Source organism: Camelina sativa, chromosome 18, assembly GCF_030686135.1.
Source record: "Camelina sativa cultivar CO46 ecotype springtype chromosome 18, ASM3068613v1".
Classification (NCBI taxonomy): domain Eukaryota; kingdom Viridiplantae; phylum Streptophyta; class Magnoliopsida; order Brassicales; family Brassicaceae; genus Camelina; species Camelina sativa.
The window spans coordinates 18,874,714-19,907,712 of record NC_141897.1 but is presented as its reverse complement, the minus strand read 5'-3'; the positions used below and the strand labels follow the sequence as shown (position 1 = coordinate 19,907,712).

At 36.9% G+C, this 1,032,999-nt stretch overlaps 247 protein-coding genes, 9 long non-coding RNA genes, 15 other non-coding genes and 26 pseudogenes across 523 annotated transcripts in view; 146 read left to right on the top strand and 151 right to left on the bottom strand.

Moving 5' to 3' along the window:
• LOC104762129 (putative aspartyl aminopeptidase) overlaps positions 1–2,246 on the top strand; it is a 3,212-nt gene extending 966 nt beyond the window's left edge. The window contains exons 5-11 of the mRNA XM_010485357.3: positions 31–103; positions 374–475; positions 578–733; positions 1,146–1,319; positions 1,427–1,501; positions 1,589–1,729; positions 1,839–2,246. Of these exons, the coding sequence (XP_010483659.1) occupies positions 31–103; positions 374–475; positions 578–733; positions 1,146–1,319; positions 1,427–1,501; positions 1,589–1,729; positions 1,839–2,060 (943 nt within the window). The 3' untranslated portion in view covers positions 2,061–2,246. The remainder of the gene's footprint in view (positions 1–30; positions 104–373; positions 476–577; positions 734–1,145; positions 1,320–1,426; positions 1,502–1,588; positions 1,730–1,838) is intronic.
• A 253-nt stretch (positions 2,247–2,499) lies between these two features.
• On the bottom strand, positions 2,500–7,846 carry LOC104762128 (uncharacterized; annotated as a pseudogene). Its single transcript, XR_015589368.1, has 11 exons — positions 7,405–7,846; positions 6,993–7,190; positions 6,652–6,908; positions 6,492–6,573; positions 6,209–6,379; positions 5,972–6,105; positions 5,587–5,843; positions 3,367–5,510; positions 3,181–3,274; positions 2,984–3,064; positions 2,500–2,725 (listed from the first exon to the last, which is right to left on the bottom strand). The product of XR_015589368.1 is annotated as an uncharacterized LOC104762128 (transcript).
• Positions 7,847–8,045: 199 nt separating this feature from the next.
• Positions 8,046–9,497, top strand: LOC104763596 (B3 domain-containing protein At5g60142-like; annotated as a pseudogene). Its single transcript, XR_015589367.1, has 5 exons — positions 8,046–8,149; positions 8,227–8,297; positions 8,395–8,942; positions 9,012–9,104; positions 9,205–9,497. The product of XR_015589367.1 is annotated as a B3 domain-containing protein At5g60142-like (transcript).
• A 740-nt stretch (positions 9,498–10,237) lies between these two features.
• On the top strand, positions 10,238–11,721 carry LOC104762127 (B3 domain-containing protein At5g60140-like). The gene is made up of 4 exons (XM_010485355.3): positions 10,238–10,438; positions 10,526–10,596; positions 10,675–11,193; positions 11,321–11,721. The coding sequence occupies exons 1-4, from the start codon at positions 10,429–10,431 to the stop codon at positions 11,564–11,566; spliced, it is 846 nt and encodes a 281-aa protein (XP_010483657.2). The 5' UTR covers positions 10,238–10,428; the 3' UTR covers positions 11,567–11,721.
• A 103-nt stretch (positions 11,722–11,824) lies between these two features.
• LOC104762126 (uncharacterized) lies at positions 11,825–13,546 on the bottom strand. 2 transcript variants are annotated; one of them, XR_015589428.1, is made up of 4 exons: positions 13,381–13,546; positions 12,948–13,053; positions 12,414–12,714; positions 11,825–12,305 (listed from the first exon to the last, which is right to left on the bottom strand). It is a non-coding gene; the product is annotated as an uncharacterized LOC104762126 (long non-coding RNA). The 2 variants fall into 2 exon arrangements; XR_763376.3 differs by having other exon boundaries at positions 11,825–12,081.
• Positions 13,547–13,733: 187 nt separating this feature from the next.
• LOC104762124 (B3 domain-containing protein At5g60130-like) lies at positions 13,734–15,394 on the top strand. Its single transcript, XM_010485353.3, has 4 exons — positions 13,734–14,083; positions 14,173–14,243; positions 14,352–14,888; positions 14,993–15,394. The coding sequence occupies exons 1-4, from the start codon at positions 14,074–14,076 to the stop codon at positions 15,251–15,253; spliced, it is 879 nt and encodes a 292-aa protein (XP_010483655.1). The 5' UTR covers positions 13,734–14,073; the 3' UTR covers positions 15,254–15,394.
• A 44-nt stretch (positions 15,395–15,438) lies between these two features.
• On the bottom strand, positions 15,439–19,421 carry LOC104762125 (AP2-like ethylene-responsive transcription factor TOE2). 2 transcript variants are annotated; one of them, XR_015589383.1, is made up of 10 exons: positions 18,508–19,410; positions 18,354–18,379; positions 18,222–18,252; positions 18,037–18,124; positions 17,808–17,953; positions 17,348–17,432; positions 17,079–17,203; positions 16,770–16,883; positions 16,047–16,381; positions 15,439–15,704 (listed from the first exon to the last, which is right to left on the bottom strand). XR_015589383.1 is itself a non-coding variant. In XM_087500112.1 (10 exons), exons 1-9 carry the CDS (start codon positions 19,035–19,037, stop codon positions 16,073–16,075), a joined length of 1,458 nt encoding a protein of 485 aa, XP_087356238.1. In that variant the 5' UTR covers positions 19,038–19,421; the 3' UTR covers positions 15,439–15,704; positions 16,047–16,072. The 2 variants fall into 2 exon arrangements, 1 of the variants encoding a protein (XP_087356238.1); XM_087500112.1 differs by having other exon boundaries at positions 17,344–17,432; positions 18,508–19,421.
• A 3,624-nt stretch (positions 19,422–23,045) lies between these two features.
• On the bottom strand, positions 23,046–24,074 carry LOC104763595 (pumilio homolog 18 pseudogene; annotated as a pseudogene).
• Positions 24,075–24,684: 610 nt separating this feature from the next.
• LOC104763594 (E3 ubiquitin-protein ligase RSL1-like) lies at positions 24,685–26,650 on the bottom strand. The gene is made up of 5 exons (XM_087497903.1): positions 25,875–26,650; positions 25,687–25,780; positions 25,152–25,179; positions 24,860–24,914; positions 24,685–24,760 (listed from the first exon to the last, which is right to left on the bottom strand). Exons 1-5 carry the CDS (start codon positions 26,648–26,650, stop codon positions 24,685–24,687), a joined length of 1,029 nt encoding a protein of 342 aa, XP_087354029.1.
• Positions 26,651–27,496: 846 nt separating this feature from the next.
• LOC104762123 (two-component response regulator-like APRR3) lies at positions 27,497–30,923 on the top strand. Of its 9 annotated transcripts, none has more exons than XR_002036429.2 (11): positions 27,497–27,817; positions 28,216–28,630; positions 28,717–28,878; positions 28,987–29,120; positions 29,203–29,376; positions 29,460–29,604; positions 29,725–30,007; positions 30,089–30,119; positions 30,203–30,389; positions 30,467–30,534; positions 30,641–30,923. XR_002036429.2 is itself a non-coding variant. In XM_010485352.2 (11 exons), exons 2-11 carry the CDS (start codon positions 28,378–28,380, stop codon positions 30,690–30,692), a joined length of 1,485 nt encoding a protein of 494 aa, XP_010483654.1. In that variant the 5' UTR covers positions 27,502–27,817; positions 28,216–28,377; the 3' UTR covers positions 30,693–30,923. The 9 variants fall into 9 exon arrangements, 1 of the variants encoding a protein (XP_010483654.1); XR_015588959.1 differs by having other exon boundaries at positions 28,204–28,630; XR_015588961.1 differs by having other exon boundaries at positions 27,502–27,817; positions 28,229–28,630.
• Positions 30,924–31,238: 315 nt separating this feature from the next.
• On the top strand, positions 31,239–33,416 carry LOC104763593 (putative serine/threonine-protein kinase PBL7). The gene is made up of 5 exons (XM_087499407.1): positions 31,239–31,555; positions 31,985–32,154; positions 32,240–32,429; positions 32,518–32,957; positions 33,064–33,416. Exons 1-5 carry the CDS (start codon positions 31,399–31,401, stop codon positions 33,292–33,294), a joined length of 1,188 nt encoding a protein of 395 aa, XP_087355533.1. The 5' UTR covers positions 31,239–31,398; the 3' UTR covers positions 33,295–33,416.
• Positions 33,417–34,221: 805 nt separating this feature from the next.
• Positions 34,222–36,032, top strand: LOC104763592 (putative serine/threonine-protein kinase PBL5). Its single transcript, XM_019240119.2, has 5 exons — positions 34,222–34,504; positions 34,652–34,773; positions 34,861–35,047; positions 35,160–35,578; positions 35,700–36,032. The coding sequence occupies exons 1-5, from the start codon at positions 34,351–34,353 to the stop codon at positions 35,934–35,936; spliced, it is 1,119 nt and encodes a 372-aa protein (XP_019095664.2). The 5' UTR covers positions 34,222–34,350; the 3' UTR covers positions 35,937–36,032.
• An 841-nt stretch (positions 36,033–36,873) lies between these two features.
• Positions 36,874–38,808, top strand: LOC104763590 (putative serine/threonine-protein kinase PBL6). The gene is made up of 5 exons (XM_087497558.1): positions 36,874–37,139; positions 37,355–37,476; positions 37,564–37,756; positions 37,845–38,260; positions 38,359–38,808. Exons 1-5 carry the CDS (start codon positions 37,022–37,024, stop codon positions 38,602–38,604), a joined length of 1,095 nt encoding a protein of 364 aa, XP_087353684.1. The 5' UTR covers positions 36,874–37,021; the 3' UTR covers positions 38,605–38,808.
• Positions 38,809–38,898: 90 nt separating this feature from the next.
• LOC104763589 (ankyrin repeat-containing protein At5g02620-like) lies at positions 38,899–41,530 on the top strand. The gene is made up of 4 exons (XM_019239955.2): positions 38,899–39,064; positions 39,164–39,573; positions 39,750–40,162; positions 40,537–41,530. The coding sequence occupies exons 2-4, from the start codon at positions 39,210–39,212 to the stop codon at positions 41,404–41,406; spliced, it is 1,647 nt and encodes a 548-aa protein (XP_019095500.2). The 5' UTR covers positions 38,899–39,064; positions 39,164–39,209; the 3' UTR covers positions 41,407–41,530.
• A 544-nt stretch (positions 41,531–42,074) lies between these two features.
• Positions 42,075–43,397, top strand: LOC104762121 (putative F-box protein At5g60060 pseudogene; annotated as a pseudogene). Its single transcript, XR_015589506.1, has one exon. The product of XR_015589506.1 is annotated as a putative F-box protein At5g60060 pseudogene (transcript).
• Positions 43,398–43,949: 552 nt separating this feature from the next.
• Positions 43,950–46,287, top strand: LOC104762120 (BTB/POZ domain-containing protein At5g60050). Its single transcript, XM_010485349.3, has 2 exons — positions 43,950–45,152; positions 45,225–46,287. Exons 1-2 carry the CDS (start codon positions 44,598–44,600, stop codon positions 46,170–46,172), a joined length of 1,503 nt encoding a protein of 500 aa, XP_010483651.2. The 5' UTR covers positions 43,950–44,597; the 3' UTR covers positions 46,173–46,287.
• LOC104762119 (DNA-directed RNA polymerase III subunit 1) lies at positions 46,198–56,760 on the bottom strand. 2 transcript variants are annotated; one of them, XM_087499406.1, is made up of 29 exons: positions 56,707–56,760; positions 56,546–56,622; positions 56,326–56,417; positions 55,816–55,945; positions 55,494–55,643; positions 55,083–55,257; positions 54,584–54,780; positions 54,298–54,407; positions 54,112–54,211; positions 53,696–53,908; positions 53,458–53,606; positions 52,898–53,039; positions 52,669–52,809; positions 52,132–52,320; positions 51,372–51,579; positions 51,177–51,270; positions 50,675–50,909; positions 50,197–50,388; positions 49,737–49,835; positions 49,372–49,575; positions 49,076–49,291; positions 48,767–48,914; positions 48,511–48,662; positions 48,163–48,318; positions 47,972–48,082; positions 47,783–47,877; positions 47,185–47,389; positions 46,869–47,071; positions 46,198–46,592 (listed from the first exon to the last, which is right to left on the bottom strand). In XM_087499406.1, the coding sequence occupies exons 3-29, from the start codon at positions 56,391–56,393 to the stop codon at positions 46,541–46,543; spliced, it is 4,134 nt and encodes a 1,377-aa protein (XP_087355532.1). In that variant the 5' UTR covers positions 56,394–56,417; positions 56,546–56,622; positions 56,707–56,760; the 3' UTR covers positions 46,198–46,540. The 2 variants fall into 2 exon arrangements, with proteins under 2 accessions (XP_087355532.1, XP_010483650.2); XM_010485348.2 differs by having other exon boundaries at positions 56,546–56,730.
• Positions 56,761–56,890: 130 nt separating this feature from the next.
• LOC104762118 (uncharacterized) lies at positions 56,891–57,906 on the top strand. The gene has a single exon (XM_010485347.3). It carries the CDS (start codon positions 56,970–56,972, stop codon positions 57,744–57,746), a length of 777 nt encoding a protein of 258 aa, XP_010483649.2. The 5' UTR covers positions 56,891–56,969; the 3' UTR covers positions 57,747–57,906.
• Positions 57,907–58,592: 686 nt separating this feature from the next.
• LOC104762117 (laccase-17) lies at positions 58,593–61,387 on the bottom strand. Its single transcript, XM_010485346.2, has 6 exons — positions 60,909–61,387; positions 60,681–60,832; positions 60,352–60,596; positions 60,138–60,266; positions 59,074–60,060; positions 58,593–58,985 (listed from the first exon to the last, which is right to left on the bottom strand). Exons 1-6 carry the CDS (start codon positions 61,098–61,100, stop codon positions 58,855–58,857), a joined length of 1,836 nt encoding a protein of 611 aa, XP_010483648.1. The 5' UTR covers positions 61,101–61,387; the 3' UTR covers positions 58,593–58,854.
• A 3,908-nt stretch (positions 61,388–65,295) lies between these two features.
• On the bottom strand, positions 65,296–70,013 carry LOC104762116 (putative respiratory burst oxidase homolog protein H). Its single transcript, XM_087499405.1, has 13 exons — positions 69,353–70,013; positions 68,916–69,078; positions 68,660–68,822; positions 67,773–68,576; positions 67,564–67,662; positions 67,249–67,364; positions 67,049–67,151; positions 66,823–66,932; positions 66,502–66,661; positions 66,228–66,401; positions 65,979–66,107; positions 65,694–65,772; positions 65,296–65,577 (listed from the first exon to the last, which is right to left on the bottom strand). Exons 1-13 carry the CDS (start codon positions 69,804–69,806, stop codon positions 65,468–65,470), a joined length of 2,664 nt encoding a protein of 887 aa, XP_087355531.1. The 5' UTR covers positions 69,807–70,013; the 3' UTR covers positions 65,296–65,467.
• A 2,894-nt stretch (positions 70,014–72,907) lies between these two features.
• Positions 72,908–73,460, top strand: LOC104763587 (uncharacterized; annotated as a pseudogene).
• Positions 73,461–82,274: 8,814 nt separating this feature from the next.
• Positions 82,275–83,192, top strand: LOC147923090 (uncharacterized). Its single transcript, XM_087497902.1, has one exon. It carries the CDS (start codon positions 82,275–82,277, stop codon positions 83,190–83,192), a length of 918 nt encoding a protein of 305 aa, XP_087354028.1.
• Positions 83,193–84,549: 1,357 nt separating this feature from the next.
• Positions 84,550–86,800, top strand: LOC104762115 (uncharacterized). The gene is made up of 3 exons (XM_010485344.3): positions 84,550–85,127; positions 85,313–85,471; positions 86,418–86,800. Exons 1-3 carry the CDS (start codon positions 84,618–84,620, stop codon positions 86,589–86,591), a joined length of 843 nt encoding a protein of 280 aa, XP_010483646.2. The 5' UTR covers positions 84,550–84,617; the 3' UTR covers positions 86,592–86,800.
• An 810-nt stretch (positions 86,801–87,610) lies between these two features.
• LOC104762113 (protein GAMETOPHYTE DEFECTIVE 1) lies at positions 87,611–90,556 on the bottom strand. Of its 3 annotated transcripts, XR_015588957.1 has the most exons (7): positions 90,006–90,505; positions 89,829–89,906; positions 89,635–89,715; positions 89,339–89,493; positions 88,325–89,247; positions 88,016–88,248; positions 87,611–87,923 (listed from the first exon to the last, which is right to left on the bottom strand). XR_015588957.1 is itself a non-coding variant. In XM_087499403.1 (6 exons), exons 1-6 carry the CDS (start codon positions 90,438–90,440, stop codon positions 87,805–87,807), a joined length of 2,100 nt encoding a protein of 699 aa, XP_087355529.1. In that variant the 5' UTR covers positions 90,441–90,556; the 3' UTR covers positions 87,611–87,804. The 3 variants fall into 3 exon arrangements, 2 of the variants coding, with proteins under 2 accessions (XP_087355529.1, XP_087355530.1); XM_087499403.1 differs by having other exon boundaries at positions 88,016–89,247; positions 90,006–90,556; XM_087499404.1 differs by having other exon boundaries at positions 88,016–89,247; positions 89,343–89,493; positions 90,006–90,499.
• A 256-nt stretch (positions 90,557–90,812) lies between these two features.
• LOC104762111 (histone H4) lies at positions 90,813–91,410 on the top strand. The gene has a single exon (XM_010485341.3). It carries the CDS (start codon positions 90,939–90,941, stop codon positions 91,248–91,250), a length of 312 nt encoding a protein of 103 aa, XP_010483643.2. The 5' UTR covers positions 90,813–90,938; the 3' UTR covers positions 91,251–91,410.
• A 216-nt stretch (positions 91,411–91,626) lies between these two features.
• On the top strand, positions 91,627–94,697 carry LOC104762110 (uncharacterized). Of its 2 annotated transcripts, XM_010485340.3 has the most exons (11): positions 91,627–91,932; positions 92,150–92,234; positions 92,326–92,522; positions 92,639–92,721; positions 92,991–93,036; positions 93,324–93,380; positions 93,459–93,513; positions 93,590–93,690; positions 93,780–93,843; positions 93,929–94,062; positions 94,286–94,697. In XM_010485340.3, exons 1-11 carry the CDS (start codon positions 91,843–91,845, stop codon positions 94,448–94,450), a joined length of 1,077 nt encoding a protein of 358 aa, XP_010483642.1. In that variant the 5' UTR covers positions 91,627–91,842; the 3' UTR covers positions 94,451–94,697. The 2 variants fall into 2 exon arrangements, with proteins under 2 accessions (XP_010483642.1, XP_087355524.1); XM_087499398.1 differs by lacking the exon at positions 94,286–94,697 and having other exon boundaries at positions 91,637–91,932; positions 93,929–94,095.
• A 318-nt stretch (positions 94,698–95,015) lies between these two features.
• LOC104762109 (THO complex subunit 4A-like) lies at positions 95,016–103,666 on the bottom strand. Of its 2 annotated transcripts, XM_087499400.1 has the most exons (5): positions 103,620–103,666; positions 95,964–96,113; positions 95,742–95,810; positions 95,487–95,653; positions 95,016–95,389 (listed from the first exon to the last, which is right to left on the bottom strand). In XM_087499400.1, exons 2-5 carry the CDS (start codon positions 96,084–96,086, stop codon positions 95,200–95,202), a joined length of 549 nt encoding a protein of 182 aa, XP_087355526.1. In that variant the 5' UTR covers positions 96,087–96,113; positions 103,620–103,666; the 3' UTR covers positions 95,016–95,199. The 2 variants fall into 2 exon arrangements, with proteins under 2 accessions (XP_087355526.1, XP_087355525.1); XM_087499399.1 differs by lacking the exon at positions 103,620–103,666 and having other exon boundaries at positions 95,016–95,392; positions 95,964–96,623.
• TRNAV-AAC (transfer RNA valine (anticodon AAC)) lies at positions 96,680–96,753 on the top strand. The gene has a single exon. It is a non-coding gene; the product is annotated as a tRNA-Val (tRNA).
• Positions 103,667–105,464: 1,798 nt separating the features above from the next.
• LOC104762108 (histone H2B.11) lies at positions 105,465–109,436 on the bottom strand. The gene has a single exon (XM_087499401.1). The coding sequence runs from the start codon at positions 106,170–106,172 to the stop codon at positions 105,720–105,722; it is 453 nt and encodes a 150-aa protein (XP_087355527.1). The 5' UTR covers positions 106,173–109,436; the 3' UTR covers positions 105,465–105,719.
• On the top strand, positions 106,668–109,636 carry LOC104762107 (uncharacterized). The gene has a single exon (XM_010485336.3). The coding sequence runs from the start codon at positions 106,668–106,670 to the stop codon at positions 109,425–109,427; it is 2,760 nt and encodes a 919-aa protein (XP_010483638.1). The 3' UTR covers positions 109,428–109,636.
• Positions 109,637–109,679: 43 nt separating this feature from the next.
• Positions 109,680–111,118, bottom strand: LOC104762106 (actin-depolymerizing factor 4). Its single transcript, XM_010485335.2, has 3 exons — positions 111,001–111,118; positions 110,117–110,382; positions 109,680–110,039 (listed from the first exon to the last, which is right to left on the bottom strand). The coding sequence occupies exons 1-3, from the start codon at positions 111,001–111,003 to the stop codon at positions 109,889–109,891; spliced, it is 420 nt and encodes a 139-aa protein (XP_010483637.2). The 5' UTR covers positions 111,004–111,118; the 3' UTR covers positions 109,680–109,888.
• Positions 111,119–111,750: 632 nt separating this feature from the next.
• On the bottom strand, positions 111,751–113,585 carry LOC104762105 (actin-depolymerizing factor 3). Its single transcript, XM_010485334.3, has 3 exons — positions 113,379–113,585; positions 112,278–112,543; positions 111,751–112,168 (listed from the first exon to the last, which is right to left on the bottom strand). Exons 1-3 carry the CDS (start codon positions 113,379–113,381, stop codon positions 112,018–112,020), a joined length of 420 nt encoding a protein of 139 aa, XP_010483636.1. The 5' UTR covers positions 113,382–113,585; the 3' UTR covers positions 111,751–112,017.
• Positions 113,586–118,016: 4,431 nt separating this feature from the next.
• On the top strand, positions 118,017–118,803 carry LOC147923089 (putative histone H2A.7). Its single transcript, XM_087499402.1, has 2 exons — positions 118,017–118,293; positions 118,379–118,803. The coding sequence occupies exons 1-2, from the start codon at positions 118,084–118,086 to the stop codon at positions 118,613–118,615; spliced, it is 447 nt and encodes a 148-aa protein (XP_087355528.1). The 5' UTR covers positions 118,017–118,083; the 3' UTR covers positions 118,616–118,803.
• Positions 118,804–122,242: 3,439 nt separating this feature from the next.
• LOC104762104 (putative histone H2A.7) lies at positions 122,243–123,033 on the top strand. The gene is made up of 2 exons (XM_087499395.1): positions 122,243–122,564; positions 122,656–123,033. Exons 1-2 carry the CDS (start codon positions 122,355–122,357, stop codon positions 122,893–122,895), a joined length of 450 nt encoding a protein of 149 aa, XP_087355521.1. The 5' UTR covers positions 122,243–122,354; the 3' UTR covers positions 122,896–123,033.
• An 11-nt stretch (positions 123,034–123,044) lies between these two features.
• LOC104726582 (glycine-rich RNA-binding protein 2, mitochondrial) lies at positions 123,045–124,050 on the top strand. The gene is made up of 4 exons (XM_010445468.3): positions 123,045–123,257; positions 123,424–123,492; positions 123,605–123,711; positions 123,792–124,050. The coding sequence occupies exons 1-4, from the start codon at positions 123,164–123,166 to the stop codon at positions 123,855–123,857; spliced, it is 336 nt and encodes a 111-aa protein (XP_010443770.2). The 5' UTR covers positions 123,045–123,163; the 3' UTR covers positions 123,858–124,050.
• LOC147923088 (small RNA-binding protein 11, chloroplastic-like) lies at positions 123,637–124,767 on the bottom strand. The gene is made up of 4 exons (XM_087499396.1): positions 124,669–124,767; positions 124,506–124,574; positions 124,318–124,424; positions 123,637–124,112 (listed from the first exon to the last, which is right to left on the bottom strand). Exons 1-4 carry the CDS (start codon positions 124,703–124,705, stop codon positions 124,029–124,031), a joined length of 297 nt encoding a protein of 98 aa, XP_087355522.1. The 5' UTR covers positions 124,706–124,767; the 3' UTR covers positions 123,637–124,028.
• A 113-nt stretch (positions 124,768–124,880) lies between these two features.
• Positions 124,881–126,065, top strand: LOC104762101 (small ribosomal subunit protein uS8z/uS8w). Its single transcript, XM_010485329.3, has 4 exons — positions 124,881–124,989; positions 125,380–125,532; positions 125,632–125,792; positions 125,958–126,065. The coding sequence occupies exons 2-4, from the start codon at positions 125,400–125,402 to the stop codon at positions 126,054–126,056; spliced, it is 393 nt and encodes a 130-aa protein (XP_010483631.1). The 5' UTR covers positions 124,881–124,989; positions 125,380–125,399; the 3' UTR covers positions 126,057–126,065.
• LOC147923087 (uncharacterized) lies at positions 125,726–126,073 on the bottom strand. The gene is made up of 2 exons (XR_015588956.1): positions 125,936–126,073; positions 125,726–125,839 (listed from the first exon to the last, which is right to left on the bottom strand). It is a non-coding gene; the product is annotated as an uncharacterized LOC147923087 (long non-coding RNA).
• Positions 126,074–126,534: 461 nt separating this feature from the next.
• On the bottom strand, positions 126,535–127,194 carry LOC104762100 (gibberellin-regulated protein 10). The gene is made up of 2 exons (XM_019239972.2): positions 126,970–127,194; positions 126,535–126,877 (listed from the first exon to the last, which is right to left on the bottom strand). The coding sequence occupies exons 1-2, from the start codon at positions 127,049–127,051 to the stop codon at positions 126,696–126,698; spliced, it is 264 nt and encodes an 87-aa protein (XP_019095517.2). The 5' UTR covers positions 127,052–127,194; the 3' UTR covers positions 126,535–126,695.
• A 1,367-nt stretch (positions 127,195–128,561) lies between these two features.
• Positions 128,562–131,015, top strand: LOC104762099 (ras-related protein RABE1c). Its single transcript, XM_010485328.3, has 9 exons — positions 128,562–129,161; positions 129,253–129,330; positions 129,554–129,626; positions 129,720–129,820; positions 130,044–130,109; positions 130,199–130,296; positions 130,396–130,458; positions 130,567–130,659; positions 130,770–131,015. Exons 2-9 carry the CDS (start codon positions 129,258–129,260, stop codon positions 130,851–130,853), a joined length of 651 nt encoding a protein of 216 aa, XP_010483630.1. The 5' UTR covers positions 128,562–129,161; positions 129,253–129,257; the 3' UTR covers positions 130,854–131,015.
• Positions 131,016–131,058: 43 nt separating this feature from the next.
• Positions 131,059–133,529, bottom strand: LOC104762098 (uncharacterized). Of its 2 annotated transcripts, none has more exons than XM_010485326.3 (6): positions 133,206–133,529; positions 132,892–132,965; positions 131,833–132,789; positions 131,667–131,732; positions 131,382–131,580; positions 131,059–131,297 (listed from the first exon to the last, which is right to left on the bottom strand). In XM_010485326.3, exons 2-6 carry the CDS (start codon positions 132,892–132,894, stop codon positions 131,233–131,235), a joined length of 1,290 nt encoding a protein of 429 aa, XP_010483628.1. In that variant the 5' UTR covers positions 132,895–132,965; positions 133,206–133,529; the 3' UTR covers positions 131,059–131,232. The 2 variants fall into 2 exon arrangements, with proteins under 2 accessions (XP_010483628.1, XP_010483629.1); XM_010485327.3 differs by having other exon boundaries at positions 132,892–132,987; positions 133,206–133,332.
• Positions 133,530–134,393: 864 nt separating this feature from the next.
• Positions 134,394–135,192, bottom strand: LOC104762097 (zinc finger protein ZAT12 pseudogene; annotated as a pseudogene).
• A 2,042-nt stretch (positions 135,193–137,234) lies between these two features.
• LOC104763586 (subtilisin-like protease SBT5.4) lies at positions 137,235–140,980 on the top strand. The gene is made up of 8 exons (XM_010486942.3): positions 137,235–137,637; positions 137,726–137,835; positions 138,298–138,395; positions 138,488–138,652; positions 138,796–138,892; positions 138,974–139,511; positions 139,584–139,678; positions 139,756–140,980. The coding sequence occupies exons 1-8, from the start codon at positions 137,503–137,505 to the stop codon at positions 140,873–140,875; spliced, it is 2,358 nt and encodes a 785-aa protein (XP_010485244.2). The 5' UTR covers positions 137,235–137,502; the 3' UTR covers positions 140,876–140,980.
• Positions 140,981–144,171: 3,191 nt separating this feature from the next.
• On the top strand, positions 144,172–146,219 carry LOC104762095 (methyl-CpG-binding domain-containing protein 7-like). Of its 2 annotated transcripts, none has more exons than XM_010485323.3 (6): positions 144,172–144,485; positions 144,720–144,872; positions 144,963–145,061; positions 145,227–145,424; positions 145,499–145,621; positions 145,738–146,219. In XM_010485323.3, exons 1-6 carry the CDS (start codon positions 144,339–144,341, stop codon positions 145,930–145,932), a joined length of 915 nt encoding a protein of 304 aa, XP_010483625.2. In that variant the 5' UTR covers positions 144,172–144,338; the 3' UTR covers positions 145,933–146,219. The 2 variants fall into 2 exon arrangements, with proteins under 2 accessions (XP_010483625.2, XP_087355520.1); XM_087499394.1 differs by having other exon boundaries at positions 144,196–144,485; positions 145,745–146,219.
• A 1,656-nt stretch (positions 146,220–147,875) lies between these two features.
• LOC104762094 (protein SOSEKI 5) lies at positions 147,876–150,467 on the bottom strand. Its single transcript, XM_010485322.3, has 4 exons — positions 149,892–150,467; positions 149,561–149,630; positions 148,591–149,466; positions 147,876–148,320 (listed from the first exon to the last, which is right to left on the bottom strand). The coding sequence occupies exons 1-4, from the start codon at positions 150,133–150,135 to the stop codon at positions 148,206–148,208; spliced, it is 1,305 nt and encodes a 434-aa protein (XP_010483624.1). The 5' UTR covers positions 150,136–150,467; the 3' UTR covers positions 147,876–148,205.
• An 8,185-nt stretch (positions 150,468–158,652) lies between these two features.
• LOC104762093 (transcription factor MYB59) lies at positions 158,653–160,004 on the top strand. Of its 2 annotated transcripts, none has more exons than XM_010485321.3 (3): positions 158,653–159,000; positions 159,081–159,210; positions 159,306–160,004. In XM_010485321.3, exons 1-3 carry the CDS (start codon positions 158,943–158,945, stop codon positions 159,772–159,774), a joined length of 657 nt encoding a protein of 218 aa, XP_010483623.1. In that variant the 5' UTR covers positions 158,653–158,942; the 3' UTR covers positions 159,775–160,004. The 2 variants fall into 2 exon arrangements, with proteins under 2 accessions (XP_010483623.1, XP_010483622.1); XM_010485320.3 differs by having other exon boundaries at positions 158,681–158,968.
• Positions 160,005–162,133: 2,129 nt separating this feature from the next.
• Positions 162,134–163,484, bottom strand: LOC104763585 (F-box protein At1g30790-like; annotated as a pseudogene).
• A 370-nt stretch (positions 163,485–163,854) lies between these two features.
• On the top strand, positions 163,855–165,989 carry LOC104763584 (uncharacterized). 2 transcript variants are annotated; one of them, XM_019239968.2, is made up of 8 exons: positions 163,855–164,146; positions 164,301–164,348; positions 164,438–164,526; positions 164,630–164,683; positions 164,965–165,032; positions 165,138–165,184; positions 165,252–165,349; positions 165,547–165,989. In XM_019239968.2, exons 2-8 carry the CDS (start codon positions 164,306–164,308, stop codon positions 165,661–165,663), a joined length of 516 nt encoding a protein of 171 aa, XP_019095513.1. In that variant the 5' UTR covers positions 163,855–164,146; positions 164,301–164,305; the 3' UTR covers positions 165,664–165,989. The 2 variants fall into 2 exon arrangements, with proteins under 2 accessions (XP_019095513.1, XP_087354064.1); XM_087497938.1 differs by having other exon boundaries at positions 163,957–164,146; positions 164,630–164,882.
• A 2,855-nt stretch (positions 165,990–168,844) lies between these two features.
• LOC104762091 (uncharacterized) lies at positions 168,845–169,926 on the top strand. The gene is made up of 2 exons (XM_010485319.3): positions 168,845–168,953; positions 169,032–169,926. The coding sequence occupies exons 1-2, from the start codon at positions 168,915–168,917 to the stop codon at positions 169,716–169,718; spliced, it is 726 nt and encodes a 241-aa protein (XP_010483621.2). The 5' UTR covers positions 168,845–168,914; the 3' UTR covers positions 169,719–169,926.
• Positions 169,897–171,260, bottom strand: LOC104763583 (uncharacterized). Its single transcript, XM_010486938.3, has 5 exons — positions 171,178–171,260; positions 170,888–171,068; positions 170,580–170,810; positions 170,365–170,495; positions 169,897–170,243 (listed from the first exon to the last, which is right to left on the bottom strand). The coding sequence occupies exons 1-5, from the start codon at positions 171,258–171,260 to the stop codon at positions 170,177–170,179; spliced, it is 693 nt and encodes a 230-aa protein (XP_010485240.2). The 3' UTR covers positions 169,897–170,176.
• An 880-nt stretch (positions 171,261–172,140) lies between these two features.
• Positions 172,141–173,078, top strand: LOC104762089 (uncharacterized). Of its 2 annotated transcripts, none has more exons than XR_015589133.1 (2): positions 172,141–172,419; positions 172,803–173,078. It is a non-coding gene; the product is annotated as an uncharacterized LOC104762089 (long non-coding RNA). The 2 variants fall into 2 exon arrangements; XR_015589134.1 differs by having other exon boundaries at positions 172,142–172,419; positions 172,796–173,078.
• Positions 172,391–172,459, top strand: LOC147923086 (small nucleolar RNA snoR101). The gene has a single exon (XR_015589952.1). It is a non-coding gene; the product is annotated as a small nucleolar RNA snoR101 (small nucleolar RNA).
• On the bottom strand, positions 172,992–175,282 carry LOC104762090 (monofunctional riboflavin biosynthesis protein RIBA 3, chloroplastic). The gene is made up of 6 exons (XM_010485318.3): positions 174,753–175,282; positions 174,431–174,652; positions 174,030–174,355; positions 173,818–173,947; positions 173,420–173,716; positions 172,992–173,313 (listed from the first exon to the last, which is right to left on the bottom strand). Exons 1-6 carry the CDS (start codon positions 175,089–175,091, stop codon positions 173,107–173,109), a joined length of 1,521 nt encoding a protein of 506 aa, XP_010483620.1. The 5' UTR covers positions 175,092–175,282; the 3' UTR covers positions 172,992–173,106.
• Positions 175,283–175,384: 102 nt separating this feature from the next.
• Positions 175,385–178,386, top strand: LOC104762088 (UDP-galactose/UDP-glucose transporter 5B). The gene is made up of 12 exons (XM_019239959.2): positions 175,385–175,592; positions 175,706–175,830; positions 175,933–176,046; positions 176,142–176,234; positions 176,313–176,378; positions 176,482–176,580; positions 176,709–176,788; positions 176,918–177,030; positions 177,443–177,531; positions 177,735–177,821; positions 177,905–177,973; positions 178,055–178,386. The coding sequence occupies exons 2-12, from the start codon at positions 175,717–175,719 to the stop codon at positions 178,166–178,168; spliced, it is 1,038 nt and encodes a 345-aa protein (XP_019095504.2). The 5' UTR covers positions 175,385–175,592; positions 175,706–175,716; the 3' UTR covers positions 178,169–178,386.
• A 2,242-nt stretch (positions 178,387–180,628) lies between these two features.
• LOC147923085 (uncharacterized) lies at positions 180,629–183,290 on the bottom strand. The gene is made up of 3 exons (XM_087497901.1): positions 183,241–183,290; positions 181,307–182,987; positions 180,629–181,090 (listed from the first exon to the last, which is right to left on the bottom strand). The coding sequence occupies exons 1-3, from the start codon at positions 183,288–183,290 to the stop codon at positions 180,629–180,631; spliced, it is 2,193 nt and encodes a 730-aa protein (XP_087354027.1).
• Positions 183,291–187,601: 4,311 nt separating this feature from the next.
• LOC104762087 (exocyst complex component EXO70H1 pseudogene) lies at positions 187,602–189,899 on the top strand (annotated as a pseudogene). The gene has a single exon (XR_015588839.1). The product of XR_015588839.1 is annotated as an exocyst complex component EXO70H1 pseudogene (transcript).
• Positions 189,900–190,611: 712 nt separating this feature from the next.
• LOC104762086 (18.1 kDa class I heat shock protein) lies at positions 190,612–191,492 on the bottom strand. The gene has a single exon (XM_010485314.3). It carries the CDS (start codon positions 191,264–191,266, stop codon positions 190,787–190,789), a length of 480 nt encoding a protein of 159 aa, XP_010483616.2. The 5' UTR covers positions 191,267–191,492; the 3' UTR covers positions 190,612–190,786.
• A 586-nt stretch (positions 191,493–192,078) lies between these two features.
• Positions 192,079–196,622, bottom strand: LOC104762085 (putative NOT transcription complex subunit VIP2). 3 transcript variants are annotated; one of them, XM_087499750.1, is made up of 14 exons: positions 196,400–196,622; positions 195,845–195,918; positions 195,585–195,693; positions 195,318–195,496; positions 194,855–195,230; positions 194,289–194,483; positions 194,081–194,179; positions 193,669–193,757; positions 193,480–193,560; positions 192,923–193,333; positions 192,768–192,820; positions 192,632–192,673; positions 192,405–192,543; positions 192,079–192,308 (listed from the first exon to the last, which is right to left on the bottom strand). In XM_087499750.1, exons 2-14 carry the CDS (start codon positions 195,857–195,859, stop codon positions 192,249–192,251), a joined length of 1,848 nt encoding a protein of 615 aa, XP_087355876.1. In that variant the 5' UTR covers positions 195,860–195,918; positions 196,400–196,622; the 3' UTR covers positions 192,079–192,248. The 3 variants fall into 3 exon arrangements, with proteins under 3 accessions (XP_087355876.1, XP_087355877.1, XP_087355878.1); XM_087499751.1 differs by having other exon boundaries at positions 192,923–193,318; XM_087499752.1 differs by having other exon boundaries at positions 193,669–193,768; positions 196,400–196,591.
• LOC147923084 (small nucleolar RNA snoR35) lies at positions 195,585–195,665 on the top strand. The gene has a single exon (XR_015589959.1). It is a non-coding gene; the product is annotated as a small nucleolar RNA snoR35 (small nucleolar RNA).
• A 3,323-nt stretch (positions 196,623–199,945) lies between the features above and the next one.
• On the top strand, positions 199,946–203,014 carry LOC104762084 (putative receptor-like protein kinase At5g59700). Its single transcript, XM_087499749.1, is given in 3 exon segments — positions 199,946–200,222; positions 200,380–202,278; positions 202,281–203,014. Coding segments are annotated over 2 exon segments (2,505 nt in total). The 5' UTR covers positions 199,946–200,222; positions 200,380–200,390; the 3' UTR covers positions 202,898–203,014.
• A 207-nt stretch (positions 203,015–203,221) lies between these two features.
• Positions 203,222–203,904, bottom strand: LOC104762083 (histone H4). The gene has a single exon (XM_010485310.3). The coding sequence runs from the start codon at positions 203,737–203,739 to the stop codon at positions 203,428–203,430; it is 312 nt and encodes a 103-aa protein (XP_010483612.1). The 5' UTR covers positions 203,740–203,904; the 3' UTR covers positions 203,222–203,427.
• A 292-nt stretch (positions 203,905–204,196) lies between these two features.
• Positions 204,197–209,541, bottom strand: LOC104762082 (putative LRR receptor-like serine/threonine-protein kinase At5g59680). 9 transcript variants are annotated; one of them, XM_087499739.1, is made up of 15 exons: positions 209,235–209,541; positions 208,446–208,535; positions 208,202–208,330; positions 207,516–208,056; positions 206,892–207,367; positions 206,654–206,798; positions 206,488–206,559; positions 206,334–206,405; positions 206,173–206,241; positions 205,903–206,066; positions 205,573–205,817; positions 205,359–205,485; positions 205,186–205,254; positions 204,908–205,097; positions 204,197–204,821 (listed from the first exon to the last, which is right to left on the bottom strand). In XM_087499739.1, the coding sequence occupies exons 3-15, from the start codon at positions 208,281–208,283 to the stop codon at positions 204,413–204,415; spliced, it is 2,661 nt and encodes an 886-aa protein (XP_087355865.1). In that variant the 5' UTR covers positions 208,284–208,330; positions 208,446–208,535; positions 209,235–209,541; the 3' UTR covers positions 204,197–204,412. The 9 variants fall into 9 exon arrangements, with proteins under 9 accessions (XP_087355865.1, XP_087355866.1, XP_087355864.1 ...); XM_087499740.1 differs by lacking the exon at positions 209,235–209,541 and adding an exon at positions 208,647–208,725; XM_087499738.1 differs by lacking the exon at positions 208,446–208,535 and having other exon boundaries at positions 209,235–209,527.
• Positions 209,542–209,770: 229 nt separating this feature from the next.
• On the bottom strand, positions 209,771–213,997 carry LOC109124923 (receptor-like protein kinase At5g59670). 2 transcript variants are annotated; one of them, XM_087499747.1, is made up of 13 exons: positions 213,621–213,997; positions 212,983–213,528; positions 212,435–212,907; positions 212,210–212,354; positions 212,015–212,086; positions 211,849–211,920; positions 211,707–211,775; positions 211,441–211,607; positions 211,125–211,348; positions 210,910–211,036; positions 210,749–210,814; positions 210,463–210,652; positions 209,771–210,360 (listed from the first exon to the last, which is right to left on the bottom strand). In XM_087499747.1, the coding sequence occupies exons 3-13, from the start codon at positions 212,742–212,744 to the stop codon at positions 209,955–209,957; spliced, it is 1,848 nt and encodes a 615-aa protein (XP_087355873.1). In that variant the 5' UTR covers positions 212,745–212,907; positions 212,983–213,528; positions 213,621–213,997; the 3' UTR covers positions 209,771–209,954. The 2 variants fall into 2 exon arrangements, with proteins under 2 accessions (XP_087355873.1, XP_087355872.1); XM_087499746.1 differs by lacking the exons at positions 212,983–213,528; positions 213,621–213,997 and having other exon boundaries at positions 212,435–212,923.
• On the bottom strand, positions 213,209–213,702 carry LOC147923083 (receptor-like protein kinase At5g59670 pseudogene; annotated as a pseudogene).
• Positions 213,998–214,512: 515 nt separating the features above from the next.
• Positions 214,513–218,747, top strand: LOC147923082 (uncharacterized; annotated as a pseudogene).
• A 317-nt stretch (positions 218,748–219,064) lies between these two features.
• LOC104762081 (receptor-like protein kinase At5g59670) lies at positions 219,065–224,856 on the bottom strand. Of its 2 annotated transcripts, none has more exons than XM_010485306.3 (14): positions 224,531–224,856; positions 223,874–224,017; positions 223,243–223,786; positions 222,516–222,994; positions 222,272–222,419; positions 222,119–222,190; positions 221,943–222,014; positions 221,799–221,867; positions 221,541–221,710; positions 221,176–221,405; positions 220,936–221,062; positions 220,786–220,851; positions 220,516–220,705; positions 219,065–219,590 (listed from the first exon to the last, which is right to left on the bottom strand). In XM_010485306.3, the coding sequence occupies exons 2-14, from the start codon at positions 223,956–223,958 to the stop codon at positions 219,410–219,412; spliced, it is 2,433 nt and encodes an 810-aa protein (XP_010483608.1). In that variant the 5' UTR covers positions 223,959–224,017; positions 224,531–224,856; the 3' UTR covers positions 219,065–219,409. The 2 variants fall into 2 exon arrangements, with proteins under 2 accessions (XP_010483608.1, XP_087355874.1); XM_087499748.1 differs by lacking the exon at positions 219,065–219,590 and adding an exon at positions 219,789–220,409.
• A 202-nt stretch (positions 224,857–225,058) lies between these two features.
• On the bottom strand, positions 225,059–228,844 carry LOC104763582 (putative LRR receptor-like serine/threonine-protein kinase PAM74). 5 transcript variants are annotated; one of them, XM_087499729.1, is made up of 13 exons: positions 228,763–228,844; positions 228,137–228,671; positions 227,515–227,994; positions 227,259–227,441; positions 227,105–227,176; positions 226,937–227,008; positions 226,776–226,844; positions 226,512–226,681; positions 226,232–226,431; positions 226,001–226,127; positions 225,837–225,902; positions 225,564–225,753; positions 225,059–225,461 (listed from the first exon to the last, which is right to left on the bottom strand). In XM_087499729.1, exons 1-13 carry the CDS (start codon positions 228,842–228,844, stop codon positions 225,059–225,061), a joined length of 2,649 nt encoding a protein of 882 aa, XP_087355855.1. The 5 variants fall into 5 exon arrangements, with proteins under 5 accessions (XP_087355855.1, XP_019095498.2, XP_087355856.1 ...); XM_019239953.2 differs by having other exon boundaries at positions 226,232–226,452; positions 227,259–227,403; positions 227,519–227,994; XM_087499730.1 differs by having other exon boundaries at positions 227,259–227,403; positions 227,519–227,994.
• Positions 228,845–229,315: 471 nt separating this feature from the next.
• On the bottom strand, positions 229,316–234,266 carry LOC104762079 (putative LRR receptor-like serine/threonine-protein kinase PAM74; annotated as a pseudogene). The gene is made up of 13 exons (XR_015589131.1): positions 234,128–234,266; positions 233,407–233,614; positions 232,746–233,289; positions 232,159–232,638; positions 231,920–232,064; positions 231,767–231,838; positions 231,600–231,671; positions 231,445–231,513; positions 231,179–231,342; positions 230,830–231,080; positions 230,460–230,740; positions 230,186–230,375; positions 229,316–230,082 (listed from the first exon to the last, which is right to left on the bottom strand). The product of XR_015589131.1 is annotated as a putative LRR receptor-like serine/threonine-protein kinase PAM74 (transcript).
• LOC104762078 (uncharacterized) lies at positions 234,145–235,271 on the top strand. Its single transcript, XR_002036430.2, has 3 exons — positions 234,145–234,385; positions 234,613–234,944; positions 235,124–235,271. It is a non-coding gene; the product is annotated as an uncharacterized LOC104762078 (long non-coding RNA).
• Positions 235,272–236,468: 1,197 nt separating this feature from the next.
• On the bottom strand, positions 236,469–238,636 carry LOC104762077 (uncharacterized). Of its 2 annotated transcripts, XM_010485299.2 has the most exons (5): positions 238,307–238,636; positions 237,822–237,987; positions 237,419–237,451; positions 237,204–237,298; positions 236,469–236,813 (listed from the first exon to the last, which is right to left on the bottom strand). In XM_010485299.2, the coding sequence occupies exons 1-5, from the start codon at positions 238,634–238,636 to the stop codon at positions 236,589–236,591; spliced, it is 849 nt and encodes a 282-aa protein (XP_010483601.1). In that variant the 3' UTR covers positions 236,469–236,588. The 2 variants fall into 2 exon arrangements, with proteins under 2 accessions (XP_010483601.1, XP_010483602.1); XM_010485300.2 differs by lacking the exon at positions 237,419–237,451.
• Positions 238,637–238,804: 168 nt separating this feature from the next.
• Positions 238,805–243,420, top strand: LOC104762076 (UDP-glycosyltransferase 76E2). Of its 2 annotated transcripts, none has more exons than XM_010485298.3 (3): positions 238,805–241,510; positions 241,812–242,317; positions 242,401–243,420. In XM_010485298.3, exons 1-3 carry the CDS (start codon positions 241,434–241,436, stop codon positions 243,273–243,275), a joined length of 1,458 nt encoding a protein of 485 aa, XP_010483600.2. In that variant the 5' UTR covers positions 238,805–241,433; the 3' UTR covers positions 243,276–243,420. The 2 variants fall into 2 exon arrangements, with proteins under 2 accessions (XP_010483600.2, XP_087355858.1); XM_087499732.1 differs by having other exon boundaries at positions 241,718–242,317.
• On the top strand, positions 238,915–241,668 carry LOC109130435 (pentatricopeptide repeat-containing protein At5g59600). Its single transcript, XM_019239956.2, has one exon. The coding sequence runs from the start codon at positions 238,915–238,917 to the stop codon at positions 240,517–240,519; it is 1,605 nt and encodes a 534-aa protein (XP_019095501.2). The 3' UTR covers positions 240,520–241,668.
• Positions 243,421–244,190: 770 nt separating the features above from the next.
• Positions 244,191–245,934, top strand: LOC104762075 (UDP-glycosyltransferase 76E1-like). The gene is made up of 2 exons (XM_010485297.3): positions 244,191–244,768; positions 244,844–245,934. The coding sequence occupies exons 1-2, from the start codon at positions 244,291–244,293 to the stop codon at positions 245,728–245,730; spliced, it is 1,365 nt and encodes a 454-aa protein (XP_010483599.2). The 5' UTR covers positions 244,191–244,290; the 3' UTR covers positions 245,731–245,934.
• An 890-nt stretch (positions 245,935–246,824) lies between these two features.
• On the bottom strand, positions 246,825–248,760 carry LOC104762074 (transcription factor BOA pseudogene; annotated as a pseudogene). Its single transcript, XR_015589132.1, has 2 exons — positions 247,716–248,760; positions 246,825–247,200 (listed from the first exon to the last, which is right to left on the bottom strand). The product of XR_015589132.1 is annotated as a transcription factor BOA pseudogene (transcript).
• Positions 248,761–249,120: 360 nt separating this feature from the next.
• On the top strand, positions 249,121–250,482 carry LOC104762073 (protein SENSITIVITY TO RED LIGHT REDUCED 1). Its single transcript, XM_010485295.3, has 2 exons — positions 249,121–249,269; positions 249,384–250,482. The coding sequence occupies exon 2, from the start codon at positions 249,498–249,500 to the stop codon at positions 250,314–250,316; it is 819 nt and encodes a 272-aa protein (XP_010483597.1). The 5' UTR covers positions 249,121–249,269; positions 249,384–249,497; the 3' UTR covers positions 250,317–250,482.
• Positions 250,483–250,990: 508 nt separating this feature from the next.
• Positions 250,991–255,216, top strand: LOC104762072 (1-aminocyclopropane-1-carboxylate oxidase homolog 11). Of its 5 annotated transcripts, none has more exons than XM_087499734.1 (4): positions 250,996–251,405; positions 254,079–254,242; positions 254,399–254,720; positions 254,808–255,216. In XM_087499734.1, exons 1-4 carry the CDS (start codon positions 251,043–251,045, stop codon positions 255,057–255,059), a joined length of 1,101 nt encoding a protein of 366 aa, XP_087355860.1. In that variant the 5' UTR covers positions 250,996–251,042; the 3' UTR covers positions 255,060–255,216. The 5 variants fall into 5 exon arrangements, with proteins under 5 accessions (XP_087355861.1, XP_087355860.1, XP_019095508.2 ...); XM_019239963.2 differs by having other exon boundaries at positions 251,028–251,112; positions 253,783–254,242; XM_087499733.1 differs by lacking the exon at positions 250,996–251,405 and adding an exon at positions 252,790–252,869 and having other exon boundaries at positions 253,474–254,242.
• A 1,048-nt stretch (positions 255,217–256,264) lies between these two features.
• On the top strand, positions 256,265–258,028 carry LOC104762069 (zinc transporter 2). Its single transcript, XM_010485289.2, has 2 exons — positions 256,265–257,026; positions 257,482–258,028. Exons 1-2 carry the CDS (start codon positions 256,345–256,347, stop codon positions 257,871–257,873), a joined length of 1,074 nt encoding a protein of 357 aa, XP_010483591.2. The 5' UTR covers positions 256,265–256,344; the 3' UTR covers positions 257,874–258,028.
• A 755-nt stretch (positions 258,029–258,783) lies between these two features.
• LOC104762067 (small polypeptide DEVIL 18-like) lies at positions 258,784–259,551 on the bottom strand. The gene has a single exon (XM_019239969.2). It carries the CDS (start codon positions 259,408–259,410, stop codon positions 258,958–258,960), a length of 453 nt encoding a protein of 150 aa, XP_019095514.2. The 5' UTR covers positions 259,411–259,551; the 3' UTR covers positions 258,784–258,957.
• Positions 259,552–262,306: 2,755 nt separating this feature from the next.
• On the bottom strand, positions 262,307–263,824 carry LOC104762068 (uncharacterized). The gene has a single exon (XM_010485288.3). The coding sequence runs from the start codon at positions 263,637–263,639 to the stop codon at positions 262,443–262,445; it is 1,197 nt and encodes a 398-aa protein (XP_010483590.1). The 5' UTR covers positions 263,640–263,824; the 3' UTR covers positions 262,307–262,442.
• An 883-nt stretch (positions 263,825–264,707) lies between these two features.
• On the top strand, positions 264,708–266,531 carry LOC104762066 (uncharacterized protein C24B11.05-like). Of its 2 annotated transcripts, none has more exons than XM_010485285.3 (8): positions 264,708–264,806; positions 264,933–265,000; positions 265,104–265,169; positions 265,285–265,382; positions 265,478–265,603; positions 265,681–265,911; positions 266,045–266,110; positions 266,194–266,531. In XM_010485285.3, the coding sequence occupies exons 2-8, from the start codon at positions 264,952–264,954 to the stop codon at positions 266,359–266,361; spliced, it is 804 nt and encodes a 267-aa protein (XP_010483587.2). In that variant the 5' UTR covers positions 264,708–264,806; positions 264,933–264,951; the 3' UTR covers positions 266,362–266,531. The 2 variants fall into 2 exon arrangements, with proteins under 2 accessions (XP_010483587.2, XP_010483585.2); XM_010485283.3 differs by having other exon boundaries at positions 264,923–265,000.
• Positions 266,532–267,534: 1,003 nt separating this feature from the next.
• LOC104762065 (uncharacterized protein C24B11.05-like) lies at positions 267,535–269,585 on the top strand. Of its 3 annotated transcripts, XM_010485282.2 has the most exons (9): positions 267,535–267,629; positions 267,741–267,803; positions 267,907–267,972; positions 268,051–268,148; positions 268,344–268,469; positions 268,556–268,607; positions 268,692–268,783; positions 268,906–268,971; positions 269,097–269,585. In XM_010485282.2, exons 2-9 carry the CDS (start codon positions 267,755–267,757, stop codon positions 269,265–269,267), a joined length of 720 nt encoding a protein of 239 aa, XP_010483584.1. In that variant the 5' UTR covers positions 267,535–267,629; positions 267,741–267,754; the 3' UTR covers positions 269,268–269,585. The 3 variants fall into 3 exon arrangements, with proteins under 3 accessions (XP_010483584.1, XP_010483581.1, XP_087355853.1); XM_010485279.2 differs by having other exon boundaries at positions 268,556–268,783; XM_087499727.1 differs by lacking the exon at positions 267,535–267,629 and having other exon boundaries at positions 267,738–267,803; positions 268,556–268,783.
• Positions 269,586–270,061: 476 nt separating this feature from the next.
• Positions 270,062–272,315, top strand: LOC104762061 (uncharacterized protein C24B11.05). 3 transcript variants are annotated; one of them, XM_087499726.1, is made up of 9 exons: positions 270,062–270,242; positions 270,531–270,612; positions 270,758–270,823; positions 270,922–271,019; positions 271,114–271,151; positions 271,239–271,326; positions 271,418–271,696; positions 271,796–271,861; positions 271,947–272,315. In XM_087499726.1, the coding sequence occupies exons 2-9, from the start codon at positions 270,552–270,554 to the stop codon at positions 272,097–272,099; spliced, it is 849 nt and encodes a 282-aa protein (XP_087355852.1). In that variant the 5' UTR covers positions 270,062–270,242; positions 270,531–270,551; the 3' UTR covers positions 272,100–272,315. The 3 variants fall into 3 exon arrangements, with proteins under 3 accessions (XP_087355852.1, XP_010483578.2, XP_019095510.2); XM_010485276.3 differs by having other exon boundaries at positions 270,065–270,253; XM_019239965.2 differs by having other exon boundaries at positions 270,137–270,325.
• Positions 272,227–273,237, bottom strand: LOC104762064 (mannose-P-dolichol utilization defect 1 protein homolog 1). Its single transcript, XM_010485277.3, has 2 exons — positions 272,985–273,237; positions 272,227–272,880 (listed from the first exon to the last, which is right to left on the bottom strand). The coding sequence occupies exons 1-2, from the start codon at positions 273,129–273,131 to the stop codon at positions 272,308–272,310; spliced, it is 720 nt and encodes a 239-aa protein (XP_010483579.1). The 5' UTR covers positions 273,132–273,237; the 3' UTR covers positions 272,227–272,307.
• A 37-nt stretch (positions 273,238–273,274) lies between these two features.
• Positions 273,275–275,275, top strand: LOC104762060 (uncharacterized). Its single transcript, XM_010485275.3, has 5 exons — positions 273,275–273,512; positions 273,964–274,058; positions 274,309–274,390; positions 274,482–274,567; positions 274,815–275,275. The coding sequence occupies exons 1-5, from the start codon at positions 273,471–273,473 to the stop codon at positions 275,035–275,037; spliced, it is 528 nt and encodes a 175-aa protein (XP_010483577.2). The 5' UTR covers positions 273,275–273,470; the 3' UTR covers positions 275,038–275,275.
• Positions 275,276–275,281: 6 nt separating this feature from the next.
• On the bottom strand, positions 275,282–277,454 carry LOC104762059 (scarecrow-like protein 11 pseudogene; annotated as a pseudogene). The gene has a single exon (XR_015589130.1). The product of XR_015589130.1 is annotated as a scarecrow-like protein 11 pseudogene (transcript).
• Positions 277,455–279,120: 1,666 nt separating this feature from the next.
• On the bottom strand, positions 279,121–281,007 carry LOC104762058 (thymidylate kinase). 8 transcript variants are annotated; one of them, XM_010485269.2, is made up of 5 exons: positions 280,735–280,947; positions 280,505–280,598; positions 279,897–280,260; positions 279,525–279,801; positions 279,121–279,411 (listed from the first exon to the last, which is right to left on the bottom strand). In XM_010485269.2, the coding sequence occupies exons 2-5, from the start codon at positions 280,539–280,541 to the stop codon at positions 279,292–279,294; spliced, it is 798 nt and encodes a 265-aa protein (XP_010483571.1). In that variant the 5' UTR covers positions 280,542–280,598; positions 280,735–280,947; the 3' UTR covers positions 279,121–279,291. The 8 variants fall into 8 exon arrangements, with proteins under 8 accessions (XP_010483571.1, XP_010483570.1, XP_010483574.1 ...); XM_010485268.3 differs by having other exon boundaries at positions 280,505–280,588; positions 280,735–280,896; XM_010485272.3 differs by having other exon boundaries at positions 280,505–280,560; positions 280,735–280,893.
• Positions 281,008–281,167: 160 nt separating this feature from the next.
• Positions 281,168–285,368, bottom strand: LOC104762057 (telomere repeat-binding protein 1). 2 transcript variants are annotated; one of them, XM_010485265.3, is made up of 10 exons: positions 284,604–285,368; positions 283,857–284,058; positions 283,102–283,768; positions 282,891–283,019; positions 282,732–282,794; positions 282,567–282,646; positions 282,290–282,480; positions 281,879–282,202; positions 281,723–281,786; positions 281,168–281,641 (listed from the first exon to the last, which is right to left on the bottom strand). In XM_010485265.3, the coding sequence occupies exons 2-10, from the start codon at positions 283,938–283,940 to the stop codon at positions 281,441–281,443; spliced, it is 1,803 nt and encodes a 600-aa protein (XP_010483567.1). In that variant the 5' UTR covers positions 283,941–284,058; positions 284,604–285,368; the 3' UTR covers positions 281,168–281,440. The 2 variants fall into 2 exon arrangements, with proteins under 2 accessions (XP_010483567.1, XP_010483568.1); XM_010485266.3 differs by having other exon boundaries at positions 283,102–283,765; positions 284,604–285,026.
• Positions 285,369–287,580: 2,212 nt separating this feature from the next.
• On the bottom strand, positions 287,581–291,025 carry LOC104762056 (oxysterol-binding protein-related protein 3C). Its single transcript, XM_087499721.1, has 10 exons — positions 290,604–291,025; positions 290,095–290,191; positions 289,882–289,998; positions 289,732–289,804; positions 289,513–289,631; positions 289,289–289,410; positions 288,855–289,031; positions 288,599–288,743; positions 288,291–288,469; positions 287,581–288,048 (listed from the first exon to the last, which is right to left on the bottom strand). Exons 1-10 carry the CDS (start codon positions 290,702–290,704, stop codon positions 287,799–287,801), a joined length of 1,380 nt encoding a protein of 459 aa, XP_087355847.1. The 5' UTR covers positions 290,705–291,025; the 3' UTR covers positions 287,581–287,798.
• Positions 291,026–291,243: 218 nt separating this feature from the next.
• Positions 291,244–292,669, top strand: LOC104762053 (uncharacterized). Its single transcript, XM_010485262.3, has 4 exons — positions 291,244–291,629; positions 291,937–292,040; positions 292,218–292,347; positions 292,448–292,669. Exons 1-4 carry the CDS (start codon positions 291,507–291,509, stop codon positions 292,484–292,486), a joined length of 396 nt encoding a protein of 131 aa, XP_010483564.1. The 5' UTR covers positions 291,244–291,506; the 3' UTR covers positions 292,487–292,669.
• On the bottom strand, positions 292,618–294,919 carry LOC104762054 (uncharacterized). Its single transcript, XM_010485263.3, has 7 exons — positions 294,498–294,919; positions 294,129–294,191; positions 293,944–294,030; positions 293,331–293,574; positions 293,187–293,260; positions 292,978–293,076; positions 292,618–292,828 (listed from the first exon to the last, which is right to left on the bottom strand). Exons 1-7 carry the CDS (start codon positions 294,732–294,734, stop codon positions 292,736–292,738), a joined length of 897 nt encoding a protein of 298 aa, XP_010483565.2. The 5' UTR covers positions 294,735–294,919; the 3' UTR covers positions 292,618–292,735.
• A 110-nt stretch (positions 294,920–295,029) lies between these two features.
• Positions 295,030–295,101, bottom strand: TRNAG-UCC (transfer RNA glycine (anticodon UCC)). The gene has a single exon. It is a non-coding gene; the product is annotated as a tRNA-Gly (tRNA).
• Positions 295,102–295,228: 127 nt separating this feature from the next.
• Positions 295,229–298,325, bottom strand: LOC104762052 (protein INVOLVED IN DE NOVO 2-like). 2 transcript variants are annotated; one of them, XM_010485260.3, is made up of 8 exons: positions 298,135–298,325; positions 297,247–297,593; positions 296,861–297,151; positions 296,578–296,759; positions 296,432–296,500; positions 296,054–296,335; positions 295,750–295,974; positions 295,229–295,658 (listed from the first exon to the last, which is right to left on the bottom strand). In XM_010485260.3, exons 2-8 carry the CDS (start codon positions 297,584–297,586, stop codon positions 295,413–295,415), a joined length of 1,635 nt encoding a protein of 544 aa, XP_010483562.2. In that variant the 5' UTR covers positions 297,587–297,593; positions 298,135–298,325; the 3' UTR covers positions 295,229–295,412. The 2 variants fall into 2 exon arrangements, with proteins under 2 accessions (XP_010483562.2, XP_010483561.2); XM_010485259.3 differs by lacking the exon at positions 298,135–298,325 and adding an exon at positions 297,698–298,128.
• Positions 298,326–298,616: 291 nt separating this feature from the next.
• TRNAG-UCC (transfer RNA glycine (anticodon UCC)) lies at positions 298,617–298,688 on the bottom strand. Its single transcript has one exon. It is a non-coding gene; the product is annotated as a tRNA-Gly (tRNA).
• Positions 298,689–298,962: 274 nt separating this feature from the next.
• On the bottom strand, positions 298,963–300,643 carry LOC104762049 (methyl-CpG-binding domain-containing protein 6-like; annotated as a pseudogene). Its single transcript, XR_015589129.1, has 3 exons — positions 300,199–300,643; positions 299,432–299,554; positions 298,963–299,348 (listed from the first exon to the last, which is right to left on the bottom strand). The product of XR_015589129.1 is annotated as a methyl-CpG-binding domain-containing protein 6-like (transcript).
• A 110-nt stretch (positions 300,644–300,753) lies between these two features.
• On the bottom strand, positions 300,754–302,766 carry LOC104762051 (actin-12). Its single transcript, XM_010485258.3, has 5 exons — positions 302,651–302,766; positions 302,440–302,513; positions 301,946–302,339; positions 301,224–301,837; positions 300,754–301,126 (listed from the first exon to the last, which is right to left on the bottom strand). Exons 2-5 carry the CDS (start codon positions 302,497–302,499, stop codon positions 301,061–301,063), a joined length of 1,134 nt encoding a protein of 377 aa, XP_010483560.1. The 5' UTR covers positions 302,500–302,513; positions 302,651–302,766; the 3' UTR covers positions 300,754–301,060.
• Positions 302,767–310,603: 7,837 nt separating this feature from the next.
• On the bottom strand, positions 310,604–311,434 carry LOC104763577 (uncharacterized; annotated as a pseudogene).
• Positions 311,435–313,684: 2,250 nt separating this feature from the next.
• LOC104762047 (cyclin-dependent protein kinase inhibitor SMR14) lies at positions 313,685–314,489 on the top strand. The gene has a single exon (XM_010485253.3). It carries the CDS (start codon positions 313,914–313,916, stop codon positions 314,376–314,378), a length of 465 nt encoding a protein of 154 aa, XP_010483555.1. The 5' UTR covers positions 313,685–313,913; the 3' UTR covers positions 314,379–314,489.
• A 3,702-nt stretch (positions 314,490–318,191) lies between these two features.
• LOC104762045 (uncharacterized) lies at positions 318,192–319,672 on the bottom strand. The gene is made up of 2 exons (XM_087499720.1): positions 319,540–319,672; positions 318,192–319,465 (listed from the first exon to the last, which is right to left on the bottom strand). Exon 2 carries the CDS (start codon positions 319,324–319,326, stop codon positions 318,403–318,405), a length of 924 nt encoding a protein of 307 aa, XP_087355846.1. The 5' UTR covers positions 319,327–319,465; positions 319,540–319,672; the 3' UTR covers positions 318,192–318,402.
• Positions 319,673–326,310: 6,638 nt separating this feature from the next.
• LOC104762044 (WUSCHEL-related homeobox 2) lies at positions 326,311–327,522 on the top strand. The gene is made up of 2 exons (XM_010485250.3): positions 326,311–326,674; positions 326,990–327,522. The coding sequence occupies exons 1-2, from the start codon at positions 326,371–326,373 to the stop codon at positions 327,457–327,459; spliced, it is 774 nt and encodes a 257-aa protein (XP_010483552.1). The 5' UTR covers positions 326,311–326,370; the 3' UTR covers positions 327,460–327,522.
• Positions 327,523–327,946: 424 nt separating this feature from the next.
• Positions 327,947–328,728, bottom strand: LOC104762043 (non-specific lipid-transfer protein 3). Its single transcript, XM_010485249.3, has 2 exons — positions 328,308–328,728; positions 327,947–328,161 (listed from the first exon to the last, which is right to left on the bottom strand). Exons 1-2 carry the CDS (start codon positions 328,643–328,645, stop codon positions 328,152–328,154), a joined length of 348 nt encoding a protein of 115 aa, XP_010483551.2. The 5' UTR covers positions 328,646–328,728; the 3' UTR covers positions 327,947–328,151.
• Positions 328,729–330,757: 2,029 nt separating this feature from the next.
• Positions 330,758–331,525, bottom strand: LOC104762042 (non-specific lipid-transfer protein 4). The gene is made up of 2 exons (XM_010485248.3): positions 331,101–331,525; positions 330,758–330,953 (listed from the first exon to the last, which is right to left on the bottom strand). Exons 1-2 carry the CDS (start codon positions 331,427–331,429, stop codon positions 330,944–330,946), a joined length of 339 nt encoding a protein of 112 aa, XP_010483550.1. The 5' UTR covers positions 331,430–331,525; the 3' UTR covers positions 330,758–330,943.
• A 2,916-nt stretch (positions 331,526–334,441) lies between these two features.
• Positions 334,442–335,261, top strand: LOC104762041 (non-specific lipid-transfer protein 4). Its single transcript, XM_010485247.3, has 2 exons — positions 334,442–334,915; positions 335,056–335,261. The coding sequence occupies exons 1-2, from the start codon at positions 334,473–334,475 to the stop codon at positions 335,063–335,065; spliced, it is 453 nt and encodes a 150-aa protein (XP_010483549.2). The 5' UTR covers positions 334,442–334,472; the 3' UTR covers positions 335,066–335,261.
• A 735-nt stretch (positions 335,262–335,996) lies between these two features.
• LOC104762040 (CLAVATA3/ESR (CLE)-related protein 46) lies at positions 335,997–336,726 on the bottom strand. The gene is made up of 3 exons (XM_010485246.3): positions 336,586–336,726; positions 336,381–336,448; positions 335,997–336,303 (listed from the first exon to the last, which is right to left on the bottom strand). Exons 1-3 carry the CDS (start codon positions 336,668–336,670, stop codon positions 336,226–336,228), a joined length of 231 nt encoding a protein of 76 aa, XP_010483548.1. The 5' UTR covers positions 336,671–336,726; the 3' UTR covers positions 335,997–336,225.
• Positions 336,727–338,233: 1,507 nt separating this feature from the next.
• On the top strand, positions 338,234–340,232 carry LOC147923081 (uncharacterized). Its single transcript, XM_087497900.1, has 6 exons — positions 338,234–338,269; positions 338,350–338,601; positions 338,682–338,720; positions 338,809–339,108; positions 339,205–339,723; positions 339,801–340,232. The coding sequence occupies exons 1-6, from the start codon at positions 338,234–338,236 to the stop codon at positions 340,074–340,076; spliced, it is 1,422 nt and encodes a 473-aa protein (XP_087354026.1). The 3' UTR covers positions 340,077–340,232.
• A 1,735-nt stretch (positions 340,233–341,967) lies between these two features.
• LOC104762039 (ubiquitin-conjugating enzyme E2 7) lies at positions 341,968–343,863 on the top strand. The gene is made up of 6 exons (XM_010485245.3): positions 341,968–342,271; positions 342,371–342,473; positions 342,883–342,980; positions 343,091–343,191; positions 343,364–343,441; positions 343,544–343,863. The coding sequence occupies exons 1-6, from the start codon at positions 342,229–342,231 to the stop codon at positions 343,619–343,621; spliced, it is 501 nt and encodes a 166-aa protein (XP_010483547.1). The 5' UTR covers positions 341,968–342,228; the 3' UTR covers positions 343,622–343,863.
• Positions 343,864–345,180: 1,317 nt separating this feature from the next.
• LOC104762038 (UDP-glucuronic acid decarboxylase 3) lies at positions 345,181–348,060 on the top strand. Its single transcript, XM_010485244.3, has 12 exons — positions 345,181–345,472; positions 345,585–345,692; positions 346,030–346,116; positions 346,205–346,292; positions 346,382–346,473; positions 346,563–346,627; positions 346,718–346,806; positions 346,894–346,971; positions 347,072–347,165; positions 347,252–347,382; positions 347,486–347,526; positions 347,616–348,060. The coding sequence occupies exons 2-12, from the start codon at positions 345,612–345,614 to the stop codon at positions 347,796–347,798; spliced, it is 1,029 nt and encodes a 342-aa protein (XP_010483546.1). The 5' UTR covers positions 345,181–345,472; positions 345,585–345,611; the 3' UTR covers positions 347,799–348,060.
• Positions 348,061–348,607: 547 nt separating this feature from the next.
• Positions 348,608–349,854, top strand: LOC104763576 (putative pumilio homolog 16). Of its 2 annotated transcripts, XM_087497638.1 has the most exons (2): positions 348,608–348,771; positions 348,883–349,854. In XM_087497638.1, the coding sequence occupies exons 1-2, from the start codon at positions 348,670–348,672 to the stop codon at positions 349,762–349,764; spliced, it is 984 nt and encodes a 327-aa protein (XP_087353764.1). In that variant the 5' UTR covers positions 348,608–348,669; the 3' UTR covers positions 349,765–349,854. The 2 variants fall into 2 exon arrangements, with proteins under 2 accessions (XP_087353764.1, XP_010485234.1); XM_010486932.2 differs by having other exon boundaries at positions 348,608–349,854.
• A 216-nt stretch (positions 349,855–350,070) lies between these two features.
• LOC104762037 (protein TOC75-3, chloroplastic-like) lies at positions 350,071–353,332 on the bottom strand. The gene is made up of 6 exons (XM_087498179.1): positions 352,024–353,332; positions 351,656–351,877; positions 351,453–351,560; positions 351,169–351,363; positions 350,591–351,094; positions 350,071–350,500 (listed from the first exon to the last, which is right to left on the bottom strand). The coding sequence occupies exons 1-6, from the start codon at positions 353,269–353,271 to the stop codon at positions 350,261–350,263; spliced, it is 2,517 nt and encodes an 838-aa protein (XP_087354305.1). The 5' UTR covers positions 353,272–353,332; the 3' UTR covers positions 350,071–350,260.
• A 2,546-nt stretch (positions 353,333–355,878) lies between these two features.
• LOC104763575 (transcription factor JUNGBRUNNEN 1-like) lies at positions 355,879–356,876 on the top strand. The gene has a single exon (XM_087498010.1). The coding sequence runs from the start codon at positions 355,879–355,881 to the stop codon at positions 356,785–356,787; it is 909 nt and encodes a 302-aa protein (XP_087354136.1). The 3' UTR covers positions 356,788–356,876.
• A 1,553-nt stretch (positions 356,877–358,429) lies between these two features.
• On the bottom strand, positions 358,430–359,473 carry LOC104762036 (copper transporter 1). Its single transcript, XM_010485242.3, has one exon. The coding sequence runs from the start codon at positions 359,098–359,100 to the stop codon at positions 358,594–358,596; it is 507 nt and encodes a 168-aa protein (XP_010483544.1). The 5' UTR covers positions 359,101–359,473; the 3' UTR covers positions 358,430–358,593.
• An 8,550-nt stretch (positions 359,474–368,023) lies between these two features.
• LOC104762035 (copper transporter 3 pseudogene) lies at positions 368,024–368,696 on the top strand (annotated as a pseudogene).
• Positions 368,697–372,018: 3,322 nt separating this feature from the next.
• Positions 372,019–376,183, bottom strand: LOC104762034 (uncharacterized). The gene is made up of 5 exons (XM_010485241.2): positions 375,529–376,183; positions 375,200–375,418; positions 374,784–375,006; positions 373,066–373,173; positions 372,019–372,539 (listed from the first exon to the last, which is right to left on the bottom strand). Exons 1-5 carry the CDS (start codon positions 375,736–375,738, stop codon positions 372,391–372,393), a joined length of 909 nt encoding a protein of 302 aa, XP_010483543.1. The 5' UTR covers positions 375,739–376,183; the 3' UTR covers positions 372,019–372,390.
• Positions 376,184–384,435: 8,252 nt separating this feature from the next.
• On the top strand, positions 384,436–384,507 carry TRNAD-GUC (transfer RNA aspartic acid (anticodon GUC)). Its single transcript has one exon. It is a non-coding gene; the product is annotated as a tRNA-Asp (tRNA).
• Positions 384,508–384,671: 164 nt separating this feature from the next.
• On the top strand, positions 384,672–387,021 carry LOC104762030 (uncharacterized). The gene is made up of 2 exons (XM_010485239.3): positions 384,672–385,303; positions 385,884–387,021. The coding sequence occupies exons 1-2, from the start codon at positions 384,812–384,814 to the stop codon at positions 386,916–386,918; spliced, it is 1,527 nt and encodes a 508-aa protein (XP_010483541.1). The 5' UTR covers positions 384,672–384,811; the 3' UTR covers positions 386,919–387,021.
• Positions 387,022–387,043: 22 nt separating this feature from the next.
• Positions 387,044–388,809, bottom strand: LOC104762033 (uncharacterized). Its single transcript, XM_010485240.3, has 4 exons — positions 387,853–388,809; positions 387,717–387,759; positions 387,459–387,580; positions 387,044–387,375 (listed from the first exon to the last, which is right to left on the bottom strand). Exons 1-4 carry the CDS (start codon positions 387,982–387,984, stop codon positions 387,274–387,276), a joined length of 399 nt encoding a protein of 132 aa, XP_010483542.2. The 5' UTR covers positions 387,985–388,809; the 3' UTR covers positions 387,044–387,273.
• A 1,870-nt stretch (positions 388,810–390,679) lies between these two features.
• On the bottom strand, positions 390,680–390,761 carry TRNAS-AGA (transfer RNA serine (anticodon AGA)). The gene has a single exon. It is a non-coding gene; the product is annotated as a tRNA-Ser (tRNA).
• Positions 390,762–392,687: 1,926 nt separating this feature from the next.
• Positions 392,688–395,343, bottom strand: LOC147923080 (subtilisin-like protease SBT4.6). The gene is made up of 5 exons (XM_087497898.1): positions 395,307–395,343; positions 394,854–394,921; positions 393,257–393,354; positions 393,033–393,124; positions 392,688–392,806 (listed from the first exon to the last, which is right to left on the bottom strand). Exons 1-5 carry the CDS (start codon positions 395,341–395,343, stop codon positions 392,688–392,690), a joined length of 414 nt encoding a protein of 137 aa, XP_087354024.1.
• A 150-nt stretch (positions 395,344–395,493) lies between these two features.
• On the bottom strand, positions 395,494–396,550 carry LOC104763573 (subtilisin-like protease SBT4.4). The gene is made up of 4 exons (XM_010486928.3): positions 396,414–396,550; positions 396,199–396,296; positions 395,957–396,048; positions 395,494–395,679 (listed from the first exon to the last, which is right to left on the bottom strand). The coding sequence occupies exons 1-4, from the start codon at positions 396,492–396,494 to the stop codon at positions 395,561–395,563; spliced, it is 390 nt and encodes a 129-aa protein (XP_010485230.2). The 5' UTR covers positions 396,495–396,550; the 3' UTR covers positions 395,494–395,560.
• A 260-nt stretch (positions 396,551–396,810) lies between these two features.
• Positions 396,811–397,836, bottom strand: LOC147923079 (subtilisin-like protease SBT4.12). Its single transcript, XM_087499719.1, has 2 exons — positions 397,596–397,836; positions 396,811–397,509 (listed from the first exon to the last, which is right to left on the bottom strand). Exons 1-2 carry the CDS (start codon positions 397,819–397,821, stop codon positions 396,953–396,955), a joined length of 783 nt encoding a protein of 260 aa, XP_087355845.1. The 5' UTR covers positions 397,822–397,836; the 3' UTR covers positions 396,811–396,952.
• Positions 397,837–398,142: 306 nt separating this feature from the next.
• On the bottom strand, positions 398,143–399,559 carry LOC104762029 (subtilisin-like protease SBT4.12). Its single transcript, XM_087499718.1, has 4 exons — positions 399,474–399,559; positions 399,140–399,392; positions 398,385–399,031; positions 398,143–398,284 (listed from the first exon to the last, which is right to left on the bottom strand). Exons 2-3 carry the CDS (start codon positions 399,388–399,390, stop codon positions 398,530–398,532), a joined length of 753 nt encoding a protein of 250 aa, XP_087355844.1. The 5' UTR covers positions 399,391–399,392; positions 399,474–399,559; the 3' UTR covers positions 398,143–398,284; positions 398,385–398,529.
• A 3,701-nt stretch (positions 399,560–403,260) lies between these two features.
• LOC104763572 (subtilisin-like protease SBT4.4) lies at positions 403,261–404,421 on the bottom strand. Its single transcript, XM_087497449.1, has 3 exons — positions 404,316–404,421; positions 404,016–404,229; positions 403,261–403,849 (listed from the first exon to the last, which is right to left on the bottom strand). The coding sequence occupies exons 2-3, from the start codon at positions 404,206–404,208 to the stop codon at positions 403,380–403,382; spliced, it is 663 nt and encodes a 220-aa protein (XP_087353575.1). The 5' UTR covers positions 404,209–404,229; positions 404,316–404,421; the 3' UTR covers positions 403,261–403,379.
• Positions 404,422–404,592: 171 nt separating this feature from the next.
• Positions 404,593–407,801, bottom strand: LOC104762027 (subtilisin-like protease SBT4.13). Of its 2 annotated transcripts, none has more exons than XM_010485235.2 (10): positions 407,630–407,801; positions 407,420–407,514; positions 407,228–407,319; positions 406,885–407,137; positions 406,313–406,802; positions 406,134–406,231; positions 405,838–406,065; positions 405,657–405,768; positions 405,358–405,565; positions 404,593–405,263 (listed from the first exon to the last, which is right to left on the bottom strand). In XM_010485235.2, the coding sequence occupies exons 1-10, from the start codon at positions 407,720–407,722 to the stop codon at positions 404,707–404,709; spliced, it is 2,226 nt and encodes a 741-aa protein (XP_010483537.1). In that variant the 5' UTR covers positions 407,723–407,801; the 3' UTR covers positions 404,593–404,706. The 2 variants fall into 2 exon arrangements, with proteins under 2 accessions (XP_010483537.1, XP_010483538.1); XM_010485236.2 differs by having other exon boundaries at positions 405,838–406,053; positions 407,630–407,776.
• Positions 407,802–409,859: 2,058 nt separating this feature from the next.
• Positions 409,860–413,240, bottom strand: LOC104762028 (Subtilisin-like serine endopeptidase family protein). The gene is made up of 10 exons (XM_010485237.2): positions 413,067–413,240; positions 412,851–412,945; positions 412,658–412,749; positions 412,211–412,463; positions 411,604–412,105; positions 411,416–411,513; positions 411,122–411,337; positions 410,900–411,011; positions 410,611–410,824; positions 409,860–410,520 (listed from the first exon to the last, which is right to left on the bottom strand). Exons 1-10 carry the CDS (start codon positions 413,160–413,162, stop codon positions 409,976–409,978), a joined length of 2,223 nt encoding a protein of 740 aa, XP_010483539.1. The 5' UTR covers positions 413,163–413,240; the 3' UTR covers positions 409,860–409,975.
• A 6,621-nt stretch (positions 413,241–419,861) lies between these two features.
• On the bottom strand, positions 419,862–423,394 carry LOC104762026 (subtilisin-like protease SBT4.13). Its single transcript, XM_019240321.2, has 10 exons — positions 422,995–423,394; positions 422,766–422,860; positions 422,570–422,661; positions 422,242–422,494; positions 421,671–422,157; positions 421,493–421,590; positions 421,190–421,405; positions 421,003–421,114; positions 420,714–420,921; positions 419,862–420,619 (listed from the first exon to the last, which is right to left on the bottom strand). Exons 1-10 carry the CDS (start codon positions 423,085–423,087, stop codon positions 420,069–420,071), a joined length of 2,205 nt encoding a protein of 734 aa, XP_019095866.2. The 5' UTR covers positions 423,088–423,394; the 3' UTR covers positions 419,862–420,068.
• A 1,595-nt stretch (positions 423,395–424,989) lies between these two features.
• LOC104763571 (subtilisin-like protease SBT4.11) lies at positions 424,990–427,269 on the bottom strand. The gene is made up of 5 exons (XM_087498142.1): positions 427,175–427,269; positions 427,011–427,102; positions 426,433–426,685; positions 425,592–426,075; positions 424,990–425,517 (listed from the first exon to the last, which is right to left on the bottom strand). The coding sequence occupies exons 1-5, from the start codon at positions 427,252–427,254 to the stop codon at positions 425,416–425,418; spliced, it is 1,011 nt and encodes a 336-aa protein (XP_087354268.1). The 5' UTR covers positions 427,255–427,269; the 3' UTR covers positions 424,990–425,415.
• Positions 427,270–430,290: 3,021 nt separating this feature from the next.
• On the bottom strand, positions 430,291–431,917 carry LOC104762025 (uncharacterized). Its single transcript, XM_010485234.3, has 3 exons — positions 431,619–431,917; positions 431,100–431,205; positions 430,291–430,671 (listed from the first exon to the last, which is right to left on the bottom strand). Exons 1-3 carry the CDS (start codon positions 431,722–431,724, stop codon positions 430,593–430,595), a joined length of 291 nt encoding a protein of 96 aa, XP_010483536.1. The 5' UTR covers positions 431,725–431,917; the 3' UTR covers positions 430,291–430,592.
• Positions 431,918–432,624: 707 nt separating this feature from the next.
• LOC104762024 (ras-related protein RABA2d) lies at positions 432,625–434,704 on the top strand. The gene is made up of 3 exons (XM_010485233.3): positions 432,625–432,907; positions 433,061–433,259; positions 434,032–434,704. Exons 2-3 carry the CDS (start codon positions 433,095–433,097, stop codon positions 434,503–434,505), a joined length of 639 nt encoding a protein of 212 aa, XP_010483535.2. The 5' UTR covers positions 432,625–432,907; positions 433,061–433,094; the 3' UTR covers positions 434,506–434,704.
• Positions 434,705–435,607: 903 nt separating this feature from the next.
• LOC104762023 (serine/threonine-protein phosphatase PP1 isozyme 2) lies at positions 435,608–438,009 on the top strand. Its single transcript, XM_087498230.1, has 4 exons — positions 435,608–436,161; positions 436,670–437,229; positions 437,317–437,499; positions 437,738–438,009. The coding sequence occupies exons 1-3, from the start codon at positions 435,957–435,959 to the stop codon at positions 437,488–437,490; spliced, it is 939 nt and encodes a 312-aa protein (XP_087354356.1). The 5' UTR covers positions 435,608–435,956; the 3' UTR covers positions 437,491–437,499; positions 437,738–438,009.
• Positions 438,010–439,370: 1,361 nt separating this feature from the next.
• Positions 439,371–441,129, top strand: LOC104762021 (DNA-directed RNA polymerase II subunit 7). The gene is made up of 6 exons (XM_010485229.3): positions 439,371–439,574; positions 440,139–440,304; positions 440,399–440,449; positions 440,553–440,618; positions 440,706–440,774; positions 440,885–441,129. The coding sequence occupies exons 1-6, from the start codon at positions 439,459–439,461 to the stop codon at positions 440,945–440,947; spliced, it is 531 nt and encodes a 176-aa protein (XP_010483531.1). The 5' UTR covers positions 439,371–439,458; the 3' UTR covers positions 440,948–441,129.
• A 549-nt stretch (positions 441,130–441,678) lies between these two features.
• On the top strand, positions 441,679–443,795 carry LOC104763570 (subtilisin-like protease SBT4.3). The gene is made up of 7 exons (XM_087497897.1): positions 441,679–441,762; positions 441,866–442,010; positions 442,103–442,236; positions 442,531–442,724; positions 442,805–442,916; positions 442,999–443,218; positions 443,266–443,795. Exons 1-7 carry the CDS (start codon positions 441,679–441,681, stop codon positions 443,793–443,795), a joined length of 1,419 nt encoding a protein of 472 aa, XP_087354023.1.
• Positions 443,796–443,818: 23 nt separating this feature from the next.
• On the bottom strand, positions 443,819–445,543 carry LOC104762020 (putative pentatricopeptide repeat-containing protein At5g59200, chloroplastic pseudogene; annotated as a pseudogene).
• Positions 445,544–445,581: 38 nt separating this feature from the next.
• LOC104762019 (uncharacterized) lies at positions 445,582–448,687 on the bottom strand. 2 transcript variants are annotated; one of them, XM_010485227.3, is made up of 15 exons: positions 448,441–448,687; positions 448,262–448,349; positions 448,136–448,182; positions 447,935–448,024; positions 447,788–447,841; positions 447,574–447,651; positions 447,425–447,493; positions 447,184–447,339; positions 446,975–447,101; positions 446,767–446,801; positions 446,564–446,653; positions 446,376–446,480; positions 446,152–446,292; positions 445,946–446,055; positions 445,582–445,867 (listed from the first exon to the last, which is right to left on the bottom strand). In XM_010485227.3, exons 1-15 carry the CDS (start codon positions 448,474–448,476, stop codon positions 445,699–445,701), a joined length of 1,395 nt encoding a protein of 464 aa, XP_010483529.2. In that variant the 5' UTR covers positions 448,477–448,687; the 3' UTR covers positions 445,582–445,698. The 2 variants fall into 2 exon arrangements, with proteins under 2 accessions (XP_010483529.2, XP_087354355.1); XM_087498229.1 differs by having other exon boundaries at positions 448,136–448,166; positions 448,441–448,568.
• A 1,232-nt stretch (positions 448,688–449,919) lies between these two features.
• On the bottom strand, positions 449,920–452,436 carry LOC104762018 (putative protein phosphatase 2C 78). Its single transcript, XM_010485226.3, has 4 exons — positions 451,602–452,436; positions 451,209–451,514; positions 450,687–450,792; positions 449,920–450,542 (listed from the first exon to the last, which is right to left on the bottom strand). Exons 1-4 carry the CDS (start codon positions 452,067–452,069, stop codon positions 450,190–450,192), a joined length of 1,233 nt encoding a protein of 410 aa, XP_010483528.1. The 5' UTR covers positions 452,070–452,436; the 3' UTR covers positions 449,920–450,189.
• A 7,607-nt stretch (positions 452,437–460,043) lies between these two features.
• LOC104762017 (uncharacterized) lies at positions 460,044–461,436 on the top strand. 2 transcript variants are annotated; one of them, XM_087498141.1, is made up of 7 exons: positions 460,044–460,139; positions 460,228–460,400; positions 460,483–460,629; positions 460,709–460,778; positions 460,890–460,999; positions 461,084–461,167; positions 461,263–461,436. In XM_087498141.1, the coding sequence occupies exons 2-7, from the start codon at positions 460,272–460,274 to the stop codon at positions 461,284–461,286; spliced, it is 564 nt and encodes a 187-aa protein (XP_087354267.1). In that variant the 5' UTR covers positions 460,044–460,139; positions 460,228–460,271; the 3' UTR covers positions 461,287–461,436. The 2 variants fall into 2 exon arrangements, with proteins under 2 accessions (XP_087354267.1, XP_087354265.1); XM_087498139.1 differs by having other exon boundaries at positions 460,709–460,823.
• On the bottom strand, positions 461,375–462,798 carry LOC104762015 (small ribosomal subunit protein eS8y). Its single transcript, XM_010485220.3, has 5 exons — positions 462,699–462,798; positions 462,522–462,594; positions 461,988–462,318; positions 461,717–461,889; positions 461,375–461,625 (listed from the first exon to the last, which is right to left on the bottom strand). The coding sequence occupies exons 1-5, from the start codon at positions 462,700–462,702 to the stop codon at positions 461,544–461,546; spliced, it is 663 nt and encodes a 220-aa protein (XP_010483522.1). The 5' UTR covers positions 462,703–462,798; the 3' UTR covers positions 461,375–461,543.
• Positions 462,782–466,076, top strand: LOC104762014 (D-xylose-proton symporter-like 3, chloroplastic). The gene is made up of 14 exons (XM_087498138.1): positions 462,782–463,189; positions 463,291–463,394; positions 463,522–463,600; positions 463,688–463,747; positions 463,831–463,897; positions 463,987–464,111; positions 464,202–464,303; positions 464,383–464,760; positions 464,845–464,892; positions 464,995–465,057; positions 465,168–465,248; positions 465,365–465,463; positions 465,593–465,730; positions 465,814–466,076. Exons 1-14 carry the CDS (start codon positions 462,989–462,991, stop codon positions 465,949–465,951), a joined length of 1,683 nt encoding a protein of 560 aa, XP_087354264.1. The 5' UTR covers positions 462,782–462,988; the 3' UTR covers positions 465,952–466,076.
• An 860-nt stretch (positions 466,077–466,936) lies between these two features.
• LOC104763569 (putative L-type lectin-domain containing receptor kinase II.1 pseudogene) lies at positions 466,937–470,266 on the bottom strand (annotated as a pseudogene). Its single transcript, XR_015588473.1, has one exon. The product of XR_015588473.1 is annotated as a putative L-type lectin-domain containing receptor kinase II.1 pseudogene (transcript).
• Positions 470,267–471,414: 1,148 nt separating this feature from the next.
• Positions 471,415–472,341, bottom strand: LOC104763568 (NAC domain-containing protein 55-like). The gene has a single exon (XM_010486924.2). The coding sequence runs from the start codon at positions 472,332–472,334 to the stop codon at positions 471,468–471,470; it is 867 nt and encodes a 288-aa protein (XP_010485226.1). The 5' UTR covers positions 472,335–472,341; the 3' UTR covers positions 471,415–471,467.
• A 12,132-nt stretch (positions 472,342–484,473) lies between these two features.
• On the top strand, positions 484,474–488,214 carry LOC104762012 (uncharacterized). Its single transcript, XM_010485217.2, has 3 exons — positions 484,474–484,728; positions 485,479–487,612; positions 487,719–488,214. The coding sequence occupies exons 2-3, from the start codon at positions 485,522–485,524 to the stop codon at positions 487,998–488,000; spliced, it is 2,373 nt and encodes a 790-aa protein (XP_010483519.1). The 5' UTR covers positions 484,474–484,728; positions 485,479–485,521; the 3' UTR covers positions 488,001–488,214.
• A 3,255-nt stretch (positions 488,215–491,469) lies between these two features.
• LOC104762011 (serine/threonine-protein kinase BSK5) lies at positions 491,470–494,606 on the top strand. Its single transcript, XM_010485216.3, has 10 exons — positions 491,470–491,813; positions 491,901–492,109; positions 492,246–492,381; positions 492,630–492,763; positions 492,873–492,978; positions 493,076–493,161; positions 493,300–493,488; positions 493,581–493,745; positions 493,911–494,024; positions 494,110–494,606. Exons 1-10 carry the CDS (start codon positions 491,729–491,731, stop codon positions 494,356–494,358), a joined length of 1,473 nt encoding a protein of 490 aa, XP_010483518.2. The 5' UTR covers positions 491,470–491,728; the 3' UTR covers positions 494,359–494,606.
• LOC104762010 (uncharacterized) lies at positions 494,597–496,420 on the bottom strand. The gene is made up of 2 exons (XM_010485215.3): positions 495,689–496,420; positions 494,597–495,132 (listed from the first exon to the last, which is right to left on the bottom strand). Exons 1-2 carry the CDS (start codon positions 496,144–496,146, stop codon positions 494,910–494,912), a joined length of 681 nt encoding a protein of 226 aa, XP_010483517.2. The 5' UTR covers positions 496,147–496,420; the 3' UTR covers positions 494,597–494,909.
• A 1,437-nt stretch (positions 496,421–497,857) lies between these two features.
• On the bottom strand, positions 497,858–502,256 carry LOC104762009 (uncharacterized). Of its 50 annotated transcripts, XR_015588432.1 has the most exons (19): positions 502,117–502,256; positions 501,952–502,032; positions 501,831–501,868; positions 501,682–501,728; positions 501,394–501,457; positions 501,165–501,266; positions 500,927–501,082; positions 500,765–500,839; positions 500,503–500,549; positions 500,240–500,326; positions 500,102–500,124; positions 499,880–499,997; positions 499,590–499,782; positions 499,419–499,506; positions 499,178–499,294; positions 499,012–499,083; positions 498,504–498,940; positions 498,259–498,313; positions 497,858–498,135 (listed from the first exon to the last, which is right to left on the bottom strand). It is a non-coding gene; the product is annotated as an uncharacterized LOC104762009 (long non-coding RNA). The 50 variants fall into 50 exon arrangements; XR_015588420.1 differs by having other exon boundaries at positions 499,178–499,506; positions 501,165–501,285; XR_015588416.1 differs by having other exon boundaries at positions 499,178–499,506.
• A 433-nt stretch (positions 502,257–502,689) lies between these two features.
• LOC104763567 (calcium-dependent protein kinase 24-like) lies at positions 502,690–504,245 on the top strand (annotated as a pseudogene). Its single transcript, XR_015588398.1, has one exon. The product of XR_015588398.1 is annotated as a calcium-dependent protein kinase 24-like (transcript).
• Positions 504,246–505,549: 1,304 nt separating this feature from the next.
• On the bottom strand, positions 505,550–506,845 carry LOC104762003 (uncharacterized). Its single transcript, XM_010485210.3, has 3 exons — positions 506,376–506,845; positions 506,203–506,245; positions 505,550–505,974 (listed from the first exon to the last, which is right to left on the bottom strand). Exons 1-3 carry the CDS (start codon positions 506,652–506,654, stop codon positions 505,841–505,843), a joined length of 456 nt encoding a protein of 151 aa, XP_010483512.1. The 5' UTR covers positions 506,655–506,845; the 3' UTR covers positions 505,550–505,840.
• Positions 506,838–510,350, top strand: LOC104762002 (neutral ceramidase 3-like). 2 transcript variants are annotated; one of them, XM_087498101.1, is made up of 10 exons: positions 506,838–507,093; positions 507,241–507,605; positions 507,689–507,897; positions 507,983–508,306; positions 508,389–508,653; positions 508,793–509,063; positions 509,138–509,229; positions 509,323–509,386; positions 509,466–509,626; positions 509,709–510,350. In XM_087498101.1, the coding sequence occupies exons 2-7, from the start codon at positions 507,292–507,294 to the stop codon at positions 509,207–509,209; spliced, it is 1,455 nt and encodes a 484-aa protein (XP_087354227.1). In that variant the 5' UTR covers positions 506,838–507,093; positions 507,241–507,291; the 3' UTR covers positions 509,210–509,229; positions 509,323–509,386; positions 509,466–509,626; positions 509,709–510,350. The 2 variants fall into 2 exon arrangements, with proteins under 2 accessions (XP_087354227.1, XP_087354226.1); XM_087498100.1 differs by having other exon boundaries at positions 506,881–507,093; positions 507,983–508,312.
• Positions 510,351–511,798: 1,448 nt separating this feature from the next.
• LOC104761998 (mitochondrial uncoupling protein 2) lies at positions 511,799–515,120 on the top strand. Its single transcript, XM_010485207.2, has 10 exons — positions 511,799–511,846; positions 512,259–512,613; positions 513,012–513,230; positions 513,350–513,428; positions 513,532–513,665; positions 513,748–513,846; positions 513,957–514,061; positions 514,589–514,663; positions 514,757–514,843; positions 514,949–515,120. The coding sequence occupies exons 2-10, from the start codon at positions 512,533–512,535 to the stop codon at positions 514,985–514,987; spliced, it is 918 nt and encodes a 305-aa protein (XP_010483509.1). The 5' UTR covers positions 511,799–511,846; positions 512,259–512,532; the 3' UTR covers positions 514,988–515,120.
• Positions 515,121–515,155: 35 nt separating this feature from the next.
• On the bottom strand, positions 515,156–518,174 carry LOC104761999 (protein GRAVITROPIC IN THE LIGHT 1). Its single transcript, XM_010485209.2, has 3 exons — positions 517,874–518,174; positions 516,831–516,965; positions 515,156–516,737 (listed from the first exon to the last, which is right to left on the bottom strand). The coding sequence occupies exons 1-3, from the start codon at positions 517,918–517,920 to the stop codon at positions 515,240–515,242; spliced, it is 1,680 nt and encodes a 559-aa protein (XP_010483511.1). The 5' UTR covers positions 517,921–518,174; the 3' UTR covers positions 515,156–515,239.
• Positions 518,175–519,921: 1,747 nt separating this feature from the next.
• On the top strand, positions 519,922–522,865 carry LOC104761997 (serine/threonine/tyrosine-protein kinase HT1). Its single transcript, XM_087498098.1, has 4 exons — positions 519,922–520,310; positions 520,422–521,570; positions 521,689–522,144; positions 522,352–522,865. Exons 2-4 carry the CDS (start codon positions 520,740–520,742, stop codon positions 522,655–522,657), a joined length of 1,593 nt encoding a protein of 530 aa, XP_087354224.1. The 5' UTR covers positions 519,922–520,310; positions 520,422–520,739; the 3' UTR covers positions 522,658–522,865.
• Positions 522,866–523,081: 216 nt separating this feature from the next.
• On the bottom strand, positions 523,082–525,414 carry LOC104761996 (calmodulin-binding receptor-like cytoplasmic kinase 1). The gene is made up of 6 exons (XM_010485205.3): positions 524,905–525,414; positions 524,425–524,714; positions 524,152–524,320; positions 523,976–524,065; positions 523,585–523,883; positions 523,082–523,502 (listed from the first exon to the last, which is right to left on the bottom strand). The coding sequence occupies exons 1-6, from the start codon at positions 525,152–525,154 to the stop codon at positions 523,173–523,175; spliced, it is 1,428 nt and encodes a 475-aa protein (XP_010483507.1). The 5' UTR covers positions 525,155–525,414; the 3' UTR covers positions 523,082–523,172.
• Positions 525,415–527,405: 1,991 nt separating this feature from the next.
• On the top strand, positions 527,406–529,624 carry LOC104761995 (protein OCTOPUS-like). Its single transcript, XM_010485204.3, has one exon. It carries the CDS (start codon positions 527,839–527,841, stop codon positions 529,396–529,398), a length of 1,560 nt encoding a protein of 519 aa, XP_010483506.1. The 5' UTR covers positions 527,406–527,838; the 3' UTR covers positions 529,399–529,624.
• Positions 529,625–531,074: 1,450 nt separating this feature from the next.
• On the top strand, positions 531,075–533,039 carry LOC104763561 (protein neprosin-like). Its single transcript, XM_010486920.2, has 7 exons — positions 531,075–531,221; positions 531,404–531,496; positions 531,624–531,836; positions 531,918–532,082; positions 532,256–532,309; positions 532,436–532,567; positions 532,674–533,039. Exons 1-7 carry the CDS (start codon positions 531,075–531,077, stop codon positions 533,037–533,039), a joined length of 1,170 nt encoding a protein of 389 aa, XP_010485222.2.
• Positions 533,040–534,045: 1,006 nt separating this feature from the next.
• Positions 534,046–542,972, top strand: LOC104761994 (tubulin-folding cofactor B-like). 33 transcript variants are annotated; one of them, XM_087498087.1, is made up of 40 exons: positions 534,177–534,400; positions 534,473–534,565; positions 534,649–534,686; positions 534,789–534,835; positions 535,060–535,123; positions 535,232–535,352; positions 535,435–535,590; positions 535,681–535,742; positions 535,841–536,016; positions 536,112–536,184; positions 536,268–536,318; positions 536,412–536,458; positions 536,675–536,756; positions 536,878–536,976; positions 537,066–537,187; positions 537,286–537,341; positions 537,439–537,576; positions 537,667–537,730; positions 537,833–537,903; positions 538,051–538,169; positions 538,284–538,371; positions 538,494–538,592; positions 538,681–538,842; positions 538,908–538,987; positions 539,089–539,133; positions 539,258–539,385; positions 539,520–539,604; positions 539,727–539,789; positions 539,871–539,999; positions 540,093–540,163; positions 540,262–540,318; positions 540,422–540,466; positions 540,586–540,633; positions 540,735–540,793; positions 540,921–541,081; positions 541,262–541,519; positions 541,621–541,743; positions 541,934–542,067; positions 542,310–542,665; positions 542,760–542,972. In XM_087498087.1, exons 37-39 carry the CDS (start codon positions 541,669–541,671, stop codon positions 542,422–542,424), a joined length of 324 nt encoding a protein of 107 aa, XP_087354213.1. In that variant the 5' UTR covers positions 534,177–534,400; positions 534,473–534,565; positions 534,649–534,686; positions 534,789–534,835; positions 535,060–535,123; positions 535,232–535,352; positions 535,435–535,590; positions 535,681–535,742; positions 535,841–536,016; positions 536,112–536,184; positions 536,268–536,318; positions 536,412–536,458; positions 536,675–536,756; positions 536,878–536,976; positions 537,066–537,187; positions 537,286–537,341; positions 537,439–537,576; positions 537,667–537,730; positions 537,833–537,903; positions 538,051–538,169; positions 538,284–538,371; positions 538,494–538,592; positions 538,681–538,842; positions 538,908–538,987; positions 539,089–539,133; positions 539,258–539,385; positions 539,520–539,604; positions 539,727–539,789; positions 539,871–539,999; positions 540,093–540,163; positions 540,262–540,318; positions 540,422–540,466; positions 540,586–540,633; positions 540,735–540,793; positions 540,921–541,081; positions 541,262–541,519; positions 541,621–541,668; the 3' UTR covers positions 542,425–542,665; positions 542,760–542,972. The 33 variants fall into 33 exon arrangements, with proteins under 33 accessions (XP_087354196.1, XP_087354195.1, XP_087354193.1 ...); XM_087498082.1 differs by having other exon boundaries at positions 539,089–539,144; positions 541,609–541,743; positions 542,310–542,456; XM_087498091.1 differs by having other exon boundaries at positions 534,192–534,400; positions 534,473–534,556; positions 535,251–535,352; ... (3 more) ...; positions 541,609–541,743; positions 542,310–542,456.
• Positions 542,973–543,600: 628 nt separating this feature from the next.
• LOC104761993 (uncharacterized) lies at positions 543,601–544,744 on the bottom strand. The gene is made up of 2 exons (XM_010485202.3): positions 544,590–544,744; positions 543,601–544,328 (listed from the first exon to the last, which is right to left on the bottom strand). Exons 1-2 carry the CDS (start codon positions 544,621–544,623, stop codon positions 543,874–543,876), a joined length of 489 nt encoding a protein of 162 aa, XP_010483504.1. The 5' UTR covers positions 544,624–544,744; the 3' UTR covers positions 543,601–543,873.
• A 744-nt stretch (positions 544,745–545,488) lies between these two features.
• On the top strand, positions 545,489–548,416 carry LOC104761992 (laccase-16-like). Its single transcript, XM_087498137.1, has 6 exons — positions 545,489–545,777; positions 546,027–546,178; positions 546,288–546,532; positions 546,620–546,748; positions 546,920–547,864; positions 548,122–548,416. The coding sequence occupies exons 1-6, from the start codon at positions 545,670–545,672 to the stop codon at positions 548,250–548,252; spliced, it is 1,710 nt and encodes a 569-aa protein (XP_087354263.1). The 5' UTR covers positions 545,489–545,669; the 3' UTR covers positions 548,253–548,416.
• A 3,020-nt stretch (positions 548,417–551,436) lies between these two features.
• LOC104728980 (transcription factor DIVARICATA) lies at positions 551,437–553,861 on the top strand. Of its 4 annotated transcripts, none has more exons than XM_087500291.1 (3): positions 551,480–551,711; positions 552,379–552,796; positions 553,281–553,861. In XM_087500291.1, exons 2-3 carry the CDS (start codon positions 552,393–552,395, stop codon positions 553,699–553,701), a joined length of 825 nt encoding a protein of 274 aa, XP_087356417.1. In that variant the 5' UTR covers positions 551,480–551,711; positions 552,379–552,392; the 3' UTR covers positions 553,702–553,861. The 4 variants fall into 4 exon arrangements, with proteins under 4 accessions (XP_087356415.1, XP_087356417.1, XP_087356418.1 ...); XM_087500292.1 differs by having other exon boundaries at positions 551,480–551,723; XM_087500290.1 differs by having other exon boundaries at positions 551,568–552,276.
• A 1,415-nt stretch (positions 553,862–555,276) lies between these two features.
• Positions 555,277–556,278, bottom strand: LOC104761989 (agamous-like MADS-box protein AGL82). Its single transcript, XM_010485196.2, has one exon. The coding sequence runs from the start codon at positions 556,159–556,161 to the stop codon at positions 555,277–555,279; it is 885 nt and encodes a 294-aa protein (XP_010483498.2). The 5' UTR covers positions 556,162–556,278.
• A 1,068-nt stretch (positions 556,279–557,346) lies between these two features.
• Positions 557,347–561,263, bottom strand: LOC104761988 (uncharacterized). Of its 2 annotated transcripts, none has more exons than XM_087498064.1 (4): positions 559,804–561,263; positions 558,252–559,663; positions 557,763–558,120; positions 557,347–557,654 (listed from the first exon to the last, which is right to left on the bottom strand). In XM_087498064.1, exons 1-4 carry the CDS (start codon positions 560,834–560,836, stop codon positions 557,647–557,649), a joined length of 2,811 nt encoding a protein of 936 aa, XP_087354190.1. In that variant the 5' UTR covers positions 560,837–561,263; the 3' UTR covers positions 557,347–557,646. The 2 variants fall into 2 exon arrangements, with proteins under 2 accessions (XP_087354190.1, XP_010483496.1); XM_010485194.2 differs by having other exon boundaries at positions 559,750–561,252.
• A 221-nt stretch (positions 561,264–561,484) lies between these two features.
• On the top strand, positions 561,485–565,677 carry LOC104761987 (ATP-dependent zinc metalloprotease FTSH 9, chloroplastic). The gene is made up of 13 exons (XM_010485193.3): positions 561,485–562,575; positions 562,684–562,749; positions 562,833–562,970; positions 563,091–563,156; positions 563,251–563,436; positions 563,520–563,606; positions 563,694–563,807; positions 563,893–564,017; positions 564,108–564,216; positions 564,293–564,418; positions 564,509–564,829; positions 564,906–565,029; positions 565,237–565,677. Exons 1-13 carry the CDS (start codon positions 561,727–561,729, stop codon positions 565,362–565,364), a joined length of 2,439 nt encoding a protein of 812 aa, XP_010483495.1. The 5' UTR covers positions 561,485–561,726; the 3' UTR covers positions 565,365–565,677.
• Positions 565,678–567,509: 1,832 nt separating this feature from the next.
• On the top strand, positions 567,510–569,730 carry LOC104761986 (cytochrome P450 86A1). The gene is made up of 2 exons (XM_010485192.3): positions 567,510–568,732; positions 569,149–569,730. The coding sequence occupies exons 1-2, from the start codon at positions 567,593–567,595 to the stop codon at positions 569,548–569,550; spliced, it is 1,542 nt and encodes a 513-aa protein (XP_010483494.1). The 5' UTR covers positions 567,510–567,592; the 3' UTR covers positions 569,551–569,730.
• Positions 569,731–570,093: 363 nt separating this feature from the next.
• LOC104761985 (transcription factor MYB119-like) lies at positions 570,094–571,612 on the bottom strand. The gene is made up of 3 exons (XM_010485191.2): positions 571,266–571,612; positions 571,028–571,154; positions 570,094–570,924 (listed from the first exon to the last, which is right to left on the bottom strand). Exons 1-3 carry the CDS (start codon positions 571,610–571,612, stop codon positions 570,094–570,096), a joined length of 1,305 nt encoding a protein of 434 aa, XP_010483493.2.
• A 6,844-nt stretch (positions 571,613–578,456) lies between these two features.
• LOC104761984 (uncharacterized) lies at positions 578,457–578,957 on the bottom strand. Its single transcript, XR_763338.2, has 2 exons — positions 578,850–578,957; positions 578,457–578,723 (listed from the first exon to the last, which is right to left on the bottom strand). It is a non-coding gene; the product is annotated as an uncharacterized LOC104761984 (long non-coding RNA).
• A 525-nt stretch (positions 578,958–579,482) lies between these two features.
• On the top strand, positions 579,483–579,882 carry LOC147923078 (uncharacterized protein At1g43920, Chloroplastic pseudogene; annotated as a pseudogene).
• A 3,910-nt stretch (positions 579,883–583,792) lies between these two features.
• Positions 583,793–586,890, bottom strand: LOC104763559 (subtilisin-like protease SBT4.13). Its single transcript, XM_087499831.1, has 9 exons — positions 586,790–586,890; positions 586,591–586,682; positions 586,071–586,323; positions 585,490–585,970; positions 585,307–585,404; positions 585,015–585,227; positions 584,834–584,945; positions 584,536–584,758; positions 583,793–584,435 (listed from the first exon to the last, which is right to left on the bottom strand). The coding sequence occupies exons 1-9, from the start codon at positions 586,867–586,869 to the stop codon at positions 583,903–583,905; spliced, it is 2,085 nt and encodes a 694-aa protein (XP_087355957.1). The 5' UTR covers positions 586,870–586,890; the 3' UTR covers positions 583,793–583,902.
• Positions 586,891–587,341: 451 nt separating this feature from the next.
• On the bottom strand, positions 587,342–590,648 carry LOC104761982 (subtilisin-like protease SBT4.8). The gene is made up of 9 exons (XM_010485187.3): positions 590,239–590,648; positions 590,056–590,150; positions 589,861–589,952; positions 589,532–589,784; positions 588,956–589,442; positions 588,608–588,864; positions 588,415–588,526; positions 588,123–588,336; positions 587,342–588,030 (listed from the first exon to the last, which is right to left on the bottom strand). The coding sequence occupies exons 1-9, from the start codon at positions 590,332–590,334 to the stop codon at positions 587,489–587,491; spliced, it is 2,148 nt and encodes a 715-aa protein (XP_010483489.1). The 5' UTR covers positions 590,335–590,648; the 3' UTR covers positions 587,342–587,488.
• A 341-nt stretch (positions 590,649–590,989) lies between these two features.
• LOC104761983 (subtilisin-like protease SBT4.7) lies at positions 590,990–594,037 on the bottom strand. Its single transcript, XM_010485188.2, has 9 exons — positions 593,904–594,037; positions 593,703–593,797; positions 593,514–593,605; positions 593,166–593,418; positions 592,577–593,069; positions 592,243–592,475; positions 592,050–592,161; positions 591,757–591,970; positions 590,990–591,648 (listed from the first exon to the last, which is right to left on the bottom strand). Exons 1-9 carry the CDS (start codon positions 594,000–594,002, stop codon positions 591,080–591,082), a joined length of 2,160 nt encoding a protein of 719 aa, XP_010483490.1. The 5' UTR covers positions 594,003–594,037; the 3' UTR covers positions 590,990–591,079.
• Positions 594,038–595,202: 1,165 nt separating this feature from the next.
• On the top strand, positions 595,203–596,666 carry LOC104761981 (putative NAD(P)H dehydrogenase (quinone) FQR1-like 3). 2 transcript variants are annotated; one of them, XM_010485185.2, is made up of 4 exons: positions 595,203–595,273; positions 595,554–595,622; positions 595,782–596,141; positions 596,217–596,666. In XM_010485185.2, exons 2-4 carry the CDS (start codon positions 595,597–595,599, stop codon positions 596,452–596,454), a joined length of 624 nt encoding a protein of 207 aa, XP_010483487.1. In that variant the 5' UTR covers positions 595,203–595,273; positions 595,554–595,596; the 3' UTR covers positions 596,455–596,666. The 2 variants fall into 2 exon arrangements, with proteins under 2 accessions (XP_010483487.1, XP_010483488.1); XM_010485186.2 differs by having other exon boundaries at positions 595,210–595,273; positions 595,548–595,622.
• Positions 595,403–597,573, bottom strand: LOC104761980 (zinc finger CCCH domain-containing protein 42-like). Of its 2 annotated transcripts, none has more exons than XM_087498061.1 (5): positions 597,340–597,573; positions 597,123–597,235; positions 596,833–597,021; positions 596,699–596,745; positions 595,403–596,373 (listed from the first exon to the last, which is right to left on the bottom strand). In XM_087498061.1, the coding sequence occupies exons 1-3, from the start codon at positions 597,510–597,512 to the stop codon at positions 596,837–596,839; spliced, it is 471 nt and encodes a 156-aa protein (XP_087354187.1). In that variant the 5' UTR covers positions 597,513–597,573; the 3' UTR covers positions 595,403–596,373; positions 596,699–596,745; positions 596,833–596,836. The 2 variants fall into 2 exon arrangements, with proteins under 2 accessions (XP_087354187.1, XP_087354188.1); XM_087498062.1 differs by having other exon boundaries at positions 597,123–597,232; positions 597,340–597,558.
• A 133-nt stretch (positions 597,574–597,706) lies between these two features.
• On the bottom strand, positions 597,707–599,823 carry LOC104761979 (E3 ubiquitin-protein ligase AIRP2-like). Its single transcript, XM_010485184.2, has 5 exons — positions 599,487–599,823; positions 598,732–598,882; positions 598,569–598,635; positions 598,232–598,472; positions 597,707–598,143 (listed from the first exon to the last, which is right to left on the bottom strand). The coding sequence occupies exons 1-5, from the start codon at positions 599,552–599,554 to the stop codon at positions 597,927–597,929; spliced, it is 744 nt and encodes a 247-aa protein (XP_010483486.1). The 5' UTR covers positions 599,555–599,823; the 3' UTR covers positions 597,707–597,926.
• Positions 599,824–601,845: 2,022 nt separating this feature from the next.
• On the top strand, positions 601,846–603,548 carry LOC104761978 (dehydrodolichyl diphosphate synthase 5-like). The gene is made up of 4 exons (XM_010485182.2): positions 601,846–602,045; positions 602,254–602,479; positions 602,772–602,839; positions 602,925–603,548. Exons 1-4 carry the CDS (start codon positions 601,882–601,884, stop codon positions 603,367–603,369), a joined length of 903 nt encoding a protein of 300 aa, XP_010483484.2. The 5' UTR covers positions 601,846–601,881; the 3' UTR covers positions 603,370–603,548.
• Positions 603,549–606,146: 2,598 nt separating this feature from the next.
• Positions 606,147–608,038, top strand: LOC104761976 (dehydrodolichyl diphosphate synthase 3-like). Its single transcript, XM_010485180.2, has 4 exons — positions 606,147–606,323; positions 606,990–607,227; positions 607,306–607,373; positions 607,454–608,038. Exons 1-4 carry the CDS (start codon positions 606,163–606,165, stop codon positions 607,896–607,898), a joined length of 912 nt encoding a protein of 303 aa, XP_010483482.1. The 5' UTR covers positions 606,147–606,162; the 3' UTR covers positions 607,899–608,038.
• Positions 608,039–608,121: 83 nt separating this feature from the next.
• On the bottom strand, positions 608,122–609,646 carry LOC104761977 (dehydrodolichyl diphosphate synthase 2-like). The gene is made up of 3 exons (XM_010485181.3): positions 608,889–609,646; positions 608,732–608,799; positions 608,122–608,653 (listed from the first exon to the last, which is right to left on the bottom strand). The coding sequence occupies exons 1-3, from the start codon at positions 609,288–609,290 to the stop codon at positions 608,206–608,208; spliced, it is 918 nt and encodes a 305-aa protein (XP_010483483.2). The 5' UTR covers positions 609,291–609,646; the 3' UTR covers positions 608,122–608,205.
• A 389-nt stretch (positions 609,647–610,035) lies between these two features.
• On the top strand, positions 610,036–613,267 carry LOC104761975 (protein DAMAGED DNA-BINDING 2). 2 transcript variants are annotated; one of them, XM_010485179.3, is made up of 11 exons: positions 610,036–610,451; positions 610,732–610,822; positions 610,944–611,071; positions 611,163–611,285; positions 611,363–611,451; positions 611,558–611,678; positions 611,761–611,852; positions 611,943–612,072; positions 612,183–612,431; positions 612,512–612,708; positions 612,817–613,267. In XM_010485179.3, exons 1-11 carry the CDS (start codon positions 610,212–610,214, stop codon positions 613,043–613,045), a joined length of 1,689 nt encoding a protein of 562 aa, XP_010483481.1. In that variant the 5' UTR covers positions 610,036–610,211; the 3' UTR covers positions 613,046–613,267. The 2 variants fall into 2 exon arrangements, with proteins under 2 accessions (XP_010483481.1, XP_087356219.1); XM_087500093.1 differs by having other exon boundaries at positions 610,120–610,451; positions 610,676–610,822.
• A 342-nt stretch (positions 613,268–613,609) lies between these two features.
• Positions 613,610–615,276, bottom strand: LOC104761974 ((S)-8-oxocitronellyl enol synthase). Of its 2 annotated transcripts, none has more exons than XM_010485177.2 (2): positions 615,041–615,276; positions 613,610–614,920 (listed from the first exon to the last, which is right to left on the bottom strand). In XM_010485177.2, exon 2 carries the CDS (start codon positions 614,907–614,909, stop codon positions 613,767–613,769), a length of 1,143 nt encoding a protein of 380 aa, XP_010483479.1. In that variant the 5' UTR covers positions 614,910–614,920; positions 615,041–615,276; the 3' UTR covers positions 613,610–613,766. The 2 variants fall into 2 exon arrangements, with proteins under 2 accessions (XP_010483479.1, XP_010483480.1); XM_010485178.2 differs by having other exon boundaries at positions 613,610–614,931; positions 615,041–615,274.
• Positions 615,277–616,999: 1,723 nt separating this feature from the next.
• LOC104761973 (uncharacterized) lies at positions 617,000–618,859 on the top strand. The gene is made up of 5 exons (XM_010485176.3): positions 617,000–617,205; positions 617,294–617,442; positions 617,540–617,588; positions 617,831–617,973; positions 618,585–618,859. The coding sequence occupies exons 1-5, from the start codon at positions 617,157–617,159 to the stop codon at positions 618,669–618,671; spliced, it is 477 nt and encodes a 158-aa protein (XP_010483478.1). The 5' UTR covers positions 617,000–617,156; the 3' UTR covers positions 618,672–618,859.
• Positions 618,860–619,018: 159 nt separating this feature from the next.
• On the top strand, positions 619,019–621,254 carry LOC104761972 (inositol 3-kinase). Its single transcript, XM_010485174.3, has 2 exons — positions 619,019–620,249; positions 620,901–621,254. The coding sequence occupies exons 1-2, from the start codon at positions 619,368–619,370 to the stop codon at positions 621,066–621,068; spliced, it is 1,050 nt and encodes a 349-aa protein (XP_010483476.1). The 5' UTR covers positions 619,019–619,367; the 3' UTR covers positions 621,069–621,254.
• Positions 621,255–621,391: 137 nt separating this feature from the next.
• On the top strand, positions 621,392–625,025 carry LOC104761971 (SMR domain-containing protein At5g58720). Of its 4 annotated transcripts, XR_015588395.1 has the most exons (12): positions 621,392–622,497; positions 622,626–622,651; positions 622,774–622,860; positions 622,950–623,017; positions 623,331–623,557; positions 623,638–623,721; positions 623,811–623,887; positions 623,963–624,019; positions 624,103–624,170; positions 624,256–624,362; positions 624,484–624,554; positions 624,700–625,025. XR_015588395.1 is itself a non-coding variant. In XM_010485173.2 (11 exons), the coding sequence occupies exons 1-11, from the start codon at positions 621,861–621,863 to the stop codon at positions 624,823–624,825; spliced, it is 1,551 nt and encodes a 516-aa protein (XP_010483475.1). In that variant the 5' UTR covers positions 621,392–621,860; the 3' UTR covers positions 624,826–625,025. The 4 variants fall into 4 exon arrangements, 1 of the variants encoding a protein (XP_010483475.1); XR_015588394.1 differs by having other exon boundaries at positions 623,638–623,887; XR_015588396.1 differs by lacking the exon at positions 623,638–623,721 and having other exon boundaries at positions 623,331–623,570.
• A 42-nt stretch (positions 625,026–625,067) lies between these two features.
• On the bottom strand, positions 625,068–627,259 carry LOC104761970 (peptidyl-prolyl cis-trans isomerase CYP20-1). Its single transcript, XM_010485171.2, has 6 exons — positions 626,803–627,259; positions 626,165–626,243; positions 625,992–626,063; positions 625,693–625,875; positions 625,522–625,597; positions 625,068–625,328 (listed from the first exon to the last, which is right to left on the bottom strand). Exons 1-6 carry the CDS (start codon positions 626,866–626,868, stop codon positions 625,190–625,192), a joined length of 615 nt encoding a protein of 204 aa, XP_010483473.1. The 5' UTR covers positions 626,869–627,259; the 3' UTR covers positions 625,068–625,189.
• A 1,173-nt stretch (positions 627,260–628,432) lies between these two features.
• LOC104761969 (phosphoinositide phospholipase C 4) lies at positions 628,433–632,225 on the top strand. Of its 3 annotated transcripts, none has more exons than XM_087498058.1 (10): positions 628,433–628,524; positions 628,846–629,400; positions 629,986–630,179; positions 630,283–630,418; positions 630,517–630,756; positions 630,853–631,091; positions 631,190–631,307; positions 631,392–631,544; positions 631,626–631,712; positions 631,795–632,225. In XM_087498058.1, the coding sequence occupies exons 2-10, from the start codon at positions 629,065–629,067 to the stop codon at positions 632,086–632,088; spliced, it is 1,797 nt and encodes a 598-aa protein (XP_087354184.1). In that variant the 5' UTR covers positions 628,433–628,524; positions 628,846–629,064; the 3' UTR covers positions 632,089–632,225. The 3 variants fall into 3 exon arrangements, with proteins under 3 accessions (XP_087354184.1, XP_087354183.1, XP_010483471.1); XM_087498057.1 differs by having other exon boundaries at positions 628,508–628,694; XM_010485169.3 differs by lacking the exon at positions 628,433–628,524 and having other exon boundaries at positions 628,720–629,400.
• Positions 632,226–632,648: 423 nt separating this feature from the next.
• On the top strand, positions 632,649–635,857 carry LOC104761968 (phosphoinositide phospholipase C 5). Its single transcript, XM_087498059.1, has 8 exons — positions 632,649–633,589; positions 633,673–633,869; positions 633,958–634,093; positions 634,196–634,402; positions 634,487–634,713; positions 634,801–634,918; positions 635,004–635,243; positions 635,360–635,857. The coding sequence occupies exons 1-8, from the start codon at positions 633,263–633,265 to the stop codon at positions 635,651–635,653; spliced, it is 1,746 nt and encodes a 581-aa protein (XP_087354185.1). The 5' UTR covers positions 632,649–633,262; the 3' UTR covers positions 635,654–635,857.
• A 125-nt stretch (positions 635,858–635,982) lies between these two features.
• Positions 635,983–637,413, top strand: LOC104761967 (U-box domain-containing protein 3-like). Its single transcript, XM_010485167.2, has one exon. It carries the CDS (start codon positions 636,167–636,169, stop codon positions 637,217–637,219), a length of 1,053 nt encoding a protein of 350 aa, XP_010483469.2. The 5' UTR covers positions 635,983–636,166; the 3' UTR covers positions 637,220–637,413.
• Positions 637,414–637,946: 533 nt separating this feature from the next.
• LOC104761966 (phosphoinositide phospholipase C 1) lies at positions 637,947–640,538 on the top strand. Its single transcript, XM_010485165.3, has 8 exons — positions 637,947–638,456; positions 638,537–638,733; positions 638,828–638,963; positions 639,071–639,247; positions 639,321–639,647; positions 639,738–639,893; positions 639,992–640,078; positions 640,173–640,538. The coding sequence occupies exons 1-8, from the start codon at positions 638,148–638,150 to the stop codon at positions 640,470–640,472; spliced, it is 1,689 nt and encodes a 562-aa protein (XP_010483467.1). The 5' UTR covers positions 637,947–638,147; the 3' UTR covers positions 640,473–640,538.
• Positions 640,539–642,073: 1,535 nt separating this feature from the next.
• LOC104761965 (gibberellin 2-beta-dioxygenase 6-like) lies at positions 642,074–646,232 on the bottom strand. Its single transcript, XM_010485164.3, has 3 exons — positions 645,589–646,232; positions 642,630–642,963; positions 642,074–642,544 (listed from the first exon to the last, which is right to left on the bottom strand). Exons 1-3 carry the CDS (start codon positions 646,062–646,064, stop codon positions 642,305–642,307), a joined length of 1,050 nt encoding a protein of 349 aa, XP_010483466.1. The 5' UTR covers positions 646,065–646,232; the 3' UTR covers positions 642,074–642,304.
• A 768-nt stretch (positions 646,233–647,000) lies between these two features.
• LOC104761964 (protein PSY1) lies at positions 647,001–647,622 on the top strand. The gene is made up of 2 exons (XM_010485163.3): positions 647,001–647,224; positions 647,307–647,622. Exons 1-2 carry the CDS (start codon positions 647,137–647,139, stop codon positions 647,441–647,443), a joined length of 225 nt encoding a protein of 74 aa, XP_010483465.1. The 5' UTR covers positions 647,001–647,136; the 3' UTR covers positions 647,444–647,622.
• Positions 647,623–647,628: 6 nt separating this feature from the next.
• Positions 647,629–649,976, bottom strand: LOC104761962 (selT-like protein). Its single transcript, XM_010485162.3, has 4 exons — positions 649,271–649,976; positions 649,073–649,149; positions 648,045–648,363; positions 647,629–647,950 (listed from the first exon to the last, which is right to left on the bottom strand). The coding sequence occupies exons 1-4, from the start codon at positions 649,457–649,459 to the stop codon at positions 647,846–647,848; spliced, it is 690 nt and encodes a 229-aa protein (XP_010483464.1). The 5' UTR covers positions 649,460–649,976; the 3' UTR covers positions 647,629–647,845.
• An 87-nt stretch (positions 649,977–650,063) lies between these two features.
• On the top strand, positions 650,064–653,555 carry LOC104761963 (uncharacterized; annotated as a pseudogene). Its single transcript, XR_015588393.1, has 2 exons — positions 650,064–651,018; positions 651,093–653,555. The product of XR_015588393.1 is annotated as an uncharacterized LOC104761963 (transcript).
• On the bottom strand, positions 651,451–654,492 carry LOC104761961 (zinc finger CCCH domain-containing protein 66). Its single transcript, XM_010485161.3, has 2 exons — positions 654,081–654,492; positions 651,451–653,610 (listed from the first exon to the last, which is right to left on the bottom strand). Exon 2 carries the CDS (start codon positions 653,558–653,560, stop codon positions 651,728–651,730), a length of 1,833 nt encoding a protein of 610 aa, XP_010483463.1. The 5' UTR covers positions 653,561–653,610; positions 654,081–654,492; the 3' UTR covers positions 651,451–651,727.
• Positions 654,493–659,482: 4,990 nt separating this feature from the next.
• Positions 659,483–665,217, top strand: LOC104761960 (uncharacterized; annotated as a pseudogene). Its single transcript, XR_015588366.1, has 10 exons — positions 659,483–659,784; positions 660,515–662,590; positions 662,647–662,797; positions 662,886–662,970; positions 663,120–663,371; positions 663,469–663,555; positions 663,643–663,742; positions 663,846–664,047; positions 664,183–664,309; positions 664,978–665,217. The product of XR_015588366.1 is annotated as an uncharacterized LOC104761960 (transcript).
• A 225-nt stretch (positions 665,218–665,442) lies between these two features.
• LOC104761959 (protein PMR5) lies at positions 665,443–667,779 on the top strand. The gene is made up of 5 exons (XM_010485159.3): positions 665,443–666,227; positions 666,488–666,659; positions 666,753–666,931; positions 667,024–667,182; positions 667,283–667,779. The coding sequence occupies exons 1-5, from the start codon at positions 665,854–665,856 to the stop codon at positions 667,614–667,616; spliced, it is 1,218 nt and encodes a 405-aa protein (XP_010483461.1). The 5' UTR covers positions 665,443–665,853; the 3' UTR covers positions 667,617–667,779.
• A 621-nt stretch (positions 667,780–668,400) lies between these two features.
• LOC147923077 (small nucleolar RNA SNORD25) lies at positions 668,401–668,487 on the top strand. The gene has a single exon (XR_015589813.1). It is a non-coding gene; the product is annotated as a small nucleolar RNA SNORD25 (small nucleolar RNA).
• A 217-nt stretch (positions 668,488–668,704) lies between these two features.
• LOC147923076 (small nucleolar RNA R38) lies at positions 668,705–668,797 on the top strand. Its single transcript, XR_015589948.1, has one exon. It is a non-coding gene; the product is annotated as a small nucleolar RNA R38 (small nucleolar RNA).
• A 135-nt stretch (positions 668,798–668,932) lies between these two features.
• LOC147923075 (small nucleolar RNA R38) lies at positions 668,933–669,032 on the top strand. The gene has a single exon (XR_015589949.1). It is a non-coding gene; the product is annotated as a small nucleolar RNA R38 (small nucleolar RNA).
• A 740-nt stretch (positions 669,033–669,772) lies between these two features.
• Positions 669,773–671,892, top strand: LOC104761958 (ran-binding protein 1 homolog c). Of its 2 annotated transcripts, none has more exons than XM_010485158.2 (4): positions 669,773–670,308; positions 670,424–670,575; positions 670,671–670,796; positions 671,403–671,892. In XM_010485158.2, the coding sequence occupies exons 1-4, from the start codon at positions 670,157–670,159 to the stop codon at positions 671,624–671,626; spliced, it is 654 nt and encodes a 217-aa protein (XP_010483460.1). In that variant the 5' UTR covers positions 669,773–670,156; the 3' UTR covers positions 671,627–671,892. The 2 variants fall into 2 exon arrangements, with proteins under 2 accessions (XP_010483460.1, XP_087354182.1); XM_087498056.1 differs by having other exon boundaries at positions 669,780–670,308; positions 670,671–670,779.
• A 2,446-nt stretch (positions 671,893–674,338) lies between these two features.
• Positions 674,339–675,825, top strand: LOC104761957 (RING-H2 finger protein ATL63). The gene has a single exon (XM_010485157.3). The coding sequence runs from the start codon at positions 674,512–674,514 to the stop codon at positions 675,487–675,489; it is 978 nt and encodes a 325-aa protein (XP_010483459.1). The 5' UTR covers positions 674,339–674,511; the 3' UTR covers positions 675,490–675,825.
• A 4,250-nt stretch (positions 675,826–680,075) lies between these two features.
• LOC109130627 (uncharacterized) lies at positions 680,076–682,249 on the top strand (annotated as a pseudogene). The gene has a single exon (XR_015588391.1). The product of XR_015588391.1 is annotated as an uncharacterized LOC109130627 (transcript).
• Positions 682,250–682,638: 389 nt separating this feature from the next.
• Positions 682,639–684,594, bottom strand: LOC104761956 (SAGA-associated factor 11). Of its 3 annotated transcripts, none has more exons than XM_087498055.1 (4): positions 684,195–684,594; positions 683,922–683,973; positions 683,232–683,543; positions 682,639–683,108 (listed from the first exon to the last, which is right to left on the bottom strand). In XM_087498055.1, exons 2-4 carry the CDS (start codon positions 683,922–683,924, stop codon positions 682,920–682,922), a joined length of 504 nt encoding a protein of 167 aa, XP_087354181.1. In that variant the 5' UTR covers positions 683,925–683,973; positions 684,195–684,594; the 3' UTR covers positions 682,639–682,919. The 3 variants fall into 3 exon arrangements, with proteins under 3 accessions (XP_087354181.1, XP_010483457.1, XP_010483458.1); XM_010485155.3 differs by having other exon boundaries at positions 683,899–683,973; positions 684,195–684,512; XM_010485156.3 differs by having other exon boundaries at positions 683,232–683,506; positions 684,195–684,334.
• A 197-nt stretch (positions 684,595–684,791) lies between these two features.
• Positions 684,792–685,453, top strand: LOC109130628 (uncharacterized). Its single transcript, XR_015588392.1, has one exon. It is a non-coding gene; the product is annotated as an uncharacterized LOC109130628 (transcript).
• Positions 685,301–687,742, bottom strand: LOC104761955 (farnesol kinase, chloroplastic). 2 transcript variants are annotated; one of them, XM_010485154.3, is made up of 5 exons: positions 687,101–687,742; positions 686,482–686,549; positions 686,267–686,398; positions 685,988–686,103; positions 685,301–685,869 (listed from the first exon to the last, which is right to left on the bottom strand). In XM_010485154.3, exons 1-5 carry the CDS (start codon positions 687,404–687,406, stop codon positions 685,577–685,579), a joined length of 915 nt encoding a protein of 304 aa, XP_010483456.1. In that variant the 5' UTR covers positions 687,407–687,742; the 3' UTR covers positions 685,301–685,576. The 2 variants fall into 2 exon arrangements, with proteins under 2 accessions (XP_010483456.1, XP_087354180.1); XM_087498054.1 differs by having other exon boundaries at positions 685,988–686,123; positions 687,101–687,733.
• Positions 687,743–690,115: 2,373 nt separating this feature from the next.
• LOC104761953 (ETO1-like protein 2) lies at positions 690,116–695,895 on the top strand. The gene is made up of 5 exons (XM_010485150.3): positions 690,116–692,499; positions 692,601–692,892; positions 692,984–693,293; positions 693,368–693,625; positions 693,835–695,895. Exons 1-4 carry the CDS (start codon positions 690,554–690,556, stop codon positions 693,616–693,618), a joined length of 2,799 nt encoding a protein of 932 aa, XP_010483452.2. The 5' UTR covers positions 690,116–690,553; the 3' UTR covers positions 693,619–693,625; positions 693,835–695,895.
• Positions 693,690–695,695, bottom strand: LOC104761954 (putative inactive receptor-like protein kinase At3g56050). Of its 4 annotated transcripts, none has more exons than XM_010485151.3 (5): positions 695,564–695,695; positions 695,005–695,484; positions 694,727–694,917; positions 694,513–694,645; positions 693,690–694,433 (listed from the first exon to the last, which is right to left on the bottom strand). In XM_010485151.3, exons 1-5 carry the CDS (start codon positions 695,643–695,645, stop codon positions 693,865–693,867), a joined length of 1,455 nt encoding a protein of 484 aa, XP_010483453.1. In that variant the 5' UTR covers positions 695,646–695,695; the 3' UTR covers positions 693,690–693,864. The 4 variants fall into 4 exon arrangements, with proteins under 4 accessions (XP_010483453.1, XP_087354178.1, XP_010483454.1 ...); XM_087498052.1 differs by having other exon boundaries at positions 695,020–695,484; XM_010485152.3 differs by having other exon boundaries at positions 695,005–695,475.
• A 1,161-nt stretch (positions 695,896–697,056) lies between the features above and the next one.
• Positions 697,057–698,148, bottom strand: LOC104761952 (uncharacterized protein At5g39865). Its single transcript, XM_010485149.2, has one exon. The coding sequence runs from the start codon at positions 698,024–698,026 to the stop codon at positions 697,214–697,216; it is 813 nt and encodes a 270-aa protein (XP_010483451.2). The 5' UTR covers positions 698,027–698,148; the 3' UTR covers positions 697,057–697,213.
• A 2,676-nt stretch (positions 698,149–700,824) lies between these two features.
• On the bottom strand, positions 700,825–706,727 carry LOC104761951 (uncharacterized). Of its 2 annotated transcripts, XR_015589407.1 has the most exons (4): positions 705,988–706,721; positions 704,759–705,839; positions 703,873–704,230; positions 700,825–701,044 (listed from the first exon to the last, which is right to left on the bottom strand). XR_015589407.1 is itself a non-coding variant. In XM_010485148.3 (3 exons), exons 1-3 carry the CDS (start codon positions 706,443–706,445, stop codon positions 703,946–703,948), a joined length of 1,824 nt encoding a protein of 607 aa, XP_010483450.2. In that variant the 5' UTR covers positions 706,446–706,727; the 3' UTR covers positions 703,854–703,945. The 2 variants fall into 2 exon arrangements, 1 of the variants encoding a protein (XP_010483450.2); XM_010485148.3 differs by lacking the exon at positions 700,825–701,044 and having other exon boundaries at positions 703,854–704,230; positions 705,988–706,727.
• Positions 701,636–702,464, bottom strand: LOC147923074 (putative arabinosyltransferase ARAD1 pseudogene; annotated as a pseudogene).
• Positions 706,728–707,034: 307 nt separating the features above from the next.
• On the top strand, positions 707,035–713,743 carry LOC104761950 (uncharacterized). 3 transcript variants are annotated; one of them, XR_015588787.1, is made up of 22 exons: positions 707,035–707,369; positions 707,461–707,504; positions 707,605–707,668; positions 707,897–708,023; positions 708,106–708,173; positions 708,261–708,358; positions 708,580–708,751; positions 709,071–709,302; positions 709,566–709,692; positions 709,908–710,017; positions 710,195–710,287; positions 710,582–710,710; positions 710,817–710,950; positions 711,039–711,134; positions 711,324–711,404; positions 711,596–711,758; positions 711,831–711,902; positions 712,149–712,188; positions 712,347–712,624; positions 712,708–712,885; positions 712,981–713,198; positions 713,293–713,743. XR_015588787.1 is itself a non-coding variant. In XM_087499145.1 (22 exons), the coding sequence occupies exons 4-22, from the start codon at positions 707,981–707,983 to the stop codon at positions 713,608–713,610; spliced, it is 2,637 nt and encodes an 878-aa protein (XP_087355271.1). In that variant the 5' UTR covers positions 707,073–707,369; positions 707,461–707,504; positions 707,616–707,668; positions 707,897–707,980; the 3' UTR covers positions 713,611–713,743. The 3 variants fall into 3 exon arrangements, 2 of the variants coding, with proteins under 2 accessions (XP_087355271.1, XP_010483449.2); XM_087499145.1 differs by having other exon boundaries at positions 707,073–707,369; positions 707,616–707,668; positions 711,324–711,391; XM_010485147.3 differs by having other exon boundaries at positions 707,073–707,369; positions 711,324–711,391.
• A 2,373-nt stretch (positions 713,744–716,116) lies between these two features.
• Positions 716,117–717,258, top strand: LOC104761949 (protein LIGHT-DEPENDENT SHORT HYPOCOTYLS 5). Its single transcript, XM_010485146.3, has one exon. The coding sequence runs from the start codon at positions 716,525–716,527 to the stop codon at positions 717,059–717,061; it is 537 nt and encodes a 178-aa protein (XP_010483448.1). The 5' UTR covers positions 716,117–716,524; the 3' UTR covers positions 717,062–717,258.
• Positions 717,259–718,349: 1,091 nt separating this feature from the next.
• Positions 718,350–718,431, bottom strand: TRNAS-CGA (transfer RNA serine (anticodon CGA)). Its single transcript has one exon. It is a non-coding gene; the product is annotated as a tRNA-Ser (tRNA).
• Positions 718,432–718,461: 30 nt separating this feature from the next.
• Positions 718,462–720,146, bottom strand: LOC104761948 (cinnamoyl-CoA reductase 1). The gene is made up of 6 exons (XM_010485144.3): positions 719,905–720,146; positions 719,642–719,814; positions 719,364–719,549; positions 719,116–719,278; positions 718,853–719,039; positions 718,462–718,781 (listed from the first exon to the last, which is right to left on the bottom strand). Exons 1-6 carry the CDS (start codon positions 720,020–720,022, stop codon positions 718,634–718,636), a joined length of 975 nt encoding a protein of 324 aa, XP_010483446.1. The 5' UTR covers positions 720,023–720,146; the 3' UTR covers positions 718,462–718,633.
• Positions 720,147–720,243: 97 nt separating this feature from the next.
• Positions 720,244–722,264, top strand: LOC104761947 (glucan endo-1,3-beta-glucosidase 9). The gene is made up of 2 exons (XM_010485143.3): positions 720,244–720,671; positions 721,091–722,264. The coding sequence occupies exons 1-2, from the start codon at positions 720,325–720,327 to the stop codon at positions 722,181–722,183; spliced, it is 1,440 nt and encodes a 479-aa protein (XP_010483445.1). The 5' UTR covers positions 720,244–720,324; the 3' UTR covers positions 722,184–722,264.
• Positions 722,265–722,409: 145 nt separating this feature from the next.
• Positions 722,410–725,990, top strand: LOC104761946 (transcription initiation factor TFIID subunit 15b). 5 transcript variants are annotated; one of them, XR_015588388.1, is made up of 8 exons: positions 722,410–722,745; positions 722,882–722,975; positions 723,101–723,746; positions 723,878–724,028; positions 724,111–724,189; positions 724,759–725,026; positions 725,193–725,237; positions 725,430–725,990. XR_015588388.1 is itself a non-coding variant. In XM_087498051.1 (6 exons), exons 1-6 carry the CDS (start codon positions 722,562–722,564, stop codon positions 724,880–724,882), a joined length of 1,278 nt encoding a protein of 425 aa, XP_087354177.1. In that variant the 5' UTR covers positions 722,410–722,561; the 3' UTR covers positions 724,883–725,186. The 5 variants fall into 5 exon arrangements, 1 of the variants encoding a protein (XP_087354177.1); XR_015588389.1 differs by having other exon boundaries at positions 725,365–725,450; XR_015588390.1 differs by lacking the exons at positions 725,193–725,237; positions 725,430–725,990 and adding an exon at positions 725,238–725,385.
• A 2,188-nt stretch (positions 725,991–728,178) lies between these two features.
• On the top strand, positions 728,179–731,119 carry LOC104763558 (cation/H(+) antiporter 25). The gene is made up of 2 exons (XM_087498047.1): positions 728,179–728,589; positions 728,696–731,119. Exons 1-2 carry the CDS (start codon positions 728,290–728,292, stop codon positions 730,964–730,966), a joined length of 2,571 nt encoding a protein of 856 aa, XP_087354173.1. The 5' UTR covers positions 728,179–728,289; the 3' UTR covers positions 730,967–731,119.
• On the bottom strand, positions 731,107–736,351 carry LOC104761943 (N-terminal acetyltransferase B complex auxiliary subunit NAA25). 2 transcript variants are annotated; one of them, XM_087498045.1, is made up of 19 exons: positions 735,988–736,351; positions 735,739–735,895; positions 735,524–735,642; positions 735,365–735,439; positions 735,188–735,281; positions 734,979–735,097; positions 734,722–734,792; positions 734,423–734,564; positions 734,144–734,319; positions 733,850–734,052; positions 733,556–733,686; positions 733,392–733,468; positions 733,216–733,290; positions 732,929–733,121; positions 732,713–732,832; positions 732,481–732,619; positions 732,368–732,408; positions 732,033–732,287; positions 731,107–731,939 (listed from the first exon to the last, which is right to left on the bottom strand). In XM_087498045.1, exons 1-19 carry the CDS (start codon positions 736,132–736,134, stop codon positions 731,262–731,264), a joined length of 3,012 nt encoding a protein of 1,003 aa, XP_087354171.1. In that variant the 5' UTR covers positions 736,135–736,351; the 3' UTR covers positions 731,107–731,261. The 2 variants fall into 2 exon arrangements, with proteins under 2 accessions (XP_087354171.1, XP_087354172.1); XM_087498046.1 differs by having other exon boundaries at positions 735,365–735,435; positions 735,988–736,277.
• LOC104761945 (sorting nexin 2A) lies at positions 736,220–739,578 on the top strand. Its single transcript, XM_087498050.1, has 5 exons — positions 736,220–737,848; positions 737,943–738,152; positions 738,407–738,667; positions 738,767–738,853; positions 739,189–739,578. The coding sequence occupies exons 1-5, from the start codon at positions 736,721–736,723 to the stop codon at positions 739,273–739,275; spliced, it is 1,773 nt and encodes a 590-aa protein (XP_087354176.1). The 5' UTR covers positions 736,220–736,720; the 3' UTR covers positions 739,276–739,578.
• Positions 739,579–739,628: 50 nt separating this feature from the next.
• LOC104761942 (exocyst complex component EXO70B1-like) lies at positions 739,629–742,283 on the top strand. 2 transcript variants are annotated; one of them, XM_087498049.1, is made up of 2 exons: positions 739,962–740,812; positions 740,929–742,283. In XM_087498049.1, exons 1-2 carry the CDS (start codon positions 740,660–740,662, stop codon positions 742,027–742,029), a joined length of 1,254 nt encoding a protein of 417 aa, XP_087354175.1. In that variant the 5' UTR covers positions 739,962–740,659; the 3' UTR covers positions 742,030–742,283. The 2 variants fall into 2 exon arrangements, with proteins under 2 accessions (XP_087354174.1, XP_087354175.1); XM_087498048.1 differs by having other exon boundaries at positions 739,629–742,283.
• A 279-nt stretch (positions 742,284–742,562) lies between these two features.
• LOC104761941 (small ribosomal subunit protein eS4x) lies at positions 742,563–744,116 on the bottom strand. The gene is made up of 4 exons (XM_010485138.3): positions 743,978–744,116; positions 743,614–743,691; positions 743,240–743,518; positions 742,563–743,131 (listed from the first exon to the last, which is right to left on the bottom strand). The coding sequence occupies exons 1-4, from the start codon at positions 743,978–743,980 to the stop codon at positions 742,703–742,705; spliced, it is 789 nt and encodes a 262-aa protein (XP_010483440.1). The 5' UTR covers positions 743,981–744,116; the 3' UTR covers positions 742,563–742,702.
• A 1,856-nt stretch (positions 744,117–745,972) lies between these two features.
• Positions 745,973–753,996, bottom strand: LOC147923073 (E3 ubiquitin-protein ligase listerin-like). Its single transcript, XM_087498044.1, has 14 exons — positions 753,720–753,996; positions 753,486–753,603; positions 753,337–753,399; positions 753,169–753,246; positions 752,857–752,948; positions 752,412–752,514; positions 752,067–752,219; positions 750,890–751,984; positions 750,285–750,787; positions 748,812–750,178; positions 747,495–748,528; positions 746,952–747,410; positions 746,623–746,853; positions 745,973–746,400 (listed from the first exon to the last, which is right to left on the bottom strand). Exons 1-14 carry the CDS (start codon positions 753,773–753,775, stop codon positions 746,173–746,175), a joined length of 5,580 nt encoding a protein of 1,859 aa, XP_087354170.1. The 5' UTR covers positions 753,776–753,996; the 3' UTR covers positions 745,973–746,172.
• Positions 753,997–754,247: 251 nt separating this feature from the next.
• LOC104761937 (SNF2 domain-containing protein CLASSY 1) lies at positions 754,248–762,762 on the bottom strand. Of its 7 annotated transcripts, none has more exons than XM_087498038.1 (15): positions 762,587–762,762; positions 762,378–762,496; positions 762,088–762,290; positions 761,593–761,699; positions 761,264–761,417; positions 760,917–761,034; positions 760,771–760,833; positions 760,607–760,658; positions 760,179–760,365; positions 759,331–759,649; positions 758,661–758,754; positions 758,296–758,540; positions 756,671–758,080; positions 756,460–756,597; positions 754,248–756,375 (listed from the first exon to the last, which is right to left on the bottom strand). In XM_087498038.1, exons 11-15 carry the CDS (start codon positions 758,707–758,709, stop codon positions 754,429–754,431), a joined length of 3,789 nt encoding a protein of 1,262 aa, XP_087354164.1. In that variant the 5' UTR covers positions 758,710–758,754; positions 759,331–759,649; positions 760,179–760,365; positions 760,607–760,658; positions 760,771–760,833; positions 760,917–761,034; positions 761,264–761,417; positions 761,593–761,699; positions 762,088–762,290; positions 762,378–762,496; positions 762,587–762,762; the 3' UTR covers positions 754,248–754,428. The 7 variants fall into 7 exon arrangements, 6 of the variants coding, with proteins under 6 accessions (XP_087354164.1, XP_087354165.1, XP_087354166.1 ...); XM_087498039.1 differs by having other exon boundaries at positions 761,264–761,399; XM_087498040.1 differs by lacking the exon at positions 761,264–761,417.
• A 6,531-nt stretch (positions 762,763–769,293) lies between these two features.
• Positions 769,294–772,071, top strand: LOC104761938 (peroxidase 67-like). The gene is made up of 3 exons (XM_010485134.3): positions 769,294–769,678; positions 769,790–769,981; positions 771,340–772,071. The coding sequence occupies exons 1-3, from the start codon at positions 769,469–769,471 to the stop codon at positions 771,898–771,900; spliced, it is 963 nt and encodes a 320-aa protein (XP_010483436.1). The 5' UTR covers positions 769,294–769,468; the 3' UTR covers positions 771,901–772,071.
• Positions 772,072–772,392: 321 nt separating this feature from the next.
• On the top strand, positions 772,393–774,906 carry LOC104761939 (CBL-interacting serine/threonine-protein kinase 10). Its single transcript, XM_087498037.1, has 2 exons — positions 772,393–772,662; positions 773,053–774,906. Exon 2 carries the CDS (start codon positions 773,300–773,302, stop codon positions 774,770–774,772), a length of 1,473 nt encoding a protein of 490 aa, XP_087354163.1. The 5' UTR covers positions 772,393–772,662; positions 773,053–773,299; the 3' UTR covers positions 774,773–774,906.
• Positions 774,907–775,003: 97 nt separating this feature from the next.
• LOC104761940 (uncharacterized) lies at positions 775,004–775,669 on the bottom strand. Its single transcript, XM_010485137.3, has 2 exons — positions 775,397–775,669; positions 775,004–775,277 (listed from the first exon to the last, which is right to left on the bottom strand). Exons 1-2 carry the CDS (start codon positions 775,550–775,552, stop codon positions 775,176–775,178), a joined length of 258 nt encoding a protein of 85 aa, XP_010483439.1. The 5' UTR covers positions 775,553–775,669; the 3' UTR covers positions 775,004–775,175.
• Positions 775,670–779,139: 3,470 nt separating this feature from the next.
• LOC104761931 (transcription repressor OFP3 pseudogene) lies at positions 779,140–780,198 on the top strand (annotated as a pseudogene). Its single transcript, XR_015588385.1, has one exon. The product of XR_015588385.1 is annotated as a transcription repressor OFP3 pseudogene (transcript).
• LOC104761933 (putative serine/threonine-protein kinase WNK4) lies at positions 780,115–783,252 on the bottom strand. Of its 2 annotated transcripts, none has more exons than XM_087498032.1 (7): positions 782,423–783,252; positions 782,085–782,350; positions 781,730–781,953; positions 781,495–781,652; positions 781,103–781,415; positions 780,733–781,032; positions 780,115–780,647 (listed from the first exon to the last, which is right to left on the bottom strand). In XM_087498032.1, exons 1-7 carry the CDS (start codon positions 782,480–782,482, stop codon positions 780,250–780,252), a joined length of 1,719 nt encoding a protein of 572 aa, XP_087354158.1. In that variant the 5' UTR covers positions 782,483–783,252; the 3' UTR covers positions 780,115–780,249. The 2 variants fall into 2 exon arrangements, with proteins under 2 accessions (XP_087354158.1, XP_087354159.1); XM_087498033.1 differs by having other exon boundaries at positions 780,115–780,602; positions 782,423–782,976.
• LOC104761934 (uncharacterized) lies at positions 782,899–785,359 on the bottom strand. Of its 4 annotated transcripts, none has more exons than XM_087498036.1 (5): positions 784,322–785,359; positions 784,022–784,239; positions 783,875–783,938; positions 783,738–783,781; positions 782,899–783,262 (listed from the first exon to the last, which is right to left on the bottom strand). In XM_087498036.1, exons 1-4 carry the CDS (start codon positions 785,357–785,359, stop codon positions 783,740–783,742), a joined length of 1,362 nt encoding a protein of 453 aa, XP_087354162.1. In that variant the 3' UTR covers positions 782,899–783,262; positions 783,738–783,739. The 4 variants fall into 4 exon arrangements, with proteins under 4 accessions (XP_087354162.1, XP_010483425.2, XP_010483426.2 ...); XM_010485123.3 differs by having other exon boundaries at positions 783,015–783,262; positions 784,049–784,245; XM_010485124.3 differs by having other exon boundaries at positions 783,015–783,262; positions 784,049–784,239.
• Positions 784,024–788,297, top strand: LOC104761929 (malate dehydrogenase [NADP], chloroplastic). Of its 2 annotated transcripts, none has more exons than XM_010485108.3 (13): positions 784,024–785,292; positions 785,397–785,838; positions 785,938–786,031; positions 786,197–786,283; positions 786,383–786,720; positions 786,804–786,894; positions 786,970–787,044; positions 787,126–787,227; positions 787,323–787,445; positions 787,530–787,598; positions 787,672–787,740; positions 787,823–787,876; positions 787,958–788,297. In XM_010485108.3, the coding sequence occupies exons 2-13, from the start codon at positions 785,669–785,671 to the stop codon at positions 788,012–788,014; spliced, it is 1,329 nt and encodes a 442-aa protein (XP_010483410.1). In that variant the 5' UTR covers positions 784,024–785,292; positions 785,397–785,668; the 3' UTR covers positions 788,015–788,297. The 2 variants fall into 2 exon arrangements, with proteins under 2 accessions (XP_010483410.1, XP_010483411.1); XM_010485109.3 differs by having other exon boundaries at positions 784,537–785,292; positions 785,941–786,031.
• LOC104761930 (protein NETWORKED 4A) lies at positions 788,212–790,768 on the bottom strand. The gene is made up of 4 exons (XM_087498034.1): positions 790,622–790,768; positions 790,353–790,401; positions 790,128–790,239; positions 788,212–789,960 (listed from the first exon to the last, which is right to left on the bottom strand). The coding sequence occupies exons 2-4, from the start codon at positions 790,365–790,367 to the stop codon at positions 788,405–788,407; spliced, it is 1,683 nt and encodes a 560-aa protein (XP_087354160.1). The 5' UTR covers positions 790,368–790,401; positions 790,622–790,768; the 3' UTR covers positions 788,212–788,404.
• Positions 790,769–793,542: 2,774 nt separating this feature from the next.
• On the top strand, positions 793,543–794,650 carry LOC104761928 (methylesterase 18-like). Its single transcript, XM_010485107.3, has 2 exons — positions 793,543–794,202; positions 794,293–794,650. The coding sequence occupies exons 1-2, from the start codon at positions 793,669–793,671 to the stop codon at positions 794,572–794,574; spliced, it is 816 nt and encodes a 271-aa protein (XP_010483409.2). The 5' UTR covers positions 793,543–793,668; the 3' UTR covers positions 794,575–794,650.
• On the bottom strand, positions 794,609–797,979 carry LOC104761927 (putative inactive receptor kinase At5g58300). Of its 7 annotated transcripts, none has more exons than XM_010485101.3 (4): positions 797,589–797,979; positions 797,408–797,474; positions 795,548–796,976; positions 794,609–795,461 (listed from the first exon to the last, which is right to left on the bottom strand). In XM_010485101.3, exons 3-4 carry the CDS (start codon positions 796,872–796,874, stop codon positions 794,818–794,820), a joined length of 1,971 nt encoding a protein of 656 aa, XP_010483403.2. In that variant the 5' UTR covers positions 796,875–796,976; positions 797,408–797,474; positions 797,589–797,979; the 3' UTR covers positions 794,609–794,817. The 7 variants fall into 7 exon arrangements, with proteins under 7 accessions (XP_010483403.2, XP_010483402.2, XP_010483406.2 ...); XM_010485100.3 differs by having other exon boundaries at positions 797,408–797,478; positions 797,589–797,978; XM_010485104.3 differs by having other exon boundaries at positions 795,548–796,888; positions 797,408–797,478; positions 797,589–797,978.
• A 509-nt stretch (positions 797,980–798,488) lies between these two features.
• On the bottom strand, positions 798,489–800,796 carry LOC104761926 (26S proteasome regulatory subunit 6B homolog). Its single transcript, XM_010485098.3, has 6 exons — positions 800,199–800,796; positions 799,857–800,087; positions 799,608–799,766; positions 799,334–799,486; positions 799,111–799,194; positions 798,489–798,730 (listed from the first exon to the last, which is right to left on the bottom strand). The coding sequence occupies exons 1-6, from the start codon at positions 800,661–800,663 to the stop codon at positions 798,596–798,598; spliced, it is 1,227 nt and encodes a 408-aa protein (XP_010483400.1). The 5' UTR covers positions 800,664–800,796; the 3' UTR covers positions 798,489–798,595.
• A 255-nt stretch (positions 800,797–801,051) lies between these two features.
• Positions 801,052–802,681, bottom strand: LOC104761925 (putative B3 domain-containing protein At5g58280). Of its 2 annotated transcripts, none has more exons than XM_087498025.1 (7): positions 802,588–802,681; positions 802,448–802,510; positions 802,258–802,356; positions 802,108–802,172; positions 801,848–802,007; positions 801,531–801,737; positions 801,052–801,439 (listed from the first exon to the last, which is right to left on the bottom strand). In XM_087498025.1, the coding sequence occupies exons 1-7, from the start codon at positions 802,642–802,644 to the stop codon at positions 801,263–801,265; spliced, it is 828 nt and encodes a 275-aa protein (XP_087354151.1). In that variant the 5' UTR covers positions 802,645–802,681; the 3' UTR covers positions 801,052–801,262. The 2 variants fall into 2 exon arrangements, with proteins under 2 accessions (XP_087354151.1, XP_087354152.1); XM_087498026.1 differs by having other exon boundaries at positions 802,258–802,353.
• Positions 802,682–802,766: 85 nt separating this feature from the next.
• Positions 802,767–808,421, bottom strand: LOC104761924 (ABC transporter B family member 25, mitochondrial). Of its 2 annotated transcripts, none has more exons than XM_010485096.2 (18): positions 807,253–808,421; positions 807,103–807,164; positions 806,969–807,012; positions 806,763–806,865; positions 806,483–806,590; positions 806,214–806,297; positions 806,086–806,146; positions 805,702–805,847; positions 805,481–805,597; positions 805,227–805,312; positions 804,617–804,705; positions 804,466–804,521; positions 804,304–804,384; positions 804,008–804,073; positions 803,835–803,927; positions 803,424–803,488; positions 803,173–803,308; positions 802,767–803,070 (listed from the first exon to the last, which is right to left on the bottom strand). In XM_010485096.2, the coding sequence occupies exons 1-18, from the start codon at positions 807,893–807,895 to the stop codon at positions 802,930–802,932; spliced, it is 2,181 nt and encodes a 726-aa protein (XP_010483398.2). In that variant the 5' UTR covers positions 807,896–808,421; the 3' UTR covers positions 802,767–802,929. The 2 variants fall into 2 exon arrangements, with proteins under 2 accessions (XP_010483398.2, XP_087354150.1); XM_087498024.1 differs by having other exon boundaries at positions 806,483–806,574; positions 807,253–808,032.
• On the top strand, positions 808,167–809,194 carry LOC104761923 (NAD(P)H-quinone oxidoreductase subunit N, chloroplastic). The gene is made up of 4 exons (XM_010485095.3): positions 808,167–808,547; positions 808,632–808,748; positions 808,830–808,915; positions 808,994–809,194. The coding sequence occupies exons 1-4, from the start codon at positions 808,179–808,181 to the stop codon at positions 809,049–809,051; spliced, it is 630 nt and encodes a 209-aa protein (XP_010483397.1). The 5' UTR covers positions 808,167–808,178; the 3' UTR covers positions 809,052–809,194.
• Positions 809,195–809,613: 419 nt separating this feature from the next.
• Positions 809,614–810,661, bottom strand: LOC104761922 (protein YCF54, chloroplastic). The gene is made up of 3 exons (XM_010485093.3): positions 810,313–810,661; positions 810,002–810,234; positions 809,614–809,909 (listed from the first exon to the last, which is right to left on the bottom strand). The coding sequence occupies exons 1-3, from the start codon at positions 810,514–810,516 to the stop codon at positions 809,717–809,719; spliced, it is 630 nt and encodes a 209-aa protein (XP_010483395.1). The 5' UTR covers positions 810,517–810,661; the 3' UTR covers positions 809,614–809,716.
• Positions 810,662–810,687: 26 nt separating this feature from the next.
• On the top strand, positions 810,688–811,783 carry LOC104761921 (bifunctional bis(5'-adenosyl)-triphosphatase/adenylylsulfatase FHIT). The gene is made up of 5 exons (XM_087498027.1): positions 810,688–810,815; positions 810,900–811,011; positions 811,108–811,256; positions 811,359–811,457; positions 811,532–811,783. The coding sequence occupies exons 1-5, from the start codon at positions 810,756–810,758 to the stop codon at positions 811,649–811,651; spliced, it is 540 nt and encodes a 179-aa protein (XP_087354153.1). The 5' UTR covers positions 810,688–810,755; the 3' UTR covers positions 811,652–811,783.
• A 37-nt stretch (positions 811,784–811,820) lies between these two features.
• LOC104761918 (histone-binding protein MSI1) lies at positions 811,821–814,156 on the bottom strand. Of its 2 annotated transcripts, none has more exons than XM_010485089.3 (6): positions 813,552–814,156; positions 813,129–813,455; positions 812,806–812,958; positions 812,513–812,637; positions 812,319–812,414; positions 811,821–812,225 (listed from the first exon to the last, which is right to left on the bottom strand). In XM_010485089.3, the coding sequence occupies exons 1-6, from the start codon at positions 813,894–813,896 to the stop codon at positions 811,997–811,999; spliced, it is 1,275 nt and encodes a 424-aa protein (XP_010483391.1). In that variant the 5' UTR covers positions 813,897–814,156; the 3' UTR covers positions 811,821–811,996. The 2 variants fall into 2 exon arrangements, with proteins under 2 accessions (XP_010483391.1, XP_010483392.1); XM_010485090.3 differs by having other exon boundaries at positions 812,323–812,414.
• Positions 814,152–815,698, top strand: LOC104761916 (uric acid degradation bifunctional protein TTL). Of its 3 annotated transcripts, none has more exons than XM_010485086.3 (4): positions 814,152–814,497; positions 814,575–814,676; positions 814,777–814,918; positions 815,064–815,698. In XM_010485086.3, the coding sequence occupies exons 1-4, from the start codon at positions 814,210–814,212 to the stop codon at positions 815,498–815,500; spliced, it is 969 nt and encodes a 322-aa protein (XP_010483388.1). In that variant the 5' UTR covers positions 814,152–814,209; the 3' UTR covers positions 815,501–815,698. The 3 variants fall into 3 exon arrangements, with proteins under 3 accessions (XP_010483388.1, XP_010483390.1, XP_010483389.1); XM_010485088.3 differs by having other exon boundaries at positions 814,210–814,497; positions 815,106–815,698; XM_010485087.3 differs by having other exon boundaries at positions 814,210–814,497; positions 815,067–815,698.
• On the bottom strand, positions 815,660–818,181 carry LOC104761917 (uncharacterized). 3 transcript variants are annotated; one of them, XM_087498028.1, is made up of 6 exons: positions 817,985–818,181; positions 817,766–817,882; positions 817,524–817,680; positions 817,184–817,409; positions 816,216–817,093; positions 815,660–816,068 (listed from the first exon to the last, which is right to left on the bottom strand). In XM_087498028.1, exons 5-6 carry the CDS (start codon positions 816,491–816,493, stop codon positions 815,891–815,893), a joined length of 456 nt encoding a protein of 151 aa, XP_087354154.1. In that variant the 5' UTR covers positions 816,494–817,093; positions 817,184–817,409; positions 817,524–817,680; positions 817,766–817,882; positions 817,985–818,181; the 3' UTR covers positions 815,660–815,890. The 3 variants fall into 3 exon arrangements, with proteins under 3 accessions (XP_087354154.1, XP_087354155.1, XP_087354156.1); XM_087498029.1 differs by having other exon boundaries at positions 817,766–817,879; positions 817,985–818,149; XM_087498030.1 differs by lacking the exon at positions 817,766–817,882 and having other exon boundaries at positions 817,985–818,175.
• Positions 818,182–818,461: 280 nt separating this feature from the next.
• Positions 818,462–821,059, bottom strand: LOC104761915 (uncharacterized). 2 transcript variants are annotated; one of them, XM_010485084.3, is made up of 9 exons: positions 820,920–821,059; positions 820,773–820,823; positions 820,654–820,675; positions 820,449–820,560; positions 820,301–820,333; positions 819,668–819,793; positions 819,326–819,432; positions 819,163–819,234; positions 818,462–819,019 (listed from the first exon to the last, which is right to left on the bottom strand). In XM_010485084.3, exons 1-9 carry the CDS (start codon positions 820,962–820,964, stop codon positions 818,646–818,648), a joined length of 942 nt encoding a protein of 313 aa, XP_010483386.1. In that variant the 5' UTR covers positions 820,965–821,059; the 3' UTR covers positions 818,462–818,645. The 2 variants fall into 2 exon arrangements, with proteins under 2 accessions (XP_010483386.1, XP_010483387.1); XM_010485085.3 differs by lacking the exon at positions 820,301–820,333.
• LOC104761914 (YTH domain-containing protein ECT4) lies at positions 821,052–824,503 on the bottom strand. 2 transcript variants are annotated; one of them, XM_010485081.3, is made up of 8 exons: positions 824,079–824,503; positions 823,832–823,869; positions 823,576–823,726; positions 823,392–823,468; positions 823,005–823,307; positions 822,141–822,644; positions 821,800–822,012; positions 821,052–821,527 (listed from the first exon to the last, which is right to left on the bottom strand). In XM_010485081.3, exons 1-8 carry the CDS (start codon positions 824,131–824,133, stop codon positions 821,285–821,287), a joined length of 1,584 nt encoding a protein of 527 aa, XP_010483383.1. In that variant the 5' UTR covers positions 824,134–824,503; the 3' UTR covers positions 821,052–821,284. The 2 variants fall into 2 exon arrangements, with proteins under 2 accessions (XP_010483383.1, XP_010483385.1); XM_010485083.3 differs by having other exon boundaries at positions 823,576–823,723.
• A 1,653-nt stretch (positions 824,504–826,156) lies between these two features.
• Positions 826,157–829,511, top strand: LOC104761901 (glycerophosphodiester phosphodiesterase GDPDL7). Its single transcript, XM_010485068.3, has 9 exons — positions 826,157–826,419; positions 826,497–826,625; positions 826,757–827,053; positions 827,139–827,248; positions 827,339–827,837; positions 827,926–828,246; positions 828,331–828,470; positions 828,552–829,035; positions 829,107–829,511. Exons 2-9 carry the CDS (start codon positions 826,514–826,516, stop codon positions 829,403–829,405), a joined length of 2,262 nt encoding a protein of 753 aa, XP_010483370.1. The 5' UTR covers positions 826,157–826,419; positions 826,497–826,513; the 3' UTR covers positions 829,406–829,511.
• A 394-nt stretch (positions 829,512–829,905) lies between these two features.
• Positions 829,906–837,098, bottom strand: LOC104761902 (formin-like protein 13). 4 transcript variants are annotated; one of them, XR_015588381.1, is made up of 17 exons: positions 836,653–836,898; positions 834,956–835,656; positions 834,647–834,865; positions 832,955–834,549; positions 832,744–832,861; positions 832,531–832,630; positions 832,336–832,434; positions 832,172–832,213; positions 831,996–832,076; positions 831,866–831,916; positions 831,697–831,778; positions 831,529–831,623; positions 831,370–831,441; positions 831,168–831,284; positions 830,750–830,818; positions 830,583–830,649; positions 829,906–830,499 (listed from the first exon to the last, which is right to left on the bottom strand). XR_015588381.1 is itself a non-coding variant. In XM_019240545.2 (17 exons), exons 1-17 carry the CDS (start codon positions 836,723–836,725, stop codon positions 830,198–830,200), a joined length of 3,855 nt encoding a protein of 1,284 aa, XP_019096090.1. In that variant the 5' UTR covers positions 836,726–837,098; the 3' UTR covers positions 829,906–830,197. The 4 variants fall into 4 exon arrangements, 2 of the variants coding, with proteins under 2 accessions (XP_019096090.1, XP_087354148.1); XR_015588382.1 differs by having other exon boundaries at positions 834,956–835,617; positions 836,653–836,895; XM_019240545.2 differs by having other exon boundaries at positions 832,559–832,630; positions 836,653–837,098.
• Positions 837,099–837,369: 271 nt separating this feature from the next.
• Positions 837,370–840,512, top strand: LOC104761903 (probably inactive leucine-rich repeat receptor-like protein kinase At5g58150). Its single transcript, XM_010485070.3, has one exon. The coding sequence runs from the start codon at positions 837,874–837,876 to the stop codon at positions 840,298–840,300; it is 2,427 nt and encodes an 808-aa protein (XP_010483372.1). The 5' UTR covers positions 837,370–837,873; the 3' UTR covers positions 840,301–840,512.
• LOC104761904 (phototropin-2) lies at positions 840,385–846,492 on the bottom strand. Of its 4 annotated transcripts, none has more exons than XR_015588380.1 (23): positions 846,322–846,476; positions 845,067–845,632; positions 844,763–844,945; positions 844,590–844,681; positions 844,326–844,494; positions 843,909–844,128; positions 843,660–843,730; positions 843,424–843,530; positions 843,289–843,338; positions 843,101–843,205; positions 842,955–843,014; positions 842,790–842,879; positions 842,638–842,714; positions 842,427–842,511; positions 842,254–842,344; positions 842,067–842,170; positions 841,793–841,842; positions 841,558–841,664; positions 841,357–841,479; positions 841,197–841,248; positions 840,980–841,092; positions 840,752–840,892; positions 840,385–840,669 (listed from the first exon to the last, which is right to left on the bottom strand). XR_015588380.1 is itself a non-coding variant. In XM_087498021.1 (23 exons), the coding sequence occupies exons 2-23, from the start codon at positions 845,579–845,581 to the stop codon at positions 840,547–840,549; spliced, it is 2,718 nt and encodes a 905-aa protein (XP_087354147.1). In that variant the 5' UTR covers positions 845,582–845,632; positions 846,322–846,492; the 3' UTR covers positions 840,385–840,546. The 4 variants fall into 4 exon arrangements, 2 of the variants coding, with proteins under 2 accessions (XP_087354147.1, XP_010483374.1); XR_015588379.1 differs by lacking the exon at positions 846,322–846,476 and adding an exon at positions 845,817–846,030; XM_087498021.1 differs by having other exon boundaries at positions 842,254–842,334; positions 846,322–846,492.
• LOC104761906 (protein REPRESSOR OF SILENCING 3) lies at positions 846,444–850,206 on the top strand. Its single transcript, XM_010485074.3, has 4 exons — positions 846,444–846,873; positions 846,958–847,140; positions 847,245–847,607; positions 847,707–850,206. The coding sequence occupies exons 1-4, from the start codon at positions 846,667–846,669 to the stop codon at positions 849,429–849,431; spliced, it is 2,478 nt and encodes an 825-aa protein (XP_010483376.1). The 5' UTR covers positions 846,444–846,666; the 3' UTR covers positions 849,432–850,206.
• On the bottom strand, positions 849,543–851,130 carry LOC104761907 (uncharacterized). The gene is made up of 6 exons (XM_010485075.3): positions 850,786–851,130; positions 850,622–850,675; positions 850,438–850,518; positions 850,277–850,346; positions 849,967–850,055; positions 849,543–849,829 (listed from the first exon to the last, which is right to left on the bottom strand). The coding sequence occupies exons 1-6, from the start codon at positions 850,945–850,947 to the stop codon at positions 849,695–849,697; spliced, it is 591 nt and encodes a 196-aa protein (XP_010483377.1). The 5' UTR covers positions 850,948–851,130; the 3' UTR covers positions 849,543–849,694.
• A 90-nt stretch (positions 851,131–851,220) lies between these two features.
• Positions 851,221–859,311, bottom strand: LOC104761908 (uncharacterized). 3 transcript variants are annotated; one of them, XM_010485076.3, is made up of 26 exons: positions 858,785–859,311; positions 858,239–858,458; positions 857,951–858,074; positions 857,789–857,851; positions 857,605–857,706; positions 857,341–857,509; positions 857,142–857,240; positions 856,811–856,960; positions 856,691–856,730; positions 856,492–856,549; positions 856,321–856,403; positions 855,997–856,095; positions 855,765–855,880; positions 855,526–855,644; positions 855,282–855,352; positions 854,605–854,710; positions 854,300–854,439; positions 853,991–854,149; positions 853,579–853,682; positions 853,204–853,379; positions 852,538–852,727; positions 852,309–852,408; positions 851,960–852,128; positions 851,761–851,843; positions 851,603–851,679; positions 851,221–851,522 (listed from the first exon to the last, which is right to left on the bottom strand). In XM_010485076.3, exons 2-26 carry the CDS (start codon positions 858,305–858,307, stop codon positions 851,351–851,353), a joined length of 2,838 nt encoding a protein of 945 aa, XP_010483378.1. In that variant the 5' UTR covers positions 858,308–858,458; positions 858,785–859,311; the 3' UTR covers positions 851,221–851,350. The 3 variants fall into 3 exon arrangements, with proteins under 3 accessions (XP_010483378.1, XP_087354145.1, XP_087354146.1); XM_087498020.1 differs by lacking the exons at positions 851,221–851,522; positions 851,603–851,679; positions 851,761–851,843; ... (2 more) ...; positions 852,538–852,727; positions 858,785–859,311 and having other exon boundaries at positions 853,246–853,379; positions 853,518–853,682; positions 858,239–858,617; XM_087498019.1 differs by lacking the exons at positions 856,811–856,960; positions 857,142–857,240; positions 857,341–857,509; ... (3 more) ...; positions 858,239–858,458; positions 858,785–859,311 and having other exon boundaries at positions 856,321–856,413; positions 856,691–856,729.
• LOC104761909 (glucan endo-1,3-beta-glucosidase 6) lies at positions 858,757–860,806 on the top strand. The gene is made up of 2 exons (XM_010485077.3): positions 858,757–859,313; positions 859,576–860,806. The coding sequence occupies exons 1-2, from the start codon at positions 858,985–858,987 to the stop codon at positions 860,678–860,680; spliced, it is 1,434 nt and encodes a 477-aa protein (XP_010483379.1). The 5' UTR covers positions 858,757–858,984; the 3' UTR covers positions 860,681–860,806.
• A 6,492-nt stretch (positions 860,807–867,298) lies between these two features.
• Positions 867,299–868,807, bottom strand: LOC147923072 (uncharacterized). Its single transcript, XM_087497896.1, has one exon. The coding sequence runs from the start codon at positions 868,805–868,807 to the stop codon at positions 867,299–867,301; it is 1,509 nt and encodes a 502-aa protein (XP_087354022.1).
• A 1,796-nt stretch (positions 868,808–870,603) lies between these two features.
• On the bottom strand, positions 870,604–871,062 carry LOC147923071 (uncharacterized). The gene has a single exon (XM_087497895.1). It carries the CDS (start codon positions 871,060–871,062, stop codon positions 870,604–870,606), a length of 459 nt encoding a protein of 152 aa, XP_087354021.1.
• Positions 871,063–871,133: 71 nt separating this feature from the next.
• Positions 871,134–872,231, bottom strand: LOC104763553 (uncharacterized). The gene has a single exon (XM_010486911.2). It carries the CDS (start codon positions 872,229–872,231, stop codon positions 871,134–871,136), a length of 1,098 nt encoding a protein of 365 aa, XP_010485213.2.
• Positions 872,232–873,853: 1,622 nt separating this feature from the next.
• LOC147923070 (two-component response regulator ARR18-like) lies at positions 873,854–875,106 on the top strand. The gene is made up of 3 exons (XM_087499144.1): positions 873,854–874,091; positions 874,254–874,330; positions 874,426–875,106. Exons 1-3 carry the CDS (start codon positions 873,950–873,952, stop codon positions 874,837–874,839), a joined length of 633 nt encoding a protein of 210 aa, XP_087355270.1. The 5' UTR covers positions 873,854–873,949; the 3' UTR covers positions 874,840–875,106.
• A 167-nt stretch (positions 875,107–875,273) lies between these two features.
• LOC147923069 (uncharacterized) lies at positions 875,274–876,058 on the top strand. Its single transcript, XR_015588786.1, has 2 exons — positions 875,274–875,542; positions 875,629–876,058. It is a non-coding gene; the product is annotated as an uncharacterized LOC147923069 (long non-coding RNA).
• A 1,522-nt stretch (positions 876,059–877,580) lies between these two features.
• Positions 877,581–878,492, bottom strand: LOC147923068 (uncharacterized). The gene is made up of 2 exons (XM_087497894.1): positions 878,289–878,492; positions 877,581–878,144 (listed from the first exon to the last, which is right to left on the bottom strand). Exons 1-2 carry the CDS (start codon positions 878,490–878,492, stop codon positions 877,581–877,583), a joined length of 768 nt encoding a protein of 255 aa, XP_087354020.1.
• A 1,264-nt stretch (positions 878,493–879,756) lies between these two features.
• On the bottom strand, positions 879,757–880,518 carry LOC147923067 (uncharacterized; annotated as a pseudogene).
• A 641-nt stretch (positions 880,519–881,159) lies between these two features.
• Positions 881,160–884,135, top strand: LOC104761910 (two-component response regulator ARR18). Its single transcript, XM_010485078.3, has 6 exons — positions 881,160–881,598; positions 881,686–881,835; positions 881,904–882,296; positions 882,443–882,519; positions 882,638–883,789; positions 883,875–884,135. Exons 1-6 carry the CDS (start codon positions 881,469–881,471, stop codon positions 883,938–883,940), a joined length of 1,968 nt encoding a protein of 655 aa, XP_010483380.1. The 5' UTR covers positions 881,160–881,468; the 3' UTR covers positions 883,941–884,135.
• A 554-nt stretch (positions 884,136–884,689) lies between these two features.
• On the top strand, positions 884,690–885,486 carry LOC104761912 (temperature-induced lipocalin-1). Its single transcript, XM_010485079.3, has 2 exons — positions 884,690–885,086; positions 885,176–885,486. Exons 1-2 carry the CDS (start codon positions 884,706–884,708, stop codon positions 885,359–885,361), a joined length of 567 nt encoding a protein of 188 aa, XP_010483381.1. The 5' UTR covers positions 884,690–884,705; the 3' UTR covers positions 885,362–885,486.
• Positions 885,487–885,541: 55 nt separating this feature from the next.
• Positions 885,542–887,670, bottom strand: LOC104761913 (VAMP-like protein YKT61). Its single transcript, XM_010485080.3, has 6 exons — positions 887,263–887,670; positions 886,908–887,005; positions 886,723–886,827; positions 886,468–886,533; positions 886,157–886,243; positions 885,542–885,814 (listed from the first exon to the last, which is right to left on the bottom strand). Exons 1-6 carry the CDS (start codon positions 887,591–887,593, stop codon positions 885,764–885,766), a joined length of 738 nt encoding a protein of 245 aa, XP_010483382.2. The 5' UTR covers positions 887,594–887,670; the 3' UTR covers positions 885,542–885,763.
• A 527-nt stretch (positions 887,671–888,197) lies between these two features.
• LOC104761900 (glycerophosphodiester phosphodiesterase GDPDL6) lies at positions 888,198–891,670 on the top strand. The gene is made up of 9 exons (XM_087499139.1): positions 888,198–888,388; positions 888,539–888,658; positions 888,809–889,105; positions 889,181–889,290; positions 889,379–889,877; positions 889,980–890,300; positions 890,381–890,520; positions 890,595–891,078; positions 891,156–891,670. Exons 2-9 carry the CDS (start codon positions 888,547–888,549, stop codon positions 891,455–891,457), a joined length of 2,265 nt encoding a protein of 754 aa, XP_087355265.1. The 5' UTR covers positions 888,198–888,388; positions 888,539–888,546; the 3' UTR covers positions 891,458–891,670.
• Positions 891,671–891,798: 128 nt separating this feature from the next.
• On the bottom strand, positions 891,799–897,369 carry LOC104761899 (FIP1[V]-like protein). The gene is made up of 8 exons (XM_010485066.3): positions 896,386–897,369; positions 895,606–895,832; positions 895,333–895,459; positions 895,183–895,251; positions 894,923–895,063; positions 894,673–894,774; positions 892,952–894,571; positions 891,799–892,755 (listed from the first exon to the last, which is right to left on the bottom strand). The coding sequence occupies exons 1-8, from the start codon at positions 897,205–897,207 to the stop codon at positions 892,213–892,215; spliced, it is 3,651 nt and encodes a 1,216-aa protein (XP_010483368.1). The 5' UTR covers positions 897,208–897,369; the 3' UTR covers positions 891,799–892,212.
• Positions 897,370–897,419: 50 nt separating this feature from the next.
• LOC104761898 (uncharacterized) lies at positions 897,420–899,217 on the top strand. Of its 4 annotated transcripts, none has more exons than XM_010485065.2 (8): positions 897,420–897,667; positions 897,947–898,035; positions 898,119–898,182; positions 898,312–898,389; positions 898,484–898,560; positions 898,642–898,708; positions 898,795–898,902; positions 899,010–899,217. In XM_010485065.2, exons 1-8 carry the CDS (start codon positions 897,596–897,598, stop codon positions 899,040–899,042), a joined length of 588 nt encoding a protein of 195 aa, XP_010483367.1. In that variant the 5' UTR covers positions 897,420–897,595; the 3' UTR covers positions 899,043–899,217. The 4 variants fall into 4 exon arrangements, with proteins under 4 accessions (XP_010483367.1, XP_087355266.1, XP_087355267.1 ...); XM_087499140.1 differs by having other exon boundaries at positions 897,440–897,667; positions 898,254–898,389; XM_087499141.1 differs by having other exon boundaries at positions 897,447–897,667; positions 898,263–898,389.
• Positions 899,218–899,240: 23 nt separating this feature from the next.
• On the bottom strand, positions 899,241–900,713 carry LOC104761897 (uncharacterized). Its single transcript, XM_010485063.3, has one exon. It carries the CDS (start codon positions 900,606–900,608, stop codon positions 899,403–899,405), a length of 1,206 nt encoding a protein of 401 aa, XP_010483365.2. The 5' UTR covers positions 900,609–900,713; the 3' UTR covers positions 899,241–899,402.
• Positions 900,714–901,210: 497 nt separating this feature from the next.
• Positions 901,211–902,806, top strand: LOC104761896 (transcription factor LRL3). The gene is made up of 5 exons (XM_010485062.3): positions 901,211–901,475; positions 901,575–901,721; positions 901,797–901,862; positions 901,946–902,080; positions 902,180–902,806. The coding sequence occupies exons 1-5, from the start codon at positions 901,236–901,238 to the stop codon at positions 902,525–902,527; spliced, it is 936 nt and encodes a 311-aa protein (XP_010483364.1). The 5' UTR covers positions 901,211–901,235; the 3' UTR covers positions 902,528–902,806.
• Positions 902,807–903,074: 268 nt separating this feature from the next.
• On the bottom strand, positions 903,075–904,005 carry LOC104761895 (uncharacterized). The gene is made up of 4 exons (XM_010485061.3): positions 903,847–904,005; positions 903,619–903,756; positions 903,377–903,521; positions 903,075–903,278 (listed from the first exon to the last, which is right to left on the bottom strand). The coding sequence occupies exons 1-3, from the start codon at positions 903,928–903,930 to the stop codon at positions 903,393–903,395; spliced, it is 351 nt and encodes a 116-aa protein (XP_010483363.1). The 5' UTR covers positions 903,931–904,005; the 3' UTR covers positions 903,075–903,278; positions 903,377–903,392.
• A 96-nt stretch (positions 904,006–904,101) lies between these two features.
• LOC104761891 (RNA polymerase II C-terminal domain phosphatase-like 4) lies at positions 904,102–907,110 on the bottom strand. The gene is made up of 8 exons (XM_010485058.3): positions 906,788–907,110; positions 906,002–906,153; positions 905,842–905,897; positions 905,643–905,755; positions 905,363–905,543; positions 904,980–905,269; positions 904,723–904,908; positions 904,102–904,635 (listed from the first exon to the last, which is right to left on the bottom strand). Exons 2-8 carry the CDS (start codon positions 906,151–906,153, stop codon positions 904,264–904,266), a joined length of 1,350 nt encoding a protein of 449 aa, XP_010483360.2. The 5' UTR covers positions 906,788–907,110; the 3' UTR covers positions 904,102–904,263.
• A 129-nt stretch (positions 907,111–907,239) lies between these two features.
• On the bottom strand, positions 907,240–910,102 carry LOC104761890 (reticulon-like protein B21). Its single transcript, XM_010485057.3, has 8 exons — positions 908,826–910,102; positions 908,697–908,759; positions 908,500–908,602; positions 908,331–908,405; positions 908,099–908,243; positions 907,942–908,011; positions 907,785–907,850; positions 907,240–907,698 (listed from the first exon to the last, which is right to left on the bottom strand). Exons 1-8 carry the CDS (start codon positions 909,751–909,753, stop codon positions 907,376–907,378), a joined length of 1,773 nt encoding a protein of 590 aa, XP_010483359.1. The 5' UTR covers positions 909,754–910,102; the 3' UTR covers positions 907,240–907,375.
• Positions 910,103–912,401: 2,299 nt separating this feature from the next.
• Positions 912,402–916,733, top strand: LOC104761889 (ubiquitin carboxyl-terminal hydrolase 23). Its single transcript, XM_010485056.3, has 10 exons — positions 912,402–913,153; positions 913,265–913,379; positions 913,508–913,618; positions 913,713–913,885; positions 914,013–914,336; positions 914,479–914,604; positions 914,794–915,417; positions 915,528–916,008; positions 916,191–916,281; positions 916,367–916,733. Exons 1-10 carry the CDS (start codon positions 912,839–912,841, stop codon positions 916,533–916,535), a joined length of 2,529 nt encoding a protein of 842 aa, XP_010483358.1. The 5' UTR covers positions 912,402–912,838; the 3' UTR covers positions 916,536–916,733.
• Positions 916,734–916,929: 196 nt separating this feature from the next.
• On the top strand, positions 916,930–917,810 carry LOC104761887 (DNA-directed RNA polymerase subunit 5-like protein 1). The gene is made up of 2 exons (XM_010485053.2): positions 916,930–917,216; positions 917,299–917,810. Exons 1-2 carry the CDS (start codon positions 917,007–917,009, stop codon positions 917,719–917,721), a joined length of 633 nt encoding a protein of 210 aa, XP_010483355.1. The 5' UTR covers positions 916,930–917,006; the 3' UTR covers positions 917,722–917,810.
• Positions 917,657–920,006, bottom strand: LOC104761888 (uncharacterized). 4 transcript variants are annotated; one of them, XM_010485055.3, is made up of 6 exons: positions 919,866–920,006; positions 918,919–919,715; positions 918,755–918,812; positions 918,572–918,655; positions 918,330–918,471; positions 917,657–918,116 (listed from the first exon to the last, which is right to left on the bottom strand). In XM_010485055.3, the coding sequence occupies exons 2-6, from the start codon at positions 919,373–919,375 to the stop codon at positions 917,853–917,855; spliced, it is 1,005 nt and encodes a 334-aa protein (XP_010483357.1). In that variant the 5' UTR covers positions 919,376–919,715; positions 919,866–920,006; the 3' UTR covers positions 917,657–917,852. The 4 variants fall into 4 exon arrangements, with proteins under 4 accessions (XP_010483357.1, XP_010483356.1, XP_019095892.1 ...); XM_010485054.3 differs by having other exon boundaries at positions 918,560–918,655; positions 919,866–920,001; XM_019240347.2 differs by having other exon boundaries at positions 918,560–918,655; positions 918,919–919,677; positions 919,866–919,978.
• A 95-nt stretch (positions 920,007–920,101) lies between these two features.
• LOC104761886 (GTP-binding protein, HflX) lies at positions 920,102–923,887 on the top strand. The gene is made up of 13 exons (XM_010485051.3): positions 920,102–920,542; positions 920,653–920,795; positions 920,940–921,056; positions 921,328–921,442; positions 921,546–921,683; positions 921,876–921,971; positions 922,058–922,171; positions 922,467–922,535; positions 922,679–922,749; positions 922,842–922,935; positions 923,020–923,148; positions 923,234–923,323; positions 923,416–923,887. Exons 1-13 carry the CDS (start codon positions 920,210–920,212, stop codon positions 923,527–923,529), a joined length of 1,623 nt encoding a protein of 540 aa, XP_010483353.2. The 5' UTR covers positions 920,102–920,209; the 3' UTR covers positions 923,530–923,887.
• A 139-nt stretch (positions 923,888–924,026) lies between these two features.
• On the bottom strand, positions 924,027–925,938 carry LOC104761885 (uncharacterized). The gene is made up of 5 exons (XM_010485050.3): positions 925,548–925,938; positions 925,399–925,459; positions 924,966–925,070; positions 924,452–924,803; positions 924,027–924,322 (listed from the first exon to the last, which is right to left on the bottom strand). The coding sequence occupies exons 1-5, from the start codon at positions 925,686–925,688 to the stop codon at positions 924,301–924,303; spliced, it is 681 nt and encodes a 226-aa protein (XP_010483352.1). The 5' UTR covers positions 925,689–925,938; the 3' UTR covers positions 924,027–924,300.
• Positions 925,939–927,099: 1,161 nt separating this feature from the next.
• Positions 927,100–927,996, top strand: LOC147923066 (uncharacterized). The gene is made up of 2 exons (XR_015588622.1): positions 927,100–927,404; positions 927,579–927,996. It is a non-coding gene; the product is annotated as an uncharacterized LOC147923066 (long non-coding RNA).
• Positions 927,997–929,115: 1,119 nt separating this feature from the next.
• CNGC5 (cyclic nucleotide gated channel 5) lies at positions 929,116–933,270 on the bottom strand. 3 transcript variants are annotated; one of them, XM_010485049.3, is made up of 9 exons: positions 933,039–933,259; positions 932,804–932,888; positions 932,547–932,692; positions 931,786–932,368; positions 931,470–931,682; positions 930,773–931,083; positions 930,562–930,673; positions 930,178–930,414; positions 929,116–929,977 (listed from the first exon to the last, which is right to left on the bottom strand). In XM_010485049.3, the coding sequence occupies exons 3-9, from the start codon at positions 932,573–932,575 to the stop codon at positions 929,309–929,311; spliced, it is 2,154 nt and encodes a 717-aa protein (XP_010483351.2). In that variant the 5' UTR covers positions 932,576–932,692; positions 932,804–932,888; positions 933,039–933,259; the 3' UTR covers positions 929,116–929,308. The 3 variants fall into 3 exon arrangements, with proteins under 3 accessions (XP_010483351.2, XP_010483350.2, XP_087354796.1); XM_010485048.3 differs by having other exon boundaries at positions 932,804–932,844; XM_087498670.1 differs by having other exon boundaries at positions 932,804–933,270.
• Positions 933,271–935,950: 2,680 nt separating this feature from the next.
• APO2 (APO RNA-binding protein (DUF794)) lies at positions 935,951–937,944 on the bottom strand. The gene is made up of 4 exons (XM_010485047.3): positions 937,811–937,944; positions 937,582–937,703; positions 937,031–937,383; positions 935,951–936,942 (listed from the first exon to the last, which is right to left on the bottom strand). Exons 1-4 carry the CDS (start codon positions 937,836–937,838, stop codon positions 936,111–936,113), a joined length of 1,335 nt encoding a protein of 444 aa, XP_010483349.2. The 5' UTR covers positions 937,839–937,944; the 3' UTR covers positions 935,951–936,110.
• Positions 937,945–938,108: 164 nt separating this feature from the next.
• Positions 938,109–939,000, bottom strand: LOC104761880 (early nodulin-like protein 10). The gene is made up of 2 exons (XM_010485046.3): positions 938,739–939,000; positions 938,109–938,659 (listed from the first exon to the last, which is right to left on the bottom strand). Exons 1-2 carry the CDS (start codon positions 938,920–938,922, stop codon positions 938,268–938,270), a joined length of 576 nt encoding a protein of 191 aa, XP_010483348.1. The 5' UTR covers positions 938,923–939,000; the 3' UTR covers positions 938,109–938,267.
• Positions 939,001–939,706: 706 nt separating this feature from the next.
• Positions 939,707–941,551, top strand: LOC104761879 (uncharacterized). Its single transcript, XM_010485045.2, has 4 exons — positions 939,707–940,317; positions 940,720–940,790; positions 940,882–941,119; positions 941,206–941,551. The coding sequence occupies exons 1-4, from the start codon at positions 940,213–940,215 to the stop codon at positions 941,410–941,412; spliced, it is 621 nt and encodes a 206-aa protein (XP_010483347.1). The 5' UTR covers positions 939,707–940,212; the 3' UTR covers positions 941,413–941,551.
• A 168-nt stretch (positions 941,552–941,719) lies between these two features.
• LOC104761877 (F-box protein SKIP1) lies at positions 941,720–942,999 on the top strand. 8 transcript variants are annotated; one of them, XM_087499130.1, is made up of 3 exons: positions 941,720–942,109; positions 942,217–942,738; positions 942,881–942,999. In XM_087499130.1, the coding sequence occupies exons 1-3, from the start codon at positions 941,775–941,777 to the stop codon at positions 942,891–942,893; spliced, it is 870 nt and encodes a 289-aa protein (XP_087355256.1). In that variant the 5' UTR covers positions 941,720–941,774; the 3' UTR covers positions 942,894–942,999. The 8 variants fall into 8 exon arrangements, with proteins under 8 accessions (XP_087355256.1, XP_087355255.1, XP_087355254.1 ...); XM_087499129.1 differs by having other exon boundaries at positions 942,878–942,999; XM_087499128.1 differs by having other exon boundaries at positions 942,217–942,789.
• LOC109130542 (uncharacterized) lies at positions 942,970–943,378 on the bottom strand. Its single transcript, XM_019240200.2, has one exon. It carries the CDS (start codon positions 943,376–943,378, stop codon positions 943,124–943,126), a length of 255 nt encoding a protein of 84 aa, XP_019095745.1. The 3' UTR covers positions 942,970–943,123.
• LOC104761878 (protein MULTIPOLAR SPINDLE 1) lies at positions 942,970–946,274 on the bottom strand. 2 transcript variants are annotated; one of them, XR_015588785.1, is made up of 11 exons: positions 946,006–946,274; positions 945,724–945,781; positions 945,463–945,609; positions 945,323–945,379; positions 945,053–945,132; positions 944,919–944,967; positions 944,685–944,798; positions 944,386–944,578; positions 944,227–944,297; positions 943,676–943,975; positions 942,970–943,299 (listed from the first exon to the last, which is right to left on the bottom strand). XR_015588785.1 is itself a non-coding variant. In XM_010485044.3 (11 exons), the coding sequence occupies exons 1-10, from the start codon at positions 946,168–946,170 to the stop codon at positions 943,782–943,784; spliced, it is 1,128 nt and encodes a 375-aa protein (XP_010483346.1). In that variant the 5' UTR covers positions 946,171–946,274; the 3' UTR covers positions 942,970–943,299; positions 943,772–943,781. The 2 variants fall into 2 exon arrangements, 1 of the variants encoding a protein (XP_010483346.1); XM_010485044.3 differs by having other exon boundaries at positions 943,772–943,975.
• Positions 944,112–944,183, bottom strand: TRNAM-CAU (transfer RNA methionine (anticodon CAU)). The gene has a single exon. It is a non-coding gene; the product is annotated as a tRNA-Met (tRNA).
• A 995-nt stretch (positions 946,275–947,269) lies between the features above and the next one.
• LOC104761876 (eukaryotic translation initiation factor-like) lies at positions 947,270–951,705 on the bottom strand. The gene is made up of 9 exons (XM_087499123.1): positions 951,151–951,705; positions 950,402–950,473; positions 950,189–950,296; positions 949,888–950,097; positions 949,680–949,777; positions 949,475–949,562; positions 949,028–949,378; positions 948,698–948,940; positions 947,270–948,582 (listed from the first exon to the last, which is right to left on the bottom strand). Exons 1-9 carry the CDS (start codon positions 951,322–951,324, stop codon positions 947,584–947,586), a joined length of 2,343 nt encoding a protein of 780 aa, XP_087355249.1. The 5' UTR covers positions 951,325–951,705; the 3' UTR covers positions 947,270–947,583.
• Positions 950,645–950,750, bottom strand: LOC147923065 (small nucleolar RNA snoR103). The gene has a single exon (XR_015589954.1). It is a non-coding gene; the product is annotated as a small nucleolar RNA snoR103 (small nucleolar RNA).
• A 5-nt stretch (positions 951,706–951,710) lies between the features above and the next one.
• Positions 951,711–953,617, bottom strand: LOC104761873 (Ubiquitin-like superfamily protein). Of its 6 annotated transcripts, none has more exons than XR_015588782.1 (6): positions 953,364–953,583; positions 953,116–953,173; positions 952,716–952,901; positions 952,499–952,538; positions 951,958–952,151; positions 951,711–951,851 (listed from the first exon to the last, which is right to left on the bottom strand). XR_015588782.1 is itself a non-coding variant. In XM_010485035.3 (5 exons), exons 2-5 carry the CDS (start codon positions 953,116–953,118, stop codon positions 952,093–952,095), a joined length of 288 nt encoding a protein of 95 aa, XP_010483337.1. In that variant the 5' UTR covers positions 953,119–953,173; positions 953,335–953,617; the 3' UTR covers positions 951,861–952,092. The 6 variants fall into 6 exon arrangements, 3 of the variants coding, with proteins under 3 accessions (XP_010483337.1, XP_010483336.1, XP_010483338.1); XR_015588784.1 differs by having other exon boundaries at positions 953,392–953,572; XR_015588783.1 differs by having other exon boundaries at positions 953,335–953,525.
• Positions 953,618–953,677: 60 nt separating this feature from the next.
• Positions 953,678–955,911, top strand: LOC104761872 (D-amino-acid transaminase, chloroplastic). 2 transcript variants are annotated; one of them, XM_010485033.3, is made up of 5 exons: positions 953,678–953,950; positions 954,335–954,381; positions 954,639–954,805; positions 954,902–955,578; positions 955,685–955,911. In XM_010485033.3, exons 1-5 carry the CDS (start codon positions 953,779–953,781, stop codon positions 955,777–955,779), a joined length of 1,158 nt encoding a protein of 385 aa, XP_010483335.2. In that variant the 5' UTR covers positions 953,678–953,778; the 3' UTR covers positions 955,780–955,911. The 2 variants fall into 2 exon arrangements, with proteins under 2 accessions (XP_010483335.2, XP_087355250.1); XM_087499124.1 differs by having other exon boundaries at positions 953,864–953,950; positions 954,616–954,805.
• Positions 955,912–956,172: 261 nt separating this feature from the next.
• LOC104761871 (HXXXD-type acyl-transferase family protein) lies at positions 956,173–958,426 on the top strand. Its single transcript, XM_010485032.3, has 4 exons — positions 956,173–956,678; positions 956,824–957,002; positions 957,264–957,669; positions 957,787–958,426. The coding sequence occupies exons 1-4, from the start codon at positions 956,450–956,452 to the stop codon at positions 958,302–958,304; spliced, it is 1,332 nt and encodes a 443-aa protein (XP_010483334.2). The 5' UTR covers positions 956,173–956,449; the 3' UTR covers positions 958,305–958,426.
• Positions 958,426–958,621, top strand: LOC147923064 (U2 spliceosomal RNA). The gene has a single exon (XR_015589814.1). It is a non-coding gene; the product is annotated as a U2 spliceosomal RNA (small nuclear RNA).
• Positions 958,622–958,818: 197 nt separating this feature from the next.
• LOC104761870 (uncharacterized) lies at positions 958,819–960,752 on the top strand. Of its 2 annotated transcripts, none has more exons than XM_010485031.3 (4): positions 958,819–959,541; positions 959,683–960,138; positions 960,233–960,451; positions 960,538–960,752. In XM_010485031.3, exons 1-4 carry the CDS (start codon positions 959,077–959,079, stop codon positions 960,559–960,561), a joined length of 1,164 nt encoding a protein of 387 aa, XP_010483333.1. In that variant the 5' UTR covers positions 958,819–959,076; the 3' UTR covers positions 960,562–960,752. The 2 variants fall into 2 exon arrangements, with proteins under 2 accessions (XP_010483333.1, XP_010483330.1); XM_010485028.3 differs by having other exon boundaries at positions 960,221–960,451.
• On the bottom strand, positions 960,694–961,351 carry LOC104761869 (zinc ion binding protein). The gene is made up of 2 exons (XM_010485027.2): positions 961,120–961,351; positions 960,694–961,018 (listed from the first exon to the last, which is right to left on the bottom strand). Exons 1-2 carry the CDS (start codon positions 961,349–961,351, stop codon positions 960,786–960,788), a joined length of 465 nt encoding a protein of 154 aa, XP_010483329.1. The 3' UTR covers positions 960,694–960,785.
• Positions 961,352–961,993: 642 nt separating this feature from the next.
• Positions 961,994–964,202, bottom strand: LOC104761867 (cytochrome c oxidase subunit 6b-2-like). Of its 4 annotated transcripts, none has more exons than XM_087499121.1 (6): positions 964,079–964,194; positions 963,266–963,348; positions 963,065–963,172; positions 962,492–962,580; positions 962,339–962,420; positions 961,994–962,246 (listed from the first exon to the last, which is right to left on the bottom strand). In XM_087499121.1, the coding sequence occupies exons 3-6, from the start codon at positions 963,089–963,091 to the stop codon at positions 962,193–962,195; spliced, it is 252 nt and encodes an 83-aa protein (XP_087355247.1). In that variant the 5' UTR covers positions 963,092–963,172; positions 963,266–963,348; positions 964,079–964,194; the 3' UTR covers positions 961,994–962,192. The 4 variants fall into 4 exon arrangements, with proteins under 4 accessions (XP_087355247.1, XP_010483328.1, XP_010483322.1 ...); XM_010485026.2 differs by having other exon boundaries at positions 963,316–963,348; positions 964,079–964,182; XM_010485020.2 differs by having other exon boundaries at positions 963,065–963,475; positions 964,079–964,202.
• Positions 964,203–965,008: 806 nt separating this feature from the next.
• TET15 (tetraspanin15) lies at positions 965,009–966,614 on the top strand. The gene is made up of 2 exons (XM_010485017.2): positions 965,009–965,786; positions 966,037–966,614. Exons 1-2 carry the CDS (start codon positions 965,163–965,165, stop codon positions 966,373–966,375), a joined length of 963 nt encoding a protein of 320 aa, XP_010483319.2. The 5' UTR covers positions 965,009–965,162; the 3' UTR covers positions 966,376–966,614.
• A 170-nt stretch (positions 966,615–966,784) lies between these two features.
• On the bottom strand, positions 966,785–970,869 carry CER3 (Fatty acid hydroxylase superfamily). The gene is made up of 11 exons (XM_010485016.2): positions 970,353–970,869; positions 970,012–970,235; positions 969,585–969,832; positions 969,275–969,494; positions 968,838–968,965; positions 968,239–968,495; positions 968,037–968,144; positions 967,718–967,924; positions 967,509–967,619; positions 967,245–967,418; positions 966,785–967,160 (listed from the first exon to the last, which is right to left on the bottom strand). The coding sequence occupies exons 1-11, from the start codon at positions 970,401–970,403 to the stop codon at positions 966,990–966,992; spliced, it is 1,899 nt and encodes a 632-aa protein (XP_010483318.1). The 5' UTR covers positions 970,404–970,869; the 3' UTR covers positions 966,785–966,989.
• A 7,132-nt stretch (positions 970,870–978,001) lies between these two features.
• Positions 978,002–980,668, top strand: LOC104761864 (uncharacterized). 4 transcript variants are annotated; one of them, XM_010485014.3, is made up of 5 exons: positions 978,002–978,483; positions 978,570–978,713; positions 978,862–979,086; positions 979,631–979,682; positions 980,165–980,668. In XM_010485014.3, the coding sequence occupies exons 1-4, from the start codon at positions 978,288–978,290 to the stop codon at positions 979,675–979,677; spliced, it is 612 nt and encodes a 203-aa protein (XP_010483316.1). In that variant the 5' UTR covers positions 978,002–978,287; the 3' UTR covers positions 979,678–979,682; positions 980,165–980,668. The 4 variants fall into 4 exon arrangements, with proteins under 4 accessions (XP_010483316.1, XP_010483314.1, XP_010483315.1 ...); XM_010485012.3 differs by having other exon boundaries at positions 980,157–980,668; XM_010485013.3 differs by lacking the exon at positions 980,165–980,668 and adding an exon at positions 979,816–979,960.
• A 1,537-nt stretch (positions 980,669–982,205) lies between these two features.
• LOC109130543 (uncharacterized) lies at positions 982,206–982,742 on the top strand. The gene has a single exon (XM_019240201.2). The coding sequence runs from the start codon at positions 982,326–982,328 to the stop codon at positions 982,548–982,550; it is 225 nt and encodes a 74-aa protein (XP_019095746.1). The 5' UTR covers positions 982,206–982,325; the 3' UTR covers positions 982,551–982,742.
• A 12,195-nt stretch (positions 982,743–994,937) lies between these two features.
• On the top strand, positions 994,938–995,913 carry LOC104761862 (transcription factor IBH1-like 1). Its single transcript, XM_010485008.3, has 2 exons — positions 994,938–995,084; positions 995,304–995,913. Coding segments are annotated over exons 1-2 (504 nt in total). The 5' UTR covers positions 994,938–995,082; the 3' UTR covers positions 995,806–995,913.
• A 4,834-nt stretch (positions 995,914–1,000,747) lies between these two features.
• Positions 1,000,748–1,003,070, top strand: LOC104761861 (uncharacterized). The gene is made up of 8 exons (XM_010485006.2): positions 1,000,748–1,001,002; positions 1,001,113–1,001,190; positions 1,001,566–1,001,634; positions 1,001,723–1,002,080; positions 1,002,166–1,002,336; positions 1,002,421–1,002,470; positions 1,002,553–1,002,601; positions 1,002,702–1,003,070. The coding sequence occupies exons 1-8, from the start codon at positions 1,000,793–1,000,795 to the stop codon at positions 1,002,932–1,002,934; spliced, it is 1,218 nt and encodes a 405-aa protein (XP_010483308.1). The 5' UTR covers positions 1,000,748–1,000,792; the 3' UTR covers positions 1,002,935–1,003,070.
• On the bottom strand, positions 1,002,679–1,003,463 carry LOC109130541 (uncharacterized). Its single transcript, XM_019240199.2, has one exon. The coding sequence runs from the start codon at positions 1,003,456–1,003,458 to the stop codon at positions 1,002,976–1,002,978; it is 483 nt and encodes a 160-aa protein (XP_019095744.2). The 5' UTR covers positions 1,003,459–1,003,463; the 3' UTR covers positions 1,002,679–1,002,975.
• Positions 1,003,464–1,004,541: 1,078 nt separating this feature from the next.
• On the bottom strand, positions 1,004,542–1,005,717 carry LOC104763550 (putative F-box protein At4g17565). The gene has a single exon (XM_010486907.2). It carries the CDS (start codon positions 1,005,715–1,005,717, stop codon positions 1,004,542–1,004,544), a length of 1,176 nt encoding a protein of 391 aa, XP_010485209.2.
• A 4,078-nt stretch (positions 1,005,718–1,009,795) lies between these two features.
• Positions 1,009,796–1,010,600, top strand: LOC147923063 (uncharacterized). The gene is made up of 2 exons (XR_015589430.1): positions 1,009,796–1,010,073; positions 1,010,250–1,010,600. It is a non-coding gene; the product is annotated as an uncharacterized LOC147923063 (long non-coding RNA).
• A 4,515-nt stretch (positions 1,010,601–1,015,115) lies between these two features.
• On the top strand, positions 1,015,116–1,018,438 carry LOC104763549 (E3 ubiquitin-protein ligase XBAT32). 4 transcript variants are annotated; one of them, XM_087500118.1, is made up of 10 exons: positions 1,015,116–1,015,968; positions 1,016,091–1,016,150; positions 1,016,238–1,016,309; positions 1,016,434–1,016,600; positions 1,016,700–1,016,860; positions 1,016,982–1,017,040; positions 1,017,120–1,017,166; positions 1,017,256–1,017,405; positions 1,017,498–1,017,589; positions 1,017,671–1,018,438. In XM_087500118.1, the coding sequence occupies exons 1-10, from the start codon at positions 1,015,774–1,015,776 to the stop codon at positions 1,018,192–1,018,194; spliced, it is 1,527 nt and encodes a 508-aa protein (XP_087356244.1). In that variant the 5' UTR covers positions 1,015,116–1,015,773; the 3' UTR covers positions 1,018,195–1,018,438. The 4 variants fall into 4 exon arrangements, with proteins under 4 accessions (XP_087356244.1, XP_087356246.1, XP_087356247.1 ...); XM_087500120.1 differs by having other exon boundaries at positions 1,015,330–1,015,968; positions 1,016,389–1,016,600; XM_087500121.1 differs by having other exon boundaries at positions 1,015,360–1,015,968; positions 1,016,381–1,016,600.
• A 2,859-nt stretch (positions 1,018,439–1,021,297) lies between these two features.
• LOC104761860 (B3 domain-containing protein At5g57720-like) lies at positions 1,021,298–1,023,236 on the top strand. The gene is made up of 4 exons (XM_010485005.3): positions 1,021,298–1,021,479; positions 1,021,989–1,022,487; positions 1,022,572–1,022,693; positions 1,022,809–1,023,236. Exons 1-4 carry the CDS (start codon positions 1,021,402–1,021,404, stop codon positions 1,023,046–1,023,048), a joined length of 939 nt encoding a protein of 312 aa, XP_010483307.2. The 5' UTR covers positions 1,021,298–1,021,401; the 3' UTR covers positions 1,023,049–1,023,236.
• A 2,411-nt stretch (positions 1,023,237–1,025,647) lies between these two features.
• LOC104761859 (protein SUPPRESSOR OF MAX2 1) lies at positions 1,025,648–1,029,862 on the bottom strand. Of its 2 annotated transcripts, none has more exons than XM_010485003.3 (4): positions 1,028,058–1,029,862; positions 1,027,738–1,027,951; positions 1,027,329–1,027,628; positions 1,025,648–1,027,232 (listed from the first exon to the last, which is right to left on the bottom strand). In XM_010485003.3, the coding sequence occupies exons 1-4, from the start codon at positions 1,029,251–1,029,253 to the stop codon at positions 1,025,952–1,025,954; spliced, it is 2,991 nt and encodes a 996-aa protein (XP_010483305.2). In that variant the 5' UTR covers positions 1,029,254–1,029,862; the 3' UTR covers positions 1,025,648–1,025,951. The 2 variants fall into 2 exon arrangements, with proteins under 2 accessions (XP_010483305.2, XP_010483306.2); XM_010485004.3 differs by having other exon boundaries at positions 1,027,329–1,027,625; positions 1,028,058–1,029,860.
• Between the last annotated feature and the right edge of the window lie 3,137 nt (positions 1,029,863–1,032,999).

Genomic DNA, 1,032,999 nt, shown 5'->3' with positions numbered 1-1,032,999 from the left:
CTTTTTCCCTTTTTTTTGCCTCGCGGACAGGAACGTGAACAGTGAAGGTTTTAAGCCAAACACTCAGACACACCTCGTTCCTTTAATAGCAACAGCGATCAAGGTGCGCTTTTAGTGCCTGTTTTTCAGAACGAACTTAAATGAGACAATTGTTACAGGACGTGGAAGCCATTTTCACTTATTTCTTTCTTAGTTCCGCTGTTTCTTTCAGTCTTGCTAAAATGTTTGTTTGCACATTAGCTATCTTTGTGAACCCTTTAACTTTTGGTTGTTTTTATCTATGATGTCAAACCGTGTGGTTGTCAAGTTGGCAGCGGACTTGAATTCTTGCCCTTTTGCATTATATTTACATTCTGTGATAATATATTTGAAGGCGGAGCTCAATAGAATGCCAGCCGAAGATAGTGAACTTGATGGAGGAAAGAAGTGCACTCAAACTAGTTCAAAATCAAAGCATCACCCACTTCTAATGGAGGTCTAGCTGAAATATGAGATTTGTAGTTTATATTGTGAATGTTAGATCTTGTTCTGATTTAATAATCCACTAGTCCTTGGCTTTTTTCTTCCTAATTCTTAGATTATTGCAAATGCGCTGGGTTGTAAACCTGAGGAGATATGCGATTTCGAGCTGCAAGCATGTGACACTCAGCCAAGCATTCTAGCTGGTGCAGCAAAAGAATTTATTTTCTCGGGAAGACTAGATAATCTCTGTATGTCATATTGCTCTCTGAAGGTACGCCTTTCACTTTTACTAGGAATATATAAGTCCATGGTATATATTTCCTGATCTTAACTATGCCTTAGTTGGTCTCCACTCTATCCATGTTCTTCACATATAAAGACATGTGTTTAAGCCCAATTTAAGTTATGTCTACCTAGTCGATGTTTCTGTACAAGTATGTTAACTCACGTTGAGTGTATGTTTTGATATGGGTCACATCAAAGTGAGCATCTCTTTGTTTTTTTGTGCGACTAAAGCATTTCTAACCAGTATCTAACTTTATCCATTATGCTACTGAATACATTGATGAACAACTGTCAGTCGACTCGGGTGCTCAATTACTCTGTCTGCAATTGCATATTTTCTTAGTTTAACCTGATGCTGAACTTTATGTTTGCTACAAATATTTGAACTTTGTACATAGGCACTTATAGATGCAACGTCTTCTGAAAGTGACTTAAAGGAAGAAAGTGGAATAAGAATGGTGGCACTATTTGATCATGAAGAAGTTGGTTCCAATTCAGCCCAAGGAGCTGGTTCCCCTGTCATGATTGATGCTATGTCACACATCACAAGTTGCTTCAGTTCTGACACTAAGGTAGCAACCCATTCAAGTGATAGACATTAAACTGGGGCTTGTGTAATTGTGTTATACTTTTTGTTTCTTGTTGTTCATTATAGTTCACTAATATTTAATTGTTACAGGTGCTTAAGAAAGCGATTCAAAAAAGTTTGCTAGTATCCGCTGACATGGCACATGCTTTACATCCAAACTTTATGGTAATTATTTCATCATTTGGCAAATATTTTTTTTTAAAACATAAGTTGATGTCTATCCTTCATTGCATTGTGATTTCAATTTTATAGGACAAACACGACGAGAATCATCAGCCGAAGATGCATGGAGGACTTGTCATCAAGCACAACGCAAATCAACGTTACGCAACCAATGCCCTAACTTCCTTTGTATTCAGAGAAATAGCAGAGAAGCATAACCTTCCTGTTCAGGTATGATTTGCCTGAGAGTGATCCAGAAAATTTTCTTACTACATATTTTAAATGACTATGGACATGTTGACCAAAAGAATAATAATGAGTATGGGCATAAAAACTGCAGGATTTTGTGGTGCGTAATGATATGGCTTGCGGATCCACCATTGGTCCAATACTAGCAAGTAGTGTGGGGATAAGGACTGTTGATGTTGGAGCTCCTCAGCTCTCGATGCATAGCATTCGTGAGATGTGTGCTGCGGATGACGTGAAGCATTCATATGACCACTTTAAAGCTTTCTTCCAAGAGTTCACTCACCTTGACGCCAAACTCACTGTTGACGTTTGAGAGCTTCTTATATTTTATTTTGCTATTTAAGTTGGAACTGAAGAAATCTTAATCCTTTGTTAGGCATTAATGTTTACAGTAATAAGGATTTATAGAATGTTATGTTGCTTGGGGTTATCATCAATTTACTCTTCTGAATATTCATCAACTTCTTACTAAAAGATTGAATTGAGTTGGTTATGTCAATTATCTTGAAATGATACTTTTGTTGCGGTTCCAGGCAAACCCGTTATGGTCCATGATGATGATTTATAGCCTCGTCAGACTAACAAATCACAAATTTGGTCCCAAGCTTGTAAGTGTCATGGATTGAATAGAAAATGCACGACATGTTCACTTGTATTTGTCCTAAAATCTTGTCAAATATCTCTATTATAGGTTTGACCTAATGAATATCTCAAAATGTGATAAGAAAAATAGTTCTTGCGGAAGCCAATCATGCCTCAACAACAAGTGCTTTCTACATATTTTATTTCTTACGTATACAAAGATCATAAAGTGAGTGTGTTTTACAAAGTTTACTTTTAACCTTCAGCAGTGATAAGTAAAAAAAAATAGTTAAGTAGAAGAAACCTAGTTTTCAGTCACAAAGCAGGAGGAAGACCTTTGTTATTATACTTTGTACAGTCAAATGGTCCGACAACTTGATTACTCTTCTTCTTGACCTGGCCATCACAAGACAAAATGGTTTTCCTCAAGTTAGTTTTCACGAACTAATTTTATGACATCTACTTATCTTTTGAATGAAGTTATTTAATAAGTTGGTCAGTTAAGGAAAGATTATAACAAAATTAAGAGATTTTCTACAATATCAACCAAACTAATAAAGTCCAAATGTTTTGAAAGTCCCAAGGACCTAATCTTTCAACTTGTTTCCTTTTATTAACACCAAATGACAATGAGAGAGGGAGAGAGGATTATACCGGAGACCATGGACCTAGTTGAGGAGCAGATTTCTCTGTTGGTGAATGTTGCACACGCCCACTTTTCAGTGTTAAGATTTCCTGCATATTTAACAGAAGAGTTCTGCTGAGGCATTGCCAAAATAATTATATATCATATGCAATAACAGCAAGTGGTCATTATCAAGGTTTAATTCATATATTTGAGAATTTTGTACCTCCCCAGCAGCTTCAATTGCAGCTAACCACTCGTCAGAAAATGGAACAGCATTTGGAATTATAGGATCAGGTTTCTTCTCAAGTTTAGCATCCCTATTGAAACAGTGAATTATCAGCAAATTTCTTAAAAATGAACTGCACTCGAGGAAAAGAAAAGGATTACTAGTGGAGACTAGATTACTTACAGTGGTATCATCTTATCATTGCCTTCTGATGTCTTGCTTTCTAATGTCAAAATGTCATCGCTGAGTACATTGGACTCGTTAGTCTTCATATCATCTCTGACTGAGAAAGTCTCTGTCATGGCTATTGGAGTTCCTGGTTCTTCCTCTCTGGGCGAAAGTGCTACAGGATCAGGAGAGATCTTTGCAATTTTAACTTCCTCTCCTTCATGGGGGACGAGTTCTTGACCAGAGACCTGTGCACTGAAATCCTTTTCAGCATCTATATGGAATTTAGCTTCTACAACATAGTTATGCTCAATGCTTCCAGAATTTGAATTCTCTTTTGTCATCCCTTCAGGTATTCTGGAAAAAACTGTGCTCTTATTTAAACATTCAGGATCTCCAAATATAGAATCCGAGGAACTGATTGATTCACTTAGTAGAGTTTTAGTTTTTCCACAGAGGTCTGACGCAGTATGGATATCTTCTACTTCGGGATATTCTTGCTTAAGAATGCCCTTGACGGAAAACTCATCAATGTCACCAATGAGCTCTGAATCAGTAATCACATCCACCTCTGTGCGCTCCAAATTATCCTCAGGCTCATCATCTGAACAATCTGAGTCTGTAACCAGGTCCATGTCTTCCAGCTCTGAGTTAGCTTCAAGCTCCTCATTTGAATAAGAGAAAACAGCAGCAGATGCATCTTTTTCTGGAGAACAACCAACTAATGTTCCAAGTTGATCAGCTTGCTTCGTTACACAACCATCATTTACATCAGATGTAATTTCACTACTCGAACAATTGTATTGCTTCTGCTTTTCAGAAGTTGATTTCTCGGGGAAGGGTTTAATCTCCGTGCTAACTTCAACGGAGGAAGGCATTAGTAATATCACTTGTTCCATGTTGTCAGCATCAGAAGAACCAGTAAAGCATTCTATCTGCATATCAGGCTCATCAGCTCTTTCGTCCCTGGTCAAGACATCTATCTCATGGCCACCCTCTTTCATCTCAAAGACTAATTGGCTGGACAAATGGTGTTCTTCAGATTCTCTAAACCAGTCTTTGCATGCAGAAAATGGACCAATGAAATCAGCCTCACAGCTTGTCGCTGTGCTATCGCGTAGTTCAGTTCTCTCCTCCGTTTCTAATACAGCTTGACCATTACACACCATGTTATGATCACACAAGATATTCGAAACCGCATTTTCCTCAAGATGGTTGCATGGTGATTGAACACAAGCTGGTGCTTCAGCAGGCCGCAAAGGTACGAAACCATTTTCAGTATTACCTAACTTATTTTCTGAAGAAGATGGATCGTCTACATCACCCTTTATTGAACCAAAATCCCCATTGAAAGTTGGGTCTGCAGTGAAGGAATCCGAAACCTCAGGCTGCTTTGCTACATTTTCAGTAGAATGATAGACAATTAACGCATCTTTTTCTCCAGAAAGGCAAGGACTAATCTTCTCTTCATTTCCAGGGTGCACGCATCCATTTAGAGGTTGTTCATGAACATCCGGAGTATCAAAATGTCTACTAAAATCATTAGTGGAACACATATCTTCTTTCTCCCGATTGCTGACTTTGAACTGTGAGTTATCAAACAGTATCAACTCATCGCAAGGAGGACACTGCATCGGGGAATTCTTAGAATCTTTCAGCGGTGAAGCAGAGTATTCTTTTTCTGAGCAGCAAGACTTCCATTTCTCATCTTTATTATCATCATGCACATTACTTTTGCAGCCTGAGTGCGGTTCACACTTTGCAGTAGAATTCTTCTCAGATGTACAATAAGTTACATCATCCATAGCTAATTTTCCAGTATCACCTTGAACGGTACATTGGTGCTGCAGGTTTTCATTTATCTGAGAACTCATTGAACAACACAACGCTTTGGATTCTGCTTCCTGGGTGCTTCTCAAGTCCACTTTCACCTTTTCTTGTGAAGGTTTGGGATATATAGATTGAGCAGAGAATCTTGCAGTTGAACCTGAATTGCTGAAGTTTTCAGTTGCTGCCTTTGAGTTGACACGAGGAACCTTTTCAGCAATTTGGGGTTTCTTGAAGGTAGGGATCGAAGAAAAATGAGAGGCTGAACAAACATCAGATCTGGCTAGCTGACTATTTTTGTCTACTTCACCGTGCGACGGTTGAGAGTCAGACTGCAAAAACAGGAATAAGTATGAGAGATTTACAAGCACAAAACACGATATAATTCAGCATATTTCAGTAATATACCTGACTGAAATAGCCAATGGAAGGTTTTGGCACTCTTAAGCCTGATGGTTTTCCCAGTCGTGAAACTGCGGACTGCGTGTTTCCAACTCTGTTGCAAGAACTTTGAGCTAACGAGGTGCCCATAGTAACTACATTAGAGTCTGTCGATCATGACCAAGCATAGCCACAGTTGATGTAGTCATAGGGCCAAGATTGGACTTTCCAACAACAGAATGCTGTGAGTTGGATACTGAAGATATTTCTGATGTTTTGCTGATCTAGAGTTCAAGAAAATGAAATACGTTAATCTCAATCGGAAGACAATGGGAAAGAAAGCATTTGCTGCAAATTTCTAGTGCATAAACTATTTGCTATATTGGTTTTCAGAGGGGCAGCATAGCTTTACCATATTTCTTCTAGCTGGCTGAAGAGAGGGCTTCGGAATTGAAGGTTTACTCGCCAAACTGGATTTTGTTTTACTCTTGATGCTTGAAGTGTTTCTAGAGGAACTTCCAGATCCTAAGCTTCTCTGAGAATTCTCTGTCATATCAGAAGAGAAAACCAAGGTAATGCGATCAACAGCAATATATAAACAAGATGTCGCAAAAGTAAGAGAGCAAAAAAAACAGGTTATGAGGCATACTTAATTGAGTAGGTTGACTATTCTTCGGTTTGCTCGGACTGTGAGTGGTCCTTTTCATATTGTTTGGAGCTGTAATTGGATCAGATTTGGTTGTAGGACTAGGAACTTTAGATATGCTCAGCTCCCTGCTACGTGATGTTGTTGTATGCACATTTGCAGGTCTTTTCAGGGTTCAGGGAAGTTAAGGTTAACGAGCAAAAAGAACAAAAACAAGAAAGCAATAGAAACAGTTAATGATAGTGATTGCCTAAACACTCGTTAATTCAGTTAAGAAAAGGATATGAAGATGAAGGAGGAGGTCGGGGGCAGCCACTGCGCTTGGAACCACTCCTCAATTCCTGAGCTGATGTAACTTTTTTCTGGGCCTATAATGCAGACATTCAATGTTTAGATAGAATGTGCCTTAAAGAAATTGTAAGAAATGACAGATCCAGTAAACTCACCAAGGAAGATTGGACTTTCGATGGTGATCCGTACTTGGGCAGTATACCACTCACAAACTTCTTCTCTCTGTATTTACTATTCACAGGCAAATCGTCAAATAAGTTTTCTTCAAGTGCTTGTAGTCCTGGTGAAACACTAGTACATTTGGAAGCTGGCGTTGACTCTCTGAACTCTTCCTGAATGGCAGATAACCGATCTCCACCAACTTGGCAAGCAGTTCCAGTTATTTTAGATAGCTCAGATGAATCCAAAACACCTGGTTCATAACCATATCTCACATCTTAGTACCATAGACCAAACAAGAGAATGGTAAACAAATCCGTTGAAAAAGGTAAGTCACCTTCTTCCGTTGAAAAAGCTCTATCCCATGCTAAGCTTTTGCGCAGATTAAAACCAGCATTCTTTTTCTTCTTCTTCATCTGCTGTCGCTCCACACTCAATTTGGGCAATTCAACTTTAGAATTCTCCTTTCCTACACTATCTGTATCAACAGAAGCGCATGGCTGCTCCATGTTGTTGTTGTTTCCTGTTACTCTTCCTGCAATAAGAATCCACCTTCATATATCCGCAAAACTACACAAATTTACACTGCTTAGTGAACATCTAAATTCCCATTTTTCAAACAACGCTGATTCAAATGTTCAAACACTCTAAACAAAGGGACAAATTAGATTCAAAACATGCTACTTCAAATGTTAAAAACACTCTAACAATTGAACAAAACTCGGATCCAGAAATCGAAGCGCGCTTACCAATTGGGGAAAAAGGAGGCCGAGTAGGAACGATACGACTCGATTTAGGGATTTGAAGAGGTGAGCAATTCAAATAACTCTTCTCTCGGCTCGAATTAACTTTCCTCGGAGTATTATTCAGAAGCCAGTAGTCTTCGTCGTCTCCTCCAGAGATATCTAAGAGATCCTTGTCCATTTCTAGCCTCTTTCGCTTTCTAGCAGTTTCCGAGATCTGACAAGTGGGAAATCCGAATTCGTATAGCTAGCTAGGGTTTCCCCTACTTTTTCAGAGGGAATCTCGTCGGAATAGGCGGATTAACCTAGCCGGTAATCGGAAAATCGTTCGGCCGATGTAGGATTCGACTGTAGAAAAGGAATATTCCGGCCTCGTAAGCGGGAAGACAGGTTGAAAAAAAACTCGAAATTGAAAAGAAGACCGGACCAAACGTTCTCCTATAATCTCAAGTTAATTTTGTCATTTAATTCAAATATATTGGGCCGGAATTTAAGCCCATGTATCCTTTTTGGCCCCTAACCTCAATTTTGGTTATTTTTATAAACTGTACACTTTCTCCGAAGTTTTTTTTTCTTTTTTTTTTTTTACCATTTGAGGTAATAAGCATTCAGGACAGGACAGTCTCTCTGTTTTGGCTACGAAGGGTAAAATCTCTAAAGCAAATCTCTGTTTCTCTATGTCGATGAACTCATTTTCACCTTCAGTTCCATTAAAGATTTAGGGTTTTTAGAGACAAAGAGATGAATAAAGGTCTCTCCTTTTGTTCTTGATTCTATACAATTACACAATGTATCATATGTTCTGACTGGTTTCTTTCTATGGAACAGGAAATTGTGTGGATGGTCGTTTTCCAAAGTTCTTCAAAGTGTATTTACCTGATGAATCTGGAGATGATCTGGTAAAGACACACTTCTCTTCACTCTCTTTTTGGCTTTTCTTACATATGTTTATCTGTAGATTTCTAGTTTTATTGAAACTTTTAGATCCTTTTTCAGGAATTACCCATCTCTTTCAACATTTTTTTGCCAAAGTCGTTGCCTAAAAGTGTAATTGTTAGAAGCATTTATGGAAACATTTGGAAAATGGCGTTTAGGAAGTGTTGTGCTGATAACGAGAGATTTGTAATGGTTAATGGGTGGAAGAAGATTGTAAAGGAGGTAGGTTTGAAGGGTGGAGAGTTCTTAGAGTTTGAGTTTGATGGCTCTTGGTGTTTCAATTTCTGTGTCTACGGCCGTGAAACGTGTAAAATGCTTAGAAGTTCAGTGCAAATCAAAGAGATCGAAGATGTATCGTCTGATGGTGAAGATGAAAAACATAGTGATGATATCACAGTTCTTAATGATGAGAATGATGATCAATATTATGGTGACGAAGATAAATCTAGTGAAAACATCATCGTTCTTGATGATGATACTAGTGGTGTTCAAGACTATGTTGCGGAAGATACATCTACTGAAGATATCATAGTTATTGATGATGATGATGATGGCGATGATGAGAATGAAAAAAAGAAGAGGAGTTAAAACAGAGAGAAAAAAGAAAGGTATGATAGAAACTTTTTTTTCTTGTGCATCACTTGCCTTTTAATATTCTTGCGTATAAATTTTGATAGGTTCGTTTAGAGAAGATAACAGACAATATCTGGATAAATTACATGAACCCTTTCTTTACAGTGAAGAAGAAGAATCTGCAAAGTGGAAATCTGGTAAGAAATGTTAAAATCTCATGTGGTTTTTGCATTTCCATTATCCATCAATTTAAATCATTTACCAATTCTCTTTTATGTTGCTTTCTTTGTAATGCAGCGAATACCAACTAAGGTCATTACTAACAATGGGTTACATTTCCTTGAGTTCATCAATCTGTTTGGTCCACTCCAATGCTATTATACCGCTTCACGATCCAACTATTTCTATCAGTGATAATCCTTTAAAACATCTTCTGTTTACATTTGATTTGTAGGATAACAATCTAAGCCAAAATATCTCTAATATCTTCGGTTTGGTAGTACAAAAATCAATCTGGTCTGCTTGTAGTTGAAAAACTACGTCAACACTTTGACTAATCACGTTATTATAATACAACTTTCTACGGTTTAGGAACAGCCTTTTTATTTTATTTTTCATAAATAAACTACGATTGTGTATGCATGTGTAAATTACTAAAAACCAAAATATGTGATATATTGTCGTATGTTTTTTTTCCCCACGCAACATTTTATATCAGAAAAACGGAGGAAGCATTTTAGAATGCACGTAATTTAAACTCATAAAATTTGTTATGTCAAAAAAAAAAAAAACGTTCTATATATCATATTTTATCATCAATCATAAAAAACAACCTTTATTTATTATAAAAGCTATATGCATTTATATGAGTAGAGTACTTATGTTGATGCTGTTTATACTTTATACAAATCTATACTTCTAGATTTTGTTTGTGCGCCTGCAACATGAAGTGTCAATATCAAGTACGTTTGTTCAGAAAATGTCGTCCTTTGTACCAGTGCAAGGTTGAATTAAATCTCAAAGACATTAGTAAAATAATGGGTTGAATTCATATGTTGTTACTACTCACGAAGGAAGATTGGACAAAAGCTTTTACTTTTGTGGCTCTTTAGCGTGAAGTGACAACAAAAACCCTTCTCGATTATTGTTTGTGGCTCTTAGCTTAAAGACTATATCCTCACTTAAGCAATATAGATTGACCCGAACTTTAGGCCCTTTTCTTGTATTAGTGGGCCTTAGCGATACTTTAGTTCTCCTAACGAATTATTTTTGAATAAGAAGAGTACTACACTATAATACTATTAATGGTCTGTTTTCCATTTGAAGCACTAAGCATCGAAACAGAGAGAACACTCTGTTTTTGCAAGTTTTAGCTACAAATGGCCAAAACCTTTTAGATCAATCACATCTGTAAAAACTAAGATCTGGAGAAACTTTGTTCACCTTTTTATTCCCTATTAAAAAAATTAGGGTTTCAGAGAGAGAGAGAGAGAGTCTAAGAACAACAAGAAACTGACGACAATGAACCAAGGTTTTATCACATCCTCTGTTCCTGATACTTCCATCGTAATGTGTTCTTCTAGACATTGATGTTCTTACTTTTGTTCTTTTGGAACAGGAACTTATTCGGATGGTTCTACTTCCAAGTTCTTTAAAGCTTACCTTCCTGGTGAATCCGGAGATGATCTGGTAATAAAACACACTTCTCTTCACTGTTTTTGCTTTTTTACGTATTCTGGTTGCTTGAAACTTGCAGAAACTTTTCAGGTACTACCCATTTCTTTCAACAGCTGTTTACAAAAATCTTTGCCTAAAACTGTAACTGTTAGTAGTGTTAGTGGAAAGATTTGGAATATGGTGTTGAGGAAACGTGGTGGTGACTATGAGGCTGAGAGATTTGTTATGGTTAATGGTTGGAAGAAGATTGTTAAGGACGAAGATCTGAATGGCGGAGATCTATTGGAATTTGAGTTTGATGGCTCTCGTTGTTTCAATTTTTGTATCTATGAGCATGAGACAGCGTGTAAAAGGATTAAGAGAAGTTCAGATCAAAACGAGGAGATCAACATGGATTCTGATGGTGAAGAAGATACTTGGGCTAGCAATGATGTTACCGCTCTACATGATGATGATGATGATTCTGAAGATCCTGATTATCATGATGCTGCTGTTGAGGATTCTGATGATGATAATACTGAGGATGAGGATGGTCAGCATGAGGATGAGAATGATGGTAAGAACCCCCAGTTTACTGTGACACTCAATCCAAAGAGGCAAAGCCAACTGGTAAGCAAAAAAATGAATGTTAAAAGATATTTCAACACTTCCATTTAAACATCTTTGGGTTGTTTTATGTGAATGTATCAATACGGATAATTTCGCTATGTTATATGATGTTTCTTTCTTTATGCAGCACATACCGGCTCATGTCATAAAGGACTATGATTTAACCTTCCCGGAGCGTATAAAAGTCGTGGACAAATTGGGATCATTGGAGAAAGAAATCAAGATTCAGGTGAATGGCTGCGTCTTTGTCAAGGGATTTGGAAGTGTTTTCAGAAGGAACAAAATGAAGACGACTGATAAAATGATATGCGAGGTTAAGAAGACTGGGACTAATCTGGTTCACACCATCAAGGTCAACATTATCAGCGGATGATCTCTTCACTGAGCTTTTATGAGTCTTATCTGTCGTAGCTGTGACTTGGTTTTATCGGGTTACTAAATGCTAAAACGCTATCTTAGGATTTGGTATATAACTAAGGATTTGCTCGTGAGAGATGTTTTAAAGTTAAATTAAGATACTTTCTATAATGAGTTCCTGAATCTCATCAAATCTCTATGTTTTCTCTTGCAACAAAGTTTATGTTGATGACTTTTAAGCGAATCATGTTGTCATGCTGTCTGCAACAACTAGGGTCCGAAAAAGTCTTCATACAAATGGTACCTACATTGTTCGAACAAAGGTCGTCCTTTGGGTTCGAGTAAATAAAGTGACATTACAGTGAAGTGACAAATGGGTTTGGATTTGTATTTTGTTGTTGGCACCACTTCTGGTTACAAACTTACAAATCAAAATAAGAAAAGAGAAGCAAGATGTTGCAAAAAAATCATCATATTGGCCTTCCACAATAAGGGTCCAAGTTATGTCCAACTTCAGGGTTGTTTAGGAACCTGCAAGTTCATGTAAGGAGAATGTTATTACTCCTAGTGTTGTTATATGATCTTTAAGAAAACGGTCGACAGAGAAGCAGAGGCACGAGGAGAATAATGCTACAAAACTCAGCGTTGTTCTATTCATTAAACATTTCTCCTTCTTTCAAGTTTATCCATTAAGAATCTTGAGGTCATGCCAAAATAAACTCTGGGGGTTTTCCATCAATATCAGTGCTTTCTTCCTGTTATAATGTAGAATGTAATCAAAATGTACTAATGGCGAGGTGAAAATGTAGCTTGTGTGCTGAGCAAAAGATAAATTGAATGTTATTGTTTTTTAGAAAGATTACCTTGAATTTTGGCAAAGGAAGCTATGGTGGAGCTCGTTGGTGGTTCATGAAATGGTGGTGATGTTGCTAAAATGTGTAATCAAATGGGTGGATGACATAAATACTTGGCAGATTCAAACTGAAGAAGCGCTGAGAACGATGACAAGTAGCTGTGAATGAAAGCAAGTGTGTAGCTTCTGAGAATGAGAATCCTGAAGGTTGCTGCCTTTGAAGGTGAGAGGTGACGCTGTAGCTACTGTGGCGGTTCCACCACTGGACTGATCTTGCATTCACTTAAGTATTCTCGTTTTCCAATTTCATGCTGCAGAATATAATGCTTACACTTCAGACTTATCAAAGTAACAGAATGGAAATCTAGTCAAAGTTGAGTCAAGCTCAAGGACTGTTGAACATCTAACTGAATTCACTTATTGCAAATATGTATATGTAAGTAAGCATTCGATAGGTTGCAGCAGATATGCATATCAGCATATGTAAGTAAAGTAAAGAAAATCATAATTAGTGCACTACAGAACACAGAGAAGACATGCGTACCTTGGAGCTCCTTCCACATATAATACCATTAGGGACATGGTGAAGGTGAAGGGGACTATATTTTATACTTTGGACCATCTCCCAATGAAAGAGGTTCTCACATTAGCTATATAAAGAAAATGAGAAACCAAAGTTAACAACAACTAGCTTCTCAAATACTGAGCAGAGTATTTTAACCAGTTTAACAAACAAGAAGCAGCTTCCTTAATGTTATTGTTGTATGAACAAGTTAAAGTTAACAAGCAAGAAGATCAAAACCCAAACATGCTACTATGCTAGGAATCGTGTGTAATTTATGTGAAGATTGAAGCAATTACAAAAGCTCAGGTATCAATTTTACAGAAACCAAACAGAGGTATCTAATAGATCCTTCTTCATTGAGAGACCTCGCTGAAGAGGGCGAAATCGAATCTCTAGAGAATTTTCTACTTACAGTGAAAAAACGTCGGAGAATGGTGATTGATTTGACTGTTGAATGACGTTTTGAAATTTCCCGGCGAGGTTGAAATCGAAGACGACGACGATCTGGCCGGACTAAACAACTGCAGTTACTATTATACCCCATCGCGACTCGTCTCTGTCACTCTGTGACGGAAACTATTCTTTAGGACAATACTGTCATATTAAAACTCTATCTAGAATGGATCAAAATTTAGGCCCATTTGTTTTCGTGGGCCTTAGCGAATGCTTTTGATCTCTAACAAATCTTCTTTCAACAAACGACGTCGTTCGGATAGTGATTTTTCCATTTGAAGCAAGAAGTAGAAACAGAGAGAAACCTCTCTTGGACTTCGACCGGGCATGAGAACACAACATCGGGTTTTTATTCCTCACTTCTTTTCCAAGTTTTTGCTACAAAAGTCTAAAAGCCACTCAAGAAACATTGCGATCTGAGAAAACTGGGGGTTTGAAACAACTTTAGTCACCTTCCTATTCCATCAGGAAGTAGGATTTCCAAATCGCAGCTCTACATCGAAGTAAAAGTAGTTTGTACCAGTCCTTGGAGTTTTATTTTTTCCATTTGAAGCAACAAGCGTTCAAGTCTCTATTTTTGCTACAAAAGGAAAAATCTCTAAATCAAAATCTAAGATCCAGGGAGCGAGACAAATAACACAAAGAAGTGAAGATGAACAAAGGTTTCTGCTTTGGACTTTTTTTTTTGTTCTTGATTCTACAATTACACAATGTATATCCTCTGTTCTCATTTTTATTTGTTTTATAATAGGAAACTCTTCGGATGATGGTCTTCCAAAGTTCTTCAAAGTGTACTTACCTGATGAATCCGGAGATGATCTCGTAAAAAAACACTCTTCTCTTCACTCTGTTTTTGTTTTTTTTTTTGGTTTTTCTGAGATGTTCATATGTAGATTTCTATTTGGTTGAGACTTTCACATATGTTTGCAGAAAATACCCATTTCTTTCAACAGCTTTGTACCAAAACCCTTTCCTAAAACTGTAACGGTTAGAAGCATTTCTGGGAGCTCTTGGGAATTGGCGTTTAGGAAATGTAGTGGTGATGATGTTGAGAGGTTTGTTATGGTTAATGGGTGGAAGTTGATAGCTAAAGATGAAAATCTCAAGGGTGGAGATTTCTTGGAGTTTGAGTTTGACGGCTCTCGGCACTTCAACTTCTGTATCTACGAGCGTGAGACCATGTGTAAAAGAAGAAGAAGTTGTTCAGAGCAAAGCCAGGAGATCAAAGTGGAATCTGAGAGTGAAGAAGAAACTCGAGCTACTGATGAGGATGATGATGCCGATGATGATGATGAGGATGATTCTGATTATGATAGTGATGCTGCTCTTGAGGAAGAAGATAATGATGGTGATGAGTCTGATGACATTTTTGTTGATGATGCTGCTGGCGATGATCGCCATCTTCTGGATGATCCCGAGAATCCATCTTTTACTCTGAGACTGAATCCGAAGAAGCAAAGCCAATTGGTAAAGATTTGAATGTTAAAAGAGCTTTCCATTTATGAGTTTTTTTATGTGAACGCTAATACAGTTTATGCTTTGATTTTTTTTATGTTTTTTTCATAATGCAGCTCATCCCAGCTCAAGTCATAAAAGACTTTGGCTTGCATTTCCCTGAGAGTATCACTATCGTTGATCCACTAGCGAAAAAATTCGGGACATTGGAGAAGCAGATCAAGATTCAGACGAATGGCACTGTGTTTGTCAAGGGGTTTGGCAGTATCATCAGAAGAAATAATGTGAAGACAACGGATAAGATGATATGCGAGATCATGAAGACGGGTGACAGTAACCTGGTTCAAACAATGAAGATCCACATTCTTCGTGAATGATCCGTCATGTATCTCTTTAGTTATCTGTTTCAGTAAGTTTTTAAGTTAAACCAAGACTACTGTGGTTTATTAAATTCATGTAAAAGAGTCTCTATTTTCTGAATCCAGTCAGATCTATATAATGTCTTGTGTTGTTGACTATACAAATCTATCTATTCCTGTTTTGTGTGGCTGCCTGCAACAAGTAGTGAAAAAGTCTCCCAGTAGCTTCATACAAATAGAATGCATTGTACTTACATTGTATGGATTCATCTTAGAGATATTATAGTAAAATTACAAATGGGATAGGGTTTCTGTTTTGGTCTTAGCCCCTCAGTATATGTTACATATTACAAGCAGAAAGATAACCACACAGTGACAATAAGTGCAATAGATTTTAGGAGAAATCGTCGTATTGGCTGGCCTTCCACGGTTGGGTCCAAGTTATTCCAACTTCAGGGTTGTCTAGAACCTGCACATTCACGTATGACGAGTGTTATTACTAGTAGTTTTTATAGGACCGTAAGAAAACTATTGCCCTATATATGTGTTTGGGATTGACAAAGAAGCAAAACAGGAGGAGGGTAATGCTACAAAACTTGGAAACTCTGCCTTAGTCTTCTATTCACTAAGCATTTCTCATACTTTTTGCATGTTTCCATCAAGGTTCATACTAGTACAATCATGTCAAACTCTAAAACTCTAGGGGTCTTCCATCAAAATTGGGTTCTTTTCATGTGGATAGTAAGAGTAACATAATGAACGTGAGGATGAAACTGCAGCTTCTGTGCTGAGTCAAAAAGATGAGTCTTACCTTAATTAGACGGAGGGAGGAGGAAGCTATGGTGGTGGTTGTGAGTGGTTCATGAGATTGTGGTGGTGGTTCTGAGATGTGTAGTCAGATGGGTGGACGACATAGAGACCGGGCTGATTCAGATTGAAAAAGGGCTGAGAAGGATGAGGTGTAGCTGGCGATGAAGGCGGGCGTGTATCTGAGAGTGAGAATCCTGATGATGCTGCATTTGAGAACAGTGGCGGTGCTGTAGCTGCTACAGCGGTCCCACCACTGGACTGATCATGCCCTTGCCATGTCCTGGCTGGAAAGCTTTGATGAGAACGTAACATTGGACCTTTCTCTAGCGTTCTTTCCTGGAGACAAGAACTGAATTTTTAGCACAGAAGATTATTCACTGAAATCTTCACATTTTCCAGTTTAATGATGCAGATATTATAACACAGAAATAGCAAGCAACAACATAGAACTGTTTTAAAAGGATATCACTAAGTCGAGCTCAAGTATTTAACTGATCAAACTTCACAACAGTAACCAGGTTCTGAACATCTATCTAACTGAACTCACTTATCACAAAAATTACTCAGGTCAAGTAAAGTTTGAAAATATTTAAAAATTGTCTTTCTATTTCTCCTGATGTACTAGTTCTGGACAGAAGGTACAGAAGATTGTATAGGTTATAAATGTATGGCAGTAGCAAACAGTTGGATAAAAAGAGATGTGAGCTATGGTATTTATATTTACCATGGGCGAAAAGAACGCAGAAGGAAGGGAATGCCGATTACTAAGATGATCTGAACCCCTCTTCAAGAAATTGAAAGGCGTATCACATGACGCTGTAGCCATGTGGTTCTCCATCTGTGAATATAAATCAAATGGAAGGGTCAGAAATTCATGAATCAAGGAAGAACCACGAGGGCTCGAGCAAGTTAATTGGAAAGTATATAGCTTTGAGTTCCAGATTGCAATGACAGATCGACAAAGAAACATTTGATTACTGGTTGGAGCAAAACGCATATGAAAGTAAAGTAAATCATATTTGGAAAATCGCACCTTGGTGTTCCTTCCACATACTATACTGTTAGGGACAAGGTGAAGCCGCTGAGCTCTATCTTTTTGCTTTGGACCATCTCCCAGTGAAAGAGAGATTCCCAAGTTGAGATCAAGCTTAACATTAGCTGAATAATGAATTCAGAAAACAAATTAACAAGTTCGTATTAGCTTTTCACATATTGAGCAGAGATATCAAAGATGGCAGCAAAAGCTGCATAGCATTGACCAGTTTAATGAACAATGAACCGAGCATCAATAACATTACCTGCCTCGGGAATCATCCGGGATGCATGAGGCTCAATTAAGGAAGCAGCTTGCCTTCCATTCCATTGCATGGCTGCCTTGTCACAACCCCTAATTCCATAAGAATCTAAGTAATTAGTCTTGCAAATTTATCTAATATCAAACAAAATTCAGGATAAAAGAGTTCATCAAACTGTAATCTACAATCACCAACAGCTGCAGCTTATACTCAGATGACAAACATCCCAAGACAGATATAAATGTCTCACAGCCATCAGAATCTCTAGATATAACCCATAATCACAAAGGGGGTTTTCCTACTAATGGTTCTAACAGAAACATTTTCACATCAACGAAAAATAACCAAAAGCTTCTATCTGATCTCACTCTTTTTCTAGCAATGACTGACAACTAGATTTAGACAAAAACACAAAGAACAGTGCATGTGTAAAAACCCAAAATTAGATACCGGGAAAAGTTAATTACATGTTTCCATGAAACTGCTCCATTTGAGCTCCCCAACCGCCAATCTTTTGCAAAGCAACTCCTTGATATCTTGAATTATTCCTTGAGAAACCAGAGCTCTGTCGCCGAAGTACTTGCACAACTTCCTCTTTAGAAAGATTCGCCATCTGTAAAGTTTGAAAACAAGATCAGAACAAATCACCAGCATTCATGTCTTCATTAAATATTATACATCCGTAATAAAAAAAACCTGCTTGAGATCCTCTTCATAATCGCTGATAACGAAATTGATGTCAGCCTCCAGACCCCTGAACTTGACAGCAGCTCGATCATAAGCCCTACAAGAACCAATGTTTAAAGTTATGAAACAATTGTAACATAAACGAAAAACAGTTGGAAGGATCCATTTAGATCATACAAAACAACATAATTTACCTAGCTGCAGCATGGGCAGTATCAAATCCACCTATTGAATTCACAAAGTTAAAAAAGCTTTTATTAGAGAGCTAAGAACACAAAATCAAAAAACAGCTCACAGTGGTAAAACCAATAGAATCAAATCCATACCTAAATAAACTTGTTTGCCGCAATCCCTGCAACCAGTAAAATTGATTAAAGGATTAATACAAAAAACCTACAAAGCCCAGAACTTGGGAGCTAAAAGATAAACCCAGCTCTTCCATAGTCCGACCAAAGAAGAGTCATCTAAGTAAAAAATTACCAAATATGCGATTCCCATCTCCCGGTCCTCCGGTAGAAAGTGACACCTCTATACTGCGAACTCTTAGACCTAGGACCTCTCCTGCTTTTCTTAACCGGCTGTGACGGTGGCTGCATCACCCGTGCAGCATCACCACCACCACCGCTTCCGATGCCAATAAAGTCTCCGCCTTGATTCCCTCTCTGGAAAGAAATATCAACGGTGTTTCTAGAACTTTGTGCGCTCGAATCCATAAAATTAATGCCATCTCTAGGAACAGGGAAAAACTCCTTAGTCATCATCACGGCACTTCTCTCATCATCATAACCATCATCATCATCATCATCTTCTTCACCTCCTCCACCTTTCAGTATTTCAAATTGAAACTTGACGGTTCTAGTGGAACAGAGCTCATCTTCACCATCGATACAGCTAGATGATGCCTCAGCATTAACAACAGATGAGTTTGACGTCACCGATTCATCCATCTGATTCATCAAAGAAACCCCTTTAACAGTAACCGAATCGAGGCCGAGATTGAGATCCAGCATGAAAAAAAAAAACTAAAACCCGACCCAGAAAAAAGTCAACGATCGGTCGTTGATTTTAGAAATTGAACAGAGAACAAATATCACATTTTCATCTGAGACAAAGAGTTGGGAGATTTTAGATTCTGTTGGAGAAGGGAATAATAATATCTCTCACTCACAGATGTAGTTCGATTACTATGGAGACAAAACGAGATTCAAGAAACATGTTGGCGATGAAAAGAGTTTTTTGCTCTATGGGAGACTTGAAGAGACAATAAAAATAACAGCTTTCGCCGGACGAAAGAGATTATCGTCGGCGATTAGAGAAAGAAGAAAAAAGAGAAACGGGGAATGATGATGGGACGTAAGCTTGTGGGTTAGTAGTGGTGGCAACAAAGGAACATTAATAAGTTTTTTTTTTTTTTTTTTTATTATTCCTTTTCCTTTCCATCTTTCTCGGCAATTGGACACCGGTTCTGCCTGTTTCCGGTTTAAAAGTTAAAACGTGCTACTTGTTTTGTTTTTATTAGCATGGTTAAAAAATTATGAAATTTTACTGTTATTACTTTTTAAGCTTTGCAGTCTAAAACAGTAAAACCATGGTATAGCTTTTGATGATTTTTTTATTGAACAAAGATAAGTTATTAAATAGTATTACTACACTAGTCACTAGATATGCATATGCTAGAGCCTATGATGGACAATAAACAATACGGTGCAGTTGTTCATGGAAAAAAAAAGAGTGTTTAATTCATAAATTAAGGATGTGATAATTAGTCTTAAGTTAATTACACCAGTTTGAACTTTGAAGTGTGTTTTATCTATAACCATTTCTGTAAACACACATATGAAATCATCAAAATTAGCTTTCACTTTTTTTATTCTTAAACAAACTGAACTAAAGTGAAATAGCAGTAAATTTTTAAAGAACAGAATTTGTTAGACATAGAATGAATCAAACGAAATCGTTTTTATAATATATGTCGTCTTAATCTAGACACAAATAAGAAAGTAAGATCGGAGAGAATGAAAGAGAAAATGAATATACGACCTATTCACAACTTTGAAGACACATAAAACCAAAAACCACTTAGAAGTTAGAAGACTCATATTCATTAACCTTGAAGACAATGCATTTGTTTCCATTCATAGGCGGGTCCTTTAGTTAATAGATACGTCTTATTCACAAGAAAGAAAGAAAAAAATCTAGAAAGAGTGAAATAGAATATTATGATGGCTTTCTTAGTTGGATAACAAGTTTCCAACTAATGTAAGAATTGTCACATAAAAAAAAAATAGTGAAAATAATCAATATATTAAAAGCATAAATAAACAGAAATTATATCATCTAAAAATTAGTGGTTATTGTAAAACGAATGTGAAAATAGTTTAAGATGATAGAAAAACAAATTTCACTTACATCAGGTGGTCGACAACTAGACATGATCAAATGTGGTTTTAATTTGTAAGGTTTTGACAGCCACACACACATTAATAACTATTGACATTGAAGATGTCAGTTATCTTTGACTCGTTTGGAATCATCAAGTTTTAGAGAAAATGATATTTACACTGTTAAAATCTATAAATTGTAGAGAAAATAAACTCTGCATCAAATTTGGGTGTGAGTGTATATCCATTTATTTTCAGATTTGTCATTGAATAGTTAACACAAATATGTCTTCTTAAGTTCTACAGCATTGCCAATTGGTGACAAAAACTATTTTATAATTTATAAACCGAAAATCTAAAAAAAAAAAGTGAAAAGATAACAAAAATATATGAGCAATTTGTATTCAATCTTATGGTTTAGAAGAAAAGTATTTTTGTATTTACTAGTATTGTTTGAGGTGTAATAAGGAATATGACTTGAGAGCAATGTGATACAAAGAGATCAACGAAGAAGTTAAAAGGTTTTTGAGATGGGGTAATGTCGAAACTGTTAAGATTAGATAAAGAAGTAAAAGTTAGCTGCAAACATACACCAATTTTTAAAAAGCCGATCGAGTATTTCAGTTTTTTTTTTAATGTTTTCTTATCTTTAACATGTACCGCAAATTTGTATATATGTGGGTAACAATATTAATACAACTATACAAAATGACCAAAGTATGTATCATCAATGTATCATGATATACTCTATTATGTTGCGTTCATCGGAGTTCGAACTCAGGGTTACTGGCGAAAAAAGGAAAAAAGAAATGACTTGAAAAATATCTTCTAGTTGTGTCCATCCATACGAATCTCTTTTTTTATTTTAATTTTTTTTTTGTAATTTGTTTATGTAATGGGGTAGGTCAAATGATAGAATTGCGACTTGTTATAGCCGGTTGCCAAAAAATTGGAGTGTCAGAAAAATCTTGAAGATCATGAATATTAACGAGTAGCAGAAAGCCACGTGTACAACAGAGATTGAACCCCAGCCATTCAACTACTCTTTCTCTAAGGTCAAAATCTTCCTCATCTGTCTATCTGATCTGACGGCCCACATCCGTTCTTAGTTCTACCTTCCTGAAATTTAGGGAATTCATTTTTCATTTTTCATTTTTCATTTTCCTTTTTCATTTTCATTCTACTTCTTTAAAAAGATTTGCCATTTTATCAAGTACAACCTTAATTTTACTTTTGACGAAAACTGTTAATCTGAAACTGGGTTGTGGTACTGGAGTCACCATACTATACTTGCAAGAGAAATAAATCGTAGAGACAAAATATAGAGATAAGGTATTACGTTACATTAAACCAGAGAAAACAAAAAACAAATTAGTCTTTTTTTTTTTCGTCAAACTAGTCTTTATCTAGAATTTTAAAAATGTCACTGTTATTTTTTATTTTTTCTTTTTTTTTTTGTTGTCATTTTCGTAATAAATATTATCAATCATTTCTTTGTAAAATCATAAATATATTAAACATACGCTGTAGACGTGGACGCCTCATGTCCTATCTTTTTTTTGATGGGTATATAAAATAGTTTCTCTTCTTCTTTCTTTTTTTGGGCAAAACCTCTACATACCTAATTTATCACAATTTGGCCAGTTACCTTTGCAAGGTCTATTTCATTTGATTAGATCGCATTTTCACCTACTTTGTTGTACTTCGGTTGAAGGCTTTTGTTCAAGATTTGTCTATTTAAAATTTAGGAACACTCCCTAGAACACAGATTCACTAGCATTGTGGTTTGGAAGCTTTTCCACTCAGTGTTTTTCTACCTTCTTCAGACTTAAGTTATAGGATTATATCATTATTTAACCTGGTTGTTGTTATGATATACTATTGTCTTTTTTAATGTAAACTTCTTTAAGTTTAAGTTGAATTAAAAAAATCACAGATAATATATTTAAATTATCAATAGTTGTCCACAAAAGTCTATGATCATATGAGTTTATTATTCATAAAAATGGATATTGTTTCTGGTACGATGTGACACTGCAATTTCAAGTTGGCCATTTTTTTCGTGCGATTTTTCAATTATGCCGATTTTAATACAAAGTACGTTAGACAGGAATTGGCAAGTACTGTATCTTTTTATTACTAATATTTTAAAGTAAGTAATTTAAAACAGAGAGTAATTATGTGGTTTTCGTTTACAAAAAAAAAAAAAAACCAATAAACCGTCCTGCAACAATCAATAACTAATTGCCGATAAAGCTTGCAGCCGAGTACACATATTCCTGTGAGAATTTCCAAGGAACGACCCAAGTTTGTGTTTACTTACCGACGTTACTGTCATTGCCATCATTATTACTTGTAGATAACTAACGTAAGTTTTCATCTCCTAATTTGGTTTGTTTCAGCTTCCCCAAACTTTCGGAAAAAACAATTCACAAGAAGAGACGTAATAGCCATTTAATTTGCGTTTTTTCAAATTGTTATAAAAACTCAACCTTGCTTATCAGAAAACCTTAATTAAAAAACCAAAAGTCCAAAACCATTTCTTACAAGAATTATGTAACTACCTTAAACACCCGAACAATTTATGTATTGTAACTAGCTTCAGACGTAAACACAGAGATACTACTAATACTAAAGTCAGTAACGAAGCTTAAGTGATTCCAAGATGTTTGCAATGTTGCTTCCGTGAGACCTACGCAAGAGATGGATAAAAGGCATGAGCTTCTGCACCAAACACCAAAACAGATCAATACTAGACTTCTTCGTCGATTCCAGTGCGTTGCACACCACGAAATTCCCATACTCATTCCTCGCCAGCCTCATCAACCTGTCTCCGTCGCACTCCAAAAGCTCCACAACCACCACTACCATCGACTCATCCGCCTCCAGAAGCTTCTCCACGATGTAGCTTCCATACTTCTTAAACGCGAGGTCAATGCAATGACCACAGAGACTAACCGCGATGTTGTGCATGGTACGCAAGTCTTTCAATGCAAGCACACGTTGGACCACAAAGTTCCCTGAAGCGTCGTTGCTTAGGCAGAGAGCGTTGTATGCGACCAAGTCTAGTATCTGATCTTTGTAGTAAGGATCATCCGCGTCGGTTATGATATCGTTGAGGGCGATGCAGCCGTGTTGGTCACGCGCTAGGTCGAGAGCGTAGTAGAGAATCTGCTCGTACATTGCCTTTTTCTTGTCCTCATCAAAAACGACCATGGCTCGTATCGTCACGTAGGATGCATATTTGTCGGTCGTGATGGGGAGGAAGCGGCGCAAGATAGCGGCGCAGAAGAGCGCGTCAACGTCATCTGATTTGCCGAGGAGCTTCTGCACGCGTCTCGAGCCGTGCTTGTTTGTGACGATGGCCATGAAGTAATCGGAGTCTGACGTAAGCAACGAGGCCATCCTCTGAAGCTGTGTTTTGTCAAACGACGCGATCATCTCTTTAAAGGAGGCCAGACCTTCGCAGCAAGTCATTAGGTCGAACATTGCAGCGTGCAAGTGAGTAGCGGAGGCGCGTGGGGCGAACTCCGGAGGAGGAACGGAACCGGAGATTCCATTAGGGTATGGTAAAGCATCGAACAAGGTCGACATTGAAAAGGTATCACCAGCGACTGCCATTGATGATCAAGAAAAGGGTTTCCTTTAATAAATTTGTTGTGTGGTTTTGGAGAAGTATGAGAGGATTGTGAATGATGAGATTGTTGGGATCTGTGGTGATATGCTAAATAGTATTTATAGATGAAGTTTAGGGTCTAATTTTGTTAGTTTTCCTTTTCCTAGTTACAACACAAGTCCGAATTACATTATTTCCTTTTCCTTTTAGTAACTTTATGATTTTACTACTTGTATTTGGAAATTAAATTGGAAACAAGTAGAATTTCGTATAATCTACAACGTTCTACGAAGAAGTTGAATTACAATTTAGCCACAAAAATCAAATTAACTTGGTTTCTTTTCAAAAAAGGAAACATAGCAACTAAAGGGCTTTGCTATATTTGACTCTGTTTCAGAGCGTTTCAACTTTCAACTATAGTTGACTCTGTTTCGGAGCGTTTCAACATTTGGGCTAATAAATTGAAGGCCAAGAGAACTCTCTCAATATTATATTGTTAACATATATCTCACTCAATAAGTCTTTCAAACTCATATATGGTTTGTGTTGTCAAGTCTTTTACCCCCAGAAAACAAATGAAGTAGAGAAAAAGATTTTGAAGACTAATTCACTTAAGAAACAAAAAATAGCAAAGCATAAAGAGAAGAAACAGAGAATGCTTCAAACACACACTAGTATTCTTCCTCGTTTCCTGGATTCATCATCGGTTCCTTCTATTCTTCCATGGATCTTAAACCTGTATTTGAACGAACAAACCATTATTATTCAGAGAGTGAGAGAGAAAGATTTAAGTAAGATCTTGTTGGTGCAAAAACAAAATGGATCCATCCATCACCTATTGATGTAGAAATTTCCTTCATTGTACATCACTGTATTATCTCTGCGCCTTCCTGTGTGAAGGATCCAATGGAATAAAAAAAACACACAATGAAAAGCACTAAAACTGAACCAAAACCAACTCATGGTGTTGAAACACTGGATTCATAGTACTGTCAGTTTTCCTATGTACAGTGAATGTCATCTTTATTTTCCAATCACCAAATTGTAGCCGCCAACCAAAAAGGGTTTTTAGTAAAATCAGAAGTTGTAAATAAAGTAACATGAATGAAATCCAAAATATGTTTTACCATTTGGTGGATATTCTAATATCAGATTCTGCAAAAATACACACACAAATTCTCCAGATGATATAATCACACAAATATCAGATCAGATTTTTCAGTAATGCTAACGCGAACCAAATATCTATTTAAAATGTTGATTCTTGCTGACTTCATCAATGACCGTAAGAAGAAACCGTAAGAAACAAATCAAGTTTGAGCGAGAATCGTAAATCAAACCCTTTCGATTGGAGGATCTTCGTAAACAACGAACTCAACTTCGCAGTAGTGCTTGCATTTATAAACCTTGAGTTTTTTTTGTCAATGAACTAAATTAGAGTAATTAGTATTTTTTTTGGTCACATTCAACAAAACTGGTCCAATCTTGGGATTGGATGGGGTAAGAATTAGAACTTTATTATTACCTCTAACTGCAACTAACCAACAAAGAAAGAAAAAGAAGAAGATAATACCAAACCGAGATTGTAATTATTATTCAATCCAGAGTCTAGCCAAACAGCACAACCAGTGATACCACCAGAAAAATTAACATCAAATATACGATAAGCGCAATTATCTCACCACCAAGACCCTCATTGAATTCGGTTAAGCGGATCGGTTTAGCTCCAGAGGTGTAGGAAAAAGAATATCCACACCTAAAAGGTAACAAAGGAAGCACGAAATGTTTTTATATAATTGTGTTATCTTAACGACAATATGTTGCTATCAAAGAGGTAGTAGTATACGTACCTGCAAGTTATTCTGTCGCATCCGGAAGAACGTTCAACCATGTGTTGGCAGTTATCACATTGACGCCACCGTTTATGATTTGCTATAGACTTTAGCTTCGCATCATCGTTTTCAATTTGCAACATCTTGTAAAAGCTGCAGCTTAGCATACTATGCCACGGAACTTTGCAGTTGATACAGAAGTCGCCACCACAACTGAAGCATCTCCTACGTCCAGTTTCAGCAAATGAAGAAGAAAGCTCGGTTTTGGACATTAGATACGAGCATTTTTGGTATGGACAGTAAACTCTCTGACTATGAGGCATCGAAACCTCTCTAATCATCAGCTTCCACATCAAACTCTGCTTTTCAGTCAATATCTCCCCACATACATCTATAGATAGCTGAGAGTTACAGCGATACTGAGGACATGTCGGTATCTTTCGATCACGAAGCTTCACCTCGATATGTGCTTTCACACAAGTTAAGCAAAATCTATGACCTTGTGCACAAGCAAGAAACATGAGATAAGCATCAATGTCGTCGAAACAGATATAGCAAGTCTCTTCCATGAAACTGTTGTTCTTCTTCTCTTCCGTGAAACTGTTATTCTCTACCGTGAAGCTTTTATTTTCTTCTGTGAAACTTCTCTTCTCTTGCGTTAAACTTTTCTTTTCTTCCGTCCACCTCTTTATCATAAAGGAGGGTCTGTAGATAATCTTAGAATCTTCAAAAAACATCTCAACAGGAATGCTAGACATGAATCGCTTTCTCATAACTTTTTTCACATCATGCATTAGCAAAACAATAATTTTCTCCTTGGGATACGATGTTTCCCATAACTATATTAAAAATCAAATCAACGTTACATCAATTCCATTTCTTTCTAATATTATAAGTATAGAAAAGTGAATCTTACGTATTTGAAAATCTGAGGGAGACGGCAGTATATAGAGATGTGATTGATCCCTAACTTAGCGGCTTCTTCTAGACCACGCATCAAAGCCCTAACATCAGCCTCCTCTACGGAAGTCGTCATGCAATGGTGACGAAGCGGTTCATTAGTGTTGAACACCAGATTATCCTTCTGGTCGCAAATTTTAACCTCAAGCCGTGTAACCGAGAATGGCGTTACCAAACCTTTGAAGTAAAGCTTGTAAAACTGTCGACGGTTCACATCGTGTTTTGTTATAGCGGCAGCGCCATAAACGCCATGGAAGTTCATTTCACAAGCCGCCAGGTTTACTGTAGTATGAGATTTATTAATTAGATTTATATATAATAGTGTAACAAACAACAAAGCAAATCTACAGATTAGATTCTCGAAGCTCCGTAATCATGATGGACGCTGAGAAGTAAGAATAATCCGAGAAAATCGGGGGAAATCAAAGTTCTATGTACTGTATATCCAAAACAACATTTACTAATTTAAAGTCAAAACTAAAAAACTCGTCGCTTCGTTGACTATTTTGCCTACGAGATCCAAATGCTATACCGAGAAAGATTCGGTTTAGGTACTTAAAACCAAAACAACTTTCACAGTCCAAGCTTTTGATTTTATCCACGTCACCAATCGAGTCCCAACTAGTTCTGCCACGTCATCACTCCCCCAAAATAATATCTTCTCCGACCTTTTTTGTTTTGGTTCGATAACCTCAGATCTTTTCAATCTTCTTCTTCTCTGTTTCTCTATCAAGTTTTTTTTTTTTTTTTTTTTTTTTTTTTTTTTTTTTTTTTTTTAATTCTATTTTAGTAGCAACTGGATTTCGTTAGTTGGTTGCCTTGTTGGTAAAAGAAAATATTGATACGAATCAAAACTAGATTAAATGCTAAACAAACCAGATTAAGCAAAATCTGTTTTTTTTTTTTTTTTTTTTTTTGTTTCGAACGAAATTCGAAGTCAGACATGGTGAGAGATTTCTGGTGTTCTTCATCTATCTATGGATAAGCTTTATGCTACAAAGGTCCGTTTTTTCTCCTTCTTTTCTTTTATTGTTCCTTATGACAATCTGTTGCTGCTTCACTTTTTGTGCTTATCTCATTTAGTGTATAGTTTGATTCTGTATCATTTTGCTTGTAAATTTTATTTTGTATTTGGGTTCTGAAAATTTCCTAAGAATTATTAGAAAGTAGGAGATCCTAGATCTAAGAAATCAAAGAGACTGTGTTCAATGTTTCCAAGTACTGTGATGATTTGCTTTAGGTATATTCATAGCTTTTGTTTTTAAAAAGCTGATTGTCACTACTATTGAAATTTGATTTGCCTTTTGCTTGTTTAGTTTTTCTTTGGACAAAGTTTGATGATTTATCCAAATTCAGTTTTTGTTTTCTTTGTCTTTATTGGCTTGAGGTTTTGATGAAGGGATTAAATTAAGTTTGGCGAAAGAAGACATGTGTAAATGTTATGTCAGTGTAGAGGGGAAGTTTCTGCAGAATCTTAGACGTTATTTGATGCTGCTCCTGTTCTATCTTGTTCATGGAGGCTGGTCTTGACACTGTCATATGAGAAATTAGTATTCTAAAAATGTGTTTTAATAACAACGAAACTGGTGATGAAGTTGAAACTGAGAGGCAAGTGTTTGGATTTCGAGTTGAAGATACAACTGGAAATGCCAACAATTTTATACAGATTTCTCAACAACAACCACCACCGCTAGCTCCTGTTGTGAAGTGGGAGAGGTATCTCCCAGTTAGATCTCTTAAGGTTCTTCTAGTGGAGAATGATGACTCAACACGCCATATTGTTACTGCCCTTTTGAAGAATTGCAGCTATGAAGGTTTATTGATTGAATTGATCATCCTTGTTTAGCTACCGTATTGTTGCTTTCGACTAACTGTTGTAAATTTGGACACTTTTTATTAGTCACTGCTGCTTCTGATGTCCTTGAAGCCTGGAGAATCCTAGAAGATGAGAAGAGTTGCATTGATCTCGTCTTAACAGAGGTTGTCATGCCTGTGCAATCTGGAACTGGCCTGTTGTCCAAGATTATGAGCCATAAGACGCTAAAGAACATCCCTGTCATAAGTATTTACTTAAATCCTTATTACATTTTTCTTGACCTAGGTTCAGTATGTGATGTTCAGTTAGTGTAACTCAAGATGTGATGTTTTTTTCTTTTTTTTTTTTTCGCAGTGATGTCATCTTATGACTCTATGGTTTTGGTCTTTAAGTGTTTGTCGAATGGTGCTGTTGATTTTCTCGTGAAACCCATTAGAAAGAACGAACTAAAGAATCTTTGGCAACATGTCTGGAGAAGATGTCACAGTGTAAGTGTTCTGCTTTGATTACTTGTTTTTAAAAAGTTACTCTGTGGTCTTATTTTTACTTATGAGTGTCTTTATATCCCAGTCTAGCGGAAGCGGAAGTGAGAGTGCAATACAGAACAAGAAGCCAGTGAAAACTGAAAGCTCTGAAGGGTCAGAAAACGATGCCAGCATCGATGATGAAGATCAGGGGAATGAAAATGGGAGTAATGGTTTGAGTGACCAAGATGGTGGGAGTGATAACGGGAGTGGAACTCAGGTAATATATCTCTATGGCAATAGCTAACAATTATGTCTGAGGAATCTGTTTATAATTTAATTGGTTTTCAATTACAAAATTAGAGTTCTTGGACCAATAGAGCCGGTAAGAGCACCTCGCCTTCATATCAATTTCCCAATGCTACCAATATGAACCTGAGAACCTATGGCAACGGATGGGATAATGCTAATAAACTGAAGGAGATTGGAGATCAGAATGAACAGATAGGTAAGAGCATAGACTCATTAGTCAATTAATAAATGTCAATACTCTGATCTTGTGGAACCATTCTGGATAATTTCTCTGTTGTAACCTAACTCAAAACGATGACTTTCGATGATTTTACAGTAGGCATGGGATCGCAGGAAGGAATGTTTATAGGTAACAAAGTTGAAGAACAAGGAAACCATGAAAAGGATGCAAACTATTCTGTTCAAGCTTTGGAAAGAAACAATGATGACATGCTAAATCGCTCTTCTGGTAACTCAGAAGTAGAAAGTAAAACACCTTCATCTAACCCGGAAGATTTGCAATCACTCGAGCTAACTCTGAAAAAACCAAGAGAGGCTGGAGATTACAGAACCGGTGATCAGAGTGTTTTGAGGCATTCAAATCACTCTGCATTCTCAAAGTAAGTTCTTGACCTCAACTGCAAAAGAAATTTCAAAACCTGTGACTGATTTAGAGTTATTGTTTCGTGTGTGATATGCAGGTACAATAACGGTGCTACTTCTGCTAGTAAGGTATTTTACAATGTGCGGTGCTGTCTTTGAAATCTATGGCAGTTTAAGTTTTCATCAAAAAGCTCTATTTTTTGCTGAGTTAGGCTCTACAAGAAAATGGGGGAAGTTGTTCTCCTCATGACAGTCCTATTGCAAAACTGATGGGTTCGGGTTCAAGCAGTGATGATCCTTTGAATCAGCAGTCCAGTGGAAGCGAACGATCGGCACAAAGAGAAGCTGCTCTGATGAAGTTTTGCCTTAAACGCAAAGAGCGATGCTTTGAGAAAAAAGGTAGCCCTTCTTAACTAAACAAGCTTAAGCTCTAGTTTTTGGAGACGAAATTCATACGCCTGTTTTGTTTGTTTTAGGTTAGGTACCACAGCAGGAAGAAACTAGCTGAGCAACGGCCTCGAGTCAAAGGTCAATTCATTCGCAAGTGAGTTCAGATCCTCTTTAACATATCTCTCTCTCAGGATGTACAAAACGTTTCCTTATGTAGTAATTTACTGACTTGGAGTCAACCCTCTTTTTCTAACCTTTAGGAGGGATGATACTAAATCAGGAAATGAGTGTCCAAGTAGTGACGACAGCTAAACAACGAAATTGGTATAAAAGAGAGAGAGATAGAGAAATACACTTCGAAGATCTTAAGACTGAAGAACAAAAAAAAAGTTTCACAAAGTGGCGCATTAGCATATTTTGTTTCTCATTACTATTGCAATGAGACTTTCCTTTTGTATTAATTAAGATCGTTTAAATATCGTATTCCTGCAAACATAACAATGTTGCTATAGTATTTGTTTTCCAAAAACAATCATTTACTCATTAATTCTGTCTGATTAATATTTAAATTTTTTTTAAATATTCAATTTTATCGAGTAATCCTTTCACTACACTTCTTATCCACACTATTTTTCCTTCGCTTGATACTGTTAGCCTAAATTATTCTATTGAGTATAATTAGAGTATATATATATTTTAATTGTATTTTTGTTCGTTAACTTCCGTTATTATCAAGAAACGAAGTAACGAACCAGTAAACAGAGTTACAACTGACAACTAACAGAGTTAAAACAGAGTATTATATTTTATTTTCTCCCGCTCTGTATATATATTCACCAACGAGATCATTTAGTGCTCACCATCATCAACTCACTCTCTCTCTATCGCTTGCTCACTTTCTCGCTCTAGTTTTTTAGTTGAGAGTCTGTTTAATTACGTTCTTTTTCCGGGAAAATAGTTTCTCGAGAAAATCAAAAAGAAAAGCCTCAAGAAAGATTTCTCTTCGTTGATCGCTACGATGAGTCGTTTCTTTTGCTGTGTCACAGGAGAAACCTCAAATAGCGCACCGCCTGAAGAAGTGTTTGACGACGAACCATTAGCGGACACCGAATCCCTCAATCGTTTGTGGAGAGATGAACTCCAGATCCCTGACACTCGCAGTCGTGGAGTTGAAGGTTCCGTTTTCGTTTCTCTTTCTTTTTCAATCTTCTGAAATCGAGATTTCTTGTGTGTGCGTTATGGTTTCTTGTGCCTTAAGCAATTCTGTTTCTTAAGATTTTACTGACTTCTTCGTTTTGATCTCTTCACGTTATCGATCGTCTCATGCTCGTGAAAGTATTAGTAGAGTTCTTCTTGTGTGTGTGTTATGGTTTCTTGTGCCTTCAGCAATTCTGTTTCTTAAGAATTTACTGACTTCTTCGTTTTGATCTCTTCACGTTATCGATCGTCTCATGCAAGTGAAAGTAGAAGTAGTAGATTTCTTCTTGTTTCCATAAAGTTAACTGATTCATTAACGTCATATGTTCTAGCCGTGTACTACAAGAAATCGATGCTAGGGTGATCTTGTTCAATCGATCTTTAACGTTTAGTAATTCATATTGCAGAGCCGGATGCTACTCTTTTCCCTGTAACTCCACCTCTACCTGCCAATTGTGGACGACCATATCGATGGCACGAAATCTTACACTCAACCCTAAACTTCCGGCAAAAGTTTTATCTCGGCAAAGGCAACTTCGGCGAAGTCTATCGCTGCCATTTCGAAAGAACTAACGAGGTATAAACCCCAAAAGGTCATTTCCTTTATGCCTAAATATCGAAACTCAATTTCTAAACCAGAACTGCGACTTTTGATTCGTTAGGTTGGAGCTGTGAAGATTCAAGCTCATAACAACGAAACTGGTCATAAAGAGTTCTTGGCAGAGGTTACAACGTTGCATGAAGCTAATCACCCAAACGTGATTAAACTTCTTGGCAGATGTTACGGCCGCAGAAACCGTGCTATAGTTTACGAGTTCATGCCCAATGGCACTCTCGGACGCCACATCTTTGGTAAAGAAAACTCAATATCAAACCTTTATCGATTCTGGTTTAGTTTCTAAACTTACTTAACTCCTTCCTTAACGTTCTGTTTTTGTAGATTACATGAGGAAGAGTCCGATACCTCAAGGTCTAGAGCAGCCAACTCGGGTTTTGAATTGGGTGACGAGGATGAAAATTGCCGAGGGTGTAGCTGAAGGTCTGATTTATCTACACGAGGTGCTAAAAGTGATCAACCAAGACATCAAGGCTGGGAATATTCTACTTGATGCGAATTTTGTGCCGAAGCTGACTGATTTTGGATTGGCGACTAATGTCGTTGTAAACAGACGCGGCGTTGAGAAGCGGAGCAAGATCACTGAGTTGAAGGGAACTATGGGATACATCGCACCAGAAGCAGAGCAGTCCCACTGGGTTTCGACCAAGTACGATGTCTATAGCTATGGAGTTTTTCTGATTGTGCTTTTCACCGGAAGGAGACCTTATAATCAGAATCCGAATGAAACTGTTCCTGATGATAAACGGAAACTCACTGATTGGGTATGACTCAAACCTCGTATCTAGCAAATTTTTATACGTTTCGTATTCTGTAAGTAATATATAAACTGAGTTGTGTTTTGGATGTTCTTTTTTTTTTCTTTTGCAGTTTTTGCGAGTATGGGCTAGATATGGGGATGTGCCTGAGGCAGCTGATACTGCGCTCGGTAATACGTATTCGGTTGAAGGTTTAACGAGAATATTTCAGACTGCCAGGCTGTGTATTAGCGCAGAGCCACAAGGACGGCCTCCCATGCGTGATGTGGTAGGGATGGTTCGTCAAGCTGCAGCTTTCCCGGTCAGAGTGGTTCCCCTGGTGAAAAGGGGGCATACGATATAAAGAAGTTTACTCAGACGGTTTTATGTAGGCTTCTTGGATTTTTCAGAAACATATTATAGACTTGGTTTTGTAACGGATGGTTTTGTTACTATTTGATCAGACTAATTTCCCTCTAAAAGTTTTAATTCAACGTTTAAGATCTTTTGTCTTCATTTCTCTGTTATTAAACTTCTTGAAATAGGGTAGAAGAGGTAAAAAGCAGAGCAGAAAAGTTCTTGTTGGCGTTTTGCTAGATGTAAGTCTATCAGAATTAGCCTTTTTGAACCCACCAAATCAATTCTATCGGATCAATGATTCTGCAACTTTACAAGTTAATTGTTGTGAAAGGTCTTGACTCTTTGATCATATATACCAAGAGAAGCTCTATTATATATATGGTTTGAATCAGTAGTTTAGTGGTTATCATCTACTTAAACATGGAGTCATTTGCCTTTAGGATGGATGATTTCTAAATCTGTAAATGAGTGTCCAAGTAGTGACGACAGTTGAACAACAAAACTAGTATTAAAGAGAGAGAGATTCATTTCCAAGATCTAAAGAACAATATGATATTTACAAACTTTAAGAGAGAGTTTAGTTATATTTTTAGTAATGTTTTCTTTTTATTTTGTTTATTTAAAGTCTATAAAGATTATTGCCATCATAATTATTTAAGTCTATTATACTTGCTATAGTATTTATGTTCTACAAACGATCACTCATGAATTTTGACTAATATTATTTATATTTTCACAAAATCCATAACACATAATTTATTTATCTTTTAAGGCTTTGTACATGTGATACTTTGATCTTGTTTTTTTTCTTTTTCTTTTTTTTTGATATTATATGAATCTAATTAGTGTATTATTTAATTTTATAATTACTAATAAAAACTTACCTATCCTCCGGCTAGTTCTTTTAGTGTTCATCATTCGGCTCTCTCTTTCTCGCTCCAGTTTTTTTCGTATAGAGATCTCTCTCTCTGTCTAATTACATTTTCCGGGAAAAAGTTTCACGGGAAATAAAAAAAACTAGAAAAGCCTCAAGAAAGATATATCTTCGTCGACCGCTGCGATGAGTCGTTTCATGTGTTGTCTCGGAGGCGGAAGCTCAAGTAAAGTAGTGCAAGACCCAGCGGAACTACCGCAACTACCCCAAGCACCGGAGCCATCAGATTCATCTGATTCATCGGGACCAGTAGATTCATCGGAAACTAGTGACGAAGAAGGTGAGTAGTTTAATTAGGAATACCGAACTCGATGACGATCGTGAACTTTCCTCGTTTTCTGATTTCTTGTACCACAAGCAAGTCTGTTTTAGAGTTCTTGCGAAACTGATTTAGGGTTCTTCTTGTTCGTTATCTTTCTTTCTTAAGGTTTCCTTAACTTTCAATGGAATGAGATCGTACAAGGAACCGAGAACTTTGAGATAACACATTTGATCGGCCAAGGCAAAGTCGGCAAACTCTATCGCTGCAATTTCCCAAGAATTCATAAGGTATGAACCCAAAAAGTCTTGTGCTTTATTGGTTAAAGAATCGAAACCCAGTTTCTGAAAGCAGAAACTTTTGATTGATTCAATTAGGTTGGAGCTGCAAAGGTTAATCATGGCAACACTTCTGGTCTTGGTGAGTTCTTGGCAGAGATTAGAACGTTACATGAATCTGATCACCCAAATGTGATTAAACTTCTCGGAAAACACTACGGCCAGGCAAATACTGCCCTTGTCTACCAATTCATGCCTAATGGCTCTCTTGACCACCATCTCTTTGGTAATCAATACAAACCTAATCAACGTACTCTGTTTTACTTCTATATCAACTCTGTTTTAGTTCTGTATCAACTCATTCCAGTTTTGTTAAGTCATTCTCTTTTTGTTTGTAGCAAATGCGAGGCAGGTTCAGGGTCTAACACAAGCAACTCGGGTTTTGGATTGGGACACGAGGATGAGAATTGCTGTAGGTGTAGCCGAAGGTCTGGTTTACGTACACCAGGGGCTTTTATCGATTCACAGAGATGTCAAAGCCACAAACATTGTGCTTGACGACAATTTTGTCCCGAAGCTGACTGGTTTTGGAACCGCGGCTAAGATCGCTTACGGTGAAGACGGTATTGAGATGCAGAGCAAGGTCAGTAAGAATGGAACTGAAGGATACCTCGCACCGGAAACAGAGAACTTCGGGTTGGTTTCGACCAAGTCCGATGTCTATAGCTATGGAGTTTTTCTGTTAGTGCTTTTCACCGGAAGGAAAGCTAATGATGATCGGGAGAGACCTGAAGCGAAAAAGAAACTCACTGATTGGGTATGACTCAAACTTTGTACATCTAGGTTTAGTTTTATACGTTTCGTGTTCCAGAAGTAACTTAGGTTTTCTCGAATGTAGAAGTAACTTAGGTTTTCTCGAATGTATTTTCCTTTTGCAGTTAATGCCAGTGTTGAATAGATTGGAGTATGCGCCTATGGTTGTTGATGTTGCGCTCGGTAAGAAGTATTCGGCTCAAGGTTTAAACAGAATATTTGAAACTGCGAGGATGTGTTTAAACGCGCAGCCACTTGAACGGCCTGCAATGGATTTTGTGGAAACGTTGGTTCGTGAAGCTGCAGCTTACCTGGTCCCAGAGGAGCATCCCCAGGTGAAAGAGAGACGTTGTTCGACATAAGAAGTTTGATCAGGCGTTATTATGTAGGTTTTTTTTTTTTTTTTGGGGTTTTGGTTTCTGTAGAAACATATTATAGACTTGGTTGTGTAACGGATGGTTTTGTTACTGCTTCTATGATATGAGACAAGGTCAGGGTGTGAAATTTTTGAGACAATGCCATCTGTAAAGTAGGCATACGATATAAGGAAGTTTCTGCGAGTATTCTGTAAAGTAGACAAATGCCACAAGGACAACGTTTCTGCGAGTATTCTGTAAGGAGGCATACGATATAAGGAAGTTTTCTCAGGCGTTTTTATGTAGGTTTTAAGGTTTCTCCAGAATCATATTATAGACTTGGTTTTGTAACGGATGGGTTTGTTACTATTTGATAAGACAATTTCCCTCTACAAGTTTTTAATCAACGTTTAAGATCTTTTGTCTTCATTTCTCTGTTATGAAACTTCTTGAAATAGGATAGAAGAGATAAAAAAAAGCAGAGCATAAAAGTTCATGTTGGCGTTTTGTTAGATGTGGAAGTCTCAGAATTAGCCTTTTTAGTACTCTTTTCTTTATATTTTGTTTATTAAAAAGTCTATAAAGATTATTGCCATGCATGATAATTAGTAAGTAGTCTTGTTCAAATATCATATTTCTATAAATATACTATACTGTACTTGCTATAGTGTTTATGTTCTACAAACAATCATTTACTCATGAATTTTGACTAATATTTTAATAGTGATTAATCAAGTCTTTGTCTTTATATTTTCACAAAATATCCATGATACATATTTTAAATATCCATGTACGTGTGATATACTTTGATCTATTTTTATTATTATATTCTATGAATCTAATCTAATTAGTGTATTATTTAAATTTATTATTAATAATAAAAACTTACTCATAGAAGTAGAGCTCGTATATATATATCCTCCGGCTAGTTCTTTTAGTGTTCATCATTCGGCTCTCTCTTTCTCGCTCTAGTTTTTTTCATATAGAGTTCTCTCTCTCTGTCTAATTACATTTTCCAGGAAAAAGTTTCTCGGGAAATAAAAAAAAACTAGAAAAGCCTCAAGAAAGATATACCTTCGTCGATCGCTGCGATGAGTCGTTTTATGTGCTGTCTCGGAGGCGGAAGCTCAAGTAACGTAGTGCAAGATCCAGAGGAACTACCGCAACCACCACAACCACCGGAGCCAACAGATTCATCGGACGAAGAAGGTGAGTAGTTTAATTAGGAATATCGAACTCTAATATCAAAGTCTCAATCTCTTTAAAGTTCCTTCAACTCTGACGATCGTGAACTATTCTCGTTTTCTGATTTCTTGTACCACAAGCAAGTCTGTTAATTAGAGTAACTTCTTTTGGGAAACAAGTATCTCGATCTTGCGAAACTGATTTAGGATTCTTCTTGTTCGTTATCTTTCTTTCTAAAGGTTTCGTTAAATTTCAATGGAATGAGATCGTAGAAGGAACCGAGAACTTTGACATAACACATTTGATCGGCCAAGGCAAAGTCGGCAAAGTTTATCGATGCAATCTCCCAAGAATTCATAAGGTATGAACCCAAAAAGTCTTGTACTCTATTGGTTAAAGAATAGAAACCCAATTTCTGAAAGCAGAAACTTTTGATTGATTCAATTAGGTTGGAGCTGCAAAGGTTCATGATCATGGCGACGACTTTTCTGGACTTGGTGAGTTCGTGGCAGAGATTACAACGTTACGTGAAGCTGATCACCCAAATGTGATTAAACTTCTCGGCAGACACTACGGCCAGGCAAACACTGCCCTTGTCTACCAATTCATGCCTAATGGCTCTCTTGACCACCATCTCTTTGGTAATCAATACAAACCTAATCAATTCTGTTTTAGTTCTGTATCAACTCATTCCAGTTTTGTTAATTCGTTCTCTCTTTTTGTTTGTAGCAAATGCGAGGCAGGTTCAGGGTCTAACGCAAGCAACTCGGGTTTTGGATTGGAACACGAGGATGAGAATTGCTGTGGGTGTAGCCGAAGGTCTGGTTTACGTACACCAGGGGCTTTTATCAATTCACAGAGATGTCAAAGCCAGAAACATTGTGCTTGACGACAATTTTGTCCCGAAGCTGACTGGTTTTGGAACCGCGGCTAAGATCGCTTACGGTGAAGATGGTGTTGAGATGCAGAGCGAGGTCAGTAAGAATGGAACTGATGGATACCTCGCACCGGAAACAGAGAACTTGGGGTTGGTTTCGACCAAGTCCGATGTCTATAGCTATGGAGTTTTTCTGTTAGAGCTTTTCACAGGCATGAAAGCTTATGATCGGGAGAGGCCTCAAGCGAGAGAGAAACTCACTGATTGGGTATTTGACTCAAACTTTGTACATCTAGGTTTTGTTTTTTATACGTTTCGTGTTTCAGAAGTAACTTAGGTTTTCTCGAATGTACTTTTCTTTTGCAGTTAATGCCACTGTTGGGTCTGATAACTAGATTGGAGCAATCGCCTATTGTAATTGATGTTGCGCTCGGTAAGAAGTACTCGGCTCAAGGTTCAAACAGAATATTTGAAACTGCGAGGATGTGTTTAAACGCGCAGCCACTTGAACGGCCTGCAATGGATTTTGTGGAAACGTTGGTTCGTGAAGCTGCAGCTTACCTGGTCCCAGAGGAGCATCCCCAGGTGAAAGAGAGACGTTGTTCGACATAAGAAGTTTGATCAGGCGATATTATGTAGGGTTTTCTTTTATTTTTTTTGGGTTTTGGTTTTTGTAGAAACATATTGTAGACTTGGTTGCAACGGATGGTTTTGTTACTGCTTCTATGATATGAGACAAGGTCAGGGTGTGAACCTTTTGAGACATTGCCATCTGTAAAGTAGTTGTTAATCAACGTTTGAGATCTTTGGTCTTCATTAATTTATCTGTTACTAAACTTTCTAAAAATAGAAGAGAAGATGAGGGAGAGGAAATAACAGAACAGAATAGTTCTTACCTTTAGGAATTTTCAAAACAATCTCTTTGGTTTCCGATGCGTAGATTTGAATTCGATTTCCGTGAAAACCCACCAAATCAACTGGATCAGATGGATGATTCTGAAACTTTACAAGTCATGTTGTGAAAGGTCTTATAAGTCTTGATCATATATAACAGGGGAAGCTTTCTCGGTTGGTAGGTTATCCTTGGATCCACATTCTTTAAATGTTTCAATAAAATAATTAGTGTTAACATTTCGAAATCTAATGTTGTTTTACATCCCATTTGATATAGGAGTCGTTTGTTGGTATTGAATCTATTTGCAAACCGTGTTGATCTAATGGAGGAAGCATCAACATCGACATCAGCACCAATGGCTGCAAAACCAACCGTTGTTAGAAAGACAATGGCCAAACAACTGACCGGAAAACGTGAAGATTCGCCGCTCCATTCGGCTGTCAGACGCGGAGATTTCTCTGCGGTGAATGAGATTTTGAGTAATCATATGGAATCAGAAGAGGAACTAAGTGAGTTGTTGCGGAAACAGAACCAATGTGGTGAGACTGCTCTTTATGTGGCGGCAGAATATGGTGATGCGGAGGTGGTTGCAGAGCTCATCAAGTACTATGATCTTGAAGACGCCGAGACCAAAGCTAGAAATGGGTTTGATCCTTTCCACATTGCTGCTAAACAAGGCGAATTGGGTATGCATTTTTGTCAACTTTCATGAAATTTTTTAATCATAAAGCCGCAGATCATAATCATTGGGAAGAAACACTTAGATCAACACATGATTAAAGTGTTAATCATTGTTCGTTATGAGGAACCACATTCACATAATGTGTGATACATTGATGAAATTTGGAATTATGTTATATAGACGTTTTGAGAGTACTAATGGAGGAACATCCGGAGCTAGCAATGACGGTGGACTTATCAAACACGACGGCTCTACATACTGCGGCGGCTCAGGGACACGTGGAAGTTGTAGAGTATCTACTAGAAGCCGCAGGTAGTAGCCTAGCGGCGATCGCAAAGAGCAACGGGAAAACAGCATTGCACTCAGCGGCTAGGAATGGTCACGCGGAAGTAGTAAAGGCGATTGTAGCGGTTGAGCCGGACACGGCAACGAGAACCGATAAAAAAGGTCAGACGCCACTTCACATGGCGGTGAAAGGACAAAGCATCGATGTGGTGGTTGAGCTGATGAAGGGACATCGGTCGTCGTTGAATATGGTTGATTCTAAAGGGAACACTGCGTTACATGTTGCTACTAGGAAAGGTCGCCTTAAGGTATGTTAATCATCTCCAATAACTTTTTAAAAAAAAAATTTGTAAACACTTTACAATTTACAAAATAAGGAGAAATTTTAAAACATACAAGGTGGTTTTAGTTTCAAGAAAAACACTTTTTAAAAAGGTAGCTTTAAAAGGTAAAATAGATACTGTTAAAAACTTTTGTAAAATGTACATGCAACTTCCTCTGCTTTTCGTTTTTTTAACGTCCAATTCTCCTTTTAGTTACGTTTAACATTTAACGAAATTTATACGTTGAAAATTACATGTAACGGTATAAACTCAGTAATAAACAAAGAATCGAGTCTTCACTAACATGTTACGATAAATCTTGGAAAATATAGTTGAGTGAGATTTTAATGTGATTGCAGATAGTGGAATTGCTTCTAGACAACAACGAGACAAGCACAAGCACAACAGCCATAAACAGAGCCGGAGAAACGCCGCTCGACACGGCTGATAAAACCGGCCATCCAGAGATTTCCGCGATTCTCAAAACCCGCGGCGTTCCCTCGGCTAAAGCGATCAACAACCCTACTCGGCCAAACGCCGCACGTGAGCTCAAACAAACGGTGAGCGACATCAAACACGAGGTTCATCACCAGCTAGAACACGCTCGAGAGACGAGGAAACGCGTTCAAGGAATCGCCAAACGCATTAACAAAATGCACGTAGAAGGTCTTGACAATGCGATTAACTCAACCACAGTCGTTGCTGTTTTAATCGCAACCGTAGCTTTCGCTGCCATTTTCACCGTCCCGGGACAATACGCTGATGAATTGAGTTCGCTCTCTCCTGGAAAATCCCTAGGAGAAGCGAATATAGCGGATAGACCAGCGTTTGCGATCTTCTTTATATTCGATTCCATCGCTCTTTTTATATCTTTAGCGGTTGTGGTGGTTCAGACTTCAGTGGTTGCGATCGACCAAAAGGCTAAGAAGAATATGATGGCTGTGATAAACAAGCTGATGTGGTTAGCTTGCGTTTTGATATCGGTAGCGTTTTTGGCGTTAGCGTTTGTGGTGGTTGGTGAGGATGAGAGGTGGCTAGCGGTTGGAGTGACGGTGTTTGGTGCAACGATAATGCTCACGACGCTTGGGACAATGTGTTATTGGGTCATTATGCATCGAATCGAGGCTTCTAATGTGAGAAAGTCGAGAAAAGAGTCGATGGCAAGATCAAGACAATCAGGATTGTTGGAATTTTCTGGGATGTTAACCAAAAGAATGTATGCTATTTAGTGATTTAGAGACAAAATTTAAGTGTATGTGTTGAGTTTTGTTCTTGAAAGATCTTTTAAAAGATGTAGAAAGCAGAGACTGAAGCGTGTGGAAGAAGTAAACGAAGTTAAACCGTAATTTCTTTTGTTTTTTTCTTCCAGTATGATATATGAGGCCATTATTGTTGTTTGAAACTTTAGGATAAAGTTTATTTCAAGGAAACGTTTAAAACTAGTATTGAACTTTTTAAAAATTAAAATTTCTTTCTATATATTTTAAAACAATGTAGAAGTTATCAATGGATAAGAAAAATTGATTCTGAGATCATTGTGTATCGCCAACACGCCAATATTTTAATAAAGATATCAAAATAAAACAACCCTTGTTATTACCATGATAATTTTTTAAAAAGCCTATTGGTTAACGGTACATTGTAAAATAACAAAAAATATTCTCTAAACATTTTAGTAATTTATATCCGTGCCAAAAACATGGTTTACTTACTACTAATATATGTTTAAATAGACATAAATAGACATCATGCATCATATAAAAAACAAAAAGACTACTACTTAATAATAACAAAAAATGAGAAATGATGTCAACATCAAAGATGAATTATAACGACATTATATTGACATTATTTATACAGTTTATAATATGATCCAAATTCCTAAACCCAAGAAACAGAACAGAACAATCTCATCATATCTTTCACTTTTGTTCTCTTCCATGGAGTATTATTCTTCTTCTCTTTTTCCTTCTCAATGGTCTAATCTTCCTTTAGATATACTTGAGTTGGTCTCAAATCGTCTTGACCACGACGGCTCATCAGACACCGTTGATCTCATCTGTCTCCGTTCTGTGTGCGCCACGTGGCGTCTCTTTCTTCCTCTTTCCGACAACAAAAACAATCCTTTTTCAAAATTTCCAAAGTATCTTCCTTTTTGGTCATCTTCTTCATCATCAACCTCTGGTTTCTTCATTATGAAACAGAGCAGCGTCTATAAACTCGAAGCTCCTTTGATGAATCCGAGTACTTGGCTTGTTAAGCTTCAAGAGACATCTCCCGGGAAAATGCGAGTCTTGGATCTCTTCTCAAACGACAGAGTCAGTTTCTTGCCTGAGAAGTTCCCGGAAAATATCGATTTGCAGGAGTTTCATGTGAGATTGGTTCGTAGAGCTTATCGTATGGAGTACGCAAACAGTGGTGGTGGCGAGATGTCTTCTTGTTTCTGGTCTCTGAACTCCGAGAAAGTTGTGATTTTGTCTTCAGGGGAAGAAGGCTCGGCGTTAATGGCGATTCACAGTGGTGGGAAATTAGGGTTTTTGAAGAGTGGAAACGAAGAAAGATGGAGAATTTTGGATAATTCGTGGAATGTGATCTACGAGGACTTAATGATGTTGTACAGAGAGAACTGTTGCATCGTTGTAGACGACAAGGGTAAAACCGTAATTTACGATGTGGGTTTCAAGGTTTCGGATTTGGCTGAAGGTTTGGACGGAGGAGGTGGTCACAAGAAGCATCTTGTGGAGCATCTCGGCGGAGAAGTGTTGCTTGTTGACAAATACGTGAAACACGTCTGGTCCAAATCGGAGCTTTCGAAATCTGCGGTGGAGTTTAGAGTTTATAAGCTGAAGAGAGAAGAGAAGAGATGGGAAGAAGTGAGAGAGTTGGGAGACGTGGCTCTGTTTATAGGAGATGACTGTTCTTACTCCGTTCAGATTCCGGCCGGAAATTTCGCCGGAGGTTGTATTTTCTATAAAGATTATAGGAATGGAGGAAGAAGCAGAGGAGTATGCTGTGACGGTGATGGTCTCTTCAATGTGGACTTTGAGATGCAGGGTGATTTTGTGTTTCCTATAAAGCCCAAATGTTGTGGCCCATAATGTGATTTGGGCCTTCAATTCTGTATTTCCAACTTTTAAATTAATAATTGTGTTTAAGCGCTAATCGTGTCATGTATATCAGAATCTCACATCACATCATATTATAATCAAAACATGTGTGTTGCTATTCATGATGATTACAACATCTAACGTTTACTATTGCCATGTGAGAGAGGGTAACCAAAGTTATAAATTCTACTACTTGTTTGATAAAAACAATCTGATAGGTCTCTTGCCACATAATTTGGAGATATAAAAGTTAATGCTTTGGTCCACTAATGCCTTCTCTTCACACAACATCGTTTTGTTTATTTATGTAGTCGGTGATAGAACAAGTTTGAGGTTGATATGTGGAATATGTATGTAAAGTTTTATTACATGCATAAAAATAAACGACAAAGTTTGTTAGTTGATTTGACAAGATGATCCAAGAGATAAAATCCAAGTTATCGTTTATTTGCTTTTTTAACCAAACGCATAATTCTAATATATGAACAGATAGATGATTGTATATATATATATATATATATATATATATATATATATATATATATAGATTGTCCCTCAGCTTTCAAATCCATGTGTACCCCTCTCAGATGGGAACACTTTCATTTACCAAAATGATTCTGACCAGAATTTATTTAAATTAGATATGTATGTACTATATACAATTTAAAAGATTGGAAAATAAATTGTAAATGTAAAAAAAATATGAATGTTATAATACTAAACGCCAAATATTTCAACCTTAAAAGTTTGGGTTTCTCTGGAATTCAACTATATGTATATCAAGTGAATGGTAAAGTTGTGTATTTGTGAAATAAAAGGAGTAGAGAGAGCACATGGAGGAGGCAATGATCTAGTATAATGGTCTATCTGTAAAAGATACATAAAAACAAGTAACATTTTTTTTCTTCAGGTTTTATAATCACTTTTTCTCTCAGTTGTAGTATTTTTTTCGTCTTCTAATTCACAGATCCAAAGTCCTTTCATTTTCTTGGATTCTGATTCTCCCAAAATTCATTTTTTTTTTCTTTTTCTTTCTAGCATATGTATCTGCGGACCTTTTGTTTTTAGTCTTTGTTTTATTTTCCCAAGAAAAACAAATTTCCACTATCTTCTTTTTTTGTCTTCTCTTTAAACTTCTTCTGAAACTCGACAAGATTTTTGTGGTTTCCCCCAAAATTAATCTCATTTTCTTGTTTGTTTTCTTGAGATTATTTTTTTTTTCACTCAGAGACTTTTGCTAATTTTTCCCGCGGGAATTGTCTTTTGCTCGAGAAAAAAAGTTAATTTTTTTTTTTTTTTTTTTACTTTCTTGAATGGCGTCAAGAGAAGTATCAGCTATGATCAAACAAGGGTTTATCGCAGACCCTTCTCTCTCGTTTTCTCCGTCAAGAATCACATCTCCTCCTGTTAAACTCTTCACCGCCTCTCCTCCGCCTCCTCCTCCGCCGAACGAATCGACTCACAGCTCAAACCCGACTCTTTTCGACATGATGTCTGATGAGCACAACCGCGAGCCGCCGCCGCCACGGAGAAAGTCTCACGCGCGCGTGGCTCAAATCTTGACGGAGTTCAAGAACGGCGGCGTTTACGGTCACAGCCTCGGGCCAAGTGACGTTAAGCTGACTGTGGTTGGAAAAGATGGTTACAGAGTCACTATGGATGTTCATCGGAAGGTTTTATCGGAGAAGAGTAGGTTTTTCATGGAGAAGATGAATTCTAGAAGAGAGAAAGGGGTTTCTCATATGGTGGAGATTAGTGAGTGTGATGATTTGGAGATTTATGTTGAGACTGTGGTTTTGATGTATAGTGATGATCTCAAGAACAAGTTGATCGGTGAAACTGTCCTCAAGATCTTGGCTTTACTCAAGGTATGATTTTTTAATTAGAGTGTTTTTGGTTTGTTTGTTTTCATTGTGATTGATGTGGATCTCTTTGTGTAGGTTTCTGCAGCTATAATGTTTGATGAAGGGGTAACGTCGTGTTTGGAGCATTTGGAAGCTGCTCCTTGGTCAGATGATGAAGAAGAGATTGTTGTGTCTTGTCTTGAAGAGCTTCATCTTCCTGATGATTCAGTCACTTTGATTCTTCAGAGAGTTTCATCTGAACCTTCCACTTCGTCCACGAGAACTAGAACCGATGATATCTTCTTGAAGCTTCTCACTGGTGTTCTACTAGCCAAAGATGATAAAGCTCGGCGAGAGATGAAAGTTTTGATCTTTAAGTTGGTTAGAGAAGAAGCTGATTATGATGTCTCTAAAGACACACTCTACGGTTTGTGCCATCGATGTCTGACGTCTCTTGTGCTTTGCTTATCTGAAGTGACCACACAGATGAATGATCCGGGGAAAGACCGTGGTGCTTTGATGGGAGAAATCGCCAGAGAAGCTGATAACATGCTGTGGATGGTAGATATTTTGATTGAGAAGAAAATGTGTGATGAATTTGTGAAACTATGGGCGGATCAAAAGGAGCTAGCGAATCTTCATTCCAAGATCCCAACAATGTACAGACACGAAATAAGCAAGATCACCGCGCAGATATGTGTTGGTATAGGTAAAGGAAGGATCTTGGTGAACCGGGAGACTAGGTTTGCGGTTTTGAATACCTGGTTAGAGGCTTTGTATGATGATTTCGGGTGGATGAGACGGTTGTCCTCGAGATCTCTGGATAGGAAACTTGTGGAAGATGGACTCAGCCAGACCATATTGACCTTGTCGTTGAGACAACAACAGGTGATTCTGATGAAATGGTTTGATCGGTTTCTGAGCAAAGGGGATGATTGTCCAAATGTTCAACGTGCGTTTGAGGTGTGGTGGAGAAGAGCTTTCATAAGACAGGTCTTGACAGAGCCAGATGGATCGCAGCTGCAGATTACACTCTATGACTAACCCAAAATAGTATTAAGATTCTGTATTTTTCTTTTTCTTTGGTAAACTGTTACTATTTGTGACTTTCATTGAGATATAAAGATTCGAAAGAAAGTGGCTCAGAGATATTCTAAAAGAATGATCAGAATATAAAGAAGAAACAAAACTCAGGGCACAGAACCATTTTTTCCCTTTTGTAAACCAAAATGAAAAATCCGATTTCTAGTTTGAATCTAAATTATTGCCCGGCCTTTGCTTAGCCGTTAGAATGCCAATTGGGTGGTTGAGTTAGAGCCCAGGAATTAGTTTCTTCATCTGCCTGATCTTGCTTTCCTTGTCATCTATATATGCTGCAAAGTGAACTGCTATGAACCTTTGTTTCCGTCTTTTCAAGAGATGATTGGATCAGGTCCATATTTCAACTTGGGCAGATCATCGGTTCTGTTGATCAAGATTAACCACAGAGTTAGTTTCAAAAGGAGATTTATACGGCGACGGCATAAACCGAACTAAAATGGTATTTGATACCAGAATCTCTGAAGACAATGAAAGGATAAGTATTAAGCTTAAACATATGTTAATTGTTCACATATTTTTCAATATGATAAAAGGGGCTCGTGAAACACAAGATGAGACATAAGTCCAGAGAACTCCAGTAATGTCATAAGCAAAAGCCGCAACATGAACCATTAAAAACAGAGAGGAATGAAATCTGACCTTTGGAGGACTTTGAGTATCCCAGTACCGAGCTTCATTGGTATGCCCATAATCACACATTCTGTAACTCCCTCTATGTTATCAACCTTTCCGCTAATTGCTGCACTAAATAAATGATCTCCAGTCCTCTCAAAAGATGCCTGCATCAGCACACTTTTGTCCATCTTCTGAATACCGGTTCTTTGAATCCCGAGAACCTCCCCCTGATCAAGAGATTGAAGTGACATTTAATCATTAATATGACATTATTAGAAAAATAAAATTATTATTAGAGGATAGAGATCATATTAACAGATTCAAGTGTCTTAGAACTGACCCTGTAAGTCATGACATCAGCCAAAAGCATCATGTGACGAATGTCTATACTCATACCATGGTTACCCATTACTGTCCCTATCTCATCTATAATTGTTGTCCTTGCAGCTTCGATTCCCAGTGTTTTGCTCACTTCGACAACATTGTTACTTGTCGTAGTTCTCCCATTGATTCCCGGAGTCCCCATAACAGCCAGGAGGTTTGTGCTGAAACATATATCAAGAAAAATATTCAAAATCTACAATAGCGGGAAAGAGAGAGAAAGAGAGCACATATTCTCTTTCACACTACATTTTTGTTGATACTATCCTTCCAAGTTCTGAGTTGATTATTCATCAGAGTCCCAAATTGGACATGTATTTGTTTATAGAAAGCATATTGTTTAGTTCAAAAATTGGTTTAAGCAAGTGAAATACTGAAAATTCATATCAGTGGTTTACCAAAAAACAGAAAAAAAGACTGCTTAACGAACTAAATCAAGTATTCACCAAATCAAATCATGCCCAACGAGGACATGTTATATCAGCTAAGCTAGCACTTGCAGGAAGGAAAAAAAGAACAGAGAAAAATCTCATCTCTTGAAGCTCAGGAAAACTTACCCCTCCACAAACAGTTTCCACCTTTTTTTCCCATCTATCTGTTTATTTTTATCCATATCCTCTGCGACAACAACTCGCTCAACTGTTTTGATCCCCTATCATAACAAATCAACAAAATGAATATTATAACAAAATCGTAGATTTTTTTTTTTTTACATATGCGAGAGAGAGTGGTTTAACGAATATCACATTCACTATAATATTTGGCAGCACATTCTTCAGATTGTGGAGATTGAAATGTGTCCTACTTTTATCCACCACAGGAGTAATGTCCAATCCCGTATCTAAGACCCTAATATCCTGCAAAATTCACATTGAATATGAGACTAAAGACCTGTGTGCACCGCAATGAATACAGCAATAACATCTAAGGAACTTACATTATCGTTCAGTTTGATTCTGGGGGTCTTTAGAATGGAATTTTTTACCGACCAGGGGGTAATAGATAAACATGCCTCCTCGATTATTTTACTGTCAAGAATTATTCTCACTGACGCTGATGTTGAAGTCATTAGCACCTCGATACTCTCGGCAACCTGGTCCATAATTCAAGTGGATTTTAACAAACTGATTGGTAAAAATAGTGATAAACAGAAAGAGTATCTAACAAGAAGGTGCTGGACCAACGATCCAATAGTTATAATAAAACGCCACCTGGAATCAGAATTTAAAACAAGCAGAGCAGCGACTATCAAATACTGGATATGTAAAATAATTCAGATCAGAACCTGTCCTAAAGTAGTTTTTTCGATGCGTCCTTTCACCCATCGTGCACTAGTCAATTCCAGGGGGTTTTCAAGTTCTGCTGAGATGACAGGTGTGCTTATATTTTTGGAAGCATTTATGATTTCGTTGATTCGGGGGACTCCCTGTGTGATATCTGAACCAGATTCAGGAAATCAAAACAACTTACTACTCATATGTGGTCATAAGCACTAGTTTTTTAGCGAAATTCTGAAAATAAGTATTTTTCAAAAAGGATACTCATGCTCGCAACTCCGGCAAAGTGAAAAGTTTTAAGAGTCATTTGTGTCCCAGGTTCTCCAATACTCTGAGCTCCTATTGTCCCAATTGCAGTCCCAGCCTCAATTTTTTTTTCCCGATAGCGAGATACACAAATTTTTACAAATACCTGCATATATATATATATATATATATATATATATATCAGAGGTAATTTCATATTTTATCCAAAGACTGGAGAGAATATGATGTAGCTAACAATATCTATAATCAAGGACACAAATGCACAAAGTATTTTTCTTCTCCAAAAAGGAAGACAAAGAAAGTCACCTCGAGTTGCTTATCAGTCACACCAGATGCTTCGTATAAAACCTGGGGCGGGCTTGCAGACTTTACTCCAAGCAAGGAAACAAAATTTCGAAGAGCTTTCACGAAGGCGTCAGAGCAAACCCGACTTTTATCATGTCTGACTAATTCCTCTTCAAACTTTTGTGACAATTCTTCAGAAGAAAGATAGTTGTGGTGAGATCGAGGAGGACATGTGGCCTGCAAATGCCAGTACCGATTGTGACAAAACTCTAAATAAAGAGAGACCAAAAACCAATATACAATAATCGAAAAAGCACCTGAATTTTCAGAAATAATCTACCAAAATTTAAAGGAGCTCCATCCTTTCCTTCCATTAGTGCTGGGTCCATTCCATCATCCCCATAAGTAAATTGAAGTATACATCCGCTGGAATTTCGCACTGTGTTATCATAATGGACTAATAGATCCTCCAAGGCTTTCATCAGTCTACGGGACATGTAACCTGTACTGGCAGTTTTCACCTGCAATAGACAAGAGTTTAGTTACAAAAAGGTGAAGACCATCTTCATTCCAGATGTTAAAACACTCACCCTCAGACCATCATGGCTGTCTTTCAATGAACAACTTTTCATATATTACAGACCTGAATGGAAAAAAAAAAAAGAGAAGGATTTATGCATACCGCTGTATCAACTAGACCTTCTCGTCCACCCATAGTGTGAAAGAAAAATTCTGTGGCAGTAAGACCACTGTAGAACGAATTAGCAACAAAACCTTTAGCCTGCGATGCCAAGAAGACATGAGATCAGGTCCTAGCTCTCAAAGCAGTAAATACACACCGGTAAAATAGTGTAATCAGGTTCCCATCCCAAGAAGCCTACTACAAATTATTCACTGGCGAGAATTGGTTCTACTTGTTCAGGACACCTCCAACGAATAGCTTAAGAAAATTTCGAAAACATTTCTGGTAATTAGGAGCGCTAGAAGCATCCATTATGTTAAAGATTGCTCACAGGGGTTAAAAAAGAGAGGAGTAAATGCAACGCAAGAGAGATGAAAATAGAACAAAAACTTAACAGATCATCTTCATACAAAAATAAATCAGTCAATCGGGAAAGAGTGGTTGGCAAGCTGTTACTTACTGCAGGTGATTTGGACATCCTAGGGAAATGAGGAAGACTTCGATCTATAAATCCATCAGGAGCACGGTGACCATTAACTGTCTGCTGACCAACACATGCGACCATCTGACTGATATTGATAGGAGATCCTTTGGAACCACATTGTGACATGATCAAGGGACTGTTTCTCCAATGTAACCCGTTCATACAGGCCTGTATATCACAAATATAATAACAAGATGAAGCATTAGTATTTTGGTAGGTAACCAGGCTCTGGATTCATTGTCGTTTGATTAAAGTAGATAAACAGTCAAAGATATTCCTTCAATATAGATTTTTTATAACTTACCTTTGGAACAAGAAACTAATAGAACTAGAATGCATATAATTAATATTAACTCCAAATCAAAGCGTCACCTTAGCCCATACATCTATCTTAGTAAATTAAATCACATTCGTATTGAATTTACTAACTGGAAACATAAGCTACGTTATTCACCTTCCCAGTGTCTTCTCGAATTGTATTGAGAATCCCTGTTATGTCAGCTTCTAATGATTTTGCACCATCTAGACCAGCTTTAAGTTGCAAATTTCCTCGATTAAAATCCTCAATTATGCTCTGGCAATCGGTATATCCTTTCTGGATTGTGTTTTTTCTTTTATTATTCAACTCTGCACCAGGTTGAACGTCATCGATTCCAATGGAGAATCCATGGATTCCAATCCACCGAGCACTGCATCAAACAAGATAAAGAGCTACCAATTAGACAAGAAACTATTCCTTCACTCGATGCCTTGATGCAGCAATGGCAGATAGTAGAGAAAGGTCACAGAAAACAGAGCACATACAAAGCAAGAACAGAGAAATTTTGTGAACTTTTGAAATTATTATAGAGATGAAGCAGAAAAATGAATGAGCAACACAAAGATTGAAGCGTTGCAGCGAGATCAAGGAAAAATTAGTCAGAGGAGATAAAACAATCCCAAATGCATGAACTCACCTCAATTTTGCTAGCCGATTCATGCAGACTGCAGCAGCATGGGAGTTGTAATCTCTTAGAAGAATAGAATATAATCCATCCTTGTTTCCATTCCCTAGAAAAAATATCAAGTGCTCAAAATATAAGAAAAAAAAATCCAGAATGAACAGCTATCTGATGCCATTTGCTACATATTGCATTCCATCTTGGACTTACCCAACGTAGCCTTCCCCAGTTGTCCTGATATTAGCTCACTATTTCGAAAATAAACCCATCCATCATTTGTGCACATTGTTTCATCGAAACCACGCTTTCCCTTTTTGAAGTTCTTCTCTTTCACATTTAGAGTTACGTAGACTCTAACACTTGCATTTGGACGCAGCAAAACACTAAAAACCTGTTTACCAGTCCACAGCTCTATTGGCTGCATCAAAAATAGCATCTGGATAAGAACTTTAATAGAACGAAAAAATGCTAAAAAGGCAGAAGAATTACCAGTGTCCACAACTTAGTTGACCACACAGATTAAATATCAATAACTAACAGAATTTGAGCCCATCAATTAAACTAAAGACAACAATGTAGAATGTCATGCAAAAACCAGGTTGATCAGTAATTGGAACTGGAGCAGTTTCTACACACGTGATATGGAAAAGGTCTTTTAACATTATGGGAAAGCAGAAAGATAGCCACAAATTATGTCTATAACCTTGAGCATCCAGCAAAAGAAAGCTAAGCTGAGATAAGAACTATTATCTCTCAATGAAAAAAATGAGAAAAATTATCGCTCAATTTCAGAATCCATGACGAAGGATTACCAGAAGAAGTAGGACAGCAAATAGATAATGAGAAATTAAACAAGCACAGAAAAAAAGATATAAGATAATTGATACCAACAGAACAAGCTGTAGCTATCTAACACTCTCAAGTCAGTTGTGATAAACTATAGAGGTGAAAACGTGCAGAAGCCTCATACCTTAAGGATTGAAGGTGTGGGCAAATCAATGGCATCCATGCCATCTCCCATGTAAGAACATATAAGTGAAAAGGCTGCACGGTCATAAAACGTGTCCTTTCTCGTTATCAAAAAGGAAGATGTCAAAAAATCCTGCGTTGATGCTACTAAAATTTCTCCGTTTTTTGGGGTGCATAAATTGTTTTGTACCTGAGACCAATCAAGGGAGAAGTAAACAATCATCCAGAAGGGAAATTATCACCCAGATAATTATTCCTGTCAACACTCAACAGTTATATCAATGAAGTTTTTCAAACATTTTTAATCTCAGCATTTCCTCAACTAAAGAATCTAAATTTCTTAGGAAAGCCTAAAGGTTCAGTTGATTTAGTTGAAAAACATTGGTGGAATTTGTTAAGCAAGACTCCATCTCATCATCATCTGGTACTTAGTATGTATGTGTGCATGAATATGAGCATAGAGAGCGTTAAACGTAGCCAACGTATAATTGACTATTCCCAAGAAACTTCATATGATGCTAAGTAAAAGAGCACGTACCCCCATCAATGTAATAGCCTCTGTCCGAGCCTCCTCTGTTTGTGGTACGTGCATGTTCATCTCATCACCATCAAAATCAGCATTATATGGGTTACAAACCGATTCATTGAACCTCAACGTTCTCCAAGGCATTATTCTTGCCTACAGAACAACAAATGTAAAATTAGGAACTTAGGATTACTATGAGGGCAAGAGAAATTATGACTAAGCATTCTAAATCAGTACTGACCCTGTGACACATAATAGACATCCGATGCAGACTCGGTTGCCTGTTAAAAAGAACAACATCCCCATCTTGCAAATGGCGGTCAACTATGCATCCAATGGTCAGTTCATCAGCAATACGCTTACGATAATCACCAACCAAAGTCCTGAAATGAATTGTGTTAATGCCCCCATATGATGGACAAGCACCCAAAAACATGCAAATGACCCTATGAGGAGCATGCAGTCCTTCAGTGGTATCAGATAACTTCAGTTCAGTAATAGTGTTTACTATTTTCTTGAAACAAATCCCAAAGGTTTGACTTGGCTTCATTAAGAGGAAAAGTTGTTACTTGCACATTTTCATTTCTACCTATGTACTTTTCCTGTTTGGGTGTGTCTATACCATGAACAAAACCTATATACGAGTCAACATATAATTACAATTTCACATAATTTTACTGAAACTGAAGATCATTTCAACTGTAACTAGCTATCTAGATTTATTAACTCATCAAGATCAGTTTCCTCCCCTTAAATAGTATGCATCAACCAAGAAGTAACAAAACTAGCACACAACATTACCTTGAAGAACCATCCGGATATCTGACATTTCTGGCACCAGGGTATTTATTCGGGCCATTACGAACACATTGTCTCAACTTCTCAATATTATGACGGGAAACACATTCAGGAAAAGTTAAGATCCGAGCCATAAGGATGGGAATTCCTACCTGGAAAGTTTAGTTACCTTTGTGATAAGTTACACCAAAAATATAAATAACAAAAAGCAAAAGTTTAAAACCATTTTATGGTAAGATACCTCTGTAATTTTCAAATTGGGATCAGGTGAAATAACAGTTCTACCAGTGAACTCGACACGCTTTCCTGACAAATTTGCACGGAAACGTCCCTGTTTTCCTTTGAGACGCTGAAGAATTCCACTCAGTTGTTTTCTGTCTGGTTGACTTTGAACACCACGGACTTCACTGTTAATGAATTTTGCAACCTCGCTTTGTACTGTATCCCACACTTGCTAAAAGGAAATCCTCAAAAGTAAGTAAGAAGAAAATAATCTAACAAGAAATAGTAATAAAAGAAAAATGAATAAAAACGTAAACCAAGAAATCATTTCGAAGTGAGATCTAACAAAAACAGAGACAAACTTAACAGTACAGAATGCATAAATACACAAAATATGACAGGGATGCAAGGATGCAATAAATAACTCGATCGTACCATGTTTTTGGTTGATGTGGTAGGTTGACTCAAAATTCTATGAAGAGAAGCATTGTCTTGAATGATTTGCTTTAATTGCGATGATAAGTCATTTTCATTACTGCAGCAAGAAAACACGTTCTTTCAAGAAAATCAGCAGTAGAAAGTATAATTGACATATAAAAGATAAACAAAACAATAGCTAACCTTTTTGTGCCATCAATCATAACAGACGGTCGGATTGATAAAGGTGGCACAAGCATGCACGTTATGATAAGATTCTCAGGTCTGTGGGCAATATAAAGAAGTTCACAGTCCTGTAATCAATTCCAGAAAGAAAAAGGAAACAAAAAAAAATGAATCAGCATGACTGAATTATTTGTAAATAAGAAAATTCTCTTTATACTAATGCATATATTCTGAGAGCAAAAGAACACACCGCAGGAAACTATGTAGAAAAACATGTGCATTATAGATATAAACTCAAATATACCTTGTCACTCATTCCTTTAAAAAGCCCAAGCACCACGTTAGGATCAAGAACATAGGTAAGAGGATTTATTCCTTGACTAGACTCCTTTGTGTGGGATATTGCAGCTTTAAATTCATCAACCTCTCCACCATGAATTTTAGACCGGTCATGACTGATACCTATAAAACCCATCTGGGCTGGAATCTTTTTCACCATACCTGAAATAATCAACAAATAATCATTATAACCAAATTATATAATTGAACTGGGGAGGAAGAAGCACTTTCAAGAACATAGCATAGATTAGAATATAACATAATTTGAGATTAACCAATAACAAAAGTTATAGGATTTTTGCATTGGATATTAGAATTCCAAAAATGTTCTACAAGCTAAACTTTGCATCTAAGATAAAACATATGAAGAATGAGAAAAGAAATCAAGGTTATTAAATCAAAATCTTCGAAAAAGCATTATTGAATCTAAATAGTTTCAGCCAAAAAATAGTTCAAAAATATACCATTCTGGTAGCCACATTTTTTGCAAGTTATAACTCTTTGGCTTGCCATCGTACTGCACTTCTTGACAACCGCTTTCGCCAATTCAGTTTTCTTCAATGGCTCCATTTTGGGACTCCGCATCTTCCTCAAGTGATCTTCATACAATTTCTCGTCCAAAAGCATGTTCGAACAGCGCTGCGGGAAAAGAAAGGAAAAGAAAACAATATTTGTGAACTACTGTTGATGCTACAAAGACATTAAAATAACCAGCCAGTTTTGCTATGCAAATTAGGTATTGTCTACATTTCGAAAGGCATCTTCCCTATAAATAAATTTTTTATGCTGTACTTTTCTGCACTGTTTCCATTCAACAAATGTAAAAGGGTCGAGAACAGAAACTAGAGAGATATATAATCGGCTAACTCTGTTACCTTACAAATGCACTTCAGTATGTCAAGGATAAAATTGAAGTATCCAATGTTGTAAACTGGGAGGTCAAGCTTCAGATATCCGTAGTGTCCGGGACAATTTTGGAAGTTCCCCTCACAAGTTGCGCATATAGACCTTTTGGTTGGAGGACCCTGCACAATCATAATGAACAAACCATTTAGCGATAGTCTTTATGCAAGTGAATGTTTAGAATTACATACACTGATGCAAATAACTGGAGGAGACAAAGACATGACATAAAATTTGCCATGGCTATATGCATAAGAAGTTAAACCAAAGGATATATATAGGAAAATCGGATACCATTCGAGGATCCAACAAGCCGCCTTCATGGGGTTTACCATTGGGAGCGTAGTGACCATTATTCCAGACCTGAACTTCAGCGGCTTTCATGACCTCAAGATCCGAAAGCATAGAGAAGTTGATGCTTTTTCTGCAGAGATAATAGTAATGTCAAAATCCCAGCAAGAACAAACAACAAAAACTGACAAACAAGATTGAAAGAAAAAAAAAATCTCAAACCATAAATCAAATCAGACATTCATGAACAACACTCAAAGACAAGCCCTATTCAATTGTATCAAAGTAAGATCATCATAAGCTAAGAAACTGTAAACAATCATCTCTATCTGACATAAGAACTCAGACACCCAAATCAAAAAAATTCATGAGCTTTAAACCAAGTTAGCAAAAGAAACGAGTTTAAGGCACATTGAGTATGTATGAACCAGAGCTGCTAAAAAGGAGCGTACTTGGGGAAATTTATATCAACGAAAAAGTTAAACTTGAGGAGAAATAGTGAAAAGAACATACATTTTAAGAGCACCAACATCTTCAATGTAGGGCTTCTTAGTGAATTCAATCTCCATCTTCGTCTCCATCTCTCCCAATCAAAAAGCTTCAAACTTTATACACAGGATGAAACAAAACACAACAAAAAAAAAAAAAAAAAAACCCCGAATAAGTTCGAATCGATGTCAGAGAGGAAGAAGCAAACTCGGGATCAATCGGATAAAGAAAAAAATCAACTTACGGCGAGAAAGGCGAAGGTGGGTTTAGGGTTTCAGGAGAAGCAGCAGAGATTAGTAACAGGCGGGAGATACAGAACGGCTGGCGAGCAAAAAAGATGGAGGAGGATTCAACAAACGAGAGGAAAAACAAAACAAAAAAAAATCCTAAGTTGCAGCTTCGAACCTGCGACCTTGAAGTTTCTGACCTAAGGCTCTCAACCACCAAGGTATTTATTCTAAACATTGATGATGTCGCGACTGTTTAATATATATCTATTACATGTTCAGCTCCACCAAAAAAGGGCAAAAACAAGATTTTATAAAAAATGAGGGTATTTTTGTGATTTTGGTTTTTGATTCGTGTATATTTCGCAAGTACTAAACATAAATTACCCTAATTTGTGCAGAGAGAGAGGCGCGGCGATCTTCGAGCTTTTTTTTGTTGCGATGAAGACCGTCACCGGAAGAGTTATTAGTGCTGAACCAATCTCACTCTCCAAAGCAGCTACGCTTCTCTCTAGGTTCACTTCTTCTGATAATGGAGCCTCTCAAGACGTTAGAGCGTACCTCCAACGAGCTTCTGCTGCCTTCACCGAATTAAAGAGTTTCCACAGGGAGATTAGATCGAAGGAGACGAAGCCAAGCTCCGAGGCGAGGAGTGAGCAGAATGTTACCGAAGAAATCGATGGTGGGGAGGGTCGTGACCGGAAGAGTGAAGGTATGAGTGAGGAATCAGTTTACGGAAGGGAAAAGGAGAAGAAGAAGAAGAAGAATAATAAGAAGAACAGAGAGGAAGATGTTATTGTTGAGAAGGTGGAGGATCAGTTGGAAGAAGAGGAAATGAGCGAAGATAGAAAAGAGAGAAAGAAGGAAAAGAAGAAGAATAAGAAGAACAAAGACGTAGATGTTATTGCTGAGAAGGTGGAGGAAAAGTTGGAAGCCGAGGAAATGAGCGAAGATAGAAAAGAGAGAAAGGAGAAGAAGAACAAAGACGAAGATGTTATTGATGAGGAGGTGAAGGATAAGTTGGAAGACGAGGACATAAGCAAAGAGAGAAAGAAGGAGAAGAAGAAGAAGAAGAAGAAGAAGAAGAAGAAGAAGAAGAAGATGATGAAGAGTGAGGAAGAGATGGCTTCAGAGGAGAGAAAGAGCAAAAAAAAGAGGAAGAGTGATGACGAGATGGGCTCAGAGGAGAGGAAGAGCAAGAAAAAGAGGAAATTGTAAGAAATTGATGGTTAAAGTTTGTTTATTTGGGTTTTTTAGCTCAAGGTTGGGGAAAATTTTGTATTGCAAATTAACAGCAAATCTTTCAAATTTTGGTTCAAGTGTAGTTGAAGATGTTACTTGGTGACAATTAAGATTGAGAAAGATTTTGATTTTTGGATTTCTCTTGTTAGTTTATGTTGTCTGCATTCAAGTTTTTGTGTTTTGGTAGTGTGATGCTACTACCCTCTTATATCCCTGACTATATTTGGAAGATGTTTTAATGCAAAGTTTTCGATCTTAGAGAGATGAGTTGTTAATTCGTTACTTATTCAAGTTGTGAAATCAACTAGAAATGCTATATGTAAAACTCGATATTGTTTATGCACTTGAAAGTCTGGTGCTTGAAAGTGTAGGAAGTCTGCACAATTGCTATGCAGTGAAGTTTTCTGTGTGAAGGAAGAAGGATTTCTACTTCCTGTTCAACTAAACTTGTGCAAGTACAGATAATCCTCGATCATCAGGTATCTAATCAATCTTACATGCTATTATGGTTCTTGAGAGTTTCAGTTAGACTTTTTGCTACTCCTAAGATCTTTTGATAGATAATTAGACTAGGAAACTTGGGATAAATGTACATAACCGTTTCGAATGTAGAGCCATACATTTCTGCACGGCTTTCATGCAAACAATTGAGTTTTGTGGAACCTTAAATGACACAAATATCATCATATATATGTATATACAATGTGTACATTGTCATATGTGGATGTTGCATCATTGTTTACATGAACCATCTGATTCAAACGATTTTGTGTATATCTTCAACAGTTAATTGCTACAGAGATTGTGATAAACAATCGAAGGTAAGGTCAATAAATGCAAATTAGATTGTGTGTAAATATATTAATTTGGGGTTTACATAGATCTACACTTACAGAAAACAGAGCTGTGCAACAGGAAATAATTGTAAAGAAATTGACCTCATGTCAAATTATTGAACAGGAATTGACCTCATGTCAAACCGATAAATGGCCGGGAAAAAAAACGAAAAAAATCCACGAAGCTTGTAAGAAAGAAGAGACAAGAAACAAAAAGGAAAATGACTTGAATCATGAAGCAAGAATTCTCAGCATTTGGGCAAGTCTGCAGGAGGAGGAAGAAGTTTCTGATCTGGCTTATCTCCATCAAGAACAAGCCAAGCCATCCTCAGACCCCAACTGGTATGTACTTCCAAGTGACAGTGCATGAACCACACTCCTGCGAATCATTTTGTAAACTTGGTTATTATTATTCATCTAAGATAATGTAAAGCTGTGTTTCTTTGGTTTATTATTGTTTTTCTTACCTGGGTTATCTGCAAGGAATCGAATAGCAGCCCATCCACCAGATGGCACACCAATTGTGTTCCGCTCTATTGGGTCAACAAGGTTGAAGTTTTTAGGATCCTTGTTTGGGTCGAAATTCCCAAAGCCTTGGCCAACGACGAAGAAGTTGAACCCATGAAGGTGAAGTGGATGGCTTTCAGCACCAAGAATGCTAGTGTCTTGCATCACCAACTCCACACTGGTGTTGTAAGGTAGAACCATCAAGTTTGTCCCGTTGCTAACCATGGTATTGTTAGGTGGAGTGCCTGTGTAGTTAAACGGAACAATGGGACTCCATGGGAATTTGGGGGAATACACTCCATGAGATTGGCCAGAATAGTGAGATTGAAGCAGAGCTTTTGTTGGCATTGTGAAGGAAATGTTACTGATTGAGGCAGCAAACATTGTGGTGTTAGTAGGACCCTGGCATGTCTGGTTATTCTTATGATTGCACGGGTTTGTTCCCAATCCTACTGTGAAGAAGAATTTTCGATCAACATTCAGAGGCACATTTGCTGGGAAGTTTTTGCTGTTCAGACTGCGTAGCTTATTACTGAACTTAGTAGCAAAATTTGTATCGTTAAGAGCAGGAAGTGTCGGTTTGAAGACTTGGTGATTCTTGATATTGGTCCTTGAGTGAGCATCTTTGGTCTGTTTAGATGGTTCATATTCTAAGATTCCTGCAACTGTAGAGTTATCGAAAGTTCCTTGACCTGTGACGTATGGTCGTGCACTCATGAAGAAGGAGGCACTCGGATAACTAGGTTTAGTCTTTAGCAGGACGTTTGTGGTCTGGCCAGGAGCAATTAAGATGGTATCCGTCTCAAATGGTTTAACATAGATGGCATCAGCTTCAACAACCGTAACAGTGTGATTTGCGATGCTGAAAAAGAGCTCATCATTAAGTGCAGCATTGATTAGCCTGAGAAGGTATGTTTTTCCTGGCTTCACTCTCAGTCTGAATGTATCTGTTACATCATTCGTTACTTAGATTAATGGGTCATATATTATTAAACCATAATTAGATGTAGGAATCAATTATTACCTTTGGCAGAGCAGTTGTATAATGGACCAGGAAGTCCGTTGATCGTGTAAGCATCAGAGACATTGGGACCACCTCCTGTTTGTGTTGCTTGGCGAATGATTGCCTCAGGGTCTGCGTTGAACCACTCCCCTGCAATTTAACCATAAAGATCAGTTATTATGTTTTTTAGCTCTCATCATAGTCTCTGTCTGTTTCTAGTCTTCATCATCCTTACCAAAGATCATGGGAACTTCTTTGTGAGGTTTAGCAAAAGGGTAAGGAACTCCGCGTTTGGGAAGGATGATAAGTGGACCATAGACTGTTGCTCTAAGCCATGAAATGTGAGCATGGTAAAACAGGGTGCCTCTTTGACCAACAATGGTATAGTTGTAGACATAGCTTTGTCCTGTCTGAATAGGACATTGGGTTATATAGGCTGGTCCATCAGCCCAACCACTCCGTAGTTGCCGGATCCCATGCCTGAGATTTTTCACGAATTAAAGCCAGCTATCAGTAATCAAACATACTCTTAATAATGCTACAAGTGGTTTCAAGATTATTTACCAGTGGATAGAGATGTTGTTTGGCACTTGATTAACGACTTTGATCAGAAGCTGGTCACCTTCTCTAGCAATAAGCTTAGGTCCGGGAAACTGCCCGTTTACAGAAACAAGGCTCTTTGTGTGGCAAAGACGTGTCACATTCTGCATTTTGATCTGCGAAAACAAAACATTCAAATATTATTTGGATCCCCTTTTAAACTAATAAACAGAGGAAACAATCTTCACATACTTCCAGCGTATAATGCCTTGTAATCCCAAATGCAGGTTGAGGAAGAAGAAGAACAAAAGAGAAAATAGCTAAGAGAAGCTGAAACGCCATTTGAGTGAGCTTGGACCCCGAGGCTTTGATTAGAGCAGGTAAGTTTACTGAATACTCTGCCTCGGTTATTTGTTTATGTTTTGCTGTAGATTGTGGATTCATTGTTTCAACCTTTAGTGTATATATAGGAAGGGAGAGTTAGGTGTTTGCTTGAGCAGGAAAGCTAGAAAAAAACAATTAGTAAATGTTTAAGAAAAAACAAAAAGATAATTGGTAGAGAAATACTCCCTGTAATCAGAAGAACTTGATATGGACTAGTTGTTAGATTATATGAACAGCTAATGTATGAGTGGTGTCAAAGATAAGTCAAACTCTTTGACCCTCTTCAATTCCTCAAAAACTATTGTTTCCTTCTCAATACTATGGCGTAGATTCTAGATATGAAATGTAAAATTGCCAATTTGAGTTTCTCAGATATGACAGTTCCTCTACCTGTGCTGCATCTTTGACAGCATTGAGTATATCAGACTTCAAATTTTAACTTGGACCAGATGTGGCAGTTTAGAACTATCGTTTGATTTGATCCTTGGCTAAGTTTTATTTGACAAAATTTTAGCAATACTGGGTTCTTTTGGAAGGGTAACTTTTGTGGTTAGCGGTTAAATTTTAGTAAATACATTTCATCAGTTCATAAGCATGTTATAAGTGATAAGTACTTCATCTGTTTGTTTATTAATTTATGTTATAAGCATGTTCATGTTACTAACTACTAAAGGAGATTAACCGAGGTGGAGTTAAGTCAAAATATTCGTAAGCTCAAATTGCTTGGGGAATAAGCAAGGAGAGGGAGATTGTAGCTATCAAAGGTCACGATTAGGGTTAGATATCAAAATCCATGAAGGATTTTCCATTTTTTTTATAAGAACATTGTTGAGGAAACCACAAATTAAAGTTGGCTATTGTATTTCCCAAGCAAGTGACCTAACTCCCTTTTATGTTCGTATCCTCAAAGGCATGCCACTTATATATACATGTCTCTCTATACTTACATACATATTTACTATGGGTGGGCATTTCGGTTTAAGTTCGAGTTTGGTTGGGTTCGGTTTATTCGGTTTTGATAAAACTCTAACCAAAGTTAGTTTGGTTTGGTTTGCGTTCAGGTCGGTTTATGTTTGGTTTGATTTGGTTTAAAAATCAGTTAATGTAACAAAATAAAATTGATTATGGTTTTATAATTATGTTAATTAATCAAATAAATTAGAAAAGTTAGAAAATTAAAATTGAATACCTAATATCAAATATAATAATTCTATATTTATATTTAGTTAATTTTATTATAAAAGTTAAAATAAAGTAAAATAGAAAGTAGAAACCAAATGAGAGTGGTAACCGGTAAGATCACATAATTTTAATAAAATTATTATTTAATTATTTAACACATTGGATTATTGGTTCGCTTCAGTTTTAAACCAAACCGAACCAAACCATTTAGGTTGAGAATAAACATAATTGAATGGTTAAAGTGTATGATTGAGTTTGGTTTGGATCGGTTTGAGTTCAGTTGATTCGGCTTCGTTTGGTTCAGTTTGGTTTAAATGCCCACCCCTAAATTATTTACATAACTTATTCTTATTTTTTGAACGGATTAAAAAAAAAATTTAATTATGATTATAATCAACAAGTGTATATAATTCATTATGTGTATATTTAACAAAAAATAAATACAAATATATATATATATATATATATATATATAATGTATATTTGTAATCTTTCTGCTTCTCTTCTTTCAAATTTTTAAATTTGAGAAATGTACAGTCGAAATACAATCAAAATATGATCTAGACAGTTTGCTAACAAGTACGTATCAACTTATCCCTTATCCCCCTGCATATGAGAGAAGTCAGTAATTAAATATATATATATATATAATTTTTTTTTTCTAGAGAAAGACGATAAAGAAATGTTGAAATTGGATATTAATAGTTGAATGAAAATAATCGGACATAATGATGAAACACAAGTTTACATCATTAGTATGTAGTTCAAACTTCAAACCATTCGTGGTTTTTTCTACAATTATGTCTTTAACAATATTTTAGTTGGTAACTCACAATCAATATCATAAAAACAGTAAATTTAGTTATAGATATTCATTTTAAGTTTTAACTAGACTAGGCATGTGACACGAGAGCTATATTTAGAATTAACAGGTTAATTCCGGGAAATTAATTATCTCCCATATTATTTGAAAACGAAATTCTGATATCTCTTATAACGGCTTCGATACTAATCTATCTATTACATTAAACTAAAAACATATATGATGAACTTTTACATATTTAGGCCTTAGACCAATTCAAAGAACTCTAATTTAGAGAAACAATCTAAATACTTTAAACTTACCATTTAATTAAAGTTTAAATTATTGATCTACTACATATACGCGTAGAAGTGTATTCTTTATACTTTATACATACGCGTACGAATATACACGTGAATACTTAATTGGTATGTGAAGAGAGATTAATTAGATTGGAAGAAGTTTCAATACATGTTTCTTCTTATTATTGTTTTCACATATATATTGTGGTTACACCAACCCTTGATTTCTGATTAAGGCTCCAACAAAATATATAGTATAATGTATGCACGTATGTATACATATATAGAACGTATCCTATACGAATATATATGTACATATTTGAGCGGACAGTTACTAGCCACCTTTTAGGTGAATATATAAAGATGGTGATAATTCAAAAAATTCTCTAGAAACTTAAAGAGTTCGACGTACGTAAAAAGATATATGCATGTGTGATGTGTCCATATGATAACTGTAATTACTCAGCCACACGCTCATTCTTATTAACTTATTATATACATATTCGTAATGTTTATACATGCACAAATGTATGTCCTATATAGATTATATAACATTTTTTCTTTTCTGTTCTGTAAAATGTATAAATTGATGTTGAAAATCTTAATTAGGGTTATAATCTGTTAGGAAAAAAAAAAATAGTTTTCTCTAAGAATAGATATCTTATATAAGAGTGAAAAGTAATCTTGTATTGTGTCTATCCACAATAATTAGGAGCAACCAAAACCTAAAAAAAAATCTTACTAGCACAATTATATCACTAAGCCATATGTATAAAAATAATCAACTTTCTTTTTGATTAACCTTTGAATAGAAATGATCAATGATGATTATTAAGATGCTTTACCTTAAGTGCCAAAGATTAGCCAATCTTTAATAACGTCAAAAAGAAAAAACAGAGTATAAGTACACCTAAAGAAAATATATTTCTTACACAATTTGCTTCATAAGAGAAAAGTATTCCCTTAGGAATAGTATACCAATTATTTAAATACGTCTTCATCAATATTGTACGTTTTGCTTGCTCGAGGTGAATTAAACCCTGACTACTTTAATTAACAAGAATATATGTTATATGATTAGTTCTACGCAAGACGGAATTTTTTTTGTTTCAAGTAATGCAATTTTCACAAAATATTATCATTTATCTAATTTAATAAATCTTTGTAAAATCCTTTAACTAAAATAAACAAACAAAAAAACTTTGTAAAAATCGTATAGAATCCATTTTATATGAAAAAAGTATCAATAATGTGGAAAGTTCCATGATTTATCCATGCGTACGAAAGGTCCAAAACTAACAATTGCTTAACAAGTTAGACTCTTTTGTACACTTCGTTATCATATATTACCTACTCTACTCCACTTTCATTAGAAAATTTTGGCTAACACTCCATTTTGATAGTGTTTTAACTGTTAAGGATGTCATAATTAGTATCAAATTCAGAATTTTGTGCTTGAAAGATGATTATCTACGTTTTGAGGATCTGCCACAGGTTTCATTTAAATGTATATATATATATAGTTCTAAACTTGAGAAAGCTACAAGTCAAAACCCAAAATATATATACTTTTATAGATACATATTATAGTAGTAAACTTGCAATTTATAAATTCATTTTCCAGTTTAAAGTATCAAAAATTTAAAAGAAGGATAAAATCGATCATCCATATTCTGATTAAGCAAGTTTTCTAATTATCAACCATACACTTATCTGATTTAGGAGAAATAATCTAGAAAACCAAATTTAAAATTGCTAAAATGCATAAAAGTGCTTTTGCATTAATTTGTGACGTTTTCTCAATTTCAAATATTTTGACAAAATGCCTTTTAACAAATATATATATATTGACAGAAAAAAATAACAATCACAAGTTCACAAAAATTTATATATAAATTGTTCTAAACAATTGCAGCAAATATTTTCATCACAAAAATATATATACTTAAACTCTGTCAAAGCAAATGGATCAAAATAAACAATACTTAAGATTTTCTTAATTAAAATGTTACTATACATTTTTTCACTTCGTTAATTACTTTACATTTCTCACCAACTAATTACATCCTGCATATATGGTCTTTAATTTACTCCCAATTTGATTGAGGATAAGCAAAATCTGTTTTTTCAAGATTATTTTGTTAGAAGTTTTCCTTGTGGAAAGTAAAACGAGTGGATGACTCGAGACTAAACTCCTGACAAAGTTCTCGAAGTGGTCGGACCAGTGTTGGGCTTCCGCAGTAAAATACACCTGAAAAATACATATGTTAAGAATTATTGATATTATAAATCAAATACTTGAAGTAAGAATGTTCATAGAGATTAAACAAAAAAGAAATTGATAATAACTAATTAAGATAGTAATACCTATTCGACAAGCTTCGTGTTTGCTTGACAATTCAGAAAAAACTTTCCTCCAATTAGGTCTTGCGAAATGTGTTCGTATCTGATTTATTTTGGGGTAATTAAGATTGATTAATTATATAATTGAGATGTACTTGTAACTCCTTAATGAGTGCTAAACGTTAACGGAATGTCATTAATGACAATTTCTTGTGAGTCATAACAATTTTCTGTTTTCTTCAACTGAGATCTATAGTGGACAACTCATATAATTGTTTAGTATTTAGATAAAAAAGCATGAGAACTTACTCGGCTTTCAGAGACGATATCAACACCGTTCTTGGCATGTTGAAGTTTCTGAACCATTGCAATCAAGGCAGATCTTGCATCTCCCGCTTCGTACATGCTTGTTAAGTAGTTATGCATTTCTATCACATGCTGCCAAAAATAAAAATATTATATAAAAATCTGTTAAAAATATTATTTTGTTGTAGCAATAGAAAAACGCCATTATGGAAAAAAAAGTATAATAATAGTAAAATGAATCAATAAACGTACGGTTTTATCATATTCGGCAATGTCATCCATAACTCCCTTGAACCAATCAAAGGAAGCTTGTTCTCTTGTCACCCAAAAAAAATATGCTCTTTGTGGAAACTTTTTGCCTCCTCCACCACTAACACTATCACCTCCTACACTTGCTCCTCCTACACTTTCTTCGTACTTTTGCCCCTGATGTTCCAATGTCAAAAAAAGTAGACCTCACATAAATTATCTTCCTTTATATTCAAACTCTTATAAATTTATGAACAAAAAAGTTTATACAACTTACACTTTTGGGAATCCCAGGTTTTAGATGGTTTAACATGTCTTTCAAAATGCTAATGAATGGAGTTGCCCCAATCCCTAGTCCAACTAGTAAGAGGATGTCGAACTTTTGATAGTTTTGCGCGGGAGCTCCATACGGTCCTTTGATGAAAATTTTAGGGAATCTGATACAAAAGATGACCCGATCAGATCAACCTTTTATTTTGTTTTTCTGGCAGTAATCAGTTCGAATTTTAAAACACTGGTGGTTATGTGAACATATATACTCATCTTCTTGCAAAATAATAAGCATTTAATTGGTGATTATTGTTTAGTATTCACTTACAAGACTTGTGATTCTTCGATGTGAGGATTCACACCCGCTGCTCTTGTTTCCATCCTCATAAGACTGTTTGGTTTAGGTTTAGCTGCTGGTTGAGTGGGTGGTTCGCATGTCTATAATGAAAATTAAACAGTTTACACTTAAAATTAAAATTTAACATAAAACTAAAATATTGCAGCTATATATAAAATATTTTCTAACTAAACAAAAAAAGAGTGACAAAAGTTACCTTTGCAAATCTGCTCCTAAGTTCAGTAGTCCAATCTCCTAAGGCTCTTATGTGAACACTTAGATAATCATCCCCTGGTGCGGAAGTGATGGAGAATGGATGCCTAAATAATAAGGGAGATAATTTGAATATCATTATTTAGTTTACCTTAAAAAAACCAATCAGTTAAGTTATTTTTACTCAATTATTAATTAGAATACCATTCAAACTTTGACAGGTCAGGACACTTGACAAACATGTACATGCCACTTTTGTATTTGAACCCGGGAGGTTTGGTCACGTAAAGTGCAAGAACGTTGCCCGAATATACAATAGCCTGTGATGAAAGGAAAAAAAAAACATGTACAAACAAATTAATATATATATATAACAAATTAATATATATATATATATACAGAAATACTCGATAATATAATTTATATATAAATCGTAGGTGCAAAATTCTAATTGGATGACCTGGTGATTAATTTATATAAAATCAATGCAACATATTTATATAGCCTTTTGTTTGTTACCTTAATAACGTTGACACGGTGGCTGTGTTCTTGTAGGAGACGTGAGAAAAGCCTCTCACTCGCGTAGAACAGCATCGGTACGGCCACATACATCCATGTCTACATTATAATACAATTTACCCCAAAAAAGTTAAAATTAAAATGCAGAAATTTATTATGTTAAAATTAAATACATATATATATATATATATATAATCGAACGTAATTACCGTCTTTTGGTACCAAGGCTTCTCGATGATAAGGATGTAACCATGGATGATGAGAAAAACATAAGCAAGAACCAACAAATGATGAGCATACCAAAACGCATTAAAACCAGCAAGAACGCTAAACGGTTTAGGCAATTTCACTATGTTCCTTCTAAAGTAATGCATCGCTAGCGTAAATGAGAATCCCATGAAGAAAATCATTAAAACTCCCGTGATCGACACTGAAGTCGTCATTAAACCTAGATAACTCGGTTGCGTATTTCCCAAGGCAGATCCCGCGTACGTCAAGAACACGTCGTAGGAGCACGAGCTTAACCTAGGGTAGTTACAGAAGATGTGAAGTGCCGTGTGGAGCAAAGCTTGGAAAGCGATCATATATGCAATCACCTTGTGGAAGTTAATATTGTCGTCGAATGAGACGACGCGATTCAAAAACGTTGACCTAAGGATCGTTAGGGTTTTTCTACATACTGGTATCAAAATCAGAGCCATGTTCAGTTTAAGCGTTTCGGCTGCTCCTTTAGCAGCGCAAACACAGCGTCCGGTGATATTGTATAGAGGGTTTCGCATGAACTCTTCGTACTTCCACATGAATAAATAAACGTTAATAATGATCCACAAGACGAGTACCCATATTTTTTTCCAGTTCTCATGCATCAGTTCCCCAGTTACCGAAACGTATTTGCTCATTGGGGTTCTGTACCGCTCTGGGATCATCGCGCGTGTCAGAGTTTGCGATTTCTTCATCTTATCAGCATCAGCATTTGTCACCATTCCTGTTAATAGTATTTCTAACTGCCACATCTGATCGACACAAACAATGAAATGTTCAGAACATAACTCTATATATATTTATCTGGATATAAAAATAAAAAGAGAAAGTGAACCTCTATGTATCCCTTGTGATCAGGGTCGAGTTCTTCCATGATCAAAGACGCATAAGCCGCAGCGTTCTTTTTCAAATTCCCAAGGCGGTTCGCGGAGGCGCTCAAGACTATGACTTCTTTCACTTCCTCTTCCGTGAGCTTACCATCTCCATTCTTGTCACACCTAAACAACAACCACAACCGCAATGGTTAAATTAATTAACCGCATTTGGATATATATGGAATATATGGAAACATATAAGATTAAGTATATTACATGTCGAAGAAAATCTGAAGACGACAATCAAGGTCTTTCTTGATCATGTCTTCCCAAAACAGCTTCAGTTGTTCTTTGTCAATACCGTTTTCTGTCTCTATTTGTCTTCTCCGTCCCAATGCCTCATAAACTTCTGCCGCAAACTCCATCGTGTCTCCCATTCCTAGTAATAATATATCATCGACGTTAATCTCTTTTTTCTTCTAAACAAACAGTTAAAAGAAAGAAAAAAACAATTTCTTCCTTAATTGTCGTATTTGAGTTCACATTTCTAACAATAATTCAAAATATGAAAATACCTATTTCCAAAAGAATTATTGTCTACAAAAAAAAAAAAAAAAATCACGAGGCATATATATTTGTCTTTTCAATGTAGATATTAGTCTTTTAATTTTGACATATAATTTGCGTTTAACTATAGTATATATGTTAATTACCAATGCAGACGCCGAACTTCTCTTTGGGCAACTTGCCGTCAACAGAGAACTGATTAAACCGGTTCTCAATCGATCTCCATGCGTCACGTTCCCGTCCGGTGACCGTCCGATCAAGGAACCGCAAGCTCTGAAGTCCCCTAGCGGCGCTAGATGTTGTCCTCTCCACTCTTTGTGGACCTGTCTTCTTGGGCAACGCATTGGTTGGAGGCCCCAAGTTCCCGCTTTTCCTTGTGCTCGGAGACCCGAGATTACCGCTCTTTCTCCAGTTTGAAACGCTCAACGATCGGATTATCGATCCCACACCAAGATTTCTTGACGCGTTCTTCTTCAGAAAACCTTCGTTCTTGTTGAGGTTAATGTCGGGTCCTTTAGACGAACCTTCACCCATTGGATCGATCTCTACACTCTCTAACATCCATTTTGTTGAATCCTCGGTAGGAGTATTATTTTTCATAGTATTTTTTATTTATTCTTTCTCCGGCACCGGTAATTGATCCAAGGATCGTCGGAGATCTTATAATTCTTCTATCTTCTTGTTTCTTTAAACGTTTTGTTTTTTTTTTTTGTTTTTTTTTTCTGGTTTGAAAGAATTATTAGATGAGAAGGAGAAAAAGTAGGGGGAGAGGCATTGATTTTTGTGTCGTTTGTAACATTTGTGTTTAGTTTATTTAGTTGGGAAGCGAGACACATGAAAAGTTTACTAAAAATAGAAAGTTCTAAGGAAAGCAATTTTTTTGAGGTCAAACACACACAGACCAATCAAAGACCTATTAAAAGAATGAAACTTCTGAATTTGACTTAGTGCTACTAGAAAGTTCATGATATTCAATTAAAATTAAACTGCATATGATATTTACAAAATATGTTTCCAAGTTACTATGAGTCTTATATTATTATTATTTTTTCAAGTAAGAAAAATACTAGTCGAAGTGTTTGCTCTAGTTGGCTGACCAAAACAAGCAAGTGATCGCAAAACTGTTTAGTATGTATCCCTAGAAGCAGAAGAGCTCATAGCAGTTCTTAAAAAAGTTTAGACCTCATTTAAAGATAATATTTATACCATTAACGGAAAGCTATACTGTATCATGGTGCCTCAGAGATTAGAGAGTGACATAGGGCCAATATAGATCAGTCCTCGGAACCCAAGCCGGATGAAAGTGAGATTCCAAGACTTGGACCAACCCCAAGTTTTTTTGGGCCTGAAACAGGCTTTTGATAGGCCAATACTGAACTCACTTTATTTCTGTAGTGGACAATGAAGTCTAATCGTAACTACTTTGTAGTCCACGCGATCGATGATTTATATATTCATTACTAACTTGTAATATAAAATAAAGTTTATATTCAACTATATATGAAATGTATAGATGTAGTTGTTAATATATATCTTAAAAAATAATATTCATAATACTACGTTTAACTACAATTTATAATTTTTATATGTTATATAGTGTTTCATAGAAAGGTCATGTAAAAGAAGAAAATTAAAGTACACATTACTAAATATTTTTGATTACAATATGTTGTTGAAATTATTGAAACAGTATGCTACTATAGTAATAAGACCATTACTTATAGCAAAGTCAATCATATATGGTAAATAGTTAAGATAAATTATATTTTTTTATTTTTTTATTTTTTTTGAAAAAGAAAAAACTGATAAGTAGTTTAGAAAGAAAAATATAAGTTCTTACTTAATTATTTTGATAGATAATTTTATGCTGTCCTATATATTAATTTTATTGTCATCATCTAAAAGTAATAGTTAACAAAAAAAAGTTTTATATATTGTAAGTCAAATTTAAAATAATTTATTAAAACGATATCACAAAACAAATATCTTATACTATAAGTTTAACCAGTTTTTATAAAAAAATCATGAAAAGAAAAGTGCGTGAAATTTAATATATTTTTTATTTTCTATATATTGTCTCTATTTCTAATCATTTTTATATAAATAGTATAATTAACAATAAATTAATTTTTGAAATTATTGTTTTCTGTTATATCATAGGGTGATTAAGCAATTATGTTATGACGCCATTGTATTTTTTTTAGTATATATGTTTTAAAGACAATCAAACTGTAACTTATAAATTACTATTAAATACAAATTTGAGTTGTGTCTTTAATACAATACATATGACTATCGAATATAATGTAAGTTTTTATATATTAGAAACTCTTTTATTTTGTTAAATTAGTCTATCATAAATTAATTTGGTTTCAGTTTTTACTTTGAAATGTATGAAACCATTTTATAGTAATAGGACAATTAGTTACAGCAAAGTTAATTAAATTTTGTATGTTCGTTAAATAATTAAGATAAATTAATTTATTTATAGTTTGGTTTTTTTGGAAAAAAAAACTGATAAGTATTCTAAGAAAAAAAGATGTAAGACCTTACTTTGATAGATAAATTATGTTGTCTTATATATTAATTTTATTTTCATATATAAAAATAATAGTTAACAACAAATAATTTAATAATATGATAAGTCAATTTTAAAATAATTTATTGAAGCGCTATCACAAAACAAATATCTTATACTCTAAGTCTAACTAATTTTTTTATAAAATTCATGAAAATAAAAGTGTGTCAAATTTAATATAAACATGTTTTTCTTCTATAAATTGTCTCTATTTTTAACCATTTTAAAATAAATAGTATAATTAACAATAAATTAATTTTGAAACTATTGTTTTATGTTATTTCATGGGGAAGATAAAACAATTATGTTATGATACCATTTTGTTAGTACATGTGTTTTAAAGACAGTCAAACCGTAACTTATAGAATACTATTAAAATAAATTTGAGTTGTGTCTTTAATACATTATATATTATTATTGACTATAATATGATATATATATATATTAAAAATCTTCTATATTTTTAAATTAGTCTATCATAAATTAATTTGGTTTCAGTTTTTACTTTAAAAGTATGAAACCATTTTCTATTTTTATTTGGTTTCAATTTGTTTATATTTTTTAGTTGGGTTGATCAGTTTTTTTTTTTAGTTTCTATGGTGTATGATTTCATTATGAAATATATTAGATGCTAAAACTAAAAAATAGAAGGAATATATTTTTGTAACAATGTTGAAAAAAATTCAAAAAGCAAACTATACAACAATTATCTTTTTTTAACAAACTATACACCACATAAGATACAAATAAAATAAAGTCAAATAAAAAAACAGAATGTTAAATTTAAAAGTAATGAGAATGACATTTGTCACAAAAATAGAGTGTCAAATGTCACATTGTTAGGCAAAGTTATAAAAAACTTTCTCTTATTATATAAGATATTTTTCCTATACACACCACATAAGAGACAAATAAAATAAAATACTATACACCATATAAGATACAAATAAAATAAAATTAAATAAAAAATAGAATGTTAAATTTAAAATTAACGAGAATGACATTTGTATGTCATCTGGCAATGTTAGAAAAACCTTCACTTGTTATATAAGATATATATTAATCATCTTTGAGTAAAAACGTAGTCAGAAAAAAACGTAGTGAATACTTAAGAAATCGAAGATCCATTTCCAATTAATCGACAATATACTCTCAACACAAAAATCAAAACCATGGACACTCTTGTACTGGTCTCGTTCATGACCATGATGCTCTTTTCTACGTCCGAAACCACACGTGCCGCCAATCTTATCGTATCCAATGAGCTGCAGACACGTGGTGATGTTCCCGTCTTCGTCACGTGCCACCCTGCCCCTCAGCTATCGAAACGTGTACCATTGGGTCAAAAGTCGTTGATAGAGATCCCAACCACAGCTGCCAATGATACCGTTGATGAAAAGGTGGCGGGACCTAGAGTGTGGCAGCCAACGACTTGCGTAGGAACGTTTTACAGCGAAGCACATTCGAGATGCACGAGAGACCGTACGTTTTGTACGAATCGGACAAGGATGCTAAGGAGTGTAAAAACTCGTGTTTCGTTGTTGTCACAGACGATGGATTCTTTCGTTGGAACAACAACAAGAGAATCTGGGACAAGATTTTTCCGATCATTTGGTATTAGTAACTCATTGATCCTTTTATATTTTCGGGTTCATTAATCATTTCAAAGATTATAATTTCCTCTAATAGTTTGTCAACATTTATGACATTTGTAGTGTTCCAATATTAAACATTTAATTTATGTAAGGTGCATCTAACTTGGGTAACCGGCTAATCTCAGGGTGAGATAAATTACTAGATCAAATTTTAGAAATGAGTTGTTTGGGTAACTTGGATGGATTACATGTATGCACATATTTAAACTCTGGAAGACATCAAGTTAACGACCAAACCCCAAAAGGTCTATAATTTGATTTATAAGGTGTGATATTTTTATATTCAATTACCGTGTTGAACGAATAACAACTCTGCAAAATTATAAAGTGTTATGTTCCGCAAGCATTATGTTTTTAGTTTCAATAATGTTGGCTTTCTTATGTTCACAGAAGCTAGTGTGAACTTGCCAAACTCTATATACTGTACGTAGAAATATTGATACATATAAAGACTATAAATTGATTTTGTAGATATAATGATAGTGGATGTTGTCAAAATGTGTTACATGCATTTTTAACGCAAAATCAATTTGTCATGTCAAATAGAAAGCCCAAAACTTTACATTTTTTCCACACAAATTTATATAATATGTATACATTTTTATTAGACCTCTGAAATAAAGTTGACTTTTGATAGTTTGTTCTAGATTTTGACTTGAACTTAGTTTATGTGTTTTATGTCAAAAATATTTAAAAATTGAAATAACACTTAACTATACTTATTTCAGAACAGAAATAATGAGAAAATGATAATCTTATTTACCAAAGAAAAATATACAACTTTAATTTGATGTAGTCAACCATATGACTAACAAAATATTGTGGGTCTCGTACACTAAAATTTTAATAACACTTCACATTTTTAAAGTTTCAAAAAAAAATATTTTAGTGGTTTGTGTTAGTATCTTCATTGAACCAATTATCCATGTATACATTTGCAAAATACTATCAAATTCGTTAGACAACTATCAAATATCATGCTGCACACATAAATTTTCATTTTTTACACTTTTTTTTTTGTATGCATGTGTTTGTGTAATATGTATATTTACATATTAGAAATTAAAAGAGTACAAATCTAACCAACCACTATAAGGTCAGATCTTAGTTGACTTTCCCCCACGATTTTATCAGTCAGAATCAAGTAGACTTGATATTCTTCAACTTTACTTCGAGTGTTTCAAATAATTACAAGAAAAGAAAATAAATTGACAATTTTGTTTTACAATTTAATACTTTCTTTAAAACTTAAAGTATGTTTAAAAGGTATTATTTTGGCAAATGGAACCCCATACGAGCGAGCGATTTACAAACAATATATGGGAATAAAATTGATATACATTTTTCAATCCTATGCGTTAAGAACTGTTTCTCGGATTCTCACCTCACTGAAATTATTTCGATTTTTATTTATTTATTTTAATTATTCTACACAAGAAAACATATGAACTTTGGTAGATTTATTAAAATAGCTAGAAAAAAATAAGTACTAATTAAAAGGTGAGGAAAGGGAAGAGGAAGAAAAGGACAGTGATGGGGAAGGCTTATCTTGGCTAGAGAAGGTGCATTTTGCCACACTAATCTTTCTTTGTCACTGTTAGTCAACTTCGCACCTCTCTTTTTTCTCCCTTCAAATTTTGATATTGATTTGAATATTTGAGGTTGATCTCTTGTGTATGTACTTGACAAGAATTAGTGCTTTCAATAAAAAGAATCGCCTCGATATATTTCAGTTATTTAGTTGCTAAATATATTAATTTGATATTGCTCTAAAATATACATATCAGAAAAACAAAAAAAATGTATGTTTTAGGATGAATTGGAATCATAAACCGAAGCCAAGATTTAGAAAGTATATGGTCTACTCGATGATCAAATTTAACATGTTTATACTAAATTTTGGATTTGATCTTCAGCTTTTTATAGAGTTTATGTTAGGAGCTCAAGTTGTTGCAAATGAGTTTGTCCACCATAGTCTTATGAATGTTGCCCGTATTAGGTTTTTCTGACAAATAGTTTTGTACGTCGATCCGTTTGTAAATAATTAATATCTCGTAACTTGTAAAGATTAATAAAACTGATTTTGGAAATAGAATTGGCGCGGCGGTTATAACTAGTTAATAGTGTAATTAAATGACACAAATTTGTGTGTCAACAAACTTATTTTGTTCAATTTTTAAAGGATTTAACCTAGTGTTTTCCAGTAACTACGTGTTTAGTGTGTACTAATTGTTTTTTTTTTTTGAACAACCGTGTGCACCAATTGTTTAAGTAATGTATGTTTCTGTTATTTGTTCAAAAAGCTTGGTCAACACAAATCGATGGTAAAAAGAACTGGTTTCATGATTTTGGTTACCTACTAAAAACACAAACCCATCCCGTTGACTTACCAAATTAAAAGAAATATCATTACTTTTAAAGCCTAACCCATTTTACCTATTTTGGAAAGTTATTTCTTCATCCTGTTCTTGATTTTGGCTTTACGGACTTCCTATCTAGCCCAATATAGATCCTGTTCAACATGTACATCCACTCATTCTTACATATAGCATCCAAAGCAAAATATAAAAGCGGTGTTTACATATTATTTATACCAACTGTGAGCAATTAAGTTCATCGAGATCAGGGAGGGATGGCCAATTTTTGTTTATTTAGGCACGCTGTATCATCAAAATTATATTTTGAAAAGTAGGGTTAAAACAAGAGATACGAAATTACGTTATTCAAATTGTTAGACAAAAAAAAAAGTTGTGGTGTGAGTGAGTGTGTGACGGATTTAATGTAACGTAATATATAGAGTTATAAGTTTATATCATGTACCACTAAAAAACAGTCGTTTTACATTATTTTCAATTGCCTTGCCAAGTAAATATCATTCTACATTTATAACCACATAGCCGAATTAATTGTAAAAAAACAAAAACATATAGAGAATTTTTGCAAGTCATAATTTCTATAGTTGTCCGTTTGTTTGTTGACAAAAAAAAAAAAAAAACTGTACGTCTATAGTAGTAGGTTATGTTGGATTAAACTCGATTCATAATCTTAACTAATAGTATGAAATATCAAAATTAGAAATCAATAGATATTTCTTAATCTGAAAATTTTTTATATGATGAAAATGAAATCAAGGCAACAAAAAAAAAACGAAGAATCCAAAGTTTGAAAGTTTAACGTGAATCGATAAATGAAAACGACAGAGTAAAAACAACAAAATGGAAAATATATGGTGGAGAAACTAAAAAAAAAAAAATGGTGGAGAAACTATTGTGCTTGTTGACCTTTATTGCTTTTCCAAAAGATTAGACAAACGCATAGAAACACATGCACGAGTCCTAATTAACAATTAAAAATTAGAGAAAATAATAAAAACAAAATGATGGGATCACTTAAAAACATCTAAATCACACCGTCTTTGTTTGATTTGTCATGAACATACTTTAGTTTCTTTCAACCAAGAACAAAGTAACCCTACACATTTCATTTCTTTTTATCACAAACTCTTTGTGTACTCATTGCCTACATTTATGCTATTATCATTGCTTTCTATAGGCATGGACTATATAATTTGCATATTGCCACTAATATATTGTAAAATAAAACATCTTCCATTTTATGATCCCGGACGGCCGGACCCGCTGACCCTTTTTATTATAACGGAATTACACAAGTAAAGCGGGATCGTAGAATCGAAATCAGGATGTCTATGGACTTGCATGTGGTTATAGCAACTAAATGCCTTCGACATTAAACACACTCTCTAGGTCACGCATGAAATTGAAACATATACAATAAAACCTCTATAAATTAATACTTTATAAATTAATAAACACTATAAATTAATAAATTTTGGTAGTCCCAAATCGGTACAGTGTAAAAAATAACAAAATTTGATAAGATAATAAGATAATAATTTTTTTGAAATCCTCGTATAAAATATGGTCCCAATAATATCATAAATTAATAATTATGTAAATTTACATATATTTTTTTTCTGCTGGGTAAATTTATATATATATATATATATGTTTATATAGTAAAGTATGTTTCTCTTAAACCTCATATTATAAAATAATTGTTATGTTGTATCTTCAAATTATAATGATAGAAAATATTCTATAACATTTCATAAAACAACTAAGACTTTTAAAAGTTTTCAATTTCTAAATATGCATCATCTGCATTTTGATAGTTTGATAGACTACTGAAATATGATAATTGATATTCTTATTCATAAATTTGAATATTTACGTCATTTATATAAGTGAATTTGTCTACAATATTTGTAATTCATTGTCAATAATATTTTTTAATTATTTCAAATTCAATTCCAGTACCAAAAAATTTACAACATCCAAAATTCTAATGTTATTTCGCAAAAATTGTCTCAATTCATAATTTTAAAAAATGAAACAATTAAAAATATACCTATAAATTAATAATTATTAATTTACACTATAAAATAATAATAATTAATTTATAGATAAATTAATATCAATATAAATTAATAAAATGTCTTGATCCCAACATTATTAATTTATAGAGGTTTTACTGTACTCTTCTTTGATATATATACATATATACAACATAACCAACACTACCAAAATTCCTAGTAGTACCGTGAATTTTTCATCATGTAGTTGTAGCGAAATTTTCACATGATTATATCAAATTTCAATTTTATGAGTATTATGAGTGTGTGTGTGATTTTCTATATATATACTAGATTAGGACCCGTCTGTTGTACGGGTTTAAAGTTTTGTAAATTAAATTAAATTTCAAAAAATATATTAAAATTTGTTGTACGTTATTTAAAATTTTATGTTTGCTATAATGTACAGATTTATATCCATTTACAAATCATTTATTTATGTTACCATTAAAAGCGTATTTTTTACACCTAAATATATTGTATATTACAAATATATTATTTACCACCATCTAGACAATGACTGTATGAACACATTAAGCCAACTATTTTATGTCTATTTATTTTCACTTTTGCATAGTGTTTTTAATTACTAAAATTATTGGCTCAAAAAATATTTCAAATAAAAAATATATTACATAGTATACTAATCAATGATGTATCATCACAATATTGTATAACCAACCATGGTGAGAACCTCGGCTCCGCCCCTCCCTATGAAGAGAAAATTGCATCCAACCTCCTCCACCACCTAAAATAAAATAAAATAAAATAAAATAAAATGAAATAAAAGAAATAAAATAAAAATATAGTATTAAGATTTGTTGTACGTTATTTATAATTTTTTTTTGCTATAATACACTGATTTATATTCATTTATAATTTTTTATGTATGTTACTATTAAAAGTGTATTTTTTACATCTAAGTATATTGTATGTTACTAATATATTCTTTACCACCACCTAGAAAAATATCTATATAAACCTATTATATGTCTATTTGTTTTCACTTTTGCATAGTTTCCTTAATCACTAAAATTGTTGGTTGAAGAAATTTTTCGAATAAAAAATATATTACATACTATACTAATCAATGTATCATCAAAATAGTGTATGACCAACCATGGAGAGAACCGCGGTTCCGCCTTCCTTCCTTATGGAGAGAACCTTGCATCCAACTTCCTATACCAGGAAGAGAACTTTGGTTCTGCCTTCTTCCCTTGGGGAGATAACCTTGCATTCGTCACAACTCTTCCACTATAAAGAGAACCTTGACTCTGCCCTCTTCATGTGTTGAAAGAACATGTTCACGTCTGTTAACTATCTCAAAGTGGCATGTTCCAGCAACCAATAAAACAAAAAACCATTTTTCAACGTCACAAAATCTTTTGATAGTAACTAATGTTAAATTTCCCAATGTATTCGTGAAAAAGTTTTTGACACATCATGATGTAGCCTCTATTTCCAAACTCCTTTGAATCTATTAAAAACGGTTTATGTTTTTCCAATCTATCTATCTATGTTTGTTGTAATCTTGTGTTTGAGTAGTCATTTTATCCAACCAATAGATTGATAAGGTTCTACTCTTTATCTCCCTTTGAGATTGAATTTGCATAAAAAAAATAGGTTTACGACCAACCAATCAAGGTTGAGAAATTAGAAAAAAATTATTTTGATATAGTTAAAGAATTAATAGAAAATTATAAGCACAATAATATATGAATCTCAAATCAAAGAGGAAAATATAAATTAAATAAAACAATCTAACAATATTACAATAAAATAAGTAAATAATGTTATAATTCAAATTTTATGAAATATTTAATCTCCTTATAATTATTTTTTAAAACTATTTAATTTTTGTAATTTTTTTTATAATTAACTTTTTATATAATTAATATTGTTTAAACAATTTTTTTGTTTTTTTTATCATAATCTCAAATCTCTCCTATTAAAAATTAACTTTTATATATGCCAAAATTTCTGATTAATAATTTCATACGTGTCAAAATCATGTTAATGACTAACTTTCAAAACCCAACTTTATATAATAAAATATTATGAATATGTTTTTCATATATAATTATTTTATTTAATCTCATTAATAATAAGAATAAAACATTAGAATATTTCCCCTATTCCGTCATCGTTTTCCTAAACCGTTGACCTTTTTGAAAGTACAACTAGTTAAAATTGTTGGGTGTCAAATAACCAAAGTGGGTTACTGAACTGATAGAGAAACTTGCGAAAGTGTAAAACCAATAATTTGCTCCAGTGGTGAAAAAAAAAATGAATTATAAAAAACAAAAAGAACAAATTCTTATTGGATCGTTAAAACTCGAAACTAGTTATGAACCAACCATAGCATGAAACGTTTAGTTTATGGTACATTATGCAACAAAGTTTACCACCAAATAGAAAAAGTCTTTGTAACCATCGATTGATCTATAGATTTTGCTTTTGCATGACCTTTCCCATCAACTTGTGGGCGATTTTGCCCTTAAGGATACACAAAATGTCTTTCTGTTTAGTCCCATTGTACATCTATCCACTGTAGGAATCGAGATCCTATATGTCCTCGTAACGATTGCGAATTATTACTTATGTCTCCTCATTATGTGGGGCAATGTAGAAAATATACTTTCATTTTAAGTTTTCACTTCAATATGTTTGCAAAAGAAATGGTAGATACTTAGAATAAGAGTGGCGGATATGGAACAAACACAGATCGAATATAACACATAAATACGTTTATAAAAATTTAAAAAATGTATAGATCAAGAAAATAAAAAGAGAAAGTGAATAGTGATTACTAAGAAATATGAAGCTATATTTAATTTCGATGATTCTGATGGACCTACAGAGCCGATCTTCTACATGAAAAAGATGCTCTCGTTGGACCTTTTGCCCTATACCTAAAATAAAATTATATCGGCTCAGCGAAGTGATCTCAACAGAAAAAAAATCTTCAAATACATTTATCAAACGGACCCATATGTATTTATATATATATACGAAGAAGAAATTGATTTTCCCTAATTCATGGGGGAAAAAAAACATTATTGGGACGATCAAAACATTTAAAAACAAAAAAAAAACATTTTAGGATGGGTTCAACTGGACAGAGAATTTGATAAATTCAATCAATATTATTTAGTAGTATCTAATATGTGGATTATGTATCCTAACTATGGAGAAAGTGTGGCTTTGACTGGAAAATTAGAAGTTGTTTTGATCTTAAGTGAGAGATGATGTATTATGATGATAATGATGATGAGTAGGCCAATTTAGCCACTGACTAAAACGTGTTCCTACAATATATTGGTATATATGCAATAATCCTACTATTCGAATGTAATTAATCATAAAGTAACAAATATCTATCAAAATAATATTTCTAAATTTTACCTTAAGGTTAGACTCATTTGAGATATTTATTTCGTTGTGTTATCTAAATCGATTTGATTCCCAAAAAAGATCTGGCTAACGGACAGCCTATCGTCAAGCCCCAGAAGGGTTTATGTCAAAGAGATCTTTTATCTCTTTATCTGTTCATAATATGTACAGAAATCTTAATCGCCGATATTAAAAAGGCTGAAAGAGAGAGGAGAATTACATGCATCAAATTAGTTCGGGACTGTCCCACTGTTTCACATTTATTGTTTGCAGATGATAGTTTGTTTTTCTGTAGAGCAGAGACGGTAGAATGTACTACGGTTATGGAAATTATAAGGAACTACGGGGAAGCTTCGGGTCAAGAGGTGAATATGGAGAAATCCTCTATTATGTTTGGAAAAAAAGTTCCACCTGACAGCAGGACTCAACTAAAATCTGTAATGGATATTTCCAAAGAAGGTGGTATGGGCTCGTATTTGGGTATTCCTGAAAATCTTCAGGGTTCGAGAACTAAGGTTTTTAGTTATGTCAATGATCGGTTAGACGATCGAGTGAATGGTTGGGCTGCAAAGTATTTATCGAAAGGTGGAAAGAAATTTATGATTAATTCGGTCGCGTTGCCTCTTCCAACCCATGTCATGTCTTGTTATAAACTATCGCAGGAGGTAACGACTAAGCTTACGAGTGCTATTTCACGGTTTTGGTGGAAGTCTAACGATAAAGCACGAGGATTACACCGGGTCATGCGAGGTAGATACTTTCAGAATAAACACCCTTTACATGCTAAGAAGCCGTACTCCCCCTCGTTTGCTTGGAGGAGTATTTACTCTACTCAAGGGTTGGTGAAACATGGCGCAAGGTGGGCGATAGGTTCAGGTTATCATGTTTCGGTTTGGTGGGATCCCTGGATACCGGATACTCAACCAAGACCGGCTAATGGTAGAGGCCGATTGTTACATCCAAATTTAATGGTAAATCATTTGATTAATCCTATTACTAAGGAGTGACATATGCCAATTCTTGAGGAGTATATGGACCCGGCGGACATTCAGATTATCCAAGCTATGGAGATTAGCAAAGTCTACAAACCAGATAAGCTGATTTGGCATTATACTAAGTCAGGGAAATATTCGTTCAAGACGGGTTATCGGCAAGCACATAAATTGATTACGGAGGTTGAATATAGGCCGTCTTGTACGGCATTTAGGGCACAAGCTTGGAAACTGGAGGTTCCCTCGAAGGTTCAACATTTCTTCTGTCAGATTGCCTCGGGTTCCCTCCCAGTGATGGAACGACTTGCTCATCGGGGTGTTCGGTGTGATACCCTATGTAAACACTGTGGGTCGGAGGTGGAGACTATCAATCACACACTATTTGAGTGTTCTCATTCCCGTCGGATTTGGGATTTTTCGTCTGTAGACTTAACTTCTGGGGACTTTCCTTCTGGTTCCATATACACGAATCTAGATTATCTTTTTTGGCGGGTGTCATCCCTGGTGGATGTTCCGAATTTATGTTTTCGTTTACCATGGATTGTTTGGTCAATTTGGAAAGATAGGAACAAAAAAGTTTTTCAGGGATGTGAGGCAGAACCAAGCGAGGTTATTAATCAAGCGGACAATGACAGATTGTTATGGAAAGAGGCTAAGACTTTCTACTCGGCTGCCCTAGACCTCCCGCCTGCGGAGTCGCGGGATTCTTCCCCTCGGTGCCAGGTTGATGGTTCTTGGAAAGCGTCAGATCCTATGGTTGGTTTGGGTTGGTGGTTCTGTAATAGTGAGAATTCCACGCAACTAATGGGAGCACGGAGTCAACGTCGATGTCCTTCCCCTCTACATTCAGAGCTTCAGGCTTTGATTTGGGCGATGGATTTCTTGCTGACGGCGGGGTTGATTGTCAGAGTTTCGAGACGGATTGTGCAGAATTAGTGGCGATGATGCAGTCTTCTGATGAATGACCCGCTTTCTCCAATCTTTTGGACGACTTCAATGTAATCCGGCTATCCTTTTCAACCTTCCAGCTGTGTAGGATTCCCCGAACGTCAAACATTCGGGTAGATTGTCTGGCTCGTTCTTCGAGATCTTTATCTTCTGAGACTTCTTTTGTAAATTCTTACCTTTCGGTTTAGGCAACCAATTTTGGAGTTATTTTCTAGTTTAATGTTTGGTTGAAAAAAAAAAAAGAGATCTGGCTAACCTTACTAATAATGGACTGAGAGGGATATAATTTAACTACAGAGCAATTATCGTGTTTGCTGTTGTTTGGTCGGGTTTGGTATCCGGACCGGACTAAATACCCATCTAATGTGAACATACATCAAGTTTTTGAGCTTAATTAATTAATTAGTGTTGATTAAGTAAATGATTAATTAGGCAAAAAAGTAGATTTGTGCTGCTCACATGGTTTTGCGTGAAATAATGCTTTTAACCATCTTTTTGTCTCTCTTATACTTCGAGCTAAAAAAGCTAAGTCGTGTCTTTCCTTTATTTTATTTTTATTTTTCTTTACATTGTTCTTTTGCTGTTAAGAGAATGTTGCTATAAGAATGTTGCACGAGATTATTTAACTACAAAATTAATTAAACAACACTTGGTTCTTGTTTTTAAGGGCTTGCCAGATCAAAACACACTCGCTTAGGAGAATATCAGTAATTCAGTATATTGTTCCAAGAAATGATTATTCCTTCCGTTTTACAATAATTATATGTCTATCTTTTCTCACTCATAATAAACAGCTTAAAACTTTAATTATATGTCTATCTTTTCTCACTCATAATAAACGGCTTAAAACTTTTAACTATAAGGTTTGCAGAACAAACTGATTTTTGATTTTACTTTATATTTTGACTAATGGTGACTAAAGATTAAAATAGATAAGTTTTAACAAAATTTTATATTGAAAATTTACAAATTATAAATATGTTATAGCGGAATTTAAATTGAGATGTGGAACTGTTAATAAGATGAAAGAGTACGCGAATAGAAAAATTCAATAGAATAAAATTTTCCTGTTATAACAATTATTAGTATATTGTTACTAGCTCTCTTTATTTGCATTTATAATCGATAGCATATGAAAACAATGACCACTATAAATATTTATTTATTTAAAGAAGAATTTGATTTTTTTTTGTTTTCAATTAAAGGCATGCTACATGAAAAAATAATTATCATTGCAGTTATCCAAATTCAACTTTGTATATAATACATGTTTGGAGAAAATAATCGAAATAATAACGGATGTGAGAGAGTGAGATAGAAAACAATGAAAACGAAAGGCTATTTTAGATTCCTTTTTTATAGTCAGTCAAAAGAAGTCAACGATTAAGTCAGTTGACTAAACGATGACGATCAATGATGTCAGCTTCTGGCTTCTCCTTTGCTCTCTGTTTAAATAGAAACCAAACCACTTGGGAGTTTTCACTCACTCTCACACACATAAACAAAACACATATAACCGCCATGTGTGGACACGTCAGCTCTTCCACCTCCGGCGACAATTGTCCATGTTTCCTATACTCCGAAAGCATAGTGACTCCTCCTCTGCTGCATGATGATGATCACTCTCATCATCATCAGTTCCAGCCTCCTACGCCTTTGCCGCTTCTTATGATGAGCCACAACTCTCTATTCTCTGCCGAGACGGTTTCAGGGTTCGGTTACTTTGATTCTTGCATGAACGGTGGTGGCGGAAGCAGCAGTTGCGACTCGCCGAGCTCTATGGGGAGCGGTGGAGAGAGTCTTGCTATGCAGAGGAGTGTTAGTAGCCATAATGGCTTTTCCGGTAATTTTGCGCCGGCCCACGATTACGTTAACGATGATGATGGGCCAGTTAGACGGGCCCTTAGCGCCGGAGATCTACCCGTAAGTAATATTATTATATACACACTTGCATGACATATATTGATACCACCAACCTATTAGCTCCGATTGCGTTTTTTTTGGTTCTGATCATTACAAAGTATGACTTGGAAACGCAAAATAACTTTGATATTCAAACGTTAACTTTTCTATCATGACATAAAACGAAACTGTTTTGCTTTGTGTAGAGAAGTAGCAGAAGAGAGAGCAGTGCGGTGTGGAGTGAAAGCAATGCAATCATAGAAGGAATGAGCAAAGCCTATAAGTACAGCCCCGAGGAGAAGAAAGAGAAGATCGAGAAATATCGTAGCAAACGAAACCTTAGGAATTTCAACAAGAGGATTAAGGTAATTTAATTTTAAATATGTTTTATATTTGTATCTATGTTTGCTCTAAATTAATTTATTTTATATCTTTTGATTCATATTGTTCTCCAAACACATATAGTACTTGTATACCTAACCTTACATATTCAACATGTATATATATGTGTCGCATGGAAACTTTTCAAGACTTGACATGTAGTGTAGTTGTATGATACAGAGACATGCACCTGCACACTTATTGTATGCCAACCCTTCCATTTTCTAATCAAACGTATAGTTTCCTACAATTGTGTCTATTAATATCAACTATGATTAATTATGTACAATTTCATACAAAAGCATTTGGCGATGCGCATATATCTAATTTAATAAAATCATCATATGTATTCTATAACTTTTTTTCTAAAATTAATGTTTTATAAGAGACAAATTCATCACATTTGATATAAAAATAAAATGATTCGTTGACCAAATTAGAAAAGAAAAATAAAAAACTGGCTCAATGTATCATATCAGGCAAGCACTCTTATCACTAAAAAAGTTAACATTGAATTTTTCTGTTTAATCTTATCTTGGAACATAAAATAGATTTTTCATTTGATATTATAGGAGTATGTGAATGAGAATTAATGTTCTGTCACATCAGATTTGGGTCTAAGGAATCTTTTGAGATAGACACATGATCAAGCTCCAAGGTTGCTATATGTTTATTTCTCCATTAGTTATTTATACGATAATGTCCCGAAAATATTAAGGAAGAAAACATTTCCCGATTAAAGATTATTGGAGTATTCGTATATATGGTATACTAACATATTCAAACCGTGTCTCAGACTCTCAGTTAGATATTCTCTCTGTGCGAGTTATAATTTCTTGAAACGAAGTTTTTAAATTGTATATGATCTAGCTATCAGTCTATCACATTGATTTTGGGACAGGTTTAATAATAATTTTTTTTGGAAATTAGTATGAATGCAGGAAGACATTGGCGGACAGTAGGCCAAGAATAAGAGGGAGATTTGCAAGAAACGATGAGATGTCACAACAAGAACAAGTTGATGTTATGGAAGCCGTGGTTGGAGATGTTGACACGTGGGCATCTTTTCTTGATTCTTTCACGGCTAATCACTTCCTTAACTAATCTTTTCTAATTATGTATTTATGTTTGTTTTTTTTTACATACAGTATATGTTTATATATGGTACTTCAATTTGTTTTTGGTTTAAATGATTGCCCCCATGCTGCTAAACAAAACTCATGTAGGTTTTGTGCTTTCTTTGTATATAAGAATAACATATTTTGTATTTTTTGATCGGAGATATTTCCAAAACAATCGATCTTCACTGACCAGACAATGTTGGACTAGTGGTATGTGCCATTTTGTCAATCTCTTGTTGGCATGGCATGGAGTTCGTCGACCCTAAGTTCTCTTAAATGTCGTTGCCGTATTATATCCATAAATTAAATTGGATAATCCGTATGTGAGTTGTAGACAACAACAAAAAAAAAAAACCCAATCAAAAGTAATAATCGGACTTTCAAACTAAAAACAAATTCTTCTTCGCATATCATTATTACTAACATGGACCCATAAATAGTTTATGCATAGTTAAGTATGTTCCTTAATGGTCTGAAATTTCTTTTAAGCAACTTGATTTACAAAAGTATCCAGAAAGTACAAAGATGATAACTTTTAGCATTGATAAAACATATAATGAACATGGCCATGTTACTCTGATGATTTCATTACTCTCACGTTTGATTACACATCGTGCTACTAAGTACTAGCAATCTCCAAAAGCAAACATATTTTATACCTTGGAAATTTTTAAGATATCAAAGAAGGTTCCACTCAATTATACTAAATTAAAGTAATCAACCTAGACATACATTCTGATAAATAAGTAAAAAAGGAAAAAAAAAAAAACACACTAGACATATTTTGTTGTAAAACTAACTTTTCACAATGAGATTAGTAATAATGTGAAGAATAATGCTTCAAGATTAAACTTAAATAAAGTAGTAGTTTTGAAAAAGGAAAGAGAGCAGTCTTTCTTCTTTAGCAAAGGCTATGAAGGGAGTTGTAGGCCCTCCGGCGACATTGTCCCCGACTTTTGTCGGCCGGCGGTAGATTTACCGACTCTCCACTCTTAATATATGTTTTTTTTTTTTTTTGGTTCTTTTTATTATTATAATTAAAAGCCTTTTTCTTGAACACAAAGAATCAACCCTAGAGAATACAAATTAGATGCTTTCTTTTCCCCCACTTTATAATCGGTTCAACACTGAAACCACGAGACTTGCGTGGGTATATAAATTAATGGACAAAACTTATCTAGGGTTTTAAGAATTGATCAAGCTCTTCCATGTTTTCTTTTTCTACTGATCCGTTTGAATCTTGACTGGAGTAGAAAAGGCTTGAAAGGCACTAGTTGCGGTAATCGAACTCTACTCCTCTTAGCTTGCGTTTTACCTACATTATGGATCGAAATAACATTAGACTGAATGCTTAGTCCAAACTTGTGTTAGGTTAGATTTACAAATGAGGAAATTTAGATCTCGTACCTGATATTGTGTCATTGTTACTTCCAGAGGATTGGACTTGGGTTTGGTGATTAGTTTCAGTTTCAGTCTTTCCTTCCTTGTTGTCTTCAATTGTTGACTCTTCCACCTTCTTCTCTTCCATTGGTATTTCAAAGGTGTTGTCGTATGGCACTGATGCCTCCTCTTCCTCAAGCTCTGTCTCCTTGGACTCTAATCTTGATACTTGGTCGTGTTCTTGTCCAACCGCCTCTGGACTGAGAGATTTACCTGATTCTCTTAGCAAATCGGTAGTCTCAGAGGATAAGTTAGGAAGATTAATATAACTGTCACCTGTTTCATGCTTCTGGTCTTCCACTCTCACCTCCATGTAATCAATTTTCATCTCATCATCAATGGATGTGTGTTGTTCAGGTTCAGCGATATGCTTCTCTTCATCAATGGATGCGTGGTGGCCAGGCTCGGTGATATGTATCTCATCATTACTAGTATGACTAGTGTTAACTCTTTCTTTGTTGTTCTCGTCCACTGAGACTTCATCGAAAGCAGTCGTTCCCATGTTTATCACTTTAACAGGACTTTGTGAGATCCCATGATCGCTTTTTAATGGTGACATTGATCCACCTTCGGAAGTCGACTCAATGTTCATGCTAACATCCGAAGCAGCATCTGACTTTGTACATTTTATCAGTGTAAAGGAAGCAGCTGTATGGTTTTTCACCAAAACCCCCTGGCCATGGCTGGCACTGCATTTTCTTAGGGTAATTGCTTCTTTTCTGCGGACATCTGTTGTAGGTTCCAGCTTACTGTCATCTTCAGACATGTGCATGTCAATTTGGCTTATGGTTTCGATTTCCTGAGGATTATCATCAGATGAAGCTGCCACAGCAATAGGTACTTCAGAAACTTGATTACTGTGCACCTGTGCGTCAATCACCATAGCTGCAGGAGGCTGAGTCAATGGTTCAGTTCCTACAATATCCCCAACCCGGAAACCATGTGTTGGCAAGCCATCGAGAACAGAGGCGAAATCAATAGCCTTAGAGGATTTGTGCGCCACAACATTTGTGGCATCAAAAGCCTTTGCAAGATCATCCAAAAGCATGTCACCTTCACCACTCGAAAGGGGATCCCATTTCATGCAGTCTCCAGACAGAGGCTGGTCGAGGCTAAATGTATCACCAGAAGAAAGTAATTCAACCCTGACAGCTTCTTTGTGGAACCGTTTTTTATTTAAAACCTTGGCTATCATATTCCTGAAAGCGATTCAAAAACCATCCTCAGTGAAATAAATATACGCTAAAATGCATCACATAAGTACAACTGCTAGACGAATTGGATACATACCTACAATTTTTTGAAATGGCAGCTCTGGCCCATTCAGGAGAGAGTCCAAGCAAGGACATGAGATTTATGACATCGTTTGGACCTCTAATTTCTGTTACTGAAGGAGCACCACTTGATATAATCAGATTCTTCCCCCTAGTCCAATCCACCAGTAACTAGAAACACCATTTCACAAGACAAAATAGAAAAGTTCACATAATTGACACCACACTTTTTCCACCGAAAGAGCATCCGTCACACTACAAATACAAATATACAATACGATACTTGAGCCTGATTCATCAAAAAAATTTCACCTTAGCATTCGATATAACTTGTCTCCTCGTTTGTGCATCCATTAGGAAACCAGAGTACTTGATTTCAAAGTAAATCCCTCGCTGCACATAAGAAAATTCATCAAGTTGAAGCAAAGGAAAAACAATGAGGTAACACACACACTCTTCTTATAACATGAAACAATGTCCAATCTAAAGTTCAGAGAATCACAAACCTGAATAGCAGCTTTAACCATCGGATGCTTCAATCGGAATAACATCTTGTCTGTGAAATCAATCGAAATCATATCAACCTAGGAAACGAAACAACAAACTAAGAGTTAACTCCATATCTTCAATTGAATTTTTACCAGAAAAAAATAAACTCAATTAAGGGAGACAGAAGTACAAACCTCAGCTTTCTCACAAGCATAATCGAAGGCGTTCTGATTCATCGGCCTAACAGCAATAATATCATAACTCTTTAGAATCGGATTCCCAGAATTCAAACTCTGACACTGAGCATTACTCTCAACATGAACCGTGAGACGCGTGTACTGCCGAAACGGAGTAGCTCGCAGAACGCCGAGTAAATCGCGATGGAACCCAACAGAAGAAGCTAGCCGCGGAGCGACTTTGATGAGTGATCCAAGAGTGAGAAGAGGGATCGTACAAGAGTCCTTGTCAGACATCACGCCTTTGATCGAACGATTATGTGCGATCCCAACATAGCCCAGCTCCATGGCTTTCGTGGCGAGCTTTAACCGCAAAGCTTTCCCGCCGGCGACTTCCTTACCGCCTGATCTTGGCGGCTCATTGTACGGAATACTTAGATCGAAGAATCCCATCAGAGAGATTTTTCCGACTTTATTTTTGTTTTGGTCGTCAGAGATTTATTTTTCCGATTAGGGTTTAAGCAATTTGGGTTTTTTAGATACAGTACTCTTAACAAACGACGACGTATGAGTCAGTTGTCGAAACGCATCGTATTAAAAAACTTGGCCGATTATGAAATTTCCCCAGAATAAAAAGAGTGAAGTGCAAATTATAAAAAGTTTGAGTTTCGATTTCGAAACTGAAGAAACACTCGGTGTATGTGTATCACGCGGATCGCTATTAATAACCGTTGATTTAAAACAATCGACGGCTCTTATCTTATTTCATTATTGACGAGGATCGATATTAGCAGCCGTTGGATGGAATATCAAATCGGATGGTTCAAAACAAAACCCCTCTTATATATAAACAAACCATACTCCCATCACTTTTTCAGAATCAAAAGCAATTCATTCTTTTACAAAGCAGCGAAAAAAAAAAAAGGAAAACTAATTCGTCTCTGAGAAAAAATGTCGGGTCGTGGAAAGGGAGGAAAAGGATTGGGGAAAGGAGGAGCGAAGCGTCACAGGAAGGTTCTGAGAGACAACATCCAAGGAATCACCAAGCCTGCGATCCGGAGGTTGGCTCGTAGAGGTGGTGTCAAGCGTATCAGTGGTCTCATCTACGAGGAGACTCGTGGTGTCCTCAAGATCTTTTTGGAGAACGTGATCCGTGACGCTGTTACCTACACCGAGCACGCTAGGAGGAAGACTGTCACCGCCATGGATGTCGTCTACGCTCTCAAGAGGCAAGGAAGGACTCTTTACGGATTCGGCGGTTAAGGGTTTCTGAAGATTTGTGTTTGTAGATCTGTTTCTGAAAAAAAATTAGGTTTTCGAGAACTCTCAATGTGGGTATTTTAGTAAATGTAGCAAGGTATTGTGTTTTTGCAATATCTTAAAGGATAGCTCCAATGAATCAGATTTTTGCAATTTCTAAAAATAGATATATTATAGTGTCGTATTGCATAACAAGTTTTGAAAAAGATACAAATCCACGACAATTTTAAACATCCATTGTGACGCAAAAATTCACAAAACTAAACAGGAGTGGCCTAGAAGATGTACACGTGTCTTTATCAAAGCGACATGTCATCACTGATCCATAACGACGTCGTTTGAAACAATCTATCCTCTCTATTCTCCTCTCACATGTCTTAATCGGGGTTATACATCAGTTAGCAAAAAGTTCTACAAACTAATTTAAATCCACAGAGACCCCAATTGATTGATTGATTGGATAAATTAATATTTTCAAATAAAGAAGAAACAATCATTGTCATCATCAAAATCTCTCGAATCCTTTTTCTCCATTCTATATCCGATAGATCGAGGCGGTGACCCGCATGTGGTAGTTTTGGATCAGTGGTTTAAAATGGAGAAAGTTTCATCGCCGTCTTCTTCTTCACGGAGGTCTGCTTATCTTGAAGCTCTTACTCAGGAGATTAAAAAGAAGCTTACTCGGGTTTGCTTTTCCCCCCCCCCCCCCCCTTATAGAGATCTCGACTTTTTTTTTCTTTATTCTTTCCCATTTTGTGTTGATCGGTTTCGATTTTTACCCAGAATTTACGATTTCGATTTCAGTTCCTCGTTAGATTGATGATTCACGATAGATGCATTTTGAATTCTGATTTTGTTTCAATTTTGAGGACTTGTGATCTTCTTTTTGTTTTGTGGTCTAGGCTGTTGTATCTCCAGCACAAACACGGAACTTGTTACAGGACTTATTTGCTGATATAGCTCTCGAAGTTGACGAACGAGCCAAAGGTTAACAAACACTATTTGGGTGAATTGTTTCATGAATCTGTTTGCTTCTTTTTGGAATTCTACTTATTGGAGCTGGAATTTTTATAAGCAGATGTGATCCTTAGCAAAGAAGAAGATGTGATTTCTTCCGATGAAGCTGATGCTGATGGTCCGTTATGTTTTTTCGACGTTCTTGCTGATTATTATGTGAAAGTCTCTGAGAGGGGAAAAGATATACTTGATTTGATGGTTCAGCTCTGGAGTCAGTCCTTTGCATCACATATATTCTCTCTACTGTTTCATAAATGGGTAAATTGTGAACCTTACGATTTTGCTTTAGTGTTTATGTTTCAGTCCCATGAGGTTTTACTCTTTGCAATGTCTTTAGTCCATTATTTTGAACATGCTTTCTATATTCTTCTCAGCTGTTTGAGGTTGAGCTTTACAATCAAGAAATACTCTTGCGATATTCTTCGGCTCTGGTGCAGGGAGCAACAAATGTCTTCTGGTATAATTTTTGAACTCTCGGGCATAAAAAAATTGACATCTTTACATCATGCTGAATCGCTTGGTTCAGTGTGTATACCTCACTAGGTTTAAGTTGTGTACTTTGGACCTGTAGTTGTGGCATTGGCCTAATTTTACTACTAATTTTTTAGTTTGTTAAGAAGTTATATGATAGTCTTTCCAACTCTTTTCCTACTTTAGATTGCCTTGCAAAGCAATATGAGATTATGAGGGTAACAGGTGATAATCTACTTATTATATTAATTGCAGGATAGACATCCAGACTAATACAAGGCGCTTCCAAAGTCTCTTTCGGGTATCTTCTTTTCCTCCGATATATATATCATAGTTTTCCCATCTTCTTGTGTTGGATAATTTTACGTATATTAGGAACTTTAGTTATTAATATACGCAGTAAGGTTTTGTTCTCAACATCTTTGAGCTAGAACATATAAACCACACATGCTAAAGATCATCATCTCCTCTTCTATGATGTTACCTTGTTTAATCTCTGATAGATCTTCTAGCTATGTTGTCACTATCACACGCTCAAGTTTTCATGGCAATTGGATATTGTAACTAACCGTCTCTGTGTTCTCCTAGTATCTTCTTGAGGAAGTTGCATTGGAACCGATCCGATTGAAAAAAATTCCCGTTCAGGTGATAGTTTTTTCAACATTTTCATGATGGTTGAACTGATTTTTGTCTGTAAATTGAAACTCCCATACCTAATTATAGGCTCAGAGGGAGCTGTATCTCTTGCTCTCAAGGTTCATTTTCTTTTACAATTCAGGTATTACACCTTTCTCTGAAAAGTTATCATTGGAACCAAATCGTTTTTTCTTGTTCCCTGACAAATTGTTGTGCAGTGGATAAACTCGATAGCTTCTTGAGGAACTTTCCAGAGTTTCCAAATGCTTTCTTGATAGGAGGATCGGGAGATTTCCTTGTTATCGAACTTACTGATCAAGTATAGAAACAAAACACTTTATGACTATCGACAAATTTTATCTCAAAAAAAGAAACACGTCATTGATCTAATATTTTTTTGGGGTGCAGCTGCAAAAACTGAAGGTGGAACCGGTGCTGCTACATTATCTTTCTCAGATGAAGATTCTTCAAGGTGCATTTCTCTCCTTTAGGAAATTGGCTTAATGTAGCCTCTAACATGGAATCAAAGTATAAGCAATGTTGAATTACATCTGCAGGTATGGAACTGAGAATGACCACTAGCACGAGGTTAAAGGCATGTTTATATAGTTTTACATCTCCTGGAGGTCCAATGTACCCGACAAGAGCTGTCCGTCATGCAGCCTGGGATTCTTTGGATTCCCTCTTTCCCGTGAGTATTTCCTTGTGATAAAAAAAGTCAGATTTAAACCCATAAGTGCACTGTTTTTAAAGACGTCTATCTAAGAATCTTAATAACCTCTTAGATATCTAGAAAGACCCAGAGCTCAGAAAAACAGTCCTAAATTCACCCGTTCAATGTCTTTACACTTGCAAGTAGATCACAGATATGGATAAGGCTTGGCTTGTAATATTGAGATACTCTTGTCTTGCAGGTCGGGCGTTACCCGAGGCATCTCATTAGTCTATTTTTCAGGCTGCTATATCCGTGGTACTGGCCATCCTCGTGTTGGAATTTTGTGGTTTCTTGCATTAAGGCGGTACTATATTCTATCGTAAGGCTCATCTTTTCACGGCGTGAAAAGCCAAGGCAGATCTAAATAGCTTTTACTTTTGATGAAGCTTACAGCATGAATCCAATCCTTGTGTATATACAGTAATGTGGTTTTGGTCACAGAGGCAAACCAGAGAGCCTTAACCTCATCCGTATTGTGAAATATCCTATGGAATAGCCTTTGACGTGTTTTGTTGTCATTGTTAAAAAATTAAAATTGTTATTTTGCTATAGAGGATGATGTATTATGTGACCAAAAGGCCTTTTTTTGTAGAAGAACCGATGTTTCATCACTTCCTTTTGTCATTTTAGACTTCCATTAAAAAAATTCACTATCTAGTTTGACATCCAAAACTGGAATGACTAATCCTGAATGTTTTTACATGTAATTGTAACACTATTTGACTATTTTGTTCCAACGGTTTGATGCAAATAAAACTTTTCAAAATACTGCGTTCATAATACCACAAGGCATGACTTGAAAAAGAAAAGAGACGACATACAACTAAATCACCAGAATTAGAAGTCTTTTAACCAAACCCTGGTTTCTGGACCGCATATGATCTGTAGATGAAACTGGTATTCCTTCCTCTGCCTTTTACTCGAAGGTATTAAGATAACAACTTTAAATTAAAGTCTAACACAGATTATCAATTCTATATGTAATTCTAATGAAACAAATGAACAACACACAGCCAAAAAGGCTCCAAGTGGCCAAAGACTCTGGCAAACGTTTTTCTCAGATTCCTTCCCTCCTAAACCCTCTTGTGGTTTGAGAAGCTCAGTCACTTTTCCTTAGTTTGTCTCCATATCTCCAGAATGATACTTATCGAGATCTGCATCAAGATCTTCAGCAGATATCTTCTCTGCAGGGCCCTTACCAGGACGCCTGCCACGGCCGCCGCCACCACCACCTCGGCCACCGGCTCCTCGACCACCACTACTCCCACCACCACGTTGTTGACCACCTCTCCCTTGTCCTCCTCTGCTAACCCAGGAAGACACACACTTTCAATAAAACTCACAAGATCAAAGAAGCTTAATTACATAAAATACATACTGAACAATGCGTATAATCTCACCTCCATGGAGCACCATTGGAGTTTCCATTTGCAGGTCTACCAGCGGATTGAAGATTGGTTCCCAAAATCTCTATCTTCATGGGTTTTCCATCCAGTTGAACATCGTTATACTTCTTCACAGCTGCGAGTGCATCACCACGCCGAGAGTACACTACTTCAGCAGTTCCCTAATGGTAATAAAGTAGTATACAATACTTAAATATTCAAGACTCAACTAGAAGGAAAGATATATGTGCAACAAAAAATCTCAAGTACCCTAGATCTTCCACTCCTATCGAAATGGACTGTGTAACGTTTAAGTTCCCCAACTTCAGCAAATAGTTCCTGCAAATTAACACAAACATATCCATATTAACATCAGCTTCGCAAGAACGAATCCATTAAAGTTAAGACGATGCTTGATTCCACAAACCCTAACTACTATACAAATTGCTAATGAGGTAACAAGAGAATTAGGGTAAAGAACAATATTGGTACCTTAATGTCTTCGTTCATGACACCGTAATCCAAATTGGAGATGAAAAGCTTGGTTCCAGTTTCGATTCCGGCGGAAGAACGGCTGGAACGGGAAGGGGAATCTTCAGATCTATCGGAGAACATGTCGTGACCCCAGGTGGACTCCGGCGCCTATACAACCAAATGAATCCGTTTGTTTGATTTTTGTTTTTTTTTCCACTTTTTTGAGAGATTCATCAACACCAAAAGCTTTTTATATAAAGAAAACGTCAACGAAGAGTCTATTTCCATTATGAATCGGCAGATCTGAGAAGAAAGATCCGGCCAAACTAGAGAGAGGAAGAAGAAGAGAAAGAACAGATGTAGATCGGGATTTGGAGCAGATCGATTTGATTTCCGATTAGGGTTGTTGCGGCGCGTTGGACCCGGTCCGGATCCGGAACCAGATCCAGATCCACGGGCGGGGCCGGTTCCACCACGAGACTTACGGTTCTTGGCGATCATATCGTCGAGAGACATATCTAATCCAGTCGACATCTCGAAAATTTCTCCGGTTGACGTTTCTCTTTGGACGGCGGAGGATAGAGAATATAACAAAGGAGATAGAGAGAGAGGCGATGAGAGAAGAAGAAAAGGTTCGGCTATTGCTAAAGCCCAAGGTTGAGCCGACACAAGGGAAAGGGGTTAAAATGTTTAATCTTGTAATACTAATAATTTTGGTCGAGTTAAGGCATGTAGGTTTCGTGGTGTAGTTGGTTATCACGTCAGTCTAACACACTGAAGGTCTCCGGTTCGAACCCGGGCGAAGCCACTTTGATGTTTTAATTTTTTTAAAACGAATCAAAGTATAGAGCCATAAAGGCAATTCAATATTTTTTGTACTGTTTATCTAGTAAGTGATTACGATCCTTTAGAATGACTGGGATGTTGATCTAAGGAAATTCAATTTTGCAACGAGAGTAACAGTAGATACATATTGTAAACCTTTTTTATCCGAGGGTCGATAATGGTTTTTTGCTGAAGACAAAGAGAATATAGTCTTGGTTTTTTGCTGAATTCTTGGGTTCCGGTTTATCTACAATTGTGGTGGTTTTTTCCTCCCTTTGGGAGAGAGTTTCCTCTTTCACGGAGAAACTTCCCTATATGGCTGATCCATTTATAGCATGGATGCTTTTGAGAAAGATAACATATGCTCGTTTTGTCATCAAAACCAGTGTGTATTATCGAAGGTGTCTTCTTCAACCTGGTGGTATCTTTGGGAGCGCCAGGTTAGCGGGATATATTTTTCCGCGGTGGTGGTTGTTTTTTCCCTATGTCTCCCCTCCCTTGTCTTCACGGTCTCATCACGTCCTATGGTTTTCGGTAACCACTTGGTTTAGATCTTTCAACGTTGTGTGGCAAGGTGGCTTTATCTCGGATCTTTCTTCGGGCACTCGACTCTTGGGAACTTGTTCCCACCCTACATGCTGCCTCTCTTTTCAGGGAGATGAAGATGATTCGTCATCTTTAGTGCGAGTTAGGTTTTTAAAAACCCTTCGGAATCTTTGTATTCCAATGTGGCAATTTGTCGTATTGCGACCGGCGAATCGTTCTTGGATTGTTCCTCGCCATCTCATGTGGACTATCTTCTTTGTGGTTCACCTTATCTTTTTTGCTTTTACGCATCTTTATTATTTGTACTCTTGTTATGTTGGGTTGTTATGGTTCGTTAGGAACCCGTTGATCTTTGTATTATTACTTTCCCATGTAAGTTTCTTGACCGCTGAAAGACTCACTTTAAAGGAGAGTTTCATGTCACTAACTTAATGAAATGGGGTTTGCACGACAAAAAAAAAAAAAGAGAGAATATAGTCCATACATTTAAAGGTGCAAATAGATTTATGAGATATAAAACATGTCTAGTAGTAGTAGCACTCCATAATTCTCACTTAAACTTGAAGTTTATGGAGTATAAAGGGAAGTCCTAATTAAATTGTCACACAGAACCAGTAAAGATTTTGGGCCTGTTCGGATTCTTGTCGCTAGCGACAACAAGTAGCAACCAAAACTTGCTCTATAATAAGTTTTTGGAAAGCAAGATCTGGAGAGAGTAGAACGTCGGTGTTAATATTGGAGACGATACGACTCACCAAAACACTCGCCGAGAAAACCACCGACACCCGTGATAGTTTTAGAAATTAATAGGTGTTGCTGTAAAGTGTCGCCGATTACCGCTGATGAAAGACGTTACGTTGAATTTTTTGGTCGCTCAATCCCGCAACAAGAAAAAGAACAGGGCTAGTCTATTTCCGCAAGCAACAAATGTATATATAATCTATATATAATATCAGTCTGAATAAATACCACCAAAAGTTGTGTGTTTTACAAAAAGTTGAGATTGTTTATTGTAATGGTTTTTTTTTTGTAAAATTGCAACTGTTCATTGTAAAGTTGTGTTTATTCGAATATTCGTATCTTTTAAAATATCTTGACACAAAATAATATAAAATCCCAATTTCAACAGCTTTTACAGCTTTCTAAATTATTCTCTAGCATTCATTCTTTTAAAAATAACGAAATTCCTCTAATTCTTGATTTAACAAAAGATTTTTAGAATGATGAATCTAATTTACAACTTTGAGTTAATTTTAAATATGAAAATACCTAGAATTTTTTTCCAAGAGTTAGATGGATTATATAGTGAGCTTTTGGAGTTGACTTTTGAATATGACAATAAAAATGACTTGTGAAGATGTTTGGATTGGTACTTTGATCACTTTGTTGTAATCTATCTATCTAGTATACTATGATCATGTATTCATGTTTCTTTTTTTAATATATTATAATTTTAAACTTCGCAACAAACTTGTTTTGGACATATTATAACTTTCACTTTGTAACAAATTAAACTCTGTTCAAAAGTTACTGTAGAAAAAAAATCATAAAGGCCTAAATAGGCACTTGTAAAAACAACAAAAATAAATAGGCAGGGTTCTAAATGGGTAGCATATAAAAGGGTCTAAAACGGTATATTACTAAATGGGCAGGGTAGACCCATCTTCACATCACTAAGCAGTTTATATGGGTTGCATATATCAGAATTTGGATTCTGCACTAACATTACTACAAAGTCCTGATTTGAAAAGATATCCTTAAGCTATATGGCTATCTTGTATTTTTTTTTCATTTGTGTTGGATGTTTTAATTGTAGTAAACGTGAAATGAATCGTTTTAAATGGTATTTTTTTCCAGATAAAATGTTACTGTTAGAAGAAAAGCAATGATCCGTCATTTCAATATAAAAGGAGAACTTTTTCGTTAAATAAATTATTATATTTATTATTTTAAAATCATACAGTTGTGTCTGTTCATTGTAAAGTTTTTTCTTTTACCATAAAATATCTATATAATATATTTATTTTGAAAAAATCATATGGTTGCGTCTGTTATTATAAAGTTGTGTCTTCTTAGATAACTAACAAATCAATGAATTATTGATCGTTGACACAAATTTTTCGTTTCATGTTGGATCTAAATAATTTCAATTTTAATATTCAATATCCAATAAACCAAACCATTTATATCGGTTTGGTTTGGTTCGATTTTTTGGATTACGGTTTTGTTGCCCACCCCTGTCCACCAGAATACAATACATAGTATTCAAAATTCTTGCCATTTGGTTCTCCGAGAAGGCCAACTTGTGGGTCTCCGGATTCATATCGTTTTTTGAGGATTTGTTGTGAAGTTTTCTTTTTTCTCCTACGCCTTGGGGTGTCATCATCATCGGAGCTATTCATCTGACAACGTTGGCAATCGCAAACATCAAAGAATTTGTGGCCCGTTTCATCTTGGAATGAGTAAATGGCCTTTCCTAGCGAATCAAAAGATGAGATTGGAACACCAGATAAACGTGAATTTAACTCCAAGATTTGAGCGTCTTCAAAAGGAGTAATTGTGTTGATTTCTGTGCAGAAAGTCGTTGGTCTTGATTTTTTTTCTTGTTGCTCAAAAGCAATCTCTACAGATCCATCTTTTCTTCTTTGGATAGAAGAGTCTACCGATTGTATTGGAGTGCTCCGGTAATGGAGTTTTTCGTAATTGGTAACCCATGATTCTGGAAGTAACTTGACAAGCTCATCTCTAGGAATCTGTCTAGGAATATGGATGCACGATGGGCTGTGCTGTGACTCCAATTGTATGAGTAGCGCATCTTCAGTGTCTCTGGGGAGACTTAAGTCCATTGCATGATTTTGGACTCTATATGCCATTTGATGGTGGAGTGTTGCTGCATACATGTTTCCAATCTGTGGGGCGCCTATGATTTGCAGCTGGATTTGCATGTTCTGATATATATGTGGGTCTTCTAATGCCATGTTGAAATTAGGGAAGAGGGTGACGAAAACAGTGTCAGCGTTTAGTGTTGTCTGGATAGTTGCAATGCAAGCGTGCTGATATTCCCTGTATCGAGTGTCAAGGAGAGCTACTCGTGCTAAAATTGGTAAGTTTTTTCCGCTATGAAGTGTTAGCGCCAAACGTATTACTCCATAGTGAAGATGGGTATATCCTTGAGTTCGCCAGTAATGTATCATGCCTTCATTGAGTCTAAGGGGAATCATCTGTTCTGTTTCTGTCGCCGGGATGAGATATTGTTTTAACGAAGATGCTAGAACGAGTTCCTTTGCGTTATGCTTGTTTGGGACGAACACTTGACGAATGACTTTTGGAGAAGTGGAATTCGGTTTGGTGAAAGCTTTGTAAGGATTAAGTAACGCGAGTTGGTTAATAGGAACTTTACTATTATCACTCAAACACTCTACTTCATATAAGTAATCAACTTTTTTAGAATTTGATCCTCGAAAAGAGACAGCTTTAGACAAAGAAGATGAACTTTCCATAATATATGATAGAACCAAAAACCAAGACTGAATACTATAACTCTCTTCTAACCTTTGAAGTAATAACAATCCATAAGTTGTCTCCTTGTTTTTTTTTATGTACTACTAATATAGATAAAAGAATCAAGAGGTGCTTCGCTACACAAACCGAGGCAACACATCTACTATACCAAAAGCCTCAAGGTACTTCGAGCATCACAATCTCATAGAAAATTTTCTCCATACCGTTTTTCTAAGCATAGTTAGATTTCTGATGTAGAGGATCCATTAATATGGCAACCACAGAGCATACTTTCTTACTAGCATAGTAGAAGACAACGTCATGGCATATTACCTCTCCGGAAGAGAAGAGCTAGAGTTTAGACTGCCATGGCTCTGATACCAAAATTACACACACATAATGGTACAACCACTACGGATATTTTCAGGATCAAGGCTAAGTTTTTAGGAAGTGTTTTTTGGAATGATTATGTAAGGATATAAGAAAGATCTTTATACAAAGGGATAAGCTTTATTATTTAAACACTCAAAGGATTACAAGTACTCTTAAGACTTTCGCTCAAACTCACTTGCTCAAGCTTGAATGAAACTCTTCACCAAGCCTCGTTATTTATAGTACAAGTCTTAGAGAATATTACATAGAATATTCCTTAAGATATTACATAAAATATTCCTTATCAAATCTATAGTACATTTTGGAAGTTAATTAATTAGTTGTTGTATTTACCTTGATTTATGACCTATTACAAAAATATATATAAGAATTTTGAAAAGAAGGTAAAGAACCAAGATAAAACAGAATTTGTAATAAGAAAAAAAACAAATATATAAGAATTAGATGTTAGATAAGCATAGTTATTTTTTAGGAAAACATAAAACAAGAATGAAAAGTGAAGTAATGTTAAATGAAAAATAAAAATGTATTTTCTACCATAACATCTAATAGTTTTTAGGTATTTTACCTTGTAATTAGAACTTTCAAATGTTATCTCTCTAAATATTACCAAATCATTCAAACTGATTCAAACGGTATTAGTAGAAAATGGCATATTCGATAAATGATACAAGTAGTTCATATTTAAAATGTTTCACTTTTCAATACATGTAATTCATATTTTGTATTTAATCTTCAGTTGTGGTAACTAAGTTTTTTCTCAGAATATGGTTTTATCAAATCTATAGTAGTACATTTTGGACATTAATTAATTAGTTTTTGTATTTACCCTTTATTTATGACCTATTAAAGAAATATATATAAGAATTTTGAAAAGAAGGTAAAGAACCAAGATAAAACAGAATTTGTAATAAGAAAAAAAACAAATATATAAGAATTAGATGTTAGATAAGCATAGTTATTTTTTAGGAAAACATAAAACAAGAATGAAAAGTGAAGTAATGTTAAATGAAAAATAAAAATGTATTTTCTACCATAACATCTAATAGTTTTTAGGTATTTTACCTTGTAATTAGAACTTTCAAATGTTATCTCTCCAAATATTATCAAATCATTCAAACTGATTCAAACAGTATTAGTCGGAAATGGCATATTCAATAAATGATACAAGTAGTTCATATTTAAATGTATTATTTAAAATGTTTCACTTTCTAATGCATGTAATTCATATTTTTTTATTTCATCTTCAATTGTGGTAACTAAGTTTTTTCTCAAAATATATTTTTATCAAATCTATAGTACATTTTGGACATTAATTAATTAGTTGTTGTATTTACCTTTATTTATGACCTATTACAGAAATATATATAAGAAATTTGAAAATAAGGTAAAGAACCAAGATAAAACAGAACTTGTAATAAGAAAAAAAATATATATATATAAGAATTAGATGTTAGATAATCATAGTTATTTTTTAGGAAAACACATAATAAGAATGAAAAGTGAAGTATTGTTAAATGAAAAATGAATATGTATTTTCTACCATAACATCTGATAGTTGTTACGTAATTACCTTGTAATTAGAACTTTCAAATGTTATCTCTCTAAATATTACCAAATCATTCAAACGGTATTAGTAGAAAATGGCATATTCGATAAATGATACAAGTAGTTCATATTTAAAATGTTTCACTTTTCAATACATGTAATTCATATTTTGTATTTAATCTTCAGTTGTGGTAACTAAGTTTTTTCTCAGAATATGGTTTTATCAAATCTATAGTAGTACATTTTGGACATTAATTAATTAGTTTTTGTATTTACCCTTTATTTATGACCTATTAAAGAAATATATATAAGAATTTTGAAAAGAAGGTAAAGAACCAAGATAAAACAGAATTTGTAATAAGAAAAAAAAAACAAATGTATAAGAATTAGATGTTTGATAATCATAGTTATTTTTTAGGAAAACACAAAACAAAATTGAAAAGTGAAGTAATGTTAAAATAAAAAATGAATATGTATTTTCTACCATAACATCTAATAGTTGTTAGATAATTACCTTGTAACACAAAAAAAGAATGAAAAATGATGTAATTGTCAATAATAACAAAAGGGATCATAGATATTGTGCAATCACACATACATTCGAGGAGATTTAGACTTCGAATCATCTTCTACATGTAATCTAATGCGAATCACGATTTATTAAGGCTGTGATAGTTGTCACCAAACCAAAAAAAAAAAAAATTGACAATGGTTTATTCTTTATTGTCTCTTTGATTGATGATGACTCCGTTGACTTATATAAAAATGCCATTTTTTTATGACTCAAACCTTTTTATTATTTACAAATGGCTGGAGATTGTAACATGCTATTTTTTTAAAAAATGTAGATCGGATTTGGACCTTGGCTGATTGGTATGGAGCAGATCGGTTTGATTTCCGATTAGGGTTGTTGGTTGTTGCGGCGAGTTGGACCCGGGAGAGACGTGGTCAGTTATTACAGTCAAGCTTCTAATCGTAGTGGCCAAAAGAGGCAGAGACGTGTTCGATCAGGTGATGATTTTTCAATAAATATGTATGACCTAGAAAACAAAACTTTGTGGCGACCAACCAAAATTAAGGCCATTGATAACTATAAGTGATCATGCTCTCGTATAGCAATGAGTTTGATTGCATTCTAGCTAGTTTCTTGCTGATAAAAGTGGAAAAGTATAGTGAAGAGTGAACACTATTAAAGCTGCGTTCTCTAGTTTCGGAAATTGTTGTTGAAGGTCTCTAAGATTAGATTAGTCTACAATAACGGACGGTACCTGTAAGATTTGAAATCACGACTCAGTTATTTTGCAAGACAAGCAAAGTAAAATAGTTTTTTGATTTGCTCAGCATCTTTCACTAGAAAGTAGAAATCATAATCACTCTTCGATCTCTATTACATTTCGATCCTTGGAAATAAAGTAGATAGGGCAGCGAATAATACAACCACATGAATAAATCACCCTTTCCACACACAAGATATAAACAAAACTCCCAATCAACCTGAACTAGCTAAAATAGTATCAGAAAAACATGAACGAGAACATATGTATACATTGTGTTCATCGCAGACCTTTAAGATGACTGAGACCTTGCATCGAGAGCCACAGATGCTGCATAATGGTCGAGTGTTGTGATTGTTAAGAACCACATCAAAATTCTATTCCCCGACAGTATCAATGATCCCTCCTGGCATGAGACGTGAGAAATCTTCTAGTACGCATTCCACATGCAATGTGACTCCACAATCAAAGCATGTATAGAACCATGTACTTGGATCCAACTCTGTCTCACATATATCGCACCAATACTTTCCATTCCCTTTTTCACTACAACGTAGAGTGAGAGCGTGCTCATCGTGTAGTTATAGTAGTTATAGATTTTAATTAATTTAGCTAATAATACTCGAAATTTGAATCTTGTAGTTATAGTAGTTATAGATTTTAATTAATTTAGCTAATAATACTCGTTCCGTTTCATAAACATAAGGAATGTTATTTTAGAATTTTCTGGTTTTTTTTTACAGAAATATTATCAGCTAAGAAATGGTAACTAAGGAGTAACCGTTTACTAGTAATTTGACTTTCATATGGTTTCAAGTTTCAACGCCTTGCTCTCAATTATTTCCCAACAGATATTAATAAGCTATATATTTTTACATCTCTCTTTTGGTTGTTGTCATTAGGCGAGGTTCTTGAATTTTAAAATCTTGACAAATTTTTTAAAATTTGAAGTAATATGATGGGGTAGTCAATTAAATTGTCTGGCAATGCCTTTTTCATCACACAATTCTAGTTCATCTAATATTGTAATTTTGATTCGTCCTTCTCTTGGTTTTTCAGATATCTAGTAATCCACTTCACAAAACCTAAAGCCAAAATTAAGAACAAGCCAAGCATCATATTCATATATCAATCCAAAGAAAAGATCAAGAGTGAGGAAACATACACTGTAATCAATAGTTAACAACATGTAACAAAGCAGGAATGAAGATGAGAGACTAATATTTGCAAGTCTAACACAAACAAAACAACGAATAAAAAAAAAAAAAAAAAAGCAACAGCTGGAGTAGGAGGTACAAGTTGGATTTCATGATTAAGAACCACTATAAACTTCCACAATTACGTGTCACCATATTCAGTTATTCACTAATCAACAGTCGAAATATATTAATACACATACAGATTATGTTATGATCAACTGGGAGGGGAGCACTTACTGAAATGATGACATTGTAATTTCTCAAAGGCATAAACTCTCAATACGATAGGGTCGTGACGCAAAAAGAGCAATTAAAGTTTCCAAAACATATCAAAAGCAGCAGTACTTACAAAAGCAAACGAAACAGATACTTCATAACTAATAAAAGACACAGTCTAATAAACATAATTCAGATCTTCCAAATTCCATGAAACCCTAAACCAGTAACATCCATATGATAAGAGAAAGAGAGACCCCTAACTCAATTACTCAAGAGCTGGTGAATTTGGTAACAGCCTTAGTTCCTTCAGAAACGGCATGCTTCGCCAACTCTCCAGGAAGAACCAACCTCACAGCAGTCTGAATCTCCCGGGAAGTGATGGTAGGCTTCTTGTTGTACCTCGCAAGCTTCGACGACTCTTGAGCTAGCTTCTCGAATATATCGTTGATGAAACTGTTCATGATCCCCATCGCTTTGCTCGAGATTCCGATATCTGGATGAACCTGCTTCAGCACCTTGAAGATGTAGATCTTGTAAGTCTCCACACTCTTCTTCTTCATCTTTTTCTTCTTGTCGCCTCCAGCACCAGCTTCCTTCGGCAACTTCTTCCCGGCCTTTGGTTTCTTCTCCGCCGGAGCTTTCTCGGCTTTTGATTTCTCCTCCACCGGCTTCTCGGCAGCTGGTTTCTTCTCAGCCGGCTTCTTCTCTGCCTTGGGCGCCATTGATTCGAGCTCTCGAGCTTTCTAGGGTTAACAAATCTGAGATTGGAGTAGGTTTAATCGCTTTGTGTTTGCTTTGTAAAAACTTTGAGAAATCGATTTTATATAGATCCTATGGAGTGATATGATTGGTTGAAATAGATTGACGCGGATCGATATCTCTACCGTTGGATCTGCTTTCTAATGGAAAGATATCGACGATTGAAAAGGAATCTTAAAAAGAAGGAAAGCTCTTGTACACGTGACTGTTCTTTATTGGATACTCTTAGTGGCAAGGACTGCTGACGTGTCGAGTTTGGCGCTTTTTTTTACTTTTTTAGGCTCCTCGTGAAATTTTCCTTTCCCCGCCCCCACCACCGTCAAAACATTTCTGCATCGGCCCATGTTTTCTTGAGAGCCCAATGTGAAGCCCAATTATAATTGGTGAGATTGACCCGACCGGAGATGATCCGACTCGGTCGGGTCCCCAGATATCGATTCGTTGTGTAACACAGACAAATGCTGGTTCTGATTTTTTTTACAGTGGAACCTCTTTTGATGAAGCTCCCTTGCTTGATTCGATCAAGAACATGCTCTCATTTTCGCCATACATGCGGAAACGTAAGCTCTTTGTTCGATCCCTCTCAAGTAGACTGTAAAGTCGCTGAAGATCTGCAAATCGTCGATGGTGTCAAAAGAATCCTGCGGGGGAAACGGAGCTGGGAGGTCGCATTGAGCAGTGAGCTCGTCTCAAGTAGATTGAAGCCTGGTCATGTTGAAGAGATTCTGATCGGAACCATTGATGATCCCAAATTGGGTTTGAGGTTTTTCAATTTCCTCGGTTTGCACCGAGGATTCGACCACTCCACGGCGTCGTTTTGTATCTTGATCCACGCTCTGGTCAAAGCTAATCTCTTCTGGCCTGCTTCGTCTCTGTTGCAGACGCTTCTGCTTCGTGCGCTGAAGCCAAGTGAGGTGTTTGATGCGCTTTTTAGTTGTTATGGAAAATGTAAGCTTAGTTCAAGCTTGAGTTTTGATTTGTTGATTCAGCATTATGTACGAAGTAGGAGAGCTTTAGATGGGGTTTTAGTGTTTAAGATGATGACGAAAGTTAGTTTACTGCCTGAAGTGAGAACTTTGAGTGCCCTCTTACATGGATTGGTTAAGTTTAGGCATTTTGGTTTGGCGATGGAGTTGTTTAACGATATGATCAATGTAGGGGTTCGGCCTGATGTATATGTTTACACTGGAGTGATACGTAGTTTGTGTGAGTTGAAAGATCTCACTCGAGCTAAAGAAATGATTGTTCATATGGAGGCAACAGGGTGTGATGTGAATGTAGTTCCATATAATGTGTTGATAGATGGGCTTTGTAAGAAGCAGAAGGTTTGGGAGGCTGTTGGGATAAAGAACGATTTAGCTACAAAAGAGCTGAAACCAGATGTTGTGACGTATTGTACATTAGTCTGCGGGTTATGTAAAGTGCAAGAATTTGAGGTCGGATTGGATATGATGGATGAGATGTTACGTTTGAGGTTCGTTCCTAGTGAAGCTGCAGTTTCAATTTTGGTGGAGGGATTAAGGAAGAGGGGAAAGATTAAAGAGGCGCTTAACTTGGTTAAAAGAGTAGCAGAATCTGGTGTGTCACCTAATCTATTTGTGTATAACGCATTGATTGACTCATTGTGCAAAGGTAGAGAGTTCAACGAAGCTGAGTTGCTATTTGGAAGGATGAGGACAATTGGCTTGTGTCCGAATGATGTGACCTATTCAATTTTGATAGATATGTTTTCCAGAAGAGGGAAACTGGACACGGCATTTAGCTTCCTGGGGAAAATGATTGATACTGGTTTGAAACCAACTGTATACCCATACAATTCTTTGATCAACGGGCACTGCAAGTTCGGTGACATTAGTGTAGCGGAGAGTTTCATGGCAGAGATGATTAATAGAAAGTTGGAGCCTACAGTGGTAACATACACATCATTGATGGGTGGATATTGCACCAAAGGGAAAATACACAAGGCACTTAGGCTCTATCATGAGATGACAGGGAAAGGTATTGCGCCTAGTATCTATACATTCACCACGCTTATATCAGGACTTTTTCGTGCTGGGTTGCTCTGTGATGCAGTAAAGCTATTTAACGAGATGGCAGAATGGAACGTTAAGCCAAACAGAGTGACTTATAATGTCATGATTGAAGGTTACTGCGAGAAAGGGGACATGACAAAAGCCTTTGAGTTGCAGAATGAGATGATCAAGAAAGGTATTGTGCCTGATACATACACTTATAGACCGTTGATACACGGGCTATGTTTCACAGGTCGAGCTTCGGAAGCCAAAGAGTTTGTGGATAGCCTTCACAGGGGAAACTGTGAGCTGAATGAGATATGCTACACTGCACTCTTACACGGGTTTTGTAGAGAAGGAAGATTGGAGGAAGCGTTAAGCATTTGCCAGGAGATGCTACAAAGAAGGGTGGATTTGGACCTTGTGTGCTATGGTGTTCTTATAGATGGAAGTTTAAAGCACAAAGATCGAAAGATGTTTCTTGGACTTTTAAAGGAGATGCATGAGAGAGGACTCAAGCCTGATGATGTGATCTATACAAGTATGATTGATGCAAAGAGCAAAACTGGAGATTTCAAGGAAGCATTTGGTTTATGGGATATGATGATAACTGAAGGGTGTGTACCTAATGAAGTCACTTACACTGCTGTTATCAACGGATTATGCAAAGCCGGGTTTGTAAATGAAGCCGAGATGCTTTGTTCGAAAATGCTTCCTGGAAATTTGGTTCCTAACCAAGTAACATACGGTTGTTTTCTCGACATTCTCACCAAAGGAGAAGGAGACATGCAGAAAGCTGTGGAACTCCACAATGCAATATTGAAAGGGCTGTTAGCTAACACCGCTACATACAATATGTTGATCCGCGGGTTTTGTAGACAAGGGAGAATGGAAGAAGCTTCTGAGCTCATAACAAGGATGATAGACGATGGAGTTTCCCTTGATTGTATAACCTACACAACAATGATCAATGAGCTTTGTAGGAGGAACGATGTGAAGAAAGCGATTGAGTTATGGAACTCAATGACGGAAAAAGGCATAAGGCCAGATAGAGTAGCATATAACATCATAATACACGGTTGTTGTTTGGCAGGAGAAATGGGGAAGGCTACCGAGTTGAGGAATGAGATGTTGAGACAAGGCTTGAAACCTAACACCAAAACCAGTAGAACAACTATTTCGAATGACTCTAGTTCAAAATCCTAATCCCTTTTTGTAATTGTACAAGTTGAAACATTTGTTGACATCTCAACCATTTATAGATAGGAAATAATTTTGTTAGTCTAGATTTCAGAAAGGTCTAGTTGTATACCCTAAACCCTATTGCTACTGTTGTTTGAGAATACTATTGTTCTCTATATTCCCTCTGTAACAAAGAGCACAAGGCGAAGCTTAAAGGAATCATCTTACACAAATCATAAGCTTTTGTATTGTTGAGACAAAGGAAGCAAACATATATAGCACAAACCTTGCGATAATTTTGAATATAGATGAAACACTGTAAGGTAACAACATAGACACAGGAAACAGACCAGACAGATAGAAATAGAGAAGGGTGAGAGGTTCTTCTTCTAACAGTCACAAGAAACTGTAAGAGAATAGAAAACACCATTTTCAGAATAGTAAAATATGATAGAAATTGCTTATTCAAAGAAAGTTTATTTTCTTTAGTTGACGCGGCTTTTCAAAACATCAAGATCCATCTCAGTTGGATCAGTTGCCTGAAGCTCAACTTGAATCCCATCAAGTTCACGCCTGAACCTGTCCTTGGAGCTAGCATAGATCATCTTGCTTCTCACCTTTGCTACATCCGGACACCTTTGGCAAAATATAAACAAGGTAAGAATGGAGAAGCGAGGTTACACATGGTTTTAGGCTAGCAGATAAGTTTATACCATGCAATGAAGAAAATCTTGCTCTTCTGGCAGTTCTCAGCAGTGACAAAGTCGAAATCATAAATGGCGTAACGGCACTCTTCAGCAGGAAGACTTGCTGCAAAGTCCTCGTAAGTTAGAATAGGTTCACCAACTTTCTCAACAATCACTTGCTTCTGCTTCTCCTCAATCTTGTAGACAATGAAACGGTGTGTCCTTTTCGCCTTAAGCTCCAGAAACCTTAGCTTGCAGTCATCATGAACTGCCATTCCCGACGCTGCATTAGCCTGTTTTTTTTCAATAAAACAACAAGATTCACATATCCAGATCCCACAAAGCTAGGAGTATAATTGAATCAACACAATGCTAAAGCCAAGGATTTATGTTTTAGAACCTTTAACAAAGTAGAATAGCTCAAACACATAAACTGGTGATTTACTCGCTAAATACATCTCTAGTAAACAATCTATATACTTCAATTGCAACTATAGTCATTATGAGAAACGAGAAAACAAAAAAATCAATTTCAACAATCACAACAAGCTCGACGGATCATACAAACGAAGATTAGCGTAGAAACGTTCAATAGTGATTAGTGACTATGAGCTCAAATGAAAACTTCAAGCAAAAAAAACAAACAGATTCTTCATGATTTCGATTCCAGCTAAACGAAACACAACTAGATAAATACCGCCGGATCACATAAAAACAAAAAAAAAACTCAAAGATCTAATTGGAGAAAACAAATCCATCAACCAGATCTAGTGTTCCAAAATCGCTATTCAAAATCCGAGACTAAAGCATTAAAAAAAAAATCGAGAATCAAGCTTAAATACGAAGGAACTGGAAACAAACAAAAGAGAAAAAAAAATAATAATAATAACAAGTGAAATAAAGAGTATCACCATGGCTGAATCAAAACGGTGTCAGAGACAATTTCGGGTGAAGGAGACGCAGAGAAGAAGAAGGAATGAATGATGTGTTTTTCAACGAATATGACTCTTCTCTTTACTTTTTTTTTTTTTCTTTTTCTTCAGCGTTATTTGGAAGCTATACTCCCCAATATATAGAGAACCTCAATCTGCTTTTTGTATATCTCTATTTATTTATTTATTTATTTTCTCTGTATATTCTTCAATTTATTTTATGAAAATAAATGGTAAGCATATAATTATTCTTCTTCTGGTCAACAAATAATAATCATTTAACTATATTAGCAATATTGTTAAAGAGCATCATAAAATAGAGATTATGATTTACTAATTGTAATTGTATTTATTGACATTTTTTTGGTTCACTCTAAGAAATTTGTTGTATTCTGACAATTTATATCTTACTCAATTCAATAAGTTATATCCAAGTCTTCATGATTTTGACAGTTGAAAGCTTTGCGTAGAAAGAGCAATGGACAACAACAACTGCCAATGGTTGGGTCTCTGTTTCCAAATAATCAAAAGAGTCAATTAAGAATTCTTAATGTTTTGAGCTCAGTTTATCTTGTTGGACCAGGCTCGATTGCTCAAATCTTTTCGTTCTTGAGACTTATCCTAATCCTTCAAACCCGAAAGCTTTGTGTAATACTCGTGTAATTAAAGAATCTATCAACATGCACATACATCTTTTACTATCTTATAGTATATGTGAAGACGAAGATGTGCCAATAGGATTCTTGTTTGATAAATGGTTCGAGTTTCTTCCACAATGGTAAAAGAGAGCACAAGCCAGATTCCTTTAGTTTTAAGACAAAACACTATTAAGGACCCAAAACAAAAAAAACAAAAAAAAGACGTCAACGACAAAAGACCAAAGACCGATAAATTGAAGCTGTTTTGGTTGGCACCGTCACAGCAAACTTTAAGAAAAAAAGCATCACCGGGTAAAAAGTTTTGATTCAACCGAAATTTTTGAAGGGGATTTCTCCATCAAGTGGCTCGGCTTTTGAAAGTATCAAGATCCATCTCGGTTGGATCGGTTGCCTGAAGCTCAATCTGAATTCCGTCTAGCTCTCTCTTGAACCTATCCTTAGAGCTCGCATAGATCATCTTGCTTCTCACTCTTGCTGTGTCAGGAGACCTTGGCAAAAAAACAACAAGAGATGTGTTTATGAAAACAAAGGGTGAAGCAAGATAGAGAGGTTTTATAGTAGATATTAGTAATAGAGATAGTAGTTAAGCTTAGTTACCATGCGACGAAGAAAATCCTGCTCTTAGGGACATCCTCTGCAGTGAGAAAATCAAAATCGAAAACAGCATAACGGCATTCGTCAGCTGGAAGACTTGCTGCAAGATCCTCATGGCTTTGGTTAGGCTCACCGATTTTCTCAACCATCACTTGTTTCTGCTGCTCCTCAATCTTGTAAACGATGAAACGGTATGTCCTTTTCGTCTTCAGTTCCATGAATTTCAGCTTGCAGTCGTCGTGGACTGCCATTCCTGATGCTGCATTAGCCTGTGTTACCAACACACAAAAAAGAAAAACAAAGAACATTAAGATACAACCCCATATGGTCTGAGCCTCTGAGACCTTCACTCCAAAACACACATACTACTAGACCCTACACCTCATATGGTCTGAGACCTTCAATCCAAAAACTAGCTCAGAGAAATACAAATTACATTAAGATACAACTCTCTCTTCAAAACACACATATGGTCTGAGATCTTTAATCCAAAACTAAACATCTCTACTAACATGTAATGGAACCATGTACAGATCTTGGTAGTGTTTATATCAAAAGGAAGACGCAAGTTAACATCCACACAACACATATATGGACGCTGTTACAGAGCTATCAAGATATCAATTTCACAAAATCACATCAATAGAATCAAAACACATATCTAAAATGAACAATTTACACTCCCAGAGAAGCGAGAAAGTTAAAAAATCCAACACAAGATTGTCACTGAAACCCTAAACTCAGTTAAAATTCAAAGGAAGAAACAAAAACACATATGACACACCCAGATTTTTCATGATTTTTCAAAACGCAAACAAGCACAGTGGAATCGTAGAGTTTAATCGTCCGATTTAATATCCTAGATCAGTTCCTACAACCATACAAAATCCAAAAATCTCAGAGATCTAAAACCACCAAATCCAGATCTAATCATATACTAGAACTTTGGGCGAGAACTAAAAATCGGAAAATAAAAATAAATTGAAAATTCCAAGACGAAACGGAACTCGAATCGAGAAGCACGCTTCAAATCAAGCAAGAGAAAATAGCGAAAGAGACATATACGAGAGAAAGGGGAAAAAAAAAAAACAAAATCGAGCTCACCATGGCTGAACTGAATCAAGCTTAAAGTTTCAGAGAAAATTATTGCAGAGAGACGAATAAGCTGGAGGAGTCTATTGTTTGTCTTTTGGGGTGTGGTGGTGTGAGAGAGTCTTCTCTCTTTCTTTTTTTCCTCAGCTTTATGCGGACGCTTTAGTCCGAATAAACATGTGTGTGTGTGTGTGTATGTGTAAAGCGTTTTAATTGTATGCTTTATTTATTTACATAACCCATAAAAAGCATAATATAATCACATAAAATAAAATCATTCATTTTGTAATATTTTAGAAATAAATCTTGATTTAATTAATTTATTATATATTCAACAACCTAAATTCATGATAAAAAATTTCAATAATAGTCACCCATCTATGGAATATAGCACAAATGTTCCTATGTAACAATGTGTGATTTTTTGTTGTTGTTATTTTATTGTATGTTCCTTTTTTTTTTTTTTTGGCAAAATTTTATTGTATGTTCCTATGTAACAACAATATGTGGATTTTACTTTACGCCAAATATAAACTATTATATTTATTCTTTACATTCATTCAATATATTTACTTTTTTATTATTTCAAACCTCTAATGTATTCTATCTATCTATTACATGTTTTCCACAAAAATGAACCAAATATAGAATTCTTATTTACTATTACTTTATTTCTAAGAAAATTCTTTCTTTCTTTATAGAATTTCTTAGAAGATGATAGATATATATACTTCTTTGTCACATAACCAAACAAAAAAAAAAAGAATTTGATTTTTTCAATCATCCATGCCAAGTTGCCAACCTATTATTTCACAAAAAGAAAAAGTTGACATATAAAAGGTGCATCTCGCCCTGATTGGTAACAGCTGTTATTTTTTGCTGTAAAGACTTTGACTTTAAAATTTTAGCTGCAGAGAATTTGGTTGTAGATGCTTTAACTGTATAAATTTTAACTGTTAAATCTGATTGTTTACCAAGAATTTTTTAAGTTGTAGCTGTTATTTTATTATTATTATTATAAATATTAATAATAAATAAATATTATGTCATAAATCAATTCATATAGCACTTTAATGACAGAATAAATTTCATTAATGATAAAATAAAATTTTGAAAAATATAAGTCAATCAAATATGTGATTTTTTATAAAAACTAATTAAAAACAAACAACTATGAGAATAAGAAATAAATAAATGAAGTTGCAGACTTCAATTTCTTAACTTATTAAAATTTTAAATAATGCAAAAATATAAAAAAGATCTATTAGCCACTAATCAATGCATTGTTTGAATGTTATTCTCTTATTAATCATGAATTTCATAAAATCTTTTATAGTATTATAAGTGATGATGGTGAAAAAATAAAATTTATTATTGAAATGGATCTTAAAAGAAAGAGAAAAAATGAGAATAATTAATTTCTAAAAATAAAATATGTAAAAAAAATGTATATACTTTTGTAGAGCTTTTAAATATAAAAGGGAGAAAAAAAAAGAATATTTTAAAAATTATTTAGTTTTAAAGCATGAATTTGATGCTTTAAAAAAATGGAAAATAAGGAAAAGAAAAAAAAAGTGATTTTTAAAACTTTAAAAAAAATAAAAGCCAAAAAATGTAATTGGCAAAAAATTGGTTGTCAAACGTTAAATATTTTAAAAATTTGAAAAGTGTGTTACACCACAATCTAGTTTTAAACACAAATAGTCTGTCTAAAATGCCTAAAGACTATAATGAAGTTTTACTTGTAGCTACGTAAGCAAAAAATCTTAGGAGAACAGAAAAAGGAAAAAATCTATATATTTTGACCAGCCAATAAGAATAGTTCAACATTTTATTAATTCGTCGTTAAGAAACTAAAGAAAATAATCTATCTTAGAAAGGAAAGAATTTAGAATGAAAGGTCGAAGACGACGCATATGAATATGATAGCTCTCTCTCTCTCTCTCATCAGGTTGGCTCCACTTTTAGGCTCTCAACTATCATCATAACCGGTGATGGAGGCCAGCTTAGTCGAGCTGGAATATTCCTTTCATAATATGCCACGTCGAATATATGCAATGATGCTTACACGCGCTATACACATTTGTCTTTGTTGATTCTTTGATATCAACTAGTTTAGCAAATGTTATTTCAAACCTATATACAATACTACAAAGTACAAAGAAAGCGTATGTTTTCAAAACTAGACGACAAAGCATAACACGTTAATGTTTTCGATAGCACAATATGATTAGGAGAGAAACATCATGCATGTCTCTACACAAACTCGATGTATCTTCAAAGATATCCAAAATTTGTTGACGATTTTGACCGTTTGCTATCGAAACTGACTATTTGAGAAAGTTTAAAACAGTTGTTAGAGTACCCGATAATGTAGGGAAAAACAATTATTTTGGATGTATCTTAGTTGCTTTGCTCGTATATTTGCCTATTTCTCTACTATAAACGTCTGTCGAACCATTGTTCCAAATAGCATTGTTAGTCAAGTCGATCGATATCCGAAAGCCTACTACTTCCTTCGAGCTTTCAGATTCTTGATAACACCATATCCCGTAACTCTTTGGACTCTGATTTTCCGAACAACAACAAATCTCATTTTTTTAAGATCTAGACATTTCTTAAACTATATATGATATTACGTTAGCATTAGAGGCCCTCATGCCGGTACTAAATAAAGGCTTACATTTCAACAAAATGACTTTCTTCATTATGGAGTATATACTCTTTCAACCATTAGCACTTGCACTTCACATTATTAATTTCGACAACGCTAGATCTTCCAATCTATCTTTTATAAATATACTTTTAGTTGGAGTTCGTTTTTTCTTGCATTATATCATATCTCACTGGCTAACATTCAAACATGTATAATTGTTCTAACAAGAAAATAAGATTTGATTTGAGACTCTTAAGATAAATGAACCGAATAATCATTATCTAGAAGGGCATTTAGGAATTTGAAACTAGAGCTACTCTCACACTGAATTCCATATATATCTAGTGAAACGTTTTAATAACTTTTCATGCATTGAAAATGATAAGGGACTAACACGTACAAGTTTACAACGAATAAATGTTAAGACCTATCTCCTTTTTATGGAAATAAGGAAAAAGACGTCTGATAAGTATGAGAATTCAGATTTTAGATAATCGTTTTCATAGGTGATAGGTAGGAACAAAAAAGGTTTACTGCATCCACACCCACTTTGGGTTCAACTTGTTGCATCCATATCCACTTTACAAATTTGATATATTTTCTTAAATTTGTTGTTTAGGTGTCATTGTTAGTTGGATAATTTTGCCCCTCTCCTCTTTATTTTTTCTATTTTTCTCTTTTTTTGTTATTAACACTTTAAATGGTTATCATAAAACAAATTATCTATTTATTTATATACAATATGTTATGATTATATATTTCTATATTTTAAGATACATATTGCTATATTTTTGATGAATTTTTGAATTATAAAGTATCCATTTGTCGTTGAACATTTGTTCAATGATAAGTGGATAGTCAATTGCAGTATTGTTAATAGATAGTTACTTGTGTTTATTCATACAGAATAGAAGTAATACACATCAATTCAGGTGACTATGACAACGTGTCCATATGGAAACATATGGGGTTATAGTGCAATTTGTGGATACGATATTTGTCCACATGATAACTATATGTGGATACAATATTTGTGGATACATTATTTGTCAAACTTATTCAAATGAATAACTATTTGTGGATACAATATAAGTAATGAATAACACTCACATAACAAAACTCAAACTTTTTCCCAGATCGAACTAAAAGAAATTCAATATTAAAAAGTTCACAAGACCACAAATAATCAGTAAAATCACAAAATCACAATAAAACCTGTAACAACCCGTCCAGTGGACCCCACTAGCCCTCCGTTAGCTGTCCCAACGGACCGCCTGTGGACCCTGCTAACCCGCCGCTAGCCGCCCAAACGAACTCCAAGCTGGCCCTGCAGGGCATCGATCCTAACCCTTCACTGTGGATATCAACATCCACCAGTAGGTTATTGGTGCGCGAGACGTTCCTCAAACCCTGGTCCCCACCCTTTAACAACCTTCCCACAGAACAAGTTGTGGCGATTGTTCGTATTTGGGCCATCTTTTAAATGGACCGAGCATCTTAACAGGCCATCTAGGTGTGTTGCTGGCCCAACTCGCTCTATTCTCAATCCTTCTAGAAACTCTGTTGACTGTTTGCTAGATGGACTAAAAGAAAACCTGCTAAAGTGGGGTAAAACCTATGTCCAAACATCATCTAAATTGAAGAGATTTATGAACTATTGTGGTCTGTGAGTAATCTAAAAGTATTTATTTTTTGGTTGAATATTGACCAAACATTAAAACCGGTGGATAATTTTGATTTAGTACCATTTTTATACCAAATTACCAAAACCCCAAAAATTTTCAAAATACACAAACCAAAAAAAAAGAAACGGGCGCCGCTTGGAAAATCCAAATCCGATTCTCATTGGCTAGTAGGTCAAGACGAGGATCGTACTCTATCCATTACCAACCGTCGATAAGGTTACATCCAACGGATGAAAAGATCCTCATCCCTTATTTTGTCCTCCTTCACTTATTATAAAAACCACACCAAGTACCGGGAATCCTAAACATATCATATTTACAAAATCTCTCATATCTTCTTTTTCAAATCCACAGATCAATCAATCTCTTGAGAGAAATGGAGACCACCGGAAAAGTGAAGAAAGCTTTCGGAGGAAGGAAAGTCGGCGGTCCCAAAACCAAATCTGTTTCGAAGTCGATGAAAGCCGGTCTCCAATTCCCGGTGGGAAGAATCGCTCGTTTCCTGAAGAAAGGTCGATACGCTCAGAGGCTTGGCGGTGGTGCTCCTGTTTACATGGCTGCTGTTCTCGAGTACCTCGCCGCTGAAGTAAGTTTCATTCAGATCTGTAAAATTTTATAAACTCGAGAGATTAAATTCTGATCCGATTGATTTTGTTTTGATTTTTTCACAGGTTCTGGAGCTTGCTGGTAACGCTGCTAGAGACAACAAGAAGACGAGGATCATCCCGAGGCATCTCCTTCTTGCGATCAGGAACGATGAAGAGCTGGGGAAGCTTCTGAGCGGTGTCACAATTGCTCACGGTGGTGTTTTGCCTAACATTCACTCTGTGCTTTTGCCTAAGAAGAATCCTAAGTCAACCGAGGAGAAGGCTCCCAAATCAGCAGCCAAGTCTCCTAAGAAAGCTTGATTATGTTTATCTTTAAAGTTAAATTCTCATTCACCATTTTTCTAGTATATGTTTGGTTAATATAATCTATGTTAGGGTTTGGTGAATGTGTATGATATAAGTCTTATTTAGGATCTATGTATTTTGTTTTTCCAAACTTGTCTTAGATCTTATATTAATAATAATAATATCTCTCCTTGTTTCTTAAATCTTATGCTTAATTGTTACAACAATTTGAGATAACAATAATTAGCGGTTTCAAGATGATACGATGATCCAATTGAATAATTATGATTCGTTCCAATGTGGTTTAGCTGTGTTGGGGATTTAGAGTCTTAAAAGCACATATACATGTCTCTTACGGAGCTGAAGAACTTTAGAGTCTTGTAATTGTCTGGTTTATGCTCTCTTGGAGTCTTGGTTTTGTTCGATTATCCACTTGACACTTGATATGTCTTTCAATTTCAGCCTCAGCTTGGATCTTTAGTAGAGATTTCCAAATCCAAGAGTCACTAGTTCTCGCCTGTTTCAATGATGAATCAAGGGTGTCCACAGCTTTGGAAATCTCTACTAAAGATCCAACCTGAGGCTGAAAGATTTGTCAAGTGTCAAGTGGACACCCTTCGGTCCACTTATCAAGACCATTGGGTAAGGCTCCTCGCGTTCTTTTCGCCGAGCTAATAACACTACTGTCGCTGATGGATGTAATGAAACAGGTTGGACTATCCCTTCTCCAAAACGTCCGACGAGGCTCTAAACTTGCATGCTTATCTCACTTCTCGTGAATCTTCCAAGTAAGTGTTCCTCTAATGACTCATATGTGGCTGCTTTGTTGAAGTCTTGAAGATGTGGATTGTATGGGTTTCTCTTCTGCTAGAACATGGGCTGTTATGAGGCCGTGTGAAACTGTAAAGGATTGGCATGATTGTGTGTGGTTTTAAAGGTGTCACTCTAAAGCATGCTTTCATGATGTGGGTTAACCAACTAGACAAACTTCCCACTAAAAATCGCTTGGTCTCCTGGTGGTTTCACCCCATGTGTTGGTTATGTAATCTGCAGGATGAATCAAGGGAACATCTCTCTCTCGGATGCGTGTTCCCTGCTGATGTGCTGCATAATACACATGGTTTTCCACTCTTGGTTGGTTGGCTCTAATGGATTTGATAAAGGAGGACTCTCAAAGAACTCCAACATTGTTGCGGAAAAAAGTTGTGTCTCAAGCTGTTGCCTATGGCTTTTGGAAGCAAAGAAACAACTTGTTACACAATCAGCAAGATATACCATCATCGACAGTCTTCAGAGAGATAGACAGGTTGGTCCGTAACTCGATCTCAGCAAGATCACATATGCGAAGCTACTCAAGACTGATGCAACTGTGGCTTCACTAAAAAGAGACTCTGTTATTGAAATCTCTCACAAATTCTCTGGTTTATGCTCTCTTGTTATTTTATTGTTTTTTGGCAAGGTAGCAAATATTATAGGTTAAACTTCTTGTAAGCCTCAACTTTCATTCCTTAATGATATTTAAGGTTTATCAAAATATATACGACTATCGAGTCTATGTTCCTAAAGCCATAAAACATCATACGTAGCTCAGTAGCTGTTTCTTGTATAATTTAGATTTCTGAATTAATGAGTGAGTTTATTGTTAATGAATGAGTTTGGTTTATAAATCTCTAGGGTTTTGGCTAAATAAATCGTCTCATGATGTATATAAATCTTGTAAATCTAAAACTAATCTCATGTGTCAAAATCCTAACTTTTTCTAACTAAGGCCTCACATTATATATCTTTAAGATTATAATTAGACATTTCCTTGATTTCATAAGCTGTTAGTTCTCTTCGAATTAAGGTTTTACAATACCCTTATAAGTAAAACTTAAACCTTACCATAATTTTTGAACACAGCTAATTGTATCTTTATAGGAATTCACGTGGTATGTTGCATGGAAACACAAACGGATACGTGAAAATGAAATGTTTCAGAAACGGAAACACATTTTTAATGAAATTAGGACTTCACAATACCCTTATAGTTAATTAGAACTTCAGAGTATCCTTATAGGGACTCACGTGGTATGTTGCATGGAAACATAAACGGATACGTGAAAATGAAATGTCTCGGAAACAGAAACACATTTTTTAATGCCTCACTTGACAATGTAAAACTCCAAACTTTGCGATAATATATAATTTAAGGGTGTATTGAATCTATTATTTTAAATGATTTGAGTTTTATATGATTTTTTTTTTGGTAAAAAGAGTTTTATATGATTTTGATGATTGTAGGGAAGTTGTTATGATATTTTTTTAACATCTAATTTTTATTAATTTAGAGAAGAAGTACACAAAGAGTTAACCAACCAGCGAGTTGGTATTGTATAATTTTGATACATCGAATTAATTAAAGAATAATGACGTGAAAGTTTATCGTCTGCATTTTTCTCTTGATTAACTTGTCCCAGAGAAGAGTATGGAAGTTTCGACATCCAAAAGCGAATATCATATAGAAGAGATCCTATCTTGTGAGTTGTGTTGATCAGATTCGTTAACTCCATATTATCTCCTTCCAACCAGACATAGTGAAACCCATGTGCCCATGTCACCTGAAGAGCATGTAGGATACCTAAAGCTTCTGATTAGAGGGCAGAATAAGAAGCTTGAAGTTTTGCACAACCTGATAAGATAATCCTACCATGATCACGAAAATTAACCAACATGTACTTACGTATATGCTCTTCCTTGAACAAAACCACCGTCAAAGTTACATTTAAGCCAGCCTTCCGGGGGAGGATCCCATTGATGGCTTTGACTGTGACTCCTAGGAAGCCGATGACCATTGTTGTTTCCATCTATGTCATCATGTTGTAACTGATTTATCTCCAACCATTCATTAACCTCTTGAAAACATTTTTGTGCGTCTTTTGCTGGATCACAATTGATATTTCGAAACAAAAATATCATTTCTTGACTTCCATATACGCCACAACATCCAAAATGGTAATAATCTGTTCTAGAGATGAACAAACTGTATCTTATGAAGATTAACCAAAAATTGGATATTATCTTCAAGACTACCATTGAAACCATGATGTTGTCTATTGTAAATGGTCACACTTCGCCAAACCGACTGTGCATGATTGCACTTGAACAATAAATGATTGATAGTTTCTTCCTTCAGACAACATCTTTGACAAATTGGATCAGCCTGTATATATCTTGTTCGGAGTTGTTGATATAGCACATGATAAACATCGCCATAAGAAATGTTGTATTTTTGGTGCACTATGGAGCTTCCAAATCTCTTGTTTTAAAGTAACTGAACCATGAGGGGGTGTGTTTAAAGCTCTTTTTTTTTTCTTAGAACTTGGGTTTATAAATTTCGTTTTACACTATGTAAAAATCAATGTACAGTAATCATGATTTTTAACATAAAACTAAAATCCATTTTCCAAAAAAAAACCCAAATAATGAAAGCGCCGAGGTTAAAAAATGGAGACCCAAAAAAAAACACAAAAAACTAGTGCCTGTTCGAAAATTATGAAACGTTTCTCATTGGCTAATTCACCAATCACGCGGATCGTGGTATTTTCAATATCCACCGTCGATAACAATAAATCCAACGGACAAAAAACATCCCCCATCTCTATTTTTCCTCTCACCTATAAAACGACACAGAGCACCTCCAAAAGCAAATCACAAATCTCCAACTTTTTCTTCCCATACAAAATCAAACACTCAGAAATCGATAACCGTAGCAATGGAAACCACCGGGAAAGTGAAGAAAGCTTTCGGAGGAAGGAAAGCCGGCGGTCCAAAAACCAAATCGGTTTCGAAGTCGATCAAAGCCGGTCTTCAATTCCCTGTTGGAAGAATCACTCGTTTCCTGAAGAAAGGACGATACGCTCAGAGGCTCGGCGGTGGTGCTCCGGTTTATATGGCCGCCGTCCTCGAATACCTCGCCGCCGAAGTAAGTCCATACATTCAGATCTGAACATTTTGAACTGTTAATTTCTCAGAGAAGTCAATTTCTAATTCGATTTTTATTTTATTTTGTTCAGGTTTTGGAGCTTGCTGGGAACGCTGCGAGAGATAACAAGAAGACGAGGATCATTCCGAGGCATCTTCTTCTTGCGATAAGGAACGATGAAGAGTTGGGAAAGCTTCTGAGCGGAGTCACGATCGCACACGGTGGTGTTTTGCCGAACATTCACTCTGTGCTTTTGCCTAAGAAGACTGCTTCTAAATCTACCGAAGAGAAAGCTTCCAAATCACCAGCCAAGTCTCCTAAGAAAGCTTAATTAATCTCTTAGTTTCTTTACGTTTTGTTGGTAGTTTGTACTGGTCTTTGGTGAATGTAGTTAATCCAAGCTTTTTAATCTTTATGTATTTGGTTTTTAAGTCAATTCCTGATTAAGTATAAGATTTTTATGTTCTAATCTCTTGGCCCACTCGTCGTATCATCATTTGCTAAATATTAATTAACCACTTTTAAGTCTTTGACCCTCCCATTATCACACCCTTTTTATTCACTGAGATAATTAATTCATGTGGTGAAAAGAGTTCAAAATGTTCACTTCTCTCTTTGCTCGTTGTAGCCCCATTACATCTCCACTGCGGAATTTAACAATTCGAGGATCTTGCTCTAAATTATTCGTCGGAGGTAACTTTTTTTTTTTGTCAATCTTGGATTCGTCTGTTTGCGGTTGAGGAATCCATAAGGTTAATAATACTTTTATATCTATCCGTGATACAGAAAATGTGTGCACACAATGTGTTTGTGAAAATGCGCGATAGAAACTCTGAGTATATTAATACTACCAATGCAGGTCTATCTTACGATACTAACGAACCGGTTTTGAAGAGTGAGTTTGAAAAGTTTGGTGACATTATTGAAGGTACCACGAATCGCCGCCATGAAATTATCTGGTAGTTTTGTGCAAAATCCCTATATGGATAAACAAATGCAATTCCTGAGTTATGGCTTTGTTCTTGGATGTGAAAACACAGTGAAAGTGATATGTGATCACAAGAGCGGGAAATCAAAAGGTTATGGCTTTGTGTTGTTTCATTCAGAAGAAGCAGCTGCAAGTGCCTTAGCTTCAATGAACAATCAGGTATTGTATACAACAAAACCAAATACATGAATTGCATTCTAACAAAACCTTGACTGTGTTCTTGCTAACGTTTTGTTCAGTTACTCGAAGGCAGAAACATCAGAATCAAATATGCTCAACCTAAAGGAAGTTTACATCAGAAGTGATCTCAACTCAAATTAAACTACAGATCTTCTGTGTTGTTTCACTTATTGGCTTTACCTTAACTCAGGAAATGCATCCACTCTTCAGAGTTGTAACAGTGTAGAGCTCTAAAATGATTTTGGTGAAGATCCTTATGTTGTTTTGTAATGACTGTGTGTTTGTGTGTGTCCTCTTCAAGCCTGGTTACTCTTCGTATTTGTTGTTGGTGCTTCTACTTTCTTTGCAGTTTCCACAAATATTAATCTGCCATTAACAATCTGAAAACAGATAACCAAATGCAATACTCAGTCCAATATTAAGGAGCTTAATTCATTCTACACTAATCTTTGCATATATACACTTAATCGATTAGGATTATACAAAAGAAACTTTTGTTTTTCTGATTCAAGATCAATTCAATTCAAATCAAGAAGCAAGAACGTATACAACATTTTAAAAGCGAGTGAAGAAATGGATCATCACCTTCCCATTCAAAGCCTTTAACGCCTTTTGTGCATCATCCTCAGACTTCAAAGTGACGAAGCCAAAACCTTTAGGTCTCTGTGTTAGCTGGTCCCTAATAAGACGAGCTAACAACGCACACATACAAACGAAAATATTAGTTGGGACACATAATCAGAGCGGTGACACATTCAATTTTGTGAATGTACCTTCTGTAATCTGACCAAAAGGTGAAAACAGTTGCCTTAGTGATTGATCAGTTGTGTAAGCAGAGAGTCCTGCAAGAGAAAAGGATTGCAACTAAATGAGAAGCTCAAAATAAACTACAAATTGAGTGATTTTGAAGTCGAGAAGAAAAATTATTTATCATACTGCTAACGAAGAGCTGTGCTGTGAATCTCTTAGCCATCTCGTAAGCCAAAACAAAGGAAGGAGAACCTGAGTCCGAAACATAAGACTTAATTGTGCAACAGCGGCGTTTGACATCGAATATCAGGTTTGATTTTAGTAAGGCCCAATAAAGCCCAATAGTGAAGATCCATTAACCCAGTCTAGTTTAAGTATCCATAAGGCGCCCCAATAAAGAAAGCAAAAACCCTAATTCGCATCTTGTATTTAGTTGTCTTGTTCAACTTTTATTCCTTCGACGCTAGCAAGGAAAGGGTTTGTGCGGCTGCCATTTTCGATTTCAAGGTTAGAAAATAAAATAAAAATCTCCACAGCTTCGAGCTTCTTTGTTCCTCTATTTGGTTTCTCGGATCTGCTTTTCTAGCTCAATCACAACGTGAAATTCTGAAAAATGTTCTCATGGTTTCTTTTGCTTTAGAATTTTGATATTTGAGTTCGGAACTGATAGTGTTGGATCCATTTGAAATTTTGCTCTTGTCATTAGGTTCTTGTTGTAAGCAGATCTAATGTAGGAATCGTATTCATTTTTTCTCGATTGAGCTGTACACTATCTTGTTGTGCATTGAAACATGTATATATGTGTTAGTAGTAGTGTTTTTTTTTTTGGAATTCGTTACTTATATATGGAGGTTTCGAATAAGCTCAGATTTGTGTTGTTTTTGGTTTGGGTTACAGGTTTTTAAAATTTTTGAAGAATGGTGAGGATCAGTGTGCTTAACGATGCTCTTAAGAGTATGTACAATGCTGAGAAGAGAGGGAAGAGGCAAGTCATGATCAGGCCTTCTTCTAAAGTCATCATCAAGTTCCTTATCGTCATGCAAAAGCACGGTATGCTGATGATCATTCATTGTTTAAGCTCATTACATTTTCCTCTGTTACTGTTCTTGCTCAACTGTAACATTTTAAAAAAAATATATGGAAATGCAGGTTACATTGGTGAGTTTGAGTACGTTGATGACCACAGGTCTGGCAAGATTGTTGTGGAGCTTAATGGAAGACTAAACAAATGTGGAGTCATCAGTCCTCGTTTTGATGTTGGAGTTAAGGAGATTGAAGGTTGGACTGCTCGTCTTCTTCCTTCCAGACAGGTCTGTCTTTTTAGTCATTGTTCTCTTTAAAATGCTAATTCTTGTATCTGTTACAAAACTTGAATAACTGTTGAGTATTTTCTGATAAGATAGGTTCTGTTTGGGTTAAATGTATTATGTAGAGAAATCTTTAGTGATCTTACATTGGATTCTTGAAATGTGCAGTTTGGCTACATCGTTCTTACTACCTCTGCGGGTATTATGGACCATGAAGAAGCCAGGAGAAAGAATGTTGGTGGAAAGGTTCTTGGATTCTTTTACTGAACCAAAAAGCTTGAAGAAGAGAATCTTACTGTCCTCTGTGATGATACTTTGCGCTTCTCCTTTTGGTGAGAAGAGGAATTCGATTGAGCTCAAAGTTTAAGGGGTAGTAGAGTTTTTGATGTGTTTGTGTTTCTTTAGATAATATGCCATTTTGTTCGTTTTGGGATTTGCGCAAAAGTTGTTGAAGACTTATGAATAGACAGTTTTTTCAATTTCTGTTTCCAAAAAAAAAAACCATGCTTTTCTTGAGCCAATACTATCAATCGAGACGTTCGTGACTTTTTTATTCATTTGGTATACGAACGTTTTGATCGAGAACATCATCCTGTTTCGATGGTTCACGTTCTATACATAATCATCGGTTTAGAACAAATATTGTAATTTTAATAAAATTTTGATAGTGAATTGGAGTAGAAAATTTAAGTAAATCAACATATTATGCATAGTTCATACATGGAGCCATTGATATACGTAAAACTTTAAACATAAAAATTGAAAATATATTATTTCATTTTATTGGCAAGATCTCTCATACTTATCATACATGAAGGAGTATTTCAAGCTTATTATATATGCATCAACCACAATCTTAATATTTTCTGTATGTAAAATGTAAAGATAATCATCTTCTGAACATGTTCAAGGACATTTGGGTGTGCCTTTGGAGCTCTTCATATCGCGGTAACAAGGACATTCATCTTTGTGTCCATAAGTGCCCGAAGGTACACATTGACACTTCTCGCAGCATATATTGCAATACTTGAGGCACCGATCTTGTCTCCCTGCCTTTGAACATCTCACATTGCATTTTCCTCCACATGCTGCTCATTTTATTCACCACAAATTAAGAAAGCTTAATACAAAATATGTATATATATTTGAAATATAAATGAATTGTGTATACTATACTTACATGAATCGGCGGTAATGAGCATGAACAAAGAAGATGTGACGAGCAAAGAGATGATAAAAAATTGTACAACCGGGAACTTCATCTTAGTTCTTGCTGAGATTTGATTTGATTTTTTTTTTAATATAAAATCTGTTTGGAGAAAGTTTGTTACTTAGGGAAGATGAAGAAAAAAAACTTGAAGTTTCCACACAATGCAAAAGAAGTGATGATGGTTTGAGAGGAAAATGAGGCTACAGAGTTATTTATAGGTAAAAAAACTTTGGAGTAGGTGAAAGTGAAACGTTACTTATGTAATGTCTTCTTCTTATTTTTTTTTATTTGTATTTTTCATTTTTAGAAAAAAAAAATCTACAAAGTATATTTATTACTTAATCTTTTATAGAGTTCTATTTTTTCTCTAGATTTGTAAATTTTATGAGGCAAATTTGGTAAATTTTTGTAGATGTGTAGATATGTAAATCAATATTGGTAAATTTGTGTATTAAACAATTAATTTACAGTATATTTTTTTAGGGGATTAATGCCTAATGTTTTGTACACCGTTCATTAAAGAAATGGAAAGAAACAATGGTAGCTTCTATCAAATCCTGTTTCTGTATCATAACTTACTAATAGAAATGTTACAAAGATAGTAAATTTGCTTTGAAGAATCTATTAACTCTGATGGTTGCGTGCCGTTGTACAATTGTATTCCATATTATTGTGGTTGTTATTAAATTGTATTTGTACATTTATATAAGAAAGTTGATAAAACAAAAGCGATATGTATATACGCATACACATGAAATGATTACTGTTTTTTCTTTTCTTAGTGGGAAATACAAAGGCACAATGTCGTTCACGTTGAGCGACCATCGCGTTAAAGCTATAATAAGAGTGACACACGTAACAAGAATCTAAAGATATGGGAACTTCTACATCTTTCTCCTCTTCCCTACTTTTCTATATTACTCTAATATACTACAATCCATCAAAAATGTTGGAAAAGAAAAAGTCCATAATTAAGAAAGTATTAGTTGTTTAAAGCTATTGCCTATGCATTTATGTTAATTTGAAAGTTTAGGATGTCAATCAAAGTCAAAAAATGATGGACCACCGACTTATTATTCACGATTAAAATGTTAATGAAGGTGTGTTTTTGTCACGATTTAGCTAAAAGTTAAGGGTCATTAGAGGAATCTTGTGACAAATGGGATGGATTCAACTTTCATATTTTGTTTGGTAAAACGGGTCTCCCGGACTTAAAGTCCTTTTAGCAATTAGTATTTTGTCTGCATGCTTACATATTCATATGGAAAGTTAAAATTCTTACTGAAATATATCCCCTTTTCTCTAAACCTCCATTCTATTTAAGTGTCGGGAAAGAGACTCTCCAATTTGTTGATATATATATATATATATATATATATATATATATTAATATATAGTATAAAGTTAACTTACTGAAATATTTGTGAAATTTTTAAAAGTAGATTTGGAAAGGCATATCATTATATCAATATGGTATAAAGTGTATACTTTACAGTACATTGGTGATGACTGATGATATCAAAAGAAATGTTTATATATACAAGTTATATCAAACAAAGGATGTCAACAAAATATTCTTATCACTCCATCTTCTTATTTTCCTTTATCCAAATGATTCTCTTTGATCAGTGAAATAGATGTGCATGCCCACAGGCCACATATATATAACTTAAATCTTTAGAGAGAATCGGAAAAACAAAATGTCAACTTTAAATTTGGTTGGCAACGAGTACCTTACAAGCATACCTATAAACCCTCTACCTTTCCATGCTTTGTGACTTTTCTAGTTTTTATGATTTATGTATGCGTGATGCGTGATCGATCCCTTCGTCAAAGTTTATGGATTTGTCACTGTTCAACTCCACGTGTCTATTCCTGGTTAGTCCATCAGGAAAGGCCCACAAAGAAAGGATTCATTAATGGGCTTGATTATTTTTGGGCCCTGTCGGGACTATGATCGCTCTCTCCTTTTCAAGTGGCTAACTTACGCCGGAGGTAATAATATCGTGCACGCGAAGAAGAAGCAAAAGCAGAGTAAACTTGAGTTAAATCAGGAGAGGCGTATTTTAGCCGTCCGCCATTTCCATCGCTCTCTCTGCTTCATTTTCACTATAACCACGCTCTCTTCTCTTCTCTTCTCTTCTCTGCATCATTTTGATCTGGTACGCATTGATTCTTCAGACTTTAGATCTCCTTCGTCGTCTTTGGTTTTTGATTTGATCTCTGTTTTTGTTTTTGTTTGTTCCAATTTAGATTCGATGGCTGCTCCACCTGCTAGGGCTAGAGCCGATTACGATTACCTCATTAAGCTTCTTCTCATTGGTGACAGCGGTACGTCGTCTTCCCTCTCTTCGGGATCCAATCGATATCATCGATAAATTTTGAATTCACTGAATCTATTTATCTATTCGTTCACAAAACCGATCTAGTCATTGCGTCGTTTGCCGAAACGTTGAAAAATTCGAATCCATGCTCGTCAGAATCATATACGAGTTTATGAAACTTATAAAAAGGTGTGTGTTTTAGATCTCTGTAACTTTGGGATTGGTTTCAGGTGTTGGTAAAAGTTGTTTGCTTTTAAGGTTCTCTGATGGCTCTTTCACCACTAGCTTCATCACCACTATTGGGTTTGTGTTCCTATAACCATGTAAAAGAGATTTAAGAGACTGTGATCTCTGTTTGTGTTTCTCTCTCTGAGTCTGTTTTCTGTTTGATGGCAGCATTGATTTTAAGATAAGAACTATTGAGCTTGATGGCAAACGTATCAAGCTCCAGATTTGGGACACTGCTGGTCAAGAACGTTTTCGAACCATCACCACTGGTCAGTCAGACCCTCTTTTCATATGATAGTGTGCACTTAACGTACATAGTCCCACTGGAAATTGATTTAGGGAGGATTAGTAACAGTCACAATTTGATGCTATGTATGGCTAATGCTTTTGTACAGTTGATTTGTTGGGGATATATAGTTGTTTTAAATTGATTGCAACACTAGTTTGAAGAAACTAATGTTTAGTTCCTGTTTTCCTTTGGCATTGTTGCAGCTTATTACCGCGGAGCAATGGGCATTTTACTGGTGTATGATGTCACAGACGAGTCATCCTTCAACAGTAAATTTTCTTCTATCTACACACTGACTACATCTTTGGTCTTACATTATTTGTTTTGTTCTAGACCTGTTCTCTTGACCTTATTGCAGACATCAGAAACTGGATTCGCAATATCGAACAACATGCTTCGGATAATGTCAACAAAATCTTGATAGGAAACAAAGCTGACATGGACGAGAGCAAGAGGGTACATTACGAGCTAGTTCATTCACACTGAAATTATCCAACGTCCTGATTCACGTGATATCCAACTAATGGCGTTTTTGGTCCCTGACACATTTTTCAGGCTGTGCCAACATCAAAGGGTCAAGCACTTGCTGACGAATATGGAATCAAGTTCTTCGAAACCGTAAGCCAAACATTATCTCTAAATGTTTAATTTCATGATAACAGTTTAGACTACATTGGTCGTATTTGTTTGCTTACATAGCTAATATAAGTAAACTCCACATCTCAGAGTGCCAAAACAAATCTTAATGTGGAAGAAGTTTTTTTCTCGATTGCAAAGGACATAAAGCAGAGGCTCGCTGATACTGACTCAAAAGCAGAGGTTAATAATTACTTGTTAAATTTTCCTTAAGCTTTTCTTTCACTTCACATTTCTTGGTCCAAAGAACTGAAAAGAAACCCTTTTTGTCACAAATTTATCATTCATTTCAGCCTGCAACGATCAAGATAAGCCAAACGGACCAGGCGGCTGGAGCCGGACAGGCGACACAGAAGTCTGCATGCTGTGGAACTTAAAAAGTCTCAATAGCTCTAAAATTGAAGTGAAGTAAAAGAACATATTTTATCTTGTGCCGCTTTTGTAATTCTTTCCTTTTGCTGATTTGTTCTTAATTGACCTTTTTTTAGTTTGTTCATGAGGGGTAATAGAATCTTCAAGTAATCGTTCGTTCTTAGACATATCGGATCATCTCTTTCTGAAACTGACACTGTGGCTGAATTATTTAACTATACCTTATAACTCTCCAAATATCTTCTTAACTTTTGCTTTCTCTCTTACATCATCACTTTCTTAAAGCTTTTTTACATAATGATGCAAAAAAACGAATAGTTTACTAAAAATAAGATTCAGCAAAATGTGTGTACAATCTTACAACTTCCCAATAATACTTTACATTCAAAAGGAACGCTCTTCTTTGCCATAGATCCGCTGAAGCTCCCTAGTCGCCGCTTGGAATGATTCTGAACCAAATAGAAAACATGACATTAGAGGAAACTTAAATGTAAGTAAATACATATCCACGAAGAAGAAAAAGAGGGTTGAACCTTTCCAGATGCGAAAAGCTTTCTGGTTAATAGGAGAACCAAATACAGTCTGAATGACATCAAACAGCATACTCTCTGGAGCGTTCCTCAGTTCCTGAACTATCTGATAAATCGTCTTCCCGTTTTCAAAGTAAATATGATTGTTTGGATGCTTTGTTTTACATCCAGCGTGTCTCTCAAATGCATACGCGTTAAGCACCTTGAATGATTAGAGTCAAAGCAAAAAGATCATTCGGTGAGTGTTCCAGCAACATAAAGAAAAAAAAAATTATGTTGTAGAGTTACCTTTGTGAAATCGCAAGTTTGACATCCGCAGAGATAACCCGATCCTTTGATGACTCCTCGAAGCTCCTGATATTAAGATTGTTTCGATGCAATTACAAACTCAAAGGCTTCAGGAGAATGGTTAGCTTAAATAAGAACAGCTGAGCTAAGAAATTTTAAGTTTTACCTCTCGCGAGAGAGAAATATACTTGACAGGAACACCATCGAGCATACCAGTTGATATTAAGCTTCTGACATTTGAAGGAAAGCTTGTGGAAGCTTCCTTCTTTGACGTCTTGGCCTCTGCTTTGTTCTTTGGAAGAGTTTCCAAACTCGGTTTAGCCACTTGTTGTTGTTCACTTACAACTCCACTGCTGGTCTGTGAACTCCCAGTTTCTTGTCCATAAACCATAGCAGATGTTCCAATAGGATCCTGAACATAAGACTGATAGTTTTCAACCCCATTGGAGTTAGTTCCAACACCGTGTTCATCATCATTAATTTCACCAAATGTGATACCATGAGAGTCCTCATTGCCATAAGGATGACCCGCCATTGCAAAATTTATAAAGCTACTCTCGTTTTCCCGGCTACAAGGTTCAACAGAAGACGACTCAACTTTCCTTTGACTATGACCATCTAAAGTAACATGTGTACTCATCGTTTCCTTAACCCGACTAACCGGAAGTTTTCTAGTTCCATCACCACCGAAACAACTCCCAGTAACAGCAACCTCCACGCCATTAGATATAGACAATTCAACAGATCTATTTTCCATAAAACTATCAGCTATACTCTTATTTTGGTGGTGGCTACTACAACCTTCTGTTCTATCTCTATCACCAAACAAAAGAGGTCTTGGTGGCATTTCAGCTCCTAGAAGCCGATCCATGAACTGGTTAGAGACGGATTGAAAAACCGATGAGCTTTCCCACAAAGGAAGACCTAAGTTTGATTTCCCTAATCCTGGATCTTGCACAACAGCTTGTTTCTTGTTTGGGAACATCTCTGAGCGAGAAGAAGAATCAACAAACCAAGGATGAGGACGCTTTGAATCATCTCTTGTAGAATGATCATACACTGAATCTTCCTCACTTGTATGCTCATTGTTCTTTAAAACCCAGAAACCTTTGCTTTCATATGACTGGATACGATACAATTTAGACCAAATCAAAGTGAATGCAATCCATAAACCCATTAAAAAAATAAACTTTATGCAACATAAACCCTAAATTCAGAGGCGTACCATTTTCTTGTCCTTTCAGATTCGATTTAATCTCTCTCACGTCGTCCAATAGCAAGTGTGAGCTTCCCCAGAAACTTCAATTTCGAAAAATCAAACCTTTAAAACGAATTCGTAGTAGATAAAAATCTGTTTTTTTAATTTGGTTGCGACCCAAAGATCAATCTTTTAAGAAATTGAAACCTAATCGCTCAGTAAAGAGTGTTGAGAATTCTCAAAGTCGATAAATTTTTGAACGAATACGAGTGAGTGCCGTAAGGAGTGATGAGGTTTTGAATGGCTAGAAAAATTAATTGGAGAAATTGAAAGATTGGTACCTTTTATTGATCGCCGGTAAAACTAGATCGCCGCCAGAGAGTAATTTCGCCGGCGAATAAAGTAACGGAGAGCGATGTGATGATACGGTGCGCGAGAAGCACCAGAATTTTGCTTCAGCTATGCTTTGGGTTTTTGGTTAAAGGCATAAAAGCAATTAAGCAAAAATCGCATGATCTGATGTTACGGGTACCACGAAGCTTATCTTACGCGTATTGAGTGATGTCTAATCGTGACCGTTCATCTCCCATAATAGAGAGAGTTGTGGACACCAACTTCTTTTTTATAATTTTCTATTAATTATCTACCATGAAACCAACAACAATAACAATACTATTAGAAACAGAACATTATAAAAATTATATCTTCAATATTATTACTGATACTTTGAAATTTTTTAATTTTTAGTTATTTTGACTATTTAAGAAGATCCACTTTATTTTATGCAATCAACAATAAAACTAGTTGAAGCTTCCATATTAGGTGAGGTAGTGTTTTGAGTATGAAAGATGAGTTTGAAGCTGATCCTACTATCATAAACTAAAGACAACGCGTGGGCTAATGCTTTACTTAGATGGTAGAGGAGATAGTTAACAATAAAGTGGTTAGTCTCATTCAAAACACTACCTCAGCTATTGACACAGCTATTGACAAAATTGTCATGTTTGGCTCTAGGACTCCTGCCTTCTTCTTCTTTACTGGAGCATTTTGGTTTGGCAAACCACGAGAAACCCAAGGAGCTTTGCTTCTTCCATGCGTAGGATGATCAACGTTGCTTTGACACAAGCAATAGTAAAAGAGTGAGAGATACAGATATATGGTGGTGTTGTTAGATCACGTTAGTTATTCGACCGATCACGTTGAATATCTTTGTCTGATTTGTACAGAAAAGGTTGCTAATGGTAGGATCACACATAACACTCTCAAAACATCCAGTTCTGATGCTTCAAATTTGATTTTTCACTATGTCAGTCGTATACTTTCCGAGTCGGTTTTGTATAAAATGTAGATAAAGTATCTATATCCCGGGTTGTTGTTATTCGTGATGAGAAGGGTAACAACATAATAATTGATACTTAATCCCAAAAAGAAAAAAGAATAGTATAGGATATTTTCACGTCGGCCAAAATTAAAAGAGAGAGATCAAAGAGATATTACTCACCAAAATGGGAAATGCTAAGTAAGTAAGATATACAAATCTCCAATGCTATAATAAGAACAATATATTTTTACAGAACAAAAACATATATTACATCCCTATGAAAAGTTTCCTAAATCTGCAGATGTATGTATAATCTAAAATATTAAGAAAAATTCAAAGAATGATATAGAAACAATAATATTTTCAGAAAATTATGAGAAAAAAAAAATCAATCAATAAACTGTTCTTCCAAGCTCCAGCTTGAGATTCAAATTCTCCACCATCCCTAAACTGAGATCCAAACAAGCCACTCTCTTCCCACTGCTAGATTTCTTCAACGTCGTAACCGTCGGCTCCGGCAATAAAGCGCGTGTAACCAACGCGCCGGCAGCGCCACTCTCGTTCCTATGTCTCCTCATGTGCCCTCCCAAAGCTTGCCCCATCGGAAACTCAACTCCACATATGGGACAAGGATGAGATGTGGTTTTAACCTTCTTAACCAAACCAGACGACGACAAGGTCTCGTTGTTGTTGTTGTTGTTAGGCTTCTTATGACTCGCACGGTGACCTCCCAAGGCTTGAAACGAATGAAACTCCTTCAAACACGTTTTACATGTGAAAACGCGTTTTAGATGTCCACCACCGTCAACGTTTTCTTGTCCAACTCTTGACAATAGCATCAAACAATTAGCCGCCGTGACATCCACCGTCGACTTAATCTCTTCCGATCTCGCAATCATTTTCTCTTATTCTGATGATGTTTTGATAAGATGAAATAATAATATCTTGCAAGTTATGTGTGTTTTGAGTTTTTTTGTGTGTGTGATAGTAGTTGTGTTTGTGTTGTTGTGTTTGGGAAGTATTTATAGATACCGAGTTTGTGGACTGAAGACGTGTGAAGGATGACGAAAATAGCCTTGTGACTTGGTGGGTAAGGAAGTGGCAAGCGAAGAGTGTGGTATTAACGCAATTGCGTGGAAAGATAAGGGGTAATCAAGGAAGATGCGTGTTATGTGGTCACGATTTACGACACCGCGTAGTTTTTGAGACTAAACTACAAAAAAAAAAGAAACGAAAGAGTCGTTTCGGTTGGTTGAGAATCTTCCTCGTGTTTTCTCGAAAACACTTTTTTTTTTTTTTTTGTTATAATATAGAGATATTTTTATTTTGGGATTACACTTACACATCAGAAAAGAAAAAAAACTAAACTCTTTTGAGTTGACGTCAACAAATAAACTCTCTCAAGTTTGATACTTTGATGAGTTGATTTTATTCACACCGCGGGGCGCGTGAATTTACTCAGCCGTCTTCTAGATAATATTATTATTATACGGAATAAATTTAAGATGATCAACGGTTTCTAGATACATACGAATTATCTGATTCTGTTTTACTTTTAGAACTTCAGAATTAAAATATGCTTCTTGAAGTTATTTGAATGATTTGATATAAGCTAACTTTTACTAATTTCGTGATTTTAATCCATTTGTATTTATATATATGAATACTGTCTATTTGAACAAGGTTAGTGTGGTTTCACTTTTATGAGTTTCAAACATATATATTAAAAAAATAAACATATGGTTTGGTTTTGGTTATGGTATGTCGGTTCGTTTAATTTCTTCTTTTTGGTCCATAAGAACTTCTATTTTTAATTCATTTTTAGTATTTTAATTTTTGGTCAGAAATGTATTCTAGAAAGTGAACTACCTACTCTGTTTGTGTGTTTTGTTAGAAATAGAGATACTTTAGTAGTAGTTCTTTTAAGAATGTTCTGTCAAAAACTGTCGTCAGCGATGAGCCATCTAGCACAACCCCAGCGAAGGCATGACAACACCAAATACGTGAAACCTACGCATTTGAAAAGAATCGCGTGGTTCAATTCAAATTAACAAGAAGATATGTACGGAAGCTTGATGGAAACGTGGGAAGCAAGTAGAAGCGATATTAATAAAACATAAAAAGAGATAGTGACTCGTGGCACTTTTTAGTGCCTTTTCCACGCGGAAGCAATCTTCGTTTTAGTATAAAACTCTCTTCTAGTAGTTATATAATATACCTTAAGATTCTTGTTTTCACACTCTTTCAACTACTCAATTTGTAAATTTCATAAACTTTCATTAGATAATTCAAGTCAATAATTGTCTACATAATTGGACAAGTATATGTATATGATTGATTGTTCGGTTTTTATAGGATTACCAACCAAAGTATGAAATGGATAGCCATAGGATCGACTTGTGTTTTGTTTTTTTTTTATTTGACTCTCTCTATCAGTTTCCATTTTTCCTTGTACGCCAAAGAAAAATATATTTATTTGTACATACTTCTAGAGTACTTACTGTATATACAACCAAGCAAAACAATCTTTTGTCCTGTTTTCTTATTTTATTACTTGACATATTTACAAAAAAAAAAAAAAAATAGCATCAGAGACTGAGATGAACCAAATTGCACTTCCCTTGGGGACAATTAGCTAGAATCGTCTTTTATATTAGATGAGATTTCCACGGCGAGAATTAATGCAGAAATATATTATGAAACTCAAAAAAAAGCTGAAGAATTTGATTAAAATGACTAAACCAGTCATCTACCAATACATTTGATTCTCGGGATTTAATAGTAATGAAAATTTGACATGAGGCTTGTAGTGAGGTCTGAGGTGTGGTTACCCACCTCTGGCTGTCTAGCTAATCACATGTAAATAGCCTAATAGGTTCAATCAACCTCTCTTTCAAAGGGTTAAAAATGTAGGAAAAAAGTTACATCTTAATTATGTTGTTTATACTAATTAAGTTTGAATAATCAAATTCTATCCGTTACGAATTTTTTGTTTCTAATAAAGTATTAAAACATAAACTGAGACACAGTAAATTCCTTTAATTTTTTTAATGAATGTACGTTATACTGTATAAATAAAATTGATTTGTTTACAAAGAATGAAGAAAAAATCTTAGGGAAAGTAATTCCAAAAAATAGGGAGATAAAAATGCACGAAGATCCTCTTATCCTTTTTTTCTTTCTTAGTTAGATAATGACAGTGGAATGGAAGAGATAACAGAGTTATGCTGAAATAACTCAACCAACTTTAATAGTAATTAAGTTGAGATAATTCGTGATTCGATCCATTTGCCAAATATAGCGAGGGAGAGAGATTTATGGAGAAGTATTTGTACATGAGAATGATGAGAAGATATGTGAGTACTCAATACTCTCACACAATGAGCTTCCAAAGTTTATCTCTTCTTCTCTTCGTCACTCTCCTTGCCTCTCCTGCATTTGCTCTTAAAAAGGTCCTCTCTCTTTCTTTCTATGTAACTCTATATATTTGCTATCACGATCGTTATGCACTTGTTTAATTCACATATTCTAATTGAACAGTCGTACATAGTGTACTTGGGATCTCACGCCTATCCTACTCAACTCTCTTCAGTCCATCTTGATGGTGTTGCTCACTCACATCGCACTTTTCTCGCATCTTTCGTGGGAAGGTATCATCACCCCGATGTATCTCTCTTTTAATGAAAAATACTAGCTAAATCAATGTTTTAAATTATATTGGATCAAAAAGCTAACGGGGAAGTATTTCGGCTCACCGGATCATCTGATATGGTTTTAGGTTAATGACACTTAATTTTTGTTTATGTATCTTTGTTAAAGATAAAAATCAAATTGTGTTTAGTAACCATGTCTTGAAACCAAACTGGAATATAGAGGCACAAAATCAACTAGACGTACGTATAAAGAGAGGAATACATGAAAATAAGGGATTTTTGGGGTACGTACATTGGTTTTCCTCAGGGTTTTAGGCGAGGCAAGTCTATATATGTCTAAAGGTATAATTGTACTCGTTTACTGCATGAATTACGAATTTACTAGCCTAACCGGCCTGTTTAGTCTGAGATTTTTAGTAGTGTACATTACAATAAATAACTATCTTCTCTCTATTGCAGCCATCAAAATGCACAAGAAGCAATCTTTTACTCATACAAGAGACATATCAATGGCTTCGCCGCAGTTCTTGACGAAACTGAAGCTGCAGAAATCGCCAGTGAGATCATCAGTCCTTATATTTTTACATAGGCTTCTCAGTTCCTTTCGGTTTCATCAGCTAACGAAATTTTAAACATATTTTATATGCAGAGCACCCTGATGTAGTCTCTGTATTCTTAAACAAAGGAAGAAAACTGCATACCACTCACTCATGGAATTTCATGCTCCTTGAGAAAAATGGTGTTGTTCACAAGTCTTCACTGTGGAATAAAGCAGGATATGGAGAGGACACAATCATCGCTAACTTGGACACAGGTACTAATTCCCAAAAAAAGTTTGAATTTATTTGTTCCGTTCCATTTCATGATGTTATGATTCATCATCATAGTTATGAATAAGGATCATATTCAAGTCATGGACCTTTCTCAGTGTTTAAATATTTCAACTTTTTGATGAAGGTGTGTGGCCTGAATCAAAAAGCTTCAGCGATGAAGGGTATGGAGCTGTTCCGGCTAGGTGGAAAGGCAAATGCCATAGGGATGTTCCTTGTAACAGGTTCAGCTCTCATCTTAACTTAATTGTTTATAGAAATATTCACGCAAAATGATATGTTATTGATCCATCACATGTAATCAGGAAGCTCATCGGGGCAAGGTACTTTAACAAAGGTTACTTAGCCTACACAGGCCTTCCCTCAAACGCCTCCTTTGAAACCTCTCGCGACCACGATGGTCACGGTAGCCACACTCTTTCCACGGCGGCCGGTAACTTTGTTCCCGGAGCTAATGTGTTTGGCATCGGGAACGGCACAGCCAGCGGCGGCTCTCCTAAAGCTAGAATTGCTGCTTACAAAGTGTGCTGGCCGCCTGTGAATGGCGCGGAGTGCTTTGATGCTGATATTTTGGCAGCGATTGAGGCTGCCATCGACGATGGTGTGGATGTTATCTCGGCTTCAGTGGGAGGAGACGCCGGTGATTACATGAACGATGGAATAGCCATTGGATCCTTCCTAGCCGTCAAAAATGGTGTGACGTTTGTGGCCTCTGCTGGAAATTCTGGTCCTAAGCCTGGAACTGTCTCAAACGTTGCACCATGGATTATTACAGTTGGAGCTAGCTCCATGGATCGGGAGTTTCAAGCCTTTGTTGCGCTGAACAACGGCCAAAGCTTTAAGGTTTGATCTTCACTTTTAAAAACTTTTTGTTCTTTTCTTTCTTGTGGTACAAGTAACTAATTTTGAACGCAGGGAACAAGCCTCTCAAAGCCTTTGCCCGAAGATAAGATGTACAGCGTTATCAGTGCTGCAGAAGCTAAAGTGGCCAATGGAAATGCAACGGATGCGTAAGTAAAAGCGATATATATTTTTTGGGAATGTTTAATGTAAGTATGTACTAAATAACTAAATGTTGGATACATAGATTGCTATGCAAGAAAGGTAGCCTAGACCCGGAGAAGGTGAAAGGGAAGATCGTAGTGTGTCTTAGAGGAGACAACGCACGAGTGGAGAAGGGACAGCAAGCGGCCGCTGCGGGGGCTGCGGGTATGATTCTATGCAACGACAAGGCGAGTGGAAACGAAATCATCTCAGACGCTCATGTTCTACCTGCTTCTCAAATTGACTACAAGGATGGTGAAGCTGTGTTTAAGTACCTAAATTCCACGAAAGATCCCAAAGGCTACATAAAAGCACCAACTAGTGCGCTGAACATAAAGCCTGCTCCTTTCATGGCCTCTTTCTCTTCTAGAGGACCTAACTCCGTCACACCAGGGATCCTCAAGCCTGACATCACTGCACCTGGTGTCAACATCATAGCCGCCTTCACGGAAGCCACAAGCCCTACGGACTTAGACTCTGACCATCGCAGAACTCCTTACAACACCGAATCAGGGACTTCTATGTCTTGTCCTCACATCTCCGGCATTGTTGGTCTTTTGAAGACACTTCACCCTCAATGGAGTCCTGCTGCTATCCGCTCTGCTATCATGACCACTTCAAGAACTAGAGACAACAGACGAAAGCCCATGGTTGATGAATCCTTCAAGAAAGCAAATCCCTTCAGCTACGGCTCAGGCCATGTCCAACCAAATAAAGCCGCTCATCCTGGTCTTGTCTACGATCTCACCACTGGAGACTACTTGGACTTCCTCTGCGCAGTTGGCTACAACAACACCGTAGTTCAACTCTTTGCCGAGGACAAACAGTACATGTGCCGCCAAGGAGCCAATCTTCTCGACTTCAACTACCCTTCGATCACTATCCTAAACCTAACGGACTCTATCACCGTAACCCGCAAACTCAAGAACGTTGGACCGCCTGCTACTTACAATGCTCATTTCCGAGAGCCACTTGGCGTAAGCGTCAACGTGGAGCCCAAACAACTCAATTTCAACAAAACTGGGGAGGTGAAAATGTTTCAGATGACACTGCGTCCCAAGTCAGTGAAGCCTTCTGGTTCTGGCTACGTCTTCGGAGAGCTGACGTGGACTGATTCCCATCATTACGTTAGGAGTCCCATCGTCGTCCAACTTTCAAGCTAGCCTTCACCTTTTTTTTTTCACTCTTCTTCTATCAAATCAAATTTATAAGTTTGGTTCGCCAAATTAATGTTGACAAAAAATAAAAAAATAATTAATTGACTTAAACGCATTATTATACTTTAGTTAGATGATAGTAATAATTTATGAATTGGGTTTGCTCTCTCTTCTCTCTCTCGCATCTTTTAGAGAGAGAAACCGATTTGCTTAGTCGTCCGGTAGAAATCCGGCTTAGGTCTAGCATCATCTGGTCTTTTGTGGTGATGGCTAGCTTTCTTACGGCATACGTGGCTCTGTTAAGCGCCTTTGGTCGCCTCTGATTCCGGCATGGGTGGCTTCGATTAGCACCTGTGGTCGGCTCTGTTTTCGGTATCGCTCAGCTTCTTCTCCGGAAGTTTTTTTCCGGTTTTCTCTTTCTCTCTTTCGATTCACTTTGATCTGGGTTCAAAATTTATGTTGCTTAATCTCTCTCCTTAGATCTGGTTGTGCAACTCCCTGAGGTAGGGAGTTTCAATTCGAACTTTTGGTTTGAGTTTTTAGCAACTGTAGTTTCCAGGATGATTGGGTTGATAGAGCTTTCCTGTATCGTCGGGAGAAGGGTGCGGGGTGCAGTGACCAGGCCTGGGCGTATGTTTACCAACAACACTAGTCTTTGCAAAGTCGTAAGGGTTGTGCTCTGTCAGCGCACATTGAGCTTTAAATTCCACTTCTAAGTCAGAAGAAATCTCAAGAGATAGAGAATCAGTCAAGACTTGGAAGTTCATAACAGCCAAGAAAGATTTGAATTCAATAAAAAATCTGATTTTATGGTATCATGGAGAAGATTCTACAATTTAAGAACTGAATGGTTTATCCTCAGTAGGAATCAGAGGACATCAGTTGCTGTTTTGAGAATCATTAACTTTTTCATTTGATTTCCATATCATTCCCTCTTGTTCCTTTTTGCCGGCGATTGATGCAAACCGGCGGTGATGACGAGCTGGACATATGTCGATGAAGTTCGATGATGACGAGGGAGGTTGACGACGAAAGCTTCTGGCAGCTCACGGTTCCTTGTTGTTGACACGTGTTATTGGTTGAATAAACCTTATCACTTCTTCTTCCTTCAGCGGCTGACGCAAATACAGGACTTTCTTGGGTTTTAGTTAGTTTTCGTTTATGCATTGGGCCTGTGGGCTTTTGTTTTAGTTGGGTTGTTTTGTACATTTGGTTCTTTCGGCTTGTAATATTGGCCTGTTTACCAGGCTTAATCAATAAAGACACTCTAGTGAAAAAAAAAAGATAGTAATAATTTACTGGTTACAAGCTTATAATATACTGTAGCTATTGTTAAAAGTAAAAACCTTATTATTTTTACGTTAATAAAAAACTATCAACAATATTATTTAGTTTATTACAACCGAAAAAATTTTTTCATTATTTTTGATTACAAACTTTTAAAAGTAGTAATCCAAAAACTTTTGATTATTTTTTTATATTTTACTTTGAGTAATGCATCTGATATGCACATAATAAACTTTGCTAAAAACGTAAACAATATGCGACTCTAGAAGCTTTGGATAGAGTGTCGAGATCCTTTCTATGGGGGAGTACAGGGGAAAAACGTAAACAATATCTGATTGCTTGGGAAAAAGTGTGTTTGCCTAAAAAAGATGGAGGAGTGGGTATTAGAAAGACCAAGAGTATGAATATGGCCTTGTTGGCAAAGATTGGGTGGCGTCTCCTCCATGACACGGGGAGTCTATGGTCGCAGATCCTGCGGAGTAAATATAAAGTGGAGAATAACCACAATACTGCTTGGTTGACACCAAAGTCTACCTGGTCCTCAACATGGGGGAGTGTGGGATTAGGGGTGCGAGAGGTGATCCTAAAGGGGCATAGCTGGATCCTTGGGAATGGGAGAGAGATTCAGTTCTGGAAAGATAGGTGGTTGCTTAATGAGCCTTTACTCAATATGGTGATCTCTCGAGTGCCGCTAGAGAGGGAAAATGAAGTTGTTAAAGATGTATGGAGAGATGGCATTGGTTGGGCTCATGACATGATTTCACCGTATGTTTCTGAGGAGATGTGTTTGCGGTTATATGCGATGGTTCTGGATAATGTTATTGGTGCTAGAGATCGTCTCTCGTGGGGGGGGGGAGTTCTGATGGAAGTTTCACAGTGGCTTCTGCGTACTCAGTCCTTACGCAGGAGAATATGCCTTTACCAAATATGGCGAGATTCTGGTCTTCTGTTTGGACCTTGGTGGTCCCAGAACGAGTTCGGACCTTCTTATGGCTAGTAAGTCATCATGTGATAATGACCAATGCTGAGCGGTTTCATAGGCACTTGGGAGATTCGCCAAACTGTCAGGTTTGTAGAAATGGAGTCGAGACGATCCTTCATGTGCTGTGGGATTGTGGAGCTATGGCGGGGCTTTGGCGGCGTTTGGTTCCTGTGGCCAAACAAACTCGGTTTTTTGAATCTACTTTACTGGAATGGTTATATGAGAATATGAATGATGTGTATCAGATTGAGGGTTGTGTATGGTCTACGGTGTTTGGTATGGCTGTTTGGTGGGGTTGGAAATGGTGTTGTGGCAACGTTTTTGGCAGTAATCAGAAGTGCCGTGCTAGAGTTAAATTTATCAAGGATATGGCCAAGGAAGTGGGTGGTGCGAATAGAGGACTGGGGAGCGTCAGTTCACCCCCTGTTCGTGTGGACCGTCTGATTGCTTGGACTGCTCCCGCGGATGGTTGGATGAAGATGAATACGGACGGAGCATCTCGTGGGAATCCTGGCATGGCAACAACAGGCGGGGTGTTACGAAATGGTTCGAGAGAGTGGAAGTGTGGGTTTTCTCTTCGTATTGGGATATGCTAGGCTCCTTTGGCTGAACTGTGGGGAGTTTACTACGGCCTTAGCATTGCTTGGGAGAAGTGGGTGACGCGGTTAGAGTTGGAGGTTGATTCAAAAGTGGTGGCTGGTTTTCTCGAGACAGGGGTGAGTGAGACTCACCCTTTGTCTTTCCTGGTACGTTTGTGCCATGACTTCATTTCTAGGGACTGGTGTGTCCGGGTTCTACATACGTATAGAGAGGCAAACCGTCCTGTCGATGGTTTGGCAAATTGTGCTTTCTCATTAGAGTTGGGTTTTCATTCTTTTGATGTTATTCGAGATTGTCTTGTACCGCTTTTGTCGGATGATGCGCACGATATAGCTATTTCTCGTCGTGTTTGTGTTTGATTTTTGTTTTGATTTAATAAAATAGGGGAGGCTTTGTCTCCCCTATTCCCTACCAAAAAAAAAAGAGATGAATTAGGATTGCCAAGTGTGCCTTTTGCGTGTCGTTTCGTGAAAGCAGTGAGTGACAGAGAAATAAAAAGTGTGTGGCGTGGCGTGGCTTGGCTTGGACTTGACCAGAACGAGAACCTCACTCTCGTCTCGGGTTTTTTTTTTTGTGTGGGTTAAACCCGGAAACGAAGCAATGCAGACGAGATCCTCCTCATCCTCACCCTCGCCTGACGAGGGCCAGCTGCAGATCGTGAACACTATTTCGTTTCGCGGCAAGATTTTGCCTGGTTGGACCGTCGTGAATCGGCCGCGATCGACCCGAAGCGGCAGTGCCGATACGGTAAATGTGATACGAAATTTGAGTTTTTTTCTTCTTCTAGATTTCGCACCAATTTGAAGATTTAGACTTGTTAAGTCTTTCGTGCAATGGATATGTATGAGACCAAAGTGTAATGTTTGGATCAAATTAGTGATTTTTTTGTCACAGAGCTTTTGGCTGTTGCTTTAGAGGATATATCTTAGAGTTATCTTGTGGAAAAATCTCATCTTTCCTTGCTTTGGGTATTGTGGGCAGTACTTTGTTGAGCCAGGGACTGGTAGAAAGTTTTCATCTTTAGAAGCTGTTCATAGACATTTGGCTGGAGAAGTAAGTGATAGACGCTTGACTCGAGCAAACACCTTCTTCCAGGAAAGGACAAGGGTTTATGAACGATCCAGAACCAAACAGGTCCCTTTATCTAGATTTCAAATTGCAAAGATGCATATGGTTATTCTTGGATCAAATACTTGAAATCAGTGAGAGTTATGCTTTATGCAGGAACATCGTAACGTTGAATATGCCTCCAAGGGTTTTCGATTGCCTAAAGGATGGTCTGTTGAAGAGGTTCCGAGGAAAAACTCTCATTGTATTGATAAGGTACTTGTGTAGAGACCCTATGCATATATGTTACTCGGAACAGAATGTGTAACATGTACTTAACAAAACTAGAATGATTTCAGAATGTGTAACATGTACTTAACAAAACTAGAATGATTTTAGGGTTGAGTCTCTTGCTAAACCAGTTAGTATTGTTCTTTGCAGTATTATGTTGAGCGAAAAACAAGAAAGCGTTTCCGTTCACTTGTTTCTGTGGAGAGATACTTAAAAGAATCCGGGAACCATACAGATCAGCAGCTTATGCTTTTACAGTATCGTCGTAGTCATTCCAAAGATTTCAGATTACCTGATGGATGGATCATTGAGGAGAAACCGCGAAGAAGTTCCACCCAAATAGACAGGGTATACATCTGATATTCTGGTTATGTTTGTTTTGTGTTCCAGATTTTCAAAACCGTTAATACTGTTATTTGCAGTCTTATATTGAACCAGAAACGGGGAATAAGTTCCGTTCCATGGCAGCAGTTGAGAGATACTTGCTAGCAGTCGGGAATGGTGCAGTTGACTCGGTTTCTATGGTGCAATCCAACCAGCTTGCCGTAAGTTTTCTAAGCTTACCAGATAAACAAAGTTTGGTTTTAAGCTTTTACGTCATTTAGAGGTTTACAAGGTTGTAATGGTGTGACGGTGGTTTCTTATATAACATATTTTTCAGCTTGCAGTGAACCGGAATGATACCAGATTTCTGAAGGAAGTTATTGACCCAAACCCACCGAAGAAAGTTAAATGGGTCCTTACTGGTCCAGGCGGAAACATGTTTACTGCGAAAGTGATTGGATCAGACGTCTCTAGCTCAGTTAAACAGACATGGTCCGAGGCGTTTGTTTCAATGGTCCAAGACCGCTCTTAACAAAAATGTGACTAGGTCTGGTCTATTTGTGGTTGGTTTGACAAGCTAGTCCAGTCGGTAGTCTCATCAAGTTGTTCATACTTCAGACTAGTTCATAACTGACCCAAATTACCGGTTTTGCTTTCCATGTTAATATTCGTTGTGAACCGGAGTTTGGGTAGGTATATATGTTAGTGCTCAGGTTAAGTTAGGGGACAAAAAGTTGTCTGTAGTAAAGGCAGGTGAAATAATGGTTGAAATAATCTTGACATGTGTTTTCAAAAATAAATTATGTGTTCTTCCTTGCTTATATTTTTATTTTTTTCGAATTCTTCTCGTTAAATGAAATCGTCGAATACGAAAAAGCTCATGCAAACATCTTTTAGCATGTGAATCTAATTATATCGAGTATAAATTTCGAAATTTACAGGACTTGCTCGTTCCTGAGAGTCCATCGTTGTTACTAGTGGTTAAAGCCAGTAGCTCTCGAGTTTGGTATCTCATATCGTATTCCATGTGAGTCTATAATTACCTCCCGATACCGGTTTTTTCCAGTAAAACTGTAGAAAAAATGTAAGTAACAGTAGATAAAAAATAAATATAAAACTGTGAACTGTGAAGTACATTGTGTACACGCAATAACAGCTCTTTTTACCAAAATGTGAATTCACTTCAATGAAGTCAGTCACCTACTGCAAGATCTTATCTATGTAATTTATATGATTATTATCTTTATTTACTCTTGAATGTACGACAATCAGTCTGAGCCTTTGATAGACTCCATATTAAAGTGTTTTTAGCCTTCAATATATACAGTGTTTTATTTTGAATTTGGTCTAACCTTTTCCCTTCCTTTTTTTTGGTCAACCTAAACTGTTTCATTGTTGTCTTAACCTTGATGAGTTTCTAATTCGGAATCGACATTTAATGTGTTGGTTATAAACCAAGATTCACCCTAAGTGTGTTATTTTTGTCTTTTTGTTTGGATGCGTGATAATACGGTTCATTTAATAAGTAGTAGTATATTGGATGTCCACACTAAATGCATATCGTGGGAATTTGTATAATGTATTTCTTCTTTTGCATAGAAGTCTACTAAATGAGAAGACTTTGGATAACAGTGCTGTTTAACACTTCTAGAAATGGGTAAGTGGAAACTTCTAAGTTTTCAAAGTCAAAAGACAACATTGTTGTTGGTTATTGAAATTTCTTTTGGTACGATTATTAAAAATTTCTATTGTGTACGTGCTATACAAATCGAAATTGACGCCCAAAAAGGACAAATAGGCCAAAGTTAAAGGCATAGAGACTTTTTTCTTTCTGAATTTTAAATTTGTAATCTCAAGGCACTACCCCAACATTTGACTCTAAGCTATTTATAATTTCAAGGATAAATATCACTTTACCACATTTCAATGGCATTTATTTCGAATATAATATAATGTTTTCGATGTGATTTCCAGTAACATAAATTTACTTCTCTAAACAAATCACGCCAAACTAAGTCAATTTGTAGTATAATACTATAAGAATACTCAACAAAATCGAGCCCAATGGTTTCTTTACTGCAAAATTAGCTATATCTATGAATCAAATAGTTAGTTGTACTTAATCACTTTTAGCTTAACATTGATACCACAGAAAAAAAAACTTCTGCCATATTATCCTAGAACACTGTTTGGTAACTGCTACAATTTTCTAAAATCTTTTACATCATCTAGTTAGATTCAACCCAACATTCACAATTACTACAAATCTATAAAAAAACAAAATTTTTTTTTAATGTATTTGCTATTTGGTCAGAGCATTTCTTGTTAATTAACATCAGAAGTATCTACAAGATTAATGTATAATTACTACTACAGTAATACTCCCAAAGTAAACGAAGCTTCCTATAATCATTTAGCATATTATTTTGAAGTGAAAGGAGCTATCAAATGGGAAACATCAAAAGAATGAAAAAATTGTCAAAACTAACTGCAATTTATAAATGAGATTCCCAATTACATATATAAGGTAACATTGGGTTATGAAAGAAATCAGATTTAAATTTGACCTCAAAAGACACCTAGGCTCAAACTACAACAATTATATATAAAAATATATGCACCCATCTTGTTTACTCTTAATTTTTAGCATGCAAAGGGAATTTTACATAGTTTACCTACACAATTCACAATGCTTACAAGTTACTACAACTCATCATTCCCTATTCTTTGTTATTCGAACCCAAACTAAGCTTGTTAGACGTGCCGTCTAGCTTCCTTCTCATCAGAGACATTCCTGCCGTTTCATTACTGCTGCCCACCATTGTTCCTTACAGCCACCGACTTTGGTTTCCTCGGGATGCACTTAGCTCGAACAGCTGCTTCCTCGTCCTTCTCCGTCGTTGGTACCATCCTTGAACTCCTAATAAAATGAACAAAATATCAATTATTACAATCTTTCAGTTCATGGTTTAAAAAAAAAGCTTATTCTAAAACGAAGAGACGTTTTGAAAGACGCCCCAAAATGTACTTGTACAAACTTTACCATTTTCAGCTCTTCAATCAACTCACGCCATAACCAATTATTTACCACGTACGTACGGGAAAATCCATTTAAAAAATAAAGTGAAAACAGAACTACGTGCCGTCTCACATAAAGAGAAAGCGAACTGCTTGATGTTTTTTAATTTACCTGTCAGCATTGTAAGACGAAGATCTTTTCAAAGTAGGAACGAGTTCATCCTTCTTGGTCTCAATCAAACTGCCGCTAAAATACTCCTTATCTTCCAATTGTACCCTTCCAAAACTCTTTAATTCCTTCTCTACCCTCTCCACACTACTACTATTATTATCACCTGCTTCTCTCGCTAGCGTACACCCGCTACGCCCAGTCATCGACAGCCCTTGATCTTTCAACAAAACGGGTCCGCATTCTTTAAACGACATCGTACCGCACGATATAAGCTGCATCAACACAGCAGAAGCTCTCATCCTCCCGCTTGATAAACTCTCCACCGCCCGATGATCAGTGCTGCTTTCGTTAGGACGTAATATCAGCCGTCCATCTGCTTTGATCAGATTCTCTAAAGTCTCGGGACTCGAATCCGACGGTGGAGGAGATATCTCGTCTCTGCTAAGCTCTGTGCTCTGGTTCTCGTAACTCAACGACCTCTTCACTTCCTCATCCTCCTCCTCCACCTCTTCTTTCGCCGGTTTTCTACGCCGCCGTCGATCGTCTGTCTGAGTAGAAGCGTCAGCAGCGAGTCTTTGAGTTGACTCGGCGCTTGACTCGGTTGCTTTGTAGACCTTGTACTCGCTGAGATCGATGGAGCTCCAAGACTGGTTTCTCCGACGATTTATCACCGCCGGGATATCATCGCCGGAGTTTTTATCCGGGTTTAGAGATCTTGGATCCCTGAACGACGTGGTTTCGAGGAGGCTTCTTGGGTTTGAGATAAGACAAGAATCAAGAACCTCAGAGCCTTTGAGAACGTATTCTTGACCTTGTACTGGGAAGATGAAGTCGTCCTCTGATAAATCATGCCAGACGAATCCATTTTTGTAGCTCCTGTGAAAAGTTAACAACAAAATGTTAAGAGAGTTTTAAAGGAAGTAGGCAAGTAGCTTTATAGATCCGAAGGTGGAAGTTTAGAGTCGTGTACCGTTTAGAAGACCAAGAGTAGAGACTTGCCATGCCCTTCCCTCTAAGATCATTCAAGCGGTTTATCACATCTGAGAATTTGGAAGAAACCAAAATAAAGTTTATTTTGAAAGCTATACAATTCGAAAACTTGCCGCTTTTTTGGCACTGTATGTTCTTGTAATAATAAAGAGGGAAAAGCCAAAGAGAAGAGAGAGTTTGAAAACCTTTTGAACTCAAAAAGCTACTTTCTTGAACAAAAAAAGATTTAAAAGAGTTTTTTTTTTTTTTTTTTGTCAAGCTATGGATCAAGAAAAGGTGTAATTTTTAACAAAAGGGTTGATTTAAAGTACCTTTGAGATAGAGACCATCGTGGGAAGAGAGAGTGACTTCCATGAAATGAGGATGGTCAAGCTGACCATTACGGCAGAGGTAATAGACGACTGGGACTTTCCGGTTAACGATTGGCTTATGACGAGGTTCAGACCAGATTCGGTTACGGTCCGGACTAGTGTCTTGTTGTTGGTCTTTGGATCTCCTGGGGACCAGATAGTTGTTTTCTGTTGTTGTTGTTCCTCTGAACACTCTTGAACTCATCTTGTTTTGTTTCTTTTGCTTGTGGGGAAAAAAAAGTGAAAAGAAAGACGAAGAACACGAAGTGAAGGAGAGTTAAAGTGAGAGTCTTTTAGGGGGGGGGGGAGTTATGAGAGAGTGATGTTGATGGAAAGACAAAATCTTTTGTTTATGAGTTTGGATTTATAGAAAGTAAATGAACAAGAGAGGAGAGAGAGAGTGAGTGAGTGAGAGAGATTTTTGAAAAATGGGATGCGAGAGACAAAGGGCTACACAACAAATGAAACTTTGCTCTCTATCTCTCTCTCCTCTGGCTTTTCTGATATAAACCATTTTATCGGCTCTTTCTTGCGCCAGTAGAAAAGCATTTTCCCAAAGTCAATATAAATTTAAATTCTACCATGACTTAATTCAATTATTTTTGTGACTTATTTAAGGAGTACGTTTTCAATTTTGAATATATATATATATATATATACTACTAAGATTGGTAGAGAGCTAGAGATTCTTATTAAGTTTTTTTTCATCATTTAGATATTCTTTTTTCTTTTTGGAACTAGACTATACTCTTCAATATAGAATTATTCAAAATGAATGCTATTTTGGTGTAACTTACGTATATATATATATTTTTTGGGTGTATCTTTTGTGTAAAGTCAGTTGGAAGTTTGTGTTTTTTCATAAATTGTGATCAGAAGATCATCAACTAACGATAATATGAGCTTCTGTTCCATTTGAAATCGGTCATGTCGGTTTATAAAGCTTCTAAGTTACATATAGTAATACGAATTATAATGTTTGTACTTACATGGAAATCATTATCAATTTTGCTTATTTGTCAGAGACTTAAACACACAAAAGAATTTTTACTGGCTATCGGATTAAAAAGTGTCTGATATGAATAAACCAAACTAATCTAAATCATTTATAGTAGTACGCATAACAACAATATTTAATACTAGTAGAGCAATACATCGAGTCAAGTGCGGCGTTGTTTAGAGCGTTTTTATACGTACAAAAATGAAACGAGTAAGAAGATAGTAGTATATAAAATGCTGATCAAGTTGACTAAAACGAGTCCACTTTAGAGTCCTCCTCTTCATACCTAACTTTGACTACATAAGTATGAAACCAATGATTTTAAATGTGTTGTCCGTTTCAAAGACTTGATTTACGTGGGGGGGCCTTTGCCATGTGTCACATTACTTAGGTTAATAAAGCTGTGATTAGAACCCAAAAATGTATAACGGATGGAAGAAAAGAAACGGTAGGCAGAGATTTGAAGCACTCTTAAACACATGTATAGAAAAATATACGTTGTAACTTGTAACGCTTATTCACAATAGATTTTAATTTAAACATCATTCACCACGAATGATTGTTCCACCTACGTTACTTTTTCGTTTGTGCGGGTCTCATTGACTTCAATCCAACACATATTGCCAACATAAAATTCAAATCTTCTTTCTGTTCTTTCAAAATTATTGATTCACTTTTCATTTAAATGATCATACAGTCTTAGTCTAAGGAAAAAGGGTTATAGTTTGACTTTTATTTTTGCTTACTATGTCATGACAGGAGTTCACGGACACACTCGATAAAATGTGGTCCCTTGAGGAGATTTTGAGATGAACGGTTGAGATCAAATTTGAGATGTTGATCACATCACCTGCAAAATGTAACTGTATACGGTGACTGGAACATAGATACGCTCATAAAAGTCCAGATATTCTCTTCCACTCTATCCGACGGCTCTCCTGCTATGACTGAGAGATATCAATAGGGTTCGCTTGTTAATACCACAAACATCCCACATTTGTTTTTTTGCTTCACATCTTGTTTCTTTGTTGTTGTCATATTTGTTCTTTAATGAATTTGGATAATAAGTACACTAAGAAAATCTTTACAGAAATTATAGGACGCATTATTGAACTAGTTGTAGGAAAACTTACAACAAGTTTCATAATAATGGTAGAAAACAATTTGTGTGTGGGAGGCTGAGACTGTGTGTGATATTGAAGGGAGGTGGCGAATATCAAAGCTGACAAAAATGCGGTGTTTCGTCCAACTTAACGGCCAAATACAATAAAAGTCACCCATTCCATTTCCATATTCACGTGGGGGACTATCCAAACAAAAACAAAAAAACTTAATACTACAATCCACATTTGACTGTTTTGATACACCCAAGACATTCTATTTTCTTCCATTTATTGAGGTTGCTCCAACCCCCAAAACACGAGTTTCCTAGTAGTTAAATGAAGTGTCGAACAAGATACCAATCCGATCGAGAACGTATTTTCGTAGGGAAACAGAGATCTTGGAAACATAATTATAATGGAGCGATTTTTTTTTTTTTTTTTTTTTTTTTGATAAAATGTGAATTATATTATCGGAGGGAAAGAGTTTATTTGCAGAAGTTGCTACAGCCCAAAAAAAAATAAAAAGCCATAGAAACTAAGATTTAGTAGATTAAGGGGTTCTAAAAGAGAACTATGAATGGGCAAACCATTGGGATAAGAGGCGACCACACCCTTTGCGGTACTGTCGCGCTAAGAGAATGTCCCTGACACTTCTATCGACTTGGGAGAAAATCGAAGAAGGGGAGGCCGTGATATGATCATGAATTCTGATGTTTCTTTCCTTCCATAGGTGGAACACTGTCGCTTGCACTGCAATCTTTTTCAAAGTGGTGGAGAGACCAGGGGTTTTGGACAGAAGCCAAGTGATTAAGGTTGACCAAGATATAAAGCAACAAACTGGTTGACCGAGCTTCCTCAAAATAAGCTGCCAGACTTCCTCTGAGAAGGCACAATGGAGCATAAGATGATCCCTGCATTCAGTTTCAGAGTTACACAGAGGGCATTCAGGAGATACCTGCATTCCCCAGCTCAGGAGCCTTGAGCAGACTGAGAGCTTATCCAGATTTACAACCCAAAAAGTGAAGGCATGTTTAGGCACATGGTATTTGAACCAGACAGCTTTTGCCCAAAATTGTTGCTCCTTTGAGGGTCTTAGCTGATTCCAAGTTTTCTTTGTAGAAAATGAATTCAAAGAGCGATTATCTACTTCCTACAGAAACTGATCAGGGCCATAAGAGAGAGAAGGGGCTGGGACTGAGAGCAAATGATTTCGGATGCTGAGAACTAGCGGATTCCTGGATCTACTAGAAGGGATCCAGGAATCCGCTAGTTCATTGGGCTAGCGAAATATTTGCTCTTTACTCAAACGTTTTAGTATAACAGATTCATTGGGCTAATAAATCAAGAAAGAACACGTGAAAACTTATATAAATGGTACTAAGATGGAGTATATTTTAAGCTAATATACTAGTACTACTAAAGAAATTCTTGAATCTGAATTGTTAAGCAGAAAGGAAAAAACACAGTAATGCAGATAGTAAAACAAAACAAAACAGTATGGTTAAAAATGTTGGATGATAAAACTGACCAACTTTATTAATGGACAGGTCGTATTTAACATACACGTCTGAATACAGTGAAGATTCAGTGTTCAAAGTCTTTGAATTAGAAAAATATCAAAATCGTACAAATGTAGTCGTGTGGGTTTTGTCTGGGGTTGTGTCCAAAAAGGGGGGTTTATTATTGGAATTGGTATGTGAGCTTGGAAAGCATTGGAAAACAAAAGCTAATTACTAAGGTCTATCTATCTTATAAAGTTAAAAGACACAAATGCATTGCTTTCGCACCAAGTCTCTGTGTGTACGTGTTGCATAGCAACTGAGTTCGATGCATCTAATCCCGTAATTTTATTTTCACACAAATTTTATTTCAGAATTATTCAGTTCTACTTCTTTTTTTTCCCATCAGAAGACAAGTATAATAAACCAAACTATTGGTTTGGGATTTAAAGAAATTTTTAATGATTTTAAATAAAGTAGAAAATGAAGGATTCTAAGAGATTGTTAGAAAGTTTTTTAAAATCTTGCTGATTTGTTTTTCCTAATCTTGTAAAATCTTTCACAATCTTTCTATTTGATGAATGAGTTTTCATGACTTTTGTTATGAAGGAAATGATATAAAATCCTAAATCAATAACATAATATTTGAATTCATTAACAATTCAAGATTCTTTTGTTTTACTTGAATAACATAAAACTTTTAATGATTTTATAAAACTTTTAATCCAATAACACTATATTTATCAAGATTTTAAATAACTTTTTACAAATCCACAACTAATAACACCAAATTTTAAAAAGTCTTGATTGAATAACAACATATTTTACAAAACTTTTAAATTCATTAAAATTCTCTTAAGGCAAACCAATACCCATATTGTTGAATTAATCACACTTATTTGGGTAATATCGGCCCGTTATAACAAACCGATATGAGAGTATTGGGCTTCTTTTACTTTAAATGGGCCTAATCCAATATCTCTCGGATTAAAAAAAAAACTACTATAAAACAAAAAAAAGTGCTTACCACAGAGTTGAATATTCGCTTGATAGCGTCTTTATCAAACTGAACGGTAATAGAATAAGGCTGATGAAAGCCTTATCTCTCCCACCTGATCAAGAGAGCTAAAAGCTAGTGACTGACGGGTTCATTCCATTGGACAACACCTTTTTCTAATTGATAATCCATATACAAAATAACTTATTAACAGAAAGAAATTTCTTAATGTATTTCAGTGACCAAATTCATTATTATTACTAATATGGCAAGTGACGTTGGCATGATCAACTACAACTATTTTTTTTTTCTAAAAAACAATAAATTAAGAATTGTATTTAGCTAAGCATTATATTAATCTAATAATTACTTTAGTGTCGTTATTACACTATTATTTAAATTTAAATTTCTTTATTTCATGTCGGTGTCGGAAAAAAGAAGAGTGGATTAGAACTTAAGAAACAGGACTATTCTTTTGATTTTAAAAAAAACATCTCAATGAAAATCATATTAGGTTGACCGGTTACATCAATTCTACCCAAAAAATAATATTAATTAAACAAATGCGATATTTATCCAAGATAATTTGATATGTGTGGGGGGGGGGGGATGGATTTATTCATGGTGAATTAGTGGAATTTCAAAAGAATATATAATCATATACTACTAGGACTAGACATAGTCTCATAATTAGCGGTAGCAATGTTTCAAGACGTCGTTGTAGAGTAATAAAAAATATTATCACTTAAACTAACCGAATAACAAATGGATACATGTATTTGTTTTTTCCTAAAGTGATAGCATTATTTGTTTTTTGAATATAAAGAGCATTATTATATTGTTGATGTAATAATATATATTCCCATAGATGGCTTGATCATATAATTCATGGCATACGTAAGTTTAAAGAGAGAATGATAAGGAGAATATCCAGAGTCCTCGATGCTCTTTAATTAACAAATATAGGCTTCTCCTCATCTGTAGAGAAAGTCATTAGCTCACTCAGACGTAAAAACTATTAAATATGGTGGTCTTTGTTTTAAAAAAAATTAATAAGGGCTTTGAGTTATTCCACTGCGATTCAAATATTCAATCATAGTCTATGAATCACTGTAAATAATTTCAATTGGTTGAGTAGGTTTGCGTATATATATATATATATATCTCCTATCAGGCATGTTCACAGCACGACACGAGTCACGAGTGCATGATGATCGAGAAGTAAAAATTTGTGTTGGAATGGTCATCTGAATTATTGACTCAAACCGGGTGAGCCAAACCAAAAGAAGTTTGTAGAGAAGAATTACGGTGACTAGCTTTGTTTCCAGTTCCAAATACAGACATGCGCACGTACGGAACGAGTGCATGTTGAGAACTGAGAAAGTGAGAAGTAAAACTTGAGTTGAAAACCATTAACCTTGTTATCGTACTTGTGCATGTGTATGACTAAGTCATGAACTAGTTAATCTTAGCCAAAGTATATAGACATAATAGAATCAATCATTAATTAGGGCTAAATCTACTTGGTTAACATGTATTAAATTATGCCTGTGGAAAAAGATACTTGAGAAGATTAATTAATAGGAAATTTAAACCAAAGATATATAACCCCTAGCGCATGCATGTAGATATATATATGCATGGCGAATGTGACATTGAGAGTGGAGAAAAATGGAATGCAATTAATCAAAACAAAATGAAACTAAGTAGAGATCATAGGATACTGAAGTCATGTTATGATGTAAGGAAAAAAAAGATGATAAGTGTGGGACCAAAAGGTCTTATCTTAATCGTTAAGTGCGTGTGTGCCTTCGCAAGTCACGAGCCAGAGGAATTGAAGGGGAAAAAATCTTACTTAGTGGAGTAGCCATAGAGGAAGTGGTGGCGTCCACGTAACTCAGTCTCATATCTGTCTGCTTACTTCACTCTAATCTCTTCAGAATTTTTGGGTCCTCCATTACAAAGACACCTTAAAAAAAAGACCAATTTTACACAACTGAACTCTCATGAGAAATATTTTATTTTTATATATTCAATTGAAGAATATAGATGTGACCAACGTTATGAAATTGGCCGCATAGAGACGCTTATCAAAGTGCCTACACACTCCAATTTTAACCAATCGATTGGAAATTCTATTTATCTATAACCCTCTTGACATCTATTAATATATTTGAATAAAATAAAATTATGTTAAAATTTTGAAATAAACCTACTAATAAGCTTCTAGACAATTGTTTAATTAGGCGCTAGAGAACGACCAATTAACTTTAACTATTTATAGAACAATGGATATGATGGACCAAACCCAACTAACAAAAAGAATAATATATGTTTACTATCTTTTTGCTTCAATCATCTACTAATCATATTCTTCCAATTGTATTAATCTAATTGAGTCTCACTATTTACTGGTTAATTTAAGTGATCATTTCCAACTACTAATTAATCGATGGCTGAGATCAATATTACAAAATATGCAGTAGCTTTCCCATTGTGGTGTGTAGAATTTTATAATAGCTATTGGACAATGGACAATTTGAGAGTATGAAAGCAACATGCAAAAAATTCAGAACCCCGAATCTTTTCACGCCATGATATTTAAAGCATTACAAGCACAGCCACATAATCATTAAGGAAAAACAAAAACTATTGTAGTATACTTTATTTTTTTTGAATAACCAAATCTTGTTACAATTAAAAGAGATCTTAGATGTTAAGACTAATTAAAAGGTGAATTTCGTAATGACCTAGTTGTGCAATTATTGAGAATCACATCCGTAATAGCCACGCAAGTTCATTTTCGAAACAAGAGAGAATCAGTTCTTCCTCTCATGTTTCTCTACCAAAAATAAAATAAACCCATATTATGATATATTTAAATAACACGAGTTTGACACTCGAATGTTTTTTGCTTCGACATAAATTAAGACGAACATCGATGTTAAGTATAATTCTCTCAGATTCCAATATGTCATTTTCAGAGTTTTCCACAGAACAAAACAATTTGAAGAATCTTGGGAACTCTTTGCCAATTAGAGATATATTCTATATTCTCTGCTTCTGTGGACCAGCACACCAGGTACTTGTACACACACAGAGTCAGAACCCTCTCCACTCTTACTTTACTTCATGCATCTTGAAGATTTAAGCCACATAAATTGCACACGTGACGTTAGGATATATATGTAAGGTTAATGAAATTTCAATAAATCATATGAGATAATATAGGGAATATATAATTTTAAAACAAGTATTACCAACGGATGGATCTTCGGATTCTTGAAAAATCTTGGACTATAATATCGAAACTTGAAAACAGAGCTCCAAGAGGCAAATTATAACAAAGTCAAGCCAAATCAAAGTGGCTTTTATCATCTAAACAAACGATTGGGTTGGTGTTTAAAACGAATTATAAATCCTAAAAAAAAAAATCCTCAAATCAATATCTGAGTATGTATCTAACTTTCAATCTCAAGTGCTGTTGCTAGATACAAAAAGCCACTTATCACACACCAAAAACAATTCGACTCCTTTTGGTAAAATGCTTTTAAAACTTATTTTTCCTTTTTTTTTTCTTCTTTATTTGCCTTTTATAAGCTTCTACAGTGATATCTAAATTAAACTTTAATAAAGTCAAGAGACACACACTACAATCATAACCTCACTAAATAGGGTAGAAAGAAAAAAAAAATGTCTAGAGCCTTCTCTCTCTCACACACACACAGATTCATGTGTATTTCTTACATATTGTTAAAAAAAACCCTGATATGTAAGAAAACTAGAATATTTGTAAACTTAGTAAAGGATTATATGATTTACTTAATTTTCTCTTCTGGTTTGAGATTGAGATGCTGTTGATATCTTACTGACACGAGAGATAGTGGAGATGAAACTATTGGGACATGCCAAAAGAAAATATAAGAAAGTGTTCTTATTGCAACACACAAAAAGACAAAGAAAAGGCAGAGTTAATGGGAATGTTACATCAGTGTACATCAAACGCCTATGAGCAACGATAATTTCCATATTTTTAAAATGCTCTAATGGCTTGATGGCATCACAAAACAACAGACCCCACATTATCAACAGCATAATCGATCACCATATGGACGGTATAGATAAGAAAAAAACAAAAACAAAAAATCATTAGAGAATTTTAATAATGTGAGTGTTATATCGCGTAGACACAACACAGTGTTCAAGTTGGCTTATATAAATATTGGTAAGAGTAATGCCATAGGTTCCCATAAACAAGCTCAGAAGTAAACTTTTCTACAAAGAGAAATACAGAGAGAGTTAGAGACAAAAGAGAAAGATGAAACTTGTGCAAGAAGAATACCGTAAAGGACCGTGGACAGAACAGGAGGACCTCCTCTTGGTCAACTTTGTCCACTTGTTCGGAGATCGAAGATGGGATTTTGTAGCGAAAGTTTCAGGTTTGAAGGTGGAGGGAGAAACATAAGAATAGGTATAGGTTATGTTTTGGAAAAATGGGCGGTCTTTGGAAAGGACCTTCCATTTAAAGAAATGACCTGGTTTTGGTTGTAGGTTTAAACAGAACAGGAAAGAGTTGCAGGTTAAGGTGGGTTAATTACCTACATCCTGGTCTCAAACGTGGTAAGATGACTCCACAAGAAGAGCGTCTAGTCCTTGAGCTTCATGCCAAATGGGGAAACAGGTCAGAAGGAATCTTCATGAAACAGAGAAACCCTAAAACTGTTTTTGTATCCTCTTTCTTCTTGTTGTGAACTTTTGGAAAATTTTCATATGCAGGTGGTCAAAGATAGCCCGGAAATTGCCGGGGAGAACAGATAACGAGATAAAGAATTACTGGAGGACTCATATGAGGAAGAAGGCTCAAGAAAAGAAGCGGCCTATGTCTCCAACTTCCTCATCTTCAAACTGTTGCTCATCATCTATGACCACTACAACTACTCAAGACACTGGTGGCTCCAATGGGAAAATAAATCAAGAATTCGAAGATGGATACTACTCAATGGATGACATATGGAGAGAGATTGATCAGTCTGGGGCAAACATTATAAAACCTGTAAAAGACATCTACTACTCAGAGAAAAGTTGTTACTTGAACTTCCCTCCTCTAGCTTCTCCAGCATGGGAAAGTTCCTTGGAGTCTATTTGGAACATGGATGCAGATGAAAGTAAGATGTCGTCTTTTGGTATTGATCAGTTTCCTCTCAGTTTTGAACATGGTAGATCATCGTGGTCGTCTTTAGTCTAGGATTTGATTCAGTTGGGATGTTTATATGTGCAGCATATATATGTTATCAAACGACCGTAGTAGTTTTCCAGGACTGTACTAATCTCATATGTAGTCATCAATCATGCTATGCCTTTGTTTCCTTTCAAAGTTCAAATATGCTAGCTTGTAGAGTGAGTGAAAAGAATCCAATGTGTAATACAAGTCAAAACTCTATTTCCAAAATAAATAGATTTTTTGTTGTTGTTAAAGTTTGTAAGAAGTCAATAGTTAGATTTAATGTTGATTTATGAGAAAGTCTTGGAGTATCCATTACTAAAATTATGAATAGTGTAGGAAGAAAAATGGAATAAGCAAGTAGCAAGATGAGTGACCAAGGCATATTCATCTGCTAAATAATCAAGAGAGAATAGGTTTGACTTGTAAAGCTTAAGCCAACTTTGTGAAAAGAGAATGTATTCTTCAACTTTATCATCTTATTGATCAAATCGAGTATGATTTTTTCGGTTTAAGAAATGAATCCATGATAAAAAGCTCAGTTCCCACTCTTTAGTCTTTATGGTAAGATATCTTTCTATTTCTTTATTATATGAACCACTACTACAACTTCAACTTTTCTTTTTAAAATTGTTTACAATTTCAATGAAAGAATACAAAATCAAAAAGAAGAAAAGGATGGCTGCTTAAAGTAAGCGAAAAACATATAGAAGGGAGCCTAATTGATAATTAGCTTTCAAATAAACAAAATAAGTAATATGAAATGACTAGCTGGGCTACTATAAAAACTGAATATTGTTACCATTATAACGTTTACTTTACAAATAAATTTTTAATTATTTTTTTTGTTGTTCTAGTTACTTAATCTAAATTAATTATTGTTGGTTTAATTGTCTCACGTCCATGGAGGCATATATGACGAACCATTTTCATGAAAAAGATGTGATTGGGAGTTTAAAGTTCACTACTCGGAATGGCAAAACTAAAACATTGGACTGCCGATTTTGGTTTTGTTTACTGGTTTTGATACCATGTAAATTTTAGAGAAAAGTGTTGCGTTTCTTATTCACGAACCAAGATTACATATTGTTTACACAAGACTTGATGCGCAAGTAGAGAATATTTACATAATATATATGTAGAAAATATCCTATTTCCTAACAACAAGATTGTTGGATTCCAAGGCAATCTAGTTTTCACAATTGTATAAATCGTTTGGTTTTTTTATTAAGTAAATATGACAAGCTAAATGAATGTGAGTCATGTGACCTACAAGCTAAATTTATTTAAGTTTCTTTTTAAGTTACTTAAATTAATTTCACGCTTTCAACTCTCTTAGCATCAAACGTGCAAATGGTTGCTCAAATTTGATAAGATGAAAAAAATAAGTAAGTATTCATTTCATTTTTTATCATTTAAGATAGTTGGAAAACTTATTCAACTCTATCAATTTAAATAATTTAAAAACTGAAGAAATTACAAAGAAAACTTATTCAATTCATTCAACCACTATTCATGGATGAAATGTTGAATGTTGTTCAACTCTTTTTTCAACTTTAATTTTTTCAATCATTCAGATACGTACAACCATTTTTACCCTTAATATTAATCTTGCTTAATTTTATTTTCGATTATTTCCAATATGTTATGATGATGCAGGGAACTTTCTAGTTACTTAATCTAAATTAATTACTGTTGTTGGTTTTTTTTAATCTCTCTTTGACAATTATAAATCTTGTTTAATTTTGTTGAAACAATCTCTCTTGGGTGAGGATATAAAAAATATCGAATTTATAATGACCAATTGACCATATTGACTTATGTGAGGATATAAATCTTGTGACGACAATCAACAACCTTTTAAAAATTATATATATTAAATTATGACCAATTGACCATATTGGACTCAAACGAAATCCATGAGAGAACCATATAACCAACTTTTGATCCATAAGGTTGTATAAAAAAACCATGATCGTTTGGAACTTTTTTGGAACTGGAAAAAAACGCCATAATCTCTCTTCGCTACATGAGGGCACGTCAGATAATTTTCTGATGAGCTGGCTCAACATGTGCCCCAGGGGTAATTTGTGTGATAAACTTATCAACTATGATCACAAATTTTACAAGAAATTCCTCTCCCGTCAAATCAAATGGAGCGAATACAGAAAAAAATTCATACATTTTAATTAATTAATTTCGATTAAAAAAAAAAAAAATCTCCAACATTTACATTTTCACGTAAAAAAATCTTCAGCTCTTGGGTGAGGATATAAAAAATATCGAATTTTAGGTCGAAATTAACTTTAACATTTTGTTTTGAAAACTAAAACCAAAGCAGAAAATATATTAAAGAAAAGAGAAGTTAGGAAGACTTGTAGTACTAAATAGGGGGACCAACAAAATGCTCAACGTGACCTGGGTAACACGAAAGCCTAAGAGCATTCTTGCCAATTCCGTGGATACGTCTAAACTCATTATCCGCTATTCCATCAATCTGAACTCTTCTGATACTCTCCCTCATCATATCGAAATAGTAAACATAGAAGGGCTTAGATGACTCTAACCATCTAGAAGCCATTACAACCTCGTTGGTATGAATCTCTCCAGTGCACAAAGATGTCTTCTTGTCACAAGGCACAAAACAAGTCATGGCGTTCGACCATTCCTGTTTCTCAGCATCTTGTAGAATCCACATACGCATCTCATGGGATTCACCGTAGCTTACACATGCTAATTTTCCATGGTAATTTGTGAGTGTTGAATAACATGAGATTGCATTATAGTCTTCGGGTCCTTGAATAAACGCAATATCCTCGGATCCAACATCAAATCTAGCTATCCTTGTATGCCCAACTCCGTAGTATATAGCACCATCCATGCAAACAGGGGCGGATCCACCTTATTTAAAGGTGGTGTATGTGCACCATATGAACTATAAATCGTTTAATTTATACATGAATTCTTAAAGTTAAAGTGGCATAATGGTAGGAATGCACCATATTAAAAATGAGGTCACGGGTTGGACTCCCTCTTCCAATTTTATAGTTTTTTGCACCTGGTGACAAGTTTGGCTAGATCCGCCACTGCATGCAAATCCCACCTTCTAATTAAGTAGGCGTAGGGATCTGCGTTGGTCTGGATCTTTCTCCATCTGAACTTAAAGTTTAGCGAGTGAACCAGATGATTCTGTCTTCTATCGCCGTCCCACCCATGGAACATCCTCACACACAACAGTTTGTATTCATCTTTTGACAGGATCGAACCCGAGACGCGCGTAGATGTCTCTTCCGTTGGACTTAGGAACGGGAAAAGTTTGTGTACTTCCATTGGTTGGATTACGAAGAACAACCGAAGAACCACGTGTGAAGCATACGAATCCGTTTAGGGGGGCAGATGTGATGTAGTCTAGATCTGAGATCGTGATGTCGTGTCTGGCGATAACTGTGGAGGATTTGTCGTCCATTTGGTCTTCAGGAGCCGAGAAGAAGAAACGCTTACCGGAATCCATGTCCTTGAATGTGAAAAGAAGATGAGGCCGAGTCTTTGACTGAGCCAGGAACAAGTCGGCTAAATTTTTACTGCGGAAGATAGGTAACCAAAGCTTCGACACGTATAGTACAAAATCGCAGAAGGGATCTCACCGGAAGTCTAGCGAGTATCTGGGAGATAATTATTGTGGAGTTTTCAGAGTGAACTAGGTTACGTGACGGAGACGGTTGTGAATCTTCCATGACGACTTGTAGTGGTTTGTAACACAAAAGCCCTCCTCCTATACAACACAAAACACTTTTTTTTTGTGTGATGGATGGCTTTGAATAAATAAATAGAATCTCATGCATATCTTATGCATAATTTTTCTTTTTACATTTAAACATGCTAGTTTACCAAATTTCATAATATACTTGGCCATTGAAAAACACTAATAATTTGTTCCTTTCTAAAAAATAAGTATAATTTTACAAAACTGATAAATTATCACTAACAATAAGGTGTTGTTTCCAATTTAAGCAGTCACTAGCTTTTATGTGAACCGCAAAAAGTGTAATCTAGCGTTTATGTTTAGGACCATATAGGTGAGGTTTGAATATAACTTATAAGGTTAAACTGAAACTAAATAAATACTTGAGGGGTTCATCCGTATAAAAATATTAAATTCTCCTAAGTAACTATCTAACTACCTACTGTACGAGAGAGAGACTACACGAGTGGACGGACTCATCATGGCCACACCACACAAAGAAGTGACGTCACTCAAATCTTAAACCCACACCGTCAATAATCCTAGCTATTCAGACGAAGCAGCCACCACTATCCTAGCTTCTGAGTATCTTGAGCAGCTTCTTATCGAACAAGACAATCAATGGCGCTTACGCTTCTGCTGGATACTTGATTAGTGAGTAGAAATTTTAGTTTTTTATGTATTTGAATCGATTTTGATGTACTTTACTTGTGAACTTAGAATCCGTAGTTAAAATGAGAGTCTAGTGGAATTGATGATTTCTGAAAAATGGTCTGTGTTTGTTGGGTTTTGATTTTGATTCGTTTAGGTGTGATGCAAACTGCTGCTGTTCTTGAAGTTCTTCATGGAGCTATTGGTAAATATATTGGAATGTATTTGATGTTTTGTTGTATGAATTATGAAAATTGACAGATTGATTGAATGATTCTATGTATAAATTTAAAGGGATTGTACCTAGTGGATTCTTGTCTCCTTTGATGCAATGGAGTGGAAGAACTCACTTCATATTGGCAATTGTTGGACAGATCAGAGAGGTTTGTGTGTGTGTTTTTTTTTCACTCTTTGAGAGCGTTTTTACTGGAAAGCTGAAATCAAAGCTAGCAGTGTAATTCTGTTTTTACATTCAACTCTGTTTAGGTCCAGGATTCCCCATGGCTGTCAATAACACTTGCAGCTTGGTCTTTGGGTGAGGTGAGTCTATCAATCTTTACAACAATAAGACGCGGAACAAGACCAATGAAAAATTTATGATAGTTGACAAGAGAAATATGTTATCTCAATGTTCTCTGGTCTGCGAGAATGTTAGCGAGACGCTTTGAACATACAAGGGCAGTGATCATAGTAGATCAAAAGAGTAATTTTAGCAGAATGAAGCACTGTCTTGGTGGAGGTGGAACAATGATGTTTATATACAAAACTAGTTGTCTTACTTTTCCTAAAAGAGCTAAGCTGATTGTTTGATTTGGATGTAGATGATCAGATATCCTCACTATGCTTTTACTTGCCTCGGTAGATGTCCCTATTGGCTAACCTATCTCAGGTGCTACATCATATCTTATTATAATGTTTTGAACTGAAACATTCCATATCACAGAATTTATTTTATAGTTAGAACGGATTGCATATGTTATGTTTTACCATCCAGGTACACAGGATTCATTATGATCTATCCAACAGGACTAGTGGGCGAATGTGAGTTCTCTGAAGCTAGAATTCTTGTTTACATTTTTTCTTGTTGACGTTCACCTTGTTTCTGCAGTGTTGATCATGTACAAAGCCCTTCCATATGTTAAAGAAAGGAATCTTTATGCAAATTTCTTCTCTGTTTTCCCCTTCAGTTATTACAGTTTCCTTTGGGTATGTTCGTCGTTTCCTTCTTCTTTTCCTTCAGTAAAACCCTTTTAGCCTAAGTACCGTTGTTAAAGCTGTGCATGTGTCATGTTTTAATCAACGTTTTTGGATTTTGTTTGAGAAAACCTTTATTTTCTTCTTTGGATATCATCATTGTCTTTTCCAATAACCATTTTGATATTTCCATTGGGATTTTTGTTCAGGCCGTCCTCTTGGTGTACCCGTTCCTTTGGTTGAAGCTTTATCTCCAGCTGTTCAAACAAAGAAAGTCTAAGCTTGGAAAACCGCAGAAGCATCAGAGCAAGAGAAAGAGAATGTGAAGTCCATTTAATCGTCTCAGACATGTATCTCACCATTGATTATATATGTGCACCCAACTGTTCCTAAAAATACCTTAGTAGTATAATTCATCGGAGACTTTATCAAGGTCGATCGAGAGAAGAAGAACGAAGTGAACAACCAACAGAAATCCAGATACAAAACCAAGTTTCACATGGTTGATTCACAAAATTATGTGTTCTACAAACACTATTCTTCATATGCGAAGAAGTTAAAGAGGTCTCTATACATCTTCTTTGAAACGAATTGAGGATAAAATCACAATGTCGTTCATTGACATAATTGAATGTATATCTTGACATGATTATTGACATGCTTATGGTTAATCGTAGCATCATATTTGAACCAATCCTTAAAAGAAGACTCTACCGAGTGTTTGTTAAAGATGAAAGCATATCACAAAAGTTTTGTGACAAAACCCATAATTTAGAATAATTGAACAAGTTTTCGTTTTCAGTCTATAAACTCAATTAAAACCAGATAAGAGATTCGTCTTCAGTCAAACTAGTTAATTGTTTTAGCTTTGGACGACGACCCAATTATTTTCTCGTTCTTCTAAGTTCTCACTATCTTAAATTAAATTGAATGGAACAAAAATGCTTTCCTCTGCTGCAGCTTTTAATACCAGTCAACTTCTCGTGCACCTCAAGGTAATGTGTTCGCACTTAATACCCCAAAAAGCGATCAATCTAGAATTTTGCATAAACATCAAATAGAAATATTCAAACCCTTGGACCGACTTTAATACCGAAGTTGTTATCAGAAAAACTTCTTATTTATTGGCCGGAACTGGAACCACCCATAAAGGTAACTTAACTTGTAAAAAATTTTCAGAAAAATAAACCATCTAAGAACTACCTCCAATAATTAACAAATACTCCTAAAAACAGTTACTGTATATTATATCAGTTACGGCAGACCGCAGACCAGTATATTTTTGTGAAGAAATATAATTGTCAAACCGAAACATTAAGCAACGTTTCCTTTAATTTGGTTGTTTGAATACTTTATAGGTTTTAGTTACGACTTCAAAAATTTACAGTCAAAAAAAAAAAAAAATTATCGAACATTTATACTTTTGGTAGATTAAGTCCGTTCTAACAATCAATCAAATGTCGTTAGAAACTGAACCATCGGACAGCAAAAAAACTGGTTGAGATAGAAATCAAATTGTGCCAACTGTTGTGGCCTTGACCATTCTAAGAATTGAACGATTAATCGTTGGGAGGGTTGAAAATATTCATTTATGACAAAACATTTGAAGATGTATTCAAACTGATTGGATTTGGTAGTCAAAGCATTTAGTATCGTCAAGTCGACTTTTAGACTAATCAATTTCACAAGTGAAGACACGTGTAATATTTTCAAGCTAGGGTCGTCTAAGTCATGAAAGATGAGTGTTGTCGATATATGACTTGTACTTGTTGCTATGTGCCGTCCATGAAAATGCCAAAATCACGAGTTCCATAAGTTTGATAGGCCAACTAAAATGTATAGTTAAGGCATAAATATAGCTCACGAAATTGTAAAAATTAATAATATAGTTTATTTGTTGGGTTTTGTATATAGATCATTAGGATATAGAAGTCTCAAGGACTCTTCTCTTTGTCACTTTATGGTATGTGTTTATTCACTTATCTAAAATTTGTATAGATACATTCAACTTTTCTATAAGAAATATAAAAAAAAAAACTTTTTGGTTACTAGTTCGTTCACTACATTGCAAATGGCTAGATTCTATTTCTAACTAATGAAGGTTGCTTTCTAGTTATATCACAATTTTGAGCTAACTCATGAAAGGTATTGAGCTAACGAATATATTGTTTTATAATGTACTAGTAGCAGTCGAAAAGCAACAAATTGTGCGCCGTGAGCCGTTTAAGTGACAATTATAATATTTGATGTGGTAGTGTTATACTATATATTGTTTACGAAAAAAACATTGAAATTCATACCACGAAGCTCGATAAAATGTTTTGTATAATAGTGGTTTTGAGTATTACGTGAGTAAAGAATATTTGCATGAAAATGAAATAGAGTGTACGATCTAAATTAAAGCTCTAGCTAATGTAACGAATAAAGCTCTACGTATCCCGTGGGGAAAAACAAAAAATACGTCACATTAAGATATCAAATATGTTTCTTGGGCAGTCCACAAGCCAATCTAATACAAGTATTAATTTAAGTTACATGCCAACAAAAAACATACTGCGACCTAAATTGGACTTGTCTGAATTTACCCATCTTTTTGTTAGTTTGTTCAAGAGAATCCACTGTAATTATTGGGTGATTAAATGACTATATGTGTTTAGGAATGTGTAACAGAGTCAATCCACTGTATTATTATCAAATGTAAATTCTTTTAGTTACTGTATGATTTACCATTTCTGAGCCTTAAAGATAAAAATTGAAACTGTCTGTATTTTAGTCGTCTCATGAAGAAAATTAATTTACGTGGTTTGAATAAAAGAAGACTCCTTTTGACGTATAATAAAGAAGACTCCATTTTGTCTCCATCCAGAAAAATAATAGTCACAGACTCACAGTAATACTTCCATTACCATTATATGTTATTTAGCTTTTGTCATGAAAAAAAAAGATGGAATTATGATTACTGTGCGTCTGTGAGTGTTAGTTTGTTTTTTCCTTCCGTTAAGCTGATTTGATGCTTCGTTAGTTTAATATATCAAATCTAAACCTACAATCATTATTAGTAGAATATTTTAAAATTTTAATAACTAAAAGAAAATATAAGTATTCGGCTAATTAGTAGTATGTGGTAAAATCTCCACACCACCAATAATTTAAAATAGAGTGCATTGCACCATAGTCCTCAACGAATATAATATACATACACAAAATTTTCGAGAAATTATATGGTAAAATAATTAGTAATTTATTGTTTCGTAATATTTTTTTTTTGTCGGCTGTGTTGAGAAAAAAAACTAAATGAAAGTTCAACCATCCACTTTTACATTTTATATCGGATTTTTTCTGTCACACACTCGCATAGTCACATGGGTTAACGACTTTTTAAAGGATGTTGCATAGAAAAAAAGAAACCGATTTATTTTTTCAAACCAACGCACTGATATTTTTACACTGATGCAATGATATTTATGTAAATGCATATACTTACTATATATAGGTTCGTCGAAACAACAACCATTACAACGAATCATTCTTAGTCCTAAACAGAGTATAATTACAAACCACAGATACGCACTGATCAATGGATGACTTATATTCTTCTTATTGGCTTCATCAAGAGGTATCATCATTCATCCTCATCATCATCACTTTTCCTTAATTTTCTCATACGAAATTTCTATATTTTTGTTAAATGCAGAGCATTGATGAAATGAGGCAGAATCTACAGAACACTCTGTCCGAGCTAGAGACACTGAGAATGGAAGCTAACGAGAAATCAAGAACACACAGAGAAGAAGTGAACCAACTTCTCAATCTCCTCAAACTCACTCAGCAAGAACGAGACGAAGCTAGACAACAGTTATCACAGTTCCTCCACTTCAAAACCCAACAAAACCCTAATTCAAGAAGCATCACTGAATCAAACAGCTTCTCCCAAGATGTATCTTCTTCTTCTTCTCCTTCTTCCTCAGAACTCTCGAGCTTCTTCAATATCCATCCTCAGCCGCCGTTGATGAAAAATCTCGAAAATCCAACGGCTCGTAATCGCCATCAGATCGATCCTCTAGACGTTCTTGTGATGGGGAAAGCTTTTCCGGAAACGGGAAAGCTTTTGAAAGCGGTGATTGAAGCTGGACCGCTTCTTCAAACGCTTCTTGTCGCTGGACCGCTTCCAAAATGGATAAACCCACCGCCTCAAACGCAATCGCAGCGTTTTGAGTTACCCGCTATCTCGTTCAGAGGGTCCGATGTTAATAATAGCAGTACCGCGTCTGGGATATGTGATTCTCTGACGTGTTCTGGTTCGGTTAATGGATTTGATTTCGGTCCGAGTTCGGTTATCGATCAATCAGTGTTAACCGGAAAGAGGCAGAGATTAGAGTAGCTAATTCTAAGAGCAGTTTTGTAAACCGGGTGATATTATTTCGATTATCAAACATGTCACCAATTTATTCTGTAAAACTATGGCTCGTTGTCATCACCGGAATTGGGAGATAGATAAACTATAGATCAAGAATTGTAAAGATGGAAAATATAAATTGAACTTTAAGTTGCCAAAGTAAAGTTTTAGAATACCAACAATTTTGTTTATTTATTTTTAAGGATAATGTTCTTAGACTATTGAGATATATAGTGCGATCAAGGAAACAGGTTTCCCTGAATCGACAATGTTAATTAGAGAGATCTATACATAACATCAACAAGATTAAATTATTTAATAGTAGATAACTATATCTGGATGCTGTGCAATGTTTCTTTGTAACTCTCTCTACTGGATGTTGAAATTCAAGACTTGCTCGTCCCAACCACCATTAGTGTCCATGTAGTACCTCTCAAAGAACTTTACTCCCCCAGTGCGTTCCATCGCCAATACCGTCGTACTTGTTGTTCCAAAGCGTTGATTTTCAAGCTGAATCGAAATGATAAGAAAAAGAGATTAGCAAACCAATGATGGTACGAGGATGGATCGATCATATATAAAAAACGTAAGATATCAAACGTAAGAATGCCTAGCCATCATTTCCACATACATGGTGTCTTGACCACCCCTTTCGCCCTCAGGTTTACACATAAAGTCCCTAGCAAACTTGATAAACGGTGGTAGTTGAACGTTTCCCAAATCAACAATCTTCTCATTAAAAAAGTGTTTCAGGCGCAAATCCTGCAAAAAGAAGAGGGTTTGACAATAAGAGGAATGTCCCGTATGTAGTTAGTTACAACAAAATACTTGTAACTTGATTATTACCTTGGACCTGGCAGAGACTAAGGAATCAAGACCGTTGTATGGAGAAAGTGTGTGCACACCAAAGTTAACGGTTTGTTTCACGACATTTGGCTCATGTTGATTTGGTTTCCTGATATGAAACATTGAATTCGAAGCCATGTCTGCGACTATAAGGCAATAAGACCACGCTTTGTGTCTACCCGCTTCAAGCTGTTCCACATGGTCGGCAAACTCCAGTGGAATCATATTGCTCTCAAACAAAGAAACCGTTGTTCAAGTTTATGTTTGTATGAAAAGCCAAAACAAAAAAAGAAAGAATGAAAACAAACCTTCAAGAAAGCAATGGGGTACAACTCGCAGCCGTTGTTTGGAACAAACAGGTCATCCAACAAGTTTATACTCATGAGAAACGCGACTCGGCCTCGTTTAGAAATAGCAAACCACGTTCCGTCGTTATCTTGGCACCGACCACTCAAAATCTGACCTTTCCAAGACGCCTTACTTATGACCCTGTTAATACATCAGAATTCAGACAGAGACCATAAATCATAAGATACCATCAAGGCATCAACATTATTAACATACGCAAGAAACGTCGAATGAATGTTTTAAACTTTGCCTGTTTGCCCAATTTTCTCTGTTCATCACAAGCGTCAGTTGGTTGTTGCCTTCCTCTGCCCAGTTGAATGCTACGATCCCCATTTTTAAAGAATATATAGAAGTTTTTGTTATTGTTGCTATTATCTCTTGGCACTCTTGCTCTGTTCGTGTTGTGATATTCTTGAGTTGTGACCCCTTCTCTGTTTTATAGCCGAGAGAGATGATGGAATGATCTCTATGCTTTACTACTACGTACTTCTTCTCTACTCCAACGTAACCACCCGAAGCGCGTGACAGCTTGATTTATCCATTTTTGGATATAGCTTTTGCTGTTTTCTGTCACCATAATACTCTCCATTGAGTAACCCATGAATGAACCGTGTATCTGTGGTGCAATGCACCTTAATTTACATGTGTGTAAAACGATTAAAAAGTGGCTTTCTAGTTTCTAGTATTACAATGTTGCTATTGTGATGAGTAATATGGAAGATGAAGAGTTTCAACAATTTTCAACATGATTCCACTTTTGATCTCTAGCTTTTTTTTTCTGTTAGAGATTGAGTGATGGACGAGTCATGTCTATGGTGTAACGATCAAGAATGATTCATTTTTTTCTTACTATACTTGAGAAAAAAATATAAAACAAGTGTGGTTTCACACAAGTTCAACAACTCATATCCAAACTATTCTTTGGTCTTTTAGCTTGCTTTGGTGGTAGTTCGATTCTTAGTGTTGATTGTGTAATGAGGAGTCATTATGTGTATGTCCAACAATTTAGAATTACTTTTTCACTAATTTGAGAGAAAAGTGAAACGAAGACTTAGTTTAAAGAAAGAAAACACAGATGGAGATGAATGATGAGGTGGGAAGTTTATGGTTCGGTTTAATATCTCAATCTAGGATTCGGTTCGGTTTTCTCCTCGATGATCCGGTTCAATCTAGATTTGTTAATTTAGCTAGGGTTTCTGATTTTTAAAAGATCGGTTCTGCTGTATAAATAATATAGTATGTGAGATCCTTCCTGCATCGCCGCCAAGGATCTTCTTCGTCTTGCTTTGTTATTCGATCTAGTCTTAGATTTTCGTTTATATTATTCATTCATTGTTCAATTAGGTTAAGGCTTAATTAGTGTAGTGTTATTGCCTAAATTGATTACAACAACCTTTTTTGAGTTAGGATTATAACTTAAAAGTATGGTACAGAGAGAGAGAGACAGAGAGAGAGCAGATGATGGGATACACTTGATCTCTGAACTTCACAGGTAAGTTTGCTTGTTGATAACTACTGGTTTTGCTGATGCTCTCTCTCTCTCTCTCACACACTCTCTGCACCTGATTCTTTTATTCCTGAGATTGCTCCATGTGAGACGTTGCTGTGATTAAGTAAGTGATACTGATTTATATTAGAAGAGATACTGATTTTGTAGTTTTAAACGTGAGTATAGATTCTAGTAGAGGAACGATTGAAGTATATTTAGAGAAATGCATCAAATGTGTTTGATGAAATGCCTGAGAGAGAAACTCATATCTTCCGCCATTGGTGTAGATGACACTTTATTTTATAATTATATGTGGATATCTGTGTGGACATGATCGGATTTTTGAAGCATTTTGTGAAGTCTATTTGTCTGGTTCAAGCAATCAGGTAGTCAGAGTGGAGCAAGTGCGTGAGTGACATGATTCAGAATGAGCTAAGCACCAATTGCTGCATTTGGGAGATGAAGCATAATAATAATCTCTGCAGTTCTGCATTAGGTTACATTCATTCAAGTTCTAGATATGAATTTAATCAACTGATGTAGTATATGATATCAGTGTTTTGAAAAGTTGTATGTTTAACCCTGAAAGCTTGTTGATTCATGAAGTAACTATGGTTGATGTTTATACAAGAATGAATCAATTATACATACAAATTTCTTAAGTGTTTGTTTCTTATCAAAAGCTTTTGGTTAAGCCAAAGGGTGATCGTTATCAGATTTATAAATGTGACCCATCTTCTTGCGTTTTGTCTCCATATATCTTCTGTTCTCCTTGGTGATTGGTGTCACCACCGGAACACGGCCAACTACAGCGAGTCCATATCCTTTCAGCCCGGTGAACTTTGCGGGGTTATTCGTCATTAGTCTCATTGTTCTCACTCCTATGTCTCGTAGCATCTACATTGGACCAACCCAAACCAAGAGAAAACATTTATATCGATTAATGGCTATGAGTTACTAGTAGTAAAACGTAACCAAACCAAGTCAATATAATATGACTGACCTGAGCACCAATACCGTATTCACGAGAATCAATGGATAGGCCAAGTTCAACATTAGCCTGAACAGTATCGTGTCCTTCATCCTGCAAGTTATAAGCTCTAAGTTTGTGACCAAGGCCAATGCCTCTTCCTTCATGTCCACGGAGATACACGACGACTCCTCTTCCCTCTTTCTCAATTAGCTTCATGGCTAACTCCAATTGGTTTCCACAGTCACACCGCTCTGAGCCAAAAATGTCTCCTGTTAAGCACTCTGAATGTACTCGTACAAGAATGTCCTCACCATTTCCGACGTTTCCCTGGTCACGATTCAGACAGAGAAAAAACACAAAACTAGTTTTAAAATCTGAGATGACACCAATGTAAACAGATTTAGAAGCAAGTGGTGCTTGATTTATACCTTAACGAGGGCGATATTTTCAGTTCCATCGAGTTTAGATCGATAACAATAAGCTTGGAAAAGACCCCATTTGGTAGGCAAACGAGACACTGTGATCCTCTCCACAAGCTTATCTCGCTTTCTTCGATATCTACAAGTATATCAAACTTCAAAAGATTACTTGTATCCAGATTTTTCTATCTTATCAATACATGGTCTAATTCTTTTCTAACCTGATTAGATCAGTCAAGGATACAATGGGAATGTCGTGTTCTGTAGCAAGCTTTTTCATATACGGTAGTGAAGCCATTGACCCATCATCTTGATCAAGAATAGCTGAAAGAACAGAGACGGGACGTAGACCAGCCAATATCATTAAATCCACAGAAGCTTCAGTATGACCAGCTCTCCTTAAAACTCCACCGTCTCTGTACTTGAGAGGGAACACATGGCCAGGTCTCCTGAAATCTTCTGGTTTAGCTTCGAGAGACGAAAGTGCAAGAACCGTCTTCGCCCTGTCTGAAGCTGATACTCCAGTAGATGTTCCGGATTTTGCATCCTTGTAACCAAGAAGTTTATCAGTACTCAGAAACACACTCTCTACGAATTAAATCTAGTTTTTGCAAATGGTTACCACAGTGATTGTGAAAGTTGGAGCAGAGGAATCTTCATCTTCCATTTCAGGTGACATAAGTGTAAGGCTTAGTCTTTCGAGGTCTTCTTTGATCATACCAACTGAGACAATCCCAGAACCATTCTTAATCAAAAAGGCTATGTCTTTCGGACTCGTTAGAGTTGCCGCCATGATCAGGTTACCTTCAACTTCCCCGTTTTCATCGTCAACAACGATCACAAACTGAAAAAATTCGAAAAAAACATAAGTAAGACCTAATCCAGACAACTCAAGAAAACAGAACATTATCAAATCGTCTTCAAGAGAATCTCAAAGAACAAACCTTTCCTTGGCGTAGAGCTTGAAGAGCAGGTTCAATAGAGGAATAACTTCGAGTAGGACAATCTGGATCACCCTCTGCGTCACTCACGAAGAAATCATCAGTCTCAGGCGTGATTTTCGCGCCAACTGTCTCAAACAACGACGACCCATCGGTTCTTCTTCTCAGAGGACTCTCATCGAACACGTTACGATCACTATTCCCACTAGCCTTGATCTCCCCACTTAAACCATCATTCGATCTCCAGCAAGTACTATTAACAAACCTAGGAGACCTATACGAGCCACTGATGAAGCTGTGAGCGAAAATGATTCGAGGATGATGATATAAAGCAGAATCCATCTACGTGATGAAACATATGTATCTCTATTCGTCGTACGATTCGCTGCTTCTCGTCTCCTTCAGTTTAAAATTTTTCGGACATATTAATTAAGGTTGGAAGAAAAAAGTTCACGACCACGAGTTTAGGATTACTATCTTGTGTTGTCCTCATCGGACTAAGTGGTGTTTCTCAAGGTGCCACACGTTTGATCACATAAACGGAAACCCTCTGTTCCGTTTAGAAGGTGTTGACCTTTGTCTGTTCGCTGACGTGGCGTGTACTTAGAAAACATCAACGAACAGAACTTTAAAAAGGGCGGAAATAAAGGAATAAAAAAAGGAAGAGAAAAAGAGGACGGTGGAGGAGCAAATCGGATCGAGACGGAGAACTCGCCGGAGAATCAATCTCTTTAGAGAAGAGAGAGAGATTTAGAGACAATCTTTCTCCGATCTCACCGGATCAGCTGTTGTGTTGTAATCATATCCGTCGTCTAGTTTTGTTTGAAATCTCTGAGCTCAAAGGTGTGTGTTTAACAGTCACTAGTCACTGTGGGTTTTCGCATGCGTACATTAGGAATGGGAGCTTGTATTGTGTGATTAGATTGGTTAATTTATGATTGGTTTTGTGTTTAGAGGTGGATGGGACATGGCTGAGCCGGAATCATCATTAGTAAACGGAGTGAAGGAGAACAAATTATGGAAAGGTGTATTTGCTGTTTCCGGGATTATGTCTACTCTTGTAATCTATGGTGTTCTTCAGGTCTGTCTTGTCATCAAAATTCAACTTTTTTTGGAAAGTTTCTTCCTTTTCTTCTGTTAAATATTTTCTGTGGTTTTTTTTTTTGTTGCTTGTGGTTTGTAGGAGAAGATAATGAGAGTTCCTTATGGAGTGAACAAGGAGTATTTTAAGCACTCTTTGTTTCTTGTTTTTTGCAATCGGCTCACTACTTCAGCTGTCTCTGCTTGTGCTTTACTGGTATAACTAGCAAAAACCCCAGCTTTGTGTTTTATATTTATTTATACATATTTCCAAAGTTGTTTAGAACCCTTTTGGGGGGTTTTAATTTGTAGGCAAGCAAGAAAGTTTTGGATCCTGTAGCTCCGGTTTATAAATATTGCCTTATATCAGTGACTAACATCTTAACCACAACATGCCAATACGAGGTAGGGATTTTATCTTAATATATGAACTTTGTATGATTCTTTTGGTTATTTGCTTTAACTAATCTGTAATGCCTCCAGGCTCTCAAGTATGTGAGCTTCCCAGTCCAAACTCTTGCTAAATGTGCCAAAATGATACCAGTAATGGTAAGTTGTAACATTCTTTTTATTGGTAAGATATGGAAAAATATATGGAAAGCTCACGTGTTTGAGTTTAGTATCAACATTCCTATATTTGTGATTCATTCAGGTATGGGGAACACTGATCATGCAGAAGAAGTACAAGGGGTTTGACTATTTAGTGGCTTTTCTGGTGACCCTTGGTTGCTCTGTCTTTATTCTTTTTCCGGTATGAACCTGCTCTATACTCATTACCCCAATCATTATAAAAGGCTTCAGTTAGTTAGAGTATCACAATTACCAGGAACATGCAGGTTAGATGTACTGATGTTTGTTTATGTAAATCTGAGTTTGTAGGCTGGAGACGATGTTAGTCCGTACAATAAGGGAAGGGAAAATACTGTTTGGGGTGTTTCTCTTATGGCTGGTTATCTTGGGTATGTGTATCCGTGTAACTAGTTTCACTTTCACTCATTATATACTGAGATTTTTGTTTTCTGGTTTAAAATAGGAATCTTGATCCTTCGAATCATGATTGTGTATTTGGTAATTGGCTAATGTAACAGGTTTGATGGCTTTACAAGCACATTCCAAGACAAACTTTTTAAGGGATATAATATGGAGATACATAACCAAATTTTCTACACAACACTTTGTTCTTGTGTTCTGAGTTTCACTGGTGAGAATCTTACTTGTTTCTGCAATAAGAGTCCCATCTTTTTCTGTCAAGTCATTTTTCTATGGACTCTGGACCATTGATCTTTTACTTTTGTGGTTCTCTACGGCCGGTCGTTTTCCCACAAGAAAATTCTACAGGAACAAGACTTTCCTCTTTCTTTTTCTTTATTTCTTTGTTTTGCTTATATATGACAATTGATACAAGCTTTCAGCTGATGATTACTAGGATAAAGTTGGGTTATATGTTAATGATTCATCTCTTATAGTCAGAATTCATATCTTATATGTTATATGTTAATGATTAACCTCTGAACGTGTTTCTTATTGTCAGAACTCATCTCTTCTCAAAAAGAAGGTCACAATCTGGTCAATCATTCTTCATTCTTATTCTGTGATTCTTATGTTTAATGTAGGACTCATATTACAAGGGCATTTACTTCCAGCTATAGATTTTGTTTCTCTGCATAGAGATTGTTTAGTCGACATCGCGCTGCTTTCCACAGTAAGTTTAAGTTTCCTCTATTCTTCTACTTAGTCATTACATTAACATTACCATTATGTTTTCTCCAAATTAGCTTGATTGCTTCTTCTTTTTTCGTAGTCTAAGATCCACAAGATGCATGTTTAATTCATGATTCCCACTGATTGATTCCTCTCTTGTCTCTTCGATATCCACTGAACTTACCAAATACTAATAATTTGCAGGTTGCAACAGCGAGCCAGTTCTTCATATCTTACACAATTAGGACATTTGGTGCTCTAACATTCGCTGCAATCATGACGACGAGACAGGTAGAAAGCAGACTCGATCTCTCAATCTTAATAATTAACAACACAATCTTGTTTCTAATCTGACTAATGTGTCTTTCTAAAAGCTTGCAAGCATCATGCTCTCATGCATTTGGTTTTCTCACCCTCTTAGCTGGGAGCAGTGTATTGGATCGGTATATATCTGGATCTTTTAAATTCTTTGGAACTTTACGGGATACCTTTGATTCTCTGACTAACCAAATTTGCTTGATCAGGTCATTGTTTTCGGGTCTTTATACGCGAAAACTTTACTGAACAAGAAGAACAAATCACAAACGCAACCACCCCCTACAGAGCTTCCTCAATACCAAAAGGCTGAGAGCTCTTAACGGAATATATAACACAATTTAGAGGTTTTTGCTCTTGATATAACCCTCAGAACAAAACAAAACGAAACTAGCCGTTAGGGAACTGAAGTTAGGATTCATATGGACTATATGTATTTTGTTTCATCTTTCTAAAATTTTGTTGTTGGATCTCTTGTAGAGTTGATTATATATCTTATTAGTTATTATGAATACAGAAGTTTACTCCTTTGGGGATGAAATTGAGTTCTTGTTGGTTAGTAGAAACGTTATATATACAATATGACTTAAAACTTAAGTTTGTGTAACAAAAGAAAATAATTGAGTTCATATTCTATTTTATAGAAACTAGTTTTCTTTTAAAATTGGTTTAATTTTAGATTGAAAAAATAGTTAGAATTTCCGATTGACTCCCAACAACAAGACTTTCCGTTATTGGCACCTTTTCTTTTCCTCTTTTACTTATAAAATTACCTTTTTGTATTTCTAGCATTTTATTATTCTGCAAAACATTTTAAATTATGAATATACTAGTAGCATGATGTACCTGGTCGTCATCTGAAGAATGATTCAAAGAAAAAACGTATAAGAAATTGATCTCGTAAACATTATAATAAGGTCTTCTCTAACATTTTTAAATGGTGACTAAAGAGTATCAGTCTTATATATATGGACAATTCTTAATTTCTTCAAATACTTGAATGCTTCAAACGAGGAGATAGCCCTTAACAAAATTCTTTTAAGTTTTATACTATTCGAAGAATAACAATTTTGTTGTAAAGTTAATGAGATTTGATATTATAGTCTTTCCTTCTATAGTATCAATTTAGAACTATCGAATATGATACAATTTACTTAATATTTTTGATCATAACCGAAGGATGAAACAAAAACACTAAAAGGAGACGTTTTCTTGAGGAAGTTATAAATTCGTAGACATACAACGACGAGGTCAAAACGAAAGGTCCAAAATTCACACCTTCAAATAAACTAAATGTTCGAAAACCAATTGATATATTGATTGGTTAAGTATATACGATTTTATATATACAAAACATAATTTTGGTCATCAAATCTAAAAAAATAATATCAAACGAAAAGTTTATACAAAAATAAGCAAAATATTTTGGATACGGGAGTTTCAGTACATTGTATACGTTGCCTGGTTGCCATGAAGAGAACATTTTCAAAATTATGTAGAGAAAAATAAGTTGTAGTGGTATCGTGACTCCCATTTGAAATATGAATTTGTTCTATAGATTACCAGAGATCGATTCTTTTCAAGAGTCTTCAGAAAATTTTATATTGTGCAGTTTGTTCAACTATATACATTTTTTAGTGGGAAGAATTAGTTTGGGTTTCGTCTTGTGATTTCCCGATTAAAACGATAAAAATAAATTATATAGAGAGAAAACAAGAAAAATAGGGTTACGAATGAAATGTACACATAATGAGGCATGCTAAAAATAGGGTTAATATGATGTGTGCAATGGATCGTTTTTGGAAAGATGACGATGAAACACGTAGTTTAGAATGGGTCTTATACCATATAATGGTGTGTGTGATCGACCTTTCTAGACCTTCATTTCACCGAGGGATGTATGCTCTCTAGTCTCTCCATTTGGAATGTAATGAGTCTCACACATCAAAATAGACATAATGTTTAATTTATGACGAATTCAAAAGTATATATGATTAGTGTCAAACTCGAAGTTAAAAATGTCGCTTTAATAGGTGCTTGCTTTGATAGACTATCCATCCATAATAGAATGTAACAGGTTATTTGGATAGACCCGTAAATAAATCGGTCAAAGTTTACAAGGTCAAATTCTTAGTTTTATATTACTCGAACCAAAAAAACAAAAACAAAAACAAAAACAAAAACAAAAACTAAGTGCTCTAAAAAGGGAACAAGTGGGTCGGCCGGCTCTAGTCTAATCCAAAGCCTCTAGGGGCCATGGGGGAATGAGGACCATCCATATACGTATGTTTTTGAATTGCATGGGTGACATTTTGCTTTATCCTAGTCGGCAACTCCCACTCGACTCACGTGTTACTTATGGTGAATCCATCTGTTAGATTCTTTGTCTTTTTTTTTTTTGGTCAACTGATTTTATATATTGATTTGGTAAGCTCCTGCTTAACCTTTAGATTACAACCGTCTAATATTCCGAGAGAAACCGGGGAAGTTACAATTTTACAATCCCTACCAAGCTCTCTATCCATAGCATCAAAAAATTCCTCCTTTTGTACCCCAAAAAACCTTCAACAAATAAAGGAAAAGCTGGTCTCTTCCTCAAAGACTAACCTTGGCCACTGCAGATAAGAAACTGCAACATATGACTGCAATCTTAAATCGCTAGTGACGCTTTGAGCGATGAGACCTGCACCTCTATTGTCTAACTCCAACTCAAACTCCACATCCCGGCCATTGATCCCTTCTAAGATCCTCCTAAGTTCCATTGACTAAAATCTAAAAGATGGTCATGCCTTTGGTCTATTTACAGCTCCTACCAAAGTTTTGTTCTGAACGGCAAAATCTACGTTAGAGAACCTATGATTAACCATACTATCCATTGCCCATTCCAAGACTTTGAAAACAGCTTCATCCTTGTCTCGAATGTCTGAGAAAGCTCTTATGTTGTGCAAAAGGACTAAACCTTCATCATTTCTAACCACCCACGCTCCACCTGCAATCTTATATCTATTAGACCATGAAAAGCCCACATTGCACTTCAACCAAGATTCTGGAGGTCTAGACCAAGAGGAAGAAAGTTCCATCTCCTCTGTTGCTTGTTGATCAAATGGTGTTATTTGCGAAACAAACAAATCTTCACTATATTTCACTTGAGCCTCAAACCATTCGTCAACATCCTCATGAATATTTTCCATTGCTGCTAAAGGGGAGAAACTGCTACCTTCGAAACATAAGGAGTTTCTATTATTCTATATTCTCCACAAAACCCAAGGAAAGATTTTTCTAAGCTCTACTGGCCAAAGAACATTATTCCTGTTTTGTAATAGGTGATAGACATTAGAGAAAACACTTCCGTTTTGGAATCCAAGGTCAGGAGAAGGGTAATTCGACAAAGCCCAAACTTGTCTGGCATAAGAACAAGAAAAAAGAATGTGATTTATTGTCTCTCCCTCTTCTCCACATACTTGACAGACATCACCCCCTGCCATACCTCTACTCTTTAGAGCACTCGCAACTGGGAGAGCCCCACTCAGAACTTTCCACAAGAAGATCTTTATCTTTGGATTAGCTTGCAAACTCCAGATATCGTTTTTAAGACCATTAAGATAAGGTTGGGCTTCCGCATCTCTGTTCACCTGAGAAGTCACCGATTGAGAATACAACCAGTATCCTGACTTAACAGTATACTCTCCGCTCTTGTTGTGTTTCCAAGCATGAAAATCTTCATGATCCTTGATCGGTTTAATGGTTTTGATTCTGATGATATCTTGTGGGAAAAAGTGCTCCTCCAATATGTCAGGATCCCAGGAGTGAGTAGTCGGATCAATCAGGTCTTTTACTTTTAAACAAACGTCAAATAGAATGTTTTTCCTCCATGGTGCTCGCTTGCCATTATCATCAATCCAAGGTTCAGTCCAAACATACATTGAAGCTCCATTACCCACCTTTTTTTCCAGGCCATTTTGTAGTAGCTCTCTCCTAAACAGAACACTTCTCCATCCGAATGAAGGTCGTGAAGACAAACCCGCCTCTAGAAAGTTTTCGAAAGGGTAGTAGAATTTTATGAGTTTTGAGAAAAGACCGTCTTCATCTTGTAGTAGTCTCCAAGCTTGTTTGGCCAAGAGAGCTTGATTAAAACCCTGTAAGTTCTTGAAACCTAGTCCTCCTTTCTGTTTGGGTAGGCAGAGTTTTTCCCAACTCAACCAATGAATTTTCCTCGAGTGTTCATTGGAGCTCCACCAGAAATCAGCCATGGCACTGGCTAGATTCTCACAAGTTGTTACTGGCAACTTAAAACACGACATCGCAAAAACTGGCATTGCAAGCGCCACTGACTTCAAAAGCATTTCTTTACCTCCCTGCGAGAGATGTCTTGAGTACCAACCAGTCATCCTACCTTTCACCTTGTCCTTGATGTAATCGAGCATGTCGATTTTTGACCCGCTGAAACACTCCGGTAAACCTAAGTAAGTACCATCTCCTCCTTGATTGGTGATCCCCAATTTTGCTTGTATTGAAGTCTTTACCAAAGCATTCACTTTAGAACCAAAGGTAATTGAGGACTTTGAATAATTGATTGTCTGACATGTTGCCTCCCCATATTTGGTTAGAATCCTTTTGATAGAGTCAGCTTGTTCAAGCGAGGCTTTACACAGGAACAAAGAGTCATCTGCAAACAACAAATGGTTCACTGAAGGACCCTGCTCTGAAAATGAGATGCCTTGAATGTCTCCTTCCTCTTGAGCTTTATTCAGTAAGTGGGTTAAGCCTTCTGTACAGAGAACAAAAAGAAACGGGGATAAAGGATCCCCTTGTCTCAGACCTCTTTGAAGAGAAATCATCCCATAAGGATGGTCATTAATTAGGACCGAATACGTAACCATCGATACACATCTCATTACCCACTCGATCCATGTCTTATGAAAACCCAGAGCATCTTGGAGGGACCTTAAGTAGCTCCATTCCACCCTATCGTAGGCCTTGGACATGTCTGACTTTATCGCCATAAAGTTCGCTGAAATGATCGGATGAACCCTCAAGCTGTGAACTAACTCATGAGCCACCATGATGTTATCTGTTATAAGCCTATCTGAGACAAATGCTGACTGAGATTCAGATACAATATCTGAGAAAAAGGGTTGAAGTCTGAATACCAATATCTTTGAAATGATCTTATATTAAACAGAACATAGACTTATTGGTCTCAAGTTTGACAAAAAGAGTTGAAGTCTGTTAGATTCTTTGTCTTTTTCACTGTCTTTTCCCGTTATTAAAATTATTTTTACTTTTCCACTACAAAATTAAAAAGAAACAATTATTATAATTTTTCCGTTAGCTAACTAATTTCCAGAACAATACTACAGTAATAACATAAAATATTCTTCAAACACATAATTACATATTTAGAATATCAGTCATGCTACCTTCCTCACTGAAGTTAGGATTCATATGGACTATATATATATGTATTTTGTTTCATCTTTCAAAAATTTTGTTGTTGGATCTCTTGTAAAATTTTGTTACATGAGTTTACTCCTTTGGGAATGAAATTGAGTTTCTTGTTGGTTAGTAGAAACGTTATATACACAATATGACTTACAACTTAAGTTTGTGCAACAAAATAAAATAATTGAGTTCATATTCTGTTTTGTATTTACTAGTTTCCTTTTAAAATTGGTGTAAATTTAGATTGAAAAAGTGGTTAGAATTTCCGATTGACTCCCAACAACAGGACTTTCCGTTATTGGCACCTTATTCCTTTTACTTATAAAATTACCTTTTTGTATTTCTAGCATTTTATTATTATTCTGCAAAACATTTTAAATTATGAATATACTAGTAACATAATGTACCTGGTCGTCATCTGAAGAATGATTCAAAGAAAAAACGTATAAGAAAATTGATCTAGTAAACATTATAATAAGGTCTTCTCTAACATTTTTTAATGGTGACTGAGGAGTATATCAGTCTTACATATATATGGACTATTCTTAAATTCTTCAGATACTTGAATAGTTGAATGCTTCAAACGAGGAGATAACCCATAACAAAAATCTATAAGTTTTATACTTTAGAATAACAATTTTGTTGTAAAGTTAACGAGATTTTATATTATAGTCTTTCTTTCTGTAGTATCGATTTGGAACTATCGAATATTATACTTAATGTTTGATCATAACCGAAGGATGGAACAAAAACACTAAAAGGAGACGTTTTCTTGAGGAAGTTATAAATTCGTAAACATATAACGGCGAGGTCAAAACGAAAGGTCCCAAATTCACACCTTCGAATAAACTAAATGTTCGAAACCAATTGATATATCGTATCACATGATTGGTTAAGTTTATACGATTTTATATATACAAAATATAATTTTGGTCATCAAATCTGAAAAATAATATCAAACGAAAAGTTTATACATAAATAAGCAAATATTTTGGATGACGCGTAGTTTCGTTCAACTCACAATTGCCAATTCAAAGTCAAACGGTGCGTATAAATATATAAGGAAGGTTTTACCTAGATAATCTGCGTAATTAATACACCTACATATATATATGGCTACGTAGCCTACGTATGTGTTATTCCACACACATGTGTGATGTGTGTGCATACTCTATAATCGCGATAAAAATTCATGTGCCATGTATGCATATTATTTCAAAACCGTTGTAAATAATTAGTAGGTGTATATCATCAGTCTATGTAACTAATTAAATAACTACACGGGAGTTTCATTACATTGTATACGTTGCCATGAATAAAGTGAGAACATTTCAAAATTATGTAGAGAAATAATAAGTTGTAGTGGTATCCTGACTCCCATTTGATATATAGATATTACAAGAGATCGATTCTTTTCAGGAGTCTTAATAAAATTTTGTATTGTGCAGTTTGGTCACCTATATACATTTTTAGTGGGAAGAATTAGTTTGGGGTTCGATCGTCTTGTGATTTCCCGATTAAAACGATAGAATGAATTATATAGAGAAAACCAATAAAATTAGGGTTACGAATGAAATGTACACATAAGGCATGCCAAGAATAAGTCTTCAATTTTTATTTTTTTTGGCTAACGAATAAGTCTTAATATGATCTGTACAGCAATGGATGGTTTTTGGAAAGATGACGAATTGACGATGAAACACGTGGTTTAGAATGGGTCTTCTACCATAGGATGGTGTGTGATCGACATTTCTAGACCTTCATTTCACCGAGGGATATACGCTCTCCATTTGGAACTAATGAGAATTCTCACACATCAGGATAGGCTTTTTAATGAAGAATTCAATGTATATGATTGTATATAGTGTCAAACTCGGAGTTAAAAATGTCGCTTTAAACCAGCCAAACTAACTCAGAATATATATAACCAGTCTAATTATGCTGCGAAATTCAAAACTAATCCCAATTTAAGTTAAACCAACATTTTTTGAATCAAACTCTCTCTCGGTTTATTTTGGGGTTTAATGTGAATTGGTACAAGAACAAACTTTTACATCGGAACACTCTCTCAGTTCGTGAGAAGAGAAGCGAGCCAACATCTCACAGATAATACCAATTATGATATCAGCTATTTTTGCTAATTTTTATCAGCTGAAACTTACAGCTATAATGGCAGCTAAATGAACAAACACAGTGAGATGATATCTCAATTTAAATTATTTAATCATCAATTTGTCAATTTACAAGTAGTCTTTTGATAGACTATCAATCCATAATAGTATGCAACAGGTTATTTGGATAGACCCGTAAATAAACCGGTCAAACTTTACAAGGTCAAATTCTTAATTTTATATTACTTGGAACCAAAAAACAAAAAACAAAAAAAACAAAAACCAAGTGCTCTGAAAAGGGAACAAGTGGGTCGGCCGGCTCTAGTCTAATCCAAAGCCTCTAGGGGGCCATGGGGGAATCATCCATATACGTATGTTTTTGAATTGCATGGATGACTTTTAGCTTTATCCTAGTCGGCAACTTCCACTCTCGGACTCACGTGTTACTTGTGGTGAATCCATCTTTAGATTCTTTGTCTTTTTCACTGTCTTTTCCTGTTATTAAAATTATTTTACTTTTCCACGACAAAATTAAAATCCAGAACCAATACTACAATAGTAAAACATAAAATATTCTTCAAACACATAATTACATATTTAGAATATCATTCATGCTACCTTCCTCACGTTGATTTTTGTTAACTTCCATTTCGTTTGATTGTCGGTTGGATTAGTTTTTTTAGTTAAAAAGGATGGTCGGTAGATTACTGTCATTTTATATCATTTTATGAAACCACTTAGATCTAAGACAACTGGTTTTAATTTATCAGAAAACTACCCAATTAAAACCCCATGTTGATTTTTCAGTCATGTAAATAATTGATATATTAAAAAAATAAAAATAATTGATATATTTGTCATATAACGTTTGACTAACGATTAAGACAATATACTCAAATATATGCTGACGAATCATCTGGTTTTTATATAAATTATATCCTTCTTTAACGAACAGTAACTAAAACTACAGTGGAAAGATTACAGTTTTATCATATTAAATTTGTATGAAATGTAAGATGTAGTTTAACGTTTCCTATAACTGTGGTACATATCTAATTATAATATATATTAATTAAATTAAATCAAAGACGCTTAACTTAATGTATATGTTTGATTGTTAAGTTGATATTCAACATATGATGAAAATGTATAATTTAAAATGGTTTTATAGATGGAAAATTTTGTATTGTCTTCTTTCGCCTGGTCTATTAAAAGCATAATTAAAAAGAGAGATGGAGAAAAGTTTATGAATAGTGTTAGTCGTGTTATGGCTAATTTAGGATCTTTTAACATCTTATTAAAAGAAATCTGTGGATTATCATTTATATGGCGGCAGGACGTAATATAACGTAATTATTCAACTTATATAAACAGAAAGGAAAGGAACCTTCCTGACAATTGAACCTAGAGAGCTAAAACTCTAGCTTATGTGTTGTAAAAAAGCTTGCATTCTATAATCAATGACATTAATACCATACATTTACATAAAAAAAACAGACAAAACATAACTGTATCACACGGACTAATTAACATCAATGTTATTATCATCATACAAAACTTTGATGTGCCTTGTGATTTTGTGCACGAGAGTTTCCTAGAATTTAAGATCATCATTTATAAATTATATATTTTTATTAGAAGGGTGACAAGGGTCTACACTCTACAATGTTGATTTTCTTTTTATTCTTTGGTTCCAACAACTCTCCCAAACTAATTGTTTATAGTTTTATCAATAATCATAGATGACGTACTTAGATTTAAGTATTAAACATAAACCCAAACAAAGCCAAGGACTTTCAGCTAATCAATACAAAAAGATTAGTAGAGTTTGGCAATTTACGTGACATTTTAACAGCTTTGGGATATACACAAAGATTATAAAAGAATTGATCATTGTTTTTGGTTGGTGTAAAGTTGGAATAAACGACACTAGTACTAAAATTTTACATTAAATATCAGTAATTAATACTAGGACAGTAGTAGTACTCCTTGTCGAAACGGTAACTTTTAACAATAAATTCACAGCAGCAGATGAAGGCAATAAATGTAAATAATAATACTCCTATTTCGTCAGAATTGACTAAACTAACCCTTTCTCTTTTGACTTTGGCTCAATGTCTTGTCTTAATTGACACCGCGTTTGACTAATCAACTATTGTCCCTTCTACATAATCTATACGTATATCTCTTTTATTCCCATTGAAATAGCCGTCGTTTCTTTAATTATATATATATATATATTTAGCTCTTCCTCCTCCACCTTCCTAATCTTATCTATAACTTCTTCACTTGATACCAAAAGCAAAAGCAAACCAGAAAGAAAAAATCATTTATTTTGTTACAAAGCACAAAAAGAGCTGAGCGACCACTAAAGAAAAAAAAAAAAACAGAGCAAAAAAAAATGGGGAAACACTTATTCCGATCATCTCCACCGCCTGAGAAACAAACAGCTCATCTCACCCTCGCGGAATCAGCTGTACAAGAGTGTATGAGCAGCATCAACGCCGTCATATCAAAATGGACTACTCCTTCTCCTTCTCCCACCTCCTCATCCGAAGAAGAGTTCCTCTTTTCAACCAACAGCCGCCGCGAAGCAGAGGAGTTCGTTGAAGCCGTCAGACATTTACAGAGCACGATGCACCGTTTGGTTTCCGTTAACCCTTCATCCGATAAGCTAATCTACGCTCAGAACCTCATGCAATCTGCTATGAAGCTTCTCGAATCAGAGTTCTACCGTGTCTTGAAAGCAAACCGCGAGTACCTAGACCCTGAATGCGTCTCCGTTCGTTCTTGCAAATCTTCAAGATTCACCACTTCGACTACGGTCAGTGTCTCCGACTCGGAAGACGAAAACACTTACGAAGAAAACGCAGAGGAAGAGCATAGATTCTCCGGCGGAGATGCTGACGCAATGGATGATCTCAAGATGATTGCTGACTGTATGATCTCGACCGGTTACGCTAAAGAATGCGTTAGGGTTTACAAAACAGTACGTAGATCGATCGTTGATGAGACTCTGTATAACCTAGGGATGGAGAGGTTCACTCTTCACCAGATTCAGAAGATGGAATGGGAGGTTCTTGAATCCAAGATCAAGACTTGGTTAAAAGCTGTCAAGTTAGCTGTTCGATCTCTCTTCTTCGGTGAGAGGATCTTAGCTGATCATGTCTTCTCATCCTCTGGTCCGATCGTTGAGTCTTCCTTCACTGAGATCACTCAAGAAGGAGCTTTGATTCTATTCACGTTCCCGGAGTACGCTGCCAAGATCAAGAAACTAACTCCGGAGAAAATGTTTAGGTTTCTTGATATGTACGAAGCTCTCGCGAACCTCTTCGTTGAGATCGAGTCAATCTTTTACTTCGAGTCAGGCGCGCCGGTTAGATCTCAGGTGATCAACTCGTTAGCTAGACTCGGTGACGCGGCGAGGTCGATGATGAACGATTTCGAATCCGCGATTCAGAAAGAGACCTCGAAAACTATGGTCATCGGCGGCGGTGTTCATCCTCTGACTCGTTACGTTATGAACTACCTCTCTTTCCTCGCCGACTACGACGAGTCAATCGCCGCGATTTTCGAAAACTGGCAGCCGACGGTTCCAGCTCCGTTGCCGGATTCTTTATACATCAGCGGCGGAGACGAAGCTAATCCGGCGGATTTGTACTCTTCTACGGTGTCAGTACGGATCGCGTGGGTGATTTTGCTCACGCTTTGTAAAATCGACGGTAAAGCTCAGCCGTACAAGGACGTCGCTCTGGCTTATCTCTTCCTCGCGAACAATCTCCAATACGTCGTCGTTAAGGTCCGGTCGTCGAATCTGAAGCTTCTTCTCGGAGACGATTGGGTGGTGAAGCACGAGGCGAAGGTGAAGCTGTACGCTGATAAGTTCGAGAAGCTGGCGTGGGGGAAAGTGCTGGATTTGGTACCGGAGAATCCCAAGGAGGAGATGTCGCCGGAGGAGGCTAAGGATTTGGTGGGTAGGTTTAACGATGAGTTCGAGACGTCGTACCGGAAACAGACTTCTTGGGTTATACCCGACCCGAAACTAAGGGACCAGATTAAAATCTCGGTTAGCCAGAAACTTACGCTGGGTTGTACCGAGTTTCATCGGTTGAACCGGTCCGGTTTGGTTGGTGCTAACGAGGCTGTTCTCAGATATACCCCTGAGGATATTGGGAATTACTTGTCGGATCTTTACTTTGGGTCTAGAGGCTCAGGGAGTGTTTCGACAAACGGATCCGGGTCTGGGTCTGGATCCGGAACCGGTTCGTCGACTACGGGTATATCTCGTGGTGGTGGACGTAGTAGTCATTGAGATATTTTTTGCTTATTTTTTATTATTAGCTTTCCTTTTCTTTTTTTTTTATAAAAAAAGAAAAGAAGACATTAAAAATTTGTGTGGTTGGTTACAGTGATGTAAGATCGTATTCGTATCGAATCTCGTTATTGAGGTTACGTGTGAGTACATATGTTAAATTATTGAATTCTCCTGTTTTAATCTTAATTCATTCTATTCTTTGTTTTGGAACTTTCTGACATATCAATGACAAGAAAATACAATGATTATATCTGACGCTTGAAGATTAAATTAGATATTTACGTAATAGACAATTTTAAGTAGGCCTCTCACCCATGTCTGATTTTAATTAGTGACTATGGGTCTGAGTCTCATTGACAATCTGTAAAAGTTTTGGTGGTACATAACTCCAAGTTGGTGTACGAGTCCACACAATTTGAATAGAGTTATTATTATCTACAAGTACAACAAATTCAAATGCAAGTTGCTTGACGAATGAATACATACGAAGCTGACATTACAATAAATTACTAAAGGAAAAGCACAGAGAGGTTGATAACAGTGGTCAGTGGGAGGGTCGACGAATCCCATTAATGCTTTAATTAGGCTATTCCCGATAAGCAATCTCACGTTAAGTATATAATTTAATCTCCTCATAATTTGCAAGTGCCATGTTTGGAATAATTTTTGTTGCGGTGGTTACGCCTTCATTTCCTATAACTTTATTTCAAAACATAGATCATGAAATAGAGCCATGGAATATTTTTATAGGTCCCTTACCTCTTTTTACTTTATGATCAGCCCCATCTTCTCTCTTTAATCATATTCCATAGCATAGTCGTTATAATATGGTTGAAAATTGAAACGAAGAGGGAATTAAGGGAAGAAAAGCCAAAGTATAATTCGGGATTGATTTTAATTATAGGAACACTCGTTTTATTTATTCATTATAATAAGATGTTACATTCATATGGTTTTTCAGAAAAAAAAGGGACAATTTCACAAAACAACAAACCAAACACCACAAATTTAAGCGCACACACGCTTTTTTTTATTTCACACATGACACACCAAATCTTCATCTTCATGTTCAATTAGCCGGAGATATCAATTGACTTGACTTGAGGCTTCTTCTCAGGAGCTTTAGGAACCATAACCGTAAGCACACCGTTCTCCATTGTTGCCTTAACTTCTTCCATCTTTGCATTCTCCGGCAACCTAAACCTCCTCATAAACTTCCCACTAGCCCTCTCCACACGGTGCCATGTGTCGTTCTTCTCTTCGTTCTCCTTGCTCCTCTCTCCGCTGATCTGAAGAACGTTCTTGTCTTCAACCTCAACCTTCACCTCTTCCTTCTTCAGCCCCGGCAAATCCGCTTTGAACACATGTGCCTCCGGCGTTTCCTTCCAGTCCACTCTAGCGTTTGTAAACGCTGCCACGTCCCGAGCGGATGCAGCGTTTGCTAACGTAGAAGATGGTGTGAAGAGTCCTTCGAATGGATCCCATACGTCTTGCGAGAACGGATCGAAGACGTTTGTTCTACGTCCTCCAAAAATGCTTGGGATTAGAGACATGTCGTTGGTTGCTTTTCAAGTGACGTTTTGATTCTTGGTTTTCTTGCTGCTTTGATCTGATTTCTGAGATCAGGTAAGGGATCCATATTTATAGGAATCAGTGGATGAAGAGAGAACGTTCTTCAAATTTCTTGAATAGAAAAAGAATCATGCACTTTTTTCTAAAACCTTCGTTTGTTGTCTAGAGTCTTTGGACAATTATGAAAAGACCAGAGTTTTCTTGGCATTTCATGAAGTTTCGATGGTTGGTTGAAACGAGAACGACATGCAATCTTTGGTTCTCACTTAAACAACGTGCCGGTTTTAGCCCTTAGAGATATGGGCTCAGTGAAGTAGACCGTCTTTGTTAAAAAATAGAAACCCATGTCTAATTTGGGCCCATTTCTTCATAAATTAAATATTTTATTGAATTAGTTAAAGTTATACTCTTAAGATCGAAGAAACAAATTAGATTTTAAACGTTAATAGTGTTAATTACACAACAATTAACTGTTATATTTATAAATCATTATCATCTATGGCTAAATTTCTCAGTAACCGGAAGTGGAATAACAAAAAAAAAAAAAAAAAAAAGTCTAAATCAGAGGACAAAGGACTGTTGATACCAAATTTCCAAGATAGTAAACAATCGTTTAATGGATTCCTGTCTCCATTTATACAAGAACTGAGCCACGTTTACGTTTACAAACATAGACACCATATTTACTTAACAAGTACAATATTATACTAAAAAAAGGAAATCTAAATTTATTCGATTCTACTCTCAGTTATGGTGTTCCAAATATCAACTTATTCGATTGAGCCAGAAGAAATGAACAAGGAAAGTAACTGCGATTACCTTTTTGGAAAACTTGGGGTTAAAAATTGAAAATGTGAGATGGTTTGGTTTCTAATCAATGGAGCTTGCATGAGAAAGAGACAGAAATAAAGAGAAAAGCTTTACACTGTAAAGATGCTACTAATTGAACAAATCTAAGTGTCGTCAATGCTGCAGCAAGCTTGGTCTCTTTTCCATGAGCTCGTACTTGACAACAAAATGTTCCTACAATAACCATCCCCAAAAAAAAAATATCACTATAAAACATTGCAAATTCAAGAATAAAGAAATAGGATATCCCTGCACTAATCTTTGGCTTACCTTTCGGATTGTTTTGAACGAACTTGGATCGAGGTATTCGTATGTTCCCCTTTCATACGTAGCTTGCCTGACTAAAGGTTCCCCAACTCTGAAGAACCATAATCTGAGTTCCTTGTGGTAAAACCAACCTCTTTCATAACTGCAAGATGTCGATCAAACTCTAAAGTCTCAGCCAAAAAGAGCGGAATAAATGAATAATCAAAGAACATGGTAGAGGAAAAACATACAGTTCATCCGCTGCAAATAGCTGCGCTTCATCTTTTGGCATACTGAAACAATAATTAGAGGAAAGTAAGTAGTTTAATTGGAAAGATGATTCATGAGTTGGCAAATGTTACGTTAGATGTTGGACTATTAACAAACCTGTAAAATGTGTAGAACAATAACTCATAGGAGAACCTTTTGAAACTTGCTCGCTGCAACAAACGGAAATGATAACACATTTGTCAACAAATCGAGAAAAGAAGTTAAGAGTAAATACATCGCTGGTGCTACTCACAAGATCAGAGGAAACTTACAGTTAACGGTGGAGGTGGTGTGGCGTAGTAACAATTTGGTACTGTGAACTCGACCTCGCTCTTTGCCGGTTCATTGGTCCATGGGGACGCAAATGTCTTGTAGAGATTTCCAGTAGAATTCAAATCTAAGCCTAGCGTCGTCAAGTCTATGCCAAGAGCAAGTGAGGTCAATTCAGGGTTGCTCCTGTTTAGTACATCTAACAAGCCAAGCAAGCAAAAAGGATCTGCCTCTGATTGTCCCGATTTCATCTCAGAATCTCTAAATTGGTTGATTGATGACATCTGTTGCACAGGAAACTGGGATTGATTTTGATGCTGCTGATACTGCTGAATAAGCTGGTCATAACCAATACTCGAAACTGCATTGGGAGAGCTTAGAGGTCTAAGACCAAGACCCTGTAGCCCACCAGTCTGGTATTAAATAAGAATTAACAATGATAAGAGACGGTAGCTGGAACAAGTGTGGTCCAACCAAAAGATGATTATATATTTCAGATATGCAAATTGAAGAAATTCCTGGCTGTATACAGATAGGGATAGGAGAGACTGCCACTCACGGATGAAGTATGTTGTGGTTGTTGTTGTGGACGATGCGATGTATATGTTGCCCCCAAGTTGAAACCACCAGATCTACCCATCTGCAAAACAATTGCAAATATCCAAACATTAATTACCACATCAACAACCATATCAATAGAAAAAGGTAGGAAATCACTTTGTTAACTTTGAAACAGTCTAAAGCTTACAGAAAAGTTTTGAGAGTGCATCATTGACATAGCATTGTCATGGAGTTGCTCTTTCTGATGCAAATCCATAGGATAATCAGAATTCCCACCTGCAAAAAATCTACTACGCTTGTGAATGATCGATCCAGCATGTTTAGCTTACAGCATTAAGAAGCACATATGTCAGGAACACCTAACATATTCTCATGCAATAAGCTATAATATGCTGCAGTTAATAAGTTTATGAACTTCCTAAGTATCTAGACCATCTGGAAACGGACTTTCATGAGATTTTGGAGAATAACTTAGGGGGGAGAACTTTTCACAATAGGGGAACTAGAGAAGATATTACTCACTTTGCGCACATTAAATATGCAAGACCCAACTTTATGCACAATATAATACAAAGTTATCGACAATAAAAGACCAGCACCTTTATATCCAGGTAGGGCAGGAAAGTCTTCATTTTGAATGCTGAACTCTTGGTTTTGTTGGGCAAGTGGGACACCTAAACCTTGTTTCCTCAAAGAACCTAGAAACACCACCACAAGAGTATGAGGGAACAAGACATGATATGGAAAAATCTTTTTAAAAACTTTTAAGTGTACGAATTTCAAAAGATCTTCAGATAAACTGACTACCTAGTTGTCCTTGAGTGCCACCAGCAGATCCAGGACGACTTGTGAGCTGAGGAAAATCGTTGTTGATGTCAAAAAGAGAGCTGTCGTTAGAGTGATCACTGAGCATCATATTGTTAACTGACTGAACATGGTTCTGAGAAAGTGGGCCACCACCAGTATGATAGGAGTTTCCCAGCATAGACATGACCTGAGATCCTGTACCACACAATTTTGCAATCAGATTTCTACTTCTGTTTTCCACATACAGCAGCTGTTAACTTATTGCATGCCCATGGGACTCTAGAGAAGTATAGACTACAAAGGCAAAAGAAGTTCAACTGCTGATATCAATCCACCTCCCTAAATGACTAGTTATTTTAAGTTGCTATTAAGCAAATTACTTTCTTAACTTAATTTCTACAGCACTCCCTAGCTAGTTAAAAGGTGTTCTCCAGGTCCATGAAGCAAAATTTATAATCCGTTTTTTAACAGCGACATAACAAGATAAACAAGGCTCAGTTTAATCGACTTACAGGCAAAAGAACCTGAAGACAGCAAATGGAATGAACTGGACAAATCATATATACCTTGAGGAAGTACTCCACCCAGCATTCGGTTCTGTCCCTGAACATTTATTCCTGATCCACTATTTGCTGCCAAATTTAGTCGTGAAGACAAACCAGGAATAGACAACCCACCAGAGCTAATATTCCTCCCCAAGTTACCTCCACCAACCATGTTACCCATCGAATTTGTTATCCGAGGACCTGAATTTCCCAACAATTGGGATATTCCCATCCCTGGAACACTATTACGATTACTGAGTCCTGCAGATGTAGAGAGAATTCCAGGAATAGAACCACCAACTCCATTTGCGTTACTATTGAATCCAGGGTTGCCAACAACATTAAGACCTCCTCTATTTGGGATTCCCGCATGCCCATGTGAGCTACCATGAGACAACTACAAAGCAATCATCGTAGCATACTATGAGATACAGATTTAAGAACAAGAGCAGTTATTTTCAAAATAATATAAACCACATAGCACCTGGGAGAGATTAACAGGTAGATTGTTTGAGGCAAATCTTCCACTGGAAAAACTCCCGTTAGGTTGTTGAACCCCAGGAGATGGTATACTATTCATACTTGAGTTTCTTGATGTAAGTGTACCTTGCATGTTCCCGACATTATAGCTCCCATGAATATTATGAAGTCCCTGAAGGTTTCCTGCAAATTTTTTTTTTTTAAAAGCTACATAAGCTGAGCACTTCACAAAGATATACAACAGTATCAAGATAAGTAGTATTAGACCCACCGGTATGATGAAAAGAGGGAGATGGTGCACCAGATTGTCCAGAATAAGAAGCAGCAAAAGATCTGCCCGACCCATCTGGTAAATTCGAAGCAGAACCATTGAGAGATGACTGCAAAAGGGGAAAAAAAAAGCACAGTAGTTTAAAGAGAAGAGATGGTAGGCATAGTTAAGTAAACGATGATGTCCTTACAACACTAACATATTCTTCAAGTTCAAAAACTAACAAAAATGATAAAGGGGAAAAAGGAAGGTTACAGTACATGAAGATTTGACATTGCACGATCTGACAATCACTCACTCGAGACAATATATCATTCGGCGAACCGCCTACAATCTGAGAAGGAATAAAACAACACCACACGGACATAAACAGCCAGGAAAAAAAAGGATGAATTCAATAAACTAACAAAGGTGACACAGTGCTATAACATAAAAAAATCTTATAAACCATGGAGTAGCACCAGACGAGATTACTGTAGAAACTTTCAAAGTAAGATTTGATATGCTCATATATTTTTTTTGACAGAGTAAGCTTTCATCCAGAAACAATAACCATGAAAATAAAATCTACGAGGATCCAAAAACAATCAACGCAAAAGCATAATTCAATCAATACCTATTCCTGTTAATAAAAAAAAAAAAAACGACTGAGCAAATCCTAAATTGAACTACCGAGATGCAATTTTCAATACTAGGATTTACAAAAACTGAACTCAGAAAACCCTAAAACTCGCGTGTTTTTTAATCTGTTAACACACTCACAGTAACAAGGTGCGTACGGGAGGAAAAAGAAGAAGAAGGAGAATAGCACTGACCAATTACGCGGAACCCAGGAAGAGGGTTACGATAATCCCGAAGAAGATTTATGAAGAAGAGAGTTTTTGGGTAAAATTGGGGGAAAGAGCGGAGATTTTGATTACAATTTGGTGCCCTAAATCGGAGAAACGGATATACGAACGAGAAGAGAGAGAGAGAGAGAGAGAGAGAGAGAGCAAGATTTAGAAAATGGGATCCTCCTCCCATAAAAATTAAATAAATAAGAAAAAAAAAAGGAAATTAAAATAAAATAATATTATTTTGTGGAGAATGATTGGTGATGGAGGGAACTTTCATAGGTCACGGGATAGGCCCTACGAACCCTTCTAAGCGATTCAGAAGGTTTCTTCGTAAGGAAAGCTTTTGACTTCTTTTAGTTGCGGATCGACGTTTGGGCTTAACCCAACAGGCCCGTTATTTTTTTACTTTGTGTAATCATGAAATCATTAGTGTTGATGTTTTAAGTACGTATGTAAATTCTGCAATACAAAAAACCACTAGGCTAATTTTAAACAAAACGACAAAATATGTGTGTATTTTTTTGCGAAGGTTGTAGTTAAAGCTAAAAGGATTGAATAGTTAAGGAGTTTTTAGTTAAGAAGTTATGAATGTTTTGTTCAGATGTTTTATATTTTTAGTAATCAAACTATACCATCCAACTACATGAAAAAGACGTTCGACGTTTCAGGATAATGAAAACTACGTCCATTAATTAATGCAGTCCAATCATACAATATAAGCTTATCAAGTTTACAGAATATAAAGACAAAAACAATATTTCTAGCTAGAGTTGTATATATGAACTAAAATTATCACTAAGTAGTCACTGAATACTAAGAAACGTGTAGCTCAATTAATACTTAAAAAAAAAAAAAACTAAAGTTATGTTTAATCTAGCTTAAGCGAATCGTATAGTGTAAAACACTTAAATTTTACGATCATTCGAACAAGTTCTAAAAGTATTTGTAGGTTCGATCATGAACTATCTAAATAATTCGATCCATAAAATTACCTTCGTTTGTGTTCTTTGAACACATGATTACACGACAAACTTGATCCGATGTGGAAGACGCTTGCTGATGAACGATCCCCGTAGTCCGATCAATGAAATACATGGCAAAGCTGCTCATTTCACTAGTCAAGACTTGGTTCATGTAAGTCATCTTTACCCTTAGGATCTTACTTCTTTAATTAGAGTAGAATGAAAAACAGATGTGACAGTCATTCTCCTTGTGACATCTCAACCAATTTTTGTTTTTCCTTGAATATATAGAGAACTGTTGTTTCCGAGTTCCAAACAAAATGTGTCGGTAGACAACAGGTCCACATATATGTTTTCAGATTGATATGTTTTTTGTACAACTTACATCATGCGGCATGTTTGAACTTGGATAGTACACATGACACTAACACATGACACTAACACAAGCCACTAAATCTTATGTAGTTTTCTACACAATCCACTAAATCTTATGTAGTTTTCTACACAAGCCACTAAATCTTATGATATCGGTTTATAGTCGGTATTTCAGGCTTATATTACACGTTTCCCAACTCTCAAGATAAAAATATAGTGGCATCATATTATTGCTAACTAATTTGATCAAGTATAGTGGCATCATATCGTTTCGTTTCAATCCACATAGATGACTATTTTTTCAAATTAAGAGGTCACTGTAATACTTAGGGGTCGAATTCTACAAAGACTCAAGTCTACACAATAAATTATAAAGTTTTATAATTAAGCTAAACAAGTTGATTTAAATAAAGAAAAGCAACGCAAAATATTAAATAAAACTGTTGTAAATTCAGAAGATCAAAAAGCTAAGTCCAGAGAATTTCTCAGGAAATTACAAAATATTAAATTAATAATTAAATAGGATTCAAGCAATTAAAATCAGATCTAGAACTCTAAACTCTTCTGTAAAATAAATCAGTTCTCACTGCAAATATTATCTAAATTTGAAACCAGAAAATCCAAATCTCTTTGTAAAATTCTAGGTTAAAAATCAGCTTTAAAAACAAGTTTAGATTGTTCACAAAATTACTGAATCAAATCTCTTTGCAAGAAGTAATTTTGCTCATCAAAAGATTTTATGAGGAAAATCAATTATATTCTCATATCAATTTATTTTCCTAGGTTATTAATTCTAGATGACCAATCAAGGATTAATATGATGAACAACCTATGATGAAGATCTAGAAAGATAATGAATCCTAAATAAACAGATCTAATAAATCATAAAATCCATGTGAAAATCACTGAACCTAACAAGCAAACTACTCAGACATAATCAATAAGGAACACATCATAGACCGAATAAATTGCATTAAGAAATCAAAAGAAGAAGTAAAGGAGTTCTGAATCTTCTCTAAAGGAGTCTTGATTCTTCTCTCCAAAAGCTCTCTAAAAATCTATCACGCTTTTTCTCTTTCAAAAAGTTGCTAGAATAAAACTTAAGGGTTTTCTAAAACCCATAAAACAATATATATATATATATCCTAAAACACGTCAGAGACTTGTGTTGCAATTTAGGAAAACTTTGGGTAAAATTGTAAAACTTCCAATTTCTTCTTTCTCTCGTTGGATAAACATGGGTGTCGACCGATGCTCCTTCAGTGTCGGTCGATGCCATAACTCTGATCCGACTCCAAGTTCTTTTCCTTCGATTAAATGCTCCAAAATCATCCAAATTGCTCAACTTCGCTTCATCCATGCCAAATTCCTAAATAACTTGTAAAGACTCAAAACAACCTAGAAACAGATTAAAAAACTCAAAAAACACACTTATATCATGGTTAAAAACCGTAAAAACCATGATATATCACTATGATATACTTCCTCCATTTCACAATATACGATATTTTAGAGTAAATTTTTTGTTTCATAATATAAGATGTTTTCTAGTTTACATACAGTTTTTAGATTAATTTAATATTTTATATTATACAGTATTGTTTTTAATTGGTTAAACTTTTTAAAAATAAACAATTCTTGATCTGCATGGTATATTTTGAAACAACGCAAGGAGTATATACTACTATTGTTGGGTATTGAATGAAACAGATGGAAGCCGAACAAAAAAAATCAAATCATGTGCTTTCTTAATAAAAATTAAAACTACCGTTCGAGAAGTTTGGTATATCCTGAAAAAAAAGCTCTCACAAACCCACGTATGTTGACTTTTCGTTCCAACCTCCACTACCTTCCTTATTTGAGATTTATCATAATAGGATTTAATATTGATTCGGAGTGATGAACCGACGATGAAGACAAATATGATATGATAATTATAGTAATTAACAAGAATAAATAAAGTTAAACTTATGATTAAAAAAATTAAGTTAAACTATTGCTTTTTCCTTTTCTTTTTTTAATAAAGAACTCTTGCTATTTTTTGACACATTAAATGCGGTAATGTAACATACCACTTACGTTTGTGCAGTTTTTTATGGTAAAATCTGGAAAATAAATTTCGTCTTCTTCCTAAATTTCTTTAGCCACCAGAACAAACAAATTCAGACTGACGAATTCAATTCAATTCAATTCATCCGTCTCTATATTACAAATTTTGCTCATATCCCTTAATTTTTATTTGTCGCTGCATCTATGCAAGTACAAATATTAAATTAATATATTTGATATATATATCCAGTTCATCTTTGCAAAATATTAAATCCTTCTCTTGTTAGCCACTCTGTTCTAAACACAGTTTCAAAACAAAACCCAAAAATCTGGAAATCATTCAATCATCAGCTGATCCTTTTAAGTTTTTACCTTTCATGGAACAATTACTTTTCCTGGAAAACTTGTCTTAAAAGGTAAAATCTTTGTTCTTTTGCTGTTTTAATTTTTAATTAGTCCGTTATGAATAAATTAGAAAGTTGTCATCTTTACTAAAACAAAACTCTAGATTTGCTCATGTTCGTATATCCCTTCTGTTACTCTATATTCAACAGAATTGTTTATAATTTCCAGGTTTTGTGAAGATGGGTACTGAAAAGTTTGGATTTTTGATTTGGGTTTCATTGATTTCATCTTGCTTGATCTGCTTCTGCCATGGATACGAACCTGTGAATAATTACCTCATCAACTGTGGATCATCAACCAACGTTACTGTCACTGGTCGAGTGTTCATGTCTGATAAGCTTGCTTCGAACCTCTTAACCTCTCCCAGTGAAATTCTTGCCGCGAGTAATCGCAATTCAAATTCAGATATTTACCAGACGGCAAGAATCTTCACCGGAATCTCTAAGTATAGATTATCCGTCGCTAAAGGCCGCCACTGGATTCGTCTCCATTTCAATCCTTTTCACTACCAAAGCTTCCAGATGGGATCAGCTAAATTCTCAGTTTCGTCACAAACACATGTTCTGTTGAGTGATTTCACTGTGAAATCCAGAGTTATGAAGGAGTACTCTGTGAATGTAGTAGCCACGGATCATCTCGAGCTCACGTTTGCTCCCTCGGGTAATTCGTTCGCGTTTCTGAACGCCCTCGAGGTTGTATCTGTTCCTGACACGTTGTTCAGTGGTGACCCTTCCTTTGTAGGCAGTCCCGGGAAGTTTCAAGGGTTATCATGGCAAGCTCTTGAGACGGTTCATAGAGTGAACATGGGTGGTCCGCGTGTTACGCCTAATAACGATACGCTTTCGAGAATTTGGGAGCCTGATTCGGAGTTTCTAATTGAGAAGAATCTTGTTAAGAGTGTGTCTAAGATTGCATCTGTTGTTTATGTTCCCGGTTTTGCTACAGAGGAAACTGCTCCAAGAACCGTATATGGTACTTGCACTGAGATGAATTCAGCTGATAACCCGACTAGCAATTTCAATGTGACTTGGGATTTCGATGTTGACCCGGGTTTTCAGTACTTCCTCCGGTTTCATTTCTGCGATATCGTGAGCAAAGCTCTAAACCAGCTTTACTTCAATGTTTATGTTGACTCAATGTTGGGTGTTAAGAGTCTTGATCTAAGCTCTTATTTATTCAACACTTTGAGCGGTGCATACTCGATGGATTATGTCACGGGATCAGCTAAACAGACTAATAGAATCCGTGTGAGCATTGGTCCATCGACGCTTCACACGAGTTACCCTACCGCGATTCTGAACGGGCTAGAGATCATGAAGATGAATAACTCCAAAGGTCAGCTCAGTGGTGGGACATTTTTGCCTGGTGGTTCAAGTTCAACCACTAAGAAGAAGAACGTTGGTATGATCATTGGTGTAACGGTTGGCTCATTGCTTGTTTTAGTGGTTTTAGGTGGTTTCTTTTTGCTGTACAAGAAACGAGGACGAGACCTTGATGACCATTCAAAGATTTGGATACCTTTGTCTTCCAATGGAACAAATTCATCCTCAAATGGGACTACAATTGCAAGTATAAATTCTAACTCGAGTTATCGGATTCCTTTAGCAGCGGTTAAAGAAGCGACGAATAGCTTTGACGAGAATCGAGCTATTGGAGTTGGCGGTTTTGGTAAAGTGTACAAAGGAGAGCTTCGTGACGGCATGAAAGTAGCTGTTAAAAGAGGGAACCCTAGGTCTCAGCAAGGTTTTGCAGAGTTCAAGACAGAAATAGAAACGTTATCTCAGTTCCGTCATCGCCATTTGGTTTCTCTGATCGGTTACTGCGACGAGAACAACGAGATGATTCTTGTTTACGAATATATGGAGAAAGGAACACTGAAGAGTCATCTTTACGGCTCGAATTTACCTAGCTTGAGTTGGAAGCAACGTCTTGAGATATGTATTGGATCAGCTAGAGGATTGCATTATCTCCATACCGGTGACTCGAAACCTGTGATTCACAGAGACGTGAAATCCGCCAACATATTACTCGACGAGAATCTCATGGCTAAAGTTGCTGACTTTGGACTGCTAAGACCGGACCTGAGATCGATCAGACTCATGTGAGTACCGCGGTCAAAGGAAGTTTCGGGTATCTCGATCCTGAATACTTCAGAAGACAACAGCTCACAGAGAAGTCAGACGTGTACTCTTTCGGAGTCGTTATGTTCGAGGTTCTCTGCGCAAGACCTGTTATAGACCCGACGCTCACTAGAGAAATGGTGAATCTTGCGGAATGGGCGATGAAATGGCAAAACAAAGGACAGCTTGAACACATCATTGATCCATCACTGCGAGGTAAGATTAGACCAGATTCGCTTAGGAAGTTTGGTGAAACAGGGGAGAAATGTTTAGCTGACTATGGAGTTGATAGACCATCAATGGGAGATGTGTTGTGGAATCTTGAATACGCTTTGCAGCTACAAGAAGCTGTGATTGATTGTGATCCAGAAGAAGATAACAGCACGAACATGATCGGTGAGTTACCTCTACGGTTCAATGATTTTAACCATGGGGACACGAGTGTTAACGTTTCTGTAGCTAGAGATGGAAGGTTTGAAGAAGAGGAAGAGTCGAGTGTTAGTGATCTTTCGGGTGTTTCCATGAGTAAAGTTTTCTCGCAGCTGGTCAAATCTGAGGGACGATAATAAATCTAATGTTACCTCTCTAGCTTTTGTTTTTGTATGTGTACATAATTAAACGATTAGACTATGATTTTTGTTCAATAACCAAAACATGTACCGGTTTGTTTCGGTTTTCCATCAGCTGATACATCTTAACCAATGCGGAACCATCTTCAAATGCGACATCGTTCTTAAAATCATGTCAGCTCGCTGAAATCATAGATTCGATGTTCGCCGATTTTAGTTTAAACGCTTTATTTCATATAGTTTCTCTTCTAATCAGATGCAAAATTGAAGCAGATTTCACCAGTTAATTCGATTATACGCAATTTGGTAGACACAACGCTATTAATTGAAACTTAATTCGATTTATATTTCACCAAAGGAAAAGGCGTAATTACATAAAAACGAGAACGCTACCGCAAACTACTAAACGCCAAACCGGAAAAAACAAACGCAAACGCGGAAGATAACATTGATTTGATTAGAAATTCCCAGAAGAATACGCCGCTAAGTAACAACAAACCCAGAAAAACACACAAACGCGATTTCCCTTACCCGCCGAATCCGTAGAGAGTCCTTCCTTGCCTCTTGAGAGCGTAGACGACATCCATGGCGGTGACAGTCTTCCTCCTAGCGTGCTCAGTGTAGGTAACAGCGTCACGGATCACGTTCTCCAAAAAGATCTTGAGGACGCCACGTGTCTCCTCGTAGATGAGACCACTGATACGCTTGACACCACCTCTACGAGCCAACCTCCGGATCGCAGGCTTGGTGATTCCTTGGATGTTGTCTCTCAGAACCTTCCTGTGACGCTTCGCTCCTCCTTTCCCCAATCCTTTTCCTCCCTTCCCACGACCCGACATTTTTTTCACAGACGAATTAGGTTTTTTCTCGAGAAGATCTTAAAGCTAGTAGAAGATGAAGAAGAACAGTTGAAGTTGATTTGGGTGAGTAAAGATGTGAGATTGGTTTTTATAGGCAAAGACGGAGAGCCTCGTTACTTTGAGCAATCAGATCGGATATTTAGATCTAACGGCTGAGATGTCGATCCGTGTAGTTAATAAGAAGATGTGTGAACCGTCGATTTGTTTTAATCAACGGTGGATATTGGTGATCCGCGTGAAGGAGTTATAGCCAATAAGAATCGTTTTTGTTTTCCATGCGGCGCCACGAGTTAGCGGTAGTGAAGCGCCAATATTTTGGAACTTGTAAAATAAATTGCGCCATCAAATTTTTTTGAATTTTTTTCATATGCGTTCGTTAAATTATTTGAATTACAATTACAAAATTACAAGTTACAACCGACAACGATTTCTAACATTTTAATTTAAATTTAATTTATAACATTTTCATTTCCCTTTGACTGACAAAGAACACAGTTCAGTCGATACATTAATTTTTTACTTCAAATTAAGTGTTTTCAAACCACAGTAACAAAACATATATAAAAAGTAAAAATACAAACAGAGCACACGTAAGGTTCAGAAGTAAGTTCGGTGAGTGGGTTCATAACAATTGTGTTACTTGGATCACAAACTATCTTGCTCTAGGAGTCATCTCACTATCAAAGATCATGCTCACTTCAGGGGAACTCAGTGAATCCATGCCTCGACTCATATTTCTCCTCGAGTTTTCAGTCACAAGACACTCTTTTAATTCGATAACAACATGAGACATGGTTGGTCGTTTTGCTGAAGTTGGATCCGCGCACGACATTGCTAGCTCAAGAGCTCTCCAAGCAGAGCGAGAATCATAATCCCCGTTTAGCTTTGGATCCATGATCTTAGCAATATCTCCTCCGTTTAGCTGAGACCCAACCCATTGTGTTATGTGAGACTTTGCGCGGTTTCGATCAATCACTGGTTGATTAGAGATCATTTCCAATAGCACAATCCCAAAACTGTACACATCACTTTTCTCACCCAACCTGCTTGTGTGGTAATATCTGCAAGGCAAGAACAAGGTTTAGTCTCTTTAAGCATTGTAGAAGGAAAGAGAAAAGTTTCAGCAGAAGTTTGTGTTGATACTTACTCTGGATCAAGGTAACCAGGAGTACCAGCAATCACAGTCGATACATGAGAGTCACCTCCAACTGGGAAAGACCTCGAGAGCCCAAAATCAGCAAGTTTGGCCTTATAATGCTCGTCCAACAATATGTTTGTAGTTTTGACATCTCTGTGAACCATTGGTGGTGTGCATCCAATGTGTAAGTACTCCAAGCCTATGCAAATGATTCATCCATATGAAATGATTTGATTTATTGTAGGATTAAGGTATTCTAGTTTTAGAATATGTAACTTGGTACAAACCTAATGCTGCCTCCGCAGCTATTCTTAGCCGAGTACCCCAATTGATGACGATGGTTTTACCTCCTTTTCCTGTATATTATATCATTAGAGCCTTTTGTGTTGCAGGAAGAACAAATGTTTTTTTCATGAGTTCCCAAAACATATGAAACCTTAAGAATACACCAAGTTTTTACCTGACAGATGTTGTCTTAAGTCTCCATTGGGTACGTATTCGTAGATGAGTGCTAAGTGGTCTCCTTCATCGCAATATCCTACAAGGCTTACCAAATTTGTATGGTGAACTCTCAGAAGAAGATCAACCTAATGCAATAAAGAAAAACAAGAAAAATCCATAAGTGATGTTAAAAAAACAGATAGTAGTTGGTAACATAATGTACTAATTAATACCTCTGCCTTGAACTCTTTATAGCCTTGAGTTGATGATTGAGACAGTAGTTTAACAGCTACCTGTTCAGAACCATTTACAGTACCGTGACAGACAACGCCAAATCCTCCTTCGCCTACAACTCTTTCGAAATTATTCGTCATTTTCATAACCTCTGGATAAGTAAACTTTCTCTTTTTCGTCTCGATTGAAGGCTCAGTAGCATATGTAAAATCCTTTGCTGGCTTACTCGAAGGCGGGTGAACAACTGTTAGATCAAGATTTAGGGGTTAGTATGTTCTAATGAGATTTATCCGTTTTCTAGTTTAATATGTCTAATCTTGCGTATATACCTTGAACAGTCGACGGCTTTTTCTTTCTGAAAACAAGAAATAGAACCAACACAACAATGAGGATGGCTGCAGAAGCAACTGATGCAACAATTGGCACAAGAACTTTTGTTTTTTGTGGTTTTGTAGGTGATCCAGGGAGAATAAGCCTTGGGTTTCCTTGATAACTACAAGAGAACAATTGTTTGTTTTTAAGTTTAAGAAATCAAATGCACAAAAAGGTTGTGTATAATAAGTGAGAAAGGTTGATAAATTATGTGGGAAGATTCTTACGATAGCTCGAGTCCTTTCCTTTGTAGAGATTGAGGAATTGTACCGTTAAGATCGTTCCCGCTTAAATTTCTGCGTAAAAAGAGAAATTTTGATAACATACATGAACATGATCCGAGGTGGAACTTCAAAACCATTGGAAAATATGTTTGCAAGAAACTTACATGACCAACAACGATTTCATGTTGCCTAGAAACTCTGGCACCTCTCCGGTCAAGTTATTATTGGACAAGTCCCTAAAGTTTGCAAGAAAGTATATATATAATATGATATTTAATCCGATATTTTGCAAACTTGATCAGCAATAGACATACTTACAGTTTTTCCAGTGTGGTAAGATTTTGAAAGGCAGCTGCTATGGTTCCGGTTAAACCACTTGAAGACAAGTTTCTGGTGAAATTTTCAAACAACATTCAATAATGATCATGATCACTTATAGATCTTGATGCGTGTGCGCGTGTACAGTAGTGAACTGATGACTTACAAAGTAGTGATTCTTGGTGGCGTGGAGGTATCTGTGACGCTGCAGTTTAAACCGTCCCACATAAATTGTAGAGGTACGCATGGATCGCTCTGCCAATTGATTCTACTCAATCCATACGTAGCTTGGATGTTTTTCACAGCAGCAACTGACATAAATGTTTTGGTGATGTTAGAATGAATAATATAAAACGTTCTGAGAAAGCATAGGCCGTATGTGCATAACTTTGAAACACACATACCATCATTGTCATTTGTTTCAGACTGAGGAAACTGAATAACTTTGTAGACCTCATAAGCATTAAGTAGAGGTGGAAGAGTTGATCTGTTGGTTCTTATCAGCTGTAAATTGCATAACCCTTCTTCGCAAGTATACGGGGACACACTTAGGACAGTAGTTATTAATAGATTTGGAGGAACCACAGGGCCATAAAAGAGTTTTCCATTCAGTACCATGTTGAATTCCCTTGTTTCATTTGCAAGCAACTCTCGGATCTCAGCAAAGTGGGCGTACACATAATACTGTTCACCGACATCTACTGAGCCCCATACATTCGTCAATGGTGCACTGGCATTAGTTGGAATGGCCGCAGTAGTGAGCGCCACTTTCGGTGGCTGGTAGTCATTGGAATTGCTCACATCGCTAGTGGTGGAAATTTGGGTCCACTCTTTCTCAAAGAACGAAGTCCATTGGCGGTCATAGACATCATCCGGGTACCTGAGGGTACAAACAACATTGTTTTAGCAAAGGAGAACAGAGCCAAAAGAAACAGAGCAAAGCAGAAGAAATAGCAAAACAGAGCAAAACAGAGCAAAACAGAACAAGTAACGAAACAAAGGAGACGGTGTTCAGCTAAAGTTGATACCTTAGAGAAGGAGCAGACTTGCTAAAATATTCTCGATAGTAAAACTTCAGAGAACCAGACTTGGTGAGATAAGAATCTTTTCCCATTGGCCGTACTTCCAAAACCGATATCAGTGGTGTAGTTTCCCCGGTCTTAACAAGACAAATTTGCAACTTGTTTGATATTGGAATGTGCAAGATCTCAGGACGTGAACCATTCACTTGCTTTTGCAAATCTACCGTGGCCCATGGATTAGGTCCAAGATACAGATCAAACGTGGGGGCAGTGTCAAGACCATCATAGTTTCCATATACAAACCTAGCCCTGATCAGATGCTTTCTTCCCTTCTCAACGTTTAGATTGTAGCAGTTCCGTGTTCCTTCTGGAAAGTATCTCAGCGTAGTTGACGGCTTCAGGAACTCAGCCTCCAAATTTGCTTGGATTCTACCAAGTTTTCCAGTCTGGATGAATATTGCATCCGAAATGAACTGTAATCCGGTCCTCGGCTCTTTATAAGGAGACGGTTCATTTGGGGGTAGACCACAGTCCAAACTGATAAACCCTGTTACGAGACATGGAAAATGACTGTTTAAAAAGAGAACATATGAATTTCCAAATAGAAGTAAGTTTAAGAATCAAGATAGTAAATAAGGAGAAGACGAAGAATACACATAGATGTGAATATATGTCAGTTTAGACGTGGACACCTTGTTGGCTCTGAGCTTGACCAATATGAATGATGGCCAACGTTCCGGTTAGCAGCAACCAAATCCCAAGAGACCTCTCCATATTCTCTTACCCACCAAGGAAAAATCAAGAAAATTGTTGCCCAAGCTCTGGAAGATAACAAGAGAATATATAGGCAAAGTCAAATTGGAAACTAAAAGCAAAGGCTTTTTCAAGTCAATGACAAAAAAAGAAGAGTAAAATGTGTGTTTAATGTAACTTCACCATGAGAAGAAGAAGAAGAAGGATAAGAGGATAACTATATATATATATATGTCATATGTTCCAACATCATATGAACTTGACTGGGGTCATCTGTGGTATTGGACATCAGTAAAGTTTCTTGGTCAGACAACAAGCATTTACCTCGGAAGAATCCGTCAATCAGACAAGAAATATATTGGATTTAATAGCCACTAGACTCACCACAATGATGCATGAAGAAATGTTCAGAAAGAGTTGACATTCTTATAGTCGTTGACTTACATATATGTAGTAGACCTGACTTTGTTTCAATCATATGAATAAAAGTTAGAACCCACAAATACAGCACTAGGCACACAATGATCTATATATATGCTGACTAAGATATTACCAACCAAGCACGTACATTAGGTGATCAGCATGAAATAAACAAGGTTTATAACAATTAGACCTTGAGATGGATGATTATTAAAAGGTTGTTTTTTATAATGCAACTACACCATTGGATGATGAAGAAGAATAAAAGGGAGATAAATGTTCCTACATCACTATCATGAAAATTAATTGTGTACATCAGTCTAGTTATTAGTTTACTGGTCAGGCAATATGCAACTTGCTTTTAGTATAAAACTTCCAAAGAATGAATCAATCAAGCAACAGACCAGACTCGTTCAGCACTATGAATGACAGCACGAAAAAACTCTGAGGAATAGTCAATGGTCGTTGACTTTTTGATTTGGTTAAGATAACCTCTCCCACTTACATTTTAATTAGTAAACCTAATTTTTTTTTATGCAGTATTATAATAACCTGTTTTGATGACCCCAGTCCCCAACGAGCGAGTCCAAGAGAAAAGTCCGGTGATAAAACGACCATCCACGTCGGCGAAACCTGGCGTCAAAGGAAAGAGAAGAGCGCGCTTCGCCTTCAGTAGTTCCTGGCGGTGAGAACTCATCATTGGCGATTGTTCAATAATAATCGACATTCACAAATGGTGAAGTTAGGGTTTTGTTGATTTCAAGCTGAGATTGCAGAGGTCATTCAACACTTTACAGATTTGAACACTTGTAGAAGAATGTGATTGAAGAATGAGAATCATAGATAGAGAAAACGTTTCAGTTTCTTTATTTTACAACAACAACAACACCCTCTAAGATGGGCCACACTAAGTCCACAAGCCCAACAAAATATGACAGAACATGATTCAATTAGGGTTTTGTTGATACCAACAAAAAAAAGTTAGGGTTTTGTACGGAGCCAGTGATAATGATCTTTGAAATGCCGATGGTCAAAGCAAAATCACAGTTTTCGTGGTACTCAAGACACATATGAAAGAAACCACAAAAGAGCAGAGAATATGATCTGAATATATCTATGAAAGCAAGCAGAATGAAATTTCTCGGCTTCGAGTTTATCTATGAAACCATACACAATTAAACACTTTAACTATATTACATTTTTTTCCTTAATATATGTAACTAATTAAATATTTGATTACTTACAAGTATTACAGGTAGACAACACTGAAAACTATCTTGGAATGACAACCGTATCGTCCAAGCTAACGATCGTTTCTTGACATTCTAAGCCTCGATCCTTGCTTATCCTCGAGTTTTCACACACAATACACTCTTTTAGCTCGTGAATTACCTCAGACATGGATGGTCGTTTTGAGGAAGAAGAATCCACGCATGACACTGCCAGTTCAAGAGCTCTCCAAGCAGAATTAGTGTCATAATCCTTGCCAAGGTTTGGATCCATAATCTCAAGAATATCTCCTTTGGTGATCTGAAACCCAACCCACTGTGTTATGTGAATGTGAGACTTTTCAGAGGCTTGATTATTAATCACAGGTTGATTTGTGATCATCTCCAATAACACGATCCCGAAACTGTACACATCACTCTTCTCAGCCAACCTATTTGTACGGTAGTATCTGCAAGACAACAACATGATATATACTCTTTATCCGTTGAACAAGGAACAGAAAGTTTCAGAACGAGTGTTTGTGTGTGTGTATATAATAATGAATACTTACTCGGGATCTAGGTATCCACGAGTACCAGCAACAGCCGTCAATTCCTGAGATTTACTTCCACTTTCGAAAGATCTTGAGAGCCCAAAATCAGCGAGTTTGGCTTTGAAATTCTCGTCTAGCAATATGTTGGCAGTTTTGACATCTCTATGAACCATTGGCGGAGTGCATCCAACATGTAAGTACTCCAATCCTATGCAATCAAAGTCATTTACATAAACGAATTTTATCATTAAATCAATATGAAACGGAATTGATATTTTGTTCTTTAACTTAGTTAGTACGAAACCTAGTGCTGCCTCCAAAGCTATCCGTAGTCGAGTACTCCAGTTGATGATGGATTTACCTTCTTTTCCTATATATATATATAAGATCATTAGATCCATTCAAGTATATTATGATGAGTTTCATTAGCTATTGCTACACGTGAAATCACTATAAGAATATTGCCTGACAAATGTTGTTTTAATTCTCCATTAGGCAGAAACTCATAGATGAGCGCCAAGTGATCTCCTTCATAGCAATACCCAACCAGGCTCACCAAATTTGTATGGTGCACTCTCATAAGAAGATCAACCTAAGGTAACGTTCATGTCAAGAAAATCTTGAAATGCATAAACACATGATACTTTAGTTGGGAAGATAACAGAACTATGAATTAATACCTCTGCTTTGAACTCCTTATAGCCTTGAGTTGAAGACTGAGAGAGTACCTTAACGGCTACTTGTTCAGAACCATTTACAGTACCGTGATACACCATGCCAAAACCTCCTTTACCTAAAACTCTTTGGAAGTTATTTGTCATTTGGATGACCTCTGAATATGTGAACCTTCTTTTGCTGTTCTTATTAGCAAAAGTAACTTCCCCCGTTGACATCCTATGTGGACCTGTACATCATAATAAGGATGTTATCATATCATGCTCAACTGCATTCAAAAGATTTTACATGTATTCTTATTTTGATGCCTCTTGCATATACCTTGTCGAACCGTTGACTTTTTCTTTTTGAGTACAAGAAAAAGAATCAATACAGCAATGATCAAAATGGCTGCAGGAACAACTGATGCAACAATTGGCACAAGAACATTCTTCTTAGGTGGTTTTCTACATGGATCAGAAAGACAAAGCCTTGGGTTTCCTCCAACACTACAATAAGACAAGCGTTGTTCATGACATTTAATGCACAAAAGGGTCGTAGATAAATAATCCAGAAAGTTTAAAAGCTATGTATAGAAAGTTTCTTACGATAGCTTTAGTCCTTTCTTTTGAAGAGCTTGAGGAATTGAACCAGTAAGATTGTTCCCGCTTAAGTTTCTGTTAACAACGACTATGATATCTGAGTTGGAAATTTTGAAAAGCATCAATACATATGTTGAGAGAAACTTACATGAACGACAACGATTTCATGTTGCCTAGGAACTCCGGCACTCCTCCAGTCAAGTTATTATTTGACAAGTCCCTATTGTTAGCAAGAGAGAATAAATGCATGAAGGTTTTATCAAATGTGTTTTGATCCATATATAACAGCCTATTTAACAAGGGTAAATACTTACAGTGTTTCTAGTTGTGTAAGACTTTGAATGGCAGCTACTATGATTCCATTTAAACCACTTGAAGACAAGTTTCTAGTAAAATGTTCAAAATCACATTCAAAGAGTTAAAGATCACAGTTACTATCAGATCTTAATTAAACCGTGTGTGAGCGCCTGTGTACACTGTACCACTAGTTTTTTTTTTTTTCGACTTACAAAGCAGTGATTCTTGGGTGCATGGAGATATTTGTGTCACGGCAGTTTAGTCCGTCCCACCTAAGGTCTTGAGGGACGCATGGATCACCTTGCCAGTTGATTCTACCCAATGCATAGGTAGCTTCAATTTCTTTTATACCAACCACTACCATAAAAAAAGAAAGGGTTTTGATGATGTTAGAATTTAATATATGATTTTGTTTCCAGAGTAACCGTAAAACATACCATCTCTTTCATATGTTTCGGACTGTGGAAGCTCAATAACAAGGTAGACCTCAAAAGCGTTGATTAGAGGTGGAAGAGTTGATCTTTTGGTTCTTATCAGTTGAATACTACATTTCCCCTTTTCGCAAGTTCTCGGTGACTGGTCATAGATAGTACTTACCTCTAACTTCTTAGGAACTACAGTCGACATAACTTCACCATTCCATACAATGTTGAATTCCCTGGTTTCATTTTCCTTCAACTCCTGGATCTCAGCAAAGTGTGCATACAAGTAATATTGGTCATTAGGATCCAATGGAGTCCATTCCATCGTCAATGGCGCGCTGGCATTACTAGGCGTGGCAGCATTTTTTAGTGCCTCCTTGGGTGGAACATAGTTGTTGGAATTGTTCACTTCGAGAGTGGTGGAAATCTGAGTCAATACCGTCTGAAAGTAGGGATTCCAAATGCGATCATAGACATCATCCGGGTACCTAAGGGTCATAAGATAAAAGATCAAAGACTGGGAAGGAGAAACATACAGAAGAAAAAAACAGAACAAGACTTACTGTATATCAGGGATTGGCTTGCCATGATTTGTACGGAAGAAAAATATGTAATAAAGTCTGAGGGAACCAGACTTAGTGATATAAGAATCTTTTCCCAATGGACGTAAATCCAAACCGGATATTAGCGGTGTAGTTTCTCCTGTCTTAACAAGACAAAGCTGCAATGAGTTTGATGTTGGGATGTGTATGTAATTTTCCCATGTACCATTCACTCGTGTTTCGAAATCTATCGTGGCCAATCGATTAGGAGATAAAGATCAAAGACAGGGTTAATGCGAAGACCATCATAATTTCCATATAGAAAGACAGCTCTGATCAAATATTTACGGCCCTTCTCTACACTCAGATTGTAGCAGTTCCTTTTGCCTTTTGGAAAATATCTTAGCGTCAAGTATTGCTCCCTGTTATAGTTCGGATTTTCTCGGACTTGACCAGTTTTCCCGCTCTGTATGAACTCGTTGTCCGAAGAGTACCACAGTCCTGTTTGAGTATCTTTATAAGGAGACGGTGCATTCGCAGATCGGCCGCAATCCAAACTGATGAACCCTGTAAACCATGAAAACCAAAATGTTTTGTAAGGAAGGAAGAAAATGGAAAGTAACGCATGTATATAGAAGAAATAAGAAATCTGATACCACCTTGTTGGTCTTGAGCTTGAACAATATGAATGATGGCGGCCAAAGTTATAAGCACCAACAAAAGTCCAAAAGAACTCTCCATGTTTCTCTTATTAACTCCCAAGGAAAAATCAAGAAACCATTATTAATGGCTGGCCATGTATGCTTTTGAAGATAATCAACAAATAAATAAGCAAACCAAAATAGTACACTAATTAAAAAAAAAAAGACTTAGTCTAGTCAATTGGTGAAAATGAGTAAATGTGTTTTCTAGTGCAGCTTGACCCAAGGGAAAGGGAAGAAGATGTCCCAACATCGCCGTCCTGATTTAATATCTTTGTTTTTTACTGTTTGAATATATTTTCCGTAGTTTGTCTGCTCTGACTCATTTGTGAATCTCTATTAAAGATACCAAATTACAGATAAAAATGATCTTTGAATTGTCATTGGTCAAAGCAAAATTACATTTTCGTGGTACTCAGAGCATCATTACTCTGAGTGGGTTGCTCTTTGTTTTGGGGCCCAATTATAATAAAAAAACCCATATTTGAGTCCAATACGCCGAGTATCGGTTTTGTGAGAAGGTTTTGGAGCAACCCTATAAGCAACGATACGTGTCATTTGGCGATTGGTGAACTGATAAATATAAAAGGTATTTTTTTCCCTCATTTTCTTTTCATTCTTTCTCGACAACTCTCATCTTTCTCTTCTCTCTCGTTCGTGGGAGATAAAAAGGCGATTATTCTCCATCGGAAAAATCAACCGATTAACAGCAATCGTTGATTTATCCTGCCATATCTCGATGGTTTTTGGTCATACGGAGACTGTATTGGCGTAACCCAGCCTATTAGGGTTTGTCACTTCGGTTCTCACGATTTGGCGACGGCGAAGGTTTCACAGTGGTGGGACAACGATGGCGGAGGATTGGTGAGACAACGGCGGATGTACGGCGAGGTCCACCGTCTAACGAATTGGAGAGATACGGTTCGTCTTCTGTCTATGTTTTTTTTTTGTGTTTCTGTAATTCATCTCCGGTGGTCTTTAATTGTTAGGGTTTCATATTAATTTGATTGCTTGTTAGAATTGTTAATCTTTGTTGTCGATTTGACTTATTAGGCATCAATTGTGAGATTAATTTGATGTTAATCTTGGTTTTGAAATTTGTTTGTATGATTTAGGGTTTCGGTTTAATTAATGATTATTGTCTGATAGCTTTGAATGAGTGGCTTATTATGTTCTTGTTTTGTGTTATAGCTTTGTATGTTCTTGTACTTTTTTGATGTTCTTGTTTTGTGTTTTGTGTTTCTGTTACCGTGTGTCTTTTTATCGGTAGAGTGTAAGTTTAGTTTGATGTTTAGCAAGATTGTCTTGTTTTCTGCGAGGTTCTCATGAACTGGATATAGCGATTAAATGATGAAGAGTGGTGTTCATAAAGTGGTTTACCGGTTGGACAGTCAAAATTGATAAGGTATGGTCCTATAACTCTCATATGTTGTTGTTAGGTTTTGTCTGAGATGTGATTGGGATGAATGAGTTGGTTTTGTTGTTCTTGTTTTGTTTTGTTAATCTTTCTGCTATAGATTGTTCTTGTTCTTGTTCTAACTGTGACTTCTTGTTCTAATTCGGTTTACATATTAACTGTTCTTGTTCTGTTTTGATAAAACTGTGAGTTCTTGTTCTAGTTTGATGTTTTTTTAAAAATAATTGTGTTAAAAGGTATGATTTGGGATGTTTTGCCGTGTGCTGTTTTCTTTTTTTGCTCAAGTGTTTTAAATTATCTTGGAAACCCGATTGTTGTTCTTTCGCTTGTGAAGGTGAAATTTGTTTCTAGTTTGAATAAAAAGCATAATTACACTGGTTTATTGAGAAACATGATTGAATTTTAGAATTTAGTATTGACTTTACACATCAACTTTTGGAAAATTTGTACACAAGTAGATTTACTGAAAACTTATTCAGTTGTCTACTCATAGAGATATACTTTCTTGTCAACTAAACACTCATTAGCCTTTTACCTCAATTAAACTTTACTTTTTTAATTTTATCTAACCTTCAGTTAGAAAGCTAACCTAACCTTGAGTTCAATATAAACCCTCATTGTTAAACAATATAAACCCTCAATCTACAAACCCTTTTCGTTAAACATAAGCTTTCATTAAACAAAAACAATGGATCCTAGAAATCCTTATCGTTTGTCATCAGAAAATTATGTTGATCTTTTGAATTTTCAAATAGATCCCAACGTTTCTGATAATCCTAACCCTCCACATTCTGCTCAATCCTCTCAGCCTATTCAATTTAGCAACCCATTCTCTTCTCAGCCACCCCACTTTACCTTAACATTCTCTTCTTAGCCCCCTCATTTTAGCTCAACATTCTCTTCTCAGCCTCTTAACTTTAGCCCAACATCCAAAACTGAAGATTGTATTGAGGTTACAGTTGAAGAGACTGAAGAAGACGACAACAGAGGAAGTAGGAAGCTGTGGAGTGCAAAAGAAGATGTCAACATCACAAGTGCTTGGTTGAACACAAGCAAGGATCCAGTTGTAAGTAATGAGCAGCGGTTACATAGTTTCTGGAAGAGAGTTGCAGACTGTTACAAAACAAATGATGGATCAGCCGGTTCAAACACAAGAGGGCCTTCACAATGTAAGGCTAGGTGGAACAAGATAAAACACCAAGTCAACAAGTTTGTGGGATGTTACGCACAAGCAAGTACAAGAAGGAAAAGTGGAGAATCAGAAGATGACGTGATGAGAATGGCGTATGAGCTTTACAATAACGGCATGAAGAAGCCATTTATGCTTGGACATTGCTGGAGGGAGCTGAAGCACGATCAGAAATAGATCACAGAAGAATGTAACCACAAGCGGACTAAGCTTGCATCTGAGACTACTACTACGAGCAATGATGGATCTGAGAAGAGGCCTCCGGGTGTTAAAGCTACAAAGAACAAAGGGAAGAAACCGACTGTTTGTATTGATGTTGAGGATGGTTATGTTCGTAAGTTAGATAAGATCATTGCAATGAAGTATCAAGAACAAGTGGCTAAAGAGAGGCACTGCAAGATGAGACTGCTAGACAGCTTAGTTAACAAGAGTGAACTAACACCCGCTAAAGTGCTACTTAGAGACAAACTAGTGGATCAAATGTTGACAAACATTTAGGTTTCAATTCTTTTGATTTGTTATGTTTAACTCTTGTGTGTCTTTCTCATGTTGTCACCATTCTATGTCTCTCATGTCCGTATGTTTTGTTGTGCTTAACTCTACTTGTATTCTTTTTTTTCAGGTTTCGGGTCATCAAATGTAGTTGTGGACAGTCACGTGAAGAGAAGAAGCTGTATTGTTGTGGAACATGTCACGGATTTGGGATGTTTTGTTGATGTGAAGGGTTATGTATAAATGGCTTTTGATGTTTGTAAGGAGTGTATGACTTTTGATGTTTGTAAGGATAGTATGGCTTTTGTAAGGGTTATGTCTAAATGGCTTTTGATGTTTGTAAGGATAGTATGGCTTTTGATGTTTGTAAGGGTTGTATTTGTTTGGCAAGGACAGTCACAGTTCTATTTGTTTTGCAAGGACAGTCACGGTTTGCCTGTCGTAAGGGTTGTAGTTTGTTTGCTTGTGTCTCTAGTGTTAGTCTATATATTGGACAACTTTTTCTTCTTCATTTGCAACAACATTTACTCCATTACACCTGCAAAAAAACTCTCTTCCTCCTATCTTCACTTCTCCTCCTATACCAAATAAAATTAAACTTCCATTACAAAATCCTCTTATACCAAATAAAAATCCTTCTCCATTACAAAATAAATTAAACTTCCCATAAGCCTTCTACTAAACCCAAATTGTCAAAATATGTCTAATTGGAGTTCCGATCAAGAAGTTGATGATATTGTAGATGATGAAGTTGATAGTATAGTGGAGGATATCCAATACAACTACACTCACCCAAATAACCATCAGCTCCAATTATCCGAAGAGTCCACATTAATAGAGACCGCGAAGAAGGTCACGCTCGGCTATGGAATGATTATTTTAGTGATAATCCGACTTACACTCAAGCTATGTTCCGCCGTCGCTTTAGAATGAACAAACCATTGTTTATTCGTATTGTTAATGCTATTGAGAATGGAGTCCCATACTTCAGACAAAGGCGAGATGCTACTGGAAGGCTCAACCTTTCTGCACTTCAAAAATGTACATCAGCTATTCGTATCATGGCGTACGAATGTTTGGCAGATGCGGTGGATGAATATTTACGACTCACTAAAACAACCGCCCACAAATGCCTTCTACATTTTGTTGAGGGAGTTATAAATCTGTTTGGAGACAAGTATCTCAGAAGACCTACGACGGAAGACCTCCAACGATTAATGAATATTGGAGAAAATCGCGGTTTCCCCGGAATGGTAGGGAGCATAGATTGTATGCATTGGGAGTGGAAGAATTGTCCCACTGCATGGGAAGGACAATAATCACGTGGATCTGGAAAACCGACAATCGTACTAGAGGCTGTGGCATCACAAATTTATGGATTTGGCACGCATTTTTCGGACCACCAGGTACGTTAAATGATATCAATGTTTTGGACCGCTCACCGGTGTTTGATTATATCCTAGAGGGCCGAGCTCCGAGAGTTACATACGTTGTCAATGGACGTCAGTACAATATGGCGTACTACCTCACTGACGGTATCTATCCGAAATGGGCAACTTTCATCCAATCCATTACACTTACACGTGGCCGAAAAGCAAAACTCTTTGCTCAAAATCCAGAAGCATGTCGTAAAGATGTAGAGCGTGCATTTGGAGTCTTGCAAGCTCGATTTGCAATCGTGAAAAATCCCTCACTTTTTTGGGATAAAGGAAAAATAGGAAAAATAATGAGAGCATGTATCATCCTGCATAACATGATAGTGGAAGACGAACGACATGAATACAATTTCTACTATCCATTGGAGTTCTATCACGGAGAAGGAAGCGGAACTTCTCATGTCGATTTATCGTATTCTACAGATATGCCAACAACTATAAATAATATGATGGGCATTCGAAATGACGTTCATGATACACAAATGCATGATCGTTTGGAAAAAGACTTGATTGAGCATATCTGGCAAAAATTTGGGACAACCGCACAATAAATCTTATTCCGAATTTTGTTTAATATGTGTAATATTTCAAATTTTGTAAAATATGTTTAAGATTTCAAATTTTATGTAATATAAAAAGTTTAATAATTGTTTTGTCATTTTAGATTATTAAAGTTTGATAATTACTAAACACAAATTAAAAAACTATTATTTAAAAGATTGAGCAACCTTCTTTAGGTTCTCTAGTAAAAGAATGATTTTGCAAAAATACTCTTAGGGTTGCTTTACTCCACTAATGATGCTCTCAAGACACATATAAAGAAACCACAAAAGAGCAGAGAATATGATCTGAATATATCAATGATCAATGAAAGCAGAACTTAGAGTTTATCTATAATATCATAAATAGTTTACACACTATAATCAATACTCTTTAACTAGTTTCTAATTTTGCTTAGTATGTAACTAGTTAAGTACTGATTACTTACAAGAAGTAGACAACACTCAACTATCTTGCTATAGGAACCACCGTAGTGTCCAAGCTAACGTTCATTTCTTGAGATTCCAAGCCTCGGTTCGTACTTATCCCTGTGTTTTCACACAAAATACACTCCTTTAGCTCGTTAATGACCAGAGACATGGATGGTCGTTTTGAGGAAGAAGGATTCGCCCATGACATTGCCAGCTCGAGAGCTCTCCAAGCAGAATTAATATCATAATCCTTGCGAAATTTCGGATCCATAACCTCGCTTAATCTGAAAGCCAACCCATTGTGATATGTGAGAATATTCGGAGGTTTGATTACTCACGGGTTGGTTTGTGATTATCTCCAGTAACACGATCCCAAAACTGTAGACATCACTCTTCTCACCCAATCGACCTGAATGGTTATATCTGCAAGACAACAGCAATGGTACATACTTACTAGTTTACAAAGAAAAGTAGGTCAGTACATAGAAACAAGGTTTATAACAGTTGACCATGAGCTTGAACAAGATGAATAATTACCAAAAGGCAAATAAGTATCTTTCTAGTATAACTTCACACCATGGGAAGAAGAAGACGACATTCACAAAATAGTGAAGTTAGGGCTTTGTACGGCCAAAAGAGTTTAATTAATCATCAATTCATGAATCTTAACGGCCTGACAATATTACTAAAAAACTCAAAACTCAAAATAGTGAGACACATAGTACAAAGAATAAAGACTAGTTTACAAAGTTTGCTTAAATTGTAACTAATTATTGATTACTTAATATCTTAGTACCAATAGTACTAATATTAACTAGTATCAAATTTACCATGAGTAGACAGACATACACTCAAAACTATCTTGCCCTGGGAACCACGGAAGTGTCCAAGGCAATGTTCATGTCTTCTGATTCCAAGCCTCGATTTTTTTCACACACAATACACTCTTTTAGCTCTTGAATGACCTGAGACATGGATGGTCGTTTTGAGGAAGAAGGATTCGCGCATGACATTGCCAGCTCAAGAGCTCTCCAAGCAGAATTGATATCATAATCCTTGCCAAGGTTTGGATCCATAACCTCAAGAATATCACCTCGCTTGATCTGAAAGCCAACCCATTGAGTTATGTGAGAATATTCAGAGGTTTGATTGATCACAGGTTGGTTTGTGATCATCTCCAATAACACGATCCCGAAACTGTAAACATCACTCTTCTCAGCCAATCGACCTGAATGGGTATATCTGCAAGAGAACAACATGGTATATACTTAAATAAACATTGAATACGGAATAAAAAGTTTCAGAACAAGTGTTTGTGTATGTGCATATGAAAACTAATAATACTTACTCGGGATCAAGGTATCCACGACTACCAGCAATCACTGTCGACTCCTCAGAGTCACCTCCACCTTGGAAAGATCTTGAGAGCCCAAAATCAGCTATTTTGGCCTCGAAATTCTCGTCTAGCAATATGTTGGCAGTTTTGATATCTCTGTGAACCATCGGCGGTTTGCATCCAATATGTAAGTACTCCAATCCTATGCAATTGAGTCATCTATATCAATCAACCTCATAGAATTTTGACATCTTGTCCTACAGATTTTAACTTAGTACGAACCTTGTGCTGCTTCCAAAGCTATTCGTAGTCGAGTACTCCAGTTGATAATGGATCCACCTCCTTTTCCTGTATGTTAGATTGTTAGATCCTAAAAGTTTTATGTGTTTCATGAGCTATTGCTACACGTGAAACCACTAAAAAAATTATCACCTGACAAATGTTGTTTTAAATCTCCATTAGGCAGAAACTCATAGATGAGGGCCAAGTGATCTCCTTCATAGCAATACCCAACCAGGCTCACCAAATTTGTATGGTGCACTCTCATCAGAAGATCAACCTAAAGTAACGTTCATGTCAAGAACATATTGAAATGCATAACTTGTGGTGATGCTAAAAGCCTCATAAACACATGATCGTTTAGTTGGGAAGATTATAGAACTATGAATATACCTCTGCTTTGAACTCCTTATAGCCTTGAGTTGAAGATTGAGAGAGTACTTTAACGGCCACTTGTTCATAACCATTTACAGAACCGTGATACACCATGCCGAACCCTCCATTACCTAACACTCTTTGGAAGTTATTAGTCATTTTGACGACTTCTGAATATGTGAACCTTCTGCTGCTCTTATTAGCAAATGTAGCATTCACCGCTGATGTACCCGGTAGCAGGTGTAGACCTGTTCATCAGAATAACGATGATATCGTATTTAATTTTTTTTTAGGTGTATCTCTTCTTATAATGCAACGAATTTTAGTAACGACATTCACAAGATTTGATAAGGTTTCTTATTTGATGCCTCTTTTGCAAGTACCTTCTACAACCGTTGACTTTTTCTTTCTGATTACAAGAAAAAGAAGCAGTACAGAAATGACAATGGCTGCAACAGCAACTGACGCAACAACAATTGCCAAAGGAAATTTCTTCTTAGTTGATTTTGCACATGAGTCAGAGGCACAATAAAGCCTTGGGTTTCCTTCAACACTAGATAAGAGTCGATCAAGACATTAAATGCACAAAAGGGTATTAAAAAGAGAAATTCAAAAGTATAGGTTGAACGTTCGTTTCTTACGATAGCTCTAGTCCTCCCTTTTGAAGAGCTTGAGGAATTGAACCATTAAGATTGTTTCCGCTTAAGTTTCTGTTAAAAAACGACCATGATCTGAGTTGGAATCTGAGAAGCAAATATAATATATACATGTTGAGAGAAACTTACATGACCGTCAACGATTCTACATTGCCTAGAAACTCCGGCACTCCTCCACTCAATTTATTATTAGACAAATCCCTAATGGTTAGCAAGAGAGACTTAATAAAGAAACGAAAGTTTTTCCAATTTATTCCAACACATGTAACAATCTTGTCGCCTCTCAACAATGGTAAAATACTTACAGTTTTTCTAGTTTTGTAAGATTTTGTATGGCAGTTGATATGGTTCCAGTTAAACCAGTAGAAGACAAGTCTCTGGTGATATGTTTAAAAGCGCGTTAGTTAAACTAGCAGAATGTAGAGAGTTTGTGCACTAGTATTGAAATAAGGACTTACAAAGAAGTAATTCTTGGTGGTGTGGAGATATTTGTGCTGATGCTGCAGTTTAAACCATCCCACATAAGGTATTGAGGGACACATGGATCACCTTGCCAGTCGATCCTATTCAATTTATAGGCGTCTTTGATACTCTTTATAGCAATCACTGAAATACAAGTACATAAATTTTTATTGAGTAATCTTACTATATGTATATATATAGTGCTTAATTAAGTTTTGGTGAAACACATTAAAAGCATACCGTCGCTTTCTTCTGTTTCGGAATGTGGAAACTGAATAACTGTGTAGACCTCAAGAGCGTTAAGTAGAGGTGGAAGAGTTGATCTGTCGGTTCTTGTCAGCTGAAAACTACATTCCCCTCCATCACAAGTTCTTGGAGATGAATTTACTATAGTAGTCATCTCTAACTTCTTAGGAATCAAAGGGCCATCGTATTGTTGTCCATTAAATAGGATGTTGAACTGTCTGGTATCATTTGCCTGCAAGTCTTGAATCTCAGCAAAGTGTGCGTACAAGTAATAACTGGCACTAGGATTATCTGAATTACTCCATTCATAAGTCCATGGCTCAGTGGCATCAGTAGGTATGGCGGCAGTTGCAAGTGCGTCTTTCGGTGGATCATAGTCGTTCAAAATGGCCACCTCTCTAGTGGTGTTTATCTGGGTCCACTGCTTCCGAAAGTACGGCCACCATCGGCGATCATAGACATCGTCCGGGAACCTGAGGACGGAAAGGTATATATATCTTTTGTAAAATAAAAATTGTGAACCGATGTTATCGTTATAGAGTTATTGTTATAGATTAACTTAAAAACTTGGAAATGACAAGTCTCATTTTATTTTTAGTACGTGTCGAGGATTGGATAGTCCTTTCTTTAAAAGATGAGAACAGAGCAACAGGAAACAGAGGCATCCAAAAGCAGAGCATTAAAAATAGAAAATGCTCAGACTCAGTTGAAGTTAGGTTACCTCATGTAAGACCCCGATTCGGTAAAACATTCGCGATATAAGAGTTTCAGAGAACCAGACGTGGTGATATAAGAATCATTTCCCATGGGCCGTATTTCCAAAGACGAGATCATTGGTGTAGTTCTCCCAGTCTTAACAAGACAAATCTGCAACAAGTTTGATGTTGGGATGTGCAAGATCTCTTCCCATGTACTATACTTATTTCCACGCAAATCTACAGTGGCCCATAGATTAGGTCCAAGATACAGATCAAACTTGGGGCCATCGTCATCGCCATCATAGTTTTCATATACAAACCTAGCCGTGATGAGATGATTTCTTCCCTTCTCAACGTTAAGATCGTAGCAGTTCCGTTTTCCTTCTGGAAAATATCTCAGCGTCCATAACGGTTTCAGGTAGCTATCCTCCTGATTTGCTGGGATACTATCAGTGTTTCCACTCTGGATGAATGTTGCATCCGAAGAGTACAGTAATCCGGTTGCCTCCGTCTCATTATAAGGAGATTCTTCATTCACGGGTAGTCCGCAGTCCAAACTAATAAACCCTGTTAACATATATGATAAAAGTGACCATTTAAAAACAAACTAAGTACCAAAGCTTTTACCGAGAAGGTGAAGATAAATAATAATACCTGCTTGGCTCTGAGCTTGAGCAAGATGACTGATGGCCAAATTTACAATTAGCACGAACAAAAAAAGCCCTAGAGATCTCTTCATACTCTCTCTCTCTCTCTCTCACTTCCCAAGGAAAAATCAAGAAGACCAGTGGCTATACTCTGTGTAAGATAAACAGAGAATATATATAAGCTAAAAAGAAAGACTTCGTCAAGTCATTGTGTTTTGTTTTTTTGTAGTGCAACACGGAGAAGAAGAGTAAGAGGATACTAATCCTTTAACATCATTATCAACAACATCGTATCAATACGCAACTTGCTTAGTATTAACTTCCAAGAAATCTTCAATGGTGAAAAAGAGTATTGTGTTTTCTAATGCAGCTTCACCAAGGGAAAAGAAGATGAGGGTTAAGAGGACAACAATGCCCCAACATCACCCTCATGACGTTTTTTCATGGAAGCAGACCAAGAAGCACGTCAAGCAATACATTGACACATTATATACTGGACACTCAATAATCTAAGACGAGTCCAACAAAGACTGTCCTTTTTTGTTTGTCCTGCTCTCACTAATTTGTGATTCTCTTAAGTTAAGCCTTAGCCTCTAATTACATTGTCACATTTGGTGCCATAGTATCAACACAAAAAAATTATAACGCAATGTTATAGACAAACCTGTTTGGATAACCCACAGAGCACAGTCTGAGAGAAAACTAGGTTTTTCATCTATCTCAGTTGGTTTCGGCGAGTCGGCCAGTGAGATTGACAATCTCCGGTGGTCTACAACGGCGAAATCCTCCCGTCGAGTGAAAAAGTGAGTGCTTCTTCGCCATCAGCAGTTCCCGGCGGTGATACCTTTCCCCAGCGGTCAACGATTGAAGATGAAGCGGTGGAATCGCAACCATCCACAAAACTGTGAAATAAAATCTTCTTGGCCCATTCTATTTTGTTAAGGATCTCACTTGTTTCTAATGTTCTTTTTGAGCCATTGGGCTTGGCCTATTGTTTTTTTTTTTTCTTAAGTGAAAGTAATGGCCAATACACACATACAACGAATGAAAACATCACTAACAGAGAATATGATCTTGACATGTAGATGATCATCATCAAAGCTAAGAATGACCAGGTTTACATATTCCTTTTTACACAGTCATGTCAAGTGCCCAACGTACAATTAGCATGGTTTGTTACTTGGAGCACAAATTATCTTGCACTGGGAAACATCTCTGTGTCAAAGCTCATGCTCATTTTGATAGAACTCTGAGACTCCATCTTCGCATTTTCCCCCGAGTTTTCAGACACAAGACACTCTTTTAGTTCGGTTACAACTTGAGACATGTCTGGTCGTCTTGCTGAAGACTGATTCGCACATGACATTGCTAGCTCAATAGCTCTCCATACAGAACGTGAGTTGTAATCTCCGTGTAGTTTTGGATCCATGATCCTAGTAATATCTCCTCGGTTAAGCTCAAACCTCACCCATTCTGTTATGTGAGGCTTTTCGCGGGTTTGGTCAATCACTGATTGGTTTGTGATCATTTCTAATAACACTATCCCGAAGCTGTACACGTCGCTCTTCTCACTCAACCGACTTGTATGGTAATATCTACCAAGTCAAGAACATGATTAAGTTATTATACCCTTCAACCATTGACGAATCAAAACATGAATTTGTAATGGTAACTAATTAGTAATTAATAATACTTACTCAGGATCAAGGTATCCAAGAGTACCAACAACCATTGTCGAAACATGAGATTCACCTCCAACTGGAAAAGATCTCGACATCCCAAAATCAGCAAGCTTGGCTTTGAACTGCTCGTCCAACAATATGTTTGTAGTTTTGACATCTCTATGAACCATCGGTGGTGTGCATCCAGAATGTAAATATTCCAATCCTATATTCAAAGTATTTGTCCTATTTTAATCCACTTGAAGGGCAGTCATATTAGTTACATATGTTTAGGTAATTAGTACTAACCTAGTGCAGCCTCCAAAGCTATTCTTAGCCTATTGCGCCAGCTGATAATTGGCTTGGTGTCTTTTCCTGGTACATATTAGATCTTTATATCATCATCTTGAACCTTAATGCTAATAAACAGAGTAAAATTAAACCAATAGAAAACGCCACTTTTTTAAGTTTACCAGATAGATGTTGTCTTAAATCTCCATTGGGCAGAAACTCGTAGATGAGAGCCAAGTGATCTCCATCATCGCAGTATCCGACGAGGCTTACCAAATTCGTATGGTGAACTCTCAAAAGAAGATCAACCTATCCATCCATCGGAAAAAAAACCACAAAATACATATGCTAGCTTCTGATGATAAAGATAAACCATTAAAATATTAAAAAGATATGCATTATGCATACTATACCTCTGCCTTGAATTGCTTATAGCCTTGAGTTGATGATTGAGAGAGCACTTTAACAGCTACATGTTCAGAACCATTTAGAATACCGTGGCAGACGATACCGAATCCACCTTTTCCTAATACTGTTTCCAAGTTGTTCGTCATTTCCACAACCTCTGAGTAAGTAAACCTTCTCTTTGTTGGGCTCCTTGGTGTTTGTAGAGCTGTAGGGTAAAGAAAGTATACTCATAACATTTTTCTATATATATCTCTTTAATTTGATGAGAGGTCTCCTAAAATTTACCTTCCGTAGTCAATGGTTTTTTATTTCTGAGTACAAGAAAAATGATCGATATAACAATGATGATGGCCACAGAAACAACTGATACAACAATCGCCATTGGAAATTCCTTGATGTTATTAGGTGGTTTTGTAGGCGAAACAGAGGGGAAAAGCTTAGGATTTCCTTTAATCCTGCAAGAAGACATGTGTTGTTTCAGGACACTAAATGCACCAAAAGGGTTGTGGATTTAAGAGCAGGTTGGAAAAATTGTGGGAAGTTACATACAATAATTCTAGCCCTTTCCTTCGAAGAGATTGAGGTATTGAACCATTAAGATCGTTTCCTCTTAGGTTTCTGCATAAAAAGGATCAATCTTGATATATATACATGAACATGGTCCATGGTGGAATTTGATTAGCATTAGAAATATAGGTTACGAAACTTACATGAACCGCAACGATTTCATGTTGCCTAGAAACTCCGGTACCCCTCCAGTCAAATTATTATACGACAAGTCCCTAATGTTTGTACCAAAAGAAAGGGGTAGGTCATCCAACTTGTTTCCATAGACGTGACACACTTTTATAACTTCAATTAGCAATGCAAATACTTACAGTTTAACTAACTGCGTTAGATTTTGAAGGCCAGCTGCTATCGTTCCATTTAACCCGCTTGAAGACAAGTTTCTGGATGATACGTCCAAAACATGATTACCAACACAGTTTTGAAAAGTTTATGCGTGTGTGTGTGTGTGATGTTACGACTTACAAAGAAGTGATTCTTGGTGGTGTAGACATATTAATGCTGCAACAGTTCAAACCGTCCCATACATACTCTTGAGGGACGCATGGATCTCCTTGCCAGCTAATTCTACTCAATCCGTATGTTGCTTCGATATTTGTTATAGCAAGCACTAATACAACAAAGTTGAATGATGTCATCAAAATTAGCCTATGATATGTTTTTTTCAACTGTAAATGGAGCTTAAAATGCATAACACTATAAATTAAAGCTTAAAGTTAACGTGCCGTCACTTTCATTTGTTCCCGCTTGTGGAAACTCGACAACTGTGAAAACTTCAACAGCGTTAAGTATAGGAGGAAGTGTTGAATTTACAGTTTTTACCAACTCGAAAATGCACTTCCCTCCAGTGCAAGTCATTGGGTTTATTGTAGGCCAAGTAAGTAACTTAAGCTTTGGAGGAATGATATTGTCGCCAAAATTATTCCCATCCCAGAACAAGTCAAATTCCCTGGTATCATTGCTACCTAAATCTTGCAACTCAGCGAAGTGACTGTACACGTAAAACTGCTCTTTAGGATTATCCGAACGCCAAACAAACCTCAATGGCGCACTTGAATTTCTAGGCGTGGCAGCCTCTTCGAGTGTATCTTTCGGTGGAAAATAATCGTTTCTATTGTCGACAAGGAGGCTAGTCGAAAGCTGGATCCAATACGAGATCGTAAATGCACCCCATCGACGATCATAGATATCAGTTGGGTACCTACAAAGAAAAAAATGGTTTACATTATATCATAGATATGAAATGTTACAATCTTTCCTCTTAGTTGAGAACAGAGAACAAAACAGAGCAAACAAAAAAACAGAAAGAGGTAATTTAATTATGTTAACGTTGACTAACTAACCGTATAGATCCAGTTTTCCCGTGGAAATAATTACGAGTGAAGAGCTTCAAGGAACCGGACTTTGTGACATAAGCATCGTTGTGCAGCGGCCGTAGTTCCAAGGCAGATATTAGCGGTGTGGTCGTCCCATTCTTTACAAGACATATCTGCAACGAGTTTGATGTTGAAACGTGAAGGAGCTCAACAAATGTGCCACTCGAAGATTTTACCAAATCTATTGGCGTCCACAGATTAGGACCTAGATGCAGTTCAAACTGCGGGTTAGTTTTAAGGCCGTCGTAGTTTCCGTATATGAATGTGGCCCTGATCAAATATCTCCTGTCCTTCTCAACGTTCAAATTATAGCAGTTCCGCTTCCCTTCCGGAAAATATCTCATCGTCTTGTGTGGCTCAAGAAACTCAAGAGTTGTATTGATTTTACCAATTTGACCAGTCTTGATGAACTTTGCATCTGATGAGAACCTTAATCCGGTTGATCCCTCGGTATAAGGAGACAGTTCAGTATCAGGTAGCCCGCAATCCAAACTGATGAATCCTGGTGAGAGAGAGAGAGAGACATGTAAGAGTTAATTTAGTAATGGTAAAAGATGGATAAAACATAAGTTGTATGTAATATATAAACGTACCTAGTTGATCCTGAGCTTGAACAAGATGAGAAATGGCGAAAGATCCCAACAACACCAGCAAAAAACAACAAGAATTCTCCATAATGACTTACTTTTTCAAGCACAACGCCCCAAGTTGTGTGAGTGACTTGGTGCATATATATATAAACAAGAATGGAAGTGGAAAGAAAGTCTTTTCGATGACAAACTCTGGCAACGTGAGAAGACGTCTGATTGGGCCAAAACAAAGTCAGTGAAACGAATGAGTCAATGTGTTTTCTATTATCACAATGGAAGGAATAAAGAATTAAGAGGAAAAAGTAGTACATCACACTAACCAACTTGGTTTAGGGTCATTGACAACACAACCAACATTTTTTAGTTTCTTGGTCAGAAAATAAGTAATTCGAAAGGAACCTATCAAATCAATAACAGGGTAAAGAATGCTGAGAGAGAGCAAGTAGACTGAAACACCACAGCCTTTGACATCTTACATTCACAAGAACAACTTCCAGCGCACAATCATAGACAAAAAGAAAAAATTCAATAAACTTCTCTTAAAAGCAAAGAGTAGTAATAATCAACTTCAACTCTGATTATATCCAAAGAGACGTAGGTCAATGAGAAATTGTTGAACTTTTTTGGAAATTTTACAAGTCGTTATATTATACAGAAATAGTAGCATACAATTCAAAACTTTTAAAAAATCACCACGAAAGAAAAATTAGAAATCGCAATTAATCCATCTTGCCATAAGCAACATCGCCAGAGTTCAAGCTCACTAGTCACCTCAGTAGAACGCTGAGAGCCCATGCCTATCCACTGATTCGATGATCAAAGCAAAAATGACTGCTTCGTGTTACATATGTTACACGGACGTGCCTAGTCCAATAACCCCAACTAATCATCTGGCATGGCTGTGTTACTTGCAGCACATACTATCTTGCCCTGGGAAACATCTCAGTATCATAGCTCATGCTCACTTCAGGGGATCTCTGAAGGTCCATTTTCATATTTCCTCTTGCATTTTCAGACACAAGACATTCTTTCAGTTCATTAGCAACTTGGGACATGTTTGGTCGGTTCACAGAAGAAGGATTTGCACACGACATTGCCAGTTCAAGAACTCTCCATACTGAACGAGAGTCGTAATCCCTGTGCAAGTTTGGATCCATGATCTTAGTAATATCTCCTCGGTTAAGCTCAAACCCAACCCAGTGTGATATGTGAGATTTTTCACGGGATTGGTCAATCACGGGTTGGTTTGTGATCATCTCCAACAACACAATTCCAAAGCTGTACACATCGCTCTTCTCACCCAGTCGAGTTGTCTGGTAATATCTGCACGGCAAAGAACCACATGGTTATACTCTCTAACCAAAATATTAAGAGCAAAATAACAACTCACTTTCAGCACATTGTAATGGTAATTAACGATACTTACTCAGGATCAAGGTATCCAGGAGTCCCAGCAACCACAGTTGAAATATGTGTTTCACCTCCAACAGGGAAAGATCTTGAAAGTCCGAAATCAGCAAGTTTAGCCTTTAACTGGTCGTCCAACAATATGTTTGTAGTTTTTATATCTCTATGTACAATTGGTGGTATGCATCCAGAATGTAAATATTCCAATCCTATTCAAAGAAGTTATTATTTCTTAATCCACCATAAGGAAAGTCATCCTAAGCTATACTTTATGGGATAAGCTTAGTACGAACCTAGTGCAGTCTCTAGAGCTATTCGTAGCCGATTGCCCCAGTTGATAAATGACCCACCTCGCTTTCCTGTATATAGGATCCTTTAGATCCTTCTGAACCTTAAACATTATAAATATAGTCTAGGTACTCAAATCATGAAGAACTATAAGGTTACCGGATAGATGTTCTCTTAAGTCTCCATTAGGCATAAACTCGTAGATAAGAGCCAAGTGATCTCCTTCATCGCAATATCCAACGAGGCTCACCAAATTTGTATGGTGAACTCTTAGAAGAAGATCGACCTAATCATTCATGAGAAATAAAAACAAGAGATAAACGTAAGGTTGTGATGCTTGAGATGATCATAAGTTATTTAGAAGATTCTCCATACCTCTGCCTTAAAATGCCTATAGCCTTGACTTGATGATTGAGACAGGACTTTAACAGCTACCTGTTTGGAACCATTCAGGGTACCATGACACACGACACCAAATCCTCCTTCCCCTACAACTCTTTGGAAATTATTCGTCATTTTCATAACCTCTGAATAAGTAAACCTTCTCTTTTTCGTCCCGATTGATTGCTCAGATGAATTATCATATAAATCATTCACCGTTGGCGTACTCAGTGGAGGTTGTAGGGCTATAGAGAAAGAAAAAAAGTAAGGTATGTAAGAAGAAACTATTTTTCATCAATTTTTTTTAGTTCCTTGATTTGATGAGAGATCTCCTGCAAATTACCTTCCGCAGTAGAGGGCTTTTTCTGATTGAGAACAAAAATAAGAACCAACACAGCAACGATTGTGGCCACAGATGCAACTGATGCAACAATTACCACAGGAAATTTCCGCTTGGAGTTTTCTGTGCAGGAGCCAGAGAGACAAAGCCTTGGGTTTCCTTCAACTCTGCAAGAAGAAGGGTGTTGTTAAACACATTAGTTCACAAAAGGGCTGTGGATAATAACTGCGGAATTTTAAAGAGTATGTTGGAAGTTTCTTAGTTCTTACAGTAACTCTAGTCCATTTCTTTGAAGAGCTTGAGGAAGGGAACCATTAAGATCGTTGCCGCTTAAATTTCTGATAAAGAAGAGCAATCTTCATGCATAAAGACACATGACCAAAAATGGAATGTAAAGTAAAAGAAGATATACTGAGCAACTTACATGATCACCAACGATTTCATCTGGGCTAGAAATTCTGGTATCACTCCAGTCAGTGTGTTATTTGACAAGTCCCTAAAATGTTATTCCCAAAATAAAGGACCTTTATTAAAGGTCGATAGGTTTACTCCCATTGAAAATATACCACTACATACACCGGACATACTTACAGTTTTTCTAGCTGTGTAAGGTTTTGAATAGCGGCCGCTATGGTTCCAGTTAATCCACTTGAAGACAAGTTTCTAGTGATTCAAAGCATTGTCAGTAACGTATCTTGAAGAGAAAAGTGTATGTGTGTGTGTGTGTGTCATCATACGACTTACAAGGAAGTTATTCGTGGAGGTATAGAGATATCTGTGTTGCTACAGTTCAACCCGTCCCACACATACTTTTGAGGAACGCAAGGATCTCCTTGCCACCTGATTCTAGTCAATCCATAGGCAGCTTCGATATTTTTAACAGCAACCACTGGTGTGAAGTTCAATGATGTGAGGAATGACAGGTGAAATTTTAGTTTTTGAAACAGACCTTATCTGCTAAACAATGAAGATTAGTAACATACCGTCATTTTCATTTGTTTCCGATTGTGGAAATTGGATAACTGTGTAGATCTCAAGAGCGTTAAGTAGAGGAGGCAGAGTAGATCTTGACGTTTTTATTAGCTGGTAACTGCATTTTCCTTCTTTGCACGTCTCCGGAGAAGTATTATAGATAGTATCTGTCACTAACTTTGCAGGGATGAAAGCTTCGGTAACAACAACTCCATCCCATAAATATGTCAAATTCCCTGGTAGCGTTACTCTGTTAATCTTGTATCTCAGCGAAGTGGCTGTACAAGTAATACTGGTCAGCAGGACTATCAGGTGTCCAACTGATTGTCAATGGCGCGCTAGCATTGGAAGGTGTGGCAGCCGTTACAAAAGCCTTTTTTGGTGGATTATAATTACTGTTGTCATTGCTCACTTGAAGAGTGGTGGAAATTTGGGTCCACCCCGTTAAAAAGTAATTATGCCATCTGCGATCATAAATATCGTCCGGATACCTAAGTTGAGCAAAGGTTGTATTAGCCTTGGACAAGAAAAGGAATGTTAAAAACAAAGTATACATAGGAATATAGACTCCACCACAGTTAAATAAAAAAACACTTACCGTAGAAAGCCATCTGTCTTGTTGAGATACATCCGAACAAGAAGATTCAGAGAACCTGACTCTGTCTGATAAGAAGAATTATTTCCCAATGGCCGTAATTCCAATGCTGAGATCAAGGGTGTAGTTGTCCCATTCTTAACAAGACAAACCTGCAATGAGTTTGATGTTGGAGTGTGAAGGATCTCCTCTATTGTACCATTCACAAACTTTTGCAAATCTATAGTTGCCCACAAATTAGGTCCTAGATGCAGATCAAATATCGGGTCGGAGTTAAGGCCGTCGTAATTCCCATAAATGAAACCAGCCCTGATCAAATATTTCCTACCCTTGTCAACACTCAGGCTATAGCAGTTCCTTCTCTCATCTGGAAAATATCTCAGCCTCGTGTACGGCTTCAGGTAGTCATTCTCCATACTGGCCTGGATTTTACTACTTTTACCAGTTTGGATGAATTCAGCATCAGAAGAAAACCGTAGTCCGGTTACTGACTCAATATAAGAAGACGGTTCACTCACAGGTAACCCACAATCCAAACTGATAAACCCTGGTAAGAGAGTGAAGAAAATCAAAAGCAAGATCAGGTACAGACATGACTGAGACTCGAAACATTAAGGAGAAGTAGATGCATATATACATATAAACCAGTAAGATGTGTGGATACCTAGTTGATCCTGAGCTCCAACACTACGAATAATGGCAAAAGCTCCTAATAGAAGCAGCAAAGGCCAACAAGGACTATTCATATCCATATCCATAGCTTTTAGATATCAAAACATTACTAATGCCAGAGTTTGAGTGAAACAGCGTATAAATAGAGTAAACCCAAGAAACAAGCCAAGCCTTAGCCTCTGACAACATGGCAAGATGTCCTGAGTTTTGAAATTTTCAAAAAAGAAAAAAAAAAGTCAATGAAACGAATGAGTAAATGATTTTTCTATTGCAACTTCACGATTACGAACTTGGTTAGGGAATTGGCCTTAAGAATACATCTAACTACAGTTTCTTGGTCAGAAAATAGGCAACTTGTGTGTATTCAAGAGAATGTGTCAATCACAGGTTTTGCAGTCATCACTCTTTAGCGCATTAGATAAAAAAAATTACACAAAGAGAGAGAGAGAGAGCAAAAGATTTGACATTTAAGTGGTCATTGACTTGTATTGAAAGCATATTTTGGCGTCTTCATCGACAAGAACAGCTTCGAATTACAAAGCAGAGGATTCACAATTATCAATGCTGATTATTATTATATCTAAAGTGAAGTTGAGACAACACATGAACAAACAAATTCCAGTAACAAAGACGCCATTATCAGATACATCCAAAATCAGAACCCATTTAAATAAAGTTGCAATTTTTCAGTCATATCATAAACTTAGAATCACCTCTTCCGGCCATGACTCTGAGAGAATTTTGAGAGACCCATCTCTTTCAGCCGGCGTCGAACGGCCCAATAGCTACTGTAAGGAGGACGAATGTGGCGAATCTCCGGCGATAAATCGGCCATATACGGCAGAGAAATCTTCCGCAGCGAGAAGGACGGCGATTACGATGAGACCTTATCATCGGCGATTTGAGAACGCGATTGACGATTTTGGAGTGCTGGAAACGCAGTCGCAGTAGTGCGCGTTTCAAACGCAACGGTCAGTATATATATATATATATATATATTTTTTTTTTAACGGTCAGTATATTTTATACTGACCGGTATATAAAATATAACGGTCAGTATATTTTTGAGACTCAAATGGTGGATATGCGAGCATGATAACTTATATGCTGTTCTATATCGCCATGAATCTAGGAACTTTTGCTTGCATTATATTATTTGGTCTACGTACCCGAACTGATAACATTCGAGATTATGCAGGATTATACACAAAAGATCCTTGATGCAAAAAAATAATAGTTTTGGGCCAGAGATGGATTTTTTGGGCCCATTATACAAAATGAATTCACGGATCCATTATCAAATCAACCTATCAGTCATCATCTGTCGTCACTTTCATCTCTGTCTACGCGAAGCAGTCCCGACTCACCAGAAACCAAACTTTGAGAGAAGACTAAAGAGAGAAAGAGAGATGAGGTTGTTTGATCCGTGGCCAGTGTTCTTCAAGAGGGAATGGAAACGTTGTTGGCCGTTTCTCACTGGATTCGCCGTCACCGGCGTCCTCATCACCAAGCTTACGGCTGGATTCACTGGTATGTCTCTTCAGATCTGACCGATCTTCTATACATATGAAAGAGCTAATCTCTAATCGATCGGTATTTATAGAATCGGATCGGATATATTGATGTGTTATTGTGTCTCGGTTTTGATTGTTGGATCACTTTGTTGTAGAAACCCTAATTTATGTAAATGTGTTTTGATTCATTTGCAGAGGAAGACGCCAAGAACTCCAAGTTTGTCCAACAACACAGGCGGTAATGTCTTTAGATTTTTCGATGTTTCAATTATATTTTACGTTTTGTATTGGTTCTCTGCATCTGTTGATTGAATCATATGAAAATATTTTCATTTCGTTCAAATTTCTGAGAATTTGTTTGGTATGTTTGTAATTTTCATCAATCGTAATTCATGATTTGGTATCTGGTTTTGTCCAATAGACCTATACCTATAATGTTGTATGAAATGAAATATTTTGACTTGCATTTATCTAAAATCTCAATGTGTAATGTTCGATTTGTCTGCATCTGTTTCTTGAGCCATTTTAGTTCTGTAGATATGGTAATACTTGATGCATTATGAGCCATACTCGATTTTTCCCACTTCATTCAGATCAGATTAACTAAGTGTGTTTGAATCAGACTCTTGTAATTACAAGAATCTCAGTGATTTCTCTGGATACTATTCTCTACGTTTGTTCATGATCTGTTTTCAAATCTCAAGGTGATCTACTGTCGCGAATTGTTAGAGGCTGAGGAGGCCAAGTGTTCTGATGGAAACTACTGTGAGTGCCTCGGCTTTCAAACCTGTTCGAATAACATGAAAAGAGAGAATTGTAGACACTGTCAATTTCTCGTTTCCTTTTCTCTTCTGTTTTCACAACTCTTGAACAGTGCAAATTCTACTTTGTTGATCCGATTATTTCCTATATGTTTGATATGGATCTCATCTTCTCATTTTGTTCCCCCAATAAGAGTATATATGGTTAAGTAAACCTCCAGTTGAATGATCGAATCCACCAACAAGCTTTTGATTCCTAGCTGCACATGTTTTTGTATACCCTAGTCTTGTTTATTTGTAGTCATAATGTCAACTCCTGATTGCCGGTTCACCAATATCTGTTATACCGAGATTTGGATACTTGTTTAAGTCAAACCATAGGTTTCACTAAAACCGGATTATGAGCCAAGAGATTCACGGTTGTGGCAATGCTGTGTTGATTTTGTTTGAACTGAAATTTTGGCTATAGTTCACCATCATTAATCACAAATTTTATTACAAGAGTTGAGTAATCAACCATAAAACCAAGAATTTTAGGCATATTTAAGACAGCATTACTGAAAACATGAATCTAGAACTAGAACCAGTATTAACTAGTTAGAGAAAAACTAATACAGGTGGATTATGAATTGTGTCCAAGATGGCCGCAGGCAATGTTGCTTCCAGGAGGAGACCTACGCAAGAGATGGCGACAAAGGCGTGAGCTTGTTTACCAAACCGTAATAATGTGCATGAATGAAATAATTTGCATTCATGAAATAATATACTAGGAGATATACTTGCTTTCAAAAAATATATACTAATTAATATACTTTGTTATACAACATGTAGGGAAAAAAAACTTTCACTGATAGAAAGAAACATCAGAGTATCAAACCAACTAAGAAAACTATTTGGGATTATTGCAAGCCAAGATCTTTCTTCAATTGAGCAAGAGTTGCTTCGATCTCATCAATATTGTCTTCTATACTGTTCTTTGTGCTATTATTGTTCCCTGACGATTTCTCAGTGGATGAGCCTTCTTCAAAATCAAATCTTTGTCCGTTTTTGCTTGATTCTTCATTGTCTTCGTCACTTATGTTAAGTTCTTTCTCAAGAAACTCCACAAATTCTTCCCCAATTTCCTGAGAGAAAAGAAAAAGAAACATGAGATTCAAAAGGAGCTAAAAACGGTTTTAGTTCTTAATCATCAGAACCGATTCTGTAAATTCCTCGATGGACGAACAGACTTCCCAGCGGAAAACAATATCAGTTTAGACTGATATTGATATTGTTTTCGAAATAAGTAAAACCAAATCAGAGGAAACAGGTTAGTATAGACTCTGTTTGTTCTATGGATTTTTTTGTATTGACGCTTACTACCATATAAACAATAAGGTTTTGAACACGGATTTTAGTAACAAAGTCTATTGAAGAAACAAGCAGATTAATTCATGAAAATTTCAAGTTTAAGCTCATATGTGAAACTCATCAACGACTCCTGGTTATCAGTATTTTGATATTATCGGGCTTACCCCTAGTTCTTCCCAAAGACTTTTTGGTTTTCCTTGTGAGGATGCACTAGCTTCCCAATTATTATACTCTTCTTGAAGATCTTTGAAGAAATCGCCTGTCAATACCACAAGAAGTGTGAGCCTCTAAATGAGTGACTAACTACAATACGCAATGTTCTGTGCAAAAAAAACAATCTTATGACAGAAAGAAGATAGATTTCACAGGTTGACTCTACCGACTGTTATTTGAACATCCCTCACGAATTCACCTGCATAGTAAAGTATGTTATGCATAAGATCACACTGACCTCAATCAACCTAATCCCCCAAAAGATGACAACACATTAGAGAGAGCACCGCACCACACTTCTAACCACAGTCACTAAAAGGAGCCTAGCATTCACAATAATTTATCAAACACTGAACATTCTCACAAATCCTATTTAGTATTGGTGTTGGAAACACTTTCTCAATGCTTCTACACTGTGCTCATACAAAAATTCTCTTCTCTAAATGATGTCAAGCCATAGTTTAGCATTAAGCTTCAAAGAGTCAGTTCCGATTTTACACAAAATGATCCTGATATGATTGTGATTCAATTACAAATATATGATGCTTTCAGGGGGTTAGGGTTTTTACCAAGTCCATAGAAATCTTCCTCGACTTGTCTGTCACTTTTTCGACTTGTTTGGCCCGTCGAGTATGAAGCACGACTACTCTCTGATCCGTACTTCCGCCGTGAGTCAGAGTTTATCAGGGTAGTGTATGCATGCTTTATTTTCAAAAACTTCTCTTGCGCATTTGCCTATAACACCAAAATCACCCAGAGGATGAACTATACTTTTCTTCCACAAAGGATAAAGACTAAGTAATATAAGTCCATCAACTAACTTCAAGTAGGTCTACAAAAGACACACATACACATGAAAGCACCATACAAAGTCCCAATTCCATGAATTTGTATATATATAGGACAAACGTGTAAGCATTGAAACATCCATACATAGTTCCAATTTCAAGAATTTGATTCTACATACAAAAACATCTAAGCAGCCATACATAGTTCCGTAAATTTTACAAAACATGAATTAATTCCAATGAAATAGAAACCGTAAAAAAGGTACCTCTTTATTAACATCTGGGTGATACTTGAGAGCAAGTTTACGGTAAGCCCTCTTTATATCTTGAGGAGTCGCAGACTGAGACACACCAAGAATCTCGTATGGAGAGACTCTAGCTCTAGGGACGATGATTCGACTTCTCCGTCTTTGAATACCACTCCGTTGTTTATAAAACGAAGAGAGACCAATGTCTCCACCATAGCAGCAGCACTTTGTTACAGGAAAACCCAGAAAATTTAACCGGTAAAGGAATGAAATTGGAGGAAGATGATGAGAAAGGAAGAAACTTTGTGGTGTTGGAGACAGAATCGAAGATGTTGCTGCTGCATACATAATTCTCTCTGCTTCATTCGATCGAATTCACCCTTTTCTGGACAATCAAATCCGGTTATTCGTTAACCGATCTTCCAATTTCCGGTTATTTCTTCTTAATCGTAACCTTATTCCGGTTCGTACCGTTTAATCTGGTATAATCGTTAACTCTGTTCTTACTTCTTCTTCGTTCTCTCTGTCCGATAAAATTTGGAGCTTTTTCATACTTCACTTACTGAAATCTTTACATCAATGATGCGGTTTATGAGAAATTTTGAAGCTTTGATTCTCATTCATCCATGATCAAGTTATCAGTAATACCTCGATCTTTTCGGTTATTGTCGATCGGTTCTTATGTCGAACTAATCGAAAACAACGGTCGAGATCGACTGCTTTCTGGAGGAAGAGTGCTTCATGCTCATCTTGTGACATCTGGGATTGCTCGGTTGGTGAAAACTGCAGCGAAGCTTGTGACTTTTTATGTTGAATGTGGGAAAGTAGCAGATGCACGGAAGGTGTTCGATGAAATACCCAAGAGAGATATTAGTGGATGGGTTGTCATGATTGGGGCTTGTGCTCAAAATGGGTTTTATCAGGAGGCTTTGGATTTATTCAGAGAAATGAATACAGAAGGTTTAAAGCTTGACGCTTTCATCGTTCCTAGTCTTCTTAAAGCTAGTCGCAATGTGCTTGATCAAGAATTTGGGAAGATGATACATTGTCTTGTGCTGAAGTGTTCGTTTGAATCTGATGCTTTTATAGTTAGCTCGCTTATTGATATGTATTCGAAGTATGGGGAGGTAGATAATGCGAGGAAGGTGTTTGATGATTTGGGTGAACAAGATTTGGTTGTGTTTAATGCTATGATCTCTGGTTATGCTAACAACAGTCAATCAGATAAAGCGTTGAACTTGGTGAAAGATATGAAACGAGTAGGAATAAAACCTGATATTATCACTTGGAATGCTATACTTTCAGGATTTGCGCATATGGGTAGTGAAGAACAAGTATCTGAGATTCTTGAGATGATGTGTTTGGATGGTCACAAGCCCGACGTTGTGTCCTGGACTTCCATAATATCAGGCCTTGTACATAATTTTCAGAATGAGAAAGCTTTTGATGCTTTTAAACAGATGTTAACTCATGGGTTTTATCCAAACTCAGCTACGATCACAACTCTTTTGCCTGCTTGTACCACACTTTCAAATATGAAGCACGGCAAGGAGATTCATGGCTACTCGGTAGTCACTGGACTAGAAGATCACGGTTTCGTTAGAAGTGCTTTGCTCGATATGTATGGCAAATGTGGTAACATATCAGAAGCAATGATCTTGTTTCACAAGACGCCAAAGAAGACAACTGTTACTTTCAACTCGATGATCTTCTGCTACGCAAATCACGGGCTTTCTGACAAAGCAGTTGAGCTATTTAATCAGATGGAAGCCACGGGTGAGAAACTAGACCACTTAACATTCACGGCCATCCTCACAGCCTGCAGCCACGCGGGGTTAACTGATCTTGGGAAAAAATTGTTCCATTCAATGCAAAACAAGTACAGAATCGACCCGAGATTGGAGCATTATGCTTGTATGGTGGATCTTCTCGGCCGAGCAGGGAAGCTTGTTGAGGCCTATGAGATGATCAAGGCTATGCAAATGGAGCCGGATTTGTTTGTGTGGGGTGCTTTGTTAGGTGCGTGTAGAAATCACGGGAACATGGAGCTTGCAAGGATTGCAGCAAAGCACTTAGCAGAGCTCGAACCTGAGAACTCAGGGAATGGCTTGCTTCTGTCCAGTTTGTATGCCAATGCTGGTAACTGGGAAAGTGTTGTCAGAATGAAGAAGATGATTAAGAGGAAGAGGTTTAGAAGGTTTCTAGGCAGCAGCTGGGTAGAAGCTGTTTGATCCTAATGCTCATTTTGGTTATAATCATCAAAACTGAGAGTAGGGAGTGACGAACTAACAAATTTGGGGATATGAAGGGAATCGAGGACGATGAAATTGGGAATGAAGCACCGCCCACATAAGGTATAGTAAATAGCGATAATCTTGAGTTTGCCCGATTCTGTGATGAGGTGCGAAAGCAATCCAAGGAGTTACATGATAACAGTGGTGTTTGGGATATTGATAAATTATGTATCTCACATGATCCTGATTTCGAAAGTTCTGTTTTGGATGGTGAGAACTTAAAGCCGGAATATTGGAGAACATCTGATGACAACGGCCTCTGTAGCATACTTGGTCTTTATTGTTACAATTTTCAGAATGGTACTGACTACAACTTTGAGTCTGTGAGCAGATCGTTGCCTCGTTGGTTCCCCAAGTTGTTCATTACATTTGCGGTGGTGAATCCATCAGAATATTCTCTACCCACTTTTGAGACGTGTGCAATTATAGTGGGAGTAGTTTTTGTGCAATGTGGAACGTAACAAAGGGGCGAAAGAGGATCATGAGTGGGATAATGAGGCCCGAGATGAATGGTACATAGGTGAATTACCCGAATGGTTTGTCTGATGATAATGATCGGAAAGAATGCTATGTGGTGAAGAATCAGAGTTGTAGGGCATGGCGGATGAGTGGTTGCATCTCTTCGTTGAGTTTGCATTTTACACGAAAGGGGATGGATTCTTTACACCGAACGATATTGCAGAATGTCTACCATTGGAGACTCAAAAGGTGGTTTTGGAAAGTCAAAAGATGGAACAGAACCGCATGAGAAGCTTAAGGCGGCAAATGCAATCTTTTACATAAGTTTTGAATGTTGAGATGATGTGGTAACAGGTGAGGTTGCTAACTATAGAGCGGTTGAACGAACGGCAATGGATGGTAAACCAGGACACATGCGCCTCGAGGTAAAATGTTGGAGGCTTGGAGCATCAAAATCAAGCCGAACAAGGTAATCACATTTAACTTTTATTATGAGGTTTGTCTTGTCAAATTCACAGTTGTAGCCAGTTGTCTTTTATTTATTTATCAGTATAGATCTTATTGGACAAAGACAAAATGAAACTTTGATTTCTTCTGACTTTGAATCTGAATTTTTCTGTTTTTTTTTTTGTTTTTTTTATTACCCCAAATCATCAAATCTGAATATTCCATTTAGAGATAAACATAAAATATTGGAGACCAAAGAACAGGTCAGATCCGATCTGGTGAGATTCTGACCAAACATAACCATCTCTTTGAGCTTCTTCCAGTCCTAAAGAGGAGATGAAAAAAATGGAGGAAAAGCAAGTGCAGAAGAGAAGGATAGTGTTAGTTCCAGTTCCAGCTCAAGGTCATGTAACTCCGATTATGCAACTTGGGAAAGCTCTTTACTCCAAGGGATTCTCCATAACTGTTGTTCAGACACAGTGTAATCGAGTTAGCTCTTCCAAAGACTTCTCTGATTTTCATTTCCTCACCCTCCCAGATAGCTTAACCGACTCTGATCTCAAAAGCCTTGGAGCACTCCCGTTTATGCTCAAACTCAATCAACTCTGCGAGGAAAGCTTCAAGCACTGTATAAGTCAACTATTGCAGGAACAAGGTGATGATGATATTGCTTGTATCGTCTACGATGAGTACATGTACTTTTCCCAAGCTGCAGCTATGGCGTTTCAAATTCCTAGTGTCGTCTTCAGCACGACAAGTGCTACTGCCTTTGTCTGCCGCTCTGTTTTGTCTAAAGTCAATGCAGAGTCCTTCTTGCTCGACATGAAAGGTACTCAAGATTCTAGCTTTTGTATCTCAATTCAAATGCCCATTTAGTTAGATACACCAATACAAATGCTGTTCTCTCTGCAGATCCTGAAACGCGAGACAAAGTTTTTCCAGGGTTGGATCCTCTAAGATACAAGGACTTGCCTACTTCAGCATTTGGGCCATTAGAGAGTATTATCAAGCTCTACTGTAATGCTGTAAACATTCAAACATCTTCTGCTGTTATCATCAACTCAGCAAGCTGTCTAGAGAGCTCGTCTTTGGCACAGTTGCAACGAAAACTACAAGTTCCAGTGTATCCTATTGGCCCAGTTCACATTGCAGCGTCAGCGTCTTCTAGTTTACTAGAAGAGGACAGGAGCTGCATTGAATGGTTGGACAAGCAGAAACCAAGCTCAGTGATTTACATAAGCTTGGGAAGCTTGGCTCTAATGCAAACCAAAGACATGTTGGAGATGGCTTGGGGATTGAGTAACAGCAACCAACCTTTCTTATGGGTGATCCGACCAGGTTCTGTTCCCGGCTCGGAATGGACAGAATCCTTACCAGAGGAATTCAATAAGTTGGTTTCAGAAAGGGGTTACATTGTGAAATGGGCACCACAGATGGAAGTTCTCAGACATCCTGCAGTAGGAGGTTTTTGGAGTCATTGTGGATGGAACTCGACGCTAGAGAGCATCGGGGAGGGAGTTCCGATGATCTGTAGGCCTTTTACCGGCGATCAGAGAGTTAACGCGAGGTACATAGAGAGTGTTTGGAGAATCGGGGTTCTATTGGAGGGAGAACTGGATAAAAGAGTTTCGGAGAGCTCTGTGAAGAGGTTGACTGTGGATGCGGAAGGGGCAGATATGAGAAAGAGAGCCATTGCCTTGAAAGATAAGCTTGAAGCCTCTGCCAGAAGTGGAGGTTCCTCATGTAGCTCATTGGACGATTTTGTCAATTCCTTGACAACGCCGTGAAGATGAGATAGTCCCTGTCCAAAGCCAACAGTGTATCATAAGATATTCATTTAACATTATGACTCAAATGAATAAAAATGGAAGTGTAATATTTTTTCAGTGTGATTTTTGACAGTTGTCTCTAAATAGAAGAATTTCTTCTGCATTTGGAGACAGAAGCTGAGAAGCATTGTTTTGAGTTACACTCCCAAAACAGCAGGATAAGAGATAAGACCTTGTGCTTGTGCATTACAGTTTCTGCGACCAAATTTACTCACTAGAAACCCTTATAAGTTACTTCAGTTATTTTCATTTTTTTCACCATACCAAACAGATCAACTGACTCCAATCGGGGGCCACTTTGGTATCTGTTTTGATGGTCACAAACCCGACACTGTGCCCTGGAGATATCTGGCCTTTGTACATACTTTCTAGAATGATAATGCTTTTAATGCTTTTAAACAGATGCTAACACATCGATCCACACTCCAAGATTTACGGCTACTCGATCGGCCGGCAGCTTTTTTATGTTCAGACATGAAATTTCTATGCTAAAACTAACACAATAAAACTATCAAGAAAGAGGTGAAATAAATAAAGAAAAGGATAGAGATAGACTAACTTAGACATAAAATCAATATAGAAAATGACAAAAGGAAGACTTAAATGGGGCAGTTCACCTATAATAATATCTAGTATCTATCCTTAGAGATGGTGACCAATTTTGTCATTTTTATCTTCGAGGTTCTTTGTCCATTTTGTTAACTCCACGTGCTTCTTCTTTTGCTTCTCCTTTCACACAATGCTAAGAGCTTTCCCCAACCTCAGAATTTTTCCACTTAGGGATAAAAACAATATGTCGATGAGACCAATGTAACGGTTAACACATATCATATATCACGTGTCTATAAAAGATCACATCAGATCTGGTTTAAAGCATTTAAGCATCATTATGTCTCTTTGATATTTTTTTCCATTCATACGTTGAGAAAGAAAAAGAGAGAGAGAGAGAGAGACAAGACAAAAGAGATAAACTATGGAAGAAGTACGAGTTAAGAGAAGGATAGTGTTGGTTCCTGTCCCAGCTCAAGGTCATGTAACTCCGATTATGCAACTTGGGAAAGCTCTTTACTCCAAGGGACTCTCAATCACTGTTGTTCTCACACAATTTAACCGAGTTAGCTCTTCCAAAGACTTTTCTGATTTCCATTTCCTCACCATCCCGGGTAGCTTAACTGAGTCTGATCTCAAAAACCTAGGACCATACATGTTTTTGGTCAAGCTCAATCAAATCTGTGAGGGAAGCTTCAAGCAATGTATACGTCAACTACTGGATGAACAAGGTAATGATATTGCTTGTGTCGTCTACGATGAGTACATGTACTTCTCTCAAGCTGCAGTTAAGGAGTTTCAACTTCCCAGTGTCCTCTTCAGCACGACAAGTGCTACTGCTTTTGTCTGTCGCTCTGTTTTGGCTAGCGTCAACGCAGAGTCGTTCTTGCTCGACATGAAAGGTACTCAAGATTTTTTTTGATCCACAAATCCCATTCAGACAAACCAATCTAAATGCATGCTGTTTACTTTGGTAGATCCTGAAGTGTCAGACAAGGTATTTCCAGGGTTGGATCCTCTAAGGTACAAGGACCTACCAACTTCAGCATTTGGACCATTGGAGAGTGTACTCAAGGTTTACTGTGAGACTGTCAACATTAGAACAGCTTCTGCTGTTATCATCAACTCAGCAAGCTGTCTAGAGAGCTCCTCTTTGGCACAGTTGCAACGAAAACTACAAGTTCCAGTGTATCCTATAGGCCCACTTCACATTGCAGCTTCAGCGTCTTCTAGTTTACTAGAAGAGGACAGGAGCTGCATTGAATGGTTGGACAAGCAGAAACTAGGCTCAGTGATATACATAAGCTTGGGAAGCTTGGCTCTAATGCAAACCAAAGACGTTTTGGAGATGGCTTGGGGATTAAGTAACAGCAATCAACCTTTCTTATGGGTGATCCGACCAGGTTCTGTTCCCGGCTCGGAATGGACAGAATCCTTACCAGAGGAATTCAATAAGTTGGTTTCAGAAAGGGGTTACATTGTGAAATGGGCACCACAGATGGAAGTTCTCAGACATCCTGCCGTAGGAGCGTTTTGGAGTCACTGTGGATGGAACTCTACGCTAGAGAGCATCGGGGAAGGAGTTCCAATGATTTGTAGGCCTTATACGGGCGATCAGAAAGTTAATGCGAGGTACTTAGAGAGAGTTTGGAGAATTGGGGTTCAATTAGAGGGTGAGCTGGATAAAGGAGCTGTGGAGAGAGCTGTGGAGAGGTTGATTGTGGATGAAGAAGGAGCAGAAATGAGGAAGAGAGCCATTGACTTGAAAGAAAAGCTTGAAGCCTCTGTCAGAAGTGGAGGTTCCTCGTGGAGCTCATCATTAGAAGACTTTGTCAATTCCTTGAAAACGAAGAATTCCATGTAGTCTCTGTTCAAACTTCAAAGTCAAGATATTACCAGCAGAGATTTGTTTAGTATTATGAAGTAAAATGGCATCAACGGAATGGTATTTTAATTTTAACTTTTTAAAGTGCAGTTTTTAGCAGTTGTATAAATAAGAGCTTCTGCAATTAGAGACACTCAAACAGATGAAGAGCTTGCCGCTTCTCTATTAAAGTTACTTGAACTCTTTTAGTTTCTTCAAATATTTTCGCTTTGTCATCATACCAAACAGCTCGGGGTCAGTTTGGTTTCTGCTCTAAGATCCACAAAGACTTGTCAGGGAAGATTCAAGGAATGTTAAATTCGGTTGTTCTATCGTGAAAATCATGTTCTTTGCCAAAGCTGCTGAGCTTGCTAATGGTGGAAGGAGGTAAGAGTTCTGAAGGGAAGACCTCTCAGCTTCCAAAATTCTGTTAGGTCTTCATACAACTTGCGTTAGTAAACTTCGGTTAGGAAACTGTAGTAATTACGTACATAGTGATTTCACCCATAACTATTACTGCGAACAAATGGCTAAAAAGCCTCCATTGAAGAAACAAATTTGTCGGACGAAGCAGTATATGGGTGGAGATTCTATCTATCAACTTGGATTCTTAATAGAAGGAATCTATGCGCTGAATCAATTAAAAATTCGTGACGCTTTGAAAAAAAGAACACGAGTGACCGACATACATAAAAGTCATAACATAATGTTAGAATATGGTATGAACACAAACATCCATTGAATGAAACACAAACATGAAACATCCACTGAGTGAAACAAAAAGATGGGTGAAATTGAAAAGTGATCTTCTAACGGGACTCCATATTGGTCACAGAAATATTCTATGGATTCTCTCATCTATAATGCAGATTTATATATCTTTAATATATTTTATTTATCTACATCCAAAAATGAAAATTATATAGCTGACACTACTAACCCATTTTGGCCAAAGAGAGAGTAAAAAAAAAAAAAAAAAACACAAAACATTAGCTTATTGTTGAAATGTCACTTTCATCCTTATGGTTATATGACTTGGAGTTTATTAGTGTGTGACCACTGACCATGACCCTCCAACACAATCAAAAGATATTTTTCTTTAAGAAGGAGTAAAATGATAATAAATCAAAGAGGTATTTCTCAAAGTGAGGAAACATGAGGGTCTTGTCTGATGCTATCTTCATTATCCAAAGACAGATAACAATTAACAAACCGAACAAACTTGATGGGATGTCTTAGATTTAACAAGACTACAAGTGATGATAAGCAAAGAATGCTTTACCTACCTCATAAGAATGGAGACAGTGAAACTAATTCACTCATATATAGAAGGCTTCATTCTCCAATAACCCCAAGCTTCAACGCTATTTTTCTAGAATCATTTTCTATACAAATGCAATGAGGACTTGTGTGGGAAACTAAAATTCACGAGAACGTAGCGAATCAGAAAAGAAACCAGAAGCCAAGAACCTGTAACAAGAATTAATTAAGATCAAGAACTTGCTAAGATGAGTTAACTTAACATAATCAATCTACCTAAGGATTTTGACCAAACAACTATGAGAAATATCGAAAGTCATAGATAAGACTGTCTTCGTAAATAGGAACGAACATCAAAGAACATCAAAAAAAAAAGAAAAGAATATGTATCTCAAGACGGCTAATGACTATTTTTAGATACAGATCTGTTTATGATCTCTCTACGAGCTTACCAGAAGCTCACAGCAAATCTAGGTTACATTCAGTGTCAGCACCTGAAGAGTGAACTAGATTACAAAGTTCCACTCTGAAGAGTGTGTTATACATCAAATCTGTGTTTGTAACGTAATCCTCGAGAAACAACCTTTGAAATTAGGATTTAATCATCAAATTAAGGAACAAGGGCACAATAGCCATTATAGACAGAGGTTATATAACACAGTCCTCAAATAGTGTAAAAATTCTAACTTTACTTAAAAAAAGAAGCAGTACGAAAACAAGCTCACCTAATTACTTGTCATTCACGTCACCACCACCACCAACAGAAGGAGAGGTAACCATGGTTCCAAACCTATTCTGCTGCTGCATCATATACTGGTTTGATTCATTTCCATGGTCACGATACTGATGATATTGTCCTTGCATCATACCAACGTGATTCCCATAAACTGGCATCGGGATCATCGAAGGAACTCCTAATTTCCCGGTGGCTCCGTTACTTCCTCCGCCGTCTTGAAAGCTCTGTGGAGGCACCGGCGTCGAAGAGAAGAGCTGATCAGACGAATACGGACCATCCTCCGTCGTCAAACCTTGAACCCGTTTCAAATAAAGCCTGTACTTTTGCAAATGAGACGCGACGTTCTCACGGCTAAGCCCTTCAACGTTCATCAGCTGCATAATCGTCTTCGGAACCGCGGATTTAATCCCTAAGTGATCAACAACGTCAACGAATCTCTTGTGTAGCTGAGGCGTCCACACTAAACGCGGTCGTTTCAATGTCTTCTCAGTCCCTGAATCACCTTCCTCCTCCGCCATGGAATCAACCGCAGCAGCCTCACCGCCACCTCCGTCTGATCTCCTCTGTTTCTTCGGATCAGATCCATGACTACTCGATCCAACTCGATCTACTACTACTACGACATCCTCCGTCGCTGCCGAGTAACCATTCCCATTGCTACTGCTCCGCAACGAAGAGATCGTGACTCGCGACGCGCGGTCGACGTCGTGAATCGTACGGCTCCGTTCTGGGATTATACTAAAAGCTAACGCTAGAATCGACGGGACTAGAGATTGAGATAACGGAGTTAAATCATCTCCTTCCGGTAATCCAGTCTCCCATTCCGGTACGTGTTCATCGTCGTCGTCACCGCTCATCCTAATAACTTCCTTCCCCATTTCTTTCCACACTCTCTCTTCTTTCCAAAATCAATCAATTCCTCTTGAAACTCAAACTACAACAACATGTTATAGAAATTTTCGGATCAGAGATCGGAGAAGAAGGCCGGAAAATTCGTCTAGCCTAGTTTTGGAAAAAAAAATATTCTGTTTTCCTTTTTTGGAAAGAGTGAAAAAAGTGCAATATCGGCTTTGAGTTTACTGCTTACGTGGACACGTAAAGATAGATATTTTTAGATCTTCATCATCATCACCGTCTACTTGCTCTGTTTAACTGACACGTGTACATTACCATTTTATCTGGATATACTATTGTATTTGTACGTATCCACATATAAACGTTAGTCCATAAGCCGTTGGATTGTTAGTTCAAAAAATCAATCTGACGGCTTCTAGCTGATGATTTGACACGTCAATTAAAAACGAAAATTTTAAACAGCCTTTTATTGGGCTATATCTAGGCCCATTCTATTTTTTTCTAACCCAATATATGTGTTCCAATTCATCTGTTTCCATATCTCGTAGCGGAACTATCGGTAGGACTCTGAACTCAAAATCACAATGTCTCACTGAGTCTACTCGTTCGCCGTCGAGCGTTATCTGCGTCCTCTGTATTTGCAAGCGTGCTTCTTCGATCTCCCCCTCCTGTGTTTTCGTCTCTAATCGTAAGTTTCTTTATCGATCTCCAAAGTAGATAGATCAGAATCAAGCGAATTGATTGATTGATTGATTAATTAGGTTTATGTGAATCGAAAACTTTGTTTGTTGATATGTTTTAGGTAGCGGAACCAGTTTATGGAATCGTTGCATTTGAGTAGAAAACCCTAATTTTTTGGGGGAACTGTGTAGTGCTTGTAAATGAGTTATAATAATTAGATAAGAACCAAGATTCAATGGAAATAAGTGACGGTGAGTGGACAGTGGTCTTACCTAGTAAAGGAAGACAAGGAAGAAGAAGAATAAAACCGAAACCTAAGCTTCAAGAAGAAGAGCAACAACAACCATGGGAATCAGATGATCTTGAAGTTGATCCACAGAGGCAAGCAAGACTAAAGCAAAAGATGGACATCTCTATGAAGAAAATCGAAAGCTCCAAGTTTTACACAGCATTCTTGGAGCAGCTCAAGTCACCTGAGGTGTCAGACCAGTTTCGCCTCGTGTTAGGCAATGAAACACAGTTGCAGATCGTTATGTACGGTATAGGCAGCATCGAGTCATACGAATCTCCGAGGTTTCAGCTGTGCATTGCAATCTTGATGAAGAAAGAGTTTGATTGGGTTGGTGATAACATTGAAGTATTTGATCCAGTTCTCTCTGCTACTGAATCTAGTTTCCTGGAATCTTTGGGATGCACTGTCTTATCTGTGAATGAGCAAGCTCGAAGGGAAGCTTTAAAGCCTACTCTTTTCTTTATGCCACACTGTGAGGCTAATCTATACAGCAACCTATTGGAAGCGAATTGGAGAACTGATCGGTTGTCTAGAATCGCATTGTTTGGGAACAGCTTTCAGATGTACGAAGAGCAAGTTTCGTTTGACTCAGAAGTCATCTCTGCCACCAAACGAATCGTAGCTGCGAAAGGAATCACAACCGAGTTTGCGATTGAGACAGTGTCAGATGGTTACTTTGCAGCTTTCCATGATTCAAGCTGGCATTTTTTCAGTTCTGGTATAGATTCAGAGCTGCCATTGTTCGTTTCAGAGGAATTTTAGATCCTCTCTTTGAAAATTCGTTTGTGTAACATTAGTTTCTCTGCATAATTTTAGCCATCAAAAGATGCAAGGCTCCCTTTATTTGTATGTCAATCAATTGGCTTGGATTCAACACTCCATGAAAAACAATGAATAATGTTATCGGAGATTAACATGTTTTACTCCATTGTTGTGCCTAGCAATTGAGTAACAAACACTTATTCAGCTAAGTTGATATTCTCATTATGTATATGTGTTTATAAGTCTTTAAGGTGGTAATCAGTTGCAAAATAATAGTTGAGGAACTTTTCTTTTTGTTTTCTATAATAATATGGTCAATTGGTTAAGAAAGTTGATACATAATAACATATAGACAGACATGAGTTGCCATCTTGAGTTAAATGATAAAATCCATTTTTTTGGTAGATGTGGAATCGAAAACACTCAAGATCCTCTCCTCATCAATTTCAGCATTCAAATGCAGGACTCTATGCATAATTTTAAGTAACGAGTCCTTAATAAAAACAAAGAGCGTAGAAGATAAGTTCAACTAGAACAAGTAAGTGAGTCAAGACAACAGTTGTATACAGTCAGAAATCGGGACCACTAAAAAACGGACATAACGGTCCTACTCCTACACACCAAAAACCAAACTCTACCGTTCATCCTCAATTTTTCCTTTTTTATCTTCATTTCGCTGTTTCTTCGCAATTGTAGAAACCTTGCGAAGACCCGGAAGAACATATCATGGTGACCAAAAATTCGATTGAGTTCGATCGTTACATCGAGCGCAAAGCGTTTGACGAGACAAAAGAAGGTGTCAAAGGGCTCGTAGACGCTAAAATAACCCAAATCCCTCGTATCTTCTACCACCCTCAAGATGCCTTAACTGACAAGAAACCCTCTGTCTCTGTTTCAGACCTAGAGATCCCTATCATCGACTTTGCAAGCGTCCACGTGGACACAACGTCACGAGAAGCCGTCGTAGAGAAAGTCAGATCCGCAGCGGAGACTTGGGGATTCTTCCAAGTGGTCAATCATGGTGTTCCTTTAAACGTTATTGAAGAGATTAAAGATGCAGTTCGTAGGTTTCACGAGGATGATCCTGAAGTCAAGAAATTATACTTCTCACGTGATGCCGCCAAGAAGAAGTTTTTCTACAACAGTAATTTCGATCTATACAGTTCTTCGTCGTCAGTTAACTGGAGAGATTCTATCGAATGTTACATAGCTCCAGATCCTCCGGCTCCTGAGGAGCTCCCTGAGACTTGCAGGTGACGAGAGCAGACTAAGTAACTTGAATGTTATTGAATGGCAAAAAAGGGAGTGAAACAGAGCCAAATAGTGGTCAACGTGGTTTTCTAATTATGTTTTATGTATTTTTCAATTATCTTTTAAAACTAATCATCAGTCTTTAAGTGTATGTGCAATGGACATGTGCAATGGAGAGAACCTCTATTATTTTCTCAAATATATTATTTTAATTATTTTTGTATCATTTTGTTTTTGTTTAAAATTTAAAAAACATATAACCAATTAAATTAAGTGTTGGGATACAAACAATGTCCTACATCTAAAGATTAGAAAATAAGTTTCTAATATATAAGTCAAGACCAACTCCAATTAGTATGAGGTCTTTTGGGAAGGAGCCTAGTATGAGGTTTTTTGGGAAGGAGCCTAATAAGAAATCCGTGCAGGTTTTGCCACCTGAGCCCAAAACGGACAATATCATACTAATAAGAGAATTGGCTTGGACTTGGAAAGCCCAACAAATGGTATCAGAGCATGTGTCAAAAAGTGGACCTAGGGGAGTGGGTGTGGGTTATGTGCAGAGGTACCGGTTCCTAGGTACCTTGGAAAGCCCAACAAATGGTATCAGAGCCTGTGTCGAAAAGTGGACCTAGGGGAGTGGGTGTGGGTTATGTGCTCGGTGTAGGAGGATCTGTCAAAATATGACATGATGAAGGGTGCCTCAAGAATACTCCAGTAATAAAAAGAGGTACCGGAGCCTAGGTACCTGGGTTTCGCTGAAGGGGAGGCCAAAGTATCGTGGTACATAGTTTGAGGGGAGGTTTGTTGGGATACAAACAATGTCCCACATCTGAAGATTAGAAAATAAGTTTTGAATATACTCCCTCCGTTTCAAAATATAAGATGTTTTGGCTAAAAGCGCGCATAATAAGGAATGTCTACTTTTAGAAAGTTTAATCAATCAAAAACAAGACAGCATAAAACAACTAATAAAGAAATATGAAATTAATTTAAAAGTTGCCTAGAAATTTGAAAACATTTTATATTATGAAACAAACCAAAACCTCTAAAACATCTTATACTTTGAAACGGATGGAGTATAAGCTAAGACCAACTCTAATTAGTATGAGATCTTTTGGGAAGGAGCCCAATAAGAAATCCGTACGGGCTTTGCTACCCGGACTCAGAGCGAACAATATCATACTAATAAAAGAATTGGGTTGGGCTTCGAAAACCTAATATTAAGTCTCTCAAGTCTTAAATAAACTCACTTTATTCTCTCTCTAACTTTTTAATTATTTTATACTTTTTTTTTGGATGAGGGCATCATTAATGGGAGAACTTTTTTTTTGTGTTCTTAGATTAAATATATAGTGAAAATAATGTTAGATCAGTTGTTAAGATCATAGGTAAAAAAAATGGGAGAACTAATTATAGTGTTCTTAGAATAAAGATATAGTGAAATAATATTCATAAACATTTTACAAATTATAAAAACTTATAAAATAACATTTAAATTGCTTACTTATATAAAAGCAATTGTATACTTATAAATTAATATAATATTCTTAAACATATTACAATTATAAAAACTTATAAATTAACATTTAAATTGTATACTTATATAAAAGCAATTATATACTTATAAATTAATATAATATTCTTAAACATATTACAATTATAAAAACTTATAAATTAACATTTAAATTACATACTTATTTAAATTGCATACTTATATAAATGAAATATTTTCTTCTTTTTCAAAAAATCTCGTCCAATCACATTAAGTCACGTCAAATAAGAATTGGGCTTAAATCAGTTCTACATAAAGAACTAAAAAAGTGTTCTAAGCCACTATTCATTATTATTCTAATTTTTTTGGGCTTAGAACACCAAGGGTGTTCTCCCATTAACGATGGCCTGATAGGCTGGCACTCCAATAATGTAACAAAAAGTGGCGAAGACAAATTCAACTACGACAGCTAATAAAAGTCAATGTGAGAAAGAGAGAAAGAGACAACATTAATGTAAATAAAATCTATCGAATCTTCACTGATGATGATTCATTAGTTCCGTTCAGAATCCGCAACTCCTACTGTCTTCTCAATCGTCTTTTTTTAATCTTAATATTGCTTTTTTTTTCCTTAGAAGGAAGTAAGAAACACTAAAATGGCTAACCACTCTATCGGAATCGATCCTTACAGTGAGCGCAAAGCTTTCGACGAGACAAAAGAAGGTGTAAAAGGGCTCATCGACGCTAAAATCACCGAGATCCCTCGAATTTTCCACATCCCTAAAGAGACCTTACCCAACAAAAAACCCTCTGTCTCTGTTTCAGACCTATCGATCCCTACCCTCGACTTTGCAAGCATCGGCGTAGACACAGCGTCGCGTGAAGCCGTCGTGGAGAAAGTCAAATATGCGGTGGAGAATTGGGGATTCTTCCAGGTGATTAACCATGGTGTTCCTTTGGACGTTCTTGAAGAGATTAAAGATGCAGTTCGTAGGTTTCACGAGGAAGAAGATCATGAGGTCAAGAAAACATATTACTCGCGTGATTTCACCAAGAACAAATTTGCATACAGCAGTAACTTTGATCTGTACAGTTCTTCACCTTCTCTTACTTGGAGAGATTCTATCTCTTGTTACATGGCTCCTGATCCTCCCACTCCTGAGGAGCTCCCTGAGACTTGCAGGTAACGGAAACATACTAACTTCTTTTTTTTAACCGGACAGAGTCAAGAAGAAATTGATCTTTAACTTCAACTAATAGCGTGATTGAATAGTCAAGAAAATAGTTAATTTTCTTAAAGTGAGAGTGATTAATTTCAAAAAGTATTGCTCTGTCTCAGGGATGCTGTGATTAAGTACACAAAGCATGTGCTGAGTTTAGGAGATTTGCTCTTTGAGCTTCTCTCAGAAGCACTAGGTTTGAAATCTGAGATCCTTAAGAGCATGGATTGCTTGAAGAGTTTGCTTATGATCTGTCATTATTACCCACCTTGTCCACAACCTGACCTAACTTTAGGAATAAGTAAACACTCAGACAACTCTTTCCTCACGGTTCTTCTTCAAGACGATATCGGCGGTCTTCAAATTCTTCATCAAGACTCTTGGATCGACGTCTCTCCTCTTCCTGGGGCTCTCGTTGTCAACATTGGAGATTTCTTGCAGGTAACGCAACAATCTGAAAAGAAAAACCAGATTCCCTTAAAATTAGTTGTGTTTTTTGCTTATGTATATTGGGGTTTGAGTTTGCAGCTGATAACAAACGATAAGTTTATAAGTGTGGAGCATAGGGTGCTTGCGAATACACGAGGCCCAAGGATATCAGTAGCAAGCTTTTTCAGCTCAAGTATACGTGAGAACTCAACAGTTTATGGACCGATGAAAGAGCTTCTGTCTGAAGAAAACCCTCCAAAATACAGAGACACAACCTTAAGAGACTACTCAGAAGGATACTTTAAGAAAGGTCTTGATGGAACATCGCATCTGTTGAATTTCAGGATATGAAACTAACTAGATATATATAAAGAGTATATTGTCTTGTTTGTTTGTACCATCAACATATATTGGTGTGTTTCTAGCATCAGCTACTCTGTTCTTGGCTCTGCAACAGTTAAATCAAAATGTACCAAAAATAAGAAGATTAATGTGTTTTATTACAGTATGTTTATGTGTTAAGCTACTCTGTATATGGATCTTTATTCTTTAGCCGTACTTATAAGAAAATTAGTGCCTGTTTTACACTTAACAAAAACTCTAGCTCCTACTTGAATACTATCAGACATCCATATTAAATTATATAGATACATGGATAAATCTATGAATAACATATAGATTTAAAAGATGTAACAAGTCACTTAATCAATGTGTATGGATATAGCTGTCATTATGCTCAGATTCGTCATGCCCTCCATCACCACTAGATTATTTGAATGTTTACAACAATTTTGTTATATGATAGATAATCAAAGACGGGCACGGTCTCTGCATTTCTTTATTCAATTTATGCAAGGATGAGAATTAGACCGAAAATTATAGACATTCGACCAAATTTTTTTTTTTTTTTCCTTCTATATATATGATTGGTCTGCAACTCTGCATAATGATTATATGGATTTGTATAACAAAAATTGAAATTTTTAATTATTAATTCGTTGAAATATTGATATTTATTGACATTTGAATAACTACTATAATTAGTGTTTTTCTAAATTTGTGACTCGATTCTCTTTATACGTAATATAGAAAAAAAATTGTATTGTTGATAATACCCCTTTAATAATTACATTTGCGTATACTGTATATTAACTGCTGACAGAAAAAGAGATACTATAAATATTTTTCACTCTGCCTATTTCGTATCTATCCAATAGAAATGGAATTATATATATATATATATATATATATATATATATATCCAATATTTTTGCTATTAAAGGCAAACCTATTTGGGAAACAATTTGATTTGATAATATTCTGATACTAATTATAGACCTTCACTTGAATCCGGTACATGGCGTTTCACAAGGAAACAGCTAGCTCTTTGGTCGCCGGCGATGATTATTAGACCTTCACTTGTACTTTTTTTGTAGTACAACTTCCGAATTACTTTACCGTTGTACTTGTCACAGCAAATCTCCAACAAAAAAAGTCAACACTGTACTACAATCACCAACAACATATATATAAAAAAAAACATACACTAAATATATATATGTTTCATCAATTGAGAAAAGAACACAACACAAACAAACAATAATTGAGAAACAAAAGAAAAAAATAACTAACTAAAATGGCTTTGTCTTCTTCCAAAACCCTAAAGTCAACTCTCTTTTTCTTCTCTATTCTCTTCCTTTGTTTCTCCTTGATTCTTGCTCACGGTGGCATAGACGACGGAGACGAAGAAGAGCCGACCAACCAACCACCTCCTGCAACCGGAACAACCACCGTCGTGAATCTCCGATCGAAAAGTTTGGTGCTTGTAAAGATCTATTGTATTATAATACTCTTCTTTAGCACATTCTTAGCCGGTATCTCACCTTACTTTTACCGATGGAACGAGTCTTTTCTCCTCCTCGGAACTCAATTCTCCGGTGGTATTTTCCTCGCGACCGCTCTAATCCATTTCCTCAGCGACGCTAACGAGACTTTTAGAGGGTTAAAACACAAAGAGTATCCTTACGCCTTCATGTTAGCAGCCGCTGGATATTGCCTTACAATGCTCGCAGACGTGGCGGTTTCGTTTGTAGCGGCTGGGAGTAATAACCACCACGGCGGAGCTGTCGCCGGAGAGTCGAGGGTGGATGATGATGATGATGTGGCAGTGAAAGAGGAAGACCATCGTGAGATAAGAAGTACTGGTGTGGATGTGAATCAAGTGATATTGCGGACTACTGGATTTGGAGACACAGCTTTGCTGATTTTTGCACTTTGTTTTCACTCCATCTTCGAGGGAATCGCCATTGGTCTTTCAGGTAACTATCAATCATGAAAACCCTAATTGGTTCGCTAAATAAACCATGTAGCCAAACTATGTAGTTATAATCATTCATTTTATGTCACTTTTTGTAATCTACTCACTCTATTAATTAGGTTTTGGTGCCAAATTATGTAGTTAAATCATGGAACATCTCTTGTTGATCGAAATTGTAAATTCAGAAAGATAGTATCTTATGCAACATACTAGCTATAATGTGACCATGAGATACTTTGTATCATGTTATAACCAGAACTGAATTCTGGTAGCGTGGAATATATAAGTACTTAAAAACATACTAGGTATATTCTAGTAGAGAAATCTAGCTAGGCATTACGAAATTTATACGAAAGTCACAAATTATAAACCTAAAGATGGACCCAATTCATGATGTGTATGTATAAGTGTGCGACATTATTCTTTAACAACATTCTATTATGAATATTTGGTTAGAAACTAAAAGCGACGCTTGGAGAAACCTATGGACGATATCATTGCACAAGGTCTTCGCAGCTGTAGCAATGGGAATAGCTCTCCTCAAGTTAATCCCAAAACGACCATTTTTCCTCACCGTTGTCTACTCCTTGGCCTTTGGGATATCGAGTCCCATAGGCGTCGGGATTGGTATTGGCATCAATGCCACTAGCCAAGGAGCCGCTGGTGACTGGACCTATGCGATCTCCATGAGCCTTGCGTGTGGAGTTTTTGTGTATGTTGCGGTTAACCATCTCATCTCAAAGGGATACAAGCCTCGTGAGAAATGTTACTTCGACAAGCCAGTCTACAAGTTTCTTGCTGTCTTCCTCGGAGTTGCTTTGCTCTCTTGTGTTATGATTTGGGATTGATTTTTGGTGATACTTTAGTTTCATTAATTAGTTTTTTTTCATCTATCTTTGTTCAAATTATTGTTTTTTTTTTCTTCTTATTATATTAATGTTCGTTGGATTAACAACTTAATGTAAATCGTTGTAAAAACAGAAAAAGTAAGCATTTGTGATGACTGATGACTGATGAGGAGCCACCAAGCCATTTTCGGCTTCTCTATTCCAAATACTCTCTAGCGGAGACAAATAGAAGAAAAAGAAAATTAGATTCACATGCACAATGGATTTAGTTATCACATAGGATTTCTTCTTCTTAAAAGATCCATTACAGATTATATTCGGCCAACGTCAAGCCCAACAATGCGTTTGAACCAACAAACAAAAATTGTAAAGCAATGCGGTTTAATTTGCAAATAGTTATATCAATCAGTATTTCAAAACGATAGTACCAATATTTACTTTTTAACAATAATATGGACCGACAAATATATATGCGAACGGTGGACCTGGAACACCGGACACTTGGTAGAGTTTTGTTTATGTCTTTTAATTTCCCAATGTTTCAGAAGGAATCTCTCTAACTTCAATACAAATATTACTCCGTCTGTATCACAAAAAATTAGAGCAGTATACAACCATTTCAATCGAAAGAAAACAGCTTAGAAAAATATAGTTTGACTAAGATAAATTCAGTAACACTTTGTACTGTTACATTACATTTTGAGTCGTAGTCGATGATACAAATGCGATTCTAAAAAAAAAGATGTTCAACACAATCATTCAATGTATAGTATGTTAGACTTTTTTGGCACAATAATACAAAACAAAACAAATTAGTAGTCCATTATATTTTTCAATTGCAAAGTAATTTTTTGCAGTTTTTTCTTTCTACTAGTAGTTTTTTTTGGTTAAAGTATAAAAGAACACTGCGTAATAAAAAATACATTTAATTAAAATGGAAATGAGTGTATCATCGATACAGATTTGTGCTTTCAAAAAATTAAAAGATGTGTAAAGAAAATGAAACGAAAAAAAAAAAAAGAGAGTAAAAAATCTATAATTATTTAACCTAGTCTTGTCTCTTCACATTCATAACGATGATCTCTCAGGCATGTTTGTGCCAACAAACGAGCATTGAAACGCAGCGTTTCATGATGTAAAACCGAGACTTGTGCTCCTTGGCCATATTACGACACTTTCGGGTCACCGAAGCTCCTTTCTGAGACAAGCTCCGAGAGATGGAACACTTGGAAGCAGAAGAAGTCGTGGAAGATGTACCATCAGCTTGGCATTTCGTTGAACCGCTTCTAGATAGAAACGGAGATTTCGAAGGAGTAGGCTTTGCAGAGAAACTACGTCTAAAGGTGGGCTCTGATGATGAAGAATACGAAGTGGGTTTAGTTGAGAAACTTCGTGTGAATACGGGGTTTGAAGAAGACGAAGAAGACGAAGTTTTTGTTGAGAAGCTTCGTGTGAAAACATGATGTTTTGAAGAGAAATGAGTGGTTTCGAAGATGGAATCTTTCTTGGAAACTTTCCACAACGTCTCATCATCCATCAATCAAGAGTGGATTTTCTCAGTCGTTTCTTCTGATCAAACTACTCAGTATATAAATGCACATCAATTAATGTAGCATATGTGTATCTCTCTGTGTGAGTGTGTTTGATGTTTGAATTGAAGACGGAGCAAAGAGAATATTAGTGAGTTAGAATGAAATATTGGTCAAACTTATATTGTACTACAATTTTTGTAATATTTACATTTGTCTACTACTACACACACATGTATCTATAGAGGTTGTCCAAGGAAATAATATTTTTCTTAAATCGAGAAAAATTGAATATTATTGTGGTGTTATTCAGTATTGTTAAAAACATTTAAAAACAAAACAGACAGTAGTACATATTAATGTAGTACACAATAATTCTTTTTCAAGGTATAACGCAAATTTGAGTTATATATGATTCTTAACGTAATACAGTACTTGACAAGTGACAAATCATTCAACAATTTACCATAAAATATATTACTAGATTCAAATTGGAGTGGTGGTACAATAACGTTAATATCCAAAACAATGATATTACATGCTCTGTTCCAAATTATTGATAAATTATGCATGGATACGTAACTAATTTGATTATGTGGAAATCTAACACAATTCGAATACATTATTCGGATTTTTTAATTTCAAATGTAACATGGCATATCATCTTTGAGAGACTCTGGCTTTTTTTTGGGTCAAACTTAGGAGAGATTCTGATTTATCGGGCTAGAACTTCACATAATAATATTAAGTACACGAAGCTTATTAAACTATATGTTATCGACGTCATTACTTACAAGCTCTGTCATCTTCAATTACTTATTCAAAAAGCTTACAAATGCGGGATTAAAAACATTATCCCGAGTTGGGACCATTAGTGTACGATTAGCCAAAGAAAAGTCGTAAAACAAATAGCAAGTGAAATCTGAATTTACTTTCACTATATTCCATTGCACGATTGACCACCAATTTATGTAAACTTTGAACATTTTTTAATATAATTTTATTCAAGAACAAAAAAAGACTTTCTATATATTTCTTATTTACAGTTTCTGTATGCACTAAATTTCTCCCTTAAGCCTTAACCAAGATATTTTCAACAAGGAAAATGTGCCTCGAGATTCATATGATCCATGTGGAAACAATGTTTTATTTTTTTCTTGATCGGGTCAAAGAAACTATATAAATACACAATAAAGCTTGGGACCAACGGCAAAGAGTTGACTAAAAAAACACACTTATGGACCATTTTCACATGTAACCATGTGAGTTCCCACAACCGTAACCACAAGAGACCTCTCACTTCTGAGTTCTCACTATTATTCACATTCAAGATTAGAACCTTATCAGTGTTTTAAATACACAGTTGTTATAATCTTGTTTGGGTTTTTCAAGCATGTGTGGGGATCTTTTGAAAGGTCCACATGTGAATGGTTTTGCCAATAACATAAGCAAGATAGAAACACCATTAATTAAAAAGATATTTCACAACATGTGCATGATCATGAGTCAGAGAAGAGAAAAGGGACTTTACCTTCTTGGTTTTGTGTCCTTGTAAGATCGATCTCCAAGACATCTTTACTAGAGAATGAACAAAGAAACTGACAATAGTAGCCATGTATTTGCTGATGCAGCATCATCAAGATTCCCACTCGAAAGGAACCCTTTTCTTCGGATCGAGGGGCGAAAACAAAGGGAACCACATCTCTTGTGAATCTTAATGGTGCTGCATCTGCGACTACTGGCTGGTAACATCCACCAAAGGGCTACACCTTTTACCCTATTCATCGAAGAACCCAGCTATATCAACCGCAGAAAAGATCCTTATCGGTTTCGAGCTCTAAATTTGGGAACTTCTTTGGTTTTAACCCAACAAATGAAAAAAGCAAAGAGGAAAGCAAGATGATTCTGAAAGCAAATGAATCAGCAAGATGATTTTGGTGATAAGGAATTGAGAGGGATAGGTACATGAATATATACACTCATATGAAGAAAGCTAGTTGGTCGATGTAAAATCACGTGGAAAGGGACAGAAGTAGCATCAAGATCTCTAATTGACTTTTGAATAAAGAGAGAGAGATTGCATCAATATAACACAAGCCCACTTCACTATACAAGTGTCAGGAACAGAAGCCAAACCTAAAGAGTTTTCAATATGACATATATCAAGATCTCAAGTGTTTTATATACACAAACCTCAAAACCTTTTTTTCTCCAAAGTACCATGAAGAAGCCAATTAAAGAAACATTTCCAGGTGGAGTTTGATAATGGGTTGCAAATGCAAAGGACGATAAAAAAAAAAAAAAAAGTTTGTATCAGGATTGAAGAATTTTATTAAACTAAACATGATTGATTAGTGTGGAACAAGTGGGATTAGGAAAATTATTAGATTAGAAATGTCACTTTATTTAGACTAATCATGATTAAGATTGTTCCCTGTGCGGTTTCTTACGTGTAAAGGCGAAAACACTCAGAAAGAAAGCAGGCAGCTTTAGTTTTTAACTGAAGTTGTTCATAAACTTTAAGTCAGGGAATCAGTTTAGATCAGGAGATTTACAAAATTAGGGTCACATGTACCCAATTAAATGGATCAAGTCAAGAAAAGAAAATGGATGCAGCAAATCACGGTTGATTTATGCGACAGCGAAATTGGATCACCAAAACAAGGACAAAAGATAAGGCACTACTAATACTATAAAGCACTCAATCAAAGTATGTGTTAGGAAATAACTCAACACTCATAAGCTACAGCTACAAGCAATCAAAGATGATGTGAAGTTTGGTTTTCCATAAGAGCCAATCACTTTTCAGATTCGTGCTAACCCAAAGTTTTGAACTTTAAACTAATATTACTAATTAATTACTAATGACAAATATCTTGAAATAGAAAGTAAGAGAACCATGAATAGCATAAAAGCATATCCCTTTCACAAGCCTACCATTACCATTAAAAATAACAAAATCCAACTCAGCTTCATTCATACATCTCTGACTGATAGATACCAGATAACTAGACACACAATACATGTTCCTCTAAAAGCACTAGTAAACAAAAGGAATGAACTTGTGCCTAACCTTATCAGCATAATCCGAATAGCTTTGCCCGAAATTCTCCACCATCAATTCTTCCTCCAGCTTTGCCTTCTTGTTATAGTAAACCAAAGAAACAGCTAAAAGAAACAACAGACTCAAAGGCGCACGCAGAGCAGTGCAGTATGTAGCGAAGAGAAGCATCGTAGAAGCATATATCGGATGCCTGACCCATCTATAAGGACCAAATTGCACAACAGCCGTTGGAACCACAACCTTTTCAGAATATCTAGCAAGATATAGCGTTGAATCGTAATGCATAAGCATTGTAACCACAATCAAAATCCATATCCCTAGATTAGCCCAACCACCTGGTAAACGGTGCAGCTCAGGCCCTTCAAAAGCAGCAAGCCAATGTCCAACCATGACACCAACACCAAACAAAACCCGAGACCATAAAGGCGTGTTCACATCCCATTTGGGATCATGGGAGCGAGCATAGTAATCTCCATAGAGCCTTTTTCTCACAGTTACATTGAAGAAGAAGAAGTAATGATAAGCCAAGAAGAACACATAAGGCCAGCCTTCAAGATAACCATTGAAATAAGCAGGAGGCACAAGTGTAAGCCATGTGAAAACTGAACTCACAATACCAAGCTGCTCAAAGGCATTGGCTTCCCCAAGCCAGTGCCTACGGAAACAGTAAATCCCGTAACCCGCAAGACCCACAGCGATAAACCAAGGCCAGAACAGCCATGTCCAGCTGAAATACATCCATAAGAAAGGGTCCAGAGCCAAAGTCACGAGCTTTCTAGCAGCCAAAGTCACAACCGATAGAACAAGAGCTAACTTCGCAAAATCTATGGGCTTCACTTTCTTCAAGTCCCGAACTTTCTCCACCAGTGAACCAAAAGAGAAGGTTTTGAATTGGCCAAGGAAAGGGTTATCGGAATCCGAAACAGTAGAGCTAGAAATCGAGCATCTGGGCGAAACCCATGAACCTTTTCTAACTGGGAACGAGGCACCTCTCCAGATAGATGGACTCTTAATCGCTTCGAAACTTGGAAGTAACGGAGTGGTTCTGGAATCAGCACGAATCGAATTGCACTTAAGGTGTTTGTTTAAATGCCTGAACGAAAACTTTCGGGATTCTCCCAACGGCGTCGTAGCTCGAGGAACAGCCTTCCAGCACAGAAGCACAGCTTCCATGGCGAATATAATTTTTTGAAAAATAAAAAAGGACAGATACAAAGACAAAGATTCAGAAAAAATATTTCAGCTTCATATCTGCTTCGAACCCGAAACTAAGAAAAAAAAAACAGATAACACAGAGAGAAAGTGAACTAATTTTTTACTTCAGTGTTTACTAATTATAATGGGCCTATGGGCTAATAAAAACTAGCCCATTATGAAAATAGGTTAAGGTCTAAAAAAGCGTAATGGGCTTGGGGGCAAAAATGTAAAAAATGAGGAAGGTTCTATAAATTTTGGCTCAGCTAAAATGTGTTGACTATAACGCCGGCGGGGTCCTAACCGTTGAAAACCGACCGGTCGCTGCACATGGCGCCACTTATGAAGTGTGGGCTTAAGATGTTGAAACTCAACTTTAACTTTAAGACTTATTAATTTTCATTTGTCATTTTATTTTCCAGCGTAACTTAATTTAGCCAAAGCTGCAAATCAATAAATAATGACAGATTTGTTGTCACGACCACTAATAGCATAGTTACTTGTATATTAAAATTAGAGTTTACTATATATTATTATGAACCCTTTTGTGGTATATAAAAGTCGTCTCGAATATATATATACTTTTCCATTGTTTAAGACCAAATATATTTTAACCAAAATAAGACCAATTCGGGTCTTACATTAAATGTATATATCGAGGAGTAACAGTAAGGAAAAAAAAAAATTAGGTATTTTAATGTCACACGGTCAAGAATATCTCAGTCACAGAAGTCTTTCTTATTTGTATATTCTAGTTCTAGATCAAATTGGGAAGGGTGACATGATCAAAGAGAAACGATATGTAATTATTGACGCGTGGACTTTATTGTAATGCCTAATGAAATATCTATATGCTTTTGAATTGCACATTAATGGGAATCATGAGAACCATTTCTATAATCATAAAAATTCCTTTTTTTGACAACGAAAAATATTATAAACTTGATGATTAAGCAAAGAATTACTCGTTGTCTAAATTAATTAATTAATACTCAATTATTTTAGTGACTTTATATATTCTCACACGTATTCAACTTTCTTATATAACGACTCTGCGTTTCTCTCTTCTTTTCTTCATCAAATATTTTTCTCTTCTTCGTTTCTCTCACGTCTATTATTTTTCTCTCATCTTTTATTATTTTATAGGTAATTGCTTCTTCTAACCTTACCTAACCAGAGTACTGTTCTACATGTATTTCTTTTTCTAAGTTTCAATTCTTAAATCCTCATTATTTAGTTTTCTTTATTTATGATGTTTTTAGAACCAATCAGATTTGCAGTTTCTGAAGAAATGGAATTTGTGAACACCTCTCCACCAATATATGAATGTCTCCTCTTTGGTAAGAAGTTTCGTTTGATTTAATTTGTTTGAATTACATTCAAGAAAATGGAAGCAAATAATTACAAATTTTATTGATCTTTTCATATGTTTGTTTCCAATAGATTTGGATGATACACTTTACCCTTTCAGCTCTGGTTTATCAGACGCATGCACCAACAACATTATAGGTATGCTAATTAACTCTTCATATTTTTGATTAATTCTTTATATGTTTAACATATCATATGGAGAAGAAAAAAGAAAAAAAGTCCTTAAAATCATCACCAAATTACCCTTGTGCAGAATTTATGGTTGAAAAGCTTGGAATAGATGAAGAGGGAGTAGTTGAGCTAAATGATATTCTTTACAAGAAACATGGAACTACAATGGCTGGTCTTAAGGTAAAATTACCTTGAACATAATTATGTTGGTCAATGAATAGATACATACAACAATAGGTTAAATCGATATTTAATATACAAGATCATTTCTGCAGGCTGTGGGCTATGAATTCGACAATGACGAGTACCACAGCTTTGTTCATGGGAGATTACCTTATGAAAACCTTAAACCGGACCCGGTTCTGAGAAATCTCCTCACTAGTCTACCTTTCCGAAAACTGGTATTGTTTTCTTTATCTTATCTGTTTCGCAGTTTCAACTTTTATTGTATTCATAAGATTCGGGTTTGATTGTTAAGGTTTTCTCGAATGGAGATGATGGTCATGTGATGAGGGCTCTAAAAAGACTCGGCATTGAAGACTGTTTTGAGAGAATTATAAGTTTCGAGACCTTGAATCCTGTGATCAACGAGGCTGCTGAGGTTTCTTGCGAGACAGGTCATCTTCCCGAGAATCCAGTTATCTGTAAACCAACCGAGATTGCTTTCGAGAAAGCATTCGAAATCGCTCAGCTTGATCCTCACAAAACCGTAAGTTTCATAAACGAATAACTAAACATATACAGCTTCTTAGACTTCTCTGTTGAGTTGGGTTAGATTTTCTCTTAATCAATAGTTTTATATATATCTCCTAATCAACATTATCATGTTTGTTTGTGTGTAGTTGTTCTTCGACGACAGTGTCCGGAACATCCAAACCGGAAAAGCCGTTGGTCTCCATACAGTATTGGTAAGAACCGGTTAACATGTTAACCAATACCTAAATAAACAAAAAAAAAAAAATGAAAAGTTACTAATTTAAATTTATTTCAGGTTGGTAAATCAGAAAAGGTGGATGGAAGTGATTACGCGTTAGAAAGCATTCACAACATGAAAGAGGCATTTCCAGAGTTATGGTTGGAATCCAACATCAACGACAAAGAATCTGAAAGAATTGTTTACGCTACACAGATCTCGATTGAAACTACTATTCAAGCTTAAACTTTACATGTGCTCCTCAACTGATCTTTCCGTATTTAATGAATGTTTCAATAAAATAAAATATATATCCATTCGTATCTTGTATTGAATACGTTGATATATTGTAACTTTGTTTATAGTGTTGTGTTATGTACTAGTAAAAGATCCAATTAAGTAATTTTCACTTGATACATGAGTTAAACTTATTAACTAAATGCATTTGGTTTAGATGGGTTAAAACAAAAGATGGAAAATTCTGCTCAAGTACAATAGCTATATAAAAAAATTAAAACAAACTAATTTATAGATAAATTTAAAAAAAAAAATAAAGGCACACGAAGCATTTTGAAAAAGTTTTGGTGTCGGCTCGAATATTATGCGCATCATTTGATTAGCAAAAACTAAAGAAAAGCCAAATTAATGTCACGTGAAAACAGTGGTCGACGTCGATGTCGTCGTGAGTAATTGCTTTCCCTCCCTGATTTGACGATAACATGTGCATATATGGATTACTATATTGTTGCATCGAGACTGACAGATCTTGATGATTGAGATGATATTTCCGAAAATGGTCGGTGAAATCAAATAGTTGAGGAATAACTCAATACAAAAACAACAACATGATTTACTACGAAATATTCCTACAGAAAATTTATAAATTATTTGTCCAAAAAAAAAAAAAAAAAATTAAAGATCAAGTAAAATCAGAGGCGGCAACAGAAAAAAAAAACAAAAAAAAAACAAAAATTCTTTCACCATATTTACAAGATGGACTTTTGTATAAATAAACTCGCTTCATTTGCATTGATTGCGAAAAATGTAGAATGTGGTTATGTGGGTTAATTATATACTTATATACATGTAATTAAACCAACAATCGTGAGTGTACTTATTTTGACAAGAAAATATCAATCTCAAGACGTCCCACTCTATAAAATAATTTTGAGTAATATGGAAAACGTGACATATGGTCAAGCAAACGAATAATGTTGGTTAATTATTTCCCCATCAACGAATATATTATAAGAACTGGTATCTTTTTTTTCTTCTTTAAATTAAACTATGTACTATTGATAAGTACGATTGGATTGCAACAACTAAAAGTCGAACGCTGTTATTGACTTTTGTTTTCACGTAGCTTATAACGCGCATTAGCTTGTTTCTTATATAAACACATACATACCTGCGTTATCAAATCGCTTCATCAAATATTTTATCTACATCAGTTCATCACCATTTCTCTAAAATCTTGTAATTTCTCTCTTTTAATACCCTCATCTAGCACTAAGGTAAATAATGTCTCCTCTATCTTTTCATTTTTGTTGGTTGCAAACACAACTGCATTTTCAAATGATCTTTCTTTTGATTTTCATTACTTCTGTATTTTTTGAATCTGCTAGTTTGGAAGAGAAATATGGAATTCGTGACCAACTCCACACCAAGATATGAATGTCTTGTCTTTGGTAAGAAGAAGTGATGTCTAATTTGTTAGATCAAATTTAAGAATATGCAAGCAATTAAATTTTTTTTTATTGATCTATCTCTATTGTTTTTTTTTTTCAATAGATTTGGATGATACTCTATATCCTCTAAGCTCCGGTTTGTCAGAAGCATGCGCCAACAACATCATAGGTACTAGTCTTTTTTATTTTTTAATTTAACATGTTTATTAGGGAAACCCTTGGAAATTTACGAACCGTCCTTTGGCAGAATTCATGGTTCAAAAGCTTGGAGTAGAAGAAGACAGAGTTGTTGAACTAAACCAACTTCTCTATAGAACATATGGAACTTCAATGGCTGGCCTTAAGGTATATTTTTGTTAATCAAAGCAAGAAAATGACTAATAATTTATTACTAGGAACATATATTGGATGACCACATAATCACATACGTATTAGTTGACGACTCCAAACTTCACCTGAATTGTTTCACTGTTACAAACTCCACGACATTGGCTTACTTACTGTAAAACCAAAATTTTAATTATTTGATTATTTATTTAGGCTATAGGTTATGAATTCGACAATGACGAGTACCACAGCTATGTTCATGGGAGATTACCCTATGAAAACCTTAAACCGGATCCGGTTCTGAGAAATCTACTTCTTAGCCTACCTTTTCGAAAATTGGTATTGTTTTATCTTTCTCTTTTTTTCTATTTCTTTTCTAATAGCTTAAATTTCAGTTAAATAAAATGTTGGTTTATTTATTAAAGGTGTTCTCAAATGGAGATGATGTTCATGTGATGAGGGCTCTAAAAAGACTCGGTATTGAAGACTGTTTTGAGAGAATCATAAGTTTCGAGACCTTAAAGCCTAAGACCAATGATGCTGAGAATTCTTGTGTCACAGGTCATCTTCCCGAGAATCCGGTTATCTGTAAACCAGCCAAGATTGCTTTCGAGAAAGCCTTCGAGATTGCACAGCTCAATCCTCACAAGGCCGTAAGATTTGATGATGACTTAAAAAACTAACATAATAACTAGACATTGTTTTATTTTATTTTAGTTTTACCTTAATCAGTATTTGATCTCATACTCAATATCAATCGGTGTTTCCTCTACAGTTGTTCTTCGACGACAGTATCCGGAACATCCAAACCGGAAAAGTCATGGGTCTTCGTACAGTCTTGGTAAGATCCGGTTAACATGTTGAACTCTTAGAAGAAATTAGTGAAAAATCATCAAACATATATGTACATTTCCAAGACTTATATACAGTATTGAATGAAAAATATCATTTTAAAATCTATGACAGGTCGGTAAATCAGAAAAAGTAGATGGAAGTGATTACGCGTTAGAAAGCATTCACAACATGAAAAAAGCATTACCGGAGTTATGGTCGGAATCCAACAGCAACAACAACAAGAAATCTGAAAGAATGAGTTACCTCGCACAAATCTCTATTGCAACTTCTGTTGAAGCTTGATCATGTGTACATGTTTACTTAATTTTGTGAAGATGTTTACATATACATATATTTACCACATAGATACTAAGAGTAAGATACATCGTTCATCGTTGCTGCAACGGTGGATAAAAAGAGTAATGATCTACATATACTATATACATCATGTGGAACATATTGGACATCTTTCGTTTCGATATTTATAGCACGAGTGTGGTCCATAGAACTTAGTAATTGCTTTTACAATTGAGGAGGACAAAACAAAACTTTTGATATATATATATCCTGTATACTTATGTGTGTTATTATTTATTATTTTCCTGGTTTTAGAAGTTCAACATATTGCACATCCTTCGTTTCTTTCATGTTTCGAGGTATTTATAGCACAAGTGTGGTCCATAAAACTTGGTAATTGCTATTACAAACGAGGACAAAACAAAACTTTTGATTAGACAATTCATAGATTTTAGTAGAAACGTAAGAGTTATGCTTATGTGTCACATAATATAGGACAGCATATTCTAGTGGTCTCGTATATTGGCTAATTAAATTACTTCAGTCTTGGAGAGTTCCAGATGGTTAACCTTCTTTAATAAACTCAAGTTGTGTGTCCGGTTCATGTTAACCGGAGTGGTACATCAGCAATAAAACTAAACCGAACCGAATTTAAGGTAGGTCAATAAATTAAAGCGCACGATACATTTTTGAAAAAAAAGTGAGTTTGGTCGGTTCTCATACAATACGCGTGTCATCGTATTATTCGTTTGGCTTTATGAAGGAGAAAAGCTAAACAACCACGTGGAGAAATCGTAGATGTCGACGCGTGAGTGAGTAAGAGAGAAAAAATGCGTTTGTCCCTAGATTTAATGAGAACCAATCGATGTGTCATTAGAGACTGTGTGAAAAGAGAAGAGAAGCCATTGAAACGTTTTCGTTTATACATTCTCATTTTCTTCTTCTCGATCTTTCTCTCTCTCTCTCTGAAGTTTCTCATTGGTTAGAAAAAGGTTCCCACTTTCTTCATTTTTGATTTTATCTTTTGTTCTTCGTTTTCAGATTCCTTCTTTGCATGTTCGTGTGTATGATTCGATCTCTATCCTTTTTTTAGTCATCGTTTCACTAATTTGGTTTATGGTTTCGGATAATAAAATTTTAGTAATGTGTATATGTTTTTGGTGAATGAGTTAAGATGTTAATCTTTGGGATCTGATGTCAAAGTTTTGAACTTTATGTGAAACGTGTGTTGGAGACGTTTGGATTCAGTTGGTTGTGGTTTTGTTTCAGGTGTGATTTGGAATTATCGTAATGGCGTACGAGGAAGACTTTAAGCAAACTTCTGAAGCCAAATATGATTGTCTTTTGTTTGGTAAGAAAAAAGGACGATTTTTTTAGGATTTGGATTTTGAATATTAGTTTGGTGTATTGCAATTTTGGTGGTTGAGATTTGGGTTTAAAGTTTTAACCTTTTCTGATTAATAATAATTGTTTTTGGTTTGACTATAATCAAACAGATATAGATGATACTCTTTACCCTCTCAGTTCTGGTTTGGCTATGCAAGTGAAAACGAACATTCAAGGTCAAGTCTGTTCGCTTTCTCTTATTAGTTGTTCTTCTTTGGAAGATTGCTTGCTCTTGTTATAGCGTATAACTTAACGTTTGGTTGTTGTTGTTTAGAGTATATGACTCAGAAACTTGGTATTGAAGAAGCTAATGTCCAAGAACTGTGCCTCGCGCTTTATAAAATTTATGGAACTACTATGGCTGGTCTCAAGGTATCTTTTATATCTTTCTTAACCACACTGTAACATTCTTCCATATCATTCAATCTTGTTATTTAATATTCGTTTCTGATGTTGATTCTTTTAGGCTGTGGGTTATGACTTTGACTACGATGATTTTCACAGGTACCAAACTTAACCTGTCTTATATATTTGCTTTACATGTCTTTGTTAGGTGTTTTTGGAACTTGAGCTATCTCCTTTGTTTTACAGTTTTGTTCATGGGAGATTGCCATACTCAACACTGAAGCCTGACCCAATTTTGAGGAATATTATTCTTAGCTTGCCTATCCGCAAAGTTGTATGTGTTTTGCTCCTTGATGCTAAGCTCTTAAATGTGGTTTCTGAGTAGTTTCTTATCTGATCGTCCATTGTTTTTATTCTTTCCATAGGTTTTCACGAATGCAGACAAGGCTCATGCAGCCAAGATCATTGCCAGGCTAGGCCTAGAGGGCTGCTTCGAAAAAGTCATATCTTTCGAGACTCTGAACCCCATCAACAAAACTGAAACTCCTCATGATACCAAAACTAGAGAAATCTTCGACATAATCAGTTACATGGCAAATCCTGACCCCAAAGTCGAACTTCCAAAGACACCAGTTATATGCAAACCATCTGAAGGAGCATTCGAACAGGTTTTCAAGATGGCCAACATCAATCCTAAGAAGACAGTAAGAACTTATCAAATTATTAACTGCTTTTGTTTATCTATCTAAACCAATTCATCACTGAAGCTTAATAAGTTGCAAATATCTTGGGGTTTTTTTCAGTTGTTCTTTGATGACAGTATCCGCAACATACAAACTGGGAAACGCGTTGGTCTCCACACCGTATGGGTAAGTAAAAGAAGCAGATACAAACAAGTTTAAAACAACACTTGTCAATCTCAAAACTCACTCACTTTTATAAAAAACTTATTAGGTTGGGACCTCACACAGAGAGGAAGGAGTAGATATGGCATTGGAGCATATTCACAACATTCGTGAAGCTCTTCCTGAACTATGGGAAGCTGTTGAGGAAAAAGGCGAGGAGCTTAGAACCAGGCAAAAGGTCGCCATTGAAACCATTGCTTAAACAAGCATTCACTTGCATGCACTTCACAGCAAATAGTAAAAACAAAATAGCGTGAAAAACTACTGAACTATTCACTCCTTTAAGAGTAAAAATATTGCAACTGGGGGGAAATGTGAGTACTGAGTAGTAATGAAAACAAACTTACTTTATTGAACAATTGCAACATTTGGGTTTAATCTCTTTTACAAAGCAAAGTACATGACTGTCATCATAAAATCTTTTTATCTTTCAGTTGCCGCTCTTCTTTTCCTTTGCTCCGATACAGTAGAATCTGACTCATAATAGTTCCATTAGTGATGATAGCGATAAAGAAACTTATAAACATACTAAGTGGAGCTTTCGCCTGATAGCTGGTGAAAACTCTCGCCAAAGCTCCACCGAAGTTCATGAAACAAGTCAAGAAACTAAGTTGTCCAGTGCTTTTGTTTATGAAGTTCTTCCAAATCTGAGGGATTCTTGCAGAGAGAAAAATCAAATGCTTAGAAGCATAAAGAGCTTCGAATAGCAAAGGATCAATCTTACCAGCCAACACAGTTGGTGCTAAAGCAAAGTAAAGAAGCGATCTGACCCAAGTTGCTACAGAGAGAGGTCGAGAGAAGTAATAGATACAGCCCACCAAGATCAAAGCTTGGATCAAAAGAAAAGCTAATTCACCAAAAGCTGAAAAGGGAAGTTTTTTGTAAAGACAATAAGCAAGTGAGATTGTGTAACCAACCACTTCGAGCTCAAATGCTACAACGCTTAAACCTTTTACACTCTTGTTGTCCACGATTTTCATTATCTACAAACAAAAGTCCAATTCAATTTACAGAAATTAACAACAAATTTGGGAAATAGGCTTAAAAAATCCAATCTTTGATTGATTGATTGAGTTAACTAACTAACCTGTGGAAGCTTGACGGTCATTGAACCAGCGACGACGAAGTAACCGAGCAGCTTAGAGATGAGAGGAAGAAGACAATCTTTCGCCGGAAACTCACCGTTCCGGAGAGAACCCATCGCGCAGCTCAGATCAATCCCAAGATAATCCATCGTTGGTTCTCTCCTGAAGAGTTGGGCTTCGTTGACTTTGTTTGTTCAGCTGTCGACTGTTTGATTGGTCATCATTATCTCATATGCTTCAGTTCAGACAAGATCGAATCAAATATATATACACCCAAAAAGACTAAACCAATGTAATCTTGGTTTGGTAATTAAAATATTTCAATTTGGTACGGTTTGAATCGGTTAGGTTTTTATCAGTTAGACCTAAAAATCTGTTTTTTTTTTTGGTTGGGGCGGAGCTTCAAATCGGAAATCGAAACCTAAAAAACGACAACACTCGAGCTATATCCTCTTCTCCGGTACCGGGAATCTCGTGTTGGTGAAACAATGGCGAAGAGAGAGATTAGTAGCACTCTGAAAAATCTAAAGGTACTGTCTTTTAATTTTTTCTTCTTTCTTTCTAGTTAGTAGTAGCTTTAGATATGTAACATGACTGCGCTTTATCTTCCGTCTCCTCAACCTTGAAATTGAAGGAACTAACTGGATGATTTAGAATGGGTTTGGTCTTTATTTCGTATATTCGAGCTTAAAATTTGAATTTTTTGCTCTATTTTGCTGGGATTTTGATTTTTAGGGTCTGTGTTGACTTGCATCTATAATTTGAATTAATAACCTTTTAGCACTGAGCTTAGCACTAGTTATAGCATTGGTTTGGGACTAAAGTTGCAATTTTTTTCACTGAAGAAATTGCATTAATTATGTAGAATTCGAGTTGAGTAATCTGGTTTTTATAATTGAGAGACAAGATACGTGTTGTTGTTTCCATATGACAATCATGTTGGTTTATGTACAAAGAATGATTGATGCTCTTTGGCTATAGTTTATGCAAAGGTCTGCTCTGAAATTAGAGAAGAAGAAGGTTGATGAAGAGCCTAATGGGGATTTTCCTTCCCTCGGCACTGTTGCAAAGAAGTGGTACCGTTTCTTTTTTGTTGTCATTTTAATGTTTTGTTTACATCAGATTGCTGGGAATGAGGACATTGTATATGTGTTGTCTACTGTTCTTGTTTTTGGGATCTTGATTGATTACTTCAACCGTCTAGTCACTTTCAGTTAGCCTGTGTTCATGATACTTGACAATATTTCAATAGTTTTGTTAGTTGTCAGTATCTGCTGTTATGCGTTTGGTAATGTTCTCTAATGTGTGATTTGTTTTTCGATGCAGTGTGGTCATAACAGACTGGGATCCTCAGCCGGGTGCATTGTCAGGACGCATGTCATTTCAGTCTTTCAATCCCTCTATCGAGGTTAGTGCGTGTGTCTCGCTGTGGCCTGGAAGAATTTGCGATTGATGTTCTTCCCTTTCTGCTTTCTGAAATAAAACTGTTCTCTCCTTAGAAATTGAATGAAGAGGCAGTAAACGGTGGAAAAACAGATGCTTCTCCCACAAGCTCTAGCAGTAATGGAGGAAAAATGTCTTTTAGGTCTGTACTCTTCAGTCTTCGCTTCTATAATCCTTTTGGTTCTCAACAAAATTAGTTTACCGGATAGTATGCGTACAACAGAACAATGCTGTCTAACTGATCATCTTATTTTGAGACAAATGAAGTCGTTATTGATAGCCATTAGCCGTAGAATTTATCACCTATTCACCTATCATTTGGTTCATTTCTGATTTTGCTTCTCTTTAAAGTTTTAAACTGTAAATAGTCAAAATGTATCCTCTTTCAGTGAACCGGAGAGTTCGAAGGTTCAGCCAAGTCGGGAAACAAATGGTGACTTGAAAAGAAAACAGTCTGAGGTAGTCTCTGAGGAACGAAACCGTCCAAACAAGTCCCCAAGAAGCAGTGACAACCCATCACCGAGCAATAAAAGAGGCAATGGTTTCAAGAAACCGAAGAGCAAGAAAGTGGACTGGAGCGTTTTGAAGCCACCGAAACCTCAATCCAAATAGAGTTTAAATTAGCTAACTTCAGCAACCTATATTATCCATTAGTTATCAGTTCATATGTGCTAGTAGATCATATGTTGCGCTGTCTGTATCATCATTCACGTGGTGTTGCAACCCGTTTGATATAAATTATAGCCAAAAGTTTTGAATTTTCTATTTGGGTGTTGTATGCTTGTGGTAGCTCCTTATTATCTATGATGAAGAACAGTTTTTTTATCTTTTCAAGAAGGTTTGAATCCAATATGTTCTTGCAGAAAAAAGAAATGCATTCGACTCATGGGATCAAACATATTCCACAATACTATTGGGAGACAAAAATGAAGCAATAGAGAAGTAACATTTTCAGATGCTTACATGATTATATGTCAACTTCTCTGCAGGTTTCCAACAAGAAAAAGCATAAATGACTCTTCCCTTCCATCCCTGAAGCATCCAGTTATTATCACTATCGATCACAAAATCTCTATGGTAACGTTTTCTCACTATTTCCTTAGCCTCCTTCATGATTTGTTTGCTTATTGTTGCTGGCTTAAACCCTGCTCTCAAAATCCTAACTCTCCATTGCTTGTAGGTTTCAGGCCTCGCAAAACGCTCAGCACCTTCGCAGGAAATCACACTCATCGCGTCTCTCACAAGTAACTCTTTCTCCAACAGTGCCCTGTTTTTGTATTCATCCTCTGCTTGTATTGTGGTGTCAAACATGTCAAAGAGTGAAGAGAAATGAAAAAGCGCTTCTCGGAACCTCGTCATGAAGAATGGAGAGTTGTACATGCCATTAATCTCTGCAAACACAAAGAGGTCAGGATTGATATCTCTGAATAGCTTCAGAACCGTGTCTCTTGGAGAGTCCAGTGACACAGTCTCATCCGGGGTGTATTGCAACCTATGAATGCAATTGACAACAGTTGTCTCTCCTGGATTGATCACAATTTCATCAAGACTGATGCTTTCCCATTTCTTGGCTATGAAGTTGAACTCGAACGGGACATTGAACTTATCGCAGAACCTTTTCAATCTTCGACCAGTCTCTTCGACCCGGTCTGAAGGACGGAAACCTGATTGTGGCAGCTCGATTCCAGTCACACGGAGCTTTGGTGGTCCTCCCGGTCTTTTAGACAGGGCTAGTAAAAGACAAGGCCATTGAAAGCCATAGAGAACGCCAAAATCAACTATATGAAGCGTAGTTGCTTTCAAAGCAAGCTCGTAGATTGACTTGTTTGCTGCAAAGTAATCCGTTACATAGATGGGACAAGTATGAACAAAGAGCTTGTACGCTTTCAAGATGTCCACCATGGATGTGGTGCTAGAAGGAAACGGAGTAGAGACAGGTGGTGCTATGTTTCCAGTAATACGTGCCTCAAGCGCATCTGCAAAGTAAAAAGCAAGTCTTTGTGTCCCATCTCCACTGCTAGAAGAGTGTGATCTTATCTCCATGAGTTTCTCTGCAGCTCTTCTCTGGTCAAAGCTCGCTACAGCTTGTGCACATTGCGTCAAGAGACTCCGAAGATCAACTGAATTAGGTTTTTGCGTTTTGGATCTGTTAGATGAACCTTTAGCTCTCCCTACTCTGTTTGGTTGTTGACTCTGTTGTTTCGTTATTGATGATTCATCTTCTTCTTGGTTCGCTTTGCATACCAACAACACATGCTCGAACTTAACTGCTAACTCCTCCATCTCCGAGACAAAAATCGCAGGCTGTTTGTTTCTCCGGTTAGTCTCGAGATCATCTTCTTCATCATCCCGATGACGATACTTTCTATGTGATTCTCCGTTCGAAACCAGCGCTGCTGAATCTGCTGAAGTCGTTGTTGTGCTGATAGAAGTGAAAAATGGGTCGTCACCGGAGGAGGAACTAGTGGTATGATCAGATTCTGGAGATTGCTGCTGAAGTATCTCGTAGAAAGATCTCTCAGCGGCTTGTAAAGCCAAATTGTCACGAGATTCGCCGACGAAATCTTCTTCGTCCATCAACATGTCATTGATGTACTTAAGAACAGGGGAGTTATCCAAACACACAGATGGAGGTGAATCGTTTGGTGAAGAAGACTGAGTCTGAGGCTCGTGGAAACTGGGGAAGAGATTGGTCCCAGATTCGAGATTGTTGTTTCTGGGTTTGCAACAAGACCCAGATCCGTTCTCAAATCTGAACCCATCAACTGAAACTTGAAGCAGAGCGTCCATGTTAACTAACACACTGAGGATGGTGATGGTGATGATGAAGACAAAGAAACAGAGTTTGAAAGTTGAAAGCTTTTTGTCAAAGTTTTATTTTTATTTTATTTTTTTCTAAGGAAGAGAAGAAAGCGGTGCGAAGTTTCATGTGAACACAGTTGAGACTCGAGAAAGAGAGCTTTAAATGGTTCTTTTTGGGGAAAGAACAATGGAACTTTCGAGGAAACTACTTTAGCAGCCACAAATAGTGGATCAAGTTAATTAAAACATTACATATATATTTAAATAAAAAAGAGGTTAGTTAATTTAGTGTCGGATCTATCTGCAACTACTTCTTTAGGTTTTTTGGAGTTTGATTATTATCTTTTTATCTTCTTCCCTCTTGCATTTGCTTGGTCGTGACTAAAAGTCAGTAACCTTTTTACTCTGTTTTGGGAATTATTTTTTTATAATAAGAAAAAGTCATCGAATGGTGTTAAAATTCTAACAACTAATGACCATATGAATTTGCTCTTGTGGTGTTTTAGTGTTAAAATTATATTCTGTTTAGAATCGTCCATACGAATCTACGATCAGCTAAGAAGCAGATACTGCAATTTTTAACCAAATATGATAAAGAAATATTATTCTTTGATTCTTTTCTAGCAACACTGCTTAAATCGGATTGCTTTTTATCTGATTGGTGTACAAAAGAACTTGGAATAATAAGCCTTTTTGGTAATTATTGTCTTTTTATAATGAAATATTAGTATATAAAGTAATTAAAGGATAAAAATCTTGATGTACAAGGAATTTGACAAATATTTTGGGTGAAGGGAACGTGGATACCAAGCCTAAACATTGTTTCTTATTACTATTATTCTATTATTTGTCGGCAGTAACAAAATCATTTCATATCTTTGACTCTGTCTACATTTTTTCTTGACCAGTCAGAGTTCAAAAGACGACGCAATTAGATTCCTTAATACGGTCATGACATATATAAATAAAAATTAGTATTTCTTAATAATATGATAATAAGTGAATCAATCCCTCAATTGGTGGTATAGAGTTTTGTGAATACTGAGAAAATAATAATTACTGAGTTTAAATATATTTTTTCCTTTGACTAAAAAGATATTATTCAATTTTAAACCAATAACAATTCAAAATTTTAAATATTTTCAATGATTATTTTTTGAAATTTACAAAACATTAATCTTTGTAAGACAAAAAAATATCTCAAAATATCAATCATTATAAGACAGAATGAGTATTATTAGTCAATGCCTCAATAGAAAGGTGAAAGGAGGTAGATAGATGAATTGAATATTCATGGTGAATGCGACTTTGTTAGTCTAACTTCATCTTATCTCAGCTTCTACCTTAATTAAAGTGTATGTTTATTTTAATTACACTGTAATTAAAAACCGTGAATAATCAATCTCTCTAATATCTCTGAAACAATCTTAGACTATTTTCTCCATACCAAGTGTAACCTTATTAAGAAGCAACACTAAATATTGTTTGGGACCATTTCCTAAACTTCCAAATGCCTTATTTGTCTAATTAACAATTTGGATAATGTCTTATGCACGTATATCAAATAACTCTTTTCCTTAATCTGCGACCGAAGTGTAAACAACACATCTTTGCTTAATGTTGTTATGTTACTATTATTAATCATTTGACTGAGTTTTTGTTCTATCGGTTTTGTAATGATAATCTTTTGTTGACCCTCCTAAAGAACATAATCTTCTACGTGCGTGATATACACCGTCCAATCATTAAACTTCAATCTGAATGAGTTAAGGTATCTCACGGTCGAGAGCGCGTGGGCTATGTCCTTACTATCATGATTATATCTACTGATACTATTGTTAATTACTTTTGATTATTCAACATGATTTTAGTTTAGTTGTTAACCTGATGCAGTATCGTTCAATGATTTGTTCTTTACTTAATGGCGTCTCAATTAGTTTACACGAAAATAATTGATTAAAAGACGTCATTACTGACGACGATAGCAAATAAAAATTGGGTCTATCAATGGGCCTTATATAGCCCAAAAGAGTCCAAATCACACAAACTTGTAATCGATAGTCATTAAGATGACCATAGGAGAATAAGAGGCTTTCCTTCAGTACTACACTCTTTGACTTGATCTAATACCACTTCTTGAATCTTCTTCTCTACTTCCTCCATAGCTTCACCTGCATCGATTACCTATACATCACCACAAACATATTCAAGGTTTTAGTTTTTCTCATTCTGAATCTCTAATCTAACTCTGAAGAGTATCAAAACAAAGAGTCTTCTTAATGCATTCATTCCTTCACCTTCCATGAAGAATCGCGGAGGGTTTGATAAAAGTCTGCGACCTTTTTCTGAAACTCAACTCGCTCGTACCTCTCGTCTCCATATCCACCCCTCTCAGCAGCTCTTTCAGGTGAAATGTCAAGGTAAAGTACAGAATCTGGAGCCAGTAATCCTATTTCCGGGGCTTTACACCAATCAATACTAAGACCTTTAGCTGATGAGAATGCTACACCAGAATATGAGTAACGATCAACGATGAGCGTTGTTCCTGTTCTAAGCTTTTCCTCCATCAATGATCTGCAAAAGGTCACACAATTTTATTAGTCTTCTTACTAAGAAGCAGAACATAAAGAAAAGGAACCTAATAAGATAGCTAAAAAGATAAGAAGAACCTTTTCTCCCATCGATTGGCGCTGAAAAGGAGATGAATTGTGCGATCATCTAACTGAGACTTATTAGAGAGATATGCGGATATCATCTGACCAACACTGGTTTCTCTATCGGGAAATCTCCAGAGCTCGGTCGGATGTCCTAAACCTTTCAAGAAAGCGAGAAGCTTAGCGCATTGTGTAGATTTCCCGCTGCGGTCAAGACCTTCAAGAACTATCAATGCTCCTCTTGGCTTTACACTACTTTCGGTTGTGAGACCAGAGGATAAGTTACGACCAATCTCCATCCGAACTGATGAACGCTTGAGAGACTGCACGGGATAGTTCAAGGATCGTGGTACTGCTAAAGCTCTGAAACTTCTAGAAACTAACACACAGAAGGTATTAGATAAAAGGATTGCAAACAGTAAACGATCTCATATACAAAATTAGAGCAAAACTATGTTCAAATTCACAAAATCCATAAGGTTAATGATCTAAAGTTCATTTCTTTATTCAGCATAATTGGCTTTGTAACCTTTTTCGAGTTCACTGAGCTAACACAAATCAACATACTCGAAGAAGCAAAAACATTACAAAGGTAAAGTTTTTTTTAAGTTTAGTTAACTTACAAAGTTGAACACTTGAAAACAAGCAGATCCGTTTCATGCCCTTATCAGCTAAAAACCTTGGAGTGAGGTCAAAAAATTCAGGTACTGAAACACACTTCGTAAACCCCAAATTAAGTGAGAAATCGTTGGAGATGTATATCCAGAGAGCATCAGAATATGTCTTGAGGACATGTATTAAAAAAACACACATTCACAAAGTAAAAGAGGCGGTGGGTAGAATTGGGACTCACCTAGAACCAACATCAACAAGGTCGGTCGCCGGATTCGCTGGGTGGAGAAGAAGAAGTCGACGGCGTGAAGGAAGAAGAAATCGACAAAAGGAGGGTTTAGAGAGAGAGAGAGAGAGAGAGAGAGAGAGAGTATACAACAAACACAGTTCAAACCCTTCAAGTGACTCGGAGGGTTTCTTCTAGATCAAGTACTGACCGGTTTGCTGTTTTCCCGGTTCAGAAAAAGAGAATGGTTTTGGTTAAAAAATCTGAACTTGGGAATCAGACTACTGTAGGTGTAGATACTCTTCCATCTAAATGGATGTACGTGGTAGCTTTCAATAACTTGATTACTCGAGTATTTAAATCCCTCCTCCACTAACTGACTTATTTCATGTATTACACATTTGCGCTCAACCAATTTACAAACCTATACGTTGAAGAAGAGTGGGAATAATAAAAAAAAGTCCTAGATGAAATATATAAAGAGAATGAGAATGTGACAAAAGATGTACAAACTGATCCCTCTAAAAGCCCTAAACTGGTCAGATAAACCTTATTCCAGTTAAAAAACTTTACATTGAGAAAGTTTACAAGAAATAGAAAAAAAAAACAAAGTTAAAGAAACAAGTAAAAAGACCAAATCTTTGCATCTATGTCAGAATCTTACATATCATCAACACTAGTAATACACAAAGGAGAGACGACCTCCAGGCTGCACCAAGTTTCAATTCAGAAGCAGCATACCCTCTGTCTGAGATGGTGTCTCCTGCTGCTGTTTGTTCACATTCTGCTGCAGCTGCATTTGTTGCTGTGTCCAGTAGCCATGGGCATTCAAGACTCGGTCTAGAAGTTCCTGCGGCACTGGCTCTCCTCTTCTCTGTTGTGGAGATATCTTAGCCGTGTGGACCAGCGTTTTCCATTTATCCTGCACAAAACCAAACTCTGATTTATTGGACCTAATCATGTGATTTTTGGTTCAGCAATTGCAAAACTACATATTGCAAACCTTGAGATCAACGTAGGTGCGGTGGTCTGCATCCTCAAAAGCACGAACCTTAACATCTCGCCACCTGCAGATTTCTCCCAACTTTTAATCATCATCTTCTACTAATAACAATCACAAAAAAATGCCAACACTATGATCTGTATTAGTGTTTTTTACCTTCCAGTACCGAGTTTCTCAACTGCTTGAACAAGTGCTTCTACCTCAGTAACTGAGAAAGGTCGACGGATTCTGCGCTGTGCAGCCTGCTGCTGCTGCTGCTGCTGCTGTTCACTTTTTTTAGGTTTACGACAAAGTGGTCCAGGAGACAAGTCAGTGAGCGCCTCAGGAATCATAGCTTTCAAATCTTCTGTCATGTTATTATTGCCCAATGGGTCAGATGGGAATAATGCTGCGTCATGATAGTCAGATCCCAACACATTGTCCAAGTTAGCAGCTTGGCACACAGGTAGCACCTCCTCATAAGCATGTCCCGATGGGTGACTGGAAAACAAAATAAGAACTTAAGCCACAAAAGATTTGAGTTATTAAACACATTGGCAGCTTTGAGTGGTGAATAGAATTCTGAACCTAGTTAACAGTTGAGGCATTTCTGAGCTGGGTTCAAGGCTGAAATCAAGTGAATCCAACTGGGTATTATCCTGAGAGATCCCAGTCTGATGAAGGGTTTTGTTATCATCTCGGACTTTTTTCCCTTGAACCATCAGACCAACTCGGTGTCCATCGCTCAGTAAAGTGCTCACTGCTTCCATCACCATTCTCTGCAGAAGCCAAAGGACCAAAAGATGTTAGTTTCTTAATAGGAGACAAAAGGACAAGAAAATGAAGAGCTGGGTAATGTTGTTACCTTCAAGGAGCCAACGGTAGCATCTTCTGGAATCTCTATAAATAGCTCAGGCACCCTGAACGACTTGATCCGTAGTTTCACTGAAATATCCATTCTCAAGTTAGCTTCTCTGCTCTCATAAAGAAATAAAGTCGACAAAGAATACAAATGAGACTCTATAGTTACCATGGGCGTCGCTTGACACAAAAGATGTACCATGGCCTTTCATCGAAGATACCTTTCTGCTGCCTAAAAAATTAAATTTACACAATCTCATTACAACAACAACAACAAAAAGAAGCTACAAGAACTAGACAGAGGATTACAAGAAAAAAGTCTCTTTACCTCTATGCATCTTAGTGCGCAAACGGTAATCATCAGTCATGGAATCAGATATGTGGTCAAAGTATTTCCTCTTCTTAATAGGATAGCTCTTCTGATGTTGCGAGTAATAATTTCTCCACGGTTTCGTATCTGCAACACCAAAAGCATGCCATCATCAAAACAAAAACCAATCATCAGTGTTATTAAACAAGAGAAACAGACGGTCAACTACCTGCATGTCTTGAACTTCCTTTCCAATGTCTAGAAGCCAATATCTTCCTGATTCGTCTGTCCCCTATACGCGGCACAGTCCTAGGTGAATTTTTAGTAACACGAGGGCGAATGTACCCAGAAAAGTTTTCATCATCATCTCTACTAAACAAATTTACATCATCCCGAACGCCATGGGAAGCACAGTTCCCAATAGATGGCACTTCGGTTCTACTACTACTACCACCTAAACTAACTACAACATTAGGCCTCGCATCCAGAACTACAGCATCGCCATCTATACCCGGTTTTACATCTTCACTGAAGTTGCCGACTTGAAAAGCATCACTACCACCACCACCACCACCACCAGAGTAACTAAAACCCTCTGCCTCATCCTCTACTTTGCCATTAATCACAGAACTGAATCCACAGGGGCTTAAAGATCCCTGATAAGAATTAACCTGGGATAATAAAGCTACTGGTGGCATTAGAGGTGTATCTTCCTCAGGGAACTCCATCTTTACGCTATTCTGTGTAACTAGACGATGATCTTCAATCAGTTTGTCGACAGACATGAGAGAACTCCCGCTCTCAAATGACAAGTGTCCAGCTACAGTGGCCAACAAATCAATGGCACACATGTTATCATCTTCACTTACTACAGTCTTCTCGATACTGCGCCTCTTCTGGCCAAAAAGACGAAATGAAAAGTAAGTAATCATATAAACCGATAATAAGGTAAGAGTGGTAAGGTAAGAGGCAAAAAAAAATTACTCGGGCGGATCTAGGTGCTCTTGCATTGGGAGGTAAGAGGGAGTCTTTGTATCCAAATTGTTCTACACACTTATGCGACACCATTTCTCAGAATGCATAACACGATGATGTGATTTTGGCACACAGAAAGATGTTTTGTTGATCAATGGCTTATTATCAACAAAACCAACCAACGAAATCCTTTAAAAGTGTAATTCGCAACCTGTAGAAATCAACAAAAATGAGATAAAATTAGCATATGAAAATACAAAAAAAAACAATAGGGTTTTGTCTCTGAAATTATCAAAAAAAAAAAGGAAGGATTTTGAAGGGTTTTGGGTCAAGCCCATTTGAAAAAAAAAAACTTAAACCATCCTAAAACCCTAATCGAGATAAGATCTAGAAATCGAGAGTCAAAACATTCATTTCCAAATATTTCTACAGATTAAAAAACCCTAAACCCTAAATAAATAAATAAATAAATAAATTGAAGTGATGGTACAAAAACTTGGATCTCAAAAAAATCAAAAGGACCACCAGATCACGGGTTTGCATAAAGGGTTCTAAATCTCAGATCGGGATTTCACAGATCGATGAATACGATTCTCCTCATGTAACAACAAAGCGAAGAAAAAAAGAAAAAAAAAACGAATTGTTACGTAATTACATAAGACGAAGAAATCAAGATTTAGGAAATTTTCAGACCAAAATTCTCATGAAAAAAAAAAAACGAAAATTCTCAGACGAATGACTCAAAAATTGTCTCACCTTAGAAAATCTCAAACCTTGAATATTCCGGCGAATAACACGGCAATTGCGAGATCGGGAAAAAAGAAAAAAAAAGGACAAAAACGCAAAGGAAGGGGACTCACACACCAAACAACACCCCCTTTTTTCTTCTTCCTTGTGTTATTCCCAAGAAAGTGACGTTTTTTTTTTTTTTATTAACTTGTTTGAAACGCTACCCACACGATGCGATCTTCTCTCTCACCACCACAACCAAAAAAAAACTAATCTCTCTCTCTCTCTGAAACGCCTCAAAAACCCTTAACAAAGACGACCACGTTTTTTTTGTTGTTGTTGCTTAAACCCTTTTTAGTCTATATTGACCTTTTTCCCCCTTACCGGATCTACCGGTTATACTCTTTTCTTTTCACCGGCTATTATCGGTTGACACACACACACATATACAGAGAGACCAGGTAAGACGCCACGCTTTTACATTTGCTTGTACTCCCTAAGATCTCACCACGTGGCGTAGATGTGTTTCATCACATGATTCTCGAATCTACCCAATCACAATATTACATGTCAAAAAACCAGAACTAATTATTAAAAAAAAAGAGATTATGCAATTACTATTTTATTTGCACAATCAAAGTTAATCTAAAATTCTTACTTTATACTTATATCTTTTAAGATGGAAGAAGATAACACATTCATTTTGTTTTACCAAGAATATATATATTTCTACTCATTAAAGTTTAAATTACTAGATAATATAAGAGGAGTTAGAAGGAGATAATTAAGTTTGGTCTAAAAGAATAATTAATGGATTCTACATATTATAAAATCTAATAGTACAATTAAGGTTAGTGTATATACGACATTCTGTCACGTGGCAGGTTGATCTACCTTTTTAGACTATAGCTTATATTTTTTTTATGGTTTGTGTGATAAGAGTTAACTATATAGCTTATCTTAATATTTATATCATTTCTAACCCAAAATTATAAAACTTATACTCATCTTTTCTTATCTATAATGGACCCAACAACAAAAAAGTTAATTAGTTTAATCCTGCGTGAATTAAGTAAACCGTAAAAAAAAATTAAAATGTCGAAGAATTAACGGCGTTGTGTATTATACTGTAAACGGCGTTAAGTTCAGAGATAAGAAAGTTTTTTTGGTGGGTTGCTAGTGGGCCCCTGAACCTAACTTGTGGGCTCATTCCTATGACAGTGATCATTAATGTGTGAGAGAGAGAGAGAGAGTGGCTAAACTCAAAATTATACTTTGTTTATGTTAAGTTGTTTAACTATAAACGTTAAACATAAATAGCATCAACCAGTTTTTTAATGTTCATTGGTCCTTTTGTTCCCTTTTGAAAAAAAAAAAAAAATCAGAACAATTGCTTAAATTTGATTTACACATTCTTTATTTTTGGAATAATAGTACATGTTTTTTATGTGGACACTGACCGGAATTTCAGAAACTATATGTATATCAGTATATGATAAGATATTTTTTGGTTTGTTACAATTTTTTTTTTTTAATGTATATACCTTTAGCTGAATAGTGAATAGTGATGTCTCTTTGATAAAATTTCGAAACCACCAACCCTTTTATCCTTCGAAAGGATAAGATGATGATATATAAGATATTTTATTTTCTCTTTTTCTTTTGGGGAAAAAAATTAAACGCTTTAACATGATCGATGGAAATCTATTGGTCAGTCTATTTAGAATAATGATTTCTTCACGGAATAAATACAACAATTTTTTTATATACTTCCTATTGGTTATTCTGATATTAAAATTGGGCATCGATCGAAAATCCAATACTAGGAATATTATTAATTTGGAGTTTTGTAGTTAACCGAATCTTTTTTATATATATATATATATTTAGTATGAATTGGTGGATTCAACATTTAGATCAAGCCAAGGCTTATGTTATAATTGTCAAGTACAGAAACCAAACTCGTGTGGGTTACAAAAACGTATCGTATAACTATAGTTTATCCATGACGTCTTTGAACTTAAAGCCTTTATTGAAAATACATATATGTGATTATCATTGAAACCTAACAAGAACCTCGTCATTGCTCTTATTCCCTCATTCATGTACTCCCTCCGATCCTAATTAATTATATTTTTTATATATATATTTGTGTTATATTTTATATATATATATTTTGTTATCTTAAATTTTTAGTAATTTGTGTTAATTTAGTTAAGGTTATATTAGTAATTTAATTAGTATTCTCATATTGAAAAAAGAGAACGACACTTAATAAGAAAATGAAAATCATTCCTACAACAACACTTAATTAGGATCGGAGGGAGTATTATATTCTGTTCTTACGTCCATCAAAATTGATTTGTTATTTTTTTGCTTATACATAAATTGAAGATAAACACATCTGACGTATGAAGCAAAAAGAGAAAAAGGTTAGAAAAAACTTTAGGAGACATAGGTTGACGTATAAGAGATGATTCATAACTCTTCAAATATGGTATGCCTTCACAAGGCGCCTCACACTTTCTTGTCCAAATTTAATAGCCACTGAAATAAATGAATATGACACGGAACAAATTATTATTTATTGTGTAATCAGTTACTACTCATTAATTCACTTTTATTGTAGTATTTATGTATACTGAGAAAAATAACGATTCACATTTATCAAAATTATTCTCGTCTCCATGCTCATAGTTGTTCGTCATATTAACTAAAATATCTTCACAATTAAAGATCGCATCTAAAATCTTTATGACGAAGTTGACACTACATATGTATATATGGTGGTATAATTAATAAAAAAACACTGTTTCGACGTAACCACTAGTGATTGTTTGAACATTATGTTATTCAATAAAAGCAAATACTCCTTTCATCATCAATATATTCCAAAATTAGCATCTTTCAAAATTGCATACACATATTTTTTTATTGATTATTAAAACTAAAAAACAGTAAAAAGGAAGAGATAAGTAAAGGTGGACAAAAGAGATGGTGTATGTAAAGTAAAGATCACATATCTGATATCTCTATTATTAACATAACAAACATAATTTCTTCTGATCGAAGTAGAAAACAAAGATACAATCGAGTCAGAAACACAAATCTTATGTTTTATCACTCAAAACACAATCTAATCAGATCTTTCACCCTGAAACAAAGTTAAAAACGACATGGAACTCACTATAGAGATAAAATATTAACCTTATAAGAGTTACCTCATTCGGTTGATATATTACCATACTGCCAAGGATTAAACTCGATCGATTTGAGGTCCGTTTCATTGGAGGCACTGGTAGAGCTCCCTGCTGTGTCTCGGTGTTCCGTGTACTTCCCGTTGTATTGGTATACTTCAATATCTCCCCACGGAGTAGATGTGATCTCATCCGTTAGATCGAACCATCTTGGAGTGAACTTCTGTCCCTTTGCCTCTCGGGTCCTCTTTTCAGCCCTTTGTCTCTCCTCAAGGCTGAGATAAACAGACAGCACGTAGAACCTCATGAGCATAACATTGATGTTTTCTATAATCTAACACGCAATCATTCTCAAGGTATCTTTCCTAGTTTGAAAAATATGATCAGTTTTGGCCAATGCAGGTGTTGAATGTCGTGGATCATGTACTTGTTCCATGCTGGAGATAAATGCTGTGGGAATAACGGGAAGTAAAAAGACTTAACATTGTGACAAAGAAGGAAGAAAAGATGAAGAAACCTGTGCTTCTCTGCACCAGCTTTAGAAAGGTCGCCCTGCTCAAGAGCATATCTATCAGGACGGAGACGTGAGTCTGAAGCCAAGAGCTTAGCAGGCGCAGTGTCGAAGCTGTTTATCTTGTGAGCAAAGTGAGTGTACTGAAATTTGTCGTTTTTGGGGACATCAGCCAAATGCCACACCTGAAGAAAGCAAGAAAAGGATAAGTGAATGCTAAAGACCCAAACAGTGTTGGTCAATATCCCAAGCTTGCAAAGTATTATCACACAGAACCTAGCAAAGTCCAGTAAAAAAGAAAAGAAACGACATACCTCTTTCAGCTCTGTGCCTGGAAGGGGTTCCCCCTCGGCATCACAAGGTTGGTAGCTCATTTTCTCATTCCATTTTCCTGTCATCATGATTTTAGGTTCTTCAGCTGCGCTGTAAACGTAGCCATCAACTTCATAGCGGCCAGAACTGAAATCAAGGTAGCAAATACCAATCAATAAGCATGTCAAGATTACAGGACAAGACAGAATGAACAGAGTATTACGAAATAATAAGATAAAGCAATGTCTTGTCAATTACCCAAACCATCCACATGGCTGAAAATAAAGTACTACTTTGTCTCCAGTGGTTAAATTAGTCATGATCATTTCCCCAGGTGAGTCAACCCAGGTTCGTCCAAATATTAAATTGTGAATCTTAGTTGGAGGCGGGACCAAATCCAGAACCACACCAGCTTTTTTGAGGGTTACACGCGTTCTGCAAGCCAATAGACCGACTGCATGAGCTTAGATGAAAATATGAGTCATACTATATACTAGCACAGTGGTTACACAACAATCTCTTGTATCTCTTTCGTTAAAACATTATGGTCAGATTCCTCCGTGTCATCGCAGACAGAAGTCAACGCACTATGAAAAGGAAAGAGTACATGCAGCAAACAGTTTCTTCCTAAATGAAGAGGGCCTTTACCAAAGTGAGAGAGAGAAGTAGATCATAGATAAGAGAAAACTTACCTTCCAACAGGGTAAACATCAACAGAGTTACCCAAAAGTTTAGTTTTCAACTTCGATACGATGTCGTAAGTGAAGTGCTCGTTCTCTGCGTGACCAGCACTCATTGGGGGATGATGGCTAACCTGAAATAACAAAGTAACTTATTATAATGAATCAAAATAGACAACTTCTTGTGAATTAGTCATTCTCAAATATGCGAATAACAATGAAGTGTATAGCTGTACCTGCTCAGAAAGAAAAGAAATTCCACCATAGTTGGCCATCTCATATGTCTCCCCAAGAATAGGATTGAAAGGCTTCCAAGTTCGTTGGAAGGCAAAGTAAACAGATATAGCCCATGATGCTGAATAAAAATTCACATACAACCACAAGAAAAAGCAAAACTCTTAACTTACAAGTTACAAAGTAGGAAGTCAATACGAGTTTTTAGTGTAAATACTTACAGGCATATACTAAACGTACGTATGGATCCTCGCATTCATCTGCTTGATCCAACAAGTGGGAATACTCCAGTATCTGTGAGAGATTTGCAAATGTTGTACAGTACACACAACAAAACTTACAAAGACAAGAGAATTCGATATAACACTAACCTCAGCCATCTTCTGGAGCATAGTCATTGGCTCAAATATAACAACAGGAAGAGTCACCATTGACGTAATATCCGAACCTATATATTTCTGCATCATCTTCCAGTAACTATCTCGTTCCTATTAAGCACAAAAGATAAGTTTCTCTCCAGGTAAGTAAAGTAAACATGAGGAACTTAAGGAGAAGAATCAAGACACCATTGGCAATCACTTTACCTCGTCCTTCCACCTTCCTTTCTGAGCTTCCTCTTCTGCATCTTCCTTGCCACCTTCTGGATTAATGACCTCAACTCCTTCATTACTTGGTGGTAACCTGAAAAGAAATTGCATCGAACAAGCCATTAGCAAAAACCAATCAAAACGATCTTCAGAGTACTATATAACACAGAAATGATTGAAACTAGGCCATAGCCTATAAAAAAAAGTTAACAAACTTTGATCTGTTCTGTTGAATGACTTGTGAAGAATTAATAATAGAAATATTCATGTTTGTAATATAAAATTCAACAAAAAAAAGAAACACCTGAAGAATCATCTTATAGCAATCACACCAAGATTCGATAACACAAAACTAAAGAATAAAATACAGAGTACTACACAATCACAGATACAGAGTATTACACAAATCACAACGCAAAGCTTTCATCTTTACACATAAAAACAAGAGCTTTCAAGTGAGATTCAGATTAGATAAGAAACAAGAGTAAGTTCAAAAAGAAACTGACCCGTCGACGGATCTCGAGGACATGGCGCTACCGAACATGGAGAAGCCAGAAGTCATGGCGGCGAAGAAGCCCTTGTTCTCGTTCTTCTTTGGACTCCCCATATTTTTCAAAAACGGATCGCTGTGAAAAAAACCCTTATTGAGTAATCTCAGAGAATTTTTCGATCAAGCGTCTTCTTCAATCAATTCAATTCAGAGAGACAAGTCTCGGAGAAGCTTCCACAGGGAGGGAGACTAAACAAAAGAACAAGAAATAGGTTCGATCTGTAGTTTCTATAAATATGGAGGACTTATACTATAAATTCTTATAAGTAATTTTAATTAGAGAATATCAATCAAAAGATAACTTATTTAATCGAGGCTCTTTGCACATAATAATGTTGTATATAATTTTGTAACTATAGATTAAAATTACAACACGACGACTTATACAAACCAAAAACTATATTAATAATAACATTAAGCTAAATGAATCATAGTTGACCAGTCAAATTTTTCCAGGAAAAAAAAAAAAAAAAAATCAAAAGTTGATTCAAAACAAATTCTTGTTTAAGGAACATATGATAAATTGCGATATTTTGAGGGATCAGATCCAAAAATTCCATAAAAGCTAAATTATATAGTAATTAATTACAGTTAGTGGAATTACATTATAATTTTCTTTTGTTAACAATGGGATCCCAAATATTTTTTATTGTCAATCTTATAAAATCACAGTCTGAATTAATCTCTTGGATCCAAAAACAAGAACGAGCACTTACAGTTTAATTATAATCTCACGACTCAGCCACCTTTTTGTTCACTTATTACTAATTCCTGAACCCTAATTTGTTTAGTTCTTCTTCGTCGTCGTCCAAAGGTTTCAGATTCTCTCTCTCGATATCCAAAGTTTGTAAAATCGAGGATGAGAGAATCGAAATCGGCCAAGCTGAATCAGCTGCAACAACAACAAGAAAGTTACCAGAATGTTCACTTGTCTCCCTCGAAGTTAGCGAAATTGTTCGATCCCGATGCTTCTTGGGACAAGGTACTTCAAATCAACACCTCTCCTTCTTCCTCCGGCTATCTCGAAGCTCCTTTTGACTTTTTTTTTGTTCACTTGTTCTTCTTCTTTTTTTTTTTTAATGAAAATTTGAGTCTTTATTGTAATTAATTAAGCTTCATAGTCGATCTTACTGAACCAAGTAAGAAAAATAAATACTTGATCCGATCTTACACTTCAATTTGTGAAATTGAGCTCTCTTGCTAATTTTTTTTGAGTTGTTTGTTTGGGTATGTATGATGAATTGGATTATGGTTTGTTGTTGATGATGATGATGATGATGGTGATGCAGGATCAATTGGGAGATGTGTTGCATTGGATTAGACAAGTGGTTGGATTGATCTGTGGATTGTTATGGGGCTCTATTCCTCTTGTTGGTGGCATTTGGATCATTCTGTAAGTCTTCGTTCTAAAAACACTTATACCAACTAAGGTCGCAACTGTTTCATTAGCATATATGGGAAGGAGTAGTTGGGTTGTTCCTTAGAGCTTGTTTGATCACATTGCTTTTAATACCTCCATGGTTAGCAAACCTTTGTGATATGATGGACTAATGATGGGGTTTTTTTGCAGGTTTTTGGCAATATCCTCAGGGATCGTTTACGGTTACTATGCAATGATTCTCAAGGTTGATGAAGAAGATTTCGGAGGCCATGCAGCTTTACTCCAAGAGGGTCTCTTTGCGTCACTTACTCTCTTTTTGGTATGTTTGTTTTTCATCTTAACAGTACAAACTCTTTTCTTTAACACTAATTGTTTGTTTATGGTTTAACAGAAGAATATGTTTCATGTTCTGTTTTCAGCTCGCATGGATTCTTGTCTATAGCTTGGCACACTTCTGAACAAAGAAAGCTGAGCAACATTCTTTTTTTACTCAGCAGCGAATGCTCGTTCTCCATTACCTCAGAACTTTGGAACGGATCTCTGTTTTTTTTTGGTTTTGTTTTTGTAAACTATCTGAAGAGACAAAAGGTTATAGTAACAATTTTATGAATCTTTTGAATGTTACAAAAGCTTTTCTAGTATCCCTTTTTACAATACACAATTGAGTAGAAACCATTCCCAAAAAAATCTTTCTTCTTTTGTCAGAATTATGTAAAGTTTGAACGCCGATCTCTCCTTGGCCGTGAAACAAGGTATATCCTGCCGTAAACCCATTTTCTACCCAATGGTGATGCAGATTTCTGAAGCAGTAAGAAAAAAACCCAACATTCATTAGCTACAGAGGAAGGCAGTGATTGGTTCACATTCAAACTACAACAATCGGCGTTCTAAATGTGAATGCAAAAGCAGTTGCAAATGATGCAAAATAAGGGAAAGATAGTTATTTTACCTCCACTTTAGTACGGAACTCCAGGGTGCACTCACAAACATGACAGTCGGCTTTGTGAGCTGATCGGTTTGATTGATCGGATCTCACGAATGCAAAGACCTACATAAATTCATCAAACTCAAATGTAACAAGAACTGAAGACACAAAGATCTTGTAGTTATGTTGCTGCAAAAGAACTACGAGCAAAGATCTGAGTCAGATCATCTGACCTCTTCCCCACAATTTGGGCAGTCTCCTCTTAGAGCCGTTAAGTCATTTCTCCATAACCCTTTAAGTACCCTTACTGCAGACAACATTCTTTATCTCAGAAGAAGCAAATTATAGCTATTACCAGATTATTTGTATTCTGGTACCTGCAGAAGAAGCAATCGGATATCCAAGAGCAGGTCCTAGCAGAATGAGAAGGATGCCGTTCAACTTTGACAAAAGAGGCACAGAAGATGACAACTGGCCGCTATAGACAAGCCCTGAGTCAAACGGATCTCCTCCATAGACTAGGCCGAGGCCATAGAACGTGGGCAAAACGCAAGCCGAGCTACCAAATAAGAAAATCAAGATCCATATGGTAGCTAACAGCAGAACTTGTGATGCATCATCCTGTCCTACAAGGATTTATCTCAACATCAGCCCTTGACAAAAACATTGTTCACCAGCAAAAGAATGATCCTATAACTGTGAAGCAATGTCTTCCCCTCTATATGACAAGTGGTAAAGACAAACTGACCAAGACAAACTTAACAATGCATAAACTGACCAAGATGCGAGCGGAATCTCAGACTCAGGCAATATTCAGGGAACTATATCATTGCAAGGATCTTATGTCTCACAAGCAACTACCTACCTTGAGAACACAACTGACCTTGTAAAGCTATCAGTAAACAAGTCCAAATCTCAAGGATTGATAAAATTGCAAGCCCCAACTATTTCACACATGATAATTTGGAAACAAGAATAACGGCATTGTACCTCTGCATCAGCATATGTTGACTGCCGCAAGAGGCTGCACCGAGGGTACTTGACTACAGATTTCGAACCATACCACCGCAACTTTAGCTGCAACAGTTGCAGAAAGCAAGTCCAACATCACTTAGCTACAAACTATATTAACCTTAAGTAGATACATAAGAAGCATATACTAACAGATAGCATACCTCTACTCGGTCAAACATGTCATCAACTATCAAAGGCTTGCCATTGTAGTACGCATCCTTAGCCTATACACAGTATAAATCAAGAAGACTTCAATATCCATAGATTTTTAAGCCAAAAAGATCAATCAAAATGACCATACTCGAAAAATTCATCACAATTCATAAATTTCATAGGATTCACTTAAGATTTAAGAATTCAAGAACTGAGTACTTTCACAGACTCACTCACAGGTTCAAAAGAAGCAAATTTTAGGAGCAAAAACATGATATTATCAATTTCTGAGAGTAATGCACACACACACACACACACACACTCAATCACAGAGACGAATTCAAAGAGCCAAAAACAAATTTTTTTAGTAGGCGTACTTGGCGATAAAGAGCTTCAAGCGTTTCTTTGCGAGCTGAATCAATCGGACCAACGAAGATACAAGAAGGACCTTCCTCACGAGAGGTAGGTGCGGTTAAACCACCACCGTGGCCACGAGTTCTAGTAGAGATCCGAACAGAGAAAGGAACACCAGCTCGATTAATCAACCTGGAAAGCTCAACAATCGAAGAAGAACCAATGAGCCGAGGCCTAATCGAAGTGCAAGTCCCCGCCATGATGAACCACAAACAAAACCAAAATATCTTCTGTTCTTCTGATTCGCCGGAATCAAAAATTGAAAAGACAAAGAGACAAAGCGTGTGGTCGGACACGGTTGTGCCGAGTGAGATTGTGGCCACACGTTACGGTTCGGCGCGTGCACGCAACATACTACCTTAGTACGTTTCTGTGATTAATGGATAAAAATTATGTGATTAGACGAGAATACCCTTTAAAGCGGTGATTCGGTTTTTGGCGGGTTATATATTGAAAGCACACCGTTTTGTAAACAACGATATCTGCAAAAAGATGTGCGTCTGCCGGGAGTCGAACCCGGGTCTATTGCTTGGAAGGCAATTATCCTAACCGTTGGACTACAGACGCTTTTTGCTTGATGATGTCTATTTAATATTGTAGTCTATTAACAAAAGGGATCGATTAATCATACCATACTTTGCCCTTGTTTATATGTTAAGACTCGATTAATCAAATCAAACAACACAATGACACATTCATAAGTTGTTTCTGGATTTAAACCATTGAAGAAACAAATCCAATTCGGTTCAACAAGTTTGAAAACCAAGCACAGTTTTATAGTAGTAGCAAAATAGCAAACCTAATTCAAACTGATAGATTAAACAAAAAGAGAGGTCATTTCCTAAGGCTCGGTCACAGTTGTTACTTGAATTAAGACCTCAAGGCCTCTTTCGCTTGTTCTTCATAGCAGCAAGACTCGACCTTATCTTCAAAATCACGTCTGTTACTTCCCCCATCGTTGCCTTTCGGTTTTCCTCATAGTTCCAAAGCTCCACAATCACATAGCCGCCACTGGCGTTGTGTTCCTCAATCTCTAGTTTTGCTCTTACCACTTCATTATGAACTTCTTCACCGTACTTGCTCTTCAGCTTTCGAAGCTTCTCATCGTTTTTGTCCACCACTCTCTGCATTTCACATTTGGATTCTTGAGATAATATGTAAAAAGAAATATCTCTTTTGAGATTTGAAAGTTGAGTCCTAAGTTAAAGTTCAAACCTTTGCTGTTCCATCAGAATCTTCGATTTTAAATGGACTCCATTGCACATCTCCTATGTTTGCTTCCCACACTGAACACAACTGCATAGCCTTAATCTCTGCTCTTGATCTTGGAACTTTAAATTTCTTCATCACAGCAGGTAAGAACGGTTCAGGGTTTAATTGCCCCATTCTTTTCACTCTTATCTTCTCTCCCTTCATCAATTCTTCATTCGCATTCCACAGCTGCTCATCAAAGTAATACCACTAGTTAAAAGAGCAAGCCAAAGACTTTGGAACATAGAGATTTAGAAGGTTTTGGCACCTGTATCATCTCTTTACGAGCTTCTTGATACTCATCGTTGGTCGCACGCTCTTTTTGTGTCAGAGCCATCATTTTCTCATGGAGAGCTGTTTCTCGAACCTCAAGCTCAATCTTAGTTTTGGCAATGTTCTCCACAATATCTCCATCTCCATCACTCCCCACCATATGCTTCATTACATTGGTCGTACCTTTCAGCTTCTCTATCTCCAACTCCAGCTCTTGCGTTTCATTTAGCTTTGCTTCCATTTCCATTATCCTATGATGAAGCTTCTCCTTCTCTTTCTGCAAAAAAATTATGTTTGAGAGACCCAAAATTTGAACATGGAGGCTTAGTTGTTACTTGTTCATGAATATAATACAGTCCATCTAAACAACTACCTGGTGCTTTTTTGCAAGTTTCATAGCTTCCTCATTCGCTTCATTCTGCTCCCACATAGCCTTTTGATTCTACAACAACGACAAAAAGGTGACAGATAAGTGTCTTTGTGATCATTTCGTTCTAATCTACAAGAATGCATAATCACCAGTTCTCTTTCGAGTCTGGATCTCCTCATCTCTTCTTCGTTTATGTATGCACGTTGCTCGATCTGTTTTGCACGCTCCTCCAGCATCTCCCTCTTTGCCTCTAGCTCTGCCATAGACTTCTGATGTCCTCCCAGAATCTGATCATACAAACCTTGCATACTCGTTTGCATCTTCTCAATCCCTTCTCATATCAAGAAGACACACAAACAAACCAAAATGCACTCAGCAAGAAAACACAAACAGATTAATGTTTTAAAAGCTTAAAGGAGATGTTTCTTTTACCTTCTTGGTAGGTTTTGTTCAAAAGAACGTTATGCAATTCCAAACTCTCCAAACAACGGGTTGTCTCATCAACTTTCTGCTCAAGCTCTTCCTTACATTTCTTCTTCATCTTAATGGACTCAGACATGCTCTCAACGAGGTGAACCATTTTCCTCTCGTCTTCTTCCTGAAGCTGCGAGATACTTTTCAGATCTCTCTTCTTCTTAACATTCTTTCCAACAATATCACTTCGATTATAATCTTCCTCTCTCGCAACCCATCCATAAAGCTTATCATCTCTAAAGCGAATACCTTTTTTTATCAAAGAAAGAGAACTCATTGTCAAGAAACCAATCAAATACAACTATGAAATCAAAACACTATAAAACTCTGAAACAAGCTTTCACCTTTATCCCAATCTCTCTTCCCATGACGGTCTGACTGAAAACTCCTTTCAAACTTCATGGCGCATTCAAATCCTTTAAAATCTTTAGCGAATTCAACCAAAGCATAACCAGAATGTCCCTTGAAATCCCAAATGGGTTGAACTCTTGTTGGATTAAACCCTTTCACAGTCAGCTCGTCACGCAACGTTGAACCGCTTTTCCCTACTCTCCGACCAGATGGTTCAACCTCCGTTGGTATGTTGGCTACAAGACCAACCCATGGCCACACAAATTTATCTTCAGAACAGTCCTTGTTTGAATCTTCAACCGGAAATTTCTGCTTTTGTTGATTCTTCTCCATCTTAAAGCTGCAACAAAGAAGATTATCAAATGAGATCTTATCTCCACAAACCATAATCAAACACAGGAAACATGATACAGAAAAGATCCTCACAAAGGAGAAAGACACCACCTTTTTGGGTTTTTATCAGGAAGAAAAAAAACAGAGAGAAATGTATGATTCACAGTTAAATAAAGGTCAAGTTCTTATGTAACATACAGAAACTTAAAATCGAAGTAGGATACCAAAAAAAAATGTAACTTGATGTGAAGAACACAGGAAAAAAACCCACTCTTTTTTTCTGGGTTTTATTAGAAAAAAAAAAAAAATCAGAAAGGAGACTAGTTCATGGCTAATATTAGTGAAAAATCACTTCTTTATAACACCCAGATGCTAGAAATTGAAGAAAACACAGAAATAAGAGATTTGTTACGTGTACGGATGGAGAACCAAAACTTTTTTTTCTCAAGAAAAAAAAACTCTTGCAAGCAAAGTCAGGCTTTTAGACGATTCAAATTCCCCAAAAAAAAAATGAGAGTCGAAATCATAGTAAATAAAAAAGCAGAGACCTTATTTTGTTTGTTTTCCTGTGTTATTCTGCTTGGTGGAGTCGGTCACAAAAATAGCGTGTTATGTAGTTTTCTCTCCCAAATTTGCTTTTGAAGAGACAGAGCGTCGAGTGAGTAGACTCAGCAGTGGCAATACTGTAAATTGTGGGAAACAGAGAGGGCAATATATAATCGAAAACCAACAAAAACTTAAAAACCAATCCTTTTCACTTTTTATTTAAAACCTTGGGGCACAAGACTAAAACGGAAGCCTCTTGTATACAGAGAAGAGAAGGTTAGAAGTCCAAGAATTACTAAATTTAGATGATGGGAGAACTCCAATAGCCTTTTCAATAATTTATTGCAGATAATAAATTGGGCTCAAAATAGTTACAAACTTAAAAGCAACGTTGAAATCTCTATTTTGCTTTTGACCAACTGGAAAAAGATCTGATCCGTCAACTTTGAATGAACACCGTTTGAGTGGTTAAAAAACCAATCAATGCGTCTGCCGGGAGTCGAACCCGGGTCTATTGCTTGGAAGGCAATTATCCTATCCGTTGGACTACAGACGCTTCATGCCTTTCAAGCATTTTATTTAATCTATTTTTCAAGTATTATGTTATTTTGCATTGCCACGCCAATTCGCCATGCCTTTCATTAGTTCTTGAGAAGAGGACATGAACGTTGTGAAAGGTACGATATTTTCCTAAACACAAGTTTTAAAAAACTTTGGATCAGAAGAAAAATAATGCTCCATATCAAAATGTCCGATTAAGTTTTCTCTAGGTACGACACGTCTTCATATTCATCACTCATCAGTCAAAAAAGCAAATGGCCATATCCCATTATCATATTCTTCCTAAAAGAACTAAAAAGAATTGTAGTACACATAAGTTGATGAATGAAGACTACTAAACAAGCATCTATTTATCTTTCAGTTGATGCAACTACCCAAATTTCTCCCACAATGTAGTCATAGTCTTCACAACGACAGTTTGCTTGGGTTCCGGTTTGTGATAAAGGTAAAACGCAGTGCTCCAATTTTGTCTCACTGAGTCTTGAACCTTGACGTCCCCAATAATAGGTGTCCAAGCTTCTTCTCTGGTGTTTCCCATTGACCAGCTTACCTTCTCTGGTGGATTCTTAAAATCAAAGTCCAATGGCGGGGGTGGTGCTGGAGGCTCTTTAGCTTTTCTGCTGGCTCTATTGATACTTCCCTGGCCTTCAAAATGCTGCAAACACACAAGATTCAATACGTATCACGGCTTTGAAACAGGCAGTAAAAAGGTTTAAACTTTTAAACAAGTTAACTCACGTCTGAATGGAAATCTGTATTCTCTGCTTTCTTGGCGCCTTTCTTAGAGGTTCCATGTTCTAAGTAGTAGAGTACCTCAGTCCTGGACCGAAACTTACGGCCTGTATTTGGTTCGTAATAGTACTGCAAAACCCGGATAAGACAATGTCTATAAGTCTACCTATCAATATCTAAACATGTCATATTAACATCAGGGTATAATAAGAAACCACCAAAACTTCATCTTTCAATCACAATATAAACCAACCAAACCATTTAAATCCACCAGTAAGGCAAACTAACATTAATCACAATGATAATGTGTATGAACATTAACAAAACTAAGCAGAACCAACCACATCATTTCACTACAACATTACACTTGACATGACATATTAGCATCAGAGTATAAGAAATCATCAAAACTTCATCTCTTCAATCACAATAAGTACCAAACCAAACCATTGAAATCCACCAGATAAGGCAAACTAACTTTAATCACACTGATAAAGCGTATGATTAGAACCAACAACATCATTTCACAAGAACATTACACTGACACTACTTAAAGGCAAGATTTTTATTCACTGAATCTAATACATAGTTCCATACGATTAAGAACCACATGAATTGATCTAAATAACATTTTTGCAGCGATGAATCCAAATGCTAAACCAAAGAGAACAACATCAATCAAAAGAATCCCACAATCTATAAATTCCAAGCAACAACACAGCTCAAACCAAATAGAGAAAGGAGAGTAAAGCTGAGACTTTTTTATTACTAACCTTATCAACCGAACCAGCTGTAGCACCAGAGGTTCGAACCTTATCTTCAACTCTCCAACCAGAAGGCAACCAATTATCTCCAGGCGCCGCACGTTTCCGCGACTTAGACTCCGCCTGTTGACCCGAACTATCCAGCGATGGATTCATCTGATCCGTACCGTTAGCCATCCCAATGCGTACGCTCTCTCCCGAACCAGAAACTCCGATTCCTCCCTGAACCGATCGCCGCTTCGCACTATTACCTAGGGTTCCGTCACCGGCGGAGGAGGAAATGAAGGCTCCGGAAGCGAGAAGTGGATCGGGAGGAAAATCTCCGGGCACAGAATCTGACATACGAATTAGGGATTGGGATTTGTATTCTTCACCCAATGAGAGAGCAATGAGATTGCAAAAAAGGCAACAATCTCGAGAAAAGAGAAGAAACAAAAAAAAAAGTAGTCTTTTGAAGATGGGAGAGATTGAGGGGAAATTATTCTGTTTCTGGGTTTTTGAATTCGGTTCGGTTGAACCGAAATTAGAATTTAGCTAAACCATCCTATTCTATTATTACGCCAATTTTATTAGTTTAAATAACAAATCTTATAATTAAATTAATTTGTTTATAATACAATGGGAGTGAAAGGTTACGGAAGCAAGAGTATGCTTAGTTGAAAAATTAACATAGAGAGACTATTCAAAAAAACAAAAAAAAAAAAACCAATGTGTCTTGTATTGGTATGCATAATTAATAACTCTTTTTAGTGCTTTTTCTTTGAGTTTAGTTGCTTCAAATAAAAATTACAAAGAAACAATTTGAGTGAAGAAATATGTTGGAAAAAAATGCAAAAAAAATACTCAAATTTGGTGATTCCATGAATTGTGATTAGAAGCACTTCCTATGCACAATTGATGGTCCAGATTCATCGTACTCTGCTTTTGCAATCCACATCTGTCATATTTTCAAACACATAACAAAATGAGTATATCAAAGACCAAATAAAAAATTATGGATTATAATAAGATGTTATTTAAGATGATGTCTTCACCTGCTGGAAAGTGCTGAGTGAAGCCAATATAGAGCCACCGATCCATACACTGTACTTCCTCTCAGGTGGAGCCACGACCTTAATCTTCATACTACTCGGAGCCAAAGCCGTAATCTCTTTGCTCATTCTATCACCAATCCCACCAAACATTGTTGTTCCACCACTTAGCACAATGTTTCCATACAAATCTTTCCTAATATCCACATCACATTTCATGATAGAGTTATATGTGGTTTCATGGATTCCTGGATTTTCCATCCCGATCATTGACGGCTGGAACAGAACTTCAGGGCAACGGAACCTCTCTGCTCCAATGGTTATCACTTGTCCGTCGGGAAGCTCGAAGCTTTTCTCCACGGACGAGCTTGTCTTGGATGTCTCTAGCTCTTGCTCGTAGTCTAGAGCAATGTAAGAGAGCTTCTCTTTCATGTCTCTGACGATTTCACGCTCAGCAGTTGTGGTGAAAGAGTAGCCACGCTCTGTCAGGATTTTCATGAGGTGGTCTGTGAGGTCACGACCAGCTAGGTCAAGACGTAGGATTGCGTGTGGAAGAGCGTAACCCTCGTAGATAGGTACCGTGTGGCTCACACCATCTCCAGAGTCCAAAACAATACCTAACCAACAATTTGCAAAATGACCAATCAGGACTGTCCATAAAAGCATAACCAAACTAAACTGATTTTTTAATGACCAATTAGGGTCGTCCATAGTGTGTTACTGACCAGTTGTACGACCACTGGCATAGAGTGAGAGAACAGCTTGAATGGCAACATACATAGCAGGAGTGTTGAACGTCTCAAACATGATCTGAGTCATCTTCTCGCGGTTAGCTTTTGGGTTGAGAGGAGCTTCGGTTAAGAGAACCGGGTGTTCTTCAGGGGCAACACGAAGCTCATTGTAGAAAGTGTGATGCCAAATCTTCTCCATGTCATCCCAATTGTTAACAATTCCATGCTCAATTGGGTACTTGAGAGTCAAGATACCACGTTTTGACTGAGCCTCGTCTCCAACATAAGCATCCTTTTGTCCCATCCCAACCATCACACCCGTGTGGCGTGGACGGCCTACAATGCTCGGGAAAACCGCTCTTGGCGCATCGTCACCCGCGAATCCAGCCTAAACCGTACCGGAGAGAGAGAGAGAGAGAGAGATTTCAATTGAGTATTTTGTAGCATAGTCTCGTACGTGTGACATAGCATTTAGAGAGAAAAATTACCTTAACCATTCCAGTGCCATTATCACAAACAAGTGGTTGAATGTCTTCACCGTCCGCCATTGTTCAATTTCTATCTGTATATGAATCAAGACTATAAGAAAATGGATTCTAGTAGATTGATTATTCTCGTATCAACTTTTCTGGTTGTTGTCCATGTAAATAAATTGAAATCGTTACCAAGAAACAATGAAAATTGGTAAATAATAATCACCTGGTGACTTTAACGAGAAACTGGATCTTGAAACGCCCCGACCTTTTGAATGGGTTCAAAATTTCTGAATAAAAGGAAACGAGCTTTGCTTTATATCGCTCGACTGTAAACAGATCGTGGCCGTTAGTTTTTCGCTGGAGCCTATATCTAAGAGAGTTACGACACGTGTCCACCTATTTTTGGTAACACGACCGAAATTTATGGGTCGCCGGAAGAATCGTTACTGATTTGGGCTTCTAAATTATGGATCATTGAACTTTGTTACAACTATACTGCTTAATTTGATCGGTGTGGCTTGTTATGCATGGTGACGACGTTCATAAGTCACATTAAATATGATTTGTTTGGGTGCGAGAACATATATATGATTTTGAAACAACTAGTAACATATGTATTTAAGTAACATTTACATCAAAAAAAAAACATATTTAAGTTTAGCAGGTAAGATTAGGTATAGGAATTTATTTTTTAAGTTTTTTCAACCATGTATTACTTTCTTATTTATCTCGACTCTTGAGTGCTTATCAGGGTGCTTATGAACCCTTTGCCCCACTCCAGAAGAAATATGTCGACTGTTATGTCTATCAATGAACCACAAATATCATACTCAATCCCGAAAGATACTTTCAACATAGAGAAAAAGTAAGATTATAAAAACTTATAACAGAATAAAATTAAACGAATAATATGAGGGGAGACATGGGCATTTGCTGGGAAAAGATACTGGGCGGAGATTGAGAAAATGGTGTAATGATGATCAGATGTGGGGAAGCAACATAATTAAGCATGAGCATGAGATGTAATTATTTGGTATGAGAGTGCGTCTTCTGTATTTCATATTATTATACTATTGGTATTAACTCTCTTACCGTCCTTTTAATAAAAAATATACCAATCGAAGTTTATAAATGTGCATCTAGTATCAAAGGATGCATTTGCTACAAATTTAATTTTTTAGTTAACAACAAAAAGTGTTAAGTAGTACTAGTAGTTATTTTTTGAATAATTTTTAATGAGTATTTGTGTATATGCATGGCAGTGAAAATTGTGATTTTGTTTTTGAAAATCAGGGGGATAGGATTAAAACTAAAAATGAAAAATAAGGGTTATGGAACAGGCCTCAAGAAATAAGAAACTTAGGATGCGGTGAAACCCAAGCAATCTCAAATGGACCCCCGCACACCCCAGCATGGAGACATATTTGACATCTTTCCAATTATTATTTTTTCCATAAATTATTATTTTCATAAAGTTTATTACTAGAAAATAAATTTCCATAAAAGTTTTGGTGTCCACATTTCCTTACAAGATTTCGTTGGATATTAATGATTTTTAAGACACAAAATGATCATTTGTAAGGACAATCAAGTTGGTTGGAAAAAATGGAGTGACTGGTTCAGTAATTTTTTTACGTGCCATATAAAATGAGCTTATCGAATGGTTGTAGACCATCTTTGCTTTGGCCAATAAAAGTTCACTAATTAAATTAAAAGTTTTAATGATATTTGTTCAGGAATTACCGAGACGAATACAAATTTCAAAATTTATAAAACTCAAAAAGAATAGGGTTTAGATTACAACCTTATATATATCAATATAAAAATTCCGATCCGGACATATGTCGATGGAGAGTGGTTAAAAACAACGATATTATGAAATGAGAGTAAATGACAAAAAAGAAAAAAACGTACTGAAAATGCAAGAGCTATGTGATTTAACTTTTAAGACAGAACATCAAATCAACTTTATCTTTTTATTAGAAAATAAGTTTTTACAAGGTTTTTCCTTAACTTTATTTTCTAATCTTATTCTCTCTGGCCTAGATTGAATCTTCAAACTATTCTTTTTTGAAGTTTAAGATTCAAACGCTAAGATCTTTCAATTCATGAAGTGCTAATCGTTCTCAAGACTCAGCCTCCCATATTTATACTAATTGGACTTAGCCACACAATAGGCTAATTCCCAATTCTAATCAAACTAGAAATTGTTAATTTCCTTTTTACAATTTAGGTAATTAACAATTCTCATAAAACTTCCTTTTATCTTTATGTTAAGAAAGTCCTTAGTCTTCTAAATCTTTCTTGTCGCTTCTCGAGTTTTCTCTTGAACACTAAATAAATTTCCTTCTTCTTTAAATTGACCTTGCTGATCCACATCCTGTACTATTTTTGTTTTAGTACATCATCTATGTCAATAAATGCATCTTCAATCTCCCCCTTTTTAACCTTATGCTCCTTCAAGCATCCATGATCTATAATTTGCAGTAATACTAAACTTCACAAACTTATCAGAAAGTCTGATTGACAAGCATTCAAAGTTTAACACGAAACTGAAACATCCCAAAAACCAAGGTCTAAAAACAAAAGAAGTTCAACATTTAAAACAAACTGAAGAACAAACTATCTTGATGCTCCCCCGCAAACTGAGACATACTCCCCCATAAACTGATTCTTCTCCCCCTGCTTGAAGAGTATACAAGTTAAAAACCAATCAGAGCATCTTTGACATGGGATGATTCTGGGTCAATCGATGTACCACTCCGGATAGAGTCTGTAGTACTCGAGCTGTATCAATTAGAGCTCCATAAACAACCTCAGGATCATTCTGATCGATCAATGGCATACGAATGCTTCCAAGCTCAACATTAAGATAATTCTGACCAGGATTTGCAGCAGCAGGTGGTGCAGATGATATTGGTGGAACATAAAAAATAGGACACTCAAGGAACTTAGCAGCATAGGCCTTACCAGTGCGAGCATCTTTCCGATATGCTACAGGTTTGACAAACACTTCAGACTCAGTTGTCTCTATCTTCTTCTGATGCATAAGAACCTTAAAAATAGTCCTAGGAAACACTAACTACCGAGAACCATTCTTCTTAACAGTAGACAACTCAAACGCCTGATCATAAACCATTCATCCAAAGTCGAAGCGAATTCCTTTGAAAATTTTGTACACAAGCCTAGCTCGTTGCTCAGACACATGATTCCTATGAGACGATGGTATCCAGTTATAACCCGAGATGCTGAATAAAGCTCCAAACGCAGCTGGTAAATCTTTTGGATTCATATCTGCCCATGAAATATTATCTTCTCCACTCAGAATTTCAACAGTTTTACCAAGACTAAGTAATTCAGCATCTGCATCAGCTTGTTTTTCTGCTTTAGTCAAAGGTGATTGGCGAAATGCTCTGTTAATAGCAGCTGGAGAAAAATCATAAGAATACCCACGAACACTCACTACAACTCCACCTGTTGGCGCTTTGACTGGCAAACTAGCATAAAACTCAGCGATTACTTCTTTAACATAGCAAGGCAAATTTTCAACACAATTTGGTATACCCATTCTCTTAATCAAATCTAGAAAACCCCATTCATCCTTACACTTAAGATCCACAGAACGTTCCTCCGTAATTCCACGAGAAATAAAAATATTGTACCTTGATGAAGCTGTTGTATTAACCTTTGATTTAGATCTTGTACTCGGTTCCCCTGTTTTTCTTTTTCGAGAATCACGAACTCGAGTAGTCGAAATCCCACAAGGGTTCTCATTGAACTCGACTTCCTCCGATTCATTTAGATCAACATTACATGCCGTCACAAACGACTCACTCTCGTCCGATATTGTGTCTCTCGAAGATGAATCCTCCGAATACGGAACCAAACCTGGTGCATGTTCCAACTCCTCGATTTCTTCATCAATTAGATGTGGTTGATTTTTATCACCATCGGACCGATTCTCACACTTTCTTCTTCCGGAAATCAACCCACTTTGTGTTGCTCAAACCATTGCAATTTACACTCTCTTTTTTTCGACAAGCAAAAATTTAGGGTTTTTATTTTATATAGTTGTCTCTTCCTCTTCTTCGATAGCTACAAGATCTCCGATGATAAACCAATAAACCCTTTATTAAAAAGAAACAAAACAGCCCAAGCCCATAACTATACGATCCAAGCACAAAAACACCCAACTGGTCCACTATCAAAACAATTACTTCAATCAATCTTGAACCAGTTACTGTACCACAAAGGTACAATCAAATTCTGCACACTCCAATCAGATTTCTCAGCATCACAAATCTTTGATAATCTAGTGCTTTAGTGAAAAAATCAGCCAATGGCATCTCTGTAGACATATGATCAATCTGAACCTCTTTGTTCTCAACAAGTTTTCTAATAAAATGATGTCTCACATCAATATGCTTTGTCCTTGAATGTTGTACATGATTCTTTGACAAATCGATGGCACTTTGGTTGTCACATAAAACTTGAAGGATTCCTGAATCCATGCCATAATCTGCAGACATTTGCTTCATCCAAAGTAATTGAGTGCAGCAACTTCCCATAGCTGTTGATAATGATGCAGAATTCTGTTTCTTACTTAACCAAGAAATTAAGTTATTTCCCAAAAAGAAACAACCACCACTTGTACTCTTTCGATCATCCAGACTCCCAGCATAATCTGCATCACAATATCCTACTAAACTCGAATTTGACCCTTTTGACATTCAAAGACCGAGATCAAGGGTTTTGCTTGATATCTTGCACAAACTCCTATATTGTAGCATAAATCAGGTATGCTAGCAGTCAAATACAACAAACTTCCGATCATACCTGTATACAAGGTAACATCAACATCTTGCCCTTTCTCATCCTTTGTTAATTTCTTTGTCGTACTCATTGGAATGACCGCTTCTTTGCACTTATCTAGCTTAAACTTTGTTAGTAGCTTCCTTGCATAGGTACTTTGTGACACAAATATCCCCTCATCTGTTTGAGTGATCTGCAAACCCAGAAAGTACTTCAATTCTCCAACAAGACTCATTTCAAACTCTTGAGACATATTCTCCACAAACTTATTCACCAAATCTTGTGATGTGCTTCCAAAGATGATATCATCCACATAAATTTGTACAACCATGATGTTTTGCTCTCTGGTTAATACAAACAAAGTCTTGTCTACATTTCCTCGTTCATAACCTTGCTGTAATAAAAAGTTAGTCAACCTTTCATACCATGCCTTTGGAGCTTGTTTCAAACCATATAAGGCTTTCTTTAGATTACAAACATAATCTGGATTCTTTGGATCTTCAAATCCCTTAGGTTGTTCCACATATACTTTTTCCTGTAGAATTCCATTTAGAAAAGCACTCATAACATCCATCTGAAACACCTTGAAATTCATGATACACGCCATTCCTAGAAAAAATCTTATTGATTCAAGTCATGCTACTGGAGCAAATGTCTCCTCAAAATCAATTCCTTCAATCTGTGTATATCCTTGAGCCACCAATCTTGCCTTGTTTCGAACCACATTTCCATTCTCATCAGTTTTGTTCTTGAAAATCCATTCCGTCCCTATCACATTTACATTGTTACGTCGTGGAACTAACTCCCATACCTCGTTTCGCTCAAATTGCTCTAACTCCTCTTCGATTGATATAATCCATGAATTATCATCAAGAGCTTCAAGATGATTCTTTGGTTCAAAGAATGAAACAAAACACTCAAAGTGAACTTTTTCCCAGCTTGCAAAGTTGCTCTCCATTTTCTTAAAATCAATCTTAACACCTCTGGTTTTCATACCTTCTCTGAGATCCCCTATAACATCTGATGCAGAGTGATTTTTATGAATCTGCAGCGAAGGTTCTTGGCTTTTGATCAACTTTTCTTCAGATTTGATGTCAGCTTCCACTTCTTCTAGTCTACTTGTACCCAAATCTTCTGAATCACTGTTAGATTCATCTCCAGTCCATTGATTAAAAGACAGATCATCAAAGACCACATTAACTGATTCTACTATGGTACTTAACCTTTTGTTGTAAATTCTGAAAGATGTACTACTTTCTGAATAACCAAGAAATAGTCCTTCATCACTCTTAGAATCAAATTTCCCGAGATAATCCTTGTCATTCAGGATGTAACACTTGCATCCAAATACATGAAAATAACTCAGATTTGGACTTTTGCCTTTCCACAACTCATATGGCATCTTGGTTGAGTTTTTCCTCACATGTACTCGATTTATGATGTAACACGCTGTATTTAATGCTTCAGCCCAGAATTTTTGTGAAACTCGATTTCCATGAATCATTGCTCGAGCCATTTCTTGCAAAGTTCTATTCTTCCTTTCAACCACTCCGTTTTGCTGAGGCATCCTAGGAGCAGAAAACTGATGTGATATGCCATGATTCTCACAAAATATTTTCATTGCTTCGTTTTGAAATTCACCACCATGGTCACTGTGTATTCTTTTAATTCCTCCTTTCTCATTTATGAGTTGTAAAGCCCAGATCCTAAAACTTTCCATAGTATCTGATTTCTCACGAATGAAGCGAACCCATGTGTATCTTGAATAATCATCAACTAGAACAAAAGCGTATTTCTTCCCAGATAAGCTCTCTGTTTGCATAGGCCCCATTAAATCAATGTGAACTAAGTCCAGAACATCTTTTGATTGCACATCAGGAACTTTCTTGTGTTGGATCTTCACTTGCTTTCCCTGATTAAATGGTCCACACATCATACGATCAACTCCTTTGATATGAGGGACCCCTCATACTATCTCATTATTGACCAAAGTTGTCAGATTTCTGACATCATATGTCCAAGCCTTTGATGCCACAAATTGAGATCATCTCTTGATGAAAAACACACATCTGAATTGCCATTCCACATGTAAAAGTTGTTTCCAGATCGTTTTCCTCTTAGCACAACATCATTCTCTTCGTTCGTAGCTTTGCAGTCAACTTTAGTAAATGATATTGTTAATCCTTCATCACATAATTGACTCACACTTATTAAATTTGCTTTCAAGCCTTGAACTAGGTATACATTCATTAGCTTAGGCAATGTAGTATCATCGGTTCTTCCTTTTCCTTGAATATCTCCATGACCACCATCACCAAATGTAACTTTACCACCTCTGATTTTCTGAAATCTTGTAAATAATTTTGTGTGCCGGTCATATGACGAGACAACCACTATCGAAATACCAAGGACTGTCATTATCTGGTTCTTCTGTAATCAATGTCATATTGCATCTGAAGTTTATACCTGAAGTAAACTTCGTGACTCCCCTTGATACACTCTGATATAGATATGACTTTCTTATCCAAATTTGTTTACGAAATCCATTCCAGAGGAACTTGCCTTGACGCTTGAGTCTTTGAACCTTTTCCCAGTATTTGTAACAGAAAGCTTTTATGTGTCCATGTCTCCCACAGTAAAAACACCCGACAACCGTACTTTGTTGATTGCTCACTGTATTTGTTACCGGAGTATTTAATCCACCTGAAACAAACTTGGTTCGTCCTGTATTACCAGCTGTTCGACTGTCAAATCCTAAGCCTCTATGAGTCTGTTCCGTTCTTCCATAGCTTAGAATCTCATCTAGTTGCTTAGTTCCTGCAAACATGTGAATCTTCTTATGTTGGGCATCAAGTTCTGTTTGCAACTTTGCAGATTTTCCTTTTTCTGCATCTAAATTGTTCTGTAGTTCTTCACACCTTTTAGACAAATTGAGTTTTTCTTTAATCAGTAACACACTTTCTTGGCTAAGCTTCCTTTTAGACTCTAATTCATCTTGTAGACAGTTAACCAAACTTGCAAGGCGATCCTTTTCTTTTATCAATTCTTGATTCTCTTTTCCAATTCTAATAAGTGCAGTTCGCACCTCATTATAGCTGTCTATTATTAATTCTTCTTCAGGTTCACCTTCTGAGTCTGAAACCTCCTCCCCATCTACGAACTCTGTAATACCCAGATATGCCACAAAATTCAGAATTTCTTCTTCACTGTCTTCCTCAGTATCCTCATCCATACTTAACAGAGATTTCTCCTTTCAACTTACACATTCTTCCTGGGTATGTCCTAAGTCTTTGCACATAGAACATTTGTTTTCTCTCCTCTTGACTGTAGGACATTCACGAATAAAGTGGCCAAAACCTTTACATTAATGACATTGCATCTCTGCCTTTTTTGTGAATTTGCTCTCTTCGCGAGTCTTCTTGTACGAAGTGAACCTTTTCTGACCTTGACCTTGTTCTACTCTTTTGAGTACACGATCGAATCTGCGAACAAAAAAACTGACGGGGTCATCATCTTCTATCTTGTCCTTGGTTTCACAGACCGTTAAAGTGACACCTTTAGCATTTTTAACTCCTCCCAATTCCAACTCATGAGCTTGTAGCATTCCTACTACTTCTGAAAAGGTCAAATCTTCGATTTTGTTTGATACACACAGCGCAGTTTTGTAAGCCATGAACTTTGTGGGTAGGCATCGGAGAAAATTTTTAACCAATTTATGATCCTTATATGTTTTCCCCAAGGGTTACAGCTTCCTGAGCCAAGGTACTGATTTTAGAACTAAAATCAGAAATTGATTCATGTTCTTCCATTCTCAGATTTTCAAAGCGAGACGCCAACATGTCTTTTCTGGAGCTTTGAACTTTCGATGTACCCTCATACTGGATTTGAAGAATATCCCATGCTTCTTTTGCTGTCTCACATCCTTGAATTAATTCAAATTGCTTCCTTCCTACGCTGCAGTGAATAGCTGTGAGAGCCCATGAGTTGTATTTTGACTTCTTCAGCTCATCTTCAGTCCAATCTTCCTACCTTTTTCATCCTTGATTGTTGGTTCTTCCCACTTCTCAAGAACTGTCTTCCAGGCAAGTCGATCTATTCCACCAATAATCGATTTCATCCTTGATTTCCAAAATCCATAGTTTCTGTCGTCAAGAATGACCTTGTTGTTGTTGAGAAGATCACCGTAGCTCTCCATCTTTTCCACAGGATCTCACCCGTACTAAATCCTTACAAGTGTTTGCTCTGATACCAATTGAAAACGCAAGAGCTATGTGATTTAGCTTTTAAGACAGAAAATCAAATCAACTTTCTCTTTTATTAGAAAATAAGTTCTTACAAGGTTTTTCCTTAACTCTATTTTCTAATCTTATTCTCTATAGCCTAGATTGAATCTTCAAACTATTCTTTTTTGAAGTTTAAGATTCAAATGCTAAGATCTTTCAATTCATGAAGTGCTAATCTTTCTCAAGACTCAGCCTCCCATATTTATACTAATTGGACTTAGCCACACAATAGGCTAATTCCCAATTCTAACCAAACTAGGAATTGTTAATTTCCTTTTTACAATTTAGGTAATTAACAATTCTCATAAAACTTCCTTTTATCTTTATGTTAAGAAAGTCCTTAGTCTTCTAAATCTTTCTTGTCGCTTCTCGAGTTTTCTCTTGAAAACTAAATAAATTTGCTTCTTCTTTAACTTGATTCTGCTGATCCACATCCTGTACTACTTTTGTTTTAGTACATCATCTATGTCAATAGATGCATCTTCACGTACCAAATCTACAACCTCTTCCAAACCATATCGGTGTCAAATGTCAATGAAGGAACGTAGGAATCAGTCATACGACCTTTTTACAAGATGCCTTAATTAATACTTGGCCAAATTAATGCAGCGATTTATGTATATATAAACACTTAGGTGATCATCTTTATCTATGATAATTAATGTAAACTGTAATAATTTGTATACTTTTCATAACTAAAACCCATGTTGTTTTCAAATTAAAGATAAGAAAACTCTAACTAAAACCCATATGTAATACTATCGATCCTCGATCGTTATTATTTAAGTGTGAATCGTGGATCGGTCTACGTATAATATGTAAGCTTATATTAGCGTTTATGATTTAAAGAGTAACATCAGGATCAGATGAAAGCTAAAACAATTAATAAGAAATTAAGAATATTAGATTAAAGATGGAAAAAGCTTAAAAGGTTAATAGATTCCATAAAAGAAGCAGTAGATCTTAGTTAATCACGTGACTTGATTTTGACGAATCAAAAAGTTAAGTATACGAGTCACATGAGCTTTATTATGGAAAATTATAACAAGGTTGTTATTCTATGCAAATACTTTTTATATGACAAATTACCTTACATATATATACAGTTACTATTTTGTCGTATTCAAATGTCATTAGGTATTTTTGTGACAAATTGTTAAGTGACAGTCTAAATATTTGGTTAACTAAGCCACATGCACGGATCAGGAGTGGCTGCATCAGGTAGGTTTCTTACAATTGAGATAATAATGTGACGACATGTATTCTGTTTTTTTTTTAAAGATAATCTACGTCGAAATATTAGTTGATTTTAAATTATTAAGAATACAAGAAATTTTGTTAAAGAACTAAATTATTTAAAAACATCAATTTTGTGTATTCGCTAGTTTCTATACTTTTATACTTAAAAAGACAGATAAAAAGTGAAAAGATGATCTTTTAACCCGCAAAAAAGAAGGAGCGAAAGACATGAATCTGACTATCTGAGTATATTTGGAGAAAGAAGGATTTTTTTTTATGGCGAAAGTTGTGACAATTACTATATAAAGAGATAAGAGACAATATGGTAATATAAAAGTATAATTAATTATATGGTTGTGGTTTGTATGTAAATGCATAAATGCAGAAAGATATTCATATACTATTATGTTTTGTTTGTTGCATTGGATCCCTCGCACAAAGTGGGTTTTCATTTCAATTTCTCTGATTCAGGACCCACATAAGTTTTAAATTACACTAATGCTGTACATAAGTTCATAATGATTTAATACATTTTTATAACATTGCAGTTAGAATACATTGAACTTGCATGCTTAGAAACAAATTACCAGTCACGACATTAAATCTTGATCCTATATAGTTCATCTAATAATATATTTACGTATTATCTAATAGAATTATTAATTAAGACGCTTCTATATACGTTTATCATTCTGAATTAGTGTGGGAGATAAATGAGACCATTTATACTAGTTAGTGTTGTAGACACAATAATAATAAGACTGAGTGAGTGGGGTGGGATTTTTTATTATTTATTAGACACAATAATATTAGATTTTTTTTAATAAATAGAAGTCGTCATTTTACGGTCTGCATGCCTCGCCTTGTCGATTTGGAGGTCTCGTCGCTAATTGTTAGTATATATATCAAGCGCACACGGCACACAAATATCAAACATACACTCTTATCAAGACCTCCGTTTCAATTTTTTTGCTCCTTAATTATATACATCAAACATATGTACTATAATACAAACACGGTCACATACACGTATATATACCTCAATATATCTATCGACATTTTGTTGTTGTTTCTGATATCATAGTGGTCATTATTTTATTTCTTTTTTATATTACTCTCTCTTTTCCTATTTCTCTCCCTGTTTGTGATAAGATGTCAAATATTAAGATCTTTCATTTATTCCCTGACGGCAAAGATATCTTAGCCATGCAACAACAACCCGAGAGTCTCCTAGTTCCATCAAAACCCGACTCTCCTGGTTCATCTCTCCCTCATCAAGAAAATCAATCTAAAAGACTACGAAACCAACAACAGGATCAAGAACAGGAGGAAGATCAGGAAAAGGTCCAAGATGGATCGAGAGGTAAACGAAAATGGGAATGTGTTGATGGAGCTTCTAGTGTAGAGATCCCAGAGACGCCAAGGATCCCGAACAACGTGTGTTGTTGTCCTCCTCGGCCGCCGAGAAAGCCCAAAGCTAATCCTGCGATGAAGAGGAGAGCCATGTGGGTAAAGAGATCGGTAGTTTTCTTAGATGTAGCTAGAGAGGTCGAATCCATGTTTCCTCCATCTATTCTTCAAGACTTTGGTAAAAAGATTAAGAAAGCTAAATCTTAATCGATATACGTTTTATCTGTATAAGCTTGATTTTTTTTTCTTGTGTTACCTATAATTTTATACGCTATTATTGTGTTTATATATTATAAAGGAAAACCAACGTTTAGGGAACTGGTGTGATATTGATGTGATTATCTGAAATCAATAGTTACGAATTAAATAAAACTTTACTGTTTTTATGAAACTAATATGAAATCAAATTCCGTTTGTTTTCGAAATAATTTTGGTAAGAATATTGAGAGAGCTAGATCGTAATCCATGTTCGATACGCTAAATACACATATAATTCAAAATACATGGTATGAGACTATGAGTCTATTGTTCATTTAACTTTTGCATGTATTCGATTTGGATGATATGATGCCTAATCTTTTTGACGTTAATTTAATATTATGACTATGTAAAATTTAAACAGCCAAACACAAAGCGCAATATAAATTGCGTTTACATTTTGGAACATTTTTAAGCGTATTAAAAAAATCATATTAATAAAAGAAATTATATACATAATTTTTAGTGTATATATATATATACCCACAATTACTAAAAGAAAGAGAGAAATGTCAATCAATATCAAACAGAAGAAGTAAGATGTATGGTATGTCTCTTCGCGTTATCTACTTAAAAAAATAATAATTGGAGGATCCTAAGTTAAAAATGTCCACAAAACCCATGGATATGGTTAATCTATCTCAATCAAGAAGTTGACTTTTTGAATCTCTTGGGGTTTAGGGAACTTTAAGATTGAATCTTGAATTTTCCAGTGTGTTTGACTTTTGTCACCCCACAAAAGCAAACATGCGTTCGTGTTTGATCATCCCCACACATCCTATTCTTACCAAAATATTCCCCTCTCGAGGTAAATCATACTATTATTTAATGATATTACTTTATATCTATAAATCGCACTTGATATATATACATTCAACATAAAATAATGTAAATTTTCAAGTTGCTACCAAATTTTAGTCTAGTCCAACTTCGGTAATTTCAATGAAAAATGGATACTTCAAAACCAATAATTCAAAGAACTCCAAACCAATTATTCAGTAAAAATTCCTAATGCACAATATATAGGTGTTATAGCAAACTAGCATAACGAATTTCCAAAATATAAATAAGATCACTGTTACGCAATACTCTGCCTTCTTTCACTTTGCGAGATGAAACACACGTGTGGTCGATGTGGAACCACATAAGTATAAGGGATGCAAGGATCATGCATGATGCTGAAACGTTCAGCCAAAAAAAACGAAACTGCATATTACAATCATATCCCAACCATCAAAAGATTTGTACGTGAAAACACTCGACATTGTTCCGCATGTGTAACATTGGAGCAAATTCTTCACTGAGTTTGGATTGTTGCAGCCTTGAATGTAAATGGTCTTCTGTGAAAAAGTGTTGACTCCTTAAGGAAGTTTAGACCACGTTTCTTGAAGAAAATCACATTTTCTCATAACTGGATATTGGGTCAGAATCTATAGGAAATATGCATGCTTCACACGGTCACCCCGAGTGCTTAATCTTATCAAGAATGGTGTCGTCCTTGTGGAGCCTTAATATATGGTTTTCAAGGATAAAATGCATTATCAAATCCATCACCCTACTCTATCTAGTCCTCTCTTAAGTCTAAACATTCTTTTCTTTCGATTTTTTTACTTTTCGTTTGTTTATTCCTATAAACTAAACCCATTTACTTTTCTTAAATGGGCCTATCTGTTCTAAACTCGTAAATATACACACGAAACGGCGTCGTCTACAAAAACCAAAGAAAGTTTTCAGACTGACGTTGTTTATGAACTGTGACAGTAAGCAAGCAAGCAAACCAAACATATATACTTCACTGAGAAGAGTTAACACTAAGCGACTGATGTGATATCTCTTTGCTCCTTTCCAAAATCGTGTTAATTAAGAAAGAAGGCTTAGAAGATCATGCAATGGCCAAATAAGTTATTCCAACTGAATCTAGACGAAATCACAAAACTACAATTGTTTAATTAGTTACGTTGTCTATTCAATCTTCATACACAGAACCCACCATAAGTATAAAAACAATTAACTATAAATTAACTAGTAATGGCAGTTCAAGTGTTCAACACATCAACTGGTTATATTATTTTGTTTGTCAGGGACAAGTGGTGATCTTTACAACTACGTAAAATAATGCATCTATATCTAAATTCGAGTTTCACTGACTACTTCAGTTAATATGTCACACATCGCATATTAATTTACTTTAAACGAGATTACAGCTTAGAGGATTGAAGAGTGAAGACCTCAAGGTCCTCAACGTACGTATCAATGTGGAATTATGGATAGTCCTATTTTACATGTAAATGATTCGTTCCAGCAGTAGGTTTCAGTGTCGATATGGTCTATTTGAAAATTGGTTGAATTTTTTTTGTCTCTAAGTGTCAACGGTGGAGATTAGGCTTAGTCACTGACATCAAAGGTTTTGGACTCGTATTGGACTGTATTTTTAAAGTTTTGATACTTTAAATCTTTTGGCATCTTTCTATTAAAAACTTTTTTTGTTCATATTGAACTACTGATTATGATAGAACATTAGGAGACGTTATAACATATCTGTTATAATGATTTTCTTTCTGGTTGGTCGAGTACAGTCGCATAATTTTGTCAAACAAATCATAATTATACAAAGGATTAACAAACCAATCATAGTCGAAGTATTTGCCAGAGTTGGCTCCAATCCAATGTCCAAAGAAAGATTTGAAAATACATTTTAAAAGTGGGGGCTATGAGGTTGACGTGTGTTCTTTCACGTGCCTCCATGTTCACATGTGTCATCTAATACATACATTTTTTACGTATGCCGTATGTGTTTATACCATTTGTCCGAAGTCCGAACAACACACTACGTACACATCTATAGTTTTTGTTTCATACAGGTGTTTTCGCTGCACTGTCTAAATTCGAAATCTAATTAAATTGAATTTATATGTGACTTAAAAACGTCCGATTACTCTCAAAAGTGATACAAAAAATAAACAAGAGTTTCTGATGAGAAAAATGTCGCTAACTAACCACTAATAAAGCCTTATGGTTAGTGGTCCAGTGAGACTTTTTGGGATACATTATAATAATGTGAGTTCAAATTTATTTCAGGTTTCTGGTTACCCTAATTTTTTCTGCTAGATACGTGCTTCAGGCAGATACTTTTACAAATAAAACTGCTGATTGGAATTTTATACAGAAACGGCACATAGTTAACTACTTAACTTAATTTATCTTGATGTTTGGGTTGCTTTGGAACCGAACCAAATATACACACATAGGTAGGTGTATAAGTAGGTATATTTCCTAAAAGCAACTGTGGGGAAAAAGGTAAGTGAAATAAAAACAAAAACCTTTCGGCGATACATCGCGTGATGCCTTGAATATTTCTAGTTCAGACAACACAAAAAGGTTTCTAGTAGTATTTTTCTCTTGCAGAGTTTTTATTCAAAATTAGTCTCTAAAATAGAAAGCATCAAAAATTTAGTAATAATCACATACACTTGTGTTAATTTTTTTTTGTTTATTTTAAAACTCATGCTTTACTGTGCCATAATTTACGGGATCAAAAGCACTTGTACTAATTACAAATTTACAACACTTCTTATCGTTTAACTTCAACTTGTGGCGCCGTAAAGATTTGAATTATTAACCCCAACTTTCAAACCTAACACAATGTTACTTTAAACTATTTCTACAAGCTTTACACAAAAATATCTAAATATTTATTATATTGAAGGTTAGTGAACAAATTAGTACTATATAATTTCATAGCTTAAAGAACTTTTAACGAGATTAAAAAACAAGCATCTGCAAATTTTTCAGATTGATGATACGTACAGAAGAAATCATTCCCAACATCATAAGAATGAGAGAAACAACAGATATAGAATTCACACAATTAAAAAAAAAAAAAAAAAAAAAAATTGAAATTCTTGAGAAAAAAAAAATTTCAACAAAAAAATGAAAATTAGAGAGTAGAGAAGAAGAGACAGAGATGCTAATACTAAACAACCACCACAGTGGATTTTTGGTCTAACAGCATTCTAAGATTTATACCTGATGAAGAAGAAGTAGGAAAAAACGACACCGTTTCAACAGATTCTTGAATACTACTCTGTTTCTTCTCTCTGTTCATCGCAGGAGGAGGATTCATGAACTTCAGAAACGAACCTTCCCTTACAGTCGAAAGGTCCGATTTTGGAGAAGCTAAACCTTCTCTTCTTTTGGCTTCTTCAATCAATCTCTTCCTCAGCTTCTCTTCAGCATCTCTCAAGAACTTGAATTTTGGTGGAGGTGATGAAGAAGACGACCTGAAGAACTTGTTAAACTCAAGCTCACCGTCTGATTCAAACAGAGGATTGAATCCATGGTGTGGGTAAGACTCCAAAGGAGATGATGACTTTAGCGTACGAGGAGAAGCCAATGGAGTGAATCCAGGGGTACTACAGTCATTGGGAACATCACTCAAGCTTCTTCTTCTTGATCTTGAACCCAATCTTGATCTCCCATCTTCAGATTCCAAATCTGCTTTCGTCTCTTCCATGATTGTGAAGAGAAACCTCTGGTTATGAAGCTTCATGAGCTCTGCTTCAAACCCTAGATCTCCTCCGTTCAGATGCTTCATCAACCCAAGCTCCAAATCTTGATTCCCATCTTGGTCTCTTGAGATTTCACTACCTTCTCTTCCTCCATTGTTGCTGTGCTGTAAAGGTTGAGGCTTTTTGAAGCAGAAGAGCTGGATAAGTTCTTTGGCGTATCCGTTTTGTTGTTGTTGTTCTTCTTCTTTCTCCTCTTCGCTTTCTTGGCTTATGACTCTCTTCTTGTGCTTCTTCCATCTTAGAAGGTAATAGACTTCTGCAACAAGTGCTAATAGAAGAAACCCAAAAACTAAACTTAACCCAATACCTAATCCACTAATAGTCTTCATCTTTTTCTTCAACGCAAATTCTCACATCACATGAACACAAAACAAAAACCCTAAGTTTTTGGCTGGGGATTTGTGTGAATTTACAGAGGAATAATGGAGCAAGACTTGGTTACCATATTTAAAGATTTGAGAAAGAAACCTGAATGTGTGAAACTTTTGGAAATTAGACAGCGATTAAAATTGTGATTAGAGGAGTAAAATAAGGAAACTTGCCTTGATGGTGAGCAGATATATTTAAGATTGAAAGAGAAAGAAAGATTTTTTTTTTAGTGATGTATAAGAGAGAAGAAGAAGTTCTCTTTCACAGCAATTTAGGTTCACAAGTTGGGTTCTTTGTAAATACTTGGCACAAAAGGTCCAAGTCTTGTTGCCTTTAACTCAAAATTTAACCTAAAAGTCTAATTGTTTGTTATTTGTCTTAAAGTAAAACTAGCTGTTTGTATAATGTCATGGACTTAAGGTTGGTTATGGTTATAACTTATAATTTTCAAATACATTGTAAAACGTTTATATACTAAGCTGATACTAAATCATATTGTTTACTCAGTATTTATTTGGATACAGTTTTCTACCTGGATGTCATTCCTACCTAAAAATTGAGCTTACTTCAATTGATTTTTTTTTTGTATAATATTATTTTAAATAATAATAGGGTTGTTTTCATCAATATTTATAAAACTTTAATATTTTCTAAACATCAACAAACAGAGGTGCCTGTTCTTTTCAGTTACATCTTTTGCATTTTGGTGTGTAAACATAATTTTGATGTAGTTGCCATAGTAATTTTTGGTTATAATATAAATGTGGTTTTATGGTTACAATGATTGTACATGTTTCATTTTATATTTGCCGAAAATAAAATATTAGTAACGAATATTGATAAATTATGTATAGACAAGAATTGAACGGTCCACGTTATAACTATTTCTGTTCTTTTGTTCAACTCCAAAATATTATTTAATAAATGCAGTATTAGAAATATTATTAGTATTAATTAAAAAGAATTTCTGGTTTTTGGCTCCTGTCGAAATAAATAAAACAAACGACAGCTCCATATATCCAATGCTTACTAATTTACTGTAGAGAGTACATGCTATTTTACATGTATTGTTTATGCTAGAGCTATTTTGTAATTTGTACTACAAATATAGTCAGTGGCGGACGGAGGATAAAAATTTAGGGAGGTCAATTACGAGGAAAAAATATTAATTTGTCATATTGGTAATTCGAACTCGGATATGGGGAGGTTAGCAATGCAAAAATTTTATGTAATTACATGTAAAAAACTATTAATTTAGTTTATTCAGGTCAGGTGACCCACTTACTTCCTTAGTAGATTCGCCGTTGAATATAGTATTTATTCCGTTAAAACATTTTTCCAAGTTTCATACCATTTGAACCTATTTTCAAATAACGAACTTTTTCTTATTAGAAGCAACGAAAATATTTGTTTTTTTTTAATTTTAGTTTTAAGCTTAGATAATTTCCGATGTATATTTCTATTTTTTTTTTTAAATAGAGCAACTCAAAATTAGAGCATTATTTTTCTCTAATGTATTACTCTATTTTCAACTCTAAAATAGAGTTAATGTAAAAAATAGAGGCAAAAATAGAGTTACTTTATATATAGAGCAATTCTATATTTTTTTTTATTTTAGAGTAAAATATAAAATAGGGTTGGAGCAAACTCTAAAATAGAACAGGGTTGCAATTGCAAATGCGGGTGATAAAACAGTCATAGACATGAACCGAAGATTCTCTTCTTTTTTTGTTGTCGATAAAAACCAAGATTCTCCTCCCCGTGTCTTCCTCAACAATATAAACGTTAAAAGTAGTTTATTCATATTACTTTTTGGTCTAATTTCAGAATATATGTAAATGAGAAAATAACATTTTTAATAGAGAAAAATGTTATTTAAACCATGAATTTTCAAATTTTAGTCATTTAAGCCATGAATTTTACTGTAGACCATTTAAAAAATCAATTTTTATTGATTAGCTTTTTAAAATATGAAGTTTCGTTGACCAAACAAAAAAAACATAATGTTAAATTTGATAATTGACCTACTAACAAACGTTACTATGCCGCTAATCACTCTGTTACTAACAAAACGACGTCGTTTTAATGGAAGTTTTAGTTCGAAAAAATGTCATTTAAACCATGAACTTTTAAATATAGGCCATTTAAACCATGAACTTGTAAATACATATCATTTAAACCATGAATTTTCAAATTTCTGTCATATAAACTATGAACTTATCCTGGTTTAAATAGCCAAAATTTGAAAGTTCATGGTTTAAATGACATTTTCCCCATTTTTAAAACTATAGAATTAGCAATATATACAGTATTGAGTTTTTAGTTTTTTTTTAACGTAATTACACTTGATGAAGAAATTACACGTTCACTTTTGTTTGAAGAAGTTTACAGAATAAAAATAAAATAAATTTGAAGGGTTTGTGAGGAATAAATAATTGAAGAAGCCACGAGGGGAAACCTAGAAAATATGATTGGATAAGATAATAAGTAAGACATAACCAAAGGTTATAGACAACCGTCGCCCACAAACTCACTATAGCTGGTTTGTTCTCCTCTCTTTTGTTTTGGATTCCAATATTATCGGTGATTTTTAAATTAATTATGGTGTAGTATTATTTAGAGACAGAAATTGTGTTTTATATTCACTCTTTGCTAATTTTCTGTTTGTTTCTTTTCAATTTCTACATACAACACACACAAAAAAACCATCACACAAAAAAAATAGCTGTGTGAATTTGCTCACTGACCAAAATAAAAAAACTAATGTAGTATATAACTAACTATTTGAAAAAATTAGAAAACTGGAATTAGGGGTAGGGAAAATTACCATTGTAGTGTTGAGGGTTGTGGTGGTTGATGGTGGCCGGCGGAGGTAGTCGCCGAAGTTGGTCGCTGGAGTTGGTTACCGGAGGTGGTCGCCGGAGTTGGTCACCGGCGGTGGTCACCGAAGTTGGTCGCCGGAGTTGATCGCCAACGATGGTTGCCGAAGTTGGTCGCCAGAGTTGGTCGCTAACGATAGTCGCCGAAGTTGGTCGCCGGCAATGGTCACCGGAGTTTGTCGTCAGTGATGGTCGCCGGAGTTTGTCGCCAGCAGTCGTCATCGGTAATGATCGCCGGAGTTAATTGCTGGCGGTGGTCGCCGGAGTTAGTCGCCGACGGTAGTCGTCGAAGTTGATCACCGGCAGTGGTCGTCAGAATTGGTCGCCATCTCCGACGATGGTACGGTGGTCGGAGGTGATGTGATGGTGGTAAGGAGTAATTGTTAGAAAAGAGAATATGTGTAGTTTATGGTAGTAGAAATATGTATAGCAGGAACAAATTAGTATATATTATATATTATACAGAGAATATTATAGATACATGGTTAAAGTAGTTACTTGATTAATTTTATTTTTTTTCTTGGTTATGGTTGCCAATTCCCCAAAATAGATTTGTTTTAAAAAAGTTCATTTTTAACTTTGTCAAGATGTATTTTATATATTATTTATCTTTTCATAAGAATTGGCTTAAACTTATAAGTTCCGAGAAAAAAATCTAATCGGTATCTATAAGACGATGGTTGAAACTCTACAGACTTTTAACTTCTCTGGGCTTTTTTCTAACTTTTAATAACAAACCATAGCCCATCTTCATCATCAGTCCATAACCAGGTAGCTTCAAATGAACCGAAGACTAAGCTGAAGAACCGGAGTTTAACCGAAGACAACAAAAAAAAACCTCACAGGAAAGCCTTATAGCAAAGTTAAATCGGTCGGATCAGAAGATCCAGAGAAGAGTTTACTTATTAACAGCAGTTGGAGCGTTGCGTGATCCTCCTCATTGACGGTTTATTTAAATCAGATTTCAAATTTTCAATAGATATTTTTTCGAGCGTTGTGATTATAATGAGCTAGTTGTATCAAGTGACTTGCTAACTTGTGTACACATGTGTTTATAAGATCTATAGATAGAGAGAGCCATAGAGGTAAATACGAAAGCATTAATGCTAAAATTTATATACAGCGTAAATTTAAAAGGTGTAATAAAAAGGAATACATATATAATATCTCAAAATTTGTTATTAGTTCTCTGTTTCATTTGCTGTAGACCTTAGCTTATTTATATTTAATCTTTATATATTTTTAATTTAAATTAGAAAAAGTCCTAAACAGTATCAATCTCCGAACAGTGGCGACTAACATGCAAACGGGTTACAACAGCTCTTCGACTAAAAATAGCAAATATAGTAGCACATGAGGAAAAGTAACTTGTACATACAAAAGAGTATAATACATATAGTATATGTATAAAGTCAAAATTTTGAACAGTTGTGGTTCAAATGATTCTAATTTTATTCCCGAACATCTAATTTATACTATACCTCCGGCTATATATTTGGAAGATAACAGAACAATATGACCACTATTGGATTTGTCCAAAAAAAATATATACTTAAAAAAAAAAAAATGGAACAATGGTCACGAACATGCAAACTGGTTACAACAGTTCTTCCACTAATAATAGTAAGCATATCACACAAACAAAGTAGCATGTACGTACGAAAGAGTACAATACGTGTATCACACGCAGAAAGTATCATGTACATACAAAAAAGTATAATACGTGTATTAATGTAAAATGACAACTTATATATACGTGTAAATGTTTGGCTACAAGTGTCTCCTTCTCCCAAGGACACCACACATTTGAGAGACAAAATTGCCTTTTACGGCGGTTATACACGTATGATATATACTAATAATATATGGTTCAACTAAAAGTTAACTCACCAACCGAGGAAAATGGTGCCGAGCAAATATATTAGATGAAAGTATATGAAATACACAGAGCAAATATAATTGATGTACTTGTCAGTGATACCAAAAAAAATATATATATATATATATAAGAATGTTTTGAGATGTTTGGAGGTACAATGCTACAAAATTACTAGAAAAATTATTAACATCTTTTGTACCACAGGTACCTTAAATTGACTTTTTTTTTTCTTTTTCTTTTGTTCATAAAGAAAAAAGAATTGATTATGAGAAGTTCTATATCGATCTAATTTTTGATTCTTATTAATGAAACAGTATAATTAATAAAAGAAACTCAACACTAATAATTAAAATATGTGTTGATTTAAAAGAAAAAAAAATATATGAAATGTCATTTTTGACGTACCAATTTAAATAAGATTAGTTTTTAAAAAATACAATTTCTGGTGTATGTGTGAATTTCTACATAAGGAGATATATTTATGGTGAATAGTGAATACTAAATACTCTATAAAGTAAGCGAAAATAATAAAAAAAAAAAATACTAGCAAAATTCGATAGAACATATTTACTTCAGATAGTAGTATATTTGCTAGTATTTTTCAATATTATTTCCATTTTAAACCATGAAAATTTAAAATAAATAAAATCGCCATAGTGAATTATCATTCTTATCTGGATTAAACGAAAACAAGAAGTAAAATATATATGCAGAACGAATCAAGTGGCTTCAATTTCATTAAAACATGAAAATCAATGAAGAGGGTGTCATATGTCTCATTCTTTCTCGAGGCAAATCTCTGCTCCTATAGATTCGTAGGTGCCTATGGGACTCAAATTGAAGCCATGCATGTCTTTTGCTTTCACAATTTTTGTCATTCCCCATGCCAACTTCTCACAAATTCTTACAGTATTTGCATATATATATATATATATGTACATATTGCACATTTCCATATCTAAAGTTCGTGGCGTAACACGATGACCTTTCAACTAATTGATAGCTAATCGTATAATGGCTTCCTTCTGGTAGTCAGAAATCAGGACTGTGTAAACTTCAATTCTGACTTTATATTTGACTAGTCTAGATTTCATTTTGAAGCTAAATTATAAAACATCTAACTATAATATTGTATTTATACATATAAACAACATGTATATGCTCTCCATAAGTTTTTAATACAGTACGAGACAGAGGTATATATCTGTAATTAGAAAATTTGTAGTATATGCTATCATTAATAATTTTAAAGTTATGTTTTTTCTTTTTAAGTTGTAGTACGGATATCGATAACATTACTCTATCTGAAAGGAAATGACATGTCCAAATCTGAACTCTCAATTTCCTCTTCCCTCTTCACCGAGGAAAATTATAAGGTCGACATTGGATTCACGAAATGCGACCACGAAGCACAACAAGTAAGCCACTAGAGTTTTCTAGTGTTTGACGGTTTACCAAATATAATCAAGAATTTGTTTCTTAGCTCGGAACTGTTTGAATCTGATCGTTAAGAAATCGAAGAGCCAAGCGACTCTCGACTTCATATTGTCGTGTTATATGAAAGAAAATATGATATAATATAAGATTTGTCAATTTCCGAAGCAAACTAGATACATAGGCCTTCTCATGACCTACAAAGAACACAATCCAACCAGCTATCTTTTGCCGCCCTATTATATTTAACGTTCGTATTTATCCTTACTATCTCTTACATTTCCAAAACTTTAATGGCTCTTCTTCATTATAACACTTTCAAAAAAACATTCGTAATCCCCAGAAAAGATAAGGGCCGGGTACTTAAATCTGCGTAGGAAAATATTTATGTATAGTTATAGAAAATTTGACATTTTTTTTTTTTTTGGTTAAAGATGTCAAATAGAAACTACTATTGTTATCTTTTTTAGTAGCCGCAATATAAATTGCTGCAAGATTTTAGAAATAATAACCACAATAGATCCAAATTATTATTTTTCTTTCTATTTGTCTTCTCATTAAAAAAGTAGCCTCTTTTTTACCATCTCATGCCGCTCCACGCGATGTTTTCAGAGTCCCAAGCACAAAAAACAACACGCATGTCACTATCTCTCTCTTCATTTGACTCTGTTCCACTCCCTCACTAAAGTTGGCACTATAAATATGAGCCTCCCCATGAATTTCATGCATCATTCAAACCCAAATGCATAAATCCCATTTAAACCCTAATCCTCTCCAAAAAAAATGATAGGTCTTTTTTAAACCACACTTAAATGGAAAACGAAGGTAACGCAGGAAGTACCGCAAGTAGTTCAAGATGGAACCCAACGAAAGATCAGATAACGTTGCTGGAGAATCTTTATAAGCAAGGGATACGAACTCCTAGCGCCGATCAGATACAGCAGATCACCGGCAGGCTCCGTGCGTACGGCCATATCGAGGGTAAAAACGTCTTCTATTGGTTCCAGAACCATAAGGCTAGACTACGTCAAAAGCAGAAACAAGAGCGTATCACTTACTTCAACCGTCTCCTCCACAAAACCTCCCGTTTCTTTCACCCTCCTCCTTGCTCAAACGGCACGTACTTCTCGTCCTTATTCTTTCTTACGTAACTTCTACGTCCCTTCTATTATACAATTTTTCATAAACCTCGACCATAAGTTATTCTGTGGACGTATATTTTTTTGGTTTCTCCAGTAAAAGATAAAAAGACTTTTGAGGTTTGTAATTAAACCATGTGAAGTTCATCTAGAAAATATAATAGCTTTAGATACAAAAAGATGATCGTAGAAATATTTTGAGATGTGTATTGTGAGTTTATGTTATATTTCATTGTTTTCAACAATACTGAGAATTGCTAAATGTTTTTATTTTATTTTTCTGGTTATGAAGTGGGTTGTGTTAGTCCCTACTATTTGCAGCAAGTAGGTGATCATCATATCAACCAACATGGAAGTGTTTACACAAACAATCTTCTTCACAGAAACAATGTGGTGATTCCGAGTGGTGGCTACGAGAAACGGGTTATCACAGATCATAAGAAGCAACTCTCGGACATAACAACAAGAACAACTAGAATGTCCATGTCTTCGAGATTTGACCGATTTGCCCTTCGTGATCACTTTGACGGTGAGGGCATTAACGTCAATTCCGGTGGACGGGAGACGCTTCCTCTTTTCCCACTTCAGCCTTTGGATGGGACTAGTGACGCTGGGGCGGGAAATTCCTGTTTTGCCCCTGGGAGTGATTCTCGGGTGGTTTGTTTCGGCGATGACGGTGGAAGAGAGCAGCCGTTTATGATCGACTTCTTCTCTGGTGGTGGTTCTTCTAGTCGATGCGATAATAATGGAAATGGGCTGTAACGTACGACTACTGTTCTATAATGTTTTATTTTATCTTTTTTTTTTGGAAAGTTTTTGTTTTTATTAACTGTTTGGAGATAAAAGTTTATTATCATCTTTTCGTAGTTTTTAATTTAAACCAAATGCAAGGAATTGAACATTTGAAAATTGAAACGAAATGTAACATTAATTATCATGATCCAGAGGAACTCAGAAACATTTTCAACGAAACGAAATGTAACCTAATCGAATCTAAAAATTAATTAGAATTTCACTTCTAAAATCAAGTAAAAAAAGTACTTCTAATTAAGTTCTAATTAAGTACTAAAAATATATAACTATGTTGCCTTTTCCTTCATTGTGATAAGAATTTGAAGTTTTCCGTTTAGAGAAAAATGTCTAGATCCTCATGCATAATGGTGAGTCAAAATAGTGTTATATATCAATATTAAATTCAAAAAAGTAGTGTAGGTGTTGTTCGTTAAGTTAATGTCTGTGTACGAAGGCGTTGGAAAAATGTATAACTAAAAGAAGATTAAGTCCGTACTATCATCATATCTTCAACATATTTTTAAGAGTACAACGGAAGCAACCAAAAGATTAAAAAGCCTATAGAAAAAGGCACGGTGAGATCAGCGCCCATATATAGACGTCTTTTATTTTACTTATGCTAAACCGTCATCTGCATGCAAGTGCTGATATAAGCTCCCGCTTCACTTGACGCTGCAACGATACAGACGATACCAAGATTATAAGTTATAACAATATTACGATTTTATATATATCATGGTGTTTAGATCGAGCACGTAGCCAAGTTAAAGAAAAAAAGAGAGGATATGAGGTTATGCACATAAATAAAAAAAGCTTACTTATCGCAGTTAGTGCTCATGGAGATGGGGTATGGAATGGTAACACCGCACTTTCCAGGAAGGCCAGAGGCTAGACTTGGGTCGAGACCAGACAGGCCCTTTGCAGTTGACTGTAGGCATCGGCATGCTTGTTGGCGGTCTGGTGTGGTTTGAGCCATACCGTTCAAACTTCTAACTCCTTCACAACACGGACCTGGTACCACTCCACCTTTTGACAGGTAGTTGGCACATGGAGCCAAGCTACTTGCCACTGTGCCGCATGAGATTGCTGCATCGGCTGATGCAACTATGCAGACCGTAAAAACGAGGCATGTGAAGAACCTGAGACCCAAAGCCATTGTATTTGCTCTTCTTTTTTGAGTGATTACAAAATTGGAAGTTTCGTTGAGTTTTGTTTTCTAAGCTATGTGTTTCGCTGTTGAATGTGAGAAAAGTGGGAAGTCATGATGGGTTTATATAGGGATTTCAGATGAGGGGGAAAATAGTAACTAATAGGGTTTCTTAGTAGTTGGATTTGCATTTACGTCATTCGTTTCCTCTAGTTTCTTCTACTAGTTAAGGAGAAGAATGTACATGAATTGTTTAGTATGGTATTATATTATAGACTAGTGTGTATTCTAAACATCAATATACGTACCTATCATACAGATTTTGATATAATTTTATCATGCCTTTGCATATTTTTTAATATAATTATATCATGCTTTTGAGCGATTTATAGGATTTGAATATTGATACTAATTAATATTGAAGCACTACACACACAAGGAATTCGTATTTTTAGCAAAGCATGATCTATTATTGTATATTTCATTACCAAAAAAAAAAGAAAAAAAAATCATTACCGTCCAATGTAATGCATAGCGTAACTATGTGTAATCCTACACCAAGTTAATTTGTTTTCAGCTGTGAATACTATGTTAATTGATCTACTTAACTGTTTTGATATTCATCAGTTACGTGTGTAAAATTATTTTTTTTATTATTATTGTGTACACTATCTTTTTTCAGTTCTCACACACAAATGTATATATATATATATATGTCGTCTAAGCTATCTTTCTTAATTTAGAAAACACGTTTTGATTTAAAAGCAAGGTCTTCGTTGTCCATATATATTATATTCTTTGAAAGAAGTTTAACAATTAAAAGGTCGACGGAGAGGGTGGTTCATACTCAGACAATTAAAAACTACTAGCCGAAATCTATATACTGTTAATTACCGGCCAATTAATGCAATTTGTAAACCGAGGGACACGTGTATCCAAACAATTAACATCACAACTCTCCCAACTACTTTAGTCATATTCTCCAATTCCATTGGAACACTTTTTATTTCTAATTAATGCTCTGTCCACCGTTTCCTATTATAGATTTATAGTACTATTGTTGTCTATCAATTGTCGTAGGTTTTAGACCTTTAAAGGATAAGTAGGAAGCTGAATTTATTATTGTTATAAAAAAAAATGTTAAGAGAACAAGGGAGGCCTTAGATTGAACTAGCTTGGTTGGTGAATGGTGATTCATATGCGCGGAGAAAGAAGCTTGTTTCTCAAGTTGCCGAGAAGCTAGAGAATTTTTGTGTTTTTTATTTCATTGAAGAAACAGAGGTTTGAGAATTGTAAAGAATGCACTTTTTTTTTTTCTTTTGCAAAACTGGATTCTGGAAATAAGTCTTATTAATTTCAACTCAAAGACCCCTTCACAAGCATTAGAGGTCTATCTTTAGAGAAGCTATAGACGACTACGTTAAACACCAACCTAATGTAATTACGAAATCTAAATCAAAGTGAAAAGAAAAAGAAAAAAAACCTGAAAAGGAAAAACAGAGTCTTTTCAAACGTATAAGCTTAGGACAAAGTAATAATGAGCTGCATCAGTGAATTGAGAGTGTTTTGAATCTTGATATATATTGCTCTTCTAAAGTATAAGCCCCCAGTGGAAAAAGTCGGTTTTGCATCTAATTCAAATACTCTAGGTAGCACCTATCACTTGATAGGAATCCTCGTTTCTGTTTTAATTATGTTGGTCATCGTAAAGTTTTTTTTCTTTCTTTTCCGTTAATAATTGAAGAAAATATACTGTTGTTTTACAGTAGCTGAGTTTACAAAAATAATACTAGTGAACTTTTTGAAGTAGAGAAACACATGTTAAGCTTGATAAATCTTTTTTTTTTTGACAAACTTGATAAATCATAATTAATGCAGATGAAGTCAAGAGAAGGGATTAGTAAAGTCACTAACTGGATGAGAAAATATTTTTTAATTTAACAGTAAATGGATGGGAGAAAAACATTCATCAGCATGTCTTTTTCGTATTTATACATAGTGTGGTTTAGTGTTCTTTTAGGGTATTTTTCTTAATATTATTGGTTACTTAATTATGAGAACGCTTCACTTTATGATAATTACGTTCGAGTGCGTTGGAGAAAGATCTAAAGAGAAGATGACTAGCTAATTAAGAAGGTACTATTATCATATCTGAACCACGTTAATACAACACATGAAAGGAAAAGATTACAAAGCATCGAGACAAGCAAAGGCATGGTAAATATCAGCTTAGGTAGCCGTGTGTTTTATTTTTACTTATGATACGAAACCAAACTCTTCAGGCAAATGATGAGGTAAGCTTCCATTTCACTTGATGCTGCAACAATACAGACGATCAAGAGTATAAATAATTACGTCGTTAGAAAAAAACTAAATTATATCGTCTGAAGATCGAGTAACTAACCAGGTTAACAAAAAAAAGGAGTATATATTGGAGAAAATATTAGGAGCATTAAAAACTTACGTGGCGCAGTTAGTGCTGGTGGAGATGGGGTAGGGAATGCTAACACCACACTTTCCAGGAAGGCTTGAGGCTAGACTTGGGTTAATGCCCTTGGCAGCGGACTGTAAGCAGCGGCAAGCTTGTTGGCGGTCCGGTGTGGTTTGAGCCATACCGTTCAACTTTTTGACTCCTGCACAACATGGAGGCGGCACCGGCCCACCTTTTGATAGATAGCCTCCACATGGAGCCAAGCTACTTACCACTGTGCCACATGTGATTGCTGCATCTACGGATGCAACTATGCACACAGTCAAAACAAGGCATGTAAAGAACTTCAAAGCGAAAGCCATTGTATTCGTGCTTCTTTTCGGGTGATAACAAAATTAGTTGATTTTTTTTTCTTTCTAAGCTTGTGTTTTGATAGTTGGATTTGAGAAAAGTGGAAGGTGATGATGGGTTTATATAGGGATTTCATATAGGAAAATATATGATGACTAAGTAGGGTTTGTTAGTAGTTGGATTTGCATTTACTTCATTCATTCCTTCTAGTTTCTTCTACTAATCAGATCATTAGTTTTTGACAACAATAGTATAACAATGTTTAGTATGTATTTGTTTAAGATTACAAATATATCTAAATGTTAGAATTTAGTAGTTCTTTTTAACAATTTGGTTATCTTTAGATATTATAAGTGTTTTGAGTGATGCTTCGAGAGTTAATAATATCGCTTGGCAAAATAAAATAGTAGAACGAATTGCGATGAATTGTGTAAAATGTAGTATCTTCAGTACATTATCAAATTTTTTTTTTTTTTTTTTTTTTATACATTATCAAATAAATTATTATATTTTGGTTTCATACACAATCTTTGACTTATCAGCTATTTGCTATTAGTTCGTGCTATGTGAATTAATATTGAATACCGACCCATTCAATGCAATGTGTAACTGAGGGACACGTGTACCCAACACTAATAAACATCAGATATCTCCCAACTAGCCCCATCACATTCTCTAGATCCATTGGACCACCTTTAATTTTGCTATTAATTAATTTAATATGGTCAGATCAGTGACAGAAAAAAAAAATTGCGCTTCAAAAACTCTAATAAAAGATGAATAAAATTTGCCCGTGGATAATACATGATCACTTTTAAAAATGATTCCAACAGTTTCTTGTGAAGCATAATATCAAAATTTAATAATTAGCCTGGTGAAGAAAGCCAAAATAATGTTATTTGCATGAAATTTGGTTAATTAGTCATTGTTCTAGTACAGTATGGGGCAGAAAAAGATTGAGCATGGTGTGATTAATTAGTTGTTCAATTTGAGATGTGGAAGTTGTTTTGCAGTTGATAGTTGGTGCGTAATTTGAGATGTGGTGCCCATCACCAAAAAGAGAAATAAAAAAATTGAGAGGTGAAATGTGACTTGCTTTTACATGTTTCTTTTTTGTTCCAAAGAAATTTATGGATAAAATTATACTAAAAGCCTAGGACGCAGTCCTTCCCCTCTTCATTCGAAGTTACAATTGCACAACCATTTGTTTTCTAAAATTCTTGTTTTTCTATTGCTCTCGATTGCTCTCATAATATTTAGCTATATTATAGTCATTTTTACTATCTTTTTTAGTATCAAACAATTTACATTTGTTACATGTTGTGTATATCTTAGAACAATTAAGAAACTTTCTTATTTTTAAAAAATATATAAGATGGAGACCATATCGAAATATCTAAATATCATATTTTCTCTGTTTCATTTTAATTGGTATTTAAGAATTTTACACACAAATTTAAACTCACATAATAATTTTCATTTTTAATTTATCTTTTTAACATAGAAACATTATTAAGTAACTTTAATCCAACCAATAAATTAAAATAAACGTGTTGCAAAATATCAATGGTAAAAAAAAAGACACATTTGATAAAATCTTGAAAATATTGTTTAAAATGAAACAAAGAAAAAATTATAAAACATCAATTGAAGTGATGCGGAAAAATAATATCTTTGGAAGCATTTTTTTTAAAAATTGCAATTTAATATAAAAATATATGAAATTACACTGGTTATCTTAATTTTATTTTAAAGATCATGATATTATCATAAAACTGATATGAATGATGTTTTACAGAATTTAAATATTGAGTTGATAAAAACCTTAGGAACAGAATAACGTGAAATAATTATTACATTAGTGTCGGCAGAGGTTTGTGTGGTTAAATTGAGACTTTCAACCACGTACCAGTGTACTACACTTGTGGTCTTGTGGAGATTTATCAATCTTGTACGATGTTGTTTGACGGTTTTTGGCCGATAGTATCCAAGACTATATATCAACCCTTCACGTTCAAAACTCTGTGAGACATTAGAGAAGCACCATCACATGCGTAGAACAAATATAATAGGAACTGTGTATATGTGTAAGTATAAGCGATGCATGAGATGATGAGAATGCATGTGATTTCAGTGGTTATGAGTTTGTGGCTAATAGAGAGAAAGTGTTAATCTGCTATTGAGGGAAATATAGCATTCTATCATATGTACAAAAGACAAATTCGGTTTGGTGTGTACATATCGCTTGAGACTAGTTTTGGTAATTTGGTTAATGGTTATTAAAAGACTCGAATTTTATCGCTCTATTATACTGACATATGATAAAACCTTTTTTTTTTTTATGATAAAACTTTTTGTTGTGTATACAAACGTATTTGTATTATTGATTATATATACGAAATTTGGAAGAAAAAACTCCATACAGCATCTATCTCATTCAATTATGTAGAAAGTTATAAAATGTGAACTTTGCTAAATCTAATGGCCATAGACAATGGCAGTTCAAAAAAAATCGATAGTTAGTTAATGTGAGATATGGTGCTAACTGCTAGTTATATTAGAGTTGTGTGATGTTTAGTGGTGGATACACGTGTCCCTCAGCTGCACCTCGCATTAAATTTGACGGTATTTAACTATTTAATTTTAGTAGCTGACATTTTATTTGATTCTGTACAATAAAGATACAATTTCATATAAACATCGCTCAAAACATGAATGACCAATTTTTTAAAGGGAAATAAATCCTTTTTCTAACAGTTTAGATACATGAACGTATCACTTTTTTGTACATTCTGAAACATTATTTTATTGTTTATCAGTTTATATATGACTGAAAAAAATAATTATTCTAGTTAGTAGAAGACACTAGATAGAATGAATGAAATAAATGCAAACTTTTTTATCAAAAAATAAATGCAAACTTTTTTATCAAAAAATAAATGCAAATCCAACTACGTCCTACCAAACTAAAGAAAAACAAAAATAAATAAATAAAAACTACGTACTAACTAAAAACTACCCCTACTTAGTCATCATATTTTCTCCCATGGCCAAATGAAATCCCTATATAAACCCATCCTCACTTTCCATTTTTCTCACATCCAACAACGAAAACACAAGCTAATTAACATTGTTATCATCTATCACCCAAAAAGAAGAGCAAACACAATGGCTTTCGCTTTGAGGTTCTTTACATGCCTTGTTTTGACTGTGTGCATAGTTGCATCAGTAGATGCAGCAATCACATGTGGCACAGTGGCAAGTAGCTTGGCTCCATGTGGAGGCTATCTAGCAAAAGGTGGAGCGGTGCCACCTCCGTGTTGTGCAGGAGTCAAAAAGTTGAACGGTATGGCTCAAACCACACCGGACCGCCAACAAGCTTGCCGATGCTTACAGTCCGCTGCCAAGGGCATTAACCCAAGTCTAGCCTCAAGCCTTCCTGGAAAGTGTGGTGTTAGCATTCCCTACCCCATCTCCACCAGCACTAACTGCGCCACGTAAGTTCTTTATCCTCGTATTCTCTCCCTTTCCAATATTATTTTTCCACACTTGGCTAGTTACTTGATCTTGAGACGATATGATTTAGTTTTTCTAATGACGTAATTATTTATACTTTTGATCGTCTGTATTGTTGCAGTATCAAGTGAAATTAATGGGAGAGCTTTACGTCATCATTTGCCTGAGGAGTTTGGTTTCGTATATCGTAATAGTAAAATAAAAGTCGGCTATCGAAGCTGATATTTACCATGCATGTCTTTGTCTGTTTGATGCTTTGTTGCTTTTTTTATGCTGTATACTTGTATCTTACATGTTTAAGATATAGTAATACTGCCTTATTAATCATCTTCGCTTTAATTATATCTTTCATCCAACTCATTCGAACGTCGAACGTGATAATCATATAGTGAAGAATTCTACAAGTAACCAATAATATTGATTAGCTCCTAGTATTGGAGTGAATATACAAAATTGTGATACAAAATACTATTTGGAAATTCGATGAAGAAACGGTTTTACTAATGTTAGCCCAGCCGTCAAATCGAACTTTAAATTTAATACATGACAAAAAAAAGAAGTATAAAATTGTGAATCAGTAATCTAAATTTAATTTTAAAAATTCTTATGAAAAACAAAATTCAGTTCAATTTTTTATTAAGAAACGAAAAAAGACTTAAATGAATTTGGATACCGTCTCATGGATACATTTTCCACCTTTGCTTATGGCCTTCGTGAAATTGGTCGTGAATCTCACCACAGAGGTATTCAATCTCAGCGAGAGGATTCTTCAGTTTTCGGTGAATTCACTGCTGTATTACCAGAAAGTTTAAGATATTTTCAAAAGGAAAAATTGATACAAAGTTCTTATAGTGACAACTGGTAAGGGTATATCGAAGATTCAAGTTCACTATTGAATGGCTGAGGAACTAGAAACATATGGAATGTGATATCCCACAAATTATCCTTAATAATAATATCTGTAGTCTTTTATCTCTTCAAAATATCAACTTGGAATTTCACATGTTTTGCTCTGTTAAGACGGCTCTGTTTATGGTAGCAACCTAGAGGCTGTGCTTGCTGTTAATAAAAAACCTCTTCTTTTGTATTTATCTTCATCGAATTAAACATATATGTTGTTTACTAGAGTACATATGTTTAAAACACACATTGGATCTGCAACTTTTAAGTAACACTCGTTACACTCCCTCGTATAAGCTGCTTCACTCCTTATTACATCTTCTAAAGAGATATACTATTAGACATTGACTTATAAGACTCTTTTGCTGGGAACAACTGTTCTGTTATTGACTCAAGGGTTGTCCGGTGGGTGGCGATTTCCTGTTGGGTTAGGTCCGGATGGGTGCTTATGCCACTTTTTCTCTTCAACCTATTTCCATAAGAAAGATGTTATAACGATTCCTTATGTCCTTGAATGGGTATCTGTAAAAATCTTGATCTCCTTACCCAAGTTGGTATCACTCTACCGTAATTCGGTTTTGTGATGATCTTTTCTGGTCCAATCTTGAAATGGACTGTTACAAGCAAAAACAGAGGTTAGTATATAAGAGTGCAAAGAACCATGCCCTCAATTTATAACACATTATATAATACATGTAAACCTAACACTACCGCACACACACACACACGAGAGAGTGAGTAATGAGATTACCTTCTCGGCATTCCCGAGTCAGGATTCTGCTGAGGAAGAGGCAGATGATAAGGAGAAGCTTGATGATGATATCATGTCTTTGCATTTTTATTTTGAAGTTATAGAGAATTAGCTTATTGTTATCATATATATATATATATATATATTGGATGTATAGTTAACAAGGCACAAGAAAACAATTTTGTCACATCTAGTTGGTACTCTCCTTAGAGAACCGTGATGATTACTTGGCTTGAAGAAACCATGTAACACTACAACAAATATGTACATTGATAGCAGACGGATATAGCTCATTTTCCGTCACTGCTATGAAAGATGAGATTTTTTTTCGCTTACTTTTTAATAGCATCTTATTAACGCTATGATAGGAAAATTATGTAGCGGGAAACAAAAGTGACTTTTGTCCGCCAATACTTAGTGAAATTATTCACTTAATCGCCAAATAAAAAAAAAACCCAAAAACTCGACACACTCTCTCTCTCTCTCTCGTTACAACCTAAGCTCAACCTAAGAAGATTTCTTCTTCTAAATTCTCTGTGTGTGCTCAAATTCTTCTAAATTTCTTATCAATTCTTCAGTTTTATCGCCGTTTGTGAAAAGCCCCAATTTCGCCGTTTGTGAAAAGCCCCAATTTCGCCCTAAATCTCCATATCCATCGCAATTGATAGCTCGAATCCATTTTTGAGGCATGTCTTTCTTCTTCCTCCTAATTTCGTTATTTGTTTCGATTATTTGTGATTTCAAACAGCTTTTGATTTCGATAAGGGTCAGATTTAGTTATCTGTTTTGTTAGGGTTCGATTTATCTAGATTTATTTCGTTATCTGTTTTTTAGGGTTCGATTATTTACAGATTTTGAGAATGTGGAGTTTCGAATCCATCTGTTTTGTTAGGGTTCGATTATTTACAGATTTGACTCAAAAATAGCTTTTGGATTTGAGTATTTGCGCCTTCATAAACTGAACGATTTTTTTTTTTTCCCAAGTGTTGGTGATTGAAATGTTGGGGAACTGAAGCTTCTCATTTCTCTGTACTCACACAACAGGTTAGTATCACTCAACCAATAGTTAAACATTATTATTACACACGAATATTGGTGATTGCTATGTTTTGTCCTTTGAGTCTGATTCGTATAAATAGTGATTAGATTAGTGAGATTTTACACAGTTAGATATTGGTTTAAGAGCATCTGTATGTGTCTGAAGTAGTGCAGTATTGTCTGAATTGTTGCTTAATGTGAGCTTTGTATAATATGTATCTCTATTTTATCTATAAAGGTTAAAATTTATATTATAACATATAATGTTGGACAAGGCATGGGTGCATCTATGCAGGTAAGGAATTATATTTCATAATTAGGTTTTATTTTGGGTTTGGATACTTTAAGATGTTCTTTTAGTTATGATTTTTTTCTTTAATTATCCATTGAAGAGCTGATCCTGGTTATAAAAGTGGAGCTTGGAAATTTGTAAGGGATGTGTCTGCGGCTTTAGGTGACATAGAAATGATAATATGTCCTTGTAAAGACTGTCGTAATGTAGTACGACAGTTAAACAGTGTTGTGGTTGAGCATCTTGTAATAAGAGGGATGGATGAGGCATACAAGGTGCATAGTGATTGGTATCATCATGGAGATGTGAAGTCAGTAGATGAATTTCAAAGATACGAATGCAGCTGATTTGATTGTAAGTCTGAATAGAGTTGTACACCAGTAAATAGTGTGTTATCGACTAGTAAAACCTGAAACTGTCTTTATGTTTTTCAGCAAAAAGCAGCTGAAATTGGTGGAAGTGATGCTCCAGCATTTTTAACAAATCCAGATGAAGATCACCTCGCCAAGCTTTTAGGACCTGACAATTCTGGTAGGCTGAGGGCAATGGGTAGAGGCATGAGTAAGACCAAATTAGCTTGTTTACAAATGCAGAGCAAGTGTATGGCTGAAATGGAAGAGCGGCAAGTAAAATTAGTAAAACAGGTCAATGCCTTGGAAAGTGAACTTGGCAGAATCAAGAATCAGGTTAGATACTTAAGAGTTCTCTACTATTCATCAGCCAGTTAGAGTAATATAAATTGATGTTATTTTTGTTTATGTTACAGAGACCAGAAGCTGAAATGGATGAAAACTCAGCTGCAAGAGTAACATATTCTTACTTCTTTTCATATCAGCTAAGTGATTCTTCTTAGTGTCGTTTATGATTCTTAGTTGCTCATGAAATTGTTGCAGAGTGTAAACAAAAGAGCACATCCTAAGTGTGTGTTTGTTGATTGGTCTGACATTGATGAAAATGTTGGTGAGGGTCGGATTCTTTCTTCTGATCCGGATGACATAGTGAATGACTGTCGTCTTGGCCCTTATGATCTCAAAGTGTTAGTTGAAGCTGCATATAAACCAGATGCATTTCTATGGAGACCTGCACAAAAGATCTTTCATATGAAAGAAGCTGTTGGACATATAATCGCATGGCCAACTGATAAGTGTAGACTGGTAGACAACAACATCCAAATGGAAGACATTGCCCCTATGGTATTTATAATTTCTAGCAATGTGTTAGCAATGTATTACCCCTGTCTATAATGCTAATTAATTATATTGGATTTGTTTACTGATTGTGTTTAACAGGGTATACAAGGAAACAAATGTAAACTATTGGATTTGTCTAAGGGTGACGTCATTGTTGCTGAGGGGCGTTGGGAGACACAAGAACCAAGTGCGTTGGTTAACGGAATTCCTCTTGGACCAAAAGCAGTTAAAGTATTTGTGGATTCAGTAAAGCAGCCTGATACATCACTATGGAGACCTACAGCTGAAATGTCATTTCTTGAGGACTGTTTGATGGCTTACGTATCTTGGCCCCTGAGTAAGGTTGATTTTGAAAATCCCTCAACTCCAACTGGTCAGAATGCTACATCACATGCTTCTTTGTCTGCATCAAAGGCCAAGTCTGCAGCCACAGCTTCTAAGTCTGCTACAGAGTCCAAAACTTCAGCAACAGCTTCAAAGGCTGCATCGCAGGCCAAATCTGCATCTATGTCTTCTAAGTCTGCATCTGGTTCTAAGTCTCCTGTTGATGATGCAACGGGTCCAATATCACCAATAAAGAATACTTTACCATCACAGTCTCCTCTCAGGAAGTCTCCAGTAAGTGTTTTCATATGTTATGAAGTTGTTTTTGTTAATTATATGATGACTGATGGTTTATATTGTAAACATGGCAGCGCATTAATAAAGTTATTTCCAAGGAGAATAAGAAGTGCAAGTTGATGGATTTAACTGAAAAGAATAGGGTTGTGGCTGAAGGACGATGGGGAACAAATGATCCAGAACATAAGGTTCACTTTACTCGCTTGGGTTCTAATGCAGTTAAAGTGTGGATAGATGTTGTGAAGGTGAAAAATGTAAAAGTTTGGAGGCCATCCGATGAAATAGAGATTATTGAAGATGCACTTAGCTCCTGCATTGCTTGGCCAGAGAACAAGGTCATTATGTCTTAAACTGATGGTTTTATTGTGTAATGTTAAGTACTTGAGATTGCTTGTTTATTTTGGATGTTCTTGAGACTTTGATGGTAAACTGATGTTCTTGAGACTTTTGTTATGTATTTTGGATCTGAGACGTTTATTAATCAGATTTTATGAGATTTTATAAAACAGGTTATGTGTGCTATAATCACATATCAGAAAATGCTATAAAAGTACAGGTAAACGTTATGATAAAAGAATATACCATAGCACAGTAAACAAGATAAAACAGCATTTCGCAACAGCTATATTAGATATGTATAACATAGCACGAAAAATTAAATATTGTATAAATTTTTGCAAAATTATAATCTTGATAATACAGCAGTTTATTAGAGCTATGCTATAAAACTATAACATAGCACGAAAAAACAAATGTTGTATAAATTTTTTCAAAATTATGATCTTGATAATATAGCAATTTCTTAAAGCTATGTTATATTTTTATAACATAGCATACGTAATAAGTGCTATTGTATATGGGGTACATATAATAACAGTGCCCTAAAACAGCGCTCATGAAAACGCTATCAAAGACCTATGATAGCGTTTTTCTCTGGTTAACAATGTGCATATTTGTTGTAGTGTAAGATTCTCTGGTTAAAATGTCATATCTTGGGATCCTATGCAATGACATTTCCACTTAGAAATTATAACGTCTGTAGAAATAGGAAAACGCATTACAACTTCTTTCATATTTTCTTATATGTTCCATTCTGTGCAGGCCAGCTTGAATGGTTCGTTTTTTAATTTGGCCTACATAACAATCCGATATTCGTTCAGTTATGTTGGTCTTTGTATTTACCTTGCTTGCTGGTCGGTCCGAAATGAGTACATCTTTAGCCCAGACTTTCTTGGTATCTAGACTAAAACCTAATTAGAGTATCTTTTGAATTGTTTGCCTATTATTTATTTACCTAAGAATGAGTCTCATATGCGACCAATAAAAACTGGACCAAGTCGATCAATTAAACCTAGTTTAATCTTAATTTCTTTTGTACAAACTTGGTCACGCAGCTACTACTAACTTGAGAACGTTCGTTCACACTTCACAGTCACCGTACGTAATATATTATACGTCGGCAAGATTTTGCGGCCTTCATTTCAAGTTCACTTTAACTTTTCATAAGTCATCATTTAGGTGTTATCATCATAACCACCACGAAATCGTTCATTAAAACAAAAAAAAATCCACCACGACATATCAGATATATTGTATCAATGTATGTCTCTTATGAATTTTGTTTTTTTTTCACAGGCGAAGCTTAATTACCGTTATGTTTATAAGTATTGGTCGCATTTACCCAAACATGTGATTTCTAAAAAAATTTATCCTCACAGAACTGCTGATCTCGATCATGAAAATAAAGTGATGATATATAAAATATTTTTAGGCTGCTGTAAGAAGACTATTGTTAATTGTGTTTTTTTTTGTTTTGTTGTTGTTGTTGTTGTTGTGGATGTCTTGTGATTGCTTTGCACTATTGTATATGTCGAGGCGCCGATCCTTATAACATGGATTAAAGTTTTTGTTTCATTATGTACCTTTTTTTTTCATATAATAATTCTGTATTATGTATAAGGGTGACGACAATATAATGAAAATGATTAACGTGTCCTTCAATTAGTCATATGGCCCTTTTATACAGAAAAGTCTGGATCACACTAAGATGGCAACTTGATTTTAATTTGATCTCAATAATACAATAAATCAAAATCAAAATCAAATATCTTAATAACGATGTCAATCTTAAATCAATACAGATTTGTTGGTTTTTCTAGCAATTTATCTGACTAAACCGAAACTAAACCGAGAATCTCTCCAAACCAAATAAAAAATCGTTAAGAACTTTTTTTTTTTTTTACTTTTAAGAGTAAACTTAACTGAAAGTAGAAGGTTCTCGAAACCTTATTGGATAGAAATAGTAAAGTACAGAAAAGGAATGCCCGTAGCAGACCCTAGCCCTCCTTCCCCCATCATCATCATCTGTATGCGTTCTTCTTCTTCTTCTTCGTAATAACAAAACATCAAAATTCACAACGAAAATAAAATTCTCAGAACTTTTTTTGTTTTGTCATATAAAAAAAGAAAATAAAAATCTCTCTCTCGATCGATTTATCAGCCATGGCTTCGCAAGCTAGCCTTCTCCTTCAGAAACAACTCAAAGGCACAACCACAAAGCCAATTGAAATCAATCTCTCTTTCTCTCCTCTTTTTATTGTAATATTATTTTATCTAAATTCGATTTGTTGTTGTTGTGTTTCAGATCTCTGTAAGCATCCTGTAGATGGATTCTCAGCTGGTCTCGTTGATGACAAGAATATATTCGAATGGAGCGTTACCATTATCGGACCTCCTGATACTCTCTAGTAAACGCCCTCCCTCTGCTTCCCCCTTATTTCCTTTCTTTTCAGATTTTTTTAGGTTTCTTGATTCAAGTTTCATTGGTTTTTTCGGATTCTTGATTCTTGATTCATGTGTTATTGTTTTTTTTCCGGATTCTTGATTCATATGTTATTGTTGTCTTGAGATTTGAACATTATTATAGATCACATAATTGTATTGGAATTTTTTTTTTAATTCTTGATTTAGGTTTGTTCTTGTATAGTTTTAACTCAATGATCTTTGTATATCAAATTGCTTCTCAATGGGATTATATTGGAAACAGATTTGGTATCTGAGTTTCCACCTTTGTTAGCAATGTTCTTTGTTAATGATACTTTGCCAAAGATTTGCTTGTGCATATATTGGTTTTAAGAACTTGGGTGTTTATTGCAGTGAAGGAGGCTTCTTTAACGCTATTATGACCTTCCCGCAAAACTATCCCAATAGCCCACCGACCGTGAGGTTTACTTCGGATATGTGGCATCCTAACGGTTAGTGTTTGTTCTCTGTGTATTTGGAAGAGGATTCAAAAGGAATATATGATGAACAGAATATGTCTAGTACTTTGGCTTGAATGCGTTTCCTTGTATCTACACTGCAGTTTATTCTGATGGTCGTGTTTGCATCTCTATTCTTCATCCTCCTGGTGATGATCCTAGCGGTTATGAGCTTGCAAGCGAGCGCTGGACCCCTGTTCATACAGTATGTTTAAAACTTGTTTTTTGAGTTTCTTTTTTCATTTTTCTTTCCATTACATGTCAGTGTTCTGCTTCAGAGTAGCAGATTCAGTTACTATACTTTAAATGGATCACTAGGTGATTTATTTCTGGTCTCACATTCTCATGCCGCGGCGATAAAAATTGTGGTGTTTCAGGTTGAAAGTATTATGTTGAGTATCATATCAATGCTTTCTGGTCCAAATGATGAGTCTCCAGCAAACGTTGAAGCTGCTGTGAGTATTTTAGTTGCTCATCAGATTTAGTGCACATAGCTTGCAATTAAGAGCAGAACATGCTTATGATTTTTTGTGTGTGTTTTTTTTTCTCTTGTGCAGAAAGAATGGAGAGACAAGAGAGACGAGTTCAAGAAGAAAGTGAGCCGCTGTGTCAGAAAGTCTCAAGAAATGTTGTGAATCAACTTTCAATCTTGACACCTCTGAGATCGCTGCTGGAGTTTCATCAAAAAAGTTCTTCATATTCCTATCTGAAACCCTTCACAAAACTGTCCACAAAGGCAACTTGTTATAACTCGGTTTACATCTCTTTTTTGTCGCGTTCGAGAGAACTAGAGCGTTCTGAAAAGTGTTTGGTTGAGCAAAAAGTGTTGTTCTTGAGAAACTGGCATTAAAATTATAAATTTCATTCGTTTAGAACTCTGGCTTCTTTGTTCTCTGATTTTGTCTTCTTTACACTTCACAGTTTGTTTGTTTGTTTGTTTGTGCCACTGCACTTGGAACGGCATCGCTTTCCTTATCATAGCTTTTTTTATATGCATTGTAACTTGCAAAGTCGTTGTCGTCATCACAACCCATGCCGGTTTATCAAATAAAAACCGGCATGCATGCAGTTCCGATTCAAAGTATAAAAACTGCGTCATGTCATCTTCAATGTGAGTGGATTTAGGCCAAATTTCCTTGGAAAGCAAAATGGGAGATTCTTAACCATCACAAGGATCAGTCCATTTCAATGTCAAATGGGTTTGAGCCAAATTTCCTTGCAAAGGAGTACAACCTGAAGTCCTCTAAAACTCACAATATACTATCTTTGACTAACCATCTAAGAACACTGGTAGATCATTGTAAACAAAAGGTGAGAAGTTATCGGATTGGAACATCTAGGATGAGCTATCAAAACTCTTTACAATAATGCAATGCTTGATTCACAAAGTTGAGAGAAGCCGGAGATCTTTATTTTTGTGGAAGAAGTAACTAAAAACTTAAATAATCAACAATTTAAAGAAATTATATCCCATTCATATACAAAAGTAAGTATATCTTCTTCTTTCTTCGGTCAATAGAACCAGTGAAATTAACAATGATCCGATATAGGTTGTAAAACTGAAATCATGCGCTTTTGAGTTGATAAAACGTAAGTCATACTCTAAAGTTTGGTTGGTTGGTGTTAACCAAAAGTAAGTCTTACTCAACTGAACAAATGTGTTTGTTGATAAGATAGATATACCTTAATTAGTTGATATCCTTACAAATCTTGTAAAATTTTCAACATGTTTTTTCCTCCAGATGTTTTAATAATTATTCCAAAAGAAACAATTTAATTAAGTGACTATAATAACTAATCATTTGTAATGTTATTTTGAAGACAATGTAAAATTAAAACATAAGATGGTGGATTTGTGGATGGTAGATGATAAGTTTGTAGACGAGTGGATGATGAAGGATTAAGGATAGATCATAGATGGTGGACAATACATGGTAGGAGGATGGTGGATGGTGAATGATTGATTTGTGTGAACAAAGTGATTGACAAGTTAGTCTTCGAGTTATATGAGCAATTCGTAGATAAACTGACATATGTAAACAGTAAAAAACATACCAAAAAGATTTTCGAAAGTCTTATAGAGAGTAATGAATCAAAAGCAGCAAAAAAAAAAAGTAAATAAAAATTGACACGTCAGAAATGTTAGGTCAAACGTTGACGTGATTTAGTAGCTAACGTCAATTTTTGCTACTTTGTTATTTCCGCATTTTCGTGTTTTTGAAGTCTCTTTCTTTCTCTAAACATAAAAAAAAAATAAAAAAAAAAATAAATCATCCTAACTAAAATTAAATTGTTGTTGTCAACTAAACAAAAAAAAAACAAAAATTAAACTGTTTTTGTAATTTTCTTTGTTAATTAAAGAAAAATTTTGTTAATTGGTAGATGAGGTTGAGAGACACCTGGGATTATAAGTACACGATCTCTTTGTGTCTCTTTTTTTCACATATCTAAATCTTTGTCTTCTTCCATTCATCGAAGCGTCTCTGGTAAATCCTGATCTTTTTTTCTTGTAAAGTTTCGTTTTTTTTTTTTTTTAACTGTTTCTGTTAATCTCAATGTCAATTAATGCGCGTTTTGGTTAAAATAAAAAAAACATAGGATTGAGATCTCTCTCTCTCTCAAGCAATGGCGGCGACAAGTGAGAAACAGAACAGCACAAAGCCTCCTCCTTCTCCTTCTCCTCTCCGCAATTCCAAGTTTTTTCAGGTACCAAAAATAGCTTTTATAATTTCTGTAAAGATTTCAATTTTCAGATTCAAGATGCGATCGCCCTCGAAAATTGCATTGTTTTAGTTGTGTTGTGTCACAATGATCTTATGTAATGGAACTTTGATCTCTTTGGCATGTTTATGTCACTTAGATCTGACCCTTTTTTTGCTGGCCTACGTTTTGGGAGGAGTCTGGATCATTGTAGTTTTTTTTTACAGAATCAGATCTTGTGGGGGTTTATTACTTTGATATGATTTGCTGTGGGTTGAGTGTTCTTATGTAAGTTATATGAGTTTGAAGTTGCTTACTTTTTTTTTTTTTTGTTTTTGTCTAGTCCAATATGAGGATCTTGATATCTGGAGGAGCTGGTTTCATCGGTTCTCACTTGGTTGATAAGCTCATGGAAAATGAGAAGAATGAGGTCTGTATACTTCTACACCTCAACAAAAACTTGAGATGCTTTTTTTTTGTTTCCTCAAGTTTAATTGTTTCGTTTTTTTATTCTCCAGGTGATTGTTGCTGATAACTATTTCACTGGATCAAAAGAAAACCTCAAGAAGTGGATCGGTCACCCAAGGTTTGAGCTTATTCGTCACGGTATGGTCTTCAGACTCTCTGTGGATTATATAGTTTATGTCAGCAAGAGTTGACATCGTCATCTGTGTTTGGTTTTGGGGTTTATATAGATGTTACGGAGCCTTTGTTGATCGAGGTTGATAGGATTTATCATCTTGCTTGTCCTGCCTCTCCTATCTTCTACAAGTACAACCCTGTTAAGGTTTGTGTATGATATATATTGTTCTTATGTCGCTTTAGTATAATCACAAGGAACCAGTAGTTTTATGATATGTAATCTTGTTTCTGCAGACAATCAAGACCAATGTGATCGGTACACTGAACATGCTCGGTCTTGCCAAGCGTGTTGGAGCAAGGTTCAATACATATTCTTCTTCCTATTTCTAGATTACGTCCTTCTTCTTAATCTCTCAGCTTTGCAGCTAAGATTTGTTTTCTTTGAGCAGAATTTTGCTCACATCAACCTCGGAAGTGTATGGAGATCCTCTCATCCACCCTCAACCTGAGAGTTACTGGGGAAATGTCAACCCAATTGGTAAGTTTCAAATGTTCTTATCTTATATGAGGAATCTTCTTGCAATTACAGCTTTGCCAACTTGACCTGGTTTGCTGTTATGAAAAGGGGTTCGGAGTTGCTATGATGAAGGCAAGCGTGTAGCAGAGACCTTGATGTTTGACTACCACAGACAACACGGCATTGGTTAGTTTGTTTTCTTACTTCTCTTCCAAACTCACTTCATCACTCTTACTTTATCCAGTGATTCTTTTGAGATCCTCATTCGCCTGTTCGTTATTTATAGAAATCCGCATAGCTAGAATCTTCAACACGTATGGTCCTCGAATGAACATTGATGATGGACGTGTCGTGAGTAACTTCATTGCTCAAGCACTCAGGTAAAGTATTTGCTCTCCAACTCATTGAACCCCAGTTTTTTTAAACATTTCATCTCTGCTTAGTTGTTTCCTTGAATGTGCTGTAGGGGTGAGGCATTGACTGTTCAGAAACCGGGAACACAGACCCGCAGTTTCTGTTATGTATCCGACATGGTGGATGGACTTATCCGTCTTATGGAAGGTGATGATACTGGTCCTATCAACATCGGTAACCCAGGTCAGCCTTTCCATTCCAACCTTTACTTTAACCCCTATAGCTAGAGTGAGCAACTCTAATCTAAAACTACAATTGCTTCTGTCTAAATCTCTCTGTTTCTCAGGTGAATTTACAATGGTGGAACTAGCTGAGACAGTTAAGGAGGTATGAGTCGGTTTACTCTAAACGATATGATAAATCTTGCATTTGATTCATGTTTTCATTCCTTAACGTTTTGTTTATATGAAACACAGCTTATAAACCCAAGCATAGAGATAAAGATGGTGGAGAACACACCAGACGATCCAAGACAAAGGAAACCAGACATTAGTAAAGCCAAAGAAGTGTTGGGTTGGGAGCCAAAGGTGAAGCTCAGAGAAGGACTTCCCCTCATGGAAGAAGATTTCCGACTAAGGCTTAACGTCCCCAAAAACTAAAACGTAAACGCACAAGAAAACACACAGACGCGGTTTTGAGTTTCACGAGTTGTCGTCAGCTGTTGAGTTATATGGTGCTGTTATTATATACTACAAAGTGGTGGTGGTTTTGTTTTCATGTGTTATTCATATTGCTTTTGTTCGTAGAGAAAATAAGTTGGTAAAAGGGTCTTTTTGTGAAGAACGACTCTTTCTTGTTTTTTCAATATATTTGTGATTCTGGTTTATTGTTTTTCGGCTCTAATGAAATTTTTCACATAAATTTTTGATCGTCATCGTACTCATTCCTATACACCGACATAGCAAAACAGTTTATGTTACGTAAGTTGTAACCATTGTTGGTGTGATTCTGAACATGTAGTACGTTGATTAAAAAAATCTGTCATTGAATTTGTTTCTTTTTGTAGTCAAACCTGTCATTAAATTTGTTACAAAGTAACTTTAGATTGAGAAATCTGAACAATTAAAAACATATGCTAGTGGTTGACAAAAAAAAAAAAAAAAAAAAAGCAAAACATATACTAGTAATATCTAGACATAAAAAGAAAAAAGGAAGCATGTACAGTGGTGATATCTTGGATTTTATTATTTTATCAACTATTTAAAAGATAAATGTAAAAAGAAAAAGGGAAACTAAGGTAAAAAGAAAAGGGAAAACTCTAGCGATGTTGCTAGATAGATTTCCTAATTCTTTTGGGAGAAGCAACAAACTACGTGACTCTTGTTTTGAGTAGGAAAACCAAAACCTCTATATATATATATCCTATCATAACGATTCAGAACACTCAAATCTTTAGCATTCTCAAAAATCTCAACAAAAACCCTAATTGGCTCCGAGAGTACTTCAATTCCGTAGATTGAACGTAATACAATGGCAAACACCACTCCCTTTTCCATGTCGACTATGTTTGATGCTCTACCACACGACCTCCGTTTTCCACCCGCAAGACAATTCATGAATGCGAAGCCTCGGGTGATTCGTCCTCCTCCTCCTCCTCCTCCTTTTTCACGTAGCGCCGCCGCAGATTCCTTATTCTGCTGGGACTGGGAGATCACGGAGGGTTTAACTCCTGAAATAGTGGAGATTGGCACTTTTCAATGGATCTTCAACCTAATGACTAGAAGCGACGACGATGTGCCTCACTTTAAAGACGTGATCTCAGTGTTTGACATTAGAGAGCGTGAAAGGATGGTGTACATGCTGACTTCAGACTCCGATTTCTTCATGGATATCGCAAGAGACATTAACGGCTCCAAAAACATACAGAGACTCATGGGGAAATCCGAATACATGGACGCGGTCTTCTGCGAAGCTATCACGCGCCTCTTCCTCCAGGTCATGACAAACAAGTTCGCGTCCTACGTGGGGATACAGGGAACTAGAGTTTTCCAACAGGACAAGAAGGAGCCACTGTACGAGCTCATTCTCCAGTATGGGCTTTACCTAGCGCGTGACCAACACGGTTGCATCGCTCTCAACCAAGTCATAACCGACTTGGACCATTCTTCCTACAGAAACCAGCTCCTAGACCTAGTCGCGATCAACGCTGTTTGGCTAAGCAACGATCATTATGGGAACTTTGTGATCCAACACTTGCTTAGACTGAAAGACATGCGTTGCACGCGTAACATTGCTGTTAATCTACGAGGCCACTACGTTGATCTCTCGTTTAAGAAGTTTGGAAGCTACATCGTGGAGGGGCTTTTGAAAGTGGGGGACTCGGTAATGGAAGAGGTGGTTATGGATCTTGTGAAGTGCGAGGGAGAGAGGTTGATGAGGCTGGCGAGGAGTGAGTATGGGAATTTCGTGGTGAGGAAGGCACTGGGACTCACGAAAAAAAACTATATGACGGCTGATCTGTTTAACGGTTTGGTGAAAAAGCTCATCCCTTTTCGCCATCTCTTGCCTAGATCTCCTGGAAGAAACATTGCAACCATCTTGGACTCTGTTTTGATATCATCCTAGTAGCTTTGTCCCAAATTAGTGGTTACTTTAACGTTTGAAGTGTTCATTTGTTTTCTTGTCAACCGGGTTTTAAGTGTTCTATTTTGAGATTTTTTTTGGGTTTTTTTTTATTGATAAAAGGATTTTTAGTGAAATTTTAGTTAGTAGAAGAAGCTTGTCGATTTATTTTGGTGTAATGATCTAAATTCAATTGAAATTTTAAATATTGCATATATATGTTTTTGTTACAGGTTAATCGAAAAAGTAGTTCATAACAAATATGTTTTTTTTTGGCGAATAGACGAACACGTTACAGAATAAAATTGATTGTCAAAACGAAATTCTGGATTCGTTAAATAGAAAAGCTTCACAATTGACAATCAATAATTTACATAAACAAATGATCTAAAAGTGAAATATTAGAGAGTATCCAGTTTTATTATACCAATGTAGATGTTTTAGTTAGAAAACTAAAAAAAAGGAGCAATTCTTTTGCAAGACGTGTCAAACTTAAACCTCAATATCTCTCTCCGAACTGGAGAGACAGAGCACCGGTTCCACAATTGTGATCTACAACATATTCAGCTCGTATCTGACCGAGTTTCACACCAACACCATACGATGAACCATGTCCCATTCTCTTGTACACGGCCGTGGGATTACCTTTCACATCTTTTGAGCTTCCCAAATCGTTTCCATGCTCAGCAAACGCATACACTTGTGTTTTCTTCACAGGTACTCTAATCTCAGCACTAACCTATATATACAATGTGACACCAAAAAACACCATCAGAATTAGGTTTTCAAAAAACGATCTTGTATATGAGTTTTGTTATATCATCTATACCTCGAGAATGTTTCTAGCTGCACCAAGCTCTCCCATGGTGTAACCTCGAACTGATTTAGGTCCTCCAAGAGCAAAAGCATCATAGCTTGGAAGATCGCCTACGCAGCCACCATAATGGCTATGGAGGACTAGAACTGGTGGTTCCGGTTTACCTGGTCCTTCTTCTACTTGCATCAGCTGAATGAACTTTGTTAAGGTTAGTTGGTGACGGTTGAAGAGTGGGAACTTGCTTCCTATACCCAAGCCTTGATCCACCTGAAAGATATTTCTATCTCCAACAATAGCACCATTCACAAACTTGGTGGTGTCTCGGGTTATGTTGCCTTGTAGAAAGGCTACACGATCAGTACCGGTACCACTGAGAGTTGTTGGAGGTCCGTCAACATTGATTGCGCCATTAGGCAATAACACCAGACCATTTGAAGCGATTTGTTTGTTTTCATCTCTGGTTGTTATCTCTTCCAATACAAGTCCATATGTAAGTTTACTCTGACGTGTGAAGTCCTGCGCGTAAAAACTTGTTTAGGTTTGCTTGTGGGAGAAGAAAACAAGTTGATCATAGGGGACTTAGTTATTACCTCAGTTATAGTAGCTTTTCCACCAGCTCGATCCACCAAGATTGGAGCCACTCCTTCCTCAAAGCCAGGTCCTCCAGTGAATACTGGGCTAAGTTTACTGGTGTTGAAGAAGCTTGTTTTGAAGGTACGGTTTCTAGGATTGGAAACACCGTCAAGATATGGATGTTCATACTCAAACTGAAACGAAAGATCATCCTGCGAGCAAAACCAAGTGAATATAAAGATGTTATCAAACTAATGTTTGAACCAGATATGTATCAGAATCATATGAAAACCAAGTGTACCTCAGGATTCAAAAGGTTGCTAGTGGACACTGAACCCATGAGAGATCGATTAAGGCCCTTTATGTTTTTATGTTCGAAAGAAACAGTCCCGCCTGGCTGAAGCGAAGCCTAATAACGCAAGATAAAAACAACGGACATTTAGCAAATTTAGGGCCTATTTTAAAAACTTAACAAGTTACAAGTTTAGTAGCAGCAACACATACCAATGAAGGATATCCTTGGGGTCCAGGAACAATATCCCAATCTGTAGTTACGTCTACTGATCTTTGATCTTGCTCCTTAAGCTTGATCTCAAGAATTAAACCTCCTTCATTTTTCTCATCTGGAATTGGAATTATCTCTGTATTAGAGAACAAGCCTAAAGAGTGAATGTTCTTCACAGCTTGGTTCGCAACTTCCATGTTGAACACATGACCTGGACGAAGCTGTTAACCAAAAACAAAACATATATTAGTACAAGTTTATGATCTGAAACCTCTAAATACGTTTAAGTGGTTTAGTCTTATAGTAACTTCTTGAGTTCCAATCACCTCAAATGGTCTACACATTGAGCTGGATCGAGATACATTACCTGTTTGGGAATTTGCCTCCGCACGACAGGGATCTGTGTGTGACCTTCAACTACATTTCCAAGCTTATCATGAAACTGAATAACCAACTTTGTTATATCTCCTTCCACAACTTCAAGAACAAGTTCCTTACTGTTCAAGTATCCAATATTCATATTAACACACACATACCCTTTGTCGTGGTACCATTTAAGAGCTCGATCTGTAACCTTCTGCAAAAACCTCGCACTTAAACTCCTTTGATCCCTTAACATATGCATCACCTCTCGCTGAACTGATCCAGGCAACAAACAAGGTCTAGCCTTCTCAATCCTCTGCTTGTAATCTTTCTCCTGATTCCTCAAATGCTCAATCATCTCTTTCTCTGTCATGTCTTGATCAATCTTTACCGGCTTAAGTTGTGCCATTAGCCCTACGTTGATGCATCGAACCCTCTCCGTGGCTGGCCACCTGCTCTCCACGAAAGAGAATGTAACACCTAGGGTTCCGTCAGGCTTCGTCTTCCCTTCGAAATCGATTTTATCAAAGAAACCACAAGTAGCTAGGGTTTCTAACTCGCTCTGCAGCTGAGCTTTTGTGTAGACTCCACCTGGCTGAATAGATACAACATCGAAGAAAGAATCCTCGGTTTCGGCGTTGCCTTTACTCCGTCGATCAAAGAAGATTATATCTGAGATTTTGTACTTTTTCAAACCACTTAGCTTGTTCAACTGTACAACAATGTTCGCCGGTAAACCGTGAGAATCCCATTCAGGTGACGGTTCTTCGTCTGCTACGGCCACTGGTGCCAAGAAAAACAAATCCCTCCAAAATCTGCCATCTCCGCCTCCTCCTCCTCCTCCACCGCCTCCTCCGCCACCGCCACCGCCTTTTAGAATCGAAAGAATAGAAAAGAGTCGTGGAAGAAACAGAGACGCGGCGGAGGAAACAGAGGTGACAACGAGGGATTTCGCAAGTGACTTACGGAGATTACCGTTAGAAGAACGCTTCGGCTTACCGGAAGCATCGACAGCAAAAGATCTCGCCAATGAGTTAAGATGAGTATTGTTGGAGGAAGGCTCAATCCTCTGATTACGTGAGCTTATTGAGGAGCAGGTTAACGATGGGAGACGTGGGGGAGGTGAGTTGAAGCGGAGTTCGCGAGACAAGTATAGAGATGTATATTGACGGCGAGAGGAGAGATAAGAAGAAGCGGTGGTGTAAGTTATCGGCGCCGCGATAAGCTGGCCGTTGATGGCGAATGTGGGCATGACGAGGAGGAGGAGCAAAAAGGTTTCTTGTTTTTCTTGACTTGCGGACAAAGCTAGCGAGAGACCTTTTTGGTCTTTTAAATGAGAGTTGTATTTAACTATTTAATTGTAATATATTTTTAGACAATTTTTGCGATCATACATAAAAGTAATTTGAGCCATACTTTTTTACAAATGGGCCTGGATCGAATATTGTTTCAAACCGACACTACCCGGGTAGTGAATCGGATAATGTTAGCTGAGGTTGTTGTAGTCCTGGGCATAAGGTGAATTCGGTTTAAACGGGTTGGGTTTTTCGGTTTTGCAGAATTTCGGGTTTTAAAAAATTGAACTAAATTTCGGTTCGTGTCGGTCAGTACTCGGTTTAAAAGGGTCGGTTGTCAACTATTAATCATCTTCCGAAACTAACCAAATTTTTTCAAATTTCGGTTAATTTCATCCGAAATTCCCTAATAAAAAGACAAAACAAGTACAAATTTCTTGACAATGCCTTATCTTAGATATGGGGACCATTACCGACTATTACATAAACTGCTAAGCTAGCATTGCATCAAGTTTAAGCTAGCAAAGTACCAAAAAATCATTACAGAACCATCAAACACTTTAGTAGTTAAGAAAAGTTGTTACTTGTCAGTCGTTACACATAAGCATGCAACTCCACATCCAAAAGTAGTCAAAAGAGCAGCTTAGATAAAAGTCTAGTATCCCAGTCCATTGTTTATAAGGCTTTGCTAATCTGCATCAAAAAGTAGTCAAACGAAGCAGCCTCTACCTACCTACACATCCTGAAAATTTGAAAACCATAACAAAGAGTTAGCAAATCTGATATACGCAAATCAAACAAAAACTTAACAATTCAAATATAATACATAGTGTCCATAATACAGTTCAAACCTTAATAATCTAAACCTTAACTATGTACGGCAAAAGTAAGAAAAACATACCAAACTCCAATTATGATGAATCATGTTGAAGCTACCGTTGAATTCCTTTCATCTACACAAGAACAGAATCATAAGTACATAAGAGTTTTATAAAACCAAAAAATCAGAATCAATGACAATTCTACTTACCAAGAGATTCAAGAAACTCAACTTCTTCCAACATTTGCGCTAAGTTAGCTACCTGTGCTTCTGATTTATAAGAACACCTTAACCATTGTTGGGTGCATATCAGAACCTCAACCATGAAAGGAGTTAAGGAACTCCTATAAGGGTCCAACACTCGACCACTTGTACTAAAAGCAGACTCATAAGCCACTGATGAGACTTGAACTGCTAGAACATCTCTAGCAAGTTCTGACAAGATCGGAAACTTCAAGCTATTGCACCTCCACCAGCTCAAAACATCATAAGGCAATCCCAAACTATTTTCAGCTCTTACCTCTGTTTTTTCAGACAAAGAGATCTGCAACTCACTGCAGCCATCTTCAGTTCTCCTTAAATCAACCATCTGATTGTAAAGTGTGTCCATCCGCTCACAATCTTCATCGTCTGAAAACTCACATATGACAGTCGGCTCAAATTGTGTAGGAGCTTCGTTGTATACTGCTTGTCTTAGCCTGGAACCGTTGTTGTGTTACTTTATTACTAGCTGTTTCTTTTATTTTACTTGCATCAATAAGAGAGGTAAATAATATTATGAAATATTGTAGTACAAATTTGCATAGAAAACATAAAATAAAAAAATTACTTTAGAAACCATTTCCTTTTTAAAAAAAAACAGAGGATATACTAAATATGTTGATTTTCATGTGTTTATTTAATTATTATACCTCGTAACACCATATTTGATCAACTTATATTATTAGCATTTCTAGTTTGGTTAAAATTATAATATAATTTCTGATATTATAACATAATTTTTGTTCAACTAATTTGGATTATTTTAGGGAACACTGATCACTTATATCTTAATATTTTTTTAAAAAACAAATAATACAATTCTATCCCTATATAATAAAACGGAAGTACACAACTTTTTTGTGTAGACTATATAATATGGGTTGTAAAATTAATTATTTGATTATTTGATAGTTTATAAGTTATATGAATTGTAACCATTAGTTAAATCTCGATTTCATATTCTCTTAGAAAAGGATATTCCAAAAAAATAAAATAAAATCTCCACTAATTATTTAATTAACCATATATAGGCAACAAAATCTCAATAATTAATATTATTCACAACAACTTTTAAAAACAATCACTTTAAACCCGGGTCCTAATTTTTATTCACAACAACTTTTAAAAACAATCATATAAATTATATTTTATATAAAAACGACAATATAAATAAAAGAAATTTCAACCCGTGCTCTAGCACGAGTCCTAATCTAGTATATTGTTTATAACAATAATATTAATATTTCGTATATATATTAATGACAACAATTATTATTAGAATTTCGTATATATCTTAATATCTCAGTATATATCTTAATATTTTTTAAAAGAAAATAATACAGTTTTATATATTGTTTATAACAACAATATTAAGATATATATAACTTTAAAAAAATATTGAGATAATCACACCAAAACTCGTATATAAACTCATAATCTCTCATATCTCTCATCATAATCTAGCAACAATCACATAACAAATATGACAACGGAGAACGACTACTACGAAGAGGATGAAGGACTTCACTTTGATCCCACGGAGCCAGAAGTTATCAACTCGTATCTTATACCAATGCTAAGAGGTGAGCCCATGGAAGACTTTATAGTGGTGAAAGATGTTTATGCCAAGGAGCCATGGTTGTTGGACCACATCAACCATCCTTTTCTCAACGAAGATGAATGGTATTATGTCACTCCAAAGACTCAGATCTCTAAAGAGAAGGTTGCTTGTGGTAAGTACTCCAAGCGGAAGATCATCGGGGATGGCATTGACCGTGGGAACTGGAATGCGAATGGGACAAAAGATATCATTGATGAGGATACAGGGAAGGTCATCGGGGTAAAGCAAAACTTTACTTATCATAGCGCCAGCAAGAACAAGAACAAGAAGCAGAAGAGAGGAGACGTCGGTAGTGTTTCTGTTGATGTTCCAAGGAACGAAAGCTGGATTATGGACGAGTTTAGGCTACCTACTTCCAAAGATAACGATACGTTCCAAGAGAGAGTCATCTGCAAGATTCACAAGAAAAAATGGTCGGAGAAGAAGGAGAAGAAGAAGGAGGAGAAGAAGAAGGAGAAGGAGAATGATCATCATGAGGAAGATATCCTTGATCAGGAGCTAGTCGTCCCGTGCAAGATTCACAAGAAAAGGAATTCCAAGAAGAAGAAGGAGAAGGATTCATACGAAGAAGCTTCCACTTCTACTAATCATTATCAGCATGATGAGTCTTCTTCTTCTTCTTTCTGGGAGCAGCAGAAAAAAGAGGCACTCGGAGGAGAGAAGGTGGATGAGCAGGTTGAAGCCATGGAGACTGAACGGTTTGAAGATTGGATTGAAGAGTTGCTGGGCAGTGAAAATATCTGTGATCAGGACTTGCTTTCGTTACCATGATGGAGATTTCTATATATTGTAGTCATATATTTCTTTCTTTTTTTAGCAAGTGTGTTATGAGATGATGACTGCTACTAGTTAATGTTATGTTTAGGTATGGTAGCTAGAGGTTTTTTAAGTTTAGGATTTCTCTTGGAGAAATATGGTGTTTCAATCATCCGACTGTTCACATTTTTTGTATTCAATAAAAATATTCATTCTTTTACTAACAAAAATAGAGAAGTTATAGAGTCTTTTATTAGCGTTCAAGCTAATCTGTCAAGTATTATTTCTCAATGAAGAGAACCACGTTTTCGTCATTGTCTTGAAACGTCGAACGTACCATTACCGTATGCTTGAGGTGATCGTAATTAGGCTAGCTACTCCGCTCCAAATAAGAAACCAAATTCATTAAAGCCTAATAAATAATAATAATAATCGTGCAAATTGTTGAGAATCATAGCTAGGATATATGTATGATCTCTTATATCTTATCTCTTTGTTTGCTCTATACTTCGATTTTGCTTCAGCTCTCTGTTTTTTTTTTTCAATTCTCTGCCTATTATAGTATTATTCATCACATTTCTCTGTTTTCTATTCTAGCTCAAAGACTATGGACCGACTTCGTGATCTCGTAAAGTCAACCGTCTAAACGTGTAGCTTAACGGTACATGCACCAGAACTCCTGTGTAAGTTTGAGATTATAGTACGAAAAACCTAACTCTAATGTTACGCTTAGTTTAAAACCTTTCATGAATAAATCATACCGTTCTTGATCAGAGGCATTCGATCGCAGTCCCATGAATATCAAGAAAACGTCTCACCAAAGATGCGAAGGAGCCACTACACTGAAATTCTATTCGGCATCCAAAAATAGATTAAAAAAATGATGGTGCATTAAACAAAGAAAATTTGGACCAAGCAACCAAAGGATTCCAAAGACATTCACTTGCTTGGAACAGAAGTTAACATCGCAGTCTATATGGAACAGATCGGGTTTACCGGTGGCAGAAGATCCGCACTTGCTTGATCAGTGTGCACTTAACTTTCATGAAGAACAGAGGAATCTGATCTGAGAGCTGAAGATTTTATATCTGAAAGTTAATAGTTTAAATAGCTCTCCGGTATAAAAAATTTGCGAGGGTGTTATTTATTAATCAAAAGGATTTCGTTAGATGTGTCTGGGCTTCATGAGACCCATGATGAATTGTGAGGATAAGGCCCACTAAGAAACTTGTTAAAGAGTATTGTCCGTGTTAAAGGCATACGAGAAGAAACAGAGCTTATTTAGGTTTAGAGAGTTTGATTTGATGATCATCGTTCTTCATCTCTTTCTTTTTAGGTTAATCATCATCTTTCTCATCTTTCTTTTAGATGATTATAAATTAATTAATGAGTATGAGTTACATCTAACCATTAAAATTTTCTCAAACTCCCTAAACCAATATATGTGTCGTTGTCGCAGGGTCAGCGAGGTCACGGGACTACAATGAGAATATGGTATTCGATAGGAACATATATATATATATATTTATTTTCCTCTTAATTATATTTTCTAAGAAATTTTGTATAATGAAATCTGAGAGGAAAAAAACAAAATTGTATCCAAATGTAGTAAATTGGTATTTTCAGCTTTCGCCATCAATCCAGCAGGAAAACAAAAGATTAAAGAAAATATAATATTAAATATTCCTCTTCCTCATACTCACACACACATGTGAACCTCTCAAGAACAAATCCAGAAAATAATCAAGAAAACTACAACCCCTAGATCTTTTAATTATAAAAGAAAAACCATGGATCAATCCATATAACATAATATTAACATTAACAAGCGCAACCAGAGGGAGGAACATAATTAGTTTTCCTGTCATCGGAAGGATTCCGAAAAGTTCGGCTTCCGAACGACATGAAACCAACGGCATGACCGGCGAGAGCGACAAGAAACACACCGGCGTTAAAAGACATGACGGCGAGCATGACTAGGTAAGCTAGACCGGTACGGAGGGTATACACGGCGGTTTGGATTAGCCCTGCGGCGCCATTAGCCGAATCACCGGTACGGAGGAGAGAGGAATGAGCAAGCCATTCGGTGAGAACGGCGAGGAAGAAGACGAAGATGAGACAAAGAGCGTACATGCCGGAGCTTGTTCCGGGCCAACCGGAGAAGAGAACCTCCGTGTTCTTGCCCCAAAAGAAAGTCATGTGCATCATCATCATGCGGTGATGTTGTCCTCCTCCTCCGTTCATGGATCCATTGTTCATCATCGATGATGATGATGATGATGATGATGATGGTGGTGGAGACATGTCATGCATGTGACCGTGATCCATGGTTTCTTATTTGTTCTTTGGCTCTTCTTGTGTGTGTTGTTTGAGAGGAGGAGAGGAGGAGAGGAAGGAAAATTGTTAGAAATTGGTTGTTTGGTATATTTTATTTATTGGCATTTAATTGAGATTCCTTTTTGAACAAAAATTTGGGTTTCTGTGGTGATAAGAAAGAGTATTGGGGGGTATTATTGTAGTACAGTACAACTTGTTTATTGACTTGTCAAAAACTTTTGTGTCGTACTCGTACATAAAAAGGTAAGGTAATATTTAGCAAGTAAAAAACAGAGATAATTGTATCCTCTGAAATCTCCAATTTTTAGGTTAGTAACTTTTGATTCCAATCCCTTTAATTAATTACTATATTAAGTTCTTGATTTACAATTATCATATCTTCTTCTTATTTTGGGTTTAATTATCATATCTTCTTAGGACAAAAAAAAATCACCATTCATGGAATTTTCAAAATTTTTGCTAAATCAACTTTGGTTTGTTTAGGATTGAGATAGACAATCAATCTATAATTCTATACAACTTTGGTTATATAGTACGATTGCGATGGTATATTGTGTAAAATACCGCACAAAAAAAAAGGAAAAAGAGAAAGAAGATATGAACATTATTGATGTGAGATCTTTCATAAGGGAGACGTATAAATATGGACTTCCCATAAATACATCGTAAACATTACGTTGACGAAACTCATTGAGATGAACGATTACGTCTTATAAGTTATAACGTTTGCCGTTTGGGGGTTATTGGCATTAACTGTTTACATATTTCGAGAGTCCTTTTCTTTTTCTAATAACCAAGACCTCACCCGCGCATACAGCGCGGAGGAATGTTTAAGTGTTGTTAGAACAGATAACAATATATAAGATGTTAGTGATTGTTGAATATATAGATTTATGTTCCTCCTATTTGCTATTGCTGCTTAAACCACTATTTAAATAGAGTATTTATTACATTGTGAGTTTTAAAATTTTTGTAGACCATTATTTTGAAACAGTAGTATACAATTCTAAGAAACTGGTTAGTGAAATATGTAATAAGATGGGATATAAATAGAATGAAATAATAATATACTTACGACGTGGTTGTCGAATATTATTTATAAATTTTCATTTATTAAAAATTAATATGTACATAATACTATGTTTTTATTTTTGTAGGCGTCATATACATGCTGAATCTATACCGTGAATGTGCTGACCATATTATATATAAATGTGCTGACCATATATGTAAATAATTTTAAGTACAATAGTGGTTTTTAATAGTGAATATATGTATATGACTTTTAATAGTGGTTTTTCAAAATATGTTATAGGGATTTTTGAGTAACATGAATTGGGCTAATATGCTTTTATTAATACACCTACAAAATTGGGTCTGGGTTTAGTTTTCTAGAGATTTCAGATGTGGGCTACGAAGGCCTCTTAGGATAACTTTTTTTAAACAAAAAAAACATCTATCTTGATAACAGGAAAATGAATCGAGTTTACTACATTCCTTCGATCAAAGAGAACATTTTCATCGTTTTCTCTTCATCTTCCATTCGATCAACCTTAGATCCCAGATCTTCCATTTTTCCAAATCTTTTTTCATAGAGCTGTTAAATCCGACAGGTTTACACAACCAATTACTCTAAAGCAATTCGGTGGGTTTATGTGGTTGATAAAAGTGTCAATCGGATTGATCCAGTTTCGCCCAAATAGTTTCCCGAATCAATTAACCAATTCAATTGGATTGGTAAGTTGTTTTAAATTATCAGTTGCTTTCTTTATATTGTTTTGTTTACATAGGACTATACCCTTACCCTATATGTATCCAAAACAATCGATCCTATATTTGAAAATCATAATTGTGTAGCCAAAACAATACTTTCAGCTTACTTACAGTATTTTGTATATGATTACTTGACATATTATACATTTTATGCAGTAGATGTTGAAGAATATACAGTCAAAGTGAAGCATATATATCAAGACATCATAATATCCATAAGATAAGTAGTGGTTTTCCGTAAGATAAGTAGTTGCAAATCTAAACGTGTTATTTAATTTGGTTTCCCGAATCAATTAACCGGGAAAACGTTTCAATGATCACCCAATTTCCAGTGATGATCATTTTCTGGAATTTTCCAAATTGTGGCTTCTTGACCGTTGCATGAATGAGGGTACCCTATTTTTTTTAAAGTAGAAGTAGATTATCTAAAAAATTAATAGCTAAATATAGTTCAAATGAAACAATGGCAGTAGAGTAGAGGAAACTTACAGAAATGTCTGCTAAAACCATTTCGAGAGTCTCTCCGGAGAAGACATTGTATTGCTTCCAAGAATGAATGATTTTCACTTGAATCCTCCATCCTGTTTTGAGTGGTTTGATTGTTTGCAAATCTGTGATAGGATTGATTTCGACAGCCATTGGAAGAGTCTGCTAGGAGAGAGAGGAAGGTATGGTGTACTAGACCTTTTGATACTAAAGTTATATTTATAGGAAGGAGTTACTAATGATCAATTAGGTAAAATCTTGTTCGTATATTTTAGGGGATATTCATCAAATATCTTATTAACGTTCGTTGAAGCTATTGTTTATAGGTGTAATTAATTATATTGATGAGATTATTTAGGGATTTTAGAAAATTGATGAAATTGCTATCTTTTTAGTATATTGATGAAATTTTTAAGAGATATTCTAAATTTGCAAAGGAGATTGCTATCTTAAATTTTGTATTTTGTTGGGAAGATTTTGTTGCAAAGGAGATTGCTATCTTAAATTTGAGATATTCTAAATTTGCAAAGGACTTTAATGTTGATTTTTATTGTTTTTTTATAAATATTTGGAGCCCATATAGGAGAAGATAGAAAGCTCACAATTTGTCAAATATATCCGATTTCAAAATTTCGGGTATGTTTTTTAATAAAACCCGATTCAGCTAACACAAAAGTCATTATTAACCTTCTCGCTGATGATTCTACTTGTTAGTGTGAGGGGTATTTCTGTCCGATGTGTAAGTTGTACTTCTCTTTTACTATAGTAGGGATGCTATATACTGAATAAATATTAAACTGCACAAAGCCATAAACTTGTTAAGAAATTTGTCATTGGTACTCTTGATCCTTTTCTTTCTCAGCCCATGACATGAATGTATGTTCATAATAGACTGAGCCCATAACAAGTTCTATATGTCTAATAAGACATTACTAATTTACGACCATATTTTATCATTTGCTAATAGAAAACTTAGTTAATTTTAGTTTATTGTTTTCTTTACCATTTACTGAATATTCTTTTGGGCCCTATTCTTTTATGTTTTGATGCACCAAAATTTATACGTACTCTCCTAGTAGAAAAAGTATCATGAAAGAGATTTAATTTTGTTGCGAAATGTAGTTGATCAATGTCTCAGGACGACCAAGATATGAATTTCTATTTTTTTTTTAGGATATGATTAAACCAATAAGAGTTAGCTACATATGTAAAACACCAAATATATATGTATGAAATTTTTGTTTAAGTTAATTTTCATTGTTTGTTTTGTCAATTCTGCATACTTTTAATTTGGTTAGCATAATTTTTTTTTTCTTTAACAATAGAGCGAGAAACCAGACGAAATCACAGTCTCAAAGTCAAAACGATTCTAGATTTTCCACCAGCTTGATAACAGAACAACACCAAAACAAGAGTTTTTGGTTCCTGCTCAAAACAACAGCACTTTGGAAAAGGAAGCGATGGGCCAAACCAAATCATCGAAGCCCAACAAGACAAACCAAGAAAAACCCAACAAGCTTGAATCATCCTCTCCAACGGTTCTCTCACAAGAAGACAAACGACGAAGCAAACAACCTGTCGAAGACCGTACGGAGACAATCAAGCTGTCAAATCGTTTTTGCCACCCTTGATCCGTCCTGCTCAAGAGGATCATGACACCTGGAGGAACACTCTAGACTAATGTAGAAGACATCTAGGGTTTATGGTTTTGAGTATAAGTAAAGTTGTAAACACTCTCTTGTGGGTTAAGCAGAAATGATAAATTAAAAGCTTCAAACTTGAAAACAACTTTTACTTTCATGGTATCAAAGCACATGGCATTAGCATCCATGGCCTCTTATTCAGTTCCTTCCTTAAACATTTCCAACTGTGTTACGGTTACGCTCACATAAAAGAACTATATCCTTTGGAAGAGTCAGTTCGAGTCATTCTTGGCTGGTCAAGGCTTGCTGGGATTCGTTACTGGTTCCATCTCAGCTCCAAGTGCCACGGCGGTCGCAACAAGTCTTGATGGCACCAGAACAGAGGCAACAAACCCAGAATACTCGACTTGGTACCGTACAGATCAGGTTGTTAAGTCTTGGCTTTTGGGATCTTTCTCGGAGGACATATTGAGTGTGGTGGCTAGCTGCTCTACTTCTCACCAGGTATGGATGTGTCTCGCTAATCATTTCAACAGAGTATCCTCATCTAGGCTATTTGAGCTTCAGAGGCGTTTACAGACTCTAGATAAGAAAGATAAGACTATGGAATCTTATCTTAGAGATCTTAAGGGAATCTGTGATCAGCTAGCTTCAGTTGATAGTCCTGTAAATGAAAAGATGAAAATCTTTGCTGCAATGAATGGTCTAGGAAGAGAATATGAGCCAATCAAAACCACCATTGAAACCCTCGTTGATGGCTCTCCAGATCTGACCTTGGATGATGTAATCCCAAAGTTAACAGGCTATGATGATCGGCTTCTAGGGTATTTGTCTGAGACTGCTGCGTTGGTTACCCCTCATGTTGCTTTCCACGTCTCTCAACCAACACGCGAGTACTATCACCAGAACAATTCCAGAGGAAGAGGCAATGGCAACAGGTCTGGTCGTGGCAGAGGTTCTTTCTCAACAAGAGGACGCGGCATTCATCAGCAAATCTCTTCTGATGGTTCTCAGATGTCCAGAAGCTCTGTTGTTTGTCAGATATGTGGTAAAACAGGACATCCTGCACTTAAATGTTGGCATCAGTTTGATAACGGATATCAATATGAGGATGTTCCACGGGCTCTAGCTGCAATGAGAATTACAGAAGTGACGGATCCGCAGGGTACTGATTGGCTACCAGACTCTGGTTCTTCTGCACACGTCACCAACACAGTGCAAAACTTGCAGCAGGCTCAACCATATCACGGTAATGACTCGGTAATGGTGGGTGATGGGTCCTTCCTTCCAATCACTCACACAGGTTCTACCAGTATTGCTTCTACTTCAGGTAAGCTACCTCTAAAAGATGTTCTTGTTTGCCCTGACATTGCTAAATCGTTACTCTCTGTTTCAAAACTTACCAAGGATTATCCATGTTTTGTTGCTTTTGATTGTGATGGGGTATGTATAAATGATAAGATCACAAAGAAGCTCCTGGTAATGGGAAGTCTGCATAATGATCAGTATCGGCTGGAGGAACCAAAACCCCATGTCTTCTACTCCACACAGAAGCACTCAACCAGTGATGAAGTTTGGCAAAGAAGACTTGGCCACCCTAATCTGCAAGTCCTCCAGCAACTTGAGAAAAGTGGTTCCATCTCTATTAACAAAGTTACGAAGACCGTTTGTGAAGCATGTCAGCTTGGAAAGAGCTCAAGGCTTCCTTTTTCTACTTCTTCTTTTACTGCAACAAAACCTCTTGAGAGGGTTCACTGTGATCTGTGGGGACCCTCTCCAATAATGTCTGCTCAAGGATTTCGATTCTATGTAGTGTTTGTTGACAATTTTTCAAGGTTCAGTTGGCTTTTTCCACTCAAAATGAAATCAGACTTCTTTCAAATATTTGCTCTATTTCAAAAGATGGTGGAAAAACAGTTTGAATGCAGTATCGAAGAGTTTCAGTGTGATGGAGGTGGAGAGTTTACTAGTATACAGTTTCTGAAACATCTACAAGGGAATGGGATAAAACAGTTCATCTCATATCCACACACACCTCAGCAGAACGGTTTAGCTGAGCGAAAACATAGACATGTCACTGAATCAGGCATGTCAATGTTGTTTCAGAGTAAACTTCCTCTAAAATACTGGGTGGAAGCATTCTATACAGCCAATTTCTTGATTAATTTGTTACCAACATCAACATTGGAGGAATTGGTATCACCATATGAGAAGATAAACAAGAAGAAGCCTATCTATACTTCTCTAAGATCCTTCGGTTGTGCGTGTTTTCCAACTTTAAGAGATTATGCCTCCACAAAACTGGACCCAAAGTCGCTACAGTGTGTGTTTATTGGTTATAATGATAAATATAAGGGATATCGATGTTTGTATCCTCCTACTGGAAGAGTTTACATCAGCAGGCATGTCATCTTCGACGAGGCTGCTTATCCTTTCTCTACAGTCTATGCAGCTCTGCATCCAGAAAAGGTGACTCCGTTGCTCTCTGCCTGGCACAAAAGCTTTATACCAAACAATGCAGATGAAGTGACATCCACAACTCATATCATACCTGATATCCCACCTTTCCCAAACGCTTCTCAGGTCCCTGATGTCTCTAGTGCTCCTGTGAATGAGGAATGTCCTGAGCGTACGACAGGCTTTGATCCTGATTCTATAGGCAACATCATTTCTCATTTACAGGAAATCACTTCAACAATATCTCCAACTGAGTACACTGATAGTGACAATGAAGAACAATCCTCTTATACAATCAATTCACATCAAATGATCACTAGAGGAAAGGATGGCATACGCAAGCCTAATCCAAGATACGCGCTTATGTCTCACAAGGTATCGTATCCAGAACCAAAAACCGTCTCAGCTGCTTTAAAACATCCAGGTTGGACAGGTGCGATGGGGGAAGAGATGCACACCTACAAAGAAGTAAATACTTGGTCACTAGTGCCACCAGAACCAGAAACGCATGTTCTTGGCAGCAAATGGGTGTTTCGTACCAAGTTAAAAGCCGATGGTACGTTAGACAAACTCAAAGCACGGTTGGTAGCGAAGGGCTTCGACCAAGAAGAAGGTATAGACTACTTGGAAACTTATAGCCCTGTAGTTAGAACTCCAACAGTGAGAATGGTGTTTCATGTGGCAGTCAGTAATAACTGGGAATTGAAACAAATGGATGTGAAGAATGCATTTCTTCATGGCGATCTTGAAGAATGCATTTCTTCATGGCGATCTTGAAGAAATTGTCTATATGAAACAGCCAGCAGGATTTGTGGACAAAGACAAACCAGATCATGTATGTCTTCTACACAAGTCTCTGTATGGCTTGAAACAATCTCCAAGGGCATTGTTTGATAAGTTTAGCACTTTTCTTTTGGAATTTGGTTTTATCTGCAGCCTATGGGATCCCTCTCTCTTTGTTTACTCACGCAACAATGACATGATCTTCTTGTTGCTTTACGTTGATGACATGATCATTACTGGGAGCAACTCTCAAACTCTCACATCTCTTCTAACTGAACTCAGTAAACAATTTCGTATGAAGGATTTGGGAAAAGCTCACTATTTCCTTGGCATACAACTTTAGTATTTCCCTGATGGTATGTTTATGTCTCAGCAAAAATATGCAGAGGATCTCCTAATCGCAGCTCAGATGGAGAATTGTGCTCCTATGCCAACACCCTTGCCTTTGGAACTTGATAAAGTGCCAGATCAAGATACAGAGTTCACAGAGCCAACCTACTTCCGGAGCTTAGCTGGTAAACTCCAATATATAACGCTAACGCGACCAGATATCCAATTTGCAGTAAACTACGTGTGTCAAAAGATGCACAAGCCTATCCTGTCAGACTTTCATCTGCTCAAACGTATCCTTCGATACGTCAAAGGTACAATCACAATGGGTATCACTTATATCAGAAATGGTGATTATACAATAAGTGCCTATAGTGACAGCGATTATGATGACAATGCTCTCACTGCGTACAGTGACAGTGATTACGCCAACTGCAAAGTCACACGACGTCTGTTGGTGGTTACTGTACTTTTATGGGGCCAAATCTTATTTCTTGGTCATCGAAGAAACAACCAACTGTCTCAAAGAGCTCTACCGAAGCAAAGTACAGGAGCATGTCTAAAACAGCATCTGAAATCAAGTGGATGAGCTCTGTCCTACGGGACTTGAATGTTCCACTGCACACAACCCCAGAATTATACTGTGACAACCTCCCGACAGTCTACTTAACAGCCAATCCAGCTTTCCACTCACGGACAAAACACTTTGACGTTGATCACCATTACGTCCGAGAACGCATGGCTTTGAAGACATTAACTGTGACACATATCCCTGGTCATATGCAGACGGCAGATATTTTCACAAAGTCACTTCCCCATGATGCCTTTGCTCGGTTACGACTCAAACTTGGCGTTGGCTTACCGCCTACACAAAGTTTGCGGGGGGGGGGGGATGATAACAGAACAACACCAAAACAAGAGTTTTTGGTTCCTGCTCAAAACGGCAGCACTTTGGAAAAGGAAGCGATGGGCCAAACCAAATCATCGAAGCCCAACACAAGACAAACCAAGAAAAACCTAACAAGCTTGAATCATCCTCTCCAACGGTTCTCTCACAAGAAGACAAACGACGAAGCAAACAACCTGTCGAAGACTGTACGGAGACAATCAAGCTGTCAAATCGTTTTGCCACCCTTGATCCGTCCTGCTCAAGAGGATCATGACACTTGGAGGAACACTCTAGACTAATGTAGAAGACATCTAGAGTTTATGGTTTTGAGTATAAATAAAGTTGTAAACACTCTCTTGTGGGTTAAGAAGAAATGATAAATTGAAAGCTTCAAACTTGAAAACAACTTTTACTTTCACAGCTTTGGATATATATTTTACTTTTTCAGTTTTTGGTTTTAAAAGAAAAAAAGAACATAGTCTCAACTAAATATCTTTGAAGTACAATTTTAAACTCAAATAAAAGTCACAATTATCGCATTATTGTTGTGAAAATGTACATTGTACTACACACCAAACTCCAACCCAAAACCAAAACCCTTATAAATATACACACAAACAACAACAACAACAACAACAACAACAACAAAAATCTTGACAACGCACGTTAAGAATATCTCTAAACAATGAACGGCATGAGCGGATCTTCTCAGCCAGCTTCAGCACCTTCACCATCATCGCTCTTCCAACATCGCCGTCGTCATCACGGTGGCATGATGCACATGACGTTCTTTTGGGGGAAAAACACGGAGGTTCTGTTCGACGGCTGGCCAGGGACCAATTTGAAAATGTATTGGGCCTGTCTCGCCGCCATTTTTGCTCTTTCCGCTGTCCCAGAGTGGCTATCACAGTGCGGTTTCATGAAATCTGGTCCGGCTAGCATTGGCGGAAGGCTAGTCCAGTCGGTGGTTTATACCGTGAGGGCTGGTTTGTCTTATTTGGTCATGTTGGCTGTGATGTCGTTCAATGGAGGAGTCTTCTTAGCTGCAATGGCTGGTTTTGGATTAGGGTTTATGATATTTGGAAGTAGGGCTTTAGGGACACTAGCAGTAACAGTCACACCGAGGTTCAATCACATTGTTGATTTCCTTTTCTTTCTTTTTTTTTTTAACATCTGAGTATGATGTTTGTTGTCTTGATCGTTTTAATTATATTTTTGTTTCCCAATTGAAATAATAATAATATGAAAATAAAATCTATCACGTTTTTGGATTTAGTTTCAGTACGATTCGAACTTCTTAAATTTGTCATTTTATTTAACTGTTATGAATTGTTACGGTCAGTTCAAACTTATGAAGTTAGTATATCACATACGCTAATCTATCCGCATGATATATAAGTATCTTTGTTTGGTGGATCCGAAGAGGTCATTTCTCTGGATTTATATTTTGTTGTTTAATTTATTAAAGAACGATGTAATTGACGAATTCAGAGTTTAAGGAAGAAGTTGCGATTAGAAGGGACTCAAACAATTGATGCTACTCTTTGAAATGAAAAATTAAGTATTTATTCCTCTATATTTTCGGTTTTATATTCGTTTGTTTTTATTTTATCATATCCTAAATATCAAAATATATATATTAAGCAGATTTGTAGGTAAAACTGGTTTGGATAAAAGCGAGAAAGATTCAATGATCATTGGGGCTGTAGGAATATGGTTTGAGTCGTCAATTGCCATGGAAGAGGATAAAAGCATTTATAAGATATGGGATAATGGACGGCTTTGTGACATGGGATTACTCTTTTTTGCGATCGAGTGTTATATAAATATATTTTTGTTCTTTTCTACAAAGGTTATATACTCTTTGATGAGTGAACTCTTTTGGTTACACAACTTACCTACTAACGGCGCAATTAAGTTTTAGAGAAGATTGTCCTTCTGAATCTTGTGACTGAATAATTTTGATTGATAGTTAGGTTATGGAACTCCCAATCTCACTAGTTAAGGACCACACGATCATTACATAATCGAATACAAAACTTAATGTAGAACCAAAACGAAATGAAAAAAAAAAAAAAGAAGGTAAAACTTGTGGATATCAAATCATAAGTCTCATACCGTTTAAAATTTATTCCATACCGTTTCCACATTTACGCATATGCAAAACGTTGGGTTGCTGTCCACACTTTAGGATATAAAACGTGAAGTTCCTTCAAATTGTTGCGTGCAAAAACATCATAAAACCTCTGTTACAAAAAAAAACACAAGAAAAAATCTTATATCCTCATCTTACAACTATAAGCTTGTTTTTTTTTTTTTTTTTTTATTAAAGGGTATTCAATTAATAATATATGCCCAATAGGCTATTTTCGGATTAGGCCTATACAAAATTCCCTAAGAACCCGACCCATATACATCAAATCAGACTAAACCATTGGGATACAAAACCGACCGGATTTACAGACCGAACTAAACCGGTCGCTGAAAATCCTAATCTACAAACGAAGAACTCGCTGTAGTCGCCGCCCAACAGATCTGCGGATACTTATCGGAATAGGACCTCCGGTAGACGTCGTTAGCCGAACGAAGATGGTAATCCAAGATCCGTTTCCATCCCGCCACCGTAGAGCTGTGTTGAGGAGGAGGAAGAGAACCGAGCTCGTCGTCGTCGAGGAGGCTTCTTGCTCAGTCGTGAGAGAGAAAGATAGTAGGGAGTAGATGAAGAGACCTTCGACGGTGGCTTAGCTTCGCCGGATCGGAAACTACCTCCCCTATCGAGACCAATCCCGCGAAACCTCCATAATCTTTGGTCCCCAAATCTAACTATCTTCATCGCTCGTTCCTCGCCGTGAAACTCTTTCTTCCACTTTGCGTCGCTACACCGCCGATAGAGCTCTTACCATAGGAGTCTCGCAGATGCTTCTCCCTTCCACTGCTCCCTTGATCTTGATCCAATGGTGTTGCCGAGAAGATGCAGAGTCGCGGATGAAGAACCATGAGCTGTAGGGTCCTCATCGTCACCGGAATTGATTGAGGACCCGCCGTCGGCGCACGAGATTGTGATCAGAAGACTCTCGACTTTGAGAGAAAAATCGCCGCGAGTGAGACTCAGACGACTTCTCTCGACCTTCTCAACTTTTTCAACTACAAGCTTGTTTTGTTACCGAAATTCGCAGAAAAATTATTGTCATTACCTTTTTATCGGCATATGTATAACTCCCAGACCAAAATATAGACGAAAATAATTTAGTTTTTATATTCCTCGTTAAATTTTGAATTTAGAAGCTTATCTTACCTCAAAAAACTTCGGATAGTTGGAAAAAAAAAAAAAAAACTTTGGATAGTTTCTCATCGGATTAGTAAAGAGAAATAAGCAAAATCAAAAAGCTACTGCGACATGCTTTAATGTAGTATGCAATACATGTGACTTTTTTCTGTCGTCTAGAGGCGATGCTATTAGTATTAATACATACAAGTATACAACCAAACAAATAAGGCTCGGTCAGAGTTTAATACTACTAAATACTTAATTTTGGTTCTACTAAGTTAGAGCGTTGTTGGAATTAGTTTTTTGGAATTAAACGTAAAATTAATTCAATTAGAAAACATTTTTACGATAAGTGCATCTTTTCAAAAAGAGAATTTTATTCTGAACTTAATAAAAAGATAAAGACAAAAGAATGAATCAATATTATCTTGAAGCAAACCATGTCACCATTCCTCTCTTGTATCTTCTATCCTCAACCGATTTGTTTGCTCATGTTTTGAGTCAGTTGTTGAGCTTGCGTTGAAAGTTTAACGTGTCTTTTTTCTGTTCCTTCCCCCTCAAATTATATGAAGTGTACTCTAGGAAACATATCGCACGAGTCATAGTTGAATCTTTCCTAGGGAAGTATCAACTATATATCCTATTCCACTGGCTTGTATTGTTTGGTGCAAGAAGATTAGATTGTTGCTGCAAATTTTTTCTGATATCTAGTTCAAATATGCTATAAGAAAAAGCAAACTATTTGCACAATTTAAATGTTAATATATATTACCCGTGAAGATATGCGTTAACCTAAACCTCAGAATTCGTCGGTGTAATTTTAAAAAAAAAAAGTTGAGAGAAAAATAGAAATTAAGATAAGTCACATGAGGGAGTGGAGCGATGTACACCACCGTCACTGGCTCACAACTAATGTCAGTAATGACAAAACGTGAGTGCACATGAACCTTATAAAGTGAAAGGTACGATGAATAAGTCAAAAACATTTTCGCAACAAACGAGAAGTCGGCGGATTTAAGACCACCCACGATGCCACGAGCTTATCATATCTTTTCACATTTACATGCATCTTAACGCGTTCTACTAAAATATTAAAATTTATATGAAATTATTCTCTTCATTCACAAAACCGTATCTTAGTCCTTTCACATCAAATCAATTTGTTTTATACATCAACTTGGTCAGTTCTATAATTATATCGAAGAAAGTTCAAAATACCAGACTGATAGCTATATTGTAAAATACGAAAGTCACGCATACGAAGTAACACATAAACGTAATAATCAAATAAAAGTCTTTTTTTTTTCTTTATTAAACTGGGGAGATGCATAATGCTTTTATTACACGAAGATTTGAATCTTACATAAAAAAAAGAAAAAACAAACCCTTTTTACAATAGACATGCGATATATATGAATATATATATATTGCACATTTTATTGTTCTTCTTATCACAAGAATTATTGATTTATCACAGTAATAAAAAAATCACCAAATTTTTAAAACCTATATATATCCAATAAAAAATAATGGTTTTTGAAAAAAATTTTATTTCTGTTTTATTTTGATATACTAGAAGATTTTCAATCCGAAGTCCCTACCTTATGAAAACCTATTACTGCAGCAACCAAGAAGCATGTGCCAATGTTTGATCAGTACGTCCACTCCTGTGGCAAATCCGCGTGTGGTTCTTGGTGGCTCTCGGCTGACATCTCCACCACATACGGTGATCCACTTTGTACCGGCCGAGATGATGAACTACTTTTGTTGTTTTTGTTCTTCATAGACACCAACAGAGCATCTATATGGTAAATTTCAAGAATCAAAAACCAAAATTTTTAAAGACAAATTTATTTAGCAGTTAATCACTTAATCTTAGTGTCTAAAATGATGTAACCGATTTCGGAGTGAGCAGCTATATGCGTTAATGATCTTTTTCGCAAATCAACAATTTATCGATTACTTCGGTGAAAACTAACATCTAAGTAGTTCGAATTGTAGAAAAAATCAATATACTTTGAAAATTTAAACTTTTTTGTTTTTGTTTTTGGACAACAAGAAAATTTAAACCAAACTGTAAAATAAAACCTCTAAACCCAAAATCTGAAACTAACTCCGAAAACTTGAATTCTTAACTCCAAAATTTTAAGCCTATCTTAGCAAACTTTTATTTTTATTTAAAAAAACTATTTCCTACGCATCTCTTTTCTTTGTCAACCATCCCTTATTTTATCTATACATGTATAAACTCAGAAGAATACAAAAAAAAAAAAAAAAAAAAAAAAACTGAAAATTAAATTGGGAAAGAGATAGGTGGGGGTTGGTACCATGAAAAGGAGGGATATCAGAAGAGAATGTAGAAGGAACACCCATTTTGTCAAAGTGAACTTTCAAAGCTTCAACTACTCTTGCTGGTATAATAACTGTTGAACATCCTGCAACCAAATTTATTTCAGACCAAAGTCAAAACCAAAACGAAACTACATCTAACCAAATTACACCAGTTTGGCAATTTAAGAGTAACAACTCAGAAAACAGTCTGGTTGAGACATCAGTTTCATGCAACGACAACAATTTTGAATACAACCAATACAATAAATAGTAAATTGTCACCACCACCTACCCACCGATATCAAAACAACCTCAAATCATATGATGAGAAAAACAAAGAATAATTTCTATAAAAAAAATGGTAGTTGATATTTTGTGTACAAACTCACCGACTCCTAGATTGGGTAACGGTTAAGAGTTGAAAATGAAATTGTCAGAAAAATCTTTAAAGTTAAGAGTGAGCATCAACAAACCTGGTTAGGTTTACTTACGTGTTGGTATATGATTTTCAACTGTCCATCTAACTCCGAGAATATAATACTATATTTAGAAAAGAAACAAAGCTTTATAGGATTTATATTTTATACTATGTGGTTCGGTTATGGCCTTGGGTATTATTATCAATGATCGAACGGTGACGAAAGAAATATTCACAATATGAATAAATATCTCTAGATTATCTTAGATTATAATCCACTTATTGAAAGAAACTAGTGGGGTCTCTTACAAGAAATATCAAAGAGTTAGAATGATTATAACCTAAATAGTTTTTTTTTTTTTTTAATTGAAAGGGAAAGGGAAAGAGAGTACAAATGGGGGACCATGGAGTTGAGGCAAGATTCTAATTAGAGAGAGTATCTGTCAAACCTATAGCCACACAGTATAATATTATAGAGATAAATTAGGAGATTAATTGGTGACAAGGAATCTATGGAATCTTACTCAGTCAAACGATGTAATAATATAAAAAAAGATTCTTATAATATATCTGTCCTAAATAATTGAGTTTTTGAGCTTTAGATGATTGATACTCAATCAGCTAAACTAACCTAACCTTAACCTTAACCCAACTAATAACCATTCCAGTTAAATCACGTCACAACTCTTTAGTATATTCTTGTAAAAAACTCTAGTTTTAGTTAAATCAATATAAACAAAAACAGTTTTGAGTTAAAATAAAATATATAAGAAGATTATCACAACAGAAAGAATGGAATTTGTGACAAAATCAAAAGTCGATTCCGGAACTACGCAAGTGTAGGATATGAAATCTTATCTCTCTCGACGTCGACGGTCGACCACAGAAAGATTTACAAAGTTCATTAAAAAAAAACTCAAATCTAAAACGAACTCTTAAGTCTAGTGGTTTATTATTATGTGTTATGTTAAGGAACCAATTATGAAATTATTTTTACGACATATCTTAGTAGTTAATACTATCCAAGATTCCAATTTTGTCAATCCCCAAAAAAAAAAATAACAAAGTGGAATCTCAAAGTATTTTGATAAAAATGTTAGACGACGTCATCCTATTTTTATTTAAATTCTTTTCTCATATATGATACGTAACTTGCATGTAAACCACTAAATTTTGTTATATAAAATTAAATTCCCCAAAAAAAAAAACAAACACTTATAACGGAAGAAATAAGCGAAAGAACAATAATGATAAGATTAAATTTTTTAAAAATAACTATTGCTGATTGGCTCTAACCTGATTTCTTGCGTGACTCGACAACAGTTCCATGAGTACGTGGCAAGAACACTCCAGTACCCGACCCGGTCCTTGAACCCAACCCGTCAACGAACACCGCCTTCACGCCTGACCTAGGTCTCTGCTGCTGCTGCTGCTGGTTGTGGTAGTTCCTTGCTTTGTTCCTCATAACGTCATCGTTTCGTTTCTTCTCTTTCTCTTTCTCCTTCTTGATCTTATGGAACTATTTTATACATAAACAAATCAACGTCCAACTCTTTTATTTATTTATAAAAACAATGGAAAAACAACGTCAAGATTTAATCCAGACCGTTAATATTATAACCGACGAAACCTTTTTTTAACAAAAAAAGTAATAATAAGATTCTGAGTAAATTAAATAAATGATGATGAAAAAGAAAAGGTGATGAGCTCACGTTTGCTTGAATAGATCGGATCTGGTCATCGATTAGAGCTTGTTTAGATTGAAAAGGGATCGTGACAGGTTTTGTATCGACCTTCGTCATGATTGTCTCCACCGTCGGAGTTAGCGGCGGTGATGGTTCACGGGAAGGACCAATTGGGCTGCTGTAACCAGAAGCAAATGGTGACCAGAGAGTTGATTGCGGCGAGCCAGAGCCACCACCACCACGAGACTGAATCAAAATTTGATAAGACTTTGAGATTGACAAAACAAAAAAAAAGAAGAGAATCTCGAATCTAAAGAGTAAAAAGGTTAAAAGAAAAAAAAAAGTTAGGGGTTTACCTTTTGATGCTTTTCATCGTCTTGAAGCATATAGGTTGTCATCTGACGAGTCAACTCTGTGATGTACTCGTCGTCGTCTTCGTTCTGTGCCTTTGGTGAATCCGGTTCGCCGGAGACGGAGCTTGTGGTTGGAGTGAAGAACGTTGGCTCAGAAAAGGAGGTAAAAAGATTTGATATGAAATCCATGTCGTTTAGTTCAGTAGATTCCATTTGATTAATCTTGTACAGAACAAACCAACTAAACCGGAAAGACAGAAACAGAGGAAAAAACAGAGCAAATCAAGAAACAGAGAGGAAAAGCAGAGGAAATCAAGAAACAGAGAGAAGAGGAGAGAGAGAGAGAGAGAGAGAGAGAGAGAGAGAGAGAGAGAGAGAGAGAGAGATAGAAGTTTGTGTAAGTGGTGAAGGGTTGAGATTTTATAAAGAAGAAAAGAGAAGACCGTAGAGTACAGATGGACAGCTTAAGGCCGAAGGCGTTACGACAATACCTGCCAATTGTTGTGAGTTTTGCGAACTAACGAGAGAGAGAGATTTTAAGAATTAAGGATTATAAAGAAAAAAAAAAAGAATTAAGGATTAAGGAAAGCCTTATAAAGAAGAAATAGATACATAGACATACATATTATGTATCTTTCCTTCTTCTTTTTTTTTTTTTTTTTTTTTTTTTTTTTTTTTTTTTTTTTTTTTTTAACTCAACAACAACTTTATTATTCACCAATGTTATGTGATACAAGTTCTGTTTCCACTAGGTACTCTAGCCAACGCGGTGCATTAGAATAAAATCGGATCTCATTTCTCTGAAAAGAGGTAGTCTCCTGAGCTATCCTGTCTGCAACCGCATTCCCTCCTCGTTTTGTAAACTTGAAAGTTACTTCCTCAAACTGGCGGCATAGGCACTTTATATCTTCTAATAATGTTGCTATCGGGGGTCGCCTTTCATCGCCATTAATCGCTGAAATAAGGTCTTGGGAATCTGATTCAAAGATCACCTTCTTATATTGGAACCGCGCAACCGATACCATCGCCCACCGGAGGGCTTCAGTTTCAACTTCCAAAACGCTCCGTGTTCTTGGTAATGCTCTAGCTCCCATCCATAACACCGACCCTTGATGATCCCTTAGGACCCAACCAACACCACTCCGATCACCTTCCCTAGGCCAAGCTCCATCCATATTACATTTGACCCACTCTAACGGTGGTGGTCTCCACCGAACTTCCAGTGATAGAGCCGAAGGGTTAGGCCTTAATCTACCTGTGTTCTCTCCTCTACCCCTCCACTCCTCAGCATCCTCCTCTACTAACTTGATCAGTCTTTCCACCCCAATGTCTTTCCCATTAAAGCACAACTCATTCCGACTTTTCCATAATCTCCACAACACCCATTGAGATACAGTCGGTTGCGGAGTCTGACTTCTCTGTTCCTTCTGATAATTTAAAAACCAATCCATATTTGCATAGAGAGAATCAGACCATTCGCCCCCCTGAGGGGCTGGGACAGAGGATACCGCCCACACCACTCTAGCATAGGGGCATTGGAAAAACAGGTGGTTCACTGTTTCTGTACAATTTGGGCATCGGATGCATAGAGCTTCCTTAGAAATATAGGGATAAGCCAGATTCCCATTCACAGAGAGACAATTGCTTAAGCACTTCCAGACGAAATGATGAATCTTTGGTGGTGCCTCCAGCTTCCATATCTGTTGATAGAGCGCATCGAGGCTTGGCTGGTCCACTACTTGGGCTCGCCCTCTCTGCCTTATCACCTTTAGTACAACCCAATATCCAGATTTTACACTATATAGTCCCGACTTTGTATAATCCCAAGTATATCCATCCTTTGTCTGGAATCCTCCTGGTCTGATTTCCTCAATACATTGCTTATCTTCGTTCTCAAAAGCTAAGGATAGGAGATCCCTATTCCACTCTCTCCCATCAGGGCCGAGGAGATCTTTCACAGTCACTAATTGGGCGACAGAACTTTGAAACCCAGGAGGGATTTGCTTTACTCTTGATAATCCTCTCGCCGGTTTGGATTGGAGCCATTGATGTTGCCAGATATTTATTTCCTTGCCATTTCCCACCACAGCCCTAGCTCCCTGCCTCAACAGCTCTTGGGCTGCCTGGAGACTTCTCCAAGCATACGAAGGGCGATATCCCAGAGGAGCAGTCAGAGGATCTGACTTTCTAAAGTAACGACTTTTGAAAACTCTTGCCACAAGGGATTCCTTCTGGGTTATGATCCGCCATAGTTGTTTCCCTAACAGGGCATCATTAAAAGCCTCTATGTCCCTAAACCCTATCCCCCCCTCTGCTTTTGACCTGGTCAGCTCTTCCCATGCTCGCCAATGCATTCCTCTGGAATCTTTCTTATTTTTCCACCAAAAATCAGCCATAACCGAGACAAGTTGATGACACACAGTTACTGGAAGTTTAAAACACGTCATCGTATAGGTCGGTAAAGCCATAACCACTGCTTTTAAAAGGACTTCTTTTCCCCCTTGGGATAGAAACATTGTTTGCCACCCATTAACTCGTTGATTCAACCTTTCCTTCAAATAGCTTAGTATGGTGACCTTGGATCCTTTAAAAGCTTCTGGTAAGCCCAGGTAGATTCCTTCCCCTCCTTCTTTACTTATTCCTAATTTATGCTTGATCTCTCCTCTAGTTTCCTCAGGAATAAGCTTCCCAAAATAGATACTGGATTTCTGATAGTTCACTCGCTGACCCGAAGCCAGGCTGTATTCCTCAATTATCCGAACCATCTGATTTATCTCCTCCTCCTCCTTCCTACAGTAGAATAAGCTATCATCTGCAAAGAGTAAATGGGAGATAGATGGAGCCCCTGATGCAATCTTTAACCCAGTAATCTTTCCTTCCTCTTCCGCCTTGTTTAGCATCCTCACCAACATTTCTGTGCAGATCACAAAGAGGTACGGAGATAGGGGATCCCCCTGTCTCAGCCCTCTCGTTGGTTGAATATCTCTATACGGTACACCATTAATCAGCACCTGATATTCTACAGTTTTCACGCACTCCATGACCAACCTGATCCAGCTCCCTGAGAAGCCCAAATAGGTCATAGCGTTTCCAAGGAAAGACCATTCCACACGGTCATAGGCCTTGGAAATGTCGGTTTTAATGGCTATGAAGTTCTCCGCACACTTATTTCTGGAGCTGAGAGCATGTAACATCTCATGTGCGATCAGAATATTATCCGAGATAAGCCGCCCTTTCACAAATGCAGCCTGTGTCTCAGAGATAATATTGGGGAGGATCCGCTTAAGTCTCGATGCCAACAGCTTACTAACAATCTTATAGACCACATTGCATAAGCTAATGGGTCTAAAGTCCTGGAGCTTTGAAGCCTTCATTTTTTTGGGAATCAAACAGATGTTTGTTCTGTTTATTCCTTCCTCTAACCTTCCAGTTCTCATGAAGCTTCTTACCATCTCCGTAATGTCCTCTCCAACTCTCTCCCAGAACTGCTGAAAGAAAAAACCTGTAAGACCATCAGGGCCAGGACACTTATTTGGATTGATCTCAAACACTGCTTCTTTCACTTCCTCCAGGGAAACTTCAGCTGACAGCATTTCATTCATTTCGGTAGAGACAGTGTTTGTGCCTTGTTCCATCTCTTGGAGCCTATATCCAACATCTTCAGAGGTATATAGCATCTTGAAGTAACTTTCCGCTACTCTGCCTAAGTCTTCCTCCACAAACCACTCAATCCCATCCTTATCCTCAAGTACCTGAATGCGGTTCTGAGCTCGACGGTTTTTTGTTGCTGCGTGGAAAAACTTAGTGTTCTTATCACCATTATTCAACCAGATGAATCTGCTCTTTTGCTGCCAAAACTTCTCTTCCTGCACATACTCCTTATTGAGCTCACTTTTCAATCGTCTGACCTCTTCTATACTAAAAGGACTCTGTTGTGTGGCCCGATCAATTCTGCTATGAAGCTCTTGGATTCTTAATGAAGAGTTTGGCTTATTCCTTCTCTTCCATCCTGAGATTTCCTTCCTGCAGCGCGTCAGCTTCTCAACCAAAGAATTTGATTGTTTTACTTTTTCCGACTCCCAAGTTTCCTTCATAAAGTCGCAGAAGCCTTCTCTTTGAACCCATCTCTGATCATACTTGAAACCGACCCATCTTCTCCACTTTTCCCCCATCAGAGTGGTTATAAGTGGACTGTGATCAGAACTAACCTTCTTGAGGTACACAGCCTGTGCTTCCGGAAACAATTCCATCCATTCTTGATTTGCCACTGTCCTATCCAGGCGACATTGTACAAGTTCTTCATTTCTATTCCCAAACCACGAGAACTGGTAGCCTTTGTGTCTTACTTCCCAGAGTCCACAAGCTGACAACATTTGTTGAAACTCAACACATGTTGCCATCGATCTGACTGGACCTCCCTTCTTTTCCGACGGATCCACCAATTCATTGAAATCCCCTGTCATCATCCAAGGACCCCGTCTTTCGATGCCAATCCTCGTTAATCTCTCCCACACTTTCCCTCTCTCTCCTCGGACTGGATCCCCGTAGATACAAGAGAGAAAGAACTCCTTATCTTGCCATTTGACTTGTACATCTATCGTTCTCTTATCCGAATGCAAAACTTTGATATGCACTTCCTCTTTCCACATCAGAGCTAATCCCCCACTCTTTCCCAACGGCTCTACCGTATGTAGATCGTGATAGCCCAGGTGACCCACAACATTCTCCAAGTAACTTCTTTTATTCTTGGTCTCACAGAGGAATATTACCTCTGGGAAATACTGACCACATATTTCCCTCAGGTGTCGAACTGTAGGGGTATTCCCCACCCCCTGACAGTTCCAACTCAATATTCTCATATTGATTTTGAAGGGTTGGAATTACCCATCAACCCTTCTTTTCCAAATTGACCACTAGCACCATCAGACACATGGTCTGAAGAGTTCCTATGGTTTGCTGTAACCGACAAGACCGAATGATTGGAGCCTTGGTAAGCTCCGTTCCCATCCAGATTCGTAGAACCTCCTCTTTCGCGAGTGTGAAAACTCTTCTGAGGGAGCTGGGGTTCCAACCTATCAAAAACCGACGGAGAAAGCTTTTCCTCCCTTTGAGAAGAGTTAGACCCAGATTTTGACAATTTCCTCTTCTCACCACTATTGGAATTCTCTCCACTTTGTCCAAGTCTCTCAAAAACCGAGGGAGACTGACACTCTTACTTAGCTAACCCCAGTCTCGCTCTTTTAACTTGTTTTTCTCCACTTCCACTTTGGCGTCTTCTTTTTAAAAGCAACATCGTCTGCTCTCCCTGGGAACATAGGTCTCCCGCCTTTGCAGAGCTCTCCTCTAATCTTTTTTTTGGTCTCCATTCTACCGAATTAGTAGCCCCCTGTGCTTTACTTCCTCGCTGCCTCTTTGCCCCTTCAGATGGCCATTGGAGTCGCTCTTTAACCCCGGTCGTCTTTGATATAGGTTCAGAGGGTGAGGGCAGACTCTTCTTCCCCGGGTTTCCTGACCGTTCCTTAACTCCTTCCTCTACATCTTCCACCACTTTCCCTTTACCCTTGGCATTTGCCTTATACATTGTAGACCTCGCTGTCGGGCGACCTTTTCTTGCTGTACCCTTTCCATTTCCCCCCATCAAATCGTTGATTTGGAAAGGGCAAATGGACCTTTCATGGGTCAACCTCTTACACAGCAAGCACACCTTCAGTAACTTCTCATAAGTCAGCTCCACGGGCACTCTCTCCCCTGATGCAAAGTTCGCTACTTTACAGAACTGCAGTGGTTCATCAGCTTTCACCCATGTTCGTTCTCTCACATACTCTAAGGAGTTGGAATTTTTGGCATGAAGCTCCACAGCGTCCACTTTCCCTAGAGGTCTGATAATACTTTCCACTGTTTGTCTCTTTAGGAGGTGAATGGGAATGCCTTTGATGCGTATCCAAAAAAGAATCTTGTTCAGATAGTCTGGGTCTGGATTAGGCTTCCACTGGTCCAGGGACACGATCCATCCATTGACAAACCACGGGCCCCGAAACAGAACATGATAGAGATCTGCTTCTGTCTCGAAAATGAACTGAACCTTATCTTCACTCACTCCCCTCCCACGGACTCTATCATCCATTCCCCGGATAGCCGGGAGAGCTTTGACCAAACCTCCTACTTTGTGAACTGTCGGGTTCAAACATCTAACCACCACACTCATTGAGTTTTCTTCAATTAAATCTTCATTTGCCAGATCTGGAATGTTCACCGTCTCCCCTTCACCCAATAGATCTAGCTCGCGAAGTTCCTCCATAAGTGACTTCTCCTTCTTCTTGCGGGGCCGATTCATCTTTCCGTCCTCACAGATCTAATCTATGTGGTACTTCTCTGAAACTTACAGCCCACCACCCCCAGGAGAGGACACTCTACGACACGGCCAAGAACTGAGATCGAAATTTTCTTACCGACTGATTCTCTAGGGTTTCACTCAGAATAGATCTGCGATTCGCCGTTGAGAAGTTCTCTGTGCGAAAACCCTAGCCATCCCAATAGTATCCATCATAGCTTTTAGAAGCAAATCATTTATCTTTCCTTTTTGGGTCACAATTGCAATTCTTTTTTTTCTTTTATGTTGAATGAATACATTTATTTATGACGAACCTTTTTTAGGTGAATTTTGTTTTCAAAACAAAAAAAAATCTCTAAAAGCAATGTATTCAACATAATATTGATTTTTTTGGTCCATTTATAGTTTGAATTAGTATGTGACTACTCTATAAAGTAATAATGTTATTTAGTCATGATTTTTAATTAACCTTTTCGGAGTTTTTTTTTGTTTTCTAAATATTTTTCAAGTAACGATTTTTTTCTTTCTCAGTATTGGATGTATGCCCAACTAATTTTACTGATAAACAAAAATTTAAAGATTATTTTTTGTAGCTAAAACTACATGGGTCTGAAATCTGAAGCCTAAGAATCGAAATGACCCAACAACAACAAAGTTGTTCTCAATCTATCATTTAAGCAGATGAATTACCACAACAATATATAAATGTAGATAAAATCAACTAAATTAAAATACGTTACAAAATAGTTATCATTAAATAGACTGGAAATATATTAAGATCATCGTTTTCTAATGAAATTAAACTAGCGAAGGATTTTTTCAAAACAAATTACGCACTATAACTTCTAGTATAAGTTATGTGTTGTGTATGCCATCAAACTCTGTTACTCTGGTAGCTAAAAATGCCTATAACATATTAACATATTAACTTATATAAAATATGATTCTTCTACTAACTTCTAACTTCTAACTGATTAATGAAGATCTGCGCGCGAACCATAACCAGATCGTGACCAAATTAAGATTCCATCAATCCATCATCAACCATGATCGTAAAGTTTAAACAATACTATATGATTTTATATCTAAGACCGCCTTATTGATTATTTTTGCAAATGTGTAACTCTCGCTCCGGAAAATATTATAATAGAAACAGACTCTCGATTTATAATATATATAGATATATATATATAATTTTTGTTTTGTAAAGTTTATAATTTTAATAATATATAACTATTACTTTATATAATATATATAGGGAAAAAACCCAAAAAATACGTCATCTAATTTTTTCTTGGCCGTTTAATTCCTATACTTATTAAATTTCCCAAAAAATACTTCGCTTAATTTCCGGTGTCTTTAAAAACCTTCATTTTATTAATAACGGTAGATTCATACTTACGACATAACGACTGTTAATTCTAATGACAGAAATGTTAACCACGGTTATACTATAACCCCACGTGGTTAATTAGAGGGAACTAAAGACACTGTTGTCCTCTTGTTTATCCCCTAAATCAATTTCGAGTTTTAGAACCCTAGAACCCTAAAAAAATCAGAAAATCAAATTTGGTTTGAGAGAATGGTGAGCAAAAGTTCAGGGTATGATGTGAATTTGAGCCAGAGATGGATTTTCTGAATTTGATTTTCTGAATTTTCTAGGGTTCTAGGATTCTAAAACTCGAAATCGATTTGGGGGAATAAGAAAAAAGCAACATTATCTTTAGTTCCTTCTAATTAACCATGTGAGGTTATATTTTAATCCTAGTTAACATTTCTGTTATTAGAGTTAATAGTCGTTATGTCATAAGTATAAATCTACTGTTATTAATAAAATGAAGGTTTTTAAAGACAACAGAAATTAAACCAGATATTTTTTGGAAATTTAATAATTAAAGGAATTAAACGGCAAAAAAATATATTAGAAGGCGTATTTATAGCTCTTACGAGTCACAAGCTAGTGATACGGAGTATAACTTGTTGGTTTAGGTGATATTTTTTGTGGGATTATTGTGGATTAAGTCAACAAATGCAACTTGGGGGATGAGTGATTCGGAGACAAAACATACATGTTTCTTTCTTTATATGCGATGTTTTTCTGAGTAACAAAGAAGGGGAAGGTTGGTGTTGGTTCACCTATTAAGAACTTAAGATCTGACCAAACTTGAGTACTTTTTTCTTTGGAATAACGGTATAAATACTAAAAATAGTCCCTACCACTAATTGCATTTAGCAATTCACATTTTAAGTATTGAATTGTGTATTTGAATTTGCAACGTTTTAGTCGCCATTAATTATTTTTATTACAAGAAAGTAGGTCTTATATCCCTTTATAGCAAAGCCTTTATCTAACAACCATTAACACATAGATATGTAGGGCTTTTGATTGTGGGATAATCAAACTTCTAACGCTGACATCTATGGATCAGTTGTAAAAATAATATAATCATTTTTCAGGCACATCCGTAAAATACATTATCAAAGTTTTGTTTGTGAAGTTTCCAATCTACATTTTCAGCTAATACGAAGAACATATGTTTCAAATTATATAGTTTGTTATGTGATTTGAAACCAAAAATGTCGTTGTAGTATAGTGGTAAGTATTCCCGCCTGTCACGCGGGTGACCCGGGTTCGATCCCCGGCAACGGCGTCTATTTTTATATTTGTTTTGCCTTGTAGCTAAACGTTGTCGTTCTGTGCCATTCAACCGTCTTGCCGTTTTCCTTCCCTTGAGACGGCAAGCAAACCATCTCTCGCCGCAATTAGAATACAACGAGCATGTGCATATGACGTATAGATTACAACTTTTGTCTTAATCTAATCTAATTAAGTCACTTGGTCAACCTTTTTTTTCAAGATTCAATCGAACTGAAGACAATTAATTACTTCTTCTTCTTCTTTATGTTAAAAGATTAAATTTTGTCGAGTTTCAAGATTCGATCTATCACTTTTCCATGGCTAGAGAAAACCCATTGATGAGTTTCTCCTTCAGTTTCAGATACCTCTGTCACTTTTCTCTCCTCCTCTCTCTCTTCTCATTCGTCTCTTTTCTCTTCAGACACAACACATCACTCTGTTCTTGTCCTTACGACCACAACCCCAACGCTCACACATTCGTTGATCATCATCACCATGACAACGAAACCATTGATCTTCTTCCCTTCTCTTCAGCTTGGAACCACCTCACATTCCCGTCTAAACCCAAGAAGACTCTAAAGATCGCTGTGGTGGTTAAAAAATGGCCAAGGAGATCGCAAGCCGGTGGACTCGAGAGACACGCGCTTACGCTGCACCTAGCGCTAGCCAAACGTGGTCACGAGGTTCATGTTTTCACCGCTGCTTCTCCGTCGTTCCCTGAATACCAACTGGAAAATCTACGGTTTCATCTCTCTGAACCCACCGCTGCTGGATATCTCGATCAAGCTTCCGTTTCGCAACAGCTTCAGGTAAACAGAAGGAATTGAAATAATGTTTCCGTGGTTGAACTGCGTTTTCTCCAATTTGCGTTTGATAGCGCAAATGCGGAAGTTCATACATTAATAATACATACACTTTGCCTACAAAAGAAAAAAAATAGCGATATAATAGCGTCTATTGCAGATTCAACTAGTCAAATATGTTACTATCACACTTAAAATTTGTTTGCGTCAAACCTCTTCATCTTCATATTCAAGAAAATATATATATTGTTAATCAAAATCTAGCTGAGATTTAAATTTTGTATAACTAGTGGTCCTAGCTAGTGGTTAATACTCAATTGTCATGAGTAGTAACTATTACTACTCTCTTCCTAATATAAACAGTGTTGACATTTTGCTATAACATACTAAAATATTTTTACAAAAAATGTTAATTCTAAAAACTGTGTATAATTAACATGTTTTACAAAAGAATGGAGTGGCTTAATATATTTTAGTCAATAGTCAATTTGTATAATTAATATATATTATTTAGTCAATTTGTTTAGGGTAAGGCTTATAATCATTAGTCAATTAGATGACGCAATTTTTTCTCCGGAATACGCAGACACAGAACGCGAGTGGAAGACCATTTGACGTGATCCACACGGAGAGTGTCGGGCTTCTCCACACAAGAGCCAAGAATCTCCCAAACGTGGTCGCGTCTTGGCATGGGATCGCTTACGAGACTTTTCACTCCGACATCATCCAAGAACTCCTCCGTCAAGCAGATATCGCCGCCGCCGCCGCTGCTGCCGGAGCCGAAGAAGAACATCCACCGCCTTCCTCTCCGGCTCTGACGGAGCGAGCGAAACGAGTCGTCGAAGAAGTCAAATTCTTCCAACGTTACGCTCACCACGTGGCAACTAGCGATCACTGCGGTGACGTACTCAAGAGGATCTACATGATCCCCGAGGAACGCGTCCACATCATCTTAAACGGCGTTGACGAGAGCGTTTTTACACCTGACGTTACGAAACGCGAGAGCTTCAGAGAGAAATTTAACGTTAGAAGCGGCGGCAAGAACAAAAAAGATCCTTTGGTTATTGGAATTGCGGGGAGGTTAGTGAGAGATAAAGGTCATCCTTTGATGTTCTCAGCTTTGAAACGTGTGTTTGAAGAAAACAAGAAGGCACGTGAAAACGTTGTCGTTTTAGTAGCTGGAGATGGTCCATGGGGAAGCAGATATAGAAACCTCGGGTCTAATGTGATCGTTCTTGGACCATTGGATCAAGAAAAGCTAGCGGGATTCTACAACGCGATCGATGTGTTTGTGAACCCGACGCTTCGAGCTCAAGGGCTAGATCACACTCTCTTGGAAGCCATGGTTTCAGGGAAACCGGTCTTAGCCACGAAGCTAGCGAGCATCACTGGTTCAGTAGTCGTCGGTCCACATTTGGGATATACTTTCTCACCGAACGTTGAGTCTCTCGTGGAGGCGATTTCGCGGGTTGTTAGCGACGGAACAGAGGAATTGCAGAGGAAAGGCAATGAAGCGCGTGAACGGTCCTTGAGGCTTTTCACGGCGTCTAAAATGGCTGATGCGTATGAAAGGTTTTTTCTTTGCATTTCTGATAAGAGCTTTTGTACAATACAAGCTTAAAACACTTGAGCTATAACACTAATATAGTCAAAACTAATCATGGGTTTGCATTGTTTGTTTTCATGTCTAGTTAGTTTCATAAAGTCTTTGTGTTTGGTAAAAACGCTTTTGAAGGACATGAGACAGACGAAAAGCAGAGTAGATACTGATACAGTTGATTAGAACAAGTACTAGACAAATTTTATTAGGAGATTTCTTTGATATTATTATTTAATCTTTGAAATCTCCTAAACAACTTTTGTTTTACTGCATACACTTATATTATACAAAGTCTTGGTTCAGTAGATATTAGTACTTGGCTTGAGCTTCATGGGTTTCTGGAGAGATTTACAAAGAAACTACCGGAAGTGGTTCTTTAGTAATAAAGGGAACCTTGCCACCAGTTTCCTCTTGAAACATCTTGTGAGTTCTGTCCATTAGCATCGTCTTCTCCGTTTCTTCTACGCTCATTTTTGGCCTGAGAGATGTTTTTTTCTAATCAGTCAAGTCCTTTTTTTTTGGAAGTGATTAATAAAATAGACATAAGTTAAAATGACTTACTGCAGGGTAAGTTTGGTTGGTGGTGGATCGAGAGTATACGTCTTGACCACCGTAGTAAAGAGAAGAGCTTAGATGACATGGCTCAACTCTATCTTCTCCAGTCGAAGATTCTCTACGTTGAGCTGTATTATAAAAAAAAAAAAAATCTTCATTAGAAAAACAGAAAGCCATTTCTTGATTCAAGAAAAGCAGAGTTTTGAGACTAAGTGACTAAAGAAGAAGAAGAAAGTTGCATAAAGATTGTTTTTTCTCACTAACCTTGTGAGTCATGTTTGGAATTTGAACCATCTCTAGCAACACCCTGAGAAGTCACATCAAGAAACCAAAGATTAATCCCCAAGAATCAATTAATCAGTCAGGAAACAAAACTTGAAGAAAAGGAATGTAATAAAACCTTGGATGGATGAGGGAATATGGAGGAGAAGATGCCAGAGGAAGAAGATGGCGGCGAAGGATCTTTGGAGCCGAAGAGTTCGGCGGTGAAAGAGGAAGAAGTTGATGATCCGACTCGTCCTTTACCCTCCATTGAATAACTTTTAAAACTCACACTCTAATCTGTAAGAGACTTAGAATGAAGAAGTAGGTAAGTTGTCTAAGTTGTGTGTAATTACAATAAGATCTCAATGGGGCTATATATATACATAATCCTACAAGGGATGATGTTGTGGAGATAGTGGAGCCATCATCATCATCATCCCTCAAGGAAAAGATGTTTATTATGGGTATGTTCTCTCTTCTTGCTGCTGAAAAGATTATTGCTACTTTTCCCATTGAAAAAAAACAAAATCTCAGTTATATTTATTTTATTTTCATTGTTAGAGAAATTTAGAAGCTTCGCTATCGTTTTTCTTTGCCATTGCTATTGGTTAGTGTTTATTTGTTTTTTGAACTTTGTAACGATTTATTTCAGTTTTTTTTTTCCCTCGATATTTTTTTGGTAGTGAAACCTAATTAAAGACAAATTTGGATTCTTTCTCTATTCCGGATAGAGACACAAACAGTGAGATTCTTGAAAGGCTTCAATGTTCAATGTCTCTCTTAACATAACCAAAAGAGATATCCTTAGAGGATAAGTCCGGCGTCGGATCTCAGGTCGGACCAATGATAAGTTGCCACGTGTTATTCCGAGGATAAGTTGCCGACCTTTCTTGGTCACATAGAGCCAAAGTGGAAAAGAGAACCGAAGAAGAACTTGGAGCTTCTTTTAGATCGCACGCATGTTCATATGATATCCATATTTTAGATCTAATATTGTTTCCTTTATTTTTTTAATTGATATGAAGTTATATTGGTTAAATAATAATATAACTTCATATCCATAATTTTTTTTTTTACAAGAAAAGAACATTTGATCAAAGACGAGAAGATGAGGTCCACAAAAATTCTCCACTTGCTCAAGTCTATTCCTTTTCTTCCTCTTTATCTTCGAGACTCACACAGTAATCATTAACTGTAGAAAAAATATAATGAAAAATATCTTAAAACCTTTTTAACAATAAAAGTGGATTATTAATGTAATTTGTTTTAGTTTCATCACTTCATGCATATTAAATTTTAGTGATCGTCTTTTCTCTTTTGTAGATCAACCCAAATTAAGGCCTATAAGTGTCAGTTTCAATAAGCATATAATCTTAAGTTGATTCGGATAAACCAAAATGTCTTAGCTTAAAACCGCAAAAAAACATACTACAGTATAAAAGTTTTGAATTACTTCAGTTGATTATAATCTGTTACATATTCTAATTATTATTACACAATAATAACATCAAAATTACAATGTGACAGAAATGGGAAAACTAGTGTGAAAGCTTGGTGTTATTTTCTTTATTAACAAAAAAAAAACAAAATTGTGAAAGAACTGGATGTCTTACTCGCAAAGTATCACGTGATGATGATACACGTTCTTTACACGTTGTTCGGAAGAGATATTCGATCCGGGGGAATAAAACTCAAAAACTATATCTCATCATATAATATATTAAATTGGAGACCAAAAATACTAGCCGCCTTTGACAAATTTGGTACATACAATATGGTCCTTTCGCGTATATTTCAAAAGCACTCATAAATATTTTGGAAATTTATGCATGTATCTACTCCGGGATGTACAGACAAACATGCAATGCCGGAGAACTGTTGTCCATTTTAGATAAGAGATAGTTTCTCATGTGAGAGATTCTTCTCATTGGTCCCTATTTTACTTAACAGAAGTCAATAACATATATTGTATATGTCAGTATGTGTGTATGTATTATGTTATTATGTATCATGTGTATGTGGATATATGTAATGTATGAAGAATGAAGGTCTCTTTTTTTTTTGTCAAACGTATGATGGTCTCTATGTGTGTTTTTTTTTTCGACGTATTATTTACTTATGTGTAAAGTACACTATACGCCTTTTGTTTTTACTTTTTTAAAATTTTGAAATTGTGTAAAGTACAATATACGCCTTTTGTTTTTAAATTTTTTGAAATGTCAATAAAAACCATAAAAGTTACCCGTTACAAATTAAATTTATGATTACGGTACAATTTATCGGTTTCCAACATTTTTTGCTTATTACAGATTACATTAATTAGATATGTTTCAAAAACTTGACGTCTCTACAAAAAAAAAAAAAAAAAAAAAAAAAATAGACATATTGAACACATTTGTTTATATTTGAAAAAAATGATTCGATCCAAATATTTGGATAATTGGATCAATGAAAGATACGATACTTTGATGCTTGACTGGGATTAGGATTACACAATAAGCGTTAGGGATACGAACGTAACTCGAAGAAGAAAGGAATGTTATCTTTTGTTTAATTGTTTTTGTAAACAAAGGAATGATATCTTAATGAATAGATTGGAAAATATTCTCTTACCTTTTTAATATGCAGATTTCGTATGAAAACTTTGTTATCTAGATTAGAGGTTACCAATTATTAAACATGTTTATTTCCTTTTATGCTGAGAACAAGAATTGTCGAAATACTTTTTTGCCTTTTTTTTTACCTTGCTAGCATCTTCTTTTGAGTTTTTATATATGGTCTTTGACCATTAGTTTTTCAGAAAACTACCTATAGAATGCCATATATATTACAAAGATCAATGTCTATATTTTTTGTTGTCAACTTCGGATTATACAGTACTTTGAAAGTTGTGAACTGAGATTTTCCCAAATACATAAAGATGAGTTTCAATATGATTAAACAAACAGGGGAAAAAAAAGAAGCGTGAGCGGCAGGATTCGAACCTGCGCGGGCAAAGCCCACATGATTTCTAGTCATGCCCGATAACCACTCCGGCACGCCCACGAAGACATTGTTGTAAAGCTCATTTGACACTAAGACTAGTTAAATTTCGTAGCAAATTTCATAACGTAAATTAACAAAGAAAGGCCTTTCAAAATTGGAGAGGCCAGAAGAAGACCTGAACTTGTAACTTCCGTGAGAAGAATCAAAGAATGTGGTCCACTTCTGACAATTATGAAGCATCGGAACAAAAGGAATATATAAATACAAGAAGACTCTCATAACAAGTCTTATGTGATGTAACAGTTACCATAGCCTCATTCTGAATCTTGATTGGATCAAAGTCAAAGACTTCCTTCCCCACAGTTGATATTCTTCCCAGAGCTGCACAATCACACAAGTTCACAAAATGGAAAGAACTTCAAATGTTGAATCTTAGCATCTCTGAAAGAAGATCTCCTTAAAAGCATTTTTTGACTCTGTTTTTGAGACTTCGGTATAAGTCTGGGAATCTGACATGCAAAATGATATAGGATCCGGAATCACTCGGCAAACTTATAAACAAACGGTGATCAATAACTGATCAATAATCGTTGGCGGAAGATGGATATGACGGTAAAGGTTGCTTTGATTGACTCTCTCAATCGGTGGAGAACTAGACTTGTTTGAATCACACAAACAAATCTAACCCTTTAATCTCAAGAATCAAATGAATCTCTCAAATGAAACTTAAAGACAAACTTGCTTAAACAAAGACACTCTTTGAATAAAACAAAACAAACTTGTATATTTCTTAGATGATTGAAAGGTGTTCTACAATGAGAACGAAACTGAGCTTTTATAGGCTCATAGATAACGGTCCTAAGAAGCTAAAACAAGTAAAGAATCGCAAAATTTCCGTTGGAGATTTAATGAGAAAATCGTCCAAATGAGGAAATAGCCGTTGTTTGTATCTTGATAGCTTGGGAAGGAAATGGTGTAGCCTGGGAAGTCTCTTGTTCACTTGGAGGGTCTCTGATACGCACTCAAACAGATTGGGAAAGAACTGTTGCTGGTTGATCTCCTTAGGCTCCAAACAAGGCAAATAAGGCAAGCTTGGTTCCGGATATAGAAAGTGAAGGTGTGGGAGGATCCGCCTGATATATTGTGTGTTGGTGCGCCTTAGAGTGTTGTAGGGATCTTCTAGAAGTATATCATAGTCTCTTGGCCGCCACAGATACGTTTGATCTTCACCAAACTCGTGAGACTCCAAATAAGGCAAGTCTAGAAACCATTGGTTTAGAAATTGAATAACTTCTAAACCAAAATTTATTTTGGCTTGATTCCAACTCGACGTGTTCCTCTGATGGGTCAAGAATGTAGAACAAGTCGTTTTGTAACTTAGTTCCTTTTGGTTGGGTTGATATGCTTCAAGAAAGGCATGTATGTCTTTGGTACGCTCGGGCTGGTTCTCTCCAAGTATCTTGGTCGTCTTATTGGTGTTCCCTCCCTGATATTTGGCTGATAATGACTTGATGTCCCCATCACAAAACCACTTGCATTCTCCGAAGTCAACCCTTATAAAAAGATACTGTGATCTAAATCTCGAAATTCTCGGAAACAAACATCTTGAATCACACGCAATCTACCTAGGTGAAAGGATACATCTTGTTATAAGATTGTTGAATACGAATTCTGGTTTACCGGTTTGTTTCTAAGATAGCTACAGTGTTTATAGCTGAGTTATAGTGACGGTCCTTTTCGTGATTCTGCGGCACTCTTGAGACAGACAGAAGAGAAACTCAATAAGCTCAAAACTCATTAACTATATATGGTTGTCAATCCATAGTTTATGCATCTCTTTTTGTTATTCGCAAATTGACCTAAATCCAAAAACTAGTCCACTTTTGACCTAGTTTCCTTATTTTTTTTGAAAAGAGGATTCTGTAAAATTTGGATAATTTTATAAATATATATGTATGATTAGTACAAAAAAATCAAAGGTGAAGGTCACAAGGGAGCCAAATGTTGTTGAGTCTTGAGTCTCCAGTCAATGACACTGTCCACGTCCATGTCCTTGTGGAGTATTAGCTTCCGGTTCGGGAATACCGAAACAACTTCAGGCATCGCTATAATTCAATTTCAAGTATAGAGGAATCAAAAAAACAAAAGGAATAACCATTACTCACATATTAAAAACTTGTACTCTAAAGAGTGATACGTCCTTTTCAATTTTAAGGGTAGTCAACCACGTTCTGTAAAACAAAACTCAAAATTATTTTGGAACATAGGCATACAAAATTTTGATATCGCATGTTAAAAAAAAAAACAAAAATAAATTTTCGAAATTTTTACCTGAAAGCTTCTTGCTTTCCTCCTCAGTGAGCAACGCGGTGAATCCATCAAAGGCCAACCCGAAGTTATCGACAATTAGGCTCGGCGAGTAACTGATTAATAAAATATACACATCAAGCAATTAGATTTTATAAAGCAGAAATACTATGATGAGTATCTAGGGCCGGTTCAATTAAATGAGAGACCCTGGAACCCGAGACCTAGATATGGAATAGTTGTTGAACCTTTTTCCGAGGGCACTATGAAGCAATGAGTAATGGTGACGTCTAACAGTGGCGTAGTCGCTGTTTGGCGACAATGCTCCCATGTAAACGATGTAGACCTGAATTATATTATCCACCCGTAATTACCATTTTAAGCTGTTACAATTTATAACTAGAAACAAATTAAAATAATCAATAATTTCAATAGATGTTTTATTTGTATCCCGTCCGTACCTCTCTTCCACCTTGAATGGCTTGCGAGGAGGTAATATAACCATCAAGAACATAAACAAACACAAGAATACCGCGACCTTATTCATTTTTTTTTGTTTTTGTTTTTAGGGAGAATTTTGTTATTTTTGTGTTTGGTAAAGATATACAAAGGGAGTGGTCTTATATAGAAGAAACAAAACGTAACCAACAGAGTCTTTCATATATTGGCGTTTAGTTAATGAATGTAATTAATTAATAACTAACAGAGAGTCTTTCATATATTTATGTACTAGGATTTAACCCGCGGTACACCGCGAAACAATATTTTTAATTTTAAAAATTTAAAATTTATATTGTATTTATTTGTTATTTTATTATTGTTTTATTGATTTAAAAAATATTAAATTTTACAGGTATTTGATATTCAAAGTATAGGATTTTTGTGGTGTTTTCAAGGTTTTAACCTGTGTAGTATATGTATAGTCTAGTAATACATTTATCTCCTGGTACACATCTAAAAGTGTTTAAAAAAAAAAACAATTCCACTTAACTCCCTATATAAGATTAATGCCAACCGTCTCACCAAAATCAAAATAAATTTTTGCTTAAAAAAATAATCAAAATAAGTTTTTTTATCAAGTTTAATTATGTTAATTGTTTTACCAAATTAGCGTACTTATATAGTTTATAATTTTTCCATGTCAATATATATATTTTATAATAATTAATAGAATTTTAATTTTTTTGGTAATTCCTCAAAAAATAAAAAAATAAACCAAATTATATGGGGGTTTTCAACATATTTAATGTGACATTTTATAATTGGATTTTCGGTTTAGAAAATTTATTATTGTTAAGATAATTATGGATATTGTAAACTTTTGTTATGGAAAATCTGTTGTATATTATTTAAATTTGAGAGATTTCAGCATCCATAAAAATAGTTTTGGAGATTTAATGGGTTAAAACTTTAATGGGTAGAGTTGTTTTTGGAAAAATCGGAATGTATAGATGTTGTTAAGATTTTATGGCAATAAATGTAACAAATGTTGGTCAATTTAAGAAAGTTTAGTATTTGAGTTTCTCTGCAATGTTATTTATGAAATTATTTTAGGGGTTAATGTTATAAAAAAAAAAATTAAATAATTAAAATTTAAAGGGCATAAACCAAAATGTACTTCAAAAATGTTAATATAGATAGATAAAATTAATAAATATAAGCGTTCATAAGGTGCATATACTCTATATACAAAATACACCGTTTTAGTTGAGAAACTATGAACTTGAAAAATCTGTGAGATGAATTACAGAATGTGGTCCACTTCTGACGATTATGAAGCATCGGAACAAAATCATATATATATAAGAAGACTCTCAACAAGTCTTCTTGTGATGTAACAGTTACCATAGCCTCATTCTGAATCTTGATTGGATCAAAGTCAAAGACTTCCCCACACTTGATATTCTTCCCAGCTGCACAAGCACACAAGTTCACAAAATGGAAAGAACTTCAAATCTTGAATCTCAGCATCTGTGAATAAAGATCTCTTTATAAGCATGTTCTGACTATGTTTTTGTGACTTCGGTATAAGTCTGAGAATCTGAAAAAGAGTAGTGTTTTGTTTCTTCGTTTTCTCCTACAACCGCATTGGGATGTTTGTATTACTTTAAAACATTGCAAATTCAAGAAGCCAATTTATCACAAAAGTATATACATAATGCATGCGAATGAAGAGTTATAGACAGAAACAACAGTAAGAACCGAAGATTTGAGCTTTAAGTCGTAGCAGATAAATTCTTCTCTCCCTATAGAGGCGTTATTTGTGATTTAGGACCAGTCTGTTTGTAAGTTTATTACAGTGTTTATGGTTGAGTACAGTGACGGTCCTTTTCATGATTACGGGGCGCTCTTACGAAAGACATAAGAGAAACTCAATAGGTTTAAAAAATCATTAATTATGGTTGTTAAGGACTAACAAACGATAGTGTACGTTTTACATCTTTTTTATAACTTGGTTCTTTTTTTTGCTTTTATAGGACGGCCCTGTTAAATTAGGATGTTATATTTCATAAATATGCATATGATTAGTACAAAAAATCAAAAGTGAATGGTCACAAGGGAGCCAAATTTTGTTGAGTCTTGAGTCCCAAGTCAATGACACTGTCCACGTCCATGTCCTTGTGGAGTATTAGCTTCCGGTTCGGGAATACCGAAACAACTTTGGGCATCGCTATAATACAATTTCAGGTAGAGAGGAACCAAAAACAAAAGGATAACCATTACTTTAATAACTTTTACTCTAAAGACTGATAAAAGTCACATATTAAAACTTGTACTCTAAACTCTAAAGACTGATACATCCTTTTCAATTTTTAGGTTAATCAACTACGTTCTGTAAAGTAAAAATCAAAATTAGTTTGGAACATAGCCATACATATATGTGGGTGAATCCTCTCTTTGATGATATCGCAAGTGTAAAAAAAAATATAAAGTTTCGAAATTTTTACCTGAGAGCTTCTTGCTTTCCTCCTCAGTGAGCAACGCGGCGAATCCATTAATGCTCCTCGCGTAGTGTCTGACAATTAGGCTCGGGTCGTAACTGATTAATAAAATATACACATCAAGTAATTAGTTTTTTAAAAGCAAACATAAACTATGATGAGTAGTACATCTTTGAACAATGAATATATATATTGTAGTAATTAATTCTCGCTCTAAACCGGGATCTAGGTATCAAATAGTTGTTGACCTTTCTCCGAGGACACTATGAAGCAATGAGTAATGGCGACATATAACAGTGTCGTAGTCGCTGTTTGGCGGCAATGCTCCTTGGTAAACGATGTAGACCTGCATTATCCACCCGTAATTACCATTTTAAGCTGTTATGTTATATATTACAATTTATAACCTAGAACCAAATTAAATTAATCAATAATTTTAATATATGTTGTATCCCGACCATACCTTTCTTTCACCTTGATTGGTTTGCGAGGAGGTAACCATCAAGAACATAAACAAACACAAGAACACGGCGAATTTATTCATCTTTTTTTTTGTTTTTTTTTGTTTTTAAGGATAACTTTGTTATTTTTGTGTTTGGTAGAGATATACGAAGGGAGTGGTATTTTATAGAAGAAACAAAACGTAACTAACAGAGAGTCTTTCATACATTGGCGTTTGCTTAATGAAAAATAGTTACAACATACACAGTTAAACTTTTAATTGAGAAGTTATGATACGAAAATTAAACTTGTGTATTATTTCTCCTCATTAGCATCACTTTCCTAAAACCATAACGTTTTTAATTTGCTCTCTTTGGAAAGCCATAATGTGATAAATCCGACAAAATAAAAACCTGACATCGATCAAGCACCTTGTACATTTCTCTTATCAGCAATAAGAAGCTGAAACATCATAGAGCAATAAAACAACTCAAACATAAAATGAAGAAACGTTACAAAGACAATAAAGATTTATTTGAGATTGACGATGGTGTGAATTAATCATGACTCATCAACAATCATTTCGTAAACAACAATGGGACTTCTCACTTTATGTGTACCGTCAAACCAAATTAGATTTGCGGACGAAGGGACTTCCGAGTCGAGGTCCCTGCCTGTAACAGTGACCGTAAAAGATTGTTTCTCGTTCACTGTCTTAAAATACAGAACACTAGGCGTGACCTTGACGCTAAGCTTAGATCCGTGACCTGCGACGACCTTTGATTTGTATGTTGAGTTTGGCGTGCCGACATTGGTCAAGGTTCTGTTGAAAGTCACAGTGAAGGTGCTAGCGGATCCTGACAATTTAGCCGACATTGAAGGGTAGTTAAAGTTTCTGGGCAAGATTTTGTTTTTTCTGGAGCACTTGACGTTATCACCCGAGATGATTTTAAGGGTCTTCGAAGTGCAGTTCATGCCACAGAGGAAGGCTATGTGGTCAGCTTTGTCTAATTCATAGACAAGTCCAGGATTTAAAGCGGCTATCGGGTCGACATGGCCAGCTCCATAAGAAAAATCGGTCGATGCGATGCCACGTCCCCTAGCCTTTACGTCCCAAGCTGCAACGATTAGTTAAGATAACAAAGTCTCAACAAAGGTTACTTGTAGCACAAGAAAGTAAAAATCGCATACGGTTATTGCTTACCAGTTGTCATGATGGCAGATTGAATCATGGAAGGAGACCATTTAGGGTGAAACGTCTTGACATACGCAGCCACCCCTGCAACGTGCGGACAGGACATTGAAGTTCCAGAGAAAACAGAGTACTTCACATGTCTGGTGTCATCTTCGGACGGTTCACCATCAGGTGAAAATGCAGCAAGGATCTCCACTCCTGGTGCTGTTACATCCGGCTGCAAGGCATCCACCATTGTCTCTGAGACCAAAGATATAAAACAGACCGAGATCATAAACATGTTGTATAGTTTTTACCTTGAGAATATCAACAGCGATGGTGTTTGGACCGCGAGAAGAGAAGGAAGCGATAACAGAAGATGTCTGATTAAAGATTGTTTCCGTTTTTAGAACAGCCGCTCGTGGAGAACTGAGAAAACAAACACAAATAAATTTGGAGAATCTGGAGCATATTTAAAGAGCATAGAGAAGATGATTGTTTACTCTTCGGACTCAATGTAAGAGACGAGAGACTTCATGTCTTTTGCATTTAAACCAGAGGCAGGTAAATGGTGAGTGAATGCAACGTCTGGTCTAGGGGTTTTAGAAATGATTGCAATAGCTCCAACTGATTTAGCTATCTTGAAACCACTCGGACCATCACACACTAAGATCTTTCCCTTCACACGACTTTGGTTTAGACACGATGGCGCACAAAGCCTGGAAAAAAAAAGCAATTGAGCTCATTACATTGATTAAAAAAGACAGTTGACACTGTCATCGTCACAATTAAGATACTGCTTCGTAGAGAGAAATTAACCCTGCGGTTTTTTGCGGAACAACCAGAGGAAGCTGCAGATTTACCGTACACTAGAGGGTACTTCTTTCTTTTCATATCGAAAGCATTCACTGACTTCCCCTGTTACGAAAAAGGAACAGAGGAGCTTGGTAAAAAAAAAAAGGTGTTACTTGTTACTTACGACAAGTGTTTTGCCGTTTCCAAGACCAACTTTGGTGATAAACCCACGGTTGGTGGTGCTGGCTGCAACGGTCAAGATCCATGGCGCAACATGCGAGACTGTGTTGGGATTTGGACCGCTATTACCCGCAGAACTTACAGTGAGAATACCTTTATCCATAGCGTGAAAAGCTCCGATCGCGATCGGGTCATCTTCGAACATGGACGCGAATTTAAACCCAATAGAGATGGTGATGAGGTCCACACCGTCAGCAATCGCGTCATCGAACGCAGCCAGAAGAGCTTCCGAGCTACACCCTGTATCGGTGCAGACTTTGTAAGCGGCGATTCTAGAGGCCGGAACGCCACCTCTTACTGTTCCATTGCCGATTCCAAAGAAACTCGTGTCCACGACTGCATTTCCAGCCGCTGTGGAAGCCGTGTGTGTACCATGGCCTGAAATGTCCCTAGGACCTTCGGTTGTGTAGTCTCTTGCCCCAATCAACTTACTGAAATATTATATAAACAGATCAACAATATGAACTCTTTAGTTTGTAACTAATAGATTTTACGTCAAAAGTTTAATCTTTTAAGAGAAGAAATAGTTTAAGAAATACTTGTTGCAGGTGAAGTTTTTGCCGCCGGAACAAACACCTTTCCATTTCTTTGGAGGAGGACCAAAGCCTCTGCCGGAAAAACTCTGAGATTCCGGCGTGATCCCACTGTCGATAACTCCAATAATGGTATCACTTTCCACGGTAGGGTTCCTCTTTGTTCTTTTTCCTTCCTTTAAGCCCATGAAGTCCCAAGACGTGGTCGTTTGGAGTTGTAACATCTTGTTTGGGAACACTGACACAACTCCCTCCATTTCTAAGGAAAACACAAACGGGCTTTGTTTGATTGTTTAACCTTAAAAATTATTTCAACATAACTGTGTCAAAGAACACTCACCGGCAACTCTTATACGTTCTGACTCAGTGAGCCTGGCTGCGAAACCGTTGAAACTCCTCTTGTAACTTCTCACCAAAGTCCTTCCATCGAACCAGAAAATATATCACTTATTAAAACGTCAAATAGTTAAAAAAGTTAATTATAACTAATTATTGTTTGAGCATACTAATTAAATTCACACCTTTCTCCGATGATCTCTTGAAGAATATTCATGTGATCGGACGTTGGCATATAGTCCGCTCGAGAGGAAAGTGAACCCATGTAGACTATATACACCTTCATGGAACATATATCATCAACAACTCATCATCATTATCTTCATGTATTCTTGTACGTACAACGGCAAAATTATAAGTTTTTTGTTTAACGGTTATATAAATCCTAATCCTAATATAATATTACATATGTACAATGTCAATGTCGAAAACGTACGATGGAGCAATCAAGTTAATTTCTTCGTTTAGGATTAGGGTTTATGTTCAGCCGCTAAAGTGGATCAAGGTTATTTATTAAAATGGAACAGATGTCTACGCAGCTAAATCAGATACGTAGTATCGAGTACCTGTGCTGACGGATGGTCATTTGTATATATGGAGAAACAAGAGATTATCGTAATAAACTAATAAGAATATACATAATCGTTTATAAATACCTGTTTATCTTCATCAGCGACTGCTGAGACTGAACTTAAGAACAAAACAAGGAGACATGAGAGGAGGCAAGAGGAAGCTGCTAGATTAGCCATTTAAATAATACAATGTACGTAGTAAAACTACTCTAACTTCTTTTTGTTTTCTATGAAGATCTACATGCAAAGGTCTCTTTATATAGGAGATCGTGCATGCACCGTGTCCAGAGTTGTCTCAAACGATTTGCAGCCCAAAACTTAAAAGTATATATTTTAAAAACTATATCATATATATATATATTTGTGTCTAATCATCATCTATATTTTAATATAATTCAATTACATATGATAATTAATTCATCAGATATAACTATATAGGTAACATATGTAATTAAGTAATTATGATGAATAATTCCACGACATGAAATTGAAGTTCTCCCATCAACATTCGGATTTCTCATTAACGAGTTTTACATGCGCGCGTCATACTCATACCAACTATGAACAATCGGTAACACTTGAAAGTCTTGAAACTACGACATACGATTTTGCGTGTATTGTTTTGGAACTTTCGATTAACTTTACCCTATTGATTTGGAAGAAAATATTTGAACCCCATATTTAGTGTTAGATATATATATATATTTAAAATAAGGCATATTTGTATGTATTTATAAATGTTTTTAAAATTATACGTGACAACTTAGTAAATTTTAATTTATTTTCTCTAATTTTGTGTCTTTAATTGTTTAATGCAATTACCATAATTTTAGTGATAATTTTAATTTAATTTACCATAACACAATAAATGAATTATAACTTAAAATCGTTTTAAATAGGTACACCCGGTCACAAGGATTTGGGAAACGTGGGAATCCGATTTAAACAATTTTTTTAAGTTAGTGAGTGGTGAATCATTGGCCTATTTTATGGAGTATTTGATTATTATAGGGAGTACTTTAAAGTTGATTAGATGCTTATTCCTTTTATATATTTAATATTCTAGTTGGTCCATGCATGAAACAACGTCGATGCCATAAGCAATCAACAATAGTATATTGCAAAGAGAATTTGTTATAAATATGCTAAGAAATTTGTAGCGCATTTGTTAAAAATAATTAATATAACACATTTGCTAGAGGAACCTGTTAGACTCGCCGTTTATTTTAATTAAATGGATTAAAATTACTGTACCCATATTTTATAACCATGATGATGAACATGCAAAGATAGAGAGAACATACATGGAGCGTGTCAATTCTTTTTTAAAAAATCAATTTTATTTCCTCTGATTTTGTATCCTTAATTGTTAAAAACAATGGATTTATTTAGGGATATATTAGAATCTTATCTCTATCTAGGGATTTATTTATCCCAGCTCATAATCTCATATGAACTCTATATATTAGTGAGTGGGATTAGTTTTCGATTTTCTTACTTCAAAAACTAGACGGAAGTGAAATACAAATTTTAGAACTGAATTGCTACTATTTTTGGTCGTGCAATTGAATTGTTTCTCTCGTTCATTTGAATATACTAAACATTTACGTGCGAGAGAACACTGTCCAAATTTTTGTTATCAGAATAAGAATAAGAAGAAGACAGTTTAATTAGCTGGTATGGACAGTCCCGTCTCAAACCATTTTTTGACCCTAGGCAAAATAAATTTGCAGGTCTTTTATACACAAAAAAGAGTAGTTTTGGTTTTTTTGGACCCTTTTTCTTTAAGAGTTTTAGTCAAAAAAAAAATTGGACCCTAGTTTTTTGCCTACCTTGCCACCCCCTAGAGACAGACCTATGGAAATACATTTTCAGACACAGAAACAGAAAGATTAGATGATAGGTTTAATGGATGTTACAGATGGTCCGCATACGTTTAATAATCTGTTTCTCTGACGCTTACCAAAATTACATAACGTAATTACTATTTTTTCACCAAGTTTTTTTTGTTTGCTGCCAATGTTGATTCTCAATTAGTTGTCAACCAAAAAATCCACAAGGAGGTAGCTTTTGCCAACCGGATAGTGGCACAAACAGTGAGATTCTTGGAAGAGTACTTGAACGTTCGCCACCGGATCTCCGGTCATTTAACATAAAGGTTGTCAGAGTATAAGTTGCTGACCTTTCTTGGTCACGTAGAGCTAAAGTGAAAAAGAGAACAGAAGAAGACGAAGTTAAGCTTCTTTAAATCGGATCCCTTTTCTAGATCTGAAATAGTTAGCCTTTAGTTTTTACAATTGATCAAAAAGTAATATGCCAAAATAAATACATAATAATATTGGTTAGTTAAATAATAAATGACTTTATATCTGAAATAGTTCCCCTTTATTTTTTTAATTGATAAAAAAGTAATATGCCAAACTAAATATACTATAATATTGGTTAAATAATATATAACTTTATATCTGTAATTGATTTTTTAGGAAAAGAACTTTTGATCAGAGACGAGAAGATGAGGTCCACATAATTTGCCAACTTGCTGAAGTCTACTGTTTTTTTTTGTTTCTTCTTTATCTTCAAGGCACTAATTTTTCACTTTTAGGACCTTAACGAAACAAAAAAAAAATCTGAAACATATACGAAAAAATAATTTCAAACCTTTAAATAAAAATATAATAAAAATGTTTTGTCTTAAAAAAAAAATTCTTACATGTATATTAAATTTTAGTGAACGACTTAGCTAGATTTGCCCAGATTAAAGCCTATATGACAGAACGAAAATGTCAAAAAGAAACAAAAATCGTAAAAAAAAAAAGAAAAGAAACTAAACATTGTGAAAGAACACGTGAAACCACGTAGTTTACAATTACAAACTTTTTGGAAAGAAAAAAGTAAACGTAGTATTCAAACTTTACACGTTGGGAAGAGAGACTCCATTCGGGGGAATAAATTAAAACTCCAAACTATATCTCATGCTGCATAGTAGTATATATTTTCAAAATTATTGGAGTTGCATATATTTCAAAAACATCACAATATAACTGGCTATTTTGCAACTTATCCCTATAATGTAAGCATGGAATGCGTGAGAACTGTTGTCCATTTCAGATAGGAGATAGATTCTCATACGTTTGCATTTGGTTTTCCAAAATTTCTGGTCTCCATGTTGATCAGACCCTTGGGCTTATATTACATTTAGTACGTTTACTAGTAATCACAAAGGCAAAAATCGGTTAATTAAGATATATGGTGACAATTAATTAAATCTGGCCTCGTTTAGCTCATAGCATAAACAACTATATGGGGCTTCTTACATAATGAGTGCCATCAAACCCATATTAGATTTGCAGACATAGGTAGTTCTGTTCCGATACTATCGCCTGAAAGACTGCATTCTCATTCATTGACGTCATAGACAACACAGACGGAAAACCCTTGATGGAGAGTTTAGAACCAGGACTTGTGACTACCTTTGCTTTGTATGTAGAGTTTTGTGTACCAACATTAGTGACAGTTCTCTGGAAAGTTACGTTGAATGGTTGTGTTCCGGATACTTTAGCTGACATTGTAGGGTAGTTGAGATTTCTTGGTAAGATTTTGTTTTCTTTAGTGCAAGTAACTTTGTCACCGGGTATGAGTTTAAGGGTATTTGCAGTGTAGTTCAAGCCGCAGAGAAAAGCAATGTGGTCTGTTTTGTCCATTCCATAGACGAGTCCAGGATTAGTAGCAGCTATTGGGTCGACATGGCCAGCTCCATAAGCAAACTCTGCTGATACAAAGTCAGTTCCAGTAGCATTCATTGGCCAAGCTGTGAATCACGGAAACAAAAACAGAGACTAATATAAGTCAATGGTTTCTTGCAGGAGAAGAAAGCATTTGATGGGTTCCATGGGGCGTAAAGTATATTGTTTTAGGTCTCTTGCGGGACACGAAAGTAAGTTTACACGGTATAAGCTGGATAAAAATTGGCCTACCGGTTGTCATTATAGCAGAGTGGATCATGGAAGGAAACCATTTAGGATTAAACGTCTTGACGTACGCAGCCACACCTGCAACGTGGGGACAAGACATCGAAGTTCCAAACATAACCGAGTATCTCATACGCCTGGTGTCAGTCTGGCTTTGAGACGGTGAAGCATCAAGGGAATAAGCAGCGAGGATCTCCATTCCTGGTTCTGTTACATCTGGCTGAAATTTGTTTACCATTAATTGTCTATCAGACTAGGCAAAAAGAGAAGCAAGATCATTTAAGTATTTCCTATATAATATTGTACCTTGAGAAGATCAACAACGATAGTGTTTGGACCACGTGAAAAGAAAGAAGCAACTTTAGGAGCTGTCTGATTAAAGGTTACTTCAGTTTTTAGAACAGTCGCTTGCGGTAACCTGAGAAACAAACATAAAGATAGCGGGATATCAAGAATAAAGAATCTCGAGCATATGCAAAGAGTAGGAAACAGAGAGATGATCCAGTAACTTTGTGGAGTTAATGTAAGAGAAAAGAGAGTCAAATAGAGCAGAGAGTGGCAAAGGACCGAAGGAAGAATTTGATTAGAACAACAACAATAAAGATTTATTTTCCCTTTATTTAATATGCATATCCCAAGACATCAACATACAAAACACTACAACAACAATTTATTTATTTGTGATGATGATGACTCATCAGTACTCGTCATTAGTGTAACTGTAAACAACGATGGGACTTCTCACGTTATGAATACCGTCAGACCAGATTAGATTTGCAGATGAAGGCACTTCAGAGTCGACATCGTTGCCTGTAACAGTGACCTCAAAAGATTGCTTCTCATTCACTGTTTTAAAAGACAGAACACTAGGCGTGACCTTGACGCTGAGTTCAGATCCGTGACCCGCTACTACCTTTGATGTGTAGGTAGAACTTGGTGTACCGACGTTAGTCAAAGTTCTGTTGAAAGTAACAGTGAAGTTGCTATCAGATCCCGACAACTTGGCCGACATTGAAGGATAGTTGAGGTTTCTTGGTAAGATTTCCTTTTCTTCTAAGCAAGTGACGGTTTCGCCGCAGATGACTTTCAGGTCTTCCGAAGTATAGTTCATACCGCAGAGAAACGCGATGTGGTCTGCTTTGTCCAATTCATAGACGAGTCCAGGATTTACAGCAGCTATCGGGTCGACATGTCCAGCTCCATAAGCAAACTCAGTCGATGCGATGCCAGTTCCAGTAGCATTTACCGGCCAAGCTGCAAAGATTAGTTAAAAGAGAAGCAAAACAGTTTCAACAAAGGTTACTTGTGGGACAAGAAAGTATAAAGTGGAAGTACAATTTTCTCTTACCAGTTGTCATGATAGCAGATTGAATCATGGAAGGAGACCACTTAGGGTTAAACGTTTTGACATACGCAGCCACGCCTGCAACGTGTGGACAAGACATTGAAGTTCCGGAGAGAACAGAGTACTTCACATGTCTGATGTCATTTTTAGACGGTGCACCATCAGGCGAATATGCAGCGAGGATCTCCACTCCCGGCGCTGTTATATCCGGCTGCAAGTCATCCACCATTTTCTCTCAGACCAGAGAAAAAAAAACAGAAGTTACAGAGAACTGAGATCATTAATTGTTTGTTTATTTTTACCTTGAGAATATCAACAGCAATGGTGTTGGGACCGCGAGAAGAGAAGGAAGCAATAACAGGGGATGTTCGATTGAAGATGGTTTCAGTTTTTAGAATAGTTGCTTGTGGAGAACTGAGAAAACAAACGCATAAATTTCAGTATAAAGATGGAGAATATGTATAGAGAAGATGAATCGTTTACTTTGTGGACTCAAGGTAAGTGACGAGAGACTCAAAGTCTTCTGTTAGTAAACCAGATGCAGGCAAAGGGTGGACGTGGGCGACGTCTGGTCTAGGGTTTCTAAAAATGATTCCAGAGGCTCCAACTGATTCAGCTATCTTCAAACCATCTCGACCACCACACACTAAGATCTTCCCATTCACACGGGATTTGTCTAGACAGGCTTCCTTACAAAGCCTGAAAATGGATCTATCTCATTACATTAGAAATTTGATTAAGAATACAGTTAAGATTATGCTTCGTAGGGAGGAAAGTACTCTGCGGCTGCTGCGTCGCAGGTAGCGGAAGCCGCAGATTTTCCGTACACAAGAGGGTACTTCTTTCCTTTCATATCGAAAGAGTTCACTGACTTCCCCTGTTACGGAACAGAGCAATCATTGGTAAAAAAAGGAGGGACAAAGAAGAATACTATAGAAAAGTGTTACTTGATACTTACGACAAGTGTCTTGCCGTTTCCGAGAACCACTTTGGTGACAAACCCACGATTCGTGGTACTGGCTGCAACGGTCAAGATCCATGGCGCTACACTCGACACTGAGGTCGGGTTTGGACCGCTGTTACCCCCAGAATTCACAGTGAGAATCCCTTTGGCCATAGCGTGAAAAGCCCCAATCGCAATTGAGTCAAATTCAAACATGGACGCAGTTTCATCCCCCCCAATAGAGATGCTGATGAGGTCTACACCGTCAGCAATCGCGTCACCAAACGCATCCAATAGAGCATCCGGGTAACACCCTAACTCGTTGCAGACTTTGTATGCGGCGATTCTTGAGGCTGGAACGCCACCTCTAACGGTACCGTTGCCGATTCCAAAGAAGCTTGTGTCCACAACTGCTTTTCCAGCCGCCGTGGACGATGTGTGTGTACCATGGCCATCCGTGTCCCTAGCGCCTTCGCTTGTATAGTCTCTTGCCCCAATCAACTTGCTGAAATATTTATAAACAGATAAATAAGATTAAAACTTTCATTTTCCAAACTAATGTTAAAGAGAGAAATATCAGTAATTACTTGTTGCATGTGAAGTTCTTGCCACCGGAACAAACACCTTTCCATTTCTCAGGAGGAGGACCAAAGCCTTCGTCCGAAAAGCTCTGAGATTCCGGGGTAATCCCACTGTCGAGAACTCCGATAATGGTGTCACTTTCCACTGTAGGGTTCCTCTTTGTCCTTGTCCCTTCCTTTAACCCCATGAAGTCCCAAGACGTCGTCGTATGGAGTTGTAACTTTTTGTTTGGGAACACAGAGACAACTCCCTCCATATCTAAGAACAACACAAACGGGTTAAGTTTCTTTAACCTTTAGAATCATTTCAACATACTGTATATGTGTGCTCGATCGAAGAACAACTCACCGGCTACTCGCTCCCGCTCTGACTCAGTGAGCCTGGCCGCGAAACCGTTGAAACTTCTCTGGTAGCTTCTCACCAAACGTCCTTGGATCGAACTAGAATTTAAATAATATACCACGTATTAAAAATCTCCGTTAAAGTACTTAAACTTATAATTAACCATACTTAAAAGAAATAAATCAATCAAATCCACACCTTTCTCCGGTGACCTCTTGAAGAATACTCATGTGATGCGCAATTGGTGAGTAGTCCGCTCGAGAAGGGAGTGAACCCATGTAGACGATATACACCTATATCACCATCATCATCATAATTTATAACGGATGATCGTATATGGAGAAATTAGCAAGAGATCAACAAAATGAATAAATTAATAATGTTGTGAATCATCGAGGATAATAATACCTGTTTATCTACATCCGTGACTGCTGAGACTGAACTCAAGAACAGGACAAGGAGACATGAGAGAAGGCAAGATGAAGCTGCTACTTTCGCCATTTTTAAAAAAAATAAAACGATTAAAATTACTCTAGTTTTAAGTTATGTTATGACTTACGATGAACATGAAAAGATCTTTATATAGGTGAAATCATACCATGCACCGTGTCAAATTAAAAATGTCCTCTGATTTTGTCTTTAGTTGATATAATGAACCATGTGATGTGTAAGGTTAGGCAACGGCAGAAGTTTTACCCCCCCCAAAATTCTTTACCCCTCGACATGTTCTAAAATTTAAATGCTCATCTGCTATCAAGTTAACTTAGCAAACAGCACCTTATGTTAGGCATTTTGATTGTTTATTCCTTCTGAGGTAAGTTTTTTCAGTCCACTAAAATCAATTCGCCTTAAAAAGACGAGCTACTTCTCGAATTCGAAACTAACAAAGAATACAGAAAATTAACAAAGATTTATATCATATGTATGCATAATTCTTCATTCAGATATGAGATATATATATATGCATACATATATGTATAAACATTAGTATATAAGTTTGTACGTTTCATATTTTCCAAATACTGAAATTGATGAATTCGAGTTGACTAAACTTCTCTTCTTCCTTTTTTTTTTTTTCTTTTCGAGAAGAGTTTAAACTATACGGTAAAGTTTCCCTCTTCATAATGTGACAATTTTTTTCAATGCATGACAAGTGTTATGTTTTAAAGACCCTTTAAGTCCAAAGAAAAGAGTCCCGCTGCCAAAATAACGGTAATTTTCTAGCTTTCCGGGAGTTAGTAACTGTTTTCCCCAATTTTTTTTTTTTTTTTTTTGAACACCAATCCTAGCTTACATACTTGACTAGTACAATACTTATCAATCAGTCTAATGAAAACGTGAGAAAGGCTATACAAGACAAAAAAGAATCAGGCCGGCTCTGATCTTAGTTGTCCATATAAGCTCTTGTAATTTGTAGGGTTTATAAAATGAAAAACTTTAGTCAATTTTAGTAAATCATCAAGGGTATCAAAAAACTTCAGTCAATTTTAATATTGTATGCGTCAAGGACCCATGAGTGTAAGTTTTTCAAATTTATTTTTAATGTAATTTTTGGAATTCCGAGTCCATATCAAGACGAAGAGATACAACTATTAGCTAAATTCTAAATTAATGGTTGGATTCACCAAAACATACAGTTTTGCGATTTAATGTTTTTCTGATTTTTGAACAGGTCCAATGTTTAAGAAGGTTTGATTTAAAAGGTAATATTAATTATGAGAAAAGAAAAAGAAAAGGTTGGAGGGAAAAAGAGAGATTCATTATTGCACCATCGTACCCATCGTACCAAGAAATGTATCATTTCCATAAATAACAAATAAAATAACTACTATCGCATACAACAAGTAATTACATCGTACCAAGAATGTATCATTGACAATCCAAAACAATTTTCGAGTCGTGTTTAATTAGGGAATGGCACTTTAAAGTTTTCCATGAATTCGAAGCAAAATTATGCAAGAGTTGACTACTCTTTTTTTTTTGTCGAGAAGAGTTGAATGTGAAGTTTAATTCCCTCTTCATTATGTGACAGTTTTTTTTTTTCAATTTATGAAATGTGCTATGTTTTAAAGACCATTTAAGCAATTCATGACATGTGTTATGTTTTTTTAAAAGACCCTTTAAATCCAAAGAAAGAGTCCCCTACCAGAACAACTGTTTTCTCCTTTCTTTTTTTTTTAACACCAATCCTAGCTAATGAAAACGTCTTAAAGGCTATACAAGACAGAAAAAAAAAAGTTTTGGTGGCTGTTTGGAGAAAAATTCCTAATTATTTCATCTATCTCTAATTCTAATCAAATATTTTACATGTATTGATTATCTTAGTTGTCCATATAAGCTCTCGTAACTTGTAGGGTTATAAAAGGAAATGTCCGACGAAAAACACGACAGTTGAATTATTTTATTCGACGTCCTAAGACATCAACACAAATTAAAACATAATCAAAAGATAGAATGATTAAATCAAAAACAATAATGGTTTATGATGACTATGGTGGTAATGATGGGAAGTCACCAGTATAAACAACAATAGGGCCTTTTCACATTATGCGTCCCAACAATAGGGCCTTTTGATTTGTATGTAGAGTTTGGCGGTACCAACGTTGGTGACTGTTATTTTGAACATGACAGTGACAGGAGCTGTGAACATTGTTTATTAGACCCTTGGGCTTGTATTACATTTACTTTACTAGTAATCACAAGGGCAAATATAAGTTAAGATATATGATGACAATTAATTAAGTCTCGCCTCATTTAGCTCATAGCATAAACAACTATGGGGCTTCTTACATTATGAGTGCCATCAAACCAAATTAGATTTGCAGACACAGGTTGTTGTGTTCCGATTCTATCGCCTGAAATTTTCACCATGAAAGACTTCTTCTCATTCATCGACTTCATAGACAAAACAGGCGGCAAAACTTTGATGCGGAGTTTAGAACCAGGACTTGTGACTACCTTTGCTTTGTATGTAGAGTTTTTCATACCAACGTTAGTGACAGTTCTCTGGAAAGTTACGTTGAAGGGTCGTGTTCCGGATACTTTAGCTGACATGGTAGGGTAGTTCAGGTTTCTTGATAATGTCTTGGAAAGTTCTTTCGTGCAAGTGATGTTGTCTCCAGAGATGATTCGTAAGTCCTCAATCGTGTAGTTTAAACCACAGAGAAAAGCGATGTAGTCTGCTGTGGTCAATTCATAGACGAGTCCAGGATTAATAGCAGCTATTGGGTTCACATGGCCAGATCCATAAGCAAACTCAGTTGACACAAAGCCAGGACCAGAAGCATTCATTGGCCAAGCTGCAAAATTAGGAGATCATCTATGGGTATCTTGCAAGACAAGTAAGTTTGTTTTTCTTAGTAGAAGCTTCAATCTAAGTTTTTCTTTACCTGTTGTCATGATGGCAGATTGGATCATGGAAGGAGACCATTTAGGATGAAACGTCTTGACGTAGGCTGCCACGCCTGCAACGTGTGGACAAGCCATTGAAGTTCCAGACATGACAGAGAATTTCACATGTCTAGTGTCGAGCTCGCTTTCAGTTGGTGAACTGTCAGGTGAATATGCAGCAAGTATCTCCACTCCTGGTGCGGTTATATCTGGCTGCATTTTCAATCCAGTATTTTTCTCTCAGAGCTAGAAAGCAAAGAGACTAATAAAGAGTACTAATATCAGTACCTTGAGAATATCTGAAACGATGGTGCTTGGACCACGAGAAGAGAATGAAACAACGAGTGGAGCTGTTTGATTAGAGATTTCCTCACTTTTAAGAATAGTCGCTTTTGGATGTCTGCATACACACACACACACACACATAAACACACAAACACCAATAAAGATGGAGAATAATATGAAGTATGCAGCATAATACATATACATATACAGAGAAAATATCATTACTTTGTGGAGTTAATGTAAGAGAGGAGAGATTTGTAGTCATCACTGGATAAAAAAGAGACTGGAAAAGAGCGAATAAAGGCGTGGTCTGGTTCAGAATTCTTAACTATCGATCCAACAGCTCCCAGTTTTTGAGCTTCTATTGGACCTTCCCTAGAATCACACAACACAATCTTCCCTTTAACGAGTTTTCGATCTAGACACTTTGGTTCACATAACCTGCAAAGAAGAAAATATAGTCTCATCAGAAATTCATAATGTAAAGAAAAGAAAAAAAAAACTTGGGCAGGAAGTCACCTAGCCTTATCTAGGCTACATGTACTCAAAGCAGCAGATTTCCCGTAAACCAGAGGATACTTGGTTCCATTCAGATCATAAGTATTCACTGATCTCCCCTGTTTCATAAAAACAAAAGAGCCAAACTAGTTTAAAAAGACAAAGATGCTATGATATTGTAGTGAAAAGAGTGTTTCTTGGTAACGCACAACAAGTATCTTGCCGTCTCCAAGAACAACTTTAGCCAAAAACGCACGGTTAGTTACGCTAGCCGCAACGCTAAACACCCAAGGTGCAGTGCTCGTGACTGTGCTGATTTTTGGACCGTCGTTACCCGCTGCATTCACAGTGAGAATCCCTTTAGCCATAGCGTGAAAGCCCCCGATCGCAATCGGATCTTGGTTGAACGTTGGAATATTATCAAGGACGATGGAGATTGTTATAACATCCACACCGTCAGCGATTGCGTCGTCAAACGCAGACAACATTGCTTCTCCGTCGCAACCTTTATCATCGCAGACTCTGTAAACGGCGATTCGAGCGGCTGGAACGCCACCTCTCGCGGTTCCGTTTCCAAGTCCGTAGAAGTTTGTGTTTGCGACAGCGTTTCCGGCAGCCGTTGACGCCGCGTGTGTGCCGTGTCCAAAGTAGTCTCTTGCTGATGTATTTTTTTTAGATTTGGACATGTAGTCTCTTGCCCCAATGATCTTGCTGCAAAAAACAGAGAAATTGCGGTTACACGAGATTAAAGATGCAATTAAGTTGTTCCACGAAATTCTCAACTCCTAAGTTAGGGTTAAGGTGTGTGTTTAATACTTGTTGCAGGTGAAGTTTTTGCCGCCAGCACAAGTTCCTTTCCATTTCTTGGGAGGAGGACCAAATCCTTGGTCAGAAAAGCTATCAGATTCAGGATAGATTCCAGTGTCGATGACTCCGATAATGGTATCGCTCTCAATGCTAGGGTTTCGCCTAGTCTTCCTGCTTTCCTTGAGACCCATGAAGTTCCAAGAAGACGTTGTTTGGAGTTTCAGTTTTCTGCTTGGGAACACCGACACAACTCTCTCCATTCCTAAGAATTAATATTACATAACATTACAACATGGAAAAAGCACATAACTATTTTCGCAAGAACAAAAAAACGTGGACAGTCACAAAGTTTTTTTCTTTTTTTTCTTCTGTTAAATATTTTTCGGTATTCTTTTAGAGATTATTAATCAGCCTGAAAACTCGATATATATATATATATATATATATGAAACTTACCGGCTAATATGTTTCGTTCGGATTCAGTGAGTCTTGCTGCAAACCCATTGAAACTCCTTTTGTAGCTTCTCACCATGCGATTCTCGATCGAACTGAAATATAATTAAAAACCATGAGGATTTATCTCTATCCAGATTACCAAACAGCTATCTCTATCTCTATAATTCAGACGGGAAAAATAAATTAATAAGACCTCTCTCCGGTGACTTCTTGAAGAATACTCATGTGATCGGACATTGGTGTGTAATCCTCTCGAGACGGAAGTGCTCCCAAGTAAACGATATATACCTTTATCGATTATTATCATGTACGATGGAACATGATATTGGACTCATAGTGAGAAATAATTAGAGGATCATAATAATAATCAAATTGTAATGATTTGTTTTTATAAACAAATATAATATACCTGTTTATCTTCATGATCATCCTCTGCGGAGACTGACCTCAGAAACAAGACGAGGAGACTTGAGAAGAGGCAAAAGAATACTTTTCTTTTCGCCATTTCAACTAGACTAAATTAAAGGCTCTCTAATACTGTATTTTTCTTTTTGTATGAAGTTTTTGTGGGACATGAATATATATATATATATATATTGGCCGGGGTTTAATTAGTCAATAAATCTCCTTACCAGAAAAAAAATTAGTCAATAAATCTCCTTCCCAAAAAAAAGAAAATTAGTCAATAAATTTCCTATGATTGTGTATAAATAGAGTAAAAAATCTAGTATAATACTATATCAGAATAGAAAATAAATTATGTTGTATTAATTTATTATACTAATTGTGGAAGCACATAATCCAGGGATTGACCTATGATTAATTAATAGTTTAATACTATATACTCCATCGTTTAAAATATATATATTGCAAATTGATGGAAACAGCTTTATTTGAAAATTTATTGTGGTAACGTGCAGGGAAAATCATCTTCGTGATATCGTAATGTTAAGGTAATTCAATATCAATGGTAAGCGTTACCCAGATGGATTTTTTTCTTGAAATCGCATGTGATACATACATACTACACTCTTCGTGCAAGACCTCACTACGACGTCGATTCCTATACCACTTTTTTGTCTGACTCTTCCTCAGATTTCGTGACTGTAAGCTTCTCTCAAATCTTTGAATAAAAGCCTAATACTACTTTTAATATAGTTTTTCTACATTAGTATATTGTAACAACATTATATATATACTAGTATATCATCCCTATGCACGTACACATTTTTGCTGACAATATACATAAATAAAATTTACATATATAAATAACATAAGACTTGCAAAGAAAATTTGCACAAAAGAAAAAAAAAAAGACTCACAAAGAAATTGATTAACGACAAATATATGAAAAGTTAAATTAGATTAAATAGAAAATATTACATTGATCTAATTTTAAATTAGTTCCTTGGTACAAATAATAATGTAATCTTTAAAGCTTCAAGGTTTACCTCATTGTGTTTCTCTTCTTATATTTTTTTCCTAACTTTTGACTTGGTGTTCTTTGTGGCTTATTTGGCTTCTTACATCAAGTAATTCACTCATAATCTCCATCTGCATACAATTTTATAAATCAAACCAAAACAATCAAATTAAGAAGTCAGCCTGTAATACATAAACTTTTGAAGACAAATTAAGAATTAAAATTACTACAAAATAATAGAAAACTAATTAAATGACCCAAATTACTTTACTCATTAGTCTGCCAAGTGCCAGTAGTGTATTTAAATTTAAATGACATAGATGATAGTAGATATTAAGATATACATCCTGCCTAAACCATCAAAGCTCTAATCGAAATTGCATATTGATGTGGAAGCATAGTTATCAACTTATCATATATATATATATATATATATATATATATGCACAGCTGCACACATTGAAGAACACGAAGAGCAAATCAAAAAGTGATTTTAGACTTTTCCAACCATTCTTAAGAATAATTTCTTTTGTTTTTGCCATAAGCCTTACCTTAGAAAATAATTTCATTGGTGAATTTGATTGTGACTGTCTGAGAACGCATAATTTGGTTTATGCCAAACATCTCGAAAAAAGAAAAGTGAATAACAGAGACTTTGAACTAATTAACCGAGAACATTGAAATAAGTAATAACTGATATATACATGCATGTAGCCAATATATATACCTCAGTTATTTCTGTTATAGAATTTGGATTCTATTATCACAAGATATTCCTTCCGCCCCTACAAAGATACACACATTAGTTTTAAAAACCGAAACTCAGATACAACTGAAACTATAGAGAAGAAATGTCGAAGTACTCACTGTATAAACGTTGAAACAGAGATGAAAATTCATATTTTTGATCGAGTGAGAGGTTTTCTGATGATTGTGTGTTGAAAAACTGATATATATAGGGGTACAAAAAGATAAAGATCGTGTACTTAGAAAAAGATCATGGGGCAGACAAAATGTGGAGGTTGATAACTTCTTTTTAATGATTTATTCAAAACATCTCGATACATTTACTTACTATTTAAAAAAAAAATTGTTAAGTTTTCTAAAATTGTTAACATATTTACTATTTACATATGGATGTATTTTTTCGTGCAAAAAAGTTAATTATGAACCATGGTTAAACTCATGGTTAAACGCCAGTCAGATGGTGAAGGTGAAACTAGCGCGCTACAGAAATTAATTGGAGATTAATTTTTAATAATTATTTTATTTTATAGTTTATTATAATAAATATATGATGTTAAATAAAAATTGTTATCTAGAAAATTTTATTATAGTATAAGATTTTAGTTAAAATAAGATTTTAAAAATATAGTAAGGTAATTAACTAATATATATATATATATATATATATCATCCATTAGGTTTCCATCACTAAAATATAATTTATCCCTTAGTTATTTACAATAAAATAATGAAAATAAAACAAAATTAAATTTGTACACAAAAATCTATATATAATATCAAACCCACTTTTTTGTATCATCTTTAATCCAACGAATGAGATTTGTTCTACTATTCTATCTAACGGTTGAAACTTATTAATGATCTCAACAGTTACAAGTCTTTTTCCTCCAAATAATCGTGTCTTTTCATCGTACCCCCATCTTTTAAAAATCGCATCTTGTAATTGTTGCATCTATTTGTCGTACCCCCATCTTTTTAAAATCGCACCTATTGCTTTTTGCACATCTTTGTTTATTATGTATAAACTTCTATGGAATACAAAAACAAGTTTAGAATTTATTGTTTTAAGAATATTTTTGAAGTAAAAAATAATATCAAAGAATTGTTTTATTAGGGTGTTTTTAAATTAACATGCATCAATCTCTATATCAAGGTATGTTTATAAACTTGTTAGTGTCCATTCTGAAAAATTGGTTTTGTTCCCTCCTCCATTTCGTTCTCATATATAGATTATAGATTAACGGAAATTTGATTTTTCTTAAGTGCTATGTTTATCTTTATGTTGTCGGTTAGATAATTTACTTAAAATAGTTTTTACATTTAATTTCTTCAAGTTAAAGTAGACTAACAAAAGTACGTGAAATCAATATCTACAGCACAAAGGGGCGTAAATTTTTAGCTTTTCGCATCCATTGGTTTCTATATATATAGAATTCTAAATTTTGGCGTATGATTTGATGTATAATTTTCTTAACAAAAAAATATATTTTCAGTCCCCATATCTCTTTTTAATTAGTTTTGGCGTCGGGTGTGTCTGGTTTTCATAATTTGCTTACGACTCCGACCATATGGTGCTATATATTGGTATCCTTTCTTAATTCGCTATTAGAAATTGTCTTTGTTGTTGATCATTATTAATCGAAATACATAAGAGGCTGTTTCTCTCTTGGTTTATTTACTGTATCGAGAAAATACTAAATGCCACTTGTCGAGGGAAGGTTGAAGATTGGGATCGGAGTAGATGGCTGGATTGAGTTTCGTTTCCCCTTCACTTTGATACGCGATTTCTCTTTTCATAGATTACTGATTCACAAATCACAATCAATATTCCGGTGCTGTGAGCGTTTCTACTTTTTAGTGATATTCCCCTTTATTTATTTTTATTTTTTTCTTTTTGTGTGTTTGTGACGTTACACCTTGCTACCATCGTTTGAATGTACATTTTACCGTCGCACAATTCTCTCATCATCTTGTCCTCATGGAATACAGCTTATCTTGTTGCAGGTGATTGTTTTTAGATGACGTCCTTCAATTTGTTGAGAAGGTATATCCTTAACAGGCGCCAATGTCATCGTTCTATTCATTTTGATGATTCTTCGCTTTCATAAAACGGTCTTTGTGGGTGAACAAAATGACATTGAAACTGAAATATAATTAGAAAATTTTGTATTTAACACTTTCTCATTGCGTTACGTTTATATGACTGCACACGTAGATACTCATACTAATTAATGTATATATTGTAGAATTATATTGTTCAATTCAATTTAACTATTTTATTTTGACCAATCTAATACGTTCATCATATTTGTTATTGAACAATAGGCATAATACCTCTGTAAAGGGAAATTTTAACCAACAAACATATTGACTTATTGAGGATGAATAGAAAAACCCCTTATTCTTGTATCCTTGCGTGTGGCATAAACTCCACTCCCTGCAGAGACGGCTTTATCAGATTATCCCAAATGATTTCACATTTCAGTTACCTAAACTTTCTTTCAAGAAGATAAATCAGCAATGGAGTGATTATCGATCCTTTAGATATCAAACTTTTTTGTAGCATGAGTAAAATGAACTACCGCGGGACTAAATTATAAATTAATATATTTTAAATAATAATTTTAATTTATTTAGTTTTTAAATTCCCAATTAATTAATTTTATCTAATTAATTTATAATTTTGTTTAGAATAATTTTTCATATAAAATTTTAAAACACTTAGTTTTGTTTTCTATAATTAAACAGATGTATATGTCTATATGTCTATATGATATGTTATTTTATATTTTTATGTATATACAATTTTTTTTTTGAAATATTAAGAATGTGTTGTAGTATGTGTAATATTTTGTAGTTCATATACTAAATAATTAATAAGTTAATTTTCCAAACTATGACTACAAATCTATAGTATATGAAATAAACTAATAGTTTTAGTCTTGGTTCTTAGTCTAAACCCGCCATGCTAGGCGGATCATGCACCATGTTCAAATATTTTTAATCTGCAAAAACTCATCATACAAAACCCGTGAAAGTAAAATATAATATATAAGGCTAAAAGTCACTTTTTATCAAATTTGTTTTTCAAATTTTTAAAGAACAATACCTCTTCACTCACCTTTTTATAAAATAAGGAAATAAAATTTGTATACATTTATAATTATGTTTGTTACCTTTTAAAACAATTAGTTTTTATAAAAAAAATCAAATATAAGTAGAGTTAATTTGTTTATTAAATTAATTATTTAATGTCAATGGCATGCCTGTAAATAAATGTCAATTTGAATATTTATTTTATAAATATCTCAAAAAATGTGTATATAGATTCGGGTGATAGGATGCTTCCCTATCAGATTATGAAAGTCATCTAATAGTAAGAAAGTTGTCATCGGTAGTGTCATGTTAATGATAAATTCATAGATATTAAAAGTTCAATCAGTCGAATGGTCTCAAATATTGGTTTGGGAGTTGGGTTAACACAAAATTATGTTGAGTTTACTATATATATAAATAACACAAAAAGACTAAAGTAGTAGAAAATGAAATTTCAAATACGAATTTATATATCAACATTCTTACACAACGATGAATTAAAGTACACAAAGAGTCAACAACATTAACTTTCTAAAACCCATCACTTTCTTAAGGATGTCCATTGGATACAAATGATTCAGGGTAGTTACCATTAATTTATAAGACAAGTTTATTAGAAATTTTAAAGAGTCAAGTTGATTTCTTTTATTTTTTGGATGCCAAACATTTTGATAATATATAGAAGTGTTCCAAATGAGAATGGAAATAGAGATTGCGAAGAAAAAGGTAGACGTACATATGACATAGCAAAAACAAATTCGATCGAAAAACCGAGAGAAGAACAAATGACAAGTCAAGTTGAAAAGCTCTTCTAAAAGTACTTGCTATAAATATGACTTTTTAATCCGGATAGACAATTTTCTTTTAACATAATGAAAGTAAATAATTAACAAAATGGTTTAATTTAATGTAGGTAAAAACAAAAAAAAAACAAACGAAAACAATTAATCAGATGTTCGGGTTGTGATGCATTAGTATGGCCAAGTAGAGTACTGCAAAGGCTCAGATCACAACTCACAAGAAGATCTTTATTTACAATATGTTGCCTATAAGGTCGTGTCAAGTTGCCTATAATTCAAGAACCGTCGCTTGCGTTGAAAAAACTTTGATCTGATCTATCTTTCCTTTGCGACGTTGAAATGCTACATTCTTGCCCTTGTTTTCGGGAGGTTCATCATTCCCCTATTCTACAGGGACCGATAGTGTAAAAGTTATTAACGTCATTAATTTATTGAAAGATATGTTGTGTCTTTTGCTTCGTTTACTGAATCTATTGCCTTTCTAAAATTGCAAAGACACCTATTTCACCCATTGTGACATCTGTTTGATTGCTCTTTTATCTTTTTTTGTTTTTTTTGATAATTCTCTTTTCTCAACTCTTTATTTGAAATTTCATCTACGAAGGTTTTCAGATTGTTTTGTTTCTCTTTTATCATTATTGCCACAAGAGACGAATTTTTTGTCTTTCTACCTCTCTAAATTGATTTTTTTCTTGCATTCAGCCGGAAGCCTTTCCCCATCAAGGCAAAGAAAAAAACATTGCAACCTCGGCCCCCTACCAACATGCACGCTACAAATAGAGGGGGATGCAACCTGGAATGAGAGCATCCAACACTGTGGATTGGGATGGATTGGGAGAGACCAACATAAAATCCCAGTCACTGGTGGAAAGCATTAACCAAGTCACCTTTATCCAGTGGTAAAGGGAGAAAAGTCCCGCCATCTAGGTTATAGATTCGAAATTTAAAACTTTGGTTGTTTAATCAACAGAAAGCAATATATAGCAAGCAAGTAAAAATGATCAAATTGATTGGGAAAGGAAAGAATTGAGGATGAATTACAAATTCCTAGTAATTATAATGACAAAGATTAATTATAAGCACTTCCACATTGCATATTTGAATTCGTCTGTGGCTCTCCTCTTTTATTGAGCAACGATTAGAAAGAGGAATTTGATTAGAACAAGAAATCAAGAAAAGAAAAAACACAGTATCTGGATTATCCAATATGCATATCCCAAGACATCAACATACATATAGGAAGCCGAGACATAATAGTGCAAGAAGATGAACTAAAAGTAAAAACAGAGAGAAAAGAAACATAACAAGAACAATAAGATTTCTTTATGATGATGATGATAACTCATCAATACTCGTCATAAATGTAAATGACGATTGGACTTCTCACGTTATGGATACCGTCGGACCAGATTAGATTAGCAGACGAAGGCAGTTCAGAGTTGACATCGTTGCCTGTAACAGTGACCATAAAAGATTGCTTCTCATTCACAGCCTTAAAAGACAGAACACTAGGCGTGACCTTGACGCTGAGTTCAGATCCGTGGCCCGCCACTACCTTTGATGTGTACTTAGAATTAGGTGTGCCGACGTTAGTCAAAGTTCTGTTGAAAGTCACAGTGAAGGTGGTATCATTTCCCGCCAACTTAGCCGACATTGAAGGATAGTTGAGGTTTCTTGGTAAGATAGCTTTTGCTTCTGAGCAATTGACGGCTTCACCGGAGAGTACTTTCAAGACACTCGTAGTGTAATTCATGCCGCAGAGAAACCCGATGAGGTCTTCTTTGTTCAATTCATAGACGAGTCCAGGATTTACAGCCGCTATCGGGTCGACATGTCCAGCTCCATAAGCAAACTCAGTCGATGCGATGCCAGTTCCAGTAGCATTCACCGGCCAAGCTGCAAAGAATAGTTAAAAAAGAACAAAAACAGAGTCAACAAAGGCTACTTGTGGGACAAGGAAGTTGAAATTGGATGTAAATTTTTCCCTTACCAGTTGTCATGATGGCAGATTGAATCATGGAAGGAGACCACTTAGGGTTAAACGTTTTGACATACGCAGCCACGCCAGCAACGTGAGGACAAGACATTGAAGTTCCGGACATAACAGAGTACTTCACATGTCTGGTGTCATGTTCAGACAGAAGACCATCAGGTGAAAATGCAGCAAGGATCTCCACTCCCGGCGCTGTTATATCCGGCTGCAAGTCATACACCATTGTCTCCAATCAGACCAGAAAAATAAACAGAACCGACATCATTAATGTTTTGTATATTTTTACCTTGAGAATATCAGCAGCGATAATGTTGGGACCACGAGAAGAGAAGGAAGCACTAACAGGGGATGTCCGATTGAAGATGGCTACAGTTTTTAGAACAGTTGCTTGTGGAGAACTGAGAAAACAAACACAGATATTTCAGTATAAAGATGGAGAAAATGTATAAAACATAGAGTTGATGATCGTTTACTCTGTGGACTCAAGGTAAGTGACGAGAGACTCAAAGTCTTCTGCTTGTAAACCAGATGCAGGTAAAGGGTGGATGAAGGCGACGTCTGGTTTAGGGGTTTTGAAAATGAGTCCGGAAGCTCCAACTGATTCAGCTATCTTCAAACCACCTGGACCACCGCACACTAAGATCTTCCCATTCACACGGGATTCGTCTAGACACGCTTCCTGACAAAGCCTAGAAATGATTCGATCTCATTACAAAAAATCTAGGTCATCATAAATTCATTACAGTTAAGATTATGTTTCGTAGGGAGAAAGGTACCCTGCTGCTGCTGCGTCGCAGTTAGAGGAAGCCGCAGATTTACCGTACACAAGAGGGTACTTCTTTCCTTTCATATCGAAAGAGTTCACTGACTTCCCCTGTTACGGAACAGAGCAATCATTGGTAAAAAAAGAGGGACAAAGAAGAATACTATAGCAAAGTGTTACTTGATACTTACGACAAGTGTCTTGCCGTTTCCGAGAACCACTTTGGTGACAAACCCACGATTCGTGGTACTGGCTGCAACGGTCAAGATCCATGGCGCTACACTCGACACTGAGGTCGGGTCTGGACCGCTGTTACCCCCAGAATTCACAGTGAGAACCCCTTTGGCCCTTGCGTGAAAAGCCCCAATAGCGATCGGGTCACGTTCGAACATGGGCGCAGATTTATCCCCTATAGAGATGGTGATGAGGTCTACACCATCAGCGATCGCGTCATCAAACGCAGACAATAGAGCATCCGAGCTACATCCTGTCTCGGTGCAGACTTTGTAAGCGGCGATTCTAGAGGCCGGAACGCCACCTCTTGCGGTTCCGTTGCCGATTCCAAAGAAGCTTGTGTCCACTACTGCGTTTCCAGCCGCGGTAGAGGCCGTGTGTGTACCGTGGCCTTCTGTGTCCCTAGTACCTTCGCTTGTGTAGTCTCTTGCCCCTATCAACTTGCTGAAATATAAACAGATCAATAACATAAAATCTTTCATATTCCAAACTAATGTTAAAGAGAGAAATTAACTTTGGAGTAGTTACTTGTTGCATGTGAAGTTTTCACCACCGGAACAAACACCTTTCCATTTCTTAGGAGGCGGACCAAAGCCTTCGTCGGAAAAGCTCTGAGATTCCGGCGTGATTCCACTGTCGATAACTCCGATAATGGTATCACTCTCCACGGTAGGGTTCCTCTTTGTTCTTTTTCCCTCCTTTAGCCCCATGAAGTCCCAAGACGATGTTGTTTGGAGTTGTAACATCTTGTTTGGGAACACAGACACAACACCATCCATATCTAAGAACAACACAAACGAGTAACCTTTAGAATCATTTCAACATATAAGTGTGTGTCGATCGAAGAACAACTTACTGGCTACACGCTCCCGTTCTGACCCTGTGAGCCTGGCCGCGAAACCGTTAAAACTTCTCTTGTAACTTCTCACCAAACGTCCTTCGATCGAACTAGAAATAATATACCACTTGTTAAAAATCTCCGTAAAAATATCTAAACTCAATTAATCTTAACTTGCCATATGATTTAAGAAAATGAATTAATCAAATCACACCTTTCTCCGGTGACCTCTTGAAGAATACTCATGTGATTGGACGTTGGTGTGTAGTCCGCTCCAGATGAAAGTGATCCCATGTAGACAATATAAACCTTCATGGATCATAAAGCACCATCATCATCATCATCATTTAAAACGGATTGGATGATCATTATGGGAAAATTAACAAGAGATCATCATAATGTAATAAATTAGTAATGATATGAATCACCGATGATAATAATACCTGTTTATCTTCATCTGTGACAGCTGAGACTGAACTCAAGAACAAAACAAGGAGACATGAAAGAAGGCAAGATGAAGCTGCTACTTTCGCCATTGTTTTAAAAATAAAACGATTAAAGTTACTCAAGTTTTAAGTTATGCTATGATGAACATGAAATGATCTTTATATAGGTGAAATCATACATGCACCGTGTCAAATTAAAAGAAACTAATTCATGTCCTCTGATTTTGTCTTTAATTGATATAAATAATTTGTAACTAAGATCAAATTTAGCCATAATTTTAGTGACATCTGTATCCATTAAATGGTAACACTGTTTACAATTTGAGGAATCATATATAGGGATTTATTATTTACTCAATTAGTGAAAAAAATAATAAAGTGTGGGATTAGTTTCTCTTTAGTTTTCGATTTTCCTAGTTAGTTATAAAAAGAAAATATTACAGTTGATTTTTTTTTTCTGGTTCATTATACGTATTACAATTACACTAGAAGTTAATTTATTAAGGCAGTTCAATTAGATGATATGGTGAATGGACGTTACATATTATCGTGTCCACATGAACGTTAAATCCAGTCAATGTACATAGCCTTTTCTACGGACTAACGATTGCTATTACTAGGTATATGCATTTAATGTAATTAATTAGTTTTTGCCTTTTTAAAAAGAATAACAGTAGATTGATTAGATATATTAATATTTTAGAATTGTTATTTTATTATTCAGAATAATATACATTTAGTATTTACTTGCTAGTTGCTACTATAAAAATAAATAATATTAACACACATTTACTGATGTATATATATATATATATACACATTTAGGCTGTAAATTTATACTATTATAGATTTCGAAGTATAGAAATAAATCAAAAATACACTTATCAAGAAAATAAATTATAGAAATAGTTGATATTTTAGACTAATATCACTGCTAAAATTAAAATCAAACCAGTAAAATCTATTAAAAATAGTACTTTTTCATATATAGATATTATATTTTCTTTTAAGGATAGAAATATGATGCAAAGTTGCAAACAAATTATTTTATTCAGTATTGGAGATTATTGTCCAAACTTGAAAAGCCATCTGATTATTGGAAGTAATTATGTTTCAAGATTCTCAATAGCAAAAAAGTGTGATACTCGTTAATTGTATGGGGTAATTTTATTTTTCAAGAACTAATGAACCATGTGATATGTGTAACCATAGTTAGGCAGAAGATTTACCCCCAAAAATTCTTTACCCCCTTAACATGTTCTAAAAATGCTCATCTCCTATCAATAAACTCTCCAAACAGCACCATATGTTAGGCATTTTGATTGTTTGTTCGTTCTGGACTTCTGGCGTAAGTTCGGTCAGTTCACCAAAATCAATTTGCCTAAAAAAAAAGATGTGAAATTTTTTTTGAATTCAAAATTAACAAAGATGATTAAAAAGTAACAAAGAATTATATCATATGTATGCATAATTCTTCATTAAGGTATATGCGTACATATGTGTATGTATTTATACAAGCATTATTTTAGGTTTGTAGATTTCATATTTTCCAAATACTTAAACTAATGATATCGAAGTATAATTAACAAGAGTTCACCAAACTTCTCTTCCTTTTTTTTTTTTTGTCGAAAAGAGTTGACGAAACTATAGCCGTAAAGTTTCCCTCTCCATTATGTGACAATTTATGACATGTGTTATGTTTTAAGACCCTTCAAGTCCAATGAAAGAGTCTCGCTGCGAAAATAACGGTAATTTTCTAGCTTTCCGGGGGTTAATAACTGTGTTTCCAAAACTTTGTAAAAGTTGTCTAATCCTAATAAAAATTTGACTAGGACAGTACTGATACATCAGTCTAATGGAAACGTGATTAAGGGAGGCTATACAAGACAGAAAAATCAATTTTGGGGGCTGTTTGAGATAAAAATTCCTAATTTATTTCCTCTAATGGCGTCATATCTCTCTCTTCATTGTCTTAGTTGTCCATATAAGCTCTTGTAACTTGTAGAACTATAAAAGGAACATGTCCGACGAAAAACACAACAGTTGAATTATTTCAATCGACGTCCTAAGACATCAACACAAATCAAAACATAGAATGATTAAACCAAGAACAATAATGGCTTATGATGACTATGGTGGTGGTAATGATGGAAAGTCACCAGTATAAACAACAATGGAGCTTTTCACATTATGCGTTCCATCAGACCAAACTAGACTTGCGGAGGAAGGCAGTTTTGAGTCGAGCTCGCTGCCTGATACAGTCACCGTGAAAGACTGCTTCTCGTTAAGCGACTTCACTGATAGAACACTAGGTGAGACCTTGACGTTGAGCTTAGATCCGTAATTTAAGACAACTTCTGATTTGTATGTAGAGTTTGGGGTACCAAGCGAAATGACCTTGACGTTGAGCTTAGAAAGTTACTCGGCGCATTTCGCTTGGGAGGCAGACGAAGCAGCAGATTTACCATACACCAGAGGGAACTTTTTTCCTTTCAGATCAAAACCATTCACTGATTTTCCCTATTAGGGAAAAGAAAAAAACATGAGAGTCAGTGTCATAACAAAAAAATATGAGAGTGTTACTTGATACGTACGACAAGTGTCTTGCCGTCACCAAGAACGACTTTGCTCACAAAAACACGGTTCGTGGTGCTGGCTGCAACGGTTAACATCCACGGTGCTAAGCTCGTGATTGAGGCCGTATTGGGACCAGTATTACCAGCTGCGTTCACTGTGAGGATCCCTTTGGACATAGCATGAAAAGCTCCGATTGCGATCGGGTCTTTCTCAAACGGGTACACTTTAATGTCACCTATCGAGATGGTGATAATGTCAACACCATCGGCAATAGCATCATCGAACGCAGACAGTATTGCATCATCTCTACATTCACCGGCGCAGACTCTGTAAGCGGCTATTCTAGAGGATGGAACGGCACCTCTCACTGTTCCATAGCCGAGCCCAAAAAAGCTTGTATTCGTGACTGCGTTTCCAGCCGCAATAGACGCCGTGTGTGTACCGTGGCCACTAGAGTCCCTAGCATCTCCGGGTGAGTAGTGTCTTGCCCCAATCAGCTTGCTGTAAAAATGACTGACAGATCAATCAAAAGAAAAAGCTTCTGACCCAGTTAGACTCTCTTACCTAGACTACACGTAGGTCTCGAAACGTAATCTTTTCATTTACGTTTACATGTGACAAAATAAAATTAAATAAAATATATAAAAGATGTGGAGTCATTATAAGATGTTGTCATAGGATATATGTTTTCGTTACATTTGCATTTGGTAAACAAATTTTGTTGCTTAAAATGTTTAAAATTGTGCATATGCACTAAATATAGAACTTATGTTAACGAACACAATGAGTTTTGATCAACTTCCAACAACTAAAGAGTTTTAACATTTAAAAAACAGAGAAAAATGGATTTACACGTACTTATTGCATGAGAAGTTCTGGCCGCCGGCACAAAGGCCCTTCCATTTCTTTGGAGGAGGACCAAAGCCTTTGTCGGAAAAGCTTTCGGATTCCGGCCAGATTCCACCGTCCAAGACTCCAATAATAGTATCACTCTCCACAGATGGATTCCGCTTCGTCCCTTTTCCTTCCTTTATCCCCATAAAGTCCCAAGACCCGGTCGTTTGGAGTTTTAATTTCTTGTTCGGAAACACAGACACAACTCCCTCCATATCTAACAATATCAGTAAGGGTTTTAGGCTTGATTGATTCATTTTTTTTTGGTTCACGTATGTTCAATTCACATTTAATTTTTTTTTTTTTTGAATCTACGTCATTTTAACATAAAATAGTTCATTTTTCATAAAAATAGTTTTGCAAGAAGCTAATGCAAACACTTGCTTCCGTTTGCGTGTGACATTAACGTTAAAAAATAACAATATAAATTTGGCTTCAGAGTTCAGATGATAAAGGTTATGAATCACTTAGAAACGATACACACTAAATGTAAACATTACTGAAGAAGAAATCATTTGAATGTATACATAATAAACACTCACCGGCTACTCGTTCTCTTTCTGACTCAGTGAGCCGGGCCGCAAACCCGTTAAAACTCTTTTTGTAACTTCTCACCAAACGACCTTCTATCGAACTAGAGTAATTGTATGTTAGAATCCTCGTAATAGATGTAAAGTAATAAATGATTGAATTAATCAATTCACACCTCTCTCTGGCGACCTCTTGAAGAATACTCATGTGATGCGACATTGGTGTGTAGTCCCCTCGAGAAGGGAGTGAACCCATGTAGACGATATACACCTCAATTAATTAAACTATAACCATCACTTATCAACATAATCATAATGTATAAATGGTTGAGCATATATAGCTAGAAAAAGAGATTTATTGATCATTGATATAATAATATACCTGTTTATCTTGATGATCATGTGTGACTGCTGAGACTGAATTCAAGAAAAACAAGACAATGAGACACAAGAGGAGGCTTGAGAAAACTCCTCGTGTTGCCATCTTCAGAATTAACCTAGTTGGTCTATAATTTCTATGGAGACCAAGATGAAGTATATTTATATGGAGTATAGTATTATATTATACTAGATTAGGATCCGCCTGATATGCGGGTTTATAATTTTTAAATTAAAATTAATTTACCAAAAAATATAAAGTAAATATTTTTAGTAAGTAAATAGATACACCGAGGTGTCCAATGTGATATTTGATGTAAAAGATGCGACTCTACTACGGTTGAAACTATTAACCACATTTTTATTTTGAATGTCTTCGTTCGTGTGAAGTTTGGGATTTATCTCTGACTCCGGTCTTGTCATAGGCCAGAGGGTTTACCATATGAGTCGGTGTACTCGAATTTGGATTTTGTTTTCTGGAGGGACGCCTCTCAACAGGGTGATCATGATCAACTTCTTAAATTACCATGGATTTTATAGACAATCAGGAAGGCCATAAAAAAAATCAAGGTTAAGAGATAGAGGCGAATAATATAATTACTCAGACTTTGGGTGATAATTTAGCTTGGGAATAGGCGCTCTCTTTTATGGAAGTAATGTCAGCTCCATCTTCGTATTCAGATGTCCAGGTTTCTTCACCTCGTTGTCAGATTGAGGGTTCTTGGAAAACAACCAATGTGCATTCATGATTGGGCTTGTGGTGTTGCATTGGTGAGGATCGAACCTTGTTGTTGGGGACCAAGTGTCTAACACAGAGCCCCTCCCCCTGCATTCGGAGTTAAAAACGTTGTTGTGGGCCATTGAGCGGATACGTGTTGAAGGGATCGCTTGTCAACGTTTTGAGACTGATTGTGCTAAGTTACTCACAATGGTGAAGTCTTCTGAATATTGGCCGTCCTTCTCCAACTTTCTCGATGAGTTTAACTCGCTGGAGTCTTTCCCACTATTCTCTATCTCTTGGATCCCGCGTGCGTCAAATATGAAGGCAGATTGTCTTGCCCATGCTTCGTGTTCTCTTATCTCTGAAGTTTCTTTTGTAAATCCTTTCTCTCTGGTTTAGGCAGCTAACCGAGAAATTTCCTTTTAATTGTTTGATAGAAAAAAAAACAGTAAATAGATACACTTTTAATTAAAGAAAATAGATATAGATGAGTTCAAAGTTATTAAAATAAAATAAAATTTAACAAAAGAATATATATTTAGTTCTTTTCGTAAGTAAAAAACAATATATAAAAGTAAATAAATAAACTTTTAATTATAGAAAATAGTTTTTTTTTTGCTGTAATACACTAATGTATATCCATTTATAAATCTATTATCTACATCACCACTAAAAGTGTATTTGTACTACCAACAAATTGTCTTTACTACCAACAAATTGTCTTTATGAACACATTACAGAATATATTATATGTCTCTTTACTTTAACATTTGTGTAATTACAAAAACGCATATGTTAATCTTACATACTCCTATCTTATATATTACAATAGCAGTCTTTTTGAATAAATTATTTGATTAGTGAAAAAAATATGAGACTATCTATTTTTTTTTTCAACAATTTTTCTTTGTGTAAAGGTGGGTATTTACATTTTTTTTAGAAACAGTAAATAATTGTATAATTTTCACAATCATTTTTTATATATAAAAAGTAATATTTTTCTTGTAAAATTAGCAACTTAAAATTAAAATAAGTAAACAATATTATAATTTCGAATTTTATGATATATATATATATATATATAATTTCCTTATAATGAATTTTTCTAAATTTTAAAATTGTTTAAATATTTGAAATAAAATTAGGTTTTATTTTCTTCATTTTACTTTTATATAAAACCTTTTTATGGTAGGTTTCAAATTTTTACATTTTTTTTTGTATTTTTAATAAATTTAAAATTGACATGTGTCAACATCTGAATGATACAATTGACACATGTCACGATCTTGTTAATGAGTAATTTTGACATCAAACTTTATATAATAAGATATATATATATATAATTTCCTTATAATGATTTTTTCTAAATTTTAAAATATTTAAATATTTTAAATAAAATTAGGTTTTCTTTTCTCTATTTTACTTTTATATAAAACCTTTTTATGGTAAGTTTTAAATTTTTACATTTTTCTTTTCTATATTTTTAATAAATTTAAAATTGACATGTATCAACATCTGAATGATACAATTGACACATATCACAAAATTTTGTTAATAAATAATTTTGATACATCAAACTTTATATAATAAAATATCATTACATGGACCAAGTAAATAATAAAATATAACTTATGTTTCTACGTTTAATGTTCTGTCTTTTCCTTTTGCCAATTTCGTAAATAGTTTTTCTTAAAATTACCAAAGAAAAGAAATACAATAGTATGTATACAGGGAGAATTACTTTCTCGATGTGGTAAATCATCTATTTTTGGAATCTCCAATGATAGTGACATGTTGCGACTTCCAATAAAAAAAATATTAAAGATTGGTGTTTGTGGATGGGAAGGGTCATGTAAGGAGATCTCGAGAGAGAGAGAGGAGTGGTCCAATAGTTTGGAGCCAAAACGTACTTACGACTTTTGGAACAATATGGACGAAGGCCGGAGAAACAGCCTCGTGTTTTTTTTCCTTTTAAAAGTGGTTTATGTCTTCTGATTCTGGCAGTTAATGATGAAGCAAGCTTGGCCCAGTCTACAGAGCTTTTTTTTACACGAGACATCTTAGGCAAGGGCAAAAGATATTTTCGACTGTCATTTGCTTGTTTGTATGCACAAGACAACGAACCAGCATGTGTGCTGATTTCGTTTCGAAAAGAGCAACCTCCTGTGTATTATGCCGTTTCGAAAAGAGCAATTTCCAAAGTCATTATTAGGACCAGAACGTATGTTGCTTATTACAAAGCTTGCTAAAGCTGTTTAAATATAAATAACTAGTAAACACCCACAAGAACTTTTGATGTTGCAGTTAAAACTATCAACTAGTACAGAAGTACATGACTTACACTCAGAGCTATTCAATAGTTCTTCATGAACCCAATGCAGGTTTCTGTCAAACCAAGCACATGAACCCGCTCCAAGGATTTAACATTAATTTCCACACCTATCATAAACTATACTAGTCGAATAAGATTCAACAGCGTCATCCTTTTTAGTTCTTCAAGTGTGAAGATAGTTAGCAGCCATCATCAGCTCTAGAGTCAGTTCAGGCTCGATATAAAACTCGGTCTCTTTGCCTCTGTAAGAGATGCAACATTTTGCATATGGGGTAGTTAGAGAATAAACAGCTATAAAAAGAGAGAAAGATAGGGGTAGAGAGAAGCGGTTAAAAAGGAATCCGATTCTAGAAAACAGGACACTTTCAATACAATGGTTCATAGAGAGATAAAACTAATGAGACTAAAAGCAGAACAAATATTATTACTTTCCATGGTACTGCAATCACAAGAGGCTCCTAAAGATCAAAACTTTCCTGAGAATTGAACTCGATATGCAATGGGGTAAAAGAGTTTGCAATGAGACTATTTCTAGAGGACGCGTTCATTCTTAACTAAGTAGTCTGACTTTGATACTTCAAACCGCGATTAGAAAGGGACCAATAGAGACTTCAATGCCATGTTCCCTACTAGATCAACATAGAGAAAGAGGCGAGTTAGATAACGGAACCTGGAGTATTGAAGAGACCAGTAGAAGTACTGACAGATCTTCTCTAGAATTGGAGTGCTAATATCAGGGAATGTCACAACGCCATCTTTGGATTCCGAGAAACCACCTGCCACAAATATAAAACAAAAACAACAAAGTTTCTTCTTTAGATCACTATACATGCTGCATCTAGTACAATAGAGATTCCAGCATTTTCTTTATGAACACTGAATTATAAGACACTTGTGCAAGATCAAGAACGTTTCTTTTCAATTGCCCTAAACAAAAGGGAACCTCCTAGTTTCTAAAGCATTGATATTTAGGTGAAATTGAGAACGATCTAATGAATTTGGACAAGCTTCCTCATTGGAAACTGGGAGATTCAATTACGCAATTGAATTTGCGATTGTAAGCATAATCTCTCGCTAGGGTTGATAATTCACACCCAAATAAGATAGAATCAATCGAAATCAAGCAAGATCAGAATCTGGATTAGAGCATCAAAACCCCTATAACCGAAGCGAGATCAGAGTAACTAACCTGGAGAAGTGAGCATGCTTCGGATAGTATGAGAAACCATAGCGGCTTCTCTGTCGATGACGAACTCGAAGCCTTCCATGCTTATCAACTTCACCGTCTCTCTCATATCTTCGTCGTCGGCGTTTTTTCTTTTTTTCTCTGCGACGGCGTTGGCTTTGCTCTGTTTCTTTCTTTCTTTCTCAACCGCCGCGTGGCTTCAACTCGCAGAGACCGAGTCAATCAATGTTGGTTGAGATTTTATCATGGGCTCACTTTCAACGAGGCCTTTTATCAATTATGATATATATTATCTTGTTATTGGCCCACTAAAATCACCCTACACGGCCTTTTTAGCTCCAACATATATTACAGTCGTTATATACAAAATTATAGGGGTGCTTACGCAATTATTCCATCCGTTTCATAAAAATGTTTTGATAAATTTTCAAAGTTGGAGAAAACAAACTTTAAAATGAAGGAAACCTTGTACTAATAATATTCATCAAAACCATAAACCAGAGCTTTAAAGATTGTACAAAAACTTAAAAAGAAAGATGTGATTCACCTAGGAATCATACATAAATCTCTTTAACAAGCAAAACGAGAGATCTGTAATTATTTTTTTTAATAATCCCAATCAGTTACACTTACACATAAACAAAAGAATAATAAGGTTCGAGTCTTAACCTAAACCATACTAAATTAAGTCTAAATAAAGAATACACCACTAATCTTTTTCAAACTTATCACCAAATAAATGATGTTGGAATCTTTAGTCTACTACTCAAATTCTAATAATCGAGTGATCAATCAACAGACCATCACCAACACATGACAGAATGTAAATTTATTACTTTAAAAACAAAAAAATCAATTAGGTTACAGAAATTCTCAAACTATTTTCATGACGTGGCTCTTACTTATTGGCTGATTACCGTATGGGATAACAATTTAAGTCATAAATTCCTAAGTTACCCCTGAAAGAAACATCCTCTTACTTTTTGTCAGCCTGCCCAATGAACCATCCACCTCAGCAATTCTTGTCATTTTCTTTAATACGACGTCGTTTCTTCACCGTATCAACTCAAAAAAAAAGCTAGTTATATAGTAATTTATACGGACCAATTATACGTATTTTTTTTTAACACGAAACCTAAACACAGTTCCTCTGTATTTTTTCCTCAATTGGCTGAAAAATAAATTTCGTAATCAAAGAGTGTTCCTTTGAAGAAAAGTTTCACCCTTTTTTAACAGATCTGAAGAAGGGTTATATTGAAATTTTTGATTTTCAGGGAATAAAACAAACAAAGGTATGTTCTGTTCTTTATTTCGCTCGGGTTTTTTAATTTCGTTGGATCTGTTCACTTTTGTGATGATGATGATGATGATATATACAAGTGTGCTGTTTATGAAGATCGCTTTTTGATTTTTTATTTTTTTTTGGTATATGTATGTGTTTATAGGAGGAGGGTGCGATCGAAGAAGAGGTGAAAAAATATGGCGCATAGGGTAGAACAGGATTATGATTATTTGTTCAAGATCGTGTTGATCGGTGATTCTGGTGTCGGCAAATCAAACATCTTGTCTAGATTCACAAGGAATGAGTTTTGTTTGGAATCTAAGTCCACCATTGGTGTTGAATTCGCCACCAGAACTCTCCAGGTGATGATTTCTAAATTTTGTTTTTGCTTTTGTTTCCTTTGAATTTGGGAGAATGAGCACAAAGGGTAGCTTAAAAATCACAAGTGGTAGTATCAGTAGTATCAGAGAATTTTGAACAAGTATCTTGTGTGCGTCTGTGATCTTTTGCCATCTGTGTCCATGTCAAGCTCTATTTTTCGTTTTTCACGTGATCTCTATATGTGGTTTTGATACGTTACGTGATCTGAGATTTTGTGCCTTTTGAGTTGCTAGCTGCTTCATGATCTCATCATTAGGTCTATGGCTTCATTTGTTGCAGTTGTCTTCTTATTTTTACTCTTTGACTCTTATAAAGTTGCATCCTTTACATATTAGTCTCAGGAACATGCTTATATTAGGTAATATGTAAGTGAAAAGGTCTTCTGGTTTCTTAAGAATTGAATAGTATTTTGGTGCATTGTACTCTTACCTTTTTTGAATTTGGTTTTGTCATACTTTGTTTGCTACGAGATTTTAATATCAAGAGAGAATCTTAGATGTGCTGGCCATGAGTCATGGGAAAGTACTTTTGTGTGGATGGTATAGCTGGAGAAAAGCCAATGGACAAAAAGCTTCTTCCCACAACTTGTCCCTAATAATTATTTTTTCCATATCATCAAAGTCAACTCATTAAAACATTAACATATACTGCTGATGTGGGAAAGATGTTGATTATGGGTTTAACTAATGATTTTTGTAAATGAGATCTCTTCAGTTGTTAATTTTTGTTTTGATTTGTCTTACGGATATACAGGTTAAAGCTCAGATATGGGACACTGCAGGTCAAGAGCGGTACAGAGCTATCACAAGCGCTTACTACAGAGGTGCGGTAGGTGCGCTTCTTGTTTATGACATAACCAAAAGACAGACCTTTGACAATGCCCTAAGGTGGCTACGTGAGCTTAGAGACCATGCGGATTCAAACATTGTGATCATGATGGCTGGAAACAAAGCTGATCTAAACCACTTGAGATCAGTTGCTGAGGAAGATGGTCAAAATTTAGCTGAGACGGAAGGTCTCTCTTTCTTGGAGACATCTGCTCTTGAAGCCACCAATATTGAGAAAGCTTTTCAAACCGTGTTGACAGAGATCTACCACATCATAAGCAAAAAAGCTTTGGCTGCTCAAGAAGCAGCAGCTGCTAATTCCGCGATTCCGGGGCAAGGGACAACGATTAACGTTGATGACACATCTGGAGCAGCCAAAAGAGGTTGCTGCTCTACTTAATTGGAAACTTTCTCTTGCTTATTTTTTGTCTTCTTCTTCTTCTCTCTGTTTTCTCTTCAAGTTTTGGGTGATGGAATGTAACAAACAACGATGCAAGACTATGTAGAATATTTTTCTTCCTTTACTCTTGTCGTACCATCTATGATGGACTTGTGTTCAGAAAGAAAAAAAAAAGAAGAAGGAAAAGCTTGTTATTAAACTTCTCTTCTTTGTGTTTCTCTCTTAAATTAGTATGTTCCGTTGTTAGTTCTGCTTTACAGTTGTTCATTCTTGATCCCATTTCCGGTTTAGGTTGATGTGCATCTTGATGAATATGAATCATTGTTTAACATAGAGTAGATTTACAATTATCAAAGAAGGTTTAGATCATTGTTGAAACTTGTAATACCTAAGACGAAAAACAATAAGCTAATCGAGATTGAGAATAACAAACCAACGATAAACATTATTAAAATTAATAAATCCTAGTTACAAACTTAAAAATCAAGGGGAAACGACATTAGCTACTCAAAACTCCTACGCCGTATCAGACCTTACGGCTTTCCTATTTTTGCCCCAAACACCTCTCATGCCGTTGGCCGGTAAAGAGTAAAAGTGTTGGTCTAATTTCAACCTCTTACAAAAGCTATCGAAAAAAAACAAGATAAAATATGGTTAAAAAATAAACCTAAAATTAAAATACATGTAAAGTTAAAAACCAATTTAAAAAAAAAACAATCTCCAATTTAGGGTGAAAATATAGTATCAATTTCAATAACAGGAGATTTTTTTTTTTTGTTTTACTCAAAGATAACAGGAGATTTTTAACATCAAATGTTCAATAGAAATCTCAAAACTTCAATCTCATAAACTCGATGAACTCAGTTTCTTCAATAGTATTATGATTTAAAATGAGGATGAATTGGCCAAGAAAATATAGTCATAATGAATCAAACAAAGGAAGATTATACAATACATGCAAATATATAAAAATATTTTTATTAAAAAAATCACTAAAATAATTCATAAGTGATGTGAGATTAGTGGGGACAAGCAAATCCATCCGAAATGGAAGAACACGGACAGAGATGATTATAACATTATTTGCAAAGAGAGTTGCATTAGCTTATTAATTATTTATTCTACAAATTAATTTTGAAATAAATAAAATAAAATAACCAAAGGGAGAAAACACAAAAAAAAAAAAAAACCCACTAACCTTCGATAAACTCACCCATCACAAAAAAAATTCGTTAGAAAAACAAAAAAAAAATAAAAATTTTGGGGGAAAACAAAGGCGAAAACTTTTTTGGTCCAAAGATCGAAAGAGATGATTTTTTGAAAACTTTTGATAAGTTTCTCTTCTTGGGCGATCGATCGATTATAATCTGAAAGATTGAAACTTTTGTTTTGATTAATAATAAATAGATATATTTTGTGTGTTGGGTTTGGATCGTTGGTCGTCTATTGGAATGGCGCAACAAGGGCAGGGAAGCATGGACCCTGCCGTTCTCGATGATATCATTCGTCGTTTGTTGGATTACAGAAACCCTAAGCCTGGAACCAAACAGGTTATGCTCAACGAGTCTGAGATCCGTCAGCTTTGCCTCGTTTCTAGAGAGATTTTTCTTCAACAGCCTAACCTTCTTGAGCTCGAAGCTCCTATCAAGATCTGCGGTAATGAAACTTATCTCTCTTTTTTTTTTTTTTTTCAATTTCTGATTTGTGGGTTGTTTTCGTTTTTTTGGGATCTGAACTCCTAGGTCCTTAGATCAGCTCCCAAACAAAAAAAGATAGGTCCTTTTTTTTGGTCCCTTCTTTGAGTAGGTTTGAAATTGGTTTTTAGGCAGCGATTTGTTTTGGTCAAGTTGTGTGGATATATAGCTAAGAAGAGATAGAGATGTTTAATCCATCATCTGATTGCAGCCAGCTGATCTCGTTTCAAAGAGACAAGACACATTAAAGGTCATTGGATTGCTCTAGAATTTTGGCTGAGACGAGACCTCGTTTAAAAAGGTTTACAAACGTTTCTTCGTTGAATTGATGTATGTAACCTAGGATGGATTTTGTTATGTAGGATGAAAAACCTGTTTTTTTGGAGAATTTAGAAATGATCTGTTTTGGGTGTATTCATATGTTTGATTTGTCCCTTGAATTTAACATGGTTTTGTTTGGTTTTGTTCAGGTGATATTCATGGACAGTATTCAGATCTATTGAGGCTGTTTGAGTATGGAGGCTTCCCACCAACAGCTAACTATTTGTTCTTAGGAGATTACGTGGACCGTGGGAAGCAGAGTTTGGAGACTATTTGTCTTCTCCTTGCGTACAAAATCAAGTACCCTGAGAACTTTTTCCTTCTACGAGGAAACCACGAATGTGCTTCTATTAACAGAATCTATGGATTCTATGATGAGTGTAAACGTCGATTCAGCGTGAGACTCTGGAAAGTATTTACAGATTCTTTTAACTGTCTCCCCGTGGCTGCTGTTATAGACGATAAGATATTATGTATGCACGGTGGTCTTTCTCCCGATTTGACTAACGTGGAACAGATTAAGAACATTAAGCGACCAACTGATGTTCCTGACTCTGGTTTGCTCTGTGATCTGCTTTGGTCTGATCCTAGCAAAGATGTCAAAGGTTGGGGAATGAATGACCGTGGAGTCTCTTACACGTTTGGTCCTGACAAAGTCGCGGAATTCTTAATAAAGAATGATATGGATCTCATCTGTCGTGCTCATCAGGTTGGTCTACACAATATTCATGTTTCTATTTTTGCTAGAAAATGTCGCTGAATTTCTAATAGAAGCTTGCTTTTCCCTCCTTTGCAGGTTGTAGAGGATGGATATGAGTTCTTTGCCGATAGACAGCTTGTGACTATATTTTCTGCTCCAAACTACTGTGGTGAATTTGACAATGCTGGTGCTATGATGAGTGTTGACGAAAGTTTAATGTGCTCCTTCCAAATTCTTAAGCCTGCGGATCGGAGGCCCCGGTTCTTATGAAGAAAAGAGGTAGTTCAAGTCCCATATACTAACTAACTTTTGCTGAGTCTTTCCCTTCCTGTTTGAGATTTTCGGATTGCAATAATGGTTCAGCAGTTCTTCTCAAATTGCTTAGATTATGACACTAGCTCATCTTCTGCATACATAAATTGTTAAAGATTTGATTGTTTTAAACAGAAGTGGTTTTCCTTGTTTGCTAAAGTTTTGATCACTTATAGATAAATTCTTTCATTTTTGCATGTTGCAGTTACAACCTCGCGGGAAAGAAGAGGAAAAATGCGGTATGAAAGCAAGCTGGAGAGACATTTGAAGCTCCCTGAGACTTTGTCCGGAGGCCTTGCATGCAAAGGCAAAAAACAACAACATAATTTACATGTTATATCATCTTATTTGAACTCTTGCCATTTTCTTTTCTAAAAACACTTTTATGTTCTTATGATCTTCTTCCTCTTCTCTGACTCTATAGACAGTAAAAAAAAGTCTGCAAATTTTCATTCTTTTCAACAACCAATTTCCTCAGTGTATATGTACTACGTTCTGTATCCACACACACTTACACTCAGGGTATCTTCGGTTTCGTGGACTCTGATACGAGCCGAAGATTTCGTCTACAAACTCCTAATCAGAGCCTTTGTTATTAGATTCGTCACACCATTCACTCTTTCTTTTTTTTTGGACAAATCACTCAAAGCCTCTTTGTTGTGGTTGTCGCATCACAAAATGCACAGATTCTATAGAACTAAAAAAGCGAATAAAAGTTTACTAAAAAGTCAAAAACCTTTAATTTGTTCCATATGAAACTGTCAAAGCTATGAAAGTGAATGTATCCAAAAGCTTCTCTGTCACTAATTTACTTCCTGGAATTGTGGTTATAGAACCAGCTGTGAGGTTTAATGCAATTTCACAACCGTGCCATCTGTAAGTAAAGAGTCTTGAGTTCTCTATTTAACTTCTTGCAAATCACAACAACAACAACAACAACAAAGAATGGAGTCCTTTGTAGTTACTTTAGCTCTGGCAGTCTTGTTAGTAACACAAGGAAGCCTTTTTAGTGTCTGTTTGGCCTCCTCTGCTGCTTCAACCGACTCTGTTTCTAACTGGTTTCACTGGCCCTGGAAGCCGCCGCTAATATGGCACCCTAAAGTTCCATCTTGGCCACCTCAACAACCCCCGATCGAGACAAATCCTCCGCCGATCGAGACGCATCCTCCACCGGAACCACCAACGACATATCCTCCACCGGTGCAGAATCCACCGCCGATCGAGACGCATCCTCCACCGGAACCGCCAACGACATATCCTCCTCCACCGGTGCAGTATCCACCGCCGATCAAGACATATCCTCCGCCAACGGTACAGTACCCTTCACCTCCGATCAAGATGTATCCTCCTCCGCCGTCACATTATCCTCCATAAATTAAAGATTCAAACAAGAAAGTGTTCGTATAAGTATCTGTCTAGTTTTCATATCTCTTATTATGATGGCCCTTCTTAAATAAAGAATAAAAGTGTTATGTTTCTTGAATAATATGATTTCATTGAAGACAAGATCAAATCTCATAATTAAGTTTCGATTTTGTTAAGGATGATGTTTTACCAACAAATATATTGTTAACTAACAATACTACAACATACGAAAATCAAAATATATATATAGACTTACTATAAAATTTACTGCGTTAAAACAATAATTAGATTTATTAAAACGTACGGAAGAGGAAAACAAAATTTAATAATTTAAAAGGAAAACAACAAGAAAAAGGAAAATTACTATAAAACAATCTGGGCCGTTTAGCCTTAATGGAATCCGACGGTTGAGAGAAAACTACCTCTGAGGCAGGTGGTTGTTCTATATAACCAGCGAGCGAGTTGTTTTGGTCATTCTTATTATTCTGGTCGAACTCATCAAACTAGTTTTGCTCAATAAGACAATTAACAAGAGAGAGATACAGAGAGAGAGAGATAAAGATGTTCTTCCACATAGTATTGGAGCGAAACATGCAATTACATCCACGATTCTTTGGTCGAAACCTTCGTGAAAACCTCGTATCTAAACTCATGAAAGATGTCGAAGGCACTTGCAGGTTCTCTCTTTCTTCTCAATTCCACCCCTCGTTCCCAAAAATCAACTCTTTGGGATCCTTTCAGCGAAACCCTTTACTACTTCAATCTCTTAATTCGGATTCGTTTTACATAGACACCCTTAAGCAAAAATTGAATATTTTTCGAAATCCTAAGTTCCGTTTCGTTCAATTGGTTAGGTTTTTGGAGTTAATCGTCTGTTTCAGTCCTTCTATGCAGCTTATATTGAATTCAATTCGAATAAAAATCGTTCCTTTAAGCTAATTCTGTGCTTTTTGCTTGAATTCAATATAAGGGATTTGTTTTGAAGCTTTTAGCTTTCTTAGGATTAATGTATGAAGTTCATCTCTCCCAGCTCACCTAGATGTAGTATCTTGTCTTGTATTTGACACTGAATTCGATAAATTTGTTCTCTAGTATAGTTTTTTTGGTGCGGTATAGAAAACTCTCATTGTGCTTAATCTAGTTTCTTGAGGCCTCTAGGCTTTGTCCTTGCTTTGGATTTAAGATGTGCAATTCATCTTTGCAATGTCATATTGATGCTTTCCTGTGTTTGTTTTGGACAGTGGCCGTCATGGGTTTGTAGTGGCGATAACAGGAATAGAGAGCATAGGAAAAGGTTTGATCCGAGATGGGACTGGTTTTGTTACCTTTCCAGTTAAATACCAATGCGTCGTTTTCAGACCTTTCAAAGGCGAGATTTTGGAAGCTGTTGTCACTTTGGTCAATAAGGTAATATTTGTATAGAGTTTTTATATAGTCTAAATGTCTTTAATGGCAAATCAGTCTTAGACCTCATTGGATTTTCCTAATGTTTATGTCACAGATGGGATTCTTCGCTGAAGCTGGCCCTGTTCAGATCTTTGTGTCTAAGCATGTAAGCTAATGATCTTACATCATGAATTTGATGTCGAGTTCAGTTTTGGCTCTATGTGTGTTTTATACTTACTTCTTCTTTTCCTCTTTTCTATTCACCACAGTTGATTCCAGATGATATGGAGTTTCAAGCTGGAGACATGCCTAATTATACCACATCAGATGGATCAGTATGTTTCTCTATTTCTTTTTTAAAACAGTGATATTGGTGGTTTCTCTGTCTTCAAAGAAACTCAATCTTCTAATGCTTCTTGCAGGTTAAAATTCAAAAGGAATGTGAAGTAAGACTAAAGATTATCGGAACAAGAGTTGATGCCACAGAGATTGTATGCACCATCTCCATAACTCTATTGACAATGCAACTTATAGTTGTTGAGCTGTTGTGTGCTTTTGGCTTTGATCTTATTAATTTGCATATTTGTCTTTGGTTTTGCAGTTTTGCGTGGGTACCATCAAAGACGATTTTTTGGGAGTCATAAACGATCCTGCAGCCGGATAGAAGTTTCAGGCCGATTTTCGAATTTGTTCCTCTTTCTTTAGAGAGAATGTTGTCATGTGATAAAATTGTATCATAGTTTCATAAAAGTTTTGAAGTTTCGGATTCTTTTATCCGGACAATTTGAAACCAAGCTGTGGGATTTAACTTAATGCGAATTTAGAGAACTTTGTATCTGTTCAAAACTGTTGTCATGACCATTTAGATTTGAAACAATATAGTACCGGATGGTGGAAAAAGGAAATTCTACACATCTCAGTGAAACTTGTATCTTATTTGGATTCTGAATGAATTCAATATTTCATTGTTTTAATTCAGAATGAAAATTGGAAACTGATGTTATGTAAGTATAATGGAGTCTTCCATCCAGACATAACAATATCTTTTAGACTGTAATTAAAAATCATAATTACTTCTCCCAGACATAAGAATAACTTTCTTAGTAGGATTTGTTTTTTGGTCAAACCTCTATGCCTATCAAGTAAGGTTTTATTTTGTACATGTTTGTGCAAAATATTGACCCAAGCCAAATATCAAGTTTTTAGCCAAATGTACTAAATTAAGTTCATTGAAGTTCTCTCAACTTCTATGAAACATATGACTTTGAAAATGTATGTTTAATAAATTTCCATATTGACCATGACACTGATGATTATAAGATCTCTATACTATTAACACATTCGTCCTCTCAATCATAGTCCCAAATTTGACTCTCTCGTTTTGAGTTTTACAAAATGGCTAAGCTTTCTACATCTCTCTTATTAATTTATGTAGCATTCATGTTCACCACAAATGTGTCTGCAAATGATAATAGACAGGCAAGTTCAAGATTTTACTCTGTTTTTGTGAGATACACATACGAATAAAACACCTTATAATATATCTCTCTCTCTATCTCTCTCTTTACATACATGTATGCAGGTGTACACTGTGTACATGGGAGCACTTTCTGAGTTTGGGTACTCAGCTCCATCTCACCATCTCAGTATACTCCAAAAACTTGTTGGTCCGGAATCTGAGAGCTTCGACGACAAAGGTTTTGGTCCGCCTCCAAAGAGATGGAAAGGTTCTTGTAAAGGTGGATTAAACTTCACTTGCAACAAGTAAAGTGTATTCTAACGTTTTCTTAATATAAAGTTAACTTATGTTAAATGTAAGTGTTTAGAGGGATAATCACGGCCGGCTCAGCAGGAAACAATGGGCCTGAGCAAGGTTCGGTGGCAAATGTATCACCGTGGATACCGTCGCGGCCAGTGCTACGGACCGGCGTTTCATTGACAGAGTCGTTCTTGGTAACGGAAAAGCATTAACGGTAACTTCTCTTCCAGTTTTTGTAAATCATAATGAGAGTCATTTCAGTTGTAAGATACTCAGTTTGTTAAACAGGGCCTATCAGTTAATCCATTCAGTCTCAGTGGGACAAAGTTCCCGATCGTTTACGGCCAAAACGTTTTAGAAAACTGTTCCCAAGACCAAGCCGGGTGAGTCAGAAATCTCTTCTTAAATTATTTCACGTTCAAATCTGAATATTGAATCAAACACATTGATGCTTACAATGATCATTGCTATTGACAGTTATTGCTCAGAACTCAGAAGGGTGTGTGGACAGAGACCTGGTCAAAGGGAAGATCGTCCTCTGTGACGACTTCCTAGGAAACAGAGAGGCTCACTTAGCAGGAGCAACTGGAGCCATTGTTCTAAACAATTTGTATCCAGACATCGCCTTCGTGTTACCATTACCGGCCTCTTCTCTGAGCTTAAAGGACTACGAATCTATCAAGTCATACATCCAATCTACAGGGCAGTGATGAATCTGAACGGTTGTTCGGTTTTGAAATGTTAAAAGAGTGAAATTTGCAGGCACCAACAAGCGGAGATACTGAGAACCGAAGAGATAGTTGATAGAGAAGCTCCTTATGTTCCTTCCTTCTCTTCTCGCGGGCCAAGTTTCACTGTTCAGTACCTCTTGAAGGTAATGAAACCAGTACAAAGATCATTAGCTCGCGTTGGTTATATAAACAAATGTTTTTTGGAATAAAATCAATGTTTTGCAGCCTGACGTAAGTGCACCAGGATTAGAGATTTTGGCTGCATTTTCTCCGGTAGCTTCTCCATCAGATATAATGTACCCTGAGGACACAAGAAGTGTGAGGTATAGTGTAATGAGTGGCACATCAATGGCTTGTCCTCATGTAGCAGGTGTAGCGGCTTATGTCAAGTCTTTTCACCCCGACTGGTCTCCCTCGGCAATCAAATCCGCTATCATGACAACAAGTAAACTTCAAAAAACAATACTTTCTTCTGTCATGGTATATTTGCAGCTACCCCCATGAACCTTAAGAAAAACCCCGACCAGGAATTTGCTTATGGTTCAGGCCAAATTAACCCAACCAAAGCAAGCGACCCGGGACTTGTGTATGAAGTAGAGACTGAAGATTACCTCAAAATGTTATGTGCAGAGGGTTTTGATTCAAGGTCGCTCACGAAAATCTCAAGACGGAACATCACTTGTTTGGAAAGAACAGAAGTCAAGGATCTGAATTACCCAACAATGACTACGTTTGTGCCTCCTCTTGATCCATTCAATGTCACGTTTAGAAGAATCGTAACTAATGTTGGACTCCCAAACTCTACGTATAACGCAAGTGTAGTTCCTCTTCGACAGGAGATTCGGATTAACATAGAACCAGAAACACTGAGTTTCGGTTTCCTGAAGGAGAAGAAATCTTTTATTGTGACCATCTCTGGTGAAAAACTGAAGGATGGAAGTCTTGTAAGTTCGTCTTTGGAATGGTCTGATGGGAGTCACAGCGTCAGAAGTCCAATCGTGGCTTACTCAATCCAGCCTTAAAACTCCGTTTTGCTTTTTGCTAATTTTCTTTTCTTGTATCTTCAAACCATTCATCAAAAACAGAGAGAAGAAGAGACAAAGTTTTCAGGAACAAAGACATACTTTCTTATCTGTCATTACAAATCATTGATGTCCAGCAAACCCGATTATCATATATGTTTCGTTCTCTTTGAATCTAAGAATTCGATTCAGTTCTTGTAATCTCTGATAAATTGCATCTTTATGAGGGTGTGCTGTCTCTCCCGCAAGAAACTCATGCATCTGGTTGTCCACTTCGATAGTACTGCATCCTGGTTCCTTCTCAATCCCTGATTCTCTCATACTTTCTCTGATTTCAGTAGTTTCTTTCCATTTCCCGGATGAAGCGTAAATATTCGATAAGAGAACGTATGTCCCAGAATCTGGATTCTCAGACTCGAGTAGTCTCTTGGCAATCCTTTCACCAAGCTCCATGTTTCCATGGATCTTACAAGCACTCAAAAGAGCTCCTAACATGATATGATCCGGTTCTATCGGCATGTTTTCTATGAATCTGCAAGCCTCCTCTAGTCTACCCACTCGACCAAGAAGATCAACAATACATCCATAATGCTCAATCTGCGGTTCAACATTAAAAACTCTCCACATAGAATTGAACACTTCAAGCCCTATATCCAGCAAACCTCCATGGCTACAAGCGTTTAAAAGAGCAACTAAGGTCACTGGATTCGGCCTAATTCCTCTGTTCACCATATCTCGAAATTCATTGATAGCTTCAAAGCTAGCCCCATGCATTGCTAATCCAGAAATCATCGTGTTGTATGAAATGACATCTTTGTATCTCATTCCCTTAAAAACCCGCTTTGCCTCATTGATATCACCACACCTAGAGTACATGTTGATCAAAGCATTGCCTACGAAATTACTAAGCTCCATCTTTTTATTCTCAACAAATGAATGTACCCATCGCCCAAGCTCCAACGCACCTAAATCTGAGCACGCAGATAAAACACATACAACTGTAAATTCATTAGGACTAACACCTTCCATCTGCATTCCCCTGAAAAGCTCCAATGCTTTGTTCATCTCCCTGTTTCTAACCAACCCGTCAATCATCGCCGTCCAACAAACCGTATCTTTAACCTTAACATCTTGGAACAGCTCTAACGCCTCCTCAATACAACCACGTTCAGAATAACAATTAATCATGACAGTTGCTGTGACCTGATCTCTGTCAGGCATTTCATCGAACACCTTCTTAGCATCAACCAAATTCCCAGATCTCCCGTAAATTTCCAACAGTTTTAGCCCCACCGATCTACTAGACCCGAACCCTAATTTCAAAACCTGTGCATGAATCTCTCTACAACCTTCCAGACCACAAGCTTTCAGAACAGAGGTGATCACGTAGTTATCAGGCAAAACCGAACTGTGAACCATTTTACGATACAATGAAACTCCATCAGCGGAACGACCAGGGCGGTGTATAGGTAAACATTAGGGTTAGATACGTAACGAAACACGTCGCAGGCGTAATCTATTGAATCGAGAGCGGAGCATACTCTGATGAGTTCGAAAACAACGAAAGCATCTTGGTCATGGAAGGTTCGTATGATCTTGGCGTGAATCGATGGTACTTGAGAAATCTTTTTGCAATTTCGTAGTAAAGAGATTAATGTTTTCCTCCGTGATAGTCTGAGAGTGTTTGAGTCGGGATCACGCCGGATAGCTGATGGCCCTCCGGTGATCGCCGTCAACGATGAAATCATTTCGCGCTCAAATAAAGATTATAAGAAACCGAATCTAATTTGTCCAAACCAAAATATATAGATTCGAATAAACCGAATATAACCAAACCTACCAAATTCAAACTTGATGAGAACAAAATCAAAGCTATTCAATAAACAAAGCGAACCAAATTGTTTCAAGATGTGTTAATTTCACTTGTCCCTTTAGTTCTAAATAGGCGTTTGTTGTATAAAATATATTCAATGCTCAGAAGTGAGCCCCTTGTTTCCCGGTTCACTGTAACCGATCCATCTTGCTTCAGCTTGATTAAGCTGCTCTCAATGTTTCTAAGCACAGGTTTATAGCTGCAACAAATTGCGATACGAAAATTAGATAGACGATGTAATCTCCAATGGTTCAAGAATATTCTGTGTGAAACTTACACTCGCACAAGCCCGTTGTATGCCTGTGTTGTTTGCTGGAGTTGAACTGAAAGTTGGAGAACTTGAGCAGATAACGATTCTGCTCTGCTCTGTTCTTTCGCTAGTTCGCCCTGAGAAAAGGTAATGCGGAATTTTAATCACACAAACAATAGTTAAGTTGAAGTTAACTTCTATTATAATACTTGAGAGCTGGTGAAGACCAAAACCTTGAGAGACAGTGTTTCAGTTCCATGTGACCCATTGGCCTGGACTTCTGAAGACACTCGTGAAAGAGCACCAGCTTGTTCTGTTCTTAACTTGTCCAAAACTTCGCGGAGTTCTACATTTTGCTTCAGACATTCTTTTACCTATATAAGGTTGTTTGCTAAAAGTCAACATAAAAGTCCACAAAAAAGTGTTTCTCATGCAAAAGTTTATGTGGTACTCTTACTTGATTCTCCCACTGATTTGATATATTGATTGATTCTTGATAGGAAGCAGAGAGGTTCGAGTTTTCCTCAAAAAGCTTCTCTATTTCAGTTGATTGGTTGTCAATCTGAAAGTCATGCATGAAAGTAATTTCTCTAATTAAGCCTTTTGACCATTATATAAAGTAATTGCAAAGAGCTACGGCATTACCTCCATTAGAAGCTTTTGCCTACTACTCTCCAATCTTTCAAGTGCAACAGCCATATCATGCAACTGCTTCTCGAGTTTTTCTTTATCTTCCTACATGAAAACAATCAAACCTATAAGTCTATAACTAAGGGATTCCATAAAACGTTGAAGAAGACTAATAATATGCTGGCAAGTGGCAAAAATGGGTTAAAACATTTTCTTACCACTGAAAATCCTTTTTGACCTAACTCTGATACTTCTGCATAATAAATAGCATGGAAAAAGTCATTGATATGTGTCCAACAAACAATTTTCGAGTAACCTCAAAAGCATTTAGATATCACTCAGTTTATCCAAACACCTGATGATTGTAACAGCTGCAATACCAATTTGCTTTGAACAAAAGAATAATTGTATAGCATTGCAAATTACCTGAGGCCCTGCTGGATAAAACTGTAATTTTTTGTTCCAGTTCCTGCTTTTCAGACATTAACGACGCAACTCGATTTTGTTCTTCAGCTAAACGCTGTTGTTCTTGCTGCCTCAACATTGATTCTTTCTGTGTATGTTAGGAACATTATTATCGTAGAAACAAAGACTCTAACGGGGAACATATTATTTGTTTCAAAAAATATTAAAACCTGTAATTCTAGTTTTATGTTAGCCATCTCCTTTTCTAATAATGGTAACTGATCCGGGGAAACTCCCATTGACGACCCTCCAACAAATGAAGTACTCATTGCTTGCTGTTGTATCGAGTTAAGCTCTGCTCTCAGAGATGCCGCATCTTCCTCAGCCTATATTAACAATCGGTTATGGTATCTTTAGAAAAAAAGAAGAAAGGAAAATTAGATTTTGGAAGGCAGAAGATTGTTTCCATACTCGATATTGTTCCTCCTCTGCCTCTTTAACACGTTTTTTAAGAGTCCTAACTTGAGCTGAGAGATCCTCCTGTAAGCAATAGCTATGCCAATCAAAATGCAAATTCAACGGAGGAGACCAAAAGAACTAAAAACAGGAGTATTCCCTACTCGTAAAACAACAGCAGCATCTTTCTCCATTGCAATTTCCTTGAGAGCTTTTCTCAGAGATGGCACTGTGTTTTGTTCCTATTATCCATCAACAAGAGCATATGTCAAGCCATCTCGTAGAATCGTTTGCCAAATAGACTTCCTAGAGATTCATATTGGCACGCCAAGCCTCACAAAACAAACTACAGCAAGAATGATTTTGAATATTACTTACCAGGTAATTCAACCGAGTCTCAAGTGATTCATTCTCGGCTTCCCTTGTCTGCAGCTGAATCCCCAAGGACAAAAACAATACATTTCATTCAAAACAAAAACATAAAGATCTGATCTTTAACAAGGAAAAGACTGCAACCAACAATACCTTTGAGAACAACATCTTGTTGCTCTCCTCCATTTCTGCATTCTTCTTCAGCAATTCTTTAAGCTGGGAATATAAAGCACCAACATCTGTCTGTTGAAGTAATTCAAAAAAACAAACCATTACCACCACCAAGGTCAATTTCAAACATTCTCAGTATCACCTACGATCATCCTAACGATCCAATTTAGATCAGAATGTTACCTCAGAAAGTCGATTTCCACTCTCAGATTTTCTAATCACCGGAAAATCTGAAACACATTTACAAAATTTGAGACGACAGAGCAGTAAATTAAAAAGAGAGATCAGAGGATTAGAGATTGAAATAACCGGCAGGATTGGGAATTTCGCTAAGATCTGGCCCTGAAGAAGTTTTGCTCAGCCTTTGAGCTGCTCTCTTTTGACGAATCTCTTCCAACTAGAAAGATCACATAAAGCAAAAAAGCCACAAATGATGTAAGACACCGTATGAAGAAGATGAAAGACGGCGATAACGGATATATCCTTACAGTCCGGCGACCTAGAGTCGCGTGGTGCGATTCCATGGTATGATATCTTATAGCGTCCGCACCAGATGGATTTTACTACCGCCTCTCTGGTCTCGGCAAATTCGAACGTCGATTTAACGGTGAGGGTGTCGCCGGCGAACAGAATGGAATATGATTAATTTGGGCTAATAGGATAGATAAATAGGCCCATGGACCTTGAAAGCGAGCCCGTCAATATGTACTCTACTTGCTTCAATTTTTTTCCTTTAAAAAAAAAAACAATTACACTACTTTTCTTTCAAAAAAATAAATAAAAGTTGAAAACATGATCATGCTAAGAAAAAAACAATTTATGCAGATACATTTTTGTTCTTCTTCTTTAAAAATACGAGATATTTTTTATAAAATAGTAAAGTTTGTTAATTTTATAATCTGTAGCATTTTTAATTAAGTAAAAAATAAACATTATTCCAGTGTGCAAAACTGTAATTTATCGACCATACGAAAATAAAGTGTTAAGTTTTTGGAATTGTTCGTTTGCTTTTTAAGTTTTAGGACTAGTGGGTAATCTGCCAAATAACTAACTTTATAATGCTTTTCTTTAGATCATTAGTTCATTCGGAAACATACTGAACAAACCATGCCTAACTGTTGCACATCGTGCGTATCAACCTAAGATTGCATACAGCCATACATATATTACGTCGTTATGACCTTTTAAGGGTTTTGAGGAGTTTTCACCAACAAATAATGCAAATTAATTTGGTATGGGTGCATCTTGTGCTAAAACCCAATATGCTAGTAGGATTCAAGCTCTTAGAGTTTTATCAAGATAGATTAGGCAAACTTAGAGACGATAGATTTTAGAGCTTTTATTTAGTGCAATGAAAAGTAAAGAAAGGAAGTTTACTAGAAAGATCACCAAGCTTACTAAATCTTAGATTGATATCATGAAATCATGAAGAAGGAGAGTTTCACGGAGTTGCAAAGGTCCAACATTTAAGGGTGGACTTATTTGACAGTACCAAACTGTTTCGTTTGTGGTTCACTTGATGTATTGTACATATTACGGGAATAAACATGGAAGTTTTAGAAATGTCAAGATTGAAGGGGGTGCTAGTGAAGATGATGTTATTAAGCGTATTCTTTTGTGGATTACATTTACATAGAAAAGCTGTTGCTATTACCCTAAGATCTAATACTTACTCATGTATTGTTTTGGTTCTTTCTGTTTCATGACAAGAATGCTAATGGGCTTGTTGATTAGAATTAAGGTCTTTGGTTTAACAAGATTGAGAAGGATTCCCTTAAATATCTTTTTGAGTATCATTTTCAAGTTGGAGATTTTGATTTTGTTAACTCCCAAAATGCATTGCTCATGAAAGGCGTTGGAAACCTGAGTATTACTCATGTTTTTTAGCTTTGTACATGATTGGATATTTTCTCATGTTCTTAGCTTTGATGGGATTTACCATCCTATTAACAAGGATACCACGGATATATAAGAAAACTCAGACTCAGACGTTCACATATGTACCAAAGTTCACGGGTTTTTTTACTTTCTCACGACGGTGAAAATTCTGTAGATTTAAACCGCTATTCACTAAACAGAGACATAACCAAAAGTCAAGCTAAAATTAAAAACCCTTCGACGTCTTACACCGAAGAGCAAAAAAAGGTTAAAATAGAAAGCCCCATAAGTCGTTGACGACTCTAAGGACAAAAAAACAAACATTACGAGAGAGAAAGAGAGAGAGAGACAAGAAACAACTACGTGTCCCGTCGTAGATCAACCACCACAACACTTACGTTGTCAGAACTTTGTCTAGCCAATGCAAGCCTAGTCAGCAAGAGCGACGCCTCTTCACACGCTTTATCTGATACATCTCCGCCCCCTCCGACCACCACATTCCCCGCACCGGCGCCATCCGTTTCAGGCGAGGATGTAAGTTGACCGTTGACTTTTCCTCTCAAACACATGCGAACGACGCTACATGCAGTTTCGTTGGAAACCACGTCCCAAAGACCGTCACTTGCTAGAATAAGGAAATCGTCTTCGTTGACCCGGTCCGTCACGGTTACCTCCGGTTTACTGATTACGTAGGGCTTCAAGTAATTATCTCCTGGTAAAAAGAAAAAGAAAAGAACCGCGGCGAAACGAGATTTAATTATCATCATTATTGAAAGTACGAAAAATAAACTTTGTACAAAACACTAGCTAGGACAAGGACAAGAGTGTTTCGTCAAGTGTAATCAATTAAACTGACCTATGGCTCGTGACATTGCAAGTACTCCAAGGACACGTGGGCCATCCCAGTAGATAACTCTACCTCCCGCTGCTTCAATCCGGTCTAGCTCGTCCGGACGGTCCGGCTGTTACAAAAATAAAAACAAGAGAGAAAGAGAGAGAGAGAAGAGTCATTGATTTGATGATAACAGTGACACGACGGATTAAAGAATCTTAAAACTCATAAACTTTATCAGATCTTCTAATCTAAAAAGTCATTTACATTCTTTAATCACCGTCCAGGTGTTGCATGCCCATTACACAAAATTCGAATTTTCCAAAACCAAAAAAAAATAAATATAAGAAAGAAAAAAAAATGCATTAAAGAACGAGAAGTATGATAGGTAAGTTTCGAAGGCGACACGTAACGAAATTCTCGTTTTCCATATCAGTATTACAGTATACCATAACCGTAGATCTGACAGATAAAAAAATTGACGATGAAAAAAAAAACAAAACAAAGAGAGATTTTATCATCAAACGATAGAAAAATAAACACAACCTTATGATCGGAGGACAAAGCAATGGCCTTCCCATTACGGCAAAGAACAGCACGTGAGTCACCACAGTTCGCCACGATGATTTTCTCCGGGGTGAGGACGGAGACAACGGCTGTGGATCCCACGGCGTCGCAGTCCGGCCTCTGAAGCTCGCAACGGCATTTCGCCGCACCGTCGTCGGCGTTCAAAGCCACAACCTCCATGTCCATGCGCGTGAAGCTACGCGCCATTGACTTTTCCCAGTCAGCATCAGCTTCGAACTCTTCACGCACTAGCTCGTGTAGTCGTTCTCTACATCTCTTCGCTACCTATAACATAATACCCAAAAAAAACATCAAAAACGACGTCGTAACAGTCCATTGAGGTAAATTACTAAAGATGAAACGGCGTCGTACATGTGAACAGCCATGACCATCGTAAACGCCGCAGTAGTGAAACCCTTCCGTTCGTTGACGGGAAAAAAACGGATGCACAGCGACGGCGTCTTCCATTTCCCGTCTTCTTCCACATACTGAAGCGACGCCGTATTTAGGATAAGCGTCAGGATCAGGCAATGCCTCAACCGTCGAACTCAAAGACTCGCATAAAACGACGACTTCCTTCGCCGTTTCGTAGTACACGGCGGATGCTGAGGCTGCGACGGTGGCTTCTCGTCCCCTCCGTTTCTGTAACTCTCCGTCGACGAAGACAGCGTCTTGTTCGCCGGAAACAAACTTAAACCGCCGGATCTCCATTCTCCTTCTTCTCGCTGCTTGAGAAGAACTTCGTTCTCGTCTCCTCGTTGTCGTCGTCGTCGTCTTCTTCACAACCTTCGCCGTCGTTTTCGTCATCAACGTCTCGTTCTCGTAACAAATCTCAGCCATGCGATCGTCGAAACTGTTCAACGTTCACACTCCATCATCATCATCATCATCACTCTCCCGTTCGGACAAAACTATAAAAACCTAGTGAACGAGACGAGACGCAGGTAAGAGAAGAGAAGAGAAGAAGAGCTTGAACAAGATTAAGCCATGGAAGCTTTATATTTAGCTTCTTTCACCAGAGGATATATAAATATAATAAAATCATCTTTTTATGTTCCGGGCAGGTGTTTGCCCGAGACTTTAAACGGGCAGATCAAACAAAAGCTCTGAAAAAATCAAAAAACGAAAGAATGAAGAAGAGAGAGAGCTTTGTGTTGAATGGCGTGACGTATCGCTCCTCTATCTGGACGAAGATATCTTGACCGTTGATTTTAGCCACGTGTAAATGGTACTTCTCTTTGAAATCGCGATACGAAAACACTTACGTGTGCCAATCAAATTCTAACACAACTCAGACCTAAAGTGAAAAGAACCTTTGATGACACGCATGCTATCTTTTTTTTTTTTTTGATAGATTTATACCAAATTTTGTTATGGCAATTTTCTTTACCAATTCCAGTTGTTTTACTATAAACTACAAGTTTATTAACTTTATTAGATATGGGAATCAACCAATACTTTATTAAACATGTGGAAAATAATTTTTATTTTATTTTTTAGGCAATTAATTTGGTGTTTTAGTGATGATGATGATTCATCGCGTTTGTTTTATGGTGAGCGTGACAATACGGCATATATGTCATCTTTTTCAAAAAGTTTGGTGTGTTTAAGGAGAAAATTATTGTAGGAAAAAAAATTGACCATGTGTGACTACGAAACATAAGAGCAAAAAGGTGATAATTAGTAGAATATGTCACTAGCAAAAATATAAAGTCGGTGTGCGAATACATTTTTATAAAATAGATATGCTATATTAAATTAAGAATTAAAGGTGAGTTAATTTTGTGATTTAATAACACTTGTTTTCTTTTATTTGTTTGCTTGTCTGGTCTACTCTGCATTTGTTCCATTTGTGTCATATCCGTTTCTTTTTTATTTTATGCAGCAAACATGTAAAGTTTTAGAATAATAATAGATATGGTTTTTGACATTTGTTATGGTGAACCAATGTTCAAAGAATTTTTTTTGTAAGGATTTGTTACCTTGTTTTACTAATTGACAGGATGAAAATGAATTCAAATACAAACTTTCTTCATGGTCTTTGACAGGTGTGTGACAGTTACATGATTTCTAAGTGTGCAATGTTATGAGACACCCATGACTAATTTTCTAATTTAACTTTAATATATCAATATCTAATGTGGCATATCATAAGAATACAATCTTAGACATCTCCAGACTAATCTTATCAGATACCAGTATGTAATGAATGTTTGACACACCATAACGTTTTCGTTTGGGACGTTAATATTCCGTGAACTAAAATAAAATTTGAACAAGTGACAGGCATCATTACTTCTTAATCAATATAGTTTTGAGAATTAAGAAGAATAAACAATTGAAAATAAGAAAAATATTCAAACATCTCTTGCAGTTTCTTAAGGCAATTTGTCAAGATATTCATTATTAGATAACAGTCACCAACTGCATATGATATAATACATTGACATATCTAATACAAATTACTTGGTCGCATGTTCAGTCTCTACAATCCATTAGTGAGAAAATAAAATATCCAAAAGGAACATGTATAATAATCTAATCATTAATATTATTATTCACCTAACATATATTAAATTATTGTTGATCCTATGAATTAGTATCATAAAATTATAAGAAACGAATATGCGGAAAAAGTGTTGAAAAAAAAAAGATTTTTATAAGAGGAAAAGTAGAAGAAAAACATACATGTGATTATGGTTAAACCGTTAATTTGGTAAATTATCATGTAGCTCTTCTTTTTTTAGGTAAGCGGAGATTTGGTAATGAAGTAAGTGAGCTATTAATAATTGTAGTTTATGCATAAACATTTGTATTTCTTCCGACATGTCAAATTCAAGTTAACTATACAATATAGTATCAAAGATTTCCAGAGAAAATAATGAAAATAGTAGTATGTTTTTTTTTCGTTATCAAAAATAAAATATCAGAAAATATGGCCATGAGAGAGAAGTACGTAGATATGGGTATTGGGTTCTATTTGACAACTGCGGGGACCAGTTCCCTAAACATTTAACAACGTTGAGCCCTTTCTCTCTACCCTTGTCTGACCTCTTTTCTTCCTCCACACTCGACACGTGTTTACATACTCCACTTATGTCTTCACGCAGTTTTGTTTTGTATTTATTTTGTAATAAGGGTCAAGAACTCAAGATTCATTTATTAGATGAAAATTAGGGATGAAAATTAGGGGAAATTACGGGATTAAGGATTGTGAGAGTTTGTAAGTTGGGGTTTCATGCTTCAACTATTCCGTCATTTTACATCGAGTGTTTTTTTTCCTCTAACTGTTTGGTTGGAATTCATCTAATCATATATACTACCTAAACCACTAGGGTAATGTATTTAACAACAGCATAAAGAAAGTATATATGCGTTTGATACGCTTTCAAACGGATAAAACTTGTTTATATATATATATATATTATAATATGCTTTGTAATATTTAAGTTTGTGTTATTCGTATCCAATTCGGACAAGAAAAATGATTGTAAAAGTGTTAGCATAATCTATGATTTTGATACGACGGAATATAACATAATATTATATTGTGGCCAAGTATAAAATTCAAATGGTAATGACTGCAAACTTGTATACAAAGTTTTGTGGAAACGAAATTTTATATTTTTGGTCTCTACGACTATAGGGACACGTTTGAGCTAATTTAAGCTATGGGTATGAATAGTAAACTGCGGTCGGGGCTGCCAATTCGTCTGCGGATCATACCACTCTGTTTTAAAGATTTATACATATAAAACTAAAAAATGAATCTCTCTGCTCCAGGTTTCCTCTGTTCAGGAAGCATTGATGGTTCAACAGGCGTAAAAGTATCTTGGGCCTCAGTCTGTCTTTCAAAAGTTGAGGGTGGACTGGGTTTCCGCAGACTCACTTCTTGAAACTAGACACTTTGTCTAAGGTTTGTTTGGCTCCTTTTCTCAGGAGGTGACTCGTTTTGGGTTCAATGGCATAAGTTCCACAACATTCAGAACAAGAGCTTTTGGGAGCTCAAGGAAACGCCTAAAAGCTCGTGGATCTGGAAATCTTTACTACGGCTAAGATCGCTGGCGGATCAGTTTGTCAAAGCGATTATTGGATCAGGGAACACAATAACCTTCTCGTATGATTCCTCGACGCGGGACGCCTATGGCCCCTGCTCAAGATTAGAGGTCCAACTGGGCCCAGGAATCTTCGAGTTCCTCTACAAGAAAAAATCAAAGACGTCTTCAGGAACAATATATGGAATCTCCCTCACCCTAGATCTGACGTCGAGCTAAATCTCCACACTTTTCTGACATCTGCTCAAGCTACACCAAATCCTGCTCAGTCGGATGAGTTCAATTGGGTTGTGGATTATGTTAAGTGCAATGGCTTCTCCACTTCAAGAACTTGGTCTCACCTACGACCAAGGAGTGAGGAAACTACTTGGAGGTCTGCCGTCTGGTTCAAAGGGGCCATCCCTAAGCACACTTTCAACATGTGGGTGGCTCAACTAAATCGACTTCCAAACAAACATAGGTTGTTCTCCTGGGGACTCATCCCTTCTCCAGTCTGCAGTTTCTGTTCCGTAGACATTGAGTCTCGAGACCACCTCTTTTTTACCTGCTTCTATGCTTTCGAAATTTGGCGACCGATATTTTTTCGTCTCGCTCCAACAATGCAACAACCTTTGTCCTGAGCAGAACTCCTTTCTTGGGTTTGACTTTCTGCAGACACATCACCGTCTCTTTTGTGTAAAATTGTCTCTCAAGCAGCGATATATCACATCTGGAAGCAGCACAACAACCTGATCCACAACCAAGTATCTATACCTCCGACCACAACTTTCAAGATTATCCATAAGGAGGTCAAAAACATCATCAATGCAAGACAGCACCGAAAGCTCTTCCGCAACTTGATGCAGCGATGGATTTAATGAATTCTCTTAGAGTTTTCCCAATCTTGTAATCTTGTTTTTATTCTTTTTGCCGAGGTTCAAGAACCAAGGATTTTCTCTCTGTAAAGCCAAACTTTTTCATTTCTAATGATATTAACATGCTTAGCAAAAGAAAAGAAAAAAAAAACTCAAAAATGAATATATGTCCCCGCAAAAAAGTCATATGAAATTCTAAAAGAATAGTTTGGTGAGAAAGAAAAAAAAAACTTACTAAATGAGTTCCGAATGAATAAAATACACAAATGTGGTGTCTATATAGTATTGCAATAGTAAAGCGTAACTCCAACAGAAATCAAATGTTATTCCTCTCAGACACTATATATCAATTATACCGTCGTAGAAATAAAACCATCAATAAAGTTTGATCATTGATCCTATATAATTTGGTCCTTTTTTCTATGGTAGAGTACACTACTGTTAAGATTGAAGCTAGTTTAACACAAAATCTCAAGTAACGAAAAAAAAAGAAAAACACAACAATAGCTATCTTGAAATTGAAATGAAAAAACTTAAGTTTATACTCCCTCTGTTTTTTTAATATAGGATGTTTTAAAGATTTTTACTTATTTCATAATATAAGATGTTTTTAATTTTTGGCAATTTTTAGATTATTTTTATATTTTTTTATTATATATATTATGTAGTTTTGTTTCTGATTGGTTAGATTTTTTAAAATTAAACATTTTTATTATATGTATTTAGGTTAAAACATTTTATATTTTGAAACGGATTAAGTATACATGTTCTTATTAAAAACTAGAGAACTAGTAGTAAAATACTAAAATGTAATAGAAGAAGCTCATCCTTTTGCGGAGCAATTATATAGGACGTGGCAGCAAACGATAGGATAACGTGTGATTTGGTACAAAAGATATTATATTAGCAGCCGATGATTATAATTTCGGGGTCCTACAGATTTTTCGAAAAACGAAGTGCGTGTGTAACACATGCCACGTGTTTGCTAAAGTTTGATAGCAGTTGCCAGGTTTTTGAAGTTGACAGTAGGCAAATACATTGCGCCACGTGAATGCCTTTCTCTCTTCTATTAATATTTTATCGAAGCCACCAAAATTAAAGAATATTATTATTTGTGTGTTTACAAATCATTTTCCCTAACATTTCTCGATTTCTATACCAAGTACCAACCATCACTTTCAAATCTATATAAGGCGATATTAGATTCCATCAAACTTTAGTTTACGGTTCTAATATGTAAACTGTTGGTAAAAATAAACTAGGATCGTTGATAGGAGAAAGAGTAACATGGCTACGTAGTTGGAGAGGTTTTTTATGGTTTAAATGTTAAGAGTAGTTGGAGAGCTTTCGGTAACGAGACTATATGGTTCTAGACTTCTAGTTGTCTACCAATGCAAGGTAGTGTGATTGAAAAAATAAAAAAGGTAGTTTGGTTGATTATCTAACCTTTGATGATTTGTAACTTTGAATAATTGAAACCTTACCAATTTGTCGTTGCAATTTCCACATCTCACATTAATAGTTTGGTACACAAATTCCAAAATTATTTTTCTTCATCATGATCGATGCGATGCGACGGTGCCCAATCCGATAAATGTTCAGTTGTGTGTGTCTTGTTTTTATTTTGAAACGTAGACACCAAATCCAACATAATGCATCTTTTTGTTACGATTGTATGAGTTATAGAAGGGAAATTTTGTTTAAAGCTTTTTCAATTCATAGTAGAGTTGCCCAACATCAAAACGAATAAATAACAAACATTTTATCGAGTTGAAACTACAAGTCTCCTCGTCTATTAGGTGTGTATATGGAAAAGAGCTTGTAATTTGAAAGTAAGTTTGGCAATTACGAGGAATGAGTGACGCGTGAGATAGTACGTAAACTCATAAATAAGGTTTTTGCTTTTGGGTCTAGTAGTCTAGATTTGAGGCCTAAGGAGACGCGTGTCGGACGCAAGCCCCACGTTGCGGTTTTTAGGTCGTTGGGTTTCTTTTTTCCTTCGCTACCTAAGGAAGAACCTTCAATAGTTACGACGTGCCAGATTGTTTGTCCGACACGTGTGTCCCCGGGGGCAGATTTTTTTCAGTCAAGACTGCATGGCCGGCAGATTGCGTTGTGTTATAAAAAAAGTTACGTTACATTCTCGACATTTGTCAATTAAAACGCCAACTATTAACGTCTCTGCACATTAATTCTATAAATAAAAAGAATATTTTACTTTTCACTAATGAAATACTAGCTTTTATCAAAAATAAAAACGAAATCCACACACTCCGTAAGTCGTAACTGAGGAGTATTAAACTCTTCATCTTTTATATTCTAAATAAGAATATTGGAAAACATAAGGGCTAGTATCTTCGCCGGAAAAATAATAATACATACAATAGAATATTAGTTCGGATTGTTTAAGTTGTTGTATTGTAGTCGAGTTTTATGTTTTAGATAATCACTAGATTTTTTTCTGGTCGTCTACTACTTCAATGATTCATATTAGTTACCGCGAGTTTTAGAATCCATGACCATGACGAAAATATCCAGTTCTACGGTTCCGTTCCGTGATTGTTATTATCTCTGCTTTACTTATTAGAAAATAAACTATCCCATTTCATGTGATTAATTCGTTACTAATAAAATTATATAAATATATCCAATAGCAAAGAATTGATTGGCATTTATAGATTTGTTGCTTAGTCTAAACATCTTTAGTTTATAGGCTGGATATATGTAGAAAAATAGTTGTTATAGTATATGACATACCCCTTCAAACCGATTCAAACTAAGTCGTTGAGTGTGTATTGCTAACCTCGTACATTTTATAAGTAGTGTGGTGAATTTTATATTTCTTTCAGAGGCAAGAACAATATAGCATGTGAAATTTGACCGTTGGGACGTTTGGTGTGGGTTGCTCATCTAATCTAATACGCCAATATAATAACAGTATTACAATAAGTTAGGTCAATTAGTATAATCAAAGATAACGAAACCGTCCCTCAATCAATGTTTAAAGATGCTTATATTTTCTAGACCACCACGTGTTACTCGACTTCGACATTTTGCAAAACTATTTTTTTAAAACAAGCTATCATTTGAATTGACGATTGTCCGGGAGAAAATGGAAAAAGAAGTGTAACTTAAAAAGACTGAAAACCCAAAAAAAAAAAAAAAAAAAAAAAACAGAAAATTCAAAATTTCTCCACCAAAAGTTTAAAATTGCTCATGCTTTTCGTCACGATACAAACGACACATGTCGATAATTTGATGATATATAAACAATAAAAATGGTCTAAGTTTTATATGCTTAAAAGAACCCCAAAGTATGAAATGAAAAGCATGATTCGTGTCATGATAGGCACTTGGCAGTGATATACGATAACTTTCGTATAGAATAATTATTTTATATCTTCTCAAATAATTTTCACAAGTGAGCTACTTCTATATTTCGATTGTCTACTTAACCTGTTGAATGTTCCATTATCAGTACTTCACCTGTTTCAAGTGCCTAATCTATTACTAGCTATCTAAAACGTCGTTGTAAATTGCGTCCCCTAATTTTATTGTATTTGCTTAAAACATTCCTATGTTTCACAAAAGAAAAAAAAGAAGAAAAAAAACATTCCTTTCTGAAGCCATAATACTCGAATATTTTAATATGGGCCTAAAATCCACTTTTGCTCACATAACATTTTACTGGGCGAATCATTAATAATATTAGCCCAAACCCAAACTATTAAATAACAATAAAGAAATTGAAATGGACGGCTGAGATTGCATCCTACGCTTTGCACTTTTGAGTCGGTGTATTTTCCTTTATTCGGGTCGAGAACTGGACCCGGAACAACTAAGTCTTATTTCGGGTCGGGTTATAAGCATCTATAAATACCCTAATCTGTAAACGAATCATACCCGCTTCTTCTTCTTCTTCTTCTTCTTCTTCTTCTTCGTCGTAGTCACTCCCAATCGTTCGTCCAATTAATCTCTCTGCTTCACTTTCTCCACCGAAGGTTTTGTATGCTCTCTCTCAATTAGGGTTTCTAATTGAAGTCCTCGATCGATTCGTCCCGATTGATAGGGTTTTTGTTGATTTTGTAGGTTTTTTTTTTTTTTTTTTAATTTCTCGTTTGAGTTGTATCGCGATGGTGTTATCGACGAGCAATAGTAGCACCACACACGAATATGTCAACGACGACGTTATGAGCAAGACCCGATACGACCTCGTTTACTGTGGAGAACTCAATGAGAGTGTTCTGAGCCAGATTCAATCGGTTAGTTACAACTTGTTTCGATTTGTTCAGGTTTTAGGGTTTTTTTCTTCTTCATCTAGATTGAACTGATTGAATTCTATAGAAGTGGAAAACGAAGTTGATACAAGCTGGAGTCATAAGCGGTACGACGATGGAGACATGCTCTGCTTCGATTCCACAACCTGTGACTCCGGAGCCAAATCCACTTCTACCTGAGAATGCTCAATTTCTTGAGTCGAGTCCATCCATGGTAAGGTTTCTTGTTCGTTAAACTACTATGGTTGAGAGGTGTCACATATAGATTTACTGATGTTGTAAAACGTTTTCAGAGCCTTGTGAATGTGATGATGTCCCCAAAGAGAGAGTGTGACGGATTTTATGATATTCCTCAGCAAGATGGTGCGAGAGATCTTGTTACAGACCCAAACACTTATGCTCCTTATGGTATTATTTTTGGATTTGAGTAGAATGCTATCGATTGATGGTTTCTTACTTGTGTGAGTGATGAAGATGTAGATGAGAATGAAGAGCTTTTGAACGAGGACGATGATGAGGAAGACGCTATTGATGAAGATGATATCAACAGCATTCCACATTTGGTCATGTGTCAATTTGATAAGGTAAAACGACTCTTGTTTTTCACATAGACAAACAATGATTGACTAAAAACTAATACTACTTCAACTGTGTGCTGAGTGTTGCAGGTGAGGCGTTGCAAGAACAGGTGGGAGTGCAAATTCAATGCGGGCGTTATGCAAATAAACGGCAAAAATGTTCTTTTCTCAGAGGTTAGATAATCTTCTTTCACCATAGAGACAATAATTTTCAACAAAGAAAATGTTCAGATTTCAGTTGGCTCACACATTCTCTCTTATTTCTGCAGGCCACTGGAGATTTCAACTTCTAAAAGATGCAACGAGAAGCACCCTCTTCAGATTTTACAGAACATATTTTGGCTTTGTTACAATATACCTCTATGCAAGGGATTAATCAAATGGAAAGAATTTGTGAAATTTGACTATTAATGATCAAAATCCAGAAACATGAATATCTTCTCTATGTCTACAACTCTGAACACAGACTCAACAGAAGTATAGAGAAAGGGTTCTCAAATCTCAAGATAAGAAAACGTAAGGTATAATCCAAATCCAAAAATTTTTTGTCTTATGCAGCACCAGCATTCTTGCCTTTCTTCTTTTGAAGTTTCTTCATGTAGAATTCGAGCTCTTTTCCTTCCAATATGTACCTGTTTCCAAATCACCCACCAAAAACAAAGATCAGCCTTTAATCTCTGAGAAAAACACTGATTAAGATGTGATGATTCTTTTGATTCGTACCCATCAGCACGGCCACATTGTCCAGGTCTTGATGAGATACATGCAAGCAACCTTCCACTACTAAACTGCTCTTCAAGGTGAGAGTCAAGTGCTCTGCCTTCTTGTCGGATCTCAAGCTTCCTTTGAACATGATTGCTTTTCTTCACGTCCTCCGTGGCTACCGCATCTCCTTCCTAAGATTACAGACACCAGTAAAATCAGAATCGGTGTACGGAAAAAGAACAATTTCAACAAGACCAAATGATAAATATCATCAATGGACCAAACAAACCTCTCCTTCTTTCTTGCTTGCAGCAGCTTTCTTCTTACGACCAATATCAACTCCATAATGTTGGAGATACCATTGTTTAAACGGAGCAGCATCAACTTGAACAATTGCACTCTTCACAAGAGTTTGTGTACGAACAAGCTCATTGTTAGATGCATTGTAAGCAACATCCAAGACTCTGGTCTTGCGGGTCACAGCTTCGCTTCCCCATGAGTAGTTTCCTGTATCGAGCCTCAAAGCTCTCCACTTTACGTTCCCACCACGCACACGGATCCTCCTCACTGTCTTGTTACTTGATAGCTTAGTGTTAGCTGGTTGCCTTCCAAGCTCATACCTTTCAACAGACAACCAAAGTTTTTAGTTTATATGATCAGTTCCGCATCAATCAGAATTGTGTTTCAAGAATGTATACACAACCAAAATCAAACAAAACGAGAAGCTTCATGAGTCATTTTGATTCAAAATCTAATCTTTGGTTCAGGGGAAATTATAAACACTGAAGTAGGGGAAGGTAAAAATAATAGTAAAAAAGCTTACTTTCTCTTCTTCCTCCACATCTTTTGCTTACCACCAGTGGCACGTCTCTTGTGAATTGAATCACGAGAGATACCTGCAAACACACACAGAAATCAGAATCAATCATTGGTCAATACACACCACCATGGAAGAAGACTCTATTGGAATTATGAATGAAGAGGAATATGAAGAAAGTACCCATGATTTCTAAAGCTTTTGGTTCTCACGAGCTTTCAGAGGTTTAAGAATGGCGGTGGAGAAGATGAAAGAGCTATAAATAGGTTACTAGTAGTATCTCAAGCACAAACAAAAACCCTAAAATGTCAATTTACAATCTTGTCCTTACTTCAATTACAACCACACATTAATACAAAAAAAAGGATTGGTTTTTTAAAAAAATTGATAATTTTTATGAATCAGATTGTCGAAGATGAGAGTTTAGAGACCAAAATTAGCGGGAGAATCTTCAGTTGTTTTCACTTCCGATCATGTCTTTCGCTGTCTCGGTTCAGTCACATTTCTCAATCAAACCCTTAAAACGAACCCAATTCAAGAACCCTTCTCCTCGTACTTTATTATTAAGCTCGTGCTTTGAATCGAGGTCTGCTTCATCTTACCTCCGTTTAAAGGAACGAACTTGCTTGGTTTCCAAGCCGGGTTTAGTCTACAAATACAGACAAAAACTCCAGGTGAGGATGAAGTTTGCGACTTTTAATTTCTTCTAAGTTTTTCAAAATCTTTGACTTTTCAAAAAGTTTGATTTTTTTTTTGGTTTTGGTTTATGATTAAGGCCGGAATTGGGGCGGGAGGAGAGTTCGCCGACAGTGGAGAAGTAACTGATTCGGTTGCCTCTGATGAACTAGAGTCATTTTCTTGGTCTTCTGTGATACTCCCGTGCGTATTGTGATCCGTACTTGTTCTTTCAATTTAGGAAATTAACTGTGTTAAAAGTGTGTCCTTTTGGTTAGATTGACTATCACATTGCACTGATTGTAACTGTAATTTTTGCTTGAATTCTTAGGTTTATATTCCCGGCTTTGGGAGGACTTTTGTTCGGGTATGACATTGGGGCAACCTCCGGTGCTACTCTCTCACTTCAGGTTACCTCAATTCTCTCTACTTTTAGCTTTTAGGCATATTAGCTTCCAAACTTAACATCATGTGCTGTCTCATGTGGTATTGAACAGTCACCTGCGCTTAGTGGAACTACATGGTTTAACTTCTCACCTGTTCAGCTAGGACTTGTGGTATGTTATCTGGAAATTATTTTCTTTGTTTAAGTCATAGTGTTAGCAGGAAATGTTAGTTTTCACTGCATTTTATTGTGTAGGTGAGTGGTTCCTTATATGGAGCCCTTCTTGGTTCAATTTCTGTCTATGGCGTTGCTGATTTCCTTGGTAAGTCTTGGTTCTTTTTTTGATTACTTCTCGGTTCTTTTGAACTGGTTGCAAGTATCTCATTCTCGTATTTCTTCATTTTTATGAAGGAAGAAGGCGAGAACTTATTATAGCTGCTGTTCTCTATCTCCTCGGGTCTCTGATTACTGGCTGTGCCCCTGATCTTAATGTTCTCTTAGTTGGAAGGCTTCTCTATGGCTTCGGTATTGGTTTGGTGAGCTCTGGAAACCCTGAAAATCTTTATGATCATTTCTTTGTCACTATTGTTGTTTAGTGTTTTATGTAATTTTGTTTTGCTTGGTAGGCAATGCATGGGGCTCCCCTCTATATTGCTGAGACATGTCCATCTCAAATCCGTGGAACTCTTATATCTCTGAAGGAACTCTTCATCGTGTTGGGAATTCTGGTAAATGTGGACCTCTTCCCTGTATGATTTCTATGTATTCATTTACCGAGTAATCAATCGTTATTTCTGTCTTCTGCAGTTGGGTTTTTCTGTTGGAAGCTTCCAAATTGATGTAGTTGGAGGGTGGCGTTACATGTATGGATTTGGTACCCCTGTTGCTATGCTGATGGGACTAGGCATGTGGAGTCTCCCTGCATCTCCTCGCTGGTTGCTTCTTAGAGCTGTCCAAGTTAAAGGACCTTTACAAGAATACAAAGAGAAGGCCATGCTTGCCCTCAGCAAATTACGTGGCAGACCTCCTGGTGACAAAATATCGGAGAAGTTAGTAGATGATGCATATTTATCTGTGAAAACGGCCTATGAAGATGAGAAATCTGGGGGAAACTTCCTGGAAGTGTTCCAAGGGCCTAATTTGAAAGCTTTGACAATTGGTGGAGGTTTAGTCCTTTTCCAGCAGGTGATTCTTCTTTGCTTTTTGCATTTGGATGAATGTGAGAGCATCCTCTTTAACATAATTTATACTTTTGCTTCGTCGTGACAGATTACTGGACAGCCAAGTGTTCTTTATTATGCCGGTTCGATTCTTCAGGTATGCTTGTCTTAACCTTGAAATGAATGAGATTTACCTACTGATTTTTAGTGCCTTAGTTTGATATTTAATGAGATTTAATTTTTGTTTATCTATTTAAAGACTGCTGGATTCTCTGCTGCTGCTGATGCAACTCGAGTCTCTGTTATTATTGGTGTGTTCAAGGTGCTCATTTCTTGTTCTTTCTTCTTGGTTTGGCTATGTATATATCTTATTTAGTTAACATGCTTCCAGTTATTCAATACTGACATTTTCAATTTATAACACTCTACCAGTTACTGATGACATGGGTAGCTGTTGCGAAAGTTGATGATCTCGGCAGACGACCCTTACTGATTGGAGGTGTCAGCGGCATTGTATGAAAACTCTCGTGCCTGAGTTTCTGGAAACTTGATATCTATATGTTCTGTTATCTTGCTTTCTGAATATTACGGTGGCCTTTCTGAATATCTTGTTATCTTCCAAATTCCAGGCGCTGTCCTTGTTTTTACTGTCAGCATACTACAAGTTTCTTGGAGGCTTTCCCCTTGTCGCTGTTGGTGCACTACTTCTCTATGTTGGTTGTTACCAGGTTTGTACTCTAGCTCGTTGTTATCTGTGGCTACAAAGTTTTGTTTAGCATATTTGAGAAAACTGGAAACTAGGCTATACTAAAGTCTCAGCAATATTCACTAAAAAGTATTACTTTCTTGCAAACCAGATCTCATTTGGACCCATCAGCTGGCTAATGGTGTCAGAGATTTTTCCGCTTCGCACAAGAGGGAGAGGGATTAGTCTTGCAGTTCTTGCAAACTTTGGCTCCAATGCTATTGTGACCTTTGCGTTTTCGCCCTTGAAGGTATCTTTTTCTGTTACCGCTGGTTCAAAAATTCTATAGAAGTTATTAAGTAACTCTCATCATCACTTGCATTTTTTTTGCAGGAATTTCTTGGAGCCGAGAATCTATTCCTTCTCTTTGGAGGCATAGCACTGATATCACTGTTGTTTGTAATACTAGTAGTTCCAGAGACCAAGGGTCTCAGCTTGGAAGAAATTGAATCCAAAATCTTGAAGAAGTGAAATGTTGAAAAATATGTTCGTTATTGTTAGTTCTGGTGAAATATATGTATATGAATCTATATATACTCTTTGTGACCTAACATGTTTCATACTCTTACGGGAGATACAAAGCTTTTTCATGCTTATTCTAGCAGTAATTGGATTTTTTTTTGGTTTGGGGTGGAAACCGAAAAACACTGAGAGGTAAATATTAAGGTTTTCCAAAGCATAAGTCGGTGGCCCTCTCTCTGTTCTATGTGACTCCATTTATGGACTGTTAATGAAAATTGATAAGACATCCTCCTGCTCGGATTAACGTGCCTGAATGTTCATTAGCTGGACCAAGCATAGGAATGAAGGGTTGATAGGCAACATCAGCCCAAGGGATCGCATACCTTCTGCTCTTCGACTTTTGTAAGTAAACTACCATTGTCACCCCTATTTTCTCAGTAAATGCATGTCTTTATTATGGATTCACATTTAAGGTTCAAAAGACGAAGAAATTGTAATGATATGTTTAAAGTATAGCATTCGTCCACTGATTTTGCAGGTAACTACGTTTATGACAATTGGTTTTGCTGATTTTGCAGGTTCTTTGGGAAATCATGTGAGCACTGGATGCAGTCTTTGCACAGTGTCAAAATACTAATCCCAGAAGTGTCTGTGGAGGCATTTCAGGAAAAATATGTACAAGATAAGGTATGTCCTCTGGCTTCTACCGCAAACAGGGTAGCCCAAGCTTTAGTATCATCTCCATAAATAATCTAGCATCCACACACCAACTTAGCCTCTTTATGATGTAAAACTTTTACGACCAACTGAAGTTAGATTTTCTTGATTAAAAAGAAGTCGTTAAGGTTCATATGGCATCAAGAGAAACAAAGAAATGAAGTTTTCATCTTAGGCAAATTCCCTGAAATTACATACCAAAAAGAAAGTAGCTGTACTGAGGCAATAGATTTGCAAACAACACATCATAAATACAATTATTCACATTAAGCACACATAATTGTAGTAGAATAGTACTTTCTTGTAGTTAAAGCAGCCTGTGATGCATGCTTTAGCGACCGCCAAATAGGATTGTAACATCCTCAAATGAGAAATTAGCTGATGTAGAGGTTGTTGTCATTTGTGTTACTGTTTCATGGCTTATATTGGGCATACCAAGTGCAACTTTGTCAAATGATATACCTGGAACACTTACATTTCCTTCCAGATATTGTAATATCTGTCTCATACTGGGTCTGTTTTCCGGGTTGACCTGTGAACAGAGCATGCCTAGCTTCAAAAGCAGCTTGGCCTCTCCAACTTTAAAGTCTATTAGTTTGCTGTCAACAGTATCAGTTAAAGCATCTCTTCTCCCGCAGCTCGCAACCCACTTAACCAAAATCACCTGTTCACGTGGTGCATCAGGGTCTACTGGTCTCCTCCCACATACCACTTCAAGGATGAAAGCTCCAAAAGCATAGACATCGGTCCAAGTAGTGGTTACTCCCATTGCAGTAAGCTCTGGTGCCATGTAGCCAATGGTTCCTACCACTCGTGTGGCTTCGAGATTTACACCACGATCATGGAATCTGGCTAACCCAAAGTCTCCCAACCTTCCATTTAGATCGGCACCTAAAAGAATGTTGCTGGCTTTTATATCTCTATGTAACACAACTTGTTCCCACTCTTCATGCAGATACAGAAGGGCAGATGCAACTCCCTTGATTATATTTACTCTCTGAGACCAAGTGAGGTCTTTCAGCTTGTTTTTATTGAACAAGTAGTCATCAAGGCTTCCATTTGACATGTAATCATAGACCAAAAGCAATTCGCCTTTTCTTCTGCAGTAACCGAGGAGCTGAACCAAGTTCTTGTGCCTTAGCCTTCCCATACTAGCAATCTCTGCCACGTACTGCTTCATTCCTTGTTCTGCATCATGGTAGACTCTCTTAACCGCGATTTGTGTACCACTGGGAAGTATTCCTTTATAGACTTTTCCAAAACCTCCTGCTCCAAGTAGATGATTCTCCCTGAAACCTTTGGTTGCTTTGTATAGGTTCCTAAAGGAGTATCTTTGGGGATTATATTCTTTTTCCCATTGTTCAAGAACCTCTGAGTACTTCTTTTTCTTGTAAAGATACACAATTCCTCCCAGAATTATTAATATCAAAGTAACTGTTGCTATACTAGTGCCTAGACTCGCTCCAAGTGAACTTTGTTTACCCCCTGATGATAATGGAGGAGATTGCGGTCGTGGAGAGGATGGTGGAGGAGATGTTGTTGGTGGAGAAGATTGCGGTGGAGATGTTGGTGGTAGAGAGGATGGTGGGGGATCTGATATCATTGAGATGTCAAGGCTCTCTGCTTCTCTGCCTTTCTTGAAACTCCATCCAAGGATATACTGGTCACTTTTGATTGTGCCTGTAGAACCAGAAAAACATACATACATCGTCTCATTGAAAATTTCGGAAAGATTGATGGATCTTGACAAGAGTGGCACACTTGGTTTGATGGATTTTGAAAGGAGAGGCGAAACTGGCTTTGGAGTTGGTACTGGAGCTAACGTTACATTTAGTAGTTGCTCTGTTCCATCATAATCTATCCAGATTAGAATACTTTTTCCACTTGCAAGCAACAAACTTGTGTTCTTTCCCTCTGTAGCATTAAAGTAACTAGCTTCCTCAGATTTAACTGAGACTATACTGTAAATATCAATACCCACATGGTTATTGCTTTTGTCTAATTGCTCAGAGCTTTCATGAGTGTCAAGTTCTACAGCAAGGATATGGTTTGTAGAGTTGTTATCATTTGTTCTGTTGAAAATCCCTAAACCTGAATTTGCAGTGCCGTTGGAGCTGAGTTCTTTGGTAGGAGATACCACAAAAGCCATTCCGTGAACTTGATGGGGTTTTTGTGGAAAGCGTGACCGGTGCTCGTGTTTGTATTATTTGTTAGTTGCAAAGGACCACCGTCGGTATTTGCCATTCCATCAAGTTCCAGGTTTGCTTTCCTGAAGTCATAGTGCACAAATTGATCCCCTTCCTGAGTAAACACCAAAAAGGTTACATGGATACCTATCATCATCCAGAAACCCACTGATCCTAGAACTCCAGCCATCAGGAACAAGGATGATCTTCTCTCCCACCTTAGCTTGTGAATCTTAGATTCTTCTGCATTTTCTTTTCCATGAGAATTTGGTGTGTTTCTGACTGCAGAAAACCCTTAGTTGACCTTTGGAAGACAATATCAAAAAAAAAGCCAAGAAAGGTTCTTTCCTTTTGAATTGGTAATAGATCAGTACTTGTGTCATTATTTTAAATGTTTCTTACATTTTGTGGGTTAATTAGTTTGGTAGTCTTTTCCTCAAGACAAGTCATGGGTACAATGCTCTGTACTTTTATTGTTCTGCCTCGTATTGCTTGTTAGTTTCTAGCTGATGGATTATACTCACGAGACAGAAGGTTATAGCTGTGATCTGATTTGTTTTCATGAATAAGTATGTTCCATGTCTCTGCCAAAATGAAGTACTAGGTAAGGGTCATATGTTTTCAGTTTGGATATTCAATGTTAGACTAGGTTGTAATCCTACATACGTGCACATATCATTTATTCTCAGGATTGGGATAGTGGTTTGAACGAGTTATAATAAAACATATTGTAAATCAAGAAATGCTAGTTGCATTTGTTGTTTAACTTCTTTGACTTGCTCAATGATGATGCATATGGCACTGTTTTAAATTATGTATATCTGTGAGTAGATTCTGAATTGGATTGCTTCTCTTTATTTTTTTTGTTTGAGTTGAAGTTTCCTGCAATTGACAGTGGAGCTTCTGTGACCTACTCACCTGGATAAGATAGGCACAAAAAGCATATATCCACATTTTTTTCAGTCAGAGAAATTGACAAGAACACCACAAGACATGGTTTTGACTTTTGAACATTTATGGATATTTTAATTTACTTATTAATGATTTGTGATCCAATGACTTTTTTCTTTTCTTAAAGAGGAATGCAGGCTGAAATATAATAACCGAAAAAATAAATGTGAAGGGAAAGGACTTGTGGAGTCCAATAGCACTCTTCAGTGGATATTTCAACTAAATAGGAAATAAGTTTGTTAAATTGGCTGTGATGACTTTGTAGGTTGTTTGAGGAAGGTGGAGCATTCAATTTTTGTGGGCACTAGATGCAGAGCTGTGAACATCTTAGCCCAAGCTTCAGTACCTTCTCCATTTCCAAGTTCATCACTAACTCTCTCCTTCTTCTTCATAGCTGTACTCATACAATGTTTATGTGTATACGTTACTTCCTCTCTACTTTCAAAAGCTATATGACCCAAATGTCATAAGACTCATATTATGTACTTTTCACATTTTGATGCACAATCAATTATCAAAAACAAAAATGATATGATTTATTCATGAAAGGTTGTAAACTAAGCCAGGGAAATGTAAAAAAAAAAGATGACTTATTTAATATTTGCCATAAAAAACATAGAACTTTTTTCGTTACCAAAAAATACTCAAACGAATTAAAGTTAAGTGCATACTGATCAAGCAAGTGCTGATCTTCTGCCACTGGTAAACCCGATCCGTTCCATATAAGACTGCAATGTTAACTTCTGTTCCAAGCAAGTGAATGTCTTTGGAACCCTTTGGTTGCTTGGTCCAAATTTTCTTTGTTTAATGCACCAACATTCCTTTTTTTTTTTAATCTATTTTTGGATGCCGAATTGAATTTCAGTGTAGTGGCCTCCGTAGTATAATCAAGGGACTGCGATCGAATGCTTCTGATCAAGAACGGTAATGATTTATTCATGAAAGGTTCTAAACTAAGCGTAACATTAGAGTTACGTCTTTCTTACTAGTTACTATAATCTTAAACTTACACAGGAGTTCTGGTGCATGTAAGCATGTAACGTTAAGCTATTCGTTTTGACGGTTGAATTTACGAGGACGCGAAGTCGGTTCATGGTCTTTGAGCTAGAAAACAGAGAAATGTGATGAATAATTGGAAGAGAATTGAAAAAAAAAAAAAAAAGCAGAGAGCTGAAGCAAAATAGAACAAACAAAGAGATAAGACATAAGAGATCAAACAAAGAGATCTTAGCTATGATTCTCAACAATTTGTCACGATTATTATTAGGCTTTAACGAATTTGGTTTCTTATTTGGAGCAGAGTAGCCTAATTCCGATCACCTCAAGCATACGGTAATGGTAACTTCGACGTACGTGTTAAGACGATGACGAAAACAATGTAAACAATCTCAAACACACGATGCACTTGATGTCAAAAAGTTTTTTTTTTCAAATAAATTTTACATTTTATTCAAAGAAAAGAAATAATTATTTGTATTGAATAAAAAAAATGTGTACAATAGGATGATTAAAACACCATATTTCTCCAAGAGATATTCTAAACAAACAAAAAAAAACCTTTAGCTATCATATCTAATAAACATAACATTAACTAGTAGCAGTCATCGCTCTCATAACACACTTGCTAAAAAAAAAAGAAAGAAATATAACTACAATATATAGAAATCTTCATCAGGGTATCGAAAGCAAGTCCTGATCACTGCCCAGCAGCAATTCTTCAATCCAATCTTCAAACCGTTCATTCTCCATGGCTTCAACCTGCTCATCCACCTTCTCTCCTCCGAGTGCTTCTTTTTTCTGCTGCTCCCAGAAAGAAGAAGATGAAGACGACTCATCATCATGCTGATCATGATTAGTAGAAGTGGAAGCTTCCTCGTGATGATCCTTCTCCTTCTTCTTCTTGGAATTCCTTTTCTTGTGAATCTTGCGCGGGACGACTAGCTCCTGATCAAGCTTATCTTCCACATGATGATCATTCTCCTTCTCCTTCTCCTTCTTCTTCTCCGACCATTTTTTCTTGTGAATCTTGCAGAGGACTGTGTCCTGGAACGTATCAGTAGGTAGCCTAAACTCGTCCATAATCCAGCTTTCGTTGCTTGGAACATCAATAGAAACACTACCGCCGTCTCCTCTCTTCTGCTTCTTGTTCTTGTTCTTGATGGCGCTATGATAAGTAAAGTTTTGCTTTATCCCGATGACCTTCCCTGTTTCCTCGTCGATGATATCTTCTTTCCCATTCGCATTCCAGTTCCCACGGTCAATGCCATCTCCGATGATCTTCCGCTTCGAGTACTTACCACAACCAACCTTCTCTTTAGAGATCTGAGTATTTCTACTGACATAATACCACTCATCTTCCTTCAGGAAAGGATGGTTGGTGTGGTCCAGCAACCATGGCTCCTTGGCATAAACATCTTTCACCACTATAAAGTCTTCCATGGGCTCACCTCTTAGCATTGGTATAAGATAAGAGTTGATAACTTCCGGCCCCGTGGGATCAAAGTGAAGTCCTTCATCCTCTTCGTAGTAGTCGTTCATCCTCTTTGTTCTGTGATTGAACGTAGCTTTAGATTATGATGAGAGAGAGATATGAGAGATTATGAGTTCATGTGTCTTCATATATACTGGTTTAGGTATCCTATAATTCCACGGGTTTCTTTTGTTAACATTATCTCAATATTGTTTTAAAAGTTTTTGTATATATCTCTTAATTTTGTTTTTCTAAACAATATATAAAATTCTATTATTTAAAAAAAAATATTAAGATATATATATCTCAACATTGTTTTATTTTTGTTGTATATATATCTTAATATTGTTTTTAATATTTTGTATGTATATCTTAATATTGTTTTTATTAATAATATAAATTGTTATTATTTTTAAAAAATATTTAGATATATACGAAATTCTAGTTAAAAATAAACTATTCAGTTTTAAGATGACGCAACAAATAAATAAGTTAGTTTTAAATCTATTTGCAACTAATTTCTATAGAACTTTATTGATTTGTTTCCATTAAACACTCATGAAACAATAATATTCTTTCTAACCAAATAAAATATTATTCGTTAGTCTGGTAATTAAATAATTAGTATGTACTCTTAAGGAATTGATATAATTAAATAAACACATGAAAACAACATGCAAGTTTATGAAGCAACTGAAATATGTGCTATCCTATATCTGAGATACTCTCACAACACACATTATCATCCGATGTAAATTACATTTTTAGCGGGGGAAAACCTGTTACTTCCTTTCCAAGCATCAGTTCATACTACAGTTTTGACGATTTGGGAAGAGGACAACATTTTAATAGACGATGCTTGAAATTCTTAAAACCTATAAAGTTTTCATTTTATGTATTTTTGTCCAATATAATTTATATTGGACAATCATAGAATGCAAAAGGCCAAGTTTTTTGTTTGTACTTCTTCTTCTACGTACTTCAAGGGCCACCTCTCCTGGCTTCGACTTGTTCATCTTTCTCTGACGATCAACCGTGTTATCCTCAGTGATGGGTTCTCTTCCGGTGGCAAAACGGAGATGTGGTCAATCATTGAGCATTATTGTCGACACATTGTAAAGATATTGTTTTGAAAACAATATTAAGGTTTTTGGTGTGTGATGATAATGATTGTAGAGAATGGGATAGGTTTGAGTACTGCGTCTATATTATGTTAGTTAGGATCTTTGTGTTTGCTTCTCGTGAAAATAATTATATATCTGGCAATGTCACTGGAGTTTCCTTTTTTGCTTTTTACACTAAAAATAGTAATGGAGTTTCCTTTTCTTCATCAGTTATTTAAAACCAAATCTTACCGTTATGGATGCTTCTTAAATTTCCAAAGCGATTTAATTTACAAACATTTGGTTTACTAATTAATTTGGGCTTTTAGTCATCGGATGACCACAAATAATCTCCATACGTTACAGAAATTTCAAAGCCCATGACTTTGCCATTTTCTTATTTTGGTGGCTGGGAGAGAATTTAGTCAATTTTAACTGACCATATTTGTTTTGAGAAAAAAGCTTAAAAATACTTGATTTATTTTTTATTTGGAAGTTTAATACCTCATGTTAATTTATTATACCAAAAATACTTCATTTAATTATTGTTGAATAAAAAATACTTGATCTTTGTATTATTGGTAGATTCATACCTCTAACTTAACATCTGTTAACGGGTGTAACGGAATCATTTGATGATGTTTAAAGTTTTAATTAAAGTTTTAGTAGATATATATTATATAGACAGTTATGGTACGAGTTATGTTAGCGTGGTCTGGTGGTAATGGTTGGGAATATCCTCACACCATGTGCGGGTTCGATACACATCAAAAACAGATTTTTTTTCCCGGTTTAACCTCTCTCTCGTGTCTTGTCGGTGATGAGCAATAACATCTTCGTTGCAGTACTTCGGCGCGGCGAGGACTGAGTTGCGGCCGAGATCTGTGGCGGCGAGTTTAGCGATGTCGTCGACGAGGATCAGATCGAAGTACATGTATACGACGCGGCAGATCGGAGGAGGGAGAAGATCGGTATTCGATGCGGCGGACACAGCGAGGGAGGAGATCGGCGAGATAGCTTCTAGTGTAGTTTAAAAGACAGTCCAGTGCGGAGCGGATTGAGGTGGACAAAAAGATTCGATGAACGAAGATGTTATTGCTCATACATTTTCTTCTGATTCATCATCACCAGCGAGACACGAAGGTTAAACCCAAAAAAAAATTCTGCTTTTAATGTGGATCGAACCCGCATATGGTACGAGGTTAAACCCAATCATTACCATCAGACCACGCTAACATAACTAGTACTATAACTAAATGTACAATATATATCACGTAAAACTTTAATTAAAACTTTTAACACCGTCAAATGATTTTGTTACACCCGCTAACGGATGTTAAGTCAGAAATATGAATCTACCAATAATACAAAGATCAAGTATTTTTTATCCAACAATAATTAAATGAATTATTTTTGTTCAAATAAATTAACATGAAGTATTAAACTTCCAAATAAAAAATAAATGAGATATTTTTAAACTTTTTTCCTTATTTATTTTATCACGCGTTTAACTGATAGTATTACTTAGTTCAGATTTTTTTTCTCGTATATATTCAAAACTGACTTTTGTTATATAGCTGCAGTATATATTAGAGTAAATTAGGGTGGGAAAGTTTCCCACCATGCATAATTAAAGACTAGAAGGGTTATTTTTTCTTCCTTCAATAGGAAAAATTACTTTACATAATAGTATAATACTAGAGAGAAATTGACTCATTATTAATCCCACTAGGTTACTCACCAGAGCAAAAACAACAACAAAAGAATCATGTCCTAAAAGATAAAATTTAGGGATTGATCAAAAAGTATATTCATAAGAGAATAGATGTGTCTATTCAGGTTTTTTTTGGCTGATTTGTTTTGAAATCATATATCTACGAGAAAAAAAGGTCCATATATGTATTTCTTTAATAAAGATTGTTATATTTGTTTATACTTCTTTATATAATAAGATTTCTGTTTAAGCTTGAATACTTTAACATTTCACCCAAACAAAAACAAAACAAAAAGTAAGCGTCTTGCGCTTGACTCTTTAGCAAAGTAGTCGTGACGCGGAGTGGCTAAAGACAAGCAAACTATGAACACCGTGCTTACATTAAAATAGTAATTTCTGATTCGTTTATAACTTGTAGTTTACTCAGCATAATAATCTATACTATAAAAGTTGGTTAACTCTTTCTATTTGAGTGACATATTATCGGTGGAGACAGTGCCACATGTCTATCATCATTAAAAAAAAGTCTAAACTAAAAAAAATAGAAAACATCTTCTATGTTTTTATATATATATATATATATATATATATATATATATATATATATATATATCCCAAAAACAGTTTCAATATTCATATAAGAAATTTAGAGAAGCTTAGAACATGTCCCAAAAAAGTAAATACATCACCAAAAGATAAAAATGCATCAGGAGTGAATTGATATCTCATGGTTTTTGTGGTTTTTAACCATGGTATAAATGTGCTTTTTGAGTATTTTGATTTGTTTTCTAGATTATTTTGTGTATTTATAGGTTTAGGTACTGATTGGCACGGATGGAACACAAAAGAGCTAAAAAAAGATGATTTGGAAGCATTAAGGCTGATCCACAAAGGTCGGAGACGAGTTCAAGGGACCGATGCAACCCAAAACATCGATCGATGCAGCTGCCACAAGCCAATCGGAAGTTTTCTCCACGAGCTTTAGAAGATTTACAAAATTTGCCCAAGTTTCATTTAATTGCAATTAAGGCCCAAGACGTGTTTTAGAGTATTTATAGGATTTTTATGGTCATTGTTTAGACCTAAGTTATTTTCTAGCAATTTTTCTGCCACATTTTGAGAGAGAGAGACCTTAAGAGCTTTTTGAGAGAGACAAGTCAAGACCCTGTTGAAAGAAGCTTTCTAAACTCTTTGTTTTCTCTTTTTGGTTATTATATGATATCTATTTTATTCATGATTTTTGTTTCAATAATCATGTCTGAGTAAATATCTAGTTAGGTTCAGGGTTTTCATAGGGTTTTTATGATCTATTAGATCTGCTGATTTATTAAGATTCTTATTCTTCTGTGATCTTCATCTTAGGTTGTTCTTCATATCAATTCTTGATTGATCACCTATAATTAATACATAGGAAAATAAATTGATATGAGAGTATAATTGATTTTCCTGATTAAACCTTTTGATGAGCAAAATTACTTCTTGCAAAGAGATTTGATTTAGTAATTTTGTGAACAATTTAAACCTGATTTTGAAGCTGATTTTTAACCTAGAATTTTGCAAAGAGATTTGGATTTTCTGGATTTAAATTTAGATAATATTTGCAGTGAGAACTGATTTATTTTACAATTGTGTTTAGAGTTTTAGATCTGATTTTTAATTGATTGAATCCTATTTATTGATTGATTTAATATTTCATAAATTTCTGAAAATTTCCCTGGACCTAGCGTTTTTAATTCCTGAATTTACAACACATTCTGATTCTGTTTTTGCATTGTTTTTAAATTAATATTCTGATTTAGCATAATTAAAAGATTAATAAGTCTATTGTGTGATCTAGAGTCTCTGTAGATTCGACCCCTAGAGTATTACAATTGCAAGGTTGTTAGTACCATTAAGGTATTACAATTTGAGCATATCATGAATCAAAGAGCCACTTCTTCTTCTTGACGTAAACCATGAATATATCGACTTATGGTTTAGGCATTACAATTTTGTTAATAGTTTGAAGAGTTGCAGTAATGATCGAGATATTTCTTAATATTGTAGAGAAATTCATGAAAGTTTGTCCCAAAAGAAATAAAATTTTATATATGATGAAGATTAGACTTTTGTTCACTATCAAATGGAAGTAATTGAATTAAACTGTAGAATGTTAGTTAGAAAAATACAAAGACAAATAAGAAGAGGGTTTTCATATTCTAATATTTAAAAGTTGTCAAAAATAAAATTAAATGAAATTCTTATGAAAAAAAATTTAAAGATATATTAAAAAATAGAAGAGCTAACATAAAGATAAAGTGTCTATTTTAATTATATCTATTAAAGAGTTAACCAAACTGCAATTCTTGATAAAAGAAAATGTTAGTGTTTTATAGTATATAATTGAGAAGTGAAGATATCTAAATATTTAAACTGCTTTTAAATGAATGTAAAATTTATTCAATTAAAAAACTCTTTGTTACAAAATATGCAATCTATGTGAAGTATTAAAAAAAATCAATGTCAAAAATATATTTGTAAAAAGATTTCATGAAAAACAAAGATTAATAAAAAGAAATAAATTAATACTAATAACACAACTGTTTAAAAAATGGCAAGCCCTATGCGCGCGGCTATTCATCTAGTAATAGAATAAAATATACTATGCCAAATGCTCTTTTCTGTCATAACATTATGAGATACTGATATTTATTGTATTTTGCCGAATGAACTTTCTGCGACAAGCTTAAGTGACCCTTTGGACATTTAAGATATGGTATCTTTTCCTTTTCATTTCGCTTTTTAAAACCCCATCTCACTTTTAATGTTGAGTGGGAGAAAAAAACAAAAGTGTAAAACTATACATGCATTTTTATAAAGAAAAATTGTTGGATTACATACATGTATTTAAAAGTTGAAAATATTGTTGAATGTTAGATAAACTACTAGTACTCGTGCACACGCACACGTGACATTCCTTTCTAAGGCTTAAGTTAGTGTTTTACTTTTTCTAATGAATTTTTTGGTAGTTATAAAACTACTTTATATATATGATTTTTTTTATCTGATTATTAATCTCATTTCATTTTGTATGTAATTAATGTTTTAGTAACATGCATGTTAACGACTCTGTAAACTAGAATTCATCTCGCAAAACCCTAAGTTTTAACAAATCGATTAAGTAATTCCTCGTCGGTGGATGGGAAAATAGTAGAGTTTGCAAACTTGATTGTGTTTTACGTATTTAGTTATTACTAGTTGCTAACTAAGAGAAGAAAGCGATTCCTCTTTTGTCTCTTGTCTTTTTAATTTTATTTTATTACTCGATCTTTACTTTAATACATCTTTTGTTGGTTGCTTTGTTTTGCTTATGATGAATATCCACTCAAAATAATAAAGGACTTTCGTCTTTCTTTGGTGGTGGTGTCCCAAGGAATGGTGATTTCATCTTATACGAAAAGTAGCTACATTTCAATCTTCCATCATCAATGCCAATAATTAGATTACAAATTCATACATAACCAATGAACATAAACCGAGCACTCGAAATATTACTACTTTTTAAAATGAGTACAAAAAAATGGCTGATGTTAATGTCTATGCAAATATGGCACAGCGAAATCGAAGTATTTGATTTTAAAAACGATTGCCACTATCTAAAAGACATTATTATTGGTCTTGTAAGACAATAATATATATATATATAGTGACATATTAAAATTATAAAAGTCTCCGTGTAATTATGATCAATACAAGAAAATTTGTATGTTTTTCACCAGAGCATGACACATTAGCTTCAATACAAGTCTCCATGTTGACACATCATTTAAAATCAAAAGCCAATAGAATTATAACAAATAATACACATCAACATTTTTAACTAGTAATAATCATTTTCTATTCTATGTCACTTTCTCTCTATTGAGAAAATCTAGCCACTCTTCCTTTGTTAGTTGTACAGAGATGTCAGCAAAAGTTAGAAATCGAAAGCTTTCAACTTCTTCCAGTGATGTCTCATCTCGAGTTGTATCGTGTTATGAATCCCCGATTTCAAGCGTTTAAGGCTATGGATGGTTTTAGAAATATATAGTGAATCCAGTTAGAGGAATGGACGATGATTAGACATTACTGGCTTAGGGACTCTAAACTTGAACCTAAAGCCACCTTGAAGAACTTGATCGAGCATGTAGATTGAAGCTAATACAAAGCATAAATATTAAGGAATCATATTTAGGGATGAAGAAGCTTTGTGGCACTCTAACTTCAGAAAATTTGCCTATGGCTACGGCAAAGGCTTACCCTATGATCCCTATGAGAGTGATCTCCACGCTGTCTTCTCACACAGTAAGTGTAGTTTGCGTTTCTGAAGTTTCAGTATCTCTAAATGGGTGTTTCTTATGCCTTTTTGTTTGTACAAATTGTAGATATCATGAAGTTGTTGATGTCAATCTTACTCGAGACAAGAGGACTGGTAAATCAGGGTTTTGCGTCTGCTGCATATGAAGATCAAAGAAATACCACTCTTGTTGTTGGTTATTGAAGCTCTTCTTTTGATGACTCTTGCACATTGTTTTTATGTGCATTTAGGTGTTGTAATTTATTGATTTGAATGGAGCTGAAGTGTTGGCGCAGGTCATTAGTATGGATAACCATTGTGGTAAATATGTTAAGTGGAAAGAAGCTGATGAAGAGTATGCAGAGCTTTTGAAGGGGGAGAGTGTACTCGTTGGGTTTCTTGCATCGTGTTTACATGCAATCGATCTTGAATAAACCCTTTTATGTCGTGAGGTTCACTAAGAAGCAATAACTTGGATTCTAAATAAAGATGGACATCCTCATTCACACGCAAACAATTTGTACTTCTCCACAAACATTCGTAATTAGAAGTTTTGACAGTTCTTCACGATAATTCAATCAAACTTAAAAGCTAATTCAGTATCATCAATTCCAAAAGCTAATTGGCCTGAGCTACTAGTACTTTTTAATGAACAATTCTAAAGACTATGAGATTGGACAAGTGAATTATTCAACAATTTCGAATTTTTTTTGGAGAATATATCGCTTATCCTGTTTTGGAAATGAGAATCTGAGCAAATCTCTGTTTTTGAGTGGGTTTGTATATATTACACTATTACAACATAACTCTGTAAATGAATGACCGTAAGCAAAACCTTTAAATGAGCCAGAATTTTGAGTGTGGGCTTTAGCAACGAAGCTCATTCAGTTAATTACACAACAACGTTGCTTGAGTTAAATGTTAGCGTGTGTGGCACACTAGCCATGGAACTTTTGTTGCTCGTCTAACTTATAAGTTGTAAGTCGTAACTCGTCAAAGTTAATCGGAAAAAGAAGAAAAAAGCTCTCTCTCACTCTAAGATCTAAGAGAGTGAAAAACTTCTCAGTTAGAAAAACCATCCGATTTTATAATATATTTTTCTTTCGAATTATATTTTCGGTTTGGTATTTTTTTGGTTTTTTCGTTTGTTTAGTAAAAATAAATTGTTTGTCTATTGTTTAATTAAATTAATAAGAAAATATAATAATGAAAAGAATAAAAACACAAAAATAGTCAAGTAGATAATAATTTGTATTGATATTTTTCAAAAACTTTATTAATTAGACTATTTGATATCAAACAACTTATATTAAATTATGATTTTAAAAATATAGTAAAATACAAAATAAAAATTTTATAAAAAAAAATATAAAAGTAATCTCACAGCGTAGCGCGAATTTAACCTAGTACTTTATAAATTATACTAGTCACCTTGATCGCTAGTAGGAAAGGAGTAATTAACAATAAATATTTCACGTAATGTGGTTTAGATACAGTAGATTTTTATATTATACAGATTAATACTACTACGTTACAATACATTAAAAGAAAAAACGATCAATATAAGTTTTTTCTTGGAAACTAAAGTCTCTCTGATCTTGAGCTGCCTCAGTGGACCCATAGTATATAATCTATGAAAATCAATCCCACGATCGACCCACCCAACAGAGGGGCCATTTATATTATAATCTACACACACAAAGAACATCATTATATATATAGTTTTCTAACCAAACAACAATATTAGTGGTAAAATGAAAATAGACCACACGAATACACCACGATTGCATTTATTTTGGTGCAGCTCTCGTCTATAAAAGATTTCTCTAGAACCAGAGGAAATATACTCTACATTGTTAGTACCGTTTTGAATTCCTTTACATCAAAACTATATATGTATTAAAAGTGAAATAATGAGATGCGTGCTAGATCTACAGACTTGTATGACAAATTTGTATATGCGATGCTTAACAGAGAGATGAAAGGATAGTGAAGATACGACACAAGAGATTTGTTAACGGGGTTCGGATAACCTACATCCCCGGGACCAAGTCCAGAATCATTCACTAGAATTAGAACGCAAAAGTCACATTTGCCAATGGTATCTAGCACACACTTGTGCCTACCACTCTAATCTACATGAACTAAAGGAACCACCACTCTTTGTCTTTTCCGACGAGTGTGAACCTCTACAAAAACCACCAGCAGATTCTCTATCTTACTGGTGGGACAACACCACACACAACATGTGTGCTTCTCTCAATTTTAGGTCTAGGGTGCGTCAGCTTCTCTTTGTTACCACCTCTTCCTTTTATACTTCTTAGAGTTCTTCACAAACCCTAGGTTTCACAAGCTTCTTCCTCTTGTCTTCTGGGTAAAAGCTTGTTCTCTTTTTGTCAACTTGACCCATACCTTTGTTCTTGTCGTACCTAACACAAGCATGCTTCTCTGACACAGCCGTTCCACTGTTTGCTGCAACTTGACGCTTTTCCGCTCTGTTGCACTACACAACCTCTTCACGAGGTTTACCTTGTTTCCAGCTCTGTTGCATTACACAACCATTAAACATGTCTGCTCTGTTTCCACCTTTGTTGTACTTCAGGTTTACTCAACTGCTATATATCTTTGCTCTGTTATAGTTGCTCATTTCTTTCTGCTCTGATGTGCTTTCAGGTTCCTCAGCTGATTAAGAATATCTTGGCTGAGTTTTCACTTCTTGGATCTTCACAATAAGACTCCAAGGTTCAGCATGTCACTTCATTCCATGTGACTTCACATTGAGCTGTCTTGGCTGTGGTAGATTCTCTGATTCTCTATCTGAGGAATCATTGCGTCTGTGTCTGTAGCTGGTTACACATGCTCCAGCTTGTTCAGTGCTTATGTGTCTGAACATGAGTTCGTATCAGACTTGTTCACTGCAACGTTCACTGAATCTGTGTCTGTACTCTTAGTGTATCAAGTTTACCCATTGCTTCTTGATCATCTCTCTTGAGTCTTATAACCAGTAACAACAACAATATATCTTCAAAAGCATCTCTATTCTTTTAAAAAAAATACAGTAACTCTATATGGAGTTAGATTTTACTTCAACCTTACTCTATGTTGAAGTAAAAAAATAGAGTAACTCTATTTTGGAGTTGGATTTTACTTTAATCCTACTCTATTTTGAAGTAAAAAAAATAGAGATTTCTAAATTGTAGTGTAAAATAAAAATAAAGGTTTCCAAATATATAAAAAATGAAGATATCTATTTTGGAGATAAAAATGAAAATGAGTTAAAGCAAAATTGACTCCAAACTCCGTTATAAAAAAAAAATGGAGATGAATTGGAGATGGTCTTGAACATATAACTAATGAGACAATTATATAAGTAGCGAAGTTTTTTTAAATATAAAAATAAATATATTGGGGGTATTTCAAATTATATTAACTTTTTGTTTTTAAACTGATGTAAATCATGTGATTAGAAATCATTGTCTTACAATTTCATAAGTAGTTAATAAGAACATGTAAAGTAGTCATTATAAAAATTATGAAAAAATAATTTTAGTGTTGACATTATTAGATTTTGTCAGATTTTTGGGTTAATAAGAACACGTAAACATGTGGAATATTAAACACATTGTAGGGACAATCTGACATAAACCATTCCCGCGCCTTGCTCGATGTACATATTACTTACAATATTTGAGATGATATCTCGACCGTTCGATTTCACTCCTTTCCTTTTTATTCTTCACCGTCCGATTATCTTCTCTCCCAGTCACAATCTCTCTCTAGCTTTTTAATATTTTTATTATTATGTTATGAATCCACGTTACGCACGAGTTTATTTAATATATTTTGATGAAAATTATATATAATTAAGTACAGTAATAAAATATTTTATTATAAAAAAAATTAAATTAGTATTAAGGAAAAAATTAAATTTCAGATACACAATTTTTAAAAATATAAAAATCAGTTATGTTATAAAATCAAATATGATAAAAAAAAATCATAAATTTAACTCGACGTCGAGGCGAGACGAATCAAGCTGATGACCTCACATATTCTAAATCATTTCTTTGACCACCAAAAAAACCAAAGAATTTTATCATCATGAATTTAACTTGTTTTCATATTTAATTGATCACTACCACTTATATTTTCATGTTTTTTTATTCAATGTTTTCTTATTCTTCATATTTTTTCTTTTCATTTTCAATGTCAAATTTTTTGGTAATTGTCATCGTTACTTTTACCGTCTGGTTATTTGTTATACTATTTTTCTTCTTCTTCCTCGTCAATTTCTTCACATTATTCCAATGAAAAACATTTTTTTAAGACTACCACACAACTTGTTAAACCATCAAACTCCAAGAACAAAATCATTTCTTTTCTCATAAAAATAAAAAATAAGATAAAAAATAAAAAATTAATGAAAGAATATCAACTCATCTACAAAATCATAAACAAAAATATGTTTTACAGCTCATAAGAAATAAAAAGCACAAACGTAGATAAATAAGATAATTTTTGTATTACCTGAATATTTATAATATTTTTAACTTTTAAAAGGTTTCGAAATATAAAATTTGAACCTTTTAAAAAGTTTCAATATTTATAATATTTTAAACTTTTAAAATTTAAAAATTATAATATTTAAAAACTTTTTAAAAGTTAAGAACTTTTAAAAGTTTTCATATTTATAATATTTAAACTTTAAAAAAATTTAAATATTATAATATATTTTTTGAAACTTTTTAAAGTTTTAATTTGATCAAATAAAAACCGGATCAAACCGAATAAAACTTTTAAACTTGGACGCTTGATAAATCAAGCTTTCCTGCTCATTCGTTGTTGGAAGTATATTAATCTTATTTATATTGCTTTTGAACCATCGTCTAAAAACTTTTTAGCCGATATGGGATATTATACATAGTTCTTTTATTTTTATAAATTTAAAATTTTTCCTTTTTCTAAAAGTTCTGTAAATTTATAAAATGTTAATGAATGATATGTCAAATCCTAATAGGTTGTTTAAAATAATTCTTAATAAATAAAATTTTGGAAATTTTTAAAAAATATTAATTGGTGAGATGTGTAATCACTATTGCTGGTTTTAAACTTTAGGTGGATGGTTTAAAGAGCTTATAGCTCCTAGTTTTCATTAGTATAGATTATGTTAATCGATCACACACTACTTCTCTCTGCTTTTTTGGATCTTCACTTTTTGCTGCTGCTGATTCACTCACTCTCCTAGTAACCTCTTTTGGACTCTCTCTGTCTCTCTCAGTATCTTCTTCGTCGAGTAGCGTCGGTTCTGCATATTCTCTTCGTCCGTTGAGGTAATTTCCCTTCTGATTTCTCCGATTTGACTCTTGAGATTTTTCTCGGGAAAGTTTCTTCGTCGCTCTGGATTTGGTAGAAAACGTTGCCGTTTTGTTGAGCTAAGAAAAACACACTCGAGTGCCGTTTCTTTTCTACTACGGTTTTATGCTTATTTATGAAGAATCTAGTTAAAATCTTCCGTTTCGATTTCGATTTAAATAGGTACCTGATCAGTTTTCGATTTTTTTTAGAACAATATATTTGTATTCGATTCCTCCTCCGTTGTCTGCTTCCGATTTTGGTTGATTTCGGAATTTTTCGATTTCTCCCAAATTTTTCCTTGGATCCGTCGAATTTTTTTTGAATCAAATCTGAAATCTGGTATTTGTCGTATATACTCAGTTGGTATTTGTGGGATATGGTTCTTCATAAATGCACGGACGCATCATTCAGCTGTTTCTCCGGGAAAAAAATTAATAGGGGACCTATCAATATCATGATGAGTATATACTGTATTTTTTTTAGCATTATCGAAACATCTTTTTGATAAACTTACAATACTAAATCATTGTTGTTATCTTCTTCTTCCTGCGTCCATTAGGAGAGGAGGGCCACTTTTTTGTTTGTTTGTTTGTATGTTCTCTCTTTGATGCCGTGATCATTTGAGAAAAAGACCTATCAGAAAACTGCTTTCAATCTACTTTTTTCTTGATGTGATTGATTTTTTTTTTTTTTTTTTTTTTTTTTTTTTTTTTGTGGTGTTTCAGGGATGTTTATGTAAGTTGGATTGATGTGAATCGTTCTGTGACTATGGAATGTCGTTTGGAGAAGAAGCGTTTTTCTGGTGGTACTAAGCCTTTGAAAACTCGTGTGAAACAACAATGTCTGGAGGAGGAGGAGGATGAGAGTCATGAGCTTGTCAAGTATATGTCCAAGCTACCTGTTTTCTTGGAGAGAGCTGAAACCTCTCAAGAGAAGCTATTGAGTGTTGGTGTTCTTGATTGGGGGCGTTTGGAGAAGTGGCAGCATAGTCATAACAGGGTTCCCATGAAGACTAGGTTCCCTTTGGTTCACCACCACCAAACAGATGCTTTGTTGGCTCAGCCTAGAGATGCGTCATCATCATCTGCTGGTCCCAGTAAAGTGCATAACCGTAGTTCTGCTTGTCGGACGAAACATCGTAGTAGCTCACAGCAGAGCAATGTTATGTCGAATTCGGTTGAGAATACTTTAAGGAGAAAGAAACACGAAGATCGTAGATGTTTGAGCATACCAGATGACCAGCTTGGTCCAAACACTGATGATGCACAAGGATTAGATGGATGTGAAGAGAAAGATCTGAAAGGGAAGATAGACTCACAAAATGTGGCTGGCTTGAACATGGAGGTGAGATCAAAGGCTGATAGTAACAGGCGTAGGAAGAGTGAAAAGAACTTGCACGAAAGAAACCGAAATCATCACGATGGAGAACTTGGTCGAAAGCAGCAAGGAGAGGCTAAAACCTGCAAGAGGAGTTCCACTAGAAAAGTCCGGGTTGTTCACGGTGTTGAAGGAGATTACTGTACGCAACATTCTTTACCTTTGCCATGTAATGCTGATGGCTGCTTGGCAAAGAGTACAGTTGGCTCCACTGATGCGGACCAGAACAAGGTTTCAGTTGAAATATCTCAGTGCGTGCCGCTCTCAGTAAAAGCAAGGAATACATCTTCCAAAGGTAAAATTGCAGAAGACAGAGCATCATCTCTGTTATCTGTGAAACATTGTAATGATGGATCTTCCCAGAGACGAGATTCAAAGTCGCATAAAGGCGCATCTGAAAAGGGGAGAAGTATATCGCCTTTTCAGCGGCTTAGCTTCGGTATGGGTAAAGCCAGCAAAACTAACAGTGAAGGAGTTGCTGTTCCCACAACCCAGCTAGACTCTATGACTAACTCCAAGAAGATAGATTCACAAAATGTGGCACTATTATCTGACGTTGACGGCTCAGATTGCAGCAAGCCCAGTGCAAAAGATGCAACCACGACAAGCCATTTAAGAAGGTTGCTAGAACCTCTATTGAAGCCTCGAGCAACTCACTCTGGCAATTCCGTGGAGGGGACTAGAGGTCAAGGCGTACAAAGAATAAAAATGGGTATCAGGGGTTGCAAATCAGTAAATATCAATGATTCAGCTCACGAGAAGAAGTTAGGATCATCCATAGTTCGAGCTGTTCTGCGAGTATCAGTTAAGAACAATCAACCACTCTTTACATTTGCAGTGAACAAAGAAACCGACATTATTGCGGCCACCCAAAAGAAAATGGGAAGCTCGGAGGAAGGTGAATGTACCAGTGTTTATACTTTGTTCTCTATTAAAGACCATAAGAAAAATAGTGGGTGGTTAAACCAAAGAGGCAGTGGCCAAACACATGGTATCATCTCTAATGTTGTTGCCCAAATGCGGGTTTCGAGCTCTTTGCCTTCTGGTTCCATCAGAGAGTTTGTTCTCTTCTCTGTAGAACTTGATCAAGAGAGCACGGAAAAGTCTGATCTGCAATTAAAAAATGAGCTAGCTGCGATCATCGTGAAGATGCCAAGATGGTGTCACAGGAGGGCATCACTAAATACCGTTCAAGATCATAATGCACTCAATGAAGAGCTTGAGGATCACATCAAAGACAGGTTTTTTGACCAAGACATTAGTGCTACGGTCATACTTCAAAGCGGTGTTCATAGTATGCCTCAGAAAGGAGGGCCATCATCTTTGATCCAGCGATGGAGAACAGGTGGTTCTTGCGATTGTGGAGGTTGGGATATGGGCTGCAATCTCAGAATTCTTACAAATCAGCACAACTTATCCTACGAGAACTCGACAACATCAAACTCACCAGCCTCTTCAAACCTATTCGAGCTTTTCTTTCTGGTGCAGATTCTCTACTTAGTCCCAAATCCAATCTCCTTTTTTTCTTTCTCTCTTCCAAATCAAAACCAAAAAGATTTCACCATCACATTTCTATATTTCTTTTCAGGGAGAACAACCGGAGGAACATCCGTTCTTGAGCTTTAAACCGATCAAAGAAGGGATATATTCAGTTGTGTATAATCCATCCCTTTCACAATTGCAAGCTTTCTCCATATGTATGGCACTTGCAGAGAGTAGGAAAATGTCAGAGATCACCCGTGAGCACAAAAGCTCGTGTGATGAACATAAAGCTAGAGCAAAAACCGTGTTAGTCCCGGACCAAGATTCAAACCCTAATGGCAACACCGTCGGGTATCAACCACCCCTCTCGCCTGTTGGGCGGGTCTGAAGTTTGTATTTTTACTTCACACCCAAATTTTTACTTGCAGGTATTTGATCATATTATTAGTGTTAAGCCTTAAGGTAAAATAGTTGCAGGAAATAAGAAAGCAGCAAGAATATATCTTTAAAGTAGTTAGTCTAATGATCTTCCCAACTCTGAAGTGTGAATATTTTTTATATCGTATCTCCTCCATATATAATACTTTCATCAAGCTGAAAAAGTATTTGGTTCCTTTTCTGAGACTACAGGGGTCTTAACTATTTATAGGGGCCTTTTTTTTGTTTATCTTTCCTTGTGATCAATTGTTATGATGAATTGGATTCATAAGAAGAGGGTTTTTGAACCTGGCCCAGCTGATCAGACAAGTTCTATAGCCAAGTCATAGTTTTTGCATAAAACTGAGTTTTGATAAATTCCTCTTTTTGAATTCAGTCTTTAAAAGTGAAAAAGATTTTTAGTTATAAGAAAACAATAAAAAGTGTTCCCATCGTTCACGTGAAGTTGTTGTTTTTTTTGGTCACAAAGACAGTGAGGAACAGAGTGGATTGTATAGCTTTATGCACTTTGAGCTCATACAACAAGCAACATGGTAGACCCATCAATATCCAATTTGGCATATGCCCAAAATAAAATATATAAAGAATCACATAATTGAGAAGTTTATCCGAGATTACACCAAACGAAATTTTCTTTGTCGAAATGATTACGATTTTAGAAAATGATCTTTTGCATTTGTTAACATGCTACATAAATGTCTGTAGAAAACAATAAGTTTATGATATAACTCAAACAGTAGAAACAGTATGAATGGTTGGAGCGGTTGGGGCGCACAAATCTGTATACAGATTGGACCACTTTTTATTTACCATTCAGCAAATGTAGTCCGCAGTGGTGTGGTCCAAATAAAGCAGAGACAAGATCGCAGCGGACCAACTGCAGACCGCTTTTGTATACAAATAGAGTTGGTACGCAGTGGTCTGTAGTCCGCCTTAAAAATGGAGTGATCTATACCGCATATGGATTTGGCCGCCCTGACCGCAGTTACCATTCAAACCGTAAGTTTTTCCAAAAATAAAAAACAGTAAAAACAATAAAACCTACAATAATTGATTATCAATATTTGTTAAAATGATAGCTCTCACAATTTTGTTCTAAAAGTGGTATATAATATTTATTTTGTACCACAATTATTGTGTCACGTTAAAGTTATGTATTTACTTGGCCAATGTGTTACGAACATCTATTTAGATGATAGTTTTTACATAGAAATCCTTCAAACTCCATCATCGCACGTATTTGCATATGTATATTCTTATAAAACATATTTCAGATTCTCTTTTAGTTTTTACTAGCTCTTGTTGTAAATAAGACTACTGAATTATTGTAATCATACTATAGTTCATTTCTACGTGGCTGCACGTGTTCGTTACAAAGCGGATAGTTTGAATGTGGTTATGAACAAGTAATGTTTTCTCTTGTAACTCGACATTAAGTGGACCAACACTATCCATATATATATGTAACTTACAAACACTTTTTTTTCCGAAGGTGAGGCGTAGTTATAAATATCTTATACAGTATCCGTTTTTGTTTTTGTCTATCGAATACCTTTTTATTGTGTAATAATTGGTCTTTTGTCAAAATCCTAGTGTCTACATAAGATTTTAACCAAAAAAAAACATAATTATATATTGTAGTATTTAGGGCCAAGAAATTTGATATGTAATTGATTTTTTTTTTTAATCTCAAAATATATAATAATATGGTAGTTGCAAAAATCGTGTTTTGCAGGTTGAGTAGTGTTCTTAAAAATTATGAGAGCACCACTCAACTTCCCTGTATAATGGAGAATAATGACTTAAGTTTATCCCATTATGTAAGTTGCTTCTAAATATGTAAAAACTAAGGTTTTATCTTTCCATAATATGAATTAAAGACATGGAGCAATTCACCTATTGAAAATTTGAATCATAGATTTTGTTTCAAAGCTTATGATTAGCACCTATTAGGTTTGTTGCGTATAGATATAATATATAGGTACCAAAATTTCGTTAGTGGCTTGGGCATTATATATCTTGAGCCAAGAGTCGAAGCAAAGATTTTAAAACATGCAACCTTCAAAATAACGCTCCATCCAATGTCTATAATAAGAGTATGATGGATCTTCCATTATAGTGGTCCTGAGTTGGTTACTTAAGAGCATCTTAAATTAGGCTAAAATTTGTCCCCCAAAGGACAACAAACATCTCCTTGGCACACGCGTGTAAGTCATCTTCTATTACCACTTTCTTTGCCATATTTATCACCAAGATCCTCTTTGTCTCCACCAACCAACATTAATTGTTCTTATAGAAATAAAATAATTATTTAAACAAACAAAAGTTGTTGTTTCGAATACATATACAAGAAGCTATGGAAAGCTTCGCATATATTGAATTTTATAAGAGAAAAGTGAGCTTTGCGATGTAATAATAAGCCGCATAGTATACAAAAGGTTTTGACTTGCATATAAAATGCTTCTCATGGACTGTTTTTGGGTCACACCGGTCTGCGTCATTTTTAGCTGGAAAGGTTGTTTCGCTTATTGGGTTCAAATGCTCATATATTATAAGTAAAATAAAATAGTTAACATTGTTTTATCAAATAAAGATATGATTTGTTGATCAAAACCCGCATATTTTAATCTTTTAGTGTGTAAAAAACCACACACATAATTAGTTCAAAAGAACATCATATCTTTGGAGGGATTTAATAGAGCTATTACGTAGTTAATCTTTGGAGTAGCCTTATACGTAGTTTAAGGCTACTCCAAAGATTAATCACCTGACTAAAGTATATAGGTAAATATAAATGAGATATCATCAGCTCAGTTAATGCAACTTCTCATAAACTAGTAGTACTACACTGCCACTTTAATACAGTAGTTCATAACTTCATATTCTCACACCCACAGGCCACACGCATGCACACATGGCTTTGACCCTTTGACCATGCACTTTACGATTTTGTCCCTGATTTAGTAACTTCGTTGTCCCTGATTTACTAATGCAGCCTTGTAGTATGTATATAAACAGACGTTTCAGAGTTACTTAAGGTCGTCTCGTCTGCTTGACGACAAAACAAAAAAAAAAAAAGAGAGAAAAAAATGTCGGTTTCTCAATTAATCTGTTTGTCTCTATTTTCTCATTTGATTTTCATATTCTATAGTATCAGTTTGACCCAACAAAAAAAATACTGTATCTTTTAAAAATCCCAAAATACTCTTTCGGGAACTGAAAAAATTGAACCTTGATAACAAAATACTTTTCTCAGTCAAATGTAGTTTGAACATAATTAATTATTCCACATTTAGACAAAAAAAAGTGATAAATGATAAGATAAGAGAGAGAGAAAGACATTGGATCCACAATTAAAAAAACTCTTATCTAAATAATTAATTATTATCATTATTATGCTTTTTATTAATTTCACCACTGTCTTCTCCACTTCGTCCGCTATATAAATTTTCTCACTCTCTTTTTTTTTTTTTTTTTTTTCTCCGCAGATTCCTTTCCATTCCAGAAAGAAAAAAAAACCTTTTTTGGCTCTCTCTCTCTCTCGTCTTCTCTTTTTAAACTCTCAGAAAGTGACTGAGTGAGAGAGCCTCACACCCAAAAAAAAAAAAAGGGTTTTTGCTTTACTCGGGTTTTAGGGAAGAAGAAATCATCTTTGATTGAGCTTTGAAAAAACCCAAAATGGGACCTCGTTGCTCTAAGCTATCTCTCTGTTGTTGGTGGCCGACCCATCTCAAATCAACTCACAACGAAGCTTCTGATCTAGGTTTCTTTAAAGTCTCTACCTTTCTTTGCATTTTCATCACTCTCTCTCTCTTTGCTAAACCAAGTTTGAGTTTTTTTTTTCCAACAGGGTACGGTGAGGACGATTTGCCGTCGTTTACGGAGTTCAGTTTCGACCAACTACGAGCTGCTACTTCTGGATTCTCTACTGACAGTATCGTCTCTGAACACGGGGTTAAGGCTCCCAATGTTGTCTACAAAGGCAGGCTTGAAGATGACCGATGCATCGCTGTTAAACGCTTCAATAGATCCGCTTGGCCTGATACTCGTCAATTCCTTGTACGAGCTCTCGTAAATTTGATTCCTTTGCTCATATCTCTTGATGGGTTTATCATTTACAGTTCCTGCATTTGGTGAGGTTCTTGTTCTTGTTGTTGTTGTTGTTGTTTACTGTTTCATTTGATTGATCTTTTAGGAGGAAGCAAAAGCTGTGGGGCAGTTGAGGAATGAGAGGTTGGCTAACTTGATTGGATTCTGTTGTGAAGGAGACGAGAGATTGTTAGTTGCTGAGTTTATGCCTTTTGAAACTCTCTCTAAGCATCTCTTCCACTGTAAGCCTTTTCATCATTTTTGTTTGTTTACTTGTTTGTTTTGATCCTCTTTTGTCTAGTCTCTATGCCTTAAGTTGGAAATTTCGGTTTTTGGTTCTACATTGTTGAACAAAAGATTAAGACTTAAATGCATATATGTATCATTTTGTTTTCGTTAGCATTTGGTGAGATTTCCATATTTGGCTATAGATGATTGTTTGTAAAAGTAGTGGTGGAACTTAATAATAATGTGTGATAACGATATGTAGGGGATAGCCAGCCAATGAAGTGGTCTATGAGGGTGAGAGTGGCTTTGTATCTTGCACAAGCACTTGAGTATTGCAGCACCAAAGGTCGCGCCTTGTACCATGATCTTAATGCTTACAGGATCTTGTTTGATCAGGTCCATATCTAGCTTACTATCATCTCTCATATCTGTTATTTTTTTTATTGTGATTAAGTTTGTGTTTCATGTAAGGGTTCTGATAATGTTATTATAATCTTGATTACAGGATGGTAACCCTAGATTGTCTTGCTTCGGTCTGATGAAGAATAGTAGGGATGGGAAGAGTTACAGTACAAATTTGGCTTTCACACCTCCTGAATACCTAAGAACAGGTCAGTTACTAATATGAGATGCAATGGCGTCAAGTTATGTGTTTCATGTTTGAACTAGTTATTATTTTGATCCGCTGTGTGTTTATTAATCTCTTAGGGAGAGTGATTCCGGAGAGCGTGGTCTACAGCTTTGGAACGCTGTTGCTAGATCTTCTCAGTGGCAAACACATACCACCAAGCCATGTAAGTTTACAATTCACAAGACAAGCACGAAACATGGCTCAACTTGTCTCGGGAAGAAGTTCTTGATCTCTAAGCTTCTTCTCCTTGAACCCAAAACATGTAACTGCACCATTCATATGCTCTACCATTGTTCTGCAGGCGCTTGATCTGATTCGTGGGAAGAACTTCCTAATGCTGATGGACTCGTGCCTTGATGGTCATTTCTCAAATGATGATGGAACCGATTTGGTTCGCTTAGCTTCCCGTTGTTTGCAGTATGAAGCTCGTGAAAGGCCAAATGTGAAATCTCTTGTGTCCTCACTTGCCCCTCTTCAAAAGGAAACTGATGTATGCGCTCACTAAATCACCTTCCTTTTATGCATCAACCATTCAAGTCTTCTGACTCTTCTTCTTATTTTGTATTTGTTTGTTTTCTTCAGGTTCCGTCCTATGTGTTAATGGGTATACCACATGGAGCTGCTTCTCCAAAGGAAAAAACTTCGCTAACCCCTCTGGGCGACGCTTGTTCAAGACTTGATCTCACTGCGATACATGAAATTCTTGAAAAGATTGGATACAAAGACGACGAGGGCGTAGCAAATGAGGTATTTATATGAATAAGAAGCTTCTTCATCTTCTACGAGGTCAATGATCTGAAATTGTGGAGCTTGGTTACAGAAGATAATATGTTCTGTAGTCTTCGATTGAGATCATCATCTTTATTGTCTGATATATTCAACTAGATGATCGTTGTTTCATTTGCAATACAGCTCTCATTCCAAGTGTGGACCGACCAGATTCAGGAGACTCTAAACGCCAAGAAACAAGGTGATGCTGCGTTCAAAGGCAAAGACTTTCTCACCGCCGTCGAATGTTACACACAGGTAAGAAACATAAAGTCGGTTACTTTCTTGAAACAAGAAAACTCCACTCAATCTGTGTATCCTTGTTCTCTTATTATATCTGCAGTTCATCGAAGATGGCACAATGGTATCACCAACAGTTTTTGCAAGGAGGTGTTTGTGTTATCTGATGAGCAACATGCCTCAAGAGGCTCTTGGTGATGCAATGCAGGCGCAAGTAGTGTCTCCTGAGTGGCCAACGGCTTTCTATCTTCAGGCTGCTGCTCTCTTCAGCCTTGGAATGGATAAAGATGCTTGCGAAACCCTAAAAGATGGAACTTCCTTGGAAGCTAAGAAACAGAACAACAGAAACTGAAAACTTCAAGTGTATAGGTTTCTTCTCTCTTTTGCCTTCTCCGTTTTCTGATTGGATTCTGGGAGCCTCATTGTCTTTTTTCTTTCTTTCTTGAATCATTATCTTGAATTTGTGGTTTCCAATTTGAAGAGATGATTCACATGTATCTTTAAACAAGGAAAGAAGGATCTTTCTCATTTAAAAAGTCCAAGATCCTTAAATGTGATATCTTCTTTGAATATAACTTAAAGAGTGGAGATTAAACACAACTGTTGTCCAGTATTTATCTTTTACCAGTCTTCAAAGGCAAAGGTGTTTGTTCCTGAAACCAATAGAGCTAAGACCCTCTTGATTACACAGAGGTTTCACCAAGCCGGAGTAGAGCAGTATAATACAAGATGTAAATCTCACAAGTCACAAACAATCTAAAGACTACCAAGTTTTTACAGCTACAAAACGTGTGAACAATCAAGCAACAGGAGGGATTGATCCAGCGACTGCAACAAGCAACTCAAGAACAGGAGAAGAGTGAGCGCGTGCAGGTGGGCGAAAAGAGAGAGATGGAAAACGTTTCACTTGAGGACTTTGAAGTGAAACAGCCAAGAAACAATGAAGGCAAAGACCATAGCGGCAAGTAAGAAGTTCATAACAGGACGACCATGCCAGATTCCTCGTGGCTCTGTCTGAGTCTGGGGTTGTCTTGCAGCTGCTTGTGAATGGGCAGAGGCAGTACTCTCTGGGTTCGACTGTTCGCCAGCCACGTTTAGAGCCATTGCCCCGCATATCTCACATGTCCTGCTCAGATTCATAGATAATGCCTATCAGTATAGCCTTTAGAGACCCACTTCAGCTTCTAAAGTCTAAACACACAAGAAATAGATCTAACTCCAACATAAGCTAAACAGAGCTATGGACTTATAAATGAGATTGGTAAGAGTCAAAATGTCTCAGCAAAAGAGAATGCAAGATTCTCAATGCAGCTGCAAAATCAAGCTAGTTTGAAAGTGAAAAGTTTGAAGCAAATCACACAGGAACCAAACCGAATAAGAACATAGGACACAAGTTGACAACACATGAGACACAAATCGAATAATTTGGTGGCCACAAAAACTGTAGATTCCAGCTTCAGTAGACAATCTTTCTGAGAAGTAATCATATGGATCTCTAGAAATCAGACAATGAAGAAAAAGAAAAAAAACTCAAAGTGCATAAAAGCAAAAACTTTTGTTTTCCTCATAAAGTTTCATCCTTTACTAAAAAAAAATTCTCACAGAATCTGTAGAATTTTGCAGAAAATAGAATAAATGTCAATGTATAAAGAAAGTCTTGAAGAGAAATGAAAGAAACTCACATGTTTCCTTTGATCTTGAACCAAGTCTCAGCACACTTACTATGAGCTATACCCAAATCACCTTTACAAGAGCAACCTAATTGCAAAGGCAAACCATAATACTCTTCTTCTTCGTCTTCTTCATCTTCATCTTCATCAGAATCAGTATCACCATCATCTTCATCTTCTTCAGCTTCGTCAGCTTCTTGGTTAATCTCTAAAGGAAGATGACAGATCCTGCAATCTCTACCACTTTTCTTCTTCTTCTTCTTCTTTTTCCTCTTCCTCCTCCTTGTCCTCTTCTTCTTACCACCGGAATGCAGCTTTTTCTCCGGCGCCGGAACACAGCCGCTCTCTAAATCGACCTCAGACAAAGAATCCAAGTCGGAGGAGCCACCGTCGGCGCTAATTTCGACGGAGTAGGGCGAGTCTCTTGGATTCGACAAATGGTGATGAGATCCAAAAGCAAAAGAAGGCATTTTTTTTATTTTTTCTTCTTCTTCTTGAAGGATTAAAGCAAAGAAGAAGAGGAGGAACCAAAGGGGTCACTCACTCATGGGTTTTACGAGGAATACAAATTACAAAATAAAAGAAACCAAATAAAAGAAAAACAAAAAGCTAATTTTGTCTTGAAGGGTTTATTGCAAAATTTATTACTTCTTTTTGTTTTTAATTTTAAGTTGGAGAGAGAAAGAGAGAGAGAGAGAAGAAATGTTGGAGAAAGGGAAAGGAAGAAGCTTTGGACAAAAGAGCAGCTTCTGTTCTATTATTTTTGTTTATTTAAAGGAAAAAAAAAAATTACATGTTGTTTTGTTTTTGTCTCCCTCAAGTTTGGAAGATATTTCAAAACAAGGTTGGTGCTTTTTTTAACATTGTTAGATCCCGTGGTACGGATTCTTAAACTCATGATTCTTAATTTTTCTTAACATTTATGTATATTTGAATATATGATTGTACTTTTTTCCCTGTGTAAAAATGGTTTTTTTAAAACTCATATTTCTTATTGAAGTTGCCGGTTAAGTTGTTAACTTCATTAAACATGTGTGTTTCAAGTTTTAAGTTGAGTTATTTTAAAGTTAAAAACATTAATAGTAATGGAAAAAGCCTTTTTTGATTATTGTTTAGTACTTTCCTTGATTTCTTCAACAAGTTAGATTGTACTTCCAACAATTCCTACTTTATTTAGTACTTTAGTCTTATCATGAAAAACAAACTACTTTGCTTCTCTAAATTAGATTGCTTCTATAAAGTTTCATTCTACATTACTTCTATAGTATTGGATTGTTTAATCATTGATACTAAAAAATGATCTCCTATTAAATTCAAGCTTAAACTGATTTTGATTGAAGTGGGTTGGTGAACTGTGAATGCAATAGTGTAGGGTTTCATTGGAAACTATATAAACATGAGATCAAATTGAAAATGTTAGAAAGTTAAGGGGCTTTGATAAAGAAAACACCTAAACACAGAAATCACTGTCAATGTCAGTAGTTGTGTCAGGATGTAACAATGTTGGCTGGAAGGAAACTCACCGTTTCTTTAATAATTTTGTCCTAAAGAAAAATAATACTCTCTCTGTCTCACAAAAATTAATGTTTTGATAAATATTTAATTTTTTTGAAAATATTTAAATTTTTGTGAGACAAAGGGAACAGAAGTTAAACATCAATTTGATAAAGTTACTTTGTTTTATACCAATACTATGGCTTAAAAAAATGTAAAATTATTTTTAAAAATTGTATTCTATTTAAATAATTAAAATATATATGTTTTTCATCTGTATCCTTTATAAGATGAGTAATTTAATAGTGTCAATGTGCCTATTTTTTCCCCAATAATTGACACTATTAAATTATATTTTTGACCATTTATTTCACTAAAACTCTTTAGAATTCTTTCTTCTATTTTTCCTTTTTATTTTCTTCGTCTCAGTTATATTTGATTTCACTAGGTTATAGTTATACATATATATATGTATAGTTATAAAATAAAGTGACTAATGAATATACGATTTTCAAAGCAGGAAGGAACGATGGACAGAAGAGAAACGGAAAATGACATGGATATAAGGCCCGAATGAAAAATAATGGAGGGATAGAGGTTTCATGGACTTGAATTGGTTCAATAGGGGCCCTTCGAGCGACGTACTTTAGTTTTTTTTTTTAAATTGCTTCTCCGTTGCACACACTATTGACTAAAAACCATCATGTACTTTGCCATGTTTGCTTACATGAAGATATCTCATATGAATTGATTCTATGTCAATCATCTGTTTGGTTTTCGTTGACGGAGGAGTCAACGTGAGAAACCTCTGCGGCGATTAAAGGGTTTCAGTTGGCGGAGGAGTAAACGTGACTACGTGAGAAGCCTCTTCGGCAATCGCAAGCCCTGCGATAATTATCCACTGCCAATGTTGTTTCTATAACATCTAGTGTTTCGATGAAAACAAGCTTCTGTTGCAATATTTCCTACAAACATTAAGAGCATTGGTAATATCGGTAAGCACATATACATTAATTAATGCCTGTATCCATTTCATGCAAAACTGTGACAAAAATTCTTGCATGGCAAAGCGAAGGAGAAGACCATACCTTCAGAATTGCAGTTTCATTCCATGTAGCAATAATGCCATCCATGTATGAGTAACTAAAAAAGAAGCAGACAACTCCATCAGGAACAATAGATACCATCTCTACCAAAAAGCTTTCCGTAACTCCTCACAACACCAGGAGTCCAGGATCACTTCTCATGTCAGATTTGGTGCTAACAGAAAGCTGACTGTCTTTGGCGGTCAAATAAGGTAAGTGTTCAGGATATTTTTTAATAAACCGCATACCTTCCCCGAGTAAGCACCATAGGGCAGATGCAGTCTCTGTCATTGACATCTTAAAGCTTCAACTAACAAGATGCTTAAAACTTCAACTAACAACATGAATGGACAAGGGTGAAGATCAACTGGGCTCAACGTGCCTGATGTAAACATGACTGATTCGAAACGATCAAACACCGGTTTGACCGCCAAAGACGTATCACGACAGCTCAACTAAGATACAAAACTATATAATTCTCGGCTATATTATTCTCAGGTATTCAAACGGTAGCATTCACATTTGAGTCATAATATCTTTGACACCACAGTGACAATACTCAAAAGAAAGTAGATCAACACCATATAAATCTGCAGTATAGGATCTGAAATATCAGGCATTCTCCGGTCATGATGGAAAATCCCCGGGCATGCATCCAAACAAGAGTTGCAAAGTCGCACATTGTCTGGATCGGATTTAGTAAACTTGAAACAGAACAAAACAAAGAAAGGCAAAGAGGGTTTTGAGTTTACTTACAGATGAAGAAGAGATTTTTTTCCATCGGATGATAGGGAACCTTATAACTCCATCTGGAGAAGCTAGCAACACCTATAACCATTAAAAAGAAAGTAAAAAATCTCAGTCTCTATCCAATCTAAAATTGTGTAACAAAGAACAAAACTCTAAAGGAAATTAGACTCACTTATGGATGTATAATTTGAAGTGGACAAGAATCAGTTTAATGTTGTTGCACTGTGAGCACGGTCGCCGGCCAAGTTTTTTTGTTATGAAACATTATTCTTCAAACCATCTCACCGATCTGCACATAGAATTAGAAGAACCATCGTTAGTTTGTAAACCAAGTATGGTTTAAGAATGAAGAAGTTTGTAAACCATCCCTCTGTTCTAAATCTTCTTCATCTCTCCTCTCAGTGAACACATACTTGCCAGATAAGTGAGTGCTAAACCCTCAACCAGCCGGTTGTAGTTCAGCTCGGAATCTTCCAGCATCAGTAGGAGCCTTGAACCTTCCTATCAATTTGGACAATTTTAATAATGTCAGTTCCTATAGGAGGAGCAACACTCTATATCTTTCTATACTTCCTGTACTTAACCATAGGATCATTGAAGATGTCTTTTTCAAACTCCATTGAAGATGTCTTTTGCAAACTCCAAGTGAAAAGAAGGTTCCTTTGATGGCTATCCCTTGCCATTTTTACCTGCTTACACACTCAAGATTTCTCCCTTTGATGGCTATCCCTTGCCATTTTTTAAAGATGCAATTCAGGGAGATCCATCGTGAAAACCCTACAAAAAAAACCCCAAGAATTTTGATACCTTTTTTGTTTTGGTCGTCGTCAGTCAAATCAGGGAGAATTTGAAGTTGAAAAGGACGAAGACGTACTTTGTAGAGTCAAAGAGCATCAATCACTATAGAATCAGCTTCATGTTGTTACACTGTGAGCACGCACGGCGACCAAGTTTTTGTAATGGAACATTATCCTCCAAACCATCTCACAAGTCTGCACATATAGAATTAGAAGAACCTTTGTTAATTTGTAAGAGTTAAAGTGAAAATCATAAATAAACCCCATGGAAACACACAAAGTCCTCCACCGATCCTCACTTGCAAAGACACCAAAAGGACACCTGCACCACATCAACGATTCTAAGAACCATCGTTAGATTTGAAATAGCAGCCTAAGTTCAAACCCTTTAATCCCAAGCGCATAGATCTAAAAATCCAAGTGAAAAAGCTTCATACCTGCTTAGACAATTCTTTGTTAAAGCAATTGAAGATGTCTCCATATGCTGGCTGGTTATCCCTTCCCAGTGTTTGAAGATTATATTCCTGCAAGAGAAAATTAAATTAGTTACTCGTACATTCATAAAACAGATTCATCAAGCTATGAGTCTGTTCTAAAGTGAACCATATATCTATCTTCCATCCATATAGAGAAACAGAACCAAACAAAACAAAAATCTCAGTATTCACTTATAAATTGTGTTTATGATCGGAAAAAAAACCTTAAACAGTCTGAGTCTTCCTCATCATTCTTCATAACATCTCTGATCTGCACATATAGAAGAAACCATCGTTAATTTTAAAGTCAGAATTAAAAAAACACCCTAAATGAACCCATAATAGATAACCAAAAAATCCCAAAAGTCGGAATTACAGCTGCATAAGTGTTGATAAAAGTGGTGTCCACAACTCTAGGATAATTATTGGTTGAGTAAACTTGAAACAGAACAAAACAGAGAAAGTCAGAGACGATTTTGAGATTACCTACAGATCAAGAAGAGAAATTTTCCATTGGATGGAAGGGAACCTTATAACTACATCTAGAGAAGCTACCAACACCTAAAACCATTAAAAAAAAATCTCAGTCTTAATCCGATCTAAATTTGTGTAACAAAGAATCAAAAAAAGGAAATTAGACTCACTTACGGATGAAGAATTTGAAGTGGACAAAGAGGAAAACGTATTGTATAGACTCAAAGATCATAAATCACAATAGAATGAGTTTCATGTTGTTACACTGTGAGCACGCACGCCGGCCAAGTTATTGCTTTTAAACATTATTCTCCAAACAATCTCACCGGTCTGCACATAGAATTAGAAGAACCATTGTTAAATTTGTAAGTGTTAAAGTGAAAACCATAAATACACCCCAAGAACTTTATACCTTTATTACTTGGCCGTCAAATCAGATGAGAGTAGAAGAAACACCATGGAGACAAACAAAGTCATCCACTGATCCTCACCTGCAAAGACACCAAAACGACACCTGCACCACATCAACGATTCTAAGAACCACCATCATTAGTTTTTTTAAGTCTGAAATAACAGCCAAGGTTCAAACCATAAATCCCACATGTAGAAATCTAAAAAATCGAAGTGAAAAAACTTCATACCTCTTTCGTTAAAGCAATTGAGATGTCTCCGTAAGCCCTTGCCATTGTTTAAAGATGAAATTTCCTGCAAGAGATAAAAAAAAAAAATAGAAAATGATGAGTTCCTTGTAGATTCACAAAACAGATTCATTATTAAGCTATGAGACTCAAAAAGCATCATTCATCCGTCAATAATGTGAACCATATAATATATCTCTCGTCCATCCAATCCATATAGAGAAACAGAAACAAACAAAACCAAAGTATCAGTATTCGCTTATTTGATTGTGTTGTTGATAGAGACAAAACCTTGAGTACTCCGAGTCTTCTTCATCAATCTTCAAACCATATCTGATCTGCACATATAGAATTAGAAGAAACCATCGTTAGTTGTCAATTCGGAATTAAAAAAAAAAAAAAAAAAAAAGCCTAATGAAAGAGAAAACCAGAAAACAAACCCTAAATCCCCAAACATTCTTCGAACCATCTCCCCGACCTGCACATAGAAAAAGAATCATCGTTAATTTGTAAGAGCCATAGTGAAAACCCTAAAAATAAAACCCCCAAGAATTTTGAAACCTTTTTTACTTTGGTCGTCGTCGTCAGTCAAATCAGATGAAACGCCATGTAAAACAAACAACGTCCTCCTCCGATCATCACCTGCACCATATCCTGTTAATTCGTCAACGATTTTGGGAGTCATAAAGAGAAGATACGATGATCTCGTAGGAAAATTGTACTTACATGATGGTGAAGAAGATGATTGTACCACCATTGATGTCGGCGTCGCTGTTGTTGTCTGGGTCGTCATCATCATCATCCCTCTGTTCTGAATCTTCTTCATTCTTCAAAACCGCTCTCTCTCTCTCTCTTAAACTTTTTTTTTTTTTTTTTTCTATTTGGTGGAAGAAGACTGAAGAAGAAGAGTGTCTCTGTGTGTTGATTTCTCAGAGAGAGATGTTGATGATATAGTTATAAACGGCCAGATGTGTTTTTTATGTTGTTAAAAAATAAAAGAGAAAAAGGAAATTTACCTTTTTTATTTATTTTTATATACGTTAAAAAGATAAAAGGAAAAATTACTTAATCATATAGACAAGAATGGGAATTTACTTTCACAGTTGACACGAGAGAGAGAGAGAGGACTGGGTTTGGTCTCTTCGCTGCAACCTATATTTAGCTGTTCGTTTGTTCTTCGACGTGATTCGATTCTCTCACTACTCTTTGCAAATAAAGAGATCGGAGGATCTGAAGGTGAATGCAGGCTTACGTACGGTTTCAACCGAAGAGTAGATTCGATCGCTTGCCAGATTAGGTATGGGTATGGACATAGCTGATATTAAGGAGAATACGAGCCCGCTTTTATTTGAGTTCTGCAATTGCTTTAAAGTTGCAAGCCTTACTGATGAAGAAACCATTCTAAACCCTCCTCCTGTAAACGTTTCCAACTTAAAAGATCGATATGTGCTTGGGGAACAGTTAGGCTGCGGTCAGTTTGGTGTCGTAAGAGTCTGTTCTGATAAGTTAACTGGAGAGAGGCTTGCTTGCAAGACTATCTCTAAAGACAGAAGACTTGTTACACAAGACGACATGAAGAGTATCAAACTCGAGATTTCTATAATGGCCAAACTAGCTGGGGGGCACCCCAACGTGGTGAATCTTAAAGCGGTTTACGAGGAAGATTTCGTGCATCTTGTGATGGAACTATGCGCAGGCGGTGAGCTTTTTGACAGGCTCGAGAAATATGGAAGGTATCCCGAGTTCCGTGCTAGGGTGCTCTTCAAGCAATTGATGCAAGTGGTCAAGTTTTGTCACGATAGCGGTATTGTACACAGAGATTTGAAACCTGAGAACATTCTTATGGCCACAATTTCTTCTTCATCTCCTATCAAATTGGCTGATTTTGGGCTGGCAACCTATATAAAGCCTGGGGAAAAGTTGAGCGGCACAGTTGGCAGTCCTTTTTACGTAGCCCTGGAAGTGTTGTCAGGGGGATATTATAACCAAGCTGCTGATGTATGGAGTGCAGGGGTTATTTTGTACATTCTTCTCAGTGGAGTACCTCCCTTTTGGGGAGAGACTAACTCAAAGATTTTTGATGCTGTCACGGCTGCAGATTTGAGTTTTTCTGAAGAGCCATGGGACCATATAACTTCATACGCTAAGGATTTGATCCGGGGGATGCTTTGTGTTGATCCTTCCCAAAGGTTATCAGCTGATGAAGTTCTAGCTCACTCGTGGTGGATGGAGCAATTATCTGAATCAGGATATGATCAGGATGGGTTTGGCTGTGAAGGATTGGAGAATGGTGGTGGATGCTCTTTCTCCACACAATGCGTATCTCGAGAACAAGATTATAGCTCTAGCATGGCACAATTAGAGCAATCAAAAACAACAGGTTACGATTGTAAATCATCATTCTCGTCTTTCTTACCTGCTGCCAAATTCCGGTTTTGGTGGGTTTTCTTTTGATGGGAAACAACCGGAATCAACCTCAGCTGGCTTCTCATCAACTGGAGTTCCCTCCATGCCAAGCTTTACCTTTTTTAGCCCAGGCCCAGCGAACAGTGACATCACTGAAACAGATGGAAAACTTCGAGACTCAAGCCCAAAGAGGTCACTGCCTTCACCAGATTCTTCTTCACAACTTGAGAGGCGTGAGGAAGCAGGGGAGACTCAGACGGAAGCAGATTGTCGCTCGTCTGCTAGAGCAAAAAGAAAGAAGATAACTGTTATCAGTAAAATATTGTATGTACACATCTGATTTTGTTCCTGCAATCTCTTGGTTTTCTAGTAAAACATTTCCATGTAAAGTAATTAAATTTTCTTAAACTCAAACGTATCAATTATCAAAATTCAAAAGTATCATCAAAGCAGAGTCCTTAAACTTGACAATGCCTTAGTTTTAACACTAGCCATATTCTCTCATAACCAATCCCGATTTTGCTATTCATTAATTAGCTTCATTGCTAAATCTGCTTTCCCCACTTTCCTCAAACCATTGATCATCACTGTCCTCCTGATCATCTCTCCCTAGCACTTCGCTTCATCTCTCTGTTTATCCTATCTGCCAATATACATGCTTCTTTTATGCGACCAGCCTCTTTTTTTAGGCTTCGAAAGCCCAAGCAGGCACACAGGCCCGAGCGTAATATTACAAGGCCTAAAGCCTTACAGCACACAGGCCGAAAACAAACGTAGTAAGCGACTTGCTCCAGGGTGTAACAACCTGCAAAAACCAACTAACTAACAAAAGCCAACAACACTTTGAAACAAGGAGAACCAAGTTGTCAGAGGAGAAGGCCTGTTAGAATGACAAGGCTGATCTTTCGAAAGAGGGAGGAGGCGTGTTCTGAGGAGAGGCTTTATCTTTCTAATGAGCAGATGCGCCGGCGGAGGAGAGGCAAGGTGAGCCCGGTTGTTTCTCTCTCGCCAAATGAGATATATAGAAATTTGATGAATCAGGTGGAGGATGAGAGAAACATGTTTGTTCCTCGAGGCCGTCTGCAACCAGGTAAGGCAATCCATAAAGGGTATTGGAGGTATCAGAGAAGCTCTTGAAGTGTAGTGGTTCCAGATTTCACTACTGAAGCTACACTCAAAGAACAAATGATCCCTCGTCTCATTGTGGTTGTTGCAGAGGACACACGTCAAGGGGCCTGCCAATCCCCAACTTCTTAGTCTGACCCTTGTATGGAGCCTATTCCAAGCCGCTACCCAAGTGATGAAGGCATGCTTGGGAATGTTGCCTTTAAACCATACAGATTTGTGCCACGGGACAATGATAGAAGTAGGATAACGCTGACCATGTTTTGTGCGACCAGCTTTACACACTGTATTTATCATATCTTCATACTTCTGCATCAAGTATCACACCCATTGGAGATCACTCTTCCAGAATATTACACGTTCAACCAAAAAATTGTTTCCATTAAGGCGAATAACAAAACGAGGGTGGTAAAGTCTGTGATGCAAGATCAGGAGAATTACCAAATTAGAATCCCGTGCTTAAGTGGAATATCTAGAAACTCCAAATATCCGAAAAGATGTTGTTTGTTAAAGAGGAGACTACAAATCAAATAATTTCCCCACATGTTCAAGCGACATGGAGGTTCTCAGATATTGGAAATTTGAGATTGCTTTGAACGTCACTAAGTCTGGTGGTTCTAAATTCATATGCCACTGGTAATTGGATCCTTTTATTAGATGTTTAAAACCAGAAGGTCTCCTACACAACAAAACCATACTTAATAGTAGCAAAACCCTATCCCCAGTGATTCTCGGATGCAGGCACATCAAAATCAAAACCAAGATGGAACAAAAAAAAGCGATCATCATCCTTAGATTCTGGATCATTTCCTACAAAGCTATCGACGAATTCAAATAAACAACAACTGCATCTTATAATAATTAAAGAAACCGCAAATAGATATATCGAGAAGTACCCAGAACAATGGAAGTAAACATATCAGGCAGCTTGAACATCAGCAGCAGCGGTTGCAGAGTTTGTTGCAGGAGCAGCCTTTGTCAGATTTGGGATATACTTCCAACAGCGTTTGTGAACTCCACTTATCTTCTTTGGAGCTTCTGCAGCTCTCAATCCTGCATTTTGAGAATAGCTAAGTGAATCAACTAAATTGCAACTGAGAAATCAAAATCTCAACACCAATGCAAGCAAAATTGTGAAATATCAGAGTTTCAGATATGGCTACTCCTAACAACTCCACCCTACATACACTCCATACATATAACGAAAAGCTTCAACCTTTGAGATCAATGGATATGGTAACTTAACATTACTAAACAAGTGAGGAACAAAAAAAAACTCACCATCTTTGTGAACAATCCCCCAAGCCTTTCCATGCCTACCATCCTGCATTTGAATCCAAAATCAAACACAACCCCAAATGCATCTTCTCAGCATATAAAAATGTAAGCTTTACAATCAAACACGAAAGAGAACACAAAACAGTAAGTGAAAGTGAAGAAGAAGAAGAAGGGACCTTGTAGAGATTGATCTTAGTGATTTCATAAGAGATTCCGTTCCAGTGAGCTTTAGCCATATGGTATCCGATTCCCCAATTAGGTAAGAACTGAGCGACTTCGATTAAGTTCTTCTTCTTTCTTCTTTTAGGTTTATTCGCATCGGAGCTAGGGTTTTCACTCGACGTAGGAGATGCCGCCGGCGCCGCAGAGAAATTCCTAAGGAGATTAAGCGATAGTCTGAAAGCACCGACGGTTTCGGTTCTTGAGATTGCTCTGTTCATTAGGCTCATCGCCATTGTATCGCTCTATTGTTGTTTCACCCCCCACTGTTGAAGATCGGCGACTGAGGAGGTTGAAGAGAAGGAGAGAAGAACAACCCACAAGTTTTGGTTCATTCACAAACAAACCCAATAATATTTAATAAATTAAAATTTAACCCCATTACTTCTGCATTTTGACAAACGTGTCCTAAAAGATCCGAACTTTGCAAAATTAGAAGTAGTCGAATGAGAAGTCAAAACCGAATTGAGAACGACTCAGAAGTCAGTCAGAACAGCTGAAATTGGGAAGCTTTCCTTCTCCGCAACCTTAAAAAACTAGTACTTTCCTCAAACTTTACTCTTACTCACAGACTCTCATCGTTGTTCTAAGAAAAAAAAACGAATTGGTTCTCACAGACTCTCATCAACTTAAAAAAGTATACACTTGTTTGTTTCTGAATTGGTTCATAATGATGTGTTTGTTCATATGAGGCTTGCGTTACCTCTTATCCTTCTTCAGGTTGGATAATCTCTTGGGTTTAATAATTAAGATTCATGAAAGATGTGTGTGTGTGTGTGTGTGTTTGTTTGTGTTGCTTACGTTGGCATATGCTTTCTCTAGGAAGGACCAAAACGGGAAAGAAGTGATTGTTAATCCACATCGAGTGTGAAGATGACGACGCGGTCTGTGTCTATTATGAAGTGCACATTGTTCTTGCTGTTTCTGCTGAAGATCAAATGTGTATTCACGGATTCCTATTATTTGATCGGTCTTGGAAGCTATGACATCACGGGGCCTGCAGCTGATGTCAACATGATGGGATATGCTAACATGGAACAAGTAACATCCGGTGTTCACTTCAGGCTCAGAGCTCGCACGTTCATCGTGGCTGAGCCAGACAAGAAAAGAATTGCTTTTGTTAATCTTGATGCTGGTATGGCGTCACAGCTTGTGACTATCAAAGTGATTGAAAGATTAAAAAAGAGGTAGGTAGGTCTATCTTGTAAGTTTGTTACATGCTAAGCAGATTAAACTCAATTTCAAAAGTTCTATTTTAACTTCCTTGGAGGTACGGTGAGCTTTATACGGAGGAAAATGTTGCAATTAGTGGAACTCATACTCATGCTGGTCCAGGGGGTTATCTCCAATACATTCTGTACTTAGTTACATCTCTCGGGTTTGTTCATCAATCGTTTAATGCTCTTGTGGATGGTATAGAGCAAAGTATCATACAAGCTCATGAAAATCTTCGTCCCGGGTCCATTTTAATCAACAAAGGTGAGCTTATTCAGCTTGTGGCAAATTTTTTTATTATTCATTAGTTCTTTCTCTAAAGACATTGCTTTTGGAGCTGAAATTGCAGGGGAGCTCTTGGATGCTGGTGTGAACCGTAGTCCCAGCGCATACCTTAACAATCCGGCACATGAACGTAGTAGATATGAATATAATGTTGATAAAGAGATGACACTTGTCAAGTTCGTTGATGATCGCTGGGGTCCTGTCGGTAGTTTCAATTGGTTTGCAACTCATGGCACTTCGATGAGCCGCACAAATTCCTTGATCAGCGGGGACAACAAAGGCACTGCAGAACGTATCATGGAAGACTGGTTTGAACAAAAAGAAAGTCGCGTGTCTTATGATGTTGAATCTCATAGAAGAGTCTCAAGCATAATCACAGATCCTCATGGTAAGTGTAAGTAACCATAGCTCCAATAGTTTAGTAATGGTGTGTTATTGTAAAACTAACCTTTTTGTTGCTTTCATTGCAGATCAAGATGTGCTGGAAATGGCGTCCTCTTTACCGTCTGCAGGCGGTAAAACCGTTACAAGGATGTCAAGCGTTGCTAGACGAGTCAGAAGTGGATTCAGACACGCTGACAAACCTAGCTTTGTCTCTGCCTTCTGTCAAACTAACTGCGGAGATGTTAGTCCGAACGTTTTGGGAGCCTTCTGTATAGACACAGGCCTGCCTTGTGACTTCAACCACAGTACTTCTGGTGGAAAGAACGAAAAATGCTACGGCCGTGGACCAGGGTATCTTATTCATAATTGCACACTTTTCCTTTCAGAAATGCAAAAACCAATCACAGAAAATTCTTTTTCTCACTCAGTTCAATATGGTATTTAGAGAAAGCTTGTTAGATGTATAAATAGGCATGACTAAATGTTTCAGCTACCCTGATGAATTTGAGAGTACGCGCCTAATTGGAGAGAGGCAGTTCAAGAAGGCTGCGGATCTTTTTACTAAAGCCTCTGAGAAGATACAAGGAAAAGTTGACCATCGCCATGCTTTTGTTGATTTCTCTCAGCTTGAAGTGACGATTGATGGACAAGATGGAGGTTCCGAAGTGGTGAAAACATGTCCAGCTGCAATGGGTTTTGGTTTTGCTGCAGGAACAACTGATGGACCTGGGGCATTTGACTTTAAACAAGGAGATGATCAGGTAAACCCCAAATTCCCTTCTAACTTGCTAATAAGATGTTTACTACTATACTTTATGTTGTTACTTTGTGTCAGGGAAATCCGTTCTGGAGGAACAGGTCCGGTGCCAGCGACCTAAACCCATATTGCTTGATACCGGTGAAATGAAACAACCATACAACTGGGCGGTGAGCATAATCTGTTCATCCTAATGCTTTTGCTGCAATGAATTTAAATTGCTTCCCACTTAACTCTCTGTCTGGTTATTAATCCATTTTCAGCCGTCAATATTACCAGTTCAGATCCTCCGCATTGGCCAGCTAGTGATTCTCTGCGTCCCAGGAGGTATTCCAGACTCCCCCATCATATTCAGGACTGATGTAAAACATTAGTAATTTCCTTTCTCTTTGGTTCTGCTTGCAAGAATTCACAACAATGGCAGGGAGGCGACTACGTGATGCTGTGAAAACAGTGCTTAAGGAAGGCAGCAACGGAGGAGAATTCAGCGTGGTCATAGCTGGGCTAACCAATTCATACTCGCAGTATATCGCCACATTTGAGGAATACCAAGTGCAGAGATATGAGGTGAGAGGCTGATGAGATAAGAAGGAAGAGGTTGGATCTCTCTTGATTTCATGCTCTTAAACCAACTCTACTTTTTTGTCAGGGTGCATCAACTTTGTATGGACCTCACACGCTAAGCGGATACATTCAAGAATTCAAGAAACTAGCAAATGATCTTCTATCTGGTCAAGCCACTGACCCGGGTCCTCAGCCACCTGACCTACTTCACAAGCAAATAAGCTTACTAACACCTGTGGTTGCGGATATGACGCCAATTGGTACTGCATTCGGAGATGTTCCTCGCGCTGCCAAATTAAGGAAGGGAACTGACATAGTGACGGTTCAGTTCCGGTCAGCAAACCCGAGAAACGACCTGATGACGGAAGGGACTTTCGCGCTTGTTGAGAGGTGGCTAGAAGGAAGAGAGACATGGATACCTGTTTATGATGACAACGACTTTTGCCTCCGGTTTAAGTGGTCAAGACCGTTCAAACTTAGCACGCAGAGCACAGCGAGTATCGAATGGAGAATCCCTGAAACAGCATCACCTGGCGTTTATAGAATCACTCACTTTGGTTCAGCTAAAACACCTTTGAGTTCCATTCACCATTTCGCTGGTTCATCTAGTGCCTTTGTTGTATATTGAAATGAAACAACACGAATAGTCTTCTTACACATCCCTAGCAAAAACTTCCATAGCTAAATGTAGAAAAACCCTAAACCAGTTGAATATTTTTTTATCTTGTATAGAAAGAAGAATACAGACCGGGACAAAATTAGACCAAAAAGAAAAAACCAAGATAAAAAGAAGGTTTTATAAATACGCAGCCTCTCTATGTAAAATACGTATCGCCGTCGCTCGTCTTTTTTATCGAATACTTTTCTCCATGGGTAAGGGGCACGACGAATCCTCCACGGCATGCACCAATGTAATCTTCTCTTCCTCTATAGCAAGCAATTTTTTTTTTCTTTTTCTGTTCTCTAGAAATGGTTTCTTCACGATTTGAGTGGACTTTCGTTTTTGTTTCGGATATTTAGGTTGATAATGCAACTATGCAAGGGAGCCTTAACAAAGGTTAGAAACTTGTGTTTCTTTGCTGTATATCCTTTTTTTGCTCGAGGTAAAGAAGGGATTTCATGTTTTAAACCCATCAACGTATTAGAAAACATGCATATATTGATTTTTGAATAATGAGATTGGAACGTTTTGATATTTGAACTTTGTTTTTGTTGCTTTTACTTGTAGCTAAGAGGGAGTCGGATGATTTGGAGATAGTAAATCTGAAGAAGCAAAAAACTGTAATATTTTACAATTCATCTTCGTAAAGATTCTACAATGATTTTCGTCCATTTATGAAAGCAAATCTGGAACCAAAAAAAAAAAAGTAACATATTTTCGTTTGCATTTTAACTTTAAAAAAAAAAAAAAATACGAGCAAGAAGTCACAAACCCCAAGAGAGAACCTGGACAAAAAGAAGGCATTAGCACTAGATGGAAGTTACTTGGGAAGTCTGAAGCTTGAGGTTGGAAGAGCTAGTCGTATAATTGGAAGTGAACGCTGTGTTCTCGTTGGAAGAAAGCGTATGTACCACAGATTCATTGAAACTAGGGGTGGTCGTAGACAGCCCAGGTACATAAATTTAATTCTTGATGATTAGTATTGAATCCTAGTTAGTTAGTTAAGAACGTAACTTGTCATTAATTAAATTTGTTGTTTTCTTTTGCTATTTTTATATTACAGGACAGCTATGTTCGACAGTATGATTGCTGAGCTTGACCAAAAAAAAAGCTGAAGCCAAGAAAAAACACTGCTAAATATTTTGGTCGTTTTATGCCTTCTAAAAGAAAACTTGTATTATGTGATTCTTGCTATTCTGTTGCATAAATTATGCCTAAATCAAATTATTTTTAAAAACTACATGAGCTTACTATAACTCCCGTGGATGGGAATCTAGAGGCATATCTTGAGTGGTGTGAATCGAGTAAAACATAGACCTATTGGAATATAGAATCACTCACTTTGGTTCTGCCACCTTAAAACATAAAGGCAGTTTCATCATACCTAACCTTCCAGTTGAGGAAGAGGGTCTCCAACTAAAACATATGACAGTTATGCACGTAAACCTTCCAGACGAGGAAGAGGGTCTCTGTTCTCTAATCACTCTGTTTAGTTACAGAAGGAAAAAAAAAAAGGAAACTTTAATAGCGAAAATAGTAACACCAAAGATTGGGATTGAGCAGTGTTCAAGAAAACGCTAGGCGGTATCTGGGCGGTGACCCAACGCCTAACGCCTAAAACGCTTAGTCGGGGCCTAGACGGTTTTTAGGCGGTTTAGGCGTTTACAACATAAAACATTATATATATATAATTATATTAAAATATATGTTATAAAAATAAAAAAATATAAACAACGGTAAGAAAAATACATTTATTTAAGTTATATTAATAACATAAATGTTTATAATTACGTATATAGATATAAAACATAATAATTTAATTATGTGTAATTTAAAAATCAAAAATAAATATTAAAATAAAATGTATGTAATTTTAAGCGGATTAGGCGGTCATCTAAGCGTCTGCTGAGCGCCTAGCGCTTAGACGGCGCCTAGACGGCCGCCTAGACCGCTTTCTTGAACACTGGGATTGAGAGAGACTCTGTACTATGTGTGAATTCGTTACGCCATTAGATTGCTTTTTTAAATCTCGATCTCGCTCACTCACTTTTCTTCATTACTACTCTAAATAAAAACCAAATCATTTGAGAAAACCCATTTTTAAAGATAAATACTTTTTATCAAATCAATCATCGTTGTTGTCAGAGAGAAGAAAATTGCAAGTTCTTAAAAAATTTTGTGTTTGCCCAATCGGTGCATCCCCAGATTTCGCTTATCTTGTTCCCCATCTTTGTATTAGCAATTAACAATGGCGGATTTCAAACCAAGGATCGAGATTTCGTTCCTTGAAACCTTCATTTGCAGCGCTTTCGCTGCTTGTTTTGCAGAGGTATCTCTTGTAATAGATGAGAGATTGAGATGATTCCTCCTCCTTTTTGGGTTTTTGTCATTTTGCGTCGGTGAAATTTCTTGGAATTCGATTCATCACTGTCACTGGTTGAACAAGCCAGATCACTTTTTTTTTCCTTCAGATTTGTTGTTGTTCTGTTGACTCTCTTTGAAATTGAGCTGTGGAAGATAAAGAAGCTAACCTGGTCTAGTCTACGACTCTTTTTGAGTCCCAATTATGAGATCGTAATAACTCTAAATGAGCTACATAGACTCTTAATAGCTTTAGTGTTTTGGAAATTTGACTTTTTTTCTGTGTTTGCTTTTTTACTCCTTTAAGTCTGTTTTGTAGTTTTTAGTCAAATCTCCTGATTCATATTTGTATGAACAATGTTGCAGTTATGTACAGTACCGTTAGACACAGCCAAAGTAAGGCTTCAGCTTCAAAGAAAGATCCCTACTGGAGATGGTGACAATTTACCCAAGTACAGAGGCTCAATTGGTACACTAACTACCATAGCAAGAGAAGAAGGTATTTCTGGGCTTTGGAAAGGTGTCATTGCAGGACTTCATCGTCAATGCATCTATGGTGGCTTAAGGATTGGGTTATATGAGCCTGTGAGTTCTCACATTACTTTCCTTCTCTGGGGTTTTTTTTCTTTAATATATATATATATATATTTGGGATTCTCTCTTCTTATATCTGATGAGTTGGTTACTTTGCTATATCTGGCCAGGTCAAGACTTTTTTGGTTGGAAGTGACTTTATTGGTGATATTCCATTATACCAAAAGATTCTTGCAGCTTTGTTAACTGGTGAGCTCACTTCTTGATTTTGATCCTCTAACTCTAGTGAAGGAAAGACGTAATAAAGGGGAATTTTTTTTTTTTTTTGGTGTGTGTGTGTGTGTGACAACAGGAGCTATAGCTATTATAGTAGCTAATCCAACTGATCTTGTTAAAGTTCGGCTTCAATCAGAAGGAAAACTACCGGCTGGGGTTCCTAGGCGTTATGCAGGAGCTGTAGATGCTTATTTCACCATAGTGAAGCTGGTTAGTAAATTAACCTGCAAATAACAATGTCAAAAATACTTGGTTAGCAGAGAGATTTATAGCCTTTTGATGAATAAAACAGGAAGGAGTTAGTGCGCTATGGACTGGACTTGGTCCTAATATTGCTCGGAATGCTATTGTAAATGCTGCAGAGCTAGCTAGTTATGATCAAATAAAGGAGGTGAATATTTCTTTCTCAAGAATCGTTTTTCTTGTTGTGTAGAATAATTTTTGGCTTCTTTTGGTGTTTGTTTAGTCTTTGTTTGTTCTAATACTTCCATACATATGCAGACAATTATGAAAATTCCATTCTTCAGAGACAGTGTTCTAACTCATCTACTAGCTGGTTTAGCTGCAGGCTTCTTCGCTGTCTGTATTGGTTCTCCGATTGATGTGGTAAGCATACAGTTTCTTCTTTTTACATAAAACCAACAACAAAATTACAAGATCAATATGGCTCTCGCCTCATCTTTTTTGGTAGTGGTATATGTAATATAACTTTTAGAGAGAAGTGACAGATCTGAAATCAAAGTGCTAAATGCCTAAATTAATGATATTCTGGGGAACAAAACAAAAGAGACTAGTACTGATTTGAGTTCTATTATAGATTTGTGGCAAGGATTGAGTTCGTATCACATAATATCTCTTAGAAGGATAATGATACTGAATGGACAGAGCACTACCTTGAACGTGACAATGAGCGTTTCACATGTTTGTGTCTTCCACAATTTATGTTTCTGATCTCTTACTTGGTGATTTGACTTTGGTAAAAGCAGCATTATTAGATAGTAATGCTCTACTGAAGGAGAGATATTAGATTGTAGAGAAAAGATAAAAATATTACTAAAAGAAGCAAAATGATTGATGGTTTGTGGTATATGCCCTTGGAACGGCCATGGTTATTTCTTTATATGTTGTTTCAGGTAAAATCTAGAATGATGGGTGACTCTACTTACCGAAACACAATCGATTGCTTCATCAAAACCATGAAGACAGAGGTTGGTGTCTATTGCCCGGTTCACATTTACGGATTTACCAATCTATCTCTTTGAATACAATCATGAATGTTTTGTTTTTGGTATATTTTACAGGGGATCATGGCATTCTACAAAGGATTTCTCCCGAATTTTACACGGCTAGGAACCTGGAACGTCATTATGTTCCTCACACTAGAACAAGTAAATTTAATCCTTCTCCTATTCTCATTTTACTTTTGATGAATTTGGGGTTTTTACTCTTTTATTAAATCTTGTTCTCTCTGTTTCACCTTTACTTTGTGACAGGTGAAAAAAGTGTTTCTAAGAGAAGTCTTGTACGATTGATACTGAGATCCCTCGAAAAAATCATACCTTATTTACATAATCCCTTCTAAAACCCCTCGAATTGTTAGAATTAAAACATATATGTTATGTGTGAGCTTTGTCATTTAGATTAAATATAGAAACATTTATCCAATTTTGAATTTTTCTTCAATTTTTTTGCAAGAACTCTTTATAATGAACGGACTCTTTATTTCAACATTTTCCAAAACCAGGTTGATAACTCGACATAACATTACTAACACACAGTGGAACTCAAATGAAACCAGTTGAAGCCCTTGGAACCAAGTAAACTCTGGATTTGATGATTGATCCTTTCCCTTGATGGCTAAGCTTGAATCCTGGACAAACAGGAAACCCAACAACTTGCCCCGCAGGAACACGGCCATCCGAGAACCTCACAACGCTCTCCATGTACTGAGAGTGAAACTCGGCTCCTCGGTTTGCTTCAAAGTGACTCGGGGATGGGTCAAGCGAAAAGGCCAGGAGATGAAGCAGCCAGACGGCTTTGGCTAACCCCAAGAACTCTCCATAGAACTGACTTCTTGGATGATTACCAGCTAAAACCAACTCCCGCTGTTCCGAGTCCCCGAACAACGACTCTTCCATTTTGTGGTGAATGATAGAAAGGTACTTCTTTGAGCAGAACTTACCAAAATGGCAAGTTGGTAATATCCCTAGCAACTCCATCGGATCCATTGCTTTCATGTCTTTGAACTGTGCAAAGCAGTCACGACGGTATTGATCCGGGTTGATAAGAGAAGAGAGGCTTCCGTCCATGTAAAACGTTTCGTGATCAAATCCTTGGAAGATTTTCCTACAGATGTAAGACTCCAGAGCAAATTTCGCGTGTTGGTTCGGGACAGAGGACTGAACCGAGGATGCAAACGAAGAAGCTGACACTCCATCTGATGCAGCTGAAGCAGCTTCAATGGATCGAACAGCTGCTGCAATGTCCCAATGTGCAGCTCGCATGAGAGACAGTAAAATCCCTGTGAAAGACTTTGATGCTTCTTTCACCTGAATCATAGTCATCTCAAATAACTCCGGTACCGGAGATACAGCGATCTGCGTGGAGCAGTTCACTTTCCGGCTAGAAAGCAATCGGTGTTTCTTGCCTCCTCCGGTACCATTGGCCATAGAAGTAGCCGCTTTGACTTTCTCCTTGAGATTCTCAATCTCAGTGTCTTTCACCTTCACTTCTTTCTTCAGCTCCTTCACGACGGCTTCATAAGGCGCCACCGCGTCTCTCAGCAATCCTCTACCGGAGTCGTTTTTCCTCCGGCCACCACCACCACTTCCGGTACCTCTCATCCTCCTGAATCTTTCCCTCAACAAACCAATCCTTCTCAGCTCAGCCACCATAGCCATGTCAGCATCGTGCATCTTCTCCGGATCCCACGGCGAATGAGCTTCCTGAAGCGCCACGTAAGCTCTCTTCAAAGCAGCCGCCGCGGTGAATACTTCATCCATCACCATCTCCATCTCCTGAACCGTCTCCAAGCTCACCCCGCTCTTGCTCTTAACCCTAATAGTCTCATCTTTCACATCCTCCTTCTCCAAAGCGTCCTCGTACTGAATCTCTTCTTCGGAATCGTACTCTTCCCGGCGATTACCAGATAGATCTTGCCGGCCGGCGGAGAGCGGATGCAACAAACAAGAAGCAGTCACTCGTTGAATCAGATCCGAGAAGTTAGAAACCTTGTTCGCCATCTCTCCTCGCTTCTTCGCCTTGCTAAATTCGCCGCCGTTCCTACTTGCAACCAAAAATCACAAAAAAAAAAAAAGGTTGAGATTACCAGAAATTGTGAAATCAACGGGGAGTTTTACACGACGGAAGCTAAACCTGCGGGAATGGTGAGTGGTGTTATCCGATTTGAGAGCAAATCTAGGAGGATCTCGATTGAACTGAACTGAGTACCAGTACTCAATGTCCTTAGGTTCAGTATCTAAGCTCTCTCGATCATTCTTCTTCTTTTTACTGCAACAGTGAGAGAGCAAACCAACTCCGTCAGTTTATACCACCGGAATAATAAATTCTCCGGCCGTCGAATGATTTTTTATGAATTTTATCCAAATTTCTCAAGAGTCAGTGTCAGAGAGTTAGTGACTTAGTGTGGAGAAGAGAAGAGAAGAGAAGAGAAGAGAAGAGAAGACCACTAAAGAACTGATTGAAGATTACGTAATTACCCTTTGAGTTTTGACCCCTGACTATTTTTAATTGTAAATGATGCGACTCGTAAAAGGTGTGCCTCGATTTGGGTACTAGGGGATAGTTTTGGGTCTTTCGACAATTTTTTAATCTTTTACCCATGCACATGCTCTCCTCTTTCCTTTTTCTTTTTATTTATTTATTTGCCAATATTCCAAAAAAAAATACAATATATGCCAATAAAAAACAATATTTAAGTTGGAATTACAAAAGCAATTGTTTATCACATCTTTTCATTTTTTTCCCTTTTCAAAAATTGGTAATTACAGTATAGCTTTCTATCCTTTGATGACTTAACTTTTTTATAAAAGTTTTTCTTTGACTAAATAAAAAATAATACTAGTTTATCTTGTGTATTCTCTCCTAAAAGACAAAAGTGAAGTAAGTGGCGATTATCTCAGATTTTTTTTTTGTTAATCTCTCTTTTGATTGGACAAGAAAGTGATGATCAGATAAAGTTACGACATGGATCTTGCCTTACTCCAAAATCATGTACAAATTATTGTCTCTTTCTTTCATATACTAATGATATGATAAATCCAATTATCCAAGTTTTATCATTATTAAACACATGTTAAGAAAACACTTTAATCAAATCATACTTAATTAAAACAACAAAGTGTATTAATCAAAAGTTATAATCCAACGTAAATAAAAAACTGAAATTAATAACTCACCTGTGATTCCTGGGATTAAGTGAGCATAAAAGTATCCCTGGCAACATCTTCTCTCCTTCTCTCTTTTAGAGACAAAGAGATGAACTCTTTATTATATTAAGGTTCATAGTTTACCCATATGTGTATATATAGCTAGAGCATATTCTCAATCGAAGATTTGAGAGAAAAATAGGCCAATGAGGAAACAAAGGTTTGGATGTGACAAGTATCAAACACTATTATTAAAAAAATTATGAGATTATAATTGAGGGGTGGGATTTTTCCTTGTTTTAATGTTTCAACATCTAGCCATTTGTTGTCTAGTTTCTTCTCACAAATCTTATAAACTTCACTGAGAAAATATCCAGGATCGAAACTGGAGTTACAATCAGAAACGCTCACGAATTTATAAATACGATCCAACAACACGTCAATACGATTTCAGTTGAAATTGTCACAAAATATAAATAAGAGATGCATGCCTTCTTATAAATATATTTATCTTCTTCCAAAATAATTTTTCTTTTAATCTAAACTTTTACTTAATATGATTATTATAAGTTTGCGAGAAAGATACATTAGCTTAATTACTGGAGTCGGTTTCTATGTGTCTCTCTTGTGTGTACGTCAACGTATCCTCAATTTTTTTTTTTTTTTGGTATCAATGTTAAGTAACGTAGCATCAGTTGATCAGTACTTGGTACGTTATATATATATATATATATACACCGGCCCATACATTCACTTAAAAACAAAAGTGGAAGCCATTGAGAGAGTATAACTTATTATAATCCAACCGACATTGTTGGCAAATCCAGTACTCTCTATTCTTTTATGGATTCTCTTGTACTAACATTTAAATTACGTTTTAGGAGAAACAGTGATGACCATAGTGGCATAGTTTGGTTGGTACTTGTTGTAAACTATCTTTGAACATGTTGTCAAATTTTCAAATATTTTTCTTTTGTTGCATCCATTTTTATTTCACTAGCTAAGCTAATCTAGCTATAAGCTCGCAACTTAAAATGATTTAGTATTTTGTATATTTGTGAATATATATATAGGCATATCTTCCACTGGTTTGAACTAGCTTAATTGGTACAAATTCTTTCAATAATGTTACTAATCTCCGAAAAAATGGCTATATAGAAATCACCAATGTATATGATCGTGTAATCATAAAATATTATGTGTAGGATATATACGATGATAATAGGATATAAGAGGAAAGGGTGCGTCCAAAGGCGTAGGACATGAATAGGTCCGGAGACAAAATGTGTGGTGTCTCTAAAAAATGAATCTGTTGGTAAGCATTTGTGTTTTACCAATCTTTTGGACTCACCTTTAATTACATCTTTCTTTCTCTTTTATTCTTCTACTCTCATTGAATTTGGCCATTTTGTTTTCTTCGTCCACACACACACACACATGAATACATGATAGTATAGTATATGTAATGTATCATGATCATGAACTAGTTACGTTCATACTTTTTTCCGTATAAAATAGAAAAAATATAGATCCACCTATACGTTTTAATATCACTGCTGTGCAAGACAAGACATATTATTTTGTAAACCGTGTTTTTTTTTTCCGTTTGTTCTCATCTGGGAGGGACTTTGTGAATCAGGTGACTGTAGTGGCAGCAGCGTGCGTTGATCTTAATCTCCACAAGCTCAAACGTCGACGACAAAATCGATTATTATTATTAGGTCACAGCCGCATAGTCACACTCACACACCGTCGTATCAAGTGAGAAAAGCCAAGTCGTTCGACTAGTCAAGATCACTCAATACGTCTGCAATTTTGGTTCAGTTTCGTCGCATAATTAGGGATGATGCAATTATGACCCAACACAACACACAAGAACAACAATCTCAAAATCCTCTACTCTTCTTGACCTGTATAAGTAAACCCCTCAAAAGTCAAAAACTCTCCGTCTTTCTTTTTATTTTTGTTCAAATTTGGGCCTATGATAGTTTTATATTAATGGGCCGAAGCGTAAGCAAGCCTTATTGCCTATACAGAAAATATTTTTGATAAAAGGAAAAAATTAAATTAAATATCTCAATCAGACAAGAATAATTTAGAGCATATCAGAGATGCTGACAGACAGACTAATACGCTGTCGTTTTAACGTATTTTTCCTCCCTTAATAATATTCCAAAGAATTTAATTTTTATTTTTCCACATTTTATCTGTGAATTAAAAGAAAAAAAAAAAAAAAATCAATCAAAAAAAAAGGGGAGTAAGAGGTCTGGATTCGTCAAAAAGGTCTTTGGAGAATCCCAAATACGTCTTTATGGTTTAGCTCTCGATTTCTCTCCTTCGATTCCCCCCACCACCACCACCACCTTCTTCCTCCCTCCCTCCTCCGGCGAGCTTCAAGTCGCCGGATCTTCTTGGTTTCCCGATTTCTACTTCCTTCTTCCCTTTCAACCATTACACAACGCTTCAGGTTAGCTAAAATCGAAAAACATTATTAGTTTCTTTATTAATTTGTTAATTAGATCCATCTTATATTCTTGTTTATAATATGGATTTGTTTTTGCTGCTTGATTTTGTGTAGGAAGAGGGCATGTAAAAAAATTCGGGATTTTCTGGCGATTTGGTGGGGGCGTTTTGGAGATATATATATCGAGTTTTATAGTATTCTTAGCAAAACTACTTTTGTTTTTTTCGTGTTAGAGATTTTTGTAGATTTAATGGTTGAAGGTGAGAAATGGGACATGAATGAGATGATGGAGATTGCAGCAGCAAGTCATCTCATTCGTATTCACGGGTTTGCTTGATTATATTCTTTAGCGACTTTTGGAGTTTTTGGTTCTTTTAGTCTTTGGCACAAAAAGTGTTAGGCTTTTTAGCATTTCCAGCGTCAATAAGTGAGATGGATGAAGAGGCTTCTTCTTGGATTAGGAGGACTAAGTTTTCTCAAACTGTTTCTTACCGTCTGAATTCCCAAAGGCTAGCTTCTCTTCCTTTTATGGTTAACAACCAAGACAAGACTTCTTCTGGTGCACTGAAAGCAAAGCCACCTCTTAGATCATCTTCTTCATCCTCTTCATCTTCATTGGATCCGAAGTTGGTTTCGAGTAACTCACAGACTGCTACTGAAGATACCACCAGTTTGGTGGAGGCTGATGTATATGTTGTTGATTCGGAGATACAGACAAACCCTGTGACTAACAAGCAGAGATCTGTCTCTCCCTCGCCTCAGATGGCTCTTCCTGATGTGTTTAAGGAAGCTAGGTCTGAGCGTAAGAGGTTTTCTACTCCTCATCCAAGAAGGATTGAATCGGAGAAGGGGATGAAGCCTAAGCTTTCTCATAAGAACTCCTTTGACAAGAGATCGTTCAACTTGCGGTCTCCTTCTGGTCCTATCAGAGATCTAGGCACTTTGAGAATTCAAGAGAGGGTGAAGAGCAAGAAGGACACTGGGTGGTCTAAGCTTTTTGATAATACTGGCCGTAGAGTCAGTGCTGTGGAAGCTTCTGAAGAGTTCCGCGTTGATATGTCAAAGCTCTTCTTTGGGCTTAAGTTTGCTCATGGGTTATATAGCCGGCTATACCATGGTAAGTATGAAGATAAAGCTGTTGCTGTGAAGCTTATCACTGTCCCTGATGATGACGATAATGGATGCTTGGGAGCTCGTTTAGAGAAACAGTTTACCAAAGAAGTCACCCTTTTGTCGCGATTGTCCCATCCAAACGTCATAAAGGTGAATTTTTTTGTCTCCTCTCTCGTTTATATTCTCTTGGTTAATTGTTACGTCAGTCTAGATGGAATGACTACGGTTTTTGTTAACTATCTCTTCTCTTATTTGTGTGCTAAAACAGTTTGTGGGAGCATATAAAGATCCGCCTGTATATTGTGTCCTCACACAGTATTTACCTGAAGGATCCTTAAGATCTTTTCTGCACAAGCCCGAGAATAGGTCTCTTCCTTTGAAACGGCTCATAGAATTTGCTCTAGATATTGCAAAAGGAATGGAATATATTCACTCACGACATGTTATTCATCGGGATCTTAAGCCAGAAAATGTATTGATTGACGAAGACTTCCAATTGAAGATCGCTGACTTTGGTATAGCGTGCGAGGAAGAGTACTGCGACATGTTGGCTGATGACCCTGGAACATATAGGTGGATGGCACCTGAAATGATAAAACGGAAACCACACGGACGTAAGGCTGATGTTTACAGTTTTGGACTCGTTTTATGGGAAATGGTAGCTGGAGCAATCCCGTATGAGGACATGAATCCTATTCAAGCTGCTTTCGCAGTCGTACACAAGGTAATTTATTCTGTGCGTCTCCTGACATATTTCATGATTGTAGTCTTCCGTGGAGTTTTATGCCATCTTTCAGCACTGTCTAATGGTTACGGTTAAAGCTTAAAGTTTAACATAAAAAAGGCTTACAGCACAAGTATGCTTTAGGTCCTATTTTGTTCAGTTGGTTCAACCATTTGAGATGTGAAAAATTGTTGATCTTTGGTTCAGAACATTAGGCCAACTATCCCAGCAGATTGTCCAGCAGCCATGAAAGCTCTGATAGAGCAGTGTTGGTCGGTTGCACCGGATAAGAGACCAGAGTTCTGGCAGATAGTGAAAGTGCTTGAACAGTTTGCGATTTCACTGGAACGTGAAGGGAACCTGAATCTGTCTTCGAACAAGATCTGTAAGGACCCAAGGAAAGGTCTGAAACATTGGATCCAGAAGCTTGGACCAGTCCACGGAGGAGGAGGCGGTGGCAGCAGCAGCAGCGGCCTTGGTGGCTCAGCCTTGCCTAAGCCTAAATTCGCTTGAGAGACGTGAAGAGTCTCTTTTGTAAATTTATATATAATACAAAAAAGAAGGGTTTCTGTGTTTTTGTTGTATCCTTTTTTGTGGGTTGTTGTTGTTGTTAGTGATGTTTCATCGTCAATGTCATCTTCTCTGGATTTGTTGTGTAATGACTTGCCAACTGGGGAATGGTTGTGATTTGATGTTTATGGAATTCAATTTCGCTTCTACTTTTGGCCTTTCTATTTCTTTTGTGGAATTTAATAGCTTAATCAGAGAGTATTCCCCACAAAGTTGAGAATGCTATACGTCTTTTCTCATAATTGATGATCGATTAGATCAAACCTATCTCATACGTTTATTAGTAGTGTTAATTGTCTCTTCTTTCACAATAGTGTTAATATTTTCGACTTCTTCAGAGCACTCTTATCTTGTATTGACAACAAAAGACAATTAACTGTAGTGTGTATTTGCATTCATCTAAATAAGATTTTTCTTTGAATGAGAGAAGCAGTAACATGTTTTACAAATTGATATCATCAAGGTGAGAGTAACTCAATGCTATTCTCGTGGTCTTCGATCCTCGGCAATGCATATCTGTCTGAATCACGGCCAATGAAGCTGTGTGTCGCTGACGAACACGAAGAATTAGAGGCCGAGGAAGAAAGCACCGTCTCCTTCATCTCTCTCCTTATAGCCCATAGCTTTTCCGCAATGCATTTCATAGCTGGGCGTGTAGCTCTCGTTGGGGCAAGACATTCGCTCGCTAGTCTCAGCATCTTTTCAGCCACTTCAATGGCGGCTCTGTTTCTCTTGAGAAATGGGTCCATTATGAGAACAGCTTCATCTTCTTTGAGTCTCCTCAAAGCCTGCACAAGATGATACGAGTTTCTCCTTGGTTAAGATCATCTCGAGCTTATAGTGTGACAGGGAAACTAGAAAGTGACTTACCCATTTAACCGTGAGTCGGTCATGCCGTGGTCTTTTTAACTCAATGGGACGTCTTCCGGTGAGAAGCTCTATGAGCAAAACACCAAAAGAGTAAACGTCGCTCTTATCGGTTAGTTGAAACGTCCTGAGGTAATCTGGATCCACATAGCCTGCAGATCCTTTGACTTGAGTTGATATATGAGTAGCCCCAGGATCTTCAGTAACTAAACGAGCAAAGCCAAAGTCTGCTACTTTGGCTCTAAGCTTTTCCGTGATGAGGATATTTGATGCTTTAATGTCTCTGTGTATTATTGGATTATCTGCATTATAAAATCCCTAATGCATTAAATCTTGGCACACGAAGCTTATATAACACCGATAAACAACAAAGAAGAGGAAATGATAAGAGTACCAGTATATGTGTGCAGATAGGTCAATGCATGAGCCACATCGATCGCAATCTCAAGACGTTCTGCCATTTCTAGACGGTTACCCCGTAAACCTTGAGTTTGTTGAAGAAGAACAAAAGTTGAGAATTCTGTATTCAGATAGACATAGAAAAAGAAGGAAGTAACTCTTACAACTTACCATCTAGATGTTCTCTTAGGTTTCCATTGCCAACATATTCAACAACAATAACCCTTTCTTCTCCATGTTCAAGAAATCCGTACAGCTTTACCAAATTCATATGCTCGATCTTTGACAATGTGTATATTTCATTCTTGAACTCTCGCAACCAGCTTTTGCTATAGTTGTTCTGCCACAGAATCTTGAGTTAGTGACTATTTTTACTCCGAAATATTCTTAAGAAACTTCAATCTCTTATCCACATATTTTCCAAGAAATAGATTCAAATACTACCTTTCTTGCACGCTTGATAGCAACAATAGTTCCATCATCAAGCTTTCCCTTAAAAACAACTCCAAAACCGCCTTCTCCAATTTGATGAACCGATGCAAAATTTGCAGTTGCCCTTTGAAGCTCCCCAAAAGAAAAAATTACGGGTCCAAGGTGCCAACTTTTGCTAGAAGATGAATCTTTACCAGGACTTAGAAATCTTGAACCAGAAAAACGATATTGACCTGAAACCTTGCTTTCGGTTGTTGACCTTCCAAAAGAGCTGGGTGATGAATAACCAGTCCAGCCTGATACTGCACATATGCAAGAAAAAAGGAAGGAGGTTGTCACAGAAATATATCTCATCCATCAAAGACTCCCAGAACAAAGTTTGTTTATCTTAAAGTTATGCATACATCACCAATGCTTAGAAGATTCAAAGCATGCTCCTGATTAAAGAAAGGATGTTTTAGGAAAGATTTAGTCAAACAGCAATATGCTTACAAGTAGATTCTCTTTCAAGCGTGCTGCTCTCTCCAGCATCAGATCTACATTCTGCTGGCTTTAACTTTCGTTGTCCTAAGAAAATAATAGCAAAGACTTTCTTGGCTGCCCTTCTGATCGTACCGAGGACTGAGACATTCCTCGCTTTCCCGCCAGTACCTACATCACCCCAAGTATACTCAGAATCAGTTTTTTGATGCTTTCTATTTGAGAAGTGGGGAGGCGTAGGGGTTTTGCTCCTCATTGGCATATGTCTATAGACATGGTTATAGGAAGGAAGTGAATATTATTTCTGATATCCAAATTCCAAGAAAGAAAGTATGTTGCAGTCATGTAAGTTTCTTTTTCTTGTTGTTAAACGCCAGATATGTATGTGCATATAATAATATAAGCATAACGACCCATCATTGAACTGTATAATTGAATATATATATCTTTGTTCTTTAATGTGTTGTAGACCGATTCAAAGAGCATGATTGGTCTTGCAAGTTTTGCTGTTATTCTATTGTCAGAGTCAATGATAATAAGCAATGATCTTATGCTGAGATTTTTGCATACTTTTGACTTTTCCACACAAGAAGACTCGACACTAGAAAACGACTCATTGATATTTTTTAACCTTTATAGTCTAAGGATGGGGGAAGATAAGAGAAGAATTCTAATTTCATGTCTTTTAAATCTCTCTCTTGTCTAAGTAACAGAGTCAAAAGTAATTCAAACCAACTAAAACCATTGCTCTTAATCAAACGATATGCAAATCCTATACTCATAAAGAAAGCACTTATAACTCAAGAAGTAATACAAACAGCAGAATCCATACCTCTGTGCTAGAGGTAACAATGTAGAAGAAGCCTTGAAGAGGTTGCACCTGAAAAAACAAAGTTTTATTAATGAACATTCAGTAGACTAGAGAATCAAAAGAGGAGACAAACCCAAGATGTTCTCTTGACAAGGCGGATATATAGTGTTTGTGATATTTATTAACTCAATAACAATGATGGTTGTATTTAAAGATGCAAGTTGTGTACATGCATCCACTACCAAGTAGAATGTGGTGGTCCTTTGAGTTGGCAAGAAGGTCCACATATATAATAAGCATATTGCTACGATGAAAGATCAGTCTTTTCTACAAAACCCTTAGCCATAAATCATCTAAACGATGACAAAAAGTAAGACCTACTGTGACCTACAGAGAAACCAGCTCCAAACTCTATCCCTACAATAAAACAAGATCCAATTAAAAAGAGATTACCTTTGCAAGTATCACAGACCAAGTCAGCATCTTGGATAGAGAGAGTAATATAGGGTGAAAGTTTTGTGTTTTTTATGTACTCCACTTCAAAATTTCTTAAACTGAGAGTGATGATTTGATGTACTTATCAAATCTCCCGCCGACTATTGATGAAATTGAGGTATCTATCTCCTCATAAAAATAGAACTGCAAAAAAAAAGCAATTACCTTTAAGACGAACAAAAAACAATGGTGTTCACTAAAATTTGGTAGAAGCTTACTCTGGTAGAACGAAGAAGGTGAAGGAGACGACGAAACGTAATGGGCTTATTTGTTTCCTTTTGAGCCCAGTTTACGATTTGTAAGCCCAAACATAATAATTGAATTCATCGGGCTTAAACTTTAGTATTTGACGTTCTCGTAAACTTACTTACACTTTTAATTACTTGAAGACTTGAAGTCTTTGGTGGACAAGACCAAAGTCGTCGGAAAATTCCAATCTTTTACCAGAAAGAAAACAAAATCAGTACAATCACACTCAGACAAAAGAAAAAACAATAACTGTGTATTTTTTTTTGGGACCTGCTTTGGTTGGGAACACAACACACTCTTTGAGAACTCCGAATCTCAATGGCACTCGTCACCTCCGTTACTGCTGTCCACAAAATGTTTACTTGTTTAGAGTAAATTACTCTCTCCCTTAGTACACAAACATAAAAAAAGTGAAATTAAATTCAGATGTTTTTATTTTATCAAATGTCATGCTATATATATATATATATTTTTTGTAATGAGGAAAATATAGTAATTTGTTTTCTCTGTTTTAAACTAGAAGTGAAATTATTGTTTTAAATGATAGACAGTAGACACACACTTCAGTTAACGATGACGGAACATTTGAACAAACCCACTTAAAAGGTAAAATCAAGCGTGTAGTTTAAATGTTACATCTTGTTTGCACTAAACTAACTCTCTTGGTGCCATCTACTTGAAAAAAATCAATCACTAATCACTAATAATATATCCAACCAAATAAAGAATTACAAAAAAGTTGACATTGGAAGCTATTTATTGATTCGATGGGGAATCCAAAGAAATGACGAAAGCAGCCAAAATATTTACCCCCAAGGTAAAAAAAAACAAATGAGCACACACGTGTTTTCACCATTTTTCCAATCAATTTTTTGGTCTATCCATAAAAACTTTAAATATTCATTCACTAATTAAGAAACCTTTTTATGTTCGTCCTACAAACGCAGAGGTCAGGCTCATAATGGGATGATGTTTGTACACTTCTTCCCTTTTGATTCTCTCTGCCACACTCATGTGACACAAATTATAATATCTTCTTTTTTTCCTCCAAATATTTACTACAATATTTACTTTTAATAATTGTTCCAAAACCATAACATTATTAGAAATAAATATACTAGGGACATTAGAAAAAGAAATAAAAATGAGAGAAAAGGTTTAAGGAAAGGGAAAGGGGTTCTCTTCTCACTTGTGTTGTGTACTACTAGTCTACTAGTGTTGTTGTTGTTGTTGTTGTTGTGTTGACAACGCCACTCTCTCTTTCTCTTCTCTTCTCATCTCGAGATCCTAAAAACAAAATGTCACTGACAGATTCTTCAACTTCCACTCTCTTCTTCTTCTTCCATTCACTGAACTAAACTCAAACCACCACTTACCCTGAAAGAAGAGCCATGACCCACCAGCAACGTCGTCGCCGTCGTCACTCAGCCGTCTGTCACCGTCATCCTTCTTCTAAACCCACCACTGGTTTCTGTGCCACCTGTCTCCGTGAACGTCTCTCCGCCATCGAAGCTCTCTCTTCCTCCCTACCTGAGCTCCGCCGTGCTAGCTCTTACTCCGTCCGTGACGCATCCGCCTCTGTTTTCGACCAGCCACGACGCAGATCGTGTGATGTTAGGTCTAATGACGGCTCCTCTCTCCACGACAGATTTGCCGGCGATGATGACGACGACGACCTGCTACAGAGCTCGATTCGGTTCCCCATAGTCCCAGATTTGAAAGAAGAGGACGAAGAAGAAGAAATTAGGAATTTTGATGTCGGTAAGAGTCTGGTTGAAGAAGAAATCGAAGATGGAGAGAAGAAGACGATGAAGGAGCTTATAGATCTGGAATCAAGAACTCAACTAATCAAGAAGAACAACGTCAAAGATTCTGTTTTTAGCAGAACACTTAAGAAATTTTCACTCAAACATAATGGGAAAAAGCCAGATTCCGGGAGCAGTCTCGGCCGTCGCTCATGTGATGTAGATCCTAGGTTGTCTCTCGACGCAGGTCGAATCTCGTTCGAGGAGCCTAGAGCTTCATGGGACGGATGTTTGATTGGCAAGACATATCCAAAGCTGGTTCCTTTGTCCTCTGTAACTGAAGATGTTAAAGCCTCTCCGGAGAAGATAACAGGTTGTAAAGAAGACGAAGAGGAGGAGAAGAACCCTGGCGGGACAGCTCAGACTAGGGATTATTACTTGGATTCACGGCGGAGAAGAAGCTTTGATCGATCATCTAGACATGGATTGCTTGAGGTTGATGAATTGAAAGCTATTTCGAATGCTAAGGTATCACCTGAAACTGTTGGTTTGTTTCATGGAGCTAAGTTGCTTGTTACTGAGAGGGAACTTAGGGATTCGAATTGGTATTCAATCAAGAATTACAAACCGGAGAGCTTGGAATTAGGTTCTAAAGGTGTTAGTTGTGTTGCTGCTGCTGGTGAGGTGAAGAAGCAAGATGGTTTTGGGTTGAAGAAGAGTGGGAAGAAATGGTCTAAAGGATGGAACTTTTGGGGATTGATTCACAGGAAAACAGATACGTTGAAGAACGAAATGAAAACCGAGCAAAGTTTGAAACTTGGAGGAAATGCTATGGAGGGTTCTCTTGCTGAGTCTCTGTTGAAGCTTAGGAGAGTAGCTAAAGGAGAAACCAATGGTGATGTTAGTGAGAAACTCATAAGAAGCTACAGCGTTAGTGCGAGAAAGTCATGTGATGGTATGTTACGTGGTGCTTCTATTAACGGCTTTGAAGGTGGGAGAAGCTCTTGTGATGGTCTGTTCCATGGCTCTATTACTGGTGTTGAGACTGGAAGACGAAGCTCGTGTGAAGATGGATTGCTCCAGAGAGATGACAAGCTTGGTACTTATTCGCCCAACAACCTCAGAAATGGTTTGGTTAGATTCTACTTGACGCCATTAAACAGCCATATGACCAGCAAGTCTGGTAAAAGTAGGCTGATGAATTAGTCTGATTCCTGATCTCTGATTGTTCAGTTCATTATGGACTGACTATATTGAAGCTGCGTTGTAATTAGCAATTACCCTGTGTGTTACTTTATTATCCCATTGTTCTATAGATATATGAACTAAAACCATATGCCCATGTTGTTCCCTTTTTTGTTCCCTTCTACATTTCATGTGTATTATTAAGTATTAACGCTCTTAAGAGTTCAATACAATAGTGTTTTTGTTATAAGATGCAGCTTTTAGATATTGGCTCTGAACAATACAACAGTTACTATACACTTGATGCAAAAAAGGAGAAAACGACGGAAAGGTGAAAAGAACTGGTCGGGAGTAGAAGGTGTTAGTCGAGTGAACTCTCTTGGTCAATTTCCTAGATTCCCTGGAGAGAAACCGAAGACTTGAGACATGGCTTTTGATTGTTTTCGGAACTGAACAAATTGATTTTTGCTCAAGTCTTTTTTTTCTACTTCAAGTGAAATGCATGTGGAAGCATATGTAAAATGTCTTAACATGGTCTCTGTCTGAACGTGTAATATTCTGGATGAGTGCGCTCCAAATGGGTGTGATACTTGATGCAGAAGTGTCAAGATATGATTAATACAGTGTGTAAATTAAAGCTGGTCGGATAAAAAGAAGCATGTAAATTGGCAGATGGGATGATCAGGAGGACAGTGATAATCAATGGTTTGAGGAAAGTGGGGAGAGCAGATTCAGCAATGAAGCTAAGGCATTGGGATTGGTTATGAGAGAATGGGTAGTGTTAAAACTAAGGCGTGTCCAGTTTAGGACTCTGCTTGATGATACTTTTGATACGTTTGCGTTTTAGAAATTTAATTACTTCCCACAATTGTATTTTCAGTTAACAGAAACCCTCTAAATGCCTCAGAGGTTTATCGCGTTGACTACTCAGTCAACGAAACCCAAACAAATGACATTTCCTTTTTTTCTGTGTAAATTTTCAATTTTTCTGCAATTTTGAATTAATTAATGTTAATATTTTGTAAACTTCAAAAATAATTATTTAAAATATTTAAATTTCTAAATTGTTATTAGTTTAAAATTAGATAATAATGTATTTAAATTCAGTAATTATTATTTTCTTAAAATGTGTAAAAACTTGTAAACATCAATCTTTTAGGAACAGAAAAAATATATGATTCGATTAATTTTTTTTTTCTTTATCGTATATGAAATATATATTTTTTTAAATGTTTAAATAATTTCCTTTTTATACGTTGTACATGGAATGAAACTGGAATTCTGAAGGTAAGGTGATTTATTTGATTTAAGAAAATAGAATTTACATGACTTTTTACTTATATGTTCAAGTACATATAAAATAGAATTTTAATATTATTTTAAATTATAGAATGATGTATGGCAGTTTTAAAACATAGATGATTGTGTCTATCTACCATTCAATTTGTTCTATAATCAAATAATATTAAAAATATAAAATATACAAAAAACAGCAACATTGAATATTATTATTAAAATCGTTGTTCGTTACAATATCTGGTCAAAACGGTCAGTAAATTGGTTCTATTAAACAAACAAACAATCAATACCTTAGATCATAGTTGACTAAGTGTATATATATATATATATATTACCATGTATACATATTGGAGAAAATTTAACAAACAAAAAAACGAAAGTGAAAAGTCGTATACAAAATGAGAAAGTGGGGGTTATTGACACTAGTAGGGGTTCTAATGATAACAAATTGTGTGATAGCACGAAGAAGATTGTCTCAACAAGAAAATTTGGAAGTAGAGATGCAACTTAAGCTTCTGAATAAACCTGCGCTTAAAACTGTGAAGGTAACTAGTTACTTAAACTCATATATATATATATATATATATATGTTGAAGAGATCTGAATAATCTCAGGTTTTATTCATTGTAATTAGATACATAAACAACAGTACTATAATGATAAGAGGCATATCTATTACATACAGTATGTTGTTTTTAACATTTAACTAGTTTGTGTTTTCTTTCAGACGGAACATGGTGACGTATATGATTGTGTCGATTTCTATAAGCAACCTGCGTTCGATAATCCTCTTTTAAAAGACCATGATTTTCATTTTGACGTAAGTGGTTTGGCTTATTAAACCCTTAATTTGGAAAATATAACTCCATGCATCGAATGATGAATCTAATTTTTTTTTCATTTACATTAATAATACAAAAATTGCTTGCTAAAATGTTTTGGATTAGATGAAACCAAATCATGAGATCCAAAGATTGACGACTCGCGAAAGTAAAGATTTGAGTAGCGACAAGATTAAAGCATTTGAGTTCAAAGGAGTCGGGTGTCCACATGGAACTGTACCAATCAAAAGGACAACCAAAGAGGATCTGATGAGGCTTAGAAACTCAACCGCCTCGATTCTACATCCTCAAACCGATGCTGATGAACCGGGACTACACGTAAATAATTCTTCTGTGATTAATCAATTATTTTACATCAAATTTTGTGAGTTTATTCAATTAGACTTGTGGATGATACAGTTTGCGGGAGCTCAAGTGAATAACAGAAAGCTAGACAATATGAAATTAGGAGGAGGAGAAGCTTATTTTAGCCTATACCAAACTCCAGACGTTGGCCAATTGCAATTTAGTTCTGGTTTGATCAAAGTAGCTGCTGGTGATGATTTCATAAAAGCCGGTTGGACCGTAAGATACCCATAGATACTACAATTCAATCCTCTTTTTTTTTTTGTTTTTTTTTTTTCATTTTTCATTTTCCATTACCATTGATATATAAAATTAAGAAAAATACTAGCCACTATATATGGATATAATATAGGGTCTCTATAATATAACGTTTATGTTGTCCAAATTTACAGGTGAATCCAACATTATATGGAGATAATCGTTGTCGATTATTTGTGTATTTAAAAGTAAGTTTAATTTCCACTTTTTTATTCAAAAAAAATACCTGTCAGATTACTCATTAGTGAAACACAATTTTTATGAACTCTTTTCCATCTACATGTGTGTTTTATTCTAAATATATTTACGTACAGACAAAGAACGAGAGATGTTTCAATACCAACTGTCCAGGTTTCGTCGTAAAAAATTCCGAAATCCCTCTTGGTCATGTCTTCAAGGTGTCCAAACCCAACGAGATAATGGAAAATAGATTTTACATCTTCCGAGTAAGCAACATATTATACATGCTAATTAGTTACACCTCAGATCGATCATGTTAGTTACTTTCTTCTCAATTTAAGTTTTGGTTGTATTATATTTTTTAACTACAAGGACATTGCGAGTGGGAACTGGTGGTTAAGATTGGGTGACATGGACGTAGGTTTTTGGCCAATTCAAACTCTAGTAGGATTAGGTGATACTGCCACCGATATATACTGGGAAGGAGATGTGTTCAGTGTCCCGAACTCAAAGAGTTGTCCGATGGGTAACGGCAAAACAATGACGGGTCCGTACCCGAAACTATATGCATATGCACGCGGAGTGTCGGTTCTTGACGAAAATAAAGGAACACTTGAGTCAGTAGATGATAGAAACGATCTTGTATCAGATATCGGTATGAGATATGTTCTACAAAGTCTTGATGGTTGGGGTAAAACCATCTTCTTTGGTGGTCCTTCTGGTGTATTTGGAAAATAGATTAATCATTAAAACCATATATATCTTCTTTGGTGTTTAACAAGATTTAATTTTATGTAAGAAAAACTTTTATATATTATTTATATAGACATTTGTATTATAAGTTTTAAAATGGGAGCTGTATATATCCATTATAAGTTTGAGAGGGGAGACACTGATAGCTAAGCTAAGTAACTCGAATATGTGTTCCATTCCAAGCACTAAGCGTAGATCTTGAGAAATATAATCAAGGAGTTCAAGTTAAGAAAACTTAAAACAATGCATATTAGGCTAATTACGATGTATATAGTTTCAAACGATCAAGGTATTGGGTAACTTTGATGGGAGCATAAAGCATCAAGTTATATATTATTCCAAAACATGAATCAAGGTTATGCTTTCCCAATATTTGTCAGTGCGAGGGAGGACAGTGATGATCAATGGTTTGAGGAAAGTGGGGAAAGCAGATTTAGCAATGAAGCTAATTAATGAATAGCAAAATCGGGATTAGAGATGAGAGAGAATGGCTAGTGTTAAAACTAAGTTCATGTGCATTGGTTAGTTTCTCATCAAGTTTTTCACTAACAAAATAATTAATATAATATAATATAATAATTTTTTATTATAAAAATTTCTCAAAAGAAAATTTCTCAAAGATTCTCAAATGAGAAACTCTCATAATAAAAAATTATTATACTATATTTTATTATTTCTTATTTGAGAAACCTCCAATGATCTTGCTCTAAGGCCGTGTGTCAAGTTTAGGACTTTGCTTTGCTTTGATGATAGCTTTTGATACGTTTGCGTTTAAGAATTTTAATTACTTCACGCCATTATTTTTAGTTAACTGAAACCCCTCTAACCGCCACAGAGGTTCTCGCGTTGACTCCTCAGTCAACGAAACCCAAACATTTAATTCCCTATTTTTCTTAGTAAATTTCCTTATTGTGTTTTTTTTTAATATATGGATTTGAGTAATTTCAATTTTTTTCCGTCAAAGTAATTTCTTTTTTTTTCTCTCAAACGTATATATAAAAAAGGTAAATTTCTTTTTTGCATCCTATAATAACGTATAGAAAAGTAAAGTTTCCTTTTTTCTTTTAGTGTTGGGAACAACAACATAAACACATCTGGCCCGTTTATAAATATATCATCAACATCTCTCTCTCTCTCAGGAATCGCAACACACGCTCCTCTTCTTCAGTCTTCTTCACCAAATAGAAAAAAAAAAAAAAAAGGTTTTGCGAGACTCTCTCCCTATCTCCCTTGATGATTTTGAAGGATGAAGAAGATTCAGAACAGAGGGATGATGATGATGACGACCCAGACAACAACAGCGACGCCGACATCAATGGTGGTACAATCATCTTCTTCACCATCATGTAAGTACAATTTTCCTACGAGATCATCGTATCTTCTCTTTATGACTCCCAAAATCGTTGACGAATTAACAGGATATGGTGCAGGTGATGATCGGAGGAGGACGTTGTTTGTTTTACATGGCGTTTCATCTGATTTGACTGACGACGACGACCAAAGTAAAAAAGGTTTCAAAATTCTTGGGGGTTTTATTTTTAGGGTTTTCACTATGGCTCTTACAAATTAACGATGATTCTTTTTCTATGTGCAGGTCGGGGAGATGGTTCGAAGAATGTTTGGGGATTTAGGGTTTGTTTTCTGGTTTTCTCTTTCATTAGGCTTTTTTTTTTTTTTTTTTTTTAATTCCGAATTGACAACTAACGATGGTTTCTTCTAATTCTATATGTGCAGATCAGATATGGTTTGAAGATTGATGAAGAAGACTCGGAGTACTCAAGGTTTTGTCTCTATCAACAACACAATCAAATAAGCGAATACTGATACTTTGGTTTTGTTTGTTTCTGTTTCTCTATATGGATTGGATGGACGAGAGATATATTATATGGTTCACATTATTGACGGATGAATGATGCTTTTTGAGTCTCATAGCTTAATAATGAATCTGTTTTGTGAATCTACAAGGAACTCATCATTTTCTATTTTTTTTTTTTATCTCTTGCAGGAAATTTCATCTTTAAACAATGGCAAGGGCTTACGGAGACATCTCAATTGCTTTAACGAAAGAGGTATGAAGTTTTTTCACTTCGATTTTTTAGATTTCTACATGTGGGATTTATGGTTTGAACCTTGGCTGTTATTTCAGACTTAAAAAAACTAATGATGGTGGTTCTTAGAATCGTTGATGTGGTGCAGGTGTCGTTTTGGTGTCTTTGCAGGTGAGGATCAGTGGATGACTTTGTTTGTCTCCATGGTGTTTCTTCTACTCTCATCTGATTTGACGGCCAAGTAATAAAGGTATAAAGTTCTTGGGGTGTATTTATGGTTTTCACTTTAACACTTACAAATTTAACAATGGTTCTTCTAATTCTATGTGCAGACCGGTGAGATTGTTTGGAGAATAATGTTTAAAAGCAATAACTTGGCCGGCGTGCGTGCTCACAGTGTAACAACATGAAACTCATTCTATTGTGATTTATGATCTTTGAGTCTATACAATACGTTTTCCTCTTTGTCCACTTCAAATTCTTCATCCGTAAGTGAGTCTAATTTCCTTTAGAGTTTTTGAGTCTTTGTTACACAAATTTAGATCGGATATAGACTGAGATTTTTTTAATGGTTTTAGGTGTTGCTAGCTTCTCTAGATGGAGTTATAAGGTTCCCTTTCACCCAGTGGAAAAATTCTCTGTAAGTAATCTCAAAATCCTCTCTGCCTTTCTCTGTTTTGTTCTGTTTCAAGTTTACTCAACCAATAATCATCGTTTTTTTGGTTATTTTCAACGCAGCCTATTGGAAGTTACTTAGAATTACTGAGACCACTATCATCAACAGTTATGCAGCTGTATTGCAGACTTTGGGGATTTATTGCTTATCTGTGATTTTGATGAAGTACGATAATTCTTTGATGATTCAGAACAGAGGGATGATGATGATGACACAAACAACAACAGCGACACCAATGGTGGTACAATCATCTTCTTGACCGTACAAATTACATTTTTCCTACGATCACTGTATCTTCTCTTCTAACTCTCAGAATCGTTGATGAATTTTCAGGATATGGTGCAAGTGAGGATCGGAGGAGGACGTTTGTTTTCCATGGCGTTTCCTCTGATTTGACGATGACCAGGTAATGGGTTAAAAATTCTTGGTTTTTTTAGGGTTTTCACTTCGGGACTTACAAATTAACGATGATTCTTCGTCTATGTGCAGGTCGGGAGATGGTTTGAAGAATGAATGATTGAAAGACTTTGGGCATTTAGGGTTTATATATTTACTGTCTTCTCTTTAATAGGCTGTTGTTTTGAATTCGAACTTGACAATTAACGATGCTTTCTTCTAATTCTATATGTGCAGATCATAGATGGTTTGAAGAATGATGAAGAAGACTCGGGGTAGTCAAGGTTTTGTCTCTATCAACAACACAATCCATAAGCGAATAATGTTATTTTGGTTTTTCTTTGTTTCTGTTTCTCTATAAGGATTGGATGGAGGACATATATATTATTTGGTTTACACTATAACGGATGAATGATGCTTTTTGAGTCTCATAGCTTAACGAATCTGTTTCATTAATCTACGAGGAACTCATCATTTTTTTTTTTTTTAATCTCTTGCAGGAATTTCATCTTCAAACAATGGCAAGGGCTTACTAGCCAGCATACGGAGACATCTTCAATTGCTTTAACGAAGTCTAAGCAGGTATGAAGCTTTTTCACTTGGATTTTGAGATTTCTACATGTGGGATTTATTGTTTGTACTTAGGCTGCTATTTCATACTTAAAAACTAACGATGATTCTTAGAATCGTTGATATGGTGCAGGTATCCTTTTGGTGTCTTTGCAAGTGAGGATCAGTGGAGGACTTTGTTTGTTTCCATGGTGTTTCTTCTACTCTCATCTGATTCGACGACCAAGTTAAGGTATAAAATTCTCGGGGATTTAGGGTTTATTTATGGTTTTCACTTTAACAACTACAAAGTAACAATGGTTCTTCTAATTCTTTGTGCAGACCGGTGAGATGGTTAGAAGAATGATAAAGACTCGGACTTCTGAAGGTTTTGTTTCAATCATCAACGATTGAAAAAAAATAAGGTCCCCTTTCTTCCCATGGAAAAATTCTCTTCTTGATTTGTAAGTAAACTCAAAATCCTCTCTGCCTTCCTTTGTTTTGTTATGTTTCCAGTTTACTCAACCAAGAATAATCTTTTTTTTGGTTATATCCAATGCAGCCCATTGGAAGTTGTCTTAGAGTTGTGGACACCACCATCATCAACACTCATGCACTGTAATTCAGGCTTTGGGGATCCATTGTTTATCTATTTATGGTTGCTTAAATTCAGACTTGAAAGTTAACGATATTTCTTCTGATTTTATATGTGCAGATCAGAGACGGCTTGAAGCATGAAGAAGACTCAGACACACACACACATTCTTTAGTCTTCACAGGTGAGGATCGGAGGAGGAATTTGTTTGTTTCCATGGTATTTCTTCAACTCTCATCTGATTTGACGACCATAAAGGTACAAATTTCTTGGGGATTTAGTGCGTATTTAGGGGTTTTCATTTAGGCTCTTATAAATTAACAATAGTTCTTTCCATTCTATGTGCAGATCGGTGAGATGGTTTGAAGAATAATGTCATCCTCCTTGTCCACTTCGAATTCTACATCCATAAGTGAGTCTAATTTCCTTTAGAGTTTTGTTCTTAGTTGCACAATTTTAGATTGGATAGATACTGATTTTTTTTTTTTTTTTAATTTCTTTCTAATGATTATAGGTGTTGCTAGCTTTTCCAGATGGAATTATAAGGTTCCCTTTTATCCGATGGAAAAATTCTCTTCTTGATCTGTAAGTAATCTCAAAATCCTCTCTGCCTTTCTTTGATTTGTTATGTTTCAAGTTTACTAAACTAATAACAATCTCTTTTTTGGTTGTTGCTTAAATTCAGACTTGAAAGTTAACGATGTTTCTTCTAATTCTATATGTGCAAATCAGAGATGGTTTGAAGAATGATGAAGACTCAAGACTGCTTAAAGTTTTGTTTCATTTATCAACACAATTCGCAAGTGTAGACTGAGATTTTGGTTTTGTTTCTCTAGATGGAGGGAGGATATGTATGGTTCACTTTTTTCACATTATGATGGATGATGATGCATTTTTATGTCTTCATCACTTAAGAATTGACTCATAGATTGATGTGAACTCTTTTTTTTTGTTTTCTCTTGCAGGAATTTCATCTTCAAACAATGGGAAGGGATAATCAGCCAGCATATGGAGACATCTTCAATTGCTTTAACGAAAGAATGGTCTAAGCAGGTATGAAGCTTTTTCACTTGGATTTTTAGATCTATGCGTATGGGATTTAAGGGTTTGAATATAGGCTGCTATTTCATACTTAAAAACTAACGATGGTTCTTAGAATCGTTGATATGGTGCAGGTGTCGTTTTGGTGTCTTTGCAAGTGAGGATCAGTTGAGGAGTTTGTTTGTTTCTATTGTGTTTCTTCTGCTCTCATCTGATATGACGACCAAGTAAAGGTATAAAGTTCTTGGGGATTTAGGGTTATTTATGGTTTTCACGTAGGTTCATACAAATTAACGATGGTTCTTGTAAATCTATGTGCAGATCGGGGAGATGGTTTCGAAGAATAATGTTTCATAACAAAAACTTGGCCGGCGTGCGTGCTCACAGTTTAACACCATGAAACTGATTCTATTGTGATTGGTGATCTTTGATTCTATACAATACGTCTTCCTTTTTGTCCACTTCAAATTCTCCATCCATAAAGTGAGTCTAATTTTCCTTTTAGAGTTTTTGATTCTTTGTTACACACTGAGATTTGTTTTTTTTAGCGGTTTTAGGTGTTGCTAGCTTCTCTAGATGGAGATATAAGGTTTCCTTTCATCCGATGGAAAAATTCTCTTCTTGCTCTGTAAGTAATCTCAAAATCCTTTCTGCCTTCCTTTGTTTTGTTCTGTTTCAAGTTTATTCAACCAATAATAATCTTTTTTTTTTTGGTTATTTTGAATGCAGCCTATTGGAAGTTACCTAGAATTGTGGAGACCACTATCATCAACAGTTATGCAGCTGTAATTCAGACTTCTGGGGATTTATTGCTTATCTATTTATGGGTTCATTTAGGCTGTTGGTTAAATCCTGACTTGAAAATTAACGATGGTTTCTTCTAATTCTATATGTGCAGATCATAGATGGTTTGAAGAATGAAGAGGACTCAGACTGCTTAAGGTTTTGTTTCAATCATCAACACATCCATAAGTGAAGGCTGAGATTTGTTTTGTTTGTTTCTGTCTCTAGATGGTGGGAGGAGAGGTATATATGATTCACTTTCTTCGCATTACTACGGATGATGATGTATTTTGAGTCTTCATCACTTTAGAACAGACTCGTAGCTTAATGAATCTGTTTTATTAACAGACTGATAACTCTTTTTTCTTCTCTTGCAGCAATTTCAATTTTTAATAATGGCGAGGGCTAACCAGCCAGCATGCAAAGACATCATCAATTGCTTTAACGAAAGTGTCCCAGCAGGTATGAAGCTTTTTCACTTTGATTTCAAGATTTATACGCATGGGATTTCTGGTTTGAACTTAGGCTGTTACTTGTGACTAAAAAAATTAAAGATGGTTCTTAGAATCGTTGATATGGTGCAGGGGAGGTCAGAGGAGGACTTTGTTTGTTTCTTCACTCTCATCTGATTTGATGACCTAGAAAAGGTATAAAGTTCTTGGGGATTTAGAGTTTTTCACTTATGCTCTTACTTAAATTAACAATGTTTCTTTTAATTCTATGTGCAGATCGGCGAGATTGTTTGAAGAATAATGTTTTATAACAAAAACTTGGCCGGCGTGCGTGCTTACAGTGAAACAACATAAAACTAATCCTATAGTGATTGATGATCTTCAACTTTATACAAATTCTCATAAGTGAGTCTAATTTCCTTTACTGTTTTATTCTTTTTTTACACAATTTTAGATGGGATAGAGACTGAGATTTTTTTGTTTTTTTAATGGTTTTAGGTGTTGCTAGCTTCTTCAGATGGAGTTATAAGTTTCCCTTTCATTCGATGGAAAAATTTTCTTCTTGCTCTGTAAGTAATCTCAAAATCCTCTCTGCCTTTCTTTGATTTGTTCTGTTTCAAGTTTACTAAACTAATAACAATCTTTTTTTTGGTTATATACAATGCAGCCTATTGGAAGTTGTCCTAGAGTTGTGGACACTACTATCATCAATATTTATGCAGCTGTAATTCAGACTTTGGGATTGCTCATCTATGGGTTCATTTAGGCTGTTGGTTAAATCCTGACTTGAAAATTAACGATGGGTTCTTCTAATTTTATATGTGCAGATCAGAGATGGCTTGAAAGCATGAAGAAGACTCAGACTGCTTAAGGTTTTGTTTTAATCATCAACACAATCCATAAGTGCAGACTGAGATTTTGGTTTTGTTTGTTGATGTTACTCTAAATGGAGGGAGGATATATATGGTTCATTTTCTTTGCGTTATTACAGATGATGATGTCTATTGACCCAACGATGGTCAAATCCTATTCTTAACATGTAAGTTATTTCAAAATCCTCAGCTTTTCTTTATTTTGTTCTGTTTCTTTCAAGTTTATTATTTATTCCTTAACCAATGCGTTCTGTAATAATTGATGTAGATTTTGGCAGCTCAAGCTTTGCATCACAAACAAGTACACCACATCTGCTAGAATTTCAGGTAAGTACCATCCAACTATCATAGATTATCACTTTAGAACATACTCATAGCTTAATGAATCCGTTTTATTATTATCACTATAGTGGTATCTATCTCTAAAGTTATTTTTTTGGATTTTGTTCTGCAGATTAGCGTAGATTCTACAGAAGCTGTGAAAGAAAAGCTATGGAAGAAATGTGTTACATCTGTTAATTCCATGGCTTTAGAGCTTTATGATGACACTGGCTCAAAGGTTGCAGTTCTCATTGATGATACAAGACCCTTTGGTTTCTTATGCCCGTTTGATGGGTAACTTCTGTTTTCCCCATAGCTTTGTAGATTGCCAAAAGTTTGCTAATGTAGAGAACTTGGAGACAATTTATCTCAATGGATCTCTGTTCAGAGTAATCTTGATCCAATTATAAGTGATAGCTTCTCTTCTGACTCTTCTCTGTTCATCTGATTCTTCTTTTCTGCCGCTTTCAATAGGTTTCGGTTACACATCATAGATCTTGACCCCTCTTTGGTCACAACTGGAGGCTGGCTTGAAGATATGTCATTGGTTGAGAAGTATACCATCTCTGAAGAGGATTATGCTAAACGATCTGGTAAATTCTTCATTACATGCAAAGGATGTCTCAAAGGAGATAAGACAAGTTTGTCTATCAAGTGACTTTGAATATATGTCGGATTTCCTCCGATGGCTTTATGTTCTTGTGTTCAAATTCCAGACTGTTGGAGGCTAAGGTATGACAAAACGAATATATCAATATAAGCCAAACTATATATGTTGCTTCTTGTCAAACTTTTAGCGAAACTGAAGCTTTAAATTTTAGCTTTGTCACCAGGAGAAGTATGTGAGGTAGACTAAGTCATTCAAGAAAACAAATGTTCTTATGTTTCTTCTTCCAGTTTCATCCCTTCAACAGACGAAGGAGAACTATATGGAAGATCTCTGTGCAAATATCAAGGTTAGTCAGAAATATTCTTTTTGTATATGGAAGATCTCTGTGCAAATTATCAATGTTATGTTTCCTTCTTTTAAACTGAAGAGCCAGTTTCTTGTTAACTTTGTCATTGTGAGACCTGACCTCTCTGATTCTGCTCTTTCTCAACTCGCTATGCTTCTAATTTATTTAACCATCGCCGTTAAATATTAAGGTAGGAGGTAGATGCCAAGTTGAGCCTGGGGAGAAAAGAGGAATGGTCAAATATGTTGGACAAGCAGAGTCGTTGTGTCCTGGATATTGGGTTGGAATTCAGTATGATGAGCCCCTTGAAAAGCATGATGGCATGTAAGTTCATTCTTTCGTATTGATGTTAGTTTGTACACGTTGACATTAAACTCTATCACAAATTGGAGTAAATACTTCTGGAACTTTGATTTCAGTTGTAGCTCATGTTTCTGTGCTAGTGTCACTTTAAGCGTCTGAATCACCTTTTCTTAACATATGGTGTTCATACCGTAAGTAGTAGTACAGTCTGTGGAAGCTCGGTTGTCAGATCCCACATATTTGATACTGGCTTACATTTGCAGGGTGAAAGGAACAAGATTCTTTGAGTGCCCTCCGCTTCATGGTGGTAAGGTCCGGCCTGGCCTTGTTTTCTATAAGGTCTTATCTTCACAGTTGCCTAATACATTCGGCTTGTGAAGTGACCTACTACATTTCATAGAACTGAACTGGTTAGTCATTCTACATAATCCGTCGTATAGTAGAATTCGGTGTTTCTGAAAGAGATGTCAACGTGGGTTTTACCTTTCCAAGTTCAATATTAGGCGTCTGGAGTCTAATACGGGTTAGCTATAGAACTACCTTAGACCTAAGGGTCTCTCAAGCTATTTTTTGGACGAGTTTGACCTTGTGGACATGGTTTGGACCTACTATTGATTGGGTTCGTAGCAGTTAACTTCGTTTAAGTGATTGGTTGGATAGACTGAATCAGAGAACCATTTTTTGCTACTCATGAACTTAATATTGGCTTGCAGGTTGGTGATGATCCGGAAATAGACCTTTTTCGAGGAAGAGGAAATACAAAATTTTCACGGAGATTTTGAAAAGATTTGTTTTTGTGTTCAACATCCTCTCTTTTATCGTATAACATTTTGAATCTAGTTTTGGATTTAGAAGAGTCGGTGAAAACACAATGCAGAACTAATTATAATTTTTTAGGAATAATGACTAGTTACAATTTGATTTCAGAAGGATTCAGGTTATGATTGGCGGGTAATACACAATTATAACCCTGGGTCAAGAACCAAAAACCAAAAACCAGATGTACTTATATGTCTAAGTTCTGGTCCTTAGTCTCTCTTATATTGTACCAAATTGTTGATCATCTTTAGCAAGTGGAACAGTTCTCTTTGTCATGGTCTACCATGTCGGTCGAAGGATGAAGCATTCCCGCTGTCCCATCAATCCCGAGAACCCTTTTGAGGTAAAAGACTGGTAAAGGACCACCTATGGGGATCACGCAACGCTGAGTCTCTTCCTCAATCCTCTTCACATTGATCCCCAAATGATCATCTTACTCAAAAACACACACTTGTGGTCTTTTATCAGATAATATATAAAGTATTTTGTCTTGTCCTTGTAACATACATAACCGGGTGAAGCGCATTAATAAGGGACGAGGAATCTATATATAGTATCAAGGATCGGAGACTTGTTCTTCTTAAATTATCGTGGGACGAAAGAGGAAACTAATAAGCAAGAGAAGCATGAGAATTCAGTGTCAGTATTTGCACATCTTCTGAGTTCTGACACTGAAGAGAAAGTATAGATATTGGCTCTGATCAAAACAACAGCCACTAGACTTGAAAAAATCAGTAGTCTCAAACTCGAGGTATTGGGTAACTTTGATGGGAGCATAAAGCATCAAGTTATATATTCGTAAACATGAATCAAACCAATAATAATAAAGCACAAGCGCTACTTCCCCAAGAGCAAGAACATCAATGGTACCCTAGGACAGAAAGCAGTTTTGTACTTTCTGCTATAAGTAGCCAGAAACACTTGTACGAGTGGTTGAATCCTTCATGATACACAGCCTAAAATTACACAAGTTTTTTTTTTATCACAACCCTTTTGCACCTTAGGTCCTTATTCAAGATTATGACCTTTCTCTTGAAGCTCAGTAATGACCTCATTCCTCATTCTCAGCCACAGTTTCTGAGCCTCTTTATCAAACTTCTTCTTCTCCATTTCCTTCTGGTAATTATCTGCTTCACCTTCAGACTCAACAATCCCTTTTGGCCCAATCGCTGTACCAATCATTCCTCCCTTTGCAACAAAATCCTCCATGGCATCTGTATCACCAGGATAAGGAAACTCACGCCTCTCGTACAAATGAGCCAACTCTCTCTCCTCCTTTGGTCTCGGCTTCAACGTCCACCAACCTAAAGGAGACGTTTCATTGTAAATCCACGCAATGCCAAAGACTGTATAGGTGCAAAGCAATGCTTTCCCCACTTGTTTCCAAAAGAACATATCGTCACGCCCTAATCCAACCTTCTTCAGGTACTTGTTTGCATCCATTGACTTCAATGCTTCTATTCCTGTTCACCAAACAAAGTCAAAATGAGATGTCGTTCAGGCATTTCATCGAACACCTTATGTGACAGTTGACACCTACTAACTTAGATCACAAAAACAAGTAAAAGTCGAAACCTTTGACAAAACCCACACAATATCCGGAGATATACACAAATTTCATGGATTTATCACTATAAATTTCATCCGAATGTGGGAAACAAGATAAAAGAAATAGGAGATTCGATCGGGAAACGAGTAAAAGGATGGTTTGAGAAAAATCTCACCCGTTTTAGCCTGTTGAAACTGTTTCCGCACCATCTTCTCCGGAGAGGTAAGGAGCTACGACCAAGCTTTATGTACGACGATCAATGAACTAAGCCCAGCGACATTGGGAACTTGCAGAAATGAAAGCCGAAACGAAGAGAAATTTTGATCTCCTACTAACAGAGAAAGCTCCATTAAAACGATATCGTTTAACAGTATTGGGCCTATTATTGTTTTGGGCCTTATTATTTACAATATGATTTGGATGTTGTGGGCTTGTTATTAATACTAAGTAGCATTGCGGAAAATACGACGTCGCTCGGTAATATCTAAGCCAAACACCAATTTATAAAAAAATAAATTGATTTCTGTTGGAGAGAAGGATTCAATAATTGGATTAGATGAGCTGTTATATAACAACCAAGAAGTAGCTTCAAATGAATTATAAAATTGTAGTCAAATAATCATATACTCGTTTTTCTTCGAACACATCTTCTAGTACTAGTTTCAAACGCAAACCCCAAAAGCCAAATGACGATTGAATTAGTTTCTTTATCATTAATTAATAAATTTTACTTAAGATGTTTGTAAGTTTATTTTACAGGAAATAAAAGATGAAGTAAACTTGAACGCGAACGTACAAAAATAATCGAGGTAATAGTCGTTAATTTAAATAAACTTAATGAGATAGACAAAATAGAGTCAGATATGTATGAAAGAACAAATGTGGGTGAGTTTGGTTAGATGGAGGATGAGGTTAATTACTTAACCCTAAATACGGTTGAGCCACCATATCACCTAAGCCCTTTTGACCTGAAAATCTTGTTTCTTGATCTTTCCATTTTTACAGTCAATCAATATACGTATTTTGCTATTAATATATTTAATCTCTCTAAGCTCCAATCATATTTTTAGTAGAAGCAACTCTTTCCTCTTCCGGTAAGTTCCCTTCGAAGAGTATATATCAGGACTCTTCCTTCAACCTAATAAGTAAATACAACATCGCATCAATTTTCTCCCTTTCTTTCATTGTTCTCAAACACATCTATATACACAATACAAATAACAACAAACATCAAGACAAAAAGCTTCCGAGACTAATGGAGATCCCGAGACGATTTTGCTTTTGCGTCCTAACGCTCTTTGTGGTTGTACTTCTATCGCCGACGACCACCGTTCAGGCCATGATCCGACATTACAAATTTAATGTGAGTCTCTCCTCGCCATATGTGCGTATGCATACATGTAAAAAAAGTCTCTTACGTAAGAGTGTAATTTTAGTTATTATAGACTTAAAAGCCTAGCTAGAGTTTCTTAGTTATGCAAAAAAAAAGTTGTTTACGTACATCCGCTGATAAGTGATAATCTAATCCATTGGTTGATATGCATAACGATTCATGCATGAAAAGTATCATGTAGTATGTACTGAGCGTTGGATTGAAATGTGTGTCCACTAGGTGGTGATGACGAACACCACGAAGCTGTGCTCGTCGAAGCCTATCGTCACCGTCAATGGAAAGTTTCCGGGCCCCACAATTGTTGCTAGAGAAGGCGACACTATTTTGATCAAAGTAGTGAATCACGTGAAGTACAACGTCTCCATCCACTGGTGAGCAACCTCAAACAAACCCGTTTTAGGATATTAGTGAAAGTAGTCCCTTTCTTTGATTAACTTTAACAATGTTAGACCCAACAACTAACTAAGAATAAGGGTTTAGGCACGGCATCAGACAATTGAGGACAGGTTGGGCAGATGGACCGGCTTACATAACACAATGTCCTATCCAACCGGGACAAAATTATATCCACAATTTTACATTGACGGGTCAACGAGGAACCCTATGGTGGCATGCTCACATCTTGTGGCTTCGTGCCACGGTGCACGGCGCCATTGTCATCTTGCCTAAGCTTGGTGTCCCATACCCTTTCCCCAAGCCATACAAAGAGAAAACCATTGTTCTTGGTGAGCGACTACCCAAAATCCAAAACACACTTTTCTTTAAAGGATTCTCTCTATACAATTATAGTTGTTAATCTTCATAATATATAGGTGAATGGTGGAAATCGGACGTGGAAGAACTTATAAACGTGGCTTCAAAAATTGGAACAGCTCCTAGCGCTTCTGATGCACATACCATCAATGGTCATTCAGGCTCCATCTCTAATTGTCCTTCCCAAAGTAATTTTCTATCAATAATGCTTACCACTTTTCATTAAGTAATTCTTTCTTCTATGTTTTACTTTTTATACTATCAAATTGTGACACAACAAGTACACTAGCACAAAGCCACTAGAGTTACATGTTTCGGTTCTTTTCTTTTCTAGTTTATAATGCTCTTTTCACTTGTAGGTAGCTACGGTTTACCCGTGAGAGCAGGAAAGACATACATGTTACGGATCATCAACGCGGCGTTAAACGAAGAGCTCTTCTTTAAAATTGCTGGTCACGTACTAACCGTTGTGGAAGTTGATGCTGTTTACACCAAACCTTATAAAACCGACACAGTATACATCGCCCCGGGACAGACTACTAACGTTCTCTTAACAGCCAACGCAAACGCTGGTTCCAACTACATGGTCGCCGCCACAACATTTACGGACGCTCACATCCCGTACGACAACGTCACAGCCACCGCCACTCTCCACTACATCGGCCCTACCGCCACGTCCGTTCCCACCTTCAAAAAAACCATTCTTGCATCACTTCCGCCGCAAAACGCAACATGGGTTGCGGCCAAATTCACTAAATCACTCAGGAGCTTGAACTCTCGCGAGTATCCGGCTAGGGTTCCAAGCACCGTGGACCGTTCCTTGTTCTTCACGGTAGGTCTTGGCGCAAACCCATGTCCCAGCTGCAGCAAGGGCATTCGCTTAGTGGCCGGAATAAACAACGTAACGTTTACCATGCCTAAGACCGCTTTACTCCAAGCCCATTTCTTTAACATTTCCGGTGTATTTACCGACGATTTCCCGGCTAAACCTTTGAATCCGTACGATTATACGGCACCGGTAAAGCTAGGCGTTAATGCCGCGACGATGAAAGGTACAAAGCTTTACAGGCTACCGTACAACGCAACGGTGCAAATAGTTTTACAGAATACAGCCATGATCTTGTCGGATAACCATCCATTTCATCTTCATGGGTTTAACTTCTTCGAAGTCGGTAGAGGTTTGGGGAACTTTAACCCGGAAAAAGATCCGAAAATTTTCAATTTGGTGGATCCGGTAGAAAGAAACACCGTTGGAGTTCCAGCCGGTGGTTGGACTGCCATTAGATTTATCGCCGACAATCCAGGTAAATAAAACTCACTTTTTAAAAATAATGCCTATAAAGCTATTAAGTGTAGCTAATTTTTTAATAGGGATTGGTTCTTCTTTTCGTTATTACATAAAAAAAGCTGTCATACTTTAGTGTTTTTTAGGCTTTCTTTCAATCACGAATTGGTTTTAAGTATATATATTCTTGTAGCGAATTATTTAATATTCGGTCCAACTTGCTAAAGTATTGTTTTTGTGGTAATTGATTTGTTTATTTTTTTGTTACAAATGAAGGAGTATGGTTCATGCATTGTCACTTGGAATTACATACAACTTGGGGATTAAAGATGGCATTCGTCGTCGACAATGGTCACGGTCCTGACCAGTCATTGCTTCCTCCACCCGCTGATCTTCCCAGATGTTAGGATATGTTTTTATTAATTTGTATCATTTTTTTTTGTGGGATTTATATTTAGTTACTTTTTGGGGAAATAAATGCTGGTTTTAGTGGATGAGTTCTAATTATTTATTTTGCATGTAATAATAAAACAAAGAGAAATTTTTATTTAATGACATATTTTTAATTGAACTATGGTAGAGAGTTGATGATTTTGAGAGTGTGAGATAAGAGGGCGTCATACGTATTGAAAACGTAAAATATATATATCTAAACCATTTAATTGGATCCTTACACATTTGTTTGTTCATATGTATAAACAAATACTTACGTGTACACAGGACATGTACATATTATTAAGCTATACTGGAATCACAATTTCCATGAAATTTTACCATAATAGTTTATATATCATGAGAAAAATAAAACACATTAAAATTGTCAGGGAATTGATTCCAAAAGATTTTCGCTGTTTCATCCATTACGCAAGACGTTTTGTCCCTTGGTGCACCAACACCTCAGTTTGATTTTAATTTCTGTTTAAACAGATTTCTGACTTATTCCCTGTCTGAAATAAAATAATATACAAATGTTAGAGCATCTAAATGATTTTAAGAGTATTTAATTTTCGAATACTTCTATTAATGGGAAAAAATTGTTTGGAGAATATTAGTTGTACCAAAAATGGCAAAAGCTACTATTCAATTATTGGCATGCCTCTCCAACATTTAGACCTTCCCCTGCATATACACCTCCTTGAAAGTCCAAAGGGGCACTAGAATTCCAAAATAAAATAATAATTTAATTGTTTAATACTGTAAGGATGTCAACATCCTGTTCAATAGAAACTTGATTAAATCATTATTTATAGGCCAAAATAAACATGCATAAACTACAAATTCTGACCAATGATCATTTTTTTTTTGGCGATCTTGAAATAATTATTTAACAATTTTTCTTTTTTTGGGGTGAAAGAAGAAATTTTTTTGCAGTTTTTCATATTTGAAACATGTGCGAAAGATTTTAGTTTTTAGATATATTTTTAAGCTTTTTACTCACCTTTAAATGAAATGACAATATGACATAAATGATTTAAAAGTGCTAGGTCAATCAATTTTTTGTTCAATTGACTAATTCCAAAGAATTGTACTTTCTAAATTATATTTAGTAGAGAAAATGTATTGAACAAAAAAAATTAATTAAAAGGTAACGTATTTGAAAAACTTCTAATTAAGTACATTAAAAAAAAACATAATTGAAAAGCCCGTAACTATCACTGGAGATGTACACTGTGACATATATATGATTGGGGGACAAAAGTTTTTTCTCTAATAGTATATGATCAAGGTCAATTTTGAACATTTTGAACTGGATTAAGGTGATATAATCTATTCTCTAAGTACGGTATGGTACCATCACCAGCCACGTAACACAAGCTTACCGGCTTAATAAACAAAGTTTCATTTGACTACAAATGTAATTATCTAGTGCTCTTCCTAAAACACTGTAATTAGGACGTATATAATATATAATCTATGCAGTGATCCGTGAAATGAGGAATGTTATGTTGTACTAATAAACTCGGCAATGGATTTCTTTGAAATGTCCCAAGATTCTTCATAAAATATATATAAACAAATCACTGTGGTATTTTGAATTTTTGAGTAAAGACAACTCATGCGATGGTCAACTCGTACAGATAAGTAAGTTTGATCTATAACTTCTTCGTACATTCATTTATAGGTTTGGGAAAATTATATATTTTGGATTCAATCGTAACGTTTTTAATATCTGTCAGAACGGTGGTTGGTATGATTATCGTAGCTAGGCTACGTACGGTGATTTTGGTGTGTTTGTTGTAATTTCTATAGTTTGTATCTCGTTCTTGATTTGATTTACTAACCAGTACGTAACAACAACCTCCATAGAATCTCGGCTCCAAAACATCCTACGAAGTACGAAACGTTACCAAACCAAACCAATTGGGAGCCATCGAAGATCTCACGTGTCGACTCGTCGTCATTAACAGATCTAACGTACAGAAGTCAGACACGTGAACGAATCATAATGGAGAAGACAGATTCCTCGAGGTCTTGAAAAAAAAACAAGAGAAAATAAAAAAAGTGGAGAGAACGGACCAATGATAATGCAAAACGCGCATCTCACGTGGACCCCTTTTGTACAACTTGGCCATGTAAGTTACCGCTGATCTCGACCGTTCATTTGGCGGCTCCTTTTTCCCCGATCTGACACATAAAATCCCCAAATTGCAAAATAATTAAATAAAATACTAGAGATGAACTGTACGTAATCAGTGAAAGAAAATTTTATAAAAGTATACAGTAACGTATATGTTTTTTTTCTTATAATAAAATATATAGTATCTTTTTATTTTAATAAGAATGTGGAAAATTTTGTTATTATTATTTTTTTTTCCTGAGAGGCATCGTACACTCCCAAAAAATGTCAACTTCGTCTATTTAAACAAATATTATAATTTTTGTTTTATCGCAATTACAACTATTTTTGTATTTCAAAATATTTTCAGAGTGTTCACCATCATTATATCATAGGGGTCACGGAATTTTTCCTTCAATTCTTTTTTCATGTCTTCTGATCTTCTCGCATGACCAAACCAAATCAATAACACGGTAGTATTTACTGTTTTAATTTATAAGACTACACAAACACTTCAAATTATTGTCAATTTAACTAGTTCGAACTCTTAAATACTAGTACATGCCTGTTACACCATTTATACTACTATACTAGTATCGTGAATATGGAAACAGACTCCATAAATCATAATCAACTAATTACTTCTCCATTGAAAAAGCCTTAAATATTTCAGGGTCAATTAAGTAGCTACAGCATAACTTAAAATCAAAATAATTTCAAAAGCAGAGTTTGTATAGCGTGGTTAAGATTAAAAAAAAAATGGACCACATTTGGTAAATTAGAGACAGTTGTGAGCAATTTTTCAAGCGGTGTACATTCCACTTTTGTTTTTTTTTAAATCATAATTTTTAACGATGTATTCTCATTTCAAGTATCTATTTGAAGTGTGTATAAAACAACTAAACTAATCAAACTTTCATCGGATTTACCCCAAAATATAACGTAATTAGTGGAACAATTACTGTTAAATGTGTATGAAAGTATTATTCACTATCAAGCAGGAATATAACTATGTAAGGTGACAAAAAAAAAGTAGAAAGGAGTTAAAAATGAGAATCAAATCTTATTTTCTGTAACAAAAAAAAAAAAAAAAAAAAACAGTATCACCTAAAATTTAGCTTCTCAAGAACAGAACTATATGTATAAGAGCACAAATCATCACCATGGCCTCTTTTTCTCTGCCTACTTCTTCTCTCTTCTTTTTTTCTTTTAACACGAGAAAAGTTGAGAATTTGGTCTCTGGTTTTAGTTTTCTTTCCATTTATGGGTTCATTTGCTTCTGCTTGCACGTTATAGTTTTCCTAATTGGGTAAGCTCCAAGGTAGCTTCGTCCATATTAATTTTCTTTTTCTTTTGTTTTTCATTTTCTGTAGCCATATGTTTATTTTCCCGAGAAATTTTATCCACAGCCCAGATCTTTTTAACTCCGAGTCTCTCTGATACTTAAATATACCACTCATGCTTTGTTAGCTCCACCAAATCTGGAAAACCAATAGATTCGTTTTATTTCTTCTGCAAAAATCTCAGAGCTACCCAAATAAATTTCTCTCTTTTTTTTTTTTTTTTCTTTTGGCTCACTATACACAGATCTCGACTAGATTTTTTACTCTAAATTCTTTTTTTTTTTTTTCAAAAGTTTTAAACTTTTCAAGATTCCTTGAAGTGGGTCTAAACTCTTAAGCAATGCTTCAAATAAATTCTTATGATTTCTTCTCTAAACAAAATAAAAATGAAGTACCATTTGATATTGTTTTTTGTGTTCTTCCTTTGATTCTCTTATCTCTTCCTTCCTATCAATAAACCCCCCCAAAAAAAATTATTTTGATTCTTTGGATCTTATTTGATCCCAAACTCCGTAAATCCAACCTTTGTCGGTATGATTTATTCTTACATATCGTAAAAAAAAAAAAACAGAGCTAGGTTTTTTTAGTTTTCGGACATGGAGGTTCTGAGACCGACGACGTCACACGTGTCAGGTGGGAACTGGCTCATGGAAGATACGAAGAGCAACGCCGGTGTAGCAGCTTCCGGGGAAGGTTGCACGTGGACGGCGGCGGAGAACAAGGCATTCGAGAATGCTCTGGCGGTTTACGACGACAACACTCCTGATAGGTGGCAGAAGGTGGCGGCGGTGATTCCGGGGAAGACCGTGAGTGACGTCATCAGACAGTACAACGATCTGGAAGCTGATGTCAGCAGCATCGAGGCCGGTTTAATCCCGGTCCCCGGTTACGTTACCTCCCCTTTCACTCTGGATTGGGCCGGCGGCGGTGGAAGTGGCGGGTGCAACGGGTTCAAACCGGGTCATTCTGTATGTTATAAACGGTCTTCGGCCGGTAGATCGCCGGAGCTGGAGAGGAAAAAAGGCGTTCCTTGGACGGAGGAAGAACACAAGTAAGTCTTTGATTCCTTTTCCGGTTTATCGGAATTCAAATTTAACCGGAATTATATGTTTTATACCGGAGTGGTAGAAATTATTGGCATAAATGTTGATCATTAATCGTGAAAAGCGGTGAAACAGTTCATAAATCATGTCATCAATTTAATAAAAATATTTGGAAAAATATCCAATATTTTCATTACTATAGTGATTAAGAATGACAATATGATAGTATAATATTCTGTAGTATATACACTTTATTAAAAATATCTTTGATTAGATATTTGTCACAATCTGTCTTAATTGGTTCGAAGAAATGCATGCATAGTCATAGTATATTCACGATTATGCAACACACTGTTTGGCTGTAAAATCTTGCCTAATAACATATATAACAAATCATACCTAGATTGAACAATTTAGTTTGGTAATGACATATTTATGTTTTCATATTGATTTGTGATGTATATTTGATTCAATAATTGTCACAATTCTCAGGCTATTTCTAATGGGTTTGAAGAAATACGGGAAAGGAGATTGGAGAAACATATCTCGGAACTTCGTGATAACACGAACGCCGACTCAAGTCGCTAGCCACGCCCAAAAATACTTTATCCGGCAACTTTCCGGGGGCAAGGACAAAAGGCGAGCAAGCATTCACGACATAACCACCGTGAATCTCGAAGACGAAGCTTCCCTGGAGAGCAATAAGAGCTCAATTGTTGTAGGAGAACAGCGTTCAAGGCTTACCCTGTTTCCGTGGAATGAAACGGACAACAATGGAACGCATGCGGATGCTTTCAACATAACGATTGGAAACGCTATTAGTGGCGTTCACTCGTACGGCCAGGTTATGCTTGGAGGATTTAACAATGCAGATTCTTGCTATGATGCGCAAAACACAATGTTTCAACTATAGCTAATGGAGATCCATCTCTAATTAAACGGTGTAAGTGAAATTCTTAATTTTTCATATGGACGAAACAATCGTAATTGGCAATTGTAAAATAAACGTCCATTTGTTTTAATTTCAATATCGAAATAGTTAATGAAAGTCTCGTGACAGAGTTAAATTGTTATTCGTTTTTTTCCTTCTTTTTTGACCCAGCTACATCGTTCATGTTTTATTAAATGTTTCAAATGGTTGCAAGTTGCAAAATAACCAGTGGGTGTGTGACAAAATGGAAAATCGGTGTGGGTAAAATGTTGATTGACAAATTTAAACGATATACAAGTTTAGCCAAATTGAACCGAAGTGTGATTATCGAGTTTACCAGCTTCTATTATATTCGTAACATAATTCCAACTACGTACACATCAACTTCACTTCTGGACCACCATTACAAAATGGGCTTTCGCAGCTTCACACACATGGCATCCCGTACACATACTGACAGAAGGTCATCGACTCATCGTTGTAAGCTTCATGAACCGGCTTGAAGAGTTAACCTAACAAAACATCAACATATGTACGATACTCTGTTACTGTCCAATATAGACGACAAACCGTACCGAATTACCAGATTTTGGAAGTGCTTTAATAAATCCTAAACAGTGCTAAATTTACTAATGATGGTTATGAAAACACAACACTAGTCTAATTCATATAATTATCATATATATAGTATCACACACATGATAAGAAAATTATTCTGAAAAAAATAGAAATATGTTATACAAGTTGCAGCGAAAAGGTTCAAAAAGACACAAACTTGGCCATCTCTAACTAATATCCAATTTTTGTCGTTTACTGTTTGCATAACGTATAGATCATAATATGGCATTATTCATTGTTCGTCTCAATCAACCAAACTATGCTTTCAACAACCACTTGAAGTTATAACACAACGGACAATGTATGAGAACAATGCAATTAATTAATTACGATATTGTAGACCTTTTATTTTCCTCAACATTATGCTAGTCCATATATTACAGACAGTAATATCTTATTGTTTTCTTTATCTATATAACTAAAGAATTCCAGAATTCTATCCACTGAAAAGTGTAAATCATTAGGCTACATACAGTTGAACTAGAGCAAAGAGCCATAAAAATATTTTATTTTATAGAAAAAAAATCACAAAGAAAAATAACTCTATTGATATAATTTATAGTTTTAATGGTTTGTAACTTTGTACTAGTGTTGTTGATGTGTCCCTGCCTACATTCATCCCGACATATAGAAAAATACAAAAGAACTATATCTAAATTTGTTTTTAGTTATTGCTAATATGACAGATGGTAGATGGCCAAAGATAAAAATTTGTAAAAAAGACATAGTGATAATATAATAAGTGGTACAATAGTTTATCGAGTGTGTTTAAGGAAAAGTATACTACCTATTATTACCTAAAACCGAAACTTTTATAGAATGTAAAAATGATGATGTTATGCCAAAAAGAAACTTGACAAAACCAAGCCATCATATACAACAATACCAACAGAAACAGAATAATAAATAAAACCCTAAAAACTAATTAAGCTCCGTCATTCAAATCGGCTTCTTCCCTGAAAGATCCCAGTCTTCAACTTGATTTCCCGATAACCTCCAAGGAATATTGAACGGGACTTGATATCCCGCAAACGGGTTCACATTATAAGCTGCAGACCTCGGTACAACCGGTTCACGATTGTAATAAGGCTGTGCTTGCCTCTGCATCAACTGAGTACCATCGTTTCCCTTTGACATCATCAAGCCTTGATTTAACCCCAAGTTGGTCCAGTTATCCGTGAGATTCGGGTCCATTTGAATCTGAACATCATGAGGAGGGATGAACGAGTAACACATATTGTTATAGTTATTAGGGAAGCCTTGAAACTGTGGCTGCTCAGAAAAATACTGTTGCATGTAATGTTGATCCATTAAACTCTGCGGGATTGGTGTGTCCATGGCTTGATGATGAACCCTAAACATACTAGGTTCCTGTCTCGTCACAGCTTCGTGTAACTTGCTATCCACGGCACAGAATATCGCACGTAGCTGCTCTCGAGAACACTTGTCTAGCTTCTGGTCCCAGTGACAATACTTATTCTCACTCTTAAGTACCTTTTTATTAGTCTCCATCTCTTTCGCTTTCCCTAAATCGTTAACGAAAGTTTCCACGTGGTTTTCTTTCTTGCAGCTGTTCGACACTGTGTCTTTGCACTTACGTATGATGTCTCTGACTTTGGTCTCGTCCCTCGGCCATATCTCTGGCTCGGAAATCACCTCATCCGTCGCCTTAGTGGGACCATAGACGATGAGACATGTCTTGACACCGCAGAGAGTTGAGAATTCCGTTGCCTTCTTGTAAAGACTAGCTTTCCTCTTCTTGTAAGTTGTTACCCTTGTCTTATCGTTCGCTATCCTTTGTAGGTTCACTTTCTCCTTGATCATCCTTTTTGTAACCAATCAAATTATTGTTAATACAAAAAACATATAAACATAAATCTATTGTCGTCAAAAACGACATACAAATATATTGAACTGATATATACATGTTTTATATATGAATAATCGTTTATGTTTATAGGCGTTTAGGTTTTTCAAGCTAGTATTTTTTCTCTAAGCCAAACCAAAGATTTGAATAATCGTTTACGTTTATAAGCGTTTTGTGAATATATAACATAAATACGTACCCTATATACATCTAGTGTATAAAAACTCAACTTTTGATCAAACTTAACTAGGCTTTTATGTTTTTCTCTAATTAAGCAACTTTAACCCAACACGATCACAAACCACACGATAGGACAACTTTTTTTTTTTGAAATCGACTAACAAACAAATCAGAAACGCAAAGCCAAGAGTAGGAATTCGAGAAGTAGGAGCTAATATAATTTTCGACACACCCCAAAACAAAATCAATCTAGCAAAAAGAAACCGTAAGAAAAATCCCACAACAGAACGAATAGACAATGGAAGATGAAAAACCTTAGAACCAAAAGTAGAACTGATGAACAAATGTAAAAGCTGTTTATGTATATTATGTATCAAAAGAAAAAGAAAAAGTACACTTGAATATCGAAGCAAAGTTTCAATGAGACTTTTTTTTTATGCGCAAACCATTTATTGGAGCTTCTGTCGGAATATGGGTGAAATCGAGCTAATATATGCGGGATTATAGATATCGAGTTTTGATTTAGTTTGTGTTTAAGGAAAGAAGTCAAAGATCACGAGATATATTCTTTAAATGAATATGAGTATTTAGGAAAGAAGAATTAAAACTGGAATATTTAGTTTGTCAAAATGGAAGATATACTAATTTGAAGATGCTACGCAAGAAAGAGAAAAGGTTAAACACAGATACATTTAATCTTTTTTTCCTTTTCAGTTTAGACGGTATAATATTTTGTAATTTGCTAATATACTTTTTTTTGTTTAAATGTTCATATCATCCTCTTTGCCGACAGCTATTCAATCACCTCATCCTACTTCGAAGCCGACAGCTCTTAGAGCCGTTGTGGACTGTACGATAGATCGTCTTCCGCGGGATCATTCTTCTACGTCTTCCCTTAAATTTCATTTTCTCTATCTCATTCATCTGTTGTTGTTAATCCAAATTATTTATTTTGTAATGTGTTTTGCTAATATAATCTTAACATTAAACCAAAAGTAAAATGAAAAAAAATGGTACATCTCTAAATATTACAAAAAAAAAAAAAAATTCCCTTTACAAATTTTAATTCAACAAAAAAGTACATTAAATAAATGTTACAACAATTTGTTTCACTTGATAAATCAATCAAATTTTTTAAAAAGAATCTGTAACAAATTTTCATTGAATGATGTATCTACCGTTAAGTTCCTTGTGGTGAAATAGACCTTATGTGCAACTTTACTTATTTTCTTCGTCATGATCCACTGTGTATCATCAATCTGTTATTCTTCTGCAGAAATAATAATAAGCATTTGGTTATCAATATAAAGAACATGAAATAATTTATAATTAATCTATTCTTTATTTATAGAATCTCTATTTTTGAATTAAGACTAACCTAAGACTATGTGATCGTCTTTTGTTGTTTGGATCCCTGCATTTTGCATTTCCCCATTCACTTTCTTGTATGCTTCATCGTCGATTTCTGGAGCGTCTATACCAATATTATGGTACAATGATTCTAAATCAAGCTCTATCTTCTTTTCCATACCTTCAACTTGTTGAAAGAGTTTTTGATTATCTTCATTATTGCTTTCACTAGCAGCTAAGTCATTGGCTACTGCACCGAGTTCCTCTTTATTAATATCTTGAGAGACAGTGTTTGCAGGAACAATAACATCTTCTTGCTCTAGTTGTTGGGTGATCTCCAATGTTTTTGGTGATATCCTTTGGGAAGAAATAGAATATATACCACACTATTCAATGGAGAAAGAAGACACAATTACTAAAACAGAGAAGGGGCTAATACAATTTATTGTCTTAGTATATGGCTGTACATAATTATGTAACATCACATAATCAAAGATGATTAGAATAGAAGGTGAACCTGTTGAGTCCATAGTTGTGAATCTTGAGAGTGATGGCTTGAAGATGCTTCCAAGACATTATGAGTTTTCTCTTCCTCTATTGGCGTTACTTTCTCATCAATACCTTTGACTAGTTTTTGATCATTTTCTCCCATTGCCTCATTTTCTAGTAACTCTGTAAGAACATGCCCTAGAGAACTCTTCAAATCACTTTGACATGCCTCATTTTCTTGTTGTTTTGTTATTTCCTTAACAAAATTGTTTAAGTTTGGTTCTTCTTCTTCTACCTCTCTTTCAAATGATTCTATATAGGTTGTGTCCAAAGAAGCATCCAAGGGGCTCTTAGTTACCTCATGTTCTCCTTGAATGGTGCTATTCAATATATGATCTTTCTGCTGATGATCAATGATATCTAATACAATAACCTTAGGCGATACAGAAAGATCATCATTTACTACTTGTTGCATATCAACCACTTCTTCATCAATCAAATTCTTCATGGATGAATCATGAGTAATCATAGGTCTCTGATCACTTAGTTCTTTAGTCAAATTATTCATATTTTCTGAGCTTTCCCCATCTATTGAGTCTAAGATTATTTCAGGTTCTTCTGTTATAGAAGACAGTGACGCACTTGTATGGAACAACATGCCTTCAAGTTTTGCAGATCTTCTGGGCTTGGACACATCACTAGAACTAGAAGGTTTATGCTCAAGAATGTCTTCATTGTGGCTTCTTCTATCTAAAAATGACATATCATCACCTGTTATTAGGTTTTGATCAACCACACAATTTTGATCTAGCTTGGTCTCAAGTTTAATCCATGCAGATTCATTATTCTCCTCTTTTGAATCTATTCCACTTCTTGATTCATATTGGTGAGAGATCCTCTTACGCGATTCTTCATCGCAGACAATTTCTCTATCAATATCTGTATCATAAATGTAAGATTCCCCGCCATTAGACCAATCATCAAGCCAATCAACTGTTGTAGGAGGTGAACCTATCTCTGAGACCTCAACTTGCATATCTGAGGCAACTGAAAATGTTCGACTATGCGAATTTCCGCATTTGCGAGTGTAAAACATATTGTGATCTTCTAGTCTTGGGGCTACTAAACCTCTTGGCAATGTTGCTGGAATACTATTTCTTGTTTGATTCACAAGATAACCGGGATAATTATCCATGGATTGGCATATAGCTTCCCTAAGCTCTGCTTTGTTCAAACGGTTGAGTTCTGACTCACTTTCTTCTGAACAACTTGAATCATCATCATCTTCTTCTTTGTTTGAATCTGTCTCGTCATTCATCTCTATTTCTCCTTCTCCGGTTTTTTCACTCTCAACGCTTTTATCATCTTTCTCTATTGTAGCTTCTTTGACATTACATGGGAGCACATGTTCAGTATGATCCATATACTCATTGTCCAAATCTGTAGATAACAAAAAAATCATCATAAATTCACATAGTAGATTCAAGCAAGAATTTTAATATTCAGAATAATATTTGACATATAACCTAAAAATTTTCTAGTAGTTGAAATGTCTGAAGAAGAAACTGGGCTGTTCGTACACTGAGCATGTTCTGGAGAAAAATGAGCAAAGCGACAGAAGCTCTCATGACGACAAAAGAACATATCTTTGTGGTTATTAAACAATGAAAACTCTTGATCAAAGCTATCTCCAGTAAGATTAGGTCTTTCCTCTTGAGGATCATAAGGAATATCAAAAGGGTTTCTCCCTTGTAACATCACAGAAGGCGCAGAGCCTGGAATCTGTAATCCTCTATCAGTAGTAGCATCAGAAGAATTATTTCGATGTCTTTCAAGTGAGTTCCTCAAAACCGTAATTTGAAGGTGGTTGTTGTTCTTTCGAGGGCTAGTTGTTTCTTCAGCTTGAAGCTTACTTCTTTGATCTAAAGCTAGTCTAAAGAGCCGCCTCGCTCTTCTTCTAGCGATTAGAGACTCTAGTCTCTTATTTCTCTCAATCTCTGAAATCCCATGTTCATTAACATTACTTATCTCTTCTTTACCATTCGACGGTTCTTCATATTTGATTTCACAGCTACAAACCATTGGTTCTTCAAAATTAAGATCACACGATTCTTCTTCCTCTCCACGAATAACCTTCTTCTTATTGTCTTCTTTTACTAGATTGGTTTCTATAGCTTTGGGAGACTCTTCGAATTGAGGGGTACGACCAAGAAAGTCATTGTAAAGAGAAGTCAAGATAACTTTGTCTTTCTCTTCCTCGCTTGTTTGTGAATCCCATTCTTCAACTTTCATTCTAGCATTTCGTCTAACACTTCGTTGTTGTTTTAAATGACATATCTTTTCTCCTTTACAACTTTTTGGCTCTGAAGACGAATACAAACTTGAAAATCTCAATCCTAGCCTTTCGCGGGCATACACTAGAGCACATGCAAGAACCGGTGACGAGTAGATCATAAAGAACAAGAGAGAAGGAAGGAAAATGTATAGCACGAGTAAAAACATTGAAACCCCTGACAAAATCGGATGGTTCCTCATGAACTTGATGCTCATACTCATCGAATATCCAAGAATTTTCCATAATATTGCGATGGTTTCTTTCGCATCAATGCCCATTTTTCATGTAATCAAAGATGAAAGTGATATGAAAAACAAAATTTTCCAGAGATTTAGCAAAGAATTTGGCATCAAACCGAACAAAAATTGATAAATGGAGTTTCCAATTTTAGATAGCATCGTCTGGAGATCCTCTATTTCAGGATATTTAAGTTTGCTAAATTTTGTTAGTTTACATTCTTGTTTATTTGATAGAAGAGGTCATCAAAATGACACAACAGAAAATAAGTTTTTTTTGTTTAACGCAAACCTAATTTTCTGGTAATTAAGTTAATTACAGAATTTAGAAAAAATGTAGGAATAATTTTATACTATTATAAAACTAATTCAATGTGAACGGTCAAGACTCTTGAGTACTCCCCTCTACAAGCCAAGCTAGCACAAAAAAAATTATGTTACATTTTTGTATTTTAGACGAAAAATAAAAGATTACAATGTTGGAAACACATATTTTTATGTGTTTTTGTGACAAAAATAGAAATTTTAAATTAATTATATCCATGAAAATTAGAAGCCAAAAAAAACTCAGATTGGTGGCCCATATCCACCGTTTAAAACCTGTGGTCAGGAAAAAAAACCTGAATATCTCATCAACCACTATCTTTTCTCCACGTCACGTAAAACACCGTTGCTTACTATACTTCTCACAACACTGGATTCTAACCTTCAGATAATCTTTCTTACAAAACCGAACTCCGGCGTTATCAACGGTTGAGATATCTCTCGTAATTAGATCCAACGGTTGAAATTCGAAGTCGTTGTTGCCAGTAAACCTCGCGTTTCTGTAGTGAACCAAAAAAAAAAGAAGATTAGATTATTAAAACAAACTGTGTTGCAATGTCTTCCTTTTGATTTCCTCAATTTCTAGGGTTCCAAAAAAGATAATAGTAATGTCTACAATCGAATTGCTAAGTTCAGGAATCCAAGATAGGTTTCGATTCTCAACTTGTTGTAGTACTAGTAGTTTACTGTATCTGCATGCTTCGAGCTTTTTCCGAGATCGGTCTTTAGGGTTTCGTCAGAATCCGTATCGATTTGTTTCCAATTCAATTCAGCTTCCTCAATCAGTTTCAGGGTCGAGAAACCATGAAAGGTTCAATCTTTGGCAAGGGTTTCCGAGGAAGAAGAGTAGTAGTAGGAGGACGATTGTGAATTGTCAAGAAGGTGATCAGAAAGCTAGCTCGAATGAGAGGAGAAATGGGGAGGGAGAAGGAAAGAGGAATTCGAATTCGTCGAAGCAGAAAGGAGGGAAGCAAGGTAAGAATGGGATGTGGTGGTCTAAAGGGAAGAAATGGCAGTGGGAACCGATCATTCAAGCACAGGAGATTGGGGTTTTGTTGTTACAATTGGGTATTGTTATGTTTGTGGTGAGACTGCTAAGGCCTGGGATCCCGTTACCTGGTTCTGAGCCTCGGACACAGACCACGTTTATGAGTGTGCCGTATAGTGATTTCTTGAGTAAGGTTAATAATAATGAGGTTCAGAAAGTGGAGGTGGATGGTGTTCATGTTTTGTTTAAGTTGAAAGATGATGGGAATTTGCAAGAGAGTGAAACTAGTGGTAGTAAGATGTCTGAGTCGTCTGAGGCTGTGCTTAGAAGTGTGACTCCGACTAAAAGGGTTGTGTACTCTACCACTAGGCCTAGAGATATCAAGACACCTTATGAGAAAATGCTTGAGAATAATGTTGAATTCGGGTCGCCGGATAAGCGCTCTGGTGGCTTTTTCAACTCTGGATTGGTAAGGACATGGCATTGTAATTGTTTGTTGGCTTTTGTTTAGAAGTCTAGCAATTTCAAAATGCTTATATCGAAAAGGTTTCGTCTTTTCTTGTTTTTGTTGTTTCAGATAGTTCTGTTTTACATCGCAGTGCTTGCAGGGCTTCTCCACCGGTTCCCTGTTAGCTTTTCTCAGGTTTGCACATTCATGATACCGTAATGTGGTTGTTTAAGTTAAGGCCTTGTTCACTTTCCTTAAAAGCTATGAGGTATACACAGAGTACAACGGGACAGCTGAGGACACGCAAGTCTGGTGGTGGTCCTGGTGGGGGAAAAGTTTCTACTGAAGGTGAAACAATCACTTTTGCAGATGTTGCTGGTGTTGATGAAGCAAAGGAAGAGCTAGAAGAGATTGTGGTAGGTTTATCTGTCCTTAAAAGATGCTGCACTTTTCTGAAATGATTATCAAATCTTTCTGAAATAGCTATTTGTTCATAATCTTGTTAATTTCTCTTACACTTGGCTTAACTGTTGCAGGAATTTCTCAAGAATCCTGATAGGTATACCCGTTTAGGTGCTCGTCCCCCTCGTGGTGTCTTATTGGTAAGTTATATAATGCAGTTTGACCATTTCCTAGGTAGAGTTTATGCGCAATGTTTGGTTATTATCTTTATGGCTTTATTTCCCTTTTTGGTAGGTCGGTCTTCCTGGAACAGGGAAAACCCTTCTTGCAAAAGCTGTTGCTGGGGAATCTGATGTCCCCTTCATAAGTTGCTCTGCAAGTGAGTTTGTTGAGCTGTATGTTGGCATGGGTGCTTCACGCGTAAGGGATCTTTTTGCACGGGCCAAGAAGGAGGCTCCGTCAATTATATTTATCGATGAGGTGCGAATACGTGATCACTGATAAGTTACCTCCTGTACTTGATATCTATGTAAATCTCAAATCTGTTTTCTTTCACTTTTCAGATAGATGCTGTCGCGAAAAGTCGTGATGGTAAATTCAGAATGGTCAGCAATGATGAAAGGGAGCAAACTTTGAATCAGTTGCTCACCGTAAGTTTGTAACGAAGTATTTTTCCTGCCAAAGTTGCTTTCATGATCTTTGCATTGCCCATTTATGTGTCGGGAACTGGTTTGCAGGAGATGGATGGTTTTGACAGTAGCTCTGCAGTAATTGTTCTTGGAGCTACCAATCGAGCTGATGTCTTAGACTCCGCCCTGCGTCGGCCTGGGAGATTTGATCGTGTCGTTACTGTTAGTAGAATATCTTGCTTTCTTTACTTATAATGATCATGCAGTGTAATATACTTTATCAACGCTATCTGACACTTTTTTTCAGGTGGAAGCACCTGACAAAGTTGGAAGAGAATCCATTTTGAAAGTGCATGTTTCAAAGAAAGAGCTTCCTTTGGGAGATGATGTCAACCTAGCTAGTATTGCTTCAATGACAACCGGTTTTACTGGGTAAAACTTTGTATTTTTATTCTTGACCCGACAGTTTCTTGCCTACTTTTTTACTCTATATCTAGTCAACTTTTATGTTTGGTTTTATAGGGCAGACCTTGCAAACCTGGTTAATGAGGCTGCTTTGCTAGCCGGAAGGAAGAGCAAGATGACGGTTGAAAAAATTGACTTCATTCAGGCTGTTGAGCGATCTATAGCGGTATTGTCCTATCCTTTCTGAATCTATTGAACAGCTCATCAGAGTTCGTTTCTTTACATTGCATCGTTTCTTTCAGGGCATAGAAAAGAAAACAGCAAGGTTAAAAGGTAGTGAGAAAGCTGTGGTTGCAAGGCATGAAGCTGGACATGCTGTTGTTGGTACAGCTGTTGCAAGTCTTCTTCCTGGACAGTCTCGTGTTGAGGTAAAGCAATGAGAACCGCTTCTTGGAAAGCCCTGATACGAATGTTTACATGTGTTAATAATGCTATCTGCTAATCCTTGGTGTTTTCAGAAATTAAGCATATTACCAAGATCAGGAGGGGCATTGGGCTTTACATACATTCCTCCAACGCATGAAGACAGATATTTGCTTTTCATTGATGAGTTACATGGCCGCTTGGTAACACTTCTTGGAGGTCGTGCAGCTGAAGAGGTTGTTTACTCGGGGCGTATATCAACAGGTGCACTTGATGATATCAGGAGAGCAACCGACATGGCCTACAAGGCAGTAGCTGAATATGGTCTCAACCAGAAAATTGGACCCGTCTCTGTATCTACACTTTCTTCTGGTGGCATTGATGACTCTGGGGGTTCACCATGGGGAAGAGACCAGGTAACTTTATCCCTCAGTTCTAGTTAATCTTGTTCAAAATGGAAACCAAAATTAACATGTCAGGCTTAATTCACAGGGGCATCTAGTTGATCTTGTTCAAAGAGAGGTGACAAATTTGTTGCAATCTGCTCTGGAAGTTGCGTTGACTGTTGTTCGTGCTAATCCAGATGTATTAGAAGGGCTCGGTGCTCAACTGGAAGGTAAACACATTACACCACTGGATACTAATACTGTCTTTACTAAAGCAAAACATAGAACCAGTTATGTGAAATAACAAGTAAACGGCTAGTGCATTCAAATAGGACATGGCATGATATTGTCACTGAAATCACATGTTGATGGCCTTATTTCGTAATCTAGCTCTTCAACTAGTTGACTCTGTTTTGAAAACATGTACATGGTTTCAGATGAAGAGAAAGTAGAAGGTGAGGAGCTGCAGAAATGGTTAAATAGAGTAGTTCCCTCAGAGGAACTTTCTATGTTCATCAAAGGAAAACAAGCTGCTCTGCTTCCAGCAAAAGCTAGCTCCAGTTAACATCTACAAAGCCTCTTATATCTCTTTATCTCTCAGGTCAGGCCTGTGTAAGCATCTGATGACTCTGCCACACTTAAAAGAATTAAAAAGCTAGAAAGAATCTATCTACCTCTCTGGCGAGTCCTGGCCATCAATGACTTCGTATGTATAGAAAAGAAAAAGCTTTTTTTTTTTACTTGGTATTAAACAGAGCATGTGTTGTAATATTTGCTACCTTTTTTCTGCAAAGTTATTGGCAATTGTATTATTATTGTTCCACTTGTATATATATAGACCATTTATGTTAATATACAACTTCATATGGGAAGATGAATCCATCGTGTCCAAAATGACTCAACCATGAATGTATATGATATAAGATGTGAGATTTCAAGAACTTTTTGGCAAAGAGGCCACCGAAGCCGTCGTTCTTCTTCTGTGGCACCGCCACCGAGTTCTTGCCGCCCGAAACGGGTTTTCGGCCAGAAACGGTGGTTCCTTGTTTCTCTTCTACCTTCTGGAGGAGAGGATCGGTCTCGTTAAACTGATCTTGCTTAGTTAAACTGCCGAGAGAAAGAAGTCGATGATACTCTTCTCTTCTTTCGTGCTGCTGGTGGTGGTGGTGGTTCCTTTGCCCCGCGTGGCGTATACTCTCACGGTGGCCGGAGCAAAGGACATTAGAATCAAAGAAGCCATTAATTCTTGTTGTCTTGTGCTCTGTGTGTCTTCTCTTCAGCCGTTGGATCGGTTTGACATGCGCTCTCCACAAGTGTCTTATCCTTTTTTTCCTTTTTTTCTATCACATGTGTATGTACAATGTAAGCGTTGATTATGCTGATGAGTGATGATGTTGTTTACGATTAGCATGGAGAAGAATAGATTGATGGTATAATGATATATGTGAAGGTGCCACTTGCCGTTTCAAGTTTCAACGAAGCAGTGCTTTATTAAGAGGTGATGGGTTTGTGTTGGTCTTACTCGTTGACCGTTGTTGTACAACGTAATTACTTTAGTTTTTATTTACCATCGTAAAATATACTATTACTTAGATTTTGCAAGTTTCGAAAGAACGATTGGGTGATCTGAAATTTTGACTAAAATATTTCATGGAAAAAAAAAACTAGTTATTGGTTAGTTTGTTTGTATTATAAGTTTTACAAAAAAAAAAGAAAAATTATTAGTTAGGAGGTATATTCAGTCAAACATTTCAAGTGTCTTTGTGGACTAGTTAACCCTAAAAAAATCCATTGAATTTAAGACCAAAACTCAGACTATGTTACTAACAATATGTCAATATGTATAACACGACAAATAAAGATAATGAAAATTTGAATCCTATATATAACGCTCAGATTCAGCCACATATGATCTTTACCAATGTTGATTTTTTTTTTTTTCCGTTGCGTTTCTTATTTAACATTGATTTGTTACTTTTATTTTATTTCCTTAACATTGAATTGTGTATTTCCTTAACATTGATTATCACAAGTGCATAAGTACTTTAAACAAAAAAAAAAAATGATATAATAATAATAACAAGTGCGTAAGTGTTCGGCTCGAAGGAAACCCTGTTTCTTAGAATGGGCTAACTGTCATTGACCAAATCTTAATAGGTGGGTTATTCTCGAAGAAAATATCTCGTTGCTAGGATCATTTCATATTAATATTAGTAATCTCCAGTTTCTACAGTATTTATCTTTAACTAAATTCATACTATTGTTTAGAGGAATATGCTTATTTCATTTTTGGTTACACATTGCTGGAAATTCTGATCTTGAAACTTGAGTTTGTCAATGCCATTAGAGCCATTTTTATTTAACAGTAAGCCCATTTCTAGTTAATGTTCACGAGATATTTCGTTTAGTCTCAAGTTTAAAAAAAAAAATAATAATTAATGTGAAACAATATTACAAGTGCATATTAGTTAATAGGAAAAAAAATCATAACATATAATCGATGTTTTAAATGGGAAAAAAAAATAGCCATAACGAGAAAATTTATTTGCTTTCGTGTTCTATTATCCCAAATTATACACACAATAGTCTCATCTTATCGACCCAAATTTAATTTTCCCAACCACTTACTCCTAATTGTAACAAAATAAAATATTTCTTACTATAGCATTATATTTAAACTATATATCTATGATTTCTTGATTATATATACGCACATCCCTCTCCTTCACCATATGTGTCTCTCATCAATCTCTCCAAACAACAAAGACAATATAAGCCGCATAAACCGGGAAAATGGAAGCTCTAAACTCTATCTTAACCGGCTACGCCGTGGCAGCGCTATCAGTCTACGCTCTTTGGTTCTACTTCCTGTCCCGGAGACTAACGGGTCCCAAAGTCTTACCGTTCGTAGGAAGCTTACCGTATCTAATCGCAAACCGGAGCCGAATTCATGATTGGATCGCTGATAATCTCCGAGCAACCGGTGGTACGTATCAAACATGCACCATGGTGATACCTTTCGTAGCCAAGACGCAAGGGTTTTACACCGTGACGTGTCACCCCAAAAACGTCGAGCATATCCTTAAGACACGGTTCGATAACTACCCTAAAGGTCCGATGTGGCGAGCTGCTTTCCACGACCTGTTAGGACAAGGGATCTTCAACAGCGACGGTGACACGTGGCTCATGCAACGTAAGACAGCAGCGCTTGAGTTCACTACTAGAACTCTTAGACAAGCGATGGCTCGGTGGGTTAACGGGACTATCAAGAACCGGTTATGGCTTATATTAGACCGGGCGGTGAAAAACAACAAACCGGTTGATCTTCAAGATTTGTTTCTGAGGTTGACTTTTGACAACATTTGTGGTCTCACTTTTGGGAAAGACCCGGAGACGCTCTCCTTGGATCTACCGGAGAATCCGTTCTCGGTCGCCTTTGACACCGCGACGGAGGCTACTTTAAAGAGACTTCTCTACACCGGTTTCTTGTGGAGGATTCAGAAAGCGATGGGGATTGGATCGGAGGATAAGCTAAAGAAGAGTCTTGAAGTCGTTGAAACTTACATGAACGATGCAATCGACGCTCGCAAAAACTCTCCCTCCGATGATCTTTTGTCGCGTTTCTTGAAGAAACGTGACGTAAACGGCAACGTTCTTCCTACTGATGTTCTTCAGCGTATCGCGCTCAACTTTGTTCTCGCCGGTCGTGACACATCTTCTGTGGCCTTGAGCTGGTTCTTCTGGCTCGTCATGAATAACCGGGAGGTGGAAAAGAAGATCGTTGATGAGTTATCGACGGTTTTGAAGGAGACACGTGGCGATGACCAGGAGAAGTGGACGGAGGAGCCGTTAGAGTTCGACGAGGCAGATAGGCTCGTTTACCTTAAGGCTGCTTTGGCTGAAACGCTGCGTTTATACCCTTCTGTGCCTCAGGTGAATATCTAATCCATCATTTAATTTTTAATTATTTCGTCTTTGGAAACAACATAAGTAACGCTTATCGCCAGGAGAGATTTGCATAAAAGACCTAAACTAAAAATAAACATAATTAATTTTTATATAGATATTGAATTAATGCCTAAATATATATATGACCTATAAAGAAGTTTCTAATTTATGACTAGCAACTAGTTACTTCCGTAATTTGTCCTTTTAAGCTAGAATCAAATGACTGTTACAATCATAATTAACTTTTAGGGAAATACTTAATTTGAGTTACCAAAAAGAAAATGACAAAATTTACGCAAAATTATCTCATCATTTAATTTTAAGGTTTCTTATCACTCCTTATAATTCATGCTGTAATAAAGAGCTATGTATAACGTATTAGTAACGTTTCAAATAACCAGGATTTCAAGTACGTCGTAGAGGACGACGTTTTGCCGGACGGGACTTTCGTGCCAAGAGGCTCGACGGTGACCTACTCGATTTACTCGATCGGACGGATGAAAACGATTTGGGGCGAAGACTGTCTCGAGTTCCGTCCGGAACGGTGGCTCACAGCCGACGGTGAGCGGTTCGAGACTCCCAAAGATGGTTTCAAGTTTGTAGCTTTCAACGCCGGACCAAGGACTTGCTTAGGAAAGGATTTAGCTTACCTTCAGATGAAGTCGGTGGCTTCAGCCGTTCTCCTCCGTTACCGGGTGTTTCCGGTCCCCGGTCACCGCGTCGAGCAAAAGATGTCGCTAACGCTTTTCATGAAGAACGGGTTACGTGTTTACTTGCAACCTCGTGGTGAGGTGGTTGCATGATTAAAATACTAATTATGGGTATTATGGTAAATATGTTTATCATTTGAAGTTTATTCAACCTACTTTTCCTATGTTTTCTCCACCTACAAAAATACCTATTATGATATATATGCACTTTTTGTACCTTTGTTTGTTAAGTTTGTTCAACTCTTTTTGAATAAAAAAAGGTTACTGGTTTAACTTGAGTACAAAAATATAATAGAATTAGTGGACGTAAATAGAGATAAATACTAATGTCGTAACGTAAGTGGGAATCAATTTCACACTAATCTCTAAAGTCTAAATTAGCCACTTAATTACTTAAACAACATAACGTAAGGTGAGAACAACCAAAAAAAAAGGATTTATCTATAATTCGAAGAAGAAAAAAAAGTTCTAGGTCATGAACCTTGATTTATTTTGATACGAAAAGCAGCTTGAAACTTATGGTCTACAGAAAGTTCAGAGAAACTTAAAGGACAAAATTATTAAACAAAGGAAGAGATGGATATAGATAGAACAATCATATAACGTAACATCACATGATCATGGGGGTACTGGAAGCTAGAACAATGGGAAGCAGATGTTGCTACCTTGAATAGAACCAGAGATCATCTCTATCAGATCCATCTCTCTTCTTTCACTTGTAGAGTTAGCTTGAGGCTCAAGAAAATCGTTGTGGCCTCCGTGCTCTACGGTGGTGGATGACGTGGAAGATGAGGAAGACGGAAAAAGAGTGTCAAAGTAGGACGACGTCGTACCATTCAACAAATAAGATAAGTACATATCAGACGCAAGGTGGGGTGTACTTGCCGGAGCTGCGATCCTTGCCTCTTGATGATGAGTTCCAATGTTGTTGTGCAATTTTAGGTTAGGGCTCTTGATCATGATCCCAGATGATGAAGACTGAGTTACCTCATCCGAAGTTTGGCTCAAACCTATATTCTCAAGAGATATCGGGTGGTTTGCAAAAATGTTTTGCAGGTAAACCAGCTCTTCGTCATATGGATCGTCAAGGATGGACGATGCGGAATCTCCATCAGAATAGATCTGACGTTCAAGATTAGGTGTAGAAATAACACTGATGGTGGTCTCATTCTTGTTCTCGTCATTGTCGTTCTTGTAAATGCCATTATTATCGATGCTTTTGATGTAGTCTTGGAGAATGCATGGCCTTTTAGCTGAGGGAGAGACATCGCTATCATTGTTATCAGCGTTTGATTCGCGTTTGTGTTTGCGTTTTGAATTTTGACGTCGTTTGGTCGCATTCCAATGGTTCTTGATAGAGTTCTCAGTCCGTCCTGGTATGAGTTTAGCTATCTCTGCCCATTTGTTCCCGATTCTCATGTGAGATTCCACAAGAACCCTTTCTTCTTCTTCACTCCATCCATCTTTCTGAATTTATTTTTTTGGCAAAAAAAAAGAGATCGAGGGACTTATGTCAGAACCCTAGATCTAGACGAAACTAAGTTATACGGAGAGAGATCTAGATATAAACCTTTATATCAGGACGGAGATGATTATGCCATCTCTCACGACATTGTTTGCCAGCTCTTCCCTCAATTTTCTCCGATATCATCGCCCATTTCCTCTCCCCATGTTGCCTCACCAACCTTATCAACTTCCTATACATATAAAAGTTCGTAGTAACAAACGCATATACTAAATCTTTTTTGACTCTTGTATAGATGCATGCATGAATCAATCTACATAAACATTTATCGATCTATATCTACCTGTCTTCGTCCGCTGTCCATTGCCCTTTGATGAGGTTCATGTAAGATCGTTTCTTCGTACTGTTTTGAGAATATCTGGCTGCACGTTTAATAGTCACCACTTCTCCAATAGGGCTTCTGTTACCGCCAGTAAGGACCAAGTGTTTCTCCCTCGTCGGCCCAAACGTTGTGTTCTTTCTGTTATTGCTTCTAGTTTCAATCATCGACATTTTCGTCTTCACGATGGCTTGGTCTCTAGAACACTCTTGTTTCTTGGAAAACAAGGCATCATTCTTTTGGCCGTACAAGAATCTATCCACGGCTGTCAACGGCGGTGCAGCTCCATGGACAAGGCGCCGGTCTTCCATGGAAAAAAAAAAAAAGAAGAAGAAAAGATTAATTAGTAGAAAGGAGAGGAGAGCACAAATCAAAAGGAGAGAGTTTAGCTAGTAATAAGGAATATGAGAGAACTTAATGAGTTTCTATATAAAATCAAAAGAATGAATGACCTATTAAATTCCTTTCTTTAAAAAAAAAACCTTATAGCTATGGTATTTTTCACCCCCGTCCGAAGTTGAAAACAATGAGCAAGGAAGACTACAAAATCTGATAACTAGAAAATATTGATATTTGTTTATTGATTACTATAAGGATCTATACGTATTAGTCACTAAATTTTCAAATCGATAGTTTTCCAAAATCCTCTCCAGTTTCCTATTGTATTTTATATTATGTCATTATTAAGAGAATATCTACGAACAACGTAAAGAATATATATAAGTCAATTATAGAATAATATACAATAATTAGGAAATAATACTTGTTTGGCAACAGTCTTCTTTATTTTCATTTGCAATATAACTAACACATTTCACTAAAAAAAGCTTTTTATATCTAATAGCAAATGCTAATACTAAAATAGTTTAGCTAATAGTATCTATGCATAGTATATGCCAAGTGGTGTGAAATGAGCTAAGGGAAAATGAAAAGACTATCACATCTTCGTGCAAATAGTTTGACGTTATGAATAAAGGGGCTTTAGGAACTCTTGAAATGAGAACTCTGCAAATTTGTAACGGGCACGAAGTGGTTAATGGAGAGAACCCAATGGTTATTTATTCGCTGCAAAATAAAAACATGGTTACTATGCAGCAAATTAATTAATTTAAGTTGACAACAAATCTACCATTATTTCGAAAGATAAATTTAGGAGGAGACTAAGCCCATACACAGAGCCGGCCGAAGACACAATCTTCAGCTTGTGGCCGAAAATAATATAGATCTGAAATCGGCCCTGTTTGACATATAGTTAGTTTGGCCCCCTGGTTAAAAAATCGGCCCTATTTGACATATAGACGTTCGGGTCTAGCGCATAGCAAAGAAATCAGGAATTAAATAAGATTTAAATAGAGACTAATTTTATATATTATATTATATTAAATTAAATATAATTCATTAACTTTATAGATTTATGTCAAATATATATGTACAGATAAGTTTAGGCATTATTAATTATAATTTCAACTAACGAATATACATCTGACAAAAATATATAGTGAATAGTCTTATAATTACAAAATAGTCTTACTAGTATATAAATAAAGAATTACTGTAAAAAAAAGAGAAGGAAAAACAATGAAAAGAGAGAAAAAAACAAATTAAAAAGTCATAATTAAAAATCTCATATCCCACATCGGTTGATGGGGAAGGAGGTGCTCACAACTTCACTTATATATAGTTTAATGTTTTGACGTAGAGGGGAGAAGCTGAGGCCCACTCAAATTTTAAGGCCCATCAAATACTAGTTGAGATTTTTGGTTATTAAATCAGTTATTCAGCCGATTTTCAACGATTCCTTAGACCGAATTGTTCATAATTGCAGCGGTAGTGTCCCGATCAGCGATTAGGCGGCCCTGTTTTAAAACAGGGGTTTGGCCTATTGATATAAACAATGGAAGAGAGTATAAGACATCATGTGTTCGAATCTCAAAAACTAATCTTTTTGGGCCTGTGGCCTTATAATTCTTTGAACATACTTTTTTTTTTGAACAAACAGAGCTTGATTTCATTCAACCAAACAAGATATCAAAGGTACAAACGTTTAAAGATTTCCAAGACAAAGGTTCGTAACAAACAAAAGCATCAGAAGTTGAGATAAATAGATCGACAATCATAAACCAGAGATATTGGAGGCTTGAGCATAGGAGCACCAAACCGCAAGCTAACTCAAGATGATCCGACGCCACAGTCGCATAAACAGCGGTAATGTGGTAATTGGTCCTTATCAAGATGACATTGGGATGTTGAGAGGGGGTTAGGTTTGGGGATGGCCTGCTTGAGGAGGATTCGGTAACCATGTTCCGTGGAGCAATGGTCATAATGTCGAAACTCTCTAGACTTTGGCAAGGAGGAGCAACCTTCCAGACTTTGATGATTTGTATATGGCAATGTTCACGGCACATGGAAGGTAATGAGAGAATAGTGGGAAGGTTTCGGTAACCTTCTCTCCTTGGAGAGAAGATCATAATGTCGAGCTTCCTCAAGCTTCTGGTTTCAGATCCTATATAGCAGATTAACGTTTGTAGTAGTTCAGAGAACAGCTGAAACATAGAGGGTAGATTCAAGAGGTACCGGTAACCATGGCTCCATAGGGCCAAGATCATAATGTCGGACCTTCTCAAAGGCTGGTTGTCATTGGTAGGGATCCTAACCAACTCTACGGACAGGAAACTCAAAAAATCTTTGCAACAACAGAGCAAACATGGGTGAATATATTCCAGTTGCAGTCTTCGGACAACTGACTTCATGAATCGAACCAATAATAAGCTACGAGAAAGGAAAGATGGATTTGGAATAAACATGTTATCATGAGGTGCAAGGTTGGGTCTTGGGGCCTTGTCGAGCTCTCACATAGCTCCAACATCAACACAGAGCTTTTGTCTAGACTCGGCCAAGCAAAACGCTTGGTGAGGGGATCATCTAGATCCAAGGAACAGAGAGATGATAGGGTTGACTTTAATGGAGTGTGACAGAGACGAGCGACAAGGTTACAAAGGCTTTGGGAAGTCTCAGATCTGATTGTGAAAGGCTGGAAGCTCGTGAGAATCACCTTGCAAGGAGCCGCCACCGGAAGAGACAAAGGGAAGGGAGGTGTTTGAAGCTGAAGCATGGCCAAAGTCGCGGAGCAAAGACGCGGTGAACCTTCGGTGCGTTCACTAAAGAACCAGTCGAACGGTAAGCTTAGATGGACGAGGGGAGCACGGGAACGATGGAACAAAGTCTTAGTGGCGCCGATCCAAATCGACGCCGCCGGAAGAAGCAAACTTGGGGAATGTGCCAGAGAGCAAAGCGGCTAGGGCGAACTCGAGAAAAAATTTCTTTTAACATACAAAACAAATATATATTCGAATAATTAATTGATAACGTACTATGAAAGTAGTATGTCGTTTCTATATACACTTTTATCAGTGTGGTTCAATATATAATTAAGTGATTAACTATTTTTTTGGCTGAGATGTCAACAAAAAAATAACACTAATATTCTGCTCAATTTTCTGCTTTCTTAATCTTTAATGGTTTACATGGGACTTTATATAAACTATGATTGAACCCGCGGTACACCGCGGAATAAAAATTTATTTTATTTGTGTTTTAAATATATTTTAATATTTTTTTAATTATTAAAATGATAGTCTTATTGTTGGAGTTTTATTTTCCGGTGTTTGTCTTCTCTCTACATATTGTTGCATCATTTCAATTCTTTTTGTCCGACATCTTTTCTTTCAATATGAATTAGAGTTAAAAAAAAATGTTAGTCGAACCGATATAAATAAAATATTTGTTTTTTCTTTGCCATGTTTGTATATTTTGTAGTTCATATAATAAATATGTAGAGTCGTGACTCAGTGCATCAAAAAGAAACCACCGTCTATGGCCTCTTTTTCAGTAAAAAATCAAGAAGCCCTTAAATTGGTGAGATTAAACCCTTTAGAGCAGAGAAGCTTAGATCTTTTAATCGAAAGACTTAGATGAGGTTTTTCTGAAATTAGTAATTATCTATAAATAAAGTAAAAAACTGAAATGTCATTAGACATATTAAATGACTTGGTTTAATACTAAATATTTAATGAATTAGTTAAAAGCAGTGTTCAAGAAAGCGCTAGGCGGTATCTAGGCGGTGACCCAGCGCCTAGCGCCTCGAATGCTTAGTCGGGGCCTAGACAGTTTTTAGGTGGTTTAGGCGTTTACAACATAAAACATTTTATATATAAAATTATATAAAAATATATGTTAGAAAAAATAAAAAATTATAAATTATAAATAAAACTAAGAAAAATACATTTATTTAAGCTTTATTAACAACATATAAATGTTTATAATTACATATATAGATATAAAACTTAATAATTTAAATATATGTAGTTAAAAATGAAAAATAAATATTAAAATAAAATTTATGTAATTTTAAGCGGTTTAGGCGGTCATCTAGGCGTCTACTGAGCGCCTATACGGCCGCCTAGACCGCTTTTTGAACACTGTTAAAAGTGTTGATTTTGAAAAACTAAGTAATTTTGGTAGAAAAAAGGAAAAAAAATATCTATCAGAGTTAATATCTTGCAAATTTTTGCTATGTAATTTTTTTTTGTGCCTCTGGCCTCCATAACCATTGGCACGGCTATGTAAATATGGATATCATTTATAACTTAATTAATTCTAAACTATGGTTATAAATATATAATATATGCATGAAATATTTAAATAAATAGTTTTAGTGTTGGTTTAATAGTTTAAATCCGTCATATGTTATAGACTCGTCCTGCAACGTATTGTATTTAAAGATCTTAACTTGCAGACAATCATCCTACAATAGTATTTACAAAATATTTTTTTTGATTAAAATATTTAAACATGCGGTCACATCCGCCTAACGTACTTTCGTTTAATTGATATGCTTAAATATGAGTACTAATTAACATGCCATACATCGCAGTATAAAACAAAAAGTATTATATCAATTTTGTAGTGTACTTTTAAATTTTTTTAAAATTTATAAGTTTGAATTTTTGATTTGTAAAATATGTTAGAAAAAACTTGAAATGTCTTTAAATCATGTTAGGACCGAGACCGGGATATTGAAATATAGACAAAGAAATATTTGGAGCCAAACCAAACCGAGCTCAAACATATATATATGAATTTTACAGGTTTTGGACTGGGCGGGTCAGACCAACCCGATTCACATCCTAATTTCAACAATCTCCAGTTTCAAACTTTTCTATATTGTTTTGTATTTTATTTATCAGTGTTGTTGGTTCAATAACTCTATTATTTGGGCAATTTCTCACTGGGCTTTGGACGTGTTCAATAACTCTATCATCCTGCAATAACTCTCTCTCTATATATATATACTTATTTTTTAATAACTCTATATTAAATTAGACGTGTTAATGAAATACACCAAATTAGGAAAGAAAATTATCTGAATTCTGAAGTCGTAAGAATCCCGTAGTAAGCACCCATGTGACTATAATAACCTTTTCAATTAGGAAAGAAAATTATCTGATTCAGTCGTAAAAATCCATAGCAAGCACCCATGTGACTATAATAAACCTTTTTAATAATGTCAATATGATAGAATTAGAATCATAATTATGTTATGTTTTCTTCTTCGGTTCATCGTTCGTAGGTGTTACCTTTCAGTAATTTCAATAAAATAATGTGTTCATAATTATGTTTTGTTTTCTTCTTGGTCACCTTTTATTGTCAATGTAGTAATCTTACGATCTCAAATCACATTATAAATGTTGCCTTACGAATAATATAATTCGACATACAATTTTTTTTTTTTCATAATACAGATAGTAACAACTTCTTTCTGAGCCTCTAAAATTAAATGTCTAATTACAAAAGTACAATGATGTATCATTAACCCTAGCTAGAACGACCATAAACATAACAAATGGCAAGCAATGGATGCCAGCAGATTCGTGTAATTGCAAAAGTATACAAGGTGTAGGTAGCATTAATTCAACTTGAACAGTAAATTAACCTCCATAATAAGTTAAAAGTTATGACTTAACGAAGGTTGAAAATTTTGTTGACAATAAACTGTGAGATAAATGTGATTTCTCTGTTGTGTAATTCACATCATCTTGCGTGATGATTTGATTATTTATGTGTTATAATTTATATTAATCTGTATTTCTTTGTAGCACGTTATCAGTAAAAATCACATATCCAAAATATTAAATGTAGCGTATACTATTTTCAAAATATAAGGGTACAGATGTTAATAACATGTCATTTTAAAAAACATGGCTTGAACTTTGAGCTGTATTATTAACATAAGATAATGATTAATTAGTGAATATTATATATATATATAATTTTTTATGGTAGTTCTTAGTATTTCTTTGTGGCTATTTTTCTTAGTTACCAATAAATATCACATTTCTGTACAAAATTAATAACAAATATAGCAAGCATACTGTTTGAAAATAAATTATGAGCTGGATTTTCCCTCACATTTTCCTTCATTCTCATATATATATATATATATTTCTTTTTTAATTATTATGAAAATGGTGCCTTCTTTTTTTGTTGTTGTTGTCTTGTAGTTAGTTAATAGGTAGCGTATGTGATTAATATTACCAAATTAAACTTACGCCGGTAACATCTTCCCTAAATTAAACAAGTTTTTGTTTGTTGCAATTTTTAGTATCATTAATTGATTGAAAACAACTTTCAAATGCTTCAAGTCCGTTGTTTTTCACAGCATCAAGTATAAGGATTTGTCTTGGTAAACTATATAGTTACATTTTTGATATCTTCAGAAATTAGCAGAGTCTACAGTTGGTTTTCCACTTCCTTAATTTACTTTCTACTTATATGGTGGTTGTTGGTTACAATTTTAGTTGAAAATTTAATGCATTTCCATGAGTAAACTACGAACAAAGTTTTAACTATTGAAAGTGTTTAGATTTGTTGTAATTTGGTGAAAAGTTGTGTGTTGTACTTGTAATTTTATACCATACTTTTTTTTATAGATATTTAATCTATCAGCTACGTTTTATACAAATTTGTTTCTTTATAATACGACTAGTATGATTGTAAAATCGATGAGGTTACTACTAATTTTATACTCTTTAATTTGAACAAATACCATGTACAAGAAATTAGTGTAGTAATACTCTTTAATCTGAACAAAAAGTATAGGTAAAAGCCGTTCTTTATTTCCTTCTTTTTTTACTGAGTAAAAGTAACTTTTACATAACTTTAATATCGTTTAATTTCAGATAATTTTTGTAATTAATCCAAACAAAAGCAGTTGACGCCGGGGCAACCGTACGGGAGTAGATCACGGTGACGGCAGACGAACCCACAATCGTCCTCCGTACACGGCTCCGACCCACTTCGTTCCGGCTTGTACTTTCTTCTCCTCAAAACCTTTCTTCTTCTTCTCATAACCAGTTTTGGTACCTGTGGGAATCAATGAAAGATTGTGTCAAAGTCGAGTGGATTAAAGATTAAAAAAAAAAAAAAAAAACGAGTCACGAGTGGATTAAAGATGATCAATTAGCATGGAGATGAGAGAGTTTCAATTACCAGTGGCAGATATGCAATAAGCGTGATGATGATGACAAGTTTCGCAAACTGAGAGAGTTTCATTTTTAGAGATTTTTCTTTTTGTTCTTTCTTTTTAGAAGTTAGAGTAAATAGGATGATACAACACTACCACTATTTATAATAGAAAAGCTGTTCTTTTGTTTTTACTGAGTAAGTTTGACAAAAAGCATGCTACAGGCTTAATTTTGTTCGCTATTTTTATCTTACCCAATATTTAATGCAATACGTCAACCCAAAAAATAAAGATGACTAAAAATGTATTCAACCATGAACTTACACAAAAACGCCATTTAAACTATCAATTTTGCCTGCGGCCATTTAAAACATATAGTTGCAGTTGACTCTCTGTTAAAACATGAAACATAATTGACCAGGCCAAAAACCCCAGGTCGTAATTTTGGGTGACGGAGCAATTAACACTCGTTAACCCCTATTAGCTCCTCTGTTACGCTATCGTTAACATATCCGTTAAAGATAAAAACGACGTTGTTTTATCCACAACTCAGAGCAGAAGAAAAAAAATCCCCAAATCGCAAATCTTCGTCTTCTCCTCACAATTACAGCCCCAAATTTTCTTTTTGTCATCTTCACCTCTACACGAACGAATCGAGTATGAGTTGCAATTCAGGACAATTGAGTGGTGAGAACAAAGGACGTTGGTGCCATTGTTTTCCTTTAAAATGTCATTGCGGTTTAGACATCGCCATCTACACATCAAGCTTGAAACAGAACCCAGGAAGACCTTATTTCCGTTGTCCAACCAGAGGAGATGTAAGTGATTCATATATGATTGTGTGTGTGTTTTTATAGTTATGTGATAATCAAAAATATTTCGTAAAAGCAGGACCATTTGTTTAAATGGGTCGAAGATGGTGTTTATGAGGAGGTTATTGAGGCTTTACCTAAACTGACTAACATTGAGAGCGAGTTAAGCAGTGCCAAATCTGAGGTTGCTGTCCAGATTGATGAGTTAAAGGCTCATATTGAAGTGTTGATGGATGATGCAATGTAAAACAGAAGAGAAATTAAGAATTGGAAATTGATTATCAAATTGTGCTTGGTGTGTCTTTGTTTAACTTTCATTGTAATAGTGATCCTAATGATTAAAACTAAAAAACCAACAATGCATCTTGGTTACTAGTGTGTTTGATGTTGTGTTTTTTTGGTGTTGTATGTTATATGTGGCTTTGGTAATGATAAACTATGTCTTTGCTTCAGATAAGAGAGATTTAAAGTACCAAAGTGAGTTTAATAAAGAGAAAACATCCAGACAACAAACCATGATAAAACAATAGGTTAAAAAACAACAACAATCCATTCTTCACCAAAAAAAAAAACATCACATTCATAAACCTAATCTAGGAGGAACACTCAAACCATGTTGCAAATCGATCTAGTCCTTGTCCTTGGGATCCTTCAGCTTCCCCTTGGGATCCTTGATTAGTTTGTGATATGTGAGCTTGCCTTGGAGGTTCTTGATGTATTTGTGACCCAACTGGTGGCACTTGTGATCCGTGAGCTTGCATTTGGGGTCCTTGACGAATACAAGGGATTTGGGGATTTTTAGCCTTCTGAGTCGTGGATAAAACGACGTTGTTTTTATCTTTAACGGAACTGTTAACAACAGCGTAACAGAGGAACTAACGGGGGTTAACGGGTGTTAATTGCTCCGTCATCCGAAATTACGACCTGGGGTTTTTGGCCTGGTCAATTATGTTTCATGTTTTAACAGAGAATCAACTGCAACTATATGTTTTAAATGGCCGCGGGCAAAGTTGATGGTTTAAATGACGTTTTGTGTAAGTTCGTGGTTAAAACGACATTTTTCCGATTAACAAACTGTCCATTTTAGTATTTGTTATAATGCTCGCAAAGTCCAACTTAACTTTTGGAATTATTATTAGTTTCTAAAAAGTCCAACCAAACAAAAGAGAAGAAGCAAAATATTAAAGTCCAATTTATCTTTAATATTCGGTTTTAACAGTAATATTTTGATTTTTTTAGGGTTGTTTATTATCGAATCTACGCTTGCGGCTTGCTTAGGTATAGTTGGCTGATGGGCTGTTCTAATTAAAATTGTATGGGCCTCTGTAGTCCCTAATTACAAAAATCCCAGTTGGGATTTCCAAAGGAGGCGAGAGTTAATATTCTGGTGCGGACATTGGAATCCATACACCATGGACTCGCACCACGCCGGCCACTGCCAGTAACGATGAGAAAGATATTAGACAGCAACCTAAGATCTATCGCTCGCCGACAAGAAAGAAGGAAGAGGAAGAGAGAATGAAGCAGCTTAACCTAGAAGCTTCTTCTACTTCAGCTTCCGACAACAAGAAGACAAAGTCTATGGGTAATGGGCCTAAGTTGCAGCCCATCAAGCAAGTCTGGCAACGCAAAACATCCGAGCCCATTAAGGCTTCTGAGTCCATTAAGAAGAAGGCTTCTGAGTCCATTAAGAAGAACCCAAGCTCATCTGAATAAGGAAGCTGCAGTGAAGTTTCTAAAAGCAAAAGCAATTCCAGATGTCTTAGTTAAGATGTTGTGCTGACCAATAGGTTCAAATGTTTAGGGGAAAACGTCTAGAGCCGGAACTTTGACCTAGTCTTAAATATCTCTGCACAAATGTCTATCATCCTATATCTCTCCAAATCCAAAATTTTATTTCTAAATCTCCCTGAATCCATAATTTTCATCAATTTCTCCATAAATATAGGTTTAATTGGTTTATTGGTTGTCTAACCAACTAACAAAAGTTGTAAACCGATTTCAACCTGATTTTGACCCGTTTATATAATTAAATCACCAATTAAATCACCAATTCTTTTTTTAAAAAATCTCTTTTCCCCATCTCGACGAACATTATGGGTGGAAATGGTTGCATTAGGGATGAATGAGTTGAAAAAATATGAGTTGAATAAAATTGGTCGAATAGCATTCAACTCATTCATCCATAGGAGATGAAATAGTTGAACAAATTTCTTTTATAATTTGTTCATTTCTCCAGTTTTTTTGGTTGAATGGATTGAATAAGTTTTCCAACTTATTTATCTCAAATGGAAAAAAATTGGCTGAATGATCATTAAACTTATTCAACCTATTAATTTAAGTCATCCATTTGCACCCTATATCATACTTCCATTAACGTTTAACCAGATCATCCACATCAAATAACCCAGAGAGAAGAAGAAATAGACAAATCCATTTAAACAAATATGACTGCAAACAAAGATACAGCAACTGTGAACTTCTAAAAACCCAAAATGAAGGCTGCTCGGATGAATGGTCCGTCCAACCCAGAAAATCCACTACATCCAAGAAAAATCAAATAAACAATTCAACCAAATTGACATAAAAGATCAATCATAATTGTTGTATATAATGGAGATTCACGTGGTCCTTTTTATAGACGATTGCAGCTCCAAAACTCTTAGTTTGGTTTATTCAAGTTACGGTGATTGGAATCATGGTTCACTGAACCAAGAACACATCAATCCGATCAGAAATGAAGATAAAATCTGCAAAAAAAATTCTCAAATTACGAATTTTTTTCAACTCCAAAATCAATTAAGAACATAAATGATTAGGGATTCTCTTGGCGCGAGTGGTGGATAAGCGAGAGTTTGGTAGGAAATTGGCTGGGTTTATGTACCCACCTTAAACATATTGCCCCAATGCAAGAGACGGTGTTTATGATTTTAGGGTTCTTAGATTTGAGAATTTCTGATCGGGTTATAAAAATTCTTAGACCGGGTCGGGTTTATAAGGTCAATCGGGTTTGACTGGTTTTCTAGCAGTTTAATTTGTAAATCGATTAAACAAAAAAATATGGAGAAGTAAATGAGAACTTTAGATTTGGAGAGATATAGGTTGAGAGATCTTTTTTTGAGGATATCTAAGACGAGGTCAAAATTCTAGCTCCATCTAATACGATACGATAGTTTTGATGGGAAAATAGCACGTTTTCCCAATGTTTAGAGGATGAAGATACCACTTAACCTAATCCTAAAGCTATATAAAGGAACAGTAATGTAATTGTAATGATCAAGGAGAAATAATGAGAAAAATCATAAACTAATCTTCTTCACTTATGTGTTGAGTACTTGTTTCTTTCAAAAGATTCGATCGATTTTATCACCGTCATCTTTTTCATTAACTTCAGAGTTTGGAGATTTTGATTTGTATAATTGTATTATAGAGCTTGACATGCATGATCGTTATCATGAGAATGATATCATGACCATTTTTAATTGATAAAGGCCCTTATGGGCTTTAAGGCCCAGATAACTTGTTCTTTAGACATTATCAAACTGTATATATAGAAAATGTAATAGGTGCATCATTTTAAAAGTAAGGTTGGGGGTGTGTGTAGACTGTAGTGGTGGTTGTTGATAAATATAGAATATGTCGTCTTCATTAACAAACAACTTTGAGCAGCGTTTAAATCAGCACAGCTGCATACAATGCCTACTTCATGAGTTCGCATCTGTTATTTAAGTCTTCTCGTGTCATTGCAATTGTTATAAATCTTTGGGGTTTGGGTTTAGTTATGAATTAGTTAGCTGATGTTAAATTAAATGTCTTTGATTTATTCGGGATATTGTTTGCTAATAACTTTCTTCCGTGCCATTTGAATAAAAAAGGTATGTCATGTACATTGAGATCCTTTAATTAGTTTGCTTGGTCAATTCTAGGTTGGTTAAGACTTAACTCGAGACGCAGTTACATGACCTTGCGAAATAACAGAGCAGAGCCTAATTGTTATCTACTCAAATTTCAACAAAAAAAAAAAAAAAAAAAACCCAAGCATACTAATGGGCTTATGCACATGTAATGTAAGTATTACCTAAACGGTTTTCAATCCTTCAAGATTGCATCATCTTGTTGATGAAGACTGAGAGCAATAACATTACTAAATCATATAATAGTAATAAAAAGTATTAATAAGATTTTATTTATTATGATGAAATAATTATATTTTATTTATTATGATGATTGATTGCTATGGTGAACTTTTGTGGCCTCATTCGTTACCTTAAGTATAAACAACAATAGGGCTTCTCACGTTATGTGTTCCATCAGACCAGATTAGATTTGCAGAGGAAGGCAGATTTGGGTCGAGATTGCTCCCTGAAACAGTCACTGTAAAAGACTGCTTCTCGTTCACGGACTTCATCGATAGAACACTAGGGGAGACCTTAACGCTAAGTTTAGACCCGCCACCAGCAAGTACCTTTGATTTGTATGTAGAGTTGGGGGCACCGACGTTAGTGACAGTGCTGTTGAAAGTGACGGTGAAAGAGCTATTAGCTCCCGATAAATTAGCCGTCATGGAAGGATAGTTAAGGTTTCTTTGTAAGTTTTTTCCACTGCAAGTGATGGCTTCACCAACGATGAGTTTCAGGGCAGTCGTATTGTAGTTCATGCTGCAGAGAAAGACGATGTAGTCTGATTTGGTTGATTCATAGACAAGTCCAGGATTAATAGCAGCTATAGGGTCGACATGGCCAGCTCCATAAGCAAACTCAGTCGATGCAAAGCCAGTTCCAGTAGCGTTCATCGGCCAAGCTGCAAAGATTATTAGTTAAAAGACTCAAGAAGAAGAAGAAGAAGAACAAAAGTTACTTGCAGGACACGAAAGTAGATGCTGGACTTAATTATTTCTTACCGGTTGTCATGATAGCAGATTTGATCATCGAAGGAGACCATTCAGGGTAAAACGTCTTGACGTAGGCAGCCGCGCCTGCAATGTGAGGACAAGCCATTGAAGTTCCGGCTAGGACAGCATAGTTTGCACGTCTAGTGTCATTCTCTTTTTTATACGGTGGTATAAGTGAAGCCACAGGTGGGTAGGCAGCGAGGATCTCCACTCCTGGTGCTGTTATATCCGGCTGCAACCATTTTCATGGGTCAGAAGATTAGAGAGCAGCGGCAGGAACAAGATAATACATGTTCGGTACATATACCTTGAGAATATCAGAAGCAATGGTGTTTGGACCGCGGGACGAGAAGAGAGCAACTTTAGGAGCTGTCTGATTAAAGATTGCCTCAGTTTTGAGGACAGCCGCTTCTGGAGACCTGATAAAAGATGTATGAGCATATATAACTATATTAATCGTATGAAACAGAGAAAAGACCATTCGTTACTTTGTGGAGTCAATGTAAGAGACGAGAGAGTCAAAGTCATCTTGTGATAAAGCAGAGAAGGGTAAAGCGTGGATGGCTGCATAGTCTTTAGAGTCTATAATTATGGATGCAACAGCTCCCATTGATTTAGCTATTTTCAGACCATCAGAATTATTGCACACCAAGATCCTCCCCTTCACAAGAGATTCGTCTAGACAGTTATTCAAGCAGTGCCTGCAAAAAAATTCATATTTTAGTAAGAAATATCAATAGATGTCTCGAGTAAATTGGTGTTCCTTGGAGCGCAAGTTACTTGGCGGATTCCATGTCGCAAGCAGACAATGCAGCAGCTTTTCCGTACACAATAGGGTACTTCTTTCCCTTCAGATCAAAAGCATTCACTGATCTCCCCTGATCAGGAAAAGGGCACAGAGGAGACCTTGGTAAATTAAAAAGACGAAGGTACGATGGTGATATCAGTGAGAGTGTTACTTACCACAAGTGTCTTGCCATTACCGAGAACAACTTTGTTGACAAACCCTCGGTTTGTGTTGCTGGCTCCAACGGTGAAGATCCAAGGCGCTACGCTCGAGATACCCGGACTCGGACCGCTGTTCCCAGCAGAGTTCACAGTGAGGATTCCCTTAGCCATAGCGTGGAAAGCTCCGATCGCAGTCGCCTGATTTTCGAAAGAGGTGGTATACCCGTCGATAGAGAGAGTGATGAGGTCAACACCGTCGGCAATAGCATCATCAAAAGCAGCCAGTATAGCTTCTGACGTACACCCACTTCTGAGGCAGACTTTGTAAGCTGCGACTCTAGCGGCTGGAACGGCACCTCTCACCGTTCCATTGCCAATTCCAAAGAAGCTTGTGTCCGCAACAGCAGTTCCAGCCACCGTGGACGCTGTGTGTACACCGTGACCAATAATGTCCCTTGCACCTTCACCTGTGTAGTCTCTTGCCCCTATCAATTTGCTGCAAAGTAATAAACAGATTGATCTCTGCCCATAACAATAATGATCTTCGAGTTGGTTCTAGCTAACTCCTAAAGATAATCTTATAAGAAAGAAATTACTTATTGCAGGTGAAGTTTTTGCCGCCGGAACAAACACCTTTCCATTTTTTGGGAGGAGGACCAAAACCTTTGTCGGAAAAGCTCTCGGATTCCGGCCAAATACCAGTGTCGATGACGCCGATGATAGTATCACTTTCTATTGCCAAGTTTCGCTTTGTATTTTTTCCTTCCTTCAACCCCATAAAATCCCAAGACTCAGTTGTTTGAATTTGTAACTTCTTGCTCAGGAACACAGACACAACTCCCTCCATTTCTAACAACACAAAAAGTTTCAAATATTTTTACCTTAATTTTTTTAATTTATTATAGCACAATATTTTTTTTTTTTTTTTTTTTTTTTATAGCACAATATTCCACATTGGAATTTGAGTATGATCTTAAGTGATTTCAACATAAATAAAATGTGTGACTCATATATATATATATATTTAAAAATATGAGTCTCTTCACTCACCAAATTAATGTTAAGTTGGAAATTTCAACATACATAAAATGTGTGTCTCGATTGAAGAACACTCACTAGCTACTCTTTGTCGTTCTGACTCAGTGAGCCGGGCTGCGAACCCATTGAAACTCCTCTTGTAACTTCTCACCAAACGACCTTCCGTCGAACTAGAGTGTACATACGCATGCATATATCACTTGTTATAATTAGTTTAATAACTTGAGAGCTTATTAAAACTACTCAATGATTAGAGAACGAATAAATTAAATCGCACCTTTCTCCGGTGACCTCTTGAAGAATACTCATATGATGCGACATGGGTGTGTATTCCAATCGAGACGGAAGTGAGCCCATGTAAACAACGTATACCTACATGGATGATCATCAATTGAATCAAAACTTCCAATTCATAATTTAAATCAAATTTACGGTGGTCAAGAGCGGAGGCTGAATTGTTCAGATTCAGATCAATTTCATCTTTGACAACGCAAACCTGAATTTTCGAATAAAACCAGGTTTAACATTCAGATCAATTTCATCTTTGATCAAATCATATAATTGACAGAATCAGAAATATGGATTGAAGTTTAACATTTTTTTTGAAGATTCGTTTATGAATAGGCATGACCTTAAACAACAATGAGATGGTCAAGACAACGTTCAAGAAGACGAATGAACTGAGGCGAGAGAAATCGATTCTCTGAGGTGACATTCCTCTGCTGCATTTTTGCTATGAATTCTTCTTATTGTTTATGGAGCTTTTATCAACAATTAACCTAGAATTAATCTGTAATTAATTGATTCCTTGAGATTCATGATCATGATCTTTTTAATGAAAATGCTTGAATTGAAATCTTCTAGGATATATGGATGAGTTTAAAATTCAAATCGATGAGAAACACAAATCTAGATTAAAGAACCACAACAACAAAAACAAAAACAATATATTATGATGATTGAGGATGCCTCCTCATCAGTTACCATCGGCATAAACAACAATAGGACTTCTCACGTTATGTGTGCCATCTGACCATATTAGATTTGCAGACGGAGGTGGTGTTACGCTGAGATTGCTGCCAGTAACAGTCACCGTGAAAGACTTCTTCTCGCTCACCATCTTAAACGACAGAACACTAGGCGTGACACTTATGTTGAGCTTAGATCCGTGATTAAGGACAACCTTTGATTTGTATGTAGAGTTGGGGGTACCAAGGTTGGTGACAGTTCTTTTGAAATCCACCGTGAAGGAGCTATTAGAGCTTGAAAGTTTAGCCGACATAGAAGGATAGTTGAGGTTTCTTGGTAAGGTGTTTCCAGTGCAAGTGACGTTTTCACCAGAAATGAGTTTAAGGCTTTCTGAAGTGTGGTTCAAGCTGCAGAGAAAGGCGAGGTGGTCAGCTTTTTCCAATTCATAGACAAGTCCAGGGTTAAGAGCGGCTATTGGGTTAACATGCCCAGCTCCATAAGCAAACTCCGTCGATGCAACCCCAGTTTCTGTAGCATTCATTGGCCAAGCTGCAAAGATTCATTAAGAGAGACTGTATAAGAACAGGATTGTCAATAAAGATTACTTGCCAGTGAGTTAAAAGTTGGATTTTTTGGTTTACTGGTTGTCATGATGGCAGATTGGATTACGGAAGGAGACCATTCAGGATGAAAAGTCTTGACGTAGGCGGCCACGCCTGAAACGTGTGGACAAGCCATAGAAGTTCCGGACATAACAGAGTATTTCACACGTCTTGGGTCACTCTTATCGGGAGATGGTGAAGCCAAAGGTGAATATGCAGCGAGAATCTCCACTCCTGGTGCTGTTACATCTGGCTGCAATCCATCCACCATCGTCTTTCAGACCAAGAAAGAAAAAAAGAATCAAGATTCAAGAGCATAAACGTGTTATACCTTTAGAAGATCAACTGCAATGTTATTTGGACCGCGAGAAGAGAAGGGAGCAATTGTAGGAGCTGTTGAATTAAAGATTGCCTCAGTTCTTAGAACAGATCCTTGCGGGGACCTGAGAAAACAAACACAGGGGTATCAAAACAAAGAAGGACAATGTAAAGAGTAATGAAACAGAGAGAAGATATTTATATACTTGGTGGAGTTAATGTAAGAGAGGAGAGAGTCAAAGTCATCTGGTGATAAAATAGTAAAGGGACGAGAGCTAATGGTTGCATAGTCTTTTTTGGCGGTAGTTATGGTTGCAACAGCTACTTCTGACATACTTTGGTATCTAGAAACCATGATCTTTCCCGTCACGTTAGTTTCTGAAATAGAATCTTCTGAAATAGAATCTACGTACACCAGAGGATACTTCTTTTGTTTCAGATCAAAAGAATTCACTGATTTCCCCTGTTAGTAAAACAAACATAATATATAGTCACTGGTAATATAATGAGGCAAAGATACTATGATGATAAAAATGAGTATTACTAATACTTACACTAAGTATCTTGCCATTTCCAAGAACAACTTTGGTTAAAAACCTACGGTTGGTGGTGGTTGCTGCAACAGATAACACCCACGGCGCTACGCTCGCAACTGTGGCCGGATCCGGACCAGAGTTACCGGCTGAGTGCACAGTGAGAATCCCTTTGGCCATAGCGTGAAAAGCTCCGATTGCAATTGTGTCCTCTTCATACAAGGAGGGGTGGTCTCCCCCGAGAGAGATGCTGATGAGGTCAACACCGTCTGCGATTGCGTCATCAAACGCAGACAGTACTGAGTCAGAGGAACACCCTGTCAAGGTGCAGACTTTGTAAGCTGCGATTCTAGAGGCTGGAACACCGCCTCTTGCCGTGCCATTGCCTATTCCAAAGAAGCTTGTGTCCGCAACTGCGTTTCCAGCCGCTGTGGACGCTGTGTGTGTACCGTGGCCTTGACTGTCTCTAGTGCCTTCGTTTGTGTAGTCTCTTGCTCCAATTAACTTGCTGAAACATTACAAAATACATCAATATATCTCTGCCTAGCTAGAATAATAAGAATAATAATCGTCCGTTATAATATTTAAGAGAATTACTTGTTGCAAGTGAAGTTCTGGCCACCGGAACAAACACCTTTCCATTTCTTAGGAGGAGGACCAAAACCTTTATCAGAGAAGCTCTCTGACTCTGGCCAAATCCCACTGTCGATGACTCCTATAATAGTATTACTCTCTATGGCCACGTTTCGCTTTGTATTCTTTCCTTCTTTCATTCCCATGAAGTCCCAAGAAGCCGTCGTTTGGAGTTTGTAGTTCTTGTTGGGGAACACAGATACAACTCCCTCCATTTCTAACAACACAACAAGTATTTAAACCTTTTAAAACAAAATTAAACCTAAAATGTTTATCAATACAAGAACACTAACCGGCTACTCGTTCTCGTTCTGACTTAGTGAGTCGGGCAGCGAACCCATTGAAACTCCTTTTGTAACTTCTCACCAAACGACCTTCGATCGAACTAGAGTATATGCATATATATGTGTATTCATCTATTATAATCCTTGTAACGTAAAATAATTATGACCCATCATTGATTAAAGAATGAATTAATAAAACCACACCTTTCTCCCGTGACATCTTGAAGAATACTTATGTGATTCGACATTGGTGTGTAGTCTTGTCGAGACGGAAGTGAACCCATGTAGACAACATAGACCTTCACGAATAATCATCATCATCATGTAAGATAGATCGTATAAATAACGAGAAACAAAATACATTGACAATCATATATAGACTATTACTTGTTTTTCTTGAGGATCATCTATGATTGCTGAGACAGAACTCAAAAACAAGACAATGAGACATGGGAGGAGACAAAAGGAAGCTCGTTTAGCCATATTTTTCTTACAAGTGAATAAAACTTTCAATCTAGTTTGCCCAACAAAAAAAAAAGAATAAACTTTCAATTTCTATGGAGACTGAAAGGATGTATAAAATAGTAGAATCATGTATATGCCTAAAAGAAAAAAAGGAATCCTAATTAAATCCCTCTGATTCTGTTTCTTTACTTGTCCCTTAATTATAATCGAAAATAGTATTACCATATATGTAATGATAGGTGTATCAATTATCAAATGGTATCATTTGACCAATAAAAACTAGATTACCATTATCCTAGTGATTTTTTTTTTTTTTTTGTGACAAATGGTATGTCGAAAAAAATAGAATGGTATCATTGTATGTACATAATTAAGAAACATATCTTTTTTTTTTGGGGCAAACAAATGATTATTATCAATTACTATCAATTATCAATTAGGAATAATCAATTATCAATAAGAAATTGAGTTCAGCTCAGATGTATCAAAAATTGATATGTTTCCTAATTATGTATCAAAAAATATATTTTATCACAATTGATTTTTTTTTTTTTTTGGATGATCTTTACAAAAAGAAGGCTTAAGTAATTTTTAATTTGTTCTAAGATATGTGGATGAGTTACTCAAAAAAAATGCAAGGCTCTGAAAGATTGAATTACTGTGAAGTGTGAACTAAGAAACACAAAAACTAATCATCAAAAAAGATTGAAACACAAATATAGAATAAAGAAACACAACTGCGACAATATTATGATAATGATGACTATGGTGACCTATAATCATCAGTGTAAACAACAATGACACTTCTCACGTTATGTGTTCCATCAGACCACATTAGGTTTGCAGACGAAGGTTGTTTTCGGTTGAGATTGTTGCCTGAAACAGTTACTGTGAAAGACTGTTTCTCGTTCACCCTTTTGAAAGAAAGAACACTAGGCGAGACCTTGGCACTGAGCTTAGATCCACGGTTTAAGACGATCTTTGATTTGTATGTAGAGTTGGGGGTACCGAGGTTGGTGACGGTTCTTTTGAAAGTCACAGTGAAGGAGCTATTAGTTTTAGAAATTTGAGCTGACATGGAAGGATAGTTTAGGTTTCTTGGTAAGGTCTCTCCACTGCAAGTTACAGCTTCACCAGCGATGAGTTGAAGGGTTTTCGAAGTGTAGTTCAACCCGCAGAGAAAGGCGATGTGGTCTGATTTGGTCAGTTCGTAGACAAGTCCAGGATTTAAAGCAGCTATTGGGTCGACATGTCCAGCTCCTGAAGCAAACTCGGTTGGTGCAAGGACATCGGTTGATGTCAAGACAGTTGTATTAGCATTCATTGGCCAAGCTGCAAAGATTAATAAAGAGACTGTATAAGCAAAAGAGTATTCTCAACAGAGGTTACTAGCTTAGCAGGGACAAGAAAGTAAAAAGCTGGATTGTAAGTTTTGTTTACTAGTTGTCATGATAGCAGATTGGATCACGGAAGGAGACCATTCAGGATGAAAAGTCTTGATGTAAGCAGCCACGCCTGCAACGTGTGGACAAGCCATAGAAGTTCCGGACAAAACAGAGTAGTTGACACGTCTTTTGTCGATCCCTTCGGATGCTGGCTGAGACAAAGGTGAATAGGCAGCGAGGATCTCCACTCCTGGTGCTGTTACATCTGGCTGCAATCCATCAACCATTGTCACTGAGACCAGGAAAGAAGAAAAAAGAAACAGGAGCATAAAAAAAATGTTAAGATACCTTAAGAAGATCAACTGCAATGGTGTTTGGACCGCGAGCAGAGAAGGAAGCAATTGTAGGAGCTGTTTGATTAAAGATTGACTCAGTTTTCAGAACAGATCCTTGCGGAGACCTGAGAAAGAAAACAAACACAGAGGTATCAGGACAAAATAAGTAGAGGTAATTTATAGAGAGAATGAGGATTGATTGTTACTTTGTGCAGTTAATGTAAGAGACGAGAGAGTCAAATTCGTCTGGTGGTAGAAGAGAGAAGGGCGTGGAGCTAACGTCGGCATAGTATTCGTAGTCGTCTCTAAAAATGGATGCAACAGCTGCTTCTGCACTAAATGGATATCTGGAAACCAAGATCTTTCCTTTCGTTAAATAGTCTTCGAACACAAGAGGATACATCTTCCCTTTCAGATCAAAAGCATTCACTGATCTCCCCTGTCAAAAAAAAAAAAAAAAAAAAGATTCTTTTTAAAGAGACTGAGCTACTACTACGTACAATGATGACATGCATGCAGAGAAACGAGAGTGCTACTTACGACAAGTGTCTTGCCGTTTCCCAAAACAACTTTGGTGATAAACTCACGGTTTGTGTTGCTAGCTCCAACTGTTAAGATCCACGGCGCTACACTCACGATTCTGGCCGGAGTCGGAAGAGTCGGAGAATTACCTGCTGCGTGCACTGTTAGAATCCCTTTAGCCATAGCGTGAAAAGCCCCGATCGAAATCGTGTCGTTTTCGTACCGGTTGGGATACCTTCCCCCGATAGAGATGCTGATGAGGTCAACACCGTCTGCGATCGCGTCATCAAAGGCTGCCAGTACAGATGCCGAGGTACACTCTGTCTCGGAGCAGACTTTGTAAGCTGCGATTCTAGAAGCTGGAACACCACCTCTTGCCGTTCCATTGCCTATTCCAAAGAAGCTTGTATTCGCAACTGCGTTTCCAGCCGCTGTGGACGCTGTGTGTGTACCGTGGCCATCTCTGTCCCTGACGCCTTCGCTTGTGTAGTCTCTTGCTCCGATCAACTTACTATAATATTTAAATGTGAACACATCAGTCTTTGCCTAGCTAAAACAATAGTACTAATCTTCTATTAGAGAATTTAATTAATTATGAGAAATATACTTGTTGCAAGTGAAGTTTTTGCCACCGGAACAAACACCTTTCCATTTTTTGGGAGGAGGACCAAACCCTTTGTCGGAAAAGCTCTCGGATTCCGGCCAAATCCCAGTGTCGATCATGCCGATGATAGTATCGCTTTCTATGGCCAAGTTTCGCTTTGTATTCGTACCTTCCTTCAACCCCATGAAATCCCAAGACGCTGTCGTTTGGAGTTGTAACTTCTTGTTTGGGAACACAGACACAACTCCCTCCATTTCTAACAACACAAATTAAAAAGGGTTTTCATAAAATTTTAACCTGAAAAAAACATGTTAACGTAAGATGTACGTGTCTCAATCGAAGAACACTAACCCGCTACTCTTTGTCGTTCTGACTCAGTGAGCCGGGCTGCAAACCCATTGAAACTCCTCTTGTAACTTCTCACCAAAAGACCTTCCATCGAACTAGAGTACGTGTACATCCATATATATCACTTGTTATAAGCTTATTATAACTAATCACAATAATGGTTACAGAAGGCAGGATTCAAGTGAATCGCACCTTTCTCCCGTGACTTCTTGAAGAATACTCATATGATGCGATGTTGGTGTGTATTCCAGTTGAGAGGGAAGTGAGCCCATGTACACAACATACACCTTTATGAATTAGTAAGTATCGTCATCATTATCACCATGTATAGAGAGAAACAATATATTAGTGATAATTATTGTATACGTACGAGATTATGAGAACGTAACTCACTTGTTTACTTTGAGGATCATCTATGACTCCTAAGACTGAACTCAATAACAAGACAAGGAGACATGGGAGGAGACAAAAGGAATCTGCTCGTTTCGGCATTTTTTTTCTTGTAAACTTTCAGTTTCTATGGATTCATAGAGATGAAAACGAAACCGTTTATATATAGTAGCATCATGCCTAAACCGGTCAAGAAATAATCCAAATTAAGTTCCTTTGATTCTGTTTCTTTATTTCTATATTTTAAATTATTTATTTGTATATATAGATTATTTATTTATATTTAGATATTTAAATTAAATAAAAATTATTTGTATTATTTTATCAGATAGTGAAAAGTTTTAAAAAATATTAACGTGAATTATACAATTCATCATGTGTATCTTAAAGACATTGTATCAAATGGTATGTTGACCAAAATGGTATCACTGTATTTTACATCTTTAAGAAATATATCTTTGGTCCGAACAGAATTTTTTCTTTCCGAAAAAATGTGTTTCGAATGTATTTCTCCGTTACCAGTAAAACATAAGAAGTGTGGTTTTTACTCCAATGTATTTCTTTCTTATAAAATGAATATTCCAAATAATTTGTTTTGATTTTAGTATTAATACAATTTATTTATAAGTTGCATACCCATATATTTAATTTATTCAAAACTTTATAAAATTAAGATATTATTTGAATTATATTTATTAATAAAAAATCATATATATTTTTTTTTTGCAAGTAACTAATAGTCTCAAATTTTGCAATAAATATTTATACCAAAACCTTTAAAATCAACCGAAAATATTATAACTGGCTGAATATTTAACTTCATAATCAATTACTCTATCATATAGAAAACCTATGAATTTTTTAAAAGTAACTATATTAAAAAATAAATGTGAATTATTATGTTATGGATACAATATTTTTAAATTTGTTAATTTATGTGTTTATTTTTCTTGGACATAATTAATTTATGTATTATATCTTAAAATATATATAACAATAAAAATAACGAGTTATCAATATTTTTAATATGGATAAGTTTATAAATAACGAGTTATCAGTAAGCTGTGTAAACTATATATACTGTCTGTTACTAATTTTCTTAATCATGATGAGATTTATTATTGTCTGACTAAAAAATTATTCAGAAGCCAAGAGGAGGAGGAGAGACATTAAACATTTATTGGGCTTGAAGATGATGAGCCCAATGTAAGAAAAATGGTCGGTCAAACTTATTGCCACGTGATCTACAGTTCTTAAAAGATCATCTTCACCAAACCTGAAGGACATATTATTTATTGTCTTGGAACATCCCCGAAGCTAACTCCGAACCTCAGACTGTTTCTTCATCTCCTCCTCTTCCTTCTTTCACAAAGGTTAGTTATTTTATTTTCCTCAGAATTGCTACTTTTTTTGTATAGGAGTCGATTCTTATTTGGAAATCTGATAATGTCAGTTTTTGTAAAGTTCCGATTTCCAGTAAACTTAGTCAAAACTTGTGAAGGTGTAGGAAAAAACGAACATTGTTGATAAAAAATTATTGGTCCTCAAGGAGAATATATCAATTATCAATGTTTTCTCGTCGATATATAAATTTCCATTTCGATCATCGAAAAGCTTCGGATCACATAACAGTGTCATGTTCCTTAGTTTCAGGGGCAGGAATTCTTGGTTTGTCCGCAACTTCAAGCTATAAGCTATGGCTGTCACCAAGATTTACATAGTGTGAGTCTTTAACCAATCCATCCCAAGTTAATCAACTGTAGTCAATAGAATTCTGCTATTTTATGCTACTGGCCCAGACAGATCGAAAAATCTGGTTTTCGGTCCTCAGACCAGATTGGTTTTGACGAAAGATCTGGTTTACGGTTTGTCTGGTGGTAGGTACTATTCCTTGCACGGTCATGTTGAGACAATGGCACGAGAGGTCCTCCGAGGAGCCAACTCTGTTCCAGACGTGGAAGCAACACTATGGCAAGTGCCAGAGACATTACCGGAGAAAATACTGGAGAAAGTGAAGGCTGTTCCAAGACCGGACGATGTAGCGGATATTCGACCAGAACAACTGGCGGAAGCAGATGGATTCATGTTTGGCTTTCCTTCTAGGTTTGGAGTGATGGCATCACAGGTCATGACTTTCTTTGACAATACAAGTGATATCTGGACTACACAGGCTCTCGCTGGGAAACCTGCTGGAATCTTCTGGAGTACGGGTTTTCACGGCGGAGGTCAAGAACTCACTGCGTAAGAACATAGTTCTAACAGATAGCAAAAGTTAGAACAACATAGGCAAGCATTGATTGACTTTTTGATCTGCAGACTGACGGCAGTGACAAAACTGGCTCATCACGGGATGATATTTGTACCGGTAGGGTATACCTTTGGTAAAAGCATGTACGAGATGGGAGAGGTGAAAGGTGGTTCGCCGTATGGCTCAGGGACTTATGCAGCTGATGGGTCACGCGAGCCAACTGAGCTGGAGATTCAGCAGGCGAATTACCATGGTAAGTACTTTGCTGGAATAGCCAAGAAACTCAAGAAACGTTCAACTGTCTAGAACCAAAGCGACTGTGTGTTTCATATACTACTAATCAGTCTGTAAATGTCGTCAAGGAGAAAACTGAAAATAAGATTGACATATAAACAGAGAAACACATCTGTATGTAGCTAAATGGTCAACAAATCTCATTCCCCATAGATTCTAGGCTTCTAGCTACTCATGTAAAGCATTACCACCTGATATCAATATGAACAATCACCTACATCCTATATGCCATAGTGATTCTTTTACACAATCTCACCTGGAACTTCTCCGATCTTCAGCTCCTCAACCGGTATTAGCACCTCTCTGTCCATATAAAGTAAAAAAAGAATCAAAATACAAAATCAATGAGTAAAAACATATTTGATTCTTGAGAGATTATGCTAATTTTACGTTTTCATCGTGAGAAAACTTGCAAGAGTCCCCACGAAGTACACTCCCTTCTCTGAAAAGCTCTGCAAATACCACGGGCCTCTCTCTTCTTCTCCTTCGTCTCATCATCTTCCTCTTCTCTCTTTAAGTATTCACCACGATGCTCCACTTTAATTATCCTCCCCAACACCTTAGCTCCATTCAGATTATCTACAATCCAGGGAGAAGAAGAAGAAGAATCTGAATTAAGAGAAACAATGTGTAGTAGTAAAAAAGATCCATAGAGAGGAAGGGCTTCATCATGAACTAACCAACAGCAAGATTAGTACTTCGCTGATCTTCATAAGCAACAAAAGCAAATCCTTTTGATTTCCCAGTTCCTTGGTCTCGAACAAGATTCACATCAACAACTTCACCATAACTTCTTCAATTGAAACCAAAACATTCAGAATAAGAATCACCACCATACCTTCTTAGGTACATACATTACTACTATTTCAAACAATTGTGAGAAGAAGAAACTTATACTGTGCGAAAACGGCGAGGAGATCACCCTCCGTGAGATCGTACGGTAAGCGTCCGACGTAAACGTAGGCTGAATCTTTGAACTTGGCGTGCCATGATGCTTCGTCGGAGATCCCTAGATGTAATTCTTTCGCGTTAATTCTCTGTGTCTGCTTCACCATTGTCAATGGATTCATCGATCCTCGCCGAGTAAAAAACCCTAATTGCAATTGCCTTTAAATCGGGAATTTGAATAATTCGCCGTAGACGCGCATAACAGAATTTAACGGGTCGGGTTAAGTTGACCAGTAAATCCACCCAAACTCGACCCGAATAACATTTACCGGGTCGGGTTCTGTTGACTGAATCCATCCATATGAATTCTCAACAATTTTTTTTGCGTGGGAAAGGATCATTTTTATTCAAGATCCAATGTAAATTAGTTGTAACTTGTAAGTGTAGCCCTCTTCTTGAAGAAGAAGAGATTACTAAAAATATACATAATGGGACTTTCCCAAGATAAATGGTAAAGAAAAGAGTTTTAACGAGGGACTATAGTACTTGTACTTGTACTAACTCTAATACATACACAAAGAACCGGTGTTTCGCCTTTACCTCAGATGGCAATCGTGAGGAGAAGACGCATACATTTGATCTGGAACCACGAGCGGTAGCTTCTCAATGTAATCAAACAACCGTTTCTGATTCTCTCTAGTGATCGCAGTGAGATTCACTGTATCGGTTTGGTCCAAAAACATCCAGAGATCACCCGAGTCTACTCTTTTTAGGCTGTCTCTGCAGAACGGGCATGACTGTGATCTCCCTCGCCTAAGTAAAAAAAAAAACATGACCCTTTTTTTAGAAAACCAGTTACATTAATTCAAAAGGTTACAAAGGCTTTGAGAGTTTGACTTACCAATCGCGGTAACACTTTATGCATAAAGAATGAGTACAGTTGGGAAGCACGACCATGCACATGCTGTTCATCTCCAGACAGATTCCACATTCTTCTTCCCTCTCGACCTCAATCTTCGAGAGCTCAAACATTTCGCTCTCATCCTTCTTTATGTATCTCGTATTGCAGACTTCTTTCTGTTTGCGGTCTTCTAGGTCTGTAATACCTCTTTGGAGTTGTAACAACGACGGGAATATCACAGCTAATAAACACCAAGACAGTGAAAAATCCATGAGCATATACTAACTATATCATCCTCCATCACCAAAATTTATATCAGCGCAAAAGAAACATATACCGTAAAACTCTCTTATGCTGGCTTTTCTTTCGTAAACCGACATTGTGGTCTTTCCATCCGCATAAGTCTGAACCAAATTTATAGCTCAACGGGTTAATCAAACTATATATCACCAAACAGTATGTTAAATGTAGTAAGTAAGAAAAATGGTGAAAGAAAGTACCATATAGATAAGAACTCTGAGCAAACCGAGGGCACCAGCGAGGTGACAATCAGTCCATTGTACAAGAAAAAGAAAACATTGAGCAGCCGGGCTGTAAGATAATCTCATCTGAATACGCGCTCCATCCTTCTCTCGAGGATGATCTAAAGCTCTGTTATTCAAATTTCAGAAATTAACAAACATGAGATCAAGATAGTAAGCATTTAACTATAAAACAGATTTTTTTGTCAAGGCATGAAAATATTCAAACAGCTTTACCACTAATATCAATCACAGAAACATTCTAAGAGTTCAATAAGTTGTAGTAGCCTTTAACACTAGCAGTAGCAGCCAAGACACTAAATTAGACCATTACTGATTCAGCTAATATGGTTATTTTGCTCTGATATAATTAGTTCACTAGTGGAGGACAAGAAACCTCAAGAATCAATTGAGGTCATCACGAGCCTAAACATATACTCCTTGTATTAAAAAAAACAGTTCGAGTCTAGATAAACCCTTTACGCAGTGATCAATTTCTCAAATAGTGATGGACCTATGAGAATATCAAGCTACATAACCTTAAAGAAGAAATTTTTACAAACTTCACTGCTAACAATAAAAAAGAAAAGAAGCAACCTTTAATTCCCTTCTCTTACATGCAAACCAAGCAATAACAAGAGACCAGAGTTACAAAAGTAAAAATCGAGACTTTATAAAATAAAAGCCGATAAATCCAATAAAAAAAACTCGAGAAAGAAAAAGGAGGATATTACAGTGTATTAGCGTGTTGGATATCAGCTTCAAGAGCTTTTAGAGAATCCTTGAAAGACAACTTCGCCATATAGGAGGTGAGCAACAATAGTAATTCCCATCAAACGAAACAGAGAGAATGAATCAATGAATTACACAGAAAGCCAAAAACGACGATGCTTGTGATTCAAAGCATCGATACAAAAAAGGAAATTTTCTTCTTTTGTTTTTATTTAAGAAAAAAAAAAGAATTAAAGACTTCTTTCTAGGAGTTTTATGTTTCACGGCCCAATCAGATGATCAGAACGAGAAGGAGAAGAGTGGATTTTTTTTTCTTTTCTTGATGAGCACTTATATATCAGTTACGATTCTCGAAGTTGCCTTTTCAAGAAAGTCGCGAAACTTAAGCAGAAATTACGATTATGCCCTTATTTTAAAAGCGGGGTTTAATCACCTGTGTGAAAATTACGATTGTGCACTTATTTTAAAAGCATGACCTTAGTCCGTACTGAAGGTTTTTTCGTCAGCTTCCATTAAAAGAGGCTTGCCACTTGGCTGGGCTGGCTGTAATAATTTGACATTACCTTATTGTAAAATAATAGTACAGTATGTCACGCAGTATCACTTTGACGGTTTGACTGATTGTCATTATATTATTATCATCACAGAGTACGTACTTGTATTTTAACAAAAAAAAAAAAGAATATAGATAGTGATTACAAATACTCTTTACAAAGTTTTAAAAGATGTAAAACTAATGACAAGAAAGAGTAATGTAACGTCTTCTATGGTAAAAAATGTGAGAACAACTTGGTTGGAAGATGATATCGATAATACGCAGATATTTTATAAATTTTATCAGATATTAGGATTTAGGCGTCTCCAACTTATGTTGTACATATGTCTCTGTTACGTTGAACCACGTAAAAAGGTTGGAGGATAGTGATTGATGCAAGTGATTTCAATTAATTTGATTAATATACATGTCAAACATTGATGCAAATGTATACCATGTATCTATTGCATTTATAGTATAAAATAAGGATATATACCTATGTTCTTTTTGTTCTTAATTTTGTATTTTCTTAAATTTCCTGAATTGTGTGTGGACTCAACCGTCTTGGTTACTTGGAAGCATAACCTTCTTACGAAAAATCAAATCCTTTTTTTATTCTATGATGATTATTCTTTTTAATTTGTAACTAAATCTTATATATAGTTTTCATTTGTTTTTTTTTAATTTAAACTGAGCATAAAAAGTCTTGGAAAATACCATATTGAAGACTCCCACATGTCAAGAACATTTCAATACATTTTATCAAAAATAAAGGATTTTTTCCAATATTTTAATTTATTAAAAAAAATAGATCAAAAGCGATTGTGGAAAAAAAAAAGATGGAGGTATCAATAAAAAATGAGTCCATTAGTATTAGACACTTTTTAAGTAGATAAGGTCAATGCTCACAACAATTGTAATGCATTGCAATAATTAAAGTGGGTAGTGCGATTAAAAAAAAGGATTTACACTGATACAGTAATTAATAAGTTGAATAAAATTAAAGTGAAATAGAAAATGAAATGTTAATTATATAAACAAACAAAATTACACTAGTGCGAAAGTAAAACGAAGATTACAATAGTTTCCTCGTTTCCTAATATATGATGTTTAGAGAAATATTTTTTTTTCATAATATAGGATGTTTCCAAATTTTTATACAATTTTTGGATTAATTTTATATTTTTTATTATGCAATCTTGTTTATGGTTAATTAAACTTTTTTAAAATAAATATTTTTTAACATGCTTGTTTTAACTAAAACATCCTATATTTGAAACTGATGGAATATTATTCTAGGCTATAGCTACTAGTACTAGCTAGTATATATAGTAATAGTAACCAAGGACCGGATGATCCGCATGCGACTCATGTGTGCTTGCTTAAAAGTTAAAACATTGCACACATCTAATTAAAAACGGTGCTCGTTTTTTTTCTTTCTTAATATTCTCTTTAACGACGTCATCACATGAAGTCATGAAGATATAAACGATGCATGCAAACAAAACTGTCAGAGCATGACTATATCTATACGATTAGCTTCGACATTTATGTTAAAACCATGAAGTTATACTGGACGAACAAAAGTCAAAGCATGAACATATACAAATTTCTTAGTTTAATGAGAAAATCACGTGACGAAACGTTTTAGTGATTTCCAAGTGTCGTAAGATCTTATTAAACCTTAATTACGTATGATCTGTTTTTGCGTAGCATCAAGAGTAGACAGCGAGCGAGTGCGAGAGAGAAGTTTCCATCGATCATGTGCGCCTTTCAACCCGTAGCTCTCTTTAAGTACTTAGACGAGTGCTCCAATATTCGAACAAAACATTGAAACAAAGACAGAAAAAAAAAAAAAAAAAATGTTGTCTCTATTTTCTGTTGTTTTTACTTTTCTTGCTCTTTTTCTTCTCATCCCTGGTCTCTTCATTTCTCGGCGTCTAAGACTTCATTTCTCCTTGGAAAATATAATCAGATTCTACAAAATCACAGCTTCTAAATACGGTGATGAAAGAAACGACGAACGGTACTTATTTGCTTTTATTAATCATAGTTTCCACGTGTTAATTTAAGCTCCTTCCTATTATTATTTTTGTGAAATTAACTAACTATGGATTCTTCAACCAGGTGTGAATCCATATTGCTCAATTGAATTTTTAACGTTTGTTCTACTAGGTATTATGCATATGTCAAATATATGTTTAATATAAAAGCCTACAAACATTTTTTTGTAGTCCAATGGGAGAGAAAGAGAAACGAGCGAAAAATAGAATGCCAAAGCATGTGGCGGTTATATTGGACGGAAACAGACGTTGGGCGGAGAAACGTGGACTCGGGACATCGGATGGCCACGAGGCCGGAGTGAAAAGGCTCATGGAGAATGCTAAGGATTGTTTCGCTATGGGGACAAATACTATCTCACTCTTTGCTTTCTCCACTGAAAATTGGGAAAGGCCTGAGGTGATTACTGCAAATGATATATATATATATATATATATATATATATATATATATATATATATATATGACTTTCACAAAACGGTTCAAGATATTTTTTGCTTTTGAGTAACCAAGAAGTTTTGGACCTTATGAATAGAACATGTTTATTAATTAGTTATTTCTTTTCACCGCCGGTGATACAAATTTGTGACCTTTAAAACTATTCTTTTAATTATGGTTGAGTTACTAACACCGATTATATATGTTTTTTCATACTTCCATTTTGATTCGGTTTTTCGTTTTCCTTGATCAGGATGAAGTTAACTGTTTGATGGCCTTGTTTAAGAAACACTTTAAGTCTGAAATGCCGTACTTCCAAAGGTATCTATTCCAACATGTTGATTGTTTTAATATATCCTCTTTAGAAGAGTTACGTCATGATGTTAATTTTCCCATTCGGTTTTAGAGATAAGATCAAGATCTCAGTTATTGGGAACCGCGCAAAAATCTCCCAGTCGCTTCTAGGTTTAATAGAAGAGGTAGAGGAAGCTACAAAGAGCTACGAAGGGAAACAACTCATTATAGCTATAGACTATAGTGGAAGATTTGACATCTTACAAGCATGCAAAAATCTTGCAACGAAAGTGAAAGACGGGTTGATCCAAGTGGAGGACATTGACGAGAAGGCGATGGAGAATGAGTTGATGACAAAGTGTAGCGAATTCCCAAACCCTGACCTGCTGATAAGAACAAGCGGAGAGCAAAGGATCAGTAACTTCTTCTTATGGCAATCTGCGTACACTGAGCTTTACTTTCCTAATGTTTTGTGGCCTGATTTTGGCGAAGCTGAGTATCTTGATGCGTTGACTTGGTATCAGCAAAGGCAGAGGCGATTTGGTCGAAGAGTTTAAACTTTGTATTTTCATGTCTCAGTAATCAAAATTGTTCAATTGATGCAATAGTACGTACACTACGTAGCGATACGGTTGTTTTCATATGAGACATAAATATATGTGTTTGTTCTAAAAATGCTATATATTCTTAACTTTCAAAAAAATCACTTTCAATAAATTCGTATTCAACTTTTAAATGAGATTTTCTTTAGGCCTAGTTTTGATCCATATATGTTCTATTTCATCTGTTTTGTTTTGTTTATCTCTGCGTCTTTTGTTATGTTCATCTAACTTTTGTCTATCGAACTAGTCTGTTTTAGCTACAGAGAGATAAATCTAGTAAAATTTGATATTTCAAGTGCAATACCATATTTGACGTGTTGCGTTTATTCTTCAGCTGCTAAAAATTGATGTCTTCTGACACAAGAAATCAGTCTTGTGGGTTCTTTACAATTTAGTGAATCTGGAAAAAAAAAAACCCTAAGTCATAATGTTTTACCTACTTTTATTTTTACAATAAAGGATTTCTCGTAAAAGTAATAAAAACAACACTTCAAATTTTACCCTTTTTTTAAGGCTTTTTGAAGATTTAGATCGAAAATAATAATTAAAATGTTACCAATATGAGACGCAAATTTGTCAACTTGAACATAAATTTAAATATTTATTAATGTAACGCGAGCAAAAAAAAATTGTGAGATATTTTATGGATTACAGAAAAATGTTACTTTTGAGGAACATTTACATGTCATTGTTGATCTAATCACACCTAACGAATTAAGCTACAAAACACTAGAAAAAACTTTAGTGGATCGGAGTGTTACCGACTATGTTTTTTTTTTGTCAACATTTGGCCTTACCGACTTAGTTTAACAAGATATTTATTTCTCAGTTAACCAACTGAAAAACAAAATCGATTTGTTCGATTACATCAATTAATACCTTTGGAAGGGTCCGGTAATACGGCTTAATAGTGTGATATGATGTATCAGGAATCTTTTATCAAGTAATAAATATAAATATAAATATAAATATAAACGTATGTCATCGGTTTGGTGACATGCAGAGATATAATATAGATCTACTTTGGTGGTTAAACATTGAAAAATGGTAATCAATTAAGTTTCTCCACGTACAAGGTGTATGGCCTGTCTAATACGTAGTAAGGAGACAGAAGGTTTGATCGATCAAGGTAATGTCTTTGAATATCTTTACAATCAAGGTAATATTTTTAAATATCTTTATAATTAGAAAGTAGCTGGTTTATATGTATGCATTATTAACTTGAAATATAAAATGAATTTTCCGTTTAATTATATATGAAATATACAGATATAATTGTTAATATATATTTTCAAAAATAATATTCATAATACTACAGTTCAACTACAATTTATAATTTATATATGTTATATAGTATTTCATAGAAGGATCATGAAAAAGAGAAAATTCAAAGTACATATTACTAAATATTTTTAATTACAATATATTGTTGATTTAAACAGTAGGTTACCATAGTAATTAGACAATTATTTATAGCAAAATCAACTATATATGATATTTTCTTTAAATAGATAAGATAATTTTTTTTAATATTTTTTCTTTTTTGGAAAAAAAAACTGATAAGTAGTCTAGAAAGAAAAATGTAAGATCTTACTTAATTATTTTGATAGATAATTTTATGTTGTCCTATATATTAATTTTATTGTCATCATTTAAAAGTAATAGTTAACAAAAAAAAATTTTATATATGATAAGTCAATTTAAAATAATTTATTAAAACGATATCACAAAACAAATATCTTATACTATAAGTTTAACCAGTTTTTATAAAAATCATGAAAAAAAAGTGTGTGAAATTTAACTTTTTTTTTCTATATATTGTCTCTATTTCTAATCATTTTAATATTAATAGTATAACTAACAATAGATTAATTTTTGTAATTATTGTTTTCTGTTATATCATAGGGTGATAAAATAATTATGTTATGATATCATTATGTTTTTTTAGTACATATGTTTTAAAGACAATCAAACTGTAACTTATAAATTACTATTAAATACAAATTTGAGTTGTGTCTTTAATACAATATATATGATTATTGAATATAATGTGAGTTTTTATATATTTGAGGTGTGTTTTTAATACATTATATATGATTATTGAATATAATGTGATATATATATATATATATATATTAGAAAATCTTCTATATTTTTAAATTAGTCTATCATAAATTAATTTGGTTTATTTGAGTTGTGTTTTTAATACATTATATATGATTATTGAATATAATGTGATATATATATATATATATATATATTAGAAAATCTTCTATATTTTTAAATTAGTTTATATTTTTAAACTAGTCTATCTTAAATTAATTTGGTTTCAGTTTTTACTTTAAAAGTATGAAACCAATTTCTATTTTTATTTGGTTTCAATTTGTTTATAATTTTTAGTTGGGCTGATCAGTATTTTTTTTAAGGTTCTATGGTGTATGATTTCATTATGAAATATATTAGATGGTAAAACTAAAAAATGGAAGGAATATATTTTTGTAACATTGTTGAAAAAAATTCAAAAAGCAAACCATATAACAATTTTTTTTTTAACAAACTATACACCACATAAGATACAAATAAAATAAAGTAAAATAAAAAATATAATGTTAAATTTAAAATTAATGAGAATGGTATTTGTCACAAAAGTATAGTGCTAAATGTCAAGTTGTTAGACAAAGTTAGAAAAAAATTTTTCTTATTATATAAGATGAGAAACCTTCAATGAGTCGAGCTAATACGTCGACAATGTTGTCTCTTCTCTCTTCTCTTTTATCTCTCCTCTTTGTGTTTCTCATCTCTTGTTGCATCATCACAAACCATTTTAGCTTCCGGCCTCTTTCCTTGCTTAAACTCCTCGGATTCATCAAATTCACAGCTTCGAGAGACGATGATAACAACTACAAACGGTACTTGTTTTTGTTGAACTGAAAAACATTTTTTGCTGGCTTCTCAACTAACCAAACAGTAGTTGTACATGTGATGAATGATTTAAACTTACTTCTTAGAATATGTGTCCAAGTTTTTAAAAAAAAAAATTTACGAAATTTTATTTCAGTTTGTTATAATAAACTCTATCGCCTTATACATGTGCGTAAAATGTAACCAAAAATAGTTAACTACAGAGATTTATAAAATTATTCTTAACAACAAGACTGTTTAGGTGGATCATATCAAGATTCTCTTTGATTATTAATTTTTCATTATATGAGGCTGCATAAGATTCACTGCACAAATGACACCAAAAATTTCATTGAATGATAATTATGTACTAAAGCCAGAGATTATTGGTTAAGTTTCTCTGTTTCATCTAAGAGGCAAAGAAAAACAGAGTGACCAGTGCTAACTTGTGTGTGTTTTTGGTTAGTAAAAGAATAAGAAAGCCAGAATAAACTAAGTTCATTTCAGGCAATGTTTCGAAAGTTGTCAAACAGGCAACGTGCACTTAAGATTTTCATGCAGAGGCTTTAGTAAATAGAAACAGAGCTTTCACAAATACCATATGCTCTGTTTTGTTATAAGATAACAATGCTAAATGTTCATAACATAGCTATGGTCTTTTTTGTTTGTGTAAGTGACGAGGGAACTTATGTGGTCGGAGAGGAGGAGCTACAAAGAGAGCTGATGCCGAGACACGTGGCAGTGATAATGGATGGAAACCGGAGATGGGCCAAACGGGAAGGATTGCTGACGTCGCAAGGCCATGAGGCCGGAGCTAAACGGCTTATAGACTTCTCTGAACTCTGCTTTAAACTGGGGATTCATACAGTCTCAGCTTTTGCTTTCTCAACAGAGAATTGGGGCAGACACAAGGTGTGACATTTTTTAGACAAAGTAGCTTACATTCTCATACAATTATTGACACTAACCATTTTTCTTGGTATTATTAAGATTGAGGTTAAGTGCTTAATGTCTTTGATCCAACATTACCTCAAGTCCAAGATCCAATATTTCCAAAGGTATAAATACAATTCGACTTAGGTTTTTTGTTTAGAACATATGATATGCTCATTTCTTACCAAGATCTTTTTGTTTTCAGAGAGGAAACTCGAGTTTCTATTATCGGGAATCTAACAAAGATCCCTGAATCTCTACGCCAAACAATCCACGAGATAGAGGAAGCTACGAAAAGCTACAAAAAGAAACATCTCGTCTTGGCAATAGATTATAGCGGGAGATTAGACATCTTACGCGCTTGCAAGAGCATTGTTCATAAATCAGAAACTGGATTGATCCGAGAGGAAGATGTAGACGAGGCGTTGATCGAGAGAGAGCTTCTGACAAATTCCACCGAGTTTCCAAGTCCTGATCTACTGATTAGAACAAGTGGAGAACAGAGGATTAGTAACTTCTTCTTGTGGCAGCTCGCTTACACCGAGCTCTTCTTCTCACCAGTCCATTGGCCTGATTTTGATAAGGATAAGCTTGTAGAGGCCTTGGTTTCATATCAACGCAGAGAAAGACGATTTGGCTGTCGGGTTTGATCCACATTTTGTCCACTATGTTCACCTCAGATTTCAACCAAAATACTTGCTCTAATTTCAGATATCATTGTACTTTCATAAATTTTGTGTAGATAAATCGAAAAATTGCGAATAAAATCAGCCTTGCAGTTTCTTGTTTCTTGCTTCGCCTACACATAACTAAAACTGAATCTTGCAACACAAGTAACTGTAATATCCCAAAGGCTTATTGAAAGCAGTGTTCTTGAGGCATAAACACATCCATTATTACACATCATATACAGTTTCCATTACACCAATTTATTTTATTGCAAGGAGAAAAAAAAAATCAAGATTTTCGACCACCAAAGCGTCGTTGTCTCTGCTGAAACGACATCAAAGCTTCGATATAACCGCTCCTCCCAAAATCAGGCCATAGCTCTTGAGCAAAGAAGAGCTCTGTATAAGCCAATTGCCACAACAAGAAGTTACTAACTCTTAACTCACCGCTCGTTCTTATCAGTAGATCCGGATAAGGAAACTCAGTACAATTCGTCTCCAACTCTTGCTCTATAAGTCCCTCATCTATCTCATCAACATCAATCTCACCATCTTTAACTCTCTGAGCAATACCTCTACACGCTTGTAAAACATCGTATTTCCCGCTGTAACCAACCGCTACGATCAGCTGAAGCCTCTTGTTGTTCTTAGTACCTTCCTCAACTTCGTTGATCAATCTTAACAGAGATTTCGGAAGTTTCGATGAATCTCCAATGATCGATATCCGAACATTGTTCCTAAAACACTCGAAAATATTAAGTTCTCGAAACATAAATAATCAATCAAAAACAATTCTTGCTTACAAATAAACTTACTGGGCTAAGTTTTGGAACTCTGATTTGAGAGATCTCTCGAATAAACTAAACAAGAAATCAATCTCAATCTGCAGAAAGAAACATATAACTTCAAATCGCATCAAGATCGAAAGGTGTGTAATATGCAAAATTCAAGAATTATAGGTTATAAACTCACCCTTGGTCTAATCCAGTTATCAGTAGAGAAGGCGAAAACTGTCAGAACTTGAATGCCCCATCTACCACTAAGCTCAACGATCTCTTTCAAAGCTTCAACGCCAGCTCTGTGACCATCCCAAGGTTGAAGACCTTGATTCTTAGCCCATCTTCCGTTCCCGTCCATTATAATCGCCACGTGTTTCGGCATCAGCTCCGGCTGAAGCTCCTCCGGAAGAGTTACTTCTTCCTCCTCCTCCGTCGGCGTAAACACAACCTCCGATTTGGTAGATCTGACTCTAAGTCTGACTCCTCTGTTCACGAAACTCGGCGAGTAAGAGAATAAACAGTCTCTACTTAACCGCGATCGCCCGGCATGCAATCGCCGGAAGGATGTAGGAGTAGGGACTCGTAGAGATAACATCTTAAAGAGAGAAATTGATTCACTCGAGGCTTTGTGGTAAGAGTTTGATAGGAGAAGAGAAGAAGCATTATTGTATTAAAAGCGGAGAAGATTAGTTGGAAGTTTCTTAAACTCCCTGCATAGATGGTTCTGGTAAGGCCGTTTTGAAAACGACGTCGTGTGTTGTTTGGTCGGTGTGTTTTTAAAGATGATCATGTATGTATGTTGTTTTCGAAATTGAGCGCCACAAAACAAAGTTTATCGTTAAAGAGATATATTCCAAGCTTCTGTTTTTTCTTTTTCTTTTTTCTCCTCTTTTTGTGTGGTTTATACGAGTTACTATTCGTCCACGTCTCTCTAACGTTTCCGATTTTATCATGCATTAAGAAGCTCCTCCTACCATATAAATGTAAATTTGAAATAAAGCTCTGATTTATATCGATCACAACATTCTCTCAGCAAATCCAAAACCAAATTATATCCCCAAAAAAAATAAAAAAAATCGGATTTTATAAATGAAAATTATGGCCGAAGTCCATTATTAGTGGGTGATATGAATAAAAAGGCCCAATAGCGTAATAACACGTGAGAGCCACGTGAGTTTTGCTATCCGGGCAGTAATTCGCCACGTATTAACTTCTCCCGCCACCACACCTTTACTTAAAATACCCGAACTATCCTTAGGTTATCAGCGAAATAATAGTAAACGTATGGATCTTGAGGGGGTATAATGGTGATTTGAACTGGGAGTTTAATTGTTTTTGTCAGCGTAAAAATTCAATTGAACCGTTCGGTCACCGACCTAACCGGCTTTAGATTTTTTTTCACCCACGCTGCGTCGTCGTCACTCGTCGTCATTGAACCCAAAAAGAAACAAAACAGTTTGATTCGTATTCTCTCATTCCTTTTTGTCGGGGTCGTGTGAATTTTTAAAAACCAAAAATGGGTATAACGAGGAACAGAAAGAAAACAGACCCAGAAATCATCATCGCCAGAGATACAGATTCCGAGTTAAGTTCGTCAGAAGAGGAAGAAGAAGATAAGTACCCTTTGTCGGAGTCGGAGGAGGAAGAAGAAGAAGAAGATGAAGCGGTTAAAAACGGAGGGAAAATTGAATTGGAGAAGAACAAAGCCAAAGGGAAAGCACCCATTACCGTTAAGCTTATCAAAAAAGTTTGCAAAGTAAACTCTCTTATCGAAAAACCCTAACTTTCTTATGCGACGTTTCAACTGCTTTCATTTCTAATTCTGTTTAGGCTTTACGGAATCAAAGTGAATGACTTTAAGTTTTTTTGCTTTTGATTTCAAAACATATCGAAGCAGCCACTGCTGCCTAGGAGTGAAATTTAACCAAAAGTGCCTCAAATTCACTACATTGTTACTTAAAGTTCTTCACTTTGATGCAGATACAAAGGATTATAGTGTTTGGCTTTGATTGTTGTGTCATGGTGGATTTATATAGGTTTGTAAGCAGCCTGGGCATGAAGCTGGATTTAAAGGAGCAACCTATGTAGATTGTCCTATGAAACCTTGCTTCCTATGCAAAATGCCTGGTAAAGAATCCACATTTCCTTTTCGATTCTTGCTTATATATGATTGGTGATTGGTGATTGGTGAATGGAGAAAATGTTAGTTTACCCAAATGTTTTTGTTTTTCTACTGCATCAATTGAAGGCCACACTACAATGTCATGTCCTCATAGAGTGGTTACTGACCACGGAATACCCCCAACTTCACATAGGATTACAAAGAACCCTATTGAATTTGTGTTTAAGCGCCAAATCCAACCGAGGATTCCCCCTGTAAGTCTCTTTGCACGCCGTTCTTACTGTGTTTTGATGCGTAATCAGATTTTTGTTGACTGGAGTATATGGAACTATTTGTGCTATACAGATCAAACCAAAATATGTGATACCGGATCAAGTTCATTGTGCAGTCATTCGATACCACAGCAGACGTGTTACATGTTTGGAGTTCCATCCAACAAGAAATAACATTCTTCTCTCTGGAGATAAGGTTTTTAGAATTGAACAAGTTACAAATTTTTCTGCATCTATCTTCTCATTGTTATTTTCGTTTCTGTTGGTTAATAGAAAGGGCAAATTGGAGTCTGGGATTTTGCTAAAGTGTATGAGAAGAATGTGTATGGAAACATTCACTTCGTACAAGTTAACAATATGCGGTAAGGATCTCATTTTATCTGATGTGATTTTACATCTCCATTTAGTTGTCTATATCTGGAAACAAAATCTGTGTCTTTTTTTGAACTGCTTTTGTTGGTATTGCAGGTTTAGTCCCACAAATGATGACATGGTTTATTCTGCATCCTCTGATGGAACAATTGGTTATACTGACCTGGAAACTGGAATCTCATCAACGTTGCTTAATCTCAATCCGGATGGATGGCAGGTCACACCATCATCAACTCGTTTCTCTGATTTTTTTTCTTGTATGAGCCGTTATGCTGATATGACATATCATCGGTTAATAGGGCCAAAAGAGTTGGAAAATGCTGTACGGTATGGATATTAACTCAGAGAAAGGTTTAGTGCTAGCTGCTGATAATTTTGGGTTTCTTCACATGTATGTGATTTCATCCCCTTAAACTGTTTGTAGACTAGCCTCTTTGTTATTGTTCAAATGAACGTCAGACTTATCTTCTTGTGATAAAAGGATCGACCATCGTACCAATAACAGTACGGGTGAGCCAATTTTGATACACAAGCAAGGAAGCAAAGTTGTTGGCCTTGACTGCAACCCTGTCCAGCCTGAGCTTCTTCTCAGTTGTGGGAACGATCATTTTGTAAGTCTATCAAAGAGAACCAAGAGCATGCTTTCACTTTGGACTTGTTTAGATGATTTTCTGATTTTTGTCAGAACTTGTTCAATAAATTTGCTTGGTTATGATGTCAGGCACGAATCTGGGATATGCGTAAACTACAACCTAAAGCTTCTCTGAATGATCTTGCACACAAACGAGTAGTCAACTCTGCGTACTTCTCTCCATCATCAGGCACCAAAATCCTCACGACCTGTCAGGACAACCGTATTCGAATATGGGACTCTATCTTTGGGGACTTGGATTTGCCAAGCCGAGAGATTGTTCATAGCCATGATTTCAATCGGCATTTGACGCCATTCAAAGCTGAATGGGATCCTAAGGTTTGATACTTTACCTGTCTCTCGTCTCCTTTTCCATCAGTTCCCCTTTTATAGAGCATTTGGTATATGTTCATCCGCAGGATACCTCGGAGTCACTCATTGCGGTTGGTCGTTACATAAGTGAAAACTTCAACGGAACTGCTCTTCACCCAATAGATTTCATTGATGCAAGCAATGGACAGTTGGTTGCAGAGGTTATGGATCCAAACATAACAACTATTACTCCAGTCAACAAGTTGCATCCGCGTGATGATGTTTTAGCCTCAGGAAGTTCAAGGTTCGTGAGTTTATTACCCACGAGTTATGAGAGTAACTAATTAGTGAAAACTGTTTTGATGACTAATCTCATTGGTGTGGATTTTGTTTCAAACTCCGGTATCTTCAGGTCCCTATTCATTTGGCGGCCACAGGAGGAAACAGAGATGGTTGAGGAGAAGAAGGATAAGAAGATCATTATATGTTCTAGTGAAAGCAAGAAGAAAGGAAAGAAGCAAAAGCGTGGCAGCGATGATGAAGACGACGATGATGACATGTTTAGCTCTAAAGGCAAAAACATTAAAGTCAACAAGTCTCAAGCAAAAACAACCAAGTCTACTCGGAAGACAAAAACTTAAGATGAAGAAAGAAGTATTTTATGTATAACTAATTTGTACTCTGTTTTATTTTGGTAGGTTCTCTTGTACATACTCTGTTTTAGTAGCATGCCCTGTTTTGCCTTTGGCCGGCGATTTTGTTTTCCTTTTTTAAGGGCATGATCGGCTTTTGTGTGGCTCTCTTCAACTTCTTTTTGGTGTATCTAAAGTATGAATTGCAGTAAGAAGGTTCTCTTTTGTTTTCTTTTAGTTGTTGGAGTGATTCTTGATCTCACTGAGTGGAACAAGGGATGAAAAGTCTTTACTCTTACGTCATCTTGACAGCTAAAACTCATCTGTATCAAAAACAACAAACTAATAAACAAACTGATTCCAGCAAATCATCTTGTTGTTTCAAGTATGGTCTGCCACTCCTTCATCCTATTATATTTGTCAATGCATCACAGTTTCTTGGACGCGTCTTCAAAACCTGAATGTAACTTTGGTTATCCGCAGTTTTGATTTTAACTAAGCTATTGCAGTACAACAATCTATTTGACCTACTAAATTATGCTTTTTGGTTTAATAATCTTAAGCCAAAAAGGGTTTGTGTAAAAAACTCATTACTCAAAACTCGTTCTATTAGTGATATACATGTTTGCCCAAACGAAGAAAAAGTAAGGGGAGGGAGCATTAGTGTACAAATACATACTGTGATTTACATTGTTGATCAAACCTATCAGTCACAACAATAGCACATGTGTTACAAAGGAATGAGTTTTTCATCTCTCATCACATCAATCCAATACAAAATTGAATCTAGGGTTCTATATCTCCTCTTAAACCCAAACTTGTCTACCTTCTCTCTCTTCCCAAGAAGCTTAGACGGAAACCTAAACAGCAAATCCATGAAAACCCAATTCGCCAAATCATCAATCTCTGTCCGAACAAGCTTCTCCTTCGCCACAATCTCATCCCACACATGCTTTCTCTTACCCATCTCTTTATCAAACGAGAAACCTTCATCGAACATCGTCGTTTCATTAACTTGCACTCCAAGTTTCTTCCCGATTTCAGGCCAAATCTCCTTCCAAGTGAAACCTACCCCATTAATGGCGTTAAAGGCTTCACCTTTCGATCGCACTCTCCCACTTGTTGCAGCGAATATATGCTGTTCCGCGACTAAGTTCGAATCAGATCCATCAATGTAACTCTCCTCCCAACATTCTCTTGTCCCTCCAAACACAAAAGGAAGGTTCAAATACTTACACATGGCACCATAAACACACAGACTTCCCATGAAATTGTACAGAGTCCTTGTAGAGCTTCCCATTAGCAAACCGGGTCTATGAACCGACCAAACAACCGAATTACCAGTGATCTTCTCCTTCAACAAATCCTCCAAAACATAATAGAAATTTCTCCCAGGACTCTTCCTTGGACACTCCTCGCTGTAATAACACAAACTCGAACCTTCTCCGACAAGAGACACGTAATGCTTCATCCCCGTTTGAAGCGAGAAGTGCTTTAACCTCGTAGCGTTTGGTAGAATAGCGTCCAAAGCGTTTGTAAGCATCATCTTGTTCTGAAGGCAGCACTTGTCGCTATCCAATGGATACTCACCAGACCACGTGACCCAGAACACGTGAGTCACGATGTCTTGTAATGGAGACAATCTCTGTTTAGTCTCAGATGCGTTAAGCAGATCACATGAGATGAAATTGTACATCTTCGTCAATGAACTGATCTCCGGGTTTCGCGCTACGCCGTGGATTCTCCATCTTGGTTTAGACGTTAATAGCCTCTTTACAATCTCTCGACCAACGAGTCCGGTGACGCCAAAGATCAACGCAACGTTCTCGTCTACTTCGTTTCTTCTCATCAAGATTCCATCTTCAGACCCCATTGTTGTTGTGACTATTAGAGAACTAATTGATTACGATCGAAGCTTTATATAAACATTTACGTAAAGAGAAAAAAATAATGTGTGGGACTGATTCAACGGGTTTTAGGAGAGTTTAAAGACTCGATGCTTACCTGTTTTTAAAGGCTATGTTAGAATATCCAAAGCAAGTTGCTTTGGAAACAGCTACGATTCAGCATAACTAAGCACAATTTTATAATACAAATAGATTAAAGTCAACAGTGTTTTAGAGTTTCATGTTACAATCCTTTTTCTTCTGAAAAATTACGAAAAAAATGGAGTTAATAATAATCCACACATTATTTTTATGGATGGCATAAGTTATATTGCTTGCAATATTTGTGTGTATAGAAAAAGATATGTTTAAGATTCAAACCATATACTGTATGGTGGAAAAATCTAAGTTTATCCTTAGAAAATCTTGACATGCTCCACCGTAGACGTCAATGTCAATATTACCATGGTATCAACTTTTTTTTTGAGACATCAAAATAGTGACAATACCATAAAATTAAACCGAATTTATCCATGCACAATTGTTTGATTGACCCACACACTTACTAGTTATTTCTGCTTCATGGCGAGTTGCAACAGTTTTATAATGAGAGAAATAATTGAGGTTGGGACTTGTGACATTTGAAATTTTCTCTTAATCTCTAAATTGTTTTTTCGGAGTCATAATTTTGTTTGTCACGATTGCTTACCGATTTTGACTATGATGTCTATAGTCTAGTCTAGGTTTTGTTCATACTAGTAGTAGTAGAGTTTGTTTTAATCGAGCTAGTCAAAATCAAAACGCTCATATATAGTGTCGACCTAATAGTCGGGTTTTTAAGTATTTGATTTTGTTTGTTTAGCCAAATTGTATAGCCTTTAATTATGACACTATTGTCAACTATATATGTGATCTGCATATCGCAAAGCCTAGGTTGGTTAATGCATGTGGGTTGGTCAATAGTGCTGCAAGAGCAGAGTCATTGATGTCTTGATATATATGGTACGAAGTACGAACCTATATACCCATAACCGAAAAAACATTTGGTATCATTGTAAGGATGATTATCATCTATCTATTGGGTTAAGCGGGCGTCGTCTATTGTTTACCAATTTAATTTGTGGCTATGGAATGTGTTACGGAAGCCACATGCAGTTCATATAGTTTTAAAATGAATCGTCGTGTTCAGCATGTTGTCCACTTCTCAATCGGACGGTCAAGGTTGCGAGATGCAGAATCTGGCCGTGGCCGTTACGTTTGCTGGCCGGCTTTTTTTCTTTTAATTATGTATACTCTTCAAGTGGGTCTCTGGTGTTTCTTTCAGTTAACAGTCTTACCGGTCAAAACCGAATATTAACCGACAACTAGTTACACACTTACACACGTGAGTGATACACTAACTAACAACTCATGTACCAGAATCTAACTGACATTATGCAGTGGCCAAACATGATACTTCGAATGAAACAAGTTCCAAATATTGTAGAAAAATGGAATTGTAAAATTGAGTATTCGAAACGACGAAATGTATAAATTACAATACTATCAAACTTTTTGATTGATGAAAAATATTGTAATAATTAAATTAGTTTGTTCTTATTTTTTTCTTTAGTCAAAGCTTTTGATCACGTATGCGTCAATCTTGGCTGTGTAACTGATAAAAAAAAAAAAAAAAAAAAAAAAAAATTGAATTGAAGTTGACAATATTCGGCCGGTCTGCGTTGGAGAAACTGAAAGGGGGGAAATGGGTACAGTGTATCTCTTGCCCCAAAGACATTGAAAAAGCTAAAAAATCATACACTTGGCTCTGTGTCCATAGCTTAAAAATGGACCATGTTTTGTGGTAGACCTACACATTACTCTTCTTTCAATTCTTGTCTTCCTCCCTTCTTCTACATTAATCTATATCCATTGAATAGACCCACTCTCATCTTATTATTATTATTTTTTTTCATTCTTAAACAATTCAATGTAGCTTAAGAAAACGGCATGGAGTTTCAACTTCCTTGTTACAAACGGAGTGTGCTTGAGAGAAAGGGGTCTAATCATAAATAACTAAAATAATCGCCTTTAAACGAAATTACACGAATAAGAAGGATTAAATCATAATCACCTCTTTGTTATGGTTCTGACTTCACGACCACTAACAATAAAAAAAAAAAAGTTTCTTAAATCGCCCAACGGTGGTGATCGATTTCGCCGGGAACCAGAGAAGAAAACCCTAGATCCTAGATATGGCGGAGAAGCTTGCGCCTGAGAAGCGACACGATTTCATTCACAACGGTTTACTCACTTTTATCTAATTCCCCATACACGAGATTTGATCGAATTGATGTGTGATTAGATTCTCGATGTTGTTTGTTATATATAGGGCAAAAGGTGTTTGAGTGGGATCAAACCTTAGAAGAAGTGAACATGTACATAACTTTGCCACCAAATGTTCATCCAAAGGCTTTCCACTGCAAAATCCAATCCAAACATATCGAAGTTGGCATCAAAGGCAACCCTCCTTATCTCAATGTCAGTTTCTTTTACTATATATCTTTCAACATTTTGGATCCTCTCGCTAGATTGGAGAAAATTCGAATCGATTGTCTGACATTTGACAATTTTTCAGCACGATCTTAGTTCCCCCGTGAAGACTGATTGCTCGTTCTGGACTCTAGGTACTCTATTTCCCCTAGAAAGGTTTTTTTTTAGATGAACGTAGATAGGTTGGGTGATGGACTGTTGTATAGCTATTGTGTTTGGATCTTGAGTACGCAAGGGTATGTATGTAGTGTCATGTTGCAGCGATCTAAGAGTGTTAATGAGCTGTTTCGATGCAATTTTACAGTATGTTTTGGGCTATTACCAGCGTATGTATGTAAGTTGCTAATCTGAAGTTTTTTTATGTTTGATTTGGCAGAGGATGATATAATGCACATTACCTTGCAGAAGAGGGAGAAAGGGCAGACATGGGCATCTCCCATTTTGGGACAGGGTCAGTTGGATCCTTATGCCACTGATATTGAGCAGAAGCGGCTCATGCTTCAGAGGTTTCAAGAAGAGGTTAGCTGCGTGTAAAAAACTTCTTGGTTTTATGTGGTTTTCTACTTTTGTATAATTTTCTGTCTTGTCTTTGGTTATCTAACTGATCTCTGAAGCCAATTTTGGGCATCATCTTTAGGATAGAATTGAATCTATGTCAAAACTCAACATATGACTACTTTGCCACAGATGATCTGGGTTTAAATGACTCATGTCTAATCACATTGATTATTTTCTTTGTTCAAGCTATCTTATTTTGCTTCTTGTGAGTTGTGCAAGTAGTGAATCTCTTGTTAAGAATAGAGAAGTAGTGAATCTCTTATGTTCATGGATTAACAGTCTGCATAGGCCTGGTGATAGTTAACCTATAGTCTAAACTGTGGTGGCTGCCTTACTTAGGTGATTAAATTGTTCACTCTTAGTCTAACCGACTTCTGAAGGTTTAGAAATACATTGAGCATATTAACTTGGCATTACTGAACACAAGAGTCTGATTCATGTATGCCTTAACGGCTTTACCCTCTTTGGTTATCTGCTTTTATGCATTACTTTGTATTGAGCACAAGTATGCTTTTCTTTTCTCTTTCTATCAATTTTCTTCTCACATGCTTTGTCTCTGTTGGTTTTTACAGAACCCGGGATTCGACTTTTCGCAAGCTCAGTTCACGGGTAATTGCCCAGATCCAAGGAGCTTCATGGGGGGTATTCGTTCTGACTAAAGATAGTCCCACTCTTGTTTCTATTGTATCCAATTATCTTTTTATAAACTCTAAAGCCACCTTTGGAAAAAAAAAAAAAACTCTAAAGCCACCTTTGACTTAACAAAATGTCTCATGGCTCATAAATAGCCAGCCTGACTCGCTCCTGTATCACTTGTATTAGCAATCATATAAATCGTTCTTCGTCTCTTGTTCAGTTATCCTTATCTTCCCGACAACAGAATCGGAACATCAGCTAAAGTCCACCGACCCGTGTATTCATCTGCACTTCGAATATTGTGTTGAATTAAAAAGAAGTCTATAGGTGGAGGAAGGAATATAAGGAATTTGGAACAAAATAAATTGGAGATTTTTTCTTCATCTTTCTCTATTTTAAATTGAGACAGACCGATTATTGAAATTCGATTATTTTAAATAATGAAAATTAAACAAGAGTAAAGAAGAGAGCTTTATTAGGCGCGCGTCATCTTCATGGCGACACATATCATAAGACAGACAAGAGGGAACGAATCTCAAGACGTTACGTATTGTATTAGCCATTAGTTTTGTCTCTTCCCGTTGCTCTCGTAGACTCCTTCGTCTTTTGTGATTCCATGATTCTTCTTCTTCTTCTTCTTCTTCTTCTTCTTCTTATTTCGGTACATACTTAAAAAAAAAGCTTCATCTTCTCGATGATCCTCTGCGCAAGCCTCCATCATGACGCTAAATCCTCCTCCTCCGTCGCAGCAAACAACGCCTCACTCGCCGCCGAATCGCCGCGTTCTCATTGTCGGAAATTACTGCCACGACGTTCTGATCCAGAACGGATCAGTCGTAGCTGAAACACTAGGCGGCGCCGCCTCTTTTATCTCTAACGTCTTAGATTCTTCATCCGTCTCCTGCGAATTGGTCTCCAAAGTCGGACGCGACTTCAGATACGAGGTCACTCACTCCCCGATCGTGGTCCTGGAGAAGGGGACAACAGTTTTCGAAGCTTATTTCGATCTGGGCATCGATGTGATCGGTCACGCTGATCGGGTATTGAAACGGGTCTCTGCATGTGATCCGATTCTTCCATCGGATATACCCGATTCGAGATTCGATTTCGGGATGGCTGTTGGAGTCGGCGGCGAGATTTTGCCGGAGACGCTTGAGAAAATGGTGGAGATCTGCGACGTTGTGGCTGTTGATATCCAAGCTCTGATTAGGGTTTTTGATCCTGTTGATGGATCCGTGAAGCTTGTAGATTTGAGAGAAAGTGGATTCTTTCACATCTTGCATCGGATTGGATACTTGAAAGCTTCATCAGACGAAGCTCTTTTCATGGATGTTGAACAGATGAAGCATATGTGTTGTGTTGTGGTGACTAATGGTGAAAAAGGTTGTAGGATTTATCATAAGGATGATGAAACGATGGTTCCTCCATTTGTAGCGAAGCAGGTGGATCCTACCGGCGCTGGTGACAGTTACCTAGGAGGTTTAGTGGTTGGGCTTGTAGAAGGTTTGGCTGTTCCTGATGCTGCATTGTTAGGGAATTTCTTTGGTTCCATCACTGTTGAACATATTGGTCAGCCTAAATTCGATTTGATGATGCTTCAGGTTTGATTTTGTTTTTTTCTTTCTTTCTAGTTTCTTGAATTGCATGCTGTGAGAGATGATCCATATGAACAGGGGGACGAACTTAGAGTCGATGATAGTTATGTATATTAGGCCTTAAATGTCTATTCTTGTTTATAGAAGTGATTAGACTGATTAGTGATACTCTAAACGGGTTATTATACATCATAGTCCTAGTAGTAAGAACCAGGACAGATTCTTTGTGAGTGTTTAGTTTCTCCTAATTGCAGTTGCATCTTGCAGACCAAACCTAGAGCCGGTGAATTAGAAGCTGCAAGAGAGACTTTTGTTGTTTTAGTTCATAGTTAACATACCAGCAATTGCGTTCAAACATAGGGTAGATTCAGAAAAAGTGGTGGTTAAGCATTAGCCGAAACCGGATGTGCGCTAAAGAATTCAAAAGAATGGGTTGCTTAATGTATCAATTAGTGCTTGTTATATTCTATATGTTGAGGTGATGGCTGTATTCGATAGAAATTGTCAAATTGGGCCATTACTGAGTGCAAGTGAACATTCTGGAATTTAGGATATAGATTTTGTGTTTGTGTCTGCAAGGATTCATCCTTTTCATCGGTTAGGTTATAGTCACCTTTTCCACTCATTGGCTAAGTGGTTTCTTTCTTTTTGATGCAGAGAGTGAAGGAAGAGGTACAGAGAAGGAAGAAGCAACGTAACCTCTCAATTAGCCATAAGAATGATCAAGAAGAGTTCCATGCGCGTCTAACTCCAGCTCGGTTTTCGTGTGTAGACTCTCCAGTTCAAACAGAGTTATTAGTCAATGGTCTCTCTTGTGACAGGTGATGATGATGATGATCAGTGCCTGTGAATACGAATCTTGAATTTATCTTTTGTTCTACTAACAAAGCTCTTCTGAGTTGTGTGTAAGCAAGCTTCTCTACACGTTTATAAATTTTGGAAATCTATTTAGTGTATAAAACGCGTTGACCAGCGTCTTCAAACGCTCTTTGTGGTCGCGCCATCGCACAAGTTTTCTTCTTTGGCAGAGCAACTCATGCGTCTCAAACTTGAAATAAAAAATGTCAAATTGAGAAAAGAAAAAACAAGTTTCGATGAGATGATTTAAATAGGAAAGTTACAATTTATATCTGTGATATGGCGCATAAATTCATGTCAATATCTGTTATCAAAGTTCAAAAAAAATAAACGTGAAGCGAAGTTAAATAAGATACAAACAACATTGGAAATCTAATTTTCACGGTTGAACCGTAAAAAGGAACCGGTTCAACATGTAAAAGCAGGAGGGAACCTGTCGGCGTATGCTTCGTGGGCGTAAATTACGCGCGTGGATTCAAACTATTGTCACAATCAGGCGCGTGGATTGACGTGGCAATTCCGATTCCCAATCAAATCTGGACGACGATCAACAAAAAAAAAAAAAAAAAAAAACAATTCCTGTATTATTTGAGCATATCTTCCCCCAAAAATCGACTTTTCAGATTCCTGATTTCCTTTATCTCTTCCCTCTCTCTCCGACGCTTCCCGTCGGTTATCAGGGGGTTTCAGTTTGTTCTTTCAGATCGGAGAAGTTTACACGGCGTTGACTTGACTTGATCTGTAACCGTTCGAATAATAATGAAGCAGAAGAGCCAGCATAAGAGGAAGAAGAAGAGATCCTCCGCCGCGAAATCTTCCGGTGATGGAGGAGGAGGAACGGCATCTGACGGGAACAAAAAAGACGTGGAGGAAGAGAGGAAGGACGACGGTGAAGGTACCAAGGAGATAGAAAAAGTTGAAAAAAAAATTATCGAATCGTTAATGGAAGCTTTTTGCTCGGTTTCAATGGAGGAAGCGACGGCTGCTTATAAAGAAGCAGGCGGAGATCTGAACAAAGCCGCTGATATTTTATCGGATCTGGTGGATAGCAGTGATGATCCGTCGACGAGTTCCTCGGGTCAGGAGACGGCGTCTACCTCTGAGTATGGAGCGGGGTCAAGTTCTACCTGTAGCGAAGATTTGACGAGAGATAGATGGTTTAAAGGAAAGAAGCAGAGTAGAGTTATTGCTGCTACAGGTATGGTTTCTTCTGTGATTGCCAAGGATTACTTGAAACCTAACCCTGTGCGTAAAGAGCTTCCTGTGGTTGAACGGTCTAAAGAGCTCTGTGGTAACGGGAAAAAAGCTGCCGATAGAGAGAAAGCTGAACAGTTTCTTAATTCAATGCTTGGTGATGATTGTGAGCTTAGCATGGCTGTTGTTAGAGATGTTCTGTGTGAGTACTTCTTATTCTTAGTATATTACTTTCTCTTTGGCACAAGATACTAGTGGAATTGTCAAAATTGTTATGAGGAGAGACTTGTTTGTTCGATAAATTAAAAAGGAAGTTTCTCTTTTTTGCAGGTCAATGCGGCTATGATGTGGACATGGTAAGCAGATTGTCTTCAAAGTTACATGGGAGGTATTTGGTATATTGACAGGAAAGGCCCTGGCTATATGCTGATACTTGCCCGAACGTTTATTGTAAAGCTTAATTTTGTTTTCTTCTTAGGCTTTGAATGTCTTACTTGACATGTCTTCTTCATCAACTGATGATTCATTGAGTGCTAAATCTTTCGGCATTGGAGTCAGCGATAGTGTAAGTGATTGGTTCTCTTCACATATCTGTTTATTTTGTTTTCCTCTACACAATAGAATAGAGTGCAATCTCCTGACATTGTTTAACAGCTGGCAGAGACATCTTTTGATACTGATACTTCTGAAAGTGAACTTTTCTGGGGAGACTATAGTCGAAGGTACTGTCATTTGATCTTAGGCCTTCTTCTGGTTATTGCAATGCACTAGTTTTGGAATCAGCGGAGGTGGTTAGGTTAACACATTAATTACAAGATAACTAGCCCTCTGCAACTTTTTCTTGGTTTCATTATTTAATTAGTCCAAATGAAGGAACAACAAACGAACCATTTTACAGTGGAGTATTCAGTTCATGAACGCATGATATTTAAAATAGTCATGAGAAAGTCAAAATTGACGATGGAATTGCTTTAATTCAACTTTGTGGAAGAGGTTAAAACTAAACATATGGCCTGTTATCTTTTCTTATGGTAGGGATTACGCAAAAGTTCTCTCGAGTTCGGAAGATCCTTTTGCAACTAGCCAAGGAAATGATGAGCTTGGTCTTCCACAAAAAGTGTTGGAGTCTCTGTTCAACATCCGCCAGAGTCCTAAACACGAACCAAAGACAATGAGTTGGAGGAACGTGGCAAAGAAAATGCAGTCACTTGGTATCGATGCTTCTTCATCTAGTGGGGAAGAGGCCCGGCCTAATACGTTTGGTATATTACTATGGTATCTTGATTATAGTATTTGTGTACATGTCTGGAAATAGCAGGCTCATTTTGCCATGAGTTTGCAGGCTCCGAGCTTCTGATGTATGTTGTTTAACCCGATGAAACACTTGGCAATTTTTGCTTTGGTGTCATTGGCAAAAACATCTGAGGTCTCGACTGCTTGTTTATGTTGCAACTCTTGAATTAATCTTTCTTACTCATGAATTGCATTACTGGTCAATCAATACATGTGTTACAGTGAAGGATGACGGATATCATGAACTTAGAAAAGGCGCAACTGACCAGTGGAATGTTACAAAGTCCTACTATCAAAAAGTAAGTTTTACGTGCTTTCATATATATCTGGCTCTGGTGGACTCCTCAATTAATGCAGTTATCACTTGGTTGAAGGCTGCCGAAGCATATTCGAAAGGAGGGAGGGCTCATGCGGCTTACCTTTCTGATAAGGTGCATCTCACGGTCTATTATATATCATGCTATTGTAGCATTTTTTTGGAAGTATGACAAAAACTTGTGTGTTTTTTTTATAGGGGAGAGTGGCATCTAAATTAGCTCAACAGGCTGATGAGAGGGCAAGCCAAGATATATTTGTTGCGAGGTTAGCTGTTTTGAGGCATTATGGAAGTATGCTGACACGCTTTCACTTTTTGTTTTGGACTAAGCCATTGTTTATGACTATACAGAAACAAAGGTATAGAGAATGTGGTTACCATTGATCTGCATGGTCAGCATGTTAAACAAGCAATGAAACTACTGAAACTACATCTCTTGTTTGGATCATATGTCCCTTGTAAGCTCTCACAAAACTCAATTATAAGTCTTTTCTTCTTTAGTAGATCATCATCGCCTTGTATTGTCTTTCATAAAACCTAAGATAATTTCTTCCTCCTAACAATTGTGTAAACATCCAGCCATTCAGACACTGCGAGTGATCACAGGATGTGGGTCTTCTGGGTTTGGGAAGTCTAAGGTGAAACAATCGGTATGCTTCTTCGACTCTCTTTTTCATTTAAACTCTAGAACCAATATACATAAATGTTATGGAAACTTGGTTGATTGTGTGCACGAAAACAAGAGTGTAGAATGGTAGTCATTGTATATGGTTATTTATGGTCATGGATGATCAGGTGGTAAAGCTGCTAGAAAGAGAAGGAGTTAGGTATTGTGAAGAGAACAGAGGGACATTGCTGATTAAGCTTGACGGGTGTAGTAGGGAGTTCAGTTTCTTAGACACAGAGAGCGACTCTGAATAAGTGAAGACGAAATCTGAAGTCAGGCTTTTAGCCTTAGAGATCTATTTATGTCTATTTGTCTATATCTGTTATGTGTTATCTGATACTAGCTTTGTTTGTTTCAAAAATTCGCTTCCTTAATTCTCCTTTCCGGATTTCACGTTATCTAAGTTAGGAAAACACTTTGTCTGACACAGACAGAAATGTATATTTTTCGTAAACTCTTCTTTGGTCTAATTAGGGGTTTGCAACTTTGCATAATATAATTAGAAGTTGCTTAGAATTCATTCATAAGTAACTAAGAGAGTTGTTTTTAAACAAAAGTCATCAAGCACTAAAAGCTCACACATAAAATGGAAAATTAAACGATTTACGAGAGTTCGAGTTACAGAGGAAGCTCACCACTGTCTACAATCACAACTTTACTCTTGGGAGTTCCGCTCTGATTTCCTTCAGCTTCAACTTTGTACACCACATCCATTCCCGTCACTACCTTCCCGAACACTACATGCCTCCCGTCCAACCTGTATAAAGTCCCGAGCTTTATTTATCAGAAGACAGAAACCACATATCGAGAATTCTATTCCGAAATTGAAAATTTAAGCTGAAGTACCAACATGTGCTACCACTAATAGTCAAAAAAATTTTAAATAAAAGAACTGAAAGATCAAAAAAGGTAGCTTTATGTGTTTAAAATTCGGCTGAGTCTGTACTCACCAGCTGGTTGTGACAGTTGTGATGAAAAACTGTGATCCGTTGGTGTCTTGGCCAGCGTTTGCCATTGATAGGAACCCTGTGAAAAAGGAAAACAATTGATCAGGTTAAAACCTCACACAGGGAAAGAGTCGAGATGAAAACGTATAGACAGGATACTGAAGAAGTCCTCACCTGGACCAGTATGCTTTAGTTTGAAGTTCTCATCAGCAAACGTCTCACCATAGATAGATTCTCCTCCCATTCCATTTCCATGAGTAAAGTCACCTCCTTGAAGCATAAAGCTTGGTATGATCCTATGGAATGAACTCCCCTTGTAATGGAGAGCCTTTCCTTTCTTACCTATTCCTTTCTCCCCTGTAAGTAAAACAGTTACTGTAAGCATTCATATCATATCAAAGTAGATAAGCTTATTAAACTACTTCTACTAGACTGAGACAAGACGAGAATGAGCAATATTTTGAGTTTCTTACCCGTGCATAGAGCTCGGAAATTCTCTACAGTTTTGGGAACTGTCTTGCCAAATAGACCCATGACAATACGACCTGGAACAAAAAAATCGTCAACTGGTTTGAGATGTCTTCAGGGGACATATAGCGCGAGAACTAATAGCACCAACATGGCATCATAAAAACGAACTCAGGACCTGCTGCTTTCCCATCAATTTCAACATCGAAATAAACCTTGTGTGTGATCTCCTTCAAGTTTTCCTTGGACTTTTTGGCCTGATACATGGAAGCAAACATCCAGAGATCAATATAAACACTAGCCAGTAGTAGCAGTTCCATAATACTTACATCATTCCAACACATTAGGCGCACTTCATGCACAAGTAGCTTTCTCAATACAATACCAATTCGATGATGTTAAATCTCTATAATCACATCTTAAGGACCAAACTCAGAATTTCGGAATAACCATATATGGTTGATCCACTTTACTGAATCTCTTACGTCTGGACCGTAATTGCAACCATAGAAACAAAAAAAATTGAAAACCAATCTCCTTCCGATTCACATCTCAAACACACACTACATACAAATCGCGATGAGAGAGTATAAAGGTTCATTCCCTGATCGTATGAATATGAGATGCTGATACGAACCTCAGAAAGGTGTCATAAAAATCAAACACAGAGATTCAAAAAAAAAAAAAAAATCAACCTTAAACAAAATTTGCCAGAGTCGCACTCAGTTTGATATAGATCGTGCAAAATCTAAGAACTCAATCAAAAAAACATTTGCTGCAAACTATGAGAAGGAAACACACACAAAAAAAGTGTACCTGAATAGCGCTTAGGGTACCGAGAAGAAGAAGACTCCATAGAAGTAGCGTCACTGAGCTCGCCATCTCGCACCGTGCTTTAGTGGTTTCTCCTGACGACTGACTCCTCTTCTATATTTCCCCACCAACACCACGTAGAATATCCAATTAAATATTGCCACGTGGCAGCCCACACACAATTGTACTTGGGCCCCGGATTCTTTGAGAACCGTAATGGACTGGGCTATTGAGTTTTTAGTTACAACCCATTAATCTATGATATCAACGGGAAAGACTTTTTTTATTGTTGCTGATTAGCAAATGATATAACTATACGAAAACAATTAAACTTGGTAACCCTAATGGGGAAGAGATGACTGAATCTGATAATGATGAAGTCTATTTTTTTTAATCAAAAGATACTAAGTCAAAAAAGACTGAAACACCAAGACCATCATAAGGATTTCACATTACTTATGTTCCAGCTAATAGTAATATTCTGCTGTTATAACTTTATAAGTCGTCGTTATAATAAACATTTAATAATGTCAGTTTCATTCAATTAAGCACGTTTCTGTTCACATTAACAATTTGACGATCAATAATATTTAAACTATTGTCAACTTTTCCTGTCCCAGTCATCCACTATACACTTTTTTTTGGTAGATCAATTAATATACTTTTCAAAGATTAGTATTTTTTTTAACGACTAATATCGATCATTATCATATCATGTCTCTTTTAAGTGTGAGTTAGTAAAAAAGGAGAGATAACTTCATAACTTTATTAGGCCTAAAAGTGGATTTTGGAAAGACAATAGACCTGCATCTGCACCACCATTATAAACCAACACTTTTTTCTTCTTTTTCTTTTGTCGCCTTGTTATTTGACATATCTATTATCTCATCTGTTTTTTTTATCTATTGGCCGACATCTGAAATCTGTTATTTTTTTTCTTCTTAATAATGATATTTACCTCTCTTTTTTTTGTCTAATTTTACGTGAATATATATACATCATGTAAACAACAATAGAAATAATTCAACTAACAATTAAAACATCATGTAAATCAAAATACATATATATATGTATATATGTATACATATATATATGTATTATGTATTTATGTATATATGTATACATATATATATGTATTATGTATTTATGTATATATGTATACATATATATATGTATTATGTATTAATGTATATACATATACATATATATATGTATTATGTATTTATATATATATATACGTATTTATATAATTATTTATACTTTCTGGTCTTAAAAGTGGCAGGCATCGTGAATAAATATAGGATATACCATGATGGCATAACTTTATACATAACTTTATTGTTTGGCCTAGCAGTAGCACTCATCAGTTATATCAACAAAGACCAAGGTATAACACAGCGACTGACCGACATCGTATGTTGATAAAGAAATCATGATTCATGAACCTTTAAACTCTGGAGAGTGTAATCGTGCGGTTGATAGAATAGGTCATCATCATCATCCCTATACTTTTGAATCTTTTTGTATGGATAAGTGACATAAGTCACAAGTGCATTCGTGTTATCGTGTATGGTTACAAACTTACAATAGTAGACCCATAAATCTCGGACTTTACTGCAATGGACGTATACATACGTGTCGATAGCAGAAAAAACGAAGACAAAACATAACACAACAAATGCGTTAAGAGTAGAGATCTGCATTTCTCGATCTGCCCCCACCAATGTAGCCCAGTACCTTCTTTTTTTTTTTTTTTGTTATTGCTTTGCTATTTCAACATACGTATCTGAAAATTGTTTTTCAAAATTCGTGTTCACACTTCAATGATTTTTTTTTTTTTTTAATTATTATGGGGGAAAACAAATTAACACCTGGTGATATACGTTCACTAATAAGTACTATTTTTACTCCAATCCTTTTAATTAGTCATTATTTTTTTCCTCTGGATTTAGAATTAACAACGACGATTATAAATGTCTTTTGAGAAAAAAACAAGATTCGTCAGTAAACAAGTTTTTTGTTTTTGTTTTTTTGTTATGTGTTCAGGTATGAGCGAGCGTGTAAGAGAGGTTTGACGAGTTTTTTTTTTTTTTTTTTCTCTCTGAAATGTTTACGACATTAAAAATAACATTTAAAATGAGAGGAACGATCTGAGAGTATTTATAAGTTAAGATTCAGAGCAAAAAAAAGGTATCACCTTTTCAATATTCTTGGATCTGAACACGACGACGACGACGATACGTACACAAACAGAGAGAGAGAGAGATGGAGGGAAAAAAAGAGATGGGTAGTTACAAATTCTGTCTGATCTTCACCAGGAAGTTTAGGATGACGGAGGCTGGTCCTGTCGATGACGTCAGAGCTGTTTTCGAGAAATACGCGGAGGGCGAGGCTAATATGTCGCCGGAGCAGCTACAGAAGCTTATGGCGGAGGAAGGAGGAGAAGAACGATCGACGAGTCTGGAGGAAGCGGAGAGGATCGTTGACGAGGTGCTTCGTCGTAGACACCACATTGCAAAGTTCACCAGACGAAACCTGACGCTCGAAGATTTCAATTATTTTATGTTTTCAACTGATCTTAATCCTCCCATCGCCGATCAGGTTTCAACCTCTGGTCAAACTCTCTCTCTTTTTTTTTTTTTTTTTTTTTGTCATTTCCTGAGAAAATGGGAGAAACAAAGTATGGATTTTTCGGAATCTGGGATTGATTGTGATAAAGATTGACAAAGAAAGTTTTAGACTTCTGTTGATTTTACCGGAAAGTCACTGAACTTTTTTTTTTCTTTTTTTTTTTGTTGGGTTTTGTTTCTCTCTCATAGCTATTTGACTCATTTTGCCATTTTCGGGCCTAACTTAGTTTTGATCATTCATATATAGCAAAAGCCCCTCTTTTGGTAGCTTCTTAGTGCTTATGAGTCATTTAAGGTGGTTCGTGTTCGTGTGGTGTGCTCTGCTGCTGAGCATCAGGAATCTGACTGTTTGATTCTTCACCTGTCTAAATTTAGAAGTTTCCATTTTGGATACTAAGTTTCTATTTTAGAAGTTGTTTACTGCTGGATGGCTTTTAGCTCCTCTCTAGCCTATAAGATTCAGGAATCAGCATAGAAATATTAATTCTTCAGTGATAAGTGGAGGGAGATGTGGCTGGTTTTATTAACCATTGTTGGCTAATGGCTATTATTTCAGGTCCATCACAACATGGATGCTCCTCTGTCACATTACTTTATATACACTGGCCACAATTCTTACTTAACTGGAAATCAGCTCAGTAGCAACTGCAGTGACCTTCCAATTGCAGATGCATTAAGACGAGGCGTGAGGGTTGTTGAGTTGGATCTTTGGCCACGTGGTACTGATGATGTCTGTGTTAAGCATGGAAGGTATGTATATATTCACTTCGGGTCTTGCTTTTGTGTGTGTTGGTTGGTTCTATGGGCTATTATAGTACTATTGTTTTGTTTCTCACTTTTATGGAAACTACAGGACCTTGACGAAGGAGGTGAAATTGGGAAAGTGTTTAGATTCCATTAAAGCTAATGCCTTTGCTACTTCAAAGTATCCTGTTATTATTACTCTAGAAGACCATCTCACGCCAAAACTTCAATTTAAAGTTGCCAAGGTTTTCTTTCTTTTCACCCTATATAGTCTTTAGACCTTAAAAGTTCATGATTCCATCCGTGTATATATGAACGCCGCATTGTATTTGCTCTTCCGCAGATGATAACTCAGACATTTGGAGAAATGTTGTATTACCATGATGCTGAAAGCTGTCAAGAATTTCCTTCACCAGAAGACTTGAAGGGAAAGATTCTTATATCAACAAAACCTCCAAAAGAGTACTTAGAAGCTAACGATGGGAAGGAGAAAGATAATGGAGAGAAAGGTAAGGACTCAGATGAAGATGTATGGGGCAAAGAGCCAGAAGATCTTATTTCTACGCAATCCGAACTTGAGAAGGTGTGCTTCAACTGTAATACTAATTGAAACAAAAACTCTAAGCATCAAGTGTTTTGTTTTAATAGTCCAATTCATACTGCTTTTGATTACTTTCAGGTTACAAGCAGTATAAATGATCTCAATCAAGATGATGAAGAAAGAGGCTCTTGTGAGTCTGATATGTCATGCCAATTACTAGCACCAGAATACAAGCGTCTTATTGCCATCCATGCAGGGAAGCCAAAAGGTGGCTTACGGATGGCTTTAAAAGTGGATCCAAATAAAATCAGGCGACTTAGTCTGAGTGAGCAATTACTGGAGAAAGCTGTAGCGGCATATGGTGCAGATGTTATCAGGTATATTAATATCACATGCTAAATAATCACTATATATGGCTAGTGCTTGCTTCTTGTATTTTTCAAGTTAATATTTTAGAACCCTCACAATTGAGCAGATTCACTCAGAAGAACTTTTTGAGGATATATCCGAAAGGCACAAGGTTTAACTCTTCAAACTATAAACCTCAGATCGGTTGGATGAGTGGAGCTCAAATGATTGCATTCAACATGCAGGTCTGTCTCAAATCCTCAGTCCCTGAATCATCATCTGAGTTTTACTGTGATGAAGCTAAATAATAACTGAATGCATATTTGTAGGGGTATGGCAGAGCATTATGGCTAATGGAAGGAATGTTTCGAGCAAATGGAGGGTGCGGTTATGTCAAGAAGCCAGATTTTCTTATGAATGTAGGTCCTAATGGACAAGGTTTTTATCCCAAAGACAACTCGTCTCCAAAGAAAACTTTAAAGGTTAGGCAATAGAGTTGAACATCCGTTGTTTCTATTCATTTATCCTTCCACACTTTCTTGCTTAACATTTAACAATCTCAGGTTAAAGTCTGTATGGGAGATGGATGGCTCCTAGACTTCAAAAAAACTCACTTTGATTCTTATTCTCCTCCAGATTTCTTCGTTAGAGTATGTGAACGCCAATCTTGATTTTTTCCATTGTCCCCTTATCTTGATCGAAATAGAAATTTAACTTGGTTTATTTATACAGGTGGGTATTGCTGGAGCACCTGTTGATGAGGTGATGGAGAAAACAAAAATAGAGTATGATACATGGACACCCATTTGGAATAAGGAGTTCACATTCCCGTTAGCAGTGCCTGAACTTGCTTTGCTCCGTGTTGAAGTCCATGAGCACGACAAAAATGAAAAAGATGATTTTGGAGGTCAAACTTGTTTACCAGTGTCCGAGTTAAGGCAAGGCATACGCGCTGTTCCACTTTTTAATCGAAAGGGAGTGAAATACAGCTCCACACGGCTTCTTATGCGCTTCGAGTTTGTCTGAGACGCCATCTTTGGTGCGTGTATCCATCTAGAATTATATTTTTTATTTGATATGTTGTATGTTTATTATGTGTCTGATGCTTCTTCATGGAGGAATAAAATTGATCTTTACATGAGAAAATATATTGATCTTCTGAAGTTCCTGTCCTTTATGGTTTCTTTTGTATATGTGACCAGTTTCTTGGTCCTGAGATGAAGTTTTGTTCTATAAGTACAAAAAAAAAATAACGCCTTATGCAAGTTATAGTAATATTAAGCATCTCTCATCTTATCTTAGAAACGTAACCTCTTTATTCCTTTTCTGGATTTTGGTATTGGATAGCTTAGAATAGTTGTTTATACGCATGTGGACTTATATCAAAGAAGCTTCATATCTTTCGCTAAACTATTAGTTATCTAAGCCTGTGTCTCTCTGTTTGCTGCACTAAACACGTGAAATTCTGAAGTAGAGTATATATTCTGGAATCTTTTGTTGGTATATGAATCTCTTTATGCTATAATCAATTGTTTTAGCATTGCTTTATATTTAACAATCTAAAGGTATATATTCTTAATCCATAGATTAAGACCACACCACCATATATGCTTACTAGTGAAGAAAGACAGATTCTTGATTCTATTTCATCGTTGGAGAGATTGGTAACTTACAGATGTTTTGAGATTCTTCAAAGACTTTATGAGCGTTTTAACAGTGACTTGAAAGACTTTGCATACCGTGAAATGTGGAAGGAAAGAAAGAAAATGAAAAAGTATTGAGAAACCCAATCGTTGAATCCTTGAAGCTTCCCTCAGCTACATCATTATGCTTCTGGAATTAGATGCCATAATAATTGTTTAAGCTGGTTTTTTTGGAAAGTGAGGTTTTTCAACATGAGTCTCTTGGCTGGGAATATATCGAAAAGGAAGAGGAAAGCTAAGAGCACTGAGCAAAAAGAGGCATACCACTGTATAATTATAATAAAGTATGGAAGAAAAAAGAACGATTTATATTTGATTTATGAGTATGAAGATCATGCCATATATGCAGGACTTGCTATTTAACTAAACTGCAGGAACTTTTTGAAGAGAATCCAGGAGCTGAAATATATAAATAGAGATTGGCTGGTGTGATTTTGAAGTATCTTGTCGCCTTTTCTTGAGCTGAGATTTTCATTTTGGGAATACAAAGACCTGGGATGAAGAAAGATATGGGGAGATACAAAATGGGTTTGTGTTTCAGTGACAAGCTTAGAATGAACAGAGGATCCCCACCCCCGGATGTAGTGACAGCGTTTGTAGAGTATACCGAGGGGAGGAACCACCTGACGGCAGAGCAGCTATGTCGGTTCTTGGTTGAGGTGCAAGGGGAGACTGAGGTGTCGATTTCAGATGCAGAGAAGATCATAGAAAGAATCACATGTGCAAGACATCATATTACTAAGTTTTTGAGGCATACGCTGAACCTTGATGATTTCTTCAGTTTCTTGTTGTCAGATGATATGAATCATCCAATTGATAGTAAGGTATTTTTCTGTCCTGACTACTGACGTCTTTCTTTTTCTTGCAACATGGAAATTTCAAATCTGTGAGCTTTTTGTTGATTCAGGTGCATCAAGACATGCAGTCTCCCTTGTCCCACTATTTCATTTACACAAGCCATAATTCGTATCTGACTGGGAATCAGATCAACAGTGAATGCAGTGATGTACCTCTCATTAAGGCATTAAAGAGAGGTGTTCGAGCTCTTGAACTTGATCTGTGGCCTAACTCTACTAAAGACGACATACTTGTTCTTCACGGCTGGTATGCTTTTGTGTTATGATTTATATTCCAAGATCTATAGGTCGAAATTTTGTCGAACAAAACAAAAGAGTATGTTTACTGCTTTTAGGGCATGGACACCTCCAGTGGATCTGATCAAATGCTTGAGATCTATTAAAGATCATGCCTTTTCTGCATCTGCATACCCTGTGATATTGACTTTGGAAGATCATTTGACCCCAGATCTTCAAGCCAAAGCAGCTGAGGTGCGTTCTTGATCTCACTGAGGAATCATTGCCGTATTTAGTTTCAGAAGTTCCTTGAAAATTTTGACAAAGTTTATACTTTCCTTTTATATATTGCTGCAGATGATGAAAGAGTTATTCAGGGATATGCTGTATTTTCCCGAGTCTGGCGGTTTAAAAGAGTTCCCTTCACCAGAAGATCTCAAGTATAGAGTTGTTGTATCTACAAAGCCTCCTAAACGGAACTGTGAAAAGGAGAAGGATTCTGAGTCAGATGTATCAGGAAAGGCGTCATCAGATGTTTCAATAGACCGAGTAGATGATGAGAAGGTACATATGCATTTCAAATATAGGAGTTTTGGTTTTCTCAGTGTCATCTTAAGTATCTCTCTTTGCGTGCAATGACTTGTGTAGACCGAGGAAGAAACAAGCGAGGCTAAAAATGAAGAGGTAGGATTTGATAAAGAATCAAGCAACTTGGATTTCGTCACCTACAGTCGCCTGATAGCTATTCCTTCTGGAAATGCTAAAAATGGATTGAAGGAAGCACTTACTATTGATAATGGTGGAGTTAGACGGCTGAGTTTGAGGGAGCAGAAGTTCAAGAAAGCCACTGAAATTTATGGAACTGAAGTCATGAAGTAAGTATAACCTGCTATCAAAAAGGAAACTAATTTTGAGCTAGTTACTTTGTTTCTTGCACTAAGCTCACTACAATCATAATCTAGATTCACACAGAAGAATCTATTGAGGATATATCCAAAGGCAACACGAGTAAATTCCTCCAACTACAGGCCTTACAACGGTTGGATGTACGGAGCTCAAATGGTTGCTTTCAACATGCAGGTTTGCAGTTTCTCTCAGGCCTTTTTAACCATCTGACCATTTAAAGTCTCAACACACTAACACATCTTGGGTCTCAAATTTTCAGGGATATGGAAGAGCTCTGTGGATGATGCATGGTATGTTCAGAGGGAATGGTGGATGCGGGTACGTGAAAAAACCGGAGTTTATGATGAACAATGGTCTCGGTGGAGAAGTGTTTGACCCGAAAGCGAAATTACCTGTAAAGACAACTCTGAAAGTGAAAGTATACATGGGAAAAGGATGGGACTCATGTTTCCAACGAACTTGTTTCAACACTTGGTCTTCTCCTAACTTCTACACAAGGGTAAGCAACCTGTAGTTGGTAATAAACCTAGTTAGTACATAGTTGACTCTTTATTATGGCTCTGTTTATTTTTTAATCTCTAATTCATGTGGATTGCACTGTATATGTGAAAGCAGGTGGGGATAACAGGAGTAAGAGCTGATAAGGTAATGAAGAAAACAAAAAAAGAAGACAACACTTGGGAGCCTTTCTGGAACGAGGAGTTTGAATTTCAGCTAACAGCACCCGAACTCGCCTTGCTCAGAATTGAAGTGCACGACTACAACATGCCAGAGAAAGATGATTTCTCAGGACAGACATGTTTGCCTGTGACAGAGCTGAGACAGGGGATACGTTCTGTTCCATTGTATGATCGCAAAGGCGAGAGACTAGTTTCAGTTACACTTCTCATGCGGTTTCAGTTCGTTTAAAAACAAAGCTTCCTTCCTTGTTATTATCATCCAGAGAGTTTGTACTTTTGTAGTTTAGGGGCTTCAACAAATCAATGATCAACTATAGATAGATATAAAAGCTTCTTCTACATTGCTCACAATTTTTAGTGTTGACTTTTCACTTAACCTTTTTAAAGTGTTTTTTTTTTTTGTATTTTTAATTAATACTTTCCTTTTCAGCCACCAAATCGGATTGAGAGCTAAAAGATAATGTGCTGAAAACTTTCTTTGTTATTCTGCATATGGAAAACGGACAAAATTGAAATTTGTATACACTGTTGTGTTGACTTAATGAATTGGTCTTTTTTGACAACAGACTTGTTTATTTGACTTATAGAATAACACTGAAACTTTAATCATCGTATTGGTGCAAATCATTATTATCCCAGGTTCTCTCTTTCTCTGCAACTGCATCCTCCTCTCACACATAAATAACAAACCCTGAGTCCACTTTTTTAATATGCACTACTGAGTCTCAGAATCTCGTAGCAAATGGAGAATCATCACAACAGCTGTTTCACCTACTTGGACGATTCCTCTGCTTTCAGCGATTGTAACAGCGACAGATCCGGAGAGTTTCAAACAACTTCATCCGAGAGCCAACGAAGACGACTCTTTCTCTCTTGCACCATTGACAACTCCTCCGACGATTTGATCAGATACCTAGTAACGCATCTCGAGTCATCATCAGCCTCTTCGATAGAAGAACAGAAGCAAGCTGCTATGGAGATTAGAATCTTATCAAAGAACAAAGCAGAGAACCGTATCAAACTCGCTAAAGCAGGTGCGATCGAACCGTTGGTTTCTCTCATCTCTTCTTCGGATCCTCAGCTTCAAGAGTACGGAGTCACTGCGGTTTTGAATCTCTCACTCTGCGACGAGAACAAAGAGATGATTGTTTCTTCCGGTGCAATTAAACCGCTCGTTAACGCATTGAGATTAGGAACACCGACGAGTAAAGAGAACGCTGCTTGTGCTCTGCTACGGTTATCTCAGTCGGAGGATAGCAACAAAACCGCCATCGGAAGATCCGGTGCGATTCCTCTGCTCGTGAACCTTCTAGAAACTGGCGGGTTCAGAGCCAAGAAAGACGCGTCGACGGCGTTGTACTCTTTGTGTTCGACGAAGGAGAACAAACTCAGAGCAGTGGAGTCTGGGGTTATGAAGCCGTTGGTCGAGTTGATGGCGGATTTTGAATCGGAGATGGTTGATAAATCAGCGTTTGTTATGAACCTGTTGATGTCGGAACCGGAATCTAAACCGGCGGTGGTGGAGGAAGGAGGTGTCCCGGTGCTTGTGGAGATTGTTGAAGCGGGAACGCAAAGACAGAAGGAGATGGCTGCGTCGATATTGTTGCAGCTCTGTGAGGAGAGTGTTGTGTATCGAACCATGGTGGCTCGTGAAGGTTCTGTTCCTCCGCTCGTGGCTTTATCTCAGAGTAGGAGTAGTTCGAGTCGTGTTAAGCTAAAGGCTGAGGCTTTGATTGAGCTTCTTCGGCAACCTAGACAACAACAACAACTACGAGAACAAGACTTTGAGAGATAAACACTTATTATTATATATCTGGGCTTTTAAATAATGGGCCTTTATATAACACATTTCGCATACCTTTTATGGGCCTTGAGCATTTTTTTCATTTAAATTTTGTAAAAATACAGAGAGTCATGCAAAATTTGGATACTTTTTCATCCTTAAATTGGCAGAAATAAATAACAAACATAAAAAATGTTTTGTGATTAGGTCGATGTCTTTTACATGAAAGTTCGGCGGAATTCAGATAATCCGGTAGAACTGCAACAACAACAAAAGCAATAGATTCTTCGACCAAAATAATCATTATGGAGAATAAAACAGCAAATGCAAGACCAAAAAAAAACAAAAAGAAAAAGAAAAGACAATAGAAATCACATGTTGAAACAGTGAGCTACGATCAACATCAAACATTTAATAGTTATTGACAAAAAAAAATTCAATAATATTGACAATAAATAGATTATCTGTGTTGACAATTACATTATGTGAGCCCAAAATAAAGTAGTAAAAAAAAACAACAATATGAGCTGTTTCACATAACAATGAAAATGATTAGCTAATCAAATGACAAAAGAAAACTCTTGATTTTTTCCTTACAGTGACACGCGTCCACCAGTTTCTCATCTAATTCGGTTATACACTTCACCACGTTTTTTTAATTCACGTTTGCGTCAACGGTTCTGCTCTTAGTCAACGGTTCTGTTTGGTTATTTAATACAAGCTTTAAATTCGGACAGCCGACACATCATTCCCATTTCTCATTTTTTACTATTTTTGTACTTGAAGAAAAAATTCATAGATACTAGATATTATAATGGTTCGTTGAGATATAAATTTGTTTCACAAACAACCACAACAACATATCATACCTCTCTCTGTTTCCTTTTCTCTCTCTCTCTCTCACTCTTGCTTATCTTTAACCAAAAGAAAAGAAAAGAAGATGAAGAAAGAGTCATTCAAAGTGTGTTTCTGTTGTGTAAGAAGCTTTAAGGTGAAATCAAGTGAGCCACCTGAAGAAATCAAGAACCTTTTCCATGAGTACTCCAAAGACGAAAGGATGTCTGCTGATGAGTTGCTCAGGTTCGTTATCCAAGTTCAAGGTGAGAAACACGCTGACATAAGCTACGTCAAGGATATATTCCACTTGCTCAAACATCACGGCGTTTTCCATCCTCGTGGACTTCATCTTGAAGGCTTCTACCGTTATCTCCTTAGTGATTTTAACTCTCCATTGCCTCCGACCCGCGAGGTACTAAATTTAGGATATAAGTAAGATCTGTTTACTTTGAGAGGTAGTTTTTGTTAATGGGATTCAATTTGGTTTTTCAGGTTTGGCAAGATATGAATCTGCCTTTGTCGCATTACTTTTTGTACACGGGACATAACTCTTACTTGACTGGGAATCAGCTGAACAGTGATAGCAGCATCGTTCCCATTGTGGAAGCTCTGAGAAAAGGAGTTCGTGTAATTGAGCTTGATTTATGGCCTAGCTCTTCTGGAAAAGAAGCTGAAGTTCGTCACGGCGGGTTTGAATCTTACCATTTTAAACCCTTCTTGGATTATCACTCAGTACTTTAGGTATTTTTCTTGATTTCTTTTTGTTTCTTCTAATGGTTTCAGAACCTTAACGAGTGTTGAAGATCTGCAGAAATGTCTTGATGCTGTTAAGGAGAACGCGTTTGTAGTGTCTGATTATCCTGTTGTGCTTACCTTAGAGGACCATTTGCCTCCAAATCTTCAGAAGAAAGTCGCTAAGGTTTTTTTTTTTTTTTTTTTTTTTTAGGTCGCTAAGGTTAGATTCTGATAAATTCATTGAATCTTGTTCAGAACAGTGAGTTTAATTGATGGTGAAAATGTTTGTAGATGGTGTGTAAGACATTTGGAGAATCATTGTTTCAATGTACTGACGAATATGTAGAGCGTTTCCCTTCACCAGAATCACTCAAGAAAAAGATTTTGATCTCAACAAAGCCACCTAAAGAGTATCTTCAGACCCAAGTCTCTCAAGGTTCAACAACTGATGTCTCCGTTAGAGCTAAAGTAAGAAACCAAAACAGAGTTAAAGTAATTGTTACTGTTTCTTGATGTTTTTAATAGTTTTGTGTTGTGCCAGAAAATTGCAGATGCAGAAGAACAGGTTCATGAAGATGATGAGGAGAGTGTAGCTGTCGAATACAGAGACTTAATCTCGATTCACGCTGGGAACCGCAAAGGAGGAATGAAGAACTGCTTGAATGGAGATCCTAAACGAGTCATACGGCTAAGCATGAGCGAGCAGTGGCTTGATACTCTGGCTAAAACCCGTGGACCCGATTTGGTAAAGTTTACGCAGCGGAATCTTCTGAGGATATTTCCCAAGACTACACGATTCGACTCATCAAACTATGATCCTATCATTGGATGGATTCATGGTGCTCAAATGGTTGCCTTCAATATGCAAGTAATAGTTTTAACACTATCCTCTCTACAATAATAAGCAGAGTCTTTCAATAGTAAACACCAACTATATACTTGTTTTGTGCAAATACAGAGTCAAGGGAGGTTTTTGTGGATGATGCAAGGGATGTTTAAAGCCAACGGTGGATGTGGCTATGTGAAAAAGCCTGATGTTTTGCTCACCAATGGTCCTGGAGGTGAAATATTTGACCCTTGTAGTCAAAATCTTCCAATCAAGACAACTCTGAAGGTCTTGTTTTTATTTTCTCAGTTTCTGTTTCCATACGTTTCTTGAAGAACAGGAAGACATCTTTAGCTTTTTGTATGTGGTGTATTGTATGAGTGTAGGTGAAGATCTACACTGGAGAAGGATGGAATATGGATTTTCCTCTACATCACTTTGATCGATACTCTCCTCCCGATTTCTACGCAAAGGCAAGTGTCCGATGCATATACAGAACATGGTTTAATAGGAGTCTTGTGTTTCACGTCAAATGACATGACTCACATTGAGTTGTTTGTCTTTCAGGTGGGCATCGCAGGGGTTCCTTTGGACACAGCAAGTTACAGAACAGAAGTAGATACAGATGAATGGTTTCCAATTTGGGACAAGGAGTTCGAATTCCCATTGCGTGTTCCTGAGTTAGCGCTTCTGTGTATTACAGTCAAAGACTACGACAGTAACACTAAGAACGATTTCGCTGGCCAGATATGTCTTCCGTTGTCTGAGGTCAGGCCTGGTGTTCGAGCCGTCCGGCTCCATGATCGTGCCGGAGAGGTCTACAAGCATGTGAGACTGCTCATGCGGTTTGTCCTGGAGCCTCTTTAGTCGCTTCGTGGATGATGTTCATTTATCACTCGTTTCAATAAGTGTCGGTACACATTTTCATACTAAGCCACACGATAATAAGATATGAAAGAAAAAGAAAAAAAAGAATTAACTACTACAAGCAAAATTATACAATATTTTTATGAAAAAATATTGTTTAATTTATTGTCCACTAACCACTAATGTCAATTTGCTTAATTATGGCAAATCACACTAACGCAAAATTTCATTACGGCAGAATTCACACTATGATACTAAAGCAAACCTGCTTCATAATAGCAATTATCACTAAAGCAAAATTGTTATATTATAATGCCACAACACAATTTTAAAATATTGGTCGTTGAAATATCACTATCAGAATAGTAGTAGATGGATCGTCGTCATTGTGGTGCAAATTCTCAAAGAGTGATTTTAATATTTTTAACAAACGATATAGATGTTGTGGATTGAATTTGCTCTCTACCGATCTTTTTGAAGGTAAATGCTATCCACAACATCTATACTTATTATTAAGTTCTCTGATATCATCAGGCTATCAGGTCCCGGGCAGCCATAAATGATTTGAGACTGGAAGACAAAAAATTAGGCTGACGACGTATATTATTATGTGGCCTTTTAATAAAAAAAGATGTAGCTTTCTTTGTTTGAGTCTAAATAGATAGACGGACTTCTTTTTGGGTAAATATATCTCATTAATGGACATTAACAGTAAAGTTTTAGAAAATTTGGGCATATGGTTGGGTCTGTGAACTTTTGTGATGTTCTTGTAGTAGGCTGCCGAAGTACGTAACCTGTGACTAAATAAGTAAAAGTTATGATGGTTCCGTTGCTTTATATATCATTTCATACTAGCTTAAGTATCCAAAAAAGGTTAATTTTTTCCTGCGATTTTATAGTTTTGCGTTTGGTTTGGTAGATGTTTATGCAAAACCTGATTAGGTACACATGACCATGCAATTTGTATTATCAAAAAAATATGGGACATTTTTAAGAATATACTAAATTTTAAAAGAAATTTGAAAATTACACTTAATATTATAGTTATTAGAAAACTACACATTTTGAAATAAAAATGGATAGAAATACCCTTATTAATAAACAATTTTAACAATTAAATAAAAGCAATAAAAACTTAATTTATATTTAAAAATAATTCAACTTTAAAAATAAATTACTTTTAAAAATTGTTAAATTCGGAATAAATTATTTAATAAATAAAAATTATAACGAAAACGTATTTATTGAATTTTAAATAATGATTACATGAATCATTTTGATAAAAAAGAATTTTAAATATTTTTGTTGATATTATTTAAAAATTCAAGATTATACAATTTAGAATATATATATATATATATATATCAATGTTTTAGACTTATTTTAATCAATTTTGATTTATATATAATATCGACTTTTTGAACAATTGTTTTGTTTTTGACTTCTGTTGACTTAATTATGTTCGTCGTTCACTTATATTAAAACTGTTGACTTATGCTATGGCTAGTGGATTTTTATAACATAGTTCACTAAGTCAACCGAAGTTTAAGGTATTTATTCAAAAAATATTCACCTGTGTCACTACATTATAAAAAGATTAATTGTAGCCAAAAACTATTATTATAACCAATCGACCCGAACAAATCCAAATTTGCTGAAAGATTAATTCCTATAAAACTATAGTAAACCAAAATACGAATCAAGCAATCCCAATTCTCTAGCTAGTTCAATTGCACTACATGATATGATAACAAGATGAGACAACGTTACAAACTTGGTTTGAGTTTTAATATTTAGAGCTTGTAAACAATATACTCAATTTTGCGACACGATCAATTAAAGAATGGAGAATTTGGACTGAACCTAGGAAGGCCGATCTTGGTTCCAAGAGACTGAACATCAGCTTGAACTTGAGCTTCAAACTCCGAGTACGTGAATGGCTTATAGTTTGATGACTTTATCCCACAATCTCTCTTTGGGAACACAAAATAACACACTGAGTGTCTCTCTGTCTCCCTATTCTTCTTTTTCACTCTATGCGTCACACTCTTGTACTCATCATCGCTTATCGCCTGTATATATTTAGTTTCGTATTACATCAATCAAATGACAAAATAATTGAACCATGCAAACTCATGATGAATACACTGTATTTACCTGCATCATATCTCCAAGATTGACGATGAGAGTATTAGCAACAGGCTTTACACAAAACCATTCTTCACCCTTCATGATCTCAAGCCCACCAGTTTCATCTTCTTTTAATATTGAGATAACTGAACTGTCCGTGTGGACTTCCATTCCTAGAGCTTCTCCGGCTGCTTTGTCGGACCTCCAGGGATACCGGTATACCCGTATGAGCCCTGTTGATTCCGATAAGTATTCTGATCTCCGGTTACCAGATAATTCTAGGTTCAGTGTTTGTGCTATATCTTCGAACAAGGACACAGCAATCCTAGTTATGTGCCTTCCATATTCCTCTATCAGCACTCTGCATACTCACAAACAATCAAAACCAGGTTAGATAACCAATGAACTAAAAAAAATGGTGAATTCGCAATAAATTGTAAATTGGGTTCGGTTCAAATTACCTTTTGTTAAGTTAAAAAAATAAAATACAAAAAGCATCATCTTATCTTATACTCCCTCCGTTTCATTATATGTTTTAGAGTATTATTTTTGTTTCAAAATATAAGTTGTTTTCAACTTTTTTTATGTAACTTTTAAACTAATTTAATATTTAATTATTATTTATATTATGCAGTCTTGTTTATGATTTGTTGAACTTTTAAAAAGTAAACAATTCTTAATATACATGTTTTTAGTTAAAACATCTTATATTTTAAAACGAAAAAGTATAATAAAATAAAGTTCTAATTTACAAGGTCTAAGAAGTTGTCATGTGGCACTCTCTTATTACAACATGTGTCATTTTATTTTTAATATTTTAGTGTATTTTTTTCAATTGATTTTCTATGACATAAATTATATTATTTATTACGACATGTGTTATTTTCTGTTTAATATTTTAGTATATTTTTCAATAGACTTTATGTGACATACATTATATTACTTATATTTATATTTAAAACAAAATATAACTTGATATTATACATTATAAGATGTTCAATTTATTTTTAATCTGTGTAGCATACTGTCTAAAATAATGATTTTCTCTTTTATTGTTTTACTTTAATAGAAATAATTCTCATGATATGATTATTACATTATTTTACAATTTGATTCTAATTAAAACAAACTAAAGTATATTTAAATATATATGATAAGAGATATTTATAAATTCTTTTGCTTGGGACTCATATCATATATTATTAGTTATAGTAACTATTTATCTTTGAAAAAATAATAAATGTATTTATTTATGAACCTTCTCATAAATTTAATTAAATTTTAGATTATATCACATATTTTGTAACTCTCATATTAATTTGATTATTTCTTCAAATATAAATAATTACTATAACTAATAATATATGATATGAGTTCCAAGCAAAAGAAATTATAAAAATATCATATCATATATATTTAAATATACTTTAGTTTTTTTAATTAGAATCAAATTGCAAAATAATGTAATAATCATATCATGATAATTATTTCTATTATTTATTTTTTTCGTCTGATAATTATTTCTATTAAAGTAAAGATATAAAAGAAAAAATCATTATTTTGGACAATATGCTACACAAATTAAAAATAAATTGAACATCTTATAATGTATAATATCAAATTATATTTTATCTTAAATATAAATATAAGTAATATAATATATGTCATATAAAGTCTATTGAAAAAATACACTAAAATATTATAAAGAAAATGACACATGTTGTAATAAGAGAGTGTCACATGATTTTTTTTTTTTTTTTTGGTGTTATAGAGTGTCACATGATAACTTTTTAGACATTGTCACAAGAGAACTTCTTAAATTGTAACTTTCAACAAAGAAAATCTACGGCATATCTAACTCCTATGATGTTTGACAAAAAAAACTGATAAACTCTCATGATCCTAATGATATATTGATGCCACAAATTTCTCTATAAATAACAAGACATATTCTTCATCAAACATCATATTCTACTTCTCACACAGAAATTTTTAATATCAATTTTAATTTAACTAAAATATCTAGTTATGCAGAAGATTACGTGCATGCATGTGTGAACAAGTTGAGGTAGACATGTACAGCCTGGCATACTATATTCCAGGATTTTTATAAGATTCGAAATCCATTTAAATCCAACAAATGTCATTAGATTTTACCATAACGTAGTTAATTCAATAATTAGAGCTATTGGGAAACCGCTATCCTTTTACTATTTTTTAGATGCTGCCAAATTGCCAATTGTCAAATAGAAAAAAAAAATAGATACTGCCACAATCTTGTATACAGTTTATTTGGGTTTCGTGGAACAAAGTAGAATATAGTGACCACAAACTTTGGTCTAGTGGAAGGATTTCACAAAACGTCTCATAAGACCAGCAGTAGATTTTAGACAAAATGCATAGTATCCAAACGATGAAAAGTAAACATCTCGTCAATCAAAACGCCATGCACGTGTCAATACTACATTTGTCGTCGACTCTATAGTTTTTATTTTTTTATCTTTCGTCATCTTTAGTCTAAAGACTCTAAACTAATGGTTTATGTATACCATGTCTAGCTAGCATTAGCATCGGATCCTAGCTGGAAATGCTAGGAGTGGTGACATTCATTTGAGGGTTGACGACTATGCCATCTAACTCGTATACAACTCTACGGTCTACACACCCTCATACATAATATAATTAACTATCATCTCCAGTCTCCACTAGTCTTCACAAAATATATGATCGCATCAAAATAATTAAACACAAAATGTAATATGAACAATTCACCGAAATTTATTATCTTTTGTTATGCCGTATAAGTCCATATAACTTTTGTCCTATAGTACAGTCCATCTGCTCACTAGCTAGCTACAGTGCTACACTACCTATATTTTAAATATTGAGGATCTTAACGTTGATTGATTGGCAAATTAGTTAATTACGAAAATCATTAATTATTATTAAGCAATAAGGAAAACGAAAAAACGACGACGTATGTTACCTGAAAGACTCAAGTTTTGGATTGTGATCATCATCACAAGATATAAAGGTTGGAAGCTTCGAGAGAGGAACGTTGAAACCTTCGAGCATGTGTACGTTGGAAGCTTGACTTCCTCTCTTCAGTGCATCTCCCGATGGATTCAGAGCCGGTGTTCCCCAAAAATACGATAACGGAGACTTAACGGTGGCGAACAATTCCCGTTTTGTCTCAAACGGCAGGCTCAGCAACAAGCCCGAGATTTCTTGAAGCCGTGACGTTAACGCCAACGGTACTCCGTGATTCACTAGACGGAATATTCCCCACTCCTTGCATGCCTCTCTCAGTATATCCTTGTCCAAACGCTCCAAATCGATAACCGGGATTTGGATATCCTCGTCCTGGACAAGAACAGGTTCAACCTCCTCCACCGTTGCTAGAGGATCTCCGTCGCTGATTACACGTCGGAAAGCAGGCGGATATGACTCACTGATGCTCATCGTCCGATGATATTCTCAAGTTTTCTCTCCCTCTTTCTCTTTAGATCTCTATCTTTTTTCTTTCTGACAAAAAAACTATAAAATTACTTTAAAACAAATGAATAGTTTGATGTGTATCTAATATCTATAGGTGCATTTAGTTACAGTTGATAAGTCAATTTAAAGTATAAAAGCTGGAATATTATATAGATTTATATCTATATATTTTTCAGCATTTCCTTATAATATAATATTCCTTAAAAGACTTGAAGACATTTGACTCACCTGTCACGGATTTATGTCTGTAACACAAATAAGGCATAGATTCTGTATAAACGAATAGACCAAGTTGCATGCGAAATGGGTATGTGTGTGTACCATTTAATCTTTACTTGTCGGCCCATCACTCGTAAAGTTCCAATACTTTTTCTAAATTAAACAAAACATGTTAACATTTATCAATTTGACGACAGTATTATATATGTTTACGTATAACCATTATACAGATCCAATATGGGTTTCTAAAAGGAGCCCAATAGGATCCATGGGAAATACACATTATATGGTATGACGAGAAGCTGTTCGAGAAGAACCCATAAGAAATAAAAGAGCCACAAAAAAAAAAAAAAAAAAAAAAGTCAACAAGAAAGGTTTGGAGGTAGTGGGAGAGTTATATTGGTAACATCGTAAAATTTGGTAAATAAGCGTTGACACAGTCCCAATCTTGTGCAGCCACACTTCCACTTGCTTGGCACTGATGTGACATACGTGGCACCACGCTTTGCACACGTCATCTCCCACTCCCACCTTTATCTTTGACACGTGTCTTCATCTACATGGTCTTCTCGTCTTCTTCTTTTACCCCCTTTTCCATCTCTGCTTACTTTTTTTTTTTTTTGCCCTTTCTAAGTGTAACGTATATATATATTGATTGAGATTTGACTTGAGATGTAAAAATCAGTTTGGATAAACACAACTAAACACACAGTTGTCGTTTCTTTGTAATAATAGACGACGTACACGACGAATCTGTAACAGAAGCCTTAAAAAAAAAAGTTATTTCCAAAGAAAAAGAATTATCAGACAGAGAGATATGAGTTTTGTAGTTCGTCTTGTTGTGTGTCTCTTATTGACGCTTACAATTACTACATCTTTAGCCCGTAACTCTGTCTCCATTTCAGGTTCGTATCTCTTCTTCTTGTTTCTTTCTTCCGGTTCAGTCTCAATTCTCTTATATCTGATTGATTTCGTTTGTTTTTTTAGGGTTTGAGAACACTGGATTCCAAAGAAGGCCGTTGACGGTGAACGTTGAGGATTACGGTGACCCTTCTGCGAATCCTAAACACAATCCCGGTGTTCCTCCGGCTAATACCGGCCAACGTGTTGCTGGTAGAGGCTGACCTTTACTTATCTCAGTCAGAAGAGCAGAACTCGTCTTCTTTGCATCTTTAGATTGTCTCTGATATGAAATTCTTAGTTTCTGCAACCTTAGTTTCTATCATTCTCTAATCTGTATATTTCATGTAAACTTTTCTCTCGTCTTTTATAGACCATTTCTTCATTTTCTTTTCTTCAAAAATGGATATGACTAATGCCTTATGATAGATATAAATAAGTAATAAACTCTTTAGTTAAACCAAGGTATGCTACATCAACAGACTTAAATGGGAAATATTGGAACATGATGTAACTCAAAAACATAAAAAACACTGTTGGCGTATGAGACTGTAACACCATCTCGTGCTAAAATAGTTTGTGGAACTTCACGGAAAGGTTCCACCTTTCTATCTTCTGATACTACTTCAGTAGCTACCTGCGAGTGTGCCTGGTCTTGTTAAGGTCTTGCCGATGAGATCTCTCAGCTCGATCTCTCCTGGAAATCTACCTTCTTTCAATTTAGAGAACACCTGTAAAAGAAGCACCAGATTGTACAAGTTACTATGACTGATAGAACTTAAAATATCTGGAAATCATCTTTGAGTTAAATTAGGAAGTACTAACCAGTTCCCCGTCGCAGTGAACTTCAAAGGCGCCTGAGCTTTGAAGGTAAGACTGCAGAAAGTTTCCGATAAGCCAAGTGGAAGCCATGGATCCAAATCTATTGGCCCTCAAGGAATGGAACCAAGCAGGTGGCTGCGCAATTCCAATCATGGGAAAGATACGATCACCTGCAACAATCATACCGATAACTCCCATTTGAGCAACCGGCACAACTTTAGCTAGAAGGCGCTTTGGTGCTGGTGGTGGATAATTTGCGAGAATCACATCTAAACCGGGGAAAGCCGTCTCTAACATCTTCCTCATGGTGACTGCAGTTCCCCTGCAGATTTAAAAATGGGAATGAGCACACATCCAAAATATACAGAACACTAGTCACCCTATTAAAAAGCTAGAGTTACTTATGCCTTTTGACGAGAAGTTCAAAAGGTATCATCAGCTTTTTAACATACAACATCCTAAAAGAATTTGTAAGTTACAAAATGTTACAGCTAAGAATCCAAAGAGTATTCAAAGAAGTCATGTCATTTAGCATTCGTATCTTAGAAACAAATCAGGGCTTTTCAGGTTTCATTACATCTAAGAAACATCCCCAATGATGTGGTTTAGGATTTAACTTCACATCTATATTTTCACATTGCAGCTATAATGAATCACATTATATTTTACAACATGAATAAGTCTTGAGAAGAAATAAAATAATAATAAGTGTAAAACAACAGTTATAGAGATGTAGCTACAGTTTGGGACAGGGTTGCAAAACCTTTAATAGTTTTATGGAATCAAGCAAAAGGCAAAAGATTGATTAAGAAGTTAATGTATCTGACTATAACGAAGCAATGACTCAAGCATGAAGAACCAGATATTTCTTATGCAGTGTCCAAATTATCTCAAGTTATCACTATGAGAATCTCACTTAAAAGCTACGTTCATAGGTTCTCTGAATACTAGAAACCCGAAGCTAAATTACAAGAAGGAACGTTGAACAATAAAATCGAATTTGCAAATCAAAGTAAGAAACTGGGAATTACTTGAAAGAACAGGAGACACAGAAGTTGATCTCAACAGTATGTCCATATCCAATTGCTCCTCCTAAGCCACTTGTCTTCTACAAAAAGACGAATCATACCAAAAAAAAAAAAAAAAAGAAAGGGAGATAACTTAGAGAGATCATAAGCCGAAGGAAGGAGAAGAAGTTGACATAATAAGACGAAGATACGAAATTTCACCTGTGAAGGGAAATCTAGGGTTTCGGGGATGAAGGCAGCAGGACGATGCTGCTGGTGAGGGATATGCGGTGGTGGCTGATGGGGACGTTGAGGTTGAGGTTTAGGAGGCGGAGGAGTGAATAAGTTGAAGAGATCCGAACAAAACAAGAATATAGGTAGACCTAACAAAATCAACTGTGCTTTGTCCATGGCCGATAATTTTTGATCTCCGATTAACAGAGTCAAATAGAGAGAGATACGACGAGGGAAGAAGTTGTGTCAAGCGAATCCGAGAAGAACGAGAGAGAGCATCTATAAGATCTGTTTGGATACTAGAATAACACTATCCTAACTCATTGTTGACACTTGAGACCTTATATTTTCAAATAATTTGCTTTTAACTCCCCCGTATTTATATTTTAGTACATTTACACCCCTGTAAATATGCACTGTTATGGGCTGCCTTATCAATTCTACAATTGGGCTCTTTTAGCTCAGCTTGCAGAGACTTGTTCCCATGGACCTACAGTATTAAGACTGGACAATTCTACAAGAATTCAATAAAGAAGAAAAAGTGACAGAGGTTTTGTTACACCAAAGCGGTACCGGACGACATGAAATTCTCACCGGTGAATTGACTTGTCAAAAGCGCGTGCAGTGCACAGCATCTCTACTGTTGTCTGTTTGCTCTCATCAAATCACACAAAAAGTAAAACACAACAACAACAACAACAACAAAAGCTGTTTCGATTTATATTTTTGTTTTTGACTGAGTGAGAGAGTTAGTTCAAATCCTAGATCCCGCTACGAATTTGTTTGTTCACACTTTATTTTTTTGTTTGCTCAACCGAACCAAAAAAAAAAGTAAAGAGAAAAGTTGTTTTCCTTCTGCGTTACTTCTCCGTTAGTTTCGAGACACACTGACACTATTAGACCATGAAGATCAAGTCATCTTCTTCTTCTTCGCTCTCACTCGGCTCAAAGACTCACTCTTTCGGCTGTATCTCTCTCATTCTTCAACGATTTCTCTGTTCCGGCTCTTCTTCTGCATACCCACCATCTGATCGAGTCACTGAACCCAGTTTCGAGTCTCGTGATTTCGTCTCTGAGCCACTCAGAGTCAGAGGAGATGAGCCGGGAGCTGTGGCGAGGCTCATGGGTTTGGACTCAATTCCCGTTACTGAAAAGAACAGAGTCGTCTCAAGGAGCCGTTCTGTAAACTCTGTTGATTATTTGAAGAGGGAGGACAACGATACGGTTCAGGGGAAATAGAAGAGTTAAGTCCACTCTTGATTCTTACCACTTTCCCGAGTATGTTGAGCTTGAAGATGATAACTTCTTCATTCTCAGCTTCGAGAAGGATAAAACTGAGAAGGGTTTTGGAGAATTGAAGCAGCCGGGAACAAAAAAATATAAGAAGAGACGAGAAACTAGAGAGAATGATACACACATTGAGGGTAAAGAGAACAACATCAACGCAATGAACGTTTCACCAGGACGTCAGAGGCTTGAGACTGGAGAATTGAATCAGCCTAGAAAGGAGAAACGTAAGAACAGAAGAAAAAGGAGAGAGATTAAGTTGAGACAGAACATCGAGAATGAGAATTGGATTAAGAGCAATGGTTGGACGTCCAGAGGTGGAGATTTAGTCAGTTGTGAAGTGAGATCAACAAAGGAAGAAGAAGAGTGTGGAAGCTGCGATGATTCGAGCCCTGTCTCTGTTCTTGACTATGACTGGTTGGCAGGTGTTCGAGTTACTCCATCATCAGGTTGGTGATTTTTCAAATTCAATTATTGAAATGTCATCTCTGGAGTTAAAAGCATTCTTGTTTCCTTGTAACAGAGAAAAAAACTTCAAGAAGACAATTATCTTCAGAGCCCGAATCCACTAAGCGTATTGAAACGATTCAAGAAGATCACATCACATTGACCAGTATATCAAGAGAGGAGTCGGAAGTCCAATGTCATGGCGACCAAGAGATGTGGCTCATGATTTGCAAACTCACTGTATCTGAGCTTGAAGATTCAAATTGGGTTTACGGAAAAGCTTCAAATCTCAAAGATTCAGAAGGAATCATAAGCGAAGATATAGTCTCAAACATCTTAGATCAGCTATTAGAAGAAACAATTACAACACTTTCCTTCACTTCAAAAGTGTAAAAAACATATCTGTCTTCCAATTATATTATTACTACACATTATTAGCAAGAAAAATAAATCAATTACTCATTGTAAATAGTAAAGAATCAAGGAAGTGATGTAAATTGAAGGTTTCTTTTGGTTTTGGAAACCTTCTCACCTCTGTTTTTCTATGGAGAAAGAGAGAGACACAAACGAACTCTCTTTTGCCCCCAAGAATTTTTTTTATTATTCTAAAGAAAAATAACAAAACATTAAACAAATAAAATGTAATAGGATTAGCAACGACCTCTCGGAATCTTTCTTGTGGAACAGTTAACGAAAGTTCAAAACTTTGATTCAAGCCACAGTCTGTTCTGTCTCCATGTATGATTGCTCCATCCAAACCGGAGCTAGTCTTGTCTCCTGTGGCTCTTTCACCAGCGGCTCCACCCAAGAGACATCTGGTTCTTCGAGCCCGGTCCCTTCGTTAGGCAGTCTTGGTTCCATGCCACCAGCTCTGAGACGGAAAGAAGTGGAATTTCTAAGCTTTTGTAGCTCGTCTCCTTGGACACTCCAGTCAAGTTTCCCGTCCAATGAGGCCCAGTCGTTTAGACAAGTTGAAGTCATGGAAGAAATTGCGGGATGGTGATTCAGTCCATTGTTGCGTTCTGTGAAGCTCTGGCTTCGCTGTTTAGCAAATTCAGCCGCTCTTGAAGCCAAGACTGTGGAGGAATTTATCGAAAACAGAGAATTGGCTCCCACAGGTGATGAAGATAGACTGTTGGGATGCAGCTGCGGGTTAATAATGCTGCGTCGGATCTGCAAACCAGATGTTCTATTATCCTCTGTCCCAAACATATCAGTTAGGCTATTCACCGGGCTCATTGCTCCTCCCGCAAGCATGTTCATTCCCTTACCAGAGAACGGAGATGAAGCAGCTGACATGGGTGTGTTATTGTTCCATCTGTTTGGAGAAGAAAGACTTTGAATCTCTTCGGAGAAATCGATTTCTCTTGCGTTCAACGCAGACTTCAATCTGCTTCCTGGGAGCTGCAATGCAGGAGGGGTAATGGTAGGCCAGTTCATCCACGTTTTGCCACCACCCATAGGAGAGGATACGCCGTTAGGACTCAAAGGAGGTGTAGCTGATGCACCTAGAGGAAGAGGGCTGATCGGTGCCATGTCGTAAGCAGAAGAAGAATTGCAAGATGAAAAGGAAGACCGCGGAGAAGGAACACCTGATCCAGTTGAAGGGTACAAAGGACGCAGCTCTTCGGGTTTGTGGGCAAAGAAACAAACTCTTCTTGAGCAATTTGTCTCATCCTTGCAGAGACGGGTCCGGTACTGAGCAGGGTGAAGCCAGCACTCAAAGATACCGTGAGCATACTCGCAAGTATCACCTCTGGAACAAGACCCTTTCCGGAACTCAGGACATGGGACACAGCTGTAATGGTACTTCCTCGGATCACGCCTCCTTGCGTTCTCCCCCGGATGGACAAAAGGGCATTCTGTCCAGTCGTGAGAGTATGCTCTAGAGCACGGCTTGATCTTGAAAGCATACATCCGGAACTCATCTGTCCCGTAGATACCGTTTTTGATATCAGGAAGCGTGGGATCAACCGGATACTCCTTCCTCTCAGACCCCCTAGGAGGCGAAACCTCAACCTCAACCTCTCTCGCCCCTTCTTCTTGCACATTCACTTCGTTCAAATCATCATTCCCTTTTAACAAACGCTCCAAAACCTTCTTCCTCGCGCCAAAAACAGGACTCAAACAAGGAAAAATAACATCTCCAGGCTTGTTACCATAAGCATCACAAGAATCCGGATCCGCTGACCCTTTCAGAAGAAGAGTAACGACCTCAAGACTATTTACAGACAAGCCAGAGACAGCGCAGTGAAGGGCCGTGGCACCATCAGAGCCACATGAGCGGTTCACATCAACAAGACCAGTACTAATGATATAATCAACAATATCTTTGCTTCCAAACAAGGCAGCGATCATAAGAGGTGACCTCTCCTCAAAACCCATCTTCTTAGATCCTAACCTCCTCCCATACCATAAACCAGACCGATCAATGCTTTCGAGACCTTCTTCTTCAACTAGAGACTTAAACACGGAGAGATCATTGCAGGCTGATGATTCAAGCAAAAGAGAGAATTTGAGGTGAGAGAGCTCATCATCTCCCATGGCCAAAAAAAAAAAAAAAGCTCAAATCTTTCCCGCTCTATTGATTTTCACTGCAAAAAAAAAAAATTGAAAAGGATGAATCTTTTTGTCTTCTGATTAAAGGTATACATAAACATAAACATGATAACAGAATAAAAAAACTGCAGAAACGAATAATTAAAAAATTAAAAGCTAGGAGAGAAGGGAAGAGTTTGTTAGTTCGTGATACAAAGTTTCCAACTTTAAAAAAAAACAAACCAAACCAAAAATAAACACTTAACAGATCCATAATTAACCATTTCGCAACATGGAAAAACTAATCATATTCCCAATCAGCAAAATCAATTAAAAAAAAAAATAACTTAAGAAAACCAAAAAAAAAACTAAAAAAATTGATAAATAAGGATGCAAGTGAAACTAATATCCAGTGACTGATGAGTAATCAAATCTATTAATGGAACTCCTTCAAGTTCATATTTTGTTTTTTTCTGGGATTTTGTAAGAAGTAATCAAAGAAACAGAGATAAAAGATTTGCTCTACCTTTTGAGAAATCTGATCACAGAGAAAGAAAAAAAAAAACACTCTTTTTTCTCGACCACCACCACCACCAAAACCAAACCGTTCTTCACTTCCTTTAAACTACTCTCAATTTATTGAAAAAATAAAATAGTTATGTTTTTTTTTCTCTTATTGTCACTTTCTTCTTCAGGTCAGAATAATAAAACAGACCACCATCTCCATCATTCTTTCTTCTCCTTCCCTCACTCTCGTATTTTTTATTTATTTATTATTTTCACCTTCTGAATAAAAGTTTTTTTTAGTGTAAAAAAAAAAATATCTAAAAAAAAACTCAGAAGGAAGCGAAGGTGTATGTAATACCCTCACACAGAAGATCTTAGCCTCATCGGTTTTGTCACGCTTCACGCGTTTTTCCGGTTTTTGGTGGGATGACGTGGAAACCATGCATCGTCAGCATGTTTTTAAAATGAGCTACTTACTTTTTTTTCTTCTTCTACCATTCTCAACGAGAGTTAAAGATAATACCACTGCCTGTGACTTTTTATCTTTATAACCGCACCTTTTTATTGGTTTGTCACCCGCTCCGGAATAATAATTATTAATAAATAAATCCAACATACACAAAAACACACAGAATCGGAACCGTCTCGGCAGATAGCAACTCTTTTGTCATAACCTGATTTTTGAGTTATTATTATTCGTAAGGAATATCAACAAAGTTTTTAGATAATTGAGATGATTAATAATCAGTGTTCAAGAAAGCGGTTTAGGCGGCCGCTTAGGCGCCGTCTAGGCGCTAAGCGCTCAGCAGACGCCTAGATAACCGCCTAATCCGTTTAAAATTACATACATTTTACTTTAATATTTATTTTTGATTTTTAAATTACATATAATTAAATTATTATGTTTTATATCTATATACGTAATTATAAACATTTATATATTATTAATATAACTTAAATAATATATTTTTCTTACCGTTGTTTATAATTTATAAATTTTTTATTTTTATAACATATATTTTAATATAATTATATATATATATATATATAATGTTTTATGTTGTAAATGTCTAAACCGCCTAAAAACCGTTTAGGCCCCGACTAAGCATTCTAGACGCTAGGTGTTGGGTTACCGCCCAGATACCGTCTAACACTTTGTTGAACAATATTAATAATTTATCAAGTTGGGAAATTGACCTTTTACGTTCAAGTTTATTTCGGTAGACAATTCCAACAAAAAGACGATTAGGTAAAACAAAATATCCTAAAAGACTTGAATAATGTGTTTTTAATTTCGGTAATGGAAAGAATTCGAACAAACCTGACCAAACTTTTTATATTTTCTGTCGCTATATGCTTTGTAGAATTTATTTATTTGGTCTGATTATAAGATTAGTGGTACGTGATCCATGACACTATTTGTACGATATTTATTTAATGTATTTAAATAATAATAATACTATAGTTTAGTCCAAATAGAAAATTATTAAACGACTACTGTTTTTTCATTTCTTGTATTGCAACCAGACCAAATGCAAATGCATGCAACCGAACCCATCATCATCAATGCTTTTCGCAAAGCGGCATTAACGAAGCTGCTCCACTGGCCTTTTCACATTCCCTTTTAATTATTAGTACTAATATTTTCGTATTATTGCCTTCCAATATACAGTCATAGTCCCTGGTCATAGTTATGCGAAAAAACGTATGGAATTATATAGACCTTAATGTTTCATTAATACTTTCGGATCTTTTTTTTCTCAAAAATTTAAAACGGATTATATCGATCTGTTTCTATTAAAAATTCAACATTTAGTCGGTTTATTTCACTTGATGCGACGGATAACATAAACACTGTTCTGTTGGTTTTCCAATGAGTATCAGTATTATAATTTTGTTATAAGTCACTCAAAGGACCAATAATATGAAAAATGTGTGTGATATTTTTATTAAGGGAATAATTCAATTTAAAAAAACAAAAAAAAAGAAGCAGAAAAATCTAAGTGTACCATTAGCGATTATGAAGAAATGGACCCATGAGAGAATCCATGAGTTCTGACGAAATGGAATAAGAAAGCATGTGGGTACCTACTGAAAGCGACTAACCATTGCTATTTTATTAGCCGACGTCGTCGACGACAAAACAAAAACCCCCAAATGGCAGAACCTTATTGGACAGACCATCTTGACTTTTATGGTCCTCGATCCACTGCATTCTCTCTCTCTCCGAATACTACTAGCGGCCAAGCACCTCTTCTGGGCCAGAAAGAGCACATAAAACGACACCGATACGTCTATACGAGGATAATAACATGTCTGAAGGCCCATTAATTAAGACCTAAGTTAGGCCCGTTAGTACGTCTTTTCGTTTTGCAACGATGTCGTTTTGCTTACCCACACAAATAGACGAAAAATATATATACTCAGATATCTCCCCTAACTTGTCGATAATATATGACTCCATCTCGACATAAGAATTCCACGTTAGGATTATTTTAGATGAGACCCTAAGGTTGACCTTGTTCAGCAGACGGTCGCAAAGACCATTTTTTTTTTGACGATCAAACTCCATATATTAAGTTATCGGAGATGACTTTCTTCGAAAGAGAGCCAATTAGGTACCGACGAGTTTACATGGGAAAAACAGAAACCTTGTGCTCTTGCACATTTCGCAAGTTTATCGGCACGGATATTATCCTCTCTTGGAAATATATCTAATACTGAAATTAGCAAATCTATCTCTGAAATGAATAAAATCCTTCAATTCTGATGAAAAGGTCGGCCAATCCTCGATATTAGACGTCATCCTTAGTAGGTCTGAACAATCCGTAGCAAAAAGGGCTTTATCCAAGTCCAACGCTAATAAGCACTCCATAGCCCAAATAAGGGTATTTAACTCTGCATGTAATGGGGATAAGCTTCTGCGCGATCCTTTTAGCCCCATGTGCAGGATTCTATCACCGGTAGACGCAATCCAGCCATGCCCACTCGTATCCACCTCTGTATGCCAAGATCCATCTATAAAGCATACAAGGGATTCTTGAGGAATTGGGATCGAAGGTATGCATGCTTCTACTACCGCTGGTGCTAAGTCTCTGTTATTTGCTCTTCTCCAAACTTCTTCTTCTTGGATAGCTTTCTCCAGTGTATCTTGCGGAGATTCAGAGATATTTTCAAACACTTTCTTATTTCTTGCCTTCCAAATGTACCACATCATCCACGGGAACATTCTCAAGTTTTGATCAGTTGCACCAGAGTCTCTGCCACGCCCATATAGAAAATCGAGGTTGCTATATAGGGAAGATGAAGGGAACACCATAGGATGGGAAGGGATTGTCGATAAAGCCCATACTTGACGTGCTGGGGGACATTCAAATATCATATGGTTTATAGTTTCCTCCTCCGCTCCACATCTAGGACAATCTTTATCTCTACAAATATGGCGATAATGCAGGCGTTGACATGTTGCCAAGCACCCAGTCACACATTGCCAGACGAAATGCTTAAGCTTCCGTGATGTTTTTAACTTCCATGCTTGCGCCTTAAGTGTCGTAACACTAGGTCCCTGAGAAGGGAGGTCGCAAGCAGGGCGAGAGATAGCTCTCGCGGCTTCGTATCCAGATTTAACGGTATAATTTCCAGACTTTGTCAAAGTCCAAGAATAGCCGTCCCTCGAGGCATTCAAGCTCGGTTTAATCCTCAAAATAAGGGTAATTTCTTTCGGGGGGAAGAGTTCCCGAAAACGTTCAATTTTCCACTTTTTGTGTTGAAATCTATCAAGGTGTTAACACAAATCAAAGGATTTCTCTCACTAGTTAAACTTTGGGGTGGTCGTGCTGGCGTATCTGGGATCCATGGTTCAGTCCAGATGCACGTATTAAAACCCGAGCTTATAGTCTTACGAATTCCGTACGAAAGAACCTGCTTTGCCGCCAACATGCTCCTCCAGCCATACGAAGGTCGATTTGATACTTGTATCTCTAATGGACTACAATATCGAAATATAGTTGGGCGGGTAGCTGCGACGATGGAGTCGAGATATAGTTGAAAGGAGTCATATCTACTCTTTTTTTAAGAGTTGATCTTATTATTGTAAACTGGAAAGACAGTAGCTTGAAGATTCAGCGGTAGCTACATCACTACGACAAATATTATAGAGGCACCACCAGGGCCGCCCAAGAGGGGAAGCTACCCAAGCAAAGGCTTCAGTTCCCAATTTTTTTTTTCTTTTTTATTTAGTAATGAAGGCCTTTTTTTTATATAGATTTATCTAAATAAGTCTATTGAAAAATGTTCAATTTTATACTATTGAAAAATGTTCCATTTTATACTATTTTGACTCCACACTCCATCAATATGAATAATTACACTATGGAAATCAGATCTATACTTCTATGATCGACTTCCAAACAATCAATGTAATCGGTTCATACAAATATAACAACGTTTTAAGTAAGTTGTTGTTGTATTTATATTTGATATAAATTTTGTTTTTCATATAAAAACTAAATGAATTAAACTATTTATATTTGTAATTAGGTAAAACTGGACCAAGTAGAAAAACCAAAATTGCAAGAATCCAAATTAGAAACTATTAAAATAGCTACATACCATAAAAATAGAGTATTTATAGTATATAACCATAGATTGAAAAAGAATGAAGTAAATAGCTAGAGTGTCAAACTACTTTTGAATGGAATCGAACGATCCGAAAATCCAGAATCTCTCGACAGTTCTCGGCTACCTCTTCAAATGGAAAAAGGTCTATCGGATTCTGCAAAAGGAGAAGCAAAACAAAAAACAAAAGCTCGCACTTAAGCGAGAAAGATAGACCAGACAAAGCCGGAGACAAAAAACCGACGATATATATTTTGTCGGAAAGCATAAACGGAAGTTTTCTCTCTCTGAAAGATTTTAGTGAGAGAAGAGAGAGAAATATTCCACACTTATACATATTTTATATATTTTATGTTATTTTACAAAAGCACACAAAACATTTAATCTAATTTATGTTATTATGTTAAGTAAATATACTAAGTATTTGTTAAATAACCAATATATTTAAAATTGAATATCTATGTTCAGTTTAAATAACATTTTAAATTATTTTTTATATTGGACAACCATGTCAACTCAAATTATATTATATTCAAGGGGTTATATTTTAGAAAAAAACTTGTGTGGGAAGAGTGATAAACCAAATTGAATTGACTAAAAGGATCTGAGAGAAGTTTGGGTTTTTTTAATAAGCAGACAGTTTTTTTTTTTTACCCATAGAAAAGATAAATTAATCAGGTAATAATGCACCACTAATGTAATTTACCAAAATTGAAATTTCCATTCCTTCGTTTATCAAAAGAAAACAACGAAAACAAAATCAATGTCCATAATGTTTTAATTAGATGGGTTATTAATCCTAATGTATTTAATTTTGGAGATTAGACTAATTAATAATAAGTACAGAGAGGACAGCGTTACTTGGGGAGAAAGCTGCTACTCTCACACAAAGTAGCTGCAAAATCTCATCTTTTACCCATCAAATCTTCTCTTCAACCCTCTCGGAAGTCTCTCTCAAGACTGCGTTTTTGTTTTCTCCTAAATTTCTCTCACTCGAAACCCTTTCAATGCCAGCGCCGGAGGAAGAAGAGCCGATTTTCGGCTGGAAAAGCACCGGTGGACGAAATCTCCGCCGGAAAAAGCTTCTCGTCGGTGAAAAAATAGAGGTATGTTCTAAAGCCATTGTCTTCTTTTGTTTCCCCCCCCCCCCCCACCCCTTTGACTATTTCGTTTCCAACATGGGTCTTTTGATTTATAGGGTTTATAGGGTTTTTGAGTTTTCCAATTTCGGTGATTTTTTAATCACCCGTTTGTTTTCAGATGTGAAATTTGTGCTCTTCTTTCAAGGTTTTTGGTTTGATTGTGGAGCCTAGTTGGTGGATTCGACTTTTGTGAAAGCTACATTGTTTGTTTGTTTCTCTATTTTGGTTCTGCGTAGCTTTTTCAGAAGTTAACTTAAAAAGGATTTTTTTTTTTTTTTTTTTTTCGTGGTTTCCGTTCTAAATGCAACCTTATATCAGTTTTGGTGTAGTTAACTTTGATGAATTGGAAAGTTATTGCAGTATACTTTCACGTTTTGGATTTTGTTGATCTAGGACTAGGAGCCTAATTGGTGGATTCCACTTTTGTGAAAGCTGCATTCTCTGTTTCTGCATTATACTTCCCCTTTGGTTCTGATATTTTTTCTTTGCGTCTCTAGATAGCTTTTTATTGAGCTTTTAGAAGTTTATCTAGTTTCAATGTTTGATGCAAACGTATATCTTGCTTTGGAGGAGTATTATTTAACACATCTGTTTTTGGTAAAGTTTTATTATCCCATCTATAATTGTTTAATGTTGTATGTTGATGTTGCTTTTGGCTTCTAATTGGTGGAAATTAATTGTTTGGCTTGTTTAGGTAAGAAGTCTTGAGGAAGGGTTTCTTGGTTCTTGGTATTTAGGAACTGTCATTGCAGCCAAAAGGCGGCTCCGGCGTTGTATCAGATATGATAACATTCTATCTGATGATGGTACTGATTATCTTGTGGAAAGTATTGATGTTTCGGATGTGGTAGAAGGGTTGGAATCTGATTGCACTAACGTTTCTGACACTTTCCGTGGACGTTTAAGACCCGTGCCGCCGAAACTGGAAGTTGATAAATCGGAGCTTGCGTATGGGCTCTGCGTCGATGTCTTTTTCAGTGAAGCTTGGTGGGAAGGTGTCCTTTTCGACCACGATCATGGTTCTCAGAGGAGGAGAGTGTTTTTCCCTGATTTGGGTGATGAATTGGATGCTGATCTTCAATCTCTACGTGTTACTCAAGATTGGGATGAGGGTACAGAGATGTGGAAGTGTCGTGGGAGATGGCTGTTTCTTGATTTGATTGAGAGATACAAGAAAGATAATTATCTCCCAGTTTCCATAAATCAACTTTGGTATGACATACGGGACAGAATTGGTTTTGCGAAGATCCAGGAATGGACTTGCTCTACTAGGCATTTATGGGAAGATTTGATGCTAGAGGTGATTAATGATAATCTTAGGATCACCATTAACCAGTTTCTTAATGATTATGACGCTGAAAGATTCCCGCTGTTGAAGCTCTTGAAAGAAGCTTCTCAGGCTGTTATTAGTGAGACCAATGCTTGTCTCAACGGTGTGCTAGTGAATGCTCCACAAGAACAACAATTTTCCTGCATTGATAAAGATTACAAAACGGTAAGCCAGAGATGCCAGTCCTTGTCTGTCTTGACTTCTGTTTCTGGTATAAGATCAGAGGCAAGTTACATCAATAGGGCAACAGACTTTTCCAGCAAGGAATCTACTACCGTTGATAAAAAGTTGGTACTGCACAAGAAACTTGGGAATTGGTATCCTTTTAAATGTGTTGCTAAATCATGCCCACAAGCTGTGTCAAGCTTTATCAGGTCAGCGTCACAGGAAGTAGCCAAACATGTCAGAAAACATCTTAAGTATATGGGATGGACCATAGAACATATGGTAGACGAAGATGGAAGGCAAAGGTTTCGCTAGCTCTCACCAGATGGAAGACTAACAGAGCATTCTCTTCGTCAAGTGTGTTTCAGATTGAAACCACGTGATGAATCCCTGACTACTCCGGGGATGGCTAAGCCTCCTTCTCTGTCTTGTGAAAACTGGACGTACAACACCCAGAAAATGAGGTCTATTGTTTTGGCATTGCCTGCCTGTAATAGAAGTGTCGCTCTTGTTGAAGGAAAGAAGCCGTCTGCTGAAACCTTGCTTGAGTGTGAAATGCAAGGAATCCAGGAGGCCTTCCCGAGAGAAAGTTGCAATTTTAGTCCCAGAAATGCCTTCCCGGGTCAGAATAAGTCACTCCATGTTAGGCTCGAGCCAAAAACAAAAGCTCAAGGCATACGGAAGTTGAAAAGTAAGCGTAAACAGAACCATAACCTTAGATATAACTCCAAGAAGGTAGAAGTAAATGTAGGTTTGCAGAATGTCGATATGAGCATGAGAAGGGGGCACACTCCAAGAATGTTAATTGATATCAAGAATCGAGTAATTGGTCGTGGTAAAACTCGTGTGTTACGATCAAGCAAAAAAGTGCAGCGGGTAATAACCCCCATCTCAAGAAATCACAGCCCACGTAGTATTCTTTCCTGGCTTATCGACAACAATGTGATTCTACCTAGGGAAACTATACGATACCGTAACCAAAAGGATGACACTCTGAGAAAAGAGGGGAAACTAACCCGTGAGGGTATAAAATGCAGTTGTTGCCGTAGAATTTTCACCATAAGTGGATTTGAAGTTCATGCTGATGGTGGATCCTGCAGAGCAGCAGCCAATATCTTCCTGCATGATGGAAGATCTCTTTTGGAATGCCAAATAGAAGCCTATAAAACAAGAAAGAAAGCACAACCACCTAATATTCTGAAGATAAAATTGCGTCAAGGGGAGAACGATGTAGTTTGCTCCGTTTGTCACTATGGCAGCCAATATCTTTTTCACTAATTTCACTAAGACGATAATTAAAATTTACTGCTCTTTCTCGTGGTCTCTTAACACGTTCTTGTTGGAATTTGTAGGATATTCCAGATGGTGACTGGTTCTGTGCATCATGTTGTTGTGGTGCCTGTGGAAAAATCATTGTGAAGGCTACTAGCAAATTTCCCAAGGAGGAAAAGTTCATCAGTTGCAAGCAATGCGAACTTAAATGTAAGGAGTTCTTCCCTATGCTACTACGAAGGTCAACAAGATATATATTAAATGATATTGAGTTCTGTTTTTTATGTGGTTCATATAGATCACCCTAGCTGCATGCGTTATGATGGTGCCGGTGATTCGTTGAATACAATCTTGGGAGAAAAGTGGTTTTGCAGCAAAGACTGAAAAGGTACATAAATCCAAAACCCGCCTTCCATAGTGTTTATTAACATCCATCAGAAGACTAACAAAGCAGCCAAAAGAAATAAAAGCTGGAGTTAAAATGATACACTGCATGCCGTACTCAATATTGCTCATACGTAAAAATATTGTCTTTATAGATATTTGAAAGTCTCCGTGAGCTTATTGGAAAACCGAGAGAGGTGGGCGTGGAGAATTTAACTTGGAGATTGTTGCAGTCCTTGGAACCAAATACATGTGGGACTGAAGCTTCTAAAATTGAGGATATGGCAGAAAATAACTGCAAACTCAGTGTTGCCCTTGATGTGATGCATGAACTTTTTAAGCCTGTGAAAAGACATCATGGTGGAGGAGATCTTGCTGAAGATGTTATTTTTAGCAGATGGTAAGAGACAAACAAGGGATACCATTAAGTATTACATGTAACAGCCTTCTATTACATTTTTTCGCATCAGACTTCCTAATTCTAAAAAAACCTGCAGGTCAAAATTCAAACGTTTGAACTTCAGTGAATTTTACACGGTACTTCTAGAAAGGAATGACGAGCTTGTTGCTATGGCTACTGTCAGGTAAGCTTTATAAAGCCTAAATGTCTCTTTAAATTACAGAAAAAATAAAAAAATTGGCCTGACATGCTCTGTTCGTTCCCTTTTCAGAATTTTTGGGAAAAAGGTTGCAGAAATGCCCTTTATTGGTACTAGATTCCAGCATCGCCAGCATGGCATGTGCCGGGTTTTAATTAATGAACTCGAAAAGGTGTTTACTGTCGAAAACTTCACTTCTCCTTTGGCTCAAGAAGCTTTGTTTGCTTATCCTAAAGACCTCTTAACTTTTCTCTTGAAAATGTTGTGTTCTCCAGGTGCTCATGGACTTGGGAGTTGAAAGGCTGGTCCTGCCTGCTGTTCCATCCGTGCTGAACACATGGATCAACTCATTTGGATTTACAAAGATTACAATCTCCGAAAGGAAAGACTTTCTAAAATTTACCTTCTTGGAATTCGGACGAACAATATTGTGCCTGAAGATCTTGAGCAGCGTAGCAGATCCATTTTCAAGTACAGGTTAGTCCCCATGTTTTTTTGTTTTCGTTTTGCTGATGAGGTTAGTCCCTTTGTTTGCTACGTTATCATTACAAACTGTAAGCTTTTCAAACCCAATCATCTTGAATAAGGTATTAGTTGTGCATTATCATGCAGTTTCTCTAGGTGAACCACACTGTGACATCCTTGGGATTGAAGACAATTCTGCTTCTGATGAGAGATCAGAAGTACATCAGTCAGAACAGCACCTCGAGGAATCTAGCTCCACCAAAAATCCACCAGAGTATGATGTTAACTCTCACTCCCCTGATTTACTTATCCAAAAACACCCACAAAGAGAAAAAAATAAAAAATAACATGATGCAAATGTCTTGCATGAGTCCTGAGAATTAATCAATACGAAAATAGTTGGAATAGAAATCTAAAGGCTATAAATAGGAGAGTCCTAAAAGTAAGGATCCTTAACATGGTGGTATTGTTGTGCCCTTGATAGTTTACATCGCTCTGGGATATAACTGTATGTCCTTAAGTTATAAGATTGAAAAACAAGTTTCAAGAGATGTCGACTATTCTTGGCAAGTAGCTGAGTCAAAAGATGGTGTATTAGGCTTTTGAATGTGACTAGAGAATTGGGATAGAAGTATAGAGGCTACAATAGGAGAGAGTGTCCATGAGAGCAAGGATCCTTAACATGTTGATCGAGATTGAATTGTGCCTGTTTTGATGCTTTACATGTGTGATAAAACTGTTTTAGAGCAAATCTATAAGTTAGAAGATGACAGACACGAGTTGAGAAACAAGTTTCGAGAGATCTGGACTATATATGCTGGACAACTAGTCAAGTCCAAAGATAACGAATTAGGCTTCTTATTGTGTGACTAGACAATCCATGAATCGTATTAACTTCATACAATTTTTTTTTCTTTCAATTTTTTTTGTTGTTGTTTTCAGAGAAACAAAAACACATGAAAAAGGGTTACTGAAAAGGAACCGTATTTTAAAGTGTTACACACGAAGGAGGTTAAAACGCATGAGGTTAACATGAAGTATGAACTCTCCAAGGAGAGAGCATGAGCATCCTCAGACAACTTTGTCTCCATGAGTTCTGTTCTTTATGTTTATTGTTTGTGTATAATAATCTTAAGTTGGGATACAACATTGAAGGAACAAATGCTTACCTCTCTTCTGACACTTTTGAAGTTGGGATTCAACAAAGGTGTCGAAATATGTTAATTAGAAGAAAAGAAAAGAAAAAAATGAAGGAACAAATGCTTACCTCTCTTCTGACACTTTTGATAATATAATCTAATTACTGAATGAAGTTGGAAATAGGAAACATGTATTACTAAGCAAAGTATTATATGCCCTTTGTGACTTGTGGATCATAAATTATTCAAATTTATTGCTATCAATTATAGGTGCCTTGAGACATCTAACTAAATCGATCATGTGAACATGCAGAAGAAAACTAAATCCAATAAAACCCCTTCACCAAAGAAACAAGTTTTATATTTCTTTACCAAATGTTTTAAAGATTTCTCTTCTCTCCAAAGGTTGTATTTTTATTTATTTAAATTTTTAGATTTCATCAACGAATAATACAAATTTTGAAAATTGTAAAATATTTACAGAAGTAAGAGGACCCACGTGAACGACCACATTACCCATTTGCACAGAGACAACAACACCACTGATACCCAAAAAAAATCAAAAATCAAAATCTCAAAGCAAGAAACTTTTCTTTCTTTTAAGATATTTATTTCCCCATCTCTCAATTATTTTACAGCTTCCTTTTTTGGTTTTGTGTTCCGGGGAAAAAAGCAAAAGATGGGTTCTTCTTCTCTTCATCTTCTTGGCATCTCAGTCTCGGCCATTTTCTCTCTTGTTCTTCTGTTCCTTCAACAACCAGAACAATCTTCTTCAGCCATTATACTAAGCTTGAAAAAACGCCATGGAGGAAGCTCTGGTAGTAGTAGTGGTAACCAGTACAGCTCGAGCAGACCATCAGCTGGTTTCCAAGGGAACAAGAGCACTTGCACTCTCTTCCTCGGCACTTGGGTTCGTGACAGCTCTTATCCTCTCTATAAACCGTCGGATTGTCCCAACGTCGTCGAGCCTGAGTTCGATTGTCAGATGTACGGTCGTCCTGACTCTGACTACCTCAAGTATCGTTGGCAACCTCAGAATTGCAATTTACCCACGTATGTGTTACTCACTCCTCCTCCTTCCTTCTTTTGGTTATATTGGTTAATCTTGAAGAGGTTCGAGTTCATCTGAAATCTGAAATTTTTGAGTTAGTTTAGTAGTCAAAATGCATTCTTTTTGTGAACCCGTTTGAAAGGATTCTACTTTAGTTTCGTCTCTGTTAAGCTTTTTTGATTGCTCAAAGATCAGGTTTTTAAAATAGAGATATTTGTGGGTTATATAGTGTGTAATGTCCTGGTCTGCACAAATGGATTAGGTTCAATGGTGCTGAGTTTCTATTGAAAATGAAGGGCAAAACCATAATGTTTGCGGGTGATTCATTGGGGAAGAATCAATGGGAGTCTTTGATCTGCCTCATTATGTCATCTGCACCTTCCACTCAGATTGAAATGAGGAGAGGCCTCCCTCTGTCCACCTTCAGATTCTTGGTAAGTGCTTTCTTCTTCTTCTTCTTCAATGTCTCTTACTACGTTTTGTGTCTCAAATTCTATAAGAAACTGTTTTTTTTTTTTTATGTTTAGGATTATGGGATAACCATGTCGTTTTACAAAGCTCCGTTCTTGGTGGATATAGACTCTGTTCAAGGCAAGCGAGTGTTGAAACTGGATGAGATCTCTGGAAATGCTAACGCGTGGCACGACGCTGATCTCCTCATCTTCAACACCGGTCACTGGTGGAGCCACACTGGAAACATGCAAGGGTAAGTTAAAAACACTTCCAGTTATTTGATTTTGTTGTAATGTTAAAAGTGTTTGTTTGCTTATACCATTGATCTCTCCTTGTGAACAATAGATGGGACTTAATTCAATCAGGCAATACTTATTACCAAGACATGGACCGTTTCGTCGCAATGGAGAAAGCACTTCGTACTTGGGCGTATTGGGTTGAATCCCACGTTGATAGATCCAAAACCCAAGTCTTCTTCCTCTCCATTTCTCCAACACACGACAAGTAACTCACTCTATCTCTCTCAGTTTCTCAAAGTTGTTAAATTTGGAATCACTTCTGATGTTTTTGAAACCACTTGTATGTGTGTTTTGTGATTGATCAGCCCGAGTGACTGGGCGGCACCATCGTCTACGGGATCCAAGAACTGCTACGGAGAAACAGAACCGATTACAGGAGCAGCTTACCCAGTGAGTTCATACACAGATCAGCTAAGATCAGTGATCGTTGAAGTGCTTCAGGGAATGCACAATCCGGCTTTTCTTCTCGACATAACGCTTCTCTCTTCGCTTAGAAAAGACGGTCATCCGTCAGTCTACAGCGGTCTCATTAGCGGTTCGCAGAGGTCTAGACCAGACCAGTCAGATTGTAGCCATTGGTGTTTGCCTGGTCTACCTGATACATGGAATCAGTTATTGTATACGATTCTCTTCTATTAGCTTGTTTTTTTTCTTTTTAGTCTCCTTCCATCAAATTATTCAGTTAGTAATATTTTTAACACATTCGAAAAAGAATCTTTAAGATTACGGAGGCTTTCAATTGTACACTAATAAACTCTTGAGGAAATTATCTTTCTAATGATTTATAATTTCATGCAACAAAGCAGAGAGTAACAACAACATTATTGAAAAAAAAAACAAAACACAACTACTTTAGTCTTTCTTCAGCTAAACAAAACATAACCTTATTGGGCTTTTTAAAAATACTTAATGGGTTTACTGAAAAGCCTTTTAGGGTTTTGTTTTTCTCTTCCAGAACCTCTTTCTTGTTATAAATACAGGAAGTTCAATTGCATAGACAAATCAACAAGTCGATTTCTAGGGTCTTAGCAGCCAGCAAGCATCGATAAAAGAAGTTAGTTCACATAGAAAGTTTCTGTAGTTTTCATAGTTTTGGGATTCTCTTTATTGTTACTGGTCTCTTCTTGCTTTGGTTCTCTAGTGTTGTTCTCACGGTTTCTGAATTGGCTTCATCAGATAGTCTATGTGGATTTGTTCGTTCCCATATGATTCGTTCCCTTGAAGCAAAATTAATCGTGTTGCTTTCGTTATTTATATATATATATTCTCCCTAATATATCTTCAGTGATTTTGTATTTATACAATCTCGTTGATGTTGATGTGGGGAGAAAACGCACTTGAGCAGCTATATTAATTATACTTTAGTATCCGGATTTAGTTTTTTTTTGTTTTGTTATTGATTTATTGTTATAGATGGTTTTGGAAGAACAGTGATGAGTCAATTTACAGACCTGTAATGATTGCGGTAATGATCGCATTTCATTATGAACATCTAAGGGACTGAGTTCTTCATTCTTTTTGAGATCTTATTATAATTTTATTTTCTTGGTACTTGGTGGTTTTTGTTTAATTATGATAAGAGAGAGGCTGATGAAGATTAGATATAATGGTTACTGAAAATTTCAGTGTTGAAATGTTATCTTCTTGACTAGGACGGTCTGAGGCTTCTATTTGGGTTTTTACTAATCTTGATTTATGAAATTTACTAGTAGCTAAAATATAGCTTGAGTTGTGGATGATGAGCACAAATATCAAAAAAACAGTTATCCCTGTCTGAGGATTTAACCCCATTGATGATTGATTTGTAATTTGACACAACACATTTCACAAAACACGAATATGATGTTCATGTTATAATGGTGTTGACTAAAGGACGTTCTAGGCTTCTGTCTGGTTTTTTTAAATACCACGTTGTCGTTTGAATTTAGAAATTGACAAGGATGTTTGGGTAATTGGGTTGTGGATGATGAGCACAAATATGAAAAATACAGTTATCCCTGTCTGAGGATTCAATCCCGTTGATGTTTCATATCTATTATCTAATCTGACACACCACCCAATACCCGATCATATTGCCTTTGCTTGTTTACCATACTGTTACATAAGTATACTAACACGAATATGGTTCAAATGTTACAATTGGTAGTTCTAACAGCAGAAACACGTAGCTTTGTTTATCTTTATATCTGGAATCTATCTTTGTCATCAGAATTCTGTTGTGACTTGATTAAAAAAAATCGTCTCGGCTGATATCGGACTTTGATTGAAAGATAGTCATAAAACTAGAAACCGATCATTATCGACAATGAGAGACGTTTCCAAAATCTATTACCGTTGGTGGTACACAATGTTGAGAGATAAAATGAGTAACTACTTATGTGCTCTGGACTTTCAAATTGGTACACTACTTATTTACATTGTGGCAGTCCTATGTATTTGTGTAATATGTTACTGTACTTGTGTTGTATCCAAATGTTCATATTATACATACTAATACTATTGATTTTCGTTATGTACTATTTTTATCCGGATGGTATATTTTGTATACAATTCACAATTCTATCGTGGTTATCAAATGTCATCCACACAATACACACAAAGTACATATCTACATAAGTGATAATTTTCAAGATATAAAGCGTAAAAAAACAGTGACAGAAGGCAGTCAAAAAAAACAAAAACAAAATCAGATGAGTCAAGGATGGAGATCATTCATGAAAAGATAAAATATGCACACACTCTTAAAGTTATCTTAGAGAATATATAACACTTACCTTTTTAAGTCTTTGTGGATTAGCTAGTCCAGGAAATAAGATTAAGATACATAACTTTATGCATTTTTGTGCTGTGGCATTCCTTAGCCATATGCCCATATTGTCTTCTTCTCTCTTCCGTCAGTGTCGTCGTCTAAATAACTTCACTTTGAGCTATATCTATATATCAAAATTAAGTACGTATTGTCGATTTTGGGGGCTTAATGGGCTTAAAATGGCCGATGTTAAAGGCCTATTAGCCCAATAAATAAATTTAAAGCCTAACTTTGGGTTATAAAGTTTTAAAAACCCTCGTTCCCGAGACTTTTCTTCTGGTTCTCACTGTTCTCGAAACTTCTTCTCTCCCCCAATTGGAACGACCAAAAAGTTGCAAAAGCAGACCAACTCACTTTTCACAGTTCCAAGATGGCGAGCACTGAGCCAGAGCGTGAGAACCGCGAAGAGGAAACCGAAGTCCACGAAGATGAAGACACCGGAGCTCAGGTCGCTCCGATCGTTAGGCTTGAAGAGGTTGCTGTCTCCACAGGCGAAGAAAATGAAGACGCTGTTCTCGATCTGTACGTTACTCATTCTCTTACTCATTTTGTTCCGTTATCTGTTGTTCCTTTTGCTCTGGTTAGGTTTAGTGAAGGAGTTTGATTGAGATGTCTTGTGGTGGTATTTGATCTGTAGGAAATCGAAGATGTATCGATTCGATAAAGAAGGGAACCAATGGAAGGAGAGAGGAGCTGGAACTGTTAAGTTGTTGAAGCATAAGCAGACTGGAAAAGTTCGGCTTGTTATGAGACAGTCTAAAACCCTAAAGATCTGTGCCAATCACCTCAGTATGTTTCGCTATTCTTACTCATTTCTGCGTTTCTCTCTTGTTTGTATATCTAAAAGTTGTGTGGGATTGTGTGTTTTTTATATCTTGTCCCAGTTTCGTCTGGGATGACTGTTCAGGAACATAGTGGTAATGAAAAGTCGTGTTTATGGCACGCTACTGATTTTTCCGATGGCGAGTTGAAGGATGAGCTTTTCTGCATCAGGTTCGCATCTATTGAGAGTAAGAATCCTGGTCTTTCTAATTCAATCCCCGGCATACTTGTTTTCAACTAGGAGTGATGTGGTTACGTTTTGTTTTCTTCATGTCGTAATTCGTGCTTGTTGAGTCTGAGTGGCGTTTTGAAATTACCATTTACAAGAGAGTTTAGTTGTGATGATTGAAGTCTCTTTTTTCTTTCATCAAGTACTTATAGACAGCTCAAAACAAGAACCGTTCTGCCTTTGTAGTGTCGGGACTTCGAAAGTCTTTTAGATGTTGCTTCGTTATGTAGTTTCATGGCTACATAATTGTGTAGATGACTTGTGAAAGTGTAACTCTTGATCGGCCTTATGATTTAACTGCCATTGTCCAAGACTCAGTTGGTTTCTTGAGGTTGTTGACCTTATCACTAGACATAAAACAAAATGGTTATGTGGTCTGTTAGATATTAAAAAACTAGCATATTCGTATTTATGATTATTACACTAGATGTAAGATGATGTTACTCTGCTTTGCTGATGAGAGTTGGCATTGAGTAGGCAATGCCTTTCGACCACTTGTTGTAGTCTGCGTCGACTCGTTAGTTTTAGATTCTCCTGTGGCTAATTGATAGTGTTGAATCAACAGATTGCAAAACGTTTATGGAGAAGTTCACTGAGATAGCTGAAAGCCAGCAGCAAGTAGGAAAAGAGAGCACAGAGGGCGATGAAGCTGCTGGTTTAATAGAGAATCTCACGGTTGAAGAAAAGAAAAGCGAGGAGAAAGCCAAGGAAGCAGAAGAAAAAAGCCCTGCAAAGGAAGAGAAAGATACAAAGAAGGAAGAAGAGAAGAAAACGGAGGTGAGCACTTGAGTTAAAAGTGGTTGTTGTTGGGATCACAAGTGCTTTGCGTCTGTTTTATATAATATATATATATATACTTGGCACTGAGAGCATGATGGTAGCTTCAAAAAGGAGTCATTCTCCATTTGTCATCTCTCAAAGTTTTTTTGAGTCTTTGCCCTGTGTTACAGAATGAGAACCTATTTTCTTGTTTTTTTACGTTGTTGTAAGTGTTTGACTATAATGTGGTCTCTTTACTTAAGATAATAGTATTTCTCATCGGATTATTTCATAAATCATCCGATATAGATTGACCATTAGATTCGACTTTCGTGAATGACATACATGTTGGTGTTGCACTTGCAGCAAAAAAAAAGGGGATTGTAATGTGGTGGTTCTAAAAAGTGAAAACTAGTTAGTTAGAGGAGCCAGTACAGTTATTGGACCATAAAGCTTTAAACCCAAAAAAATACGAAAGGCTCCACCACAATAAAACCATGTTTTAAGCACTTATCTATCTCCATTTATTTCCTTCCGACTGTGAGCTGTTCCTGCTACCTTGCATATCTCTAATTTCATCTTTTATGTCCCATTTCTAAGTACACTTTTGTTTTTTTTTCTTTCAATTTCATCTCCACATTACCTACTAGTAACTGGATGTATGATAGTTTATTAATGGTTTAATGTAAGAGGTAACTATTTCCTACATACAATTGTGCATTGTAGTCAACTGTTATACTTGCTACTATTAATGGCGAAAACCCAAACCAGGCCGAATCAAAATTCATTAAATCAAAGCTGAAACAAGTTTTTATGATAGCTTAAAATTAATATCATTAAACAAAATCATATTATCAAGAATATTATTAAGATGTAATCGTAATTACAATTTATTTTGTTTACTATATGATCTATCATCCAAGCTAAAACTAAACCCCCCCCCCCTAAATTTGGTTCCAACTACGACCCATTTCTCCAAAATTAGAAATATTCAAGATACTCGAACCAAACCAAATGGAGGAACTGAATGCATAAAGCTAACAATTACAACATGACCAAACAAAGATAGGTCAAAAAGAAGTAAAGAAGGCTAAATGCTTGGAAGTTGGAAAAAAAGGCCCAAAATAAGGAGTAGGTGCTGATGGCAACTGCAACTGCAATCCTTATTTTATGGGAAGAAAGAGTGACTTTTGGTCAATAAAGTTCATAGACTCTAAAATCCCTCACAGACCTCTCACTCACCTATCTAACATTTATATCTTCCTTATTATTTCCATGACTGCCATTTTCAAGGTAAGTCATTTTCTCACACCTATTGACAACAATTATTATGCCACGACTCAAGTACTATACCTCCACTTATATGTGAAAAATAATGCAAAAAAATATTAATCATGGAAACTCTTATACTATTATATAGACATATATTGAAACATATTTGACCCTTTAGCTAATCGAAAATTAGGAAACATAATTATATTTGAGAAGTGAACAAAAATTTGTCACTAAAAAGTGATATGGGGATTTGTTCTTTTTGTTTTGGGTAAACTCCGTGGCCTTGAGGAGTCACTTAATTTTAAAGATTTTGCAAGTTTCATCAAAGACCATCCTCGGCTCCTCGTGGTTAGGTCCTGTGAACATCTAATATATATATTTCGCAGGTATATAAAGATATGATACTATAATACGATATGTTCTTTTTTATTTAAACGAAGAACTATAGTAGTATTAGAATAAGATGTGATTAATAGAGAAACGTGTAAAGAGGTTTTGATGAAAAAATTGCATAGCGTTCCTCGTCTTCTACTTTTGCTTTATGTTCACGTTAAATCTACCCGTATATCTCCCTACTTGCCTTCTTTTCTAAGCTAACTTTCATGTGACCTCCATTACCTACTTCGATTCTATTATTCTTTAGTCTTTATTTGTTTACTTCTTCATCTTACGTATAATTTCTTTTTTTTTTTTCTTTTTTTAAAAAGAAAGTATAATTTAATAATTCTTGCGACTACAAACAAAATTCTCCGATTCTTCCACGATTTATAGGGGATGTGTTCTGATCTTCTTATGAAAAAGAAAGTAAGCGACGAGAAAAGAACATTAAACAAATCTCTAAAGAAAACAAATAACTGTTCTAATGCGTTATATGACATATTTTTCTAAACTAAACGACAATATAGGAGATATGTTATCTGAACGTAAAGATTACCTGATGTATCGAAACTATTTTGTTAATTAGTTGTTTAGTGATAAGGAATGTAGGGTTTGGACCTATCTAGATAGATGCGAGTGTATAGATAAAACATTTTAATAAAACTTAAATAGGATATATATATATATGATATATCTAACAGATTGATTAATCAATATAAATCATAGTAATATAGTTAATAGAAAGATACAAAAACAAACCCCACCCTTTCTTTTAAACTCACAACCTCCTCCAACTCTATTATTTTGGTTGCAACCACAACACACACTAAAAGACGAAAGGCCCACAACTTTCCCAGCTGCTGCTAGTACTTCTACACATCACATTTCATCAATATTCCAAACAAAGATTTATACATTGCATTGTGTAATTCATATAATAGTAGTACATATGTAGGATGACAAACTGGAAGACAATTAGTTCGAGACTGAGTTAGTTACTTTCTTTCAAATATTCTTAAATTTTATAAATTTATTGTAGACCAAATATCCTGATTTTATGGGTTTATAAAATAAATGAGAATTGACTACTAATCTATTTATTTATTTTGTTCTCTTTATTTTATTTTTTATACGTGATTTTGATTTCCCCTATACTATACACTTTATACATATATAAATAGTTTAACTCTCAAAACAAATAAAGAAATCATAATGAGCTGATCCAAGAGAGAAACAAAAGAAAAGTCTCTGAATAAGCAAAGATGATTATGAGGGAAGAAGAAGAAGAAGAAGAAGACGGCTCAATGAGTGTTAAAAGCAGTCTCTCAAACTTCCTCAAGATCTTATCTTCTTACAACTCCAATGTCCTCTTAGCTGCTCTCGTCTTCCTCCTCTTAGTCGTCCTCTTCGTTCTCCTTCTCCATTTCTACGCTCGCTTTTTCTGGTCTCCCTCTCATCAAGATTTATCCTCAGCCGCTAGACGCCGCCGGAGAAGACGACGTAGTAACCGGAGAAGAACAGTGACTACAACAAGAATCATACCTTCTCTCCCACTCGACGGTGGAGGAGTTAATACTCCTGCTGTTGTTGCTGCTGCCGTTACAACAAACGATGACAAAGGTTTGGATTTGTCAGTGATATCTTCGATTCCTCTGTTCGTTTACGAAGATGACGAGGATCAAGATGAAGAAGAAGAAGAAGAAGAGGAGTGTGTGATATGTCTTGGTTTGTGGGAAGTGGGAGAGTTTGGAAGAAAGCTAAGAAACTGCGGACATGGGTTCCACGTAGAGTGTATAGATATGTGGCTGTCTTCTCATTCTACTTGTCCTCTCTGTCGTTCCCCTGTTCTCGCCGCCTCCGTTGAAGACAACTTCAAGCCGTCCGTTGACGCCGTAGTCCAAGAAGAAGCAGAGGTTAGATTGCAACTGTCTCCAGGCGGAGAAGAAGATCGGAGATTCTCACTGTCTCTTGCTGAGATCGAAGATGATGATCACAAAACAGGGGTTGACGACGGATACGGAGACCGTAACGGCGTTGGAGAAGGAGAGGTTAGAATTGAAGTGTACGATGATGAGGAGGAGATGGACGGTGGAGGATCATCAAGAGGTGATCGGAGGTCAATGTCAATGACGTCATCAGCGTCAAGTTCGTTGAAGAGGATGTTAAGTTGTAGTAGTACAAGTAGTAGATCGGAGCGTAACAAAGTGTTCCCGTCGGCGGCGCAAGATTCGTCTAAGTAAACAATATTATATACTACAGATTAATTGAAAAAGTTGTTGTGTTGTGATTTGTGAACAGTTTTGGAAATGGAATATGAATAACCAAAAGCATTAAAAAAAAAATTACAAGAGAGGTTATCTATTTGATTAAGCTTTTGGTTGAATCTAATGAGATTATGATTAGTGATTACATATCATGACGTTTGTTTATTATGTCATCACTCTGCAAGTAAAGGCCATGTAATCTATAATTATGTTATCATTTTACAATTGGAACCCATGTAAAAATCAAGAGTTGTGAACTGTGATGCGAAAAAAGTAAGAAAATTTTATTAAAAACTTCGAAGAAAAGAAAAAGAAGTAGAAAGCGACAATGAAATGTGTTAAGAGAATCTCAGAGGCCTACATCATCACTCACTTCTCATTTGGGGATCAAAAGCATCTACTGTTTAACTTATTGTTGCAAACTTAAAGTTATGCTTTTGTATTTTTGGCCTCTTCTTCAACCTTCCCTATACAATTTCACATTCATTAGGACACCATGCTTTGCAGTTTTATTAAGACTAGTCAATTTCATGTACATTACATCGATCATAGAACAAAAGTGATAATAGAAAACGAGTGATGGATTATGAGAAACGTTAACTATATAATGACCACAAACAATCTATATAACCTTTTAGTGATCAATCAAAGTATATAATGAGCTGAGAGGTTGTTTTCAAAGTGTACTTTTCGACTGCTTATTCTAACACTCTTTGTACTTTTATTTTAGACATGACCCTAAAATCTCTCACATTAACTCAATTCTTCCCCAAAGACAAAAGCTAAACTATTCACAGAATGGGAAACCAAGAAGAGAACAAAATCGGTGGGAGTGAGTGATGAGGTTGAGAAGCTTTCCAACAAAGTGAACCTATTTCTATATCCCTCTTGAATCAACTGTCTCTTTCCTGTAAAATCTGTACAATGCAAGACACAAGACTAGGCTTTTAATGAAAATTTTAATCATCGTTACCTTTGACCTAAGGGCTAAGGATATGTAAATCTAAATGACCCTTGTGAGTAACATTCTATGCTTCCAAGAATGTGTAACTAGAACGACAATCCATTTAGGTTATTGCATAGAGTTGCTTACGGATGCAGCTGCTTAAACTAGATGATATTGAAGCAGAGGGAGAGCTTAAAAAGTGCAGAGGAATAGAGAGGTAACGGAAAGTTACTTACCTGGGAAAGCTCTGTTTCTAATATGTTTCTTCTCTGAAAACAAACAGTTTTAAATGATGTATTTGAATTCACTCCTTATAGGTTTGTCGTGTCCAGAGCTCGGTGGAATAGTTGGACAAATTGAGAGGGTGAGGAACAGCGATATGAACAGTAGCGAAACCAAAATTCAAGGGCAAATAAAGCGTAACTTAGTAGTTTCCACTAGGAAATAAATTGCTTTGACAAGAAGGAGCAATTTTAACAAAACAGTTTCCCTTTTCTTAGTCTTTCAAATAGGCACCAAAGATTCTCTAACTAACTGAAGTGCTGCTCATTAGGGGAACAATGAGTAAGTATACCTTATTCACTACCAGAGACACTTCTATTACTGTCTACTAGTCTATCAAAGTTACTACTAAGTTTCCAATTCAGGTTCTAGTATATTGATGTCAAAAATACAAAGCAAGTGATAGGTAGTACTTTTTCTGATTCAGCTATCTGCCATCTCCATGCCTGCTCATTGACTTGATGGTTCCTACGTCGTGGTACACTCCCAGGCCTAGCAATAGCATCCAGGTACAAGAGATGCCAAAAGCGCTCCTTGGATTCCAGAGATGAAATAATTGGTATAGGGAGTAAACTGGTGAAGCTGAAATTTCAAGATGGTCCTATCAAAAATCGACCCTTTCATTCCGATTACCTGAACAGCGGCCAGAAAAGCATAAAATATGCACAAGCTTCCGGATGAGTTTCTTAAGAAAAGAAAAAAAAACAGAAATAACATCAATGTCAACCGCAGATGTCAAACCAATGCCTCACTCAATAAAACCATGAAAGTTCAGTCAGTCTTGATTAAATCAGACAGCCTGTGGCTCTTATAAATTCAATGGGTGGTTCTGAGATGATCACAATAAGGAGGCCAGTGAAACAAAATCCAGTAGCCGAAGCCACACATACATGTGTTAATCATTAAAGAATATTTGCTAATCACCAATTACAAAGTCCAATGTCCAACAGCACAATAAAGGAGCTAACTGTGTCATTCCTCTGCTCTAAAGAGTCTAAACCAAATTACATGATGAAAAAAAAAACAGTGACTGAAATAATCCCTAGGAGACACACAAGAGAAAGAAAAAAATTAAGATATGTGAATGTAGACTCACACCAAGAAATAATCCCTTCAAAAGTATATAGCAAACAAAAACAAAGCATGCCACATTTAAGCTCATATATCAAAATTCTGAAATATGTCTGTCTCAAAATAGAACCAACATCGCATAGTTTCTCGGTCAATCTTATAATACTAGATACGGACTCGCAAGTACATGCCGAGATGTTTTCATAAGTTTTTTTTTTGTTTCTAAAGGAAATTGTTATGTTGTTGTTAGTTTGACATTTGTTTTGTGTGTTTGTTGAAAGTTTTGTCTTAAAATATTGTATTACAGATAGTATGCATAGTTGTAATATCATTTTGTGGTAGTGCTGTTTGTAGTTTCTTCATGATTGTTGCATATTGTATATTTGCCTTCTGATTCATTGTATAATCCCTTCAAAAGTATATAGCAAACAAAAACAAAGCATGCCATATTTAGGGGCTGTTATCCTTGGATGTAAATTCTAAAAATCAAAACACATGGATTTTGAAATAACACGTTTTATCCTTGGATGTGAATCCTTCTATTTTTACACTTTCAAATCCATTCAAATCCATATAAAACATAATGTGAATTTTGAAATCCAAAAACAAATGATTAAATGAATAACATGAGATTTGAACAAGTATTTATAAATCATAGAACCAATAACACATAATTTTGAAAGTATTTACAAATCAATGATTGAATAACACATGATTTTTGTTTGAATTTCCAAATCCATTAAAATCATAGAACCAATAACCCCCTCTTAAGCTCATATATCAAAATTCTGAAATATGTTTGTCTCAAAATAGAACCAACATCGCATAGTTTCTCCGTCAATCTTATAAGAGTATATGCTATGCTAACAATAATCTTATAGGGATCTAAACTGTAATTAACTTTAACCTAGTTCCCTTATATGTGTAATATGTGTAACTCATTGCTATGAAATAATTAGGAGAGTAGACACTTTTTCACATGATAATTTGACAAATAGACACTTTTTGAAATATATTGGTAAAATAGGCACTTTTATCTCTCTTTTCTAATATATATCTCTATTAGAGTGACATTTAGTAATAGACTATTTTATACTTTTTTGTTGGTTTGTGTATGCAAATAAAAACAAAATAGTAATTGGGCCTAAAATATATCCAATAACAAATGTATATTTATAAATGTTTATAAATTCTTTATTTTATATTTAGGATATAGTTTTGAGAGAGGGATAGGGTTTAGATTTTATAGTTTAGAGTTTAATTTTGAATGTTTAATTTTAAATCATAATAATATTTTGAAACTTTAGATATGAAGATCCTAACCGTCAGTTTGAATTTCTTTTTATTCTTCATCTTGTCGTTTGAGTCACACTTATTAAAACAAATTATATGAGTTATTACCCAAAAAATAACAAATTATATGAATTGATACACAGGAAACCAACTAGCTCGATGTGCTACAGTGGTTTTAAAAGTTTGATATTTTGATAGGAAAGCTCCGAAAAAATGATACTTGCGGTATTGTTTTTCTATATTATTAGATTAAAAAAATTAGTTTAGTTTGTTAAATTAAATTAATACTTGCGGTATTGTCTTAAGACAGCCACCAATCCGACCTGTCAGAAGAGGCTTCCTCGAGCGGAACACTCAAGCCCTTTTACCTATTGTAAGCAAGATTTAGCATGTGTAAATGCTTTCTTGTAGTCACTTGCATATTGGGACATGGCATATGGAGTCCATCTTCTTTGTGCTTGGATGAAAGAGATTATAGAAGATGTTGGAACCAACCAGCCAGACAATATAATATTTTGAGCAGTGCGGCTTAGACTTTGAAGTAGGAAATAAAAAAGTCAACTTGGAAGTTAGTAAGAATATCTTTAACAAACAAAAGAAAAAAAGTTAATGAGAATCTTATACATATGGTAGTGGTGGAGAACCGATCCGAAAAAGAAGTGTTATTATTATGGGAAGTATCAATAAAGACTAAAAGTTAATTTGGAGATTGGTATCTTGGTGAGCAAGTCACTTCATGAGGAGCGTGTAGGGTTTTTTTTTATTTGGAGAACAAAACCACCAATATAATACTTTGTGCGGCTTAGAATTTTAAGTAGGAAATAAAAAAGTTAATTTCTTTTAACAAACAAAAGAAAAAAAAAAGTTAATGAGAATCTTATACATATGCTATTGGCCTGGAGAACCGATCCGAAAAAAGAAGAGCTATTATTATGGGAAATATCAATAAAAGACTAAAAGTTAATTTGGAGATTGGTAACTTGGTGAGCAAGTCATTTCCTCCACTGTATTAGGTGCGTGTAGTTTTTTTTTAAGTTGGAGAACAAAACCACCAATTCGTTGATTAGGAATTTGGTTTTCCTTCTCAAATTCTCTTGCTTTTCATTCATGTTTCTGGTTCACAAACAGCCCTTGAAGCTACCATGCTTTCGGAAACCTATAATAGTACGATCCGCTCCTGGTGTCTTGATATGTTCTGATCCTTGCGGAGGAGATCGCGGAAGAGTCACTACTAGGAGGCCTGGTGATGGTGTCCACCAATCCCTAGAAGCGTTTGAAAAGAGGTGGGAGAATGATGCTAAGTTGCGTCGCGAGTTGTTTAGAGAATTGGGAGCGATAGGATCATCCAATGGATGGCTACCTACTTTGAAGGACGGCGTGTTGGGTCTCCGAGATATGAATATAAATAAACACGGAAGTAGATCCAAAACGCATTTTGCTGCCACCTCTTGTAACTCTTCCTCATTGCCAAACCCAATATGTCACCAATGTGGCCATGTCCTCCTCTCCCGAGGAAGAGGACTGCGTTGTGGCTGTCAAGTACTTGGGACCCCAACTTAGCTTCTGCCGACCGGCTCAGAGTAAGTCTGAGTGGATCAACATCAGAATCGAAAACCCCTGCTTCTTCTCCTCCCCTGTCATGTTTTCCAAGAAAGAAGGCATGTTTCGCATAGCAGGATCTGGAGGCCACCTCATCGGATCATGGGATCACCAAAAACATAGCAAGAAGCCCAAGTTTCAAAGGTTGTGGTTTCAGAACCCCAAGATGACCGAGACGGAACGAGACCTTCTGGATTCGTGCTACACAAACGAACACTTGGTAGAGTCAGAAATCACGGGTGAAACTTTCATGGTTAAGTTGTACAAGAAAACCGACCATATAATCGAAGGTATTCCGAGAATGCAAACAGAAGCAGTAATGGTGTTCAAGATAGACGAAGAAGGAAACGCTGTTTACACTGAAGACATCGGAAATCAAAGCATTTACGTCACAAGTTCTGAAGCTTTATGTAACCTATTTAGCACCCGCCTCTGCTTGTGTCGACCTAACTATGTTAAAATCAATGACGTCGACGAAAGGAGAAGTTTCAAGCTGGCTGATCCAAAATGGAAGAGACGTCAGTCTTCCACTTAGCACTATCGCACCAGGTGGAATTACTATTAAGTTCTTTCTTCTTAACCAAGATACATCTAAGTCTTATCTTGCCTCCCATAATGTTATAGATGATCTAAACCCGGTTGCATCGGATAAAGATCCAAAACGCGTTTTTATGCCTCCTCTTGTAACCCTGCCTCATTGCCAAACCAAAGTTGTCACCAACGTCGCCATGTCCTCATCTTCTCCTGTGTCGTGGCTATAAAGTTTTTAGGACCCCAACTCAGCTTTTGCAGACCCGCTCAAAGTAACCCCGAGTGGATCAACATCGCGATTGAAAACCCCTGCTTCTTCTCCTCCCCTGTGATGTTTCCCAACAAGGATGACATCATGTTAAGCATACCTGGATCTGGCGGACACCTCATCGGATCATGGGATCTCCACAAACATAGCAAGAACCCCAAGTTGCAAAGCTTGCGGTTTCAAAACCTACCCAAGTTGACAAAGGCCAAACGGGACCTTCTGGATTTGTGCTACACAAGCGAGCACTTGGTGGAGTCAAGAACCACCAGTGAAACTTTCTTGGTTAAGAGGTACAAGAAGACCGTCAAGATCTTCAAGGGTATTGTGAAAATGAAAACAGAGTTTTTAATGGTGTTCAAGATAGACGAGCAAGGAAACGCTGTTTTCACTCAAGACATCAGGAGACCTCGTCATTTTCCTCTCAAAGTCTGAACCTTTTTGTGTCCCTGCTAGCTCATTTTCGGGCATGTCCTCTAACGGAGTCATAGTCTTGGATGTCGACGAATCAGCAAATGTCAGTCTGGATCGGTATCAAAGATGTATCATCCATAGTACAATTTATAGAGACAGACTCGGGGCCCCTTACCATATTCCACCTCAAAAACAAAAAGACTAATAGCTGTGATCTACTTCTAGTTTGAAAGTCTGGAGTCTTGTCTCAAAAAAAAAAGACTAGTAGTTTGAAAGTCTGGAGTCTTGTCTTTTCTTATAAACCATTCAAACATCAAATCTACTTTTACTATCTCAAGCTCTCTTCGTTCTGATCTCGAGCTCTTTTCTTTGCTATGTACAACAACTTTGAGCTCAGTGTCTTCGTGCCATGCCCCTCTAGAGGAGCCACTTGATGATAAACCTTGTGTAGTGTTCGTTGGACTCTGCAATGATCTGTGACATAATACCTACTAGATACTAGCTACTAGCTAGTGTCAAGAAACTGTGACAGAGACGAGTAGAAAAAGTTAAAGGTATCGAGTCTAAGCATATTGCAAGTTAAAGCTCACTATCGTAGCGTATCGTATCACTTACTTGGGGCCTATTGTTTCTTAATAAATTTCCAAAATCTTTAATCACTCCTAAAAACACTTTACTTTTTAGAATCAACTTCTCTGTTCCACCTTCGATCGAAACAAAACAATAATAATATTTCTTCGATTTTTCTATATTAACTTTTGGTTGAATCAGGTAAATCGCTTCAAATAGCCTTTGACGGGTTCAGTTAAACCGGTCACTAATTCTACAAAGTGATACTCAGAGTAGCTTTATCCCAACACTCATTTTCTGTGATTGACTACTTACTTTTCGATTTCCCCTTCTCTCTGAATATAAAAAACCTAGCAATACGATTTATACCAGTCTGGTCGAGTCAGTTACTAGGCACATTGCAGTCCAGTGTAAGCTTCTATCGTACGTTGTGTTTCAGCCTCCTTTTACGTTCTCTCGGACTGTGCAGTCCTCACATGCGACACCAGGTGATCCACTTGCTAACTGGTTCTCACTAACAGAATTTGGATAAGCAGAATATCGTGGATTTGGGCTGCGTCGTGAGTTCCGGTTCTGGGCAGCAGCTGTAGTGCTCCTGGTCGCCTTGGCGCGAGCTTTTCTTCCCTGTCAGATGATTGCCAAAGAAGACAAACAAAAAATGAGGACTAGATAGCTCAATGAATAAACAACACATTTTGGAATATCGGTACAGCTCTTCAGGGGAGAAGGAGGCATGCGACAGTTCACCTTTCCCATGCATTTTTCCAGATGAGGAGCAAACCTTCCTGCAACAATTTGTCGCCCACAGTTCATGCAGTTGAAGACTTCACTAGCTACAGGAGGGTGAGTCTGACCAAATATATCAACAACAAATTTGGTGTTGGTTTCAAGGTTGTTGCTAGGATCAGCGACCTTAGCACGGGCTTCCACAGAAAACCTCAACTCTTCTTCTACAACCTCCAAATCACGATCAAGCCCTAGTCGTGCTACCCGGTGACACTCAGATGCTACATCAGCAATCACTGAATCCACAAGATCAAAAAAAACTTGGGACGAAAGCTGCATACAAAAATTAAAGACCAAAAGAAAACGTAACTTCGTAACTTAGTAGTTTCCTTAAACTAGGAAGTTGCTTTGACAAGGAGGAGCAATTTAAACAAACAGTTTCCCTTTTCTTAGTCTTTCAAATAGGCACCAAGATTCTCTAACTAGTCACAAGAGGAACAATAAGTAAGTATACCTTGGTCACTACAAGAGACACTAGTACTAGTCTATCAAAGTTAGTAAAATTTCCAATTTCAGATTCTAGTAAAATTGATGTTAAATGTTGAAACTGAGTTCAATAGCAGATTGTATATCCTAGACACAGCAGCAAACCAATTTATCATCAGATGAGACTAAGTGAACAAAATACCTCAGTATGAGAAGATTTATTACCATCTGGCCCAGACATTTGAATCCCTCTATCAATCGAGATGCACAATCATGTCTGCAAAAAAAAAAAAAAAACCAAAAATAAAACCAAATCGTAAATAAGGTGACTACAATTAGAGACTGAATCCTCCACGGACCGATGATAATCGAGGACGTGATCTTTATATCTACCAGATTCGTTTTTTCGAGGTTCGAAATCAATTTTATACAAACGAATCAAGTCTATATACATAAAAAAACAAAGATACGAAATCGCCATGGAATCAGAAAGCTTACAGTATTAGACAGCTGAGTCGCGGCGGTGAACGGAGGACGGGGAGAAGTTTTTTTTAACTTACACTCGAGGTGGAGAAGAAACAACCAATCCAGGCCAAAACTAAAAACAGTAAACGGCAAGCGTTTCTCCACGTCGTCTAATTTTTGCTAGAAACTTTTTATAAAAGCCCATCTCAAGGCCCATTCAAACATGTATTGCTGTTTTTTTTTTTTTTTTTTTTTTTTTTATTGTCGTCCATGTATTGCTGCTTTTCTTTTCTTTTTGTTGTTTGGCACAAATACAACGTTTTTCTAAGATAGATATTTTTTGAATGGAACAAAAGAAAACAGTTAATAACTTTTGTATTTTTTTGTTTGGAGAAAGAAAGGCAGAAAAAGAAAAGACAAGAGAATGTGAGACACGAGGAGGGGACTTCTCTCTTACGGAAATTTCCGGGAAAGTCACCGGAGCAGGCTATGGGAGCCACACGATAAGGATTTTGTATTTCAAACGACGACAACGACGTCGTGATGTAGCGCAATCGTGTACGTCCTACTCTCACTTTCTACACCAAACTTTTATGCAACAAATCCATCTACTAAATTATCTCCATTAATATTTATTTATTTAAACTCTTCTTCTTTTCTTCTGTGGTGGTGCCTGACATAATTTTCTCTTCATTTGATTAAAATATTTACACAGGTTTCACTTTATCTATTCCAGTGAGGAGATAGGAATAGACACAACCCCCAGAGAAGATAAACAAAGAAAGATGATGAATGAAGCAGCCATCGATCTATTATAAGCAGGAGTTGAGATTTCAGAATAAGAGAGTGTACCCCCTGTTCTAATGGTAACTTCGACGGTGGAGGCCTTGAGTCCTGTAGACGCCGAGAGACTTCCCTTCACAAGAGACAAACACTACGCCATGCATGGTGAGATCTTGACTGTAGTTCTTGTCATCATCTTTGCCGTCTTCCTCTTGTTCCTTGTGTTGCTTCCTTGTCTTAAACGCCGTTACAGTCACCAGTCCGACCTGTCTGAAGAGGAGGCTTCCTCTAGCGGAACACTCAAGCCTTTACCTGTTGTAAGCAAATAATATATTTCGACTTGATAATATAGCATAGGCCAAACAACTAACAACTGCATGTATTGAGTGTCTTATTACAATTTGAAGAACGTCTGTAAGTCGTCATATTTCTCACTATTGGATAGAACATTACAACATTGTACCTAGCTGCAATTGCAGCTGAAAAATAAGATCCATGGACAACAACAATATGAGATTTTTCATTAATACGTACATATACAAGAAGATGGGGATTATGAATGCAGTTTTACCTCCCCGGGGCAATCTAGCTGAGCCCTTTATTTGATGATACAGAACAAAGGGAGGGCACTATTAGAAGAGTAGAACACCGACCAGTGCAGAGGTTAGAGAGATGGTGAGATTGTCGTCAATGTCGGTGCTTATGGGGAGTGACTCCACAAGAGCTGACGCTATAGAGATGACGGCGAAACGAAGAATCATTCCCACGCTATCCTCGATGTAACCAAATGAAGCAAAGTAGTACATATAGCCAACAGAAGCTAAGAACCCGGCGGTGGCCATTCCAATGCTACCAGCAAATGATTTGTTTCTGTTGTAAGGAAGCCTCTCTGTTCCAAGCCGCCTCCCCACAATGTCAGCCATACCTTTTAACAGCAAGTGAGAGAACACCGCGTGTATAAAATTCATCATTCTACCAATTCAAATTTTCCGATACAATAGTTGCTAATATTATTGTAGCAAACCAAAGCTAACTGTACGTACCATCTCCAGCGCAAAGGTTGCATATTACCGCAATCGCGACTGGGGAGGTTTTCCAACAGAAGATACAGGCCACTGTGATTGACAGTGCATAATAAAGAGGTCCTTTAAGTAGTTCCCTGGTGGCAGAAGAAAGCAACTATAGACACTTTGTGAAGTGACACAAAGCAATAATAAACAGTGGAACTGAATCTTGATCACAGAAACCAAGATTGCGAAGAGATAGTTAAAAATTCAAATACTAAAGCATGTGATAGGTAGTGCTTTGTCTGAATCAGCTACCTGCGATCTCCATGTCTACTCATTGACTTGATGGTTCCTTCATCGTGGTACACTCCAAGGCCTAGCAATAGCATCCTTATTATATTGAGTCCAGGTACAAGAGATGCAAAAAGCGCTCCTTGGATTCCAGAGCTGAAATAATTGGTATGTGGGATTAAACTGGTGAAGCTGGAAATGCCAAGGTGGTCCTATCAAAATCCGAACCCTTTCATTACCTGAAGAGCGGCCAGCAAAGCATAAAAACTAGCCCAATATTTATATGCACAAGCTTCCGGATGAGTTTCTGAAATATGAAAAACAAGAAATAACACCAATGTCAACAGCAGATGCTAAAACCAATGAAAGTTCAGTTTCAATGTCAACAACAACAAAAAAAAAAATGCATTACAGTAATATTTGCTAATCAGTAGTAACAAAGTCCAATCTACAACAGCACCAAAGAGATACAAACTATTTATCATATCTCAAAATTCTTAAATATGATAATATTTTTTTTTTATCAAGTTATGATTGTGATTTCTAAGCACGGATTTCAAAAAAAAAGCATCCCCGATATAGGTTCTGAGCAGAGTTAAAGATTCGTCTCTCTAATTTTACCAGAATTGTTCAATACAAGTGCGTCTCCATTCGCATTGATTTTTTTTTTTTTTTTTGTTTGGTTTGTATGTAGTCGCCATTAATGCCGTTACTCGATAAATCTACTAAACTACTGAAGAAGAAGAAGAGTTTTATTATATTTGCTACTCTTCTACTAGGGGAAATTACAGATTTCGAGTAAAAAAACAAAATCAAAGGAATCTGGGGTGTATGTGAATTGGGAGAAAAAGGATGGACCTGGTCGAAGAAGCGGCGTTTGCCAATCTCACCCCAGAAAGTGAGGCAGGAGAAGGCGATGATGCCGCTGATCCCACACGCGCTTAAATCCGATAAAACCGAATTTTCAGGAAACATCACGGCAGCGGCGGCGGCGAGTGAAGAAGACCTACGACGGGAATCAGTCGTCTTCAGAAACCTAGAACTTGTGGTCGGGATTCGAAGAGTGAGGAATCGTGGTGGAATCGGAGAAGAGAAGAAGAAAGGTAGACAAGGAGTTGAAATGAAAGAGCAGAGGTTAATACTAGCTGTAGTAGTACTAGTCATTTCCTGCAACGACCTTTTCTTCTTCTTCTTTGGATTATTGTTTTCTTCATCTCATCCTCATTTAATTTTTTGACAGCAGGGTTTGGTTGAAGCGCACAAATAAGTTGGTCTCTTGATAGCCATATTTATTTCCCCTAAAGATGGTGAAAGAAGAGTGGGCATATCATATCCCTTCTAATTAATTTCCCAGAAAGGGGTGTTTTTTTTTTTTTTTTTTTTTTTCTGGTTTCAGCTTTTTTTTTTTTTAAACTGGTCACTTTTGTTAGATTACTGTGAATTATTTTTGTTTTTTTGGTTTTAGTGCATTTTTTTTGGTTTATTAGTTTTATTTTGGATTCGGGTTAGAATAACTATTTAAATTATTGGTATATACAATATGATTTACTGCTTCCAAGAAGTTCCAATATGATTTATCCTATTCGTGTGTGATTAGCAAGGGTCGTCACTATAAACAAGATTAATTCGACATGTTTTCACTATGCTCTATGCTTGTTATGAAAATTAAACTCGTTGGTTTCTGTGGAAAATATCTACCGATCTAGAATTTGGGGACATGTGATATCTAGAGTTTGCTTGGTCCACCTTTTGAGCTTGCTTAAAATTGATCTTCATAGGCTTCAAATCATATCACAGCCCAAATCCATTAGTGTAATATCAAGCCGGTACGATCGGTCAACCAGACAGACCACAATTTGTTATTATGGGCCTTGTTTGGGCTTCTATTTTGCTATACAAATTCGGGCTGGTTAGTAGTTTGACTTTTAGAGTCAGAAAGTCAAGTTTTTTTTTTTTTTTAATGGTTTTGCTCTTCCAATCAAATCATCATTTTTTTCTCTCATGATTATTCTGTTCAGTTGTTGTATGAAAGACAATTCAATTATTGTGCAAATTACTCAGATTTGATAAGTATAGAAAAGTGATTCAGATTCCCTCACATGGCTTCCCGAGACACTTGACCACACGTCTCTTGCCTTTGTTACATCTTTATTAAAAAAAACAAAACCAATTTTTAAAAATTTCAACTGATATCAGTGTTTGAGTTTTTCTTTTATATTTTTCATCAAATAATGCCAACCTAATCCTCAATTATTATTATTTTTCTTGTTTGTTTAACAATCCTCAATTATTTGTTTTTTTGCTAAAAGAAAAATAAAAAACATCTCAATTATTCGCTATTGGTGTGTATATCTCTTTAATAAGTACACACTTGCATCTATTTCCCACTGTTCACAAGACCTTCCAACCCTCGTCAATATTTCATATTTACAACACATGCCATTGAGTCTCTAATTTTTTTTTAAAAATCTATGCTTCTTACAATCTTAAAAACAAAAATGATGGCTAATGAAAATTTGTTTTCTAAAATTTTAAAGATGTATAAAAATCTATGTTTTTTATTTATAATTTGATATGCATTTTGTTTCATGATTTTATTCAATAATGTTAAATATTTTTTTATAAATTTTGTATTCGTACACATTATTCAGTGTACAGATGTGTGTACACATTATTTAGTGTACAAATGTATGTACACATTATTAAGTGTACAGATGTAATTTGTTTAATTCTTAGGATTTTAGATATCTGTATCGCAATGGTTTGGTACAAATTACATCTGTACACTTAATAATGTGTGTCTGTATACTTAATAAGGTGTATAAACATATGTACACTAAATATGGTGTACGAATACAAAAGATATATATAATATATTTAAAAATTATTAAATAAAGTTTATATCAAAATTGTAAAGAACAAATATATATTTTTTTGTATCCAAGAAAATTTATTTAAAAAGTTATATTAACAATTATTTGAATAATTATGATTGAAGGAAAAAAAAACTATATTTCTCACCCACACACAAATATACTTTTGGTAATCTTCTCACACAAGCCTATGTCTCACGATCTCTCATATCTCACACATTCTTTATTACACAATACCTATTTTTCCAATTTTGAATAGTAAATGTATTAGTCGATTAAGTATCTAAAATGTACTAATAAACGTGTTGGTTCTAACCCATTATTAGAAAACTTGAATTAGTAAAGCTAGTAGTATAAAACTTGTATAAAGTGTCGCCTTCGCTCTAGCATGTCTGGTCTGCGAAGGCATTGTTAATGCAGCGCGTGTGTGTTCGATCCGATGCTTTGAGAGCAAAAGGGCATATGAGGTATTCTAAAATACCTTTCTTTTTAAAAAAAAAAAAAAAAAAAAAAAAAAAAAAAAAACTATGAAGTTTCATAAAGTATTCCTACTAATACCTTTTGCTTTGTCATTTAAATCACAACTAATCCACCAATAAAACTGAATTTTCTTGCTTAGTAGTTATTAAATACTTGCTTAAAATGTTAAGCTCAACTAATTAGATAAGTAACCAACCGATACGACCGCATAACTAGTTAACCAACCTATGTTGGCATCACATGAAACCATGACGTTGGATTAGTCAGAGAGGCTTGTTTTAATTATATAAACCAAAAACGAACCAACCATCTTATTTATACTATATCCTCTAAACCTTATGTAATTATAAAATCTCTTTACTAATATCTAAAGGCTTTCACAAATTACAACCTAGATACATAATTACTAAAATAAACAAATTTAGTAATTAATGAGTTACCAAAGAAATAAATAAAAAGAAGAAGGAAAGTATTAATATCTTTCAAATACTATAAGAAAGTAGTAAAGTAAGAAACAAGAGATAAAGTGGTCTGGTTCGTATCGCACCCATTGGAATCAGCCAACCACCAAACTAGTCCCAGTTTCAGTGGTGAAGTTCGTAAACTGTTCCCTCAAAAAAGCGGAAAAAAAAACAAAGAATGAATGACAGATGAGAAATTGACTCTCCATGATCATATATAAAATGAACTACTCAACCTTTTCTTTGTTTTCGAGAGAATCAACGACGAACGACGCCATTACTTTGCAAAAAAGCTCTCTTTTTTCTCCCCAAATTATTGACCTTTTTTCATATATAATTCACAATCACACTTCATCATCTTCTTCTTCTTCTCTCTCTCTCTCTCCTCTGGTCTCTGTATCAGTGTGTTGTCACCGGAGACACAACGACTGTTTTGTTTCTTGCTCTCTTCTTCAAAATCATAACCCTTTTTTCTCAGATTCTGCTATTGAAAAAAAATGCGCAATCTAAAACTCTTTGAGAGATTTAAGAGCACACAAATCCACGCCTTTAACTCACAACAAGACTCTCCTTCTACCAGCAGCAACAATGTTACCCCTCGGATCAACTTCTTCGGTCATCCCAAATCCACTTCCAAATCCAAATCTCGTTCTCTTCTCCCTCATGGGTTCCCCACCACAGAGCTTCTCGAGCCTCCCTTGGAGTCTTACCTCAAACCTATCGACTTGGTTGAGTCGTTATCGAATCTTTACCGGAGAATCGAGTCCAGTTCAGAATCCGAGACGTCTATGCTCTACCTCGAGCAGTACGCTGTTCTACGCAGTCTCGGTGATGCCAAGCTCTTGCGCAGATGCTTGCTCAACGCTAGGAGGCACGCCATTGATGTCCCTTGTAAGGTTGTTTTGTCTGCTTGGTTGAGATTTGATAGGAGAGAACACGAACTCGTTGGAGTTGATTCCATGGATTGTAATGGGTTTGCTGTTGAATGTCCTAAGACTAGTTTGATTCATGGTTATGATTTGAATGTAGTTGACAAGGATTGTGATTGCTCTACGGAGTATGAGGATAACAACAGCTTTGGTAGTGATGACATTAAAATCTCTAGTGCTGATGAGTTCTCGGGTTTAGATGAGGCTAGTGATTTTTCCTTCTGCATAGGTTCAGAGAAGGCTAAGTGCGTTAGGTGGCGAATCGCAGCCCTTTCACGTCCCTTTGAGGCCATGTTGTATGGTTCTTTCGTGGAGTCAAGAACTTCTGAGATCGATTTCTCGGAGAATGGCATCTCAATTGAGGCAATGTTGGCACTGAACATATACAGTAGGATCAAAAGAGTTCATCTGTTTCGTGTTGAAACTATCTTTGAGCTGCTTCAATTAGCCAGCAAGTTCTGTTGTGACGATCTGAAGTCTGCGTGTGAGGCTCGCTTGGCCTCATCTGTCACTAACCTCGATAAAGCTTTAACCTTTGTAGAATACGCGTTGGAGGAACGCACAAAGCTTCTTTTATCTGCTTGCTTGCAGGTGTTTCTGAGAGAGCTTCCCCAGTCTCTCCAAAATCCACAAGTGATGAGATTCTTCTGCAGTTCCGAAGCAAAAGAACAATTAGCTTTTTTGGGTTCAGAGTGTTTGTTCCTGTTGTACTACTTTCTCAGCCAAGTAGGCATGGAACAGAAGCTCACGACCGAGCCTATGCTGATATTGCTCGAGAGAACTCGAGAGTTTGCTCGCACAAACTGGCAAAAGGCTTTGTCTTTGCATCAAATGGGATGTGTTCTGTTTCAGAGAAAGGATTACAAAGCAGCTCAGTTTCATTTCAGATTAGCTTCAAGCTTAGGGCATGTCTACTCATTGGCTGGGGTATCAAGAACTGAATATAAACAAGGGAAGAGGTATTCAGCGTACAAGCTCATGAACTTTCTCATCTCTAGTCACAAGCCACATGGCTGGATGTATCAAGAGAGGTCTCTATACAATGTTGGGGTTGAGAAACTTAAAGATCTAGCAACCGCCACTGAGCTTGACCCGTCTCTGAATTTCCCGTACAAGTACAGAGCTGTGATGAAATTCGAACAGAAGCAGATTAAAGAAGCCTTCGAAGAGATTGATAGATTAATTCTGTTCAAGCCGAGTCCAGAATGTCTCGAGCTGAGGGCTTGGCTGTTTCTAGCCATTGGTGACCGCGAGCGCTGTTTGAGAGATCTAAGAGCAGTGCTGTGTTTAGAGCCAAATTATGCTGTATTTGGTGGGAGAATGAGAGATGATTTGGTGGAGGCTCTGACCGCGCAATGTATTGAAGTAGAGAGCGAAGCGGATTGTTGGGTGAGGCTTTATGAGCGATGGTCAGCTGTAGATGATGTTGGGTCGTTGGCTGTTGTTCATCAGATGCTTCAGAATGATCCTAGCAAAAACTATCTGAGGTTTAGACAATCTCTTCTTCTCTTGAGGTAAGATGAATATTTTTGGTTTCTCAGGCAAAACCCTGCTTGGTGATTTTTTTCAGGAGTTGACAAAAGCTACATTGTTTTGTGATGTGTGTGTGTGACAGATTGAACTGTCAAGGAGCTGCAATGAGGTGTTTGCGAATGGCATGTAACTTGGCTACTTCTGAGGCTGAGAGGTTGGTCTACGAAGGGTGGCTTTTATACGACATGGGTTATGTGGACAAAACTCTTACGAAAGCCGAGAAGGCAATCTCTATTCAGCGATCCTTTGAAGCATTTTTCCTCAAAGCCTATGTTCTAGCTGACAAAAATCTCAATGCGGACGAGATCTCTTGTGATGTTCAGGTTCTAGAGGAAGCCCTCAAGTGTCCTTCGGATGGGCTACGCAAAGGACAGGTTTGGCATTTTGATATCTCGCTTTTCTCTTTCTCTTATTCATATTGTTTTCTTGTTAATCTATCTTTTTTGTTTTGTTTTGTTTCTGCAGGCTCTGAACAATCTTGGGAGCATTTACATCAATTCGGGAATGCTAGATCAAGCTGAAACCGCGTATAAGAACGCTCTAGAGATCAAACATACTCGTGCACATCAAGGGCTAGCGCGAGTTTATTTCTTGAAGAACCAACGTAAAGAAGCGCTCGAGGAGATGACAAAGCTGATCGAGAAGGCATGTAGCAAAGCAGCAGCCTACGAGAAACGGTCTGAGTACTGTGAACGTGAAAAAGCCAAAGAAGATCTTGACATGGCCACAACACTCGACCCTCTGCGAACTTATCCCTACAGATACCGAGCTGCCGGTAAGTAACTCTCCCTGTTCCTTATTAACATCTTATAAATTTAGTAGTTAAAGAAGTGATTGTCTGTGTGGCAGTGCTGATGGATGATCAGAGAGAGACAGAGGCAGTGGAAGAGCTGTCAAAGGCGATAGCTTTCAGACCGGAACTGCAAACGCTTCATCTTAGAGCAGCATTCCACGAGGCCACAGGAAATCTATCATTGGCCGCTCAAGACTGTGAAGCTGCTCTCTGTTTAGACCCTAACCACACTGAGACGCTCCATCTCTACAGCAGATCCAAGGATCAAGCTTCTTCCATTGACAACACCATTTTTGGCTTTGATTAATTTGAAGGTATCAACCACATTCTCCCATTTGTATAATTCATCGGGATCTCTTAACTTTTATACACAGATGCTTTAAAGAAACTATCATTTATTATTAATCTTACCAATGGTTTCTATGCAAAGCCAACTGTTTATTATATACAGTATTTAGTCTTTTAATGCAGAGGAAGATAAAGATGATCATCACTTCAACGTGTCATTTTTGTGTATATACAGGGGACACCTAAAAGGACGGCTCCATTCTCTTTAGTTTCCTTCTGTGGATATGATCTCCAGCTCCGTCCACCACCGTGGAGATAGCCTTGGCATTGCTGCGTCAGCTTCTATTCCAGTTATCTCTCTCAACTTCACCACAACCTCTCTCATTGTTGGTCGCTGAGCTGAGTATGGATTCATACACTGCCTAACCACCTCCAACAGTCTCTCAACAGTATCCTCCTGAAACGTTTCCAGGGTCGGATCCACAATATCTCTTGCAGGTTTTGGTTCGAGAAACAAAGAATCCGGGTCTGGTAACTGTGCACTGATGATTTCGAACACAACAGCACCAAAATTAAAGACATTTGTCTGGGGATCAAGTAATGAGCATTCTAGAAGATTCTTGCTCGAGGAACTCTCCTGAGAGGGAAAAATGGAATTGATTACAGAAAAGTCGGAGACTTTGGCGGCGTTGTCTTCAGTTAAGTAGACAGAAGAGGAGTCCAAACTGGTGTGCAAGATGGGTGGGTTGAGATTGTGCATGTGCTCTAGACAGTAAGCTATTCCCATGAGGATTCTGAGTCTGGAAGGCCAGTCCAAGTGCTCCGCGTGTTGAGCTGCCATGAATGATCAGTTCAAACAGTTTAAAGATTGTATCAAGTTAAATAAGATTTATGGGGAACAAGAAATCCTCACAGTGCAGATGCTCGGAGAGGCATCCATTGGGAGCGTATTCGAAAACAAGCATTCGGCTGAAGGGCTCTTCCTCATGGCAATAACCGATCACATTCAGAAAATTCTTGTGATCCACTTTGGATAACTTATGCATCTGCAGAAACAGAGTGGAATTAGTCTTCAATGGCTATGCCAGTCCCTGTTCAAAACAAAGTTGCAAACGATGTTCTGGTACCTTTTGTAGCAACTGTGTTTCCATGGCGGTGGACCAGGCTGCACGAGAACCAGCCCCGGCAGACACAACGGCGATTTCAGCACCAGTGGATAAAGTTCCTTTATAAATGGTACCGTCTGAGAAAGAGCCGATGACGTTACTGAAATCTTCGCAGGCTGCTTGTAGCTCAGACAGCTGCATCCTCGGAACATCTGATGCAATACGAAACTACAAATTAGGAGGAACTCAATATGAAGAGAGAAGAAAGAGAGAGTGAAGATTGTGAAGAGTGTGTTTGCCTGTGATAAGAGCACCTTGAAGCTGGCCACTGTTGGTCCAAGGCTTGATTGGAATCTTTCGACTGAAGATAAGAAAGAAGATGACTAATGCCCCCGACACAGTGAATACGCCAACGACTATGCCGACGATCATAAAAACCTTGGTAGACTTTTTTTTAGTTCTTGGAGGAGGAGACTGAGACTGAGACGGAGATGGAGCCGAAGGCACAGGCAGGGGAGTAATAGCAGGTGGGGTCGTCTCTGGTGTTTGTGCTGGCACACCACTTTGAGGAGGGCTCGGGGTTTCGTCGCCTTCTGGTGGTGGTGGTGGTGGAGGCAGCACGGGATCTCTGAAGGTTGCGGATTCAGGGGATGGCGGGGAGGCATCAAGGGCAGGGCCTTTGCCAGGAAAAGGTGCATCAATCAGGATGCGACGGTTCCCATTAACTCTGGACTGGATTAATGAATTCTCTTGAGAAGAATCAAAGACTTCTGCAATCTCTTCAAAAGAGGAATTGTTATGATCCAAAGAAACACAAGAGAGAAACAGAGAGATGAGGATCAAAAGAAACATATGTACCTTGGGAGTTGAGTTTCAGAGGAAGATAGGTGAGGAAGATGATGATTGGGAGATTGAATCTCCAACGTCTATTGGAACTCATTAGGTAGGAGATATATTTCTTTGATTCTGTGGTTTTAATATTTATCTGAAAGAAGGAAGAGAGAATGTTGGAGGAGAAACAGTTGAAGTCGTCGTTGAGGACAAAGAAGACTAATCAATCGGTTGCTACTACTCTTTCAACTTCTATTTTTAATTTTCTATTTTTCTTATTACTTTCTTGTGATTTCTCTTTTAAAAACAAAAAAAGAAACACAATTTGAAAAGTTAATTACATACATACAACTTGACTACTGACTAGTTTACTTAACAAAAGTTTGATAATTTAAACTTTACGCAATTGTCAAGTAAATCTTTTACCTGACTTTCACTATTAAATATGTTCTTGATTTTGTATGATGATCTAATATGACATGACATGACATGTCAACGGCTTTCAAAACGTAGTCTTCAGTCATTTTGTTTAATTTGAAATAGTCTTTGTTCGACATAATATATATATTATAGGCTGTTTGCAAAGGCAGCACACGACTACTCGATTGGCTCAGATGGTCGAAGCATCCATGGGTCAGTGGTTGCTCTCGATACCACCAGTCTTCGAGTAGCTGTATATCAGATCAGATACTTACAATATACCAAAACCTCTATAGATTAATTGAGTGAAAAAAAGGTATTTTAAAATACCTTAGGTTTTGGGTTTAATATGGTGCTCTTTATTGGATAAATGATAAATCTTATCACTATTAATAAATTAGAAACCGGGTATGCTATAGCCTATATATAAATTAGTTACGTCTTTTAAAAAGCAAATAAGTGATAGTAGTCATTTTTGAGTTGTTACATTTCCCGTGTTTGTTATGCCAAATTGTCAATGCCCAACAATTTTTTTTTTTTTTTTTTTTTTTTGTTCTTATCGTTGTTGACAATACCTTTATTAACTGAAAAATCATGTTTAAATCGCATATGTAGAACAACAAAACCAAATTTGCGAGGATCTGCCCATAGTACAAATTTACAACTCAAATCACCATTAAAAACCAATAATCTTTGCAAATGATTACATATTTCACCTGTTTTTCGGTGATCTAAAACATATACAAAAATAACCAAAATTTTATTTTGTACGTTAACTCAATCTCAAATTCTCAATGATATGAACAATAAATATTTACCATGCACATAAATATACATTCTTTCTTAAGCCAGAAATGTGTTATCCACCATCAATTATTTACATCATTGCTACTTTTCTTTTACTACTATTTTTGCAATTCACATTTGCCTATATTTTTTTTTTAATTTTCTTCCTTACCACATTTAGATCTATAATTTAAAATTCGAAATTCACACTTGTTTTTACAGCAAATCATACAGGACTTTAGCTGCTAATCACGTTCACATCACACATGATCTAATAATTCTCAAAATTATCTTTAAAAAAAAAAAAAAAAAAAAATCTGAAGCTACTACCACCTCTTTCCATTTCGAATTATACAAATTGGAAACTTCTGAAAAATTAGATTAAAAAAAAACAAAATATTTTTAATTATTCCAATTTTTCGTGTACTAGTAAATTAATTTTAAAGAAAAGAAAAAAAAAAAAAAGAAAAACTAAGGAATTAGGGGTGGAGGAGATGCGGTGGTGGAAAAGGAACAAGATGAACACCTGACGAGACCATTCTCGTTACAGGCTAAGCAAGTTCTGAACCCTCCTAATTTCTCATTATGAACCTTATGGCTACCGTGACAATCCTTACACGGTACGAATCTATGACCACCGCACATCTCGCATACCCCTCGTTCTATCTTCGGCAACTCTTGTACCAGCTTCTTCAGCTCCCCGATCTCGTGCAGCTTTATCACCTCTTCCTCTCCTCCGATGTACCGTCCGCCGATGAACACTCGCGGAAGCTTCGGCGTTTTCTGGTTCTCGTCTTTGGCGAAGATCCGTTGTAGCTCTGTTGAGAAAGACGCGTCCATTGAGAGATCTCGTTCGTCGATTCGTACGGGGAAGCTATGGAGGATCGATGTAACGGATTTGCAGGCTTCGAACGTTGGACGAACCACGCGGAGGCTTGTGAAGTAGACGACGATGCTGCTCTCCGCTCCTGGGATTGAAATCCGTACATCTGGCTCGGGTTTTGGTTTTGCTGATTCCGGATTTGGATTCCGGCGTATAGGTTCGGAATCTGCGCGGAGGAGGAGGTTAGAATGACGAGTTGGCCAGGATTTGAGGATTAAATTAGCTGCGCAGACTCGGTGGAAGACTCTAGAAGCGTTTCTGGGAGAAGGACAAGGAGAGGAAGGGAAAGAAGAAGGTGAAAAATCGTCGGAGCAGAGATGGTGGATGTCTTTGAAGGAAGCGGTGGTGGGAGAGTATGTGTCGTGAATCTTAACCGACGATTTACGCCACGGCCGCCACATTGACGGTGGTAGAAACGGCGGATAAGTTTAAGATTTTTTTTAAATTAGGGTTTGTTTGGGATTTGCAGAGACGAATAATATGGAGTTTTTTTTTTTTTTTTTTTTTTGTGGGAGAGAGAAGAGACAGAGAGAGAGAAGAGGGGATGATGGTTAAACAAAAAAAAAAAAAAAAAAAAGTGGTTGGAGCTTTTGTTGTGTTTTGTTTTTGGGTTCTCTAACAATTAATTTGCTTGTGAGTTAAAAAAACAAAGATTGGTTGTGATAAAACAGGGTGATATTAACGTTAGTAATTATAATTAGGTGCAAAAAAATAAAGATGCTAATTATAGTTACTATTGATCTGTTTAATGCTTTTTCTCCTATTTCCAAGATTTGTAAGGTTAAATGAACACTGTATAAATTAATGAAAAATCAGGAATTAATATAAGTATTTCTGCATTTATTAGCAAAACCAAAGAAAACTTTTAAAAAAAATCTTCTGGATTATTAAAGAGAGTAAAAGACCTTTAGAATTGCGAAATCATTTAAAAAACAAAAACATAATTATAAAGCATTATAAATGCTACTTTGCATTTTTTCTGAAGTTGTAAATCTTACATTTTTTATGCAATAGTGTCTTTTCGCACGGTAAGGAATTTTTATTTACTTATAGTTTCATTAATATATGATGAATAGAGATACAATACAAAGTACAAACTATATATAGTACAATATAAAACCGCAAGAAATTTAAACTGATTCTACAATTTAGGAAAAATACTCGTAAATTGTAATAGAGTATTTATATGTATAGGTAAGAACTCAGAAGCTATTATCGGATTGTGTATGAGAGAGTACTTGGGGATTTTGAGATTCCAGCAATGTTGTATTAACGGACGTATTTATATATACTGCAGATGTAGTTATACACTAAAATAAACATACTAAATGGCTTGTGACAAACAAACCAAAAAAACTAGACAAGTAATGAAAAAAAAAAGTGTCGTTCAATCTTCGATTTGGTTTTCTCCTCGAAGGAAAAACAAAAACATTTGAAAGGTGCTTAATACTTAAATAAATGAGATTAATTTACACTCAAAGTTTTAGTACTAAAATAAATTTTGTTTTCTTTTTTATGGATGAAAATATGTATACAAAAGTCAAAAAGAAAACTGGATATTATGTTGCCAAATGGTTAATGAATTTTATGTTTCTAATGTATTCTACAGCTGTATTCAACTCATACTATACACATTCCATATCTTTTTTTCATAAAAGTATTAAATTCATATCTTGACTTTTTTTGTTTTTGTTTTTTTTTCTTCTATCGAATGCCAATGGTGTAAATGAAAAATTGAAAAAATGGAGTAATACATGTTGCGGTAAATAAATGAACACGATGAGTGCACATCTAGTAGCCAAAGTATTATAAATGTATAATAAATTAAGCTTACAGTTTGAGTAAATATGGTAGCAGAAGAAGAAGTAACTGAGGCTATAACAGAACACGATCAGTGACAGATGATGAATGGTAATTTATGATACTGCAATAATAAGTGTATATGCATTATAAACAGATATAAATATCAAAATACAAATAGTTGTTATATGATAAACTTGTTGTTACCGAAAGTATATGAAATGAATTCATCTATAAAATATTTGAATCTCTAAATAATTATAACTGACGCATAACTAGTTTTATAATTTAACATAAATGTACACATTACTGTATTCGAAAAATGATATGTAATGGATTTTTAAAAATAAATGGCTAAAGACAACAAGAAATCGAAGAAAGAGAGAAGTGGGAGTAAAAGACTAAAGAGGAATAATCACGTGAGGCGGGACCATCGAACAAAATGATTACTGTAACATTTGAAAATGTGTACAACCAAAACTAGTAAAGTACATACAATAATACTACTATTTGCTTATACTTATTAATCTATTTGACAACTTATGAATGCAACTAAATTCTCTAGCTAAATGTTGTTGTTGTTCTTTTTGGGTCTCGATCGGTCTATAATGTTCTACAGGTTACATTCTATGCACACATACAACAAAAAGAGTTTTTTTAAACAAAATTCGTGAGAATTTTCTATTTGGGAAAAAAATTAGCTCATAAATTGAAAAGTTAATATTGGTAAGGATCAATAATTATGGATTGAGGGTACAACTAAGTAAAGAGGGCACGTGTAGTGGAGAGTGGTGGGTTCTGAAAAGCATCACGTGTCACCACCACTTTGATGAAAGCTAAAAGATGATGAGGATATGTCTCCTTCTTCCCCGATACCCAATATGATTGATATGCACGAGCACGAGGAGGACTCGAGATTTTATATTTGTTCTTCTTCTTTCTTTCCCCACATATACGTGTGTCGTCGTGGGTCGTGAATGTGTATTATTCGTTGTATACTTGTATTGTACTGTATTGATGGGCCTATGGATTCGCTTTGTAACTGGCATATCAGACTGCCCAAATTCGTATATTGGTTTTGTTGCAATTTGTTACCCTCTCCAATTTTTCTTTAATATTTGGGCTTGGCGGCAGGTGTTTATCAGCTACTAATATTGATAGCATCTACTATTTAGGATTTGTATATATCAGTGCTTGATTAGGTCTCTTTCATTACAAGTTGTTGTTGTTGTCAAATTGTAATGAAAGAGACCTGATCAAACATTGATATATACACATCCTAAATGTCCCTGGTCATGATTTTTTTTTTGTTTGTGTTATAGAAGTATAGAGATGGAAAAATCTAATCAAGATTAATAAGCTGAAATTTCACTTTTAAAGTAAAAAAGCAAACCACAAGTCCTCAAGCTTTTTTTTTTTTTTTTACTTTTAATGCACAATGCCTTTTACAAATGGTGAAAAATGAATTTGACGGCATTAGTTTTGGCCTTAAGCAGACAAAAGAGATGGATCCTCCTGAAGTCAAGGGCCACACCACAAGTATCTCAAACCAAAACCTACACGTACCCTACCCCTTTATGTTTCCAACACTATTCATATCACCATTATGTTCATCACATCTATATATAATAGCAAACCCACTTTTCTGGATCAACTTTAATGTAATGGATAAGATTGTTTCTATTATCTCATCTAACGGTTTAAAATTAATGATGATCCCAATAGTTGCAAGTTTTTTTTTCCAATAATCGTGTTTCTTCGTCGTACCCCCATCTTTTAAAAATCGCACCTATTAAACCCTTTGTTAATGATCTCAAAAGTTGCAATGTTTCGGTCCAACAATTTTGTTTCTTCGTTGCACCTCCAGCTTTCCATGTTGACACACGTTAGTTTTCACACCCTTTTGTTTTACACCTGTTTATTTATATAAAATGATACAAAATTATAATGTGAAAACTGATATGTTAAAACAGAGGAAAAAAAAAGGAAGCAGAGTAAAGAGGAAAGCTTCTAGATGCTCCCTCCATCAGAAAGAGTGAGAGAATGTTACAACTTATGATCTCTTATATATAAGAGAGATTTCCTACACTAAAAATAATGTAAATGTAAATTATATATTTAGATAAATGTAAATATTTCTAAACTATATATATTCTAGATTCTTCTGAACCTTCACAATTAACATATTATTGGGTTTGTCATAGAGATGGCTAAAAAGGCCTTTTAAACCTTTGAAACCTATGAACCTTCATCTTCACCAAAGGGGCTTTCCTCGCAACAGCTTTCCAAATCATCTGAACTGCATCATCTCCGTTGTTATCCTTGGACGGGAAACGCAAATCGAAATACTTCTCAACTTCCTTCAACCGTTTCCACATCTTATTATACTCTTCTCTCCCAATGCTCCTCACAAGACCCATCAGAAACCCTTTCTTTAAAGCGTCGGATGATCGGACAAAGAGACAGAACTCGTTGTAGTTGAGAACATCCTCGTATGGTAACTCAATGTCGTCGCTGATAATCACGGGAATACAATGACTAGCTATGGCGTCGAAGAGGCGGTTGGACGACGGAGTATCCCCTGCGATGTTGAGACAGAACTTGGACGATCTCATTCCATCTCCAGCTTTGGTTATGCCGTGATTTCGTACGTTACCGAAAGAGAAGTGGACGCCTTTTTCTTCTTTTAGAAGGTAGTATAGCTCTTGCCTCACGAATCCACCCTACATGATTGTGTGTGAATCGTGTGTATTTTAGTTGGAAGATTTTGAATAAAAACGTTCAAAATTTAACATTTATTTCACAAAATTTTAATATCTACATAATCGTCTTCTCTCTATATTAATACTATAACATTAGTGAATATTATTATATAAATATTGGCAACACAGATTTACCTCATATTCTCTGTTCAGTTGTTGTAACCTTGTTTATTTCTTATCGATCTCTTCAATCCAAAATTAGTCAAACTACGATTGAGGTTGATAACACTATACAGAATAACGGATTCGTGCAAACTTTTAATTTATGAGATCCCATTACAAAAATTTATGTAACATACTTAAAAACTTTTTTTTTTTCCTGTCGCAACTCGCAAGTAAAATAATTAGGGGATCTAGTAAACTGATGACTTTTGTTGTTGTTATTAAGATCAGAGAATCAACTGAAGATAAATCTAGATTCTGCAAAGTTGATAAAAAATAGATTAATTGTTCAAAATTTTGTGAATTCATATAACTACAAATAGACATGACTACATCATTTCACGAATACCGTTTCTAGTATGGATTTTTTATTGATTTAATTTTGTGTATGTGTTTTCGATTAGTACATGTATATATATGGTTGTTGATTGTGATATAATCTAGATCCAAACCTAACATAATATATGTTTCTTAATAACAAATATACATGTATAGACGCAGATATGTGTGTGTTCATGCCACCCTATAATATTACGGAGAGCGATGAAAGATTTTATATAAAAAAATATCTTGGATTTGTCTATGCATGATTTCAAATATATAGATTTTGTCCTTCAAATTTATCAAGTGAACGTTAAATCAATACTTTCATATGATGTTTACAAGGTTAGATCTAATGGCAGAACTTGGCTTTACAAAAAAAATAAGTTTTTTGTCTTAACTATCCGATTAAGATCTTGCTTGAAGTTGTTAATCAAGGTTTGTGTTTCGGAGAGCAGGAATCGACAAGAATACAAAATCTGATGAACCCAGCTGTCTTATGCTTTTTTTTCCTTTTTAATAAATTAATTCAATTCAAAACTAAAATAATTCAAATTACATGTACTGATCGATATACACATTTTCAATTCGCTTTAAAATCAGATCACTAAGCGTTTCATTTACAACTTTATGACCAATCTAATTTTTATTTATTTTTAATCAGTTTTCCTAGCCGAGATCTATTAAGTACTATGTGAGCATTTGCTTTGTAAGATTTGTTGAATTTCTCTTTTTGTCTCAGATATGCATTATCGAGTGACTTGAGAAATTGCCAAGTGAAAGGAGGTGAAGAAGCTTATGACCGCTTTAAGGATTGACTTAGTATTATAATTAAGCAGCAAATTAGTTACGGGTTTTCTTTTTCGGCTTATTAATAAGTGAGAATAACGATTTATCTTAAAATGTTGAGGTTAATTATTATCTTTAAAAAAAATTAAAATTAATTGCATAAATATAATAAGCGGAGTCCTATATTTTTTTATAATGATTAATTAATTCACGTGACAATTTGTCCTACTATGGTTGTTAACCAGATAAACTCAAAGCAAATATGTCTACTTTTTACTTTCACTAATCATACAAGTCTATTGATCTTGCACTTTGGGATTAATGTTTTGTGTTAACTAAATATAGTCAAGCTAGTTTTTTTGTTAGATTGACTAGGAGTCTAGGAGTCTAGGAGTAGTTTATGATCCTAGTACTATATATAATAATTACGATTTTTAGTGTTACAACCTGAATTTACAATACAATCATACCAAATAAAAACCAAACTTAGCGTGAAATGGCGCGGAGCAACGTGTTATGGATATGAGAGAAGTTTGGGCGTTTGGAGGGGGAGTTGTTCCAGCAATTGATCATCAGAGTTTTTAAGGCTTGAGGGCATTCCTTTGGGATATCCGGTCTTAGGCCACAGGCTGCAATCCCAACTGCCGCCTGCACAGGCGAGCAAGTTGCATAAGCCGCCTCTCCCGTCACCATCTCCCACAGTACCATTCCAAAACTATATGCATTGCTCATCCAAGTCTCTGTCGTATTTTCCGGGTCACCAGCTATGATCTGCTTTCAACCAGGTCATAAAGAATTCAGGTTTCATCAAAAAAATTTAGTAACTTCGTGTTAAGATCCAAGAAGTAAACAAATGCTGGCTACGTAAAACCAAGAACCAGTGTGCTCTAGTAGGAATGAATGGACCATTTGCAATTGCAAATGGCTTGACAAAGCTAAAACTCATAATGTACGAGGTGTAAGAGATTAGATAGAACCTAATTTAATCTACTTTTCTACGATATATGAATCCAAAAGTGACATCCAATAACTGCCCAGACAAACACAAAAGCTAAAGCAGATATGGCCAAAAGCAAAGGAACTTGTTTCGTTCAATAAGAACAAAAATGCAGTGGGTCATATGGGGACAGTAGAGATGAAGAATACAGGTCCCGCGATTTGTTTCTATGAGAATTATGATAATGGGGTAGAGAAATTTATGAGAAAGCTTCAACTTTCACTTTCAGGTGTCTAGTTTTATGTATCATTTGGCTTAGAGGTAAAAAAATATCACGAAATGGAAGAATGCATATGACATACCTCAGGTGCAAGCCATCGATAGCCATCAGTCTCGTACTCCACAGCCTCACCAAAGCTCTTACAAGCAGTGACTATTCCAATATCTCCTAAACAGGCGTTGCCATGTTTATCTAGTAGTATTCTTTGCGTGTTAAGGTCCCGATAAGCAACACCATGATCATTCACGAACTTCAGCCCTTCGGCTATGTCTATAGCAATTCGCAATATCTGCTTGGTTTGAAGCTTCTTATTCTTCAACATCAGTTCATGGAGTGACCCACCTTCCATAAGTTTTGTCACAATGCATAATCCATGGTTCTCATCGATGCAAACGCCATAAAATTGCAGAATGCTCTTGTGTCTACAAACCATCAGCTCCAAGAAATCTTTCCGGAGCTCGAACTCATATGAATTCCCCTTATCACAACCTTTTAGTTTCTCAATTCCCACTCTTTTTCCGCGGAAAATTCCTTTGAAAGAATTTGGTCCAACCTGATCACCGAACTCAAAACTATCAGAATTCAAGAGCCACTTTCCAATCTCATTGCCACCTGATTGGATGGTCTGCCATTCATCTACTGATACTGCAAATGAAGAACTAGGAAGTGGAGTGTGAAGCTGGATGATACTATTAGAGTTTTCTACCCCTAGCCTATTACTATGCTGAATGGACTCTTCTTCAACACCCCCAAGTTCCCCTACACCTCCAGTCTCTTCTTGACAGCCACAAAGCCCAAAAGGAAGCTTAACCGAAGTCGGTTTTGGCTTCCTGGTTGCAACCTTGAGGGCGTTTTCAACCCGGGTTTTAAACAAATTATCTCGCCCAGATTGATCCAGAAGTAGAACAACACCGAGAGTCAACCCCTTCTTCTCAAAGGTTAGTATCTTCTTGCAACAAATGGAAGCACCATCAAGAGCGGCTGACATAGTAGACCATGAAAGAGAAGAGTTGCAGGCGAACGTGAGTCTGAGGACTGAACCACGAGGCTCCTCAGCAGACACTTCTTGAATCATAAACACAGGATTGTCATCTCCGGAAGCTTGCTCTATCAACTTAACGTGTAAGAATACTTCTTTCATATCGAAATCAGCCTGACTGTAACTGTTGAAACAACAACAACAACAAACACACCAAGTTACCTAGATTGCTCCTCCATAGTTCTACCAAATATTATATCCAGATTCGATTCAAGCTCACACAATATCTATTTTAAGTTTTTAACTGTCCTTAATTAGAAATTCAGGTTTACCTGAAGGGCAAGGAATCATAATGCTTCTTGAGATTTGATACGAGCTTCTCCGGTAACTGACTGCCAGGATACATCTTAGCAAGGTTCCTCACTACAGTAGCCCACACGAGCTTCCTCCCGCCGCAGACACCAGCTTCGGCCTTAGGCGACGGAGCTCCACCGACGCTCTGGTTATCCCGGGGGTTATCGAGACTGAGCGAGTTTTTAAGCGACGCAATCGCCCCAGACACATTCCGGCTGAGACGCTGAAACCGTTTCTGCATAGCCGATGAGCTCTGATCGAAAACCGTCGTGGATCCTCCTCCTCCTTCGTTCTCCAAAGTGGTATCAGGCGGAGACGTTATAAGTGACTCGGACCTGTCGTGAGTGCGCATGAGTACCTGATCGACAAGATCGTCGTCGGGACCGCCACCACCACCTCCGGCACGGCTCGACCAGCACTCCAAGGCTGCAACCATTACTCGTCGTCGTCGGCAATGAAGCTATTGAGCTCTGCGGTAGAGTAGAGAGATGAAAACGGAAGTGGAGCTTTCAGATTTTTCTGGGATTTTTTTTAAATTTAGATTTCTACTTACATCTCTCTTTTGGTTGGCTTTACTGAGTACGACTGAGTCATTTATGTGTTAAAAGCAGTACGATTTCTCACACTCTCGATCCACTCACTACTACGCTCTCCTGTATTTTTTTCTTTATTAGTATTAATTGTTTTTGTAATTGTAATTATGTGTTGGACCAATTTCATTTAATTTCTTTGAGATAATTTATCTCTTAGTTGTGGACTGTGGTCCCTGCATACATAATTGTGTTTAGTTTTAAATGATCACCATTCACCAATCCTAAAATTATTCTGTATTATTAGGAATTTATTAGGATGACAACAACAGATTAGTACAAATCTTGATTTTTTTTTTTTTTTGGTAAAGAAGTACAAATCTTGATTTGTTTTCCTAATAAATCCTTTTCAAACACATGTTGAGTCAGGTTTGAATTATATCAGTATTATAATGGGCCAATATTAGGCCCATTAATATTGGCCTCTTTGTGATCGTCGGGATAAGTGGAAAACTTCGCAACGTTTTCTACTCAAACGAAACGGCACGCGTTGTTCTTGTCGTTTGTCAAAAGTCCCAAGTCAGGTTCCAACGACGACGTTTCATCAGTAACTTTTTACCCCTCATCGTCGTCGTTGTTCTTTCTTTCGCGAAGCCGGATCTCTTCTTCCTCTGTGTGATCGGAGGATCTGCAAGAGTTCCTTTCCTTACCCAGAAGTACAAAGCTAGATAGATAGATAGAGAGGGATTCGCTACCTAATTTATTATATGGCTTCTACAAGCAAATTTAATCCTCTCGAAGAAGAAGATGATGATGATGTGGAAGAAGAGGTATGCCACAGTTACTAACTCTAAAAGCCTCTTCTTCATGTTCTATTCTGCTGTCCTTTTTGTATTCATGGATCATGAAATTGTTTTGCAGGTGCAACATTTCGATGATTTCACTCTAGCTTCTTCCTGGGAAAGGTATACATACATCCATCTTCATGGTTTGAATTGCTTGGACTCAATTACTGCATTGTTCTTTTCTGTTTCGAGTGTCACCACTGATTCCGTTGCTTTTTAGGTTTATTTCAGATATTGAAGCAACTTGTCGTCAATGGTTAGCCAATGGTCCCAAAAACCTGGTGGTAAGTTTGCTTTTCCTAATGGTTTCATCCATATGTGACTTTCTGAGCTCGTTAGAATCACAGGAATGTATACTCTCCGATTTTTCCATCTGGCCGGAACTTATAGCTAGTTCTACTATTTTGAATTTTGATGATCAAAGATGGAGCTTGACTTATATTAAAGAATCCACTTTAGTTTAGTTATCTGCTTGACCTTTAACTAAGGTTGCCTGCATTATGTGAGTGTAGGAAAAAGGTGCCGTTGCAGTGGAGGATTCAAAGAATCTGTTTACAGTCAAACACGAACTTAAAGATGTCTCAAAGAGCTATTGCATGGAGTTCTACTTTCTAATTGATAATGATGGTAGCCAACAAGGTATATGATTTCAAAATATTGCGTTTTTATCTTTGGAGAAACTGCATTTTCTGTTTCGTAATTCAGTATCTGACTGATGCAGCTGGAATTGATAATTGGAACAGTAATTCACATGATCTCCAGCTTTGCTTTGGGGTGAAGGATTTTCTGGTACGCTTTAATTCCACGTTTTGTTGTTGAAATTATTCTTTCCCATTTACCTATTCGATATTTTATTAATTACCTTGCATCTTCTAGTTGATTGCTCCACAAAGTGCCAGTGGGGTGCTTCTTGATACACCAGAGTCCAGCAAGCTTCTGAGTGCAGTTGCTATTGCTTTGTCTAACTGTGGCAGGTACGATCTCTTTTAGCCAGTAATACCACATTAGCTTTATCATCGTCAACTGAAACTTGTACAGTACACTGTTTCTTTGAACTGATACCAAATCGCATGCCTATTACTCCAAAGTCTTGGAAGTCAAAGTTGATAGAAATGTAAATTATCCTTGAGGTCTTTGCGAAGGAGGTTATGATTAGACGCATATTAAATGGTCTTTATACTACTTTGGTATGTAGCTTGTGGCCAGCCTTTGTCCCTGTGCATGACCCTTCACGCAAAGCGTATATTGGAATCCAGAATATGGGCACTGTTTTTACTAGAAGATTTGAAGCAGATCGTATTGGCAGCCAAGTCCCCGTGAAACTCATGCACCTGGAAGGGCTGTATGAGTTGTTTGTTTCTAAGTTTGTAAGTCTTTGTAGCTCTTTATTAGTAATGTCAGTAGTACAATAATTGCTTATCAAAACGGACCTGAAAAATTACCAAGCATTAGCCATCAATGATGAATAGCTGGTTTTCAATCTAGTTGCTCTTACTGTTCTTATATTTTACTTTTTATACTATATTGCAGTATGCACTTTATACAACATGCTTTAAGCTTGCTATTAGTAGAGGAGACGATTTTAAATTATTGACTTGAGATCCGGTCCAACGTGGCTAGTTCCATCATGTGATTAAATTGTTTTGCTAGATATTGTATTTATCTACGACGGTTTATTATTTGAAGGTTTATTCAGGAGTGGACTTCTCAATGCATAATTTCAAAGTCCATTTTATGATGAGGCTAACATACCAAACCTTCCCATATGACGAGGAGGATGACGAAAATGATATGGATGACCTTATGGGTGACAAAGCAGACACTGCGGAAAACAATGGTTCTGAGTCACGCAACAAGGTGCTCTGGGATGATGACTGTCCTTGGAGTGAGTGGTACTCTGCTGAAGATCCACTTAGAGGTATATCCGTGCATCCTATGAAGAGTAACATTTAATTTTTTTGGACTACAGTCTACACACAATGTGTATTTTTCCGTGATTATACTACTCAGTTATCTAATTTACTAGATAGTATTTATAAACCTCTTATTCCAACATACGAAAATATGATAATTGATGTGTGATGACAGTTTTGTATCATTCTTCAAGCATAGGCCGGTCTTTGCTGTTGGTATATGCGATTCAAGGAATTCATTATCTAATTTTGTGGCTGATATGGATAGGTTTTGAATTGGTGGTCACATGGGCTGACAGGACTGTAGAAAGCACACTTGAGATGGCTGAACTTGAAAATGCTTCACCCCATGATGCTGAGAAGTGGATTATGCACCCAATCCTCTCACCATATCTGTAAGAAATGTTTCTCATAGTTTTCATTCTTGGACAGAATAGTAGTTTGCATGTCTGTGGTTTATTACTTTTCTCTTTCAGTTTGAAACAAATATTGCTTTACCAAGGATGATCTTCACATGGGAAAAGATTTGATTTTGCTTCCCAACTAATTTGCTTGGCCTTGTGGTGTATTATAATTTCCCTTCAGTTTTATAACAAATATTGCTTTACAGGGGTGATCCTTCACTTGGGAAAAGAATTGATTTTGCTTCCCAACTACTTTGCTTGGTTGAAGCATTGGATACGTCCTTCACAGCTCAGTTTATGGAGGATTTTGTGTCAGGTCTGCCGATATTTTGTGTGCTTTTATTATTTCCTCATGTTTTAAACACATGTAGAATCCACTAGCAAGGGATTGAGTTATAGCTTTGATAATTTCTCTTATGTTCATAGAATATTTCACAGCATTAGCTTTTCCGGACATATCCATTGTTTAATGTTTTTATTTAATTTATCGCAGTGGAAAATCCAAGCTCTGAAAATTTAAAGACCTCAGTGGTCATACCTCCTCCGTCAGTTCTTGATCGGGTGATTAAAGATCTCTTTCGTGAGGGTATACTTCAACTATATTATATGTAAACATATATGCATGTATACACTCCATGTTTACGGTAGCGCATATATATGCTTGTGTTTCTGTTTCACGACTGAATATTGCTAATCATTGCTGGTTCCATAATATAAGTCCATGTAGTAGTATTATTCACTTAGAAATCTTCTAAAGTTTGGTGCATGAATTTTAAAATTTGCTGCTATAGCATTTGTAAATATACCCCTTTAGCTTCCAAACGTTTGTTAGAATCCAGCTATGCGGTATTGTTTCACCTTTTTCAATGTAATCTCGCAGGATCTAAACTCCCAGATTTTACTAAAGGCGAACACAAGTTTTCTCGAGCTCTTAAGGCTGCACCGCTTGAATCTCTTTTTACACAATTCTGTTTGCACTCACTGTGGTTTGGCAACTGCAATATCCGTGGTATGTAACAGTAGACTATGCCGTATTTGGTAATTGCCAGTGACGGAGTTATCTAATTAATAAGATGTGTTGTATTTTTCTTTTCTTTTCTGCATTCCATCTCTAGCCATTGCCTTCCTCTGGATAGAGTTTGTCCGTGAAGTTCGATGGTGTTGGGAAGAGACACAGCCGTTGCCGAAAATGCCATTTGACGGTTCTATTGATTTGTCCACTTGTTTGATCAACCAGAAGTTGCACCTGGTAATCCTTCTATACTGTATATCTTTTATCGTAAATGTCGAAATTACTTTTAGAATACTGTACTAACAATTTTTTATATGTTGATCAGCTTGCAATTTGCATCGAGAAAAAACGTGAAATGAATGAAGAGTTCCTAGACTGTATAGGAAGTGATGACAGTTCAGACGCTTCTGTTTCTATGGAGGTGATTGGCTAATTTTTTCTGTATTGTGTGCATTTGTTGTTATGTGTTGCCAATATGTGTTTCATTTAGGTTCAACAAAAGGAAATATATAAAAGGTGTAGGAGTTCCAAAATCCTTCAATAAATCCAGTAGAATATCCTAACTCCTGCAGCGCCTGTGTTGTTAACATTTCATTGAATGACTTCTCAGGAACACCACAAGGTCGACAGGAGAAGAAATACATCCTCAGAAGCAGATCTGCAGAGGAAACGTGACAGGTGAACTTAGCAAGTGAGAGCTCTTAGGTTCTCGTTGTTATCAAATAGATGAAACCCTAATTGCCTATTATTACAAGGACTTGTGCTCTTTCTTCTTTTCTTTCATTTTCCATTTTAAATGATGATAGCTCTTGATTGAATGTTAAGTCTCGTAGAGAGGAAATCTTGACTAAGGGTGTTTAAATTCCTTCTCCTTGGATACAGTTCAATTGCAGAAGATACTTCTAATCGACCGAGAGTTGAGAGGAAAACTGAACGCACAAATTCTGAGAACCAAAGCCCAACCTTCAGAAGGGGCTCAGCTGGCCCAGTGGGGACTATGATGCTCCTGAAGTCACATCAGCGGCTCCATGCCCCATTTACCCAGGTTAGTATTCTACTTGACTCGGCTGTTTCCTATCTTTTTGGTAACAGTCTCATATTTTCTGAGTGATGACAGGATCCACCTCTTATGACTGAAGACATGCATGAAGAAAGACTCCAAGCTGTTGAAGCGTTTGGTGATTCCCTTGTAAGTTCAACTTCTTTCCCAGTAGAAGTGAATATGGTTTGGTTATCTACTAAGAATGTTTTTGTAGACGTAATGTTTCTTAACAAATGTGAAGATGCATTGCCTAGCTATATATGGATTTTTTTCTGTATGCTCTTGTGTTGTATGTAGACATTAAAGGAAAATAAATATGTTTAATCGCTTTTTTTTTAGTTTATTTTGTTGATTGTTTATTGAAGAACACACTCTTTGCTCTTTGAATTTCAGAACGTTCCTGGCCAGCTGGAGAAAGACATCTTACTATCTGGTGAGGTTAAAACTTTGTCTCTGTTGATGATAACGGAGAAGAACTGTTCATTACACTTCTCTAAGTCTTGAGTCTATTGCAAGAGAAGAATAGGCGCTTATTATTTTGTGATACATCCCTTGCTCCTTATTTTCCTGATTTCACAAAGATGATTGCAGACATGTCAGCATTCAAAGCGGCAAACCCAGAAGCAGTGTTTGAGGACTTTATCAGATGGCATTCACCTGGAGATTGGGAAAGCTTTGAACCTAAAACCACTGAAACATCAGCAGGCCCCATCACCAAAGGCTCGAAAGATAAATGGCCTCCTTGTGGTCGTCTTTCTCAACGGATGTCTGATCAAGGAAACTTGTGGAGAAAAAGTTGGAACGATGCACCCGCTTTGCAAGCTGATGATCAAAAGCCTCTCGTAGACCCGAACCGAGAGGGAGAGAAGGTATGTGTCTTTGTGAGATTACTCATGCTGATAACCTCTTGCGAGAGTTAGGTTTGACCTCAATATCTTGACAAATTTCTCAGATTGTTCATTACCTGGAAACAGTGCGGCCTGATCAGCTTCTTGAGCAAATGGTCTGCACAGCCTTCAGAGGATCAGCCGACACTCTTAACCTGACAAACTTCGGGAACATGAGACAAATGACCTCTAAATTGGAGCAACTCTACCTCATCATCAAATCTACTTTGGGGGCTCTACAACGTAATACTTTTGCTTCTCCTTTAATTATTCAAACCCTTTGAACATCTTTCCCTTCCGGGCCTTCTTGTCTCTATATAACAGATATTCGGATGCAGGCAACAATCTTCCAGATAAAGGAAAAACCGTCAAAGACCTGAAACGTCTCTGCGTGGTCTTTGAAAACGTGGAGAAGTTGGTAACGGTCGCGGCATCAATTCACAGAAAGTTCCTGGACGCATCACGACTTGCTCAAGTAATATTCAGCGACTTCTACACCATTTATTCCCCAACAATGGGAATGAACTCAAATGATGAGGAGAACAAAAGCAGGACGGTAAGTCATTGTTAAACCATCGAGAGTTTCTCTGATTGGAATGTAATAATTGGATGATTTAACGTAACGTATCTATCTGGTCACTGGAACACAGGAGATGGAAGTAAGTAGACAAGAAGTGAATTTGAGAGAGAGACAAGTGGTGTCTAACTTGTTCGCGCCCCCATCTGCGAACCAGTCATGGAGGAAGGTGCTGAGTATGGGAAATCTTCTAAACGGACACGAACCCATTCTCAGGGAGATCATTTTCTCTACTGGAGACGATGTCAACAACGGCATCCATTACGCGGCAGCTGCTGACGTTGCGGCCACCAATTACCGGAAGGGAGAAGAAATCGAGACACACCGAATGTACGTGTCTGGAACATCTAACGATCTCCGGGTTGGACTCTCTGTTACTTCTTGCGATTGATTCTTTTTTTCATTTTAAATTTATAACCTTACGATATAACACATTTGTTCTCTAATAGAAAATTAGTAAACCAAGTTCTGCTTGAACAAACTTCACGTAAATTTTTTTGTTTAATATATAACTTATTTTTGCATTCGTCGATTTAATTTGATTTGCGTTAATAATAGACAACGAATGATTTGCGAGTTTCTAAGAAAACACAAAGTCACAAAGGCAGTGAGGAAAACAATATGTCGATTTGTTAGTATTATTTTTGGTGTTCTTGTTACTAATTATACTATTGTACTATTGTTGAATTTTTTAAAGTTTTGAGTGAATGGACTGGTATGAGTCGGGACGACGTACATGCAGTGAGAGATCTATGATCTATCACTTCCAACGTCATATTTTAGATGAAACACGCAATCAAAAATTTAAAAAGAGAAAAAGGTTTTTTTTTTTTTTTTTTTTTTTTGGGTCAAACGAGAAATAGAAGATTAATTTTGTTACTTTTGCGATATAAAGGGTAAATCATGTGATGCAATATTTCTAGAAGCATTAGACTGAGTGGTCTTTAAGAATGTTAGTGCAAAAGAAAAGAAAAAAGAAAAAAAGTATTTTAATAAGCTATGCATACAAATTGAATTTTATACGTTTGTAGATGAGATCAGTCTTCTTTGCAGATGAAATCATCTGATCATTTTGATCTTTGCAGATCATAGCTCAAGATGAGATCAGTCTTCTTTGCAGATGAAACCTTACTAATTATTTGTACGTCGTTATGAAAGTATGATTGTGTTGTAGGTCTAAATAAGATTTAAAAACTCATCATGCTACGAAGATGGTGCATCAAATCAAAATGTTTTATATAGATTGATGAATGATGATACATATTATTGTTGTTGTTGGTAGACATGACGTTTTTTCTTCTTGTTTCTAAATTTGATGATTGGATGAATATATAAAAGGATTAAGAGTTTTGTGGTGGAAACTTTGATTAAATAGTTGCCATGTTTGACAATGATCCTGATAAAATACTAATAAATCTTCTCTTTATCTTGATTTCTACATATATATAAATTATGGGATGGGGACATGGTGTGTGGTGTGAGAGACTATAAAGTGAAAAGGCGTGACCGTATAGGTATGAGTCTAAGCACTAAAGCCACTAAACATAATAAGGAATGTTAAGTAAATGGGTGACTGAGTGAGTGACGAAAATTGCGTGGATTAGATTAATAGATTATGAGAAATTGATGGCCAATACCTTTCTTCATTGATTCTTGACCCACTACCAACTCCTCACCATCTCTCTTTCTCTTTTTTTTTCCCTACTTTATCAGTTCCATCGCAATGAGTCCTTGCATTATGAACCAACTCATATGGTGATACCATGATTCCCTCATATTATTGACCTTGTACATAATGTTTTCCACGCTTGCTTATCCTAACAACTACAGTGTATAGATTGAGAATTTAGATTGCGTTGTTTATATGATATTAACATTATTTGATGGCAGTTGGTGGTCTATGTATCATGGGTTTGATTGTTAAATAGTATAATTAGTGTGAAAGAAAGTGTTAATTTTTGATACTCTTTAGATTAAGACATAACCCAAAACGAGATAATCATAAACTTTATATAAAAAATAGATAAACCAGAAATTATATATGCCGTCAATGAAGCACTAATTAAGCAGCATGTACATTTAGTCGTTTAATTAGAATCTTTAGTGTTTACAGCTAATCAATCAGGGAACTATAATAAAATTTGGAAGAGTTGGTCACAATGGTAAGGAAAATTAACTAGTTTCCAATGAAGAGTACTGAAATGGACAAAGTTATATTTCCTATAATGGAATAAAAATTGGACCGACGATCCATTGATATGATTTGATGTATCAACAAGAAATATTAAAGTTATGTATAAATGATTAAATCGAATGAATCACGGGAGGTATAGACACACCATGGAATATGGTTGGAGCTTTTGAATGGTAGTCTCCTTAACATCGTTAACTTGACTTCCGTTAGACATTAGTACTAAAAGTTCATGTTAAATATGTCGTTAACGGCTTAACACCATAATTATTATCATTCATCTATTAAAATTTCTTTTGGTGCACATTATAAATGTCAATATCGAAGATCATGAAACTCGTTTTTTTTTTTGTAGTAAAAATTTAGCAGTGAGAAATAGATGTGTACTCTATTTGAATACTTGGTGCTATTTTATTGTAATATCCTACATCCCAATCAGGAATTAGGGTCATACTTAACTTATATGTAAATAGTTATGTCGTCATACGATATTTTAACAAATCTTGTAAACATCTTTATTTAAAAATTATATACTATAATATTGTAAATTGCTATTATTAGAGTTTGAATATATAGTTTCCCACTTGCCACGGATGTAGCGAAGTCATTCATTCACTAGCGGATTTATGTATATGGTTTATTATCATATTCATTTGTTCTTTTATCCTAATTTAAAGTAGATGTGATTCTCTTACTTAACATGATGACCCAAAGAAAAAACAAAAAACAAAAAACATTAAGAAAATCAAATTAGTGTGTGAACGAAGGCAGTGAATGGAAGGTGGACAATTTACATTCAAAGTGAAAGCTATTACCAAATGGGCAACAAAAATTAGATGTATCTAATTTTCCATTTCTCCTTTTTCTTGGTTTCCCATATAAAGAAATATGATGATGGGACGTAAATAAAAGTATAGAAACTACAATGTGTATGAATAATCAAATCCAACTTGTTGCTTCTTTCTGACTAAGTTGTGACTTCACATAAAACTCTTCCTTCCTCTCTTTCACCTCTTCTCTCTTCTCTCAGGCACACGACCCACACATACACACAAAGACTCTAGAAACAAAAAGAAAAAAAAAATCAAAGGTCGACCCTGCCTGACATAGCAAGATGGAGGGAGAAACCACAGTAAACGCAGCTGCGAGTTCCTCCTCATCCCCAAGCCGGTACGAGTCACAGAAGAGGCGAGACTGGAACACTTTCCTTCAGTATCTAAGGAACCACAAGCCACCTCTGAATCTATCTCGTTGCAGTGGCGCACACGTCCTTGAGTTCCTTAAGTACCTTGACCAGTTCGGCAAGACCAAAGTCCACGCTGTTTCTTGTCCTTTCTTCGGACAACCTAACCCACCTGCTCAGTGCACTTGCCCTCTCAAGCAAGCTTGGGGAAGCCTCGACGCTCTCATCGGCCGTCTAAGGGCTGCTTTCGAGGAAATCGGCGGTGGTCTTCCCGAGTCAAACCCTTTCGCTGCCAAGGCCGTTAGGATCTATCTTAAGGAAGTCCGTCAAACTCAGGCTCAGGCACGAGGGATTCCTTACGACAAGAAGAAACGAAAACGGCCTCATACCACAGCCACGGCTACTCCAACCGCCGGTACAAATGAAGACGACGCCGGAGGAAGTAGTGGTGCTACCTTGGTCGTATAGTCGAGAATAATCCAGTCAGAGATACCCAATGCTAAAATCTTTGAAAAAAATGGTATTGTAATCTACTAATCATCATGAGTGCTTTACTCTCTAAATTCGTACTTATGAGCTATATTTGTGTGATTAACTATTTGAGATTGTATAGAGACGATCAACGATTATTAATTAGTAAGCTAGACCTTACAGTATTATTATTATATTTTGACACAATGAGCTTTGATATTTTCACCGTGATTGATGATAGATTAGTATGAAAGTGTATGAATGTGATGTGTGGACGAGCGAAGTTCTCGGGTCTCACGTGAGTCGTCATTTTTCTTAAAAAGTCATAAATCTTCAGGTGTTTTTTTTTATTTTTTTTTTTATTTTTTTTTTATATATATATATATATATATATATATATATATATAGTAAAAGCTTTCAGAAATGATGATGATCATCTTCTTACTTTCACTTTATAAAGTCTTTATTTATGCTCTTCTTTACAAATTTAACCATTCAAAAAACAAAATTTAGCTAGCTTCAATTGTTTCGATTTAGTGAAGTACTATTTACAATTGGTAGGCGTAGAAATGTGGATACAAAAGAAGAACAAAATAACAAAAGAGGAATAATGGTTATAAGCTCAAGATCCATCTATCTTAGAAATAGCAAAAACAACAAATGATATAGTGGGTGGTCTTAATTATATATAAGTCAAAACTGAAAAGGACTAGTGACCAGCCTAGCTATATCATTAATTCTCTTGGTAATTTATAAACCTAGACATATGTCTTCATCTTTTCATGATACTCAAAAAACTCGAAGCACTTTCTCAAGTCTTAACAATAAGAAAAAGTTAACTAATGTCTATAATTAACCAGGGCTAGTAGAAATGATTACATATGTAAGATGTAGGCTGAAATCCTGACCATGTTACAATTTTCACCATTTATGTGTAAAAAGACTAATTTTATATAAAAATATTATAGTTGTTAAATTATTTAGACTTTAGATAAAACTATATATATTTTTGCCATATTGAGAACTACTGTATGTAACTTTTAATTGACACCCATTCAACAACATCATAGATTCGTAGTGTATTAGCTAGAAGAATAATGCTATGCTAATATTTATTCTGGAACTAAATTAAAAGCAAAGAATCAATAAGTAGACTGTTTTGTCACTCACATTCACATAGTCATGGCGTTACGCCCGTTGCAGACATAATAAACGTGTATCTCCAAAGTCCAAATATAGTGGGAAAAATGGTAAATTACAAAAAAAAAAAAAAAAAAAACAGTATCGTCAACAGCAGGATTCGAACCTGCGCAGGCAAAGCCCAACAGATTTCGAGTCTGTCTCCTTAACCACTCGGACATATTGACATTTCGTTATACGCTGACACCAAACTTATATAACACAAATCGAACACTTAATTAAACACACAGACGAACAAATCCTCATCTCATGCTTTAATAATCTTGGAGAGATGATCTAATCCATAACACAGGCCAGCTTATTTATTACATAAGTGATAAATTCGTATGAAATGATTCTGCTGCCTCCAGATTTTGGTCATTTGCTAAATCAAGCAGAGATAAATCCTTTGCTTTTAAGACTCTCCACACCTTCCTTGATGATCTCCTCCATGGAACTGAACTCTAACCCCAATTCCATCAGCTTCTTTGATGCTTTCTTGGCTCGGAGTAAACCAGGTTGAGTCTCTCTCGGTAACCTAAGAGAATTACCAATGAAGCTTATTGAAATATATAAACACACACACACACATGTGTTTGAGAGACTTACTTGGGGACATTGTAATTGGGATAGAGCTCAGCAACTTTGGCTACAAAATCACCGTAGTGAGAGATGGCCTCGACGCACAAGTGCCTTCCTTTGGCAGATGGGTTCTCATATACAAGAATATGGGCTAAGGCCACGTCCTTGAAATGAACCAACCCCATGAAGAAGTTCTCGTATGTCTCTGTGCACCCTGAGCATAACATGTCGATTCAAATCCTAAGACGTTCCATGAAACTCAGACTAATTAATCACAGAGAAGCAAATACCTTCAAGAAGGCGTAGAAGCATGAGCATGCTAGCGTTGATAGATGGGGGAATAACAGGGCCCATGACAGTGCCTGGATTCACCACAACCAAGTCCAATCCTTTCTGCTCTGCAAACTCCCAAGCTGCCTTCTCAGCAAGCGTCTTTGACAGTGGATACCATAACTACCAACCAACAACACAAGAATCACACATCATCTATAAAAGATAAATCAAGAAGATTAGATCTTAATACTAGAGAAACATATACTTCATTCTGTTTGCAGTAGTCTTGGTCAGCCCAACAATCTTCATTCTTGATCTTATCGGCAGGCCAGTTGGGACTTGGAGTTATCGCTGATATAGAAGACGTCACAACAACCCTCTTAACACCTGCTTCTTTCGCCGCCGTCAGTACATTCATGGTCCCTCTAACCGCCGGGTCAAGTAGTTGCTTCTGTTAAACACATATGAATGAAGTGATCAAATTCACTATCGTTCGGTCCTTTTGAAGCTAGAGGTTTTTGGGAGTGGATCATGTATAAGAACCTGGGGATCTTGAACTTCGTCGACGATACAGGGCGATGCGAGGTGAAATACGCCGGAGCATCCGTTGATGGCGGCGGAAACGGTGTCGTATTGCAGGAGATCCATCTCGAATAGATGGAGGCGTGTGGCTGCACCTTCGAGAGCTTCTAGATGTTTCGTCTCTTTCTCATCCTCTGCAACACGAATTTTTAACAAATGTTAAGGCAATTAATTAGAAGGAGATATTGTAACGAATCGAAGAGAGGAATATTTGTGAAGATTACGGAGGTTTTTCACGGTGGCGTGGACGGAGTAGCCGCGGTGGAGGAGCAGATGGACCAGCCACGAGCCGATGCAGCCACTAGCGCCGGTGACACAGACTACTTCTCGTTCTATCGACATTGATGAATTGATAAGAGCTCTCTCTCTCAGTTTCAGACAATTTCTTTTTCAGACACACTCGATAACTCTGGTTGTCTAAGAATCGGACACAACGGAATTACGCAGAGGTGATTCGTTTATGTTTGATGGACTAGTGAATGTAAAGCCCAAGTATAGCCCAACGTTTAAACATCATGCCATTTTACTGGATTAATAACAGGGCTAAGTTGGCTGGCTGAATTGTGAAACGACACGTAGTTCCATTTTTTTTTTTCTAACATTGAACTACTCTGTCCGACATTATCGTGGAACGAGGAGATTCAATGGAGTTGATGGGGCTGTTTCTCCTCATCCTCGCCGTCACGGCGGAATTGAGCTTTAATGTAACCACCGTAGGAGCCGTCGGCGTAAACTGGGGGACGGAAGCGTCGCACCCACTTCCGCCTTCGAAGGTTGTAGAGCTTCTGAAATCCAACGGCATTGCCATGGTGAAGCTGTTCGATGCCGACCCAAAAGTTCTCCGAGCTCTCTCTGGTTCTAATATTGGTGTCACTGTCGGCATCCCTAATTATATGATCAAGAGCTTGAATGCATCCAGAAAGGTAGCAGAAAGCTGGGTCCATGACAATGTCACTCGTTACTTCAATGGTGGAAACAGAGTTCGAATCGAGTATCTTCTTTCTCCTTCTCTTCCAATTTTTCCAATTACAGCTACCATTTTGATTTTTTTTTTTTTTTTTTTTTTTTTTTGTTTGTTTGTTATGTTTCCAAGTTGAGATCTTTATCTAGATTTTGGGTTCTCAATTTGGAAATTTCCTATATAGACCAGTTTCCTATTTTGCTTCGTTTCTTCTGTTTTTGTGTGTCAAAGTTTGTACATTTCACATTTGTGTCCGTTGCCACGAAAGTGTACACAAACGAGGAACGGTTTTATCTATCTAATGTTTAGAAACTCACATTCAGAAACACTCAATTGAATTATTTTCAGTCATCACTTTAAAAATTTGTTTTTAGTGTGAAGTTATCTTTAAAGGATGGTTTTTTAATATCAACGATTGTGGAGTGTTCCTCACTTGGATTGGTTTGCAGGTACGTAGCAGTTGGAGATGAGCCATTTCACCAGAGCTATGGCAATCAGTATAGGCCTTTTGTGATTGGAGCAGCTATGAACATCCAAAATGCTTTAGCTAAGGCGAGCTTGGGAAGTGAAGTGAAGGTCGTAGTACCTTCCAGCTTTGACTCTTTTCTTTCTGAATCTGGTCGACCGTCTTTAGGACACTTCAGGGCTGACCTCAACAAGACAATGATCGAACTACTCTCCTTTCTCACAAAGCACCACTCTCCCTTCTTTGTCACACTCTCCCCTTTTCTTAGCTTTCACCAGAACAAGAACATCTCCCTCGACTTTAGTCTCTTCAAAGAAACAGCACAGGCTCACAAAGACAGACGTAAAACCTACAAAAACAGCTATGATCTGAGCTACGACACACTTGCCTCTGCATTGTCCTCAATTGGGTTCTCAGATGTGGATATCGTCGTGTCAAAGATTGGTTGGCCTACAGATGGAGCAGCCAATGCCACATCACCTACTGCTGAGATCTTCTTGAAAGGACTAATGGCTCACTTGGAGAAAAAGACGGGTTCTCTGCTGCGCCCTCCGATTGAAACTTACATTGAAAGCCTCTTGGACGAAGATCACAGAAACATATCTTCAGGGAACTTTGAGAGGCACTGGGGAGTATTCACTTTCGACGGTCAAGCCAAATACGGTTTCAGTTTCAATCATAACTCGAAGAAACTGGTAAACGCGCAGAACGTTCAGTACCTTCCTCCTAAGTGGTGCGTGGTGAACAATAACAAGGATTTGTCAAACGTGTCAGCAAGAGCATTAGAAGCGTGTGCTGTCGCGGACTGCACATCGATACTTCCTGTTGGGACGTGTTCAGGCATCGGATGGCCAGGGAACGTGTCGTACGCGTTCAATAGCTTGTATCAGCAAAATGATCACGGTGCAGAAAGCTGCAACTTTGGTGGACTCGGTTTGATCACTACCGTTGATCCTTCTGAGGATAATTGCAGGTTCTCGGTTCAACTTGACACTGCTCATTCATCTTCCCAAATTCCTGATTTCTTTCAGAGTTGGCTTCTCCTTTTATTATTCCTGCTCTCTGTATCCTTTTAAAGCTGTAGTTACACAAATTTTTGGATTCTGTCTCTCCCTTTGCCTCTATTTTCTCCTAAATAGCCAAATTTAAATCTGTTATTGGGCTGGGCCGTTATGATTGGATGAGTATGGGCCTTTAGAACGACGTCATCTTAGTAAAAAAACAATTCCAGTTATTTTCTGGGAGCCGGTCGGTAAAGATAAGATGTAAAGAATTTAAGATTAAAGATAAAATTAAATGTGTAATAAAAAGGAAAGAATAATGTTGGTCCACACTATTTAATTATGAGAGAAAAATAAATACAAGGATGCGAGATTTTATATTAACGTATTAAAAGCCTCTCTCTCAATTCGTTAAAAGAGTTCTCTGGTCTCGTCTATCGCAAACCCTAGGTCATGGCTGGGATGTACAATCAAGACGGCGGCGGAGGCGCGCCTATCCCGTCGTACGGTGGCGATGGATACGGCGGAGGTGGAGGCGGTGATGCTGGATATGGAGGACGCAGTTCCTCTGGCGGAGGTGGTTACGGTGGCGGCGGACGCGGTGGTTACGGTGGAGGCGGCGGTAGAGGAAATCGAGGTTTGTGTTTGAGATTGTTCCAGATCTGATTGATATACCCTTACGATTTCTTTAGTTTTCTTCATTCTTTGCGTATTTGCTTTTGTTAACTCTTTTGTTTTCTTACCATCTGTTGGATGATTCGATTTAAATTCAGGTGGTGGCGGTGGTGGATATCAAGGAGGTGATCGCGGTGGACGAGGAAGTGGCGGCGGCGGAAGAGATGGAGATTGGCGTTGTCCTAACCCTAGGTAATGGTTCTAGTAATATTTTGGGTACCATTCTTTATTCCTATGCAGTGAAATTGGAATAGCTGTTGAAATCTTTTCTGGAAGTATGTTTTGAAGTTGTTTACCTTCGAAAACTGTTTGTATAGTTGTGGGAACGTGAACTTTGCAAGGAGAGTTGAATGTAACAAGTGTGGTGCACCTGCTCCTTCTGGTGCTGGTTTTGGTGCTGGTGATCGTGGAAGTGGTGGATATAGCCGAGGTGGAGGTGCCAGTGATCGTGGGGGTAGTCGTGGAGGTAGAAACGATAGTGGTAGGAGCTATGAGAGTAGTAGATATGATGGTGGAAGTAGGAGTGGTGGTAGCTATGGTAGTGTTAGTCAACAGAGGGATAATGGTTCGTATGGTCAGGCTCCTCCTCCTCTTGCAGCTATTCCATCCTATGATGGTTCTGGAAGTTATCCTCCACCCTCGGGGTATGGAATGGAAGCAGTTCCCCCGCCTTCAAGCTATTCTGGTGGCCCCCCTTCATATGGTGGTCCAAGAGGGGGTTATAACAATGATGCACCGAGCCCTGGTGGTCGGGGTGGTCGGGGAGGTGGCTATGATAGTGGTAGTGCTCCTCGACGGCAGGAATCTAGTTATGAAGAAGCACCTACTGAAAATCGCACCCAAGTCAAGCAGTGCGATGCGGATTGTGATGATACTTGTGATAATGCTAGAATATACATCTCTAATTTACCTCCGGGTGTGACAACTGATGAACTCAAGGATCTCTTTGGTGGCATTGGCCAAGTAATTACACTGGTCTTTTACTTCTGTTGTGTGTTTTATTTTATCATCTTGGAACAAGCTTTTTCCTTGCCATGAATTCTTGTTTGTGTACATGTTTGTTGGTGTACTGATTGGGTTTGTATTTACTATAGGTTGGAAGAATTAAGCAGAAGCGGGGTTATAAAGATCAGTGGCCCTATAATATCAAGATTTACACTGATGAGAAGGGTAACTTTAAAGGTGACGCCTGTCTGGCTTATGAAGATCCTAGTGCTGCACACTCCGCTGGCGGCTTTTTCAACAGTATGTGTTATAGAACTGCTGTCTAGCTTTTAAATTGTTTAAAAGTTCTGTTTGGTGAATGGTCGTGGATTTTTTTTTGTAGATTACGAAATGAGGGGGAGCAAGATTAGTGTAACGATGGCAGAGAAGTCTGCGCCCCGTCCTCCTACCTTTGACCAGAGGTAGCTTTCCTGACCTTTTATCAGCACTTAACATTTTTTTGTTACCATGTGGCTGTCACCAGTACTCCATCTTACAGATTTGTGTACTGTAGTTGTTTTAGGTTCTTAGCTTTATTATTTTGGTTGGGGATATGAGCATTTGCTATGCTAAGTTTGTGTTCCTTGTTTCTAAAGACTGTATGGGACTTGTTTTCATAATGGGTATCTGCTTTGTACTCATCTGGGTCTGGCAGAAAGGGTTAGGAGTTCGTTATATCATCAAACAATGCCTTATATATATGTTCATGCCATAGTTATTAAATATATATGTAGTCAAACATATCTTATAACATTTCGCTGTGGATGCTTTTAATTATGAAGAGGGATTTTTTGTTCATGCTTCTTATAAGCTTCTAGTATTTCCGCCCGCATATAAGTTGCATCTTTAACTGTAGGTTATCCATGCATTATAAGACTCGCCCTTGTTGTGTTTGGTCATTTCATTTTCAGTAGTAAGCTGGTTTTTAATTAGATGATGGTCTGTCTGATATAATATTGTGGTCCTTGCAAAACTTTTGTGAACTGCGCAGAGGCGGTGGTAGAGGAGGAGGAGGGGGCGGCTATGGTGGTGGTGGGGGAGACAGAAGAAGAGATAACTATGGTTCAGGGCCAGAAAGAAACCACCATGGGGGAAACCGGTCTCGTCCGTATTGAGAGAAAGAGAGATCAATGAATCAGCTGTTATGTGTTCTAAGAGTTTTGTGTGTGTTGAGGGGGGAATTTTAGTAAAATGTTGCGTTGATGTGGGGGCAAAAATGTTCTATGAATCATCATATTGGAGAAACAAAAAAAAAAGAGGTAGGTTTTTTGTTCACTTTGACCTTGAGCAAAATTACCCCTTTTTCTCTCCCTACTTGTTCTGTTTCTTTTGGGATCTATTATCTATGCACTTCCGGGTTATCCTTTCTTTTTTATGTTATGTTTTTTCTCAATGTGAAATTTTTTTGTTTTTGTTTTATTGAAGGAAGCTGATAAATTAACTGCAAAATTGGTGCTATGATGATTTCAGGTGAGTGTCATTCATCTTGATTTACTTCTTCACCAGAAGTCTCTTCCTTTCTTTTTTGTTTGACTCTGTTAAACGCAAACAAACCAGTCATATGTTTTCATATTGTATTGTGTATGCATTCATTTAGGCAAACACACTTCCCTTTACAGTTCTCGGAGTTACTATATTTATTCTCTCAAACTTCTTTTATAGAAACATATGTTCCACGAGAAATGGCAGCAGTTGGGGATTGCTAGGCACTTTTGTCTAGGATGAAGACATTTCAAAGATCAACTTGTTGATTTTTAGTGCTAACTCACTCGCCGAGGCTATATTTACAAATGAGTGGCCTTGTTTTGGACAAAAGACAAGTTTTTGATATATAGTTCTATCACTCTTTGCACAAAAAAAAAAGAAAAAAAAGTTCTATCACTCAATTTAGATCGCAAAGGCTAAAAAGAAGGGTGTCCCGTAAAATTCTATATGTATTTATGCCATGAGCGACATATAGTCACCAAGAATCTTGCAGTTGATGTCTGAATTGGATCTGGTTGACCCGGCGGGATATGATGACGTTGCAGAAGAATATTTTGGTTTTTTTCCACGTGAGATTTCCCAAAGTTATAACTTTGAATTTGTTTATTATGCCCTTGTTATTTGATTAAAAATGTGTTATCAATTCTGAGAAGCCATGATTTTTGGGTTGATGCCGGATTGGCTAACCCTTTAGGCTAGTCTGTTTCCTTTAATGAAAATATCAGAAGATTTTTGGAATTTGTCTTCTACATAAGCTTTCAGTTTGATTCTAAATGCAAATCTAAATAATGAACCAAGAATGAAAATGAAAATTCCCAAAGCAAAATGTGAATGGAGATTATGTTAAAAATGTGGCGAGACGAGAAACAAAATCCACGAAATTTGGAATCCCCTAACATTTGGTCTTCAAGATTCCCTTTTATCATCTCTCTTAACATATATGGTACCAAAACCGGAAATTATACAGAAAGAGTAGTGGACTTCTATTAAGAATCAAGCACAGATTTTACAACTAACCTGTAAGGCTGTAACTCTTGACTCTTAATTAACTGTCTAGATGTGTAAAATCCAAGTAGACCATACTATTTTACTATCCACTTGTTCTCAAGATCAAATTGACCATACTTGTGATTTTAATTTCTCAAATTCTCCACAACAACACTTCCACACAATTTAAATTTCAGCTAGGTGTTTATTATTTGTTACAATTCAACATCTGAAAAGTGAAAATATGGTGAATGAATCTGATGTCTCCCTGTCCTCTTATATAAAAAGCTCAAAATATTACATACAAATAATGATAAACCTTACCCGTTACCATCGCTTGTATACAAGATGCTCAACGGAGCTGGGAATGAAGTAGGATATATACACACAAATAAGCAAGAAGAAGCTATGGAACTCAGGATGGATAGCGCCAACAACAATACATATGTATATATGCAAACATACAAATGTTGTTGAGTCATGGCGCTATCCCTCCTGAGCTTTACAGCTACTTCTCTACTACTCTACCTGCTTATACATATGTGTTTCAATATATGTTGTAATGTTAAGTACTTAGTTAGAGAGGAGCTTGACCTTGCTGTATTTATAGTCAGTCTCAACTCAAGTGTCCCCAAGTTACATATTTCCAAATGGTCCCCCAATTTAATATATTCGGCACTTTTAATGCATTCCCATACCCACATTAATAATTGTATTATTCACTAACAAATAGGGAGGTGAGACAGAGAGAGAGAGAGGGGATATAGTTAATACATTAACAGGGCAAATAGTTAATACATTTACTGGTAGTGTAAGTTTTGTTTTGTCGACGACGACTCAAACTCAGCACGGCCACAAGTCTCCGGTTAGACAAAACTCTGAGACATATTTAATGATCGTTAATGAAAATGTAGGAAAATATAAGGATAAATGAAATACTACTAGTAATATTCCGAGTTTGTGGAAGAACGCAAAAACCGGTGATGCATTCAATATTGAGCGTAGGTGGGATCTCCATTTCTCTTTTATTTCAAAATTTATATATTATCGACTATTGTGTTAATGTTATCATTTACAACTTACAAGAAATAGGTATATGTCCACAACAACAACAACAACAAAATTTCATCAAAAGTTATCCATTTTATTTAACAATTGTGATATATATTTTTTGCTTTTTCATGAATATCAACTTTATTTTTTATTTTTCTGTGAACAAAATAATTTGTTATAAATTGGTTTACAAATTTTGAATAGTGTTTAAATGTGGAAAACGTATTATAATTATGAAAATAAAAGGCATGTATGAAATGTAATTTAATATCTAAGAATTTTAAAAACTTATCTTCAAGAATTAGATGCATGGGAGTTTGTGTTAGCCAGCTACCACGGCCGTACCTTGCACGTCCCGGTCCCTTTATGATATTGCTTCTAAATTCATCCATCAATTTTACATTTTTATCAACTAAATATGCGTCCTATAGAATGGAGAGAGAGTAACACATTTATTGCATAAGGAGTATAGCAAAAATGTAAGGAATGAAGTGAGATTTACCTCACATGTGATTCTTGATAACATAGCAAAGATGAAAGCTAGGATTTCTGTTTTAGTTTCTCATTTTTTCCTCTATAATTTCATATAAACATACATATACCATATATTTTAAAATCTTAGGAAAATAGTACAAGTAAAATATATTTCTGGTTCTTGAACTAGTATAACAAAAGTATAAAACAAATCGTTAAAGTGCATTTTCAAGAAGGGAGCGTCTGTAATTACAGAGTGAAAGAGATTAATAGATCACGATTCATGACGTAGGTATATAATAACATGCACAAAAAAATTTATAGGGTAAGTATTTTCATGTGACGAAAACTCATAATAAGAAAATAAGGAAAAAAGTGAATAGTAATCGAAAACTAGAATTGATCCCGAAATGACGCACGTCCACATCTATCGAAAACGAAAACATGAGTCATGGATCTAGTGTTTTCTCTCTCACTCTCTCCATCGATGAGCATTATCGTGATCTGAGGGAATAGTGTACGTATGGTTAGGTTTTTCCCAAGTGATGACAGGAGTGTCCTGCCTGCCCGCTTTGGATTCTTGCCGGGGAATCCAACCACCGCCGGAGAGGTCGTCAGCAGTCGTGTCTTCTCCGCCAGACTTCCAGTGGTTTGCCGGCAGATTCACGATAAGCAACCGTTCGGAATGTTCAGAGGCGAAAATGGTATGAACTACACATTTTCAACATTTTTGATTGAAGCAATACTCATCATTTTCTTCATCAAAGCCGTTTACTTCATCCTTCGACCTCTTCGTCAACCTCGTATAGTCTGCGAGATCATCGTTAGTCTTCAATCTTATTGTTTTATGTCTTTTTATATAGATCATAATATATATACATTGTGGTGCAAATTAATATTGAGAAATATGGTTGTGTGTGTGTTTGAAGGGTGGAATGGTGATAGGACCGTCCATGTTAGGACGAAGCCGAAACTTCAATTACTATCTTTTCCCACCGATTGCGAATTACATAATCGCAAACTTGGGACTGTTGGGGTTCTTTTACTTCCTTTTCCTCACAGCTGCAAAGACGGACGTTGGGGAAATCTTTAAAGCACCAAGAAAGCACAAGTACATTGCTGCCATCAGTGTTTTGGTGCCGATTGCTTGCGTGGGAGGCACGGGTGCTGCCCTAAAAGACACAATGGATGAAAGATTGCAAAAGGCTTCGTCCATAGGAGGGGTCACGTTCGCCTTGGGTTTCACGTCATTCCCGGTCATTTACACTGTTTTGAGAGACATGAACCTTCTCACCTCAGAGGTGGGCAAGTTCGCCATGTCCGTGACTCTCCTTGGAGACATGGTAGGGATCTACGTGCTTGTTTTGTTTGAAGCCATGACGCAGGCTGACGGAGGAGGAGGAGCATATTCTGTTATCTGGTTTCTTATATCGGCGGCCATCTTGGCCGCCTTTTTGCTTTTGGTTGTGAAACGTAAATTTGATTGGATTGTCGCCCAAACGCCTGCGGGAAGACTCGTGAACCAAAACTACACCGTCATGATTCTCATGGGTGTCCTTGTCTATGCTTTTTTCACTGACATGTTCGGTATGGCTATAGCCGTAGGACCTATTTGGCTAGGGCTGGTGGTGCCTCATGGCCCACCGTTGGGTTCGACGTTGGCAATTCGGAGCGAGACCTTTATTAATGAATTCTTAATGCCTTTCGCCTTTGCTTTGGTGGGACAAAAAACCAATGTCTACTTACTTACCGACGAGACTTGGCCCAAACAGGTCTCTCCTCTCGTCTACATGAGCATCGTCGGATTCGTTACCAAGTTCATCTCCTCCACTGCCGCTGCTCTCTTCTTTAAAGTCCCCACCAGGGACAGTCTCACGCTTGGCTTAATGATGAACTTGAGAGGTCAGATCGAAATTTTGCTCTACTTGCATTGGATAGACAAACGTATGGTAGGGTTACCGGGTTATACTGTCATGGTTTTGTATGCAATTGTTGTCACGGGTGTAACAGCGCCAATCATCAGCTTCCTATACGATCCCACTCGGCCTTATAGAAGTAGCAAACACCGCACAATTCAGCACACTCCTCAGCACACCGAGATGGGACTGGTACTTGCAGTCTCCGACCACGAAACCTTCTCTGGCTTGGTCACCTTTCTCGACTTCGCCTATCCCACTAAAACTAGTCCCTTGTCTATATTCGCAATTCAGCTGATGGAACTGGCGGGGCGTGCACAGCCGTTGTTTTTTGAAAACGAGAAGCGAAGGAAGGAGGAGGAGGAGGAAGAATACGAGATGGAAGAGGAAGAGTCTGCGCGTACGAGGAGCAAGCGAATAGACCAAGTGCAGAGCGCCTTTAAGCTCTACCAAAAGAAAAGAAACGAGTGTGTGACGTTGCGTGACTACACCGCCTATGCTCCAAAGCGTCACATGTATCAAGATATTTGCGAGCTTGCCTTGAACAAGAAAACAGCTTTTATTCTCTTACCTTATCAGAAAGAGCGTCTTCAAGACGCAGCCCTTACCGAGCTACGTGACTCCGGCATGCTAACTGTAAACGCAGACGTCTTGGCACACACACCCTGCTCCGTCTGTATCTATTACGAGAAGGGAAGACTTAAAAACGCTGTGGCTCGGTCATCCATGGACCTACAACATAGGAGGCAAGAACCATACCGTTTCGTGGTTCTGTTTTTAGGAGGAGCTGATAACAGAGAAGCTCTGCATCTGGCAGATAGGATGACGGAGAACCCGGACATAACCATGACTGTGGTTAGGTTCTTGGCGTACAACCACGAAGGAGAGGACGAGAGGGAGAAGAAGCTAGACGATGGGGTGGTGACGTGGTTCTGGGTCAAGAACGAGAGCAACGACAGGGTTAGTTACAAGGAGGTTGTTGTCAAGAACGGTGCTGAGACGTTGGCTGCGATTCAAGCAATGAACGTCAATGACTACGATCTGTGGATAACCGGGAGGAGAGAAGGGATCAATCCAAAGATTCTGGAAGGGCTTTCTACGTGGAGCGAGGACCACCAGCTTGGAGTAATCGGAGACACCGTGGCTGGGAGTGTTTTTGCCTCGGAGGGTTCGGTCTTGGTAGTGCAGCAACAAGTGAGGAACCAGAAGGGTGGTGATGGTTTCTTGAACGGCAAGTTTGATTACAAGAGTTTAGTGTCCCCTTGGTCTCACTTTCACAATTGATTTAGTTAGTTAGTACCATTTCTTCTTCATTTGATTAAAAACGAGTTTGTAGAATCTGCATTATTGGGATGGTTTTGCTTTTTATTTTGTATCCAAATCGATAGACGAGTTAATAAAATTCCAATACAGAAGCAGCTTAATTAGCTTAGCTAATCCTGTTTCAATTGTTTTTTCCTTTCAAAATGTATTTAAACATCAATCAATCTCTGTTCCTGTCATGAATGTATTCCCGAAATGAAATAGCCAAGAAAAGCAGTGATCATTCTCTCAAGTGTTGTTATTATATAATTCAAGATCAAACATGGGACATCTGTTGTTTGACCGTTTCAAGTTGCTTTCTCTTAGATTCACAGATCTGGAGAAACTCACGGAAGACTCTTTGTTGTGCCATGACTGTTTTACGTGCAGTATCTGCCGTGTTCCACGACTTCAGTGCATCAAAGATGCGATTTCCAACCTCTGATTCTTCGCTGGATGCGATGACACTCTCTAGAACCCCAAGAATCTGTCCCGGTCCTCCTGCTTCGCCTACTGCTCTCTTCAGAGTTGACAGAAACCTCTCCACTTGATCATCTTCTGGATTGTCCAGTTGATTCTGTATCCAGTTAGAAACTTCTTGTATGGTGCTGCATAATGACTGTATAGAATCTTTGATTGTTTGTGACATCGGGGAGGAAGATATTTGGTCTGAATGTTGATTTTTCTTCTTCTTTTTCCCAGATGGGAGAGACGAACGGGTGCAGGCCTGTATAATAAGACTGTGCCACGCCAGCGGTTCAGTGATGATCTGAACCAAGACCTGGACATCAGAATAGCAAGAACTCATGTCTGAAGATCCCATTGATCGGATTCTATCCAGAATAAGCCTCTCGAACAGGGAGTTCAACACATGCCAATGCTCGTGGGAACTTAGGCTCCAACCATTCCAAAATACCGCAAAATTAAACCAGTCCACCAAATTTGAACCAAGGCTCTACAGAGATGTTCCAACAAGGTTACTACTTGCTAACAATAAGACCAGTTAAAATGAGTGCAGGCGGAAGGAGATAGGACTAGAAAATCTAACCTCAGAAGTCCTTGCACCCTTTGAGATCTCTGTGATAATTTCTACAGCGTCACTGACAGAACACCCCAACATTTTTGTGTATTCCTCCAGCAAACACTTAAGTTCTCCACTGATTTTGGTGTCACCCTTAGACCCATTGGTTTCAACACACTCCTTTAATGCAGTTGACGTGCACTGAATAGAGAGATATATCATCCGAGGTAGAAGGGATTTTCTCTGGATGGCTAGTTTCATATTTTCTTCACGATCTTTTTTCTATACACAACCAACAAATACAATCAGTATTAGATTGCATCCCTCCCCAAGAAAAAATGTATGGATATAGACAAACGTACCTCATTCTCTTTGGGACAGTAAGAAATTTCTTCAAACGGACCTACACATGATGATTGATATTAAGAATAACACCAAAATCATAAACAACAACTAATGTGAAGGATATACTGACCTAGTAGATAGTTTTTCTCAGGACAAGGTGTCCACCATGGACGTGTTTCTATATCTTCATTGAACCTCAGTGTCCTGGATCCAATTTCATTCGAGAGCTCCACAAGTTGAACTCCAGATTTCAGGTTTTTAAGAACACGCTAGACAACAAAAATACAGGCAACGTTAGATACATGAGGGATCAAGTAAAAGGACATATGGTAATTTACATGATAAGAACTTGAATGAATTACCTCTTCTTCCTCGATGCTGTCTGCGTTCTGCTTCAATTGCAAGACAGACGCTTCAACCCTTGCAGCATGGTATTGGTTTGAGTGCTGCAATCGTTGTTTGAATAGGACAAATTCGATAACCTGAGATTAGGAAATCCAGATAAGTCACGAAAGGAACCGGTTGCCCACAGGAATATACGGTAATGACAATTCTGGAAGACAAATCAAATTGTTTACTTTTGAGTAATTTCTATGGCGGTAAGCAAGAAATGTAAGGTCTGCAGATTCTCTCAAATGATCATCCATAAACTTGAGATAGTCTTTTAGGAGGTTACTTAAGTCCACCCACATGGGAGATTCCAACATTTGACGTAGAATATGGTGTGAAACTGTTTCCGTCAAGATGTTCTTCACATCAAGAGCTTTATACCTATCAGACGATAAACAGGTGGTTCAGTAAAACGAGCTGAATAAGGGTTTTCTGTTTCCAGGGAAAAACAAATAAAGCTGAGAGCTATGAATACCGTTCAAATGCAAGCGGAAGAGCACCAACATATGAATATATGTGTAACAGCAAGATCTTGTACTGCCAGACATGTCTGAGGAAACAAAAGTTAATATCAAATGGAGACCTATTAAAGCCATGTTAAATCCTTTGGCATTTAAAACAAAAGCAGCAGGGAAAAAATATGGTACTGACCCTCTGATGGTCAAGCCAAGCTCAAGAACCATGATAGCTTCAGCAAGATAGCCAAAATTTCGAGTTCTCCAGTATAGCTGGAACCAATAGTAAGGTTAATTAATATATAACAATCCTTTACGGAGTACAAGGAAAGCGAGTGTATTGAACACAAAAAAAAGTACCTGGACCAACATATTGCTAATCAAAGATAAAAGTTCTTCCCCAAACATGCTCTCTTGAGGGTCCAAGTCCTTAGAAAGAGAAAGATTTTGGCAGTATAACTTTGCCAGTTTGACAGCAGAGGCTTCAATTTCTAGATATAAGAGGGAAAAATCATATTGGAAATAGATTTAGATGAACACATTCAAAGAGGTTATCACAAAAGAGAAACATGGCTTGTAGATTCGAAAGTTAGTTTGATAAGCAGATACAACAAGGAATTTTCATAAAAAAGTATGTAAGGTAAGAGAACACACCGTCAATAGGGAGCTCAAAAATGTTTGCCGTCAGTTCTTGGATTTTGAGAATAGTTGTTGTTTGACCAAGCACTTTGGTTCCCGATTCAGAAAAGGAGTCGGAATTTTTCACTAACATTCCCACAAATTCTATCTTTTTATCTGGGGATAATACATCTAGGTATGCTTCAACATCGGAGGCATAGCACGCTAAATGACCAAATCTGCATGCAAAGCGACACAAAATCAGAGGGATATAAGAATCAGTATGCTTTATTGATAAAAAAACAAGATCAACTCCAAAGGGTTTCATACTTATGAAAATATTGCAGTAACGATTCTAGTAACTTGTTTTCGTTCTTCTTCCCAAATAAGAACTTTCTCTTCTCAATTTCAAGTTCTGCCAAGTACGGACCCCTTAAATTACTATTCTCAGTGTCAATCTGTAATTTTAGCACCAAATCTGAAGCACTTGATATACGAGAATCAAACTGCATGGTGGAAAGGAAAACAGATTACACATAAGTCAGAAATGCAGAGAAAAGCAAACGACGAATTGATACATTAAGCCAGGCAAGTGGGTAATATGATCACCATTTCTTCCGTAAGGTGAGAAAATTTGCATTCTATGTGCTTTGTTGGATGAATTTGATCAATATTGTCAAAGTATTTCCAGATGCTGTCATCTTCAAGCAGACAGCCGAGATAGTGCAGGAAACACTCCCAATCATCTGGACTGCCAAGTGAAGAGAAATTCAATATTAGCATACTGGCATGATATGCACAGGCCTGAGATATATAAGCAATTAAGTAACCAATCGGAAATCATATTGGAAACATTCCTAACTCCAAAAACACTTGAGGTTTGAGATGCTCATGCCATGAAAACATACCTCAATTCTAAGATTTTTTTATAGACATCAACAGCGGCAGAATAGTCGTTTGCCCTAGCAAGGAGTCTACCCTGTCAGCTTAAAGTGAGAGCGTTTGTGTGAGCATACAGCAACAGACTCCGAATAAAAAATATATGTATATCGATACGTCCAACCTAAAACTAGGGAAAATGTACAATTTATGTGGTCTACGGAGAATATAATACAAAAAGCATGAAGTTTAGTGGTCTTTCCGGCCAAAAAGCCGTACAACCTACCTGTATCCGTAGTTTGTCGACTTCAATCATCAAAAGAGATCCCAAATCTCCAGAAAGGACTTCTAAAGCATCATTGTATTTGGATTGTTGTTCCAGCAACGAGATATACACCATGAGAGCTGAAGATACAAGTAGAAGGAAGGCTGAAGAAATCTGAAATAGTTCCACAACTTGTACAAGAGAAGAAATTGGTGGAAAAGTAATTTTACCTTCTGGCTCGTGCATACTATGAGAGGCAATGTGCTTCTTAAGTAAACCCTCAGCCAGAAGCAACAGCTTCTCCCCACTCTTATCGCATAGCACCTGTAGAAAATCGTCACAACTGTAAGCAACAGAAATACCAAACTGGTAACAAAAAGAAGGAGAGGAAATGATTAAGGCAGTACTTGTAATTGGATGCTACAAACTGCCCAAAGTAAAAACCTTTCTTCTCCGGCAAGTTTGTACATTTTCATGGCTGTCTGTCAGAAAGCAAGACATAAGAACAGAGGAATAAAGACAGATACCAGAACCCAGAATAGTGTTCATCCAACAGAAAGACCAACCTGTTGCTGCTTCACAAAAGAATATTCACGAACATAGCAATTGAAGAGCCCCATCATAAGCTCCAAATTATTAGGGAATTTGCCACAGGCATGAGCATAACAACTAGTAGCCAAGTCCACTGATCAAAATTTAAAACAAACGTATCAGAAATATATAACCAAGAAGTTATACACCACAAGGTTTCCAAGTTCTTATTTCAAACGAATGCACTTACAGTGATCAAGTCTCTGCAATACGATTTGCAAGGTACTGAGAGTGAGATCATCCATCAACGCTAAATCATCTTTATACAAAAGCTCTTTAGCATCCAAGCAAACAGAGAGTGCGTCATCTGTTTTCCCCATTCTCTCATGAATCAGAGCTTTAAGCGCCTGTTAAATGCAACAGCATTACAATCAGGTTACGTTCCCGTTAACAGATTAGAGAAAGAAGAAAAAAGCCAATGATGATGGGTTCCACTTACTAAAGCATAAGGTGATTTAGGGTACTTAGAGAGAAGCGCAGTGACGAGCTTGAGAGCATTTTTGAACTGACGAGAATCAATTGCATCCCAGATGGGTCGAACACGGCGCTCCGGTATCCCACCCGCTAACCCGAATTTGGAAGACATCTCTTTTGGAGAAGATAAGAGTTTTGTCGGAAAACCACCTTTTTCGAAAGTGTCTTTATGAGTTGTTGTTTGACCTTTTTTACACACAACTCAGTTGCAGTTAAACTCAGGATTTTTCGACACGATCAGGGGGAAGCTCCTCTGCAAGCTGCTAAACTAGAATACTAAACAAAACCTAATCAGCCTGTTTGGTTGCGGGTATATGGCTGTCTCTGTCAAGGATCAAGAATTTTAGATTGGGTTTCTTAATGGGCCTTTACTAAAGCCCTTTACGTGTTACTGTTAGTCAGATTCTTCATCACGTGTCACACTCATTGGCAGATTGAATTAGACGAGACTTTTAAGCCACCATATTCACGTGCCACATCTAATCCGCCACGGTGTGCACGTTAGTCGCCTGCCCCCATAGTCCCCACCTGCGCATTTTAGCCACTCCGGTTTCTTTTAATGCTCGATTAGCCACCGTCGCTCAGCGTCACATTTCAGGGGATCTCCGTTTTCTTCTTCCCCCAAATCATCAAACCCTAATTTTCTGTAAATCCTGATTTCGATTTAGCTTTAGTATCTTTACACCGGAGAAGACGAAATGATGGGCTCGGAGAATGCCGATGGATTCGAAGAGACCAATCTCAATGCGCAGAGGGATGTTATGGAGAATCTCGACCTCGGAGTAGATGGCGACGCCGGCGGTGACAATCCTCTGAAGAAAAGCGTTGTCAACGGCGATACATCGAACTCTGGTTATCGTAGCGCTATGTCAACACTCTCCAACGTGCGTGACCCGCTCTCGCCGCCGCCGACTGTCATGATTCCGGCTGATTCTGATCCACTCCTTGCGCCGCCGTCGTCTTATGAAGATTTCCGCAGTTTTGGTTCTAAGCCGATCAGCAGCGATAACTCCTACATCGAGCCTCCATCTTATGCAGATGTTATCTTTAGTCCCTTTGATGAGAACTCGGATAGTGAGATTAACGGAGCAGAGGATAGTAGTCTTCATAGTCAATTCTCAGATTCACTATCGAGATCTCCTTCTTCTTCAAGCTCTGATTACATCAAGATCACTGTATCGAACCCTCAGAAAGAGCAGGAGACATCAAATTCAATTGTTGGAGGAAACACTTACATCACCTACCAGATTACGACCAGGACGAATCTCCCTGAGTTTGACGGCCCATCGGATTTCAGCGTACGGAGAAGATTCAGAGATGTTGTCACATTGGCAGATCGATTGGCTGAGTCGTATAGAGGGTTCTGCATACCACCGCGTCCAGATAAGAGCGTCGTAGAGAGCCAAGTAATGCAGAAACAAGAGTTTGTGGAGCAGAGAAGAGTTGCATTGGAGAAATACTTGCGCAGGCTAAGTGCACACCCTGTGATCAGGAACAGTGATGAGTTGAAAGTGTTTCTTCAAAAGCAAGGGAAGTTGCCATTACAAATGAGCACTGATGTGGCCTCTAGGATGTTGGATGGCGCGGTGAAACTTCCAAAACAGTTGTTTGGTGAAGGCGGAGCCTCTGCAGTGCCAGTGCATGAGGTGGTTCAGCCTGCAAAAGGAGGTAGGGATCTGCTGAGATTATTCAAGGAGCTGAGGCAATCAGTGTCTAATGACTGGGGTGGATCAAAACCACCTGTTGTTGAAGAAGATAGAGAATTCTTGGAGAAGAAGGAGAAGATGCATGATCTTGAGCAACAAATTATCAATGCTTCACAGCAGGTAAAATTTCATTCTTGTTGGTTGAATTATGCATCAGTCTGTCAGTATGTAGTATCCGGCTTGGAACAAACCCTTTTGTGGATTATTTTTGTAGGCGGAATCCCTTGTGAAGGCACAGCAAGACATGGGAGAAACCATGGGTGAACTTGGATTAGCATTCATTAAGCTTACCAAGTTCGAGAACGAAGAAGCTACTTCCAACGCCCAAAGAATCCGTCCTAATGATATGAAGAATTTAGCCACTGCGGCTGTAAAAGCAAGCAGATTTTATAGGGAGTTGAATTCCCAGACTGTCAAACATTTGGTAAATATCTATTGAACTACTAAAATATACACTTGCCTCATTGCTGTGAATCAAATGAATGTTGATTTCTTTTCCTCAGCTGAAAATAAATGATTATGATGATTTAAGCAATTGACATCAGGATTCCTAATATCTCCTGATGCTTAGCGTGTATCCTCATTATAGACTAGTGAACTGTCCGCTTATATATGGAGATTTTGCTGGACTTCTAGCTTCCCTAATAGCTGTTCTTGTATTTGAATTGTTCATTTCAGGACACACTCCATGAGTATCTTGGCATGATGATGGCGGTCCAAGGTGCATTTGCAGACAGATCTAGTGCTTTATTGACAGTGCAAACGCTTCTATCAGAGCTTCCTTCTCTGCAACAAAGAGTCGAAAAGCTAGAGGCTGCATCTTCGAAGGTATTTGGTGGTGACAAATCAAGGATCCGGAAAATAGAAGAGTTAAAAGAAACCATCAAGGTCACTGAGGACGCAAAAAATGTTGCCATCAGAGAATATGAGCGGATCAAGGTATTCAGTAATAACTCTATGCATATCACAACTTGTGCTGATGTACCAACATGATATTATTTATTTGGTTGTGATATGTGTAAATTTGTATCATTTCAGGAAAACAATCGATCTGAGGTTGAGAGGTTGGAGAAAGAAAGGCGTGCAGACTTCATGAACATGATGAAGGGTTTTGTTGTTAACCAGGTACGTTATTATAATTATTATGCAGCACATAACCATTAGAAGGATGAAACCTTATTGCCCAGTAGAACTGTGTCTGTTTATAATGAGTGAAGAATGATAAGGAGATTATAAGGTTGAGCAACAAGTGTGTGAATCCATTCTTAGTGAGATTTTAAGAGTGGAGAAGTTGATAAAATTGAATGTAAAGAAGGCATTCATGTGTCTCCAGTAGGAAAGTGAATGGTGAGTGCTTTGAATGAAAATTCTGGAGAAGAGGGAATAGGAATACATATAAATATGTTATAGAGGAATAGAGTAGTAAAATAAAGAGTTGTGTTCATGGGTTGTCGATGCAGGTTGGATACGCAGAAAAAATGGGCAACGTCTGGGCAAAGGTTGCAGAAGAGAGTAGCCAATACGATATAGAGAAGCAGAGCAGCTAACAAAAAAAAAGAGATACATAGAGTGAACGAACGATGTTCATTTTGGGCATAACCATACCAAATCCATGTTTGGCACAGAATCACATTGCGTAATAATTGTTGTCAAAAAGTGTTAGTAGTTTCCTTATCATATGTTGTATCTATCTGATAGAGTTTGGTAAACGTTCTTCTTTGTTTTTCGTTAGTTGCTGTAAATTAGTTTTTCTAGAAGCATCTCTGTCTGACTGCATCTGCATTGACCTCATATACCCATTGTTTTCACTTTTCTGGTATATGCCGCAAAAGATATATGAGTTTGGTAAACGTTCTTCTTTGTTTATTTGAGTTGCTATAAATTAGTGTTCTAGAAACATCTCTGGCTGAATTTGCATTGACCTCATAGGTCATACCCATTGTTTTCTGGTAAGCCGCAAAAGATATTCTTTCCTGAAAAGTTTTAGGGACAAATTGAACTATCAAACCACCAATCTTACTCGTAAACAGGCCGGTTTTATCCCCTTCACCGGTTAGAAACAGTAAGAAAGGAGACCAATGAGGGAATGACAGAATAGTCTCGAAGACGTCAATATTAACGAAAGCGAGAGATTTTCACAAAAAGACAGCAGAAAAGAAATTATCGCAATATTACACGCCCGTGCCATTTTTCAAACAACGCGGACAGGTCAAAGATCACGTCTGTCTTCAAAGGGGTAGTTTCGTCACTTCACAGAGGTTTCTTCTTCTATCCATCCAGTCTTTCTTCCTTGCTTGGAACTTTCTTCGTCTTCGATTCCTTGCTTTCCCCGCCGATCTCGCTTTGTGTGACCTTTTTTATTTAGTAGTGACTCTTAGAGATTACAGAAAGAAAAAAAAGCTTAACACCACACTGATTCAAAACTCATGGCGGAGAATGGTGAAGAGAAGTTACTTGCTGTAGCCCGTCACATAGCCAAAACACTTGGCCATAACGAATCCATGGCCGATGATATCTTACAGATCTTCTCCAACTTCGACGGCAGGTTTTCCCGCGAAAAGCTCGCCGAAGGTCAAGCTGGAGAAGATGGATCCGGAGTCGCTGTACTCGAACGAGCTCTCAATTCAATAGACGTTCAGATCTCTCGCTTCGTTGCCGCGGATCAACCTATCTGGGCTGATCCTTCCGATTCAGCTGCTTTTCTCGATACGATCGATGAGTTTGTTGCTATCATCAGAGAGTGGAGTCCCATGGCTTCAGAGAAACCAATCGGCGTCTGTCTAGCACGCGCCGACGATATGATGCAGCAAGCTATGTTCCGCATCGAAGAAGAGTTCAGGTCACTTATGGAGCGCGGAGCTGAGTCTTTCGGACTTAATCCTCTGGGAGACGCTGGTGGGACGAATCATCGTTTCGACTCTGAGGAAGAAGATGACGACGACAGAGATTTCCACAACGGTGACGATGTCCAGATCCCAGTGGCGCAGCCACTCACTGACTACGATCTTATCATCGATGCTCTCCCGTCGGCGACGATCAACGATTTGCACGAGATGGCTAAGCGTATGCTTGGCGCTGGTTTTGGTAAGTCGTGTTCTCATGTTTACAGTGCTTGTAGGAGAGAGTTTTTAGAAGAGAGCTTGTCGAGGTTAGGGTTACAGAAGCTGAGTATTGAAGAAGTTCATAAGATGCCTTGGCAGGAGCTTGAGGATGAGATTGATAGGTGGATCAAAGCTGCTAACGTCGCCCTTCGAATCCTTTTTCCTAGTGAACGCAGACTCTGTGACCGTGTCTTATTTGGTTTCTCATCTGCTGCTGATCTTTCGTTTATGGAGGTATGTCGTGGCTCTACTATTCAGCTTCTGAATTTCGCTGATGCTATTGCCATAGGAAGCAGATCACCTGAGAGATTGTTTAAAGTGCTTGACGTATTCGAGACGATGAGAGATTTGATGCCTGAGTTCGAGAATGTGTTCTCGGATCAGTTTTGCTCAGTTCTTAGAAATGAAGCAGTAACCATTTGGAAAAGATTGGGAGAGTCGATTAGAGGTATATTTATGGAGCTTGAGAATCTGATCAGGCGAGATCCGGCTAAAGCTGCTGTTCCTGGCGGTGGTCTTCATCCGATCACTCGTTACGTGATGAATTACCTACGTGCGGCATGCAGATCCAGGCAAACTTTAGAGCTAGTGTTTGAGGAGAGTAATGGTGTCCCTTCTAAAGATTCAACTTTGTTGACTGTACAGATGTCTTGGATCATGGAGCTTCTAGAGAGTAACTTGGAAGTGAAATCCAAAGTGTACAAAGATCCAGCCTTGTGTTATGTGTTTCTGATGAACAATGGGAGATACATTGTTCAGAAGGTGAAAGATGGAGACCTAGGATTGCTCTTAGGAGATGATTGGATTCGGAAACACAATGCTAAAGTGAGACAATATCATATGAATTATCAGAGAAGCTCGTGCAATAAGATGTTGGGGTTGCTGAAGGTGGATAATACAGCGTCAGGTATGAACGGTTTGGGGAAGACTATGAAGGAGAAGCTGAAGCAGTTCAATATTCAGTTTGATGAGATATGTAAAGTGCATTCGACGTGGGTAGTGTTTGATGAGCAGTTGAGAGAAGAGCTGAAAATCTCACTGGCCAGGCTTTTGGTACCGGCATATGGGAACTTCATTGGAAGGTTCCAGAACCTTGGAGACATAGGGAAAAACGCAGATAGGTACATCAAGTATGGAGTTGAGGACATAGAGGCGCGTATCAACGAGCTGTTCAAAGGCACAACCACGGGAAGAAAATGAAGGTAACAGACAGAAATAGCCACTTGTTCTTTGTAACGAACCACCTGCTGATTACCAATAGCGAAGTCTTGCAGAGGTGGATTTGTAACATGTATTGTATCCTTTTAGACAGTTAGCTCAGCTCTGTTGTGTTGTGTTTTGTAATGTTATATTGTATTCGAATCATGTTTTTTTGTCATTGTAAAAAGGAGAAAACAGTTGAAAAATATGATATGGTCAGAGGCTTCATACTGCGTGAACCCTGTATTTATCAACATGCTCTAAGGCTTTCCTTCTAACAAAATAAAGTAAGAGACTCTAGAATGGAGGCTAGGAAACATGTTCTAAGGCCTTTTAATCTTGCTTTCTTTCAACCTTAAACCTCTGCTATAAACAAGATTTTTCTTTATTTTGCCAATTCTCCATAAATGTATATAATGATCACCAAAATACAATAAGAATATTATCAACCATGAAATCAAGAGCTCCATAACCAGACAGGCAGACAAGTAGAAATGCAAGAAAGTAGAAAACAGGAAAGGACACAACGAGGATGTTTGAAGTTTCTTTCAACTCTTGAAATAAATAATTTAACAGAAGTTCCAAAACTGAGCAGAGAACCAAAAGAAACGAAGCGAGTCTAGAAAATATGAGACGTCTAACGAAGCATAACAAGGAACTGGAAATCACAAAATTAAACAGCCTGTTGATCACCGAGCCTCTTCCTGGCCTCCTCGATGATAGTCAGCTTAATACCTTTACCCTTAGGAAGAGACACCCACGGCTTGGTTCCTTTGCCAAGGGTAAACACATTCCCCAACCTTGTTGCAAACTCATGTCCTGTTGAGTCTTGGATGTGGATTGTCTCAAAGCTTCCCTTATGCTTCTCACGGTTTTTAATGACACCAACACGCCCTCTGTTTCTACCTCCTGTAACCATCACAACATTACCAACATCGAATTTGATGAACTCCACAATCTTGTTGGCCTCAAGGTCGAGCTTGATGGTGTCATTGGGCTTGATGAGCGGGTCAGGGTAACGGATGGTGCGACCATCATATGTGTTCAGGTAGGGAATGCCCTTCTGCCCAAACTGGATCGATCGAACCTTGCAAAGCTTTAACTGCACAAGAAGAATAAAAGAAGAAATATTGTTAGAACACATATTCTATCAAGGTCAAAGCATCAATCTAAAAGAAAACACGAAACAATGAGAAGAGGAGACGCAAACCTTAGCTTCCTCATCCCTGATGGAGTGGAGACGGAAACGTCCCTTGGTATCGTAGAGAAGACGGAAGTTCTCATTGGTCTTTGGGATAGACACAACATCCATGAAACCAGCAGGGTAAGTCTTGTCAGTCCTCACTTTCCCATCAACTTGGATATGCCTTTGCATCAAGATGGAAATCACTTCACGGTAGGTAAGAGCATACTTCAACCTGTTCCTGATGATAAGGACAAGGGGAAGGCACTCCCTGGACTTATGAGGTCCTGAAGATGGTTTTGGGGCCTGTGTGTAACCAAAAAAAAATGAACATAGTCATTCACAGAACTCAACGAGAGAAATATAAATTGAATCAGCCAAGAAGAGAGTAAAAGACTTACAAATGCACCACCAAGTTTGTCAAGCATCCAGTGCTTTGGGGCATTGAGCCTCTTCAAATGCTTCTTCAAACCCCTCGCCTGTAAAAAAATAACAAGATCAGTATCAAGAACACTGTCAAATGCAAATATATGTCATCATCATCATTATCATGACCTAGAGCAACGACACATCTGAGATCTAAGGAAGTCAGATCTACGAATTATTGAATCAATCCAACTAAACTAATCTGAAGACAACTAAACATTTCTCGACATCACTAACACAAACCAAAGCTAGAACAGAGAGAATTGAGAATCGAGGTAAGAAACGATGCAGATGTAAACAGCTACAAAAGCTAGAACAGAGAGAGAGAGAACGACGAACCATGTTTGGAGATTGCTAGCGTATCTCCGATCTGAATGACTTCTCTTAAGAATGAATAGCTCCGAACGACTGGTGAGAGAGACAACGAGAAAAACCCTAATTGGCAGTTTAAATATGCTCTTCCATTCCATCTCTACCCTTTAAAACTATGTTAGGGTATGACGGGCTTATCAACCGAAGGCCCATTATCTATTTGTTTGGATTTCATATTTGATGTTCCCTTTCTTGGGCCTTTTTGTTGGACCAACATCACTGTATTTATATTTGACCCTTTATATTTCATGAGTTAATTCTATTTTTTTTTAAATTAACATTTATATAACCAAAATAATAATTATATTTTTATGTATATAGCTTGATACTTTTCCATCAACTCTGTATTTTGATAATTTTGAAATGTTAAACAAGTAAAATCTTTTAGTTACAACGATTGAGGAACGAATCCTTGGCAAATCTATTACAAAAAAAAAAAAAAAACAAATCTATTTCCTCATTTAAAAGAAATTTCTATTCATTTTATTCTAATTATCTCTAATTATTTTCTAATGTCATACTCGTATGATATAGTTAAGTGTATACTAAAGGCTTGTTTTATATCATAAAAATGATAAAAACTAACATAAAGTCGTTAAAAATGCATCACAATGTCATTGGTATTTAGTGTTTTTTGGAATAAATTAATTTATTAGGGTACAATAGTAATTACGAAATCAATATAATTCATTAGATTTTAATTTTTTTTTACCACTCAATGGGTTAATCTGAGATATATCTCTGGAGACATTCTATTTGGGTGGCTTAGCTTCCAAACCGTAAAAAAAAAAAAAAAAAATCATTAATTATGATCGAAAATTTAAAATTCATTTTTTAAAAATTGTTAACCAATCAAAATCGAAAAACTAATATTTTCTATCATATTATTATTATTAAAATTAAATATGATTTTTCAATCACCTTTGTATGATCTTATTTTCAAAATATATTCATCCATAGTTATCAAGATCTAAAAACGTTTTAGTTGACTTTCGACAAACACAAGAACCATGTATATTTGTATAACACAATCATAAGTCTTCGTTTAATTATAACAATCTCAATACATGGATGTGGTATGAAAATTATAGATCACGATAGAAGTGACTAGTTTGGATGAGAATTAAAAAAGGGTAGTAGGGCAAGTCTTCAAACAAGTCATTCCTTCTTTTGTCATTATTGCCTCCTTCGTCCTTTGTATCAACTATCAACACAAATTAAGACCAGTTTCTTTGATTGCAAGTATCCGAGTATATTTCTATGTACTTTCGTTTTTTGTTTACGTCAGTTTTACGAGTGATTTACAAATCCATTCTCGTACGTTTTATGTAATTTTTTTTCTTTTCAAGAGTGACGTGTTTGTTGTATTGATTTTATCCTACCAGGTAAAAGTAATTAAAATATGGTTAATACATGTAGATATTTGAACATGAAAGGAAAATGAATAAAGAAAAAAACACCTCTGATTTTTTCTGTCCTATACATTTATTTTTTGGGGTCAAACTTCTGTCAAAAACACTAAAAACTTTAAATCCCTGACTTTTTTTGGATGAAAGTCTAAACAATTTATTCCATGTTAACAAAACCCTAAAACCAGACGATATTTTTTGTAAAACAAGTTGGTAAACCTAAAAGATATAAGATAACTTTGTCGGTGATATCTTCTTCCCAAATTTGAGTTTGCTAATTCTTTTTTCAAATGCGAGTTTTCTTCTCCATAATAGTAAAGATAAAACAGAATCAGGATCTCAAAATCTAGAATTAATGTTGTTGACCAAAAATTGAAGTAGCCCGGAGCCCTGAGGAATAGGGAGTGAGTTGAAAGACGAGGTCTTCTCCCGTTAACAAATCCCCTGTTAATAGTAATCACTGGACAAAAGGAGGAGACAAGAATATTAATGCGTGTAGGATCGGTCCAATTGCAACTAGTGGCTCAGGTAAATAGTGGATCGGTTCTGGATGTGGTACCCGAAGTAATTTTCTCTATTTATTGTCTTTTCCATATTCACTCACATACGTGAAACGAAACTCAACACATCTATGTATATCAATGGCGATACGTTCCTTGAACCTTTGGAAAGTAAAAACTAAAAAGAGAGTTAGGGTTTAAGCAAAACTGACACACTAATGTCACAAAATGCATCCTCATCACCGTTATTGGATCAGCAAGGAGATTGGCACAAGGGGCAGAGTTTCTTATTAGACGTTAAGAACCACTTGTCTAAACATGCTTTGTGAAACCTGTACTTGCACGTCACGCAAGCCCGCCTTGGAAGGCTGTGATTCACGGTGTGAATCACACTGTAGCATATCGGGCAGTCCTCTACTCCTTCAAATTCCTTATCCGAGTTTCGCTTCCATATCCTTATCGCCTCCGCCAGAGCCCCATTCTGCTTTCAGTAACACATTAAAAAGGAAAGAAAACATTCAGCCAAGACATGCACTCAATTAAGTCAATTATGTTGATGTGGGCTTTAGATGGAGGGAACAAGATTAATCATATATTTTCGTGAATCTACCAACTTTTTCTGCCACCGTATTATTGGTGTATATGATGGAACTGGATATTACTTAGGTTAACAAAGATCTACATGACTCATAAGGTACAGTACCTGATTACGAACAAACAGTTGCATAGACATCAACCACTTCCTCTGCTTTGCTTCGCTTATGCCAATACTTTTTGTGCAATTAACGTCAACAGGCCTGAGTGGGTAAGAAACTGGAAGCCGGATCACGAGATCCATCCCTGTTTCATCCTTCGTATATGTAGCAACTACTTCGTTTGCCGCTTTACTTATGCTGACTGAAAAGCTCTCATCATTAAAGTCTGCCTTCTTTATCTGCGGCTCACATAAACAATGAACAGAAAATTTGCAAATGCATTAGTGAGACTTCAATGCAACTCTCAGAGATGAGAAAATATTTTTATTGCACATACCTGAGACAGTTCGTTCTTTATTAAAGAAGGGCTGCACCACGATCTTGTAAATGCTTCAATCAGAGATGATGCAGAACGGTCACGCATTTCGCTAAACCATCCTCGAACATAAGCTGGAAGGACACGTAGCATCAGGCCATATATCGCCCCAGCAAGCGAAGCCATCTTTCCAGTTTCAATAGGCCAAAGTGATTCAACCGTTGAGAGGGACGAACCCGTCATAATTGCATGAGTGGCTGCAGAAGCTACCACAGATAACTCCGTCGGAATATCCCCATCTTTTTTTTTCAAGCTCTGTGCCATGTATAATTCTAGAGGAATGTGCTGAAAAAGACTATCTAATATCAACGGATTTGCAGTTTTCTCTATATACTGCACCAGTCTTTCTCGTCCTTGTGTTAGTGAAGGTAAAGAGTTAACATGCGAGAGTAACAAAGACCATGCCAGGAAAGTTTGCACCTGCCATTAGAAGTGATCAAACAGTGATTGACTTGCCTAAAAAGGGAAAATAAACCAAATAATGTTTTTGAAAGTGAAATTTACCCTTTCTGGTGCAGTTAAATCCGTATCAAGAAGTTCATGATTTAACTTCTCAACCATACAAGATACTTCGTCTCTTAGCCGTAGCTTCTCTTCAGATGGCAAACCAGTATCTCTTGAGTCCTGATCATTGAGAGACTCATCATTCAGTGGTGCATTCCCATCAGCAACTATGGCCAGCCTGGAAATAGGCTCAGTAGACAAAACAACGTATGCAGCAAGTTGCAATGACGGAATTGGATTGGAAGAGTACATTATTGCATACAAAGAGTTTATGGCTCCCTTGCTTAGACCCCAAAATTCCACTGCTCTGACAGCTCTATCTCTTGCACGCGGAGAAGAGTCGACCACAAGTTGAGCCACCAACTCCCAGAACTGTAAATGATCAACTCGAAATGAAGCAACAATAGATGCTGCCTCTGGGGAATATGAAGCAGCAATAGCCTCAGCAAGACCGGTGCAGAAGAAAAGACGCAGAACACCTTCAAGTATCCGATCCTTAACCGGATCCCATGTTTCATCTGCCAAGGATTTCAGATTGTCTTCACCTTCAATCGATTTATGCTTTACTAACGCAATAAGCAACGAAAATGCTGAGAGAGCATTCTGGGCATTGTTCACAGAAGCATCAGAAATAAACACAATATGCCCAAGTCCCTCAAGAGTATCATTCTCCTTCTCCATGGAAGAAACGCCACTGATGAAGTCATTGACGTTCTCAGAAGTTTCCTCCATCACAACTACTGCAGACTGGATCAGACGCTTCAAATTAGAAAAGACAAAATCCCAGTCATCCTCATTAAAATCATTTCCACAGTAACTAACTGCAATAACAATTAGTCTCGCCAGCAGAATTTGGGCAGCTGGAAGTTGGGTAACTACACTTGATGCACCAGGATCTTGCTTTTGTTTGCGGAACAAGTCTAGCAGGAGTGTTCTCTCTTCATTGCTCATATGCCTCTGTAGTTCCTTTGCTTCTTCAGCCTTTTCGCTTACGGGATAACAAGAGATAACAAGCTGAAACCAATCCTGCATATCTGATAAAGACAAGAAAAAAAAACAACGATCAGCTGGGCATGCAAAAGAACAAAAACTCAGTCTTAAATTGCTTCCTAGAATGTCCATCTAATGCCAACTATGACCACTTCTTAGGTGAGGACTCAGTAATATCACTAGGTCGATACTGTTATATAAAAAATAATTGCTCTATCCACCACCGAGCCTAACCCTACATTTAAATCAAAGCATTGTTCATAGAAGTTCAAGATAAGATCACTAGCCATGACCAATGAAAAGAAGGAAAATCAAATCGGGCCTCACCTTCCCCACTTTGCCAGAGTACCAGAGGAGGGAACGACAAAGACTTCTCTAGCCAATTTATAAGCAAAACTTCTAGTGGCAGTAATGCATCTTTACCAGAAACACCAGATTTTATTTTTGTACGTAATGGTGAAATCATAGTGCTCATAATGAAAGGAATGATTCTCAAACAGTTTGTGCTCGTCTCTTCCCCTATATAAAGTTTATCTGTGAGCATTTCGAAAGCAGCCATGGCGTTTTCTTCTCTCCAAAGGTCCTCCTTGAACAAAGTGTGAAGCAATGACACCAGAGCCCTCAAAAATGGTTCTACGATGTCCTCTATGTTATTCTTAAAGTCAATCCACATGTTCCCTAAGCTCACTGTCTCATCCTCTCCATGCACAAGAGCACCATTGAGTAGAATGTCAAAAATAGAATTTAGTAAGCCCCCACTTGATGGTTCACTCTTACAAAACGAGACAAGAGTTGGCAGGAAAGAAGTTTGAACATTACTCCCTGGCCACTCCCACGTGCAGAGTATCTCTACGGAAAACCAAGCTTGAGAGGCAAACCCATCATCTTTGTGGCCAACAAGAAATCGGTGAATTCCCATTTTCATGATCAGGTTGTTAATGAAAGAAACAAATCTTTCACTCTTAGATTTCTTCAATTCGCACAAATGAACAGGCATACCATGCGTATTTATGCTGGCTGACGTGCTGGGGCTGACCCACATAGGCCATACATCACTTTCAAGCACGAGGAGGGCACATATATTTTCTTCATCGCTTTGATCCAGTGAGAGATATTCCAACACCTCGGTCATCCTTAAAGCACATAATAGTGTAAGTTCACAAGGTTGCAGATCATCCTCAAGTAGGACAACAGACCTAAGGGACTGAACCAAAATGCTTGCTGAACTCTTCCGGACATCATAGTCTATGGATCTCCAGAACTGATTATCCATCTTAGAGCAAACAACATGAATAAAATCACACACAAGATTCCGATCCTTTATTTTCTCTTTGGACTCATATTGCGTATCATCCACTAGTGATGTCATTCTACTCTCCAAGTCGATGATTAAAATAGAAGACAAAATAGTTGAAAGTAGAGTGGCGTCCTGATTCAGAGCCTTCAAACTGAAGAAACTACCATCAATAACTTCAGCTGCAAACTTAGCAACCACGATCTCGTCCACAGTACTACTCGAATCAAACTCTATACCCTCAACAATAAGAGATGAACATATATCATTAAATGAGCATAACGGTGACAATTTGATAAAAGATAGCAGCTTTTCAAGGATCCCTCTATATATCAAGACCAACGAGCTTCTTGACACAAAAGAAATACTGCTGTCTTCAGTTGAACCGCCCAGAACTGAACTGCATACACAAAAATATAGAATAAGAACTGAGAACAAGCAAATAAGCAATATACTAGAATATGTTCTTTCTTTGATACAGTTTAAAGATATGCTGACTAACTTACCACAGGAACAGAGCAGCAGAGGATGTAGTCCCTGAGGAGGAACGGACAAGACTTATAGCAGTTGAGTCTATGAGTTTATGATGCCAATGCTCTGGCCGAGAACCTACTCTTTGATTCAACTCCTGCCCAGAACCTCTTTTTGTAATTTCACCCCTTGCCTTTTCTAAAAGCACTTTCATAGCAGCCAGATTATTGCACCCCTGATGTCGTTGGTTAGATACATAAGAAATGACATCATCCCACTGCTGAGTGAAACATTCATCATCAAGTAATAAAAGCAGGAGATCTTGTCTAGTTGCAGTCGACGAGTCACATACATCCATACACCAAGGAATAAAAATTTCTTGAAAAACTTTAATGAACTTCTCTGGGCTCATATCCCTCCCTTTTCCAACAGAGAGAAGGGTAGAAGTCTCTATATCATCAATTAGTATTGGAACTATCTTTCTCGGTCCAAACACTGATACTGAAACTGACAAAAGCTTAACACCATCTACCAATTCCTAAAATGACAAATATAACGTATAAACATCATGAGTTAATCAAGTAAAAAGATCATATTATGTATGACATAACATGCTAACAAAACATGGACAATAACTTACAGATGATTTTATCCACGGGAAAGCCTTTGACAGCAGTGGCCCCGTAAAATGATCCAAGGGCCAACTCTCACCTTCCAAAACTGAATATCTCTCCAATAACAAGAGAAAATCAATCATTTTTCTCACGCTACCCGAAACTATCTCTAAGTTTCCCTGCTGAAGCATATCCAAGAAGCTCTCTTGAACAGATTTACAGAAAAAAGACAGCAGGTTCTGTTCGAGCAAATTAATCCCTGAAAGGATTTCTATGATGCATCTACCTAGCTCTTGCAGATAACTAAATGAATTACCCATGCCAAGAGTTTCAGCTGACTTCCTCTGAATAGGTGGAACGCTCCCCTTAGATAGTTCAAAGAAGTCTACCCATAGAATCTTCACGAGGACTTTATCAATTAGATCAACCTGGAGATCATGAATGGGATTGGGACCATCGCAGTACTTTGAAGCATTATGTAATCCCCAGAGGAAACATTCAGTTGTTGCCCGAAGAAGTGATAATTGATCCGTACTTGAAGAATCACATATAATTCTTCCAGCTAATAAGTTTTTGAAAAAATTCACAAAGAATTTATCAGCTTCTACAGATTGTGTTGGCATAACTTCCAGGAACAATATCAGTGCAGGATAAGAAACCCGTGGGGATCCATAGCAACCGTTCCTTAGAAACTGCCATAAATGATTCAGAACAGATTTATGAACATTCAAGTAGACCCAACTCTGAGGATACTTTCTAGTGAACAGCAAGACAGCCTCCCACATTGATGAGTGGCAGGTTGGATTATTTTCTCGGAAAACACCAAGCAGAGCTGGTGCAAGGCATCTGATGTTGCCATCGCCAAAGACTTCAGGAACATTTTTGATGAAGCTGCTTAATAAAGAATAAGTAGCTGACCGAATACTAGGGCTTCCAGATTTTAGAAAGTTCAGAAAGCATTTATGGAAAGAGAACAACTTCTCGGCTGCGGAGATTGCCAGAGCCCTAGCCTTTGAGGCAAGTTTCGATTCAGAATTAACGCTTGCAGAGCTAGCTTTATCAGGTTCCCGGAGCAAAATATCTAGTAGTGTAGCCAATGCCACCAGAGATGACGATATCATCTGAAAACAACGGAAAATAAGACATTGGAAAAGAAAACCCAAACAAGGAAAAATAGCATGAAGAATCACCGAGATGGAGTACCTGCTGGTACATTTCTTCTAATTCATCTGAAGCAAGGGCTTTATCAGATAAATTTTGAGGTGTAAGTTTGAGATTTTCCTCCAGATAAGCAAAAATCTCAGTTGAACATAAATTCAAGGCGTGCAATCTCTTATCCTGGGAAGGAAATGCTGCCTGTTTAAAAGTTAGACGGCTAAATGAGAATCTGAATATTAATGTTTTAAAAAGTTCCTGCTGAGCAGAATTAAAAAGGTTACTGATCTAATAATACGACAAGAGAGTTTCTAATCGACGGTGGGGCTTCCACACATAGAGTAAAAAAAAAACCTCCAGTAAGAAAACTGAATCACGAAACGAGGACCCAACCTGTAGAGAAGACTTTGCTGCTTGAGAAACTTCAGATGCCAAATCGAACTGCGAAAACCACCAGGGCCCCATTATAGACTTTAGATGAGGTGCTAAATCTCTCCTGAGTAACACGTAAGAAACTAAGAATTAATACAGAATACAAAAACATAGAGGGACAAGGCATAAAATGGCAGTATCACATGCATGGTAAGACAATATCAAGACACATTTCTTATCTGACATGTTCAATATAGAAAAGCTTCTACAGCACTTACAAACAAACAAACCATTCCAACAAAATATTGATGATATAGATTTTAGAAGAACTTCAAAGCTAAATCATATCACTCATGATACAAGAAGACTACCTTACATCCAAGTGTATGATACTAAATAAATAAATAAATGAAACACTGCATCGCGGCAAGAAAAAGAATAAGCAAGAGAAAATTGAGAGTCAAACCCGGCACCAGTGACAACATTAGTCATGACGTCATGCGTAGCTCGCCGAACATCTCTATTGTAGTCCAGTATCAACTTCTTGTACTCAAATGTCTGGACAAGTAGGACAAAAATAGCACTGCAACGTGAGAAATAGAGTGATCTACGTGCTCCAAGGCAAAGACTAATTTGTGCCAATTCCATCAGCATAAGTGATATCCCCAGTCCTGATACTATTAGCATATCTATAACATCAAACTTAATACAACTTCTGAAGATAAGGATTTCTTCCTTGTTAGAGAAAACATTTACCCCTAGTATGAAAGAAACATACCCATTGTGGGATTATTGGCAGAAGTTCCTTTCCTTTCTTTTGCTTAATCAGTTCTGACAGGGAAGCAAGAGCTTTAATCTGTTGAAACAAACAAAATCACAATCAAGAAAACTCAAGAAAACAGGTCTCGTAGTAAATTGAATAACCATGGAAAGCCCGTTAAGTTACCTTTGTTGTAGGGTCTTTCCTAGGAAGACGTTGCAAGTGTTGGGAAACCTCACTATCCAAATCCTACAATCCCATCATATACACAAAATATGAGAAACTGGCAAAACAAGTGGGCAGAAACAAACGAAGAGGGGGCAGGCAGAACATACCAAGAAGGGAGCAGAGTCTTCGTTTGATATAGAAGTTTCGAATCTAGAGCTACCGACATAGCCACCAAAACCTACGGCCGCAGCTGCAGAGGCAGAAGGCAACAGAGAAGCCGCCAAGCTATTCAGAAAAAGCTCAATTCAGTACCAAACCAACGAAGCAAAGACGTGGTAAAAGATAAAATCAGAAGAAATTAAACGAGAAGAAGGATGAAGGATGAAGGAACAAAGTTTCACCTGCTGCTGGATGGACGAGCTTTGCTCCTTAAAGCATCTCCTTTGGGTTTTCCCATCTCTCTTCTACTCTCTACACGGAAAAAGCTTCCGAGAGATTCACAGATAGAGAGAGCTGGTGTCTGATCGGTCTACCAAGGGTCGGAGGGGGAAGTCAAGGGTCGGAGGGGGAAGGCGGTGGCGATACGATCATCGCCGTCGGAGGAGGCAAAGTGAGTTTGTCGGGTCTTAAGGATTCGCCCCATTGATTGATATTGGGTTCACTTAGTCCGGCCCAATTATAGACGGCCCAACTAATACTTTTAATTTTAAAAACCTAGGAAAATTTGGTTTTTGAAAATTCACAAAAGTTTATCTAAATTTCAGTTTTTATATCAGACCCTGACTTTTAAAAATCAAAATATAACCTTCCTGTCTCTTCTTCCATATATTCGAAGTCATGTCAAGTCTAATTATGTTTTGTATCTAGCCTGTATTTATAATCACCATGTTATTAAATTGTAGTCTAATAATATAAATGATAACAATAAATTCACCACAATGAACTGTTTAATTATCTTATTTGGAGGTTGCTTTATCAAACAAGAGTATGAATGGGTTACACAAACTTTTGATACAAGATAAGTTTATTTATTACAATACAACAAGCTGTTAAAGAAGCATCATTAAATGCATGGTGAAACAGAAAACTTGAACGGTAAAAGTTACGCAATTAGCCACCTGTTGAAGCTTTTTCATTCTTCATGATCATATGGAATGATTTGACTTTGTCTTCCTCCACGATTTCTCTAAGAACATCGTCCTCAATCTTCTCAGCTTGCCACTGAGATGGATCCGCCACAAATTCTTCGCTGAAAATCATACTTGAGACCCACTCTTTCCAGGTTGTCCTCCTGTATTTGTCTTCCTCAAGTGTTCCTCTGGACAAGAGCTGGTAAACGTACACCACTTTCTGCTGTCCCGGTCTGAATGCACGTGCGATTGCTTGCTTTGTCTTAGAAGGATTCCACTCTGAATCAAGCATGATCACCCGTGATGCAGCGGTTAGACTGATGCCTTCTGCACAGGCCGTGATCGAAGCGAGCAGAACACGGGACTGGCCTCCTGGTTCTTCGAATTTGTCTATCACTCTGCCTCTCTCAAACAGCTCAAGATCTCCTGTCAAGGTCAGGAGCTCTCGGCCTCTCTTCCACCTGAAAATATTCTCAAACAGCTCAAGAAACAGGCGAATCGGCGCAATGTTGTGGCAAAATATGAGGATTTTCTCCCTCTTGACCACCCGGAACACGAGGTTAAGCACGAACATGACTTTTGATCCTTTCTTTGCATCGTGCTTGAGCTCCTCAATCTCGGAAAGCTCCTGAGGATTGAGGAATTTGGTGCAACAGGCAGTGGTTTTGACCAACCAAGGATGGATAGCTGCCAACGTTATGAGTAACTCGAGCTCGAGTGGATATCCATGGTAAGTCGACATTATGTTCTGAAGTTTGGTAAGAGTTCTGTGCTGTACATCTGTGGAGTTCATCAACAATGTGTAAATCTGCAAACCTGGGAGAACGTCACCACTTCCGCTTCCGCTTCCGCTTCCGTTCCCTTCATAGTTATCGATGAAACCACTGGTCATATTCCTCAACATGTTGAGACCTTGCAAGCGCTCATCGCCCACTTTTGTGTCAATCTTCTTGGCTATAATGTCGAGGAAGAATTTCCGAGCTCTATTTTCAAGCAAGTGAGGCGCCTTTTGCTCAGTTTGGTTTGTCTGGAACTTCTGATCCAACTCAACTAGAACCTCGTGAACAAACTTGGGTCTAGCCAAGCACAAAGTGTTGAAGTACTCACAGAAGTTGTTCTGAAACAATGTGCCCGAAAGCAGAATCCTCAGATCAGTATCAACTTTCATCAAGGCTTTTCGTAATCTCGACTTGGTACTCCTCGGGTTATGTCCCTCGTCTAGAACCAGTAATCCAGGAGACTCTCTCAGTACTTTAGCCATGTATTTTCTATGAGCAAACTTTGAATCTTCCCTCATCAATGTTAGAAACGATGTGTAACCCATTACAAGAACACTAGGCTGTGCATGCCATTTCTGGATTTTGTCGAGACAGTCAAGAACATGCATAACATCTTGGCTCGGTTTTGGAATTCCCTCGATCTGAATGGTGTTCTCTTTGGCCACACAGTAGGTTCTACGACCATGGAGCAAGTGAACGGGTACCGGAATCTCCCATTTGATGAACTCCTTGTACCATGTGTACAAGGTTGTTTTCGGAGCAAGAACCAATGGCCTTTTACCCGGAAATATCTTCAAGTAACTTGCAAGAAAAGCTATGATCAGAAATGTTTTGCCTGCTCCAGGAGTATGAGAAATCACGCACCCACCTATCTTCTCTGAACTCGGATCCATCATCGCGGGAACCACTGACCCGGCTAGGTTCCTCCAGAGAAACTCAAAAGCTTTTTTCTGGTGTAAATGCAGTTTTCTCTCAAGCTGAGGTATAAGAGACCAAACATTGTCACTTTCTTCAGCGGAGGGCATATCTGAGGAAGCAACTGGTATAGTGTAATTATGACTCTCAGCTCCATCTTGGTTCACTTTAGTAGTATTTATGTCATCTTCGTTGACTTGCTTAGTCTCTGTCGTCCATTTCTTGTGATGCGCCTATTGAAAATCAAACCACCAAAAGATTACTAATTCATCAAAAATAGATAACATGATAATGTCTTTCCCAGACTTTCCACTTACAAAAGGTGCAGAAACATGTTTCATCTCAGTTCCTACATGACCACACAATCTGCAACACATTCCGATTTCTTCATTCAATTCATAATCATGTTCACAACCACCGAGTGCTTTATGGAACGCCTCGTTATCCACTCTCACCTGAAATTTTGAATCAACTATATATAAGACACAAGTTTCGGAAAATATCAAAAGATTTCCAAAAAGAATCTACCTCACTGTCATCAAGAATGTAAGAAGAAGCCAAGCATAGTTCCATTTCCCTCCATAGCATCTCGTTCTCTGAAGTCTCTTCCTCATCATCATCCTCACTCGAACTTTTTTCGGCTTCCATGGAAGAGCTTGCAGCGTTCTTTAACCCCATCAACTGCTCAACAACATTGGACGCTTCGTTCTTGGCTGCAATTGTAGAATCAATTCTACTCATGTACGAGTCTATCAGCTTGTTATACGCACCTGCGCTCAATGTTCTCTTCTTATAAATCTGTGGTTCCTCGGAAACTCCGGTGTTCCCAGAAACAGACCGTATTCGGGAATGCTGTCCATTTGTTTTTTGAACCACATTCCTGAGGGGTCCATTCCAACATAGATCAGATTCCATCTCGTCCATTTCAAACTTCTTCTTTTTCTCATATTTTGCTGCTCTACTACGATACTTATCTATCTCATCCATCAAATGACTTCCAGAGGAACCACCACACAAACTATTTGCATTGAAACCAAACTGTTCCAACGGTATAGGTTCAACGACGGGAGTGAAGGGAATAACCGAAAGCTCGCGATTTCTACCAATTCTCTCTGTTTTTTTCCTCTTCTTCATCTCTGTTTTGTCTATCAAAACAATCTCTCTTCGCTTATCCTTACTTAATCCCTTTGTGCTTCCCTTTTTTCCAAGTAATTGCGATAACGGTAAGTATAAATCGTCATCGGTATCTCTATCATCATCACATTCTTCTTCTTCGTCATAATCTTCATCATCATCACTTAAATCAGTCCATGTGCTGTACCTATATGGCATCATCCTTACCCATCCATCCTTTGAATCTGGCTGACTCTCAGAGTCAGCGAATCTATCAGGCCGCCCACTTCTTCTCTTGGATCGACGCAGCTCCATTACCTCCTCTTCGATCTCCTGCTTTACATCAGTATCTTGATGAGTATCCTCAGCTGGATTGAACAAAACAACTTTGGACATGAAAACACCGTCTTCCACCGTGATGTTCATTGCACTCAAAGAGCTACTAGAGCATTCATCCGCCACAATCTGATAAACCATCTTCTCGTGAAAGGTTCTGATCTGAAACACAATGTTTTTCAAAACTGATGTAACAAGCAACCAAGAAACATCAGGCAAGAACTTTCCCAGATTTAGTCTTGTCTTCACCAGCGAAGTACAGTCCTCAGAGTTTCTCCATCTGTAGTAGCGGTCCAAGCTTTGTTCCTTGCAAAGCTTCTGGAGTATAGAGATTTGGTTAAGCCCCATCAGTACCGAAGCTCTATTCATTCTATGTTTCTCCGAACCGATGCAGCCTTGGTCTATATACACACTAACATGGAATATACACAAGCATTCAGATTCATGAGGCTTCCTCTCTATAGATAATATCCTTGCATCCACCCAAACCTACACCAAACACACAAAAATGTCTCAAAACAACAGCCAAAATGCGTACATATTTGAAGATTGTTATATCTTTTATATACATTTTACTATAACTAAGGATGAGCTTTGGAACCGACAGAAGAGTTCTACACTTTTACTAGATCGGCTTCTTAACTTTTAAACAGAGGCAGATATGTTCTTGAAAGTGTAAATGATGTTGAAGGATGTGAATGTACCGGCTCTGTAGTCTCTTCATCCACAGTGACATCTTTCTGATAGAGAACGCAAACATCCAGACCAGGTCTTAGAAAAGATGTACAATCGACCAAAGTGGCCTTTCTTGATCTAAGACGAAGCCTCTGAAATGGTCTTATATCATCCAACACTTGTCCGTTCTCCAAGAGAGGCATCGTCATCGCTCCATTCTCGATCCTTAAGTACTCCACGGCCTTCCATGTCCCCGAGCAGAACACCTCGAAAGCTGCCATAACAGACAAAATAGAGCAGATAAGTAGATAAAAACATGATCTATCAAAGGCTGTGCCTCAATGCAGAACACTTAAGGTAAAATAGGAATCATAAATCTTTCCAAAAGACTTACGACATTGATTAAATGGATGGTTGAAGTCAAAGTAATGCTTTCTCTTCATATTATTTCCCCTTTAAGGATCACTTCTTGAGCCACATATGATCTCCTGCAATCAATACATGTACTGCTTCAATAGTATTCATCTACCACTTGATGCATACATATCTTCTTCAGGATCAGGCAAGATATATTTATGTATTCAACTTTATCTCGAGCACCGACAAAGTCACCACATGTTTATTGCAAAACTCAACCAAACCTAGAACATAAACATGATCATATAATGTTATGCGCAAAAGCAGCAATCGTTGCAAATTTTCAATAAAATCACTACTAAAAAGGTAAAAAGCAGACAAAAAGTTTCGTATAGTATGGTCAACAACAACAACAAGAAATAGGAAAAACAAAGCATGATCGAGCTTTTGAAGTGGTTTTTGGAAAACAAAGCATGATCGGTATCAACAACAAACAAAACCCAGAATGAAAAAAACCATAATTTCATGATATGCTAAGCACAAAACCAATCACCTTCAGTGAGTTGATTCCATACAATATTATAGGGTGATAAGATTGGTATATTGTGAACGGATGGGGAAATTAAAGAGAGAACAAAATATGATAAATAGAAAAGGACGGCGAAAAGTAGCGAAGAATTCAATACCACAACCACACACACACTCACACAGAATCTTGGGGACTGTGCGACTTTTTCTCCTTTTTGCATGAATTTGCGCAGAATCCATAAAAAGTGAGAGAATAGGAGGGTTTAAGGATAGAGGGTAGTATTGTCATTTCCTCTACCAACTTCTTTATATGGGAAATGAAATAGACGGCTGCGATTTGGTCTGTCTTCTTTACTATCTTTAGATTTTTTTTTTTATACAAAACTGATGAGAGAGAGAAAAAGCGAAGTTGTGTGCATGCCTGCATGGTGGCCTCGTCTGGGTTCCCATTGAGATACCATTCCACATAAATTCATGAATTTAGCATTAAGTTTTATACTGTATTTGCACCCCCACAAAAAAAAAAAAAAAAAGTAATTAGTTTCTGTATAAATACAATAAACTCGGTTCTCTTTTATAGTATGAGTTTCTGGTGTTAAAAGACTAGATGAGTGGCCGATTTTCGCAACAGGATTTAACGAATTTGAAGATTTATGTTTTTTTTTTTTTTTGAAAAATATCAAAGTGGTTTGCGAATATAGGTAAGTAAATCAATGAGCGTATTTCTTGGAAAGTAGAGTATGTACTTCGTAATCCCGGTTTTTTCGTAATGTAAGAAGTTTACTCGCTAGACATAAAAAAAATCGGATTTTGCATATTTGTAAAAAATTAACAATGCTTGTGACAAAAATCCAAATAAAACATGACCTTTTGTTAGATTTTCTCAATTCTCAACAAAAACTTTAGGGGTACTAAAAAAATTGTAGTTCATTATCGTAACCTAGTGGGAAAGCTACTATTCCATTTAATTTGTAAAATAGAAGAATCACAAAGCTAAATCATATCAATCATGACACAAGAAGACTACCTGACATGATGACATCCAAGTGTATGAATCCAAAATAGAAATAAATGAGACACTGCATCGCGGCAAGAAAAAGAACATGCATGAGAAAATCAAACCCGGCACCAGTGACAACATTAGTCATGACATCATACGTAGCTCGCCAAACATCTCTACTATTGTCCAGTATCAACTTCTTGTACTCAAATATCTGGACAAGCACGACAAAAGTAGCCAAATCAATTGTGGAAAGTGAACAACTAAATGCAATGTAACGTGAGAAAAGAGTGCTCCAAGGCAAAGACTAATTCGAGCCAATTCCATAAGCGTAAGTGATATCCCCAATCCTGATACTATTACCATATCTATATAACATCAAACTTAATACAACTTCTAAAGATAAGGGTTTCTTCCTTGTTAAAGAAAACATTAATGTAAACTAAGTAACATACCATTGTGGAATTATTGGCAAAAGTTCCTTGCCTTTCTTTTGCTTAATCGGTTCTGACATGGAAGCAAGAGCTTTAATCAGTTGAAACAAACACATCACAATCAAGAAAACTCAGAAATAGCAGGTCTTGTAGTTGATTGAATAACCAGGAAAGCCGTTAGTTACCTTTGTTGTAGGGTCTTTCCTTGAAAGCCGTTGCAAGTGTTGGGCAACCTCACTATCCTAATCCTACATATTCCATCCACAAATATGAGAAACTAGCAAACAAGTAGGCAGAAAGAAACAAACGAAGAAGGACAGGCAGAACATACCAAGAAGGGAGCAGAATCTTTGTTTGACATAGAAGTTTCGAAGCTAGGGCTACCGACATAGCCACCAAAACGTACGGCTGCAGCTGCAGAGGCAGACGGCAACAAAGAAGCAGCCAAGCTGTTCAGAAAAAGCTCAATTCAGTACCGCACAACGAAGCATAGACTGGAAAAGACAAGTTTTGATTCAGAATAAATGTTTGCAGAGCCAGATTTAACAGGTTCGCGATGCAATATATACGTGTGACCAACGCCACCAAAGATGACGATATCATCTGAATTCCACGGAAAATAAGACATTGGAAAAGAAAAATTGCACAATAGCATGAAGAATCACTGAGATGAAGTACCTGCTGGTACATTTCTTCTAATTCATCTGAAGCAAGTACTTTATCAGATAAATTTTGGGGTGTAAGTTTGAGATTTTACTCCAGATAAGCAAAAAATCTCAGCTGAACATAAATTCAAGGCGTGCAATCTCTTTTCCTGTGCAGGGAATGCTGCCTATTTGAAGATTAGACAGCTAAATGAAAATCTGAATATTAATGCTATAAAAGAACTAAGAGGTTACTAATCTAATAATAATACAAGAGAGTTTATCATAGAAAGTGTGCATCCAAACATTAAAAAAAGAAAATAGCCTCCACCAAGAAAACTGAATTAGGAAATGAGAGCCAACCTGCAAAGACGACTTTGCTGCTTGAGAAACTTAAGATGCCAGGTCAAACTGTGAAAACCACCAGGGCCCCATTAATTATAGACTTAAGATGAGGTGCTAAATCTCTCCTGTAACACGTAAGAAACTAAGAATTAATACAGAATACAAAAACATAGAGGGACAAGGCATAATATCGAAGCATTGACATGCATGCTAAGAAAATATCAAGACACATTCCCTATTTGATGCAGAGTTTGGGAGAACCTCAAAGCTAAAATCATATTACTCAAATGACGTCATGCGTAAGCTAAATATTGAGCAACCGAATGCACTGCAACGTGAGAAAGATTGTGAGCAACAATGCTACAAGGAAAAGAATAATTTGAGCTAATTCCATCAGCGTGATTGATATCCCTATCTTCAAGATCGAATTTAATACAACTTCTGAAGATAAGGATTTCTTCCTATTTAAAGAAAACATATCACCCCTAGGTTTGTAAAAAAAACGAAACATACCCATTGTGGGATTATTGGCAAGAGTTCCTTGCCTTTCTTTTGCTTTAATCAGTTCTGACAGGGAAGCAAGAGCTTTAATCTGTTGAAACAAACAAAATCACAATCAAGAAAAGCAGGTCTCGTAGTCGATTGAATAACCCTTTTGTTGTAGGGTCTTTCCTAGGAAGACGTTGCAAGTGTTGGGAAACCTCACTATCCAAATCCTACAATTCCCATCATATCCACAAAATATGAGAAACTGGCAAAACAAGTAGGCAGAAACAAACGAAGAGGGGACAGGCACAACATACCAAGAAGGGGATTACGGTCTTCGTTTGATACACAAGTTTCGAATCTAGAGCTACCGACATAGCCGCCAAAACCGACGGCTGCAGTTGCAGAGCCAGATGGCAACAGAGAAGCTGCCAAGCTGTTCAGAAAGCTCAATTTCAGTACCGAACCCAACGAAGCATAGACTCGAAAAGATAAAATCGCGAGGAGCGATTGAAGGAATATTCACCTTCTGCTGGAAGGTCGAGCCTTGCTCCTTGCAGAATCTCCTTTGGGCCATCTCGTCCTAGTCTAGACGACTGCGTTGTAGAGGAATAACGCGGAGAGAGAGAGAGAGAGAGAGAGAGAGAGAGAGAGAGGTCTTAGCGGTCTAGCAAAGGAGGGAGCGGTGGCGGTACGGTCGTCGCCGTGGTAGAGAGCTTAGCTGATTGGTCTTGGATTCGCTGAGCCAGGCCCAATTACTTACGGCCCAAGTAGTTCTACTAACAATATCGATACTTCTTTAACAATATCGATACTTATTTAACAAATCGCGTTTAAATAATCACATTTGAAATCTTACGATCAATTCAATTATTAACGTTTTGAGTTGAGGTATATCATCATGACATCATTAGTTTTGTTACCGTATATTCATGATGAACGTTTACAAAGCGAGAAAAATAAAAAGTTTACACACTCTCAATATACCAAAAGAACTCTATAGTCTCTTGAGCTTGAGATACCTATAATTAAAAAAAGTTTACAGATATCCAGGACGTGCCCGATGTACGAGTTTTAAAGTTTTATAAATAAAATTTAATTTAACAAAAATATGTTAAGATTTGTTGTAGGTTATTTTTAAATTTTGTTTTGCTATAGTACACTGATTTATATCCATTTACAAATTTTTGATTTATGTTACCATTAAAAGTGTATTTTTTACACATAAGTACACTATATGCTACAAATATATTCTTTATCACCACCTAGAAAAATATTTTTCATCACAATAGTGTATGACCAACCATGGAGAGAACCTCGGTTCCGTCCTCCTCCTTTATGGAAAGAATCTTGTGTTCACATTCCTCCACCATAAAAAGAATCTTGGGTCCACCTTCCTCCCTTGGAGAGATAATCTTGCATGCGTCAAACCTCCTCTACCATGGAGAGAACCTCGGCTCTGCCATCCTCATATGTGGAGAGAATATGTTCACGTCTTATAGCTATCTCAAAGTCGCATGCTCCGACAACCAATGAAAGTAAAAGCCATTTTCCAACGTCACAAAATCTTTTGATAGTAACTAATATTAAATTTCTCAATGTATTCTTGGAAGAGTCTTTGACACATCATGATGTAGCCTTTGTCTTCGAGCTCCTATGGATCTATCAAAAACGGTTTATGTCTTTAATTTATCTATCTATGTTTGTTGTAAGCTTGTGTTTGATTAGTCTATTTTATCTAACCATTAGGTTGATAAGGTTTTACTCTTTATCTTCGCTTGGGATTGAATGAATGGTAAAAATTATGTTTGTATAAAAAAATATTTGTGACCAACCAATCAAAGTTGAGAAATTAGAAGAAAATTAATTTGACATAATTAAAGAAATAACAAAATTATAAGCACAGTAATACTTCCTCCGTTTCATAATATAGGACGTTTTAGAGAGATTTTTTGTTTCATAATATAGGATGTTTTCAAGTTTCTATGCAACATTTTGGTTAAGTTAATATTATTTCATATGCAGTATTGTTTATGATTGGTTGAACTTTTAAAAAGTAAACATTTTTTAATTTGTGTGCTTTTGTTAAAACATCCTACATTTTGAAACGGAGGGAGTATATGAATCTCAAATCAAAAATGAAGATATATATTAAATAAAACAATCTAAAAATACTATAATAAATTTTAAAATACATTATTAGAAAGAGAATACGCATAAATTAATCTTACATTTTTTTTGGGATAACATATTAATCTTACTTATTACAAACTGAAAAATGACAAAATAAAAAAAAATTGGTTAAAAAAAATATGAAAAATTTACCTTTCCATTAAAACTTCCTTACCAATAAAACAAAGTTTAAAGCAGCATTTATGTTTCAATGAATTAGATCCACCGTTTATAAAATATTAACATCTTTGTACATTTAAACAAAAATTGCAGGGGTGTGATGCATTAGTTTTACTCGATGACACTAGCACGTTTGTCGGAGAAAAATCTGCCGGCCCCAACAACAACACTCTTCGAGGATGTGAAGTCATTGACAGGATCAAGACAGAAGTTGAAGCTATTTTGCCCAAGCGAGGTCGCTGCACGCGACTCAGTCGTATTGGTAAACTCTATTTTTTTACATATATATTATGGCCACTAATTTTTAAAACATGTAAACTTTTGAATATCTCTGATTTTATTTTGTAAAACAATTTCAAGAAAAAACTTATAATACTTGGGGCCTTAATTATATGTTTTCAGAAAGTTTAAATACATCAACTATAATGTTTAACAATTTATTACACATGGTCTTTTTTTTTTTTTTGTTAAAAGGCTTTCAATTAAAATGCATAAAAAGTAATACAAAGGTATGATTTGTAGATCATATAATTTTTGAAAGTAAAATAATAGGAGGTTATATAATGAAGCATATTCTAAAAGGAGAGAAAAATAGAACTAGTGGAAACTGGAAAGTTAATCGTCTAGCTATTTTTGGATTGATCATCTAGCTATTACACATGGTCTTCACATGATTTAAAATGGTCTAAGCTCTCGTGTATGTAACCACTAGTTTGAAAACATGTGCAAGTGGAACTTTTGAATCTCTCTGATTTTATTTTGTAAAACTATTTCAAGAAAAAAAAAATATAAATTGGGACCTTAATTATGTTTTCAGAAAGTTTAAATACATCAAATGTAATTTAGGTGATTGGGAGAAAGAATGAAAAGGAGCCCTTCACAGTAAGTGATAGACAAGTAACTCCACCTAATAATATATAGTTTGTTTGTTAACCTCTCACTATCACTTTAAAAACAAAATCAAGCCGGTCCAAAGATAGTGAAGATTCTAAAACAATTTTCTTAATGTTGTCACAGACTGCTTTTACTAAAACTCTATCAATTCATTATGATTATTAAAAAAAATGTTTTGTCAATTGTTTCATATGTTTGCTTGTTCTTTGCTTATTATTTGCTTAAATTTAACGAAATCCAAGTAAAAAACAAGTAAAAATACAAGCAAAACATATGAAACAATTGATAAAATAATGTAAGTTTAAAACTTTAATATTGATGATTTAAAAAACTATATAATTGTTATAATTGCAAACTAAATTAAAGAATGTAGCTATATAGAATAATATTCTAAAAACTACACATCCTCTTGATCTCGGCTCTCCAGGAAGTTTTGATAGTAGCTACTTCATGCAGCTACTTCTCACATCGGACCAAGTCCTGTTTAACAGTGGTTCAACGTACACCATCGTCCTATCTTACAGTCGGAGTCGACATGCTTTCTATCGGAACTTTATTAGTGTGATCATCAAGATGGGCGATATCGGCCCCTTAACTAGATCCCATGGTGAGATCCGGAAAAATTGTCGGAAACCCAACTAATTTGGGCCAACTAGGTCGGGAGAAAGAATGAAAAAAATTGTAGAGCCCCTCACTGTAAGTAATAGACAATTCCACCTAACAATAGTTTGTTTGTTAACCTCTCACTATCACTTTAAAAACAAAATCTACAACCTTTGAAAATTCAACTTCTTACTTTGATTTTCGGCAAACCAAACACCAGAGTATCCTTTTTTCTTCTGTGACTTAGTCAGAAGAAATTGAGGTGTTTATCTTGGATTTGAGTTGTTTGTAGTAAGTTGTTTATTGTTTTTGTCCACTGTAAATATCAACGATAATCTTATTTGTTTTTAGTCTTCTAGCTAGTTTCTCGGCTGATAAACTTTCTCAAAACAACATGGTCTTCATATAGTTCATATATATCATAAATCATGTCAATATGTCATAGAGTTGCACTATAATCAGTATTTCTATCTCCGTTGGTGGGTGTGGCAGCCGCAAACGATCAAACTTATAAATTGTAGCAGTTAAAGTCATGATAAATTACTCGTTAGGGTAAATATATTATATATTACTGTCCATTCTAACGCTTAATTTAAAGGCGGCTGGTGTTAGACATCTTTTGATTTCTGGGGTTGGTAAGTACAATATTCCCTCTATTAGAATTACGATGTTTTAGAATTTTTATCAAAATTAAAAAATAATGTATTATTGTTAACTCAAAATAATAAAGAGATAATGTATGCAGTCGTGTGTTTTTTCTGCCACTTGACTTTTTCTAACAATATAATTGTAATCACTAGTATATTAAATGTTCATAATTCTTATTAGTGTATTATCACATTTCTTCTTCCCATTACTCCTCAAAAACATTTAAGTTAAACTTATGTTTACAATTTTAATGATAGAACTAGCTTTTAAAAAAATTAACCTTTTCTTCTTAACAGAGACAGAATTACAGGCGTGTGAATCTCACTCGCGAGTATTTTCTCTCCCAAACTTTTTTTTCTTTTGATCACAAATTCTTACACTGTCGTTGGGGGTTCTCCGTCGATTCCAGTGATGAAGAGAGCCCCAAGGCTCATGGTGCTTCACCCGTTAACTGTTACATCAACAAGGTAAAGCTATCTGATCAAAATCAAGGGAGAAGTGGAAGGGAGAAGTTTTCCTCGACACACCAATAGTAAGAACTCTATCGGCGATGCTGCAACGTGGAGTAGAAGAGAGAGATTCACAGCAAGGATCGAGAGAGGAAGGTGGTTAGATCTGAAGATTGGAGATTCTACGGCTAGGAGGAGCTAAGCCACCGTCGAAGGTTTCAGATCTACTCCCTACTGCCTTTCTCTCTCACATATGAGCATGTATCTCTTCGACAATAGAAGCTTGGCTCTCTTCTTCCTCCTCAAAGCTGCTCTATGGTGGTGGGATGGCAACGGATCTTGGATCACCATCTCCGTTTGACTTACGTCATCCAGACTCACCGGAGATCCTGTTTCGATGAGCATCCGCAATATTATGGACGACAACTTCAACTGAGTTCTTCAGTTGGGGATTAGGGTAAAAGAGCGACCGGTTTGATTCCGTTCGTGAATAAACCCGGTTCAATTTTGATTTACGATTTTGCTTGGTTTGATGTATGTGGTTTAGGCCCAATGAGATTGTATTGGACCTAAATCCGGAAATAGCCCATTGGACAATTATTTATAAAATTAAATACATTTAAGAGAAAAAAAAAAGTAGCTTTTAAAAACGAAAATTTTAGAACCAAAACTTATGTTTCTCCAAACTAAATTTATGAAAACTAAAATAATTAAGTTCCATTGATATTCTAATATATTGACATAAACTTACATCATTTACTTAAAATTATCTATGGCTTTGAATAGATAAAAATCAAAATTTACCACCTCAAAGTAATGAAAGAATTTTTTTTATATGATATGATTCAAAAATCAAAGTCCAGCCATAGAACAAGAACAAGAACAAGAAAATGATCCTCATATAGTCATATGAATTTTGGTAATTTTATTATTTATTATTTTTTTTGATTATATTATTTTGTTCTGTAATGTTTGTTATTCTTCATAGGTTGATATATGGGTATACGTTGAACTTTTATCATTATGCGTTTCATAGAACATGCAAGTTTGGATATTATTGACTCTATATCCATTAGTATGTCTTTATTTATTGATACGAACATGCAGTTTTTTTTCTTTTTCCTTCAACATGCTGTTTTATTTCTTTTAATAGGAGTAGTTTAAATACTTTATTTCTTTTAATAGGAGTAATATATTTTGCGACAGGAGCAAGTACTAATAGGAGTAACAATTTGTAGAGATAAAAGTAGCTGTGAACAAAGATTTTTATTCTGAACAAACTAATCCTAAGACTTTTTTAATTTATAACTATCAATTTATATTAAGAATAAAAAGTTGAAGGGCTGAGAATGTCGTGGATGCATGGATGGAAGGACAGCTGCTTCTGCCTAACTCATCCTCTCCAAATGATATGACCTCTCTGCCCTCACATTCTCTCCATCGGTTACGTCCACAGTTTATTTGTAGGAAACAAAATGTACTTGAGAAATGAACGACCGATATCGATCGAGTGGAATCACAAAACAACCGATGTCGGTCAACATTGTAGAAAGACCGAGAAGACATTGTAGATATTTTTGAATGTATAATATTTATACGTTTAGCTAATTATTGTATTTTGTAACTTCATATTTATGGTGTTTAGTAAAATTATTCTACAACTTCTTTTAGGGATCTCATCAACTTACCAAAAATTGATATTAATTACCATAAATTGTTCTGATCCAAAGTCGATGTGATCCATTATCATCTTAATTAAGAAACATATTAGAAATCTTACCTCGGAAATAAAATGAGACCTAAGATATAACTGATCAAATTTGAAGTAGAAAACTTTGGATGGAATCAGTTTGGGTTCAAATTGGATGGTGTGTGATCTGTCTGTGTTACTCTTCTGATATCATGTGCTTTCAAATTATAATCGAGAAGCTGTGTGAAGCTGATAAAATTAGTGTCCATTTTTTGTCAACTATGAATAATTATGATTAGAGTCCTATATCTATTAGTTCAAAACAAATACTAAAATAATAATGTACATTACTGTGCTAATTATATTATATATATCGCTAATCTTGATATGGCGGCTAGTGATATATGAAGTTTAATAATATATATATGTTCAGATTCAAACGTGTTATATAATGATATACTAATATTAGAGTTTTAATTTACATAACAAGGTATGATTAGTTAGATAAAAAAAAAAAAGGAAAATGAGCTGAAAAAAGGGGAATGTAAATTAAACATGAATTTGGTAAAGGTGGCGTAAGGATCATGACCCAGTAATATAGTGGACATTCGAGAAGAAACTTTTCTTCGTGAACAAAAACTACCTACGTGCAAGTAAGTTATATATACCCTCTATAAAGTAAAGCCCTCATCAGGTCTCATGAGTGCTTCATCGGCTCAGACAACTCGTAGCTATATCGAGTAAAAAAGGAAACAAAAAACAAATATATAGAATGGAGTACAATAACCAGATAAGTATGTTAAAGATGGTGTTTTTGATGTTGATAATGATGTTGGGGTCTCAGCTGAACAGTGACTATTACAAGGAGAGCTGTCCCACGCTGTTCTATGTCGTGAGACGGGTGCTGCGTCGGGCGGTGGCCAGAGAGCCTCGCATGGGCGCTTCTCTCCTCCGATTATTTTTCCACGACTGTTTCGTCAACGTAAGTTGTTTTCTTATATTTTTTTGAATTAAAAAGGAAGCATGCTTAGCATGTTCCCATGAATTACTCCTACAAATACTGTAAGTAAATGCTAAGAAAATGATTTGACAGGGCTGTGATGGATCTATTTTATTGGATGACACACCGTCATTTCTCGGAGAGAAAACGGCTGGACCTAGCAACAACTCTGTTAGGGGATTCGAGGTGATCGACAAAATCAAGTCAACCGTTGAGAGTCTTTGCCCTGGCATCGTCTCATGTGCTGACCTTCTTGCCATAGCCGCTCGTGACTCCGTTCTCCTAGTTAGCATATTTCCACCTTTTTACTCTCGCCATATATATTATATATGTAGATTGCATTCATCTAAAAACCGGTCCAAAAAGATAGTGAAAGTGAAGATTCAAAAACAATTTTTTTAATGTTGTCACACACTGCTTTTACTAAAAACTCTATCAGTTCATTGTAATTATTAAGAAAATAATTTGTTTTGTCAATTGTTTCATATGTGTTTGCTTGTACAGTAAAACCTCTAAAATTATTAATGTCATGTACCATGACATTTTATTAATTTATAGTGATATTAATTTATAAATAAATTAATATATAGTATTTTATAATATTAAATTAATAATTAATTATAGATATATATTTTAATTGTTTAAATTCTTAAAAATTATTAGTTGAGACAATTTTAGCAAAAGAAGATTACATTTTCTGATTTTATAAATTTATTGTTTTAGAATTGAATTTTTCACATTTAGAAAACATTATTGACCATAAATTACAGATACTATAAACAATATCACTTATATACCTGACATATATAAAGTTAAAATTTATGGATAATAATATCAATTATTGTATTTTAATAGCTTATAAAACTATCAAAATGAAAATGATGCATATTTAAATATTAGAAAACTTAAAAAATTAGCTATTTTGTGACATGTTATAGAGTTTTTTTATATCATTATAGGTGGAAATACAATATGACAATTGTTTTATAGATATGAGCTCTTAGAAAAAATCAAAATTTTAAAGCATACATTATTATATCAGCATATATATATATATAATTACATGATTATTAATTTATAATATTACTGAGACCATATTTTACAATGGATTTTTTTGAAAAAAGTATTATCTTATTATCTTATCAAATTATGTTATTTTATACACTGGTCCGACTTGAGTAATTAATTAATTTCTAGTGTTTATTAATTTATAAAGTATTAATTTATAGAGGTTTTACTGTATTTTGCTCATATGTTTGCTCAAACATATAAGCAAAATACAAGCAAACATATGAAACAATTGAACAAAATAATAAAATTGTAGGTAATTTAAAACTTTAATATTGATAATTTAAAATACTATATGATTATTATAGTTACAAACTAAATTAAAGGATATAACTATATATATATTAAATAATACACTAAAAATGGTTTAATGATACTCCTATATGGACTAATCTAGATGGTTTGAGGAGCCATATACCATAATTAGATGCATGCACTGTAGAACTATATAGATATTGTACATTATTTCATCATTTTTTGTGAGAATAAATATCAAAGGCCTTCTCAAATAACTATGTGCTTTTTGTCTCACTAGTCTCAATCCTTAATACCTCTTAACTAATATGACTAAGCAGTTGGGTGGCCCTGGGTGGAGTGTGAAACTTGGTAGACGAGACTCTACGACGGCGAACTTTGCGGCGGCTAACTCTGGCGTCATCCCTTCTCCGATCAGTACCCTGAGCAACCTCATCAACAGGTTTGAAGCTCAAGGTTTGTCCACACGTGACATGGTAGCCCTTTCTGGTGCTCACACCATTGGGAAAGCGAAGTGTTCCACGTTCAGAAATCGTATATACAACGAAAGTAACATCAACCCCTCATTTGCCATGTCAAGAAGGGAGAGGTGCCCTGCCGCCAATGGCTCTGGAGATACCAAGGTAGCCGACCTTGATATCCGCTCTCCTAAAATGTTCGACCACAGCTACTACAAGCAGCTTCTCGGCAACAAGGGGTTGCTTACATCAGACCAGGTTCTGTTCAACAACGGTGCCACCGACTCGCTAGTCGTAACATACAGCCACAGTATCAGAGCATTCTACCGCGACTTTGCTAGGGCCATGGTTAAGATGGGTGACATCAGCCCATTAACCGGATCCAATGGTCAGATTCGCAATAATTGTCGGAGGCCCAATTAAATCTTTACTAATATGAAGGCCATTAGACCCAACAACCATCTCTTCGTCAACTGTTTTTCCTTTTTAATTATATGCATCTTCTTCGTCAACTGTTAAAAATATACATCTGAATAAACATATAAGCAATATAGATATAGCCGAATAAAAGTTTGTGGCGATGCAGTTTTTCCATTTACGTTTGGCTCTATAATATTACTACTATTCAAAGAAATTAAAAAAAAAAAAAAAAAAAAAAATCAACTGTGTATACATAGCTGATTTGTTCTAAACATTATGCTACGAAATTGTGACAAATGTTATTGAACCAATCAAGCATAAGAAAGAAACCGTATGAGTGATTAAAAAAAACGGGTGGAAAAAGGAGAGCCGTTGGATGAAAAGTGAGTAGGCGAATGAGAGGACAAGTGTAAAAAAGACATAAGGTGGACAAAGACACAGAGGAACAAGTGGCCCTCTGCTCTCTTCTTCTTAATAAAAAAATCTAATTTATTTGTATTTGTTTTTTTTTTGCTGATGTGTGCGTGGACCGCCAATAACGTTTTAACTTCGATTTCATCTCTTCTTCTTCTTCTTCTCCTCCTCCATTTTTTTTTTTTTTTTGGTAAAAAGAAAAAAAAACACAGAAAGAAATAAGCAAGAGAAGGGCTCGTTGGTAAGGTAACTTACGGGGTTGGGTATAGAGAGAGAGAGAGAGAGAGAGAGATCTGCGCGTATTCGATCGAGATCTCCGAATCGTTTCCAGAATCCTCTCTTTCTTCACCGGTGATTGTTTTTCTTTTTTGTTTTTTTTCCTTTTTTGATCATATGTGTTTGGGAATTACTTATGTATTGTTTTCTCCGTGCGAATTTTCGATTACATGTTTAAATTTTAGGGTTTTTTCTTTCTTTCTGATTAGCGATCTATGCTTCGTGTTCTTAATAATGGGTGAAGGAATGATATAACTTGAATGATCTGTTCTTGTTTATGGGTTTGAGAGTTTGTGTTTAGTGAATCGTGGTCGCTTTCTCTTCTTCTTTGATCTAATTGCGTTTCGATATAAACAAACGATAAAGCACGTTTCCCATTTCTGTGAGCAACGTTTGCATCTCTTATTACACTTGATTGGTGGTTGAAGTGAGATCTCATTGCTTTTTGTGTATTTACTTCAACAGGCTCAGATTCCGCCAAGTTTCTGTGAAGGTGTTGTATTCATACCGCTCTGTCAGTACATTTAGCACCCTCTTGTTTAGAAACTCTGAAATGTTGGAAGATATGTCCTCTTGGCACTAGGGCATTAGTTTCACGAGCTCATGAGGTCACGACCCATGAGCTACCACAATCTTTGAGCTATCTCTGGAGCAATTAGTGTGTTTTTATTCTTTCTTTTATCGGCTGTCTGCTAAGTTTGTATTAGACTAGATGGAAAATAAGCCAAGTGTTTTGACCGATAAATATGATGTTGGGAGGTTACTGGGTCAAGGTACTTTTGCCAAGGTGTATTATGGAAGAAGTATTCTTACTAACCAGAGTGTTGCTATCAAGATGATCGACAAGGAAAAAGTTATGAAAGTTGGGCTTATCGAACAGATCAAGCGTGAGATATCTGTTATGAGGATTGCTAGGCACCCTAATGTTGTTGAGCTGTATGAGGTCATGGCAACGAAAACAAGGATCTACTTTGTTATGGAGTATTGTAAAGGTGGTGAGCTTTTCAACAAGGTTGCTAAAGGGAAGTTGAAAGATGATGTTGCTTGGAAGTACTTTTATCAGCTTATCAACGCTGTTGATTTTTGTCATAGCCGAGAGGTGTATCATCGTGACATAAAGCCAGAGAATCTGCTGCTAGATGATAACGAGAACCTCAAGGTATCTGATTTCGGGTTGAGTGCTCTTGCTGACTGCAAGCGACAAGATGGCCTCCTCCACACTACTTGTGGTACACCTGCATATGTTGCTCCCGAAGTGATCAATCGAAAAGGCTATGATGGCACAAAAGCGGATATTTGGTCTTGTGGTGTGGTTTTGTTTGTTCTGTTGGCTGGCTATCTACCTTTCCATGACTCCAATTTGATGGAGATGTACAGGAAGATAGGAAAGGCTGATTTTAAGGCACCAAGCTGGTTTGCTCCAGAAGTGAAGAGGCTGTTGTGTAAGATGCTAGACCCTAACCCTGAAACTAGAATCACCATCGCAAAAATCAGAGAGAGTTCTTGGTTCAGAAAAGGTTTACATATGAAACAGAAACGGATGGAGAAACGAGTCAAAGAGATGAATTCTGTGGAAGCTGGTGTTGCAGGTCCAAGTGAGAGCGGAGCAGGTCCAAGTGAGAACGGAGCAGGCCCAAGTGAGAATGGAGACAGAGTGACGGAGGAAAACCATACTGACGAACCTACAAATTTGAACGCATTTGATATAATTGCCTTGTCTGCTGGGTTTGATCTGGCAGGACTGTTTGGAGATGTGCATAACAAGAGAGAGTCTAGATTCACATCCCAGAAACCTGCTTCAGTGATCATATCTACGCTAGAGGAGGTGGCACAACGATTGAAACTGAGCATAAGAAAGAGAGAAGCAGGGTTGTTCAAACTGGAACGTTTAAAAGAGGGAAGAAAAGGAATTCTATCAATGGATGCAGAGATATTCCAAGTAACCCCAACGTTTCATCTAGTGGAAGTGAAGAAATCTAATGGAGATACTCTCGAGTATCAGAAATTAGTAGCAGAGGATCTTAGACCTGCTCTGTCAGATATTGTGTGGGTTTGGCAGGGAGAGAAAGATGAGCCTGCTTCACAGCAAGAGACAGAACAACAACAACAACAACAACAACAACAACAACAACAACAACAAGAACAAGAACAAGAACAGAAACAAGAACAGGAAGAAGCATTGTAGTTTCGAAAAATTGTTACCATCTTAAGTTTTGAATTTTGCTTAACTCTCTGACTTGAAACGTATATGAGTTTCTTACATTTTTCGTTTGTGAAAAAAAGAAAGGAATCTGCATAATATAAAGTCGTTAACAGAAACTCTCAGTGGCAAAACTTATGAGTTTGAGTGAGAACTTCAATTGATAACAGGAAGAACAAGAACATAAACATCCTCCACTTGAGTTGATTTTGAAAATGGGATAAAAAAGACTTCAACTTTATTGAGAGATTTTTAAGTATAGTGAAGAAGACAAGATCTATATTATAGTACACAAAAGACAATATGCGGTTTTGACTGCCGTCCATTGCCGCAAAATTACACAGTTACAGACAATAGAGAGACAGAGAGATTAGAGTAACAAAAACACTCAAGAAGAGCGTTTGGAATCGGAGCGGATATGGTTCCAGAGATAGCGACCACTTGCCATGTCAACGCATGTCCAAAATCCAGACTTCATTGCCATTCTCACCTGACCCCATTAAAAACCCCATTCATTAATCCCAAATTAGAGAGAGAGAGAGAGAGAGAGAGAGAGAGAGAGAGAGAAGCATTAGAACTGAGATCGGAGGATTATAATAAGAAGAAAACCTTGGAGAATCCAGAGGCAGAGTCGTCGGCGGGTTCAGCAGCGTCGGTGAAGGAATCGTCGAGAGGATCGTCGGAGGTAGAGTTGAGCTTCTTGAGAACGAAGAAGCCAGCGAGAGTCGCCGAAAGGAATATGAGGATTATCCTTAATGGACACATCTATGGATTCTTCTTCTTCTCTTTTCTTGATTTGCTTTTTTTCCAGTTTTTGAAGAAGGCCAAATCAGGAGAGAGAGATAGCGGAGTTGATGAGAAAGAAAAAAAAAAAAAAAAAAGAGAGGAGGGAAAAAAGGGTAAATAAACCAAAAAAAAATTAAGGTAAAGACGAGAAAAATTCAAAGGGTGTAGTTGAAGAAGTGTCAAATTAGGTAGGCCACTTCCTAAAGTCATCTCGGTATTTTTTCAATTTCATATACCTAAAAATAACCTTATTTGTCAATTTTAGAATTCAAGTTAACTTTATTTATTTATGTAACATTATTATTATATTCCCATAGAAAAAAATGTTTTTTTTTGTTGACTAAAATGAAAAGTTAGTGGTTTGGATGAACCTAATCTGTCAGAACGTGAAAAAACATTTTATGCTCTCATTCCTCTAAGCGATGGCTTTGACAAACAAAAAAAGATAATAAAGACATTAAAAAATCACAAGTGATTGTTGACAGTTTTCACTAACTTAGTCGGATCATCATCATCACACCATTCACCATCTCTTCCTTAGTTCCTTATCTCTTTAACATTTTGACTTCTCCCTTCTCTTCCACCACAACACATATATCTTCAGCCGTGACTACGTTATATCGTGGAATCGGAGTTTCCTGTCCTAATGACACAGGGCCGGCCCTGACCTAAAGCCAATGAAGCGAGAGCTTTAGGCGCCAAATATTAAAATAGATTTTAGGGGCATCATATAAAGAAAACTTCCTTTAGTGTAGTAGCTTTTATTTTTAATTTTTAGTGTCATGTAAGGGGTTCAAACCAGCTCCACATTTAAATTTTTCCTATTTTTATCTTAATCCATAATATTTTGTTCTATCTAAATTTCTTAATATTGTTTTATTACATAATATAAAGATTATATGGTTAAAAATAGCAATTGAACTAGTTTACAAGTTAATTTGTTATGGATGTCATCGTGATTCATAGACTAACTTGCGATCAAGTGTAGATAATTTGTTACAAGTTAAAACGTTCATGCACTTAGACTCATTTCTATTTTAATATTCGAGTAAATTTATTCTCTACTAACTATTTTCTATTTGATGATGTGTTGTTTCGTTGATTGCTTGTGATTTTGGTGTATAATTTGATATTGTCATCTTTAGCAAACGTAAATGGTTAACTGATTATACTAAAATATTAAAGTGTTTTATGTGTTCTACTTTGTTCTTTCTCTATTTTTCATTAAAATAGACAAAAAAATAGTTGAGTTAAGGAGCACCATTTTTTTGTGTGCTTTAGGCGTCATACACTTACGGGCCGGCACTGTAACGACATAACACAATTTGGAACAATAAGTGCGTGCATGAAAATCTAAGTGGAAAGAAAAAACATAGTTTTCTAATCTACGTATTGGCAAACCGATTAGCCTTCTGATACATCCGTGAAATCTGGGTATTCCAATTCTTTGAGATAAAGTCAATTACGTGATGTACTTTGATTTTAAAGTTGAAAGGTGGGCTTTTAGTTATAAGCTTTATCATAATATGATTTATAAGCATAAATTATGAAAATAATAAAGAGCTGGAGTCATTATACAAGAGTTTTCCTTATTCACATGAACATAAAAATTACTGATGTAGCTGGTCCATAAGACATTATAGCAGCAACGAAAAAACGACCAATATATACTAGCTGTGGTTGGTCACCATTGCTTCATCACCATCCTCTTCATAATCAGAAGAAGTGCAATGCATCCTGCATTAACAAGAGCAAAAACAACCAAAATTACTAATGAGAAGTTCCTTTGTTATCAAGATTCAATACTTACAAATGAATGTACCTGGGATCTATACGACGGCCATTAATTTATTTGATGTATACGACCACCATAATTTTCAGTGAATATTTTGAATGGGCGCAGGTGGCTAGCCATACAGCAACGTTGACAACCTGTGAAGTTATCATAGCCTAGCATTCTTCTCTACGACTAGCCATCACAAATTCAAGCTTCAACACTCCCAAGTCACTACTATATATCGAGTAGCAACGCCTTCTCTGGACCTCTTCTCAGATTAATGTAAGCAAATCTAAAAAAAAAAAAAAAAAAAGAGAAAGCCAAGGAAAAAAAGAAAGTAGTCAAGTATTATTAGCTTCACAACCTACAAAGCAAATAGTCCTAGAAAACATACTTATATACGTAGAGGTTTACAATTGAACGTATAGACGAGCAACGAAGTTTACAGTATCATTTCACAAATAGAGTCATAGAAAAACACTTATATACAATATACAAATAATTAAACATATACCTTCAATAAAATATCCTCTAGATCAGCCATTGACAGTGAATTAGTAATCTCATCGATTTCCTGAAAAAAAACAAATAGTTATCTTTTTGAGCCTCTTTCTATCATTGCTCATGGAAGGAGTTGAAATGAAATGATAGATTAGTAATTGGAGAAAGCAGTAAATACAAAGTTACTGTTAAACTTTCTAGGTTCCAGGGTATACGTACCTTTCTTTGCTTCGTAAGATTTACTATCACTGAATCATCAAACAATTAATAATAACGTTAAAATCTCAATATAGAAAAAATCATTCAAGATTCACAAACCAATAAATGTCTGTTTTCCTCTATAAAACACATCCATAGCGAAAGCAGAGATATATCAAATGTCGATGGGTTTAATCAAACAACAACCCAAAAAAAAAAAAAAAAACATTGACACAACGGTATTTATATGCATGTTTGATTCCAGTTAAAAAAAAAAATCGACTTCTTACTTGTCTGCGTGGCTGCTTCAACCTAAAAAAAAAAAATATCCGAAACAGTCCAGTCAAATTGTGAAGAAACCATTCATGGGGAGTTCTTTTTTATTTTATTTAACTGTTTATGGGTAAACACTGTCACTGAGTAAGAGAAGAGAAAGACATATAAGGAAGAAAATTACATCGGTGGTGGATGCAGAGCCTTCCTTGAGTGCCATGGAAGAGTATTAGATGAAAGACCGCTAGGTTTCGAATACCCTAGACTACTTAGGTTGTAATGGAATACAATAACTGAAATTTCGATTTTAAACAATGTCAAGTCTATTTATTCAGTAACCATTAGTATAATAAGCCCACCCGATTAAAGCCAAGCCCACAAAAGTCCAAAACCCTAGACTGAGGTTTATTTTTGATCTTCAGTATAATCATCAGTATACCCTAATCATATTTTTCATAGTACGTACGTACGGTTTCTTCTACTTATTATTATTATTATTATTTTTTTTTAAATAAGTACTTTTCTAGAACAGATTGAAAGGGAGAGGTGAGAGATGTTGGGGAAAGATAATGATTGCCATTACAAAAGAAGTGCTTTGTTGTTTTTGGAATTAGTCTTGACATGGAAGCCACTCATAGCTTTTGAATGCGTCTAGGAGGGAAATTAAAAATTAATTCTTTTAGATTAACCTTTTTTCTTCTCTTCTCAAAGACGCAAACCATAAGGAAAAAATGAGATAGAAAGGAGCTTCTACGTTTTATCCCCTTTATAGTTTCTCTTTTACTTTTGCTTTCTTTTTTTTGAGAAAGAGTTCAAAATGAAAGAGATGAATCAGAAAATGGGGACTCACAAGTTCAGATTTTCAGACATTATGCCTCACTCATGGCTCTATAAGCTCAAAGGCATGAGAAGACGAAGTAGCAGAAAACACCATCCTAATTCTTCTCCCAAACATCTCTCGTCTTCTGATGCTTCTTCCTCAAGAAAGCTTCGTGACCCTCTTCGCCGCCTCTCTTCCACTGCTCATCCCCAAGCTCCCAATTACTCACCCCCTAAATCTTCTTCTTTCAAAAGAAAGATCAAACGTAAAACCGTTTACAAGCCTTCCCCAAGGCTCAAGCAGATCTCTTCTTCCTCTTCTTCTCTCCATTCTCATGTTTCTCTCACCTCTTCTCGGAACCATCGGTCTAAACCATCATCCTCTGCAAATGTAATCTCTAATTCCTCCGTTGAAATCTCGTCATATCGTGTCTCATCTCCTTCTGACCAAAACTATAGCTTTTCACGTGATCCTAAACCGCATTCAGTTGACATCAAGGACAACCGCTCTGTGGGGAAGCCGGATGATGTTTCTGAAGATCCTTCAGTCTCAGGAAACTCAAGTCCTCTTCGGGTTGAGACTGTAAAGGAACCACCTTTTCAGTTGAGGAAACAGCAGAAACTGAAGAAACCAAACGCACGGTCTTCTCCACGGATAAAGATTCGGGCAAATTCTCCCAAGATCGCGAGAAAGAAGACAAAGGAAGGAACGTCCCCTGCCGAGTGGAAGAAGAAGGAGACGGGGGTTGCAAAGAGCTTCGCGATAGTTCTGTCTTCGGTGGATCCTGAGAAAGATTTTAGAGAGTCCATGGTTGAGATGATCGTCGAGAACAAGATGAGGGAACAGAAAGACCTGGAAGATCTTCTCGCATGCTATCTTTCACTGAATTCGAGCGAGTATCATGACGTTATCATCAAGGCTTTCGAGAAAACATGGTTACAGTTGACTCACCTCCCTTAAAGACTCTCTCTGTAACCAAAACGCAGCCTCTGCACAAACTTTATTAAATCACAATGTACTTTTTACATTTTTGAACCAGCAAACTTGTTTCTCACAGTCTTAGATATTACATGAATAGATTTACAGTAATTAAAATACAGGAGAAGCTTAGCGCCTTGAGCTCGGTGGCTTCCGTGAAACCGCATAAGGTGACTGAAACCCAACTGTTTCTACGTCTCCAACAGTTTTGAACAATCTTTTCTTTCTAGCCTCTTCCCCTGGCGACCGGTGTAGTAACTGTCTCTGCACGTCTACAAATGATCGGTTCCTTGTAAGTGTGCGGTTGTCTGAAGCCAATCTTCTGTTAGTTGAGCTGGAAGCTGCATACACGTTGGCTTGTCCTGACTGTAGATGAGAGCTTTCTTCTGGGCAAAACCTCGTCAAGTTGTGAGTTCTGCTCATAGCAGGAGACTGGGAGCTGTGCTCATCAACAGCTATGTAGTTGAGGTTGGAATAAGACCCTGAATGGGAAGAACTCTGAGAATACGTCTCATCGTGTAAATCATCTGCAGTTTTAATTTTATCTTAAAAACTTTTATAATAAACATCTGTCACACTATGCACGTTGAGACTGGTGTTACTTTACCATACCTTGTACCCAATCTTGAAGGCCTCGTGCCATATAGTTAGAGAGTGAAGCTTGGGAGGATGGCGAGTGCGAGGAAGAAGAGTCGAAAGGCTCGGTGCGATGACGATGATGATCATGAGAGGTTTCATCATCTTCCTCATAGCTCCAACCAGGCACCAAAGAAGAAATCGTTCCATCAATCATTTTAGCAATCTCGACTGGCTCCCAATCTATGATCTCGAGTTCTTTTACCATCTCCTTTGCAACATCAATGGAAGTATCATTCATGATGTCAAAGGGAAAGAACACATTATTTGCCAGGCCTGGAAAGAAAGAAACAATTATATGACTGAATAACAAAATGACCTGCTTAATCAAATTAGTCCCTCTTACCATTATCATATGCGATTTGTACTTCCAGATCGATTTTGTTATCTTCAGCGCCTAGCTTCCCAGCGATGGACATCTGTGTCCTTAACTCATCATCATCTTCCAACTTCAGCGAGTCCATTTCATTCTCGTTCAAGAAGGGCTTTGGATTCCCAGCACCACTTGCGTATACCATCCAGGACTCATCAGAGGCAAGAAATGGATCTTGCAATAGTTCTTTTGCTGATACTCTCTTTGAGGCAGACACGAGACATTTTCCAATAAACCTCTGTGCCTCGATGTCTCCAACTCTGTAAAAGGCTCCTGGTAGCTTTCCCTGGAAAGACAACATTAGAAGGCTCATGCCTGGTTCAACCGATAGCTTCATCTATATGCTCACAGATCAGAAGACATACCGCAACAACTTTCTTGTAAATCTGCGCTGGATTGTTGCACTCATTATACGGAAACTCAGAGGTGATCATCTCCAAAAAGCACATACCAAAGGAATATACGTCAATGAGTTCATTATAGTTCTCCTCATATAGTTCTGGAGCCATGAACTCCGGAGTGCCTACGCAAAGAGGTATTGAGGTATAATAAGCATATAAATTTGACTAGAAGTGAGGACAAACGATTTTTGTAACATACCGATGACACTATGAGCAGAGTGGCAATCCCGCAGCATTCTTGCAAGCCCAAGATCGCCAATTTTGACTTGTCCAAGATGCCCATTAACAAAGATATTATCACACTTAAGGTCTCTATGTATAACAGGAGGGTCGTGCCCATGGAGATAAACAAGCCCTTCCAAGATCTGCCGAGCCCAGGACTTGATTGCCCGGATATCTATCCGCAAGTACTTATTTTTGTATCTGCACAAGAACAGGACAGGGTCATACAAAGCAAAACACTGAGTAATCTTGGCAGAAGAAGAGGTTTAAGTGAATGACAAAGCAAAAAAAATGAGTAATTTTATAAAGAAGAAAAGGTGTAAAGAAATTACTGTCGGAGGGTCCCAGAAGTGAACAACTCGGTGATAAAGTTGAGAGTATGGTTGTGAACATCGATCCAGGAAGTGTAGAAACGAATGATGGATTTGTGGTTGAGAGTGCTGAGGAGATGAACTTCGGAGTAAAGCCTCTGTAGATCAACAGATGAACGCAGAACCTCTTTCAGCTTTACCTGGCTCCATGCTACTTCTATTCCAAGCTTCTCGTCGATTGCTTTGTACACTGTCTTCATCGCTCCCCTTCCAAGAATCTCTGCAAACTGTTCCAACATAAAACAAAGCGTTACAAAAAGGTTTTGATCAATGGACATAGAATCTGTCTGCATACTTACACGTCCGTAGCGGCCAGTCGGATCAGTTTCCACATACTCGGAAGCCTGATTCATATTCATGGTTGACCAAAACCTGACTGATGATCCCAGAAATGAATTGAGAGCACAGACTTTCGTTTCTATAACTCAGAGATATCTCTGGTGGCCAAAAGTCTTCCTATATACTTCTTCTCTTACTTCATTAAGAGAAGCGTCAGCAGAAAATATGTTTAACAGTCTTTGGCGTCAATCACCCCATTTGGGATAAAATGAATAAAGACAATTGCCTTAACCTTGATTGCATCATATATATTATAAAAATCATATGTATATCTATTTTTATTGACCCAATTGTAAAAAACATATAATATATTTCTAAAAATCCAATAGACAAATCTTGCTTCCAATAAAAGATGCTCAAGCCACAGCATGAAAGAAATCATCAAACGTGTACCACATTTTTTAAACACATGGGTATGTAAGCTAAATAGGAAAAAAAAAAAAAAGAAAAAAAGATGCCTTGATTTATTTTGTGAGCCACAAATACAATTGCAAAGAGGATAAGAGTTGAGAAAGTATGTTTTCAGGGGAATGTGATACAGGGACGAAGGAGTTTTGTGGAAACTGCTAGATTTTCAAACGAACCAATAATTAGTTGGTGGACACAAGCAATCCAAAAAAGATTGAGGTTAACAAAAATAAAACGACAAAGAAAAGGGGAAAAGTCAGAACAGAAGTGGGGAAATTGACAAGAAGTTGTAGAGAATAGAGTGATCGTGACATCACCGTTGAACAATTTGCTTTTATTTTGTTCGCGGCGACTTCCTTCAGCCCTCAAGGAGTTCAGGGTTCTGTGATAAACTAATAACACACACATCAAATATGCGTTAAATCAATAGATATGCTCAAGAGAGCTCTCTAAGGAGGTTCTGAATGTTAACAGGCAATATCTAAGGAGGGTCCAAATGTTAATAGGCTATCTCATAAATCTAAATGGCCATGATCTGCATATTTGACTACAGTTTTGTTCTGGTTTAGATGTTAGTTGACACGTGGAAAAGGAGAGAGAGAAGAATGGTAGGAAATTGAAGATAAAGGATGGAATATATCCGAAACAAGAAAAGCCGTATAAGTTTGACACTGACTACAGAGGTTGCAGCCAGAATTTTTCCCACGAGCATATCATTATATTCTGCTCATTCATCATTACCATTCACCACACAACGTGTGAAATGGCCCTTTCTCCACCATGTTCTTTACAGTTGATATGTCCCAAAGGCAATAACTCCACAACATTTTAAAACCCATAGCATAAAATTCACAAAAGTATGTTTACCTCTACCCACCGACTAAGTTCCTCCATTTATCCTTCAAATCCACCTACCAAGTTACATCATTTATATCACTCACACTTCGTATATATCATCTTGTTCAAGTAAATTGCGAGTATGAAAGTTAAAAGTACATGCTCACCTCTGTCCTCTCCGCGAATACTGCAGGGTTTCCATTCTTTATATCTTTCCATGATTTACCATACCTGCACACCAACAACAAAGTGACAGAGTTATAAGCTTAACGATGTCCAAGATATACCACTATTGATTATTGATAATAGATTACAGGACTAGGCAAAGAGTGTTTCCATACTCCTTTACTCCTTCCCTCAGAGCTTCCACTTCTTCAGGCGTCCAGAATTTCTTTGGCCTTCTGACATGGGATTTCGCCAATCCGCCCTTCTTCAATGGAGATACATTCAGAGGTACTGGGGTTGGTCGACGAGGCCGAACTCTGCCAGACCATGTTCCCTGACTATCCGAACCTTTCTTATTTACATCATCCTGTTGCTTCACAATTAAGCCACATGAACTAAAGAACAAGACTTTTAGAAAGCATCTTGAGGTAAAATTAACGAACACTTACCGGTGCTTCGTTATGGTCTTGACCACTTGTTCCAGTCCTATTCATCCGAGTAGGCGGAGGAGTGATATTTACCGAGTGATCAATTGCATTGTTAGGTTCTTCCCTTTGCCTAGTGGAAGGGTCGATCTGTCCTTGAATCTCTAACAGATAACCCTTCAGTTCTCGAGCAGCCGTTTCGTCTCCCTTATCAAGACTTGGCTCATATTCCTGTTCTTGTGCACCCACTGTCTGCTCCTCCTCTGAAGCATGTTTCTCATTTACCAGACACCCCACTCCTTCAACATCATTATCGTTTTCTCTATTGTTCCCATTCCCGTCCCCACTCTCACCAAGCGGCTCGTTAGCGTTATCAATAGTATCACTCTCTAAACGCCTCGTGCTTTCATCAGCAGCATTTGTATTCCCTCTTTTGTCAACAATATCTTCCTCTACGTTATCAGCCTTGCGCTTAAGAAACCTCCTTTGGACCACTGATTCAAGAGATGAACTCCCAAGTAATGCCCACTGCTCTTTGAGAAGCTGAGTGAGAAAGGTAATGGCAGTGTACCTAATGTTACTCTCACGAATCCGCTGATAGAGCTCAGGATCCTCAAGGGCTCTCTTCAAATCAGTCTCCCACTTCAACAAATCACGACTCACCAAATCGCTTCCTCTCTCCTTTAAAACCCCAATCCTCTTCGTCCATATCCTCTCAAGAGCCTCGGTGAAAAACCCATCCGAAGCAATCAATGGCCACATGAATCTAAGCGTGCATTCAGCAGCCGTCCAGCAATAAGCAGACTTGTGAGACTCCATAAGTAACGAGTGTTGCTGCAACAGAAGCTTCTCAAGAACCTCGAGAAGATCAAGCGTTCCCTCGTCGATCGCACCTCGGATCAACGAATTAGAGATATCCCGCAAAACGGATGATATCTTTAGCTTTAAGCAGTCGGAGGAATCTCCCAATTGCAGCGCCGAGATCAGTTTAGTAGGTAAAACCCTAGGATTGTGTTGACGACGAAGGACAAACTCGGCAACCCAATTGTCAAAGATTTCCATTTTCGATCAAAGTTGAAACCTTTTTGTTTTGTTTCAGCGGATGCAATGTTGCCGGAGAGGACGAAAAACAAAGCTCTCCGATTAGTAAAATTGGGCCTGTTAATGGGCCTTTTAATTGGGCTTAAAGTCAAAGAAGATAAACGGTGTGGATTGTCAGAAGAGTGACAAGTGTCATGAGCTGAGCCTTATCCACAGATTCCCCAATCCTCTTTTCTTACTCTTGTGTCGCTTGGCGCGCTCTCTCTCTCTCTCTCTGTCCATAGTTCCAAGTTCTGATATCTCACTATCACAATCTGTGTCTCTGCGATAATGGCCATGGCAGAGCTCTCAGCCCCCAAAACGACGTCGACTTTTCTCAACTCTTCGTCTCGGCTTCGTCTCTCTTCAAAATTGCATCTTTCAAACCACTTTCGCCACCTTCTTCTTCCACCTCTCCACACAGCTCCCAACTCCAAATTCTCTTGCTCCGTTTCTCAGAAGTAAGTCGCTTTTTACGCTCCTAATCCTTTATTAGCTCTCTAAAAAATTCGAACTTATCTGATATCTTAGATGCTTTTTGTGGAATTTGTGATAAAAAGTAGCCAAGCCCCTGTTGCGGTTCAAGAAAATGGATTGGCGAAGACGAAGAAAGAGTGTTATGGAGTTTTCTGCCTCACCTATGATCTTAAAGCTGTACCTTACTGATCCTATTACTGTTTAAAAAAAAATAAAAATCTTATCTTGAGACTCGAGTTTGGAGACTTCACATGGAGATGATAGTACTTTTATAAATGTTGTTATCTAAATCTGGAGTTGTTTTTCAGTTTGAGTAATCAAAGTGTGTGTGTGTGTTTGCAGGAAGAACAAACAAAATCATGGAAGAAGTTAATCAATATTGCAGTTTCAGGTGCTGCAGGGATGATTTCAAACCATCTTCTCTTCAAAGTAAGTTGATCCTTTTTGAAAATTACTGTTTCACAGGATAAGGTTAACCAATCATTGGTCTTATTTCTATAATGTAACTTTGGTTTTCCGAGCGTGTAGCTTGCTTCAGGGGCAGTGTTTGGTCCAGATCAACCCATTGCTTTGAAACTGCTAGGATCAGAGAGATCTATCCAAGCTCTCGAAGGTGTTGCAATGGAGTTGGAGGATTCGTTGTTCCCCTTGTTGAGAGAAGTTGATATAGGAACAGATCCATATGAAGTGTTCCAAGATGTGGAGTGGGCTATTCTCATTGGTGCAAAACCTCGAGGCCCTGGAATGGAACGTGCTGACTTGTTGGACATCAATGGCCAAATCTTTGCTGAGCAGGGCAAAGCTCTCAACAAAGTTGCTTCTCCTGATGTTAAGGTCCTTGTTGTGGGAAACCCTTGCAACACCAAGTAAGTTACATTTCTTCTCCATCTCTCAGTCAACATCCACCATCTTTAGTATAGCTTTTCTTATTTTATGTTCTCTTTTTCAGCGCCTTGATTTGTCTCAAAAATGCTCCTAACATTCCTGCAAAGAATTTCCATGCCCTCACGAGGTTGGACGAGAATCGGGCCAAATGCCAGGTACCATATATTTCAACACACAAACAAACATATACAGTATAATTCATACATATGATTGACAATACCATATTGCAGCTTGCTCTTAAAGCCGGCGTCTTCTACGACAAAGTGTCTAACATGACCATATGGGGCAATCACTCCACGACTCAGGTTTGCCTTATCTTACTCTAGTGTCAACTATTTTCTTTCTATATCTTGGGATGTTTCTCTTATTTTTTAGAGGTGAATCAGGTGCCAGACTTTTTAAATGCCAAAATTAATGGCCTGCCTGTGAAGGAGGTTATTACTGATCACAAATGGTTAGAAGAGGGATTCACTGAGAGTGTGCAAAAGGTAAAAATGGCGTTTCCTCTGACATTGTGATGATTTCTGCAACGGAGAAATGTAACGTTTGGTTGAGTAAGTTCCTTATGCGTTTGGTTTTACAGAGAGGTGGGTTATTAATTCAGAAATGGGGTCGATCTTCTGCTGCTTCTACTGCTGTTTCCATTGTTGATGCTATAAAGTCACTTGTAACTCCTACTCCTGAGGGAGATTGGTTTTCGACTGGGGTATATCTTCTTTTACACTCATTTAGATAACAACAAGATAGATTGGTTCAAAGTTTTATAGGGTTTGTGTTAATGTAATCTTAGGTGTACACGGATGGAAATCCCTATGGTATTGAAGAGGGCCTCGTCTTCAGCATGCCATGCCGGTCAAAGGTATGTTCTATCCTTATTCTTAAAATTAAAAGCTTCCTCTAGAGGCGTGTCTCAAAATTGTGTTTGTTTTTAGGGAGATGGAGATTATGAACTTGTCAAGGATGTAGAAATTGATGACTATCTTCGTAAACGAATCGCCAAGGTAGAGCTTTCTTAGAGATTAGTCTTTTTCGGGTTTTGTATCTAGATGCCTGAAGTTTAACTGAGACATGAAAATATTGCAGTCAGAAGCGGAACTGTTGGCTGAGAAGAGGTGTGTTGCACACCTCACTGGAGAGGTATGTATCTGTCTTGTCTATTGAAACAAAAACCATTTTAATAGAAGCTAACCTTAGTTGCTTCATGGATGTGTGTTTCAGGGCATCGCCTACTGTGATCTTGGTCCGGTAGATACTATGCTTCCTGGGGAAGTTTGATTTTTGCAGGACGTTGAACATCTCAAGTAAGCATTCTCTTCCGGGTTGTTAGCTGTACAGAGCACACCCACATTACCTATAATGATGATATGTTCAGAATAAGAGAATGAAACTCTTTCTTCTTATTTACATGCATCTGTATGTGATTTTTACTTGAGCAATGCTCCAAAAGTCATATACAGCAGTATTTGTAAACGTTTGAAACGAACCTTTGCTTTATTCCAGTTCCAGAACTCAAAACTAGATAATGCATATCTAATGTCAAACACAAATTGTTCACAAATCTTATGAGCTTTTTTTTTTGTTACAATCCAATCTCAAAACAGCTCCCTATATGTGAAAATGTATCACCAACAAAGTTACAAAAGTGTATAATACTATACAAAAGAATTAAGAAGCAAGAATGGATGATGGTCTTGCTGGTCGATGACCTGAAAAGGCTAAGCGTAGTCTCTTACACTCGTCTCTGCAGTAGTCTAGTGAAAAACAGAGCTGTCTTATCACTTCCCTCTTCTCTTCTGCTACTTCTTCTAGTTCCCTCCTCTGCTTCTCCACCTCCTTCTCCATCTCCATTGTCTTATCGCATCTTGCTTTTATTTCGCATCCAAGCCGACTGATCTCTGACTCTAGCTCGCTCACTTTTTTGCTTAACGTTTCTATGCATCTCTCTTTCTCCGCCTTTTCCAGTGTCAGCACCTCGATTACCCCCTTAAGCCTTTCCTCCTCTTCTAGTTTCTCATTGGTCACCTTTCTCATCTCATCTTCAAGATAACGCACTTGGGCTTCCAGCTCTTTGAACTGATCATCACGGTGTCTTTTCTCCTCCAACAGCTTCGATATTTCGGCTTTGACCTGTGCCTTCTCTGGAAAAATCTTCTCCTCTGCATCTGACACTGCTGTCTTTAAATCCCTGATCTCATGATCTCTACCAGCTAAACTCGATTTCAACATGGAGATTCTATCCAGCAGCTTCACCACCTCTCTTTTATCTGCACTAGCCTTGCTTTTCCATGCTGCAGCTTCTTTCTGCGCTGACTCAAACATATCTTGCAGACTCTTGAGTTTTGCGTCGTCAGACTTGCTTTTCTCGACTTCTCTTCTCATGATGCCATTTTGTTTCTCTGCCTCCCGAAGCCTCAGGCTTGTAATTCTCAGCTCTTCAGACAAAGTCTCAATGTCCAGGTCTTGAGTTGAAGCCGCCTCTTCTTCTTCACCTTGTTCATCATCCAACTCAGATGGCAAATATCTTGCAAGCTGACTCCTTAACATAAAAATTTGGTCTTCTGAATTCTGTAACTTGTCATTTGCATCTCTCAGTTCTTGCTCACAAGCAGCAAGTTTCGCAGGGAAATCAACAAATTTACTCTCACTTTTCACCCTCGGCAACAAACACTCGGTGTTCCCTTCGAGTTGCATCCTAAGTCTCTCTTTGGCTTCACGTAGCTCACTCTCAAGATCCATGATCCTCTTGCTCAGGGACTGAAAATCAGAGCCAATACTCACATAACCAGGGTAATTAGTCACAGAAGAGTCATCAGATTCAAGTTCAGAATCAGTAATGGAAGCAGAATCATCTCCATCTTTGTGATAAAGATCAGAGGGGAGTCCTCCATTACCAAGGAAGTATTCGAAACCAGGAGCACGTCGTCCAGAAGGGGGGCGGCCTAACCTATTGAGATCATTAGAGGTCCAGACAGAAGTAAGGTCGGAAGCAGAGATATCTGAAAGGCCAGAGCTCTGTGACTGAAGCTCTAAAGTAGAGCTTTTTCTCAACTCTCCGGTGATGTTCTCATACCGCTCGGCTAAAGAACGGTACATACGGTGAAACTCATCGACAAGGCTAATAAGCTCAGGTCTTTTCTGGTAATACATCTCTGCCTTCTTGGCAAACGAATCAGCATCTTCCTCTATCAACTTCACCATCCGTTTCACGCTCCGGTCCATCTCTGATCATCATCCATCATCCATCACACAAAAAAAAACATAATAAAGTTTTCATTTTTATAATTCCTTAATAAATAAAAAAGACTAACCACCTAATTTAGGAAACCTTAAGCCGAATGAGATATTTTTTTTCACATGAAAATGACACACAATGCGAGAATGGACTCACCATCGAGATTATTCTCAAGCCACTTTGAATTTTTGAGACCGATATGACTATCCCACCACCATGGATTTGATTTGGTGGATTCTGTTCGTTTGATACTCTTCTTGGAACGAACCTGGCAACAACCAAAAAAAAAAAAACCCAGAATCAAGAATGAGAATATCGATTGTTCTTAGTATGAAAAAAAAGACAAAAAGATTTTTTCTTTTGGTTGGGTATGTAATGTACCAGATCATAATCCATGGCTGCAAATATCAATGGACCCTAATGAGAGAAGCTGGAAACACACAAGAGACAATCATGAGACTATTTGACAAAAAAAAAAAAAAAAAAAAAAGACAAAAAAATAATAATACAGATTCTGTCTGTCAGACAAATAATAACAAAAACGTCGGTATTTTTATTTTTTCGCTAATCCCATAAAAAAAAAAGGATCGGTACTGTTCAAAGAGAATCATGACAAAACTTAACACACAGTAAAGGACAAAAAAGAGAACCTGAGAAGAAGAAGTAGAAGATGGAGGATGATGATGATGATGGAAGGACAAAAAAAGGTTAGTAGAGGGAGAATATGAAAGCGTTTTAGAATGAAAAAGAGAAAAGAAAATCCAAAAAAATAAAATATAGTCAATATGAATTTATACACTTACCTTTAAGACATATATTGCGGAACAAGTCCTTAGCAATTTCAACGTGGCCAAGTGATTTGGTTGTCTCTCTGTAATTAAAATATGTGATTTGGGGACTAATTCCAACTGTGTCCACGTGGAGTGAGAGAGAGAGAGTCATTGACCTCTCTTTCCCCACTAATCAAACCGACCATTCATAAGGTTAATGGCCGTCATGACCATTTCTCTCTCGATTAGTTTCTGTTACCATTCCACATACAGACATACTAGAAAGGTTCATTTATTCATGCAGTCAAAAACATCAAGGTTAATGGCTTTTGTTCTTTCTGTATGTGATCATTCAATGGGAAGACTTTGAGGGTTTTAGGCAGATAGGAGTAATCCGCGGTATTAGTGTTTGTTGCGTGTTGGTCTAAAGACCTTTGTTAGAGGCCAACACTATCTATCAACTTTTCATTCTTTTTTTTTTTTTGTGGCGCTCCACTTCTCTAGCTTTTCAATTCAAAATTTTAATGCATTTAATATGTTATTCTATATGATCAATTTATTCATATAAAGTTATATATGTTGACCAAAAAAGTAAATATACAATTACATTTCTTATCTTTAAGATATGTGAAAATCATGTAAACACAAATTAAGAACATTATTTTGCCAATGTGTTAGCGACTTAGATTTAAAATTACATTCTTTATCGTGATGTGTCAACACCTGATTTACATTTAAATTTTTCACCACCAGACTATTCTCAACAAATGTTATTAAGACTACTCGATTTGATAGATAATACATATAGAGAATATTATCTTGCAAATGTTTAATATCTTCTAGTAAGTATCAGACTCAGATAATAAAAATTAAGCACAGTAGATTTTTTGTTTTTTAAAGCAAAGTAGATCTGTAACTACAATATATATATTTTGTGTTAGAAAGAAAAGAATTAGTTAGAAGTTGAATTGATTTATTTCAATTTCACTATTTATTTTTTTATGTAATTTTTGAAAACTATAAATCTAAAAAAAAAAAATATATAGCGTAGAAAAGAAGAAGTGTCAGTGGTGGTGGACTCATGAGTTGAAGGAGTGAATCTCAATTCAAAACAGAAAACATGTAAACATTTTTCTAAAATCTATACTAATAAAAACTAGAAACTATAAGATGTTTAAGGCGTCCACCTAAGCTTTAAAACCACCAAAATTGATTAGCCACCTCACTAATTAACATTTTTAAAATTTCCAAAATTTTCAATATTAAGAATAATTTTAAACAACCTATCACGATTTGACATGTCATTCATTAACATTTTTAAATTTCCAAAATTTTTTAGAAAAAGTAAAATTTTAACTTTATGGAAATAAAAGAACTGTGTACAATATCCCACATCGGCTAGAAATTTTTTAGACAATAGTTCAGAACCAATATAAATAAGATTAATATGCTACCAACAATGAGTGAGCAGGAAAACTTGATTTATCAGGCGTCTAAGTTAAAAGTTTTATATTCGGTTTGATTCAGTAATTATTTCATCAAATTAAAACTTTAAAAAGTTTCAAAAAAATATATTATAAAATTTAAAATTTTTAAAAGTTTAAATATTATAAATATTGAAACTTTTAAAAGTTCTTAGCTTTTAAAAAGTTTTTAAATATTATAATTTTTGAATTTTAAAAGTTTAAAATATTATAAATATTGAAACTTTTTAAAAGGTTCAAATTTTATATTTCGAAACCTCTTAAAAGTTTAAAATATTGTAAATATTGATGTAAAACATAAATTATTTTATTTATCTACGTTTGTGCTTTTTATTTCTTATGAGCTATAAAACATATTTTTGTGTATGATTTTATAGATGAGTTGATATTCTTTCATTAATTTTTTATCTTATTTTTTATTTTTGTGAGAAAAGAAATGATTTTGTTCTTGGGGTTTGATGGGTTAACAAGTTGTGTGGTAGTCTAAAAAAAAAAGGTTTTTCGGTGGAAGAATGTGAAGAAGTTGACAAGGAAGAAGATGACAAGGAAGAAGAAGGAAAAGTGTATAACGAAGAACCAGATGGTAAATGTAACGATGACAATTACCACAAAATTTGACAATGAAAATGACAAGAAAGAATATGAAGAATAAGAAAACATTGAGTTCAAAACACGAAACATAGGTGGTAGCGATCAATTAATTTTGAAAATGAGTTAAATTCAAGATGATAAAATTGTTTCGTTTTTCTGGTGGTCAAAGAAATGGTTTAGGATATGTGAGGTCATAAGTTTGATTCGCCTCGCCTGGACGTCGAGTTAAATTCATGATTTTTTTATTTGATTTGATTTTATAACACAATTGATTTTTATATTTTAAAAAATTGTGTATCTGAAATTTATTTTTTTCCCTTAATACTAACTTAAATTTTTTTATAAGATAATATCTTATTACCGTCATCAATCATATATAATTTTCATCAAAATATATCAAATAAACCCACACTACTGAAAAATTGTGTATCTGAAATTTATTTTTTTCCCGTAATACTAATTTAAAATTTTTTATAAGATAATATTTTATTACCGTCATCAATCATATATAATTTTCATCAAAATATATCAAATAAACCCACGCGTAGCGTGGATTCTAAACCTAGTAAATAAATAAAAGTTGTAAGAACATAAAAAGTGAAAAATATACATATGTTGCCTCTCTTGATTTGGGCCCTCTTGTGCCTTGGCATAGAAGATGTGTTTGGGCCTCCAGAGAGCTGAGTTAAGGACAATATTTTTAGATGAGACGTTGGAGAAGAATGTAATCTTTGTGAGTTTGGGCGAGCTTGCCTTCTACATCGTTCATGTAAAGAACATGATGATGAACACATTACAGCCATACACAAATATCACACTAACTACAAAAAGATAGTGTAAGGAATGTGATGTATGAGAAGCAAAATAAAGATGAGTGAGCATGAGCATCATTTTGTGTTTGTGCATGGTGCAGGGCATGGAGGATGGTGTTGGTACAAGCTTGCCAATTCACTGAGGGAGAATGGACATAAGGCCACCTGCATCGACCTCAAGGGCGCTGGGATCAACCAAACTGATCCAAACACTGTCACCTCTTTGGATGACTATGACGAGCCTCTCTATGCCTTCCTTTCCCAACTTCCCATCGATCAAAAGGTCATTCTTGTGAGCCATAGTGTTGGAGGAGGGAGCATGACGGCTGCCATGTGCCTCTTTCCTTCCAAAGTTTCTTTGGCTGTTTACGTCGCAGCAGCCATGGTCAAACCTGGTGCTTTGATTCCCGACAGTCTCAAAAATGTAATGAAGGTATGTTCGGGATTGATAGAGAAGGAAGCTGAGAAGATATGGGACTTTACTTTTGGAAATGGACCCCAAAACATCCCAACAAGCATCATGATGAAACCTGAGTACGTTAGGGACAAGTTTTACAACGAGAGCCCCATGGAGGTTTGTCCTGATCTATACCCTTTATAATCATCTCTGCCTCAAAAACTTTTCAGAGAATCTTACTTAGTTCATCCATTCATGTATGATCAGGATTACACACTGGCCACCACGCTTCTGCGTCCAGCCCCTGTCATGGCATTCGTATGCATAATGGGAATTCCAGAAGCTCCAGAGACTGAAAAAATCCCAAGGGTGTACGTGAAGACAGGCAAGGACCATTTGTTCCAACCACATCTCCAAGACTTAATGTTGGCCCTGTGGCCTCCTTCTCAGACCTTCCTTCTTCAAGAAAGTGATCACTCTGCGTTTTTCTCCCAACCTCGAGAACTCAATCAATTCCTCCTTCAAGCAGCCTCCTCTCTCTCTTCTTAATTCCTCTTTTGTATCTCTCTGGAACTTCTCAAACTTTTTGATAAAAACTTGCATAAAACTTGACCATATTCATATAGATCATGAGACACAGAGCAAGGAGCCTACAATATTTGCTATGTAAATGTCACACGCGCCTCCAACTACGGTATCACTAATCAGGTGAGTGATATCCAAACAATCAACAGAAAAAGCCTAAAAAGGCATACAAACTCAAAAGCATTGATAAAACGGAAATGAGAAATCTCAAGGGGTGATTTGAACTTGAACGTTGGAATCCTTGGGTTTGCTATTGTCATCTGAAGATGGCCGGGTAGTCTCAGAGTCTGAAACTCGTATCTCTTCAATCATTCTAACAACATCATCCATGGTTGGTCGTACATCAGGCATTTGAGCCACACATGCCATAGCAATCTGCAGCATCTGTACCATTTCTTCTTCAATGTTCTGGAACCTCATCAGCTCAACATCAAAGACCTCGCTTGTCCATTCCTCTCTCACCACTGACTGTACCCACCTGGGGAGATCAACCATGTCATCTCGGCTTGGTGACTGTATTGGAGACTTCCCAGTCAACATCTCGAGTATAAGTACACCGAAACTGTAAACATCGGTTTTATGCGTGTGTTTCCTTGTTTCTATTACTTCTGGTGCGCGGTAGCCTGCACCTCTCATTGGAGCAATGGGCACAGCCATCAGAGGAGTCAGTCCAAAATCAGAAATGCATGCATCGGTCTCTTGCTTCATAATCACATTTGAGGACTTTATGTTTCCATGACTGAACTTTGGACCTCCAACTGCATGGAGATGAGCTATACCTTTTGCAGCTGATAGAGTGATTTTTATTCTGGAGTCCCAGTCAAGAGGCACTTTCTCGCTTCCCCTGTTACCTGTCATGGCATCGAAATCAACATATTCTTAAGTAACCAAAGAGTTAAATATAGACTATTAAACGAAGATAGGGAAGAAGACTAACCGTGGAGGAGTGATGACAAGTTACCAGCAGGGTAATAATCATAAACCATGAGCTTCTCATCTTTGGAGTAATAATATGCACGGAGGGGCACCACGCTAGGATGGTTCCCAACCCGACTGATAATCTCCATCTGTTGTTCAAACTCCCTCTTTCCAGCTGCCACTTCCTTCAACCTTTTTACCACAACAGTTGTGGATTCCTCTAAGACAGCCTTGTATGCTGTCCCATAGCTACCCTTTCCTAGTACTTCCGCTGATGCCCTCAATAAATCCTCCAGATCAAAGTTATAGGAGCAGCCATTAAAGAACACCAGCTTATTCTTTTCGGGTTCTTGCACCCCACTTCCAAATTCTTGCTTTGCTTTCTCAGTCAAAGTCTTTGCTTTTACGATGCTGTCTTCACTCTTGTCCTTTTTCTTGATACAGCAACACAAGATAATCACAGTGACTAACAGCAGCAGGGCAGCCCCTCCAGCTGCTATAAGAATGATAGTGGTTACATGTAGTTTCCTTTTCGAACCTTCTTTGTGAGGAAACGGGGGCATTGGAGGCGAGGAGATGGACGGGGTAAGAGAAGGAGGGCGAGAGGGAGCGGTACAGGGTTGCAGAGGAAGTCCACATAACAATGTGTTTCCAGAAAATGATGAACTGGGAAACCCACCAAGTCCAGATGGTATTGAACCATTTAGATGATTGTTGCTCAAGTTTAAACGTCTCAGGCTTACAGTATCAAGACTAGGTATTGGTCCAGAAAGTTTGTTATTTTGGAGGCTCAACCCTGTCAATTGCTTCAGCTTTTGGAAAGTTTCAGGTATCTTCCCGGTGAAAGAGTTAAATGAGAGATCTAGGATATTGAGCTGTGGGGACACAAAGGGAGGAACCTCACCGGAGAAGTTGTTATGTTGGAGATAGATGTAATCTAGTGAAGGGAGAGAGTGAATGTCAGGAGGAAGGTTACCACTGAGGAGGTTTGATCTCAAACTGAGAATCTTGAGTGATTCTAGTTTACCAAGTGTGTTTGGAGGGATTGGTCCCAAGAGCCCAATTCCAGGGAGACGGAGGGCAAGAACACGTGTACCATCAGAGGTGCAGGTGACGCCAACCCATGATTTGCATATTTGGTTAGTGGAATTCCAGTTGAGCCTTCTAAGATGAGGAACAGAAGCAGCAAAAGCAAGAAGAGCCTGCCTATCCGAGTTCAAGTCCGCAGTAGCAGTTGTGACAAACAAGAAAGAGACAAGACAAGCAGACAAGAACTCCTTTGAGAGTCTCAAGGTAAATACTGGACCAACATAAAACTGGAAATAGAGCTGCAGCATCATCAGCATGACTTCCTAGCCTCCTGCTTCAAAAGAAAAGGAGAAGATGACTTCCACCACACAAACCAGTATTGCATCACCCAAGAAAGCTAATCAGGTATCTCTAAGGAGCTGGCCAAGCAAGGTAGACGAGAAAATTTCAAGATTGGATCACAACATTGAAAGTTGATAACTAATATTCGGTTCTAAAAGCATATCAGTTATAAAAAAACAACAGATGAGAAGAAGAAAACAAATAAAGATACTAGTTAGATCTTCAAGAAAAAGTATGTCATTGCCTATCTTTATCTTTATCATTGAGAGATTAAACAATCCAAGAGGCTAAGATAAGAGATTGAAGCATCTAGCAAAAAAAAAAAAAGAAAGCAAAGGAATAAAGCTAAAGAGCCAAACTTTAACACAAAATTACTTTGATGTGCAAAGAAAAGCAGACTCCTTTTGTCAAAAGATATGTCACTAGAGAAAGAAGCAGAGGTCAGGCCATCATGTGGACAATGTCACTAAGTAAATAAAGATGAGTTTTTTGGAGTATCTGATTTTACCAGAGTTGTTGAACAAACAAATTGGAACTGATGCACCACGTCACTATACTGTATGTAACTTTCCTACCTACCTAGCCGGAGAAAATGGCGATTTTAAGTATAATTCCCAACAACGAGACAGACAATTACGGAAAGTTCAAAAGAAAAAAACCCAAAAGAAGAAAAAGAAAGAGAGACGAACCTGAGAGTAAAGAGGCAAGCTAGCAAAGTAAGAAAATTGCGGGCATTGAAGAACTCAGCAAGAGGAGGATGATATGATACAGGTGGAGCACTCACACCTCTGTATTCTACTGTTTTGAGCGGACCATAAGACAAGACAATCTTGAAAATGGTGAAAGAATAGAAAGAAGAAAAAGCAATGTGTGTGGGGGAGTGGGGACTAGTGGAAGAGACGGAGAAGAAGAAAGACGAAAGAAGAAAAAGGAAGGCGGAAGATATGAAGAGAGGGTGTGTGGTGAGTTAAACAAAAAAGTAGCGTACTTGTTAAGTGTAAGACAGACTTCAAAAGGAGTCTTAAAGAACAAATCATTTTAGTGTGTTAATACCGCAACAAACGCAAGTGCGGAGACCCAGTGAGATTGACCAAGCTTAAGATTCTTTATAGATAGCAAAATGACAAATACGTTAAAACAAAAACCATCTTGTTCGGTTGTTCCCAAAAAAATTGCCTAATTTTTATTTGCAGAGTAATAATCAATTTGGATATGGTAATAGTTCTTACCTGTTCAACCACTCCAGCTATACTATTCTCTCTTGATTTGCGGATACTATGTAAAAGTAAATCTGGTCATCTCATCATCTACCAACTCCTAAACAAGATCCAACACATTTGGGCATTATTGATGTGTGAACCTTCCTACATTGAGTCGTGCAGCGTGGTCCTTCTGATATCAACCATTTCTATATTTATCACTATTTTTTCTTCCTTTTAATCATACCAAGACATAATTATTACTATCTGCTTTCTCTTGTTCCATGCTCTGTCAATTCTAAGGACACCATCTCCCGTTTTACTTATACATTTAGAACATTAAGAAGCTGACAGACTAAACATAACCCATGTGAACTAAAGTTCCACAAATTAGAGATGCAACTTAGTTCATAATTAACTGCAAATTTGATTCCATGTCTATAAATAACATTCAAAACACACTGGAATTTTAACAACAACCATAATCTGCTATCTCTTCACTTATAAAACTCGAAGTCCGTGTCTGGCTTCTTAACATTTGCGCGGTACCCCTTCTCGAAATCCTTGGGTAGTATCACATATCTGTTCTTTCGTACCGCATGCATACCCGCTTCCTGGCAGATTGCTGCTATCTGCATTGTTCAACAAAAAAACGAAATTGTGTGTTATTTAGTATCTATCATCATAAGGACTATTATGCAATGCTTTTAGGATCAATTTCAATGTAAATTACCACAAGGTTAAGATAATCAAACCATATTACTGCCTAACCACAATAGTAAGGATCGATCATGCAATCCTATTAGGATTACCAACAATTCAATTCAGGACAATGATGTACAAACAACTCATCTAACATCCATACATAATGCTTAAAACAGTATTATTAGGAGTACGCTCAAGTGCACATGTTCAAGAACATCATTAGGTCGTAAACCAGATAATGGAGCATGTATCATGATAAAATTATACTCTAGAGGGAAGCATATAATAGTAAGCAAAATAAACTAACCTCAGCAGCGCTAATTTTATCAGGCCGTGAAACATAGTCTTCCAAGTCAACCTCATCGCTGAGATTCATTTTGGAGGTGCATACCTACACAAAGGAAAAACCAGTCAGTAAGACATAAACTAAGACATAGCCAAAACTTTATTTATAAAAAAAAAGACATCTGGTTTCAGTTCTCTTTAACTAGTTATGTTATTATGTAAGTGCTGTAGTAAAATTAACTTGCCTGGAAAACAAGCCTTTTTTGACGTCTATCAGGAAGGGGGAACTCAATCTTACGATCGAGTCTCCCAGGACGTAAGAGGGCAGGATCTAGAGTGTCTGCCCTGTTGGTTGCCATGATGACCTTGACATTCACGGTCTGGTCAAATCCATCCATCTACATAATTCAACACAACAAGTTAAGGACACACCTCAAATCCATTATTCTACAGTATAACATCTGAATTAAAACATCCTAGGAGAATATCAAAATACACTTATTAGTTTCCTGTTCTCACCTGATTAAGAAGTTCCATTAGAATACGCTGAACTTCCCTATCCGCTCCTGTTTGAGCATCAAACCTAGCTGTAGCAATTGCATCTACCTCATCAATAAAGATGATAGCTGGAGCATTCTCCTTGGCAAGACGGAAGACATCACGAACCATACGAGGTCCCTGCAATTAAAAAATGCAGTTAAACACCAAACAGAACCGCCTCAATAACAGAGGACCTCAAACATTCAAGAAAGGTATAATTTTTAATACCTCGCCGAGGTACTTTTGCACAAACTCGGAACCAACAACCCTAATGAAGGCAGCGGTTGTGTGATTGGCAACAGCCTTAGCCAACATAGTCTTCCCAGTACCAGGAGGTCCATAGAGCAAAACACCGCGTGGTGGGTCAATACCAATCTGTTTGTAAAGCTCGTGGTGGGTAAGAGGCAATTCAACAGCTTCACGAATTTCCTGTTTCTGAATATCGCATCCTCCAATATCCTACACAAAATCACAAAGCACCACATAAGAATTAATGATTGTTTCAAAAAAAAAAACCCTAACTTTAATTTAGAAAACAGGGTAAAGATTTGAAAAAGGAGGAAACTTTACATTGTAGGAGACGTCAGGCTTCTCAGATTGGCTGAGAAGGGAGATGCTAGAGTCAGCCTCAGGGGGCAATACATCAACAAGGGCGTTGGAGTGACGGTGAAGAGCGACGGAAGCAGAAGGCTTGAGAAGCTCTCTGTTAATTGTGCTGAGAATTCTGACATAGTAATTGGAGCCAGTAGTAGATCCGACGATGCCGTTGTTCTGATCTACCATCTCCATGAACTGACCAATCACGAGGGGCACGGATTGAATACGTTTGACCTCCTCTTGAGCCCGTAACAGCTCTCGTTTGAGATTCTTTTGCTCGTCTTTTACATACTCCTCTTGGATATCCGTGAACTCCAGTTGACGTTCAAGCGATTTCAGGCGGCCATAGAGATCTTCTTCGTCCGCGGTTGACAGATCCATCAAGGCCGGAGATGCTTTAGGGTCAAGAACCATCGTCTCAACAGCAGCAGAAGCCATTCTCGGAGAGATCTTTGGAGTAGAGAAAAAGAAAAGTGAGATTGCGACGAAAATAATAAAGACAATCGTGAACCGACTCTACCAAAACCTCTAATAATGGCCTCTTTAAAAAAGGAAAATATTTTAAATGGGCTTTTCACAAACTAAGGCCCAATTGTTTATATTTCGTTTACTTTTTCCATTTTAATTTGTTAATCCTTAAACTCCAACTAATTTAACTTTCCTGTTTTGGCTCCTCAAAGCGAGAGAGGAAATAAAGGTGTGTTACAATTAATAAATTACTTACAGGGAAGCGTAATATTTGGAAAACTGGAGTTATCTAGAAACACGCTACTAGCCAAGTTTCACTTGATGACCGAGTTGGTCTAAATGGTATTAGCTCATCGCCTAGTAACCAAAACTGAGAGAAAACAGTTTCCATTTAGAAACCAAAGCTGATCTCATCAGACATACATTACTTCAGTTCTACTTTCACATCGAAAAACCAAAGCTTACAGAGGTTGATAAGCTTAAAATATGACATAAAGTATATTAGCCCACACAAAACCAAAATGCGCATAAGGCCAATATATGGGGAATGTAGACAAAACAAGGCTCTCTTATGCTTTCCTCTTACTTAGTAACCTTGCTGATGATCTCTTAGTGGCTCTTGAGATGTATCCCTCATCACCTGAGTCTTCAACATCCTTATCTTCTTCTTCTTCACTTTGCTTTGCTCTGCCTGTCTTTCCTGCGCTTGTTAGATGAGCGTTTTCATTTCCTCTAAACACGTAGGTCTGCAATAAGCACACACATTTATCAACAACTTATGAGAATGTCAACTAACATTCCAACCACATGACTCATTGTTCAACACTCATACAGTACCTTGAACCTATTTGGTTCAACCAATTCGAAGAGTAGAGCATCACCATCATCCAGTTTATGATCAAGCGCAAACTTTTTCCAGCCACCACTGAGCCCACTTCTTTTCCCAATGTAAACTGCTTCATACTCTTCGCCTTCTGCATCCTCTAGTACTACATCTATAGTTTCCTCAGAAAAATTATCCACACAGAATCTTGAAGGAAGCCCCTTCAGAAATTGCAAGCAAAAAAACCCCATTTAGGCCAAAAAGGTCTAACACGCAAATCCTAGAAGAACACACACACACACACACGCACAAGTGTAGTGAAGGAACGTACCAGCCAAAAGCAACTGTAAACATGGGAGCGAACCATATATTTCACAAAGGAAGGGTGTGGAGAATCAAGGCAGCTCTGGAACTCCTCTGCAGCGTTGAGTGCTCCAACCTTTTCTTCGTAAGAAGCAAACTTGCATTCATCTTCAGGGCGTGCAATGTAGCTGATAAAGTTTCATTTTTTAAAGAAATTGGATTAGATTAAAGCAGAGGTTTTTACGGCAAAAAAAAAAAAAAAAAATTGTGCAAAGTAAGCATTTTCACTTAGCCCATGACGAGTTACGCCGCGATCTCCTCAGATTCAAAGTAGGACCAGTGTCTACATCAACCTAAAAAGAGAGATGGAATTAAAGGTCATTGCTTTTTTTAAAAATCGACTACAAACAAAATCACAGAGAAAGCTGGGGAAGTTACATCATCTCGGTAAGAAGTAATCAGAGTGGGAACACGAGAAGAGCGTCTTGGTTCAGCAGTAGCAATGAGGGCTTTCTCGATGGGTCTAGGATTACGCTGCTGAGTAAAGCGACATGTGAGGCAAAAGCTGTGAAATTGGACAAATGGGAAGGAAGAAGAAATGGAGAAAAACAAAAACAAAAAACGAGACCTGAAGCGTCTTCTTGGGAATCTGAGTTAGTAGTGCCTTAGAAATCTGGGAAATTCCTAACTCCTGTGATTCGATTGTCAAAAACAAAGTCAAAAACACGAATCAGAGAAGATCAAACGAGGTAACGATGAAGGAGAAACCTGAAATCTCTTGTGATTCTCTTGAAGGCGGAGCTTGCGAGCTTCCTCATAGGCCATGGTGGTGGTGTCGTCGACTGCAGGTTTTATTTTTCCAAGTTCCAAGAAGGAGAACTAAAATGGCGCTTCGTTTTGAAATTCGAAATTATTGAATTAGGGAATTATTTGTTTACTTTAATTAATTCCATAAAAACTTGTGTTAATTAATCATTCACCATAATTATTTAATAATAATCCCTTTGTTCTGTGTTCGATTCTTTGGGAAACTATCTACTATATGACCATACAAAAATCGATGAGATAAATATCAATTTTACACATTTGCTCTTCTCTGGGATAATGATTCTACTCCAATTTGATAGCTGCATCAAGCATATCCACACTGCTGTTTTGTTGTGTCCATAGCTGAGCGTATCTTCCTGCCTTTCCCACCAGCACATCGTGGGGGCCTTGTTCCACCACCTTCCCGTTTTCCAATACTACGATCTGCTCATATACCAACAAGTTTCAGTAATGCAAACAACATAAACATACATTGTTTCTTTGTCTTATGAGATAAGCTGAGGACTCTATATATATACTACAAACCTCGTCACACTGCATTGCTGTTGTCAGCCTGTGGGCAATGAAGATGGATGTCCTGTTTGTCGCCAGTGCCTTGAGTGCGTTCAGTATCTCTGCCTCTGTGGTGCTGTCCAGCGCACTCGTTGCCTCATCACACAGCCTGTGCCATTTTAACACCGACCATCTCAAACCTCATATCAAATTTGTAATATATGTAAAGAGTTTAAAGACTAAACTCCTACTTAATCACATACACAAAGTGGATGATTACTTACAGAATCGCAGGAGATTTCAGGAATGCCCGAGCAAGTGCCACTCTTTGTTTCTCTCCACCACTCAACTGCCCACAACATCAACCCATGGTTATCATCACGACCAGTAAAACCCCATAAACATATGACTCTACTCAAACTCTTCACAATTATATGGAAAACCTCTATCAGCTAGTATTTTCTTTCTCATGCTTGTTACAGTTCTGCGAAACTAGTTTATCGAATCATATTGAACTTCGACTTGCAAGTCTTATAGCATGTTATACTTCAATGATAAACCATTGAAAAAATTATGACGGGGGAATAACTCGTCATAACTCTATGACTCTATCATGCAAACTTCGACTTGCCACTGGAATCATAAGACATACTGATCTACCGAAAACATTCCAAATATAACATCAAAACACTGACCTTGAGCCCCCTTTCCCCAACTATCGTTGAATATTTATCAGGGAAATTACTGATCGTTTCATGAATTGCGGCACGACGAGCAGCCTCATACACCTGGAATGAAATACGTGATAGATCAGGATCATTGATATTAAACATGACGCCTGCACCAAATATAATAATTTAGCCAGTACCTCTTCTTCTGTAGCTGAAAGACGTCCATAATGTATGTTGTGAAATATTGTATCATTAAAGAGAACCTGCAGTGCAATAGAGGTTAAACTTGAAGTGTTCTACATATATAGAAAGAACAATAATGATAATACAGAAGAAACGTGGAAATACAATCTAATGTCTTGTATGAACAGAAAGGTTCCAATGAGAAGAAAGGGGAGAAAGCAATGAATGCAGGTCATAGTGTTGTATATAAATAAAAGCTTACAATGAGAAGTACAGAAAGATAGAGAAGATATACTAAATGCCAACTTACAGTGTCTTGCGGCACAACTCCTATGGAGCTTCGGAGGCTATCTAGTCTTACTTCCTTTATATCTTGCCCGTCAATCCTTACCTGTTAACCAATATGAAAGTGATGTTATCTAGACAAGCTTTTCTTCAGTGAATTACTTTTGTTGCAAAAACAAATGCTTACATTTCCGGAATCTGTGTCGAAGAATCTGAATAACATTCTAAGAATTGTTGACTTGCCTATCATTGAACAAAGCATAAGATTTACAACAGTATAACAGATTAATAAACGTTAACTTAGATGCTTGTTTAAACAGATAAGATTTAGTAATTACCGCTCCCGCTAGTACCAACAATTGCCACACTTTTTCCTGCCGGTACGACGAAGGAAATTCCATCTAAAATTTTCCTCTCTGGAAGGTAACTGTAATTGTAGAAAAAAAAAGAATGATGATGTGGCAATAGACATAAGTTTATTAATTCCTATTGTCTTCAACCACAACATAATGTTGATATCCAAATCATGCAATATATCCTATAATTTGCCACTTTGATAAGCTGTACAAGTCTTATTTGTGTAAGTTGTTCCTGTATCAGTTCGCGTTATTGGTCATGTGTGTCTGACTGTTTGGTAACTAGCAATCTAGCATACTCTATTATATATGATTGCTGCCTATAGATGACAGCTGAGGAAAAGCTAACTTTCTAGAGTCGGTCAATCCTGGGCACACAGGATAAATAGAGCTAGTAGTATATTAGGTTGTTACTGGTTGTCAGGATTGGTTCATAAGGAAGTACTTATATTAATAAAGACTTCACACCTATCATCACAAATAATTTTGAGTTTCTAGTACTCATATTAATCTTAACAAACTTTCAGGGCTGAATATAGAATGGCATTTACAAGTAGTATAATAGTAGTGTTCCACTAAAATCAACACCTACCTGAAGTGTACATTTTCAAACTCAATGCTTCCACCTTTCAGAACAAGAGGCTTTGCGTCATGTATATTTGTGATGTCAGATTTCTCCTGAAGCAGTAAGAAATACCAAATAATCAAATATTACATCCCAGGAATCCATACTAAAAAGCATTCATTTAAATATCACTCCTAGATTGAAGCATTAGCATAAAAAAAGGTGTTTAAGAGCTTAACCAAAAGTAGAGTTTAAGTAACAAATATAACATCCTTATATACCTCTAGCAACTGGAACATTGATTTCATGTCCACAAGACTCTGGATGGTTTCACGGTAAACACTACCCAAAAAGTTAAGAGGAAGAGACAACTGAAAGAGAAGTCCATTCACCATAACCTGCATCACCCAAACATACAAAAGCATATCAGAAACAGCTTGCAAGAAAAGTGCAGAGAAACATAAAATACCAACAAAGAGTAAAAAACAAAGGATGCACTGACCAAGTCACCGACAGTCATCTGGCCATTCATGATACCCTGAGAGCACAACACCATTGCTGTTGACAGAGCTGTACTAAATATGATACTTTGTCCAAAGTTTAAAAAAGCAAGACTTCTTTGAGTTTGTAATGCAGCATCTTCATATTCTGGTATAAGCAGTAAACCATTAGACGATAAATCAAGGTAAATGGAGTAAGCAATTATATATAATGATGCACAATATATCTGCATCCTTCCTAGCTAGAGAACGTCTAAATAAAATAATAAAACAGTCATCAGCGCATCTTCTCATCTGAATTTGTTTCTTGTTGCTAGTATTTTTGCTAAATGTAAGATATTTAGATAATTTTGTTTTCCATGCTAACAACTGGTAGAGTTACTTACTTTTCAGGAACTGGTCATACTTTTCAGCCTCATAACCTTCATTGTTAAAATATTTAACAGTCTGAAATAAAACAGAATTTCTGTCAAAACTGCAATTTCAAGCAAAAAGAAAATAATTGAAATTTTACCTCATAATTTATCAGAGAATCAATGGCCCTTGTGCTAGCATCATTATCAGCTTTGTTCATAGCCTTTCTAAACTTGGTTCGCCACTGAATAAAATAACAAAACGTCAACAAAGCATGCAAAGAGTTGATACAATTAAGATAAGAGAAGCTTCGTAGTGAGTTCAAGAATACTGTAAGTTATAACAGTCGGTGCTGGACTATCATGATGAAAACGTAAGTATTGCATCATAGTTGGCATTGAAAAGAGTATACCAAAGAATAGACAGTACCTGTGTCACAGCTAACGTGAATATGATATATGATCCAACAGAAAGAGAAGTAATCCAGGCAAAAGCAGCTCCGAACTTGTATGCTAGTATACCTGATACCATAGATATCTGGAAGATACATATTAATTACGTCGAGTGTTTTCAGAGACGAAGGATTATTAAACCCAAACTGGAAAGAAACAGTAATGAAACTCAAAGATTGACGAGCAATTATCAATTTAGCCAAAATGAGAAAACTACATGAACATGATAAAACAACAAGCGGTCGGACAAGATTTACCTCCAAAATGGTAGGGACAACGTTGAAAACCATAGCTGAGAGGATAAAGTTTATTGCACGGCTACCACGATCAATGATTCTGTTCAAACCACCTGTTTCTCGACTGGACATAATCAACCAAGTAAGAACATTATGTTTAGATGAAACTAAGAATAGATGGAGTGAGTGAAAATTACTGACAAGAGTAAGAGAGAGGCGATGGATACCTAAGGTGGTAACGCAGGTCAAGATCATGTAAATGTGAGAACACCTACAAAAGCAACATGTGAAGATGATTGATACATATTGGAGAGTACACCATAAAATATCTACCCATAAGATGGTTAGAGCAGCAACATACCTTTCTAGAAACTGATCGAATTGTGCGGAGAGCTACCTTTGAAAACACAGCAGTACGAAGTTCTGCGAAGATAAAAGTAGTACGACCAAGACTGAAAAGTACATTCTTTTCATCTCTGTTTTTATAAATAAAAAAGCAATTGAGAGTTACCATTAAAAGCAGAAGAACCCGTCCGAGCAATTCCGTATCCAATGAGAACAGCAGCAGGAGTACCAAAAGCAGTAACAAGAGAAGGGTTTGCAGCGGCGAATGTTGTAAGAGAAGCGCCAGTTCCAGTAGCTGAACCAAGCCAATCAACAGCCAATTTGAAGAGGAAAGGGACCTGAACATTCAAGACCTTAGCACCAACGAGAAAACCCAAAGCAGCGACGACCCTAAAGCGGAATTCTGGGTTGTCTCTCATCCACAAATACCCAGCAAGCGTACGGAGAATCTTCATGTCAGCCATAGCCGACTCTGAGTCCGGTTTAGCCGGTTTGATTTCCTTAGACTTGGTGTCGGCTTGGTCGGGATTGGGAGTAGAAGTCGACAAGAGACGGCTGTTAAGCATTGAACTCCGTTGAACGAAACGAATTTGGGATGAGGATGGTGATGGTGAGGGATCGGTGAGGAAGGCATTGATAGTTGGAGTTGTTCGGATTGAGTTACGTCTGATGAAACTAGAGAAACCATTATGAAGAAGATGACCAGAGCGAAGACGGTATGAAAAAGATGGGATTTTTGGTTGAGGGTGAAGATAAGAACGACAGAGCAAGAGCCCTGGAGCCCTAACGAGCCGAGATCCTCTCGACATCCCTTCTTGTCCGAAAGTTTCACAGACTGTCTTTTTTTTTTTTTTGCTCCGGCGATGATGACTCTCCCTAATCTTACTCCCGAGCTACCGAAACATAACACGACGTTCGACGGTGTTTAATTGGGCCTAATATAAATAGAAAAGCCCATTAACTTTGAAGCCCAGTTGTGTCTATCCCCTTGTTGAGAGTCGTCGTTTCTCAACCATTCTTTCATCATCGTCGTCGTCGTTAAGCAATGGTTATTATGAGCTACTTCCACAAGACGTCATTGTTAGTAAAGAAATGGGAAGCCGTGCAGTATGTATACAACGAGTGGCACCACCGTGCTTTGAAGCCTCGCAGGTGAAGAAGATCAAAACAGTTGGTCCTTCTTTTGTGAATACTAGGAGTAATAGAAGAAGAAGCAATGGAGTGAGATGTAGCAGCATAGCTGACTACATCGGAGGTGACCTGGTGAAGCCAGACATTGGGCGTTGGCTTCAAGATGTGGAAGAGCACAAGGCAATCGCCATTTACGCTCCTCATGAGGGTGGCTACGAAGGTCGCTATCTTAACCGTCTCAAAATGCAAGGTTACTATTTTCTTGATATCTCTGCTCGAGGCCTTGGTGACCCTGAGACTACCCTCCTCAAGAACTACCCTGTTTGCCCTGTATGTCTCGTTACATAGATCTTATCCATTAATCTTGTTTCAATCAAAATTTGTGTGTGAACCATTTCTCTTCTCTTCTTCTAGGCTCACCTTGGGAAACAACCTATAGCAAGGTGGTATTATCCACCAGAAGTTGATTATAGGCTCTCTGCTCTTCCCCCTGGTGCCAAGGGTCTTGTCTTATGGGTCCTCGAAGCAAAGGTTTGAGTTTTTCTCATTTGATATATTGTCTCCCACATTGCTGCATCTCATATTTCCATTTATATCTTATCAACAACTCAGGTTCTCTCCAAGTCTGAACTCCAATTTCTTGCTTTGCTTCCCTCTCTCCGTCCTAATGTCAGAGTTATTGCTGAATGTGGCAACTGGTGAGCATATCATACCTTTCTATATGATCACATTATCTATGTTTGCACTTTGCATGACCATTACCTATCCCCCTGCAGGAGAAAGTTCGTGTGGAAGCCTCTAGCAGAAATTGCAAATCTAGCTGCACAAGAATAACTTAATGGCTTACCGTGTATAGTTTTTTCATGAATACATATCCTGCAAGTGTAGCAAACTCATCATATTTTAAATTTGAAAATTATGCTTGTTACTTTGTATTATATAGATCCTTTTATTCCCATGGAGTAGTTACTGATAAATTCTGACTCTGCTTTGTCACAAATGAAAGTACTTATACTCAGTAAGATTGATGGAACACGCTTAGATACAGAGCAATCCCAGATGTTTTGAACTCAGAACACACTAAACTGACTAGACAGAAACACGTGCAACTTTAAACAATTCCAGTCACTAGACAGTCTAGTAGACACAACTAGTTACAACTTACAACATGTTCTGCGTCCGCAAAAATCACCCGAAAGTTTCAGATCTTATGAAAAGTTCTTCAGCGAGTAGGCATATGACCTACCTGTTCCGAGACAACTAAATACCAACCTAGAGCTTATAGTTAGATTCTTGCAATTATACTCAGTGAGAAATCTACATATATGTCACCCTTAAGAGTTTGATGGAGCTTCATGTGAAATGTCAAGCAGGAAACTTTAATGTAGAAACTACATTACGAAAGATATAGACTTGATAATAAGCTCAGTAGTACAAAACTTTAAAGCACTAAGACAAAGCTGGACCGGAGACTGCAAAACAAGACAGATGGCAAAGTTCTATACTACAGATTCTTGGGTAACTTTAGGCAAGAAGGTATCCCACCATCCAGGTTCATACTTGGGGTATGGCGCCACCCAATTTTTAGGCTTATCGAACTCAAGAGTGGCAGGATTGGAGGCCAAAGCTTCATCAATAGAGGTAGCTTCAAAGGAATCATACAAAACACGATCCAACCTTAACTTCATAAACCTGCCATAACATAAAACAAAAACAACAATGCGTGTGTGAAAGCGGAACATAGTTTTGTTAAAAAAAAGAGAGTTAGGGATAAGGGTTCTAACGTGATCCAGGGGCCATTGGTGGAAACAAGAGCAACAGCAGGACGACGAAGCCTTTGAGTAATTTTGGGGTAATTGTCAAGGAACTTAGGCTCAATCACAAGCCAAAAGTCTTGCTCTAGGTCACGCTCACCGTAGTAACGAAGACGTTCAAACAACTGTTCCTGGAAGTGTTCCTCTTCATCAAGCATGAATTTGGCATTTGCAACCAAAAAGTGGTACTTGGTGCTCTCTCCCTGCAATCATCCAGAAAAACGTAAGCTGTTTGGTTTCGGTTTGATTAGTAGAGAGGAGAAGATAGAGAAAAGAGGAACCTTTTTATGAGACTGTTGTTCAGCTGAAGTAGCAGCGGTTATGAAAGAGGATGAGAAATGTGAAGGTAGAGTCAGAGACAGCGGAGAGAGATGTAGTTTCTTCGTCTGCTTGGGAAAGGAAGAGGAGACGAGAAAGGGTTTCGGACAACAGGCTGAGGCGGTAGGTGGCACCGCCACAGTCAATGCTCCGGTGACGCTCCACATTGCTGGATTGAGTTCTTCTGATCGAAGCAGAATCTGTAAAAATCTTATCTTTTTTGCCGGGCGTAATCCATTATTATCATCACTCTCTCTCTTCTCAACTCAATTTTTAATTGATTTAATAACTTCTTTGGGCTTTATGATTTCAACAGTGGTCAGTAAAGGCCCAATATCAAGCCCATAAGAAAGAAAAAGGAAAGCTGTTTAACTGTGACTTTAATGGCGACGGAGGCGGAGCTGAGATGCTGAAGCTGCAAGTTACCGGGAAGACGATCTTGTCCAGTATTCGTTGTCGGAGAAAGGCAAGTTCTTACACGATTCACCATTTTAGCTCTACTTTACAATTTAGGAGGATTTGTTGTTTTAGAGTGTTTTGATTGATGCAGATGTCAACTTGTTCGTCGTACGTATTTGGACCTTACAAAATCGATCCGCGTGAAGTGTTCTACGCAACACCTCTCTCTTACGCCATGGTTAATCTCCGTCCGCTTCTTCCGGGTCATATCCTTTTTTTTTTTTTTTTTTTTCGCTGTCTAGAACAATTTGGTTTTGATGTGTAAATTGAGTTCCTTTGTTTGACTTTAACTGCACGAGCACATGTTCTTGTCTGCCCGAGACGCCTTGTGCCGCGCTTTACTGATCTCACAGCTGATGAGACTAGTGATCTGTGGCTTACTGCTCAGAAGGTTGGCTCTAAGCTTGAGACCTTCCACAATGCATCTTCTCTCACATTAGCAATCCAAGTAACTTTACAACATCACTTTCTTTCTCTCCAAATTCAGTTATTTGTGTGTGTCCTGAATTTGAAAGGATTGGAATTGAAATAATTGCTCTAAAACCTTCAGGATGGCCCTCAGGCGGGACAGACTGTTCCCCATGTACACATTCACATCATGCCTCGTAAAGGTGGTGACTTTGAGAAGAATGATGAAGTCTATGATGCTGTAAGTTTTGCTGCATTTTGATCACATTCCCATCTTTTGTTTTATACAAATCTTATTGTGGTATCTTGTTGTAGCTTGATGAAAAGGAGAAGGAACTGAAGCAGAAGCTTGATCTAGACAAAGAACGGGTTGATAGGAGCATTCAGGAGATGGCTGACGAGGCTTCCCAATACAGATCTCTTTTTGATTGCTAGCTAGTTATCATTTATCAGTATCAAGCCAAGCTATCCAGTAGCATTAATAAGACCATTGTAATAAAGCGACTCCCAGTTTGATGTTTGGTGTCAGAGACTTGGATTCAATCTTAAAATCTCCTCGCTTTCTAATGCGACCCAATCTTTAGGGCATAAATTAAGATTGACATTTCTTAACGACATTAGAATCAACTCTTCCATTTTTAAAGAAAAGAATCCCACTTGCCACCATCATCTCATGCCTCATTTTACACAATGAACAACACTAAATACTTGAACTGATCAAAAGCAGAGATGTATAAAATATTGTCCCATATCAGTACGCTGTGGATACTAAACAAGAAGCTAAGAAGCCTTTGATGGTTCTTCCCCTGGAGCATCATCTTCGTCATGATAAATGTTCTCAGCCATCTGCCATATTTGGAGTATGTTGTCTTCAGCAACACTGGAAATCACCCAATCTTCACAAGGATTCCAAGAGAAATCTGAGATTTTGCTAGTGTGACCACCATGAATAAACAGCAGCTCAGGTGGGCCGTCCTCTGCATCCTCCTCAGTCTGTTCCTCATCGATCCTGTCATAAGATACCCTCAAACACATCAATATAGCTCCTACATGACGAAACATAAACAGTTTATAACTAAGCATTGAAGCGTTGAGCCGAGACCTACTAAGGTCCCAAACCATAAGCCTTCTACCAAGACAACATGATGCTAAGATTGTCTCATTCTTCGGGTTCCAACCAACTTGGAAAACCTCCTCCCTGGTGATCAAAACAAATAATTTAGGTTAGCGTACTGCTTTTACTTTAGCTCTTAGTAACAACAATCCATCTCTCAGTTTATGGCGAATTGTTCTTACTTATGGCTATCAAATGTGTGAAGAGCGCTGCTTAGCTTCCGTAGATCGAATAATTTGACAGTCTTATCAGTTGACCCTGTTGCCACGACCCACTCATTAAATGGGTTGAAGGCTAAACAGTTAACCTGAGGCATTTCAAACAATCCAACAATTAACAAATACAGCAATACAATTCAATAGTTTAGTGTGTTTACGATAATAAGCTCATGAACCAAAACAACAGTTCAGTTGAATTTCTAATGAGATAAGATAGAGCAAGCAAACTAGCCCTAATGCTCATAAAGCTAACGCACCTCCATGGAGTGAGCAACAACAGACTGTACTGGTTTACTGGCAGATGGAGAACGCAGATCCCATATAAGAAGGTATTGGTCATCACCAACAGATCCAAACAGGTGTTCATGTCTCAAATGCCATGCAACATCTTCTACGACGCCTTCATGAGCCTTAAATTGAGAAAATAATCATCAGCAAGGAAAACACAGAAACCACAACATTATATCTGTCTACATGCTTTCATAGAGTTTTGACTGTTTCCGTGAAGTAGATGCAATTGATTTGCCTTCTAAATGATGCAAAACAACAGTCCAAGACAGATAAGAAACCAAGAATTTACCTTAAAGATCTGCTGAGCGTCAAGAGTCCTGTTTTTAGGGGTAGCGTTGATATCCCACAAGCAGATCTGAGCGTCATCAGAGCCGCTAAGCAAATGACCCTGCTTGAACTTACTCCAAGAGAGGCCATAGCCCTCAGAGCTGTGACCTCTGAGCCTTAAATCAGGATTACAAGCCCCATCAAGTGGAGGCTTAGATGGATGCTTACTGTAATCGAAAACATACACCTCCGCATTAACAGTCTTGGTAGCAATCATGAAAGGGTTTTGAGGCATGTAGCGAGCTCGATTGACCTCGCCTTCATGATTAATTTGCTGGATAATTTGCACCTACGCAAGCAAGTAATCACCTTTATTAACTCATTTGAACCCTAAAATCTATCTGAGAATTTAAAAGGTAAGGAAAAAAAATAAAAAAAATAGTACCTTTCCGGTGGCGCAGCCGAAGCCGCCAAATTCAGAGCGGTCATCGTCGTATTGACGAGCTTCGCTCTCTGTGTCGTCAAGGGGAAGCTGAACTTGAGCTAGCATCAAGTAATTGGGTTCGTTCTCGGAAGTGTGGGTACCGAGAATCATCTTCTGAACGGAGTAGTCTTTACCGGCAGGTTCCTCACGCTCCGGGAGCCATTCGACAGTGAGTGAAGGCCACTCAAGAGCGTGAGTAATGACGAGATCGTAGAGGAAAGGAGTGTTCTTCTTCCAGATCTTGTACTCTTCATTGATTAGTCGCTCCTCGATCTCCCCTCTCATTTCCTCTTCATCTTTCCCCATCTCGGCGATGTCTCTGTTATTCCCGCCACAAGCCACAAGGCAAAACCCTAAAACAGATCTCTTTACAAAAAAATTGTTTGTAGAGAGAACTTCTCGCTTCTGTTTCTGTATAATAATAATAATTCAGATATAGAAGAAGATCGAATTTAAAAAGGAAGAAGATAAAGAGACAGGCCTTGGTATTTTCAAAAGGCCCATTTAATAACAGGCCCATTTAGGCTCATCCAGTGAACATACTTACCACCAATCAACAGAACGATGATCGGTGAAAGAGAGAGAGAGAGAGAGAGAGAGAGAGAGAGAGAGAGAGAAAATGGCGATGGAGACCGGAGAAGATGAATGGAAGGTTTGCTGTGGAAGCTCCGATTTCGCGAAGATGATGGTGGATTCTGCTCCGTTTGAATCTTTAGAAGCAGCAATACATACTGCAAGAGACATCTGGTTCAACCTTGTTAATGTGACAGCTTGGCTTGAAGCATTCTCTGCTCATCCTCAGATCGGGGATACTCCTTCACCTTCTTCTATCAACTCCGATTTTACTCGTTGGAGCGAAGCAGAGCAGTCCACGGCCTTTGCCACAACCTCTTCTTCTGCTTTAAAGGTGAGATGAATCTTCACATTTTTTTTTTTTTTTCATCTCTTCAGTAAATTTATCAATTTTGCTTTCAAATTTCCTAGGAGCTTGCTGATTGGAATGTACGCTACAAAAAAAAGTTTGGCTTTATCTTCATTATTTGCGCCTCAGGCAAGACTCACGCTGAGATGCTCGCTGCGTTAAAGGTCATATTGGCATTTCCAAAATCAGTTTTTTTTTTCTGTGTGTGTGAGTGAATGAAACAGTTACATATTCATCAAATCGTGTCTTTATTTATTTATTTAGGAAAGGTATGAAAATAGGCCAATAGTGGAGCTTGAGGTTGCTGCTACGGAACAAATGAAAATAACAGAGCTACGAATGGCAAAGCTCTTCTCTGATAAGGCTCGAGTTGTATCAGAAACTACTATTTCAACAACACCTCAAGGTATTTTGCTGATTTACCAAATCCTTTCATTTTCAACGTTTTGTGTGTGGGTGTTTGAACGTGTCAGTATGATGATATCAAGTATGTACCCTCATGGCTATGTTTGTTATCTGTGTGACTTTTTTTTTACTTTCTCTCCCTTTAGAAGATCGTCTGAGAATCATAGGAGGACATTTGAATGTTGCAGCTGAATCAAAAGCTATCAAGAGAAGTAGGCCACCAATCACGACTCATGTCTTGGATGTCTCACGTGGTACTCCAGCTGCAGGTGTTGAAGTGCACTTAGAAGTGTGGAGTGGTACTACCGGTCCTTCCTTTGGTCACGGAGGTGGTGGGGTCTGGTCTAGTGTGGGCACTTCAGCTACTGATAAAGATGGGCGTAGTGGGCCACTGATGGATCTGGTTGAGGCTTTGAATCCTGGGACATATAGAATAAGCTTCAACACTGCCAAGTATTGCCCAGGCTGCTTCTTTCCCTATGTTTCGATTGTTTTTCGAGTTACAGAATCTCAGAAATTGGAGCATTTCCATGTGCCACTGTTGCTTGCACCATTTTCTTTCTCCACATACCGTGGGAGCTAGAGCTGCTACCGCTGTCTGCTCCAGCACATTTGGTTTTTTTTTTCTGAACCATTACTAGAACATGTACAAAAATTGCTATAAAATAAGGTCTCTATTCGAGTATTTATTTTTTTGGATTTGTAATTCTGTAAAGAATGAGCTTCGATGTAGACTCAATTGTGAGCAGGACAATAATAGTATAGATTACCATGTTAGACATCTTGGGAGACTCTAACCCTTTGTACAAAATGGTCAATCACAAAACTAGCCACTAGAAAAGTTGTGTTTTGATCTCGGGAGATTCCAAACCTTTGAGCAAAATTGACAAATCAAAACAGTTTCTACTAGTGCAAATAATTCACACACCTCTACCTACCCCTCCAGAACGTGTCTAAAGCTCCCTCGCAATATCTACCTTCTCCAAATGCTTGCAAAATCTTTCGCAAATGACAATAGGTTGCTCCAGGCACTTGACCTTTCTTCTTTCACCTCACCAGCTCCTGTCTCTTTCACTTCATGAGCTCCTGTCTCTTTCACTTCATAAGCCCCTATCTCTTTCACCTCATGAGCTCCTGTCTCTAAAACTTGTCTGTAAAAACAAAAGATATAAGAATTCAAACGGAAGCGGTGCCAATATGATCAACTTGAATTGACTTTTTTTCTATTAATTAACCAAATTGTCCTAAAATATGGATCGGACCAGCTAAGGAGAGACCTAGTTGTATGCACAAAATACCTGGTCTCAGTAGGCACAACATCTGCTGAAACAGCTCCTTCAAGATGGTCTGCTTTCGACTCTTGATTACCCAAGTGAGTCGAGTTTCCCTCTTCCTCAGTCTCCGAGTTTTTTAGACATACCTCTACTTCTATTCTCTGACTTGTCTCAGTTTCTTTTGTGTCATCTGTTGCAGTAATGACAAGGTTGTTGTTGCCCTGGAGATTACTTTCATCATCAGCTGAAACTGCAGCTCCTTCAAGATGGTCAGCTATGGACTCTTGATTACCTAAATGCATCACGTTTCCCTCTTCCTCAGTATCCGAGTTTTTTAAAGATACCTCTACTTCTATTCTCTGACTTGTCTCAGTTTCTCTTTTGTCATATGTTGCACTGATAACAAGGTTGTTGTTGCCCTGGAAACTACTTTCATCATCTGCTGCTGAACCAGTAGCTACTTCAAGATGGTCTGCTATCGACTCTTGATTAACAAAGCGCGTCAAGTTTCCCTCTTCCTCAGTCTCTGAGTTTTTTAAACACACCTCTACTTCTATTCTGTGACTTGTCTCTGTTTCTCTTTTGTCATCTGTTGCAGTAATGACAAGGTTGTTTCCCTGGAGATTACTTTCATCATCTGCTAGAACAGCAGCTCCTTCAAGATGGTGTGCTTTTGACTCTTGATTACCTAAGTAAGTCAAGTTTCCCTCTTCCTCAGTCTCCGCGTTTTTCAAACACACCTCTACTTCTATTCTCTGACTTGTCTCTGTTTGTCTTTTGTCATCCGTTGCAGTAATGTTGTTGTTGCCCTGGAGATTACTTTCACCATCAGAAACAGAGAGAGAAGAATCTATTATGTCCTGCCTCTGCTCACTTTCTGTCTCAATATCCAGACCGCCAGCCTGTAAAACAGAAACAGGGATAACTAAGCCAAGTGATAAGTGAAGCCTAAGTAAATTAAACTGATCACACACCAAAGCAAGATATTTTACTTGAAACTCAGGTTCAACAACGACAGGAGAGAAGTGCGAGGAAGAATCATCTGGTACAGAAGGAGAGACTGAGACTTCTGAGAGAGCTTTAGCTACAATTGGCACATCTGCTTTTGGTCTGAGTTTCAGCTCTTGTAAGATTACCCTAAGAATGTAAGAAGAGCCTCCCACTGCCTTGCGAGTAGCAGTTACTGAAGGGAATTTACCAGCATTACTTGCTCTGTATCTGCATACAAACAGAACCGCATGTTCAACAAGACTTTGAGATTCAGATACCTTAGCTGCACATAAGTTGACATGTGTATCTTTTTACAGAATATGAGGAAAGTAATCGGCTTACTCGTTGACATAAGACTCAACCAAAACTCGCCGATCCTCTTTAGACAGTCTTTTGTAAACCTTAGAGGTTGTTGTCAGAGATTCTCAAACAGCAGGAGAGCCATAGAACCTTGCAAACTGTTTAACATCTGTTCCAGCATTTCTGCGTGCAGCAGACACTGCAAAATGAAAAAACATTTCAGCAACAGATTTGAGACATTGGTAAGGAAACATTAAGTCAAAGAAAGGGTTTAGCTTTTTTACAGGTAAATTGTTTCAGCTGTCTCAGAAGCATCACTGAACTCGAGGGTACACTACTTGTACGTCAGTTAGATCAAAACCACGCAAAAATTCCATAACTAGCTTCTGTTTTGTTACCTACTAAACATTCGAATTGGATTCTCTTAAGTAAAGGTTTATTATACTAACGCCATTTTCAATAACGACATAAACCTTGGAAAAGCGATAATAAGAGAAACTTACGTTCAGTGAGGAATGAGTCGATAGTGGTGTACTGGTCTGAAAATCGCGAATCGTAGTTTTTTTTGGAGAGAGACGAAAAGAAAGCGAAGAACAAGGAACACAAGTAGGGTTCGTTCTCCTTTGTTCTTTTCCCTAATTCTTCTGCCAAATTTGCGTAATTGGCTTTCTTTTTTTTTTTTCTTTTTCTACTTGAAGTTGGGCTAATCCAGTGGGCTCGAGGATAAGGACTTGTTCTCCAAGACAAAATATGTAAAAGTACCATATTGTCCTGAATACTTTGATAAATTTCAAAAAATGTCTAATAACCAAATATTGGATGAACGTGACGAGGGATAGGCGTTGTTGTAATTTTGTAATACATCTACATCTACACCTCTTTACATTGGAGCTAAACAAGTTTAGATCGAACTCCATTTGGAAACTGGAGAGGCTAAGCAGCCAACCAGAGAAATGCACCAGTATTGGATGGAGCTGAGCTGAGAGAACATATTTTCGATAAATTCATTGCATTCTTGTTTCTTCCTAAATACACCACCACAAAAGTCTAGTCATAACATTCATAGTGCGCGTTAAATCTTTCATGGCTTTTCCTTATAGTATATTCATTACCAATATTGATCTAAAATATAAGATGATAAGACGGTAAAATGAAAACTAAGAATCAGGTTACATCCTCGAACAAAGTCTTTTCCTCCACAATCTTGGCAATACTTCCGTTTACTTGTACCCATATTTCTGCTATTTTCTTGATTTTTCCATCAGAAATCTCCACCAATGTGAAAGCTCTTGTTGTGTTGCCACCCTTCTCAGACTCATCTGCTCCACTCAAACTATCTCCCTGACAGTTTTCCTTTGCCTCTCTAATCCTTGGAACTATTGCACCGTTCAAATAAACAGTCTGGTTGTCACTATCTTGCACAACCATTTTCCGATTTCCTTTCCCTGATTCCAACTCCTTATGCATGTGTCCAAACACAACTAAAGGAATCGATAACTTCGTTGTCTCCTTCAGCTGGCGTATTGCCTGTTCTAGATCTGAAACATCAAATAAGGTTTCTTATCAAAAAACACTAGCTTGTATACCCGCATAGCGTTCTGCATCTGTCACCAAACTAACTATACAATGAGCAAGGAAAATGCTACTGATGCCAAATTGAAAAGATGACAGCTTATTTCACCTGGATCACCATGGTCACCGCCTTCATCCACCCAGTCTTTTCCACATATATCCTCTGCTTGAGAACCAAGACCTGAAAGACACATAAACCTTATCCTTATAAGTTCAAACCTGACTGGCTTAAGACTGGACCAATAAGGGAGGAGTTTTAAAGGTTGATGCACCTGTTGGCCCATTATGAGCAAGAATTATCGCCACATGATCTTCTGGTGTTCCATGTGCCGCTCGACATATACTCCCAGCACTGGCATCCATATCACGAACTCCGTACCTATAAGTGTTAAATGAATTGTAGTTATCTCAGACTTGAATCCAGGATGGTTAAATTGCTTTCCCTAATCACTAGACTTCAAGTATAGAAAGAGCTACAGATTCACTAAAATGATCAACTCATTTTCTTACGAACATAGTCATTCCAAGGTTTTTTTTCTTTTTCTAGGAAGAAGAAAAGCTATTCTGACCAATAAATATTTCATGATGCATGTCTGCCAGTCAAAAATACTAACCTCTTGACAAGAAGCTTCTTCCGATGCAATTGATTCCCCCCATGTGAAAAGGGTCGACCACCAACAATACTGAGTTTCAATGAGGGGAAGTCCAAGCGTTGATATCCTACATGCTCGTCACCAAGGCTGTTGATTGCAGAGGGAAACAAAACAAAAGAGCACAAGATAACTTTTCGGAATCTCCAAAAACTACAGGAATAATGATAGAGCTAAGGATCACAAACAGAAAAATCACAAGCTCTTTTTTTTTGCAAACGAATCAAGAACACCAAAAGCACACGTTTCCTTTGTTTCAACCAATAAACCCTCCCTCTAAATCAATTTCCCGGAGATGGGTCTCACGATGAGTACTCTTTCCTCTTAAGTATGGGGTTCCCGGAAGAAAGTCCTAATCAAACAACTTGATAGTTATCTCAAGAAGCCCTAACATCGAAATAACTTTGAGAGATGTGCATTGCATACCAGAATTGCTAAACAATTAAAACAAAAAAACAATCATTGTAGCAGCATCGTTTACATTACATGTATGTGGGTGAAAATTGACAGACAACCAAAAGCAGTAAGTGATCACATGTATATACTTCTTGATGAAGCATGAGTGTCAAAAGCACAAGAAAATAGTGGAAAACTCACCTATCGAGCTGCATTTGAACGCCGTTTTGTTTGCTGAAAGAAACATACACCAGACCATAGAAACCTCACTAGTCGAAATCAGAGCACAAGACCAAGACCAATGTTCGAAAAAACGGTAAATCAGAAAGAAAAAAGGGTTGGTGCTAACCTTGAGAACTTCTGGGTGTTCCAGGCATCGTGATTACCTAAAATAACTGCTTTAGGGAAAGGAAGAGCGGCTACGCTCTGCACAAGTGAGACATCTTCCTCACCAAAATCACCTAATCAAAATCATAGAAGGGTAGTATGAAGAAAAGTAGATAAAAGAAAAGTCGAAAAGGAAGTCAATTCGTCGAAAGTAACAGAGAAGCTGCCTGTGAATAGCACCAAGTGAGGCTGCAAATCAGGTTCAGGAAGAGAATTTAGGGTTCATAAGATACGGGGAAGTAAACATGAAAAAGGGTTTAGAAAGATGGAAGGAAATCAAAAGAACCTGCAGCAGCCGAAGAGCCTTTTGATCTTCATCTAGATTCCAGAAGCCATGCTTTAACACAGAACACGAAAAAGGTAAGACTAAACAAAAAGATCAAAGAAGGCTTTGAGAGAGAGAGAGAGATACGGAGGGAGGAAATAACATTACAATATCTCCGACAACAGCGATTCGTACGAGAGAAGAAGACGCCATTAGAGAAGAACTACAGAGAGACTTGAGAATTGAATTTGATGTTACTAAAGAAACAAGGAGAATGAATGACAAGGGAGCACCAATGAATGATACCAACTTTTTTTTTTTTTTATAACCTGAAAACGGCGCCGTTTCCACATAATGCTACAATAGTCACAGTTGCTGACAAACCCTACAAGGAATTGGATTTTTTTCTTTTCATCCTTGCCTTTTTTGTTTAGTATACAAGCACCCCCACCCCACCCGAATGGAAAAACAGAGAACCCCAATTGCTTATTGTTACCAAAAAGAATGTTTCCTTCTACTTACTACTAACTGTATCAATCAGTTATCAACTCTTCTTTTTTCCCCTCCTTTCCATCTGCTACTGTTACAGCTTGAAGACGCTCTGATAGCTGCTCCACTGAAGTCTCTTCTTCCCCAGCTTCTTTCTTCGTTCCATCTACTCCTCCCATCTTCTGCCTCTCTCTCTCATCATAGTAGCCGAAATCTTCGAGGATCGATGTATGTGCCTCATATTCTTTGAAGATTCTGAGCATCTCTATCCCCTGACGTAGCTTCACCTGTTACAGTTCATCAATTTAGTCACATCACCCACAAAATTAGATTTTCCGTTAGTTAATGCATGCACCATTTAATTTACGAGTTCAAAATCTATAGAAAGCCACCAGTGTAAGCATTTTTCTACCAAGCCTTACATGCCCATCAGTCTAATACCACGAAAAACTATTGAAGCAGAACTTTCCTGTCCCCCATATTTCAGCTTCCAAATTACTACACCAACTACTAAGACAGCGAAATAAATCATCATAAAACAAAAAAAAGTTAGACCCACCTCCTGCGAGTCTCGGCTGTGGGTCACCGGCTTGTTCTCATTGTTTTGTAAAAGAATATGACTAAATCGGTTATTCGGTACATCTTTCACAATATGCCATTTCACTGGGAACTGCCCACTCCACCTGTCTTGCTGCCAGTAACCAGCATCCTTTTCAAAGTCTACAGGTCCGACCATTTCGGACACCCCACAGAATTGTCCACTAGCATTTACCTGCAAGATTTTGAACTTTCGTTAGTCTCACTGTTTCCTTGAAGCAACTTATGGTTGTCTTCCAATTGCTATAAAAAGGAACATATCAGTTACATATATACTATTACGTCAACAGAAACAAGCCATACCGAGAAGAACAGAAAGATTGGGCACTTCCCACCCATCTTCTCAGCATCTCGATAAGCCGTATCTAATTTTTTGTTGCCATGCGGTGTGCTGGCCCAGACATTGTACTTGATACTCCTGTGGACATTGTCTTCACTAAATGACTTGACGACAAAGAATTTGGCATTCTTATATTCTGTCACAAATTCTGGATGGTTGTACAAACTGGGATTTGGTCCAGCTGTACTTGAATCACTCGTTGAATCATCAGTAGTAGAACCAGGTTTGGAGCTGATCTTACTCTTTACCCGGCTTGATGACCGTGGTCCTCGATTACCATACAGATCATTGGTGGTAGATACAGGGCCCTGCTCCTTCTCTCGCCTTTTACCTATGTCAGGGGTTACTCTGACTCGATTATCAGCTCCATAATATGGGGCGATAGAGCTAGGATTCTGGTAAGATCCTACATGATAATAACCTCCCAGAGACGAGCTTGAAGCAACTCCACTCCCATGCAAAGTCACCTGATAGAAGAAGATGTCAACAACATGAGATAAGCCCATAAAACTGTAAACTAATTTGAATTTGATGAGTATGCCAAAACGCCTCCATTCTCCGAAACCATTATAGGGAAGAAGAAACGAAAGCTTGACATATATATGAGAAAATTTCATGGCTCTTATAGGATGCATGACAGTATGTATATATATATATATATATATATATATATTCATAATCTTTGCAGAAGAAGACCAGTGAAATGAAATCATAAAAAAGCTAGTGATACTAATAACCAGTGGCACATTAATGTAGTATTCTTCCTTGTAAAAAAAAAGTCCACCTAACCAATCAGCCCATAGTTAAAACATAAGAGAAGAGTGCACCTGTGAGGCATTGTGGTCGTATGGGCCAAGTATACCCATCGTCTGAGGATAAGGTATAGGAGATGTAAAAGAGTTGTCCCCTTGATTCCCAGGAAAACTGGCTCCACCATATTGCCCAAAAGGAATCATATAAGCAGATAATGGGTCAATATCAGAGGGAGTATAATACGTAGCAGAAGGTGCACCAAAAGGTGGGTAAAAGGCAGGGGAGACTGGGATTTGGCCCTCCAACATCATAGATGTATAAGGGTTGAAGCCATAACCAGGGTGGTACATAACAGATGAATTGTCATTGTAGACAATCTGAGAATAAAGAATAACCAAAGTTAATAATGTAACTGGAAGAGAAAGATAGAATAACGCAGTAACAAGACAAGTCATGCTAACCTGTGGCACATGCATGACTTCAGGGTTAGTAGCATAATGTGAATATCCATCCCAACTGTTGATGCTTTGTGCATACCCTAGAGAACACACACACACAAGAATGCAATTGAGTACTCTCACAAACCAAAAGGAGATTATACGAAAGAGAAAGAGAAAGAGAGAGAGAGAAGAACACAAATAATACCAGGATTTGCAACATCCCAATCGTAATGATAGACATTAGTAGGGGGTTGAAGGACATTGAAGTATGGAGCGGGACCAGGAGAAGGAGTAATTGAAGAAGAAGAAGAAGAAGAAGATACAATGTTCCTTCCAACTTCGTGAGAAGAGACCTGCTGGTGAAAAAGAACAAGGCACTTTAACCCTAGGATGGTTTACAAAAAGAACTGAATAGAAGAAGAAGAAGAAGAAGAAGAAGAATAAGAATTGAATTGAATTACCTGGTTGACGCCATTAACCGCCATCACTGGTCTTTCCCCTGCGCGAAGGCAAACATATATCTCGTTAGAAGTAGAAACCATGGGAGAAAGTAACAAAAAAAAAAAAAAAAAAAAGACGAACATAATTAACGGCTCTATAATGCTCTACGGTTTGGTGTGGGTTCAATTGGGGGATTTGGTTAAATTCGAGAAATCAGAGTGATGCGAAAGAGTAATAATAATGAGAGAGGGGGTGAAGAGTGTATACCAGAAGAGACGATTCGGTTGCGCTGATTTGTTGAAGAAGAAGAAGCGGGATCCATGGGAGGAAGAAGAAGAAGAAGAAGAGAAAGAGAGAGAGAGATCTGTGACTGTGAGAGCCAAGGGGAATGGAATCGCAAAGAGGTTTTTGTGAGATTGATTTAATTTTTTTGAAACAACAAAATCTCTCTTCTCTCTATTTGAAACAGTTGTGGGGTCCGGGTCCGGGTCCGGGTCCGGGTCCGGGTCCGGGTCCGGGTCCGGGTCCGGGTCGTCTCTAGTTACTTATATATAAACTCGCGTCGATTGGAGTTGGTTCTTCCCTTCCCTTGGCTTCCTTTTTAAAGGCGGTTTGAGCCTTTTCGGTTTCTTCAATGTTTCCCAATAAAAACTGTACTATTCACCTTTTTCGAATATGTTCATTTGTTCAATGCTTTTTCTTCCTAAGTCAGAATTTCTCTAAAAGAAAACAAACAAACTTCAAAAGTCAAATCTTTTTTAAGCCAATGCATGGATGGAATTAAACTATCCGAGATTCAATCCGTCATCCGTTACTAAATTTTTGAACGTTCAAAAATTTCTAAATCCGAGAAATTCAAATTTCTGAGTTGTTCTCTTTCTCTTTTTAACGCCTAATTCATTTATTGCATTGAAATCGTATACAAACAAACTGATATAATTAACGTCTGACAAAAAGTATAGGACGCAAATACACAGAAAACATGTGATAGTGAATGATAGAAAAAAAAAGTGAATACTAAAACCTTACTAAAACCTTACTAAAACCTTACTTGCTAAAACTGATTCATTCTTTTCTTCTTTTCATTTAGAGTCAGTTCCAATATGTGAGATCATCTTCTTTTACTCCATAGTCATCTAATTTTGTCAATGATATATGGATTCATTAGTCGTTTTTATGATCCCATATTGCTAATGGGGCATTGATTAATTTGTCACACCCCAAGCTCCTTTCCGGACCCTATCATTAGTACTCACGATCGCAACATTCAAAAGCTGTGTTTGAGTGCAAAATAGGACTTTAAAGGCATCACATTACCTATGTGGGATCCGATGAAAATGGCCATGACCAAATGACTTTTTGATCCTAAGTAATCACTTTTATCCAATTAACACCAACTTTGTCGTTCGGTGGTTCAAATCTATCGTTCTATGCGCGTGTATCTTCTCCAATATTCCATAAAATACAAGACCAAAAACATTGATCTATTTCATACACAACCGGAAAAAAAAAACTAAAACTTGACATGGAACAACTGACTATTCGTTGACATAAGGTAAATACATATTGAAAGCCGTTAAGTAGGGTACACCCATTCTATAGTAGGAGGGACATCCAAGAGTTGTATTACAGCTCAAAGAAGTGTACAACATGAGTTTGTTTTCTTTTCTAGCTTGTAAAACATATCTTTCATCCAAACACCAAATTCTCATGTTATAAACTACTTTCTCTGTTAAATATACTAGGGCCGGTGGAATGATATCTTCGATTCCATGCCAGGCTCAATGGGAAAAGGGTCATCACAATGTCAAAAGTGTCAATTTATACTTGTACAAACTCTTTGTGCTAATTTCTACCTATACTTAAATAAAATTCAAATTTCATACCCAATCATAAAAAAAAGTGTTGATTTCAAAATCAACATCAACAAATATTAGTCAAGAGCTGGCTTAGATGACACGTATTTAATGAAGTGGCATTGTATATCAAGTCATTAACGATGCCAAGAAAGAGAAGAAGAGGAAGAGGGAGATTCTCGCGGGTGGGTATGGTTATAAATATTAAAGTTCCCCAATATTCGGAATAAGGCTGCTGGATCATATGGTTAAAGTTGAATAAAACTCTGATGGACCCGGGTTTGAATAGGTCGGAAATGGTCCTTTTCCTCAAGCTCAACTTTGAACTTTTCATAACAAGATGGAATGGCACCTTCGATCAGTTCGATGTCAGGTTCAAATATCTGACTTTTCATATTTGTACGTGTTAAAAATTATTATATGTGCAAAATTGTGAAGAATGGAGGAAGTAATTAATATATACGTATTTATATATGTCATGGAAGATTCATGCAATGAACGACAGAAACGCGGTAAAGGGAGATAAAAATAGGTTTAAATGGGTGTTCCAGCCATAAATGGGATGAACAATTTTCTTTCTTACTATTAATTAACTTTCTTTTTCCTCATTCCCCATTTTACAACCCCTTCTTTCTTTAGCCCCAAGCTTCCGTTTCTCTTCATCTTTTCTTTCACAACTCAAACCCATACAGGGCTAAGAAGCACAAGGAGGCAGAAAGAGGAGAAGGGGCTTATGTTCTTGCTTTCGCATTGTGCGATCTTTTAACCTCTTTTGCTTTTTCTTAGATTTAATTTGTTTGCGTCTCATAATAGTTTTTTCCTTAAACAGGATCAATTAACACAGATATGCTAAGGTTCATCATCATTTTTTCCCTTTTTATACACTCATGTGTTGGGGCTCCCAGGACTCCTGCTGCTGCCGTGGCCGTTCCTGGCAAGAAATGGCTCACCCTTAGCGGTAAGTATCATTTTACGTTACATATATACATGATTTATTTTTTCTTGGTAGTATAACATATGAACATGCTCGTAGTACATAAATCATATTTGTCTGTTTCTAAGAACCCATACCTCTCTTTTTTCTTTCAGGACAAGAGCCTGCGGTTGTTGCCAGAGGCGGATTCTCCGGTCTTTTCCCGGAGTCAAGCGCCCCTGCAAACGACATGGCTGTTAGCACCAGCTCGCCTGGCCTCACAATGTTATGCAACCTTCAGATGACTAAGGACGGTGTCGGTCTTTGCTTGTCAGATATTAGACTTGACAATGCAACCACCATCTCAACGCTCTTCCCTAAAGCCCAGAAGACTTACAAGGTCAACGGTCAGGACCTCAAGGGATGGTTTGTCATTGATTACGATGCCGAAACCATCTTCTCCAATGTCTCTCGTATGTCTTATTTCTCTTTTCCTACCTTCAACAATACTCTCCCTCTACACCACCACACATTCTCATGTTTTGTGTTCTTGAGCAGTCATCCAGAACATCTTCTCTCGGCCCAGCATCTTCGACGGCCAAATGCCGGTTTCCGCTGTGGAGGACGTCCTCGGAACCAAGCCTCCCAAGTTCTGGTTGAGCGTTCAGGTACCGCTTCTTCTCTATGAGCATATGATTAAGCAACATAGGGAAGGTTTCTTGTTGATTCATTGAAAATAAATAAAATCAAATGTGCAGTACGATGCCTTCTACATGGAACACAAGTTGAGCGCAGCTGAGTACCTGAGAAGCTTGCAGTTCCGCGGCATTAGTGTCATCTCATCTCCGGAGATCGGTTTCTTAAAGAGCATAGGGATGGACGCAGGCAGGGCCAAGACAAAGCTCATCTTCGAGTTCAAAAACCCTGAGGCAATTGAGCCCACCACCAACAAGAAGTACAGCGAGCTTCAACAGAACCTCGCAGCAATCAAGGCCTTTGCTTCAGGCGTTCTTGTCCCCAAAGACTACATTTGGCCCGTTGACACGGCTAAGTACCTTAAGCCTGCCACCACCTTTGTGGCTGATGCCCACAAAGCTGGTCTAGAGGTCTACGCTTCTGGGTTTGCGAATGACATGCGTACCAGCTTCAACTACAGCTTTGATCCCTCCGCTGAGTATCTCCAGTTTGTGGACAATGGCCAGTTCTCTGTTGATGGCATCATCACCGATTTCCCGCCAACAGCATCACAAGCCATTAGTGAGTTGACTTCATCTTATATAGATGTATCCACAAATATTTGGTTATTAGGAAGAAGCTAACGCCCCACACATATGTGTTCTTGCAGCTTGCTTTTCTCACCAAAAGGGAAATCTCCCCAAAGTAGGGAATGCGTTAGTTACAACTCATAATGGAGCAAGCGGGGACTATCCAGGCTGCACAGATCTGGCTTACGAGAAAGCAGTCAATGATGGAGCAGACGTGATTGACTGTTCTGTCCAGATGTCCAAAGACGGAATTGCTTTCTGCCATGATTCTGCAGACCTCACAGCAAGTACCACCGCCATGACTACCTTCATGTCTCGAGCCACCAGTGTTCCTGAGGTCCAGCCTACCAACGGCATTTTCTCTTTTGATCTCACCTGGGCTGAGATTCAGTCTGTGAAGCGTAAGAAAATAATTTATTTTCTAAAGATTTTTGAATATCTCATACTTAACAAAACTACTAAGATTGGGATCTCTTTGTCTTCAGCACAAATTGGGAACCCCTTCACTTCCACGGGCTTCCTAAGAAACCCAGCAAACAAGAACGTTGGGAAGTTCACGACTCTTGCTGAATTTCTTGAGTTCAGCAAAGCAAAGGCAGTCCCCGGAGTTCTGATCAACATAGAGGTCAAAACTTTTTTTTTTTAAACTCCCAATTGCTCTTAAATTTACTGAAGGAAGCTCCTCTAACACCTTGTTTGTCGACAGAATGCTGCTTATTTAGCATCAAAGAAAGGCTTAGGAGTTATAGACGCAGTTAAGTCGGCTTTGACCAATTCCACACTCGACAAGCAATCAACTCAGAAGGTTTTGATTCAGTCAGATGACAGTTCAGTCTTGGCTAGTTTTGAGGCTGTTCCTCCGTACACCAGAGTCTTGAGCATTGACAAGGAAATCGGAGGTGCTCCCAAGCCATCAGTCGATGAAATCAAGAAGCATGCAGAGGCCGTCAATCTCAAGAGAACTTCACTCTTCACCGTCTCCCAAAGCTTTGTCACAGGGAAAACTAATGTGGTGGAGGAAATGCACAAAGGGAATATCTCTGTTTACGTTTCGGTGCTAAGGAACGAGTACATCTCCGTAGCATTCGACTACTTCTCTGATCCTACGGTAGAACTTGCAACATTCATTGCAGGGAGTGGCGTTGATGGAGTCATCACGGAGTTCCCTGCCACCGCTACCAGATACTTGAGTAAGTCATGAAAAAACAATATATGCATAACAAAGATAAAGGCTGATCAATTATATTTTATGCAAATTCAGGGAGTCCATGCTCAGATTTGAACAAAGATCAGCCCTACGCCATCTTACCTGCAGAAGCTGGCGCTCTACTAGCCGTGGCAGACAAGGAGGCACAACCACCAGCTAGTGCACCGAACCCGCCTCTTGATGCCAAAGACGTGATTGATCCGCCTCTGCCTCCAGTTGCAAAATTGGAAGCCTCCAATGAAGCTGAAGGATCTAAGCCACATCCCCCTCCTTCAGGCACTGTTGCTATCGCCGCTAATCTCGGCCTTTCCTTGCTGGCAATGCTGGCCTTGGGAGTCCTCTGTGTTGCCTAAATATAGATTGATGCAAACAGTTTGTAATATGAAATCCTCTTGTTGAGACTTATGCTATATGTTTTTATCACACATTACTACAATAAACACACACACATGCACACAACGATCAAAGCTCTAAAGAAGCCTTCTTTGCGGTGTAGGAGTATCGATTAGTTCAGAAATTGCAATCTTCACGATCTACCAATTTGAATTATCTATATTTTTCTACTTCCCTGACTAACCTTCTCCACAAAGTTTTCCTGCATCTAGTGCTCTCTCAAGATAGTGAAGATGAAAAAGAAATGAAGAAAACATAGATGATCAATACTCAAATCACCGCAACAGTTGTGTTCAGTAATCGGATCACAATATGAAAGACAGTATTTCACTTGGGAAATTAAAAAGCATGATTCCCAGTTCTGAGTGGAGTAATTTGTTTTCACTCTCACTATCATAATTTCCCAAATCATTTGAGCAAAACCCAAAAGTGCCTCCTGCACAGTTTTTTAAGAAGTAAATGGGAAAAGAAAATCACATTTGCTTAACTTAGATAGACCAAACATGTGGTATAATGATATATTTATGTTTATTGCTCTATATAATTACAATATCTTATACCCCTCCCCTATTTTACAAGTTAGCTTTGCCGTTAAAAGAAGATAAAATATTGGTGTCCTTAGCATCCCACTTCTTCTGTTGTTTCATGGTCTAAGCCAGAATTAAGCACGGCCTTCACCTTCACAGGTGCTTCATCTCAAGGCCGGTCCAGTCCTGGACCATTTCCATCTAGAAATTGGAATGGCCCGTTATTCAAGGAGCGGTTCTTTCCTTTAGTCGTTCGCTCATTTCTTTATCTAATCCACTTGTTTTTGTTTTCTCCTTCTCGACTTCTTCATCCAAGGGCTTCTTGATTTCTTTATCTAATCCACTTGTTTTTATTTTCTCCTTCTCAACATCTTCATCCAAGGGCTTCTTGATTTCTTTATCTAATCCACCTTGTTTTGATTTCTCCTTTTCAGCAGCATTCTTCTTAGCTTCTGCCTCGAGTTGTTTTCCGTTTTCTTCGTGCGCACGATTGAACAGTCTCACAAAGTTTAACAGAGTCGACACCACTGCAATTTACAACCACTCACTAGATTCAGACAACTTTTGGAACACATGGTTTCACATTAAGCTACTGAAAAGGATTGCATACCTTGTTCAAAAGGGCACTTAGCAGGGTCTTCACCAAAGTAAAGAATTAAGCCATCCACGTTTCTTCCCTGCAATACATTGTTTATTTATTCTGACCAAGTTCTCAACCAAAGGTAGATCAGAGCAGGTATATAATATCTATTGCACATTGGGATTTTGGGGCCATACCACTCCTGAATATAGTGAAGCCAAGCACCTTACTTCTGCTTCTGCATAATGAAGGAACTCCTTCAATATCTGAGAATTTTTTTGGAAGCCTTGATTAATATGATATCAAAAAAGAATGAAATGACTCAATTATCAACTCTCTAGTGTCAAAACATGTTGCATGGTTCATTAGTTAGTACCCATATAACTTCCCTGTTAGTTGTTATAAAGAATACTTCTCTTAAAGTAACTTCACTAGCCACATAATTTGGAGATCACAGCCCTACTCTCTACCCTCGTTGTCCTGCTTATCTTTCTTATTGGACTTGATTATTCTCCCAGTAAACGGTATGTGTTTCCTATGAAGATCTTTCATACATATTTTCTGTTCCCTTGCAAAAGCCTTGATAGAGAAAACTACCATCGATGACAGCAATACCTTATTAAAATTATGTGAGATTGGGCCATCATTTTCGGACATGGACAGTTCCTGAACAACTTTCTCCAGTCCCTTGTTTATAGCTTGCATCTCTTCTGCCAGAAACTTCAGTTGAATCTGTCTCAAACTTCAGGACATTAACGCCCGTTTCAAGTTTTCGTATAGATTTCCGCAGAAACATGAAAATTTAAAACAAAAATACCTTTGTTGCCGGCTCCAATGAGGATAGTTCTTTTGTGAAATCTAAAACTTCTGGAATTTTTTCAGCAAGTATCTGTAAAAGATTCCATCAGACTATATATTTCTCTATATCTACGTAGTACATCCATAAAGCTACAGAAGCACTGACTATAATAGCTACCTTGCATAGATAATGCATTAGAGTCATACGGTTGTTACGTGCCCTTGTTTCACTGAGTTTTGGCAGACTGTCCAATTTAAACCCAACCGCAGCACCTAGGCAAAAACTACTTTGAGAGCAGGATAAAAGATAAAATACAGAGTTGATACATTCCATTGCCAAACTCACCCCTAGCCGTTCCTTGGTTTAGGGCGTTCCCAAGAGATAAAATTGTCTGCATTATTCTTTTAAATTTCTCAGAATTTTTTACCTGATGAAAAGAGGAACAAAAGAGCATCAGCAAGACATGTTTTAATCATGCTGGGAGGTCACCTAGACTCGGTTGAGTCTGACTTACCTGCTCTGCTGCGGAGTTCACAACACCTAGACTATTCTTGAGCTCCGAAATCTACAAAGTTCACAGAAACTTTAAGTACCACACTGAAAGGTCCAAAGAATCTTAATTAGCAGGGTATCAGCTTTCAGACCTGAGAGCAAAACTGCATTTTGAATGAGAATACTCTGAGTTTTGTTTCTATTCGTGGGACTTTCATCATCTCTAAGAAGAACTGTTCAAACAATTTCAAGAAGCATATTTGGTGTTATATTCTAAGAAGCATAATGGTTACTCGAATGAGAATATAATATTTTCTAAGTTTTGTACCAGTTCACATTTTCCAAGCTTTTCCTTATCACCATTGTACCCCTACAAACCAGTAACAAATGAAGATAAATCAAAAGAACATATAAAACCTGGATAACAGAACACCCATACTTTCTCTAGGGACAAAGCAGCAGAACATAAATCTACGAGGGCACCTCTTATACCTTTAGTAATTCCATTTCTTCTCTTGTTGGGCAAAACTTAATTAGGTTCTCAACCTGATCAGTATCAAGAGCCGACTCTTCCAGGTTAAGCACTGAGTTCTGTCAATATATTAGAGACAGTTATCTTTAATTATCATGGGCAGAAATAGGGAGATATGGACGTTGTACCAAACATAGCTGCTATGATTACAGTACATCTTAAACCTGTAGAGCTTTATATTACCGTCAAATCCTGTAAAGGTACTTTCACTTTTGAAAGCATGATTTCACAATTGTATGCTCGCCGGTGATCAATCTGCAAATAAGAGTTTCCCATACTATTCAGTATTTTCAACCACAGAGACAATCTTTTATGGCAAAAAAATGATTTCAGACACTATGACATACTAACTATTAGACATAATTTACCAGTTGGACTTTCTCGAGTTTAGGTCCCCGAGAGCTATTTAGTCTCGATTTTCCTGCCTGCTCTGGAGCAGATGCGGAGAAAAGACTTTCAAGCTCGGTCATGTCAATGTCAGGAGCCCTAAACAAATAGGTAAAATATGATTGACTTGAAAATCATTAAAGAATCTGGAGGCATCAGAGAATAAGTGACAACAAGGTGAACAATGCATACTTAGAAGCTTCACTAGACATTTGTGTTTCAGCCCATAAGCTCCCATTGACAGCTCTTGTCAGTTTCAACCAGTGGTATGGCTTCAACTTTTTGGTTGGATTATTCTTTTGATTAACACGTAACATTCGCCCTTTTCCCGATGAAAGAGACCCAGTTGGTAAAGCAGGCGATGGAGGAACATTAGGACCAGAAGAATGGGATAAATTGGTTCCTAACTTTGGAGGAGGAGGAGGTGGTGCTGACGGTGCCCTAGTTTGATCTAATGGTGGCGGAGGTGGTGCGGTTGGAGAAGGAGGAGAGGCAGAATGGGAGGGAAGCGGGGGAGGTGCAGGGGGTGCAGTAGGTGAACTTTTAATAACTGAGATTCCATTAGATTGCGATGTTGGAGGAGCGGGAGGAGGAGGGGGAGGAGGGGGTGAAGAGGCATGAACAATTGGTGCTGGCGGTGGGGGTGGTGGAGGGGGAACTTTAGTGACTATGTTCTGGTCTGAATGCTGCATTGGAGTGGGAGGGGGAGGAGGAGGAGGAGGAACCGGTCGAGGCAAAGCAGCCATTTTGTCTGAATTAGACACTGGAGTAGGTGACCTCTCCGGTTGTCCAAGGTTTGAAGCCACGGCATCGGAAGCTCCTTTCTGAGGTGCACTAGTAGGACCGAATGAACTTACTGTCTCAGTTTTTGATGGTTTGGCGGGAATAGCTGATGATGCTTGAGGTGACAGGGACGATGAATTTGTTGTACTAGAAGATGGTTCAGGACATACATGGGATTTAGAAGCAAGGGGAGATGTTGTAGGCAGAGTACTGGGATTTTTTTCGTTTGGAGTTGTTTGATGAAACGTAGAGCCTGCTAATGACATCCAAGAGTTTCCTTGTGAAAGAGGCTCTGCTGGTGGGACAACAGAATGCTGCAATTGCTCTGAAGGTTTAGAAGCAGCAGTTGGAGGTGGAGGAGCTGGGGGAGGTGCTCCCGATAGAGTCAACGGTGGTCTTGCAGGATGAGGTGGTGACGGTGTCGATGGTAAAAACGTGACTGCTTTCCCATTGTCTGCAGAAGGAGGACTATTTAGTTCTGAAGATTTAGCGTCCACAAGAGGTTTAACTGTTGCGGAATGATGCACAAGCTTCAGAGAAGGGGACTCTTGACTTGACAACTTTGTTGCATCCTGGCTGGCGGTATTTTCCTGATTACTTATCTGAAGGACAGAATGCAGATCTTCTGCTATAAACTTCTTGACTTTGTCGTCAGTAGGAGGCTTTTCTGGTGTGTCGATTGTTTCGACCTCGGACACTGAAGACAATTTAAGCTTTGCACTATTTTCCATTGCTGCGTGTTTCACAATATCATGGATACTTCTAGGGCTTAACCCTTGTAGTCTTGGGCTTGAATTCCCATCAGGTCCTTCTTGAACAGAATTTGCAATGGCTAACTGCTGAAGCATATTGCGTGTGGCATCCGTCTGATCAACCCAGTCAACTTGATTGAAGAACTCATGAACTTTGGAAAAAACTTCTATTGGAAGACCATCTTTCTCTTCCAAGCACGAAAAGTTCATCAAGTCAACAGACGAGGCAGCCTCCATATCTGAGAAGAGAAGCTTCACAGAGAAAGTACTCGTTGTGAGTCCTAAGTTACAAAGTAGTATCTATATGAACCATGTACAGAGAACATGAACGAACTCCACGAGTACATACCTCAACTCTGAACCCCTTTGGGAATTCTTTTATATGCCATAATTTGTCGACTTCATCACGGTTGAGCATCAAAATGTTTGACCTAATAAAAGCAGTGTTGAAAACCACTCGAAACATCATCACCTCTCTTTCCATGTCATCGTTCAAACTGAGGCACTCGATCACGATATCACCTTGCACATGACAATTAATGTCAATCTTGACTAGTTCACATTCTGCCTGCGTTGAGAAAACAACATCGAAAAGCCATTAAATCATATTGGAAACATGGAAAAAGAGCTAAAAAGCACAAGAAACACACAAAAATACCTGCTTGTAGACCCTCAGGTGTTTCCCTTTCTTGGGGGTAGAGTACAAAAGCTTTGGCTTTTTATCATCTACAAAAAACGGATCCTGACCATAGATTCGGAACATAGGGCGAAAACCTACTTGTCCACTAACATCAGGAATAAATCTCAAAATAACACAATCCATGGTGAGAGCCCTATCCAGTGGAGGCCATTCAGAGACCAAATTCCTTCTCGAAACATACTGTAGATAGCGAAGCTGAGAAGGAATCGGGTTCAACGGTGAGAACAAACGGAGAAGCTCACGCGGAGCCTGCTTGTAGATCATGTCCAAGGTCTTGTACTCACCACTATACTGCTTCCGGTATATAAGGAGGGAAGCTAACATAAAAGCTAAAACTGGCCAAGCCCCGCTTTCACAATGCATTAGCAACAAGTTATTTGGGCCGAGTGAGAGCCAGCTTTCACTTGACCGGAGAAAATGGTGCATCATTTCCACAGGCAACAACGAGCAGCCTTCGTAGTGCCGAGGATAATCCATTATAGTCAAGCCATGTTCTGACAAGACATCAGCCATCACACTTCGTGAACCCACTTCACGGAAATTAAACACAAGAGAGGATGCTTCAGGGAAGTGCTCCTGTAGTTGATTGACTACTCCCCCCATATATACTTTGTAGTTGTCTTCATCCCATGAATCGGTAGAGAAGCAGCAATCAAACACTACAAACACACACACACACACACACACAAAAACTAGGCCTGGGCATTCGGTTAACCATTCGGTTTTGGTTCGGTTGTATTCGGTTTCGGTTATTTTGGATATAGTAATATAGTAACCATTTGGATATTTTTGAAATTTCGGTTCGGTTCGGTTTCTTTCGGTTCGGTTTCGGTTTGGTTATTTAAATAAATAACCATAACTAACATAAATTATATTAACATTAACCAAATAAACCAAATATAACCAAAACTAACCGAATATAACCAAAATTAACCAAATATACAATAACAAAAATACAAAAAAGGGAAAAATATGGATTCAATTTTACAAAATAGTATTTAACTTTGTAAATTCAAAATAATAACATTTACATATATTGATTATTTAAAATATTTAATTGTTTTGAATCTAGAAATAATTTATATTTTAAGTTTATTTTATAGTTTTGCATAATATTAAGTATATAATATTTGATATCTTCTAGGTTTTCGGATATTTCGGTTAACCATTTAATTGTCGGTTCGGTTCGGTTCGGTTTCAGTTAGTTTGGATATAGATTTTTACTAACCATTCGGGTATTTGAAGAATTTCGGTTCGGTTCGGTTTGGTTTTTTTCGGTTCGGTTTCGGTCGGTTATTTGGTTATCGGTTATTTTGCCCAGCCCTAACAAAAACCTTGTCTTCAGTTCAATGTCTTTTTTGCCAATCATTGTTTTAATGTCCATATCTTAATTATCTATAAATATCAAGGCTTTATCTTAAATATCAAGCAATTTCTTGGCTTTAACACAGATGCGAGCAATGGTATAACTTTTAGTACGATCTGACTAGAGCTATGAAATTTTTAAGACAAATCTAATAATGGGGATAGATAGTGGACCACTGGACCTAGATGGAAGATAAAAATCCTAAATTTTACAGACATACAATCTCTGAGAAGACCGAGAAGTGCAATGAGCTACGCACAAAAACAGAGAAATGGGAAGAAACACAGACCAAAAACTCTGTCGCATATCTCGAGCAAACCATCTGGAGGCTTACGGTAGAACAATTTGCGAAACAACGCCATTTCTTAGCACAAAAAAAAAAAAATCCCAAACCCACGAATCCAAGATCGACAACCTTGTTGTGTGTTTCCGTTTGATTCCAGAGTTTTGTAACGAAAAGTTGTCTTTTTTTTTTTTTTTTTTTTGGTTTGATTCTGTTAGGTGATGTTGATTTGGTGATTGTTGTGATGGTGATGAGATGATCTTAGAGAGAAGAAGGAAAAGGTCAGCTGGCGCTTTGTATGACGTGGATCCCACGATCAGCCGCCATCTCTCTACCCTACTCTGACACGTGTCTTCTCATCTACGGACGAACCGGCATTAATCTCTCAGCCCATTTAATCCTTTTAATGGGCTTTTTCATTTAGGCCCTTTAGTGAAAACCTCTCTGCTCTCTCTGTTTTGTTGTTGTTCTTCACGGTTTAATAGAGATGATCTCTTGCATTGTTATTTCCTTCTCACTAATAGCAAGTTTCAGACTTTTGAATCCCAACTGTTGGAGTTAACGCTTTAGCATAAGCTTTTCTTTAAATAGTGAGTGAGGCTATTTTTATCCAGGTTTTGAGCTCTGAATCTGATCAGTTAGTTTTAACTGCTTTGATGGTTTTTTGTTTTCTTCTTATTCGCGGACATCTAGGCGCCAGTTTAGGGGCTAATCAGATGAATGAATGATTCTCAATTTCCAAGGTTGTGTGTGACAGAGTCAAAAAAAAAATGAAAAAAAGTGAATTTTTTACATTAATAACCCAAAAACCTTTTGCTGAAATGAGAAACCACAACCACCACCCACTCCTCCACTCACCAAATCCATTGACAACTTTGGGATATTGGAAATAATTCACAAAAGTGTGAGACAGATTCCATTTCCTATTATTACTAGTTCTCACTAGCAAATACTTTACCAAATTAATATAATCTCCACATATCTCTTTTTTTTGACTTTCAACGACTCTCTATTTCTCTCTTTCCCACTGTCCATATACGATACAACCAAAAAACTCAACTCTCATACTCCCCCAAACTTTTCAAACCCTTATCTTCTTCTTCTTCTTCTGAATATCTTAACTTCTGATCAAACTCTGATTTTTTTTCTTTTTTTTTTGAAGTTGTGCACGTGAAAGGGATCTCAAATGTATTCTAAACTATCACCTCTCTACCCCGTGATTCCATTATGTCTTTTCTTATGTTCACACAGTCTGTCTTCTTTCTGATCTTTCCCATCCACCTTTTTCCAGCTCCAAACCAGATTATGGGGTTGTCTCTATGGGGATCTCTCCTGTTCTTCTCCTTCTTCGTCAAGCATCTGACAAGCCTAGATCCCAATACCGACGCCTTTTATCTCTCTCACTTCTTCTCTGCATTGAAGTTACCCCAAGCTCACACTTTTTCTTCTTCCTGTTCATGGCCAGGAGTGGTTGTCTGTGACATAAGAGACAACGTGCTCCATATTTCGGCTTCTGGGTTGAACCTGTCTGGTTCCATCCCTGACAACACCATTGGCAAAATGAGTAAGCTCCAAACTTTAGATCTCAGTGGAAACAAGATTACGTCTCTGCCCTCAGATTTGTGGAGTCTGAGCTTCCTCGAGACTCTCAATCTCTCTTCCAACCGGATTTCTGAGCCTCTTCCCAGCAACATCGGCAATTTCATGTCCCTTGAGACGCTTGATCTTTCTTTCAACAGCTTCTCTGGTGAAATCCCTGCCGCTATAAGCTCTCTTGTCCGTCTAACAACTCTCAAGCTCCACAACAATGGTTTTCAGTTTGGTGTCCCTCCAGGACTTCTCAATTGCGGATCTCTAGTCTCCATCGACCTCTCATCCAACCAGCTCAGCGGGTCTCTGCCTGCTGGTTTTGGTTCCGCATTCCCACATCTAAAAAGCTTGAACCTTTCACGGAATCTGTTTCAGGGTTCACTGATAGGAGTCTTGCATGAAAACTTGGAAACACTTGATCTCAGTGAAAACAGATTTGATGGGCATATTTTGCAGTTAATACCCGGCCACAAACACAACTGGTCTACTCTGATTCATCTTGACTTGTCCAACAATCGCTTTGTAGGCCATATATTCCATGATTTGAGTTCAGCTCATAAACTGGAACACCTTAACCTCGCGTGCAATCGTTTCAAGGCACAAGAATTCCCGCAAATCGGGAAGCTTTCAGCGCTGCGTTATCTGAATCTATCTAGGACCAATCTCACTCATATCATACCGCGTGAAATCTCGCGGCTGAGTCATCTGAAGGTTCTTGATCTCTCTTCCAATAATCTCACTGGCCATGTGCCAATGTTGAGCCTCGAGAACATTGAGATACTTGATCTCTCGCTGAATAAGCTTGACGGAGACATTCCAAGGCCAGTTCTGGAGAAACTCCCCATGATGCAAAGGTTTAACTTCTCTTTCAACAATCTAACCTTTTGCAACCCCAACTTCTCACAAGAAACAATCCAGGGATCCTTCATTAACACTACAAACAACTGCCCCTTCGCTGCAAAGCCGATTGTTATAAATGGTAAGAAAGTCAACAAGAAGAAGACAGGGCTTAAGATTGGTTTGGGATTAGCAATCTCCATGGCGTTCTTACTTGTAGGATTGTTGATCATACTTGTGACTTTGAGAAGTAGAAGAAAAACAAGAACTTGGGCAACAAAGCTAGCCCCAAACAACACAGAACCCAACTCGCCAGACCAAAGTGATTCAATCACTTATATCAAGCAAGCAACGCAAATCCCTGTGGTAATGATCGACAAGCCATTGATGAAGATGACGCTTGCAGACCTCAAGACTGCGACTTTCAACTTCGATAGAGGCACAATGTTGTGGGAAGGCAAGTCTGGTCCTACTTACGGAGCAGTCCTAGTCAGTGGATTCAGAGCAGCTTTAAAAGTTATCCCAAGTGGAACCACATTGACTGATATGGAAGCCACGATAGCCTTTGAACGCCTCGCCAGGATCAATCACTCAAATCTTGTCCCGCTTTGTGGATACTGTATAGCCACAGAGCAAAGAATTGCGATTTACGAGGACCTCGACATGGTTAATTTGCAAAGTTTACTCCATAACAACGCAGACGATTCTGCACCGTGGAGACTTCGACATAAGATAGCTTTAGGGACGGCGAGGGCTTTAGCTTTCCTCCATCATGGCTGCATTCCTCCAATGGTCCACGGAGAAGTGAAGGCTGCAACAATCTGGTTAGACTCTAGCCAAGAACCACGCTTAGCTGACTTTGGTTTAGTCAAACTCATGGACGAGGGGTTTCCCGGTTCCGGCGAATTAGACGGGTACACGTCACCGGAGCAGGAGCGAAATGCTTCTCCCACACTAGAATCCGATGTGTATAGCTTTGGTGTTGTTTTGCTTGAGCTCGTGAGCGGGAAGGAGCCGGATGAAGAATTGGTGAATTGGGTGAGAGGATTGGTGAGGCAAGGGCAAGGACTGAGAGCCATTGATCCGACGATGATAGAGACAGGCTCGGAGGAGGAGATTGCGGAGGCGGTGAAAATAGGGTACTTGTGTACCGCCGATCTGCCATGGAAGCGACCTACGATGCAGCAGGTGGTTGGACTTCTCAAAGACATCTCTCCAAACAATTGATGGGCCAGTTGGTGGGCCTTAATACTGGGCTAATCACACTTAACATAAATATTAACATGGTCTCACAAAAAAAAATTCTACAGCTTTGTAATGTTTATTTCCTTGTTGATTTTTGTGATTTTAGAAGAAATGAGAGAGCGGTTTATATGTAAAGCAACTACAACAACAATGCAAACACCTTTGCTTTATTGAGAAGAAGTTATTGCATAAAATTGAGATTCAAAAGGTAGAAACGAAGAGTGGGGATTAGAAGAGATCAAGGTCCAAGTCCATAGAATTCACAAGCACACCATCATCTTCCCACTTTATATCTTTGCCATTTGGATCTTTCTCTATTATGCGTAACGGTGCATCTAATGGTGGAGGGCTCTGCATTGCAATCACTCTATTGTATTAGCCAACAATACAATACCCGCTGATTTAAATAACACTTAATTAATTAGTCCCCTACCATGCACCGTATGAGAGGCCAATTAATCCCGCGGAAGAAAGCATGCTGCTTTATCTCATTTGCCCCACCTTTCGATCCTAACCGGCTGCTCGGATCTCTATTTAACAATGTGTTGATCAACTGTCTACCTACAAGACTTACCTGCACAAACACATATGGTTATATTAGTATTTTCTTTTAAAGTTGGGTGCATGAGAAGACACACATGTTATTAACAAGAAAGCTCACAGGGATACTGCTGGGGAAGGTGAGATCTTTGTGCAAGATGTTGGCAAATGTCTTTTGCCTATTCTTGCCCCTGAAAGGTGTGCGACCATAAAGCATCTCATACAACAAGATACCTAAAACAAACATCCACAAAGAGATAAGCATATTAGAAGGGGTTGTGTTTTGACGTGAATCGGTATCATCAATCATCATTAGGTAAGATGGTTGCAGATTATACCGAGTGCCCACCAATCAATAGCACTTGTATGGCCAGCACCCGTGATTATCTCCTGAAACCATTAGGTAAACCATGAATAGAATACCCAAAATCTGAAGCACATTGAAGAGGCATGCAAAGGATGATTTGCAAGAGATAAACATTAAGTGCATTATCGTACAGGTGCAATGTATTCTTCAGTCCCTACGAAGGAGTTTGACTGGGTACTTGGTTCTGCGACAAATGTTGGTAGTGGTTGACTTTTGGATTTCCTTCTTTTGCTAGGTGCAGCCGGAACAATTAGCTGCACAGTATAGGTCTCCTAATTATAACATTTCTTTATCTTGCCAATAAACAAGAGTAGAGTTGAAGAAAAAAGCACCTGGGGTGTGCAGTTCGTCATGAATGATAAATCAAAGTCAGCTAATACAATGTGTCCATCCTTCTTGAGCAGTATATTTTCAGGCTTCAAGTCTCGGTATACTATTCCTATTTTTAGAACGAAACAATTACTCAAATTCTTGGACGATGACGTGACTATTTAAAGGCTATGGCAATTTATAAACAAAACGTTTAGATCAACATGCACAAGGAATCACCAAAAACAGTTTATTTACCTAAGCAGTGAAGATATTCTAAGCCGATAACGACCTCTGCTGCATAGAACCTGATGACAAAGATTGATTAAATTAACTCACAAGTGCTGGTAAAAAAAATGACATGAGATTTATAGCCTTCATCAGTTATCTAAGTAACCGCTAGATTGATATAAGATGATATGTTTCCTTGTTAACATAGTACTCCTCTTCAGTCAATACATCACCAAGAGATCTTGTGTTACACACTTACACCTTATACATTTAGCTAAAAGAAAATATCAAAATAGGATACCTTGCAGAGTCCTCTGTTAATATTTTCATAGGTTGTCTGTCAAGAAGTGCAAACAACTCTCCACCTGGGCAGAAGTCTGTAATCAAACAGACGTGTGTAGATGTCTGCGGAGAGGACAAGGACACTTCAGCAATGAGACGGAAGAATTGATATGAATTATGATGCAAACAAAAAGAAAAATATCTACCTGAAAGGAAGCGTAGAGAGTAGGAAGGAAAGGATGATCCAGAAGGGAAATGATTTCCCTTTCAATGCATGCTCGGTGCGCCTGCATAATGCTGCATGTCGTCAATGAGAGAACAATATAAATGTTGCATTTTCCAGCTTTCCCTCTCTAAAGGAAACTTTTGCCCTCATTACCTTGTTACGATTCAACATCATTGTTTTCTCCATTGCTTTCATGGCATACAATTCACCTGTTCCCTTCAGCTCAACCAAATGGACACTAAATTTTCCAACCAAAAAACAAACAAAAAAATCAATAATATAAGTCTATATACTAAGTAAAAGGAGATTCAAGGATAGTTTGAACTTCAAGTTTACTGATATGGACAATGTCAATGTGTCATACCTGCCAGTATCACCGGAGCCCAATGGTTTTATTGGTTTGAAATGATGTAGTCCCACTGTTTCTCCACTTGCTTGGATCTACAAAGGAGACTGTCAAAATAAGAACAGGCTGACACAGAAACCAAGTAAGAAGTAATGTAGTTTGATGCATGCCTTTTTAATTGCTTTCCACGACGTACTCTCCTTATTGTGAGGCAGAGGATAGACAGGCCTCGAGTGTGCAGCCCACAGGTCTTCAGGCCGCTAATATACATTGCAAATTGATCGTATTTATACTTTTACATCTTTGTTAAGTAATCATGAATTAATATGCCTTACCGAATTAGCATCTGGAAGTTCTCTGACAGCTTCATCTACATTTGTTGCTGTAGCTTTCACCTGAATTATATATAACCATCGTGATCGTCTTTTCTTTGATAGAAAATATATTTTAAAATAAACGCAGTAGGAGATTAACAACGTACCAATTTAGAACTCTGCATCTCTGTTTTCTCAGACAAACGATTTTGGAGGGGCTCCACATGATCACTTCCATCAAGCTGTACACCAATGAAGTATTGAAGCTCTCCCTAATAATGAAGAAGGTAATGTAGTCAGCAAAAATGCACGGTTTTCTTCAAGAATCTGTATCTATAAATTACATCACGGCGACCTTTTGATCACGCATAGGTTGCAAATGGAATAAGTTCCAGAATTTCTTTCCTGCAATGGTTTCGAGTATTGATGACACATCTGCACTGAAATTTTATAATCTGATCGTCCAAAAATGTTAAGTATAGATAACTACCGCTTTTAGTATAGTTTATCAACTGCACCGTTATCTCCCTTTGATCCTTTATTGCGTCTCTTATCTTCTGGACAGTCGATTGATCTGTCTCTGGCCCCTGAAGAAACCTGAAGCCAACCATTTTGCACATATCCATATCATGAATAAACAAAAACACAGTCGGAGAAAACTGCATAACTAACAGACATGATGAACTTCATGAGTAAATAGATACAAAAAGAAGAATATTCACATACCGACAATTTCTCCCCAAAATCTCCTCGCGTGTATACTCTGTCAATTCAAGAAAGCTATCTGATGCAAAGATCTGCAAAGGAAACAAATTGCATTATCATTTCAAGGTTGTATGCTTACAAACATGTCCATACCAACATAGTAGCACACTTGAGTTAGAAAAAAATCAATATAAGAAACATCTACAACTGATACAAAGAATTTTGAGAAAAGACCATGCATCTCAATTTTTAGACTGAAAACACACATACAATGGGATTATCAGGAAGACGAGGATCACTGATGACGAAATTCTTCTCTATCCGCTCAAGAGTGGTAGCTAGATCAATTCCTTGGCGTATATCCCTTTCTCTTTCCGAAAGGTCCCAACTGTCCCTCTGCTCTATTACTTCTGTGCTCAACATCAATTCTTCAGGTTCCATATTTGCAACATCTTCATGCTTATTCGAGCTAGGCGATTTGAGCCTTGACCTGCACATTTCACGAGGTTTGATCACAAATCATTCAAATTATATATGTACAGCTTCACTTTTAACTAACCAATCCATTTTAAAGCATACATTCTAAGGCCCAGCACAAGGTTACAAAAGTATACAAGAAATAAGACATGCCTTTAAGCATTTTATGTATATGGAGACTATGGTGGATTTGATGGTGAAAAAACTCACCCCGTTGAAACACGTCCAGGTGTTTTGACCGGCTTTGAAGCCTCATCTGACTGCATAGTTTGTCTACCAGGTGTATCATTGCTCACAGAATCCCGCACTTGAGACTTGCGATGTCTTATTGTCTGCACGACCTCTGTAATGGAATCCAAAGCTTTCTCCTTCTGGCGAGCTAATACAATCAAGAACATTAGCTAAAATATATCATTGTTACTGTCACAGAAAAAAACTGCTAAGAGTTATAGAGAGATGCAAGGAAGCACAAACCATCATATCGAATCAGGGATTTGGAGAGTCCATTAGGCCTCAATTCTTTGTCGTTAACACCTTCTGTATATTTGCTAACTTCGACCTGCATTCTGCATATGGAAGTGTCAACTGGTTGATAGAGGAGACAGTCGATTAATTAGGAAATAACAGGGAGGAATTAAGGGAGGTACCCAATGAACTTAATGGTGTTGCCCTGGTCATCCTTGATAGGAGTGACCGTGAGAAGATTCCAGAAAGGAGTTCCGTCCTTTTTGTAGTTTAACAGCCTTCCACAGTAACTTTTTCCATTCTTGACACAATCTCTGATTTTGGCAACCTCGTTCTTGTCTGTATCCGGCCCTTGCAGAAACCGGCTGGCGTATTACCCAAAAAGATTAAGACCTTTTCGAATAAGTTGGCATGGATTTCAAAAGCAATACTACGCTAAGTAGCAACTAAGGATGACACTAGGAAAAGATATGAGAGGAGCCGTACCAGTTTCTTCCAACAATTTCCTTGGAGGAATAACCAGTCATGGTGAAGAATCCACTGCTAGCATAGACTATGGGACAGTGTGGCTGTGTGGCGTCAGAGACAACAAAAGTCTGCTGCAACGTGGATAGAGCAGTTTTAAGCTCCTGGGATACTCTAGGGAAGGCCCCTGAATCAGAAGAAGTAGATTCTTCGGATGACCTCCTAGACATGGTCTTGCTTCGTTCCACTTCACTGGAGACCTTGAAACTAATGCCATCTTCTCCCGACTCCAGCTTAACAGCTGATAAACCCCATTCAGCCGTTCTTTCAGTTAACTTGGCGGAATCTTGAAACTCCATCCACTTACTACTGCTACCTTTGCCGTTGCCATCGAGAGGCGGCTTTGATGAAGAAGAAGTTGAAGATGATCCATGAGTCTCTTTTCCACTGGAGGGGTTGAAGACTTCAAGGGATCTACGTTCACTTAAAGCCTCCGAATCATTCAAGGGAGATGGAGGGGCTCTAGGCCTCTCCATAATGTATTATCTTTATTCTTTTTCTTTAGGCTAAACAGAGTAATGAATAGGCTGCAAATAAAAACCAGACACCACAGAAACACAAAGTTAGATAGATAGGTGAGGCAGGCACACCTGTAGGTTCCGGAAACAACTAATAAATGCCATTAAAGTCTTTGGAAACAAATCAACAAAATACGTTAAAGAAGTTGAAGTTTAATAATTAAAGAGAAAACAAAAAAAGGCTGAAAAATACCAGAGAGTAGCTTTATCAGCTGCAACTCATGGATGTACAGTACAATGGCTTTAAAAAGGGCAATGACGATGAGAAAAAGCTTTCAGAGATAGACCAACTTAAAAAAAAAAAAAAAAAAAAAAAAAAAAAACACACACAACTGTACTGAGTTATATTATTTGAGCTGAATACAAAATCATGTTTCTGAGGCTACAAATGAGCAATGCGGAAGCCTGGGAGGATAGAGACATCACTATCAGTAATCAAACTCACATGGACCCAATTTTTCTTTATTTTTTCACCATCAAAACAAGGACCACAACTCTTGTTTCCCCTAAATACGTGCACTATTGTTTATCATTCCCTTAGTCCTTTACAAAAATTTCTTCGTCATCAACACATTTATTACGCCCCTCCCCTCACATCAATTTCACCAGTAGGTACAATAATTCACAAAACAATCACACCACACAACACTGATCTTGCTGGGTTAAAATCATGTAATAATTCAGAAGTAAAAACTTACTAATGTAGTAGAACATGCGCCATATTTGATTCGACGGAAGACGAACTCGTTTAAGAAAACGACTGTGTGGCTTCTTCTTCTTCTCTCCCAAAGATGCTTTCGCAGACGACGAAATCGAGTAATTTTGTTACTTCTTTCACTGTCTGTTTCAAAATAATGCTGCTGAGTGGCCTGAGTCGGAGTGATCCCAAAAAAAAAAAAAAAAAACCTCATTAAGGCCTTTTTCTTGTCGTCCGCTTAAGGCCCATTAAGGCCTAGTTTGTCTTCAATAATGGGCCTTATTAATTAAGATGTAGAAGTGAGAGAGAGAGACGAGGGAAACTGAAACTGAAGCTGCTGAGAAGAATGGAGGAAAAAAACAGCGGCGGCGGAGGTGTTAGGCTTCACGTCGGAGGATTGGGAGAAAGCGTTGGGAGAGATGACCTACTCAAGATTTTTTCTCCGATGGGTACTGTTGATGCTGTTGAATTCGTTAGGACTAAAGGTCGTTCCTTTGCCTACATCGACTTCTCTCCATCGTCCGACAAATCCCTCAGCAAGCTCTTCTGCACGGTGAGCAGATTCGATTCTCCCTTTCCCTTTTTATTCCATTGGTGTGATCTCTTGTTCTTCTTAACCCTAATTCGATTTTGGCAGTATAATGGATGTGTCTGGAAAGGAGGGAGGTTACATCTGGAGAAAGCAAAAGAGCATTATCTATCTCGATTGAAGCGAGAGTGGGAGGAGGCGTCTTCTCCTAAAGATGATAGCACCATTAAAGCTCCTCCTGATTCAGAACCTTCCATTCACCTTAACATCTTCTTTCCCAGACTCAGAAAGGTACCAATGCTCCTTCAAAAATTTGACCTTTACATGATATGTGTACTACTAGTACTAGGAGTAGTAAGAGATTAGGGTTTGAGCTACCTTTTTTTCTGGTGCAGGTGAGAGCTATGCCACTTAGTGGAACTGGAAAACATAAGTATAGCTTTCAGCGTGTTCCATTGACGTCTTCTCTTCCAAAGAGCTTTTGTGATTGTGAAGAGCACTCTAACAACTCTCTCACTCCTCGGGAAACACATCTTCATGACCTGGACGGGCTTAATGTGGGAGTAAACGAAGACGAGGTGAATGTTATGAACTCCGTGATGAATAAGCTCTTTCAGAAACACAACATTCCAACTAGTGAGCAGGTCCCTGAGGAAGACAATGAGATAGATGCAGACCAAGATAACCTCGTCATCAATGTGGTATCTAGTGGGAACGATATGGGGAACTCAGAGATGGATACGTTGTCTAGGAAACGGGTACTAAAAGCTAATATTTTTCTATTTTAGTTAACTCAGTAATGAGTCATCTATTCTACCCTATCACTGATCTGGCTCTTTCTTTGATTTGTAACTCAGAAATCAATTCTCAACGAAACAACACAAAGTGGAGAAGGATATGGTGAAGGAAGAATAGGGAACCACATTCACCCTAGCAAAAAAAGGCAAACAATGAGCCTAGAGCAAAGTGGAAGACTAGAATCTTCACAGGCCACGCGTGACAAGAAGAAGCCTTCTGAAGTGGTACCGGATAAATCATCAAATGAACCGAGCGGAACAACAGGTGTCAAGTCGTCTAGTGACAATATTACCTGGTCCCAAAAGTCTTCCTGGAAATCACTTATGGCCAATGGGAACAGCAGTGATTTTAGTGTATCTAGTTTCTTGCCAGGTGTTGGGTCCAGTAAAGCAGTACAACCTGCACCACACAACACTGATCTTGCTGGGTTTCCTAGCCGAGAAAATTTGAAGGGGAAGACAAAAAGTAAGCGCCTAACTTCTACAATCATGGCAGCGGATTTACCTGTGTCAGATGACATAAAGAGGGATGATAGTGACACTATAGCAGTTGATATAGAGAGGGATGATAGTGATGCTTGGGAAGATGACTCAGCTAGTGACTCTATGGCAGATGACACAGCTAGTGACTCTTTGGTTGAGAGGGATGATAGTGATGCTAAGGAAGATGACATAGCTAGTGAGTCTATGTCAGATAACACAGCTAGTGACGCTTTGGTTGAGGGATATGATTGTGATGCTGTGGAAAATGACACAGCTAGTGACTCTATGGTTGAGAAGGATGATAATGATGCTGTGGAAGATGACGCAGCTAGTGACTCTTCGGTTGAGAGGGATGATAGTGATGCTGTGGAAGATGACGCAGCTAGTGACTCTATGGTTGAGAAGGATGATAGTGATGCTGTGGAAAATGACACAGTTAGTGACTCTTTGGTTGAGATGGATGATAGTGATGCTGTGGAAGATGACGCAGCTATTGACTCTATGGCAGATGACACAGCTAGTGACGCTTTGGTTGAGAGGGATGATGGTGATGCTACTGAATATGAAACAGCTAATGAGTCTATGGCTGATGATCCAGCTAGTGACTCTGTGGCAGATGACACAACTAGTGACGCTGTAGATTCAGACGACTCAGAATCACTTGCAGATACTGTTGAAGCGGTACCCCTGGAATTTGTTGCAAACACCAAGGGCAATAGGGGGAACAGGAAGTCAAATGCGGGAAAGCATGAAAATGTAGCAGAGGATTTGAATTCGGAAAAGGAAAGCTTAGTCGTCAAGGAAGATGTTGTAGAAGAAGAAGAGGCGGGGAAAGAACCGCTGAAAGCTTGTTACAAGTCAACAGGAGGTTCTTCATGGCTTCAGAAGGCTTCATGGACTCAGCTGGTTAGCGACAAAAATACGCCTTCATTCAGTATAACTCAACTCTTCCCAGATCTAAGTACTGACAAGGGCGAAGCAGCTAAAGTGATCAACAATGTAGAACACCAGACTGCAAGTGCAATGAAACAAACAGATTTCACATGTAGCAGCGGTGGCTTTGTGACCGCGGGAGTTCCTGTGGGAAGTACCTCTGTGAGAAGTTTAGATGAGAATCGGCAGCGTCTGAATAGTAAAAATTTGAGTGAAGGATGCAAGTTGGGTGCGAGGAAGACATTTAAGAGAAAGGTTGGGTCGGGGGAGACATGCACTTTTATGAGAAACTCGACTTCTTTGAAAGAGTGGGCGAAGGCTAAGAAGGCATTGAGTGAGCCGAGGAGAAAGAAAAATAGTGAAGAATGAGTTAGATTGTAAGACGATCAGAGGCTCTTCAAATTATGTATTCCTCTACAGTTTTTGTGCTTGATACAATACAATGCTTCTTTTTTAAAAGATTAAGGCTTTAACGTACACTGATAAAAAAAGCACTTTTCATTAGATAAAGTCTGATTGATGAACTGAACTTTGATAGTCAACAAGTATGGGATACAGAAAAGCGTAAAGATGCAACGTTTTACTGAGTTCTTGTTACTAACTGAATTGAAAGAAAAATAAGGAGCCAAGCCCTATCTATCTTTGAGTTCCTGTTCGAACTGGCCGAGTTTCAGGCGTATAGGCTCCAAGAACTGCTTCATATCCAACCTAATAAGGTTCTTCAGCTGCTGGGAAAATTCCTTGTCTTCGCTGAGCTTCACATCTACCTGCTCCATTCGCACAAGGTATCATCATCATCCAGAGATTTTAACATTCTTCCCAAATCAATCAAAGTCACTCTATGCATCTTTGTCTAAACTACAAACAGAACGTTTCCTCTCAAGACTCTCTATAGTAACATTACCTCAAGATCATCAAGCTCGCCGAATGAAAACTCTGGAATCTCAAGGCTCCCCTTCACCTTCTTCATATTCTCTTCATATGACCACTCTCCTAAAAAAATCGCCATGATAGCAGTTAATGTATGCAAACAAGTTGTATTTTACACGAACAAAAGACAACGAAAGTAAGTTCCTCAACTTATCAGTGACAAAACTCAAATGCACCAAAGTCCTCCTCATATAAATGACTAGATTTCAGATAATGAAGGCAAAAGGTCTTTACTTTTACAAACACAAATAAAGTAAAAGATTCTTAGTGGTTAGTCGTCTTACCCTCAACTTTAAGGGAAAGCTCGTAAGTATAGCCAACTCTTTTCTTGTTCCGAACTGTGACTAAGAAAGCCTAGCGAAGCAGAGGACGAAGGAAGGATACATCAATCGAGAAGACAACACAAATACCAAAACAAAAAAGAAGAAGAAAGAAAGCAACTCACATCTCCAACGCATCTGTTAACATCTACAATCTCAGCTTTTCCAGAAGAGAATTGCAATGAACCCACTGATCCTAACAACTCCTACGAGCACGATTTCAATCAAATTAGCAAAAAAAAAAAAAAGTAAAGCAAACAAAAACAGAGTAAGAGAGAAAGAAAGAAAGAAAGAAAGAAAGAAGAAAACCTTTAAACGGTCAGTGGCCCATTTGGTGAGACTTTTCTCCTCCCAAGTGCCAGCCTATGTAGAGAAATCAATGAGACAAGAAGAGTTAGATAATGCAAAGAAGACTGGTAAACACGAGTTTAACAGATGAAAACGAAAAAAAAAAAAAAAAAAAAAGAGCAAACCCGATTCCAGAGAGAGCCAAGGGACGCAGGAGCAGAATTGAGAGCGACGTCGTTGTTTCTGAGCTTCTGGGGCAGAGGAGGAGGAGCTGCATCTGCTGTGGCTTCTCTCACCCAATACCTATACGATGAGCCCTCTTTCGTCTTCTCCTCCTCTCTCTCCATGACTTTCTTTACTCTCTCTCTCTCTCTCTCTCTCTCTCTTTCGCTTCCCTCACTCTCCTCTTCTCATCCAATTTAGGGTTCCTCCGATGTCTCCGGAAGTTTCGAGCCTCCGCTCAGATCCTATTTTTATATTATTTTCTTTCAAGTCTTTGTTCGTGTTCGAAAATTGGCTTTAATTAAGTTATGGTCTTTAAAGGGCCCACTATTGACTCAAACACAGGTTCTTTCATTCATTCTTGTTTTATCTATTAATGTCTATCTTCAAGTACGAAATTTGCTAAGTTCTACATCCTTCTGTAATTTGCAGTAACGAATCAGAATACAGATTACAACAAAATTGTTGCTCATGTGTGAGATACAAAATGAGTGATAATACTACACTGTCTTCTTTAGATTTTGGAGATCAGTTGATTTTTGGCTTAGGAGCCCTTGGCTTTAAGACAACGTAAAGAAGAATCGCAACTATGATAAAGGCAGGAATTGTGGTCATGTCCACTTCCACTTTCACCTTCCTCTCTTTTGTGCAGTGAATTGGGTGCAAGACCCCCACAGTTGCATTCACTTCTCTTACGAATCTGATCAAATAAAAAGCCTGGGTTTATAGCAAATCATTCCTCTTAAAAACTGTAGCAAGGGTAAAAGAAGGTGTACTTACGAGTTCGTAGCTTCCTCTAAGGTATATAGAAATCTCATGGCATCACCATATCGTGTTTCTCCCGCAACATTCGAAAGCTGTTAACATATAGCAAAGACATCATTTGGCTTTCCCAATTGCAGAAACCAAGCTAAATGTACAAATGTGTGTGTACTCACCCGTCTCCACAGGCTAACCACATACTTGTACTTGTTCATCAGCTCACGTTCCCTCGATCGGAAGAGCTTAAACGTTTTTTGATCTTGTTTCTGGTCAAGGATATTTACACTAGCATATTAAGACCCGCAGGTAATAAAAGCCCTTCATAGTTCAAATTCAAAACCTCAAAACATAAATTTAAAGAACTTCCAAGGATACTCGTTCGCTCCAGCCGCAGAAGATGAATCCCTGAATTGACTGCTTGTATTGATTCTTCGAGCGCCGTAAAAATATAGCTCCGGGCAATTGTGTCAGATTGAAATAGTGAAAGGCGCCAACCTTGAGAAGTGATGGATAAGGGATTGCAACCTACTGACCATGTCCAGTCCTACGAAACACCATTTTCAAAAGATTGTAAGCCGGACCATCAGCTTCTTTATTTGGAGATTATAATTAATGTTTGTTTGTCCTCGGTTCAAAACATTGCAATAGTTACCAGCAATATGAAAATATTTATGGAACTACATAACAATGCTATTTTGTATAATCTGTCAGCATAACTTTATACCTCAATTGCACTTTCATGAGCTACACTGTAGACAAGATGAAGAGGAAGCAATCCAGCTAGATGTTCGGCAACAGAGGCCATGGCTGCTTTCACCGGGGTCCTGTGTTATAAAGATGCAAGGAAGAAGGGAAAACTCATTTACTCTAACTCACTCATGACGTGCAAAATCTAACTAGGCGCATTACAAAATTTCTGCTAATACAAAGCTGCTAACATGTATGTGTTATACCTTAGATCCCATAAAAGTGATCTTCCGTTGCATTGCAAATGGCTCTCCCATGAAGATGCCTCCGACTGAACAACAACGACCATATTTGAAAGTGCCTTGGCTTGATAATGCTTGTCAATCAGGAGCGGATCCCCATTGATGAGCCAAAAGATAGGAATTTCAAGAGTAGACCTGCTGTGGGCATGACCTCCTGAATTATATACGAGATTAGACACAGAGTGTCAATGCCAATCACAATGTATCAACATCAACCAATGCATGGGATCCACTAGCAATTAACGCAATCACTCAAATTGTAACAATTCTAAACGAAGGCGGTAGTAAATATATATCTCACAGCTCAGGCACAGTAAATAATACAGTATCTCAGATCTTCTGCATTTTTCTTACTACCCTACGACGAAAACTTGAAGTACATATGCAAAAGGAGAACAGTTATCAAAATTCTCAACGTAATTGTGATCCATAGAGTCTACATCAATATATAAATTAGATAGAAAAACGGAACACCAAATCACTTAAAAACTGGTAGCAAATAGTTTCTAGTTTAGCATTAAGGAAAGGCTTCTCTCGTGACTACAAAGGTGCCACAGCAAAAGAGATTAATAGTGACAATTTTCAAAAAATATCTACTTAACAGAGCGAAAATTTCTGTTGTTAGCTGACCTTTAAGGGGAGTGTGATCGTTCAGCCTTTGTAATTGATACTGGAGGATTGATGAATCAAGATATGAACGAACAGTCTTCCGGTAAGTTCCATTGACAAGCAATAGAGGGACAGCTGCTGCCCTTCGTGCTACTGAAAAAGCCATAGCCAATGCAGGATCCTCAGAGAGTGTTAACCTGTCACAATTGTTATTGACACTTCAATACAGCTCGAAGTTGCATACAGAAATCGGAGGGGGGATAAATCATCTAAGAATAATTAACATGTTTCTCTCTTTTTGGGGACAAGACACTCTACTAATTTTAAGGTCTAACCACATTTTGAGGCTATCGTTTATCAAAGAGGGTCAGAAAGATCAAGCCTTTCAGTGCATACATATGCTGGCTGAACATAGGCTTCTGAGAAGGTAACAACAGCGAAGAAAGCCCATCCATGATGGCATTGAGATCCACCGGCAGCTGTTTGATTTGTCGAACTTTCTACATCAATAAAATTACAGAGTGACGACCTCATTCAAGCATCTATAGAAACTAAATTGAAAAAACTGCAGGCAATGTTATTGGTAGGATGAGGTAACTATGCTAGTTAGCAATAATATTTCATTATCAAACATAAATTACATAATCTTTGAAAAGAAAATGACAAATGTATTTCATAATTTTACGTTTTATTCATCTCATGACATGTTTTTATCCCTGTGACTTTAGATTATGAGATTAACTGAAGTTGTCACCAAAATATGCTTGACCTGATGGCAAATCCTTTAGACCATTTGACACGAACATACCTCTTGGGTGATGAAGACAAGCTGAAAAGAGATTTTCTCATAATGATGAAATGCACCATCAGCAACTGAGGGTGATATTATATGTCTAATGGATCCCCAGAGAGTAGCACCTAAATGTGCAAGGAAAGTATCGCGTGCAACTGTGTAACTTTGGAACTCCTGTGCAATCGAGATTACAGATGCAATGTGTAAAATTTTTTTATATAAAACTGAAGCATTATGATTCTAATCGCCTTACTGAAAGAATTCTCAAACCAGCAAGGGAGATAGCAACAGAAGAAAAAACCTAGCGTGGGACCACGAAAATACCTCATGTTCATCGCTAAACAAATTCCAGCTCTCCATTCGTTTTAGTGCATCCATGGCTTTTCTCTTGTGAGTCTCATCATATTCCTCTCCGTCAAATGACTGGAGCTCAGTTTTTAAATCCCGCATTCTTTCATCAAGTTCTTGGACACGTAAATGAGGACAAAATGAGGAAAACACACACAAAATACTGAAAACAATTACTCAAGAAATAATGTGGGAGCTGTGCAGAATCCTTCTTTGAAACCAAGGGGGTGCATGAATATATGAAGAGGGTACATGAAAACAAAGCAGCGTTGAGGAAGCACCTTCACAAAGAGCAAGTTTCACTTTCCTTCCCTTGCAGTGCTTGAAAGCAAATAGTTCATATACATCAATTTCAGCTAGAAGAATGTCAACAGCCTGATGATCATTCTGGGACAAGAAAAAGAAAAAGAAAAAGCAATACTGAGAAGTCTTACGCCAAAGCAGTTCAAACATGGCAAATGAAAACATAACTCAGAGATATTGCATACTGTGGACCAGAACACACTTGCTTTTATGCACATGCGTCAGCCTCAAAGAAATACAGCTCTAAGGATCCAAATTCTTAATTAACAAGTGATATGTTCACCTTTATAGTACATGAAACAAATAATAGAGAAACTAGTTCGTGGAGCTTTGTCTGAGATGATTCTTTAATTTCAAGAGCCCATGACTCCTAATCTCCTATACCCAAACTCTCTCTTACTCTTCTTTTCTCAACACCTTAATTTAAGTTTTTTCTCTGATCTTATCACTATGGTAAGTCTACCCACCACCACAGAGGTAAACTTTATGTTTTCCGCCTCTTAAAAAGTACCAGAAATTTGGTTATTCAACTTATTTGTTAGTCCTATTCTTGTTTGTACTGGAGTACAACAGTGCCCACGATAATTCAGGTACTTCCAAAATAAAGGTTCTTTTATGAACTGAATGGCTGCTTATTTCACCAATTAGAACTCACCTCTCCAAACACAGAAAATTTATCTTGAATTGCAGCTTGAAGTTTATCTTCTGCTTCATCTTCAGATATTTCTAGCAGAAAATAAAATCATGGACACAAGATTAACAGAAATTCAGGAAACGATTTTTCCACATGGAAAAAGGTCATGATAAGCCTAGGTAAATGGTCAGGATAAGCCTAGGTAAACGGTCAGGATGTTTACAACTTAGAAGCCATTTTGCAGAAGATTTATTGCAAATAATACCTGCAACAGCACCAATAGTCTTTCCCACATTTGGCAAACTAAGTTCGGTTCGCACTCCTTCCCCACCGACCGAAGGTCCCCATGAAAAAGGGCCAGCAGTTAAGTCAATGAATGCCCACCTGAGAGGAAACACACACAAAATCATGAAACATACAGCTTTAACAATTTATTGGCATGCTTAAGATGCGCTCTAAGCCAGAATGAGTACACAAATGCATTGAGAGCTTCAGAAAAGCAACCTGCCCTTTCCGATCCAGATATCAGTCAGACATTCTGAGTTAAGATTGCTTAAGTCTCCAGCTCTTAAATCCTTTTCTAGAATCACCTTCATATCTTCATTTTTCCCTTTAAGCAACTTGAAATTTCCATTGAGAAAGATCCAAAATTAAGCACATGTAAGGACATCCATGTTAAGCAAAAATAGATTTTGGGACAAGAAAGCATTAGGCCAGAGTAAAAGAAGACTGGTACCTGCAAAACCTTACTCTGAATGAGTTCCGCTGCATCTTTACCATGAGATAGCTGTTCCAACTTATTAAGAGCATCCTGCCATGCATTGTACCACTCGGCCTGAAAGAAAGACAACAATCAACAAAGAAAAACACAATAGTCAATGTACGTAAGACGTAACGAAACACCAGATACTCGCAGCACAAAGGATCTGATTCCCGCATGTGAGTATAGCCATTGCATATCTTACAAGACTAAAAATATTGTCAAAATAAATATCTTCCATATCTTACAAGCATTAAGGCTAATCAATGGAATACTAAAACTTGCCATAAAATAACTAACCGTATCAGTCTCCTCCGCATTTGTCCAGGAAAATTTCAGCATTGGATGTCTGTCGTAGAATGGCTTCTTCACCATATCAAATGCTACAACATACTTGCACCAGGTTGCAAATAAGAAAACTGGAATGTACATCATCAATGGAGAAATATCGTTTTTATTGCCTTTCTATACCTAATATATTTTCTGACGGCTTCCCAGACTGAAGAAGTTTTTTAACATTGTCCTTGTTCTGCGAAAAATAAAGAGAGTAAGGAACTAATAGCGAAAATAACCAAGAGATCACTTTAAACGACATTCTTCCTTTCTTTGTGTTTGATTATAACGCAATTTCTTTTGAAGCATGAAACGAATCTGAGGGATCGAGACCTACCTCTTTTAGATAAGATATCTCTGAGTCTGAGAACCCTCTCCTGCAAAAATCATTTTATAAGTCTAGTATATTTTTCATCCGTAATATAATGATATGATAATGTAAACAGCAGGTCCTCACCAGTATCCATATTTGGCTTTTTTAATCTCATGTTTGGGATTCAAAATAAATACGTTGTATGCATCCTCGAGATGAAAATATTCCACAAGGCTAGTGAAAATGTATTCCATCATCTCAACATCCACTTGCCATAGAGCACTTTCCTCATCCCTGTTACCATAAAAGGAGAGAGTATAGCATAGAAAAGACTCAGAAAATGATAATCAGGACCACCACTCAAAAAAGTACTGCAAGCAGCAATCATGAGTGACGTAAAGATGCCAGAACCAAGTGACTTCCATACGACATAGTCTGAAGCAAGAAACCCTTTGAAATGGATTACCACTATTACCTATTGGGAGACACGTCATCTTTACGTGCTAAAACATTGATGGCGCGTTCAATTACTGATGTCACCTTTTCTCCCATTTGTATAGCATGTACAGAAAAGCTGACAAAAGGAAACAAAGGCCCAGCAAAAACTATATGTAAAACCACACCAACATTACTAATGAACCACCAGTAAAAAGGTCACAAAAAGATGACTGTACTTGTAGTTAACGCGACTGATGATAGGAAGATGGTGTTTCACCTCCTTTTCAATGTTAGTCTTGTAAAAGGGGTTGAGAACTTCTTTGGTTTGTGGAACTCGTGTATGTTCAAACATGTGATCAAATTTATTGAACCAACGCTCAAGTTCCTCAGGACGAAGTTTGAAGTCTGGAAGAAGTGTGTTTAAAAATATTATGAACAAAAGAGAACATCAAGTGATGGCTACAATTCAAAGGAAAACAAGAGAGGCAGAAGCTATTCACCTTGGTTTCCTTTTCCTTCAAACCCAATGAAAATAAAATTAACTGGCACGGGAAGATAGACAGAATCGACTTCCATAAGGTCTAGGTAGCTCGCAATATTTCCTGAAAAAGATGCAACTCAAATTGGAGCTAGCATGTCCATAAGCATTCACATCAACTGAATTGAAAACGAAAGGCAATTTACCTGACTTGGTGTAATTCAGAACACCAGAATTCGGATGGATTGATGACTCCAAATCATCAAAATCTGATAATAGCGTTAAGTAAAATAGTGATGAAAAGGAACGAACACACAGGAAATCCAAAAGCAACAAGAGAAGGAGAGGCCTGGGGAGACAGAAGATACCAGTACGAAAGACAGACTCGCTCCAAAATCTGCTTTTGTCCCTGAGATTGAACAAGGAAAACACAGAAGACTTTGCCGTATTGCGTTTTCCATGAGGAGCTCCATATGATAGAGATGGTATGAACTAACAACAACCACGAAATCAATCAAACAAATCACGCAATTTCAATTGAGAAAGAGAAAAGGTAATTTTGAAAAAAACCAAAGCATTAACAAGATAACTTCGCAACTCATCAAATTTGATTTTATGATCATGTTACGACGGATCGAAGAAGGAAGAAATCGTACCAGGAGAGCAACACAAAGGGTGAAAACGAGCTTGGAAACGGATTTGTTCCCAGCCCCGAATCTGCGCATCGTCTTCTTCTTCTCCTAGTAAACGGTAAATCGTAGTAGGGTTTTTGCTCTTTCCTCCCGCAAAAATTCCTCCACTGGCCACTGTCTTCTCCACACAATTTTTTGTTTTCTCTCCGTCGATTAACCAAAATATTATTATTTCACCTCTAAACTAATAATAAAAAAAAAAATTAAAAAGTCTTTAGCTATCAACTATTGAGTCAAAATATTTTGTTCTAAGAAAATCGAAAATAGGTGACCAAAAAAAAAAAAAAAGGTGACCATTATAATAAATCGAAATTTAAACTTATGGGAACAATGGGTAAAGAGCAAAAACCCTACTACGATTTAGCTGGATATTTAACCAGTAAACCAAATTAATTATTTCTAAGATATGGGCCTGAGATACAAAAGCCCATATTTCGGTAAAAGAACTTTTATGAGAGAGCACCAAACCAAACTCCAAACTCGAGAGGCATCGTTTGACGCGATGCTTACGTGTCATTTTGTCGTTATGGGTTGCCGAAAGCAGAGGTCACTCGCTCGTGCGTGGTCGCTTTAATACCCAGTGGACTGAAAGAAACAGTACAGCTCAGCTCACAGCTCAAAGCTCAAAGCTCAAAGCTCAAACTCCAAGCTCAGTGTGGTCTTGTATCGCTTTCCGGTGAAGAGAAGGGTCAGATCGGCGAGCCATAGATATGGGTTGGGGTTCGTTGTTACTATTATTGTCGGTGGCGGTGTTTTGTCAGAGGGCAAGTTCAATTGGAGCTAACTGGGGCACACAGGCGTCGCACCCTCTTCCACCGGACATAGTGGTGCGGATGCTTAGAGAGAATGGTATTCAGAAAGTGAAGCTCTTTGACGCGGAATACGACACTCTCAGAGCTTTGGGCAAATCCGGTATAGAGGTTATGGTCGGTATTCCCAATGAGATGCTTGCTTCTCTCGCCTCTAGCCTCAAAGCCGCTGAGAAATGGGTTGCTAAAAATGTCTCAGTTCACATCTCCACCGATAAAGTTAACATCAGGTCCTTTTCTTTCCTTTTTTAGTTTCTTTAATCAAAGTTTCCTTTTTTTTATTAGGGTTCCACATTTTCACACTGTACAAGTTATAAATTTAGAATCAGTTACTTTGACTTTGAGTATGGATTCTCCTAGACAGTTAGTAGCTATGTCTGAAATTACGGGTTACTGTCTTTTTTTCTCATGTGTTAACTGTACCAGACCAAATTAATCTCACTAAAGTAGGTGTTGAATTGATGTTGTGATTTGGTTGTTGTACTTGTACAGATATGTGGCTGTGGGTAATGAACCTTTCTTGTCGACTTACAACGGGAGCTATCTGAGTACTACTTTCCCTGCGTTGAGGAACATCCAAATTGCAATTATAAAGGCTGGCCTGCAGAACCAAGTGAAGGTCACATGTCCCTTGAACGCTGATGTCTATGAAAGCTCCACCACTTTCCCTTCTGGAGGTGATTTCAGAGCTAATATCCGTGATCTCATGATCACTATCGTCAAGTTCTTGAGCGAAAATGGCGGCCCTTTTACTGTTAACATTTATCCCTTCATCAGTCTTTACAATGACGCCAACTTCCCAGTGGATTACGCTTTCTTTGATGGAAACTCACAGCCAGTGAGTGATGGTGGGACTTTCTATTACAACATGTTTGATGCAAATTATGACACTCTAGTGCATGCCCTCGAGAAGAATGGGTTTGGTAACATGCCTATCATTATTGGGGAGATTGGGTGGCCTACTGATGGGGACAGGAATGCGAACTTGGACTATGCTAGAAAGTTCAACCAAGGCTTCATGGCCCATATCTCAGGCGGGAAAGGGACTCCGAGAAGGCCTGGCCCTATCGATGCATACCTGTTCAGCTTGATAGATGAGGACGCCAAAAGTGTTCAGCCTGGATACTTTGAACGACACTGGGGGATATTCACATTTGATGGCTTACCTAAATACGCCTTGAACCTAGGGACAACCAACACAGGAGCTCTGATCCAGGCAAAAGGAGTACGCTACCTACAGAGGAAATGGTGTGTGATGAAGCCAAACGTGAAGCTGGATGATCCACAGGTGGCTCCCAGCGTGAGCTACGCATGTAGCCGTGGGGACTGCACCAGTCTCGGGGTTGGGACGTCGTGTGCGGATCTGGACGGGAAGCAAAACATATCGTATGCATTCAACAGTTACTTTCAGATAAATGACCAGCTTGATACAGCTTGTAAGTTTCCAAACATATCAGAGGTGACCAAGACGGATCCTTCAACTGGAACCTGCAGATTTCCAATTATGATAGAGCCCTACTACGGTGGGGCTTACCGGGAACACAGGTTCTTCTTTCCACTACTGATGGCTGCTGCCATCGCACTCTCTATTTTTTGAAGGTTTGGTCTTTGTCAATTTGTAATTCTGTGTGATGGCTTGAACTCTTTATTTATTTCTTCTTGAATTCTTATAATCTCTCTTCCCCAGACCATATAATTATTAGAGCAGTTTTCAGAGAACAAACTAACCTTATTATGCTAAGTATTTAGCCGTTTTGATATCCCTATTCTCAATAAATCAGGCAAATGAGCAGCATTTAATTTAATTTGGGGTTATGGTCATTGTACGAGCAAAACACCTCAAGGGACTGAAGTAATCTGAGCCTTTCTCACAAACAAGAAAGGTTTCTTGCTCTCTTTCTCCTTGAAGCTCTGTTTGTTGCAAACGCTATCTTTTTGTTGTCGGCACTCTTATTGCCTCCCCATCTCCCCAGCCTCCACTCCACTATGTGTTCATCAATAAATCTTCAAATGAGTTAAATCCTCCAGCATAATGCAACAAGGGGATCATCAGAACTCATGCAACTCTCCTAATCCATCTGAAACATATCACCGGAATCCATTACAAAGAGTCCAGAACATGTGATAGAGAAACGTGTTATGCCAATAATTATTACTTTTTCTATTTTATGTTAGGGTTATATTACCTGTTTAGTACCGGGCATTGCACAACTTAAACAAATAAAGATTTTATGGGAAAGAGCAAGCAAATTAATAGGGGAAAACGTGAGATCGTCACTTAAAACAAGTCGAGATTGAGCTCGTTAGTTCACAAGCGAACTAGCAAGCTAAAAGTGACGAACTGAAAATAGGAATGAATTATACGAAAGACAATAACAGTTTTCGATGCAAAGTATCACTCTTTAGGTATTGTTCGCGGGTCCCGATCCTGATCCCAATAAATGCTTTCTCTCTTTATAGGAGACTGTTGACCTAGAGTTCCCTAGGGTTCCCGATGCGAATTGTCGAGATTGCCCTCTGCGGAAAGTGAATGGCTTTCTCACAATCTTGTTGGGCTGAAATTAGAATTAACTTGTATTGTTGGGCCGAGTGGCATATTGGGCACAACCCATATCCAACAATAGTCCCCCCCTTAGTCCGGAGAGCGGCAATTCTTCTGCGATCATCGGGCATACTTTAAATTGTCCGTAATATGTCTGCTCAGCAAAGACCGTTTCGGGTTGCTTTCGAGAAGAGATTGCTACAGTGACTTTTCCGTTAACTCCACGCTCGTCTTCCGAGAGACACTCGGGATATCCACTGGTCTGAAATCTTGAGTGTGGTATTCGATGAATTTCCGGAAAAGAGCAGATCGTAGATTGAGGTGACGGATTTCGACACTAAAATTTTCGTTTTATTTACTTATTTATGTCTCCCCATCTTCTCCTTTTTCTTCACTTCCTCCTCTCCATAAAAAGGTAATTTTCTCTCTCTATCCTTTTATTTTTATGTTTCTACTTCTTTCTCTTTCTATTTTTCTCTCCCCTTTGTTTGGTCACATATCCTTGAAGCCCTAGCAGCCGCCGCCGAGCGAGCTTCTCATGGGGAGATCGCCGATGGTCGGCGGTCGGTGAGGCTGTTCGGTTAGGGATCGGCACGATGTCGATAAAGGGAGAGATGGAGGTCGCCGTGCTGGCTCGGGCTTGAGTGGGTTTGAAGGTCATCAGATCGAGCTGGGTTTCGAGGGCGGCAGAGAGAACGATGTCGGCAACGGGATGGTCGGAGATCGGCGCCGTTTGGATTTCGTGAATTCGGCTGAGAGAGGCGGAGCATTTGAGTCTGGTCGATCGGCGGAGATCAGCGGATTGGATAGAGAGGGTTCCGGGTTGAATGGTGTGGTCGGCCCTTTTCCGCCGAGAGTGGCTGGATCCGGCGTGGAAGATCTTGGATCTCGGCCAGGCGTCAACGAGATCGGGATGAGAGATCTTGTAGGTCGGCAATCTGTCGGCAAGATTGGGATGAGAGATCTCGGAGGTCGGTAATCTGTTGGCGAGATCGGGATGAGAGATCATGGAGCTCGGCCTAGCGCCGGTGAGATCGGCGTGGGAGGTCTCGGTTCTCGGTCGTCAGGCGATAGGACTCCAAACGAGAGAGATCGGCGAGGGGGTATGAACGTGGTCGGCACAGATGGCATGCCAGAGGTCGGCATAGGAGACGAACCGGAGATCAACATGGTTGAGGGCACTGCGACCACTCGTCGAATTGGTGAGATCGGCAGTCTCGCGAGCAGGATGTCAGCTCGGCGAATGGGTGCTTCTGAGGTCGGCGCAGTTAGTCGTCGGGTTGAGGTCGGTCCCGATCTCGTCGATACTTCCTGCGAGGTCGATTCTGACAATGGTGATGCTGATCTCATGGTGGGTGGTCGCGAGATCGGCATTTCGTGTAGAAAGGAAGGTCGTCCTTCGACGAGCTCCCGAGTTCTAACGTGTACGCGTGGTAAAAATCTTGCGAGAATCCAGCGTGCTTTTTCCGAAGAGTTTGCGGCTTATAAAGACGTTTTCGATGATGTTAGTGTCGGTATTGGAGCAGAGTGTGGAGATTTTGATAGTTTGGCCAACGACTACAATTTTGCTGATATTCTCGAGTTCAGCGAAGATAGCGACAATGGTTCTGGTGGGAGTCCTATGGACGTTGTCCTAGCCGAGGATACTGGTCCACGTTCGGCTGTTTTGGGCCTTAGTGCTGCGTCGATTGGTGCCAATCTTTCAGCCGGTCCGACCGATCATGGTCCTTCGTTGTGCACATCGGATATTATTGCTGAGATGGCACGATGGTGTAGGATGCCCGAGGGATTGATTCTCCGGGTTCCTGAGTCTCACGAACGTCCTTGGACGCCTCCGACAGGTTTCATCGCGTTTTTTGAGCATTACTTTACTGAATGCGGTCTTTGGTTCCCTTTACTGGAATTGTTGATACGTTATTATGCGAGGCGTAGGATTGCCATTTCTCAGCTTTCTGTGGGAGGTATCCGTAATGCAGTCGGTTTGGCGATACTTGGTACCAACTGTGGTGTAGAGGTTGACGTGCATTTTCTACAGAAAGCCACCAAGTTCACAAAAGTTAGAGGTAGTCTGGGATACTTCTATACCAGCGCTAAATCGGGTCATCAGATAGTCGTCGGGCATGAAAAGAAGATTTGTCATTGGCAACGTTATTTTTTCCTTGTCAAGCGGGACGAGATTTCGGTTGATGATCTCGATGTGTTTTGGGCTACTGAGTGGAACATGTTTCCCGGTTGCTTCATAGTTTCTCACTCATACTTGTTTGATTGCTATTGACTGGTTTCTGACCCTTTCTTTGTTTTGATTGGTGTTTGCAGAGCCTGTCGTCCGCTTGCGCGCTCATCCTCCAGGTTTTTTCGATAATCTCAGACAGATCTGAACACTAGGGGCGCTCAATTGGCCTTCGATTACTCAGAGATCTCGTGAGTTTCCTGCTTATTTTGTTGTATCGATTGTTGCTCTCCTTGACGGTTATTGGGTCGTCACACTTTTTTCACCTTTTTAGGTCTAGCACGCTTAGGGATGGGAAAAGTTAACACTTGTCTTCCTCGATACGCCGATCAGTTCAAGAAGACCGTTGATGTTGGGTCCTCTTCGCGCGCTACCGACACTGAGGTCGTTGATCCGTCAGCTGGCGGAGGTGCTGATCTGCGAGTTGCAGAAGATGTGAGATTGGCGGAGGTGGCCGCTGCCCGTGCCAATAAAAGAGCTGCCAAGGTTCCTGCTGTTGTTCCGCGTGCGCAGAAGTCATGTGGTGAGGCTTCTGATGCCCTAGCGATCGTTGTCGCTGAGTCTGGGCGTCTTACTCCATCGAGGAAGAGAGCTTCTCATGGTGAAGTGGTTGTTCCTGAGCTCGAGTCGTCCAAGAGATCTAGGAGGGATGGCATACCGCGCGACACCATTGAGATTGATGATTCGTTTTTACAAGATGAAGGATGAGTTGTTCATCAACAACGCTGCTGCTTGTGGTGAGCTCGCTAGCAAGGTTCGCGGCTCTTTCGACCCGCTTCCCTCTGTGGGTTCTCTCTATGATCCTGAGCTGTATCGATCGTGGACTCGGAAACACTTCCAGGTTGGCATTTCTCTTTATGTTCTTGATTGAATTTTTCCAATTATTATCTTGATTGCTTATTTCTTGCATTTCAGGATGGTGGTGGTGTGAACCGCATGGTCGTCTCGTACGAGCGTCGCATTGCCGAGCTGGAGAAGCAACTTGCTGATTCTCGCACTTCTGAACCGTCGAGGAGATCGGTTGAGAAGCTTCATCAGGATCTTGAAAAAGAGCGGGGGGTTTCTGCCGTTCTTACGAAGCATACCGCCGGTTTCAGGAAGCAGGTGGCCGATCTCAAGGCTTCTCTTGACGCTTCCCGCTCTTGTCTCGAGCAGTTCGAGGTCGATCACGCATTTCAGAAGGCGCAGTTGCAGGGGCTGCAAGCGGAGCGGCAGGGCGTCGATGTCGAGGTTCCTGGCTACATGTCTCGTATTGAGAGGATGAGGAAGCATATTATTGACAACAGAGCAGCGCAGGAGTCTCTTCTTTAGGAGCTGGTGAAGGGTGGTACGGTCATTCCGTCGAAGAATTTGCTCGGTTTGGAGGCTGATGCGAAGATGTGGGAGGACAAGGTCCTTGGTTTCGACATCACCGCCGTTTTGGACAGCGACCTCGAGGCTCTTCCAGTCATTCCTGCAAATCTTCAGGCGGCGAACCGTAAGAGAGGAGATCGTCATGGCAGGGGCACCTGCGGCCTCGTATGCTCACGTTGCTGCCGAGCAGTGACTTGCTTTTGTTTTGTTCTGCTATTAGAACCTATTCCCGTTTTGTAGCGGATGTTGAGTCGTTTAGGCGCTCTTGTCTCGAGCAGTTCGAGGACTTGCTTTATGTGTTGTCCTATGATTTTATGATATATGTTCACCATTCTATGGATGTGTTTTTCGAGAATTGCTGTATTGGTTGCTTCGCCTCGAAAATCGTACTATTTGTTCTATAAATTAGTCTTCAAGTTGCTCATTTCTCATCATCCTCCTTTCTTGTTTTTAATATAAACCTCTCCTCTTGATTTTAGAGTAGTTGAGATCGGTTATATGCCTGTGACAACGAGGTCGGCGTGGCTGAGGAGGGCGCGAGAGCGGCTCTCTGTGAGATCTGGTGACGTAGTTCGTTCCGAGATGGAGTTTTATCGTGCTCGTATCCAGAGGTTGAGAACTTACACTCTCTCTATAAGTCGAAAGTTCGAGCGTCATTTCTGGTTTCATCGTGTTGACGGAATTATCGAATATCTTGAAACTATGATCGACGAGGGATTCTTGGTTCCGAAATGGAGAAGGGGTCGTTTGTTAGAGGAGCGCTCTCGTCGTGAGGCGTCATTGGCTGAGGTGGCGATTCCCGTCCTTCAAGCGGGCGATCTCGAGCCTATTGGGAGCAGGCCCTTCGAAGGTCGACCCGAGCTTGACGCTTGTCAGATTCGGGTTGGCATATTGCATCGTTACATTATTCAGCTAGAGTGTACGGACCATTTCTTCGTTGAAAGCAACCGTACTGAGGAGATTCGCTCGTATCTCGAGGAGATGGTTGCTAGGGATGGGAATGTCCCGATGGACACGCTAGAAAGTCCGCGGAGGGAGTGCCAGTTCTGGCACGTGAAGATCGGCGAGCTTGAGTTTGATGAACCCTCCAATGCCGATCTGGGAATTGAAGACTGAGTTTGCACTTGAGATTTGTTTGTTCTGTTAGTTTTTTGTGCCGAATGTGGCCTTTCGTATTTGGCTTTCGTTGCCTTGTCCTTGTGTGCTTTTGGATTATGGAATAAGATTGTTTTTGTGTTTTTCCTATCCTTGGTATCGAGTTGTACTTTACGGTGGAAGACGTCTCCTGGCTTATCCTATTACGTGTATCGAATACCAAATGTTTAGGGTGGTAGTCGAGATGGGCTCGTCGTACCTTTTAGGTGCGGCTCTGGTGTCCGGCTTACCCTGTGTGTGCCACGAGGTCGGCAAGAGAGTGCAAGTAAGAACTTCCCTTATACAAACTTAACCGCCTGCTAGCTGAATGCGATCTGGGTCGGCTTATTTATGCGGATTATTTCAGTGCTTCATCCATGAGGAACGCGTTTTAAATCGTTCCCCTGGCCAAAGGGTCGATGTAAGAGCTGGACATCTCGCAAAGACGGAATCGTTCGAGAGAGCTCGTGTGTTTTGATAAGTTGAAACTTTTGTTTTTAATTTTTGGTATAACTGTGCCTTGTGACGGGCTGCCTACGTACCCTTAGAAAGGGATCAAGCCATTCGTAGATCATATTACAAAAGGAGAGCTCGGTAGTACGAGCGTTCTTTTTTTTTTTTTTTTTTTGCGGCTGGCGCGTTATCTAATGGTAATAACGTTTAAGGTTGCCAGAACTCCATGAGCGAGGAATTGGTGTGCCGTCCATGGCGAGCAGCTGGTAGACGCCGGGAGTGACGCCTTGGAAATCAGGTAAGGGCCCTCCCAATGAGCGCCCTTTTTTCCTGCATTGAGCTCGGCAGTGTTCTCGAAGACTTTTCGGAGGACGAGATCGCCTTCGTCAAAGTGGCGTGGCTTCACCTTCTTGTTGTAATATTTAGCGGCTTGCTGTTGATAGTTCTGAATTCGAAGAAGTGCCTTGTCGCGTTCTTCTTCAAGAGTGTCTAGGGTATCGATATCATCTTAGTATTGAGAGTAGGATCGTGAACGAGCATTGAGCGTCGTAATGTCTGTACGCCGATTTCCTCTGGTGCAAGGGCTTCCATTCCATGTGCAAGGCAGAACGGTTTCCTCTTCCTGTTGATCGACGCGGGGAGGTTCGGTGGGACCATAGAGCGCCATCGAGCTCGTCGGCCCAGAGACCTTTCTTATCTTCGAGTGGTTTCTTTAGTCCGTCAATGATGGTCTTATTGGTCGCATCGACTTGTCCGTTGCCTTGTGGATAGCGGGGGGTCGACTTGCTCAAACGGATTCTCCACTTCGTGCAAAAACCTTCGAATTGGAGCGAAGTGAAATGCGTGCCGTTGTCGGTGACAATATCATACGAAATTCCGTGCCTGCAAATGATGTTTTTCCACACAAATTTTTGGACTTCGTTTGTTCCGATTTTTGCATAGGCTTCGACTTCAACCCATTTGGTGAAATAATATGTCATAATGAGAATGTATTTTTTCTGACGGGACGCAGGGAGAGGTCCGACGATATCCATTGCCCACCTCATAAAGGGGTATGGTGGAGAGGTCGTTCTCAACAGTTCGGTTGGTGCGTGGATGATCGGAGTGTGGCGCTGACATTTCTCGCATCTAGCAACGAATTTTTCGCAGTCATCGTACATGGTCGGCCATAAATAACCATTAGTGCGTATGCGTTGTGCAAGCGCGCGAGCTCCAGAGTGATTACCGCCGGAACCTTCGTGAACCTCCCGCATGACATCATTGATTTCTTTGGGACCAACGTCAGTCAAGAGTGCACCAGATGCTGTCCAACGGAAGACGTTGCCATCCAGGAGTGTGTAATGCGCGCAGCGAATCCGAAGGCGTCGGGCCTCCCACTTGTCCGAGGGGACGTTGCCGTCTGCGATAAAACAACGGATTTCTTCTTGCCAATCATGTGGTCGTTCTTTGCGGGGTTCGGGATTGGGTTGGGCGTGCGACGATGGCGACGCTTGTTCTTGAGACGACGAAGTTTGTCCCTCTTCGATAGAAGCGGATCCTTGCTCCGCCGAGCACTCAACAGGTGTTAGTGGTTCACTTGGCGATGGTTCAACGACAAATAGTGTGAGAACGGGAGTGCCGTTATCTGTTCTTTGTTTTTTGGAGATTTGATCACTGAAACTCTCATCTTCGATAATCTTTTTTTTCTTTTTTTTATCTTGATCGTTTAGCTCGGCGCTTGCAAGGAGATTAATGCTTGGTTGATCGATGCTTTCGACAGGGATAACTTGGCGGAGATCGGGGTCATATGTTGACGCGAGGACGACGAGGGCATCGGCCGGTGCGTTGTCGCTTCTGGGAATTTTGTTCAGCTCAAACATCTCAAAAGTGTTAGATAGGTCTTGGACGACTCTGAGATAGGCATCCATGCAGTCGTTCTTTGCCTCATAGTCGCCGCTAAATTGGTGGGTTACCAGCTGTGAGTCACCGAAGACTTGTATCCTTTTTACCCCGATTCCACCTGCCAATCTCATTCCCGCGATTACGGCTTCGTACTCGGCCTCGTTGTTTGAGGCGGGAAAGGCGAGCCGGAAGGATTGCTCAAGTACTTCACCTGTTGGTGAAACGAGGTGTATGCCGATCCCGAAGCCGTGCCGAGAGGACACGCCGTCAACGTGCAGTGTCCACTTCTCTTCTCTTAGAGAACCGGATTCTAGTTCAGGGGGAGCTCGATCAAGAAATCAGCGAACACCTGAGACTTTGCACAAGTGCGGTTTTTATATTCGATGTCGTACTCGCTGAGTTCCACTGCCCATTTCGCCAGGCGGCCCGATTGACTGGGGCTGTGGAGAATGGTTCGCAGGGATTGGTTGGTTAATACTTCAACAGTGTGGGATTGAAAATATGGCCGAAGCTTCCTGGCCGAAATAACTACAGCGTAAGCGAGGTTTTCTAACGTGGGATATCGGAGCTCGGCTTCGTCTAAGCTTTTACTCACATAGAAGATTGGGTGTTGTTCTCCTCTGTCCTCCTTGATTAGTACGCCACTGACCGCCGAGCCGGAGACAGCGATGTACAGATATAGAGTTTCGCCCTGATCGGGCTTTGCTAGGACAGGGGGAGTAGCTAGATAATGCTTGAGTTCCTGGAAAGCGGACTCGCACTTATCATCCCATTCGAACTTCTTGTTGCTACGAAGCAACTGGTAGAACGGTAGACACTTATCGGTAGATCATGAAATAAATCTGTTCAGAGCAGCGATCCGCCCGGTGAGGCGTTGAACTTCTCGGGTGTTGCGTGGAGATGGGAGGTTGGTAAGCGCCAAAATTTGTTTCGGGTTAGCTTCGATACCTCTTTTGGTGACGAGGTATCCTAAGAATTCTACAGAAGTCACGCCGAAAGAGCACTTGGCTGGGTTCAGCTTCATATTGTATCGGTTTAGCACTTCAAAACACTGAGCGAGATGCAAGACGTGATCAGCGGCACGGGTTGACTTGACCAGCATATCATCGATGTAAACTTTCATGGTTCGTCCAAGCTGCTCAGGAAACATGCGGTTAACAAGGCGGTGATAGGTTGCACCAGCGTTTTTTAGGCCAAATGGCATAACCTTGTAACAATAAGTTCCCTGATCGGTGATGAAGGTTGTTTTCTCCTGATCGTCCTTGTGCATCATAATCTGGTTATACCCTGTGTATGCATCCATGAACGACAAAAGTTCGTTCCCCGCGGTTGCCTCGACCAGTTGGTCGATTCGCGGTAGAGGGAAGCTATCCTTTGGGCACGCCTTGTTGAGATCGGTAAAATCGACGCACACCCGCCACTTGTCGTTCTTTTTCTTTACCACGACTGGATTGCTCAGCCAGTCGGGATACTTAACCTCTCGGATGGACCCAGCCTCGAGCAATTTTTGACTTCCTCGTTAACGGCGGTGGTACGCTCTAGACTGAGTTTTCGTCGTGTTTGTTTGATCGGCTTGAATGTCAAGTCCACATTGAGCTCGTGGCAGGTTATGTTGGGGTCGTTGCCGGTCATACTGCTCATGTTCTATGCGAAGGTTGTTGCGTTCTGGCATAGAAACTTCACGAGCTCGTCCTTGATGGGTTGTGGCAGGTCGGCCCCGATTCCCACGCAACGAGTTGCGTCGAAAGAGTCGATATTTACTTGGATGATTGATTCAGAGTTAGGGCAAACACGACTATCCGGGCGTGGCGTTGTTGTCGTTCAATAATGAAGCAGGCTCTTGCTACCAGTGGGTCCCCTCGTAGTATAAATATTCCTCTAGAAGTTGGGAACTTTACACACTGGTGGTAAGTTGACGCCACGGCCTTCATCTTATGCAGCCAAGGATAACGTTGTATACGATCGGCTTGTCGAAGATAGCAAAGTTGACGCAATGCATCGTCCCACCCACATAAACTGGTAGTATGATCGTGCCGTCCGTCATCACCGTGTCACCGTCGAATCTGGTGAGAGGTTGAACATCATGCTCGGTGGTCCGTAGGTCGATCTCCATTTGAATGAGCACGTCTTTGAAAATGATGTTTACCGAACTACCTGTATCGATCAAGATTTTGGTGACCATGCTTTCGCCGATCTCCATCTCGACCACCAATGGGTCATTGTGAGGCCCAGCTAGACCCGATGCGTCGGCCTCTGTGAACACGATTGGATCGGAGTTCGTAGTAGGTGGCGTGCTTTGAGCTAACCATCCCTGCTTGACCTCTAGTCCCCGCCGATAAGCTTTGATAGAACGGACCAAGTCTCGGCAAGTTGCCAGACCACCCATGATCATGTTTATTCTTCGGCGCGGAGCTGGACCGTTCGCATCTTCAGCTCGCTCGGGATTCCTTTTATGGGTTAATGGTGGGGGCAGGGCAGGGTTTCGGGTCCCGGTTGTGGCGCGGGGGCGGTGTTATATTGCTTGCTTGTATTTTCGTTCTCAGGATTGAAGAAATGGTTATCCTTGTGAACAGCTATTTGTCGTCGCTCGAGATCAACGTCAATTTGGCCCTCTTTAAATTTGTCGAGCAATATTTGTTGGAGGGTGCGGCACTCTTCTGTTGAGTGCCTTGCTCGTTTGTGGTATTCACAATATTTGTTGCCACCTTTTCCCGATGGGTCTCGGACCCACTTGTTATTCCAGGATTTTGATGAAGATGCCTTGGGATCTTGATTACTAACTGCAAACGTTTGAACTTTCTTTCCCTTGTCCAACCTATCAGCGTATTCCTTGTCAAGGTGTTGACGAGGCTCGCGATGCTCGTCTTGTGTCTTCTCTTTTCCTTTGGCCGATTTTGGGGTCGGCGGTTCTGGACGGTTCGTCCTCGATGCCCTTTCTTTGTTTAACTCTATGTATCTGTTAACACGGTGTAGTGCTTCATCCAGAGTCAAAGGCCCATGTATTATGATGTCCTCCCTGAACCAGGAGCTTTGAGCGAGAGCATTTCGGAGAGCTGATATTGTTGTGTCGTAAGCTATCGAGAGCTTCGAGACGATTCTTTTAAACCTCTCCATGAAGTCTCGGAGAGATTCGTCGTTCCGCTGGAAAATGTTCCAGAGATCGGCGTTTGAGGCACCTTGAATCATAAACGTAGAGTGATGTTGGAGAAAGGCGGTGGTCAGCTCGTGATAGCTCCCTATCGAGTTCGGCGGGAGCCGGGAGAACCACCCCAGAGCTTTGTGGGCTAGATTCTCGACGAATAGCTGGCAACAGCTAGCTTCGTACTCTTCGTCGCTGAAATGAGCTCGGCTGATCGCAAAGCTCATTGAAGTTAAAAACGGTTTCGGATCATCTAATCCGTTGTATGGGGTGAACTTGAACTTGTTTACGTAACGAACTTGAACGTGGGAGATCCGTGATGTAAACGGTGAGCGCTGGACTTCTTCGAGCACTCGATCAAGGTTGGAGGTGGAGCTCGTGGCTTGGTAGACTCTTGAAGATAGTTCATGGACCATTTCCTCTAGGCGTCGTATGGCTTCATCTTTGAGATCGCCCTCAGACTGTCGGATCGGCAGTGTTGGAGTCGGCAGGCTTCTGCTCCTCTGACCTTAGTCGTCTTGCTGCTCGTCATTTGGGTCCTCTCTACTGCGTTGATCAACGGATCCTACGATAATAGACGTCGGGCGGCGTCTCTGGTTGTCGTATCGGTCCTCCACCGATGGCTGTGGTGGGGGAGGATTCTCGTTCTCGCCGGCGGGGCTGCTGTCGTTTCGGCGCTCGCCCCTCCTTCGCTGGAGCTTGCTGATTTGGTTTTGCGAGGCCTCTTGTGCGGCTGCAATCGCCTCGAGCCGTTCGTTTGTTCGTATTTCTTGGCCATCAAGACGATCGAGAATGACCTGCATCATACTTCGAGTCTGTTTCTCTGCATAGGTAAGGGGAGGGTGGCATTGGGGAGAGTGGTAGCGTTGGTGAGAGCGGCAGTGAGGAGAGCGGCAGCGCTGGTGACCAGCTGGTCTGCGGCAGGTCCAGCTTTGGCGTGTGCAGCTACAAGAGGCTCAGAGGGCGCGTCGGGCGCTGGTGGAGAGATTGTGCTCGGCAGTGAGCCTTCGGTTGGGCTCGGCAAGGAGTTCGGTAGGGACCTCAGCGGGGGAACTGTTCGTGTTCTCGTTCGCCCCCATCGTTGTTCCGTTGGCTGCTCCGTTACTTCGTTGAGGTTTTCGCTGGGGTTTGTCATGAGTCTTGAAACTTCGAGGAAGTGAGGATCGTCGGTCTTGATTCGTCAAAAGAAGCGCTTTACTCTTGCCCCATGGTGGGCGCCAATTGTTTGTACCGGGGATTGCACAACTTAAACAAATAAAGATTTTGTGGGAAAGAGCAAGCAAATTCTTTTATTAATCGGGGAAAACGTGAGATCGTCACTTAAAACAAGTTGGGATAGAGCTCGTTAGTTCACAAGCGAACTAGCAAGCTAAAAGTGACGAACTGAAAATAGGAATGAAATATACGAAAGACAATAATAGTTTTCGATGCAAAGTATCGCTCTTTAGGTATTGTCCGCGGGTCCCGATCCTGATCCCAATAAATGCTTTCTCCCTTTATAGGAGACTGTTGACCTTGAGTTCCCTAGGGTTTCCAATGCGAATTGTCGAGATTGCCCTCTGCGGAAAGTGAATGACTTTCTCACAATCTTGTTGGGCTGAAATTAGAATTAACTTGTTTTATTGGGCCGAGTGGCATATTGGGCACAGCCCATATCCAATACTTCCTTTAATTTATTGTTTTTAGGAGATGTCTATGGCAAAGACTTTATTATCAAAGAATTAGGTTTTAGAATCTATAGGACGGCTTAGCCATAGTACAATTTTTATCTTGTTGGAGAACTACTTCTCTGGGAGAGCTCTTCCTCTATTTTATCTTTCAGTTTTCTTATTCTCATAATTGAAAGATGATCATAATCCTGTGATGTATTCATTCATTTAATCAGGCTTTATATAGCCACAAGATTTACATAGTAGTTCCACATAATCTGGGATACTAGAAACAATATGTACGAGGTTATCTAAGTAGTTGTAACAAGAATATTCCTATATTCTATCAATAATAATAATAATTATATATCTTATATATTCATCTCTTTCTTCTATTCTCAACTCTCCTGACCTTGAACTCCATCAATTGGTCCCGACCAGATCCCCCTCCAGTTTATTTAATTAGAAGCAGTTGCTCTGCATACATGGGAGATTTTAAAAGCATAAAAGATCCAGCAGTTAGCGAAGAGTCAAGTACCCGGAAGAAGAAGCATCGTGTCCGTGTCGCTTGGTCACCAGAGCTCCACCAGAAGTTTCTCAATGCCATTGAGCAATTGGGCGACCACAGTGAGTTTCACCATAAACATCTTTTCAGCTGTCCTTATGTGTGAATTGTGAGGTCCACTCTTGTTTCTGCTTACGATTTCTATTGATGCTTTCATCATGTGTGTGGAATTAATCGTCTTTTCATTTCTCCTAATGTTTTATTTCTCTGGGTCTCCATTACAGAGGCTATTCCCAAGCAAATACTTGCTCTCATGAATGTAGAAGGTCTCACTAGGGAGAACGTAGCCAACCATTTGCACGTACTCATTATTTCCCATTCTCTCTTGCATTTGGAAGTGTTTCAACTTGATGCCGAGATGGTTCGACTTTATATTCTCTCTTGTTCTCCTTGCAGAACTACAGACTACACGACTTGAAAAGGAAAACCAATAAGCTCAACATGGGTCAACTTGATGGACTTATAAATATCAATGCCACAAGCTCTGCACTATTATCCGGTTCCCATCTACCTAAAACTCCATCGATAAATCTTGAAAAGATGAACGTCTCCAGCTTCATCCAACAGGGCCATCACCAGAACTCAAGCAACTCAGCAAATCCATCTGGAGCATATCACAGTACTCAGTCACCAAGTGTCCAAAACGTGAATCAGTATCAACCAAGTTCATCTCCACTAAATCCCCTCTTGTTTCCTATGATCAATGTCTCTCCATACATGGCAGATTATAAAGGCATAAAGGAGTTTCCAAACATTACCAAAAGTGAACAAGACGGATCCGTCTACCGGAAGCTGCATAATTCAGATTAAGACAGAGCCCTACTACTACGGTAAGGCTGCCCGGAGATACAGGTTCTTCTTCCCACTGCTGCTGGCTGCCGCAATCTTACTCTCTTTTTATTTATGGTTTTTGGCCAATGTGTAACTCATCTCTGTGATTCTTTTTTTTTTTTTGTCCCCTTGAATTCTTTATTTTCCTCTCTATTTTTATATATGTTTTTTTGGTGCTTAGACTTATTGATTATCATAATCTCAATCAATAATGTAAGCTCATATGAGATGATATGAGAGCATCCCTATAGTAGCTTTTTTCTTCTTTCTCTTGTAAATTTTTCAGAGTTTCATAATGGAACCCCATTCTTCACCAAACCGGTTTAACTCATGGTTTATTTTAAATGAACCAGCAATTATATTATTAAACCAGAAACAAGACATAAACCAATGATTTGAGCCACGAAATTCCCAATTTCAGGAATCAGGAGTTTTTCGAAATCCCTAAAAATCCACAAGAAAGGCCATGGCTGAGCCTGAGTGAGTGAAGAACTCAAAACCCAGCTTCAATGGCTAAATTCAATAGGCTACAGCATCTGAATCAACTTAGCCGAGATTTTCCTATTAAACACAGATTGAAACCACACTACTATACGCAGTATACATTCTCCCCAAAGCTGAGGTCAATTCAATGGTTATGGGAATCACATTTAAGCCAAACTCCATAACATCATAAACCCAAGTAAGTATAAAACTTTCCCAAATTGATTATCAGAAAATCTTTTTTGTTTTTTTAATAACGTTTTGACTCAATCCATGGTTGAGCAGGGATAGATGGAAATCAAAAGTTCCTGGAATCGATAACAACACATCATCAACACATTGAAGCAGCTTGTAAAGAAACAGACAAAACCGTAGCTTTAGTGTTTCAGGTCTAGAGCAAGCAATGGGACTAGTTGATTTTAGGATACCACAGAGTGTTTGTTTTGTTAGATGTGTTTGTGCCAATAAAAAGCAAACTGGAGATGAGATCAAAGGACTAGTTTTTCTGAACGGTGCATAGCTCCAATGGTTTAAGGGAACAAATGAAGATGGTGGTGTGTGATAAAGTTGTAGAGGCGTCAGCAAAACATGAAATATCGATTGCAGCAAGCAACAACCTGTGAGTGGAACAGCCACAATTTTCACACTGGCTGTGGTTTTTAGATTGAATGTGATAAATAAAGAACAGATCAATGAATGAATTTTCTGCGTCTTCCTTTAGACCTAGAGGTCGAGTATATATACAACTTTACAAAACGATCTTGTCTTGAAGACCAAGCTAAGAGAATATACGATAAGTACAAACTAAATATACACAAATCTAAATTATGTAAATATTCTATTCTCCATTACTCCCTCAAGCTGGATATCCAGCTTGTCTCGAAACTCATCAAACTCACGTTGTCCCAAGGCTTTAGTGAAAATGTCCGTAAATTGCATTGTCGTATGAACATAAGCTGCAACAATATGTCCTGACTTAATTTCATCTCGGATAAAATGACGGTCCTTTTCGATATGCTTCTTTCTCTCATGAAAAACCGGATTCGCACTAATGTGTAGAGCAGCCTTATTGTCACAGTAAAGACGCATTGGTTGCGTCAGCACCACACCTAAATCGAGAAGAAGATTTTTCACCCATTTCAACTCCTTGGTTGTCATAGCCATTGCTCTATACTCGGCTTCGGCCGACGATTGACTGACCACGTCTTGCTTCTTCGTTTTCCAAGAAATTGGTGACTGTCCAAGTTGAATAAGCCAGCCCGTACAAGAACGTCGTGTCAATGGGCAGCCAGCATAGTCGGAATCACACCACCCAATGATTTGAAGATCACAGTCCGCTCGAAGCAAGATACCTTGCCCCGGACTACTTTTCAAATATCGAAGAACCCGAATAGCAGCATCCCAATGTTCCTCTCGCGGAGCACACATGAACTGAGATAAAATATGAACAGAGTATGCTAGGTCGGGTCTAGTAACACCAAGATAAATCAATTTACCAACCAGTCGTCGATACGATTCCGGGTTCGTAAGGAATGGACCAACTGCCAAACCAAGTCGATGATGTTGCTCAAGAGGAAAAAATATCGGTTTTGAATCTAACAACCCAGTCTCAGCTAGAAGATCAAGCACATACTTCCTTTGACTCAAATAAATCCCTTTTGGACTTCTCGAGACTTCGATGCCTAAAAAATATTTTAACACACCTAAATCCTTAATGTAAAAGCATGTGCTAAGATATTTTTTTAAACTCTTCCATCGCGCGAACTGTGTTTCCCGTGATAACCAAGTCATCCACGTAAACCAATACTCTAATTTCTACTCCATTTTTCTTGTAAACAAACAGAGAATAATCCGCAAAAGACTGATCGAAACCATACTTTTCAAGTGAAGAGGCGAGCTTAGCGAACCAACAACGTGGAGCCTGCTTCATACCGTATAGCAACTTCCGCAGTCTACATACTTTGCCATCGTGTCGTGAAGGAAATCCAGGTGGTAACGTCATATACACTTCCTCTTCAAGATCACCATGAAGAAAAGTGTTATGTACGTCCATCTGATGTACCTCCCAGTTACGAGCTGCAACCACAGAAAGAAAGGCTCTAACCGTAGTCATTTTAACAACCGGAGCAAATGTTTCACCATAATCTAATCCAGAAACCTGTCGATTTCCTAAAACAACTAGTCTCGCTTTGTACCTCTCAACTGTTCCATCCGAACGATGTTTAACTCAACACCCATTAACAGCCGATTGCCTTTTTATTCTTTGGTAGATCTTCAAGTGTCCATGTCTTATTCAGCTCAAGTGAACCTATTTCACTACCCACTGCATTTTTCCATCGATCATCCTTCATTGCTTCTGCAAAGCTCCGCGGTTCATGTGCACTAGTAATTGCGGCTAAGAACACTTTATGACTTTCAGAGAACCTACTGCAGGAGACCACAACAGCAATAGGGTAAGGCTTGTTCGAGTCAACACATACAAAACTTGTGTCATAATCTTTGAGATATCCAGGTTGTTTACGTTCTCTACTCCCAACTCGTGGAGGTGTCGTACTTTGTTCTGGTTCGTGTGTATCATTGGCGTTCTGCTCAATGACATCATCTTCTTCAACATCATCGGTGGAGATATCATCACTATCACTGTCGTTCGATGGTATATGTTCTGGCAGAGAGACTTCAACTCTATCGTGGATTGAACTTGTCACAACTATCTTATCAGCTTCTAAAAATTCTCCTTGATCATCGTTAGTCGTAGAACCCACTTGTGTTTTATCCGCAAATGGATCTTCAGTTTCACTTCTCTATGAAGACAAGAAGTGAAGTGTATCCTCACGAAACACCACGTCTCGTGAAACAACAAACACTTCTTTTTCTAAGTCATACACACACCACCCTTTCTTTCCATGAGGATACCCAATAAAAACACACTTTCTGCTGCGACTCACAAACTTGTCTCCTTTATGATCTTGGTTATGAATGTAACAAACACATCCTATCACACGAAGATGATCATACAAAGGATGTTTTCCGTACAACACTTCATAGGGTGTCTTCCCATGCAATACTAGAGATGGTGTTCGATTAATCAGATAAGCAGCCGCAAGTGCACATTCTCCCCAAAATTCAACCGGTAAGTGTCCCTTAAACATGACCGCTCTAGCCACGTTAAGCAAATGACGATGTTTTCGCTCCACCCGTCCGTTTTGTTGTGGTGTTCCAACACAAGACGTCTCATGTTGTATCCCTTGCTCTAAGAAATATGTCGTTAGTGACATGAATTCGCTTTTCAAACTGTCGTTTAACCAAAGCAAGGAAATATCTCAACTTTGTTGAAGTTTCACTTTTTGCATTCATAAGATAAATCCAAGTACCGCGAGAGTAATCATCAACTATGGTAAGGAAGTATCTTGCTCCTGAGAACGATGGAGTTCTATACGGACCCCAAATGTCGCAATGAATCATTTCAAAAATCTCTAAAGTTTTATTATTGCTTAAAGGGAAAGAACAACGGGTTTGTTTTGCGCGGACACAAATTTCACAGGCTTTATTCGATAAATCACTACTATCATTACCAAAACCAAAACCAGACAACTTTTGCACTACTTTCAAAGATGGATGTCCTAATCGCCTATGCCACAACTCCACATACTGACTTGTGTGAACTTTTGCCGCTGCGACTATCTCCATATTCTGAAAGTACATCAACCCTCCAAAGGGTCTACCTATCCCAATCAGCATCCTCTTAGTGCGGTCCTGAATAACACAAAACGGAACAGACATTTGTATAACACAGTTATTTTCTTCCATCAACTGTGAAACCTATATCAAATAAAATCCTAAGTTCTCAATGTAGAACACTTCAATCAAACTTAGATGAGAGTTCAACACAACTGTTCCAACTGTATTTCCTACTACTATCCGACCATCAGCCAATATTATCTGCGTTGGTGTCGATGTTCTCAGATTTGTAAGAATCTCTTTCTTACATGTCAAGTGGTGTGTCGCTCCGTTATCAATTATCCAAGAGGGAGAAATCAACTTACCCGAGGATTGTTCATCCGCTCTGATGGCTGCAGCGTTCATCACACGCTTGACGCTGAGCCACTGTTCTTCCGTAAGACCGCACACCGCTGTTCTATCCGCATCCGTGACAGCTACGTTCGCAACACCAACTGTTGGTTGACCAACCACTCTTGCCACGTTTGCACGAGCAACTCCACCTCTTCCTCGTGAGAGTCCGGCTGGTGGTCCAACTCCTCTTCCACGACCCACTCGATTTTGTGGCCTATCGCCCCACCACTCTGGAAATCCTAAGATTTGAAAGCACGTTTCAGATCGGTGTCCTTTTCTTCCACAATTTGAACAAACAATTCCAACGTCTCTGTCATTTCCCCGATACTTTGTTTTTTGAGTTTATGCTACAAATGCCATGTTCTCATGTTTCTCTTCAGGATTCTTTTTCTTCAATCGAGCATCCTCATCTTGAGTCACCTTCAAGTAAACATACTCGAGGGTAGGTAACGGTTCTTGAGAAAGCAAGTTTGACTTCACCATTCCGTAGACTTCTTCGTCGAGTCCCATCACCAAGTCATGAACCTTATCTTTCTCTCTTCTCTTCTCATCTTCAGCACTAAAGTTACATGTGCAAAGACCACATGTACAGCTCAACGGAGGTCGATAACATCCAAGACAATCCCAAATCTTCGTAAGCTTTTCGTAGTATGTTTCAATACTCATCCCAGCTTGTTGACAATTTGCAAGTTCTTTTCGCAACTGTTAAACACGAGGTTCGTTGGTAACACAGAATCTCTTTCTTATGTGTTCACACAAATCTCGTGCTAGCGGTTTATGTGAGATATTAGACAGCAGCTTCGGTTCGATTGTCATCTTAATCCAAGAGACAATTAGTGCATTGATTGGCTTCCAATCATCATAGTTTGGTGATCCTTCGGTTGGGGCTTTGATGGAGCCATCGAGAAATCCAAACTTCTTTCGTGAGTAAAGAGCGGTCTCCAAGTTGATAGCCAACTCCTCATAGTTATCTCCTCTCAAGAGAGGACGAGATATGATGCTTCTGGGATTGTCGTTCGAGGTCAAGTCATATGGAGAAATCGTTCGTCGTTGGTTTTCCATCGTCTTCGGTTTGGATTCGATGTTCTTCACGTCTTCGGTCATTGTCACAGAAAAATCAAGATAGGTTCAATAAAGAGATCGAATACCACGATCAAATCAGAAAAGATTTTATGTCGGCTCTGATACCATGATAAATAAAGAAGAGATCAATGAATGAATTTTCTGTGTCTTCCTTTAGACCTAGAGGTCGAGTATATGTACAACTTTACAAAACGATCTTGTCTTGAAGACAAAGCTAAGAAAATATACGATAAGTACAAACTAAATATACACAAATCTAAATTATGTAAATATTCTATTCTCCATTAGAATGATCAAGAAAATAACAGAGTAATCACAAGTTTGACTAAAGAATGTGAAGTAACAGTCAACAACTCTTTGGAATGTCTGAATGTGATCAGGTCAGTCCATTGCATTTGTCGAATACTCATTTTGGAATTGAGATCCCTAGATGCATAATGTCAAATCCGAATTGTGAATTCACTTTTGAGACTAAAAGGGAATAAAAAAAATTCTATGAAAATAGGAAAAGAATATATAAGGAAAGCCAGGAAAGCTGAAATGCTGGGTTTGAACGTTATAAGAAAAATATAAGGTATTAGTAAGGAAGGAAATAAAATGGGGACATTCAAATTCACTTTACGAAAAGTTGTCTTTTGTGTGCAGAAAAGGGAAGATTCAACAAACAAAAAGGAAAGTAGAGGAGCATGTGACTCTCCACGCCCCCCATAAATGGAAACCAAGAGCAAAAACAGTAGGAAATTTGTGATTATGTGGGAGAATTAAGGGCCAGATTAACGGGCACAATCACTCTCTTTTTTTTGGGCCTCTCATCTTTTATTTTGACATTTGCCTATAGGACTTTGGTGGTCTCCTTTTTCCAAACTCCTCCAGGTTTTAAGAATAAACAGATCAGATTAAAAAGTCTATGTACTATCTCCTTTGGGGAGGAGAACAGAAGAGAGGAGACTTGCAGAAGTATTGCATCAGGTATGGAGTTGAAAAGCACTGCAGATGGAAGAAATGATAAGTTTCCGGTAGGAATGAGGGTCCTCGCTGTGGATGACAATCCAACCTGCCTTCGGAAACTGGAAGAGTTGCTGCTTCGTTGCAAGTATCATGGTACTTATTCTTTGCTTTTGATTTTTACCTTGTCTGTCTCGGAACAGGGATGCATTATATATATGATGTTTGATTGATATGCCCCAGTGACAAAGACAATGGAGTCGAGGAAAGCTCTGGAAATGCTGAGAGAGAATAGCAACATGTTTGATCTGGTTATAAGCGATGTAGAGATGCCAGACACAGATGGCTTTAAGTTGCTTGAAATTGGTCTTGAAATGGACCTTCCTGTCATCAGTACGTCTCTTTGTTTTTTGTTTTCATTATCAACTCTAGGATTCTTCTAACTTGCTTTAATGTCTCAGTGTTGTCAGCTCATAGCGATTACGACAGCGTTATGAAAGGTATTATACATGGTGCCTGCGATTATCTGGTCAAGCCTGTTGGGCTCAAGGAGCTTCAAAATATATGGCATCATGTTGTGAAGAAGAACATCAAATCTTATGCAAAAACCATAGGCCCTTCTCGTCAACTGCTCCCACCTTCTGAATCCGATCTCGTCCCAAGCGTCAGCAAGAAACGGAAAGAGAAAGTCAATGACAGTGGTGATGAAGATGACAGTGACAGAGATGAGGATGACGGTGAGGGGAGTGAACAGGATGGTGACGAGTCAGGTGCGCGGAAGAAGCCACGAGTCGTTTGGTCGCAGGAGCTCCACCAGAAGTTTGTTAATGCTGTTCAGCAACTGGGTCTCGACAGTGAGTTTCCCCATCAACCTCATATCACCTTTTCTTATGTGTTCTGTCCACTCTTGTTTCTGCTTACCATTTATGTTGATGCTTTCTTATGTGGAATCCTCTTTTCATGACTCCTCCTGTTTGTTTTATCTGGGTCTCCATTACAGAGGCTGTTCCCAAAAAAATACTTGATCTCATGAATATAGAAGGTCTCACTAGGGAAAATGTAGCCAGCCATTTGCAGGTACCAATTCCCCATTCTCTCTTTTATTTCCCCCCCCCCCCCCCCCCCCCTTCCTTTTGCTAATATAATCTTGGATGGTAAGATGGTTCGACTTGTTTTCCTCTGGTTTTGGTTGCAGAAGTACAGACTGTACTTAAAAAAGATAGACGAAGGTCAGCAGCAAAATATGACCCCAGATGCATTTGGAACAAGAGACTCATCTTACTTTCATATGGCTCAACTTGATGGATTTAGAGATTTTACTGGCACAAGACAACTGCCAAGCTCGGGTCTCTTATCACGTTCCCATCTAACCAAACTCCAACCCCATATGTATCCATCAGTAAATCTTCAAGGAATGAACTCTTCCAGCTTTATCCAACAGGGGCATCACCAGAGCTCAAGCAACTCAGCTAATCCATTTGGAACATATCACAGTACTCTGGCACCAAGAATCCAGAACGTAAATCTGTTTCAGCGAACTTCATCTCCACTAGAACCCCTTCAGTTTCCTAGAAGCAAGTGCTCTGCATACACGGGAGATTTTAAAAGCATAGGGGACCGAGCAATTGGCGGTAGCTTCCTAGATTCTTGTATGCCATTTGGTAGCTCTAGCACCTCGTTGCCAAGTGCTTCAAGCAATACTCTAATGTCGCAAGCAAACTATACACAACCCCTGCATACAGCCTCAAGTGGAAATCAGTCTTGCATCGAGGGAACTATGTCCGACTCTGCCTCCCAAAACATCAGCGTCCAAGGCCTGTCTAGATTTCCTAGTCAAAGCTGGCAAGGGAATTTGAACACAACCAGATTCCTGTCGAATTCCTTACCAATAAATCATGCTTTCTTGCCGGATCAAGTGACATGTGCAGGGAACAATCTGGGAGATTGTACTTCTTTGGTTTCTGCAGAGAATCCTGGTGGAGAGATGCAGTGTGAACCTCAGTTACTTGGCGGCTTCATGCAGAACATGAATCCTATAGACGGACAAAAATGGGAGCAACAGAACTGTGGCATGCTGAACAACAGTACATTCGGTAACGTAGAGTATCCCCTACCAGGAGACAACATGGTATTCAGGGGCAACAATGCGACCAGAAACAAAGGCTTGGATGTGTCATTGATGAGCCCAATAGACAACAGTGCAAATGTCAACAGTCAGGAGTATGTTGGAAAACCTAGTAGAATGGTGGATCCAGAGATGAAGTTGGGAAAGGCAGAGAATGCTCAGGTTGACAACCAGAACCAGCACGATGTATTCGATGACATTATGAATGAGATGATGAAACAGGTATAGCCTTGTTTTCGTGATTGGGACTAAAAGATTTTATGTATATGAGTAGAAAATGAAGTGATGATGTTGTGTTTGGTTGCAGGAGGAGAACAATGGAATGGTGTCAGTGGCTACTAGATTTGGGTTTGATTCGTTTCCACCGCCTTAGTAGTTTATTACTGTAGTAATCTCCTTCTCTACCGGTTGCATTAGTTCTCTCAACTTGAGACCAATCTCATTGTTTTTTTTTAGGTTCTATTTCTTTCCAATAGTTTGCCTCCGATTGTCAATAGATCATCATCAGCTGACACACTGCACCAACATGTTTCATATCCTCTTTTATGAATTGGCATTGAGATTGAAAGCGAGACTGTTACAAAAATTTATACCACACAATTTACTCTTTGACTGTTACAAGATCACAATTGTGTAGAGTACCCTTTGCTAAATGATGAAAAGGTTGAAAGTTTCTGTATAGTCTTGTTATTGATATCCAAAACCAAAATCGAGATCTTTTCTGAACTAGCTGTCAATAAGAAGAGATATTTACATGTCGATATGAAAAGTTTCGTGGGGCCTAAAAACGGAGGAAGAAGTCAAATCAAAGTGTGAAAGTATGGCCCATTGTATTTTGTTGTACTGTAGTCCTTCTCCCACAGAACAAATTGCTTAAGAGACGTTTGTGTCCTCGTCCTACACCTTTATTCACATTTCACATTTGTAACTGCTAGACGCTACTAGAACCCTTGCCCTACACGCTTTCCACGTGTCATCATCTCGTCCCAGGGAAATCTCCTTGATTTTATTTTTCAGTTTTTCCTATAAATGAATCGAATCTCTCTTCTTATCTCTTAACCTCATAGAAAAATATCGGAAAATCTTAAACAAGAAGCAAAAAGAAAAAAAATATATATCAAGAGAAAAAAAAAGAGAAATGACGACGACAGAGAAGAAAGAGATGGAAGTGGTGAAAGGGCTCGACGTGGCCAGATACATGGGCCGTTGGTACGAGATTGCTTCCTTCCCCTCTCTGTTTCAACCCAAGAACGGCGTCGACACTCGCGCCACCTACACCCTTAACCCCGACGGTACGATCCACGTCTTGAACGAAACCTGGTCCAACGGCAAGAGGGGTTACATCGAAGGCTCCGCCTATAAGGCCGACCCTAAGAGCGACGAGGCTAAGCTCAAAGTCAAGTTCTACGTCCCTCCTTTCCTACCCATTTTTCCCGTCACCGGAGACTACTGGGTGCTCTACATCGATCCTGACTACCAGCACGCCCTCGTCGGCCAGCCCTCCAGGAGTTATCTCTGGGTAGGTGGCTTTACCGTACGAATAATTGAAACAAATCTTTGAAAGGATTTGATATGATGATATTGACTATATTTGTGGGTGGTGTATAGATATTGAGCAGGACGGCCCATATGGAGGAAGAAACGTACAAGCAGCTGGTGGTGAAGGCCGTAGAGCAAGGATACGACGTCAGCAAGCTTCACAAGACTACTCAGAATGACACACCACCTGAGTCCGACTCCGCCCCCACAGACGCCAAGGGCGTTTGGTGGTTCAAATCTCTCTTGGGCAAATAGATTACAGAACACACCCCTTGTTCACTTCTTTTACTCGTTTGTCTTGTGTAATATATATATTGCAGCACCCTTTGTTTCCTCTAGTTTATCATTCATCTGCTTTTGTCTGTTTAAAAACACCTAAATCTATATCTCGCAACGTCATCTCTATTATCATAAAAGCACACTTACGAAAAGCAATCAGGAAATCTGGCAGAGATAATTGATTTCTTGCAGAAGTGACATTACGTATTTGGATAAAACACACCACACGAACGAACTCGAGTCTTATGGAATTTCAAAATGCATGCAAACTACAGACGCGAAGTAAATAAAATGGAAAACCAGATTTCCCCCCCCCCCCCCCCCCCCCCCCAGCAAAAGTTTGGTTGATATATACCCACGACTTCCAGAATTTGCAGCTCACAGGATAGTACAGCATGAATTCGTTTTCTTCGCTTGCTTGTAAAACATCTGTCCACCCACAAAAAAAAAAGACCAAATCAGTTTTCTCATGACAGCAGTAAACTTGGTTCACTTGTGTCAATAAAGTTTACGATTGGTTCAAAGAAAATCAGGCGATTGCAGAGATGATAAAACTAGTAAATCTGTTTTCTAAATCCACATTCCTCCTCTATTTATCTACCCAACAAAACATACAAGAGTTCCTTTGTCTATCTACAACACAGTTCAAGCTCGTTCATGTCCTACCCTTTTTACCATGTTAACAAACTATGACTGAGACGGAAAATAGAATATCAATCTATATAGCACTGGGAATTTCTGTTTGCTAGTATGTGGCGGTAGAATATTTACCTGCGATGCAACGCTCAAATCTGAGCTCTTCTCCACTAGGCTGTCCAGCTTCTCACCACGTTCTAGAACACTATCAATGGTTTTATGCTGCAATACAGAACAAAAATTCAGTTAGGGGACAGAACATGCATTCTCTAAGACAGTATTCTTGTTATGAGGTTTTTGAGAAGAAGCAAAACTCATTGACAGAATAGCATATTTATTTTAGGACTGCATTTATGCACATCATATTTCGTCAGTCTTGTCAGCAACTTTAGAACAAAGAGTACACAAGTAAATCCGTACAAGGAAAGACAGGAGAGAACACTTACAAGGATAATCTTGGTCTCATCCAACTCCCTCTGGATTTTCAACAGCTTATCAGCCTCTGCTGGATCCTGAAGATTGTAATTACAGGGAAATCCCAAAATCAAGTTAATATCAAATCCACTCACAATCAACTTGATCCTAAAACTATGACTGAGGCTAGTAAAATTAATTCATGAAGAATCATTCGATTGGGATAAGTTCTAAACAAGATTCACAGGCAAAAGTAAAGAGCGAATACAGTTGCACAAGAGAGGAACCTGAAATTTGTTTAAAGCTTCGACTAAATATGGCCAAGTCTGAGTCGGGTCTTCTTTTGCAGACCTCCATGTCTCACCAAAACTCTTCTGGTACTCATCAAGGACCTGAGAAAAATCCGAATGTCAAGCAAACCCGAACCTAGATGTGGATTATACAACATTGAGAGAACCACGTTAATTAGTACCTGGTTGAGAAGAGAAAAGGCACTTCGAACAGGGTAATGATCGTCCATGAACCCCACAGCGCAAAGGCCATTCCTATTGTAAGCGTGAACCTTGTACTCTAGATATCACAAAACACAACATACGAACCCTAATTAGTAATAATCCCAAACAAAAAAATATGGAATCGCGTGAAATTGAAGCCCATAGAGATCTACAATCAGAAGAGGTGCACATCCTAAATCAAACTAAACAAAGGAAATCAAAAACGCGGATCCGAATCTTAAGAAATCGAATGAAAAGGCATAGATCCGGGAGAAACAAGATTCGAAAGACGCGATCTAGAGGAATAATAAGAAGGGGGAGAAAGAAACGAACCTTCGTGCTGGACGGACTGGCGCTGGGAAGGAGGGGTTCGGCTAGCGACAGTGCGACCGACAAAGACGACGAACTCCTTGACGCTAGATCGCTGGAAAAAACCGAAGTGAGAGACGTCAGAAGCGTTGGCGAGGATGACGGGTTCGGAAGATACGGGAGCACACTTGAAAACGAGCAAGGCGGTGATCTTCATAGCTGCGGTGGATCGAAGGTTGCGTGAGAAGGAAGCGAGATTATTGATTAGGAGAAGAAGAGAGGCGTTGGACCTGGAGGATTCTTCGAAGTCGGAGGAGGTGTTGATTAGCAAATTAAAAAGTTTTTTTTTTTCCATTATATATCCTTTCTTACTTTCTTTATTATATTATTCGCTATCCAATTTACTTACTTTTTTTTTTTTTTTTTTTGTCCAATTTACTTACCTTGATCATTATCTCATTGAAATAAAAATTTTTAAAAAGTTAGATTAGTAATTACGGTTCGATCACGGTAATATTAATATTACTGAATTGAACCGAAATTAACGGTTTTCGTGACCAAAAATATTTCGACTTTTTAAGAATTTTTACGTACATTATTATGATAAGTTTGGTATTTTTCCAAATTTTAGGTTCCACATGAAAAACGTTAATAGAGATTTATCTCAAGTTTAGGCAAAAGCTGATCGGTATAGTCTATAGATGTCACGAACCAAGACTGCGAAAGAATACAACTTATTTGGTCAATTCGGTTTGGTCCGAATGTCCAACTCTAGTACAACTGTACATACATATAGATATTTGTCATATATGTTGTTTAAGATGGCTTAAAAAACATATATGACAAATATATATAGTCCAAAGTCCAATAGACCAAAACATATGAACTTGCAAAAGTTTATGGTAGTTATACAATGGAGATGAAGATTATAAAATAGGAAAAGCGGTTAGAAAGGGAATGGAGGGTAGGAAAAGAGGTAAAAATAGGGAGTAGTAAATAGCCATAAATGGGGGAATATGAGCAAGTTTTTTTTTTTTTTACCATTTTAACTTGTTTGACCAATCTCCACCTCCTCCTTCTCTTCTTTTTCCTTCCTCAAACCCAAACGAGGAAAACAAGCAGAAGAGGGGATTCATGTTCTTGTCTCGTTGTGAGATCTCTCTCTCTCTCTCTCTCTCTCTCTCTCTCTCTCTCTCTCTCTCTCTCTCTCTCATTTTTTTCTAAAATGTATAATACTGTCTTTGTATATCTGATTTTACTTTTCCATTGGGGTACGTACGTACGTTACACACAAATGCAGGATCAATCATGCTGAGGTTTTTCTTTCTCTTCTCCCTTTTCATACACTCTTGTGTAGTCGCACCCAAGACCCCTGCTGCTGCCGCAGCTGTTCCTGCCAAGAAATGGCTCACCCTTACCGGTTAGTAACTTAGTATCCTTTTACATAATTACATTACATGTTTCTTTTTTTTGTGTTTCTTTGGTGTTATAATATATGAACATGCCCATATTGCATAACGTGTTGTTTGTTTGTTTCAAATAACTTATATACCTGTCTCATGTCTTTCAGGACAAGAGCCTGCGGTTGTCGCCAGAGGCGGCTTTTCAGGTCTTTTCCCGGAGTCAAGTGCCCCTGCAAACGACATGGCGGTTAGCACCAGCTCCCCTGGCCTCACAATGTTGTGCAACCTTCAGATGTCTAAGGATGGCGTAGGCCTTTGCTTGTCAGATATTAGACTTGACAATGCAACCACCATCTCCACGCTCTTCCCCAAAGCCCAGAAGACTTACAAGGTCAACGGCCAAGACCTCAAGGGATGGTTTGTCCTTGATTACGACGCCGACACCATCTTCTCCAATGTCTCTTGTATGTCTTCTTCTCTTTTCCTCCCTTCAATGTTCTCCACCACCACACATTTTTATGTTTTGTATTATTGAGCAGTGGTTCAGAACATCTTCTCTAGGCCCAGCATCTTCGACGGTCAAATGCCAGTATCTGCCGTGGAGGACGTCCTTGGAACCAAGCCTCCCAAATTCTGGTTGAGCGTTCAGGTACAGCTTCTTCTCTATGAGCATATGATTAAAAAACATGGGAAGGTTCTTGTTGATTCATTAAACGAATAAACAATCAAATGTGCAGTACGATGCCTTCTACATGGAACACAAGTTGAGCGCAGCTGAGTACCTGAGAAGCTTGCGATTCCGCGGCATTAATGTCATCTCATCTCCGGAGATCGGTTTCTTGAAGAGCATAGGGATGGACGCAGGCAGAGCCAAGACAAAGCTCATATTCGAGTTCAAAGACCCCGAGGCCATTGAACCCACCACCAACAAGAAATACAGCGAGCTTCAACAGAACCTCGCAGCAATTAAGGCCTTTGCTTCAGGCGTTCTTGTCCCCAAAGACTACATTTGGCCCGTTGACACAGCTAAGTACCTTAAGCCCGCCACCACCTTTGTGGCTGATGCTCACAAAGCTGGTCTAGAGGTCTATGCTTCTGGTTTTGCTAATGACATGCGCACTAGCTTCAACTACAGCTTTGATCCCTCCGCTGAGTATCTTCAGTTTGTAGACAACGGCCAGTTCTCTGTTGATGGCATCATCACCGATTTCCCGCCAACAGCCTCACAAGCCATCAGTGAGATGACTTACTATATATACCCTCATCATATGTAGATGAAACCTCAGATATTTGACTATCTGAAAGAAGCTAACACCTCATGTGTCTATGTTCTTGCAGCTTGCTTTTCTCACCAAAAGGGCAATCTCCCCAAAGTAGGGAATGCCTTAGTTATAACTCATAATGGAGCAAGCGGGGACTATCCAGGCTGCACAGATCTGGCTTACGAGAAAGCAGTCAATGATGGAGCAGACGTGATTGACTGTTCTGTCCAGATGTCCAAAGACGGAATCGCTTTCTGCCATGATTCTGCAGACCTCACAGCAAGTACCACCGCCATGACTACTTTCATGTCTCGAGCCACCAGCGTTCCTGAGGTCCAGCCTACCAATGGCATTTTCTCTTTTGATCTTACATGGGCCGAGATCCAGTCTGTGAAGCGTAAGAAAATAATTTATCTGAAACTATCTCATTCTCAAGTCTCAACTAAACCACTAAGATTGGGTTTTCTTTGTCTCCAGCACAAATCGAGAACCCCTTCACTTCCACGGGATTCCTGAGAAACCCTGCGAACAAGAACGCCGGGAAGTTCACGACTCTTGTTGACTTTCTTGAAATCAGCAAAGCAAAGGCAGTCACCGGAGTTTTGATAAACATCGAGGCAAGTATATTTAACTTCCAAATGCTCTGTTACTTAACACAAGGAAGCTCCTCTAACACCTTGTTTGTTGACAGAATGCTGCTTATTTAGCATCAAAGAAAGGCTTAGGAGTCGTAGACGCAGTGAAGTCCGCTCTGACCAATTCCACACTCGACAAGCAATCTACTCAAAAGGTTTTGATTCAGTCAGATGACAGTTCAGTTTTATCTAGTTTCGAGGCTGTCCCTCCTTACACTAGAGTCTTGAGTATCGACAAGGAGATTGGAGATGCTCCAAAACCATCCATCGAAGAAATCAAGAAGCACGCAGATGCTGTCAATCTCAAGAGAACTTCCCTCGTCACCGTCTCCCAAAGCTTTGCCACAGGAAAAACTAACGTTGTAGAGGAAATGCACAAAGCGAATATCTCTGTTTACGTCTCTGTGCTAAGAAACGAATACATCTCCATAGCGTTCGACTACTTCTCTGATCCTACGGTAGAACTTGCAACATTCATTGCAGGGAGTGGCGTTGATGGAGTAATCACAGAGTTCCCTGCCACCGCTACCAGATACTTGAGTAAGTTTACAATTCTACAAGAACAATATACATATCACCAAGATAAAGCTGATCAATTATATTTGACACAAATGCAGGGAGTCCATGCTCAGATTTAAACAAAGACCAGCCCTATGCAATCTTACCTGCAGAAGCTGGCGCTCTAATGGCCGTGGCAGACAAGGAAGCACAACCACCAGCAAGTGCTCCAAACCCGCCTCTTGATGCCAAAGACGTGATCGATCCGCCTCTGCCTCCGGTTGCAAACATGGCCTCCTCCAATGAAACTGTAGGAGGTCAGCCACATACTCCTCCTCCTTCAGGCACCGTTGCCACTGCTGCTAATCTCAGTCTTTCCTTGTTGGCAATGATGGCTTTCGGACTCCTCTATGCTGCCTAATAAGATTGATCGCTCCATATAACTTCATAGGCTATAACATGTTTGCCCTCAGCGTATTCAAACTGACACAATTTGAGCTATCTATGTTTTACTCATGTTATCCAAAATATGCAGCAAACAGTGATTTGTTGGTATAGATCAAAAGCTCTAAGTAAAATTTCTTTGTTGTCGTAGGAATGTTTGATTTCAATAGAGATTTGAATCTTTATAATCGTTCATATTTTATTTACAAACCTTCTCCACCATGCATTCTCTACTCTCATAGTTCTTGCTCTCTCGACATTGTTTACTTGCAAAAAGGCAAACACCAATGATCAAGTCGTCAAAGGATTACAAGACAGTAACAAAATTACTACATTATATATATAATACAGTGCCGTTTTGTATTCGTTTAAAATATTCTCGCCCTCGCCAGAGGCGCTTTAGTATAAGAACAAAACTAAAAGACCAATAATCTTTGACAAAAGTTACATCAACTACTACAAGAGTATTCTCTCGAGTCATCCTTATGCGTATTCTCTCCCTATTCTTACACAACTTAGCTCCTCCCACACACACTCTCCCTAGTCTACTAATTAATCTCCATTGAGATTGATCCTCCATCGCATTACTGCCACAACTGCTCCGTGGGATGGGAGAATCTCATGTCATTTGTTTAAGCATCGGAAGCTACATGGAGAATCAAACTGTCCCTCAACCAAGCCGAAGAGAGCCACTTATTCCTCGCTTTTTATTTCAATTCCACTTTATGACTCTCAGCTACTTGTCCACCGTCTTTTCCTTGCTGGCCGTTCCACTTTCACCTCTGAATCCACAGGGCCTTCTATTTTTGCAGAGGGCAGCGTCTCAGACTCCATTCTCTTTACTCCCGTAGTGTCTTTCTCCGTGGGCATCGGAAGCCTGAACCTTTCACTTCGTTTCTTGAGTTTCTCAACCGTGTCCAAGTGCCGGTCTCCTGGTCCCTTCTCGCTTCCATCTTTGGTCTCTGCAAGGTCATGACCACTTTTCTCTTCAGTTACATCCCGATTCTTGCCAATAGATCCAGGAACAGGTTCATTAAGCCGGCCATTAGTAGTTTTTTCGTTCTCTTGAAGTTTTGTGGAAATGGATGATGACTTGGCAGAGACAGCATCATCTCTCTCTTTGTGGCTTGCCCAACGCTCCAATTTTGTACGTCCTCTCTTTGAATCGTGTAGCTCATCACCAGGGGATGCGTTTTCCCTGTGTCTTTTGGTGGCGTTAGGCTGCTGTGGGATCTCACTCCTGCAATTCCTTGCTTCACTGGTTCCTTTTGAGCCCTGAAAGGAATGAAAGAAACATCAGTATGACCGTGAAACAGAAAAAAGTGATCAAACCATGAGATATCTTAGGTAAGTTAGGCAACAGAACAAAAAAACTTGACAAGGTATATTTGCATTCACGATAACCATGTTGTGTTCAGTTTCAAAACTTGGATGAAAATAGAAAAATAAAATTATAGGCTGTGGAGCATACTGTCACTACGGAATTGCCATTTTGCTCCCCTTGCTTGCTCCTCAATGATTCTGAGCCTTCTCGCTGTTCTTTAATTTTTCGTCTAGAATCTTTATGTTTTCTGTCTTGCAATCGCTGGCCATCCAAAGTATCAATAACCTTGTCACTTTTAGCACCTGTCCTCTCCTGCCTTGGTTTCTTCTCATTGCTAACAATGTCGTCTGCGCGTGCAGAGAAGTCTTCATATCCTCTATGATGGGAAGAACTTTCTTCGCCAGCGTAGTCCCTTCTCTTAATCTGTTTAGTATGCCTTGTTGTATCTTTGGTGAGATGCTCTTTGTCAGAGACTTTATACTCATCCTTCATCCTAGATGATCGGTCTTCTGAACCTCTGTGGGCCCTTACAGCCACCTGCCTCTCTCTTCCTCGTGCTGATAAACCATCCTCGTGTGTTAGCTTCAATTTATCCAAATCCTCACGCGCCCTCAACCTCTCGTTTCCATCTCTCTGCATATAGAAATCATCCCTGTGCCTGAGAGAACTGTGGTCGTCAAAATCATCTCTGATTTTATGTTGGAAATCTCTCTTTTGATGCTCCAACCTATCATCACGTTCTCGTTTCAAGCGGCTGATTGATTCTCTTTGACCATATGAAATTTCATTTTTTTCAGGCCGGCTTCTTCTCAAGTATTCTTCATCCTTCCTCCTCTTGCTAATGTGATCATCCACTTCATAAGTATTTCTAGCAATATCATCCATATGCTTTCTGGAAGGAATATGGTCATCTTTGCTGCGTATGTCATTATCTCGCATTTTACTCCTCTGTCTAGAGCCCAGATCATCTTCATGATCCTTTTTTCTAGATCCTTCAGCCCCACCTCTTCTACTATATGGGTCATCCTCTTTCCTGTGCCAGACCCCGCCGTCAACATCTCGCTCTTTTCTTTTATCAAAATCCTCGCGATTTGGAATTGAGTACATATAACTAGAATCAACCTCCATGTGGGGATTAGAATTCTCTCTACCACCTTTGCTCGCCGCTCGTGTTCTTTCCATTTCCTTCCCTCTGTCTGGATTCTTTCTATTCTGATGTGGTGCATTGTTATCGTGATGTTTCCTATTGTTAGCTGGTCGAGCATAATGCTTATCTTGAATAACTTCCTCTTCTGCACCATCCTTTAATCGCTGATAATCTCTATGATTTCCAGATCTTGCTTTGCTGCTTTCACTACTTCTCTCCGTCTTTGATTCCCCTACATCATCTTCTTGAACTGCTGACTGAGGAACTATAGAACTCATTTTATGCGCCTCCTCCATCTCAGCATCTTTGCCAACTTCACCTCCCACATCTTCACGATCAACACTTGATGACCTTGTGCCTCTGTCTCCAACAGGAGACGATGAACGAAAACTCTGACCACTATCATCCGTGCTTCTAGAGATCTCATCGTCTTGCTTTGTGGGAAGATCTTTACGTGACTCATCCTGGGCAGGACTACGTTCAGCAGATTCCGAGTCAGATCTCCGGCTCTGAACATAACTAGTCTCAACTGGGACATTTTCTCCAGGAAGGCTACTATCAGCTTGATCTGCACCATTTTCACCTGAGGGCTCATCCTCATGCGGATCGTGACATACAATCTGGCAGCATAATCATTATCAGTTAGTAGCAGTCAGAATACAGCATGCAAAGATGCCTCGCAAGTAAACCAAAATCAAGACAAATTTGAAGCATGTTCAACCTCAATGATAGCATCTAGATCCCGCATTCGAGGAGCCCGCGTATCAATGGATGGCAGACGTTCACCAGAACCAGTTTCCACAGGTATAGGTCTTCCAGGGGGCTGTGAGAAAGCAAATTCAAAAAATACACTCAAGATTTAAAAACTGACAAGCAAAATGTTCAGGTGTTACAGCTGTTCTGTACAATATAATGAACCACATATTGACAAGGCTACTTAACAATGAGAGGAAAGGAAGGAGAAAACATACTAGTGAAGGTCGAACATTGGCTGGCACTTTAGCTGAATCACCTTGAACTGAGTCTGGCTTCACTACATTTGAAGAATCAACAGGAACACCCTGCGCTCCCGTTGCTGCAGCTAACTCTGGGGGTAGATCTGGATCATAACCCTGTCATTGTACAAAAGATTGATTAGGAATGCATTGTATCTGATGTAGACAAAATATCGTCTGTCTGAGAAGAATAATCAACTTGTAAGCGCCACAACAAATGCCAAGATCCACTTTACCTGATCCGTTCTACCGCTTTCATAAACACGTATTCTGCTTTGCATCGTGGTCTCTATACGGTGTTGGTCCTGTATGAAATTAAAAGATGCTCATCATAGTGCTCTTAATCTGCTGACATAAGGGTATGAAACACAGTTATTATTAATTACCAGCTGTTGGCAATAATCTTTCCAGCTCTCCTCATTTAGTCCAAAGTTGAAGTAGTCTGTCATTTCAACTCCTGGATATCTCCAAGGCTTTTCCTCGAAACTCTCTATGTCGACCTCAAATATAGTCCTAAAAAAAACAAAAGAGTAGACATCAAATAAAAGAAATAAAGATCTGCACAAATAAAAACTTGGTACAATCCAACGTCAGAGAACAAATAAGTAAAATAGATTGATATGCATATGTATATTAGTCCGAACAGATAAAAAAGGTACTTGTGAGAGGGAAGAGTAAAGTCCAGTCCCCGCCCAGCTGTATTACCACCCCAAGACTGGTGGAAGCCTTTCTGTGCAGCAGAAGCATTCCTCATTACCAGTGGACGCCAATCTCCTCTGCCACGACCAACCATAGGACCAAGGTTGGCGGGTGGACGAACTTGACCTGTGATCCCACCAGTAGGTGGAGCACCTCCAGGAATAGGGGCTGCCCCTGGTCTTACATACTGCAAGAGAAAGATATGTATATGTCAAGTAAATTAATACGACCCTTATTGTTTCGGTTTCAATACTCGTAACTTTGGTATGACTAATCAAAAAGAAAACATAAAATCTTTGATGTGATGTTGGCTTCATAATAAAGTCAGTTAGGGTCTCAAGAAGTTGTTATTCTTCGTCTTCTTCAATTACTAACTGTAAGGAATTTTCAAACAAAAAAAAAAAAAAACTCTTGAACAGCGTAATTGATGGTGGTGTAGGATAGCCATATAGACGAGAGGAAGTGATTAGGTTATATAATCTCCCTTTTCACATTCTTAATTTTATGACCAAACACCCAGCTTTTGGTAAACAAGTAAAGAGATGGTTATGTCAAGATCTAGAAGCAGACTCCAATTTCTCTTTGATTAACACACTCTGCATTGCATTCTGGTTTAGGTACAAGTACAAAGGATAATATATGCACACGTAATTAAAGAAAACTAAAACAGGGTCAGGACAAGAACCCGAGCTACTACTAAGTAATCTGACCAGTGACAACAGTGTTGCATCGACACTGACCTTAAACTGAGAATGAAACGGATGATGATACCCATGACTGCTATATCCAGCTTTAGGCGGTCCAGTAGCACCTCCAGGTCCAGTCCCTTTACCAGCTTCTCCTCCATCTTTGCCATCTCCTTCAACGCCTTGCAGACCATCTTCTCCCCAAAGCTGCTCCTCCATAGGTTGATTAGGATCCGTGTCAGCCACTATAACAAGTGGGTCTTCATCATCATCTTCATCATCGTCATCTTCGTTGTCTCCCATTCTTGATCTTCTATCAGCTCCTCCGATCATGACGTTGCGATTACTCGCATTCAACACTATCTGCAAATCATCTTCACTGTCGCTATCCCAATCATCTCCTTCTCCTTGTCCTCCATATCCTCCATCTCCGCCGCCGCCGCCGCCACCACCAACCTGCTCAATCCTTGTCGTAACTTGAGAAACGCCTCGATCTGTAGTAGACAAACCAGGTTCAGAAGCGGAAACGAAAAGACCAGGAATCGTAGGCGTGGAATCGGCCTCGGGTTCTTCGATATCAAAGCTCATGTCCTTATCGTCTCCGCCGCCGTCGCCAATTGCTTGAGGACGAGACGTCGTCGTCGTGGTGTCGTGAGAGAGAGTGATGGATGATGATAATTTGAAAGCATCGTTGTTCGAAACCCTAGAGACTGGAGCTGAATTCGCTTCCGCGACATCTTGATCTTGGGATCGGAGGTTAAGGTCGATTGAACGGTGAGGAAGAAGAGGAGGCGGAGGAGGAGGAAGAACAACGGGAGGTTGAAACGGCTGGAGAACGTCGGAATATAGATCTCCGAACTCGTCGTCTTCGTCCATTGGAGTGTGATATAGATTGAACGCGGATTTCGAATGAAAGAGAGAGAGACGGTGAAGGAAGCTCTAAGCTAAGGGCTTTCTTCTCTCAAGGTCTCGGCTCCTCCTTTTTATCATCGCCTTTTTATTTATTTACTTATTTTACTTTTTTACTTTTCCTACCCAGATTAGGATTTTAATGCGATTATTAAATATCATTAAAATATTGGTAACTCTTTTTTTTTTTTTTTTTTTTGTACTTTGATCAAACCGAAGACAAACCAAGGTTGAAAAAATAAAAACAAAAGCACATCTTTGAGATTCTTCTTACCGGCAAAAAAACTTTCACCGGAAAGGTTCTGTCTTTAGGGTTCTGGGCTGCTCGTTCTTGCCTGAAAATTTAAGAAGAAAGATGATCGGAGTTGGGAAGATGAAGCAGTACTCCAACGTGCTTGACAAGCCTCTCAGTAAAGGCAAACAAGAGGTAACTTTTTTGCTCCGGTAGATCCACTTTTTCTCTTCCAATTTCGGACCCTTTGCTATCAAAATTGCATCTTGATAAAATTTGAGAATGAGCCGAGTATGGGAATTGAGAACATTGTTTCGATTTGGATCCGGATCTAATAGCTGTGATGTGTATTCGATTCAAATCTCTCTCTCTCTCTCTCTCGGCTTTTGATCTCTTTATTGTGTGCTTGATCATTCGATTTCGAGTATGTTCTGAAAATTTAGTTGTTTTTTTGGAATTGTAATTGTGTTGCAGGTGAGCTTGACCGCATTTGCTTTTTTATTCTCGGAGCTTGTTCAGTACAATCAAACCCAGGTTGACAATATAGCTGAACTTGAGAGAAGGTGAGCTGGTTGGGTTGCTTAGTATTTTTAGTCTGAATCATTCACATCACATCTCCCTACAATGTGTTTTCGATGTCTCTTAGACTAGAGGATGCTGGGTATGCAGTTGGATCTCGAGTTCTGGAGCTCCTTTGCAACCGGGAGAAGGTATGTTGTGTTTTACCAAAAAGTCTGATACTTGTATATTTTTCCTTTCTTATAAGTTTTGTTCATGCAAGAGCTGTAAGGAGTTCAATGTCGTTTTGTCTTATTGGATATATTGTTTCATTGTTTCAGGGCAACCGAAGAGAGACGCGGTTACTAGGAATTCTATCTTTCGTTCACAGTACAGTGTGGAAGGTGTTGTTTGGAAAGGTGAGGGGTGCTTTCAAATTGAATTAGCTGTTGAACCTTTCCATGTATATACCTGTTTATGGATTCTGACTCGCCCTTATCGAATATGCCATAGGTTGCTGATTCACTTGAAAAGGGAACAGAACATGAAGATGAGTATATGATAAGTGAAAAAGAGCTTCTCGTGAACAGGTATAGATTGCTCCAGCTCTATAGTCAGAGATAGTCAGTTGTTTTTGGTCAAGGGAATTGATAACAAATCTGAAATTGTAGGTTCATTTCGATTCCAAAAGACATGGGAACATTCAACTGCGGGGCATTTGTTGCCGGCATAGTGAAGGTGAGTGCTCCCTTCATGAATAGGGGGTTTAAATCTAATTGGTAGAGGAAGAGAAGAATGAGAAAGCCACGGTTTCCTCTATGCAGGGAGTTCTGGATAACGCAGGGTTTCCTGCTGTGGTAACGGCTCATTTTGTACCCATTGAAGGACAACAACGTCCTCGGACTACCATTTTGATCAAGTTTGCTGATGAGGTTAATAATGCCTACATTCCTCTCTTTTCCTGACAGTTGTTTTACCTTCTTTGGGAGAACCTTAATCTTGCCAGTTGATTTACTTTCTTTACATCCATGCTGCGCAGGTGCTTAAAAGAGAGGCACGGCTAAGCCAATGAGAGCTCTTTAGTCTTTATGTCACTGAGTTGTGGCTTTTCGTGAACTGCTTGTGCAAATCTGCTGTCTGTTTTTGGATGATTACAACATTTTGATTAGAGCTGCAAAGCCATGTCCGTGAATTGATTGTAAACAACATACATACCCTCTTGTTATAATTGCAGCTTATGATACAAATTTCCTAGTTTTAGCACCGTTGATGGAAGCAAACATGGTTATGTTTTCTCCCAATAGCTAATAAGAGAAACATTATAAAATCCAGTGACGAAATTACATAGAAAGTTGATACATCAATATAACCAGAACAAAGATCACAGAGCAAATGAAGTAAGCAAGTAGGTAAACAACATTGTTTCGACAAATCAGTTCCTACCGAGAGGGAGAGACCTGCAAGAGTAAGTCTCCCTGAAATCAGACTTCTTCTTGGAGGAAGTAAAGAGAGAAGCGTAGACTTCCTTGGTAGCATTAACCGGAACTTTATCGGCCGCTTTGAATTTCTTCACAGTAATACCATTGCCATTGACATTCCCATCATCCATCTGTCTCTTTGCGACCTTTGCTCCTGTATCAGCCATCTTTGCAACCTTTGCTCCTGTATCAGCCATCTTTGCAACCTTAGCTCCTGTATCAGCCATCTTTGCGACCTTTGCTCCTGTATCAGCCACCACAGCAGTGCCGTTCTGGCTCTTATTTGAGACACCTTTCATCTCTCTCAGCTTTGCCTTCTCCTCTCTCAGCTTTGCTTTCTTCTCTCTCAGCTTTGCTTTCTCCTCCTCCATCTTCTCCCTCAACGAGCTCACTTCCTCCTCTGTACCGTTGATCACAATCTTATCAGACTCTTTGACATCCGCGTGACACACCAAACACGAAGAAGACTTCACTTCCTTCAACGCCTTCGAACTCATCACATGTGCGCATCGCCTCAAAGCGAAAAACTTGTACTTTCCATTGAATTCAAGACCTGAGACCGGACACTGAAACTGGGAACTAGTGGTATCTTGCGATGATCCATCAGAACCAGCAACAGGTGTAAGCTTGATATTCACCATATCTTTCAAACCCTCAATGTGTGAGAATTGCTTAGGCACCCTCTTAGACAACAGAGCATGAACTAAAGCTTCTTTATTAAACAAGTTCCCGAGGAGATCAATCACGCAAGGCTCAGCCAAAGGTTCGTTAGACAAAGCACAATTCAACCATTTAGAGAGCCTCTGCTCATTCGGATCAACCTTGTCAGGTTTCTTCTCGGCGTACATATTGAGGTAACAATCACGAGACTCGGCTCCCGTCGCACCGCCATCTCCTCCACCTCCACGGAGGCGAGGGTAAAGAGTGAGCATGGAGAAAGAAGGAAGCTTAGATACTTGGATCCGTGTAGAGCCATTCAAAAGCTTCCCATCTAGAGCAACGCAAAAATCCGATAACGAATTACGATGCGACGACGACGATTCGAGTAAAGAAGTGATACCCGAAAGAGTTAATACAGATTGCGCCGGATCCAATTGGAGAGCGATGGTCCGATTAAAGTCTGGGGATTTAACTAAGATCTGGCGCCGGCTGTGCATCATGGTGGCTGTGCAATACGAAGACCTCTAGGTTTCCGATCAATTTAGGTCGGTGTTTTGATTTTTGTTTTCAGGGATCGAAGAGAAAGACAATGTGGAAAAGAGAGATAATTTAAGAAATTTTATATTATACAGCTGGAATGAAGTGGGCTATTTCAATCTTGTTGGGCCAAATAATTTCTCTGTATAGGTTGGGCCTATCATTTAGTTCGGGATGTTTCTCTCATTCTGTTATAATTTTTGTTTTTTGTTTTTTGTTTTTTTTGCATACATTTGTTTTTAAAGTATGTTTAATGCAATTAAATATTCGAAAGGGCGAAGTGTTTTCAAGATATTAAAATTAAAAAGTTTGAAAGAAATGGAAAACAAAAAAAAATGGATTGTATAGAATAACAGATTCGATTAAATAGAGAATTGGATTTTAGGATAATTAACAGCAAATAAAAAAACAAATATACAAAGAGGCCGGCGACGTATACGACTTTAGTAAGATAACTATTTAAGAGATTCGAGACACATATTAATATAAAATATATATTTATTTATTGAGAGTAAAATATTAAAAGAGGATAAATGAAACGGCCAGTAAATTAAAAAATTAGAAATCAAAATTTTTTGAAAAGAATAAAAATGGGGAGGGAACAGAGGAAGACGACAGAAGAAGAAGAAGAGATGGAGAATGGGAATGGAGAAGGAAAGGGAGAGTTCATAAACCAAAACAATGACTTTTTTCTTGATTCCATGTCTATGCTCTCTTCTCTCCCTCCTTGCTGGGATCCATCTCTTCCTCCTCCTCCTCCGCCACCAAACTCTCTCTTCCACGCTCTCTCCGTCGACACCCCTTTCCCTGACCAGTTCCATCACCCTCAGGTACCAAACTATATCACATTGATCCATACATGATCAGTACTCCAAAACCTATGAATGTTTCTGATCCTTTTGTGTTGTTCTTGTTTTTGTCAATTGTAGGAGTCAGGTGGTCCAACAATTGGCAGCCAAGATGGGTTACAAGCACAAGGGACCGTCTCGACCACCAGCGCACCTGTTGCTCGTCAAAAGCCAAGGGTGCGAGCAAGGAGAGGCCAAGCCACCGATCCTCACAGCATTGCTGAGCGGGTATCTCACTATTCACTTCCTCCCCATCTCGTTTCTTCTCTAATTTTGTGTTTTTAATTGTTTGGTTTTGAACAGCTAAGGAGGGAACGCATTGCAGAGCGTATGAAGTCTCTTCAAGAACTGGTTCCTAACACCAACAAGGTACTCATTTTTCTGACCTGATTTAATATGACTCTTGTCCTGGATCTAGCATGATAACTGAATTGGTTGATGATGCGATCCAGACGGATAAGGCATCAATGTTGGATGAGATCATCGAGTATGTTAGGTTCCTTCAGCTTCAAGTCAAAGTACTAAGCATGAGCAGATTGGGAGGTGCAGGTGCAGTTGGTCCACGCCTCAATGGTCTCTCCGCCGAGGTCAATTTCTTAGTCCCTTATGGCTTTCTATATCTGTCTATAGTGGAATTACCAAATCATCATTCATAATCATCATCGTCATGGTTTTTGGTAATGTAGGCAGGAGGGAGGCTCAACGCCCTCACTGCACCTTGCAATGGCGTAAACGGGAATGGAAACGCGACAGGATCATCCAATGAGAGCTTAAGGTCAACAGAACAGAGGGTAGCAAAACTGATGGAAGAAGACATGGGATCAGCAATGCAGTACCTTCAAGGAAAGGGGCTTTGCTTGATGCCCATCTCTCTAGCAACCGCGATATCATCCTCAAGCACTCACTCTCGTGGATCTCTCTTCCACCCCATCTCCACTCCCGTCGCAGCAGAGGATGCAAATGTAGCAGCAGCAGTTGCTGCACCTGAAGCCTCCTCGACTATGGATGATGTATCTGCTGCCTCCAAGGCCTGAACCATAGAGGATACTCATGTGTTTCATCTTTCTCAGTTTAAGTCAAACATTCATATCCAAATCATTTTACTATTTTCACTGTTAAGAAAAAATAATATAAAAACAATTACACAAAGAACATAACCGACAAGACAGAACACTCGTATACGTGTAGGGATGGTGGGACCGTAAAGTAAGAGACATGCGTCCCACTACCTTCCCAAATCGTTGTGTCAACGTGTTATGTAACAGTGTTTTTGCTCAATCGTGGAACCAGTATAATATATCCAAGTTGGAGCTTCCACTCTCTCATAACTAACTAACTATAGATAGGCCCAAATTCTTGAATCGGCCCGGCTATTTTTGGATACGAAAACTGTGAATTAAACCTTTGTCCATTAGATGCAGAGGAAAGCACACAAACACTCCTAAAATTCCAAAAGTTTCAGGAACACTGATGAACAAATCAAGTCTATAACTAACTGCTTCAATAGCTCAACAACCAAACAATCAGGTACTACATATGTAAATATAAACCTCAGCATATTGTATACTAGATGCTTGCAGATTGATCAACAAACGTTTTTGGCAATAGACACAAAAAGCAAACAATCAGGTTCTTGAATTCAAATGAGCCACACTTGATTCCCATGTTAAAAGGCTTACAAGTCAAATACGATCTAAAACTATAGGCAAAGAAAATAACTCTCATGATTCAGAAACAGTATTTGGCCATTGTAAATCTTCTTCCTCAACATAGACTCCTTAACACCTGAGAAGGGAAGAAGTATGCAAAGATAAGACAAATTAAAGAAGAATCAGAGATTGAAGTCAAAAAAAGATAGATTGAGTAAGAATTCAACAAAGTACCAGGAAAGGAAGGAAACTAAGTTGAAGGAGAAGGCTTGAAAGTGTAAGGCTGAGGAAGTGACATTGGACCTTTCCTCTCATCTCCATCATCCAACAGCCTTTGAACTCTCTTGTTCCTACAGTACTCCCTATCGAAATGCTTCACCTGCAAAACTCCCCACTCCTTCCATTAAAATCAAAAAAAAAAAAATCCCAAATTGAAGAAATTTGCAAACTAATTGAAAGAAAGAGAGAGTAGTAACCCAAGAGGAGCGACAGTTGTTGACGAATTGGGTTCTAGAATTGCTACACTCCTTAGGGTAGAGAAGACCCACGGTCGCGATTTCAGTTGGCTTTTTACCAGATTCCTTTTCAAGACAAGAGTAAAAAGCATCTCTGGCCTGCCACAATCAAAGGATCACTCCCCAACCATTTATACCCTAATCACTGAATCAGAATCAGAATCACAGAGAGAAATAGGAAAGACAGACCTTGTAGCAAGCATCTCTAGCTTTCTGAAGAACATCCTCATGAACCTCATTAGGGTTCGACGACGCGTAAGTATCCACAGCCATGTCTACGCGAGCGAACACGACGGGGAAACAGAAACAGAGCCAAATAAACACCAAACAAAACAAATAAAACTAGACGACGGACATTAATATACGGCCCATTTATGCCCGGCCCAACAAAGTAGTCGGCAGATAATAACACACACCTTGTCAAACAAGCATAGACGAAGCCAATGAAACAACAGAAGAGATTTCGTATCATTCAAAAATTAGTATCTTGGTTGGAATATCAAAAAGATCAGAGATACAAATGTACTAAGGTTACAAAACTTTACTTCATAATCAATTAAACAACAAAGTTTATCACTTCTTCTTTCTCATTGGTTACATATATCATCACTCTTCTTCCGTTGTTCCTTGTTGCTTCTTGAGCTGCTCTAAACTGAAGTTCTCTTCTGGCTGCTTCTTCCACAGGTAGTTAGCTGCATCTATCCATCCTCTATGCACCACAAACTTCTTCTCTCTCACAGCCCAACGTGCCTTCTCTGTTCCCATCTCCATAGCTACCACGTGTGTCACTGAAGCATCGACTTCAGTTGCGCAGGTTGCTCCCAGTTCCTCAGCCATTTTCCACAGAGGGTGATCTTCTGGCTTTGCCTTGGTTGGGAACACCCGACTGAACACTACTTTACATCCTTTAAGTATCTCTTTACGCACTTGTTTCAGCATCAACCTAACATCTTTATTAGATATGTCTTCATCCACATTCTGAAAAAAAACGAATAATAATCAAAAACCCCAACTAGGCAAAAGACAAGTTTTCTTAAGATTCAGTGTGTATATATATGGGCATACCTCAAAGAAAAGAGCATGTGCTTGTTTTATGACTTTCAGGACAGTTGCAAGTGCTCCATCGGGTTCACTCTCATCGCTCTTCAACTCCGACAGAGACTTGTATTTGTGATCAAACTGTCTGCAGCTCGAAGCGAAAAAGTGATACCTCTCTATCACGATCAAATTGTCCTTGTGATTTGGCCACGCCTGTGCGTCCAACCAAGTATAACATGATTACAAGTTACATGAAACAATGACAAATTACACAACATACTTACATTCTCTGTATCGTCAAGAATCAGAACAGCACTTTCTTGTCCAAGCACCACATCTAGACTCTTTTGATGTCTCACCGTGCCGTCATCCCGAGAAATGATCCGATCACCAAAGTACTCTCCTTTGGGGTCCAGTAGCTTCGCCATCTGTCGCGCATATGGCCTATCTCCCATTGTGTATATGTACATCACAAACATCTCACTGGCTTCTTTTAGAAATGACTGAACAAACGGCCTCAGTTTGGTCATCATGTGCATAAATTCCATCCTGAAAAGACTACCTCCGGAAACATCTGAGATTTTCAAACAAAAATCCAAAAATTGTTAGAAATACAACACATACAACCATTTGAAGAAAAGCAAAACAATGTAGCAGAGTATGTCACCTTGAAGAGAATGAGTATGGCTATTCAAGTATTCCTCCTCTGGTTTCAGGTCCCTTAATATGGTAGAATTAAGCAGCGTGTGATCTAGATCGAGAACTAAATACAGCTTCCGCTGGCGTTGCAAGAATCTCATATCTGAATCACGCAACCTGGAGATCTCATCTTGATTGAGCCTCATTTCCTAAGAACACAGCATTCCCAAAGCTCATTAATAAAAAAAAACCTAAGACTTGATTCTGTTCTGTGATATTTGTAAGGTAATCGAATTAGATTGGCTTACCTTGTGTATATATCTAAACGAAACACCAGTTTCTTCCAATTTTTGCCCACAGACAAAGCACATGTTTCCAAACGAACCTGGATGCTCGCATTCTCCCTTGCTTGAAGAAGCTTCTGCAAGCATAAACAGATTCAAAATTCAATATACCAGAACAAATGAGAAGACAGCAAAATAAGGCTGAAGAAAGAGAGAGCTTCACCTTCAATCTCTACTTCCTCAACAGTTTCCAAATGCTCAAACTTTCGACTCTTTGACCTAAAAGATGATTGAGAAAAGATAGCACACACTGTAAATACTAGTAGAGTTTGAAGATTCCAATCAAAAATAATGTAATAAGACCAGATGAGAGTTGAATATACTCATGATTGGAAGCTTCAGTATCATCTTCAGCTTCTTCGCTGGGTAAGGAGTCAGACGAAGCATCAGAGGCAGAGTCCAATTCAGCATCAAGGAAAGCAGCAAGATCATCACTACTTGAGGAATGCACTGGAGAATCGCTCGCCACACTCATCTGATTAAAAAAAAAATCACAACATATGCAAAAATCTGAGAAGATGATTGAGTAAAACCCTAAATCAAACAAAAAAACAGAAAGAAAAAAAAAAAAAAAAGGTCATAGAGGAATACAAGAATCAAGAACATTTTATTAATCCTACACAAAGGTTTTGAATACACAAGCGAACTCAAAAGTAACAAAAACATACAATTCGAACAGAAAAATTCAAGTTAATTTATTTTTCATTCCGATAGTTCAGAATCGATCCAAAATACAAGTTTACATCTACAGACGTGTATTAATCAGTTTCTTATAACTGAAAAAAAAAAAAAAAGAGAGAGAGAGGTTAAAAGGGTAATAACAGGAGCATGAGAAACCAAACCCAGAAGATTGAACCTCGCCAGAGATGAACTTCGACAAGGAATAATCAATCTAGCCATTACAAAAGAAGACCCAAGAATTCCAAAATCCCTAAATAGCGCTAACAATTAAAGTAAATAAATAAATAAAAAACACCTCCTTGATGCGTTCTAAATTCTCCAAACTATAAACCCTAGATGAGATGACTCTCTCTACTCCAGTCACTACACAGCGGTAAGTTAGGGCTATGGCGTTTATAAAGATGCGTGTTTAAGTAAAAGTAAATTACCAAAGAGATCCGATGATCAGATGATGAAAGAGGCACAACTGAATACTATGAGAAGACGGAACCTTGGGGAGGCGGACTGATATTTATAATAATAATAACACGCTGTAAGATATTTTTTTTTTAGCCGGAAAAAGAAAAAGAAAAAACAAGAATTAAAACACTCAAATCGTGAAGTTTGGGTTTTTGAGGAAAAGAGTGGAGCTGTGGAGGTACCACGACGGTGCGCAACCGTAAAAGTGTGATTAAGTAAAAATAAAAGCTTTCAACTTCTCTCCGATTTCTTTTTTTTTTTTTTTTCACGAAAGCTGTTTTGTTTTTATATAATAAGTAAGGCCCATTTAGGGCCCATAAGAAGCCTAATTAAGATTATTTGTTTTTGGGTTATTTTAATCAAATGTTATTTTATTTAAAGTTTTTAACTGAACAGTTGGAACATAGTTTTGAGTTCGAGCTTAGAAGAAGATCAGATTCACATTATTACTGTGTAGAAGCTGTGTATATAGAGAAGTAACAGAGGAACCCTAACTATAAAAAAAAAAACTAAAGATAATACATTTATGTTGTTTATATATATGTGGAAAGTAAATTTTAAGAAATTTTCTTGAGTTTATTAGGCATCATCATATGAGGAGGAGCTTTTTTGAATTTAGGGACTTGTACTTCTTCTAATTCTTCTTCTTCTTCGTCTTCTTCGTCTGCTATATTTTCATCATCATCGTCATCATTTTGATTAGTCGACCAAACCATATTCTGTTGATAGTATCTTAAAGCAACGAATAACATGAATGCTGCCCAAACACGAGCAGTGACGGAAGAGAGGTTCCAGACAAGGGTGAAGAGTGCCAAAGCCACTGCCTTTTTGTGGTTGCACGATTCCCATGCGTCCCTGAATCTCCTTATCCAGAAGTTTCCTGCATGTATATCACAACCTGAGTGATTTTAATGTCTCAAAAGATGATGTAACAGAGAGGTATAAAAGGAAGTTTTTCTTAGTTACCGTAAGCTGAGAAGTGTGTTGAGTAGGAGATGAAAATTTTAGGCATTGTGAATGCTCCCAAGAAGCCTGTTCTCACGCAGAAAAAAAAACAATTCACAACTCTGAAATCTACACACAACACACGTCTTAAAATACGAGTTCTGAGAGATAAAAGTACCAAATTTGGCGAGGTTCCAAAGAGTGATGGAAGAGCCACACCTGGCCAAGACGAATAGCACTACTCCCATCTGCACAACATCATCATCTCTTATTTTCTTAAGGTGATATAGAGTGACAAAAAGAGAGAGATAGAGAGAAAGAAGATGAAGACTTACTTTGAGGGTAGTGGAGGGATCGCCAGAGAAAAGTGCTCTGAGTTGAAACACAGACTCGTTGAGGTAAGGCATTATAAGTCTGAGCATCCTCTTCACATCTTCCTCTCTCACTCCAACTATTTTTTGCCTCTCCTCAACCACTCCCCTGTGTCCATTATAATTTGCCTTTTAAAGCCAGTCGTCATCAAAAACAACATGCAAAGACAGAGAGGAATGGGTCTATGTATCACACCTGTAGATCAGTGATTTCAATACGAACATGACTCCCAGATAAATGAGTCCCATGTACGCTACCACCGATATGAAGCTGTACATATCCATTCACATATTTAGTTCCAACTACTTTAACTAACTTGTGTGTAACATCCTCCTTAATCAGTTGAGAAAAAAAAAAAAAAAACCTGAAATTGAGATCATTGGCGTAGGAAGAAGAGATTATGAGGAATGTCCCGAAGCCGAACACTAACGTCGACCTTGATGCATCTCTCCACATCACTAGATCCACTGTCCATTTACCATTTACATATCTAATTCAGACTTTTCTGACTATTAAAAATATATGCACTTTACTGAAACAGAGTACTATTAAAAATCTCACCTAGACTCTGCAATTTGCTCTGTGACTGAGTAAAGTGTTCTTCTTCTCCTTCTGCATATCTATCTGGAAACAGAGGTTACGTCAAATTCGAGTCATATGAAACGAGGCGTCGAGATTCTGATCATATACCTGTGCTTGGAGTAGAATTCAGTGGAACCGAATAAACGGAAGTTGCCTTTTTGATCACCGGAGGCGAAATTTTACGGACAGACGACGGAGATGGAGTTGCTCTGTTATGAAATTGACTGAACTTGTTAATCTCAACACCACCACCAACTCTGTTCTCCTTCGCTACATTCATCTCTTTAAAATCAACACTCTTCTTCTCCACTTCTCGCTCCTCCTCCTCTTCTTCGTCGTCCTCTTCGTGATCGCCATTGTTGATCTGCTCGTTAACGTTCGATTTAGCAGAAACGATTATCTCCTGACAAACACCGAACTCTTTAACTTCATCTGGGATCTTCGAATTATCGCTAACAACGGTTTCCTCTTTTGGTAAATCTAGTACATGCTCTGTTTTCTTATCAGGTTTCTCAGAATTTGGAGATGGCAATGAGTTCACTTTCCTCAACGCAACTGAATCGAATTCACCGGCTTTAACGATCGCCGTGCAGAGTTCTGATCGGATCTTCTTAACCCGACCCGGAGTAGTCTTCTCAACCCCTTCCACAGATTCAGATCTCGCCTTCTTCACCACCGACATAGTAGGACTCTTATCATCGCTAGAAACCGATCGCCTCGGCGTCATCGGAGGAGTACCAATTGATCTCGGCCTCGTAAGCTTCATTGAATTGGCTCGAACAATCTCAACCGATGATGGGTTCTTCGCATCCGAAGCTCTAGACTTCCAAGGTCGTCTCTTTCCATTATTAACCCCTAAAGCTTCCTCCTTTAAGCTCATTTTCTTGTCTTCGCTTGAGGCTTGATGAAGGACAATGGCGGTATTAGTATTACTAACTTCGTCGTCGCTCTGCATTCTCGTTTCCCAAACAGAGCCTGCAGCAACAACGGTTCCTCCAATTCTTCTTCTTCTGCTGCTGCTGAAACTTGGGTCCATTCTCTGTCTTTATGTCACTGTCCTACTGGTAAAATTAGCTGAACTGGAAAGTGGTATATTGATGATGAGCCTTGAAACTGAAGGTAAATGGAGTTTGTTGGGCACGAAAAGCAATTTACTTTCATCTAATTTCTTACTAATGGTAGAGAGAGAGAGAGAGAGAGTAGAATTTGGAGTTGGGTTGTTGGATCAGACAGAGGAGGGGGACCTATCCTCTTTGTCTCATGAAGATGATGAGACTTTTAGATCACCAAATTGGCTAATTGGCTAGTGCTTTAACTAACATAAAAGCCTATGCATGTGGTTGCACTGCAAAGATGCCTGCTTAAACATAATCATCAATGTTTATGATCACTACTTTTACTTTTCTTTTCTTTTTTTTTTCAACCTAATTTTTAACGTATTTGTTCCTTTTTTGTTTTTTTTTTTTACTTTATTTCACTTCCGTATCATAAAAGTTTACGTTACCTAGTGTAATCAACATGTGCCGTCTAAACAAATGAATATTGCTAATGCCTTCCTCTTCCTCTATTTTTGTGTTCTTTTATCTCACGAGATTCAAGTGAAAAGTTATATTCGTATTCATGTGGATCATTAATATAGTAACATTCATAAACTAAGTAAAAAATAATGTATCACAAGAAAACAGTATATTAATATATTGATTAGCCAAAGGAATTGTTTGCAAGAAATGATGATAAACCACAAATTACATGTAAAGATCCCTTTTCTTACTTCATCACCAAACTACGTTGTTGGGTTGGTTCGGTTGACTTTTTCTTTTGTCCATCAAACTAAACAAGTAGAACATTTATGGCATTGAATCTTGTCTGCGTCAGTTAAATGCAATAACGAATTTATCTATTCAGAGCCACAGACCCAAATTCAGATGAGTTTGTTTGGATATTAGAAAAAGAGGGCATTTTGGAAAGGAGTTGAATAGAGTCAATTTAAATCATTTTCTTATAAAAAGTTTGAGTGTTTTGAGATGAGGATGAACAAAGCAATCCATTTTAACGTATTACCATTTGTTTTATTCAGATTGTTTTCTTACAAGAAAAATAAAAATCTCAAAGTTAAATGTCACTGGAAAGGTGGAGTGAGTGCCCATGCAGAACAAAAAAAAATGATAATAAATCACGATCAGTAAAGTATATAGATAGTACAAACATAGAGATCTCAATATGAATATTACTGTAATACATTTATAGCACGATTAGATTATACTGTAGCATTAAACACTCAATTACCGTTAAAACGCATGGTTTGGTATGTTGGATAAAACTACTCTACCTACTAAGTAAAGAAGACTAACAAAACTCGTAAACAAATGTGAAGTTATAACTGCGTGCGTGCGCGTATGTCTAATAAGCACACTAATATAATTAATTAGTGTTACTTAAAGTAATGGAAGTTCAGAGAGTCCAATTAAAATTGGTATACAGTACGAAATCGTGGGGTTTAGGAATGGGATATTGCTTAGACGGCACGTGGTCGAGTGGGAGGGGCACGTGACTCAGGGCACATCTCCCTATGTACCTGCTTCTTTGTTTTTCCTCACACTCTCTCCCTTCGTAGTATTTTCATGCACCTCTCTCTCTCCTCGTCCTTCTGTATGATAATTTCTCTCTTTAAATGCTTTTTTATACACAAAATAAAATACAATTTGCTTTGCTTTACAAATTAAAGTTAGCCCAACTACCGTGGCAACGAGTCGTTGTAGCAACGAACATATTTGTTTTTGTTAATGAAAAAGTTGTTAATCGCGTGTGACATTGACCTTAAACCTAAAAACACACTCAATCTTAATCTCTATCATGCACTATTTTTAAAATTGACAAAATAAAACAATTATAACGGTCACAAAGAAAAAGAAAAAGGCAGTAATAACGAATGCGGGGCCAATGGTTTCAATAATAATGGGCGTATCTTATGGGGATTAGATATAAACTATTGAATTCTTCCAATTCATCACATAATAGTCTGAAATATTTATTACTGGTAAATACAAAACGTACTTTGGAGTCTTCACCGACTCGGGATCCTCCTTACACATGTTTACCAATTACAATGGCTGTCGGGTGCGGAGTCTTTATTTTATTTTTTACTACTACTACAAATTCCTCCTTTTTCCCATGCAATTCCTCCTTTTTCCTTTTTCTTTATAGTAATTTTTAATTTCTATATGTTTAAAGGATTTCAGATTTCTGCAGTAAAATATCTTTCTTTATTAACTTTGCCAACATCAAACAATTTTTACTACTACAAATTATCTCTTTCCCATGCAATTCCTCCTTTTTCCTTTTTCTTTATTGTAATTTTTAATTTCTATATGTTTAAAAGATTTCAGATTTATGCAGTAAAATATCTTTCTTTATTAACTTTGCCAACATCAAATAATTTTTAAATCCAAACTTTTGTAGTATTAAAAAGAAAAAAATTCACAATGTATGAATGTGTCATCATCAGTCGGCAGCACCAGTTTGCAAAACTTGTGGGTTTATTAGTTTACTCATCCAAGTAAAAAAGTCCAATCTGTTCCAAAAAAATATCACAAAATTCATGGGCTTTATAGTTCAGGCCCGTTAGTAGACAACTCAGGGGTTTAGGGGGATAATGAAATGAAGGGCTTTTTATGCTTTACGTATGTTATTCATTTTAATTATTTCAAATTTAACCTACACCTTAATTTTAGGTCAAAGCTATATTAATAATGTTCGTTCCGTTTCCCGGGTAATAATCAGGCGCGGTACAGACCACCGTAACCGAAACAGAAACTCTGGTCCGGTCTTTATGTTATGTTACGGCTTTTGTATGAATGGCAAACTTATTAAAAAAAAGAAAAATTAAATTAAAATAATAAGTGGATGTCGGGGATGGGTCTTTGCTAGGGTTTAGTAGTGCGTTTGCAGCTGACACTCTCTTTCTCTTCTTTCTTTTCACACAGCCGCAAAAGCTCTCCCCTTTTCTTCTTCTTCTTCTTCTTCTTCTTCTTCTTCTTCTTCTTAATTTACACAATTTTTTGTTCCCGACAATCACAAATCCGTGTTCTTCCCCTTCACCACGGATTGTTGATTTAGGGTGAATGGAGGTTGCTACGTGCAGCACCGAATTCAGGATCCAAACGGATCGTGATCCGTCGAACAACAACAACGGATCTTGCGCCGTTGCTTCTTCCACCGCTTCAGCCGTGTTCAGGAAGATCGAGTTTCATCCCGCTAGGAAACCCTTTAACGGTTTCTCTAATGGTCGTTCTGATTTTAAGATCGAGACTTTGAATCCTTGCTCCGCTAACAACCGAGTGTTGTCTGCACCCTCCGTTAAGAAACCTGAAGGTTCCGATTTGTTGGAAAATGGGTTTGATCCTGAGCTTACCTTTAGCATTACCTTCCGCAAAATCGTGAGTGCCTTCTCTCTTTCGATTTTGTACAACCTCCTTTGATTAATCGTAAAGATGTCACCTTTTATCTATATTGATTGGTTTTGTTGATTTGGGATTTTACTTGTTTAGGGTGCGGGTTTGCAGAATCTGGGGAATACATGTTTTCTCAATTCGGTATTGCAATGTTTGACATACACTGAGCCTTTAGCTGCTACTCTTCAAACCGTTGCCCATCAGAAATATTGTAAGTTGCTTTAGATGCTCCAAATGCTAAATTTTGCACTTATGTCTTCTGTTTTTAGTTTAATTGGTATGTGTGGTAGTCTTGATTCAGTGTCTGATTCAGTGTTCTTATGTAAATTGTTTGTGTAGGTAATGTTGCTGGGTTTTGTGCTCTATGTGCGATCCAGAAACATGTCAGGACTGCACGCCAAGCTACTGGCAGAATACTAGCACCAAAAGATTTGGTCTCAAACTTGCGATGTACGCTTCTCAGACTTTTCGGGCTTAAACACTATTGTGTGCCAATTTTTGGCTTAATAATCAGACTAATGAGGATTCTCATCTGATTGCTTAGGCATTTCCCGAAACTTCAGAAATTGCCGGCAGGAAGATGCACATGAGTACATGATCAATTTGCTAGAATGCATGCACAAGTGTAGTCTCCCTTCTGGTGTACCAAGTGAATCCTCTGATGCTTACAGGAGAAGTTTGGTGCACAAAATTTTTGGTGGTAGCCTTCGAAGTCAGGTAAATTTGCTTTGCTTTCAGGAAGTCGTACATCTTTTTGAGCGTATATTTTACTTATGGGTGGTAGATGTTTAAGACATGATTAAATGGCCGCAGCCTGCTTCTAATATTTTCTTTTCCAATTCAGGTGAAATGCGAGCAATGTTCCCATTGCTCCAACAAGTTTGATCCATTTCTTGACCTTAGTCTAGACATTTCCAAGGCAGATTCGTTGCAGAGAGCATTTTTACGTTTCACTGCTGTTGAGCTCTTAGATGATGGTGCAAAGGTTTACCAATGTGAAAGATGCAGGCACAAAGTCAAGGCTAGAAAGCAGCTAACTATTTCTAAAGCACCGTATGTTTTAACCGTACATCTTAAGCGGTTTGAAGCACACAGATCCGAAAAAATCGATAGGAAAGTCCAGTTTACCTCTGCAATTGACATGAAACCTTTTGTCAGTGGTCCCCATGTAAGTGAGCTTCTTCTTGTGCTCTATATTCCATGAATTTTGACCTGTTCTGTCAGTTTTTTGGATACAGTGTTTGTTTTTTTTTTAAATCTTTGAGCTTCATGAGTTCATTTTTAACAGATAGAATACTTGTGTTGAACAGGAAGGCAATCTGAAGTACACTCTATATGGTGTGTTAGTTCATTACGGTCGAAGCAGCCATTCTGGTCACTACGCCTGCTTTGTTCGCACATCAAGTGGCATGTGGTATTCCCTTGATGACAATAGGGTAAGTAGCAGTGTTCTTTATTTTATGGATTGCAAAATTTTAATTTGATACTTTATCTGCTGTTGGTAGTTTATATCTTTACGTTGTTCTGTGTTGAGGTGGCACATTTTAAATTTCTAACTGATGCACAAGCAAGCAGATGAGAATCACTTAGCTAATAGTAAGTTCCTCTTTACATTGTTGTTGTAGGTTTTTCAAGTTAGTGAGAAGACTGTGTTTGATCAGAAGGCATATATGCTATTCTATGTTCGTGATAGACAAAATGCTGTCCCTAAGAATGCAGTCCCCTTGGTTAATAAAGAGAGCCTTGCCACAAACAGAGCATCTTTGATTGTATCTTCTAAGATAAAAGATCAAGTGAATGGCCCTGCCAATGGTTCAGCACCTTTGAAATCATGTTATCTAAGTGCTCCTGCTGGCTTAACTCAGAAAGTTTTAAATCCCAAAGAGACTCAGAAAAATCCCATAAGTTGTGTGGAGCCAAAACAGACCCTTAAGATGGAAAATGGTTCAGTACCCATAAAAACCTGTGATCTAGCTGTTCCCACTGTTGTAATTCAGAAAGACTTAAATACCAAAGCGACCTTCCAAAAGGAAGTGTCTCCTCCGCAGGCTAATGGGGAAGGATCTCTGGTAAAGTTGGATTCGAAGGTTCCATGTCCAATATTACCAGGGAAGGTGTCTCCTCTCTTGGATGGAAGCACAAATGCTCAAAGTCTTGTCAACTTGCCTGCTTCTGGAGCTAAAGCTGAAAATAGTGTTGAAGAGAAAAAGTCTGTTAACAATTTGATCGAGTCTGCTAATTCACTGAAGGTAAGTGTGTAATTATACCATCGCAAGTCAGCATCTTGTCTTATGGCCACATTTTTATTAACGGTATTGATCGTTTCTAACTTGCATATCGCTAATCGCTACTGCTCCAGGTTAAAGATGCGTCAATTGGTAAATCACCTATTGAAGAAGCTGTTCTTATTGATCAGACAAAGGGACAGCACGAAGAATTGGCCACTTCAATTGAGTCGATAAAGTCAACTTCTGTGAGTGAGACTCTCACCACACCAAGAAAGACTCGTAAGCGTAACATGAAAACTCTGCAGGTGGGATTAAAATTTTTCAATAAGGCCCTGGGATTACGAAAAACGAAGAAACAGAAAAAGGGGAGATTAAGTAGTACAGCTGTCAAAATGATCTCTGAGGAGCTCCTATCCAAGAAAAGTGCTGCAGATAATGATCAGTCCACGTCCACTAGTAGTAATGGGAATATGTTGGTTGGCGCTGTTCTTGCGTCAGACCAACAACAACCCTTGGGGAGTTCTGACTTGTCTAAAAGAAAGAGAGAGTCCTCAATCTTGTTACAGAAAGAAGCTGTGAGTATTCTCACACGGGGTGTGCCAGAGACAGTGGGTAAGTTATCCTCCCTTTTCCCAACTTACTACTGTTAGACCTTTGGCCATGTTAATTATTAATGATACTTGACTTCCATTCATGCCGATTATTCAACTCTGCTGATAATTTTTTTGGAACTGGCATCAAACAAGCCTTGATGTGGTTGTTTTTGATCGGATTGAATCTTATAACTATTGCAGTTGCCAAGTGGGATGAGGAGTTTTCTGTTTCACAGAAGATGGGATCAAAGAGTGAAGGCACAAGCAGCATCGGTTATGTAGCAGATGAGTGGTGAGTGTTGTTGTTTATTTGCTATGTGTTTGGTTACATAACTGGGCAGTTTTCTTAAACATGAATGTGTTTTGGATTGTGGCAGGGATGAAGAATATGACAGAGGGAAGAAAAAGAAGATAAGGATTAAAGAGGAGAGCTATGTAGGGCCTAACCCGTTCCAGATGGTTGCATCGAAGAGACTAACAGAGACAGAGAGAAAGAAGAAATGGACACAACGCATACCTACTGCAAAGACAGCCTTCAGGATATGAATGACCATAATCTATACATATATGTAATCCAAATGTTGAGTAATGTTAACAACAGAGGAAAAGAGAGGCTATAGATAGTAGACATATTGATTGTTGTCTCTTCGACTCTCAGTTTTGTTCTATTTGTGGTAAACAAAGACAGATCCCATCCACTGTTTTTTGAGTGAGATTATCTACTTTTTCTTTCTTGTCTCTTAATTTTCAGGCTTTTTTAATGGCACAGTGTCTGTTATTAATAGATGTATATGCTCATGAAAAAGTATCTCAGCACCAAAATTTGGAAAAAGACATAAATGTTGTGTCGATATTTAAGAGATGGGATTCATCTCATGTAAGTAATGTAACTGAAGATCTAAAAACGTTATATATATAATATGCTATAATGCCAGTATTTATGAGTCCCCTAAACCCTAGTAAAACCTCATTCTTCCTCGCCGGCAAAAGAAAAAAAAGAACAAGACTTTGGAGACTATGTCTGACTCAGATGATGAGATCACGAGGATTTTCAAGGTGCGTCGAACGGTGCTTCAGATGCTGAGGGATCGAGGTTACACTATAGAAGATTCTGATTTGAACTTGAAAAGAGAAGAGTTTGTTCAAAGGTTTTGTAAAACTACGAACAAAGTCAATAAGGAAGCTCTTTTCGTCGCAGCCAACAAGGGGCCAAATCCAGCAGACAAGGTACGTACATATACAGCGAACATGTCATAAAGTTGTAAGCTTTTGACCCAGTGCTGAATAATTTGTCTCGATCTTGGTGTAGATTTACGTTTTCTACCCGGAAGGTCCTAAGGTGGGAGTCCCAGTGATTAAAAAGGAGGTGGCACTAAAGATGAGAGACGATAAAGTTCCTCGAGGGATCATAGTTGTTCCAATGGCCATAACTGGTCCCGCAAGATTGGCCGTACTAGAGCTCAACAAGATTCTAACAATTGAAGTCTTCGAGGAAGCCGAATTGGTGACCAACATCACTGAGCATAAACTCATCAACAAGTACTATGTACTCGACGATCAAGCCAAGAAGGAACTACTCAAAAAATACACAGTGCAAGACACGCAGTTGCCTCGCATCCTCATCTCTGATCCTCTTGCTAGATACTATGGACTTAAGCGAGGACAAGTTGTCAAAATCAAACGAAGCGATGTTACTTCTTTGGACTATTATACCTACCGATATGCTGTTTGATTCATATCGACTGTTTTGCATTTTACACACTTTGCTTCATTGTTTTGAATACTAATAAACTCAAATTGGAGGCTTTACAAAACATAAAAGAGACCTCTTCAAAAGTTAAAGTAAGTCCCTCTTTTCAGACGTTACCTTTCTTGTTCGAATATACAATGGTGGAACCTGAAACAGCTGGTGAGATGGTCGTTTGTTATCCCTGCTGCCTGCATGAAGGAGTGAACCACCGTTGGTCCTACGCTGCGGAACCCTCTTCTCACTAGATCTTTGCTTATCACTTCTGCTTTTGGAGTTTTTGCAGGCACTTGTCGCTGGTACCTGAACTTGCTCACAATCGCCTTATTCTTCACAAAGCTCCATATATACTTGTCGAATGATCCGTATTCTTCTATCACCTGTCAACAGAGATAGATCACTCATCAATCTGACTGCAACGGACAGTAGCTTTTAGTTTCCCATCATATGCAACAAACCTATATGAAACAATACTTTGAAAACTTCTAGAGCCCTTCTTTTATTTCAATATCCAGACTTTTGCAAGGCTTTGAATCAATGTGCTCAAAATTGGGTCTCTTGAGCAACCAACCAAGAGTGGAAGAGAGGTTTACCTTAAGTATCTGGCGCGCATTCTCAATGACGGCCCTTAGCTTAAGATCAGACAACAAAGTACTTGCAGTGCTTCCTGGACCAATCAGCTTCTTCTCATTGATTTTCACAATGGCACTGGGGTCAAAATCAGCAAAAACTTCCCTGCATTCCACATTTTTCATAAGAAAACAGAAAGGACTACTTCGAAGAAATGAGTGACACGTCCACGCAAAAAAGAGTGAACCAGAACCATAGCAAGAACCTTAAGGCCTGCCTCTTGCTCAGTATCGTAGGCCATGTGTGTTCGGCTAAAGCACCCGAAAGCACAAGGAGTTCAAACAACCTCCTGAACATACAACACCACCAAAGAATGACATTATTCATCAATCAGAATGAGGTGCCGATATACACAACTACACACAAGCGAGAAAAACTTGAACCATACTTGTCATCGTGAACTGGCACACCCCATTCTTCATCATGGAAAACAATATAGCAAGGATCTGGCATTTTCATTCAAGAAACAGTCAATATAAAGATCTTTGAAACTAAATAGATGATTGTGTACATCCATCTACACCAGAATGTAGACAAGAGTAAGAAACTGACCGGAGTTTGGTGTTACCCAAGCACACCTCTTCTTAGTCTCTGAACCACTAGGTGGTGAATCCAGAGCACCATCAGAGACAACACTTCTTGGCTTCGAAGGGTAAGACTTACTTCTACTTCCAACACTGTAGGACCGAATCAAACGACCAGTAGATGCTCGGCTGTGGAATGAGTCCATAGACGCATCAGAGGAAAAAGATGCATTCAGTGATAGATTAGAATTTAGGTTCTGCTCATGCCGTCGTAGTATAGAAGCCACGTTAAGAGTGTGCTTGTGAGAAGAAGAAGACTCATCTGAGCCACTGAGCTCAGATGAGGATATTTCAAGCTTTCTCAGTGACTTAGATACAGCTTTGTGTGTGATAAACGGACTAGACTTGTTAGCAGAAGTCCTCAGAGTTGGCCTGGTCTCTGCTTCAGCCACATTTATGGACTGCATTCTAGGAGCACCAGACATGGATTATTTCACAAAACACTGACCTGATTCTGACTCTTGAATCGAATCAACAGAGAAACATCTGAAAGTCGCCATTGTTTTCCCACACAAACAGCATCGCCATCGAGAGGTATAATTCACAAACAGTACCGTACCACGTCCATTAAAGACCAGCTTTTTCAGTTGCTAGATCTTCAAAAAAACCAAAACCAACTCAGTCAACGAACCAACACTCTCTTCTTGGACATCACAGAAACACATTCCTCTTTGAGTTTTTTGAAAACAGAGCATAGCATCAATAAAAATGCTTCCTTTCCTGAATCCTGACAAAAATTAGGGTTCTTGTTTCAGCAAAACAGACCTGAGTAACATAAAAAGCAACGTCAATGATTCAGATTTTGTATAAGCTTTCTCTTGTAAACCGACAGAAACAAGCCTGCATTTTTGTGAATAAACAAGAGAGAAAGAGCAACAACATTTGACTTAAAATTGGATTTTTTTTTTTACACACCTAATTAGTTGGTTTTACAAAAGAGAGAAAATGGCTGACAAAATTCCTGAAAATTCCCATAGAGTTTCTTCTTCCCAAGAAATATCGAGAGGAAAGAGAAAAATGCAAAATCATATAAATAAAAACTTAGATTTATGGATCAATAATGTTGTCCAGAGACAAGATACACCTAATCTAGTATCCAAACAAAACCAAAACTGAAACATAAAAACAGCAAGCAGTGTGTTTGTCAAAGCATTCATAGAAAACGACACGTAGTTGAAATCACTTCTTCTTCTTCACCATGAACTCTCATTTCCACACACTCAACTCAATCTCTCTCAGATGCTCCTTCAATCTCAACCATGAGCTCGTTTTACCTTTCTTCTTCTCCAATTTACAAACTTCAGTGGCGCGCGAACCCTAAACCTAAACCTAATCGCTCTGTTGTTCTTCTTCCCCTCTCTCGTAACTGCTACTCGTGGAGATTATCTTGTAACGTTGCTCAACAACATGGTCTCGATTTCGAGGAAACTGTGGAAGAAGATGAAATCCCTCAGTTTCTCGACTTATCTTCAGAGGAGCCGAGCTTCCACGAAGAAAAAGTCGCTGCTCCTCCTGCATCGAGAATGCTGAGAAAGAAAAAAGAAGATGAAGAGAGCTTAGACGATAGGTTCAAGCTCAGAAATGGAAAGGAGGTTGCTTTAACACCTATATATGAGCATGCCATTAATTAGTTTCTTATAAAGGGACCATTTTTGTGCTTTCAGTATTGAAGAAGCATAGTTCATTATTGTAATTTGTCCAGGTTTTTGAGGAGAAGGCATACCTAGTGGGCGTGGAAAGAAAGGGAGATGGAGAATGTTTGTTTGATATAGAAGAATCCCTTGAGGAACTAGAACAGCTCGCTGATACAGCTGGCCTTGCGGTCGTTGGTTCTACTTATCAAAAGTTAGTAACTTTTAGTGATCTGTGTATTGGATTCTTGGTTCTACTTAGGGATGTGTATTGGCTTCTTGATCTATTTTTTTATCTTCTGCCATGTTATTTTATGGTGGATGCTAAAGTCAATGATGATTTGATTGTATACCACAGACTAGCTTCCCCGAATCCTAGAACGTACATTGGATCAGGAAAGGTCGCTGAGATCAAAACTGCAATCAATGCATTGGACGCTGAGACCGTTATATTTGACGATGAGCTTTCACCAGGGTAACGTTTCTTTGTAACTTTTGTTTTCAGTGGGAATATATGCTCTTGAATTAAGACCACCACGCGCTTGTATATCTTTTCACTGAAGTTTCCAAACATCTATAGATATAAGTTATAGTTCCTCAGTGTTTTGGTTGCAAGCTGTAGTATACTTACTAATAACTAGTTACTGATTGTTATAGTATGTAGGAGTTTCATACTCTTGTTTGTTCCAACACTAGTTTGTCAACATGTGATTCATTTTCTTATGAGTTTGTATATTTAAGTGTAGACAATTGCGCAACCTGGAAAAGGCCTTTGGTGGGGAAGTTCGCGTTTGTGACCGCACCGCCCTTATCTTAGACATTTTTAATCAAAGAGCCGCAACTCATGAAGCAGCCTTGCAGGCAAGATAAAGCCTACAAATAGAGATGGCTGTTTTGAAATTTTTTAGTTATGCTCTTTTCAGAAACCATGTACAACATTGGCTCAATTTGGACTTGTTTCTAGGTTGCTCTTGCACAAATGGAATACCAATTACCACGATTAACTAGAATGTGGACTCACCTTGAGCGTCAATCTGGTGGCCAAGTTAAGGGCATGGGAGAAAAACAAATTGAAGTTGATAAACGTATCTTGCGTACTCAAGTAAGTAAAATATATACTTCTGCAGTTCTAAGTCTCTTTTGCCTCTGCTCCTTGTGTCTTTTGTCAAGAAATGGTGTGTGGCATGGTTTGTGATGAGTTGATTTCTTAGGTTCTGTCTTTGTTTAGGTTTTTCTGTATTTGTCCATTAAGATAAAAGTATATTCTGAACGATTTCCTATTTGTTTTGGCCAGATTGGAGTTCTCAAAAAGGAGTTGGAATCTGTTAGAAAACATCGAAAGCAGTATAGAAGCCGGCGTGTTGCTATACCTGTGCCTGTTGTATCTTTGGTAAGTACACCACGTTATGTTAAACTCGTTGGAATATACCAACATTTCATTTTATATGAGAATGTTTTTTACCTATTGTGTTGTAGGTTGGTTATACAAACGCTGGAAAGAGTACAATTTTGAACCAATTGACTGGTGCTAATGTTCTCGCTGAAAATCGTTTGTTTGCGACTCTTGATCCAACTACAAGAAGGGTTCAGGTCAGTGAAATTTGTTGGAAGAGTAGATCCACAGTTCCTACCTTCTTTGGGAGACAGTTGTTTCTTATATGCTACTTTAAATAATACATATGCCCACACTACCTAATGAATGACATGTTCAATATGATGTGTTAAAGTAATTGTACTGTGGTCCTGCACTGCCATCATGTTCTTTTAACCGGACTATATGTCGTCATTTTAGCTATTGATTGATATGCAATAGCGTGAAAAGTTGTATTTTTATGTGGTATCAAGTTTGGACATGCGAGTTCTTTTCTGTGTCCCTTTTTGTTAGATGCACAACGGAAAGGAGTTTCTTCTCACAGATACCGTTGGTTTTATCCAAAAGTTACCAACCACCCTGGTAAGGTCCTAATGGCTAGAACTCAATTAAACTAACATGTTCTTCATGTGCTTTATTAATACTCTCATGAGTGTCTCATAGAATAAAATTGTAGAAGGCTTGTGTTAATACGGTGTGTAACTTAGCTGAAAAGTGTCTTGCAGGTTGCTGCTTTCAGAGCAACACTCGAAGAAATATCAGAGTCAAGCCTTTTGGTGCATGTTGTTGACATCAGGTTTGGTATCTTTAGACCCTGGTTAAATTGGGTCAATCCATCAGATTTCATATTTTCACCTCTTGATGATAACATGCTTGAAATATGTTTAGCCACCCACTGGCACAGCAACAAATAGAAGCTGTGGAAAAGGTTATGTCTGAACTCGATGTTGTTTCAATCCCAAAATTGGTTGTGTGGAATAAGGTAATGTATAGTTTTAGAGACGGATATGATTGTAGTTCCATTACGTGGGAACAACGTTATAATACTCTTTATTCCTTGCTTTAGGTTGATAGAGTGGATGATCCTCAAAAGGTCAAGCTGGAAGCAGAGGAAAGTGGGGATATAATTTGTATATCTGCTCTTACTGGAGAAGGACTAGATGACTTCTGCAATGCTGTTCATGAGAAGCTTAAGGTTTGGCATTTCATCAAAATATATTGATTTTTTTGTGGTTCATGATTGTGGCACATTGGAAATTTAGTTCTTAAATCTGTAACAGGATTCAATGGTTTGGGTTGAAGCCCTTCTGCCATTTGATAAAGGGGACCTTCTGAGCACCATACACAAGGTTGGAATGGTGAAAGAAACTGTGAGTAGATGACCGACCATCTTACTTGTTTTTCTTTATTTGTTTAGATAACTCATTTGATTCTCATGTCTTGTGTTTTGTTTCGTATATAGGAATATACAGAGAATGGGACGCTTATCAGGGCACACGTTCCGCTTCGTTTTGCACAGCTGCTTAAACCTATGAGACACTTAGTCAAAGATGCTTCCATAAACCAAAAAGGGTGAACCAGAATCATAGCAAGAACCTGAAGGCCTGTCTTTACTCAGAAACGTAGGACACATGTTTGGCCAAAGCACCCGAAAGCAAATGGAGTTGAAACAACCTCCTGAACATACACACCACAAAGAAGGACAGTAAGGAATATTCGTAGATAAAAGGGCATGCAGCTAGTAGACACAAGCAAGCTAAGCTTGAACCCCCTACTTGACATCGTGAACTGGCACTGCAGATGTTATTTCATCAGTGATAACCCTTTTGTACATAGAGCATCCGGTTTGGAAACATGGGGGTGTATAAATATTTCACTTAACCAAAACTAGCGCCTGGTTCGAATACCAATCTTAACATATTAAAACTTCCAAATTCCTCACCTGACAAAATAAATATTCATATGAGACCGTGCTACATGAATATCATGACGTTGACATTACCACCACCGCACCCACCTATTCTTAGTGCGTTGATCATCAACTACCTAATTTTGTTAAGTGTAGCAATGAAGTGGGTAAAAAACTCAATGATTGGAATTTCAATTATCCTTTGTTTAATCCACCTAAACCATTGTTAGATTAGATGAGCAAGGAAGCCTCTTAATTGTACAAACCAAATACTATTTTAGTTGGATTCTCCGTACAAAGATGAAAAAAAAATGTTCATTCTACTTTGCAGGCTTTGTATGCACTTGCACGCCTACTACATCACCCACCAACTCTGCAGGACAGAAGCTTTCACCATATCCAGATCTTCAAATGATAATCCAAGGAAGCATGTGCAGCTCATACCAATCGGAAATGACACCTGCAATGGAAGAAAAACATATGAGAAAATATTAACAATATATCAGTTCGTACGGAGATTAGGTTTTTCCTTCTTTGTGAAAAGATCAACTATCAAAATATATTAGCATTAAGCAGTATCAGTATGTACCCCAATAGACCTCTGCCTTGCCATATCCTTGGGGTGACAGATAAATCAACTTTTGCACCTTGCCTCAATACTTGAACAAAAACTGCTTGCCCCTGGTTAGACTGAGCTTCAGCAGCAAGCCTTTGCAACAGGTTGTCACCACCCTCCACGTTGCCAAATTTCACAAGCTGATCTCCAAGCTGTAATCCATCCTCTGCTGCTGGAGATGACTCGGTTATCTCATCAACCATGGCAAAGGGAATACTAGTAACCACATCCACATCCATGGGAGGGGAAGTAACACTGAAGCCAGATGTCTGCATGGAGGCGGATAAGGAAGTCACTGCGCCTGACAAGCTTGTTTCTTCTGAACCTGCATCATTTCCTACTCGTAAGCTTTGTACCAAAGTCATGACTATGGTATTAAACTATAAATGAACCTCTAACAGTCATAGCCAAAGGACCAGATCAGAATAGATGATTAAGGAAACCAAAGATTTCAAGCTGAAGTTTGGAGCTTCCTTTTAAGTCAAACCTGAATCTTTTGTGGATGAAGCTTTAGCTGTAGGCCTCACTGAATGAAGAATTTGAATGTTCACATTTATCTTCTCCGTTATCTCACTGTGCTCACTCTTCAACTCTGTGTGGGTGCAAAAACTATATCAGAGAAACTCAAAGCGGAAGGAGCAGTGCAAAACTTAACAATTGGTTCACTGTAGAAGCTACACTCCCACTCTATGGCAAGTTCTAATTATACAAAATCAAGCTTGATTCCTTCCAATCTCATAACTACTTCACAAAACTATGCAAAAAAGCCTCAAGCCATGAGAAAAGCCAAACAATATATGCTAAATGCGATTTTGCTATGTTTGAATGTTTCCTAAGGGTTCTCTTAAGTTTAACCCTGCCTTGGACTCGTAATCTCGCCCTAACTATGGACTAATTCAACACAAGAAAAGAGAAATCACCAGCAAGACGACGACGGTCAGCTCTCACCATTGGAATGTCAATATCTTCCCGCGGGAATCCCTATCATAAACAAACGAAATCAAAGGAGCAAATCAACAAGATGTCTCATTTAAGACTAGAGAAGATGAGTGTGACGCAGATACAGTACCTCGGAGTCGACGAGGTTGCCGGCGAGACCAGGACCGCCGGGATTGCAGAGACGTTGGACAATACAGTTCATCTCCGTCTCCATCGCTGCTCTCTTGTCCATTAGAGCCATCGTCTCCGCTTTCAGATTCGCGCCAACCATCTTCTCTTCTCTTCTCCTCTCGCGTCTTCTTCTCCAAGTCCGATCGATCTTTGATCTTTCACTGAAACCGCAGCTTTATTAATTTAATAACTAGATTTGAACCTGCGGTTTACAGAAGGACGAAGCTTAATTATGTTTTATAAATTAGGCTATAAATTAAATAGAACTTATGTACAAAAACAAATATATATGTATTGTTTGTGCGATTTTTAGTTTATATAAAATTAAATGTGATAATTTATACTAAGATGATTTGTAGGTGTAGTAGTTTACATCAGATACTCTTTATTCGTATTTGACCCGTTTTAAAAATAAGGGTAGCAATGACAGTACATTGTAGAGAGCTTCTTCGTCTCTCATCCTAGTCGGTATATCACATGAATCATAGCAAGTAATAGCAAACAAAAAAAGCAAAAATACAATGTTTTAATTTATTTTTATTATATAGTATTGTTTCTTCTTTGTAGGTCGGTATATTTCGTAGTTCGTATAGTAAATATGGATATAATCTATATCTTAACTAATTCCAAACTATTATTAGAAATATACAATATCTAAAATAATTTCATAATTTTAGTGTTGGTTTACCTTTTTTATTGTGTTTTAATATATCTATATATATATTTTTGAACACCGTATTGTGTTTTAATACATTTTCTTATTTTTATTGTGTTTCAATTTATTTTTCTTGTGTAGTATTGTTTCTTCTTTGTAGGTCGGTATATTTTGTAATTCGTATAGTAAATATGGATATAATCTATATGTCAATTAATTCCAAATTATTATTAGAAATATATAATATATAAAATAAGTTCATAATTTTAGTATTAGTTTAATAATTTCAACCATGCATGCTTGATTCGTCCTACAATAAATTAGAAAAAATGTAACCCGCAGAAAACTATCCTATTGTAGTATATACTATATAGTATGTCCGTATCTGCTCTACTTGTGTTTATAGGATTATAGACATCTTACTAAATCACTATCTCTGGTTTTGTTTGAAAGGTATCATCTTTATAATTTATATAATATATATAGTTAAAGCAAAAAACTAATATTAATAAGAAATAATTTTAAACATAAAAATGTTTTCCTTTTTGACTATTATTTCAACACTTATAAATATTTTTAGTCTAAGATTGAATAATATTACGTTTTTTTAACAAACATGAATAATAAGTATTATTTAACAATATACTTGTAATCTAATTTGGTGTCATAATACATATTTTTAACAATAATATTTGTAAATCTAAAAGATAAAACAATTAAATATGATCGAGGTACAACAGAAAACAAATTTTTTACATGGGTTACATACTATAGTCATATAATTTGTATGATTATAATAAGATTTGTTATTATTTTTGAGTTGGGCCAAAACAAAAAATCAGCGGAACAGAGACATAACCTAAAGTCATTGTAAAGTCATTTTCCTCGGTTCCTCCTACTCCTCCTCTCTTCCTCGGTTCCTCCCCCGTGACCATCAAAATTGGTCCCTTACCAATCTTCTTTGTTTCTACCAACAGGCTGTTTCTAACCACCTTCCTCCACTGGATCAACCAATCATGTTCTCTTCATCCAATCATGTATGTTATACATAACGATTCTATGCCTCCGATTTTGTCTCATCTCATCACGAATGGTTACCAGAATGGAAAGAGCTACTCTTTATATCTTCAAGGTTAATCCTCAGTTTCTAGTTCCGATTGTGTAAGAACTTTTTTTCTCATTGAGTTTGCTACTTCTTAATTTGATTTGATTCTTTACATATATTTGTAAGCTTTTTGGATATTATTGATTATGCTATATAATCCATATAACTATGTCAATACAATTTTTTTTTTTTCACAATTGCATTCATCTCTGACTCTCTGTCTCCGTCAGCAACTAAAGAGCAAACACTGCCATGAGATCTCTCTCCACTTTCGTCCCCAAAGATGCATTTGAGGCATCTTCTTCTCGAGGAGAAGATCCCTCCAAATTCGTGAGCTCTCTCACTGCTTGATGCTTTAGAATCCCAATTCTTTGATATGTCCCAGTTCTTCATCGAATTGGAATTTTGCATAGATCGATTGCTCATAGTATATTTGTTGGGCAATAACTGGTAGTAGTGACAGAACATCAGTTAGGCTTTAGGTATAAATAAAATAAAAAGCTTACAAATAAATGTATGATGGTTTCTCTATATTAAAGTTTAGACATTTTTAGATGGCTATATTGTAAGACTTACCGGGTTATGAAGTTAAAAGAGATGATGTCATTTGCTTGTCAAGGAATACTATTACTTTGGCTGGTTCTCTCAGCCTACATGTCTTTCAAGTTCATATCGATCTGCCAACTCACACATAGAAGGATAAGGAGGTCAGAGTTGCTTCTAACCTCTAATCTCAACATTTCATGTAAAATCAGATGGTACATTCGAATATTGAATTCAAATTTAAATTGCAAGATTTCTCCTCTTGAATTTGAGGAACCGGTTCATCATATCCTTTTTCACATAAGGGTGAACTTTGTACCCTGCAAATGACATAACCATAAGATAGATTTATGATCATGAATACTGCTGAATGAGTATGTATACAACAATATAAGATCTTTATACTTACCTTGGCATCATCGAGTATCATGTCAAAGGTTTCACCAAACGTTGTTGTATGAATAGCCTGATTTGCTACTTGCTAACTTTGTATTTGAGAAATGGTGAATGTTTGATGATTGGATCTATGCGTTTCATGAGGATATTTATAGGTGATTCATATATTAGTGTTTAGGTTAGAACCGATAAATGATAGACTCAAACACAAAATATTTGATACGTTTAATAAAAAGGTTTATTCGCATAATTAACATTTCTTTAAGGAAAGTTTAGAATATTCTATTCTAGCTTTAAGGGATTTTTTTAGATTACAATTATATTTTGAAAGATTGATTAAGCGATGATTATGCAAATGTCGTTAATTAGATGATTATTATTTATTTAGAAATAAAATCGAATAAGTTGATTATTGGGCTTCGTAAGCCCAATAATAATATCCACCGAGAATTTGTCGGGTCAAACGCTAGGAACTCCACCCACCGGGTTAACGGATAAACGCGTGGATCTCAACCATTTCGGATCGGGTAATCAAAATTTTCCAAGATTTTGACCAAATTACCCTTTCCAATTTCAATAAACACTTTCCTTTATGCATAATTGAGTGGCAATCTGGGAAATTTAGGGCAATTTTCGATTTTGTATTTCTCTTTTATATATATAAAGATTTATTTGCCTCTTTTAATTTGGAACCGAGCATGTCGCCCTGATTGTATTTTCGGCTTAACTACGAAAAGCCTAAAGGCAACCTCAATGGGGAGTTATATTTTTGAGACTCTTAAAATTGTTAATTAATATATTATGTACTGTTAAATAATAGACCCATTATTTAAGCGGCCTATGATCCTAGCTGTCTATTTATATCATCCAACGGCTCTCCCGGCTTTGTTTCTTCTACACTTTTCACATATACTACAGAGTACAGACATCAGTACAAGCAGCTCTAAAGCCATGCAATATTTTGATTACAACAATGGTATTGTGGTTCGTATAGATTACAAATAAGCATGTTACAAGCGGCTCAGTCATCAGTGAAATCAGGCTCGGGAGGCTTCTGCAGCTTGACCAAATCCCTAATCTTTGTGTTCCGGTTCCTGTGAATGGTGCGAAGTGCATTAGCCGCAAACTTACTGACAAGAAACGCAGCTCCGATGGAGTACGAAGAGCCGGTGGTTGATCTGGAAATGGCCTCGGCCTCTGCCTCGGCTGCTTCCATCTTCTTTCTCTTGCAGTATCGGCGCCAGGCAGCCTGGATGAAGCAAGCAGCCCAAGTCCTCCATTGGTGTGAGTAAAACCTGAATGTGTGCTGCACTTGCCTGCTGTGTAGGCGCCGGAACTGGCTAGCTACAAACTTCAGCTCCTCTGAGGTCAGCGCAAACGCCTCTACTTCTGTTAGAGCTTTCACGGTTCTCGTTGAAGACGGGAGATTTATACCTGATTTTGGATCCAATGCCCATGTCAGAAGCTCTTCACCGCAAAATTCTCCTTCTTTCAAGAGACTGCGGTTAAAGAAACCGCTCCTGCCTCCATCCGTTGTCACACTCTCGAGGCGACCACGTATTATGAATAGCATCTCGTCTACAGGGTCTCCTTCCCGCACTAGGTAGGTACTCTCTGTGAACAAGCATGGTTTCAGCCGCATACAGATCGCATCCAGCAGCTTGTCATCCATGCTCTCAAACAATGGAACCTAATATTATGGTGAAAACGCTATTATTACTAGGCATGTCCAAAAGAAACGGTATCATGAACCAAGCTAGGTTGTCGATGGTCAAGAGCTAGTTTCAGTTATGAGCAGACTGTTATTCAATGAGTCCTAAACCCTAATTGTCCAAAAGGTTGTGTGATCTTTATGAAAAGCTTGAACAAGGAACAGTGGGGGGATCTTACCCTGCGCACTAAAGCCAGACAAAGATGCCGCTTGATATCTCTCCGGAGATCCTTGGGGAGATTCTGAACGAGATACTCTTCATCTACACCACGTGTCTCCAACCATTTATACTGGTCATAGCGCCTCACACGCTCCCTAAGATCTTGTGGTAACATTCTGTGATGCATCCATTGTTCTGAATCACGCCTCTTTACTCTCATTTCTTCGAGCCGGATGGTAAGAGATTGGAGATATGTCTGTCCCAAGATTGTAAATTGTTGTTAGATAGTCCTTATATCCAGAGGAAACAAATTATGCATGATGCTTCCACTGAAAGAGCAATCAAGAAATTTCAATTGATCACGAAAGTAGCTGAGGTTGCTGGTTGCACCATAAATACTCACCTGCATGTTTCCGATGAGAAGAGCAAAGAGGATCAACCCAGAAATGGCGAGGGATATGGAAAATATAATCTCCATTGGGTATGTACTGGTTTCAAGCCCTTGTCCAAGTGTACTGGTGCAACCATGAAAAGTACTATATGAATATCTGAAACTCATAGACGCATAACCTTGAGTATACATGTGACAGAACAAAAGGAGTTGACATGGTTACCTCAAGTTCTGAAGTCCCCACCACAAACAGTAACAATATTTTACGATGAAGTCTTGAGACGATACAATTCCAGACGATAAAGCCTGTGTATAAATCCCAAAGTCAAATGGAGGATTATTATCATCGAGGTCAGCTCGACAGTTGGATTGAAGAACAGGTTCCTTGGTTTTGTTCCAAACAGCATAGCCGTCCATGTTTTGATTGCCACAGTACAAGAAATCTGTGCTGCAATTCCCTGCATCATTACAGGCCTCCTGCCAGCAAGTGTCGTTACGTTCTAAGGCTAAAAGATACCAAAATGCTCCAACTATCTGCAAGATAGGAAACAGTGGCTCAATCAAAATAGCACTTACCAAGTCATTGAATAGTACATAAGCAAAAGAAACTCAATAAGCTAATACAATCAGAGATGCTCGTCATAATTTTTTTGACATAGGAGATCCCATGAAACATCAACTAAAGATAAAAGGAAAGGTTGCATAGAACATCACAATTCACATGTAAGCAGAGACAGCTTAACCAGAAAGATCCTTTACATGTCTTATGAGACTAACTATGTTCACAACAATGAAACAGAAATGAAACTATTTCCTGGTTTTGCACCTTTAGTGCCACTGTCACATAACTCATGGTATAATGGGCAAGTATTGAACAAAAAAGCAATGTAAATTATAAAGAGAGAAAGCTATACACTCACATGACTTGCAAGCATATATAAAAGCAGATAATAAGCGGCACCAGCCCAAGCAGTTTCAGCAAAGACACCTGCAGTCCTTTTCAATTCTGATGTCAAAGGTAAGACACGTAGGAAACGCGGTATATACTGAACCAAAACAATGAAAAGCAAGGCCTGCTTTGTAGCCAATACATCCGACCCATTTGAACTTTGCAAGAACCTCCAAACTACAATCTGCACATACACAAAAATGAATACTGTAAATCTAGAACTAGCAAGCTCTTAACAGAGATGTTTGATCACATAGTGAAAGGATCCTAAGCTTATATTCACCAACCTGAGGGGCAGGAAGTACTGAGAGAAAGTCAATAATAAACCAACGTTGTAAATATCTCTTTGCTATCTGTGCAGGATCAATCACAAGTTCACCTCGACCAAAGACCCGTGACGAGGGTGCAATATAAGCAGTCCTGAGCTGGAGAGCCATGTGAGCGAGATAAAACACATCGATAGAAGTCCTCAATGTACTAGCTGTGATAGCCAGTGTTCTGTCAATACCCAGGCACATGGACCCACCATCAATCACAGGGAGATAGAAGAAAAAAGGATCCACGAACACTGAAAGAATACATGCCGCAACAAATAATTTGTTGCAATACAAAAGGATTTTATCCTGAGGATCAAATATCTTCTTTTCAGATACTTTAAGGTCTTCTGGGAACACTGCTCGATAAACACCGAAACCAAGTGAACGGCCGATCGACTTAAGCCCTTTGGAACCCTTTTGGATACCTTTCTTGAAGGATCTTGATGTGTCATTGCTTCCATGGATAGGATGAAGTTGTCCACTGAAATTGGAAGCATAGTTCTGTTGGAAGGCTACAGATGATGATGGTAACCTTGAGTCCAAATCATCAACCCTATAAAGTATGAACAACGCAACTTTCAGATTATTATGCACCAACAAGCATTGCCAAAAGAAAAAACTGCAAGGGATTATAAAAATATCTATAGGAAATGTTCACTGGAGGAAGGCTTCAATGCAAATCGATATTTTGAATGTCAGATCTCTCTATTTAACCAAATGAATGCACTAACCTAACAAAATTGTCTCGTTTGCCTGCCATGATAGCTAATAAGGAACCAGAACTCAAGATTCTTCAACGAATAATAAGCCCACGATCACTTGCTCAAATCGATGAAGAAAGAAGACAGCTTTACAGAGACTCTAATCATTAAGCAAGCTGCATCATCCCAAAATAAGAACTCATAACCAAGTGAAGTTGTAAAATTAAAGGTATGTATGTTCTTTTGGCCATAAGTGGTGAAATTATGCTAAATGAAGGTATACTTACTCTGACCAGTATGATCCACAAGCGAAGCAACATCAACTCAACTGGATTTTTTTTTAAAAGGAAACAAATTGATGAAAGATGGTCACTGATACATAGTAACAAATTAAGAGAGGTAATCTTAAAACCAATCTTAAAAGGAGAAAATGAATCTCAGAACAAAATTAGAAACAGAACATAAGCGAATCGAAGTGAAGTTGCAGAAGCACGAGAAAGAGACAAAAAGACAGAGGCTTACATGACTAGCTAGACGATCCCAAGGGTCCCCGTTGATGAGGATAACGCTTTTACAATAAGAGGAACAAACAACTACGAGATAGAAAAAGTTGAAAGTGGGTATCAAAAGCGACCAGAGCAGACAAGTGGTATCGACTTTACCAAAAGCCAACCAAAAAAACGCAATGAAGAAGGAAACGAGTCAAATGACATTTTTTACCTGATGAATGATGATAATAGGATGTTGAGCTCTCTCTATTGGTCGAATACATAAAACTAGATTTGTAAGTTTGTAACCCATTATTTGTGTACAGTACATATTTAAATATTTAAGTAAATTTTGATTCATTATTTATAAATAATAATATAATTTTTATTTGATTACTCTATCCATTTTATAAATTGGTATATTAAATTTGCTTAGTTTCATATTCCAATTTAAAACCATAATCAAGACACCACTATTTTGATTTAGGTACAACATCTACCATTTGTTAATTATAAATTCGTTAAAATCCAACAAAATTTATATTGATCCGCAATCCGTATTACGAGTTGAAGTGATCATGAATGTTATTTAGTTTTTAAAGTTCTATATACAATATTGAATAAAATATGAAATTTTAGTTGTACATTTCTGTAAATAATATCTAAACTTACATGATGTCAAATAAATATTAGCCTATATATATATATTGACTAAAATAAATTAGATAATATTGATATTTTTAAATTTTAAAAGTGATTTTTTTGTACTATGAATAATACTTATGAGTAGGGGTTATTTTATCCCAATTTTTTATTAGATTTGTTTTGGATTGTTCGAATTTTAAGTTATTCAGTAAAAAAAAAAAAAAAATTAATAATGTAAGCTGGTACTGATATTAATTGATTTGGTTTGAAGTCACTTAATATCGAGTTTTTGTGCAGACAAATCATGTGGCACTAACTATAACAAAATTATAATCATGTGGCACTAATGGAACTATAGAAAAATAATCTGTTTTTAATATAAGCAATATATTTAAATAATTTGTTTTTATTATTTAAATAACCTATAATTTTCTGTTGGCTTGTGGGTAAAACGGTGGTGGAGTCTGCTGACCATGGAAGAAGTAATTCACTCTTAGTTAGGGGTTTAAAATCTTTTATTACATTTTTTTGGTAGTAAAAATCTCTTATTATATTACCATATATATTAATCCAATAATAAGAGACCCAAAAAAAAATTTAAGCTAGAAAGGGCATAAAAAAAACAATAGAAAGAGCATAAAAAAAAAATTTACGCTAGAAAGGGCACAAAAAAAATATATAAACCAAAGAGACTAAAAAAAATCAATAAGTTTTTCCATAGGTCAAGGGGAATTTTTTTTAGTTTGGCCAGGGACATGTAATATGTTTAAGCCGACACTGCTCAAAACTCAAAGATTCAAGATTCAAGATATGACGATCGAGCTCCTCTTGCATCCTTGCATCCGTGCCAAGATTCTAGGGTTTCTCTCCACTGATGAAGCCATTCATACTTCTCAGATCTCTTCAGCATGGCGTGGTATCTGGAAAACTTCTCAAACCATGACCTTCAATCACATGGAATCACAAAGTCTGTTTCCCCACTGCCTTGGTAGCGAATTCAACATGAAAAGGTTCACCGATACATTGCTCGAGAAGCTTATGTCCAGGATGGTTGCTGGTGTACAGATGGGCGTTTCCAATTTAAAAAATCAGGCTGATGTTTTTGCAAACTACCCGTGGCGTTTAGATTATCTGTTCAACGTAACAAGTATAGACACTAGAGAGAAAAGTCGTAGCTGGGTGTTCCGGAGATCACCAACAAAAATTCAAATAACCCGCCACAAGAGACTCACCTTTTCTAATCATTAGATTAATTCAATCATTTTCGATTGGTAACATTGAAAGTAGATATTACATCTTTAACTAGATATAAGTAGATTTTACATGTTTAAGTGACAAGAAAGTAGATATGCTAAGAGATAATAGAAAATAGAAAATTATTTTCTTAAATATTGTTGATTAGGTGTGGATTTTGTACATGTATCTTAGGTGAGTCGATCTTGTAATGGCGGCCCTTAGATAGAAGTAGGTTTCCAGCTGAACTAATGAATTTTTGGTGAAAAACATAGATTAAATAATTATTGTAATGGCGGCCGCTTCATATATATAGACATATATTTATATTTATCATTTTAGTGCAAATATATATCTAATCTGTGTGTTTTACTATTTTCATCTTTTTTACGATTTTCTTAACATATTTTTCATTTTAGTAAATTTTTTTGGATATTCCAACAGTTCAAAAGTCTAATCATCAAAGTCATTTTTTTTTTGATGTTATCAGAGAAAAACTGTTAATTTCTCTAACTTAATTTTTCGCATTTATATGATTTTTGTCTATAACTATATGTAATTGACTTAAAAAATTGAATATTACTTACTAGTAAAACGAGGTCATTGAGGCTATTCCATTTAGAAGCAATTTTTACTGCTTCGAAGACCGCAGAACTTAAGGACACATAATTTGCATGTTTAGAGTTTTAGACTATAGAGTATAGTAAAACAATTTTAAAAAGTTTACAACTAAGTAAATTTACTTAAAAATATTAACTGTCAGCCGGGCGTAACCCGGATTATCCTCTAGTCCAACATAAAAAGATAGATCTGGCGTAAACCATCAAAAATTTTAAATGCCATTTATTGTTCAATTCAGTTAAAATGATGCTACTAGGATTCCACATAAAAAACGAAGCTGTTTTAATAAAGAAAAAAAGTCTGGAAAATTTCAAGCCTTTACAAGTTTTGAACTTATGAACTTTCCGTAACAATCTATCAATATCCTTCCACTTGAACCATATTAACTTTTGTTACAAGATTATAAATTAATCAACGAATAAGCCCAAGATCACTTGCTCAAATCGATGAAGAAAGAACACAGCTTACAGACTTTTAGACTCTTAAACTATTAAGTAGCTGCAAGTCATTACAATTTTTTTTGGTTACAAATTTGGAAAACATCATACTAAACTAAAACCATGTATAAAATAAGGCTGAATGAAAGATATACAAGCTCTTTTACATATTAAACGACCATCTCGGCTTCTTTCACACTTGAAGGAATTCCAACCTCTAGTCTCATTGTAGCTCTATACTGCTCAGGTACAACGGCACCAGCCTGAGCGCATATCTCCACAACAGCAGGTGCTTGCCCGTAGAAGCTTCGTAGCTCCCGCTGCAATGGCGGCCCATTCACATCAGGAACATGCCAAACATATCTTGGCGGTATCAAGTCGTCAAGCACTGCAGACTGCCAACCATGCTGGCCATTCCGCTGTTGGTGCTTGAATGCACCACAGTTCTGGGCCTTGTGTCCCGTTGGACCTACGTGAACCTCGGGACAGTAACCGCAGACCCTAACCCTGTACAATCTCATAAGCTTTTTGGCTCCTGCTCTCATTTCTTCCCAGGCCTGTAATGTTTCTTCGGCTAAGGAGACAATTTCTTCATCACTAGAAGGTGGAGTGATCTCTGAGACAGGTAACTCAGTTAACAATGGCACTGGAGGAGGCTGAGGCTCGGGGTCAGGCAATTCAGTTTCATCTGCATCAACAAACTCGCTTTTGCCAATGCGGATAATTGGTTTTCTTCTCCTTTTTGTTGGGAATTCAGGGATTTCAACGCCGCCCTGAATGCAAAGCTCAACTACAGCAGGAACTCGGGGAATCGAGAACCTCTCGTCATGACGGATGCGCTTGCCAAGGCGGTCATAGAGGTGATAGGCCTCAAGTGGAACAATAACGTCTTCAATGACCGAGTTAGTCCATTCATGAAGACCTTTCCTTTGCGAAGCATTGGGACCTTTACACGACTTAAATGGATGCCCGTAAGGTCCAACATGGATCTCATTGCACCACCTACAAAGACCAATCAAACAACATGAAAAGGCCATACTCAATCTGACAGCAAATGAAACAAGAAGCAAAAAGAAGGAAGAGAATTTACCCACAAGCATTGACACGAACAACTTTCATGAGCCGGTGGAGATTGTTGATCAATCTGATTCTTGCATTGTATACTTTATAAGCAAGAGGCACAAGGCTCTTAACAACCATACCATTTTTAGGAGGAGGCAGAGGTCTCTTAGGTTTGTCTTTGTTGTTCTTGACTCTCTCCCTCGCAGCTCGTCTCAGGTCCACAATTGGCACTGGAAAGGGTTTCTTCTCTCTCCTTGCGTACTGCTTAGGTAAGTCTTCATTCTGAGGACGATCATTTCTCACAACCAATGGAAGAACTCGACACTCTTTACTAAGCACTACTCTAGAACTTAACTTAAGTCTGAACTCAATGATACTTCCCTGCACCAACATAACCGTACATAACAGTAAGTACTTGACACTCTCTACATGAAATTAGTGAACCTACAAAGATGTCATCAACAGGTAACTGTACACAACCGAAAGATTTCGTACATGAAGCTACAAAGTGTGGTCTTTATATTATAAGAAGCAGAGTAAAAACGAATTGGACGATAATGATTAGTAAACGAATCAGACCTGAAGAGAAGGAGAGAACCCAAGTCTAGAAAAAGGGTTAGGATTGAGAAATTGCCTCCGGGGCTCGCTTTGAATAGTAGCAAAAGGTGCACTTTTAGGTGAAACCCCAGAAAGTGTACCGGCTGGGAAATAAACAACGGGAACCAAAATCAAATCACAATCTGACCATAAAGGATTAATTTTGAGCATTGAGGGTCCAATCAAAAATACAATGACGAAGAAGACTTACAGGAAATAGCGTAGTACGTTATCGACATCGTCGACAACTGCTGGATTAAACCATTGGAAGGTTGGAAGATAAGGAAGAGATTGGTCTCTCTCTCAGTCTCGGAGACGAAGATGGCTTAATGTAAAAACGTGGACAAGCTTAATCTTTCAAAATAATGGGCCTTTAATGGACTGAAATTCGCATTCGGCCCACTTTGATTAAAATATGTTTCCAATTAAAGTTGTGTAACCGAACCGGGTTTAAGAATTAACCATTTCTAGTTTTTCTTTCCAATTTTGGGAGTATATAACCAAACAAAAATCAAATCAAACATTGTATTAAACATGCATGACTCAGTTTTACTATTAAAACATCATGACTTAGGGTACTTCATAAAAGAAGAAAAAAAAAAAAACAAAACCAAAATACAAATAAACCGGAACATACAAACCGAATTGGCTAAGAAGAGGTAACAAGACTAAACCAAAAGGCCTAATGGGAGAAGAAGAAGAAGCAAACTCCATGCTCTGTTCAGGTTTCCCTTGTTTGTGATATGAGCGTTTAAAGGAGCACCCGCATCAACGTTGCTTCTGTTGTAATTTGGAGACAATACGACGTTCACAGGAGCAGGAGCAGGAGCATCAACAACGCTTCTGTTGTGGTTTGGAGACAAGACGACGACACGAAGCTTCTCTCCTCTTTGGCAATGTCCTTCTTCCCCACTTATGAAATAAAAAGGACCTGGCCTATTCAGCTCTATCTTCGTGTGACCATCTTTGTATCCTCTCATTGGCTCTGATCTGTCACACCTTTCGTAATCTTTTTCCTTCACTTGCAATACTGAATCATTCTCCGCATTGTATTTCCATACTATTTTGAAAGACAAAAGAGTTTTATGAGAAACAAAACATATAGCCACGTACCAAAAATTAAATCTCATTAAACTTACAAAGAGTATCTCCAATTTTGAATCTTGTTCTCTCTGACCATTGGTTTAGTGTTTCCTCTGTAGATTCAGGAACTTTCCAGCTCCAAGTGTTAGACTTGCCTCCCACCAGAATCTCTCTACCTTCAGACAACAAACTAAACAACAGAAGTAAACAACAACACATCATCACAAGTGAAGAAGACATTTGTGTCCTAAATTAGCTATACAACTAGTAATAGTATAACTTATGTTTTGGGTGATTAATCTCGATTGTTAGTATAATCATATGATGAGAATTAACAAAATTATATAAATAGAAGAAGCTCCTGGATCCAAACAAATCTCTTCCATGAATTAAAACGTGACCGACCATCATCAAAAACGAAGCTCGTAAAAAAAAAATTAAGCGTTACAGATAACAGAGCTGGTGTAAATTGTGACCAACCCTTTTCACTATTGCATCAGCTGATGGTCATCGCTGCATTAAACAGTCTACAATCGTCGATATAAATGCAAAAAGTTATTGCCTTAAGGAAATTTAAAAGTTTATTTTTTATATTTTCCCTAGGGTGAAGCAGAGTAAATGGAATGCATGTGACTCAAGGGAGATGGGAATTGAATAGTAATAATATGGATTTTAAATCTATAAGAAAAACTCAAGAGAAAAATAAAAACACAGCACGAGTTTCCATAAATCAAGGCAGAGTTTTTTTTCCCTGCAAAATACGTATATATTAGTGTAAATGTAACTAAATTAGCTTAAAGGCGAATCTTTTTTAAAAAAAAAAATTCTCTTCCACCATCTGACTTTTTGATGACTAAATAAATAATATTAAAAGTCTGAAACATATATTTCAACCTCCATTCTCATCGGTCTCTATTCAATGGACCCAGTTTTTAGAATAAAGAGAGATAAAACATAAGTAATATTTACAGACGACAATGGAACACAAGAAACAAAAGAGAGTGAGAGAGAGGTTTGTTTCTTCAAGATTTCTCCAACCAAAGCCATTTAATCAATTAAATAAAGGAGGTGAAAAAGGAAGGAAGGGGTTGCTTTTTAAAAAAAATTTCTTTTGACCCTCTCATTAAACATTACAAGACCACAATTTAAGTGCACAAGTCATTTCCCACACCTTACCCCTTTCCTGCTGCATAAGTCTGCCTTCCATCTTCATCACTGCTGTCTCAACCCAACACACACACTCACCTCCAAAAAAAAAAAAAAGCAAATTTGCCTTTTTTATTTTAATTTTTTTTTTCCACAACAACAACAGCAACAACATGATGTGTCCTTCTTTTCTGCTTCTTTGTCCTTCTCTGACTTCTCCTCAGATTGATATTAGACTACTACACGAAACCCAGAACCTTCCCCTCTCTCTCATCTCTCATCTCTCATCTCTCTCTTTTTCTTTCTTTCTTTCTTTCTTCTGTTTCCTTTTTCTTGCTCTTCATCCGTCTCCTTCTTTGATTCTGTGATCATACTCATCTTGTGATGAATCGAACTCACGGTCCCTCGAATCCTCCTAATCTTTTTGAGGATCCGAAGGTCAGGCTTAGGCATCACAGTCTTATGCAAGACTATCAAGAATTGCATATGGTACGACCTCTCTGTCTCTCTCTCTCTCTACCTCTTTTTTTCTTTAGTTTAGTTTTGGATCAAGTTTCAGTTTTTGGGTCTGGTCTAGTTGTCTCTCTGGATCTGAGAATGTAATTCATTTGCTCAAGGTTTTACTTTTTTCACCTTGATCTGGTCTCACACATGCTCTAAAAATCCTGAAAAAAGAGTGAGAGAGAGAGAGAGACTATAAAAACTTTAATTGCTTCCTTAAAAACATAAAAGCTTGTTACTTTTTTTTAATCTGTAGTTATGCAAATCTCTCTATTAGTCTTAAACTGAATGCCTTATTGTTCGTATATGGTTTATGGTTCCTTTGATTCTGTGTTAGCTTTTCATTAACGTGAGTTGTTGCTTGCTATTTGTTGGATTACTACACTATAGGAAACCGAAGCTATGAGAAAAAGGTTACAGACAATACGAGAAAAAAAGGCAACATTAAAGGCCGAAGTTCGGTAAACATACTTACAATCCTTGACAGTATAATATATATCATTTAGTCTTTGATGTGTGTTTTATATTGTTCGTTTAACCTTCTTTTACCAGATTTCTACGACGGAGATACAGACATTTGAGACAAGACCAGCCACAAGAAATCAAGAAAGTGAGAGGAAGATCAAATGGTGGGAAAAATATCCGAGTAGAAGTGTCTTCTAACAAGAGAAGTGAAGTGGAAACTAAGCATGTTTCGCTTCCTGACTTAAACCACTCGGGAAGGGATCACGATGAAACCAAAACCAGTCTTCAAAGAAAAGTTCCATTATTTGATCTTAACCAGATCTCCGTAAGCACATCTTTCAAATGTGGTCAAATAAACCAAAACATGTCTTGCAAACCCGTTTGACCAACTCTTATAAATTGATTTAATAGGGAGAAGAAGAGGAAGAAACAGAGGCAGTGAACAATAATCAAGAGAAGACGAGAGTGGAAGAAAGCAGTCCATGTATGAGAGTGAGTACTTCTAGCATTGAGATGCAGCAACAGCAACAGAAGCTATCGTCTTGCAGGAATGGTGGAAACGGTTCAAATAAGAGGAAGATCACATGGCAAGATTCTGTTGCAGCTCTCAGAGTCTAAACAGATAAAAGAACCTTTTGTTCTTCTTCAAGTATCTTGTAACATACATCAATTTTTAGCTTATCTGGTCCGCCTTGAAAACACATCCAATTGTGACTTTGAAAACATGAAAGAAAAAAAAAACATTATCCCTTCTCCATTCTTGAGGTGTCTTATGACAAAAGTGACATTTGTATAATAGACATGTGTCAGTAAACGAAATCTATGGAAGCGATCCAAAAGTCAAGGAACAAAATCAACGGTCAGAGATATTGACACGTGTCTAAAGAGACACGTTTCGTGTGAAGTCATTACCGAACACATAAATAAAGAACTGATCTTTTTGAGTTTAAGTCTGAGACGGAAGCAAGAAAGAAACTTTAATGGAGGAAGACAGGTCTGAATCTGATTGGGGCGGATTGGCTCCAGATATACTTATGAACATCATCTCAAGGCTCACAGTTCAGGAGCTATGGACGGGACCTATGTTCGTTCGAAAATCGTGGCTAACCGTTTGCAGAGATTCGTATCTCTGGTCTATCTTCGATCTGGAGCCATGGTTCGAGTCATATCCCCAGTCGGCTCACTTGTGGTCCCCTGATTTCGAGCGGAAGGTAGACTTAATGCTCCGATCAGTCGTTGATTGGAGCGACGGTGGTCTCACCGAGATCCGCGTACGCCATTGCAGCGACTACGCTCTCTCTTACGCTACCGATAGGTATTTAAAAATATATTTCTAATCAAGATGATGGATCGAGTTTGTGATTTACTCTGTTTTGGTATTTTTCTAAAGGGTTCGAGTTTGAATTTGGACATTATCAATAGATGTCCAAATCTACAGGTTCTTGCCATTAGAAGCAGTCCTAACGTGACAGACGCATCTATGACGAAGATAGCGTTTCGGTGCAGGAGTCTTAAGGAGATAGATATCAGTTACTGTCACGAGATATCTCACGACACTCTTGTGATGATTGGTAGAAACTGTCCTAACCTGAGGATCCTGAAACGCAATCTTATGGATTGGTCAGATTCTTCTAGACGCAGTGGCTTTGTTCCTACAGAGTACGTAGACGCTTGTCCTCAAGACGGAGACACAGAAGCTGATGCGATTGGAAAACACATGATCTATCTAGAGCGGTTAGAGATTCAGTTCTCTAGATTATCTGTCAAGGGTCTTGCTTCGATATGCGAGGGTTGTCCCAAGCTAGAGTACTTGGACTTGTCTGGGTGTGTGCATTTGTCAAGCCGTGACATTGCAAACAATGTGTCACGAATTAAGCGGCTTAAGGAGGTGAAGAAGCCAGATGTGTATGTCCCAAGGTCAGGGGATGTGGCTCAGACAGAGAGGTATGGACATTGGAGACTCTATGACGAGAGATTTGATATACAAGCCATGAGGTTCTGATTTTCATACACAACGTAATGTTTGTAATAAAGTATTCCATGGTTCTGACTTGGGTAGGTTGTTGTTATATGTGTTATACAGCAGCTCTTTGGTTTGATAAACCTTGGAAAAAAGACCATATACAGAGAGCTCACGATATCAAGGATTAAAGTTGTACATATACACGATATGTATAATTCAATTTATGTGAGTTTTTTTATATACTCAAGAGTTCTTGTTGACGTTGCAACTTGCAAAGGCATGTGGTACTGTCTACAGTCTACAACAGCGATTCTTGTTGAGAAAGTAAAAAAAAAAAAAAAAACCACTTTTGACAGTAGAAGAAACCTAGAAAAGGAAAACAAGCAGGAAAGAGGTGGCAAGGCAAGCAATCATATGGAAGGAGCCTGACGAACTTGGGGCAGAAGCAGATCTGGTGGTAGTGGTAGGTCTCCCGAATCTTGCCCTTTTCTTTATAAATACTCCAAGCTTCCTCGTCAAACCAGCTTCCTCATCGCCGTGACCTGAGCATGAAAGAAGGGACTGTGACGAGAGCATGACTAAAAGGATCAATAGGATGAGTAAACGTTTGATGTCACCCATCTCTGCTCTAAGATAAGATGAGGTTTTGGCCCTCTACTGTGGTTATAAAGAAGAGATATTTTATTAGCTGGACATAATTAAATGATATTTGGTGAGTTGATTGAGATATGAAATGATAAGATAAACATTATAATGCTATGTGGAGCCAATTTTTTTGACTCCCTGGAGAACTAGGCGTCCAATAAATACAAAGCGATCATCAACCAAAGATGAAAGCCGACATCTACCTAAGTCTTTACAGTTCTCGCAGTTTCTGGCTTTCTGAAATAATATGATTACCGAATCACCTATTGTTACCTTTTAAGTAAAAGTCAAGCAACTTGCTTTCCAGACACCGTTGTTTGATGAACTAAGGCTCCCAAGGTTAAAAGTTTTTACAGGGTAGATGCTAACCTAGAAGGTGTCATTCTGGGTAGGCTAAGAGTTTGTCCAAAATGGCTGGCTCCACCTCCCGGAAAGATGTGATCTGACCAACTCGTTTAGCTAATTCCCCTGTGACTCTGTCCATGTAGAGAAGATACAATCCGTTTCTTTCTTCCAAAGCAGTTACAGCTTTCTTCGTATGGACTATTGATGCTATCCACTCCTCAAACATAACTGCGGATAAGACGCAACCAATCTCAGCATCGTTTGTGATTTTGTTAATAATAAACTACTATAATTAGACCAAAAATAGCTTTCAAGTATATACATGTTGTCAAAAAAAAAAAAATGGAAAAAATTGCAACTTCTATATCAGAGCCAGGTTTCGATCCTGGGACCTGTGGGTTATGGGCCCACCACGCTTCCGCTGCGCCACTCTGATTTGTTGTAAGGCAATAAATAATATTTTTAATATTTTAATTTACCAGTTTCAAATGCTTCATTCTCCGCCCAAGGCAACAAATGATCAGATATCAGGAACTCAATTAGCTGTATCCTGCGGTTCATAAGACAACATATAATCAAGATCATCATCCCCAAATATCATAGAAACAAATTATCCCATTTGAATCTGAGATACTTACAGTATAAACATGCACTCATCCATCTCTGAGAATGATTCATCAAATGGGTCCATAAACAGCAAATTTTCTGCTAAAATGGATATTCTCTGAGAAATAGCAAATAGTGCACGCTGTCCAATGTATTGTTCACTTCCCAGTTTACGGATCAAATGTTGGACATAAAACCCAACACTCGTTTCTAGTTGTTTCACCTCTACAACAGATGATGGACACACACAAAACAAATCTTAGAAGTGATAGCTAGAAAGAAAAACACAGTTAGAATCGACTGTTGTAGCTGATATCGATGCTAAAGTTACCATTTTCTTTAGAGGGAGTGCACATTCTTGTGATCAACTGTGTAATCATGGAACTGATTGATTCTTCAACAGATTCTAAGTTCCTTCCCATCGATATCAGCTTCTTCAGTGAAGCTTGAGTATGCCAAAAAGAGCGTATTATTTCATAAGTGCAAAGCAGCCCTCTAATAAAAGGAATTGTATCTCAGGATTTAACTAATTTGTTTGCAACTCAGGAACTTTTAATAATGTTACCTAGTATGAAATCTACAGCCTGATGTGACCAATTGCTGAAATTAGTGGCCTGCAGAATATAGGAAGCAAGTTCAAAGTTGGAAAGCATTCAAGAGTTAAAATTACCAGAAAAAGCTAAACCAACAAGGCCTAACATTGGAGTCTGCTTCAGATAGTCCGAGAAGAAAATCTATAGATATTCTTAAATGTTCTGCTTCCTCTTCATATTCCGATTCTGCAGTCAAAGTATCAACTCACATATAAGCAAGTCCCAGAACATGAGTACTTGGTTACATTTAGTCTATTTTTTACTTCCTTCTCCCATATAGCACATCCAGGTCATATAATAGTATGGTGTTGTAAAATGCATGAAGGAAATTATAAATGTGAGATAATGGAAAAAGGAAGACCCTAAACAAAAAAACCTGAGGACCGCAATCTTTTAGATGACTGAGTTGATTTCTTTCTGCTCCTCATCCTCGCTAGAGATAAATGATAACACAAGCTGATAAGTTAAGCCAACAAACACAAAAGGTAACAAAGAGAAATACAAAACGTTCAATACCTAGTCTGAGAAATCTACGACGAAGGACATCGTTAAATCTGGCTTCAGAGGCTTCTCCAATCCTCATACCGCTGAATACTCCCAAGTTATCAAAGAAATAACACTTGCAAGAAGCATTCGCTGGGAATAAATCACGATGAAAAGAACCTAAATGACACGAAATGCATTATAGAAACATCTTGCAAAGCCTTCTTCAAATTAAGAATCATTAATTACATAAACGAGTTGACAAAATTAAGAGAGACAGGAAGAAAAATATACTTTCAGCATCCTTGAGATCTTCATGAAGTTTGATAATCTCTTTCTTCCTCTCCTTAGCCTAATTTCAAAATCGAAAATCGAAAATCTCAAAGCTCCGTCTCACACAACCGAGAAATTAAAAACACAATCATATGACCTAAATTTCTAAACTCCGAACATAAATCGAAATGTATCCCTAGAAATTCTAAGATTTAATGGTGTCAGATTCCACTATATTATAGTTGCGAAGAGTAACGAGATGGTTTAAACCCCAAATAGATAACAAATCGAGAAGTGATTCACCTTCTGTTTCCAGCGAAGAGCATCAGTTTCAGAGGGAATATCACAACGGTAAGTAGAAGATGATTGACGATTCTGGATCTTCGATCGGAGTAGAGAAACAGCGATCGCTAGTCTCAGCGACTCCTCCTTCTCCGTCTGATTTGCTTCAGCTACGCTCATACTCATTTTTTTTTTTTTTTTCAAAAATTAAAAATTAGACCAAAAAAAAAATGTTTTAATTTTTGGGATAATAATGATTTCTCTCTGCCCTGCGCGGGAGAGCGCTTTACAAAGCCCACTCCGGCCAATTAATTTAGGCTAATAAGGCTCAAGCACAATTTAGGCAAATTGCAGAAAAACCCTCAGACTTTTCATTTTTTGCAGACCAATTCTGGTTTTAATTGCAGAAACCGGAAAAATTCGAAACTTTGTATATCCATTTTTCTTTTTGGCTTGAAAAGGCTGGCTTTAGCCTCTTAATAATATTAGCTTAAGAGTAGCCTCTTTAGGTCCCTTATAATATTAGCTTAAGATACAGGAAAACCTCTATAAATTAATAATGTTGGGACTAAGACATTTTATTAATTTATAGTGATATTAATTTATTTATAAATTAATAATTATTATTTTATAGTGTAAATTAATAATTATTAATTTATAGATATATTTTTAATTGTTTATTTTTTAAAAAATTATGAATTGGAACAACTATAGCAAAATAAGATTAAACTTTCGGATGTTATAAATTTTATGGTTTAGGAATTGAACTTGTAATATTTAGAAAGCACTATTTACAATAAATTACAAATATTATAGACAAATTGACTTATACACATGAGACACATAAATTCAAATCTATGAATAATAATATCAATTCTCCTATTTTAATAATCTGTCAAATTATCAAATTGTAAATGATGCATATCTAAAAATTAAAACTTTAAATTTTAATTATTTGTATGACATGTTATAAAATATTTTAGAGATATTATTATAGGTTAAAAATACAACATTACAATTGTTCTATAGAATTAAGCTTTAAGAGAAACATACACTATTATATCAGTATATATATATATATAAATTTATATAATTATTAATTTATGATATTATTGGGACCATATTTGATAAGAAGATTTCGAAAAAATTATTATCTTATTATCTTATCGAAAATTGTTAATTTTTACACTGGTCCGACTTGGGACCAGCAAACTTTATTAATTTATAGTGTTTATTAATTTATAGAGTATTAATTTATAGAGGTTTTACTGTAATAGAAAGACGCTGATCAAACATGTTCAATGTAATTATCTGAATCGACCAGTTTATAGGGGTCTCAAAGTCTCAACAACAATCAACTGAGTAATATAAACTGAGACCGTAAAACAAAAATGCAAAGGTCAAACAAAAGTCACAGAAGAAGAATACAAAAAAAAGGAACATGATACATTCCCACAGAGCTTAAGAGAAGAGCAAAACTATTTTTCTTTTATGAGTTCTGAGAATCCTTTTCTCCTCCTCCTTCAAGCTTACAACACAACATTTCATGGCACAAGCCTCAAACCCAGAGAGCAAAAATCGTAGAGCAATGATTTACTTTTACAGATTCTGACAAGCCTTAACGTCTGCTGCTTGTGAAGCCAACATGGACTTCCCCTGCTCGCTTGACTCCAATATGCGTACAGCTGCATCGACCACCATCTTCTGGAACCTATCGTCCTCCATCTTCCCTATAATTTCTCTAACCAATTTGAAATCCACACCACCAGCCATAATCAACTTTCCCAATATCTCACCAAAGTTGTTTGGTGCCTTAGGGAGATCGATTCCAATGTCGTCCAGCAGAGCACCGTACAGCAAGAACCCGGTTTCAAGATCCTTGGGTGTGACCACCTTCTTTGTTAACAAATACTCCAAGAGTTTGGCTATTGGCTCAACGACAGGTGGGCTTTTCTCAAGGGACAGGGATATTGCTTCCTTCACAAACTCTGCATGATATGAAGGCGACCCGAGCTCCTCTACACACTGCAGAGCTTCATCAAGAAGTCGGACATTGAAATATTCTTCGAGAAGCGACTTCGTTTTTCTTTGGAGCACTTCTTCGCTCAACTTGGGAGCACTAGGCTGGGGTTTCTCCAACGGAGCTGGTACAGTCAGAGGTGCAGCTGACTGTGCTGGTGGTTCTGCTGCCATGGTAACTGGGCGCGAAACTGAACCGCTTCCCTGCAACAAGGCGCTTGTCTTGCCACTTATAATGCTGCTGCTGCCTTGAGGTAAGAGCCTCGTGTTCATTGAGGCCGACTTGTTCACTGCTGGAGAATGCAGTTGTCCTGGCCCATCGCGTCTAGACATTGATCTTGTCCGGGGTACCTCCCAGTTATCATTGTCCACCCCGGGCATCCCAGGCATCCTTCGAGTCCCAGGCATACCAGGCATCAAGCCACCCGCACCAGGTCGCCCACCAGGGTAGACAGGGCCAGGGCTCACAGGCCCACCACCAGAAACAATACCCCTTCTCATATTTGCAGTGGCACCAGGTCGGAGGCCAAGATTCTTCTCCGCCTCAGTATGGATTTCGGTTATAGTTCTTGCTTTCATCTGCACAAGTAATGCAAATTGAACATCAGAACCTCTATACAATGGACAGGTAACACAAGTCTCAACCTTGTAACTCATAAAACTGAGGCATTATCAGATTTTAAAGTTAGGTTACCTCTTCCCGCCTAGGAACCCAGCCATTGGAGCGCATGTCGATGATATTCTGAACCATGAATCTCAGACGCAGTTCCAACTGAGGATTCTTTGACAGATCCTGCAAGCGTCTGAAATATACATCATTGATCCGTTTTGACTTCATGTTTCCGTCAAGTTGTTTGCCAATAGTTTTGAAGAAATGACAAATAGCTTCGACATTTTCCTCTGCTGGACAAGCTTTCTCATCGGCCCCCAGAAGCTCCTGTGCTCAGAACAAATAAATAAAGGTTAATGCTAGATACCAAAATAAAAGTTGTCTAAGAAAATGTATAAACGTATAGGTGTTAACCTGAACAATGTGATGAACAATCTTTTCTGGAACCATCTTCTGCTTTAAAAGCTCTCCGATCAAACGAATATTTCCTAGAGTCTTGAGCTTCAACAATTTTTCTTTGTCATTCCGCTCAGCCTCCTGATTTGGAGCACTCATCTGTCTAAGCTCCTCCCTCAACTCCTCAGCGCCCTCAAATGCCTCTTGACAGATATTCAGCAGAACCCTCTTAAACGTGATCTCCTTATCCCCAGGCTCTGCAGGTGGGAAGGTGGGCAGCTTGTCATTGATATCAGAGCACAATTTCGCGTACATATGGCAAAAGGTCGGCTCAAGGACAGCTTTGTCAAAAATAAGGGTAATCACTCCCTACAAACAAAAGAAAAGAACACTGGTTAGCTACACGAACAGCCTAGGTGATTCAAACAAGACTTCATCTATGCTTGAGACATAGAGTACACACACCTTCAGGATATCAGCAGATGTGATGCCAGAGTCAATAAGTTGGCCCTTAAGAAGATCATACTTTTCAGGGGTTAGCTTGTTCAATATCCTGGACAAACAAAGTATATCTTTGTAAGTGTGCAAGTTTGATTTAAAGATTTCATGTTGGCAGTAAGAGATTACTATGCAAAATCTAGACACCAAGTAACTGTCTCAACGGCATTACCCTTTCACAGTCTTTAGAACACGATCATTTTCGGAAAGATTTCCTCTTCTAGCTGACCAAGGCACTTCGGCTTTGACGAGGACAGGAGCTGGTCCACCCTGGTTACACACGATATACAAATACAAATAAGTAAGGAACATAGGAAATCATGCCAGAATGTAAAAAAACCAAAAGAGGGAAAAAAAACATTAATTTATTGATCAATTACCCCTTTGTTGGGTGGTATTTGTGCCCTTGAAAACTGGGAATTAGGTTGGTCTTGACGATTAAATTGGCTTGCTTCAACATACCTGGAGTCTCTCGTCTCACGGAGATTATCCCACGACCTTGCCTCCCCAGAGGGTGGAGGTTGAGTCGTACGGCTACGCCAATCACGAGAGTCTGGCTCAGAGAAGCGACTTGCAGACTGAACCGGAGCCTGGATCATTAAGATATTAGATCTGTGTTAAAACTTAAAAACTTCATGATAGAGGAAACAATACAAAAGTTACGTTTCAACAAAACTATACCAAATTGGTTACGACACTTTCCCCACGTGGCCAAGTCTCTACCTCCCCAAACAGTTCTGTCGCAGCTTCCCGTTGGACTCTCAGAATTTCATCAGAGAGTTGAGTAGTCTGCACGTATGCAGAGATGTCAGCTACCTCAAACAACAAAGAACAAATACGAACAGCAGAAACAATACCGGCCTCAATCCTATATTTTTTAACTGAGATAATCACCTCTTTAAGTTCCAGGAGCTGCTCACGGCTGTACTTCACACGTTCACGGCCATCGAACCTCGAATCTCCACCCTGAAAGAAAAGTATAGTAATCCATGATAAATCTTCATTAACTAACACTCAATACACAAAACCATATAAGAAGCGACATATAAAGGAGACAAAGAATCACAAATACTCAGAACAAAACCAAGAGAGGAATAACCCGTGAATCGAAAGGCCAACACGATTGAGGAACTAATAAAATGTCAGTAGGTCCTTTATGAGCAAATAGCAGCTAATAAAATGCCCACCTACAAGCCTACATATCATTATACGTCCATATTTACAGCAGCTACACATACTTGTGTGCGCCACTAAGAATCAGGACAAACAAATTGATTGCATCAATCGTATATGCATAGATTACCTATAAATTCAATTCTGTATGTTGCAGACACGTGATTCTATGAGCTCAGTAGCAATTTAATAACACAGCGCAATGAAACTCGCAAATCAAAAAAAGCCTTCAGACAATTCAGACATTTGAGATAATCAAATCAGCAAAATACCAAAGATTGTAATTCCAAACCAAAAAGCTGCTGATTGCTATAAACTGGTAAAATTGGATTAAAGTTCAGCTGACGCTAAGACACCAGAGATCAACAAAACCATATCCAGACAGAAAAATTCCTAAGTCCGAGTAACAAGAAGAGCTAGATCCAAATAATAATACAGAGGGGGAGCTTGGCGCGGAGAAATGAGGATACCTTGAAGGGAAAAGAGGAAGCAGGAGCACCACCATGAGGACGAAGGAGAGGTAGATCCGAAGAGGAAAGAGAGCCAAAAGAGAGAGACGAAGAAGAAGAAGAGGAACCAAAGAGTCTGTTTCCTCGACCGCCACCAGGTCTCAAGCTCAGCACCGTTTGATCGCCCTGCTGCATACCTCGATCTAAACAGCCTAGATCGAACCGAATCTCACCACAAAAATCGACGAGCGGAAAGAGCTAAAGGTAGAAGCTTTTTCAGCGACAGATGAATCGCTGAATCCGAAGAATCGACGGAGAGGAGGAATCGGCTTTGTGGGTCTCTCTCTCTCTCCTGCCGTTAGCAAAGAAGAGAAGAGAAAAGTGTTGAGATTGAGAAGAAGAAGAAGAAGAAGTCGAGAAGGAGACACAATCCCTTCTCTTTATTAGGGTCTTATTCCTTTTTTTTTTTCTTTTTTACCCGAACCAGACACACTTATGGTCTTAACGTTTTTTGTCAATTAAGTTACAGTTGTGTCCTTTGCTTTTGTTTTGTTGTCTCTTTGTTTCGTCACCCTCATTGGTTTTTCCGTCATTAATGTACTTTCTTAGCCTTAATCATGGGGAGTATAAATAATCATTCCTCGTCACACCACAATGTCAAAGGGTAATTAATGGAGCTCCCTCACCTTGTGTTTGCTGCAGATCTAGCTCATTGTAATTCACTGAGGCAGTGAAAGATAAGAGTCTGTTATTATTACTTCATTGAAAAAAACTTAATCATCTTGCAAGTTGCAATCAAGCTTCCACATCTCAATATCTTTTACTTACAACAATTGTCTGTAACAACTAAAGAGGCGGTTGACACAAGTAGCAGAGGACACAAAGAAATAGCTTCTTCCTCCCCATGTGTTTGAATCAATACTTCTCCTGTTGAAGCGAAGTTTTCCCTGTTGCAGTAACTCTTCATGAAATCGAGAAGTCGGTGGGCTGAGCAATGTTGACATCCTCAAACTCGTTATCATCTGCAGAAGAAAGAATGAGGTGCATTCATCAAGCCGTTCATAGCTTTCTATATCTAGAAGACCAGAATGCAATACAGCATGGGAGGCTCATTGATCGGATATAAACATGAATCAGGTTCAGCTAGATACATCCACAAATGTTTTAAAGAGTTCAACGTTTCAATAGGATGACACAAATCAATGAAGTTTGAAGGTTTAAGAGACCAAAGAAACATATAGAAATAATGAAGTTTGGTATAACTAGTTAAGTAAGATGCATGATCCATTACCACATTTCTATAAACCAACAAGGAGTTGAGATTATCAGAATAAGATAAAAGGAGTAAAAGAGCTGACGTATAAGTTACCTTTCCTCAAAGCCAGAGCCACGACTGCATCATTCTCAACCTGAAAAAAAAAACAAGCAAAAGAAACAACCTTATCTAACTTAAAATACGCAAACGGTGGCAGTGTCCATATACCTAAGATGACTCTTCATTAAACTTGAACAAGAATTGTTTATTCATTCCCCAACATTGGCAGGAAAGATAAATAAAATAGATGATACAGCCAAACGTTTGATACCTTCTGATCCGCTAAAGTCTTTGAGTCTTCTAATATTTCTTCAGTAGACATTAAAACCAGACGCTGATTGCTAACTGGTTGCTCAATGAGGGCAAACAGTTTCTGCTTAACATCCAAACCAGTCTCTGTTGGATCACACTGGATAAAGTAAGTTGTTTTCATGCGCTTCACACGAATATACATGGCCTGCAAAAACAAGATTACACAGACTAATCAATACTACAACCAACATGGGCCAAATCTAGTTTTACTTCGATTGATTGAAGCAAAATCCAAGAAGAAGAGTAAAAAAGATTTCAACAGGAAGCTGAAATTAAGAAGTACAATAAACAAAGAATAATCGAATAAAGATTGGATGGACTAAGAACAATCAAACTGAACCAACGAAGTAGAAACATACCATGGCAAGACAAGGATGAACAATTCACTCTTCTTCCGATGCCGATTCCGATCAAAATCTGTTACCCAGATGCAAGAAAAGATAAATTATTAGACTTTCAGCGACAATTCACAAACCCCAAAGAGTGAATTTAGAAAAACAGATGATCTTGTTATTCCCCAAATCAGTTATCCTTTTGGATATTCAAAAGAAAAAAAAGCAAAGATTTTCGAAACCTACAGACTCAGATAAGAAAGAAATCGAATGACCTAGATCGATTAGGGTTGAATCACTGACCACAAGAATGGAAAATCTCAAGTTGGCCTTTTTTATTACGATCTATCTATCAATATGTAAAGAAGCTCTCTCACTCAGCCCTACAAGGCAGGTATGAAGAAAAAAAAAATCTATAACATCGATTAGGCCTCGACGCCTCGTAGCTAAACCCCGCTAAAGGAGAAAGAGGGTTTGTTCTCCCACCTAGCTAATGAATAGTTTGTTGAATACTAATTGAAACGTAAATTGGATAATCATGCTGCAACAATACAATTATAATTGGACTACTGGGCCTGGAAACTGTACTAGTGAAATTAGGCCCAAAGGATGTGTGTGGCAAATTAGTACTTCGTCTTCTTGTCTGGAGTGAGTGATGATGATGCGAAGCAGAGCAAGTTGCGATTTCCGATGATGATCTCTCAATTCGTTTGTTCCCCGAAGCCCGTCGCTGGCTGCTCGCCGGAGATGACAGTTAACATTTGGAATTTCGCGTCTCTCTCCCTCGTTCAATGTTTTTCTAGACATGGCTTTCGATTCCCACATAAGTCGAAACGAGAAAGAATGATTCTCATGTGTTCTGGTTCGACATTGCTTTCCTTGGTTTAACTTTGGTGGCTCCTTTTGTTGTCTTTTGGATTTTGCAATTTGTGGTGTTAACAACTGTACATTACCCTGAAAGAGAGATCAATATTTTATCGTTAAAAAGTGTTTTCAGTTTTTGATGTCAAATTCAAATACTCCCTCTCTTTCAAAATATAAGATGTTTTAGAGAAGTTTTTTGTTTCATAATATAGAATATAGTATGTTTTCAAGTTTCAATGCAACTTTTAGATTAGTTTAGTATTTTATATTATGCAGTATTGTTTCTGATCAGTTGAACTTGTAAAAAGTAAAAACTTATTGTTTTAGAGTAATTTTTGTAATGCTTTGAGAAATTTTAATATTTTTTTTTTTTTTTGCACAGATTCAATCTCTCAGTCCTGGAATGTTCCTGTTCTATCTAGCTCTGAGGTATTTGTTTTCTATGTTTTCCGTAGCGTTTCTTCCTCTTCCATGTCTGTTAAACATTATGTTGTGAACCCTTGACAACGATACTAATATGTTAGCTAGATATGTTCATTGACACCACTAGACTGTTCTGAGTTTTGTCAATGATATTATATATGCAGCTGGTAATGAATGATCGAGACAGTGTTTTGTTATCTGTTTATGTTTAGAGGCCTTGATTGATTGACTGTGTATCAGTGAACTATGTTTGGTGTCAAAAGGTTATTGAGAGGCTAAAACAAGCAAGAGGAGGACAACAGTTTCTGGCCATGTACTCAAGTGTTGTTGACGGAATAACAACCGATCCTGCAGCGATGGTTCTTCCGTTGGATGATCACATGGTTCACCGTGGTCATGGAGTCTTTGACACTGCCACGATCGTTAATGGGTTTTTCACTTTGAATCATAAGTTCACTTTTTCCAACCTTAACTAGTCTTATTACTCAATCATCTGAGTTTCACTTGTTGCCCTGCGACCAAGCAGGTACCTTTGTGAATTGGATCAGCACCTTGACCGTATCATACGGTCTGCATCAATGGCTAAGATCCCACTTCCATTCCATCGAGAAGATATTAGAAGAATCCTCATCCAAACCGTTAGCGTTTCTGGGTGTAGAGATGGGTCTCTAAGATACTGGCTCTCTACAGGCCCAGGGGATTTTCTCCTATCTCCATCTCACTGTCGCGAACCAACTCTCTACGCCATTGTGATAAAAACGAACTTGACCACTAACCCAAAAGGTGTCAAGGTAGTGACCTCGTCTGTCCCAATAAAGCCTCCAGAGTTTGCCACAGTGAAAAGCGTTAACTACCTCCCTAACGTGCTCTCACAAATGGAGGCTGAGGCTAAGGGAGCTTATGCAGGAATTTGGGTTGATAAGGATGGGTTTATCGCAGAAGGTCCGAACATGAATGTTGCATTTGTTGTTAATGGTGGTAACGAGCTTGTAATGCCGCGGTTTGATAACGTTTTGAGCGGATGCACAGCAAAGAGAACGCTTACGCTCGCTGAAGAGCTGGTAAACAAGGGGATGCTTAAAAGTGTGAAAGTAATGGATGTGACAGTCGAAGATGGGAAGAAAGCAGATGAGATGATGCTTATTGGGAGTGGAGTTCTCATCAAACCTGTGATTCAATGGGATGAAGAATTTATTGGGGATGGTAAGATCATCATCATATAAACATTTGAAAGCTTCACTCTTGACTTGAGTAACTTAATCTACTCTGAAATTGCTTACATGATGGGTCTCTTGTTTGTCTGACTCAGGAAAAGAAGGTCCTATAGCAAAGGCGCTTTTGGATCTCTTGCTCGAAGATATGAGCTCTGGTCCATCTTCCGTTCGTGTTTGTGTTCCTTACTGACCCCATCACTCTCTTTATTCATCAAAGTCAATAAGTTGTGGTCTTTTTTCGAGCTTTGCTGTTATTTTTTTTTTTCTTTTTTTTCCATTAAACACTCTATTATATTAGATTAAAAGTTTACAACCTTTCTTTGAAGAGGAGCCAAATACACCAATAAACTTATATAGGAGGACAAAATAAACTACAAACATCGATCTTAAAACGTACATAAAACAAGCTTTAAAGCTTGACTTGAAACCATAAAAGTGACAAGATACATAAAGAGGACAACAAGTCCTAAAGGTAAAGAGTTGCCACACAAAGTAAGACCATTCGTGGTGAAGGATGACCGACTACTGCCACATAGTCAGCCACATTGATAACCATTGCCGCAGACGTTGGAAAAGAACGAACGCGGTGTTTTATATCACTTGTGAATTTTTGATTAGCAAGTAGCCAAGTACTTAAAAAAAAAAGCAATTTTATATTGTCCACAAAAAAAAAGAATAGCAAAGAGTTTTTTATATTCTTCTTTTTTTATATTCTTCTTTTTATATTCTTCTTCTTCTTCAGTCTCCACGTTATTTAGCTGAGATAAGCTCAGGTAAACCGAAGGAGTCGTGTTTTTAGGCACGTATCTGGATATTTTTGTAAAGCAGGAGCCTTAGTGAATAGTGATTGTGGATCAAAAATGAAGATTTGGGTAAAGCAAAGTGCGATCGTGAAGCCAGCTAAAGAAACGCCTTCACATAGTTTATGGCTTTCCAATTTAGACCAGATACAAGTAAGGTTTCACATGGGCACACTCTACTTCTTCAATCCTTGTTCCTCCTCCAATCTTCCCAACACTCAACTCCTCATCGATGCTCTGAGCAAGGTTCTTGTCCTCTTCTATCCTGCCGCTGGAAGGCTCCAAAAAGGTAAGACTCGAAAACGCGTCATTCTTCTTCCTTTTTGGTCAAAGGATCCATTTTGCTGCTGGGTTTGACAATAATTCATATCTTGTTTTCTGAATGATGAGACCCTGTACTGTATTTGGCTTTCTTTGATGATCTATGATCGCAGATAAGAATGGGAGGTTGGAGGTCCGATGCAATGGAGAAGGAGTTATGTATGTGGAGGCTGAGACTGATTCTACTGTACAGGACATTGGCTTACTCACTCAAAGTTTGGATCTTTCTGAACTTGTACCTACTATTGACTACTCAGGAGACATTTCCTCCTTCCCTCTTGTTCTCTTTCAGGTAATCTTTCCTCATCTGCATGTTGACAACACCTTAGTTACTTATGGTATACTCTGGTTAGTAGTTGAGGTTCAGGGTTTAGGCACTCTTGTTGTTTCTGTCAATTGTCATGAATTGAACCATTAGTTAACGCAGACTATAAACCTGAAACTTCTTTCTTTATTATCATCACATGTTATTATATTGCATATTTGCATAGAACACAACATGCATATGGATCTAAACGGATGTCTAACAGATAGGTATTTGATATTCTGCAAGGTCACCTATTTCAAATGTGGAGCGATCTGTGTTGGAAGTTCAATACACCATACATTCGGGGATGCTACTTCTCTTGGGTATATCATGGAAGCATGGTCTCAAACTGCTCGGGGACTTTCAGTTAAGCTAACACCGTTCTTCGACCGCACTGTTCTTTGTGCACGGGAGCCTCCCTGTCCTGTCTTTCCTCACACTGAATACCAACCACCCCCATTTCGCAATCCTCGGATGAAATCCCTGGCTTATAGATCAAATCCTGAATCTGATTCTGCAATTGCCAGTCTCAAGCTCACACTTCTTCAACTGAAAGCTCTTAAAGCAAAGGCTGAGATTGCTGATAGTAAGTTCAGTACTTATGAAGTTCTGGTGGCGCATATTTGGCGTTGTGCTTGCTTTGCAACTGAAGGTATGGAATTGATCTTGTTGGAAGAACTCTCTCTTTGGAAGTGGCCTAGCTGTTAATCTTAATACCTATCTAACAAAGGGTCTCACCTTCCACTTCTTTTTTTTTTTCAACTCACAGATTTAAGTGAAAAAGACTTGACGAGATTGCATATCATAGTTGATGGGAGGTCAAGACTACAACCGAAGCTTCCGCAAAGATACATTGGGAACACTCTCTTCCATGCTCGGCCAGTATTACTGCTGGCTGATTTTCGGAGAGAGCGTTTCAGCGGAACAGTGGAGAGAGTTCACAGAGAAATTAGGAAAATGGACAACACGTACTTGAGATCAGCAATAGACTACTTGGAGAGACATCCTGATCTCGATCACTTAGTTCCAGGGGAAGGGAATCCGATCTTCAGCTGCGCAGCAAACTTCTGCATCGTCAGTCTAACGAAGCAGATGGCTTCTGAACTGGATTTTGGATGGGGAAAGGCCTTCTACGAGAGAGTTTCACATATGAATGAAGGGAAAGGATTTGTAATTAGGAGCATAGACGAAGAAGGGAGTTTGATAGTGACCATGTGCTTGAAGAAGACTCAGCTTGGTAAGTTTCAGAAGCTGTTCTATGACTTTCTTAACGTGTCTGCGTTGTGACAGAGACGGTGAGAATGTATCTCATTTGTTTTCTTATTCTTACATCCCACATCGGTAACTTCAACTGTGTCCGAGACTTGAGAAGTAGTATAAATAAAGAAGCGACGGAACATAGCAAATCATACCTTTCTCGGCCTTTTGGCTAAGATCAAGTGTAGTATCTGTTCTTATCAGTTTAATATCTGATATGTGGGCCATCGGCCCACACGATATTAACTCTATTTTTTAAGGGGGAAAGCCCATTAAGATAGCTTGCTATCTGGGCTTTCGCGAGTCGCCCATGCGTTGCACTATTGCAAGGGCCCGGCTCATCCCGCCAGTTCATCAGTCCAAATATTTGAATAACCAATTAATACGAATCTGATAAACATTAATTAGAATCTCTGATAACATTAATTAAAATCGTAAATGTGATAATTATCTGAGATTATGTCGGCAGAAACATGTTAGGTCCAACAATAAAATACAATTGTTAAAAGTGCATATTAATTTTACTCGCTTAGATTTAAAATTTGCAAAAGTGGTCGCATGCACGTTGATAGGTCCAAAGTTGTATTCGATTGGGCACTCCTCTATCTATCTGGTCGGCTTAAAAGGGCTTTCGTTGTCGTCGTCTGACTTGTCCGATTCGGTGGCAATTTAATCGGAGAATTCACCTAAACATCTCCGCTTCCCTCCGCCGCGTCAATTCAAAAACACCCTCTGATCATTAGACATTATTGATATCAAAGATCAAAAAGAGATTTTTGTTGGGAATTTTGATTTTAGAATAATGGTGGAGAGAACGACGAGTTTGGGGGTGGGAGGTAACAATGGAGAATTCTCAGGGGTAAGAGAAACGATGTGGGCACAACAAGAGCTTCTTCAAAAGATCAACCAAGAGCTTGACGCTGAACGTGAAGCTTCTTCATCTGCAGCGAGCGAGGCTTTGTCGATGATCCTACGGCTTCAAGGTGAGAAAGCTGCGTTGGAGATGGAGGCTAGTCAGTACAAGAGAATGGCTGAGGAGAAGATGTGTCACGCAGAGACATCTCTTGCCCTTTTCGAAGATCTGATTTATCAGAAGGAAATGGAGATTGCGTCTCTTGGGTTTCAGGTTCAGGCTTATAGGTGTAAACTACTCAGCCTTGGTTGCTCTGATCCGGCTGTGATTGAGAACAGGTTCCCTGAAAATCTCATCTTTTACGGTGATACCTCTCGTGGGAATCAAAAGACCAAGATGAAGCGAAATCTATCGGTAACTAAAAGTTTTGAGATTTTTGGTTATAACTGAATCCATGGCTATATAAAGCTTTCTGTTTTAATGGTATTTGAAGACATTGTTAGATCAAAACATTTGCTAAAGCTTTTGTCTTTTCTTTTATATATTCTGTTGCAGAGTCCATTTGATGGGATACCTAGTGAAAGAAGCATGCTTTTGTCTGATGTGAGTGGTGAAAGCTTTGAAGAGAAGAAAGGTCTTGTTGAGAGTTCTTTATCTCCTCGTGAAGACTTGAATGCTTATTGGGATCAGATCAGGAGAATAGATGAGCATGTTAGAGAGATTTCAGATTCAAGAGAGGTTCAGAAAGAATCTAGATTCCCTTTGCTTAGGCGTGAGTCTTTGTCACATGCGTTAGTGTCACAGGTTAGCAATACTATCCTTGAGTCAGCTAAGAGTGATGTCAGTACGATAATGGAGATAATGAAGAACCCTGAAAGATACTCTGTGAAAGACACTTCTTTAGAGACACCGATTCTGTCTCCCAAGAATGTTCAAGACATCTTTGAGGTTCCTAGGACGAAGGAAAGCCTTACAATCATCTCGGAAGAAGAGGATCACGAAGAAAGAAATGTAAGTCGATCATTGCCAAGTGAACTTTAATCTTTTTTTTTTTTGCGTACGTGATTTGATCAGGTGCTAATGCTGTCTATAGAAAGAATCACAGGTTAGAGGCAAGATGGTGAGTAGTAGTAATTACGAAAGAAGAGTGAGTAGGCCGCCAAGAGATACGAGTATCAAGGGAGAACATTTGAGTTTGCTTAAGGAGATTCGAGAACAGCTTAATGTAATGCAGTCAGAGATGAGAAGCTTAAGATCAGAACTGCATCAATCTAAACCTGTGTATCATGTAGAGGAGTTTCGAGCCCTTAACTCAATTCAAGAGGTAATCATTCATTGTTCTTGCTACTTTGGTAAGGATGCCTAAATGATATTTCAAACTAAAAACATGTTTTCTGTTTCTTGAAACAGGCTATGATTCACTTCTGGCTGTAGAAGCTATACCATGCGGCGTGGTTCCTGTTTTCTATACATGCCATATGTAAAGTTACTTAACCTTTCTAGAGGATTGAAGGGATGTAAAAAAAAAAAATCTTTCTTGATTGATTTCAAAGTAACACTCTGGTCTTTTGTATGTAACTCCATTGGCATTGTGAAAACAAGACTTTAAAGTATTTGAAACAAAATCGACAAGGGATAGGATTTTGTAGTTTAATGATTCAGCTGGAACAGCTAATGCAGAAAACGCACGAAGGATCTTTAGAATGGTTATCAATATCAAGAGTGGTGCCTTTCAAACACTTGAAGTGGTAGACATGACCACAAGACAACACGCACGCCTCTTGTAAGCTGCGCAAGGAAAGATTAGGCCGTTCTGGATCAGTAGCAAGATCTCTCTGACATAAGTCGCACGAATGTCCAACTTCCTCAGCAGCAAACACTGTGTCAAGGTCTGCAAAACCCCCAAAAAAACTGCTGACTTCAACACAAGAGAAAGGGGATGGGATATCAATCAAACGAATGGGCATTTTTTTTTTTAAAGTTTTAGGATACCGTCGCGAATATGTGGCGACGCTTGACTCGGAACTTGGAGAGGCTTGGTAGTCGTCTTGAGAAGTTGTTTGATTTCGTTGTAGACGTTTTGAACATCAGGTGAAGTTTCTGCGGATGATCCTGACGTTTGCAACTCTGAACTGATTTTATCAACCCTCTGTTGAAGCTGTGAGAGCATATCCTTACTCTTGTCTAGTGTTTTTTCATTATCGACTTTTTCTTTCGAACCCATAAGTTCCTACTCACACACACACACAAGAAGACGAAACGTCTGTAATAGTAAAATAGCAAAGTCAAGCTTTGTTTGACTAAATTATATGCAAAAAAAAGGTTCGTCAAAGAGAGTTTGAAACTTGTGTAGGAAGATATTAGGTTTTGCAAAGCAAGTACAATTAGGGTTTAACCAGGAATTAAGAGTCCACCACCATTAGAAAAAAAATTAGAAGCTATGATTGGATTTGGATTGTACGAAATTCCCAAACAAAAATTGTTATTTATTAATATTTTATGGTCACCCGTAAGAAACTTAGTCAACAGAAATCGAAATCGGAATAAAGCCAAAAAAACAAACTAAAGAGAGACTCCACGAACCTGTTACCTGTGTATTCGAGTCGCTATGTCAAGAGGAAGAAAATAGAATTTAGAATTCCATGTTCTGTAACTTATTAGTAGTATTTTGCTTTGAATATAATTTATAAAAAGCGATAATCATGAACTTATATTTCCGAGATTATATATATGATGATGATGATACATTAACTATATAAACGTGAAAGTAATCAGATTTCCCAAATTTAACTTAATTCTTTTGAGTTAAGAGTTTGTCTCGAACTGGAGTTCCTTTTATAAGTGAAACAAAATTGGAAGCATTCCATTTATTTGCTAATTAAGTTTATTTAATGAACCATTGATGACTTTGTCTCAAAATAAATCCAAAATTAAGTATACTTATCATTCATTACTATTATTTCAGCTTTACAAAAAATAAGTTGTATCAGTGGTCTTCAAACACACATGTACCATCATTGTGGAATTTGATTGCCTCATCATCAAGATTGATGAACCAGCCTGGTTCAAAGAGGACCTGGAAAAGTCCCACTCTCCCTCTGCTCGTTCCACTTCTCAACCTGCGTTAAGATACGCGACAAACATTGTTGGATGAATCACAAAGTAGAGGAATGTTGATATGTGTATCACGCAAAGACTAATGGAGACCAACCCATTCTCCAGGACAGAGGGCGCGGTAATACTTGGCAAACCTTTCGCAGTCATTAGACTCCTCACCTTTTGCAGTTGTACACCTGCAGAAGGATCTTTGAATGTCAACAAGTGATCAAAAGTGATGATGGCCTAAAGATGAGGACAGAGGTACCTGTGGAACTCGATGTACCGAGTAAAGCAGTGCCTGGTTTGGTTTGTTGTAGGGAATCTGAAATCAGCAGGAGCAGTTTTCAGTTCAATCTAATTCAATACAAAAACAAAAGGTCAGAGTCCGACACAAATGTGAAGAAAGACACTAAATGATTAGGTTTGTAAACATAAAAATCACTTAATTTGTTTTTTTCTAGAATCAGCGAACCAAACAAAGAATCAAAAAAGGAAAACACTTCAAGTAATCATCATTCATTGAACACTAATGGTGAATGCAAAAGCAGCCCCAAACCAAAACCATTCTATAATCTTCCAAATACTTGTTGCCTCTATAAAAATCACAACCTCTTCCTCTTTTATACTCAATTCCAATGAACTTATATCAGAAACCCTTCTTACAGATAATCAGTGAACCATATTGAATTCACACAGACACAAGCAAATCTAACTTGTCTCGAATTGGAGTTCCTTTAGTGAAACAAAATTGGAAGCATTCCATTTATTTGCTAATTAATTAAGTTAATTTTTGTAGCTTACAAAAAATATGTACTAGTGGTCTTCAAACACCATGTACCATTGTGGACGTTGATTGTCTCATCATCAAGATAGATGGATGAACCAGCCTAGTTTAATGAGCACCCGGGAAAGTCCCACTCTCTCTCTGCTCGTTCCACTTCCCAACCTGCGATAAGATACACGGAGACACACATTGTTGATGGATGAATCACAATGTAGAGGAATGTGATTTGTGTATCACGCAAAGACTAATGGAGACCCCCAACGCATTCTCCAGGACAGGGGGCGCCCCGGTAATACTTGGCAAACCTTTCGCAGTCATTGCCTTTCGCAGTTGTACACCTGCAGAAGGATCTTTGAATGTCAACAAGTGATCAAAACTGATGATGGCCTAAATATGAGAAAAGCAGTGCCTGGTTTGGTTTGTTGTAGGGAACCGGAAATCAGCAGGAGCAGTTTTCAGTTCAATCTAATCCAATACAAAAAAAAAGAGCAGACACAATTGTGAAAAAAGACACTAATTGATAAGGTTTGTAAACATCAAAAGTTAATTTGTTTTTTTTCTGGAATCAACGAGCCAAACAAAGAATCAAAAAGGAAAAGACTTCAAGTAAGCATTCATAGAACACTAATGGTGAATGCAAAAAGCATCCCCACACCAAAAACCATTCTCAAATCTTCCAAATTCTCTTAATGCCTCTCTATAAAAATCACAACTTTTATAACAGAATTACTAAACTAGCTCATGTGGCATTGCCAAGTGAACTCATATCAGAAACCCTTACATCTTCTAAAAATTTCAAACCATATAGGATGCTTTTGGCGTCAAGAAGATACCGAGGAATCAACTCTAGTAGCAAGCAATACGGCTTAAAGTTTTTTCCTTTTTCCCAAAATTGATTCGACAAATTTCATAAACAAACAAACACTTACGAAAGGAACAGATGGTAAAAGATTACCACAGACATAAAAAAAAAGTAAAACTTTATGAAATCAATTCGTCTCTGATACATTAGAAATCAATAGCCATCGAAGTTACTATAGCACACAGACACAAGCAAATCGAATTCACCTCCATGGCTGATCTGATCAATGACTGAATCGGAGAATTTTGATTTTACAGATGACACTTCTTCTTTTTTTGTCTGCCTTGTTCAAGGCTGATGAGTCTCTTGGGTTTTAACTGTATGAAATAAAGAACCGAATCATCTCAATGACTCAATCTAACTCTACTTTATTGGGCTTTCATGGGCCTAAAATAAAGTCTTCTTTCACAGATTTTGTTTTTTAGGATTTATAAATTGATTGAAACCTAAAATTAAGTCTTTTTTTTTTCACAAAATTAGACACACCAATTTTTTTCTCTTTCGAATTATTGTGTAAGAATAACGACTGGTCCGGTTGTCCAAAACTTAGGAATTATTTTCCTCCTATTTTTTCGATTAGAAATATTTCTTTTTCTCTTTGTTTTTTTTTTGGGAATTTTATACTTAAAACAATACTCTGTATTTAGTTCACACTAATATATATATATATATATATATATATATTCATCAATCTCATGTGCAGTATTCTGCATATCTTGTGTATATTCTCTCTATATTAAAAAAAAATACTTTATAATAATCGTCCATGAATTACACAAAACAAAGTACTAAGTTAATCAAAGTGTATAATTTATATCCAACTTACCTATTTGACTCTCCAAAAACCCACCACACACACGAAACGTCCACACGCCTATACTTACGATCTCTTTGTGTCTGTATTAATAATGTGTAAGAAATGACTAGTTCTTTTTGTCTAAAAATAGTAACAAAATAGTTATTTTCCTCCTATTATTACGATGAGAATTTAGAATTTTAATCTTCTTCTTTTTTGGGGGGATTTAATGTTCTACAAATATACATTAATCTCGTTGTTTATCCACTAATCTCTAAAAAAAGTACTCTTTTTGGATAATTTATTTTCGGACAAGATCTCGTTAATTATACTTAATCAAAGTGTACTTATTTATCTCCAACTTACATATTTGACTCTGTAAAACCCACCACACACTCACTCACTCACTCACACACCTATACTTTATGTCTCTAAATATATATACGCATTTCTCCATATCAACCCTACACCTCCGTTGAGATCTTTCCTTTCACATGGCTGATAATGCCCAAGTAGTACCCATCGAGGAACCAGCCGCAACCGTCACTGCCACAGAAACGACAACTACAACAACCACTGAGCCAGAAGCCAAGAGCTCTGACCAAATGGAGTCACAGACTGATAATAAGCCACCCGTTGGAACATTGGTTACACTTGTCAACATTTTAGCCGCTGGTGTCCTTCCGATCTTCACTTTCGTCCTCTCACTTACACTTCTCGGCTACGCCGTGTGGCTCCTTTACATGCGTAGCTACGACTGCGAAGATATCCTCGGTCTGCCACGTGTCCAGACGCTAGCTAGCGTCGGCCTCCTTGCGGTGTTCGTTGTTAGCAATGCGGCTCTCTTTCTACGGCGGAAGTTTCCGATGCCGGCACTTGTGGTGATGGTGGTGATCTTGTTGTTGATGCTTTTCATCGGTTTGGCGTATGCGGGAGTCAATGAGATGCAGAGCCGGCGGTTTCCAGCGACAAGGACGTGGTTCAATCTCAAAGTCATGGACGATGTGAACTGGAACAATATCAAATCTTGTGTCTACGATAAGGGAGCTTGTAACGACCTCATTTACGGAACTCCAAATGAAAAACCTTACAATAGAAGAAAAATGCCACCCATCAAGGTTTGATCATCATAGTCATATATAGATATATACTTTCCTTTGATCTCAAGGACCATCTTTTAGAATGTGCAACCGGTGCATGGGATAGGAACATTTTGAATATATGTATATAACTATATATCCATCACATCAAAGATGAGTTTGTTAAACATCTTCCAAATAGTTTGAAACGAATCCATGTTATATATGTTTTTAGATATATTAATTTTGTTGTGATTTGATGTTGTTGTTGTTGTTGTTGTTGTTGCAGAATGGATGTTGTATGCCGCCGGAGACATGTAACATGGATTCGTTAAACGCGACGTTTTGGTACAGAAGAAAAGACGAAGGGCCACCGTTAAAGACGACGGTGATGTACGATGGATACGGTGATGAGTTGCTGGTCGGAAGGATAAGCGACTGTCAGCTGTGGAGGAACGATTGGAGCGTGTTGTGCTATGATTGTAGATCTTGCAAATTCGGATTTGTAAGGTCGGTAAGGAGGAAATGGTGGCAGCTTGGTATCTTCTTGATCGTCATCTCCATATTTCTTCTCATCTCTCATCTCTTGATCTTCTTGGCCACTTTTTGGGAACGATTCAAAGGTTAGTAAGATCATGAAGAAGGTCTATTCTGATTAGGTTAAATTAAAAAAATAATCTCTTCCTTCTGCATTTGTTTTAGTACTCAAGCAGATGTTTCTTTGAGCAAATCTTTAGCTCTTCTTCCTCTTGTCTCTTTGTTATCGTCGGTTTCATGTAGAGAATGTGTTTGTAATAAAGTATAAACAATTGGTTTTTTTATTTTTTTATTCAAAGTCTTCAATGAAACTTTACCTTAAAACTTCAACAGTATCAGCTTTTTCAGCTAATTATGTTTGTAATAAAGTGTAATCAAAATTAAAGATGTACAGAAGACAGCAACATTGAAGATGTTTTGTAAGTATATGATTGTTCTAACTCCTAACTACCAACAGAAAAGCAAATCAAGCTGGATTGTAATTAAAAGCTTTGTTGAAATTTCTTGGAAATTAGGTGCATATATATATTAATATTAGGGAAATCTAAAAAAAGGAATACATTATTATAAAAAGGTAAAACAATAACATAAGGTGAAATTTCTAATATATTTTTTTCCTGCTTGCATCCTTTTCACCTGTACAAAGAATAATGACCAATCTTGGGAGAGTCAAAAGACAACAACAATGAAAGTGGTCTCTTTCACTCAGTTTGTGAGTGAAGAAACAGAGCTAAGACCGTATTTCATGGCAGCTTCCCACACCAGATCAATACGGTCAACGTCGATGGCTCCAACCTCATGATGCTCCCAACCCTCTAGCATATGAACCACTCCTCCTGCATGGCACGCGTGAACCACTCCTCTCTCCATTGTGTACTGCCACACACACACATACACACAGTTTAGTCTGGTGGACACAAACAAGATTCAACTAATTAACCAACTGGTCTTTATATATACCTCGCAAGTTGCGAGTCCTTCAACATCTTTAGGGAGTCTCATAGCTGCTAGATCGCCGTAAGTGCAGTTCCGTCTAAACTTGAGGATCGGTGGCACCACAAACTGGTGGAAATGCGTCCCTGCAGGAGCCCAGCTCTGCTCTCTCGGTGTTAACCATTTTCCGACGATCCAAGTCTGTGTGTACATATATATCCAAACTCTCAAAAGTCAGTACCATTTACTCTTACCCAACAAACCAAACCAAGTTAGAAATCACTACAGTACCTTGCAGTGTTGTGCAGCATTGTATTTGGTCACTTGTACAAGGTAGTTCTGGAACTCAACAGGAGCCTCTTTCTGAATCTTTTGGAACCTTTCCACAGACAATGTCAACATCTGTCAATTGTCCCAACATCTGAAAACGTCAGCCTTTTGGGATTCTTTTCCATATCATTGAGACAACAGTTTATTAAAGGATTAGTATCAAAACTTACGAGAACTCTGACTCCACGGCGACAGAGGTAAAGAGCAATGGCTCTTCCAAGCTTAGAAGTGGATCCAGTCAAGAAAACCTCTTTCACATCTTTAGGAATTTCATTGAGAATCACTGCTGCAGTTAAAGTGTTCCCATGAACCACACGAACTCTAAGGTTAGGGTGCTTGTTGACAAACAGCGTTCCACCACCATTTAGAGCTTCGTTCTGATCATAACCCAACAACAACAACAACAACAACAAAACAAAACCTCTTAGTGACTTGACTATAAATGAATCACTAGCTCACACAAAAGTTGAAGACTTTTATAATAAGAACCTTGTTGAGAGCAGCCAAGCTTATAACTTTAACACCAATCTTATCAGCTGTCAGAATCGCTTCCTCAATCAGATTATTAATGCCTTGTGTAGCAAACGGTAAGAAATACTGCAAAGAATATTAGGAAAAAGACTCTTTGTCACACAAGTGTTCTGTTTTTCAAGGGGGGGAAAATTAGGGCAAAAGAATAAGGGAATCATACTTGGAATCCGAATCTGGGAACGCCCCAAGTCTGGCAAAGATTGTTTCTGAGTGTATAGAAGCTGAAAAGAAAAGTCTTTGACCAAGCCCACATGCCCAACATTACACAGAACGTGAATGGCCACATTGGCAGCAAGAAGAACCTTGTAGTGTACGGTAATGAAGCAAACGATCTGAACACGAATGGTGCGTGCATCGCCGACATTACATCCACTCCGTGAGCTAAGAACACAAACTCCGGTACTCTCTTCCGTTCCCCTATAGACACACATAGAGATCATCATCAATTCGTTAAAAAAAAAACTGTAATTTGGAGGTTGAGGTAGGGGTGATAATGTCATTTGAATATATACTTTGAATCTGAAAAGGTTTGACTTTTAAAAGTCTTCACCCACTTCTTCTGCTGCGCAAGTACAAAACTTTACATCTCTACTAAATGTCTCCTCATTAATTGGTACTACTTAACTGTTTGGTACTCATAATTTATAGCAAAAATATCTGTTTTTGTGTGTTCTGCTTTTTGGGTTAAATCTTCATTTTTGTTTTTTTTGGGGTTAAATCTGCAAAACTTTAAGGGTGGATTAATTTGTTGCTAAATACCTGCACTGAGACGAATCTTCTTTTGGAGTTCCCACGAGTTTGGGTTTTGTGTGTTGCCCAAAACATCAAAGAGAGGCATAAATAGACAAAAGTTGGTCCCCATTTCTTGATGATGTAGACTATGGTACCTGCATAATCCCCAACAAGAATATCAACTTTTAAAAGCATTTATAATCATTGCCTTCTGTAAAGGCAGTAAATGTAAACCCACACACAATAATTACTTTCTATAGACATCTTTGACAGCAAAACACACAAACTTGCTTCTTAAAGTGAAGATATGACAAAGTCACGTTTGTGTGTTTTTGCTAGTTCAAAGAAAAACGTTAGAGCCTTTATTTAAAACATGTGAAGCCAATAAATCTAACCAAATCAGAATCAAATAGACATGTGGAAATTTTGCAAGTAAGGTAAGTTAAACGTCAACCACAACATACGTTGGAGTGTAGATGAGATATCGTAGGAATGGAAGAGTCTCGAATAGCTTGTGTGAGAATATCTCAACGTTGCAGTGTCCTAAACATCTCATGAAATCAAACATAACAGCGTATCCGTAGATCACACTTAATGAACCAACCCCAAACAAGCAAGATCCAATCAAAGGAACTCCAGCTACGACACAGAGCACAAGGTTTTCCAATAACGTTGCGTTTCCAGCTGCCAATCCCAAACAGATCAAAAGATGTTTATATTACAAATACACAAAAGAGATGTTTTTTGGATTGGTGTGTGTGTGATTGTAATTACCAGTCATGGGATGTGGAACAGGAGATGAGTGGTGGAAGGAGTGGTAATGCGTGAAGAAGTAGTTGTTACGATGGATTGATTTGTGCAGAAAGTAGTATAAAGGCTCTGAGAAAGTCACGTGTAGCACAATTAATGCGATGAGTCCTTTCGTGTTCCACAGAGGAAGACTGTTCATCATCCTCATCAATGGTGGAGACATGTAGCAGATCAAACTCGCTATTATTGCTTGTAGGATTATGTAATTGTCCCTGAAACAAAACATACCCAACAGATCAAAACGTTACCTTTCATACCAAAAAAAAAAAAAAATAAACAGAGAACTAAAAAAAAACAGAGGACTAAAAGGAAAATGACAAAAAAGGTTTGATTTTGAGATGATTTTGAAGTGGATAAATGAGAATTCAAGGGTGAGATTTGGAGAATATACCAGTGCCATTCGTGATCAATCTGCTTAAAGTCGATGCCTTTAGGATTAATCCTTAGAGTACGAGTCACGAAAAGCATGTTGTTGAAAACGCTCCATAGTTCATGAACGAGTGCTTTGAGTCCACAGATGATGAGAATATGAAGACACCAAAGAGCCTTTGTGATATCTTCTTCATATGCCCATGAGTACACCACTTGTGCAACTAATGGACCGTACAATATATACTTCACAAATACAAAAACCACCAAACCAATATGAGATTTAGAAAATAAACCAAACCAAATCAAATCTTTCAAAACTCAGAAAAGATTGGATTTGTCCTTAAGGAAAATAAAACAAACCTTGAGATTGCCAAAGTTTTCCCAAGGCCAAGTAGATAAAAGAGCAACCATTCTTCTTCTTCTTCTTCTTCTTCTTCTTTCCTAGTCCTCTCTCAAACTGTAGTATCTGTTACCTCCTCGGAATTTGAGATCTCTTTCTCTCTCTCTAATTCTTATTGGTCTAAAAGAACCTTAAAGATTTCTCCAGTTTTCAAGCAATCCTGAGAAATTGTTTGCTTCCTTATTGTGGAAGTCAAAAAGAAGAGAGAGAGAGAGAGGATTGAATGATAAGGTTTCTCTTAAATTTGGAAGAGAAAGAGAGGAAGGAGAATTTTAGTTGGGATTTTGAGTTCGTTGAGAGAATTAAAACCATCCGTAGAAGAGAGTTATAAAGGCTTTGTTGTGTTTATGTGTGCATTATTGAGAGCCTCGAGCTCTGCTTGCTTATATAAGCATTCAAACTAAAAGAGCCAACTACACCCACAAATTTTTTTTTTCTTTTTCTCTATAACGAAAAATCAAAGAAATTGTTTGACTTACAATAACAATCAAACCATTTTTTTTTTTAAATGCTGAAGAAGATCGTTTATTTTTTAAGGTTAAAAAAAATGAGACAATGAAATCTTTTTTTCGCCTGAAAATAAAACCTTTACTGTAATTAAATTCTGACTGTATTCACTATTCAGTGATAATTAATTTTGACTCTGTTGTACTACATAGTATTAATGTTAATTGCTATATCAACATTTATTTTGGTGCATAGTAAAACTTTGTTTTACTTTTGCTCCAACAAAAATGCCTTAGAAAAAATTTTCAATTCTTTTTTCAAATTCATGTAGTATCCAACTGTAGAACTTCTCAAAACGAATTTTGTGTTAAAAAAAAATGCACATTAGTATTACTATGAAGAACTTGGAAATAGCACCCAAAAAGCAATTTCAACCGAATTAGTAAGTTAGTTATAGACTTAAATGAGACAAAATTAACATAAACAACAAAAGAACATCCCATATATATATATATCCATTGTTTTCTTAGTTTGAGTGGCCACAAAAAAAATCATACTATAAACTAAACAGAAATTATTTCCTGATGAACAGACATAAAGTCTATATATATTCCAATATAGACCTAACTTATTCGAAATGTTATTAGAATAATGATTTTTCTCTAAAATATTTCTCAATAGTTAACGACGTATAACCCATTTGATGCAGTGGACATAGCTCTCACAGCTGGACTCTCTCTCTATCTCACACACACACACATTTAATGTTCGGTTTACAGTTGAAGCAGCGATGGTTACACTTCTCGGTGGCTTCTTCGTATTCTCTCTTTTATCTTTTTTTTGTCCAGTTTCTCTAATTCAATTTGTCTTTTCCTTCTCATCATTTTTAATACTAGTATACATTTCTATATATTTTAATTTTAAGTTTTATTTTATATCAGCTCAAATCACAAATTAATCCGCATTCATATCACGTTGGGTACAATTGTGGGACTACACATATATGGAGGAGGGGCTTAGGGTTTAAGCTTTATGCCATGACAGAGCTGACATATATCTAAAGGCTGGTCAAGAAATATATCAAATATATCATATGTAACCTTTAATGTCAGCCTCTCTTTTAATGATACGACAGCAAAATATTCACCCAATTACGGATTTTTTTTTTTTTTTTTTTTTGGTATAAGTACTAGTTGTTAAGTCGTAATAGTCGCAAAATAGTCTTAGTGAACAGAGTATTTAGTTAAATGAGCATATTTCTTTTTTTAGAGTATACTTTCTTTGTCGTTTGTTACAACTGATCCACAGACGAAATCCCATAATCGCATGGATGAAAGTGGTTGGTACTACGTGCATGCAATATGCATAATCATTACTTGTTCCTTTATGCCTTTTTTATCTTTCAAATAATTGAGAGCTAAATTGGCTTGGTACTTATCTTTCATGGAATGTGATAAAAGTCATATACGATTAATTTAAATTTTGAAGAACACATATATAATTCAAATATATAAAGCATGAGAGATTGAGAGAGCCATGTCAGTACCCCCCCCCCCCCCAGCCCCCCAAGACTGTTAATACGTCATTTTACGCAGTAATTATTTGTATCTTTGTTGGATCGAGTACAAATGTTCCTATAATCGGCTTAAGAGACCATAGTAAAAACTAAGTAGGTGAAGTTAAGAGATTCATATAATCTATATATGTAGTGCAAGTGATGATGTTGACCAATGCTCATACATATATAAACTTAGGCTGTGATTGGAACCTCTGTTTCGCTGAATTCTTTTTTTTTTTAGGAAAACACACTTAAGACACCAATCAACAAGTTTGTTTAATAAATTTGTGGTTTCACAGGGAAAGCAAAAAGTGACCTATTGCGGTTTTGAAGTGAAAAATATGCTTTGAACCGCTTTTAAAGAATGAAACTGTTATTAACCAGCGGTCCAACTAAATACGCAACAGTTAATACATATATATATTTTTAATTAAAATATATTATTGATGTATTTTTTTTTTCACAAATATATTTTTATCTAGCCTAGATTTCTTCTCTCTCCTCTCAAATAATATTAAAATAATATTGTATTTTATTTTTTTTATTAATATTAGATAAACATTAAAAATATGAGAAATTATGGTGTACTAATTTTCGTTAAAAATGTGTTATAAAAAGAATTATTCTCATCCTCAATGTTTTTTACTATTTACCTTGTTCCTAAAAAAAGAGATGCGGTTTTATCTTTTAGATAAAGCTTTGTACCGCTTTCAAATTGTTTAGTATTTAAAATTTTGTTCACTGATACAAAAAAATAAAAATATATAATTATACTAGGTATTAATAAAACAATATGAATTTCGTACCGCAAATTGTTTTCACCAATCAAACATTATTTTGTACCGTTTATTTTGGAGTAACCGCACTTGTCCCGCAAATATATTTGTACCGCAGTTAACCCGTACCACACTATCAAATTGTTTATCCCGCACTACTAAATTCGTGGTTACCATTCGAACCCTTAAAAACGGTATTTAGCTCAAACAATTCATATATTTTATATATAATTAAAAAGTTGGTTTAGATGATAATAAAAAACCAATCAAAACAACCAACTTCGTACTTGGTGAAAGAACTAGTATTTATGTTGTATAGTTTTCAAATTAGCTGGATAAAAACATCACTAGTTATTGAATACTAATTGTTTTCCTATAGTCAAACAATTCTTTTTAAAATAAAAGTTCAAAGTTTTTCATTTCGAAATTTGAAAAAACTACAAAATGAATAAGTGGTCAATTAATAGCGTGTTGATATGATACATATGCATAAGTTATTATGCAGATATGAATTTGTTGAAATAAGCCCCTTAATTCACACAACGAGCACATGTGCTCGACTTCTTATAGGATAGACAGGAAGGTTGAATCTCGAAAGAACATACTTGAACGAGCTTAGTTTTAACTTTTTGTAACTTTAGGCATTTAGTAAAATTGAAGATATGGGTGAAACTAATAAAAGATACGTATCTTCTTGACCGACTCTTAGTTGATATCATATCACAAGATTCACAACCAAACACCAATTGACTACTCAAATTCAAATTGACTGTGAAAAGTAAAATCAACTTGACAAATAGTCATTACGAAAATGTAAAAATCTTTTCAAAATTATATTTCAGTTTTCACTCGACATTATTTATAAAAAGTAATACACAAATACAAAATTTCTCAAAAGGTAGAAATAATAAGGATCAGATACACAATAATATAGTATACAAAAATATACTTGAATCTATGTATACGTGGTATATGACATTAATGTTCAATATCAAGTATAACTGTACAAGGCATGGCTATCGAAGTATGCATTTAATTACTTGAATATTAAAAAAAAAAAAAGTATTCACTATATTATTATTGCAGAGCTTTTTTTTTTTTTTTGTTAACCAAGCATTAATCTAGAAAATAACTTCAAGGTTGGTTGCCCAAACCGGAGGATAAAAGTTTACAAAAAAAAATTTCAGAAAATAAAGATCTCGAGGAACGAGCAAGACGATCTACCCGAACAGTAGATGTCCTTGGAATCGTCGAAAGCGTGAAAGAAAGAAAGGAAGAGCGAAGCAAGCAAAAATCATCCAACATGTTGGAGAAAGCGGGCCACTCATCAGCCACTAATTCTATACAATACGGAAACAAATTGGAAACAATTCTTTTTAATAGGAATTGAGCTTTCTTATCCTTCACGTTCCTTTGTATTGCATTGATGCATTCTAGTGTATCCGCTGAACCATTCGTCACTATCAAATATCAATCGTGGTCTGATGAGTTTTATATGTGGGGAGCCATCTATCTTTAGTCACCGCGTGATCATGCATATTGGAGTTTAAAATGTAGGTTTGAAAATAGTTAGATCTCTTTTTGATCAGTTATAGTAGAACATTATATGTTAGATCGATGTTAAATATTCTTCTTTTTTTGTTCTAATCACGATTTGATAGACGATACCAATTCTGGTTACGGCATTTGATCTATAAATGGTTAAGCTAACACTATCTTTCCTTCTTATTTAAATCAAGAATGTACATTGAGACAAAGCATGTTTCATTATAATCTCTCTATTCCTATTATATTTGCTCACATTAATTAGAAACAACGACGTACGTTTTATAATTTTCTAAACAATAGTACGTACTCTTCATTTTGATATATATATATATATATATATATATATATATATATCTAATTAACTGATAAATTAAATTAGTCGCAAGCAATATATAATTAAGAAGCTACGTACTCTTTGTTTACATCATTTTATGAAACTAATCGATAATCGTTTCATAAAATATATTGGATAATTGTGATTGAGTAATCAAAAACAATATATATATATATACTGTATATGTATTATAATATACAGTGTAACCTAAAATACGTGTTCAAGTTTTCTAGAGTATGATGAAATCGAGATTTAAATCAAAATTAAAGAGAAAAGGAGGGGTCGGCACATTTGCAATCAATACATGAGGTTAGTTAGCCAGCGGGTTTTCGATTTAAGCGACTTTTAATAAGTCGGTTAGGAAATTACACGTCAAATCATACTTCTGCACTTGCTTTTGATTTTGACCTGGAAGTATCTTTTATTTAAATAAATATGGTCCCTAAAATCATTTTGTTAAAACAACATGAAATATTTCAAAATACATGTCCACGAACATTAGTTTTCAAGATTATGTGGTAAATCACATTTATTGGTCGGCACAAGTCGTTTGCCAAGTCTCCCCAACATCATCCATATTCTTTTAGTATCATTAGCCATTTTGACCTATAAAGAGATGACATCCTTTACTCTGTTTCCACTTGTTTAATTAATTGTTTATATACATATGACAAATTAAAGTCATCTGTCAACTGTATTCATAACACTAACTGATTACCATTTTTATATCAATCTTGATAAAACTGAAAACCACACGTAAGACGAGAGCGTATGGGGGTAATTTCCTCGTAATTATGTTTAAATTGACAATTAACACAATTAGGATTAGTTTTGGCAAAACGATATTACGATAGCGTGGATCCATATTCAGATAATAAAGCACGATCATATTCGTCTGGTTGACAAAAAAGACGCATGTGATAAACATTTGGCGACCCCACACAAATTGAATTGATAACCTGTTTCTGATTGGCACAAAGAGTATGGTGCCATACTTTATTTGAAACTTTCGAAGATGCCATAGTTACGAAATACGCTATAGATTACGTATACTTTTGTGAAGCATACTTACAAAGTGATTAGCCAGTAAGAAAAACGTGGTAGATAAGTATGGTACTTATCACTCAACTATATCCATGGTGAGATAAGTAGCCAGTGGCGGAGGTAGCAGCTTAGCATGGGGTCAATTGACCCCTATGAATTAAAAAAAAATATACTTGTAATTAATTTTAGAAGAAAAAACAGAAATATAGTTACAAATATGCTTATTGACCCCCATAAAATAGTTACAAATATGCTTATTGACTCCTACAAAAAAAATTCTAAATAAATTTTGGTTATTAGACAAAAATTGACCCCTATAAAAATAAATCCTTCAGTTAGGGTTTTATGCGGCCAAGAAGATAAATTGTTTTCTAGTCAACTACTCAACTATATCCATTGTAATATGTAGGTTAGAGAAATTTACAAACCAATGTTTTTTTTTTTTTTTTGGTATAAAGTTTAATGTATAGTTATAGAAACAAATCAATGTTTGCATGGTACATACGAAAGAAGCAAACACGACTCAATGAAGCAAAATCTCTAATTAAGGGGAGAAGACCAATGACTCAATAGAGTCTACGTACGTAAGTCTTGAAATTCGAATCGATATTAATGGTAAATAAGGAAAAAAGAAAAGAGTATCCGTCAAATGAGGAAATAGGAGATGAGAAAACGAATGGAGTCTATGAGTTTCGAGCTCCCAACTAGCAACTACAATTTTATGGAGATTGATTGACAAAAACCCACATTGTTGTTGGGGAAGTGTGATCGCGTACTGGGATTCTTATATATATTTAATATCCATGTTAGCGCAAATGTACGTATACTATTTTACACCATATATTGTTACACCAACATGATCCTGAACCATTTTTTTCTTCTTCTAACGATGATAAATTTCTTTATTAACGGTCTATATATTTTTATTTTTGAAATTTTCATAACTCTTTGTATATTTTTGCCTAACAATATTAAAGGGTCATGCCGTAATTAAATTTAGAGAGTAAACATTTGTGAATTTCAGAGGGCAGTCTCTGATTTTTTTAAACATAATCGCGAAACAATATTAATTGTGATTAAACCTTTTTTCAAAAAAAAAAGAAACAACAATATTGTGATTGATGTGTAACCTTTAAAGTAAAAGTAGCTAGGAAAACAACCTAAAAACTCTAGAGAATTAGATTTTTATCACACTTAATCAAAAATCATTTGTATATATTTCATTATATAGTTAGATTATATATATATATATATATTATATAAGTAAGAAACGATTGAAAATAATAGTTTTCCATATTGTAAGATCAAATGTTTCAACAAAAATAATAAAAATAAATACAAAGTTGGTGGATACAATATATGCTGAGAGGTGGCATCTGGCAGGCATGTGGGCGCACAGACACTAGATGACTGGGCCTTTTCTAAAGTGTTTGGAAGTAAAGCCCAACAATTAACACTTCGACAATGAACCCGTATTGTCCAATTTCGTACTCACTTCTCTGCTTTGCTCCTTCAATTTAATAACACAATTTATGTATCCTATCTACATTATCCACTTACACTGGTACTTACACGAACTTTCATTTTCTATGAATAAAAAAAATATATTAGTAGAGCTATTTTGCAATAGCTTTTTAAATTTATTTATGATAGTCTTATTTTATGCATACATTTTTTTCTGATCAAACATACATAATTCTCATACTAAGGAATAATTTTAATATTCACAAATTTCCAACACAAAATTAATTTATAATACGTAGAGTAGTTTATAATTATATCCATACTAATTTGAATTGTATCAAAATCCAAATGTGATAAAAAAAAAATTCAAAAAAATCAAAACAGTAATAAGCAATCAATATGGGCTTATATATTAGGCCCATTAATGTCAAAACTTTTACAGAACCTCTGTTTTTATTTTTGTCTTCAGATGGTTCAGACTTCAGTGTAGCGCTTCCAAAGCTTCGCTTGTCAGAGAACACGTGGCACTTAATTCAGCACCTCTCTGTCAAAGCACTGTGAAACCATGGCGACGCGTGTGACGCTGGCGGCGTTTAGAGTTTAGACCCTTTCTCCAAAATCTCATCTTTCTTCTTCTTCTTCTTCTCCGTCGTCGTCTACTCGTCTTACTATCTTTTAATCGATCGTTTTTGGCGAAACACGAGAGACTGAACTCTGAAGTATCATGAAAAGAGTTTCATTGGTTGCGCGTAAGAAACACAAGAGGAAGAAAAACATAAGATTCGTGAAGAGTATTGTGGCTTACCTCAAATCGGATGATTACATGTTCGCTCCTCTGTTTTCCAATTCCCCACCGTTCACGACTGAGGTAAATACGCCTCCGTCGTCGAGTTCGAAGACGGACGACATCTCCCTGACAGGTACTGTTAGGACTCTCGAGTGTGTATTTGCTAACTGTATTAGAATGTGATGTGATTCGGTGTGCTACTCTGTTTTGGGATATTAGGGTTTGAGTCATTGGGGTTTGAGAGGGTAATTAAGAAGAAGAAGAGAACAATGTCTGAGAAAGTTAAGAGATACCTAAAATCTGATTGTCACATGTACGGACCAGTGATCTCACCTCCAAAGCTTGGTTCTGCTTCACTTAAAGGTGAGACCTTTTTTTTATTTTTGTGCCTCTCTGGTAGATTTAACTAAGTTGGTAGCGTTAGCTCTCTATGTAGGTGGGTTTATAACTAAGTTGAACTAGACTTATCTTATAGATTCTGCGTTTGGGGCTGAGATAGTTTTTGAATCAGGGAAATTGCAAATAACAAATTTGGTTACGATGGAAGTATCAACGAGTAATACAACCACGAGGGAAGATAACAGCAATTATAGGAATCTCCGGTCAGATATTGTAGGACAGGCATTGCATAATGGAAGGATCAACTTTCCAAAACGAGGATTGGTTAGCTTAGAAGGACAACGAGGTGGACTAAGCCGTGAAACAGATCTTTCATCAGCTTTTTCCTCTCTACCAGGTATGTTTGATTGATTGCCCCAAGCCCCCAATCATGTTATGTAATGGAACTTGTTAATGGGTTTTTTTTTAACATAATAGGACTACCGAATAAGTAACACAAGTTTAATTCATCACTAGTAAGATGTCGATAAGCATAGATGTTAATAGGAGTGTCTGAGGTGAGCTGGTGAGTGTTAAGGTTCTTAGACCAATTCGTTAAGTTGGGAGAGATTAGGAACTATAAAAACTAACGCTTGGACAGTTTCTCGTATAGTTAACTACTGTGCTTTGTTCTTGAGATATAAAGAGAGTTTTGAACTTGAATCCTGTCAGATGTCTATTAGCAAATTTCATGGAAGAAACTGAAAAATGTGATATGTTCGGAAGACATGGATAATAATAGCTTGTGTCTCTCTTCTAATTTTGTTCAACTTCGAACTAGATAAGGCTGCTTTTGAATTTGTCCGACTTGATTGGGTTCGATAAAAAAATTTTACTTGTCTTGTTAAAGACTGATGAGAGTAGGAAATATACTGAAATTGTTTTCTTTTTTACTATGACAGAGGAAAAGATGGTGAAGCCAGATCAAAGGAGAGTTACTATTGAGTGAAGAAGGTAATGTAGACATAATTGACAATGTAAACATTATAAAATACAATTTAGTTAGATACAATAGTTAAAGGAACAACTATGAGAGAAGAAGAAGAATAGGTTCTATGTGATTGAAGAACTTTTTTCTTGTCGATAGGCCTGTAGGAAGTGATGTATGAATGAAGATGACAAAGATGTGTGTCTGTCTGAACATATTGCCATGTTAGCTTGTCTGCTCTGGACGAGTATATCAATAAACTGTTACAACTGAGCAAGAGCTCCTAATAAGCCTTTTTAGCTAATTCACCATTGGAGGTTTGATTTAAAAAAAAAAACTGATAACTAAATTTGTATAATTTTGTTAAGAGTATACCAATAAGATTCTGAGTGGAACTTCGATTATGATGAGGAAGATTGGTTTATTTCTTGATATCAGAGAATTAGTTTGTGGTGTTAAAATGGTAGAATTCTAAATTTGAATGTGAAAATGGTGATAAGGACTGAAGCTGGAGAGCTAGGGAGAAGAGGTAGAAGGTGAACTGACAAGTAGTAATCGTGTGCACGTGAGTTGCATTCAATTTGTGTCCCACATGCCACATCGCAGACCCTCCCCATCTGTCAACTCTACACACGCATGCAAAGAAGAAAGCTTTGCGTTGCGTCTTGCGTGTATCTAACATGGTTCATTATTGCTATGGAAATCAAAGAGACATCATATCTGTCAATGTTTTACGGAGTCCCTAGTCTAGTTTTGAAATAATGTGAAGCTAGTGTAGGTTGAGTAATCGGAATTGATAAGATATGATCATTATGATCTTATACATAATTTAATAGACGAATGCGATATGTCTATTTCTATATGACACAATCGTATTGGAGCTTGCACATGAGTCCCCGAGAAAAACGGAGATTATTGTATTTGGAGACTAGAGAAGAGAGATATAGACGTGGACATAGCACACGTGTACAATCTCAGAATCGTAATGTCATTATTGTTTTTGTAATTACAATTATGAATGTGAGAAAGAAAGCGTAGGATACAACTCAGCGAAGAAAAAGACGTAATATGTCTTTTTTATATGTGAAAGAGACATGCAAGCATGGGGGCTTCACTTACCCTCTCTTTTCTTTATAAGTTACTACAATGAGTTTTACGTCTTAAGTCCTAAATTCAATACTATTGAGCTACCACATGCGGATTAACACTGACATTGATAGTCGTAGAGAGGTCCGACATCGTTAACTATGAGATAAATAAGATCGATTTTGGACTTAACCATAGCGACTTTTCTTTCTCAATAATTGTGATTAATTAGGCCATGTTTGAAAATTGTTTACAACATACTGCTAATGATTGATGTATCAGTCTAGCCACTTGTTTTAAAACTAATCACAGCCTAAATTATGTATCACTAGAATTACATTGAAGAACGAATTCAAGTTTTGATTGGTTATGGGAATAAATCAAAATTAGTTGCATTATTATTCGTCATTATCCGCTAGTTGCTATGACTAGTGTTCTACAGTCTCTACTATACGTACGATATTATCAATAGAGGATAAATCAACCCCATACGACGTAAATTTGTTGTTGAAATAGTAATCATCAATAATGTGAAAAGTTTTTTTTGTAAGTATTAGAATTATTTGTTGGTTGGCCTGTGGAGGTGAAGCTTGGAACGTGGATCGACTTATAGTCTCCGAATTTGCTATCCACTTATGGATGGGTTTTGGTCAATACGGTTGCGTTTATTTGTCCTATATGCATGACCAATTAATTACCCATTAATTATTTCATGTAGTATTATTTATTTGATCAACCGATCGAGCAACAACATTTTTATACAATCAGCAATCACATGTTTTCAAGACAGAACATCATGTAGCTATCATCACCATCGATCGTCCATATAAATCTTTCGACCTTTTATTTGTAATGAATAGTCTCAAGCTAATCTTGCAGATTGTTTCCAAGTTTTTGATAATTAAAATATATATATATATATATATATATATATATATATTGTTACAAGGGACAAAAACATCAATTCATATGCACATGAATTTGTTTTTAACAAGTACATATAATTTTATATTCAGATATGATCAGCGAATGTCCATTATACATTAACCTAGCTAAGCAGGCCTAGCTAATCAATAATTGGCTTTCGTTTTGATGTAGTGTTTGTATTTATACGGTTGATCTTATTTGTCTGTGAATATACCATATGAGTTATTTTCCATGATCAGCTTAGTTATAGACTTATATTTGTTTCAAATGGTTGTAGTAAATTAAACATGCTGGACTGATTTTACATGTGAATAAAATCGTTCATTTTTTAGTTCACAATTTATACATTTTGGTTCGTTCGCCATATATATTATTATCTACCTCTATCACATACCATTCAAAAGTTTATACTTACTACCGTACGTATAGATCCATAACTAATGTCTCTCACACGTGTACATACGTGGACTGATCCTATATCAAGCGTGGGGGAATCATTCATGTCTTGGTCCAACTTATCTATAAAAAGACATCGTCTCTTGTTCTTTAAATCCACATATCATCTCTAACTATCACAAATTCTCTATCTCTTTCCTTCTCTAGCTTTTGTTGCGATACCGTACACATACGAAGAAGACCGCTCGTGTGTAAAAAGGATGAGGTGTAGAGCACTTAATATTCGGAGAAGGAAGAGAGTGATGGTTAATGTGAGCTCAAGGAAGCTCATGACCCGTCTTCGGCGAATGGTTGCTCCGGAAACAAGTTTTTCCGGCGAGGTTGTTGACGGTGACACACTTTATCGGCTCACGGCTGATCACATTTTCCTACTTCAAGCAAGAATCCAACTTCTTCGTCGTATTTCCTCTGTATGTGGTCTCTAGATGGAAGCTACACGTGGCTATAAAAAGACAAAGCAATGGTATAATTATGGATAAACGTATGTTTTCTCTATATGTTCTCTTAAGTTCATCTTATAAATACGTTGTAATGCATGCCAACGATATGATCTGAGTGTATTTATATGAATTTATGTTTATGAATTATGATGTATTTAATTGTGAACTGTTTTTTTACATGCATGCAGCTTTGACCGCATTTAAATACATACAAAAATATCTTTTAAGATACGCCTACATTTAACAGAATACATGCGAATAATAACTTAGTTATGAGATTTAGTGATTATAATTGACCTAACTAAGTACAGGAATTACAGGGTAATCTGTGTATGACATATTTTAACATATATGATATATGAGGTCCAATATGTAAACCTTCTTATGTTATCACTCTCGGAAGTGAAAAAGTAGAGCAACCGGAGACAAGCGGTATGAGAATGGGCTAATTTTTGTTTGATTGAGAAAGATAAAACACCAAAGTCTTGGTTTTTTTTTTGTCGTCAGCAAAGTCTAGATTTTAATTTCTGATTTTTCCAAACAAAAGAAGCATTTGATGTAAATTTAACATAACATTCAATTAAAAAAAAGTAGAGCAACTGATGCAAAGATAATATTATCGGAAAAGATATATGGCATTCATCATCACTAACGCAATCGATATAAACCAATAACTATGGGTGAACGTAAATGTTATGTCCAACCGCACGGAAAACATTTTTGTTTCCTTTTTTACCTTTTTCCCATTAGAATCATATATAGACTTTTCCTTTTTTTTACTATATTTATGATCCAAATTTTTTGGATAACTCTTAAGTCTTAAGTAAGAGAAGATAATTATTCTTTTTTAATGTACGACAGATTCCAACAAATAATTAATTAAATTGTAGTGCACGAGTGTCGTATCACCAAATTCCCAAACCTGGTTCGAAATCTTCCCCTTCAATATAGAAACACTCTACATTATTTATGTTTACTTTAGTAGTAAACGTAAGATGTTTTTCTTTTCTTAATTTTAAAAATAATACTTAATACCCTGAAGAAAAGAAAAAGTCCCAAGTCACCAAAATGTTGCTTTTTGGTTGTTTATGTGTTCAAAGTCAAAGACACATTTAATGATTACCTTTCCTGTCACATGCCATTTATATTGATAATTTTTTTAACATCTAGTATCAACTTCCACATTTCAAAATAAAAGTTGATTACTGAAAAAAAAAACACACAAGTTTCTTTTTATCAAACAAACTTTTTTTTTTTGACATTTATCTAACAAATTATTCAAAAATTACTTTTTAATATTTTTCTACCTGAATTTTTTGTTTTTAATTTGATTTTAAACATTTTAATTGAGAAAGAGTTACAGAGAAATGAGAAAGCAGTGGGCTGATGAATGAGAGAGAGAAGTAGGCCTTTTAAAGAGCATTACGGGGCCCAGACACGTGTCTACGGCCACTTGTTTGTTTACCCCCTGCCAAGTGCGAAGGATGCTACATAGTTATTCCCAAATCAATCTCGTTTACATGTTACATTTAGACATAACGCCATGTTTATAAGGAGAACACATGGAGTGTTCTTAGGCATTTTAAAAATGAAAATAATTGAATAGTGGACTTAAGATCAGATTCACTGATCTTATTCTAGAACTGTTCTTGGGCCTGATCTTGTGTGACATGTCTTTTTCGGATTGGTTGAAAATATATGGAATAAATTTGGACATTAAGGGGGAGCTATTGGTTTAGGATTTAGAAAGAATTTTAATGACTTTATGTTCTTGCTGATTGTTAGAATCATAGAAAATTGAAAGTTAAAAATGAAGGATTCTAAAAGATTGTTTAGGAAGTTTTTTAAAATCTTGATGATTTGTTTTTTCTAATCTTGTAAAATCTTTCTATTTGATGAAAGAATTTTCATGACTTTTGTTATGAAGGAAATGATATAAAATCCTAAACCAATAACATAAAATTTGAATTCATTAACAATCCAAGATTCTTTTGTTTTACTTGAATAACATAAAACTTTTAATGACTTTATAAAACTCTTAATCTAATAACACTAGATTTATCAAGATTTTAGATAACTTTTTACAAATCCACAACCAATAACACCAAATTTTTAAAGAGTTTTTTAAAGTCTTGATTGAATAACAACATATTTTACCTAACTTTTAAAGTCATTAAAATTCTTTCTAAATCCTAAACCAATACCTCCCCCTAATCTATGTATTAATTAAATAAAATGTTTGTCTTGTTTAATTAATTAAGTAATATGTTTGTTTGTTTTTTTTTTAAATTTTATTTACAATGTTTTTTTTTGTTTCATAAAAATATGGCATTGTATTTTGAATTTTAGTAAAAGTTTTATAAGTTTGCAATTAAAATGTTATTTTATAAATTTTTATAATTGTAATATGTTTAAGAATATTAATAAACATTATATTATTAAATAGTATTAAACATTCTTAAAATTTTTATTAAACATTAATCTATGTATTTATTAAACATTCTTAAATTTCTATAAGAATATTATATTATTAAATATTAAGATCTTAAACATGTTCTCCCAATAACTAACTTTTTAACAAAAGTTCTTAACTACTGATCTTACATTATTTTCACAATATTTATACTCTAAGAACACCCTAAACTGATCTCCCTATAAACATGCCCTAATATACTAACACTACATAATGCCCCTAAGTGGGACTTGTAATCATGTTATCGTCGTGTAGTAAACATTAGTAATCATCGTATTGGGTCAATATTTAAACTATACATATTCGAAATACTAGACCGTGAGATATTAGATATAGAATATTCAAGGTTTTCTCCTAACTTTGCATAACAATATTATATTTGGCAGCATATATTTTTGACATCTATCATTACTTTTCAATTATTAAATTCTTTTAATTTATTTTTTCTCAAAAATACATACATTATTTTTATATTCACTAAATTTAAATGATATTTCTGTACTAAAAAAATATATTGACATTTATGCAATATCTTTTTAGTATTTATATATAGATATCATTTATCAATATTTTCTATAATTAACATAAAATTATAATTTTGCATAGTGATATGCTGAAATTTACCTAGAGTTACTCTCTCAAATTAAGAGGTCACTGTAATACTTAGGGGTCGAATTCCACAGAGACTCAATATCAAACACAATAAATTATAGAGTTTTATAATTACGCTAAACAAGATGATTTAAATTAAAAAAGCAATGCAAAATATTAAATTAAACTGTTGTAAATTCAACAGATCAAAAAGCTAGGTCCAGGGAATTTCTCAGGAAATTACAAAATATTAAATCAATAATTAAATAGGATTCAAGCAATTAAAATCAGATCTAGAACTCTAAACTCTTTTGTAAAATAAATCAGTTCTCACTGCAAATATTATCTAAATTTAGAACTAGAAAATCCAAATCTCTTTGTAAAATTCTAGGTTAAAAATCAGCTTTAAAAACAAGTTTAGATTGTTCACAAAATTACTAAATCAAATCTCTTTGCAAGAAGTAATTTTGCTCATCAAAAGATTTTATCAGGAAAATCAATTATATTCTCATATCAATTTACTTTCCTAGGCTATTAATTCTAGTTGGTCAATCAAGTATTAATATGAAGAACAACATATGATGAAGATCTAGAAAGATAATGAATCCTAAATAAACAGATCTAATAAATCATAAAATCCCTGTGAAAATCCCTGAACCTAACAAGCAAACTACTCAGACATATTCAATGAAGAACAAAACATAATTCTGAATAATAAGCAATTGAGATTAAAAGAGTAAGGAATGAGTTTATGAATTCTTCTCTCAAAGTAGTTCAGATCTCTCTCTCTCCCAAAAGCTCTCAAAATCTCACAGGGTTGCAGAAAAATAAAACTTGCTAGAATAAAACTTCCTAAAATAAAACTTGTAAAGACTTTCAAAAAACCTTAAAACACATGAAAAGACTCTAAAAGACTCCTTGTACCATGGTTAAAAACCGCAAAAACCATGATATATCAACTTCCCCAGACCTAGCATTTGCTTGCCCTCAAGCAAAACAAAAACTTAGACCTGTGAAAGAGGTTTGAAAACACAGAAACTCATTTTCTCTCTAAGGTAATGCCATGATCATCCAAACCATAATCCATATGCTTAGCAGATAAATCCAAATCGAACCACCATGTACTTCTCTGTTGACATTCGTAGCATCCCAAATTCAAACCAATTTCCACTACTTCCTCCATTAAGCCTTCATCGGTTGGTCTCATCAATTTGTTCAATGTCAAGAACCTTCTAGACTCATTCCCGTACTATACCATAACAAGCAAGATATAACTCTTTACAACATGTGGTATTCTTCCCTCTCCACCAGACTTACTCGATTCTTATCCTCCTTTGAGCTTTGCTTTGCTGTTTTTTTTTACTGACCCTTTTTTTTTTTACAAGCAAAGGTGTAGGCGAATAATGGGGTCATCGGTAATTTACCTACCCCTCGATTCCAAGCTTTGCGTGATCATTTGACTCAAGAGTAGAATAATGAGGTCACTGGTAATTTACCTCTCTCTCTAAATTGATCAAAATCATCTCATCTTTTATTCTCTTTTTTTTTAAACAAAGCTCTCAGGAATAATCTTTTCAACTTAAATAACGGAGAGAAGTACCATTTTCTTTTGAAGATCTTACTTGTCAGGTATGAAAAAGGATTCAAGCTCTATGAACATCAATCTCCTTGATGAGATAAAAGAAAAGTGCAGAAGTTACCTTAGGCTTTTATGAATTCCGTTGGAAATTTGGATGTCTCTGGTTCACTGGTCAGCCATTGGATTTTTTATTAGTCGGAATAGTGGATTCAATCTGCAGCATTAATCAACCAAGGCTATACACCTAAAAAGAAAAATCACAATCCCCAACACAATTTCTAAAAATTTGACTCAATAAAAACAAAAATCGGTTTTGACATACTAAAGACAAAAACTATTTTAGTAGTTAGTACTAACCTCCCCCAGACTTAAACGACACTGTCCCTAGTGTTTTCAAGTATGAGGAAAGCTAAAAGAAAAAAAAACGTATTGAAAATTGTAAGAAAAATATGAATTGTTTCTGTTACCCATTAGCGTCGACCGACACCATCGTAGTGTCGATCGATGCTCTCGACGAATGGTGAATTCTTGGCTGAGACTCCTTGTTAGTTGCAGTTAGTTGTGTTGCTGAGTTTGTTGGATCAATCCTTGGATGATTATTCTGTTAAGAGACACTCAAACACAAGTTAAAAGCAACATGATAGATAGACAATTCATAATTTCAAACAAAAACTGATTCAATGCAAAAAGAAAAATGACTCAAAAGAAAAAGAAAAAGCTATAAGTGGGTTGCCTCCCACTAAGCGCTTGTTTTCAGTCATTAGCTTAACTATGTTGAAGCTCAGGCATCGGGTGGAGCAGAACATGGCAATGCATGCTTCCGAGAGAATGTCCTCTTCATCCAAGGTGGTGTATAAGCTTTAGGTGCATGAGGTCTACCAAGGATGTGAGGAACAAGACCTGGGTGGGATTTAGGGATGAGATTGCTTCTTTTATGTCCTGCAAAATTATCAACAGAAGAAACAAGCGCTCTACGATAATCTCGTGGCTTGGTTAACTGCAAAACAGTTTTTGTACCTTTGAAAGCCTCGTTGATGATAGGAGGGGGATTAGGTGAAGAAGATGTGTACCTTAGCCTTACATGAGGACTATGGAGTGTGGAATTGGGAGGTTTCTGTTTGGAAACAGGTTTCTGACTAGGAGCAACTGTTTTGGACAAGTTTGGTCTCGGATGTGGAGGGGTATCGACCGATACTAATGTAGCATCGATCGATGCTAAGCCTACAACTCGAGTAGCAGAAACTTTCTCAACAGAAAAAGTCTGTCCATCAATAGTAAGAGCCCTCCTCAGCTTATCCATCTCAAAGTTCATACTCAAACCTCCCACATTCAGTGCTATGTGACCCTTCTGTACATCTATGATGGCACCTGCTGTAGCCAAGAAAGATCTTCCTAAGATGAGAGGGTCCTTAGGCTCTTTATCATACTTCAGTACCACAAAGTCAGTGGGAATCATGAAGTTTCCAACCTTAATTGGAATATCCTCTAAGACACTTTCAGGAATTCTTTTGGATCTATCAGCTAAGATAAGAGCAATCTGAGTTGGCTTGAATTCTGTCATCCCAAGTTTCATAGCAACAGAATGTGGCATTAAGTTAATACTAGAGCCTAGATCACAGAGTGAGTGAGCAAACCGTTATGCAGAGATAAAGCAATCAAGTACAAAGCTTCCAGGATCTGGTAACTTCTTAGCAGTCTTACTGTGAATTGCTGCACTCACTCTCTCAGAGACTATCACTTCTTGCTTCTTCTCTTTTCTCCTTTGAACAGGCTGGTTCAAAAGAACTGCACTGACATCCTTGGTAAGCAGTGCTCCTTCCTCAGGGCTCAAACCATTTGATACCATTCTCTTCACATAGCGCTTAAGAGATGGTGAAATCTTAACTGCATCAATCAAAGGCATCTCAATCATCACCTTATCCATCATTGTCTTGCATCTAGCTTCCTCAAGCTCCTGCTTGGACCTTCTTGGCATAGGAAAAGGAATCTTCGGTTGGTACACCCTTTCAGCAGCTAGAACCTGAGATTTTGCAGTTTCAGGTTCTGTCTGAGAGGGGTGTCGACCGACACCCAGGTGGTGTCGACCGACACCATTGTCTGAAGTCGAATTCTCCGACTCGGGTTTAGCCGATTGCTCTCCTTTTTCTGCAGTTTCATATTCACCATCTTCTTCATCCCTCACTAATATGGCATTGCAAGCATGCTTGGGGTTTGACTCAGTTCTTCCAGGGAGAAATACCTCTTGCCTTTTAACAGACCCAACAGTCTGCGCAACCTGATTCTCCAGCTTCTTGACATGAATGTTCAAAGCAGCAATCCTCCCAGTAAGCTCATTGTAGACATTATCAATCTTCCCATTGAATGTCACTGATAATTGTTCATGACCTTGCAAAAGTTGCTCTAGCATGAGACTGATAAGAAGAGTTCCCATAGGTTCTAGTATGACCATTGTTTTGTTGCTGCTTATGGTAATCTGGTTTAGGATTGTAGCCTGAAAAGTTCCCACTGTAAGACTTGTTGCTTTGTTGATTACCGAATCTCTGACCCTGATTCCCATATACAAAGTTGACATTTGCTTCTTCATTCCCAGTCTCAGGTTGTGGCTCAAATGATTCAACTTCAGCAGCAAAGTGAACTGATTTCTTACCAACCAGAAGATTGTGAACTGAATCCAGCTTGGCATTAACAGAAGCAAGCTGGTTTGAATCAAATCCTCCATGCAATCTCTTCCTTTCAGTATCTGCTCTCTTAGTGCTATTGCTGGAAGCCAAATTCTCAATCAAAGCTTCAGCATCTTCTGGAAATCTTTTTGTCTTGAAGTTCCCATGGCTTGCAGCATCCAAAGCTAGCTGATATTCCCAGTCAATCCCTCTGAAAAAGATACTCAACAGCTGCACTCTTGAAAAACCATGGTGTGGACAGTCCCTTTGATATGCCTTGAATCTTACCCAAGCTGCCTTGAAAGCCTCATCTGGTCTTTGTTTGAAGGAGGACAGCTTGACTTTTAGCTCATCTGACATGGCATCATCATAAAAGTAGTTTAGAAAAGCCACCTTCACTTGTTGCCAAGAGGTCAAAGAACGGGCTGGCAACTGTTTTAGCCATTGAGATGCTTCTCCTGCAAGTGAATATGGGAAAAGCTTGCATTAGATGTAGTCTTCAGTTACTCCATTGGCCTTGATACTAGTCACCAGGTCTTCAAAGTGCTCAATATGGTCCAAATCCTTCTCATTTGGCAGGTTAGAGAAGGGTCTTTGTCCAACTAGTTGGAAGTAAGCAGGCTGCAGGTCAAAGTCATTCCTTGGAAATGGAGGTGGAACAATTGCAGAGCGGTTTTCATACATCAAATCAGCTATGTTGAAGTCTGCAATAGTCATGATCAGATCCCGGTTGTGATCCTGTCTTCGAACCGGGTCGTGGACGTGGTTGGCAGCACCATGTCCGTCTGCAGGAAGGGGGTGTCGACCGATACCCTGATGGTGTCGATCGGCACCATCAGCCTGCTCGTCGCCAACAGCTTCAGCAATCACATTGCCTTCTGCATCAAGCTTTTGGCCCTGCTCATTGCGCAAGTGACCCTCTTCATCTCTCAAAGCACCATCCTCATCACGAACCAGAATGATTGTGTTAACCATCTTCAAGGATTTGGCTGCTTTTCTGTTCTCACACTCAAGTTTTCCCAACTCTTGGTTTGAAAGACCACAGTAATATCAGTCTTGTTGCTCCTTGTGTGAGGTCTAGGAGGCATGCACCTGAAACACCAAAGAGAGGAAAAGCAAAAACGTGTAAGTAGAAAATAAAAAGAAAAATTTAGACGAAATTAAAAACTCAATTCTAATGGTAAATCAAAGAGTCCCCGACAACGGCGCCAAAATTTGATATGCTCAAATTTACCCTAGAGCTACTCTCTCAAATTAAGAGGTCATTGTAATACTTAGGCGTCGAATTCCACGGAGACTCAAGATCAAACACAATAAATTATAGAGTTTTATAATTACGCTAAACAAAATGATTTAAATTAAAAAGGCAACGAAAAATATTAAATTAAACTGTTGTAAATTCAAGAGATAAAAAAACTAGGTCCAGGAAATTTCTCAGGAAATTACAAAATATTAAATCAATAATTAAATAGGATTCAAGCAATTAAAATCATATCTAGAACTCTAAACTCTTTTGTAAAATAAATCAGTTCTCACTGCAAATATTATCTAAATTTAGAACTAGAAAATCCAAATCTCTTTGTAAAATTCTAGGTTAAAAATCAGCTTTAAAAACAAGTTTAGATTGTTCACAAAATTACTAAATCAAATCTCTTTGCAAGAAGTAATTTTGCTCATCAAAAGATTTTATCAGAAAAATCAATTATATTCTCATATCAATTTACTTTCCTAGGCTATTAATTCTAGTTGGTCAATCAAGTATTAATATGAAGAACAACATATGATGAAGATCTAGAAAGATAATGAATCCTAAATAAACAGATCTAATAAATCATAAAATCCCTGTGAAAATCCCTGAACCTAACAAGCAAACTACTCAGACATATTCAATGAAGAACAAAATATAATTCTGAATAATAAGCAATTGAGATTAAAAGAGTAAGGAATGAGTTTATGAATTCTTCTCTCAAAGTAGTTCAGATCTCTCTCTCTCCCAAAAGCTCTCAAAATCTCACAGGGTTGCAGAAAAATAAAACTTGCTAGAATAAAACTTCCTAAAATAAAACTTGTAAAGACTTTCAAAAAACCTTAAAACACATGAAAAGACTCTAAAAGACTCCTTGTACCATGGTTAAAAACCGTAAAAATCATGATATATCACATAGATATCTTTTTCAATATTTTATATAAGTTACCATAACATTATAATTTTTCAAATAAGAAAGAATTAAATATTAATATTATAAATTTAGACAAGATAAATTTCTGATAATTAAATATTTAAATATTAATATATTGAAAAATATATTGACATTTATGCAATGTTTTTTTAGTAATTATATATAGATATCATTTATCAATAATTTCTATAATTAACATAAGATTATAATTTCGCATAGATATCATTTTCCAATATTTTATATGAGACTACCATAACATTATAATTTTGCAAATAAGAAAGAATTAAATATTAATATTATAAATTTAGAAAAGATAAATTTCTGATAATTAAAGATTTAAATATTAATATTATAATTTTGGAAAAATATAATGTGATAGTTATTAAATTATTTACTAATTTCAAGCTATAAAAAAATTATAATATTATAATAATTATTTTTTTGACAAAAAAGTATAATATTTGTTTCACAGTTTTTGTGCCAAATTATCTAATCAATTTATTCTAAAATAATTTCAAGATATAAAACAATACAATATTTAATTTTTCTTTAATAGTAATCATTAACACAATTTATTGCATATTTTAATTCTTGGTAATGTAACTCCCATGATGTTTTAAAAAAGTTAAAAACAAATCTTTCATCATATGAATACACTTTAATGTATTAATTGCAATACAAGTTGTGTTTTTTTAAAAAAAAAAACACAGACAAAACCTATGATATATTTCTTATTTGAAATGTAACCATAACTCTCATGATGTTTGACAAAAAAAAAAACTGAAAAATTTCTCATACTACTACAAATTTATCTATAAATTGCTAGATAAAGTCTTCATTAAACATCTTATTCTACCTCTCACATAATTTTCTAAATTTTCTAATATTTAACCTTTTCCTTTATGTGAAATTTGTAGGTATTGAAATAAATAAGTTGAGTCGAAATTTTGGAGCATATATAGAAGTGAACATGTGAAATGTGGTTATTCATTAGAAAGAGTTAGATGAAGAAGATCTTAAGCACATAACACATTCTCACTTGTAAATGTTGGTAAATGTTGCTTCAATTGCCTATTTTGTATATCATTGTTGTAATTTATTTTTCTTTTGATCCATTTGATAAATTTTTAATATAAAATTTATAGTTTTAGATCATAATTCGTAAACTCTAATAGATTTTATATCTTAGTAACAATATTTATGCTACTTATTACCCGTGCTATATTTTATACAAGTGTGTTTGTATGTATTACCCATGAAAATGAGTTTAAACAAATATTAACTGGTTCGAATACTATTACTTTAAATTTGTTCCTTAACGTTACAACTGTGTTTGTATGTATTTATTAACTTTGTTTCTGAAAACCATTTCCATAGTCTTTTATGTGATATAATAATATATCAATATAGATTAATAACATTTTTTTACTCAATTATATACTAAAATTCAGTTTGCATTTAGTATGTTCAATAGATATAAAGTACGTGATCAAAATATAGAAATATCCAACAGAAAACTTCTTTTCCAAATTCAATTAATCAAGAAATAGAAAGAATTCTACTTCTAGAACACAAATGCATTTGAAGTCATTTGTATATAATTTATTAAAATTAAAATATTTTATTGCTAAAACATTCAGATTATAATAATAAAACTTTTAAGTATGTGTGAAGCATGCTGGTAATATATAAATATCAAAATTATTTATGCTACCTTTAGTTATCTAATTAATGAAATTAATTATACAGAGAATGAAAGAGAGCACGAGTTTCGGCTCAAGAAGAGGTTATTCGAGAAATCCAAACTATTGTCTTATCCTTCTTGGAGGTGTCTGGTTTTAGAAGATATTGATGTTTTATAGATTATTTTAATATGTAATCAATATTTTTTTCCCAATGTAAAAAAATGTTTGTACGTTTGATTGTGCATCAAAACATGAAGAACTCTATATATTATGAGATATAGACTAAATAATTTAAAGTAACCTTTCATTTAACAAAATTTTTCAGTTTAATGTTTAACTAATCAATAGTCATTCATTTTAAATGACCGAGAATACTTATTTAAAAGCAAAACAAATAATAAACATAAAATAATTTATCGAAACATAAAATATATAATTTTAAATATTTTAATAAATCTAATATATATTAAAATTATTATAAAGTTATGTCCCGCACCAAATGAAAAAAAAAATGATCTAAAGTGTTAAAGTCAATTTATCAATATAATATAAATAAACTTTCATCGAAGCCATGTGGGAAAAAACTGATACGTACTTTCAATTGAGTCTTATTTTTTCCCGGATCTGAGAGGATATGGTACCATTGCATGAAAGTCTTGAGTGTTCACTACATCTTCAGAGCAGATGCTATTTTTTCTATGCTCATCCGTAAAAACATGGTTTAAGTCGTGGTAAAATTCGTAATCGTTGAATCTAAAGTTATAGTGATCACATAGTACTCTTATCGGAAGTCATCAACGTTAACGTACGTTTATTGTTTTTCTTTTCTTTCTCATATAATTCTACCAGTTGCTCTACTTTCATAAGTTGGTGATATTTGTCAAATCATACAACTATGAATTATGAAAGTCCATATAATAATAGAACCAAATGTTGGATCAAGCTACCGTTTTATGGGTTTGTGAATAGAGTATAAGATATGGAAAACGGTTTTAAGTATAAAAATAGACCAAAATAATTGAAGCTTAGATGATGATGATGATGATGATGATGATGATGATGATGATGAGTATAAATGGTATTTAGGGTTGGAGAGAAAGTGGGGTATGTTGAGCCATGTGCGTCCATGTGCTCTGTCTTTCTCTTCTAGCCCCACTCTTAAAATTTCACTTCATTTCCTTTGATCCAATAAATGCCTCCACACTCTCTCATTTATTCTATTAATTCTCTCTTCTTCAGTCTAATCTCTGATCCCTCTCTCTCTCTCTCACTCTCTTTCGTTTCTTTTTAGGGTTTAAGTTTCAGACACAATCGAGCTACGTGGATATCTAAAAATAGAAGTAAGCGTCATGTAAGTATATTTATTGATTTCATTGACGTCTCTTGTTTGTTTATTCACATCTCCTTCTTGAGCCACGTTCATTTATATAATCAGAAGTGTATCAAAGGAGATGTTCCGACGAAGTGTCCAATTATATATATATATATATCCGTTAAATGAGTACAGAATCGAACGTTTATTTTCAGATCATGTATTTCCTTATAATTTCATTGGTGTTTATTTTATCAGGATGAGCACTTATAATATGGTTAAGCAAGAATTTATCAAGAAATGGATAACTACTCTCCACATATTAGATTGTTCTGTTGTTCATGAACATCCCTTGAACATAACCGAGAGGAAAAATGCGATAAAACTGTCATCGGATATAGCCATGGCAGCCGCTAGAAGCAGCTCTACTGTATGGAGCCGCGCTCTCATCTCTAGGAGCGGAAACAAGACGGCCAACAAACCTATGGCTCGTCGAGTACTAAAAAAAGCTCGAAATCGGATGAAGAACCGTTGTCGCACTCTTAGACGAAATGGAAATTTTACAACGAAAAGTGGAGTGAGAAGACGTACGGAGTTGCTTAAGAGTCTTGTACCGGGAGGCGAGTTAATAGAAAACAAAGATTATTTGATAAGAGAGACACTTGATTACATCGTCTATCTCCGAGCGCAAGTGGACGTTATGCGAACCGTCGCAGCAGTAGATTCAGTAACCGGAAACTTAACGAACGATAACAAATAAATGTGCATGCATTTCCGCACTCTTGTGCATATAAAGTAGCTAATGATTTAGATGAAGGTCCATGTATGTACAATTAATATAAAATTAATATATGGGTTAATTTCATTAGAAGACCACTTGAATATTAATAGAATTGTAACATTTTATTGTCAATGCAGTATGTACTGATGTAAATTTACGCTACAATTAAACAAAATTGTCAGAATTGTTTTTACAACTAATATATTGCGCGTACTAATGTTGATTTTAAAGGAAACTCTTTTTTTTCCAAGAAAAGAAAAGTAATTAAGTCATATGTTAAAATTACGCAGAAATCTATAATCGTATTAAGCCTAGCATATTATTGTTTTACCAACTATAATTGATTTCTAAAGCGAACATAATATGTAACTTAACTAATCATGTGGTACTAGTTTAATGGTTTCTGCTTAAAACAAGAGTGTTATATCATGTTAGCCTACGATGAAGTCAAATTTTTTCAAAGCAAAAGTATCTAATCACTCTGAAGTCACATTGACTAATCGAATTGAATTCAGGTATAGAATGGGCCGAGTTGATGGGTTAATTTTGGCCTATTTACGTTGCTGTTTCCTTTATAAAAAAACGCAAAAGTGACACATATAGTGGGCCTAAATGTTGAAGCACAAAGATCACTATTCACTAATGATTTGGGGTTATGATGTTTTTTTTGGTATTGTAAAAACAAAAACCGGTCAAGGTTGGCACAAGTGTACTCGAGTGATTTCTGATCGGCTAGTTAGATTCATTGACTCCAAACAAATTGCTATGAATGAAGTTGACGACATTTCTTGCTATGCTTAACTAAGCACTAATCTTTTAACCTGTCATAGCCTTTTTAAAACTTATTTATAAGCTATGTTCTCTTTCTGTCGGTACAAAATCTCTTGGCAGTTGGCATTTATTTAAAGTGAGAGTAACATGGTCAAATGATAACATCTTTAATGAGCCATCATCTCTGATTTCATAAACACACGATTTTGAGATTGAAATTAAAAACACTTAAAGCCATGAAAGAAATGATTCTTAATTAAGAAAGTATGTAGCTAATAAGTGATTACTTAGTTAAAATATCTTTGATGAAAAAGGAGAGTGATTTTAACCATATGGACTAATTAAAACTTGTCCTCTTCCTTTTTCGGGAAAGCTAAGAGCCAAAGAACCATGGCATGCGTGTGTGCATGATTATGCCCCTTATCTATATATACAATGTCGTTCTTTTGATTGATTACTACATTTGCACCTTTTTTTTTTTTTTTTTTTTGTCAAACAATTACTACATTTGCACCTTTTTATGATATTTTCCAATACAAATCACATGAAGTATATATGAAATATATTCTTCTACAATCAAATAACTGTAGATTATAGGGCAGTAGATGAGGACCGCCCGATCTGCGGGTTTAAAGTTTTATAAATGAAATTAAATTTATTAAAAAATTTGTTGTATGTTATATATAAATTTTATTTTTGTTATAATACACTGATTTATATCCATTTACAAATCTTTTATGTATGTTACTATTAAAAGTATATTTTTTATACATAAATGTATTCTTGTATGTTACAAAAATATTCTTTATCACCATCTAGAAACTGTCTATATAAACACATTAAGCCAAGTATATTACTTTCACTTCTGCATACTTTTTTAATTACTAAATTTGTTGGCTCAAAAAATATTTTGAATAAAAGATATATTACATAATATACCAATCAATGATGTGTCATCACAATAATGTATGACCACCATGGAGAAAACATCGGCTACTCCTTCATCCCTTATGGAGAGAACCTTGCGTCAAACCTCCTCCACCATGGAGAGAACTTTGGTTCCGCCTTTCTCCTTTAGAGAGATAACCTTGCGTCCAATCTCCTCCACCTTCCTCCCTTGCGAAGATAACTTTGTGTCCAACCTTCTCTACCATAGGGAGAACCTCGGCTCTGCCCTCCTCCTATGTGGAGAAAATATGTTCACGTCTTTTTACTATCTCAAAATGGCTTGTTTCGACAACCAATAAAAGTAAAAACAATTTTCTAACTTCACAAAAAAATCTTTTGATAGTAACTAATGTTAAATTTTCGAATGTATTCGTGATAGTAACTATGCCAAAGTGAAAGTAAAATAGTTGGCTTAATGTGTTTATAGATAACATAATATACTAATCAATGATGTATCATCACAATATTATATGACTGCCATGGAAAAAACCTTGGCTCCGCCTTCATCCCTTATGGAGAGAACCTTGCGTCCAACTTCCTCCATCATGGAGAGAACCTTGGCTTCGTCTTCCTCTATTGGAGAGATAACCTTGCGTCCAACCTCCTCCACCTTCCTCTGTTGGGTAGATAACCTTGTGTCCAACCTTCTCCACCATAGAGAGAACCTCGGCTCTGCCCTCACCCTGTGTGGAGAGAAATTATTCACGTCTTTTTGCTATCTCAAAATAGCTTGCTCCGACGACCAATAAACGTCAAAACCTTTGTCAATTGTCACAAAATATTTTGATAGTAACTAATGCTAAATTTCTCAATGTATTCGTGGAAGTGTCTTTGACACACCATGATGTAGCCTCTGTCTTTGTAACGCTTCAACCGCCACATTGTTTAGTGAGCCCATGTCTACTCTCAGTCTGTGGGCCCACTTGGGAAGGTGGGCCTTACATCTATTCCCGGCTTGTGGACCAACCCATATTCGATGGCCGGTTTGTTACGCCTGGAAGTCTTTAAAAACTTGATTACCGACCTTACAAATCAACAAATGATATTTTATTGTGTTTTGTCCTCACTCGCACAATTTCGACAATCACTTCCAGAAAGGTCACCACCCATCATGAAGTTCTCTCAAGACCCTTGACTGAAAAAATAAGTGTATTTTGGTGACGTATATGGCTAAATCAATTCTTTTAAACATTTCCGCAAACCAGGGTGTTAGAGTCTTTGAGCTCCTATGGATCTATCAACAACGATTTATTTTTTTCCAATCTATCTATCTATGTTTATTGTACGCTTGTGTTTAATTAGCCTATTTTATCAATTCATCAGGTTGATGAGCTTCTATTCATTATCTCACTTTGGGATTGAATGAATAATGGTAACAATTATGTTTGCAAAAAAAAAGGGTTTATGACCAACCAATCAAGGTTGAGAAATTGAAAAAAAAAATAATTTGGCATAATTAAAGAAACAATAGAAAATTATAAGCATGCTAATATATGAATCCTAAATCATTCAAAAATTAAAATACAAATTAAAACAATCTAAAAATACTACAATAAATTTTAAAATACAGTATTAGAAAAAGAAGACTCATATATTAATCTTTTTTTTGTCAACATATTAATCTTACATATTCCCAACCGAAATAGGAGAAAGTAGTAGAAAATTTTGGTTTAAGAAAATAAGAAAAAATTACCTTCTCATTAAAATATATTCTCAATTAAACAAAGTTGAAAGCAATGTTTTTAAATAAATTATTTAAATATGAGGCGATCTTTGATTATATAGAAGTGAGTACAAAATTTAGAATAAATAATTAAAAGTATATTTTCCTTAATCCATGTTTCTATTTTTTAATAATTATCACTTAAAATTAAAAATAAATATATAATATTATAATTTCGAATTTTATGAAATATATATATATATATAATTTTCTTATAATTATTTTAAAAAGCTTTGTTTTTTTCTAAATTCTGAAATTTTTTATAATTATATTTTTACTTTATTAATATTTTTAAAAACAAAATATTTTCTTTTTGTTGTAATCAAAATCTTCTTATTCAATATTTACACATGTCAAAATCTCAGACTGATAACTTGACACATGTCAACATCTTGTTAATGACTAACTTTTAAAACCCAACTTTATATAATAAGATTTTGACTAAAACATCTTAATTTAGTTGAAGGGAAGACATCATTTTCGTACATCAAATAAAAGATTCGAATTTTGTGATAAAAATCCAGCTATAAATCACTTACGAATGAGTAAAAGGTGTTAAAGAGGCCCAGATATTTATATTTAAATATATGTGTGCTTAGCTTGAACCTATGGTTTTGATTTAAAGATGGATGAAAAAGAGATGAGAGGGTCCAATCCATTGTTGTCACTAATTTTGCTGCTATAATGGTTAACAAGTTAAAATCTATTTATGGCTGTATGCATTTTCCTCAATCAATTAGTTATTAATTTATTATACATAGTTAGCTTAAATTCACATCACATCTAATCGTTTAATCTTTTCCAACAACAACACATAAAGTAGTTTCAAGTAAGTATTGTTTATCTCTATAATAATGGTGTAGTTAGACTCTCAACGTAACATTATTGATATTTTCAAAGAAATCTGAACCAAAACACTGTACCAAAGTTATTCATAGTTTGTTTGCTTAACTACTAGTTTTTTCTTTACAAAACAAATTACTATATTTTCAACATTCGGAAACCACAACTAAAAAATTCGACGTTGGATTTCATGCATCGACGCGAAATAATGGAATCCATTTTAGTTTTATTACTAAATCAGTAAAATATTAGTTGAATAAACTTGCAACTCTGCAGAATTTTGCAATCGATAATTTAATATTACAATATGCAATACAATGAGTACCACTATAACCAATCAAACTCAAAAGTATTACTAATGATAAATCGACATTATTACAGATACCTAATTACCAATTTGACAGAAAGTTGAGTTGATCAGACTAACCCCTCCATATATCCTTTTAGATATACAAATAAATTGTGTAACGATAATCACTTTGATCATGGCCCAAATCATTCCCACCCATGGAAATGATGCTCTCCATCGAACCTTTTTTAAAAAATAATTCTAAGGTAGAACCCACACCAAAAATTATAATTAATATCTTCCTTTTTTCATACCATTACATAAATATTTGATCAATCAACATATTCTCAACGTCAAAATCTTTGAATCTAGAAAAAAAAAAACAAAAAACAATGGAACTATCATTAGCATTGACGACAACAGAGCATAATCTATCGCCTTCAGAGGCACATCCAAACACTATGGACTTTCTGTCTCGCGAATGGTGTAATTTCGCTGTTCAATCGCTTCAGCCCGACCATATCCTCTACGATCGTTCCATTGTTCCCGTCGAGACATCGATCGCCAAGTTTCAAGGCGACTCGAGTCCTGTTTCTTGCGCTGTAAGTTACAGATATTGTTTTATTTTATTTTATTTTATTTTATTTTTATAAGTGAATTCCTCTTCAACTAGTTTTGTTTAGGGTTTAATTTATAAAGATTTTGAAAGTAGATGATGGATAAGAGTATGAAGATGGACGATCCAGATTTTAAGCCTTCGTTACCTTCCTGGAAAACTAGTGATGTGAAGGTAAACCATATTATGTTAGATTTTACAAAGATCATAGTAACAGTTACAAATATACTTGTAAAAATAATATCTTTTGTTTGGGGGTTCTCATGTGATCTTTATATGAACTTAATATTGTTTAAACATTGAAAATTCATTTCATTTTATTTTTCATTTGTAAAGTGTTTTTAGGTTTATTTGATGCACATACGAAATGATGAAGTAATGAATATTTTATATATGATCCGAATGGTTATACTGCTATTTATTGGAATTTTAGATATACGAAAAAAAAAATGGTACATAATAGAATGACTTGCATCTATTTGGCGAATAAAAATTAAAGAGACTAATAATAATATATGATCATATGTTTTTGTTGAATGATGTGAACAGTCATGGATATGGATGCAACAAGCAATGCACCCGGAATTGAGCTATGAAGGCTTTTTCCGCAAGAAACTTGTAAAAACCCTTTTGGCCATTTGGTTTAGGTTTGATCTTCAAATCAACAATATTGGTTTTCTAAATCAAACAATGATGGGATTTGCAGAAACTTCCCTGGAAGATTACGCCGTCGATAAAGAAGTGGTGGAAAGAGATAAAAGCGAAACGAAAGGAAGAAGTGAGGCTACAGAGAGCTGAAGTCCACGCTGCCGTGTCCTTGGCTGGTCTAGCCGCTGCTCTTGCCGCTGTAGCCTCCGAGAACGCCGGAAAAGATAGCGGAAACGTTCGACCGAGCACGAGAGAGACTGCTGTGGCTTCGGCGGCGGCTGTAGTGGCAGCACAGTGTGCGCAGATGGCGGAGACAATGGGAGCAAACAGAGATCAACTCAGCACAATGATTGGTTCCGCCATGACCGGAACAAGTGTTAGTGAGATACTCACTCTCACTGCCTCAGCTACAACTTGTAAGAAGAAGATAAAGCTTTTGGTTATTTTTGTTTTATACAAGGAATGCTCTGTTTCTGAGACATTGGTGTTTGGTAAAATAAGCATTGAGAGGTGCTGCGACGCTGAAAGCAAGAAGAGGTTGCAAGATAAATAGATTGAACGGCTCTGCGCCTGTATTGCCTATTGAAGACTCTTCTTACTTGCCTCCTGAGTTCGACAAGAACACATCCATACTTGCTAAAGGAACCGATCTCTTTGTTGAAACACCAGATGGTATTTAAAATTAAAATCCTCTGTTTCTCTTGTTTAACTCCTCTGTTTCGTGGAGAAACTAAAGTGATCTTTGGGTTGAAACAGGGGATTTCAAGGCTAGGACAGTGTCTATGGTCTTAAACAAAGACGGACAGGTCTAAACGTGGCTCTAATTACTCATTAATCTTTAACTAATTACGTCTACTAATTGATAATCTTGGGGTTTGTTATTCACAGGTGATTCTTAAAATGAAGAAACATAACCTACTCAGGACTAATAAACAAAGTATGCAGCTAGCTTCTCAATATTTTTTTTGTTTAGCTTTACTTATCTTTCAAGCTATGATTTAAAAACAATTAATATTTTGTTGTTGTTGTGTGCTAAGGTATTGTGACGAATGTTCATGTGGAACTTTACAAGGATTCGGATAGCGAAGACAACAACATAGAGGACACTTGTTATCTCATTGTCCTGAGGACGAACAGAGGAGATATCAAACTAGACATGGCGGATGATTACAGTCGTTACAAGACATGGGTCACAACGATCCAACACATGCTCACTCTCTCTTCTTCTTTACGTACAAATTACGATCTCACTTTTTACAACAAAAACTGAAATTTTCTTCTGTCTTCTTCATCCTTTTTCTCTATGTAATATTACTTTTCTTGGCCATGTTTTATGTATCTCCTCCTCTGTTTCTTATGTATCTCTCGTTTGATCTTATAATATAATGCATAACAACTTGAGAACTTACGTTCTTTTAGACCCCCACATACATGAGCTATCTTTCTAAGTAAAGTAACCTGAGACTTGAGAAGCATAACATGTTCGATTGACTTGCGAAACAAGGCTTCCTCGTCCTCGATCTCTTCACAGCCTGGTACAATATTTCGAAGGATCCGGAGGTTTCTTTGGGCGTAAGTTTCGCGAAACTTGGATTTCTCTTTTCGTCCCTTGCGACGACGATGCTTGAGCTTCTGGAACCCCACCATCTTCATCACTTGTTTCACTCCGGGTCCGGGATTAGAGACAAGTAACAAAGCCATATATAGAGAGAGACATTGAGGATGGAACCAATATGGAAGAAACCAAGTTGTCTGTAAAATGTTTTGACAGAAAAAAGGAGACAAGGAACCCATATCAAGTCCATAACCACTGAACCTGTCTCTGCCAATCCATCCTTGCAATGTCTAATGTTCAATGTATCTGTTTTTGTGGTCCTCGTTTCTTATACGGACGCCTTGCATACTTTATGCCATTATTGTTGTTTAAATTTCAGAATTGGTTCGCTTGGTTTGTGTTCAACCAATACGTGTATATGTGTCAAATGGATAAATTAATTGGGCCGAGGAGGGGTTACAAGAATGCAACTTCACGTTGACCCAATTAAGCCCGTTTTCTTTTACCAATTGAAAGCAAGTACAGTAGTAGGTCAAAAACATTTCTCCAAAATTCTTAAGAAACTTGAGTCCTACGTCAGATAAGAGGGTTCGCATAGGAAGAAGAATTTGAAATCTTCTGTCGCTCCCGAACAGATCAAAACACGAAAATCTTCTCGTAAAAGAAGGGCTGTTATTAGTATCCAAAGTCACCAACAAAACAATCATGCTCCCCCCGTGAACATCATTGAAGCCGCTCAGATTCACCATAAACCTAAACGATTGAGAACAAATCTTTCACCATTCTCTGGCTTAACGATTCCATCGTTTTCACCCGATATGTCACCTGAATGACATCATCCAAACCGGATAACTTGAGCTGCGAATAGGAGTTTTGGGGGCTCTCACCATCAGATTCATCATTCATGAGCAAGAACAATATGGGAAGACGAAGCCGTGAGGGCAAGGAGGAGGGTTGCCCCTGCAGAGAGGACATGTTGAGTTTGTGAGGAGCCACGTATCGCTGCGCTTAACGTGGAACGCATGGTTGCATCTACGACAAACGGCGCAATCAAAGGGTTCGTGTCTAAGACCAATCATGGTCATGTAATGAAACAAGGGCACATTTATCTATCGCTTTCTTCAATCTTGCCTTTTGGCAAAAAAGGCTATGCTTTGTAAGCTCTTATCTAATTGATTGAATGAATGAAGTGATATCTTTGCACAAAAAAAATAAAAGTAACAAAGAAATGTTACAGATAGATTAGCAACTCCAAAGCAAATATATATATATATATATATAAAACAGAAAAAAAAAAAGAGGAAAAAAACTCTTGTTCAACGTCAGACATTTGGGATGAACCATCGTGCATCAAAGAACTTGCTAGTGTAAGACATAAATGGCTCCACCTTGCGCGTCGCGAGATTGAAAATAAATATGTAATAGGTGCCAAAACTACGACCACTAAAATAGATAGAGTCAGGTTTGATCCCTTGAATATCTTTGGCGGGGACAGTTATTCCAAGGTCGAAGATCAAAGCCTGGTCTCCCAAAGAAGCCATCTGATCCCATTTTTCGGTGGCATGGTTCATCTTGTAGACGTAGAAGCTGTTGATGTCGCAGCATCTGACCATAAGAACCTCTCCGGATGTAGTAACAGCAATCCTTTTGGCATATACATAGGAATGGGAGGACAAGCAACGAGGAGGAACCCAGGCATATGGACGAGAAGTGACAGGGAGAGGAGAGTCTCCAGAGAAATCGTAGATCTCAATGAAGCACATCAGAGTATAGATGTAGAGCAAGTGGCCTTTGTATACAAGGTCGAGTACCCCAGTACTGAGATAAGGAAACAGCCTCCAAAAGTCGTCTCCTTTCTTGGAGAAGATAGGACAAGGCATACGCGACCAAAACACAAAGTAATCTTTGCTTCTCTCGTCTACCCATAACACTGCTTTTTCCGTGTAGCCAATCAAATCAGATAGTGATTTCTTCCACAAACGATCCAGAACTTCAGAGGGGTCGTCGTCGTCGCTTTTGAGGGATTCCAGAGGAGGTAGATTGATCCTCTCGCGGGTTAAGGGATTTAGAATGTAGAGCTTTGTTTGATGGTGGACAAACATGAGGAGCCAGCTACCAAAAGTGGCAATACACCGAATCTGCGTAAACTCCACACCAAGATTTCGACTTCTGTAAACCAAACTTTTATCCAAAGGGTTTACCATACGACAAGAATTCATGTAAGATCTCTCGTAAGGGAAGAGGATCAGCCACGGGATTTGATTACGTTTTCGAGCAGTTTCTCTTGAAGCAGAACGCCATGCCGAGCAAACAGCCTTAGCTCGATCGAAATCGCTGGGGTTCAAACGCTCCAACACCATCTGAAGCAAATCCTGACAAAGATTCGACCAGTTTCCACCTTTTTCCTCTACTTTTTGTCTCTTAGGGTTAGGGTACGGCGTGCATTTTTCACTTCTTCCTTGCTGAAATTGGCTCTGTTGATGGCTTTCCAATTCCATTGGTACTTTCGATCCGCCTTCCGGTGGACGTCGCGAAGAGATGCCTTCCAATAACAGCTTAAATAGAAAAAGGGCAAATCCATATTTTCCTCAGAAACAGCGGTTTCTCAATAACCGAACCGAACTAAAATCGAAACAAACCAAACCAAACCAAGTTTTCGCCGAGATCTAACCTAGAAGGCTAGAAATTTGATATTTAATTTGAATTAGTAGTTCGCTTTTTTTTTTTATTCCAAACCGAACTAAACCAATCCAAACAATCAAATCAAATTTGAAAAATAAACAAAAATATTTACCTCTACTTAAATGTCTCTTATTTTGACTATATAAAAAAGCACACTAAGAGTATACAAAACATCTAAAACCCAGAATCTCTCAATTAGCGGACATATGTTGATTTTTATTGTTGTTAAGTTAAATTAGTATATGGTATATTAAATCGTTCAATCTAAACCATAGTCTAATATGGCCTAAAACCGTCCATTCTAAACATACGTTGAGTATTATAATTGTTAAGTTAAATTATCATGGTCTATTAAATCGTCCAATCTAAACCATAGTCTAATATGGTCCAAAATTGTTCATTCTAAACCATAGTTTAATATGGCCCAAATCCGTCGCATCTCTAATATAAATCTATCCCATGAGTTGGCCATGTACCATCATTGTACAAAATTTTTTTGGTAGATTCAAGTCGTTACAAAATCTATCCCATGGGTGTGAAGACTCGTTAACAAAATGCTTAATCTTAGGACTGAAGGGTGACATCCTTTTAATATTAAGAAAGGTCCAGAGAGGGAATCTTTCTCCAAATTCCTCATGTTTTCTAGCAGTGGTGGAGATCCATAGCTCCAAAGATGAAGAAGCTTTATCATAGACGGTAGATATTTTTTTCACAGCCTCGTCCTTGAAACTGTGAAATTTTGTCTCCAAATGTAGATGATAAGTGTTATGATGACTCTGCCTCCTCCACTCTATATCTCCATCCAAAAGTGATACTTTCCTCTCTTCTACGTAGGAGTCTGTGAATTTTGACGGAAGCAAGGCTGAATATGTTCCGTGACTTAGGCAAAAGATGATCAGTGTACCATTTGGGTACACTTACTCTATGCAACATGATTCCCAATATGTGTTTCATCTCCACAGAATCTGTGAAACAAGGACATAAATCATTCCTAAAAGGGTTCAGAGAGATTAAGCGATTCCTAAATGTTGTGATGGTTTGATGCATAGTCCCGTTAAACAATAAAATTAACATTCCTAAAATTATCAAAAGATTCATTAAAAGAGATCTAACCTGTCCGCCACTTTGTCTAGATAGGACACTCATTAACATCTTTGACGGTGATCCGAGGAGAAGGAGTAACCTTTTTGCTTAGTTGTATACATACATATAAAACAAAACCCAATCAGAAAAAGAAAAAGAACAAACAACCTCAAAAGAAAAAACCCTAGAAATTAACTGTACCTCAGCCTTCATCGTGGCTATTCTGGCGGAAGACTCGGGTTTAGAAACGCCGAGCGCCTCAAAAAAAGCATCTAAGATTGACTCTGATGATCCATAGTCACAACAGTTTTTGTCGATGGCCGGTATAATCAGCCGTACCGCGGAGAAGCTGTCGTCGTCTTTGAGAAAGTCTCTGCAACTCACTACAAGAAAACATGCATTTTGGGACTCCAGTTTGTGACTATTTTTTTGATCGCAAAATAGAGCGACTCTTATGAGACTACTTTGTGACGATTCAACGATTACAAAATAATTGGAGGGAAAAACGTCGCTTATTAACGACGAAAGATATAAGTCACAAAAGAGTCTCAAATTAGCGACAACATTAGGACTAATTCGCGAAGAATAAATATTGGTCGCACAATGGTCACAAATTGCGACTACTATGTGACTCGGTTAATTAGTCGGTAATGATAGTAGCAAAAACGTCGCATATTGAGGACTTATTTGCAACTTTATTTTTACCCTGATTTAGTAACAAAGTGGTCACAATTTGTGACGAGATTGCGACAGATACCTAAATAATTTGCGACTAACACCTGATCTAACTACTCCTTTAAGACTTTTTACCCACTCTGGATATTTTTAATTTGAAATTTCACATTTGAGATTCAATTACATGTTTAGTTTTATGTTTATGCTTTGTTTTGCTCGACCTTATCAATAATAACTTTTTCAAAGTCTTAATTTTCAATGGTTATAAACTAAACATTCATAAGTTCCAAGTATATCTTAAGTGTTACATGTTCTTTTATGAGAATGTGTTGCAATGAAGAAAAATCTGAAAACTTAGTGATGAAATCAATGTTTTACTAAATCTTACTATTACTATGAGTGCTCCTGAGTGATTTATATAAACAGTTTTGTTTATCATGTGTAGAATTCAAGATTTTTGTTTTGTGATGTATATTAGGTAGTCTCAAAAACGTCACAATATGCGACTGATTTGCCACGCTGTTAGGACTACGTCAATATGCCACTCTTCTGCTACCTTTTAGCAACATATTTGCGACGCTATTGTGACTAACACCTGAAGAATTTGCGACTAACACCTTATTTAGCTACTCCTTGAAGACTGTTTACCCACTCTCGATATTTTTAACTTCAAATTTCATATTTGAGATTCATTTACATGTTTAGTTTTATGTTTATTCTTTGTTTTGCTCGACTTTATCAATAATAACTTTCTCAAAGTCTTAAATTTCAATGATTATAAACTAAACATCTATAAGTTCTAAATCTATCATAAGTGTTACATGTTCTTTAATGAGAATGTGTTGCAATAGAGAAAAAAATTCAAAACTAAGTTTTACTAAATCTTACTATTACATGTACTAGTAGAGTGCTCATGAGTGATTTATATAAACAGTTTTGTTCATAATTTGTAGAAATCAAGATTTTTATTTTGTGATATATATTAGGTAGTCGTCTCAAAAAGGTCACAAAATGAGACTGATTAAGAATAGAGAGTCATAAAAGAGTCACATTTGTGACTAAATATACAGAATGTTACAAATCAGTCACAAATTACCTACATATATGCTACTTATTAGCGACTAAAACTTGAGGTTGTGACGATTTTGCTTCCATTTAGTGACCCTCGCGGTTTCATTTATATATTTTATCAATTGAGATTTGCCAATATGTTAAGTTCTAAGGTTTCTATGTTAATTTGAACTACTATAGATAGTGAATCATTATTATACAACTAAAACTTTAATTTTTCTATGGTTTACACAAGTTTTCAAATATATAATTTGACAATATTGAATGGCTAATATTTTGAGTTAACCATTTTTGCATTGATTTGAACTAATATATTTATATACTCTTTCTAAATATTTTAATTTTAGATGTTTTAGTTAAAATCTTTGTAAACAACAAGTCATGTAGAAGATGGTACATAGGTTTTTAATGTAAGGTTATGTAAGTTAGAAAAAAACTTACCAAATGATTGTTTTACCTCTTAAAATTAAAGATATAGTTCACAATTGGACTATAAGTGCTTCTAAGTCTTACGATTATTGTATTTAGATCTCAAAGTTAATAAATCTAGAATATTGGTTTGTGACTCATACTATTACGTCACAAAAGAGTCACTATTTGTGACGAAAATGCAACTGAAAAATGTTACGACTATGTTACTACGCTATTGTGACTAATTTGTTACGATTTTTGGGACTATTTTGCTTCGGTTTAACAACTCCTTGGGATTTGAAAAATATAATTTAAAACTATTGAATGACTAATATGTTGAGTTAACCATTTTGCATTGATTTTAACTAATACATTTATATATTCTTTCTAGAAATTTAATTTTACATGTTTTAATTAAAATCTTTGCAAACAACAAATTATGTAGAAGATGGTTTAAATCTAATACTTTGTAAATCCTAAACTCCTAGTTTCGAAATTATGAGACAAAATGATGGCAAATTACCATAATTTACCTAAAGGAAAAAATAAATAAATAAGAAAACATCTCATTGGCTAATCTTTAATGGCAAGGATTATCATTTGGTGTGTTATCTACCGTTGATAGATTTAATCCAATGGACAAAAATCATCTTTGTTTTTTCCTTCCCTTCTCTTCCTTCCTTTCTCTTCATCGTATCTAGTAAATCAATTTTGTTTGTTTCCCTTCTTCTTTCTCTCCTCTTTTCTAATCTCTAGGTTTAGCCCCCTTCTCCTCTTCATCAAGTGAAATCGACAAACCCGAAAAATCAAATCGTTAAAAAAAACTCAGATGATACCAAAGTCTTCATGGGCAGAGCCAAACGCTGCCTCTACGCCGACCACCATATAAAGTACAGCAACTGCGTCGGTGAAGATGGTGGAAACAGAAACAAGTTTGTCTCTTTCTCTCTCAATATCCTTCTCAATCTACTTATATATATGTGTATTTGCTTGAGATTAGAGCTTGTAATGGTTTTGCTATTTAGATCTAGTTTCCCAACACATCTTTACTGAGATACATCTAGGGAATTCCTATGTGTTTTAATTATCTCTTTGGTTTGTATATTAGATTTCATCGGTAGATCTGAAGAATAAGTATCAAACGACGACATAGGTGATACTGGAAATGGAGGACCACCGTTGAAGGTGCTTGGGCCGTTCACCACCAATACATCTCAAATTCTCCAGCGTCGCATCACCGACACTCTGGTTGTCGTATCGACGTCTCCGGCCACCGCATCTCCGTCTCCGGCCACTACCAGCCACTACCACCGTTTTGTTCTCCGTCGCTCCGGTCGATGATGCTAATATATAGATATAGTCAGATAGATATATATATTGTATTTTCTGTTTGTAATAATAATTACAAATAAAATTATTTTTGATTTCCTTTTCTTTTATATAATAAATCTTTTTTTTTTGTTTTTTCTTCTTAAGTTGGTCGCAAAAACGTGAGTAATATGCGACTTAAAATGACCTCAAAATTTAGTCTCTATTTTGAGTCACAAAAAACTCTCTACAGGTATACGTCACAAATTAGTCTCTAATATATGACTACATATTAGAGTCTTAACATAGTTGCAAATTTAGGACTATAAAATGAGGTCACATAGTAGTCGGTATTTTGCGACTATATTGGGACCATGAAAATTTGCGACCAATTTTTAACGACCATCTCAAATAGTCACAAAGTAGTCGTATATAGCATATTTGTGACTATTTTGGGATGATATTTGGAGTCACAAATAGCATGTTTTCTTGTAGTGACTTGATCCCCCGTCGTCGTCGTGCATCAAGAGATCCAACACACTACTGAATTCCATCGAATCTGTCATGTTCTTGGTGATGGTGTTCCATAGCAGACGAATCGCTTTGGGGCTCTCAATTTCCCAACATGGAAGAGATAGATTCAAGATTTGCTTGACGTTGAAGAAACAATGCGCTTGAACGATTTTGCCAACGAATCTATCTTCCTTTGCTTTATTTCCCATTATACCCCTACCACCGACCACTGTCCTGGGCTTTATTTATCGGTGAGTTTTTGCTACCTATTGGGCCTTTTCATATACGAAATATGACTTTTTTTTTAAGTTTCAAGTACCATTAACATTTTTTAATATTTCTTTTTTTTTTTCTTTAAACAAATTATATTGCGTATTTTACATATAATTAATTATATATATATATATATATATATATCTTTGTGAAGATACTCTATTTAATATATTTTTTCATATATCTTTTTGAATATATTTTTTTGACATCTCGAATATACTTGCCAAATTAATTTTTGAATATATATATATATATATATATATATATATATATATATATATATTCATATAATATGCTTTATAACAATCATAAACATTTTAAAAGAACAGATTTATCGTTATATATTCGGATAATACCGAAAATTGTACCTATGTACAAATCTAGTTTGAGGGTTGTTTTCTAGCAAGATAAAAATAGGCAAAAATTTGAAACATTATAATATCATAATTGGACCCTAATATTGCATAAACATCGACAGTTTTTATTATATATATAATATCATGTTTTACTAATGAACTAGATTATGACCCGCCCGATGTGCTGGTTTAGAGTTTTTAAAATAAATTTAAATTTAAGAAAAAAATATATAATAAATATTTCTAGTAAGTAAAAACTATCTATAAAAATAAATTGATATACGGAGTTATCCAATGAGATATTTGGTGTAAATGGTGCGACTCTGCGGTTGAGACTATTAATCATGTTTTCTTTGAATGTCCTCGCTCGTGTGAAGTTTGAGATTTATCTCCGACTCTGGTCTCGTCAGAGAGTTTTCCATATGAGTCGGTGTACTCGAATTTGGATTTTGTTTTCTGGAGGGATGCCTCTCAACAGGGTGATCCTGATTAACTTCTTCAATTACCATAGAATTTATGGGCAATCTGGAAGACCATAAATAAAAAAGTTTTCAAAGTTTAGAGATCGAGGTGAATGATATAATTGCTCAGGCTTTGGGCGATAAATTAGCCTGGGAAGAGGCGCTCTCTTTTACGGCGGTCATGCCAGCTCTATCTCCGTCTTCGGATGACCAGGTTTCTTCACCTGGTTGTCAGATTAATGGTTCTTGGAAAGCAACCAATATGCATTCAGGATTGGGCTGGTGGTGTTGCGTTGGTGAGAAGGGAACCTTGTTGTTGGGGGCAAAGGGTTTAAGACGGAGCCCCTCCCCTCTACATTCGGAGTTAGAAGCGTTGTTGTCGGTCATGGAGCAGATACGTGCTGCAGGGATCGCTTGTCAACATTTCGAGACTGATTGTGCTGAATTACTCACTATTGTGCAATCCCTAAAGATTAGTCGTCCTTCTCCAACATGCTCGATGACTTTAACTCGCTGGAGTCCTTCCCACTATTCTATATCTCTTGGATCCCGCGTGCGTCAAATACGAAGGCATATTGTCTTGCCCGTGCTTCGCGTTCTCTTATCTCTGTAGTTTCTTTTGTAAACTATTTCCCTTCGGCTTGGACAACTAACCGAGGAATTTCCTTTTAATTTATTGTTTGGTTGAAAAACAAAAGTAAATAAATATATTTTTAGTTAAAGAAAATAGTTGTAGATAAGTTCAAAGTTATTAAAATAAATTTAAATTTAACAAAGAATATATATTTAATTCTTTTCATAAGTAAAAACAATGTATAAAAGTAAAGAGATAAACTTTTAGTTATAGAATTTTTTTTTTTGCTGTAATACACTAATGTATATCCATTTATAAATCTAATATATATATTACCACTAAAAGTGTTTGTACACACAAATATGTTTTAATGTTAAAATATACTCTTTAGTCTTTACTACTCCCAAAAAATTATCTTATGAACACATTAAATAACCTATTATATTCACATTAACATTTTTATAGTTAAAAAAACACATATGTTAATATTACATACTCCTATCTTATATATCACAATAGCAGTCTTTTTGAATAAATTATTTGATTGGTGAAAAAAATATGAGATAATCTTTTTTTTTTTAACTTCAACCATCTTTTCTTTATGTGAAGGTGAGTATATACATTTTTTTTAGAAACAGTAATTGTATATTTTTACAATCATTTTTTATCTTATATAAAAAGTAATCATTTTTCTTGTAAAATTAGCAACTTAAATTTTAAATAAACAAACTATATTATAATTTCGAATTTTATGATATATATACATATATATATATATATATATATATATAATTTCCTTATAATAATAATTTTAAATTTTAAAGCTATTTAAATTTTATAATTTTCTTATAATTGCCTTTTAATACTTTTAAAACTCTTAATAGTTTTGTTTTACATTTGGAAGTTTACAAAGATTTTTTTTTTTTTAAAAGATTTTAAATAAATTGAGGTTTTCTTTTCTCTGTTTTACTTTTATATAAAACTTCTTTATTGTAGGTTTTGAATTTTTACATTTTTATTTTAATTTTTTTAATAATTTTATAATTGACATATGTCAACATCTGAATGATACAATTGACATGTGTCACGATCTTGTTAATGAGTAATTTTAGCATCAAACTTTATATAATAAGATTGAGTATTTACATTTTTTAGAATTAATAATTTTCTATATATTTTCCTTAATCTCTTTTCTATTTTATGAGAAAAATTATTCCAATGAGCTTAATATTTTTTTAAAAATTTCTTGCTTCCCACTTTCTTGTAAGACGTATTATCGTTCGGCGATAAGAACGCTTTCTGTTTAGCTGATCTAGTGTTATATTATCTATGTTGTTATCTTGCATTTGTGTATTCATCTTATTTTTTATGTTATTTGTTCCGCAAATTAATAGAAATAATACTAACACCGTGAAAAATTTGTTAATCCCAAAAACCTTAGTTATTATGCATAAGAAACTTTGTTAACACTTCAAAGTCAAAGATTGCCTATTATGCATTATGAAATTAAGAAACGAAACAAAATTCAAAAAAACGACGATGAAAACACGTGGTAATATCTAGGAATCTTTTTATATAGTTGCTTCGATTAGATAACAAACAAATTGCATTCGAGACTTGTTTAAGAACAATGATGTGTCAAACCAAAGGTTAATAAAAAACAAAGAAAAAAATTTTACCAAGAAAAACAAAGCTAATCGAAATTATTTTGTTTGGTAAAAAATACGTCATCATCTATTTGCTTATATAGAGGGGTATATTTACAATCCTTTTTCTTTTAGGATTAACAAAGTTTTTTTTAATATAATAAGATTATGATTATTTTATGCATCGTTTTACCAAGCTTGAAAACTGTGATTTCTGATCGTTAAAATTGATATGTGTCACGATCTGATGAATTATTAACTTGGAGATTTAACCGTTAAAATTAATACATATCACGATCAAGTGAGTTATTAACTTTGAGAACCAACTTTTATATAATAAGATACTATTCTATATATGAGTAATGATTGAAAACAGCCCTCCATTGTAATATGACTCAAAAGCAATTCTATTTAAATTAATGATATATGTTTGTGAAGATAATCAAACTAGCTTTGTCTTTGGATCGTAAGTGAATCTCCAAACCAATTCATCACTCACTGGTTGAGTTTTATTTACTTGTTAATAAAATTTTTAAGTGATATTAATGTCATGGTTTGCTAAATGCAATTATACCCATGACATGGACACGACCCACATGCTCCTCCCACACTTCAATATATTATATATAGATTTGTTGTCATTAATGTCATGTTACTTTTGATGATAATTATGTAGTAAGTATATAAAGATTTATTAAAATTTATATTTGGAAAAAAGGGGTAAGCTTTTCTTATGGTTGGTGATGAAGAATGTCTTTTTCTCTTTTCCATTGCGAGAGAATCTTTAGTGTAAAAATTATGAGAATTTTTGGTTAAAACAAAACGCGCGAAATCCGGAGATTAGTTTTGTTAAAAACATCTGGCCACAACGTTCTCCTCTTTGATCTTGTCTCTCTTTTGTTCTTCTTCTGGTGGAAAATATTAATTAAAGTCAATTAATTAGGGTCACCATCACACACCCACATACATACACACAAAATAAAATAGAAAGATCAAAAAAAATTTCCTTTTTTTGGGTTTAAGTAATCACCAATTTGTTGTTGTTTTTTTTTAAATCATCTTTTTGAACATTTCCTTTTTTTTCTCCATTCTTTATTGTTTTTAATCTTTCGTCTAGATTACCATTTTTCAAAGAAGGTTTCTGGATGATCTTTCCATGTAACGTTTTTCATTTTTGGTCAATTCTTTTAAAGTTTTGAGCTTTTTTTTTTCCTTTTTGGTAAATTCTTTAAAAGCTTCTTCTTTCTTAAAAGCGGGATCATTATGATGATGATGATCTGTACATAAGAGAATTAAAGAACCCCAACAACCAAAATCAGAGAGGATAAAATAAAAATCCAATCTCTTTTTTGTTGCAATCATTCGAATTAAATTCAATTTTCAAAGATTGTTTTTTTTTTTTTTTTTTTTGTTGATTTCGATCATGGTGGTGGTGGTGATTGCTTAGGGGGGTTGTTGTTAATCGGGTCGGATCAAAATTTCAGTTTTGTATCGTAAAACGATGAGGTTCCTGAGCCTCGTCGGGAACTCATTCGGTTGTTCTGCGTCCGGCGAACGCTTAGTATCAGCGGCCAGAGACGGCGATTTACAGGAAGCCAAAGCTCTCTTAGATTACAACCCAAGACTCGCTCGTTACTCCACTTTTGGCGTTCGTAACTCTCCTCTTCATTACTCTGCTGCTCAAGGCCACCACGAGGTTCCCCCCCCCCCCCCCCCCCCCAATTCCTTAGCCTTTATAAAGATCAATACTTTTACCATTAGAGATTCTTAAAGTTCTGACTTTTATGGTGATTTGTGGTGATGATCTTGATCTTTCAGATAGTTTCTCTGTTGGTGGAATCAGGAGTTGATATTAATCTCCGGAACTACCGTGGACAGGTATAATAAAGCTTTTGTCTTTTTGGTTCTGTACATTGTTGTTAGATTGATTTTTAAGTAATCTGAATATAAGATTTTTGGAAGCAGACGGCTTTGATGCAAGCATGTCAACATGGTCATTGGGAGGTTGTTTTGATTCTGATTCTTTTTGGTGCTAATGTAAGGATTTTTTATCAACTTTTTAATATTGTGATGTTCTTTTCTTTTTCTAACTGATTGTGATAACAAAGTATGTCAGGTATTGGGACAATGATTTGTGTTTCTTGATTGTACGGGTTTGTAGATTCACAGATCAGATTACTTAAATGGCGGTACTGCTCTACATCTTGCTGCTCTAAATGGTCACCCTCGATGTATCAGGATCTTGCTTTCGGACTATATACCAAGCCTTCCCGATTGCTGGAGCCTCTTGAAGAATAATAAATCCTCAATTGCTGGTTTTGATCCAAGGTAGAATGTGTTTTTTTTTTAAAGCTAAGCTAGTGGTTTAGTTACATGATTAGTTGAATGTGATTTATGTTCTTTGTATGTGTTTTGCTGCTTTTGCAGTGTTCTTCACGAAGTGATCAACAGAGCAGCAGATGGTGGTATCACACCTCTTCATGTGGCGGCTTTGAACGGACACATAGAGACGGTGCAGTTGCTCTTGGATTTGGGAGCTTCGGTTACTCAGGTCACTGTGGAAGATGGAACCACAATAGATCTTATAGGTTATTATCATATGTCCCAATTGATTAACTTTGGTAATGAATGTAGAGATTCTTTCTTTAAGCGAAAAACTTAATTCTGTAGTTTGTTTTTCGCTTTGGCTCTTTGGTTTTTACATTGTAGGTGCTGGGAGTACAGCTCTTCATTATGCTTCATGTGGTGGAAACACGCAGTGTTGCCAGGTATATACACATGCTTAATCAGACAATGTTATGTTTCACTTAGATCAGATATGAATTCATTTGGCATTTGTTTTCACAGCTTCTGATCGCTAAAGGTGCCTGTTTAGCTGCCATGAACTCCAACGGGTTTGTTCTTCTCTCTATTTCTCTGCCTGCAAAATCCTGCCTGATATAAACCGCAATGTCTTTATACGTTTGGTGTTTTTTGGTTTTAGATGGACTCCATTGATGGTTGCTCGCTCATGGCACCGCAACTGGCTGGAAGAAATCCTGAACCCAACCACAGAGCAACCACAAAGCCATCCACCAAACGTCCCCTCTCCTTTCCTCTGCCTTCCTCTAATGAGCATTGTCAAGATTGCTCAGTATGTAAAAACCCTTTCTCCTAATTGAAACACTCAATGTGAATGCAAGATTCTTTGAGGCTGATTGGTGTTTCTCCGTTTGTGTATTTCAGAGAATGTGGCTGGCGAGAAAATGATTGTAACACTCCATGTCGTGACCCTTGTGCCGTTTGTTTAGAAAGAAAATGCACTGTAGCCGCAGATGGTAATGTAACGATTTCTCAATACCAAAATTTGTTCTTTCTTAGAACATCATTGAATTGATTGTTGTGTGTGACATTAACAGGATGTGCTCATGAGTTCTGCACAAACTGTGCATTATACCTAAGCACCACAAAATTAACATCGTCAAAGACATCACAAGCCACACCAGGTTCAGTCCCGTGTCCTCTCTGTCGCAACGGCATTGTATCATTTACCAAACTTCCTCATACAACAAGCATAACAACAACAACATCATCATCAAGAACAAGCATCTCTTTGTCCTTCTGCACTTGCTCCTCCGATGTCTTAGACACAGCTCTCCTCACTAACCCTCACTACAGCTGTAGACCAGTTGTGTCAAGAACCGGTTCTCGAATTCCACAATCCGTTAGATCATCATCGTTTCGGTCCCTTAGCTGCAACCGGTTTCCTCCAAGACTCTGCCTCGGGGGCTCAGACGTGGATGAACCTCAAAGCCGGTTAATGGGTGGATCATATTCAAGATCTAGTTTACGGTTCAGGCGATCGACGTCGCAGGTTGAAGGAAAACGTTCTTGGTTCTCTGCACTCAACCATTGTGTTACAACCGGTGGTAGTGCTTGCTAACTCAAAACGCAATTGTCGTTTTTTTTTTACCTTATTATATATTTTTGTTCCCAGTTTTTTTGGGATAAAAGAAAAAAAAAATGCTAATTGATTCTGTGAATGCTGTGGTAAATTATTCATTTTGTGGTAATTCAAAGTGTTGTAATAATATAATTAATTTGGCGCTGCCATTACATTGAAATGGTGTGTGTGTATATATATGTAAAAAAAATATCATTTGTGAATGTGTATTTCTTCAAGAAAATATAATATTTTCTTGCGTAGCCGGCTCATGAACATATTATGAAACACTTTAGAGATGCATGAAGATTACATTTACTTAGATAGACGTTTGAAGGCAACTTAGAAGAAATTGAGAAGCTACGGGATTAATAACATTAATAAGGAAGGAATTTACATAAAGCTCAGAAGGAATAGAAAGAACAAAACAACCAAAAATAAAATACAAAAATGAAGAGAAGATAAAAGAAAACAAAACAAGAATACAAAACTAATAAGCCTTGCAAGGTCAAGAAAAAAAATCTTCTAAAATATGGAAGTATTTTCCTATTAATGATACAGTAGAAACAAAAATAGTTTTTGTTCGTAAAAAAAAAAGAGCTCAGCAAGGATAATGCCAATGGAACACTAATGTCCAAGAAATCTTCTTCTCCGTGAGATACTCACACGTTCGAAAGTACATCCATGATGTAATGGAGAAACCAGACAAAGTTGAAAGAGAGAAACGATCATCACTATAATCATAAATGTCATGATGATGATGATCATGAGCATGAATCAAGAAGGAGAGGAATGATATGATGCTTTTGCTCTGAAGTGATGATGTGAGAGGGGCAGGTGAAGTTTTGTGTTTATATATAGGGAAATAAGAGGATGAAACTAATAAATGGAAGCTAGACCTGCCTGTATTTAATAAATAAAAAAAACATGAATTAAAGCAAGATAAATCGTAAAAGAAAACTAAGGTTAATAAATATTCACATTTGCCAAAAGATTGTAAAGGATATAAGGATTATTTAAGATAGTTTCTTGGTGCACAAAATGAAAGGAAATACAAAGCTTTATTTAATCTACTTATACACGTTACATTGAAAAGTCGAGTAGTATTACTTATTCTATCAAATAGTCAGAGAATCTGAATATTTATTATTAAAAAAAAAATCACAACAAAATGCGAGAGAGTACCCCATACAAAATGATAGCTGAAATTACACGTTAAACGAATTTCGAGTTGATAAGCAGTAAGCACTTTGAAACACTAGTAAGACTGTGTTTTAGGTATAAAAAAAAAAGCATGTATATTATTACTTCTCTAATTTGTACTACAAAATCTTGGAAATCACGATTGGTTCTCTAATTTTAATTCTTCAGAAAAACAATTGGTTCGTTTTTCTTATCAAGATTTGCTTCCGTTTTAAGTTTTTTTTTTTTTCTTTTTATAGTTGAGACAGTTGGTCTCCTCATTTTTTTACGTTTTTTACCGTCTGCGTTACGAAGTCTCTGGTGGAATCAATTTAGCTCTCTCCTTCTTTTCTTACATTTAAAGATTCATATCCTCGTTTTACGTATCAGTTTAAGAAAATCATGGTTTCTCATTTCCAGAAATTAATAAGCTAAGTTAGCTAGTGAGAAGTGGAAAAACTCAAAACCTAAAACCGCAAAGCTATACACATTTTTATATAAAGAGCTAGACAGGAGATTCATCGGGTTTTTGTTATGTACTTTAACTATACCATCTCTTCTTTTTTTTTGTCAAACTATACCATCTCTCGTGTAATAAATTAAGTAACCAATAGAAAAAAGAGCTCACCTTCTCCAACTAATAAAATGAGTTATTTATTAAAACAATAACAAATGTGAAGGACGGGTGAGTAATTTACAGTAACAATTCAGTGTGATGTATTTAATGGCGCTTATATATGTAAAGAGGAGAAGAATACAAAAAGCTGCAAAATGTATAAATAGGTGTAATCATCACAAAACTTTGGGATGTGACAATACATTGTCAAGCTTCTGTCTCTTTCTTCTCTGTTCTTCTTCTCTCTGAAAGGGTCTTTAATACTGTTATAGTAATTTCTTTTAACTATTCTCAGAAACAGGGAAAAACAAAAGTAAAGTTTTTGAAACTGAAGAAAAATGTAACATGCATGGCTTATTTATTACCTATTTCTTCAACGTTCAGATTGTCCAAGTCAAAGAATCTCTTATACCAATATAGAAAGTGGGACATGACGACTTTGAAACTCCTATTTTTCCAATTGGTGCAGAAAATATATATTAATTACTTTTGTCAACTCTGTTTTTGTTTTTTTTTCAGAAAAAAAAACTCAAGTCACACCTAAATAAAGATAACAAAACACAATATCGTCAAAAAAAAAAAGATAACAAAACACAATCGTATTTGTGGGGTTTAAATTGCAAACTCTTTTCATTACAATTGAGCCCAAACAGATATAAAAGCCCATTTAAAAGTAATGCGGTGAGATGAGCAGTCTCCACAGAGTGGACGACACTATTATTATTATCTCGGACTAAAGCGTTCAGAGGTATCTTCAGATTCTGTGAGTTGGATTATTTTGCATGCATCGATTTAGTAGTTAGTACATTTGAATTGTAACAACTATACATGATTTGATTTTTTTAATTGAAGATTCGAACAAGTATCTCGGTCGATGTTCCTAGTGTTACATTCTTGTTATTCCATCGTCGTTGGGTAAAGAGTTAAGGAGACTTGAGTTTATAAATGTATGTTGTTAACAACAATTTCAAACTTCTTAACCGTATTAAGCCTCTAGCTCTACTTATTGGAGATTTATTTCGGCCCATATAGGCCCATATTTGTTTAATGAGTTGTATAGTCTCTGATATTTCCAACTTAAAATTATGGCACTGCGTTTCTGTATTAATTTCTATTTTGGTAGTCTGTATAGTACAAAAGCTTTTCAAAGTTCTCGGAAAATGTATCCGTTTATTGCCAATTCCACTGTTAAATCTCTCTATCAAATGACGTATCAAACATTTTGCTTTACGACTTTGACTATTTGATTTGAGAATGGTAGGTACACACACTCCCATAAAACCCACTCACACACTCAAAAGACTCTCACTCACACCCACACACACACTTATTACATGTTGAAGATGTTCTATATAATAACTCCACAGCTTCTTCATTTGTAGAACTATGACTCAAAGCAAAAACAAAAGATGGCGTTAGAAACTGGATTTCCTCCATTTCCAGATTTCCTCAAGATCTTCAACTCCCATGAACATTCTCAACGTTTGGTAAGTTACCATCTTTCTCTCTCTCTGTTTATCCTCTCCAAATCACAAGTCTTACTAGGTTGTAGAATACTAGAATGATTTAAGATTATTCTGGAATGGTTTGTTTGTGTAGTTTGTGTTCATGCCGTTAGTTTAAGTTAAACTGACAAAAAAAATTTGCCATCTTTGTTTGCTCTGTACAACTTGAAATATTGATTCCTCTACTCTTTATCTTCTCTTAGCTCTGCTTCTTTAACTTTTTTAGTTTTAATCCTCTGTTTTATATACTTTGATTCATCATTCATGTACTTTAGACTAGATCTTACTGGATTCATCTATTTGACTATTAGAGAGTTTGGTTCTGTTCTTGATTTCTAATAAGTGTCTGGTCCTGCTTCCTAGGGTTTCGTCTTGTTCCTGATCTCTTAGGGTTTTGCTATGTTCAACTCCAAATCTGATTCCTCTGTTCTTGATGTCTAGCTGTCACTTAGTGGAATGTTTCACCTACCTATGTTATTGTCATTTTTTAGGTAATCCCAAGAGGCTACAAACAGTACTATCCAAACCCTCTTCCTCAGACCGCTGTTCTTAAAAGGGCCGAAGGAAAGTTTTGGACTGTCAGATGGACGATAAGCCAAGAGGAGACTATTAGTTTCCAAGAAGGTTGGGAAAAGTTTGTTAGAGGCAATGGTCTCATTGACAGAGACTTCCTCTTGTTCACTTATGATGGTTCTCGGAGCTTTTGGGTACGCATCCACCGAGATGGCCTTCCTCTGGAGCCAAGCTGTCCCATCAAGATACAAGAAATATCGGATGATGAAGATGAGACAGTGGGTGATGATGATGGCCGTGATCATCATATGGAAGAAGGAGATACCTATGAGAACATGGTCGTTTCTCTTTCCCTAGGAAGCAGCGACGAAATTAATGGGGATGATGAAGATGAAGATGATGATGATGATTATGATGATGATGAAGATACAGCGACTTGTGTAGTTAACAAAGCTAGTGGAAGCTGTTACAAGAAAGGTAAAAGCCACTTGTCCAATATTTTTTCTTTTCCATCAAAATGTATTGATTCTAAAAATACATTTTTTTTTGTGTGATCTTCAGCAAGAAGGGTGAAAAAGACTCGTGCTACTTCCATTGCTGATTCTGTTAAGGTGCAAACGTATCTTGAAAATCCCAAAAACCCGTTCTTTATTTCAACTTCATCGTGTTCAAGGCGTGTCTTGGTAAAAGATTTATTTGAGTACTCTTTTAAATTTCTTTCTTGTGTGACAAAATTTAACTATCTACTTACTCATAATAAGGTGTCTTGATTTGTTTAATGTTTGATCGTATTCGTAGGTAATTTCTATGCAAGCAATAAAAGACTTTAAGTTGAAGTTTGAGAACACAATCAATCTCGTCGATGATTTCGGGTTGTTAAAGAGAAAGGTTGGGAAATGGAAAGATCGTGTTGTGGTACACAAGTGGGACGAAATGTACAACAGGAACAAAATAAAGCCGGGAGACATAATCATATGTGAGATTCTGCGTGAAGGAGATGTTGTTCGCACCGTCAAAGTGCACTTCGTGAAGAACTGAGAAGTCTAGTTTATTTATCGTTTTATGGATATGTTGAAACCTTTGTCTCTAGCCTCTAGGCTCTTGTTGAAGTTATGAACTTGGGATCTTGTTCTTTTATCTCTCGGATTTATGGTTAGCTTTTAAAGTTGTGATCTTTTAATTTAAAAGTTCTGCAGCATGTTTCAATAGAAGTGATGGTTATGGTCTTGAGTCTTGACTCTAGACGATTCAAAGATAATTTAGAAACAGATCTTATTACAATTGACTCCAAACTAAACTACATTTCGAAATAGAGTAAGTTGCTAAATAAGATGACACCCTACAGTTTAACATAAGTTTACATACTCCTTCTTGGTTCATTTGTTGGGCTATCTCCAGGCCCATTTTCCATATTAATGGTTAGCTTTGTTTTTTCCTCGGTTATGCCTTTAGATTTGAACCCATGAGTTGCAGTCAACAAAGTATTTGGTAATAGAGTGAAATTTATCACCCTGGGCGTTCGGCGTCTTCGGGTTATTCGGGTCGGGTTGTTCGGTTTTCCAAAATTTCGGTTATCTAAAAATCATGCCGAATTGAACCGACTAAAAGTTCAGTTCGGGTTATTCGGTAATCAGTTTATTCGGTTCGGTTATCTGCTTTAAAATCTATTCCGAATTAAACCAAACTGAATTTCTTTCCGGTTAGTTCGGTTAACCGAATATGAACTACAATTATGTATCCTCCATGAAACTTGTAAACTTCAATCAAAAAACCCTTCTAGTGGGTTACGAAGAGTTACAACCATGTAAAAACGATGAAACCCACGAAAAGGATTAAAGGTCCGGTCAGATATGTCGATAGTGAGCAAATTCGAGCTTCAAACATACAACATTATGAATTTATTGCTTTAATACGATTGAGGGATTAGGTGGAAGAATTGGACGAAACGAAATAGAAGAATTGAGAAACTTAAAGAATTGAGAATCGAATAATAAAAAAGATCTAATTTTCAGATTTTTGAGAGGTTGAAGAAGAAACGGCTGAGGAGAGAGGCAAGAGTGAAAGGGTAGAAAAAGAAGTAGGGTTTTCATATTTTATTAGATATTTCACGTGGGCTGTAAAGATATTTGGGCCTGGCCTAAACATATTTTTTATTCCATAAGTCCAAAAAAAGTCTACACTATTTTAAACGCACCAAACCCTAGCGTTTTGTTTATTTCTTTTTCTCTAGTCCATCGTCTTTCTTCAGCTCATCGATGACAGATCTTAAAAACTCATGCTTACTTTTCAGCTTAACCATGGCAGATCTTCGACGATAGATGATTATTGGAAGAGAACTGAAGAACCGTTCGGTTATGGCTTGCCGAACCGAACCGAAATGATAACCGAAATCCTTAAATATTTTTGCCGATCGGTTTACACTGTTTCCCAAATTCGGCGCCGAGAACTGAAAAGCTCGGTTCTTTCGGTTCGGGTTTCTCGGTTCTTACCAAACGCCCAGGGCGAGAAATTTATGTCATATATATACTGTAAATAGTTTCACCATCTTTTTCTGTACATCAATATTACAAAATCTTATCAATTTTTTTTTTTTTTTAATATAAGATTGGTGCCCTTGGATTATCCCCAAGTGTAACTGTACAAGTGGTTTGAACTAGAAGACAGCTTACTCTTCTTCTATACAAGAAGTTGAGTTGTCCAAATCAGACACGTCAATTTAAATTAAATAGCAAATCCTCCACATTTTCTTACAAGTTGCCATCTCCCTCAACATTTATTGAGCATGCAATATTTAATAATCTCAACAATCTCATGCATTCGAAAAATCCAAATCTACCCTAATCGATCAACGTTTATATGTAAAATCTCTAAATTTTTATTCGGTCAAAGTCAATTTTAGACTAAATAAAAATGGAGGTGAAAGAATAAGGAAAAAGGTTATGTTTAGTAGTATTGTCTAACCACTAATATTAAAGTACTAATCACAATACAACAGTCTTTTTCATCTTTATCTCGACGCGAACAAACAATTAACAACCATATATATGTACGTTAGATCATAGTATATTTTAATAAAAAGTATATAAAAATCTCTGAGACTTTTTTGCGTCATACCTTTTTGTAGTTGTAATGTAACAGGTAAGCTCTAACGAATAAAGTATTAATTTAATACTACTAGCGAGTATTAATTTATTAGTATTAACAAAAAAAAAAAGAAAAAAAAAAGATTTTTGAGGAAAAGGTCAAAAATGCAACAATAGTAATTGAAGATATATATAGTATATAATTAAATGACGACACACATGCAATGTTCATCATTCAGTGAACCAAAACTTTGTTTAAAATTAATATATAGTTTGGTACCTTTTTCAACTTTTCAAGTGTGTTATCTTTCTGTTTTTGGAAACTTTTTGTTTGCCTTTTTCTTTCCATTTTTGTCTTTTTTCTCTTACATTTTACCGTTTTGTATAGGAAGATGCAAGAATAATCTAAGCAATTACAGTTTTCTACACACTTCTTCAATCGAGAAATTCAAATGGTCCCCTTGACATAAACGACGACTAATGAAAATGCAATTGTTTTCACGCATCTATCTTTTACTACTTCTTTAGATTAATTTTGTAACTGAGGAAGAAAATAATAAATACTTTTTAACTTTATTAATCTTTCATTATTTATCTATCAAATAAATATATCTATAATTGCTACATAAATCACCCTCCCGTTTACCGTACATAAACATAAGATAAAACAAAACTAAGACTGTGGAGTAAAAAAACAAAAAGAACTATAAACACCTTTCTTTCTTTCTTTTTTACTGTTTTTACCCCTAACTGTTTCCCTTTTTCCCACCCGCCAAAACCAGTTGAGACATATTTACAGCCCTGCCCTTCCACAGTCCAATGCAACAGCAAAAACTCCATCTCTGTTCTCAAACTCATTCATACTGCCAATGTAATACTTCTCGGCAGTAAATCACCGTTGTTCCGTTCACTGGAATCTTCATCTAACTCCAGCCGAGCTACTGTACGGTCACCGTAAGTACCAGAAGACGACACTCGAGCCTTAAGCTGGCTCAACACTGGAACAATCGCTTTTTCGATCCATTCCTCTAGCTCTGTCTGGCCTAACCACACTCCGCTCAAGATTCTCTGAAGCGCCTCGTCCTCGACCTCTATCAATAATGATTCGCCCACGGTTCTCGCGAATCTCTCAGATAGAGTTTCTGTGATTCTCCGTCTCACAGCTCCAAAATCAACCGCTCGGAATGCTACTGCATCATCAACACGGCTGACCAAATCATGGAACGCAAATGGAACACACTGCAGCGACAGCTTTCCACTAAAACCTTGCTCTTCTTGATCATTATCTGTTGTTAGATCACTTGTATTATGAGAACCGTCATCCGTATCAGCGGCTTGGTTCAAATCGAAAGATAAACCCGAACCATGTTCTTTCTTCGGTTTCGTCACCCTCTCCTCGTCGTTACACAGCCAACTCGCTCGTCGTTTCCCAAACTTCTCCCGCATGCACAACCTCAAACGCCAGCTTTCACTAGCCAAATCCCTTAGTTTAGCTTCATTGTCTAGGAACGACGTTTTCGTCTCTGCGAAATGCCAGCTCGCTGTCATAACAAAGATCACGTTACCTAAACTGATCTCACGGCCGTGCGAGTCACGTATCCTGCCTCTCTCCATCGCCTGTTTTATGCTTCCACGCACCAACATATCCGCCTCGTCGATATCTTCAAGCAAGATAACAGAAAACGGACTCCTCTTTACAGTTTCCGCAATCTTATCCAACGCGGTTTTACCACGGAAACTAGGATTGCCATCTCCAGCATCCTGTCTCGAGCCAAGCTGAATCATAGTTGGATTCGTCCCGTACACAAGGGAAGACAGAGACGATACCATTTTTCTCTTCCCAACTCTATCCAGTCCTGAAAACAGTAACCAGACATCTCCCTTTGATAAAACACCACGTCGTTTCCCGTTCCCTAGCTTGCATTGACTAACTGTTGCAGCCACCGCAGCGGCTGCATCGTTCTGCCACCAAACTTTATCGGTCATTCCTTTCAATAGCTTCTTGAATAAATCAATGTCTAACGAGTTCCCAAGATTCTCCTTAGGCAAAACACTGATCTTATTGTTGTTCTGCACTGATTCAGAAGATATGCAGCCGAGAAAATCTCTCACTTGCACATCCCCAGCTTTCTCTGAATCCTGATATACGCAAACGCAAGTGTTCAACGTCAGGTTTTGTAATTTCGATCCACAAACACTTCCATCATAGTATAAGGAATATTCAAATCGACATACCTCTGCTCGTCCAAGAACAAGATCTGTCTGAACCGGGCTCCCGGGAGGACTCTTCTTCTTGGCCTGCTCAGTCACCAAAGAGCTCATAGGCTTCAACTGTACCCTCTCACGCAACTCTCTATTGGGATGTAACTTAGGCTGCAACGGCTGACGAAGAAGCATATTAGGACCATAAGAGCTTGTCGACAACGTTATAGGAACCGGAATCGGAACAATCCTCTCGTTCTTGTTATGAAAGCTAGGATGAAGACGCACACACGCATCATTCCATTTCTTTTGCACTTCTTCAATCTTTGCCTGCTGTAATAAACCAATATACAAACCACAAACGTTAGGAAACTGATCAAACTATGTGATCTGTAATCATATCATATTGTCATAGAGAAGATTCAAAAAAACAAGAACTCACCGGTAAACGATCAACAGGTTTAGCTTTCAACAGCCACTGTGGCAACTGTTTCTGCTGAGCTACTTCTGATTTAACAACCTCTGGAGAAGACACTGAATCAATCTCAGCGAGTTCTCGCTCGTAACTCTGCAAACACTGTGGACAACATTTCAAAGTCCTATTCGCAGGCACAAAGCTCTTCAATGGCGTGAATGATTCCAAATTGTTCGCAAGCCTGAATCAAAAAAAAAAACATCAATCACACTGAGAAAATTTCACCAAAAAAAAAAAAAAAAACTGAGATTTTTCATAACCAAAATCAAAACTTTAACACAACCCACCTCGGGAAAACGCCGGAGGCCGGAGCTTTAGCTGCTGCAGACACAGCTTGAAGATCCCAATCAGTCTCCATTGAAGGATGATAAACTTGACACCTTAGATAAGTCTCACACGTCGCTGTTCCAATAAACCAGAGTCTTCCTTCGAACTTCTCCAAAAGCCTCCGTAGCTCCGCCACTGCAGTCCTTCCAACCTCCACCGCAAGCGTAGCCGGCGGTTGCGTTGCGCTCGGTTGCTCCACAAGCCATTTCAAGTCTCCGAGATCGAGAATCACACCACCGCCAGGATCAGAGTTCTTTAAACGTGTCTCAAGCAACCCATCTAATTCCCTAATTCTCAAAGCCTTATCCGAATTGATCTCTTCTAAATGAACCACCTTTGAGTTCTTCACCGCTAAATTCCCAACTTCTCCGACTTCAATTTTCTTAAAGATCTCACGAATCACCCGACCCGGCTCCGAATCTCCAACCAAAACCGGGTTTTTCTTCTTCGCCCGACCCAATATATCCATAACCCGGTCCACATCATCGTTCTTATTAACAACCCCTGATTGCGCCGACGTAGCGCTCTGCTGTAACCGTGGGTTAAGATAAGAATTCCGGGTCATCGTCATCGGAGCTCCACCTCCTCCACCGGGTCTAAAATTCAACCCGACGGAAGAAACACTCGGAACCGGCGTCGGAGTAGACGAAGAATTGTTCAACGACTGTTCAATTGTAGCTTTAACCGCCGGACTCGAGAAGCTAGCTTCTCGCATAACCCGGCTCACACTCGGATCATCCAAAATCGAGATGATGAGCTGTTCAAGCTCGACTTTAACGGCCAACAAGGGCTGCTGTTGCTGCTCAGGACACCCACGGCGTTGGTGGGCTTGAGCTCGTTTAAGCGCCGCCATAAGCGCGTTTGAGATGGGTGGATCATTATTAGGAGGAGTGGCCGTAGCAGTAGGGAGACGCTCTAAGGCGACGCTGAAACAGAGCTCGAGGGCTCTGCACTGTAAAGGGTGAGAAGAATTGGGGTGAGATCGGATACAAGCTCGTCGGAGAAAGCCAGCAGGAGAAGCTAAAAGAGTGGTAGCAACGTGGAGAGGAGTGGTTTGGCCGTGGTTACGACGCGCCGCTTCGGAAATAGATTGGTTTAAAACGGTGGCAGCCTCCGGCGTCAGAGTCTGTTGAATCGTACTTAAACCAGCTCTCATATCTCTCGTTCTTCGTTCCTTCTACCACTTTTTGTGTGCTATCTCTCTCTCTCTCTCTCTTTCTTCAATTATATGTGGGGATTAAAAAAATTGTAAGGAAAAAAATTGTGTATAAAAATCGAATCTTTTTATTAGAGTAATGAAAAAAAAATTGAATCTTTTGAGTTGGGTTCTCTCAATTATTCAGACAAGTTTATGAAACTGAAGTTTTATTGCCGATCGGGTGGATTATAAAAATGGAATGAATAGGGATTTGCCTAGAACTCATTTAAAGAATATCCCACCGGCCAACAAAAAATGAAAAGGCTTTAGATTGGTTTTATAAGACAATGAGGAAAAAAAAAGTCTTTTTTTACTTTTTTTTCTTTCTGACTAAAAGATTATTATTATTATTGGGAGAAGTAGACAAATTGGGATATCAAACGGATCACAAAAAATGGCTTTTTAGAAAGATTAAATTTTAATATTAAAAAAAAGTTGAAGATTAAAAAAAAAAAGTAAATGTAGAAAGGTGTTGTGGGGGAAACAAAGTTGCAGAGTGAAGAAAAATTCAAAGAGAAAAAAGGTGGGTAGTAGAAGAAGTGAATGATACTTCTCTCTCTCACTCACTCTCTTGCTTTTGCCCTTTTTAATTGTAAAAAGGGACTGTTACGCGTATCTCTGCATCTTTTACATTTTTGAGAGTTATAATAAATGTAAGTAACAGTAATAATAAATGTGGATGTGTGTTTATATTGAACTTTTTTTTTATTGATTTTGTTTCATTTATTAGCGGTTAAGTTTTTAAGTTTGAGCCATCACAAAAACTACTGGTACAGGTTTGGTCTCGAGTACAAGCTACATAACTTTTTTTTTTTGTCATCTGTTGTTATTGATAATACTTGAAAGGATACATTGTAAAATACATTTTAAGCCGGCGGAAAAACAGATATATTCCTAAAGTCTAAAGCCCAAAAGAGGGAGGCTAAGCCGACGGACAAACAAAAAGTCCCCAAAAACAACTAGAAATACACGACAGAGATGTTCTAGCCACAAACGAAAGAGTACGTACCCAACACTAAGAACAGAGGCAAACTAACAATAATACCGAAGATAAACACTATGTCTAAACAAACAAATCAAACTTATCTTCTAAAGGTTCTGCGAATGAGTTGTATTAATGCTGCTCACGGCCACCGCATCAGTCAACAACTGCCTCCTCCTATCACAATGAGAGATGATTTTTCCAAACCAGAAACCAGACTTCATAACCTGACAAGTAAAGGCTCAATTCAGAACACATTACACTTCTAGATGCGGCGAGACGATTATTGCGTCAAAGAGCGCCTAGATAGAAGCCATGAAAAGCAATCTGACATCCTCCAGATTCAGAAACGCTGAGACAAGGAACAAAACAAACCACTTTGATGAGTCGAGTTCAAGAACCGACAATCATCTACAGAGATTACCATCACCAGCAACTTCCACCTAAGAGCAGAAGGATTTGAAGCAGAGAACCAAGTATCAAGTTCACACAAAAGAACCTCTACTTAGCAAGGAGACAACTAAAAGGGCAACTATTAGATAAAACCAGATGCAAAGGAGGCCGAGAGAACAAAGGCGATGAGATATGTTCCTACAGAACACACACAAGCCAAAAACACGGCATCAAAACATACTGAAACACAAGAGCTAGAACACATACAAGCTACATAGCTAAGCTAAACAAAGTATTATAGTACCATTAATTTTCGAAAACTTTAAGGTAGACTAATTTTTATTTAATTGTGACAATTACATCTTTAAAGCCACCAAAATTATTATTCCTTCTCTATCATAAAAGATGATTTTTTAGTATTTTTTCTTGTATTACAAAGAATGATTTTCTATATACTTTTTATCAATTACTGCTAAGAAATTGTAAATTTCAAGAACCATTAAATGAGAATTTAAAAGTTTGATAAAATACTATTGGTTAATAATTATAAAATATCTTATTATAAATAAATAATACATTTACTGCTAAACATTAAATGTTTTTCTTAATTCATGTAAAAATCTATTTTTTGCTAAGATATTGTTGCTTATAGAATATATTAATATTGTTTTTACATAATTTTTTAAGCAATACTATGGAAGATACCAAAAAAAAAGTTTCTTTATTAGAGCTATCATAGTCATTGGATCGGTCTGTAAAATGTAATTGTGAGTCTAGCTAGGCATAGTTTTGTTTTTAAGAATTTAAAAAGGTTTAAGCATTAAATTCGTTTATATATTTTAAAAAGTAACTTTTTCCTTTTCATTAGATTAGTTTAGATTTTTGACTTAACTCTACAACCGTTGTTTACTCTAGATCCACTATATAGTATATCTACAACTATTAACTCTTTATATATATAAGAGATTCTAATTACAACATTTTATGTCCACTTTTGTTGTTTTTTTTGTTTCAAAAAAGTCATTAACAAACAAATTTGTGAGACGAAAAAAGATAAAGTTGTCTAATCAAACTGTATAAAAATGAAAGTCGTATCTCGAAGCATGGCTTTAAAGTCTTTAACCCACATTTCTTGTTAAATGTCAACTTTTTAGAATTCAACATTTTCTCCGTGATATGTACTACTACTATTAGAAACAAAATTCAAACGTAAATAAGAAGGAACCCTGTATTTTTTACATGAGTCTAAAGCAGGTACCTGTGTTCATGAGATGTCCATGGCAATTCAATTCACGTGATATATCACATACGGTTTACACACTTTAAAGAACACTTCGTATGTGGAAGTATGTAAATAAAAATAATATCAAGACTTTTTAAATGGGAAAGGATATGGTTTTTAATAGGTTTAGGAAAAGTATGTGTGGTCTTTGGTTTAGAATCCTTTCGATTAGAAGAAAACAACAAAGATGGCATAATTCATAGGAGGACTATAAATTATAAGCGTGAATACTTTGCATTGTACATAAAGTTTTGGATCTGCAGCAGGAATTAGTAATACTATTTTGGAAGGACATAAAACAAAAATAAAGTGTCGTTATAAAAAAGATACAAAATTAAAGTCAATAACGCGTTTTAAAAGTAGACGTGATATTATATGCGTTTACTCGAGTCATATAAAAATTTAACTTGGTTTATATTGGCTATATCTATCACACTTTTAAGTTTTAACTAAGCGTTGACTACCTTTACTTTGTTCAAAAGTATGTAGAACGAAAAAAAACTGGTTTTGATAAGGTAAAATTAACAGAGTCACACATAACTTTTGATTTACCGAGATAACACGCTTTGAAGGTTTTTATCCTCTTTTTTTCCTTTCACTTCTTTCTGCCTAGCCTTCGAGCCAGCACTTGATGCCGTACGACGAAAAAAGGTCTAGATAAAGTTTGACGATGATGTATGAGCTGTCAAACGGTACAAAGTATGTGATCAAGATATAAAATGGTAGTTAGGAATTAAGAATATTTTGTGATTAAATGTTTATGCAATTTGATGACATTAAAATGGATGGTTAGTTTATGATTTTTGCGATAAATGTTTTTTATTTGTAAGTAAGATATTATAGCAAAAGAAAGATATATGCTCAACTCAGTGCATTTGTATCTTTTAAAAAGGTTCCCTTAATTTGTTTCCTATGTATTTATATGATTATCTTGGTTAGGATGCGAAATAGTAAAGTAACTATAAAACTTGTAATAGATGTTTTCTCGTGTGCTCAATAAAAATAAAAAGCTGTCGTGACTCTCATTATTTTCTTTCGAGTAAAAGC

Bases quoted from the DNA above. Each gene is read 5' to 3' on its own strand.
- LOC104761887 (XM_010485053.2), top strand. From the start codon at position 917,007: ATGTCTGACTCAGATGATGAGATCACGAGGATTTTCAAGGTGCGTCGA. The intron at 917,217-917,298 runs GTACGTACATAT...ATCTTGGTGTAG, and splicing joins GGCCAAATCCAGCAGACAAG to ATTTACGTTTTCTACCCGGA.
- LOC104762127 (XM_010485355.3), top strand. The intron at 10,597-10,674 runs GTAATAAAACAC...GAAACTTTTCAG, and splicing joins GTGAATCCGGAGATGATCTG to GTACTACCCATTTCTTTCAA. The intron at 11,194-11,320 runs GTAAGCAAAAAA...TTCTTTATGCAG, and splicing joins CAAAGAGGCAAAGCCAACTG to CACATACCGGCTCATGTCAT.
- LOC104762091 (XM_010485319.3), top strand. From the start codon at position 168,915: ATGGATGACTTATATTCTTCTTATTGGCTTCATCAAGAG. The intron at 168,954-169,031 runs GTATCATCATTC...TGTTAAATGCAG, and splicing joins CTTATTGGCTTCATCAAGAG to AGCATTGATGAAATGAGGCA.
- LOC104762086 (XM_010485314.3), bottom strand. From the start codon at position 191,266: ATGTCTCTAATCCCAAGCATTTTTGGAGGACGTAGAACAAACGTCTTC.
- LOC104763576 (XM_010486932.2), top strand. From the start codon at position 348,670: ATGGCAAACACCACTCCCTTTTCCATGTCGACTATGTTTGATGCTCTA.
- LOC104761986 (XM_010485192.3), top strand. From the start codon at position 567,593: ATGGAAGCTCTAAACTCTATCTTAACCGGCTACGCCGTGGCAGCGCTA. The intron at 568,733-569,148 runs GTGAATATCTAA...TCAAATAACCAG, and splicing joins TATACCCTTCTGTGCCTCAG to GATTTCAAGTACGTCGTAGA.
- LOC104761906 (XM_010485074.3), top strand. From the start codon at position 846,667: ATGGAGGAAAAAAACAGCGGCGGCGGAGGTGTTAGGCTTCACGTCGGA. The intron at 846,874-846,957 runs GTGAGCAGATTC...CGATTTTGGCAG, and splicing joins TCAGCAAGCTCTTCTGCACG to TATAATGGATGTGTCTGGAA. The intron at 847,141-847,244 runs GTACCAATGCTC...TTTCTGGTGCAG, and splicing joins TCTTTCCCAGACTCAGAAAG to GTGAGAGCTATGCCACTTAG.
- LOC104762069 (XM_010485289.2), top strand. From the start codon at position 256,345: ATGGCTTTGTCTTCTTCCAAAACCCTAAAGTCAACTCTCTTTTTCTTC. The intron at 257,027-257,481 runs GTAACTATCAAT...ATATTTGGTTAG, and splicing joins AATCGCCATTGGTCTTTCAG to AAACTAAAAGCGACGCTTGG.
- LOC147923088 (XM_087499396.1), bottom strand. From the start codon at position 124,705: ATGGCTAAGAGATTCACAGCACAGCTCTTCGTTAGCA. The intron at 124,575-124,668 runs GTATGATAAATA...TTTCTCTTGCAG, and splicing joins AGCACAGCTCTTCGTTAGCA to GACTCTCTGCTTACACAACT. The intron at 124,425-124,505 runs GTACATTCACAA...GTGCGTTGTTAG, and splicing joins TTTTGGTCAGATTACAGAAG to CTCGTCTTATTAGGGACCAG.
- LOC104761888 (XM_010485054.3), bottom strand. From the start codon at position 919,375: ATGTCTGGTGCTCCTAGAATGCAGTCCATAAATGTGGCTGAAGCAGAG. The intron at 918,656-918,754 runs GTATGGTTCAAG...TTGTATGTTCAG, and splicing joins GTGCCAGTTCACGATGACAA to GAGGTTGTTTGAACTCCTTG. The intron at 918,117-918,329 runs GTAAACCTCTCT...CTCTGTTGACAG, and splicing joins ATGCGCGCCAGATACTTAAG to GTGATAGAAGAATACGGATC.
- LOC104762039 (XM_010485245.3), top strand. From the start codon at position 342,229: ATGGCTTCGCAAGCTAGCCTTCTCCTTCAGAAACAACTCAAAG. The intron at 342,272-342,370 runs GCACAACCACAA...GTTGTGTTTCAG, and splicing joins CCTTCAGAAACAACTCAAAG to ATCTCTGTAAGCATCCTGTA. The intron at 343,192-343,363 runs GTATGTTTAAAA...GTGGTGTTTCAG, and splicing joins GCTGGACCCCTGTTCATACA to GTTGAAAGTATTATGTTGAG.
- LOC147923071 (XM_087497895.1), bottom strand. From the start codon at position 871,062: ATGGGTGGTCTGGCAACTTGCCGAGACTTGGTCCGTTCTATCAAAGCT.
- LOC104761957 (XM_010485157.3), top strand. From the start codon at position 674,512: ATGATTATGAGGGAAGAAGAAGAAGAAGAAGAAGACGGCTCAATGAGT.
- LOC104761978 (XM_010485182.2), top strand. From the start codon at position 601,882: ATGTTGTCTCTATTTTCTGTTGTTTTTACTTTTCTTGCTCTTTTTCTT. The intron at 602,046-602,253 runs GTACTTATTTGC...ATTTTTTTGTAG, and splicing joins GATGAAAGAAACGACGAACG to TCCAATGGGAGAGAAAGAGA. The intron at 602,480-602,771 runs GTGATTACTGCA...TTCCTTGATCAG, and splicing joins AAAATTGGGAAAGGCCTGAG to GATGAAGTTAACTGTTTGAT.
- LOC104761946 (XM_087498051.1), top strand. From the start codon at position 722,562: ATGGCTGGGATGTACAATCAAGACGGCGGCGGAGGCGCGCCTATCCCG. The intron at 722,746-722,881 runs GTTTGTGTTTGA...ATTTAAATTCAG, and splicing joins CGGCGGTAGAGGAAATCGAG to GTGGTGGCGGTGGTGGATAT. The intron at 722,976-723,100 runs GTAATGGTTCTA...CTGTTTGTATAG, and splicing joins TGGCGTTGTCCTAACCCTAG to TTGTGGGAACGTGAACTTTG.
- LOC104761974 (XM_010485177.2), bottom strand. From the start codon at position 614,909: ATGGGGTCTGAAGATGGAATCTTGATGAGAAGAAACGAAGTAGACGAG.
- LOC104761934 (XM_010485119.3), bottom strand. From the start codon at position 785,359: ATGGAAATCTTTGACAATTGGGTTGCCGAGTTTGTCCTTCGTCGTCAA. The intron at 784,246-784,321 runs GTAAGTGTTCGT...TTAATTGTGAAG, and splicing joins AAGACCATAACGAAGCACCG to CAACAGGATGATGTAAATAA. The intron at 783,782-783,874 runs GTGAGCATGTAC...GTAACTTGGTAG, and splicing joins TATTCGCGGAGAGGACAGAG to GTGGATTTGAAGGATAAATG.
- LOC104761939 (XM_087498037.1), top strand. From the start codon at position 773,300: ATGGAAAATAAGCCAAGTGTTTTGACCGATAAATATGATGTTGGGAGG.
- LOC104761930 (XM_087498034.1), bottom strand. The intron at 789,961-790,127 runs GTGAGTCCATTC...GATGATGATCAG, and splicing joins GCTTGAGAATAATCTCGATG to AGATGGACCGGAGCGTGAAA.
- LOC104761886 (XM_010485051.3), top strand. From the start codon at position 920,210: ATGAGCTCGTTTTACCTTTCTTCTTCTCCAATTTACAAACTTCAGTGG. The intron at 920,796-920,939 runs GTTAGTAACTTT...TGTATACCACAG, and splicing joins GTTGGTTCTACTTATCAAAA to ACTAGCTTCCCCGAATCCTA. The intron at 921,972-922,057 runs GTAAGTACACCA...ATTGTGTTGTAG, and splicing joins CTGTGCCTGTTGTATCTTTG to GTTGGTTATACAAACGCTGG.
- LOC104761876 (XM_087499123.1), bottom strand. From the start codon at position 951,324: ATGCAGCAGGGCGATCAAACGGTGCTGAGCTTGAGACCTGGTGGCGGT. The intron at 950,297-950,401 runs GTGATTATCTCA...GCATACGTGCAG, and splicing joins AGCTCCTGGAACTTAAAGAG to ACTACTCAACTCTCTGATGA. The intron at 949,778-949,887 runs GTAATTGATCAA...GTGTGTAACCAG, and splicing joins AAATACCACCCAACAAAGGG to GGTGGACCAGCTCCTGTCCT.
- LOC104762119 (XM_087499406.1), bottom strand. From the start codon at position 56,393: ATGGAGACGAAGATGGAGATTGAATTCACTAAGAAGCCCTACATTGAA. The intron at 54,408-54,583 runs GTATATTTGAGT...AATTGATTACAG, and splicing joins TTAAAGGAATGAGTGACAAG to GACTGTGAACTTCTTTATAT. The intron at 46,593-46,868 runs GTCAGATTTCAT...CTTGATCAACAG, and splicing joins ATACTCAAAGTCCTCCAAAG to AACCGATGATCTGCCCAAGT.
- LOC104761871 (XM_010485032.3), top strand. From the start codon at position 956,450: ATGAAGATTTGGGTAAAGCAAAGTGCGATCGTGAAGCCAGCTAAAGAA. The intron at 957,003-957,263 runs GTAATCTTTCCT...ATATTCTGCAAG, and splicing joins TCCCTCTTGTTCTCTTTCAG to GTCACCTATTTCAAATGTGG. The intron at 957,670-957,786 runs GTATGGAATTGA...TTCAACTCACAG, and splicing joins TGCTTGCTTTGCAACTGAAG to ATTTAAGTGAAAAAGACTTG.
- LOC104762029 (XM_087499718.1), bottom strand. From the start codon at position 399,390: ATGGAGGGAGTTGTGTCAGTGTTCCCAAACAAGATGTTACAACTCCAA. The intron at 399,032-399,139 runs GTATTTCTTAAA...ATAATATTTCAG, and splicing joins AAAAACTTCACCTGCAACAA to TAAGTTGATTGGGGCAAGAG.
- LOC104761954 (XM_010485151.3), bottom strand. From the start codon at position 695,645: ATGAGTTCCAATAGACGTTGGAGATTCAATCTCCCAATCATCATCTTC. The intron at 694,918-695,004 runs GCAAACACACTC...GTATTGCATCAG, and splicing joins TCAAGGTGCTCTTATCACAG to ATGTTCCGAGGATGCAGCTG. The intron at 694,434-694,512 runs GTGAGGATTTCT...CATTCATGGCAG, and splicing joins CCTCTCCGAGCATCTGCACT to CTCAACACGCGGAGCACTTG.
- LOC104763583 (XM_010486938.3), bottom strand. From the start codon at position 171,260: ATGGGGATCGTAGCATTCAACTGGGCAGAGGAAGGCAACAACCAACTG. The intron at 170,811-170,887 runs GTTTGTTTTCAT...TCTTTGTTTGAG, and splicing joins ACCCCATTGCTTTCTTGAAG to AGCAATATGATTCCACTGGA. The intron at 170,496-170,579 runs GTAATAATCAAG...TTCTTTTTGCAG, and splicing joins TAGTCTCTGCCAGGTCCAAG to GATTTGCGCCTGAAACACTT.
- LOC104762100 (XM_019239972.2), bottom strand. From the start codon at position 127,051: ATGAAGTTCCCGGTTGTACAATTTTTTATCATCTCTTTGCTCGTCACA. The intron at 126,878-126,969 runs GTAAGTATAGTA...TAAAATGAGCAG, and splicing joins GCTCATTACCGCCGATTCAT to CATGTGGAGGAAAATGCAAT.
- LOC104762082 (XM_087499737.1), bottom strand. From the start codon at position 208,283: ATGGAGAGGTCTCTTGGGATTTGGTTGCTGCTAACCGGAACGTTGGCC. The intron at 205,818-205,902 runs GTATATACGCAA...TTGATCTAACAG, and splicing joins AAAGCCGTCGACTGTTCAAG to TTGTTCACCCGCCTTCGAGT. The intron at 205,098-205,185 runs GTTTGTACCAAG...TCATTTGCATAG, and splicing joins AGCTGCGGAGGCAGCATTAG to GCTTGGAGTACTTACACATT.
- LOC104762098 (XM_010485326.3), bottom strand. The intron at 131,733-131,832 runs GTAAAACTTAAA...TCTTAATATCAG, and splicing joins ATATTTCTCTCTCGCGAGAG to GAGCTTCGAGGAGTCATCAA. The intron at 131,581-131,666 runs GTAACTCTACAA...TAATCATTCAAG, and splicing joins AAACTTGCGATTTCACAAAG to GTGCTTAACGCGTATGCATT.
- LOC104762117 (XM_010485346.2), bottom strand. From the start codon at position 61,100: ATGAATCCACAATCTACAGCAAAACATAAACAAATAACCGAGGCAGAG. The intron at 60,267-60,351 runs GTAAGGATGATG...GTTAAATTGCAG, and splicing joins AGAAGTTCCCATGATCTTTG to GGGAGTGGTTCAACGCAGAC. The intron at 58,986-59,073 runs GTAAGAAAAACA...AATGATTCGCAG, and splicing joins ATTCCTTGCAGATAACCCAG to GAGTGTGGTTCATGCACTGT.
- LOC104762018 (XM_010485226.3), bottom strand. From the start codon at position 452,069: ATGGCTGAGATTTGTTACGAGAACGAGACGTTGATGACGAAAACGACG. The intron at 451,515-451,601 runs GTACGACGCCGT...ATTATGTTATAG, and splicing joins ATGGTCATGGCTGTTCACAT to GTAGCGAAGAGATGTAGAGA. The intron at 450,793-451,208 runs GTTGTGTTTATT...TTTTTGTAACAG, and splicing joins CTTTGTCCTCCGATCATAAG to CCGGACCGTCCGGACGAGCT.
- LOC104761923 (XM_010485095.3), top strand. From the start codon at position 808,179: ATGGGAAGCCGTGCAGTATGTATACAACGAGTGGCACCACCGTGCTTT. The intron at 808,749-808,829 runs GTTTGAGTTTTT...TCAACAACTCAG, and splicing joins TATGGGTCCTCGAAGCAAAG to GTTCTCTCCAAGTCTGAACT. The intron at 808,916-808,993 runs GTGAGCATATCA...ATCCCCCTGCAG, and splicing joins ATTGCTGAATGTGGCAACTG to GAGAAAGTTCGTGTGGAAGC.
- LOC104761951 (XM_010485148.3), bottom strand. From the start codon at position 706,445: ATGGTTGCAGCCTTGGAGTGCTGGTCGAGCCGTGCCGGAGGTGGTGGT. The intron at 705,840-705,987 runs GTAAACCTGAAT...TTGTTTCAACAG, and splicing joins TATGATTCCTTGCCCTTCAG to TTACAGTCAGGCTGATTTCG. The intron at 704,231-704,758 runs GTATGTCATATG...GGTTGAAAGCAG, and splicing joins ATCGATGGCTTGCACCTGAG to ATCATAGCTGGTGACCCGGA.
- LOC104761966 (XM_010485165.3), top strand. From the start codon at position 638,148: ATGAAGAAAGAGTCATTCAAAGTGTGTTTCTGTTGTGTAAGAAGCTTT. The intron at 639,248-639,320 runs GTAAGAAACCAA...GTGTTGTGCCAG, and splicing joins ATGTCTCCGTTAGAGCTAAA to AAAATTGCAGATGCAGAAGA. The intron at 639,894-639,991 runs GTCTTGTTTTTA...GTATGAGTGTAG, and splicing joins CAATCAAGACAACTCTGAAG to GTGAAGATCTACACTGGAGA.
- LOC104762077 (XM_010485299.2), bottom strand. From the start codon at position 238,636: ATGTATGCAGCAGCAACATCTTCGATTCTGTCTCCAACACCACAAAGT. The intron at 237,988-238,306 runs GTACCTTTTTTA...TTGGTGTTATAG, and splicing joins ACCCAGATGTTAATAAAGAG to GCAAATGCGCAAGAGAAGTT. The intron at 236,814-237,203 runs GTAAGCCCGATA...CTTTTCTCTCAG, and splicing joins GTCTTTGGGAAGAACTAGGG to GAAATTGGGGAAGAATTTGT.
- LOC104761948 (XM_010485144.3), bottom strand. From the start codon at position 720,022: ATGTCGATAGAACGAGAAGTAGTCTGTGTCACCGGCGCTAGTGGCTGC. The intron at 719,815-719,904 runs GTAATCTTCACA...TTCGTGTTGCAG, and splicing joins CGCCACCGTGAAAAACCTCC to AGGATGAGAAAGAGACGAAA. The intron at 719,040-719,115 runs GTATTTGCTTCT...TGTTATGCTCAG, and splicing joins GCTTCTACGCCTTCTTGAAG to GGTGCACAGAGACATACGAG.
- LOC104761965 (XM_010485164.3), bottom strand. From the start codon at position 646,064: ATGAGCATCAGTGAGTCATATCCGCCTGCTTTCCGACGTGTAATCAGC. The intron at 642,964-645,588 runs GTAACATACGTC...GTGAGTATGCAG, and splicing joins CCAAAACTTGAGTCTTTCAG to AGTGCTGATAGAGGAATATG. The intron at 642,545-642,629 runs GTAAATACAGTG...AAATATATACAG, and splicing joins ATCTTGGAGATATGATGCAG to GCGATAAGCGATGATGAGTA.
- LOC104762104 (XM_087499395.1), top strand. From the start codon at position 122,355: ATGGAAACCACCGGGAAAGTGAAGAAAGCTTTCGGAGGAAGGAAAGCC. The intron at 122,565-122,655 runs GTAAGTCCATAC...TATTTTGTTCAG, and splicing joins TCGAATACCTCGCCGCCGAA to GTTTTGGAGCTTGCTGGGAA.
- LOC104761901 (XM_010485068.3), top strand. From the start codon at position 826,514: ATGCTAAGGTTCATCATCATTTTTTCCCTTTTTATACACTCATGTGTT. The intron at 827,838-827,925 runs GTGAGTTGACTT...GTGTTCTTGCAG, and splicing joins AACAGCATCACAAGCCATTA to CTTGCTTTTCTCACCAAAAG. The intron at 828,247-828,330 runs GTAAGAAAATAA...CTTTGTCTTCAG, and splicing joins TGAGATTCAGTCTGTGAAGC to CACAAATTGGGAACCCCTTC.
- LOC104761972 (XM_010485174.3), top strand. From the start codon at position 619,368: ATGACGCTAAATCCTCCTCCTCCGTCGCAGCAAACAACGCCTCACTCG. The intron at 620,250-620,900 runs GTTTGATTTTGT...TTTTTGATGCAG, and splicing joins TCGATTTGATGATGCTTCAG to AGAGTGAAGGAAGAGGTACA.
- LOC104762060 (XM_010485275.3), top strand. From the start codon at position 273,471: ATGGCGAAGAGAGAGATTAGTAGCACTCTGAAAAATCTAAAG. The intron at 273,513-273,963 runs GTACTGTCTTTT...CTTTGGCTATAG, and splicing joins GCACTCTGAAAAATCTAAAG to TTTATGCAAAGGTCTGCTCT. The intron at 274,059-274,308 runs GTACCGTTTCTT...TTTTCGATGCAG, and splicing joins GGCACTGTTGCAAAGAAGTG to TGTGGTCATAACAGACTGGG.
- LOC104763549 (XM_087500118.1), top strand. From the start codon at position 1,015,774: ATGAGGTTCCTGAGCCTCGTCGGGAACTCATTCGGTTGTTCTGCGTCC. The intron at 1,016,151-1,016,237 runs GTATAATAAAGC...TTTTGGAAGCAG, and splicing joins TCCGGAACTACCGTGGACAG to ACGGCTTTGATGCAAGCATG. The intron at 1,017,590-1,017,670 runs GTAATGTAACGA...TGACATTAACAG, and splicing joins ATGCACTGTAGCCGCAGATG to GATGTGCTCATGAGTTCTGC.
- LOC104761903 (XM_010485070.3), top strand. From the start codon at position 837,874: ATGTCTTTTCTTATGTTCACACAGTCTGTCTTCTTTCTGATCTTTCCC.
- LOC104761902 (XM_019240545.2), bottom strand. From the start codon at position 836,725: ATGGCGTTGTTTCGCAAATTGTTCTACCGTAAGCCTCCAGATGGTTTG. The intron at 832,214-832,335 runs GTATAAGAGGTG...ACTGGTTTGTAG, and splicing joins AAGAAATGGAATTACTAAAG to GGGTACAATGGTGATAAGGA. The intron at 830,500-830,582 runs GTATGCAATCCT...TGTAAATTGCAG, and splicing joins TAAGTGCCCTTTTGAACAAG to TGGTGTCGACTCTGTTAAAC.
- LOC104761938 (XM_010485134.3), top strand. From the start codon at position 769,469: ATGGAGTACAATAACCAGATAAGTATGTTAAAGATGGTGTTTTTGATG. The intron at 769,679-769,789 runs GTAAGTTGTTTT...ATGATTTGACAG, and splicing joins TCCACGACTGTTTCGTCAAC to GGCTGTGATGGATCTATTTT. The intron at 769,982-771,339 runs GTTAGCATATTT...ATGACTAAGCAG, and splicing joins CTCGTGACTCCGTTCTCCTA to TTGGGTGGCCCTGGGTGGAG.
- LOC104763572 (XM_087497449.1), bottom strand. From the start codon at position 404,208: ATGGAGATCCTCGCTGCTTATTCCCTTGATGCTTCACCGTCTCAAAGC. The intron at 403,850-404,015 runs GTAGGCCAATTT...CGTGATTCACAG, and splicing joins CTCTGCTATAATGACAACCG to CTTGGCCAATGAATGCTACT.
- LOC104762083 (XM_010485310.3), bottom strand. From the start codon at position 203,739: ATGTCGGGTCGTGGGAAGGGAGGAAAAGGATTGGGGAAAGGAGGAGCG.
- LOC104762033 (XM_010485240.3), bottom strand. From the start codon at position 387,984: ATGGAGGGTAAAGGACGAGTCGGATCATCAACTTCTTCCTCTTTCACC. The intron at 387,760-387,852 runs GTTTTATTACAT...GTGACTTCTCAG, and splicing joins TATTCCCTCATCCATCCAAG to GGTGTTGCTAGAGATGGTTC. The intron at 387,581-387,716 runs GTTAGTGAGAAA...TTTATAATACAG, and splicing joins TTCCAAACATGACTCACAAG to CTCAACGTAGAGAATCTTCG.
- LOC104762014 (XM_087498138.1), top strand. From the start codon at position 462,989: ATGTCTTTCGCTGTCTCGGTTCAGTCACATTTCTCAATCAAACCCTTA. The intron at 464,304-464,382 runs GTAAATGTGGAC...TGTCTTCTGCAG, and splicing joins TCATCGTGTTGGGAATTCTG to TTGGGTTTTTCTGTTGGAAG. The intron at 465,731-465,813 runs GTATCTTTTTCT...TTTTTTTTGCAG, and splicing joins TTGCGTTTTCGCCCTTGAAG to GAATTTCTTGGAGCCGAGAA.
- LOC104761942 (XM_087498048.1), top strand. From the start codon at position 740,155: ATGGCGGAGAATGGTGAAGAGAAGTTACTTGCTGTAGCCCGTCACATA.
- LOC104762111 (XM_010485341.3), top strand. From the start codon at position 90,939: ATGTCGGGTCGTGGAAAGGGAGGAAAAGGATTGGGGAAAGGAGGAGCG.
- LOC104762024 (XM_010485233.3), top strand. From the start codon at position 433,095: ATGGCGCATAGGGTAGAACAGGATTATGATTATTTGTTCAAGATCGTG. The intron at 433,260-434,031 runs GTGATGATTTCT...ACGGATATACAG, and splicing joins TCGCCACCAGAACTCTCCAG to GTTAAAGCTCAGATATGGGA.
- LOC104761994 (XM_087498066.1), top strand. From the start codon at position 534,288: ATGATTTTGAAGGATGAAGAAGATTCAGAACAGAGGGATGATGATGAT. The intron at 534,687-534,788 runs GTTTGTTTTCTG...CTATATGTGCAG, and splicing joins AGAATGTTTGGGGATTTAGG to ATCAGATATGGTTTGAAGAT. The intron at 534,836-535,250 runs GTTTTGTCTCTA...GATGTGGTGCAG, and splicing joins GAAGACTCGGAGTACTCAAG to GTGTCGTTTTGGTGTCTTTG.
- LOC104761992 (XM_087498137.1), top strand. From the start codon at position 545,670: ATGGAGATCCCGAGACGATTTTGCTTTTGCGTCCTAACGCTCTTTGTG. The intron at 546,179-546,287 runs GTGAGCAACCTC...ATAAGGGTTTAG, and splicing joins TACAACGTCTCCATCCACTG to GCACGGCATCAGACAATTGA. The intron at 547,865-548,121 runs GTAAATAAAACT...TTACAAATGAAG, and splicing joins ATTTATCGCCGACAATCCAG to GAGTATGGTTCATGCATTGT.
- LOC104761916 (XM_010485086.3), top strand. From the start codon at position 814,210: ATGGCGATGGAGACCGGAGAAGATGAATGGAAGGTTTGCTGTGGAAGC. The intron at 814,498-814,574 runs GTGAGATGAATC...CAAATTTCCTAG, and splicing joins CCTCTTCTTCTGCTTTAAAG to GAGCTTGCTGATTGGAATGT. The intron at 814,677-814,776 runs GTCATATTGGCA...TTATTTATTTAG, and splicing joins AGATGCTCGCTGCGTTAAAG to GAAAGGTATGAAAATAGGCC.
- LOC104763561 (XM_010486920.2), top strand. From the start codon at position 531,075: ATGAGAAAGTGGGGGTTATTGACACTAGTAGGGGTTCTAATGATAACA. The intron at 531,497-531,623 runs GTAAGTGGTTTG...GTTTTGGATTAG, and splicing joins ACCATGATTTTCATTTTGAC to ATGAAACCAAATCATGAGAT. The intron at 532,083-532,255 runs GTAAGATACCCA...CCAAATTTACAG, and splicing joins TCATAAAAGCCGGTTGGACC to GTGAATCCAACATTATATGG.
- LOC104763573 (XM_010486928.3), bottom strand. From the start codon at position 396,494: ATGAATAAATTCGCCGTGTTCTTGTGTTTGTTTATGTTCTTGATGGTT. The intron at 396,297-396,413 runs GTATGGTCGGGA...TGGATAATGCAG, and splicing joins CCAATCAAGGTGAAAGAAAG to GTCTACATCGTTTACCAAGG. The intron at 396,049-396,198 runs GTCAACAACTAT...TTTATTAATCAG, and splicing joins CATAGTGTCCTCGGAGAAAG to TTACGACCCGAGCCTAATTG.
- LOC104763571 (XM_087498142.1), bottom strand. From the start codon at position 427,254: ATGGGTTCACTCCCTTCTCGAGGGGACTACACACCAATGTCGCATCAC. The intron at 427,103-427,174 runs GTGTGAATTGAT...CAATTACTCTAG, and splicing joins CAAGAGGTCGCCAGAGAGAG to TTCGATAGAAGGTCGTTTGG. The intron at 426,686-427,010 runs GTGAGTGTTTAT...TGATATTGTTAG, and splicing joins AGAAAGAGAACGAGTAGCCG to ATATGGAGGGAGTTGTGTCT.
- LOC104763570 (XM_087497897.1), top strand. From the start codon at position 441,679: ATGGCTAAGCTTTCTACATCTCTCTTATTAATTTATGTAGCATTCATG. The intron at 442,011-442,102 runs GTTCTTGTAAAG...GTTAAATGTAAG, and splicing joins GCCTCCAAAGAGATGGAAAG to TGTTTAGAGGGATAATCACG. The intron at 443,219-443,265 runs GTAAACTTCAAA...GTATATTTGCAG, and splicing joins ATCCGCTATCATGACAACAA to CTACCCCCATGAACCTTAAG.
- LOC104761910 (XM_010485078.3), top strand. From the start codon at position 881,469: ATGGAGTTGAAAAGCACTGCAGATGGAAGAAATGATAAGTTTCCGGTA. The intron at 881,836-881,903 runs GTACGTCTCTTT...TTAATGTCTCAG, and splicing joins AATGGACCTTCCTGTCATCA to TGTTGTCAGCTCATAGCGAT. The intron at 882,520-882,637 runs GTACCAATTCCC...TTTTGGTTGCAG, and splicing joins ATGTAGCCAGCCATTTGCAG to AAGTACAGACTGTACTTAAA.
- CNGC5 (XM_087498670.1), bottom strand. From the start codon at position 932,575: ATGGCAGGCAAACGAGACAATTTTGTTAG. The intron at 930,415-930,561 runs GTGAGTATTTAT...ATCTTGGGACAG, and splicing joins TTCTCATCGGAAACATGCAG to ACATATCTCCAATCTCTTAC. The intron at 929,978-930,177 runs GTAAGATCCCCC...CCATAATATTAG, and splicing joins GTCTGGCTTTAGTGCGCAGG to GTTCCATTGTTTGAGAGCAT.
- LOC147923079 (XM_087499719.1), bottom strand. From the start codon at position 397,821: ATGGTGGATGCCTTGCAGCCGGATGTAACAGCACCAGGAGTGGAGATC. The intron at 397,510-397,595 runs GTAAGCAATAAC...TAATCGTTGCAG, and splicing joins ATCTGCCATCATGACAACTG to CTTGGGACGTAAAGGCTAGG.
- LOC104761904 (XM_087498021.1), bottom strand. From the start codon at position 845,581: ATGGAGAGGCCTAGAGCCCCTCCATCTCCCTTGAATGATTCGGAGGCT. The intron at 844,495-844,589 runs GTTTGTGCTTCC...TGATTGTATTAG, and splicing joins ATCCCTGATTCGATATGATG to CTCGCCAGAAGGAGAAAGCT. The intron at 842,512-842,637 runs GTATGACACATT...TGGAAAATTTAG, and splicing joins GGCTCCGGTGATACTGGCAG to TGTCCATTTGGTTGAGCTGA.
- LOC104761878 (XM_010485044.3), bottom strand. From the start codon at position 946,170: ATGAGTATGAGCGTAGCTGAAGCAAATCAGACGGAGAAGGAGGAGTCG. The intron at 945,380-945,462 runs GTATTGAACGTT...ATTTATCTCTAG, and splicing joins TCGTAGATTTCTCAGACTAG to CGAGGATGAGGAGCAGAAAG. The intron at 944,298-944,385 runs GTAAGTATCTCA...TATGAACCGCAG, and splicing joins GATGAGTGCATGTTTATACT to GATACAGCTAATTGAGTTCC.
- LOC104763593 (XM_087499407.1), top strand. From the start codon at position 31,399: ATGAGTCGTTTCTTTTGCTGTGTCACAGGAGAAACCTCAAATAGCGCA. The intron at 31,556-31,984 runs GTTCCGTTTTCG...TTCATATTGCAG, and splicing joins TCGCAGTCGTGGAGTTGAAG to AGCCGGATGCTACTCTTTTC. The intron at 32,430-32,517 runs GTAAAGAAAACT...CTGTTTTTGTAG, and splicing joins TCTCGGACGCCACATCTTTG to ATTACATGAGGAAGAGTCCG.
- LOC104761940 (XM_010485137.3), bottom strand. From the start codon at position 775,552: ATGTGTCCATTAAGGATAATCCTCATATTCCTTTCGGCGACTCTCGCT. The intron at 775,278-775,396 runs GTTTTCTTCTTA...TAATGGGGTCAG, and splicing joins CTGCCTCTGGATTCTCCAAG to GTGAGAATGGCAATGAAGTC.
- LOC104761941 (XM_010485138.3), bottom strand. The intron at 743,519-743,613 runs GTAAGTCTTTTA...GGTTACACACAG, and splicing joins ACAAACTTGGTGGTGCATTT to GCCCCAAAACCATCTTCAGG. The intron at 743,132-743,239 runs GTTTGCGTCTCC...CTTCTTGTGCAG, and splicing joins TCAGGGATGAGGAAGCTAAG to TTAAAGCTTTGCAAGGTTCG.
- LOC104762106 (XM_010485335.2), bottom strand. The intron at 110,040-110,116 runs GTATAAACTTAT...ATTTTGCCAAAG, and splicing joins AAGATTTTCTTCATTGCATG to GTGTCCGGATGTAGCAAAGG.
- LOC104763550 (XM_010486907.2), bottom strand. From the start codon at position 1,005,717: ATGGAATTGGAAAGCCATCAACAGAGCCAATTTCAGCAAGGAAGAAGT.
- LOC104761885 (XM_010485050.3), bottom strand. From the start codon at position 925,688: ATGGTTGGCGCGAATCTGAAAGCGGAGACGATGGCTCTAATGGACAAG. The intron at 925,460-925,547 runs GTACTGTATCTG...TGTTTATGATAG, and splicing joins GCAACCTCGTCGACTCCGAG to GGATTCCCGCGGGAAGATAT. The intron at 925,071-925,398 runs GTGATTTCTCTT...GCACCCACACAG, and splicing joins TGACCGTCGTCGTCTTGCTG to AGTTGAAGAGTGAGCACAGT.
- LOC104762054 (XM_010485263.3), bottom strand. From the start codon at position 294,734: ATGGCGGGGACTTGCACTTCGATTAGGCCTCGGCTCATTGGTTCTTCT. The intron at 293,575-293,943 runs GTACAATGCCGT...CTTGTAGGACAG, and splicing joins CAACATATGCTGATGCAGAG to GATGATGCATCACAAGTTCT. The intron at 292,829-292,977 runs GTAAAATAACTA...TTACTGCTTCAG, and splicing joins AGTTCCGTACTAAAGTGGAG to AAATCTGCATCACCATTGGG.
- LOC104762088 (XM_019239959.2), top strand. From the start codon at position 175,717: ATGGCTGAGCCGGAATCATCATTAGTAAACGGAGTGAAGGAGAACAAA. The intron at 175,831-175,932 runs GTCTGTCTTGTC...TGTGGTTTGTAG, and splicing joins TAATCTATGGTGTTCTTCAG to GAGAAGATAATGAGAGTTCC. The intron at 176,235-176,312 runs GTAGGGATTTTA...TAATGCCTCCAG, and splicing joins CCACAACATGCCAATACGAG to GCTCTCAAGTATGTGAGCTT.
- LOC104761933 (XM_087498032.1), bottom strand. From the start codon at position 782,482: ATGAATATGAATCAGGCTTCCGAGTATGTGGAAACTGATCCGACTGGC. The intron at 781,416-781,494 runs GTATGTCTTCTG...TTGTCTTTCCAG, and splicing joins TTTACAAGAAAGTTGTTGCG to GGAAAGCTACCAGGAGCCTT. The intron at 780,648-780,732 runs GTATGGTAAAGT...TTAAAACTGCAG, and splicing joins CCTTCAAGATTGGGTACAAG to ATGATTTACACGATGAGACG.
- LOC104763589 (XM_019239955.2), top strand. From the start codon at position 39,210: ATGGAGGAAGCATCAACATCGACATCAGCACCAATGGCTGCAAAACCA. The intron at 39,574-39,749 runs GTATGCATTTTT...TATGTTATATAG, and splicing joins TGCTAAACAAGGCGAATTGG to ACGTTTTGAGAGTACTAATG. The intron at 40,163-40,536 runs GTATGTTAATCA...ATGTGATTGCAG, and splicing joins CTAGGAAAGGTCGCCTTAAG to ATAGTGGAATTGCTTCTAGA.
- LOC104761970 (XM_010485171.2), bottom strand. From the start codon at position 626,868: ATGGCGAGCTCAGTGACGCTACTTCTATGGAGTCTTCTTCTTCTCGGT. The intron at 626,064-626,164 runs GTCCTGAGTTCG...TTTTTGTTCCAG, and splicing joins AATTGATGGGAAAGCAGCAG to GTCGTATTGTCATGGGTCTA. The intron at 625,598-625,692 runs GTGAGGACTTCT...CCTTTTTCACAG, and splicing joins ACTAAAGCATACTGGTCCAG to GGTTCCTATCAATGGCAAAC.
- LOC104762038 (XM_010485244.3), top strand. From the start codon at position 345,612: ATGGCGGCGACAAGTGAGAAACAGAACAGCACAAAGCCTCCTCCTTCT. The intron at 346,293-346,381 runs GTATGGTCTTCA...GGGTTTATATAG, and splicing joins GTTTGAGCTTATTCGTCACG to ATGTTACGGAGCCTTTGTTG. The intron at 347,383-347,485 runs GTCAGCCTTTCC...TCTGTTTCTCAG, and splicing joins TATCAACATCGGTAACCCAG to GTGAATTTACAATGGTGGAA.
- LOC104761926 (XM_010485098.3), bottom strand. From the start codon at position 800,663: ATGGCTTCTGCTGCTGTTGAGACGATGGTTCTTGACCCTAAAGCATCT. The intron at 800,088-800,198 runs GTAAAGTTTCCT...GATTTTGTGTAG, and splicing joins AGCCTGACGTCTCCTACAAT to GATATTGGAGGATGCGATAT. The intron at 798,731-799,110 runs GTTAGTTTATTT...TGAACAATGCAG, and splicing joins ATAAAATTAGCGCTGCTGAG to ATAGCAGCAATCTGCCAGGA.
- LOC104762105 (XM_010485334.3), bottom strand. The intron at 112,169-112,277 runs GTAACTAAGCTT...TTTTTTGCCAAG, and splicing joins AGGATTTTCTTCGTCGCATG to GTCTCCTGACACAGCAAGAG.
- LOC104762108 (XM_087499401.1), bottom strand. From the start codon at position 106,172: ATGGCGCCCAAGGCAGAGAAGAAGCCGGCTGAGAAGAAACCAGCTGCC.
- LOC104761967 (XM_010485167.2), top strand. From the start codon at position 636,167: ATGGAGAATCATCACAACAGCTGTTTCACCTACTTGGACGATTCCTCT.
- LOC104762120 (XM_010485349.3), top strand. From the start codon at position 44,598: ATGGCGTCAAGAGAAGTATCAGCTATGATCAAACAAGGGTTTATCGCA. The intron at 45,153-45,224 runs GTATGATTTTTT...CTCTTTGTGTAG, and splicing joins AGATCTTGGCTTTACTCAAG to GTTTCTGCAGCTATAATGTT.
- LOC104762076 (XM_010485298.3), top strand. From the start codon at position 241,434: ATGGATGGTAAACCAGGACACATGCGCCTCGAGGTAAAATGTTGGAGG. The intron at 241,511-241,811 runs GTAATCACATTT...AGCTTCTTCCAG, and splicing joins TCAAAATCAAGCCGAACAAG to TCCTAAAGAGGAGATGAAAA. The intron at 242,318-242,400 runs GTACTCAAGATT...TTCTCTCTGCAG, and splicing joins CTTCTTGCTCGACATGAAAG to ATCCTGAAACGCGAGACAAA.
- LOC147923068 (XM_087497894.1), bottom strand. From the start codon at position 878,492: ATGTTTAAGGGACACTTACCGGTTGAATTTTGGGGAGAATGTGCACTT. The intron at 878,145-878,288 runs GTGAGTCGCAGC...TTGTCTTCATAG, and splicing joins ATCATAAAGGAGACAAGTTT to AGAAGTGAAACTGAAGATCC.
- LOC104762068 (XM_010485288.3), bottom strand. From the start codon at position 263,639: ATGGAAGCTGTGCTTCTGTGCTGGAAGGCTGTTCCTCGAGCTACGACG.
- LOC104762065 (XM_010485279.2), top strand. From the start codon at position 267,755: ATGGAATTCGTGACCAACTCCACACCAAGATATGAATGTCTTGTCTTT. The intron at 268,784-268,905 runs GTAAGATTTGAT...TTTCCTCTACAG, and splicing joins AGCTCAATCCTCACAAGGCC to TTGTTCTTCGACGACAGTAT. The intron at 268,972-269,096 runs GTAAGATCCGGT...AATCTATGACAG, and splicing joins TGGGTCTTCGTACAGTCTTG to GTCGGTAAATCAGAAAAAGT.
- LOC104762011 (XM_010485216.3), top strand. From the start codon at position 491,729: ATGGGACCTCGTTGCTCTAAGCTATCTCTCTGTTGTTGGTGGCCGACC. The intron at 491,814-491,900 runs GTTTCTTTAAAG...TTTTTCCAACAG, and splicing joins CAACGAAGCTTCTGATCTAG to GGTACGGTGAGGACGATTTG. The intron at 492,110-492,245 runs GTACGAGCTCTC...TTGATCTTTTAG, and splicing joins CTGATACTCGTCAATTCCTT to GAGGAAGCAAAAGCTGTGGG.
- LOC147923080 (XM_087497898.1), bottom strand. From the start codon at position 395,343: ATGAAAAGGACCGTCACTGTACTCAACCATAAACACT. The intron at 394,922-395,306 runs GTAATAAACTTA...GTGCTTGTGCAG, and splicing joins TGTACTCAACCATAAACACT to CTGGGAAGAATATCAAGTGT. The intron at 393,355-394,853 runs GTAACTGTTACA...AATATAATTCAG, and splicing joins AGATTCAGAATGAGGCTATG to GTCTACATCGTTTACATGGG.
- LOC104761977 (XM_010485181.3), bottom strand. From the start codon at position 609,290: ATGTTATCTCTACGAGTCCCTACTCCTACATCCTTCCGGCGATTGCAT. The intron at 608,800-608,888 runs GTGAGTTTATAA...TTCTTTCTGCAG, and splicing joins ATAACTGGATTAGACCAAGG to ATTGAGATTGATTTCTTGTT. The intron at 608,654-608,731 runs GTAAGTTTATTT...CGAGTGTTTTAG, and splicing joins GAGTTCCAAAACTTAGCCCA to GAACAATGTTCGGATATCGA.
- LOC104762042 (XM_010485248.3), bottom strand. From the start codon at position 331,429: ATGGCTTTCGCTTTGAAGTTCTTTACATGCCTTGTTTTGACTGTGTGC.
- LOC104761908 (XM_010485076.3), bottom strand. From the start codon at position 858,307: ATGCGCAGATTCGGGGCTGGGAACAAATCCGTTTCCAAGCTCGTTTTC. The intron at 852,728-853,203 runs GTCAGCTAACAA...TATATAATTCAG, and splicing joins CGATCACACTCCCCTTAAAG to GAGGTCATGCCCACAGCAGG. The intron at 851,523-851,602 runs GTAAGTACACCT...TTATTTGATCAG, and splicing joins TTAGAGGAAGCTACGAACTC to ATTCGTAAGAGAAGTGAATG.
- LOC104763582 (XM_087499729.1), bottom strand. From the start codon at position 228,844: ATGGAGAATTCTTGTTGTTTTTTGCTGGTGTTGTTGGGATCTTTCGCC. The intron at 227,995-228,136 runs GTTAGTTAGTCA...TTTTCTTTGTAG, and splicing joins GGGAAAACTGGATCTATACG to GTACCCAACTGATATCTATG. The intron at 226,432-226,511 runs GTAAATTTTAGG...TTTACCCTACAG, and splicing joins AAAACCATTGACTACGGAAG to CTCTACAAACACCAAGGAGC.
- LOC104762075 (XM_010485297.3), top strand. From the start codon at position 244,291: ATGGAAGAAGTACGAGTTAAGAGAAGGATAGTGTTGGTTCCTGTCCCA. The intron at 244,769-244,843 runs GTACTCAAGATT...TTACTTTGGTAG, and splicing joins GTTCTTGCTCGACATGAAAG to ATCCTGAAGTGTCAGACAAG.
- LOC104728980 (XM_087500289.1), top strand. From the start codon at position 552,342: ATGGAGGTTCTGAGACCGACGACGTCACACGTGTCAGGTGGGAACTGG. The intron at 552,797-553,280 runs GTAAGTCTTTGA...CACAATTCTCAG, and splicing joins TGGACGGAGGAAGAACACAA to GCTATTTCTAATGGGTTTGA.
- LOC104762095 (XM_010485323.3), top strand. From the start codon at position 144,339: ATGCAGACGAGATCCTCCTCATCCTCACCCTCGCCTGACGAGGGCCAG. The intron at 144,873-144,962 runs GTCCCTTTATCT...TGCTTTATGCAG, and splicing joins AACGATCCAGAACCAAACAG to GAACATCGTAACGTTGAATA. The intron at 145,062-145,226 runs GTACTTGTGTAG...TGTTCTTTGCAG, and splicing joins ACTCTCATTGTATTGATAAG to TATTATGTTGAGCGAAAAAC.
- LOC104761899 (XM_010485066.3), bottom strand. From the start codon at position 897,207: ATGGACGAAGACGACGAGTTCGGAGATCTATATTCCGACGTTCTCCAG. The intron at 895,833-896,385 runs GTCAGTGTCGAT...TTTCTCTTGCAG, and splicing joins CGTTTCATTCTCAGTTTAAG to TATGTAAGACCAGGGGCAGC. The intron at 895,460-895,605 runs GTACCTTTTTTA...TGTTTTTTTTAG, and splicing joins TTTACTCTTCCCTCTCACAA to GACTATATTTGAGGTCGACA.
- LOC104762061 (XM_087499726.1), top strand. From the start codon at position 270,552: ATGGCGTACGAGGAAGACTTTAAGCAAACTTCTGAAGCCAAATATGAT. The intron at 271,020-271,113 runs GTATCTTTTATA...TGATTCTTTTAG, and splicing joins CTACTATGGCTGGTCTCAAG to GCTGTGGGTTATGACTTTGA. The intron at 271,697-271,795 runs GTAAGAACTTAT...GGTTTTTTTCAG, and splicing joins ACATCAATCCTAAGAAGACA to TTGTTCTTTGATGACAGTAT.
- LOC104763558 (XM_087498047.1), top strand. From the start codon at position 728,290: ATGGTTAGGTTTTTCCCAAGTGATGACAGGAGTGTCCTGCCTGCCCGC. The intron at 728,590-728,695 runs GTTAGTCTTCAA...GTGTGTTTGAAG, and splicing joins GTATAGTCTGCGAGATCATC to GGTGGAATGGTGATAGGACC.
- LOC104761953 (XM_010485150.3), top strand. From the start codon at position 690,554: ATGCGCAATCTAAAACTCTTTGAGAGATTTAAGAGCACACAAATCCAC. The intron at 692,893-692,983 runs GTTTGGCATTTT...TTGTTTCTGCAG, and splicing joins ATGGGCTACGCAAAGGACAG to GCTCTGAACAATCTTGGGAG. The intron at 693,294-693,367 runs GTAAGTAACTCT...TCTGTGTGGCAG, and splicing joins CTACAGATACCGAGCTGCCG to TGCTGATGGATGATCAGAGA.
- LOC104761947 (XM_010485143.3), top strand. From the start codon at position 720,325: ATGGAGTTGATGGGGCTGTTTCTCCTCATCCTCGCCGTCACGGCGGAA. The intron at 720,672-721,090 runs GTATCTTCTTTC...ATTGGTTTGCAG, and splicing joins GGAAACAGAGTTCGAATCGA to GTACGTAGCAGTTGGAGATG.
- LOC104762023 (XM_087498230.1), top strand. From the start codon at position 435,957: ATGGCGCAACAAGGGCAGGGAAGCATGGACCCTGCCGTTCTCGATGAT. The intron at 436,162-436,669 runs GTAATGAAACTT...GGTTTTGTTCAG, and splicing joins AGCTCCTATCAAGATCTGCG to GTGATATTCATGGACAGTAT. The intron at 437,230-437,316 runs GTTGGTCTACAC...CCTCCTTTGCAG, and splicing joins TCATCTGTCGTGCTCATCAG to GTTGTAGAGGATGGATATGA.
- LOC104761976 (XM_010485180.2), top strand. From the start codon at position 606,163: ATGTTGTCTCTTCTCTCTTCTCTTTTATCTCTCCTCTTTGTGTTTCTC. The intron at 606,324-606,989 runs GTACTTGTTTTT...TGTTTGTGTAAG, and splicing joins GATGATAACAACTACAAACG to TGACGAGGGAACTTATGTGG. The intron at 607,374-607,453 runs GTATAAATACAA...TTTTGTTTTCAG, and splicing joins AAGATCCAATATTTCCAAAG to AGAGGAAACTCGAGTTTCTA.
- LOC104763592 (XM_019240119.2), top strand. From the start codon at position 34,351: ATGAGTCGTTTCATGTGTTGTCTCGGAGGCGGAAGCTCAAGTAAAGTA. The intron at 34,505-34,651 runs GTGAGTAGTTTA...TTCTTTCTTAAG, and splicing joins GGAAACTAGTGACGAAGAAG to GTTTCCTTAACTTTCAATGG. The intron at 34,774-34,860 runs GTATGAACCCAA...TGATTCAATTAG, and splicing joins ATTTCCCAAGAATTCATAAG to GTTGGAGCTGCAAAGGTTAA.
- LOC104762067 (XM_019239969.2), bottom strand. From the start codon at position 259,410: ATGGATGATGAGACGTTGTGGAAAGTTTCCAAGAAAGATTCCATCTTC.
- LOC109130541 (XM_019240199.2), bottom strand. From the start codon at position 1,003,458: ATGGGTTCCTTGTCTCCTTTTTTCTGTCAAAACATTTTACAGACAACT.
- LOC104761880 (XM_010485046.3), bottom strand. From the start codon at position 938,922: ATGTCTTCTTCACTTGTGATGATGTGTTGTTGTTTACTTCTGTTGTTT. The intron at 938,660-938,738 runs GTAAGTTTAATG...CTTTCAAAATAG, and splicing joins CAAAATTGGAGATACTCTTT to TATGGAAATACAATGCGGAG.
- LOC104761997 (XM_087498098.1), top strand. From the start codon at position 520,740: ATGGATGAAGAGGCTTCTTCTTGGATTAGGAGGACTAAGTTTTCTCAA. The intron at 521,571-521,688 runs GTGAATTTTTTT...GTGCTAAAACAG, and splicing joins CCCATCCAAACGTCATAAAG to TTTGTGGGAGCATATAAAGA. The intron at 522,145-522,351 runs GTAATTTATTCT...TCTTTGGTTCAG, and splicing joins CTTTCGCAGTCGTACACAAG to AACATTAGGCCAACTATCCC.
- LOC104762010 (XM_010485215.3), bottom strand. From the start codon at position 496,146: ATGCCTTCTTTTGCTTTTGGATCTCATCACCATTTGTCGAATCCAAGA. The intron at 495,133-495,688 runs GTGAGTTTCTTT...GAATCTGAGCAG, and splicing joins TTCAAGATCAAAGGAAACAT to GACATGTGAGATATGCGGGG.
- LOC104761912 (XM_010485079.3), top strand. From the start codon at position 884,706: ATGACGACGACAGAGAAGAAAGAGATGGAAGTGGTGAAAGGGCTCGAC. The intron at 885,087-885,175 runs GTAGGTGGCTTT...GGTGGTGTATAG, and splicing joins CCTCCAGGAGTTATCTCTGG to ATATTGAGCAGGACGGCCCA.
- LOC104761962 (XM_010485162.3), bottom strand. From the start codon at position 649,459: ATGGACAAAGCACAGTTGATTTTGTTAGGTCTACCTATATTCTTGTTT. The intron at 649,150-649,270 runs GTGAAATTTCGT...GTCTTTTTGTAG, and splicing joins CCCTAGATTTCCCTTCACAG to AAGACAAGTGGCTTAGGAGG. The intron at 648,364-649,072 runs GTAATTCCCAGT...TTAAATCTGCAG, and splicing joins TGTGTCTCCTGTTCTTTCAA to GGGAACTGCAGTCACCATGA.
- LOC104761872 (XM_010485033.3), top strand. From the start codon at position 953,779: ATGATGATCTCTCAATTCGTTTGTTCCCCGAAGCCCGTCGCTGGCTGC. The intron at 954,382-954,638 runs GTATTTGTTTTC...TGGTGTCAAAAG, and splicing joins CTGTTCTATCTAGCTCTGAG to GTTATTGAGAGGCTAAAACA. The intron at 955,579-955,684 runs GTAAGATCATCA...TGTCTGACTCAG, and splicing joins TGAAGAATTTATTGGGGATG to GAAAAGAAGGTCCTATAGCA.
- LOC104761921 (XM_087498027.1), top strand. From the start codon at position 810,756: ATGCTGAAGCTGCAAGTTACCGGGAAGACGATCTTGTCCAGTATTCGT. The intron at 810,816-810,899 runs GCAAGTTCTTAC...TGATTGATGCAG, and splicing joins GTATTCGTTGTCGGAGAAAG to ATGTCAACTTGTTCGTCGTA. The intron at 811,012-811,107 runs GTCATATCCTTT...TAACTGCACGAG, and splicing joins TCTCCGTCCGCTTCTTCCGG to CACATGTTCTTGTCTGCCCG.
- LOC104761956 (XM_010485155.3), bottom strand. From the start codon at position 683,937: ATGTCTGGGCCAGATGGTAATAAATCTTCTCATACTGAG. The intron at 683,544-683,898 runs GTATTTTGTTCA...TTTTGTATGCAG, and splicing joins ATAAATCTTCTCATACTGAG to CTTTCGTCCCAAGTTTTTTT. The intron at 683,109-683,231 runs GTGAACTGTCGC...ATCATCTGACAG, and splicing joins TGGAAAAATGCATGGGAAAG to GGAAGAAAAGCTCGCGCCAA.
- LOC104762123 (XM_010485352.2), top strand. From the start codon at position 28,378: ATGTGTTTTAATAACAACGAAACTGGTGATGAAGTTGAAACTGAGAGG. The intron at 28,631-28,716 runs GTTTATTGATTG...ACTTTTTATTAG, and splicing joins GAAGAATTGCAGCTATGAAG to TCACTGCTGCTTCTGATGTC. The intron at 30,008-30,088 runs GTAAGTTCTTGA...TGTGATATGCAG, and splicing joins AATCACTCTGCATTCTCAAA to GTACAATAACGGTGCTACTT.
- LOC104762066 (XM_010485285.3), top strand. From the start codon at position 264,952: ATGGAATTTGTGAACACCTCTCCACCAATATATGAATGTCTCCTCTTT. The intron at 265,001-265,103 runs GTAAGAAGTTTC...TGTTTCCAATAG, and splicing joins ATATGAATGTCTCCTCTTTG to ATTTGGATGATACACTTTAC. The intron at 266,111-266,193 runs GTAAGAACCGGT...AATTTATTTCAG, and splicing joins TTGGTCTCCATACAGTATTG to GTTGGTAAATCAGAAAAGGT.
- LOC104761917 (XM_087498028.1), bottom strand. From the start codon at position 816,493: ATGCATTTAGGTAATCAAGAGTCCATAGCTGACCATCTTGAAGGAGCT. The intron at 816,069-816,215 runs GTATTTTGTGCA...TTGTTTTTACAG, and splicing joins GTTGTGCCTACTGAGACCAG to ACAAGTTTTAGAGACAGGAG.
- LOC104762025 (XM_010485234.3), bottom strand. From the start codon at position 431,724: ATGAGAGAGACGGTGAAGTTGATAAGCATGGAAGGCTTCGAGTTCGTC. The intron at 431,206-431,618 runs GTTAGTTACTCT...TATTTGTGGCAG, and splicing joins AAGCATGCTCACTTCTCCAG to GTGGTTTCTCGGAATCCAAA. The intron at 430,672-431,099 runs GTTCCGTTATCT...CATCTCTTACAG, and splicing joins TGGTCTCTTCAATACTCCAG to AGGCAAAGAGACCGAGTTTT.
- LOC104762125 (XM_087500112.1), bottom strand. From the start codon at position 19,037: ATGCTGGATCTCAATCTCGGCCTCGATTCGGTTACTGTTAAAGGGGTT. The intron at 17,954-18,036 runs GTTTTTTTTATT...CAAACTTTACAG, and splicing joins ATGAAGAGGATCTCAAGCAG to ATGGCGAATCTTTCTAAAGA. The intron at 16,382-16,769 runs GTAAATATAAAT...TCTTGTCTCCAG, and splicing joins CTGCGTTCTTTTCGCCCATG to GAAAGAACGCTAGAGAAAGG.
- LOC104762090 (XM_010485318.3), bottom strand. From the start codon at position 175,091: ATGGATTCTGCTTTATATCATCATCCTCGAATCATTTTCGCTCACAGC. The intron at 174,356-174,430 runs GTAACCATTTGC...CTTGGTTACAAG, and splicing joins CAACTTTCACAATCACTGTG to GATGCAAAATCCGGAACATC. The intron at 173,314-173,419 runs GTCAGTCATATT...GGTCCAATGTAG, and splicing joins AATACGGTATTGGTGCTCAG to ATGCTACGAGACATAGGAGT.
- LOC104762040 (XM_010485246.3), bottom strand. From the start codon at position 336,670: ATGCAAAGACATGATATCATCATCAAGCTTCTCCTTATCATCTGCCTC. The intron at 336,449-336,585 runs GTAATCTCATTA...TGCTTGTAACAG, and splicing joins GACTCGGGAATGCCGAGAAG to TCCATTTCAAGATTGGACCA. The intron at 336,304-336,380 runs GTAAGGAGATCA...TTATGGAAATAG, and splicing joins GTAGAGTGATACCAACTTGG to GTTGAAGAGAAAAAGTGGCA.
- LOC104761961 (XM_010485161.3), bottom strand. From the start codon at position 653,560: ATGGGAGATGATGAGCTCTCTCACCTCAAATTCTCTCTTTTGCTTGAA.
- LOC147923073 (XM_087498044.1), bottom strand. From the start codon at position 753,775: ATGGGAAAACCCAAAGGAGATGCTTTAAGGAGCAAAGCTCGTCCATCC. The intron at 747,411-747,494 runs GTAAATTTCACT...TTCTAATGGCAG, and splicing joins ATTTAACTGCACCAGAAAGG to GTGCAAACTTTCCTGGCATG. The intron at 746,401-746,622 runs GTACTGTACCTT...TACTGAAAGCAG, and splicing joins AACTGTTTGTTCGTAATCAG to AATGGGGCTCTGGCGGAGGC.
- LOC104761909 (XM_010485077.3), top strand. From the start codon at position 858,985: ATGGGTTGGGGTTCGTTGTTACTATTATTGTCGGTGGCGGTGTTTTGT. The intron at 859,314-859,575 runs GTCCTTTTCTTT...GTACTTGTACAG, and splicing joins ACCGATAAAGTTAACATCAG to ATATGTGGCTGTGGGTAATG.
- LOC104762115 (XM_010485344.3), top strand. From the start codon at position 84,618: ATGATGTCAGCTTCTGGCTTCTCCTTTGCTCTCTGTTTAAATAGAAAC. The intron at 85,128-85,312 runs GTAAGTAATATT...TGCTTTGTGTAG, and splicing joins TTAGCGCCGGAGATCTACCC to AGAAGTAGCAGAAGAGAGAG. The intron at 85,472-86,417 runs GTAATTTAATTT...TTTGGAAATTAG, and splicing joins ATTTCAACAAGAGGATTAAG to TATGAATGCAGGAAGACATT.
- LOC104762110 (XM_010485340.3), top strand. From the start codon at position 91,843: ATGGAGAAAGTTTCATCGCCGTCTTCTTCTTCACGGAGGTCTGCTTAT. The intron at 91,933-92,149 runs GTTTGCTTTTCC...TTTGTGGTCTAG, and splicing joins TTAAAAAGAAGCTTACTCGG to GCTGTTGTATCTCCAGCACA. The intron at 93,691-93,779 runs GTATAGAAACAA...TTTGGGGTGCAG, and splicing joins TTATCGAACTTACTGATCAA to CTGCAAAAACTGAAGGTGGA.
- LOC104761949 (XM_010485146.3), top strand. From the start codon at position 716,525: ATGGAGGGAGAAACCACAGTAAACGCAGCTGCGAGTTCCTCCTCATCC.
- LOC104761955 (XM_010485154.3), bottom strand. From the start codon at position 687,406: ATGACTAGTACTACTACAGCTAGTATTAACCTCTGCTCTTTCATTTCA. The intron at 686,550-687,100 runs GTCCATCCTTTT...TTCATATTTCAG, and splicing joins AACGCCGCTTCTTCGACCAG to AAACTCATCCGGAAGCTTGT. The intron at 686,399-686,481 runs GTAATGAAAGGG...CAATTATTTCAG, and splicing joins CTTTGCTGGCCGCTCTTCAG to CTCTGGAATCCAAGGAGCGC.
- LOC104761867 (XM_010485020.2), bottom strand. From the start codon at position 963,091: ATGATGAGACAATCAACGTCCACAATG. The intron at 962,581-963,064 runs GTACATGGTGTT...GTATTGAATTAG, and splicing joins GACAATCAACGTCCACAATG to ATTGAACTGAAAACTGCTCC. The intron at 962,247-962,338 runs GTTGGTCTCCAT...ATCTTAACGCAG, and splicing joins CCCTCTGTCCTGGAGAATGG to GTTGAGAAGTGGAACGAGCA.
- LOC104762052 (XM_010485260.3), bottom strand. From the start codon at position 297,586: ATGGAGAAGAATCAACAAAAGCAGAAATTTCCGGTTGAAGATTCAAAC. The intron at 297,152-297,246 runs GTGAAAGCTTGT...TGATAAAAAAAG, and splicing joins GAAGAGAGATTGGGATAAAG to GTATTCGCTTTAGAGATGAT. The intron at 295,659-295,749 runs GTTTGAACTTTA...TGTGAAATGCAG, and splicing joins ATTCTGATGGAACAGCAAAG to AGAGTGGTGGACAAAAACGA.
- LOC104762053 (XM_010485262.3), top strand. From the start codon at position 291,507: ATGAGAGAATCGAAATCGGCCAAGCTGAATCAGCTGCAACAACAACAA. The intron at 291,630-291,936 runs GTACTTCAAATC...ATGGTGATGCAG, and splicing joins CCGATGCTTCTTGGGACAAG to GATCAATTGGGAGATGTGTT. The intron at 292,348-292,447 runs GTATGTTTGTTT...TTCTGTTTTCAG, and splicing joins CGTCACTTACTCTCTTTTTG to CTCGCATGGATTCTTGTCTA.
- LOC104762107 (XM_010485336.3), top strand. From the start codon at position 106,668: ATGCTGGTTCTGATTTTTTTTACAGTGGAACCTCTTTTGATGAAGCTC.
- LOC104761973 (XM_010485176.3), top strand. From the start codon at position 617,157: ATGGCGGAGAAGCTTGCGCCTGAGAAGCGACACGATTTCATTCACAAC. The intron at 617,206-617,293 runs GTTTACTCACTT...TGTTATATATAG, and splicing joins ACACGATTTCATTCACAACG to GGCAAAAGGTGTTTGAGTGG. The intron at 617,589-617,830 runs GTACTCTATTTC...TTGATTTGGCAG, and splicing joins TTGCTCGTTCTGGACTCTAG to AGGATGATATAATGCACATT.
- LOC104761913 (XM_010485080.3), bottom strand. From the start codon at position 887,593: ATGGAAAAAAAAAAACTTTTTAATTTGCTAATCAACACCTCCTCCGAC. The intron at 887,006-887,262 runs GTTCGTTTCTTT...TGTGATATCTAG, and splicing joins CCAGTCCGTCCAGCACGAAG to AGTACAAGGTTCACGCTTAC. The intron at 886,244-886,467 runs GTAAGTGTTCTC...TCTGTATTGCAG, and splicing joins ATGAGACCAAGATTATCCTT to CATAAAACCATTGATAGTGT.
- LOC104763553 (XM_010486911.2), bottom strand. From the start codon at position 872,231: ATGGTCCATGAACTATCTTCAAGAGTCTACCAAGCCACGAGCTCCACC.
- LOC147923070 (XM_087499144.1), top strand. From the start codon at position 873,950: ATGGGAGATTTTAAAAGCATAAAAGATCCAGCAGTTAGCGAAGAGTCA. The intron at 874,092-874,253 runs GTGAGTTTCACC...TCTCCATTACAG, and splicing joins TGAGCAATTGGGCGACCACA to AGGCTATTCCCAAGCAAATA. The intron at 874,331-874,425 runs GTACTCATTATT...TTCTCCTTGCAG, and splicing joins ACGTAGCCAACCATTTGCAC to AACTACAGACTACACGACTT.
- LOC104762072 (XM_019239963.2), top strand. From the start codon at position 251,043: ATGGTGACCAAAAATTCGATTGAGTTCGATCGTTACATCGAGCGCAAA. The intron at 254,243-254,398 runs GTAACGGAAACA...GCTCTGTCTCAG, and splicing joins GAGCTCCCTGAGACTTGCAG to GGATGCTGTGATTAAGTACA. The intron at 254,721-254,807 runs GTAACGCAACAA...TTGAGTTTGCAG, and splicing joins ACATTGGAGATTTCTTGCAG to CTGATAACAAACGATAAGTT.
- LOC104762047 (XM_010485253.3), top strand. From the start codon at position 313,914: ATGTCAAATATTAAGATCTTTCATTTATTCCCTGACGGCAAAGATATC.
- LOC104761943 (XM_087498045.1), bottom strand. From the start codon at position 736,134: ATGTCTTCCAAATTCGGGTTAGCGGGTGGGATACCGGAGCGCCGTGTT. The intron at 735,440-735,523 runs GTTGGTCTTTCT...GCTTTCTGACAG, and splicing joins CTTTTGTGAAGCAGCAACAG to ACAGCCATGAAAATGTACAA. The intron at 734,053-734,143 runs GTATGAAACCCT...CTTTGCATGCAG, and splicing joins TTACTGCAATATTTTCATAA to ATTTGGTCATTTAGCGTGCT.
- LOC104762101 (XM_010485329.3), top strand. From the start codon at position 125,400: ATGGTGAGGATCAGTGTGCTTAACGATGCTCTTAAGAGTATGTACAAT. The intron at 125,533-125,631 runs GTATGCTGATGA...ATGGAAATGCAG, and splicing joins TATCGTCATGCAAAAGCACG to GTTACATTGGTGAGTTTGAG. The intron at 125,793-125,957 runs GTCTGTCTTTTT...TGAAATGTGCAG, and splicing joins GTCTTCTTCCTTCCAGACAG to TTTGGCTACATCGTTCTTAC.
- LOC147923085 (XM_087497901.1), bottom strand. From the start codon at position 183,290: ATGAATCCTAACTTCAGTGAGGAAGGTAGCATGACTGATATTCTAAAT. The intron at 182,988-183,240 runs GTAATTATGTGT...ATTGGTATTCAG, and splicing joins ATGACTGATATTCTAAATAT to ACTTCAACCCTTTTTCTCAG. The intron at 181,091-181,306 runs GTATGTGGAGAA...TGGAGAATATAG, and splicing joins CAGGGGGTGATGTCTGTCAA to AATAATAGAAACTCCTTATG.
- LOC104761864 (XM_010485014.3), top strand. From the start codon at position 978,288: ATGAAAAGAGTTTCATTGGTTGCGCGTAAGAAACACAAGAGGAAGAAA. The intron at 978,714-978,861 runs GTGAGACCTTTT...TTTTTGAATCAG, and splicing joins TGGTTCTGCTTCACTTAAAG to GGAAATTGCAAATAACAAAT. The intron at 979,087-979,630 runs GTATGTTTGATT...TTACTATGACAG, and splicing joins AGCTTTTTCCTCTCTACCAG to AGGAAAAGATGGTGAAGCCA.
- LOC104761988 (XM_010485194.2), bottom strand. From the start codon at position 560,836: ATGGGCATTGATGCGAAAGAAACCATCGCAATATTATGGAAAATTCTT. The intron at 559,664-559,749 runs GTTATATGTCAA...TGTTATCTACAG, and splicing joins AACTACTAGAAAATTTTTAG to ATTTGGACAATGAGTATATG. The intron at 558,121-558,251 runs GTTCACCTTCTA...TCCATTGAATAG, and splicing joins CACAACTATGGACTCAACAG to TGTGGTATATATTCTATTTC.
- LOC104761922 (XM_010485093.3), bottom strand. From the start codon at position 810,516: ATGTGGAGCGTCACCGGAGCATTGACTGTGGCGGTGCCACCTACCGCC. The intron at 810,235-810,312 runs GTTCCTCTTTTC...GGATGATTGCAG, and splicing joins AACAACAGTCTCATAAAAAG to GGAGAGAGCACCAAGTACCA. The intron at 809,910-810,001 runs GTTAGAACCCTT...ATGTTATGGCAG, and splicing joins ACCAATGGCCCCTGGATCAC to GTTTATGAAGTTAAGGTTGG.
- LOC104761999 (XM_010485209.2), bottom strand. From the start codon at position 517,920: ATGTTGCCAGGGATACTTTTATGCTCACTTAATCCCAGGAATCACAG. The intron at 516,966-517,873 runs GTGAGTTATTAA...TCACTGTTGCAG, and splicing joins CTTAATCCCAGGAATCACAG to TAAAAAGAAGAAGAATGATC. The intron at 516,738-516,830 runs GTTTAGCTTCCG...GGTTGCAAGTAG, and splicing joins ACCACTCACCATTCCCGCAG to GAACGGCGGCGAATTTAGCA.
- LOC104761918 (XM_010485089.3), bottom strand. From the start codon at position 813,896: ATGGGGAAAGATGAAGAGGAAATGAGAGGGGAGATCGAGGAGCGACTA. The intron at 813,456-813,551 runs GTACTATTTTTT...TTGCTTGCGTAG, and splicing joins TCGGCTGCGCCACCGGAAAG to GTGCAAATTATCCAGCAAAT. The intron at 812,638-812,805 runs GTGCGTTAGCTT...GAAATGCCTCAG, and splicing joins TTGTTGCTCACTCCATGGAG to GTTAACTGTTTAGCCTTCAA.
- LOC104761896 (XM_010485062.3), top strand. From the start codon at position 901,236: ATGGGGAGGGAACAGAGGAAGACGACAGAAGAAGAAGAAGAGATGGAG. The intron at 901,722-901,796 runs GTATCTCACTAT...GGTTTTGAACAG, and splicing joins CTCACAGCATTGCTGAGCGG to CTAAGGAGGGAACGCATTGC. The intron at 902,081-902,179 runs GTCAATTTCTTA...TTGGTAATGTAG, and splicing joins TCAATGGTCTCTCCGCCGAG to GCAGGAGGGAGGCTCAACGC.
- LOC104763575 (XM_087498010.1), top strand. From the start codon at position 355,879: ATGACAACGGAGAACGACTACTACGAAGAGGATGAAGGACTTCACTTT.
- LOC104763568 (XM_010486924.2), bottom strand. From the start codon at position 472,334: ATGAACGACTACTACGAAGAGGATGAAGGACTTCACTTTGATCCCACG.
- LOC104762051 (XM_010485258.3), bottom strand. From the start codon at position 302,499: ATGGCGGACGGTGAAGACATTCAACCACTTGTTTGTGATAATGGCACT. The intron at 302,340-302,439 runs GTAATTTTTCTC...GGTACGGTTTAG, and splicing joins ATGGCACTGGAATGGTTAAG to GCTGGATTCGCGGGTGACGA. The intron at 301,127-301,223 runs GTGAAGACATCA...AAAATATGACAG, and splicing joins CACTCAGCACTTTCCAGCAG to ATGTGGATTGCAAAAGCAGA.
- LOC104762003 (XM_010485210.3), bottom strand. From the start codon at position 506,654: ATGGCGATGAGCCTAATGAACAGAGCAATCTCAAGAACCGAAACCGTC. The intron at 506,246-506,375 runs GTCCCTTCTTCT...ATTCAAATGCAG, and splicing joins CTAAGATCAATCTCTACAAG to GATGGTAGGCATGGAAAGGC. The intron at 505,975-506,202 runs GTGAGTTTTTTT...CTCAAAATGCAG, and splicing joins GGGGATTGTTCACAAAGATG to GATTGAGAGCTGCAGAAGCT.
- LOC104762037 (XM_087498179.1), bottom strand. From the start codon at position 353,271: ATGCCCACATTCGCCATCAACGGCCAGCTTATCGCGGCGCCGATAACT. The intron at 351,364-351,452 runs GTACACTTGGTT...TTTTGCTCGCAG, and splicing joins GCAACCTTTTGAATCCTGAG to GATGATCTTTCGTTTCAGTT. The intron at 351,095-351,168 runs GTAATAACTAAG...TTTTACGCGCAG, and splicing joins GAAAAGCTACTATAACTGAG to GACTTCACACGTCAGAGTAA.
- LOC104763586 (XM_010486942.3), top strand. From the start codon at position 137,503: ATGGAGAAGTATTTGTACATGAGAATGATGAGAAGATATGTGAGTACT. The intron at 138,396-138,487 runs GTGAGATCATCA...TTTTATATGCAG, and splicing joins TGAAGCTGCAGAAATCGCCA to AGCACCCTGATGTAGTCTCT. The intron at 139,679-139,755 runs GTAAGTAAAAGC...TTGGATACATAG, and splicing joins AATGGAAATGCAACGGATGC to ATTGCTATGCAAGAAAGGTA.
- LOC104762056 (XM_087499721.1), bottom strand. From the start codon at position 290,704: ATGGGGAGTCCAAAGAAGAACGAGAACAAGGGCTTCTTCGCCGCCATG. The intron at 289,632-289,731 runs GTAAGTATTTAC...ATTTTTATTCAG, and splicing joins CGTACGTTTAGTATATGCCT to CATCATGGGCTATATCTGTT. The intron at 288,470-288,598 runs GTATGTCGTTTC...TGCTTTCTTCAG, and splicing joins CAGGCACAGAGCTGAAAGAG to GTGTGGCATTTGGCTGATGT.
- LOC104761945 (XM_087498050.1), top strand. From the start codon at position 736,721: ATGATGGGCTCGGAGAATGCCGATGGATTCGAAGAGACCAATCTCAAT. The intron at 737,849-737,942 runs GTAAAATTTCAT...TTATTTTTGTAG, and splicing joins TTATCAATGCTTCACAGCAG to GCGGAATCCCTTGTGAAGGC. The intron at 738,153-738,406 runs GTAAATATCTAT...TGTTCATTTCAG, and splicing joins CCCAGACTGTCAAACATTTG to GACACACTCCATGAGTATCT.
- LOC104761952 (XM_010485149.2), bottom strand. From the start codon at position 698,026: ATGTGGCGGCCGTGGCGTAAATCGTCGGTTAAGATTCACGACACATAC.
- LOC109124923 (XM_087499746.1), bottom strand. From the start codon at position 212,918: ATGACCCTTAGGTACCCGGATGATGTCTATGATCGCATTTGGAATCCC. The intron at 211,776-211,848 runs GTAAGTTTCTCT...CGTTGTTAACAG, and splicing joins ATGAAATCGTTGTCGTTCAT to AAACTTAAGCGGGAACAATC. The intron at 210,653-210,748 runs GTTTCGTACTAA...TTGATTGCATAG, and splicing joins AGCTTTGGAGGCAGCACTAG to GATTGGAGTACTTACATGTT.
- LOC104761869 (XM_010485027.2), bottom strand. From the start codon at position 961,351: ATGGGTTCGAAAGAAAAAGTCGATAATGAAAAAACACTAGACAAGAGT. The intron at 961,019-961,119 runs GTATCCTAAAAC...GGGGTTTTGCAG, and splicing joins GTCGCCACATATTCGCGACG to ACCTTGACACAGTGTTTGCT.
- LOC104762093 (XM_010485320.3), top strand. From the start codon at position 158,848: ATGAAACTTGTGCAAGAAGAATACCGTAAAGGACCGTGGACAGAACAG. The intron at 158,969-159,080 runs GTTTGAAGGTGG...TTTTGGTTGTAG, and splicing joins TTTTGTAGCGAAAGTTTCAG to GTTTAAACAGAACAGGAAAG. The intron at 159,211-159,305 runs GTCAGAAGGAAT...TTTCATATGCAG, and splicing joins CATGCCAAATGGGGAAACAG to GTGGTCAAAGATAGCCCGGA.
- LOC104761981 (XM_010485185.2), top strand. From the start codon at position 595,597: ATGGCTGTCACCAAGATTTACATAGT. The intron at 595,623-595,781 runs GTGAGTCTTTAA...GTCTGGTGGTAG, and splicing joins GTCACCAAGATTTACATAGT to GTACTATTCCTTGCACGGTC. The intron at 596,142-596,216 runs GTAAGAACATAG...TTTGATCTGCAG, and splicing joins GGAGGTCAAGAACTCACTGC to ACTGACGGCAGTGACAAAAC.
- LOC109130543 (XM_019240201.2), top strand. From the start codon at position 982,326: ATGAGGTGTAGAGCACTTAATATTCGGAGAAGGAAGAGAGTGATGGTT.
- LOC104761929 (XM_010485108.3), top strand. From the start codon at position 785,669: ATGGCCATGGCAGAGCTCTCAGCCCCCAAAACGACGTCGACTTTTCTC. The intron at 786,032-786,196 runs GTACCTTACTGA...GTGTGTTTGCAG, and splicing joins TCACCTATGATCTTAAAGCT to GAAGAACAAACAAAATCATG. The intron at 787,741-787,822 runs GTAGAGCTTTCT...AAAATATTGCAG, and splicing joins TTCGTAAACGAATCGCCAAG to TCAGAAGCGGAACTGTTGGC.
- LOC104761980 (XM_087498061.1), bottom strand. From the start codon at position 597,512: ATGAATCCATTGACAATGGTGAAGCAGACACAGAGAATTAACGCGAAA. The intron at 597,236-597,339 runs GTATAAGTTTCT...TTTCAATTGAAG, and splicing joins CTCCTCGCCGTTTTCGCACA to AAGTTATGGTGAAGTTGTTG. The intron at 597,022-597,122 runs GTTAGTTCATGA...CCTGGATTGTAG, and splicing joins AAGTACTAATCTTGCTGTTG to ATAATCTGAATGGAGCTAAG.
- LOC104761996 (XM_010485205.3), bottom strand. From the start codon at position 525,154: ATGCCAATGAGGAGCAAAACCCCTACGCCTCCCCACTTCTCAAATAGA. The intron at 524,066-524,151 runs GTAAGTTGTAAG...AACAAACTCAAG, and splicing joins CCTAAGAGAACATCTAGATG to GTTTACGGGGTAACCGTCTA. The intron at 523,884-523,975 runs GTACTCTTATCA...TTTATAATGCAG, and splicing joins CTATCTGCACACATATACTG to ATAATCCAATAATACACAGA.
- LOC104763559 (XM_087499831.1), bottom strand. From the start codon at position 586,869: ATGGGCTCACTTCCGTCTCGATTGGAATACACACCCATGTCGCATCAT. The intron at 586,324-586,590 runs GTGAGTGTTCTT...TTGTGTTGTTAG, and splicing joins AGAACGACAAAGAGTAGCTA to AAATGGAGGGAGTTGTGTCT. The intron at 585,405-585,489 runs GTAAGTAACACT...TTTCCTGATCAG, and splicing joins GTAATGGCAAGACACTTGTG to GGGAGATCAGTGAATGCTTT.
- LOC147923089 (XM_087499402.1), top strand. From the start codon at position 118,084: ATGGAGACCACCGGAAAAGTGAAGAAAGCTTTCGGAGGAAGGAAAGTC. The intron at 118,294-118,378 runs GTAAGTTTCATT...ATTTTTTCACAG, and splicing joins TCGAGTACCTCGCCGCTGAA to GTTCTGGAGCTTGCTGGTAA.
- LOC104761907 (XM_010485075.3), bottom strand. From the start codon at position 850,947: ATGGAGAGAGAGGAGGAGAAGACGAAAGAGGGCTCATCGTATAGGTAT. The intron at 850,347-850,437 runs GTGAGTTGCTTT...CTGCTTCGCTAG, and splicing joins TTAACAGATGCGTTGGAGAT to GCTTTCTTAGTCACAGTTCG. The intron at 849,830-849,966 runs GTAATGTTACTA...CGAATGGAGCAG, and splicing joins GCGAGCTTGATGATCTTGAG to GTAGATGTGAAGCTCAGCGA.
- LOC104762045 (XM_087499720.1), bottom strand. From the start codon at position 319,326: ATGAAGACTATTAGTGGATTAGGTATTGGGTTAAGTTTAGTTTTTGGG.
- LOC104761971 (XM_010485173.2), top strand. From the start codon at position 621,861: ATGAAGCAGAAGAGCCAGCATAAGAGGAAGAAGAAGAGATCCTCCGCC. The intron at 622,861-622,949 runs GTAAGTGATTGG...ATTGTTTAACAG, and splicing joins GCATTGGAGTCAGCGATAGT to CTGGCAGAGACATCTTTTGA. The intron at 624,171-624,255 runs GTTAGCTGTTTT...ATGACTATACAG, and splicing joins CAAGATATATTTGTTGCGAG to AAACAAAGGTATAGAGAATG.
- LOC104761993 (XM_010485202.3), bottom strand. From the start codon at position 544,623: ATGGTGCGGAAACAGTTTCAACAGGCTAAAACGG. The intron at 544,329-544,589 runs GTGAGATTTTTC...TTTGGTGAACAG, and splicing joins GTTTCAACAGGCTAAAACGG to GAATAGAAGCATTGAAGTCA.
- LOC109130542 (XM_019240200.2), bottom strand. From the start codon at position 943,378: ATGGGTGACATCAAACGTTTACTCATCCTATTGATCCTTTTAGTCATG.
- LOC104761975 (XM_010485179.3), top strand. From the start codon at position 610,212: ATGGGTATAACGAGGAACAGAAAGAAAACAGACCCAGAAATCATCATC. The intron at 610,452-610,731 runs GTAAACTCTCTT...GGATTTATATAG, and splicing joins TTATCAAAAAAGTTTGCAAA to GTTTGTAAGCAGCCTGGGCA. The intron at 611,853-611,942 runs GTATGTGATTTC...TTGTGATAAAAG, and splicing joins AATTTTGGGTTTCTTCACAT to GATCGACCATCGTACCAATA.
- LOC104762027 (XM_010485235.2), bottom strand. From the start codon at position 407,722: ATGGCGAAAGTAGCAGCTTCATCTTGCCTTCTCTCATGTCTCCTTGTC. The intron at 407,515-407,629 runs GTATTATTATCC...ATGGTGATATAG, and splicing joins TCACGGATGTAGATAAACAG to GTGTATATCGTCTACATGGG. The intron at 407,138-407,227 runs GTGAGTTGTTCT...TGTTGTTCTTAG, and splicing joins AGAGCGGGAGCGAGTAGCCG to ATATGGAGGGAGTTGTCTCT.
- LOC104761969 (XM_087498058.1), top strand. From the start codon at position 629,065: ATGGAGGGAAAAAAAGAGATGGGTAGTTACAAATTCTGTCTGATCTTC. The intron at 630,180-630,282 runs GTATGTATATAT...TGGAAACTACAG, and splicing joins GTCTGTGTTAAGCATGGAAG to GACCTTGACGAAGGAGGTGA. The intron at 630,419-630,516 runs GTTTTCTTTCTT...GCTCTTCCGCAG, and splicing joins TTCAATTTAAAGTTGCCAAG to ATGATAACTCAGACATTTGG.
- LOC104761897 (XM_010485063.3), bottom strand. From the start codon at position 900,608: ATGATGCACAGCCGGCGCCAGATCTTAGTTAAATCCCCAGACTTTAAT.
- LOC104761950 (XM_010485147.3), top strand. From the start codon at position 707,307: ATGGCTTCTACAAGCAAATTTAATCCTCTCGAAGAAGAAGATGATGAT. The intron at 709,303-709,565 runs GTATATCCGTGC...TGATATGGATAG, and splicing joins TGCTGAAGATCCACTTAGAG to GTTTTGAATTGGTGGTCACA. The intron at 712,625-712,707 runs GTATGTGTCTTT...CAAATTTCTCAG, and splicing joins CGAACCGAGAGGGAGAGAAG to ATTGTTCATTACCTGGAAAC.
- LOC104763590 (XM_087497558.1), top strand. From the start codon at position 37,022: ATGAGTCGTTTTATGTGCTGTCTCGGAGGCGGAAGCTCAAGTAACGTA. The intron at 37,757-37,844 runs GTAATCAATACA...TTTTGTTTGTAG, and splicing joins TCTTGACCACCATCTCTTTG to CAAATGCGAGGCAGGTTCAG. The intron at 38,261-38,358 runs GTATTTGACTCA...TTTCTTTTGCAG, and splicing joins GAGAGAAACTCACTGATTGG to TTAATGCCACTGTTGGGTCT.
- LOC104761982 (XM_010485187.3), bottom strand. From the start codon at position 590,334: ATGGCTAAACGAGCTTCCTTTTGTCTCCTCCCATGTCTCATTGTCTTG. The intron at 589,443-589,531 runs GTAATTCTCTTA...GTAATGTTTCAG, and splicing joins CAGAACTTCACTTGCAACAA to CAAGTTAATTGGAGCAAGAG. The intron at 588,527-588,607 runs GTATATAAATAT...TTGTTTTCTCAG, and splicing joins TCTTACATTAACTCCACCAA to GTCCCCGCAAGGATCTGTTC.
- LOC104761928 (XM_010485107.3), top strand. From the start codon at position 793,669: ATGAGAAGCAAAATAAAGATGAGTGAGCATGAGCATCATTTTGTGTTT. The intron at 794,203-794,292 runs GTTTGTCCTGAT...ATGTATGATCAG, and splicing joins ACAACGAGAGCCCCATGGAG to GATTACACACTGGCCACCAC.
- LOC104763594 (XM_087497903.1), bottom strand. From the start codon at position 26,650: ATGCATGATGTGAAAAAAGTTATGAGAAAGCGATTCATGTCTAGCATT. The intron at 25,180-25,686 runs GTATATTTGATG...GTATTTTTGCAG, and splicing joins GTGAGATAATTGCGCTTATC to AATCTGATATTAGAATATCC. The intron at 24,761-24,859 runs GTGATGGATGGA...GTTCAAATACAG, and splicing joins GGAAATTTCTACATCAATAG to GTTTAAGATCCATGGAAGAA.
- LOC104762043 (XM_010485249.3), bottom strand. From the start codon at position 328,645: ATGGCTTTGGGTCTCAGGTTCTTCACATGCCTCGTTTTTACGGTCTGC.
- LOC104761873 (XM_010485035.3), bottom strand. The intron at 952,539-952,715 runs GTATCAAACGTT...TTTTTTTTTCAG, and splicing joins AGACTTTAGCGGATCAGAAG to GTTGAGAATGATGCAGTCGT. The intron at 952,152-952,498 runs GTAACTTATACG...TTTCTTCTGCAG, and splicing joins GGCTCTGGCTTTGAGGAAAG to ATGATAACGAGTTTGAGGAT.
- LOC104762064 (XM_010485277.3), bottom strand. From the start codon at position 273,131: ATGGATTATCTTGGGATTGATCTGAGCTGCGCGATGGGTTCTCTCCGG. The intron at 272,881-272,984 runs GTTAGTTAGTTA...TTTTGTTTGTAG, and splicing joins TGACCGTCAAGCTTCCACAG to ATAATGAAAATCGTGGACAA.
- LOC104762124 (XM_010485353.3), top strand. The intron at 14,244-14,351 runs GTAAAAAAACAC...ATATGTTTGCAG, and splicing joins ATGAATCCGGAGATGATCTC to AAAATACCCATTTCTTTCAA. The intron at 14,889-14,992 runs GTAAAGATTTGA...TTCATAATGCAG, and splicing joins CGAAGAAGCAAAGCCAATTG to CTCATCCCAGCTCAAGTCAT.
- LOC104761898 (XM_010485065.2), top strand. From the start codon at position 897,596: ATGATCGGAGTTGGGAAGATGAAGCAGTACTCCAACGTGCTTGACAAG. The intron at 898,709-898,794 runs GTGAGTGCTCCC...TCCTCTATGCAG, and splicing joins TTGTTGCCGGCATAGTGAAG to GGAGTTCTGGATAACGCAGG. The intron at 898,903-899,009 runs GTTAATAATGCC...CATGCTGCGCAG, and splicing joins TGATCAAGTTTGCTGATGAG to GTGCTTAAAAGAGAGGCACG.
- LOC104761900 (XM_087499139.1), top strand. From the start codon at position 888,547: ATGCTGAGGTTTTTCTTTCTCTTCTCCCTTTTCATACACTCTTGTGTA. The intron at 888,659-888,808 runs GTTAGTAACTTA...CATGTCTTTCAG, and splicing joins GAAATGGCTCACCCTTACCG to GACAAGAGCCTGCGGTTGTC. The intron at 889,106-889,180 runs GTATGTCTTCTT...ATTATTGAGCAG, and splicing joins CATCTTCTCCAATGTCTCTT to TGGTTCAGAACATCTTCTCT.
- LOC104761927 (XM_010485101.3), bottom strand. From the start codon at position 796,874: ATGCTGATGATGCTGCAGCTCTATTTCCAGTTTTATGTTGGTCCAGTA. The intron at 795,462-795,547 runs GTTAGTCTTCTT...ATGCCATGACAG, and splicing joins CTTGTCATCACTCCTCCACG to GTAACAGGGGAAGCGAGAAA.
- LOC104761987 (XM_010485193.3), top strand. From the start codon at position 561,727: ATGTCTACAATCGAATTGCTAAGTTCAGGAATCCAAGATAGGTTTCGA. The intron at 562,750-562,832 runs GTTTGCACATTC...AGGTATACACAG, and splicing joins TCCCTGTTAGCTTTTCTCAG to AGTACAACGGGACAGCTGAG. The intron at 562,971-563,090 runs GTAGGTTTATCT...TAACTGTTGCAG, and splicing joins AAGAGCTAGAAGAGATTGTG to GAATTTCTCAAGAATCCTGA.
- LOC104761995 (XM_010485204.3), top strand. From the start codon at position 527,839: ATGACCCACCAGCAACGTCGTCGCCGTCGTCACTCAGCCGTCTGTCAC.
- LOC104761861 (XM_010485006.2), top strand. From the start codon at position 1,000,793: ATGGAACTATCATTAGCATTGACGACAACAGAGCATAATCTATCGCCT. The intron at 1,002,471-1,002,552 runs GTCTAAACGTGG...TGTTATTCACAG, and splicing joins TCTTAAACAAAGACGGACAG to GTGATTCTTAAAATGAAGAA. The intron at 1,002,602-1,002,701 runs GTATGCAGCTAG...TTGTGTGCTAAG, and splicing joins ACTCAGGACTAATAAACAAA to GTATTGTGACGAATGTTCAT.
- LOC104762113 (XM_087499403.1), bottom strand. From the start codon at position 90,440: ATGGGATTCTTCGATCTAAGTATTCCGTACAATGAGCCGCCAAGATCA. The intron at 89,907-90,005 runs GTTTGTACTTCT...TTCGTTTCCTAG, and splicing joins ATGCTTGTGAGAAAGCTGAG to GTTGATATGATTTCGATTGA. The intron at 87,924-88,015 runs GTACGAGATCTA...TCCATAATGTAG, and splicing joins TAACAATGACACAATATCAG to GTAAAACGCAAGCTAAGAGG.
- LOC147923090 (XM_087497902.1), top strand. From the start codon at position 82,275: ATGCCAATTCTTGAGGAGTATATGGACCCGGCGGACATTCAGATTATC.
- LOC104762021 (XM_010485229.3), top strand. From the start codon at position 439,459: ATGTTCTTCCACATAGTATTGGAGCGAAACATGCAATTACATCCACGA. The intron at 440,619-440,705 runs GTATGTTTCTCT...TGCTTCTTGCAG, and splicing joins ATACCACATCAGATGGATCA to GTTAAAATTCAAAAGGAATG. The intron at 440,775-440,884 runs GTATGCACCATC...TTGGTTTTGCAG, and splicing joins GAGTTGATGCCACAGAGATT to TTTTGCGTGGGTACCATCAA.
- APO2 (XM_010485047.3), bottom strand. From the start codon at position 937,838: ATGTCGATAACGTACTACGCTATTTCCT. The intron at 937,384-937,581 runs GTCTGATTCGTT...ATGTTGGTGCAG, and splicing joins GGTTCTCTCCTTCTCTTCAG to GGAAGTATCATTGAGTTCAG. The intron at 936,943-937,030 runs GTAAATTCTCTT...TGGTCTTTGTAG, and splicing joins GTTCGTGTCAATGCTTGTGG to GTGGTGCAATGAGATCCATG.
- LOC109130435 (XM_019239956.2), top strand. From the start codon at position 238,915: ATGATCAAGTTATCAGTAATACCTCGATCTTTTCGGTTATTGTCGATC.
- LOC104761889 (XM_010485056.3), top strand. From the start codon at position 912,839: ATGGAGGTTGCTACGTGCAGCACCGAATTCAGGATCCAAACGGATCGT. The intron at 913,154-913,264 runs GTGAGTGCCTTC...TTACTTGTTTAG, and splicing joins GCATTACCTTCCGCAAAATC to GGTGCGGGTTTGCAGAATCT. The intron at 915,418-915,527 runs GTAAGTGTGTAA...CTACTGCTCCAG, and splicing joins AGTCTGCTAATTCACTGAAG to GTTAAAGATGCGTCAATTGG.
- CER3 (XM_010485016.2), bottom strand. From the start codon at position 970,403: ATGGTTGCTCTTTTATCTACTTGGCCTTGGGAAAACTTTGGCAATCTC. The intron at 968,496-968,837 runs GTATTTAGCAAC...GTGTGTCTATAG, and splicing joins GAAGATTCGTCTCAGTGCAG to GGGAACGGAAGAGAGTACCG. The intron at 967,925-968,036 runs GTTCTTATTATA...GGTTATGATCAG, and splicing joins GCTTGGCTGCTCTCAACAAG to AACGAAGCTCTAAATGGTGG.
- LOC104762034 (XM_010485241.2), bottom strand. From the start codon at position 375,738: ATGGAATCTACTGAACTAAACGACATGGATTTCATATCAAATCTTTTT. The intron at 373,174-374,783 runs GTTAGAGCCAAT...ATTTGGTTGCAG, and splicing joins CGAGTCACGCAAGAAATCAG to GATGTTCAACAGTTATTATA. The intron at 372,540-373,065 runs GTACCAACCCCC...TTTACCATATAG, and splicing joins TGATATCCCTCCTTTTCATG to ATGCTCTGTTGGTGTCTATG.
- LOC104761879 (XM_010485045.2), top strand. From the start codon at position 940,213: ATGAATCGAACTCACGGTCCCTCGAATCCTCCTAATCTTTTTGAGGAT. The intron at 940,318-940,719 runs GTACGACCTCTC...ACTACACTATAG, and splicing joins ACTATCAAGAATTGCATATG to GAAACCGAAGCTATGAGAAA. The intron at 940,791-940,881 runs GTAAACATACTT...TTCTTTTACCAG, and splicing joins ACATTAAAGGCCGAAGTTCG to ATTTCTACGACGGAGATACA.
- LOC104763584 (XM_019239968.2), top strand. From the start codon at position 164,306: ATGCAAACTGCTGCTGTTCTTGAAGTTCTTCATGGAGCTATTG. The intron at 164,527-164,629 runs GTTTGTGTGTGT...AACTCTGTTTAG, and splicing joins TTGTTGGACAGATCAGAGAG to GTCCAGGATTCCCCATGGCT. The intron at 165,350-165,546 runs GTATGTTCGTCG...ATTTTTGTTCAG, and splicing joins GTTATTACAGTTTCCTTTGG to GCCGTCCTCTTGGTGTACCC.
- LOC104761870 (XM_010485028.3), top strand. From the start codon at position 959,077: ATGGTGGAGAGAACGACGAGTTTGGGGGTGGGAGGTAACAATGGAGAA. The intron at 960,139-960,220 runs GTAAGTCGATCA...TGCTGTCTATAG, and splicing joins AGGATCACGAAGAAAGAAAT to AAAGAATCACAGGTTAGAGG. The intron at 960,452-960,537 runs GTAATCATTCAT...TTCTTGAAACAG, and splicing joins CCCTTAACTCAATTCAAGAG to GCTATGATTCACTTCTGGCT.
- LOC104762081 (XM_087499748.1), bottom strand. From the start codon at position 223,958: ATGAAGAGATCTCTAGGGCTTTTTTTGTTCGTGCTAATTGTAAATTTG. The intron at 221,711-221,798 runs GTAAGAAACGAA...ACTCTTATCTAG, and splicing joins AAGGGAGGACTAGAGCTATC to TGTTGAAGGAAACCCAAGGC. The intron at 221,406-221,540 runs GTACTTGCAAAA...TCTGATGAACAG, and splicing joins AAAGTCAACGGTTGTAGAAG to GTCTACACCTGCTACCGGGT.
- LOC104762019 (XM_010485227.3), bottom strand. From the start codon at position 448,476: ATGGAATCGCACCACGCGACTCTAGGTCGCCGGACT. The intron at 447,340-447,424 runs GTATGGAAACAA...TTGTTAATATAG, and splicing joins CAGAGGAGGAACAATATCGA to GCTGAGGAAGATGCGGCATC. The intron at 446,802-446,974 runs GTAATTTGCAAT...TTTATTATGCAG, and splicing joins TTTATCCAGCAGGGCCTCAG to AAGTATCAGAGTTAGGTCAA.
- LOC104762026 (XM_019240321.2), bottom strand. From the start codon at position 423,087: ATGGCGAAAGTAGCAGCTTCATCTTGCCTTCTTTCATGTCTCCTTGTT. The intron at 422,861-422,994 runs GTATTATTATCA...TGATCCATGAAG, and splicing joins TCACAGATGAAGATAAACAG to GTTTATATTGTCTACATGGG. The intron at 420,922-421,002 runs GTAAAAATATAC...TATGACTTGCAG, and splicing joins TCGCTGCTGATATTCTCAAG to CCGGATATAACAGCGCCGGG.
- LOC104761860 (XM_010485005.3), top strand. From the start codon at position 1,021,402: ATGGCGTTAGAAACTGGATTTCCTCCATTTCCAGATTTCCTCAAGATC. The intron at 1,021,480-1,021,988 runs GTAAGTTACCAT...GTCATTTTTTAG, and splicing joins ATGAACATTCTCAACGTTTG to GTAATCCCAAGAGGCTACAA. The intron at 1,022,488-1,022,571 runs GTAAAAGCCACT...TGTGATCTTCAG, and splicing joins TGGAAGCTGTTACAAGAAAG to CAAGAAGGGTGAAAAAGACT.
- LOC104761959 (XM_010485159.3), top strand. From the start codon at position 665,854: ATGGGTTCTTCTTCTCTTCATCTTCTTGGCATCTCAGTCTCGGCCATT. The intron at 666,228-666,487 runs GTATGTGTTACT...CAAATGGATTAG, and splicing joins CAGAATTGCAATTTACCCAC to GTTCAATGGTGCTGAGTTTC. The intron at 666,932-667,023 runs GTAAGTTAAAAA...TGTGAACAATAG, and splicing joins CACACTGGAAACATGCAAGG to ATGGGACTTAATTCAATCAG.
- LOC104762118 (XM_010485347.3), top strand. From the start codon at position 56,970: ATGAAGACCGTCACCGGAAGAGTTATTAGTGCTGAACCAATCTCACTC.
- LOC104762044 (XM_010485250.3), top strand. From the start codon at position 326,371: ATGGAAAACGAAGGTAACGCAGGAAGTACCGCAAGTAGTTCAAGATGG. The intron at 326,675-326,989 runs GCACGTACTTCT...CTGGTTATGAAG, and splicing joins CCCTCCTCCTTGCTCAAACG to TGGGTTGTGTTAGTCCCTAC.
- LOC104762028 (XM_010485237.2), bottom strand. From the start codon at position 413,162: ATGGCGAAAAGAAAAGTATTCTTTTGCCTCTTCTCAAGTCTCCTCGTC. The intron at 412,750-412,850 runs GTCTTATTAATT...ATTATATTTCAG, and splicing joins CAAGAAGTCACCGGAGAGAG to TTCGATCGAGAATCGCATGG. The intron at 411,514-411,603 runs GTGCGTTACCAA...TTTATGAAACAG, and splicing joins GAGACGGCAAGATACTTGTT to GGGAGATCAGTGAATACTTA.
- LOC104761915 (XM_010485084.3), bottom strand. From the start codon at position 820,964: ATGGCGTCTTCTTCTCTCGTACGAATCGCTGTTGTCGGAGATATT. The intron at 819,794-820,300 runs GTGAGTTTTCCA...TGCAATCAACAG, and splicing joins GTTCAAATGCAGCTCGATAG to CCTTGGTGACGAGCATGTAG. The intron at 819,020-819,162 runs GTGAAATAAGCT...TTGATGTTTCAG, and splicing joins CGGTGACCATGGTGATCCAG to ATCTAGAACAGGCAATACGC.
- LOC104762017 (XM_087498139.1), top strand. From the start codon at position 460,272: ATGGTGTTATCGACGAGCAATAGTAGCACCACACACGAATATGTCAAC. The intron at 460,401-460,482 runs GTTAGTTACAAC...TGAATTCTATAG, and splicing joins TTCTGAGCCAGATTCAATCG to AAGTGGAAAACGAAGTTGAT. The intron at 461,168-461,262 runs GTTAGATAATCT...TTATTTCTGCAG, and splicing joins AAAATGTTCTTTTCTCAGAG to GCCACTGGAGATTTCAACTT.
- LOC104762085 (XM_087499750.1), bottom strand. The intron at 195,231-195,317 runs GTGCTATGTGGT...ATTGCTTTGTAG, and splicing joins TACCTGTTAATCTCTCCCAG to TTGTCTCATGGTAGCTCACA. The intron at 192,309-192,404 runs GTAAGCCAAAGA...TGGTTATTGTAG, and splicing joins CGTTCAAAACAATCCGAAAG to GAACATTTTGTTGTCAAGTA.
- LOC104762094 (XM_010485322.3), bottom strand. From the start codon at position 150,135: ATGAGTTCAAGAGTGTTCAGAGGAACAACAACAACAGAAAACAACTAT. The intron at 149,631-149,891 runs GTACTTTAAATC...CCAAATTCTCAG, and splicing joins CGATGGTCTCTATCTCAAAG to ATGTGATAAACCGCTTGAAT. The intron at 148,321-148,590 runs GTAAATTAAAAA...TCATTTTATTAG, and splicing joins TCGTCTTACAATGCTGACAG to GAGTTCAAGGATGGTACCAA.
- LOC104762036 (XM_010485242.3), bottom strand. From the start codon at position 359,100: ATGGATCACGGTCACATGCATGACATGTCTCCACCACCATCATCATCA.
- LOC147923072 (XM_087497896.1), bottom strand. From the start codon at position 868,807: ATGAGATTGGCAGGTGGAATCGGGGTAAAAAGGATACAAGTCTTCGGT.
- LOC104762116 (XM_087499405.1), bottom strand. From the start codon at position 69,806: ATGAAAAATAATACTCCTACCGAGGATTCAACAAAATGGATGTTAGAG. The intron at 67,663-67,772 runs GTAATTACGTTC...ATTATAATGTAG, and splicing joins AGCCTTGGTACCAAAAGACG to ACATGGATGTATGTGGCCGT. The intron at 67,365-67,563 runs GTAACAAACAAA...CTTTCATCACAG, and splicing joins ACCGTGTCAACGTTATTAAG to GCTATTGTATATTCGGGCAA.
- LOC104761877 (XM_087499127.1), top strand. From the start codon at position 941,775: ATGGAGGAAGACAGGTCTGAATCTGATTGGGGCGGATTGGCTCCAGAT. The intron at 942,110-942,216 runs GTATTTAAAAAT...CATTATCAATAG, and splicing joins CTCTCTTACGCTACCGATAG to ATGTCCAAATCTACAGGTTC.
- LOC104761985 (XM_010485191.2), bottom strand. From the start codon at position 571,612: ATGGAAGACCGGCGCCTTGTCCATGGAGCTGCACCGCCGTTGACAGCC. The intron at 571,155-571,265 runs GTAGATATAGAT...TTATATGTATAG, and splicing joins TGGACAGCGGACGAAGACAG to GAAGTTGATAAGGTTGGTGA. The intron at 570,925-571,027 runs GTTTATATCTAG...AAATAAATTCAG, and splicing joins ATCTCCGTCCTGATATAAAG to AAAGATGGATGGAGTGAAGA.
- LOC147923081 (XM_087497900.1), top strand. From the start codon at position 338,234: ATGAATTTCAAAGATACGAATGCAGCTGATTTGATT. The intron at 338,721-338,808 runs GTAACATATTCT...AAATTGTTGCAG, and splicing joins ATGAAAACTCAGCTGCAAGA to AGTGTAAACAAAAGAGCACA. The intron at 339,724-339,800 runs GTAAGTGTTTTC...TAAACATGGCAG, and splicing joins CTCCTCTCAGGAAGTCTCCA to CGCATTAATAAAGTTATTTC.
- LOC104761895 (XM_010485061.3), bottom strand. From the start codon at position 903,930: ATGGCTGTGGATACTTACGCGTCGTCGAACCCTAATGAGGTTCATGAG. The intron at 903,757-903,846 runs GTCTGTCTTTCC...TGATTGTGGCAG, and splicing joins CTAGAGATGCTTGCTACAAG to GCCAGAGATGCTTTTTACTC. The intron at 903,522-903,618 runs GTTACTACTCTC...GGAGTTTTGCAG, and splicing joins ACAACTGTCGCTCCTCTTGG to GTGAAGCATTTCGATAGGGA.
- TET15 (XM_010485017.2), top strand. From the start codon at position 965,163: ATGGCTGATAATGCCCAAGTAGTACCCATCGAGGAACCAGCCGCAACC. The intron at 965,787-966,036 runs GTTTGATCATCA...TTGTTGTTGCAG, and splicing joins GAAAAATGCCACCCATCAAG to AATGGATGTTGTATGCCGCC.
- LOC104761914 (XM_010485081.3), bottom strand. From the start codon at position 824,133: ATGGATCCCGCTTCTTCTTCTTCAACAAATCAGCGCAACCGAATCGTC. The intron at 823,727-823,831 runs GTAATTCAATTC...CTTTTTCACCAG, and splicing joins CGGTTAATGGCGTCAACCAG to CAGGTCTCTTCTCACGAAGT. The intron at 823,308-823,391 runs GTTAGCATGACT...CTTTATTCTCAG, and splicing joins AAGTCATGCATGTGCCACAG to ATTGTCTACAATGACAATTC.
- LOC104762109 (XM_087499399.1), bottom strand. From the start codon at position 96,086: ATGTTCTCCGATAGATCTGAAGATTCCCCTTCCCGTTCCAGCCGTTCT. The intron at 95,654-95,741 runs GTACTTGAGATT...TATTACCATTAG, and splicing joins ATAGGAGTGGAAGATCTAGG to GGAACTGCTGAAGTAGTGTA. The intron at 95,393-95,486 runs GTGAGATTATAC...TTCCTGGGTTAG, and splicing joins TCCAATGGTGCTCCATGGAG to CAGAGGAGGACAAGGGAGAG.
- LOC104761890 (XM_010485057.3), bottom strand. From the start codon at position 909,753: ATGGACCCAAGTTTCAGCAGCAGCAGAAGAAGAAGAATTGGAGGAACC. The intron at 908,760-908,825 runs GTATATGATCAG...CTCTGTTTCCAG, and splicing joins GAATTCTACTCCAAGCACAG to ATAGATATGCAGAAGGAGAA. The intron at 908,244-908,330 runs GTGTGATACATA...TAATGGACACAG, and splicing joins TTGAAATCACTGATCTACAG to GGGAGTGGTTGAGGAGAGGC.
- LOC104761983 (XM_010485188.2), bottom strand. From the start codon at position 594,002: ATGCCGAAACGAGCAGATTCCTTTTGTCTCCTCCCATGTCTCCTTGTC. The intron at 592,162-592,242 runs GTAACAATCAAT...TTTCTTTCTCAG, and splicing joins TCTTACATTAACTGCACAAA to GTCTCCGCAAGGATCTGTTC. The intron at 591,649-591,756 runs GTAAACAAAACT...TAATCTTTGCAG, and splicing joins ATCTGCTATCATGACAACTA to CTTGGCCAATGAATGCTAAT.
- LOC104762002 (XM_087498100.1), top strand. From the start codon at position 507,292: ATGACGACGCGGTCTGTGTCTATTATGAAGTGCACATTGTTCTTGCTG. The intron at 508,654-508,792 runs GTATCTTATTCA...TAAATGTTTCAG, and splicing joins TGCTACGGCCGTGGACCAGG to CTACCCTGATGAATTTGAGA. The intron at 509,064-509,137 runs GTAAACCCCAAA...ACTTTGTGTCAG, and splicing joins TTAAACAAGGAGATGATCAG to GGAAATCCGTTCTGGAGGAA.
- LOC104762030 (XM_010485239.3), top strand. From the start codon at position 384,812: ATGGCTAGAGAAAACCCATTGATGAGTTTCTCCTTCAGTTTCAGATAC. The intron at 385,304-385,883 runs GTAAACAGAAGG...CGGAATACGCAG, and splicing joins CCGTTTCGCAACAGCTTCAG to ACACAGAACGCGAGTGGAAG.
- LOC104761937 (XM_087498038.1), bottom strand. From the start codon at position 758,709: ATGAAGAGAAAGCATTACTTTGACTTCAACCATCCATTTAATCAATGT. The intron at 758,541-758,660 runs GTAAGTCTTTTG...CTGTTATGGCAG, and splicing joins CCATCCATTTAATCAATGTC to CTTTCGAGGTGTTCTGCTCG. The intron at 758,081-758,295 runs GTACATTCACAT...TGTTTGGTGTAG, and splicing joins ATGAAGAGACTACAGAGCCG to GTTTGGGTGGATGCAAGGAT.
- LOC104761998 (XM_010485207.2), top strand. From the start codon at position 512,533: ATGGCGGATTTCAAACCAAGGATCGAGATTTCGTTCCTTGAAACCTTC. The intron at 513,666-513,747 runs GTTAGTAAATTA...TGAATAAAACAG, and splicing joins ATTTCACCATAGTGAAGCTG to GAAGGAGTTAGTGCGCTATG. The intron at 514,062-514,588 runs GTAAGCATACAG...ATGTTGTTTCAG, and splicing joins TTGGTTCTCCGATTGATGTG to GTAAAATCTAGAATGATGGG.
- LOC104762012 (XM_010485217.2), top strand. From the start codon at position 485,522: ATGGAATGTCGTTTGGAGAAGAAGCGTTTTTCTGGTGGTACTAAGCCT. The intron at 487,613-487,718 runs GTGCAGATTCTC...ATTTCTTTTCAG, and splicing joins TATTCGAGCTTTTCTTTCTG to GGAGAACAACCGGAGGAACA.
- LOC104761859 (XM_010485003.3), bottom strand. From the start codon at position 1,029,253: ATGAGAGCTGGTTTAAGTACGATTCAACAGACTCTGACGCCGGAGGCT. The intron at 1,027,952-1,028,057 runs GTGGGTTGTGTT...TTTTTGATTCAG, and splicing joins GCCTCCGGCGTTTTCCCGAG to GCTTGCGAACAATTTGGAAT. The intron at 1,027,233-1,027,328 runs GTATGTCGATTT...TGCGTATATCAG, and splicing joins TTGTTCTTGGACGAGCAGAG to GATTCAGAGAAAGCTGGGGA.
- LOC104726582 (XM_010445468.3), top strand. From the start codon at position 123,164: ATGTTCACTTCTCTCTTTGCTCGTTGTAGCCCCATTACATCTCCACTG. The intron at 123,493-123,604 runs GTACCACGAATC...GTGAAAACACAG, and splicing joins GTTTGGTGACATTATTGAAG to TGAAAGTGATATGTGATCAC. The intron at 123,712-123,791 runs GTATTGTATACA...CGTTTTGTTCAG, and splicing joins TAGCTTCAATGAACAATCAG to TTACTCGAAGGCAGAAACAT.
- LOC104762058 (XM_010485268.3), bottom strand. The intron at 279,802-279,896 runs GTTCTTCTTATC...GACCTTTTGCAG, and splicing joins GCCAATCGATGGGAGAAAAG to ATCATTGATGGAGGAAAAGC. The intron at 279,412-279,524 runs GTGAAGGAATGA...GGTGATGTATAG, and splicing joins TCCGCGATTCTTCATGGAAG to GTAATCGATGCAGGTGAAGC.
- LOC104761964 (XM_010485163.3), top strand. From the start codon at position 647,137: ATGAGTTTTGTAGTTCGTCTTGTTGTGTGTCTCTTATTGACGCTTACA. The intron at 647,225-647,306 runs GTTCGTATCTCT...TTGTTTTTTTAG, and splicing joins TAACTCTGTCTCCATTTCAG to GGTTTGAGAACACTGGATTC.
- LOC104761891 (XM_010485058.3), bottom strand. From the start codon at position 906,153: ATGAGTGTGGCGAGCGATTCTCCAGTGCATTCCTCAAGTAGTGATGAT. The intron at 904,909-904,979 runs GTAAGTATGTTG...TTGGACGCACAG, and splicing joins TTCTTGACGATACAGAGAAT to GCGTGGCCAAATCACAAGGA. The intron at 904,636-904,722 runs GTATGCCCATAT...GTTTTTTTTCAG, and splicing joins CACATGCTCTTTTCTTTGAG to AATGTGGATGAAGACATATC.
- LOC104762099 (XM_010485328.3), top strand. From the start codon at position 129,258: ATGGCTGCTCCACCTGCTAGGGCTAGAGCCGATTACGATTACCTCATT. The intron at 129,821-130,043 runs GTCAGTCAGACC...GCATTGTTGCAG, and splicing joins TTTTCGAACCATCACCACTG to CTTATTACCGCGGAGCAATG. The intron at 130,459-130,566 runs GTAAGCCAAACA...TCCACATCTCAG, and splicing joins GAATCAAGTTCTTCGAAACC to AGTGCCAAAACAAATCTTAA.
- LOC104762015 (XM_010485220.3), bottom strand. The intron at 462,319-462,521 runs GTAAGCTTTTTT...GTCTGTTGAAAG, and splicing joins ATGTGGAGGAAGAAGAGAAA to GTATGAGCTTGGAAGGCAAC. The intron at 461,890-461,987 runs GTTTGTTTGGTC...CTGTAATCTTAG, and splicing joins CAAGCAAGAAAGAAGGAGAG to GAAGGAGATGCGGTAGCCAC.
- LOC104761958 (XM_010485158.2), top strand. From the start codon at position 670,157: ATGGCGAGCACTGAGCCAGAGCGTGAGAACCGCGAAGAGGAAACCGAA. The intron at 670,576-670,670 runs GTATGTTTCGCT...ATCTTGTCCCAG, and splicing joins GATCTGTGCCAATCACCTCA to TTTCGTCTGGGATGACTGTT. The intron at 670,797-671,402 runs GTAAGAATCCTG...TTGAATCAACAG, and splicing joins CAGGTTCGCATCTATTGAGA to ATTGCAAAACGTTTATGGAG.
- LOC104761989 (XM_010485196.2), bottom strand. From the start codon at position 556,161: ATGATCAAGGAGAAAGTGAACCTACAAAGGATAGCGAACGATAAGACA.
- LOC104761968 (XM_087498059.1), top strand. From the start codon at position 633,263: ATGAAGAAAGATATGGGGAGATACAAAATGGGTTTGTGTTTCAGTGAC. The intron at 633,870-633,957 runs GTATGCTTTTGT...TACTGCTTTTAG, and splicing joins ATACTTGTTCTTCACGGCTG to GGCATGGACACCTCCAGTGG. The intron at 634,094-634,195 runs GTGCGTTCTTGA...ATATTGCTGCAG, and splicing joins TTCAAGCCAAAGCAGCTGAG to ATGATGAAAGAGTTATTCAG.
- LOC104762041 (XM_010485247.3), top strand. From the start codon at position 334,473: ATGAAATCCCTATATAAACCCATCCTCACTTTCCATTTTTCTCACATC.
- LOC104761924 (XM_010485096.2), bottom strand. From the start codon at position 807,895: ATGTCGAGAGGATCTCGGCTCGTTAGGGCTCCAGGGCTCTTGCTCTGT. The intron at 806,147-806,213 runs GTAAAATTTCAA...GTTTTATTTCAG, and splicing joins ATTCTCTGATAAATTATGAG to ACTGTTAAATATTTTAACAA. The intron at 805,598-805,701 runs GTCAGTGCATCC...TGGGTGATGCAG, and splicing joins AGATGACTGTCGGTGACTTG to GTTATGGTGAATGGACTTCT.
- LOC104761925 (XM_087498025.1), bottom strand. From the start codon at position 802,644: ATGGCCTATGAGGAAGCTCGCAAGCTCCGCCTTCAAGAGAATCACAAG. The intron at 802,511-802,587 runs GTTTCTCCTTCA...ATCGAATCACAG, and splicing joins AGAATCACAAGAGATTTCAG to GAGTTAGGAATTTCCCAGAT. The intron at 802,357-802,447 runs GTCTCGTTTTTT...CGCTTTACTCAG, and splicing joins TTCCCAAGAAGACGCTTCAG to CAGCGTAATCCTAGACCCAT.
- LOC104761979 (XM_010485184.2), bottom strand. From the start codon at position 599,554: ATGGCGAAGTTGTCTTTCAAGGATTCTCTAAAAGCTCTTGAAGCTGAT. The intron at 598,636-598,731 runs GTACTTTCTTTC...AATTTGGTTCAG, and splicing joins TCAGAGTTCTTATCTATATG to ACTTATGCGGATGGAAAGAC. The intron at 598,144-598,231 runs GTAAGTCAAACT...TTTTTTACTTAG, and splicing joins ATAAAGTGTTACCGCGATTG to GCGAGGGAGATCACAGTCAT.
- LOC104762057 (XM_010485265.3), bottom strand. From the start codon at position 283,940: ATGGTGTCGCATAAGTGTGTAGAACAATTTGGATACAAAGACTCCCTC. The intron at 283,769-283,856 runs GTAATTTTTTTT...CTTTTTGGCCAG, and splicing joins GAGCACCTAGATCCGCCCGA to AAGAGGCGCAGTATCGAGAA. The intron at 282,481-282,566 runs GTAACAACATTA...TGGCTTCTGCAG, and splicing joins CTACCGTTGGCTCCTTGAAG to AGAATGGTGATGGAAGCAGT.
- LOC104762073 (XM_010485295.3), top strand. From the start codon at position 249,498: ATGGAAATAAGTGACGGTGAGTGGACAGTGGTCTTACCTAGTAAAGGA.